We start from the raw sequence: 927392 nt of genomic DNA, 5'->3' as shown, positions 1-927392 counted from the left end.
TCCTCCTTCATTAATCATAGGAAGCGTACCCTTGTATTTTTTTTCCACCTCAGCTTCTTGCCCACTAAATTACATTTTTACAATGTGCGCGCTATCCTTGCTCATTTTATTATTGACTAATTGAATTGTCTCTTTCAGCACATAAATTACATAGTGCCAGGGCTCCAGAAGTGGTAACCATGAGATAACCGTACCCCTGGGGCACTGCGAGACGTGAAACATCGGTACATCTCCCCGAAATGCCTGTTCGTATTGCAAAATGTTTTAAAACTAGTTTAAAATCATTTGTGCCAGAAAAAAACAGGCTTTTACACTGGTAGTGACGTTCCTGCCAAGGAACTGAGGACTGATTTCAGGAAAGTTTACCCTGACAGCCTGTGTGCATGTGGCGAGGGTGTCCCTCTGGATGCAGGCACCTCTGTATTCCCGCGAAATCATCCCTGATCCAGCGGGATTTGCAGATTTGTTTATTTAGAGGCTTTTCGGCGAGGCAGACGCTGACACATTTTGCAGTGCACTAAAACGCAGGTGTGCATTTTGCTGCACATGGGGATGCAGAGATGTGCGCCACTAATTAAACGTTGATGTGACTACAAAGTATCAGCTAATAGGGGTGTCTGAAGTGTTTCTCATTGTGAAACTTGCTTCATTATTTTATAATTTTGTTTGGTGTTTCTGTAAGGAAACGGCGGGGGGGGGGGGGGGGTGTCCTCTGCTAAAAATATCTTGGAGCATTTTCGCAATGAGGAATAATTACCCCCTCAGAAGGATGTTTGGGTTTCTCCATATTATGCTTGCCGAGTTACGCTGATATCTGATATGCCAGAAGGATTACCAGCAACAAACTGTAATTTATACTGAAAATGGAAGTGCTGATTAAAAGGCAGGACTGGTAGTATAATTCCTATTAAAGCTGGTTAGCAATTCCCATCATCAAATCCTACCTTCGGTCACTTTCAATAGTGCCAGACTAACCGCTGTGCTGAAATTCAAGCATCCGAAGTTCATACCTCAGGTTAAATTACAAACACTTCTTCTTTCGTTCCTTCTGTCGGGGATCTTCGAGTCTGAAAACGAGCACGGTCACTTTGTCAGAGGCGTTCCCTCAAAACCCACCATGAAAACCCCTAACGAACATCCCCCGTTTGCGCTCGGCAGGGGCTTACCCTTACCCGCCCTCCACGGTGCGGTTCTCCAGCAGTTTGGTGCTCTCCCAGCACGCCACAGCCCAAGGCTGTGGGAGTCGGAGCTGGACCTGCAGTTCCAGTTCCCGGCTGCTCTGGACCATGCCAAGTCTGAAGGTAGGAAAGGGCGAGCAGGGAACCTGTCCTTCCAGTCCTCTTGGGAAACGCCGAGCAGGAAGCTCCTTGAGTAATGCGTGGTGGGGACGAGAACTGGATCGGGAACGAGTAAGTTGGCAGGCGCAGAGGGTCTGGAGAAAGACAGGTTCTTCGGGGTGGCGAAGGGGAACGGGAAGTTGAAAGAGGAAACTCGGTCTGCCTGGAAGGAAGGATAAAACAAAGCTCCTAAGCAAGAGTCTGGAAGCCAGCCTGTTGGGAGAAGACTTGAAAACAGACTGGGAATGGGAGAAAATTCCTGGGATAAGGCCATGCGACCCAGGAGGACCAGGGCTATCAAGACCAGCCCGTTATCTGGCTAAGGGCTGATGGAGAACTTGCTGGGCAAAAGGGATCAGATGGGAAAGCTGGAACGGGGTGAGGGAGGAAGACGTGCGACCCTGAGGTTTGGTGTGGGATGCAGCAAGGGCGACGAGGGAATTCACTAGAGACGGTGATGTAGAAGTGGGAACGACAAGAGGCTGAGAAAGAGAGGCAGAGCAGAAAGGTGGGGATTTAGGAAGGGGAATGAAGACCACCTGGAAAACTATCATGTTTCTGCTGGCAGCAAGTATCTGAAATACACTGAGAACGCACCTCAACCCCTTCGTTACAAAATAGCAGAATAAAGGCTGCCAGTGCAAAAGGGTAAGCCTGGCTTGGATGCTGAACTAATGTCAAGGAATCAAGATAAGTGCCTAAACAACTTGCACTTAATTTACCCTAAAAATCAAATGTAGGTATTTTATGTACCTTGGGAGGAACTGCGGGGAAGGCAAGCACGGCGCTGTGGCTAAGGTGGATGACTGCTGCTCCAGGATAGAGCTTCAGCCTCAGGACTCCTACGGGATGCAAAGCACAGTGCCTGAAACAGAGACTTCACAACCAGGCGCTAATTGTGCAGTCTTCACTTCCTACGTGCCTGATCTGACATTTTGAAGTCTGATTTTTGCAGAAGTGAAGAGCACTTGCAGATACATCTGCAATAAATGAGAATTTATTAAACTTTTGAATAAATTAGGTGCTTTGCCATTTTCTATTTTCTGACAAAATCAGGCCACGAGCATTTCTAATTGGTTATCTAAAATTAAAAGATATTTTTTACTATTCTGTCTGTATGCTTAAGTTCCTCATCCGTAAAATAAGGGTAACACCAGTTCTCGCAACAGCATTGAGAAAATGAATTAGAGTTTGTGAAGCACTTGGATACCATAGTGATGAGTACCATGGAAAAGCCCAGGAGGAAATGAATAAATCTGTCTTCAGAACAATATTTGAATAGTGCGCAGTAAATAAAGCATGGGCCACACAGTGAACAGCGAGGAGAAAATAAAATTATTACTTAGTGAGCACAGTCTATTTTGTACAATGAGTGAGGCTGGGAACCTGTCGAAAGAACAGCGTGTGATCTAATTACAATTAAATAGTGTATCATAATGCAAATGCACAAAAGGGACAAATTACAGCTGCACAGGCCACCTTAATTTCGGCATTTCTAAACTTTTAAACTCCTGAATTAAAAAAAACACACACCACCTTTAGGTTGCAAACGCGTAATATACGTGTATAAAAGATTTCCTCACCCTTTAATAGTTGGAGACAACATATTTACCTCATCTACCTCAGCCACTGCTACACACTTGAGTGGAAAAAGTGTTTTTCTCCTCTTAGAGATGTCTCGGCCTTACAGCCAAGATTTCACACTGTCACTCACACATTGACGTTGTACAGTTTTAAATTCAAAATTCACCTTCTTTGGGAGTCCATGCCTGATCACGGGAGACAGACAGTATTCTCCAGAGAGGGATCCAGAGAAGGACCTTAATTTCAGTGATTAAAATTTTGTCTTTTGCTTGAGGTGCTTCATATTTCAAACCAGCCTGCTGGCTTTTAGTGCAGAAGCAAGGTTATGGAACAATGACAACTTCACTGATCTCTTGCGACTTCCGCAGTCCAAGGCTAGCACTGAGCCTTTCTGACTCCAGCTGAGATTTGGAGCTGCTTCAGAGCTGCTGCAAATTGCACTTGGTTATCTGTTGCCCACAAGAAGGGTGATAAAATTAGGATTCGACTGTTCAGTGACACTCTGGTTGTGTCCATTTTTCTGATCATGATTTCTCTATTGCTTAGCAGGATGTGAGGTGACACTGAATAGTTACACCAATTTATTGTTATACAGAGAATTTTCTGTTACTGGGCATCCTCTAGCAAGCAGCTGGTTACGGCAATTTTGGGATAAGAAGGGGCTGCAGCACAAATAAAGACCTGGCTCATTAAGTTGAAGACTTATACCTATGAGATACTGACCTTCCCTTTAATCTGCTGTGCTGCCATCCGCAGATGACTTCTGGCAATAATGACCTGTCTGATTATTCCTGCATAGGTCTCCACACCGATGCTGGCACCGCAGTGCCTAGCGAGGTATGCTGTCTTTCATCATTCAGTAGGGACTAGATTATTTTTTGTTACTATTATTATTGTTTTTTTCATATTGGTCACAGATGTGGTTTTGCAAACTGCTCCAAGGTTAAAAGTCATCCTCCTGACTTTGCAGAGCAAATTCTAGGTTAGCGGGCCATTTGCCAGAAACCCTCTAACCCCAGCACATATTTATGTCATTCCTGATGTCAACAACAGCTAAACAATTCTAACTCCTTGCTGGAGTTGGGGAGGGTCATAAATGGAGGTAGACCTTCCAATAACTAACGTTAGTTCCCTGGGAAGTTTGAGAGGAAGATGGAGCTCCTTCGCTTGAGTCACTGTTTAACAGTCTGAAATATGAGCAGAGCAGTTGGTGTGAAATGCTTTTAAAGGCTTCAGTCACTGAGCGGCGGGACTGTTGAGGTCTAATCCAATGTTTGTTTATTTAGGGATTTCAGATGTAGATAGAGGGAACCTAGAATCCAAAATGCAGGTTTTACTGAATCCAAGCCGTGCTTTAAAGGAAAAGAATAATTTATTTGCTATCGGAATGTGCATAATGATGTGGGATGTGGCTGTCTGGGCATTCAGATGGAGAGAAATCCAGGTAAGCCCCAAAGGGAAAGCCTGATGTTATTGCAGTCAACGGGATATTTGCCATCCATTTAACTAGAGCGAGGTTTCACCTCTGGATGCCTGTCATGGGATGACACTGTGCCACAGGCATTCACAATGTTATCAGTGACACTTAGTTTGGTATTTTTCTCTGTTTTAGTAGTTGTCATATAGTTGTTGTTCTCAGGTGAGATCACTACTGGATACACACTGGTAATTGAGCCTCCATTCTTCTTCGCCACTGGCAATGCCCTCACTTTCCCGGTGTCCCGCTTCTCACTGAGGTACTGTAACTCATCTTTGGACTGAAAGACTTTTTGCACATCTAGTAAGAGAAGAGACAGATGGTCCATGCCCTCTCGTGTGAACAGGATCAGCCTCCTCCGCAGCTTAAAAACCACATAAGCCAGACGATGATTCCAGGTGGTGTTTATCCCAAAGCATTTCCAACAATCCCACAAGAATGTTAATTACTGACACCAACAATCTTGTTCTCATTCATATAATGGGAGCGCCTAAAGGTCTTACCTGAGGTTGGGTCCTATTGTATTAGACACCGTAGGATCACACAACAAAAGCAAGTCCTTTCCCCAGAGAGGTTATAGTCTAGAAGGTTAGCCCGGCAGGAAATTAGAAAAAAAGCAGAACCACGGAAAGGTGTCGTGAGTCACCAAAGGTAGTGCAGCAGTTCCGCATTTCACATCTCCCGAGTCCTAGTGCTTCAGTGCTATGTAAACACTATCACATTTTCTCCTGATGTCTGTGCCAGCAAAGGCAGGGAAGTGAGACTGCAGCAGCCTGAGAGCAGTTCAAAACAGAGAGGAAAAAAGTAGAGAGGAGAAAGGCTAAAAACAAAAGGAAGATAATTGATACTTAGCACATAGAAACAGTCATTCCCTCTGGGCTTGGGAAATCAAAGAAACAATCTTAAACCAGGAGCAGAGGATGCCTGGAAAATATACAGTCCATTGCTCCTGGTGATCTCAGCACACTTTACAGATACAAATCAAACCTCACCTCTGCCCGGTGTGGAAAGTTACTAACTGCAGCATCGCCCTGTCCCTTTTTTGGCTACGCGGCACTGTCGTCTCTCCCTGCTCTGGGACCTATCTGCTAGTCAGGGGATTGATGACCTGCATTTGTGAAGTCCTGGAAGTGGAAAGAAAAAGCCATGTTACCTGCCTGAGATACAAATGGATCAGCCAGAGTTAGATGAGCAAGTCTTATGCATAAAACTTGAGACTAGATAGATTCGACTGTTGTGTCAACACCTACAACTCCCACATGTGTCCTTTGCTGTTGGCAGTCAGTCATGGCTGGCTTGTATCTCAGACTACTACTTTAGGTGTTTAAAACTGAATATACATATATAATGATTCCAGGAGCCCCTGTTTGAAAATAGTGGCTAAAGTATCCCTCTGCTTTAAATGGCAGAAACTGGAGGCATTGAGTAGTTTTAGAACCTTGTGACAGAACAGTAAATATGAACAAAATTACCTTAGTCCACTAATTTAACAGTTCAAAAACAGTGGGACCCATCGTTACTGTGATGTAGCGAAGACAGGGATGATGATCTGCAGAAACGGGAAAGAATACTGACATTGGGCAATAGGTTGGGACAGGGACAGAGTCCTGTTTGCTGTAATAAGCAACTGTCTTGTTCATACACTTCTCAGGCAGCCCTTTACAATTAGAGTTTTGGGTCTGCTTCCTCCTACTGGAATGCTCCTCAAAACCTCATCACCCTTTCAAATGCTGTGAAGGAATTTCCTACAAATATAATGGATTTTCATGGAAGAAATATGAGACTTCTTCATTCTTACCATGTCATCTGAAAAAGGGACAAGCTCAAACAGTTGTAAAATTCAACTTTTCAGAACAGGTCTTCAAGGTTCATGTATCAGATACTTTGAAGAGCTTACTGTGCGGTTTCAGATGTAAATTTAGCTATGCATAAAAGTGCAGGGACCTAATTTGACTCTATCCAATAAGTTAAAGATCTTGTTACCGATGCCATAAAGCAAGAGATCCAAGACCTCATTTAGACAGGGCTTCCACTCCCCAAGCTCATAAGGTGCCACTGAAGGATGCCCGGCGTCCTAGAGGACTTGTCTTTTGCCAGTGACCTCCTGCCACTTGATCTGTGTATCATGATCACGGTGTCTCTCAAAGCATCTTCCTCCCAAGAAAGGCAGGGGCTCATGCTGCAGCACTTGGGCGTGGTGCAGAAGTCCGGACAAGACCTTGGTTAGCTGTCAGCTGTCAGCTAAGAGCATGGAGGTCTCTTTTCAGAGAGCAACAACAGTGATACAGCCCTGATTTGCTAAGGAGAGAAACAAGCTCCTGTTCCCAGCAGTTTCTAGTTTGAAAGCAGAGCTATGCCTTGAATCATTCTGCATAAATCTTATTTTTAAATCATTTCTAGCCTCTTGCAAATTTTAAGCATCTCCAAAAGCAGGGCAAATTTGCCAACATTTCTTCCCAGTTTTCAGCAGTCCAACTTGTTACCTCCATTAGTGCTGTCTGAATCTTTCTCAGATGCAGGATTGAGGAATTTGGAGACACAAGGACAGTTTAAAAAGAAAAGAATACATTTCGTGCTGAGGAATGGTACTGTGCTGACAGCTCTAGCAGATAAAACGTGGGTAGCCTTCAAATAGGTAGTGTGTTTTACTCGCTAAAGCTGTCAATCTGGCACTTTTCACAGACATTAATTTTACTTTCTTTTTTTGTTTAAACATCCCTTCAGGGCAACAGTTCTGGAAAAACAGCCCCATTCTCCCACCTCTCCATGCTCCTCCCAGGGGACTGCTGATCAAAGCCACGAGAGCAAAACATGCAACTCTGATGGGATATGAAATGTGGGTGATCATGCCATGAACCCTGGTATCTTCCTGACAGGTACGCTGCACATTAAGCACATCAGGATCTATATGTCTGCTGTCACGATGTGGTTTTACCACGTATTTTTATTTCCTTAGTACCTGAATGGCAGCTTTAGAAATCAAATTACAGTCTGAGTGCTACAGGCTGCAGCCCCCTGACTGAGCCACTAAATCAGACTAATTGAAACAACAAATATGCCTGAATAGCAGTTCCTTAAGAAAATGTTGCCCTTACAACATGCCGCCTTTACTTCTAACATAACTTGACTGGACTTACTGACTGCTTGGTATTTCTGCTACTGCAGATTCTAAGAAATATGAAATGAGTTTCAAAGAGGTCAGAATGTGACTTTGCATCCAAGTGAGGCACAAAGACATTCAGAGATACTAAATGGAGCAGAGGGAACTGCAGAAAACTAAAGGTTGCTAGTTCATACCGACAGAGATCAGTCCTTTTTGAACATCACTGCCCATTGAGCAGTCTGGTCTGAAAAGAGGTGAAGGTGCTAACCCACCTTCTAGTGAACAGGTACCACCACACTGTATAAGTTGCCCAGGCTGTTGCTTCACCTACCTCGCCCTCCACTAATACACATTTTTGAGGGGATGCTCTTAGAAGGACCAAAGGTTGAAATGGTATATCCTCCTTCAGTGCAGTGGGAGGTATGTGCTTGCAGGGCCATCTGGGAGGAAAATACTCTTATGCTATACAGGCAATGGACATTTTGCATAAAAGCAAGATGCCTTCACATTCCCAAAGAAATTCAGATAAAAAGAATCACTACCAAAAACTGGAGAGAATTTAGATGCTTGGAACAAATTTACATTACTAAAAATAGGGAATTGGTAGAGAAAGAGGTTAATGCTATCAGAAGTACCCTTCATTTCTGAAAGTACAGAAGTGTATGTATTCAACAAGAAATCCATTTCTCAAAAAGACTCTCATTCTATGTTCAAAAACCTACAGTGAGGTCTGAGAAGAAATTGAGGTTTATGTCTATATCATCTGGAATGAACATTTACATTCTATGAAGAAAAGAAATGGCATTTTTCGGATGCAAGCCCTGTGAGGCGAGTAACAAATAAGATATATTTGACAGAGGAAGAAAAGCATTCTCACAAACCTAATGTTTTTTCTAGCCCCAAATGGCTGCAATCTGCCTCTAAAACCCTCTTTCAGGCTGACACTTGCTTCACGATCTGTTAGTTTTGTCTAAACCATCCTTTCAAATGGTAGTCCAGCTTTTTCCTTCTGACCTTTAGCCCACTCACCAGATATCAGGTAGCACTCATCTGGTCCTCTGGGGTTGTCATCGCAGTATCCGCAGTGAGCCACTACTTCTCACGCTGCCAGGTCATGCTAGGAAGTAATACTTTTGGAGAAGGCAGCATAGGGGAAGACAAGGAATAGTATTACTGACAAGCTTTTAATGTTTACTGCTACTACTGCTGTTAATGTGTGTTTTTACTAAAGAGCAGAGCTCATGTATTATGCTTAGCTTAAAAAGAAAGCTGTAAAAAGTACCAGTGAAAGATATCAGGAAGAAAAAACTCACATAACACTCCTTTTTTCTTACGCTTTTTTTTTTTTTTTTTAAGTATTGCATCCAATTTCTGGCAAATGTCATAGTCCATGGGGTATGGTGCCTCCAGAAGACTCCCAAAGTACACGCTGCGCACAGGCTCCTGCTGCAGGAAGTGAGCAGTGAGAACTCTGACACTGAGCAAGGCAAATACCTCACTGTGAGCAATTTCCAAACCAGAAAGATGAAGAAGTTAGTCTTGTTCCTGGCTACAGTCCTGACACATGAAAGGTTTTACTAATTTTCAGTTGATGCAGGTGAATGATGCCATGTTAGAAATGACAAAGCTAAGAAATCTTGCACTTCCCCTAAAAATGACAGGTATGATGTATGTAAAGAAGGACTAAGCACAGAAAGCTCTGTGATTCTCTCACCTGAATAGCTTACTTGCAGTGTTGAAAGGCTAACTGAACTCAGATAAGAGATCAGTGTGGACAAAATCCCCATTTGGAGTATTTCATGGGCCCGGGGTGGGTGGGGTGACACTGCAGCAGAAGGTAAGCAAACCACAGCCTGAAAGATAAATGGATATTAATTAATTATAAGTTGTACACCAACTTATGCAGTGCTAGGAACTTAATTAACTCCCCCCCCCAAAGCTACAAGCAGACTCTTGAAATTGGGCAGTGAGTGAACCACCCCAAGTCAGCACTTACAGTGGGGATCTTCCCTCTGACCAAAGGAACCCATTGTTAAATGTATGGGGAAACAACAGACAGCAAAAGGGATGGTCTGAAAAATTAGCAGCGTGTATACTTGTGTTGAAAAGCCTTGTTCACATTAGAAGAACACCTTCAGCAGGGAATGAAGATTTTAAAACAAACAAACAAACAAAAAAAACAGGGAAGCCTGCACAGGATGCTAAGTAAACCTGAATAAAGCACACCCATCCTAAAGCTCATCTCCCATATCAAATTTTTAGGTGGAATATAGCAGATGCTAGCAGAAGGGGTGAAAAGGCTCGCAGCTCTGTGAAAGGTAAGAGGAAATGCAGGACTGACAGCAAGCAGACACTCATGAGTCACCAGCGAACAGGGAAAAAATGCAACCCTTTGTGATTACAGTTAAGCACAAATAAATATGTAGGAAAAGAACAGTTTCTATTTCCTGCAAGGAGTAAAGTTTGGGGGGAAATGGCCTATGCCAAATATTTTTCTCTGCTGGAGGCATCAGCAGGATTCTGACAGGCACGTTAGGAAAACAGACCATACGTTTGTGCATATTCAACAGCCCCTATGGGAGACATAATTTTCTCAGGCTGCCGTTTGGGTTGTGTTTGGCACTTGAACTGTTTCATGGGCTTTGATAGCCTAGGATCTGGGTAGATGATGTTTTGTTCTGAGGGAAAAGAGTAGAAGCACATGACCAGAAGCTCTGATCAGCTTTTGAAAGACCCAGACCAGCAGAGCTCAACCAACAAAACTCCTTTGTAATGGAAATGCCATACCTAGGCATGAAATTAGAAAAGCAATGTGTACAAGCAGATTACAATAAGATTGAAGTCATCCCCAGTATTCCTGCCCCAGCAGAAAATGATGCAAAGTTAAGATACCTTTGAGTAGTGAACTGTCTAGCCAATTTAGCTGCCCAAGCAATCAATGACTGATCTTTATGTGCAGGAGTGTTCAGTAGACCTAACATACAGATCTTCACAGGGAAACTGAAAGGAGCTAATTAATAGCCCCAGATAAACAGAATTAAGTGCAAAACTGGACATAGATCTTTACAGACTGGTGCTGGCTGAGCTGAATGCTCTCCTTGCACTCTCACTAGCGCTTATGACCCTAGTGAGGCATAAAGATTAATGCTTATACGAAAAAGCATTTGCTTTCCACTTTTTGTAAAGCACTTGTAGGCTGTCTACTTGAATGTTTTGTTTGGTTTCAATTAGAGATAGTATTAGTCTTTACTTACAGTCTTAGCTGGGTGTAGTTTTGCTCTCCCCTGTCCCATTCCAGAAGAGCCTGAAGTGACACCTTTCTATCCTCACTGCTATGACTGCTAGGAAGTGAATTCGATAAGTCATTCTGTTTACACTCCAAATTGACCAGCTCTATTCACGTCAGCGGGGGTTGCCCTGTTTGCAATGCAGTTTGAAACCCTCCAGTGCCCTGAACTCCAGAGAAGTAATGACTGTTATTCAGAGTTAACACACAAATCACAGGGCAGGTGGGAGATGTTGAAAAGTCATGCAAATTCTCTTTGTTCCCAGGAGCCTCAGCATAAGTGGCCTCATAGGAGCTTAAGGAGGAGTTTCAAGGCTATCCTTGAATATGGGATGCTTCCTGGGGCATCACAAATGCCAAAGAAACTTAACTGTTTTGCTAATTACTACTGCTGTAGTGTGCAATGGGGACACCAAAGAGTAGAGCCTCTGCCATGAAGGCAAACACTTCAGTAAGCTGAATACACTAAACAGCCCAAAATGATCAAGCTGCACAGGCCAGGTCAGTGTGTAAGTAATGAGTCTCTGAAGTTGTGTACGCTGGGACAACACCTAGAGGGGCAGCATCTTCCTATTTGACTCCACTCGCTTTCTTAATTAAGCTTCTGTAATCATAGAGCAATAGGAAAAAGCTGGCTCCCTTTGGAGAAATATCACTGCAGTTCAGAAGTAGATAATGTGTATTTTACACCAAGGCCTATCTAATAGTAGGAAGGGGACCTCAACCCTCACTATATACCCACAGAAGGTAAGGGCAATGTACTAGGGTTCATTTGGCCTTTTCTAGAAAAGGTAAAAAGATGTGAATTTACTTTGACGACTGGGACTGCACATGCTGTTTTGCAGTCACGCACACGGTACCTACAAGCACAGATGGGCAGGCCACTGGAAGCAGCTACTGCCCTCCTCCATGGGACCAGTTTATTCTGACCCAAGTATTTTAGGAAGAAATCCCAGTCAGTCTTGCCAGCAGGTCAGCAGGAAAGGTCTGTCTGGGAAGACATACCCCCAAATGCCTTTGAGAAGGCACAGAAAGAAGTTAAACACTGAAAATTAAGTGTCTGCCATGCATAGGCAGCTCCTGCAGCAGGGAGATCTGAGAGCAGGTTTTTCAGGATCATGACTTTGGACTGAGGTGCCTGAATTCTGTGCAAATTTCACTTCAGACATCTGCTTGGATCTAGTCTTAAATCTCCCTTTATTCCTGTGGAGAACTGCAATACTTCCATGGTGTTTCACAGTGTCACTGTTAAACTCAGTAATCCCTCTTCAAGACCTAGGGGTGGAAGGTCCTGCACAAAAAAAGCTTTTATTTTATAACTAAAAGTAAGGTAAAAGAGGACATCAAATAACAGAGTCAGCCTAAAGGCACTGAGAGGATTCAGAGAGATGTAATATGCTTGAGAAAGGTAAACCTTGGGCTCGAGGGCTGCAGCTGATCTTGGGCCCCTCACCTCAGCGGACACAGCTGCCTTGGTGCTGCAAAGCTACATGTGTTGTTCCTCGAGCGAGGTCTCTTGTCTCCTGTTTCTCTGAGGTGCCATTCTATATGGAAGCTAAAGATCATTAAAATCTTCCAGAGGACAACCATGACACCCAGCCAACATTCCTCCCTTCAATAAATAAAACAGTTTCTAGCTTAGGCGGCTCTGTGAATTATTGCAGAGCACATAATAGTCCCTATATTTGCCTACACAATCACTACGCTCCCCAGATCTAACTCATTACTGTGCTTAGCGAAGCGCTTTGAACTGCCTCAAGCATGAAAAGCACCATATAAGAACAAATTTTATTCTCATAAAAAGGTATTAAGGCAAGTTAGAGGCACTATTGACGCACATGATATGTTATAATTGGCAAATGTTCACAAAGGCAAAATCCAGCTTTGTGCATCAAGCTGGAGGGTACCTGTGTGCACACTGAGTCTGTCTGAGTGCATCCTCTCCTCTGCCCTGCAGCGCTCCCAGCTCCCACAGACGAGCCGGCTGGTTGAGAGCCCCGACTTCCTAAACACAGCCCTTTCACTTAGGATGAGAAGTGGGACTCTACTTGACCTGATTTTAAAGGGAGACATGAACCCCGCTGGCTAGTAGCTGGCATTATCCAGCTGCACCTCGGTCTTTCCTGACCCATCATTCCCCCACAATCATTTCTGTCACCATCGCAACACAACCCGACACCCCCAAGGATCACAACTGCGTCCCTGCACCTTAACTGGAGCATGTGCCACCCTTTCCACCCCTGTCAACGCCGCTTCACTGTGACCTGCAGCACCCTCTGTTGCTCCCTTCCCAGAGTTCACCCAGCTCACCCTCCCTGCCAGGACTATTCCTTTCCCATTTCAGCTACTGTCTTCCCAAAAGTTATCAGGGCACCACCATTATGGCAGTCTGTCCTGGTCTGGACTCTCATTCCCTGCTTGTTAGTCTTGCCAAATTTGTTTATTTCCAAAATATTATCTGTGAAACGGAGGGACGCTATAGGTATAGAACTGAGATAGCTGAAGTCCTTCTTCCTAGGAATAGGTAGAACTCAAATAGCTTCTAGTGACCCAGAAGCCCTGGAAAATAAAATAATATTTGGAAGTGTCAGGTCATTAATCTACACGAAAGTCTTTCTAGCAGTGCTGTGCTTAAGGATGTTATCAGAGAAGCCAGGAATGTTCTTGGGGTTGGAGGGTAGTGGGCATAACATTTTTTGCAGGCCCACACAAAAATGTTGGGTTGTCCCAAGCCAATGTCATGTCCCAGAAGGACACCAGAGTCAGCACTTTCACTGCTGTAATTACCAGCAACCGAGATAAATACATTAAATATTAATGGGAATATTGAGAAATAACAAAAACTAATATAGAAACCACAATGGTATGTGCTCGCAGGCACATGTGCATGCACGTGTATGCAGTCTGTCCAATGGACTCGTGATCATCTGAGATCCTGGCTCACAAGCTACATTCAATCCCTGAAACTTTCCACTGTCTTGAATTCCTTCCGTAAAAAGGAAGTCTCGTGGCCCATTTTAAAGCTCTAACAGCTTCATTTTTACTAGAAAGCACACTACTTTTCAGGAGGTTTGAGCTCAGTTTCTCTTCTGAACTAACAGGTATTTGGAAAGCTGCAGAGATTGTGTGATCATTCTGGGAGAGAAAACTGTGTCCCCCCATGATATGCTTTGTACTCACAAACCTGCCTTGAAGACTCATGGTCCATCATGCAGGCTTAAGTCTTAAGAGCAGGTGACGGAAAGAGTGAGCGGAAACCTCCGAAAACCTGAAGTGCTCGAGGCTTCCTATGCTATGGAACTGAGGAAGGGGGAAAGCATGTGCACTGGCACCTTCTCCAAAGGTTGCACACTGAGATCCCAAATCACTTCTTATTCCAGCACTCAGGAACTCAGTGGAGTCAGTGCCTTGGGATTTAACTCACAATGAACCTACACATAAACAATCCACATGTAGGGAGACACCTGCAAGAATCTGACCATGAGATGCAACACCGGGCCCACTGCAGCAGCCATGTCGAGGGTGAACATTTCTAAAGAAATGATCTGGTGCATGCAGTATCTCTGTGGTCGAGCATACAGGAAACATTGCTTGAGAGCTTTTGCTTCAAGTGTGCACTAAAAGGTTTTCTGTATTTCTCAATCTGGTTAAATTTTCTTGGCTGCCCTCCACTCTGCCCACAAAGTGCTGCTGGAAAAGGAGGAAACTCTTACTTGCGTGCACAAAGATTGGGAGTTTTCTTCCTCCACACAATGATGAACTGTTCAATGGAAGTTTAATCCAACAGGTCCCTTGCTGTGTGTCCAGCAGCCTGGTCACCACTGCTTTCGCTGAGCACAAATCCAGTGGAGTGAGCTTGGTGTTGTAAATGGGAAGAGACCTGGACTGATGATGTGCTCACATAGCTTCATTTTTAGATCTTTCCTGATGGAAGAAATTGAGAACCAAAGATGTTCCACCAAACCTACTTATCCAATTACTGGAGCACTTTGAAAGTGTGATATGGATCAGTCTAACACCCCAAGCTTCTCCCAGAAGAGAATATGAGTGTGCAGACACTGCACTTTTGGGAAGCATCAAGAACCAGACAGATTAGCTTTGTGGCTTTTGTTAGTTGGTTCTGACTTGCTTTTGACTACTTGCCTGCTCACTATTAACACCCCATGGTGCAGTTGTGTTTGACATCCCTATAACAAACCCTGATTTATATGGCCTCACACAATTCCTCCTCCTTTGTGTGGCCTTGAGAACAGCATAAGAGGCATATTAAAATGGAACCCATTTAAATCAGTCACTACCAAAGGAGCAGACATCTTCAAAGAGCGTTATCTTTGTGAATCAGACTTCACCCTTCCTGAATAATCAGGTTTTTTTTAATGAAATGTAGCTTTGGGGTTTGGCAGAAACAGAGAAATACTCTAGTGAGCAGACTTAAAAAAAAGGTGAAAGCATTACTGAGATTCACAGAGCTACAGAATAAAAGAGAGAAAAGATTCAGAGAAAAATCAAATGTGCTACATTCATCACTCAATCATTCAATTACAAGTATTTGAGCAGCTGTCCAGTGAAAGGAATTCAAGCTCCCTATTTTACAGCACATCTCTGAACATCTCTGATGCTTTTCTACATGGCAATGCAGCAGATGAGCTGTACTCCTTTCTATACCCACTGCCCATAGCAAATCTGCAAACCACTGTCATTGATGCTCACTCATGTAGGATCCATGTCATAATATACTCTGCCTCCAAAGCATGTCCACTACTTAACGCACTGCTTGCTTTAGGAATGTGGTTTTTCTTTGGCATGATGTGAACACAACGATTATGTGCTACATGTGCCAAATAGGCAGGGCTGGGTGGGGAAAGAGAAGGCAGGCTTCAGCTCAGAAATGACAGTACCTATTTTTGGCTCCTGAAACCAAGCTGTGCTGCTCCCACTCTGTTCTGATGATCCAACACGTATCATTCTAGATGTCATCAATCCCAAGCAGTCACAACAGTTTGGGGTGCTGGGCTTCAGCATCCTGGGGGAGGGAAGATAAGGAGCAATTTTTCTGAAGTCTGTGGCAGGAACAAAGTGTATCATGGTAACTGTTATTTTATTATTAATATTTAGATGAGGTTATTTTTCAGTCTGAACATATCATTACAACACAGGAGATACATACCTGGCTCTTCCCTCTCTGACAACCCTCCACCAGAATGCAGCAGAACGTTCCCTTCCCTGAAACATCTACCTGTTGGACAACCATGGTGATTTTTCAAGATCTGGTTAAACACATTGCAGGACCAAATGCCCTTTTGCTCCCTGCTGCCTGGGACACATAGAATATGGTCTAACTGGAGTAAATTCAGGTCCCAAGTCTGTTTTCCATAACTACAGTGTTTACTGGGGGTTGCAGAGTATTTTCACAACACTCCCAAGTGCTACAGTCCCCACTTCCCTTAGAGATCTGGCCTGCAAGCAGTTTACCACACATCTGCTTTGCAGTAAGAACTCTCTGCATGCTTTTAACACCTACAACCAGTGTAAGATAGGGTTGGCTTAGCCCTCCCCCAACAGGCCCCCAGCGGTAACTTATTCACCTACCAGAATCCTCAGACAGCACAAGCCATAGTCTGTGCTCATATCACCTGCTGTAGGTACCCTCAGGAGGCTGTCACAGCCTCCCCTCTTCATGGCTTTGCAGGGAGGCAGTGCAGGGCAGCCCTGTGAAGGAGAGAGTCCAAATTCTCCCTTGAAACTCAACACTTTTAACCTGGGCACCTCTCTTCATGGCTGAAGGGGCTCCCCACAGCCACACCACCTTCTCCCTCCTGCCACCAGCAGCCTTGTTCCTGCCTGGTACCATCCACTCAGTCCTGTTCATACAACTGTTAGTGGAGTGGTGAGACAAATCCAAATGGCAAACTGTTTAGGATACGGCCCCACAGCTATCTGCACAGACAGGGAAGACAAGGCGGAGGGTGAAGAAGAGCAGCTTACCTTGGCACTGCTGCCAGAAGAAGCTGCTGCAGAACACAGCCTAACTTGGGCATCTCTGATGGGCAGCACCTAGCACAGCCAGAGCCATGCCAGCACTCTTCGGGAAAGCAAGGAACCAAAACACAGTCTTGTAGGTCTTCCGCTCACCTACACGTGGGAACATTTTTTCTTTCTTCAGCTGCCTTTCTTCATTACATTATCCTGCAGTACACTGTGCTACCAAGTAATTAGAAACGCATACATAACAGTTTCTCAAAACACCAGAGAATTTATCTTTACAAATGTAACAGTGAAAGAAAATGACACCATATAGACACCGTAAAAAGAAAAGGTTCACTATATTTTAAAAAAAAAAAAAAAAAAAGAGTTACATTCTTGACCAAGGAACAAACCAGTATTAATAATCACAATCCCATTTTGCAGCCATATAACTCTTTTTATCTTTTTCTCTCCCAAACATCTGAAGAATATGAACAGACGTCTGAATCCTTTACATGAGAAAAGCTTAACCTAGCATTAAGAGAAAATATGCAGGCAATGATCTGAAAAGACAGAGCAAGTTCAAACCTGAGTTAACGGTCCCTGATCTTGGACAGAGGTTGGCAGAGCTCACCTTCTCTCAGGACCAGCCCCATCCTTGGTTACTGCCAACCATACAGCCTGTGAGTGCTGCAGCTCAATTCTTTTAAGCAAAGGTTGGCTGAAGGAGCACAGCACCATTTTATTTAATCATGGTGGAATTTTGGTATCCACAGGAAAAAATCCTGGAACCAGAGTGTATTTTCATGATCAGTGACTACAGAGTGGTATAAAATGTCTGCACTTCTTTCCATTCCAGCCTGTGCCTTTGAAGTCATGGTAACAGCTTTTGGATTCGAATCCTCTGATGAGACTCCTTGATTTATTAGGTAAAACATCTGGAAAAAATGAAGACTTGTGGCAGCGTAAATCCTCCAGAAGGAGTGGAGAGAGGTTTCATCTGAACAGTACTCCTGTCAAAAAGCAAGGAAACCTGAGCCCTGGCGACTAGCTTAAGGTTGCTCTGAGGTTGAAAAGCTCCAGCTCAGAATGGGCCTGTTCACGTTTCACCCACTGGCCCAGAAACCAGCAAGCAGACTTGGCGGAGGCTGTGAGCAGAGAGAGGAATGTATATCAGCTAACAGCCCTCAGTGCTGGGACCATGCCATAGCTAACTAAATGATTTTCATACGCTCTTGCAGCTTGAACATCGGTAGCAATTCTGCCCTTGACATTAATAAGGTAGCTCCTGTTATAAATCACTGCATACTGTGGGAGCAGTATGAAATGTAAAATACCTGCCTCTCTCCCTCAAAGAGAAAGGCAACAGCAAAATACAGACGGACCAGAAATACATAGCTCAGGTCACCTATGCTGCATTGCTGTGATGAAGAGGGGTGTCAGGGTGACTTTTCCATTCCCCAATTACAACAGCCTATGTGAGTAAAGGAATGTTGGCTTCAGCAGGAGAAGAAAATTACCAGCCTTGGATAGTGCTGATTTAAAAGGAATAAAACCTGTACAGGTAACAAACAAGGAGACAGGCATTTTATAAAGCAGATTTCTTCATTTATTTGGAACCAGCCCTGAAGTAAGGCAAAAAAAAGAGAGAAGAAAGGGAACAGCAGGAACAGCTTGCTGTGCTTTAGCAATATTGCTAATGGCTTCTTCTATGAAATGTGTGTGCAGGGGCACATGTGTGTGAGCATGTGCATCTGTGCATATCTGTGTAAGATATTTGTTAGGTGAGGGCAAAGCTAGAAATCATGGAGGTACTTGACTCAGAATTATTTACTCTCTGCCTCCTCCATACAACAACCCATGTTCCAAATTTCAGAGCTCACGCTCTGGGGAAAATCCCCAGAGAGCCATCTTTTGACAGTTATTTTCCCATCTAAATCCCCCTTCCAGCAATTTGAATAATACAGTTCAAACACTAGCCCAAGTGCCAATGTTCTTTTTGGAGGGGGTGTAGGACCAGCGGAGGAGGGGGAGTTTGGGGAGTATTTTTTTAATCAGATAAATTATTGCTGGGAAACCAGCCACTTCTCTCCATTCAATTTATACTCTATGGGGAATCCATCTAATACCCCTTCTCTTAGTGTGAAGCAGGACCAGCGAGATGCTGTATCAAACCAGGGAGGAACACAAAAGATGGGATGGAGTGCAGGGAATGAACAAACAACGGGAGGAAGGGGCTATGCAAAAGCCATTGGACAAGAAGAAAAGCCAGAGAGACATGTATGCACCTCCTTAGACAAGGGAGGAAAGGAGAAAATGTGTTTGCTCGTTTCTCTGCTGGCAAATTGGAGCAGGCTCAAGCGTGTGCAGTGTGGGCTGGGAGTGGGATGAGATGGCTCTGAGCTTCAGGGCTGACGTAAGGAGCTTTTCACCTGCAGGGAGATGGCACGGCTCCAGGCAGGTCTGTAGCTGCGCGGTTTGGAGGTTCCTATCAGGCACTGCTTGAGTTTGCAAAATGAGTTTAGTGATTTCACACCAGTTCCCAGTGGAACTGGGAAGGTGCCAGTTCACCTCACCATTGTAATTGGAACTGGTTATGCTTTGCTGGCCGGCTGAGAGAAGCCAAGGACTGGGAACAGAGACAGCTCCCAGCACATTGGGTTTCAGACATCCTTGCAGGGCAGCATGTCTGGGAAGCTTGCCTTGCTGTCTGGGCATACCTTTTATTCTTGTTTGTATTACTCGAACACCTAAGGCCCCAACCAAGACAAGGCTCCATTGTGCTGAGGCATTGTACGTACACGCAGCGAGAGACGGGCCGTGTCCTGAAGAGCTCTTAGTCTAACCAGGGAGACAATTAGAGGTGGGGAGTGGAAACAGGTGCACAGAGAAGGGAAACGATTTCCTCAAGCTGGCCGAGTGAGTCAGTGTCCAAACCAAAACCAGAAACCGGTGCCCGATACCAGGCCACAGCACTTGCTTCTCTTTCATGTGCTACCACCAATTTAGTCTGTAGGCTTCCCACTCCAGCGCTTCTCAGCAACTATAAATGCATATAGAGTTTTTAAAGAATTACAGGGTAATGGCACCTTAAAGGGTGTCATGGCACACTTTTCTGGGCTTTTATTCTTCTTTGTAACGAAGAATTAAAAGCTTTAGTGGGAGAGTTGGCAGTAAGCTCAGGAGACAAGGAGACTTCTGACGAAGATTTCCCAGGTTCTGGGAGTGAGTACAGTACAAATAATGGTGGAAAATAAAGGAATTGACTCAGCAGGGGGCAAAGGGGAACAAGTGGAAGGGTAACTCTGCTCTGGAAAGCTGCAAGAAGAATATGACACACAAAGCAGAAAAGAGAAATAAGGCAAAAAAAAATTCAGACGTGTGTAGTCTGCATTTCAGATAGCTTTCTTTTGACAGCCTGACTGTCAAAAAACTACTGAGCACCCATTCTCAGGGAATCAGGCCTTACTCAGAGTCCAGTTATTTTTGGCCTAAAACAAACAAAAGAGATTCTTTTAATTCAGAGTTCATTTCCGTCTGCCATAACGGGCTATGGGCTTTTGCGAATCCCCCCTGATTTTCTGTCTCCAAATCTAAGCTGTGTGAAGGTGTTGTTCCTGATACTACAGCTTGCTTTCCCAAGCAAAATTAATGCTTAAAGCAACACTGATCTAAACACATAATTAAAATCCCTCTAGCCCACCTACCAAATAAACTTATTTTCAGACTTCAATTAACCTCCAAGGTTATTACTTGGAATTACAGATCTCCCTAGAAATGCCAGAACTACTTGTGCCGGGATGAAGTTCTGCAAGTCTCAGGTTATGGAGATCGTCTTAACCTTTAGTGGTTCTTGTCCAGCTGAGGCATTCTCAGGAAAAAAATTAGTAACTTTTTGGCATTTTCTCCCTTTCTAACAAATGGAGGAAGTGTTATCTCTCCCTCCCCATAATTTTTTCTTGTATTTTGAGTCCCCAGACTTATGTACTTTAAAGCACTGCCCATTTCAGAGGCTTTATTCAGCACTGGATGAACTCTGGTGGTAGGTATATTCAAGCTGCTTTGTGCATTTAGTCGTCCCTAAATATCTTTTGGGAATCTGTTCCAGATTCTAATCATTTTACATTGAGACTCAAGGACTCAGTAATCTCCCTCCTCCCAATCCCCAAGAAAAACAGAAACACCAACCTTTCAACCCTAGATCAAGCACAAACCTCTCTAAAACCCCAACCTGGAGCCATCTTTCATAGGTCTCTTTTCTCCGTGACTCTTGCACACCACAGGACCTGCAGTAGTCTTCCTGTCCACATGAATCAGGAGCTCTTCTTGACAGGAACAAGGTGGAGAGGCTGCTCTTTGCCAGCAGGTACACATTAAATTGCTGTTTAAGCCTCTCCAACATTTCTGGAGACTCACTGGGCTGTGGGAGTTTTGGGCTGCTCCATTATTCCACGTTGGTTATCATCTTTAATTTCTTTTACACCTGCTACCATGTGGTTTATAGAAATCTCTCTGTACTCCATACGAAGTGAGCCTCATTCTGTTTTCTTTCTTTTTCTGCCCCTCTTCATTCATTTCCTGGCTCTAAAGCTAAACAACCAAATCCCCCTGGGTTCACTGTTAAGCAAAGGGTGGCTAGAAATGGCAGGAGAAAGGGCCCTGCCCAAGCATTAAAGAAAAGTAAGGAGGAATCCCCAGCCCTTTAATGGGGGAAGGCACCTGCCTGCTTGCTTCACTCTTAGGCTTTATTACACAGAAGGTAAGGAAAGGACAAGAAAACACAGAATTTGTACAGTCAGGGATCTGTGTCCCTTCAGGAAACAGTACACATGCTGCTTCTTGGGGGCAGCTAGATGTACTCGGAGGTTTGTCAACACCCAGACCGAAGGCCCTGACAGGTTATGTCAGCACTAGGCTTTTCTTCCCATTTCCCTTGCGACTGTCCCTTTGGCGTGCCTGCGGGAGCAGACATGGTCAGACAGACAAACCAGCTACCAACACTTCACATATGAGGCTTATGCACCCTGGTTCTCTTCACCATCACTCCGCTAGTGGAACACATTCAGCAACAAGCAGATCCCTGAGAAGCTGAAGTACCCCAGCCGGGTTATTAGGGAATTAGATCCCACAGATCATCTTCCCCCTGCCCTTCCCCGCAGCATTCCTGCTCACTTCCACGTCCTGTATATGCTTGGCTGGGCGAAGGGCAGCGCACGCTAGTTCGGAGCAGCACGTGTGCTGCCTGGCCAGCTGACTGCTGCCGCTTCTCCGAACGGATGCATGGCTAAGGTTTCTGCTACCAGTGGGGACTCTACTTTGGTTTTTTTTTTCCCTCAGTCCAGCTGCAAACCTTCAGGTAACTTGTGGGAATTTTGTTATCAAAGAAGTTACAACTGATTGACTGACAGTTTCAGAAGTAATTCAAGGGGAGGGAAGAATAACAGAGAAACAGTAGGATACCTTTTAGAAACCAAGACTAAAATGCTAGCACAAAAGGGCTGCTGGAAATCTTGTTTTCATCACCCACAAATTCTCTCATGCTGGAAAATGTACCCCCCTTTCCCATATTCTCCAATTTGCTACAAGTTCTAACATGAACAGCTTCTGCAGGGAGTAGCTGACTGTGCCAGAATATGACAGTTGCTGTTCCTACACTGTCCTTCCCTCCCCAGATTATCACATTTCAGCCCAGAAAATGGAAGTTCCTCAGTGTTTACTAACCATTCTACTCCTTTCCACTCCGCAAGGACCTCTGTGGGAGAGCCAGATCTCTGCTGTTTACGAGCCCATCTGCTTCTGTTGCTTTTCTTCACCTGAAGTTAGAACGCTCTGTTCAGGATATTGCTCGTGGCTGTGTTGGGAACTGCAAAGAGCAGATGAGGATTTCAGGTGGTAAGCAAGCAGCATGAAGAGAAGAAGACAAATCTGTTCTCATCTAAAGAGCCCTAAAAATAATTTTTTTAAAAAAAGAAAAAGATGAAAGAGGAAATTCCAAAAAGCCAACGACGGTTTCAGCAGCACAACCATTCCAAGGAGAGTTTTTCCCACATATTTATGAGAATTTGAACATTTAGAACCAGAAGGGAAAAAGCACAAGCGTTCCAATGACTGTTTCCCTGAAATTAAACTGATCCCTCTGGTCTCTGCATTTTAAAGTCTCTATAGGTAGAGCTACAAGACTCTACTTTGCCCAAACCTGTACTGCTGCTGTGAGCTGTTCAGTCTACATTAGAGAGCTCGCCATGTAGTTTAACTCAAGGCCACATGTTTCCAGGAGTAAGGGAGGACCCTTGGGAGTCAGAAAGAGATTAGAAATGTCTGTCTGCTCCTAAAGCCTTCAGCAGGGTGCCCAGAGACTACCCTCAAAACCAGAGCTGCTGTCCTTCCAGCCTAAGCCTGCAAGCATTGCTGCAGGAGGGACCAGAGGGGGCTCTCCCGAGTCTTATGCATTTAAATACCCTCCGTATCCCAGTATGCTGCTAGTCAGCTAAGCACACTGTGCGACATGCCTGAGCAGGCTGCTGCAGACATCCACAGGCTCTGCAAGAGGCAGCTGTGTGGACGGGAGGCAGACAGGCTGAGGAGCACACTGTGCTCACACACGCTGGCCAAGATGGAGTGAATACCTACGAGACCCGTGGCTCCGTTGGGCCACAGCCGCTGTGCATGGCTCAGCTGGTGGAAAGGGGCTGCACCGCTATGTCTGGGCACTGCCTCAGCTGACGGGGGTCAGCAGACTGTGACAACCACTCTCTGCTCCCAGCTGCAGGCTTCCAGTTCACGGCATTGGTGCCTGGTTTGGAAGAGAAAACAGAAATCGTTGCTGTTCCTGGGCCCTTCTGAGAGTTAGTGAAAATTAGAAGAGCCCAAAGAGAGAAGCTGAACTATCCCCATCCAGAAAACATAGGTGGCCAAAGTATCTTTGCTCCAGCCCTTTCTGCATTTTACACCTAGAGTTGTTAATTCAGGCCAAGAAGTAGCTAAAGAAAGGGAGCAAGCAGCAGCAGCAGCATTTGGAATGGCCTCTGTGCTGTGCTGTTAGCTTTCGGAGGGTCAGCCTGTCCACAGAGACACTTGCCATTCCGTGTGGCAGAGCAGATGGGGCATTTTACAGAACAAACATACACTGACAGTTCACACTTTCGTGTATGGACAAAGACTAAGAAGGAGCAGTAAGTACTGGAAGGTGGAGAAGATGCAACATCTCAGGGAGGAATAGCCCACTACAGGTTCCTTCTAACTGTCCCTCTGTGCCATCACAGAGGGGATCACAGTTTACCTGCTGCACCAGTTCATGGCCAGAAATTTGCCCAGTTTAGAGAGCAACATGATGTGCCAGTTGGCAGCTTCCTGGCCCTTGCCCTACCAGCTCAGCACAACTTGCCCAGATCACGTCCCAAGTCTTGAGGCTATTGAGAAGAGAGGCTGCAAGCGCCCGGGAAGGGAGGAGCTTGCCAAAGCAGCCACTCTGCTCGGATGTGCAACCTGCGGAGAACATTTCCTTGCCTCTGCAACACCAACATCCCTCCCCAAAAGATGTGTGGGTTGGGACTACTTCTTTTTGAGGACTACACAGTAATTGAGCCCAGGGCAGAGTGAGATCTGAAGACCTCAGACCTGCTCAATGGTACAAAATCAAATGCTGGTTCAGCTTCCCGTGGCTTATACCCTGCACCTAAGAACCGGAAGTGCTTCGTTCCCAAGCTCCAGCAGAGTTCAGCTCTTTGGTGGGCACTAAAACAAACTGCTTGATTTACAAAGACACATTTAGAAAGCATACTGGTGCTAGCAATGTGCTGGGATGTTCTGAAAACCTCATCTTTAGGGTGAGTGGAGAAAGACTGAAATTAGACTTTGCAAAAGGTTCCTATTTCGTTCACTCCAAGGGAATCTTCTCTTTCAGCCTAAATGTTCTTCGGAATAGCTATGTGTAACACCCAGGCAGAAAACAGTGCCTTTAGCAATGCTGCAGCTCTCAGGCCCTGGATCAGGACCTCTGAAGCACACATGCTCTTCATTAATGCTAATCCAGGAGCAGAAATGATCCGAGAGCAAAACCTCCAAGAGGATTAAGTACACAGATACTGCCTCATCAAGCTGTGATGCAGGGAGGGATCCAACCTGAACTTCCTCCAAAACACGCAGTCAGATCTGGTTGCTCTGGTTTGGACCCAACTCTGGCAAGATGGAAAGCGGTTCAGCGAGATGTTGAAAGAGAGGAGCAGAAAGAAAGGAAAACAGTCGACTCCCTCTTCCCCCTGCAAAAAAAAGCAGTGTTTCACTTCTGGGACTGTGAGTATGCACAATAAACTTGTCTCCCTTCCCTCACTCCAGCTTACATTGTTCGCTTTCCTGCAAATTGTTTCCACATTCTGTATAAATAACCCCAGTGCCAGCGAGGGGGAGGGGAAGAGCGCAGGGGCGCACAGAGAAGGGGTGGGAGGAAATCAAATGGCTTTGTTACTTTTGAAAAAGAAGGTGGAGGATGCCGAGAAGCCGTTTTGAGCTGGAGCCTTGGCAGAGCGAGCAGAGAGTTGCCATCGAGCTTGCATTCAGACCTGGAGGAAGAAGAGTAAACAAGGGGGAGATTATATATAATTATAGACAATCATGTTGCCAGGGATAAACAGGAATCAAAAGCACGGAGGCACTAAAGTCTGGCACATCCCCAAGCACAGAACAGAAGCCAGCCAGTGAGAGGCAATGTGGCTGGAAAGCGCTTCCCTTTGGGCCTGTTTTCAGTTAGCTCAGGGGCTAGGGTTTTTTCCCTCTCTTTTTGGCTTGAGGCATTCACCCATAAAGAGAGGAGCCCATCCAATGGGAAACAGAAGCCAAACTGAAGTCAGCAGAATCCTTGTCTGCGACATTAATAGATTACTCTGTGAGAAACGTCAGAAACATTTGGAAGAGATACAGCCCGCTTAGGTCAGCAAAAACAACAACAGGAATTTCTGAACAAAAATGGTGTTAGAAACGCTCCAGAAGCCGTGCCTGCGTGTCCTGCAGGCAGATTCTCCTTGGCAGGATGCAAAGGGTGAGCTGCAGCTAAGGGTGGCACGTGGGTCCTGCTCACAGCTCCTGTGGATCCAAGGTTTGTGACAAAAAGGTGTTGGGGCCCCTTGGCCGCCTTACCTGCCCCCAGCGTGCGTGGCACTGAGCCCGTCTGGGAGAGCCGTCCGTTTGGCGTCGCCCTCTCTTCGATTTGCTGCAAATCAAAGGCGAAAGGATGAGCCGCTAGCCTATACCATGGGACACTGCTGCGCTCCCTCCCACCTGTCTCTGCATCTGCAGAGGGAATAAGCGGGAATCCGAGCGTGATGGGACCCTCCCTCTGCCACCTGCCCACTCAGCGGTGGGTGCCAAGGGAGGCGTGGGAGGTCTCACCACGCGGCGGGACAGCGATCCCACCACCGCCTACCCGCCTTTGCTGGGGAGCAGCAGGGGCAAGCAACGGGGTGCCCCGTTTGTTCTGCCTTGCTGCCAGAATCGCACCCCCCCCCGGCAGACCAGACACAGCTTTGCTTTTGCAGATCCTGGGAGAGGGAAGAAAAAAGACTCTGTAGGCAGCAGCAGAGATGGCTCCAGCCATAGTCAAACGAGCAGGCTCTGATGCTACAAGTGCTGTAGCTGAGACCAGGGATGCTGAGCTGCCTCTGTGCAGCTCTCCGTGAGTGCTTAATGGTGCCGGCAAAGGGGCAAGGAGGGGGAAATGATGAAGAAACAAAGCCAAGAAGCACAACTAAACCAAAGGCAGATGGCCCATAAGGGTTGTGTTGGTTTTTTTTAAAGGAGGACTTGAGGGGATTTAAAAATGAAAAAGAAAAGAAGCCTCGTTCGTCCTTCTTTTCCTTTCCTTGAAGGCTCTGGAGAGTTAGAGGGAAGGCGATATCATGACAAACAAAGGACAGCAACCTCAGACGGTGACAGAAGGAGGATTGTTTAGCGAGGCAGTGTAAAAAGCTCTCTCCCAGGCACTATTTTAAATCCAAATAGCTTACAGCCCGCTGAATTCTTAAGCCATTTTCCTGATCTCTCAGCTGTTCTTCATTGAGAATGCAAGCCGATATGTCAAAGCAAAAAAGCAGAGAGGAAAAATAAATATATGTAAGAAATAACCAAACCTGTGTTTAGAATCTGTGTAACAGCACAGGAAGCAGGGCATGCTCACAGGTTCTTCCACCTTCTCCCTTTCAGCACAGGTACTCTAAATGTCCTTTCTCCTAAGGGAAGAAAATGGATTTTTAAAGGGAAATGGCATTTACTCTATGAGAACGGTGTCACAGTTTGGTGAATGATATTCCCTGGCTGTCTGAGTGTAGTATTTTGTGTATTTTCTGTGAATTCATCATTGTGGGTGTTTTTCTTCCAGGATTTCTTATACTGGCAAATCCTTCACCAGTGGTGGATGCCTCTGTGTGTGCATAGATGCATGTGTATAAGTGCAAGATCTCTCTACTGGCCCTGTGAAAACTGTTCCGGTATCACAGACGAGGTCGGTCTAAGCATAAAACAGGAGTCATGTTCATCTCAAAACTGCTGGAAATAATACATCAGAAAGAACAGAGACAATGGAATTGGAAAAAAGACAGTAATGGGTTAAAAAAGGCCTCTGGGGTCCAAGTCTTATCTGCTATAAATTTACATTGACTCTGTGAGGTAATATTTAAGCAATCTACTCCCATGCCAAGTTAACAGCAGCTACTTCCAAATACCCCAGACGTTAGTGTACAGAACCAAGAATAAAAAGAAGTTACTAGAACATTATCAAAAATAAGCTGACTGTGTCCTTTAAACACATGCCCATGTGTCATGCTGGACAGAAACACTGTCAGAACCTTAGTAATATGGTGAGAGAGTACAAGTGAGCCAGACTGACAGATCTGGACAGATTATATCCGCTTTACTTTCTCTTTCATTTATACGTGACTAAGAAGGGAAAAGGATACAGAGCGCTTGTGCTGATGTTCTGTCAAAAATGAAAGGAGGGTACTGGTCTCCTGCAAGTGCAGATGAACATCAATCACAAAACCCTCATAAAGGCATAAAACACAGTCCCTCAGTGTTATTAGAAAGCAAGAATTAAAAGTTTATCAAGATGGAAAGAGCAGATCCTGAAGGGAGAATGGATTTCATAAGCAATCAACAAAACCTTCTCCAGGCACCTCAGTGTGACTTGCAAGGCAGTGAGAAAATCAAAAGAGGTACTACCTAAAGAGAAACATACAGCGAGAGTTCCCAGCAGGCATCTTAGAAAAAGCCCTCAGTGGGATAAAGTGTCAATCCTTTCTTGCCTCTTCCTGCTTTCCTGAAAAAGAAGGGAAAAAAAGATGGGGGAGGGATGTATGATGTTTGTATTACTGCTTATTTTTGCCTTGCAAAACATACTTGTTTGTGTTGGAGGAAAGGTTTCCCTCAGCTTGTCACAAAATCTCTGCAGTTAGGTATGTTAGTTGGCCATCTCATCTTAGGACAGGCTTAAGGCAGGAATATCAGACTGACACATCAGTACAGAGGTGCATCCCCAGAGCTCTCCAGGGACCCAGGGCTGGAACAGCAGCTGCTGAAGGTCGGCAGAGGCAAAACTCAACTGCATTTCACTTCTGGTAATCCCATTTTGGATATTGGAACTTGGCCATGGGGAATGAAAACATGACTAAAGCATTTCTTTATTCCAAGTCTGTCTGGCTGCCGAAGCAATGCTTTGGAGTGCTGGCCTGCAAGTCTCACTTCTGGCAAATCCAGCAATTGAAGGGACACTGAGTAATGAGATTTTTCCCCCAGCTCTGCACTGGTGTTGCTGGAAATCCTTGTATTCCCAGCCCTAGAGACCACTATCATTTCCTAAAATGTCCAAGTGTGTAAGCAACTGCTCAGAGGCAGTTGAGAGAGAGGGAGGACTTCTCATAGGTCAGGGTTAAGACCACTGGCTAGAGGGAGACTTGGGGGAAGAACTGCACCCACCATCAACTCCACCTTTAATCACCAGGGACCTCTCTCAAAGTTGCCATCTCCCTGCTTAGATGCTCAGGGGGCAGACGTATAAAAATGTGCTTCCCTCTTTGCTGTTCCTCACACCTCTGATGTTGCTGTCATCCCTTATGCATCCACTTTTGAAATAAATATTTCCGTTGCTTATGAAAGAACTCACGGCATTGATGGAGATGGATGAGAGCAGCCCTCCAGGCCAGAACTGCTGGGCACAGGCACCTTCCAATATGCTGCCTGTAATGAATGCAGCAGGGGGAATGCAACATTTTGTTTAATGAAAATAAACCTGCTTCAAGCTTCTGAAGGGCTGTTATAAGCTGTGGCACAATGAAACTCAAGGCATAAGCCTCTTTATATTTCATAATACACGTTACAGATTTTTTCTTGCAGAGAAACTTCAACGAACACCTTGTTTTGTTTAAATCTTTTGTTGCAAATACTGATTATTCATTGAAAATCTAAACCGCAAAGATCAGACCAAATGATTTTACAAAAAGTTCAGATTTCTGCACCAAAGCAGACATTTCCAAAAAGCCACAGCCATTTTGCTGTATAGCAATTATTAGCAGAAAATCAACTCTGATGGTAAGGTTTTAATTAGCCCATACAAATATGTATGCAAATGTACATCACTGCATTTCAGATGAAACTACTTGCCCCCTAAACCAAAAATGCATCTACAATAGAAGCTACAGAAAAGTAGCAAGCAAAAGTATTCTGATTTTAGCATATAATAAATGCAGATAATTAAGTCAATTTATCTCATCCTGTCACACCAGGTTTCCCAAACTGTCCAGAAAAAAGCCTCCCACAACAACACACTTCAAGAGCTGTGACATCCAAGCCATGCCTGCTGAAGAGGTGCCATTCCCTGAGTTTACTATTAAATTGCTTTCTCAGAGAGAAGATACACCAGTTAATCTGACTCAAATGTGTATTTTTATAACTGATGCAACATGAAGGTATCATCGTTTAAAACGTGTATTTGTACTTCTATATCAGATCACCTCCTGAATACTGGCTATACTGCATGTCTGATTGGCTTTTATTCTCCACATTGGAGAGGGGCTGGGAGGGGAGGTGAAGCAGCCATCAGAAGGGGATTGAGATGCACATGAGACAGAAGGAAGGCGAACAGAAAGAGGGAAGATCAATTAACGATCTGATCCCGGTGAGAAAACAAGTACAAATGTGGTCCCTAAAGTTGAGACCGTCGGATGCAGCGAGGAGCCTGATCGATAGATGTTAGCGATGGTGTGGGGAGGAATGCAGCGCTGTGTGGCAGGAGCCCAGCGCCGGGTTACAGCGGACAGGGCAAAAGTCCCCAGATTACAATAAAGCAGCTTGAAGGTGACAGATTTCATTGTTGAAGGTGATAAAATTCTACGTGGCATGCTGCAAAACAAGGGCTGGAGCTCAGCCCACCGAAAGGGAGGCAGTGCCCCAGACAATGCGGTGGGAGGTTTCCCCTCCTCTCCTTGCCCTTGGAAATCAGCAGAGAAGCGCTCAAGTGCCCGAGGTGGGTGACAGGTTTCCCCTTGCCTGACACATGGCAGGCAGAGCTGCCGCTTGTGAACCGAACCTGTGGGGTGGAATTGCAACGGTGCTGCCGCAGAGCAGCATCTCCCATGGGTGGGCACCACAGCGCATGACACACAGCGGGAAAAAGTAAGGGCTGTCGCCTGTAGAGACAGTCCTGCAGCAGGCAGGATCCTGCAGGATGTGTATCAGCGTGAGCAAATTGGTCACGGCACCCTCCTCTGTCTGTGCTTTGTTTAACTGGTCTCTCCCATTCGGTAAGAAGATCTCTGATGAGGGTCATACCAGCACAGGCCCATCATGAACAAGGTGTCCCAAAAGCTTCGTGCTTTGTTTTCCAAAATAACCCCTGATGCTGTTACACAGGCAAAACACCCATCCAGCAAAAGTCTGACCTTCACTGCGTTTAACTCATGCCCACTTTGCTGCAAATGCTTTGTGGAAGGGTTCAGTAAGGACAGGTATCGTCTCTTTTGGTCTAACAGAGGTTCAGCTTGGTCTGGATGCTGCCCCCAATCAGACTGCTTGAAATGCAGGAAAGACTCGGCAGCAGAGATGTGAAAGCAACAGTAAAATCAAAGCCTGAGACTAAACTAGCAATTAGACCAACCTTGGAATATATTTAAGTCAAATCAATCCATACAAGAATTTCAGTCACGGTGTGCTCATGCCCACACTTCTCCCCCCCTCCCTTCCTTCCTCTCCCGCAACCCAGGGCTGAGATCCAGCATTACTGTCTGCTTCATCAGAATATGCAAGAAGTGTAGTGACAACACGTCTCCTAAGATGCTTTATCAGTTTTGCAAAGTCCCAGTTCATCCTCCTCTTGTGGATCTATTTACATATTGATGTATTTATTCGACTCTCTCCACCAGGCATGCCCCATGAGATTAAACTATTTTATTTACAAAGACATTGGGGTTGCAGCTTCTAACAATTAAGTCAGCCAAGATATAACTTTGCATGTGCTTTCAGATTGATGTGTGAACAGACAAACAGGCCTCGTCAGTGATTCAGGAGCAGCCGGGGGGGAGGACTGGTTAAACCCCATCTATATAAACCAGTCAATAGCTGCTGCAACTGGGAAAAATGAATTGGCGTGGTGGAAGGCACAAACATGCGGAAGGGAAAGATAATGAGCCAGCAGAAGGAGTGATGGATAAAACCTGGAGGAGAAACTTTGCCAACAAGGCTCACCTTAAAAGGTTGGTGCTTCACAGGAACTTGCAGGCTCTTGGGAGTTGCCCCTGCTCCATCTCACCCATCAAAGTCACCTATTAAAAAAGAGCAAAGCTGTTCCTCACTGAGTGGTGCACTTGGAGGTAAAGGAGGATGGGAGGAGAAGAAATACTTTGTGAGATCAAAGTCAGCAAAAGGTCATTTAAGAGAGGCAAACCGCAGCCCTGCCGCTGACATGATGCTCCAGGAAAGGTGCTAAAGCCCTTTCCAGAGAGCTTTTCCCTGGGCAGATATCAGTGGAACATCTTTCATCCTTCTTCTCTCCGTTAGCATCTGATCAGTCTGCAGCCATCAACACTCTCTTCTCCAGACCCTCTCCCTTCTCATTCACACTCGGTGGTATCTCTGAGGAGGAAACATCAAGATGACACTTGTACACTGATGTCATTTACAGTGTGCCAGGCTCCAGATGAGGGGGGACACATCATCACAGGGGAATGACATACTGGGTTCTGCTTAAAGCCCCACAATTCCTGTCCTGGCTCCCTGCAGCCATCACACCTAAACCCTGGCGCTCACCCAACCCGTCGGCAGCGCTGGATCACACTTAAAACAGCTTTAATCCAAGCGCACGGCTGCCTGCAGGGATCTGCAATAGACACCTACAGGTGTACAAATCTGTAGCATGTGTGCCTGTTGGTTTCTCTGCCTTCGACCAGATGAAGTATGTCCATCAAAGCATTTTAGGCTCCCTTAAAAACAAGAGCTGAAAAGTCACCTGTGTATTTAGACCAGTATAAATCTGGCACGCTATTGCCTCTTCCTGACAGCGATCCCATCCGGCGCCAGCATTCTTCTTAGTATCTCTGACATTTCAAAACTATATTTAGAGACCTGGATGGGAATTTAATTTTGAAGTTTTCTACCGAACACTGTTATATAAATATTCTGCACCAGCTGCCTATGGGTCTATTGGTGCGTGGCAAGCCTGTGCCATTGCCTTTAATTAAACGGGCAGAGGCAGCCCAAGGAAAGAGCACTAAATAGTAGTCTAGCCATCTTAAAAGTCGGTGCTTGTCTCCCTATTAATTCTCACCCTGATCTTTTGCATAGCGCTATCGCCAGGCTAATTAATCACAGGTGTAAGCTTAAGCATTAATTGCAACAATGAATCATTTTTTTCTGTCTGTGCCTGGCCATTTCTAGCCTATAGGAATGCAGCTACTCCCGTTACTTTTATAATTATTATAAATATAGAGCCAGCAACTTGCACTACATTTTGTAGGCATTAAAAAAGACATGGTATTTGGCCCGAAGCATTAACAATCTGGTGCATATTCAGGGGAGTGATGAATGCATCTCACTGACAGTCTGAAAATGCGTTTCCTGAATCATTTTAATTCAGGAAACTTTATGAAGGTGTTAGGTAAAGCACAGGTTTTAGGAATCCAGTGTCTGCAGCTCTCCTGGTCAACATGCTTCAGCAGGTCTTGGCCACTCGTGGCTTGTCGGGACTTCCAAGGCACGCCACAGCCTCCAGTTCACGCTGCCCAGCCTGTCTCTTCCCTACTGGAAAATTATACAAGATACAAGACAGGATGACTCTCAAGCGCAGATGGTTGGGGGAAAAAAGCTCTGTAACCTCTGTGCCTCCAGGCTTAGACTCAGCTTGTGCGAAATCAACGGAAAGTCTCGATGTCTGGATGAAAAGAAGGGATGCTGTGAACCTTCGATGGTGAGGCACATGCCGGAGACTCCTGGTGCAGCTGGAGCTGTCAGGCAGATGCTCTTGGGTCTGAGCCCAGGTGAAGAGGCCGTGGGCTCCAGGGGCTCGGAGGACAGACGGTCACTTTTCAAGACATGGGTCCTGCCTTGCCAGGGCAGGCAGAGGTGCAGGCAGGAGGCGGCAAGGGGGAGTCGACACCGCTGTAGCCTTTGCTGAAGGGAATTGGGAGCCCTCCACCCCGGTGCTGGGTGAGCCAGTACCTCCTCCTGGCATGGGCACAGGGATGGAAATGTGTCTCAATGTACTGCACAAGGGGCAAGAAAAACTGCTGATGGTGCTGTTCTGAGAGATTAGATTATAAATGTATTAAATGACTAACGTGCATTATGCGTCCTTCCCAGACCAAACCACCTGCATGCACAATGCGTGGCTATGATGTGGGGTTGACAGGTTCAGGCAAATGGTTCAGCACTAATTTTCAGTGTCAGACTGGCAGAATCTACTCCAGAAAGAGGCTTTTGATGCTGGGGAAGACAAAGCTAAAGCTACGAAAACAGCACTTTTTAGGGAGAAAACAAAAGCTAAAATGTGAACAGCTATAAAAACACAATTCGTCATCCAAACTACAGTAAATATTTCCTTTTTTGCTAGCACAGAGGCTGTGGAGAAGAACTGGCTGAAGGAGAGCTCAAGGTGAGCGCCCGTTATTTACTGCTGCTGATGAATAAGCAAATCCCCACATTGTGTTTTCCTACAGGACAGCAAAAGCTCCGGACTGCTTAACAGTCTGGTTAGTTGTTATTTTTTCCCCTCCTGGGGTGCGTTTTACATGCTGTTCCAGTGAAACGCGGTACCACTATTAATTGTTCGCAAACACATAAAACACATGGTATTCGCCTTTGCCACCACTGCAGTCCCAGCAGATCAAATGGGGGAGAGCTGGTAAAGTCACCTACCAAGAGAGAGGTTGGGAGAATAATGCAAAAAAGATCCAAAAGGATTTGTGGGGGGTTTGTTGGTTTGGTTTTTTTTAAAATATAATATACTTCTCTCTGCCTGTTTAAAAGCATAGGCTTGTTTGAACTTCCTAGGGAAGTCGGGAGCATTGAAGAGAAATTGGCAGGCTCCAATCTGGCTGCTTTTCCTTATTATGAGAAAATACACTCTTTTCTCCTTGTCTAAGGGTATGAATTCTTCATCTCATATTGTGTTTGCACAGAAGCGTGAAATGTATCCTGAACATTGGTCTTCGTCCACACTTCACAATGCGAGAACAACGAGGGCAGTGAGACATGCAATGAGAATGGGGACGCCACAAAAGTGGGGGAGCGGGTGGCCGCTTCTGTTCCAAGGCCTGGACTCTGGCGCTGCATTCACCATATCCATCGTATTTAAAAGGAAAACCCGAGGCATGTATTTCCTTCAAGATGTTTGGGGGCCCTGGTTTGTGAGCTGTCGTCCCTGTGGGAAGCTCCCGCCTCCCTTTCCGTAAATGTTCCCCCTGCTGCCGCTGAATCACCATATAATCTGGAGACCCGTGGGAAGGGAATTAAATGGTGGTTATCACGCTGCCATGTTCTGCTCACTTTATTTGTTTTAAATGACCATGAAAGCAAAGGGGGGAAAAAGAAAACACACAAGTGGAAATTTAATTGAGCTGCTGAAATGTCTTTAAAGGAGCATTATGGGCTGGATTATGATGCCTCAGCTCCCACTGGTGGCATTTGCTCACATGAGTGGGCATCTGATTAGGCAGTTCGGCCAGGACCCTTTCTCTAAATGATCCGTATCTCTCACTGCGAATTTGGAGCTGAGGACTACCAGAGATACCCAGCTCTGGGGATTTGACAGAGCATTTGAGAAGACTCCAAAAATGGCCAGGATGGGACCAGGCTGCAGGCACCCAGTATCGCTGAGGGCTACAAGGGTTTGTGTCCTTGTTTCCCAGCAGGGTTTGCTACTCCAGGGAGAACAGCCAAGACCAAGAGGGCAGTTGGCCCAGTTGAGCTCTGGCACGAGGAGGGAAAAGCTGTACCCCATCTGCCCTGGCTACCTTCTCCCCAAGAAGCTCCACTTCTGGGCAGGAGGAAGGGGGAACTCACTCTGCTCTCTTCATGGGCACCAAAGTGCAAAGGCCCCTCAGGCACTAGGTGACAAAAACAGTTGAAGCCACAAAGTGGCCTTGGTTAGATGCTGTCTCAGGGTAGAGATATGGGAAGAGCTCATAGAGGGGCTGCAGAGCCTGAGGAGGATATGTGGGCAGAAGAGCACATAACAGAACTGGGCAGCAGCCTCTCTGGGAAAGGAGAGCAACCGGAGCGTTAAGAGTGCCACAGGAACAGCAGGGAACTTCCCATGGAGGTGGTTAGCAAAAAAAGACCAAAATGTGGGGAGAAGACTCTAGCAGAGAAGAGGGAGGAACTGCCCTGACTGACTGGCTGGAGCTTTAATCTAGGAGATATGGAGCAATGAAAAATCAAGATGTGGAAAGCCAGATATCACAATTCAGCACAAACCAAGCCACCCACACCTGAGGGAGAAGTCAGGGCGGGACCGTGTGGGAAAAGGGGGCTCAAGAGATCCACTGTGGGAGCCGAAGGATCAGACAGGGAACCTGCTGGGCCTGCTGGAGCAACTGCTAATCTCCGAATAGAACCGAACTCACCTCTGGCTTGTTACACCTGAATTTTATTATGAGACCAATATGCATGGAAGTAAATAAAAATGTGTTCCTCTCTATTCAATTTTCTGCTAGATCTTAAAATCCTCTAACCTGCAGGAAACTCTATCAAAAACCCTTCAGGAAGGATCCCTGCATTTTTATGCTTAAGTTCTGAGTTCTGTGCAAATCCAAACAAGGGCATATGGGAGCAGGGTGAGCTGAGCTCCTCTGTCCTGTCATGTGCGTCCCTCTTACACTGGCCAGGCACTGCACATGGTCCACAGCTCCTTTCTGATCCATTTGTCAAATCTCCTCCCCATGCAGTGGCCTACCCCAGCCCTGGGAAAGGATGCAGTCCCTCACTATCAGTTCTATGGATCCAGGAGCAGTTTTAGGATGCCCTGTCTCCCGCTTTGCTCCTCCTGCCACTATCCTCCATGCCCTAGATGTTTTCTCAGGTGCCTTCCAACCACAGGAGCTTCCAGGAGCCTGGTGCTCTGAAATCCAGGCAGGCAGCAAGGGTGAGGTGGGGGTACACATCCTACTTTGGCTGGGAAGATAATTAACAGGGCAGTCAGGGATGGCAGGGGGGATGGAGACCTTCCTCAGCTCCTCCTGCTCCACTGGATCTCACTAGGTCAGCACTTTCTGGGAATTGCTGTATTGCCAGATGTTGACTGGGCATCTGACAGGAGATGAATAAAGCCAATAAAGTTCTTATTTCTGGCTATAAAAATAATAATGAAAAGCAGACAGAGATGGGGGATAGGCTGCCCAAAGCTTTCCCAGGTTGCACTGAGCTGAATGTAGAAGGAGCTACCTTCAGTCGCCTTCCCTTCTTATTTTCTCCTGCCTGTATGCCATGAGCAATAGGCCTGAAATTAAGCAGTTGGACAATATTTGTGTAGAGTCAAAAGTATTCCTCAGTTTCTGTCAAAGGGACTCTCTTTTATTTATTTTACATGACCTTTTCTTGCTGGCAGCGCCAGAGCTCACCAGCCATAACTGTCCTTCAGAGTCTGTTGTGCAGAGCCAACCCCACTGTGAGTTCCGGACTCAAGACCCAGGGGTCTGCAAACCAGAGCAGCTCAAACATCTCCCTGAAGGCCAAGCCACCTTTTTTTTAATAACGACGATTCTGCCTCCAGCTCTGCAAGGGAATGCTCCTGTTTCTGTGTCAAAGGCTGCCCTGCTTCCTTGTACCTCTCTCCCCAGAGGTACAAACATGCCCGTGCTTTCAGGTCCTGTGTAGCTAAAGACCAAGTTCTGAATACCAATGATTTCCTTCATGCTCTGCTGTACCAGCCTGGGGATATTTGGCTGGGGCACTCTGAGCAGTTCTGAGATTCTGAGATGCAGTTCTGTAAAGATATTTGCTACACAATCGCTGTCAGAAGAGCTGCCTTTGTCCCCACCTGCAGCAGTGACACCTCTCCTCTTAGGAAGGTCTGCAAAAGGTGCAGATCCTACCATGCCAACACCTCCACCTATCCCAGGTGATAACTGCTCTGGCTTTAGATTTAGAGGCAAAGGGATATTTATAAACAATTACCTGGGTTTGCACCCCTCACAACCTGGGATCTAAATGAGCTCCTGGGCTGCATCCGTTAGAGGTCCTGAACAACCCACAAAACTTGAGGGAGGGCAAAGGTATCTTTCTGCCACATTGGTGTCCTCTCCGTTCACAGCTGTTACAGACTCTGAAACTCCCTTAGTTTCAGAGACAGACTGAGCACTGCAGAACAGGTCCTGCACTGCTGTGCTGGGAACGCTGGCACCTACCTATGGGCACCTGGACTGGCTCTGGATAAGTTTGCAGATCCAGCTCAGTCCACGGCAATCAGAGCAGTCCTGTTCCCCACTGAGATCTAGGCTGGTAGCTGAAAAGAAACATTCAAAATGTGTATTAACACTGTTTTACAACATGGGCACCAGCGCAAAGCGAATGTATGTCCAGCATGGCTGTCACTTCCTCTCCACATGATGGCATGAAGCAAAGTTGCATTATTGTGGTGAGCTTCAACCCAGAAGCTAGCTCCTAGACATGTCCTAAAGCCAGGAACAAAAGTTATTCAGAAACAATAATGCCTTCAGCCCAGAAACTGCTGCAATCTGCATGGGAAAACGTTCTGCTGGACCTCTGAAGGCCAAAGAGTTAACTCCTGATCTAAAAACCAGCAAGTTGCCTAGATACCACAGGGCATGATCTGGTTACACTTGTGCAAACAATCTGGCACCGGGCAGTGACGCACACACCTATGCATTTAACATTTCTATTTTCCCAAGCCTTAACCTCAGTTGGTAGCATAATGGACTGGGAATATACATTTAAGGTGGAAAGCATTCCTGGAAACTGGCTATTCTTCAAAGGCATATTTACTGGATGTTCCAATAGCCACAATTCAATAAATGTACAGCAATATTACACTGGGTAGAAGTATCTGGGATAAAAGAAGAGTGAAACTCCCATTACCGTTTTATTCAATATTTTTATCAATGATCTAAATGACGCTATATAAATCCTTGTTGTGGCAAACTTTGCAGATGCCAACAAGATTGGCAGTAGGGAAACAACAAGCAGTACTGGACTATCAATATACAGCAATCTGAAATAACTGAGAGTTGGCCACACTCCAATGAAACATGATTTAATAAGTCAAATGCAAGGTAAGACATCTGAAACCAGAAATGCAGGTTACACTTACAGGACGCTGCCTTGGAAAGGAGTTGCTTTGAAAAGGATTTAGAGGACATCACAGTGATCTGCCGTAGCCCTAAAGCTCCCATAAAGGGACTCCTCTGATCCCTCGGTGTTTAGAAAGGGCAATTGCAGACCCCAGCAGGAAGCATTGCTTCTCATACGCAGCTCCAGCGACAATCTGCTGGAAATCCATGTTCAAGCTATGTTCCTTCCTTCATGGAGGAAGAGAAAATACAGAAGCAATTCAGGCAAAGCCAGAAAATGACCCTGGAGCTGGGAAACAGAAGCTGTCCAGCATGCTTCTGAAGGAGCCCAAACCTGTCAGCTTGTCAAAGACATGACTGGAACAGGATCTGATTACTGCTACAGGCACTAATATGGGGGAAAGCAATTGTGAGAGGGGGCTTTTGGGTACCACGATGCCTCTTCCAAGACAACTGCAAAAGTTGGCAATTAGAAATTTAACCTTGAAATAAAACATAACAGAAACAGCAGTGAAGGTGAAATTACAAGATTAGCTATTTTTCAGAAGGCACTCTTTAACTCATATTCTGAGAGAAATTATATAGGGAGTTAGACTAAGCATGGCCGTCGTAATCCCTAGATTACTAGACTGGAGTCTAGTTCTTGCACAAACTGTTCGGAGCAGGCATTTCTTGGTATTTGAAGGAATGGAGGAAACACTGTGGAAAGGCTCAGGCAGCCTGAAAGACTTTTCCTAGCTGCCTCAAACTCTACGCTATGCTCGGGGGGATACTTCCACTGCTTAAGCTTTACATACTGTAAGTTATATGACTGTCTCTTCCCAAATTAAGCAAACACAGATTCCCTCCTGCCGAGCTGAAAATCTCAGTATCAGTTTCTCCAGTCCTCACCAAATCCTCACCAGTCTGGCTCTGGAGAAAATGCATAAAGAACCCCTGTCTGCTCCTAGTTACAGCTGGGGAGCTGTACAGATATCAGTGAGGTTTCAGGGTGTAACAGAGCAGAAACCAGCTCAGCATGCTCATCTTCTCAAGCTAAGTCTGTCCTTCTGTTTCGATAGATTAGCTCTTTGCCTGCATTTCCCCTTGCACAGTGATGCCAGCCTGGCCTCAGCAACAGTAAGAAGGAAACAGCGGGAGGCCTTGCTTCATCCAACACCAACTCCCAGATCTCTTAACAGTGGCAGCTTTTGTTCTCCTGGTTCCTGTCTGATCTCTCCAGCCCCGTCTTACAGCACTCTACATTCTTCCTTCAGGGCGCCCTCCTACAGTAATTCCATAAAATAGCATACTACTTTTCTATTTCAAATCCAGACCTGGCATCTGAGCAAAAATAGAAAGTGATCAATCATCACACTGATGCAGAAGGGTCTTTTTTCCATCTCTCTATTGGTTTTGCAAGCTGAACTGTCAGAAGTGAAAATTCATCTTCTGTTTGAATATGCAAGGAACACATAGACTTGGGCAGTGTCATACAAGGAGTGTATTTTCTAGATAAAAAATTAATGCACTGCAGAGAATAAACTGGTAAAGCTAATCTTACCTGTACATCTTCCTGCCAAACTGTGGCTGGAAACTCTTATCACAGCTAGTGGGTCAACCACACTTCTCACCACTCTCATTTGATGCTGTGCCCCACACAGCACTTCATCTCTTGGCTCCTAAATCCAAAGTCATCAGTGGGAACCAGGCAACTTTTCCACTTGTAGACTGGATCTCGGGTGGAGTATCAGATACAAATTTCCTTGATGGATCCAAAGCCTGTCCAGACAGTGCCATCCCTTCTCTCAAGGGCAACAGTAATGCTAATCACAAAACAAGCAACCTCCTGATTGCAAAGTATCGCTGCCCTGGAACAAAAGCATTTCAGAGTGAACATGTTACAAAACCAATAAAATAGGCTGTGCATGTTCAGATTAACTTCCATTAGCTATTTCCAGGAATGAGGGGTTGGTTTGACCAGCTTCCTGCAGACTCTCCTACAGCTGTATTGGTGTTTGCTTTATTTTGGAGCAGGACAGCCCTTTTGAGGTGACTCTGCTAACCTTCCCCACTTACTACATTTAGGTCCATGCTGCAGAATTGTATTCCTTTCAGACAAAACTAAATGACAAGATGAGGTCCAAAGACCCACGCAACACATCCCAGCTGCTATTGAATGTTCAAAGCCATGGAGCCAGCTCAGACCTATCCCAAGTATATTTCCCAGAAAGCATATAGTGGAGCAGCACCAAACATTTCAGTCCCCAGATCTGCTTCTACCACACCTTGCTGCTTCCTCATGCAGGTGTAACTGCTAGGAAGCCTCTCTCTGCATCCACTTATCTCCCTGCCAGACCTCATGATGCTTCCTGGACAGCCCTTTGCAGTACACAACTTTTTTGCAAGAATTAACTAAAATTTTCCCCCATTCCACTCTGTTCTCATTTAGCTAAACAAGATTTCCTCTAGCAGGAGATGGAAGGTGGTACGGCTTGGAGCTAGCAGCTTACCCTGTTGTCTTTTGATTGCAGCCTTCAGAGGTCTTTTCCCTGGAAGCCTGGCTTGGCTCTAACTCACTGGCAGGTTCTGAATTAAAAAAAGCCGGGGCTGAGGTTCAGGTAGGAAACCATGTGTTCTCATGCTGGAGGCACTGAAGTAAACAGAAGGTCAGGTGAATTCCCATAAAGAAATTACCAGGATCATTAAGGATTAATAATTATTTTTGCATCTGATAAGTTATTGTACCGTTAAGTTCTTTCAACAGTTTTTTCTTAGCTGTTGTGTGCATGACCAAATTCTCTGCGAGATCACCTCTGGTACATTACCTGACATGCTCAGATGACAGCTTGTATAAGACCTGCTCATTCAATAGTTATTTTCCAATTAGCATGTAGCTGTGGTGTGATGAGTAATCTTGTACAGAGAAAGGGAATCTTAATTTGCCTGCCCTTAAAACAGGATACTGTGATTTCTAATGAGTGTCAAACAGTTGCAAATCTTAACCAACCAAAATAAAAGGTAACTGGCTAGTGTCAAGTCTAATTTCACTAAACAATGGTATCATTAAATTCTCCTGCTATGACTGATTTTGAACTGGCAGTAAGAATGAGTTATACCTACTACACAGGGGTTCCATATTTCTTCTTCGGTTCTATCTTTATTTACCAGATTTATTTTGTGGTTTACATTTTAATTTTTTTGCCCTTCTGTTAATGATAAAAGATGTCTGAAGATTTGCAGTTCAGCTTCTCAGCAGCAGAGAATTCAGGAATATGACATCTGGGTATACTGTCAGTGTAAATGGCCACCTTTAAACATCTACACTAACTTTGAAATACAGGCATTCACTGCCCCAAAAGGTTGCTCCCATTGCAAAAATCTCAACCCCAAAGCATCACTCTTCTCCCAGAAATGAATACTGCCTCAGAAGCCGATCTAAATCAGAGACCAAGATAGAGGAAAAACCACTCTTCTCTAATTTCCACTGTTCCCCTACTCAGAATCTCATGCGACAAATCAGCCGCTAGTTATAGTACATCTTCCAAAGATTGAACAATTTTTTTCCCAGAGTGGCAGAAGGAAGAGCGTATGTAACACTGTCACTGGAGTAGCATAGTCATCACATCACTCTTAAAAATTGGTAGAAAAGCTGCTGGGAAGCACCAAGTGTTGCCTGCTGGACAGCTCAGCTGTCTCGCACTCAGTGGGAGCAGGCTGAAGCTGAGGAAGTCCCTTTCTTGCCTGGACTGGCAAGATGTTGTCCAGACATTGTGTAATGAAGAGCACCTAAAACCAGAAACCCAGCTGAACGTGAAGTTCGGTAGCTCAGGTGATAGGTATGGTAAGAGTAATATTTACACAGCTAAACATGGCTAGGATACAGCTACACTTCAATGTTGCTGTGTGCTATAATAGGACAGGAGCTAGAAGTGTAGCATCTGCTCCCAGTTAACTGTGGATACACAAGAACAAGAATGTTTTGTTCGTATCCAGTTCCCCCTTCTTCCACTGCAGGTAGTCAGGAACAGGTGAGTCCTTACTCAGAGACATAAATACCACATCTCTCAGATATAATTGCTACATCAGCTACACACAGAATATATATTTTATATACTATAATAAAACATGGCCAAACAGAATTTATATTTTATATGCTATAATAAAGCATGACCACCCCCAGTACTTTCTTTCTATCAAACACTGCTGTGCAAATGTTTATGCTGAGAGTGTATTAAAGACTCAAAAAAATTAAAAATGAAAGAAAAAATATATCTCTGTCCTCCTGCTGTGATTCGTCTCACCCCCATACCTCCACCACACCTTACGATACAAACCTCCCCATCTCCACTGAAAAGACTCCAGTTCATACCTCCAGTTCTCTGTTAAAGGTGCTGCAAGTGCCATTGAGCATCTTGGTCCAGTCAAGATCATATTGTGGTTTTGAGTCTCCTTACATAATTTAGCAAGATTATACTGCCAAAAAGCAATTTCTCTGCAAAGACCGACCAGTAAGTCTTGCCTGATCCCTTTAGCTCTGTATCATCTGCAAATTTAATGATCCTACATGCTGCAGTGTTGCGTAAATCTTTAATAAAAATATTAAAGAGCCCCAGCAGTGGACCTGCTCCTCAGTCACCTCCTCATTGACACTCACCCTTAGCTCCAAGCCATGACTCTGCCTTCTTGCCAGTATTTTACCCTTTTCAGTAATAGATTATTTTAACCTGCATTTAGGGAGTTTGTACTATAATCCATAACGGAAGATTTTCTTAAAACCTTCTGGACAATCAGATAGATTTATGCTATCTAGACTGATAGTTATTTCATTAGCATAAGTGATCAAATTAGTCTGACATGAGTTACCTGCAATATATCCATGCTGACTCACTCCTATTACAGTAAATTTATTCTTTCTTAAAAAACAGCTGCAAACTAACTGTAAATGAAGATTTCATAAGAACGATGTTCATCTTGAATATTTGCCTCCTGTTTTTATTTCTGTTGTGATGGAGCGTACACATTTTTCCATCATTTTGGGAATGGGCCAGACTAAGAGAAAGCCAGAGGGCACAGGTACAAGTAGAGGTACAAAAGAATTATCTCTCCAGAGAGGGCTGCTACAGTTAAGGACGCTTGACTCCTTTCACAGAGAGGCACAGCACAAGGAATTAAGCCTGGTACGAGACACTCAAAATAGGATTTCATTTGATCTGATTTTCTATGAACCCTGACAAAGCACGCTGGGTAAGAGAGAGTGTGGAGCAGTAAGGTCTGCCTTGGTAGCTTCCAACCATAGACAGCATCATCACCTTCTACATCTAATAAAACTACTAAGAAAACCTCCAACCCTAAAAAAGCTATGCATGGCTAAACTATCCTCACTACAGGAACAATTTCCTGACATGTAACCTAAATCTTTCCCACCATGATCCAAATCCACTATTTCTTGTCCTACCCCTGCCTGACAGGAGAGTCAGGTCCAATGAATCTGTTTTCAGAGACCAGGCAGAAAGACCTGTTGTTCTTCCCTCAGGGCAACTGATAATTTTCTCTCAAACTGAAACCTCCATTTCCCTTGCTCCTCTGTCTGGTGGGGACCTGTAGACTAGATGGACATTACAATCCTGCAGAGAGATCCTTCTCCAATGAAACAGGGCTTTGGGGGAATTTGCTAGCCTGGGTTTTTTGGTAGGAAAGGTTTCCTTGCAAAAGCTGAGCTGAAGTCCAGAGAACTGAAGTCCACTGATACATTCAGTCACAACATGCTTTCTCTTCTTTGTCTTGACCGCTCTGGCCCAGCCCATGGCTGTCACCTACCTGCCTCCTCCAGGTACCTCCTCTCCCGAGCTGAAGAGAAGCTCAGGAGGCCTCCTCAATTATTCTGGGTATACAAAATTGCTTCTTACAGTTTCTTTACTCACCGTGATGGCTTGTAGATAATAATGTCTTTCCATATAGGGTTTGCCCACATCTGAATGCAGTTGTTAAACCTCAGGGAGCACCAAAGCCTGCAAGGATTGCACAAGCGCTGCTGCACTGGGGGCCTGCGGTATAATTCCAGCTCTGCTACTGTCCTCTTGTGCCACCTTTAGGCATGTCACCTTCCTCCCAGAGCTGGCTTCCCCTCCCACCTCGAGTCCGACTTGTATGTTTAAATCCTGAACTCTTCAGAGAAGAGACCAACTCATGTGTTTCCCAGGATCCACTGTGCAAAGATATCTAAATCTGCTTCCCCACTCTTTTTGTTACAGGAGAGAACTTTCTTTCATTTTGCTGTTGGCTAAACATTCAGTAGAGATTTTTCACACAGGATTTAAAGACTGCAGAGGAGATGACTTGGGAACTTACCGCATAATGCCTGTAAGTTAATTTTTGTCTACGGAAGCATTCTTGTATAGAAGGATGCTTACGAAGGTCCACTCCACAGGCAGGCTATTGGGTAATCTGTCTGTTACCAACTGAATCATTAAATTACATTTTTAATTTTGACTGTATTCTTCAACACATTCAAGCTACATGCAACATCCTGCTGAGGGCAAAGTGAGTCAAGTAGTTATTAAATGGTCACAGTTAAAAGGTAGAACAAAGGTCCAGTCATTAAAGCATGCACAGAAAACCAAGCCTTTTCCACTACACAGTAATCCTCTCTAAGGCTTCCCCACTGTTTGACATGGTCAAATAACATAGCCAGAGATGATATTTTTTTCCTTCTACATATATTCTCATTTAGTTTCTTGGGGAAAAAACTTTTCAGGCTCTTAGGGATTTGCCTATTCTGTTTAAAAAGAAGTAAAGTTAACCATGACAGTCACTGAGGCATTTCAAGCCTGCTGTGTTGGATCAGTTAACCAAGGGGATAAGATGTGTCCTTGAGGAAGAACAGGTACCAGTGAGGCTTCATCCCTAACCAGCCAGCAGTCTGGATTCAGCAAAATTCTCAAGTGCATAACTAAAGCTGAAGCATATACTTAAGCATCATTGACTTCAAATGGTTTTAAGCACATATTTAAAATTAAGCGGAGGCTTTGATAACTTGGGACCTCAGTCAAATCTAAGGACCTCTAGGAAATAAGGAGATACTGCCTATGTTCAAGGTATGTCTCCAAGCACAGGATACACATGGCACTCCATGTAAACCCTAAAATTAGTGCATAATCTGTAGACTACCAGGAAATCTTAATCTCTTCTCGATCAGCATCATCAAAGTCATGACAGTGCTGCAAAAGCCATTCTTTAATTATGTGTGATCATTGAAGCTAACCACGTACTGTATAATTAGTAAGAAAAATGAATTATTTAAGTAACTTGCATTTAACAAATAGTACTGCCATTCTGATTGCAATTCAGTATTCAGTCACCATAAAAAGACATTCTTCTTATGCAGGAAAACAGATTTTCCTGCTTCTAAGATCTTGCAGATTTGAGAGTTTTTCCAGGGGTTTCAAACATAAAGTCCTACGTCCTTATACAGATTTGAGGGTCAGTAGCGACGAGGTAGCTTATCTATCAGGCAGATTGATCTCTGGAGCAGGTTCCTAGCTGGATTAAGCACTGCTATGCACTGCTGTGAATGGAGGAAAACAAACAAAAATACAATGGGGAAAATAATAGCCTTTCTCTCATTTGACAGAGACCTTGCTTTTCCCTCTTTTTTTCCTTGTACATTTTCATAGTTTTATAGACAGGTAATTACATGTCTGAGGTAAAGACCAACCCTCCTAGTTCATGCTTCAGAGCTGACAGAATTCAGTTGCAATTTTATCACAGTAATCACAGATTCAGTAGAAATGCAGCTGGGATGCAGCTGGGGTGGAGCTCACTTGACCACCTAATCAAGGTTTTCGAATGAGAGACCTGGAATCAGACATGGAGTTACTGCTCTTACCTTTAGCTTCATCTTCTAAGCATGGGAGAGAGAGACCTGAAGCAATGCAGACCTGAGCTAAGTTCTCACAACACAAGACAAGGTTGCAAGACCATCCCAGCTCACTCTCAGGAGCAGGTTAGCACACCTGAGCAGAACTGCACCCAAGCCAGCGAATCTGCTCTCTCAGAAAGGCTAATTAAGTGGGGTGAACCTAGACAGTCCTAATCTTGAGCCAGTTTTCTACCAGCCAACTCAGCATCTCAGGCCTGCAGTTCCTGACACTTCCATTCCAGCAGAAGCAATGGCAGAGCCAGCTCAGTCTGCCTGACCTCCCTGCCCAGACATGCCCTTCATTTCCCACAGAGCCCCACAGCTACATTCGCTTGGACTAAAAAACTTAAACCAGCTAATGGCTGGTAGCCATGTGGGCTAGCAAGCACATGTCATTTGTGGAGGACAGGAGCGAGAAACATCTCTGAATTTATGGCATCGTAGCCCAATCTTGTAGCTTCCTCTGAAGCATGGAGTGGACTCTGCTAGGGCGAAGAGGGGAGGATGATGGTATAGAAGGACTACATGGACATTTTCATAAGGACGTGGGCCCAGAGGCTCTGCTCCATTGTCATTAGCTAGTCTAGGGAGGTCAAACCAAGAGCTACACTGCCAAAGGCTGCCAAGATCAGGCGTAAATGAACAAATGAGACAACGAGAGAAATAACCAGGAGTGAAGTGAACAAACATTTGGTTTAACAGCAGCTTCCAGTCACCTGGCACTGGATCTTGTCAAAACATCTTTATCTTATCACCAGCAGTGCTCGGCAACAGCGTCATGCCATCCATGGGCCCATAGGGCAAATAAACCTTTTTGCAAGATGTGAAGAAAAAGGAAAGAGTGAAAACAGCTTTGCTGGTTTTCTAGTGACAGAATGGCCAGTAAAGAAAACTGATATTCCCTGTACAGAACCCAGTGTTTAAGACTGGATAGGAAATGAGTCCTGAAATTACCATCAAACATTTTCCTGTCTAACACACGCTTGTTCTTGAGGTCTTCAGTCATTATTATTTCTACAGGGTTGCTCCTGGAAGCACCTCTTTCTGACACATACACTCACAGAACAAATCAGACACGTATCCAAAACTGCTCCTAAGAAGCTCCAGCACTGGACTCTCCCTCTCCAGCCCCAGGAAATCTGCTTACACCATTGCTATTCTTAGCACTTTCCCAGCATCTACACTGAACATCCCTTGTTGTACATTAAGCCCATTCTTGCCCTCTCGCTGCCTTGTAGATCTGAGTAACAGATCCATCCCTCCCTCTTTGCCAGAGCATCACCAGGTGTCCTCTAAGTTGTCTCTTGCCCAGACACTGCCAGTTCCTTCAGCCTGCTCCCCGGGCCAGCATTCTCTAGACTTATGATTGCTCCGGTCTGCTGCTCATCTCTCTTTGCTATGCACACCTCCTGTCTTCCCACTGAGGCTTTGCCCATGCTGAACAAGCAGGGACTGTTTTACGTATCTCACAGGTGCAGTTTCTATTTCATAGAGTGGGTAGGATATGAAAAGCTCTGGTCAATCAAAAATGTGGGAAAAAGACAGAAGAGCCATGCCTCTGCTCTAATCATGAGCCTACACCCACTCGAAGAGTGTCAGTCTAAAATACACTTTGGATGAGAAGATAAAATCAGGAGTATCACAACTAAATTGGGATGTCTGGTCACTTTAGCCATATCACAAGTGTGCTCTGCTGGTGCTATTGAACCCTCTTAAGCTGCCCTTTAGCAGCACGTCCCTTTCTAAAGCTGCCAGTGCCTTTGTTCTTCTTGAGAATAGCTGCCCGCTTGTGCACACAGAGGCAGGGGAAGGTTGGACACTGCGTGTTGCATTGTACTGTCAGGCTAAATAGAAGCTGATGGGATAATAATTAATTGCAGTCTCCCTGTAATAAAAGACGAGACAAAGCTAGAGATATAAATAAAATCATCAAAGGAACTCACAGAATAGGAGCTGTGTCTGCATTTTGTGGGCAATTTACAAGCCAAAGGAAGGTTGGGAACCCAAGGACTGAAAAGTAATAAAAATCTATGGACCCCTCACAAAACCATGACAGCGTCTCACTGATCTGTCTTGTTACCAGGCGGAGGTATAAATTCCCTCAACACCTTTGTTGTTTAAGGAACTGGAAAGGGAAGGGAAAAAAAAGGCTTGAAGTGGTAGTGACCCCCAGCTCACTCAGCCCCGAACAGCGGGGAGGTGCCCTCGGAGAGAATAGAGGAGACAGAAGGCACCCAGCTCTGCTCCGAGGGCAACAGGCTGCCAGCAAGTGCCGCCAGCCTGAAAATATGGTCTGGAGGGCTCTGGGCAGCCAGGAGTGCTTCAATGGAGACATTTTTAACTCTCTTTGTACCAGGAGGACTCCTCTCCTTATGGCCTGCACAAAAGCAAACCCTGCCCTGACCTATAACTTGCCAAACCCCAGCTGCCTGTCCCTGCTCGCCGGCTGTTGTCATGACCATCACCTTCCAGCTCGGGGGGGAAGAAGTGGTGACGAGGCAGAGCCAGAGTTGAAAGGGCTCCCAGCACTACCCCAGCCTCATGGGCAGCTGCAACGTGCAGACATGGGCAGCAGAACAGAGAGGGGAATCCTCCCCCTGCTCCCTCCCCATGCAGCTATGAAAGAGGAAAATGGATATAAAAGAGGATGGATATGAAGGGAGGGGAGGGAAAGAAAGAACCTATGTCTTGGACTCAACTCCTATTTAATGCCTAATTCTCACTAAAGTCAGATAAACAGATGCCTAAATAGCCTCACAGCAACAGCCAGTTACATGACACATCCCTCTGTGCAGCAGCCTGCCCTGCTGCCCAGCTTGGGGAGTGTCTGACACAACTCAACCCCAAGGGCAGAAGAACTGAAAGAAGAAAATTATCGGGTGCTCTCATAAAAAAGGAACAGATACAGCTCTCGGAGACATCTGGGCCAAACTGCTGCTGGTACCAGCCTCTTCTCCTGGGAAATGGGCCATTATACATTCAGCTCATCTGCATATTGCCATTAAACCCACCACAGAGATACAGAGACTTCCCTCATTCATTCCCTGAAGTGAATGGAGAGGCTAGGAAGAGGGAAAGCAATTAGGCACATCCTCTGTAAGGTAAAAGCTGGGTACACATCAGGGACAAGCTGGAAGCACAGGTCCCAAATCCCAGCCCAAATCTGGGCTTTGTTTGGGGTTTTTTTTCTCCCTCTCTTTTTAAAATTCTTTCAGAAATTTCTTCTCTGGTTAAATGAAGCCAAGGTAAAGAAACACCAACTAATTAAAATTAACTGCTGTTGCACAATATCCCCCCCAAAGGCAAACACAATCTTCTTCCCGGAAAGAACAAGCAAGGCCTCAAATAAACAATAACTTCCTCAACGTAGCCGGCAGAGTCTTTCTTCCACCCATTACCTAAACAACAAACAAAGCAACCAAGAGAAAAAAGTCATCTCCCTTCCCTCAGTGCCTGCCTTGCCAGAACCCTACATCTCCACAGCAGCAATGCCAGTTGGGAGGGAAATTGTCTTCTCCCCACCTGCAGCATGCCAGGCTCTGCCTCGCTCAGGGTGATCTCTTCCAGCAGGAGCTGGGGACCTGGTGGGTGGTCATCAGAGAGAGGGGATCATTACAGATCACTCCCTGCCTTGTGTCTCCTTGAAGACTGGGCTTGTCAGGAAGAAGAGGTGATATGGCCCTAGCTAGCCCTGTAGGCAGCAGAGCTCTTGCCAGCCCAGGAGCTCTGGTCTGCCAGGAGGGCTACAACTTTTGCCTTGGCTTCTGTGCAAGCAACAGAACCACTACTGGGTTGGTTATCTTTAGGGACTGAGTCTTGGATCTAAAAGCATGAGTCTGGGTTGTCTGAACTAAGGGTCAGCTACAGCTTACCTGGCTTCAGCTGATAACTCTCTCTGTGGTCTAGCTGGCAAGAGAGGAGAGCTGAGCACATGCAGAGAGAGTGCAACTCTCCCTTCCCAGCAGTGGGGATGACCCAAGGATGTGGAAGCACGCTGCTCAGGGCAAGCTCAGCAGTGCAGCATCCCCCACTTGGCTCAAGAGAACTAAAAATGGATAAAATTTATATCACCAAAAAGGCCAGAGAAGGCTCCCATTACGCTGCAGGTAACCTGGACTTACTGCTTAAGTAGAGCACATCTCTGTCAGACAGCAGAGCCAGAGCAGAGCAAATGCGCTGTGTGGGGGAGAGAAAGACAGACAGCGAGTTAAAGTACGTCCTTGACTTCAAGCAAGTTGAGAGCTGCTACAGAGAGGAGGAGAGATCTGGAAAACACCCAAATGTTTGTGGGGGCTGCCACCAGATTCTCCCTCTAGCTTGCAAGCAATCCTGTGGGCAGGGAGAAGGGATGTAGGCTCCAAGCCGCTGCCAAGGGAAGAGTGCACTGCAGGGCAAACAAGCAGAAAAATCACACCTCAGCTGCAGCTGTGCCAGCTCTAGCTGAGACTGCTTCTCATGCCTTGTCACCATCCCACTCTGTGAGACCACCCTAGCACAGATCTGCCAGCTGGCGTACAGTTGTAATCGCTCCCTAATCCAGTTCAGTCAAGATGAGCTGTCTTCTTTCGATACTCTAAATGTGTATAAGCACTTTGCTTCTGCCTCCTTGTCCCTCTGTGGGAGGGATGGATATATTGGGGTAAATGAGTAATTAGCAGGCGTACTACTGGTGTTTCACATTTCAGAGCCACAGTCCCCACAGGTTTTAGAAGACAGCCACACCCCAGCTTGCTCCTTCTCATGAGCATTCCCAATCCAGACCTATGTCAAACACACCTTAGCCAAGGCCATTTTTAGAGGGACTCACTTTGCGCTCTTTAGGGCAGTCTTGTACTGCCAGATGATAAAACAAAGCCACAGGGCAAAGGCATCCTGACCCATAAAGTTGCTGGAGACTGCAGCTTGATGAGGAAGGCTGTGCCAATCCTTATTCCCTCACCCCAGGAACCCTCAAGGCTGAATTCAACTCTCTGATTCATGAAACTTATCGTGAATCTCAGAAGCAGGGAAGAGCATTTGGCCCAGTTCTCTGGTGCCTGATAGCCACCAAAATGATGTGTGCAGCCTGCTCTCTGCCCTAGGAGGGGACAGGCCTGGTCAGATCAGCCCCACAGCTCTGACACCAGCCATTTGTTATGGCACTTACCGAGGAAAAGTGCCTCTTTGCCCAACTGGTACGAAGTCCAGAAGCCTCTTCTGTTCAGTGGACAGTCCTAATTGTGATCTCTGACCTGAAAATCAAAATCCTTCCTAAGGTTTAGGTTTACATATGAACCCAGAGGCTCACCCCCAAAAAAACCCCAACTCCATCCTTTCGTGCCAGCTACAGTTGACTGGATGGACAGAAGTGCCCACTGAGGCTGGGAGTGTCACGGGGCAGACTGTTGTGACCACAGGACACGCACAGTAGAGCTGACTCCTACAAAAGGTCAGATCCCTGACACTACCATACTCAGAACAAGAAGAGCGTGTCAGCAGGGCTTTCACACAAACCTGTTTTACTTTCTGTACAGAACAGAAGCACGAAAAGAGTTACTTACCGGAGCTGCAGGAAGAGACCTGACAGCAGAGGGGCAGTAACCTTTAGCTGAAATATAGTAACTTGAAAAATAAAAGAGAAATTCTAAAGATGGAACAGATGCTCATCTGATCGCATCTTCAGCTTTAAAATATCCCCTTCCCACTAGCAGCCTTTTTTTTACCTGCATCCAGGCAACGGGAACGGCGTTCACTGATACAGTCATTATTACAAACAACGTTACAACCTGCTCAAGATAATTCCTACTCATGGGCAGGGGAGAGGGAAAGTGATGGTATTTGGAACAGCTCCTGTTCAATTGTCTGGAAGGTGATTGAATGCTGTAGTGCTTAGATCCATACTGGCAGCCAGGCAGGAACAGGTCAGAGGTGACAGAGAGGATCTTGCCATGTGAATATAGAGTTTAAAGAGAAATATGTCGCTCTGATCCCATTTGAAGCCCCTTGTGCATTGTGAGCAGTAGGAACATGTCCAAAGAGAAGCTGTTTGTGTTGTGCTGCCACCCACAGCAGCATCCAGAAAGGAGGTGATTTGGTCCCAAGCTTAGAAAATAGTCCAACCTTTGCATGAGAGTAAGGGAAGGGTGCAGGCATCTCCTCTGCCCACCCTGAACATGGATCCCAAACTATTGCTCCTTTGATCTTGGCTCCTGGCTTGCAGCCTCAGGTGGCTGATCAGCCAGATGCAAGATACAGCCAGGACCTTGAACCTCCTGCATTTATTGTATCTGAACCATCTTGCCTGCCATGCAATTTAGGAAATATGACAGAGATTCCGCATGGGTGTGAGCATGCTTACACGCAGAACCAAAAGCAGTTCAAGTTTTTTTATCAGTAAGCGATAACACTTTGACTTTGAGTATATATTCAGATTAGTTTAGTAATTAGTAGTTAATATTCTCAGTGATAGGACATGTGAAATGCAAGCAAGAGGCTCTTTTTATCTTCCATCCTCGTGCTCTTGGATCCTGGACTACATGGCATGGCAGAACCAAATGACTACAGCCATGGTACATGGCTGCTCATGTCCCATGAAGAATGCTGCAGTCCCATCTTCATGCTTTGCACTCCAAGATCTGCCGTCTTGTTGCAGGCTTGCTAGGTTATTTGGAAGGAGGCAGTTGGGTGAGAACTCATGGATTTTAAACAAAAACAAAGGTCACATCAGGGATCCTGCTGGATATCACATACATACGGGGGTCCAGCCCATTCCAAGGACTGGACAGGTTCTTGAGACTTGTGAGAAGTTGAAGAATTCGATACAAGAGTTGGAGGCATTCAGACTGCTTGGGACAGCTGTGCCGCAGTGACAGGCTTGGGCTGGGCAGATGCTTCCAGCATACGGTGCTCAAAGACACCAGTTCCCTGCGCCTCAGACAGCGGTACCTGCACACCCATCAAGGGAAGGAAGAGCAAGAGACAAAGCATCCAGGAATGCCATGATGATCTAATCAAGCTGTACTGCTAATGCTACGAGGAAAGAAATGCTGTACCCTGTAGTTTATTTCTGCTTTGCTTTACTGCATGTGCCCTAAGAAAAAAAACAGACATCAGCGATTCTTACTGCCGTAGGATTCTCGGAAGAGAAAACACTCCATCCAGCTGAGCTCCCAGCAGGCTGAGCTCCTGCAGACAAGTGAGGACTGGATCGGGACTAAGCAGGTGTATTAAAACTTTCCCTCTAACTGAGTTTTTACAGCACTTCAGGGGCTGCAGGCCTTATATTAATGCTCCACTTGACTTTCCAAGCTCTCTCCTTCACTCACGGCATCATGTGATGCCGAGTTGAAGGCCCCATTGCTACAGCAGCATGCAGAGGGCACAAAGCCATCTTCTTGAACTCCCCCTTTCAGGCAGATCAGATTCACCTGCTGCAGCCATGAAGCAGCTCAGAGATAGCAACAGCATCCTAAGAGGCTGTTCAAGGGCAGGATGGCAGAGAGCTGCTAAGTCCTGAGGGGACTTGTCAGCTTAAACTTTATCTGCTCGAGACCTGCAAGCCCGGAGATAGTACTTGCAGAGCGTTATGCTTGCAGAACAGCTCCCACACTTCTACAGTAGTTTCTCTGTTCTTTACAAAAATTTTCTTCCTTCACAAAGGTTTTGTTTTACAGGTATTTTCTTTCTCACAAAGTCTCTGCTGCAGTGTGTCTGTGGTGCTGCAGAGCTACTGTATGAACATGACATTACTTCCTGGCCATAGGTCTGTGAACTGGCTAAGGAGAACAGCCACATGCTCTGAACCCAAGGGAGCTCCCATCCTCACAACCCTCCAGGGTGGCAGGGACGGACAAACCTTATCATACCAAGGCCTGGGTGCTCCATAAACCTGGTGCACCGTGGTGCAACCATGTAGCCATGTGGATCAGAGCTGCATGGAAGGCACTGGACTGCCATCGAGGACTGTGGAAGCAGAGGTACTCAGTTCGCTCAGTGAAAGATTTAAGTTGCACTGACTCTAGGGACCCTACTCCAGGGTCTGGGACAAACCTCTTCTCACGGCTGAACATGGATATGACCATGAGCCAGGGTTGGCTCAATGGCTGCTTGCACACCAGGGGTCATGGCTTCGGCTCAGCAGGGCCGTTTGTTCTCTGACTTGATCTTCATCCCTCGGCTATACTGAAAGGAAGCTTATCCGAGACAAACATGTATGGCACACAATGTCAGCTTCAGAGCAAGCTGTGAGGAAACAGATTGAGTTCTCTGTGCAAACCAACAGTGAAACGATTCCTTGGTGGCTTCTCTTGTGGGACACTTCAAAGGCACCACACATCCACAACGCAGCTGCTGCCCTGGGGAAGAAGTTGTTGAATACCCTCCATGATTGAGAAGTAAAAATTAAGCAGTTAGATTTGGCACGTGCATCACAATAAAGATCCCTGAATGCTCAGCTTCTTATTGAACCTAAGGCGGGCTGTTAATTCATTATTCACTTCCCAGCCTGGAAGGAAAAGCATGTTATACCCGAGGGCCAGAACTGATGAACAGAGCCATAAATCAAGCAGTTTACAAGACCAGCAATTAGGAAACAAGCCGACAGAAGGGAGAACTCTGTCAGTAATAAAGCAGACACACCACAGGATCTGCTAAGTGCTCAAAGCAACTGGGGACACACAGTCCTTTCCACACTCCATCTCTAATTTTTCCGGTCATTCGCTGCCTTTTCCCTCTCTTCTACTTCCCCTTATTTCCTCCTGCCCCCCTCCTCCAGTTTTTCCTCTGTTCTCTTCCCCCTCTCTTCTAAAAAGCCTATTCTTCTAGAGAATGCAAGAACACACCTGCTGAGCAAATGGATTTACCAGCTGCTGCTCAGGAGCAGAGGCATGTGCTGGGTACCAGCAGCCACAGAATGACAGATACACACAGCCCCACGAGGGCAGGGTGTGATGGAGGGAGCAGTGTGCTGCTCTCCAGCCAAAGGACTGCAACAGTAGATGAGCGCCTTGGCAGGGCGATAGCCCTGTAGGTCCTGGGATGATGTTGCCGGGGGACAAAGTGGCAGTGGGCAGAGCTGCTCAATTAAGAAGGGGCTGGGATGATTCTAACCACCTAACCCGTCTTCTGCCCTAGTCATCTCTTCTGATCCTTTTTTCAGCACCAGTCAGATCCAGCTCCCTTGATTTTGACAGCAACTTCCAACACCCTGCTTGATTTCTAGTTCCCTCTCTTTAGTCATCATTGCAAATCCTGCCCTTGCTTTCCTTACTCAAAGTGATCTCCTGGAGTGGAGTCACTGGGTGGCCAAGGGGGTTTAGACCCACTGTTGGTCCTGGTCCCATATACAGCTCTGCACCACATTGCCCTCATACAACCCCTCCAGAGAAGGGAGGCTGTGCCTGGGGCCAGTCTGACACTCGTTCCTAGGTGCTGTATTCCCGTTGCTGCAGAGCTCCGTGCAGCTCGGGACGCCAGCAAAGTCAGGCCTGAGCAGCTGTTCTCCGCACGCGGTGCAGGCACACGCATGTGAAATCTGAGTGCAGGACATGGGTTTTTAACCAGGCTCTCCCACTCTCTCAGATATCCCTCCTGCTCAGCTCACTACCACATTTCTAGGACATCACATATTTGGGAAATCACAGCCAGCAGTGATATATTTTGTCTATGTTACCCTTTGGTATCCGGTATGTGCATCAGTCTCCCTGCCACAAGGGGAATATGGCTATTTATGAGCCTTATTTTGTCAAGATAAGAGGGAGACGAGACACTCCTCCAATCATCCCAAGACCGAATGGATCCAGTTATGTCAAGAATTAAGTACGTGATATTCCAGTGCAGCCTGGAGGAATCTTTTGTAAAGTCCACTCTGTGAAACACTCACTGTTATCACCTGTTAGACACCTTCAGAGCAGCAGAGGCCAAGGGTAAAAACAAAAGAAACAAGATCAGTAGAGTTATCGAGCCCCACAGTACGTGTTTAGCCTCTGGCATTCCCACACATCTCAGCTCACTACGCCAACACTTTCCATGAGATGGGGTCACAGCCCAGGGAGCTTCCAAAGTAACAAACCAAACTCAGCTACCAAAACCTTTTCCTTTCGACATTTATCCTCCCTAAAGCCAGGCTGACACTTGCATGACACTAGGCACAAGCACACCCTCTGGAAGAACTGCAAGCTGCCCCTTGTCGGGGCAGGCACAGGCAGAGATGATGCAGAAAGGTCCCACCAGACTCCTGCTGGGGAGGACAGGAGGAACGTGGGTGCCCCAGGGTTCCCAGGACAAGGCCACATGTCACTAGTGACCACAGCCACTTCCCAGACAGGCTGCTCTCCTCCGCTCTGGCCCAAGGTGTGAGGCAGCGGGGTGAAGTCAGTTGTCTTCAGCACATCAGAGGCAGGGCTGACAGTCATTTAAAGGAAACAAAGCACCGCCTTTGAATGAGCATTACTCTAATGCCCTCCCAGCTGCCTGCGGTTTTGATCTTGAATGGAAAGGCTAAAGATTTGTCTGGAAGAGTTGCTAGTCCATGAGAGGAAGAAACATCTCCTCTAACCTTGAACACAGAGAGACTAATAATCCGCCTCCCCCAGCGCTGGGGCAGGGAGGCTTTGATGAGCTCTTTGGCAAGTGCTGTAGGAAGAGGCTACAACAGAAAGTTAACTAATTAGGTCACTGCAGAGCAAAAGGAAATAAAGTAGAAATCTTTTCTGTGCAAAGCAGATTCCAGAGAAGGAGCAAACAGCTGCATTACTGTAGACAGGCTGCAGCAAACTCCGCGAGTTGTTGGGGAGGTGAATGGGTTTCAAGGTCTTGAGAAAAGCACATCCCAGACAGGAGGCCATGGCAAGAAAAGAAAGCTCAGCAGCTGGGGACTCCTTGGGAGAATACGGGAAATCCTCTTCAAAGGAAGGTTTTTCCCACTCAGATCTTGGCAAGCCACTGTGAGCAGTCACATTTTGCTTATCCAAGGTCTCTCTCAGGCCAGCCAGCCACAGATTTCACGCCCAGAATGGCTGGATGGTTTCTGAACTACTGCACCTCATCCCAAATGTGCTTTTTTGTTTGATGACAGGTAAGATCCCAAGCAGGCTGCATGTGTGGCTTATAGAAGCACACTCTCAGGTATCCCAATCCCAATCCATTATCTTGCAGTCCCCTGGATTCACAGAGCCATGCAAGGGGCACCCATGGCCAGCAGGCACCCATCAGAGAGCATCCATGCTGCTGTTTACCACCTTTGAGCACTGAGCCCTGTAAAAAAGATTTCATAGGTGGTCATCTACTGCACCATCAAAAGTTTCTTAGAGAACAGCAATGGTTGGTACTTTGCCTGTGGGTTTATTTTCCCAGAAATGACACCGAGGCTTTCCATGGCATCAGGTAGTCTTTTGAGTGGCGCTTGAAGGAAATTCCAGCCGCTTGGCTTTGCTGCACTCTGGGAAGGTCAGAGCTCCACAATAAGCCATATGTTCAATCTTGGCTTCCCCTCACAATGCCAAGACGTGTCTGCAAGGAATAAAGCCAGAGGGAATGTTAACTGATCACCACTGAAACGGAGCCTCTCCTTGGCTTTCACCCTAATTAACTATCAAGAGGTGGTGCCGGAAGGCCCCTGCATTGCCAATAAAGAATGTGGGGTTGGTAATTAATTAGTGGCCTATTGGGATCCCAGCACCTCTCGCCCACAGCCGAGCTCTACAGATTGATACAAAGGGGATTTAATGGAAACACAGCAGTTTCCCCATTATGGCCTTAAGCAAAATAGAACTAGTTTTTGAAGGAACCTCATTTACAGTCCTCTCACATGACTGATGCTTGGCACCTAACCCTGCAGGTACAGGATCATATTGGAAAGGAACCTGCCTGCAGAATACAGGAATAAGAGAGAGCCCCTTAAGTAATTTGGTGAGCTATTTATGTTCACCATCCTCCACGCATAAGAAAACAGCAAGAGTAGCAGAATGACAGAGAAAGGCCTTGCACATCAGTGTACAGTTGACAGCACTCCTGGAGACTCAGACCTGGGAACTCATATCTCTGCCTAGAAAACAAGACAGTCCCCTTAAAACAGAACATGCTGTGAGCCAAGCATCAAGACGTCTTGTTTGGAGGGGTCAGGAAGGAGTTGGGATTCAGCAGGGCACAGGCATCTGGCCAGAGGCTCAGCTAGGGAACAGAATATGGAGGAGGATCTAGTCTGAAATCACTCCAAGAAGAAGCCAGGCCTCCCAAATAATAATCTCTGATGTCTTAGTTTGGGTAACTAACCAATGCAGTTAAGCCAGTTAATCTTCCTGGTAAACTAGGGTTTTACCATGGACCCCATGTGATCTCAGTCAGGTAACTTTGCACCTGTACATCATTTTATTCTTCCATCCCAGGAGCTGCTCTGCCTTTCAGACAGGACTAGCAGAGGACAATAGAAATTTTCTCCTGTCAATAGGAATTGGATTTGGTTACTTCAGTTATGTGTGATTCCTGCTTTCTGGCTAATAGACAGTTTTACTGGGCTGATAAACATGAGGCCAAATACCACCATTCTTTCCTACAATAGGAAGCTGGACATGAAAGGTGTCCGAGAGCTGCAACAGAGACAGCAAGCAAAAAATCAGGTGGTCCTTTTCACTGATTCTTTAGGGAGCAGTGATGATGGGTGAAATCTAAGCACCAAGTTTTCAGGCCCAGGGGAAAGAGGAAGGTCAAGAATGGCATTAGGAAATCACATCAAGGCAGTCCAAGATATCTTTAAAAAAGATGCTCAGAAGACAAGACAAGGACCAGCTGCCAGAGGTCAAAGGATGATCTCCATGGCCTGGGATGGAATAAGACTTTTCTAAGGGTACTGAAGGTCTGGCACCATGTATGAATACCCACTCTGCCCATAACCCACACTGTCACCATACACAAGTCCAAATCAGAGCCACAACTGCAGCATGGCGTAGGTGCACAGAACCTGCACAGCAGTGAGACAAAACCAGCACAGGGCTGAAGGCACACTGTTGGATGTCAGGGCTGGATTTGTAGGCCTAATCAATAACAGAGCTCTGGATGGTCAAGAGTACAGACCAAGAGGTCACCCTGCTGAGAACAAGGTACTCCTGAGTATCAGAGCCTGAGACAGCACAGGCAGCTGTGGGGACAGGCCAGAACACCACCGCACAGCAGGAGAAAGGAGCCAGAGCAAAGGCTGACATGATAAACAGGAAGTCACCCAGACTTAACTTCTCCTTACAAAGGGAAAAGATGCCCTGTACACAGCCAAAAGGTGCCAGAACCACATAAACTGTTGCCCCAGACCACAGTTTTATTCCCTTATCCTAAAAAGTAGAACAGGCCACTTGCAGGTTGTCACCTACTGGTCTTCCTCCAACTCTAACCACTGTTCCTGCAGAGTTCAGCCCTCTGCTTTAGCTGTGTTTATCATACACACCAAAAACGTGGACATAAGCCTGTTCCTTTCATCCAGCAAATGCTATGCTTTCTCCGCAGCTCTCACCCTCCAAGAAGCTCTATGGACGAAATCTTCCCTCTTGGACTCCCAGGCCTGGGTTAGCAGGACCATCTGATCCACAAGCTTAACTTGGCAGCCAGTGATGCTGCTGCTCCTTCTGCACAGCCTACTTTATTGCAACTCCTGAATGTAACCCCCTCACAGATGTTGCTGTACATTCCCTGCCCAAACTTGCAGTTGACCTGTCTTCCTAACAAGCTCCCTGGCTCATTAACCTTTCATTTTGCTTCTCTTCATCTCCTCTATTCAAGCTGGAGCCTATCCAGCTCCCTCTCCTGGCTTGATTTTCTTCTCCCCTGTAGTCTTGCTCAAAGGGGAGGTCTGCCATGCTTGCTCTTATATGTCTATCAGCAAGCTACAGCATCTTCCTGACACCATCAGCTTCATGCTGGCCTCTTTCCCAGGTGGCCTCCATGCTGGGAGCTGCTGTAACCTCTCCCTTCAGACTCCTGTGATATTCCCTGTCGAAACAATCCTGTCTTGAAAGGATCGGGATTTTCCTCTCCAAGAGACACCATTTTCACTCCTCTCAGTAGGCCCTCATTTTCCCAATAAAGCTGTCAGTTCCATGAAAATGTCAGCTTAATGCTCAGTAACCATCAAGAAACAGATCAAGTGGTATGAATCATTTGGAAAGAAAAAAAAGAACAGAACAGAAAAATCTATGACTCATCCACACCTTGGATACTGTGTGCACTTGTGGTCCCTTCATCTCAAAGGGGATATCAGAGCTGAAACAGATTCTGAAAAGCGCACAACAGATGGTCAAAGACACAGAGCATAATTAAAAGCACAATTACTGAAGCACAGTGAAGTAGGCTCAGACTCGTTAGTGTCCAAGAGAAACGGCTTGCAGGGAAAAAGTAGGGGTGTGAAGTCATTATTGGGCTTAAGGGGAATTGGCTCTTCACCTCCTCTTCCAAAACAAGGGCTCAGGGCCACTGATGAGGCTAGGAGGAGGTAGAGCAGCCCCATGCAGCCTACCCTCTCTAAGACCATCCCTCTAAGAAGGAGGCCATCCTCTCTCTCTGCTCTTGAAGGTGGTACAGGGTCTTTGCTTCAGGTGTCTCAGGAACAGAGGACCAACCAAATTCACCTCCACAATTCCCATTATCCTATTACTCTCAGTCAAATATCCTCTCTTTTCTCTTTCATATTAGGAAAAAAGCCCATCCCAATGTTCTCAGAAGTAAGTTAATTATACTAGCGCTGAAGGCCTTTCCTTGCCTTTCTCCATCTGTCATCTTTCATTCATTATGAAGGAATCAGCCCCCATCTTCTATCAGCTCATAGCACCAGTCCACCCACCAGATTTTCAAGGAAGCACTGTCGTGCTTTTCTTTATTCATGCTTCTGGAAGGGAAAAACACCCACAGAGCTCCTTACTTGTCTTCTTCAAAGTCTTCGTTTGCTCTGACTCTTACAGCAAGTTTGACAGTGCAGCACCAAGATCATAGTAGCACTTCACTGCTCCTCTGTTCACCTCCACCAGCCTCACACTTTGGTAGGAAGCTCTCTGGGACAAACCTCCTCCTTTTACCTTTTACAGTTCCAGACTGCAAAGCTTCGTTTTGCACCTCTCATGCTGAGGGTCTACCACAGGAGCTCCACCAGCTGCATCACTGGTTCAGCATCTTCCTCTTCTGTTCCATTTCCCCCTCCCAAGGACCATGGGAGGGACATTCAGGTCCCTCACTATACAGGTCCCATTTGCTTCCTAGACTGGTTGAACTGAAGCAATAAAGGTCCAGAGGTTTTGCCCCACTGCTCCAGAACTTCCCCATTCCTTCAGCCCTGCAGGTGTGACCCACAGGAGCCAGCCTCCATCCTCAGCCAAGGAGATGCCACCCCAAAAATGTTTCAGAAGATTATTCTACTTCTATTCACCAATGCAAAACACAGGCAAGCACACCACCAACACAGCTCCGCTGCCCACCCAGGGTCACTGCTTTCTAAGTCTCCTTCCATTCACTGTCCTGCTCCAGGCTCTACAGCTACAACAGAATTCCCTGGTTGACTCCCATAGTTTTGTCTTCCTTTCACCACCTGGACTGGGGGATCCAACAGTCTAGGCTGGTCCCAAACCCTCTGTGCGAGTAACAGAACAGCCACCCTGGGTACACACTGGGATGGGAGCGAGCATTGTCTTTTGTGCACTTGGAAAAGTCCAAGGAAGAAGCTGGAGGAGTTTTAAGAGTGCAAGGGAAGTCTGGCAGGTGTTAGGTTAGTGATAAACCTCCTTTGCGAGCAGAACCTATCCTAGTACAGAAAAGGGCAAAGATTTTGGACAAGATTTCACACTTGGTTACTAAGCACTCAGTGCCAGGAAAACACCAGTTATCCTGGACAGGGGCCCAGAGAGGCAGACAAATCCTTGTCCTTGAAGATATACAAAAGTTGACTGGATGAGGTCCAGACCAACTGGACCTCACTTTGAAGCTGGCTGTGCTTTGAGCAGGGACCTGGACTGAAGAATCTCTGGGGCTCCTTTCACCCAATGTTATCCTCTGATTGTAGGATTATATGTTCCTGAAACAGCAGGCAGAATCTCCCTTGCACAGTTAACAGCAGGGCTCTTCTGACCAGGCACGGAGCGCACCACAGAGCTCAGCTCTCCTCCTCAGCTCATTGGCATGAGATACCCACACAACCGAAGTATCTGGCTCAGTCACTAAGCTGGTTGCCCTTTAGATACAGGAGAATGGCTCCTGTCTTGACAGCATTCCCACAGTCTTGCAGATAAGCCAGAAGGAGAGGGTGTGCCTGGAAAAACAATCTGCAGGACAATTAAAGTGCTGGAGTGAAATGCTGATTGGTTTGCATTTAAATTTTAGTAAAAATGTACTTACATCAATGTTTGGCTTTAAATAAAACCCCTTCCGGGTTTGAAAGTCGTTCATAAGAGCCTTGCTAAAGCAGAGTTCTTGGCAGTGGGGTGGTGTCTGCAGGAGAAACACCAGTTCTCATTGACAGATCCTGAGAGGATGAGATATATCCCTCCTTTACACACAGAGACACCTCAGGATTGGTGTCCCGTAAGGAGGGATTTTACATCCTCATCTGGAGATCATAATGGAAAACAAGGGGTTTAGAAAGGCACTTTATAACCTGGAACACCAGAGTAAGTAAATGTGCAGCATCTCAGATGTTTTGCTGAAGAGATGAAGTGTCACGGGCTTTTGACAGGATTCCAACTAATTCTACTACACACACAAATCTGGCTTTAACTCTTTAACTCTGGGCTTTAACACTTTTACTTCCAAGTAGATTGTTACTAAGACCTTCCATCAAATGGCTAAATGCAGCAATTGACTGTACTCGTTCTGGCCAAGACTTTTCTTTGGCCCTTCCTCCCTTGCTCCAAAGCTTGGCTTTCCCTAACAGTGCAGCATGAGGAGAGAGAGGACTAAGCTGCAAGGATATGGGTTGAAGAATGTTATTTTTTGTTATTGCAAATGTTTTCAGGAGCCTTTTCTGAACTGAGATCAGTTGAATTTGCTCCGACATTTCTGCTCAGCACCCTCCGACTGCACCAGTGTGGTGGAGGATAGTTCTGCCAGCGGGGAACTCGGTCCTAAAGTCTTTGTTCAGGGTTATGTATTTCAGGACTGGCATGAAACTAGGGAGGAGCAGACAGAGCCACAAAGGGAAACATCAGAGAGTTCCCTTGGAATAATCCCCTCCACAGGGAGGGGTTTGAACAGGCTCTTCCAGATTATACCTTCCAAATACCAGGAATCAGTCAGAAAGGGGCTGAGTTGTTATTTCCACAGCCTGACTCTGGAAACTACACTCATTAATGCTTGCATACACAGAGATGGGTTCAGCACTGGATATGCCCTTGTTTTCCACATATGTAATAAATAGATGTGCTTGCAGTCCAGAGAATCCCCCTCCGTACTTTTCAGTGGCTGGCTAGTATCCTTTTAAATAATCAGTGAATCTTCTGATGATACTGCCTGCATTCTGTGTTCCTGAAAGCAGCCCACTAGAACTGCTTATGTGCAGTTAGACCCTGTATGATGACTATAGATTATAAACATAATTATTTTGGGTCCTGATTGCCTCTGCTTTCTTCATTCTGCTGCTGGCATGTAAAACAATCTCACTTCCCAGTGTTAACAGTTCTATGGGCAAAACCACTATGAAGATACAAACTTCCTCCTGAAGGAAGGGCCAAACCTTCAGGGGAAGGAACCGCCCGAGGTACAAAGCCACAGGTGTGACAGACTCCTGCCTCTTGAAACATGTAGTCTTTAAGATGCACCTGAACATTCTGCAAAACCAAGGTCAGAGAGCAACAGGAAGCAGGTTTTCAGAGAGCAACAGGAAGCGGGTTTCATTATCCAGCTGTAAATCCGAGATGGGAAGCATTAGGGACAAACTAGTTCAACTGACTTCTGCTCAAAGCAGTGCTGTCATGCAGATATCACAGAACACAAGATTTTAGGAAGCTGAATAAAATCAAGTCTCCTAAAGCAGCAAAATGGCCCATTAGACCTGTCAGTACCATGTGTGAAGCGGGGGGTGGGGAAACCTTTCCCACACCAGCCAGGAATTGATTGCCTTCCGATTAGGAGCAGCAGATGCCTTAGGGTGGGATCCAGAGCACAGACCTCTGACTTTTGTTTAAAACACTTACTAATCCATCATCCAAGAGTGCAGTTGCTTCCCAGCCATGCAAATAAACAGACAACACTGCTAACCTCTACAGGGCGGATGTCACTGTCCTCACAGAAGATGGGACAAGGCCACTGGAGCTCTCCAGCTTCACTCAGTCTTTCCCTTTACTTTGGCCAGAGTAAGGTCTTTTCCTCCTTCCTATCTTCCTTGCTGATACCTCCAATCAAGAGTTCACTTCCATAACCATTCCCACTTCCCTCTGCTGCCTGCTTGCTGCCTGCTCACTGCTCGTCTCTTCTCCTGATGACGCTCAGTTCTCTCCCATTACAGTTCTCCTTGCACAATCTCAGCATTGTGTGCTACGCTGGCTTGGAGAACAGGACAAGCAATCCAGTCTCACAAATATGACAGGAAACTCTTGTGCTAGACTCCCACTGGGACCACACACACCAGCAGTGTTGTGCAGGGAGGCTCTGTTCTGCCCCACAAGCCCAGATCTGCACAGCCAAATCTGGGTTCTGGGAGATCTTCCACAGCCTGAACGGCCACACTCAGACGTGGGCCCATGGAGCAGGTGAGAGGCGGCAAGCACATGCTGTGACACCTTGTAGGGACCTGTACAGGAGAAATAACTGTTGGAAAGCCCACTCCTTGTCTTCTGTCATCTTCTCTCTACTGTTATATTGTCCTGTTTGTAGACTTGGGCTGTGAACTCCCTTTTACCTGATCCCTGCCTCATCCTGAGAGAGACAGAACTGGCAAGGTCTGAACAGCCTGCACAGCACCGTAAACTTTCCTGCCAGTTCAGGAGGAGGGGGGTTACTGGGGGAAGGCTGAGAGGCAGAAAGAACAGTGGGGTTGGCAGAGCTGAGGCTCACCAAGCAGCCCTGCTTCCTTCCACACTAACCCCATCATGACCTAGCTCCTCAGAGACAGCTACTGCCTGGGACGGAGCAATCTGGAAAACAACCAGTTCTTTAAGTTTTATTATTAAATAAATAAGTCCAGCTATCATGAGGCCCTGAAGCCAAAGTGGCCAAGTAAAGGATCGGAAAAGCCAGAAAAGCTTCAGTGAGAACAGGTAACGAGACGTGTTTACCACAGAAGAGAGACAAGGCTTCTAATACAAGCAGGCTGCTGCACCACAAACATTCCCTATGGCCTGGTATGGCTGTACAGAGATATTTACACGTACAGGCAGGGAGACGCCGATCCCTGGCTGGTGAACAATCAACTTTTATTCTCTCCAGACCAGCAAAGCCAAGATTTTAGTAAACATGCAACCCCAAAAATGTGCCTGCGGATTGGGTAGAGCAGAGCCTGTGCTCTCCCTGCCAAACAACAAAGCCGTTCTCCTGTGGGTGGTTTCATGGTGAGGTTTCTGTGGGGAGGAAGTGTTTCTAGTGGTCAAGGCGGAGAACAGGGGTTCAGGAGACCTGGCTCCCATCCCTGGCTCTAGGAATCAGGAAAGCTCTAACTGCAGCAAACACGCACACTTGCAAGAGTCACTAGCCCTCTGTTCACGTCTCCTTGTTCAAGCACAAATTGTTCCTCTGAGGAGAAGTGCAGAGACGCAGACTTCTCCCCCATCTGATAACACTTCCTGACCTTGCAGGGTTATTGCGGCGTTTATGTGATTGATGCCTGAAAGGCTGTCAGACCTCTTTGGATGAAAATCTCTCTGGAAGGTATTGGAAGACGTGCACATACGAGTGCAGACACGTGAGAAAGAGACATGCAACTCACACACACTCTGCTTCCCTCTGTGCTTGCAAATCTCCACCCAGACTTGCTGGTTCCGCTACTCAAGCATTTAAATATTTACAAGATGGATCTGCAGAAAACCTATGTTTTAAAGCAGAGTAGCCAACACTATAGCTTAACAGATGCCCTTACAAACATCCAACCCACTGCTCTGGTTGCCCAGACTCAGCCCCAAGTCTCTGCATTTTACTTACAAAAAGAGGCCAACCTGAAGGCAGATTGAAAGCCCATGGCAGATACAGCCCTGCCCTACTCATTTCTGGTGGGCTAGCACCGGTGACCTCCCCTGGCCCTTTGCATCGTTCTCTCTTCATTTCATCCTAGATGTCATTAACATGCTGCTTACCCCCTCTTTCAGCTCATTAATGAAGACACTGAAGAAGACTGGACCTAACCCTGATCCCTGTGGCATGCCGTTAGATAAACACCTCCTTGAAAAGTTCCCATCAACCTCTTAGATATGAAGGACTGTTGTCTTAAGGTGTGCATAGCTATTAGAGCTAATGACTTCACCTGTCACAGTTCATTTGCAGTGAACCCCATGGGGAGAACCCACCAACTGCACCAACAGTTTTTAAAGAAAAAAAAATGAAAGAAGGAAGGAATGTCTGTCACACTGTCACAGGATGGCTCTGTGTTTAGAGGTCATGCTGGGTTTGTCTGTTTACAATGTTTTATCCAACTTTAGGTTTTACTCCCTGTCCTAAATTGATCTGGATGCTGTTAACTTTTCTAAATCTTCTCTTACCTTGTTGGCTGCATTTCAGAAATAGGTGGCATGAGTCAATCACAGTGGACCCGTTTAAAACGTTGTAAGATACTTCCCTCAAGTGGAGGGAATAAAAATCACTCAGCTGTGTGTCACAGGCTCTGTAGGGTACCTCAGGTAGCAGGAAGGTAATGACAGATGGACACCTACGTGAGGTAGAATCTACCAACTGCTTGAAAGATGTTAGGAGCATAGAAAAATTACCAGTGATACTGCAAAATAAACTTTCCCACACTACAAATATCAGGGCATACAAGCCACCCTTTGTATCAGATACCAAAGGGGCATATCCTCTGACAACCTGTCAAGTTACTACACAGACAGCTAATGTATATCCATAACCAGGTTTTGAAAATGGCTTGAATGCAAGTTGAGATGAGTGACAAGTATGCCTACATGGTATTTCAGCGGAAATGGAAGAGGCTGCTTAGAAGCAGCTTGAGGGGTGAAATACCTGAGTCCTATGGAAAAGGCTTTTATACCTACCAGAGCCTGCAGCAAGGCTGTGAGGGATAGACGAGAATGGAGAGAACCAGATACAGATTGCAGTGTGTTGGTAGAGCTGGTGTGGGTGGTATCTATACTCACCCTGAGGCTGATGTCTGATCTCATGATCACTGTTTTCCTCAAAGCAGGCAATGAAACATGAACAAAGAATTCAGATTTCACTGTAGTTTTACTGTTACGAAGATAGGAGCTTGCTCCAGTCTCTTCCATATACACTGAACAGGAGAACATTTCATCTCCTGCAAGTGAAAAGAGATAAGAGGGGCTTAGCACGAGGCAGGATTTGTCTCTGTAACTGATCGGTCCAACAAAGGGACACACAAACCATTTATTACTGAAAATGAATTGTGCCATCAAGGCAGATGCCTGCAATTATTTCTGTTAAATATTATCTTTCATTAACTGTAAAATATATAATTAATAAACTTGCCCCCTCATTTTTGTTAAGTTCCACTGCAAAGACCTTATTACTGAAATAAATCTTTCTAGCAATGCACGTCAACAGAACAGAGGAAGGTGCATGCCTCTCTGTGTGTGATAATTTCCTTACGGAAAACTGAATTTTTAAGGAGGAATAATCACCTCTTTTCATGGCTAAGACTGTAGAGACACCCCACTCTGAGACCAGTTGTTTAAGCTCATGCCTCTTGGAAGCAGGCAAGAAGAGTCTGCTTTGGCTGGGAAAGATGACTTGATCTGAAAGCAGTCAGGCAGATACAAGGTCTTCTTTCACTGGCAAGTCTGGAGAAACAAAAAAATAAATTTCATTTTTTGATTCACAGTTCATTAAAGAAGTCTTCCGACTCTAAAGCTGCTCAGAAAGACCTCAGTGGTTAGGATGGTTCTTTTATAAGCCCCGTGTTTATCCACCTCACAATACTGTGTTAGAGCTGCATGATTGTGATTTGCTTTCCACGTACATCAGAACTATTTTGATTTGGGGATGTTTGGTGGTGGCTGTTAAACCATACCAATTAGAAATACTTCAAAAATGTTGCTGAAATTTGACTCCAAGCATAAAATTCCCCTTAGACTTTGCCTCCACTTGTGATCTTTACCTCAAGTTAGTTGATTGCCAGTTCAACCAGGGGTAATTAAAATATTTCCAAAGGCTGTTCTGGGCAACACTTTTTGCTTTGCTGCAGGCTACAAATGTTCCTGGTTTGCCCTAGGCTGATGTTCATTCCTGCCTGAGTTGGCACAGGCAGCAATGCATGCCAAACGAGGAGGAATGCCTGCTCCATCATGATTCTCCCTGCCTGGGGAAGGTGGCAGAGGGACCTAGAGACCAGTGGCAGAAGGAAGGAGTGCACAAGCACACACTGGATACACAGTGATACAACTTCTGGGTATAGAGAAGACATAAAGCAGCACAGAGGAGGAGAAATGGACAGTATATATTTTAATGAAACCCTATGATTTCACTGCTTTTCAAGATGTCTGGGTGACCCCTGGCAGAGCCAAGAGGTTGCAGAGACATTCGCCCACAGACTGCCAGTTTCAGTACAGATGAGCTTAGTAAAGAAGAACAGTTCCCATCTTAACTGGTGTACAGAGCTTTTTGCAATGAGACGAGCTTGGGGAGGGAGAGGGTGTCATTTCCTGGCCATCCACTGCCAATTTGTCACCCCATTTTGCAGTTGTCAGCAGACTGAAAAGGGAGGGCAAGAGCTCTGTGGGTCATGTGGGCTGGAAATGCATAACCCCCGACTCAGAGCAGGTCCTGTCTCAAGAAACTGTGTTAGAGAACGTTTCCCTGCTACTGCCCTGAATCTAAAGAAAGGGGTCCATTCTCCACATGATTTTAACTATCACTTAAGAATGTTAAAGCAGCCAACCAATTTGATTACACAAAAATTTGAAAGTCAGCAAATTACCTAGTTAAATGATGTCTATAACATAGAAATGTTAATTCAACAGCAACTGAAACCTTCTTACATTTCTTACCATCTAAAGACGATAATCCTATACAAAGAAGAAAACAGAGGGGCTGAGCATACTGTCCTTGCAGAAGAAGTCGTAAGAAAATTTTAGCTATCACCTACAATGTACCCTATAGGCAGTTACGCAAATAGCACAGGCCGAGAGTGAGTTTAGAAGTGAGTTTGGAATGGAAGCTCTGAAATCATATTATACAACTATTTTCCCTGGTTTTGCTCTAGGGGAGAGGCTCATATATCAGCCCACTTCCACCAGTGTGCCTCTCTGCATAAACTTTCTGTACAAAAATATAATTTTACTTTTCTGTACAAAAGCATAACGATACTTTACTGTGTGACATGCACACTCCTATCCCCTCAATAGCGAAGAACCCCTTTGTGCACACACGCTGACCCTGCCGACTACCAGGCATTATGTCATTCCTCAGGATCCCCACTGGGTCAGATCAGGAACACTGGAGAGCAAAGATGGAAAAGTTAAGCAACTTAACTCTCTGGCTCTTGGGCCGCAGAAGGGGGAGGGAGCAGGGAGGCAAAGCATCTGGCTTCCCTGCTTCTCTAACAGCCTGGCGGGAAGGCTGCTGTCAATTCCGCCTTCTGCCTTGTTGGAAGAAAGTAGAAGTGACAAGAGGCCCTCCAGGCAGGCAGCCAGGAACCAGAAATTCAATTGAGCTACCTCCTGAAACTGGACTTTTTTGGAGACCCTTTCCCTGAAATTGTTTTGCCTTTAAAAAAAAATTTTCATCGCGGTTCAGGGCCAATTCATCACCCCTGGTCTCCTGGCTCTCCCTTCCTCCAAGAAAGCGTGATTTGCACAAAAAGATTTCCATTTTCTGGACTGCTCTACAACCAGCCTCACCCATAATAAATACACAGACACATAAATATGCACACACATGCATGCACAGATACAAACATTGTTATTTATAGAGATAGGCATTGCCATAGACAGATAAATACACGGGTGCGTTTCTTTGCTATATAACATGCAGGGAGAGAAGTGATACGGCAGCTGAATTTACTCTACATTGGCAGATTAGGAAACAGAGTGTGGGACATACGGTCTATCTCTAGGGCTTAGACCAACTGGTTATTGGCTGGTGCTGTTGTTCCTCTAACAAGCCCCTGGATATATCACTGTGGCTGTAGAGAAATGCAGCTGAAAGAGCCTTTCACTGTCAGCAGCAATCTGTCACTTCATGTATCTTACCCTGCCTCTTACAGCACAAAAGCTTCCAAGCTGCAAGTCAGCGTTAGGAGAAAGGTCATTTTCCAGGTAGGCTGTGGTATTTTTCTTTATTTCTGGGAATGTGCGGCCAGCTTGAGGCACCGTCTGGATGCTGCAGCATGAATTTCAGCTTCACATATGCCTAGCTATAATTTAAGATGAGGGAGCATTTCCATTACAAACCCCATTTTTTCCAATGGATTTATACCTTAGCTATTCAGCTTTACTTTGGGGTGGACCTTCACCGAATATATTCACAGGCAGGGAGAAACTATTTTTCTTGTACAACGTTTAAATCCAGCTCAGCCTCTTTTGGTTGTAAGATGGTGAAGGAAATTATGTATGCACACAAACACTCACAAGCACATACAAAAAGCTTACACAAATATACCCACAGAGAGATCTGTTACAAAAAAAAAAAAAAAGACAAGCCAATGCAAATAAGCTCAATTTTAGGAGTGAATTAATTTGACTGACTTTATTATTTTAAATTATTAACAAGTTCCAGCAAACTTAGAATGCAATAACCACACTCAGGCTTTCATCTAGGTTAACTGGAAACAGATAACTTACACTGATAGAAATTATATCGGTACAAATCTGTGACAGCAAACCTGACACACAAGGAGACCTCTCTTTGCAGCAGTGTGTTAACAACTCCTGTAGGATTCTCCTCCCCTGAAATATTCCAGTGCAATGAATCACCCTCCAACAACAACGCCAGAACCCCCCTATTTTCATGAATGTCAGCTGAAACCTGACCTCCTCAGCACTCTAATCTGTTTATGACTTGGTCTGGCTTAGTAAAACTGTTTTGGGGGTTTTTTTTAACTCTTTATTGATTCTACTTTGATGTAGTCCAATAAAGCACATTGACAGAAGCAATTTATGTTGGCTAGTGCCTCTGGTTCCAGGAAAGCCTCCATGGCATCTGTGAAGAGAGGTTAAGCACCTTGCAAGTAACATACAGGTTACCCAGTTATCCCACGCTTACCAGCTTCATTCAATCCATCTCCATGACTGAGATTAGGAATGACCTCCTGTTTCTCCCGCTCACAAGCAGAAATAGGTACGATTCTCTCTACGTATCACTTCCTAACACCACATAGAAAAGTTGGGAAATGTGAGAAGGATTTTCCCAGTCTCAGGAGGAAAAAGCTGCAAGTGGCCACTGAGAGGAGACAAGCATTTCCCCACTTCTGATGGCACAGAAACCAATCTCATGGCATCAGAGCTGGCACAGTGGGCACCAGTACCAGCAGGGCTCGAGCGCCTGGAAATGGTAAGATGCCCCTATTCACATCTGCTGCACAGGTGTGTAAATGCAAATTGTTCCAGTGCCACAAAAATCCAGATTAGGCAGGTAGGAATATTATGGATTTATCCTATCAGCTGGAGATGTTGTGGATATCCTCATGATAGGCTGTATTCCCTCTTACTTTCTTGGTTTCACACCCAGATCTTCCCCTCGAGGCTGGGGAAACATTGACTAAAAACATCATTCAGGGAAAATGTTTAGTAAAATCCATGCTGCTTAACGGGTCCTAAATGCAACGTAATAGTTTTCTTGCTTCTTACTAAGAGGGCATGGCAACAGGGCAGAGGATGCAGGGACTGGAAAACTGAACTCAATTTAGCCACAGAGCAGTTTAAAGTTCCTGTTGCATTTTTCATCTAAGTACAGCAAATCCCCCCGCTAAGCAACAGCCCAGGTGGCCATAAATACTGAAAAGCTAACTGCATGAGCGGCATGTGGGTATTAGAGAGGGCGTGCGGATAGGCATAGCAGGAAAGCAGCTGAAAGCGAAGCAGAGTGTCCTTCCAGGGAGGCAATGCCACCTGTTAGCAGCGCTGGGAGCTGGGCCCTGCTGCGGGACGGCTCTGGAGGCATTTGATTGCTGCTGGATTCTCATTCATTCCAAGCTTCCTGCAGTTACGACGCACTGATAGAGTTTCACTCTTTACCAGCTGGAGCCCCGGGCAGGGGACTATCTCCAGAGAAGGAGCTCAGGACCTCCTCCCCAGGGAGGAAGACGAGGGGTGGTTTAGAGATGTTGCAGTCACTGCTGCACATTGGGAGTGACACAGAGGAGATGGCCATTGGGCACCTCCTGTGCCAATGGGAGCCTTGCGTGGTGAAAATGCAGCTCATCACTTATCAAAGGAAAAGAATATAAAAGAAAACATGGCCTCTAATCCTACCTGGACCTGCTGCCTCTGCTAATGCAAGACACCACAGCTCAGTCTGCCTCCTTGCAAGGCTCCCAGGGAGTCCCTTCTGCAAGAAAGGGGGCAGCAGGGGGCAAAGCACATTCAGTTAGCATCAGAGCATGGGCACCTAACTTCAGGTTCTTCATTTATAAAAAGAAGAGCTGAAAAGCCTCCCATCTCCTCACAGAGAACCCTGCAGAGCACCAAGAGGAGGGGGATTTCCTCCCCCATTCATTCCATGCAAGCTCTACGGGTAGGCGGCTATGCACAGGGGATAGATGGCTGGAAGTGTTGCAGACAGGTTGAAGCATAGGAGGACAGCTTGGTGAGTGCTTTAGGAACGGGGGCTGCTTGAACTGGGGAGCATTAGTGGTACTGCAATAGTCCTGGGTGATATGTGATGGACATGGGAGTCTGCACTGCCTCACATCTCGCAACAGTGAAGGCTCAACCTGTGACCCCCACAGCACGTGCCTCACTCAGTATCTACCAGAGTTCCCATATGGCAGTTGCCGAGGGATCTGGACCGCTGGGGCCTGTCAGGACAAACACACCAGGCTTCCTGGCATTTCACCCAGGAGTTATGAAGCCGTCACTCACTCAGGCTGTCTCTGAACAGTGCCAGCATGCCTTGGTACACTGCCTGCTTTTCACCTGATTGTCATTTTTGGATGCTATTACTGAGAGGCATTTTTGGAGCTTCAGGACCTGCTGGGGAGAATGAGGACAAATTCCCAGCCTTTCTGCCTCCTCACTTCTCCCCTGCTTTCTCTTTTCTGGAAAGTTTTCCCATGCTAAGTATAGTTCCTAACAGGTGCACGACCAGAGGGGACTGTCAGGGACGCAGCTGTCCCCACAGAGGCCTGGATCTATCTCCATCTGTCTCACTGGAGTTATCCATGCTGTCTAACTGAGCTCTTCGGACATGGGATGGGGGAGCATCAGAGATGCAGACAGGAAGGAGATGCATCTACACACACACACACACAGGGGGGGAGGATGATTATTCTGGGGAATGCCACAAACAAAGCCTCTGACATCAAACTAATGCATCCTTTGAGGCTTTAAAGAGCCCTTGCCACACACAGGCAGACTGCCAGCTAACTCATCTCTCTTCCTTGCCATGCTAACAGCCTGATGCCAAGGTCAGGCTTTAAACAAAAGCTGACTGCTTTGTAATCCCCTGTGCCTCATTTGGGGATGCCACAAGACTGGTAAGAATCAGTGGCAGAAAATATTCGACTGGGGCCAACTCCAGTGCAATGAATGAAGTGGTTCCCCTGCCCATCCAGCTGCCAGTCCTGGCTTCTACCCTCCCAGCCCCGCACCAAAGCCCTTCCAGCCTGGGGAACCAGGGCTGGGGGTGCAGGCAATATAAAGTCAGTGACACAGGTAGCTGAGATCCCTCTAACGCACCTCAGACCGTGCATGTATACGAAGCAGTCACAGATCACTGACTTCCAGATGCAAGATGGTGACAAGGTGTCCTAACTCAGAGCTGCAGGGGCCAGGTGCTGGCATAACTTTCCTGGACACCATGTTGTCTCATCACTGCATAGGGGATATAGAAATATAAGAAACAAAGATAAGCAGCAACCCTGCTCACAAACTAAAGGTGCTTCCTACACCTAAAGTGTCCTGGCATCATTTCAGGCTGATATAACTTGAGGAAATAATCATGTTGCAATACACCACTGCTCCTTGCCACTGCATGTTGCAGCAAGAGCAGCTAATGTGTTTTACAAATCTGGGTCCTGGGATGTGTGCTGTGTTAACAAACTGGCTTAGCTTAATAGGAGGGTGATGAAAACCATGTGCAGGGAATAGGATGGTACCTCGACATCACCACCACCATCGCTGAAACAACAAAGAACGAGGTTTCTGCATTCACACTGTGCCACCGCAGAACATGCTCCATGCTGTGCTTCAGCCACAAAGTCCAAGGTCTGAACTCGGGGAACCCAAAGCCTAACTAACTGCTAAAGGGCAGTGTCTTAAGCTGCAGGAAACTGAGCCGCAACCAGCTCTCAAAAGTCTGCCTGGGGCTCAGAGAAGTGGTGGGATGGTCTGGGTGAGACAGTCTGGGTGACACAGATGTGTATAAATCTTTGGCAGAGGGAAAATCCATTTCCCTTCTTTAATTCCTTTGTTAAAATGAAACCACACTGCTGCTGGCAAGCCTCTATCCAGTCACACCCTCCCAAAGGAAGAACCATGAGTCCCGTGGTCTGAGGCGCCGCAGTCTGAGAGAGGACAGCCCTTGCCGGCAGCTGCAGGGACGAGCTCTGAAGCCAGGCAGGTGTCACAAGGCAGTGAGCCCAAAGGACACTGCCATCTGCACTGCCCAGATATCCCTTTCATCCTGAGGGGTTCCTGAGCAGGGCTGAATGCATGCGAGAGCAACGTTTCGGGCCTCCCTGCTCCCAACACACACATTTTACCAAGGCACTACTCTAACACCTTCAGACACAGACACCAGCAGGAGTTTCATCGGTAGGAAGAGCAGGATCAAGTCCAGATTTACTAACACTAGCACTGATCACAGGGACAGCATCACCTTAACCTTTTTCTTAAAATTGCCTTACCTTCTTATGTCTCAATTTCTGTCCCCTCATTCAGGTTTTCAGGGCTATGTATGGTTGCTTTCCTTTACTCTTTTTACAACAACCCTTTTCAGAAAGAAGAGCTGACTGAAGCTCTTTGGGTCTCCAAAGACTATTCCATCACATCAGTGCTGACGGGGCTGGGGCTGCCAGACTGAGTTATCACAGGTCCTGCCCTCCCCTGCCATTAATACCTACTCACTAAGGGAGCACTGGTCCAGCCCAAGCAGAGAAGGTCAACCCCAAGCTGCAGAAGTCTCCCACGATTAGGGAAGAGGCATCAAAGGGAAAGAAGAGAAAAACAAATATATCGCAGGCATCTCCCCTTTCTAGACATCTCTGGAAAGTCATAATCGAGCTCAGACAGCCCCGGGGAGGCAATGAGTTATAGGGAGTCATGAACTTTTCATGATCAGCTCACCTCGCATCAAGGAGACTCTAGCCATACATCATCCTCAGCCCTGAGCCTGGTGTCTCACAACACCCGGGTCACACAATCTGGCATCTCTTTCTGTCCCAATTCTATCCCTTCCTGCCCAGTGGAGGGTCGCACTCCTGTCCTGTTATCAGGACCTATGCGATTGTGCAAGTAAAGTGGTGAAGTTGATTCAGAAGCAATACAGGAACAGTGAGCTGGGACTATATCTACTGGGGAAAGGAGACACATACCATCATTCAAGTGATAGTAAAATTATAGTAGGTGTTCTCACACACTAGCATTACTCACTCTAACTCAGGAGCACTGGGCTATTCAGGAAGAATGCTGCTGTGGAAGAAATATCATCTAAATGCTGAATCACTAGCTCTAAAGTGTATCTGCACTCAGGAAAAAGTGATACCTCTTACCAGCTCTGGTCAGTCCTGGGTGTCATGCAACTGTCAGGCCAAGAAAATATGTGGCTAACACTTATAAGCCATTTTTCTACCACAGCTTGGTAAGCCTAAAGCCCAGAGTAAACCAAGACAGAAGCAAAACCCAGCAAAGTAATCTGCCCTTGAGTAGCACGGCTGGAACATCTGCACCATTATGCAATCCCCTCCCTGGCCAGACATGGGAATGAGAAAGGAGTTTTCTGCCCTTCCATCTCCTCTACCCAGCTGAAAAAGAGCTGAAAAACCCAAGCAAGTAGTGGGGTAAAATTCTCTTTGTCTTTGCCTTTAATCCCAGATTAAGACTGCCTTGAGCTCCAGGATTTCTGCCAGCACCCCAGCAACGAGCACGTTTACACCCTGAACACGCTGGTGCTGAACAGGGCCTGGTCACCAAACACGGGACCTGGGCTTTCCCCCTGACCAGGGCCAGCCGGCGCCACAAACCCAACGTCAGATCTAAGCAGCCTTGATCAAACTTTGCACCTGTACTTTACAGGACAAACAACAATCCAGCAGGGTCTGATATGCTCCACGGGATTAGAGTTGGTGAATTAAGAATCTATAGAGATATTGTCCAGACAGTTATCAGCCCTGGAAGCCCCAAACCGCCCAGAGCCCAGACTTTACTGTGAAGCTTTCAGAAACAGGGTTTTCTTCAATCCTCTGCTCCTGGGGCCTTGTGTCTGCATGCAAAATTCCACTTTTGTTACTGCAAAAATGGCACTCCTAGCTCTTACAGCTGATATGTCTGAGAACTTTTCACTGGCTCAAGGATTAAGCCCCTCCTTCCCAGACCTTAGACAAATAAAAATATTTAAAGCCAGATTTGTAAACTATAAGGATTTTAAGCCAATTTTGTGACCATCTCAGGTAGTTCTGGCATTCTTTGTAGCTGGTGAGTGAGACTCAAGGGTTGGTGTGGGGAAGAATAAAGGGGGCTTGACAACGAGGCCTGGGATGGTTCCCTCTGATGCAGAGATTTCTGGAGGCAGAAGGGCTGGCAGAGAGGAGGCACAGGAAACAAAATCGGACATCTGAGAGACATTTACAACCAGATCTCCAAGCCAAAATTTCCTCTCAGTCATGCTTGCACATCTCTGCAAACCTATCTGGCCTCTGCACCCTGGTCTGAGGACAATTTGACCTGGAGTCTGAACAATAGGGATTAAGCACTGGATCAGCAGAAAAATGATTGCAGATACTTATTATCACTTGCTATTGGAGAGTTATTGTTACTACAGAACGTTTGTTTCCCTAAGCCCCATTGTGTAAGCCATTGTCGGTGCCTTTGCTAGATTTAATGGTCCAATTATCACAGGCTGTGTCACCTCCTCCCCGTTCTACATGACAAGACCTGCTCTCCTGCCTTCATTCCCCCGTCCTGTTTTGCTAGCAGGCAAACACACCTTGGCCACTCCTTCATGGGTAGTCTTCTTTTTAACTTCTCTCATGCTCAGGGCTGGTGGGGGTTGGGGGAAGCCAGAGAAGTGGAAGAGGCAGTCTCTGTGCTGGGTATCTCACCCTAAAGACAGCTAGTTGGGAGTGGATCTTCTTCCCTGGGTGAAAATCTAGGTTTTTACTTACTTAGTGAAAATCTAGTGAAAAGTTCTTATTAAAGTTGAAGTCATGTCAAGCTCTCCTCCCGAACATCGCAGTGAGCCACTGTCCTGGTCTCCAACTACTTAGGTCCCTGTCATACACTGCCTGCTCAGCTTCCAAGCAGGCTTCACCTGGCATTAACAGCAAGAGGTTTGGCTGGGATGTCCAAGGCAAAAGGTTTGACAGGGCACTGCCAGACAAGAAAGTGCTTCCATCACCTGAAGTAATTGTGAGGAGGTTACACCTGGCCATAGATCAACCAGTCTCCTCCTAGACCCACAATCCCTCTCTAAGGAATATTCTGCAAATACTCCACACGCAAAAAACCTTACCTTTGGTACACAGCTGCTTGCAGAGCAACACCTGAGCCAAAACCCAATACAGACATGGAAACAGTCAGTGCTGCTCCTCACCACTATGGTCACTCTACAGCAGGGCCATAGAGGGAGTTAATATTAAATAAAGAGCACAGGAAGGGATAGGGACTGGCTGGGGTGGTGGGGAAGGGGCTAAGCTCCTCTTCTGCTCTCCTAAGAGCAACCTGTGGCAGGTCATCCAGGACCTACCCTGAACACCGTATCTGAGAACATCAGCTCCTCACCAAGATATCAAAAAAGCAGTATAACAAACAGCATTAGAGAGTTTCACAACAGGATCAGACATTTATGTGAATAAGAACAGCAACCACGGTGACAGTAGCTCAAATGAAAATCATAACAGCTATTGATTCTCCTGCTTCAGGGTAAAAGCTGCCTGCCAGCTGGGGTCAGGGTGAAATCTCCCCCCATAGGGTAGTATTGCACAATTATGGGCATTATGGGATTTTTATGCCTTCAAGGCATCCGGCATTGGCTTCTGGTGGAGACAGGATACTGGGCTGGAAGGTCTATCGGTCTGTTCAGCTCAAACAGTTTTTATGTCCTAATACAAAATTAATGGTTCTCTCACTGAGACTCCACGCGGCAAAGCTGCCTGCTCTGTGCACAGCAACTGGCAGAGCAAAAGTGGGGCTGAAAACTTGTTTCTTCCCATATGGTCCTTGATGCAACACAATGCTCAGACTCTAGTCATGCTCATTGTCTCACCCACGCTAGCTACAGTCACCCCACACTCTCTGGGGATTAACACGTTGATGCCAGATCCTGATGGGCACAGCATGCTGCAGTCCTGAGCTCCTATGCTCAAGAGATCCCTCAGCCACCTGCCTCCCATGCCAAGGATACCAGATCCACAAATCTTTGCAGCAGCAGCTATAATGCAGGTGGGTCACAGGCACCTCTGTCCTCTAAAGCAAGCCTTCCGACTGTACCACCTCTTCAATGACCTCTCTCACTGACAAAAGGGCTGTCTGTCAGGTTAGGCAGGCTGTGGAAGCAGAAACAGCTGTCTTAAAAACTGTATTTCAGGATCCACATGGAGGTCCGTTCTGCTTGTATGGAACAACACCTCATTCATCATTCAGATAGCCAGACAGAGCCACTCATCTTCATTTGACAACACCTTTTATCTACAAACATCTAGATTAAGACTCACAACTAGCCTGTGAACTGGTCAGGATCTTTTTTACCAAGTCAGAGGCACACTTCCCTGGCTTATATCCAGCATGGGGCTGGAGACTGGACGAACTGCTTGCTCCGATCATGAATTCTACAGCAGGACTTTTCTGAAAAGTCACTATGGCCCCAGTGACTGGAGCAAGCAGGTTTTGTTGAGCTGATTATTTTGGTGTCTAAGTGGAAGCCGAGCTCTGCAATTGCAGTGCATGTGGTTGACTTGTGGCTTGCCCTAAGGGAGTCAACAGCACTGCTGGGAATCCTGACCCAGGAGTCCTGACTCAGGCATTCTGCAAAACCACAGGGCCTGCTGTTTCCATGCCCATCTTCGTGCTCCTGTATCTCTGCTGGGACCAGGAGAGCACTGGAAATGGCAGGATTTTAACTGCTTTTGCAGAGGCATAAGGGGATCTTGCTGTTGCCGTGTTCTTGGGCATGGGCTGCAGGGCACGCAGGGGCAGGGAGGGCTGTAAGCCCTCTTTAGCACTGACTGTACCGGAGCTGGCTCTGCCTGCTGGACCCACAGCAAAGAGAGGTTTTAGCAGCAGCTGTCTACACGCAGCGGAGTTCCAGAAGCCTCTTCCCTTTGGCTTTGTGTCCAGCTGTAAAACTGAAAAACTTCAACCTTCCTCATCTTCCTACTTCCACTAGATCCTCTCGAACACCTCTCCATCCCACTGAAGGATGCCACCAAGCTCCTCTGCCTCCTCCATGCCACTGCCATTCCCAGCTGCCTCCCACTCTCTGCATGGCAATGCCCACAGCCCCTTCCTACATCCCCTGCCCACCTTGGCTCGCCAGCCAGCCGGCTGAGAGCCAGCCTGTCTGGCAGGTCCCAGGCTCCCTACACCATGTGTGCCCCCACCAGCTGGCCCACACAGACTGGCGGGCCAGCCACTAAACTTGCTGCTCGGGTTGAACAAACAGCTTTGGTGGCTGCATGTGGTCCTGAGGCCTGTGGTCTGACACTGGGCATCTCTACCCACTGGTCAGATTGGGCTGGAGTCAGTTGATGTGCACAAGAATGACTGGAGGAGAGCTGGGACTGACAGGCATCCTCACTGCATATGCTGGGTTGCCTTAAAGGATCCCTTAAACATCCCATAAAGTCAATAACTGCACAATACTACCTTATGGGTGGGAGCTTTCACCCTTTAACCCCAGCTGGCAAGCAGCTTATTTCACTGGGAAAAAAGACTAAAAAAGTAGGACCCAACTCTGAAACAGTGAATTTCTCTTGGTGGTACTTAGACCTCAGTGATAAACCGACCACACAGAACAATGAGGTAGAGAACCAGAGCCAAAGCCAGAGCCCCTAAACATATCCTGTGACACTAAACACTACTGCAGCCCCTGCTTTGCTCCCCTTTAATCACAGCACTGTGCTAAACTCTTCCTTCACCCCCCCGGCTCTATCTATCTAGGGGAACAATGTCCTTATTCATATAGGGATGTTGACCAAATCGTAAAGAAGATGTAATGACATTGTCTCGGCTGACACGCTGATCGATGCTTTTCATGCAAAATTATGCTTTCTGCAACTAATAAATATTGATCTTTTTTGTTCCTGTGCAGCACTGCAATAAAGAGTGACTTAAATATCTGCCAGCACTGAGCATCCTCCATCACTTTCCAACAGTCAGTTCTGCTGCAGCCACCCAGCAGCACCCCTTTGCATTTCTTACTGTTCTTACATCTGTCTGAGCCCATCCAACACTGATGCCAGAGCATCATGCCTGATCCCAAGGAGGGCACAGCATCTCTGTGAACATCCACCTCCTTTTATTTTTCTGTTCTTTGAACAGTGCTTATGTTACAGTGGTTCATAGGAAGAAGTAGAAATTAAATGGAATTGGAGTGAATGCTGGGGAGGGGGAGCAGGGTCACATCCTGGGCACATTCAGGTATAATAAACAGGAGAAAACTGGGCCAAGTGCAGAAGGAATGGAAACATTTACAACTACTTGGCAGGCGAATTGTGTAAGCACTAATGGGCATGGTCAGACTGCTTCAAACTCCTTAAATCAAAGCTATGGAGCTTGGTAGCAAGCTTCTGCCGACAAGCTTTGCTGGACACAAGGCATCCATTCAGTCTTGCTGAAAGGCTGGGGTCCATGTGGCGGCTGTCCTGCTCTATTTGCTCCTCTGCTGGAAAGGGGTCAAGCAGTGCTCTGCGTTTCACACCCACTTGGCTCCCTCACCTCCCTCAGTGCCACACCAAAGCACAAAGCGGTGGTGGCTCAGGCCTGCTCCCGTAAGCAGAAGGGATCACAGAGTGATGCAGTGGTACCTCTTGGGTTGGGTTCCTGAGTTCTTACAGGGCTCTGGCACCCTGTTTTCTCCAGGTCTCACTCCATTACCTCTTCTCCTTCCATCTCCCCCCACATGGAAAGAAGAGCATTTCCATGTCTCGCAGAAGCCCAGAGAAGGGAGCTGCACCAGAGAACATGAAGTGTGAACTCAGATACAGGATTGCAAATAGATTGATGATGACAGGCAGAGGCCTGGGTTCAGTCACTCCTGTCTGGCGGACATGCAGTGATTGAATTTGTTCACTACACATATTTTGGGAGTAGATTGCTTTCCTCTGCTGAAGGGACCAGATTCATACCCACAGTGAGCAAAGGAGTTAAGCTGCAACAGTGAACCAGAAAGCAGGAAGGCCCACAGGTCTCTGTCGCTCTGTACAATCTCAGGAATTCCCATAGGTGCTGCACACATATATACACACATACACACCAACTGTAGCAGATGATCCTGCTCACTGTTCCCCTTTCTACCATTGATCTGTCATTATTTCCCTGTTGTGGGGGAGCTGCTGTAATGCATGCTGCTCCTTTTCTTTTTGAAGACTGCTCAGTCAGGCAGGGACCTGCCCTGCCTTTGGTGACCTGTGTAAGTATCCAAATGGTGTTCAGAGTGACCCAAGGCTTGGGACTGTGCCCTACTCCCCATCCTTCCAGCACAAAACTTGCTTTCACCAGCAGTTTTAATGTGTCCTATTTCCCCCTTCCCCATGCAGACAGCTGAGTGCTGAGAAGGCATTTAAAGCGTAAAACCTACAAATCAAAAGACTCTGCCTCTGGACTATGGAGCTTAAAATATGACGGTATCTCGCCCAGACTGTGAATGGGTTCACTGAAGAGCTCCCCCAGTCCTGAGCCCCTCCCCTTCCCCACCCCCCTCCTGGGAAAATTGGAGAGGCAAAGGGCTGCTGTTCCAGCAGATTTGCAGGAGTGGGAGTTGAAGAATCAATGAAGCTCTGAAAGCCAGTGGGGAAAGTCATTCTGCACCTTCCTGACACCAGGAATAAGTGATTCAGCGGGAAAGAAAAAAAAAAATACAACAACCCTCAAATGAGGCTGGAATTACCCACTGGAGAGATATTTTATCTTGAGGAATTGTTTGCTGCAGCATTCATCTCGGTGAGCCACAGCAAGGCTTTAATATCCAGCAAAAGGTCAAACCTAAATGGGAATTGCTACAGCTTGCCGGAGCCCCTGACGCCAGCCTGCCTGCACACACACAACAAGCTCCCAGACCCTCATGCGGGGCAGGGTGGGAGTAAGAACCAAACCCACTTGGAAACACTCCGTGCACGTAACAGCACTTGAGGTACTCAGAGGCCTTCAAGTGGCTCTACATTCATCAGCCCTTCCCACCCCTGTGAAGTATAATCACGCCCAGTTTATTAACAATCACCTTCCCTATTAATTAGACAACACTTGGCATCTTGCAAGCCCTTGGGTACCCAGGCAGCAGGGCCTCACTTGTGGTGGAAGGCACCTGGATCCCCAGAGGCCTTGCCATCCTCTTTCACCTGCCTCCTCTCTATATCCATATGTAAAAAAGAATAATAAACGCTAGCAGGGTTGTTGTACATCCTTCCTTTCACACCAGTTTGTATGGCGTGCTCTGGCATGGCCTCTCTTGCTCCCACAGCAGAAGGAGCAATCAGTAGTGGGTTTGCAATACTGCCAAGCTCAGGCAGCGTCACAGAGCTACCAAGTGGCCACAGCACACTTAGCTCCCCTCCCTACCAAAAAAAGACGACCAAAAGATCAGCTGAGCCCATGCAGCATCCAGGGCGGTAGAGGACGTACCCAGGAGCCTGAAGACGTGCATGCAGGGCTTTATGATAAGGCCTCAGCCTCACTGCTAAGGGTACTCTGTTGCTTCGGGGGCCAAATACTGCAGAGCGGGGCTTTTCTCTGCCAGAGGGAAAGGCAAGAACACAAGACACAGCAGGAGTCAAAACACAGGAGTACAGCCCAGCAACATCCTGCACTCACTCCCTTTGGAAGAGGGGCTGGGTACAAAAGGAACAGACCTGCCTGCTTGGGTGTCTTGAGCAGGGTGAATTTGGGGTGAATGCTGGGAACTTCCAGATGTTTCCACTCAAGGGATCTAATTGAACAAAGCACCTGTTTATCGTAAAGGAAGGTGGGATTTCAGGGCACATGAGGGCTGCACGGGGCAGCTGTCAGCTCCTCCTCATTTGGAAACAGCAATGCTTGAAATATCTTTACAGAGCAGAACTGCAGAGACTTTCTGCCAGTGCCCTGGTCCTGACCTGCCAACCCAGCAAGCGGCTCTGCCCCTTGCTCCTGACCTGTCCCTTCCCCTGCTCACCTCCTGCACCGCTAACGTTGCCGGCTCTGAGGAACCCCAGCCCCCTCAGATTTCTTACTTAAGGAAGATGTTTTTACGAGGATCGCATTGCACGTATGGGTCTGCTTGGGAGTATCTGAATCTCCGCTGTGTACAAGTCCAGTGTGGTCCTCTGAGGCTGTGGGAGCACTCTCTCTCCTCATGGCCCCCAAGGCCATTTTGTTCTTCCCTCTTCTGCTTTTAGTATCACTGTGGTCTCCCTCCATCCACACATCTGCTCAGCCTCTCCTCAGTAATTTGTACTCTTCTCTTTTCCCTCAGACTCAGCTCTACCCTCTGGGAGTTCAGCACCCCTATCCCAAGCTGCAGCAGAGTTCTCTGGGAATGAATTAGGCAGACAGGAGTTGGAGAGAAGGCAGAGGTTCCCAGAGAGCCTCCTCTTCACTGTGACAAACGTGAGAGTCCAAGAGAAGAAAGCAGTGAACTGAGCCCTTCCTATAACATCCACTGTCCTCCCAAGAGGGAACAATGCACATCAGTGAACTGAGCAGAGGGGGATTTTACCTAAAACAGAGCTGAAAATCTGCTTGAGCTTTGGGGTTTATAGTAAAACTGGTCCCAAGCTACAGGCATACTCCAGACCCTGCAATGAAGCAGAAAGATTTGAGAACTGGTAACTCTCCTGACAGCCCTGTGTGTTCTACTTTCTATCTCAGTCATCCATCACAACCTGAAGCCCTCCTGCTTTCCTGTTCTGGACCATATTAAACCCAGCCAATGCACCTCCATCCTGCCCAGCAATCCCAGCTGCTCTTTCAGCCCTTCCTGCTGAACAGCCTGCCATCCATGATGGGCAACATGCTGGTTTCTCTGCTGATGTGGACCAACACCCACTAGGGAATCACCTGAAACTACCACTCACATTTTCATTGTGACTTAAGCCAGATTTCATTATGTACAGAAGGATTAAATTTGGCTAAGGTTAAGACGAGATAATTTTTTGTTCAAATATTTACAGTTAAAGCTCACCAGAAAATCAACAGGATTCTGCTGGACAACGCTCAACTATCCACATCCCCCAAAGGAAAACAGGGTTTTTACGTGGTATTTAAAACATCCAGAGACTTCCAAAATTCATCCCTCCTGATTGTTCCCGGGCCAGGCTGCATCTGAGGGAAGCAGGAAGAATTTGCTGGCCTTTTCTTCTTAATAATGGTGAACATGAGCACATGGCCAGAGTGGGTCACCAGCCCCTCACACGGTCATGCTAACAGAGGAGGTGGAGACCATCTCTGAATTGCAACCAGCAGCCACATACTTGGGAAGCCAATGCTGTGGAAAACGGGGTCAGATTGCTTCTCCCTGTGTTTGGCTTTGCTGAGCTGTTTGTGTCTTCTGGATGCAAGACTTCCCTGGCAACGAACTGGAGGTGTCCTTTGGAGATCTCGTACTTTCTATTCAGGATGTTTAAATTCAAGACTCAAACTTGTGGTTGGCAGGGAACAGGGGCAAACAAACAGCAGAATGATCCGCTGTCAGTTCCTGACAGCCTAGCATAGGGCAGCCAGGCCGGCCTGCAACAGTTATCCCTCCTGTCAGTGGGGAATGTTTTGAGTACAGAGGTAGTGGCTTGAGTGCCTGTCACAGATTTAAGCTGCTCAGCCTTAAGCACAACAACAGAAAATCAAAAAAACAACAGACCATAAGTGTACTGCAACATTTGGGCTGTGTTCCCTCCTCTATAGGGTCTGTTGACTATCCCTAGGTGCTTCCTGAAAGTCACGCTGTCCTATGCTCTCCTGTTTGAGTACCTGCCTCACAGCTACATTGCAGAAGGAATGTTTCACTAGCAGAAGGAAGGCTGAACTCACCCACAGCTCCACCAGACATCTGGGGGCTTGAGGAATGTCCCCCACTCACCCAGCTGCTCCTGACTCCTAAACATTTCTGTTTGCTGCTCCCCCATCCCTAGATCCTCTTTTTGTCACGTCAACCTCTATTTCAAGCTCCCCTCATCCACTCCTGCAACTGTTCATGTCTTTAGTGTGTGTGTCTGAGATTTAATGGTTGTCTGGGAGTTAAGTACAGCTCAAGTTTGACAAAACTTCTATGGCAGATGCAGAAGCTCAGGTAGAAATCGCCCTCTCCCTTCTCTGCTCCTTTACAAAGGTCAAGGGGTGGCAGAGGAAAGCTGACCTACTGATAAGCACAGGCTGAATCCCTGTGAGACGCGCTCTGAAGGGAGAACAGACATCTTCAGATGTTACTCCCACGGGAAGAAGGCCGAGTTGATTTAACAGCCTCCTTTCCCTGGGTGGACAATCAGCTTCCCCAGAGAGTCAACGACTTTCTGAGACTTTTCAGATAGGCAGTGCTATTCTGAAATGAAGCTCCTATCTTTGAAGATTTCTCATCTATCTCCCAGTGCCCTGGGCACTGCGTAAGCAAGCTCTCTGTTCACATATACTCCGTTCTCTCACACAGCCACGTCCTGCAAAGGGCTCAGTGGCAGCTGCATCCCATGCCACTTTCCTCTCTGCTGGATCCAGAAACATTTCCATGCAGCCACGGTGTGTGTGTGTGACCGTGGTGTGATCCCCCAAATCCACCAGGCTCACAGGGAATGCAGGAGTGTACACAACGCCTTCCTCTCGGTCGTCACCATCTTCCCCTCCAACAATGCAAGCTGCAGACCTACAGTCGGCAGGTCAGCATTCCCTGTGCGCTGCTGAATAAGGAAACACTGAGGCAGGAATGCAGACAATATTCTAAACAAATCTGCTGTTTACAAAGTCTCCTGTAAACTGTTTACATTGCTGGGGAGAAACCATGGAGGAACAGCAGCTGGAGCATGTTCTTCCCAGTGCTCCTGTGGGAGTGGAGCTGACGCATCTCTGGAAAGGGTGTAAACGTATGAGGGAAAAGAAGAGGCAGCAAAATCCCAGCACCACCCACTCTCCCAGCCTGCCAGGACCTCTGGCTACCTCAGCATTGCCTCCCTGAGTGCACTCCAAGGGAGATGGCATGTCCCTAGGGCACAAAGCAGCGTAGCCATGTCAGCTGCTCCAGAAACAGCCAACCTCAGGCTCCAGAGCAGTGCCTGTGTGGTGAGGCTGGCCAGGGGCTGCTGGGTGAGCTGACTCCCAGCTGCTAGAGGAAGCAGACCTGAAGGAGCCAGTTCTGAACCTCCCCTGGAGCCCCTTGGCTCTGTGATGCATGTGAAGTGTCCTGTGACTCTCATCCCATGAAGACACAGTGTGTGGCTCACAGCGGCTGACCTCCTGCTATATTGTATACATGTGTTAAGAGCGGTTAAAAATGAGGCCTCAGAAATACCAGAGAGAACATTTTGAAGTCCTAGCATAAAATAAAAGCCTCAGTGTGCCTCTAATCTGCCCTGCTTTCTGCCCACCGCAATGCGTCAGCACAGCATAGTGATCTTGGCTGAAACACCCATGACTCCAGCTACTGCAGCCCCCCAGGACAACGGTGGGCTCCTGATAGAGCGTGACTGCCCAAGCCAGTCTGCGGGCTGAATCCAGGGCATGAAAGGCTTTGGTGAAACAAATAGAAGGGTTAAAAGTAACCACACCCTTTATCAGTCCCCTTCTCACTCACAGACCCGCTCACAGTAGAAAGGGTTCAGTATGTTACTTGACTGGCTGAGCAGGACGTGAGAAAATACGGCCTTCACTCAAGGAAGGTGATAAGTGCTCTGAGCCCAGAAATAGTGTCAGACGGGTCCATGGGGATGGGCAGCCAGCTGGAACAGCAAGGACAGTGAAAACATACTCCCTACCCATGATATGGGAACCCTGACCCAGTAGTTGGAAAGGAATACAGGTACAATGATTTAAAAAAAAAACGAAAGCAGGCAAACTCACCCATTTGGTGTTGAAAAGCAGGCAGAGAGGCAAGGAAACCTCATTGCTCCATCAGCAGAGGGGAAGTGATGTTCATCCACATTTACTCTCAACTGTATCACCAGGAGTCCACTCTCAGAGCCAGTCCTGCCTTCACTCTCCACCCAGTTGATCTTCCAGGGCCCAGTTGTGTCCCTTTCCTGACCAGCAAGAGGATGGAGGGGTCTCCCAACAGGGCTGAACATCTCAGGCAGCGGGAATGTCAGAGGAATCTGTAGGACCTCTCAAAGACTGAACTAAAAGAAAAAAACGGGGGAAAAAACCATTCTCAGGCCAACCCATAACAAAAGATTGTCAGGTTCCTTTGCTGAAGCAAAAAAAAACAAATCTAAAAACATTTTTCAGACTCAACTGCACAGACTGGCCAACCCAAAAGAAAATTTGTTTGGTTTTGGTTTCAGAAGCTTTTGTACCGTTTAAAAAAAAGTCAGCCAGCTACATTTCTGAACAAAATGGCTCTTCAAAATGAAAACTTGAGCAATTAAAAAAAAAATTTTTTTTAAAGTCATAAAGGACTGAAGGTCTAATCCCACACCAGTGCTGGGTGTTTTTCCCTAGCTGAAACAACCTGCTGAATTTGACCAGAGTTTTGCAAATAGTTTTGCTTGTTTTGCTTGATACATGGCTCAGTTCCAGTGACAAAGCACCTTCACATTCAAGTCCCTTCAGAGGAGCATCAACCCATAGGGACACCCCAGTGCTCCCTGAGCCTTGAGAAACCCACTGTGGAGGTAGGCAGACACAGTTCAAAATTCATGCTAGCATCTTTTGGCTTCCTTCTGGTGACTCTGTGCACCAGTGCCCAGCTGTGTCTCTCCTAGCAGTGCCTTCTCACCTCCACACCCATTATTTCACTGCAAGATGGGCAATAAAGTCATTGGGGCTTCTGGTTTTGAGTGTTCAGGCTATGATTTATCATAAGCCTTTAGAAAGCGGAAAGTGAAGCAATTCTCCTTACCAAAAAGCATTTATGCTCCTGCCTTGCACCCATATGGGCTTGTTACGGTAAAGCTGCTCATAAAACCTGCTTTGACCAGCTCGACACTTAACCTTGGTTTCTGAAACGATGCTGAACATAGTTTTTCTTTGTCAGTGCTCAGAGCGAAGGCTGTGTTAGCACCAGTTCTGCAGCTCTTACTGCTGACAACCATGGTCCAAAGTGAGTCTTTTCTTTGGTACACAGCAGGGCTCTGATGCATGTAAAACAACAGCCCTGACAGCTCATGTTTGTTTGCAAAGGCTTTCTAAAAGGAACTCCAGATGCTAGCCCAAATGCCTCATGCATTTTCCACTTCAGTTTTAATTGTTGGTACTGCGGATCACTTCACACAATCAGCTGCTGGTTCTGCCCTAGAATCAGCCACCTTTCAGAGCACAGGCAGGGGGAAGAGATTCCTTTATGCAGCATCTCTGGTGTGATCATCTTGCCCAAAAGATCCCACAGGCAAAGGCAGAGAGACAGTACAGCAAATTCATCTACCACAAATTCACTTATGCCTGACGTGACAAGCCAATCAGAAAGCATGTGTGTCCTGTTAATGGCAAAGGTCTCTCTTAAAACAGTTAAGCATCTCTTCCTTTCCTGTTCCCAGGGTTTTTATTACTATGGGCTGTTAAAACGCTGCCAAGATGGCCATGAATTAATACACAAATTTTCTCAGCATGAAGCTCCAGTCCCATATGTTTGGCAGTGCCCCAAAATCATCCGCTGTAACGCTTTCGCAGACATCTACCTAGACCAGTCCTATACTCTCAGCCTCCTCCCACACCTTTGGGGTGCATTCCCATCCCTCCCTGTGTATCGAGAAGGGACCAACACAGAAATGCCTTGACATGATGAGCAGGAGATTGCAGACCAGAATCTGTTGGATATGGTCTGTCCTGCTGAGAGCTGTGGGGATGCTGTCCTGCAGGAAAGGACTTCTAAGCACAGCAGAGAGGTGGCAGTGGCATAGTTTGCTGCCTGTTTATTTATTTGGGTGGAGATCAGTGCCCTCTACAGCATGCCCAAGGTCAGGGAGGAGTGGGAGCCTGCCCTTCCATCCCCTCATCACCACACCAAGCAGTCTGTCTAGACAATCCTCCCCACTGGGCAGCTGGGAACCCCGAGGGCCCTTCCATGCATGGAAGTACTCAGGAATTCCTCTTGCAATTAATTCTCCGTCATCCCCCAAAATAGCATTCCTGTGCAGAAGAGCTTAGAAAGCAGAGTGAGTGCCGCAGATCAGCAATTAAGGAGCAAAGACAGACTACAAAGGGAGGCATTGCAGATCACACCTGCGCTGCATAAGAGCTGCTCTGGGAGAAAGCCCTTACCAAGCTCCAGAGGGAACAGCAGCTCCTAAGTCAAACCCAAGTAATACAATGATCTTGTAGGGGGAAAGATTAATCATTATTGGCAGCCAAGAATGTGCAAGTCTAACAAAAGCCAAAGGTTTTTTTATTACAGTCCAACTCAGCTGGGAAGACAACGTTAACTAAGAATCATTAAACCTATTGCAAGAATAAATTTTCTTTGAACCAAACCATAAAATGGGAGTAAAATCCTCTTAAGCCAGTGACAGCTCCTAATGGAACAGACATTATTATTTTTTTGCAAACCAAAAAAAAAAAAAAAAAATTAATAAAATTGCTTTAGATTATTAAGTGACTAGATAAGGCTCCAAAATGGAAAATATTTACTCAAGCAAAACCTGCTTAATTTAATACCTGCCTCAATTAATTTTTAAGTTTGGGATTATAATTGAACAGAATAATGACATTTTCTGCTTGTACAAATAGGGATTTGTGAACCCTATTTGCCCAGAATTCAGGCAGGAGAAGAATTATCTACGAAAACTTTACCTTGCGAACCCCCAGGTAACATTACTGCTGCAGCACGTGCCAGTAATGAGTTTGGCAGCTTATGCAAGCCTGGAAGATAGAAGGTGAAGCCAAGGTCCCTTCTCACAGCTGGTCATTAAGTTTCCTAAAACGTCAGACCAGGAGGTCACTACTGATATTATAAAATACGAAAAATACTACAGAAAAATGGAAGCAATTTCCTGCATGAATGTAGAGGCAGAACACCAAGTTAAAAGCAAGATGAACTTGTGCTTCATTTCTTCAGCGTGCAGGGGATGGCAGAGTGGGCTTTGATCCATCTGCCAGACCTGGGATGGATGAAGAGAGTTCAACAGCTCCCTGCAAAGGTCTGTGAGTTTGCTCCTGAATAAAGACCTCAGCTGGATGCTCTGGTTCCAAAGTCAAAGCATGGGTAATCACTCCTTTTACAGGCCAACACAACTGGCTGGAGCTCTCAGTCTGAAAGCTGCTGACAGCAATCTTACTTAGTTACTGCTTTTAGGGCAAGCTTGATGTACTCTTCCCTCAGTGCTTTTTCCTCTCTGCCAAAGAGCAGGAGATGCAGGAAGGGAGCAGAACACCAAGCTCCAGCATTCACACTGACCGTGTACACCCACGTGGGAAAATAAACCTGAACGACCAATTCTTTGGGGCAGGCAGTGCAAGGAGAGAGCTTGCGTCCTGTGGTCAGGAAGCTTTTTGCACAGCTGGACACCTTCTTCTCCTCTAAGGCCTCCACTCTTGAGAAGTGGCATCATCTTCTAATTTTAATCTACAAGCCATTACTTCTGTTAGACCCAATTCCCAAGACCTCATGATGGTTCTGCCTGCTTGGTAGGGTATGTAGTGGTCACACAGTATTCATAAAGCAAATCTGGTATATTCTGAGAGAAAGAGCTTCAAAGTAAAAGCATGTTAACACACCGGTCCTTCACGAAGCTTACCCTCCTCTGCAGGTCAGGGTACATTGAACTTCTTTGAACAATACTTTGGACAATCTGTCTTCCTCAGCCTTCCTTGGCTGCTCTCCCTTCCCTCTCTCCAGAGGGTATGCTTAGCTGCTCAGACCTTTCAGGCCTCTAAAAAGTTACCTGATCTAGACATGGCCTCTGCACAGTGGATTTGAGCCCACTCAAAAAAGTCTGTCCCTACAAAAGTCATCCACTGCCCAAGGACTGGAAATCGCCCTGTCTTCCTCCTTGCTTATCTTTTTTCTAAAAAGCCCTCCTCAAGGCTGAACATATCTACAAAGCATATTGAAATGCTCAGTAACTGCTATCCACAACCACTCGCTGACCCCATCACTTGCGTGATGCATGGTTTTCCTATAGACGAGGATTCCTGGAGCAGTTCCACACCCCACTGGCACTGCTCAAAAGCAGGGAGCGTCTCACTATTAGGGTCTGCTCTGGGAAGAACATGGCCATTGGCTTGCAGCTGGCAGCCAACTCTGATGTCTTGCTCCTGGTTCTCCTGGTGTCAGAAGCACACACTGCATAGTAAGCGGGAAGAAGAGAAACATTTGATTAAAAAGCTTCCTGCCTGGAGGCAAATCTGATCCTGGCTTGACCAGCTCAAACTCAGCCCCAAGAGTGTACACTTCAGTGTATGTATAAAGTCTTTTGGGGAGGAAGATGAGAAAGTGTAAGGGTTTTATTTGACATAGACCTTGCTGGCATGTCACAGCTCTGCCGCTTGTGTTTTCAAGACAGGAACCTTGTTAACAAGTGCTGGTGAGCGCAGCAGGCTCTTGCAGGCTCTCAACTTGAGTTACTGGTGCAGCTCTGGTTGTACATTGTGCAGAAGGGTCAGTGGGGACAAAAATGAGAGAAAAAGAAGTGGATTCAATATTGAAATCTTCCTTATTTTAAAGTGAAAATGTGGGAGGTCAGATGACAGCGACAGAGAAGGTGAGGAGTATTTTAGACCCAAATAGCACTTAAGTTCAGGTAAGAAACACAAAGTCTGGGGCAACAGCAGAATCAGAAAGTCCATCAGAAATAGCTGTTAATCACGAGTCAGGAGCAAGTAAAGTCCGGAGCTTGTCAGGAAACAACATGTTACTAGGACTATGGGCAAATCTTAGAAGGTAGCTTTAATTCTGAAGGCCTGAGGAGTCAAATTGTGATCAAAGAGCCACTCAGGCACAAGACGAAACAGCATGGAAACCAGAATCCTTCTCCTAAAGGCAAACAGAGGTGAATTACAGCACAACAGATCCTTCCCAAATCACCCCCTAGGTCCCAAAAGCAATTGATGGAGGACTGCGCACGTGATGCTGACTGACAAGCCTGCAAGATTGTCTGTGGGAAAGGAACAAGAGGGGTAATTTTATTGTCATGTACCACAGGGGGGTGTAAGTAAAATCACAGCATGAGAAAATGACAGTGTATCTGTCTTAGGTCATTTACATGGCCAGATAATCTGTGGGAGGAGAGCCAAAGTTGCTACATGTGACAGAGGCAACACAATGGCAATGTGCCTGGGAAATGGAAGCTTACATAGAAGATTTGCAAGCCCTAAACCCAATCTCGTGTTCACTGCTCCCAGAAACCAAAATGAGCAGACTTAATAATTTAGGCTTTCCTCCCTCATTATAGGCTGTATAATGGTCTCATCTTGCTGAGCACACTGCAAGAATGCCACAGAGGGACAGTCCCACGCTCAGAAGTGTATGTACATCCCAAGGACACGCTTAGAGGCCACAAAGACACCGTACGCAGGCGAAAGAGCACTAAAAGGCATGAAGGCAGATGCTGGGTAGCAGCTGCGGGCATCAAATACATTGCTGTCAGTAGGCAGTGTAGCACAGTAATTTTTAAGAGAGATCTGGAAGAAGGGGAAAATGCTTTGTTAGTGTTTACAGGTTGCTCCTCCACTGCAGAGAGTGTAACCTGGGAGAAACATGCAGTGGCATGTTGGAACTGGCATGGTTGGCAGACAGGCAGGACTCAGTATCTCTGTAGTGGAAATTTTTATGAGATGATTAGATGGAGCAGGGCCAGAAGAACAGGCCATCTGCAGAAGACACATACACTTTACAGCTCATGAGAGGGAAATGATTACAGGAGTGGTGAGACACGCTCTGCAGGAACCTTTAAGATTGCACTGTCAGAGGTTCCCAGTGAAAATCCCGATGATAAGGGTATGTGGTATGCCAGACAGAACTGGTAAGCGTAGCAGAAATCTGATTGCTCAGTAAACCTGGGCATCCCAAAGGGATTTCAGCTGGGTAGACAGGGAGGAGGAGTTGGATCTTAGAGATATCCTTCAGGAAGAACTGGCTAGTCTTGAGCAAGGCCCAGATATGGGTATTTAGAGAGATGTCAAGTCAAAGAGGACCAAGGCGTTGAGCAGATGATAAGAAAGACACATCAAGAAAGGTAGCAGGGCAAGAAAGGAGCAAGCACAAGATTTAAAACTCCGCTTTGATTGTGTTGAGCTGAAGCCAGTAGGTGAGTGTCCAGGAAGTGCTGTCAGAAAGACAGACTGCAAATTAATTTGGACAGTGCAGGACAGGCTAGGAGGAAAGTGATCACTCTGTGAGTCATCAGCAGGAGATTATATATGCAAAATTTGTAAATAAGGTCACCCAGAGAGGGAATGCAGCGGAGCAAAAGAGGAGGGCTGGGCGAATGGCCAAGGATGGAGCAGGTGAAGTAGCTGGCAGTACTTGAAGATTGTCAAGCAGGACAGGTACAGCCTCAGATACATCACTGCGGGGGCAACCCTGTCCTACTCCGTGAGCAGAAGGGAATAAACATACTTCCACCAGCTGATCTGTTCCTTGGAGCCAAATGTGTCATACCTGCTACTGATAAGGCATCTAGAAAGGGCTTGGGAAGCTGCTGGGTCTCCAAGGGTGAATTTCTGCCTCAGTTTCCCTGGAGCCACCTGCAAGTGTGGGCCCAGACCTGGCACTTGCAGCTGCAGAGACCTCACCTGGAGGGCAGAGCTTCCCAGTGGAGAACAGAAACCTCCCAGCGGTTAGGGGCCATATTCTCATTTGAGCTTTTGGCAGCTATATTGCAAGAAAAGGCAGTGAAGCCCCGCCCAGAGACAGCTACAAGGTCACCACCAAATCCAAAAAGAGGGCAAAACACCTTGTTGGTAGCCATAGATTGGAAAAGACAACCACACAGCTGCAGCTGGCAGGGAGTTGTGCCGGGAAACTGAGCCTACCCAGCATTGCTCAGCTGCTACCCAGGCGCTTGAAGAGACAGAGCTCATGTTTCTGATGTGCAGGGGCAGGAGCAGTGAGATCCTGAAAGTCACAGTTGACCCTAGATTACACAGCCAGCTGGCCAGAGGCTGCATTTTCAAATCGCCCATTTACCTGAGAGTGCTGGCATAAGGCAGCATGCAGAGAATGTCCAGGTTAACTTGTCACTGGCAATGGCCTCTCATTTGTCAGGAAGGGATTCATGCAATCTACAGAGGGATGTGGGGTATTTGCGGGCCTTAGACAGTCACCCTGAGAGCTCAAGACAACAAAGAGATTCTGAAAAAAAAGAGGATCCATTTCCAGCCGCAGAGAGGCTCTTAGCAAGTCCAGCAAGCCCCAGGCAGAGTGGGAGGAAGGGGGGGGGGCGCGCTGGGAACGGACCAGTGGGACAACGGTCTCAAGAACAAAAGGGCTGTATTAAGAGGGCCTATTCTGGCACTTAAAACAGGTTTAAGCAACTTTGCTGCTGCCTAATCTGAGGATAATAACGAGTCAGATGTTTTACAATCTGGAAATGCCTGGCCAAGTCAATGGAGAAGAGCAGGTGAGACACTTAACCCTTAAGTGGTCTAGACATTATTTTGTTTCTGTCTGCATGTGCACAACAAAAGCACACCCCTTTTAGGGTTAAGGTACACAAACCCTGATGGAAGCCAGATATTATAGGGCCCTGATTCATAAATGAACCATGCCAAAAAAGTGATTTGTCTCCCTCCCAGCCTTGCAAGCCAGTAAAGGTAAACTTCTCAGAAAATGTCCCTTGCTGACTGACAGGTACTCTGAGGTGGCATGATGGGGTGAACAGTGTTAACATCTCTTTCTGGCACAAACCCCATAGGCAAAGGTAAGAGAGCTGGTTCCTGGGAGTGAGTAGCTGAGATTATCTGAAGGTCAGGCTCCATGAAATGCAGAATTACAGTCAGGACAAGGTGTCCTGGTCCCTCCAGACTGTCTGCCTACCTTCCCCAGCAATTCAGAAGGTTTTTTTATGCAGCTTCATTTACAAAGAGAATCAAGCCTGCAAAGCACAGCTTTGTCCAAATTTCCACTACAAGACTTCATCAGATCACTCCAGACTCCGAGACTACGGTCTCTGCACAGTAATAGCCATTATCCCCAGGCTTTGTGTGTTTATGTCACCCTTCCATTTTCCCTTCAAATATGACAAGCAATTCTTAGAAAATATGTTATAAACTCTTCTGTTCTGGAGTTCTGTCACCTTTGATTGCACTCATTTGAGGCCAAGGATGTAGTTTCAAAGTAAATCAATAAACAACACTTAAAAGGGTCCTACAGACACGAGCTGGGTGCAGTACCACAGCCCTCATCTCTCCCCAGTTACCTCTGCTTTGCTTCTCCAGCCCGGATCACTGTTTTAGACAGGATGAGTGCAAGCCAACCAAATAAATGGGTGAAATCCAAACAGTAAAACACTTCCCGAAGCCCCCAGTGCTGCTTTAAAGTATGGGAGTATGGGCTAGGGCCTGCTGTGCAGTTGGAAGGGCATCTCCAGTGTTCATAAGTCCCTGTAGTCACCAAATCAGCATGACTGCTTCTCACAGCGCTGATCTGGGCCAGTGTGAGGGTCCCTCACAGGACATCAACAGGGATACACACCTCATTGCCGGTCTGCTGCACCCATGGGTGGGCTGCAGCCAGGGTCTCCTGGTTGCTACAGATGGTCCTGGAAACACCCAAGGAAACATCTCAACCCCAGTGAGGGACTAGAATGGCAAATCTGGAAAGCCTGGATTCAGAAAGGGGCCATGTGCCGCCCACTCTTACTGAAGACATTTAGGGCCCCTCAGGCTTGCTATCACACAGAGGGCAATACATCCAAGTAGAGCATATCTAGAGTAGATTTACCTGGGAACCCCAGGGGAGTATATATTCACCCCTAACCCTCATTTACACTGCTTGTGGCTCCTCGTACCCCCCATGGCTCCAACAGCCATACAGGCACAGGATCTGGTCCTTGGTAGCCTTCCAAGAAGCTAACAAGGTTGTACCTCCTCAAGCAGCTCCTCCAAGCTGAATCATAATAGACCCCATCAGCGCAGTATGGACTGCTGGCTAAACACTTCATTAACGAACAGCTGAGAGGTAGGTTATTCATCATGTGGAGCTAGCTGTCCTGCTTTCCAGGATCAATGCGGCACACGGGGCAAGGGTAAACTACTGGAAAAACCCCTGACGGAAAGCCTACTTGAATGCACTTGCAGAAGGATTTAGAGAGCAAATTAACTCCATTGGTTGAATTATTTGGATTTGTTTTTTTTAATTTCAAAATCTCCAAAGACTGTTCAGACACTCTGGTGACCCTGAGGCAGCAATTCTGACAACTCAGCCAGAGAGCAGGGTTGCTGCCCACACACTATGAGAATACCCACTTTGCTCTGCCCCCTAACAACTGTTGGGTTTTTTAACCTAGCTGCATTTTCAATTGAGATCTCCATTACCTGTTTCAGTGTGCTGATGGTTATATTGGTGTGTCTGTCTGGAGTTCCTTGGTCTGACTCAGGGCATCTGCTTGCTGTTCCCAGCTCTGCTGCTTTCTCTGACTGTAAAATAAAACAAATTATTCAGGGTGGAAGTGATCTCTTATTTTGGTTGTCTTTATGTTTTTGTCTCTGTTCAATGCCTCTGTGCTCTGCTTCTAAATCCAGCATTGTCTGCGCAGAGCCTGATAGGGGAATTTACACCTGCAAAACATACATCCTATATGCTCTTCACAAGCAGTTATACAGCACATCTCTGGCTAAGATAGCTTTGAAAGAACCTCCCACATAACGTAACGGTATGGTGAACTCCTCCTAGAGAGATGTGGGACAAGCAGCCCCCACATCTCCTGCACAATAGGCTTACTCAGCCCCAGAGTACTGTGGGACTTTGCTCTAAGCAACATTTTCTCATGATTCAGGGAGAGATCTACAGCCTCTGCTTCTCTTTTTAGTGTGGTCTGTCCTCACTCCTCAGCATCTCTGTGCTGGGTCCCTGAACCTTGCACATGTGTTCACAGAGCTATTATTCATTGCATGTGAGACTGGATGCCACGTTTGATGTCAGAGAAGAGCTTTGAGATATCACAGCCTGGACAGAAGGTTTCTCTGAGCTGAACTGTGTGACACAACTGCCAGAGGCCAGACCCATGACATTCCTGTGTGTTCAGATCCTCCCCTGCTTAGCACCAGGCAACTGAACTGCACACCAACACTTTGGTGGCTCAGTCTCTCTCTGTGCCTCCAGTGCAGGGCTCCCTGCCCCTCATTCAGGCAAACCCCAAATTCAGAAAGGCCAAATTCTTCCCAGTTTCCATTCATAGCAGCACCCTGTCCCCATACACCCCTGAGGAGCAAGAGAAACTCATCACACCCTGCCCAGGTTTGCTGAGCCCTGTTATGTGGCCCTAGTACCGCCCCTCCTACCACAGCCCGTTTTCCACCATCTTCTGCTCTGGGTGCCTGCAGCACTGAACACCTTTAGGGGAGCTCGACCATAGGGTAATTAATTAACACAAGTGATCACTTATATTATCTGCAACTTGAATGCAACTTTTATCAAGTCAGTATTGGAGATGCACTCGTTCGGGGCATAGCTACAGTGTCTAGGGCTTAAGACCTTTGCACACTTGCTCTCTCCAGCTGTTAAGTGAGTCAGGTGGTGTCGTTCCTAGAAGGTGAATAAATTATTATTGCAAATTACTCTGATGAAGTGGCTTTTATTTGAAAGCCAGACACAAAGGGAGCTTGCTGATTGGCTAACAGTGATGTCATACCCAGCACAGCACTCAAATGCAGAGATAGGAATTTTCTTGTCTATATTTTGTGTATAATTTTCTTTTTCTACTGGCAATAAAGACCCACCAGCAGAGCATTTCACCCCGTGAGTTTGGTGGGGGGTCTGTACTTCTCAAGTGGCTGATGAAAGCAAAGTGGCCTTTGTTCCTCTGTCTTGCAATGAACCTAAGGCTAACAGTTTTCACCCACAAATGCACTGTGTATTATTGCTCTATTACAAACCCCACCACTTAATTTTCTGAGGTGGGTAGCAGAGAAATTGGCATTTTTTAGCTTGCATGTACCTAAAATCATTGTGATCACAGAGATTTTGCTATTTACGAGCTGAAGCTTAAAGTGTAGATAAAGTAACAGCCTGGGTATCATTCTGATCCTCAGCAAAAGGCGAGAACGGGGTTTTGGAAATAGCCAGGCAGCAAAATCCCAACCAATTATCTATTTTTCAAGTTTCACATCTTGGTTTTTCCTCCCTGCAAAGCCACTGTGAAATTCTCAGTGAGCTCTGTCAGTGAGGCAGAATTGGCGACCAGCACACTGTGTGCTACCATTTCTCTTCCCTAATTGAATGTCCTATCAAACTTAGGAAATTTGCCTAGCAAATGTTCCAGCTTTAATCATTTCTGGATGCAAACTGGCAGGCTGGTACAGCTCAAATAGTAGAACTCTGTGCAGACAGCAAGCATGAAAGCACCACTTGCCTCACTGAACTGGAATGAACTTTCAAATTCAAGCAGCTATGCGAAGCATGCCTCTCCAGGCTGTGGTCAGCTCTGCAGCTCCCTCAAGCAACACTACTGCAGTTCTGAGCTCCAGCCCCTGCTGAATATGGACATGGGCAGAGTGGAAGGTTTTACATACCTGCTGCTTCCTCCCTCCATTATGTACCGCCAAGGTGAAAATTTTGCCAGGAAGGCCAAGCGTAACATTTCCAGCACTGGGAACAAGCTCCTGCTTGTGCTGTACAAACACTGTGCTCTCCACTAACACACAGAGCACAAATCCTGAGCTGACCTACACAGCTTGCCTATTTCCCTTTGATTATGGCTCTAAAGTCATTTGTCCTACAAGGGCAGAAAACAAAACACATCTATCATTTGGAAAATGTCCTGGAAACCCCCATATAGTTGCACTGATGAAACTGGACACTGAGGACTGCTGGAGAGCTCGAGCATGGTTAGATTTGCTGTTCCCAGTCCTGGGGTCATGACTCTGCAACATCATCAGCTCCACTTTATTCCAGGTGGCTTGAAGTTGGAAATCATTGCCTCTTATCGCCTGAAGATTTGCTGAGCTGCCTGCCCTTTGCGGGTAAGAGCAGCTGCCCTTAGACTCCTAGATGTTGGATCTGAGGCTTTTGAAGTCCTGAGGGTGAAGGTGCAAGGAACAGGCATCCAGGAAAGAGAGAGCCTGACTGTGAATCAGAGTTAAAAAAAGAATATGAAGGCAGAAATCCTAGAAGAGGATGCTGTCTGGCTGAAAGACATGGTCAGCATCAGCAAAAAGGGTACGGGTTCTGTTCTGGAACACATTCAAATCACCCCTTTCAGATCGGACCTCCTTTTCTGTTTGAGGAAGAGTGAAGAGGAGAGGGAGTCATGAATCTTGGATCCAGTCTCTGCTTTGCCGATGCATGGCTTGGCCTAATATCCCTCTTTGCTCTTACCACTCTATGTGTAGAATGGAGGGTTATTAAAAGCACCAGAAGAATCTCAAGTAAAATAATTTCATTGTTTTAAAGAGCCTTGTTATAGCATCTCTGGTGTTCTGGCTTGGACCACCACAGACCAGAGGCAGGAAGGTCAGAACAGCCTTTGGATATTGAATTAGTGTTCAGAACCATACCAAATTCCAAAACTGCAACCACTGGCCAAAAGAAGAAGCCCCTCTAGAACAGAACACACCCACACAGATGGTGCAGACAACAAAATGATCGTGCTAGGCCTAACTCTGCTTCCCTTCCTCACACAGAATAATACCCTTGCTCCCATCTTTGATTTCAGCAGCGTTATTTCCCCATACGAAGCAGACAGGCTCTAGAGGAGAATACGGTCCCACCTACTTATCACTTGCCTTACAATGAGGGTCCCCGTATCACTTGGCTTTTTAATGAAGTTGGGTTTTGATGTATCAGTCAGCCCCTCCCTTTCACTTGAGGACAGTATTAGAATCACGTCTGGATTATAATACCCAGTAAGCTGTTCTGGGGTGATATGAATCAAAGCCCTGAAAGTGGGATTCCGTTTAATTAATCGTGGCTGACAGATGAAGGTTTTGATCGCAGATTGAGAGGTTCAGGATTGGCCCTGGGGATAATTATTGCAGGGCACTCTGTGTTAGGGTGATATTTTTGAATTTCTAGCGATGTGGGAGGGAAGCAGGGAGGAAATAAGTGAATAATTGCAGCTAATTAGAACTTGTGTGTGCATCCCAAATTAATTTCTTTGAATAATCAACCACCAACAGCAGTTTGATCCAAAAGGAAAAGGAAATAACTGCCCAGAGAGATCTAGATTGCTCCTGTTAATTCTTCAGGCCCATGTCTGGGACAAATGTTTTATGGAACTGAGGCCCTAAATACAGAAGGGGAAACAGACAAGATTATTGAGGGGAAACACTTGCTTTTGCCTAAGTTGTACAATAAATAAAAGGGGCCAGGCAAAGCAGAAGGATGGCAGAGAGTGCAGGATAGCAGAAGATGCTCTTGCCTTAACCTTCTTCCTATCCGTTCGCAACACGCCGCCTCCCACTGGACTCCCGGCAGCCTGCCCACCACCGCCTTCACAGGTGGGACATCAAATCCGCCAACGGGGAGATACAGGGTGGCTGGAGGGGGATCAGACACGCAACTGCTGTCGCTGCAGGGATAATAAAAGGTATCTAGGCTAGCAGAGAGGGCAGATGGAGGCAAAGCTGCAGCTAGCAATCTGTGTGCACACACCGACCAACCCACTGCTCCCTGTCCACGGGATCCCCATAATCTCCCAAGGCAGACCTGCTGTTACAAACACTCTCATCACTAACGCAGCGGGGGCAGCTAAGCAGAGAGAGTGAATGATCTAGCAGGGGGTTAATAAAAGGACTGATGCAGAACAAAAAAGCCTGTCAGCTGCTGTAAGATGTGCTCTCCACCCCTTCCACCCCCCAGGAAATTAAAAATTGTAGCCTGTGGTGTACACTGCTTTCTCAGCAGGACTGGACGGGGCAATGGGAGGTGGAAGGGTAAGATGGGAAGGGGAAAGTTGGGAGTCAAATGTTTGTCCAGGCTGTTGTTTCTGATGCGATACAGCAAATGCTGTTATTCTAAAGGACCGGGTTACTTCATCTCTCCAAACCTGACGAGACCAAGCCACATTTCTGCTTGCTGTTGCCAGCAGCTCCTCCTGGAGAGACTCCACTATGTCCTGCCAGGCTGGAGGGCTCTGCCTGACACCACTGAAGTCCATGCTAGCATGTTTCCATGGAAATGGGAAGAGAACAAATGCCTGTGAGATGATACACCTCTTCCAACATAGATCTGGACCATTTCTAACACCCTTCCTACTGACAACCTTCAGGACTGGATATTTTGTGGGCACAACCAAAACAGAACAAGAAAGGGAAAAAAAAAAAAAAATCTGATTGTATGAAACAAACCCCACCATCCTTTCTGGTGAGCAGCAGTTGAACTCCAAAGCACGTTAGTTCACCAAAACCACCCTTCAAGGCAAAGAGACCGCCGCAATGAAGACAACCTGGAAATGCACGGGCTCCTTCCCCCCCCCCCCGCCCCCCCAAGTGGACAGTGATGATCTGTTCCCTCCCCTCTTTGGGCTGCTTCGCCTCACGTTTCCAGCACCGTTTTTCCCCTTCCAAACGAATGCAATCTCTCAGCTCGGAGGCGAATCTCCCGCTGCCTGTTTCCTGCCTGTTATTGTCTCCTTTGCCCGGCGCATTGTCTGCAGCCTCCGAAGGCAGCCGGGCAGGCAGGCGGGAGCCGGCAGGCTGCGCAGCGCAGGCCCGCAGCGCCCTCTCCCGCGCCGGACAGCCAGACCCGGGGCGTCCGGGGCGTCCGAGGCCGGCTGTGCCCCGGGGACTAGCGGGACACGTACGGCCCAGGCACCCCGCTTGCTTTCGGGGTGCTGCCCTGCCCGCCAGGCCGGCGGGCCCGGCCTCCTGCCGGGTAGGCGAGTGGCCAGGCATCGCCCGACGGCGCTGAGCTGGCGTTTCGCAAGGACTAATCCCGGCGGCACCCAAAATGTCAGTAATTTCTACACGCCTTGAGCCAGGGCCAGTGGCATTTTGGCAAGCTGAGGCAGAAACCTACTGCTTGCTATCAACTGCTGGGCGCTTCAGATAAAGGCGAGCTCTGTTCACGGAGGCTTTTCTGGGGGCCTGAGTTTGGCATGTGCCAGAGGAGTGTGGAGTAAAGCAATTATCCCTCTCTTGGACGCCAGTCTCTGCCCATCGCCTAAACTCTGACTGCATCTCGCAGTGTACCGAGCAGCCAGAATAACTCACCGGTCTGTTCTTGTACCATCATCGCAGAGGATTTATAAAGCCTCTCGCGGCAGCCGGCTCCTGTCTCGCACTGCCCTGGGCATCTCCTTGCCCACACCGCAGACCAACCTGCCCTGGGACCTCACCCCTCAACCTATTGGCATGGGAGCATTAACACGCTTTAGGAGAAGAAATACGAGAGAGCTTTCGCGAAGCCAAAGGCAAAGCAATGACAAGTGTTGTCTCTGTAGGGAGCCTGCTTGGTTTGCTTGGGATTATTATCATTTTGAAGGACAAGTTACTGCTCCTAGCGCTGGGAGCCAAGGATATGAGTAAAGAAGCTACATGAATACAGATATGTTGCATAGATAGAAAAAAGAAGGCTCACCTACAGTTGCCATTTTAATTTCCAAGTGGGTGAAAACAAGGTGTCCCATCCCCAGGAGATCCAGAAAGGGCTCCGGCCCCTTCATTAGACTCAAAGAGAAGGCTGGACATTAAACACTGCCTGAGATGCCAGGCCTGGCTGGGTGCTTCCATGCTGTCAGGAGAGCGATGTGTTGGAGAAGTTAGCCTTCCTCCATGGGGAACACCACTCCCAGGAAGCAGAGCTTTCCTGGCTGCCATGAAAACACGTGAAAAGTGGAAACACTTCTGCCCTTCCTCAGTGCAAGGGACTGCAGGAGGCACCAGCATCAGAGCCAGACCCGGCTACACTCACAGGACATTCAGCACCGTAGTATGGTTGCTGGAATAAAGTCAGCAAAAGAAATTACAAATTAAATAAAAGGGGATTTCAATTGACCAGAACATTTCATTTGGCCCAAAAGAAAATGAGAAGCCCAGGGCTCCCTGTGAGCAAGAAACAGCAGCACTGTGCCATGTCCCAGCCCTACTCTCCCCAGAGTAGGCACTCACAGCAGCTGGCCAGTTGTGCCCTCAGGCTCTACCCTGCCTCATGAGCCAGCACCTGCGTCTGGAAAATGTTTTTTTGTAATACTCCTTCCTGCCACATTCATCTCAAGACAGCAAAAATAAACATCACATCTCTTACATCATGTTATACGCTCTTACAGATCTGTCCTGTTGCACTCCCAGCACAGCCAAGCCATTCCCTGCAACACCAGCCTTGTTTTTGCACACCACCTGAACTCAGCTGGTTTGGCACCGAAGGGAGTTTCTCCGGGCTTGGAAAGATTGTTCTTTCTTTCCCTGCCCTTGTGAAAACCCTCGTGCGTGCTGTGTGGGAGGCTTGGTGTGGGTGAGCGCAAGCCAGCCTTGTGATGACAGGAGGTTGGCTTACGCGGGGTTGTAACGGGACCGAGAGTCTGTTCTATGCTCTACAGCAGGCTGGCAGGCCTACGTTCCTCCTGCGTGCTGCTGAGCAAGCCACAGGAGACAGCATATTTCACCGTCCTCCAAGTCTCATTCATCTTACACTTGCAGTGAGTGTATGTATTTGTGGTTTCAGTGAAATATATGACTCTCTACTGCTAGGCTGTATGAACAAGAATTTATCTGCTCAAGAGATTCTGCTGGCTTCCAAGTGCATGATCTATCCACAAAAACCAGTCTAACACTGACAGGATCTCCTGGTGGTAGTGGTCTTTTGTGTGCCAGTGATAGGAAGTTTTGGTTTTTCTTAGCACTCTTCCCCTTTGTCTTGGTTCTTCCACCACTGTTGGCTGTGGTAACATTGAGAGCATCAGCTTCAGGGCATGCAGATACCAAAAAGTGAGTAAATTCCCCTTTTGGTGCTCAGCTTTTAAGCTGAGGAACAGGTCAAGTCCACTAAAGGAGACACGGGCAAGGTCCACATGCCGTTGACTCTATCACTGAATGTATACACGCACCCTGACATCAAACATTGTGCCAGGCTGCCACATCCACCTGTGACAGTCCCAAAGACTCCCCTATATTCACTTTGTCTCCTGCAGCTGTGTTTAAGAGAGCAGTGGTCTTCCCAGCTGCTGGACTGGCACTACCATGGCATTAACTTCAGGAGGGTGACGGTGATGCTTTCGTGACAGAGCTCTCCTAGCTGAACCATCGCCACCACCTACTCGGTCACTTTGATCGGGATAGGCTCAAAACTGCCTCACTGCTGCCCACAACTCCCCTCCTGAGCACAGACCAGCTGTCATTCCATTAAGGAAGCGAATCCCAGTAATGTGAGGACACTTGCAGAGCCCCAGCTTTTCAGGTGCTCAGGTTTACACTTTATGCCTCCAGGGTGACATTGCAGATGAAAAACAAAACACACCAAACTGACAAAAGGAATCTTAAAAAAGTATTTTCTGCTTTAGGTAGCTGAAGAGATGAACAGACACAGATTCACTGGGCTTAGGTCAGTTTTGTCTGAGGTACACAAGTTCTTTTCCTTGCTTTGTCCTTCCAACTCTTTCCCCTTCTCAAAAACACCTCATTAGAATCTTTTGCCACGCAACTCCCAAGTCAGTCTTTCCAGGGGGCTGCACCATCTTACTTGTTTAATTATCTGTAGGCAGTAAGTGGGACTTCTCTGGTGCCCCTCCATCTTGACAGAGTAGCAAACATTTGCAACTGTAAATCTGTCTTGCACAGTTTATTCTCAGATTCCTCCTAACTGCACCCAAAGTGGACACACAGTTTGGTTGATGCTGTCTTTTTCTGCGTTTTCTTTTACTTGGAATGAAGATCTCATTTTACTGTTGCCTTGCTGTATTTATGATCTGCAAGACTGCTCAGGGTCCCAACTGTGTACATTTGTGTCCTTTTCTTGTCATATAGATATAAGCTGCAGCATGCCGTTTCAGCAAAATAAGCCAAAGGCATTTTGAGGCACTAACAGTGGCATTTTACAACTGCTCCTTGGGGATTTGATCTCCTTCTAAGAAGACCTTCTGTCCTTGAAATACAGTTTGAACTTTTCACATGAAATCACAATTGCTAAACATTCCTGTGCTATTTAGAAGTATCTTTTGCTCTGTTGATAGTGGTGACATGAATGGCAAAGCCATTGCTCTCCTGCTACTCCATTTACTGGCAACAGATGACACCATCACCTCTCAGTTTGTATCACTGTACTGTGCATTGAGGGATAGGACCTGCTGTGGGCCAGGTGCATCACGTTGATGTAAATGCCTCCATAACAGTTGTCTCTTTGGTAGGGCTAACTAAAGGTTTGCAAATATTTGAAAGGTTTGGAAGGAATCCGAAGTTTACACATCCTAATGGTCTCTGAACTGGCTTATTATCAGTGGTAGGCAGCACACGCCTTTCCGGTACCAAGTCCCAACCTCAGGAAGCCAGCAGGTGTCTGTCTGCTGCATGCTATTACAGCAAACTAGAATTTCATTTTAGGTTTATTCCCCCAGCTCTTGTTAGCAGACTAATGAGTTTGTGATTATGATCTGCTGCAGCTTCTGTCTTGAAGACATCTCTGCACCTGCCTGCAGAACGTCACTGGGTACTACACCGACTCCTGTGTGTCCTATTAATGTGGATAGCTGCACCGCTGATGCACTGAATAATCTGAATGGGAAATCTTTCCCTTAGGGTGAAGGATAGCATCACTCCCCTCATTGCACAAAAAGGTTGAGGGGAAAATTCCTGAAGGCTTCTGCTGGCCTGGGAAATGAACCTAAATCCCTGCTCAGAGGTATTCACATTTAGCTCCCATTCATATCGTCTGCCGAACAGGACATGCAGCACCAACCAGCACTGTCTGAAGCAGGGCAGAACCTAGTCCTCCCTCTCCCTGGTACTCTCTTACCTGTTACCCGTCAGTAGCACAGGGCTCACAACTGTTACTCGCTGCCCCGCCAGCCAAAAGTTGCTGTTTCTGTTGAAACACTGAAGGCTGATGGGAATCCGACAGTCCATGGTTAAGCTGCACTAGAGTGCCAGCTGGGAAGTGGGTGGAAATTAATCTTTTGTCAAATAGTTAAACTCCATTTTCTCCAAATTAATTCAAAACGAACATACATCTTCATATATTTCACAGTTGAAAACAAAGCCAGTCTCGCCTCCTCCTACGTTATCTGTCAGTTGTACCACAAAGAACAGAAGAGCTCACTCAGTTGTTACTCATGTGATCAAATCATAGTGGAAAAAAGAAAAGCCCCTGCCTTGGCTTTCAATTTACCTGAGCCTCTGAGCTGCTCCACATCTATTTTTCTACAGTTACACCCAAACATCTGGTTCTGCCTTTTGTTTGGAGCTGATCTACACGGCCGTGACCCCAGCCTTCAGGGAGCAGCCAGAAGCACTGCCACAGGCTCACGTGCCCGGCAGTCAAGGCACAACCCAGTTCTATTTTCAGACTGAATTTACCTCAGTTTGTATTAAATGCCAGGTGTCTGTTTGATATCTCTGCTGCGGTGGCAACTCTCAGATCACATTCGGTTTCCCATGGACAAGATCCAAGGAGTGACGGATGGCTGGATGGGTGCCCAGCTGAAAGCTCAAGAGTCTAACAGTGAGAAGCATCTCAGCACCTGTGTCTCCAGCTGAACTCGACGGAGACAGTAACATGCACTGTCACTGAAAACCCAGCTGTCCCCAGGCTCCTGCTCCTCATCTGGTAGCACAGCCTTAGTCAGGCTCATCTACTTTGATAATCTCTAAGTCTGGTCATCAGGTGCTTAGTGCATAGCTGTGCCCTTTCCCAGTTTAGCATCCTGTGCAGCTGCTCAGACCTGTCTTTCTCACCTTCAGCTGCCAGCTAAGTGCTAAATGGGTAGCAGTTTCCAAAGAGTTATCAGTTCCTTTCCCGTAAGGGAGCTCTGTTTTGGAAGGGTTTCCTCACACACCTCCCTATTTGGCATCTCAGGACTTCACTTGAAGTAAAAACCATGCTTAGTAACACCTCTCCTCTCCAGAGCAGAACATAAGACAGTTATGGCACGTCAGACTACAGACCCACAGAGCCCATTATCTCTTCTCTGACAGCAGTGAAGAGCGTGATGCCTGGGAAAGAGAGAGCAAGCCATCATTCACCCTCTAGACACAGAGGACTTGTTAGCCCTCTATGGCATTGCTCTAGAGCATCTCAGCTCAAGGCTGAAGTGTTCCTGTTTATTCAACCTCTCCTTGTACAGAAGCTGGTCCAGATCGCCAATCATCCTTATTGCTCTTCCCTGGACATTTTTTACACTACATAGTTTTTGAGGTTGATGGGCAAACAAAACTGTCCTTGTAAGCCTGTGTTTGGCTAAAGCAAGCGTTCTGTCAAAGAAGGTTTAGCAGCTGACTTTCTCAGGAGCAAGTCACTGAAAAGTCTTAAGTGTTTCCTTCAGAGATGAATGACCTCCTCTAGAGAGCAGATGGAGTAGTCACTCACTGTTGAGGTCATCTTCTGCATGCATGATGTTTCAGCTAGAGGCAAAACAGGAAGGAATAAAGTGATGCAATAATCTGTTTTGCCACTACTGAGAAGGGAAATTTCACAGTAGTCATTTTTGAAATCCAGAAAGCAACAGAGGCAGAAAAGGATCAGTTTGCTTTCTTCTATACTTTTGTAAAGATGAAGGAGGAAGAGTATTTCTTAATATGTCCACCACGGAGATGCTTTTAGTGCCTTCTCTCTTCTCTTTAGCCCATTTGCCTACTAGACCTCGTCTTCCAAAGCACTGCATTGTGTGCCATCAGTGGTATAGGCAGAACAGCCATTTCTACAAGAGAGATGTGTTCAGTGAGAACAACCACCCAGTCACCCCAATTAGCCCGAAGATACTGCAGGAAAGCATTCATTCCTGCAGCATTAACGAAGCATAATCTCTGAGCTCATAGAATGAAGACAGCATAAATCATATGCAGACTTTCAAAACGACATCTCTGGAGCCTGATCTGGTTGGTCACCCATATGACCAAAAAGCAATTTCCCCTGGGAATCTAGCTGGTTTTCAGTTCAATCTCTTTTGGTTAGCTACATCTCCTTATCATACACATTGCCTAGCCTAGAGGCCATACATCCTCACAAGACTCACAGGTGCCTCAAAACTACAAAGGAAAAGGAATTTCACACTCACAGAGCCTCAGCAATATCTATACGGTCACATAAGTAAAACCAGACCTCAAATAATATAAGAGGACAGACTGTGTTCCAGATTTCTGTGATTTCCAGTGTTTTATAGTTTTATCTCCAGAGCATAAGCTATTTTCTTTGAAATTTTGTTTAAGCCCTACCCCATACAGTCAGTTTCACCACCCCCTTTGCTTCTCCACCTCCTCTTTCTTTGATATGACATTTTCTGGGTGTTCTGGTGGTGTATCGCTTTTCTTGGCCATGTTTCTTCTAAAGAAGTTTCTACTTCTCTGCTCATTGCCTCTTTGTGGAAGAGGTTAGAGACCTCTACTGTCAATTAAGACAAATCTGACTCCATGTGCAGCCACAATTACTACCACTGGCTTGGTTTTATACCAAACACTCCATGTCTTATCCTCCTGTCATTCACACAGGAGGAGAATACCAGGGACAACTTTGTCAAAGCAAGTTCTGCGGCTAAAACCTCTGTATATGGATCTACGGAAGACAGCTTTGCTAGGCACCGCTATTTATATGAGTTGTGTCGGTTAATATATGACATGGAGATGTGTGCAAGTAGTTTACAATACCAGCTATGAAATACACAAATAGTTTTGGCAGTCTCACTGTTGAAATTCTGAAACAACTGCCTCTCAGTGGACCAATACACAAATTTATTGCAAAATCTGATTCGGGGCTTCAGTTAGCATGTTAAAATATGCCTAGCTTACAATATTGCATAAGGTACATCCTATCAGTCAGAAGATCAGCCATCCATGAGAAAGCAGAACTGTACACCTGATTGCTACAGCCTTGAGCTCCTGTTCTGTTGAGTTGTAGCACAGTCTGTGCTCACCTTACTGGAAGGTGCTAACAAAGAGACTGGGCTCAGGAGGCTGGAGCAAGGGTGCCCCTGGGGCTGTTCTGATTAAGCAGACCTGTGTGGTAAGGGCCCACCCAGTGACACCCTGTAAGGCAGGATCTATGAGGATGAGCAGCGTGTAGCTGATGTAACCATCACCTCATGTTGTCCCCACCCACCACAATTCTTCCACAGTTGTGTGTGTGATTGGAATGGCAAAATGGCAGCCGAGCCAGCGGGAGAGAACCACTCCCCATGACGACATATTCTGTGCCCAAGATCCAGACTGTGGCTATTCCAGACATGCATGCAATACACACTGAATAAGAAACTTTAAAAAAAAAAAAAAAAAAAGCTATTTTCATACAACAAAGATAGCAAGAGTGTATTTTTGCTGGTAAAACTGTGTGGCTTTCAGCCAGACATTATGCCTTTTCCCTCCCTTGGGCTCACAGCAATGTGACCTAAGGCTATCCTGCCCATTGGCAAAGTACCCTCACTGGGCCCCTGAGTACAGCACTGCAAGCAGACAGACAGCAAATACTTTGGCTTCTCTATTCTAGTCTCTCCAGGCCTTCCCAAATCTTTCTTCCATAGTCTTCTGCCACAGCAAGGGCTTCAATTGCAGCCTAAAGGGCTGCAAATCCAATGCTTCTCAGAGATCTAACTTTTAGGAGTTTTCTTGAACAGTAACAGAAACAAGTGTCACACTTCCAACATAGAATTTTGTTGATGGAGTTGTACTACACCAATTTGTTAGTTTGAGGTACATGATGAGGTAGTGATGATGTTTTAGCAGCGCTCCTGGTATCACAGTAGTGAGGTCACATTCAACAGACACCAAACATTTCAAGGCACATTCACTACCAAAGACACCAGCACTGCTGTTAATGCTAAAATGATGTGAATGGAAATTATAACCTATATAATAAAGAATCCAAAGCATGTATTACGAGATACAGTCGACATAACACTCACCAATGAGTATGTAAATTGGATGGATTTAGGGGACTAAAGAATATTTTTAGAGGTTTGTTTTCAGATTTCCTTTCCAAAGATAAGATTGGGCATCTGTCATCCATCTTCTATCTTGCCAAGGAAGTTGAGAATACAGGAAAGTGCTTAAAGCATTGCTCTGTCCATATGCACTGCTCATATAAGATATATACCCATCCTTTCTTCTGGACAGTATACAACGCCACCTGTAATACAGGTGACTGTTTACAGGGCCAAACTTGACAGATAAATAGGGGGTTAGCTGGCCTGTTGTTCTTCAGCTCTCCACACCTGACAGTGTTGCAGTTGGTGCAGCTGTACTTGGGAGTCTCACAGGGGCAAGAACGGAAATGCAGTCAAGACATCTTCATACCAAAGTTTTCTCACTTCTTCATGATAATTTCCTAACCTGCCTTCTTCCCACAAAGTTTTTAGTTCTTCCTTCTCTGTTGATCTGAATCATTTGCTCCAGAAACAAGGCGATTGTTCCTGAGCTCAGGCAGTCACTGTCACAAACTCTAATGGCTCAGGGTGTTCACCAGCACACATGACGGTTCACATTTGTTCCAGTTCCTGTGTATTCTGCTGGAAGTCAGGCTGATCACCACAGGGTGTGAGCAATCAGCACGGCAAAATCCAGCAATTTGGCTCAAATTGAAAGAAACGCATAATTTTGGATCTGGATGTTCCCAGCTCCAGCCCCGATGTCTCAGCCAAGATGGAAGCCATTCCACGCCCTACTGCTGAGTTCTCAAAAAAAGGGAAGATGGCAAGGCCTCCAAGAAAGGCAGATTTATAATCATGAGGCAGGGTGGGAGGGAAAAGAGATTCTCTATGCAGAAACACTCACTTCTGCAACAGCAAATCTCTCTAATGTGGTGGTTCAGATTCTGCAGAACATCCAAACAACTGGCATCTGACAGCTTCATACTAGGCATTTCTTCCAAACTCTAATTCCGGGTACAGACAATACTGATACTAATTAAGTAATGTAAACTGGGACTTGCATCTTTCCTGTGCGATTCTACTTCTGAAGCACGGCACTACCGAGGAGTGTTTTGCAACTGCCAAGACATGAAAGTGTGTTTGTTATTAACACATCACTATATAATTAGGGGACTTAGCAGGGGGCTGGGTATTCACATGTTCTTTTTCCTCTGTTGCTGACGGTGCTAGATGAAAGGCTCTAGGTATCCCGTTAGGTGACAAGTGAAAATGAGTTCTGTGGCCAAAACTAAGCAATTTGGCACAATTTAGTAGAGAGATGGCATTTTCTGCTCAAAAAGGGCCCAGAATTGGAACAGCATGAGGTGTTACAGATCAAGATTTTGAGATGTGCTGGCCAAGCTGAGTGGGTGTCTTACAGAGCAGAGCAGCAGTGGGTGCTGAAGTCCAGGACTGAGATATGTTGGCAGAGCTCAGATGGGGAATGTTGCCCAGTTTCTGAGAACAACACAGAGTCTGTATTTTAATTAGAGTTCCTCTGCTCATCTGCATGGCTCAGCACAAACTTTTATCTCCTGAATTTTCCAGGCCTTTATTAGGACTCATCCAAAAGGCCTACCTTTCACTTTTTCCTACTCCTCTCCCAGGGAAGACATGCCAGTAGCGACCACTCACACCCACGTATTCTGCTGTTGGCTCTCATTAAATGTCACAGGTCGAGCAGCAGAAACGTACGCACTCATTTCATGTGTATGGACTGATTGATACACGGTTCCCACTGTAAAGAGTTTCGAATTCAGATTAAGTGAGGCCTGTAATCAAAGACAGGAGGATGTGGGATTTCACGGAGAAGTCTGTTAGCAGAGAAGGCATCATGACAGGTAGATGAGTGAGCTGGACACACAAAACCTGGATAACTGACTTCATGAAGCCTGGGGAACGCAGAGAGAAGCAGTAATACAATGGGAGCATTGGATAGGACAGGAGGTAAGAGGACTGCAAGCATCTGCAATGCAAATCCTGCACAGAGTACTGCCTAATGTTTATTAGCTACAGCTAAAGATTCGATCCCAGGCATTACAGATACGCATGACCGATCCCAGCAACAATAAAGGAGTTCATAGTTTGGTAAAAACCCCTCCCCTTTCCACATTGTGCGCAAGCCTAGAGTTTAAGCTGGCCAAAGTAGGTCAAAGGGAATGAGTTCATTTGAATATGTAAATTCAACTTAACAACAACAAGTAAAGACAATTGCTTCAAGCTTGTGAGTTCAAACTAAGAAAAACAGGTCTTTCTAGCTCCTTTGGGAACTGGAAGCTTTGGCTTTCACCCCTCCCTGCCATTTCCTCCCCTTGCCCATCTTCATCCCCTTTCCTCTCGCCTCCTACCTAACAAGCATCTGACAAACCCCCCCCATTTCTCAAAACCAAGCCTGTGGTCAGAAAAGCAAACTCAGTGAGGTCATTAAAAAGCTCACGCATAAAGGTTTGTCAGCTCCGAGCGGCTGCTGAAAGCATGTGCCATGTGTGCAACTCTCCATAGCTAATTTTCAAACAAGCAAGAAAATGCATCTTTTGTCTGCCTCCTGCAGACAAAGTCTTTTTTTCTCCTTTTTTTTTTTTTTTGCTAAAGGGAACAAGTTCGGTTTCCAATAACTGATGGCTGATTAAAACCGCTGTCCCACTACCGCCCCCCTCCAGTCACAAGCAGCTCATACCATGAAACCATGTCAAGAAAAGGATTTCTTATAGAAAGGACTTCATCTAACCAGGGAGAAGAAACGAAGGAAAACTGTTGACATTAAGTTTTGATTTAACTCTTTCCATTCTAAAATCCACTAACTCTTCCCTCTCTTTTCCTATGCTTTTAATAAAAGTATTCCAACAAAAACTCTTTATTTAAAGTGTGTCATATCTTTGAAATGACACACAGCACTGAACCAGAAGTAATCAGCTTGCTATTTCCATAATTAAACAAGTATTTAATTAATACCTTTTACTCAGCCCGAGTCAACTCCTATGAATCCAACAGCCCTGTGTCCCTCTCCATTACCTCTAACAAAAATTTGTGGGGTGTTGTTTGGCTCAAGAGAAGGAAATAAGGAGCTGAATTTCAGTTCTCAGCTGACAGTTCCACCTCTAATTTGGCTGTCTGGGGCAAATCTAGATCTGCATTGGCTTAAAACGAATGTCAACCAAGAAATTGGTGTTTAGCTCTTTAACTGAACACGTTCTCGGAGGGAACCTGTTTTCTTTTTCTAAACCTTTTATTTTTGTTGGCAGGAACGAAGATCATAAAACAAATCTTTCAATTACCTTTGCAGTCTCATTTAAGTCCACTGACAAAACTGTTCATGGAGATTGAACACCAACACTTTATGGAGCTGTGGTTCCTCCTGAGCAGCTTCGATTTTGTTGATGTGGAAACTGTACCTGTTCTGGGAGTAAAAATACAACTTTAGTCTTCAGGGCAACAATGCAGAACACTGCATTAGGATCAGATGAAAAACTGATCACCTCAAAATGGAACCGTGGCTTAATTCCCCAAAGTATTGCTTTATTAGATAGGTTACCTGCTTGCAGCCTAATTCTCTGATGACACAGTACTAATAATGGGGTCCCCGAGCTGTGACAATGCTATGGGTTGTGGCTGCCTTATGGGCACGTCTAATTATGATGTTCCGTGACAAGGCTATAAATACACACGCTCCCACAGGTGAAGACCTGATTGTAGTGAGCAGCGAGGGGTTCTGACAGGTATTTGCTCTGTTCTCACACAGCGTAGCATTGCCTGCTTGAATTGGAGGGCTGTTTGTAACTGCAAGAGCCTTGCAGGCCTATATCCCCGGGGAGTTTAAGAGTATGGAAGCAAGTGAGATTTCATAATCACATATAGATCAAACGTTAGTGGGAAAAGTGCTGAAGGGAAAAAGAGTAAATTTGTTCAAATGAAAAAGCCTACTGACAAAACCCAAAGACCACCTGAGTAAAGGAAAAAGGAGATTATGCATTAAGAGACCAACTCTGGTGGGCTGAAGGTAGGTCTGAGAGGAGATAAAGATAATCACCCTTTTACAGGGCACTCAAGCAGGTAGTCAGTTAAGGAAAAAGAACTGTTTGAAGGATTGCTTGAATAATAGGGAAGGTGGCTAGGCCTCTAGTTTGTCTTCAGGATTCTGTTCTTAAAGATCCTGATGGGCAGCCAAATGACCCCTGAGTGCCAGTCACGAATTCATAACAGCTGCTGTAGATGAGCTGTTGACTGAATAGCAATCCTTGCATCCTAAAAAGAAAAAAAAATCAACAAAAAGCCTTCCACTATCCCATCTCCTGTACTGTTTGTTTTGTCAGAGTCAAAGGAGATGACAATCACTCACAACACAGAACTGAACAGGAAAATTATCAGCTGCCTCAGCCAACGCACCGTGGCACGCAGTTGTCAAACTCTTGCAAATTTTGTCGTAAGTCTTAGAGCTAACGTTTCTATGATTTCTAAAGAAGCCCAGAAAAACTCCCTTTCATTAAAAAGGGAAACCTCCCTTTTGACTTGCTACACTACCTCCGCGATGGGATGAAACAAAGGACGCTCTCTCCCACTGCCCGCAGCTCAGGCTGCCTCAGGAGGAGCATGGGCAGGGATCTGCTTGAAGTTAACTCACCCTGGAGAAAGCGTGAAAGAGGCCGAGACCCAAAGCTATGCAGAGGAAGAAAGAACATATACCAGGGCCGGTGATGAGCTTTGGGTCAGCGACTGGTTTGCAGGACACGAGCGGTTTAGACAGAAGGCGTTAGTGTGAGACAGGGCCGAGGAGCTGGGGGACAGCAGCGACGGGCACCAGCCTGCTTGGGGCAGACGGATTGGAAATGTAACACGCAGACCCGCAAAGGTGCTGGGCAACAGGGGGAAAAGGGGCACCGTGAGGAAGAACCCAAGGGAGGGGAAGGTGAAACAGTGCCACGTACAGAGGAGTGTGTGGGCACGATGCCCACAGAGGGGCTTCAGCTCAGCGGCCTGCAGCAGCCCCAGGGCGGCGCTCGCTGCAGGCTCCTCGCCCCAGCACTGGCTCCCCTCTGCCCGAGGGCCCGGGGCCAGCCCCTCCCGAGCCAAACCGTCCCGTCCCGTCCCGGGGAAGCCCCGAGGCACGGCGATTGCCCGTGAGGGAGCCGCTCCCCCACGCCATCTCCCCTCACGAAGTCGCCGCCGCCGCGCTCGCGCGGCCTCCGCCTACCCCGCCGTATTCCCGTAGCTCGGTTACGCAAACGGCGCAGCCGTACCTCCGGGAGGTACGTAGGTTGCGCAGAGGGAGAAGCCGCGCCGTTCGCGTAGGGCCCCGCCTCGATTCCCGAAGCGGCTTTACGACAGCTGCCGCCCGGCGGGGGCGGGGCGCTACGGAGGCGGCGTAAGGAGGGCCCCCGCCACTGGCGTCCCTCCTCGGACGTGGCGGGGGAGGCGGCGGCGGAGGAGGAGGCGGCGGCCGCCGCGATGTGGCAGAGGTCGGTGTGCGTGGGCCTGCTGGCCTTGGCGCTGGGCTACCTCTGCCTCCTGGGCCCCGAGCTGCCCCACTCGGCGCTGCGGCACCTCTCCGCTTCGCTGCTGGGGGGGCTGCGCCGCGCCCGCTCCCGCTCCCTCGAGGGCCGGATGGTGGCGGCCTGGCAGGCGGCCATCGTCCGCCCGGCCCGGGGATGGGCGCGCGTCGCCGTCGGGTAGGTGCCGGGGGAGCGGCGGGGGTGGGGCGGATTCCCCTGGGCCGGGCCGTAGAGCCATCCCTATATATATGTATATATGTGTGGAGGGGGGCTGCGGGGTGTATCTGGGCCTCACCTGCTGGGTGGAGCTCTCTCCTCCCCCCCCCCCCCCCCCCCCCAGGAATGACTGCGGGGTTCGAAGGTGCTTCGCGAGTTACTGGGGGGGGTCGGGGTCGGTGTTGCCCGGCAGAGAAGCGGTGAGAGGGCTCTGCTCCTCTTCTCCGGACGGGCAGGAGGAGGGAGGCTTGAGGCTCGTCATCGGGCCACGGCGGAGCATGCGGTGGTGCTGCGCCGTCGAGACTTCGCGCTCATCGTGGCCTGGCGCTCGGCTGGAGATCTTGCCGGTTCGTTAAACCTTTCTGTTAATTTTCCAGGCCCAGAGCGAGGGTATTTCCCCGAGAGAGATGACGGCGAGCGTGGGTGCCTGCCCGCTGCGTTGCTTTGTCAGAGGTGGACCTCGGCTGAGGCCGTTAATGGTCCAGACAACTCGGGTATTGGTGACTTAGGTGTGCTGCATGGTTCAGACCCGGTTGGCGAGCCTGTCTCTGGAGACCTTATCCCCACCCTGCTTGCCTGTAAGACAAATTTATAGATGGAGTCTGAGGGACTTGGAGCTGCTGGCCCATCCTCAGGAAGGTGGCAACTGGAGAGCATGGTCCAGCAATAAATAGGTAGGAGAGGCAAGTTTATAAAGCAGAGAAGTCAGCGAAGGCTTCACAGTAGGGGAGAACTAACCAAGTCCAGGCAGAGATGCAAAGGGGAGAGATGAGGGAGAGAAGGGAGAAGAGAAAGCAATAGACATTGAAGACACCTGCGCGTGCACAGGGAAATCCAACACCCTTTTCTCTTCTTAAACTGGAAAGAGGCTGAGGGTAAAGTTCAGGAATATCACATTGATCTTAAATGCTGGTTTTATGTCTGACCATTAACCGTGCTGTTATATATAGTGCTTGAGTCACTTTCCTTTAAATATAAGGACATGACAGGATAACGACTAGAAGATTCGGCCTTCAAGTGTTAGAAGTTCCTGCACCTCGACGGCTGCATAGCTGATGCAGTGTTACTCGGAGTCTGTCTTGCTCTTGCATTACGGTTGATGCAGACTTTCTCCAGTGAATATATGATGAAATAGGTTTTCCAGTGCCTCATTTAGTCTTCTCTTTGCCACGCCTTCACTGGAAAAGAGCTGTGGTTTGTTCCTTGCTTTCTTATTTGGTTTAAAGCAAGGCTATATATATATATATAAATAAAAGTGTGTATGTATATATGAAAGTGTATATGTATATTAAAAAAAATATACACACCAAACTCAAAGTTCAACAGTAAACACAGTTCATTAGGAGCATATCCCTGCTGTTAAGGGAGTTTATTAAAAGCATGAAGTGTGTTAGAGGAATGGCAGGGAGGGAGCAGACAGACAGTTGGAAGATGATTAGAGGTGTCTTACTTGAAAGAACTGTGACTTGGTTTATGTCCCCTTCCATCCTTAATGATTCATTAATATAAAATCACTGAACTTTTGCCGCAGTGAGTTTGAGGCCAAAATGCTGCTTGAGCTTGTTGTTTCCTTGGTTTTCTTTTCTCTGCTGTACAAAGGGATTTTTCTCTCCTTGGTGTAGGAGATGATGCACAACACAGAGGATTTCTGAGCTGGTTACCTCGTGTACTGAAAAGCCTCGGAGTTTTTAATGTCCTTTATTTTGTATGATGCAGCCTTCACGTGTTGTGGCCCAAATCATGTATGAAAGGTCACTGACAAGGAGGAATACTAAACGGCTGTGCGTTTCATGCTGACATGTAAGCAGGCATTGGCATTTGGAGTGTTGTTTGGATAGACACAGAGTAAGTTAGAGATCCTGCAGAAGTTTTATAGATCGTTTGGATCCCTGTCAGGGAAGCGTGGGGCAGAGGAACAGAAATTGCACTTGACAGCCGTTCCAGAAGATGCCTTAGTAATTGCTGGTGTCATCTCAGTAAATGTTTGGTATATATTAGTATCTCTCTGAAACCAAGGAGTAGAAACAAGGGCAAGTGTTCATAAACTTTCTTCTTGGGGGCCCAGTTCCAGCCCAGAAACTTCCCTCCTCCCTAGTCTGAACGAGACTGTGTTTCAGTTGATGTCATTGATAAGAAATAGGGACTGGAAGGTTTGAGCTGCAGGTTAGACTTCACATAAAGTCTAGATCTGTGGAAATGGTTCTTGCCACTTCTTAACTATTGCAGGATTTCTCCTGTTTCCACTATTTGAGAGAAGGCAGCATGCTATTTCTGGAAATTTGGGATGGCCTTTTTGAAATTGCAGTTTTGAAATATTTCAACTGACAGATGGCTCTCCTGACTTCTTATAAAAAGAACCAGCCTATGTGTGGGGTGTTTGTGTGTGTGTGGTTTTGGTTATTGTTAGGAGTAGTTGAAACTCAAGAGGCTGATCTATTAAGATTTAAATACTTTCAGTTTTGTTTTTAACAGTTTTGAATTGCATGTACATTTTAAACCTGAAATACCTGGGGTTTTAAAAGCTTCTTTATTTTAAGAATTAAAAATTAAAAATGCTATTCTTACTGTGCCCATTCTTTTTTTGAGCAAGCCTAAGGCAGCAAATGAAGTACAACATGTACTGCAACATACGCAACCACCTTTGGACCATGCAGCTTACTCTTTCTTGTTTTAATTCAGCAGAATGTTAGAAATCCCTCTCTTCTCTTCAGTGCTGCAGTGCAATAAAAGCATGTCAAAAGGAGAATGCTTTAGTAGAGAATTTCAGGAAATTCATATGCCTTTGGGTTTGTTTTTGGTTTTTTTCATTTGGTTGGTTGTTTTCTCCTTAGCACAAGGGCTGCGAACAGCAAACATCACTGGCTGGGAAGTGATCTTACTGTATTGTCTCACGAGTGCCCCAAGGTACGCATGGTTTTCCCAGTACACGTTTTCCTTCTCTCTTCCAGTGTCAATGCCTGCGTAGATGTGGTTCTGTCCGGTGTGAAGTTGTTAGAGGCGCTTGGTCTTGAACCTGGGGATGGAAAAAATCATGCAGTCTTGAACTCCAGACAGGACCTGAAAGAAGCCTTCACTCACTTCATGGAAAAAGGGGCAGCTGCCGAGCGCTTCTTCAGCAACGCTGAGTCTTTCCATCACATTGCACAGATAGCTTCCGAGTACCCTGGTGCACAGGTATGTCTTCCACCTGAAGATAAACTTTGAGTAGCATATTTCTTATTTTCTGCATTGTTGGTGACTTTTGTTCTCTGTCTAGTGAGAGCGCAAGTGATTTAGGAAAGAAACTGATTGTGTAGCTTGAGTGTGTTAATAACTTTCCACAGAACTCTGCACCTGCTGCACATAGTAGGGTTTTAAATGGTCTATCCCCTGCTTACTCACCCCAAACTGAAATGTCAGTCTAAGGTGCCTCTGTAAGAATACTGTTATATGGGAGCCAGATGGGGCTGACGCTGTAAAAGAGGCTCTAACATCTTGTAATGAGGCAGGAAGTGAGGAACTAGATCCAAGCATTAGGAGTTGTAAACACTCCAGAGGATCAGCTTCAGCTACTTAACGCAGGATTTAAATTCTCTCTAGGAGTGATGAAATAAATATATTTTCTGAAGCCTCCCTTCCCAAAAGCAAAGTTTTGTTGCTCTAATTTATACTGGGTCTTCTGAATCTAGCTTGATACCTTGCTTGGCAGTTAGCTAATTTCTACAAACTGCTTAATGCCACCTTCTATGCAGTTTGCTAGCTGCTTTTGAAAATGAGGAAGAGCTCTAAATGCCTTTCATGGGTCAAGACTCTCCTGTGTTAACTTGTTTCTCGCTACGTTTGTTAGGTTGGCTTTCTGGAATCCCCTGATTATTAGCTGTATCCTTCTATAGCCTCTTTTTTGTCACCTCTGAGTGCCCATGATCCTCGTGACAATGTATATTCTTCGGTTTCAAAGCTCACATCATAGTTTTCTCACTTGAAAGTTTGACCTTTCTTATCTAAAGAAACTTCCACAGTTCCGCTCACTTCATGTGGGCACAGGTAGAGGGTTTAACCTCGATTTCAAACTAGATGAAGTATTGTTGCAGTTTTTAAATGATTGCTTGTCAGCCTTGCTAAAAAACCACAAAGTCACCAACTGCCACGCAGAAGTTGCACAGAAGTAAGGGCTGTTTATTTTATAAATGAATTGATTTTTACAGGGCTGTTACCTGAAGCATATATTTAGATTTTAAAAAGTCAGAGAACACTCAGCGTGTTGAGACTTCACAGAGAATTGTAAAATTGTTTTGCCTTCAGCCCCAATAAGCTTTGTTAACTTCTGTAGTGCTAGACCCTTTTCTAAAAAGCTGACATCTCTAGCCTATACCAAGGACTAAGCATGTATAAAGCTATCAAAGCAAGGGAATGCCCATAGCTGCCTCTCTTTGTTTTACAGCTTTACGTAGGAGGAAATGCTGCTCTCATTGGTCAGAAGCTTGCAACCAATCCAGACCTGAAGGTACGCATTCCAAAAATTTCATGCTATTCGCTTCTCTTTAATGAGGCTTGCGTTACTTCCCTATAAATTTGGGGGATCTTGCAGTTATTTCTTAGGTTATGGTGGAACATACGGTTGGCCTTACAAGTTGAAAAGCATAGCTGATTTTTTAAAATTGAATTATTATTTTTTTAAATCAGTTGTCTAGGTGATGCTTAAATGCACTGAAATGGTGGCAAGCGACATGGCAGGGAAACCTTGATTGTTTTTTCTTGTTCTCTAGATCCTCCTTTGTGGCCCAGTTGGTCCTAAACTCCATGAACTACTTGACGACAATGTGGTTGTGCCACCTGAATCCATGCAAGAAAGAGATGAATTCCATCTTATCCTGGAATATCAAGCAGGTACTTTGCCTAAGGCTGAATGTTAGATGGGAACCCCAAACATCACTAAGATATTCCTGGCTGTAAAGTTGTTGGGTTTTGAATTGGTTAATTCCAGAAGGACTGTGTAAGTTACCAGTATTGCCAGCTGCACTGGGCTAATCTGGTAATTCCATGCACTTCAGGGAGCTGTGGTAGGTGAACGGACATCTGAAAATCTATTTAAACTTTTTCCCTTTGTAATACAGTTACTGTAAATACTGACTTATGCTGCTGTCTTGACATCCCTTTGGTTCTGTATTCTTGTACGCTATAACCCATAGAAACCAGGTGGACTTTTCATTTTGTTGTGATGCATAGCCTAAGCAGACCCGTTGGGTGTCCTTCTAAAGCTGTATAAACACTAAAATAGTCCAGTACTGTTCTCTGAAAACAGAAAGGTACCATTTAACCACATGCTGATGAAATTCAGAGTAACCCTGATGTAATGGCCAAAACAAATCTGCACGTATTTTCTTGCTGTTCTCGACCTGAATCATTTCACTGGTCGTGTCTCAAAATACAGCTTCAGAAAGAGTTACATTGGTGTGACAGAAGAGGGAGTATTTGGCAAGGAGGGAAGGCAAGAACCACCTTAATTAAACTTTTTCAGCAGCAAAACTAGTGTGGAGCAGCAGCCAAAGCATCCACTCTGATGGACTTCTGGCTGTGTTTCAGCCTTGTTTAGGTTATGATAATGGACAAGTACTGTAACACAGTAGCCAATGGAAAATACACTAATCTTTAAGTAAATCTCAAGTCTTCTTGCTCCTGGAAGCATCCTGATTAGATGATACATCAGTATATGATGTCTCCTTTTCTCAGCATCTTTGTTCTAGGTGAGGGCTGCCCTCCTGATGCAACTCTGGGGATCTTTGTCCTAGACAGATCTTTGTCATGAGACTCTTTCTTAAGAGAAGGCGGCACTGATGGCTGTTGATGCTGTTTTAGTGACTTTTCCACAAATGCTGGTCATATTCTCCATAGTGTAACCAGTATGTAGTCTGGGAGAGCTGCATGAAGTATGCAGGCTAGTTCTAAGGTAGAGATTCTGTCTATAATAGCCTCAGAAATGCTTGTGTCTCAGCTCAGAAAGAGCTTTCTGTTCAAGCTCCCCTTTGTGACCTGTGTTTGTTTATTCCCTTACGTTTCTTTCTGTCCAGTTATCGTAACTGGCACAAGGAACTGCCTGCTGCCTGAACTAAGATGCGTGTACAGATGGGGAGAGCTGGCAGAAGGCTGGCCACTTGGACTGTGGCTTATGTAATTTGTATCCTCTCTAGTCTCGCTGTCATTGCCGTTTTCTCATGGCTCAGTGTCCCAGAGATGGAGCCTGTTTAACCTGTGAACTTATCCAGGAATAAAACAGTTTACACACACAGCACTGATGCAGCTCTGTTCTGCAGATCATTTCTGGGAGCTGTGCAGTCAGGAACAGTAAGAGCCATGAGAGTTTTTGGGGTGTATTTTCATGATACAGCTTGAGTCAAGCTAACAGGTGGTGGTTGCCAGAAGGGGAAGGTCTCCACTCTTCGCATATCCTGCACACTCCAAATGTTTGGCTTGAGGGCTTGAGCTGGCTGTGACACTCACCAAATTGCATGCTAAGCTAATAAAACTGATTAAAACATCACAAAGCTTGCAAAACCAAACAAGTATTGAATTTTCCCTCTGATCAGACAAGCATCTAAATGAGGCAGAGGGAGCGAATGAAGAGAATGAATGAGAAAGAGCAAGATTTCTCATATGGCTGGCAGTAGCTGCTAATTGGACACAGTCACCTTGTGAAATCGTGCCTTTGGATTCCAGCAGGATATCCCAAAATGATCTCCAGATACGTGGTTTGATTTGCTTCTCTTCTGAGTTAACTTGCTTCCTATTTGTTTCACTCTAGGTGAAGAGTGGGGACAAGTAAGAGCACCTAATGCCAACCGCTTCATCTTCTCCCATGACCTATCCAATGGCGCCTTAAATATGCTGGAAGTGTTTGTGTCCAGCTTGGATGAATTTCAGCCGGATCTTGTGGTACTTTCAGGACTTCACATGATGGAAGGCCAGAGCAAGGAGATGCGACAGAGGCGACTTATGGAGGTAAGATACTCAAATACCAGTGTCTCCTTAATTTCCATTCCAACAAATGCTTCATGGCAAAGTCTTGGTTTCCCAGGTTTGAATTTGTAAGTAGGCTGTGTCTTCAGATCTCCCTAAAATCTTTTCAGTATGGCATGCTAAAAGAAGATGGTGAACTGTAGGAAGGGCAGAAGTCTAATCCTGTAACACTAATGTTTCTTAGATTCTGTGGGTTGTCTAGGGGAAAAAAAAGGTTTGGTCTGGTTGTCCGGCTGGAATACTACAACGTAGTTACTGGAGCCTATCTAATGGCTAAATTACACTTTTTTTCTATCGCAGATACTAAGATGGTCAAGGCTATAATCCAGACTTGCATTCTTTAAGCAGCATCTATGTTAGATAACCCAAGAAGCAGCTTTATCATCTGAGCCCAAAGGAGCTACACCAAGTTTTCTTGTACATAAAATGTACAGATCATTGCCTGTTTTAAAGCTGAGTGCCCTTCCTGATGCTACGCGCTAGCCTTTTTTTTTTTTTTTTTTTTTTTCTTTTTCTCTGTTCTAGGATCAGCTGTTTTACAGCTGCTTCAGATTTGTGACACTTCTTAATTAGTCCATTAGAAAAGTGCTGAGTTGGGTGCAGTTTAGGGTTAGATACAGTTTTCCTGTTCCGGGATTCTGAAAACTAGAAGTTGTTTTTATTTCCTCTCCTTAGCAGTACATTCTGGCACTTGTCAGACATCTCATTTGGAATGTGTTTTAAATCCATACACAAGAAGATAAAAGGATGTGTATCTCTGAGTCAAACCCCCTTTGTTCTTTCTGTTTCTGAATGAATACATGTTTTAGGGTTTGTTTGTTTTATTTTCCTGTACACTGTAGGCTGTGGCTTCCATCTCTGATATCCCAACTGACATTCCCATACACCTGGAGTTGGCCAGTATGACTGATCAAGATTTTATGAGCAACATTATGCATCAGGTAATGAAAATGAAAGGACTTCTTATCGGTTCCTGTTTCTTCAGTATCACAATGCACAGACTGGTAGATGAATATAGAAATGAAAACTTAAAATTAGGGTTATCCATTCGAAGATAAATTGAGAACATGGGTTTAATGTCTACTATTACATTCTGAATGGTTCTCTTTTCTCTACTAAGCTTACCAGTCTCTCCTCTGTGCAGCGAAGGAGAACTGTAATGGCTTGTGGCTTAGCAGAGGACAGATTTGTTTTCTTTAGCTCAGAGACAGTATTCCTTTTAGAAAGGTCTCTCTGGGAAGTTTCATTTAGGAGGTATCTTACAATGCTTTTGGTTGATTATCAGGCCCCTTTCAGCAAGGAGTAATGACTTTTTGCAGATCCGAGTTTAGTCACCAACTGTTTTCAGTAATAATACCGTGCAACACAGCTGCGCTCTGTTCTCCGATATAAAGATTTTCTGCAGTTGCGGGGTGGGGAAGGTGACCCAGGAGAATACTCACAACTCCACAGATCCAAGTAACTTTGGCTGGTTTAGATTTAGTGGGCTTGCAGATTTCTAGAAAAAACAGGATTTGAATTGAAGCCAAGTTTTGTAATTTAAAAAACCCCTCGGTTTCTTTGCAGAATTTCTTTCCTGCAGATACTGGTGGTTCTTGACACAGCTCTAATCTCAGTGTTACAAATGTTTCATGTGGATTTGATGTTTTGTTACTCTTTCCTGTCAAAGTGTGTGTCTAGAAAATTAATTGCACAAAATAAGCATGCACCCTTGGCATGAAATGTTTTCTTGGCTAAGTAATTCTTGCAAACTTGTAGAATGGGGAAGCTTGTGCAGTGACTTTGGCCTGCATCTCTCCAGGAAGCTGGCTGCTCCGTTGTGCTGAGCATGCTGGTGATAGAGCCAGTAACACAGTATTGTAAAAACAATACCCTGAATGAGAAAGACCAAAGTCTGATTCTTTCTCTGAAGGAAAAACTGTTGTTTCTGTGTTTCTGTTAGCAGGTCTTTCCATTGGTGAACTCCATTGGGCTGAACGAACAGGAGCTGCTGTTCCTCACGCAGTCCGCCTCCGGTCCCCATGCCTCTCTCGCTTCCTGGAGTGGAGTTCCTGACGTGGGTGTAGTCAGCGACATCCTCTTCTGGATCCTGAAGGAGCACGGAAAGACCACTGAGCGGGCCTCTGATCTCACGCGGATCCACTTCCACACCCTGGCCTACCATATCCTTGTGACAGTGGATGGGTACTGGGGCAACCAGGTTGCTGCTGTGGCTGCGGGAGCTAGAGCAGCAGGGACTCAGGCCTGTGCAACTGAAACCATCGATACCAGCAAAGTCTTTCTTAAAGCTCCTTTGGAGTTTGTGACCTCCCAGATAGAGGCACCTTCCAAAATCTCTTTAAATCCAGATGAGCCAGTGGTGCATTGGCACAGAGAAGGCATCTCATTCCATTTCACTCCTGTTTTGGTGTGTAAAGATCCTGTCCGGACCGTGGGACTTGGGGATGCTATTTCAGCTGAAGGACTGCTATACTCCGAAGTATATCCTCAATAGAAGACCAAGACCCTCCTTTTTCTCCAATACTGTATGGTGTCTGAGGAACCATGGTGTTCTCATTAGGATTTCAGCCAGTGGTGAAAAGGAATAGGAACAGAATCGGGGTGTGGTGTGTTTTCTGGATATAACTGAAAAAGAGCCAAAGAATAATTCCAGGTATAAACTGTCAGATACATTCCAGTCACTTGGCAGCGACTCGAACACTTCACGTTTAGGAGCAGATGTTTTAGTATTTAATGTGAAAATTGGCTTTGCTTTGTCTTAAGCATGCAGGGAGGGAAACGAATATCAAAATCCTGGTTTGGCATAGGCTTGCTGTTTGTAACTCTGAATGGGTCTTGCCTGTTAGTGCTGGGAAGTACAGCAGCCAGGAGAATTTCCCGAGTGTGGATCCCAGGGAGAGTGTAGCAGTGCTCAGCCCTGTCTTGCCTGTGATATAAATTAAAAAATAAAAGGCTCTTGCATTGTCTCCTCACAGCACATTGCTACGTGGCAAGAGCAAACCTTCTGCTTACTTGGTGTGATGATGAAATCCTTTACTGATGAAATGACCTCTCAGCCTTGGTGTCCCCAGCATTGGAAGGAGCCAGAGTCCCGAAATGTGATGCGCACTGTACCTACTCCTTAAATGCACAGAGAAAACCTGACTCAAGGCTGCGTAGATTATTTTGGGTATCTGTTGCCTCTGTGACTAACAGTATTCAACTGAGCCCTAGTAGCCCGGACTTAAGTTTTTGGGCAACTAGAAGTGAAGATAATCAGGGTTTATAGTGGGGGAGACAGCTTTATCTTCTTGCTGGGTAAACCACAAAATGTTACCTGTGTTTGCTGTAAACTAAATACCAAGGGTTCCAGCCAGGGGGACTCACAGCTGGTGTTCTTCGCTAACAGTGGGTGCTTATATTTGGTATTTTACAGAAAAGCTATTGAGTGCCTGAGACTAATTTTTTGTTGTTGTTGTTTGAGAATGGTTGTGCAATTTTCTCCAGTTTCCCTGCTTTCCATTCAGAAGGCTTAATAATTAGGGAAGGTGCTTCCGGAGGCTTAAAAGCTACAACAGCATTTTCCAGGTAAGACTGAAGAAGCAAGGAAGGTTTTTTTCAGGGTTTGGTTTTGTTTTTTTTCTCTTTGACTAGAAACTTTGAACGTTTCTTTGCTCTGGACAGCCTTTGAAATTAAAAAAGTAGAACCATGTGTCCTTGTTAAATACTTTGCTTATATTTTTTCCTCTTCATAGTAGCACACTATGGATTGCATAGCACCAACATTTTATTTTATCTCTTTCCAGCCTGGTTTTGTCTCTGCTTCCAGGAATTTCAAGTGTATTTGCATAGCTATCATACACTTTCAGTATAACTGGATTAAATGCAATCAGCATGTCTATGCAAGCCTGTGCTATACCAGAATCTGTAGCAGGTCACTTCAGGTCAGTCTTTGCATCTGAGTGGAGGGGAGGAGAGTCTGTGTCACTTAGGCTGGAGTAATCTCTTTCAGTAACACTGTCATATTGCTGTCAGTGATGTTCTCCTGTTGGAAAATGCTATCGTGAATGGTCTGTAAGGATAAAAAATTGACAGCTGTTATAACTTGTACTGACTTAGCACACAATGCTGTCTGTCAATGTATATTTAACTTCTGCTTTCCCTCTGAGCGAGGACTTCTGTGTTGTACCAGAGGAGAAATACAGTCAGAACGACGTTTTCCTGCAGCTTATCCCATCCTGATCTTCTGTTGAGTCTCAGCATTCTATCTCAGTGTGGGATCTTCTTAAGACTGGAAGTATTTATATCCAGATTATTTTTTTATTATTATTACTGATAAATTGTAGCATGGGATTTGGAGTTCTGGTTTAGTCTTCCTACAGAAAAAATAAATAAAAAAATTCTCCTTTCAGACATCTGAAAGGTCTGAGGCCATTAGCAGGGTTATTTTGCAATCTTTGATCATAGCCTTCTGGCACACCACCCCAGGACCACCAAAGGCCATGCATCCTGCCAGCTGGAGAACTAATCCTGTGCTTAACACTAGGTCCCACTTTCCTGACATTGAGCCAAGCTGTGTGGATTCTCGAGCTGGAAACAAAACAAAACTAAATACATACAAGCTGTCACCAGCAACAGTCCTGCTGCTGTATTTCATTTCTCTCTTCCAAAAACATTTGCAGGGATGCGAGGCTGATTGGACTGGCATTGCCTTATGGCCACTTAAAATCACGTAACTGCACTAACAGAACTTGTCCAAGGGTAAGTTATGCTTGTATTTAACCAGAGTGTTACAGGCCTAAATTATTTCTCTTTTTTTAAAACTACTTTGAATAAATAACTGCTGTAAACAAGTATGAAAAAGGGGTTTATTGCTTAGAATTCATCTGGGCCTAAAAGCTAAACTCTAATGACTAAGTCCTCCTTCCTGCTGCTCCTGTTTTCTCACCAGGTAGTATTTCTTCTTTGGCCTGCTATGGGTACGCTGTGAATGCCTGGCACTGTGAGTCCCTTCTCAAATGACAGTAGCTTGTGATTGCTAGACTGCTGCTCTATCTATGTATCTGCTTTCATCAGGCATATAGAGCTTGCCTGGTCACCAAATTCACTTACCAAGGATAATTCTTAACAGGCATGACCTGTTAATCAGATATGCTATTGGTATCCCTGATTAAATTTTGAAACAATCTATATGATAATAAAACTGAATTGAATGGTGGGACCCAGCAGCCTGTCTTCACTTCATGTTTCACATGCTGTGAACATGATGCCCTTAACTTCCCTCTGCCTTCCCAACTTAATTACAGTAAGGGTTGCAGAGTCTCTTGAAATCCTCCTGCACATGTAGGCTGTCTCACACCTCTGCACAGCTTACAATAGCGACAACAAAGAAAAGCTGCTTTGTCTTTAACAGACTTTGCTGAACAACAGAAGTGGAAACAGCTAGTGGGTTTTTTTTGGTCTGCGTAAGGGGGGAAAAAAAACCCTAGTGACATTTCTGTTGATTGTGGGTTTTGTTGTTTGGTTGGTTTGGGATGGTTTTGTAAAATACAAAAGTCCTTGGTAGGTAAGAGATTTTAAACAAATTTATCTAATGGATTATAAAAATCCAGGTCTCCCTTCATCATGAAGAAACAGAAAAGTTGCAGAAATACCAAGGCTTCAAAACCAGGCTTGAACAGATCTCTGCTTTCCCCTGATCCTCTCTGTACAAATTCTGTTTGTTCTGTTGCGTTACCCCATACCTTGAAATCCACAGTGATGGATGACTCAAACCTCAGCTAGTCTTGTACTCCCAAGCAGAAGGTTTTCCACTGGAAATGTTTATTCACACATAGTTTCCTGAAGATGCAATAGATGAGCTCATCATTGTGACAGTAAGCTGGTGACTCTCTAGATGATAAAACTTGTGCACGTTGGTGTTTCCACTTCTGTGTGCCTGTAGCCTGTGCGGCCGCATTGGTTTTGGTTTTTTTGTCTTACCCTTGATCAAAAAACGAGCAATGCTTTGTATCTTTTCTGTGCGTGTTGCTTACTGAAGGTCTAGTGGTGGATTAGTTTAGACATGTGAATTGCAGGAGACTGGCAGACGTTGAAAGGATATGTTCCTTCCCTGCCATACCCGTGGTGATGTGCGATTGCTACCTGGCCATGGAAGAGCCAATCCCAAATGCAACTCTTTCCAGCTTAAAGGCTCTTTTTTTTTCTTTTTTTTCTTCTCCATGGGAGTGTCAACAGCATTGCTAAGGAATTACTTGATTTTCTTTACTTGGTTATCTCCTGTTGTGATATGTGAGATCCAGTTAAATTTGCTTTTTTTCTCATGACTTCCTTTTTACAGAACTGGTGCTGCAATTTTCTTTGTTAGCCTTTATGCATTGCCTCTAGCAAAGACCTCATCAGCTGCTTTGACCCATGTTAGATACTGCTTTAGAGCCCAACTCTACTTCGCAGCTACTAGAATCCAAAGCTGGGATAGCAGCAGAGCACTAGATCCATGCCAAAACCTAATGGAAAACCATCAGCAGTGTGTATGTATTTGCCATCAATTATCTTCTGCCCAATTTGTTTTAAGACAAGGTATACTAAGGTAGGGGTTGCTCTTTGTAGCCACCTTTGTAGTACACCTCCCAATGACAATAGCAGAATTAAAGAACAGATTTTTAAACTGAAATCCGTTGATGCTACTTGTGGTTGGCTTTTTTTTAAATTCTGTAATGATGTACTGAATTACCAAGCATTATGTGCCACAGGGTGACCTTTCCAGCTATGTCCTGAGAAAAAAAGTTAAAATGAATACTGGGATAGTTTTTGCGAGGATGGTACAAGGCACCATAATGCTTTCCCGTTACCCTAAAAGTAACCTCTGTGCTGTTGGGCTCTTTTTTTGAGCTTGCAGCTTAGGTGAAAGCTGATGCTGTTGTCAACGAACAAGCAGCTAAACTGTCTGCATTGATATGTGGTACTGGCTGCTCATACACGTGCTTGGAGCAATCTGTTCTGAAGCAGTGCTGTCAAGTACTTCTGTCACACAGTGCCCTGCGTTGCTATTTCTGGTGTAAGGAAAGTCATCAAGTTTTTGAGTACGTTTGGAACAACAGTGGAAGAACAGAGGAAAATACAGAATTTATATTTTCCTGGCTTCAGTTGGATTGTTGTTATGTCCTGCATTATATCAGTACTTAAATGAGAATGTTTGTTTCAAGCCCTATTAATTGTGCTCTTCTCTAGTGCCATTAATATTTTGGTAAAAGCATCCCATTAAGTTTTGTGATCTTGTGATCATACCAAAGTGGTAGTCTCACCGTTATAGACATACAATTTTGGTTTTTTTAGACTCATTGGTTAAAACCAGCTAGAACAGATACCACAACAAAAAGTGTCTCACATTCTTCATTCAAGCACCAATGAGGTTACTAGAGAGAGAAATGAGAACATTAAGGGTTGTCTTTGCTCTTTGATTTTAAAGTTTGAGTGATGAGGGGCAGAGGAAACCTATTTGCACAGGTTCTTTTGTGTAGCATATCCCTTGGCCTGCTCTCATCACTCCTGTCTGCTTTCTGCTTCAGCAGTACTGGGTCCGATTAAACTCTTTAGTAAAACTTGATCTTAGAGCCAGAAATGATTGTTCTCCTGTCTGTTCAGAGATGTCAGATGAAGTTTTCTTCCATAACAGATCGAGCAGTTTCTTGCATAATAGCTCAGGTGGATCCTAAGCACCATCCAGGCTGAATTCTCAGGGAGTTATTGATCCACACTCTTGTGGGAGGATGTTCTCTCAGCAAAGGAAACAAATGCAGGGTGGAAGTAGCATGCATGGCCGTTACCTTCTGTGCTGGAAGCTCAGAAAGGCATCTGTTCCAAACAGCTCGCTGTCACTTTCAGAACTGAGCCTGGTATCGGCCTTTGCTGAGATCTCATAGCAGCTGAAGAATACAGATGCTAGCAGCTAAGGGGCAATGATCTCATTAAAATGCAACCGAGGGACACAAAAAAAATATCCTGAAAACCTCCCCTATGAATTTCTCAGGAAAGCTGCTCCTTAGTCAGTGCAGCCAGGGTAAAAGTGGGTTTAACCTTCAGAACCACTGCAGCAAACACTGTTTTTTTGCAGTTTGGTTTGAGAGAGTGGCACAACTTTCCTTGTAGCAGAACTGTGTTTTCTATTATATAAAACAGTCTTGGCAGATGAATTACTTGTTATAATAGGTGCTCTTTTTGTCATGCATTTATGTATGAAGCTTATTATTTTAGTAAAGTTTGGTTTTCTTCATTCAGCACTGAGGGTTGCCTGTCTCTGTAGAAGAGGCTTAGCCAACTGCAACCCACTTCCCCATGGGGAAGTCCAAATTTTTAACATCTTGTACAAGAACAGGGTGTTGAGTAGGACCCAAGGTCCACCTTGCTCAATATTGCCTGGCAGCGACCACAACTGGGCAAACAAGATCACATACAGGAGCATGGCAAGTACACACTAATACTGCCCAGTTGTCTCAGGGACCTCAAAACCAGAGTTGTCTGGATTGAATACATGTTGCTGGATGGTTAGATCATTACTCTTGCCTGAAACAAGGTCTTGCTGCCCAGGCATTGCTGTTTGAGTGTCTTCTAGTTTGTTTCCTCTGAGGAAGTCAAGCTGCAGTCTACCTTGTAAGCTATATGATTTAACCTTGTTAATGATACACATTTTTCTAAAAAGGGGGAAAAAAAGTCCTAAAGCAGATGGTTTCTACTTCCCTAGAAATTAAGCTCATTATTATTTTCCATCTTAAAATTTCAATTATGGGGGGGAAAAGAGAATTTTATAATTATGGCTGATGGCAGAAACAGGTTTTGGAACATAAGGTGTGATTTCCAAAATCCCTAAATGACTTAGTACAGTCCTGCTGAAAAATCCCTTGTTTAATTCCAGCCGAAAGAACAGTCCAGCCTCATTCGCATCATTAGATAGCAGATAAAAAAAAGCTCTCCGTAAAGCTACTATCAATTTACTGTATGCAAATGCCATTGTCACAATACCCAGGGGGAGGAAAGGGGAGAGGACAAGGAATTGCAGTTCTATTTATTATCCAACTGTAATTACATATTTAAAAATGCTTCCTTAGACATGAAGCTCCCTTCTGCTCTGTTCAAATCCAGAAAGCAGCAAGGTGCTGCTGTTCCTTTTCTTAGAAGGAGAATTGGTTAATGGTCTGTATAAGCTTTTCACCAAAATATATATTCTAGATACCTTTACAGTACCTCCAAATATAGTATACCCTATGTACTACATGTAACATTTACCCCATAAAAGCATCCTAACAGCCAAGAAGGTAATGGGTTGCACCAGTGGGACGGGGTGAGAGAAGAGAGATTGTTGTTCCTTGTGTCTCTGGTGGGCTGTAAGTTGAGAACAGCAGTGGGACGAGGGCTGTTCCCATCTATTGAATATAGCAAATGAGTTTGATAATGCTACAGTTTTTTTTTTTTTACAACAAGCAGAAGGCAGGGGAAAGCAGCTAGTAAAAACAAAACATAGGGTCATAAGCAGCTGGAGGGAAAATTTTCCTGTATTAGCAATGCTGGTGCTCAGCTACGTGTAACCACATTGTTCTGGTCACTGTTCCTTGTATTGGGGCTTCCATGGCTTGAAATGAAAGCCTTTGTGATAAGACTAAAAGATTGCAGCAGTCAATTGCTATCGGAAAAAAACTGTCTTGAGCTAAAGTTTTGGGGGTGAGGTAAAGAGTTCCCATACCCTGCCTTCCCTTGCTCTGCAATCTTAGCTCTTCTTCACAGGCACTCTGTTACGCTGCAGTAACTTTCACTGTAAAAAGTTTAATGTGAATAAAAAAAAAAAAATCGCTGCACTGCACCCGATTTACACTGATTCGTGTCTGGTTTGTTTAAATTTGCCAGTGTTCCACAAAAGAGCCTCTGTTTTCTTCAACTCCTACCACAAGGGGGGAAACCTTACAGGAGTGCTACCCTGAAGTTGTACTGATACCAAACCCAGCCGTAGAGGACAGCTGGGAAAAAAAGCCACATTTGAGAAAAACAGGCAGTTTTGGCAATCAAAACAGTGGAGAAAGTGAAGGGTTCCTACTCTTCTAGTGTTCTCCAGGGAGTAGCATAGCACTTTAGTTCCTGGGTATGCTCTAAAGATGCATTAATGTCATTCTGGGTAATAGCAGCTAACCACAAAGCACAACTGGAGGATGTTAATGTATCCAGAGCCTTGGTCATGCCGCTTTCATGTTCTTGCTACAGAGAAGTTGCCATTACTAACCCTCCTCTGTGGGACTTGCTAATTATGGAGGGATAAAACATAGCAGTGCAGAACTAAAAGCAGGAAATACATTTTTAAAAAGCTGGGTAGCTTAACCAGCAAGTACACTGAACCCTGAAGCTTCAGTTTTGTTGGGGAAGTGCTGCACGTTCTGCTCGGAAAACTCCAATTGAAAGTCCCACAGTAATATTAGCTTTGTGTACTTGTCGGTACACGTAAAGGAGGCTAAGAAAAACTATACTTAACCCAGTTACTGGTTCTTTATGTAAAGTATGATGGTTCTACAGTTGTTTTGAGGACCTGTATCAAGCTCTGGATAAATCCCAGAGGCAACAAACCGATAGTAGCAGAGAAAAGGAAGGCTAAGATTTTGCTCTTCAGGGATAGAAACATTTTCAAAGCATCTCTAGTATTGTATGGGCATTAAAGTTCCTTGCTCTGCTCACCAACGGGCTGCTTTGCTGCCTTGCAGCTAGCATAAATGATTTCTCCTAAAATGCAACTGTAAGGAGGGCATAACTGAATTATTCAAAGCATGGCTGCTGTCATACTAAATTTAAATTTAGCATTGAAGCTGACCGTATTGTCTTTTCTGAAAGAGCTTGCTCTTTTTTTTCCTGCAGACCAATCTTTCCCCCCATGCTGGGCAAAACAAACTCTCAAGGAAGAACTCCATTCACATGAGCAGAGCTTCACTGAGGCTCATTTACCCTGTTTCTCAGCAAACAGTTAAGAATTTGGCAGACTTTGCTGCTCCAGCTAGCTTGCTTCCAGAATAGCCAGCCACTGAGCACTTGCCTTATTGTGGGACAGCTTCGCAACATTCTTAGCTACCACAAAGAAGCTTACGCTAAAAAATAGGTTGGATTCAAGAAATACGAAGAGTGATCCTGGGATCAGAAGGTGAACAGTCCTAAAGAAGCCAGCTCACTTGGCTGGCCAACACAGGTGCCATTAGCCCAGTGCAGCAGGTCTGCTTCAGCCATCCACCCTCCACCAGGCTGCGTATAATGGAGCGATCACCTCCAGACAAACCAGCTCACCTTTGCTATGCAGCTCCTCCATGTTTCACAACTGCCACCGCTAAGGAAAGTGTGGGCTTTAAAGTGCTTCTCGATGCCCTGTGACCATGACATTGCCCTGCTCTGGAATACCAGCTCGCAGCTGTTTCAGCTTGCTTGCTTCAGCCTTGAGAAAGCATTTACAAAGTCTTGCCCTTGTGAAATGGGGAATGAGCCCCTGTTTCATAGTAAGCCAGGCTGTGCTAGCCCCGAGCCTGGCTTACTGCTCTGCACTTGCCCTGGTGAGATGCGCTACCTTCACCCTCTCCGAGTGTATCATCACCACTGACCTTACTACAGCCTGTGTAGGGCTTCCTCAGCTGCGTACAACTTCAGCCACTGGAAGGGTTTGATCCTCTTTGGGGTCCAGGATGCTAAGCCACTACTGCTGGCTCTTCTGAACGTACTGGATGCCTCAGCATCCTTCTGGAGGATTTACACCGAAACACTGAAGACTGCCAGCCCTGTGGAGAGATGGATCTCCATCCTCCAGTCCTTTGCGGTAAGCTGTGACCACACTAACAGTAGCTACGCAAAAACCTCTTCTGATTGCTGCAACGACTCCTTGGGACAAGGTAGAGACCACATGCTAAAATCATTAACAGAAAACAGCTGCATTTAGACTGACAGTGGGGTGAAGCTGCCATGGGACAGGGGAGAAGGCAGGTCCCTTTCCACACAGGTCAGCAGGCAGCTCTAGGGATGCTCCTGCACCTGCCTGTCCTGACCAGAGTCCACCCTAGTCTGCTGCCTGCTGGCTCTTGTGTTTTTCTTTCTTCTGCTCCTCAGCTCCTGTTGGTGCCGAGGTCTCCTCGGGGCTCATTTCTGAGCCCGATTCTGGTTCCAGAGGCAGCGAGGGAGGCTTTGCAAGCGGAGCTGATGCTCCAGCACCTGGGGAGAGAACACAGTTATAGTTAGTGTATGACTACACTTCGCTTTGTCTATTCTTTTTGCCCTTCCAAGCAGCACGGAGATGCAGAACAATCACAGCTATTAATTATCCTCAGATTTATTCTGTCTAGCATTAGCTGATCGATAGCACTCAACTCTTTAGTGAGTTACCCAGCCAGAGACCTTACAGTACCCAAAGTTCTGCTGAAGGGAAGCTGAGGTACAGTATCTCATTCAGCTGGGCTGCTGTGAGAAGTCAGTACAAACTTAGGAATTAACTCATGCTTTGGAAGGGAAAACAGTTCCACTGAAGCTGGTTTATACTGAAGCTGGAGCCAAAACCACAGGATCATTTTCAGTTCACAGTTCAGCAAACTCAGGGTGAGTTTTCAGGCAGTTAAAATAGCTACTTACAGAATAAAATCAAAACAGAACACTTCCATGCTGAAGTTGTTTCTGCACTTAGATTTAGGCTGACAACTCATGTTATGAACCAGCTCCCTTCTCTGATATGGATAATAAAGTCCTTCAGATAAACCCTAAACTCCTGTTATGTTTTATTTTTCAGCTTTTCTGGCTAAGTCTTCCCTGCATGGAAAGTTTATTCCGTGCATGAGAAATGGAACAGGTCCTTAGGGGTGCCAAAGAAAGAAGCCTGGATTACACAACCTCTCTCCTGGTTCAGTCCACAGGCAACAAGTCTAAGAGTGACAGAAAATCACCATGATGAGCAATATCTCTAGCACATTCCTCCTTGGAAGCCAAGGGGTGAGAGGAGGTCAGGCTATGAGTGGTGGCTCAGGAGATGCTCCTACCAAGCCCCAGCAAGAAGCAGCATGTACAGCTATCGGCGCAATGCTTCTAAGGCTGACGCTATCTCTTGAGCAACCTTCAGTCCACTGGCCTGCACTAAAAGGTAACCCAGCAACATTTTCAAGGGAGTGACCTGGCTGAACAGCTTCAAAGCAATCCAGCTGCAGTTATTTTTGTAACAGAAAGGATAAAGTGCTTCAGAAAATTGTCCATCATCTCCCTTCTCTCCAGAAGCCAGTCTGTGCGTGTCAGCTCCTGGGCTCTTCCAAAGGAAGACAAGAGGTCTGGTTTGTGAAACCACCTCCTTTCCAGAGCAAGATCTTAATCCCATACTGATAGAGTCTTGCCCATCGTGGCTCAGACAGGAAGGGAAACTTTACTGGCTTTCCACACCCCTGCAAAAGCAGGATAGTATAAAGCACCACAGGCAGCATCTTCCTTCCACACTTCCTTAACTCCGAAATCTGGAAAAGTTATTACCAAATACTAACATTGCTACTGTGTAAGCAAGTCAATAACTTCCTAAACAAGTGCTGTAACTGTACTCAAAGGAAGAGAGATTTGTCTTCTCCCCTCCCACAGTTCTACTTTAAAAAGAAGCAAAAGAGAAGTACCTGGGGGAAGCTGCATGGTTTTCCCATACCCTGCAGCTGAGGACATGGCTTGACCCAGGGCCTGGTTAGAGCCCAAAGGCTGCTGAGTGCTGGAGGATTTCCCTGACAGAGCAGCTCTCTGCTTGGATTTAGACTCTTTAGAAGGCTTAGTCCAGACGAGGCTCTCCCCCACCTGCAGAGCAGCTCCCATCTTCTGAGCAACCTCCACCATCTTCTCAAGAAGCAAAAAGAGAAGACCATTGTAAACAGGAACACTTCAGACAACGATAAAGTCAACAACACTACAAAAAAAAGCCAAAAAACGAGAGCTGTGCGGAGCTGGCTACTGCCTTGGTGCTCAAGGGAAATATCTCCGCTAATTCATTCCCTTAATTAAGAGGGAATCTTGCTGTGTATTGATTGAAGGACTGGGCTTCAAAGAGCAGAAATGAAGCAAGCAGCTCTCAGCAGGCAACTGCTCTACTCAGAAAATCTCATAAGCAGAATTTCTTCCTAATAATTGGAATCCAAGCTCTACTCAGAAAATCTCATAAGCAGAATTTCTTCCTAATAAGTGGAATCCAAAGTCAAATTTCTTCCTCGTTTGTTGCCAGTCTTAGTGCGGCTACTTAGTTCCTGCTGACAACTGTTAGGCACATACCTCAGGGTCAAAGTCAGGAGTACTGCTCTCCTTCACTGCGTTGACCTTCTTCTCCATCTCCTGGTACTGGCAGAGGGCTCCCTTCTTGTCACCCTGGTTATACAGCAGGACAGCATAGTTCAGGTTGACGAGGGGGTTGCACCTGCAGCAAACGCACAGGATGCATTGCATTCACTGTGGGAACACTTATCTTGACTTGAATAACACTAAGATGTACCCAAGCAGCAAAGCTGAAGACACCTTTACTGCCTGGCACAGACAAGGTATGGGGTACTCTGACACTAAAGCAGATGAGGGGATGCACAGCCAGAGTCCTTTGGGAACACTATAGAGTCCCACGTGCTTGGTGAGAGACCTGGTGCCTGGGGTCAGCAAAGTATCCCAGTATCGATGATGATATAAATGACTCTGCTGATTGCCTCACCCCCTGCAAGGCTCTTCTGTGCAGCAGCCAAATTCTTTGTGCTTGGGGACCATCTCAGGACTATCTTTAGTAAGTGCCTGGTCTCCCAGCCCCTTGCTCCTGGGGCAGGTAGAGCAGTGATGGGGGCTTTCATCATACTGTGAACGCTGATCTCTGCTCTGACTTAGATCAGGCTCTCACAGCTCTCCCAATTTGTAGGAGAGCAGCTTGTCATGGGACAGGGCAGTGGAACAGAGCCATGCTTATTAATTGTATTTTACAACCCAACATGCTACAGAACATGCTGTTTACGTTTCATTTTCCTCATCTCTTCTCTCTCATTCACCCAGTGAAAGCATACATAACTGTATGTACTGTTATAGAGGAACAGTAGGCGATACCTATTAACGAAGGACTCAAAGAGGAGACCAGCATGGCAGATAACACACTTATCCTGTGCCGTTCTGCCTCCCTTCCTGATGCAGAACAGCATATGAAGATTTCAAAAAGGCAGAATTGCTCCATATATTCTCATTTTACACAGTATCCATTTTCTTCACTAGGATACATTAACCCCGAACAGCAATTTTTCTTCTGGCACAGCCAGGCATGTGAGCAAACTAAACCAGAGGGAAAGAGTGAGCTGACTCCCTTGGCTCTGTAATTGATAAGTGAAGCTCTCAGAGAGCTGATCCTTCCTTAATTGCCTGACTGCCAAACTGCTCTGACCATTCCTTAGCCGTCTGAATTTCACCCTTATTTTGAAGAAGCAAAATGCATGTGTATTATCTGACAAAGAAATTAAATGCAAAAGGGTCACCAGCCCCAGCACGGGAGCTCATGCAGACACTCGGCTCATGCAGGCTGCAGGATGAGACCTGGAAGAGCAGAGGTTGCATTTGGCCAGCACAGGGGACGTGCTGTCGAGGGGTGCATGGAAGAGCACTGTCTAACCGCAGCTCCCTGCAGAGGAGCCGCATACATGTATCACTCACTGCACACAGGTCAGCGAGAGATGCTTTGTAGTTTGCTCAAAAAATGTGAGCGAGGGACTGGTGCCCTCTCCTGGAGTGTGGCAGGGATAACTGGAGCCATCCAAGGACTCCAGCACCGGCACCTGGGGGGCCAAGACACAGAGAGCATCCTTTGTGAAAAGTGCAGAAGGGAAGGCTTCTGCTAACACTGTTCAATAAACAAAAAGTGTCATCTGCAGGCCATGACTATTCATCCTTGGTAAGTTATATGACAGCGCTGGAAGAAAGTAGACTATTAGAAGAAATCTGATGGCATTTATAACCATTGGTTTTCCTTTAACTGAGAAACTGGAACACTGATCCTGCTGCAAAAAAACCCCTCCTCACTGTCTTTGCCAAAGCAAAGGAAGTAACACGTGAAAAAATAATCAAACCCCCATCTCTTCGCCACCCCAAAAAAGCCAAAAAAGAAAATACAAAGAACCAAACCTACACAACAAAACACTGAAGACATCAGACAGATCTGGGAACAACCGATTTTAAAATTAATTGAACCTTTGGAAGGTAATTTGCCTTCAAGAGCTGAGAAGCAATATGACAGTGAGAAAAAAATCAATAGCTAAATAACCACAGAAAGGACAGCTATGAGCTAGAACCAGTACTAAGAAGAAACACCTTTTTTTTAAAGATTTTTCCAAGATGCTTTCCATTCCAGACCCCAGCAGGCCACCTAGGCCAAATGTCACAGCACTGCTATAAAAGTATTTATGGCAATGGAAACAAACACGGCTATCTTCATCCCAGCCAAACAGTTCATAATATGCCAGCAAAGAAAGCCTGTGGGGACATGGATTCAGCCACACAATAACTGTCTAAAATATAAGGCATGGCAGCTGAACAAGCTTAACAAAGTCTGGATATTCCTCCCAGCAGTCCCTGGCAGTTGGCATTCATTTTTGCTTTGATGAGGTTTTATTTTCCCAGTAAGGCTATATAGCTGTAGCATCATGTAGCTATTTGGTAGTGCCAAATACTTAGGCAAAGTTGTAGAGCTAAATTTCTATTCCTTCTCTTTGACCAAAGCACACAAACTCATGACCAAGCAGTCTGAGCAATATTTAAGGCCCTGTACTGCCTTGCTAGGCATGGAAGACTGATTTGGAAAGCCAGGCAAAGGAGTCAACTGGACTTAGTGATGTTGGTAGAAATCACTGATGCATAATTGCAAAATGCTCTCACACAGCAATACATTTACAAATATTTGACCATAGTTTGCACAGGTTCAGTTCCTCTGAGGAGGCTGCATAGACCTACTGACATTTGAAACAGACGTAGAAGTAATATTTAAACCTGCTTTGTAATTCTGTTGATGCATAAGTATGAAGAACTTCAGTGCCAGATGTGTGCTGGCTGTACAGGGCTAACTGATTCAAGAGCTCTGGCATGCGTGCAAGCCGTGTAATTACCAGTAAACATGTGAGAGCATTTACTGCACCTCTTCACAGACTGAACTGCACTACAGTGTCAAACACTCTTTTTTGAAACCTGCTGCCCTTTATAACGGGCTTAGGAACTTCCAGAATTCCCAAAATTAAGCCTGGCCACTGCACCTAGGTTGGAGAGAACAGAGGAAAAGAGACAGCATCTTCTCATGCCACCTTGTGGTGGCCACTGCAGATGGAAAGAGTGCTTTTGCCACACCTCTTGTCACCAGCATACAGACTCCTGGGCTCAGAATTACAGTGCTGGTTGCAAATATTCACAGTAAACTGGGGAGAGAGACAAAACTGTTCATAAATTTGAGACAAACTTGGTTTTCTGCCTGAAATGATTAAATACTGCAAGGTTCATCTTAACATTTCTGAAACCAAGTGCTCCGATTTTAAGAGCTAGTTTGCAAACATAGACATTGTTAACAAAATGGAGGAGAAAGGACTACACTGCTGCCCTTTTATATGCTTTATACTAACCTCTTCCCCACATTCTCCCAGCTAAGATCTTCCCTCTGCCCAATTCAGAACACGCTTTATTCCAAGCATCTCATTGCTCTGCACAGTGCTCAAACTTTGGGTTACAAAATATTCTGGGATGACTGGTTTTCTTCTATTGAATCTGCTCCACTGTGTAGAAATATTCAGTGGAAGGAGGCCTGGAATCCAAAGTCATCACCACTGACTCACTAACTAAACAGCAGAATAAAAACCAGCTTTGGGTTGGTCTGAAACAAAATTTCCCCTTCGTTTTTCAGAGCTGACTTGAATTAAAAAAAAAAAGATGGTTTTAGAACTGTCACTTGCACAGCTGCAGGAATAAAAATGTTTCCCTACTGCACACTGTTTAGGGTCAAAGTAGGCCGAGGGACAAAGCATGCAAAGGAAACCAGGTGCAGGGAGGCAGAGCTACGCAATCAAACATCTGACAGCTATGATTAAGACTTACTTGTCCAGTGCCACAGCTTGCTCATAGGAACGTTTTGCATTCTCAATGTCTTCAAGGTTTGTCAGAGCAACTGCACCAAAGCAAAACGTACACACACAAGTCAATGTTTCACAAGGACTTCATTTTTAGGACAATTCTGAATCTCATTACATTGTAAAATAAATAGGTGCTAGCAGGGTTGTCTGGACTGCTGCCAGGATTAACCCCACTAAGGTCACTTCTGACAAATTATTTGTCTTGCTTGATCCCAAAAACGTCCAGTGCTGGAAATCCACACCCGCTCCTTAGGCAACCCAAACCCGAACTCTTACATGTAGAAAGCCTTTTTTAATGTTTAATCTGGATCTGACTGCAATTTAACCTTCCTATTCAACACAGAGAGAGAACAGGAGCTGGATAATGGAGCATTGCATACCTGCAAGGAGCATGTACAGCTCTCCCATCTTGGGCTGGAAGTTGATGGCAGCACTGAGGAAGTGGAAAGCAGATGCGTACTGCTGCATTGTGAGGTGGACTAACCCCAAGTTGTACAAAATCTTCCAGTCAAAGGGAGCCAAGTAGTTTGCCCGCTTCAGGCAACTGATAGCCTTCAAAAAAGGAATAAATGTGCTGTAACACAGCCTACCCAGAACAGACCTCCTGTCTCTGCTGCAAGAAGAATCTTGTTCTTACATGAAGTTAGCTACAGATGAAAAAAGAAAGGAAACCAGATACTTACTGCTACATATTTCTTCTTCCCGAAGAAGCACATCCCAATGTTGTTCCACAGCGGGGGGCTTTCAGGCACAGAGCTGGCTACCACCCTGTATTTGGAGAGGGCAACATCAAAATCTCCATGGGCCTGCATCATGCTGCCAGCCGCCAAGGTAGCCTTTGAGAGAAGACAAGAGTGACCAGCTGAGGAACTGAATTTTCCCAAATATAGCAAGAAGCCAACAGGACAAAAGAAGTAAACTGAAGCCATCTCAAGAGCAACCATTCAACTTCTTCAGCTGTTTTCTTCTAGGGGCTGCCAAGACCAACAGTGGGGAGCCGATGGGGACTCCAGAATCTCCCAACATATAGTGGAAGACAGGGTAAAGAAGGGACCCAAATCCGCTTCTTCCTGCACTATCTCAATCATAACTGTCTTGGAAATATTGCAACATGACAACTGTTTAGGGTACGTTTTAGGGTGACAATAGTATCTCCTAGACTCCGAGTCTCTGAGAAGATCTATGCACTAATAGATTCTTTTTTAGCAACAAGCACAGATAGAAATAGTTCTGGTGCAAGTTAAGCAGAGAGTAAAACATACTCAAGATATAGGCAGCAAAGCTAGCCCAGTTCGCACTGACTGGTTGATACTGCAAATTAATGGAAATACACCTGAGGGAAAAAAAGCAAGTGATTGCAACACACTGTATTTAAACCACACTAGTTAAGTCCTTTATAGTATTTCACAGCGACAACTAAAATTCGTAAGTGTAAAGGTGTTTTCACAATAACATTCGGCTTGCATTCATACATCATTTGTCAACCACACATTTCAATACTCTACATCGTTAACATCTTACAGAAGAAAAAAGAGGCAGAGAGAAACGAAGTAACATGCCTAAAAAGGGAAGCAGTTTCACAATCAGGAATGAAACCTAGATGCCAAGCTCGGCTTTCCAGACCAGAGCCAAGAAAAAGTCACATTTTTATATAACAGTTGGAAGCACAGACAGGGTTACTGGCAGATGGAAGAATAATACAATGCAATATCACTTGTATCCGTGCTCTGTGCCCAGGAGTCACAGGAACCTGGGCACAGCTCTTGGGATTTTTGAAACAATGTCTAGAAGACTTTCCTTCCAAAGTAAATTCCATTTTGTTAATTCCACCTGGTTTTGACACATCTTCAGATTAATAACCAAAGGGATCAGTTTAATATCCCGTATTCTGCCTTCTCCCCTTTCCCTACCTCCACACACATCCAACTCTCTACCGAGGGAAAGGTCCCAGAAATGTATTTCAGAGAAAGCTTTCTGGGCATGATCTTTTTCAGCATGTCCAGGCTAAGATATCCCTGGATATAGATGGAAAAGCTCTGATACTGGAATTAGCTTTAAGAGGTGTCTCATCATCATTCATTTCCACTCCTCATGATACCTTGTAGTTGCCTGGGTCGTAAGTAAGTGCGTTTCCAAGGTGTTCAAAGGCCTTCTGGTAATCCCCAAGCTGGGAAAAGAAGTAAATAAGCATCAGAAATTCAGGAATAAGGGGGGTTAAGAAGAAGAAAACGTGCTTTTTGGGCACTAGAATTTCTGGTTCAGTTAAATATTCAGAAAAGTGAATTTTACAGTGGTCCCATTACACACACATGTTCTTGTTTGATAATTTACAAAACAGATTCTAAAAATTTGTTTTGCTGGGCTGGATTCACTGTTCTGCCAAAACAAAAGTTTTCATATAGTTTGTGCTTTCACTTTTCTATATAAGAACAAGCTCTGGGTTGATAGATAGTCCTCTGCTCCTTCCTCTCTTCCAGAAAAGAGGCTACAAATTGCTACTCTGCCCATCCTCTATTCCTTCACCACAACTTCCTCCCTCCCCAGGGATCTCTTTTCACATGAGAAAGTCTTCCCTTGTCTTCTAATGGACTGCAAGTGTTAGAGGGCATGACTGTGTCCATATACAAGCACATGACTGTTTACAGTCACTAAAATCCTGTTGTTTTCAATTGACTTATGCCAGAATTGTATCAGTCCAAACAGCATGAAATTCTGGATATTGGTGTCCTTTTTCGGTCACAAAAATTGATGAGAAGCCCATCTGCCACTCCAGCAATCATACTGATGCATCAGAGTCTGGCGCCTTCTGTAATTATTAGCAAGTGGGAAAGCTGTAGAAGCATCTTTAAAACTCCTGAAGGTGAGTCTGTATCCAGAGACATGATAAACTGAACAAATGAATCACAGCACCGAGACCTGGGGGCTAAATTCACAGGGCGAATGTAATACTCGCACTACTTCTACCTTACAGATCCCCCTTCCCACATCATACTCCCTTCTAAATCCATACATATCCAGTTAAGACATCCAAGGTTCCTACTGAATTTCCCTATCTCTAGAGCAAGACAATTTTTTTCAAGACCTACATTTTATTCTCGAACATCTAAACAATTAGGGAAAAGCTTCAGGATCTTTCCAAATCAGAACTTGGTGCAAGTTTTCCAGCCCATCAATCCTTTTGTGCACTACTGTCTATTCTTCTTTGCTTGCTCACTCTTTGGGAAGCTTATTTTTGGAATAATCAGACAGTCCTTCCCATACGTTTTACAGACCCAAGTGATAAGCGTGCCTTTGTTATTTAAATTGATTCCAATTTTCTTCTATGGTGCATTAACACTAACAATTTCATGGCTGCTTTTGTAGGAGAATAACTTGCTAGACTCCTGCTCCAGAAACAAGGTAATGACTAGTCATGTTTTGTTATACTGGGAGGATTTATAACAGAATTAGGGCAGTTGCCAAACAGAATTCCTGCTCTGGCTCAGGTCCAGGAAACCAATTGCTTTTAGCAGCAAAAGGAAAAAAGAACATACAGAAAAGCAAGCTCTGTCATGTTAAATACAGTCTTTAGAGAAACGTGTGCAAGTCATAGGAAGGTGGACAGAAATTAACTCTATAAAAAAAAAATCTTGCTCATTTTTTTAATAATTAAGTTCATGTAATAGCTAACAGTCTTCAATACCTGCAAGTAAAGTAACCCCAGTGTTGTAAGGAGGTCTGTGTTTTCTGGAGAAAACCTGTAATACAAAAGCCAGAGAGCAGTGTTTCTTATAAACCCTTCCACAACAAGGTAAAAACAGAACATGGAATTATGATGCCACATTATACTAGTATCACCCCACAAAATTAACTGTTATTATTAAATGCAAATACTAAAACAACTGCCATCATGGGGACTTCCTTTGAACACTATCGCATCTAAGCTTTCCAAATGTCTTCCAGATATAATGGGAAGTCAACACAGCTCTATGAAATCGATCTAGATGCATAATAAGATAATGTGGTTTTGTCAAGCTTCAAAGCGAGTCTGCATCAGTGACCTGGAAATACAAAATGGGATTTTCCATCATTTCCCACAAACCACCCTGTAAATCCATCCCAAGCCTCTTGGGCCATGTAGGACAGGTAATCCTCAGCATTTCTGATGGATCCTACACACACTCATCATCAGACTTTTAATTCACCCTATAAAAAGATTACAAACCTGGTTTCGCAGACCAGCTGTGGACTGCTCACCATGGCTTTGCACTACAGTGCAGCCCACAGACCAGAGTGCTCAGGCAGGCGCTACCTGTTAATGTATCGCCGGCCATACACGCCACTCCATTCACCACAGAGAAGCTTGAAAAAATATGTCCCAAGGGCTTTCAATTACTGTATGCGACTCCCAATCCTTCACTGCTAGTATGAGGTTCACACAGCAATGTTGTTAACCCTTTTAAAAGCATCCCCATTCCCAGTAGCTTTTGAAGACATAAATAGGATGAAAACAACCAAAAAGAAAAAGCAGAAAGAGACACTATATTTGTGGCCTCACTCACCTTAACAGAAGTAAGTTTTCATTTCCCTGCTATAGAGACTTAAGAAATCTAATACACACACTCACATTGGCACCTTTAAGCCTCAACCAGAACAAAACTGCCTGTGCTGATGGTATATAAACACCGAGCAATGACAGACTACCCTGGAGCTGGTAACAGCAGGCAAAATGTAATAGGCAGATGAGAACAAAAAAAAGAAAAAAACAGGAGCGAGGAAGAAGGGAGGGCAGGGGAGCACTGAGATGAGATATATAAACCTGGTAAGATGCTTAGCAAGGATTATTCATGTAATAAACATTCTAGATTAGTCCAAATATCTACCCAACCCAGTATACTGTCAGACAGCAGCCAAAAGCAGATGCGTAAGGAAACAGTACGTGAAAAGAGCTGGTACAAAACGTAGATCCTCCAGTGGCTTCTGACGTGCTCCTGCTTTTCTTTAGTGTTTGCCTCCACTACAAAACTATATTTTAAAAGCATTGGTAAATTAGATGCTCAGGAATGCCCTATAAACAAGATAGATCGGTACTGAGTAACACTGACAGGGTGGGAGAAACTCACTGTGCACCAACCCATCTCTAGTCTGCCTACTCACACGCTTTCAAACACAAATCACTCCAAGTGAAAACAGTATGTGAAACCCAGCAACTGATTTTTGACAGATGATCAGGGTTAGAGAGAAACCCGGGGTTAGATCTTTTTGGTAGATAAACCTCTGGGATTTATGAAGTCAGCTTTGGATAGGTTTGCTCCCAGGCATTTCTGTCCATTTGTTTTTCCACTTTTTTTTGGCAGACCTTCAAACAGCTACCTTCTTCCATGACACATTGTCAGCAGGAGGAGGACTACAGCTGAGAGTAGAGACAGCTGAAGAGCTTGACAGTGCCAGCTTTGCACAGAGACACTATAATTACCATTAGCTTTTTAATCATGTCCTCAATTCAGATCTGGGACAGCAATCAAACTTCTCCTGGCATAGGATGGGACATGGGCAGATAGAAAAAAGGATACATTCTTACTCTACGGCTTTCTTATAGACTTCAATGGCTTTATCCATCTCCCCCTCCAATAGGTGAATTTTCCCCAGCATCATGTAAGTCAGATCATGTCTGTTGAGCTCCAGGGCATTGTTCAGCTGGTCTCGTGCCTAAACACACAACCACAGAGAATAAAAAAAAAATAGTAAGTGATTACAGAGACCTCAGTGAAGCAATAGCCCAAGAGCAATCCCCAGCAGCTAGCACCCCCTGAGTGCAGAGAACCCTGCTAGCAAAACCCAGCCCAGCTAATTGTTGAAACAAGTTCTGCATCAGGAGCCATGTGGTTTTAGGGACAGAAAAAGGCAACGTGGCATGCTTCAAGCCAAGCCAAGAGGCAATGACCTCCCAAGGAGGAGAGGAGCACGGGCCTGTTCCTGTATTTGAATTTGTTTCATTTGAGGGAAGCTCCAGATTTGTTAGGTGAACAGGTATGTTACAGTTTATTCTTCACTAAAATGCTTATTCCAGCACAAGCATGGATTGCCAAGTAAACAAGAGGAGTGAATCAGCTTGTCAGGCACATACCAATCCCCTCCAACAGAAGCCACTTTGAAGCATGTCTTCCTCTTATGTCCTCAGGCCTAGCCAGCAGGACAGCAAAGTATGTTTGCTATCTCTGAACACGTGATACATTAGAAAGAGAAATGCTGACACAGTAATGGAATTCTGCAACAGAGGATATTTGTTACCAGCAACTACTGAAGAGACAGTTATCCCCACAGGCTTCATTATATTTTAGATGTCCTCATGGAGGTATCACTGCCCAGGGTGACCAGTACATCTCAAACAAGATGTCAGCAGGTCCCAGTTTGGAAGGTGTTAGTGCAGACAACAAATCCCAAGTATGAACCTATACTCCAGAGCTTCTCGCTTAATTTACAGCGCTGCCTCGAACAGAGAATGCAGCAGGGGTTTGCTGTGAGGGCCACAGCACTCCAACAGAAAGAGCAGCAGGGAACAGTTGGGCCAAATTGGGAACAAAGGGTTTCTAAATGCTGGTTTTTCCCTTACAAAGTAACCCCATAGGATCAGAAATAGCTCAGTGCTCACCACGAGCATGTAGGGGAGTGTTAAGTGAGGAGCTGGGAATGGCGTGCTCAGACCAGAGAACAAAACTCAGTTTCAAGCTTCCAAGAAGTTCTTTGTTAGCTACAAAGCCAATAAAGTTAGTGCTGCCCACTCTGCAGCTATACTCCAGGCTTGATGCAAAAGGAGCTTCAGGCACAGGAGCAAATCCTTTCCATGGAAGAAAAACGGTGCCTGCTGCACCTCCAGCAAACCAACCCCATAACTCTTCTCTCTGAATCCTGCCAGACCCAAGGGGCAGCAAGTTTCCTTCAGAAACTCTCTGCATGAGGTGCAGCAGTTTGAGCTGTATGCTAGGGAAACTGTTTGGGTCTTTACCATCACACCTCTCTTTCTTCAAGAAGATGGAACCAGCATGTTCCCCTCAAAACCAGCAGTGTTTATGGTTCTGGCTTTAAAAGGATCAGAAACAGAAGCAGCTCTTGTTGGAGCACAGCTGGTTTTCTGTCTAGTTTGAGGCAGCTCTTTGAGGTTTCTCAAACATTCCCTTTAAAACCAGAAATGCCCTCTGAAAAATCCTAGTTCAGAAAAAGCCTCCTGACCTGCAACAAGGCTAACCTCCGTTTCACTCTTACCCAACTTCACTAACTTGCAGCTGACGCAAAATAATTCAACATGCAAATGAAAACAGAGACAGCTCACAAACTTTTGCTCCCAGAAAACAAATACTGAAGCAAAAAACTTCCTTGATACCTATCACTGTAAATGATCCACTTCAAACTACTAAAGAAAGTGAAATTTCTGGGAACCTTGCTTCCCATTTGTCAAGTAGGTAAGATAAGCATTTGCATTACCTTGTTGAAGTGTTTCAGGTACATGTAGCACACACCCAGGTTGTGGCTGATCTCCTGTATGAAAAAAAAAACCAAACCACAAACAAAACCAAATCAGCATGATGTATGAAATACATACTACATAATCTGCCAGTGATTACAGTCATCGCTGACCCAAACGGGGAGACCCCTGTGCTTGCCCACACCCTTCTTGCTTTGTAGATCAAGTAAACCTATAAATTCAAGTAACTTCAGGAACCTACAGAGCTTAAGTGTGATTGTGCAGAAAAGACTACAGGCCACCGAGACAAAAACCACAGAAATTACAATGGTCTCTTCAGAGAACAAGGAGCAAAGACCAGTTTCTTCACTGAGATGTGACTCAGTTCCCAACGAGATCTCTGAAGCTAGGTAAGTTGCCCTTATGGATGGCTCTCAATCTAGCTGTACAGTCATTTGGACATGCACAATGCTGCACCCAGCTGGACAAAATTCGAAGATGTGCCTAATTTTCCAAAATAGAAGTCGAGCACCAGAAGGGCTGATATCCGTCTGGCATCTTAAACAATTTTGCAACAGAGTAGGAAGATGACTTAGCAATCCTAAACACTCTGGTGACACTGTAGGGAACAAACATGGCTCTAATTCATCATCAACAGTTTAACAGACAAGCTACTTGCCCCTTTCCCCACCCTGGCACATGGTGGGGAGCTGAAAAGCAAGGTCCACTCGTTCCTCGTTTCTATTCTGGTGAGCATTTCACTGCTTCATCAGTTTAGACAGCCTTGACCTTTAAAAGAAAACTCTCTTATTTCCCCATTAACCCTCTTAGAATGGTATTTTCCTCCACACAGTCTCTCCAACTGTGGAGAACAGTAATGAATCAGTAACTCCTGGTTACTGCAGCTTGCAGAACGAGACAGTGCAAGGGAAGAACACAGGCTGGCTCTACTTCCAGTGCTGAGCCAGGTATGGGAAATAACTAATCAAAATACCCACTGAAGTCTGCCTGCTGTGGTTGTAAATAGAGCTATAGGCATGCCAAGCACATACTGCAAGTAGCTTCGTTAGCTAAGGGAATACAGACTTGAAAGAAGACCCATGGTATAAAAGGTTTCTGAGTTGTCTGGCACAGGGGAAATTGAATAATACCAAATGTATCCTTGTATCAAGCCTGAATTTTAGACGTACTGAGCGCCAAAAGTACAGCTAAAGTCAGTGAGTGCCTGATGTCTTAAGGAATGAGATCACATGTAGCAAGTCTGTCTTAGAAACAACACTTCTGCAGGCAAAACAGTCACCTGCAGAAGGCTGCCTGCAACTAACTGCAAGCCAAGTCCTCTCTCCTCTTACCCACTGTCATGTTTCCCTTTGCAATGCTCTTCCTTCACTTTTTGTCTTACATAGAAGAGCTAATTTAATTATTGCTCTTGCAGCTTATCAGCCTATGTTTTGCCAAAACAGGTAATGCGTGGTAGGTAACAAGTAACCCTCTCAGCTAGTTTGAGGGTAATCTGTTTCAATGGTGTTGGGCGCTACAAAAGGTTTCCCACTTATTCAAGCAAGTTTTAATGATAACTGAGGATTTCCAAACAGGGAGCTACTTCCCATACTTTCCTTAATGTACATAGCGGGCTATGTTAATACTGATACTTTGCAAAGACCAAACACGTTGCTCGATTCTCTGTGCCCCAAGACAAGGTGTGGGATTTTGCAGGCAGAAATGTGCATCCAAACCAGATGCTGCAGAGGCTCATCCATGCTTCTGAGCCTGTGCTAAAAGGCAATGCCTCTCAGCCCTGCAGTTCCTCATCTGCTCAGACTGCACGCAGCGTGAGCTCACCTCTGCTTGGAACAAGTTTGCAGCTGTCTTCATAAAACTGCAGAAACACCTGCATACTACAATAACCTCCAACTCACTGAAACACTTACCCAGTCCTTTTCATCAAGTTTAGCTGCTTCGTTGTACACTTCAATGGCTGCCTTGTGCTTCCCCAAAAGAAACCTGCAAAAGCATTTCAATTTTTATTTTTTCTCGCTTTGAAGCCCTGCTGTGCAACCACTATCACCTTTGGCAGTGAGAAATGACACTATTTGCTAGTTCTCCAGAGACCTGCATGAAAAGCCCTGAGAAGTTTACAATCTCAGCAGTATCACAATTTGAGAGCACTGCTCCCTTTCAGGGCCAAGGTCATCAATCCTGCAAGATGCTGAGGAACTCCCTGACGTTACTGGAGATGCAAGGAAGGAATTCACAGGCTCTGCAGTCTGCCTTTGTCTCCAAGGAAAAAGACAGGTGACCTAACGGGACATTCATAGACAGGAAGGGGTCTGTAAGGCAAGTTTACACAGCTCAGGTTAGCACCCCTTAGCTCTGGACCTAGAAATCAGTGTGTTACTGCTCTTGCTTAAAGAACAAAGAAAAAGAAAATACAATAGCAGCCAGGCAGATAACAGAGATTCTGCTTTTAAGGGTAGCCCACGCTTCTGGAAGCCAACTCAAGTGTTGATAAGGAGGAAGCATGTTTGGAATTAAGCAGCCTGGGATTTTACTTGATGCCTGGGAGAAAAACAAAACATGGAAGGTCCTGGGTGGCACATCAAAGACAAACAATAAAACACCACTCACAGCGATCGTGCCACCTGCTTGAGGTTGTCAGCGCTTCGAGGGTTCAGAATGGAACATGTCTGAAAAAGTTCAAGAGATTCTTGAATTTTCCCCTCCAAGCGAAATATCAAAGCTGTAAGACAACATATACCAGGCAAATTAGTCCATTATCTGCAGGAAAAACGTGCTTCTCTGACAGCAGGGAAAGAAGAGGGAGTACAGATATATTATAACAACGCTCATTTAGTCTTTCTCCCTCCCGCAGCAATCTCAGGCAGAAGCTGTGTCTGAGGGCAGAATGACAACGCATGCAAAGGACTCGTGCATGCCTGGAAAAATTTCTGGTTTTCAGAATAAAGGCAGCTTTAAACCCTGGACAATTGCTCATGAAGATGCAGTCTGGATTTCCCCCCTTCCCAACTTCTACAATCTGCAGTACATCCTCGGCCAACAAATCTCAGCTGTCCCCCACCATGACACTTTGAATTGCAACACCAAGTTTTGGGGCACATTTTTTAGGGGACAGAGGGCAGGACAGGAAGAGGAATACCATCCTTAAAGCAAGCAGACAGCAATCACCTGAGGCAGGCAGCTCTAACAGAAAACATGCATCTGTAATACAATCAAACACACACCAACATACTGAAGGCCAAGAGCCCATAGTCCAAGGAGGAATAGATGACAAACTCATGAATACAGAGAAAACAGAAAATCTCATCTGCCCATTTCATGTGAAAATCCCAAACTTCAAAACTAGACCTAGCAAGCAGAAAAAAAAACCAAGTATTTTTTACATATTAATTTCATGTTTCAGTCACCTGTTCCCCTTCTTATTGTTCACCATATCTCAAATCAGAAGTAACTTGCTCTAGCAAAATTAAGACTTTCAGAGGCTTCCTGCAACATACCTTGAACGTAGACTGCATATTCACACAGCCCATGAGACTCCTGGAGCTGCTCTTTGATGACAGCCTGAAATGACAAAGTGCAGTGAATACATACCAAATGCAGCCTCCCTCACCAAAAAGCCCATTAGCTGGTTCACTATTACCCCATTACTAGACTGCATGGCAGCTTTCAGAAGAATGTAAACCTTTCGAATATTTTAATAAAGGCAATCCCTATGAAAGAAAATGGATTTCTCACTGACCAAATACCTTCTGCAACCTTGATTTGGTGAGTTTTTTCTATGTGCTACAGATAGCTATGCTGTATCTGCGCTTATTGCAGAATGCCCTAAAATAACTTGAATTTAAACATCATGCAACATGTTGATGGACACAGTTCTTACTTATGTGATGGTTAACAGTGGTACCACACAGGACATGAGAACTACAAAACTCATTTAATCAGAATTTGTGGTTGGAAAAGTCAACATAAATACAGAATTTGTAGCTAGTTGCTGCAATATACTATATTAAAATGCTATAAAAGTTGTAAGCTTCCACCATTTTAACAAAGCTAATGACAGAGATTTGGTTTCAGTTACAGAAACCACAACCTCATGTATAATAAAAGCACTGGACTGCGGCTGGGACAACAAGAGTGCACAGAAGAGTGCAAGCTCATCACCATGTGTGAGAAGCATTGTGCCAGGAATACTGTAGCCCTTTTAGTATTTCTCTGTTCATTCTTATTACCAAAGATAATTAGATATTACCTAGGGGAAATGCCACAAGGAATCTCTGAAAGTATCCTCTGCTGATAAGGGTATCTACCCTAGGTCATTTGTGGAGAAATAAATTGAATTGGAGCAACTGCAGCTGAGTCAATGAAAGCCAAATGAACAAATGAGGAATACATGGGAAAAGGAAGGGGGGAAAAACTGACGCAAATGTAAATTCTTGCTGGCTGCATTCATGCAGCTGACAGTTTGGGGTGTGAGTACAGTTCGGCTATATTCCATAGTCACACGTGACCTGAAATGATAAAACTGGTCAAAAAGAATGACCTTTGAGAGGATGAGCAGTCTGGCTATGAACCAAGAGCATCATTTCTGCTCTAAGACTCCTCTTTTGCTCAGAAGTGGAAGAGACAAAGGGGGTAAAGCGAGAGCCTGATGGAAATTTACTAGCCAAAGCCTTTTTAACAAGCAGCAGCAATGCACTATGTAACGGTGGCACTGTGAAAAGTATATGTAAAGCACATTGTAATCCTTTTAGCGGAACTTATCTCTAGGAACGGAATGCAAGGCTACTATGAGATAAAGAGGCACAGGATGCCTCAAGACTGCAGACCCGGCTAAAACTAACTCTGTGGCTTTGCCAGCAAGAACACAGGAGTAAAAGCTGTAGTTCACCAAGAGGACATGATGATAAAGAGGAGTGAATGAAGTAAATGACCACCAGATGCCTCTGAAGCCCACCCAAAGACTATAATGCGCATGTGGGAGTAGATGATTACCCATGGTAATGGGTTCTTGGGGAAACCATGAATATGTATGTATAACTTGCATATACACTGTGTAACTGACCTGGCACGGACACACATTAGGAGGAGCGATCCCCTGTGCGTCCAGCGCTGCAATAAAGAATACCTCCTTAATAGTTGCCATGACTATTAAGTCCTGATTTCGGCTTTTCACGGCAACAGGGGGAAAGAAAGATTCTTGTGCCAGCAATCACCTGGTGCTCATCTGGCACTTCTGTCAAGTGTATGATCAGTACCAGCATCCCCTGCCTCTTGAGACGACTATAAGTGAAGGACCTGAAAACAGGGAGGAAAACTGAACCTCAAATACAGCACTTAGATGGAAAGTGGAGTGAAGCAAGGAAGGTTATTATTGAGAACCCTCACTCATAAAAAGAAAATAAAGAGACAAGGGAAAGGAAGAACAAGTCTACACTGCTCTTCCTCTCATCTGTATCTGCTAATATATCTGTATTACACTCTTTACAAAGTACATTATTATAGGACATTCAACTCGGACATAACCAAGCCTCTCCTGAATACGGATACTCTGTATTTCTCCATCTACATAAAACCAGTTTCTCAGAGCAAGAGAGGGCAATAGAGAGCTATCTTTTAGAGAGATCTGATTAATTCTATAAGCCCTAAAAAATCCCATAGCAAAAGGCCTTGAGCTGAGAAATACGATCTGTAATCCCAGCTTTTCCTCCCAAGTTTATTTAACTTGCCAACAGAATTTAGACATACTGGCAGGAGACCAACCAGCACGAGCAACTTTAATTAATTAAAAGCATCTGGTAATTTTAATAATTCCTTCCTCGCACATAACAGAAGCAGAAGATTTCTGTTGTGAAAAACGGTTAGGGGGCAGGGCTGGAATTGATGCTGCAAGCAGAAAACACAGTTTTTTAGTTTTGCACGCAAAGAGTGAGAGCTGAGCGATGATCACTGCTTAGCAGGGCCTGTGCCTCCTCTCCCCCCACTCCTCTCTGCCTGTGCAATCACAGGGGATGCTGCAGCCGCAGGGTCTGGGGGATTTTTGCCTTGCATCTTGCTGGGTAGAATGAGAGGCAAATCAAACAGCGAGCATTATTAATCCCTCACTGTAATGAGCAGCAAAATTTGTCAAAAGCTTGGCAACACCAAAATAGACACAGGAGCGGCACTGTAAGGGTTAAAATCGATTTAATGCCTTCACTTTGGGGAGCTAATGTTGGTAAACAAACAGCTTTTTCTTGGCCTTTTACATCTTTGAAAAATATGGGAGCTTTTAAAACCGTGTTAGAGAGGAAGCATTTCAAAGCACTGAGTGGGAAAGAGGGTCTAGCAAGATTCAAACCAAAATTAATAGCATCACAGGTCACTTGTTTCTTTAGCTGAGTCTGAAAAGAAAATGAATGGACTTTAACGAATGCCCAAACTATAGTTAAATCAAGCAGTTAACAGCAATTTAAGCCATTGGGGATACTGTCAATACCTCTTTTGATTTTGAAGGTATTAGCCCCAAATAGCATGTTTGGGAATGTCTATGTTTATCACATTTAAGGGCAAGCACCTGGGGCATCCAGGTTAGATCCGTAACCCCACATAACACTAGCGGAGAGAGACAGAGACTACCAGAGGGTAGCTCAGCCCACCTAAGATCTGAATTGCCTTTTGGACTTGCTATCGCTCCTCAGTGATTGACGAAGCATCCTGCCATGCCAAGGTTCCTATCTTCTTTGGGACAAATCCAGGCCTCTGAGTGCACATCAATCACATCTCGGTGAAAGGATGGAAGATCATTTGACCTGCTATGGTCTGGTGCCAAACTCTTCCAATTCACTGCAAAAACCCTGCTTTGTGAGCCCTGAGGAAAGGCTTTGCTGCCTTTTACTTTGACAGCTACTGCAAAGCTGGCCTGCCAAGCAAAAGAGTATTAGCTATCTTCTCTCGATTTTTCCCCCATATTTTGCTTGCTTCCATGACTGATGAAGACGTGGAGAAGTCAATGTTGCCGTTGTATCATCCACTTGGTTATTTTCTCTGTTTTCCTGAGCCATACATCTTCTCTGCACTCTGTGATTCTACATCGCATCACAGAAACAGTAAATGTACGCAATCAGAGAGCAAAAAAATGCAGTCAGATCAACAGAAAAGGGAAACAATTTTCTATTTAGATTGCTAGTCCAACTTTTGTTTATATCTATTTAAACCAAGATCTGAGAGGAAATCACACTGCTGATGATACAACCCTCCAGCTCCACTAATTAAGAGCTAAATGAATTTCCTCCAGCCTGCCAGTTTCCTAAGCACCCCCAGGAGTTCTCCAGCAGAGACAGACAAGTCCCGACCAACCCTGGTGTTTCAGAAGCAAAAAAGTCTTTTCAGATCTTCTTTGCACATGGCAGAAACAGAAAGGCAACTCTTACTCCCCTCCTCCTGCCCACTGGTGCATTATCTTCAATAGCTTGTGTTCATTTTATCAGGAAAACGCACCGTTTAATAATAGATTTGCCATTTCGTTAGTCCACTTACCGTTATAATCCCAAACAAACAACCTCTTCCAAGCTACCCACCAAACCCAGGAGAAATTACAGGGTGCAATGCATCATGTGTAAAATGAAAGAATTTTGTTCAAGGATAACCAAGATCTTTTTTTTTTTAGACTCGGTAGTAATGCTTTACTCAGTTGAAGTGTTTTTCATAGCGTGTCTGTAGCACCATCGAGAGACCTACACTATGGAACTGCGTTATTATCAGTTTGGAAGACCCCATCCATCACTTGGAACAAGAAAGGTTTGTAATTCTTTCAATTTTTCCACTCCCAAAGACATACTGAGCTCACAGATTGCTCCAGAGAATTGCACGCATGGATCCTGAAGGTAGCCAAGGATTTAAGAACACAAAACTTATTTTAGTTGTATTTTCTCTTGGTCCCCTTATTCCAAAAGAAGTCAGGAAAGAGGGTGGTTTGGAAACTGCCATGAAAACTACCGTTTCATAACAACAGTAAAATAGTTCCTAATGCAAAGTCCCGAAAGCAGCTCTTACCTTACACTCATCGTAGTCTCTGCGAACATACAGCAGATAGATCAACCAGTTTTTCCTCTCTAGGATTGGTAACTCTGGTGCTGGAAATGTAAAATATTAACAGAATACAGGAAATCAGACTGATCAGCAGAGAACCTGGGCACAGCACGAGAGATATTCTGAACCACCCAATCTGCAAGCACAACACTATTAATTCAAGAACTGCAATTGCACCAGGTGGTACAATTAATCATTTGACCTGAAGCCTAGAGTGCGGACATATAAACAGTGTCCGGTTTTATTTTACTTCTCAAACTGATAGATAAAATGCATTGTTCCAGATAGACAATAAGATCTCTTAGCAGAAAACTACCACCTCAAAAGACTTGAGGCATCGGCTCCTTCTGGTGCCGTTACTGAGCAAACAGTTCCAAGCACCAACTACATGCTCATTTTAATTCAACACTAATGCTGGTTTGGTGGAATTGGTTCTTCCAAATATGCAAGAAGCAGCTTGGAGGAAACAAGCTGGATTCACATTTTGGAACTAGGGCAGAAGAATCAAAGGTCTTTAAAATAAATTTCTGGGAGTGAATGAGAAGGAAATGGGTGATACACACAAAAGAAGATTTTGGAGATGTTGCCGGTCTGAAGGTGTGAATAATTTAAAGAGGTCAAACTTAGTTCTTTGAAACTGTGAAGAGACTACGAAACATCACAGGTCTGAGATACTGTGAAGCTACTGGCAGAAAAACGTATTTGATGCAGTGGAGGAGAAAGACCTGTGCTCCAGCATTTCAATCGTAAGGAGCTTGCAGCAGTAATTATGGCAAATCACGAATGGATGTTGCTTAGTGATATTCATGTTGGGTTTAAAAATTTAACACACTGCTGTGCATTTCATTAAGGCTTGAAATGTATTGCTTGTTACTCATTTCTACAGTTCAGATGTGGGTAGCTGAGAGGTAACCATAGCAACTGGCAAAAAAGCTATATGTTTGCAAGTCAATATTATGACAGAAGTGCAGAAGCAAAGCAAGGCAAGGACTGTAGCAGGAGCCGGGGCAGCAGTGACGGTGATACAAGCACCAGACCTTCTCCAGGCCCCACAGAGCACGGCACGGACCCACACCGCCGACGGAGATGCAGGCTTAGCTTCCAGCAACCCAGAGCAGAAGGTATTATTTGAAGTGGTCTGCAGTCCGCTCTGCCAGCTGGCAGTATGGGTCATGATCAGATGTAAGAAAGAAGAAACTCTGCAGCTGGAAGGACTGAATCATGTCAGGAGACCTTACCAGTGTAAAGTGTTATCATCTTTTAGAAACAGTGAGCTTTAATCACGTGAGGACTGCGCCTCCGGCTAGCAGCAAACACATCTCTCAGGCATATCATGGTCTCTCCCACAATTCACACCCAGTCTAGTATCACTAAGAGCACTTAAAAACAGCTAGAATTTCTTCAACTGTTGAAGTTGGAAAAGATTTTGTAAAGCCATTCTGTTTTTGTTGTTGTTTCTTTTTCTTAAATTCCAGAATATCCAGTCAGATTCATAGGAGAGCTGAGATTTAAGTGTGCACACCAGCACATTAAGGTCAAATACCTTATAAAGAAGGTTCAGCTACCAAAACCAAATAGAAAAATCACAGTCCAAATTAAAAAGTAATCCACACAAGCTAAGCTTACAAACATGCACAGATCAGGGATCCAAACGTTCTCAAATTCTGCTCTGCTGTGTAATACCTGGATCTTTGTAAGTAAGGTCTTTAGATATGCGTGTTCCAGATCAGATTAATTGATTTCTAATGACTTTATGCTTTCCATTCATCCTTCTTACGGTGAGACCACGAAGGGAAGAGTGAAGAGGCTGCCTAAAAAGCTACAAATTGAAAAAACGCTATTTCATAAACAGTCTGGAGGGCTGCTGTTCTGAAGTCCGTTGAGGGGTTACCTAATTCATTAACAGATTTGTAATTACTTCCTTGTGTAAGTTATTACGGGTGCCAGGGTTTGACAGAACTTTCTTTTTTGAGAAACACAGCACTTGGGGATGCTAGAAACGCACTGCAGAAAGCAGCCAGACTTGAGTGCTCTTCCTGTCTAGCGTCTCCTGGTGCCCCTATCCGATCCAAAATACTGAACCAGACATGTGTCTGATACACCTGGGCACTTTCTACCTTCTTCTGTAAGTATTGATTTAAAAGCAGACATTGCAAACTTTATTTAGCCATAAAGATTTCAGTCACAGTCAAAACTAAAGTATACTTTCCCATTTTGTGCCTAATAACACAGCTTAAAACTACAAAATCCTGCATCATTATATACAATGAAAACTGTCTTAAATAGGGATTAATCAGAAGACCTTCCAGACATACCCCATCTGGTCTCCAACCATCTGTAGCACACGCCTTGCTGGGAGGTTAAAAAGAAACAGACAGCACCATTAAATGTTAAAACATACAGAAAAACTAGCTGGCTGGGGTGTGTTGCTAGCTGAGATGGGAAAGACTAAATTATGTTAGAGCCTACACAAATGTTTTGGGCTAAGCTAAGAGGACAGTACATCAGCGAGCGGATGGAAGATCAGTTGTTTAATTCCTGAAGGAATGAGCTTTTTCACACTTTTAAGACCAGAGGGACATTATACTCCACTCCCACACTACAGAAACGCCTGCTGAGAACAGGATTGGGAAGGAAGAAATGCTGAATGTCAGAATGAGTGCTGAGCAGAGTATTAAGCTGCAAAAGTAACGGGTAGAACAGACACCGCCTGCCTTCTGGGTCCAAGACTGCAAAAACCCAGAGGAGTCTGCTAAAAGAGCTGGGCTGGACAGAAAACAGACAAAGCAAAACACACCATGAGACACAGAAGTGAACAGTTTTCACATCTGCAGAGATAAAACAGTTTCTCTTCCCCAGGCAATATGCTGAGCTAAGGATAACTACTGGAATTGGGAAAACACATGGAGTTTTTACGCTCCTAAAACTCATTTGGAAATAGCAACAAACCTGACTGAGGGGACATTACTCTCCTTTTTTCTTTTCTTTTTCCCTAAGACAAGCAAATTGAAAAAAGGCAAACAATTCTGATGTCTTTCGAAAAAGATGCCTAGATTAATTCATAGATATAAGTGAATCTTACACCTGAACACAAAGTTTCATAGAAGAAAGCTGATGCGCTCCCTGATTCTATTCCAGAAAGTAAATGTGAACACTTTGACCCCTTCTCTGAAGAAATCCAACGTGAACACCATGAACCAAATCTGGTATGGATACCACAGAGGACTGAGAAGAGAGGAAGGGCATAGAAATTATGAGAAAATTAATAAATTTGACATAGAAACATGTCTGATCCTCCCAAAAAGGGCTGTGGGAAGTAAAGGATTATTTCCAGGCTCTATACTCTATTCACAAGCAGAGAGAAGTAATGCAAATTATTTATACACCTCTCTAGAGCCACAACCATCTTAATCTGCATTTCTGTTTTTCCACAAAAGCAATGAGACGCCTACTTCTGGTGCATTTATCTCCCTTAGGTTTGCTCCCCCAGCCTGTCGCAGTGCAAAGGGTCACTGCATTTTTCTGAAGAAAAGGGAAATACAAATCCCCAACTAGTTGGGACTCCAGCTCCAGAGAAAGGGAATAAAACAGTCTGCAACTTTCTGAAAGGACATGATTCAATGTAGTTGGTCCTAATATCCATGTATTTTTCCAAGTTTAATAATTACCCACAGAATACCTAAATCCCCCCCCCCCACACACACACACACAGATGATGTGTGTTGCTCAGCTCTTGCTGCAGTGGCCTGAACAGCGACGTATGGCTGGAACCAGCCATGGGGGCTGCTATGAGGGGCAGAAGAACAGAAAGAAGCCCCGGCAGCATTCCTCAGTCTTCTCAAGTACAAGGATGATCAGGAATAGTGGAGGCTCCATATGGCATATAATGGTTTGCAATCTCACACTAATTAGATCTGGGAACACATACTGCCGCAACCGGTCGTTTAGAAGGTTTCTGCGCAGGGAAAGGCCGCCGAATTTGGCCTCACCAGGAGCTAAGCACATTCATCAAGTTCCTCAGGCTGCCTACATTGCAATTTTCCACCTTCTTCAATACATGGACCTTCAGAAGTTTCTCACATGTAACTGCTGTGGATCACGTGAAGACACGCTCTTCTTTGTCACCTTTTGCAGAGCCCTCGCAAATAATCCAGGCACTGCCAGGATGCAGGGACTACAGGTTAGAAAATAGTACTTTATATCATTCTAGCAGTGGAAAAAAAAAAAAGCCATTATTTTCTGTAAATCAGCCTGCTCAAAGGCCAGTCCAAGAAAATGTGATTATCAAAAAACTTGGCATCTACAGTGAAAAGAGTTTATAACTTGCATAATTATCTTTTGGCCTCTCTTTTCTGGGATTACAAAAGTCTAGTCTCATTAAGCAACTGCGACAGGGAGCCAGGCACCAAATATATGATTAAATACCTCAGCCAAGAGACATGCCAGTTTCTTTGAAATGTGTTTTGATTGAATTCAAAAGGGAATCCATCTGATCTCCCACTCTCTCTGTGGCCAGTGATTGATTGCACAGCCCACTTGCAGCAATGTGATTTTTCTTTCTGACAATGCTCCTTTAAGGAAGCCACTGGAGCGGAAACCCCGACAGAATCAGAGTAAGATCATCAGGTTTGTATCTGTGCTGTGCTATCATCACTCTTTGCTTTATTCATCCTCTTATAGATTTTCTCAAAGGACTGGGGGAAAAAAAAATTATCAGAGTTATTCTCTTTTGTGTAAACCTCCCTAAGAAATTATTTTGTGCTTGCATCTTCATATTGGGTAATTATAGCTTAGCTATGAACTATCAAACAGTGGGTTTTAGATTTAATAAAAGGGGTTTGAAATTGCTGTAAAGAGAGAGGAGGTGAAAAAAGCCCCAGAAGGCTCCAATCAGATTTCATGGGGGAAATGATTGCTAAAGCACCAGCCGTCCTCTTAAAGAAATTGCCAGGTGCAAAGAGACCACTTTTCTTGTGGGCACAGCCAGAGTAAAGTGCATTTCGACATAACTGCACAACTGCAGCCATCAGGCAGCTTTTCACCTTATTTTCTCCAGCGTGCAAACTGTCAGCTGCCTGGAGCACCCTAGCACCCTTCCTGTGAAAAGCACTGATCAGCTATGGCTCTCTGAGGAAGAGAAGGAGCTCAAGAACATGTTAGTCTCATCAGACTAAAAAAAAAAACCAGATCAGAGCCCAGCCCTTCTTCCACTCTGGCTTATCAGAAAGAGTCTGAGCCCCAGTTCACTCCCCGTCCCTCCAGCTTTGCAACCCAGCCTGCAGCGAAGTGAGCAAGAGCAGCAAGAAGAGCCTGGAGGAGAAGCAGAGAAGCAAAAGACTCAAGGAGACACAAAGAGGAACCTATTATCACGCCAAAATCCATAATAACCAAAACCACACATAACATAGAAGGAGAGGACAGAAAATCTTCAGAAAAGTAATTAAATGGAAGTATTTTTAATTTTTTTTTATTCCGCAGTAGCCTCACGAGCCATCGTCTAGATCCTTTGTGGTAGGTACCATGTACATGGCTAAGATTATCCAAAAGGCCTAATTTGGATCCCGATGCAACTATCCCTTTCCAAATTCTAATTAAAAATTGCACGTTGTAAAACAGCATTCAAGCACACAGGTATCTGCAAAATTAATAAACACAGAGGCAATGACTCAAGTCTCTATTGTAACATTTTGCTATTAAGAGAGCTGTACCAAAGAAGAATTTGGTAAAGTGCCATCTTGTTCTGAAGAAATCAAGGCAGGAGGCTTTGCTGCAGTGAAGCCACAAGGGAGTGAGGTTATCTCCCACCATCGTGTAAAGCTTGCTCTAAAGCACAGAAGCAAGACTGATCTTCTCAATTTGAGATTCATTTCCCATTTTACAGTAATTCAGGTCATCAGCTTAACAGCAAACTGACAACAGCATAAAGACTATTCACTTGCCGCTGCAGGAGAGCATCCAAATCTGAGAGGGAACACATGAGAGTCTTCCAGGACCAACATCCACTCCATCCATCCCTCAATTCCCAACTCAGCCTCCCGGAGACACTTGCTGACATTATTGCCACGGTTACAATTATTCCCACCTGCAGAGCTTGGGGAAGGTTTACTGTTGGGCATAGCTGTGGTTACAGCCCAGAAGGAAGCTTGGTGCTCTCACAGCCCTGTTAAATAAACAGTGATAGGGAGGGAAAGGTGAGGATGAAACCAGCTGTGCATATCTCCCTTTTGCCTTGAGCTTCACAAGCTGCCAATGCAAGGAATTACACTACTGTTTATAAAACTGGTGACAGAAAGGTAATGAGCATCTTCTAAAGAAAAATAATATTAAAATAATAAGGCACAAACTCAAATAGCTACTATAAAACAAAATACCACTGCCAGGGATTTGTATTTTCCAAAATAAGGTATGAATAACAGATAGAAAGCATTTTTAAGCTCTAATATCAAGGGGTTTAGATTTAAAAATAGCAAACTGCCTTGATATCAGAGGAGCATCCTACAAATTCCTAGCTAGGCTGGTGCACAGACAAATTTAACAAGAAATCCTCTTCCTTACTCAGACACGTGAAGGCTTTTATTGAGACCGTAGCAATATAAATACATTACAGCTTTGAAAGAAAACTAGTACAGGAACATTGGTCTTCCTACGCCCAGATCCATCCTTGGAGTTTGAAAATGGAGACATAATGTATTCAGAACTCAGTAACGATGAAAAATAACTCCAAAACCCAACACCCACAGGAGGCTGCGCATGCTGTATTTCACTCATCGTGTGTGAGTACACGCATACGGATGCGAGAATACAGCTGTCTGTGTACACAAATACCTGTAAAATGGATATAAACAACAGAAAAAAGGAGAGAGCCTTCTGCTTTAGCCACTTTCTCTGTTTAATCCCCTTCCCCCTGTTTTCCCTTTTGCAAATTGCTGCTGGAACACCTTTAAATCAAACAATAAACCTGTATGGTTTCTTGTTATTTACAGTCAGCTGGGGTTAATAAAACTCATCATGTACAACTCTAGTGCAGGCAAGAAAGCCATAATTCATAGCTGCGATCTTACTATCATGTATTAATAGCTTCACAATACGCAGAGAAAAGTGGAAGGAGCCTGAAAAACAGCAGCAGGTTTAAACAAAAAAGCAACATTTCTGACTCTACACCTCCCCCTGCAGGAAAATTAGCCGAAACTATATGGAAGAGCTGAAAATTGTATCTTAAAGCTGATTTATACACTAGGGTGAAGAAAAAAATAGGGCATTTTCTGTTGTTAGGTTACACTGCATAAATCTTAAAGAGTTCCTAGCTCACACTTCAGTGGTCTTTATAAGACACTTAAAGCTCTGAGTTACTCCAAACAAAAATGTTTTTATTTACAAGACAAATACCTACACTGATTATTCAATATAAATGTCTTCTAGTACATGCTGCTAAAGTTTAACCTTAAGGTGAAGTGGGAAGTAAATAAATACACACTTGTGACCCCCTGGACTTCCCAGCACCACAGCGAGGTTCCCAGTGGCAGAACCAGTCTGGTTACTGGGACATCTCCGTTAGCAGTACCAGGCTGATGAGATACCATTCTGCAATCCCGGCTCCATTTGATGAAAGAGGCGGGGAATTACAGACATTAGCACAAGTACCATGAGCCTGATCATTACTACACAAAAAATTTGATTCAAGCCTAATATTGCTTAATTCAAGTCTAAAATTTGATTCAAACAAATAACACTGGGATGAAATTTGGTAACAAATAAGTACTTTAAAAAGAAATTTGAAAAAATATAATCTTGTTTATTTGCTTAAAAAAAATCAAAACTGAAAGTCTGTTTTCCCTGTACAAGCCAATTTTGACCATGAGTGCTGACTGCTGAGCAGAGATGCGCTCTGAACAGAAGAAAAACAAGGATCTGAAAGAGCTTTTGCTATTTTTTTTTTGCTTTTAAATGCAAGCTAATCTATAAAAAAATAGGCTGATTCACACAACAGTTCTCAATTCCCTGAGGATGCAGACTACGCTTGGAGATACTCAGGGATCCATCCCCTGGCACAGCACCCCAATTGTTATCTTCTCCATTTAAACAATTATTTTCCTGCTTGATGCCTTGTGCTCTTGTAGGCAAGGAGGAGACTGAGCTCCCTCCGGGTGTCTATTTGCCAATGCTGTTCCTAAAGAAGGGAGGTAGAGTACACCATCGCATAGTGCTTCTGAATAAAATGGCTTATAAATAGCACAGGAGGTCTGTGATATTAAATGGTGACTACTCGCTGTTTCCTCCCACAGCAAAGCAGGGATGGAAGATATTTCCCCCGCAAACGAAGCAACACTGGCTGCAGGCATTCCCAAAATAACCTGTGTAACCAGCTTCTCATTAATTCCAGTATCAGGAGCACAGTAGTTTGGGATTTCCAGTCTAATCCTTCCTTTGGCTTAAATTCTTACGCTTAGTCTTTTTCTGTCTACAGCGTGAGGTATTTTACACGGAAATTGAAACTAAAATCATTACAAGGCATTTGTAAGAAAAAGCTTTCCTCTTAAAAAGCAAAGTAATATTGTAACAGGGAGAGGACCACAATCCAGCCCTGACAGTCTTTTAAACTTCCCACTCAATAGGGAGTAACACCTAGAACCTGTCCTCATTTCATCCACTGCCAACGAAGAACGTTATATTAGAAGCATAACATATTAGAAGAATACCTATATTAAAAAAATATAGAAGTTGGTCTTGCAAACAGTTAAGTGCTCCCTACTACAAGACCCTATTTTCTGAATGTGCAAACTTCTTCCAAACTTGTTGCCTCAGGATGAAGCTTTCCAGGTCAGATACCTGTCCCAGGATGAATATTTGCCAGTGCAGCCTTTACTCTTCCCTACTGCATGAATGTCTTACCAATAGTTTTTAATTACACAAGCACGCCTACAATTACAGGAACACATGAGTATTTTCACCAGGTGCCCTGTCTCCTTCTAATGATGATGAATAGAAAAGTGAATTGAGGTCAGACAGTGAATGAAATTGTCGAGAAATGTGAATAAACCACTGAGTAAATCACGGGACTTCTGCAGTGTCTGTTACGCAGCTTAAAACCTCTGCTGCAAAGGGGACAGACCCTGGAAGGAAGGAACGAAGAATCTCTTCATTAAGACGCTGTAAAGCTGCTCCTGAGACAAGAAACCTCACTCTGATTTCTGTTACAAAGCTGGAAAAATCACCTAACCAGGCCTCCCGAAGGCAGCCACTACATGCCCGCCCATCCATCATTTTTGGCTGTACAGCTTGAAAGACATGAGAGCTGGTATCTCCCAGCCAGCACTCACTCCAACAAGCAGGATGGGCAGCAGCCGTGCTCTGGCCATGGAAGTGTTGCAGTATACGTGCTCGGTAACTCTGAAAAAGCAAGACCTCAAGCACCGGGTAACCCAAAATGTCTTCTTGACCAGGCAGTACTGTCTCCTAAGAGACTTGAACATATAATGCGCAGTTTGAGTACAACACAGAAGAACCTTGCAGCATCAGGGAATTTATCTATGGGATTTGATTGCTGCAGACAAACACGACAACTGGCTGTACACTGAATAATGGAGATACCTTTTCTTTTAAAAGCACTCAGCTGTTCCTTTTTCAGTGAGTCCCATCATTCCTGCGCAACGGATGATGTTGGAGAGCTGGGCTAAAGCCAATATGTAATTATGTCACTAAAGACTCAAAGGCTCGAATTCAAGTTGCACAGATAACATTAGTTCTGACATTCTTGAGTGGGATGCATGTCCTTTAACTTAAGTGTCTGAAAATTAAGACATCTGAGTTACTTGCCTTGGGCTGTCTTTAAGGTAAAGGGGAGGAATACGCAAGCTCGGGGAGTGATTCAACACATCCCAAGATAGGTGGCTGGCAGAGGTCGGAGGAATGGCATCAGATGGGCTTTCCACTGACTAAATACGGAGCACAGGTGATCTGCTGAGACTTGTTCGACATCAGAGACATCTCAATTCAGAATGATGAATACCACCCTTCCTAATTTTATTACTTACTAGTTTTATAAAAATATTTTAAAATTCACAGTAGGAGATGCCATTTTATCTGTAAGCAGCACACTAACAAACATTTAAAATATAAAAGAAAATTGCCTAGCACCAAGGACTTTCAAAGGAATGTAAAAAAAATTAATTTATTTAAATGTTATCCTAAAGTAGTATGTTGCAATTGTACAGTTAGATCCTCTAAAGCTGAGCTATTGTACTTAACCCTCCTCCTGATCCTAATCCAGTGTAATGTATTTCTTAATTATCAAAAGACACTCAGATTATACTCGCTTTCTACAAGAGGTGGCACTTTTATGGCACTTTTCATTGCCTAATTAAGTTTGCAACAGGCTTAAGAAGCAGATACAGATTTTCTCCTTTACAGAGAAGAAATGAAGTGGGTTGACAACTGCCAAAAGGTGTAAAGCTAGAATTGAAACTATGAATCTTCTGATTTAAAAGTCAGCACTAAGATTTTACAGTGATACCAGTCTTGACAGAAAAACACACCTGCTACGCTGTCTGCAAAGGAGTCCCTGTTCCTGTAATCACCGACATTAATGTACACACACAAGAGGGCAGAGCTGTGCTAGCACATTCAAACTTGAATATTACCAGGTTTTTGTGGTGCAGGGATTACTGGGCTGTTATTTTGGGGAGGAGAGGATGAAGTGAAGTATATTATACAATTTAGTTACCCAAAAATGATAATTCATTTTTTTAATCTCACTATTCAAAACTAACAGCTGTATCAGATCCTGAACAAAATACACACAGCACTACTATCCACTTATCGCAGAGAGATGAAAATATCAAATTCTCTTATATAAAACAATGATGTAATTACCAACTAATCTGTTATTTAGAAACCATTTTCTTCCCACAAGGTTGTAGGTTCAGATGGGCTAAAAGATCTTGGCTTGCACATGGCCAAATGGAAACCAAATTGGTACATACAGATACAGGAACTGCATTTGCTCCCCCACAACCATGACATTTCCACCAACATATTTTCTTTTTGACACACTTAAAAGTATTAATTAATTTAACTCAAGGGGGTTGTTTTTATCTGGATTTCTCAGGCAGCTTCACTCGTGCAAGTTCAAAGGCAGCTTTGAAGCTGGCTCAAAGAATGGATTTATATTGATTTAAGAAAATGTATCAGAAATTAAAAAATTATCAGCTCTGCAAGTGCACAGAATCGACTCCTCAGGGTGCTAAAAAGTTCCTGCTCTTCAGAGTGCTCCAGCCATTAAAAGACTTACAGGATCACTCAAAATACCTGCAGGAGCAGGAGGGATCCCTAGTTCATCTGTGTGAGCAGGAGCCAGCCAGAGAGAGAGTGAGATCCATTTTTGCAGGACAGATCATCAAAAGCCACTTACCTACTTCTGCATAACCTGAAAATTATTTATTAGCTAACAGTCACATTTTGAGATTGCTTATCATCATGAGCACTTCCTAACCAAAGTCAATACCAGATAAAGTGAGCTTTACTGCCCATCAAATCACCATGTGCAATTATTTTTTTTAATCAGAACCCACTGACTACACCCTTGGCTTCAAGAATGAGCACCCACATGAAAAGGACAGCACTACCAGTATTTGAGCGAAATACTGACATGGGATTTAGCTGGGCAAGAATAACACACACTGCTTAAGAATATTTCAAAATTCAATTAAACAAAAGAAACTAACCTGGTAAGATGCAAAATACCCAGGTTTCTGTGTGGTACAAGTGTGGTAACTTTGAGCCACAAAGAACAACACCCTCATTACCGCAGAGCTTAAGAACAGGATACAACCACAGCTTTAAAACACGCATTCACATTACACACTTCCCTATTTCTATTATTTAATTTATCTGCAATAGCCAAATCTAATCAAACTCTGCTATTACTTGCAAATGGACACCAAGCACTTGTGTGTTCATTGTTCATAAACCGACTTCATCAGGTGTTTTAGTCTTGGGTCAGTAACTTATTTTATCTCTGAAATGGAGAATGTAATAAAAGCAGAAAGAACTCTATTTCCTCCCTTTCAATGGCCCACAATGGCCTTACAAGACATTCTTCTAGTTATGCTTGTAATTATTTATACAAGACAGAAGTGGAACTCACCTTAAAAAAAAAAAAAAAGATGAAGACTCACAAACCTTGAAACATCCAGACATCTGATTTACTTTACAGAAGCGCCCTGATATGAAGCATTGACTGTGTTAAAATGCCCAGGAGGCAGACCTAACCATATTTAGGGTACACTAAAATTTCTCCCTAGAAAATTTCTTCCATACATCTCACCCGCACCCTTCAGTACTATCTCTAGCAGCACTCAAACAGGCCAAGTAGTGCATTGGAATGTACCCATTTATATGGTATTTCTCATTTAATGTCTCCAAATGTTTTGTTAACTGAAAGTCTGCAGCATCCAAAAACTGTCATTGAATATTAGACCAATCTTGTGGTTGATAAATGGAAAGAAACAAAAGTCAAAGTGCTTTGCCAAAGGTCACAGTTAATCCAAGGCAGAATTCCTTGCTTCGGACCCTAGGGAAAAACATACCTACAAAGCATCCAAAAAACATCCAAATGCCCAGGAATGGAGAGACCACTTAATCCTTGCTAATACTTTTACAATTCACAAGGAGAAGATTTTTGCTTTGAAAATTATCTACCCAACCCTTCCTTGGGTAAACATAGAGGTGGTCAGTAACAACTCAGAATTCTCCTTCTTCACAGTCTTCACAGGATTTCTAGCCCAAGTTCTTCCCAGTGACTCAAGTGAAATCTACTTTATTTTGCTTCAGTGTATTTATTATAGCATATACATGTTTAGGATTCTACCCTGTTGTTAAAAAGCTATCACTGTATCTCAGAAAATCTGAGGTCTAATATTTATGTAGAAATCCAAATGCATTTAAAATTGTTTCATTAACCTTTGAACTGTTATTAGACTAACATGAGCCCAGAACTACCTTTCTAAATATTTTTTCCATGATAAAGGGAAATAAATTCAAGTTATGTTCCATAAAAATCAACAATACAAGCTGGTAAAAGTGCTTCTGTGCTACAGTACTATCAGATACTATAAAATGACTTGATTTGCCTGTGTGGCAAAAGGAAAGTGGAAAGATGGGAGGCAGCTTATCTTAATTCAAAACCAGTAAAGCATTTAGGAAAATATCTGATTAATTTAAAATGCAGCAGGGAGATTAAAACCCCATCTCAGCAGGCTGATATTAACTCTACATCGCTTCAAGGAACAGAGCTCCCTTTATTCTACCATCAATTGCTTGGGGACAAAATATCAAGACGGGGAGAGTTATGGATCTTGATGTAACAACAAAGGGAATTGATTTTCAGAGCAGCTCTCCCCACGGGGGGTAAAGGACAAAATAGTGAATGATTTTAGCTACTAACGTGTCAGCTGCTGAGTAATGGTTGTCACCAAGTGCAGCTACAAGATACTCCGAGGGTTTGCCTTCCATCGGTCCCTTTAATTTAGATTGCTAGATGTAGAGATTTCTAACCTGATTGCTGTGTACACCTTTCCCCACCACCACCACAATCTGCTCCAGACTCTTTATACACTTGTTGAATGCTCATCGTCATCCCTTTGGCCCGACCTGCCTGCAAGACAGACTCTCTTAAATCCTAACCTTTTGGGCTTTCACAACCTAAAAGCCACGTGACGGATCAGCCATGACAGCAGCTAATTCAAGAGCAAATTCTGCCTCTTAACTCAGTTATTCTTGTTTAAGAGCCATAAAATCAGGTTGCTACACACTGGTTCTAGGTTTCCATTTTTTCTTGTCTCACAGACAGGATCAAAGGAGCATCCACAGCAGGAAAGCAATGCAACAGCAAGGGGAAGCCGCATGACTCTCGGGTTGCATGCTTCAACAATATCCAACGTATTCTCATCTGCATCGCAGGTCAGACTGAAAATTCGGTCTTCTCGTGTTCCTTCTGGTTAAGCAACAAAACTCACGTGTATTTTGTCATTCAAATGATTTTTTGCAAATCCGAGATCATGTTCTCAGAAACACACGTTTAATACCTTAGTCCTACCCAGTACAAACAGAGGCGAGCTGTTACAGTCTGAATCCAGGCACTGTGATGATTCAAGTTAGGACTTCAGCGATGACTTCGTCATACTCTACTACATTTGTGTACAACAGCATTGTTTGGTTATTGCAGTATGTGCTCTATTTGGGCACAAATTATATCCACACCAAACTGTTCAGAGGAGACCATATTATACCATATGGTCTCTCTATTTCATAGAACTGCTTGCACTAATGGTGGTTTCAGTATCTCTCTTGAATCCTTCTTGAAAATACAATGCAAATATAAAAAGGCAAATTGCTGCAGCAGAAAGTTACCACTCAGTGTTTAAAAATGTCAGTTTAAAATAAGTTTAGCAGCACTCTTCCATTCAAACAGAACTGATGTAGATTTGCCTGGCTCCTCAAAGTTCACCATAATTCTCCTCAGCCAAACTAAAATTGGATAAGATACTTCATTAAGATGTTCTACAAAAATCCTATTTAAAAAAATAACCCAAAACTGTCATGGGAAAAAGATGCTATTCTTTCCTGCCAAACTCCACAAAAGCACATACAACATCACCTTCGTTCTCTCCCCTGCTCTCTTATGTGCCCCCAGCATCACACCCACACACAAAGGACACTGTTACATCACTCCCTATTGCAAATCTTTTTGCTGCCCTCATTTCCTAGAGATTAACCATCAGGCAGCTCAAATCAGCTTTTGCCCACTGTCCTAAAGGCAACACAGTCAAATGTTAAATGGCGAAGCACAAAGGCTTCTAAGGCATTTCATTTCAGAACTTCCCAAGGTGCACCAGGTACTGGAGATGCCTCAATTTACGTTAAGAAACAGAAAACAGAGTTACAAAAGTCACAGTCTAGATGATTTTTTTTCTTCACCATAGTTAATTTTGAGTCAAGGGTCGTGTCAGTACAAAAGGGAGATCTGGATTTCATTTACTACTTTCTCCCCTCTGGCATGCAGTTGGACGAACACCAATGGCAATGAAGCAGGTGGAAGGAACATTGGCTGGTGATGGAGACACCAATTCTTTTGCATGGCCTTTGCCCTGCCTTGGACTTGCAGCCTTAAAACCTGAAGGAGCATTGGTGGCCCTTTTTAAAGAAGCACCCAGCTCGGTTTCAGGGTTGTTAATGCAAAATGCTGAGTAGGAGAGAAAACTCCTCCTCAGCAGCCACAAACAAGCAGCCCTTTATCAAACAGCAGGCAGGATCTGGAGAAGCAGCCCCATTAAGAAAGTTGCAACTGCTACAGTTCGTTCTCCCAAACAATCAATATTAAAATGCGTACACTCAAAAGCAGGAAGGAACTCGACGGACAGTTTAACAAGCAAGCTGACAGAGGCACGACAGCTTCTACCCAGCACACCTCCATGGCTTGTTTGTAAGGCTGATGGCTCCATCTTTCTTTTTCAGCTATTCCGTTCGCTCATGAATTATGCAGAGTTGATTTAATAGACCTCAGCCTGCCAGGAAAGAGCACTGGAGTGACAGTCCATCTCTTGGCAAACACCATCAGCCTGATCTCTCTACAGATGTTTTATTCAGAGAACTGCAAACGTACACTGTCCTGTAAAAATAGTGCAAATATCATAGATGGGACTCACAGAATGAGGCAGAACAAAGTGGGGGTCACTGAGGATGAGGAGGAGATCAGTGTCATAACCTTTATGGAAAAGGATGGAGATGAACCACCTCGTTAAGGAGTGAATCAGTGCCTCCACGGAAGCCATGCTAATTGGTTTAAAGAAACAGCCATCCTTGCTCTGAAAGAGTTGGCAGTCAAGATGAAAGCAAGTTTGGGGGGTTATTTTTACTTGCATACAGGCCTGAAGCAGTAGCAATTGTTTCAGCTCGGGGCAACGTACAGAAAGAGTCTTGGACTCGTGCAAGCCAACAGCTGTAGGTCTATATCAAGCACCGTCTCCAGGATAGCAATATTCTGCTCAAGTGCTGGAATTCTGCTGCCAGGAATTGGGACTACGTGATGTTAGCCTGACCTCTCCAAAAGAAAAGCAAAGTGTTTCTTCCAGCTTACCGGGGCCAGGTATGGCACAGTGCCTACATGTGAGACAAAGAACCTTTAGGCAGAAACTAGGATGTAGCACCAAGGCGGTCTCCATCACAAGGAATTTAGAAACATGGAAGATTTCCTCCCAAAGCATACTCTGACAGGCACATCACACATTCAGAGTAGACAAAGGCCAAAGTACAGAGCTTTCTAACTGAGCTTCCCTGAATTAAAAGGTAAAGGAAGAGGAGGACTGCTTCTGACTGGCACAATAAGTATATCGGGGTTCTAGCAACACTGCAGAGTTCACTCTTAATCTGACTTGATGGGGCCCTCTGGACACTTGAGAAAGGAAGATCCATAAAAAAACCCTAACCTCACCTTAGGTACGCACAAAAGTCTCTACAGTGAACAGATCTGTACTAGGAACGTGAGCACAGCTCAGCATCACAGAGAAGGAAACATTCTTCACGTGCACCAAGACGAGTCACGTCGCAAGAGAGAGGGAAGACGGGAAAGGATAGGCTGCAAGATCAAATTGTGCTGCAGGCTTTACTGGACCCCTTACAAAACACCAGGCTTTAGTCAAACATTTTGAACTGGTAACTGAAATTGTTCCTGTTACAGTTCAGATTCAACCAAGATTTCAAAACAACAACTCAGACTGAGTTAATTAACTCTCACTTTCAGTATGAAAAAAACCCAAACAAACCAAACAAACGATAATTAAAACCAGCTACAACCTGACTGGTTTTATCTCACTTGCTCTCCCTTTTACTTCAAAACCTAGAAAATGCGACACGAAAACCAATGAGACACAATGTTAGTTTTCCCAAGATAATTTCTACAGCAGTATGTTATTCTGAAGAACCTAAAATGAACAAACCCCTCATATTATTTAAGGAGATAAATGAATATCAAACTCATTAGCAACCCAACAAGTATGTACACAATAAAATAAACAGTCTCTTAGATTATAAGCAAACATAATGCAGGCTGTAGGTACAGCAAGTCAGCCAGCAACAGCACTGAGCTAGTGATCATACAGACCCTAGAAAAAAGTACTCAGCTGCTTACAGTCTAGATAGTCTCATCTTTTCCCAGTGGACATTTATTTCTTCCTAGACAGCTGCACACGCTATAAAAGAAATCTTAAAATCAACCTGCCCAAGAAACACAATCCTATCTTCAAACAAACCTTTTTTAGGATGGGGTTTGGGGGGTTCTGTAGCCACTGGCAATGAAGAAACCTGAAAAGACAGAAAAGAGGAGTATTAAATATACCAGGCAAGGTTTCTTGAAGATCTATTCCAGAAAATAATCAGAAAGGACAACTGGCAAATCCCCAAAGATGGCATAAAAATAGCATCACTGCTGCTAGACAAAATCTGCTCTGCCAGGCACTGCTCTTCCCTAGCCATAGCTAGGTAGAGATTCTGTTCACTGTGTAGATTAAATAAACGCACTCATTTTACAGTACATTCCTGTTCCACAGGTTCGGTGCTATTTATTAGGATCCTAGAAAGTAATCATTACCTTGTAAAAAATCCCAAACTCAAGCATTTAAGACGCTAATTAGGGATCACACAGGAAAACGTTAAAAGCATTTCTTATAAACATTTATAAAGTTAATTAGCACAAAGTCATTCCTGGAGAACCATCAGAGTCCGCAGGCACGTGAGCACAGCAACGTCCCATTGCACAGCACGCCACACACCTCACCCTGCAAATATTGCCCAGAGTTCACAGACAAGCAGGTACCCAGTCCATGGAAAAGAAATTAATTTTATACTTTTTTCTTACTTGGCATCAAAAATCAAGCCTTCACAGAAGAGAAACATGATTAGACAGGGAAGCATTTTTATTCTTGACTTTCAGTTTTTTGGGGAAGAGACATTCTTCACTCCTCTTCCCCAGACACAACACAGGATTTTATAGACCTGTGTCGCCTCCCCTCTCCTTAATAAACCATTTTTTAAAGTGAAGGTTCAGTCTACCCTTGTTCCTTGTAATGTTTTGGGAACACTTTCTCATTCTACTCTCTTTTTTTTATCAGAAGTGGGGAGGATCAGAGATCCTGAGTACAGTATCTGAAACATGGAAAACAACCCAGATATATACAGGAAAGGCCTTTACCAGCTTTGTTTCTTAATAATTTCTAACATTTTATTAATAATGAATTTTAATAATTAATAATTTCTAACATTTTATTCACTTTTCTGACTCCTATTGTGAAAATCTGACTTGATAATTTCACAGAATTACCCAACTCCAAGGACTTGTTCCTAAGCAGCAATAACCAGCACAAAGCCGCTGTTTTTTAAAGTATTTACAATTTTTTTTAATCTGTATACATCATTCTAATCCTAAATCCTATTGCTCAGCACTATTAAGACTTTCCCATAGCTTCCCCTATTTCCTCCTCACCTGAATAACTTTCTAGCCATCCTTTTGTCCAGATCATTTCTAGCTACACCAAATAACACAGGCCTGCTACAGAAGCCTGCAGGACTTCATTAATGACCATTTTCTGCCACACAAAAAAAAGAGCATTTATTCCTTCTTTCTGCTCCTCACCTTTTAATCAGATATTTACCTATGAGAGGAATTTTTTTGCCTTATTCCAAGACCATTTATTTTCCTTAAGAGCACCTGACGATAAGAAATCAGGTTGCACGACACAGCGGAACAAGGGCAATTTTACAGGAGCACACGGGGAAAAGTGAGCCCTGACGGACGCTGAGAAAGGTTTAGGTTTCACTAGATTTCACTAGATTACCCCAATAAAAACCCAGAATAAGGCTGAATTTCCATTCTGTCTTCAATACCAAGTGTGCAAAGATTAAAAACTCACTCTTAACAGCACCTCCCGCCACCAACCGCCCCGGCCTCCCCCTCCCTCACCCCCCAAAGCCCCCAGCCCAGCCCAGCTCCCCCGGGGGCCCGTCCGGGCATCGGGGAGGCCGTCGGCCCCTCACCGGTGCGGCCTGCGGCTCCGCCATCGCTCCGGCAGCGGGAAGAAGCTCCCCGTTACCACGGTTACCGACCGACACCCCGCCCCCGGAAGCACTTCCGGGACAACCATAGAGGAGCAGGGCGCGGCGCTGTGCACGACGGGAAGGTGGTGGTGAGAGGACCGGGGATGCCCCGGTACTGCCGCGGCGTTTGTCGTGAAAAACACCAACGTAACTAATGAAAGAATAAAATATAAGTTTATTAGGAAGGGTATGGTCGCTTCCCCCGCGGTCTGAGAGGGAAGAGGGCCGCGAACGAGGTGGGATGCCCCAGCCGAGGGGCCTGGGGAGGGTCTCACCCAGGCCAGGCCCCCCCTGAAGAGCCACAGACCCTCAGGAGGAGGGAGGGAGGGTTTGGTTTGGTTTTTTTTCCTCCTTTACATTTTCCACAGAGGAGGCTGCAGAGCCTGCTAGCGGGGACGGTGGCACCACGGGTAGGTAATTGCAAGCCGGAGAGGAACATCAGCAGATTGCTGCCACAGAACAGGGTTTTAACAATCGTTATCTTAAGGTTCGCCAACAGCCATCAACATCGAAGACGCCACGGACCAGGTTTCCTTTGGGTTGGAGCCTGCCCCCATCCTTTGTAGGTTCAGTTTCGGGAACGTGGGAGTAAAAACCCAACAGCGGCTAGGCTCCGTGCTTCCACTCGCCCAGCCCGCCACGCTCCAGCAGAGCACACGTGGCTTTCAGAAGCATTTTAATACACGGATGGGGAATTTTTGCAAGCCAAGGGGAAGCCCAAGTCGCCACCACCTCCAATTAAGAGACTCGGAGCAGGCAGCACTGGTGATGCGCGCCTAGCGCTGCTCCATCCCAGCTCTCGGGAGCAGGGGCAGGAACAGCACAGGGGAAGCGGCTGCGGTGCAGATATTCTCACGTGTGATATCCAGGGGCAAATAAGCCATGGTGGGGGGCATGTGAAGGGGAAAGCACGTACAGATGGACAAAACTACATCGCTGGAAGTGTTGGTATTTGTCAGTGAGGGAGCTGAAGTGACCCGGGTGCCATCTGGAAACAGCATTTCACATTACGGACCTGCCTGTAATCGGCCTTTTTTTATTCACCCCTTTGCAAATTTATTCCCCCTTGAAGCTGGCAGATTGGAAGAAAGCTTTGAGGACACTAGCCTGGCGAAAAATACCACAGAAGGAGTTCCTATACAGGAGTAAATTTAATAAAACCACCACCAATTGTTTACTTTAACATAGCTCTTGTTACAGAAATCATAAAAATGGACTCAGTAGCTAACTCATTAGTTCTTTCCCCTTTTAATTGAAAAATACCCCGCTGATTTCAACTTCTACTGCACTAGATGGAGTGTTAAATAGTTGCTGGGACAGTATGCCCAGTAATTGAGCCCAAAACAAACACAAAGACAATTCCATCACCTTTCCTTTTCAATGTTACGACTCGTTATAATGTAAGTGAAACTTAAACAGCAAGGAACGGTCCATTTGACAGATGAAAGGGGGAGGGAGAGGAGATCCACAGCCGAAATCTTTCGGTTAAGTCTTTTGAGAAGTGGTGCAAAATACCCCTCCTTTTCCTGCCTCAGAATTAAAAATAAAACTCTAAATACACACACACCTCCTCTGGGTTCAGAGCACGTGTTCGCACGTGCATGGATGGGAACAGCAGAGTTGGATTTGGGCAGGTATCAATGTGGGGCCAAAAAAAAGGCAAAGCGTCCTGAATCACAGCGTACATTGGTCACTAACGCAATGCACACAGGGTTACCGAGCATCAGGAGCTGCACGCGAGGGGATGGGTCCGTTGCCAGCAATGGATACACACACAAAACTGGAGGCTGTGGACATAAAGGAACTGCAGGAAGAGGAGAAACCCAACTTCTCTGGTAAAAGCCTTCCAAAAAAAAAAATCAAAACCAAAAACAAACAAACAAAAAAAAACCAAACACACCCCAAAAATATTCACTACACCAGCACACGCTTCCCCCACCCCATCCCAGGGAAAACAAAACAAAACAAAAAAAAAATCAAACTGAAAGAAAATGCACAGCAAATAGACATAATCTTGAAGATTTTTAAAGAATAAATATTTTTTTTGTAATTAAACATTATGCAAACACGTGCCACGCTTGCTCTTTGTCCATGCATATGCGCTATATACAACTTTGAAAAATACTGTGTTGTCCTCTTTTTGTTTTAAAAGTCATATACAAAGGTTTGTTGTTTGTTTTTTTTTTCCTTGCTGTGTACCCCCCCTCCTCCCCTCCCCAAGAATCACCTTTACAATGAGCCAATCGACATTCATCCGTGTACTTGGGTGGCAGAGAGGAGGAGGGGGACGGGAGAGCCATCCCCCCCCTTACCAAAGGTACATCAAAATGGCTGGTTTGGACATGAAAAGCAGTGTCAAGAAACTGGTTTAAATTTCATCTGTACTACACACAGGAAAAGAAAGATAGAAAAGAAAAAGGAGTCGGCTTGGAGAATGAAGCTACGTTACAAGTTAAAGTTGGAGGGTTTTTTTTTTTTAGTGCATCTGTCACACTCTTATTGGCCACCTAGAATACTGTTGTACAATGGTTTATCTACCTTTTTTTTTATTACAATATAATTTACTTAAAGTTTCTGTTAACAAAACAGAATCCCGGTACTACAGACCAGCGGTGTAACAGGCATAGCGCCTTGTGTGTATTTGATTTGAATCGCATGAGCACTCTAGATGGCAAAGGTTTCAGAGTTCGTTTTATGCGGGGCCAGTCTCAGTCCTCAATGTACTCCCACAGGTCCTTCTCGTAGCCTTCATGCACGTGCTGCAACAAAACCCTTCGTCGACTCTCGCAGTATCTGCAGCAAAGAGGAACAGCACAGAAAAGGCAGGTTAGGAACCACAGGCTCATCCCCAGCATCGAGTAATGCAAACCTACATTAAGCCTCACTTCCAAAAGAGGAGATCCCCTGAGAAGGGACTTTGGTTTTGTAGCCTGTTAACAGTGCTAATTAAGACTTCAGTTACTCCAGTCACTCCAGTCACTCAACTCCAGGTCCCCAGCTGAAAAAAACCAGCATGCAACTTTAGAGTTTCTCATGCAAAAGTATCCCCAAAGCCCCTACAGCTGAGAAAACTCCATTAATAACTGAAAAAGGAAGAAGCAGCAGCTTCAATTTGCAAAAGCCAGAGCACAGGTTAGCACTGACACCCAAAATGGGATGAAGCTCTCCTCAAACATGGGCTGGTGCCTACTCTGAGAACAAACAAAAAATCCAGGAGCTAGGTGGGCAAAAGCTCAGGAGCGCTGCTGACCCAGTTTTATTCCCCTCCAAAATCACAGTAGAGATGGAAGCGGTTAAGCTGGCTACAGAAAGGGTTACTGGTCCGGCTGGAATGCAAGTTTTACCTCGCATTGAAACTCCTGGGTCTCAGAGGGGCACTATACCCTGTGGGCTCTTCCCACCTACACTCATTTAAACAGATAAAGCTGCAAATAAAACTGATCCCAGAGTTAGGTACCATCCTACCAGGATCAATGACACTGAGGAAAAGTGATATCATAGGAACATATCAAAAGATGCCTCATTCATTTCGGGTGTGTTAGCCAACTAAAAAGATATAAAAGCAGAGAAACATTTAAAGTATTCAGGTTCCAAGAGCAAATTATAAATAAGCAGCAGGCATTTCTGGATTAAACCCCTTCCAGCAGTGATGCAAAGTCTACATTGTCTTTAGGCATGTGGGGGATAAGACCAAGTCTTGGTAACAGCTCCCAAGGCCCCAGGCACTGCTGTTTAACTGGTTCACGGTTTGGTAGTGCCCAGCCCAGAGAGGTGTGCTTTAACATGGGAATCTGGAACCCAGGAGCCACCTGCCAAGTTACCGGTTCCTGCTGGGAATTGTGTGGTTCAGTTTCCAGGCACGCACATCAGCCAGGACAGCATCTGAGGGGCTCTAGCAGCTGGGAACCCAGCTTGCTCAGCAGTGGCCAAACATCCCTCTGCTCGCTAAAGCAAAGTGCACAGGAGGAATCTCTCAGCAGGAGACCCTGGCAGAAAGCTACCCTTGGTGACAACACATGCTAACACACAGGCAGAAATTCCTCACCTTAACCCGCAGCCCTTATGCTGCTACCATTCAGTATCTGATCAGACTGACAGATCTGAATAAAACTGTTCTGGCTCTTCTCATTGCTATCAGCTGTTGCAACAGAAATCAGCGTACACAAAGTCCCATTGATTTTCTGAAGCATGTGATAGCAAACATGCACAGTTTCCACTTTCCCAACTTCAATTATTTTGCTGCTGGTGGTGGGGGTTTAATCCTGCTTTCTAGAAATGTCTTTGCAAGCTAAGAGATCAAAACAGCTGAAACCAAATTAGCTAGGAGGTCAGTTCCTGCAATTTTCCAGAGCTCTTTAAACCCACCTCGATAACACCCTTGGTCCCAGTCTTGCATCAGTACACCGTAACCAGTACACAAAGAGCACCATGCAGGACATGATTAAGACATGACTGAACTAGTTAATTAGAGACCTGCACAGGCTTGACAGATGCATACTTTCTTCCCAGAAACATGAAGGTAGGTTTGGGATACTATGTTTTCAGGCAATTCAGGCTATATTAGGTTTTAATTTCTTCTGGATAGCTGTTACCATCCCTAGAAAAGCATCCAGTTTCAGAGGACTTAAGTGAACAAGCAGCTTGGTCTGAGATACCAACTTAATGGTGGTCTTAAAGGGTAAGTTACAAAACGTCTCAAAAGAAGGTCTGGTAAGTCTTCGGCAGCATGGCTGGGACTGGACTACTACAACAGAATGGGCCACAGGCCCACCAAAGCTTAACAGCTACTTCCACTCCCCAGAGTCCCTTAGTCACTACGGCTCACCCTACTTTGGGTTCCCCTCCCACCCCACCCCCCCAAGCTAGGCATAACAAATTCAGTGACTTTGGCAAAATGCCTCAAAAATGTAAGCCATAATCCTGTGACTCATCCACATTTACAGCTTTGTATTTTTCCACTGTGCAGAAGCAAATCCCCTGGGACTGTAAAAACCATTGGCATTCGTGTCACTTGAACCATAGTGGTTCTGCTCTCCTCCCCAGCTGGGCAGGTTGCTCTCCCTCTTCTTTAAGGACAGCTTTTCTACACCCACTTTTTGCACAAAGGGACCCAACAGATAAATAAGAGCTGACTGCTCTCTTACGGCAACTCATCCTAGGTCAAAGCTGTCAGCTTGGAACTACAGTCACTCCTTGTTTTTTGGTCCTCACTATGCAGGTCCCACCTCAGCCCTGGCCATTCCCACATGTGCCTTCTGTGCGGGAACAGCAGCATATGAAAAGCCACTGCTTTTGGTCAAGATTTTTCCATTATGCGATTGAAACTTCTAGCTACTGCTCAGCAGAGTAGATGAAAGGCAGAGTTGGGAGCCTCTCCCTGCAGACTGTCATCTTCCCTGAGGGCTGGTCCCAACAGGGGCACAAAACCACGCTGCCAGCATCTGCATGAGGGCTTCACCGCTGATGATTTCAGGGGCTGGCACAGGACACCACTGCTGCTGTTCTCAGATGCCCAGGAACCAGATGATCACAATGTATGGCAGAAGGCCAACAGCTAACAGCTTCCCAGGGACATAACTCTGGAGAAAACTGTAGCTTGGCAAGTACTCATGCCACTACCTGTCACACGGGATGGCAATATAGGTAGTCAGGCAGCTTTGAGATAGAGGATTATTCAAAAACCAACCTGTACTTATCCTGTACTTTCTGCTTTATGTCTTGCAGCGAATCTTGGGATATATCTCGCTCAAGGTACCCAGAAAGCACCTCTGTAGCATTCTCTAAGTCTGCTTGGTTATTCTGCAAAGACAAAAAAAAAAAAAAAGTATTTGGTGGGGGTGGAAGAGATTTTTTTTTTTCTTCAATCCAAGTAAAATCAGTAGTGAAATAAAAAGCAGGATTAGATATGCACCATGTAACACTCTAGTAACCTGCTCTGAGCATCAAGATTGAAAAAGCTGAAATTTCTTCATTTGATCAGAAGAAAATCTGCATATCTACCAGCAAGTCTTATGTCTTCCTCGATCCGCAATATCCTGCAAGCCTAAAAAAAAAAAAATCCTTTCCTTACTAGTGGTAGCAGTGCATAAAAGGCAATTCATCTCCCATTCTGTTCCTTGTCTATTTTTTTTTTTACCAGTATTGGCAAAGCCTCTACTGACTCCTGGTACATGCACAGCAGCATCAGAGCACAGCTTTCACTACTGCTCAGTAGTTCTGTGTGCCCTTTGCTGAGCATGCAGCACAGAAGCATCCTGCTTAGGTTCTGCACGAAGACCAGCAAAGGACTGTTCTAAATTATAAATAATGGTTTCGCTTGTGAGGCAGGTTGCACGTCGATGTTTAGACCTTCAACTGCAATTTTAATTGTAGTGCCCTTGGAAAAAAGCCAACATCAGGGAAAGTCAAAATGCCAGATTTAAGCTTTAATACCTTCTTTGCCTATTCAGGACAGAACCTTGCTCCCTTTCTTGTTTCAGAGGGCAGCATCATGTAACTCTACTTCCTCCTGCAGCAGACAATGCTACACAATGCCCAGCAGGGCCTCTAACTTTTGCACAACAGAATATTAAGACAGACTCACTTTGGGGACAAGAGCTTCTCCAAGCATTAAACCTCTATTTCACTTAGCTTTGTAATCTGAGCTCCTGACAACCACGTTTTCTCCTACCTCAAAGATAATGGACTGATTATTCTTTTTGAGGTAGAAGGCAAAGACGTAAGTGTACATGAGTGTGGCACGACACTGGCAGAGGACGTCGACTGCTTTCTTCAGGAACTGCACCTCGATCCACGACATGTTGTGCTGCTGCATCTCCTCCATTTTCTGCTTCACCTGAGCATAGAGCTTGTGCTCAAAGCGCAGGCTCTGCATGTGGTTCATATAACGGTTGCAGTAGAACAGGTACCTCTGCAGGGCTGCTCTGGATCGCTGTGTTAATTCCCATTAGGGAAAAAGAAAACAAATAGTTAAAACAAAGTAATGTCTGCAAGAGAAGTAAACCCTTCACAAGGTTCTTCCTGACCCTGAGAACGAGCTTCCTTTCCAAAGGTGTTTCCTCTCCTCTCATGTCAGCCAGACTTAAATGGCGCCGCTTTGTGTGGCACTGTTAACCCTGACATTGTGTGGAAACGAGAGGCCAGACCCGCGGCAGCTCACTGTCATGCAGGGGATTTCCTAGCACAGCTGCAACATCCTCACTCCCAAGCTTCAAAGTTTTTAGAACCCTATTGCTAAAGCCTGATCGGTCTCCGATTTCAGCCTCTCAATTCAAGCTACAAGACGTAAATGCTTCCAGTATCATGACAAACGGTGAGAAACAGATTTATTTTTTTTTTTTTGGGGGGGGGGGGGGGGGGGGGGGTGTGCGGTTGGCTAATAAGGAATTCTAATTAAGCAATTACTGTGCTTGTGTTAAGGGGGCAACCTTAGGTAGCCTAGGCCACACTGATTATAGAGCAGAAGAAAGATACCATGTGCTAAGTAGTACAAGAGAACCAAGATGACTAAATATACAGCCATTAATCTTATTTTCTTTTTACTGACAGATCAGTTGTAAAAAAATAACAACATGGGCATGGTTAAAGTTGTATGCTGTGGATGTACAAAGGTAGCACATATCAGCCAAAGTCACCCCTATCTGCAGGAGGAGGGGCTGCAGGAAATACTTCAGTTCTTGGCTATAACAGTACTTCTACAGAGATGCAGGAAATGGATTTCTGCAAGCTGCAGCACACAGCATGCGATCCCTCCCCATTAAAGAGATTTTGGCTCTATTCGTATTTACAAAACAGTTTAATGCTGTTGCAACTTTACCCGCAATTTCTTTTATGTCAAGCCTCTAAGTATAGTTATTGGAACAACAGTAGTCTATTTTATTTACATTCGAAGGTCTGCTGTGTTTAAATACCTCAGAATCCACATTAAGAACTTTGTAGTAAAGAGCATTTTACAAAGCACATGAGGATTGTTGTCTCAGACCAACAGCATTACGATGACTTCTTGTGAAGAGCTGCTAGAAAACAGGCAAGGCAGCGTGACAGACAACTGAGTTAAGATGTTCTTTAAATTGGGTTAAAGTGGCTTTGAACATTTTTGGGGTTTTTTGTTTTGTTTCCTAGCATGAAGCAAGAGTCCAAAGCTGCGGGTGAACTTGTCCCAAATCCAGGAAATTCTTCAGAGCAGATTTATAGGTTTACAGAAAGCAAGCCACAGGGTTGGTGATCTCCCTTATCACCAAAGGTTATCGACTCACCTCCTGTGCATCCCTTGCTGCCTTTGCATCATCCTCATTGTAGCGATTACAGTTGTACCTGTAACAGGGACACCGATTCCACATATTTGAGTCCAAATTGATGCTGTTTGCATCACGGCTTCCTTGCCTTCCAGCAAGGCACACTCCTGAACTCACCAGGCAGATCCGTGGGGCTCCCAGGGGCCCAGACACACCCAGCAGAACTCCGCTTTGCAGTTCTGGTTCCGACAGACCATATGGTTGCAGCCCCCATCCTTCTCGATGGTGACGTGGCATTTTGGGCATTCCTATGCACCGGACAGAGAGCACTGTTAGCAGGGAAAGCACAGAACCCACAACAGTCTTGTGAAGTTAGAAGGGTTCCCCTTGCAGTAAGAGATAGCATGTCAAGTGAAATGCACGATTTACTTCTTCCCTTTGATCATCGAGATGCTCTTCCAAGTCAGGCCTTAAAATATTTCCAAAATCAGAACAGTTAGATAGCAAAAAAACCCTAAGGAATAACATATTTTACCTATGCTGCTATCACAGTGGTACACCGGATGGGTAATTTCATGACTTTCTCCAAAATCACAGGAGTAGTGACGGTCTGTAACAGCCCAGGGGAAAGCAGCTGGCTTTCCTCACCATTAAGTGTTTGGTCCACTTCAGCACTCAAACTGAAAAAAGCTTAACGGTGAGCTGATATCATGCTGCTATCAATCCAAGACACCTGCAGTTGTAAAATGCCATCCAAAAAGTATCTGAAAAAGTGCAGCAAGTATCTAGCATACTTCAAAGAAGCTTCTGTCAGCTAAAAAGACGCTTCTCCTCCTGGGGCATTTCCACATTTCCCATCAGGTCCCTTTTCCCCCCCTCCCTTCGTGTGACACCTCACTGAAGTCTCTTCTACAAAAGCCCACATGGGGCTTCCCTTTCAGGTGTGAGGCCTTTGACAAATACAAGAACATCAAAAAGTAGCACTGCACAGGAATATCTTTGGGGAATAGGTTGGTTTTTTTAATAACACTGATATTCTCTTACATCAGCAGCAAATGGCCACTTCCTAAAATGATATTCAACTCATGTAGAGCATAAAAGATTATTTCTGTAGTATCCCAATAAGCACACAAAGCCAAGGTTGCAAGAATATACTAAGCTGCCTCTATGAGCAAAGAAAACCAGTCCAACACTCTTCTGCCACTTGTTCCTGTCCTCATGGCACTTCTCTTATGCCAGGACACAATGCAGCTGCACAAGAGCTGGGCCAAGGAACACATCAGGTTAAAATCAAGCAGCAAGTACAAAGCAAAAAGCCCCCAAAATAAAACAAAAGCATTTTATTCTGGATCAGTTCCTCAGTCCAGCTCATCATACAACCACACCAGCATTTATGAAGTTTTTGCAGAAGCCAGTTTTATCTACAAGGCAATAACAAACATACCCAAACAAATAATGCACACTCATGTACAATCAGCTGCAGTATTTGGATCAGAAGCATATAAAATCCCCTCCCCAGTTAGGAGCATATCTTTGCTGTTTGCTAACCAGAGCAACCATTTCCTATTCTGGCATTCAGACAAACTCTCAACAGAGAAAGAAACCAACATGTTCAGTCTATAGCTGCTACTTTTATGTAGGACAATCCAACACATTCTTGTACATCCACTCCAAGTGTTCCAACTACTACTACATTTTCATATGAATTTGCCCATTTGTATTTTAAGAGACAGGAGAATTTGCACCCCAAGAAATACTCAGAAGATAGCTCAGAAGGTGCAAAAGACCAATGTAGTCTCCAGATGTCAGACATGGCACTTCCCACTGCAGGGAGGGAAGTATGCAGTAAGGCAAAGCAGGTTACTAGGGAAAAGACACAAGGGGGAAGACACGAGGGACTGCAACTTCTTTTTGGCCAACGTAATTAAAGTGCTTTCAGCTAGTTTTGCTTCCTGATGATTGCAACTTTGTAGACCTGAGCACTAATGAAAAATAAGGCTCATTACAGCAGCTTGCCCTAACTTTGAGGTTAACCTTGCTTCGAGCTGGGGGCCAAACAAGATGACATTCCCTTCCAACCTAAATCAAGTCATGATTCTGGTCTCCACGGCAATGGCAGAGCAGTCCACTTTGAGTACTGCCATCATTTCTTCCTCGTCAAAGTCCTGCTTTGGACCTACTGCCTGATCCTGAAGGGGAAGGGTTAAGGACTGGGCAGAAACAAGCAAAACCTCACACAACCAGCAAGGTTTTCCTGAGCCATTCCTTTGAAAGGAGATGCTATTACAGCACCTGTTTGGAGAGCGCTGCTCTCCTGTTCAGCCAAGAAGGGCAGCATTCCCATACCATCAACAGGTCATAACCACGGCTTGGCCTGAATAAGAGGACAAAGCTCAGTTTCTAACCAGATGACCAAGCTTATTGTGTAAGTAAAAAGATTCCTCAGATTTGAAGAACTACTCCAGTAGTTTGAGGAATGTTTCTTTCTGCAGTCACACCTCTCCTCCCCATCCTCATGCTCTATCAGTACACCGCATGCTAGCTGGCTGCTTATTTGTTTTGGTTCAGGTTTTTTGGGGCTGGTTGTTACTCCAGTAGGTTCAAGCAGCAAGCAAGCACATAAGGGGATTTTTCCAGACCTGCTTTCATCCCCATCACCTGTGTTTGTCCTACAGACAGAGTAACCGTACTACAGAGTAAATGAAGCACAGTAGCTCCCTTGCTGGCCCTCTCAGGGAGACAACCTCAAGATGTCCTCTTGAGCTGTCCATAGGATGGATACTCAGCCACGTAAGCTTGTTCCCAATGAGTCAGTCAGTGCACTTCTGTGAACTTCAGAGTCAAAAACAGTCTCTCCTTTGAGCACAACACCCAGTGCAGTATCTATTTTCCTTTTCCAGGCAGCCCTCCTCACTCTTCCAATCCTGCACCAACACCTCAGGACCCAAATTTAGGTTTATCCTATCAAAATCCTTCACAACTGTGAGGATCCCTGCTCAATTTGCTCAACAGCCATGGTGCACTTTGCTAGTATGTACGAACAGTGGCACTGCACCCCTGCCACATCATGACACAGCTCCCCTGTCACTCAAATGCTGACCCCGGCGCACACAACGATGAATGGTTTTTCAAGAGAAGATGGTGGTCGCAGAGCTGTGCAGTTTCTTCCAAACACATCTCATCTGATGAGATGCTGACATCTGCATGCCGCAGTGGAAGAGACAGCTAATCCAACAAACAGCTGCAGCGATCACCCCTGCTTAGAAAAATCCCATAACTGGAAGAGGGAAACAGTTCCCATATGACCCACCAAGCTGAAGAGGTGCAGTGGGGCACGTCCACACCACCAGGATGTGGGGCCATCCTCACCCACAGCTAGGCTCAATTAGGAGCACTAAAATTCTGCTCTCTTGTCTTTTGAGGATGAGACCAAGCTCCTCACTGCCTCTATACTGCACGGTGGTTAGGGCTTCTAGCCCTGTGATGCAAACTAGAACAAAAAGACCCTAATTATAGCCCTTTTATTACAGAGAATGCCATCCTTTTCAAGCCTTTATATGCCTGTCAAGCAAAGCACAAGGAAGACAGATTACACAGTAAACTATACAGATCCGTGAAGTTGTGTAAAAGTGTATAAGTTGAATATTATTAAAAATTAAGGAAAAGCCGTGAGAAAAACATACTAAAGAAGTGCTGAACACCAGCGGAAAGAAAAAAGCAGTAACTACAAGCCACCAATGCAGCAAGTGCGAGAGATTTATAGATTAAGGAGGATAGGAAGGAAGATCTTATTGAGAATTACAGCTACGCAACAACATAATAGCCAGCAAATCAAATCACTAAACCAGTAGATTCTGCACATTATCCGTCATGCCGTGATGCAGAGGTGACCTCATTAACATTGTTCCACTCTAAACAAGTCTGCGTTGTCCTTACGTGCTGCACTTTGAAACAAAAGCCCAGGTAAATCTGGCAAAAGGAGAACAGTAACTATTTTGTTGTAAAGGGCTGCATGTACATAAAACACCATAAACCTCAGATGCTGTTTTATGAACAGGAGGCTAAACAGAAATTTATTTTGTATTTCAGGGCAGGTGAAACAGATTAGTCCTCTCCGGAACTCCCGGAGGCAACTGGTGTACATCAGCCTCCCAGCCACGTTCACAGCAACGCCTTACACCTATAACCCATCCTATTTAAAAAAAAAAAAAAAAAGAAAAAAAGAAAAAAAGACGACCTTCAAACACCACAGGGATTTCTTAATGCATTTCAATTAAAAAAATGCTGAACTTAATTACCGTTAGCACAAAACAGTACACCATGACAACACCTAGAGTCATTGAGCAAAGCAGGGTATTTTAAACATTTGCTCATCTGAAGGAAAAGATGGCACTTTGACACCTTAGGAAAGATGCTGTTCACATCTCTGGCACAAAACTGCACTGGTGAGAAATGAAAGACCAAAGTTCAACGCTGGTGCCCAGGGAGTATCTAGCGAGCCGCCAGAATTTCCATGCGTTAGAACAAATGTAGGACTTCCAGAATGTACAGAGGGAGCACATGTTCAGAGTGACCTGAAAAGGAACAGAACTGGGTTTGTGCCATTTTATCTCACTTAGAGGAGAAAAATGGCCAATAGCTTTTTTTGGAGGAAGAAAAATCTGCCTGTTTTATACATCAGGCATTCAAGCCCTGTCTAGCCCAGAAGATAATGAGATGGTGACATGCCAGGAGCCAAAAGCTGTAAGGCAGGGTCATTTTTAGTATCAGATGAACAACTTTCATTAACACTAATTTAACTTCAACACATGCAAAAAAAACCCACCAAACAGTGCCTTGGGTGAAGACCAGCACCGTTAGCATCTTTGTTCTTCTTCCTTTAGTACTTTAAGATGAAGAAAGATTAACATCACTGAAACTCAGGTTTGAAACAGGTTTCCCCTCCTTCTTTTAGGCTCCTTTCAGACAGCCTTGATACACCTTAAGAGGTCAACATAAATGCACAAACCCAAGTTTTCTGTATTTCTTACTCCTTTGAATGTCCACTTAAAAAAAGTAATGGATCTATGTGGTTTCTTTATTCCCAAAGCCACACAAACCAAATACCTAAAACCTGCCTAGTTTAATTCAAGAAAGGAGTTAAGAACCAAGTTTGTACAACAAACTGAAAAAGAAAGAAATGTGCAAAACCTTGACTATTCAACCCTTCTCCGCAAGACGACTGAGAATTAAAGGCTTGATAAAGAACTTGTATTGGCTTCTCTCAAATTTAAAATGATTTAAACTGAACTCATATGTGAAAGTAGCTTATTTTAACTAAAAGGCCATCTACTCCAGCACACTCTGCTGCAAGGGCTGTACCTTTTGTATAAGTAGAGAGATTTTAGTGCAGGTCTCCTAAGTGCAAATAAATGAATGCAAAATAAAAAGTTATATAGGAAACCATAGAATTCACTACTCAAATCTCCTCTTTTTCATTCAGACCATTCTACATAATTCATCAAAAAATGCATCATATAACTCCAGTTTGTGAGCACAAACCAATTCAGCTGGGTTTTACTTTTCTATTCTCTCATACAACAATTGCCTAATTTTCCTTTCCTATTCTGTGTCCCAGGGCAAGCTGGAACAAATACATCTCACATTCTCCTGTTGCAAAGGATTACCCAGATTTCAAGCCCACATTCCAGGAGGACTGGTATTTTTCTCTTATACCTTCATCTTGGTAAGACAGGAAGTTTTCTTCCCCGAATGGAGACCACGTGGGACAGGACTGCAGCTCAGCAACACACTTGGAGGACTTGAGAAAGCACTTTTCAAAAGCCAGAAACAGCAACGGAGACCATAGTAACAACTGAACTACTTGGAGAGTTTTTCCCCCACTGAAAATGGGGATTTTTGCATCTGATGGTACCTGATCAGATTCCTGTCTAGGTTCTTCAAAATGAAGACATTCAACACAGAATTTGGGCTCTGACTTGCAGTCACTGAAGCAAACAGCTGTGAAGGCACAAGATATCCCTCCACAAACACAACTGCCCTATTTTCCTGCTAGAAATAGTACAGAGACAGAGTAAGGATGGATGTATACACACTCCAACTGTGTGATTCCTATCCCAATGTATCGCTACAACCTCATGCTACAGCAGGAAAGGATTTTACCTGGTTCCTCTCCGAACAGCAGCAGGACTGTGCCACTGTTAAGACAGGCACTTGGGTTTCTCCATGCCTTTGGCCAAGGGCCAGCAGGCAGTTCAGGCAAGAAGAGGTGGTGGCTGGCAGCCCCGTGGCGCTGGGCTGATCCAGTTCTCCGGAGGCTGCAAAGCTCCGATTGCACATGTTCCAGCAGCCAGCACTGCTCGTGCTTCATCATTATAGCAGTGTGAAATTACCACCTTCCACATCTTGCTGCCCGCAAGAAGGCAGAGATCATTATGAGGGGTGGGTTACATTTCCTGCCAACCTTCCCCTCAGTTGAGTCTAGCGTCAGTTTGGAGAGAGAAGAATTGCAATATTGTCCTTCAGTTAATTCAATTGATACAGATACCATAAGACTCCAGGACAGTTGGCTTTTTCAAATGTCTGGTGTAATTATCCTGATGTTATTTTTCTTCCTGTTGCTGCTGTACAGCCTGGGCTCCAAAGTATTTCCTTGCTGTAGGAGCATCTTGTACAGTGTTAGAGGAAGTAGCTTAGACTGTGATGTTCAAGGACAACAGCTCTTCTGCTGCTGACACCAGACTACAGGAACTAACAGATAAGCTGGGCTGATGCTAGCATGGCTTGGCCATACTCGTTTCCCCTCCTCACCATCCTCTGTGTGGGTGTTTCCCACAAAAAAAAAATCTTCTTACACCAGCCATTCAATACTATTTCTGACAGTCTGAGCTATGCTTTAAATACCAGCCCAACCACTAGCATGGCTCCTACCTGACAAAGTCTAGATGCTGGTTAAAAAAAAAAAAAAAAAAGAAAAAGGAAAAAAAGGAGGACCAACTTTATAATCTTTGTCTATGCTTAAGTCTTTGGGCAAGCAAGCTGCAAAAACAGTCATCTTCCTGTCTGAAAAACAGACAAGTAACTTCCTATTTCCAGTAGCCAGCATTAGTGGCACTTAATTCATGTTTGATCTACATAATAAATACTCGTGTATCATTTCGGCCTTTTTAATGGGCACAGAATACAGTAAGGGAAAGTTTAACATTTGATCGTAACAAAAGCCAGCAAGGAGAGCTCAGATCCTGGCCTTTAGCAGCACATGCCAAGGTAGGGGCAGGTAGAAGATGGGGAGCCCTAAGGCCATGACCAAGATCACACACCTGAGGGGCAGCAGCAGCTCCTCATCTGGGTCCCAAGGGCTATGTCACAGGCAAAATAGAGCTGTGGCCATTCTGACATCCCAAATATTTGATACCCAAAGCTAAAAGCTGCTTTGCATGTACTTACACTCTGCCCTTTCCAAGCTATTTGGCTACTCTTCCTCAGGTTTAATATAAGCAATACCTGAAGACCAAGAAAAGTTTGAACAAATCTGGTTCAGTTCTTGAGCCACAATATATCTTTGAACACACCCACCTCAGAAAAAAGCCAAGTTCACTTTATTGAGCAACATTCAGCCTCCAAGCAGGGACCACACAAGTCTCAGCCCACAAAACAGAAAGAAGCAGCCGAGACTGCACAATTTCAGCCTGTTTTGAACTGTAAATTTGAGCATGATGGGTGTTTCTGCTTTCACCATAATGCAACATTCCAGTTCAATGAAAAACACACAGCCAGCCCCAGAAAGAAGCAGCCACTGCTGCAAACAATACCATTAACCAGTTACACAACAGAGCTAAGAAAACAAAGCAGCCATTTCCTCACACCCTCCCCACCTTCTTCCACCCTCCTGGCTCAGCAGTTGAGACCCAGATCTGCTCCTAATCCCCCTGATGGCATCTGCTGCTTTTGTTTTCTTGCCATCATGCCAACTTTTGTTTTAATTCATCTCAAACAGAATTAATACTGAAGTTTCCAGCAAAGTTGGGCTAGCTAGAACGAAGACATTTACATTCTAAAATCTTAACAGCTGTTCTGCCAGTCTCTATCTGGAATCCTGCCCAGCGGAAATGAACAACTCCTCAAGAGGCCAACCCAGGGGATTTACAGGCAGATGTAAATTATCACAGCCAAACCAAGCCACAGGTGGTATTAACGTGTTTCACACACTTGGGAGTGAGGCACAGACTTGCTTAGGAAAGCCATCAGTGCCAGACAGGAGCCCGAAGACTTAAAACTTGAGCTTCCTTTTGGTCTCCAATTAACTCTTTCTTACAAGAGCAAACTCCACTTAACCTGAAGAACCTCACCTGATTTGAGGCAGTAACACCTATTTGCTCTTCAAACAAGAGTACTTCAGTGCACTGTGGATTTTAAGGCTTGCTCTTAACTAATGACATGCCAACAGAAAAAATAATCCTAGTACAGAGCAATTAGGCTGTCCTCCTTTTCATTTGATAAATCTATGAGACGAACCCTCACCTTTGTGTTTGCTGCAATCCAATTAGAAGTTTCACTGTCATCATCACACTTCTTAATCCATTTCTTTAACCACTGTTAGAAAATGAAGAAGAGAGTTACATTTAAATAGAAGAACTGTAAATCTTCCCATGACAACTGCTTATATTAAGGTAAGGTACACACAACCACATGGGAATATGGGGGGGAATGTTGGTGCTGGAAAGCAGTGTGAACAACAACTAATTTAGTTACAGACACTTCCTCCAGCACCATCCTGATCCAGCGAGCATGATCACTCAGCACAAGCACTTCAGCAATGAGTTTGCAGTTCTTAAGTTCAATCAACACAGACTTCACACGGGACTCTAAAATAATAAGGATGTTGTAACAGTGATCTGCCAAAACTGCGGTCAGGCCCTCTGTGACGCCTAGCTTTACATCAAGCCAAGTTCTTCCTTAGGCTTGCAATGCTCACCTTATGTTGTTTTTTTTTAAAAAACAAACAAACAAAAAAAACCCCAAAAACCAAAACCAAACAAAACAAAAAAACAACAAAAAAAGACAAAAAACAAACAAACAAAAACAACAAAAAACAAACCTTACTGAGAACATGGCTTTATCAAATGAATGCAAGTAAGAAAAGCAGAAGACTGCTTGCACCCCATCAGATAATAAGCTATTTGGACAATATCTAATTAGATAATTAGATGTGCTAGCCTGGAAAGGCCAGCTAAAACATGCTAAACCTTTGGTGAATTTTCCCTCCCATCTCCCCAAGGAAGCTTTTCTTGCATTTGTTACTAGGAACACAGACTTCTCTGTCCCCAAGGCATGAAACATGGCTGTCCGTGAGCTCTGCACAGACCACAGGATGCCAGGCTGGATTGCAGCTTTCAGTAGCTCCACAAAATGGTCTAGAGTTCACTCAACAGCAGCAGGTCCCAGGACCAAATTAATTCCTTCAGTACCACAAATCACAAGCCTGCCAAAGCACCAAACACCTATAGAAACACCTAGTACAGGATGCTTGTTGTCAAGTGAAGCATCACTCCTGAAGCACATTCATTCCTCTTCAGAGGGTCACAGCTGTAACAGCTTCCTCCCTTCAGACATTTGCCCACCTGGCTGAGGCACTGTTCCTTCACAAGGTCCAACTTCGAGGCATCCTAAAGGTATCCAGTATGATTTCACCAATTCTTCTCACAGTATGACCTAAACAGGTGAACTACTATGCTACTTGATGCAAACAGCCACAAAGCTTGTGCTTCATTTCTACATCTTGAAAAAGTTCAGTCAATTATGTGCAAAGTCATGCATTTAGAAAAGATCTTTGACATGCTCACCTTGCATTTAACAGGATCATGCCAGTTTTCACCACAGTTAAAGCTGTAAGTGAAAGAAAGGGGAAAATAAGCAAATAAGGGAGAGGATTGTTTAACTACGTGAACACTGTGGAAGTTTTCTTCTGGGTTGTTCTGCTGAAAGACCAAAGCCAGTCCTAAGGAAACATTACAGATGTCAAAAGATCTCCCAATCAAATCACTCAATGCAGTATATATCTCTATGAGCAGTATATTATCTCCACACATTTTGATTCTCTACAGTGCCTGCAGTCAAGAACCTCACCTAATCTCAATACCACTCATCTCTCAGCACAACCTGGATCTGTCTCTATGTCAAAGGAGGCCCAAGACACAGAGAGCAACAACTACATAGTGATGGGCTTTTCAACCAGCTGTACCTAATGCTGGCTTACCATTTGAAGCCCACCTCATGCTTCTCCCACCATCTAAACCACATTCATAAATACTTACAGAATACATACCAATACACTTTCAAGGTAGTAAGTAAAAAGCAATATCAACGTCTTTTACTTGATTTTTCTTACCAAAACTGACGTCCACATTTGCAGCGAACGGGTTTAGCATCAGGATATTGGACTTTAACAACGTGGTGGCAATCTGGGGCAGGACACCATTTTAACAGTCGATTACACTATGAAATGAAAAAAAAAATAGAAAAAGGATGCTGCACAAGGACGCTACATGCCCTTCATCCCTTTTTCATCCTTTCAACCATGACCTTCGGTCACACTCCTTCCTCTGCAATAAGAGAGCTGTCTCCTCAATCTAAGCACTTACTCTCTTTCTACTGAAAGAAAGCAGGAATATGATAGTCAACTCTTCAGGGTCAAATAGCCTCTTATGAAAGATGAGGAGCATAAAGGCTTCTGCTGACCTCATAGCTCACTCAGAGAATATACTTGAATATGAAGCTATGATGCCTTCCACTGAAAAAAACATGTCAAGTTGTTTGCTACTCCCATCTCTGTTCCACCGCTGCAACAGCCTTTCTGAAACTGCTCACAAACCATGCACACTAGGTTTTTACAAGCACCGCTTTCTCATACCCCTTGAACATCATCTCATCACCTGTTCCTGCTGTACTGGAGCCAGATATGGGTCTGCATTGCTAGACTTTTGTCAGTCTTTCAGTCTGCAGCATGTGCTTAGCTCCAGTGTTGCATTAAAAACAAACAAACAGAAAAACCCAACTAACCCACCCCACCCCAAATCCATTGCATACATCACTTCAAACAAGGAGCAAAAGCTTGATCCTAGTAACAACTTACACATTGGGCTTTACAGTGAATCTGAATGCATGCAACTGGGAAAATGGGACAGTGGAAAAATATTCCAAAGCACCCCTCTCCAAGTTTATTTTGATTTTGAGGTTGCAAAGCTATTAGTATTTTGCTAAAAGCAATTTTGCAGCTTTACTTCAAATGGCAAATGTTTAAGGCACGTTCTTGTCTACAACATCTCTTGGTTTTCAATCTGAAGTATCTCAGGTAACATTCAAGAACTATAAACATTAAGTGCTCCTCAGAATGTACAGACTGAACAACTCTTGCATTCTCTATTTACAGCTGCTTGCTATATCTCTATGTCTTTTGTTGTGCCTTTTTTTAAAAAAAAATATTTTCCTACAGCTATACCTGTAACTAAAAAGGCTTTAAAATAACCCCTGCAAAGCCTCTAACTTGTAGCCACACTTGATGAGAGACTATACAAAAAAAAAAAACCTGCTCTACAGCTACAAACCTCACTTCTCTGGTTTGGTACATAAGTGAGACAAAAGCAACGTAGAAGCCATTAAAATTTACAAATAAAAACTCACCTCTACAAAACTATTGGTTATTAAATGCTGGTACTTTAATTTAACCTTGGAATCTGTGATCAGACGCCTGTGGAAAAGGAAGAAACACAGAATAATTATTGTAGTAGAAAGCTCATTTTTTCCATACATAGCCAGTAAGTTAAGACAGACAAATGGTTTCAATTCCTCCTACACTTGCAGGTACTTTTTTGTATTTACCTGTCCTCTATTTATTTGTTAGATCATTTATTATATTATTATGAAAACCACAAATACTGTATTTAACTTATAATATTAGCTTCAGAATCATAGAGAAAGCTCATGCAGTTCAAAAGAACTGAACCTCTTGGTGTGGGGACTTTTACTTAAAAAGACTTTCCTGAAGAGCCCAAGAAACAGAACAAACAATTTCATTAGTTCATTTACATTAAACATGTGGCAAATCCCTTTAAAAAGCTCCAGAACACCTGTTGTGCAGTTAATAACTTTGGTAGACCTAATGCTATCTGGGTTTCAGTGGAATGCTACAGCTTCAGTTTAAAAGTTAACATTGTTTTAATCTATTTACCACAAAACCAAAGCTGATTTAAATTCAACATCATAGAGGGTGTACACAACATCAACTAAGTCAGCTCGGAAGTGGGAGAGCCGAATAAAACTAGACAGATTGGAATCCTTTAAATCATGGTTACCACTTTTCTCCTGCACTCACCAACCCAGCTGGCATTTGTAGGCTGTCCAGCCTAGGTACATTCAAAATAATTAAATTATGTATTGGTGAGCACTTTTATATAAGTCTTCCAGTTATGACTGAAGTGTCTTCTGCATAAATATAAAGATGGACTAATACCCACTTTGCAGTATTTCTGTTTAAAATCATACTGTGGAATACAGCTTTATACAGGCCATATCACATATAAAAATTGAAATTAATAGAGTATTCATTTCAGGGTGCAGCCAAAATCAAGCGTACTCCTGCATGTTATCATGCCAACATTCATTAAAGAACAGCGCATGTGACGATGTGATGTTGCATAAATCCTAGCCCTTAGCAGTCTGGGGAGCTCCTCACCAAACAACATGCTGGTTATTACATAAACATAGTACGGGGCAGCCAACTTCCCAGTGCAAAAATAAAACAAATCAGCTGACAAAGCATCTCATCAGGCCCATGTCCATGGCAAGCCTGTAATTTTGGAGTCAAACTTACTGAAGAATGAAAAAACAATTTGAACTTATAACATGAATTATAAATTTCACTTCTACTCCATACCTAGGCTTCTAGACATAATCAATGTCACTTCAAAAAATTTATTGTATTACGTATCAGGAACTGGAATTTAAATAAAGAATAATGCCATAACTAACCAGAGCACACAGAATACGCAATCTGCTCGTTTTTGCTTACCAAACTGCCTATGATCACTCCATGTTAGCAACCTCACCTGCTCCAGGTTCAACAGCACTTCCACAGCATGGCTCAGGTCAAGACCTTCAAGAACTTTGCTCTGAACATTATTGTCTTTTGACAATAAATGAAACTAGACAAATCAAGAGATGAAACCCATTCCCAGTTCCCACACACCATACCTTGGGGTACGTTGAGCCAAGCTGTAAAAGAAGGAACCTCACCAAAGAAGCCAGGTTGGAAACGCAAACTGCTTGCAAAAAAACCCTTAACCCTTGATCTCTTCTGGCAGCTCAGTTCAGAACTACACAATCTCAAAAACTCACACAAAAATGGCAGCAATCCTTTGTCAGACCAGAAATTTACATTTTTATTCCATTTTGATAATACAAACTCCTCAAAGGCACCAATCAGTGGAATTAGCAAAAAAAAAATGCACATCATTTGAGAGGTCAAACACCCTCCCACAGGAATTACTTCAAGACCTTACTACCTCGTGACATGATGCAGCAGCAGCAGTGGTATTTGCAACTATGCAAAGGAAGATTAAAAATGAGGCAGCACTCCATATGACTTCCATATCAGAACCCAAAATCCATCCATTCCCACCGAGTGCATTGATTTTCAGAGGCTACTACCCGACTGCTGCCACCCACGAGCAGCAGCCATTAGACACGCTAGTAACAAAGGCAGTCTGCCTTGCTTATTAATGAAATCAACAACTTTGCATGTAGGTTAAAGCAATTACCAGCAGCATTAGCAAGGGTGAACAGGGGATAGAAACAGATTACCTTCAGCCAGTTTGAAGGTCTTGAAAGAACTGAAAGGGACCCTCCCTTCAACCTTTCTACTTAAGCTCAACAGTAACATGGAAAATGGACAATAAGCTAGCTAAATACTCACAAATCCAGGAAGGTCATCTGAATGGCCAAGTTTGGACTCGTATGGAGATAATTCAACTCTGAGATGTACTGCCTTGCGGAGGGCAAGTACTGAGAAGGGAGCAAATTAATAACTTGGCCTATCTACTTTGATTTTCTGATGGATAAAGAAGCTTATGTCTCTGTACATTGCATACTAATCTTAGGGTCCTGTAGCTTGGAAACCTGGAACTGAAGACTTTGTAAAAATGAAAAGACCTAAAAAGAGAATAATTAAGGACATGGGAGGGGGTGCAGATTCCAGTTGGGATTGCTTACATTTTTATTCATGCCATTTCGTAAGATTGCCACACATAAGATTGCCACAGTTGTCCATCTTTGCTTTTAAAGGAAAGAATTAAGCTTTTGCCAAAAAAAGCACCTCCTTCCCCCAGACATTCCAAGTGTTCCCTGTAAGATTAAGGAAAGGTGGATTTTTACCTCCACAAAACATTTGTAGTTTTACTTAAGACAAAAGGGAACTTGTTTGCTTTACCAACTAAATACTATTTTACTATCATAGGCCCCAGATCTCTCTGCCGTTTCTAGGCAAGAAGGAATCCCACAGCACATGGTGTGAGTTGAAGACTGAGCAGATTCACCCAAGTGTCATGGTTTTCTGTGCTATAAAAGCCATGAAGCGAAACATAAGGATAGTCAGACCTACTACTAATATCAAGCAATAGCAACAGAAGCCATAACAACAAAAGCCAGCGCTGCTGCTCTCTTCTTCCATCCTTTCCTTGCTACTGCTACCACCACAGCCTCCAACAAATTCAGCTAGTCTACTTTACAGGCACTATTTGAACAGCTTATTCAAACTGCTCAATCAAGAAAACACTCAAGAAATTTCCTGCTGAGAGTGTACGACACCAGAAGTTGGGTTCAGACTCCAGTAAACAAAAATCTCAATCAAGTCACTCAAGATACTATGCCAACTACAGTTCAGTTTCCACCCACCGAACTCTACAAACCACTCCTCAACAGGGCATGAAAACATTTCAGCTACTTCCACTTCTATCCAGCCTACACTTCATGACTAACATAGAGCCACTAATGCAGAGGGATATGGGAAATCACTAGTCTGAAAGCAATTGATATAAAAACCAGCAAATTAATATCAATGAGTGAGTCAGACTCCAGGAAGGAAGGAATAAGGTAACAGAATAAGCTTCTATTTAGACGCTTTTTAGCATGAAGAATTAAAATTAACTTAATCAAGGTTCAGAATTATGAAGGATATTACTCATGCAATAACATCACCCGATATAAAAGAGAAGGAAGCTCTTGGAATTCACTGCTTCACCATGTACAAGCAGTCATCCTACAGCTGGACAACTTAATAAGCAAAGTGACACAGACTAACATACCATCTTAATCAAATCTTATGTTTGAGGGTCAAATGCTTTCTATCAGAGGGCATAAAAACACACCCTACATCAGACTGTACACAGGACTTCTTTCCTCTGACTCACATATTAACTATAGCTATAGGGACTTGGTGAACCAGTGGGTTGACCTAGGTAGGTAGTCCCAAATTCCTACATAAATCAAAGGAAACAAATTGCACAGAGCAGTTAAACAGGGTTTGGAAAGACTGCCTGGTGTTTATTCTGATGTCATGCTGACCAATTTGGTCAAGGAGTCTTTCCTCCAAGTACTGTGGCACGGGTTTTTCAGAGCTAAACAGGAAGTCAAGAGACATACTGGTATTAACATAGACAGTTCAAGACCAACCTCTCTGCTGCCTTAAAGCCTCTATACAGTTGGGTTTTTTTATAAGCCAGTATATTTGGATAGCACATGAGTAACAAAATGGAAAAAGAGAGGAAAGCCAAGAGGTAGCAACTCATCATACTTACATAACTGTATTGTCATCGACTAAGATATCACAGCCATGAGCAGGGCATGAAATGGTCTGGAAAAAACCAAAAAGTTCATAAAAGGAACAGTATTTATCCTATTTTTTGCATCACAAAGAATTCCAAGGCAACAGACTTCATTAAAATCCATAGCAAAAATAGTAACTGGCTCTGTAATCACATCCCAGATGTGCCACTGTACACAGCATGATTCCTCCCACTCAGAGCGAAGATGCCTGCACTAACTCCATGTAGTTCCCTCCAGCTTCACCCATGGCAAAGACTGCAGTCCTCAAAGCTTCAGGGCTTGGGTTTTCTTTGTTGTTCTTTTGGGTTTTTTAAACTTTAGCGGGGAAGAATTCTTGCCTTTCTTTCCCCACCCTCTCCAACACACAGAATTTCCAGAAATAAGTCACAAGGTAGGTGAGTTGACATTTTACCTGTCCCATGCCTTCCTCCATTATTTTGGTAGTTAAATATTCACTCCAGCATTGCATACAGAACTTGTGTCCACACTCTAGGCCAGTAAAGTACTGCAATGACAAAGAACACAAGACATTGGATCATTTTATCACATGGATTCACTCAATCATTTCGCCCCTCTTGGTGCTGTACAGCTTATCCATCTCTCATCCCCCACACCAAACCTGAGACGCTACTATTTATTTTGCATCATCACCACTACAGAACATTGCCAATGCAGCTTTAGTCATGCCTTCAAAGACAGGTTTTAATCCCCATGCCTAGCAGCAAGGAAAGGTGTGGCTGATGTTTCCATCCTGCCTGCCTATTTAAATTGATCCTTGTTTTAGGAGTGTATAGAGAGCATAGCATGGCTCTCCCCTGTTTTACTCATGCAAACGAATAAAATAAATGCGACACCACCAAACAGGTCACAGTTATAAGATGCTATGGAGTCTTCTTTCCTCCTATTTTCCTACTTGGCTTGCTTCCACATGTGGGTGCTGCCCAGAAGTCCCAGAATATGCACACCAGCTATGCACAGGCACTAATTTAGCTCCCTCTTGTATAGCAAACATTAAGCGATCAGCGAGGAGTCTGCATTACTGGGTGAGCACTAACAACAGAAATAGAAAGAATTGTGTGCATTTATGCTTTTAATGCGTATGCATAAAGTTTGCCAACTTGCTTGGTAAACTTCCCCTAAAACCCAGATGCTCATCAGATGAAGACACTAAGGATCCTAATTGGCAGGTGTAAATTACTAAATAAAATTCAATAATAATTAGCTGTTGCAGACAGCAACAAGGACGACTTCATCTGTGTATGCATCATCTACACAGAGTATGTCAAGATACCATCTGGGACTGAATGGTTACAAGGGGTGGAAAAGCAAACACTGCTGGGGAAAGGCTGAAATTAAGTTACTTTTCTCAGGACATCTTAAAGTTACTTTCTACCCAGAGCCTGGGCAAGGACAATCTATGTTTAAAACAGTTCACTCATACCACTGTGGAGGTTACTATTTGATGGCTTGTCTTTTCAAGCCATCTTATTCTCAGCCAATAAGATAAAACAAGAGCTCCACCCTGAGATACCATCAACTTGTATGAAACTCCACAAACGAAAGAAACCTGGTATCCTCTGCCGAACAGCCTAAAACAGCAACAGAATGCTGGTAATTAAGAAAAGGAGAGAGTCCATTTTAAGAAAACAACGTTCTTCCAAAACCCCTCAAGATTACAGCCACCACATCACCCATTTTGTTCATCCGACACTGGCGTACTAGCTAGGTTACGTTCATCTTTTGACGCTACAGCACTCGGATTGCACAGGGAAGGTGCTTGTTAGCACGTTCTTCCCACGGCCTTACCATTTTGTGATTCACACTCGTCTGGCACTCCTGCCATCAATGGAGGCACAGGTTTGAACCTGAGACTTGGAAACACGCTGCGATGCTGCAGCCAGTAGGCTTGACTCTGCCTGCAGTTCCCACAACCTGCCAGAGAGCACTTACCAGGAGCAGCAAAGCAGTTAAATCTGACCTGACCAGTCAGCGAGAAGTGAGCTGAGCATTTGAATCTGTTCCAGGTAAAAATAGAGATAGCCACCCAAACCTTTGTTTTCTTTAGAACAAAAAAACAAGACACACAAAAAAAAAAATCAGAGTGGTGCATCCTGTCAGCAGCTCAGCTCAAGGAGAGAGGAGGTTGACAGCTATGGGGTGCACAGGTACACCAACTCCAAGACTGAAAAAAAAAAAACCTTCCAATTTTTGAACCATTACTAAGCCACCTAACAAGGTATCTGATGCTCCACAGATACTGCTGTGGCCAAGTGATGTCCCTTGGAGGTGCAAGGTTATGGTAGAAAAGCCCCAACGTCTGGTAACCTTTGGGATGCCAACAGCACACAACCAGCCTGAAGACAGCAATGACTTCTCCCAGAATTATGGCTTCTCCACATGTGATGGGAAGCAAGCACAGACAAGGGAATCATCCCCTGAACCTAAATATTCCACAGGAAGCACACTCAAGGAAGCACTCCACAACATAGGTAAGTACACATCTTCATTTAAGACTCATTTCGGATATTTCAGGCAGTAAAAAGATTTGCTAAATGCCCACATAAAAGGCAGCCACCAGGCTTCCTCCCAGGCCGCAGGGAATTCAGAGTATCTTTCAACTCATTTCTTTACTTTGAGGGAGTTCCCAATTATTTTTGGCTAAGCTGACAGTAGATGTCAAGGGAGCAAGCAAAGAGGCTTGCTCCCTTGCTAAAGACCATTAAGTGCAACGAGTAACAGTGACTTCTGAAACAGTACTTTATCACAGGGGACAGCTCTACTTTCACCCTACCTATACTCACCACCTACTTTTCTTGCGAAACCAAGTGCTAGCAGCCACACGCTGCCACATGATACCTGTCCCTGCTCTTCTGGTAGCATCAAACTGATCAAAGAAGGGATCAGCTGCTCCAATATGTGTTTACCATGACAGCCTTACTCAGGCTTTCTTTACTTCAGTAATGATAGCACCGACAGACTAAGTTGTCTGTGCGTCCTTAGAACAAACACACAGTTTGCACAACAGCATGACATTCCCCAAACGCCCCCACCCCAGCAGCCTTGCCCTCCAAGGGAACCTGAAGGGTGAGATGCAAGAGAGGGGGTAGGCAAAGCCACAACCCTCTCAATTCCTGTCTTCACCAATAAGGGTTTCGCCTGAAATAACTATTGTGACTTGACACTGGTTCATGGGGACACAGAGGGACTAAAATATCTCCCTTAAGTTTTTACACCATCAGGGTGCAGGCTGCCATGAGAGCATCAAATGCCTTGTTTTGCAGGTGCTTCCCAAAACCTCAAATCGCAGTTCTTTGGCGATGACTAAAGAGCTATAAAGACTTCATATTTCCTTCACACATGCTTTAAAAGGCAGACAAATACCACCTGCAATGACCACACGAGAGGGTGAATATTCAAGACTCTTACATTCCTGTAATAGCTGTACATCGTAAAATTTCCTAACGGGTATAACTCCAAACTCTCAGCTTTCCATAGGCTGGAAGGGGCTCTCAGAAAAAAAACAAAAATATACAACTTTTTCTGTGGGGGGAAAAACAAAGTAAAAGCTGACCATTGCAAGAGGCTTTAAAAGCTGAGATTTTAGGTTAGGTATTGAACATAACTTAGCCTAGAATTTATAATTCACATTGACCAAAACAGCTTCAAAACATATTTCAAACCAGATGGCTTACTTTACACACAGAAACACTACAGCATTTTACAGAAGAAATAATAAATACTAGTTTTCCTATATGCTGCTACTTTTATGCATGGCAAAGAAACAGAGGTTCCCCACTGTTGTCTCTTGACTTGATCAAACAGCAACAATATAGACACACCTCTGCTCACTTGCAACATCTCACTGCTTCAGCTAAGACTGGGCCACTACTATTTTTAACATGCTATTCAAACTACAACGCCAAGAAGCATTAGTGTGCTTTGTTCAGTTCTTTCCAGTAGCCAGAAAGGTGCTTCCCAGACAGCGCAGGTACCCCCAGCCAGCCGGAGGAAAAGATCTGTCGGTTGTGTATCCTGGGCATATCGTTCCCACCCAGCACAGCAACTACCTTAAAAAGGGGATAACAATATATTAAGAAACAAAATCTATATTTGAAGTTTCCAAGAGGACCTTTTCTGGAGATGGACATTAAGATGCTAAAGATGTCTCCTCCCGTTTTTCCCCCTCAGTCTTTCTCCTATTTTCATTTAAAATATTGCATAGCCTAAAATCAAAATTATATCCTTACTACCTAACATGGAAAGTCTGCAGTGATTAAACAACAGGATTTTAGCATAAGGTAGACAGCCAAACAAATTTCTCAAGCTTGTCTTCCTTTTTCAAAGCACCTCTTCATGCAAACCAAGCAAAAATTCTCCTTTGCAGCTATTCTCTAAAAAGGAAGTCAGCGCACACAAGGCTTAAAAGGAGATGCATGAAGCCTTGTGGTTACTGACTCAAGAGCAATAGTAATTTTAACACTGAGAATCTCAGAAGCCTGAAACTGGGCTTTGCTCTGCTCTGCCTGCTCCAGAGCAAGGAAAAGGACTGCAGTCAGGCTACAGCAGCAAGGGTACTTTATTCAAGGCTACCCATAAACCCCAAAGCTCATAATGGTTTCCATTCTTGCTGAAAAGCAAGCTCATAAAACACACCCAGAGCAAGAGTGGAAGCCTTACTTAAGGGCTGCTTTGCTCTTTAAAGGTCAGGCAGATGTTATGGTGTTTTGAAGGGTCAGGACAGCTCCATCACAAACAGTAGGTTCCAATAAAGGAAGAAATTCTCACATATGTCAGCACCCTGCCTTTTGGCAAAGCCACGGATGGACTCTCGTATTTGAGCTTTTCCACTAATCTCATTTTCTTCCAGGATCTCCCATCATTAGGCCCTGCCCCTGGAAAGTCACAGCAAGTTGCTCGCCTGTACAAAACTCAGCAGAAGCCTGGACCTCTGATTAGGTTATGGGAAAGTTTAGTTTGTCAACAGCTACAAAAAAAGAAGCACCATCACCTATCTTACCACAAACCAAAAGACTAATTTAGAGCCCCAGCAAGCACTTCTACCCTAATCTTCTCTGATTAAGGTATTGCACAAACATGATAAAGATCCAAAGATATCCACATTGGTTGTGTTCTCTGAACAGCACAACTTTTACGTCTACTCCTACTCAGTTTTATTCTAGTCTTTCTAGCTTGACTGTTTTGTATCCTTACTTACTACTACTTTTATAAGCTCTCTCCTGTCTTCTCATTCTATTTAAGTAAATCCCTTTGTCCATCATGCTTTCCATATATTTTTGCTTTCATGTATCATTTATCTGCATGCGTCAATTGGTATCTGACCTTTGTAACAATCACTTGATCTACTGTTTGCTTTTTTCTGAAGAACTTCACTACACTGCTGCCCAGACCCCAACAGCCTCAAAGGTTTTTGTAGAAAGGATAGTAATTTAATTTGAAATACAATCCAATTTCCAAGTAAACTAATACCATTTGAGGTTTGTCAAGCCACACAGTAAGAATTAAAGAGAACGCATAAAGCACTACATAATTCTGTGGTCCCCTACCACATTACTTGGATCAGCTGCGGCACACAAGACATAAGGTTTACTGCATTAAGAAACAAACTTGAATACTGTTTTTTAATGCATATACTACAGATTGGAAATCTCAGTTTCATTTCAAAGGCTTTTTTAAAGTACTGTTGGAGAAGTCCTTACAGACTTCTGCACCCAAAATATTATGTTTCAGACAGCAAAGTCTGTGAAGTTACTGGTCAGATACCACCTTGGCTGCCAGGTACTCACCGAGTTTGGGTAGTTCAGATAGCAGATCTGACAAGGCATATCCTGGGCTGATGACCTTGTGTTCATCTGGCGCGTTCGAGACTTTTTACTTGGATTAATTACATGACACTCTGCAAAGAGCTTCTCCAAGTTGCCATCGAAGTACCTGCATAACATACACAAGAGAATGAAAATTTAACTACCTTCCCTGCAAGTCATTTTTCAAATTCTACTTGGGAGTTAAATGTACAAAGCTGGGTTTAGTATTTCAAAAAACTCACAAGCTCACTACTGTTAAACTCTTCACTAACATAACACAACACAGCCCTGACCACAGAGGTGGATATTAGACAACTATAATTTCAGAGATTCTGGCTTGAATTGCACACTCCTGAAAATTCAGGTACCTTCAATTCTTCAGCTGCATTTCAAGTAATTCACGATTCTCCACAGCAATTGCTTTGCATTAAAACTCCCAAGACAGGAAACTAGAGCAAGAACATCCTACTTTGCAGTCCAGGCACCAGGATACCTTCCTAAAGCACAGCTTAGATGTCCCCAAGTTCAATTCTCTTTTCAGCTTAAGCCTTCCATTTTTTCCTAATATTCTAATCACTAAAACATTAAAGAGGAGGCAGGAAGCAGTAATCAGTCACAGTTTGTGATTCAGCAGGTCCCTAGTTCCTGTACTTCATGTTTTCCTCCATGTACTCAGTCTACATTAAGTGTGCCTCAAAGAGGTCCTGACTTCAATTTTGGCACTTCCTTCTCTGATCTAAAGAGAAATGTGTCAGCAGAGTCAGACGCTTGGTTCAGTTGATCAAGCACTCATGCGTGGTCACCAATCTCCAATTAAGGCAACTGCAGGACTGCCCTTCACACACTTCAGTCATCTACAGAGTTTGGGAACAACTGCTGCTAGGTCTGGACTCTGATCTCCAGTTAGGCTGGTCTTCACTTTCACACTAAACACCTTACCCATGTCCAAAGCCCACACCACCCATCTCTTGGGCCAAAATCCTAGCCATTTGAGTATCTTTTGTCTCCAGTCAATCTGACATATTTTAACAACCTCCCAAGAAAACAAAATTCCAGGTTTACCATGCTTTCAAAGATTGGATATCTCATGGAAAGCAGGATGCAAAATTGGTTGGGGAGAGACAAAAGACCACTTTCTTCCCATTTCCTATTCCCTTAATAAATAAAAACAAAACCAACTTTTTCAGTTTACAAGCAGTATTCCCCAAAAGTCCCAAATCCATAGCAGCTCTCTTACAGCACTACCTACCGACAAGACTTGACTTACAATTAAAAAGTGTTAATTTCACTGCTGGTTCATAGGTTTCTTAATGCAGTTCACATATTTTAGATCTTAATTTTCAAAGACACTGAATTTTGAAGGTAGTGGGGAATTCTGGCATTGCAGCATACACGAGGCTTTGCCCCTGTTCTTCAGTGTTAGGTCAGGGATGTAACTCAACCAAGTTACTTTGTTTGCCTACAGGATTAGTCATATCCAGAAAAATTTTAGCAAGCAAATTCAGTGCAGTCCCATTATACACAGTATTTGTTTATTAAAGAGTCATGGATAAATACTAACTCCACAAAAGGTTTCCAGCCTTCAAATTGTTCTCACATACAGCACAATCAGTGTTGGACATCCTGTTTGAGAAGAGCAGGCAAACAGTTGGGTGTGATGTTTGCAAGAAAAAATAGTTTTGAAGACAAATGTAATGATGCAACTTTAACACTGGCATTCGTGGTCAGCTAAATTCTTATGGAAATACCAGAGATATTTGTAATGGTGGGCTGTTTAAAGGTGCATTACCCACATCAGGAACTTGACTTTACCACTTGCACTGGGCAGTTCTATTTTTACAGTATTTCTGCAAAAGCCATGACACCTACTGCCCTATGCCAAGACATAGAAACAGAAAGTCACCAGCAATTGCTTTTTACCTGGAATTACCTATTCGCTCTAAATACCAATAGGTAACTAATTCAGAACAACCATTTCCTTCCCAGGCTTTCAGGAGATTCCCAATAACAGAAAATAAGTGATTTGACATCATGTGTTTCTCAGGGCTAAAAGCTAGTGACAAGAGTAACACAAGTAAGGTGTATACTTTGGAGTCTTTAGCCGATTTCCAAATCATCGATACACTGCAAAGCATGCAGGTGCTTACATTTTGGTAAAACAGCCACAGCCCATATCAAATCATTTCCATATCAAGTGTCTGGTCTCCCCTACACTTACACAGGAGAAGCAAATGAGGCAGCCGAGAGACTCAGTCAGGGCCACGCAGAAGAGGAAAACAATCTAAGAAAAAAGGCTAAGTTTTGCCTTTTTAACTCTACTGCACTCTTAATTCTTACAGTATTCACTCTGCTCTTTGGGATTACCACTTGTAAACCTCACCAGTGCTGAGGACAAACAGGGTACTGGGTATTCCTCCTTCCCCATGCTGTTTTCTTTTAATGCATTTGCCACCTTTGCTGTGCCAGGGTGCACTGAGCAAGTAATTTCCACAACTATTTGTACATGTGTGTCTCAGACTCAAAATCATGCTGTCACTGGGCAATAATAAAACAAGAACTCTAGAAAACGCAGAAGAAAACCTCGATCTCCCTGAAAATACACAGTTCCAATGGATACTCCAGAGCAGAGTCCAACACCTCTAACTGTTCCACCACTCCTTGTGCAAACACACCAAGGGCCCAGTCAGAAGACCACTCCAGTTCCTTCAAGTGTTAGGAATGAATCTTAATTCCAATTACCATGGCATTTTTCCACTTGTTCTAGCATCAACACACACCATCCATTTAAGCAGATCTCCCTTTGCCCTTCCCATGTTCTTTGCTCAAAGGATTCACAGGCAGCAGCTCTGACACCTTTCCCTAGCACAGCCGATAAAGCTGCTCGCATGACACTTCTCCACTTCCCTGTCCTAGCAAACCTTCTCCACCACCAGTTTCCATTTCCATTCATCCTCCTTGAACCCAAGGAGGCCAAAACAAATAAAATTCCAGATAATATTTCACCACAATCTCATACAATTTCACCTATATTTCTCCTGCAGATATCTCACCTAATGCATCCCAAACGATGTCTACGTTTCTCCAGAGCTCCTTCATGTCAGCAGCTCCATTTTAATCTCTACTAGAAACACCATATTCTTTTCCATCTCTGTGTTGATGAGACCTATTGTGACACTTTGTACCACTTTTATTGCTAGGATTGTCCCAGCTGTCTGGGTTGTTTTCCTGTATGAAGTCTGGATCCTCCTCTGAGCCAAATGCCTCCAAACAGATTTGTGCCAAGTCATTCATTAATACTAAAAAAAGTTCATCCCAAAAATTAACTGATAAGGGACTTACTAACAGGTTCCATCTAGAATGCTACTCCCCTTTTGAGCAAAGTAACTCTATACACACCATACTAATAGCTGAACCCAATGTATGCCCCATATTTTATAGAATACAGTTGCATGCTGTCATCTCTGCCATGAAACATGGGAGAAAAATCCTTTAATTCCCTCCTCACCTTCTTTACAACTCCAGGGTTTTTTATTTTTCCTCAAGTTCTCACTATTAAAGGGTTGCTTCTTGGTAGCTTGGTCCTTATTTTCATGTTAGGGAGGAGCACAGGACATTTATCAGCCTTTTAAGCCCTCTGCCCTCTTCTCCATTTGCAATGCAGATACTCAGTAATTCTAGCACTTCTGATACTTGAGAAATGTTACAGTCTATTCAACCAACATTAGACTCTCTGCTCAATATAGCTGACTTCAACAACTTGTTCTATTAGTTTTTCAAAATTCATTCACTTCATCACAAAGTTGTTTTCTCTGCTACTTTAAAATGAATAGACACACGAGTGAATTATTTTCAAGTTCTATAATTTCTTCACTGCTTACCAACACCAAGTCCATAATAGTATCAAGTCTTTTTGGCAGAGGGATCAAGCTGTCAGCTTCTTTATTTCCTCAAAATTTCTTCCTGCTGTTGCTAACTGCCTAATCAACATTTTCTAGACATAATCAAATCATATCCAAGGGAGTACCAAAGATAAAAAGCTTTTTCACAGAAAAAAAAAATGCTTCTAGTACACACTTTGGGATATTTACTTCAGTGAAAGAGCATTTGTGAATGTCAGAGAATCAGCATACTCACAGTAAAAGATATCTTCATACCAAAACACCTGCCATGAACAATTTTTCACCTCTTCAGCCTCTGCTGAATAGTGTTAAGTACTTATTTGCCCAAAGGAAAGCGGACAGCCAGGTACCTACAGAGAACTCAGACCCTGAATGGAAGGGGAAGAGGCAATCTGGGCTAGCAGCCAAGACACCAGGGCCATCCTGGCATCAGTCCTCTGCTCAGAGGGAACAGAAACATGTGGCCACCAAGATAAGCACCTACAAGGAACTGCAATCCCTACAGGGATTAAATTGTGCCTTTGGTTACATGCTGAAATACTTGTCTTTAAAAGAAAGTGACCAGGGGAAAGCACAAAGTGGGAGAGCTGCATTTTAGTTTCTTCATCATGAGGAGGTTCATCCCTAAAACTCCCCTCAAGAGGGACAGATGCTATCAGCCATAATAAAATTGGAAGGTAATCAATTAGTGCTTCACCAGTGGGATAAGGCACTTTTTCAGTTGTGGCTATTACTTCATTGTAAGTGGAATAAATACCTGCAACATATCTGCCATGCAATTATTCCACGACAAACCTGACACACAGTAATAACCTGCTTACTAAAAACATGCATAACAATACAAAAAGCAATGAAGAAGTTTTCATGTTTTAAAACACAGAAGTTTTCATCTCACAAGCTCAGGCCTCACCACGCTCAACACTTATCAAAAAAGAAGGCACTTGGTTTATCTGCTTTACTACAGGCAAAGTTTGATAAGGCTGCCTGTCAGGTCATGCTGACTCACCATGAACTAAGGTAAAACAGACACTGGCTAGGTGCTGTAAATATACACCATTAAGCAACTAAGTTCAAGCTCGGACTTGGTGTGAAATCAAGCACCAAAAATTGCACCCAAACATTACATCTTAGCATGCATTATACCCACCCAGACTGCAGGCAACAACAGGAATTTCCTGGGAAGTCTTCCTAATGGTTATTAGGAGTAAGAGGCCAAATTTATACTCAAGTAAGAGTCCCCCAGGAAAAAAAAAAGTTTCCAACACTGTTGCAGAACACGGATTCACTTGGTGTGAAAGAACACTGCGTGTAAGCACTTTTACTTAGCGCCTGCGAGAAGTGCAATAGCAGCAGTTACCTGCTGGCTCCCCAGCACAAGCAGATGCTCCGGCCCTGGGGTCAGGCTCTGCTTGGGTTTAGCCCACACAGCAATGGGTGCATGCCGACAGGCAAGCCAGCACACAACTTAAGCTATGAGCAAACTGGAGATTTCAGGCACAAGACTTTTTTTTGGGTCAGACACTGAAGATGCAGTGAATAGATAGTGTTACTTTCAAGTAAAATCTAAGTTTTGGGGGTTTTCCCTTAAAAAAATAAAGTAGCATTTAAATTTATTTTTTTGTCCGATCACAGCATGCCTCTCCACCTCACCATGCATGCTTCCCAGTGTTTTTCGGCTCATTTACACTAGCACAATGCTGCAATAAGATTTGCTGGACACACACAAAGCCATGCAAGACTCAGAAGTGATTTCTGTTCTGGAAGAATAACCAAGTCTAAATTTGGGCTTAATCAGCTTGTCATGTTCATCTAAACAAGAACCACCTCTATTTTAGCAGAAAGACATGATTTGTAGCTAGCTCATGGCATCATTTCCAGCTCCATCACTATTTCAAACTGATTGTTTTGCATCCTGACTACTGAAGTGACCACTTGCCTCCTACCCTTGCCTTTGCCTATTAATGCAGCAATCACAGAATCTTCTTGAACACTAAGAGCCAGCCCACAGCCTCTTCCCCGGCCCTCCCACTCCTACTTTAACACAGCTGAGCATCAGCAGAGCACTGCAAAAAGCTTTGTGGAAGCTATTTGGTGAAGAAGTGACAGAAAGCAGCACCAGCTACTTGAGAGAAATTATTTTAGTGTTTTTCTAATACAGCAGGACAGTCAGCATCAGAACTGTGAGTAGTGTGCAATAAGTCTGCATAAGCAAGGGTCACATATTATATTACTCACAGGGGTAGTCCTATAGAATTAAGATAAGTGTTTTAATGAATATGTACCAAGAGTACATGTTTACCCATGGACGTTGTAAATATTTACGTCTACTTAAAGTATTTTAGTTGGAAACTGTAAAAGCCTTAACAATAATACCTCACATAGAAGTGGCTGACAGCCCCCTTTGAAAAAACCCACAGCCCAATTTTTTTACTTCTTTTTTTTTTTAAATTAATGGCAGCCTTAACAAACAAGTTTTCAGTGAGAAGGGAGAAAAACTATTGAAAAAAGGGATGACATTTCAGTACACTTATGTAGAGGTATCTCAAAGTGAGGTGGAGGTAGCCAAGGAGACTGAACTTTAGCCTGACCAAAAGAACCAGCACAAAAAACTTAACTACAAAGAAGTGAACAGACACACATTATAGAGAAGGAACTAAATCAGAATGCTTAGTTGTAGTCAGAGTTAAATAGCCTCAATATGACTGTGTTTGTAACACAAAGCTTTCATGCTTCCCACATTAACTAAAAGAGGTCAATCTTAGGAAATAAATCAAAGGCTAGAAAGCTTAAAAAAACCCACAATCACTTCAGAAAAAAAACCAACAAAACTAGGCCAAACAAAACTTAAGAGATACCTGAGCACCATCACTAACTGAAAATGTTACACAAAGGGGACTAAAGGTGTCCTAAATAAATCCATTATCCCAGGATAGCAGAAATATTTAAACTCCAACACTACCTACTAGCAGACTGAAAACCTGTTGGTCTTCGACACTTGTACCCTGCGCAAACGATGACTGAACTACACAGGCTCAGCCCACAGCACAGAGCACCTACGGGCTGTTAAGTGGCATTTATCAATTCAACAGTACTACCAACAATTGTTTCTGCTTTACAGACTACAAAGCTTCCTATCTTCTCATACCCTGATCATCAAGCAAAGGAAATGGTAACTGAAAGTCAAACAGACAATCCTACCAAATACCGAGTCCTTCTGTCCCCGTCCCCGTCGCCCCTCCCCACCCCCCATTTGTGTCTCTTGACACTTAAGACCAGCAAAGACCATAATAACCAGTAAGTCCCTGTACAGTCTTTACTGCTCCTTCTAGTCCAGACTAATTCTCCCCCTAGCTTCTACAAGCAAACTGAATTCTCCAGCTCCCTCACACTCTCTTCAACACCAACACTAGCGGGGTGGGGGGGAAAGAAGGCACACAGGTGCACTACCACTGTGGCTGGATTTGGCCTCCACTGTATAATAACAAACTATAAAAAGTACCTTTATCAGCAACATTCCCCAAGAGCTGGGAATCAAAGATGCAAAATAACCATAAATGCTCTGCTCTGAGGGGGAGGCAAAATTTAAGCCATTATTTACACACACAGTAAAGAAAACCTGGAGCTACAAAGACAAGGCAGACGCACTTTACCAGTATCCTTTACCAGTCAAGAACAATTCAGTCTCAGTAAGACTAAAACAAACATGTCAGGAGCATGCATGCTAGAATGACATGCAAGAGCAACTAAATCCAAATTCAAAACAGTTGCAAGATAACAGGAAGTTGTTCGTGCTTGTTTTTTTCCAGAGCCTGCGAAAATCCTGTGCCTGTATGTGTTCAAACTGGAAGGCACCCTTTCCTCCAAAGGGCAACTAACTTCCAAAACTTCTCTGAAGCGTAATAGGCATTATTAACATTAAAAAAAAGTCACTCTTAGCTGGTAAAGTCTAAGGGGGAAGGGAAGATTCAGAGCTTACAGAAGAGATCCTCCTGCCACGTACTGTATATTCACCCATTCTCACATTAATGCAGTCATAAACATTTCTTGCAGGTCTGAAGCAAAATGCAGCTGCACGCTAAGATGGCTGCTTACCTCTCCATCAGCTTCTCTTTATCCCAGTTGAAATGGCTAAGCAGTATTCGAGTGATAGTCGCTGGATTCTAGAGAAATAAAAACAATAATTAATTAGGTAACTGCTTGACCAAGTTGGTATACTGTTATGAGAACACCAAGCAGAGGTTTGAATAAACAAATGGGGAAATCAGTGTGTCTAATAACATAACCTGTGCAGACAATACATGTTAACTAACATATACTGGAAAATAGCTTGACTTTGACAGAAAAATTTTTAAAACTCTATAAAGCAAGATGAGTATATAAAATGAGAATACGGTTGAAGACTTAAGGAACTGGTTAGATACTGCTACCACAACAGATGCTTAAGTGCCAACATTTCCATGTCCAGTGTACTTACACAATGTTAACCCAGGGTGTTTGTAAAATTCAGGAAGGGCTAATTGCCATCCATCCTAACCATTTTTGCCACAACCTCCACACTATTTGCAGAACATGAACATTCCTTGTTTGTCCCAGCCACAACCACCAGAACACCTGGGCTGAAAACTCTTTCAGAAAGTAACTGGCTGCCAGTGTAAGATGACAATGTCCTTTGAAGTCTCCAAACATTCCCAAAGCACACCAAGATTCAGAAAATACTATGCAATTATACAACTAAGGAAAGAAGTATAGCCTAGAAAGGTCAGAAATAGAACCGGAAATAAAAGCTGATTTTCACTTGTACACAAATTCTTCTTCCAATTAAATCTGTATCGTCAGCCAAGGGCTGGATCATATGAGAAACATAACAAATCATATGGCTTCTGTTACACCCCAGAACCATGTTTTAGCTCCCTAAATCCAAACTATCTCGGCTCAGTTTGAGGACCATTTACATGCAGCAGAGGCAACAGCGAGCATCCTGAAAGTGGCTATACATTCTTTGCCATTTAATACCAAAATGGAAGTTTGCTTTAGGGCAAATTTTCAATAGACGCTCTGAAGCTGTTGAAAAGTAGGACATAAACTAGCAATGTGATTTTCTGAGCCTGCGGGCTACAGCTACAACTTGAAGCTGCCAAAAAGTCAATCCTGCCACCCAGAGCAGTGATCCCACCCCATCCTGACCCTCAGCCACACACTTGCATGTCCTGCGCTCACCAGTCCCTGCTAGTATAGCCATCTTATGCTGCAACACTGCAAGTTACTGGCTCGGATCTTTTTTCTTCTTTTCCTTTTAAGTTGTTTTTTGCACTGATCAGTTCCCCAATCTGTTTGATTGCCTGACCACACAAACAGCTGCATTAGAACAAGGGAGAGGACAGGAGGGGACAAGTGGGACAGCATCTTTCAGCAGAAACACCAACAAAACATTCACTGAAATAAAGCCCTAGGGTCAAAATCTAAGCACAAAGAACTAGTCTTGTGGTTTATGCTATAAAAAGTGATACTCCTCTCCCTCTGCAGTGTGTTCTTATGCTTATTAATGCCAGTACCACTTGTTTAAGGCGAAATTAAGAAATTTTTCCTGCTTAAAAAGCGCATGTGAACAAAAGCAGCTTTGGATAGGTTAGACCAGATACCTGATCTGGTCCATGTGGAGCCCCATAAACAGCTGGGATGGCAAATCTGCTACACAGTATGGGGCAGAAAAACCAGGAACTGGTATTGCCAAATACTCTGTATTGTGAAAACACGGCCCCAGTCCCTCTTTGAACAAGTCTCCCAGGCAATACAGATCCAAGCTCCTAACTGTAATAACACAATGAGGTGCTTGGCTGACAACCACATGCGACTGGCCATTACGAAACAGTGAGGCAGCACCCTGACCTTCAGCACACTAGCAGGAGTTGGGATAATAGCACTGCAGCCGCCTGCTAAGGGGGCAATCCCCCTTTTGGGCAGATTTACTCAGTGCCTTGCATCAAAGCAGTGATGGTCCAGCTCCAGGACAAGCTGGACTAGCTCGGTGCTCTGATGGGAGTTATTTTCCCCCCTCTTTGTAGCTCTCAGACGAAGCAGCAAGCTGATACACCTTGCTATGCAAACACAACACAGATACACCGAGTACATACCCAGAGGCAAGGGTGAGGGGCTCTTCGGGCAACAGGATAGTCTTTGCACAGTTTACACCTCCTAGGGAGCTGCATCCTCATCTTTTGCCCCAGCCGTGGGGCCAACAAGTGCTCTGCCTGGTCAACGCTGCTCACGCTGCTGCAGCCACACTGGAATCATGTTAAACCATCACAGAACCCCATTTAAAGAAAAGAAAAATCAAGAAAAAGCTTTCCGATAGTATCAGTCCCTGATCCAGCCCAGCACACGGTGGCACAAAGCCTGTGCCAGCACTGCAGACAGAAGGGAACAAGCAGTTAAACTGTTTAAAGTCAGTCCTGCCACCAAGAAGCTGTATGGGAATTTAAGGGTCTCCTTCACCAAAAGGCTGCTCCAGCTTCAGGGAGGAGGATTGCAGCCTCTTTCAGGGCTTTAGTTTTTGATCTTTCTAGGTTACTTTGTATTCGGGTCTCCAAATCTTTTTCTAGAATACTATCTGTATTACATAGCAGTACCTAAAGGAGCTCTTAATAACTCACTTGAACATGCACGCTTCCTAAAGCAAATTAATCAAAGATGAAAATATACTTTAGTAAACACACTGATCTGATCTCTAGATTGTCTTGGTTATGATATCACCTGCTACGGTCAGTACAACTTTTTTTTAAAAAAAAATAATTCCATTTTCTAGGGGAAGCCTTGCCTCAAACCAGGAAATCTCCTCCTAAACATACCAGGCAGATAGCTCATATAGGTTTCTCCATGTAATCCTTCTAGCACTCTCCCACCTATAAATCACATTACTTGAGCCCCTCACCCCTGCCATGCTCCAGAGTTACAAATAAGTTTCACAGAGTAAAGTGCGCAGCTTCTCAAACACAAGGATTCTTCACTCAGCCCAGACATCTGCCAGATGTACAAAGAAAAAGTGTTTTCTTAATTTCTCAAGCAACAGCATTAAAAGAGCTTTGAATTAGCCTGAAGTCTTGTCCTACCTTCTGCTACAGCAGCCCACTTGGCCACTGTATTAAGACTTCTGGGAATACCTATTAATCGCTTAATAGGCTAAGAGGCAACTGAGGTAGTGGTCTCTGGCTGACTTGTCTTTTTAAAGAGGACAGACAGGTTCCCCCTGCACTGAAGGATAAGTTACACCATATTAACAAGGAACTGAAGTGGTCTGCAGTGATTACCAAGTGCAACACGGCAAATCCAGCAAATACCACTCACCAAAGGACACGTGGTCACAAAGAACAAGACCACCTCATTTCGCTTCTGGCTTCTCCGTTTTCCCAACAAAGTGGCACTGCAGCATTCCGAAACAAGTTTCCCTAGGTCAGACCCCCCCCCCACGTATGCCAGCATCACAAAAAGAAAGCTGTTTTTCCATTGCAACAGCAATGTGCAAAACAGCACGTTATTTAGGATTATACTCCAGAGACCGGCACCATTGGCTTGGTGTATTAAAACACAAATATGGTGTGAGCAGTAGCTTTTACCGGCTTGTTGGGCTTTAGCTTCCTCTAGCTACAGCAATATTTGTTCAACATGTTAATTTAAAAAAAAAAAATAATAATAACAAAAAGGAAACACCAGCAGCATGACAAGCTCCTACCAGAAATAGCTGGGCTGCCTGCTTTCTCTGCTTGCTACATCCAAGATCTAGTATTTAAAGCTTAACTAGTTGTTTCACTGATACAGAAGGCAAGGATTAATACAACTGTGCCCTTGCTGATACGCAACGTGGACAGCAACACAACCTGAGCTGGCATTACAGAGGGAGGACCGAAGCCAGGGAGGGAGGCAGCGCTAAGAGGCTTGGTTTGCATAATATAAACCACAGTTAAATACAAATGCAAAAACCTCTGGCATTAAGGATTGTTCTAATTTAAGGCAAGGCACACCAACAAGGTACCGGGTAACAGCTGCTCCGCATTAATTGCTTGCATGCACACACTTACCTCACAGTTATTTGGGAGCAGCTTTGGAGGAGTAAATCGCAGCATGTCACAATGAGAGGTTAGCTGCTGCAGAGCAGCTATGTCCCATAACTCAGTCTTATGGGGTTAAAACGACACCAAAATAATTTGATGTTTCAACCCGTGTTTTGACACTAGTTCTGCTACAGACCTCTTTCCATCAACCCTGCCGCTGCTGCACAAGCCCTCCGCAATCACTTTGGACACTCACTCTGCCCAGAGCTGCAAAAATTAGCAGAGTATTTGAACAACACTAAATTACACAGGACTGGTATATTATAGTTTCTGTTCTGAAACTGGATGGGCTTCTCATTTGGCACACAGGATGATTGTCTACGACTCTTACACCACACAGATTAGTTATGAACAGGCTACAACGCTGCTCAGATGGGATTACTACTTAGGCTTGAAGCTGCAGCAGGGAGAAGCATGCTTTTACAAAGCTCATTTTCTGTTTACAAAGAAAAATTTTAATAAGTAAAGCAACCAGAAACAGACGGCAAACAAGGGAAAAGCTAACATGTTCAAGCATTCTGTTTTCCTCCAAACATGGTTTGATGAAAGCTGAAACAGCAGACCTAATTTACAACAGCCACCTATTAAATTTTACATGTTGAAGCCGAGGAAGATTGCTAGAGCTCAAGGTAGTGAGCCTGTTGATATCCAGATAGGAATGAAACCCGAGAAAAGCAGCCATTTTGTTGAAATTCTCAGGGCACTTTAAAAGACTCGCTGTCACAACTATCTCGCTAACAAAACATTCATAATAAAGCTCTGCCCAGAGAGAAACACAGTCAGTCCTTCAGCAGTGATTTTTTTTTTTTTAGGCTACAAAGCAGCCAAGACCCAAATGTGCTTCAAACAGATCCCACTTCACCAGTGCTTTTCACTGGAGGTATTTACATTTACTATCATTATCTATGTTACCATGCCTAAGCACACATATGCAAGCAGGAGATACAGGGATGAGAAACCCTGCAAAGGTCTGGACTTCTCCAAAGAAGCATTATTAACTGAAATAAAACTCCTTAATTTAATAGAATTTAATTGAACTGGAAGCTTGGTCACTAATATTTGAATTGAATTATTTTTTGCTGTCAAAATAAGAGAGTATGAAGTGGAAGGAGGAACCTGGATGCACTTAAGTGCATACATGAATTATAAATTAGAGATTATTAGGACATTAGCTTAAATCAGAATTTCCAAGCAGCATAATTTGCTGAATGATAGTTTGCAGTACTTGACCCATTCATGTTTTCATCTATCAAGACGAGCTGCGCAGCTAATTCTTGCAGTTATTACCAAAAAAAGCATATTTTAGAGCTCAGCTTCTCATCATATGCTGGGAATAAGCTCCTGTTTCAATTTCAGCATTCACTGCAGATAAAAACCAAGAACAACTTAAGCTCAGTTCTCTAGTACAATCCTTTCCCCCTCCTTGAGACATGGTATTGATAAATTCTTCATTTTGTTTCTTTCCATTTCATGGCTGGTTTTGTTTTCTAAACATGGCAGCTTTTGCATTTCAACAATTTTCATCCCAACTGCAGCATCTATATCGCAAGCAGAGGCTTTTTCAGACTCAGTACAGCAATATGAATTTGATACCACTTCCAGTTCAGTTTTCAACACAATTGCTTTTGCACTCATGAATCAAAGTAGACATCCTAGAAACACTGGCTTTGTACAAGCCTCACACATCTGTAGATGGTTCAAACCTCAACAACATCCACAGCTATATTCCACGAATGCGTGATACAAGACCATATTTAAATTCCCCAGCAGAAGGAAATCAGCTGGTTTCACATTATTTGACAGCAAAGAATAAGACTTCTGCTTGGTGGTGACATATCGCATGCACTGCTGCAGGAGAGAAGGGCCATCAAATGAACAGCTCAGAAGCCAACGCCTGTCTGAAACCAAGCAGCACAAACATTTGCTCCAGTGAAGTGGCATCCAGGGACAGCATGTCACACCACCACCATAAATATTTAATCAGTCAAAACCCCAGCCTTTGCCAATAGGAGAGCACCAAGTGGAAATTCCAGCTGCCCTCCGAGCACATGCAGGATCGTACAGCATCTCCAAAGATTGTCACCATGTACACCACACCATGGAAAGCAGCATTAATAAAATAACCAACACATCACATTTTATGTTAGCAGGGAAAGTGGGAGCAACCTCACCATGAGAAGGTTTAAAAGATTTCTTGATAAATTAAAAGAGACTTCTTGCTTGCCTCAGCTGTAGCTCTCATTGATGGTCTGGAGATCAGCATCATCAGATGCGCTGCATGTTTTTCCCCCACTGCTTGCCAGATGACTCTAAGTCATGGAGGTGGTGTGCAGGCAGGCAAGTCCTAAACCTCAAGACCAATACAAACAGGCAATACCCAACTGCATTAAGTGCCACCACCAAGCAGGAGTGGAAACCCCCCATAAGTCTTCAATTACTTCAAAACCCAACAGGTTTGCACACTGACACTCCTTTCTGAAGGACAACAGCTCCATCTCCACCCACAGCATAGAGCAAGGGCAACCAACACAACAGACCAAGCACCATACAGCTGCTTCCTTCATCAGGTAATAACAAAGTGGACACCAGTCTGAAATTCTGCAATAACTAGGTCACCTACTCTGAACACCACCGCTCTTCGCTTGCATCTCTCGCAGTCCCATACAGGTAACCAGGTAACCTTCGACATAAACATACAAAGCAGAAAGTGGTTTAAATAAGCTTTAGCCTGGATCACATTACAGTAAGACTGTCATCGTAACATTTGCATTGTTTTGCAAGTGCACTGAGTGACCTTCATTTGTGAAGATCCATTCACATCTATTCTTTCAGGAGACAATCACCAGAAATCTTACAAGCACAAAACCTCATTTCTAGCAGCTTAATAAAATTCCCAGGAACTGAATGTAAAAGATGAGATCTAAGCATAGAGTACTTCCAGGACATGATCTCCTAAAGACAGTATCTTCAAACTTGTTAGTTTTTAAGCAACACCGCATGAGCACTCTGAGAAGCTGCTGGAAAACTTTCACATAAGCTAATATTCCCTACCTCGATTACAGACAGAACATAAGAGGGCTGTTGTGAGAAAATGAGGACAGCAGCTAAACAGATAAGTCTGCCACCATCCACCCATACTCCCCTCCTCTGCCATCCCCTGAGGCCTGGGAGAGAATCACACCATGGTACATTTCTGCCACTAGCCATCTCATGGTTTATGGCGCCAGTACAACACACATACAGGTGGATCTGAGATACTTCCCAACTTCCAAACACGAGTTATTTATACCAACAACAAAATCAGTACTATTCAATCTCTATGCACCCATTGAGGATATGGTCTTTGCATCCTACAGCCCCACTGAGGCCACACTAAGTGCCTCTTTTGAATTACCCACCTCTGAGTCACCCCAAAATTTACCTGTTTCCTGCGACTGGCATTTCCAAGCAACTCCGCAGGAAGCCAGGCTACTTCCCTGTGACACTGCCAGTCACTGCTGTCAACTGCTGCCCTCCGGCTGGCATTTACCACTTCACCGTACCTTCCCATTAACACACACACAGGCTTCAGCTTCAATGTTGATCATCTCCTTAGCTTCCTACATCTTTCTTCATCTCATTAACTTCCCTTCACACATCATCTCTTAATTTTGAAAATTAAGTTTTATGGAATTACTGATTTAGTACCATTACGTGATGGCACCAAATGGCAGCTTAATATTATGAACTCAGTATGTAGTAACCTACCTGCAACTTCCCTGTTTTTAGGTCTGATGAACATGAAGATAATAAAAAGCAACTTCAGAGAAAACTCTATTACTTCAGTTAATTGGTTCAAGAGACAGAAATGAAGCAGTCAGCTGCTTTACATTTTCTCTGAGCCTTTTGGAAAGTTTTCAGGTTAATGATTAGGAGCCGCAACAAGGATCCATTGTCTAACAAAGCTTTTAAAATGAGAAAAAAAATACTAAAGCAAAAACTCCAGCATGAATTAGCAAGTTTGGAAGTGCAAGAACTGAATTCACACCGTAATACTTCTAAATCAAAAGAAGATCGGATGGATTTGCCACGCTGCTCAAGTGTGCTGGGCAGCACTGGCTCTCTGATGACTTCAGAAGCTCCACCACCAACTCTACACAAATTAAAAACTGCATGTGGGCTACAATTGGGGAAGGTATTTTCCAGTATTTCAGCTACACTTACTTCCATACTAGGAGATCTATGGTTTGATGACAGGATACAGAGAGATGTTAACCCTTATTTTATACATTTAATTTGAAGATTATTTTGGCTTCTACTTCCTTTTGCTACAGTTCTGGAGTATAAAGCTAACCCCTTAAAGAGCAAAGGCCCACAGGTACAGAGGCCCTGTGAATTCAAGCAAGTTATGCCACTGTACACTCCTTGAGTACTATGGAACAAGAGGTGTCCGATTGTACGTGCTTGCACAAACCGTTTCTCACTTTAATTCTTTTAAAATAAGGACCACTATTGTTTTACTGCCCACAAAGGGAGTATCACCCAAAGTATTTCCCTTCTCCTGGTGTCTCCCACCACATGAAATCCCAATGCATGAGCAAAAAGCTCAGCAAATCTGCATAAGCAACATGAACCACAGCTATAGTTTCCAGAGTTCCCACTGAGTGACTACAGCGGACATACTAAGAGAACTGGAGTGGGAGCACATGGGTGCCAGAGTACATTTCAGAATGGGTTTATTCAACATCATTGCCTCCCACTCATGAATTTGCAAAGACTTGCCTCAAAAGAGTAGGAGAAGGTGATGGCATCATTTCCATATAATCCTTCCAGTTTACTATTTCAGTAGCTCCTTAATATCTCCCATCGCAGAGGAAGAAAACAGCACACAGCACTGCTGCTAGGCAGTGGACAAGGTAATATTAAAAGCCCCAAAAGAGTTTTGGCTACCCTGAATGTAAAGGACCTGCAAATTCATCCAGGTAGAGTCCGGGTCCCTGGTAATCACCAATTTCCCCCTCATGCCAAACCTTCAATCAACATCCAGTGCCTCACAGCATTACTTCTTGTAGGACAAGAAATCAATGAAACAAACAGACAGCTATTTAGAAAAAGCAATACCAGACCTTTGTGTCCCAATAAAAAACAACGTGTAGTCACCTTCCCTGCTCATCCATAGAATACTACTCGCACAATCAGTATCCACAAACCATAGCTCAGTCCCCTTCCTGCTTGACATTATACATCACTGCTCTTCCAGACCTCCAGGCTCTGTTTTTCCCCTTCTATCGTACATGACCCCAACCCTATAAAAGTTCTTACCCCACACTTCATGTTGACCTGCCAGACAGTTACTGCACTGTTCCTATATGTGTACCACAAACAGATCCAGCTCCATCAAACAGGAAAACTGTTCATTTTCTCCAGATCACAAGCATCCCCAATGGCAGAAAGAAGCATCATTTCATACTTCATCCTGCACAGTCCCTCAGACCAACAGACTCTAGAAGACTAGAAAAGACACATGGGTATGGTTTCAATGCTTCTCTCAAACCAGTATGTCAACTCACTAATGCCAGGCTTGAAGAAAATATACTATGTTGGTTCAAGAGGAATGCAAAAGCACATTTTGCCACAGAAAGAAACAACAAACGAAGGCTGAGGAGTTCAGTGACCGGGCAGTATGTACCAAAATACCTTGGCTTAGCCCAACTGCACAGGTTAGTCAGAACCAGGTAAGAAATCGCTTCCCTTGCACAAGATTTTAGAGACACTGAGGAAGACTCCAGAAACCCAGAATGGCTTAGCTATGCACCAGCTCTTATTTTTGCCTATGAGATAAAGTAACAGCTACTTGGATTATTATTTTACTTTGAAATGGGGCAGTAACTAGGCAGGGCAGTAAAACGTGCTCTTCAGAGCCTGCTCCAAAGAAGCTGCATCCCATCACGACCAAACCTAGAAGGAACAGCTCAGAAAGTATTTATTTCAGCAGCAACACAAGCTCATGCAACCGCTGGCTCCTTGGCCTGCCACTGACTGCTCTGCGATGGGAGCACAACTGCTTGCACAGCTACAAGTGAACCAGATAGAGGAACTGACCCAGGTTAAAGGGGTTGCTGGTTTATTTTAACCCAGAGTGGGATCACCATGTGGCCAGACAGCTGAGTTGTTACAACTCAGACAACAGGGACTTGCTTCCAAGAAATTTGTTTGTGAAATCAGTCTGCTGAGAGCCATGTGTCAGACATGTCAAAGTTGGATCTTCCCCATGTCAACAGGCTCTCTAAATCTTCTTATCCCAAAGACTTTAAAGCATATCAGGGTATAATTTGATGCAAGTTAGAGCCAGAGGTCCCCCTTTTCTCCACTGTTATATCACCAGCAACTGTAGCTTACATGCCAGAAAGCATAGTCCAGAAATACTGTTTCTCATCTTGAAGAAACATACAACACCTTGACATCTTTCTTCCAATAACTTTCTCCATTTGCAAGACAGACCTTGAAGGAAGTGGCTGCTCAGGAGTACAGTCCAGCTACTAAGAAGAGCAGAATCTAGCCCTGTCTATGTCATTACAGTGTCTGGGGGCTATATTCAGCTGGGCTACCAAACATAAGATTTTGATAGTAAACTGTGGGAATACTGCCAGTATCTACAAAGATGCATCCTCAATGTAACCATGTCATGAGCCTGACAAGACAAAAATACACCTTTTTTTTTTTTTTAAGGTCTTTTATTAGTCAATGTTGGAAAGACTAGAAGTGGCATATGTCAGGTCAGCTACTCATCAAGTTGATAAAAAGAAAACAACCCAAAGCACCGCATTTGGGTTTCAGGGGAATGTTGTCTTCAGTGACTCAACTTCTGAATGAACTGTGTATTTCTGGGAAAGTACAGGTCTGCCGATGTGACCTACAGAAACTGTCCTGTTTGCAGGCAGAAACAGATTGTAAAGGAATAAAGCTGAAAGAGGAACTGTACAATTGCCTTCTCCTTTAAATCATTTTGTATAAGTCTTAAGTTGTCTCAAAAAAAGAAAGCTTTCCCTGCTTCTTTTTCCTCACTCAAATATGTATCGGTACATTGATTTCACTCTTTCACCACAGTCAGCATTGTACATTGCCAGATTCTGGTCCAAAGCCAGATTTACCCATAGGGCTATACCCATTTCACAGGCTTCATATCTCTGTAGGAAACCGGCACTGTTCCTCCCCATGAGGTAGCAAAACTGCTGTCTCTGCTAACTCCAGTTTCCAGCAGCTCACACAACATCAAGAACAGGTCATTTCAACCCTGGCCAGTGAACTACCTACTGGTCAGCAGTAGCTGGGACTTCTCCATGGATTTTGCATGCCCTGAAGATAACAGAACTTCACTTTTGCTGCTTTAAGCATGCTCAAAGGCATCACCAGGTCAAAAGGCAATGGATGGGCAGTGTTAAGAGGACGCTATTAGCAGATGTGTGAAAGTATTAGAAGTTGCCCTTGAACTTAGTAAGAAATCTGTACTGCACAAGAATCTTACAGCCACACATAACAGTTTTGAGAATTTGCTTTTTTGATGGCACTTTTACAGAAAGTATCTTACAGTACAATATATAACAGCATACTGCGTGTCCTCTTCAAAAAGGCCAAACCATCACTTCATTCCTGAAGATCAGTTATCATGCCTCATTCACAAAGATCTGCTGTGACGGAACAGTATCCAACAAAAAAAACGTCTATTCCACTTAAAAACACCCCCCCACACACATCTGCAAAGTCCTTCCTAGAAGAGTATCCTGTAAGTATTTTGTAATGTCAAAAGACTATTTTTTTCCTAGAATAACTTGAAGAACTAATGATACCATGGCATACTTGAACTGTGTAGACAAAATGAGACAAACAGAGGATGATAATATTTTTCTGACAGTCAACATCACAATAATGCTGGGGAGGGTCAATTCCCAGTAACTTGTGTTCTTTTTCCATAGCAGGTCTGTCTGTAGGCTCAAACATGTACCAAGAAAACGACTACTTGATTTTCTGGATTAAGTTTTATAAGTTCTCTAGAAAGGTCTCTCAAATTGTCCTTTTCCTGGTCTCAAAGGTCCTTCCAGATGATGATTAAAGAAAGGGTGCCCTCGCTTCAGACAGTGCACATGCAGAGAATCAGACCCCAAGGATGTCCAACTTAAATGTGTGTCTCAAGTGCTGGTTAAGTCTCAAATTGTCAGGTGATCTCCCGCCTGCTTTTGCTACTGGGCACTAATGGAGATCATCTATCACAGTATGCTCAATCACAAAGACAGACGAGATGTTTATTAGAGAAGACAGCCAATCCACCCAAATTGTACATCACCTCAAGACAACTGCTGTTGATTGCTCAAAATCAGTTGTTTCCAGGATAACCCCTGACTGTGAACAGAGCTTTACCCTAAAGTGCACTGCCAGCACAAAACACGTGGTTCTTCTCACTGAGCAGTTATTGTGGTGCTTGACTACACAGCATTTTCCTCTTCTGACAAGAATGAGAGCAAAAGGACAGGCTACCTCCTGCAGCAGAAGTCAGAGCTCTCAGACTCTCAGGTGCTTGGGGGAAAATACTTAGCATGCAAAAATCTTGAAATAACACACCTGTGCAGCCTGTGTCCTGAATCCAGACTTCCACTTCAGAACATTATAATTAACATTTTCCAACAAATATGCAGACAGGGAGAAGAAAATGGTAATGCACAATAACTTCTTCCATGAGCATGATGAAGTAGCACTCACAAAAATCAGTAAGTTAAAGATCTACCATGAAAATTAAACAAAAGCCATCCCAATTAAAAACTGCTCTCATGGCAATGGCCAGGTTAGCTCAGATATATTTGGATACACGGTCACTGGTGGCATGCAACTGTTAACCCCTTCAGAGACAACGTGACTGATGAGAAGCACAGGCTTAGCTGAAGAAGTTTTAGCCAGTGGCACTTTACAAGAGCTCTTAGAGAATTTTTATGGAGGAAAAATCCTTAACATTCTTCCATCTTATCTTCTCCTTCAGGCCTCATTTTGGTGAGCATCCAAGCACTAGGTATTTCTCCTAATGTCTCTGTCCCTTATTGCTTCCGACTTTGTCCTTTCCTCAAAGCAGCTCCCACCTTTACAAACCATTCCCTCTCCAGCACGCTTCACTTGGACAGAGCGGAAATGTTACCCACTCACAAAAGCAGCAACACACTCTATATTACTTCACAAAAGAAAAAAACAAAACAAAACAAAAACACCTCCCTTGGGCTGACTTCATCTCCTCATCACTGACAAAGGCCCTAAAATTGTTTAGTGTTGCACACACCTGGCTAAACAAAGCACTTCGGTGCACCATGCTGTACCACAGCAGTCAGTCACCATTCAGTGTAGATCAAACACACATCCCCATTTAGCAATCCAGCTTCACAACTGGATCCCAGTTCTTACGCCACCTTCCCATTTTCCAACAGCAGACGCTGCCCATGTATCATCTCTGCATCATTCAGCAGAAAGACAGATGTCTTGCCAAATTGCAATGCAATATAATACAAAACAGGAAGAGCTTAACCCTTGAAGTATTTACTGGCAAAATGTTTTATACACACAATGTCACCTTGACAAATAGGCAGTAAATCTACCCCAGTGAGGACTATACCTTAGTCTACAACTCTCTATCAGGAAAAAAAAAAATCTAGCCACCTTAACACTCTTAAACTATATAGGCCCAGGAAATCATTGCCAATGCAGCACTGTCTTGGGGATGTAATCTTTGGCAATATCTTTACATTGGCAAAAGCCCCAGAGCAGATGTGGTTATAGCTTATATCACTTCCCTGCACAAAAGCAGCTATACCTGCAAAAGCACTTTTTTCTGCTGGCAGAAGCTGCATCTGCACTAGGAAAATCTGCCAGCATCCTTTTCCCAACAAGCCTTTTCTAGCTCAGACCATTTTTTAATGATGACTTTGCAGTTTATTCACCATACTCTGCTCATTTAATCTTTCTTAGTTTTATAGCCAACAAAACAGAGCCCTGGCAACATCCTATTTTACGAGCCAGGATTTCCGCTACAAGAAGTAATTTTGCCTGTTTACACCCCAAAACTTTTTCCTCCAAGGGCTCCGCAGAAGCCACCTTTGAAGAAAGGATATTCTGGAGGCATGAAATGTTTAGCAATTCTCTTGTTCATTCTCATTCCCATCCTTTAACAAGATACACCTAAAATTGTAACTGCAGTCTCTGACTGCTGCAGGTATTTTTAACCAAGTACCTGAGCTCCCTTGAGTTAAGAGAAAATACTCTGTTAGGATTCAACACAGAAATAAGAAAACACAAGTCATACAGCCGGAAAAATAGGAAACCTCCAATTTTTTCCACCATTTTCTTATTTAGGGACTTTGAAGACTTGCCTCTACATGAACTTGCACTCATTTAATCAAAACCGTTTCTAAAGCAGTTGAGTTAAACTGGCAAGTATGTGCAGACCCTCCAAAGCACCTGGCATATCTTCCTTTCAGCAGTGAACAGGAAACAAACCTGGATGTGCAATTTTGTATTTGATGGGACTGTGTGCTGGCTGACAAGGATATCCCTTGTTCCTTTCCCATTAAAATATTACAACCTATCATCAGGCTTCTGCAAGAGAAAAAACCCCACCTAATCAGTCCTGCTTTATAACTCATGTGAAGGCTAGCAATACGAATAATTACATTAATGACTGGCAGATAATTAAGTGCACTGAAAAGGCTGGCACCCAGCCTCTTCCAAATCACAGCACTGCCTGCCTGTGGAGGTACCCTTGCAAGCGATAGCAGGACACCAGCCAGGGGAATTACCCTGTGGTACATGAGGATGACATAGACCACAAACATCTCCAAGCACTCTCCCTCCAAATAGTTTCAGTATCAGCCATCCCAGGCATCCCTAAACACAGCTCCAAGTCTTTGCACCCTGTTCCCCTCCTAGAAGCTATCATACCAGTGAAAAAAATAAGTATCAGAGCTAGGAAGGCAGTTCCCAAACAGTAACACCACAAAGTAGATGACAGATTCAGAAATTAAGCAAGCCAGCCAAACAGCAAGCATTTTACCAGTTTCTCAAGCATCATACCAGTTTCTATACAATCTCTGAACACATTTCCAGTGCCTCAATACAGAATTACCAATCGAAGGCAAAGTATCTTGCATTTCTAAACTACAATAGTCCAAGACCTGTATCACATTAGACTATCTTTGCTGTCATACAGAACTACACTTGCATTTACTATCAACTGTCATCATCCAACATAAAAATATAACAGAGTAAATTTTCAAGTATTAATTTCAGCTCTCTTAGCAATACAAATAAGGACGTTCCAAACACATCATTTTACCAAGTAAAATAAAGAGAATGGTTATTACAGAACATGCTAATGCATATATAATGCATATAAATCAAAGAATACCACCTCAATTTTCTCAGACAGCTTTTCAGTCATCACAGAAGTATTACTAACTACCAAAACAAAGATGTCAGACGCATTTGTTCATCAGATCTTCACAGTACTTAGAAAGTGTTACCTTATTTTCCTGTATGCATACTAGGTGGGATTTTACCCCAAAGACCTTCACTTCACACAAAACCAAACTTCACATTAACAGCATCTATTGAGATCACTTAGGTGAACAGGAATGCAGAATGAGAACCCTCATTCTTCACTTTAAGGCAGGGCCTTACAGTCAGGGCTTACTAGCAACTGTCAGAGCTCCCAGAAGAGAAATAAAGCTGCTAACTAACTGTTGGAGTGTTGTTCTTCCTATCTTTTTAATAAAAAGTTGCTGTTCAGCCTAGTTTTAATATACATTGATCAGCGAAGCTCTGTCACTTCCAAGCAGCTACTCTGGAGTCTAACCTCATCAGGCCTTGGGAGGTTCCTCCTTCAGTTACACCCTTGAGACATGGCTCTCCCACACATTCTCCCTTCTTCCCAGAAGAGATCCTTAACTCCTCTTCTTTCCAGATCATTCCTTCCACCTCCCTATTTCTCAGGTCCCTAACATGACTAGGATGTAGATTATTAGGAGTTAATTCTTAAGGTATTCTTCCCACACAGGAAAGCTCACTGCAGGAGAGACTGTTTACTCACATGAATTCTGTTTTCCCCTAATCCCTCTCCAAATTTCTATCTGCCAGACAAAGGAATGCTGACTGTGTTTGTATTTTGTTACACAAGAACACACACAAATCAAAATTATCACCTGCAGGGGGGATCAAAGTTTTGAAAAACTATCCAGAGCTCTTTCAAAAGTTAAATACACACCTATAATTATATGTGCGCCCAAAACAGGCCACAAAACCCTTGTCTTCAGGTGTAGATACACATGCATTTCTTTTGCTGACAGTACAGAGCTGAGCAATTCAACCACCATCACTTCTGGCAAATAGAGAAAAGCAACCGCTCGCAGGGTCAAACAGTAGGCTGACTGATAAGAGCCGAAAGGAGGCACATTTAATCAGAGTTTTCACTGATCCCATTCATTTCTTGGACCTGAGAAGAGTTGTACCCATGCAGTGAGGGAGTGGGAACTGCCTAAGCCAAGAGCAACATATATATAACTATCCCCCTATTTCATGTTGCAGGTGCACCTGTCTATACACGCCCGCATCTCAAAAAGCACCGCTTGAGACAAGTATTAAACACCCAAAGAAACTCAAAGCACCACAACAGCTCGAGTTTATTGGTGTTTCAAGCCAAGCAGCAATGGGAGGCTACCAACAACAGCCCATGCTGCCTTAGCTCAGAAAACCAAAGAAAAACCTAAAAAAAAACTAAAAAGAAGTCACCCAGAGTGAAGTATTTCACTACGCCGTAACTATTGCACCAGCTTCCACACACACATCAAAGCAGCACAGGAATGGTAAAAATCAAGTATGTCCTCCAGTGATTTTTATATAACGGGGTTGTTCAAATACCAGCCACTTTCTCTGTGGCTCCAAAAAAGTTTTGCTAAAGTAAACAGGTCAAATGCACTTTGCCAGGGTAGTACATAGCTTACTCAACACACTCCTTTGGAGGTTGCCCTAGCTTAATAATACCAGGGAGGAAGCAAAAGCCTTCAGAACCACTTAAAATTTTAATTTCTTTATCGTGGAAGAAAGTCTCTTCATGCTTTCTCCTTAATAGGAATAGACAGATATTAAGTTTTAAAAAAAAATAAAAATCTTTGAACTAACGCCCAAAATAGTCAGTTATTTTGTCAGTTGACTATTTTCAGGTGCAATTATACAGATTCTTCTGGTTCCACATTTTTAGTATGTGTTCTCCACTTCAAGAAGGCTTCAACTGTGCCCAAGCAGAATCCTTCTGAGCACGAACTCCTACAATATCTATCCTGTTTATCTGCTGGAAAACCAAGCTTAGAGTCTGCATCCTTCATCTGGTGAAATAACACACAAAACATTACTCCATCAAGCACAGACAATTTTTCTGAAGGGCTGTAAAGGCAATAAGCAAACACCCAAGCTTTTAATTTCCAACGTTGGGGATTATCTCCCTCCAGCTCCCCAATTCCTCAATCACAAACCAATCAAAGCTTGATCTTCTGTGAATTAACATACATCCTCCCCATAAGAAAAGGCAAGTTCATGGTGTCCCAGAATGTAGAGGGTGCCTCAGGTCAAGAAGTCAGAGAATCGATTAAGTCATAGGAAAAACCTTTTCTCTTTCATGCCTTTACGTTTCAGCCACAAGTACCTTCCCAGAAGACCTAATTTTGAGGCAGATGGCCAAGACAGGATCACTTCACTGCTCATCCCTGGAAATGCGAGCTGCCACATGGCACTCTGGGACGTGAAAGTTTTAACTGAGGAAGACACAAAACCAAGAATGCTTTAGAAAAGGTTGGGGAGAAGGAACTTAACATGTCAGCCCAAGCAAGTGGGCACCAGCTAGAAACCATCAGTAGCTCAGGAGAAGGCCAAGAAGCTGAGTTTTAGGTAGGTGGTACATAGTCTACCATGCAGTTACTCCTAGATTATGGCCAAGAATCACCTGCTCACAGGGCTCTCAGTTGTTCCACTGTCCCCAGCAGCAGTATTTGGTTCCTCTCCCCCATATATCCACAGAGACTACAATCTTTTGCTGTCACACAGACATGCCAGAGCCTGGAAGCAAGGACAGGCACACACCATAACAGTCACAGAGAAGTAGTGCTCGCCACTTAAGCTGTCTAAGGTTCCACACTTCTCCAAAGGGAGGACACCAAAGGGGTACACGTGTCCCTCCTAAGCCAATTCTTTCAGAGTTTTTTGTTTGCTCTTTACTAGGCAGTGGCAATGCCTAGCAGCTAGGTGCCCCGCCAGCTCTCAGATGTTGCCCAAAACAGCTGGCAAGACCACTGGCAATGCCAGAATGCACCACCGTTGCCAAGACACTTGCACAAGGCAAGCCAACATGTCCACAAGCAGGCAGCTAAGCTACAATGGGAAGAAGCAAATTTTTCTGAAAAGTATTTAAACAGCTTATTAGCTTCTTCCTTGTTCTAAGTGACTTAGGTACTGTTGAAAGTTATCTACATAAGACTTTGGATCTGAAATTATTCTTGACGTTTGGCAAGAGTTCTCAGTCCCTACAAACAGGCAAAAGACTTGACGCAGACAGTTGTATTTGAGTGTTGCATACGTAGAGTGGTTCAAACACACACCACAGTGAACTACTCCGAATACCAAAAATAATTACTCAGCATTGCTACGCCATGTAAACAAGGGACCTCTTTTGAAAGAGTGTCTGTAGTTATATGGACATTTGAAATTCTAAAAAAGCACCGACTTGTGAAGTATAAACACTACAAAACTAAGTTACGTGTGAAACTCAAGTACTGAGGAAGCTTCAAACAGCAGTTTTTAAAGCATTCACTTAAACAGTATTTCCATCACAGCTCAAGATCAAACGCTAAAGGCAAGCTAAGGAATCAAATACAGACCAGACACACTCAAGGTGTTCAACATTCCCAACAGTAAACAGCTGGGATGGTGAAGATATCTAAATATTATGAGAATTTCCATTATCAAATTAAAAAATGGGTTTTTTTTCTCCAGCTCACACAGAGTCAATCACTTCCTTGTCACACTGGAGCCTCCTGCACTGATATCCTACACAAGCTCAGTAGTCCTCTCTCAAACACGCAGGCATCTGTATTCCAGGCTGCACTCAAATGCACCATTTGGCATTACCGAGTAGCTATGAACCTTCTGTGTGTGTTTTACAATAAACGAGCCTGCATTTTTCTCGCAATTGCTGAAGCTACTGAATGACTTTATGAAATTCAGCAGCATTATATGCTTGTATACACGCAAAAGCCTCCAAACATTCTTTATTGCTGCCAATAATACAGTGTAGCCAGCCACAAACAAGAGAAAATATCACTTGCAATATTTTTAGATCCATCTAACTCCAAAAGCAGTACAAGTCCAGAGGACTGGAAGCATGACCCTGAACAGGTAAGTTACGCACTGAGCTACATAGATAGGACTTTCAGCTTCACAGTCACTTGCCATGGAAAGTCACAGCTCTCGTGACAAATTCTGGATTCTTTTCCTAGTTACCAACCCTTCAAAAGGGGCTTTCCTAAGCAGAGGAACAAGCAGCTACATCCTCCAGAAAGAAAAGGCTCCTACAAATTATTTCTGTATGAAAATCTTGACTCATTATTGTAACAGGAGCACAGCTTGGAGATCAACAATCACTTCCTTAAACTGCTCTATTGCATCTGACACCGAACAGCAGAACCACATTCTTGTTTACTTTATCTCATTCATGGAGTAAAGGGGAAGAAAGATTATTTTCAAAAAAGAAAATTGAAAACAATTCAACAGGTGCAAAGGACACTTGGGGAGGTTCTGTACAAGGAGCTACTTTTAATTTATGAATTAACGGCATCACTTCAAACAAACGTTGAAGTTTTCCAGGTCTCAGTTTTAATCACGAGAAGCAGAGACTCAAACTGAAATTCTGTGTGCCATGCTCCTAAATATAACATTGCTTGCCAAACAACACTAAGCAAAAAACATGAAATATTTTTTGAATAGACACAGGACTGCCTTACCCTTCATGTAACATCACAGCAACACAAAGAACATAGAGGTTTGGGTTTTATTTCCTATTATGAACTTTAACTCATGCAAGGCTAAAACTAAGGAGTCTGAGCTTGGGACAAGTATAAAAGTGTAAGCTATAGTTTCATTTTTAATTACGCTTAACACCCAGAAAAAGCTGTTGTTTCACACCAAGGACCGTGAATGCTGCAGTCTCAATTAAGACTTCTCCGTGGCACATCAGTTTCCAAGTTATGGCAGAAATAACACTTCTACTTTGCATGGCAAGTATGGTCCTGCTCACTAAAATTAAACCCACAGGGAATAGCAATAATTCTATTTACTATTTGTTTCTTGCTTTTAGAAACAAATGTTTTAAAGTAGCTAAAAAACAAAGTGTTTTCAGTTTCACTTTGAAACATCCCCAATACATGACAGTCCCCACCTGCATCCACAAGGCCCCTGAGAGGAGGCAGCGTTGTTGTGATCTTTGCAAAATAATGTTGAGACAAAAGAAACCAGAATAAAATTTTTTTCCTCATGGCCAGCCATGAGATTTACATTTGGCCTAACAGAAACGGAAATCTAAAGCATCAAGCAAATGGGTCATCTAAGTACAAAGTTTAAATTACTCTGGAGACTTAACAGATAAACCAAGACTTTTCTACCTGGTAACACTGAAATTTAAAGTAAGTCTTAAAAAAAATTCTATTATATTCAGAATTACATGTCCTGGCAGCCAGGAAACAGATACCATGTCACTTCCAAAAGCTTTGCAGTGATTGCTTATACCAGATTTCAGGAATGCTTTGTCACAATGAAGTTTACTCCATTCCTTGGAAATATTAAATGCATTCCTACTATAATGAAACACCTTATAAACACCGCATGACAGAAACAAAGAGTATAACAAAGCATTTCCTTCCAGCATCATAACATTTAGGGCCCAATAAGAATTTTATTATCAAATAACTAACCACACAATAAGAAAAGTTAGAGGCTTGCAAATTCACCTTGTGCAGGCAGCGCAAGCAGACCCAAATGCAAGAAGCATCAGCCTGAAGTGCTTCCGCCCACAGACTCCTACCTAATGCTTGTCAAGCAGCTTCAAGTACTCCGAGTTTTCAAGATGTCATCTCTAACATTAAATACAGTTTTAAGCACCATCCTGTACAACAGCAGCAATTCCTGTTGCTCACTGGCAAGTGATTCCTATTGTGGACAACACACGTGGAACGTACTGCCCATAGCACTGAACTACACCAGCATCGGGGACATTTCCTAAGTTACGACTGGAAATTAGCACATTTTGTCCAAGCAAGTAAAGCCACTGTTTAACGAGACCCCCTTTTGCCAAGCGACAATGGGTTTGCACTTGCCCTAACAGAGCTCTATTTAACCGCAGGGCTGCAGCATTCTGGGGGATATCTGCACCGCCTCAACTCTGCCAGCCTCTCAAAAAAGCCGCTCCTCAACAAATTTAACAAACATGGCTTTGTAACTTCAGAGTGGCCTGGGGTTCTGGCTTATTTTAACAGCAAAGCTTTTATCCAGTAAGGACCTGGCCTTCTTTCCAAAGAAGTCAGCCACCTTCATCATGTAAATGAAAAACCAGTATTTATTTATTACAAATGCTCTGATGTTACACATTACCTGCACTGCTCTGAAGAACCTTATTTTAAAGCCTATAGTAAAAAAAAAAAAAAAAAGAAGTATTTTTGAGCTAGACTAACTTTTGTTGGATCCAGTGATGCCACCTCCTTCCAGAGAAAGCCCAGGTTTGAAGCTCGACATGCTCACAACCACGTGGCAGTCAGGCACAACACCTGGCCGCATCGAGGGTCTTGCTCCCTGCTGCGGGGTGGGGAGAAAAAGAAGAGGCTCAACTCCCTTTTCTGCACTTCGTTTTAAACACCAGCCACCTCAGAGCTTCATGCCAGTATTTTCAACACCTCGCTATTACAAAGTCCAGAAAGAATGAATATGGTCAGTGACATCACAATGATGTCATTGGAATGCTCCAGAAAAAGGTGACCAAAAAGGAGAAATTAACCCAACTGAGAGCTACTGAAATCGCACAAGCTTGCAACAAGGCAAGGAGAACACTGGGCCAAGCAAGACTAGAGACACAGATCATCATGTATTCTATTCAGAGCAGAAATAAACATGCTATTCTAAACATTTTTCAAGTTTGTTTTCAGAAAATCTAGAGCAAAGATGGAAATAGCAATCTGATATAAAAAAATAGATGTTAACAGTGGCAGCAAGTTATCTGGACAAAAGTTCAGAGAGGAAGAATATGGAGAAGACATTCAACTGTGGGAAAACGCCTCTGAGAGAAGAAAGCCTTTTGTTCAACATCACCTCTATGTCTAGGTTTTTAGAGTTGCTCAGTAAGTTATTCTGCCGGCAGCTGGAAAACCACCAGAAATGCGCCTGTTTACTTTGACAACTAAAATTCAAAATAACATGTCAAATGACTCTCTACTCTGTGTAATCATAGTGATATAATGGGAGTGATACTCTGATCTGAGGTGGGGTTTAAAAGTCTCAGCCAATCGACAGCACAAGGTTAAGGGGCTTATTCATACCCCTATTTTTGCATTCAGAGAGGAAGGGGAATTCTTGTTGTGCGACACATGGAGTCAAATCAGATTAAAAGCATAAATGCCAAATACTCTGTAAAAATCATCATTAAACGCCTGAAAGCCTGCTTAGGCTCAGACAAGAAAGAACAAATGCAAAATAGTCTAAATATTTGAGTCATTCTGAAACCTCCCTAGTTCACTCCAAGTTCAGCAGTCTTAGAAGGCCAGGCAATAAAAAAAGGTTAACAGCTCGGCACCAAGCAGCCGTCTTCATGAGCCCTTTACATGCTACAGTGCAAATTACAGTCTCTGTAACCAGTAAGTTTACCACAAGTTAGCTACTACTCCTGCAAAGTCTTCGTCAGATCAAATCCCTGTCCTGAGAAGTTTACATTTTTCTTATACAGCTTGTATTTGGAAATTACTAAATGGATGGGAGAATAAATTTAATTTAGTCCCTTCAACTAGTAGTACTATCAGCTAATAAAGTGGTCAAATGCAGTGTTTTAATACAGACAAAGGCCATTTAATACAGAGACTTATACCTACCATGGCTCAGATACCCCCTTGCCGATACTTCATGGCTCACTGATACCTTTTCCTTTCACTGCAGCTGCAAAGATGATCAACTGAGAAACAAAATCCTATTTATATCTTACTCCTGATCAGAAGAAATCAGTACCTGCACTGATGAGAGGGCACAAGACCTACAGCTGAAGTTTACAGGTATGGAGCACCTCTGCATTACATCCTCACTTGAACAACTAAGTTCCCAAGCACTACAAAACATAACTGCAACAATCATCATTTGATACCAAGAACCCAATGTAGATACACAGAGACCAAAGCCATCCAGTACTCAACTGGAACAAGTGAATCACAGCACTGCAACCAAGGATCCGCAGCAGGATCCTGAGCCAATGTGACTCCAGAAAAGGTTTACTGAACCAGAAAAGCAGCAGCAGCAATCCTGGTTGGGCGCCAAAAGCAAGGAAATAAACAGAACAGAGCCCTGGAAGATTTCACCACCAGCAGCAGAGGCTAGGATGAGCAAATACTGAAGCATCAGCTGAATTTGGTTCACTTACCTCTGAACAGACTAGAAATCTAATGGCAGTAAGCTGGTATTTAAAAGCCATTCAGAGCAACTGAATGTTTTTCTACCCTCTTCTGATACATTCCAGGGCTTAAGCTGATTTTAGGTCCTGAGTTTACCCATGACGTTCCTAAACAAACTGGCTTTCTGCACTCTGCTCTGTTAAACCAGGAATATCTACTGCAAACCTAACACAAATAACTAAAGCATAAGCAGCAGCCACAGCAGTTCTGTGTAGGCGGTCTGCAAGGCTTCTGCAGAGCCCAACACAGCCAAGTCCATCGCAGGGTCAGGCCTCCCACCACCACCCCAGATACAGGAGGAGGAGCAGGGTCTCTTTACCTATATTGACCTCTTTCCACTAGTTCTGCAACTCGGAGGTCAAGCACACAAGTCATACAGGTCATGGGCAGTAGAAGAGGGGAGAAAAACCCACAGACCAGAAACCAGGACCTTGTCCAAAAAAATCAGTTCATGAAGAACATGTAGGTGAGTCCACCATGCCGGCCAGGTCAGGAAAATACACATGCAGGAATACTCACTACTCCTCACTGGCAGGAACTTTTCCACCACTTTACTTACGCAAAGATAGGACAAATGGTAGAATTTGTTCAATACAGCAGCATGGGTCGCGATTTTTGCAGTCTTAGTCATTAGATACAGACTCACCATTTTAATCGCTATTTCAAAGAGTAAAAACTTTAAGTTGCCAACTCGTCTACTTGCCATTTGTTTCCCTCCCTATATTAGGATCAATATCTGGTAGCAAAGAAACATCCATACTTAACCATAAGATCTTCTTTAACTGCAGGGTAATCAGCTAATCTAGACAGACTCCTTTATTCAGCTTTACTTGCACAGTACTATTATTAAAGTTATATATTCTAATTTGACTTAAGAAATGCCATTTACTAATTTAGTATGCAAATACTTTTACAGTTGTTTGCATCAAGCTCCACATAAACTACAGTGGATTTATAGCACACAAAGCAACATTTTAAAGCTGCTATTACAGCTACTGTAGAGCACAGAATAGTTGGGCAAAAGCATTCACCGAAGCATGTCATATTTAAACAGATTTACCAACACTGGAAGTACATACAACTAGCAAAACAACCGCTTTCTGGGCACTGTACCCTTCAATATTTCATATCCATAGATTTCACGTTCTCACGCTATTCCTGTTCGCATATTGGAAAAGGAGAAGCATTTTCTATTGACTCGCGCTAACTCCAAATAGTATCAAGTAAATGGAAACAAAAGAAAACCCACGCACTCTGGTCACCTGCAGAAAAAGCAAACGGTATCAGAAACTTTATGGTGAGCTGGAGCAAAACCTTGCCATAAACATTTAGAAAGGGATGCCAGATAACTTCAGTGGCTAGAATTTTTTTCCAAAAGCTCAAGAGCCAACAGATACGACTTTGATACTTTCATCTTAAGACAGTAACGTTACTTTGAATTCAATTTCAATTTTAAAGTGGCATACTTAAAAACTGGGGAGAAAAAAGTTATCGTTTTGAAGCGATTGCTTGTATCCCTTCCTGGTCTACGCTAGAAATAAACGCGACAAGGTTCAACCCCATGAGCAGGAGCGTGTTTGTATGTGGCAGGGGGGAAGGGAAGGCAGAAGGCAACAAAACCAGAGCGGTGGCTGGCTGCCTCTCCTCAAGTTCCAGAGCTTGCCATCGACTCACCAGCTTACCGAAGGAACTGCAGGGGCTAACCTCCCTCCCCCTGCCCCAGCTAGCGTGAGGACAGAGGAGAAGAAAAAGCAAAATACAGATTACAGCCCACCGGCTAGAAACCACACAAAGAAAGAGGAGCCCTTTTAAAGCCAAGGGCCTCGTCCCGACGCTTCCACGGCAGGAAGCGAGCTCCTGGCCTGCCCCGAGGGGCCTCCCCGGGGGATGGGGGTGCCGGTGAGCCCCTCCGGGGGGGGGGGGGGGGGGGGGGGAGAGAGGTACCGAGGAGCCCCCCCCGGGGGTGGGGGGGGTTTGAGGGTCCCTCAGAACGCGTGGGGGGAGGTTCTGGGCGGCGGGAGGGCCGGGCCCGGCGCCCCTCAGGCGAGGCCCGTTGGCGGCGCGGGCCACCCCGCCTCACACACACACCCCCGGCCTCCCCCGTCCCGTTCCCGTCCCGTCCCGTTCCCCGCCCCCCCCCCCCCCAGCTCGGTCCGGGTGCCGCTCCCGAGGGGGTCGCACCTGGATGACCTCGTTGACCTCGCGGATGCACTCCACCATGTGCTGCAGGATCTGTTCGGCCGTCAGCACCTCGTAGCGATAATCCTCCTCCTGCTCGGGGCCACCGCCGCCTCCGGGGCCCGGCCCGCCGCCCAGGCCGCCTCCACCGCCGCCGCCGCCGGGGCCCAGCCCTCCCGTTTCACCCCCTAACAGCCCGTCGCGCTCTCCGCCGACGCGCAGCCCGGGCTCCACCAGCTCCACCTCGCCCAGGTCCAGGTTATCGTCGGGCTCGTCCTCCTCCTCGTCCTCCTCGTCCTCCTCCGCGCCGCTGTCCTCGCTGCACTCCTCGTCCTCGTCGAACTCGTAGTTGTAACCCTCGTCCGAGTCCATGGCGAGGCGGTGAAGAAACGGCGGCGGCTCCCGCGGCCCCCCCCCACCCCACCCCGCCGGCCTGGCTGGCGCCCGCCGCCGCCGCCCCCCCCCCCCACCTCCGGCGCTGGCCCCGGCCCCGGCCCCGCCGCGCCTCAGCCGCCGCCAACAAAGGGACGCGGCCGACCCGCTCCGTCACCGCGCGCCGCGCACGCACGGCACGTCACGCCGCGACGCGTGACGCGGCGCGTGACGCGCCGCGCCGCGCCTGCGCGGCGGCCGCCATCTCCCGTTCAGCCGCGCCGGGAGCCATCTTGAGTGCGTGCCACACACAACCCCCTCCCCCCCGACACACACACCCCACCTCCCCACCCCGCCCTGTCCGCCGGCGCCATCTTGAGTGCGGCGCGGCGCCATCTTGAGTGCGGCGGCGGGGGGGGAGCGTTTACTGGCTTCCCCCGCTACCGACCTGGGTCTAGGCGCCGCGGGATGGCGGGGACGTGTGGTGGAGGTAGGGGCGCGGAGCCCCTCCTGAGGTGCCCTGTCAGCCGAGCACGGAGGGAAGGCCCTCAGCGCCACCATTACATAAAGAGTGGTGCAGCACCAGTGGGGAGCGACTTGTGAGGGAAACGTGAGGGAAAATAGATTGTCCTGCCTCAAAATCAGAATAAAATTGCAATGAGACTCTCCAGGATGAAATCTGTGTGAGACTGTGGGATAAACCTGTACCCACCATCCCTGGAGGGGACCCCAGCCATGCCAGGTGGCATCTCTTGAACTCAAGCTCTGTCTTCTGGTCAGCGGAGATATTAATATCCAGTCTTCACAGTAGTACCAGGCTTGATTCCCTTTGTTAATTTGGTATTTTGCAGGGGGGGGGGGGGAAGAATACACGTGAGGGACTTCACCACCGGAGCACAGACAGACCTTTTTCGCTCCTGCAGACAGCTGGGGCCGAGCCTGGCATTGGAGAACGCTCCAAGCAGGTCAGGGACGTGGGGCCACTGCTGTTCCCAGGTGGCCTCGTCCCTGCCGGGGCCTCTCGCATGGACACCAAGCCGCCACCAAAGGGCAAGGTGGACATCGGCGTGCTGCAGGAGTTGAGCACCCTTTGCCTCAGCTTTCCCTACTGTCATGGCAGCACAGCCAGGGCAGCTCTGCTTCCAGTATCAGCCGTGCTCAGCCTGGTACAGGGGAGGCAAGCTGGGCTTATTGTTTGCAGCCGTTTGGGGAGCACGAGGGACTCTGGTTGGCTTGGAAACAAGGCTGCAGCCTGGCCCAGAGGAGAGCCAGCTGCTACCAAACCCTCTGCTGCTATTCACTGCAGATGCAAGAAGCCAGCACAGCCTTGGGAGGGCTCCAAGGCCACCTTCTTTACGACAAGGCGCTAATCCTCCACTTCCTCACGCCCCGGGGAATCATTTCTTCCCTGGGTGAAGTGGGGCCGTTCTGATGTGGTGACATTATTCACCTGCTCCACCCAGATGAAGATGCCCCCCCCCAGCGCCCAGAGGGCGGGGGAGACTCAGCCTGGCGGTATGCAGCGTAGGTGTGACGAGTTTCATCAGCACTGTGGCGCTTTGTGTTAGGTCAGCGCCCGGCACAGCGGGATCCTGCTTCCTGCTCCTGCTTTAATACAAATACCTTGTGAAACAGGCAGAAAATTAGAAGCCACCTCCAAAAGGGCTTTTATTTTCTGCTGGAGCACAGAAAGCATAATGATGGCTGCAGCGACAGGGGTTTAAGCTCAGGGTGACGCAGGCAGGTGCCCTTGGGTATCCAAGAAGATTAAGTGTCCGACGTCCTGGGTAGATGCCTCTCAAAACACTGCTGGGTACCAGTCTGCATCTTCAGATAGACAAGCAGCCTCAAAGTTACCTCTGGGTATTTCGTAGCATTACAGCTGGTTCCAGCAAGCTCACTACAGTTGCAACCGCCCGCTGGCATCCCCAAACAGTCATTGTGCAAAGCCGTCCCCATCACGCAGCCAGGGGCAGCCTGCGGTCCCCGAGCTCTGCTCTGCCCAAGTCAGGAGGGGTGCAGGGGGGGTGTGGGCCAGGCACGCAGGTTGCCTCATGCCAAGCTACGTAGTAAATAAAGCCAGTTCCCTAATTACCCTACTTATTTGGAATGGCAAAGGCCGGGGCATTAATCATCCTGCCCTACATAAATATAAATAGCACTGGCTTTGTTCAGCTCCGGACTTACCAGCTGGACATTTGCCAGGCTGGTCCCACCTCACATGTCAAGCCTCGGGGGCTCAGATGGTCACTCCGGGTCCTCACCCTACACTTCGTCCCCGAAGGGGGACTGTGTGTCACCCCCTGGGACTCTGTGCGAGCACTGTCCTGCCCAGCTGGTGACACGTCCAGCTCCTCACCAACAAGTGAGCAGGCATGAGCTGGCATGGGGCAGCATATCTGCTCACTGCACCCCAAGGAGCCAAGAAAGGCGTTGACCAGACAGCCGGGTTTTGCTTTATCAGAGCTTTGCAGCTTCCCAGAGCCTACGCTTGGCTGCAAAGCCAGGTCCAACCCTTCGCCTAGGTGACCTTCCCCTCCGGGACGGGGTTATCAGTGTGTTTGGTTACGAGTTTTTCCCCTCCGAGTGACCGGGAGCACCCCGCCGGCTCCGGGCTGGCTGTGGCGGTGCCGGGGCACGGGCAGGGACCGGCCAGCCTCCGGGTGTCCCCCGACATCCCCGCCGCGGGTATCCGAGCGCCTCCCCGCTGCCCTCTCCTGGCCCCTGCCGAGGCTGCAGAGCTCCCGAGCCCGGAGCCTCGGCGCAAAGCCCTGCCAAATGAGCTACTAGGCACGAAGCTAAAGCCATTGCCTCCCACGGCCCTTCAAACACGAAAGGGAAGAGCCATCCTTCAGCAGGACAGAGCACAGCCATTTAGAAACAGAGTTAAACCTCGTTGGGCACCCAACCGTTTTCCTTTCTCATATAATCCCAGTAATAAACATATATAAACAGTGATGGGATCTTCCTCGCATCATCCCGCAGACATGGGAAGGCAGTTCTCCTCCTATGGTCTGGGCCTGATCTTTTCCCGCAGGAGATCAGCACTTTGCTGCTGGTTACTCCTCACTTAAAACACTAATACTTCTCAAAAATACTCTTTGGTATGAAATTTTAGCCATGCCTTTTGCAAAAGGTCTTCCTTTCATTATGAAGTTTCTGACCCAACGGTCACATACAGAACCCAGAGAACCCACTGGCTCCCGGTAGATGGCTGGCAAAAGGCACCTGAGAAAAGCAGGGCTGCTGCCTTCAGCTCATCTGGAGGGGATCTGCGCTGCCTCTGGGGATTTTAGGACCCCAGCTACTGAAGAAAGCTGAGAACCGCTCTTCTACCCACTCTGAAAAATGATTTAGATCTCCATAGGCACCTGGCACTTTTTCATTTTATTCTTGCAAGAGCTTAATTACCCAAGTGATTCTAGTAACTGTTAACGCTGAAGCTGACAAGAATAAAATATTGTGTTGCAATCACCTTGCTCCATGAAGTTAAGCACGTGCTTACAGGATTTATGGGAGCAGGGCCTCTGTGCATGAGGAGTTTGTCACCGCACATCCACAGGCTCTGATTGATTCCAGCTCAGCCTCACAGCTGTGATTGAGAGCAGCCGGGGATGGCAGCCACAAATACTCAGCCTCCACAATAACTCACAGCATCTCCCCGTGACAAGCCCCATTTTGCGATACCAAAATGCTGCAAAAATGCTGGTGCCCCATGCCACAACCACCCCTAGGCTCCTGCACTAGGAGGTTTGCCCATGGACTCGGGGTGAGCCTCCCATCTCACCCAGCCTCCCTCCTGCTACACCACTCCTTGAGCCAGGTGGGATCTCCAGAAAAAGCCCTTCTCCTCCATCACCGGAGACAAATGGAGCTCCTGCACTGGAAGAAAGGAAATCCAGGAGATTTCTAGATACCTTGGGTTGGATTTTGGGTGCCTGCACACCCATTAACAACCTCAACTGCAAGTGTGGGCTGAGATGCCTGTCGGATCACTGCTGTTTGTTCAGCCGCCCCAGAGCTGTATGAGCTGGAGATAATCCAGAGGAAAAAAGGCTCTGCAAACACCACCAGGCTGAGCTTGAGTCAGGAACCCAAATCCTTCAGACTGATTAACACATCTCACCTCAAGCTTTTTGCCTTAAACTCCACTTTTAAGTTCATAATTGTTGAAATATTTCCACTCGCCGAGACCCGCTCCTGCCTGCTCACTCTGAATCTCCCAGGCCTCGCTCCCCTTACATGTGCTCTCCCATCTGAAAAGGTCCCTTCTGCTCAACTCCATCTGTGCTGAGAAATTCATTTACCACGTGCATCTGCTAAACCGTTCGATGGCAGCATCTAGCGTGACACGCAGTGGTCAAGGTGGAAATATAGAGATATGAAAACGAGTCATCCTGTGCTTTGAAAAGTGCTGGGATACGTGCTTGTGGCTCTGAAAGCAGCGTGCTGTACACCAGTCTGCTTCAGCCCCCGAAAGCATGGATGTTCCCAATGAGCTGAGCTGTTCGTGAAGGATCTGGCTGGTAAAAATACCCTGGACATGTTTTTAGGGTCATCTCTTGTTTAGGATCTTCTCTGTGCATGTGCTAATGCTCCACCAATTGTCTCTCCTGACTTTTGCTGGGTGCTTAAATGTGAGCACCTCTCTGCTCGATGAAATGGGTGCTGGTACCTCGGCCTCTCCAGCTCACAGTTCGCAGCGTTTGGGCTCAAAGGGACACTGCTTTCCCCCTCATCATCCCTCGGGGACAGGTATCTCTGGCAGAGCAGTGAGAGGCTGGGAGACTCACCCATTCTCCTATGACACTCAGTTTGGTTTTGGTAGAAAGCCCCAGCTCAGGACACAGCACAGCGAGGCCTGCCGCTGCTGCTTGGTGTGCCCATGTCTACAGCAAATTTCATGGGAGTCACTCTAAGAAGAGCGATGTTACCCCCAAGGAGGAAACGTGTCCTTGTCATCCCACCTCCAGTGGAGCATGTCCTCCATCTGCACAGAGCAGCTACAAGCTGGAACAGCAGATACATCAGTATCAACTTGTGCAGAAGGCTTGCTCCCTGCCAGCACCTGCGTGACACCACGCTGAGCAGTATCATCCCTGAAATAGAGAGATGTGCAACAGGAAGGTCCACACCTCCAAAGACCCAGCACATGCTGACCCTTACTCCACCTCAACCAGCACTACAAATAAGGTCACGTCAACATCGCATAGCTGCAACCCACATAGTTGCAATCCAAATACCATAATTATTTTACCAAGGACGAAAGGGGCAGTAAACAAGCAAATGGAGCGAGGAAGTTTGCCCAGAAAGCCTCTGAGATACCAAAATTCAGGTCAGAGGTCTACAGGCAGTTGCAGGCATTTCCAGAAGATGATCTGTGTTTTCCAAAGCCCTCTTCCAGCTAGACCACCAGCAGTCCCCTGACCTGGGAGCTGGCTTCATTCAGGAGCGAGTGTGCTTAGACAGTGTTTGGCTCAAAGAGCAAAGCAAACAGAAAAGTCATGCTCTGTGAAGGTTTTCATGAATGGCTTCCTCCATTCCCCTTTCACTGGCTCATATGCTTCTCACCAGCAGAGGAATCTGTATGCAAATCACCTTCCTGATTAAATGCAGAAGCAGACAACGTTACAGGGAATTAGGCAGCATAATAAATGGGTTTATACCTTAAAAAAATGCTGTGGAACAAGGAACTGCAGTGACAGCCCAAAGGCCACCTTCATGCCCCGAAGGCGAACAAACCAGGAAGACCCAAGTGTGACACCAGCCAGATTTTATAACAATTTATGTCAGAACAATGAATTTGGATTTCTACCAAATTCATTATTGGCAGTAAGCAAGTAATTCAGCAGAGCCCTGGTGCAGCGCACTTTTCTGCAGTCTGCCAGCAAGCTGGCTTCCAGCTCTTGCAGTCAAAGAGGTGACAAGAGGGGTTTGCAGGTACCTCCCACAAAGGCTCTCACCTGCCCTGGGCAGTGCGATGTTCTCAGCCCCCAACTTAGCCCCGTGCACCGAAATCAAAGTGTGTCTGAGCCGGTACATCCCTGCTGTGGGGCTGGTGACCCGGGTTAGGGTGAGCGGAGGTGCGGTGGGGGAGGACAGGTAAGCTCTGAACTTTGTGTCTCCATGTTTACTCCCTGCTTGTTCCTTGCTGAACTAGCCTGAAGAGGCCAACCTTCCCAGGTGGATATATCACCCTGGAGATATGCTCTGAGACCACGAGTGGGTCTATTGAAGAGTACTGAAGAGCATCAGCACCTTCTGGCTACTGCTGCTCTGTGCCCGATGCAGGACAGTGCGTAAAATAGTTTCTTTTAGCCAAGCTCCAAAGTTAAGCATATGCTTAAACAGTTTTCTTGCATAAAGATGCATTCTCAAATCAGACTGTTAGTCTAGATTAATGCTGGCCAGCTACAGATGAACTACTCTGAGTCATTCCCTGGAGACATCAGGTCTCCTAAAATAGCAACAACAACAGAATCCATAGAAAGGCTTGAATATTTCGACTGAAAGCTATCATCACAATGCTTTACATAAGTGTGGCGAACACGCCACCCTCCCCAGACTGAAATAAGGATTCGCTTCAGGCCAGGGCACTTTTGCATTTCAGTCTCAGACACTGGGAAGTGCAGCCGTGCTAATGCTGCTGACATTGCCTGATGCAACACACTCTCTTATTTTTTTTCTTTCCCTGCAATTTTAATACAGTGAAACTACTTGAGGAAAAGTCCAGAGATACTGGAATCAATCAATGTTGCCAGAAGAGTGGTGGCAACAGTTGGTGCTTCAGAGGTTTGCATGCGGAAAGGCAACAAACCCTGCTCAAGACCGTGGAGGCTTCGTGTAGACTGGCAGCAGCCTTGAGACAAGTGGAAGAAAACTTGAACACGAAGAACGACAGGGGCCATTTTCCCAGATGTCCAACACAGGTTGAAGCATAGGTGTTGTCCTCCACAGCCCTTCTTGCCGTGTGATGTGGATGGAGACAGAGAAGGGCCAACGTCCTGGAGCAATGATGCTGGAGTGAGAAGAATCATGAGGCAGCAGCTTGGCATGTGCCGTCATGCTGAACTGGGGTTCTGCCACATCTCCAGAGGGAAAACAAGGAACAAGTGAGGATTGTAGGGAGCCTGAGGGCACCAACAGTCCTCAGTTGCCCCAGTCAGCCTCAGCTGGGACCTCCACCCATGACCCATTGCTCCAGGAGCTCTATTTAAGCTGAGGTCTGGGCAACTACTTTTTTTTCTTGGGTTGTCCCGTAGGTGTATCTGTTCTTAGGCTTTCCCAGATTGATCTTAGAGTTATCTTAGTGCCTTGCTTTTACTGGGCGATGCCTGGACTGCTGATGGGCCCCATTGGTGCCACCGGCACCACGCTCTGCTTGCCTGGCTGTGGGGCTGCACCCAGCTGGTAAGCTTGTTGCCTGGGCCATGTTGTGCCTGTCCTTGGTTCCTGGTTCACCTTCCCTCAGGTGGGTGAGTGGTCTTTGTCGTTCTACGGGGTCGTAGAAGAAGGATGCAGTGCTGTGTAGGTGTTAAGCTCATGGCAACACCATCTGGCTCTCTTTGGCCCCATTCCTGATGTAGCCCAGCTCCCTTATTCTTAGGTGATCCTTAGTCCCCTGCCTGCCTTCCCCCACTTGAGATCCCCTATCAATTTTCATCAGTCTCATGAAATTTCCACAATCCTGTTTAGACCCGAACCTAATTGTGATCCCCTCCAGCTGCTTGGCATCCCCAAAACCTTCACTGGTACCTCGCAGGCTCCTTCAACCCTGGTAAGCACCTTCCTCCATCCCTCTCCAACCCTCCTCTCCACCCCCACTGAAATTCCCCTATGTCCTCCCAGCTCTTCTCCTTTCAACAGCACTCCCCAGCTTTCTGCTAGTGGTTTTGTAACCTTTAACAGCAAGTTCCTTGAGGGCTTTTCTGCAAAATACTTTTTTCCTGTTGACCCTGGTTCTCTCTATGCTGCTCATGGGAGGGACAATCCTGTAAATTCCTTACCAGACCCTTCCACGGTTGCGTCCTGCTCATGCAAAGTGGTTTTTCATCTTGTGCTAGTGCGATGGGGCTATCTCCCTTATTGTGCATTCTCCCATGGCAATTGTTTAATTTCCTGCTTGCTCCCCATGCCTGTGGCTTGTCTCCCGGCACTCCTGATAGTTTGGAGTTTTCTGGCAGCTTCGCTGCTTGCTCAGGAGGGCTAGGACAGCAGTTTTTTTAATAATTTGATGGAGCTGGTTCCTGTATAGGAGCTAGTAGGGTTGTGCTGGCAATTAGATGGGTAAGACCTGGGCTTAAGGGTCCTTATTTGGCTTGGGAATTGCTGAGGAATGCAGAGCTGGGAGGGAAGAGGCAAAAGAAAGAGTTCATCTGAGGTTGAGCTTTTCCTTGCAAAAGCCAAACCCTGCGTGGAAGGCATCTCTGCAGCATTTCACTGTGAGGCTCCACCATGGGATAAAGCCCTTTTTTTGTACAACCCAACCAACGTTTCACCTGCCACCTATATAATACCATACCACTGGAAGCCTGCGCAAGGGCTCATTTACATCCAGGGTCATTCATAAAAATGCACGGTACCAAGGAGAGATGCCAAAACCCAAGGTGGAGCCAAAGCCCGTGCACAGCTGGAAAGCGGTGGAGGTGAAATACGTGTTTTAAGTCATTAATCTTCTCCTCAAACCCAAAATCGAGCTGCTGAGACTCGCCAAGGGCACCCTCTGGCGGCAGGGAGCTTGGCGGAGGGACTCTAAATTTCGAAGGCCCTCGGCAGGGAGCTTGAGGGTTTTGTGGATTTATTTAAAAGCAAAGCGGCGCTTGCTTGAGTAAAGCCACTCCCGGCCTGGGGTGAGAGCTGGTGGGCGGCCGCCTGAGGGGGCTGTGAGGGCGTTCGTGGCCCGGCGGAGGCGGGCCCGGCCCCGCGGGGCCGAGCTGCCATTTCGCGGGCGTCCCTCCCGCGGCGGGCGGCACCGCCCCCTCCCTCAGGCTGCGGGGCGCGACATGGCGGCGGGGCGGGCGCTGCGGCTGCTGCCGCTGCTGGCGGCCGCGGCCACGGTGGTGCTGGAGCCGGCGGCCGCCGTGTGGCCGCAGCCCCAGGTCGAGGGCTACCCGCCGGGCGGCGGTCGCTGCTCGCTGCCTCCCCGCCGCTTCCGCTTCGCTTACGCCGCCGGCTCCGCTGTGGGGCCGGGCTGCGCCGTGCTGGAGGCGGCCTTCCAGCGGTACTGGGCGCTGCTCTTCGCCGCCGCCCGCCCGACCGGTGAGGCGGGGCGGGGGCTGCCGGCGGGGCGGGGGGCTCTGCGGCCCGCTGGAAGGGCGGTTGAGTCTTTCACGTGTGGCTTTATTCTTTTTTAAAAAAAACACAAACCCAAACCCTCGTTTATTTGGGGGCTCAGGCCGTGGGAGTTGTGTGGTGGTCTGCTTTTTGACCCCCTTATTTCCTCAGTTCGGCAAGGGGCTGGTGGCGAGGGGAGGTGGTGGCTGTGGTCTGATGGCGCGGTGGCTTGAATCGAGTCTCGTAGCAAAGGGCAGCGTTGCGCTCGTACGTGGACGTCAATGCCTGTGGCACGCACATTTTAAAATAAAATCTAATCCTGTTTGGCACAGTGAGCACTAGTTGTCTTCCGTTTCTTTCAAGGAGTTAGGCTTTTGCTATCAAGAGTTTGCTCTTTCTATCTCATTTTTTGTCTCCTCCAGATCGTGTTTCAGCTCCCCAGCACTTCGTTTTGCTTCCTTTTCTTGCAACTGCAGGGAGAGCTGCCGCCACCGGTGTTGCAATGGCTCCAGCTTCAGTGCTTTTTGCACGTCTTGGCTCTTCCCTTTTCTAGCAGTTCTTGGTATCCAGTGTGAAGCTTTACCTTGAGGAAAGACTTTCGTTTCTTCACGTGTGTTTCTTCCAAGTACGTATTTGTGCCGTGGGGTTCTCTTTGCCAAAGTTAAGCTGTTACACATCCTGAGGCAGCGTGGCTTTTCTGGCAGAGATTCATCCTGAAATTGTAGGGTGAGGTGAGGAAAGGCAAAAGCTTTAAGAGCCTGGGCTTGATTTGTTGACAGGTTGTAAAAGTTTCTTGGGCCTGGACGACTTCTTGATAGCACCCATTGCATGTCTGGGGTGAAATGCAGGAAATTCTCTGGCTGCATTTGCAGAGGCAAACACAGGCTGGGCCACGCACGGATGCTCAGTGCCTGCGTGGGTCTGCGGCAGCCTGAAGTGCTATATCTGGGGAATATGAAACGCTTCATTCATCAAAAAGAGCTAGTAACTCTGCCTCCAAGCATTTTAAATGCCAGTGTGAACTCTGCCACCACTGATCAAAGCAGAGAAGGGTAACAGTGTTTGAAGCCGCTTTGCTTCGTCTCGAGCGCATCGTGCTTTGACAAAGGCAAGTTTGAAACACTGAGAAGAACTGTTTGGCTTATTTTATTTCTTCAACTCTTGTAAGTAGCAATAGAAATAAATCTTGATTTGGGAGCTGAGAAGACTCCTCTTGTTTCTTTTTTGCTGCTAGGAGCTAAACTTTAAACAGCTGATACAGTTATTCACATTTTCCTGTTCCTCTTGGAGGAGAAATATGTCCATCACATCGAGCAATTTTGTGTGATCTCGAGATCGAGCTTATACTCATCACTTTCCATACGCCCTGCTTTATGACACTCAAACTACACAATTAATTTTAGGGCTTTTTTTCCTCTTTGCCTTCCTTTTTTTTTTAAACATGGGTGGTTAGTAAGAACAGGCAATGGAAACCCTGGATGGAAAGAAGTAGTTTCTATTCATAGAGAAAATAAAAGGCAGAAACCATTTTCTGTCTGTTTTGGAAAGCTGCTGTGTCAGTTCAACAAGCAAGCAAGATTATGTCCAAATTCTGCATTCATCCTGGACTTCAAGCATGAAAACAGAGACTAATTTAAGTTAGGAGGGACATATGAGGGCCTTTGGTCAAGCCCCTGCTCAAAACAGGGCCAAAGCTGGAGTTAGAGCCAACTTTGCAGTTGGGTCAAGCTTCTCAGGGCTGTGTCCAGCTGAAATTGTGGTATTTCCAAGGATGGAGAACTGACCCCTTGCTGAAGTGTTTGACCACCCTCAAGGTAAAGAATTTTTTTCCTTCTCTCTAATTGTGATTTCCCTTGTTGCTTTTCCCTTGTCTCTTGTCCTTAAGCTGGGCAGCTCCTAAACGACTCCAGGAGAGAGCCAGGACCCTGTGTGGAACTCAAGCCAGGACCCTCCATCTCTGATCTCTTCCTCCTGCTAACCTGCTGCAGTCATTGCGTTAGTGTCCTTGTCTTCCAGTCTATGACCGTAATTAACTTGACGTGTGCCTTCACGGTGCTCTTTTAAACCATGAACTTCAGCCTTTGTGGTTGATGTGTCACTGATCCCTGCTGCGCCCATCTGCATTGCCTTCTAGGTGTGATGGTGGTGCCTGCCTGCTCCTTGGCCAAGGAGGCCATGTTCAGGTTTGGTAATGTCTCCCTGGGCAGGTTTAAACGTGGTGTGTGGTGGTGGGATCAATTCTGTTGAGGCTTCTCAATAGAATGAATATTTCCCATGTCCCCAGGCTTGATAGTGGCTGGCCCTGGTGAGCTGCTGTCTTGCCGAGCAGAGGGAGCAGGTCTTGTTGTGCTGGCGCGCCAGCTCTCACATCTGCGAGGTTGCCTTGGCTACCGGCTCGTCTGTAACAGAGAGGAAAGCTCAAAACAGAGGGCTATCTTCAAGCCATTTCCCTTTTCTCTGCAGAGGTTTCGCCATTCCTTCCTGGAGAAATGTGGGGGTTCTGGTTCCTGCGAGTTTTGGAGCGCAGGCTCTCTGCATTTCACCTGAACGCTGGTGGTGCCATGGTCTCTCCGAAGTCTGCTTGGTGCCTGGCCTCTGACCAGGCTCACTCAAAGCCATTTTTATTTTTTTAGTGACCATATTGAGCATTGGCTGTTCTTCGGAATGCTGTGAGGGTGTAGGCATGGACCTTGGCTGTGATTAGCAGGGTCCCACCCCACTAACCCATGCTCCTCCTGGCCAGAGACTTCTGTGAGTAGCCCCATGCATCTCAGCAAAGGCTGAACACGTCCCTTTTGGGTTGGGGGAGTGACTCCAGTGAGGACTCGGGCCTGTGCATCCTTGGAAGTGCTCCTTCACATAGGGAAGCACGGCTAGAGCTCCTGCTTGGGGTCTGAATGTGACTGGGTTTATTTTTCTAGCTGCTGCGCCTGGGACCTGCTCTGCAGGAGGTGAAGCCTTTCTGTGCTGGGTGAGGCTTTTTGGTGGCCTCTAACTCAGCCCAACTCTGCAGTATGCTTAGATTCATTCTCCACTCTTTTTTACAGGGTTTCTTTGCCCTTTCTAAGAACTGTGGGTAGGGTAGCAGAGCTCTTGGGTTTGTGCTTTTTTCCTGGTGCTGGGAGAGTTTGGAAACATGAAGCTCTTCACCCCCACTGGGTAAGATTTGAGTAGTCGCAGCTGTAGCTTAGAGCAGGGGCTGGTGTCCAGGAAGCCTTGGGGGCTGCTACTAGACCACACTCTCCTCTTCTGTGTGCTCCTTTAAGCTCCACTGCGAAGCCTTCCCTGGGGGGCTTCCTCACCAGCAGACCTTCTGTGTGCTGAAGGTTAGGGTCAGCTCATGTGCTCCTGGTTGCCTGTGTTGAAAGAAGCCCCTGCTTAACACTCCTGTGCCTGCTCTGGGGTGAAGGGGTGTGTGTGTCTGTTTCTGCCACGTGTATTAAAAGTCCATGTACTCCTGCGCCTCCATCGCTAGCTGGGCTGGGAGGATGGCGGTGGACGGGAAGGAGGGAGAAGAGCAAGGATGGGGTTGATGTCTGTGGTCTGTGTCCTTTGCAGAGAATGAGCCATCCTGGGGGATGCCCTGCACTCAGCTCTTGGTCTTTGTTGCCACACCAGGCTGTGATGGGTTTCCCAGCCTGGACTCCAAGGAGAGCTGTAAGTACAGAGGTTGGGAGCGGGAGTGACTGGAGCAGGAGCGTGGCTGTTTCTGTGCCCCTTAGAAATAGCCCTTTGCAGTGCTTACCCCCAATTTTAGGGAGCCAGCCATCCTTACTATGTTATTGAGAAACTGGGGAAAGGAGGGAGCAACTTACCTGAGGATGCTGATAAAGCAGTGGGAGAAGTTTAAAACAAGAAAAGAAACCCCAAAATCTGTTCTCTGGGATCCCAGGGTGCAGTCCTGTATCAAAACTCCTGCCTGGTGCTGCTGCAACCCTGTAGCTGGGGCTGTCGTGGCCCATAGCAGCGTGTGATGGAGCGTGGGACCTAATGCCAGCACCGGCCCCTCTGATGCTGTGTTTCAGATAAGCTGTCTGTCTTGGAAGGCTCCTTGCTGCTCTCTGCGGATGCTGTCTGGGGAGCTCTCAGAGGTGAGGTGTGCTTTCTGTGGGGCATTCCCACTCTCCCTGCCTCAGGCCTATGGGGATGTCTCTCTCTGCCTCTCTCTTTCCGTAGACTTATTTGTTAATTGAGCTCTGTTCCTTTGGGGGAATCTGTGCTGAGAAAGGGACTGTGTGTGGTTTTCCTGCAGGCCTGGAAACATTCAGCCAGCTCGTTGGGAGAGATGAGAATGGCACGGTGAGTCCTGGCCTCATCTCCTGGGGGCAGTCAGCTCTCCGTAATGCTCCTGCCTCCGTGGGGACAGGCTGAGGATTGCTGGGATGCTCGGGGTGAGGGGGGTACCAGCAGTGCAGCACAGCCTTGCCAGGGCCAAGTAGAGATTCATGAATCCAGCCAGAATCCTGCCTTCTGAGTGAGTAAAGCATTGCAGCTCTTTCTGGCTAGCTTGCACCCTGGGTAGTGAGGGTACCCCTTCTTGTCTCACCAGCCCTGGGGGACAAAGGTAACCCTGATTGTCTCCTGCTAATGGCTGTGTTGCCCAAAGTCCTGCTCACTTCTTCCTCATGTTCTCTGTGTGCAGTACTACATCAACAAGACAGAAATTGTGGATTTTCCCCGCTTCCCTCACCGGGGACTGTTGCTGGACACCTCTCGTCACTACCTGCCCCTGAGAGCCATCCTGGAAACTCTGGTAGGGTGCCTGTGCTGGGAGGTGAGGTGGTTTAGTTGGGTGTCCCTTCTTCTGCAACAACTGAGGGCTCCTTGAGTGGCCTGGAGGGCTTTTGGTTTTTTTTTTTTTGTTGCTTCTTTCCAAAGATCCTAGGAGCTGTCTAATGCATAGGCCACTGCATCGACATCTCATTGAGGAAGAGCTTGTCAAACCTAGGCTTTTTGAACAAAACCAGCTTGCTTGTCCCTAGATGAAGCAGCAGGCTGTGGTGGGATGCTGCGTGACCTCAATTCTTAATACACAGACGTGCATCATGGAAAGATGCTTCTGTGCTGTAGGTCCTGCCCAGTGCCCATGGCTGGGTTTGCTCACGGTGTAACTCTCAGCTGCCTCGTTTGAGTGATTTCTCAGCTCCCTTTGTAAATAGGATAAGGAAGAAAACCCTGAGGGGTACCTTGGATTCTTGCAATCCAGATTACTTTTGGAGGCTGGGGCAAGGGAACGCGCTGGCTTCATCCCAGCCACGTTAGATGGAGGTGGGTGGTCATTCTGTGTTCTTCCCAAACAGAATTAAACTTTCAGGTCTCCACCATTGGTTCAGTTATAGGGAGAACAGGGATTTTATTGTGAGCAGAAGCACTACTGGCCTTCTGCAGCTCTTTGTGGTGCTGATGTGTTTGAAGGGAGGTGTCTGAATCCCTCTTAGATCCTGGGGAGGATTTGAGGACTTTGCTTTCTTTGTCCTTTTGGAGCACAAGGACCTTGTCCCCTTTCTCTGGCAAGTTAGGTGACCTTTCAGAAGGGACAGGGCGTGTTCATCTTTGTTCCTGTTCCTTTCCAGGATGTCATGGCTTACAACAAGTTCAATGTGTTTCACTGGCACATTGTGGATGACCCGTCTTTCCCCTACGAGAGCTCGACCTTCCCAGAGCTCAGCAAGCAGGTAACCCACCCCAATTACCATGTAGCGCGCAGCCCAGGGCGAGCAGACCCCTCCCTCGGCACCTGAGCAAGGCTCTGAGATTTCCTGTGTTCCCCCAGGGAGCCTTCAATGCTATGACCCACGTGTACACAGCCAGTGATGTGCAGACAGTGATTGAGTACGCCCGGCTGCGTGGCATCAGAGTCATTGCAGAGTTTGACACTCCTGGGCACACCCTCTCCTGGGGTCCAGGTGAGGAGCAAACCCTGCCTGCTGTTGCTGTGAGGAGAGTTGTAGTTGTATGGGCGGGAGGAAGGGAATCTGCAACCTGGATCCCAAAAGCCAGGTGTGGGCAGCTGCATCCCATGGGATGGGTTTGAAGAGGAGCAGAGCATCGTCTGGGGGAAGTAGGACCCAATGGTCTGACTTCTGGAACAATATTCAAAGGGAAAAAGTTTCCATCTCTTCTTGAGTCCAAGCTGGGTGACTTTTTGGGAACACCTGCTCTGCCAAAACCAACATTATGGGCAATTGCAAGCATCTTGCGTTTAACCTAGCTTCCTTGCTCTGCTGAGCTGCGTGCCAGTCCTGACACGCTGCTCCCTGCTCCAAGGACTGCAAGTGTCTCCTCTTCCATGTCTGGAAGCGCAAGAAGCTCCAGGAAAACGTTGCCTTGGCTTGCTCTCTCCTTCCACCTGCCTCCAAATGCCATGGCCTGCACTGGAGTACACCCTGTGCATGTGGTTGCATCCAAAACTGTGGCTGCCGCCCTTCCCTGTCTGCAGTGGGTGCATGAAGCTGGGAGAGGGTGTGGGGGACTGCACCGTCATCTTTCCCCAGCAGTTCTGTGTGTGGTTTCCCACAGGAATCTCCCCAAAAAAGCAGTGGGGAGAGATACCAAGGAGAAACCTGGGAAAGGTGGAAACTAGCATCCTGCGAGGATTTGGTGTGTCTGTGTCCCATCCTCAGAGTAGCTGTTGCAGGGGGGAAAGGGGTGTCCAGCCTAAAAGGCTCGAGCTCTGATCTCACTTGGAAGTGTGTGTTTGGGGCGGTAGTGGATGTGCATGGGGGGAGCACAAGATGAGTGCAGAACACAGATCCCTCCCCATCAGATCAGGCTTCCTGAGCCAGAGATCATGTTTCTGCTGCTGTGATTGAGTCTTGTGTGCCATGCCCAGGTCTTCTGTCTTCACGGCTGGCACTGGGCTGTACTGAGGAGGGTCTGGGGGGTTATACGGTGCATATGGCCACGTTTAGCCCCTTCCTCACTGTCCTGTGTTTGTTATGAGCCAGGTGCTCCAGGCCTCCTGACTCCCTGCTATTTGGGCAAGGATCCTTCTGGGACCTATGGGCCCATCAACCCCATTCTTAACAGCACCTACCAGTTTGTGACCAGTTTGTTTCAAGAGGTCAGCGCTGTGTTCCCAGACTTCTTTCTTCACCTTGGTGGTGATGAGGTGGACTTCACCTGCTGGTGAGTCTGTGATCAGGCTGGATGGGGACTGGGGGGAAAGTATCTGGAATTGGAGCCCCAGCCCATTGCTTTTTGGTCATGATCATCTGCAGATCTTTGGTGTCCTGCTCCCCCAGGCTCTGTGTGTTGGTGCCTGGGGTTTCTGTGTGCATGGTGACACTCGTTGTGGGAAGCTGCTGGTGCTGGTACAGCCACAGCTTTGGAATGTGTGGGCTAGCCTTGGACCGATGTGGGAAGGACTTGGCTGTGTCTTGGCTTTACTGCAGAGCTTGGGTTGCAGTGCTTTTATTCTCTTCTCTTTGGTACACAGGAAGTCCAATCCGAAAATTCGTGCCTTCATGAAGGAGATGGGCTTTGGCAAAGATTACAAAAAATTAGAGTCGTTCTACATCCAGAGGTAAGGATGGTTGCATCCTGGGCCTGCAGCTGCAGTATGTGACCAGCACAAATGTCTTCTGCTGTCTCAGGGACGCCAGATCTCCTTTTCAGGACCACGCCCGTTGCGGCCTGTCTCCCTGACCCCAAGGGGAGTAGCCTAGCTGTGTTTCATTGGGAGATTGACCACAAAAAAGCCTGGGGCTGAGGAGAAAGAAGCCCCATAAGGGGCCACGCTTTCTCCCTTCTCCTTCAGAAGTACCTTCACATCCCACTGTGGGTGTTGGGAATATTGGGGCTGCTGCTTTGGCTGTATGCAACCAGCAAAGAGAGGGGAGTGTAGTTGGAATGACCCAAAACTCTATGCTCTTTCTGCTCCAGGCTTCTGGATATCATCTCTTCCCTTGGCAAAGGTTACATTGTGTGGCAGGAGGTCTTTGACAACAGGGTGAAGGTGAGAGCTGCCTGCTTTCCCTAATGCAGTTGCCTGTGGTGGGGTGAACAGCACCAGCACCCCAGCCAGACACACTGGTGTGCTCTTGTGGTGCCGTGCTGGGGGCGGCAGGGGCTACTCTGTTATGGGACTGGGCTTGATCTTGAGATGGTGCTGCCAGTGAGCTGCCCTCATGGTGGCTTTGTCACACTGCTGTCAACTGTCTCTTCCCTTCATATATACAGGTGTATATACACCTGCAAGAGGCAGGTTTTACCCCTGCCCAGGACACTCTGCAGATGGGCTTATCCCTCCCTCTGCTTCTGCAAACCAGGTGGGAAGTGGCTTAAAAGTCAAGCCAAAGTCTGCTTCAGTTTTCCTTTGAGGGTATTTGGAGCTGTGGATGAGTCAGAACACTCTGCTTGCAGGGGGAGGTGCTCTTGTTGTTGTTGCCCTGATCCCGTGCATGGGGTTCACTTGTGCTCTTCAGGTGAGGCCAGATACCATCATCCACGTGTGGAAGAACTCCATACCATACATGGAGGAGATGGCGAATGTCACCAAGGCTGGCTACCGGGCTCTGCTCTCTGCCCCCTGGTACCTCAACCACATCGCCTATGGGCAGGACTGGATGGCAGCCTACCAGGTGGAGCCCTTGAAGTTCGAAGGTGTGTTCCTTGCATCCCCTTCCTGTATGGCAGCTGACTTGTCACTCGGAGGTAGCACCAGGGCTGGCTGTCTTGCTAATCTGTTCTCTTTGCTGCTGTGAAGGTGCTTGAGGGACTGTGTCCTTGGTTCCTGTGCTATGTCCTGTTCCCTTGCTGCCAGCAGAAAACAACTCTGCTCTCCCCCAGCCTGGGGTTTGAAGCAGGGGCTTCCAGAAGGGCAAGTTACTGCCTCCGTAGCTGAGCCACTCACTGCTGTTACAGGCGCCTCTGTTACAGGCAGGGTGCTAAGTCACCGTGTTATTTTACAACACCCCATCACCTGAATGCGGTGTCCTCTGGCAGGCAGCCCTGAGCAGAAGGATCGGGTGATCGGCGGAGAGGCGTGCATGTGGGGTGAATATGTGGACGTCACTAACCTGGCCCCCAGGCTCTGGTAAGGGAAACCGTGGGGAGGTTAGCTCGAGTCGCGTGGGGCAGGGCTCAGGCCCCTCTCCCTCACCACTGAGCAACATGTGCCAAACGCTGCAGGTTTGGTCTACGCGTGGTGCTTGTCCCTGTCCCCTGGCAGCACCTGTGCTAGTAACAGCTTCACTGGGGCTTAAATGAGGGTTTGTAAGACTAACGTGCTCCTGTACAACCTGCTGCTGCAACCAGTATGTGTTCATTGCTGGTCTCTCCTGTCAGCCAGTACGCTCCTGATCCACATGTCTCTAAGACTGGATCTTTTGATATACAGAAGCCATGTGCCTTTCTTTGTGTGGTGAAGGACTTCGTTCGGGAAAGTGTTTGGGAGCTCAGTGCTTTGTGCGAGAAGCTTTCGAACTCCCCCCTGACCTGACTGCCTCTGTCCCTTGTTCCTCAAGGCCGAGAGCTGGGGCTGTAGCCGAGAGACTGTGGAGTAACGTGACCGTCAGGGACCTGCAAGATGCCTACGTGCGGCTGGCTGACTTTCGCTGCAAGCTTCTCGGGTAACCGTCCCTCCTCACAGCCGGATGCCAGCTCATGGGGATAGTGCAAAGGCCACCCTCTCTGGGATTTGACCCTGGGGAGGGCAGCAAGGGTGAAGTGGGCTTTCCCTGGTGCAAAGTGACCCTCGTTTTTATTGAAAATCCTGAGCCTTTCTCCTGCCTGCGTGTGGGCAGAGCTTGCTTTGTGCAGTGCTGGAAGAGAGCCCCTGCTGCCGGCGTGGGTTGGTGGCTCTGCTGAGGAGAGGGCTTCGTGCCGAGGAAGGGGGACCCATCAGCTATTGCCACTCCTCCTGCAGCACCAGCTTCCCCAAGAAACCTGCCCTTTCCCCGTGCTCCTACACGTGAGCAAAAAACCAGTCTATAAGTGCAGGATGAAAATGGCTTCCTCCTTGTCACACCTGAAATGGGACACCGATGGCCACCCTGCACTCCTTGAACCACTCAAACCTGACCGTGGGCTCTGCCTGTGCCCTCTGCCTAATGCCATCTCTCTGCTTTCTTTCCAGGCGTGGTGTCCAGGCGCAGCCTCTCTACATAGGATACTGTGAAAATGAATTTGGCGGGTTTTGAAAGGAGAATCTTGCTGCCCTCGGTCACTTTGCATGTAGGAGGAATGATCCCTCTCTCTTAAAAGCTGCGGGCTTGGCAGAGGGACCCCTTCCCAGCCCCAGCTTCTGCTCTTGCTTTGTTGCAATGAACTTTTTTTTCCTTAGTGTGCACTCTTCACCTCTTTTTCTATTTTTATTTCTTTAAATCTATAAATAAATGACCCCAAAGAGGAAAAAAGGTGCCTTTTCACGCTCAGCTGGAGGTTGGGAGACTGTGCAAGGGTTATTGTTAGCAGGAGATGGGTAGGGCTTGCTCTGGAGATGCCGATGGAGGAGCATCTTCCTGGTGACTCCAGAGCTTGTTGGGTGCCTGCTCAGCTGGATAAACGGTATTTAATCTCTGCCATTATCACAGACTCCATCCCTGCAGAGAGAAGGTGATGAAAAGGTGCGGGCGCCCCCAGTTTTTTCACCTTGACCTCCCACCGTCTGCACCTGGACAAGGCACTACCTGTGCCAGGGCAGGTGTCACCCCACCTTGCGTTTGCTTCTGTGGCCTTCCGTGCACCAGCGGTCAACTTTGTGGTGGTGGTTCCTCTCCTTGTCTCTCTCTCTTCTCTCTCTGCCTATGTCCGGGCAGAAGGCTTGCCTGCAAGCCACCGTCTCTGCTGTCCTAAACCCTGTCTGCAGCCATCTCTTCTTCTGGCTTCTCCTGAGAAGAAGACAGCCTGAAGCTTCTCCAAGGAGACCTTGCAAACTTGGTGTGAGCAGCGTGTAGATATTACGGAGTCACTGCTCAGCTCTTCAATCAGCTGTTGTGTCTGCTGAAGATTTGGCCAACTGATCCATCCTCCTCCTGTGCTGTTGTCCTTGGCAGGGGGAGCTCAGCTCCAGGTCTCCTACAGCCAGAGGGGTTTGGTTTGGATAGTATCCTCCTTGGAGAAGAGAGTGGTGGTACTACTGTCCCGCAGAGCTGGGACAGCCGTGGTTCTTGTCCTGTGATGGTTAGGGTTGCTGCACTGGAAACCCCGTCCAGCTGGAATGGGGTGATCTCTCGGGAAGAAATCCTGGCTGATGGGACTGTTGTATGTGTGTCTTGGTCTTAAATGAGTGAGATCTGTTGTTATGGCTGGAAACCTTTTACTGTTGAACTTTAAATTAAAAATACAGTATTAACTTTGCATTAAAAATATTCAGAAATTGTCAAGTCTTGCACTTCTTTACCCTCCTGCAAAAGGATACCCAAACACCGTTCCTCTGAAGTGATACATCTTAAAGGGGGGAAAAAAAAAAGCTTGTGAAGCCCAGCCACCCTGGAGCAGGGAAATTTAGCCAGATTTGGGGTAGAGGGATTCCCCCCCCCCCCCCCCCCCCCCAACTCGGGTTGGGAAGGGATGGGCTGCCTTCGTGTATCCTGGGGGAAAACACTTCCCTTGGCTTTGGGAAGCATCGCTCTGCAGCGTGAACAACCTCGGGGGTATTTGTGGAGCAGAAGCTTTCTCTTCGGGTCCAGGCGGGCGACCTCTGGCGCTTTAGACCCGGGCATCTGCTCCACCTCTGCGTGGCCACTGCTGCCTGGCTCTGCCCGCAGCTGCACCAGGGGAAGGACAGCTCGGACGCTGTGGTTCGCTGCCGGGCTGCAGCGCCTCGGGCTCCGAGGGGGTGCCAGGCACGGAGGCCACGGAGGAAGGGGATTAGTATCCACGGCCCTGCTTCCCTGGGGGGGAGGGGGTCTGCACCAACATCGTCCCCCAAACCATCATCTTGGCCGGGATTCGTGTCGGCGGGGAGGGGGCACGCCGCTTTCCTCCGCCGCGGCCTCGCCGCGCAGCCCATTCCTTCCAGAACATCTATTTTGGTCGCGTAAAACTTGCCGGGGAGCAGAGGAGAACAGGCAGCGTGTGAATCACTCGGGGCCAACGGGTTTAAAAATAAACCCAAGCGGCGGTGAAGAACAGCCGCTGAGCCCCCGGATTTCGGCAGGATTACGCTCCGTGCCTCCGAAACCCACCCGTGGGTGCCCACCCTGGGCGCCGTCCCTGTCCAGTGGGTTTTACTGCGACACGCTTGCGTATGTTTGCGTATGCTTGCACGTGCGGGCTTGCGGGCGTGTGCACGCGCGTGCATGTACGTGCACGCTTGCAAACACGTGCACTCATGCACATGCTTGCACACGCATGCGTATGGGTCCTTTCAAACATGTGCACTCGTGCACACGCGTGTACACACGTGCACATGCACGCTTGCAAACACATGCGCTCCTGTACGTGCTTGCGCACCCGCGCGCACACACGCAGGTGCGTGCAAGCACTCACACGCTGTCACACGGGCATGAAGCTGCATGTGCCCGTGCACTCTCTTGCATGTTCTTGCACGCATGCGCACGTTCTTGCAACCACGAACACACACTTGCAGCACATGCACGTGCTTGCACGCACTCGCACACGCTTGCACGCGCAGACTTGCACACACTTGACCATGCATGCATGTGTGCACACTTGCACACACATGCACATGCGTGCACAGACTTGCACGGCCTTGCGCACGCACACACACGTGCTTGCAACATACGTGCACACGCTTGCACACTCTTGCACACCCACCCCCATGCTCACACACGCTTGCACACACCTGCACGCGTGTGGCAGTGTGCTGGGGAAGCCGGGCACCCCCAGCCTAGCTGCTGCTCTGGGAGTAATTAATTAAAAACAGCACCAGGTATTAAAACCGTTCGGTCTAATTACAGATTTTTCGGGGTGGCGCAGGGGGTGCAGGAGGGAGGCGCTTCCTTCCCCCCCCCCCCCCCCCCATCTGGGGCAGCCCCAAGGGGGCTACCAGGGCGGCGTGGGGTCCATCGAGGCGAAAAACGCAACAAAGTGGCAAAATTAGAGCCCTTTCTGCCTATGTAAATCCTGCCCTAAGGTGGTGGCTGGCTGGGAAGAGCAGGGCGTTCACTCTGGAACCTACTGAGGGCCGCAGGGGGCGAAGGCAGGAGGCTGCTCAGTGCCTTGGCCAGCCCCGCCTCGGGGTGACGGGGACGGGGGGGGGGGGTGACGGTGACGGGGGGGGTGACGACGGGGGGTGACAGGAGGCGACGGGGGGGTGGGGTACGTGGCGTGACGGAGGCCGGAGGCTGATGGGGACGAAGGGGTTCGGGGACAGCCCGGCAGGGGGCAGCAGTGGGCGGAGCCGGGGTACCCCGCGCCGCTGCCAGCCTCCCCTCCTGATTGGCCGCCGCTGGCTCATTATGCTAATACCTTGCGTCTCGCCGGGGCCAAGCAGGCTGACGTCACCAGCCCGCTGGCGGCCGCGCGCGCGGGTGGGGAGGGGGAGGGGGAGGGGGAGGGGGGGGGTGGGGGGTTGCGAGCGGAGAGGCCCGGGCCGAGCCGAGCGGTTCCGAACGGTTCCGAGCGGCGCCGAAGCGGCGCCGAGCGGGGCGGGGCGGGGCGGGGCGGGGCGGCGGGCGCCTCCCGCAGCGGCGGCGGCGGCGGCGGAGCGGGCCATGGCCGCGGCGGGCAGCGGCGTGGCGGCGGCGGCGGCGGCGGCGGCGGCGGCGGCGGCGGCGGCGGAGGCGGGGGCGGCGTTCAGCACCGCGAACAGCGGCCGGGTGAACGGGCTGAGCCGCCCGCCCGGCGCCATCGCCATGAAGGATCACGACGCCATCAAGCTCTTCGTGGGGCAGATCCCGCGTAACCTGGAGGAGAGCGACCTCAAGCCGCTTTTCGAGGAGTTCGGCCGCATCTACGAGCTCACCGTCCTCAAGGATCGCTTCACCGGCATGCACAAAGGTATGGGGGCGGGGGGGGGGCTCCACGCCTGCCGGCGGCGCGCAACCGGGTTGGGGCGTCCTGAGGTGGGACGCCCTGAGGTGGGGCACCCGCGTGTGGGGCAGCCCTGAGCTGAGGCACCCCTGAGGTAGGGCAGCCTGAGGTGTAGGCACCCCTGAGGTGGGACGCCCTGAGGTGGAGCGCCCCGAGGTAGGGGTACCCCTGAGGTGGAAGACCCTGAGGCGGGAAACCCAAGTATGGGGCACCCCTGAGGTGAAGGCACCCCTGAGGTGGGGCACCCCTGAGGTGAAGGCACCCCTGAGGTGGGACGCCCTGAGGTGGAGCGCTCCGAGGTAGGGGTAGCCCTCAGGTGAAGGCATCCCTGAGGTGGAGCGCCCTGAGGTAGGGGTACCCCTGAGGTGGAAGACCCTGAGGCGGGAAACCCAAGTATGGGGCACCCCTGAGGTGAAGGCACCCCTGAGGTGGGGCGCCCTGAGGTGGAGAGCCCCGAGGTAGGGGTACCCCTGAGGTGGGACATCCTGAGGTGAAGGCACCCCTGAGGTGAAGGCACCCCTGAGGTGGGACGCCCTGAGGTGGAGAGCCCCGAGGTAGGGGTAGCCCTCAGGTGAAGGCATCCCTGAGGTGGAGCGCCCTGAGGTAGGGGTACCCCTGAGGTAGGAAACCCAAGTATGGGGCACCCCTGAGGTGAAGGCACCCCTGAGGTGGGACGCTCTGAGGTGGAGTGCCCCGAGGTAGAGGTAGCCCTCAGGTGGGACGCTCTGAGATGGGGCATCCTTGATCTGGAAGTGCCCCTGAGGTGGGCATACCCTGGTACGGGGCACCTTTGAGGTGGGGGTACCCCTGAGGTGAGGTAGCCCTGAGATGGAGGTACCTCTGAGGTGGGTCACCTCTGAGGTGGGGCACCCAAGTATGGGGCACCTCTGAGTTGAGATACCCCTGAGGTGGATGTACCCTTGATCTGGAGGTACCCATAAGGTGGGGTGCTTCATACCGGGCCACCCCTGAGGCGGGGATACCCCTGAGGTGAAGGTACCCCTGAGATGGGGGCACCCTTGAGGGGGAGCACCCTGAGGTGGAGGCATGCCTGAGGTGGGGCTCCCTGGTACGGGGTACTCCTGAGGTGGATGTACCCTCGTATGGGGCACCCCAATATGGAGCATCTCTGATGTAAAGGTATCCCTGAGGTGGAGGCGCCCTGGTATGGTCCCTCCAGTGTGGGGCACCCCTGCGGTGGGGGCACCACCCCTGAGGCGAAGGTACCTCTAAGGTAGGGACACCCCAGTATGGGGCATCCTGGTATGTGGCCCCCTTAAGATTGGGGTACCCCTGAGGCAGAGGCACCGGTCTAAGGTGGAGGTACCCCTGGCATGGGGACACCTGCCTGAGGTGGGGGCACCCACATGGCGTTAGGGTGTCTATCTGGGGTTGGGAGCTGCCATCTGGCTTGGGGACACCCCTGGACTCAGAGCATCCCAGGGCTGGGAGCACCCCAATAGTGTTTAGGGCACCTGCCTGGGTTGGGGGCACCTGTTTGGCATCAGGGCATCCACCTGAGTTTTGGGTACCCCTGGAGTTGGAGCACCCCTGGGATGGAGGCACCCACCTGGGATACAGGCACCCACCGCAGATGGGGGCACCCATCTGCCCGGCCCCCTGCCTGTGCTGTGTCCCAGGCCTCTGTGACCTGTGGGACCGGGTTCACTGCCGGCCTGGCTGGCATCCCGGCACGGGGTGCAGAGCACCCGGCACCCCCAACAGCGGCATGCTGAGGGGCTCACGCGTGCACCACCAAGGTCTTTATGGAACCTCCCACCCGTGAGCTGGGGGTTGGTGCCGCCGGAGCAGGGTCAGGGCATGCTGGGTGTCACCCAGATGGGATCTCAATGCTCCTCCACACACTGTTGCTGAGCCCCTGTGCCACAGGCAGCGCCTGCTTCGCCAGGACTTTCTGGGAAGCTGAAACTAGGCGCTTGTGGATGCGGCTGCATCGGTGCCCTTTGGCCATGGGGCAGCTGCCTGGACTCCATCGTTCTCAGCACCGTGGCCTACAAAATGTCTCCAGGCGCCTCTGAAGCTGCTTGTGTTCCCTGAACAATGGGATTTGCACCTTGCTGAGCCCCCTCGGCGCTTCCTCCAACGCGGGCTTCAACTGCTGTGGCCCAGACGCGCCATTTAATTGCGGACGCTCCTCTAATTTGAACGGCATCCTTCCTCCTGGCGAGCCTCTGGAGCAGGATTGCTCCCTCTCCAGCCCTCCGAACTTCTCTGGAACGCCTGGCCACCATCCACATTGTTTCCTGCAGGGGAAAAGGGGGGAAAAAAAGGGGGAAAAAAAGAGCAGGGAGGAGGAAGCCAACACGATTACGGATGGTAAACACTGGAAATGGCACCGGGACTGACGCGAGCCACTGCGCTGACCTCCCCTTTCCACCCGCAGTGGGATAATATTTAACCGGGGGGGATCTCTCCTTGCTCCCTGCGAGGGCAGATGTCCCCAACACCCTGAAGCACGCGAGGGACCCCATCCCTCGGCATCCCCCCGCCCTGCTGCCGCGCTCCCTCTCCTCCCAGGCACGCTGATTGTACTTATTAAGAGTTATTAATACTTAATCAGCTGGCGGATTTAATTGTGCCAATATTAAAAATGCATCAATGTCAATTTTATTCATTAAATATTTACTTTGTTGAAGGGAAACTGTTTTGCTGCTGTTTTAATGTCACTTTCAGACACTTTTGGATGTGACCCCAGCAAATTGGGGGGGAGCCCTTGGGGAGGGAGCGGCGTGGCGGCGGCACAGGGACCCGGGATGCTCCTGCAGGAACGGGAGGGATGGAGGGGAGAGGACCAGACCCCGTCCCCGGGGCTCGCTTGTCACTGCCAGCTCCAGGCGAGCGAGTGGCTCAGCAGCGTGAGTCAGCGTGGGAAAACCTCGCCCCAGGCGTATTCCCGATTCCCGAAGCGCCGCGATGTCAGAGGAGCCGGAGCACCTTCGCCACGCGAGGCTCATCGCGAGGAGGATGCTCCGGACCAGGAGAAGCGTGGCGGCAAGCCGGGATGCGCGGCCTTGACGCCTGGAGATCCGCTTCCTGGAGGGCTTTGGCTGCGGCTTTCCCTGGAGCCTGGGGCCGGAACGCCACTGCCCGTGTGCTGCCAGACTCACTGCCTGCTCTTGCCTTCCTTCTTCCTTCATCCTGGTGCTCCATCTCTTCTGTATTGAGATCTCCCACCCTGTTTCAGGGCTGAGCTCTGGCCCCGCTGGCGGTGGTGCACACCGGGATGCTGGATGCCAGCGTGCCAGGGTGCCAGGGTGCCAGGGTGCTGGTGTGCTGGATGCCAGGGTGCCAGAGTGCTGGATGCCAGGATGGCAGGGTGCTGGGGTGCTGGATGCCACGATGCCAGGATGCTGGGGTACTGGGTTCCAGTGTGCCAGGGTGCTGGATGCCACGGTGCCAGGATGCCGGGGTGCTGGGTGCCAGTGTGCTGGGGTGCTGGGTGCAGGGGTGCTGCAGTGCTGGATGTCAGTGTGCCAGGGTGCCGCTGGGCTGCTGGATGCCACGGTGCCAGATGCCAGGGTGCTGGGTACCAGGGTGCCGGGGTGCTGGGCTGCTGGGTGACACCCCGGCACCATATTAGCTGCACTGCCAGCTCTCCGCGTGCCCGGGCCTTTGCGGTGGTGCCGGGCCAGACACTGACCCCATCTCCCCGTCTCCGCAGGCTGTGCCTTCCTCACCTACTGCGCCCGCGACTCGGCCCTGAAGGCACAGAGCGCCCTGCACGAGCAGAAGACGCTGCCGGGGGTAAGTGACACCAGGGGGGTCGGGGTGAGCTGGGGAAGGGGACGGTGACACCTTCCCGGGGTGTGGGCGCAGGAGCCGCTTCCAGCGGCCGCAAACCGAGGCATTGATTTTCCTGCTGCCCGCATGCTGTTGCGCTTTCTGTGGGCTCCGACCTCCCGAGCTTAACAAAGTGAAAATAAATATTTAATTATTCGCCTAAATAAAAATCAATAGGGCCGCTGGTTGGCTGGGGAAAGCGCCGGGGCCCATGAATATCAATCCCTGCCTTGGGTGTGCGGAGCCGATGGAGGGGGACGAGGTTCGCGGCTTCCTGAGCCGCGCTCTCACCGGTGGTGCTGTGCATCGGTAGGTTTAAGAGTTAACAGCCCACTTTGGCAGCCTAAAGGAGGTGTGGGACACAGGCGAGCACGTATGTGCACACACGCGTGTGCGAGATCTATGGCTGCTGTAGCTGCTCGCTTCTCACCCTGCACGAGGCGAGCACAGGAGCGCGCACCTGAGCACGTGCTTGAATGTGGGCACGCGGGCACGAACCCCTGCGCGGGCACATGCCTGTGCGCGCCCCTCTGCGCGCGTGTGCACGTAGTGGTGCGTGGGTGTGCATCCGGGCAGGCGTCTGCGTGATGTGCACACCCTTGCGCCTGGGCTCACGCCTCCTTCGTCTGCTCACCTGGCTGTGCCCATGCACACCCCTCGATGCTTGTGCACGCTCCTCCATGCCAGTGCACACCCCTCGATGCTTGTGCACGCTCCTCCATGCCCGTGCACGCTCCTCCGTGCCCGTGCACACCCCTCGATGCTTGTGCACGCTCCTCCGTGCCCGTGCACACTCCTCCGTGCCCGTGCACACCCCTCGATGCTTGTGCATGCTCCTCCGTGCCCGTGCACACCCCTCGATGCTTGTGCACGCTCCTCCATGCCCGTGCACGCTCCTCCGTGCCCGTGCACACCCCTCGATGCTTGTGCACGCTCCTCCGTGCCCGTGCACACTCCTCCGTGCCCGTGCACACCCCTCGATGCTTGTGCACGCTCCTCCGTGCCCGTGCACACCCCTCGATGCTTGTGCACGCTCCTCCGTGCCTGTGCACGCTCCTCCGTGCCCGTGCACACCCCTCGATGCTTGTGCACGCTCCTCCGTGCCCGTGCACGCTCCTCCGTGCCCGTGCACACCCCTCGATGCTTGCGCACACCCCTCCGTGCCTGCGCTCGCACCCCTGCGTGCCTGCGCGCACAGCCGTGGGCACACCCCTCTCTGCTTCTGCACACTCGCGCCTGCCCGTGCACATCCCCCCGTGCTTGTGCACCCCTCCTATGGCTGGGTACCCTCCTCCGTGCTGGTGCACCCCCCCTATGGCTGTGCACAACCCCCGTGCCTGCGCTCACACCCCCGCGCTCCGCGCCCCCTCGGGGTCCCCCCTACCCCAACCCCGGGCCCAGGCCCCGCCCCCGGCGCGCCGCGGGGGCGTGTCCAAGGCGGTGGAGGGGGCGTGTCCCCACCGTGGCCCCTCCCCTCGGCTCGGCCCGGCCCGGCTCGGCCCGGCTCAGCGGGGCTGCGGCCGCCCCTCCCCCCCGCCCCGCCTCCCCGCGCGCCGCTGCGCGAGCCGAGCCGAATCGGGCCGGACCGAGCCGAGCCGCCTCGGGTGGAGCCGGGTCGGGCCGGCCCGAACCGAGCCGACCCGAGCCGAGCCGAGCCGGGCCGGGCCGGGCCGGGCCGGGCCGGGCCATGCAGCTGCCGCAGGTGCCGGCGCCCGGGCCGCGGCCGCCCGTGCTGTGGGTGCCCGCCGGGTCCAAGATTCTCTGCATCGAGGTAGGGCCCCGCCTTTGTCTGCCGCCGGCTCGGCTCGGCTCGGCTCGGCTCGGCTCGGCCCGGGAGCCTCCTGAGGCATCCGCACCCGCGGGGTGGGGGTGCTTCGGAGTGGGGGGTGCATGCACCCGGGGAGGGGGGGTGTCTGCACCCGGGGGGGTTATCTGCATGCGGGGATGGGGGATGCGTGTGATGGTGAGGGGGTGTATCTGCTCCCAGGGATGGCGGGGGGGGGTCTCGGGGGGAGCAGGGTGGGTTTGCACGCAGAGACGGGGTGAGTGCGCGGCTGGGTGGGTGAGGAGGGTGGATCTGCTCCCAGGGGTGGGGATGGGAGGGGGGGGGTGTCGGTGGGGAGGGTGGATCTGCACCCCGGGATGGGGCGTGTGCGCGTGGGTGTCGGTGGGGAGGGTGGGTCCGCAGCCAGGGATGGGGTACACGCGTTGGCGGGGCGGTCGTTGGCGATGAGAGTGTATTTGCCCCCCCACCCCGGGACGGGGGTCGCGATCATGCGTGTGTTGGCGAGGAGGGTGTACCTGCACCCAGGGATGGGGAGGGTGTTGGCGGGGGGGGGTTGTTGGCGAAGAGGGTGTATCTACACGCAGGGATGCTGCGTGTGTGGGTGGGTGTTGGTGGGAGCGTGTATCTGCGCCCAGGGCTGCTGTGTGGCGGTGGGGTGTGGGTGAGCGGGGTGTATTTGCAGGCAGGGATGGAGCCTGTGCACGCCTGTGTTGGTGAAGAGGGTGTATCTGCAGCCAGGGATGGGTTTGTGTGTTGGCTGGAGGGTATATTTTTCCACCCTGGGCTCGGGTGTGGGTGTTGGTGCTGTGCGTGTGGTTGCAGGTGTGCGAGGGGCTGTGCTGGGGGGCGTTGCACCCGCCGACGGTGCGAGGGTGCGTGCGCGCGTTGGCAGGGGTAAGGTTTTGCCCCTGGGGTGTGCACAAGTAGGTGTTGGCGGGGAGCGGTTGCACATCGGCGGCGTGCAAGCGTGTCAGCGGCTGTGTGTGTGAGCGGGTGCGAAGGGTGTCTTTGCACCCAGGGATTGTACGCACGGCGTGTGGGCGTATGTGGGCCCGGTGGGTGGCGGTGGGGGGGTGTTTAAGTGTGCGCACGTGCGTGTGCGCGCACGCCGGGTGCGAGCAGGGAGCAGAGAGTGCGTGTGTGCGGATGGGTGTTGCGTGGGCTCCCACATTGTGGGTGCCCAGTGGGGGAGCTGGCCGGGTGTGTGCAGGGCTCAGGTGTGCGTGGGTGGTGGTGGGAATGGGGTGTGGGTGCTGCTGGGGGGGAGCCGTGGCCATCCAGGGGTGGTGTCCAGCACCGGGTGTCCGGGTGTCCACAGAAGACTGCCGGGGGTCCCTCCGTGGGTCCTGCTGCCACAATGGGGAAACCGAGGCAAGGGGCGTCGTGTCCCTGCCTGGCATGGATGGCAGTGCCGACTGTGCACCCTGGGGCGTGTGCCCGTGGTTGTGCCGAATCCACAGCTGTGGGGAGGGTGTTGTGGGTGTTGTGTGGGTGTGTGGCTGTGGGTGGGTGGGTGCTTATGAGGACTCTGGTCTCAGGGTGGGCAGGTGTAGGGGTGTTGTGTGCGGGTGTACACAGGGCTGGGTTGGGGTGGGTGTGCGGCTGCATGTGGGTGTGCAGTCATGCTAGGATGGATGTACGGTTATGCGTGGGTGCAAGCGTGTGGCTGTGTAGGTGTACGGTTGTGCGGGGGGGTTGCTGAGGCGAGCGTGCAGCTGTGGGTGGGTGGGTGTGCATGGAGGATGCTGTATGTGGGTCTGTGGTTGTGCTCTGAGGTGTGCGGGAGCGGGAGTGCGGCTGTAGGGGATGCGTGGTTGTGCGTGGGGATTGTGTAGAATGGTCGTGTGCCTGTGCGGGGTTGTGCGGTGGTGTGACTGTCCCCAGGCTGGCTGTGTCCCCTTGTTATGAGTTCACCCCCAGAGCTCTGGCAGGGTGTTCCCGTGATGGATGGCTGCCTGTACCTGAGCGCCTGTCTCCCTGCACCGTGTGTTGGCTGCCTGGGGACCCCGGGGGTGACGTGGGCACCAGGCTCCCGTGGGCACCCGCTGTTCCAGCGTCACCCGGCGCCTCCATCTCGGCTCATTGGGATGCGTGGTGGCCTGCCAGATCCTCTGGCTGTCGGGTGCAAGGAGGAGGAGGGTGACACCAAAGGGCCAGAAGTGACCCTTTCCCACGGGGCAGGTCCCACTGGAGGGGTTCACCATGGGCTGGCTCTCCCTGGTGCCCAGGTTGTTGGGGGGCTCCGATTTTGAGCAGGTGACAGTGCCCAAGGGGTCAGGCGGTGGTTTAGCAGCCAGTGGTGACCCCCTTCAGGCTGTACCACACTGGTGGTTTGGCCATGGGGTGCTGTAGCTGGGGTTCTGTGGGGCACCCACGAGTGACGGGACTGGTGGGTGCTGGAACACTCCAGACAGGGTCTCCTGTGGGCCTGGGTACGTCAGTGTGTCCTTGGGGTGCGCAAGGATGGGTGGGGGGGACATGGGTGGGACCGGGGTGATGGGTGGATGGATGTGTGGGTACTGTGGGGGTGGAGGGATGGGTGCTAAGGGGGTGGAAAGGCGGGTGCCAGGCAGATGGGGGATGGATGGGCTGGTGTAAGGGTGCTATGGGGATGGGTAGGGGTTGGGGGGTGGATGGATGGGTGTTATGGGGATGGATGGGTGTTGGGGGATGGATGGGTGAATTGATGGGTGAATCCTAGGTGCAGATGGGTGGGTGGGTGGTTGTGTGGGTGTCAGGGGTGGGTGAATGGACGGATTGGTGTTGGGGGGTGGACGGATGGACGTCAGGAGCAGGGGGAGATGTCTGGGTGGTTTTTTGGGTGTCAGGGGATGGATGGAAGGCTGTGGGGCAGTGACGGGTGGCTGAGTGACTGGGTGGGCACAGGGGTACGGTGCAGGGGTGCTGTGGGGACAGACAGGCAGGTGGGTGCCGGACACCCGGGTGCAGGGGGAGGTCTTGGTGCCCAAGCCGTCCACCTGTGCCATGGGAGCCGGTACAGGGGGGCACTGAGCATCCCGGGGTGGGCACAGGGTGATGTCAGAGGTGCCAAAACCCACTTCTGGGGGTGTCCACAGGCCGGGGCGGTTTCTCCCCGGCATGGTGCGGCAGCCTTGGGGTAGGTTAGCTGGTCCCTGAGGCCTGACATTTATAAACATCAGCCGCTCCCGGAGAATCAATACAGTTTAATAACCGGCGAGCGGAGACGGGAGACACATCAAAATGACACTCTGCGGCTCCGTAAATGTTATTCTAAATCATACTCGCTGGGTTTATTACATTAAGCATACAGCAGCGGGCACGGGAAATTTATTCCATCAAAGGCCATCGCACTGGTAAATGGGACTGGCGGGTCGGTGGAGGGGGGGCAGCCCCCCCCCAAAAATGGGGTTCCCTCCTCCCGGCCGTGGCAGGGATGTGGGGGACAGGGGGATGGAGGTTCTATGGGTCTTCGTGCCATCACAGCCTCCTGGGTTTGGGGGGAGCTGGATCCTGCCCCGGTGCTGGGGTTGGGGTGGATGTCTGGGGGACCAGTGACACGAGGGCAGCTGGGTGGCCCCGTGTCCCTCGGTGCCACTCCATGGCTCCTGGGGACCTGGTCCCCTCCCTGGAGCATCCTCGGCTCTGTGCTGACATTTCTCCCCGCGTTTCCCTGGAGACGAGGCGGTTGCCGTGGAAACCTCCCTCCTCTTCTTCCTTAGCCATCCTCTTCCTCACGGGGGGGGGTGGGGGTGGGGGACGGGGGTGGTGCTGCCCCCACCCAGCCCCTAAATTTGGGGACCCCCTCCAGGGGTGCACAGGGAGAACCCTAGGATGGGGGTGCACACCCGCGTGGGTGCGACAGCAGCACACGTGTGCGCGGCTGTCCCTGCGTGTGCTTGAGCCGTGTACGTGTGCGCATAGCCGCCCCGTCATGCGTGACATCCTGCCGTTGCCGTGACGACCCCATCGAGCACATGGCTCGGGCTCTGCAGCATCGCGGGGGAAGCACGCTTGTTGCCTTGGAAACGGCCGTAATTGTAGCATTTTTCGGCTAAATGGGGGGAAAAAGGAGGGGGAGAGAGGAGGAGAAATGGCTCCGTGGGGCAGCAGGCCAGGGATGTGTGCGCCATCCCAGCGTGTCCCTCTGCACACGCATGTCAAGCTCGCGGGTACACGCGGCGGCAACGCGCAAGAGGAGGCCGAAATTGGGTGAGAATCGGGAAAAGGAGAGTGGTGCTGGTGCTGCTGGAGGGGCCGGGGCTGGCCGGGTGCTGCCGCCGCCTCTGCAGTCCTTTGCAGTCGAGGAAAGCAGGCAGGCGGCCAAGGCTGGCACCGGCAGCCCGGCGGGCGCCTGCGGCACCGGGTACCCGTCCCCAGGGCTGTAGCATTGCCCTCCTCCCGCGGCATCCCTGGTTCGGTGTGGCCCCGAGCCCTGGCTCTGTTCTTGCAGGTCCCTCCCCTGCTCCCCTCTCCGTCCCCCTGCGCCAGGCTGGGGCCGAATCCTGCCATTCCCCGCGGAAAGGGTTCGGTGAGGGCATGGCACCACCACTGACCGCCCGCTCCCCTTGTGTGTTGCAGATGAACCGCCCCATCCAGGTGAAACCTGCTGACAGCGAGGGCCGAGGAGGTAGGTCCCCCCTTCCCCGGCTGCCCCGCACGGGCAGGGGGGCGGAGGGCCAGCCCGGGGGGTGATGGGGCACACGGTGGCATCGTGGGGGCTGCCACGGGGAGGTTTGTTTGCAGAGAAACATGCAAAAGGAGCTGCCTTTGCCAGTGACGTCCGAAACTGAGCACAGAGCAAATGCCATCTTGGCTCTCCCTGCCCGGCCAGCTGGGGGGAGCGTCCTGACGTCACGCCGAGAGCGTCCTGACGTCATACCAAGAACATCCTGATGTCATACTGTGAGCATCCTGACATCGTGCTGGGCAGAGCGCCAGCCAGCTGCTCCCCGACAGCCCCTTCGTCTATCAAACAACCTAATTGCCCGCCCAGAGATGCCTGTGGGGACCCCAGCAGAGTCGGGGTGCAGGAGTTGGCCACACATGGCCCAAGCCCCTCTCAAACAGAAACTGCTGGGCCCCCCCACCCCAGTTCTCCATGGGGGTTTGCAGCTCGTGGGGCCACAGCATTTCAAGGCTGAGTCAATAATTTGGGCAAAATTGCAGGAATCGGATCAAAACTCCCTGATGTTCCCAATGCCGCGAGCAAGCTCTGGGCGCGTAGGCACGCTCGGACACGTGGGATGCTCACATAGGGCCGCCTGCCCTCGGCAGGACAGCCGGGGTTGATATCGCCCTAATCAAAGCACGTTATTAAACATGCCGCAAGCTGGTCCCGGCACGTCCCAGAGGGACCCAGCAAATAAATTACCCACTTACCGAGCGTAATTGGTGAAGGATTAAAAATCGATGGGCGAGCTCAGGCGCTTGGCTCTAGCCCCCTCGCCCAGGAGGCGATGTTCGGCCACCGAGCCAGCTCCCCTCGGCCGCCTTGGCCGGGAGATGGTTTATGTTTAACTAGACAACACAGAGCCCTATTCCCTTAACTAATTTTCCTGGTACCTTAACGGACAGAGCATTAATCGTCTCCTGCCATTATTTATTTATTTCTCCGGCAACGCTCTTGACAGGGCACCTTATTTTCTTTGTCAAATGCCATTAGCACGCAGCGGGAGCGCGCGGCTGCGCAAGACAGATGCTGGTAATAATCATGAAATTCTCATTATTTACTCTCCCTTCTCTCGTGTTTGGGTTATTTATGTCCCCTGGGCACGGCCAGAGGCTGCGGGTTATTCTGCGAGTCAATCATACAAAGGCAATCGCCACTGTTTTGCGGGCTCTCTTTGTTTTCCAGCCGCATCCTGCATCAGTGCGGGGGGAGCCAGCTCCTCCATCCCCAGGAAAAGCCACAGTTCTGGTCCCTGAAGCAAGAGCCAGCTCTTCGCAGCTTCATCCCTCAGCATTTTCCCTGCAGGAGAGGTTTTTCCACCCTGAGCATTTTGTAGGATGGGGGTGATAAACCCTGTGTATTGGCTGGCAGATCGGCATTGCTCTCTGCCCAGGCTCCGGTGTTACCCGGCTCTTTCCCTTCCATGTGCCACTCGCAAACCGGGGATGAGGGGGTGGGACGGCGGGGTAGCATCCCGCTCTCTGAGGGGCTTGGTTTTGTTTTTAGAAGACAGGAAGCTCTTTGTGGGTATGCTGGGGAAGCAACAGAGCGAGGATGACGTCCGGCGCCTCTTTGAGCCCTTTGGCCAGATCGAGGAGTGCACCATCCTCCGAGGGCCTGATGGAGCCAGCAAAGGTGGGCTTTGGGGAAGCCGGGTGAGCGCTCTGTGGGCTGTCGGCACCCATGGAGGGTGGGAGCCGCTGGCTGGGCAGCACTGGCTCCTGCAGCGGCTGCATCCAACCTCTCTCGTGTCCCCTCTCTGCCCTTAGGTTGTGCCTTTGTGAAATACGGCAGCCACACCGAGGCTCAGGCTGCCATCAACAGCCTGCACGGCAGCCAAACCATGCCGGTAAGTGCCAGGCTCTCGCCCTGCCCCGTTCGACCCCATGCTGCCTGCATAATCCAATCACCAGCTAATTTGATCCTCTGTCTAATTGGATCAAAATCCTACAGACCGGCAATTTGTCGGCCAGATCACCCCAAGGTTCATCCTTGCCTGGGCGCTGAGCTCTGGGGCTGAGCACGCAGGGCTAATTCCCTCCACGCTGGAGAAAGGGGCTGTTTAATTAACGTTGAAGGTCAAAATTGTGAACAAGGAGGGGAAAAAGGAAACAGAGGTCAGGGAGCTGCTGCCAGGGAGAAAAAACTGGTTATAATTAAACCTCACATCGATTGCTGGTTGTTGCTGCCAAGCCGGGCAGCATCCCCGGGACTGAGGATGCTGTGGCTGCTGCGAGCCAGTGGGTCCCTCCCCGGAGCAGGGAGACATTTCAGGGGCATTGCCGGGGTCCTGCTGTTCAGCCCCCTCTTCCCCCTGTCTCAGGGTGCCTCGTCCAGCCTGGTAGTGAAGTTTGCGGACACGGATAAGGAGAGGACCCTGCGGCGGATGCATCAGATGGCAGGGCAGCTGGGCATCTTCAACCCCATGACCATCCAGTTTGGCGCCTACGGGGCCTATACGCAAGCGGTAGGAGCTGGCGCCGACTGGGACCTGGGGGTTTTGGGGGAGCCCCGCGAGTGGAGGGGGGTTGGTTTTGCCCGTGAAAGCCTGCGTGAGCTTGTACCAGTGCCAGTGGGTGCGGATGCCCGTCAGGGTTGGTGGATCCCCATTTAGGGGCACAACAGAAGGCTTCACCCCCCAGGTGAGGGTGGCATGGCTGTAGGGTGCAGCGGTCCCATGTATCGCCTCTTTTAGTGTCACCTAGACCTCCTCCTGTCCCCAGGTCCGGCAGCGGGTGGCATTTATCCCTGTGAGCCTCCGTGCCTGGGTGCAAAGCAGGAATACTAATTTTTCCTCCCCTGCTCCCCCCTTCTCTCTGCCACTCACTCACTTTCCCCTTTTTCTCCCTTTCTTTCCTGAAGATCATGCAGCAGCAGGCAGCCCTGATGGCGGCTGCGCAGGGGACCTGCCTGAACCCCATGGCTGCCATCGCCGCCGCCCAGATGCAGCAAATGGCTGCCTTCAACGTCAGCGGGCTGGTGGCCACCCCCCTCACTCCCTCTTCAGGTATGACCCCCCTCCCTTTGCTCCCCATCCTGCTCAGCAACCTCGGGGGGGCTGCCGGTGCTGACACCTCCCTCCTGCAGGTACGAGCACCCCCCCTGGCATCAGCACAGCGCCCGTGCCCAGCATCGCCACGCCGATCGGGGTGAACGGCTTCAGCCCGCTGCCGCCTCAGACCAACGGGCAGCCCGCCTCGGAGACCATCTATACCAACGGCATCCACCCCTACCCAGGTAACCCTCCTTGCAGAACTTCTGGGGGGCTCTGCCACATTCCCTCGGGACTGGGGACATGTGCTCGGCTCATGCGGCAGGCTCCGGGGGTGCTCCCCACTCCAGGAACACGCTGGATGAACCAGCCGTGCACCGATCCCCATCGAAATCCCTCCTCCTGTGGCATTGCTGCCTTTGTAAGCAGGGGGATGGATGCTCTTGGCTTCAATGAAAGAGCAGGGAGCAGCTCTGCCCCTCTGCGGCGGTGCTTAGCCGCGAGCTCTCTCCTGTGGGAGCTGCTCATCCCCAGGTTTCTCTTGCTTATTCTCTCTTCCTTCTCCCTTCTTTTCTCTTCCCAGCTCAAAGCCCCACGGTGGCAGATCCCCTCCAGCAAGCCTACGCAGGCATGCAGCACTATGCAGGTCTCAAACTTTGCTTTACACTTCTTCCCTCTCTCCCCTCTTTGCTCCTCACCCTTATTTTTGGGGGGTGAACGTCACCTTGGGGTTGAACCACAGGATTGGGGCAGCGTGCTTGGTCACGGATTAATGTGGTGAGCATGGGGTGCCGTACACTGGCAGGAGCTCCGGGGCAGCGGTGGGGGTGACACTGATGCAGAGCACCATCCCCTCGTCCCCAGCAACACAGATGCGCTGCCGGCAAGGCCCTCCGTGCAAATTTTGGATGGAGGAAAGTGAGTTTTAATGCCCACGGGTCTGAGATAACTCCGTGGGGGAGAGCTGGCGGCGGTACCTAGGAGAGGGGGCGAGGTTTGGGCAGTGATGGAGAGCTGGCTCCATGCTGGATCCTGCCAACACGCCAGCCTGCTGGTAGAGACGGCCATGGAGGCACCAAGACATCAAAAATCCTCGGATGTTCATCGCACGGCCGAATCTGATGGCCAAGGAGATGGGCCACAGAGAGAAGGGAGTCAAAGCATCCTGTGGAAGTATGTCGAGCCCGGCAGCCATTTAACTAGGAGCACTAACAGCGATTTTCAGATTTTCAACAGAAAATCAAGTTTTGGACCCCAAATTGTTCATTTTTTCAACCAAAAGTGCTGGTTTTCCTCAACCATGAGGCTGTATTACTGCTGCCACCAACGTCCCTCCTGGGAGAGCCGTTCCTGCATCCCTGGCGTGCCGGGAGGCTGGGGCCATGCTGGCAGGGGTGGGAAGGGCAGAGCCAGCAGCCCTAGGGCAGGAGAGGCACCTCCATTGAGGGTGGCAGCGGGGGACATCCCTGTCCCCAGCCCTTCCCGGGGCTGGGGTGGGTGCCGGGGTCTCAGCTCCGCGTTTCTCTCTTCCAGCAGCGTATCCCACCGCCTACGCACCCATCAGCCAAGCTTTTCCCCAGCAAGCACCCATCATCCCGCAGCAGCAGCGAGAAGGTGAGGGGTTGTGGGGGGCACCCTGCCGTGGGGCCGGTGGCTTTTCGCTCCCCCCCCCGGGGTGACCTCTGCCTCGTGGCTGATGTGCGGCTGTCCTTTGTGTGTCACCCAGGTCCCGAAGGCTGTAACCTGTTTATTTATCACCTGCCCCAGGAGTTCGGGGACGCGGAGCTCACACAGATGTTCTTGCCTTTCGGCAATGTCATCTCTGCCAAAGTCTTTGTGGACCGTGCCACCAACCAGAGTAAATGCTTTGGTAAGTCCTGGTGTGCAGCTCTCCCTGATGTCCCAGCTTGGAGGTCCAGCTCTCCCCAGTCCCCAGCTCAGGGGTCCAGTTCTCCTCAATATCGCAGCTCAGGGATCTGGCTCTCCTCGACATCCCAGCTCTCCCTGGTCTCCAGCTTGGAGGTCCAGCTCTCCCTGACATTCCAGCTCAGGCCTCCGGCTCTCCCTGATGTCCCAGCTCAGGGGTCTGGCTCTTCCTAATGTCTCATCTCGAGGGTCCAGCTCTCCCCAGCGTCCCCAGCTCGAAGGTCTGTCTCTCCCCGGTGTCCCAGCTCAGGGATCCGTCTCTCCCTGATATCCCAGCTTGGGGGTCCAGCTCTCCCCAGTCCCCAGCTCAGGGGTCCGTCTCTCCCCAACATTCCCAGCTCAGGGGTCCGGCTCTCCCTGACATCCCCAGGTCAGGGGTCTGGCTCGGGCAGCTCCGATGGGTGACCGAAGCCGCACCATGGCTGGAGCAATGCGTCTGTCCGTCCTGGGGCCAAAGGGTGGGATTTTTGTCCCGCACCATCCCAGGACAGAAGGACGTACCCTCTTGCTGTCCCCTCTTATGCTGTCCCCTGTGTCCTCCGCCTCGTGCACCTGCTGGCGTGCCTGCCAGGGAGGGCTGGTCACCACTTGCCGCTGCCATGTCTGCTCTGCTCACGCGGCCAAGTGGCACCACTGCCGCCTGCAGACCTGTCACCGCAGTGTCCCTGTAGCCTGTGTCACTTTGGTGGCTCCACAAATCCCATCACCCTGGTGTCCCCAGACCTCATCACTCTCGTGTCCCCACAGACCCCCGTCACCCTGGTATCCCCACAGACGTGCAGACCTTGGTGTCCTTACAGACCCTGTCACCTTGGTGTCCCCACAGACCTGCTCACCTTGGTGTCCCTGTAGACCCTGTCGCCCCAGTGTCTTTGGAAGCCCCATCACCTCGCTGTCTCTGCAGACCCTGTCACTCAGGTGTCCCTTGAGCCCGCACATTCCATCCTGGTGTCCCCACAGACCCCATCACCTTGGTGTCCCTGCAGACCACTCCAGTGTCCCTGTGGACCCTCTTATGCTGGTGTCCCCACTGACCCTGTCACCTCAATGTCCCTGCAAACCTTGGTGTCCCCAAAGATGCCATCAGCCCATCACCCAGTCCCCTGCAATCTGGGGCCATGCTGTTACCCCACGATCCCCCTCTCCCAGCACCCCCAACCTGGGGCTCCACCTGAGGCTGCCCGCAGGAGCATCCCATGGGATTTCAACGCCTCAGCTGAAGCAAAGCGGCAACCTGCGATGTTTACAGTGACAAACTCCTCTGTCACCTCGTCCCTCGCCCCCAGGTTTCGTCAGTTTTGACAATCCGACAAGCGCTCAGGCAGCCATTCAGGCCATGAACGGCTTCCAGATCGGCATGAAGAGGCTAAAAGTCCAGCTAAAGCGGCCGAAAGATGCCAACAGACCCTACTGACCCCTGCTTACCCTGGCCCTGTGGAGAGGTACGGGGGGGGGGAACACAGGGGGGCTTGGCCGTGCTGCACCCTCTGCGATGCCCTGGGGGACCTGGCGGTGGGACTTGGCTCACCTAAAGCATCGCAGGTGCCGTGTTTTCTCCAAAAATGTCCTCGAGAGTGTGTGTGTGGGGTGTCTCTGTGCCTGGGACCGTCTGTGTGTGTGTGGGCTCCCTCTCTCCATCCCTCTCTCTGTCCTTCCTTCCCTCCATCCCTCAGGACACAGGCTAACAGCCCCTTTGTTGTTTTGCAGGTCGGGCGTCCTGCGGTGTCTGACGACTTTCCCCTTCCCCAAGTGCAGTATCCAAACCCGTAACTCTCTTTCTTTGCAACACATCCCGGAGGAGGAAGAGGAGAAAGAAGAGGAGGAGGTGATGGAGAAAAACGGCGAAGAAGAGAGCCATTCTGGTCGTAGCTTTTCTTTTCTTTTTTGATTTTTTTTCCCAAACCGGTCTTGTTTGTTACTTAACGGGAACGAGAGAGTGAGGAAGACAAGGAAGGAGGAGAGCAATGCAGCCCTGGGGCTGAGATTCGCCGCTGGCCGATTGCCGGGACTCACCAAATCCCTCGCCGGGAGAAAGGACGACGGCCCCGGGCGGCCGGGATACGATCTACCTTTGTGTTTTTTTTAAAGCACTCATTTGCTGCTACCGATTTCCCAGGAGAAACGAGGAAAAGAGGCTCCAAATGGATTTTTAAACCAAAGCCGGTGGGACGGGACCAGCCTCGGGCGCTTCACCTGGAGGATGCTTGTTTGGAAAAAAAGAAAAAGGGCAAGATTTTCTTTTTCCCCACGTCGGGAAAAAAAAAAAGGATCAAAGGATGTTGGACTTATAGAAGATATATATAAATAAGTATATATATATATATATCCCATGGAGCAGGGCGGCGGGACACACGCTTCCCCCTGCTTGTCACTGGCACAGGGACATAGGATTACTTGTTTCAGAGTCATATCATTCCTTAGAGTTTAGGGACCAAAGGACTATTGCTTTTTTTAAATATATCTATAAATAAATTAATTTAAAAAAAAAACAAAACACACAAAAAAACTAAAATGGGAAAGAAGAAGAAGAAAAAAAAACAGAAATCAAGAAGGTTGAGAAAAACCTCGGGCGTTAAGAGCTGCGAGCGTTTCCTAGAGGGCTCGGTTTTGGGAGGCCAATTTGCGGGGCTCAAGGGCTCGGTTTTGGGGGGCTGAGTTGTGGCCGGGGATGGGGGATGCAGAGGGAGGGTTTTTTGGGGATCTGTGGTGGCTCCCCCAGCCCCGCGGCCCAGGCGGGAGCCAGCAGTGGGGGAGTCAAGCTGGTTGAAAGAGCCCCTTCGGTCGCCTCCAGGAGAGGGCGAAGCAATGCGGTTCTTTGCATTTTCAGTTGGTTTTGGGGGATTTTGGTTTTTTTTTTTTCAGCCAAAAAAAAAAAAAAAAAGAAAAATGTGAGGTTTCGGCAGAAACGAAGCGAAGTGAAATAAACTTATTTTGTCAAAATCGTCACCTTGGTTGGTTCTTTGGAGCAATCGCTGCCGCGTCCCACCACCCAAATTACCCCAGGAAGTTGACGCTGGGGACCCCTTTTTGACCAGCTTGACTCTGGCTGGGCCAAAGAATCTGCCGGGAATTTGGTGAAGATGGGAGAGGAGCGTGGGCTTCTCTTTTTATTTTCTTTTTTCCCAGGAACTACCATTTTCCAGAGGAATTCACCCCGGCTGCAGAGGGAACTGAGGCAAGACCCGGCCCCTGCCGTTTCGTTGTTCTTTCCGAGCGATGGGGGAGCTTCTGGAGGACGTTAACGTGTCCTGTGGGATGTCCCCTCGCGGCCGCACCCGCAGATGAGCAACTGTGGTGATCATGGGAAAGTGGCTTGATTTAAGGGAAGGAAAAAAACCCCACCCCAAACCCCACAAATTTAAGCTAAAAAAAAAAATGGGGTGGCCGGCAAGGTGGGTGGCAAGGGGATAGCCACCTGCCCGGTGTCCCCTCTGCCTGGGTTTAGGTGGCCTTTGGGGACATCGACGTCGAGCAGCCGGTGCGGGATGAGCAGTGGTGGACAGATGTTGGGATCCCTCCGTCATCCCCCCGAGGGCAGGAGACACCAGAAGTGACGCCGAGGGTGCGCCCACTGGTGTGATGAGCCTGTTGGGTCTCAGCTGGTGACTGTACCCAAACCAGGACATTTTTAAAGTTGATTCTTAACTTTCTTTATAAATCCTGGTTGAAAACAACGCCCATGCTTCCGGCGGGGTGGCAAAGGGCTGGTTTGGGGTATTTATTTTTATTTTTTAAATTCCTCGGCCCCTTGAACCCCTGGTGAGGGACCCCCACGGCCCTGGCCGGTGTCCCCAGGTGGCTTCCGGCTGATGCCGCAGTAGCCACCATCTCCCAAGGGCTGATATTTTACTGCCGTGGCCTCGTGTTGCCGTGACCAACCTGCGGAGCCCCAGCACCGTGGGGGACCTCACTACCACTGCCAGCCCCCCACCACTTCCTGGGGGTCCCCGTGCTGAGCCCCAGCAGCCTCCAGGGCTTCTTTGATGGGTTTTCATCCGGGTTTGGGTTTAGCAGGACGCAGCCGTGCTGGCGCCGACTCCGTATCCGTGTAGTTATTGGGATTGGCATGGGCTCAGATGAAGCACAGTCCCTGGGAGGTCTCCGTCTCGTTCAGCACGTGAGTGAGTCTCTGCGGCGTCACTGGTCCCTGCGGGGGTCCCGTCCCCTCAGTGTGGTCCCATCCCTGAGGCACAGTCCATTCTCCATGGTGTGGTCCCTGCTTCATAGCACGATCCCTTTGCCATGGTGTGATTCCCTCCCAGCAGCCCCCTCCCCTTCCCAAAGCCCTATCAATTCCCTATGACCCTTTCCCTGGGATCCCATCCTTCCCCTGTGACACCATCCCTTCCCCACCATCCCATCTCCTCCCCACAGCCCCAGGCCATTTAAACAGGTTGAACTACACCGACACAGATTCCTTTTATCTTTTTTTTTTTTTTAATGTGTTTTTTTGGGTTTGTTTTGGTTATTTTTTTTTTAATTATTTTTTTTTGCTTCAGTTTCTCGTCGTCAATAAAAACGCCATCGTTGCCAAGGCCAGGAGGGGCGGCCACCGGCTGTGCCAGCCCCCGCAGCTCCTTCTCCACGCTGCCACAGGGTCGGGGACACTGGGGAATGGGACGGGGAGGGGACAAGGGACCGCTGAACCCGCCTGGTGCCCACTGGATGCTTGACGCCTATGTACAGGGTGGAGCCACCGGCGTCGGCCCCCGTGTCTGCCCTGCCTGGGAGGCTCCAAACCCGCTCGTCCTTTTCCCCGGCCTCGCCCGGGGTCTTTGCTCAGCACCCGGAGGTGTCCCCGGGGGTGTCCCTGCCACCGCTCAGTTTGTGTACACCTGAGTCCCGATCACACGCATTATCTCCTTCTGGATTTTGGGGTCCTGAGTATTGATATTAGCGTCTCCCACTTGGCCGTCTTCGTACCTGGAAGGGGAGAAGGAGGGGTGAGGGGGTGTCCCATGGGTGTCCCACGGGTGCCGGTGAGGTGGGCGCAGCCCAGGACTCACACAAAGAAGAAGCGGGTGCAGACGTGGTCCGAGACGGGGCAGACCCAGATGTTGCCGTGTTTCTGCAGGTCCTTGGAGGTGATGACTGCCGGGGGAAGGGGCTGTCGGATGGGGGGGACGGAAGTCCCTGCTGGGCGCAGCCCATGGTGGGGACCCTCCCTCCTCCCTCCCTGCTGGGCGCAGCCCATGGTGGGGACCCTCCCTCCTCCCTCCTCCACCCACCCGGTGAGCCAGGGATTTGGGTGACGCCTGTCCCCCCCCCTCGCGTTGTCATGTGTCGTCCCCCACCCCCGACATGTCCCCGCACCTTCACAAAGCGCGATGCAGTTCAGGTTGCGGCTCTGGAGGAAGCGGGACTGGATGGAGCGGGTCTGCGGGGAGAGCAGCCGGCATTACCCTCCCTGGCCGGGCTCGGTACGCCCCGTCCCCAGCACCCGTGGGTGCCATGTCCCCATCCTCCCACGGTGTCCCCTGGCCCGTCACCTGGGGGATGGTGTTCATTCGGTTGTACCTCTGCACCAGCTCGTCCTTCGAAGGCATCCGGTGCTGCCCTTTCCCCATCCCTGAGGAGAAGCGAGGCAGCGGCCGTCACTCCCAGGCAGGGAGCACCCCCGGGGTGACATAGGGACACATGCCACAGACGGGGACGGCCACACTGGGTGCTCCCGCCCTGCGGCCAAACCCTGGGAACCCCCCAAAAGTGGGCACAGCAGCTTTTGGAGCCTCAAAAACGTTGGGGTTTTAATTCCCCAGCTCATCGGAAAGCCCCGACCTGGCTGGGAAGAGGTCGGTGCAGGCGGGAAGGATGCGGGATGCTGCCCACTCCCACGCGGCTCCTCCGGCCGGCACGATGCTGAACATCCCCGGGGCCCATGCAGGGAGTGGGGATGGGAGCGCAGGCAGGACTGGGCAGCGCAGGCAGCCTCTTACCTGAGTATCCAAAGGAAATACTGGAGATGGGGCTCAGATAGATGCCCTTGCCATAGGCTGCTCCATGCAGCTTGCAGGAAAACACCAGGGTGAGCGATGCGGGGTCACCCCGACAGCTTGGGCATGGTGGTGGAGGCAGCCCGGCCTCTGCAGGCAGCGCATCTCCAGCTGCCTGCATCCCTCCCTGCCTGCCTGCCTGCCCCGGGGAGGGGGTGTCGGGCACCAGGGAGCGTTACCTGCAGTTTGGTGTAGGAAGCGTTGACCAGTCCATTGCGGAGGATGGAGTGCCAGTTCTCAATGTGAGAGCCGCTGGAAAAAGCCAGCCCCACGTCAGCCTGCCCCACGGCGTCTGCCTGGGGGGGCTCCCGCCCCTCGCCCCCCACAACTCACTGGAAAGCAAAGGTGCTGCCGTAGAGTTTCTTGGCAGTGCGGAACCGGGCTTCCTTGGCTGGGGGGCTGCTGAGCAGGAGGAACTGATGGGAGGTGTGCATGAACTTCAGCTGCTACCAGGGGAAAGGGAAGAGCAAAGGCAGAGCCAGCGAGGAGAGAGGACAGACAGACAGACAGAGATCATGCACGGCAGCCCGGTCCCGTGCCCATCCCGGCCCTGCTTTGGCCCTCCCGAGCTTGCCAGGAGGGCCCGTGGCATTCCCCTGTCTCTCGTCCCCCGTCCCACAGACCATGACAAATATCCTCCATCCTATATCCCATATGCTGCCTCCCATATCTCACAGGCTGCAGACCCCATCCCAAAGGCTGCATCCTACATCCCAGACCCTTACATCACCCGCCTCGTACCCTTACATCCCTTATCCTGCATCCTCCATCCCACAGCCCGCACCCCATACCCTATGTCCCGCATCTCTTATCCTACATCCCACACCCCACACCCTACGTCCCGCATTGCATATCCTATGTCCTGCATCCCATATCCCATGTCCCAACCCCATATCCTTCATCCCACAATCCCATACCCTGCGTCCTGCTTCCTGTACCCCACATCCCACCTCCTATAGCCTGCACCCTATATCCCATTATCCTACGTCCTGCATCCCATATACTCTATGTCCTGCATTCCATATCCTCCATCGCACATACTGCATCCTACACTCCCCATCCCACCTCCTGTACACTCCATCCCACATTCCATACCCTCCATCCCGCACGCTGCACCCGCACCCCACCGGGAGGCCAGCCAGGCCCCTTACCCTGCTGAGGGGCAGCTTGACAATGTGGGATCTGTTGCTGGAGATTATCCTTGGGAAGAGGAGGAGGAAGAGGAGAAGGAGGAGGAGGAAGAAGGTCAGTCCCATGCTCCCCTGGGAGTGGGGCTGAGCTGGAAGCTGTGCCAGAACCTGCCCCAAGGCTGGTGGATGGTGGTGCCCCCCCCCAGGAGAAAGGGGCCAAGGGGGTCATGCTGGGGGTGTCTGGCTGCCCCCCACCCCATCCCCTATCCCGGGGGATGTGGAGCAACAGGGATGGACGTGGGACAGCAGGATGGGGCAACAGCACCCTCGGCCTTACCACTGCAGGAGGGGATGGGCCAGGGGGTCCAGCTTGTCCATCTGCTTCTTGATCTCCAGGTAGGACCCCTGGCAGAGGCGAGAGGGGGTGCGGGTGGGTCCCCCAGCACCCACCCAACCGTGGGTGGATGGAGATTGGCACCAAAACGCCAGACCCAGCAACAGATCCCACACTGAGGGGATCTCACATGGGGCCACGGGTGGCGTGGGGCCACTGGTGGCGTACCTGGGTCATCTCCCGGATGGACATCACACTGTCCAGGGCTTTCTGCAGCCGCTCATAGTTCTTCTTCTACATGTGGGGCAGAAGAGAGGTGGCTATCAGAGGGGTCCTCGGGGCTCCCCCCAGCCCAATCGCCCCTGGCATGGGGGAGCGTTGCCCCCCTCGGCACTTACCTTGGGGTTGAAGGCAAGCGTTTTGGGGTCGTTGGGGTCCACCACAGAAGGATAAGGCTCGAAGATGATGCTTTTGCGAGGGGACTCCAGGGCGGCACGGCACATGGCCACCAGCAGGTCCACCACCTTGGGGACAGAGCGTGGGGTGAAGGGACAGCACCCTGCCCCTTCGGGGGACATTGACGGCGTGGTCACCTGCCGCACGCACCCCTACCTCGGCACCCGTGGCCACCTCCTCCGCCGCGCCGGACATGACGCCCAGGGTGTAGAAGGAGAAGACGCAGAGCTCCCGGGTGCACACTGCTGGCTGCGGAGGGGACAGGAGCCACGGGGAGGGTCGGGGACGGTGACACGGGGTGACAGCCCGTGCCTGCCCAGTCCCCGTCGCCGCACCTTGAGCATGGAGCCATTCTGGAAGACGTGCTGCTCATCGCACACCACGCAGTACTCGTTGAGCGTTGGGATCCTCTGCTCCGCGTACTTCATGATCTGAGGGTGAGGATGGTGGCAGTCAGCCCCCGTCGTGGCAACGGCGCTCGGGAGGATGGTCCGGGCAGCGGGATGGGGCTGAGCGGGACGCGGGACACTCACCTGGACGAGGAAGCCGTACTCCAGCGTAGGGACGTTCTTGCAGTGGCCGCCGACCTGCGACGGAGCCAGAGCGGAGCCAGCTGCGTTATCCCCTTTCCCCTACGCAACCCCACCACCACACGGCACCGGCAGCCCCCAAAACACCCCCCCCGGCACAGCGGGACCCCCGACATGCCAAGACCCTCCTGGGGACGCAGCCGCAGCGGGGATGTTGCACCAAGATGGAGGGTGAAACCCCGCAGGACCCCACAGCCAGCATCCCAGCTCACCCACGAGCACCCAAGGGTGCTGGGGACAAGGCGCAGGGGAGAAACCCCGCAGGGGCTCCCCCCAACCCAAGGAGGTCCCACCACCCCACGACAAGTGATCCGACCCCGGAACAGCCCCCAGGAATCCAGGAAGGGAAAGGAGAGGAAAGCAAACCCCGAGGCGGGGAGGCACCCACCAGGATGTTGAAGGGGGCGACACCTGCCTGGGTGCTGGAGGGGGGGTAGCCGAAAACCTCCACCTTGGGGTTCTTCACCGTACAGGAGATGGAGCGGTTCATCAGCCGGTTGACACGAGCCTCGGGGATGCCCAGTTTGCCCTTCAGCACTGAATCCTGGATGACGGGGAAGCTGGGAGACCTGCAGGCACAGAATCCCCTTGAGCTCCCCAGTTTGTCACCGTCCCCTACTCCTCCATCACCCGGAGCCGAATTCACCCTTCGGCTGGTTTTTGGGAGCAACCTCCACTTCCTTGGGCTCTGGTAGGGAGCAGCAGCGTCTGAGGGGCGAGTGGGGAAACTGAGGCGTGATGCCAGGTCCCCAGCCACCCAGGGTGAGGGGACAGAGGGTTGGTCCCTTGGGGACACTGTCAGGGTCTTACTTGGGGATGGGGGAGAAGATGCTGAGGCCAGCACGAAACTTCTTGATGGTACCGCTCGTCTTGAACCAACTGTGCCGCTTCTCCTGCTGGGTCTTCAGGAAATCGTTGCTGAGATGTTTCCATTGCTGGGACGTGAACATGCCCAGGATCCTGGCAGAGAGGTGGCATGGGTGCCCGAGCAGGGTGCCAGCACCCGTGGCTGCTTCAGTGCCCACTGAGCCTTGTGCTTGGGCAGTCCATGCCACCCAGCTCCTCCTCTTCCCCACCCAAAGCTGGTGGTGAGCCCGTCACAGGGCTGTGTGGCAGATAAAAGGTGTTGGCGTGGCTACATGCGGTACCTGGCCGCTTTTGGGGCAAAACAGTGACCCCGTGGAGCACCCCACCCACCTCCCTTGGGTCCCCACCACGTTTTGGCTCTTACTTCTTCAGCTGCAGACCCAGCCCAAAGCCCTCCTTGTTGGACGGCTGGAAAACCTCAATGGACGGTTCTGCGGGGAGAGAGAGGAGGACAAGCTGTCGGTGCCACTGCTGTGCCCGTCCTGAGGGCACACGAGGATACCGTGTCCCGCCCGTCCCCGCTCACCAGGGCCATCGAGGTACTGGGAGAGGGAGAAGCGCAGGCGGAGGACGATGGGCTCCGTCCGCAGCACCTTCCACGCCGTTGCCACCTCCTCCTGCAGAAGGACAGCTGTGATTTGGCACAGCTGTGGGGAACCCCAAACGCAGAGGGAAATTTGGGGGCCCCCCGGGGCGTGTGTCCCAGCCCTCCCCACGCCAACGCTGCGGGGGACGCCATGGGGACTCACATCGAGGAAGCTGATGTTCACGTGGAGGTCAATGTCCACGTCGTCAATGGTCCCGTACTCCCTGTGAAGACACGTGGCACCATGGTGGGGGAACAGGGTGAGACCGGCACAGTGCCGGAACCGCTGTCCGGTGCCCACTGTACCGGGGTAGGCATGCTCGCGGGGTGGTGACAGGCACGTGTGGCTCCCCACATATCAAGTCTGTGCACCCCTGAGACCAGGATGGCACAGGGAGAGCGCCGGAATCATGGATGGGTGCCCAGGGATGCCATGGCTGGCTGCCTGGGGATGGCATAGTTGGGTGCCCGGGGATGGCACGGCCGGGTGCAGGGGCTGGTGGGCGGCGGGTGCACCCACCTGACAGCCACAGCATTCTCGCTGTAGATCTCCTTCACGGCCTCGATGTCGGCATCCAGCTGCGGGTGACGGTACAGGTCGGCGGCGCAGGTTCCCTGTGGCACAGGACCCCACGGCACCATCAGACCCGGAGCCTTCCCGCAGCCCCGCACTCGGAATTGGGCTCAGGTTGGGGGTCCCTGAGCCCCCCCGGGGCACCCAGCACCCACGGCGCTTACCTGGACGCCGTAGAGGAACTCCTCGGACTCATTGTCCCCGTCGGAGTCATCGTCCGTCCAGTACTGGCCCTTGAGGTCCTGGGGGGCAGAGGGTGGGGGACAGGGGATTAGGGGGGGCAGAAAGTTGGGGGGCAGTGGGGATGGGGGAGAGGAGATGGGGGGGGAGCACTGGGGGGAGCAGGTTATGAGGCAGAGGGTTAGGTGGAGAGGGGATGGGGGAGAGGGTTGGGGGGAGCAGATTAAGGGGGAGTGAATCGGGGGGGAGCAGTCTGGGGGAGAGCAGGTTGGGGGGAGCACACTGGGGAGCAGTAAGTTGGGGGAGCAGGTTCTGGGGAACAATTTAGGGGGGGCGGTTTTTGGGGGCAGTGGGATAGGGGAGCAGGATGGGGGCATTAGGATGGGGGGCAGCAGGTTGGGGGGAGTGGGATGGGGGCAGTGGGATGGGGGGAGCAATTTGAGGAGCAGCAGGGTGGGGGGAAGCGGGTTGGGGGGAGCAACATGGGGGCAGTGGGATGGGGGGAGCAATCTGAGGAGCAGCAGGGTGGGGGGAAGCGGGTTGGGGGGAACAGGATGGGGACAGTGGGATGGGGGGAGCAATTTGAGGAGCAGCAGGGTGGGGGGAAGCGGGTTGGGGGGAGCAACATGGGGGCAGTGGGACGGGAGCGGTTTTGGGGGGGGGGCAGGATGGTGGTAGCGGGTGGGGGCAGCGGGATGGGGACAGCAGGTGGGGGCCGCGCACGGAGCGGCCGGAGGGGCCCCGGCTGATGGTGATGGGGGGTCCCCCCCCGCCGTCCCCGTCCCCCTCCCGTGCTGGGGGACACGGGACGACGGGGGGGACGACGATGGAGGGGATGCAGGGGCTCGGTCCCCCCCTCCCGCCCCGAGCAGGCCCCATTCCCACCACCCTCCCCGGCCCCCCCGCGCCTCCGGGCCCTGGGGCCCGTTCCCTCCACCGTGGCTGTGGCAGTGGGGTGTCCTCGTCCCCTCGGGTGTCCCCCCCCCCGGCCGGCGGCACCCCCCTCACCATCTCAGTGGCGGCCGGCTGGGCCTGCCACCGCCTCCATGCTGCCGGGCGGGCGGGCGGCCATCGGGCCTTGACGTCAGGCCCCACCGCGGGCCCGGGCGCCACCGCCGTCACCCAGCAACGCTGCTGCTGACGTCACCCGTGGGGACCCCCACTTCCCCCCCCCCCCCCGGTACCCCCCCGGTACCCCCGACCCTCCCCGGTACCCCCCAGGAGGGCAGCGGGGGTCCCCGGGATGGGGGCGGCTGTGACGGGGACCCATGGGGCTGGCGGGGGTCCCCAGTGTCCCCAGTGCAGGGTCCCTGTGGCCCCAATTCGGGGTCCCCCCAGTCGCCAGCACAAGGTCCAACGTGGGGTGGCCATGTTGGCCCCCCCCCACGGCCCGGTACGCGTGTACCCAGGATAGAGTCCCCAAGGCTCAGGGTCCCCCAAGGCCCTGGCACAGGGCGGCCATCGTGGGTCCCCGCATGGCTGGCACGGCGTCCCCCTGGCCTAGGATGGGGTCCCCAGTGTCCCCAGTACAGGGTCCCCAGTATCCCCAGCTCAGGGTCTCCACGGCCCCAGCACAGGGTGGCCATCGCGGGTCCCCGCACGGCGGGCACGGTGTCCCCACAGCCCAGCACAGGGTCTGCGTGGCTGGTCCACCCATCAGTGGCATGTCCCCTATGTCACCACGGTCCCCGTGCGGAGCAGCCACGATGGGTCCCCAGCATCCCCGGGGTCCTGGGACAGGGTCCCGAACATCTCCAGCACGGGGTCCCCACGGACCTGGCACAGGGCGCCCACGTTGGGTCCCCGCGCAGCTGGTACAGGTGTCCCCAGGGTCCCATCACGGGGACCCCAGCACATCCCCAGCCTGGCATCCCCAGTGTCCCCAGCCTGGCGTCCCCAGTGTCCCCAGCACGGTGTCCCCAGTGTCCCACCGCAGAGCGTCCACGTTGGGCGCCCAATGTCCCCAGCCCAGGGTCCCCCACTGTCCCTGGGGGGGTCAGTTAAAGGCTCAAGTCCCTCCACCACCACCCCAAAACGCCCAGCGCCGCTGCCCACCCTGGCGAGAGGGGCCCCGACCCCTGCCCTTGGGGTCCACCAGCGCCCCGCAGCGAGCGGGGCCGGTAGGGATTGTGGGTGGCGCGGCTCCTTTAAGAGCGGCGGGGAACGAGGCGCGGCGCCTTTAAGAGCGGCGGGGCGGGGCGCGGCCACTCTCCGGCTGCGTGCGCGGCGGGTGCGCCGCCGCCCTCATTGGCCGGCCGGGCGCGTGCGGGGGGGGGGTGACCGCAGGGCCTCCTTCCGCGCCTTGTGCTTCCGCCGGCGAAAGGAGTCCCGGCGCCCCGCCTCCTCCCCCCCTCCCCTCTCTTCCTTGGCGGGGCGGGCGGCGGAGGGATCCGCCCGGGGCGGGGGGGGGGGGGGGGGGGTAGGGGGGGGCGGTGCTGCGGCTCGGCCGGCCGGGATCACCTTGGCGGGGCGGCGGGGCGGCGCGCAGAGGAGCGGCGGCTCTCGGAGAGGACGGGCGAGGGGCGAGGCCGGGCGGCGGCAGGTAACGGCGGCCTGAGGGCCAACGGGTGGTGATGGTGGCGGCGCTGAGCGAGCAGCGGTATCCGCTGCCTCCGCCGCCTCCGCCGCCATCATCCCCGTTCCCGCCGTCGGGTGAGGGTCTCCCTCAGGCGACGGTTGGGGGGTGAGGGGAGGGAGGGGGGGGGGCAGAGCAGAGCGCGGCCGCGGTGCCCCCTGGGAAGGTGGGGGTGCGCGCGTGCGGCGGGCTCGCGGCGCCGAGCACGTGGCGCGGCGCCGGGTCCCGCCCAGCCTCCGGTGGGGAAACGATCGCGCCCGGGCACCGCCGGCCTAAGGGGGGAACGGGGACGGAGGGAACGCGGCGGGTGTGTTGGGGAGGGAAGGGAAGGTATTTGAGGTGAGGGGCGTGGGGGAGAGAGGAACCGTGTGCCCCGCAGACCGGGCGGTAAAAACGGAGCGCGGGGCCCCCGATTGCAACATCTCGGCCGCCTTCCCGATGGCCGGGGCTGGGCCGGAGTCTTCTGGGAGGCTGAGTCAGATGGAGACGGAACGAAGCGCTTTGCCGGCTCCCCCTCGGCTCGCCTCACCCCCCCCCCCCCCCCCCCCCTTCCCGTGTCTGCGCTCACGTAAGAGCCGCGGCGATGCTCTGAAGGGCATCAGCTTAAATCAGTGTACGGCTCGCTAAACTCACCACTGATACTGCAGCCTCTTTATTCCCCCCCCCCCCCGGAAGAGAAGGCCCCTTCTGAATTAATCTTCTCCCTTAATTATGCCTGCCTAAACACGTCCAATTGATTTGGACAGTCCCTTGAACTGTGAAAACCTTTGAAATGTGTTTAAACCCTCTTTACAGGCTAGCTGGGCATGAATAGTGCTTTTGTCGGTGGACAATGGCAACCTCCCGACTGTCTCCTCAGATTAATAAAAGTAGAGGACAATCTCTGAAAACCTGCTTTGTTCCGATAGGGCAGCTCGTTATCGGAGAGGCCCAGGTTAACAGAAATCAGTGTTTTCCAGAGGTTTTTGTGATGTTAATGCCTTAACTTTCCGGTTACCTCCTGCTCCTGGGAAGGGCTGCTGTTAATCCTGACCTGCCTTGGCCTAAAGGTTGCATGACAAAGAGGTTTCTTGGTTACCCAGATACCCCCAGGGAAACTCGAGGGCTTGTTGTGCAAGCAGGAGTGCTTAATTAAAAAAATTTCACTCCTAAGCACGTAATTTTATGCCCAACATCCCATTTATAAAGCAGAATTTAGGCGAATTTAGAGGAGCTAACGTTTGATGGCCTAATGGGTCATGCTGATGCTGGCTGGTTTCCAAACCTTCACCAGATTAACGAAGTCCTTTTCAGCCGAGGCAGGAAGCTCTGCTGCGAGCCACGTGTTTGAAGCTGGGACTTTTCCCTGCGAAACCCGTCAGAGAAACTTCACTCTCGCTAAATAACGAGCTTGTGGAGGCTGCGGCGCTGCTTCTGAGCCCGTTTCTTGAGCAGCCTGTGTTTTTCTTGACTACCGACTTCTTTATCTGCCCAAAGCTGTAAATTTTATGAAAACCTTAATTTATTGGCGGTAGCTGGAGTGATCCAGTGCTGGTGTTAGTTCCCTTTCTGCACACCAAGCTAATAATTTAATTTGCTAGAAACAAAACGTTTCCCAGGCTGGCCGGACCACGTGCTAGTCCTTTATCTCCCGCCTGGCTGGAGGCCCTTGTTCTCCCTGGGGGAAGACGGTGCTGGGGCCGCTGCAGCAAGCGGTGATGGATGGCACGTAGGGAATGAGGGAATGGGGCTGCAGTTCCTTGTCGCTGCCACCCATGGCTGGGTGCGCAGCAAATCCCCATCCTGGAGCTGGGGATACAGCAGAGGGATCTGTACGTCTGCCTAGAGTTATATATAAATGTAAAAAAACCCCCCAAAACAAACGCCCAAACTTTCTTTTATAACGCAGAAAAGATTTTTACAGTTTCCTTTGAAGGCAGCTAGGTGGTTTCTGCTGGTGTGGGGCCAGGCTTGTCCTTTGTCAGAGCAACATGCTGCAAGGTAAAGTTGGTAGGTCTGCCTGCACTACAAATACCCTCCAGATAAATCTTTCTCGTCGCCAAATATCTGATGCTTGTCACCTCGACTTGTTTAATTTTTTTGTTAAGCCTTCTGTATCCCTTTATCCTCCGGGGAGGGCTGGCTCAGCTAGGCAAGGCTAATCCATCTGCACACAGGGAAAGTGCTGATGTTGCCCAGTGCCGTGCAGGCTGGCCTGACCTTCCCGGCCCATGTAGCTTGTCTGCTGAAAAGCTGGAGAGGTGTCTCCATTGCGGAGCTGTGGCTCGCTGCCGGGGAGAGTGTATGCCAGCCAGGAGCAGGTGGTGGCTTCTGGGTCCCATCCTAGCCTTGCAGAAGAGAGATGGCATTTTGGGGTGGCCATCTTGTCCTTATGTAATGGCGTGATGCCACCTCCTGCACCAGCCACCCAGGGAAGAATGTGTTGTTCTTCCTTCCTGGAAGAGGGCTTGACAGGCTGTATTAAAAGCCTGCTTTGCTACAGAGCTGTATTTTTTTGTTGATTTGTGCCTTTAGCTTCTGGAATGAACAAAACTAATGTTTTTCTAGGCTTTTTTTGGGAATCTGAAGGCCTGCCTGGTTTCATAACCCTGCCCTTCTCAAATATAACTGCTAACTCAAACCATTTCTGCCTCTGGCCAGGGACACTGGGCGTGAGCAGCCTTCTTCTGCAGCGTCAGTGGGGTTGTGTAAGTGAGGCTGACCAATAAAACCCGACTAGTCACCCACCGTGAGCATCCCTGCTGCCTGTCTGCACCTTTTACAGGCAGTAAAACATCTTTGTCCGGCATGGAGGTGGTTAACACCGGTCCTGCCTGGGGACAGTCCCTGGGAGGCTTCTGCAGTTTCCACTTCCCTTTGTCACTGATAACAGCAAAGAATTGGCCCAGGGTGGGGAATGCCACCGCGTCTCCTTTCCCCATCCCCCAGGGCAGATCCGGAGGTGCCATGGATTTAGGGTTTCTCTAGGGTTCTCTCAGCCAACCGCAGGATGAGCTGGCTGGAGTTAGTCACCTCGCTACTGCAAAACCAGTCGTCCTGACCTCAAACGGCTCTTTCTAGAATATTCAAGAGCCACGGACATACCAGACATCTTTGGGACACCCTGCCTGAAGCACAGGCAGCCCAAGTAATAAACTTGGAGATGTAATCATTATTCTTTGAGGAAGAAATTCAGATTTATTCAGTGCTGGAAACATTCAGGCTTCGTAGGGTATTGCTTACCCCCTTCCTTGCTCAGCCCACACTGAGTGTCTTTGGGTGTCCTTGAAGTCCTTGCTCCTCTGTTTGATTTTTAAAAAAACCAAGTCTGGAGTAGTGGGAAATGCCAGACATTCCTGTTACATTTATGAGACTGGTCCTTCCAGTAGAATTCAGTCGGTGCTTTGTAAATACATGGTAATGGGAGGCAGGAGGAAGTATTAAAAAGCGAAGCTTGTTGGTAGTAGGGCATGGTGCTGCGGACAGATGGGTATTTGGGATACTTTTTGGCTGCTGCGCTTCTGCTCTCGCCCCTGGACAAGGTCACAGTGTCTGTGATTAATTTTTCTGAGCTCACTGAACTGCTGAAAAATATTGTGAAGGGAGTTCTGACTGGGAACTTAACTTTCCTATTTATAAAGGCTTTATATTTGCAAATGACTTGAGTGGGTGCAGGATTTCCATGAGATAGGGGGAACTCACCTGCCTATTTTTAAAAACTTGCAAGTCATGCTCTGGATGCAGTTTCTGCCTCAGGATCCCGTTGTTTCATATTCCTCTCGTTCCCAGAAGCTGTGCAGACCTGATCGCCTGTGTTTGCGTGGAGGCGATTTCCCAGCAAAGGCTTGGTTTTTTTGGCATCTAGAGAAGCCGGTGCTGCTCCGCAGGTGTCAGAGGATGCAGCAGCAAGTGTTAGAGGGCTAAAACACAATGTTTCAGGGCTGACCAGCGGGTTTTCCTATAATAATGGGACTTTGTCGGGCTTTTTATGTGGGCAGACCTTCTTGTACTGACTCTGGTGAATCAGCAGCTTCTGGCAGGGCTGAGGGAAAGTAGGCTTTGCCAGGACAAATTATGGTTTTCACTGGCCTGACTCCTTTATGCCGCATGGGAGCGAGGCGATGGTGAGTCACGGTTGCCTGTGAGAGGATCTGCACGATCTGCACGTACGTGGGGAAGGTCTGCAGAGCAGAAGCGGCTGAGGGGAGGAGCGTCGGCGCGAACAGAGCCTCTGCGGCACCGGGCAGGCACATGGCAGGCTGGCAGGGGATCTCCCTGCCTGTTCCTTAGAGGCATGGCTTCGTTCTGGTCAGCCCTGCTAGCTTTGACAAAGCTTTCGGGTTTATTAGTGCCTCTGTTTCAAAGCTGAACACACTGAGCTAGCTGGTGTGTGCAGCTAACGCCATTTTGTTACTTACTGGTTTTTTGTTGTTGTTGGTTGTTGGTTTTTTTTTTTTTTTTTTTTTTTTTTGTCTGCTTGGGGCAGGCAGAACAAACCCCCTGCTCTATCCCTGCCTTTAGCTGAGCAGCAGCCCATATTTCTAGGAGTGCCACACTAAAGGTTTATCTTTTAGGTGAAGGCCGCTTATGCTGAAAGAGCAGCCTGCTTTGAGTATCCCCTGTGTGCCCAGGGGATGAAGTTTGAAGTCAAACCATTGTTTGAAGTCAAAACTAGTGATCTGCCTATGCCAGTAGCCACTACCTTAAATCACTCCCTTAACCAGAGGCTTTTTGAACACCAGCAATCTAGCCTGGGCAGGTTGAAGAGGACAAAGAGCATTCAGTAGCTACTGCTACCTGAGAACAAGATTATTACGGTGCAGCCTGAGGTGCGCAATTAGAAATGCCCGGGGTTAGCAGCACTGCTGGGAAATGAGTGTCTTGCCATACGAGTGGACAGTTAAGCTTCAGTTCAGCTTCCTCTTGGGGTTGTGGGCTGTTCCTGCTGTTGTGGGGATGCTCTAGTCCTGTAGACGCAAGCAGCCTGAGTTCAGAGAGGGGTTTTTTTTAATCCAAACTTGGAAAAAAAAAATAATAACCAATTTTAAACCTTGTGGTGGTTTTCTGCCACCCTGGGTGAGGGGGGAATGCAGGGGACAGGGACAATCTGCAGCATTCTCAGTTTGAAAAGGGACCTTGAGTGTATTAAAGGAATCTTCAGTCTTTTACATGTTCTCTGCCAAGGTGTTGTGTTTAATCAACTCAAGTTTACTTGCTTGTATGGTCTTAAAGGATGGGTTTTAAGCTTAGGTGGACTTTGCTGTGATTAGGTGCTTCTCGGCAGAAGATTGCCCGTGTAAGAGCATATCCGCAGTCAGGCTAGTGCCGAGCTGCCCTGGTCCCCGGTTGCAATGGGTAACGCAGTTGAGGCCTGTAGGAGAAATGACTTGAGAGCTGGGAGGGATGAGGCAGAATCTCTGCCTGTGCTGCACTCAAGTGCTTGAATTTTGTTGCGTTGTGTAGCTCCAAGGGAAGACTGGCAATGAAGAGAAGCTATGAAGGGAACATCTGCATAGAAGGCAGGTGAGCTTTGGGTGGTGTACGTGGGGGATGACATGGAAATAGCAGTGTGTCTTGCCTGTATCTAAGACTCTCAAGTAGGAACATAAAGATAGTTTGACCCAGTAGCAGCTTTCTTGTTACCTCCATATTCATCACGTGGGTGTGTTGGTGTCTCTGCTTGATGAGCAAGTCTGGGGGATTCCTAAACCTGGCACTGCTTTCTTCTCTTCTAGACACAGGATTCCAGCAACGATGTCGAAGCACCACGATGCAGGGACCGCTTTCATCCAGACCCAGCAGCTGCACGCTGCCATGGCGGACACCTTCCTGGAGCACATGTGCCGCTTGGACATCGACTCGGAGCCAACCATTGCAAGAAACACCGGCATCATCTGCACCATCGGTACGCAATTCCTAGATAGGAGAGAATTGCAGCTGTGAATCCCTGTGTTGGTGAAACTTGTTAGGGAAATTGTGAGAAGGCTTCAGCTTTCATCCCTTGCCAGGGCTGAACTTGTGTGTTGAAAGAACACGATTTTCCCATGTCTGCCTAACCCATGTTATTGCTAGGAGTGAATCCAGTAGCCAGGGAAATCAGAACTGCTTAGGTTCTGCTGCGCTCCTCAAGGCAAGTTAAAGCAATCTTTGCTTCTGTAGAGATGAGCTGCTTTAGCGCTGAGCAAGTCTGTATCCATTATACCTTTTCTCTTCCACGTGAAACAGCCTGGCATGTGTGGGTTATCTCATTATTTTTACAAAGTTAATATTCAAACTGTTTCTTCCTCCTAGGCCCAGCCTCCCGCTCGGTGGAGAAGCTGAAGGAAATGATTAAATCTGGAATGAATGTTGCCCGCCTCAACTTCTCTCACGGCACCCACGAGGTAAGGGTGGGGTCTGAGCTGATAAAGCCCTCGCCAGGCTCTGTGTGTGTGTCTGCTGACCCTGTCCCTCATGGAAGAGGGAAATCCAGCTTAGTCCAGGCCAGCCTTAGTGTGGGAAGGCAAAACTTAGCTCTGCTTTTGTGGAAAGCATACTGGTTGTACATATTGAGCCTGTGTAATTGCTGATAACATTTAAGTGTGCTTTCTGAGCCATTTTGAAAGTAGTTGAAGTTGGTTTCATACCGTTTCTCTGTACCAGGGAGCCAGGTAACTGATACTTGACACTTGTGTGCCAACCGCTTGTCATGAAATCCTTCAGTTCTTCTCATGTCCTGCTGTTTGCTGTACAAAGCTACTGCTTCTCAGTTAATAGCAGAAGCTGAGGAAATTTGTCCCTGTTTTGCTGTGCACCTCTGCAGGAGTACACAACTATCGGTTGCTCGTCTCGCTTCTTGTTTCGTTGCTGGGGATTTTGCAAGCGGGCAATCAATGAATAACCTTGTCTCAGAAGAAAACTGTTAGTGATTTGAAGTAATTACTGTGTCTAGTTGAAATAATTGAACTCCTGGGTTTGCTTGGCTAACCAGCAGCTCTGGTTGTGTTCCTGGGAGTCATGCGGTTAGCACCACGGTATTTGGGAGGTGGTGTGGTGATCTTTTAAGAATAAGGTCAAAAGAAATCAACATGATTTGTGGCAGACAAACCCTTATTGATATAAATAGATGAGATCCTAAGTGATACTGGAGGAGCTGAGGATCCCATTCCAGGTTGCCTAGAATGCCACCCTGAGCTGAGGTTTTTTTTTTACCCTGGCTGCCCTCCAGCTTTCAAAATGTCAGACAGTAGCCAGTAGCAGCTGTAGGTGGCTTTACTTACTGAACCGTGAGCCTCGTGGGGCATAACAGCTTGGCTTCTCACCCTCGTGGCCTTTAAAGGCCACAGGGCACTGTCAAAATCAAAAGGTCTAATGCTTAACTGTGGACGACCATCAGACCTTGACTAAACACCATGGTGTAGTGTCGGGGCATAGGCTGTAGTTAGCAAAATCTGCCTGAAGAAAGGGTAGTGTGGAATTACTCTGCCTTCCAGTAGTCAAATCCTGCAGCTGGGTGGCTCTTGGGCTGGGTGGCTCATCAGTGAATTGGTGGCCAGGCTGAAACTGGGAATTTTCACACCGTTGCTGCCTAGCGGAGCTGCTTCTGTGGTTTGCGTACTTGTTAGCTGAGGTCAAGGACAGGGACCTGTGGCTTTCTGCTTTGGGTGAGGTCTAACTGCACATTTCACACAGATGAGGTTAGGTTACATCAGAGTCTGGTCTTGCTGTCATCTGCTGTTGAGTTTGTCAGCTATAGCCAGTCTTAAGTCTGAGTCCTCTCCTGGTTCCTCCAAAATGTTCCAGTTACCAGCGAAGCCCCAAAGAATTTTCATCTGTCACGAGTGCTTTGGTTCTTGTGTCCACCCCAAAGCATTTAACGGGGCTTCTACTTTACCAGAGGTCCTTTAGCACCTGGCTGCCACCATTTTATATAGGAACAAAAATGGCTTTTACTTCCAGCTCTGCCTGCATTCCTGTCTTGGATATGTAACTCTTCAGGAAGTCAGACTTCAGTTAGTCCTTGCTGTCAAACTACAAAGGAAAAATCCCGGGTGACTGGGATCAGATAAATGTAGTAGCACCATTCAGGCAGGTTTTCTGTACTGCATCCATCTAGGCTGTGGTGCATGGAAGGGTCGGGGCCTTCTCCCCGTCAACTTGCACACTCAATCAATAAACTAAATTTTTCCTGCTCTGAAGAGTTAGCCATTGTGTATCTCTGGCTGAGGGCATGCACACAAACTTCAGCACAGCGTTTTCCAGCCCCACCTTCCTGGAGCTGGATTATTGTCCCCGTGATACTGAAGTCCGTGTTTGGGGCTTGTGTCGAGGCAGATGAATGGTGTGGGGGGAGCTGGGTGTTTCTAGGTGAGTCAGGTCAAACTCTGTCAGTCTGTGGTACAGAGAGGGGAAAGGTTATTTCTTATCTAGAAAAGTCTGTCAAGTGTTACACAACTTGCAGTCAAGGTTATCTCTTAATGTTGTTTAAGCAAGTAAAGTAAACTGATCTGCTGGTCATCTGAAGCTCATTTGAAGTAGTTGGGATGGGAGTTTCCCTGCAGAACTGTCTGTCCTGAAACTGGCAGCGTTAATGAAATGCTCTTGCACACTTGAAAATTTGGAAGCCGGGTGCGTGGTGCTGGAGTCTTGAACTTCTGGCTGCGATTGCTTTGGCTCTCAAAATAAAATGTAAATACTTAAGTGCATAATGTCCTCTTAGCAAATCCTTTGTCTTTAGGGGAAATTTAAGCAAAAGAATTGTAAAAAAAACTTGTCCATCTGCTCGCCTGTGGGACTGATAAGAGGGGTCAGGCTGGAAGTCCGTGGGGGAGTCAGCAGTGCAGAGAATGGCATTCTCCCTTCTGTGCTTTGAAGGGAGGAGGAGAACAGCCATGTGTGGCAGTAGCTTAGCTGTGACGTTCTTCTGGCATTCAGGAGTCTTTCCATGCACATAACCATCTAGCTGCCAGTGCTGCCCATGTTCTGCCATGTTGAATAGGCAGGTGTTCAGCAAAGCTTTCAGAAACGTTCTTCCTAAAGGCCTGTTGGTTGGTGGGCCATCTTCAAAAGGCCAGTGTCTGTTGCAAAATCATGTCAACTGAGCACCTGGGCTCTCTCCTTGAGTTGTCCTTTTGGGATTAGAACTGGGGGCACCAAAGTCACAGTCAGATAACTGCCAGACCCCACTTTAATGTGGGGAGGGCCTTTGTTTCCTCACACTCTGCTTTTCTGGAAGCTCAGTCTGAATTAAATTCTCAAGCTAGAACTGAAATTTAGCGTGTGAGAGCAAAGCTGTCAGCTTGGGCAGTGTTTGGGGTGTGTAGTGGTCTTGGTTTATTTGTAAGCAGTGGAAAGCAGTGGAGTAGAAATGGGCTGAACATTTCCATAATTTTTTTTTTTTCCCCCCTCACCAGTATCATGAGGGCACAATCAAGAACGTGCGAGAAGCCACAGAGAGCTTTGCCTCTGATCCTATCACCTACAGACCTGTGGCTATTGCACTGGATACCAAGGGACCTGAAATCAGAACTGGACTCATTAAGGGAGTAAGTTGCTCTTTTATTTTTTTTCTGCCACTTTTTTCAGCACGTGAGACTGGATACCGTATTATGCCTGTGGCCTTTTGCAAACAAAAAAAATGTCTCAAGGTAGCGAGCTAGCTACCAAAAATTGGAATGAACTGCTGCAAGCTGAGAGGTGGTTGTGTGCTGGTTTTTACTGTGTTTGCTAAAATGCATGTTTTGACACGCAGAGTGGCACAGCAGAAGTGGAGCTCAAGAAAGGTGCACCGCTCAAAGTGACCCTGGATAATGCCTTCATGGAGAACTGCGATGAGAACGTGCTGTGGGTGGACTACAAGAATATCATCAAGGTTGTAGAAATTGGCAGCAAGATCTATGTGGATGATGGTCTGATTTCCTTGCTGGTTAAGGAGAAAGGTGGGTAACAACCATTCCGGCTATGATGCCTGTTCTTTCCTCAGGATATATTTGCGGTTTCCCTCTACTAACTATTTTTTAGCTTGCAGTTCTGTATTAAAGGATTACTTGGTTCTTAATGCTGTAGTGAGACTTTGGGCAAAACTTTCTCTACTTCAAGTGTAGGAAGTTTCCAAAAACTGACTTCAGCTGGGTTTAACTAGCCTGACATCTAAAATCCCTCTTCAAAGGTGAATGTGTGGTAGGGATGTAGCAGTGCTCATGATCAAAGCCTGTTTAGCTAATTCATACTTTAGCCAGGCTAATTCATATTTTTAATGCAGGATGTAACTAGTTTTACAGCGTAAACCCTGAGTTTTGTGGTTAGAGACAGAACTAGCTTTAACTGGTAATGTAGGGGCAAGGTTAGTTCCACAATACTCCCTTTATAGTGGTGCCTAGACTTCTTTAGCCTCAAGGTATCATCTCTAATCCCAGCCAGAGTGTGCAGGGAGATCGAGGTGAGGCTTTTGGGGTACTCAGTTTGGTATCACAGGGCTCCTGTGTGCAGAAGTGCAACCTGGTAGCTTTTTTAGGGGAGGCAGTCTCAACCTCCTACATGGAACAAATGGCATCTTCTCCAAAAACAGCATAGAAGTGGTTTTAAACTGGTCTGTTGTGCTCCCGTGGGTAAATTGCAAGCTTGTGTGTTACATAAGTCCTCTGAAGAGAGCAGTGATGTGGTTCTTATAGCGTGCGATGGCTGTTGGCACTGCTGTTCTCAGGTTGGGAGGTGGTGTGGGAGCCGGCAGCGGGGAGCTTGCTGGTAAACAGTGACTGTGGGAACACATCTGTTTCAGGCAAGGACTATGTCATGACGGAGGTTGAGAACGGCGGCATGCTCGGCAGCAAGAAGGGAGTGAACTTGCCTGGTGCTGCAGTCGACCTGCCTGCGGTCTCTGAAAAGGACATTCAGGACCTAAAATTTGGTGTGGAGCAGAACGTGGATATGGTGTTTGCTTCCTTCATCCGCAAAGCTGCTGATGTCCATGCTGTCAGGAAGGTGCTAGGGGAAAAGGGAAAGAACATCAAGATCATCAGCAAGATCGAGAACCATGAGGGTGTGCGCAGGTGAGCTTCGTGCAGGTGGCATTGCACGTCTATCACCCTGTATCAACGGAAGAGCACAGCCCATTCGCATTGTAGCCAGGACTCCTGGTCTCTGGCTTGCCAGCAGCAGAAAACTGTCTAGCCCGAGTAACAGGGTGGTAATGCAGGCTGTCACTTAATGCCACGTGCGTGGGACTTGACGTAGGTGTGTTATGAGCAGTGGGTTGTGTAACTGTCACACGCCCTGAGCTCATGGGGACAATGTCACAGTTCTCCCTGCATCCTGAAAAATTCACAATAGTCTTTGTAGCAAATGTGAGTTCAAACTTCAGCAAACTTGCTGTTCTGGATGCAAATCAGCAAGCTAATGCATGGGAATAACCACAATTGTGACAAACTATCAGACCAAAATATCTCAGATCAACTCAATCTGTCTTTGTATAGCTTTCTATAGTGCTTTATACATGCTGTGACTTGGTCTTGGTTTTCTTCCTCCTTCCTTGGCATTACAGCTTACCAAAATGGCACGTGGAAAGCCCATGCGCCGACAGCGTAGCTGTGTGTTATGCTTGGGAGCAATGCCCTCTTTCAGAGGGGGAGGACAGAACAGATGGGATGGTGCTTTGCAGAACAAATGGGGGGTAACAAACCTCTTCCCTTGCTGTCAGGTTTGATGAGATCATGGAGGCCAGCGATGGCATTATGGTGGCCCGTGGTGACCTGGGAATTGAGATCCCTGCTGAAAAAGTCTTCCTCGCCCAGAAGATGATGATTGGGCGCTGCAACAGGGCTGGCAAACCCATCATCTGTGCCACTCAGGTACTCGAAATGCAACACTAGCTCATAACTGCCCGAGTCTGGCAGGGTGGGAATGTCAGTAGCTGTCATGGCTTGATGGTGTTCGCTAGAGAGTGAGATGCCAAGAGGAAAGAGGTTTTGCTTGAGCTCATCTTGAGGCACTTCTTTAAAGATGTGTTTGGGATCTTCCCCAGCAAGGTTACAGGACCTCTTGTCTGTCTGCTGAAGGTTGTACCCCTCAAAACCTCATGCAGTATGAGCCTTTTGGGCTGACTAAACAAATTCTGGGGAAAAAATCGCTTATGCTTTGCCTTGCCATCTTATAGCAGCACATCTGTGTCTAACAGAGAAGACTTGGAAGATACCTGGGAACCTTAGCAAGATGGGCCCATGCTGCAGTGTCAGAAGGAACTGAGTAAAAGATCCATCTCCTTATTGTGGGAGCTGCTAGTGAGGGAGGGAGACCTGATGCTCAACTTCACTGGTTCCAGTAGGGATCATGTATGGACAGTCCTCAGGCACTGGGAGGGCTGGTTTCCTGGCTGTGCTGATTCTCTGCACAGGCTGTGGAAGCGAAAACTGTCTCTAGACAGTGGTCATCAGACAAGGTTCTGGATTTACAGTGGCATATGCTCCTTCCTCTTCCTGTATTGCTACTGAAATGCTGCCTCAGGTGGTGTTTCATGAGGAAGTGTTTTTCTCTCTGATAGATGCTTTAATTCAAAGCTGGTTAGGGACCAGGTCCCTTTGTCCTGAACCCACAGGAGAATTCTTCTCCCAGAGTCCTTCGGCTGCATCCTATCTTCTGCCCTACCTATCTATAAAATATACTGAAGCACACTAGTGAAAAAGCAGCTGTATCCTTCTGCACTGTCTTAATTTCTTCATATTTGTTCTCTTCCAGATGCTGGAAAGCATGATCAAGAAACCTCGCCCAACCCGCGCCGAGGGCAGCGATGTTGCTAATGCTGTCCTGGATGGAGCAGACTGCATTATGCTCTCCGGAGAGACTGCCAAGGGAGACTACCCACTTGAGGCTGTGCGCATGCAGCATGCTGTGAGTACAGCCTGCGCTCTGGTGGGGGGCTTGTCCCACAGGTGAAAGTAGCAGTTCTCTGTTGCCCTGCATTTTCCACCTGAGCCAGGCACCTGAAGATCTAAATGTCTGGTGCTAGGTGGCAGCACCTAGCAGTCTGAAGTAGTGATTTCTTTGTTCACACTCCTGCTGTAGGTGTTTCTTTACCAAGCATGGTCCTGAGGGCCTGAAATCTCACTTTGTGTGCTCCAGACTATTGTTGGGCAGAGCTGAGAACTGCTCTGCAGTGCCCTGAAATCTAAAACTTCAGATTTCTCATAGTAATTTTCATTTAGGCCAGGGTAAAGCTGTTTTTTGTTGTGTTTTTTTTTTTTTTTTTTTTTTTGCTGTTACCTTGGTATGAGTTTCTCCAAATGCCCTATTCATTTTGGCATATTAAATGCCTTAAACTTCTCCAAGGTCAAGGAGCTGCTTAAGCAGTTTATCTCTAGATAATGAAAGGTATTGGTTGACTCCTCCGTGGTGGGGGGGAGGGTGGGATGGGGGGGAGGCTTGTGAGTCTGATTTAGAGCGCTGTTGTATTCAGCACCTGGTGTGCTTGGTGTTGGGAGTGTTTGTTGCATGAGTACTGACGGCACCATATTTTTACATGCCTGAACTGCCAGAAACCTCTGCTCTGCTTTGAGTTCACCCGGCTTGCATTTCAGCTGATAAAAAGCCTCATGTCAAATATCTGCAAGTGTTACGTCTCCCCAGTTACCAGTGCTGTGAATCATAGCAGTGATAACTGTCACCAGTTATAACTCACCAGTTTTATTTGCAATTCAGGTTATATAGATTAATGAACTTGGCTAGTGTTTGTTTGCAGTGCATTATGTAAATATTTTACCTTTATCTGGTCAATATGGAGTGGTGTTTTTTGCACGTGGTAAATGCAAAATATGACTTGATGATTACTGTGCAGTGACTGCTGGTTTACAGGCTGAACACTAATGGTGCACCTAACAGGTTCTTCATCAGTTTTCACCCCCTAAAACAGGAGGGTTGACTCTCCACCAAGAGCTGGAAACTTGCTGCAGCAAACCTTACACCTGGGTTTCCATTGTGGCATTAATTTTTAGACTCGGGCACGTTGCATTGTACCTGTAGCCTGAGCTCAGGATCTGTTGCATATGCTTCTCTATTCCTGCAGACCTGGGAATGGTGGTGTTCGCTCTGCCAGGCCCCTGCAGTAGTGGTTTTAACCCTCTGTGCAGAGGAGCAAATACAGTTTCACTTTATTTAATGTAACATAGGACAGGCAGTGAGGTGCCAACTCTGACGGTAGGAGCATATACCCGTAGAGTCAGGATCTTTCATCTGAGCTAATTCACTTGGTGTTAGTTGAGAGAAGCCCTGCCCAGCGACACTGCCCTGAATAACCACGGTCTGAAAATCTGCAGCATGGCCAGAGCAGAGAAACATTTCCTTCTCAAGTGGCCAAGTGGTCATAGCAGGGAGAGAGCACCTTGCCTCTGGTAAAGAGTGGCTCCTGTATGCATTCCCTGGCCTGAAACTGGTATCAGTTTGGGTTTATATATTTGTTTATGCAGTGGTGCTACAGGAGTACTGCAAGTAAAGCGCTCTCTGTCGTGAAGTGCAGGCAGCAAACGTGGGCTGTGATGCTGAGAACCATCAGGGTCTGTGCTATGTGCTATCCTTGCACCTCTCAAAGACTTGACCTATCTATTGCCAGCCTGTCCCAGGAGCTTTGCTGGGACTCTGAAGGGATTTTGCTTAGCGATCCCTTTCCAGCTAGGCTCGTACAAATGAGCTTGCTCTTCAGTAGCTGGCATCTCTGTGGCAAAAATGCCATGTGGTTTGAGTTTAGTAGCAAGCTTCCAAATATTGGGCAGGCTGTTTCCTGTTTGTGGGAATGGCTTCCTTCCAATTCCAGTCCATGGTCCGCAGTTGTCTTCAAATGCTGCCCTGGTCATTCTGTCTGACAGGACCAACGTTTAAATAGCCGCTCCGTTTTACTTTCTCCCACCTCCACCCTGGTATCTCCACCTGTGTACCAACTAGAAACCCTCTAGCCGTTTCCATGTGAGTAAAGCCAACTGTGACATGGCATTAAGAATTCCTGTGCCCTTCCACTGTCAAAACAGGCACGTGTATACACATATTCTCTTACAACTGGGGAGTGCAGGCCTCCCTCTAAACTCATGTTCACTCTGCGTGTTAGGCAGAGCTGCCTGCCTTTGGACTAGGAGCTGAAGTTAAACTGCGTGGCAACCAGCTCTTGCATTTGGAGTAAGTGTTTCAAGGCAGATACTTCCATTTTATCTAACAGCAAGTGTAAAGCCAGCAGTAGCAAAACTCACTCCTTTAGGACTAGAGTTGGCGCTGGAGTACTGTTCCTGCCTGTCACATGTGTCCTGTTATTTTTAGACATAAGATACTTAACTACTTTGGCTTAGACTGATATCTGTGGAAGAGGGATAATTCCTAGCATCACATAAAATAATTCATTAACACTAGAGCAGCAAAATTCTTATTTGGAAGGGGTCTAACTACAAAGCTTTCACTATAAGAGCACTTCAATTTCTGCTTAAACATCAACTTGTCATGCTTTGTGTAGTGGCTGCTCACTTTCTGGACTAACTGAATGAAGTTGTCCTTGAAAAGATGATCAACCTTTGCATGCTTTTCTAGTCTCTCCAAGCCTTCTTTATCGGGTTGTCAAGGGCTAACGCAGCCTTCTGAGGTGAGGATTGTCTTTAAATGTGAGTGATTCCCAGTGTACTGGGATGAATAGATTACTGAACTTGTTGCAAATGCTTAGCCTGAAGAGAAAGCCCTTAGTTACGCCTCTGCACCTCTTGTCTGTCCAAGTCCGATGCTGTACAAACACCCCAACGTAGTCATTGTGACAACCCTGTAAAGAAGACTTGTTCCTCTTTATTTCTCTATTACTGAAAGGGAAGTTGGTACAACTCTTGGAGGTGAAACTTTGTTGGCTCTCAAGTTAAACTCAATCTAACGAAGCCGAGAGAGACAGTCTCCCAACTTCAGGGGTGCCGTTGAAAGTGTATTGCTTGCATGTTGGCTCCATGAGGACTTTTCTAGCGGTGCTGTGTGGTGTTGGGAGAATATGAAAGGGGAACATGGAGCAACAGAGATTGCCTCTTGAGGAATCGGAGGCAAGCAGATGGCATGAGAGTCTCTCAAGGAAGTAATAAGCAACAACAGCAAAGTGCGGCCTGAATGGGTTTGCTGTAGTCCTTGAAAAGCAATCTGCATTTGCCTGCTCTGAAAGGACTCCAAAATATAGCAGGAATGCCACCTTCGCAATGCCTGCCCAGTGACCAGGGGCCACCAGTTAAATGGCATGGTGAACCAGGCAGTGTGGCTGTGGCACATTAGTCTGAGTTGTGTTAACAAATTTGCAACCCGAGAGCCACGGAGTTTTACAGCCTGACCTTTAATATCCCCTTGCCTGTATTACTATGACAATTAAGCAAATTAATGTGATCTCATGTTACTCTGGTATATTTTTCCTTCTTTTCTTTCCTCTTTTCTCCTCCTTCCCTCTTACTCGGGCCTGCAGATCGCTCGTGAGGCTGAGGCTGCAATGTTTCATCGTCAGCTGTTCGAAGAAATTTTCCGCCTCAGTGTTAACAACAGGGACCCTGCCGATGCCATGGCAGTAGGAGCAGTGGAGGCCTCTTTTAAGTGCTTAGCTCCAGCCCTGATAGTTCTGACCGAGTCTGGCAGGTAGGGCCCAGAGAGGGGGCTTGGTGCCAGTTCTTCCCATGAGTAAAAACACGCTCCGTTCTAACACTGCACATATTTAGCAAGCAGCTTGCTGCTACAGTATCAGCCTTGCGTAACTGCTGCGGTCTGAGTTGACTTCTCTGTGGCAGGGAGGGACTCCAGGTAGGCAGGAGCAGAGCGAGAGTGTGCCTGGCAGTTGGCATGTATGTCACCCGAGTGTGGGCTCAGCAGGGCGAGGTGACTCAGTAGGTGCCACCAATTCCGAAAAGAAACCCTGAGGATCAAATGGTTCCTCTATGAGGCTGTGCTGGTCGGGTGGCTGAGTGTTGTGGCCATCGCCCCAGCGTGTTGAACAAAATCTGGGCCTGCTAATTGGTTAATGTCAAAAGCTGATAGTATCTGTGCGACACCTTGCTGATAGAGCACCTCGCCTTACCCTGTGCTGCCCCGAGCAACTGATGTGAGTGTTGTCTTCCCGAACGCATGTTGCTCTTATAGATTGCCCGGGAGGCCGAAGCCGCCATCTTTCACAGGCAGTTGTTTGAGGAACTGCGTCGTCTGACTTCCCTGAACTGTGATCCCACGGAGGCTGCCGCTGTTGGCGCTGTGGAAGCGTCCTTCAAGTGCTGCAGCGGGGCCATTATTGTCCTCACCAAGTCTGGAAGGTAGGAGGTGACAGGTTCCCTCAGGTCAAGCCCACTTCGTGACAGGGTGGGGGAAGGAGACTCGCAAAAAGATGGCTTTGAAAGACCAGAGCTGTAACAGCGAAGCCTGGGTTTTGGCAGCGACTGGGAGCCCAGGCCGCCTGCCTGCAGTGCCGGTTCCTCAGGAGATGGGCAGACATCTTAAACATCTGCACATACGTAACCTCCGAGTTCCTCAGCCTGCCCCGGCCAGCGTGGCATCAGCAGCGAGCCCTGCCTCCCCTTGCTGCTGCAAATGGCATCTCTGCCAGCAGCGCTGGCTGGAAGAGTCAAGGGAAAATAAGTGTTGCAGCTTCAATTCAAACTTCTTGGCAAGAAATCCTCGATTTAACAGTAAGGCAGAAGTTCAGTGGATGCAGGATTTATTTATTTATTTATTTTTAAATCAAGGCCTTGGCCTTTTGTAGTAGCATCCAAGTTATTGGTCCCTTGCTGAACCTTTCAGGCATCAGCCCTGCTTGCTTAAGCCCAAGTGGCAAAGAGGGACTGCTTAGCCTAGAATTGTTAGGCAGGGAAACTGAAAGCATTAGAAATTTCCTCTTACAGGCTTCCTTATGCCTGCCTGCAATAATCTTACTGAACAGGCAGGCATCTGGCAGGCACCCTGCAGCCAAGTGCTGCCTGCACTCAGGTGAGCTCAGTGCTTTGGCTGCAGGTGAAAGACAGCGATGCGGACGCACTGGAACTATATAGTTTGGGATTTTTGTCCAGCGACGGTGACAACTGCTGAGTAGAGACTCATTCTTCCAGTTGTGGAAAGGGAGCTGAAGCCTTGCTGATCAGCTTTTCCATCTAGAGGAACTAGGCTGCCCGCTCTCAAAGCATGTCCAACCATAAGTCTCGGACTGCTTTCCGGAAGAAAATCTGAATTTCTTGCACTGGATTCGGACCAAAGAAATAGTGCAGCGGCAGAGATGTGGTTATATGTGCTGGGCACGGTCTACCTGAAGATCTGGACCATTGGTGAATCCTTCACCTAGATTTACGCTTAAAATGATTTGAAGCAGCCACTTTCTGCAGAGATGAGGAGTGACTATAAGCAGTCAGTTTCTGGACACCCTCGTGCTTCTAATGTTTCTTTGTAAAAGGTTCCAGTCTTACACTTGACCTTTTTAAAGAGACTTGAACTCTGATATTTGAATATTTTTAGCTGTGGATTCTGTTACAGCCTTTGAGTACCTGGATCTCCTTGAGCTACCGGGAGGCTTCTTGGACAGCGTGGGAAGGATTGTCTGAGAGCTGGCACGTGTGTTTGGGTGCTTTGAGCAGACTGCTACTGCCTACTTTAAGCAGCAATCCTTGAATCTGAATATTGCTGAGCTTGGCTCCACTAAATGAGGCTGCAAAAGCTAGTGGAGATACTGGCATGCTCGTTGGAAAGATGGAGCTGTAAATGCCATGGCCTTGCAGTGTTAAGCTCCATTTATTTGCCGATGCCCTCTGTAAGCAGTGCCCAGGGAAAGGGAAGCTGTAGTCCCCACCCAGGGTGTGCTGCTTGCTATTTTAAGGCATTTTAAGGACTTTGTGCCCAACTTTCTGGTATAAATTTTGGCCTCGGTTGCATTTGCTTCCTGTTGGGCATAAGAGCAGAGCTCTGTGTGGAGGAACTGGCCTGTTCACTGGCTTCAGCAGGTGAACGTGGCTGGGAGGCAAATGGCTTCCTCCTTGGCAAGCTTTGGGTAGCGCTGCTGGCGTGGGCTCTTTCCATCCCATAAAGCGGGAGCTCCTCAAAACAGAGGGAACTTGCAGGGACCCCCATTGAGATGCCAAGGACTGCTTGCAGAGGCCAGAATAAATGGCACCTTGCCACCTTAACATAGCAACAGAGACAAATAAAGGCTTGTTTTCGGGACCAAAACACCCAGATGGCACTTCCTAAACTTGGAGGCGAGGTGATTTTCACCACGAGTAGGGACTGCCGCCAAAGGATGTCCTTTGGTGGTGGTCCGCCCAGTTGCCTGACTGGGAATTCAGCAGAGCATCAAGCTCGTTGGTGAGCTTGGCTCTTGCCAGTAGCTCCTGTGGTCATCCTCTGTGTCCCTTCAGGGGTTTTGTGGAGCCCTCCAGGGTGACAGGCAAACCTCGCCGCCGCTTGTGCTCCCTTTGGTTGTACACAGGCTTCCTCTTGGGCGGCTGTGCCTGTAACATGGTGCTTCACCTCATGTCTGGTTTCCTTCTAGGTCAGCACACCTGGTGTCCCGGTACCGCCCACGGGCTCCCATCATTGCTGTGACCCGTAACGACCAGACGGCGCGCCAGGCCCACCTCTACCGGGGCGTCTTCCCCGTCCTGTGCAAAGAACCAGCCCATGACGCGTGGGCAGAGGACGTGGATCTCCGTGTGAACCTGGGCATGAATGTTGGTGAGTGATGCTGCTCCAGCCTCCTCTGGGGAACAGTCTGGTGGGATGTGGTGGTCCTGAGCACCTTGGATGGTGCTTCTGGGGTTACGGATGGGGACTGGTGACAAGGGGAGAGGAACTGCCTGCCTGTGTGGTAATGGTATCCGACTGGGAAACGGGGTACGGCAGTTGCATAAGCACAGCCGCATCCGATTGTGAAATGGGACAGCGAGTTTGTCACAGCTGCCTTAAAATAGGTCCCAGCAGAAAATGAGGTTGGTTTTAAAGCGATAAGTGCTTGAACCCCGATGCTGGAGAAAAGAGAAGTCTGGAGCATGGTGGCTCCTTTCTCTGGTCCCTCTCCAAATCTCGTGCTGTTGAGTTTCAAGCTCTGTGTCGCAGAGGAGCCGAAAGCAGAGGTGAAGGGTCTGAGATGGGTGGGCAGCAGGAGGATGGGGTCTTGATACCAGCCCAGGGCCGCAGCTGCTGTGGGACAGGCCCGCCCCTGCACCTCGGTGGCGAGGGGAGTGGGTGACAAGTGATGTTCTCCCCCCAGCAAGCTGATGGCGGTGGGACCTGAGCTCTGACACCTCCCTCTCTTCTCTCCTAGGCAAAGCACGTGGGTTCTTCAAGACCGGTGACCTGGTCATCGTACTGACGGGCTGGCGTCCCGGCTCGGGCTACACCAACACCATGCGTGTGGTGCCAGTTCCCTGAATGACTGACTCCAACCAGCGCACACACCTTCCTTCCCCCCCCACCCCGCTCCCCTCTCCTCTCGCGTTAGACCAGCCATCGCTTGCGCTGTTCTCCTTCTCCCTAGAGTGGATGTAGGTTGCTAAACACCACCCAGTGCAGCAGCAGGGGGGAAGAAACCTTAAATCACTTAAAACAAACAAACAAAAAAATACTTGAAGTGTTTAGTTTTTTTTAAAATCTTTCCCTGTAGCCAAGTCCTGCCCCCATGTATGTTGGGGTCAGTGTGGGAGGTTCCCGCGTGCAGCTGGGCCTCCTCCTAGTTTAGTGACTGTCCTCAGGGTGTGAAACGTCCCTTTCCCTGCCCCTGTTTCGGGGTGACGGGGAAGGGGAGAGGTGACGTGTGGTCAACGGTTCTGCTGTAACCCTCTGAACTCCAGGGAAGCTGCTACTTCCCCCTCCCCCCCGCCCCCATCTTCCCGTGCAGACCAAATCCAAGGTGAATCCAGCCCCCTCGCAGCCAGTGGGTTTTGTTTTTTGTTCCAGGGGTTGGGGGTAGAAGAAGGGTGTTGGTTCCCGAGGCCCTGCGAAGGCCTTCCCGTGCTCCCCTTGCAGCGTCGTCTGTGTGTCAGTCGTGTTTGCCCCCTCGCCCACACACTTCCCCCCCCCCCCCCCCCCCCCCCCCCCCCCAGCCAGCCCTGAGCCTCCTTCCTCCCCCTGCACTCCGACGGGCCCCTGGGCTGGTAGAGCACAACTCTCCATCAATAAAGAGAAGCTGAAGCACCCGCCGGCGTGCCTTGCTCCTTGGGCTGGGATTGGGGGGGGAGGGGGGGGGTCCTGGACTTTTCCCCGCCCCTCCGGCCAGCGTAGGGCGGGAGCTCGGCGGCCCCTTTAAGGGGCGGTCCTACGCTAGGCTCCACCCCTTCCTCTTCCCGCCAGCGGGCGGGGCGCGGCGTCGAAGGAGGAGGAGGGAAGGGAGTTGAGGCCGGCGGAGGGCGGCACCGGCCAATGGGGGCGGGCGGCGGGGGCGGGGCTTGGCGGCGGGCGGCCAACGGGCGGGCGGCGGGGCGCTGTGAGGAGGTCGGGCGCGCGGGGCATGACGGCGCCGGGCAGCGCGGGGCCGCCGCGCAGGTACGGGCGGGGGGGGGGGCGAGGGGGAGCTGCGGGGGTCCCGGGTACCGGGGGGGGAGCGGCCGGGAGCCGCGGGGCGCCTCCCTCTTAGCGCCGGGGAGCCCGGTGCCAGCCCTCGGCCTGCCCCCCTCCCCCCCCACCTCCCCTCCGCCCCCGCCGGCGGCGTCGCGCTCTGAGGGGAGCGCGGAAACACCGAGGCTCGCGCCCCGCCCCCCTCCCCCCCCCATTTCACCTCAGAGAGGGGACGAAGCGCGGCCGGGGGTCCCGCCGCTGCCTGGCCCGGGGGGGGGGGGGGGCGCCGGTTCTGCCTGGCGGAGGGAGGTTGTGTGGAGGGGGGCTCCGAGCCCGGGAGGAGGCTGGGGCCTGGCCCCGGTCATTCCTCGCCGCGTCCCCCGGCTCTCCTGGCCCATCGTTGCACCGCCGGGGCCGCGAGGGGAACGTGGCCCCGGTCTCTTGGAGCGGCGCCCGGTAAAAACCGGTATCCCCGGTGCTGGGGAGTGAGCCTGGGACCGAGGCCTCGGTTCTCAGCCCGGCTGTCGCCCACCGGGCGTAGGGCCCCGGGGACGAGGGAGAAGAACCCCGGGGAGGGGGGGGGGAGCATCGAGGGAGGCCGCCCGAGGTGCGGGGACCTGGGGACACACACACAGAGGGCTCCGTCCGTGTCTCGTCCTCTTTGCCTTGACCTCCCGCCTCTCTCCTGACAGCGCCGCCGGGGACCGGCCGTTCCCCTCCAGCATCCTCGGCGGTGGCTCCGCTCCAGCAGCCAACACACGGGATTGAAATGACCTTGAAAGCCGGGAACAAGGGCAGCTCGCCGGATCCCGCCCGGGCTCGCTCTGGCCAAGGCAGCCCGGCCACAAGTGCCTCCCGCCAGCTCTGATCCTCGGGGTTTTGTTTTTTGGTTTTTTTTGGTTGTTTTTTTTTTTGGGGGGGGGCGGGGAGGTGAAATCCCTGGCTTGCTCTCTCCTGCCTCCACCGCGTGCTTCCCCCTCGCTTGCGCTGGCAGCAGTGGGGAAGGGATCCAGTGAAAATCAAACGCCGTCGGAGGGGCTCGTGCCGGACCATTTCCAGACCGGATCCCAGCATTGTGTAAGGGAAGGGAGATGCCGATCCAGGGGGAGGGAGAAGCACCGGGCTTCGCCCAGCAAAGCCACAGCCCAGGAGGAGAGCTGGGGGTCAGGGGGAGCCTGCGTGGGCAGGGAGGGGGCCGTCAGCCTCGTTACCGCGGGCAGGGTGTCGGCAGGTTGCTGGCAACGTTTTCCCTTTGCTGGCAACTCCTGTGCCTGGCTGCTCTGCCTCCTCTCGGGGGCTCTGCGCTCCGACTGTTCTTGCTCCACTTGTAGTTTGGGACACTTGGGATGGTGATTTTCCTGCAGAAGCAGCTTCCTGCTGAAAAAATTCCTTGAGGAGGGTGATGGCCTGAGCTGCTAGAAAGTGTTTTCCTCCCTGCGCTGGTGCTGGAAGCAGCTCTTGGCAGGGAGACCTCCCCGTCAGCTGTGCCTGGAGCCCAACCTTATCTTATCCCGTGCTCCTGAACCCCAGATTTCCACCCCTGCTGCATCTGGGAGTAGGGATGGACTGAGATCTGGAGACGGGTGATGAAACAGCCACTGCGATGTCTCCACTGGGGCTGAGGATGCTCCTCGCAGCCCTCAGACCCTCCCTGGAGCAGCCTGATGCCAGCACTGCCTCCAGGGACCATCTGACCCAGGAGTTGTCCCTGGCAGTGACCGTAAGAGAGGGAAAACTGGGACAGGACCAAGTGCTTTTCAGTCTCTGGCTCTTCTTGTTTTAGGGGATTTCTGCGTGTTTGGTGACTCCGGGGGGGTTTCTTGGTGCCCTTGCTTTGAGCAAAGGGTGCCTCTCCCCGTCCCTTTCACGGTGCCCCTTGGTGTCAGCCCCGGTTAGGGCTAAATCTGCTTGCCCGGATTAAGTGGCGCAACTGCTCGGGGATTTAAAGGATGACGTGGGGGAAGCCAGAGCAGGCTGAGCTCCATCAAGGGAGGCTCCAGAGCAGGTCAGAGCCCCTTTTCCAGCATGGGGGCAGGGGGGGATGAAGGCTTCGGTGCCTCCGTGATAGGAGTTTTGGCTTCAGGGCAGCATGGCATCACCTGGCAGAGGGTGTTTGTGGTGCAGGGCTGCCTGTCCTGAAGGCGCGGGGTGTCCGAGGCCTTTTGGTGTGATTGTCAAGGGATGTTATTTTGGTGCTTCTTGTCGGTAGAATCTCCATTCCCTTCCAGACACCTCCTTTGACCTGAGCTTCTCCTAAAAAATCCCCGCAACTGTTCATCCCATCCCCACAATGCTCGGGCTTTGGGGCTATATGGGCAGCTCGTTTACTTTGCAAACGCCGGTTGTGGGGACCCAGGAGCTGGTTCCCAGCCTGGTCCTAACTGCATGGCACTGGTGACTTGCGTTCTGTTTTTCTGCAGCCCTGCGTTTGTGCTGCATCTTGAGGGAGCATCCCCTGTGCCTCCAGCTGGGATTCAGCCCGGCTCCATTGCATCGGGACAGCGTTTTGGTCAGGCCCCCAAGGCTGTGGGGACACAGGGACTTACGCAGCTTTGATGCTCAGACCGTTTGGGCATGGCTGTTGGGGTGCAGCACCCCTGTCCTGGCTCTCCCTGAGGCTGTGGGGGACTATTTAGATGGGTTTCCCTTCAGATGAGCCCCTAGGAGTGGGAGCTAGGGAAGTACAGGCAGCAAAAGAGCCCCTCTCTGTAGGTAGGAAGCAGTTTGGTATGGCTTCTCCACCTGGGCTCTGCCGCACCTCCAGGCATCATCCCTGTGGGCACTGGGATGCGCTCCAGCTCCACGCTTGTCCTGCTTGCTGGCACCTATCCTGCCTGCTGCCGTCCTGCCAGTCCCCCACCTGCTCTGGCATCACCCCCTGCCCGTTGAGCCGAGCTCTTTTCCCTTGACTAATTTCCTCTCCGTAGGTCCAGTGGCTGTTTGCCGGCTCTGCCGTGCTGCCACAGACCATGGATCGCTGTTCCGGCATTGGTCCCCTGGGATTGTGATTCGCTTTGGCTCTCGGTGCCAGAAGCACCCTGGCATGGCAATCTCCAGTTGCGGTTTGCTGAGGGCGGAAGCGTCACCTTTTTGGCCCGCCGGTTGATAACCTTCCCCGGGTGGCACTGGGAGTGTGTTTACTTTACCTGTTGTGGCTGATAAGCGCCTCTGATAAAACTCATGATAGTAAATAACAGGCTTTAACAAGAGGAGAGCAATTAAAGGAGGGAGGTGGTGCCCTCAGCAGAGGCTCTGCCCTGGGAAGATGGTGTTTTGCTGACCCGGAGGAGCAGACCCTGGCCCTTACTGGCTGAAGTCTCCATAACCCCAGGGAGTTTCACAGAGCTGCGATTTTTCCCATCCCAACCTACGTCTCTTGGGGAGGAGAGGCTCTGCTTTGGAAGGTGTTACCTGAGGCAGCATGGAGGGAGCTGCTGCTCTCTGGCCACTTGGTTGCAAGTGCTGGGGAGCTCCTGGCAGGAAATGCCCTTTTTTCTCCCTGTGACTTGAGAAATCACAGAAATATTCTTGTTGTCCTTGAGCAGCAGAGATACTGACGTCTCTGTGTGCACTGGGATTGAAGGGAATGGATTTACGGCTCCAAAACGCATCTCCCCCCTCTTTCCCTTCCCCTTGGGGGGCTAACAGGCTTCTCCTTGCAGTGCCAAGCCGATGCATGAAAAAGCAGCTCCCCTGAAGAGCCCTGAGCCCATGCACGGCCGTGAGAAACTGGAGGCATCCCACAAGGAGAAGAGTTTGGATTCCCTCGATGGCAGGTAAGGGGCAGCATCCTGGGGTCTAGGGTTGAGTCTTTGCTCTTTTTTGCCTCCTGTTGCGACCTTCTGCAGCATCCCTGCTGCCTCCAGGCCCCTAAATGCAGCTCGCCAGCTATGGGTGGGCACAGGGGGTCGTCTCTTTGTTTTCCCATTTGAATACTGGGTCTATAAAAGCAGGGAGGGGAGAGGGGTTTGGGGAAGGGGACCGGTATTCCCGCTGCTGAGGTTGTTGGGAGGACTTCCCTGTCTGTGGTTTCTCCCTTCATCTGCCTGCGTGATGGGTGTGGATGGATGCCCTTGTGCGTGGCCAAAGCCGAGTCCGTCCTCCTGCCTGGGCATGTTCCCAAATTCCCATTTGTGCTTTCCCTGGGGAAACCTTGACCTGGCTGAAGCTGCCCGTTGCCAGCTCCTAACCTGTCCCAGGCTACTGCTGGGGGCAGCTCTGGGCTCCTTCCCCCAGTACTGGGGTGTGTTTTGAGTACCAGCACCCTGGTGCTGCTGCCTCTACTGGCTCACTATAAGCCTGATGCCAGACAGAGATCAGCCTTCTCCTGCAGCTGTTATTTAACCTCAGCAATGCCCCATGCTACAATAAATCACCGAGACATCTGAAATGTGGCTGCCTGGGGTCTGTCTTCAGTCCTCTACGTCTTACTGTGTCTCTTCTTGCAGCACATGTGTTTTAGGGAGCGGGTGAGAGACCTGGGGTTCTTCACTTAGCTGCTGCTGCTGCTGATTATGATTATTATTATATTTTTCCTTCCAGCCTCCACCTGAATGAAGCCCTGAAGGATGAAGACATCAAGAAATGCCACCGCGAAGTGGTAAGTCTTTGGCTTCATGAGCAAATGGGCTGGTTTGTTGTAGCCTGACCCCGGCCATTTGCCACGGCGGAGCCTGCCTGGGGTCTCAAACGTGGGCTGCGGGAGCCAGAGGAGAAGCCGCAGCGGCTTCTGGTGTAGGGCAGAGGCTCCCGCCTGCATTTTCAGGGGACTCGATGATGGTTTTCTGTGGCCTCTGATCTGCCTTGCAAACACTTTTGGGATTTTCCTTCCAGAGCAAAGGGGAAAGTGGAAATCTTGACTGCAAGCAGCTCAGTTCCTGTCTGTTTGAACCTTTTTGTTCAAATCATGCCCAAAGTAGAGCTTTTTGGTCTGTCTTTAAACAAGAGATGCTTTGGAAGAGGAAGGGGCAAAGGGAGGAGGCATTTTCCCTTTCCCTGTGAAAAAGATGGAGGGGAAGAACATTTTGCTGATTATTCAGAGGCATCTGGGAGGCTTACTAGATGGCAACGGGTTTGTGCTGGGGCCAGGGGGTGTTTCTTGACCTACGGGTCAAAGACAGCCTGGGGTTGGCTCAGAGGTGATGCCACGGTCCCACCATGTCCCTCCGTACCCCATTGTGTCCCCCTGAAATGCTCCCAGTGGCACCCCCACCATCCCGCCGTCTCCCCCAGGGGTGGTGTCTGAGCTGACCCCAGGTGATGCTGAGCCTTGATCCTCTTACAGCCCAGCTCATCCGGTGACAAGGTGCACGGAACAAAGGTGACCTTGTCACCACGGGCAGGAGGGCTTTGCCTGCAGTGCTGCCTGCAAACCAGTCTTGCTGCCCTGGGGCCCTTTGAGCTGTGCTGGACTTCTCCACGTCCTCGTGAAGCATCTTGTCCCTTGGATTTCAGGGGACAGCTGTCACTGCCGTGGGGACAGTCGCATCCCTGGGGAGCACCCTGAGGCCTGGGGCGCTGCCTCCTCCAGGGCAGGGGGTGCAAATCTGCCTGCGCTGCCTTACAGGACTAACTGAGCGGATTTAACGCAAAGTGTTGAACTGCTTTGGAGCCTTTAACTTACATACAGATTTATTTAAGGGCGAACCTGCCGAGCCTCCTGCCGCGGCTGCTGGCAGGCTTTGAAGAGGCACTGGGAATATAAATAGCTGGATGGCGCGGCGCGATGGGTGCAAAGCAAGTGTTGTCACTGTGCCCCGAATAACGGAAGAGCTCGAGGAGGAGGAGGAGAGAAACTGCTGGGCAAAATAAATTGCCTGCAGATGAGCCCAGCACAAAACGGGCTCCTCGCAGAGGCTCAGGAGCCTCCTTAGATATTAGGGGATATGTTTATTTGGGAGGATGGCACAACATTTGCTGGGTGCTGGATCATCTGACCCTCCTCTAGCCCTTCGGGTCCGCCGTCCCCAGCCTGGTGGGACCCCGCTGCATTGGTCCCGGGTGCGGGGAGAGGGAGATTTTTTTTGCAGGATGGTGTTTTTCTGGGTCTCCTCTTCAGCAAGGTCACTAGATAACTTTGTTCTGCTTTATTTTCAGGCCGCTAGCAAGTACAACTCCCAGTACCACAAGCTGTTCAAGGACATCCCGACAGAGGAGAGCGTGCTGAAAGGTGGGTGGCATGGCAAGGGACGGGTATGGGGGTGGCAGGATCTGGCACATAGTCTGCCATGCCCCTCTCTCTGCTTTGCAGTTTGCTCATGTGCGCTCCAGAGAGACATCCTCATCCAGGGAAGGCTTTACATCTCCCCCAACTGGCTCTGCTTCTACGCAAACCTTTTTGGGAAGGACATCAAGGTAACACGGAGACCAGCTCACCCTGGTCCCTTAGGGCTTGTAGCCCAGGCTATGCTGCAGCTTATCCCCTCCCACATCCAAATACCACCAAAATCACCATTAAAAGCCTCCGATGTGAAGGGGAGCACGGTTGTGCCTCCCCCTCTGATCACCTGCGGCACCTGCCTGGGGAAACCAAATATTGGTTTGGTTTAAAATTCCCTGATGCAAAACCTCCTACAAGCCGCAACGGTGTTTGAAGGAAGATCAAAGGTTTTGGGGGCTGGGGGGGAGATTTGAATCTCTCTTGGCTTTTCTTCTTGATTTACAGTCTGATGTTTCCCTGTTAGTCTTGTGGCTGACAGGGATCTTGGGGAGAGACGACTTCCTTTAAAACTCGGCTGAAGAACTGAATTATTTATATCAGCCACTTTAAACAAATAGCTGATAGAAATATGGCGTTTCAATGAAGTTATCCTGCCATAAATTATATCCTGCCTTATTTTTAACCCTCCGTGGGCTTGTAGAGGGGGCTTTCATGATGGGTTTTAAGGAGACTTGCTGGACAATGCTTTCCTCGTGTCCTCGCTGTTCTGATTGGGTAGAAACCACCTCCCAGCCAAGATTAACGCGCTGGGGATGCTGTGACCTTTAATAAAAACCCAGCTGTCTCTGGGAAATGCTGAATCCCTGCGTCGCCACTCTGCTTGAGGCATAATTAACGATGTGTGTTATATTTCTGCCTTGCGAAAGAAACTCCCTGAGCTCGCACCATGCCTATCCCTGCCCATCCCCGTGTCTTTTTGCCCTCCAGGTTGTGATCCCAGTGGTCTCTGTACAGCTGATAAAAAAGCACAAGACGGCTCGGCTGCTGCCCAATGGCTTGGCCATCACCACCAACGCCAGCAGAAAGGTAACGCCGGTGCTTTGAGCATTGGTACCCAGCCTCACCGCAGCCAGGGGATGCCCTGGTCCAAGCTGGCTGCGATTTGAGAGCAGGGAACAAAGTGATTCCCATCCCTGGCTGAAAGCGTGGGCCGGTTGGGAAGTGAGCGCTGCTCTCCGTGCTGGCAGCCAGCCAGGGCAAACACCACAGCTTTGCTTTTGTTTCTGAATTTCACTTTGTTTTTGAGCAAAGCAAACCCCGAGTGGAACTCGGTCGAGCCTGACAAATCCCTGCCAGGCTCAAATAAAACCTTTAAACTCCTTAAACGCAAGCAGGGGAAGGGTTTGGGCTGGCATTCAACCTGAGCTGGCAGAAAACTTGGTTAAGGGGCTGAATTTCCAGCTTTTAAATCACGTTGGGTGTTGTCGGCTGCAGCGAGCTGACGTAGTCCTGCTCGGTGCATCTGAGTCCTTGTCTGGCCGACTGCTGCTGGCAGCAGCGTGTATTGCAGATCTCTTGACAGGGAGGGGGTTATTCCTGCAGGATTTTAGCAGGGGGTGGCCCAAGGCAGGATTTGGGCATTCAAAGCGATCTGCTCTGCACATTGCATGGACTCTGCATCGGGCAAGGTGAGCGCTGCCCCGTGTCCTCTTGTGCTGATCCATGGGGATGTTTTCTGTTGCTCCTGGATCCATTTGCTGCCACATCCCTCTGGGCTAAGCACAGGAGGCCCCATGGGAACAGCAGCTGAGTGAAACTGGCCCCAAAAAAATCTGGTCCAGGTTTTAGCAGGCTGCAAAAATAACAGCAAGTAAACTCTGCAGGGAGATGCCTGTCGGGGGGACGTGGCTCCTGAAGGAGGGGAGATTCAAGGGCAGGATGTCTCTGCCTGTTCACTGCCTGTGAAGAACCAGACTTGGGACGGGGGGAAATCTCTCCCGGCAGCTTCTCTTTTTCTCTTGCAGTACATCTTTGTGTCCCTCATCTCCCGCGACAGCGTCTACGATGTCCTGAGGAGAGTCTGCACGCACCTGCAGGTACCCTCCACCCCGCATCTGATAGCATTTTGATGGTTGCAGGGCTCTGTGCTCTTCCCTGGGGCTGCATTTTGGGTAGCAGAGCTCTTCACCACTGCCTCCGAGGCTTCAGACTGCTCCCAAAGTCCTCCGTGGTGCCCTGCTGCCTCTTCCCAGTGTCCTCGCTCCACAGCAAGGGACAGAAAGAGGGGCAGGAGCCATGCCCCAGGCGCATCTTGTCCCTGTGAGCTGCCGCTGGCCTTTTCTGGGTCATGGATGACAGAGGCAGAGCCCGGAGTTTCTGTTCTTTCCCAGGGCGTGTATATGAATTATTTATAATCTGGTAGTAATACTAGTTCTGCCACTCTGTACATCACTGCCTTTTCCCCAGATCTGAAGTTTTAAGGGGAGCAAAAATGGTGCAAAGTAAAAAAAAAAAAAAAAAAAAAATTTGAATTAAAAAGTCTGAGGGGTGAAGACATCCATCAGCCCTCGAGCTGGAGAGGAGGATTGTGGGGACCTCTTCTTCTCCCTGCCTTTGAAGCACGTGGGAAGTGGTGCCAGAGCCCTTCCCCATCCAGAAGGGTGTCTGCCGGCTGTGCCGGGGCAGCAATTTGGGTGACTCAGACCCATTGCCAAACTGGGGAATTTGAAATGTGCTGGGCTCTGCCTAGATATTCCCGTTTTTTTCCCTCCGATGGTTTGTCCCCTCTGCCAGGAGCCGAGGCCAGTGCAGGAGCCCTTGGCTCAGCCACAGCCCCATAGGGTTTTTGGTGATGGGAGGCAGTGATGCAGTTGCCCCATTCTCTCTGGATGCTCTTCTTTGTCTCCAGAATCCCCGTGCTTGCAAGTTTTAAACAGCTGCTCTTCATAGACTCACTAGAAAAGTCAAAATTCAATTTTCTGGCTCAGGTTGAAGCAGGCAGAGGCAGCACCATAACACCTGATTCTTTCTCCCCTCCAGGTTTCGAGTAAGAAGAGCTTGAGTTTGAAGGAGCTGACAGAGGAGCCTGACGCCGTGTCGCTGGTGAGGGTCAGGGCGGCTCTGGGAGAGGGAAGGACGGCCATGAACTCGCGCTGTGGGCAGGAGAGCGTCCGCCTGGCCCCCTTGGTGGGTTTAACGCCTTCCCGGCATGCTGAGATTCGGCTGGCAGCCACTTGCAGGGCACAGAGTCAGTTCTCTCCCCTCGCTGCTGACAAAGGTCGTGCGAGGATGCGGCCGTTGCCTTCGTAGCTCATCCTCTGGGATCCTCATACCCCAACTTGTCAGAAACGGATGGGTCAAGAGGACGATTCGGACAGCCTGCGGCTGAGCGCAAGCTGATGACTCGGCCGGTTGGTCTTGGGGGTCTGTTTATAGACAGAAAATCTTCAGAGTGATGCGGAAAATGCTGCCATGCTGCTCCTGCCGGCTGATACTGTTTGCAGCCGCGAACACAGATAACAGGCTGGAAACGTGATTGAATTGTCCAAAAACCTGTGGCATGAGTGGGACGGCTCATAGCTGGGAGGCTGGAGAGGGAAAAGCCTGCCAAACTGTGGCTTGACTGAGGGAGCACGAGGGGCCGCATCCTGCTGCCTTTGCTCAGCTCTGCCCGCAATGGCTGCATCCCTGGCCGGCAGGATGTGTCCTCTCCATGAAATGTGGATGGCCCATCCCTGTCTCTGCTCTGTCATGAAGGCATTGGTGCTGCAGCTGTGCTGGGCTGTATGGGGACACTGAGCAGGGTGTCCTCCACGGGCTGGTGGCCTTGTGCATCAGGCTGGGTGCAGGAGGTGACAATTGGGGTGGCCCTTGTGGGCCAGTGGCCTCACACACTGGACCAGGAGGTGACAGGTGGGTTGTCCCCCATGGTCTGGTGGCATCCCAAGGGTTGAAGGCACTTTTCAAGGGCTGAATCAGGAGCGATGCAGGCTGGCGGTGTCTCCCGGTCCTTCCGAGGGCTGTAGCCTTTCAGCAGCTCCAGCCCTGCGGACGCTCCAGTGGGGGAACCCCTCTCTGTGCCGGCTGCCACCCTGCTCAATTTGGTGTCTTTCTGGGGTGTGCTGGGACCAGGATGCTGAGCCACAGGGTGGGCAAGTGCGTCTCAGAGGATGATGGGTGACCATGCTGAGCTTCAAACAAAGGGGTGAAGGAGGCAGCAATTGGTATTTGGGGCAGGCGTGGTGTGTGTGGGCCGGTCCTTCCTATGGCAGGAGGAACCTATGTCCCCACAGGCCTGTCATGGAGGACCAGCTTCCCCTTTGGATGTGCTGGTGCTCGACGGAGATGCTGTAAGGTTCCAGGCTGAATCTGGCTCCACTGTGTCCTTGGCGCTGCTGGTTTCATGGGAGAAAGCGCTGCCGGTGGCTTGGCTCACCCAGGGCTGTTCCCGCAGGAGGTGATTGTCCCCGAGGGCAAGTGGAGGAAGGTGTCACCCGCCTCGCTGTCACTGTCGCTGCCAGATGCCGACTACCAGTGCATCCACCGGACCTCTGTCAGCAGCCTGAGCGCCAAGGAGAGCTCCTTCACCTCCGAGGAGCCTCTGGTTTCGGGTGAGGGCTGCGCCTGACCCAGGGACGTGGGTTTGTGCCCTGCCTTGCACATGGTGCTGGGTGTAAACCTCCATAAATAGATGTTCATCCATCCTCCACGCTCGTGGAGGGGATTTCTGCCTTGCAGACAAACAGGGTTGAGGCTGGGAGTCGGACATGGGGTCCTGGGGATGGGGTCTCCTGGCTGTGAGGTCTGAGCCCTCGGCGTGCACCTGTAATGCCCACGAGGGAGGAGTATGTGATGCTTGAAGGCTCCCAGTTGCTGGAGGAGCACAAGCATCTGCCCAGTGTTACCGTGCTGCTGATTCTGGACTTGTATTTCAGAAAGTGCAATAAACACTGAAGAGGAGCTGGAGGTGGAGCAGAGCTGTGTGGCGGAGCTGAGACCCTCTGACTACCAGCTCCTGAAGATCTTCATTGTGCTGTAAGTGTGCTGAGGGCGGCCGTGGCGTGGGGAAGTACGGGGGGTATGCTGGGAACCTCCATCTCAACCACCAGCCGCTGAGCACTTGCGCTTTTTCCTCTGCTCCCAGCATCTGCCTCCTGGTTGTGTCCTCCTCGTACCTGGCGTTTCGCATCTTCCGTCTGGAGCAGCAGCTCTGCTCTCTGAACCGGGACTACCTCTCCCGTGGGCCCAGAAGGTGAGGGACCCTTGGGGACACTTTGGGGCAGGTTGGTCACACCGCGAGCTGACAACCCGAGGGATGTGGTGCAAGGAGCAACGGCTCTGCTCCGCGATGTGTCCCAGGGGTGCTTTGTCCCTTATCTGGTGCCTGCTGTTGGGATGGCTGATGGCAGATCTCAAAGTGCCATCTTCATGCAGTAGATGATCCCATCAGCTGCTGGTTTGAGCGACCAGGGAAAGCTCTGCTGTCCCTGAGACTTTCAGCCCTTGGGAAAAGGTTTCCTTGCAGGTTTGGGGCTGGTTCCTTGGTTGTAGGAAGCATCAGGGTATCTTGGTGGAGCTGGGCTATGCCCTGGGGCTAATGGGACCACAGGCATCAGCAAGGGATGGACAGGTGTGTGGTTTAGCCCCAGCTGGCAACTAAGCACCATGCAGCTGCTCTATCGCTTCCCCTCCTCAACTGGACAGGGGAGAGAAAATAAAACAAGAGGCTTGTGGGTTGAGATAAGGACAGGGAGAGATCACTCACCAATTACCGTGACGGGCAAAACAGACTCGCCTTGGGGACAATTAACTCAATTTATTGCCAATCAAACCAGAGTAAGGTAATGCGAAATAAAACCAAATCTCAAAACATCTTCCCCCCACCCCTCCCTTCTTCCTGGGCACAACTTCACTCCCAGATTCTCTACCAAGCCTCCCAGCGGCACAGGGGGACGGGGAATGGGGGTTGGGGTTAGTTCATCACACGTTGTCTTTGCTGCTCCTTCCTCCTCAGGGGCAGGACTCATCACACTCATCTCCAGCGTGGGGTCCCTCCCACAGGAGACAGTTCTCCATGAACTTCTCCAACATGGGTCCTTCCCACGGGCTGCAGTTCTTCATGAACTGCTCCAGCGTGGGTCCCCCGCAGGGTCACAAGTTGTGCTGGAAAACCTGCTCTGTGAGCTCCTCTCTCCACGGGGCCACAGGTCCTGCCAGGAGCCTGCTCCAGCACAGGCTTCCCATGGGGTCACAGCCTCCTTTGGGCATCCCCCTGCTCCAGCGTGGGGTCCTCCCCGGGCTGCAGGTGGAGATCTGCTCCACCGTGGACCTCCCTGGGCTCCAGGGGCACAGCCTGCCTCACCAGGGTCTTCATCACCACGGGCTGCAGGGGAATCTCTGCTCCAGCACCTGGAGCACCTCCTCCTCCTCCTTCACTGACCTGGGGGTCTGCAGGGTTGTTTCTCTTACGTATTCTCACTTCTCTCTCCAGCTGCTGTTGTGCAGCAGTTTTTCCCCCCTTCTTAAATACATTATCCCAGAGGCGTTACCACTGTTGCTGATGGGCTCAGCCTTGGCCAGCGGCGGGTCCATCTTAGAGCTGGCTGGCATTGGCTCTGTTGGACACCGGGGAAGCTTCTAGCAGCTTCTCACAGAAGCCACCCCTGTAGCCCCCCTGCTGCCAAAACCTTGCCATGCAAACCCAATACAACAGGAGTGGGTTCCCTTGGGTTGGGGACGGTGGGGGTTCTCCCTCCTTGTGCCTATGGGGCCTGGGCACTGGGCTGGGGTACCGTGCCTCTGCAGCCACTCGCCCCGTCTTACCCTGCTCTCTGCTTGCAGGTGACCGTTACCCCCGGTGCTGGCTGAGGACGGACGCTGAGATGGTGGCACCCTGTGTACGGATCCCAGTGCTGCATCCTCCCAGCCATGGCTGTTGCACATGGTCCGGCTTCCCCTTGGCCAGTGAAATGGGACCAAGTATCTTCTCTCTTCCCAGCGGGACCACCTGGCCAGCTCATGGCCACTGGTGCCAACTCCCCGTCCCACTGGAAACCCATTTTCTCCCCGGGACGCTGCTGGACTCTAGCACCGGACAAGAGCTCGGTAGCACCAGATGATGGCTCGGGACTGCTGAGGGGTTGGACTTCCCCTTAGGACTTGCTGCTAAAACGGGTGCCAGTTTTTATTCCAGACTTGGGGTTTTCTTGTTAAAAGATGACCTTAGGCTCACCAGGAACCCCCAAAAATGTGGATGAATTGCTGCTGCTGCTCTGGGTGAAGCCCGAGCAGTGGCTCTGGGCTGAACCTGCCTGTTTGTCCCCCTCTCGGTATCCCTGGGGCCACGGGTGGAGGAATGGCCCTAACCCTGGGAGTCTGCAGGGATGGGGAGAAAGGGGCCACCAGCCCTGTGGGGTATCATGTATCCCAGCACCCGAGGGTGGGGGTACAATCTAGGGTCCCCCCAGCTCTGCTGGGCTCTGTACTGGCCCCCAGCCCTTCTTTCCTGGAGTACTGGGCCATCTTGGGGTGCGTGTATGTGTGTGCGTGTCCCCTGCAAAGCACTTTAGGGTCCCCTAGACCAGGTGTCCTCGCTGGGGACTGCACCTGGCAATGGTGCCAGACCAAGGCTTCGTTAGCCCCGCTCACCTCTTTAAGATGTCCCAAAAGGAGCCTGTGGCTGGCTCCAGTGAACGTCCCAGATCGCAGTGTGTCTGTGCCCTGGTTCGTGTTAACCTCGTCACCGTGTGGAGCCGAGTGCCACAGGATTTGTCCCGCAGCCTCCCCTGGGAGCACGCTGGGGCAGCAGGTGATGCCTGTGGGATTCCTTTTCTTTTTCTTTCCTATTTTTTTGGAACTACAAGTGCTGATGGGGCCAAATCCCCACACCCTGGGGAAGAGCTCGCTGCTCGCTCCAGGCTTGGAACGGCTTTTAAATGAAAATAAAACCAGGATTTTCTAGCACATTGCTGTCTGCTGCCAGCATCCTTGCAGTGGTGCCGGGCTGCGAGCCCTGAAACAGAGTACCCCAGAATCTGTGCTGTCCTGGTGCCCCTTCCCTGGCTGCGTCCTCAGGACGTGGATTAGGTGGGGACAGCCCTGTCCTCGTGTGGGCTTGGGGATGGGTGGCATCGCCTTGTCCTCCCTTTGGGCCAGCGCTGGTGGAGGTGGGGCTGTTTAGCCCCCAATATCCCACCCTGCAGGGCAAGGCTGGAGGGGTGCCGCGTGGGCCAGAGCACCGGTGGGTGCTCAGCATTGTTTCTCCACACCAGGGAATCCTCTATGTCACCCTGTGTGTCACCCTGGCCACGCCGGGGAGGCAGAGGGGGGGATACCAGGCTGGGGTGCAGCCCTGGCTGGGGCGGGGGGGGACCAGGGTGGCTTTTGGGGGACAGCCCAGGGCCAGGCATGCTCCAGGAATAGAGGACGAGGAATTTTTTTTCACTAGATGGCAGCAGACCCTGCGGGATGTGACACTCAAGCTGGTGGCAGGGCCACCCTGGGGACAGTGGATGCCTGGGGAGGGTGCTGACCTGCAGCCCCGTCCCGCTGGGGTGGACAGGGTGAGCTTTCCTCTTCCTCCTCCTCTCTGAGCATCCGCAACCTAAATCCTGTCCCCGCCAGCCTGGCCCATGGAGCAAAAGACATGAAAATGGGTGAAACGCATGAAAATGGCCCAACTTGAAAGCCACAGTGGAGGTGGCATTGGCTAAATGGGGACTGGGGTGGTGTAACCCCATTTTTTTCAGGAAATTTAGCACCCTGGGGTGCCGAGGGGGTGGTCTGTGGTTTGGCCATGTTTTTGGCCAAACTATTGAGGCTGCTTCTTCAAAGCTCCAGTGTTATGGGGCCGTTGGAGCCTTTGACTTTGTGGGTGACCCGGTGGATGAAAGGCACTATCCCGCTGCCACCCCATCCCTGCTGGGGACTTGCCAAGCTCACTGTGCCGGTGCGGCCGCCAAAATGGGTTTGGGGTTGTTTTTTCAAAAAACAAGTTGGTGCTCAATGGGTTCAACCTCACAGTTGGGCTTATGGTCCCAAAAATTAGGTTTAGGATTGGGGCTTTTTTGGGCTTGTGTGCCCAGCCTGGTGTGGTTTTGGGTGCTCTGCAGCACCCAATACAAACCAGGTGCGTCAGGTCCCTCCCTTGTCCTCGTGCCAAGCCTGGACCAGGCATGTGACAGTGGTGACGGCCACCTCCGCTCCTCTCAGGGCTCTTTGGTTAAAGCCGGCAGTGGGACCACTCATGGTGCAGTTGGCTGAACTGGAAGAGGTTTGGAGGAGCCCAGGGGTGAGACCCCACTGTGGTTTGGTGGGGGTTCCCTGCTGCTGGGAGCTGGTTGCAGGGCTCCGGTTTTGTTTTCCGGCCAGTGTTTGCCTGCCTGGTCAGCATGTGTTAGCTCTCCTGCTGACGCCCTGCTTAAGCTTATTTGCTTTTCTTTGTGTAAAGAAATGCCACGTAAAAGCCTTGGGTGCGGGAAACGTCCTGGGTGCTCACCTTGCTGGCTCCAGCAGCCCTGCCCTGTCCCTCGGGGATGAGGAACGCAGGGTACCCGCCAGATGAGCACAGCCCCTGCCCTCAAGTCCCCCCCCAATGCTCCCCCACTCACACCCACCACCCTGCCTTTCTACCTCCCCTCTACCTGCGCTCCTCCCCAGCCCAAATCAACCCCTAAAAATAGGATTAGGAGATTAAATCAGCTTGTGTGGCTGCCTCGCTATTGCGGAAGGCATGGCGGAGTTGTCCCCAGGCTCGCTGGCTCTCTAAGGCAAATTTCTGCTTGGTTTCACCCGCTGCAGGGCGCAGAGTGGCCGAGAAGCCGCTGCAAGACCTGAGGCTCTGCCTGCGAATCGCAGCCATTGTGGCCACAATACCATTGCACAACAAGAAACCGTGGGGCAGCAGGAGCCACTGCTTGTTAGCGGGTACCTACACAATAGATGGGATGATGCTGACAAGCGCACAGATTGGTTTTGAATTTTATTCTGGACCCGGGAGTGGCAGTGACGTTGCTCCAACAAAGCCCCCCGGAGTCCAAAGTGAATCCCCTTCAGCGAGTGGCTCAATCCCATTTCAACCATCTCTTGGGTTTTCAGCTCCATCCGAGCAGGGGAAGGGGTTTTCCAGGGAGGGCTGGTGCTGAAGAGATGCCCTGGCCCGCTGGCTGCTCCCCCATCCGGGCAGCGTAGGAAGGAGGGGAACGACCCCAACCCTTGTTTTGCCCCGCTGCTGCTTGTACGTGTTTGCTTGGGTGTTTTGAAAGGGCCTGGGCTGTGGCTACTTACCTTTTTCTTAGCAACAAGGGAAGTTTAAGCCCTTCCTACAGTTCATCACCTTGGTGCTGTGCTAGTATGCACGCTGGTGGGGCTGGGCTGGCAATATGATGGGTGAAGAGGTCCGGGTTAAAAATAATCCTTCCTCCTTTTCTTTTTCGAGGCTTGTATTTAACCGGGATTTCCCTGATTCAGTTGGTGTGCCGGAGTGTGGTTGCTCTGCTAGACACCACCTGAGCAACCTGCTCTTTGCTTCTCATGAGATTAGAGATTATTCCTTACCCTGCAACGACATCTCATTTTAATTTTTATTTTCCCCAGTGCTGAGCCTGTCTTTTAATGAGAAGGCGTGCTCTGAGATCCCAGCCATCATCCAGCACGGGAGGAAAGATGTTTCGATTAGAAGTGTATTAAGGACTTCTTGGGCTTCAAGGAGACTGCAGTTATCTTTGGCTTTTATACCTCAAACTCTGTCCTTTTGTTCTCCCTGGTGGTTTTTTTTTTATCTCAAGTAACAGAACTGGTTTTGTTCTAGAGGAAGCAGCGACAGCCTTGGACGCTCCGAGTGCAGCAAACGCTAACAAGGGTTGGGGAGCACTGACGAACCCTCCCTGAATGGAGACGACCTAAAATCGTAATGAAAAGAAAATACTTCAAAGAGTGAGTGTCGCTTTTCATCTCAATTAAGTTTCATTTCCTAGGACTGGGTTTCTCAGCTTCCTATTAATCTTCCAGCAGTTCAGAGTAAGGTTTTAATTTGTAATAAGAGCAAGCAGGGGTGGGGGACAGAAAAAAAGCTATCGCTGTACAGCCTAGGAGCACCTATCTGAAGAAAACAGATTTTCTTTTTACCCCGTTCTTTAATCGTAGCATTTCTTTTGGAGTCTTGTCTTTTGACGTCGACATCTCAGTGTCAGGTTTTCAGGGGTGAAAAATCCTTGCTGCTAAATCCTAGACTGCTGAAATACCACTAGCTGGAGGCACAAATTCGAAATAGCCATGAGAAAGCATTTGGAGGCTTGGTTTTAAAGGGCATTTGCTAAACCTATCTTGGAAGGGCAATGCCTGTAGCCAATTAAAGCCACCTAATGAGGGTGTGTTGCCTGCTGAGCAAAGGTGAAGTCTCTTTAGCTACCCATTTTGCCACACAAATCAGTGTGAAAATTCACCATGGAGAGGAGGATTTCTTTGAAAGCAAAGTGACTTTTCTGGTTAGAAGTTCAAAGGCCAGTAATGTCCAGAGGGGACTAAGGCTTTTCCAGGAGGGAACAGGGTGTTTGGGGGGGTGTAGCCATGCTGGAGGGGTTACATTCTTCTTCTTTGGGACAATCTTGCGCATGGGCATCTCCCTCAGGCACTGGGGGTGCTGCCTCACAGACGGGGAAGGCAGTTTTTTGGGGGGCCGGAGCTGCAGCTCGATCACTTCTGTGCCAGTTTTGTGATGAGAGCTTTCCACTCTGATCTCTTCTGCGTGATGTAGGAGGGGGTGAGGAGCTGCAGCAAAGGCTCTGGCCGGCCCCTAAAGTATCCCTGACACAGAGCCTCTGCGTTGCAGATCACGTACATCCCACAGTCATAGCTGTTCTGCTGGGCAGGCGCCTTCTCCTCCATGAAGGTTGCTTTGCCCCCTCTTTTGCCCAGGAAAGCCTCCAGCTTCCCCGCCACTTGCTTGGCGTGGAGAGAGTTGCATTTACTGTGGGAATCGTAATGGGCGAAGCACTTTTTGTCCCTGAAATAAACCAGTAAGCTCCAGTGGGTGCCCCCAGCGACCTGGTTGGAGTTATCATTGATAGGCAAGAACACCAGCTCTTTGTGGAGAAGGTCCAGTGGTTGAAGGAATATGGCTATTTCTTCCTGACTAAGGGCACATTTAATGAACTGAGCCACTTCGGGGCTGATAAAACAAACCTGATCACTAAATTCTTGGAACTGGTGGTTGGTGAAGTACTCGAAGGCAAACCCGATGATGTGATCGTTAAGCCAGTTTGGGGGCTCCAGCAAGGCAACGTCCGACTGCCTCAGCAAACTGTCCATGTAGCTGAGAACAACAGGGTCCATCCTCCACGGGTCGGGGCTGCAGCACTCCAGCAAACTTCAAAAGCTGAAACACAGGAAGGGAAAATGAATTAAGGAATTAGATCACACCTGGGACAAGATACAGCACAACAAACATCTCGAGTTCCTTCTCAGCAAGCAGTGAGCAGAAGCCCAGGGTTCCCTGAAGGCTATTATTTGAAGGACCAGCGTTTGAACCATCTACTAGATGAGCAGATGGAGGACACGCAGTTCCCTGTCTGCAGCCCGTGACGGGTTGCACTGGGCTCTTCTGCTGCTCTAGGAGCAGTGTGTGGCTCTGATTAGATAAATGTTTCATCGTTATGATCTTAACCTCAAAGCAAAGTGATTTCCAGGCAGTTCCTGCTTGGGAACTGCAGGCACGCCTTCAGTTCTGTGCTTTGCACAGAAACCATACGTGATCTAGGAGAAGTCGGTTGGTGTTTTGGCGTTTCAGTGTTTCACCTGCACAGTGACAATCACTGTAATGCTTTGCATCACTGGTGTTCCTTAAATAAAAGCCTTTTCGGGGCTGTCTGACAGGCATATGATCCCTTTCACCTAGCAGATCATGCCACAGCTCGGTGCCAGACAGATGACCCATTCCAGGAAAACCTGCTTGCCCACTAGCACAGGAGGCAAGGCAGCGATGAGTAAGGAGAAACAAAGAAAAACAAGATCACAAACAAACCAGTTCCCTACCATGGGAATCTTTAGGACAACTGTCTACCTAGCCAGTAGAGATTTCAATAACTCAAGTACCACCGAAGCTGGGTGGTCTGCAAAATACCTATCGTTTTTTTAGCTCAGGTTTTAACCGGCCAAAATTTTGTTCACAAAAGGAGAAAGCACTTGTGGGTAAGCTAAGGGGTGAAGATCCCTGCAGGATTCTGCTGGTGATGTCCACGTGTGAACAGAAGCGCCTGGTCGTGCCGACCTACTCTTCCAATCTTTTACTCTGTTATTTGTCCAGGCTACATTCTTCCCTCTTAATCTGTGCCTGCTTTCCACAAGTAGAGGCTGCTTATCCTTAAAAAGGCGCCTGGAAATTCAAGTAGACTGTAGCACCTTGTTCTCCCCACCCATGTGTTTGAGGACTTCAACAGGTCTTCCAGGCAAGACTTCTCCTGACTCCTTTCCGTTTATCAGGTTATCCACGTATCCACTAATTCTGATCTTTCTACCAGTCGTATAATTCCTTTTCAGAAGCTGCTGCATTTCCTGCCTTCACGTCCCAGGGGGATTAAAGTGTGTTTTAAGAAAGAGGTTGCACAGCACACTAGGAGGTGCTACTCAGTAAACAACAAGAAATACTCGCTGGCACCAGACTAGAGTTTGGGAGGAGATCTTCTGAAGAGAAACTGTTGATTTAAACCCCCTATATCCACCCCGGTTTTCCCCTTGCTCTCACAGCCCCCGGCCCGGGCTCCTCCGCTGCTGCAATGCACCATCAGCCCCCGACGCTTCTCTCCTTGCCAGGACAGGGCTAGAAATGCCACAGCTGGGGACAGTGGTGACTTGGAGCTGGCCTGCCCTCACCCTTTCCTCATCTGTGCCAAACGCAGTATGAAAACATCTTAGGATTTCTTAAAGCACTGTGTGAAAACTAATACCGAAAAGATCATTTTAATACGATTCACTATAAATAAGACACAAATTCTCCATTATGATAGGGGTTAGGAAGAAGTAGATTTGTGCTTCTTATTGCAACATGAATCATGAAAACATCCTTCCTGGCCAGGCATGCATAAATTAAGAGAGATTTATCTTTAAAAAATCTTGGCAAGGTCACATCACATGTGACTTGTAAGTAACAGAATGGATGAAGCATGCTGTATGTGTAATACGTCGGAAGGAAGGGCCGAGGTTGTGTACCTGGGGCTTGAAAAAGCTAATAACTATTTATGTATCGCTGATAGATCCAAGAGATGCCAAGCAGCAAGAGTCACTGAAAAGGAAGGGGAGCAGTCACTGTTATTTATACTGAGGCAAACACAATGGTATTTGGACACGCTTCCTACGTTAATGAACTCAAACTATTTCCAAGTTTGTGGAGCAAATCCTTTGCAACAGCCTGCAGTATAAGAACAAAACAAAAAATCCAAACTAAGTCCCAGCAACTGTGTAGCATGCCTGAATATAGTCTTGTTTAAAGAGCCGGACATCCTGTGAGCCTAGAAGTGACCAGTTTGCGGTTTTAACAGGGTCACTGCTGAAACACTTTTTGCATGTGCCCATACAATGCCCCAAATTTTCCTTTACTGCGTGTTTTTCTGCTTCATCTTCTCCTACAGATGTACAAAATACAGCAAATAGCTTTCCACTCAAGTCCAAATGGGATTACGGGCTAGGGAAGGAAGCATGCGTCCTGTATTCTGTTAATTTTCCACTCTGCAGAAACATCGTTTGGATTTTTTTTCAGTCAAGGGGGAAAATAATAATAATAAAAAAAAGACATTTGGCAACTTCCTACAGTCAGGAAGGGAGAACGGTTATAGCAAATGCTTAATTGCCACTAGCTACTACTTTTAATATTATTGCCATCTGGTATTTGTGAAACTCCTTGTGAGTTCTGCAAGGATGACTCACTGTGTGCAGCGCACAGCTTAAAGGAAAACCCTTTGTAGGCTCGGACGCCTTTCAGAGCCACTTAAGGTAAGTGGCGAGAACCGAAAAAGCGTAGTGGAGCTGTGAAAAGCCATCAGAGAGATGGTTTTGTTCGGGAGGACCTCCCCATAAAAGCTAAAGATGAATCCGCAGAGAAGCCAGGGTGTGGATCTGAGCACCTTTGACGTTAAGGGGTGTTGAAATGCAATCGCAGATCGCAAGCAGCTCTGCTCAGACACAGCCAGGATTTGCTTCCTGAAGGCTCAGGCACACTCTGTTCAGAAGTTTTCATAAAGATAGGAATAAATACTGACGCAGGCCTGGAACATTTGTCGTAGGTTGCCAACAAGAGTCTTGCTCATTCATTTTATTTGCATATTAGTAGTTGGAATTTGTGTAAACTCTCTGTAATCCTCAGCTTCTCAGAGGGATATTCATCTGCCCCGTTTCGAGCGCTAAGATGAGGACACCGGGGAGAGAAAAAAAGAGCACTTCAATAAAAATGTCATCAAGCCAGCCAAGATGAAACCACCCATTTCGTTTATAGATTTGAAAACGGTGCCGTCTTGCATCAGTATGGCAAGAAGTCAAATTTCTTTCATCTGTAAGTTATAACAATTTAACAAATAAGCTGCCACTGTTAGCGCAAGTTTGATTCAGAAACTGATGGGACTCCTTCGTGTCCAGGATGCAAGGCAAAGCCTGCGTTTTGTAATACTTGACAAAAACCCCCAAACCTATTATTTTCACAACATTAAAGACGACTACCTTCTACATGTAATTGTTGCCTTGCGCTCTGAAGGCAGCACTTGAGAGCCAGGGAATGAAACTCCCTAGTAATTGAGTGTAAATAGGCAGCGATGGAGGAAAGAGAGCTTAAATTAAGGATGAATCAGATTCCTAAAGTCTATTTCAACAAATTAAAGGTGTTAAGAACATCCAGAATGAATATTTTAAGGTGCCACGTCACTAAACTCCTGTACCAAATTTAAAGAATATGGGGGTAAATACAAAACGCCACCTGAAAGGCAAATTATTCAGACTTTACCGGGGAAGAGCAAGAGGGACAGAGATTTTCAGCAGCTTGGCTGAGGTCTTTGGAACGATCAAGAGTAAAAGGCCCCACGATTTAACCCCCAGACCATTCCCTTTTACCGGATGTATAGTTTTTAGACACTGTGTCAGTGCTCTTAATAGCAGTTGTTGTTAATGGTAGTAAGATCAGACAAGGAACATTGATTTCTATTTATCACCATGAGCTGGCCTGTACTTACCTGTCTCCTAACAGCCAGAGAAGAAACTCAAGGAAAATTAAACTAAGCCAGAAAAGGACTGAACTCGTCTACTCTTTTGTTAAAGATAAACAATCTCTTTGTAGCCTGTAGATTATAATTCCTGTATGATATGAGAACAGAGCCTTTGTGGGTTCAATAGGCCCTGAATGAAAACATTCATAACCTCTGTACGCACAATGCCCAAACCTTTCCGTTCCTGACAAACTCCCCGAACCAGACACGTGCAGCCGCTCTACGCAACCGAACTCCAGAACCTTGCTTTGTTTCACAGCACCTCACGGGACACTAAACTAGAAGCCGGAGGAACTACACCAAACGCTACTAAATCAAATACCGTTTTGCTCCCCAGGATGGGGTTGGCCAAAGCATGAAGTTTAACAGGGAAAAACCACCAGCGACCTGAACGCCTGAGAAGGAGAGATGCCACTGAGGCTCCCCCAGAAGTAACGACGGGAAACCCCTCAGCTCGGTTCGTCAAAACGGCGTTAAACCGGACGTCGACGGATGGCGTTCACCTGCTTTGGGAAAGAGTTTGTTCAAAAGAGCAGCGGGAAGCGCTGGGAGGGAATATCGTTTGCCCAAAAGGCCTAAAGGTCGCGGGAATCCGGTCAAGGGAAGGAATTACGGTCGGAGGAACGGATTCGGGTTGTCGTCGCTCTGCGGAGACGTGACCCAGGGCGTGATGTGATGGACCCCCAGCTTCGGGATCCGAGCACGGGAGCAGCCCTCAAGGAAGAGCTCGCTCGTCCCGCTGCTGCTTCTATGGAAATAAATGAGAATTCAGGGGAGAGAAGAGGCTTTGCCCGGGCTGGCGGGGCCGGGGCCGGCACCGGGACCGGAGTCGGGGTTAAGGCCGGGGCCGGGGGCAGCCGGTCGCACGGCTCCCTGCGAGCCCACCCAGGCCGAGCTGGTGCCCGGGCAGCCCCGGCTCGACCCCCCGGTGCCGGCTCGGCGGCTCCAACTTTAACGATTTTAACCATTTTTCCTCCCCGTCCTCAAAACTCCCGTTAGAAACCTCCGGACCCGGTGGAGGCCGGTACGGACTCCCCCCCGCCCCCCACCACAACGGCCCACCGGGCCCGGGAAACCACAGCCGGGGCCCTACGCGACACCGCGGTTGCCGTGGCAACGCCAGGCCGGGCCGGGTAGCCGCCGCCGCCGCCGCTCACCTGCCGCCGCATCGCCCGCTCTGCCCTCCGCGGTGCCGGCACCGGCCGGTTGCTGCGTGCTGCCGTAAAGCTGGCAGCGCCGCGTCGTAACAACCAGGCGGCCGGGGGGGGGGTGGGGTGGGGTGTTGGGAGAGACCTGAGGGGCGGGGCGATCGGTGGGGCGGGGCGATCGGCGGGGCGGGGCGGGGCGCGCGCCTGCCTGCCTGCCTGCCACCTCCCCTCCCCTCCCATCCCTTCCCGGTGGCGGCGGGTGCGCGCGGGAGAGGCGTGCGCGCGCGGGCGGGCGGGCAGTCGGGCAGCGCCCGGGCGGCGGCGGGAGCGCGAGCGCCCGTTCCTCCCCCGGCCCCCCCCCCCTCCCCTTTCCCTCCCTCCCTCCCCCCCTTCCCCGCCGCCTGTCTTCCCGACCGCCCCTCAGCAGCGCCTTAGCGGGAGCCTCCCCCCCCCCCCCCCCGCCTCCCCTCGGCGGCGGCGGCGGCGGCGGTGGGCGAGGGATGCGCCGCGCCCCGACAGCCAGGTGAGCGGCGGCGGCGGCGGGGCAGCGGGGCGGGGGCCTCCGGGTGCGTGTGAGGAATGGGGGGGTGTGTGTGAGGGATTTGTGTGTGAGGGGTGTGTGTGTGAGGGATTTGCGTGTGTGAGGGATGGGGGGGTGTGTGAGGGGAGGGCGGCGGGCGCGGTACCGGCGCTGGGGGCCGGGGGTCACCGCGTCCCGCTTCAGCGTGAGGCGGGGGGAAAGCCCCGCTGGCGCGGCGGAGCAACGATCGCTCTCTCGCTCGCCCGCCCGGTGCCGCCGCGGAGCCTTTGTTCGGTGGAGGAGGGCGAGTCCCGTGTTCCCCCCCCCCCCCACGCCCCGCCGTCTCGCAACCGGTTAAGATGGCTGGACCCACGCCAGCTTCGCCCCCACGCGTGACCGGGCCCCCGGGGGAAACGGCGGGCGCAAGGTGCGGGACGGCGCCTCGGCAGCCGGGTCCCCTTCGCGGTCGTGTGTCCCCCCCCCCCTCCCGTGGGCTTCCCCACGCGTGGGAGCGCGAAGGGTGGCAACGGTGCTGCTGTTTTTTAATCCCCCGGTGCCAATACGCTGCCGTTTACACCCATCCTGGGGTGGGTCGGACACGCAAGACGTGAAAAAACTAGCCGTGGGGGTAGGTGGGGGGAAGTTTTTATCTCCCTTCGTGTTTCTAAGTGCCACCAGTGGGTCCGTGGGCTGGCGGCATCCCCACAACAACCCTCCCACCCCGAGTGGGGAGACAGCCCCGACGCCGGGCATTGCGACGGGACCAGGGACCGGGTCGCGGTCGGCACCGTCTTTGGCAAAGGAGCAGCCCGTTACGCTGCTACACGAGAGCCGCGTTAACGATTCCCACCCTGCCTCAGCGAGATATTTCTGGTTTTTAACGTGGTGTTTGACTCCACAGCAGCTCGCTCGCTGGCACACTGGACCTTTATGGGAGCACTGCTCCTCCAAAGGTTAAAATAGTCGATATTTCTTTCTGGAATTTTCCTAAATGTAGCTGAAATGGCCTTTGCTTTATATGCCCCCCCCCCCCCCCCCTCAAAAAAAATCATCCGACGTGACTCACGGTAGGACCTGCTATAAGTTCAGAGCCGGCCGTTTTGCCGCCCTTCTGCTTATAGATTGGCTTCCTCCTCCTCCATTTACGTTTTCATATCCTGAAATCAAGCTGAGATTAATAAAGTCAGGAGCGTGAGCTCAGCAGAAATCATGGCTTTCACATCCTTCGCTGCAGCGTGCGTTACCCTGCCCATCGGAATATAAAAAAATAATCACGTAGCGGCAAAGGAAGGAGGAGAGCGCTGCTACAGGGAGAAAAAACAGTGTGGTGTTTTGCTAAATCGATAACAAAGCAGTTTAATAAATCGCTTCGTAAATAGATTATTAGTTGGAGAAATGGGTTTCTGGACGGCTTGAGTGTTTTCCCGACTCTTTTCCCAGGGGAGTGCTAGGAAATGACAGGGGACCATCGTCTTCTCGTCTCTCCTGATGAGATGTGCGTGGACGCGGTGGTGATGGGCTGTGAATGCTTAAGCACAACCTTACCGAGCTGAGCTTAACCGCAGGTGCCCGCAAACTCTGAGGTTGGAGAGGCTGCGTTATCACTGAAGAGCATCTTCCCGTCAGCCCATCATCCTGGAGTCACGCGATAATCATGATTTCCCCTATGTCTTTGAGTAAACTCATCCATTTCAGTGACTTTTCTTATTTTTTTAAAATGTTTTTTAATTAGATTAAGAGGATTTTCTTTGCATTTTTCCCCTTATGAAGGCTCTCCCAGCCTTTGCTCTCACTCCTTGCCATGATTTTTCATCCCCAAGACCGTTTTGGAAGCTGTCGGTCAGGCTGCTGACAGCATGGAAGGTAATTCAGCAGCCCTGCGCACGACTAATAAGCTTTTGTTTCCTGGGCTACCAATGATGATGCAACTTTATATATATATTTATTTATTGCAGTCAATATATAAATCAGGATGGCTTTAAAGATGTTTCATCTTTATTGAAAGGCCTATGGTCCATCAGTGGCGACTCTGAAAAACCTGAAAAAAGCTTTATTTGAATTCCCTGATTCACTTTATTTTTTATAAAAGTATTAAAATGCAGGCTCAGTTTTGCAGAACATGCCTCAGAGTTTTTTATTTTGTGCATCCGCAGGTCCAGTTACCATTTATAAAGTTCACGGTTTTACCTTTTTTCTTTTTGGGGTGGGGAAGCTGCATTTCCAGATTTAAAGGTATCAAATGGCTGATGTGGCATCTGCTGTTGCAATATCTTTCACAAACACCGGCACTTACATATGCCATCTAAAACTCAGACTAGCAAACTTCTGTGATCCTTTGCTAGGAAAGTCTAACCATCTAAATGTTTTATGCCTAAATTATTTTTATCTAGGATGTTCACGGTGATTTTAGCGAGTGTTCATCACGTTTGCAAGAAAACCTCTGAGAATGTGAAGCATGCGAGGTCAGGCGCTCAGGAAACGTGAAACCTGAGGTTACCTGCACAACCTTAATTTAGCTCGTTTTGAGGTAGGGTTGTACTAGAAATCTTAATCACCCACGTACGCTGCTTGATTTCTGGAAGGACAGTATCCAGCTCCAGATGGAAGAATGGATTGCTCCTCCGCATCTCCTGCAAGTCAACAGGGGGAGTACTGGGAGCACAGGGACGGTGCTGGTCCCTCCACTGGTTTTGCAGCTTGGCACCACCAGGCAGCTGGTGAGGAAGACTGGGGCTCATCATCAGACCCTTGGGACCAAGCACACCACGTAGTCCTGAAGCCTTAGATACCTTGAGTCTAGCAAAACTGTGAGGAAATGTGATCCGCCAGTTTCCAAGGCCAATTGGGGACTGGTTGTTTTTGGTGTGCACAGTGTGGGCATTTTCTGCCAAATTCTAGTTCTCGCTCCAAACTGTGCAGCTTTTGAGTGCAATTCCTTTAAAAATACATTTATTAGGAAGAAAACAAGGTCATTGAGCCGCTTGAAGCATCTTAGCTGGTCAAACTTGATTTCATTTCAGAAATTCCTGCGTCCCGTTGGTTTATAAATAAATGGGATTGCGGTCCCACTTGCACGTGAAATACTCAAGAAGTATGAAGGCAGACCGAGTGCCTGAGAAGAGCTGCCGTCTGTGGGAAGGAACGTCATTGGTTTTAGACGGGTAGTTCTGCTGTTGTCTTGCCCTGAGGTTGAAGGCGCGTTTGTTATGTAGTTGATGAAGCTCCCAGCCTAGTCCCAGGGTCTGGCTCCCCAAGATGGGCTGGGTGCAGGTTTCAGCTTTAGAAGACGGGGGTTTTTTGTGTTGAGGTTAAAAAGAGCATCTTATTTTCTCAGGCTTGGCTCCTATGTGCCTACATTTGCTTAACTTCCTCTTGAGTGAATGGGATTTCTCTCTTCTCTAAAAAGTAAACATGAGCATAAATATTTAAAGGATCGCGGCTGAAGTTTGCAAATTCGAGACTTTTTCTCTAGCATTCCTTTGGACAAAAGCAGTATCATCAGAGAGTTTGGTTGTGTCTGGGTAGTTCCCTGCTCTGGGAGGAAGCTCGTTAATTGTTTGGGCTTCCTGCTGCAAAAATATTACGCCGTGTTTTCAGGTTAGGTGGCTGGGATTATCACAAAGCTTAGGAGTGGAGTTGTAAGGATGAAATGCTGCTGACGGGATGTCTACAGATCATCAGAATTGAGATTATTTTTATGGTCCTTTATTTTTCTTTTACACAGGCCAAATTTTTCCATAGGCTTTGGGTATATATGTGAAGGCACAGGTGTTCAGAGTTGAGACTATGTAAACCAAAAATGTGAAACTTGTGCCAGATAATGGATAATAACAGGAAAAAAGGGAAATGGAATAGTCTTTGTTTTCTCTATGTGACTCTTTTAATATGAAATATTGCTACCATTGCGGGTTGAACACCATAGTGTGATGTACGACTCACTCCAGTGATTGCGTCAATGTCTTAACTTACGTATCTTGGAATTAAACATTTAAAACTAAACTCAATAGACCATATGACTTAAAAAATATCAAAATTCAGAAGGGAAGCGTATTGAATGGTGATTTCTAGAATTAAACTAATTTTTTTGTCTCTTCTTAAAATATTTTCAGGAGTTATGGCTCTGCTAGTCATCGTGGTAGCTTTTTTTTTTTTCTGTGGGAGGAATCCTGTAGCAGATACCTATGGAAAAGTCTTATATGTGACGTGAGAGCTGTATGTCTTTTCCACAAATGATTTTTATTTTTAACAAAACCCCCATGATTTTAATACTATGCAGTTGTGTATTTCTGCTTCTAGGGTTTGGTTTTTTTTTTTTTTTTCTTTCCATTGCTTTCCTCCAATGGAGGACCGTAGGATTGCTTAGGTCAGAAGGGACCTTGGGAGGTCACTTGGTCCAAGATCCTTCTCCCAGCAGGGTTGGCTGTGAGGTCAGACTGGGTTCCTTGCGACTTTAGATGTCTCATGTGGCTTGCAGGTTGCAAGAAGAGAAGGGAAGGGGAGCGGTTTGAGTTGCATTGGGTGGAAAGTGTCCAAGGGAAACAAGAATATATGTGATCCATGGCAGTCCTCGTTCATGGAGCACAGCCTTCCACTTGCAAGTGTGTAAAACTGCCACTTTACGCTGCATTTCCATGATTTCATTAAGGTGATCTAGTAGCAGGCTTCAGTTGAAAGCGCATCTGACCTGGCTGAAGTTAATCTTGGGAGGGGAACAGGGATGGTCCTCACCCGGTTTGATTTACTGATAATCAGCCTGAAGCTGGCAAGTGGCTGGCTCTGCACCATTTCAGTGGAAACTCCTTGGAGGTGAAATGGTCATGCGCTCTTTTTCTAAGTGAAATGAAATAAATAAATAAATACCTGTTGATTTAAGGATTATCGTTAGTCCCCTGATTCCTTTCTGACATTGAAATCTTGCATTGTGGTTTCTCTTTAGGCATGGATAGGCATCCCTTTGGAGGGGGATGAGGCACCTCTTTCTTGCGTAGAGTTCTCCTACGCCTTTGGCTGTTCACACCGTGCCTGAGGTGTGGTGTTTCATTTCTGTGAAACGAAGCCATGGGTCACTGTTTTGGGCTCTGTTGGTGTTTCTTGTCAGCCCTCTTTAGGGCTTTGCTAAGAGCCTCATGAAGAGACGGAGCTAGGTCTCCTGCCAAGCCCATCGTCTGTCAAGGGAGATGAGTCTTAAGAGTGGAAAGCCTGTGGTGTGCTTGGGGTGCTCAGGGGTAGGATGGTGGTGAGTCTGGGTCCGTTTCTCACCCCAGCTCAAGCACATCCCTGTGTACAAACTGACCTTGATGCCCAACAGCTGGAAAGAGGGATGAAGCTTCATTTTGCTTGCCTTGAGAAATCGGTAGTCTTGGCACATGATGCTGTTGTGGAAGAGAAAAAGGATAGGAGCTATGTGAGCTGGTGAGGCAGCAAATTATCCTACTCTTTCTTGTATGGGCAGAAATACAATATGTCCAAGTTTGGGTATAGACACTTGTGCTCTCTCCACACAAGGCACCCAGACACAAGCTGGAATGCGCTTGGACCCTTCGAGATGCAGCTCTCCATCCTCCCCCACGAATATTGATAGGGTCCCCTTAGTTGCATCCTCTCTCTGTCGGTGTGAGTTAAGCATGTGGGGAGGCTCAGCCAGCTGCATCTCATCCAAGCTCTCGTCTTACACAACTACTGAGTTATATTTCTTTTTTTGTAGCTACGTGCCTGACTTAAAGCAAGATGTGGGTGTAGCTCTCTGTTGGGTGCTGGTGTACGTTAAAAATGTTCCTCCCAGGTCCCAGAGAAGGTTTATGAAATCCATGTTGGTGTCAAGGTCCCCTAGGAATAGCCTGGCTGTAGGTGTGGGTCGATCCCCCTCGAGGGGAGGGCTGGATCAGGCCCTTTTCAACCCTGGTATTTTCAGTGGTTCAGACTGGGTGATCAGCTTCTGTTAGAGAAACTACCTTGGTTTCCGTCCTATGACTTGTGGGAGTTACTGCAAATACCTGTTAGGACCAATGGAGAGTAGAGCAGTGTGTGTCCCGCTTGGATACAGTGCGTAGTAGCAAAGGAAAAATATGTTTTAAAATACAGAAATTGTAATGCATGGAATTGCTGCATTTGGTGTGGAATGGGCTGCTGTTCAATACTTTTACTTTTTGTTAGTTAACTATTTGTTTAGGATTTAACTGAGCATACTGGGTATGTAAATACTGATCTTTCTTCTGCTGCTACTTCAGTTATCACCTTTGTTAATGTAAAAATAGCAAAAATATGTGGGTTTCAATATAATTTTTGAGTCTTATTTGCTGATCTCTCCACCTTGAATCACTTCTGATAAACCCCCAAATAACCTTGAATCATCCTTCGGATGCCTGTTTAGGGTCTCTGCTTTTATTCGTCGAATACTGGTAATCTGACAGCCTCTGTGCTGTTTTTTAATCAAAATTCTTATGACTATCTTCTATTACTTGTAAAGCATGACCATTAAGAAGGTATATGATCCTGAATATGGTATATCATGGTTGAGCATCAATGGAAGTGGAGTGTCTAATCCATATAAATGTATCTTTGAAAAACCTGATCTTTAAGACCAACCCAGACTACAAATGTTTTTGATAGACCGCCAAGAATTCTTTTATTGTATTCGGCATCTACATGGTTGGTTTTGAGGGATGAACGTAAAACAAATTAACCAAAAATATTTATTTTAGAAGACTTCTGTAAGTCTACTGTCTTTTCATACTTTATATAAATACGCAGACCGAAATAAAATTCTCAAAAACATTGACATTTTTACTTTTACAGTACTTGTCTAAGAACTGTTAGATTGGTTTATGCTTGTTGGGTGCATAGGACAACCTCACCTGGGAGGAATTAGTAAATGAGTTCATTGCTAAGGAATGTTGTCCCATTAGGCAAAAAATAAATAATTGAATGCAGTAGATGATTAGAAACTTAGCACTTGATCGAAATAATGTCAACCAACTTTTTAAGATTTCAGAATGAGTGTTTTTTTGGAAGAGGGAGGGAGGTTATGTTGGCAAATAACCCTTCTGGGGGTTTCGAGAAATATAAGTGCAGGAGAGCCGGTCCCTGCTCCTTAATTCACCAACTGCTCGGTAAATGGGGGATAATTATGTGGGTTTTGTTGCTGCTGGTGGTGGTAAGGACGGCTGAACAACTCCTTGAAGAAGGGACTTGGACAGACGTTGTTTAAAAGCAGAGCCGCCGCTGCTGCTTCTTTTCATCAGAAATTAAAGATACAGCCCTGCAGCAGGAAGGGCTTGTTGAAGAGAGATGCAGTGGACAGGTGACTCGGTCTGGGTTTGGGCCACCTCATTTGCAAAGCAAGGCAAAATGTCTCGGAGAGCAACAAGGTCATGGGCTACATGTCTCATCCTTCATGGCAAGACTATCGCATATATAATCTGCACAGGCAGGCGCTTGCTTTTCATGTCAGAAGAGCAGGCTCATTCACGGTGGCCATCGCCTCAGATAATCTTATCCGGAGGCGCTTCACTGTGCCTGGAAGGTAAGCGAGGAGATAGGAGGACAATGCAGAGCAGAGGTCAGTTTTGAGGTGCCTGCAGGAGATAACGAGGAATCTTGAAGAGTGTTCCTCAACTATGAACAGAATGAACTAACCAAAAATGACTGAGGAGTCTGCAGGTATGATTTTATAAACAAAACAAAAAAAATCCTTTTTCTGCTCACTGTGTAACCTTGTTCAACTCTAGTGATTGCCAAACACATCTTGACTTGTCAAAGCACAGGACCTGTTTCAAAGTGTAGTTGCACTTCTCCAAGTACATCTCTGATTTCACTGCAATCTGCAGTGATTTGATTAAGGAATTTATTAACACTAATAAATATTAGCAGTAATATTTCTTCTTCTAAGGCTGAAATGGTACGTCTAAGAAATAAATTGCCAAGAAAGATGACTTAGCAGCAGTTGCCCATCGCTTGCCCTACCATGTTTGCCACCACTCTGTGTAAAAGACATGGATTCACGTGTGTTGTTTCAGGCTCAAATCCCTTTTTAATTACAGGAGGGGAGCTGCAGGCCTGCTTTCAAATGTGTTGTTTCTGAGTCCAGCTGTACTGTATGTTCTGTTTCCATTCCTCTTACTCCATTTATGTAATTTAAATACCTCTCTAGAGCTGTTGCTCTCCATCTGCAGTGAGCAATACAATAAATATGAGGAGAAAAAAAAGTTTTTTTTAAAAAAAAGTACCTCCAGCAAATGGGGTAAGGATAATGAAATAGAGAAGAAAAGCGAGCACCGAAGTCCATGTCTGCGGTATTGAGAATTCATCCTCTCACTTAAAAGTCTTTGCTGGAAAGAATTAAGAACTGAAGCAAGGGAGAAAAAAAACCCCACTTCTGCCTGAATATTTTCCTGTATTCTTGTCGAAAGAAGGTGTGAATCTCGCCCGCAGTGTTCACTGGCTGGGTTTTTAGCAACATTAGGGTTTCCTCCTCTGGTTTACTTCACTGCGGTGCAGCTGTCCTACTTGAATGCTGCTTTCATTTTTGTTTTGTCCAGGAATATGTGAAACTTGAGAAGTAAAAGCTGAATGAGAAGTTTTATGCAGTTGTTGTAGTCTAATGAATGGCCCCAGCGCGAGATCTCCAGTGCTAAATACGAACCATTTTCAATTACATGCAAAACTCATTTAAAAACAGTCTAAAAGTAGCTCAGTGTCTGATATTCGTGCTTCAAGCTGTGTGGTGGGGAGATTTCAATCTTCTCTCTTGGGTTGCGTTTATTTTTAGTAAACATGAAATCCTTGAGAGAATATATCTTCTTTCAAGAAAAAAAAAAAATTGAAATTAAAACCTGCAGACAGGGACTTAAAGTGTTTTAGGTGCAGTTTTTCTGTGGTGTAAGTTATTTTTACTTAAGCATGGACTATCCTCTGTACCAGGAAAGGTTTGGTGTGAGTGGTTTTTTTTTGTTTTTTTTTTTTTTTTTTTTTGTAGGACTGGATCAACTTTCTTTTCTGCTGTTTAGGTTTTCCAGGAGCATTAATCTACATACTTTTCTTTCAGGTATGCTCTTCAGGGGGTGGGGAGGACAAGTATTCAAAAAACTTGAACAATTTTCCTTAGGTGAAGGATCATTACAGGTTCAGATGCTGCCATTATTAGTGAGACTCCTGTCAGCTGGAGTTTAATTTTCTAAATGTATAAATGTTGAAATTCCTGATATTTATGGAAGTATGTGTATTTTTGTGCTTTGGGGAGCTGTAGCTCTGAGCTGCCAGGATAATACTTAGTGAACAGCCGCTGATGAATTTGAAGATGAGAACTTCAGCCTCAGCTGGTAATGCTAATTAATCATCAAAAATGCAACTCTTTTGGTTTCTAAGCTCCATGCAACAGAAAAGCTATGTGGGGTGCAAAATAATTCTAAAGCTGCAAAGTCAAGTGTGAAAGTTGAGCAGAAAATAGTGAGTTAGGGACCTGGTGCACCCCAGTATCGTGCTTTGTAGACCTTGGGGTGCTTCTCCTGGTGGGCACCTTCAGGAAACGGCCTCTTGGAACTTTAGAGGTGGGAGAAGTGAAATGGAAGGAAACTAAGCTCGAAACTAACAAAAAAAAAAATCCTCTGGTTTAGTTTTGGATCATTGCATTATGCTGTAGTATCATCCTTATGTGAAGACCAAGACAGAAGATGCCATGCTGGCACGGAGGACATGGGTCAGGCCAGGTTAGACCTGCAGGCTCTGAGATCACCCCATGTGTTTGCTGGTGTTGCCGAGTACTGCTGCTTCGTTCTGCACCTTCCAGTGCTCAGCAGCTCTGCAAATCCAGACTAAACTGGTTTTGGGGGATTTTTGGAATTGTTTTGGTTTTTTTGTTGCTGTTTTGGATTTATTTTTGGTTTTGTTTTCTTTCCTTTTTTTTCCCTGAAGTACCTAAAAATAACCACAACTCTGGTCACCTGGTAGGAATAGTTATATGTTGTAGAGGCAAGTAAGGAAGTAAATTTTCGTTGGTGGCATTTGTTTGCTGATAAGACTATTTTTTTTTAATACTTTTACTTTCCTCATTCTCTACATGCCTTCTAATTTCTCAAGAAACAAGGTGTGGGTCCTTCTGGTGCCTTAGTGCAGAACTGAATTATTCTCTGCGTTTCATGTGTGTGCTGAGATACACAGCAGTGCAAGTCCTAGGTAGGTGAATTTAGTGTGGACAGCTGTGCAACTGTATATTATTTTGAGGAAAACAAGTGTTTTGCTCATGTTACAAAGTATGCCCAAGGGATTAGTGTTGCAGGTGAAATTTTCATTTGAGTTAGCTGCGTCATTCCCTGTAACATGCCTGAAAATGGTGAAGACCCATTTGCTCTTGCGTTTTTTTCTTTTTTAATTTTATTTTTGTCCTGAAGCAGTTAATGCTGCAGCATATGTTGATTTTGAGGCAAAAACAATACAAGGCAGTTGCTGTGGTCTGCAGGGTGTGGCTCAGAAAGGTCTTGTTTCTGATTCCCTTTGCTAGGCTGAGCTGGAAAGGGCTAATTATAGAGACAAACTGGGGAAGGAAGAGAATGGGGTCAATTAGAGCATCCAGCACAGTTTCCTTTAAATTAGTGGTTGGGCTGGATAGATTAAAAAAAAAAAACAAAAAACAAAACCAATGAAGAGGCATGGAGTGAGATTTCAAATGCTCTGGTGTGGAGCAAGGTCAGCAGCTACAGCAGATGTTTTGCAGTTTCAGTTTGATTTAAGTAAAGAATATGTTGAATTAGTAGTTTTATTACCAGAATTGCCAAATTGAACTGAAAAGACAGAGGACCTATTACTACTGTTTTTCCTCTTTAATATGTTTTTGAATAGCAGTAGGATGTGATAGTGAATGAAGCAAAGAAATGCTTTACACCCAACCATTGACTAAAATGGATCTTCTGTGATAAAAGGGATTGTGTGATAATTTGAAGTCTTTAATACTCAAGATCTTATATTTTCAGAAAAAGACTACTTTGCCCCCTGCATCTTGGCGTAAATGTAAAATAGATCAATTCTGAACATGTTTTGTCCCTAGTTGGAGAGCAAACTGGGGCTAAACTTCTTTTTCTTGAGGCTGTCTTATGTGTTTAAAAGTTGGGTTTTTTTGTTTTTTTTTTCTTTTTAAAATGGATTTATGTATGAACTAACTCAGATTAGAGGACACAGTATTTAAAGAGGTCATGCCGAAGCAGTACAAGCTCTTGGCTCATAGCTCCGCAGGTGTGGAAAGCAATAAACCCCTATGCCAACTGGCATTCATGCAAATCAGTTAAAAAAAAAAAAAAAAGCAAGCTTTTATGTTACTCTTACTAGATGATCCTTTTACTCTCTTAACACCCCCTTGTCTCCGTTTTTTTCCTTTTAGGAAAAAAAAGTTGGCTAGTAGACCCTCCCTGTTTCTGCTGTGTATTTTTGCTTCTCCTTTGCTGGACCGCCTGCCTGGCAGCATGCAATTACTGAGAATTGCTGTGCAGAAATGGAGATGGCAGAGCAGGGGGAAAAATCCCAAGTTTTGTTTGTGCTTTTCAATCCAGATTGGCAAGTTCCTTCTGCTGGTGGCATGACTCATCCCGGGCTTCCTCGCTGGAGGCCACTTCTGGCAGGGCATCAAAAGAGCAGCCCATGCTTTCAAACCGGAGCTGAACCAGGACCTTCCTTGAAGGCTGTTTTTCTGGTCCTGGGATCTCTTGTTGCACCGAAGATGGCGAGATGTGCCCAAATCTCAAGGAAATTCGTGGTAAACTCAATTAATTCATCCTGATGGTGAGAAGGGTTTCTCCTTGCTGCTTTGAGCAAGACATGTGCTTGTCCAGAGGGTCTTGCCCAGCTGCAGATGGGTTAGAAAAGGCCCTTTGAGAGATCAATGGTACAATCAGCAGAACAGTTTTTTCACTTTTTAGTTTCTTTTGTAGAGCTGATATGTAGGGTTTTAGTGTGTCAGTTAGGAAATTCTTAGGCTAGGAAGGGAATTTTTAGTTTTATTTTTCCTGATGGTATCGGTAGAGGTGCGCTTTGCTCAGGGCTGAGATGCCAGCAGAGATTCCTGTCCTCCTCTCCTTCGTTCTCCCGGTAAAACTAACAACATAAATGCTTCTCCCTTATTCTTGCTTAAATCAAGTTAGCCTTAAACCTTTGAAAGAGTAATTTTTTTTCATAAACTTATTCATTCAGAGCAAGGAGTGTGAGCAGTTTCACCAGGAGGAGTTTAGGATGGTGCCCCCCGCAGGGAAAGACAGAGTTGGACCTAGGAGAGGACATCGATCTGCAGGATATGTCACCAGTGACTTGACACAAGAACCTCCTTGTTGTGAGCTCTACTCTTGTTTTCAGGATTTTTTTTTTTTTTCAACTGAAATGCATTGTCAATGTTTTGCAGGTTTCTAATACTATTTTAGAAATGGTTTACAGTATTATATAGTATTTTTAGGCTTATTCTACTTGTTTATTGTATTGCCTGTGTGCCCTAGTTACAGCCCTGGGTCTCTTGCAGAAGTTGCAAACATCTTCATCATTTGAGGTGGATCCATAGGGTCAACCAAGGAGGGTGACAAAAAACTATAGGGGTCTTGGCACACCTATAGCCTTGGCTGTGGGATATTTGTTTTGTAGGTGTCGTGTAAGGGAGAGAAAAGCTTGAGAGAATATGAAAAGGATGTATAAATAGTTAGAGCCTACCTCTTTCAAATGTGTGATGGGAGAGTCTTGGAAAATCATGAAAGTGGTGGGTGGGTTTTTTTTTTTTTTTTTTCCTTAATGGGTTGGAAATGGAGATTGGCATCCTGAGCTGGCAGAGGAGTCAACCTCTTGATAGTGATCTTAAGTTATACATGAGGAAGAGCCTTAGAGGTACAGATAAAAAATGCAAAGTTAATTCAGTAAGGATGTATTAGGATGTAAGAGAAGAGCAACGCGGTCGCATAAAAATAATTATTTTTGCTCCAACGTCCTGGCAGGTTGGGGCAGGGTGAGATTGCCTTTCCCCCGATCAGAGGGGAGCTGCTCCACCAGCTGAGAGAAGTGCCCAAGAAGGGAGTTTTACCTCCCTCTCCCGTCTCTATTGGATTTAGCCCCCTCAATTTTTATTTAGACAGTGACGTTTTAAATACCGTATTGCTCTGTTTCCTCTTTTGCTGCCACATCACATACACATTTCTTTCCTTTGTCCACTTCTTGGTTATTTCACACATGTTGGAGTCCTCAGCACAGAGCTGTTACAGTTTTCATATCACCTCCTTATTCTGCATCTCTATTGTGCAATCCCTGAAGTTTTGGAGGGCTGCTATAATACTTAAAAGTATATTTAAGCAATTTTTTCTTATGTTTTTCATCTGGTGTTGATGCATTGGTCTGTGCATTCCCCCCTCTCTTTTTGTTGCGCAATGTTTTGTGAAAATTTAGGACATTTTAAAACCAAGGTTCCTACTTTTTTTTTTTTTGTGAAGCCATCAAAGCTTCACATTTTTATTTCAGATTGTTTCCTGCAGAGTGCCAAGTTGATTTTTCACGTGTGTCTCATCTGTCAGCACAGCTGTTGAGCAAGTGAAATTTCACTGCATTGCCAAGTTCTTTTTTGCTATTCAGTTTTTTAATTAGTCGTTTAGGTAAGAGCACTTAATTGTAAGGTATTGCGATTGTGAGGTGCTGGGTATATCTTACAACTAAGTTGTTTCTATTTCCAGTTAAGATTTTAGATGGTCACCTTTAGGTAGTTACATGTGAAGACTGTACCTGAGTGCAAAGTGGCTTTCTGTAGTCAAGTGTGCTGAAGAAGGTAATTCTTTGTTAGGTCTGTGTTAATGATTTTAATAGTTGTATTTAATTTTGCATGGGTTTAGATTTCCAATGATGCTTAGTGCCGTGAACAATTTTGTTGTTTTTTTCCCTGTCCTACAGTATGCTTAGCCTAGTCAAGATGTTATACCCAGCTTGAATTTTCTCTGTTTCCTATGATGCTCAGTTAACCCTCTTTTCAGGAAATTAGTGGCTTCCTGCGGACTATTTGTAGTTGGCCAAGAGAAGCAAGGTGATGTCTATGCAATGAAATATGATGAAGTGTTTGGGAAGATTAGTTTGGAGGTACCAGCATGGGGTTTTTTTGTTTGTTTAAGGCATTGTTGAGGTGAAAACCAGCAGCAGTGGCATTTGCATTCATCTTATTTACTGGTGTTTGAAGAATATCTGATGCTGTTGTCTGTTCCTTCATATGTGAAATCTAACCTCTGCTTGACTTATCCTTTATAATAAGGGTCTTGCTTGATAAGCGAGTAGACAAATATTAGAGCATTGCCACCAAGGGCTTTATCCTTCACTGAGATAAAGTGGTGGAGCTTGAACATAGGTTATTTACGCACAGAAAACAGACTTATCAGCATTACTGAATTACCCCTATTGCAGAGAACGGGCACTCCTGCCCCTGAACAAAGCTGGAATTAGGTAGATGGCTTCTTCCCCATCACAGAAAATATTTTCCCATTTTTCCACGTGGACGGCATTTCTGGTGCTGCCTACGGCGTGCATGCAGAAAATGTACAAAGAATCCGGTGTGTGTGGGCAGCTCCTGTGTCAGCCCAGGGCTTCCAGCGCCATGGCTGAAATATGTGCAGCCTGTTCCCTCAGTGCCTACATGTCGAGTGACCTGGTGAGGAGGAGGAGGATGACGATGGGGGCCAGAAGCAGATTGTGTCCGTTGCAAATAAAACCACTTGTCTGTCCTGCTCTGGAGTGGAGGGGTCCTGGAGGTCGAGCATCTTCTGGGTGGAATATAATGAGCAAGTTGACCTGCACCGAGTCTCAAAGCTTGAGCGACATATGGTATTGGAAGGTGGCTGGTGTTGTGGGGCTGGTGGCTGTTATTTATTTACTTCTGTTCAGGCTTGGACAGTGTAGGCACGAGGGAAGATAAAAATCATGTTAAATGAGGTATTTCTAAAGTGTCTTATGACTTTGCAGAGTGCTGGAGGTTGTGACGTGGATCTTTTGGCTTTTTCAGGGGAAAGTGGGGAGAGAAAATTGCTTCCAGAGGTGATTCTGCAGCTGATAAGAGAAGTAGTGCTAGGGTAGAGATGGCAGACATTGTAGACAGAGGAGGTTTCTTCCTGTCCTTATGCAAAATTCTTGTTGCAGCTTTGTTTTATGGGAGAATCCTTTGCAAAATAACACCAGGACGCCCGTTGGAGAGCACCCCCTTCTTAACTCTTGCAAAGCATAGCAAGCAAGCCCATGAAATGGCTGTGCTCAAGATGAATATGAAAAAACTTTGAAGTTCATCATGTTGTGGGAGATCAAGTAAACTGTTCACACTTCATCATATTTCTATATAAACTCATTAGCTAACCTTCTCTGCTTTATATTTCTCCTAATTCATATTTTAAATGCCCTAGTGCCACCATTTGGTAGCTTTGATAGTCATCTGCTTTAATAATTCTTTGTATCATGGTGCTTCATTTTGCTCTGGTTGTGGTGCAGAGCAAAGGGACCTGCAAAACCTTGGGGAGGTAAGGGGGTACTGAAAGAGATGGGAGTGCGATGTAGCAGAGACTGTAGTTTGACAAAATCAGTAACCATAGCAGCATGTTGGAGTCAAGTTGCATGATATACAAAGTAGTCATCAACTTAGGTAATTTTGGTGGAGGTAATTTAAAATTCAATTTGAACGGATCCTAAAATTATCCATATATGAATTTTGAAAGCTTCTCTGTGTCTGGGTCTTGCTTGGTTTTCCCCTCATCTGTGCTTCTGTGGATGTTTGCCAGCAGAACTCATGGGATTAAATTTCCTAACATCTTGTGGTTGGTCTTGATCTTGTAATCTTTTGCCTGTGTTGTCCACCTTAAAACTGAACTGGTGACCAGAGTCCTTAGGCATGGAGAAGACAGACAAACTGATGCATGCTTTCTTTCCTTTGGAAATTTCTCCAAATGTCTGTATTGGTTGCTTTGTAGGCCTCTCAACCTAACAGGATTTCTGGTGGTTGGTGTGATGGGCCTCCACTTGACTCATTTGGGGGGAGTCAACCCCTTTTCTACCTGCCTGATCCAAAGTCAGAGTCCCACTGTGGGCATGTTCAGACAGAGTTTTGGCCAGTTGCTTGTACTGTTGGCACATGAAACGTAAAAAATACTTACCATCCCTAGAAATGTTTTCAGTTGACTAGTTGACTGGCTCCATGGTAAGCCCATCTCAGTTTTGGCTTTCCTCATTTTCAGTCACAGAGAGCAATGGCCAGATGATCCCAGGGAAGGAGCATAGTGGAGGATGTTACCTCCTGTGCAGGAACATGCTGTCCCCCTTCATTTAATTGGCTTGATCCAGTGCTTCTCATCTGCTTCTGTGAAAAACCAGCTGGTTTCCCTAGTGAAGATTGACACACTTTCACCCAAAAAACCCCAAACTTGGCAAACTAGTAAGGGTCAGCCTGAAATGAGATGTCATCCATTGCATGCTTGCATGGAGGGCTGTGGCAAGGACCTGCTGGGATCCAGATTATTTATTTATAAAAACAAATTAGAATCGTGTTTTCCATGGCTGCTTGTCAAACAAGCCTTTTTGATTTATGTTCTTGCATCTTTTGCATCTGAGATGAAAACTAGCATGGCTAAATGATGAGGTTCAGGGTGATATGAGCCAAACAGATGCACTTCAGAAAATGAAACTTCAATCTTGGATTTACTTAGCTCATTTCCTGGTGTCATTACATTATCTGGATGATGAATGTGCTTTAGTTGTGTGATCCTACACTGAATATATTTTTAAACATTTTTTTCACGCTCCCTTCTGTTGATCTCATCACATAGCCAAGTTAATAGATTTAAGGCAGTTTCATTTCCATACCATATGTTCTCTAAGGCATTTTGGAGGGATAATTATGCTTATATATTTTACTTTACCATATGATGCCAATATGTACTCTGTTTTTCAGGTAACAGAGGTAGGCATATGTGTTCTCAGAGAAGCTCTGAGATCACTTGTGTTTTCTGAAGGTGCCATCTCCTGTTGTCTTTTTGAGGAGCCAAGAAGGATGACACCTTGGGCGTGAGGACAAGGAGATCATGCAGTCACTCTGGAAGTGCTCACTACGCTTGTTTAACCCACCAGCCCGTTAGTGGGATGTTTCCTTGAAGAGCAACTCCTAACCCATTATTTCTATAACATTAATTATTGGGGAAGGTAGGAGTTCCTGTGGTAGCTGTAAGTATTGCAGTGAATTTAAAGGATTGAGGCAAAGCAGGATCTTTCCTGCCTAAATCGCCATAGCTAACTGTAAATGTAAATTATAAAACTGAATGATGTACTCAGAGAAAGCTCTGTCCCTTTTGGGAAATATATGATTTTTTTTCCTACCTAACAAATAGTGATGGGTGCCTGAAGAATAAACTCAGCTGCAGTTACAAACTGCTGCTGAGACCTCACCAATTTACCTAAATCACTGGAGCAATGTACTAAATTTGACAAATTTAACAGCATCTGGATGGTACTAAGTGAGTTGAAACTTTCCTTCTTTAAACAAATATAGTAGTTTGTTTCAAGTGGTTTGTGTTAGAGGTGAACAGGTTGTCCTTAGACTAAAGATATGACTGAACTTTGGAGGAAAAAAATACCCAGTTGGATTATTTGGTAACTTTAGACTGGGAAATTTCCTCTTCCTTGTGCATGCTTCCCTAGGGTTTGGGTTTTTTTAAATAAAATTTCTTTTTTTTGATGATGAATGGAGCCTGATTGAATTCAAACTGGAATGCCAGTATGGTTTTTTTATTGTTTTGCAGAGTTGGTATTTGCTCAGTTAAATTTTAACTTGACAAAGTAGTGCAGAGAGAACACTTACTTTCCCATAGCAGACTCATTTTTACTGCTTTTGTAGAAATTAATGTCCTTTAATATAAATGATGAACTTATGGTATTAGTAGAGAAGAAACCTTGAAATCTTATGAAAATACAGCTGCTAATAATTTGCATTAGAAAATTAATTGAGCAATTAAAAAGAGCTTGGTATAGAATCATTGGGAGTGACTTTGTTCTATCAAATCTATTGTTGTATTTTAGGTTATTGAAGCTGAAACCTCTACCCAGTTGATTTCAGGACTGTGGCTGGGATCTAAGTGATACAGGGATAAAGGTGATAAGGGAGACTGCCAAGGAGGGATGTGAATGAGTTAGATGATAAAATTGGGGAATCCCTTTAGTGGTAGTGGTTTGGAAGATGGACTTGCAGGAGGTACCTTCCTCATGAAAACCAGAGAGCCTGGGGTGACTTTTGATGCAGGGGGAATCCCAAAACAGCAGGTTGTGGAGTGTGAGGATGAAAAATTTGGTCTTGTGTTTCCCTCTTCATTTAAAATAATAATAATAATAAAAAAATCCCCAAACCTCTGTTTCAGAGAAACATGTTTAAAAAAAGGCAACAACAAAAAGTCCTCATTCTTTTAAAAATTGCCTTTCAAACCTGATCATTCTTTAAAGGTTAGGGTTAAGGATATTTAAGTCAAACTGATGAGGAATTTCACTGCAGGCTTGATTGGAAAGGCTTAAGGAAAGTGGAGAAAGCATGAGGCTCAAGTGTAAAGTCAAGGAAGACCACCAAGAACACAATTGGGTTCCCATGTGTCTGTCAGACCCCAAATACTAACAGCTTAAAAAAACATGGATGCCCTTCGGTGTCCAGGAAAATTTAGATTACTTTCTGCCTGCAGCCAAGGCATAGATAAGGGTAATAATCCTAAGCTGGTTGAAATGCATTTTTCCATAGAAAGTGACTTTGGGGCTGAGGATGGAAAGATAGGATAAGATAGGAAACAAGTTTTCTATCCTGCAAAATCAGCTAAATCTTGGGTTTCTGATCCAAATCGTGGTCTGTGATTCCTATGCACACAATATAGGTGCACTTGGCATATCACGGACAGCATTTTATGGGGAGGACGATATGAGGACAGGACTATTATGAACAGAAAGAATAACTTTTCCTATCATCTTATGTCTCAAAAAAACCTCAAAACCCACAGTGTGTAAATGTCAGTGACGATAAAGAAATAGGGAGATCTATTTTGGTCCTCTCTGAACAAGGCATGTTGATTAGCAGTAACTTGGCATTCATCTGATCAACTAAGATGAGTCCTAAAAACCTTTCTGTGCAAGATCAATGTGTGTCATAATTTCATTTTTTGCGCATTTTTAATTTTTACTTAGTGTATTTTTAAATTTGCAGGAGTAATGCACCTGTACCTTCTTCTGACTGTGTTTGTGCTGGCAGCTAATCTTGGGAGCTCTTAGGATATTGGACAAGCACCGTGTCTTCGTGTGCTTGATGAGAGCTGAGAGGTAGCATCTGCTGTAGGACAGACCCATTATTGCTGCAGGGCGTTGGTAGAGAGGATGGTTTCTTGTATGTTATGGCCCCGGGCAGCTGCCTGTTGTGGCCAGCGCCACTGTCCTAATGTTTCTAATTCTGCCGGTGAAATGGAGTGCAAGTAATTGCAAAACCCAATAGGTTAAATCTTCTGATTTTTTTTATCATGATTTTGTTTTATTGCTGGAGCCCCTCTTCATCCCTCACTCCCTGTTTCATAATGACCTTGCTTTGCCTCCAGCGAGAAAATTGAACTAATTCTGTTGACTTGTCTTTTTAAATACTCGTTATTGGATTTACCCAGCCTCTTTTTCTGATGTGGAGAGTTGTGCTGGCCTTGTGCCAGCTGAATAATTTGTAGTGATCTGAAAGTGTTCGGTTCAAATGGTTTACAGTTCCCCTCGCCTAACTTCTGCTTTAAATAAAATGATTCTTGTGAAACTTCCAGGTATGTTGATTCAGTTGGGCAGATGAGCATTTTGAAGTGAATCATTGAGTATGAAAAAGATAGACAAGATGCATGCACAAGACTGAAAATATTTTAGCTGAAATATTTGCAATGTTGCTGAATATGAATAACAAATTTAAAAACTTGACCAAAGTAAATGGTGTAGCTTTTTTAGGTAGGATCTTGGAAGGTGTTTTTGTACTGAGGTCTGGTGACTTTAGGGAGAGGTTTGTGATCTTGCCTCATATTTTAAAGTGGCAAAAAGTATGGTTTCTCTTTTATGACTGATGTTTGATTCTCGTAAATCAGGTTCTAGTATCGGGGAAAATGCCGTATATTTTCTAGGTGATGATGTGCTTGTGGAAAACCATCTAGATCTGGGTATCGTGGAGTGCCTGTAGTTCCCATCTCGGTTGTCCTTCATGTAAATAAAAGGTAGAAATGAAACCAGCTGTGTTTATCTGAGCCTGTTTGACTACAATCAGCATTGCATTTCAGTTTCTTCAGATAACACACGGCTGACCTTGGCTGTGTCCTGTACCCTTCCAAGGGCAGGGGTGCCAGCCTCGTGTTGTGTTTTGTCTTGAATACAGGTCCTGCTGTGTGTCTACTCCAGGGTGCGAGGTTGGGGAGGTGTGCTGGGATGGAGAGATGCACAGTGGTCCTTGCTTCATTTTGGGTGGACTCATGGTCTTAGTAAAGCCTACTGTGTGCTTATGTTTCTCATCACTATATATTGATGTTCAGTATAACTGATAGAATATTATGAGTTGGGGCAGCATTTTGGAAACTGTCATCTGCCTGTGGAAATAATTTGTTTATAGGGATCGGATCAAATGAAAGCTCCCCTACAGAAACAGGTCAATGTTATGAGGACTTTGCTTGCTGTGACAAGTCCTTCTCCCAGGACATTTGGAGATAGAAAAGAAGGCATAGAAATCGTTTCAAGCTTATGGAAGCGATTTGGTTGCTCTCTAATTTAAAAGTTATCATAATAATTAAAAAAAAGCTTCAAGAAACTTAAGGATTGTGTTTATAATAAATTCTTCATTGCAGATTTGTTAAATGCAGAATTGTCTTTTTCTGTTACTGAGGGCATCTTTATACTAGCAAAGAAAGTATCTAAAATATACTGCTAATGTTCTTTACAAAGGAGGAGGCTTAAAACCCATGTGTACTACAGTTTTTGGAGGGATGGCTGTATTTCATCTCCTGTGTCAGGTGGCACTGATGGTTTTCCATACTGAGATATGGGGAATGTTGTATGTTTTGTGGGGGGGAGGTGCCACTGCTTCCCCTTGAACGTGGAAAAGAAAAATTGGGAGAGACAGACTGGCACGTGGTAGAAAGTACAAGGTGAGAGGGCCTGATGACTTTCTCTGGGAATAACCCTGTAACTGAAGCTAATAGTCCTTGAATACTTAGAAGAATCACCTTAGAAATGTTCAAACCCAATATATCCTAGGGGAGGCTTTAGATTTATAGCAAGTTTCAAAGAAAACGAATATACGAGGTGGAAGAGAGATTTTTCTCATATTGCATTTGGCACCCCCTTTCAGGATAAGTGTGATTATCCGCTGACTGCAATTAGGGCAAATGCTGTCACTGGAGCTGCTTTGTGAGCTGCCCTGCGGTAAATGCACAAACAGATGTTGAAGAAGCAGTTTTGCAGATCTGGCTTAAAAGAGCTTCTCTTTCTCCCCATGCTGTTTCCACTTGGGATGTGGAATTATCTCCGAGATGTTTAATACTTTGCTGCTGCAATCTCTGTCATCTAATTTCTTAAACCGTCTGAGGATGCTTGACCTCGTGTCAGTGCAGGCTGCCTGAGCTGTATGCTCAAGGACTGTTTGTTTTCCATTTGTTTTAATCTTTCCTTTTTGTGGATGGACCAGGTCAGAATTTCTTTTCTGTAGTGGTGCTCTATCCTAATGAAAAATCATGCCTGCCAGTGGATTAAAGTGGGAAGCTCACCCCCCACCTCTTATTCTGGATGGAAAAATAGTCCCTCTAAAGACAAGGGAGGACACATGAAAGTATGAGACACTCTGAATGGAAAAGAAAAAGCAAATACATTGTGCTAGTTTGAATTGAATATGCTCAGTTTTAATTTGTGCCCATTGAAGCATTGAAATCATTCCACTGCCAGTCTTGTGAATATTTCTATTTTTGCTGCTTGATCTCCAAAGAAACAAGATCTGCAACCTCCAGACAAGATGTTTTTTTTTCAGAGAATATAATGAGATTCAGGCTGTTACCTCAATCAGCTTAATTCTTACCTTATTGGACTAATACACTGATTATTTTTTTTTTAAATATTTTCCAGAATGTGCTTTTGAATTTTTTTTTGGTCAACAGCTACATTCCTCTGCTACCCTATTTTGTGTCTTGCTCTAGCTTGGTCGGTTAAGGTGGCAGCTGTTACCCAAGTGCAAGAATGAAATTGTGATCTGAGCTGGTATGTTGTGTTCTAGCTTTTGCCCAAAGCTGGGAAGATTCAAATGAAACACAAAGTCCGTGTATGTCTTTGTTTCCTGAATGTCATCTTGATCCTTGTCTGTAGGTGCTGCTTGTCTTGCTTCATGTTGGGTGGCCGTGTGGAGTTACCTGCTTGGCAGGTTTGGGAATCAGCCTGCTTTCTTTCTAATCCTTATCAGTGATGTACAATTAGCAGAAAGTGTATGAACCCTCATAAACCAGCTTTAAATAACCCAGAGGATATCAGAGGCGCCCTAAAATACATGTTTATTACGGCAGTGTGCTGTGTCACAGCATCTGCTGTAGGTCCTTGAGCATTTACTGTTTGTCTCATTTTAAAAAGGTCAATTATGGTGTCCCTAATCAATGCATCGATTCCCTGGTCACTGAACATTGCTGAATTTCTGCAGACTTCAGTCAGCACATTGGCTGCATCAAGAAAAGCAATAACTTGATAACCTTAAGGAGAAGCTGAATTTAGCTCAACCAGGGCTTGTAGTTCCCATAGACCCATTAAAAGATCCAGTCCTCGCTTGGTCAAGCGTTTGTCTTTTATACATGTTGTGTTTGGATGCTAGCACTGATCTCTCCCTGGCTATCCATAGCACTGTGAAAACAAACACCATGCACACATAGGAATTTCTCCTTTTGCTGCTTTTTTTTTTTTTTTTTTTTTAAATAAAGTGGTCTTTTCTATGATATTCCAATGCTTGTTTTAACCAAGCAAATAAAAAGTGGGTCTTGGTAACAGTACCTCCCATCTTGCAGAGGATAGCAACCTAGTTACTAGTCTCTCACATTCCTTTTTCAAAATGCAGCTTGACTTCTGTCTTTATTTTTGCTCCTAGATGAGCAGTAGAGGTAGAAACTTTCTCCATGTTGCTATACTGTGCCTCTGTTTATTAAAAGGATCTCTAATTTCCCAAAATAACCTTGTCTCCATAGTCTGTCCAGTTCTTGCCCTCCCTATTAAAAATGTTGAGAGTGATGCCAGGATAGCATTTCATTTTCTTAGTCCTTCGCATGAGATGCACAGCTTATTTTGGTTATATCATGAACAATTAAAGTAGCCATTGATTGCAGCTCTGTGTCCGCATGAGAGCTGCAGCTACAGAATTCAGAAACAAGATAAAAATTTGGGAAAAAATAAGATTTCCGTAGGAAGCTTGGCCTCTGTTAGGGCTAAGTAGACAAAAAGACAAGCTGCAGCATGGAGATTCATGCTAAAAGTACTAACCATGCTAACAGTGGTGGAATATATATAACATATATAATGCTGGTGGTATTTCAAATAAGCTGTCCCTTTAGTTTTAGAATAGAAATATTAATTAGTGAAATATCAGCCTTGAAATATTTTGATGACATGCGTTATTAAATACTTAGATAGCTCCCCCTCTTTTTTTTCTGCTTCTCTTTTTCATATGAATGCTTTCAAAGAATTACAAAGCTTGTGTTTTCAGGCAGCTGACAATAACTATTTTTAGTGAAGCTGTCATCTATAATTCAAGGGATTTTTCAGTACTTCTTGGATTGTAAGAAGGCTTTTGTTTTTGGTTTCATGTCCTGTTGCATTCAGAACATTCTTCTTTGAGTTTAAAAGCCACTCTTGTGTTGTGGCACTTACCTGACAGCTTAATTTTGAGATTGAATATATAGTTTTGTGGTTAGTTTAAATGCAACGTCCTATTTGTGCCCTTGCTTGTAAATTACCGTGATCTGTGGGATGAATATTTTTTTATAAATATGACCTTTAGAGGAAAAATACTTCCCCCCCCCCCCCATACACTAGTTGCTGGAAATCTTGTTTAAAATATGACTCATCCTGTTTGGTGTTTGTGTTGTTCATTTTTGGGTTTTTTGGGGGTTTTTTTGGTTTTTGGTTTTTTTTCTCCTTTGTAAGGTAACTAAGCAGATCTGGTAGTACAGTTTTAATATTCTTTGATCTTTGTTGACATGTTTCTGAATGCTTTAAGATCTATTCTTTGTGCTAGTTAGGCTATATAGAGAATGTATAGGTTGCTACCAGCTATGCATTGGCTTGCAGTCTGTGGATAACAGGATTGGGTACATGGCTCCTGCATGGGCTGGGGAGCAGAAGGATGCTTTCAGGTTGGCAGTACAAGCTTTTGCATAGTTCTGCACTGAAAAGAAACACTAATTTTGTAGGATTTTTAAGTGCTTAGTTTAAAGGAGTGGAAGCTACCTCTATGGTCTGGCTATACAGATCAAATTGCTGAAATATATAGCTTAAGTGATGCACTAAGCTGTTTCGTGTGCTGAACTTTGAGAGGAAACAGATAACATGTGGCATCATCTCTTACTTAACATGAACCTAAATCTAGTCATGAGCAGCTGCTTTTTTTTCTGACGAGGCTGCAGTTATTGCTGCTGAGCGCTGACTTTCATTTATTGCAGAAAAGATGATTCTCTTTGGGGAAATGATTTCATCGGCAGATGGAAAACGGGAAGGAGGCACAAGCAGAAGTGACAAACTGGAGGACAGAGCTCACACGTGTTTTGCAATTAGTTGAGGGTTGCCTTCATTTAAAGAGGATTTTAAAATAACAAGGAGGGGCTTGTGTGGAAGTCTTGGTGATTTGTGTTTCAGAAATAAGAGTTATAGCAGAAGAAACCATGGCTGGCAGATGCCAGCAGCTGCGGGGTTGGGGCGCATGGTACTGTAAGAATATCGACTTCCAAAAATAACTTTATTTCTATTCAGATGCTTGAGAAAAGCTGAATTGTAGCGTTGCTTAAAGAATACGAGACGGAGTAGAAAAATTGGAGAATTAGCTATTTAAACTTTGTTCATTAAAAGGTGTGCTTTACCTAAAATATTTTAAAATGGTATTTGGCTTCTGACCAGCCAGAGTTGCTTTTTATCGTTCATTTTATTCTTGAGGAGTATATATCCTATCAGTAAGAAAGTTGGAAAAGCCTTTTTGGCAGAAGAGAAAGCTCAGGTTTTTGTGTTGAAGGGTCGCTGGGAGCAGGCAGGTAATAATTTTTGTGAAATGTAATGAAATGGCATTGGTAACACTGGAAATTTTTATTTGAAATGGATTGTTTGCCAAAAAGAGTTTTCTGTGAAAAGGCTTTAAAAATCATCCCTTTCTTGCTATTGGTTGCAGTCCATAATCCTCCATAAAATGAGGAAAGAGAGAATATAAATAACGACATTATTATATCTTCTCCTAGCACTATTGCACTTAAATCTGACTTTGTACCTAAGCTGTATTAACATCTTCCAGGTAACTTCAAAGCTCTTAAGACTACAGGAAAAACATCTGAAATTATCAAGGTATTATTTGGTATTATTCCAAAATCATGTGATGACATTCAGTTAATGTAAATTGGCCCTAAATTTTCTTTTTTTTTTTTTTGGCGGGAAATACAGCAGAGGTATTTTCACTTCCAGGGTGGTTTAATGTTTATTTTGATGCATGCATGGGCTCCATGATAAGTAAGACTAAAAAGCATTGGTTTGTCTCGGCTTGTGCTGGAAGTGGGTTGAGTTTCACGAGGAAGGAGGCCTCCATGCTGAGAAACTGCTGAATGACATGGTTCTCTAACCCAACGAGATCCTTTCAAAAGGATCAATGTACTGATATACTGATAAATTGATATATAAAAGTATTTCAATTGATATATATATCTCAATATATATTGATATATCAGTATTCAGAATACTCTTACATTACAATGAAATTGCAATGTGAGAAATTATTTCTTGATAGCCTATAAAAATGTAATTTTTTTCAATAAGCTGCCATTTATTTCTCTTATCTTAGGAAATTTTCTAGTGCAGCAATACAGTGGCATTTAGGTGCTAGTGCATTATATTTGTGTAATACTTAGTAGTTCTGAAAAGGCAAGTATCTTTTTGCTTAGCTATTATTTCATGTGTGATGCTTGTTGAAGCTGTAAGTGGTACTGGAGTGCTGTGCTACATCCTTCAACGTGCATCCTTTTCGGCTCGGCAGTAGTCAGGTTTCTCTTATGGCCTGTGCTTGCAGGGCTGGATTAGGAGGGGAAGGATGGCTTTTTTTCCCTGGGTTTTGTTCTCTGAAACTCTTGAGCTCTTCTAGGATAGAAGCTTCTTGTCCTTAACACTGGTGTAAGTCCTGGGCTCTGGAAAAGGTATTTTCTGCATCTGTTTTGGGGCTGGTGAGATGCTCCTCAGTGTGAACTCCTGTAGTCCTTGGCAGTGTCTCTGTGCTCTAACACTTCATATTGTTCATTTTTAACAGGTTCAGAAAGATTTTTATTGTAAACAGTGGTTTTTTTCAGGCTCTATATGTGAAATTTTTGGCCGCAAACAAAAATATAAATAGATATGCATGTGCTTCATGAGATAATAGGAAGATCTCGTGTCCATTTACGGTTTATACAGCTGTCTCCCTGCTAGCTGGCTCTTCTCTGAGCTTGTATTAATGTGGTATTTGACAATGATCTATGCTTTTGGGATATCAACTCCAGATTCATTTCCAGAGGCTGAACTGCTCTATGTACACCTGTAAGGAGCAAATCCAACCGGCAAAGCTGGAAAATCGGATATTTTGGCTGTTCACATGAACAGAATTGCTGTATTCATGAGGGATGCTCTGTTAGACGGTGATGCTTGAGCCCAGAGTTAATCTGGTAAAACTTGAAGGTGCTGTAAATGTAATTTTGCCACTTATTTATAAATGACAAATTTGTCTTGGTGTTTGGAAAACAGTTGTCATCCCTCTGGCCAGCGACTACTTAATTAGTCATTAGAAGAAGCAAAGCAAGCTATAACAATGAGTTGTCCCCCTCAAAGTCTCTGAACACTTGGGATACACAAAGCACTTCCTTAGTTTCTGGCTTTTCATTAGTCCTTGCCATTCAGTTTACAGTTCTCATTAGCCATGTAGGGAATGAGAGATCAGCAAGTTTAAGTTAAACGAGTGCCACCCTTGCAGCCTGAGAGAGGATTCAGAAATTTCCTTTGATTTGTTTTTAATTTTTTTTTTCTGTTTGGTTGGGGTTTTTTTGTTGTTTGTTTCTGGCAAAAAAAGCTAAGGGAGTAGCTGGAGGACATGGTGCTTGATATGGGCTTCACTACCAGTCCTTGTTTGTCAGAATGAAGCTTTTAATGATGCTGTGTTTTTTGCTAAGTACCCTGCATTTCTTGCATCCTTGCTTACTCTGATGACGTTTCATCAGTGAATCTCCAGGACATGGAGAGAATTAACTACCAAGTGCCGACTGTTCAGTGAGTACCATGAAAAAAGCTGATTATTTTAATACTTTAACACCACTGCTGCTCTTTATGTGTAGAGTACACATTTTGGGAGACTGGTAGCGCTTCCAGAAATCAAGATGCAGTGATTCAAATCAGGAGCTCAAGAAAGAGGAACAGTCCAGGGCAAGATGTTTGCACCATTTTTTTTTTTTTTGGGTCTCCCAGCATCACGCAGAAATGCTGTGATGGAAGCGAAGATGGAAATCACTTCTCCTATTCAGTTGCCTCAATAGAAAGACCTCACTAAGCCTTCCTGTAGTCCCTTTTTTTGTTTTCACTTTTCTTTTGCCCTCATCAATGCCTATGGTAGCATCTCCAGCCAGTGAGGCAGGAATCCTGCAGACAAGAGCTTTGTTAATTGCATATCTCTGATTTAATTCCTCGGACGTTGATTCATTCTCTGCACAGAAGGTGCTTTGACCTTACGGGGAAGAGTAAGTGATTGTGTTATTATTCACATCCTAATTCAGTTCCTTGTTTGTCAGAACTGTTTGCAATGGCTTCTAGGGGTAATACGTTTTGCAACAGCTTTTCCTGTAATTTCGTTTTTTTAGTGGTGGGTTGTTGGTTTTTTTTTTCTTCTTCCCAATTTCCTTTTGTCTCGGCTAAAAGGTCTGGTAGAAGCTGACAGATATCCACATGAGATGCATCAGCAAGAGTGTGATGAATGGGTAGCAGCATCCTTGCCTGTCTTCCAGCTGCTAGAAGAGGAGGAACCATTGACCAGTTGTCAGATGGCAGGGGAATAGCAAAACCTCAAGACATGGTAATTCCAGGCTCTGGAAGAGATTTTCATCTATTGAGGTGCTTTATGTATCCATGGGCTTCTTAACTAGCAAGAAATGCAAAATTAAAGTATGAGTAAACAGACCCCATCTCTGAAAGAGAAGACAACCTCCAGTGCACAGCAAGAAGCTTCCAGGTAACAAGCTGAAACGCAAGTCTCATCCTCTAGTATAGAAGTGAACAGACAAGAAGCTGATAGAGTTGCTTCAAGTGCTGAATAAAAATGAAAAATACAGGAAAAAATAGCCTAATATGACTTTTCTCAATTTTTCAAGCCACAGGAGAAGCTGGTGAGCTTGGGAACAACTTGGAAAAAACTTGCAACCTATTTTAGGTTACACTTAGTGTGGGCAACTGTACATCTTTGGGAATAATTTAAATAGTTTGAGCTGTGTATTCACAACTTCTTATATATTCTGGGAATCCTCCTCAGAAGTTGAGTAGACATCTCTGGCTGTACAGGCATGACAGTGTGGGATCAGCCCTACTTACAGAAATACTCCCCCCTGCCAGAGGCATGGTGGTAAACACTGGCCAAGTGTGGTTTATCCTTTTATTATGACTCTTGACAATAACAGCAAAACCCAATTTACGAATCTGACTGGGATTGGGGATCTCAGGAAGGTTTATCTGAAAAATCATTTGGGTTTGCAGGAAGTGAAGGAACACCAGATTTTTAGGTTCACTTACGTTTGCTTTGAACTCTGAGCAAAATGAAGCAGATTTAGCAAGGGACAAGAATTCTTGATTACAGAATTGGGACCAAATGGAAAATTTTAAGGGGAGAGGAAAGAAACCACCAAAGCAGTAAAATGTGTAGTTGGGATGCTACTGCCATTGCATGGTTGTCCTCGTTGTCACAGGAGGTGGGCGGTTTGGTGCCTGCAGTGGTTGCCTTTCGGTTGTGTATTGGCACCCCGTTGCGCCAGGTCCAACGGGGACTCCTAGCGCTGCCAAGCATCTGCAAGTGTGTCTCTGCTCCTGCTTTTGTTTTTTGTTCTAATTTAGGTCATCTCACTACATTGGCATCTCGCTTTGGTGCTTCAGTCCAAATAAACTACTCTGATATTTATCCAAAAGACCTTTCTTCTGTATACGGGCAATCTTGGCATGCTGGTGGTTTTTGGTTTTTTTTCCCTCCCTCCAAGCTTATCATTGCTTTTGAAGAAGTAAATTTGAATTGTGATTATCACAGGAAGGTTGGACTAGGTGACCTTTTAAAGGTTTCTTACAACTCAAACCATTCTATGATCACTATAACACAAATCTCACTTTTCGTGCATTAGAGGTTTCATTCTTTTGGGTGAAACTAATTTTATAGAAATTTTGCATGCAGTTTTACTGCAAAACAGTCCCCTTTGCATCTTCTGCCTTCCCAATAAAGGGGACCCGTTTATGGGTCCATAAATCTGCATTTTAGGTAGCACCACCTCCTGCACTTGAACCACAAGGTTCTTTCAGACAGACTGACGTAGATGATTAAGCAATGATAATGACGTTTCTCTCCCATCAGCAACAGTGGGGAGAGAAAAATATGGTGAGCGCAGAAGGGGGAAAGAAGATAAAAAGGAGAGAGTTAAGCATTATATAGATGATCAAATGAACTGACATGTAAAACTGTGCAATAATAACCAAGATGTTGAGCATCTACATGGGCTTTTCTGCCTGTCTAGGATGTGGTAGTTTTTACAGCATCAGCTGTCACACGTGTCAGTCTGGCATCAGTTTTGATGTCGTGGGGGTGTTATTTTGGGTACCAGTGGCACGAGGCTATTTGCTGCTGCAGAGGAGAAATCCGGAGAGCTCTTGTGCTGATATATTCATATTGAGCAGTGAAGTGTGTTTAAATGGGCCGTTTCTTTATCATATTTTTTTAAGTTTATCTATTTAAGGAATTTCTGCCCCACATGGTATGCGTTTTGACATACCGGTGGATGGTTAAATCCAGACTGTCTTGAGCAACTGAGCCTGTTATGATTGCCTGAGGATTAGGAACGGGAAGAAGGCTTCACTATTTTCGTAGTCCCTTGTCTGGGTTATGGGATGTTATAATAAAACCAAGTGAACTTTGCTTCCAGAATTGCCCCTTTAGCAGCCTCACTGCTGACACTAATCTCTATTTTTTCCAAATCATCCAATATTTGGCAAACTCTGTCCATGATTTCAGGCTTTAGCTGTCACAGATTATTTATGACGGGTACTGATGCTTCCAGTGGATGGTTTATTTTGGATTTTTGCCACATGTTGCTTACGCTGTCCCTGAAAGTGAAAATACTGAGATTGGTCTTTCTGAATGGAAAAAAAAGAAATGGCATGACTGAAAGCCTCCATTTCAGATATCTTTCTGAAGGTAATTGGAGCATCCTCATTTGTTTGATATCACTTACAAATATCACTTGCTAAAAAATGCAGCCCCAACGCAAGGGCAGTCACTATATGCAGTCATATATATGTTTAATTAGAGAAAGCGCATTTGCTACCAATGTTTATGTATATTGAACTGTGGTCAGCTAGTAAAAGATCGCATATAATGTAAAAGTAAACCACTATTTACAAGTTTAGTGTATGCACAAAGCCTAGTTGACTGCCATAATCTTAGTATGCTTTTTCTGTCAAACTGCTGGTAATCAGATTATTATTGCGATTTTTATAAAGGCCTAACCTCATGTTTTTTGAAGATCATGCTTTTTACATTGCAAATAGAATTGTTATGATCGTAAAATTGAGCAAAATCAGTGTGCAGGGGTCAATTTGAGTAAGAATCTTCATTCAGATGTAGAAAATGGAAAAGTATACAGCAAATATTAGGCTGAAAGTATATTGGCTTAAAACATCATAAATTCTTCCTTTTACAGGCATGCATAGTCCATAAATTTTGGCCAGAACATTCACAGGAGTTTGCAATTATTTCTGACCTCTGAGGTCTGATGTATCCTCTGGGTTTCCATCTCCTGTGGGATCAGCATCCCGTTACTGCTGCCTTCATCCTTGCCAAAGCCAGTACATGAGTGAAGCAGCTGAACGATAGCTTGGTGGTAAAGTCAGGTCTGCCACTTGGGTACAGAGACAAGCATCCCCTTTCATTACGACACTAACTTTTCTTTTCCATAAGCCTATATAAATGACTTGGATGTAGCATCATATTCTCATTTAAATGTAAGCACCTAGCAATGCAAAATGCCTTTAATTAAAATAGTGCATAGAGCAAGTATTAGTGGGTTGCAAAATACTTACTCTGTTTTGCTCTTTTCATGTTCCTATTTAATTTTTTGTATCCAAATGCAAAAATATTGTTAATTTTAAAAGTCATGTAAAAGCTAATTCAACAGCCTGCTTGAACAGTTGTCATTAGAAGAGCCTTTCTCCCTGACATATGCTAATTACCTAATTACACATATTTCATTGCAATATTTTCTCCAAAATACTTTGGAAACTGACTGTCTGCAAGAGGCGTGTTTGATGTTGAGCAGAGCCAGGCTCATGTGCATCAGTGGTTGGGAGACCACAAGCAATTATCTTCATTAACGTTTCTTTGACCTAATGTAATACTCCAAGACATGTTTAGCGTTAATAAAAGCAAATCCTGTGGCACGCCTCCTGTGATTTATAAGGCCCAAATTAACACCTCTTTGCTTTCTGACCTTGCTAAATTTCTTAGTCATTAGTGGAAGCTTCTGGTGTTTGAGTGGTTTTGGGGGGGACTTGGCTCTTCTGCGTTCTCAGAGTTACTGGGGCTTTTAACATCTCCATGGGGTTCATGCTTGGCTTGCAATTCTGCTGGATTCAAGTTGTTTGGATGCAGAAGACACAGATCTTTGTTATTCTACTGAGTCTGTGCAGAATAAGCATCTATAGAGAAGTGAGGAAAGCTTTTGGGTAGGTGGGGTAGAGTGGCCTGATGCTTGACAGAGGATTTATTGAACTTGCAAGTATTTGACAGGAGGGAGGAGGTGGAAGGGAAGGTTGGTGTTTGCTCAAGGTAACCAATTTAAAGCCCTGTTTGCAGTTCTCATGTGAGTCAGCAGTCTTTGATACACTCTGATAACTTGAATAAAAATAGCCAGCGCTCTTGTCATAAGCTTTGAAGTACAATCTCAGTGAGGAATTATCTAGTTTAAGTGTGGTGGGGGTTTTTTCCCTTCTTGAAGAAAAGCTGATGCTGGAGTCATAGAGCTAGACAAAGAAAGCCTAACCCAGCACTTAACTGACATCATCCCTGTTGCATCTGTGCCTATACTAAAGCTATAGGAAAGCAGCTGGAGCGCTTCCCGGTATATAAGATATGTCCTGCTACCAAGCAATGCGCTGTGAATCCCTGCCAGATGTGTTTCACTGTGACATAATAATTTCTTTGCTTTGAATAGCGTGTGGCTGGGGAGAATATATTTAATGAAATACTGGAGCGAGAAACAATACTATATAAAATAATGCTTTTCATTTGAGGACCTTCAAAATTTTGTAGTAAATGAAACAAATCTCCAAGTCCCATCCTTGCCTGGATATAGATGACGAGGGTGGCTGTGCTTGGACTGAAGGTCTTGGATCTGGGTACTTCGGGAGGAGTGCAAGGACAGGACAACCACGTGAAATGCTTATTCTGACTGCTCTTCCTGACATTGAATATCTGAAGCTCAGGAGCTCCCTAAACCTGACGTGGGTTTTGACCTCATGTTTTTGACCATTCTTGAGCATTTCGTTGATGCTGTCAGGGAACCATCATAGTCATGAGGTCTTGCTCCTGTGGGGCAGTGCTCAAGGAAAAGCTCAACATTATATGTAACGTTAGGACGAGCATCATGTAAACTTTTATATGTATTGTGTCACCTGCCACTTCATTGCCCAGATCCTGGCTCTGAGGGTCCTCTGCATTTCTTTGTAGTTAACGTTGTCTTTATATTAGAATAACTCTTAACATCTTCGGGGGGAGTTTTGAGTTTGTTAGGACTAATTGGTGGAGAACTGAGGACCGCTAACTCTGGAATTGCTTTCATTTGGGGCTGGTGGTGGGGTGCTGTCGTCTTGTAGTGATTAAGTTTGAGAAATTACCTGTGCATTTGATGTTTCCGTGCCAGAGATTTGTGTTCTGTGTTTTTTAAGCAGTACGAGAGAAATAAAAAGTGAGTTTGTACGAGTGAGTTGGCTGTAATACTTCATATCTGATGATATGTCCAATATGGACATCTCTGAAAAAAATTGACTTTGTGGGTGGAAGAGTGTTACTGTTTGAATCCCAATGGGTTGAAAATCTCCTGGGCAGGAAGACAAAGGAGTTTATCTCCTGTTCACCAGCACAGGACTGTGGGATAATGTCAATACAAGGGATAATACTGTCAATACACGGTCCTCATCCCAGGAGTGTCAGAGCAAAGCATTGGGTGTATCAGCAGTATGTGCTCTTGGATGGGCGCTGCTGCAGGAGTCACATGTCCTTTTACAATGTGAGGAAACTTGGAGCTTGTGACCACTGATTAATTAATTTTTTTTTAAACTTGTGACTAGGCAAATTATTGTGTTTCAGGATTCATTTTGAACATTGCTCAGAAAGGCCTTTGAATTGACAAGAGGAAATGGCCTCTAGTTGCTCCAGGGGAGGTTTAGATGGGATATTAGGAAAAATTTCTTCACCGAGAGGGTTGTCAAGCATTTGAACAGGCTGCCCAGGGAAGTGGTGGAGTCACCATCCCTGGAGGTGTTTAAAAGACATGTAGATGTGGCGCTTAGGGACATGGTTTAGTGGTGGACTTGGCAGTGTTAGGTTAATGGTTGGACTCAATGATCTTAAAGGTCTTTTCCAACCTAAATGATTCAATGATTCTATCACAAAGGTGGCATTTTCCTTTTGGTTGGAATATCCCTTTAAGGTGATTTTTTAAGTTTTGGTGGTTTTTTTTTTTTTTTTTTTAAGTTAGCATTTTATGCAACTGTTCAAAATCTCAAAAGGTTTAGTTCTCTTAACAACATCTAGAAAATATGTAATTCAGATGTATGGGTACGTTAGTGCCAGGAAGGTCAAGGGGTATTTTCCAAATTTATGGTTAGCTGAATGATGCTTTCCCTAAGTTGGCATGAAGTATGCAAACATAGAAATAGAGGCACTAACTCTTAAATAAGTTATTTGGTAATATTAAGCAATAAGGCTATAGCAACTTTTGACATGAGGAGAATGCCACTATTGATTCAGCAGGCTGTCTGGTATGTTGCTCACAGAATACTGATTTTATTCTCTGTAAAATACACTGAAAATCAGAGGGTCTTTTTGAATCTTTGCTGCTTCAGAGCCAGGGAAAAATTAGCAAAAGCTTGAGGTGTTCTGTGTAGTTACATCTGAGTAGAGAGGAGCCTGAGGTGTGGGTAGTGTTTGTGTGTTAAATACCTTTATTTATTACAGCTTTGGTGTATGAAAACGCTGCTGTCTTTTCAGATGTTGGTTGGGAATCATCATTTGCTTTCTTTAAGGCGATTGGTATCATCACTTGAGTTGCTTCATTGCATCTCATGGTGCACATCAATGGTTTTCAAGGACCCTTGCCAAGATAAAACACCTAACCTATTTTGTTTTGCCTTTTTTTTTTTTTTTTTTTTTTTTTAGCATTGCTAACATGATGACCTGACAAGATATAGGACGGTCCTGACTATGCGGCGCAGGTACTGATGGGAAAGGATCCAATATGAGTGTAAATGATGTTGGAGGAAGACGACGCTTTGAGGATAGCGAGTACACGCTGCACATATACCCTGGGAGCATCGCAGAAGGGACTATCTACTGCCCCATCACCGCCAGGAAAACTTCCACAGCCGCTGAGGTGATTGATTCACTCATTAATAAACTTCAGCTCGAGAAAACAAAATGTTACGTCCTTGCCGAAGTGAAAGAGTTTGGTGGGGAGGAATGGATCCTCAACCCTACGGACTGCCCAGTCCAGCGCATGATGCTGTGGCCTCGCATGGCCCTGGAGAACCGCATCAGTGGCGAGGATTATCGCTTCCTCCTGCGAGAGAAGAACCTGGACGGCTCCATTCACTATGGGAGCCTCCAGTCCTGGCTGCGGGTGACGGAGGAGCGTCGCAGGATGGTGGAGCGTGGCTTCCTTCCCCAGCCGCAGCAAAAGGACTACGATGACTTGTGCAGCCTGCCGGACTTGAATGAGAAAACGCTCCTGGAAAATCTCAGAAACCGCTTCAAGCAAGAAAAAATCTACACCTATGTAGGCAGCATCCTCATTGTTATTAATCCATTCAAGTTTCTACCTATTTATAACCCCAAGTATGTCAAGATGTATGATAACCATCAGCTGGGAAAGCTGGAGCCCCATATTTACGCTGTGGCAGACGTGGCTTACCACGCCATGCTTCAGCGGAGGAAGAACCAGTGCATCGTGATTTCGGGAGAGAGCGGGTCGGGAAAGACACAGAGCACCAACTTTCTGATTCATCACCTCACAGCCCTCAGCCAGAAGGGATTTGCCAGCGGAGTAGAACAGATTATTCTTGGAGCTGGACCAGTGCTTGAGGTAAGATGGAAACTATAGTAGCGTGGAAACTTTTTAACGGTAAAAAAAACCCCCTGCAAGTAGTTGGTGTTTTATTATGACACTAGTCTGGGGTTATCTGCTAAGTGCTGATAATAAAGTTACAACAGTGTTAGCAATAACAGAAGGCTGTGTTTCTGCCTATGGAATACTACCTGCTTCAAAAAAAAAGGAAGAATAGGAGTACAGCAAATGGCTTTCTGACAAATTTATTAATGTTTTGTTTTCACTCAAGTGTTTCTTAATACTGGTATATCTCAGTGATTTTTCAGTTTGGAAATGTAAAAGCCTTTCTTGAATTATTGGTAGCCTTTCTTTATAGTACATTGAAAAGAGAATTCATTGGACATAGTATACTGATAGTGTTGTATTTATGGAGTTTCTGTGCCCTCAACTTTATTGAGCTGGGGAAGAGATCAAAGGGAATGTTCATGGTCAAAATTTTATTTTTTTAACCATAAGTACTTGATTTGGATGGTGCGATTATTTACTTTGAGGACTTTTCCTGTGTATGAAAGGAGATAAGATGAATTGCACCATTAACTTTGCAGATATGAAACTCTAAAGAGGGATATAAGCATTCATTAATCAATTTGCCTTTAGATTGCCAAAACTCCTTTAAATGGTTTTCCTTAGAATTGCCAATTTTGCTTGTTAAATAGTTTTATTTGTTAAAGCCTGTCTGCACGTGGGTGATGTGAGCATCAGATTCAGCTGTGCTGTTGTTTTTCTTCGAAGCCACAGTACAGAGAGGTGGCTTGATGGCTGCGTTTTCTTCTCTTAAAATAAAAAGTGGCTTCAAATAAAGGATAGTAAAACTCGTGGATTTGGGGGGATTTGTTTTCTGTTTTGAAAGGGATTTTTGGCAGTTGCAGACAAAGATATCTGTTCTCTGTGTCTATTTTTCATTAATGAGTCTGAGGACTTGGGTCAGCTTCAGCTACCAGCAGAAGACTGGGATGTGCTCATGGATGTCTTAGCTAAGGATAAGTAAACAGCTTCATTTTGCAAAGCCAACAATTTTTTTCATGTTTTCCTGTCAGGTAGAATGGGCTGAGCTAATTTAATCTGGAGTTAGAAAATGATAATGTCATTTAGGATGGGCATTGCCCTGAAAAGCAGCAAAGCTGTGTAACAAACTGAAGGTAAAGAAATTAAAAAGGCTTTTTTTTTTTTTTTTTTTTTTTGACAATCTGCATGAAACTGTGTTAATTCTTTTAAAGCACACGGGCACGTGGACTCCCCGTTCTTGCACTCTCCAGTTTTTCTCCTGTTGTGCAAGAGATTACAGAGCTGTTTCTTGCCGGAGTCGATCAGAAAATACCAGACCAGGCTCCGATAGTCTGTAGTTAATGGTTGTTATTGTGGTGACCCAATTTGGTGACCACATTAATTTTAAGAAAACAGGTATGAAAACAATTGTATTCCACGTCCAATCCTGTTATTTATATGAAACATTTGCATGCCTGTTTGGTTTTTGGTAGGCTTTTTAACGTATCTTGTTGAACCAAGGTCCACTTTATAGTTCTGTTAAGTAGTGTCAGAGAGAGCATCTCTGTCTAGCTTATATTTCCATGGGTGGTGAAGAAAGATCTCCGTGAAAGAGAAGTTAAAAGGAAGCTTTGGGAATTGTTTTATTCTTAAATTCTACTTTTTTCAGGAATAGATAAAATAGTCCAGTTGCGAAACTGCCTGAGCATCATTCTATCCACTGATGCAGCCTCTTAAATAAATGAAGTGTTCCACCTACTTGAAAGATTAAATCTTTTTTTTTCCTCCCAAACACAGACTTATGGTCATTGCTTATAGTCAAACAAGCTTGTGTCCAGAGGCAAAAAATAGAGGATGCCCATGAACCGCACATTTCTTTGCTTTTCTTTCTCTGCTTCCTGTTATTTTATGCTATCAAATGGAGAGAGAGGGTACAAGCAATTTCAGGATGGTGCAATTTGAAGATCTCTGGTTATTAGGATCCCTGTTGTTACCCCCATGTTTCAGGACCTGAAGTTTAAATCTACTTGCTTGGTTCTTGGATGGAGGGCAGCAGTGCAAACAGTTTACTGGTAATGCTGCTTTGGTGATGGCCACTTCTTCCCAGGGACTGTTGCGTATGTTGGGATTAGGTACAGGGGAGGGATGCACTAAGCCTCTTTGCTTTTCTTTCGCAAGATCTGCAGCTGTTTTTAAGGGGGGGAAAAAAAATCTGAATCATATCTGTTATTTCTTTTGCTTTTGGAACAGAAGTTTGCATTCCTTCACTCTGGCAGCTGGACGGCTGCTGTTGTGCTTCCCTAGCTGCCTCCAGGTCTCTTGGAGAAAGTGAGGGTAATCCAGAATTTCTTCTGCTCTGCCAGCGCCAGTCCCAAATAGCCACAAATCATGCAGGCTTAAAGATAAAATGTGCATACTTCTGCTTTTCCTTCCCTTCCTAAAATTTCCTAAAAAAGGGATCTTCAGAGAAGATCTGTTTTAAAGGGTTGTGTTACCCTGCCACCCATTTGCAGATTTGACCTTTTGATTCCTTGCATTTGTGGTTGAAATACACTTTTCACTTCTCTGTAAGTTTAGATGCCTAACTTGTGTATTTTTTTTCCTCTTTTTCTTCATTCTTCTCCCCTCCTCCAGACACGTTCTTCGATCCCCTTGTTTTCCCTCTGCATATTTAAAATTAAATTACATTCAGCTTAGGCTTGTCTTGTAGGAGGCAGTGACATAACTTTTCATGCTGCGACTTCCGATTTGGGGAATGGAGCACAGCAAATAAGAGTTTACTTGGACCCATTAATCTCTTTTTCTTTCCCTGCTTGCAAAGCATTGCTGGTAGCATGAGTGTTTGCATCGAACCACCCGTTCCTGAGAATGCCTTTGCAGTCGCGTTCACACGGCAGGAGCGGAAGTGAAGCAAAATTAAGGTGGTTTTTTTTTTTTTCAGCATTGGTGTTTTCTTAATTTACCTTTTTTTGAATAGCCTCAGGGGCATTGTTTGTGATTTTTTTTTTTTTTTTTTTTTGTTGTTGTTGTTGCACGAGATTCCTATGAGCCTTGTCCAAATTGCATTTTTGGGGACAGCTGTCAAGGCAACCTGTTACTGCCATCCAAACACAGTAATAATATCATCCAGTAGTTGTATGTAGCAGTGACTGTAGTTAGAGGTGTGTACTGAAACCAAGTGTGTCCTTTAAAAGGTGTCTTTGACATAGGTCCTATGGATTTTCTTTTTCCTGCAATGGGATTTAAATAGGCAAGCTTTTTTGTAGTGGTGCTCCTTGGAGTGGTTGCAATATGCCTTTTTTGTTTTGTGATAAATGATATTATAAAATATTTACATATTTATATATTACTTATTTGTGATAAATGATAGTAGTTTAAATACTGTACTTATTTTTCTCATAACAAGGTCCCAATTGGTTTAAAAAGGTGATTTTCCTTATGTTTTTTCTGTATTTTCCCCTATTTTCTTATAAAGCACATTTTTCCCTATAGAAGATTGCTTTTTCAGCAGGGTATCTGTAGAGGTGAGCTTACCAAAATTTTGCTGCCTGGCTATTCAGTTTCAAGACTGAGCTTCTCAAAATATTTTATGTCTTACCAGAGGAAGAGTTGCATGTGCTGCAATTCTGTTCTGTTTCTGATAAACTTCATGCAATACTTTAGATTAAATTCTTCATTATGTTCAGCTTGATGCTCCGTCAGGGACCCAGAGTGAGTAGCTTTGCTGCCACATAGGCAGTTTGTCTTTCATTTAGATGCCAACCCTGATATTATTTAAGAAAGCATCAAGGAAGCGTGCCAGTCAGCCAAATGCTTTACTTCAGCAATTGCACTTTTTTTTTGGAGAGGGGAATAGGAGGAGCTTCCTATAGGCAACTTATGCAGACCATGAAGTGTTTCTACTTCATTTCTAATTCCAAAAGCCACAATTAAAGGTTTGCTCTAAAAAAACCCCCAAAAGTCATTATCACAGGATGTCTAATGAAGGGTTGTGAGATACTGGAAGAGGTTGCCCAGAGGAGTTGTGGATACCCCATCGTTGGAAGTCTTCAAGGTCAGGTTGGACAGGTTGAACAAGCTGATCTAGTGTAAGATGTCCCTGCCCATGGCAGGGCGGTTGGAATAGATGATCTTTGAAGGTCACTTCCAACCCAAACCATTCTCTGATTCAATTAGTGGTCTACCTGGAGAAGTGTGGTTTAGCCACAGGGCTGTTTTACCCCATGGGTAGGTAGCTTGTTCATGTGAACTTACGACAGTATTTTAAGACCCTGTTTTCTCTTTAATTAGATTAGCTAGAAACATCCAGATGAACTTTATATTGGAAGCCCAGCTTGTTTTCATAGACATAAACCTTTAGGGGTGGGATGTTGATGTGCTGCTGCCCACCCCTCCCTGGGATCATCACCCTGTGCCAGTGCACAATGCAGCATGTGAGCATCCTCCTCTGTTCCATGCAAAGCCAAACATAAACCATGCTTCAGCTTCCCTGGGGAGGTTTGAATGCAAGTTAATTTATGACATCATGTCGTTGTCCCATCCCTGCCCCTCCCCCCCCCCCCCCAATTCTCAGCAAAAATGCAAAAGTAGCAAATTTCTCCCTGGCTTGGGTATGCCTGAAGGTCCCCAGACTGGTATCAGGTGAGTCGAGATCTAAAGGAGTCTGCACCGGATCGTTTTATCATCCGTAACTTTCTCAACATCTCATTTGTCACAAGAAGTACTGCGATGGCAACTGCAAAAACCAGACATGTTTTCTAAGCAGCTGTTTACATGCATCTTCAAATGTCCCGGTGGGGATTTCTCAATTGCTTGGGGGGGAAAAAAAAATAGCAAAAAGAAATGTTTCTATGACAGGCTGAGGAACACAGTGTTGGTGGTGGAGGGTAGCTGTTGCTGTCCTTCACAGCTGATGTGCATCTGCAGCATCTATGCTGGAAAAAAAGGAGTTGATTGCTTGAATTGCTTTTGAAAAAATTGCAGCTAGCCTTTTGTAGTGGTGGCAATGCTATTTGCATTCCCAATAGGTGGTGGTTTGCATAGAAACCTTAGGAAAAGCAACTGGAATTGCTTTTTGATTTCTGGAACAATATCACACAATATGTGTGGTTTGCCTGTACGGGGAAGTTATAGTCTTAATCTTAAGGTCTAGAAGTCTAAAACCTGTTATTTTTCCCCCTTTTTTTTTTTTTTAAATCCTGATTGTTAGAGGAAAATGTGAGCAGCAACTAGAAGATACTGAATTTTATTTTATAGGACTCTGCCATGATAATGTACAGCTTCCTTCCCTGCTTTTACTGAGCTGAATTAAGCTCCCACAGCAGCAGCTGAAGAGCTGGCCGCTGTTAGGTGCGAGTGAAAATGATACTGTGCTGCCAAAATTTCAGTAGATGCTGCTGAATGTTTCCAAAGCGAAACAAAGAGCTATTGAGCGGAGTTAAAAAAAAAAAATCAATTAACTAGAAGAATCGAGCATGTCCTGGACTTTCAGTATATTCGAGTGGCATTGGACAACATGGAGATGCTAAAGCTAAATGTGCATTCATCCTCCACTGCTTTTCCCAAGCAATTTGGCTGGATGCATGCAAGACCTGTAGTAATCCCAGGTAGGATCCAGCTCAGCTGGTAGATCCCCCCCTGTTAACTCCTGCAGTGCATAGCCAGGATAAGGTGATGCTGTTTTTATACTGCAAATTATGGTGCAATTATTTGTCTGCGAGAAAAGGCATTATCAAATCCAACATATTCATATTTTTACTTGGAACAGTATTAATGGGAGGTAAACTTTGAGTATATTCATTTTTTTTCCTGCTTGGTACAGTATTAATGGGTGGTAACAAATTTCTTTAAAATGGATGTTAAAAAAAATAAATCTGATTTAGTTCATGATATTCAGTTTCCAATAAACTGATTTTAAAGTAAATAGGTTGTGTCATGTGGCTCTCGAGGTTTTATATCTGAAAAATGGATTTATATGAAGGGGAGAGAGAAGACTCGTTATTCTGCTCATTACTCGCTTCTGATCATTTTTAATCTATAATATATAAAATTATTATTGATCTCCTGTGTGGTCTGAGTTTGGGGTAGGTGTTAAATGCAGCAGCCAGGATTTTTTCGCCTTGTGTTCTTCCCTCCCCAGTGCACGGAAAGGTTAGAGAGGGAGCAGCGCACAGAGATTATACAGATGATGCCTAATGTGGGAAGAATTTGTGCAGGCCTCCGCCGGCAGCAGTGACACAAAGGAGTCATACAGCAAGGCTCATGCACCAAATGCTTTTCACCAGCGCTTTCAAAATGCTGTTATTCTTCAGCTGGGGATATTTTACAGTTTCAAGCTCTGTATCAAATAGTGTCTTGTTCATCCATTTCTCTGATGCTGAATTATTCAATATTTTCATTTTAGAGTCTTCCTGCAATATCCAGATTGTCTGTATCGGTAGCTGAGTTTAATATTATTATTTTTCATTATTTGCTACCTTCAGCAAGTAGTTCTTTGGTTACACCAAAGTCCAGCTTATTATGCTTGAATGACAAAAATTGTTATTTCTGACCTGCGATGACTGCAGGAAAATGGATTAGTTATTAAAGCAGGTTTATGCGAAGCTGCCTTTTTCTCCACCCTTAAGAATTAGCAACTATTTTGTTTCCAGGAGGGAACTGCTAAATAAAACCCCGCTTTTGCTGGGTGGAGCGCTTGCCTTACAAGGAGCATTTTATTGAACCTACACGACTAAGCATCCCATCTTTTTTCCCTCCTTCCTTGCCATCTCTTCTTGGCGGAGTTGTTTTGTTTTGCCATTCATTCTCATTCATACCCTTCTATTTTTATCCTTTTCTTTAGTTTTCTTTCACTGATCGTTTAGGGTTTTGCTTTTTCCTCTATTGATCTATATCTAGATCTAGATTTTATAGATATCTGGATCTCGACTTTAGGGACTGCTCGATATCCAGACTTTATGGACCCTTAGATATCTGGATACCTAGATTGTATAGATATATATCTATATGGCTGTACAATATAACCCTGAGTCTGACCCGAGCAGGGACCATGTATTCATGCTTGCATGCAACCATAGCAAACCCAGATGATGCTCAGCATTATACGGTATTAGAGAACAAATGTCTTCCTTAATACCATTTTATTATCTTCCGCTGACTTATTGCACCAGGGTTTCTGTTATTTGGGTTTGTATTAAGCTTTTATTTTTTTTCAACTTGAATATCAAGGTGCACGTTTTATAAAGCATGAAGGGAAGGACCTCTTTTCTGAAAGCTTTTTGTTTGATTTTTTCACTATATATATTTATCAAATAGTGTAATGAAAATGTAGCACTCTGATAAGTAATGTTTTTGATCAAAGATCATGCTGCTACTGTCCAGTAAGACTTCCATGAGGACTTAATATTGATAACTGAGGTGCAGACTTTTTGTCCCCAATGTGTGTAGTTAATATGGCACTGTCTTTTTTTTAGTCATGGAATGAAAGATCAATGCTCTAGTAGGGATTTTGTTTCTCACCCCCCCTTTCTTCCAGTCAAAATATAGATTTTGCTTTTAGGACCATTTACTGAAACCCTTCTGAGTTGTTTTTGTGGCTGGGGAACCCATATTGGATTTTACACGCTGGGTTTGGGTGCTGGGTCGATGTCAGATAGGTGCTGTGCTGCAGCATGGTCATCCTTGGTGGGGAACAGAAGAGCCTGAGAACAAGGAGCCTTTGTAGGATGGGGACTACACCCAGCTCTGGTGGTAGCAGTTGACAAATTATGGCTTCTTAATGGTTTCCCCTGTCCCCGTGCTCTTCCGGGGACAAAACATGAGTGCTGTTCACCAAACATCTCTGGTGAGACCGTTTTGTTTTGCTGCCCCAAGGAGAAATGCCCTCTCTTGTCTACTCAATGACAAGGTGGTGGTATCTTACTGCACTTCGGGAGTTGGAACAAACTGATTCCCAAGGCAGCAAATAAAATTTTCGGAATCTGTTCTCCGTGTCTTCAAATCTGAGAGGTGTTCCCTTCTTATTTATAGCACAGGAATTGCTATTGTCACTTATACCGTGGAAAGACAGAGAAAAAGCAATTAGTTTGTGTTTTTTTTCCTTTCAATGTCTTCAGTGACTGTTGATGTATATAAACCTAAAGGAAGAGGTTACTTCTAAAGTATGTGCACATCGCTGGCACTTGCTTCTGTCTCTTCTTTGTTTTCCTGTATGAGCCTGGACAGATCTGCAAGCATCATGTTTGTAAAGGGACTAACGTACCTTGATGGGAGTTAAAGATACGTATACATGCATACATTATATATGTGCACGTACACCCTATATATATATGTTAGCAAGCGGTTCAGCGCAACAGGGAGCCATTGCGCGGAGGGAAGCAGCCGGTGCCGAGCCCACGTGTGTGCCTCCAGGGTCTTGCTGTGGATGAGCTCCCATCTGGTCCTGCAGCAGACAATGTCTGTTGCCTACAACCAGGATTTAGTTTGAATTGCAGCACTTTTGGAGTGCAGAAACTGAAGTGGATTGGGGGGGGGGGGGGGGCGCAAGGTTCCCTTTGAAGACCTCCTGAGCCAACTACAGCACTGCGGCAATACGATGTGTACGCCTTGTTTTCCCGTATGCTTCCTATGGGAAGAGAGAAATCAACACATTCATTGATTATTGCAAGTAGAGCGTGAGCATCGGTGTGAATAGCGATCATTGTTTAGGGTTGTATCAATGACAATGCCCAAACCCAAGAATTGCCGGGATGAGCAGTGTTGACCATCTCTTCTACAGCTTGGAGAAGATTGCCTTTTCTTTGTGGTCCCAGTGTCTGCCAGATATAAAGAAGCTTAACCAAGTGCCTCCTGCTTTGACCAAATAACTTTGTCAAATTCAACAGAAATCAATAAAAAAAGGGAAGGCAATATAGCAAAGCATAGGCAGATAGCCACTCCAGAGCAATGAACAATTTGTTCAGCCTCTAAGGTTAAATATTATATAGAAGTTAAGTTAGCGGAGTATGTGGCAGAGTGGGATGGAGTGATCCTTCCCCAAACCCACGTTGCACAAGTCTTGCTGAAGCTCACAGCAGCAATTTGGGGTAGGCAAATAAAATCATTGTTTCCTGTGTTTGCAGAAAGGATCTGCGTTTACTGCAGCAGCCGATTGCAATTTGCTTTTATTCGCTTAATTAAGATGGATGAGGGATAAACGTCGTGCCAGACAGTTGAGCCTTTGGCTTTGTCGTGGTGATTGGGGATTTGGACTTTTACGGACAGAGGCTGAGATAGAGAAGATGAAAGGACAAGCTGAATTTTAAGACTGTCTTTTTTCCATTGAGTTTAAAACAGCACTGCCATTTTGCAGATCATTTATTTTAGGACACATAAAGCATTTAAAAAAAAAGAAAAAGTTATGTCCATTTTGCATCAGTGTGAGCAACAAGTTAATGAAGCTTTCTATCACTGGGACGATTGGTGCCCCATGCGCATCACTGCTTGCTCCCCTGAAGCTTCACGATGTAGGTAAGCACCAACCCTGTTTTGTAGAGAGCCATGGAGACTGAGCTCCTTCTCCTTTGCCCGTGAGGATGGCTGTGCTCAGCCAGATGGAGGCTTCACCTCATCCTTCATCCTGTCCTTGGGAGGATGTCAGGCAGGGCAGGGTGATGCTTCCCTGCTAGTGCCACCACTTTCAGTCATCTGTGACTCGGGGATCTCCTAAATTGGTGGCAATGTCTGTCTAATAAATCTGGATGTGGTTTTTGGGGGTCAGCTTCATTACATGAAGCTTGTGATGGCTATTATAAATTATCTTTTTTCCAGCCAGCACTATAGGAACAGCAGCACGCCGCTTGGTTTTTGGCTTACACCTGGATGGATCTACCACTTGCAGCTAACCCAGTAAGGATTTTCATAAAAATGCATCTTATGGCTACATGAAAGCTAAAGTTTTTGGTATGTCTTAAGGACACGATTGATAAAATGAATGGTGTCTATGTAATAGAGCTGCCGTCCTCCTACACTGGTGCTTATCAGCTGCGGCAAAGCTGTCTGGATGCAAAATGAATAATTTAATCTTCTTTGCTGTAAGAGCGGAGCATTTTTAAAAGGATATGTTTCTGTTTTCAAGAGCCCTGACCCTACCAACACCTCTAAGTAAAGCCAGACTAGAGGAAGAGATGGTACAGTGTTGTTTAAGAATCAAAATAATTCAAAATTTAGCACAGTACAAGCCAGATCAGGATGGTTGGCAGTTATGGAAAACCATTATTTATGGTCATGAAAGCAAATTGTCTCAGTTATTTCCATTATACAAGGTACCAGGAAACCATATAATCCATATAGGAGAAGTAGGGATCCAAGTAATTGTGAGTATTTCTGATTTTAAGCATTACTGGACATATTCAATGCTTCTGCATTTACCAAGGTGGTTAATTTAACGTGGACCAGTTCATGCTGTTATGGGCAGACTGGTAGCAGGACAAAATGCAGCAGTTACCAAGCAGTCCTATTAAAATACTTAAATGCAACAGACTAAGAAAATACGAATTTTGAGGAAAAAAAAGAAATTATATTTAAAAAGACCTTTTTAGAGTAAGAAACTCTGTTTAAAACTGCTCTCTCCCCTCATCACCACTTTCAGGAAAGTAAAGTTTTGAAGAAGGAGAACACAGGTCTCAGAAAAAGGGGCATGCGTATCAAAAACTGAGGGGGATGAGGCTGACCTTTTTAATTTAAAAAAAAAAAAAAAGAAAAAAGGGGAGGAGAAAAAAAGAAAAGTTCAGCAATTTCTGGTGATAATGCAATAAAAAAAACCAAAACTTTTTTTTTTTGCCAGCATTTTCCGGATCTGTAATATCCTTGTGTTTGATAGGAGGGAACAAGAACAGAGAAATGGGATTCCTATGCAGCAGCTTTGTGGTAGAGATTAAAGATTTATTGATTGTCCTGACATAAGCAGATTTACTTATGGTTTTTAACTGGGAGAAAAATCTTGGACAAGGAGCCGTGTGAGGGATGCTGAAGGAGAATGAAAGCATGTGGATAAAAATGCTTGCATCCAAGATAAGGGCAAAATGTTAAAACTTTAATCTGCTTTATCATTGAGGAAATTGGAAATTGTTTGGAGAAATGGCAGGTTTGGGGAGCAAAGGTTTGGTGTGGTGGGTCGGGGTGGGAGCTGTATCCTAAATATGCAATGCTCGAGTGCTTTCCAAAACGAAGCAGATCTAATCTCTCTGGACTTCAGCGAAGCATCTGACATGCTTGGAGAAGAAACAAAAAAAAGAAAAAAAGAGAAGGGGGAAAAAAAGGAAGAAGAAAGAGACCAAACAGATTTAATAAATGTGAAATCTTTTTTTGAAGAATTACTGCTTTCTCTGAATTCAGAACATTTTAAATACAGGCTGGTAGGTGTAAGGGGTAGCGCTGAGTCTCTCATATGGGGAAGTGTGGGGTTCAATTGGGGGTTTTCTTCTTATCTTACAAATGTCACTGTGAAATAGCATTATCCTTTAATTAGGGAGATCCAGAAGATTGTTCTGAGTAATAGAAAATTCCATATTTTTTTTGTTCGCAAAATCTAGGTGGAGTGGGCTGCATCCAATGGAGCTGGGGATGATTTGGGGTTGCCTCCTTAAAACAACATTCTCTACAAGGCTTATATCCACTTCTTCATCGAAAATAAACTTTGCAAGCTTTAGAAATACACTTCTATGGTTTAACGTAAGGCTCTGAGAAATGCAAAGTTGGAAGTATTCGAGTTTATTTCTTTATTGCCTAGGCTACGGCTGCAGAACCAACGATGCTCAGAGGAATGTATTTGAATTATCAGGCTGAACTCTGCATTTCTGGGCCAGAGTTTTCCTGGTATTTGGAGGCCTCTGGGATAGAAGTAACCTTGCCAGCAGTTCATAAATTTGAGCCAGGCTTTTTTTTACCTTAGTCAGGAAATTCATGTTTGAGCTTTATTTAAGCTGGGATTCACAGTGATCTAATCCCAGCACGCTGCCAAACCCAACCTGTAATTTTTTTTTTTTCTGGTGTTTCGTTGCTCTTTTTTGTTTTAGCCTCCGTGTTTCGGATCACTCAATCCCCTCTCCATTGCGTGTTTTCCCAGAGCTGTTAATCAGAGGTACATGAAAGCACGCAATCACCCTGCAAAAAGCTTCTCCGCTAATTGAGGCGCAGCGATGGCAGCAGCAAGCAGGGGAGCGGCCGTAAGCACAGGCACCGCTCTGCCGCGTGCGTGGGGCAGAGCTGACCTGCTACGCAGTGGGATGTGCTTTCCAGGAAAAATTATAATGAGTAAATATTTTTAATTTCTCCAAATAGCAGCTAGAGGAAAGCATGAACATGTGGTGGTATTTTGCAAGTATGGGGATATTGTGTGTGTGTGTATATATATATATACGCGCAGATGCACGGACAAATCTGCATTGCAAGTGTCATATAGAGGTCCAAAATAATATATATGATAATAATATATATGATAATAGTATCTACTATAATAATATATGTAATATAATATTAATATAATAATATATACATGCACACACACAAATCTGCATTGCAGGTGTCATACAGAAGTCCACAATAATATATATTATAATATCTATTATAATAATATATGTAATATAATAATGCATACACACAAAAAAATCTGCATTGCAGGTGTCATATAGAAGCCCAAAATAATTAATGAAGTAAAACCCTGCTTCTTTCTCTGGGTCATGGCTTGGTGTGAAGCTTAGCATCCTCCTTATAAAAAGCATTATTTTAACTTAATTCTCAAGCTTCAGAAGAACGCATGTGATAATACGAGTAAACCCTTTTTTGCTGTGGAAAAGCACATCCATGGTGGATACTTAAAATATTTTGGAGACAAATTAGCAATGGAAATTTGTCCAATATGCTAATTATTGCATCTGTTAATGAAAAGTCAAGGTGTATATATTGCTTGTTGTGTACGAGTGGCCCTGCCAAATAACTGGAGATGCTATTCCAGTATATAGGTGTGTAATTGGGAGTTGAAAAGGATGCCAATGCTAACTTAAAATTATAAGTATTACATCAGTTTTAAAGGAATTTCCCCCAAAATAGCAGCTGGTCCGTACTGGGATGATGATCTATAGTTCCCAGCATGGTCCTTGGAGCAGTGTAGTCAGTGTATATAGGTTGCCCGTACACAACCCTGGTTTGGGCAGTGGTTTTGGTGTAGCAGTTAGAGCACAACAATGCTCATTTTTCCCCCTTGGTTTTTTTTTCCCTGCAAATTAAAGCAAAGAATAACCTGCTCCTGCATCCTCTCATAATTGCCACCATACGTTTGCTTTAAATCAGAATACTCTTATTGGCAGAAGTTTTGGATTAGCGTTAGACAGGGAAAAAAAATAATATCATGGAAAGAGCAGAGACCTTCAAAGACCTTTCCTTGCTTGTGAAGTATGCCTAAAAATTCAACAAGGTAGGTCATCTGCCATTTCAGTTGCCCATGCATATGGCCAGTCAGTTCTTAAATCACCTGTGATTTACTCTTACTTCCCATTTTTGCATCATGCTGCTGCTTGAAATGATAAATAACTCCAGTCCTGCTTCTCCACTTGTGCTGCAAATCACATAAATGAGGATGAATACTTAATTTTGCTAGCGATAAGCACAGTGATACTTCCTAAATTGCCTTGTGTGCCTGTACACAAACTCTTTTTCTTTTTCAATATTCTCAGTATCATCCAAGAGCCGGTAAGCCTGGATTAATCCTGGGCTTGGGCTGCTTCAGGAGGGATTACAAACTATAATATTGGCATTAACGCTGCAAGATGGGAGTGAAGCTTTCCAAAGTGCTTACGCAGCACAAAGAAACTTTGCTGAAGCCTTTAGACTCGCGTGCTGCTTTTTACTTTGGGCAGCAAAGGAGAAAACTGTGGTTTCTAGAATTGCATCACAATTATAATATTTGTAATAATAGAGATGCAATATAAATAGCCTCATGGCAGAAGGGAAATATATGGGTAATGAATGGGTGCGACCTGCCCGTTGCTGTCTTGGTTTTTCTTTCTGGCTTGTGCAGCCCTTCCCTCTCTGTAACATCTGGTCTTCATCTGCTACAGGAAAGCCAAATAATTTCAATAAAACTGGGAGAAAACATAATGCTTTAAAAAACCCCAACATATTGATGTTAGCCTGGTCTTCAAGCAGGGTTATTAATTAAATCTATCAGCCTGGGTTTATTGACAGAGTGGATGCTGACTTGGATGCTTGACTAAATGCATCATCCGATGGACGATGCAATTACAGCTTAATAAGGTCAAAGCACCACGTTTTTCCTTAAAAGTGTCTGAAATTATAAATAATGTGAGTTGAGGTTACTCTGAATTCTAGTGCATCCCCCAGCTGACGTCTCAGCAGACCACTGAAGCACGGAGGCGATGTTGCTGGTCAGAACAAGCCTTGTTTTAGTGGGACCAGCTGCATTTGCTCAAGGATTAAGCACGCAGCAATATCTGCATTGTGTTAGCCTGCAACAAAGATGCATTTCCTAAATTGTCAAATACTAGATGTATTTTATATCAATATATATGACATATTAATAGAAAATAAATATATAACAGGTGATATATATCTATAAATTTAATATGTATATACATGAGATATAGAAATATGAAATAAAAATATATTATTTTCTTTATATCTGCCCCTATAAGTCTGATTAAGGTTGTTATTTAGGCTAATTTTAAAGTTTAGAGGTAGAGTGGGTCAGCGTCTGCTTAATCTCCATCACATTAGCAGCCCCCCTTGACTAAGTTTTTAAATTGCACTTTATTGATCGTCGGGCTTTTAAAGAAGTCCATAAGCTCTTAGTGAGGGTTTGGCAGTGTGCAAATGGCGTATTTGTCTTGCTATGAGCAGTATTGACCTGAGCAGTCGGATAATCGAGGAATATTTAGTAGGTTTTTTTCCATTTAGGCTGCAAAAGTCTTGCGGCTCACTAGATAGTGTGTTCCTGCCCTTGCTGGTTTTTTGTTGCTGTGAAAGCTTCATTAAGATATAATTATAAGTAAGCAAAATATTTCTGGTTTTCTGTGTCAATCGCGTCTGTCTGGCAAGAGAAATGTAGCTGAGAGAAGAAGCTTTTTGAATAACTAAGTTGTCTTACCTGCTAACTTAAGGTGTAAAGGATTTGTGCAAACAAATATTGAAGTCTATAGGAGCCATAAGTTTACATTTTGACTTTAATGGTTGTAATTTTTAATTGCTTTATGGTTATCATATCGAAAAATTTTAAGCGCTAATTTTTCCAAAGAGTTTAATTAAGTTTCTAGCTTTCAACTGGAAATTCAAAAAGTAAAATAGGTTTGATCTTACTATTAAGTAAAAAGTGAAATAGGTTTGAGCTTACTATTAAGTTTTATACTTTGAGAGAAAATGCTGCATTTTCATTTATTTGACTTGATTCAAACCACATTTGATTTGACTTCACCCCACATTGCCAGATCCACGCTTCAGTTTGCTTAGGAGCAAAATTTCTTTGGGCAAGGATGCGTGATTGGGGTAGGGCGCTCGCAATTGCTGCAAGTGTTTTCAAAAGAAATTATGGAGGTATTTTATTTGCCGGTCTCATCCTATTCCTTGCCATCGAATCAGCTCAGTTTAATTTTGTGTATCTTGCTGTGGACCAGTGCCAGGGATGTGGTTAAGAAGATGTAAAATGTGAGCAGTTCAGTGAGTCGGTACTTAAACGTGTTGATAATTCAACGTGGAGATTTTCCCACCTCTTTCTACATATTACATGAGTTGTCTTGGATGCATTTGTTTCCTAAAGCGGCAGTGGAAGAGTTGCAAATGAAGTAATAATCCCAAACCCACTTATACCATATGTTTTTAGGCTGGTTCAGGATCTTGATCTGGTTGGGAATAGAGTCCCCCACGTATTTATGCCATATGTCCCAGGGAGCAGCAGCAGAATATGGATGGGAACCTCTTAAGGTGATGTTGATGTGCAGCATTGCTGATCTTCAAACTTTGATTTTGGAGCTCCTTAGCACCAATTCCATCCTTTTTTTTCCTGTTTTTGTATAGTCCCTGACAGCGTGGGATTTTTTTTTCTCATGCCTTATTTCAATTTCTACCTGGGTTTTAATTATTATAGTGACTTTAGACTAGGCAGCTGATGAATTTTCAGTAGCTCCTGTCCACCTGGATGTCATCCAAGGGGAGAGACGGGGAAGAGGCAGCAGAAAAAAGGAGAGATGACCAGGGTAATAGCCTCACGTATCGGATGCCGGAGGCTGAGTGACCAAAGCCTTCCTGCTGAAATCCGGCCAGTATGAGGTAGGACAATCGTGCTGCTGTTCTCTTCGGGAGTTATAAACAAGAAGATGAGGCTCAGCAAGAGAAAGAAAGGTTTCTTTCTGTATTTTTCCTTTTTGTCAGTTTTTTGGCTTCCTTTTCCATCCCTCCTCTTCCTCCTGAGCTGCAGGCAGAGCTATTTAGAGAAGAAATGCTGTTTTCACGAGTTTAATTTTTTAACGTAGTATTTTACTTGCTGATTAAAGTCAGTAAAGAAATACATTTTAATACCCTCTCTTTAAAGATGCAAACAAAACCCTCCTAAGCTGCCACTAATGTTATTTTTGTTTGGGGTTTTATAAAGCTGCTTTGAGTGAGCCAGCAGAAGCAGCGTCCCTATCTTTATCCCCATTCAGGATAAATAGATGCGCTCCAGCAATTTCTGCTACATATTGCATGCATCTTTTTATGCAAAAAGGACATAGAATAATAAGCAGCTTAAAAAAATAATAAATCCATAAAATCCCAAATGCAACCAGAGTGGCTGGGCTCCTTGCTTTAACCTCGCTTTCAGGATGGCATATTCTTTATTATTTAAGGGAGATATCTTTTAGTGATACGTGCTGAGACATTTTGACTGTAGCATGACTATACTATGACCGCTTGAGCGGTCATCTCCTTAGTGTTCTCAGCAGCTTCAGATTTGGGTGGTGTGTAATGGGAATAAAGATTGCTGTCTGTCGGCAGTAACTTTATGGCTCTGTGTATGGAGTAAAGGTTTTGGAAGTGGATAATATGTGATGAAGAAAGTGAGATCTGGATCTAAGATACCCTCCATCCTTTTTTCCCCCTGTTAAGACTGATACCTCCACACACATGCGCTCCACTGAGTTTGATTAAAATCATATGAACTGTCATCTCTCTAGTTCTGCCTTAATTGAAGGGAGATCCAAGACATCAAAACTATGTGTTTTGTTGTGTTCTTGTCTTGTGTTCTTTATTGAGGACATGAAAATTACGTCTTGGATCAGATGTCATGAAGTCATGTTCACCCTCCAGAAGCTCTATATCATGTAAGGGTGCTATGGGCGGTAGCTGTAGAGCTGGGATTTGTGCCTTTGGGCGTCACTTTTCTGCCCTTGGTCCTGCTCCAGTGGTCCGTCCCCACACCATGAGCAAGTGCTGGAGTGCCATCAGCTCCTTTCCTTGCAAATGCTGGTTCTCAGTTCGTTTGTACAAACCAAGTGTAATTAGTAATGATCCACTTTTTATTCTGGTATGTTGCTGCGTGTTAGGTCACCACCCGCTTCGAACTATTACATGAAAATGTGTTTTTATGTAGGTTATAAATTATATATTGCTGCTCAGCACAGGGAGTGCTTGTTTTTCCCCTTCGTTTTTCACATCCTTGTGCTCCTCTGGTTAAAGATCCTTTTCTCCCATTGGGTTCAACAGATGAATCTCTTGCTAAATTCAGAAGAAATACTCTGAATTTGTATTTGAGCTTTGCAGTTTGTCTTAGCCTGGCAGAAGACGTGTACTTGACATCTTGTTGGGTTTTCCAGCTATTCCAGTTAGTCTGGTTAAAGATAATATTATGTCTGTCTACAAAATTTCTTGCCCCTCTCTGTATCCCATCACTGCTACTATGATATCAGCATCAGGTTGTGATTTTCATTTATTTACTATGTATTTAGTTACAGAAGAATTACCAAAAGGCTTAAACACACTGTAGTGATTCTTCAGAGCTTGGAAGAAGTAGTGCTGGTCTAAACTTGCAGGTTTCTTAGAAGGGGAGTCGAATACCATGTGTTTAATTACACAGCAATGGAGAGGGAGCGTGTTGGCTGAATATCTTCAGAGTGGGGAGCAATGAGAGAGGGTTTATCAGGCTGCATGGTGGCAGTTAAACAGAAAAGGTGTTAAAAAAAATTAGATGTACAGTACCTGTCTAATGGAAACCACTGCTTCAGGAAAACAGAAGAGAGAGAATTTAATGAGCGTGTACTCTTAACAAAGCATTGCTTATTTGCATGAAATTAATTGGAAAACAAAGTCTGCCCTTACTGTTTGCTCTGGCATGCAATGCCCCTGTGAATTTTCCAAGTGTATCTGCTGCATTTCTCCTGCTATCAGCTGTGCAGAGTGTTGTCGCATGAAATGCTCCCAGTGCAGCAAACAGAACATTGCTTATTTATTCTGAGCAGATCACTGTCTGTCCTTCTATCGCGCACCTTTTTTTGTTCCTGAATATCTTATAATTTAAATGTAGTACTACACATTATTCTAGTTTTCTATATTCTTCTAAAAAGCAAAAAGGTTTAAAAAATTGGTGTCCCCCGAAACATTGCATACAAAGACCGACGAGACTGTGAAGTTAAAGGTTGTTAAATGCCTTTGGAGACTTAATTTGCACTGCAGCTCATAGGCATCCTCCTCCCACTTGCCTGCTGCGTGGAGCTCTGGAGATCAGCTCATTTGCTTAGTAAAGTGAGCTCACATCTGGGAGGATCCCGGCTTCATTTGCTGTGAAATTTGGAAGATGTTTATGCAGGCTTTTTGCTCCTTGGTGTCTGAGTACTTGAAGTCTTGCAGTGATATTGGATGTATATAGCCAGCATAAAAATTAATACTTGAAGTGTTGTTAAAAATCCTGCCCATTAATGGAAGATAGGCCCTCAAGCTACATTTCTTAATACATACATGAAAAAATTGAATGGGGTAAAGGTGCTTTTGAGTCCCTGTTTCATGATCTCTCTGGCTTGACCAACGTGGACGATGAAGAGCTGTTGCTTATCTTCACCCAGGGAGAAGGAGCAGCGAGGGCTCTGCATCCCTGGCACGCTGGCCAGCACATCTGCGCTGGTGTGCCAAGGGTGGGCTTGGTTTGACTCCTGCCCTTTCTGAAAAGCAGGGGAACACACTCCCAACACGCTGTCCCAACTGCTCGGTGTTTTGCAAAGCTGGGCGAGGAAGAGGTGGACAACAGAAAAATATCGGCGTTGGTTTTGCACAGTGTTTTCTGCTGTATGGAAAGTTGGAGTACAAAATCTCAGCACGTTTCCCTTGATTTTATTAATTCAGGGCTTTCTTTTTTGATTGGATTTTTTTTTTTTTAAAAGAAGCCCAAAGACTGTTCTCAAAAATACCAGCCTCGGCAGTATTGAAGAATACTGTGCAAAGCTAAAGAGGTGATTTTGGCAGGGTATGCTTTGCAGTGAAAGCTCATTCTCTGTTTGGAGACCTCTTGCATGACAAACTGAATTACAACACTGTGCCCATCTCATGCCATGGGGCATCGGCTGTTTTGTGCTCGCATTGCAGCTGTTCCCTTCTCTGTAGACAGTGGATGGTACGGTGTCGTATTTACTCCCAGTTTAGTAATCTTCTTCAGTTTATAGGAAACCTCTCCATCATGACCTCAAAAATACTCACATTTAATAACTTTGGAAAGGCGACAAGCAGTACCTATTGAATTGTCCTATTTTGCTTTACCCAAAGGCCGAAAATACACGTTTAAGCAGTTGAATCCTCGCCTAAGACCAAATACCTGATAGGAATACATTGATTTTTGAGATTTCTCTTTTGGTCCCTAAAAATAACCAGTGCCAGCTGTTGCTTTTCCTGGCACTTATCAAAGATTCTGGTCACTGATAGGATAATTTTTTTTTTAAATAATACACACCGGTCCAATGAGAGAACTATTTTTTTCAGTGCTATGCATTGGTCTGGCTCCTGCAGGTCCATCCCCAATACTTAGTCATAAGCATTTTTAAGTTCCCATTTCACCATTTGAACTGTGCTAAAAAAGGGGAACAGACATTTTTATGGGTCGATCAGACATCTGAAGCTGCTTACAGCAATTGCAGCACTTGCAAGTGCTGCAATCCGCCCGGCAGAGCTGCTGTGTTGTAGGCGAGTAATCTTAACTGTGTACAATGCATGGAAATTTGATGCTGCAGCTTAGTAGCGCTTCAAATTTTGGAATTGCGTCAAGGAGAGTTGTGGATTATTTATATAATCCTGCAGAAAAGCAGGGAAGGACTGGAGACGTGTATATTCACGTTTAACCTTGTCCTTACTTGTGTGATATTTTACATGGCAGAAAAAAAATGTGGGTTTTATTGTGTTGATTTAATGGCCGAGCTCTGGTGGGTTTTTTTTTTTGGTTTTGTTTTTTTTTTTTTGAGAGGAGGGTTTGTATTATTTTTTGTCTGTAACTAGCAGAAAGTAGCTGAGGTCTAAGAGGAAGGATAACACAGGCAGAAGCCAAGCTGGGTCTCGTATTACAGTGGTATGTTTTTGTTGCTCCTAACATGTTTTTGTTTTTCTTCATTACACATATTTCTCTTGGGAAAAGCAGGAAAAAATATGTGTGTAAAATATACATGAGGGCTCAATGCCTCTGCTAAGAGATTCCAGATGGGAGGTGTTACAGTAGGGACGCTTTCTCCCGCCTTTCGGTTTGTGGCATTAATTTTGGTGACAAACTGCAGGAAAACTTGTATCAGGCCCAGAGCAGTGAATGTTTCAGTTTTTTTAGTGTTTTTTGGGCTACCCAAGTATGCAGTGGGAAGTTGAAACTTCGTTTCTAAACATTTATGGCCCCACGTAGAATCATCGTATTCAAAAAAAGGAAAAAAATAGGGTTTGGAAAGGACCTTGAGAGGCCTCCTCCAAGGGGCTGGAGGGTGTCCAAGGGTTGTACACCAGACCAGATCCCTCTCCCAAATTAGAGGCTGATGGTTGGTGAGGAGGGGATGGAAGCTGGTGGAGATGCCTCTCCGAGGGATGACACTCTTGCCGATGGGCGATGATTTGTTGCTATGCTAGGCAGTGGCTCTTGGCTCCAGGTGAGGTTGGTGTTGCGTTGGAGATGTTCCTCTTCAAGAAGACCTCCCCAAACTTTGCCTTGTTTCCGGACCTGCTCTCGGGCTGAAGGTCCACAGCTCCACCACCTGAAGCAAGCAGTGTTGCTGCAAGAGTTGCAGCCTGGGCTTGGGTGAGCTGTCGGTGATACCAACCTGCTCTTAAAATAAGTGAGTCACAGCTTCAGCAAGCACTCCTGAGTGCTACTAGAGCCATCAAAAAGCGACAACAGAGATAAGAGCTTGTGTAAGGCAAAACATGTTGTCCTACAATGTTGTCCTAAGGGAATGTAGTCTCCTGCTTGGATGTTTTTGCATAATGAAATGATGTCTTAAAAAAAGTGCTTGGTTTGGGATGGTGCGTATTGTATCGTTTGAAACATCAATGTTTCCAAGACAACGTGCTTCTAGCCAAGAAGACCCAAGCCACGTTACTTCGGGAAGTACATGAAGCCATGGGTGAGGACTGCCTTTATCCAGCTGTCTGTAATGTTCAGTGCACTAAAAAGCTATGGGAGATGCTTCAGAGGCAGCAATTTAGTCCCATTTTCTGCAGAGCACTGAAACACGTGGATGTTTGTCTGGATTTGGAAACGGAATAGTCGTATTTTCTTTAACAGTGGCCTCACAGCAGATGAGACACAAGTGGTCAAGAGCTTTGGAGACTCAAAAGACTCAACCTTGAGAAAAAGGGCAATCGTGGTGCTATGCATGTCATATGCTTAGCTCAAGGGACGTATTATTTGCAACTAAATTATTTAAAGTAAAGGAAATCAGCTGTGGTCCTGACACACTGCAGGGTTATTTCTAGCAATTACAGAGAAGCTTTAATTGCAGTATCAGCTGTTTGTGATTCATCGCTGTCCTTAATCTAGCTCTGCAGAAATGGATCATGCAAGGTGAGGAAATTGTGGTATGACTTGATGTTGTAATATATGATATAACCTATTTGATAGTCACTTTGAATATATATTAAGGGTTTTTTATCTGTCAGTACTCTATTAGTGCTGTTTTGTTTCTGCTGTAGTGCTTGTTTATGGTACTTGTATTGCCTACCGGGGGAGTGTAAAGTCTCCTCCTTAAGCCATGACTTGTTTTCAGCTGGTCATTTTATTGCTCTGTGATTATTTTAGATCTCTATCAGTGTGAAAAAATCATTTGAAGCACTGATTAAGGAGATTTTGCTGGGCCCTGGAACCTGGCAGTCTTGCTATCTGCATCTAATGTAGTAAAGTTTGTTCTTTGGCTGCAGAATATAAATGTTGGGAGTTGTAAGCATCCCCTGGGTTGGAGAGACCACTAGTAATAACACTGAGTTTCCCAACTTCATTTTGGGATACTTCTGTAAATCCAAAGCTGAACCCATGCTGAAGATTTTTCTCCACCAAAATGTTTGTTGGCTGATGTGAGCGAGCTTGCTGGAAAACACGTGCGTTTGGCTGCTGTTCCTGGGGCCATCCACCCTATGCATAAAAAAATAAATGTATGAGCAGAGGACCAGAGATGTGAGCCAGACCTTAAGCATTTGGCAGCCTCTGCCTCCAGGATCTATCCATACCGATGTTTGCCGACAACTGTCTGCCAGCTTAGCCAGGTTTTTTTCCTGTTATGGCACTTGCATAGGAAAACTGTCCCCATTCGGGAAAAGGACTTAAGTAGGAAGCTTTGGTTTTGTTTTGGGGTTTTATTTTGTTGCACTGTGGTTACATGGTAATTCCTCTTTTTCCGAAGTGTTGCTTAAAAGGAAGAAGCTGAAATGGGCTGATCCTGTGCTTAAGTATGGGAAAAGGAGGAATATTCTGCCAATGTTGAAGCATTTGCCAGGAATGCAGATGCTAAATCCTGTTTCTTACGTAACTGATAGAGCACCTGCAACAGCAGAGCTTTGAATCTCCCAAACAAGTGTGTGTCGTAATGACTTTTATCTAGAGTATCTTACTTTTTAAGTGTGTTTAATGGTGCTCTTGATATTTCCGTTACATACACTGGCACTTCTTTTATTCAATTAAATTGACCCCAAAACCTTCTCCAAATCAGTGCTCTGCTATTAAACGTCATTTTCTCCCATATTTGTGTCAGGGAGTGTGACCTCTAAATGCACAAAGACAAGCAGTTTTAAGTGACTTGTATTTTAAGCCTAATTACTGCAAAAGATTTGTTGGTTAATTGCTCTGTCCCAGGATGGCAGCTTGATATAGCAGAGGGAGGAATTGCTGCCCTTGAATAGTCTGTTTTGCTGTGGCCAGGTAGGTTTACTGCAAACCTTTTACAATTATAAGACATTTTTAGTTGACGTGAACTATCTGTAACAAAAAAAAAAAAGGTAAAAAAGGTGTTTCATAGCCTGTATCATGAGACTAGTATTTTATACGTAAGTTAAATTACAAGAAAGTATGTCTGTTAATATGGTAGAACTTGCTTGTCTGCTGTTCAGTAATTGTAATTATGAAATGAAGTATTTGATGTGCTTTATATTGAAAGAATACCACCGAGTTTAATTCTGCGTAGTGAGGGGTGCGCTGTCATTGACAGTAGGATGAAGAGTGTTTTAACCTTCAGAAATGCAACAAATGGTATGTTTGTTTGGAGCCGGGACACCCCTTAAATATAGTTTTGGACCTTCAGTAAGTCTTTGCAAGCCTGTCCATGTGGACAGTTTTGGGCCCCTCACTACAGGAAAGACATTGAGTTGCTGGAGCGTGTTCAGATGAGGGCAACCAAGTTGGTGAGGGGCCTGGAGCACAAGTCTCCTGAGGAGCGGCTGAGGGAACTGGGGCTGTTTAGTCTAGAAAAGAGGAGGCCGAGGGGAGACCTTATCGCTCTCTACAGCTACCTGAAAGGGGTTGTAGTAGAGGTGGGGGTTGGTCTTTTCTGTCAGGTGGCTGGAGATAGCACAAGAGGAAATGGCCTCAAGTTGAGGCAAGGGAGATTTAGGTGAGATATTAGGAAAAATTTGTTAACTGAGAAGGTTGTCAAACATTGAACAGGCTGCCCAGGGAAGTGGTTGAGTCACCATCCCTGGAGATATTCAAAAAGCGAGTGGACAGGGTACGTCAGGACCTGGTTTAGTGGGCATGGTTAATGGTTGGACTCGATGATCTTGAAGGTCTTTTCCAACCTAAATGATTCTATGATCTGTTCTCTATAAGGTCCATATGGACAGGAGGGAGAGGAAGGGTCTCATCACTACTTCCCAGGTGTCTTTATCCTTTGGACCTTCCCCATCTGAAGAATTTGCAGGTTGTGTATTTGAAAGGTTCTTTGGGGAATGAAAAACAAGGAGAGGGCGGGGTTGCATCTTTTGGTTGCTGTGCCAGCTTAAAAAAATTGCATTACTAATTTTATGGGAAGAAACAAAAAACTACATGCTTTTGAGAAGCTTGTAAGCAAAATCATACTTAATAGGAGACGCTACAGAAGGCAAACACCACCGAAGAGAAGTTCTGCTGTGGTTTGCTATCAAAGGCTAGTATAGCACTGGACTTTTTTCTAGGCAGTGTGCTGAGACAAGACTTTCATATCCCTGCTCTCTTTGCACCAGAGTAGTGAGGAAGATGGCTAGATACTTGAAAACTGAAGAGTGACTGAGGTTGGCAGGGACCTCCAGAGGACGTCTGGTCCATCTGTGCTCAAAGCAGGTGAAGTGGCCTCAGGGTCTTGTCCTAGAGCAGTTGCTGGTTCTTGGCTTGATGGGGAGTTGGATTCCCACCATGGATCAAGTCACCAGCACCTTTGAACAGCCAGCTGCTGCGGGGCTTGCAGAGGTTTGAGTGCTTTTAATTTCTTCTTTTATCTATAACAGACTTGCATGGCAAGGAAGGTAAACATAGATCTAGGGGTTTTGGGTTGGTTTTTTGTTGGTTTTTTTTTTTTTTTTGTGGTTTTTTTCTTTCCTTCTTGTGGTACAGCAGCAACTGGAACTTTGCAAATGCTTTCCTATACAAATACTGAGTTGTTTTATTTCACTCAACCTTCTGTGTGCTGTAGGTGTTGCCAACCAGGAGATGCCATGAGGGTTATCAACTAAATGGGGGGGAAGTGCATTGGAGGAGGAATACCTTAAAATGTGTTGTGAATTGGTCAAAGTTGTATATAAATCCTGGTATGTGTGAGAGACTTGGAGGTTTTAGATATATATGTGCATACGTAGTCTTTTCAAGCTTGTATTTGCCATTCAAAGTCTTCTGCTCATGTCAACAATCAGGAGAAATTTTCTCTAAAATGTTAGAGAAAAACATAATCAATTTGTAATTAAAAAAAAAAGTATTTTGTCGTTATAGACCTTGTGTTTAAGCTGCTTTGTCACCTTTGTGGTTTGAAATGGAAAATTGGGGTTTGGCTCTGCAATATGTTCCAGTGGGCTGCTGAAGAAAGGAAGACAAAAGAGAAATCTTTAAAAGATTTTAAAGGTCACTGTTCAGCAGTTCAGGGTTGCAGGTCATTCTTGGTGAGAGCTCTGCTCAAGCATTGCAGCACAAACGCTATAAATACTTTGTGGTTTGTGCTTTTTACCATAAAAGCATCGATGGTTTCATTAGGCAGCATGGAACATCTAGCCACTACCCAGAGAATTAAAGAACAAGGTGTCAGCACTTGAACTCGTATTTAATTGCTATAAACTAAATATTCAGTATTATTACTTGGCCATGCAGAACAACGCCTTGAAAGATTCACATAAATGCTATTTTACTTTGCAAGAATTCAAGTTGTAGCTCATACTTCTTGGCTGTGGTACTTATTTCGGTGGTGTGGTCTCTGCTGCATAGAGGTGGCTTTTAGGACTCCTTATAGAAATGAAAAGTTGGGGGAGATATGTCAGAGTTGTATGGTTTTAGCAGTGCAATTCAGATTGATAGGTTTTATCAGGCAGTGAGCTGCAGATTTAAAAGAAGTATTTCCCAGGGTAGAAGCAATAATGAGAAGGGATTTAGCAAGGCTCTAACTTAAGCAGTCTAGATGCATTTTATGTTCTGGCCATAATTCAGTATATTTCTGTTAAAAAGTAATATAACAGGACAAGAAGAGTGCTGGGTACTTGGTTGCAGGTTGAATGAAAACAAGCAAAAATGATCTTTATCATCCATCTGCTTACGTTTCAAGATGCAGAAAGGAATTCATAACTACAGAGAACAACTTAGGAAGCCAGTGAATGCCCTGGTCACATAAAAAAGACATTAAAATTACAAAATTTCAATATGCTGTCTTTTTCCTGTGTCTTTTTTTCTTTTGGAATAAAGTCATTTGTGAATTATTATTTTTTCAAACATAATGTATAGAATATTGGGAAAATAGCCTTCAAAAATGGAAATAAATTACAGGTCATGTTTAAAACCACCACTCTTTGTGGAAGCATATGCTGGGCTTCTCTAACAGAAGCTATAGGTAAAGCATGCGAATGCACATCTGACGTACATTGAATCCTTGCTGTTACATCATTTGTATCGTGTCCATCTGACTCTGGCCCTGGCCTTGTGTTGATGTTATATGATGGTAAATGGACTTTTCCTATGCTGTCTTCTTTAGTGCAGTCCCTGTGCATTAGAGGTAGGGTTGTTTGGGCATTGTATGGACTCTGCGCCCATCTTGTCCTTTACCAGCACCTATATATGCAAAGATTTTAAATCACAAATATTATCTTCATTTGCATAAGTTCAGACGAGCGTTTTATTTCCCTGGCTACTATGTTGTTGGCTGACGCTTTGAGTTTCCACCTTGCTTATACAGTTACAAGTCATTCATACTTTATGAATGCATTTGATTCATTAATTCCAAAATTCACAGTAAACCAGGGAATACGAGTCTTCCAGCAGTCTCTTGTCTGATATTAACCTATTTCTTGTCCCTAGCATAAATGAGCATGACTAAATCTTGCTCCCAGTCCCTTCAGTGCCCCACGATGGAATATAACTACTAATATAACTATTCCATGATGACATAGCCCATATTGAGATTTAAGGAGTTGGCTTGCTTTTCTTCTGATAAATTCATGGTACGGCTTTCCAAAAAATTAAATTTACATTTCAAGTAGATGGGAAACCATTTAAAAACTCTTGTCTAAGAATACGTTTCTATTTCTATGTACCAAAGATAAAATGATGTATTTATTTTTCCCTCTAAGGGTGAGTACTAGAGGCTCATTGAGAATGGCAAGGCTGGGGACCTTAAATACACCAGCAAAGGCATGTATTTCCACTAGTGCTTACACAGCAGAAACTGTTATTCTATAGGGGAGTGCAGCTGTTATTCTATAGGGGAATGCCATTTGGTTAGGGTTATCTGTATAACAGCATCTTATTGCCATTGCCATATGAGAGCAAGTCACTGCAGTGGTTTTCCTAGATGCAGGGGTTTGGAAAATAACCTTATTTCAGGAAAGACCTAAAAATAATCCTTATTCTGGCTGTAATCTGTAATTAATCCAGATTGCATTAATAATTGGTCCAAAATGAAGAGACCACGAGCCTTCGGGATCAGGCAAGGAGGAACGTGAAGTATTTAGCTATGAAACTGTTCATTAGTGGTGTGGTTTTTTTTCCCTTGCTGTCCGTGATAAGCATTTCTTTGTGCAGAAGGGTGGTAGGAGGCAGGAGGAATGGAGCTGCTCTTTCTCTGCCTTCTCTAAACTGTTGAATCACCAGTGCCGAGTCCAGAGAGATGCTTGGCTCCTACAGAGGAACGTATTGAATTTTGTTTCCTTCAAAATGTTGAGCCCTGGCCAGTAAAAGCTTTGGTCTCCCCCAGAATTTTAGGAATGCTGTTACGGAGTTTTGTCCCTTGAGCTGCTCAGCAGCTTTGAATCAATGAGTCAGTAAAGGGAAATAATACGAACAGAAGATAATTTGTTTTAGGGAAGTAGTTGTAACTCATTTTGTGTTTTCTGAGGCTGAACTATTATATTATGCCCTGGCTGCAGAAGGACATGGTGTCCTGTTCAAGTATATCTAGATTAGGCATGCATAAATTGAATTAATAGCACTTTTTTTTTATAGCCCAATAGTTCTGTTAAAGAAACCCGGTGAGTAAACCAAACAAAAATGTATTAAGTTGTCTCAAGTTAAACATCAGGCATTTCTTTAGCTACTTGTTGGCCCTCCACCAGCGTGCCTTTGCCATAGAGTCAGCCTTAAGTTTTAACAAGATGTGATCCAAAGAGCTTTCTCATTTACATCAGCAGTAAAGGAAAATGCATGAAAGAGGGATATTATGGGTTATGATTTCTGTAGGCGTTTGGGTTATAAAATATAATGTGGTCTGGCATGTTAATCCAGAAAAAACTCATAAAAAAAGAGGGCTCTCGCAGTTCCCCACTCCTATATTTGAAACATTTTCTCCTGACTCTAAATGTTCCTTGTTACAGAATAAAAAAAATTTATTCCTGGGTAAGGTTCTTCCGAAAGAAATCCTAATAAACAGACCTTATTTCTCTCCATAAGCTATTACTTAAGGTATAAGCACAGGGAACCAAGCCAGAAAATGCTTTTAATATTGTTTTTTGCTTGAATTCTTTATTAAATTATATGAAAAGGTGATTAAAGTTCATATTGTTGCTGGCTCATTTGTTCTCCAGTGAGCAACATTAATTAGGTATAGAGAAAATTTATCATATTGCTTTAATGTGATGTCTCAGGTTATGGTCAATCCTATTGCAGGGAAATGCTCGTAATTAATATAATTTAAAATGAGTATCTAAATATATGGCGATGCACTGGCTTGTGTTGAATATCAACGTATTCTGCTTATAAGTTTATTGCTGTGTCTCTGCTCACTGAAATACCTGGAGGAGGACAGGTAAAAATCCTTTGGAAATGTTAACTAGCACCCTGTCTTTTAATACCAAAACGCCTGTTTTGGGGGAGAGGATGCCTGGATTTTCGTTACCAGGAGAGTTTTGGGGGCTTCGGTGGTCGCCTGGAGGTGTGGGCATCTTCGATGTCCTCCGGAGGGTGGGGTAGAGGAGGGATGCTGGGTGCGGGGAGGATTTGGGGGGGGAATAAGCAGAAAACAGGTGTGAGCAGCCTGAAAAGAGCAGCCCTTCTCTGTAGGGGAGCGTTCCTTAGCTGTGTGTCTGAAATCCTCTCTCAAGTGTAATCGGCTTGCTTGGCAGGTTTTAGCTATCCCAGAACATGTTTTAGTCAACTAAAGCAAATTCATATGCAACAGCCTGAGTTTAAACAAATCCCTGTATTCAAATAGGGGGAAAAAACATCACGTTGTTATTCTGTTAGCAAACCTCCTTCAGTTCTTAAATCATTAAATCTAACCAGATTGCTAGATAAACCTGCCCGGGAAGATAAAAGTAGTGTGAGAGCACGCAATCACGCAGGTACTGAAGGTGCCGGATGCCTTTTTGCCAAAGTTTTGATTAATTTGGCCTTTATTTTTCACTTTTAGTTGCAAAGTTGAATCTGAAAGGGTCATTTGAAAAGCTTCAGATTATAGATGTAAAGCCCTTTTAATCTTTTCTAATAAATAGCTGAGCAGGGAATAAATCTATTGGGAGCTCCGAGCTGAGCTCTGATATTAAGCTTCAGCACAAAATGTGTTTGTAATTGTAATTCAATGTCCACACACATGCAACACTTAGAAATTATCTTGTGTATAATTATTTCAAATAAGTTTGCCTTAGAATAAAATGTGAATGATTATCAAAACTGGTTTAATAAATGAAACATTAATTGGACCTGGCAGCTTGACAGATTCTGTCACTGTGGGCCGGATTATTATTAAAGTGATTTAGGCACTATTGAGTTTTCAGTGAAGCTGAGCTGCAGTTCTTACAGGTTTCCAATAGCTCTTCTGTTCAGAGATTTCTTTTAAATGGCAATAAACGACTCTCTGTATTAGGTGCCTCGGTAAGGCAGGGTTTTAATAAAAGCTTTGCATAATAAAGGCTTAAAAGCATTTTGATTTTGGAAAAACAACAGCAGCAGCAAATCAAAACTACAGTGTCTGAAATGCTGGAAATACTCTGCGTTATGCTGGTGCTATATATGACATTGTCTAATATCTGACTAGTCTTCAAAGCATTTTTTTCCCCTAATTCCATATATAATTAAAAAGCAGCTTCCTCTAGCTCATTAAAATTTAGAGTCTTGTTGGAGCAGTGTACTTTTATATTTATTTAAATGAATAAAGCACAGCCTTAATATAGACTATAATAACTTCAAATATTAAATCTCTCTTATATAGCTAACACTTTATTTTTAAACAGTGTTTATCTGCCCTTCATGAATACCAAATTGAAAATGAATATGGTCCCCAGAAGCTCATCGTATTATTTTGTAGACCATTCAACTAACTTTTACCATATGCTTTTTATTAATTGTACAGTGATAGCAAAATCCCCAAAGTTAAGTTGTTAGTGACGTGCATATAAAGAAAGTGAAGTGGTGGCTTTTGGAATGTAATGATGGCATCTCTCTCTTTTCACAGGCTTTTGGAAATGCAAAAACAGCACATAACAACAACTCGAGTCGCTTTGGCAAATTTATTCAAGTGAATTATCAGGAGACGGGCACTGTGCGAGGGTAAGTGGGAATCAGGTTGAAGATGCTGTTCGTACTCGTACCTGCACAAGGAGCCTAAACAGGCCGTTGTGGGGGGGACATGAAAAAGAAGGTTAATTTTTTGGCCAGTACGTTTCCCAAAACGGAGGGGGGGGCGGGTGTTAGCATATTTAAATCCATTGGTATGAAAATGTAGCCATATCTGAGCTGCACACTGAAGTGTGAATACACCTGAGCCGGCTTCAAGCCAGTTGAGCTCTCCTTAATCATGATGTCAGCTTTGTAATTAAGCTGAAATGGAACTTTTCCTCTTAAGATAGCAGTTAAGGCAGGAAAGCAGAACATATTAGCTAGGATGGGTTAGGGGACTGGAGCATATGGTAGGAAGTCGGTTCTGAGCGAGCTGGCTTTGCTCAGTCTCAGGAAGAGAAAGCCAAAGGGGGACTTAATCTCCAGCTGCCTGATGGGTGTTACAGAGGTGATGGAGCCAGACTCTTCTTGATCACCGTCTAATTCCCCATGTGCTTCTGCCTCTACCCTGAAGTCTCTCTCTAACCCAGCCCTTGAGCAGTTAGGGCCTCTTCTTTCCCCCAGGCCATTGCAAGGAGATGCTCATCTCCACTGTGGTTCTCCACAGTTGATTTCAGCATCTTTTCTGCTACCCAGAGCTCATGGGACATCCAGGTGTGACTCAAACCTTCCTTTTCCTGGGGAGGGCTGCAGCCGAAGTGCTGCATGATTGGAAGCCTATGGATGAAACCTTCTGGGTGGGCTTACTTAAGCCTGGCTTTCTCTTTGGCTTTAGACAATTTACATGGTATCAGGTCATCACAAAGTGACTCAAGCTAGCTCTAAATGAGCAGGGCTTTGTTAACTTTGCTTTTTGTCCAGGTTAATTAACTCAGTTGGAAAAATGAAGAGTAGAAGTGGCATTCCAGGGGTTGTATAATTTCTGCAGCTAGCTAAGAGATCTCTTGCTGGGACATTGTTGTTATTTTAGGGAATTGCTTTTGAGTTTTTTTCTTTCTTGTTTTCCAGCAGAACAGTATCACACAAATAGCTTCCATTAATTTTTCAAGTGAGCTTGGGTACTCTGTGTACCATCCCGCTGTTTTTTCATCCTACATCAGATCTGATGTTCTTTTTTTTTTTTTTTTTTTTTTTTCTCCCTTAATTCTGGCGAACAGTTCTCTTAAAAGGATAAGCCTCAATTTTTTTTAATACCTACTGAAATACAGGGTAACGTGAATCTAACAAATGCCTTAACACTGTATTATCTTGACATGCTATGTCAGCTCTGTGCAAGTGGCCTCTATTTATACTTGGCAGATAGGTGCAAGTAACATTTGTATTTGTATACTCTAGTTCATATATAAGAGGAATTTTCTCTCCTCTTTAAAAAAAAAATGCACCTTCTTGGTCCTTGGTTGCACAGTGTGATGTGACTGTGCTTTGCTGTAAGCTTGCAGTGCTGCCCTAATGAAAATAAAAAGGCATTAAAAAAGCCTGTGAGCTGTTCCTGGCATACAAGACCACAATTTTATTCCATAGTCTTACAAAGAAGATCACAAGTATTTTTATTTTTTTTTTAAACTTAGCATAGATTTTAAAACCAACCCAAGTCAATTATCATCCTGTATTCTGCATATTATTTGCTTTGTTAATGTAACTGTAATTTGCAGCCCTGAATCAGAATTTTGCTCTGTTCGGAGGCTGAAAATAGCAGTTGGATATTTGCTTACAAACCCTATGAATATAATGACCCAAAACTTGAAGTGAATTTAAACTTAAGACTTAAGAGATGTAATAGCCAAGAGATTTAGTAGCCACCAACCCCACCTCATGAAATGAAGTCTTTGAAGATGTCTTTAAAATTGATGGAGCATGAGCAATGGCTATAGTTAAGTGCGTTCCCATAAGGCTTTATGAATTTATTATGTCCTGTTCGATGATAAGCGAGTTCTGGAGGAAGGTCTTTGCAACCTGTTCAGTCCTCCTAAGATGATCAAAAGCCTCAACATCTGACACACTCCATAAAATTGCAGAAGAGCCAGATAGGAGACATTTTAATTAAAAGCAACAGTGCACTGGTATAATGGTAAATCTGTGCAATGGCATGAGGCTGTATCTCAAATACCATGAGTTGGCACTTTCAAACATGTTGTGCTTGGGTGTTTTGCATGTTGGTATTTGTATATGAAATTCAGTCTCAGATTTCAGATATGTTACCTAGGATGCTAAGTACAGGCTCTGTAGCGTGCTTAAATTAGTATTTGACATGAAAACATACTCTTAGAACTCCTTTTCTTTACTCTTAAAGGTAAATTTGATATAATTGACCACAGTAGATAAAACACTTGGAGACATCTACTTTTTTATACTTAAATTGGTTTTTCTTTTCACGATCCTATTACAAGAGGGGACATATGTTCTTCTTGGGACATGCATTCATTATGACCTTTACACTAAGCAAGGAGTATTTTACCAAAACAGTATTTTAGTTGCATCTACCAAAAAAAAAAAAAAAAAAAAAAAAATTGCCCTGATTTAAATAGTGGTTTGGACCAGATGACCTCTAGAAGACCTTTCTGACCTAAATTATTGCATAAGAGTGATTTGGGGGATGGGGGGGGGACACAATTGTAATAAGAGCAGAAATCACAGGGGAAGGGATGAAATGTCAAGGGCGGTGGATGTGATCCAGGTTGTCATACAGCAGTGAGCTGAGCTACTACCCGGGGTGGGAGTGGGATCTGGGACACTGATATGTGTTTCTCTCATCTGTTCACTGAGCCTGCAGTAAATTTATGGTGTGGCTTGGAAAGGAAAAATTGGTTTCAGGTTAGAAAGGGGATAGAAAAAAAAACACCTGTCGGCGAGGAATATCCATAGACTATTCTCAGCTTCCTCACAGGGAATAAACAAGAATAAACCTTTTTGGCACACATCACACAGAGGAATAATACTGCTTTACTGTCTGTATTTCTTTACTCCTCCTATCCGGCAAGATCATCCCATGGGCGGTTGGATATGCCATTTCCAGTAGCCCTTCCGAAGAGCTGCTATAAGGGTTGTCACAAAACCTCTGCAGCACATCCAAATTATTTATTTTATTGTAGTTTTTAGTGAAAGGAGGGGAGAATTTCTGAGATGCAAGTAATAAATAGGTCTGTCTTCCCCACCTGGAGGCTATGGTGGAGAAGCGGGTGTAGAGGCACCTTTTTATCCTACTGTGAACAAGGTTTGTTGGGTTTCCCGATTCATACGTGGCTGCTAATGTGGGTGCCACGTCACTGGGCGTCTGTAGCTGGAAAAGCACAGCTACATCATCAAAACTGCCAATTATAACTCTGGTTTCTAAATCCCTATCATTACTGGTTAGTATTGTTTGGAAGAAAAAACCTGTTGAAGCTTGTTTTAGCTTTACAAGCTTGAAAAGAGTATTTAATATGTAAATTAAGCATGTTTATTATGGATGCTCTTAGGATAAAATGTAAACTCCAATAAGGAGCTTTTGCAATTGCTTACTTTTTAGACCATAGCTACAAGTAAATAGCCTGAGTTTTTGCTGAGAAGTGGCTCTTCTGGAAGAGGGAATGGTGATTTGGGGACCAATTCTGAGCTAAATCTGATCTTGCAAACTTTTGCACCCAGATATGTTTCTTGTGTGCACAAATCTTGGTCTGCAAGCAATTTTATTTTGCTGGCTTTGGATTAAATAGGTATCCGAGATTCTTCGTTGCTGTCAAAATTTCCCCCTGCGCTCCCTGCCCATAGGCTAATGCATTTGAGATCGTGTTTTTCATATCCAAGTTAGTGTTGGCTTTGTATCAAGCCAAAAAAACCCTCAAAAGCCAAACATAATATTGGACTTGTTCTGCCTAGGAAGAAATTTATATAACTAAGTGAAACAAGGCTGAAACTTTTTTTGTGTGTACTAAGACTGAAAAGTCCTGGTAAGCTGTGTTCATTTAATTCAAATATTGGGTCAATGAATAACACTTTTCTTTTTTCCTTCCAGAGCTTATGTTGAAAAGTACCTCCTGGAGAAATCAAGACTAGTCTATCAGGAGCACAATGAACGGTAGGTGCCTATGTTTTGCTTATGGAATTGGTTTTGACTTCTATATATGCCGATAGCGTGGCACAGATAGCTTAAAACCCTGTTTGAGCTGGCAGAGGGGGTTAGGGTTTTCATACTGCTCAACCCCGTGCTTCAAAGATAAATGATGCATTTTATATTTTGCTGTTTAGGGAGGGAGGTACTGTAACCCAGGGAAAATAAACTCCATTATTTTATTGACAGTCCTTGACTTATATTTTCCATTGTCTTTACGATTCATGTTATATGGCTTATTATGTACCATTTATTTTCTTGTACAGCTTGTAAGCTATTTAATATCTAATTGGGGGGGGGAGATGGTATTTTAGTTTTGTTTTACTGTTTTTAACACACTAGCCATCAGAAGGGCCTCTAGAAAAAGCTAAAATTGTATCGACAACAAATTTAAGCAAATTGTTCTTTCCTAATTGCAACATATTATTTGTTACATACTCCTCTCAGTAATTATTACTCTGATTTTAAAGAAATTTGTTGCTTCTAGTTGTCTTTCAACTCTTGGCACTTCTGTCTGTGTTTCCCTTTTGAGACAGATGTGTGAGAAGTTTTCTCAAATGCTCATGGGCTGATCCCGAAGTTAAGTAGCATATACAGCCTTGACAAATGTACTCTTGAGTGTTGCAAGATGATTAACCTCAGTTCCTCTTGGAAAACATCCAACATAAAAGCAAAGTTTTAATTTTAGAAATACTACGGTCTTAGCGTTAATCTGTGTTAGAGTTTTCTTGAAGCAAAACAGAGAAGTGTCACTTGGGGTATTTTTAGTATTAGTAATATTCAAGTATTTTGAATATTTAAGTAGCTGTAAAAATTGAAGATTTTTCCATTCTGTCTTACAGAACTGCAACTGCAAAATCATTACCTTTTTAGTGGTAATAAGGTATTAAAAATAACAATAATAATTTCTGCATTGCAAGGAAACATGTTGTTTTGATTCTAATAAATATGTAGGCATTGCACATGTTTCTGAAGGAAAACGTGACAATGTTGGCTAGGAATTCTTAAAGTATATTCTAGGGCAGTGGATGTCCTTGGATGGAAAAGAGGGATCTCATTCTCCATTACTTAATTTAATCTTTTACATCACTGCAAAGTGGGTATAGGCCATTTCTAAACAGTGTTCAGGTCTGAGTTTGGAAGCTGGAAAATCAGGTTATGAGGTTTACATACGCTTCTCTGCTTAATGCTGCTGTATATTTTGAAGTTTAACTTTTTTTTTTTTTTTAATTATCACCAGGAACTACCATGTATTTTATTACCTCCTGGCAGGAGCAAGTGAGGAAGAGAGATCAGCATTTCATCTGAAGCAGCCTGAGGAATATCATTACCTCAACCAGGTGGGAATACTATACAGGAATACAATACACGGTCTTGCCTTTCCTACTGCTGATCTTTAATGCTCAGAAAGAAAATGTGTGGAGTAGTAAAAATGGGTTGTCTTAATGTTCTATAGGCAGCCCTTCATCATTGGAAAAATTCTGCACTGGCAATCTGAACACCTGCTAGTACGAAAAAAAGAAAAAAAATCAGTGTTTTCCATTTTTGTCCCCTACCTGGGATATGTTAAATGTATTGTGGTTTTAATTGTTGAAGGGAGAAACAGTAATAATTTACCTTTTATCTTTGTGAATGTCATTTACTCATTAACATTTGTCAGCTGAGTAGGAGAAGAGGGGAAAATGTGTGATATAGTAGCTCTTCAGGATATAACGTCTTGCATGAGGTAGTCCTAATTCTGTAGCTTCATGGCTGGCTGGTAGCATGATCCTTTGAATTTAACAATATAATAAGTTTAATATAAATAAAACCACAGCAACCATTGAAAATGTGTGAACTAAAAATGAGTGAGGTATTACCAATGGCCAGATAAACTCATACTTTGGAAAATCTGGTTTACTTCAGGTATTTAAGATGCAGTTGTCCACTGATGCTTGTAAATAGGGACTTTACTGCTTTTTGCTCAAAAAAAAAAAAGAAAGAAAAAAGGAGTAGAAATATGCAGAAGGGTAGTTAGGTTGTACATTGATTTTAACTAATTGCAATTCTCTTGGAGCTGAAACATGATTAGCAATAAAGAGTGATTTAACCCATAATCTGGAGAGAAACTTGTATGTACAGTGCAACCCAAATAGCCTTTAGTCTTTCTAGAAGTATAATTTAACTCTGGAATATATCTCAATTACTCGGGGCTTTTTAAAGATCTTTTTAAAGCTATCAAAGCCAAAATCTATTGTAATATTAACGACTCCCACCCACTCTTAGCAGGATCAGGAAATTTGCACAAGTGAGTAACATTTAAGAGCTCAAGGAGTTTTGCTCGCTATCTTTGTGCCTCAAGCATTAGTTGGAGAACGTGGTGTGATCTTCACGACCATCTGCGCTGCCGTTTTTGCAGTGGGAAAGTGCCAAGATCGTTTGGATCGAATGTTTTGTCAGATTCACAGGTTTTGTTGGGCAATCCGGCAGTTTTATGTTAGTTGAAAACATTGCTTTTAATTTCAGTCCTTTTCTTTTTTTTTTTTTTTAATAGCAGCTTAAGGGTGTTAATATTTAAAGTAAAATTATAAATCCAATGGCATGTAGTGTGTAGAACTAGTAGGAATGCGATAATTTAGGTTGAAATGTTTATTTTAATCGAAATTAGGATGCTGTGGGCAAGTAGGCTGGAGAAGGATGCTGAAGTACATCCAATGTATCAGGGGAGCAGACTCTGGACTTGCCTAAACACCATGTATGGACAATACTGACAGTCTGAATTTTTAGGGGTTTTATTACAATAATTTTTTAATTTTTAATAATTAGGGTTAGTGTTAGAGAGACCATTTAAGACTGACAACTATGGGAAAACATCTCCTTTAGATGTGTTCAGGGCATCCTTTCATACTAAGGCTTTCTGAGAGCACAGTAACAGCTTTCCCGTGCCCTATAGGCAAAGGGGGAAAAGGAAAATAAGGAGAAAAAAGGAAAGAGAGGTAGTGGAGGAGTGGGAAAAGAAACTTTGGAAACATAAAAGGGGAAACTTATAAAATGACCCTTGAGCATTTACACTAGCTTCTTAAATGTGTCCTAGAGAAAACCCTGCCTTTTTAAAACGAAAAAGAACAAGCTCAGAAATGAGCCTAAGTGTTTAGCTAAAAAATTAAATATTAGAATTGAAAAGCTATAAGGTATTGAACCAAGCCCCTTAAGTCAAGGACTGACTCAGTCCTTGAGTCAAGCATTATTTTCATTCTCCCAGGTTCCTCAGCTCACGTTGTGTTATGCAAAACAAACGTGCGTTTTGCATTGCAGATGAGAAATTATCTATTCAGGTATTTCATCAAAGTGTGAGGTTATTTTGTTGATGTGTAAGTGCAGGGAGCAGGTTTGAAAAAAAAAATTTAATTTTTTTAAAAAGCAAATTTACTTAAACTATCCCTGAGTTTGAATGACTCCTCCATACCTCATACCAATGGCAGGTATACCTGCCATTGCATACCCTGCAACTTGCGGAGTATTTTCTGTGCTGTTTATTCACATTTATACATTTTGAAATCAGTGATTTGCAGGATTAGATCCTTATTTTAAGTTCATCAGGAACTCTGGTGCCATGTGTCTCTTCCTCTTGGGTCTGGTCACTGACGTGTGCTTGGACTTCTCTCAACTCCATCTCTGTCTGATTGGAAAAAGATACAAATTCCTAAAAAGCTTTCAGGTGTTGCTTTCTAACTGGTCGGAGAATCACACTTTGCAACACTTACATGTGTGTAGAGCAGAGGCTGAGAGTGGAAACAAAAAATCTGCTCTTCAGTGCGGTTTTCCGTCAATAGCTCTTCAGCTCCAGGTAAACCAAAGGTTTCTCCAGCTGTGGAGAAAAAGAAGAGGTCTGAAAATCCATTAAGTTTATTGCGTGAGAGGTCATCACTGTCTTGAAAACCCTGTAAGCAGGAATCAGAGCACCATTAATGCAAAAGCATTATAAATCTTACCTTAAAAAAAAAAGAAAGTAAGGAATGACTATGCAGAATATCAACAATTATTTTGCTTGGAAAGTTGACGTTACTGCCCTGGTTAAAGAGCAGGTAGTGGGGGTTGGTTTTGGTCTGAACACTACTTAACCCGGTCTGCCTTGCTTTCAGATGACAAAGAAACCCCTCAGACAGAGCTGGGATGATTATTGCTATGACTCTGAGCCGGTCAGTACAAGTACCCGCGTCTTCTGTGTTGCTGGTGCAGGGCTGCTGCTCACTTGGATTTCTTAGGTGCACCCAGACCTGAGCAGAAAACAAAGTCAAATTAAATTTAACCTATTAATGACCCTCTCCCTTCCTCTGCCCTGCCGTGGTGTTGCTTGTGTATTAGCTCATGATAATACAGATGTGTTTTCCCTTGCCCTTTTTTGGTTCGTTCCATCTGGAAAGCTTCTTCAACAGTTGGATATGGTCATCTAGTTTCAGCAAATTAAGGGGTTTTTTTGTTCCTTCTTGATATAATACATGATTATTTATGGAAATTGCGATATGGCAGCAATGTGAAAACTGATATTCCTTTCTGATAAAACAGCAAATTGGTCTCTTGAAGCCCCAAGAGATGCATCAGTTCATGATGGTTGTAGCAGTGTGTCTGCTCTCCAGCTTCCAGGGGAAAAAAAGACAAGACCCAAAACATCCCCCCCAGCCATCTGCGAGAAAATCAAACCCTGATATTATTCAGAACGCCAAAACAATTCCCTCTCCTAAAATAGTTCTGCTGACATGATCAACCTTTCCAAATGGATCAACCCAAAAAAGGGAACAGAGGAGCTTCTTCCCCTTCCCTGGCTCCTCCTGTGCAACCGAGTCAGAGGTGGTGTCTTCAGCTGGCAACGTGCTTTGGGTGTCTGTGTGTCCCGTGGTGGTCTCTGTTGGTTTTGTCTTGCACGGGGAAGCATGTTTCAGATCAGCTGCATGTTGTTCCTGCTAATTTTGCCGTGTGCTTAATGGTTGCTGAACTCTAGCTGATGCATCTGGAAGAGTAAGAGGTAATCTGTGAAGCGGCTGGGTTTCACTTGGGCTATATAAGAGTCTTAACAGCAAGATTACGCTGCAAAATCCTTAGGAAGGCAGGAGGGAAAGGGAGTCTAACCCCCCAAGGTTTAAAAATGTTGAATATTGTATTGGTGTCCTTAATACATCAGCGTCCTTAGAGGTCCTACAAGAGCAGGGAGTGAAGAGCAGATGCTTTTCTATATACCTTAATACACTTTACTAAGTTGTAAAGACTGGAGGAATTTAAAATTAAAATTAAAACAAACCCCACATTTGTTACCTTCTCCTGGAGAGGCTAAAAATGCCCTGCCAGCTCGGGTGTTACCATGTTATATGTCCTTATTTTGCACAGCAAAACAAAACTATGTGCCGTTACAATTTGGCAGTTTATCTGGTATTTTATTTTGCTTGGGATCATTTTCTGTGATATTTGTGGTAACTCACATCTTTGCTTCAGTTGATGATTCACTCTTAAGCATACCCTGGACCTCTCCCCACAACCTTGGACTCAACCCACTGCAGACTATAAAGTCTATAAAGAAACCCTATTTATTATATCCTCTTTAAACTTCCAGTGGAAATCCATGGATTGCTTCGATGTGACAATAGTAAGCAGGGAACTTGCTTTGCGGAGAAACTAACTGCCCCAGCAGAATATTAATGACGAGTTTGGTCTGTAGGCATGGACTTTGTAATGCCCTAGTATCAAGGAAACTACTTTTTTTTTTTTTTTTTAAACAGTTATCGTCCATTAGGATAAAGTACAGAGCTGAAACGCTACAGAGAGCATCTGCTTTTAAGTAGATAATTTACAAAAGGCCTTTCCATGTGGATTAATGAGTTTGGCAATTGTTATGCAAATCGTTAATTAAGTTGCCTTGGGCATAGATTGTGCTACTTCTGAGTTGTCTATGGTATTTTGCTGTTGCCTGGTGACTTAATTTTGGATGAATGATGCCACAAAATGAAATTGTCTCCTGGAATGTGGAGCATCACTAAAAGCGACACTTGGTATCTTTTTAAAAAGTTTTTAAAAAGACTTATTTGAAGAATCTGTGGGTATATTACTGTCCTGCAGACTGTCCTGCAGACTCCAGGTCCCACGGTAGTGGGTGTGAAAACTTCTGCAGGTTCTCCTCAGCGTATGTGTGTAGTGGCTGAGGAAGTCAGTTGGCCAAGGTTTGAGTTTAGGAGGAACAACTTCTTATCCTGATATTTTATGGTTTAAATAATTGCATTGCTAACGCCTGCTGATCTTACTGATATATAGCCTAGATGTCTTTGTTGCATTCCTTTGGATAATGTATACAGACAAACACCTTGTACATCTCTTGAAAAGGGTATTTTTCAATCATCTGTTAATAGACGGTGAAAGCTTCACTTTTCCAATTAGTATTTCCTAAGAACACGCAAGCATTATTTTTTCATTAAATTTAAAACACTACATTCATTGATGCTGCACATGGTTTTAGACGGTCTTAATGTTCAACATCTCTAAATTCACTTTGTCTGCGCAGTATGAAGTTGTTATCCCTGAGGACTATCGATTAAAAAAAATTTTATTTTCTTGTGCTGTTGAACTTCTCTACCTTTTAGTCAAGGGGATAGGGCAGTTGTGTGTGAGTAGTCACCTATGTTGAAAAAAATATCTTAAATAAGAATTTTCCCCCTATAATCAGTAGCTATTGCTGTGACGATGCTACAGAGTGGGATGAAGAATATATCACTGATACAGTTGTGAGGCTTTAAGTGTGGATAGGTGCTGTAAGACACAAAGCTGATGCTATAAAATAACTTAATTCTATATATTCTGTATTTACGATTTATTCTATGTACTATAAGTGAGTACAAGTGTCTCTTCAAGTAACAGTCATCATCCTGTGACTACTTGGTACCTGTATAACGATGTCCACTGCAGTATTCACGTAACCCTGTTTAGTGCAGACTTTCAGAATTATTTATGTGAAAGTTTGTGCACGCTTGCTCATGTGGTAAATACATTTTACAGACAAATGACCAAAATAAACTATGGGGATGCAGCTGCTTAGTTAATTGTCAGTGCCGCTGCAGCTGTATTTTTTAATTAACATACCTAGATTAACTTGTAGAAAGCCTCTGTTTAAGTGTTAGTAAATTATTCTGAGGTTTAAGATAACACTGTATTGTGTGAGGCACACTGAACTAATTTTTATTCGTAGATTGGGAATTTTTATAGGCAGCAATGGGAAAAAGTATTAAATATGGACTATGAAGCGAGAGATAATAATCGATAATCCGGGGGGCCCATGGTGAGCCAAAGCAGAAGGAACTTGTCATTAATAGTTCATACACTCATTTAAGGAGCATTTATGTTCCCAAAATATTGGTGCAGGACAACGTTGGTTGGGTCCAGAATGTCATTGGATTTCCCTGAAAGTATCAATGACTTCTGTCAGGTTGGGGATTATCTGAAAAACTAAACTGTTCAGACATATTAGTCTCCAAGAAATATATAAACGTAGCAGACTTCAAATTCTCTCAATGCTTGCACTTTTAGAAAACTTCTTGGTAGTTAGAATAAAGTTAGTGAGAAATATATTTAAAGCTTTCCCTTTCTTATGCAGGATTTAGTTCACTGATATTTTACATGAAATTAATGTGAATTCTATTTTAAAACTGAATTCTTCCTCTTTAGTTATAGGAACTCCTAATGGACCAGGGCTTAATGTGGAATAAACTGCCTGTAAATGTGTAACGTATTTCATCTTGTTAATTCACATGCTTTTTGTATGTTCTTTGTCCCACATTGATGAACTCTCGCCATGCTCTTAGAATGGTGCGACTCAACTCTTTTGTTAAAGGTTAAGCCTAGGAAATAAGGACGTATCTCCAGGAAAAATTAGCCAAAAATGTTATTTTGGAAAAGGTATACCAATGTACTCCTCTCTGAGGTCCAGGCTATTCAAACCAAGGCATTTGTGGTGGAGATGTAGTGTCCTTTGAAAGACCATCTCATCGCACTGGCTAAAAACACAGTACAGAGAAAAATGTTTGTGTATACAATGAATAATTGTTGTATTGAAATGTGCACTCTGGTTAGCTTTTCCATAAAGTCCTTGTAGAAGCAGATTCTCCTAAACAGCTTGATTTAAAAAAAAATATCAAACTTTAAAAAAGTATATTAAAAAAAAAATCAAACTTTCAATGGTGTGTATTCTTTCTAATATTTAAGAAGAAAAATTCTGCCTTGCCACTGGAGCGAGCTAATCCTGGTCTTTTATTGTATTGCATATGTGTTTCTTGCTGTATCTGCTATGGTGCTGTGAATCCCCCTGTCCCTGGGCTGGATGTCGGGGGTAATTAGCCACAATTATTCCCCATAAAGTCAGTGGGGCCTCCTGGATATCTCATTTCCCAGTGCCAGATTGGAAATGTTCTAGTTGCTGATAAAAGGCATGGAGATCACTAAATGATATTTATGAAGTGTTGACTTGGCCATCTGGATGTGTTCTGATCTTAATTTCTTTCAGTGCTTAACCTTTCTGTTTGAACCCAACAGGACTGCTTTTCTGTGGAAGGGGAAGACTTGAAGCATGACTTTGAGCGGTTACAACTAGCTATGGAGATGGTGGGGTTTCTTCCCAAAACTCGCAGACAGTGAGTTTATTTTCCATATTAAGAACTTGAAGATTATATTACTTAATATAACCTCCATAATCAGTGAGATAATTCACCTGACTTGAGCTAACGTAACTGTTGTGCTCTGCATAACGTATGAGGCTGGTGAGAAGGAATAATTGGTGAGACACTGGGAGAAGGTTGCCCAGAGAAGTTGTGGCTGCCCCATCCCTGGAAGTGTTCATGGTCAGGTTGGATGGAGCTTTGAGCAACCTGGTGTAGTGGAACATGACCCTGCCCATGGCAGGGGGGTTGGACTAGGTGATCTTTAAAGGTCCCTTCTGACCCAAACCATTCTATGAATAATGACACTTGACCATTCATACAATAAAGGAGTAAACAAAATTTAAAGATATAAACAAAATACGCCCATCATTACTGTAGTTAACGATTCTCTTTATGCAACTGGAGCATTGGCAGGAAGTTGGCAGCTGGAAGTATTTTTCAACCATTTGTGAATAGTCATGTCTTACTCTGCATGTCATGAATCCAGATCCTGGTTTAATCAGAAATCCTGATTATTAGTCATCATACTTAATCCTTTATATGCAGTTGCCCATTCTGTAGGCTCATTGCCAACTTGCCTTCATTCAGTAATTCACTGCAAGTACTGCTTGAAAAACTGGACTTCTTAGCTGGGTTGCAATACTGCCTTCCACGGCGGGGAATTACGTGCTTCATATGAGGGTCGTCTTCAACCAGAACCACAGATCAATTCCTCTTGTGTTGATTCTTGGCTTGAAAGTCTGGAGTAGGTTTGAATGAATTTGACAAATATGTTACTAAGATTAGTAACAGGCATTGAAAAATACGTATTGTCAAAATCCTACTCATTTGGAGGTAATTTTTTTATCATAAGTATTGCTGAAAAGCACATCAGTAGCTGGAACACAATGAGAAATCTCGTGCTTTTTCAAGTCAAAATGTTCAAACAATAATTTAATGAATGTGGTTCCTTTCTGTCTGAAATCCTCGAGGTTTGTGTGGGAACAGAGAATTACTGCTTTGTTCTAATGCTAATGGCGCTTGAAACCCTATTCATCACCTTGGGTAAATGATGTTTAAGATGCTAACATGTAACTTTTTTTTTTTTTTTTTGCAACTGGATATATTACCTCCTGTTCTATTAAGCACCTTTTTGCTTGCTTTTTAACATGTATCTAAGCCAGCAGTTAGAAGACCTGAACTGTGAGGCGTTGTCCTGCCTTCTGCTCCAACAAGAAATTTTCACCAAGCCGAGAATCTTTTTCATAAGCTCATCCTTTATCCCTAACTTGTAACGAATGAATTATGAAATTAAGACTGCTTTTTCTTTATCCGTTCCACACGCATGGATAAACCCAAGTATACATACTTCTAGTGTAAATATGTTATATGTCAGCATGCTTCATTATCTTTCAAGAATCAGGTTTCAGCGACAAGGTTTTTCTAAAGCCCGTTTAGGGTGTAGTAAGGGAGTTTAATCGATCGAGTAAACCAATCAGTAAGTGTCAGGACTGAGCACAGTTGGATGTCGCAGTAAATTTATGCTTTTGATTTACTGTGCAATAACTTTTCTTGGTGCACACATTCTTGTATTTCTCCTATTGAATTTTGCTTGTCAAAAAACTATACAGGATTCTTTGCTATACAAGCAAATCTTTTCTGCTTGGCATTGTACAGCTGTAACACGAATAAGTAACGACCTTCAGCTGAGTATAAAAAGGAAGGACATTTTAAGTATTACTATAGTTTTATAAGTGATCATTTATAGCAAAACATGGGGTTTCACCTTTGTGGAAACAGTTACAGAAGAGAAATTTTTATAATTGCATCCCTGTAATTCATGATGAGAAATAGTATCCCTAATTTAGAGATAAGTAAGGACTGGCTTGGAGAGGTGAAAGTGTGTTGTCCAGACAAGCTGGTGGCATGGCTAGGAATCAAATTTGATTTCATTCATTTTTAGCTCCCCAGAGAGAGTGTAGAAATAGGGACAAGCAGAGTTTATAGCTGAAGTCAGCCATGATTTGATAGTCTCAAAGAGCTTTTTTTGGGTTTTTTTTTTTTTTTTTTTTTTTGAGGAGTGAGGGTATAACTTAAAAATGACCAAATTATTAAAAAAAAAAAAAAAAAAAAAGTAGCTGGATAAATTTACTTGAAGTGTAACGTCTTTTCTCTGTCTCAGTATGCTTATATATTATAAAAGCTTTATGCTTCTTTGTATAGGCTTCCTACCTGGGACTAGTTTTGAGAAGGTGATAAATACATGTGCCAGGGGACTTAAGAAGGATCGCCTGCATGGCTGAATCCAGTCTCGCCTTAATTTAGACAATTGCTTGATAGATATTTAATCTGGATATCTAGATTACTTGATGATTTCTTTTTTTCTTATAATATGGGGTGCCATTTTATAACCATGGATTTGAAGTGTTAAATAATTTTCAAGAAAGCCAGAGCAATGCAAGTTTGGTACTTGACTAAGTGAAAATATTTTTTACATGAGGCAAATTGGATGCTTCATTTGAGAATCATTTTTGAAGAAATATTTGGAGATTTGAGACATAAACTACTTCAAATTGAAAATTAGAGGAATGAGTCAAATACAAAGATGGCACTTGCATGTTTGGGGATTTGGTTTGCTTTTTCATTAGCTTTAAGAAAAAACAACTGAGTGAAAATGAATTCTCTCTATTTTCATTAGAATTTTCTCTCTCTTGTCGGCAATACTACACCTGGGTAACATCCGTTACAAAAAGAAGACTTACCGGGATGACTCCATTGATATTTGTAACCCTGAAATACTACCTATTGTGTCAGACCTGCTGGAGGTAAGCCTTTGCTTTCTGTCCTGTAACATTCACACCTAATGAGCCACCTCTGTTTTATAATAGAATTTGTTTCCAGTTTTGGTGAAGAGTTAAGTTCTCTTGTGTTACCGTTCATATGGGTTGTTTGTGTTTGCCAGTGAAAATTTATAAAGACTTTTTTAATGAGGTTTTTAATGTAGGGTTTTTTCCTCTACTCTCCAGCTTCAGCTTTAATTGACTGAAAATACTGTTTCTGTGATTAAAATTTTGCAAACTGGTTCTACATGGAAAGCAAACATACCGTTCAATGCAGTAGTTTCTTCAATTGCCAACCATCAGCTCCCTCACCAAAATTCCCTGATGCTTCTGAAATCTGTTCCAATATTTATGTAAGAAACTAGAGCAATTGTAAGAACATCAGCCCGCTCTTCTGGTTCAGGTGGTGGCTGTAGGAGATGCTGAGCTTGCTCACCGTGTTTTACTGTCTGTTGTTACCCTGCCAGCATTCACAAAGGTTGTATTAGAGATGCTGGACGGTGCATCTCATCCCTTTAGTACCTATTTATGGACCAATTATCCACGCATTTATCTTGGTCTTTTGTGAACCTGTTGATGCTATCTGCTTTTAAGACCTTTTACCGAAAGCACTTTGTCCTCTGTGAGTCACCACTGTGCCAATATCATTTGGGAAGGGTTTGTGTGTCTCGGCCCAGATGGCCCAGGGCCATATCCAATTCTGTAAATCAGTGCAGAAGCACTATGTAAGTTCTTAGGAGAGCTGCTCTGTTAGCCCAAGCAGGTTACGAAGCTGTGGCATTACTTGTTCATGAGAGAAGTCTTCATTTCAGTGAGCCAATTTGTCCTGTGCTTCTGTTAAGCGTTCAAGAGCTGGGCTCAACATGTCTTGACATGTATATAGGTGGTCAGAAGCTCTCCTTACCGTCTCGCTTTTCTTGAAATGCTCTAAACCACTCTTAACTCCAAAGGATACTGAAATGTTATACTTGTAGATGGTTAAAACAGCTATTATCTTTATCCCTTTGTACTCGCTGGATGGTGTGGAAGGTTAATTTTTGCTAATTTATGATAGCATCAGAAGATAACTTGTCATTTTGTGTACACATGATGCTCTTCCCATTCCTTCCCTTAATGGTTGTGCTATCTCACTAGCTAAAGAACTCGGGAATTGGCTCTCACAGATTTTTCATAGCACTTCATTAATGCTTTGAATTTAGGGAGGGGAAAGCTTCTGTAAAATATGGTTATAAGCAGCTGGATGCTCTTTGCATCTTGGCCCTGAAGACTGCAGAAATAAACAGAAAGAAAATAGGAGTTTGGAGGAGAATGTTGTTGATCTTACCCTCTTAAAAATGGCCATAGCGAGAGTGCCAAGTCATTTAAGAAGTAGTTGTTTTTTAAAAAAGCTTTAAATAAGAGAGTGACTAAGAGATCTGAAATAGTTCTAGACTTTGGGTCTTTGCCCTGGCTTTCTTCTGCAACATCTGCATGCTGTAAGGTATCGGGTTATTTTTTGCACGTGTACATGTGAAATGATGCATCGATTGAGCCATATAGATCCAGTGGTGGCTTAGTGCCATGGTCTGGTACAACATAAGCATGGATATGTGTCAACAATATGTAAAAAAAAAAAAAAAAAGGTGTATATATAAGTATTTAACTTCACCATTTTGAAAAAGCAGTAGAATCTGGTGTAGCTGAGTGAAGTGATAGGTTGCTGTTCATCTTTGTATGTCTTTTGCAAGCTAAATGACTGTATACAGCATAAAATGCTTGTTAATTAGATCCAGGACAACGCAGATCTCGGGTATGATCTTGTGAAATACATTGGGTATTTGGGTATACCAAAATATACAGATATATACCCAAATACATTTGAGTAAATGGTGTAGCTTGTCCTTAAAGTTGCATTTATATGGTAATTTAGCAATGGAATTGGAGACATTGGTTGCCTCCAAGTGTAAACTTTCAGATAGACCCATTCCCTGATGAGCTGAAATGAAGCCAATATTCTCAGTTTCAGAAGAGGCTTGGTTTCTCTTTCTGAAATGCTTGGTTTCTGTTTCTTTGCAGACCTGAACAGATCTTATAATGCTTATTCAGATTTGACCAAAATGGAGGACTACTGGGTTCAAACAGATGAAACATCATGACAAAGAGCATCCATTGCACTTTATTCATTAGTTAGCTACTTACAACTCTCCAAATTAAGTATAGTGAATTCTTCTCAGCCAGAGACCAAAAATACTGGTTGAAACATTTGACACTTTGTTTTTTGTTTCATTTGGGTAATTATTTTTATTACGGGTTATTTTGTGGTCACTGAACAGTATACAGTTTTGCTTTTCACACTGTTGTTGCTGAAAATATGAATTGCGTTGAAAAAGTTATTAATCTCCTCTCTAGATCTTGGCATTACTCACTAAGACTGAAAAATCATCTTGGAATTAAATAATGTTAGTTGACAAATAGTTTAACTTTTTTTCATACAGCCACTGGGTGCTTGGCAGGATGGTCTTGAGTGTAGCAAAATGATGGAAGAAATGATATCTACTGTGATCTGATACTTAATTTGGGGGGTGTTTTGGTTTAGGTTTTTTTCCTTAAATGACTTGCTGGATTTGTTCAGTCAAGGATTTGACATGGAAAAGAGAAAAAAAAAAAAGTCTAACTGGAATTGGTGGAAGGGCTCTGAGAAGCAGGAGGTGAATTGGCCATCTCTGAGACCAGCCAAGAAGAGGGGATGCAGAGGTCCTCCTGCACAGCACTGATGTGCAGGATGCAAAGCTAAGGTGTGTTCCCTCTCCGAAGAAAAGTCTGGCCCAAATTATCATGAGCTAGCTGGTTTATGTTGGAGCCTCTGAGCCTCTGAGGACAACTGGGGGAATTTCCCCACTGCAGCAGTTAATGCAACAACACTGAACAACTATCCTTCCTCTGTATAACAAGATCTGTGTCCCTATAAAATGAAGCTAGTATGTAGATTTTTTTTTAAGGAATCTGGGACAAGATGATGATCTGTGATGGATTTGACTTTTCTTAGATACCAACAACACTGTCCAATATGTTTTTGGTTTATTAAAACATTCAGACTAGCATTTGTTGAAAAAGCAAACTGCAATATAGGATTTTGGCCAGACTCTGCAGATCATTGTTTCATTTACAGTAAGACCCTGATTCTTTTCTTTTCTTTTTTTTTTTTTTTTTTTTTTTTTTTTTTTTTTTTTTTTTTTTTTTTTCTCTAGAATAGACATAGCGTGTGGATTATGTGAGGCTTTTGGCAGGTTTTTCATGGCCTTTGTTTAAACTTTGCTGAAATGCCATGCCATAGTGTGATGTCAAGGTTGCCTGATGGATTAAGCAGACGTGAAGTCCTGCGCAAGTGCTGCAAATATCACGGGTCCTCTGCAGAAATTGTAGAGGATTGTGTGAAACTAGGGGAGACTTTTGTGTTTCTGGGGAAAAGCCTGGAAAGGCTCATTTGTGGGCTTATTAACAAAAGCAATCTATCAGAAATGATCTGGTTTCAGTTGACCTGTTTTCCTTTAGAAGAGCAGGAACATTTTAACTGTGTACTACTAATACTGGAAATTATTTCCGTGGATGGAGCATGGAGTAAGGAAGGCACATTCTGTCTTCACTCAGTGGAGCAGTTTTGTATTCAGTTTTTAGGCCTAGGTGACTAGTCTCGATGCAAATAAAGGTAAATAAAAGTTATCAAGTGTCTTAAATTAGTTTTGCCAGATCTCTTTTTGCATTGATGATGTTAGCTTTTGGAGCTAATGTCTACCTCCCTGGGAGATTTATGTGCTCAAGTTCTTTTTCTACTAAAAAATTGTCTTCAGCTTCCCAGAAGGATTTCACAGACACGCTCCTCGTGTGATAAACATCTTGGAAAGTAATTGAGGAGCAAAAGGGAGGTGAGGATTACAAAGCAGCCAGTGCTTGCATCCAGCCTTCTCTTCTGGATCCATTTTCTGGACAAAGTTTGGGGATCATGGAATCATAGAATGGTTTGGCTTGGAAGGGACCTCCAAAGTTCATCTAGTACACCCCTGCAATGAGCAGGGACATCTTCATCTTCCTCGGATGCGAAGCTCCGAGCCAGAACTCAAGTCAGATAACTTTCTGGTTGTTTGAAAGAAAGTCTGAAGAGAAGGTTCAGATCTTTTTCAAGAAGAACTGATAGAAATCTGAATTTATTTTCTGTTACTCCACACCAGGCAGCTTTTGAACGAGCGCTCAATGCTGTAATCCCTTTCTCAAATATGGGAGGAGAGACAAAAAGCAATGTTTTCTTGCTCTCAAGTTGGAAGTGGTTCATTTTTCTTCAGCTGCTATAACATAATACCCCAGCATTACTGGAGAAGCAATCTCCGCCTGCCTTGGCTCCAGCCCAGCCCTTGCGGGAGCCCACTGGCTGTCTGCTCCCTGCCACACTCTGCTGACGTTTATAGCCATGGCAGCATTGCAGGTCATCCTTCACTGAGTTTTAGAGCTCTAGTCATCCAGCCCTCTCAGTGTTGGTTCGACTTGCATGTGGCAGTGGAGTCTTAAATCTGTATTTTGTCCCTGTAATTAAGATATAAACTCATGGGCCATGTAGCTTTTTTTAAAAGGGAGAGCAGGACTTGCCCTTTAGCATCAGAAAGCAAAAATCCATGAAACATAACTTTTAAGTGTAACTCCCAGGGCAAAAAATAAAGAAGTAAATTGTGTTCTCCTCTTTGCTAATCTGCTAGGATTGCTTTTGTCTCTTTTTTAATGTATCACGCTTACTGGAGGAGGAAGCATAGGATGTTCATGATGGGGAATCTGCAAGTATCTCCATGTACCAGGTGTCCTTAGTCATCAGCATGTGTCGATTTTATCTTTAGAAAGCTCCTATGGCTCCTTGCTGGCATCAGGAGTCAGCTACCTTCAAGCTGTGACCTTAAATGAAAATTAGGATAATTTGTCTGCACCCGTGGTGTTGGCTTTTGGAGGTGATGAAGCAATCAAGATCAAGCTCCACTGGGTGGTAATTGCAGGCAGAGACCCAGGGAGATGCAGGGATTACGTTCCCATCCTTGCCAAGTATGTTTTTGTACGAGAAGATGGTTTGATGCAATCTCTCCATGTCAGCTCGCAGCAGGTCTGGAGATGAAGGATGCACATCTGCAGGTCTCATCCATCAGGAGAGCAGAGGGAGAAGGAAACCAGGGTGAACATTAGATGGGGATGGTGAGGGATGGCATGGCTAGTGGTTTAAACCGTTTAAAATCCCTGTGTTTGCTAACAAATCTGGGACTTGGAAGCATTTAGGTTGTTTAGGAGTATTACATTGGGCTGTTTTGATTAGTAACCATCTGATACCCCTCTGCCTTGTTGCCTTTGATAATTAAAAAAAGCCAGCATGCTGGCTGCGAGTTTGGAGCATCCCTCCTTTGTGTGGGATAATGGATGGTGTAAAACTCACCTTTGTTCCAAGCTGTGCAACTGAGGGAGGGCAGCGGATGGTCCTGCAGTCACAAGCTGCTGGAAAAGCGTCTGCGTTTTGCCTGCAGAGCTGAAATTTAAAAAAAAAATCACCATTTTGCTGAATGTAGAGGAATAGAAACCAAATATGAAAACTTGCTGTGGACTTCTGGATAAACCAGAAGATTATTTTTTTCTGCTTGATTTTGAAACACAAAATCAGATCATAAGAACTAGGGCCTCTACAGCATTACTGAGGACTAATGAAACAAACCTCAAGGTGTTGATGTTCGATTTCCAGTGACATAGACCTTGCTGGTAGGTGAAAGTCATATACAGGTGACTTGATGTTTTCTGCTTTCCACACCACAGCAACAAGTTCTTGTTTGTAGGTATTGCAGGAAAAGTCAGTTATATGAAAATGCACTGGAGTTTAGCAGGGAGACTCCCATGACAGTATTTTTGGTAGAAAGTAGGTTTTTGTACAGGACAGCATAATTACGGCGATGGTTTGCGTAAGTTCCACTGGCTTGTTTGCATTGCTCTTCATACTAATTACTGGATTAAACCAATAAGCCAAAGTACATAAACCCTAAGTTTCCCATCATCCGCATCAAACCATAAATGGTTTACCTGGGATAAAAATATGGCCTTAGATGGCTTCAGAAATGTGGATTTGGTGCTTCTAGTCTTCATCAGTGATGTTCTGAGCAGGTTTGGTGTCTGCATGGAGGCCTTCAGTTAGGAGAAGTGGCCTGTATAGACTTTGGTGCAGCTTCTGAAGCAACAACATCTTTGTATCAATCCATAGCTACTAACTCTAGGCTCAGAGATTTTCACCCAGACTAACAATTTCTTGTTTTGGCATTGATATTTAGCAAAGAGCAGTCAACGATGCAAAGTATTTAGGTCTTACTTATGTGTAAGCCTTTCACTGTCTATTCTGGTAGAGAGGGAATGCTTCAGAATTTTTCCAGGAGTGTCAAAATAAAAGGGACTTGAAACTGCTTGGAAAAGAGGTTTCTCCCAACAATTCATGGCAGGCACTGCTTAATTTGTCGACACCGTTTACCTATTTGCCGAAATACCTGTGTTTACACAACTGATTTTTTTTTTTTCTGCAAACTGGTTTCTGTTACAGTTGATTAAAGATTGTCACCTCACCAGGAACTGGGAGTAAATATCTTTAGGGAGTAAATATCAGGTGCTTTTCAAAAGGTTTCTTCCTCCTCCTAATTCCTCCCCACTCTGAAAAACACCAAAAAAACCCTCCACGTGGATATCTCTTGAATGGATGACACTATTTTGCTTATTTGTAGAGTAATTTGTATGATGTCATTTTGACAACACTAGAAAGTTGACTTATTTTGCCAGCAAAAAGTGTGGGAGGGAGGAGCTGCACTGGGAAGGAAGGAAACCAATGGGAAATTGCTAGAAATGCAATGACTGAATGTGGAAAATCAGGTTCTCTTGAATAGCATGGTGTCTGGTTTCTGATGCTGGATTTATGTGCTGAGTTGTCTCCTCCCAATGGCTAGCTTGTTCTTATGCATTGAACCATTAACTCTGCAAGGGCTGGCAAAAATGTTTTAAACTTATTTTAAAATTAAATTTATGAAAATGTTTACACTTACACATTTTAATTTTTTAAAAAAATTATGTTTTAAAAAATTTATTCCTAGAATAATCACTAACATGAAGATTTTTGTTTTAGGTGAAAGAAGAGATGCTGTTTGAGGCCCTAGTTACCAGAAAGACAGTGACAGTAGGAGAGAAGCTGATCTTACCGTACAAACTGGCAGAGGTCGGTACATGATGCTTATTATCAAAAAGGGAACTCTTGGGATGGTTTTCAATGCTTTGAGATGTACACTCAGCCCTGGTAGAGTTTTTTTCAGTGTTTATGTAAAAATAATATAGGAGAAGCTAATGTGTATGCATCTAGAAAATGATTGACTTTACCTTCTATGCCATTCCTGGAGAGCAGGTTAGCGCTGTATTCTGTGATAGTCTTTAACTGTTTTAATGACCTACAGTTGTGTAAGTGTTCTCCAAAGCAGAAGTGTGCATTGCTGAGTGTGTATGATAGAAGTAGTAGTCTTCATATGTTGTTCCTTAAACTGTAGCACCAATTCATCCCACAGCAGAGTGGTGACCTAAGACCTACACGACATTTTTGTTGGGGTCCTAAGTGCCTACATTAGTCATGGTTTTGTACAGGAGGAGCTGGGGATCCTCTGTAGGAGATTCCCATTATCTTTTCTTCAGACCTCTAACAACCTGGGTCCTTGGAGCAGCCACAACTCCATCAGCCACTCTCAAATTTGAGTGTAGTCTGCGCCACTGCTAACCATGGGGCTGGCACTGCGTGAAATGTTTAACTTCTCTGTTATGGTCTGTCTCAGGATTACAAAGTCAGCAAACGCGTGGTTTTTATCTAAATACGTGATTTCCAGGAATTTTGAATTATATTCTGTGGCAGGTAAACAGAAACACCTCTGTTTTCTTCTTGTATTCTCCAAAGTATATAAGCTCTATTCTGCTGCAATACTTGTTTTGGATGTTTCTGCATCTAGTGTTCTTGTATCCTCCTCCCCCAGTTTAAGAACGTTGAGCGTGGCATCACACCATGTTCAGTCCCTCGGTACCCCTTGTTGACATGTGGTTGTATCAGAATTTGCAACACCTTGAGTAATGTCTCTGAGAGCAGTCTGTTGTGTCGCAAGTAAGCAAGCACAGGATGTGTTGTCATTAGGGTCAGCTGTAGATATTTTAATTCCTTTTTTCCAGGAGAAAACCCCATCTTTTCTCCCCTTTTGAGACTGTGTGTTTACTGAGCTTTAATATTTAAGTTAAGTGTTGTCTTTGTGCAAGGCTTGAATCTCTCCTAACAAAGGGCATACAAACGCTCTTACTATGTCTTTGTGATGGACATGTAATAGATGTGGGTTTTGTACTTTTTTCCTGCATCTTAGGCACAGGCTTAAGAAATTGCTAGAAAAGTTTACAACGTAACTATAACTACCTTTCTGCTGGAGGTTACTTCCCAACAGCTTTGATGATGGAACAACGCACAGCAATCTGCCTTCAACCACCTTGCTGCAAAACTTGGCAAGTTAGATTAAACTGTTTCTTTTAATATTTTAACCTGGGCCACCAGGTTTTGTATTGAAACAGACTTACCTAGATACTCCTTCCGTTGAGATCAAAGAGGCCCTCTTGCTACCTAAAATGGCTGAGCATGAATTTCTCAGGTGCTTTCCAAAATGTTTTTTTGTGATGTCTATGCTCATGACTCTCAGGTATTCACTCACAAAGGTTTGTCACCAATATCTAGTACAAGAAACGAAAGATCAGGGTGTGATGGTTGTGGTGGCTGTGGGGAAAGACAAAGGAGCACAAGGCTCTGGTAGGAGAGGTTGATGTAATCTCCATGATTATTTTGTAAGAAGCCATGAATTGTGTTTAAGAAAATATAGGCACCACTCATGCTTTTTTTTTTCCACTGTCCTTACAACATTAATATCCTGACCACCAAATTTTACCTGACAGTGACCTCTCTCTGGTAGCAGGTTCACTACTGACTTGCTCGTGCTTGACATACTAGAGCAGAACTTGAGATGCTTTCACTGGAACCTCACCATGATAAGAGGTCTTCTCCTGGTCTTCCTCTGTCTCAGGTCATAGGAGAGGTGTCTTAGATTCAGATCCATCGGAATCAGGAAGGAAGAGTAGGATTCATTTGACATTTTGAGACTTTACAACGAGTACTGATGTCTGATAATCCCACTCATGACTAATTGGACTGTTGTGCTGTTGGGAACCAATGGGCTGGTAATTCATCTTGTGTGTTTTACAAAAGAGCATTATAGTTGGCTCAAATGGATAGAGTGATTGAGGTTTTTCAGACATGACTGTCCCACCACAACTCCTATAACTCATAGGCAGCTGCTTTTCCTGATAGAGCAATGATCTATGTAGCAGCTACTTTATGTTTCAGATGTTGAAAAGCTTGATGGTTTTTGCATAGCTTGTTGATACACTGGAAGTTTCAGAGGAGTTTGTCTGGAAAAGGCTGTACTGCAGTGGCTCTCAAAAAAGAGTTGTAAAAACCATCATTTTGGCATGTGCTTGCTTTTTTACACCATCAGGAAGAACAACTTGGATCTACCAAGTGCCTTCCAAGGGTTTGAACAATTTTATGTAGGCAACCTGCACAGTGTAGCAGTTATGAAAAGAAGAGGGAAAACTCGGAAAAAGAAGGATTTCTAAGGAATTTTATTTGGTTCTGAAACCTGTTGTCTAAACTGTGAGTGGAAATAGTAAATTATTGGGCTCTATGGGTGAAGTGGGAGTGAGTAGCATTGAGCTTCTACCTCCAAGATCACTGAAGAAATAGCTCAGGATATTGGGAAAGTTTGTTGTTGAAATTTTGTGTCTCCTCATGGAGCCATTGGCTCTGTAGATGAGACACTTCCAGACCTGGATTTCTTTGTTGTCTTCTACCTCTTTATGAATTTTGGGTGGTTAGCGAGGAGTTAGAAGTATGGGGCTTTAATTAATTTGAAAGAAACATTCTTATGTAAAAAGCCTTGAGATCTTACATTTGGGGTGGGTTCTTGAGCTTTAATGAGGTTCCTATGTGCACGTACTCCACACTGAAGAGACACATGCCATATTCTGTACAGGTGGTTGGACTTGCCCATAGCGCTTCAGGCATTGTTTCACTTTCTGTGCTCTGCACAGGGGCTGATGTTTGCTGATCCCATTCATCAGACAGTGTTGGAATGTATGTGGATGATAACTCGACATAGAAATACTTCCCATGAAATGGCTAATGCTAATGTGATCATTCTGTGATCCCAGCCTGGCTCCTCTGAGATCTGTAACCTCAGGGTCCTGCCATGACAATTGTCACCCCCCCTTAATAGTCTTGAATAGGCAGAGGAGACACAGGTGGCCTGAAGTAATCCTTTCCTTCCACGGTTTGGAGGCATCAGAGCTGAGACTGGCCTATATTATACCAAGTCAAGCCTTTTCTCTTCCATTTTCCAGAGCTGTAGTCCCACAAGCGCATGGAGAGGATGCCTTTGTTGGATTTGCAGTGATGCCGCATTCCTCTCTGTCTGCATGCTTGCTCACTGCGTTGTTATTGTACGCTGATTAGAAACACTGTCCTGTGGTTTGGGGCTGCTTTTTTTTTTTTTTTTTTTTTCCCCCTGAAACAGTGGTTTGAGCACTTGGCAACTCCTCGTTTGAAACATTCTCCTTCATGACAGTTATAAATTTATATCAGGCTGTCTTCCTGGGTTTGTTCTGTTCATCTTTGCAGTAATTTATGTAAAACTAGATATTTTATTCTGGCACATCTTGATGCTTGGGTAAAAGGTACTGCAAAATGTCCTTGCAGGGACAACCTGCTGACAGACATTCCAGCAGCCTGAAGCCTACAGTGTTGAAGGAGCCAGCTGCAATTAGCAACCATCTCATCTCTGTTTATTCGTATTGTACTTCTTATGACTTTTCTTGATGGCTTTGCACCCATGAGTTGTGTGCCATTTTTAAGTTAGGCAGAAATGTTGGCTTTGTCAACTCTGTGTTTCTTTTAATAAGTCACGATTTTTTGACTCTTGCCTGCATACAGTTGTTCTGCTGGATGACCTTGGAGGATCTAAATCAGGTTAATGGGTTAAAATACTATATTGAAGTCCCACAAGAAGGTAGGACTCTGACAAAGCAAAAGCACTGCCTCCTGTGTACTAGCAGTTTCCTGTGCCGGCATCTTCAGCTGAGTGAGTTCTTCCCAGCACATACAGATTTCTTTTTACTTTATTTCACCCAGGAGGGTACGAGATACGTGATAGCAGCACCTGCTTAAGCAGGGCCATAGCCAGGAGCAGAGAAACTGTGAACTGACCTCCCATTTCAAGGTGAGATCTGTTGTTTCTTGGTGGTCTGTATATCCTACCCTCAGGGTGTTAAAAGGATTGCAGAATGAGCATGTAGTTCTTCAAGAAGACCCCACAAGGCATAATGTACCATCAGGTTTTTCTGATCATTCAGTAAATCATGGTATATTGTTAAGAGGTTATGTCTGATCATGGTATTACCATTTGAGTACATCCCTGTGTTGCTGGAGCTATTGGTATTTCTGAAATTAAGGAGAGGCAGTCAAGGAGACACCTGGTTTTGAAGGTAAAAATCACCACTGCTTTGTAGTAGCGACCTCTCCTTGCTGTGGCACCGATGGCAAATGTGGGCTTGATTGTGGACCCCATGTGTCTGCAGCCCTGCGGGGAGAGCTGCCTGTCCACTCTCGGTCTGCATCTCCAGTGCTCGCTGAAATTTAAATAAGCAAGGACACCACATCCATAAATAATGCTTATATTTACCTCTGGCAGCTGCATCTTATCTTCAGAGCCACGCTGGCTTGTCTGCCACAGAGCTGCCTCCTGGAACCATTCATTTTTCCTTTTATAGTAGCTGGATGGTATTTTAATGCAGTGTTTGAAACGACTGCGTAGTTTGGTCGAGTGCTAAGGTTTAGAAGCTTTACACTGTAGATAAACTTAGAAAAAAGGCTGCATGGACATGAAAGGCTGCAGCTGTGTTCAGAGGTCTTGGTTCATTGTCCAAAACAGCTGCCAATGTCTTTATCAGGAGCGAGATGGTGTATTGATGGAACTAGCAGCAGTTAATGAATTTCCAGAGAAATCATGGTGTATCCGTGCAGGGTGAGGGCAGTATTTAGTAACAGCGAGCTGGCCAAGTCCACTTTGTTTAGCAAATAAAATGCAGTGGTAAGGACACATCAAAAAGAGATTTGACTATAGGAGCAAGAGAGCCATCAGTGGTGTCTGGGATGATTAGAGTATTTTGATCCAGGTCTGTCTTGAACGTTGGGCATCTCTCTCCAGCCACAGTATTCTTCCTAATAAGGTAGAATATAGCAGGCGCATAGATGAAATAGGGAAAAATTGGATTTTAGTGGTAGCAGAATAATAACACGTGCTGAGGGTTGCTGTTGTCCTTCCCCAAGTGCCCCTCAACTCCAGACTCTGGGCATTTTTTTCATATATTATTATGTGCATTTTTGCAGTCTCCTTACTGAGGTAGGAAAGTTTCATCAGCCACAATTCAGGTGATTTAAAAGAAAAAAACAAAACAGACTCACTAAATATTAAGCGGCTTGACTGATGTTTGGAAGGAAACACTCTGACGATGCAGGAGCAGAACACTTTAATCAAATCTTTGTGGAGAACTTGGGGGTTGTTAAAAATCTTTCTCTTGATCCTGCTTGTAATCTGAGCATCATCTTAAACTTAATCTGTGCAAGGAACTGCCCTTCTGGGCGATGTCTGTCTTCCTGCTTCTGTCTGAATAATTCAGAGAATTCATGATTTTTCCATTTCAGCTTACTGCAAGGCTCCAAGGCCAGTAGTTTATGCCTTGACTAATACAGTAATATACCTCTCTCAAATCTGTTCAACATGTTGACTGGTGGTTCTCGCTCCCCCTTTCCATCACGCTGGAGACAAGCCTTGTGTATGAGCTCCTCAACCATCCCCACCTTGTTTCCATCCTATTTGTTCTGCTTATCAGGCTGGTGTGTGTCACCTGCTTCTCTGTTTTTCACCAGTCTCTGCATTTTTTCCGTGTTCTTCATAAGATGAGGAAAAACTCATTCTCAAAGTAAAGACATCTGTTAGTGAATCCTCTTTTATGGCCCTCCAGAAAACAGATTTTTTCCATGATGCTTTCAATTCATTTAGTTCTGTTGGTATTTCTTAGGCAAATTACTTTGCAAAAAGACTTTGTTTTAACAAATCTTTATAATTTTCAGCCATTTGTGACTAAGGATGTTTTATCCCTAAGGGTTAGTTAATGAACTAATTCACACTTTTGGAAGAAGTCTGTTGTGAAATTGCCCAACAGAAAGGAAATAAAAGATGTGAGACCACTTCTTGGGCAACAAGTGACCTGATTCTTCTCTTCCTTTAATTTTGGAAAGCTGTTAGGAGCTGGTTGTTTGATGTGATGAGTGTCACCATAAATATGTCTTGTATTTAACTTAATGTGTATTCATAATTGTAAGTGGAAAATGGCTATCTTAAAAACCAGAGGAACTGAAAGGGACGGAGTTGTATGTTCAGGGAAGTCCCTGCAAGCAGATGTGGAGCACAAAAAAAAAAAAGGTATGTTCTATACTGTGATAGCAAGACCTGGGATGCAAGCATATTTAAGTCCCTCTGCACTGCCCTAAGCGTCCTTAGTTCTTGGGGTCTGCTAAAACTCTATGTAATGCCAAGATATTTTGAAAATTTCTATTTGCAAGCTTTTATAGGATATAATGTGCCATCATATCTTTGCTTAAATGGCTATATGCTATTTAACAAATGAGTGTTACATGCAGGTAGTTCTGTGGCCATGGGAGGACACCATCGAACTGTTCTGTGACAGTGTGCAGAACACCCAAATTGCAACTGAATCTGTGAAATGCTTTTTATTCTGCACAAATACGTGCAGCTATAGGTCCATGTGAAGTCAGCTAATGATTAGTTAGAAAAGCACTTATGCAATTCAGGTCAGATTTGCTAACCAAAATATTCAGTCTCCTAAAAATCTGCTACGTGCAGAAAATAGCAGAGGGTAGTAAGCATTGAACCGTGATTTTAGTGTGACTGCCTTTGCCAAGGGCTGCGCAGCCTTGCTCCATTCTTTCATTGTCTCAGATGTTCGTCATCCTTGAGTCTGTGCTGACTCAATTAGCTAACATAGAGAAGGTCCTTGGAGTGGAAGGAGAGTTGGGTTTGTGCCCTTTTTCTAAGTTCAGTAGAAGTCTAGTAAACACCAGCATTGTGCTGGGTGGAGAAAGGGGGAGAGGAGGGAACCTTTGCTCAGGAGCAGTGGAGGAGGCATATCTTTCCCTTCTGGTGGCCTGAAGCCATTAAATATTTTTTTTCATGTCATAAAGTGTCACTTCACCCTGACCTTCTTTGCCTGGGATGAATTTCTTGCTGATGAATACAAGACACTTGGCATGTTCATGAATATCCATCACAAGATGGTTATTTTGGACGATAAACTGCACTGTGTTAGTGGCTTAAGCTTTGGGAGAACATTTGATTTTCAGCATGGTAATGGTTAATTGGCAGAGACGCAAGATAGAGAACCCTTGCGGAGTAGACCTTAATAAGGGGAAAAAAGTATTTCATTACAGCAAAGTGCTGAGCGATGTTTCATTAGCTTATGTACTAGCAGTGGTACTGTCTAATGCCTTTTTCAGACCATTATAAAGAGAAAAGGAATGGAGTTCCAGAGCCAAATGGCATAACATTACCTAAGATGTTAAAAAAAAAAAAAAAAAAAGGCAAAAAACAACCAAAGGAAAAGATCATAGTTGCAACTAGTCATAAGCATTTAACAGACTGAAAATATTAGAGGAGAAAATGTGGGAAGGAGACAAAATAATTAATAGTGTGAAGAAAGTGGAATGAAAATTCTCAGTCCTGAAGAATGAGGACAGGGACACTTACTGGAATAGAAAGCAAAACTGCTGGAAGCACCTACCCCATCAAACCCCATTAGTTTAGGAGACTCATTGTCACCACAGGTTATGAGCATCAGGAGCTTAGCAGGATTCCTTTGAAGACCTGGTATGTTGATGAGTGTATGCAGAATTAACAGAAAAATATTAATAGAATAAACCTGAAACCCCACAAAGCTTTTAAGAGCAAAGCAAGCGCCTCTGCTTTAGGACGTGAGGGCAACCTGTCAGTGTAGAACTTTAAAAACCCCTTTTTTGTGGGATTAGGTTTCTCATTTTTCCGTTCAAAATGCAAGGAACAGCTGTGCTTGGTAACAGAATATGGATTAGATGAGACTAGTGGTTTTACTGAACTAATGTCCTGCATGTATTTCTTCATGGGATGCACCATCCTTCCTTTATTAGGAAGACCGAGTCCATTGACATTGGGTCTTTTTTTAACCTGTTTTCATGATGTTTTCACATTATAATATGATTATATGCCCTAACGTTCCCACAAAGCGGTGCATGGGAGATGATGCTGAGATCTGGCTGAACGGAGCTCGTCTCTGTGAGGATCTCCCAGACCTGCACAACTTCATCATGGACAATATGTATCCGGTGCTTATGTGCAGATTATGTTACGGTCAATCTTCTGCTCTGTGCCACCACAGAAATTCTTGTGTGTTAGCCGTGTTCATACTATTTACTTGGCACTAATGTGTGGGAAAAAAAGGAAGACATTCAGATTTCAAGATTTCTGAGCAAAGTCCAAAATAAGGACTTTCAAGAAGGGAAATGCTGATTTTCCATTGACTGCTCTGCCCGTAACCAAGCTCCCCACTCCAGCTTCCCTTTCTGTCATCAAATCTATTCTCGACTCTTTAAAGACTTGTTTTGATTACATCTTATTACTGAAAAGAAGCTTTAATTTCACAGAGTCCCTTTTGTCACTTAACAGTTGCTTGGAATATGGGATTTTTCTGTATAATCCCAATCTGAATAAATTTAGATTGATTTCTTCTCAGCCTAAGGCTGTTTATCAATGCTTGATGGAGGAGGAGGTGTAGAAGCTCTGTGGCTGGACGGGGCTTTGCCTCTACAGCTGTAGCACCTGAGGTGTGACAAGAAATAATTTCTCTTTGAGGAAGCTTGCCAAAAAAAAAAAAAAAAAAAAAAAAAAGCCTGCAGTGAAGATGATTATACACTGGCAGAACAAGTTTTTCTGCGATAGTGTCTTCTGCTTGGGAAGGGCCAACAGAAAGGCAGGGTTTGGATTCAAAGAGCTCAAGTACTAATTTTGGCGATGCATTGGACTTCACAGTAGGAATGCTGGTACATTCTCCCTGTAAAGTTGTGAGCAAATTTCCCTAAATGTAGCCTACAGGTTCCTTCTCAGGTCAGGTCACACATCCATTTCTTGTGCTACTAAGTAACCTATTAATTTGTTTATGTACCAGTTTCACTGTGAAAACACAGACTGAATGGGATCTCAGTTCGTGCTTTTGGTAGAACAGACTGGATGAACACAGGTGGAGGAAAACACTTCTTTGTCTGAAAAAAGTGCTTGAAACCTTTGCCATCAGCAGATCCTACAAATTCAACTGCCTGTTGATTCTGTTCTTCTGCAGCTCTTTATGGTGGGCTCAGGATTGCTCTGGTGAGCACCTCCCAGTAGGGGTGCTCTATGAGTGTCTTCCCTCATGCTTTCTTCCACGGGGAGAAGAAGTGAGAACCCCAGACTCATTTTCTGGAAGAGTTTTATTTCCTGAAGAGAGGGTGGGGGTTTTTCTTTCTTTTCTCTTTTGATTTGTTACAGATGACATTTTCTAACCATGCTATCCAAATCAGAAAGCTGAAGGCTTTGACTGAAGTCTTTTGAGGAAGATGAAGCTTGTAACCGCATGACTCCACGGTTGAGACTTTGAGAAAATCGCTAGCAAGGTTTTTGTTGGTTTAGTGTAGTTTTGACTGTAACCTGGGTGCTTTTTTCTGAAAAACACAACCACACTGTATTGCAGATAGTCAGCTACAATATGACAATATTGTAGACGGGGACTTGCAAAACATCTCAAAAAAATAAATGGCAGGCAGGCTTTAGCCTGTGATGGGGATGATGGGTGTCCCATCTGTCCTCTTCCAAGTCCTGCCTGCTGCCACCAGCTGAGAACAATAGGTGGGTCCTCGACACCCACAGAAGATGTTCTTGTTTCAGATTTTCCACTTCGTTTTCCTCATTTACAGCTGTCTAACGACAGGAGAATGAGTAAGGAGGGGGCAGATTGCAGGAGCATGCTGACGCTTCCCGTGTTATTCCTCAGAAGTCGAGTTAGCACAGGAATGGCATGAGCCGTTTCATTGGGAACGCATGCGAGATAGGGAGCAGTGTAAGGATGAACACATTAACCCCTGATGAAAAAAGTGCAATATTAAAAATGTTATGAATGATTTTTTTTTAATAATTAGTGATTAATGTTTTCTTATTTCCCAGAGCAGCAGGTAAGCTATTAGCTCTGAAGGACTTTCTTTTCAACCTGATGACATATTGACACAGGAAGATTGTCTCAGTGGACAAACCCATTGATTTGACTTCTCTTGTTGTTGGGATTTTTTGGGGAAGGGTGTTGGCATGGTTTGGGAGACCCGCTAAAACTACCTGTGAGTAATACAGCCTGGCAGGTTGGAGATGGACCTTTGTCCAAGGAAGGTGACTGTGAAGGTACTGGGAAATTAGTCCAAGGAAGGTGGCCATGGAAGGTACTGAGTGACTGGTGCTAGAGAAGGGAGAGCCCAAGAAGAATTAAAAAAAAAAAGGTGTTTGATATGTAAAGTTGAAAACTAGTACCAAAAAAATCTCTCTAAATCTGAGAACTTTATAACTGATATAGTGAAAAAATTCTGCAATGCCTTCTTGTTTCAGTTTGTATTGCAGAATGATTTTGGTATTGTATTGTAATGACATTCCAGTCTATTTTTTCCTCATTGTAAAATCCACCCATAGGTTCTGGAAAACATCATTGACACTTGCATCTCTTGGATAAAATCCATTGGCAGGACACTCCCGGCTCCGGGGTGATAGTGGAAGGTTTCTGCCAGGATGTGGCAGCCAGCTGGGAAGGCAGCAGCTGTGGTAGCGCAAGGCTTAGGGAATTGGTTGGGTTTTGTTAGGTTTTTTTAAAGTATGTAGTTTGCAGGTACATTTATAGAAGTGAAACATAAAAATGAGCCTTTGCAGGGCAGTTTATAGCATTTTTAAATGAACGTTTCCTTTTTTTTTTGTAATTAGACTCATCTTGCATCTTTCACTCCTCTTCTTCCAGTGATGCTTTTACAGATATTATTTCTTCTCCTTAATCAAACATAAAAATCATTAAAAAAACCCTATTGCAGGCTGAAGTCAGCATGATGTATTAATGATTTGAGTTCTCTTAGGAAAAGCAAACACGAGAATGACAGGATTTTAATATGATGCTAAGATAAAATACGAGTATGGAAAATTACATCATACTTATCCAGCCCGAGTATGATATAATACTCCTTGATGCCAAGATAGGGATTAAACTAGAGTCTGATATCCTGCAAGAATACTTTCCCCTGGGTGTTAAGCCTCTGTTTAAAAAAAAAAAAAAAAAGCTAAGCCTGCCTGTCTCAGCCTATGTCCCGTGACCCAAAGGGGAACCACAAAAGCTGCTTAATCTATCTCCCGCCGCAGGACATGGCTGTGAATGTAAACCAGACGCACGATGTATTCGGTCATAAATAGAAAGCGAGCAGAACAGCAGGAAACCATAATTCTCCATGTGCACACACGTGTGACTTGGGACCCGCTGAACAGGCTGAACCTGATGTGAGATAAGAGTGAGACACCAAAACCTGCGTTTGGACAAAAAGATTTAGACCTTGCCTAATTCTAGCAACCTATAGTTTTTCGTCTATTTTTTCCAAATCCAGAAATGTTCTCCCAACTTTGTGGTGAGCTGTAGAGAGGATGCGATGTGCTGGCAGGTTTTGTATGCGGTGCTACTATACTTCATCACCATCCTCCTGGTTTTCTGCTCCTTCCCTAATTTAGCTCTGCTTCACAGCTACGTGTCTCTCTCTTCCTTAGACGTTACTCCATCTCGGAACAGGAGTGACAGACCCAACAAGCCATCCCTTGGCAGTTGTTCTGTCCATGCAACTACAAACCCAAGCTGAAACCACCTTACACAGGTTTTTTTTTCCAGCCCTCATTGAACAGTAACAGTGTCAGAGATAAAAATTGGATTTAAATAGTATTTTAGTACATGCGGTAGCTACTTCTCTGGCACTAGCGTTCTTATTAATAGCTGGCACCCCTAAGCCCTATTCAAATAAAAGTGTATTTTAAGGCTGTTTTATTTCATCATGTAATTCATGATTGCTGCAGAGATCATCACCACCAAGATGCTTATGTGTGCTGTTTTCAGTTGACTGCATGTCCAAGACTTAGTGAGAATGGAGGATTGGCTTCTGTTCCTGTTCATTAGACCCCTTTATGAGATACAAATCAAGTGTATTAGGAGAACTTGAATTGCTCTTGGTTTTGCTTGTTCTAATCTCAGATAAATCCTATCCCTAGTAGTAGTATAGCTCTTCACTCTGGCTAAGCATTGCTAATATATATTTAAAAAATCAAAAAGAGATAAATGTGGCTTTTCTTAGGATAGAAGCTGATTTATTTCATCCTTTACTCATGCATGCAGTGTAATTTTGTTGAATAGATGCTTTGAGTCAAATAAGAAAACAGAAAAATTTTTTTCCTGTTTTTTTTCCCCCCCTATTTTTCCCCTATATTGCTCAAACCCGCAGTAGTGGTTGAAGGAGGGAGGCATCATCAGAAAATGCTAGGTAAATACCATGGGCAAAATTCAGTAGATATTAAAATGTGTTTTTTCCTCTGAGTCATCTTGGAATAAGGCATTTATGTTACAGTAAGTGCAAATGTAATTACGAAGCCGAATTTCACCTTAGAGAATAAATGGGGGAAAAATGGGAATGGCTAATAAGGATTTTAAAACAGATATCAAATGATAACAAAAATCAAATCCTGTGTATGATAATAGCTCACTAAATTATTTTTTTTTTGATAGGATATCAACAGGTTCCTGAGATTTAGTGCCAAATCCCTGTGAGCAGAAATGTCAATTGATTCATTGGGTAATGCACTGAAAATTTATTCCACGTATTAAAAGAAATAGAAATAAGCAAAGCCCTGATAGAGCCACTAAAAATATACATAAAGATTTGATTTTTGGAGGGATTTCCTGAAGGGGAAGGATCCTAGTGCTGCTTTTTTATTTTTTTTCCCCCCTGAATATTTCATTGGAAGCACCTTTCATCCTTGTATAGAAATTATAGGAAGTCTATCAAAGGCCCTAAGGGAGAAGGGGATATTTCCTTTCTTCCTGTGTTCATATCTTATTTCCTGAAGAGGAATCTCCGTTTCTATTATACACAAGCAGAAAACGTGAAGTATTGTGCGGTCCCTGGCTTTACTTAAATAATTTAACTCCTGCCTTTGTGTTTTACATCAAGGCTTGCAAACTTCACACTCGGAAAGAAATGTTTCTTGCCATCCTGGAATTACTTTAATTGTTTTTTGTAAGTATTTGTTGATATGGGTCTGAAAGGAGAGCATGCATTGTTTGTTTTCTTCCTAGAGGGCAGGAAACACCCGCACATGTGTGCGTTCATGTACGTGTTATGGAAGAGCTGTTGGGCCACTAGGAGAGGAAAAAATCCATAGGTAGTTTCTATGACTGTATCGAGCTTTTTCCTATTTTAACAAATAAATTTTTGGAGACTATTGCAAATTCTTATTGGGAAGTTTACAAGGAGAGTTGCTTGTATAAGATTTTTTGGGGGGATGGGTGGGAGGTTTGCATTCGTAGGGAACACAGGCACTGGCAATGGGTTTATCCAGTGGGAACAAATAATGTTGATAATGTCCACCATGAGAAAAACAGACACACAATCTCTAGAGGAAAAGCTGAAAAAACGGAGAAAGAAAGGGCCATGACCAACAAGGCAACAATTCGTCTTCTACACCAACAGCAAGGCAACAAATTGTTGTTGTCTTCTAACAAGCCTCCTCTTTTAGATCCAATGAATTTTCCAGAGTTGTGCCTGAGAAATGGCATTTAAACATCCCGTTTTCAAGTAGTCATAGCTTTTAGAAAATCTGGAGTGGGTACATTGACCTTGCTCCCACGGTCTACGTTGTCCTCTGGTGGAAAATTGGGATTTAACATCATTATGTTGACCAAAAATTGTTGAAGGTGTAATAATATCATGTTGACCAACTGAAGTGTTCAGCGTATCTTTATGGATGTTTCATAGATTTGCATAATGCTGAAGAAATAGGGTAAGGGTTGCACGTGCTGTCACAGTTAATAAACTATGGGGTTTTAATCTTTGTTAGGGCTTTAATTTGGTTTGGTGCTTACACTTACTCTCCAGTTCTACTTTTAAAGTCAATTTCTCATTAACTGAGTCTGTACTTGGGAAGTGGGGTCCAAAAACCCAGCTCTGGGTGGATGCAGCCTTCATAAGCTGCATTTTTTACAATAGTGACCCAAAATAGATTGCTGCTCTCTAATATGCATGCGTGAAAGGGCATTTTTTTCTGTGCAAAATGGTCTTTGGGTTTTTCTGCCACACTTTTCTAGAGAGGACCATGCAGTGCCTCCTATGCTTGGGAGGTAGTAGTGATGGAGTGATGCTTGGCATCCCTCCTGAGCAAACTCAGTGGCTGTTAAAATGTAATATTAATTGCTTTTTTGATGAACTAGTCATAAGGGCTGCCGGTATCCAAAACAAATCCATCATCCAGCCTTTCTGTTCTGTTTGTCCAGGATCATTCTATCTTGTCCTTTGCATTAGCGGTGAAGGAAGATGGGCAGACCTCTCAACAAGCTAAGATGTTTAAAGTCTTTAGAGATCTGTAGCTGTCTCTTAAATACCACTTGGGAATAATTTCTTACCTGGAATTGATCAGTGCATCGATATAGTGCTCTTCCTAAGTGATAACAAAAGGGATGAGCTTTGCTTTGCTTCTGCCTTCTTCTAATTTTCTGAGTCTCTGTGTCAAGTGACACACTGCACAGAAACGGTTATTTATTTTATGCAGGCTTTTTTTAAACAAAATGTTAGTGGAAGTGTTTACGCTGGTTACAAGAGTCCTTCATGCTATGTTTTTGTTTGGGTCAAAAATGTTTAAAGTTGAATGTCAGAGGCCCATTGCTGTTCCAGATACAGTCTAGGGTTGGGTTGGTTTGGGGGAAGTAATTGGGGAGAAGATCTGGCTTTTGCATTTCAGTATTACTCTGGATCTCCCTGGAGTTAGTGGGATCTACACTGCAGAAAATGCTCATCTTAGCTGGGGAAGTGTTTGATTAAAAACACGTAGCTTCCAGCAGCATCTTGATGGCTTTTTCTTCAGCAGGATCTGTTTGCTTTCTGCTACCTGGGATGTGCAATCACTGGGATATTGCTGCAATTATGCACAATAAACTCGTGCTCTTTGCCTTTCAAAGCCCTTCAGCGTTTGTTTCCACCCATCCTCTATTCTCCAGGCTTTATTTATTTCCCTTAGTCTGAAAAACTTACAAATATTTGAGTTTTTGTTGTTAGAATTGAACTATTGCTTGCTCTTGCTCATGCTCATATATTAGGTTAGTCAACAATGTAAACACCGAATCCAATAAGGATCGCGGGCTGCACACTGGGGAGCTTCTTATCACAGCAGGTCATGTGAAAATGTCTGTAAAAGGTGAACTGAGTGTCTGCCAGGAGGGCAGGTCACCAGAGCAGCCCTCAGGGTCTGCGGTGGCACTGGAGGGGAAGACGGTGGAGTCAGCAGAATGAAGACCTGTCTCATAGTACATGGGCATCTCTTCACCGTGCGCCTTGCAAAGTCATCTGTTGGCTTTATGAGGAGATGAGAGTCCAAAAGGAGGGCAGAGCTTGGTGTCTCTTCTCTACTGGGCTGTGTCGAGTAGCTGAAATGATGAGCTGTGTTTGGTAAGGGTACCTTAACTGGAGCCTTCACTGAGCACCAAACCCATCCAGCCTTATAAATAAAAAGTGGACTGAGCTCAGCTTGGTTGTGACAGACCACCTCAATGGCAGCCTCTGCTCAATTCAAGATGGGGTTTTGGCATTGAAGGTTCCCTATTAGATTACATGCTGGTAGATAAGTACGTCTTAAATGCTGATGTTGCCCCTACAACAGCCAGTGCCTTAACATATTGGGGGCAGGAAGGTGGAGATTTCTCCTGGTTTTGGCTCCAGGACCAAGTCCAGAGTCTGGAAGATTTGTGACATTGCAATGCCAACGTGGACTTTGCACAAATACAGGCCTGAGTTTTACTATTTCTGGCAGCCCTGCATCTCCAGGAAGGTCCAGGGAGACATGCAGGGGAAAGACCTGAGGTTTGAAAAGAAATTGGAAGTAAGAAGATTTTTTTTCTAATGAGTTTTTCAGATCTGGTGCATCCAGTGCCTGAGCTGTACAGCAAAAGTGCCCATCTGCTTGTGAAGCACTACATTTGTGGCAGTCCATTTTTTCTTCAGTATTTAAAGCCATAAAGTTCAAGTGGCAGCTTGTAGCATGAAATTGCTCCCTTAAATTTATTTTAAAAATTAAAAAAAAAAAAAAAAAACAACAAAAAAACCCAACAAGTTGTGGCAGGGTGACTAAAAAGTTGCTGGTTTAACCAGGGTTTTGGAAGTGGAAAGGATGCTTTAATCTTGGTTATCTATGTATAAGCTGTTGTGGTTTCTGAATATGTAGCAAGGTGAAAGAAACCATCATTCTGGCATTTGTTAAAAATAGGATTTTTTTTCTTTCCTAAGAGCTATACCGGCTCTGGCTCTCCAGGCCCTTGCACAGGTTTTAACAGCAGCAACAGAAGCAGTGCAAAAAAAATTTATATTAAAATACCACCCTTCTACATCATCACATACAGCTTTTTTCTGGTTTTTGCTCTTCATGAGTCATTGGTTCTGTGGGAAAAGATAGTATGAGGCTTTCTAATGCAAAGGCGGCATTGTTATAGCAAAGCAGCCTATAAAATTCAAGTTTCATAGATAATAATATTTAAAAAATACTGATTTTTGGAATTTGATTGCAACCAGCAGAACTATTTTAGAGGAAGGGAAGAAAATTTAAATTTTGTATGTTTTTGCTTAAAGCAGATATACTATTTAGTGTTAATGCCTCCTTCCTTTTTTTTTTTTTTTTAACTTGATTCCCAGCTTTTTCCATTTATAAGTATGGTGTGGGGTTCTAACCCTTTTGCTTTCCCTGGATTATCTGTGTACCAGCAAGTCTTTTGAATAATGCCAGCAGCAAAAGACCTTTACTCAGAGTTTCAAATCTCAGCTGAGTGCAGAACAGGAGGAGTAAGAAATCCTGACCCAGGGGTGGGGAGCAGTGGTAATGCTGTAGGGACGGCAGCAGACGGAAGATGTGCTCGTATGTGTTTAGAGAGTTTGTAATCTTAAGAATTAAGAATCTACTGAATGCTTACAAATGTGTTTTACAGAGTCTTTTAATTTGAGCAAATTTGGTTTTCTCAGATTATATCTTTTGCCGCCTCTAAAACACAGGCTGTCGCTGCTGAAACTGTAAGTCCTTGCTCCAAAACACTTCAAAGAGAGATTTTAATTCTTAAGTCTGTCTTCCCCTTGTTCTTTTTGGCAGAAGATGTTTCCAAAAGTATATCTATTTTTAAGGTGGCCTGAATCCAATGCCTATCATGAAAACTTTTGGGTCAACTAATTTGGCAATGCAATCTTATGAAGAAACCCAAATATCTTATATCAAGATCTGAGTAAAAGTAGGCCAACCTCAACAAGTGGCATTTCTAGCATATAATAAATAAAATACATATACTTGCTAGCCTGGTGAGCAGGAAACCTATTGATTAAAACCTTGTCTTCAGCTTATTTCCTGAATCACCAAGTTAAAGTGTGTTTGATCTATCTTGCTTTTGAATCAGCAATATTTTTATGTGTGTGCAAGATGTTGCTCTTGCTTTGATCCCCAAGAGATTTGTTTTGGCGTCGTGGGAGCTATTTTTATTTTGCTTTTGTGAGCGAAATAAAAATGGTTTGAGTGCCACAGTATTCCAGATCTGCCTAAATGTCACATAATGAGACTTGCAGAAGAGACAAGAAGCTGTAGGTGACTACCTGAAGGCAAGCCATATGTAATATATGCTGTATATTTCAGAGAATATTCACATTTAATACATGTAGGATAATAAATATGGGAATAAATAAATACCCCAATAAATACAGGAACAAATGTTTAAGCACTTATTTTAAATGCTCTGCTGCATGGGAGCGGATGTAAGCGCGTAGTGCGATCCTTTCTTGAATAACAAGCCTGTAATTACAACAAGAATATCCCGAATATTGCACACCAGGTTGTGATGTGAACAGCAGGGACAGTTGGACAGGCTGAGCATCCTTTACCCTGCCATTCCTCCACAGCTTTACCCTGTTGAACAGAGAAAATAAGAGCAAGACTTATTGAAAGAGACAAACTGCTGTACAGGTTTTCTTTTATTTATTTTTTTATTTTAAGGATTTTAGGGACTAGTGGTGTTTTAAACCATCTGTATGGTGGCTTATGGCAATACAAGATGAATGGCTGAAATTAAAAATAAAAGTGGAAAAACTCTTTTCAAAGTGGACTATTCCAACAATTTGGGGGGAAATATGAAATCATACACTTGAAATTGCAGCAGCTCCTTAATTTGAAACGAAATAATATTCCCAGAGGGTCCTCAGGCTAGGTAGTTTGATATCTATTTAGGATAGCGAGGGGCTTTATCTGTAATGTAACATCATCCAGGATCTATTCTAAAGAATAAATACTTCATTGAAATGGGAAAAAAACCCAACAAACAAAAACTTGAGTCGTATGAAATAGATTAATGTTTTTGCTGGTATTTTATAAAAGGATGTTGCATGAAGGCAAAGTGCTGTCTTAACTCTTTGAGCCAGTTAATATCGCATTTTAGAAAGCTGCTGCTGGTTTGGATACCACGGACATTGGGTACCATGGACTTCATTCCCAGCGCTGGTGGATGTCGCTCCCCATGAGCAGGTCCATCACAGTGCGGGGAGTTGAGCTTGGAGAGCCCATTTTGGTGGGACCTCATAGTACTTAGCAGCACTGGAGGAAACTTGGGTGTCTGAAACCAGATTTCTTTGCTTTGTGCACTGTGGAAATCCTGCCTGGAGGAGACTGGATGTACCATGAGGCAAAGTGAGCATCCCAGTTTTGGCCCCACTGCATTTCATCGTCTGGGGGGACCGTGTGGGGCGAAGTGCTGTTTACACCACCTCAAGTCCACTACAGTGGTGCATCCGTCGAGGAATTATCTAGATTTGTCAGTACAACAGAGAGAAGAAATTGGCTTATAAGGAGACAGCAAATTTGCAAATGAGATCCATGTGTATGTGTGCTGCACCCCCTCTATGTTCTCTATATGTTGCTTTGCCAGGAGTTTCCTACCAGCTCTTGTGATACAGCTGTCACTTCTAAAAATAACTGTTGAAGAATTTGAGATCTGGGCTGTTGATTACGGTTTTGGGTCCCAAGTGTAGCAAGGAAAGCAGCTCTCTGTTGGCTTCCCAGCTTGCTATGTAGCCAAGCTCCTCTTGGGAAGAAGGGCAATGGCTTATAGCCCACCCTGCACATCCCTGGAGGAAGCTGGGCAATGCTGGAGTGGTACAGGCTTAATGATATCCTCATCTATTTTAGAAAAAAAGAGGAAAATTCAGCAGTGAAGTCCTGCACATCCACTGTAGTCTCTAATAAAAGGGGGAAAGTACTGCAATATAAACCCATATATGACTGTATGGAAGAAATGATGCCGTTATTTGTTGGCTTTAAATAGAAATGGGGTTTTTTTTGATTGCACACCTTTGTGTTGGAGCCGTTAATTGGGCTGATTTATGCTAGGACAAAGCATTACGGCAGCGAGAAACATTCCTGGGTCTGGGCCTTCGTCTTTCCCCGGAGACTTGATTTTTCTCACGTGGCAGTGGCACTTATTGTTCTCCAGCTTTATCCAATCAAATAAGCTGAGATGGTGCATGGTGTTAGAGAATTAGTCTTGAAATTTTCTATTAATCACTGAAATATTCCTTGATATTTGGGGAAATGTAAAAAATAAAAACAGCAAAAAAAACCCCAAACAACCCACATTGCTTGTAATAAAACCAGCAACTCCCCCCTCCCCAAAACCTTTTCTTCAGTAAAGGGAAGAAAAAACAGTTACTAGAAACTAGACCTGTTTGTATTTCTAAATGCCAGCCGCTTTCCAACACTTGTTGGAACTCAGACATTCAAGAGCTCATGGTCTGTCTTTAAAAGCTCTGTTTTGGTCTGTGCTACAACAAATCCTTTCGGTCCTGTTGCTCATATATTTTCATCGTACGCTTGTTTTCAGTTTGTAACAATGCTTTTTTGGGGGCAAGTGAGTAATTCCTTGTTAATTGTTGCAATATTTTGTAATTATCCTTGTAATGTGGTTTATCTGACAGCAATTTATTGCCGCCAAGCAATGGTTAGCAGCGTATGGAGGCTTATGTACACTGTGAGCTTGTGAGCATCCTCAGTTATGGACCTTGTTACTGCCTTCTCCTGTTCCAACTCAAAAGAGGGAGAGTTGGCAAGGCCACATACGGGATTAATTGCACGTTAAGACCAAAATGTTGGCAGAACAGTATGTGATTATAGTAAAAGATGCTATCACAAAAAATTCAAGGAAAAAGAGGTGGGAACAAGCTAATAGAAGATAAATGATGCTACGTGAGCTTTATTCTTTTGCTTGGGATCAGTGAAATAAGGCCACTCAGTTGATGTATCTTGAAGGGCGGGTTGGTGAGAAGGATTTCAAGGCAATGTGTGACAGACCACCGATGTGTTGTAGTTCAAGGTTTTACTAAAATACTTATGCGTGAACCTTCTGTTTCCTTGTTTATTCTTCTACAGTGGCTAAAATGAACTGACATTTAACAGTCACGGCTGTTATCATGAGATTTTAGGTGATTAGTATGTACTAAAGCACTGCAACACAACTCAACGTAATAATTTAAACCAGGGAAGAATCACAAGCAGCAAGAAAGAAGATAGCCCTTAAATATGAATTGCTGCTTTATGGTTATGTATGTACGTGCCTGTCCCAAAGCATGCATGTTTGAGAAAGTGCAGCCCAGGTACCTTCCTTTGATTTTGGTTTTCATCACTGTTGGTCAAACAATCTCTTTGCATCGTGGCTGAGAACACTGCGGTGGGGATGGCCCTTCTTCAGAGGTATTATTCCTCTTTCTAGGAGAGCTGTTGGAGGAGCAGTGAATCTGCCTGCTATGATTTGTAGCTCCAGTTGGCAGTACCTGGAAAACATCAAGTTTTCAGTAACGCTTACAGATTTACTATAGGGGTTTTAGCCTCTGCTTTTGTAACCCTTCTGCTGGTACCAGACGCTGCCTGCCCCAGCGTGTGCTTTCACATCCCTTGCTATCATTGCTATGCAGTGTCCACCCTCCTCTTTCTTTCTCTCTGAATAAACTCTTCAAGGATCTTGACGAAGTTAATTTTTTTCATTATTTTTTTTTAATATATGTATTTTTGTTTCTTTTACTTTCAATGCCAGTGATGGGATTTGTGGTGTGATCTCGTGCATCAACTGCTTGAATGCACCAAAGGAAACCAAGCCAAAGTCAGGGGGCACATCTCATGGCCCTGGGAATGCGACCAACTCCCGATGGCGTCAGGACCGTTGGCGTACATGGCATAAATTAAAATAGTAGACAAAAGCTTTGGCAAGGGAGAAATATGAACATTGGACATGGAAGCTTGAGAAGCAAAACATGTTTTAGTGCAGAGCAGGAATTGTTTCCAATCACCTTTTTTTTCCTCTTTCAGGCTGTGACCGTACGAAACTCCATGGCTAAATCGTTGTACAGCGCCTTGTTCGACTGGATAGTGTTCAGAATTAACCATGCACTCCTCAACTCAAAGGACATGGAGGAAAGCACCAAGGTAATGTCTTGGCAGCTCTTTTGGCTATGCTCTTGTGTTTTTAAAATAAGTAACTACAGGATAAAACATTACCCAAGCTCCTAACAGCACATTGCTTAACATAAAGTTAATTTTTCCTTGGTTAATATTTTAGACTGAGTACATCGTTATTTTAAGTGGCGTTTGCTGAGCCAGGAGGGGTGAAGCACCTCAAATAATATATCCTCAAAGTGGCTGGGGAAGAGGTTTTGTTGTAACCACAAAAGCCTGTTCCCCCACCTTCTCCAGGAGCAATGCCAAATAATTTTCCTCCTTGTATGTAAAACGATAGGACCATATATAATTGGGAGAGGGGGGGAAAGGAAATCTTGCTAACGTGAGATATTTTGATGAAGTTGCTTCATAAAAATAACTAGAAAAGGTGAACAAGCTGTGGTGTTGATAGGTACTGAGATAGCACATCTATAACAAACAGAAAAGTGATATTATGGGGAAAAAAGGTTATAGTGGGAAGAGCAAAGCCGGCGCAGTGCCGAACCGTTTTCCTGAAGAACTGATGGAAGGGATGACATGATGTTTCCTGCGATAGCAAGGTCTGGGTGCTGCAATCCAGGCCATCCTCTCCAAAACCTCTTGTGTATTCATCCACACTCATCGCGGCAGGGGAATGCTGACCCCAAAAAGCACGGCTGTACGGATGTGTCCATGCACGCATGTGCTTGCAGCTCACCAGCTACCCTTGGCTTGGAAATTTTGGGCATGGGCCAGCAGCGTGTGTTTTTTGCGGGGGGGATGGAAGTGTGGGGGGCTGTATATCCAAGCTGAAGCCGCAGCTGCCAAAAGGAGGATTGTTTTGCTAAGTGCTAACATTACCTTTGAATTATGCCATAGGACCAGAGTTGCAGAGGCTTGCAGTGTAGCCAGTCCTTTATTTAACTCCACAGAAATGCTTGCAGAGTGTAATTACAGGCTGGAAATAAATACACGCGTAGAAAATTTGGTAATATGCTTTTCTGACAAGAAAGGTTGCTAAAGTGGGTCACATCCAGCGTGTCTTCTGACTGCACATGCTTCCTCTCGCTCTGTTTAATATTTTACCAAAAATGTTGTGTTCTCTCCTGATTTTTTTTTTCCAAGTCATCGAAAGTTTTGTCTGGGCTGTCAGGAAAAAAACCCATTGTTTGTGTATTTGGTGAAGCAAAAAAGGTAGATTTGTTTTGATAAGGAAATGCATCTCAAATACAAAATAATTCTTTTTTAATGATCCAGTGATTTATTTTTTTTAAAAAATATCTGTTCCATAATATTTAAATACAAAATCAGACTAGGACACTATTGCTTGCTTAGTCAGCATGTCTGTAATAGCAGGGCACAACCATAGGTGTTTATGGGCCATTAAACTTTGGTTCCCAACCTCAAATCTCAGCAGGTAAGAGCCAGAACAACCCAAATTCATGCTGTTTTCCAGCATCGCTGCTGCATGTTAACCCTCTGCTTCCTCCAGCCAAGACTCCTGTGCAGCATAACCGCCTTCCCCTTGCCCGTCTCCCTATATCATCTCACGAATTCCCAATTCCCAGTTTCCTGAGCCTTTCCTCCCCCTCCCCAAAATCACGCAGCGTAGCAATAAGATCCAGGTCAAGCAGCGAGCGCTGCGCCGTGTTGCCCTTGCACAAGAGGAGATCCGCCTATGCTGGCAAATGCCCAGGACCTGGAGCTGCAGGAACATGCAGGAACGTGCAGGCTCGTACCAGTGGCGAGATCCAGGAAGGCAGTCCCGGGCTGTGTGCGGGCCAGGTTTTCTGAAACAGGAAGGTAGTGCACGAAATACCAAGAAATATATACTTCTAGAGTCAGGAGAGTAGTTAGGTTTATTTTCAGAGTCCTCTGTGAACTTTGGTTGATTTTCACAAGTCCCCCAGAAATCATGAAAATGCACGAATCCTGCCTGTTTTATAGGTAGAGAGGTTAAGGAAGAGAGTTTACGTGCATTGCACAGAGCTGCTTCGTTAAACATTGACTAGCCAATTTTCCCTCAAATTGTTCTACAGCATCACCTCCTCGCCCCTTTTTTTAGCCCCAACTTGGTTCCTTCTAGCAGAGAGGGAGGAGAAGTGCCTGCTTGGACCGGGCAGAGCTGGGAATAGCTGCTCCTTTGCCCTCAAGGAATAACGTTACTGCCAGTGAGTGACCGAGGGCATCCTGGGCTCTGCAGCTGCGGCTGAGACACCAACCAGCAATTACCACCCTTCTCTGCCCTGGAGGAACCGAGCTGATGCCGATTAATTTGTTTTTTCCTACCACTTCACAATCCTCTTGAAATGCTTTTCAGTTCATGCCTGGAGAAACCCCAGATGAGGATACAGGTTCTTCTTAATCTCCCATATGTGGTCTTGAGGTTGGGCAACACCAACTGGAAGGTGGGCTGGGAGCAGGGACTTCTCTGGACCCTGGGAATAGGTCCTGGCTGCAAAGCAAGATCTTAGCACTTGGATGACATCTACTTGCTGGCATCTATCAGCTCCCTCAAAAAATCTCCTAAACACACTGAGTCTCTGATTTATGAAAGAAAAATACAATCTTGCACCTCACCGCAAAAGGTTGCCGACTCCTGAGTTTGCAGTGGGTGAGCAATATGCGACCCCCCCCTGGAGCAAATGTCCTGACTTAATCCCAGTCCACACTTGCCACCAATATTTCTCTGACTTTTAAGATACATTTTGAAATAATCCCACAGGTTATGAAGGTTCAGAAGGTTGTCAGATGACGGATTTTTGGCAGAGGGCTTTTTTATATGACAGTCATGTTATGCAGAGGTAAAATAAGACTCAAAACCATCTGGATTCAGAGCATATATGGGAAGAGAACTGTATTTGAAATTGATGAGAAAAATGAATATGAAAGTATTTGCCTGGTTGTGGTAGCTCAGGGTTTTGACATGAAGGCTGGAGGTTGCAGAAGACAACATATACTTATAGATGCATGCGTGGCACATGCATGAACTTTGGGGTTGCTCTCCGCTCCGTGTCCTGTGGAAACATGTGCAGCCATCTCTGCATCTGACAAAGTCCTTTTGCTGGGGCAAAGCAGCATTGCCCCAGCCACCTGGGACAACCGCGCTCACCAAAACTGACGCTCAACCAAACCGGTGGCGGATATAATATTCATCGGTGCAGATGGTATTTGGCAAGGAGGCTGTTTATAGGTAGTTAGGCCTACTTAATCGCTGGTGGACTAGCTGGTTTGGTGATTGGTGGGAAGAAGATCTAGATCCTAACAAAGTCCAAACCCCAGGAGAACCTGTAACAATGGGAATGGACACAATTTTCATATCCCAATATGTGTGTTTATTTGTTGTCGGCAGTAAGGAGAAGATCAAAAGATGAAGCTGGGTAAAAAAAATAAGCACCCGGCTGTTGTTCTTCCACTGTTTTTCAAGCAGGTATTTGAAAGATGTAAATCAGACCTTTGATATCCAAATTTAGTTAAACGTACAGTGAATTATTTTGGGAAAACACAGTGGGATTTGGCTTATCTTGCTTGCTGACAGGATTTGTAGCATATTATTTCTGAACCAAGTTGTGAATAAGTTATTTGATACGGCTTTTTTTATGCTCACAGCAGTGCTGCTGTGTATCAGTTTCACTCTGACTCCGTTTTCCTTGGTCTTCTCTCTTTCGCCTTTAGCTTCTTTTATGTTCTGATGATCCCCTACAAACTGAAATTTGACCTTTATTAATGAGGTCAGAGACTTTTCCTCCTCTTGAGAACTAGATTACTAACCCTCATAGAGTGTCTTATTTAATTCCCCTTCCATAAATTAGGTTAAGAATTGTTAGAAGTCCGTCTCGTTGCTTAAAATGATGATGTAGTGTAGGTCACGGTGGGCCAAAAGGCATTTCTTCCAATGTTTTTTTTTAAGCTTTTCCCGTTTGGTTCTTGTGAAGTGTCATAATTTCTTCCTAAATAACCCTGCTGCTGTTTTCAGATGAGGTGCTGCCTATGTGGTGATGATGGTGAATGCGAATTCATGGGCATGAAGAAAGTTCATTTAAATTAATGGCCATGAAGAAAATTCATTTAAACTTAATCTAGTTAATTCTTGGCTATCAGACCTGAAACAGAGGAAGAAATGCTGAATATGCAACGGGTTTAATGCACATCTGTTCGTTATTTTTAGGTCCCAGCTTCCAAACGTGTAGCAAATCATTGCCTCTCACTTTATATAACAGGTCATTGTGTATATTGTGGTGATGTAGATTGGAGTAGTCCTTTTAGATTTAGTGGTGGTGCTTTTTGGGGTTGGTTTGTGGGGTTTTTTTTATAGTATTGGCATTGGCATATTGTAAAAAAAAATTTTAAAAAATTGTAAAACAGATAAAAAATTTAAAAATAACAATAATAAAAAAAGATTACCCCCCCGCCCCCCGCCCCGAATTTGAAGCAAACCTATTTGTGATTGCCAAAATATACCTCCGTGATGGAATGACATCACCAATGTGCGCTTGGGGTGACATAAATCAGCTCCAACGATCGCTATTTATTGGTGGTTTGGGAAATGGAGAGCACGTAGGTTCGAGACGGTCATTTGCCAAAAGCCCTTAAAACTCATGCTTGGTGTTTAAATGTCATAGCTGTGACATTTTTAGAAAAGCGTGAGGTCACTTTTTATCATCCCAACCAGAAAGTGTTTACTAACCCAGGGTTTGCTCAAATTTTAAAAATCCTTGTAGATGTACACTTTTAATTATAGGAATTTTGCTATAGATTTGATATACAAAGTAATACAGTCATCTGCTGCATACTTGTTAATTGTAAATGTTAGTTTTGATAAAGGAACAACATTAACACATAAACTAGACTTGCCTAGTATAGGTCTAAATTATATTACATCTTCTTATGATTTCCTTATGGCGCTCATTCAAAGTATGAATTTGAAACTGAAGAATTAGAAGATTTGTAAATGTAAAATTCCTTTGAGTATTTTCTTTAAATATTGTACTGCAAACTTAATCTTAAAAACAGCCAGATTATATGCTTTTGTCAGGCAGTTCAACAAAATAATTACATTTATGCATACCTCAATGGAAGTAATTTTTTTCCCTTTGCTATAAGAAATGACTCTGTACTGGTAGATTTGTGTTGCATTGTAATGGAAAAAGTGATATAACTCTTTTGGGTAGATAGCATGAGATTTTTTGGACAGAAAGCAGAAAAATAGCCATAAATTCGCAATTTCTCATTTTTAAAAGTTTTACCAACTTACATGCTTTGGCCTCTTTCTTTCGGACACTCTGCAATACTGCCTCCTGCAATAGAGGGCAAACAACCTGACTCACCACAGTGCTTTGCCCTAATTTCTTTGACGTGAAACTCTGCAAAAAATCCCACATCTTAAAATTTGTATTCTGGAGGTGTATGGGAGTTATCCACATAGTCAGTGATGTGAGAAAAATGCTGGTTTTCCCTGTGTAACCACCACGGCAGAATTAGCCAACCTTATGTTGTATGTGCTGTTTGATACTTGCAGGGATTTTGTAAAATACAGATTATTTTTTTAAATTATTAATTTTTTAGTTCTGTGCATTTTACCTGTCTTGAGCTTAATTTTGGGTGTCAGCAAAAAATTATTAAAAAATAACTTCAAAATATAATATTTTAATAGGATTCTCTTGTACCTGAAATAGCCGGTTTTTTCTATAGATAACTCTTCTATTTTGCTTTATAAATGTATTTACACACACATATTAAAATATATTTTTTAGCAGTTTTAACACAGTAAATGAACTAGCATTGAAAAAAAGGGGGAGGTTTTTTTCTGCTCAGCTATATCATATTGTTTGTGAGAGCTTGAAAACCTTATTCAGTTTAAAGCGTTCACTCGTGGCAGGGGCTTAACTATTTCCACAAAGCATCAATGCAGCGCTTGTGAAAGCTGGTGTCCGTAATTCCCTAAGGATTCTGGAAGTGTGAGCATTTTATCTTCTAAGTCTTGTTGTTATGCAGTGCAATAGGGACACTTATCTAGGGTAATTTTAGGGAGCTCTTGTGGATTGTAGGGAGAAGCTGGCACAGTGGTGGTGTGGTTGGGGCTTACACAAGGGCGATGCAAATGGAGCATTAGTGTCGTGGATAAGAAAAAGTCACTTTGTCCTGTTTCCATCATCGCTTTTTTGCATGTATAACATAGATAAAATATGGGCTGCTAATTATAGAAATTGTTTAAGAAGAATTCTTACTGAAATCTGTTTAAAAAAAGATGAAGCTGAAGATTACTGCTTGTTAGGCTGTTATTTAATGAATGTATCTGTGAACAAAAGGGTTGCCACGTTCATTTGGACAAGCAGAAGAATTCTTGACCGTCAGGAAGCGGTGAGTGAGAGCGAACCCTCTGCCAGGCTCCGTCCTTGATCTGGTGGCTTCCCAATTTCCATCTTCTGGTCAAACGGCTGTTTCTCATGGGTGTTTTGCCAAGTGATGCGAACTTCTGGGAAGCTGTCTGAGGACCTTCGGTAGTCATCCTTGTCATGGCATGGGTGGGGGTGAGGAGGTAGCGTCTGCCTGGCCCTGGAATAGGGAGAAAAGCCTGGACGAAGGATAAAATAGCCAATGACCTCTTGGGAAAATGGGTTAGAGTCTTATCGTTGTGCTTATGTGCTTTTTTTATTGTGTTTTCACTTGTTCTGATAGCCAAAGTCTGTATCATACAAAGCTTCAACTCACAAGCCGGGTGGCTGCTCTGCCCACGGCAGCTCTGTCTGTTCCAGCCGTAGGTGGTTCCCTGGTCAGGAGTCGAGCACAGAAGGAATATTTTCCTCCCACGTTATGTGATCAGTTGAAAACAGATGGAACTGCAGCTTAGAGAGACATGTGGATATTCTCGTTTATATTTCTGGCAGGGGAGTTAGGATAGTCTTAGGAAGGTAGTCTTATGAAATCCAGAGTGCAGATAAGACCAATAAAATTAAAACCAGGGTGCGTGGCAGCTGTCAGGTTCTTCTGAGGTGGAGAGGACGGGGTGTTTCTCCTCCCTGCTTGAGGTTTGGTTCATTTGACCAGTGCTAATGCTTTTACTTCTCTTAATATTCTTATTTAATTAATTGTAATGTATGAACAGAGCGTGTGTATAAGTGAGATGGCTTTGGTTAGACCCCAGAGTGTGGTTTGCTAACATACTGCTGGTGGAGCTCTCTGTGCACATGTTCTTCAGGCTCTTCACTCCTTTTCTGATGATGACAGGTTTGCTAGGTGGACACAGTCTGAGTTTTATTTGTAACTAATTAAACAGAACAGTCATATACAGGTTTGGAAGTTGCAGCAAAAATTATACCTACTTAAGCTTTCCACCCTGGCTCCCTGTGTCGATGAGGTTTATCTGTTGTCACATCCCCATGTCTGTCTTCCCCTGGGTTTACTAAATCCATCCGACAGGCAGAGGACTCAAGTTTTGTGAAAACCAGTACCTTACACGAAGGAGAAAGGTCCGCGTTTCTGCTCCCACCAAGGGAAGGAAGGATGGTCTGAGCCAGGAAGCGATGGGTTGCACTTGCTTGCAGGCCAACGTACATGTGGCCAGGGGTCCACTGCCAGCCCTTGCCTGGCTCGTATGGGGGGAGAGGAGGTGGTTTGGGAGGAGACGAGGGGGCCAGAAGGTTGCAGAGTGAGCTGTGAGTTCATAGCAGTGCTGGCCTCGTTTTGCTGACTTAGAAAACCTTGGTGCACCCACGTCTTGATAAGCGTCTCAAGAGGTCAGTGTAGGTTAGAGGAGAGACCAAACAGGCTTTGGCTCTTCAATTTGGAGAAAAGGCTGGGGTGGGGTATGGTTCAAGTTTACAAAATCATCAAAGTGGTGGAAAAAAGGCAATTTAGAACTGGAACTCACCAAATCCTGCAATTTATGTTATGGGGTCTGGGTTTAGGAAAAGAAAACGCTTCTCTATTATGAACTTCTGGAAGTTGGCCTGAAAGGCTGTGAGGGATCATAGTGCTAATGGGTTCCAAAAAAAATTGGTTGGGTACCTTTTTTACCTATCTCTTGTCCGTGAACTAAAGGGAGCACAGGGGTGCCTCTCCATCTCCCTCATTACAAAACTGTGGGTGCTGGTAGAAAAGGGTGACAGACTGCAGAAGAGCCATGCTGACATACCTCATAGGAGGTATGTCACAGGAGAAGAGTCAGAGATCACACTTAGACCTGAGCTAGTAGGTAGTTTATTGAGTTCTAATCTGTAAATTTAGGTACGTAAAATATTTAATGACTACAGATGGGTTGGCGGTCAATACTCTGCTATTTACTACACTTAAAGTTAGTGTGGGATACAAAGATTATTGCTTAACTTACTATACGTATCTTAAATGTTAACATGCATGCAAAAAATGTCACTTACCAACCCATCAGCGTCTGGTGTCAGGTAAGGGATCTCTCAGCCTCGAGAGGTAACCTTGAGTGGCATCCCTGCTCAAGGGGAGATCGCGCACAGCCAGCTGCTATGGAGGAAGAGCTCAAGGAACCCTGATGGCTGCAGATATTTCTAGTGTAAAGTAGTTGATTTATAGTCACATTTTCTGCTGTGTTAATGCAGTTTCAGTGACTTATCAGCCCAGTTTCCAGCCTGACTGGTTTTACTGGGTTTGGTGCCAGTTCTCACTGATAGCCCCACACAATAGGATTAACTTCGGTTAGGCCTACTTGCTGAGCATCCACCTGGACCAAAGTTCATTTAGTTCAAACATGAGCGCATCCGTCACACCAGGGTGGGACATCCTGCTGCCGTGGTTGGAGATGTTGGGCTGGTCCTGTAGAGCATTTCTGGTGTCCTGGTGGCAGGGACAGGGATGGCTGTGCTGGAGGAAGGGGCCCTGGGACAGCATCCATCGGAAATGAGGCTTGGTTCCCTTCCCTGCCCAGAGACCTTCATTCAAGGCAAGCAGTAGCTGAGTCTTCAAAAGGTACAGAAGGCTGGGGAAGCACACTCTTGGGTCATTAGGTTAGAAAAGGAGCTTTTGTTCTATTTGCTCACCAGCTCTGTTGTCTGAGATTTTAATTATGAGGGAACTTGACTCTGGATGGACTTGAGCCCTGTTTTTCAGTAGCATTACTATTTTTTGCATTACTTTACATCCCCTTCAGTATGGTGAGAACGACTCAATGTTTCAAAAAAATCAGTCTGTCTGGGTTACATTTCTCAGTAGGAGACATTCATCTGATATGCAAGGTGGATGTTTTATATTTGATACTATTTTACTTCTGACCAGACTTATTTTCCTTTGTTGCAATGGATTATTTCTGTGCAAACCCCTGCCATGCAGATGTTTCTTCAGAAGGCTTCCAACTGGAGTATGTTTGCTTAGACACCCTCTATTCACCTTGTAGGCATGTTTCTGTGGACAGTCTTCACGACTTAAGTCTTTTTTTCCCAATCCTATCTCTGTTTCTCCCTCAAAGATAAATACTGTCTTAGATCCAACAGAATAACTTGGATCTGGGTTCAGATTTCTTCAAAGATGCTAATTTGTCTATAAATAAAAAAAAAAACCACAAAAAAAAACCCAAACCAAGAAACAACTTTGAAAGGACTTTTTTTTTCTTTTTAGAAAAAGGCCATCTGTCCAGATAGCTAAAGTTACATGTTGTCTCTTTGGTGTAGGTGAAGTCTTCCAGATGGCATAATATCAACAATTACAGTGAAAATTAAAAGTCCTGTGTCATGGTTTAAGCCCAGCCAGCAACAAAGCACTGGGAAGCTGCTTGCTCACTTGTCACTGCAGTGGGATGGGGAGGAGAAAATAGAACAAAAGGCTCATGCATTGAGACAAGGTTGAGGCAGGATCACTCACCACCTATGGTCACAGGCAAAAGAGACTTGGCTTGGGGAAAAAAACCCAAATCAATTTAATTTGTTACCAATCAAGTCAGAGTACAATAATGAGAAGTAAAACCAAATATCAAAACCCTTTCCCCCTATCCCTCCCTCCTTCCCAGGCTCAACTCCACTCCCAATTTTCTCTACCGCCTCCCCCCAGCGGCACAGGGGGACAGGGAATGGGGGTTGGGGTCCCTGCTCCAGTGTGGGGTCCTTCGCACGGGAGACAGCCCTCCACAAACTTCTCCAACATGGGGCCTTCCCACGGGCTGCAGTCCTTCAGGCACAGACTGCTCCAGCGTGGGCTTTCCCATGGCGTCATGGCCAACTTTGGGGACATCCACCTGTTCTGGTGTGGGCTCCTCCGTGGGCTGCAGGGGGACAGCCTGCCATCTCACCACAGGCTGCAGGGGCATCCCCTCCTGCAGCACACCTCTTCCCCCTCCTTCTTCACTGACCTCGGTAACTGCAGAGGAGTTTCTCTCGCATTCCAATCTCCTCCTCCGCTGCAGGTTTCCCCCTCTCAAATCTGTTCTCCCAGAGGCGCTACCACCATTGCTGGTGGGCTCGGCCTTGGCCAGAGGCAGGTCCAGCTTGGCGCCAGGGAAGCTTCTAGCAGCTTCTCACAGGAGCCACCCCTGCAGCCCCTCTCCTGCTACCAAAACCCCACCACACAAACACAATACATCCTGCTATTAAGTATGTTTAATTCTGTTTGTATGCTTTTGATTATGTACTGTGTACAAATAATCCATTTACTTTTATGTGATTTTATTCTAATCCTCATTCTTACTTTTCTTGCAGACTTTATCCATCGGAGTACTTGATATTTTTGGGTTTGAAGACTATGAAAATAATAGTTTTGAGCAATTCTGCATTAACTTCGCCAACGAGCGCTTGCAGCACTACTTTAACCAACACATCTTTAAACTTGAACAGGTAGGTCTGGAAGTATTTACTCTCTGATGCCAATGAGTGTTGACATGAGTTTGTGGCACCGATAAAGTTCTTAAATTGTCCCTTTAATTCCTTTATGTTAAGGAGCATACACTGAATTACTCAAATTTAACTTCTAATTTACCATATGACTTGCTGCTCCCTGTAACATAAAATCCAGCCAGAGATTTGCTGGTTTTAAATAAACATTTTGGGATACAAGTATCCTCAAACATCATGAAGACCTTAACTGTTGTCCTTTGTCTCCTTGACATATGCTTAGAGGGCTCATCCATAAGCAGTTTCTTACTTGCCTTTGCCTGGACTTGCTACTGTGTCATTTAATATCACATAAAAGTTATTTTTTCAGTATCAGTGTTGAAAATGCCACCCCAATCTTCTAGTGGTTTTTTGCTTTCCAGTGTTAATTTGTCAGGTGGGAGGAGAAATGTCGCTCTCACATATGTTCTGCAAGGTCAGACTTGAGATCCTTGTGGCCTCCAATAGCCACAGCAGATTAGGAAAGATTGAACTTTAAGCTTTGCTTTAGGTTTGTTAAGTCTGGGTGTCGCTTTCCAGCCTCAAATTAATGTACTGTAAGAGAGATAACAACAATATAGGCCATAATTTAGCAGGTAACATATGTGACAAAATGGCATAGTCTATTAATTAGAATGGGAGGGGGCTTCTCCAAACATCATTTGTTATCTAACAACAAGCAGGACGCGAAAACTGCTAAAGTACGTGTTGTTTCTTGGATGCATGTATATAATTGGGCTGTGTAATACAGTAAATATGTTACAGACCTTCGACATCTGGGTTTTTTTAAGGCCAGTCTGCATGCCCTCCCTTCAGGTGAAATTCTTCTTTGAGTGAGGTCAAGGGAAATCCTCCTTATCATTGGTTTTGGTAGAGCTAGTATTTGATGAGCTCTGCTCTGCAGCCTGAGTCCAGCTGAGATCAAAGAATTAAACCAGCCCTTCCCATAAACCCTGATAGTTTCATTTTGGCCCTCTCCAGTGTTATAAGAGATCTGAAAAGTCAGAAAGAGGCATCTCCTTGAACATGAGGATGGTCAAAAATAAGCGGTATAGCCCTGAGTGGATCATTTGGGGGATGTTTGCTCTAGATTTTGATGCTTTTCTGTTAACTTTCTCTTTTTTTTTTGGTCAAGAAGGTAGAGCAGAACTGCTCAAACCCATTTTATTTCAGTTTTTTAACTGGTCTTTGTATGCTGATGCACCCTACTCAAGAGGGTCTGTATTTCTAGGCACAGGTCTCTTTTACCATTATCCACCATAAAAAGGCAAACTAAAAGACTATTGCAAAGCCAATATAGCTATTTTTTTCTATAAAGGTAACTGACACACTTTCTAGAAGAGACTTAGGGGAGGGAGGACCCTTCCTGAAAGCTGGAGAGAGATACCTCAGTGAGGTGGGATTTCAGGGCACTTGGGTTTTGGCAGCCTCCGCCGGCTTTGCAGGAGCAAGCCGAGATGCTGTCATCCGTAAGGGAATTCCTGTGCTTGGGCTGGGATTTCTTAGCAGGTCAGTGCTCCTTCCCAAGCCCGGGGTATATGCAGACCTCCTGATTGCAGCAATCTGTAATTCTCCTTGGACCAGCTTATAACCAGTGACCTAATTAGCTTTCTCCTATAAATCTGTCAAGCACATGAAGTCATTAAATTCAGTATTTGCTGTATGGATGAGAGGAGCAGTTGTGGAGGCATCCAATTGCAAAGGGCTTGTTCCAATTCTTAATGCCAGAGCACATCATCCATCTAGGGCTGGAGCACTGCAAGCTCTGCTGGTGGAAAATACGGTCATGTCTACATAGTTTGCTTTCTATAAATATAAATAAGCTGTACAGCTGCGTGAGCACTAATTCTTGGGTGAATTATTTGTATGGTTTAATCATTTACTTTTCCTCTTCTTGGAGTTATATGCTGCATGTGGAGGAGTGGATTTGATGGAAAGAAAACTGATGATACATATTCAGATCTTGGGTCTTCAAAATATCCTTCCTTCCTAGCTGGCCCAAAGATTAACCTGCTTTTTAGTGATAGTTGCCCGTCTACAAATGAAGACTAGGTAGTTCATATTGTGTTTCAAGATGGCAAAATAGTTATATTACTTTGAATTGTGGATTAAGCTGAGATATTTGTGGCTTTACAAGGGTTTATTTGATGTCTTGATGGCTGAAAAACAAGTGGGGTTATTGGTGATGAGTATCTGAAATGGAAGGGTCCTCCTCTGCATCTGGAGATAGGCTTCTTGTATCTCCAGAGCTTGCAGGAGGCTAAAGACAGATTGCTGAGATAGTTGGACACTTCTGCTAAAAGATACGACAAATTTAAGTATTTGCTAATGGTTTTTCTTAAAATTGTAATTGATTTTGTGTGCAAGAACGGTATTTAGCCATGATGTAATTGTTACTGTGGTATACAGCTGATGTTATGGAAACCAAAATACCTACCACAAAGTCATCTAACAGAAGTGTGGGATTATTTTAACCTTTCTTTTCTTTTTTTTTCTTTGTGAAATCTAATACGATGCGCCTTGCGACTCTTTTTTTAAACCTTCTGTCTGAAGACAATGCTATTTCCAGTGGTTTACAAACAACCAGCCGAGGCATCCTCGGGCAGTCTGGCTTCAGCCTGATGCCTCCTATAAATACAGCTGCCGTCATGCTGCGTACCGAGAGTCTGCAAAGGTCTTTGCAATAGCAACCTCCTCTTTTTGAGCCAACCATGAGGAATAAGGATAATGCATCTCTGCCCACTGCTTATAGTAAAATAGGAAGAGAAGGCAAAAAATGGTAATGTTAGAGTTCTGCCTTGGATAAAGACAGTTATTGATGTTTCTTTACCACATTCTTGTTAAACCAACTGTTCTGGATCGCTAAGGAAGATTTACTGATGATTCATGATACATGGGAATATGTTTTAGCAGATGATGGAAGAGTACAAGAAAGACAAACCCCACCCAGCTGGTAAAGCCCAAGCTCACAAATCCTGGTCTATCTGTATAGGCAAACTCTTGGATTCAGACCGGTAACTATCTATTTTTTAATCTAGAAGGATTGCTATTGCAGGAATTGTAACTAAAATACAGCCTGCCCCACCACATAGCAAGGGTGGTTTTTTCCTCACCGTGTATCTTACAGGCATATGGGGTGAAGGTTGGATGCGGGGCTGTAGCTGGTGGCTGCAACTGCTGCCTGACGCGGTGCTTGCTCTGGGCGGCAGGAGGATGGGGTGTCCTTCACCAGACTCCACACAAAGTGCAGACTCATTTAGCTCTTCCAGACAGCATGGTCTCATCCATCCCTCAGGCTGGTGACTTCAGGTGAGATGTCCTCATAGCTCTTGGACTTTTTAGGTGCTATCAGAGCATCACATCTTGGTGGCAGTTCTCTGTTCCCCAGCGGCTGCTCCATCCCTGTGTCCTCCTCAAGCAGAGCAGATAAGCCCAGAGCTGCCGTGATGCTCAGGTAACACCCAGATGCTTCTGGGAGAGGAAAATAACATTTTTGCATTGCAACTTACTGTGGGGTTTTGGTTTGGGGTTGGGGGTTTTTTTTCCAATGTAGGGCATTGCACAAAATAATTGCTGTCTATGAAGATGAAGTTTGGAGGTCACCAGCAACTTAGCACCCATGATATGAGTTTCCTCCAAGTTTCCAGATCTTTGACAGTTTGAGGGCCATAAATACAGGTTTTTATATATCCCATTCTCCAAACTTTGTCATCTTTGACCTCACCAATCTTCCCCCATCCCTGCTCAGGCTCATCCAATGCTCGGCTTTTCAGTTACCCCCACCCACCTTTCCCTGTTTCAGCTGATGCTTCACAAAGGTTGAGAAGTCATCCCATAGCTTTCCATCCCACAGGCATTGCTGTTTAAGTTCTTTTCTACTCCCTTTTCTACCTTTTGGTTACCTGCCAAAGCTCCATTTCGAGGACATCCTTTTACTGTTTAAAAAAAAATGATGAATAATTGAGGTTGAGACAGAAAAAAAAAAAAAAAAATTATTTGGAGTGCGATCAACTGGCATGAGCTCAGGTGTTGAGCAGCAAACCTCAGCCTGCTCAGGTAGAAACACTTAATTTCATAAAGATAACACGTCCTATGAAAAGTTTGCTCAGCCATCTAAAGCTTCGTAAGTACTTAGGAAGGTGTATAGGTTTTACTGGTCCTGTGTAATAGGTGGAGAAATCTGACAGTCTGGACTAAATCATGAACATTAAAACAATTTGTTCTTCGCAGCGGGAGTGAATTAATTAAAATAAGCATTGATTTGTCACAGGACACGGTGATAGGTGGTGTATTTAGTCTGTGAAATGACTGCAAAGCCTGCGATATTTTAAAGCATCTTGGATATGCAGGGTTTCTCAGGCTGTGCTGCTCTGTCTCCCAGCAGCCTTCCATGCCATTTAGAGAAAAAAAAATATTAAAAATTTCAAATAAATTAAAAATAAATTATGAAAAAGGGTCTTTCTCCTACTGCTTGGAGCACTTTTTCCCTTCCTTCCAGTAAGAGGGGTTTTTTTTGTATCTCATCACTCTGGTTAGGTGTGAATGCCTTTTTATTGCCTCTGAAGACAAAAGCCAACTACCATTAGTCAACTGTTGAGGACTGGGAGGCTCGCTTCAAATTTGTGTTTTCGTTGGAGATGGGAGAGCAGATGCCCTCCAAAAAATGCTGCTGTCAGCTGTGTGCCATATGACATGTGGAGAAATAACAAGCTGCACAAGTTATTGATTTATTATTTGGCAATTTGCCATCATGTGTAACTCACATTTGGGGGAAAAAAAAGGATGTTTAGCATACGTAACTCATGTTAAACAAAAAAGGATGCTTAGAGTTGTTTAAATGTTCTTTAGGATAGGAAGATTTCAAACTATAGGATTGAAATAAAACATGACTCTGGTCATCATCAGTCCCCCAAAGTATTGACTTGGGTCCTTCCCCTCCTGGGGCAGGGCATGGCCGGGGCTGGGTCCCGGGGGAATTTGTTTCCCACCCCCTTGTTCTTGGGTTTTTTCCAGATGATGAATGTTCACAACATATAATATCATAGTATCTTACATTATGTATATATACTATAATATCATAGAATAGTTTGAGTTGGAAGGGACCTTAAAGATAATCTAATTCCAACCTCCCTGCTATATATAATATATGAACCCCTACTACTACCCCTAAGTAGTATTCTTAAATCTGTGTAGTGGCATCCTAGGTAGGCAAATTAGAAAACATGCATAAAATATCATTAGAAAATACTCTAGAAAGCTTTCCTGGTGTGATGTGCTGGTGTGAAAGACTTGGTGGTTTTCTGTATCTTTTCTACATTAGAATTAGGTATCCAAAAGAAACAGTTTTGGGTTGCTTTGGTGTTTTTTTAATTTGATTCCCTGACCTTTAAGCTCAGTACAGAGAAGTACTGTATCTGTGAAGCCCAGCTTTTGTGAAAATATCATAATTGTGGTTGACAGCATAAAACTCTTGAGATAAATGTACTGAAAACGCCTATTTGCAAGTTGGGTAATGTGTAATTTTAAGGTTCAAGCTCATATTTTGCCTAGGAGAAAGAGAGGGAAAAGCAGAATTGATTTGGGAGATGGACGACAGAAGGTCCAAGCTTTTTTTTCTTTTTTTTTTTTTTTTTTTTTTTTCTAATGAGAAGAATTAATTGGGCAAAAAGCTGGTGAGATGAACAGGCAGGTTCAACATGTGGTTGTCACCACCTCATACTGCGCCTGGCCTTTGGTCAGTGGGTTTGATACAGTCCTTTCCTTAATGAAGTAGTGGGTTGGAGGTGGTTTATGATGCAGATGATCTGAAGAGCATTTGGTGTTCCTGTGTGTGTTGGAAACGTGACCGTTGGGGAGGAGGAGTATGATGGTCACAGTCCCTTCTGCTCATCACCTGCATGGGACAGTCTTGCAGTAGTGACTTAGGAACATGGGCTGCTTTAGAAATTGTCTTGTAGCGTGCAAAAGCAAAGGTTATGTTGATAAAAAGATTCTCAGTTCTGTCCCCATGTCTTGGCCTTTGCTGATGGTTTTTGTGAGCCAGACAAGCTAAGGGCAATCTCACCAGGAATCCCGTACAGCATCCCACAGCATCTGAGTGCACCCCCGGCCTCTGCTTGCAGCAGTGCCGTGTCCTCCCCAAACCGCCTTGGTTCTCCCACTCAAATCCCCTCTTCCATCCCTCATCCCACGCTCCTTGATGGAGCTCTCCAAGTTGCAGATACCTTCCTCCAGATGCCGTTATCCCTCTCCCAAATCAACGCCATCTCTTGAGCCCTTCTTTCCTCTTCTCTGAGCTGGTTCCTTGACTCCTTCCAGTTAGATGATGTTTTCTGCTGATCGTGGCTCCTATTCAAATATATTGGCTAAATATGTGTGAGTATGGACTGTACCAGGGGACAGTCCTGTCACTCTAACCCAGCTGGAGACATACACCTTGGGGTTGGGTTTGTCCTGGGAATGCTGAGCCTGACTTTCCTCTGGGACCTGCTCCTGAGATGCAATCCAATACCTGTATATTTATTTCTTTGTGAATTACATAGATGTATTAATATTATGTACATTATGAAGCCCCCCTGCCTAGAAGTTAAGAAAGGATGAGATGACGATAAAATAAACACTAATTTTTATTTAATAATGGTACAAAAAGTATTTTCTTCCCACACCCCAGTGCACACCCTGCTTTGGAGAGCACTAGGTGTGCTCTAGGGTGATCTAGGATGCTTCTATACTGGTCCCTTAGGGCCAAGCCCTGAGTCATAGTCCAGAACTACAGTCATGGGGAAATTCTTGCATGTGCACTGTACATTTGAGCTAAATTAGGCAACAATGTAATGATGGAATCTTTTGTTATTTCAGAAAAAAATACTTGTGAACAACAGCTTTTCTTTAAAAATAAAAGACCTAAATGCATGTTGGTGGATTTTCATAGGACAGCCTTGTGCAATGTGAGCTCCCTTCTTAAGCAAGAAGATGAGTGAAAAACCTCTAAAAGCCTCTAAAATACTTCAACCCATCTGAAAAAATGTCATATTGAGGCAGAACTGGATGGTCCATCCTGACCATGACTCTTCCACTCATTATGTGCAAAATTCCTGCCTGGACAGTTGGTTTGGCACGGCAACAAGATTTTATACAGGTAGCATAAGACAACTATATATATATATATATATAATGGAGAGTACTTTGAGCCCACTGTAAGTGTGAATGAATGAGAGAGGATTTGGGAGCAGGTGTATTTATTGACACAAGTTTGGAGTGGGGACTGAAAAGGGAAGACATTTAGGCTGGAGGACCAGTCTGGTGTTGACCATGACCAATGGGGAGGTTGGTCTAAGCCTGATACATCTTGCAAGGACTGCACGAAGATAGATAGATAGATATTTCTATTCCTATTTATTTTAGATAGCAAGAAATTAAAGAAATTAATCTGCCAGCTGATCATGCAGTATCTTTAGGCTCACACTTCTGGCTGTTGTAAGAGCAGGTTGGGAAGAAGGATGCTTGCTGTGAAGGGAGTGAACGGGATCATGGCAAGGTGTGTTTTGCCAGCTGAATCATGCAAAAGCAATTTTCCCCATTTTGAGAGCAAAATATAATTTATGACTGAAACCTGCTGTTGCCACTGAAGCATAGGGAGCTGATTTGAGCTCAGAGATGGATGCTGCAGAGCCAGCATAGCTCATACAGCCATGTGCACAAATCCCTGGGCTGAATCGCCACGCTTTCTCTAATGATGGACAATCCAAATTACAATAAACTAAAGTCTCAGGCTGCTTACGTAAAGCAGATGGGAGACTGTCAGTGGGCGAAGGATCAGCCTCAAAATAAAGCCAAATTCACTTGCCATTCACTGAGGAGCCGCTGAAATGGTCACTGTCGTGGTTTAACCCCAGCCAGCAACTAAGCACCACGCAGCCGCTCACTCACTTCCCTCCCCATCCAGTGGGATGGGGGAGAAAATCGGGAGAAAGAAGTAAAACTCATGGGTTGAGATAAGAACAGTTTAATAGAACAGAAAAGGAGAAACTAATAATGATAACACTAATAAAATGACAGCAGTAGTAATAAAAGGATTGGAATGTACAAATGATGCGCAGGGCAATTGCTCACCACCCGCCAACCGACACCCACCAGTCCCTGAGCGGCAATTCCCCACCCCCCACTTCCCCGTTCCTAAACTAGATGGGACGTCCCATGGTATGGAATACACCCTTGGCCAGTTTGGGTCAGGTGCCCTGGTTGTGTCCTGTGCCAACTTCTTGTGCCCCTCCAGCTTTCTTGCTGGCTGGGCATGAAAAGCTGAAAAATCCTTGACTATAGTCTAAACACTACTGAGCAACAACTGAAAACATCAGTGTTATCAACGTTCTTCTCCTACTGAACTCAAAACACAGCACTGTACCAGCTACTAGGGAGACAGTTAACTCTATCCCAGCTGGAACCAGGACAGTCACCTCGAAGGAGGAGATTGTCTCAAGGAGCACCTTTGCTTCAAAGCTGTCTGCCAATGCTCCGTAAGTGGTTTACAACTTAAACCCGGGTGGTAGAAGAAATGCAGGGGAAAGCTGTTTATCAGAACCCCTGCATTGCCAGACGGTGTCATTAAAATAGAGTGGCTTATAAACCTGTTTATAGATTGTGTGTTTATAGAGCATGTGGATGTAGAGCATGTGGATATGTATTTATACATACTGTGTCTGTGGGTGCATTATTAAAAAAATAAATATATTTTTATATATACGGCTGCATGTATAAATTCCTTTTCTACTTAAAGTGAGAACAAACATAAAAAACCTTGTTCATAAATGACAGCATCGGCATCGTCAGCCTTGGCATCCTCTTCTTGATGGATGTTGGGAACTCGAAGCATCTGCATCGTCTGCAGCACATAAGCGCTGGCACCAAACCAGACGTTGGTCTCGTTCATTCGGGAACTCTCTAATAATAATGTATTCCCATCTCAAGGATTTATATCAAGCTCATTTTAATTATCAAATTATGCCGGGATGATTCTGCTGGGACTGGCTCATGATGCCCACCTGCGTTTGGTGAACAAGCAGTTAATCCTCCATGGGATGGATGGATCCTGGGTGGATCTCTCCTGGACGGAGAGATTTCCCCATGTCTTTCTGCCTTTTCCAGCTTTGGAAAAGCTTTCCCAAGCTCTCCAAGATGGATTTTAGGATATATACATATACGGACGTATCCAGAAAGGAGCTTTTACAAGGTTTAGCTCCTTTTAGTTTATGATATAACAACGACCTATTTTAATGTAATTTTTAAAACATTAAATATTATGTTCTTTCCTGGAAGGTTTTGAATATAGTTTGCAAAATATGGCTTTGTTTCTAATTTTTTGAACTGAGCTTTTTGAGACGTTATTCATATTTTGTCCATCAGCACCCACAAGGTTGATGGTACCTTGTTACTGGGTAAGCAATCAAGAGAGAAACAATTTATATGCTTGGGTTTAGTGGTTCTAAGCTTGTATTTGCAAAGGTTTATATTTTTGTGGGTGTCAGATTGACTTGTAATACTTTTTAAAGAATATTTTGAGATTATTTTAAGCTGGGGAAGTCAGCTAGGAATGGAAAGAGACATGGAAGGGGATTTAATTCCTAGTTTCTCACTTTGCAAACACTGCCTGAAGCTGAAGCAGACAGTGTTAGAGTCAAGAAGAGAGGAATTTCACACCCTTCTGTTTAGTCATGGGTTTTTCAGGCAAAATATATACATTTAGACATCCAAAAGTATCTGCCTATCAATTGCATTGAAGCATATGGCTCTGGATTGCATGAGTTTTTACAATGGGAACACAATGAGAAGTGTTCCCATGTGGAGCTATGCTGGAAAAAAGGATTTTTCAGTTGATTTCCCACTTTATTTGGGGAATTTTCATTGTGTAAACAAGTTTTTCCTATGCCTTGGTAACGAAAGGCTTGGGCAGATAAACTCCTGGGGCTTATCTAGCTCCGTCTGGGAGGAGGTGAATGGGCCGATAAGGGTTTTCCTTTGCTCTTGTGATTTACTTGAGCATTTCTGAAGCAAGGATTGCCATGCTTTCGGGAAACAGAAGATGCCGTATTTCCCTGGCATGCAGTTCCATGCAAACAAGTAACCATTTTGTTTTCCATTTCCTTTCTAATATGCTTTAATTTCCTAGTTGGACTTGATAAAAGCTGAAACAGCACTGTATGCTATGTTTTACCCCTCTTTTTACCATCAGCCTTGCCCGATCCCCAGGAAAGAGGTGAGAGCATCATCCCTATCTTGGGGCTTTAAATGTTATTTTTGGGGGCTGCTTCTCAATTTTCACTGCGACTAATGGCAATATCCCAGTGGTATAAGAAATCTGCCTCCTGGGCACTGAAATGCTGAGGTATTTTCACGGCTCTTAGCTTGGAAGCTGTGTGGGCGGATGCCCAACACCCTTCAGACCTCTAAATTGTCGCAAATTTTTTTACCTTTCATATCCTTTGATAGGGCAACAAATTTCATGTATCATGGAAAAACCCACACCTTTGTATTGAGGCCTGAATCTTCACTGCCTTTTGATTTGAATTTCCTAATCCCTCAGTTTTGTGCTTTAAGACAGATGGGAAACTTATTATGTTTTTTATTTTGTATATTTTTTCACATCTCTCCTCTTTTATTTCTTCTCTGGGTTCCCATGTTCCTCTTCTCTTAAGTGTTTCAACCTCCTGATCACTTCTTCCAACCACCTCTTAATTTTACCACATGATTTTGGGGAGCAATAGCCCCCAGTGAGCACGATACGCTAGATAAGTGTGAGCTTGAAAATCATATTTAATGCTTCCTTCTCTAATTATGCTTTTTAGCATTTGGGTTTTCTTACTGTTGACCATGGCTGGATATGGTGTAATTCATAATAGAGCATGTGGATGTGTAGAGATGTTTTCCAGTACCTCCAAGATGCTGTTGTGGTCATGGATATTTTCTCCCACTCAAGATACATAAACCTTTAATTCTGCTGGGGATTAGAGCGTGTTTGTTTGGCTGAATATTGAAATAAAGTCCTGATAACAGAACTGATTCAACATTCCCATAAAGATAACAGGACTTGTTTCTCTACACGTTCAAATATAAAATTATGGATGTTTTCTGTTCCTAGCAGTAGGGTTTCCATCAAGCCTTGTGTCACAGTTGGGAAGGTTTTTCTGATGCTCAGCAAGCATATTTTAATCTTAAATTCGTTATTCTCTGTAGCATAAGCAGTGTACGTACTCTGGGGTTGGTTGTAGGCAGGCAGGGTTTCTCTTTAATAGTGCTTAGCTGTCTCTTTACTAGAGTTCCTTTAATTTTCATATGTAAAAATGTTGGATATTCTGCCACATTCTGTTTATTTGGTACTCCCAATTTTACATGCTGATATGCCTCAGATAATGCTGTGTGATGTTCAGTAAAGATTTATGGTCATATTCTGAGCATTTCAAAGTCTGGATCCACATTTTATATCTCTTTTTTTTAAATGTTTGAACATCACAAATTGTGTTTTATTCAGGTCAGCATGAGCATTTTAAGCTCTAAAAAGTACCCCTTTCAAACAAAAAAACTCATACTGCCTTTTCTTATAAGCCACCTCCCTGCTTAGCCACATCTTTCTGAATACTGAATGCAGTAATGAAGTACATTATATATATGGGGTTTTTTCCCCTAAAGAGAGGAGAGATTAAGTCACTAACCCCCTTCTCTCCTGAGCTTCAGCTGAGTCAGAGAGGCCAAATCCACATTACGCAATTTTGCTGACCTGGCTGCTGCGGCGAGCGTGCTGATGCAGCTATGGCAACGCAACCCTCCTCTGATTTGGGTGACGGCATTTGAGAAGTGATTGTGCTCGCGCTGGCAGAACGGGTCCCTTCGGTGACAAGTGGCGCCAACGCTGACATATTGCCAATGTCATCATGGTCGGGGCAGCTGAATTGTTTCTAAATGCACGATTAGAAGCATTAATCTGCTCGTGGTGGCTATACAGCTCACCTGGAGAGCAATCAGTAGCGTCTCACCCAATAGTTAAATGAAAATATGGAGCTGCTGCACTCTAAAAGAACCTGAATGTCTTTTGGGGTTTTTTTTTTTGCGTAATTTCTTTTGCCGAGTTTGGGAGCTTGGTGCTCTCCTCTCCAGTGAACTTGCATTGCTCCACCTTCCAGCAGACCAGGTTTCAGCTATCCAGGGATAGGAGGAGTAAATCTATACATTTTTCTTGGGAGTAAGGATGCCAAAAATAGGACTCTATGGACTTTACTGCACTAGAACTTTTGTAGAGAGTGGTAATGTCAATGATTTGGTTCTTGATGTAAAGATGGTCTTCTAGGAATAGGACATTGGAATTTGCCCCTAAACGTAACTTAGTTTTAAGTCAAGGTATAAATTTAAGCTGATTTTTATTAACCTCCAGTTTGAGGGGTTTTTGTTTGAGTGGGCTGCGTTTCGTATTGTTTTCATCTTGACCATATTTTTGTTAAATGAAAACCTCATGTTGTTTGGATCTAATTCCTTAATATTCAAGTGCTCTGCAAGCACCCTGCATCCATCAAAGGATGGCAGAGACTTTATTGTCGTACTCAGAAGTGAAGGAATATTTTGGAGGTACATTTTAAGGGTGCCTCCTGAATTGTGCAGAAAGATGAATATAGAATATGGAAATCATATCCAAATCATATAGAAGATTAATAACTGAAACTTAATTGAGTAAGTTTAACGTATACATATGGACAGCAATGATTTTACCCTAAAGCTTCTGCCCTAATGTGGACAATTTGCACGGTGTTCTGCAGATCAGCAAACACCCAAGGAATTATATCAGTCAATCACAAAGCCATACTTATTTCTCCTAGGCTGTGATTCTGAAGGCAACCAAACCAATAACTGGAAAAATACTAGGAAAAAAGAAATAAGGGGAATTTTTTTCCATTTAAGCTTCAGAGCAATTGCTCTGGAATAGTTCCTGCTGCTGAGCGCCTGTCTTGAAATGAGAGTGTATATCTGAGTTATTGTGGAAAAGGTTATTAGTTGAGGACTTTAATCCCACTTTGTATTTGGCCAACACAGCAAGAGGTTGCATTGGGGATAGAAGGGAGGGAGCAGCGGATGGACAGATGTGGGGAACAACCCCACAGCCTGGGAGTGAGTGTTTCTGACCCAGCCCAGAGGAAAAAGAAGAGCAGAGGAGGGAAAATTAGCCAAAATCCTGCAGCTGAAGAAACTGAGGCCAGGAGGTATGTGATGACTGGCCTCAGGTCATGCACCATCTGTGGCAGAGCTGAAAATGAGCCTAAAGAAGTAGAGACCTTGAACTCTGGTCTTTTACGGTCATTTACTGGGGTATATTAAAAAACAAACACCCACAAACCAACAGCTGGCATTGCTAATGAGTTATTTTGCACCAATCTTAGGAGTAGTAGAAGTTTTTAGTGTGCTCAGAAGAGTTTCACGGCAACGTTCATTGTGCAGTTGCCAAATGTCCCTTGTGGAGCTACGGATGTCTAGAGGGCTTCTAGAGCAGAGTGATGGCATGTGCCCAGTTTAGATGTATGCAGACTTAAAGCTGTAGATAATTGGGGGTTTGGGGGGGAGGGGAGAAGGGAATACGTAAAGCCCCCATACAAGTAGTTCAAAAATTGTCATGATAATAGTCAAGCCAAGTAACATGCACCAGCCACCCATCACCACTAAAATAAGGCTGCTCTTTTATCATCATGGCAAGGTATATTGCTCTCCAGGTGCTCAGGACCAGTCCTGAGCGAGTAAAGCTGGGACTAATAGACCCTGCAAGCGATTAAGCGGCTGTCAGAAGCAGGCAGTTGACAAATGATGCTGACTCCCATTACCGCTGCACGCATCGCCGTCTCTCTCTTTTAAATCACTCAAGAGATGCTCACGCTCGCTCCAGAAATATGCAGTCTTCTACAGTTGGCTGGATTGCCGTATAGAAGCTTATTTTCCTGACTTGTACCAAAAATGCAATGAGTCTTAGTCAAATACATGATTTTTAAATGCCTATAGTTTATCAGGGACTTGTGAATGTTATTCTGCATGCCTGCTGCGTCCTGGTTGCTCTGCAGGGACCTAAGAAAAAAAACAAAACAAAAAAAGAAAAGAAAAAATAAAATTAATAATGCGGAGTTGTTCCTTATTTTCAGCCTTTTTTTTTTGCAATGGGATGTGTTATGTTTTGACCCCAAAAGGCTTTAAGGCTGTTAAAAACTCCTTCTATGCTCGCACACATGTGCATAGAGTATGTGTCATTGGTGTAAAGGTATATGATGTCTCAAATACTGAGTTCAGGGCCTTGTAGATTTTTAGCAAAAATTTACTTGTGACATCTCTCAAAGCACTTCAAGATCTTTAATTCTAAAAATAATATATGTAGAGCTCATGTTAATTTGGGGTGAGGAGAGTTGGAAGAACATACTTTTTCTTAACATTTTTTGCTCATGTTAAAAATAAACGCTGAAGCAGCAATAAAAATGAATAGGATTGTTATAAAGGTGCATCATATTAGTGTAATTTTGAGGATTTTTTCCCTTTTTTTCTTTGATTCTGCCATCAAAATGTCTTATGATAGAGAAGTAAAAACGCAGCTTAGATTGGTAGGGCTTTTTCCAACACAGGGACAGGGAGTAAGGTGCACTTGCAATATTGCTGTTTCGAGAGTAAGTCACAAGTCCTAAAAGCGTATGATAAAAATTATGATTTTTAAACTCTACTTTCTTCCAGATGCCCTAAAATAGTTTCTGCAAAAAACTTCTCGAAGTAATCCAGTTGAAAATCTATCTCGGAGGAGATAACCTTTATAAAAGAGCAAGGGTTGGGGTTATTTGGGTAGAAAATAAATAGGGGTTTTTTTCCTTAGCATGAATTTGAGGACAGATTCTCACTTTTACTGTAAAGGGTTGTAGCTCTGCTGGCCTTAGAGCGGTGTTTTCTGCTAGCTGGAAGTCTCTTCGTTAGTCCTTATAGCACCAGCCATTGATACTGTGAGATATAGAAGAGTAGAGCCCAGCGAAGCAGGAAAGGGAGTTATATTGCGTTTTCTGTGTAATGAAATAAGCATGTTGTACCACCATTTTCTTCTAGCAACTAAATACTAAATATTGGTTTATGCAAATACATCATATAACACTTGAATGGCAAGCCAGGAAAAGGAAAGCAAGAAGCAATGATGTGTAGCATGCCGTGCATCCTTGGTAGTCATGGTCTGCCGTATAGCTAACCTATGTCTGAGCAAAAGGCTGGTACACCTGAAACTGTAAAATGCTGTGCTGTTCCCTGTGGTTTAGGTTGTTCAAGTGGTTCTTTATAATTTTCTTTTGCATCAAAAAAAAAACCCAAAACTGGTGGCATATTAGCAGAAGAGATGTTCGTTTTGGTAAATGGTGTTTCCACAAAATCCTTCAAATTTAACCTTTTTTTTTTTTTTTTTTTTTTTTTTTTGCTTGCATCCAGTATCTTTATAATATCTGTGGGGTTTTTTTAGGAGGAATATAGAGCAGAAGGAATTAGCTGGCACAACATCGACTACATAGACAACTCTGGTTGCATCAACCTGATCAGTAAGAAGCCGACAGGCCTGCTCCATCTGCTGGATGAGGAAAGCAAGTGAGTAGGAAACTGTTGGTTTTGCTACCGATATTTGTTTTTTCACTTAAAAAGTGTTTATCCTTAACCCTTACCTCTTGTGATTCTTCCTAGAAAGATGCTAATAGCTCGCCGGGTTTATTTATCTTATGTCTCTAGTTTTGTTTCCAAGGTGGTAAGGCAAACAGTGGAGAATCAGCAAGCTGTGCAAAAAGCCTTAACAAATAATAATTAAAATTCTGTTTCAAGAATTTCTTTTTTTAAAGGGAAGGGAAAAGGTTTCCTTTGCTTCTCTCCTCATTTCTCTTGCTGTCTCTTGTGGTGTAAGGATGTGAAGATGCTTGATGTTGAGCTGAGTGAAGGGAGAATCCAAGTGCATGAGTTAAAGCAGGTTGTGTGGGTGCTGTTATTGAGATGTAAGGTGGATTTATCAATTTACTTTTAAAAATTAAGCCAGAGTGAGCTGAGGGCACTTGTATGTAGGGCCTGCACTTCCATAGGGTTTCATGGGCATCATGGATGTAGCTCAGGTTTGCATCCTTGGTTATATCCATCCAGCTTGTCTTCGTAGAAGTTACCGGATGAGCACGTGGCTCCTAGGTCTGCTTTTGGGTAGAAACTTCTGAGTGTAAGGGATCTCCCATTGAATGAATGTGCCAGTTTTCTCCATGTGAAAGGCAGGGAAAGGCCAGGCAGTTTTGCTGGCATCACCTCGGATGCGCGTGGCTCCGGTCCAGGGCACGAGCTCTCCTCCCACCATTTTGCTTGTGGGTTTCTCCTTCGTTTCTTGTCTCATTGACCAGACATGCAGCAGTGATGCTGTCCCAGGTTTACTGTACCAGGCTATAAAAGCTTAAATTAGGTAAAGTTGTGAAATGTACCCAAGTTGCAGATTTACATGAAGTTTGAGGATGGAGGATTAGCTTGCTCGTACCAAGAGGCTGTGCTCAAGCTCTGTCCTTTTTCTTCCTCTTTCCTATACCGGGATCAGTCAAGTAACCCCTGAAGTTGAATTGAGATTTGTAGGCAAAACAGTTCAATATTCATTCCTGAATGTGTGGATACCCCATAGATATAGGAGCAGTCTAAGCCTCAACACCAATGACAGAAACTCGGGGTTTCAGGTAAACACAGCTACCCTGAATAATTTCCATGCAATGGGCATACAATGCAGTATACCACAATAAAAATACACCTATTTGTGCTTTTATGACTGATTGCAGACCATTAGTAAATCAGTTAAGAGTTCTTCAGATGCTAGATACACCTTGTATTTGTATATAACCACATGACAGCATACAAAATAGTGCTTGCTCAGTATCTGCAGGCACAGAAGTGGAAGCTCAGAATATCTGTATTTTCCCATTTGTGGTCAAGAAAGAAGTATAAAAGCTTTTTTTGTTGGCTTTATGGCTATCTTCTTTTTAATTCTTTCCACTCAGTTTTCCTCAAGCCACAAACCAGACACTGCTGGACAAGTTTAAGCGTCAACATGAAGGGAACTCCTACATTGAATTTCCAGCAGTCATGGAGCCAGCTTTCATCATCAAACACTACGCGGGCAAAGTGAAGTACAGAGTGAAGGTCTGTCACCCAGCTGTTCCCTAGCAGTTTTTTTCATTTGAATCATCTAGCTTTGTTGGGGAAGGAGAGCCCCAAATGCTCCACAGAGATGTTTGGAAGAGGACTTGGCTAGAGAAGAGATGCGAGGGTTGGGAGAGAAGTATTTGGTGAAAAGCTAGGCTGAAATGAGAAGGTAGTGGGGATATGTCTTCCTGTTCTCCACATTGCAAGCTCTGCAAGTTGGCGTTTTGGGGAAGAATTTAGAGATGTGCACTGAGGTTAATGCTACGTCCCAACAGTGAGTTGAAATTGAGTATTTGGTACCCTTTCTGGGCTTGGTTTGTGTAGAAAACCCAGTGGTTTTTTTCATCATTAGCCATTTTTTAATACAGGTTACATAAGCATAGGTCTCAGCATCTCACTGCTGCAGGTACTTTTTAAAATCCCATGCAAATGATTTCAAAATTGACCCCATTTACATTCATGCCAATTATTAGCAGAAGGAATTCCAGTGGGCAAGTGAGCCTGTAAGAGAAACAGCCTCGAGATTTACGAGTGCAAATCTGTAATTGTTTCTGATGCAACAAATGCACATGCCAAATCCCAGCATCAGCTTCGAGATGCTTCAGAGAGCAGTGCTTTGGGATAAGACATTTATTTTCTGGACATAAAGAGGCATCTAATATGGGGGCAGAAAAAAAAAGATAGAAGCAGGTTTCAATAGTCATGCTGTCCCAGGGGTAGCCTGTCAGATCTTACCCAGCGTATCTTGTAGATATTGTTTATTTTCCTCTTTTCTCCCTTCCTTTTTCTCATTCTCTAGGATTTCCGTGAGAAAAACACGGATCATATGCGCCCAGACATTGTAGCTCTCCTGCGAAGCAGCAAAAACGCCTTTATCTGTGGGATGATTGGGATCGACCCGGTGGCTGTCTTCCGCTGGGCAGTCCTGCGAGCATTTTTCAGGGCAATGGTTGCTTTTAGGGAGGCTGGAAAACGATACGTGGAGAAGAAAACTGGTATGTGTGCCAATCTCCTAATCCTAGTGCCTGTTTTTTGCCGGCAATTTAGGTCTAATATATTACTACAGTATTTTAAGTAGCCTGACTTATTAGGAGCTATTAATCTATTTAAAAACTCATTAAATAGTGTGCAGATTTTTGCTATGCAAAAGTTACATTTAAAGGTACATTTGGATTTTAACACATCATAAGAAAAGATTTTCACTTTACTGCTGCTTTGACTTTTCCTTTTTGTAGGACGCATGCATAGGAAAATCTGAACGATTCAAACAGAGACATAAAAATTATACAGCAAATAAGGCAAATTACTTTTGCTAGGAATTCTCGAACTGTTAGTTACATCTGGAAATAAAAAAAGGCGATAATTCTTCTCTATAGTTTTTCACACTGTTCACCCTTTAAGCTGCAAGAGAGTGTGTCTCTTGTCTAGCAAAATTCATTGCTTCGCAGTCATCCGGAACCACCTCATGCCAAACGCGGGGACATTAAATTAAAGGAAAGTAACGGTGCATCATCATGCTGTGGCAGGCAATACCTGGCTGTGCTTTTAGACCATTTCTCTGCATAAAGCAATTTTGGAAAGATGGGTACAAGCTATTACTATTAATTTCTGGGCAGAAGAGGGCTTGAAATTCATGATGAAATTAGAGCCTCAGCAGGGAAAATGTCAGCTGAGTTAAAATAAAGCATGGAGCCACACTGTGAATTTTTTTTTAGTTGGAGAGGTGTGTATCAGGGAGAGCCAAGGAGCCTGGGACAAGGAACGTAGGTATGGAAACCGTACAAGTGGAAAGAATAATTTTCTTGTTTGGGGCGAATAATAGCATCGCCAGAAGAGCAGGTGGCAAAAATCAGCTTTCAGCTCTTGAGGCTCTTCCTCTCAAACCGCTTGGATGCAATGTATGAGAAAAAAATCTTTCTGGTGAACCTGGGTCTATCTGGCACATCAAAGCAGCATTTATGGACAGCAGTGTTTCATAATGCCAAGAGGTAGATGGCAAAGATATTTGGCATTGGGAGAAACATCACTCGAAAGAGTTGGCTTCCAAAAATCCATATTTGCATTTTCCTGGCATCACCTTTTCATCTTGCATAAAACCCAGGCTGAACTAAAGTAAGCTGATCAAGGAGATAATAAAAATACGTTCAGTCTTGGGAAGTAAGAGCTAATTTCAAGCCCTGCTTGGCTTTCTGTGTCTCTGGCAATCGGTCATGCCTGCCATGCTCGTCTCCTCACTAGCTAGCTTTACGCTTTCCAGTCTTGAGCTTGCGGCAATAACTTGCTTATATCTATATGTTATAGAGACGTATATATCTCTCAATATATAGGTATAAAATAGAGTCCAGGAGGTTTTCAGACAATTCTGAGACTCAGTTCTTGCATCGCCTTTTCTTTCCATACCAAAACTAACCAATACACAGTAATGAATGAGTTTCTAAATCTTTTCTAGCATGTGGTGCTGCTCTTTTATCTGTCTGGTATCCTTTAGTCTGCTTTCAAACGTCTTTGTGCTTTGTAACCTCTGTTTTTTGAGTAAAAAAAACCAAAAAACCAAAACCCCTCAGAAAGCTGGATAAGTTTTGTCTTAAACTTCCCGACAATCTTCAGATAATTTATAACCTGAATTTCTATATGCATCTTCAGCCTGAATTGGGAAAAAGTCATGAGAAAGTCACTGTTATATAGGCAGAACTAGTGGGAGGAGATTACCTAAATCTAATTCCCATGTGGAGGTATACCTTATCTGTAGGGAAAGCTTGCCCTACAAGCAATGGCAGAGCTGGGACTACATGTTCAGCTGCCTCTGCCCTCTCTGGAGAGGTACCCATCATCTCCTAGCTTGACTTCTCCCAGGTTGTGGTAGCAGTTGGCAAGGTGAGATCTGTGGCAATGTTTTCATCATGCTTTTGCTGGCAAGACCTCAGGCCCATCTTCTGTTCAGTTGTCCTCCAAAATCCCATCCATCTTGCCAAAGCACCACAAAGCAGATGGCTGTAGAAGAGGTGGACCTCAGCAGAAGGCTCGGCCAGTGTCTGGACAGTGGGGTGGGCTGGTGCAGCATGGCAGATCCACTACCTGAAGCTGGTGTCCCTTCTGCTCCCCAAAATAATCCAGAAAAGCCCCAGACTGATGCTTTGCATCTATGGCAGAAGGCATTTATGAATTATTAAAGGATCACTAAAATTACCCCCCCTCAATAGACAAAAGCAGACAACAAAAGACAACATATGTTTTTAGGTTTATTTTGGTTTTTTTTAACAAACCTTGTTGGCTTTAATTAGCCTGATTCGAATGCCTTACTGACCACAGATGTGTAGCTTTTGATAAAATTACAGTAGATTATCTGAGAATAACTTCACACATGTACATTCATCCAAGTGTGCACGCTTAATATTTGTATATAATTTTTAAAAAGGCGTGCTGCCCTGTTCTTGGTTTCTGAGGTCCTGTCTGTTGCTGCTACCATCCATCAGGCAGGTGTAATTAATGAGTAGGAAAATATCTGAAGCATGCTTTTTTTTTATTTAAGGTTCTTTGCCCTCTCTTGTCTTAACCCCAAATGGATCTCCCTTGCTTTTACCTGTCTGAAGGCCTGTCCGAGTCATGCTTGCAATACCCAGTGGAGATTTTAATGAAGAATCTCTGGTGTATGTATAAGCAGCTCTGCAAAGTTTTGCTCTGCTTTCTTTTTGCGTCATCCTGTTGGTTGTCTTCTCCATGTCAGCAGTGCCAAACACTGCTACCACTGCTTCTGTAAGGATGATCAGCATTTTTTCCTGCTGGCTTTGGAGACTCCTTTCTTTGTGCTCCTAATATCCTCGTAGCGCAGCTTTTAGTGACTGCACGATTGACCTCGTTAACCTAGAGGTGAAGAGCAGCAAAGCGGTGTCACTGTGAATTCTGTTTGGTACCTTTCTCCTCCACCCGAGAGATACCTCTTATGGTGCTGCCAACCCTCCTTGGATGAAACACACTGGGATCTGGCGAGCTGCAATTAGCTGAAGGGTGGATGTTTTCAATAATTTGATTTCTTAATTATTATTGTTGAGTTTATCGGGGGGATTGAGGTGGTCCAAAAGAACTACACATTTGAACTAGATTTGTTAGTGAACTTTGATTAAAGGAACATTATCAAGCTTTTTAAGAAAGAAATTTTTTTGCTGTATCATCGATACAAATTTATGACACAAAACCCCCTAATTCTATGTTAGTGAAAACTTGACAGAAGAACTGGTGCTGTTCATATAAGCCAGGCTGTGGAGACTCCCAGCTTTCTCATCTTGGTTTTGCTGGACACGAACCTAAATCCTCAGTCTGACAAAGGGTTCATGGTCGTGGCGCCCTGTGCTCCCTTGATAGGCTCTGCATTTGCATTAAGCCAGCAAGGGTTGCTCCTTGCATTAGTGCCTGTTGTGGCTGACCTACATGATGACAGGGTCTCAAAAACTATCCTGTTGACTTCTGCAGATTTATTCCTGAAGCCAGGCACCAAAAAAACCACACACCCCCAAAAGAATCAAGCCTGCCCCCCCCCCACCCCGTATTTGCCAAATAAAGGTGATAGCAACCAAAAAAATGATCTTTGAGGTCCCACTGAGCAGTATGAAGGGGTATTAATGCAAGGAAGATGCCCCTTGATAGTGTTCCTCTGTAAAGTTCAGCTTGGTCCTTTCTGATGATTTAATGCATTGGTATGAAATGCTTCCGTACGTCTCAACAGGAGCATGACGTATCCCTTGACTTGGCCACCTAAATGATGATGCAGAGGTGCTGCCTGATTGCATAGTGTCACCTGTGTAACCTCTCCTCCACCCTATGGTCGGAGCTGGGCCATCAAAAGTCCTCTTGGCCATGCAACGATGGTTTCTTCCAACTTCCGACCTCAAACCCATCCTACCTAACTCCAGACTCTGTGTCCTCTGCCCTTGAGGAATACAGAACCCTTGCTTAATACAAATAATTTCTATTTTTCCTTTTAATTGCTAATATCTAAGCAAAGCACGCCTCTGGGATGCAAGATGAGAATTTGAGGTGGCCGTGTCCGGGAGCGTCTGTGCCGGGAATTGCGGATAACGCCTGGCAGAGGCACAGGAAGGATTTTAAAAAACAGTTAATAAAAGTAAAGATTTATCTAATCATCTACTTTTTGCCCCAATAATTGCGGAATGATTATAAAGTGATTATGCTCTGGCTAATAAGGATTATAAGTGGGGTTGGGATGCGGTCCAGCCCATCACTCCTGTGCCACGGCACCGTGTTAGGAGGAAACTGAGGTTAAATTGTGTTGAGTGTGAAAAACACGTGACCCTTGAGCTCTTGCGTCCTTCGGGCTTGTTCTTTAGCCTCTCCTGATTTCTGCTTATATAATCTTTTTCTTCTCTCCATTTTTTTTTTTTTGTTGTTTTTATTTTGCTTCCCCAAGGGCATGATGATGCAGTGCCATGTGCGGTTTTGAAAAGTGTGGATAGTTTTAGCTTTCTCCATCACCCAGTTCATCAGAGGAGCTTAGAGATCCTGCAGAGATGCAAGGAGGAGAAGTACAGTAAGGCTCCACCATCCGCCCTTCCCTCTGATACAACACTCACATGCCAAGAAATGGAAACCAGGTGCATTCAGTGTAGAAAGGGTTAAAAAAATGCCCGAGGAGCCTTCCAGGATTGAACCAGCTGCCTTATAGCAATTTTGAGCCTATCAGGAAATTATTAGGCAGAGTTTGAAGAGTAAAATTAAATGCAAACCCACATCTCTTGAGATAGCGCATCATTTCGTTGGCGATTTCCCCGTTTACTCGCTGACATTAAGTCAAGATGCTGATGCTAGGGGTATATGTTGTGTGGTTTATTGTTGTTATCACATGTGTGATAATATGTTCAAAGCACTGCAAGTCCAATAGGAATATTCCTGGTATAAGGCACGTGGCTGATACAACTGGAATTTGACTTTATTTGGATTTTGTTGGACTTTGAAAATAACTTTAGCATGTGAAAATATTGTCTCCAAGGGCTTTTACTAAAACTGAAGTATTTTACAGAGTAGGTTGGGTAAAGATGCACTTGGTCTCCATTTCTTCCTCCTCACTCCTCTGTCACATAATAAAACTCATCCTGCATGACAACACGGACACTCTTGCCTGCACTACTGTATTTTTTATATATATATAAAAAAATATATATATATTTGGTGCTCATATCTTTAGATATATCATTTTTCTGCCATTATTCTTTTCCTTCATGTTGCACATTAAAGCTTACAGAAATAGAGCACTGCTATATGCATTCTTCAAGGGCAAATCCTCAGCCCAAGTTGCTAAAATAAACATCGTGCAACATAGGTGTAAATGCAAAACACCCAGGTTTTTTTCTGCAGAGCTGACCACGGTAAGTACAGTAGTTGTGTGTTAAGTCTTCACAAATATGCTTTTCCTGCTAGAAACCTTATATCAGATTTCCATGCTTCCTGCAGCACATAACGTTGGGGAAGCAGAGGTGTTTTAATTCTTAATTTAGACTTTAATTCTTAATTTGGACTATGTTATTTTTTCCTACAATTTCCCACTATTGCTACTATTGCTACAAGGAAATATAAAGCAGGAAGACAAACACAGCACTAGATTTTACTGAGTGGTGTTGTGCTAAGTGACCTTGCTGGTGCTACTGAGAAGCTATTGAAAAGGAAGACGATTATCAGTAGAGTAACTTTAATTGCAATTTATTAATCAATTTTAATTTGTAGGTTAGCTCAGCAATATGGGAAGTTGGGGGGGGGCTTTGATTTGCAGTTGCTTAGGCGTGAAGAGGGAAATTCATACAACTCAAGAGACACTTAGGAACAGAGCTTTAATTTAATGTGAAGCAGTGAAGTTGAGCTCAGTGTTGAGCTCAACATGTTCAAACCTCACTTATAGACTATTCCACGTAGCTTGGTCTCTCTTAGGATAAAACCAACACATGGATCCGAGAGTAACGTTGCTGTAGTTTGTGAATTGGCTGAGAGCATCCAACCTGACAAACAAGTAATTCATGTTCTGCGTTCAGAAATCTTTCGCGTCTTCCCACAGGGTGTGCTCCTGCAAGCTGCTTCCCCAGGCTTCATTTCTTTGGCAGGCTAAACCGGGGTTGGAGCGTGTATCATTTTTGGGTCCTGAATTTAGTGAGCTTGTGGGCCCCGCAGGCGAGGATGCTCAGGCTGACGTTGGCCCCAGCGACTCTGCTTTTCCCAGAAGTCAGATGAGGTTACGCCCATGTCATCCTTGAGAGAGGGACCAGATAGATCATCTCCTTGTCTTGAATTGTGCAATTAGTTCTAGCTATGCACAAAGAGAGGAAACAAATTGATTTGGTGAGTATATTGAGATTCCCTTTAGGTCACTTGGTATTCAGCTTGTGTAGCCAACTGATCGCCCTTCCCTTCCCATCTCAGCTGCTTTGCTGGTGTCTTTGAGTCTGTCAATTAATTTATGGTCTTCCACCAGAGCAAGGCACTGGGTTTAGACATCTCTGAGTTCAAGACTAAAGCTCTGCTGGTTGACCTTTGTGAGCAGGGAGCAGACTGGGATTATCCAAAGCTCTTCTTGATGAAGGCAAAGACCTGTTAGGCAGATCAGTCTGTCTTTCTGAAACACTACAGCTGAAGAAAAGGGAATGTGCTTGAAAAATCAGAATACTTTTCTTCCTGAAATGTAAAATAGATGAGCCTGCAGCTGAGCTGGGTGAAGGGAATGAGTCGTTTCCATTCACACCACTGTTCCTTGAATGCAGCGTATTAATATATACAATTTAATAGCCTGTATTCACTAGAGAGAATACTCAAAGCCACATGAGACTCATCAGTTTAAATCTAAAACCTTTTGCCTTTCATTTCTAAAAAATCCCACTCTATTTCCCAGAAAAGGGGCTACATCAATATGACAACTTTTATTTGGCTTTTAAGAGCCAAGTGATGGCACAATGTAGAAAAGTCTTTTTTTTGGGGGGTGGTATGTCTAAAGCAATCCTCTTTAACCCAGCTTGTGCACCATAACTTTTATTAATCAAAAAGTCATGTAAGGTGCTAAGCTGGCAGAATTACGATGCGGTTTTAATGCAGCTATCGTCTGGAAGCCTGAAATAGAAGTTCCCTTTTCCTGAGCAATGCAAGGTGTGGATGCAGTAATATTTTGCTACAACCTTGTCTTCGGAACTTCAGCTTGGCTTGTTGGGCTAGATGGTGTTTGGGGCTTTTTCTCTCGGGGATTTCTTTGGTGGGGAGTGCAGGGAAGTAAAGGAGGACAGAGCTTGCTCCAAAAAGAAGAGGATGGACTAAAAAAAATAATCTTAGAAATACCAGTGAAAGCCCATTTTTCATGAAATGCTTTAGGTTAGAGAAGCCCTTCTGTGCCTTAATGGGTAAGTATCCAGGCATATATACTATTATAAAAAATAGACACAGCTAGATGTTAGGTGCTTTCTTAGTGTAAAACTAGCTACAAAAAATAGTAATGCAATATTTTAAGCAGATTCCTGATTATTCTCTTCCCCGCCCCCCCCCCTTTACAATTGGGTTTCTGTGCTCTAGACAAGTCACTTTTGGCACAGAAATGCCAATCTTGAAAGAGGTAAAAGAATGCTCCTAGGATGAGAAATGTAACAAAAAATGGCTTAAATGGCAAAAAGGGGGATTAAAAAGAGAGGTTTGAACTCTAGTCATAGCTAGGCACTTGGATAGATTATCTGGCTTGCTTTCCAAAAACCTCCAGAGTTGGAGACTGCAAAACCTTCTCAGCAGGAGTGACTTGGTCCTGCCTTGGAGCACAGGCAGGATCAAAGATGACTTGTGGCAGCACTTTCTGGAATTTTCTTTTGCTCAGATTTCTAGGATATTTGGACACTTTATATACAATAGTTTAACCAAGCTGACCATCAGCCTTTTCAGGCATCTCCTGCCCAATGATCAGTCTTCAAGACAACCTGTTATAATATCTCAACAGGTAAAGGAGGACAGTAGATGTCCTGTTAAAGGGATGTCACCTGTTGAGGTTTGGTAGGAATTAATCTTCACCTTAGAAATTTCAGGCTCTGAGGAATAATATTTCAGCAGGATGGGCTCAGATCTCTGCGTATTCACTTTGCGTTCATCTTCAGAATAAAAAGATCCTTAGGACACTTTTTAGCTCAGCATCTGGGCTATATTAAATAGGAAAATGATAAATGCGGGGAGGAGGGGATATGGTGTTGCTTCTTCCTGTTCTGTTACAAACTATAGTTTAGTCTTCTTTCTTTTCAGAGAGGGTTTGTTAGCATTTTTTTTTCCACTACAGAAACCTCAGGGTAAAGGAATATACTTTTTTCCCATGTTCAGGTGAGCGCTGCGATGTTTCCTGTCTCACAGCAGTGATTTCGAGACAGTTAAAAAATTGCTCAGCTGTTTTCATGTCAAATTCCGGCTTATCGGGTCTTTAAATATCTGTAGTTTAGTGACTTGAAAAGTGTTTTGTTGTCTACAAAAATTGTCCTCTGTCTTCCTAAATGCTTGGTTAGAAAACATTTCCACTTTGGGGAAGATAACAGCTTGAAGTCTGCTTCTGTAACCATGCCTGATAACTTCCTTGGCTATATTAAATATAAATTGCTCTAAAACTACCCCTGTCAAAGGATACGGGTTCAATAGGCAATAAAGCTCCCTGTGCAGTATATACTACTCGCTATATGTGTCCTTGTCCATGTATCTGTAGGGAGGGAAGAAATGCGCAAGGAATAAATGACCATTTTTCCAAGCACCTACTTATGTCCAGGTTTTGCCCGTGCAAGAAACTCTGTTGTCCCATGCACAGCGGAGAGTTTAGGAATATTTTGGACATGCAGGACATGGGTGGCAGGTTCCCCATCACAGCAGCCTCTTCCTTCACTGTTTGCTTACTAGCTGGGACAACATGTGCCTCACACACCGTGCATGTGTGGGAGGGGAATTAGTAGGTTTGAGCAAACAGCATTACTCATAAGAGTGATGACTTTGTGGCAGAGAGGTAGAACTTAGTGGACGACGGGTATGTTGGCATCCTTGGCACCCTTGTATGCCCAGCATGTGCCATGACACGTACATGCTCCTCCTTGCTGTAGTCAGTGCTAAGCTATGGCTGTGCTAATTGCCTTTTGGTGAAGAGCCAGGTAGAAACTTTTTTTTTTCATGTGCTGCTTTAGGTATTACTCGGAAGAGCCCGCGGACACCGCTCTCAGATCTCCAGGGAGTCAATACCATCAACGAGAGGACCCAGCGGTAAGTCTCTTGCGTTTTTTTACATTGGCATGACAAGGAAATCTGGGATGGGAGAGCAGTCTTTTGTTATAAATGATTGTATTAAAGTTTCTCCTAGCTTGCTTATTAATTTTGTCTTCTCTTTGTTCTTTCTGTGCTATGTGATCATATCTAAGTATCTTTACTTGGCTAAACGGCAGGCAGGGAAAGCAACTTTCCTGTGTCAGAAGGCAGCGATTGCAGGTGGTGTGGCATACGAGGTGGTAAGATGCTTGCAAAAAACGCTAATGAATGTGCCGATATCAAGGAAATAAAAATTTACTGGGGATTTTTCTGGCACAAAAAAACCAATTATGTGTTTGGGTGCAGGATTGCATGCAAGCGGTGTGATGGTAGCTCTAGGCGCCACTGAGTGTGGAGGACCTGGGAAGTTATGGGCCTTGAGATGGTATCTTGCCAAATGTTTCCTTGTTTTTAAGGGAAAGAAACATGTTAACTTCAAAAAGGTTCAATTTTTACAGTTTTTATGTACAGTTTTATTTTTTGATCCTTCCTTGAAGGTTCTGGCCATTCAAGCAACTACTTAACGAGACCTTTCTGCTTGAGAGTCAGGTCTATACTTTGAGATGCAGATCTGTGCCTCTTCTGCAAAGGGTTTTCCAAATCCATTTCAGAATTAAGTTGCATATGAAGCAAAACATCTTTATTTCAAAGGGATATCTGGGCACTGATCCTCCTCCTTTTCTCCAACTACTCTTGTGCTATCTCTCTGCAGACCCCAGAAAGTCTGATTATCCAAATACTACCTCTAAAAGGGTACAGTGCCTCTCTGCTTCCCTCTGAGGAGATGTGTGTGTGTGCTGGGGAAAGATACGATCAAAGCATCCTCAACTCCTAAAACGATTGCTTGGAGCTGCAGACATCCAGGTGTAACTTCATGGCTTCTCTGAGTTTCTCGAGAAGTCCAGAACAAGTCAAGAGTAGTCTGACACTGTCTCCTGAAACATGTCCATCAAATCCCCTGTAATGGTCCTTGCGTCTCAGTGGGCTTCCCTTCCACACAAAATAAAATATCCTCCAAATATATCGTTAAACCTCATTTTTTACTGGCTTTAATGCCAAATGGCCAAGACAGAAATGAGACACAGGTTGTTCCAGTTTTTTTTCTAGGGGAACAAATGTGGCTTTCATTGTCTGGCTTTGTTCAGCATGTGCCCTCTGATTGCCGTCAAGACTAGAATATCCTTCTTGCCCTGAATTTCTTCCCTTTGAGAGTGGTGGTAGCACCCTGCTGAAGGAGAACTGAATATTCTCATAACATTACAAGTTGGCTTATTTTCAGTGGTCAAAAAGGATGTGATTTCCATAAAATTGTTGGATTGAACTCATAGATTTGTGCCACTTCTCGAGTTTGGGCAGAAATCCAGCTTGTGCAAGCAATCTCACCCTATCGTGGGAAGGTGATGCAACCCCGGTTGTCCTCACATCAGTCTTTCCCACCCCTCCTTTTTTTCTTTCTCCTAATGCTATAGCTGCCACAGCTCTAATCTGTTGGGTTACGACAATAGTAGGTACATGGTAATGTTTGAGGCAGAGAAGGTTGGTGTCTCCAGAGGTGACGTTCACTGTTTCTAGCATCTCTGGTTGCGCAGGTTTCCCTAAATGTGATGTAACATGAAACTTTGTCCCTGAGAGATCTTCACATGTAGATAGGAGAAGTTCTGCAGTTTCTCTAGCAAGCCTTCAAATCTGATGTTGCTGCATGAAGAACATCTGCGAAGTGGGATGGGGCGAGCTCCAGCTTTGGAGGCACGTTAGTGCGGCAGCTTGGGCTGCCAGCATTTTCATAGCCCAAAACATTTCAATTATTCCAGCAAGGGGCCATTGTAAAGGCAGGGAAGCTACTCCTGTCCCAGGCAACAAGGGGGACGTATTTATTTACTGTGGAGTTCAGTCTGTGCTCAGCTCTATTTATTTGACTTAACCCAAGGCAGTATAACAGACAAGTTGCCTTAAACAGCCAGGAACAAGGGTAGCAACTACTGTGTCTTTCTTCCATCATCCTCAGCAGCTGCATCCTAACAACAGGGTCAGGACTGACAGTTTATTCCCATTACTGATATATTTGCAGAAAATGTACTTTTGAAGCTGTCCCAACTCCTATGCTCCTCCTCGTGTGGTGCCTCAGTAGCATGGTCCATGATCTTTGCTTCTCTTGGGCATCATCAGTGATGGGCCCCCAAATGTCGTCTGTGCTCCTTCCTTCTGAAAGCACAAACGGGGTCTCTCGTAAGATCTCTAAAATACAGCCTGCGCTTTTGGAGTAGACAGGTGATTTTTATACCTTTCATTGAAGATGATTTTGATCTGAAGAGTCATGATTTTGATCTGAAGAGTCATATCGCACTTGATAAATGTTGGTATTTCAGTTAAATTGCGCTTGTCAAGCAAGGAGGGGTAAATACATGGGTGAAGGTAACATATAGAAGAGATATTTACTTTAACAGCTTTCCAGCAGATAGACCGGCAAGTGATTTACGGAGCTAAATTAAACAGGAATTTGCTTTCAAAGCCATCTCGTGATCATATGGTCGCTGATAAGTCTGCAGTTGCACATCCAACCCACAGGATAGCCCGGGGCTTGCTTCTAAAAGCAAATTTGAGGCATGACATCACTCAGGAAGTCATTGCGGAGGGTTTAGTGAGCCCAGTGCTCTCCTCTGATCTCAGAAGAAAGTGGACGGGTGGTTTGCACATGCTAGGGGGTGGAAACCAGGCTTCAGCGGTGTTGGAAAGCCGGCATGCCTTGGATGTCCCTTCACCAACCGTCAAGTAATGAAAGCCATGCCATCACTAACAAAAACCTCTCGGGCTGTCCGTTTTCCTGCTGGTTTATGTTCATTGATGAAACTGTTTTATGTGCAGTGTTGTCTGAGTGGCATGCAGGAAAGCAGGTGTTGATCAGTCTGTCTTGAAACAGTTGATTGGGCTTGGTGAGATGATTGACCTCCCAAGTACCAAAGAGGCTGCATCAGTCACTATATGCATGTATACATCCTAAAGCGTCCATAATAAACAGCTGTCTTCCCCCACCCCCCCCCCCCCCCCCCGCCAAAACCACATGGGAGTTTCTAGGAATTTCTATTCTCTAGTCTTATTCAGAGTCCATATATCCACAGCTGGTCTCAAGCCTGAGAGTGCATTGAGGTTGGCCAGGATTAATGATGGGTTGTAGATCCTAAAAGTGGCCATTGAGGTTTAGCGGTACCCATCAACTGGTGATTTTTTTTTTTTTTTTTTTCCCTCCTGCAAATAGGAGGTTTTTGAAGGATGGGACCTTAGCTGTGGAGAGAAAGGTGGACAGGAGAGATCACCTGGATATTAAAGCTTCTCACTGGCCTTCCTTGAATCTAATGGGCTGCTTAAAAAAAGCAAGTCAGGGAGTGCTCAGCCAGGGGTTTACTTTGCTGCAATTCATCCTTTCTTTTAATAGTGCTACATGTCAAAATGCTGATTTAATAGGACTAGGAAGGAATTTGAAAAGTGCTGCGGCGAGGCAGGAAGGCGACTTGCACTCCAGAGTCATGTTGCCCCAAGGATCTGGCTTCAGGCTTTGAGCTGGCTGAATGAACAACTTTACATGCTTTATTTTTCAATTTCCATGTGGCACTTGATATTTGTCCTTCCTCCAAATCAAGACTTTTAAGACAAAGGGCTGCCTTGTTGCTAGATCTCAGAAGTGACCAGTGCCAGAGGCCCCATTTAAACCACGGTGTCCTTCAGCATCCTCATGACCAGAAGACTGGTGCTGCATTGAGTCTCCTCCTATTCCTTTTGCTCCTGTCTAAGATAGCTTGGGGTTGGGGGGTGGTTGCAGACTCCACATCCTCCCTTAGATCACCTTTATTTCATATGATGGTTTCTGCAAGGCTGATAGAGAATTTAAAAAAAAAAAAAAAAAAAATCAACTTCCCCCCCCCACCAAAACCCCACCACCAAACCAAAAGTATTGCAGTTGGGTCCAGCCCAGGAGAGGCTTCGCATAACCCCAGACACCATAGGAAGGCTCCTCAACTCTGGAAATGATTTGCCCTGGTGTGAAGTTTTGTCAAGTACCTGTTTCCCTTCCTCCAAGGGAGGATTTTGGTTCCTCTCACCATTTCCTTCAGTCCTTCTGCAGTGAGTGTTTCTAGAGAGGACCAAATAGGGCGAGTGATTTGTGATCAGGTCCCAGTGATTGATTTTGGGCCAACCCATCAGTCCAGCTGCGGCTGGCATCCTTCATTTGTGGCAGATAATTAGTTTATTGCAAATGATATTTGCTTGTTCTTTTCCTAATGAAATCATTGCATGAATTAGAAAAGACAGAATCAGCATCAGCGTCATCTCAAGTTGTGACTGAATGATGGCAAGGCTAATGGCAGAGGTTATAGTCTCACATCCTTCAGACCACTGGGGTATCTGCAGACTGCAGGTCCCAAACCTTGTGACTGGGAGAACTGGGAGCTGTTATTCTCCTGTTGATAGTTTTGATCCTTTTATGAGTATTTGATTTTTAAAAACGTGCTTAATTAGCTGATCACTTCACATGGTGTCTGGCATCATGAACATATCCCATGGAAGCGGATTTACAGTTAAAAGAATAAAGCAGCGACTCTCATTTTCTACCAACGGATTATTTTATGATCTTATTTTTTATTTTGTCATAGAACCAGAGTTTTTTATGTCTTCCTAACACTGTGTGATGTTTGATGTTGCAGCGATGCCTATGCGGTTGGCTGGAATGGCCGGATGGGGATGCGGCACAACAGGCTCGCCAGCTCCAGTGCCTTCCTAGACAAAGATGGGATATTTGTCAACGCGACCAACAGCAAGCTGCTGGAGAGGGCCCACGGCATCCTCATGTCAGTGCAAAAGGAGGGGATTTTGGCTTTATTCCTCGAGCATAATGAGCAGCATGGGTAGTTAGAGGAATGTAAATAGCCAGAATATGAACATATCAGGGTTTCAAGTAGACTTGGAGATGTTTCACGGCTGGGTCAAAGTGACCCCAGTATGTTTTACGCATCTGATTTATTTAACTCTTATCATTCATTTGTAGTGACAGACACAGGAAAGAGAGAGAAGAAGGGAATCTGCTGGTCAAACCAGTCTCAAGATATGACAGCGATGTAATGCAGTCACATTTTTTATGTGATATCAAAGTTTCCATTACAAATTAGGTGGGGAAATGTTGATGATTCATGCTGCAGCCTCATCAGAAGGTTCAGAGAACATCACTGGGGTGGCTGGAGTTAACATGGGGTATGAGAAAGCAGGAGGGTGGTCAGTCGTTTCACAACGCCGCTCCCTTGCTCTACCCAAATTAGTGGCATCCCATCATCTCCAATGTAATGATTCCCTTTGATTGGATACCTTCCTCTCAAACCCATGCCACTAAATTTGTAAAACTAGTTTGCAGCATGCAGAAGCAGCCTGGTTTCTGCACAGGTTATAGAAAGCAGCTGCTAAAGGGGATTTGGAAGGGTTTGTTTCATAAACTCCTCCATTCTGCAATTGCACACATGGATTAACCTGAGCCATTTATTATCTCCCCAGGCGAAATAAGAACTTCAAAGCCAAACCCAATCTCCCAAAGGTAAGTGGGAAGCAGCATTTTAACCTTGCTTGGGTTAAGACGGTAGGTACAGTGATGAGCTGCTGATGGCTGTGAGGAAGACCACTCAGGTCTGCATCAAGACCTTGGTCAGCTCAGCTCTGTTCAGGGCTCTTTAATGGACATAAAAACAAAGGATTTCAGCCCTGATTTGTGCTGGGAGAGCGCTGTATGGCTCCTTTTTTCCTCATCCTGGGAAGGAGTACATATGTGCTGGTGGAATTTGGTAATGAAATCTCTAAACTAAACTGAGCAGGTAGGTTATGCAAGGGGGCTAGTACCTGACAGACAATGGGCTTGTCTAATATTCAGTTTCCCTCCATCTTGGCTGCGTTTACTATATGTTAAGAGATGCCAAGAGATCTGTTGTACCTAGAAGACTAATGCTCATTGTGGTCCTTGCTGGTGCTGTGTTGGGGGTTGGGAACGGAGGGATCAGGAGGAGCAAACTTTGGTTTTACTCCTCCCTGCATGCACGTTGCACCTGGAGAGGCACAGATGCAGTTAATCAATGAACTGCTCATTAACAGTGAATAATTTGTCTGCAGTCCTTAGTGGGTAGGAAAGCCAAATTTCCCATGGTCAAAGATGCCCTGGGCAAGTCCTCAGAGGAGCTTGGCAGAACGTGATCCTGGGGATCTGGCTCTGGCCAAATAGTACAGAGCTACATTTCAAGCTGTCCCTCAGTGTTTCCTGTTGAGATTAAGTAGGGTGTTCACCTAAAAAAGCCCTGCAGAGGGTATAAAGAGGGATATAGCATCTAGTTAGTCTCGTATTTATCAAGAACAAATGCAGTCTCTCTTTTTTCCACAGCACATGCTGGACGTGAAGTCTCTCAAGCACCTAACCAACCTGACGCTGCATGACCGCATTACCAAATCTCTCCTGCATCTCCATAAGAAGAAAAAACCGCCCAGCATCAGCGCCCAGTTCCAGGTAATCTTTTGCCTTTGAGAGGTAAATTAAAAGCAAATACCTGCTCCGAGTGGCTAGGAGGACACTTGCAGGCACAGTCCTGTCCTATCCTCACCACTGTTTAGGACATGAATTCAGGTGAGGACATGGCTTTGGGAAGCTGAGACACACCTGCAGGTATTTAAATGGTATCCTTGGAGGGAAACAAGAGCAATGGTGGATATTGTGGGGAATGATGCGGTGGAGCAAGATGGGATACGAGCACAAACTGCAAAGCAGAGAGGTTGGTGCGTTCCTGTCCTCTGGTACCTCACTTTCCAAGCCATCGCATCATTGCGCTTTCTCTGCCGGATCCAGAAACTGCAAAATCCCCAAATGACGTTTTTACAGTCTTTTTACTTGCATTCAGCATCTGAAATTCAATCTGTTTTCAAGCCAGGCAGAACATGAATTTTAATAGGGGCAGAAAGGTCAAAATATTGCTGCATTCTCTCCAGGCAGGCAGAGGAATTCAGAGGAGGGATCGATACAGCATTTGTTGTGTTGTCAGCGTTGTGTGCCAGCCAGCCATCCCTAGGAATAGCTGCAGCAAAAATAATCCTCCAATATGCGCATCAGGGCTTGGAAACTGCTACAAGACACATGCATAAGCAGGTGGTAGCATTAGAAAGCAGCTTTTCAGTTAAAAATCGGTTTCTAAGCAAGTCTGGCTTAGTTTTGACTTGTAATTTTGGTGGGGGTTTTTTTGGAGATGTGGGTCAATTTTAGAAAGTCTCCGTGTGTAGATCTGGGTAAGATTAAGTAATCAGATATATACATGCACACGCACATGCACACAAAAATCTGTGTATATATAATTTGCAGAATGCACATCTGTGTGTGTGTGTATATATATTAAATTTAGTCTAGTCTGATGGTATTCTGGTTAAAATACACTTCTGCAGAGTTTAATTCATACAATACCATGGAGGGGATTGAAACAGGGATGTCTTGAAGTGAAATGCCTTCCCAAAACCTATTCATCCTTCAAACGAAACTCTGAAAAGCCTCAGGGTGTGTGATTGAGATTTTTACATATATTTTTACAGCACGTACAAATAAAAGGCCACTAAACACCATGAAGATTTCCCCCCTACGCAGGATAGCAGGTCATTCGAATACCCTTTTCCTTATGCTTTTTGATGTTCCCCAGCAATGATGTGACAATGTAGAAGCTCTGCCTGCAACACATCCTTTTTTTTATTTCAGTGAATAAAAACCTATTTAAGTCAGAGGCAGCTCTGGTATGACTGCCTGCTTCTCCTCTCAGACAAACGCCATGCACTCCAGCCCTAATTTCATTTAGCACTTGTAAGAGAGAAGCATTTTCTCAAGAGAGCAGCCTGGTGCAAGCCAGCGAGATTGCTTTCTTTATCAAGAGCAGGCTAATAAAATTGCAGCACATGGAACTGGGTCACAGGCAGGAAATACAAATGTTTCCTATCATGGGGTTTGGCGGGGGGGGGCAGTTGCTGATAAATGCTGCCTTGTGGCTAATGCCTGAACATCAGGCTTGCAGCTGCTCCGTCTCCTATTGATTTTAACCATGCCTATACTTACGGTAATCTATAGGCAAATTATCTGTATTAGAGGATGCTGTAAGAGGAGTGATGGCTTTCACAGCTGAAAAATAGACTGCTGGTACCAAAACACCAGCACGGTGATTTATAGCCTCCCCTTTTATCCTGCGTGCAGGTGGTACCCTAAAGAAAAGGATGCTGCCCTGTCTAGCATGGGGTGATGCTGAAACAATTTGTGCCCTGAAAGACCAAATACAGGTGGTGAAAGAGTGGGTGGCTGGAAAGTTTTGCAGGCAGAGGGACAAAGGAGCAGGGTATGGGGTTAATCCAGGGACCTTGCATGTCCTTTACGGATTCCCGATGACCAGAGCTCGCACCAGATGGCAGAGGCTGCCTGAACCATCTGCCCTGTGCGGGATGTCGCTGGCTGCTGCTGAAATGGAAATACCCCCTCCTACGGGGCCAGTGGTCAAAGTACGATCCAATTTCCAGTGGTGGGAGCACTTTGCCTGCTAGGCTTTCAGCAGGGCTGTTTGGCAAAGGGGTTGCATCCCGTGAGTCCCCCACTTCCCTCCCACCAGCCCAGTGTGGGGCACGGTGGGATGCTGCAGCGTCATTGCTGATTGATATCTCCTAATAGGCTTTTTTCTTTTGTAAAAAAAGAGTACTTTCAGTCTACTTTTAAGAAAACCAACAGTGTGCCAGCAGAGGTCTGCCGCGTCGTGGTGTTCCTGCTGCTCCCTGGGATGGGAACGCTGGGGCAATATGCATGCAGTTAATATACGCATAACGCAGCTGCATCGCACGTGTGTGGGATCCATCCTTTACTCTTCCCCAGATCCTGGATGTAGATAAATTATTCTAAACATGAAAGGCTTCCCATACAGATGTCTTTAAAATGATCAGAAGGAGAAGAAAAGGCTTCCTGCAAGAAGATCTGTAGGCAAAATTCTTCCTTCTAATATCAGGCCATTTTGGTAACACATATATTCAAAAATTTATAACTCTGCTTATAGTAAATATGCAACAGAGTCTCTTTTACACAAGTGAGTTTTAAACGCTATTAAAATCAAGAGTAATCAACTCTGGAGCACGTTACTAATACCATGTCAGTAATGTGCTTGGCAATTAGAGAGATTAAAAAAAAAATGCAGTGGAGGAGCCCAGCCAGCCGCAGTCTGACTCAGCATGCTCTGATTTTCAGTATGTTTTTATTCAAAGAGCTTGTGCTTCGTCTCAAGAGAGTCAAAGATTTCCGAGGTGGAGCAGTAACTCGGCGTAACATCCCGCTGGAGCAGTTGGGCATAGCAATGATGCCAATTTAAATTTTTATGAGCTAGACATTTAATAATGATGCAGAAATAAGGGGAAATATAAAATGGGAACCTGGAAAACCCTTGATTCTCAGTGATCACAACTGTGCAGCAGAGGAATATGGCAGGAATATGCCAGCATTGAAACTATTCTCCTCTAAAAACAACCTATGAAGTGGTTAGGGTTCACAAGCTTCAAAAATCATTGCAAATTTCAGATCTTCCCTTTGCAAAACTGTCATTAAGAAAATTCATTTTTAGGCCAGCAATAAAGTTTGGACCATTAAAAATCAGGAATAAATGCTGCGTTGAGTCACTTTTGATAAAGGAAAATTTTATTTGTACTTAAAAAACACCAGTGATTGTTTGGTGCAAGGTGTAAATCCTTGTCTTGGAGCTCCCGCTCATGTCTAGAAGAGGCTTGCTGGTGCAGAGCAGGATGTGACTTTGGGCTCCAGTGGCTGATGTGAAAAGGTTGAACTGGAGATCTCAAAATACAACCCGGCATTGTATTTATCTCTAGCTAATTTGTTGGGTGCAAGGACAAAACCAGCCAAGTTGCTTGGGCTGAAACACTCGTTATGGGGAACATTTTCTCATCTGCTTTGTTTATTCATCATTTATTCCAATTTTTTAGTTTTCTGATTTAAGCACTTGGATTTTCACTCTTCATCGTAGTCTGTTCTCCATTTCCCGACTGAAGATGTCTTCTCTGTTGCAGGCATCGCTTAACAAGCTGATGGAGACACTTGGCCAAGCAGAACCTTATTTTGTCAAGTGTATTCGATCCAACGCTGAAAAGGTAAATCCCATCCCGTGAAAGCAGTGCTGATAAAAATCATCTTGGAAATATTTTGTGAATTCTTACATCTCCACCCCCTCCTTCTTCACTGACCTTGGTGTCTGCAGGGTTGTTTCTCTTACGTGTTCTCACTCCTCTCTCCGGCTGCCATTTCTGTGTGTCCTGCAACTTTTTTTCCTTCTTAAATACATTATCCCAGAGGCCGTTACCACTATTGCTGATGGGCTCAGCCTTGGCCGGCGGCGGGTCCGTCTTAGAGCTGGCTGGTGTTGGCTCTGTCGGACACTGAGGAAGCTTCCAGCAGCTTCTCACAGAAGCCACCCCTGTAGCCCCCCCCCGCTACCAAAACCTTGTCACACAAACCCAATACAAGGGGGTTAAAAACAAAAGAAAGCCCCAAACCGAGTTGGATTTAGAAGATACTTGTATATGAGCAGTGGGAAGCATCGATGTTATCACTTGGGTGTTGCTCTTGATAAATTGGACTGGCTTTTCTTGAAATTGTAGAAACGTATATAAAAAATACACAGTTTTAATTTATATGAAAAATATATTCATTTGAATAAATAAATATGACTCCTTTGAAGCTCCTGCCACCCATAATAGAGATTTACAGCACTGTGAATTCGTTTGTGCTGTTACTGAGCCTTAAAGCTTCTTTAAAATAAAGTTTCTATAGGTAAAAGCAGATACTTTTAGAATAAGCTATGTTATTCAAACTGACTCAGTGATGCATCATATTTCTTGAATTTGACTTTAAGCATTTGTCTCATGGGCTAAGGACCCTCAGTTTAAAATGAAGCTTGCAGTAGTGACACTTTCGTGGGGATTAATCCATTGGAGTTTTACCCAGATGTTTACAGATGAACCTTTATGCCTCGGAGATTATTTAGTTGCTCACAATCTTACCCATTAGCTGTGACCTTGGCAGAGTCTTATTCAGTTTGGGGGCTCCAGAAAACCTTCTTTATGGCTTTATATATCTAGTTAGCTGTTTGAAAGTCTCCATCTGATGGCTGCTTGGAAGCAAACAGGATTCAACCCTGGTGGGATTAGTATGGTTCCTGGGGACCCGTATTCCCTTCCTCCCCTAGCGTTGTTGCCAACATGCATGTCATGCAGATGTGCTACATCTGCTGAATCCGTTTACCCATCCGCATGCTTAAAAGCCTCAGTTAAAGGAAATATTTGCTCATCGTTGGCCTGTTTTTCCCCTTCCAGCTGCCCCTGCGGTTCAATGACAGCTTGGTGCTCAGGCAGCTGCGGTACACGGGGATGCTGGAGACAGTTCGCATTCGCCAGTCAGGATACAGCTGCAAATACTCCTTCCAGGTTGAGTAAAACGTTTTCCATCTTTCGCTATCTTTAGCATCATTATCAGAGTTGTCTGAATGTTGCTAGCTTGGGTTTTTAACAGGTAATGAATTTATAGCTCGTGCAAGGCAGTGGATGTAATGAGCTTATGTCTGGCACGGAGCGGTCCACTGCTGTGCTGCTGATTTCTAGGAAGCTGGTCTAGACCTAGGTGAAGGCTACAAGCCCCTCTGCAAATAACATCATGGGTTTTGAACAAAAGCAGTATTTTTTTGTAACATGGACTTCTTTTTTGCAAAAAAAGGTATCCAATTTGCACGTGCTCTTCTGTGTGTGTTTTGGAATCACCTGGGAATGGTGTTCGCCCTGTCATGTCAGTGCTGGCTGCGTCCCATTGGGAGGGTGACTGGCATCCTCTACACCGCTCAGGAGTTATCCAGCTTTTCCTGTTTTCTTCTTTTCCATGTGTTTGCCAGGTTTTGCACACATGTCAGTCCTTTCATGCTTTGCTGGTGTCGATTTGTTTCCTGCTGGCAGCTGCTTTGGGCCAGATGTCATGTCCTGCGCAGCAGCTGTTTAGAAAAGGAAAACTGCTCAATATTTTTTTTTGCCATGAGCATGGATCCCAACCTGACTTGGGAGGATCTCTCCTCTCGTACCTCCTTGGCTCTTTGAGTCCTCACAGCAGTAACCGATGGAGCATCTCAGAGATGCTTTGCATATACTGGTAACCCCCTTCTGTAGCAGCCCTTGCTGAGCATTTGGAGCATTTTTTGCTCGAGATGACCCCATGGGTTCTGCAGAACCTCTCCTGCCACACTGAAAGATGTTTGAACGTTGCTGGGTGCCTGCTTTGATGTGTTTCCCATCAAACCACAAATGGTGGACTAAACTTGGTGTTCTGCAGTCCATAAAATGCTGTCATTCTGCTCACTCGATATATCCCATTTCACGTAGACCAGTGGAGCAAATCTGTTATTTATGGAAGAAAAGGACACAGCAGGACCCATCTAACCAAATCTTGGTGTTTCTTTTTTTCCTTCTCAGGATTTTGTGAACCATTTCCATGTCCTTCTGCCACAAGGAATCAGCCCGTCTAAGCACAATATCCATGATTTCTTCCGGAAAATAAAACTCGATCCAGACAATTACCAAGTTGGAAGAACAATGGTAAACATTTATCCTCAGCTCTAGACTTACATTTAAGATACAGATTTAACATCTGCCTGCATTTCTGTAATGATAAATTAACGTCTTATATATGTTTTTAGTTAATGAAACTATTTTTCTTCTGCTTCCCAGAAGCCAATGGCTTAAATGAAGCTTTGAATATTGTTAGTACAAAATAGAAAGGAACATTGTTGGTTTGTGTTAACCAAGTCACAAACCTGGTTGTAACAAGGCAGCCTTCAAAAAACTATATCTGTTTGTAGACACAGCTTGATACGATAGCTGTCATTTTGCCGCCTCTGAAAGGAAAGCAGAGGCTCTGTAATTCAGAGCTTGGACAGTCACAGGCTGTAGATGAAACTGCAGAAACCTGTAAGAGGTGGCTTAACTAAAATCAGCCGCTGAGCTTTCTTCTCGGCATCCAGGACACAGAAACCAGGAGGATTAAATCATTTGTCTTGTGGTCTCGGAAGCTTTCCATGCTAATGTTTTTTGGGGTTTTTTGGCCAGGTTTTCGTAAAGGAGCGGGAGCGGCAGCTTCTGCAGGACCTGCTGCATCAGGAGGTGCTGCGCCGGATCACACTGCTGCAGCGCTGGTTCCGCAGCATGCTCTGCAGGAGGCAGTTCCTGAGCTTAAGGCAAGCTGCAGTGATCATACAGGTAGGTGATGGTGCCTGATTTTGTTGCAAATTACAATCCACAAATCTTACGGATACAGCTGATGGGTAGAATCGGGTCCCCTCTCCGAGGAAGGAGCTTACAGTCAGGATTTGACTCATAGTGCTGTAATAAGTTGGGAATGGGGGAGACAGAGCTGGAAAAGTTGCATGAAGGCAGGTGCTCTCCCATCCCCACGCAACACCCATTACAGGGAACTCCCTGCTGTGTTTGCAGAGATTTTGGCGTAGTTACCAGATCCGAAAGCAAGGCAAGCCATCCCCGGACCCTCTTGTCCTCAGCAAAGCCGCCATCATTCTCCAGACCCACTGGCGTGGCTTTGTGCAGAGGCGAAGGTTCCTGCAGATGCAGTTTGCAGCCCATCTCATCCAGAGCTGCTGGCGGGAGCACACCAAGCGGCGGCACGACGCAGCCACCAGCATCCAGGCAGCCTGGCGAGGACACCGCGCAAAGCAGTCGTACACAGCCAGCAGAAGCAAAGTCATCTGCTTGCAAGCAGTGTGCAGAGGATATTTAGCACGACAAAGGTAACGCCGTTGGCCTTAGTTGAAAAAGAAAACTTTTTCTGATGGTGCTCATGGCGGGGGGGTGGTTGATGTGAATTTGGGCACTGCTCGGACTATGGTGACTTAGAGAGGATGGTGTCCCTTTGTAGGATCCCTGACCCTGTTGCGACCTGCCCTGATCCTTCGTTTGTCCATACTTTCTAACAAAGGAGTGTATTTAGCTGCACATCCTACTCGTAGAATAAGCAATCTATTTCTGGTTGGAGCACGTAGGCAGTGGAAAGCCGAGGCCATAAATACTCGTGAGGGTTTTTTTTCCCCCTTGGCAGCAGCACCAGTTTAAGTAGCCTATTTTTAACTCAGATTGCCTCGCCGATCCGGTTGCTGCGCTGTCTCACGGGGACAGGAGATACTGGAGCCAGCTGCTGAGAAGGGGAGAGGGTTTCTAGCCATGCCTTGGCTTGCTGGCCACAGGGCAGGTCTTGGTTCATTCTCTGGAGGTGCTGCCTGCAAGATGTGGAGCACCTTGACATAGGGTAGAAGATTTGGGAGCTGCAAAGAGCTCTTGGAGCAGGGCATGAGCCCCTGCTAGCTGTACCAGAGGCAGCCCAGGCAGGATGGTGAAGATGGAGAAGCCAAGGGGGTGCGACGAGTTAAGATCTTCCAGCTCCATCAGCTTACAAAGGAGCTAGACCGGGGATGGAGGCTGGAGCTGCTGCCATCAGCACGAGCGGAGCTTTCAGGTGCGTTCGGGCAATCCTTGAGTAGGAGAGATGGCATAAGAGGAGAAGGTTGAAAACTGAACATGCATTCGCATTATCTTGCACCAGATGTGCAAGGAGGGTTGCTTGAGATGCTGCCAGTGGTGAGGTGGTGGTGGTGGTGATGATGAAATGGCACCGGTGCAGTGCCTTGAAGGGATGTGAGTGGGCATGGGGGTACAATATGCTGGTTTTCTGCTTTCTTGTAGGTTTAGAGCTTTGAAAGAGCAGCGATTAAAAGAGATGCAGCTGGAGAACGGCCTGTCAGTTAGAGAAGAGGATGGACTGGAGGCAGATGGTGCGTTGGAAATCAAGGGCTCCGACCCATCTAAGTGGGAAGATGGCTCATTTGAAGAGCGAGTGAGAGCTGTAGAGGAACATAAATCACTGATGGAGAATAATCGGGTGAATCACATGGACCCACTGGATACTTCTGCAAATTTATTGTACAAAAGGCACGAGAGAGCCAGTAGCCAGAGCGGGATGGACACTGAAGAGGAGGTCGCTGTGAGAGAGAGACCCAAGTCACTGGAGGATCTCAACCAGAAAAAAGTGGTTCGTGCAAAAAGAGAAAGCCGGAGGATGCGTGAACTGGAACAGGCAAAATTTAGCTTGGAGCTGCTCAAGGTCCGGTCCACGGGCGGGCTGTCACCTTCAGAAGAGCGGCGGTGGTCCACCGAGCTTGTATCTGAGGCACTTCATTCCCCTCAGGGAACCCCAGAGAGTGAAAGCTCTCAAGGGAGCTTTGAAATGTTAAGCTGTGAAGATACCCCAAGTAATAAACTCATTTCCTTAGTTTTAACCGAGCAAGATGTGCAGTCGTTTTCCACTGACTCTTTGCCTAGCAGTCCCCAGGCTCATCTGTCTGAGAAGTCTTTCTGTGCGGCAGATGTGAACAGCAATTTACCCGGTTGCAGAAGAACGCCTTCAGACTTGAAGCCACCTGATAACCTCACCATGAAGGAACGCGTGGTCTGTGACCCCCAGAATGTTATACACAAGGCGCATCCAAGAGAAACCTTCCTTTCCAGCAACCTACCTACTTTCTATGTTCCACCACAAGACAACGTGAAGGTAAAGTTGATGGAGAATAACCTGAGAAACAAAGCAGTGGAAAGAGAGGAGAGGACAGTTACGTTCTCTGAGGTCAGAAAGGACTCTGAGCCAGACCAGGGAGGGGAGGAAGAGGAGAAGTCCTCTAGTAAGAGAGAGGAACACGGGACAGTGACTGCAACGCAGGCACATTCTCCAGACTCTGTCATCAAGAGACTGGAAAAGCTCAATGTGGAGAAGGAGGAACGGCAAAAGCAGCTTCAGCTGCAAAATGAGAGGGAGATGATGGAGCAGATCCGTCAGCAGAAGGAAATTCTGGAGAGACAACGCAAAGCCTTTGAGCAGCAAGGGAGGGTGGAGGCTTTGCAGAGGGCTGAGCAGAGCAGAATGAAGGACCCCTCCCTCAAACCAACCAAAAAACCAGACAGCCGGCCTCTGTCGGTCCTCATCCTGCACCCCCAGAGCAGAGGGGAGCACAGCCCCACCACAGGTGTGACTCCAACCTCATCGGTGGACATTAAAGGTCTCACCGTTGGGACCAGGGGAAGCTCTCCAGCCCACAGTGCCCCCAAAGACAGACCTGTCAGCATGTTCATGGAGCGAAGAGAAGGTCAATCGGGATCGGCGCTGGAATCCCGGTGCCGTTCCAGACCGGCTTTGGACCCCAGGGAGCTCCCGGGCAGCCACTTCTCAAGGACGGAGCGCCTCCGGCAACCCCGAACGCCCAACCAGGCCACCGAGGAGACGAGGGCAAGTGCTATGTTCTTCACGCCAAAAGACAATCCCTTTGGCCTCCAGTGAGTAAAAAGACGGTGTGCTTCCTCCGTAGGCTTTTGGTTCTGCTACAGACCATTTTATGCAAATGATCCAGAATGTTGCTTCTGGAGACTGTACAAAACCCCTACTGAAACAAAGACAGGTTTCTTATCTTCTAGCAATGAGCAGGCAGAGATCAGAGGAAAAGGAAAAAGAACTGGAAATACGATTTCTCGATCTTTTACGTGATGTGCATTATGTAGGCCAAGGGAGATAATCATGGACATTAGCAGCTGAAGGAGTTAACAGAAAGAGGGTTGACACTGCTTTCATTTACCCTAGGTGGTTGATGATAGGAGTTTATTTCTCAAGGTAAAAGGTGAAGAAAACATTCTTAGGATTTTTGGGTGGTCAGAGCAGAAATTACTAGATAAGGCAGAAAGTTTCATGATCTTTCTCGTTTACTATATAATTAACACAGCCAGCAAAGCCATTCGGACAATCTTACCATTGCAGATTAAAAAATAGCAACAGTCTTGAGAGAGTTTGGGATGCAAATGCACTTTTGACAGCATATCACTTACATAGATAATTACACGTGTAATGGACGTAGCAGTCATTCAGCTCCGTTGCATTCCTTAAATGATGGGCTGCTCCAGCCCAGGGTCTAGAGACCACAGCAAGATCTTGGGACAACATTTGCTCCCACTCTATAGTGTGCTTAAGCTACCATGCTTAATTTTAGAGAGCTTTTGGCCATTTAGCTCAAAGAGGACAAACCCCCCCGCCTCCAAATCCTGCTGTGCCCTTTCCAAGGTAAAAGCTACCAGTGAATGTTTGTTGTTGAGAACTCAAGGTACCTCCAAGTGTAATAGTCTTGTGGTTTATGTGCTGTTGCGACGTGAGGAGATTTGCGTTTAATTTGTGCACGTTTTTTAACTAAGTCCAGACACATGTGATGGGGAAAAGGAGCAGTCAGTAAAAAAAACAGCCCTTTGCCCCATGATAGAGCCAGTGGCATCCCTCGTGCATGGGCATGGTGAGGGTTTTAGTCAGAAGCGATGGTAGAAAGAGTGAGCTGAGCAAAAAGCAACTTAAGTGGGTGTATTTTTTAATGCTGTGTTAGATGCAAAGCGAGGATGCTCTCCTTCTGAACCAGTTTGTATGAAAATCTGCAGGAGGTCCTGGAGAATTGGTTTGGAAGTGAGTATTTGAGAATGGTCTTCCCCCCAAAAATTTTTTTTCTGTTTCTTTTTCTGGTTCATTCACAGAACAAGCAACAGGAAAAAAGAGTTAAAAATTCCTGTATTTTACTTTTTATTCTGCAACAGAACAATCACATTTGAGAATGCAGAAGTGAAAAGGTACCATCCGTAACCACCATGATGGGTAGAGTTGGCAGGCAGAACTTTGTATCTTCTTGTCCTTTGGTATTAACTCAAATCCTGAAGAATTCAAAGTGATGCTGAAACCCCTGTGACCTCAAACTTGCAATTTGGTCTTGATTGCTTGGGCTGCACACTTGTATGCTCCTGCAAGCCGGGCTGGCATGGTGGGAAGGCTTTTAGGAGAAGATGAAACATCTCTGTTCTGTTGTGTTTCAGCAGAGAAGCAAATCATCAGTGCCTTTCCAAGGGTGAACTAGCTAGGAAGCCATTTAAGATGCCGGGGTCTGGCAGAGGAGAGGTAAGTTATGGCTTGCTTATTTTCTCTTTTAATTGAACATGGGAGGGAAAAAACCCCTTATTCTGCCAGTTTTAGCTCAAAAGCTTCAAAGAAGTTAACTATAAAGCACGAGGGCTGCCAGACATAGGGAAGGGGGATATGGTATGGCAACTTTCACTCCTTCTCTTAAAAATAAAAGGCCTCCGTAACATTAATTCATAGCAGCTCTGGATAAAAAGGATCTTGTGGTCCTGATGGCAAACACTGTCCAACGCAGTCTTGTCTTGGTTTGGTTTAACGTACTTTTGAGTAACATCCGTGATTCTCCATTTTCACCGTGCTGTCTTGGTTTTTGTTTTTCCTGGTCTTTTTTTTTTTTCTTTTTTTTTTTTTTTCACTAGATATAATATTGTGTCCCCTCTGTGGGGTGCAATGTCACTCAGAGATGCCTTAAGGCTGTACTTGAGCTACACTATGATGCCAAACATTGGTAGAATCTCCTTTTCATTTTAAAAAACTTTTTGTTTTGTTTTGTTTTATCATTTGGTCAAGCAGGTTCCCAGACCGACCCATAAAAAGAAAGCCCGCATGGCGCGGACGCGCTCCGATTTCTTGACTAGAGGTACTTTTGCTGATGGGGAGGGGGATACGGAGGAAGATGATTACGATGGCAATTTTGAGTTCCTTCTCTCCTCTGACCAACCTCCTCATCCCGAGGCAGTGCCTGCAGCCCGGCTGGGGCAGGCCTGTTACAGTGACTCCGAAATGGTAATTTTTTCCAACATGGCGGGGGAAATGAAACAAGGGAGCGAGCAGAGCTGTGGGAGCCTTTCTTTGCTAACCTTAGCTGCACTGATCCCTCCACCGCTGCTTCTACCACTTCCAAGGATGCTGTAGATGGGTAAATTCAGCGAACACAGCAGAAACGGATGCGAAATGGGGAAACCATTTGTATTTCTTGGCCGTGGGGATGTTTTCTGGCTTGATTCAATATCAGCTATGGTTTCCATAGCTTTCCTGGAGCACTGCAACTTGTATTGCACAGCTACCTATTTTTTTGTTTGTTTTTAACCTCAATGACAAAGTCCCCCTAGGATCCTTTTGCTCTAAAAATGATTTACATCCATAGAAAAGATCAAAGCAAATATTGTCCAAAAAGCAACAGACAACAAAGAAAAATAAATCTTGCACCTCCTATAACTTTTGATTTTGTACCCTTAGCCACAGTATCCGATGATTATTCAGTCCTCAATTATCAGAGCAATGCTGGCAGACAGCGTCTTAAGAGGAAGGAAAAACATGTAAATTGGGCAATAAAAATACAGTGAGAGTGAAATAGTGGGTTTTAAAAAAAAAAAACATAACAAAACAACAACACAGCCTTAGTGGCTTTTTCAAGCACAGTAACTGGTGTCCCTTGGCAGGTCCGTGGGCTGCAGCACCATCCTGCCTGAGCCTGTGCTGCAGAGCATTTGCATCTCAGGCTTAATCTCCTGCCTGGATAAGCTGCTTTTGGAAAATCACAAACCGAGAGGTTTCAGGAGTGGAAGAGGCCAATGGCTTCCAACCCACTCTTTTTTTTTCTTTTTTTTTTTTCCTGAGGTGGGAGAGATGTTACTATAGAAGTGTGGATAAACACCAGGAATCCTCTCCTGCCGTAAGAGCTCAGGTGGAGTGTTGACTAGAGCTGCCTTGCTCCTCTGCTCCAGCTGTGGTGCTGCATGTGGAGCTGAGTATAAAACCGAAGAAAAGCATGAAAACCAAAGTCTGTGATTTATACTGTGCTGCAGCATTGCCATGGGTCCAGCAAACATCTCGTGCAATCCTAAAATCTGCTTTTCCAAGAAAGGCAGATGGCCAAGAAGGGCTTTTTGTGACTTTTCTGTTAGCAGCTTTTATTATAAAGGATGAATTTTTCCCAGGATAATTTTCCTGCTGGAAGAGGGCAGAGACTTACAAATTCCGTGAATTTTTAAGGTTGCTCTTGATAAATTTCCAGGGGTTTTGAGCCAGAACTACTCCAAACCTGACTGAAAGATGCAGCTGTATGAACTGAGATCACTTGGCTGCATCTTCACGCATCTCCCTGCTTGTAGATCAGGAAAGGGAGAAATTTATGTAGTAAAATGTAGTATTTTACATAGCCTGGCGAAAGCCCTGGGTGAGGGGCTGTGCTGTACCTGGAGTGCCGTGCTGTGTTCCTGGAGGCTACCCTCTTACAAAGCACTAGGGGTTTTTTAGCCATAGAAGTCTTTCCCGCTGGGATGCGAAAGGTGCTGGGCTCGTGCTTGGCAAGCTCCATCCTTGGGAGGGACCTGATTCATTCCACTCTTTGGAAATGCTCTTTGGGACTCTGCTCACCTGGTTTAACAGCTCTCAACGCATGCAAGTAGTAGTAGGTGCCAACTGTCTCTTGTCTACCCCGTATCCCTCTTCTCTGCTCTCCATCACTAGCTCTAACTGGTGGTCAGCACATTCACCCTTTGTGCGGTTGAGTTCTGCTTTCTAGCAAACACTACCCGTGAAGTCGTGTGCTCAGCGATACCCTACGTCTGTATGTCCTGACAACGTGTACAGTGTTTCCATCTGTATTCTATATTGCAGGTTTGGGACCAGTCCTTTGGCTTGTGGCTTTGCTGGGTCAGGATTGCCACAAGTAGCAAAATTTAGGGACCACTTATTCATATTTATTAGCAGAGCCCGGTTGGGTGTTGTAGATGATGGAGCAGCCTATGATAGAGCAATACTGGTGCATGTTGGTTTAGGTACAAATTCAAGTAGGTTGATGTCTATTTAGATACATTCGTTTTGTCTTGTGATGCTCACATGAAGACAAGTCAGGCAGCCACCATGTGTGGGCTGGTTTCCATGCTAGTGAATAGCTTATTCATACAGCTCCTGCCCCCAGCTACAACTTTCCAAAAAAGCCTCTTTTAATGTGCTGCTCAGCAGCCAAGAGCTGCTGGATAGATGAAAGAGAGATCACATGCAACCTTGTGAAGTTGAGCATGTGATGGCTCACCAGCTGCACTGGTGTGAACCTGCCTGTTTTGCCCATTGGTTTCTTGACCATCAAGTCAATGATTGTGTATCACCAGCTGGTAAGTAGAGGTCCACCAGAAACTGATGCTCCTGACCTAAGTCTGGGGTATCCCAGAGCAGCAAAGACCAAGAGCATCTTCAGCCAGACCTGAAACCCAAGGTGCACCAGTATATAAGGCTGCTGCTGAAGGTACAGTTGATTCCAAGGTGCCTTTAAGGTTAAAGGGCTTCCTGACAAGACCACGCCTTCAAAGGTTGCTTGAGTTTTTTGGCTAGTGAGTAGGCAAGGATTAATCTACCTTGCGGTGAGACAAGTACAAGTGGGAGGAATAGCTCCTGGCTATGTGTGTGGTCAGCACATATTAATAGCCCTTCTGTTTTGCACCTAAGCCTGGAGAGCTTTCCTGCAGCAAATAAATGGAAAGCCTTGGTTACAGAAACCACACCAGAAATACCTTCTGAATACATCCTCCTTCAGCAGAGGCTCTTAGAGAGGGGAACCTGGGTAACGGATCAGTCGTTTTGCTCCAACCTCCATACCAAAGCCATGAATTGACAAACATGAGTCCAAGTGTCTGTCACCAGCTGATCCCAACCACACCTGAAGAGCCAGCAAAGAAAGAAGATCTCTTGTCCTAAGCCATTCCGAGGGACCATTGCACTTCAGGAAGCACTTCAATGCAGCACATAGCACTGCTGCCTGCTGGGACCAGTCTTTTGGCCATAGTTATCTCTTGCTAGCACGGGTGGGTGAAATACAGGTTGCTCTTTCAGAGGAAAAATATTTTGGTCCCCTCTTTGTCCAGGGGACAACTCCAGACCCCCGGCTATTGCCATTTGCCTGCATATGATGCTTTGTGGTGTTCCCTGGCCGGGGATTTTCTGGTGCAGAGGCTTGTCTTGACATCTGAGAAGGGTTCCTGTCCAGACCAGGACCTTCCCCTTCAGAGCTACTTGGAGGAGTCCCTCAAACAGAAGGATCTTGCAGCAAAAATGCCTTTTAGTCCTTACTTTCAAAAGCTGGAGAGGTTGCTGCGATAGCAGAGGAAACACTGAACAGTAGTAGGTCAAGAATTGGGGCAGAGCAGAGAGAGGTGGTGATAGTAATAGTAGAAAATCCTTCTTCCAGTTTTGTCTAAAAAGTGCATTACAGATGGTTTTGACTCAAAGTCTTCTGCATAAGCCAGGGGGTTCACTTGCTTTGCTCTACTCCAAAATCTGTATCCTAGATCTGCTTGTGCAGTAGATATGATACATATTTTAAAAAGAAAGTGTACGTGGTGTCTGTAGAGCAACCCCTGCATTGCTGTGGCGATCCCCTTAGCCTGCCTGCCACTGTCAGCACATACCAATGTGCTCTAAATGGCTTTGAGATAGAAAAAAAAGGAGTAAATGCCCCCACAAAATACATTTATTTTTAAAAAAACCAAAGCACTGAAAGTGATTAAAAGGTTGAAATTACTCCAGAATAAAACTATATCATGGGGGCAAATATTTTAATAGGTCTTTTTTAAAAGCAAGAAGTAAGTTTGGGCTGGATGGAAATCACTTTTATGGGTTTTGAGGTGGGGTTTTTTCCCAGTATCCATTCGCAATTTATGTGCGATCATAACATAAATTTAAGAGCGACAGGAACAAGAAACCCTTCGATGTTTTAGGCAGTTTCTTTCCCAGTGGCAATTTTGCCTTACGTGCTGCCATCTCCTGGCTGGTAGAGATGTTAGTCCAGGGGTGAAAAATAAAACATTGAAGAAGAGTAAATATGGTAAATGTGGCTCTCCTGCAGCCCATGTTTTATATAACTTTATTTGAAATATTTTTAATAGAAGAAGAAGAAATTCTTAAAAATACAGTGCGTTCAGCTGAGATATTTAGGTGATGGAAAAACTACAGAGGACATTTGACTGTCATGTCCCAAATCCTTTCATACAGGCTGATTCCCTGCTTTCCTCATGCCAGAAGTCTCTCCTCCAGGAGTCTGACTCCAAAATCACAGCTGCAATTGGAAATAAAGAACAAAAATTGCTATTTTTTTAAAAATACAGCAAGACTGTTTCTGGGCTATTTAATGGAATTCTGTTAGGCTGAATTATTGCAAATTCTTATCACCCTTAAAAATGATCCCAGGACATTTTAAAAGGTGGCGAAAGCAGAGATCCTTTGTCTTAAAGCTGGAAAATCCCTTCATTCGAAAGGGTTCATTTTGACATATCCTTGGCACAAAGACTCTAGTCTTCTTTTTTGTAAAGTCCTCAACAAGAGTTGGAGGAGGAAGCTCTGCTGGGACAGATCCACGTGGTTGAAGGTTCCTTTGGTGCTAGGAACATCACAAATCACTTTGTCATGGCTAACATGGCTCTTCTGGGATGGAGAGCTGGGCTGCCCAGACCAAGATGGCGGAGCAGTTATGCAGGCTGAGTGATGAAGACCTGTGGCTTGCTGTACACTGATTTTCATCATCGGTTGTTCAAGGAGAAAGAAAGTTGGACCTTGATGTAGAGTTGGAGCAAAGGAAATGCTTTTCTTTTTTAGGAGTCATTAAAATATTTTTCTAGTTCTAGCTACCTCGACAGGAGTGTAGGTTTTCACCTGTAGGCAGATAGAAATAAAGACGTAACAGATGCAATATCCAATTTTTGCTAGGAAAAAAAAAAAAGTCAGCTGGCCTCCCAAGAATTGTCTCATTTTTAAATGCTTCGTGCTTGGAATCATTACAGACAGTACAGCGATTCGCCTCTGGGGAAGGTCAAACAAAACTGCACAAAACCATGTCTCAAGGGGAAATTGGGAAGCTGGCAGCTGCGCAGAAGAGCCTAGCTCCGGACGGGAGGTAGGAAACATGGCTGGAGATGGGACACAAGTCCGTCCTGTGTCCTTCTTGCTCTCCATCACCTTGCTGAACCACCCCAGCTCCTTTGGAGCTCCACCAGCCAAAGCTGGCACACAAGTTACTGGCCCCACCTTTGCTACGTGACTGTGGACACACCCAATTAGACAAGGCGTCCTGCTCACATCGCGGTAAAGCTTCGATGACAGGGGCTAGACATCCCATCCCAAACCACCCAATTGCTTGCATGAAACTTGAGTTTCTTGCCCTTCCTGAGAACGAGTAGCCTGGTTTCCCTGGTAGAAGTAGTGTGGATTTAACTCCTCCTCAAACACAATGAAGGTCCAGGAGATTCGCGGTACTTTTGGGTAGAAGGCCATTTTTGTAGTTAAGGTGGTTCCTCTTTCCATGACTTATTTCCAGGCCTCAGCGAGCCAAGATGAGGTTCTGGGCAAAGGGAAAGCAGGGTGAGAAGAAAACCCAACGGGAGAAGCTTGCTACCCAGTCTGAGCTGCTGGAGCTGTACGCAGAGCAAGAAGCCCCTGGCAGGGAGGTGATACCTGGCTTGCAGCTTGGCGAAGGTAAGTGGTGAGGTGGCATGGTGCCGGTGTTGTAAGGAGCAGAGAAATTGTGTTCGCTCTCATGACAGAGGGAAAAGCTAGTGTAAATCTGGCTTTATGCTACAACCAAGCATAGCCCAATATATAGGGGTTTGGGTAAAGATATAGAACCAAGGAAGGTTGGCTTATCTATAGGGTTAGGATATCTGTAAATGGGAGTATTGTGTACAATAGCGTGGTCTAGCTGAGGCTGCTGTGAGAAAACAGGTTGGGAAGCTGCACAAATCGAATGTCCATGCTCGTTCACATCTCTTGAATTCATGGAGAGCGTCAACCCCCAAAACGGTGGCAAGTAGGTTAGAGGGTGGGATGCAGAATGGGTCTCAAGGAATTCCGTGTCGCTAATCCTGGCAGCTATCTGGACATGGACAGGTGTTTCCCCTCTTGAAGGAGGAAAAGACCAAAGGGGAAATAACATTTAATTTTCCTATGAGTACCACACAGTGCTTTTCTCCTCCACAAGTTTATTCTGATGCCAATCTCCCTGGTTTAGTGCCAGAATTATTTTTTATCTGCTCTTCAGTCTCTTTCCCCCATTTTAATTATCACCCATAGAGTTGGGTCCCCACCACCTGACCCCCCCACGGAGTCCCGAGCTGTCTGGAATCTACCGGCGGGAGTTTAAGGAGAACAAGGAGCCCTCTCCCAAAGTGAAACGCAAGCGCAGTGTCAAGATCAGCAACGTGGCTCTGGAACCCGTGCAGTGGCAGAACGACTCGCTGCAGATCATAACCAGTGCTAGCGACTTGAAGAGCATGGATGAGTTTCTCCTGAAAAAGGTAACTCCTGTCCTCATTGTGCCAGCTAAATCATTCGGAGAGTTCAAAGAGCAGACAGAAGCAACAAAGCCAAAATTATCCTGGAGGCAGCAGTAGCAATACTAATAATTCATCTAAGGGTGCACAGCATGCCCCAGGGCAGGCTTGGAAGAAAAGATGGGCAAGCTGTGCATGCACTGTGTGTTCGTTCTGCATGAACACAGCAGCTTCAGTTCTTCCATTGCTTTGAGCTGCCCCTGGCTGCATCAGAAATGGGGGACCTAGGAGGGCAGGAGTTGAAGGCTGCAGGGAAATGCTCATGTTTCTAATTTGCATGCAGGAGAAACTACCTTGTAATCATTATTAACATAGTCTGCCCATGGTGGAGCAGCTGCTTGTTAGTGGTGCTTCATCTCACGTGGCGTTCTGCTGCAGCAAAAGTGGTATGGGTGCATAAACTGCTTTGGTTTACCAGATGAATGAACTGGATAACGAGGACAGCAAGAAGGACACACTGGTGGATGTCGTGTTCAAGAAAGCGCTGAAGGAATTCCGACAAAACATCTTCAGCTTTTACTCCTCGGCGTTGGCAGTAAGTGACCGGATGATGGGTGAGATCTTCCACCACCAGGAGAAACAAGATACTCTGGGTCTTGCTGGTGGTGGAGATGCTGCCAAGCCTTCCATTCCTGGTCTGCTCGTCCCAAAGGATGGATGCTCTTCCATTGTATTTAGTCTTGTGAGCTGTAAATTTGAACTCTTCCTCATTAGCCAGCTCTCAATATACATTGAGGGGAGATATCTGGTCTCCTTGTTACAGCTTGCTCCCAGTCAAATGGGAGATGACAGTAAGTCAATAAACTCCTATTTGCCACCCGAAGTGCCTGGAAACCTTTGTGTTACATTTGCAAGTGGTGAAGGCATCTGAGCAATGTGGAGCTCTGCTCTTCTTCTACTTCTCACTCTGAGCAATGATTGCTATGGCTTATGATCACAGTGATCAAAAAAAGCTATTTTATTGCTCAGACTGTACGAAAAGTTCCCTCTAAGGCTTGAGCTGGCAGTTAACGTCCTCCTGCTCTGCGCACTGAGAAGCCACCCTGCCAAAGGTCATGTAACAACTCTATTAGATGATCCTTTTTTCCTTCTTTTAATCATACTTGGACTTCCCCTGAGCAGTCGGAAGCTGGTCAGGCTGAAATAATTGTCTGGAGCAGAATAGGCAGTCTGGGGTGTATAAAAATCACTTTTCTTTTTGCTTCTGTTTCCTTAAAAGATGGATGATGGGAAAAGCATCCGCTATAAGGACCTCTACGCCTTATTCGAGCAGATTCTGGAGAAGACCATGAGGCTTGAGCAGAGGGACTGGAGTGAGTCTCCAGTTAAAGTCTGGGTCAATACCTTCAAAGTCTTCCTGGATGAATATATGATAGAGTACAAACCCCTGGACTACACCGCCGTGAAGGTAGTTGGCGCTTTTCTTAAGCCCCTTGAAGGTTTGGGAACCCTCTTTCCGTGGGGTTGTGCTCTCTGTAGGCACATGGGAACTGTTTTTCCATGGGGTTGTGCTCTCTGTAGACACATGGGAACTTCTGTCATCTTCTCTTCTGCTTTCAGCTGAGGTGGACAGCATAAGCTGGGACACAAGCCGTGATTCATTAGTTGTGTTTCACTGCGCTCAGCAAACCCCAGTTCACATCTGGGCTGAGCTGGGCCTTGGCCAATGCCAACATATAGATGTTGTCTCCAGGGCAAAGCTACAACCAACTGTGGATGGTTGGAAAGGCAGCTCCTGGTGCTTCTTTTTTGGTTTGGGGTGTTTTTCTTAATCTTTGAGGGAAAGAGAAAAAGATACAAGCTTTCCTAGTCTCTTGACCTCTTCCCAAGTGACCACACACTTCACCATCGGTTGGGTTGCAGAAGAAGGCGACATGGGCAGTGGCTGTCCTCAGGATCTAGGTACAGTTTTTTAGAGCAGTCAGAGCTTGCAGTGTGCCCTTCACAAACGTGATCTTCTCACTCTCTACTCTGTGGTGTCTGTGAGGACAACCACGGCATCTCAGGCTGGACTTGGGAGATGGTGTTCATTCTACAAATATCCCATCTTCTGGCTCTTCTGCTCCAAGTCCTCCCCAAGCTCCTCTCCAGGCAGGTTTTCTTTGGAGCAGGCTGAGCATAAGCTCCAGCTGCAGTGCTGTGCCACATTCTCCTTGGGTGTCTTGCATGAGATGGGAGAGCTTTAGGTCACTGCTGCTGGACTTGGAGCTAGAGCAGTAGCTAGACTCAACTCCGAGATGCAGATGGGGACAGTCGTCCAGGGGATTTCTGAAAACAGAGTGATCTGTAGGAGAGTTTTCTAGAGTGACTATCTTGGGGCTGCAGGTCCACTGGAGGCGGGGGCTGGAAAGCAGTGGGCAGCATTAGATTCAAGCCCTCTGTACACTTTAGCTGGGGAAATTGCCCATAAATATGCTTAAATATCTTTTTAATACCAGGTGCCAAAAACAGAACGAAAAAAGAGAAGAAAAAAGGAGGCTGATGTGGTGAGTTGAGCACTCTGTGCCTATGCATTAAAAAATTAATGTCCTTGTGGCCAGACTGATGAGCGATATGAGACCTGCTCATGACCATGACAGGTCCTATGCTAAGATCTGAACATGACACTGTAATGAACGTGCAGCCGTGAAAGGACGTGCTAGAAAGATGGACAAGCTAGATTTGGTTTGCTTGATCAAGGATCACTGTAGGTTGTTCTCTGAAAACATGTCCCACATCAGTCGAGGCAGTAAATGTAATGTCAAGAGTTATTCTAGAAGAACTGAGAGCAAAAGAGAAAGTGTTGTTCTGGGTTTCTGCATAAACTTACAGTGTGTGTTTTAAATCTCTAATGTCAGAAATGTAGGAGATTACATCTCCTTTTTTCCTAAAGGATATGATAGTACTAGGAAGGATTCAGGTGCAGAGCAAAAAGGGGCCATGGATGCATAGAAGACCTTCTTAACATGGAGAAGCTGACCAGCCAACCTCAGTCAAACACAGTTTCTAACCTGCTTGCATGATTGTTTGGTTCCTGTACAGGCTAGATGTCTGTTTGGGTTGCCTATGGGGTTATTGGGCTAAAAAGGAAACAAAAACAGCAAATAACAACTAAAAGTTGGAGAGCTGACCATGTTCATCTCCGTTTTGCAGCAGGCTAAGCACCCATCTCATTTTTCTCACCACCCAACCTTTATTGTCGCAGGTGGAAGAGCACAACGGTCACATCTTTAAGGCAACCCAGTACAGCATCCCTACCTACTGTGAATATTGTTCTTCCTTGATCTGGATAATGGACAGGGCTTCTGTTTGTAAATGTAAGCACACACTCTTTGGTCTTTTTTTCATGTGTATGTTTGACAGTGATGAGTTTTGGGATTTTGAAAGGTGTTTGCTGCTGTTTCCTGCAGCCCCACTCTCAAATAATTCGGGGTTTTTAACATTAAAAGAGCTTTTGAGACAGATCTTAAGGGTTTCTGAAGTCAACTAGTTAAGTCCATCCCAGCAGTCCTTGCAGTCCTTCCAGTCCTCGTGGTACAGTTAGTTTTGTGCATGGGAGCTTTGCGTTACACATCTTATCCCGTAAGGTCATATGGTCATCCCATATGGTCAAACTGTATTTAAATGTCATGGTAAGAAGGATAGTGGAGTTGGATATGGCAAACATGCCCTACGGCTTCAGCCTGGAGCATGCCTGTGGGTCTCGTGACCATAGCAAATTCATTTGGCTTAGCATATTTGACCTCCAAGCAAGTCAATTTTTGGGGAGATTGGGCAAATAGAAGAGGACCAATGGGAAAGGTTGATCCATTGCTTTGGTTTTTCCAACATTTCTGTGATTAGGTTGAAAGTATCAACCCTGGGGTATTTCAGGCTGATGTCCAGTGCAGGAAGAATACAAATTAGGTGCTATTTCCAACCTCTTTGAGGGTATCCATGTCTGATAGAGTCAGAGTGACTCATGGATTATTTTCCCAGTTGATCTATCAGGGTTTTTTTAATGTTTTAGGGGCTTAAATATGGGACCTTTAAAATTAAAGGCTTCATTTTTTTTTGTTTGAGTGACTCTAATACAGACTTGGCCCCTGGAAACTGCAAATTCAATGTGCTTTTGAGTTGCTTAGTCCTGAGAGGGGCTACTTGTTTCATATTAATTCATATTCCTCCAGCGATCTGACTTTTTGGATTATTAAATACTCTTTTTCTTCACTGCAGTATGTAAATATGCTTGTCACAAGAAGTGCTGTCTTAAAACCACAACCAAGTGCTCCAAAAAGGTAAATGTCTCTCATTCTTTTTCTTTCATTAAATACTTTTCAGACAGTGATCCCAAGCTTGTATAAAAAAACATTAGGCACAGAACTTGGTATAATGCTGGCAATAACCACGCTTCAGGCAGGAGCTTGGACCAGAGATCCCTGGAGGTCTCTCCAACCAGTGATTTGGTGTTTGCATGTATTTTGGGAGTAACACAGCAATGCATCACTATATATCTGCCCAGTCATGCAGCAGATATGGTAGTGATGTTCCCTGCCTTGTAACCACACTGAATAATAGAAAGCTGCCTCGTTTTATAGCTTTTAAGGACTTGGAAATGTGGGGTTATTCTTGGAAATATGGGTTATTCTTAACCCCACTGGTCCCTGCTCAGGCTTATGGTGCGGTCCCCAAACAGCAGCAGCACTACAGCTGAGCGAGGAAGGGTGGGTGGAGGATGCTCAAGCTCTCACCGTCCTCCTTAGAGGGGAATTAAATATTGTTTGCCGGGTTTAAGGGTATGAAGGACAGTGAATTAATGCAGCAGGTCACCCCAGCTAACAATGAATCATCAAGATTTCATGGGTTTCCTTTTAAATAGTTTATTTTGTACCCAAAAGAAGGATAATAGAGCCAGGATAGTAATGTGTGCAAAGCTTTAGCAGCTCCCAGGGACGCTTCTTGAGGAAGAACAGCCTCTGTAAAGCTGCATGATTACATTTTTCCCAAGAAATAATCTGAATATATACATTGAAGATATATATATTGGAATATATTTGTATTTTGAATATATATAGTATTTTTGCTGCACTCTTTCCCTTTCTGGCAGCATTTCTGCAAAAGCTGGGAATGCCTCATATGAGTTTCTGCTCTAAAATCTGGGAAGTTTAATGACATCTCTGATTAGTTTTTCAGAGAAGTTCAGAGATGCTTGGAGCCTTCTCGTTTCTTGGGCTTTCTCTGCACAAGGAAGTTTTTGTGCTGTACTCAAAGAAGCGAGTTCACCATGTCTCCACAGTAGCTTTCCACTTGGGCAGTTGGAGGTCCTTCTCTAGGAAGGCTCTGGCTTGTCTGTGCTTGGTGGATTAACATTTTTAGGGTTGTTTTCAGTGACAGGGAGCCACAAACCATGTATTATGCTTTGAGAAAGAAGTCTTTATTTTCTGGCAATGGCTGATTTTGTAACGGTTAGCCTTGTCCCAGTCTGGATCTGTTTCTCCAGATCTATGGTGAACTTGAGCAAACGCCAAACTCTTCTGTCTTGATGGCCATAGAATTGCTTTCATCCATGCTTGGTCCTCATCTCAGAGTTACTTAATTTGAGTAAAGTAGCACATGGGGTTTGTGGCATTGCATTTGCTGATGGTTTTAGCAGCCAAACAAGCTGGTTGAACAACAGGTGATGAATTTCAACTGGTAGCTGAGACCAGATGTTCCTGGGGTGGGTTTTTTTGCTGGAGCATGGAACAGCATGGGCATCTTCCCCACATCATCTCATAAGGTTGACAAGGTGGTCAATGAAAGGATGACACTGAATGGGAAAAACAAAGATGCAGGAGTGGTTATAAGGGAAGCTGGGACCTGGGTCATGGTCACCACCGTCTTGCTGATGGCTGGGTTGCAGGGTGTGCCATCTCATGTTCCCTTTGCTGGGGCTGGGCATTTGTGTCAGAATTTTATTAGGTCTTTTGACTTTTCCACCCAGAATCAACCATGCAGGAGGGCTTTGTTCACAATTGAATTTGCCAGATATCAGATCTCCAGTGAGCGTTTCCAGCTGCCAAAAGGGTCTTTCCTGGCAGATGTAGAGGGGTTTTTTCATTCTCTTATTTTGGCATCATGTTTGTTCACAGACATTTTGTAATTGCAAGTGCTTTTAGTTGATCTAAGTACCCGAGACTTGGATTTACCTGTTCAGCTTCGTGCATCCTCTTTGGGGAGTGAAATCATCCAGGGAGACAGTGCCAGAGGGGTAGGATGTGGCAGACCACCATGCCAAGCTGTGTTGGCTCTGCCAGGCTGAGAGTCTAACCACAGCGGGGTGGTTAAAGAAAGAAAATCCAAACTTTTATGACTTCAGGTGTATCTCCAGAGACCGATTTAGCTTTACAAGATGTACATTGCTGGCTGTCCTGTCCTCCTTTATTAGACTGACTTGCACGTCACCTGGATCAGCTGAAGAAGTCTGAATAGCAGTCAGATCCCAGCACTGCACCAGCATTGCTTCCCAGAAGGATTTTAAAACCCTTTTTTTCCTTTTCCTCTTCAGTATGACCCTGAGCTCTCATCTCGGCAGTTTGGTGTGGAGCTCTCCCGGTTGACCAGCGAGGAGCGAGCAGTGCCGGTGCTGGTGGAGAAGCTCATCAACTACATCGAAATGCACGGGCTGTACACAGAGGGCATTTACAGAAAATCAGGGTCCACCAATAAGATCAAGGAGCTGCGGCAAGGACTCGATACAGGTAAAAGGATGGAAAAAAAAAACAAAAAAACCAAAAAAAACACATGGGGAGAAAAATCTGCAACAGCAAGATTGGATGTAAGGAAGGTGGGTTGCTTCATCAGGGCAAAACAAGGGAGTGGTCCTGCCTTCCCCGACTGCAGGCTGTGCAAGTGATGCTTTCATATCTCCAACCAAACCTCAAGTCACCAACTCATGCTTTTTGTTTGCAATACATGAAAAAAGTCATTCTAGTTGAGGGAAAACTCTGCCTTACTTACATCATAGCAATCAATGCCAGCAAGAAAAGAAATCCTGGTCCCACCTAAGATTACATGCTCTGGAAAATGCATTTCTCTCTAATTTTAACACGTGGAGCTGAAATCAGGTGCTGGATTTCCTGCCGTTAAACGCAATGTGGGTTCAGGGTGGCACATGAACACTTTCTATTGTAGAGCAGCAGCTTATCATAGAATGGTTTGGGTTGGAAGGGACCTTTAAAGGTCATCTAGTCCAACCCCCGGCTTCACTAACAGCTTCATATTGACTGTTGCCTCTTGGATTTTTTCTTTTTTCTCAATCTGCTGCCAAACCCAGACATTGATAATGTGAATTTAGACGACTACAACATCCACGTCATCGCCAGTGTGTTCAAGCAGTGGCTCCGAGATCTGCCCAACCCTCTCATGACCTTTGAGCTCTACGAGGAGTTTCTACGAGCAATGGGTAAGGAGCCTCCTTCACTATCCCATTCCCTTGGCAGAGGGAAACAGTGGCTGCTTTTAGTGCTGAACTTTTTATTTACTCTTTGGGCCCAAACCAGCTGGTTTTGCCAAATTATATTTACCTGGTTTCAAAGTCTGATTTTTTGGCTATAAGGGGTTTTTTACACAAAGCCATGGGCAGTTTGGTCTTGCCTTTGGTGGCATGCGTTTGCATCGTGGTTCAGCAGATTTCAGGCCAAACCATTAGCCAGAAGATCCATCTTTTAAGTAGTAAAAGTGTTAAGATGGTATCATTTTAAATAGGAGGAAGAAGTAGAAGCCACCCCTAAATGATGGTCCTTTCTTCGCAGGCCTCCAGGAGAGGAAGGAGACAGTGCGGGGAGTGTATTCGGTCATTGACCAGCTCTCCCGCACCCACCTCAGCACCTTGGAGCGTCTTATCTTCCACCTGGTGAGGTATGTTGGGCCAGGGCTTCAGCTTCAGGCAGCGGGCAAGGGGAGGATGCTCAGGCATCCTTCATACCGAAATAACTGAGACTGAAAGCAGGTGGGCAAGGGAAAGGGAAGAGCTTTCGGGTCCATTATGTCTCCTAGGAGTTGACCCCAGAGCTGTTTTCTCCAAATGATGCTTGTATTGATGAGCAACATTCGCAGTGCTCTGGTCACTCGTGGTGCCTGCAGGTCCATGGTGCCTCTCACCACTGCAGGGACAGGTTTTTTGTCTGGAAAATGCTGGTTGTTTGCCTGCCTTGGGTACACCTGAGATGCCTTCAGGTTTGGCTTTCTCCATCGAGCAGAACAAAGAGGAGGGCAGAACAGCGTGCTTGCTACCAGAGTGAGATTGCACCATAGAAATGTCGTCTCCTCTATTCATCCATGGCCATGTGGAGGTGCCTTCACCTCTGACTTCTCTCTTAATCCCTATTTTTTTTAGGATTGCCCTCCAAGAAGAGACCAATCGCATGTCAGCTAATGCCTTGGCCATCGTCTTTGCTCCCTGTATCCTCCGCTGCCCCGATACGACGGACCCACTGCAGAGTGTTCAGGACATCAGTAAAACAACCACGTAAGAGCATGGTGCTGGATGATCCAGCTCTGTAACCATTACCATGTCACCACTTGCATCTTGATAACCCTTAGTACAGTCAAATGGCTCAAGAATAGAGAGCTTTAGGATGGAAATTATAAACATATATTGAATGCATCTTCATGAAGATGTTTCACGTTCTCTCAATCCCCAAGAGTTTGCTGAATGGGGATTTTTAAGTGATGAAGGATCCACAAGAGCAGATCAACTTGCACTCCTGCCTAACACATCTCAGCAGGAAAAGGTAGAGCTTTTGCTGACATGGTTTTATAGTTAATCCCATTTATGGCAAGCAGATCTTTATTCTTACTTAATTTTGTCTTTTTTATTTGGGGAGGTGAGCTTGTTTGGTCTGCAGCAATAATAATGTTGCGTGCTTAGTTTTCTTTAAGTTATTTGACACACTTGCAAAGGTTTTACAGAGAAAAAGTGAAGCGCTTGCCCAAATTCACTCTGGTTCATATTAAATAGATTTAAAAATTAATAATGGAGATGATAATAATTGGAAAGCATCCAGTGAAGGGCTGGGCTTCTGAAAGAGGAGGTCTTACCTCCAGTAAATATTAAAATTGTTGAAGACCAGAACATGCTTGGAGACGCAGCTGGTAGGAGCACTTGTCCTTCAACAGGATTTCTTTGTAGCTTCTCCCTTGGACTTTAGGTATAGCACATCCTCTAATTTTATTATGTGGAAAGGATTATTTTTTTTTTTTCCCCAAACACATTCCTGACAGTATTAAACAGTCAGCTCCGCTAAAGAAGCTTGCTGCAGCATTACTGTGTGCAAGAAAGTTGGAAGTAACCTGCCTTCCCCGGGTTTATATTTCCTTGATCCCTCTTCTAAGGGGGGAAAATTTCTCTGGTGGGATCCTTGGAGGCCTTTAATTTCTCTAGTCCGAGTTCCTCAATCTGTCCATAGCCGTTATCACTCTTTTTAGGGGAATTTCCACCACCCTTTGGTTTCCAGCTGGAGCTTTCTCCCTCCATGCCTTTCCATCAGGGCAGAACTTCAGGCAAGACAGAAACAGCTTAGATCAAACCGTTTCCTCCTCCCATTTTGTCGTCTTTTGGGTTTTTTCCCCCTTAGTTGCGTAGAATTAATCGTCATCGAGCAGATGAACAAATACAAGGCTCGTCTCAAGGACATCAGCAGCCTGGAGTTTGCAGAGAACAAAGCGAAGAGCCGCCTCTCCTTGATCCGCAGATCTATGGTGAGATGCCAAAGACATCTCTGTCCCCTCCTGCCCTCTCCTTGCCCCTGAAGCAACCCTACTTTATCTTCTGCTTATCCCAGCCTCCCAAACCCCTCGCAACCTCCCACACCGTCTCCCCCAGGACAGGGACCTTCAGCCCCGTGGTGGCTCCTCGCCTTCGCAGGAAGTCATACCAAAGCACAAGGAGGTGGGAACGGTCTGTCAAAACATGGTCACTCCAGCTCAGATGGTCCTGATCAATGTTTCCACCTTCTTTTGAACTTGTTTGGTCCTGGGTTGAGTCAAGCCTTTCACTGACTGGCTCGACATCGCCCCATGCGAGACCTGGACCATCCTTTTTTGGGCTCAATCGCATTATTTGAACCCAAAATGAGCTCTGCAAAGGCTCTTCCTCCTCTCACACTGCCTTTTTGGGAGCCTCAAACCCATCTCATTGAGCTTCCATGCTTTCGGGGGGGCCGGCAGGCTGCAGATGCACGCTGTGCTTGGCTTGTTGGGCTGCAGGAGAGGGACGGACTCGGCGCAGCGCGGTCGTCCCAGGCTTGGGCTAAGGAGCCAAGTGGCCCCTCTGCTTGGACCTGCCCGCTGTGGTCCTCAGGAACACGTTGCTCCTGCTTTTTTTGGGATGAAATCCAAGCAGGGGCTGCCCAAGGTTGTGGGGCTGGTGCTGGAGAGCTGCCCCGTTCATCCCAGTTCAAAAAAAAAACCCATAAAAATGAACAAAAACGGGTTTTTTGAAGGGGCGACGGCATGTGCACTCTAACCTTCTGCTTTCCTTTTCATCTCCTCTCTAATCCAGAAACCCGTACTAATTGCAGTTAGATTTATGAGCATAACCCGCAGTTCAATCCCGGTATGTATTAACTGCAGCGCGCTCTGCGCCAGCCGCCGCGTCCCTCCGTTGTGTGTCACCGCCGCTCATTCCAGCCTCGTCCCACTGGCCATTGTCCGTGACGTCGCCCGTCTGGTCCCCGAGCGGGTGTCACTCCTCAGGGCCACCGTTTCTCCTGCAGGTCCCCCGAGCGGCAGGAGTTTGGGACAGCCAGCACTCGGCTATCCCTGCACGCAGCTCCTCGAAAAACCGCTTTCCACCCTTTTTCCCTTTCCTACTTCTTTTTTTCCTGTTTTATTTTCTTTTTCCATGCTGTGCTTCCCTCTGCTTTGCTTTGCTTTGCTTGACTCATTCCTTCCCTTCCCACACCAATTTCTGCTCACTCAGGGTGAATTTCAGCGTCAAGTTGCTTTCGCAGTGCTGCTGTATCTCAAGATGGTTGATAAAACCCCCAGCTTGGATGCCTCAGAGGCCACGAGGCATCCAAAGGTCTCCTCCACCTTCTTGGAGGAGGAGCACCACCACCACCTTGAACAGAAGGTCAGGACACTCGGGTTTGAATTGGGAGGGGTCTAGCAACCCCTGTATTCCCCAACTCCATCCCAGCTTGAGTTTAAGTTCTCAGTGAAACCGTGATGGGCAAGAAAAGCGTCGGCAGGTGTTGGGGGATGCTCGTGGGGCTGTTTGCCTTCCTACCAGGTTCAGCCCATGATGCTTCTCCCCATCCTTCAGCATCCACAGGGGTCAGGAGATGGAGAAGAGCAAAATTTGAGTTCTGCTCCCCTGATGCTGTTTCGCAAGCATGCCATTTTGCAGGGGCCTACATCCACGAGCCAGTGGGATCTTTGTGATCTCGGGGGTTTGGACTAATAGGATTCAGGTAGCTGTGTTTCAGCTCCAGAGCCCACATGAGAAGGTGTCATCAGAGGAACACTGGGGTGCAGGAATGGTTCTGCTGCTGAAGAAAGGTCTCTGAGATGTGATGTTAAAAGATGAAAGGGGTAAAATGAAGCAAATCTCACTTTTAAAGGAGAAAAGGGAGGCTCCTTTACCCTGCAAACCTGCTCTGGGTGCATGGGTTATCAGGAAGACCCAGGGATGCCCCAGCTGCAGGGTTTAAATAGTCTTACAGGGCGAAAAGCTACATTGCAACAAGCTCTTCAACCACAAGGAGATGCAGGTTCATCCCGGGTGATGGTTGTCAGGAGGAGGGCAGCAAGTGATGGGCATGACTCAGGCTGGTCAATGTCTCCTAAGTCCTGGTCAGTTCAGGATCTTGAATTTAGAAGATAAGATGTGTCTGGTTATGATAACGGGTAAGAAAAAAGCTTTTTAATGTCCGTGGTGTCCCTCATCCCCCCAAATCCATCTTTTTCTTATATTCCATGAGGCAGATCTGTAGAGCTGGTCCTCAAAAGATTAAAAGAGCTGCACATATAATATTCCTCCATACATACTACCCCCTGTTTGAGTCCTTTTTCATTGTCAGTTTTAATATTAAAAAAAATAGATCATTCTTCAGAGCTGCATTAAATCTCCCTGTTAAACCGTGAGCACAAAATCAAACATTTATTGTCTTATAATGGACCGTTGGAGGTGATCTTGGTTTCTGGATCTCATGTACATGAGATCGGAGCATGGACAACGTGATTAGGTGTGAGTTACCGTTTGCCAAAGGAGTCAGTGGAGACCCTTGCAATGCTCAGGAAATACTGAGGGTGGGCGAGGAAAGGACGCGAGACACAATCTGACGATAAAGCAGGAGCTGGCTGCCCTGAAATCAAAGCCCTGGTGATGCTCCTATCCAAAGCCAACACAACCATCTGACAGGTCAAGCTTCCCATCTCATGGGTTGTGGCCTTTGCGGAAACCCATCCTGCCACCAGCTGGGCTTACTTGGAAGTCCAAGTTGCACTTGGCCCATCAGCTGGTCCATCAGCTGGTAGCCGGTCCGTCAGCGCCATCCTCACCACCTCCATTCTCACCCCTTCCAACATGTTGAGTCCTTCTGGTACCTCTTCCAGCCTGGGGTGAGATTTTGGAGGGTCCTGGGTGCGACTGCCGGTGGCACACTGAGGACTAATGGCTGGAGCCGTCTTCTTCGCTCCTTGGGTGTGTGGTTGGCACCCGAGATGTTTGCAAAATCACCTTGGCTGGTGGTGGTGACACCGTTGTCTCTCTTCAGGGCAAAGGACGCGTGCGACGCGGCGCCTACCCCAGCCCAACGTCTCCTGTTGCTGTACGCTTGCCCTCTGTGACGGATGTCCCCGAGGAGACCATGAGCAGTGAGGAAGCCATGGAGATGGAGGTGACAGAGCAGCAGCAAGTGGCCATGCAGCAGGAGGAGAAGGTGCTGACCGAGCAGATCGAGAGCCTGCAGAAGGAAAAGTGAGTCTGGCCGAGGGTTCAAGCCACGTCCCCTAGCTATAAGGTTACCTATGGACGTCACTTGATGCCATATGGTTGACACGCTGCTCACAGGGTGACCTGGAGGACTTCATCCCTCCGTGATCTCCTGGTGTATGTGTATCCCTTTCTTCTCCTCCCCACCTTTTTGGTCCCATTGGGTCAATGGAACTGGGTTGGTTTTGGCAGGGAGGAGCTGACGTTTGAGATGCTGACACTGGAGCCCCGTGCCTCCGACGACGAAACCCTCGAGTCCGAAGCCTCCATCGGCACCGCCGACAGCTCTGAAAATTTGAACTTTGACTCCGAAGGAGCCATCTCCGATCGCTCGGGTAAATCCAGGTGTTCTTGGTTTTATTGCAGGATGGTTTGGGGTAGAAGGGACCTTGAAACATCATTTGGTCCAACCCCCTGCAACGAGCACGACCATCTTCAACTGGATGAGGTTGATCAGGTTTTTCTATAGCTTGGAGGAGGGGAGATTATCTGGTTTTTTTCCTGCCCACAGGAAATTTAAAGCCAGCAATTCAAATGGGTGTAAAGAGGGGGGTTGAGGGTTAAAACACGCGGACCTGGGAGGTGGGTGGTGTAGGACCCAGGGTTTGGGGGGGAGGCGAGCATTCCTCTAGTGCTGCTGCATCATCCTGGGTGACGCTACCTCCAGCAAGATGCTGGGAACGTTCTCCTGGCTTCATGGCACGTGTCTCCGGGGAGCGGCACCGGGTTGCTGGGTGGTTTTGGGGTGTTAATCATCCGGTGGTCCTTCCCCCCCCCCAGAGAGAAGCGTAGCACTTACTTCCCTGCGCCCCACCAAGGTGGAGGGGCCAAGCCGGCTGCGAAGGCACCCCAGGACACGGCCGGACCCGGCAGACCCAGCCGATGCCTCCGTCTCCTCCTCCTCCTCCCAATCGTCCACCTCCTGCTTGCCCCACCTGCCCCGGAAGCGCTTCCAGATGTACTCCAAATCGCCTTTCTACCGAGCGGCGGGGTCCGGTGAGTCCCCCGAAAGCCGGGCAAGCCCCGAGGGCTTCGCGGGACCTCTCCGTTATCCCGAGGACCGGCCTCAGTTCACCACCCGCGGGACGTTCAACCCGGAGAAAGGCAAACAGAAACTGAAGAGTGTCAAAACTTCCCCCCCGAAAACCAAAGAGCCCCCGGATGGGGGGACGGGGGGGGGACGCAAGAGAAACCCCGAGGCCGACTGTGCCACTGCCCAACCCCTCGTCCTCCTGGGGAGCAACGAGTTCATGGTCTGAGATGCTCCACTCTGGGGACACGTCACGCACCAGAGCATCCTCCCCGTCGGCAGCTCCGGCAGTGCTCCCGACAGCTGCCTCGTTAACACCAGGAGGATGAATTCTTAATTAAAAAGGCCGGTGGGGGATGGTTTTAACGGTGGCCTTAATGGTTTGGGAGGGGTCGAGACCTTAAGAGGAGGGGGGTTAGACCGGGGATGGAGGGGCACTGGCCGACTCCTGCGCCCTTCCCCTCGGAGCATCCCACGTCTCAGAGCATCGCCCTGCCAAATCCTCGTGCCGAATTGCCATCACCCATCAGTGGGAGAAAACCAAGCCTAAAAATCCCGCAGGAGCATCCCAAGCCGGCGCCGGCTCCACTCCAGCCAGCCAAGCCCTCTGCGCTTTAACCACCTCATCCACGCCAACGCCAAGCGCATGGAAAAGCGTTAAAATCTGCCAAAAATCACCTTTTTTTTTTATTTTTTAATGTGACCTAACCACCTTTCCTCTTTTTTTTTTTTTTTTTTGGAGACCATCAGTATTAAAAAATAATAATAATAATAATCAAGGACTACTTGAAGCTATATTTGTTTATATGCCGGTTACTGGAGTCTGTTGTAAATATATATATTTTTATTATTTTTTTTAAATGTTTTTCCCCAGACAGAACTTTTTTTTTTTTAATTATTCTTTTTTTTTTGGCCAGGGAGGAGGGAAGCGATGGGCTGAGCCGTCCTGCTGGTGTCACTGCCAGTGTCACCATCCATCACTTGCTGCTACCACCTTGCTTTATACATTGAGTTTTATTTTGAACGAGAAATCCCTGGAGGTGTAATTAGCACGATTTAAAAGCGGTGCCCATGATAGGACTAATTAGCAACGCTAGCTAAATGACTCAGCTTTTAATCCCTCCTGTATCATCATCATTCTCACCCTTGGTGGCGCCCAGAGAAGCTCCGGGTACTGGAAAACCTCTGGAAAGGCAAAATTAGGAGGCCCGGGGTACTAATTAGATTAATAAAGGCTGGATCCGTCCTTTCAGATGGGCTGGGTGTCACAGGTTGAGGCTTGTCCTTTCCCGAAACGCCACCAAAAAGGGAGAAAAAATACTGAAAATTTAAGTTTTCCTGAGTATTTTGTGTTTTGCCAGGCATCCCCACATCCCTGGGTTTAGCCGAGCCGCCCTTCGGTCCCCTCTCCCACTGCCCAAAGGGCCATTTCTTTCAAGAAATGGTTTATTTATTGGGTTTTCTTTTTTTTTTTTTTTTTTTTTTTTTTTTCTTCAACGGGGGAAAACGATAGATGCCGCAAGGAGAGTGGGGGCGCAGGAACAGCATCCGCCTTGGCGCTGCATCCCGGGAGCAGAGCGAGACCAAGTCAATCATCCCCTATCCATCGGGAAGAATGAGATTTTACCATTCCCGGACGGGAAAATAGGGATTTTGGGACCAACCTGGGATGCGCTGGGAAGGCGGGTGGTGGCCATGAAAGCGAAAGCTCCTGGGGAGCCGCCCCAACCTCCTCCCTCCCCGGAGCTGGAAATAGCAGGAGCATCCCCAGTGCTCTGCCCCAGAATCAGCCATTTTAGAGCCTCTTTAACTAAAATCCCAGGAATTCCCCTCAAAGTTGGCAGGCTCCGGGCGAGGAGGTCCCTGAGGGCGGGTGGAAGGCGCCCCATCCTCATCCTTGGTTTTCTCGCCCTCGTGGCACAAGAGCAGCAGGGACGGCGGATCTGGCTTAGGCAGCGCCTCCAAATATATATATATATGTATATTTCTTTTGATATATGTATATATTTCCCTTATATATATACGTTTTATATCTATAAAGGAAATATATTTAAAAGAATATATATTCTACATATAAAGAAAAATATATATAAAAGAATATATATTCTCTGTATAAATAAATATATATAAAAGAATATATGTAAAGAATAAATGTTTCTTTGTTTCATATTTCTTTTATATATAATACATATTTATATATATAAAGAAATATATATGGGATATATATACTATATATAAATGATATATATTTCTTTATATATTTTTATATATTTATATATAAATATATATAAAAGAAATATACTATATATAAAGAATATATATTTCTTTATATTTTTAAGTATTTCTTCTATACCTATAAAGAAATATATATACGTTTCTTTATATATATTTTTATATTTCTTTCTATAGAGAGTATGTTTCTCTATAGAAAGAAATGTATCAAAGAAATATATATAGCATATATAAAGAATATGTTTATATATTTTATCTCTAGTTCTTTATATATATAAATGTATAGAATATATGTGGAATACATAGAGAAAATATATTTCTTTATATATATATTTGTGTCTGTGTGTGTGTATATATATAAAGAAAAAAATTATGAAAGAGATATATACATATATATATATAAAATCCCAGCAGGAGCTAAGCTAGCAGTCGGCGCCGGACGGACCCCCAAGGGTTGGGGATCGGGGAGGGGGCTGGAAATGGGCTGTTCCAGGGTCCCCGGCCGGCACGTCCCCCCACACCTCCCACAGCTCCTTCCCAGCCCTCCCTCCGGCAAAGGGCCGGATTGGGGGCCAAAAAAATGGGGTTTCCGGGGCGGCGTGAATGTACTTACTACTGGAAAGGAGAGGGGCTGCGTGCTGTTAATTATTATTATTTTTAATGGAAATTTTTTTAAGTAATTTATAAGTCTGCTGCGTGTAAATTAAAAACAAAGTCTGTATTGTAAGAGGATATATTATCCTGTGTCATCCGCGCTAGAAATTGTTTAAAAAAGGAAAAAAAAAAAAGAGAAATAAAAGTGTAATTCTATAAAGGCGAAGAATTTCTGCTGCCCCGCAGCCAGGGGACGCTGCCGCTTGTCGACCCCCAACTTACTGGGGGCTTTGGGGGTCTGGTTTGGTTTTTTTCCTTCTGCCATCGGACCATGGTATGTATCAATTTGTGGATTTTTTTCCTCAAACCCTCCCCGTGGCTGTACAAAGCGGCTTGGCAACCCCCTGATCCCGCGCTAATTAAAGAGCTGTAACGAGGAGCGCCTGGTGCTGGGTGCTGTGTTTGATGCTGGGGGGGTGTCACGGCGGCTCCCCTACCCCCGCCGCCCCTGGGGTCGGACTCCGTGCTTCCGGCTCCCTCCGGATTATTTCGGATTAATTCTTGTCATGTTATTTATATTCAGATTAGTCAGATTATTTAATTCAGATTATTATTAATCATAATCGGATTATATTTATCTTCTATTCAGATAATTTATTTTACATTTATTTCTCTTCATATTATTTCAGATTATTTATTGTCATTCTATTTCTGTACAGATTATTTAATTCGGGTTATTTTTATTCAGAAAATTTATTTTCAACTTATATTCAGATTATTTATTTTCATTTTCTTTATATTCACGTTATTTCTATTAATCTTATTTATATTCCAGTTATTTAATTCTGATTATTTATATTCATCTTACTTATATTTAGTTTATTTATAGTCAGATAATTTATTCTCAATTTATTTTTATTCAGATTATTGACTTTTATCTTTTTTTATTTATATTCAGATTATTAATATTCAGCTGGTGCCCCCACCACCACCACCACCCCCATCCGAGGACGGGCACCCCGAGTCAGCGGCGCGAGGAGGCTGGTTGCAAAAGCCCTCTTTATTTGGAGTATAAAACTGGGGGGTGGGAAGAGAGCAGGATCCCCCCCGGGACACAGGGACAAGGGTCTGTCACCGTGTGTCCCCTGGGATCACAGAGCTGAAGTTGCGGGGCAGGGGGGGAACCCCACACCCGGTGAGTGAGGGGCAGTGATTGCGGCTGGTGGGGCCCCGGATGGCATCACCCTCTCCAGCCAGTGTCACCCCAGGGCTGGGGTCACCCCTGGGCTGGGGTCACCCTTGGTCACTGTCACCCCTGGACTGGTGTCACCCCTGGTCACTGTCACCCCTGGGCTGGGGTCACCCCTGGGCGGGCGTCACCCCAGCCAATGTCCCCCCTGGGCTGGTATCAATACCAGGATGGCCCTCACCCCCGTGGCCGGTGTCACCCCTTGGTCTCATGTCACATACCCCGGGCTGGCGTCACCCCTGAGCGAGTGTCACCTCTGGGTGGCAGAGGGTCCCCATGGGTGCCAGCGCCACAGCAGGGGCACCTCACCTGGGTGGGTGCGTGGGTTCCTCCAGCGTTTGGGACGGTGGCACCCATCGAGGCACCCGCCCCAATGAGGTGGTCCCGGTGCATCTGGCACTCACTTGGGGACGTCCCCCTGCCACCGGCTGTCCCCGCTGAAGCTGGCCCCACGTCCCAGCTGCTGGCAGCATCCCGTAGTCCTGGCCACCACCGTGGAGACGGGACCATGGGCATCATCACACCCCGCGGTATCCTGGGGTGAGGAGACCCGGGCTGGGGGGTGCCGGGGTGCCGGTGCAAGGTGACAAACAAGGTGACATCGGGGGGGGGGGGGAGGGGGGGGGGGGGAGTCAGTTCTTGAACATGTCACACAGCAGCTTCTCCATGGGGGTGTTGCCAATGGTCCTGCGGAAGAAGAGCAGCTCCACGCGCTCAGAGGAGATGAAGCGCAGCGCCGGGAGGAGCAGCAGCAGCTTCCCAAACCTGGAGCACAGAACCGTGGCTGTGGGTGGCTGTGTCATTCCCCCCCCCCCCCCCGGTGTCACCCATGGGGCCGTGGGGACAGCGGTACCTGACGGGTTGCCCAGGGTAGTGAGAACGGTTGTGCTGGCCCAGCATCACCTGCGACTGGTCCTGCAGGTTCTCCACCTGCTCGGGGTCCTTCAGGCCGCGGGTCTCTGCAGGGACAAGGGGGTGACGGAATTTGGGGGGACGACGACACGGGGATGGGCAGCGGCAGGTGCTGGTGGGTCCCCTCACCTGGTTTGAAGAGCACCACGGCCTTCATGCAGGCGAATTCAGTGGGGTCAACAGACAACGCCTTGAAGCGGCTGAGGGTCTCCTGCAGTGCCCGGACGTCCAGGGCGGCCGGCAGCAGTTTGCCGGCGGACAGTTCGGGGACAGCCAGCAGCGGGCAGCTCTCCAGGGGCATGGACCACTGGATGGCACAGAGCAGGAACAGCTCGCTCCATGCTTCTTCCAGCAGGATCACCTGGGGAGAGGTGGGCAGAGCCCCCCAAAACCCCTGTCACCCCCAAAGCCTCCAGCACCTGCAGCCACCACAGCTGGTTGGGCTGAAGAGCATCTTCTGGGGGGACGGACGATGACACACACGGACGGACGTCCCCAAGACCCTGTGGTGAATGTTGTGGGCATGCTCAACCGTCCCCATTCCGCTGGTTGCCTACATTTTTGGGGGGTCCCCGTTGCCCCATAGCGGGGTCCCCAATGCCCCAACAGGGGTCCCCAACCCCACCTGGTCACGGAAGGGCAGGTTGGAGAAGACAGGCAAGTTTTTGGCCCATTTCACAGCCATGAAGAGGAGACGTGCAGAGGTCTCATAGACATTTTCAGGGCTGGCCGCCGGGTATGGTGCCACCTGGTACTCGCCACCCGCCCGCTCCGGCTCGCTGCCTGTCACGTCCACTGTCTCATCAGCTGCAGGGACGGAAGAGGACGCCGGTGGTCACCACGCCGTGGGGACAACCCCCACCTGTCCCCTCCCCACCGACTGCCACCCACCGTCCTCAGGCTCTAGCTTGGCGCAGGTCTCGGCCGTCATCAGGCTGGCCATGAAGCGGTGGTTGGTGGGCGGTGTGGGCACGCGGGGACCTGGGGTGACGGCGACGGTGGCACCGGGACCGCGGGGAGCTGGGCAGGGGGTCGGGGGGACCTCGTGGGTGGTGGCCACGTGCTCAGGGGGCAGCTCAGCGTCCAGTTCGATGCTGTCCAGCCGGACCTGGGCCGTGCTGCGGGGCTGGCGTTCATTCTGCACGGCTGCGGGGACAAGGTGGCATCAGGGCCGGCCACCCTGCTGTCATCCCCCGCCGTCCATCACCATGTGTGTGTCCCCCCCACCCGTCTCACCGTCCTTGTTCATGCCGGCTTGCAGGCACTTCTTGAGCCGGCAGGCCTGGCACTGGTTGCGGTGTGCCTTGTCCACTGGGCACAGCCCCGTCCCCGCCTGGCACCTATGGGGAGAGGTGGCACCCGGCTGCAGCCCCTGGGGTGGCCCCTGATCCCGGAGGGTCCTGTCCCCTAGGGGTGTCCTGCCCCCATGGGTGACAAGTCCTGGGGGTGTTTTGTCCCTGTTGGGTGTCTTGTCCCCGCCTCAGTCGGTGTCCTCCACCCAGCGGGTGTCCGGTCCTGCCAGGCACCCTGTCCCAATGAATGCCCTGTCCCCAGCGGGTGCCCTGTCCTCCCTCCACGGGTGCCCCGTCCCAGTGCCTACCCTGCCTTGATGGGTGTCCCGGCCTCATGAGGGTGCCCTGGACCCCCCCCCCCCCGGTCCCTGCCCCTCTGGGTGCCCATCCCCTGGGGTCCCTGCCCTGCTGGGTGTCCATCCCCCATGGTCCCTGTCGCCCTGGGTTCATGTCCCCCTGGTCCCTGCCCCACTGGGTTCCTGTCCCTTAGTCCCTGCCCTGCTGGGTGCCCATCCCCTTGTCCCACTGGGTTCAGGTCCCGCTGGTCCCTACCCCACCGGCTGTCCAACCACATTTTTGTCCCTCTCCCATTCAGTCTCCATCACCAGGGTCCCTCTCCCACTGGCTGCAGGTCCCCTGGTCCCCACCCTAGTGGGTGTCTGTCTCCCTGGTCCCTGCTGGGTGTCCAACCCCTGGATCCCCAGCTCTCTTTGCCCCACTGCGTGTCCATGTCCTGGGGTCCCTACCCTACTGGGTGTCCTTCCCCTTGGGCCCTTGCCCTGCTGGGTGTCCATCCCGTGGGTCCCTACCCCACTGGGTGTCCATCTCCTGTATCCCCCATGCCCCCACTCTGTGCCCCGCAGGGACCCCCCCATCCCCGTCCCCACCTGTAGATGAGCTTCCTGCGGACGCTGCGCTTGAAGAAGCCGCTGCAGCCGTTGCAGGCGTAGATGCCGTAGTGCTTCCCGCTGCTGGTGTCCCCGCACACCTTGCACAGCAGCACGGGGCTCAGCGCCTTGCCAGGAGCCGGGCTCAGCCCTGCAGGAGTGAAGCCGCCACATTTGGGGTGACTCAGGACACCCCGATGTCCCTCGTCCCTCCCACCAGTCCCTGCTGCCTCCCCCCCCCGCCAGCATCCACTGGTCCAGCCCAGGGACATGAATGGGGACACCTCGGGGACTCCAGGGATTGCACACAGGGTTCGGCATCCCCCCACGTCCCAGCACTTGGGATGCTGTGGGATGAGCTCTCATAGGATTTTTTTTTAAAAAAAAAAAAAAAAAAAGGGACGGGGGATGAAATGGTGTCCCTAGGGATGGGGACACCAGGCGTCCCAGTTAGGGGACTCCAGGCATCCCAGAGAAGGGCCACAACCTGGGACCGGAGTGGTCCTGGAGAAGGGCGATGGCTGGGGACACTGGGCATCCCAGCAAGGGGCTATGGGCATCCCAGGGAACAGTCACAGCAGGGGACTGTGGGGACCCTGGAGAAGAGCCGGGGACCAAGGGCGTCCAGGAGAGGGTTGTGGCTGGGGACTGCAAGCATCCTGGAGAAGGGCCATAGCTGGGGATCCTGGAGAAGGACCATGATAAGGATGATGGGTATCATGGAGAGGGTTGGAGTTGGGGACTACAGGCATCCTGGCCCAGAGAAGGACCACAATGGGGACCCTCAGCACCTTGGAGAAGTGTGATAGCTGAGGACTCCCAGCATCCAGGAGAAGGACAACGAGGGGAACCCCAAGTATCATGGAGAAGGACCACAGTGGGGACCCTGGGCATCCCGAAGGACCGTGAGAGGGATCCCAGCCATAATGGTGAAGGATAACGATGGGGACCCTGGGTATCTTGCAGAAGAACCATGATGGGGACCCCAAAGATCCCAGAGAAGAACCATGATGGGGATGCTGGGTGTCTTGGAGCCAGACCATGATGGGAATCCCCAAGTAGCCTGGAGAAGGACCACAGTGGAAACTGAAGGCATCCAGGAGAAGGCCATGATGGGATCTGGGCATCTTGGAGAAAAACTACGATGGGGGACCCCAGGCATCTTGGAGGTGGACCATGACGGGGACCCCAAGTATCCCAGAGAAGAGCCATGATGAAGACCTCCAGGCATCTTGGAGCATAACCCCAATGGGGACCCAGCCATCCCAGAGAAAGACCCCACCGGCGACCGCGGTCCCACCGTGTCGCACCCACTCGAGCAGAACACCACCTCTTACCCGTGGGGCTATCGTCCAGTCCGGCGCTCACCACTGACCCCGCCGGTGACGCAGCCATCCCGTACCTGGCGTTCCCAACCTCTCCCTCTCCCCTCCCTCCGGATCCACCACGGTGGGTGCCCCGAGGTCTGGCGAGGCGGTGGGTGCTCCAGCAGCTCTGTGGGCAGCGGGGCTCTCGCCTTGCTCTCTTCAAGGCAGCTTAGCGGCGGGCGCTGTGTAAGCAGCCGCCTCTTTGTCACCCTCTTAATCTTTAGTGTCTGCGCAGGGCGGGGGGGGGGGATCAATCAGCCACGCAATGAAGAATTAAAAAGGTGCTGAGCCCCAGCCCTGTAACCCTAAACCCCGTGACACCCAAGCCACCCCCCACGCCCCCCCGCGCGCGCTGCCGTGGGCCATCGTGGGGGTGTCACCCTGCCACCGCGTGGGCCGCCCCCCCCAGCATTGCGAGGCTGAGATTGCGGGGGAGATGGGAGATGGAGCGTGGGGTCGGAACCCCCATATGTGTCGCCCCCCCTTGGGACCCACCAGGTCCTATAAGCGCATAAGCCCTTTGCTAAGGCGGTTAGAGGGGAATAACGAAAAGTGGTAATTAAGGGGGGGGGGGTAATTTCCCTGACCCCAAGTAATTAATTACCAGCCCTGATGGCGAGGGGAGGGAGGGATGCTCGGTGGGCCCCCCTGTGCCTCATTTTCCCCTCCCGGCTGCTGACACGGCAGCGGGTGGGGGCCAGGTGGCCCCTGGGGGTTACGCAACCGCCGCTAAACCCTCGTCATGACAGAGCAGCACAATTTGGGATTTGAGGGCTTTAGCCGCTAAACCCCCCCCCGCCCAGCTCAGGGGGATGGCGGGTGGCCACCGTCACCCGGCCCAGGTTGTCCCCCAGGGATGGGCCAGGCTGCGGCCAGGGGTCCCCAGTTCACTGCGTCCCTTCCCGGGGCGGGGGGGGGGGGGTGGGCTCAGCCTGTGGTCCTGAGGGTCTTGCTGCCGTCTGTGGTCCCAGCAGAGGCATCCCAGGGGACGGGTGCTGGCAGCGGGTCCCCGCTGAGGGCTGGCGGCAGTGACACCGATGGATCTGGGAGCTTGGGGGGCAGAGTCACCCCTCCATCATCCCTGCCCGCTGCGTGGTGCCATCATCCCTGCCTGCAGCATCGCTCCCACCTCCCCTGCCCGCGGCGTATCTCCACCGTCCTGCCTGCAGCGTGGCTCCATCATCCCTGCCTGCAGCATCGCTCCCACCTCCCCTGCCCGCGGCATCGCTCCATTACCCTGCCTGCTGCCTGGCTCCATCCTTGCCTGCAGCACCCCTCCACACCCAGGACCCCCTCACCCACCCCGGGGTGCCCAAGTCCCACCCTGCAGCCCCGCCACCGTCCCACAGCGAGCCCCCACCGTGACCCAGATCTCTGACAGCCACCATCTGCGGCAGCGGCCGCCCTCCTCCCTCGGCAGAATTATGACGCTGGGCTAATGCGGCAAGAGCAAGCTGTCACCTCACCCTGCCCCGTCCCTTGCCCGCAGCTTAGGTGCCTCCAGACCCTTCAGCAGAGCTTCACCCATGGGTGAAACAACCCCCCTGGTTCCCAATCCGAGGGCGCCGGGAGGACCCGCGTCCCGGAGCGCCAGCCCACCCACGGGCGATGCGGAGACCCGGGTGGCCGGTGCCGAGGGATGCCGGGGAGCGGCCAGCATGGCGATACATGCTGAGTCGGCTAATTTGCCCGTCCCCTCCTCGCCGTCGGGTAAAAGCCAGCTCCGGAGCGGGGATTTGGGAGGGGGATTAGCCGGGCCAACCATCTGCTGCCGGCCAATCATCAGCACGCCCAGGAAAGCCAATAATTACAAAAATATGGTTTCCCACCCCTTTTCTCCACTACCCCCGGCTGGGTGTTGTCCCCAAGGTGGGGTCCCCGTGGAGCAGCACCCCATCCCCATCCCGGGGCTGAGCACCCAACACAGGCACCCGGCCGGACTCAACCCGGCCCGTTTTCGGGGAGCGCCCCGAGCAGGCCTGACACCATGGCCGAGGGGCTGCGGGCGGCGGCGTGGGGGTGAAGGAGCAAACGTTAAAGCCCGCAGCGGGGTCGTGACGCGGCTCGGTGACAGACGCTGGGGCAGATGCCATGGGATTACCCAGCCTAAAACCTCAAGATCTGCCCCCCTTTCGCCGCCCCCCCCCCCCCCCCCCGCCCCAGCAGGCAGAGAGCATTTAATTACTAATTTACTAATTACCCAAAGATGCTGGCAATGGGCTTGAAACCTGTGGTCAGGACCAGCCCCAAGGCTCCAGCCGCCCTAATCCCACCGGCTGTGGGGAGCTGGTGGATGCACCCTGGCCAGGGGACAGCTCGGTTTGGGACATCAGGTGACCTAGGGAGGCATGGCTGTCCTGGCAGCCCCACTCCCACTGGTGATGGCATGGGGTGGTGGGGAATGGGAGGGTACAGTGGGGACAAGAAGAGGATGGTGGGGACCAGGAGAGGATGATGGAGACCAGGAGGAGCCTATGGGGATGAAGGGGAGATGACGAGGACCAGGAGGGGACAACGAGGATCAGGAGGGGGCGATGGGGACCAGGAGGAGATGGTGGATCCTAGGATGGGATGACTGGAAAGGAGGAGGAGATGACGGGAACCACGAGGAGATGGTGCTGACCAGGAGGGGATGGTGGGGACCAAGAGAGGACAACAAGGATCAGGAGGGGATGATGGGGACCAGGAGGAGGTGATGGGAACTGAGAGAGGATGATGAGGATCAGGAGGGGACAATGGTGACAAAGACGGGCCAAGGGATGATGAGGACGAGGAGATGATGATGAAGCCCTGGAGCAGTTAGTGAGGACCAGGAGGGGATGGTGGAGACCACGAGGGGACACTAGGGATCAGAAGAGGGTGGTGAGAATGGGAGGGTACATCAGGATGGGAAAATGGGGACCGGGAGAGGATGGTGGGGATCAGGAAGGGACAAGAGCAACCAGAAGAAGCCATGAAGGTCTGGGAGGGTACAAGATGGCTGGGGGACTGGATGTGCCCGGGAAGGGTTAACACAGCTGCCTGGCACTGAGCCGTGTCCAGGCCAGGCTCAGGTTTCAGCTGCAATTAGCTCTTGTTTATTGGAGGCTCCGTGATAAATGATGCTGTGGAGGTTGTCTGATGACAGAGGGTGACAGCTCCCACGTCACTGGCCCCAAGCCCTGCCAAAGCCTTCACTGACCCCCCGGCGCAAGGATTAAAGTTTAATGTGGCTCCGGAGCTGACCCCGGGCACACACCGCCCCGGGGACACAGGGCTGGGGACAGGCTGGTGGCCATCCCTTGGGCCACCTTCAGGTCAAGAGGCGCTTCGGCACCAAGAGGTGTTTTGGCACCAGCCCGGTGGCCACTGGCTGTCGGTGCCTCATGGCCACGGGGCTGATTCGTGACTCCTTTGGGGTCACCCAAGAGGTTCACTGATGAAACGTCACACCAGGTCGGGTTTGTCATGCTCAGACTGGCCCCGCAGGATGGGCTTGGTGCCACGGTGAGGCCGGTCGGTGTGGTCTGGTCACATTCCCTGGCACCGGCGGAGCCGTGCGCGGGTGCCAAGAGCCACCTCGGTGCTCGCTGGGGCGGGTCGAGATCCTGCCCCGCGGCCACGTTTGGAGCAGCAGCTGTGTGGGAACCACGGTGGAGTGAGAGGACCTCGGAGGTGTCCCCAAGGTGAGGGAGCGGGGCACGGCACGAGCGCCGGGGCTGGCGCGGTGCCCGAGGACGCAGATTGGGTTTCGGCAGGGCGACGTGGCACCAAAAACGTTTGGGGACAGAGAGGTCCCCGAGGCGGGGGCTGGGCACGGGCCTGTGTCCCCAGCTCGCTGGACATCATGTTTTTCTCCTTGCAGATGAACCTCCTCACCCAGGTAAAGGGGAGCCAGCAGGGAGGGCATCCACAGCCAGGAGGTCCCATCCCTCTGCCGTGGCACTTGGCGCCCAGGGACCCCGTGGCTGGGACCTACCCGGTGCTGAGTCTGGGAGCGCGGGGAGGGGGGGGGGAGTGGGGGGTCCTGGAAGTCTGCTCTGGGCTGGGGATGGGTGCTAGCAGGGGTGGGTGCTGGCAAGGGTGGGTGCTAGCAGGGGATGGGTGCCCACAGAAATGGGTGCTAGAAGGGGATGGGTGCCAGCAGAAATGGGTGCTAGCAGGGGATGGGTGTCAGCAGGGGATGGGTCCCAGGCTCGCTCTGCCCCCTCTCCCCACAGGTGAGCACCCTGGTGCAGACCCTGCAAGCCCCGGACGGGCTTTTCCTCCAGCCCTGGCGCTGGCTAGGCTCCTGGGTGCGACAGGTTTGGGGGTGCTGGCACAGGGACCCTGGCCAGAAGCTCAGGCAGGGGGATGGCAGCAGTCCGGGCAGGGGCCGAGCCGTGACGCTGCTGCCCTGGCTCCCATCTCCCCAGCGTCACTGGGGCTGATGCCGGGTGTTTGTCCCTCCAGGTGAGCGGCTCCAGGCAGGTAAGTGCTGGCATCCCCTCCGCGCCCTGCACCGCCCGTCGCACCTCTGGCACGACAGGGCCAAATCCTGCGCACCCTGCCTTTTCCCCAGCACCCGTGGGTGCTCAGCACATAGAGGAGGTGGCCCCTTCTCAGAGGGTTTCCCCATCCACGGAGCCCCAAGCTGTGCCCAAGCCACCAGGGATGGGGGGGTGAGCCAGCAGGCTGGTGATGCTGCCAGTGTTCCCAGGGCACTGGTGGCCCTGAAACATGGACGGGTCCCCAGGCAGTGGCTGGGGCAGCGAGCACAGCGGCGTTCTTCCTCTGCGAGGGGCTGCTGGGCCAGCACTTCGACGTGGTCCCCAATGGGGTGGCCGAGCCCCAGCCTGGGGACCTCTTCATCTTCCCGCTGGCATCGGGGGTCCCTGGCTGGTGGGGCGCCCACGCCGGAGTCTACTGCGGTGGCGGGGAGATCATCCACCTGGAAGGTGAGCCCCAGGAAGTGGTCACGGTGCGGGGATGTCCCCGTGGAAGGGACACGGGGATACAGCATCCCCTCTGCCCCGCAGGCAGCTCGGGGACATCCCCATCGGGGATCGTGGCCAAGCACGGCAAGAGCCACCTCCTCCGGACGCGGGGTCCGGCCAAGGTGCTGCGGAGGAAGGGAGGGCTGGATGCGGCCTCCCTGCAGCGGCGGATCCGGGAGGCCATGGACCAGGCGGTGGAGTACAACGCCGTCACCTGCAACTGCATCCACTTTGCCCTCACCCTGCTGGGGCTGGGCCAGCTCGCCGGCGCCATGGTGGGTGCCACCACCATAGAGGGTGCCACCACCCCAGGGGACCCTGACACCTCCTCTGGCCAAGCGTCACCACAGGCCATCTTCTCTCCCAGGTGTCCCCAGCTCTGCAGTGATGAGCCCAAGGAACACGCGGGGCTGGAGCATCGTTCCCCGGGAGGACCACCAGCATTGCGCCAGCGGCTTTGGCATCCCTCTTGTGTTTGGCAATAAATGGTTGCACGGAGAACCTGTGCCAACCCTGTTTGATTTGTGGGGGTTTTGGCTTTTGCTTTCCTTTTCCCAGAAGCTGCCGGCAAGCAATGTCCCACCTTGGCACATCTCAAAGGGAGCAGGCGCTCTTCACTCCCCATGGCCTCCTGGGACAAACAGATGCCTCTTTTGTTGTCGGCGCTTGATTTTGAGCATCAAAATAAATATTCACTGGGCTGCTGGGTTGAAAGCTGCCCAAACAGCTGGACCAGGTCTGGTTGGAGGCCAGTCACTGGTGGTGTACTCCAGGGGTCAATACCGGGTCCAGTCCTGGTCAACATCTTCATTACTGAGCCGGTTGATGGGACAGAGCATACCCGCAGTGAGTTTGCTGCTGACACCAAACTGGAAGGGGTGGCTCATGGGCCAGAGGGTCATGCTGACACCCAGAGGGACCTGGACAGGCTGGAGAAATGGCCCAACAGGAATTTCACGAAGTTCAGCAAAGGCAAGGTGCAAAATCCTGCTGCTGGGAACAAGCCCAGGCACCAGGACATGCTGGGGAGTGATCAGCTGGAAAGCAGCCTGACAGAAAAGGTCCTAGGGGTCTGGGGGACACCAAGATGACCATGAGCCAGCAATGTGCCCTTGGGGCACAGTGAAGGCCAACAGCTTCCTGGGCCACATTAGGAGGAACATTGCCAGCAAGTTGAGGATGGTGATCCTTGCCTTCCGCTCTGCACTGGTGAGGCCACCCCTGGAGCGCTGGGTTCTATGCTGGGCTCCCCAGTACAAGAGAGTCATGGACGTGCTGGAGACAGACCAATGAAGGACCACCAAGGGTCTGGAGTATCTCTCATATGAAGAAAAACTGAGAGCTGGGGCTGTTCAACCTGGAGAAGAAAAGGCTCACGGGGATCTTATCGGTGTGTATCAATACCTGATGGAGGGAGTAAAGAAGGTGGAGCCAGGGTCTTCCTGGTCGTGCCAGGACCAGAGGCAATGGGCATGAAACACAGAAGGTTCCCTCTGAACATCAGGAAAGACTTCTTTCACTGTGAGGGTGACTGACCCCTGGCACAGGTCACCCAGGGATGTTCTGGAGCCTCCATCCTTGGAGGAATTCAAAAGTCATCTGCACATGGTCCTGGGCAAGGAGCTTTAGGTTGCGGTTGGACCAGATGACCTCCAGAGGTGCCTCCGACCTCAACCGTTCGGTGACCCTCTGAGAATATTCCTCCACTGGGATCATTTAGAGCTGCTTCAGGTCTCTTTCCAGGGACTTTTGCAGTTCCCACACTCACAGGAGGGTTTCTGGGAGGTTTCACTCCCACCAGAGGGGAAATTTGATTCGCCAGCAAGGGGGAAATGTCCCCGTGGCTTCTAAGGAGAAGGGAGCAAAACCAAGAAGCTGGGTGCCTGATCAGGCTGGGGCTGGAGGAAGGTCTCCTCCTTTTGGACATGTCCTGCAGCTCCTCTGACTCAAGAGCATTTCCAGGATCTCCTGCATCTCCTCCCTCTGTTCCTAAACTTAACATTTAAAGTGGAATTAGCAAATTAACCTCAGCTTTAAAAAGTGGAAGAAACCATCTGGGATTTCCTGGAGTTCGTAATGCTTTGGGGTTTTGCTTTCAGCCTTTCTTCATCTCTCATGAGTGACTTTTTCCCGAGCCAAGTCCTTGTTCCTGGCAGAAGCCATCACGGGCAGGGTGTGATGATGGCAGTGTGGGACCCTGCCCTCTGCACGTGGGCAGGACAGCACGAGCACGGCGCTGATGCCCTCTTTCTGTTCCTCTCTCCTTGCAGATGTTGAGCAGCTTTGTCAGTAGGAGCTTGGCAAGACCTCCACCAGCAGCATGGGGGGCTCAGGGGGTGTTGGGGGGTGATGGGGCTGGTTCTGCCACCTCCTCGCCTTCCCTCCCCGGTGCGGTTGGCAGAGGGAGTATGAGGCACTCGGGTTTCTGCTGTTCAAGAGCATCCCCAGGCACAAGGAGGTCTTTGAGGAGGTGTTAGAGAGCAAGTTGCAGCCTGGGGACACCTTGTTCTTCCCTTTAGACATCAGCTCTGGTGTCCTCAGCAGCAGCTTCAAACATAGGGCTGTCTACTGCAGGGACGGAGAGGTCATACACTTCTAGAGTCAGCGTCCGACTCTCTACTCCCGTTTGGGACGTGGCAGTGGCTGAAAGGTGGCCGGCAGCACAGTGGCCGGGCCAGGGTGGTGGGTGGCTCTTGGTTTTCCAGACATGAAAAATCAGAGGACCAGAGGTCAGATCAGCAAGGAGGGCTTCAAAGCCATGAAAAAGGAGAGGGGGAAATGCCAGATTTACCAAAAATAAAAGGTGGGATGGACCTCAGTGACTTCAATACTAAAGTCAGCGAGGCGATGAACAGCAAAGGCAACTATTACCCCGGCAAAAAGAACTGCATCCACTTCGCCTTCTACCTCCTGACCTTGGTGGACTTCTACATCACACTGGTGTGCACGGAGCTGGGCATCACAGCCGTGGTGGGTGTGGTGAGTTGACCCTGGCTGAACACCAGCTGCCCACCGAAGCCGTTCTATCACCACCACCCCCACCTCAGCTGGACAGGGGAGAGAAAATGTAACAAAGGGCTTGTGGGTCGAGATAAGGACAGGAGAGATCACTCACCAATTACCGTCACGGGCAAAACAGACTCAACTTGGGGACAATTAACTCAATTTATTGCCAATCAAACCAGAGTAAGGTAATGAGAAATAAAACCAAATCTCAAAACATCTTCCCCCCCCACCCCTCCCTTCTTCCTGGGCACAACTTCACTCCTGGATTCTCTACCAACCTCCCCGCCAGTGCCACAGAGGGACGGGGAATGGGGTTTACGGTCAGTTCATCACACGTTATTTTCTGCCGCTTCATCCTCCTCAGGGGGAGGACTCATCACACTCTTCCCTTGCTCCAGCGTGGGGTCCCTCCCACAGGAGACAGTCCTCCACGAACTGCTCCAGCATGGGTCCTTTCCACGGGCTGCAGTCCTTCAGGAGCACACTGCTCCAGCATGGGTCCCCCATGGGGTCACAAGTCCTGCCAGAAAACCTGCTGCATGGGCTCCTCTCTCCACAGGGCCACAGGTCCTGCCAGGAGCCTGCTCCAGCGTGGGCTTCCCACGGGGTCACAGCCTCCTTCGGGAACCCACCTGCTCCAGCGTGGGGTCCTCCCTGGGCTGCGGGTGGAGATCTGCTCCACCGTGGACCTCCCTGGGGCTGCAGGGGGACAGCCTGCCTCACCATGGTCTTCATCACCACGGGCTGCAGGGGAATCTCTGCTCCGGCACCTGGAGCACCTTCTCCCCCTCCTCCTTCACTGACTCTGGGGTCTGCAGGGCTGTTTCTCTTACATATTCTCACTCCTCTCTCCAGCTGCCATTTCTGTGTGTCCCGCAACTTTTTTTCCTTCTTAAATATGTTATCCCAGAGGTGCTACCTCTATCGCTGATGGGCTCAGCCTTGGCCAGCGGCGGGTCCATCTCAGAGCCGGCTGGCATTGGCTCTGTCAGACACCGGGGAAGCTTCCAGCAGCTTCTCACAGAAGCCACCCCTGTAACCCCCCCCAGCTGCCAAAACCTTATCACACAAACCCAATACAGTGGGACAACTCCTGCACCCCCAGCTCTGCGTTTGCATCCTGACCCAAATTCCCCTGGGGCTGGCCCATGGGTGGTGGGAACAGCTGACCCCCCCCAGACAGCTTTCTCTCGCGGGTGGAAAGCCAAAATGAAGGTGGCAGCTGGGGCAGTGGGGCCGTGAGTGTCCCCAGTGTCAGCCCTCCCTGGCAGGGCTGTGGGGTCCCCAAAGTGGGCTGGGGTCCCCAGGAGGGCTCTGGGGTGCCCAGGAGTGCTGAGTCGCCTGGAGGGCTGAGGTCCCCAAAGAGGGACGGGTTCCCCAAAGAGGACCAGTGTCTCCATGGGAATTGGGGTCTCTAGGAGGGCTTCAGAATCCCCAGGAAGGCTGTGGGGTCCCCAGGGGGGCTGGGGTCCCCAAACACAACTGGGGTCTCCAGGAGAGCTGTGGGGTTCCCAAGAGTGCTGGGCTCCAGCTGCCTGCACTGGTGGGGGACCCAGCTGCTGGATGAATTTGGGGGGGGGGGGGGGCAGGGAGGGTGTCCTTTCCACTTGCTGGAGCTTAATTGCCATGCATTAAATTTTGCTACCTGAAATGTGCCTATTTTTTTCTCACTGCCTCACACCTGCGTGATGGGGTGAGAGAGCTGCCTGTCTGGCAACCAGCCCCTTAGGGGCTTGTTAGCTGCGAAGAAAAATAATAACTGAAATATCTGCCAGATCAATAATTACCTGTGAAAAATATTATTATTAATAATAATAATAATAACAACAATAATATATGTAATAAGAATAAATAATGTAATACAATACATATCACATATCATACATCATACATCAACTGTAATATACTATATACCATATACTATATAATGTATACTGTATAATATAGACTATAATATTATACAGAATATAATTAATATAATCTGCAATATAATATAATGTAGTATAACATATAAAAAACATAGAGCATATATAGCATATAATGTAGAATGGATTATGTATAATCTAGTATGATAGACTATATATAGTATCATATAATTAATATAATCTGCAATATATTCTAATGTAATATAATATATGACATAATATATGGTAATAGCCTACAGCATGTAGCATACAATATACAGTATATATCTAATGTATGCTATATAATGTATTATATATGAAATAATGTAGTATGATATAATATTATTTCATATAACATATAACATAATGTAATATAATGTAAATATGTATAATCATATAATCTATCATGAGGTATGATATATGAGCTATATGCTATATGCCATGTAATCACACCCCCAAAGACTACTACTAGCCCAAAGGATGCCCCTTCTACCGCTGACTCGCACCCAAACCTGTGCAGGTAAGGGGGGGTGTGGGGGGGTGCAGGGCTGGGGACCCTTTTTGGGGGTGCAAAGCCCTCCTCCCCCCTCAAGTCAGGGAGGGGTCGACCCACCCGGGCGATGCCCCCCCCGAAACCGAGCATCCCTGGAGGACGGGGAGCGTGGGAAGCGTTAGGGCGGTTCCCGTCCCCGCATGACGCTGACATCAGTCCCGGCATCCCAACCGCCCGCATCCCGACCGCATCTCCCGCCGCCATGGCGGCCAGCCCGGCCTACGGGGAGGAAAAGGGGGGCTCCTCCAGCCTGGGAGAGCCCGAATACGGCCACGACCCCGCCAGCGGTGGCATCTTCTCCTCCGACTACAAGAGGTAAGGACCAGGGCGGGGAGGGACAGGGGACAATGGCCGAGCACGGCTGGGTGGCCGCCACCGCAGGCCTTGGCCGCTGTCCCCGGCCAGGGACGTGATACCCGACGGGGGGCTGGCCACGGTCCCTGGGGTGGGGACGGGGACGGGGACGGGGATGAGGATGGGGACAGGGATGGGGACGGGGACGGGGAGGGGGACAGGGGACGCGGTCACGCCGCCGCCACTCTGCAGGTTGCAAAGGCCGGGCAGGGTTTCGGGGAAAAATCGCGGGGTTTTGGAGATGGTGTAGCGGGGGGGGGTGCGTGGGGACCCCCACTGCACCCCCCACACCCTTGGGCTGGGGGTACCCCGGGCACGGTGTCCCCGCCCTGGGCTCTGCTGGCTCCGGTGGCTCTCTGGTGATGGCATCCCCCCCACCCCCCCATCGAGGTCCCCAGCGTGGGGGGAGCTGAGAAATGTCACCCGTGTGGGGCAGGCTGCGGGGGGGGGGGGGCGGGGATGGGGGGACACAGAGGAAGTTGGGGGGGGCGGTCCTTGGAGCTGCAGGACTTTTGGGGTCCCTTTGTCCCCCCCAGCCCTGGCAGTGTGCCCCACTCTGGATGTGTCCCCCACCCTGACCTGCTGGCAGTGTCCTCAGTCTGGCAGTGTCCCCCACCCCGTGACGGCATCCCCCGCTCAGGCACTGTCCCCCATCCCTGGACACCTCCCTAATGCTGCAGCAGTGTCCCCCTGTCTGGCAATGGCACCCCTCCTACCCCTTGCAGTGTCCCCGACTCTGGCAGTGTCCCCCACCCTGTCCTCCTGGCAGCGTCCCCCACTCCGGCAGTGTCCCCCCTCCCGGATCCCCTGGCAGTGTCCCCCAGTCTGGCTGTGTGTCCCCCATCCATTGCCACCTGACAGTGTCCCCCAATCTGGCAGTGACACCCCAGTCCTGACCTGCTGGCAGTGTCCCCGAGGCTGGATGTGTCCCCTCATCCCTGTCCTGCTGGCAGTGTCCCCCCATCTGGCAGTGTCCCCCCTCCCAAGCCCCTGACACTGTTCCCCAGTTTGGCTGGGTCCCCCCATCTCTGACCCCCTAGCAATGTCCCCCAGTCTGGCAGTGTCCCCCCCGCCCTGCCCCACTGGCATTGTCCCCCCCATCTGGCCGTGTCCCTCAGCCCTGACCACCCTGGCAGTGTCCCCCCCAGTCTGGCCAGGTACACCATCCCCGAACCCCTGACAGTGTCCCCACCACCTGCGTGCTGCCCTTCACCAGAGCCTGTCCCCTTGTGGCCACAACAGATCCCTCACCGTCCCCATGAGCCATGTGTGGCACATGGGGCAAAAGAAGTTCCCCCCCAAGTGCCACCCCACCACCCAGGTGGGACACCCACAGGTGTCCCATCCCGCCACCCCACCACGAGGTGGGTGTCCCACCGTGCCATGGGGTCCCTGGCCAGGATTGAGCCACTCAAAGCACTCCCTGTAATGTCCCCAAGCCCCAGCTGCAGGACGGGTGTCACTTGGGACGTGACACCCTGGTGTGGCCTTGTCCACTGGGAAGGGCGTCACGATCGCAGCTGCAACCCAACCCCAACTCCAGCGTCAGGTTTCAGCCGGCCGTACCAGGAGGAGGAGCAGGGCCACAGCCCTGCCACTGTCCTCAGGGCCACCACCTCCGGCCAAAGCCATGCTGTCCCTGCCACCAGTGCAGAAGCTGCTGCAGCAGCTACCAGCGGGGCCGGCCAGCCGGCCGAAAATATCGGTGGGCGGTGACGTGGCCGAGGAGGTGACGAGCCCAGTGCTGGCCACTGAGGCTGGACAACCTGCCTGCTACAGCGCCCTGCGAGCTGAAGAGCTGCGGCCACTTGCTGGCCCCGAGCCCGCGGTAGCCACCGGCACTGGGCCACCACCGCGGTAAGATCCCTCCAAGGAGCCCCCCCGAGACCCTCTGGTGACAGTGGCTCTGGCCGAGCATCATCCCATGGGTGCCACCCCTGCTGCTGTGGGTGGATGCAGCCTTGCAGGTCCCACCGGTTTGGTGGGGACAGATGTCCCTTAGAAAAGTGGACAGGGGTGACAACCAGCCTTATAAAAGGCTGGTGGCATTTTCCCAGCCTAGGGAGGGGAGTGGGGAAGGGCTCTGCATCGGGGCACGCTGGCATATCTATGCCACCGTGCCCATGAGGGGACAAGAGGCACGCAGCCAAGCTGGGCTGGTGGCCGGGATGGAGCCGGTGATGGGCGCCTGCTCCCTAGGAAGGGATCTGGGGACATCCTAGGGTGACAACCACGGCTGGGCTGGGACGGGGTCCTCGTCCCAGTGCCCAGGATGGGGACAGAGCTGGGTACCAGCATCGCACCGGTCCCTCCGGCTCCTCTTTCACCTAACTGTAACCCAACTCCTGTCCCCATAAATATTGAATGGCGAAGGGCTGGGTTGCCAGCTTGATGGCAGGCAGGGAGCAAAACAAAAAGAAGAAGAAAAAAAAAAAGACTAAAAATGGTTAAAAATGGCTGAAAATGGAAATTGGGATTTCCCCCCACATTGTGGTGCAGGCACGATGACCTCAAGGAGATGCTTGATAGCAACAAGGATTCGCTGAAGCTGGAGGCCATGAAGAGGATCGTTGCGGTGGGTGTTGTCACCAGCAGGGACCACTGCTGGTGCCAAGCCATGCTGTGCTGAGCCATGCCATGCTGTGCCATGCCATGTCAGCTGCCCCATGTCATGCCGCTCCTTTACCCCTTAGATGATCGCCCGGGGTAAAAACGCCTCTGACCTCTTCCCAGCCGTGGTGAAAAATGTCGCCTGCAAGAACATCGAGGTGAGGAAGGTCTTGGGTGGCCCTGGTGGCATCCATGGGTGTCCCCAGGGTCTGGCACCTCCCCTGCAGGAGGGTTTTGGAGATGGGCTGGGTTTTGGGGGACTCTGAGGTGGCACCACCAACTTCACCCCGCAGGTGAAGAAGCTGGTATATGTCTACTTGGTGCGCTACGCAGAGGAGCAGCAGGATCTGGCCCTGCTCTCCATTTCCACCTTCCAGCGAGGACTCAAGGTGGGCTTGTCTGGGGACCCGGGAGAGGTCTGGGGGGACAGCGAGCCCCCCACAGCTGCACTGCAGCCCCCCACATATTCCCACAGGATCCCAACCAGCTGATCCGTGCCAGTGCCCTGCGAGTCCTCTCCAGCATCCGTGTGCCCATCATCGTGCCCATCATGATGTTGGCCATCAAGGAGGCCGCCTCAGACATGTCTCCATACGTGCGCAAGACAGCTGCCCATGCCATTCCCAAGCTGTACAGGTAACTGGGGATCAGCTGCTAAATTCTGGGGGTACCAATAAGGGTCCACTGCTAGGGTCTCAGCTGCTTGGTGCAGGTAGGGATAGGCAGGGATGGGGAGGAATTTGGTCTGGCCGCACCTGCCCTGCTCTTCCCTCGCAGCCTCGACTCAGACCAGAAGGACCAGCTCATCGAAGTGATTGAGAAGCTGCTGGCGGACAAGACCACGGTGAGCAGACGCCGTGTCTCCCCTGCCCCTAAATCTGGGGATGTCACCATTCCCACTGACCCAGTGTCCTTGTGGGAATGCAGACGTCCCCACCAAATTGGTGTCCTTGTGGGGATGCAGCCATCCCCGCAGGGCTGGCATCCTCATGGGGATGCCATCATCCCCAGTGATCCAACATCCCCGCAGGGATGCAGCCAGGCCCAGAGCTGACGTCTTTGTGGTGATGCCACAGTCCCCACGAAGCCAGCATCTTCGTAGGAATGCCACCATCCCCACTGATCCAGCATCCTCACGGGGATGCAGACATCTCCACCAAATTAGCATTCTCATGGGAATGCAGTCTTCCCTGCAGAGCTGGTGTCCTTGTGGGGATGCCGCTGTCCCCAGTGGGCCAGCATCCTCATGGAGATCCCACCATGTCCGCCGAGACGGCATCCCCATGAGGAAGCAACCATCCCCGCCAAACCAGCATCCTCCCAAGGATGCCACTGTCCCCGCTGAGCTGGCATCCTCGTAGGGGTACAGCCATCCCTGCCAACCAAGCTTCCTCACATGGATGCCACTGTGCCCACTGATTGAGCATCCTCGCAGGGATGCAGCCATCCCTACTGAGCCAGCATCCTCATGGGGATGCCACCATCCTCCCCAAAATGGCATCCTCACGGAGATGCCGCCATCCCCACCAAAACAGCATTCTCCCAGGGATGCCACCATCCCCACCAAACCAGCATCCTCATGGGGATGCCACCACCCCCATCAAGCCAGCATCATGATGAAGATGCCACCATCCCCATGAGTCACCCTGGGCTTTCCCTCCCCAGCTGGTGGCTGGCAGCGTGGTGATGGCATTCGAGGAGGTCTGTCCAGAGCGCATCGACCTCATCCACAAGAACTACCGCAAGCTCTGCAACCTGCTCATCGACGTGGAGGAGTGGGGGCAGGTGGTCATCATCAACATGCTGACCCGCTATGCGCGCACCCAGTTCCTCAGCCCCAACCAGAATGTGAGTGCGGGATCCTCAGGGTGCCCTGGCAGTCTCCAGGGAGGTGGGGTGAAAGGGGGGTGCTGTTGGGGGTGGGGGTGCAAGGCGTCCCACCTACCAGCAGGAGTCCTTGCTGGAGGAAAGCGCCGAGAAGGCCTTCTACGGCTCCGAGGAGGAGGATGCCAAGGATGCCAAGGCAGAGGTGGCCTCGTTGGCCAAGCGCAAACCCTACGTCATGGACCCCGACCACCGCCTGCTCCTGCGCAACACCAAGCCCCTGCTGCAGAGCCGCAATGCCGCGGTGAGCCCCCCACTCCAGCCCTCTCCATCCCCCGAGGCCACAAGTGGTGTCCATCAGTGTGGGATCATGACGTCCCCACCGGCCAAGGAGCCACTGGGCTCATTGAGGGACACCTAGAGATGGGCATCCCCAGGGTCAGGCTTCCTCCAGGTGCTGCTGGGTGGGACTCCGGGGGACACAGCCATCCCTCGGGGTGTCCCGGTGCCCACTGGGTGACACTTGGGTGTGTCCCCACAGGTGGTGATGGCCGTGGCACAGCTCTACTTCCACCTGGCACCCAAAGCAGAGGTTGGCGTCATTGCCAAGGCGCTGGTGCGGCTCCTGCGGAGTCACAGGTCTGTGGCACCTGGGTTGTGGTGGTCCCTACCCTGCCACTCCAGTTGGCGGGACCTATAGGGAACCCCAAGACCCTGGGAGAGATCCCCAAAAAGCCCATCCCTGCAGGAACGTCAGGTTTGGGCAAACTGCCAAAAAAGAGGGCTTTTTTTTTGGCCCAGCCCAGTCCAGGCATGGGGTGGCAGCATCGTGGTGGCACCAGCCTGGTGGTGGGTCCTGCCCCCTCTTCACAGGGACTTGCTGGGGGGGTGGTCCAGCCCTGCCCTGCTGATAGTGGTCCCCTCCTTGTTCCCACAGCGAGGTGCAGTATGTCGTGCTGCAGAACGTGGCCACCATGTCCATCAAACGGCGGGTGAGTCTCAGCCTTGGTGTGGGAGGATTTGTTGACTCTGGAGTGGAATGAGGGCTAGCCAGAAGGGCCACCAGGGCCAGCTGCCTGTGGGTGGTCTCAGCGAGGAGGGGGCAGGGATGGCACTAACACCGCTGGCTCTGCATGCAGGGGATGTTTGAGCCCTACCTGAAGAGCTTCTACATCCGCTCCACGGACCCCACGCAGATCAAGATCCTCAAGGTGAGCTGGAAACACCCAACAGAACCCATCACTGGTGGTTTCGGGGCTCCATGGAGCCCTTCCCTGTGGGGCAGCTGTCCTCCATGTCCTGGGGACGAGAGGACAGCAAGGACCCAGTGTCCTGGCACCATGCCCCCATGCTGCCCATCTCTTCTTTCCCACAGCTGGAGGTCCTCACCAATCTGGCCAATGAGACCAACATCTCCACCATCCTGCGGGAGTTCCAGGTATGTCATGGCCATACTGAGGCCACTGGGGTGCCACCCTGGCATGGCTCTGGGTGCAAAAACACCACCATGGAGGGGACCCCCACCAGGAGGAGTGGGCTGAGGCCATGCCAACCCAATGGGTGGCTCCCAAAGAGCCCCAACATGTGACCACCACATGGGGGGATGCCCAGCACTGGCATGTGGGTGACTTGTCCTGTGTGTGTCCCCATGCCTGCACAGACTTACATCCGCAGCATGGACAAGGACTTCGTGGCGGCCACCATCCAAGCCATCGGGCGCTGTGCCACCAACATTGGGAAGGTGCGGGACACCTGCCTCAACGGCCTGGTCCAGCTCCTCTCCAACCGGGACGGTGAGTGCACATGGTGGGAGTGAAACTGAGGCTCCATCGCTCTCGGGGCAGGACCTTGCTGAGGCTGGGTCTCTGCCCACAGAGCTGGTGGTGGCCGAATCCGTGGTGGTCATCAAAAAGCTGCTGCAGATGCAGCCGGCCCAGCACAGCGAGATCATCAAGCACATGGCCAAGCTCACCGACAACATCCAGGTGGGTCGGGGCGTTGCATGGCCCGCAGGACCAGTAGAGTGGCAGCGGTGCCACGTGCCCGGGGGCATTTTGCAGGTGCCGATGGCACGGGCCAGCATCTTGTGGCTTATCGGCGAGTACTGCGAACACGTGCCCAAGATCGCGCCTGATGTGCTGCGCAAGATGGCCAAGTCCTTCACCAACGAGGAGGACATCGTCAAGTTGCAGGTCATCAATCTGGCAGCTAAGCTCTACCTGACCAACTCCAAGCAGGTACCAGGGACGTGGCCCAATGGTGCCTCAGTTTCCCCACCAGGGAGGGAGAGGCTGGCCCTGAGCATGTCCTTTGGCACAGAGCAAGCTGCTGACCCAGTATGTCCTCAACTTGGCCAAGTATGACCAGAACTACGACATCCGCGACCGGGCTCGCTTCATCCGCCAGCTCATCGTGCCCACCGAGAAGAGCGGGGCCCTCAACAAGTATGCCAAGAAGCTCTTCCTGGCCCAAAAACCTGCTCCCATCTTGGAGTCGTCCTTCAAAGGTACCCACCCCTGGTCACAGGGCATGGGGACACAGGGCAAGCTGTCACCACGGTGCTGCATGGCTGTCCCCGAGCTGCTGCCACCTCTCACCCCGCTGTAGATCGGGACCATTTCCAGCTGGGCTCCCTGTCCCACCTGCTCAACGCCAAGGCTGTGGGCTACCAGGAGCTGCCTGACTGGCCAGACGAGGCCCCTGACCCCTCCGTGAGGAATGTGGAGGTGCGTGGAGCACCCCAGGGTGCTGGGGTGCATGGGGGGGGGGTCCAAGGTGGGGGCATCATCTCGAGGTCTTGGGAGAGCCCCAGAAGGTGCCCAGGTGCTGCTCAGCTGCCCCATGCCTCCTCCCTGGTGCCCACACACCTGCTTGGGGACAGGAGGGGAGCAAGGGCTGCTGTTTCGGCCCCCCACCCATGGGCAATGGCTCCGCTCCATCAACCCTGTGCCAGCAGGTTCCTGAGTGGACCAAGTGCACCAGCCGGGAGAAGAGGAAGGAGAAGGTGGAGAAACCTTTCTACTCCGACTCAGAGGGCGAGTCGGGACCCACGGAGTCAGCAGACAGCGGTGAGGACCCGGTGGCATGGCAGGGCATGGGGCAGGGGCTGCTGTGGTGGGGCATTGGGCAGGGGCCACTGTGGCAGGGACATCAGGCAGGTGCCACCACAGTGGGACACTTTGGGGGACACTGCAGTGGGGACATCCCATCACGGTGGCAACGTGGCAGGGGGATACGGGGACGCAGTGGAGGGAAGCAGGGATGCGGTGGGGGTTGTGGGGACGCAGCGGGATGCAGTGGGAGGATGGGGGGATGCGGTGGGACGCATCAGGGAGCTGTGGGGATGTGGAGGGTAGGGCTGAGCCGTGCCCCCTGCAGAGCCTGAGTCTGTCAGCGAGGAGAGCGGCAGCAGCAGCAGCTCCGGCAGCTCCAGCTCCAGCAGCGAGGAGGAGGAGGAAGAGGAGGAGGAAGGCAGCGGGGAGCAGTCGGAGGACAAGGAGGAGGAGGGGGAGAAGAGGTCCAAGAAGGAGAAGGAAGGCTCCCGCAAGGCAGCTGCGGGGAGTGTGGGCAGGTACCCCCTGGGAAGGCGGGGTGCCCCCAGCCGTGTCCCCAGCCAAACCCCCACCCCAGCCCCCCCTGAGCGGGACTCTCCCTACAGCCCCAGCGAGGAAGAGGAGGAGGAGGGGGCAAAGAAGGCCAAGAAGAAGAAGGCACCGCAGGGGAGGAAGGGCCATGCTGAGACCTCATCAGAGGAGGCCAGCGGCTCCGAGAGCAGCTCCTCGGGCTCTGACTCTGGCTCCGAGGTGGAGGCCAAGCGGAGGAAGGCGGTGAGGGCCAGGCTGGGCTGGGCGGCAGCACGGGGACCCCCAGACCCTCCATTCACACCACAGCCCCCCATCTCTCTGCCCCCTTGCAGCCCCCCAGCAGCAGCAGCAGGGCTGGCCCCAAGGAGATCTCCCTGCTCGACCTGGATGACTGTGAGTGGCTTCCCAGGGCGTGTGGGATGGCCATCGTGGTGGTGCTGGGGAAACTGAGGCACGGGCACCCGCCCTGGTGGGGTCAGGGCCCCACGGGTCCTTTGGGAGCTGCTGAGTTGGGACGGGGACCGGTGGGGTGAGTGGTCCTTGTCCCCAGAGGATGGCTGTGAGATAGGTGGCTGTGCTAGCGGGGCTGTCCCTGTTGGGGCTGTGCCCATGGGATTGTCCCCATGGGGCTATGCCACTGGGGTTGTCCCCGTGGGGCTGTGGCTCATCAGAGCTCTGTTAACCCTCTCTTCCCCCCACCCCTCCACACCCTGCAGTCACCCCCCCTCCTCCCCAGCCCGTCCCCTCCAGCAGCATCGTCTCCACCAGCTTGGTGACCGACCTGGAGGGCCTCACGCTCACGGACACCTCCCTGGCACCTGCCGTAAGTGTCCCCAGTGCCCTTCCTGGGGCGTTCTCAGGACCTCTGCCACCCACGGAGGCCACAGGGAGGGGCTCAGCAGCCCACACCAGTCCCTCGGTCCCTTGCAGCTGCTGAGCCCGGCATTTGGCACGGTGAGGACCTACGAGCTGCTGCACCGCATGGCGGGCGAGGGGCTCTCGGTCGAGTACTGCTTCAGCCGCCGGCCCTTCCCAGGGGACCCCCACATGGTGGCCGTCCAGATCCAGATCTCCAACAACACCGACGCTGAGGTGAAGAGCCTACGGGTCAGTGAGCCCAAGCCGCTCTCTGGCATGCGGATCCAGGAGTTCCCCGAGATCGGTACGGCATGGCACCCGCACAGCAGCAACGCTGCCTGGGGGGGACAGGGATAGGGGTTGGCTGGTGAAGGGGACGTGGGACGTGGTGGCAGCCTTGTGGTTTCAGAGCGCCTGGCGCCCGGGGACACGGCCAGTGTGGTGATGGGCATCGACTTCTGCGACTCCACCCAGGCAGCCAACTTCCAGCTGTGGTGAGCGCCTGGCGCCGGGCAGGACAGGACGGGTGTCCCAGGGGATGGGGACAGCACAGGGTGCTCCAGAGATAGGGGACAGCAGAGCAGGACACAGGTGCTCCAGGGGATGGGGAAAGTGGGATGTGCACTGACATTTCTCCAGGGGACTTGGGGCAGCAGGGGACAGGGGACAGCAAGACAGGGCATGGAGTGTCCCAGGGAACAGCAGGACAGGGTATGGGGTGCTCCAGGGCACTGGGGACAGCTGGACAGGCAGCAACATCCTTCCAGGGGATGGAGGATGGCAGGAGAGGCCATGGGGTGCCCCAGGGGACAGTGGGGCTGGGTCCCTGCAGGGGATGGAGGACAGCAGAACGGGCACCAGGGTCCTTCCAGGGGAGTGAGGACACTGGGATGGGCATGGGGTTGTCGGGGGACAGCAGGAAAGGCACTGGGCTCCCTGCAGGGAACAAGGAGGTGGCAGCAGCCCCAGGTCCAGCCTGACGGGTTCCCCCTATTCCCAAGGTCTTTTGTGCCTCAGTTTCCCTCCAGCCACCCCCTGCCCAAGGCAGGGACAGGAAGCCGGACACTGGGTGGGGGGAAACATTTTGAGCATGTGCCCCCCCCTCATGCGCCTGTCTCCCCAGCACCCACACGCGCCACTTCTACGTCTCCATCCAGCCACCCGTTGGGGAGCTCATGGCCCCCGTCTTCATGAGCGAGAACGAGTTCAAGAAGGAGCAGGGTGAGTTGGGGACAGGGGCAGGGACAGGGCAGTGCATGGGTACCCACCGCCCCAGCACCGACGCTCACCCCCCATTTTGTCCCCTCTGCCGCCCTTGCCGTGGCCCTAGAGCACCTCGCGCGGCCGGGCGAGGGTAAGTGGCCGTTTGGCAGGCCCCTAGACTAGCTCTGTTCCCCTCATCCCCCTCCTGCACCCCGCAGCCTGCGGGTTGGGGAGACCACCCTGGTGCCGGGGTGGCCCCGCCGGGTCCCCGTGCAGTATGGAGGGCTCGTGCCAGCCCTGGAGCTCCCAGCAGCGTGTCCGGTGAGTGACGGGGACACCCTGGCCCCATGTCCCCATGCTTGTGGAGCAGCAGCATCCCTGCCCTGGCCCTCCAGATGGGGGTCTGCGCTGAGCAGCGGGTGCTCAGTGCCCTGCAGCACCCGGCCCCATCGCTGCCGGTGACCTGAGGAGCCCATCCCCAGGGTTGTGGCTGCTGCCACCAGGCAGGCACACGGGGATGAGCCCAGGAAGGGTTGTGGAAGGATTTTCCCGAATCCATCTCTGCCGGGCTGGAGAGGAGCAAGCAGGGCAGCCAGTTCAGGATGTTGTGGGGGATCCGGATGCAGGCAGCTGGCAGCCGGCAGCCGGAGAGGCTTGGTTTGGGGAGGGCAAAATGGGGCCTGGCATGGACGTGGCCACTGGGTGCGTGGCCGGAGACAAGCAGGTGCCTCTGCTGCCCGCTCCAGGGAAGCTGACAGGCATGAGCGAGATCACAGAGAAGCTGACGCTGTCCGAGAAATGCCGTAGCGACCACACCATTGTCCAGCAAGTGACATCGGCTGCCAACGTGGGCCGCGTGCCCTGCGGTGCCGACAACGAGTACAGGTAGTCGGACCCCCACACCAAGACCAGGCAGGCACTGTCACCCCTCCGGTCTCACCCGAATCACAGCGGGGACACCCAGGGCTTCCTTTAGGACAAGGAGCCCCCATGAACCCACACGTGACAGTGACTGTGGGTGGCAAACACCTCACCAGTCCCCACTGGAGCATCCTGGGGGACGGGAAGGTGACAGGGGGACAGCTCTCCCTGAAACCCTGTGTTTGCCCATGGGCAGGTTCGCAGCCAAGACGGTGACAAGCGGGAGCCTGGTGCTCATCACCCTGGAGCGACGGGAGGGCACCATGGCCCAGCTGACTGTCAACAGCGAGAAGATGGTTATCGGCACCATGCTGGTGAAGGACATCATCCAGGCCCTGGCACAGTGATGGCTAGGCCCCACCACACCCACAGCCCTGCCCTCCCATCCCCCTCTGCCCCACACTGCTCCCCACAATGCTCCCTGACCCTATTTCTGCTGGGTTATTCCCTGCACTGATGCCCAGAGGGGTGGAAGGCAGCGATCCCCAGGCCGTCTTCGCCGCAGGGAGGAAGGAGCGGGACGGGGCGGATGGGACGCAGGGTGATGTCCCGCTCGGAGGGGCGGCGGCGGCGGCTCCAGCCCCCACAGGAGCACAGCGTGCCTCCAGCCCCCAGCCCCTCGCCTCCATCTCCCAGTGTAACCCCTGTTTATTATGGCCAGGATCTCCCAATAAAGCTCTTCTTGAACCTGCTCCCTTCCCCTCCTTTGCTCTGCGGGCACAGCCCCAAATGCCTCCACGCCGGGCTCTGCCAGCCTCCCCAGGGCAGCCACAGGGGACATCAGGGGACCAGCCATCCCTTAGGCAACTGGGGGTGGCACTGATTGAATTGGGTGGCTGCTGGCTCTTTTGGAGAAAAGCCGGCACTGACACACAGGTTCAGGGTAAAACCCTCGAGGCTTGGTGGAGGGTGGGAGGTGTTCGGTCCTGACCAAGGATCCGAGGAGTCCTGGGAGGCTTCCAGCTATTTATTCAAAGCAGAATTGCTCGTGCTTTGACCGCAAAAATACCTGCTACGTCAGGACTGGGTCTATTCTGCAGTGTCACTGGAGGGATTCCTGGGGCCAGCTCTGGGAGGCTTTTCATCTCCAAACTGGAAAAAAAAAAAAGGAAATCTGACTCTTTATCAAGATCTCTCCTCCCAGCACGGGTTGGGTGGGATTTAAGAGAGCCCTGGCTCTCCCTTTCCAAAGCTGCAGCCCAGCGGGGAGCCAGGCCTAGCACTGGAAGGAGAGGATGAGCAAAGGACGCGCAGGAAGGTCTAGGCCTCAAATCGCCTCAACTCCAGCCCCTTCTGCTGCTGCAAAAAGGGTGAGGGGCTTTCTACTTTTTCCGGCACGTGGTTAGGAGATGGGATAAAATCACCTTTTAATTTTTTTGATGGGTGAGGAAACGCTGGCCAGAGCAGCAGCACCACCAAGCGCTTGTTCCCACAGGGAAAAAAAATCCCATTTCCCCACCGACTAAGGCCAGAGCCAGAGCTCTCAGCACTGCCTTGCACCCATGGCGGGGCTGAAGCTGGGAGCCAGCAGCCCCACCACCACCCCATTCCCCTTGGGGGGGGGGAGGGGGGGAAGCTGTTTTAACCCCTTGGGTGTCCCATTCCCCTCACAGGGGACACAGCGAACACCACAGCCGCTGAGGGGGCTCCGCGGGGGAAGGGTGGTGGTTGGGGGGGGGGGGGGGTGGGTTCAAGGCGCCGCCGGGCGTCGTGAGGAGACGAAGAGATGCCGCTTCAAGGCGGGAACCAGCGCGCGCCCACCACCACCCCACGAGGGGCACGCCGGGATTGGGGAGGAGTAATGGGGCGGGGCGGTGGTGGCGCCACGCGGTGGGCGGGCGCCGCGCGCATGCGCTTCGGCCCCTTCCCTCAGCGGCGCCCCCCTCCCCGCCCCATCCCCAACCCCCCCCCAAACTCCCCCCCCCCCCCCCCGGTGTGGGATAAAAGCCGGCGGGGCGGGTAAGGTTACCCGCTGCCGTCGCTTCACTCCTTTACCGGACTCCGCCCGCAGCGTCGCAGCCCCTCCCCTCCTTTCCCCCCCCCCCCCCCCCCCTTCCCCACCATGGCCTTCCCGCCGGTGAGGGTGGGGAAGAAGCGGGAGGGACACGTGCCGGCGGACCCGGCGCCTCACAGAGCCGAGGCGGGAGGGAGGGAGGGGAGCGGGCTGCGCGCGCGGCCCCTTTAAGGCCGCCCCCGTCACGTGGTTTCACACGTTGGCGGCGTGCGGCGGTAGGTTTGGGGGGGGGGGGGGTGGAGGGGGAGCGGCGTTGAGGTGATTTCGCGCCCTTTCTCCCTGTGTGGTGGTGGTGGTGGTGGTAGAGCAGCGGGGATGGAATCCCTCTTCCCTCAGCGGACTGGCCGAGCTTGGTCTCCGGGGCTTGGCCCCCGCTCGGCCCCCTCCATCCCCCGACGTCGGGCCCCACTGCTGAGTGAAGTCCTGAAGCCCGGCAGCTGCCGGCCCCCCTCCCCCCCCTTTCCCCTCCCCCCGAGATTAGAAGGGGCTCCGGAGGAGCTTTGCCTCAGGGAACCCATCAACTGACTCGTGCTGCCTTCAGGGATGAAGCCATTACTGGAGGAAACCCAGTGGTGGTCCTAGTCCAGTGAGCAAGCGGTGCCTGTGATTGCTCTCATCCCAGGTTATTGGGGAGGGGAGGGCAAAGCTGAGCTGGAGGTGCTGAGTTCTGGTTCGTGATGGTGGGGTGTGTTTTGTCTTGAGCGGGTACTCATGGTCTTGCTTGGTAGCAAGTGGTAGTTCTGAGTGCTTCTAGGCTGTTGTTCTGAGTGTACAAAGTGAATGGAGCTGCTATTTTACTCGTAAACCAGGTGACTGTAAGCTCCATGTAGCAAGACCGGCTTTTGTTAGTGACCCAGTCCCTAACTGCACTGTATAGACAAAGGTAAGGGACAAGTCTTCTGGAAAACAAGTTCTTTTTTTACCCTTCAGTATTCCCCAGCTAAAACCGATTAATGCTTGTTGTGGCTGCTTTCTTGATAGGCTAACTATGTGTGTTGGCAGCTGGAGTGTTGGTGCTCCAGTGTAGGGGCTCCAGCTACAGCTGTGCAGAGTGGGAGCTGTCTTTTGTGAGGAGTTTCAGGATCCTGTTGTTTTGCTGCAGTTTATCTTGACTGGAACAGTCTCCCTAAAGCAATTAAAACCTTACTTTGTTTTGATAGTGTGCTGAAACAGGCAGCTGTGATACTGCTTGTTTCCAAAGCTATGTGAATGATAGCTTAATGTTTTATTCTTAAAAAAAAAAAAAAAAAAAAAAAAACAAAACCAAAAACTAGGTGCCTCGACAGGGAAACTTCTTTAAAAATAGGAGTTTTGGCAAAATTGATGGTGTTCTGAAGTCAGTGATCCCCTGTAAAATAATACTATCAAAAGCTTCTAGTCTTGACTCCAGGCAGGTGTGTTCAAGACCCTCTCCACCCAGTTAAAACCTGGGAGAGCTGCTTAAGCTCAGCCTTGCTGATGGTGAGAGAGCTGATGCAGCCTAGCCTAATGCTGTTTAGGATGAGTTGGGTGTATCAGCTTGTTGCTTTGTTAGTGGTGTTGCTCAGTGGGAACAGTTACACCAATATTATGCTTTGTATTGGTGTAACCAACTTCAGCTTGGGAAGCAAAACATAGTAGTAAAAAAGGACTTTTAGAGCTGTCTTTGATCAAGGTCTGGAGCCATCTTGGCTTGATTATGTTGAGGCTGACACCATTTTAACAGCATGTTAAATTTTGTCTCAGGATTCAAGGCCCTCTTGGCTGTAGCTACAGTGCTGTGAACCCCTTCAAGCGTTGGTTCGGCGCTGCCCCAGTGGGATTTCTGTGAAAGATGTAAAAAGCAAAGGCTGAATTGCAGCTGAGGTGGATGAGCCTTGTCTGTTGCAGAGTGTCCCCAGGAGCTAATGCACATCTTGGCCATACTGGCAGCTGAGCTGTGTTTAATGACTTCCCTAAGGATTAGGATATCCTAATCCTGTGCCAGTGCTGTTGTGATGCTGCAGGTTCTGCCTAGCCCTGGGACTTCATTATTTGTAGGTTTCCTAGAGGCGTGTTTACCTTGGGGCTGTGGTGGTGCCCTCATTTCCACTTACCTTGGACATCTTTGGTGGCTTTTGCTGCAAAAGTGTACGTTGTTCCGCTGACTGAGCTGCTGCAGGTTGTGCATGTGTCTCTGGAGTGGGACCTCCTGCAGATAAACTGCAGGCTGCAGCCATGGGATTTGCTTGGGGCTGATGGGGTGGGAACTCCAGAGACCTGACAGCTGCTGTGCTTTGGCTGCCAGCCTCTCGATGCAGATCCACCAAACAAGAGCTCTCTACCATGGTGGAAAGGCTCATCGGTTGTCTCTGTTACTCTGAGTGAGTGGGAACTCCTCCTCCCTATTCCAAATCAAACCTGGCACTCCTTTTATCACTCTGGTGTGTTTTGTTCGGAGTGCTAAAGGTGTTGGGAGCCTGACGGTGCCCTCCTTGAGACCTTGGAGAGTCCTGGGGATGCATCTTCGTGCTTGGATGTGCCTTCTTGGCTAAGGGTTTAGCTGAGCCAGGATAGGATGGACCCTACTCCTGTCTGAGATTCACCTTGCTGTGTCTTTGTCTGTGATGCTTCTTGGGTCTGTGTTCCAGATCTACCACAATGATTTAACTAAAGCCTCTTAATTGTTTGCTCTGTGGCACTGTGTGCCTACTGTAGGGAACTGAATTGCCTTTCTCATTTCCTTCTGGTCTAGGAACATCCCTAGAAACTCTTAGCTCTTAAACAGAGACTGGGTGTCCTACCAGGTGTCAGGAAGCAGTGTTTGACTCTTGATGACTTTAAGCAACCTGTCACCTGGATCATGTTTCTGTATTGACTTGTTCATCTAGCAGCTGCATCAATAAAGCAGTGTCCCCTCCTCTGGAGTGGGATTGTGTGCTGTAGCAGGCAGGACTGGCTGAGAACGGCTGCTGTTGGGTCACTGGTTACACCCTGGTGTTTCACACAATGTGCCAGGGTTTCTGGTGGAAGGAGGACCCACCAGTCCTCCTGGACTGGTGCCCCAGTGAAAGCAGAGTGGATCACCAGCTCCGAGTGTGGGCTGTAGCTGTAGTTGCTACTGCATGGAGGACTTCCAGAGAAGCCTGAACAGGCAGCATGTGTTTAACTATTGCAAAATCCTTCAAGATGGGGCATTGACAGAGAATCCTAGCTGGGCTCAAGAGTGTTCCTTTGCTTGTCTTGGCTTAGGGATATGAGGGTATAGCAGGTTCTGGAGGATGTGGCCTCAGGTGTGATATTTTCCTGTGCTTTGGTATTAACTCTATTGAGACTGAAGGATATGGGCGTATTCTCCAGCTACATTACATGTTTGCGAACGCTTTCCAGCAGACTATCTAGGCTGTTGAATGGTTTGGGCCCTGCGTGCTTTGAAGACCTGCAAAGCTCTTCTCAAAGGAGTATCTCTGAGAGGTCCAGGGAGGAGGGTGAGCTTTTAGCAGGGGAAGGTATAGAGATGTGAGTCACTTCTTACAAGGGGCTGGATGCCTGCCCCTGGGTCCAGATTGCTTGCAGGTATCTCTAGGATATCCTTGACAGTCTTAAGGTTAAAAGCTCTGTAAGTGGAAGGAATTTTTTTTTAAATGCTTGGCCATAATCTTGCTGTTTTCTATTCTTATTTGTAGCAGGACTGGTGCTGCCAGTTGTGGGAAGGATCAAATGCTAAATAAGCAGGAATGGGTTAGACGTTTGGTTTGCTGCTCAGGTTTATTTTTGTCTTGCTAGCACAAACTCCTAGGGAAAAGCTTTGCCTCTTGCTGTAAGTGGTTCTTTAGCAGTAACAAGAGTAGAGTATGGAGTTTCACACTTGTGCCAAAGCAGTCTGATATGGCACTTTGTTTTATTAAAGATGACTGGCAATACTTTCTTAAATTGAGCTTCTGTACTTCTTAGCTGCTTTTTATAAAGATGACTTAAAGCTTGCTTTGCCTGTTTCCTCTTGCCTGCAGCTCACTTTCAGCCCTACCTGTTTTATTCTTGGCTTGTAAATGTTCCTGCATTGTGCCTGCAGAGTCCCAGGGCCTTATCTGGGGGTGGGCTGAGCCTTTCAGTAGACAGAGATCCCTGACCCCAGTGCCGAATAGATCTTAATAGCCTTAAAGGGGCTGAAATCCTGAATCAGTTGTTCAGGTCCTGCCTGGATGCATTGTGTGAGTTGACAATTTGGTAGCATATTCCTGTTGCTTCCAGGACAGAGTTTCCTCTGCTTTTAGCTAAGGGGGGGGGGGGGGGGGGGGGGAGCTCTCATGCGTGGAGAAAACTGTCAGATCGTATGTTGTAGCAGTAAAACTGCTCTAAATGATGGGGGGGGGGGGGGTAATGCAAGTCCTGTACTTAGGCTGGGCTGAAGTTCCTGTGTCCATGTGAAATTCAGTTTAGACCCGCCTTCTGCCACAGGCTGCATACTGGAAAGATCAGCAAGGGATGTTTTGAAAGTAAAACTAGCTCGGTGCTTCAGGCTTGCTAGTGGGTGAAGCAGGAGGAGACATGGGGGAAGTCAGGCCCAAAACTCTTGCAGGAATGCATCCAAAAGGTAGATGTATTAAATGTCTCCTTGACAAGTACAAATGGCCCAATTTAGAGCTATAGGCTTCTGTGTGTCTTGGAGTAGCAGAGGCTTGTTTGCCAGCCTCACTGCAATTCAGTTCTTTGAATTTGGCTCTAACTTGATTTGCTTAATGGCAAGGATTCTGCTCCAGAGGCCACGACTGGTGAGGTTGTGCCTTCCTGCTCTTCTCTTTAATGTGGGTCTTAATTGATAGTGATACCGTTTGCTCAGCATGTTCAGGAACAGATTTCTGCTGCAGTGACTTTTGGGTGGTGGGAAGACCTGCCCCTGGTCCAAAACTGCTGGTTAGAGATTAAGTTTAGTGGCTTCTAGATTGGCAGAGTCTTGAGTGTTGTGCAGCTACATCGAAACAAACCTGGATGTGAAAGTGGCTTGCAAGCAGAGCTGGGGAAAGCAGCTGCTCTTGCTGGTTCTCTGGACCAGCACCAGGAAGGAGGAAGGGTTTGATCTTTTCATGCAGAGGAGGCTTTACAAGAGCTCTGGCTTGTTTAGGATGGTCCCAAAACATGATGCTGGTAGATCATTGTGGAGGGTTATGCTAAAGCAGAGCTTGTTTGGGATAACCTCCCTTTGTGGTCAGGAGCTGCTATCTAAAGGGAAGATCAGGATTTGAATCTCTGTCCTTCCAAGGGATACCTCAGGATTCGGGGCTATGTTTGATTAGCTGGGAAGCCATGTTTTTTTCTGCAAGCCTGTTTTCTGAAGTGATTGCATGGCTGCTGACTTGGGCTGTTCCAAGATGATGTTCCTGGCTCCCAAATGTGTGGTAAAGTGAGCCTTGCTCTCTTCTGCTGTGTACAGGAGGAGCTACTGTGGTTTCTTGTGGTGGCTGCCTTGACCATGAGCATCCCCCTTGTTCTCCAGTGTCAGGAGGCTCATTGTGGGGAGAAAGCGCATGCCTGTATAAATCTCTGCTTTAGTGTTGTGATGTGCTGGAGAAAAGCAGCAGAGAGCTTATGTTAGCAACCAAACTAGTTTGGGTGCTGTGGCTATTAGTCTAAAGTTCATCTGAGCTGTGGTGCACTGGTACCTGTTTGTGACTGGGGTGGTCCTGGTCTAGTGGGCTGTGCTGACAACTTGCTGACCCGTTTGCTTAACTGGTTCTTTAATGCTAAGAATTGTATTTGAATGTTACTAAAACTTGGAGCTAAAGCTAATGTGAGTATTGGAGGCAATCCAGACTTTCTACAGTGTGTTGAAAGCTGAGTGGTGAGTACTAGCCTGCTTGACACTAATACTTGTTCTTTTTTACCAGAAAGAAGATACTGGGAGGAGCATAAAAGACTGCTGGGATAGCCCAGATGCCCCTGCACTTTCCACTTGCAGCAATGCAGAGACATTCCGCCGAATAAATGCAATGTTGGACAACTCTTTGGATTTCAGTGGAGTCTGCACCACCCCTGTCACAAGAAGCAAATGTGACATCCTGCCAGGTGATGTGTTTGGCTGGGTTTGAGGTGATCTTGAGGATTTGGGGCTGGCAGGAGGAGGGAGTTGCTCTGTGGTACCTAGTGAACATGTGGTGGTGGTAATCTGTGGTGGTTGGTATGTGCTCATGATCAGAGATGCTTGGAGTTGGGGTTAATGCTGTTTTGGTACGGGGCGGGGGGGTCTCATTTCTGTGCCTGAAATGGATAATCCAAGTGTTCCCTGGCAGTGTGGAGGTGCCTGGGAAGGCTTGCTTATGCTCCCTGTGATGCTGTAGATCACTGTGTGGGCAGAACGTGAGCTCTTGCTGCCTGACCTGCCAACTTCTGGCATAGATAGTTCCAGCAGACTCATTTAGTCTGCCTCTCCTGGAGGCAGGATTAATCTGTTTGGTTAGCATGGCTGATCTGCTGCAAATATTAAAAATGCAAAAGAATTTTGAATAACCATGTTTGCTGCAGGTCAGTTAATCATGTATTTAAAAGCACACCAAAGCAGTACATGTAGGTGAAGACTTTCTTGCGAAGCGAGCTTGGGATTATGAAATCAGTGCTGCGAGTTCTTGCTTCCTACAGGCTGAGGGGAGTGGGCATATTCTGCTGTCTTGCACTTGATCTGCCTCAAAACAAAAGGCTCCGTGCCAGAGCAAAGATTGTTGGGTCCAGTAGTGTTTTTATGTAAGTGAAGGATGTGCTTTTGTCCCTTTACAGTAGGTAAGATCTGCCAGTAAATGTACCTGCCTGGTGCCTGATGTTCCTCTTGCCAGCGCACTTCTATGCGACGGTACTTGTGCCAAGGATTTGGCCACTTGAAAGAGATTGCTGTTGCTCCTCTAGCCTTTGAATTATAGGGTCAATAAACACTTTGGCCGTTATTGTAAACAAACTGACCCTCTGGACTTGTCCCAAAATAAAGTGGGAAGTAAAGGGACAAACCTCACCAGCTGGTGACCTTGCAGGCTGCTATAGGCAGAGAAGCTTTCTCTGCAGTCACTTGGAGACAGGGTTGTCCTGTGCTTGTGGATAATCTGATGAGTTTTAATCAAATGGGTGTAAAAAAAAAAAAAAGCTGCAAATGGGTGTCTGGGCATCCTGTGGGTCTGTTTGATGCTTGTGCAGTGCAACTTTGTTCTGGGCTAGGGAAATGACTGCTACCAGATGACTTCCAGGGCAGCTTAATCTCCTGGGTATTTGAAGGGCTTAGCACTGTGGACCAGGGGCTGATCTGGCCATGTGATCCTGTGCTGGCGCTGCAGAAATACCAGAGGAAGCGAATCGTTTGCTTCGAGGTTCGGATCTACAGCCAGCATTGCTTGAAACGTGCCTAGTAAAACAGTATTGGAGGATATGCTGGCTACTCCTGAGCAGTTGCGTAGTGAATATTAAGGAATTCAGGTCAGTGGTGTGGTTAGTGGTGCATTTTTAGAGATTCGCTGTTGTACTGAGCTGCTTAGACATTTTTTTGTCCCTTGGCACAGTGGTAGTCAGTGTTGTATCTGATCTTGATGCACTGGAAGCATAAGGGAGAAATAAACCTAAGTATTTTCCTTTATCTCCTTACAATGAGTTCATTAAAGAGTTGTTTCTGGCTGCCTTATTGAAATCTTAGCTATAGCCCTTCATATTCCATTTATAATTTGGAATGGGAAGGTTTCCTAATTAAGTTTCAGCTTGCTTGCCAAAGTTAACTTAGTTGATATAGGAACTATCCCTGCCCACTAGTGCAGATAAGTCCTGTGAAGATGTGGGTTAGTTCTGGTTTTAGGTCTGGGCTTAGAGCTAGCCCATCAATTTTAATTTGCAGTACTGTCTTCTAGACTTCTAAAGCTCTTCTCTGAGGAACTGGAGTATTCACCTGGCAATGAAATGAACCTGCTTACTGACTGCTGCATGTAAATCTCTGCTTGGTCTGTCAGTTACTGTGGTATTTCTTATGGATGTCTGGAGCAGAGGGTCTTGCCTGGTGTGGAGCTGCTGGCAGGTGGTGCCTTGATTGGAAACTGGGTGAAATTCCCTTCAGTGGTGTTAAACTGTGCTTGTGTTTCAGGCTATCATTCAGTAGCTTTGATGGAAGACCTCTTGTAGGACAAATACAATGGGACTTGCATGTAAAAAAGGGAGGCTTCCTCTAGCAAACATTATTTCTTCTGCAGGGCAACCAAAGTTGTGCTTTTTGGGACATCCTAAGCAGCTTTTCTTGTTCCTGACATAGCAGTTGAGGCCAGTCTTATGAGTGGGTGTTGGCTGCTGGCGCAGCCACTTGTGCAGCTCAGGGACCAGTGGGGGAGCCCTGTTCAGCATTAGTTAACCTGACAGGAGGCTTTAGCTTGTATCAAATCTCTTGTGCAGTGGCACAAATGCTTGTGATGGTGTGAGGGGGAAGAGGCTTGCTCACTTCCCAAAGGATGCTGGGCACTGCTGAGCCAGGGCTAGAAAGTGGCTGCCTTGGGTGCCCTTGCTGTTTAGGCTGATGGAAACACATGATCTCTTTCAGAAGGTGCCTCTGGGCTGTACAGGAGACTGATAATAGAGTACAACCTGAGCTACCCTGGCCAGGCCAGCAGTTATCAGCTGTAAATATGTGGATGAGTCAGCATTTGCCAGTGCATCGGCAGTTCAGAGTTATTAGTCTACTTGCAGTCCTAGCCTTGTTTTGTTGGTGTCCGAGTCGGGACCTCTCAGTAGGTAACAAGGGCCTAAATGCAGCACTTCTGCAAGCTTCCTTCTGTCTCTGGATCGGTAAAGTGCATGAGCTGCTTCCCTTGTTTAATGTGTTGCTAATGAACATTATCTTCATGAAAAAGTTGGCGCTGGCCACAAGCAAGAACACAAATCCCAGGGCAGCTGTGATCTGCAAATGGGGAGGTGCTTCAGTGCTTGGACCCTGGCCTAGGTTGTGGCAGTCTCTTGCAGAAATTCATACCTGATGGCCGTAGGGCTGAGCAGCTGATTACTAAAAGGCAGAATATAATGCAGCTAACTTCCCCGTGTGCTGGGCAGATGATTTAGAGCCTGAAGCAGGCTGTTGGAGCTGTTTGCCATGCCTTTGAACAAGTTGAGGCTCTGCAGGATCAGTGTTGTGTCTTCAGTGAGCCTGGCTTCTGGGTAGGTGACCAAGGGAGCAGAGACCCTTGATCTCATGTGGTATCTTGTCACTGCTCCAAGTTAAATCACTTCTGAAGAATTCATGAGCCTCTGGTGCTTTTACTCAGTGCAGGAACAACTTGTGTATTGTAGTTAGGCTGTATTATCATGAAACTCTTAGCTTGGGCAGTCTTAATGAGCCTGGAGATCCACCCTTAATGTAGTAGCTATCATAGGTGAAAGGACTGTTTTTTTACAACTTAAACTTTTTTGGTGGGAGAGTCTGGGGAAGCGATTTTATTCCAGCAGGGGAAATACTTGTACTTTATTCATGGTCCCTCAAGCTTTTCAGTTGTCTTCCTCAGGTCAAACTAAATTTATCTTGGATTGGACTTGTGTTTAAGAAGCCACATTCAGCATTAAGAGAATTACAAGTGGTGGAGAAGGGATGGCAGAAGTTCGTGACCTTTCACTAATGCTATTGGGGAAACACGTGTGGAGACACCTTACTCAGTGTGATGAGGTGCACAGCAAGATGGTGCTGAGAAGAGATCAGTACAGTAGCAGTCTGAGCAATGTGAGAGAACAAGCTTATTCAGCAGTCCTGGATCTGACACAGTTGGAGGGTTATCCAGACCTGGGTGGAGCTGTGTGGCAGAAGGGGCTGCCACTGCAGACTTAGCTTGCCATGCCTAATGTTAAATCTTTGTAAAGATCAGTTTGCAGTTAATGATAATCCTTGGTGAATTTAGTTGCCTTGTCAAAATGATCCAAGTTGTCAGGCCCAGCCTGACCACTGCAGTGGTTCATGGGTGCTTGCTCTAGCAGTTCCCCAAGCAGTAGACTTAAGTTGCTAGCCCAAACCAAAGGGTACAGTGCAGCAGTGTGGTGAAAGCTGTAATTGTAGAACCTGTATGGTAGCTTCTGGGACAGGATTGCATGGTGCTTCAAAACACCTGCCTTTCAGGCTGATTAATTCTCTCTGAAGAAAAGCAAAACTTCCTCAGCAAGGTTGTGTGGTGCAGACATTAACCTTTAGTGGCTTTTAGTGTGGTGTTGGAGATGGGAGAGAATGTGGCCTTGATAGAGGCAGGAGTCAACATCTCCCAGCAGCTCAACTCCTGTCAGTGCTGCTGGAGTACAGCCTGACCTTGAGCAACTGCTTCACAGGGAATGTGGTTCTCTCCCAAATTTAAAGCTGATCTGCATGTTCATCACCTGTCTGAATAAGAATGTGAGCAAAGCCAGTTTCTTAAGGTAGCAGGTGGTTTGTTTGCCAGGCTTTAAAGCTGAGCCTTGCTGAGTGGAAGGTGCTGTTACCAGATTTGGTTAAAAAAAAACCAAACAAACCTAAACCAGCTTTTGAAATCATCAACCTGTTCTGTAGCACAACTTCCAGCTTAATAAAGTAGAACTGTGAGTAAAGCTCCCTCTTCACCTTTGCAAGCCCATTTACTCACCTGGTGAAGCTGACAGCTTCAACTGAAGGCAATGCTGGCTTAAAACAAATGGGATTTAAAAGGATTGTAGGTACCCCAAATGTCCCAGCAGCATTGATTTCCCTTTCATTAAGCTCTGCTCATCTAACTGAGACAAAGCAGCCATTATTTTGCTATAAATTGACAGTCCATTGTGTGAAGAAATGGGAGATGCTTAATTGACTTCCTGTGGATGGGAGTGGCTTAAGGTGCCAAGTTCTGTGTAAAGGCTGTTAGTTGTGGCCCATCATGTCCTAATGATTCTCAGTGGCTGCTTTATTTAAGGAAAACTGAAGGACAAATGCAAACCCAGACTAGGTGATGACTAAATTGGCTTCCTGTTTGCTCTCAACTGCAGTCAATTAATGACCTATCACTTGTTTAGCCACCCAAAAAGTCCTCTCTGGTACTGTAATGTCAGTTCCTCTGTTCTTCACTGCCCTGCAGCCATGAGGAAACATGCCAGACAGTGCTGGATGCAGCTCACCTGATGTGTGCGGTCTTGGATGAGGGGACAAAATGTAAAATGCAGAGACCCAAAATTAGCACTGCTTGCCTGGAGTGCATGGGGTTAACAAGGGTGCCTGAGGCAGAGCAAGGCTGTTAGCAGGAGCTCAGCTGGAGCTGGCAGCTTAGAACAATTCTGTTTGCCCCAAAAATGCTGTATGCCAGGTAGACACATCCAGGATAGTGAAATTCAACACCGGTGCTCCAAAAGAGGTGCATGCCTACTGCCTTTGGTTTTGGCCTTTATTTCAAGTGTCACATTAACAGGTCTTTGCCTGCATGGGCACAGTGCTTTTCTATACTGGAAAGTAGTTCTAGTAAATGGGTTTCTTCATCAGATCTGCAAATGGAAGTAGATCACGGTGTTCTGCAGAGAGCAGGGACTTTGCCTAGAGCTGTTGCACTGTGCAGCAGTTGTGAATTGGATGGTGTTGCTGAAGATCCAGCGGGTTTCCTGACATACTGTGCTCTGTCGTTCAAGCTTTGGTGCTGTAATCCTGTGGCAGTCTCTCATTCTTACTCTTGCAAGAGGTAGGTAGAGGAGCAAGGCTAGTTGCGGTGCCCTCTTCCTTAGTTTCTTAAGTAGTTGCTTGCTAGCTGTTCAAATGTTTGTGGTTACTGGAATAAGGCAGACTCCTTCATCTGGCTGTGAAACAGGTCATGCAGCAGCAAATGTCTCCGCTTGTGGAATTTTTCAGATTACAGGGAAGATGCTTAGTTGTATATCAGGAAAACCTCTTGTAACTAGTAGGTTTATGCCTAACAAGAGCTTTCCTAAGCCCCTGATGATCCCCCATGCATCTTAGGAATACAATTGGCTCATCCTCTAAAAGCTTTCACTTGAGATTTGTTTGTCTTGCCTGCAAAACATACTTGAGAAGCTTAATTTTCAGGGATGCAATTCCTGGCCTTTAAAACTGGAGGTGTAGAGGTGTGAAAGGCAAAACAATGCTTCTGCTGTGAGCTGCCTTCCCATTTGTGATCCCAAGGCTGCAGAAATGCTGGCCTTGCTTCCTGCTTCTCTGGGTTTGGTTTGGAAGTTCAGCCTTGGTCAGAGCTCTAGTCCACAGGGTTGCTGCACACAAAGGTGAGCCTGGTTTTGTCAGTGAACAGCTTACAGCTGAGTTGTGCTTATGCTTCCGCTGCTCTGTACACTAAGGGGCCTCGTTGGTGGAGGGGCTTCCTCTGTACTCGGGTTCAGCTAGAAATTAGCATGTGGGAGCAAAGGGAGACCTCTTCATGGCTGCAGAGGCAGTAGGAGTGGGATCTAGCTTGTTTGGTTCATGTTTGCTTAACTGTTCTGTTGCCTCTTTTCTCTGGATTTTTTCTCAGTTTTCAAGCTAAAACCCATTTGCTGGATTTTTAGCTGGCTTTGCAAGTGGCCTAGGTCTGGAAGGCTCAAACATCTGAAGGTCTTTGCACTTGAACGAAGTGTTACCTTTCAAGACTAAGTCTGATGGCACAGAGGTGCTGCTGCTACAGGACGGTGACTGAATCATGCTTGGCTCTCCCCATGCTACCTTAACCTGCCTGCCACAAACTGCCTGTGGATCACAGCTCCTGGTGCTAGTCCCTGCTTGTCCTCTCTGCAGGCTTAGGCTGTAATTTTCTAAATGTTTTCCTGTTTCAAATGCCTGGTTGGTGCAGCCACACTGCATACCAGATCAGGGGAATGAGCCAGGCTTAAAACTAACTCCCTGTGGCTTGGTTTTAACCAGATCAGCTCCCCAGCACAGCTTCCTGTGTGGAAATTCATCTGCCTAAACTGGTGTAAGTGGGGACGGAGTGCTGGGGTGGGGACAAGTGGCTGGCGTTGCAGCTTGTGTATGCTGTCTGGGCTGGTAGGGTTAAACTGCAGGTTAAGAGCTGAACTGTGTGGAGATGCTCGGCTTGAAGAAGCCTTTGAAATGTCTTAAATGCAGTGCTAACATCTGAAGTCTGAAAAATGCAGCTTTCCGTCCGGGCGGTGGTGTGGAAAGCTGTCCAGCCTGTGCTGCGGTATGCCTTGGCTCCAGGGATCTCCTGGACAGACAGGAAGATGTCATCCAGGAGAACTGCCTGCTCTGAGACTGGCATGTTTTACTAAGGACCTTCTTCTCATGACGCTGTTGAAATCAAACCTGACCGGCTTGGGAGGCGGGAGATCAGTCTCTCCCCAGTGCTCGGGCATGAGCCCAGCACAGCGTGGCTCCCTCTGCCAGAATGGTTGTCTTTCAGTGGCGACTCCAGGGAAATATTCAGGTTGGAAAGACTCATGCTGGTTCTTGGGGCTTGGGAAAGTCTGCCGCAAAGCATTTGGGCTGGCTTGGGCTGGGTAAGGTTGCAAAGTGAAATTATTTAATATTTGATAGATGGTTACTTATGAATAACTTGAAGTTATGACTCCTTAGACTGAATTTTTGTAGGAAATTAATTCTTCCTGCCCCGGTATCCTATTAGTTTTGTCTGCCATCAACAATTGATTGCTTTGTAACAAATTTCCAGGCTCTGAATTTTAAAATAACTATTCCAGAAATCCATTTAAATTTTATTTTTTAAGTTGGTGTTTTTCCTTGATGACCTGTATCCATCTTTCAGCATGGCTGGGAGTGTTAAAAGGGAAGCAGGCTTGTACTGGCTGTTTGCTTTGGATGGGAAAAGGTCTAACTAAAAAACGCTGGTTATCTAAGCAAATTCTACTCTGTGCTTCAGCAGTTATACCTGTAACTGAATTGCAGGGAGCTTGTCTTTAATGTAGATTGAAGTCATCAGAGGGAAACATAGATCTCTTGAACTTGAATCTCATTGGGTTCAATTAAACAAAACAGCTTATTTCCTGAAAAACGTAGATAGCTAGTGAAAATGTGGTTGGATGCTGTGGAGTGAGTGCTTCTTAGCACTGATAAATTTGTTCCCTATTTTCCTTATTTCTTCAGTGGTGGGTTTCATCCAAGATGTTGAATCCAAGTGGGATTCAAGTTCTGTCTGTTGATATTCTATTTGTGTCCATGCTTCCCAGAAGATGAAGTTTGGTGGGAATTAATCTTGAGGATGGCATAAAACCTAGCAAGATCCTGGTCCCCAAAGGGAAGGTAGTCTCGTACTGCCAAGGATCTGGGCTAGAGCACAGCACTTCTGCATTTTCATAAATGCAGAAATGTTACATATTCATATGGGCAAGTTATGGTTGCTGTGGGAACTGAGTTGTCTGAGCAATGTGCCTTTATCCTCTCCTCCCTACAGCTGCATTATAGATGTTTTTAGGGCCTGTCCAAAACAAGTGATCTGAAAACTATACTGGTAGAATTAATGCAGTGAAATACCCTGCTGAAGATGCAGTGTGATGCTTTTGGAGGAATATTTGATGCTGTTACAGGTGCTTGATAGTAATGTGACTGAATTGGTACTACAGCTTGTACTAGTACTACTAGGGGAGTAAAAAAAAAAAAAAAAAAAAACCCAAAACCTTGGTGGATGCTATGCTGGTGAAGTGTGGTGGAGGAGGCTGCAGCTGGGAAGGGGGAAGGTGGCACGTTGCCAGAAGGTACTGTTTTAGCTGCTCTCATCCTGACTGCAGTGCTTCAGCCCCCTCGCTGTGATCTGGGAATGTTGGCACTGCCCAGATCGCCATGGGGTGAAGGTGAGGGTCCCACCTCTGGTGGCAGCAGTGGCCTGCATCTCGTGTAGGGTACCCACCTGCCACCGACCCTTGCATGGGCTTTGCTAGGTCATGGGCAACTGAGTGGCATGGGATGTGGCTGTGGATGTGGAAAAGGAGGCCAGGAACGCTGTCAGGCTGTCTGGGATGGCCGGGCTGCACGTGAGGGATAACGTGACAGGCTAGAGTCACTGCAGCGCCCTGCTGAAGAGCGGGGAGTGGTGTGTGCGAGGTGTACATCTGATGGCACAGTGGGAGGGTGTGGGGGCAGGGGGAGGAGGAGGAGACAGCTGCTGCTGCTTGGTAGCTGGCTTATAAATGCCCTCTGACTCAGATTTCGGGTAACACAGCTGAGCATCTTGTGGTTTCATCAGCCCCCAGATCCCCGCATTAAACTGGAATTCTCAGACTATGAACCTGCTGCATTTCCTTAGGCTGTTGGCACAGGCTTAAACCGAGGCAAGAATCCGGCATCTCCAGTACCGTAGGCTTGTGAACACCCCGCAGGGGAGGGGAGGGCTGGGAAAGGGGGGGGACCAGGCGGGTGGAAGGTAAACAGGCCATGAAAAATTCCTGATGTGAAATGGGTCCTGTGCTCCAGCTGGTCCTCTTCTTCCTGTACCAGTGTGATGTGCCTGCTTGGGCTGGACCCAGGATCATGGGCTTCTCTCTGGGTAGCTGGGGGGGGGGTGTGAGTGGGGGTTGAAGGTTATCCTTGTTACTCAGTGGTAAACAATGCAGAGTCAGTGAGGCACAGTGGCCAAGTTGAACCAAATAGATTATGCTAGCAGAATTGTGAAGCTTTGCATTGGGCTGTGAATTGGAGCCAGCAGCTGGAGTCTGTCCAGGACTAAAGTGTTTTTGGGTTTTGTGGGTGGAGGGAGGCGGGGACAGGAGAGCTGGGTAGCACTAAAACTAACTGCTCTGTCGCTGCTGCTGCTGTCGTCGTTGCTGGGGGGATTGCTGCCTCGAGCCTGTCGTCTGCTGTGCTGTATTGTGGAGCCCTGCTTTTGTGCTGCCTGCCTCCCTTGATTTACTGGAGCTGCACCTCTCTCCTCCTGCCTGCCGTCTTGTCTTTCGGGGGAAATCTTATCCTTTCTTCTTACCTTTATTTTGTAAGAGCTGATGCAGTTCTCTTGCATGGCTGAGTGACGTCACTGTCAGCACAGTAAGCATCAGCAGCCTGGTCACATGCTGACCCAGTCAGTAATGCAGACGGGATAGGAAGGTGGAGGGGCTGAGGGGGGTAGGGGGCTGGTTTCTGGACATATGGTAGCCCTCCCTTTTGGGGTGCAACTGCTAGTTGCAGAAGCCGTGGCTTCAGAGCAGCACGAGACCTGGCTCGGGGCTTAACGCTTTGGAAAACTCCTTCTTTAAAAAGAAAAAAGCAGCCCTGAACTCTCAAGCTTCTGTTTGTTCTCAATCTGAGCAGACTTCCAGGACTCTGAAGAAGCAGTGGCAAGCAGGATGCTTTTCCCCACATCCACGCAAGAGTCTTCCCGTGGCCTCCCAGACACCAACGATCTGTGCCTTGGCCTGCAGTCCCTCAACCTGACAGGGTGGGACAGACCCTGGAGCACCCAGGACTCTGATGCTGCAGCACAAACCAGCACACAGTCCGGTGAGTCTGCTGACACACGCAGCAACAGTTGTTGGATTTCTTTTATTTTTGGCTGTTTTAAAGCTAACGCAGAGCAATTTGCTTGTGTAATGGGGTGCTGGCAGTTACTGACAGGGGCTTCTCAACTCGTAATGCTTGTGTAATGTGGCAGTTGAGTTGGGGAGGCTGTGCCACAGCCTCCTCTGCTCTGCTGTCAGTTCACTGCAGACAAGAAGTGCCCCAGCTTATGTTTTGCTCGGTGTTGTAATGCCGGTGGAGGAATAACCTTGCTGAGAGAGGAGAAATCCTCTCCCTGCATTTGGAGGGAGTGGGTGGGGGGTGTGGTGTCAGGAGGCTGAACATGCTGGGTGGGAGTGAGGCTAAACTTTACTCTAGCCTGAGAAAATCCCTGGTGGCAGGTAGCTCTGCAGGCAGCAGTGCATGTGCTTGCAGAGGGACCCCCCTGCCTGACTGCAAAAGTCCAGGCAGCACCACTTGCTCCTGTGCTATGGCAGCATTGCCTGCTGAACTCTGCCTGTGGGGTGTGGTAGGTGCAGCTGGCACCCGACTAACAACTTCAGCCAGCAGCTCGCAGGCTGGGTGGAAGACTTGGAGGGATCCTTCTCCACTCCCACGTTCAACTAGAAATAGCGGTCTGTGCCTAGCAGTGGGCTGGAGGAGATGCAGGGGAATGGCTTCTTGCTTTAACTCTTTTGGTCCAGCACAAACCTATGCGATCAGCAGGGTGTGGGCTCACAGCCACATGCTGCTGGCTGGTTTGCCCTTCCCCCTCAATCCTCTCCAGTCTGGCTTTGCAGCTGGGATTGGATGGGGAGGCTTTGGGGTGCTGGGTGCTTCCCCTGGAGTGATGCAGGGTTCAGTTAACTCTTCCAGAGGCATAAGCTTTCTCTGTAAAATTGCAGGAGGGGAAAGGGGTGCTGTGTGCACAAACTTAATGCATCTCCTCGGCCTGGTGACAGAGCAGGGGGTAAAACAGAGGGAAGAGTTCATTTCCAAGCTTTTGAGGGCTGTAAAAACCAGTTTCACAAATGGTGATGTGTTCGTTCAAGTATCAGTCCATGGAAAGATCTAGTGCTTTGGCAGAGTTTGTACAAGTTCAGCCTGGTTGCTACAGAAACTCATCCCTTTATAGCAGCACGCTGCTGCTTTGTTAAAAGGGTAGTGCATCTCTGCGCAGACTTGGGTGACACAGGAGGCCCCAGGCGTAAAGTTGGTGCTGACAGGAATGTAGATAGCTTCTGGGGTGGCCTGGGCAGTGTGACTTGCCCATGTAGATGTTGGGGGGAGCAAGGGGGTGCTGTCGACCACCTCTGTCCAGGGGATGCTGCCCTTGGGATAGGAAGAGCTGCTGGGACACAGGCCTGAATGTTGCTGCATTGGTTGTAAAACAAAACAAAAAAAACCCAAACAAAAAAAAATCACTTGTGGGGTAGCGGACTTTGAATTGACAGCTTCATCAGCACAGCTCACTTAAGTCTTGGGGAAATTAGATGTAGAAACTCAGCATGCAGGCTTGTGTGTGGGCCCTAGCACTGGCACTTAGGGTTTGCTTGCAGTCAGCATGTAGTAGCTTTATGAAGCCTTACTCTGCTCCATCACATGGTTCTATGGGCTTCCCCTAATGAACCGTGGAATACCGCACACTCGGTATCTGTCCTCCTTTTGTTGCTAGCTGAAACCTTGAAGCAGGACGGAGAGACAAAAGTTACCAGTGTGCAGTGGTCTGGACAGGTGCCTTAGAGCTGTGCACTGAGCCCCTTTATGGTTGTTAGCAGACTATGGGGTGCTGAACCTGTGTTACAGGATCTTTAATGTCAAGAGCACTCTTAAAGCAGGCAACATCCATGCTGAATGGTTCTGTTCCTGCTAATAACCACAACACCTGGGGCTCGGTGCACAATGGTGCTGCAGAACAAGGGCTGTTGCACACCAAGGCAGCTGCTCTGTACGGATGTCCCAGCCCCACCTGATCCACTGTAACCATCTCCAGTGCTCTCTTGGCCGGCTTCCTGCCAGGCTGTCTTGGCAGAGGTGCGGACATCTCTGCAGTGCTCCGGCAGGCAGGCGAGCAGCATTTGCACAAGCCTGTGGCAGCGCTTTGCACCTTGCGGGTTGGGTGGTGGGGCTGAGTGGTCTGTGGTTGGGGGGGTTTCCACTGTCAGGGGTGGAGGCACTCCTGGTTTCAGGAGGGAGGTTCATTTGGAGATGATTTGAAGGTGCTCCAGTGACCTCCCTGCTCGCAGAGGGTGTTTCTGGTGTCAGGTGCCCCCGCTGACTGCAGTGCATCGTGCTGGAGCTCCTGCCTGCCGCAGAGGCCTGGGAAGAGTGGTAGAAAGGATCTAACCTCAGGCACTGCCCTGGGCTTGGATGATCTGCACCCAGTGGGTGTTTGTGACAACTTGTGGTAACAGCTGCTGGAAGATGGCACCCAGTACTGTCTGGAGAGGCCTGTTCCCTCATGTACCACTCCTGATATTCCCCTTGTACACGAAGCGGGGATGGCTGGGGTGTAAAACCAGCCCAAATGCAGCTGTGCTGCTTCCACAAAGGAGACTCTGGCCTTCAGAGGCTGTGCAGAGGGTCTAGTGCTATATGGCAGGGGGTGTTGTGGTCCTGAGACTGCGTTCTCCTTCTCAATCCCACCTTCCCTTCCTGGGTGTGCGGCAGCTGGGCCAGGAGTGCTCATTGGTCTGGGCTGCTGTTACTCGCCTGCTCCAAGAGCTGTGGGGATGGCAAATGCTGGCTGGAGAAGTGAAAGGCTGATATCTGTGCACAGCTGTTATATTGCTTCAGCCTGCCCACACCTCCTATGTCTGCAGAGCCTCATCTTCTTCGTAAGGGCCCTGGAGTGGCAATGTGGGCCTCCTTGGGAAGGGAGATCTTGTAGTTCAGGAGTGCCTTCTGAAAGGGTGTGAAACACTTCTCTTTGGGTGGCAGAGGAGTGTTCCCATGTCTGAAAGCTGTATGTATCTGAGGAGTCGGCAGATGCTGATGCTTCCAGGTGGCCTAGCTGTGCTGTGACAAAGAGGGGAGGATGTGGAGAGGATGCTGCTGTGTCCGGGTGCTCCTGATGCCCAGTGCTGAGGCCTGGGAGGCTGTAGTTGGCCTAGCCCCAAGGGCTGGGGTCTTCATCGGGGTGTCCTGAGAGCAGGTGAGGCTGCGTCAGTGCTGGGCTGTCTCTCGGGGCTGAGGAGGGATGGCGCTGCCAAGCAGAGCTGTTGCGCCGCTGGCGCCCAAGCGTTTGGAAGGTTCTAGCAGTGACTCAGCTGCACAGACCCACAGGGAGGTGGCTGGAAGGGTGGAAATGCAAAAACCTAACAATCAGGCTAAAAATATTGCTGATGTGGCCCCCTGCAGTGCCTGTGCTTGAGTACTGATGAGCTGGGACCTCCTCTCCTGTCTGCGTAGTCTCTGCCAGTGTGGAGCTTTCTCAGCCTGGGAAGGGCCTTTGGCTGCAAACCCTTCTGGTGTCACCTTGTGTTCCCAGGGTGGTGTCACTGTGCAGCTTGGTGCAGTAGGATCAGGTGCCTGCTGCTGGCCGGGGCTGTGCTGTGGGAGGCCAGAGAGCAGCAGGGATGGCTTGTGCACTCTGATCCTGCCTATGTCCCCCTTCCCAAAGGGCTGCTGAACCCCTTGCACCCAGACAAGGTTTTTTGTAACAGGTTTTCCTTCTGGGTCCAGCACTGTAGCACACTGAGGATGTGTGCTTAGCCCTTGAGTGTGCCAGATGTGCTGCCAGTCCCCGAAGCTGGTGTCTGGAGAGACCCTCTCTGGGAGGCAGCAGCTGCTGCAGGCTTGAGCCGCCTGCATTTATTGGCTGTAGGATTGAACTGCTGTCTCATAGCAGGAAAGGCATCTCAAACCCACTGCTGCCACTAGATCTGTCAGACTGGAAATACTTCAGCAAGTCCCAGAAACCTGCACTGTGGCCCAGGGAGGGGCTTTTGCAGGAAACTGGCCTTGAATGCTTCCAGTCCTGCCATCCCTAGCTGTATTTCTTGAGGCAGCATTTCCCCTTTAATGTAGCCTCATAGTAGGCAGACACTTGTGTTAAGACCTTTGAGTTCATTGCTCTGCAGAGGCAAGGAGGGGTTAAGAGGCAGTGAGATGGGACTGCCCTTGATGGTATCCTTTACCGCCCTATTCCTCAAGGAGCACAAGCAAATGGGGTCTCGATCCAATTTTTGCCTGGAGAACAGGTGACAGCAGTACACAAGCAGATCCGTGTGCAGATTTTGGGTCTCCCTGGCTGGTTTTTAGCCTGCATGCTAGCAGCTTGGTCTGGCTGGTCTGTCCTGCCCTACATTGGGAGGCTGTCCCTATGTGGGACAGCAGACTTGCCCACTGGGAAATCATTCTAAAACTAGTCTGTTAACACTAAGTTAGCAATGCTAACCTGCAAGGGTGTTTTCAGAAGGATTAGCTCTTCTTCCAGAGAGGATGTCAGTCTCTGGGTGAGCCCAGCCTGAGCAGGTGAGCTCTTCCTGATGGTGTCAGTTGGACTTCTGTGCTCAGTCTGCTTCTCTGCTTGTTGTGTGACCCTAAAGCTGTTGGTGCAGCAACAGATTTGAGCTTTTTCTTGGATCTGTGCTTGAGACTGCAGCTCCAGCTGCATCTGTGCCCTCTCTGGGGTGGCTGCTGCTGTCGCATTCTCTAGCTTGCAAGGTTACAGCTCCAGTTGTTCTGGTGCTGGGGAAATGGCCTGTGGTAGGGAAGCATCGATGAATCTTTCCAGCCCTTGGTTCTTCTGCTTCCTGGAGCACAAACTTCTTTCTGCAGTAAGCTTGAACTTGCTGATTATCTGTAGTTGCTTAAAATCTGCTATGCTAGAACTGCAGGCAATCTGTTGTGTGTTGCCTGGCAGATAGCTGAGGCCTCTGACTACGAATCACTCTGAAGTCTTCAAGGCAAAACCCCATCTCTGAAGGATGAAAGAAAAGACCTGTTGCACAGAAGGAAGCACAGGTGTTGTCATGGACTCCTAGCCTTTCTTCTTGATATCAGCAGGAGGGACTCATAAGCAGCTCCCCCAGGAGAGACTGTTTTCAGACTGTCCTCAGAAATGCTTTCCGTGTATGTGGTGGCAGGCACCTGAAAAATGCCCCCAAGGGAGAGTTGCTAATCAGTCTGGGGCTGGCTGTTGCTAGTAAGTACAACACAGCAATCACTGGCCTTCCTCAAGCTGTTGGTTTGAGTGTTCAGCTGCAGAGCTTGAGGAAGACCCTAGAGGGGCAGAGGATTTGGGTGAAGGAAGTCCTCCAGATCTCTGCCTGTTTAATTTGCTGCTAGGCTAATCTGTGCTGCAGCATGGTGCCAAGTGCCTGCTCCATAGTGCTCTCCCTTGTGCCATGTGTATGTCTGCGGGTCTCCCTGCTCTTTTACCTCCTGTCTTTTGGACAAGTGGCTTCAGAAGACAGTTGCTGCCTGGGTGTGCCCTCAACTCCTGCATATACCTGCTTGGCTGCTTGAAAATCCTTCTCCTTGTGCTAGAGGAAGGTTTCAGAGGCTCATTCTGATAGAGGAGAGCTCAGTATCTGCATAACTAGGTTGTCACCACAGTATCCAAGAAGGATTTTTCCTGTTCCCTAGTGAAAGGGGAGCTTCAGGTCCAGGGAGTGAGCACTTCACCCTGAGTGAGACTCACTCAGATATAAGCCCAAGCCTGCCTAGAAAACTCAGTAAAAGGTTCCTTCATACTGCTGACGGTATGGCTGCTTATGCAGGAGCAAGGAGGCAAAACCACCTCTTGCTGGCCTCAGACCTGCACCCAATTCAGGCAAATGGGTAACCAAAGAAGTGGTGGTGGTGGTGATCCTGAATTGCCCATGTTCTCAGTCTCCTTCATTGTCTTGAAAGGAAGACAGGCTTTTCTTGCAGCTGTGTTAAGCCCTGGTCCTTCTGGGGCAGCCTGCCTACTGTTCAGGGCTTAGTAGTGGAAGCACAAACATAGGGGTGGTGCCTTCTCTGTGGAGGTTAGTTATAATAATGCTGTAAGGGAACAAACCTGGGAGCTGGCTTGACTTGCATGGTCTCCTGCTTGGTGGCTGTACTTCAGGAGTACCTGAGACGGCGTTACTAAAAGCCTGCCCCATGCCATCTTAGGTCTTGTAGGGCTTTTCTGAGGATGCACTTGGTGTGGATGCTTAATGGGCACTTGTTTCTTGAGCATGTTTCAGTGAGGGCTGCTCGTGCTCTGTGGGCTGATTTCTCAACTGCTGGCCTGAGCCAGCTGTGCTGTGGAGTAGAAAGCAGGAGCACTTAATAGCTGCAGACTGCTCATGTGGCAGCAGTATTTGATCCTTAACAGAATAAAATATGTATCAAATAAGTAAAACAAGTATCAAAACTCTGAGTTTGCAATTGGTTTCTAATGGAAGTTGCTCTTAATCTACCTTTTAAAGCTTCCATTTGAGCAGCTTCTCCTAAACAGATTTATTTTTATTTGTGCTGATGCTGTAAAATAGAAGATGCAAATAGATGAGTAACTGGATCAGGAACCTAACCAGCATCTCTGCTTATATCTAGCTAGAACTGAAGTGGGTCAGGGCAGCCTCCAGTCTTGTGCTGGAAATGGCTTGTGGGAGCAGGCACACACCACCCAAAACCCTCCCCTTGATTTCTGTCAGGGAAGGACGTTTTATTATGGTCTCTGGGGCAGCCCTGAGGGGCTGTTGCTGCTGCCTTTGTGCCCTCTGGAGGTAACAACAGATGAGTGTGGGTGCAAGGAAGGCACAGACTTCTTGAGCATCTGATCCTGCTCAAAGCTGTTAAGAGATGTGGTAAAGAAGATGCTCTGGCACTGGCAGATCTCCACCCTTCATAGACGTGCTGACTGGTGCTCCACTGCATGGTAATGCTGGTGTATACAAATACATTGGGCTCGTGGAGCTTGCCTATAAGCTTTTTCACTCAAGTTGTAGTCTGGACTGTTTCTCTCGACTAGCTCCTGAAGTGAGCCTTAACAAGCATGTTCCCTTCTGAGGGGAGCATTGGAGCTGCTGTTTGGTGGCTCTGAGCTGCCCCAGGCAAGTAGTAGCTTAGTCTTTCTTTCCTCTTGTGATCAATACTGGAGGTAGTAGCAGGGTGTTTTAGGTATGTGTAAGCTTTGGCCTGGAGTAAGGTTCATCCCCCAAAATTGTGCCAGTCAAATGAGAGATGAGGCAGGTAGGTTTTCCTCCAACCTTTGCACTGCTAGATGTCTGAGCAGCTGATGGGATGCTTGCTTGCTGGGCAGAGCAGACGTGAAAGACTTTGTCTGCTGCAGCTTCATTGGTGGTAATATGGTAGCTCTCTAGGAGAGGCCATGAATGTTTTTGGCTCATTGCCTTCATTAATAACTCTACAGCATGTGCAGGTCTGAGTCCTTCTACTTGAAGCTGGTTAGGGGAACTGCCTGGACCTCTACATGGCTTTTGGAGCTGCTCTCCCACTCTGCTGGGGCTGCCTGTAGCAGAACGTGGGACTGATGCCTGCTCTGCCCCTTCCCCAGCTCTGCTGGGACAGGCGCAGAGTTCAGCATCTGTGCCTGCTTTAGACTTGAGTTTGTCCCTGGTGCTGTGTGATGCCTGGGCACAGCATGGTGCCCTGATAACCACTCTGTGTAGTGTGGTGTTGTGGGATGACCTGTCAGTGCAGTGACACTAGGGGCAAGGCCAGTGAGCCAGCAGATAGTTTGGCCTGTTTGTACAACTGAAATCCCTGTAGCTGACTTCCTGTGCAGTGACTGTGTGTGGGACTGCTGTAAGATGACCGCTTAGGCCCTCTGCAGTGCTCTTGACAGGCTGTCTTTTGGGTGGTAGGGTAATTCAAGTTGGAAGGGACCTCTTGAGATTATCTAGTCCAACCTCCTGCTCAAAGCAGGATAGGAAAGCTGCTGGAGGGTGGCAAAAGTAGCATAGCCCAAGGGGTCTGTAGGAACTCATTCATGGGCTGCCTCAGTGTTCCCAGAACAAGGCCTGTTTAAATGGGCACCTCCACTGAGCTGGCTCTGAAATTATCTGCTCCCAAAAGGTGCTGTGGTCCTTGACCTGTCACCGCATAGATGCTGTGCAGTGCCACTGTGGGGCTGAATTAACAGCTTCCCAGAGGGTGCAGGCTGAGGGCAGGGGCACTGGGCAGGGCATCTCCAGCCAGTGCTGCATCTTCCATCTCAGCACCTTGTATCAATGTCTCCGGGCTCACTCGCCTTGTGCGTGGTCCCTTAGGCGCTGGCAAAACAGCTGAATCACAGGTGATGTCTGTGCTACTGCCAGCTCAGAGGCTGCTCTCAGACACAGCAGCCGCCGCCATCTGTTTGAGATGGCCATGGAGAAAGGCCTGGTTTCCCTTCTTGCCCCTCTGGCTTATTTTCTCTCCAAGACTGTGGAGGGAAGGTGAAGCAAACAGCTAAAGCTGTGATTCTGTACCTGAGGCATGCAGACCTCTAGAAGGTAACTGGGAACCTGCAGGCATCACTGGTGGTGCTGAGTGTGCCAATCTAGTGATGAAGTGGCTTTGTGCCAGCTGAATGCCTTAGTGAGGCTTGTGTGCCATTTTTCAAATAGGATTGCATTTGGGACTAAAGCCTGTCTTTTTTTAGTTCTTCCTTTACTGCAGCCTGCTGCCTTGCCCAAAGGGGTATGGCCAAGAGCCTACTCCCCCTGATCCCCCTCTAAAGAGCATACCTTCTCCTAAAGGTATTAGTATCCTGATGGACTCGACACCCCACAAACTGCAATGCAGCTGAGTGGTGAAAATGAGTCAGTCTCATCCTTGTTAGCACGTAAAGTAACACATGCTGCAGAGTTTGCACCCTGGACGTTGCAGCAGATAATTGAGAGGAGTTTGGTACTTAAATATAGAAGTGTTTGTTCTTGAGGCTGCAAAGCTGAAGCTTGTTGTGCAGAATTTGACCTGAATATGTTGGCTTTTAAATCTCTCCAGGACTGATACATGTTAAAACCTGCTGTATTTCAGTGTTCTGATCTTTCTAAAGACAAATGCAGTTGTGGCAGTCTGCTTAGTGAATGCAGTTACCTGTGTACTTCTAATCCTGAATTGCATTTTAGCTGTCTTTACTGATTTTATATTTACCTTGGGCATCTGTTCTCCCTTCCCAGAAACACAGTAGTAAATTCCCTGCCTCAAGAAGCAGCAAGGCTTGTTGTCAGCTAGGTCCCACTCTCTCGGCACAGAAGGAAGACCTGTACTCTCAAATGTTATTGCAATAAACTTCTCTGTATTCCTAGTTCTACCACTGTTTCCATTTTTCAGGGCATGCTGGGGAAGTGACTTACCATGTTGGTGCCAGAACCAAGAATAGACCTCAGGTGTCCTGACTCTAATTCTGTGGTTCAGCTGTGGGATCATACTGCCTCTTTTTTATTCCCCTGCCCCTTCTTAGCAAACCAGAAATAGCTGCCAGAATATCCTCAGTTCTTCTTTGCCCCAAATGAAGAATCTGTCAGGGCAGAGGTTCCTCTTTTGTACTTCAGAAACAAGGGCTGTGCTGTAGTTCCTATTTAGATGATGGTTACTGCTGGTTTGATCGCATCTGCAGTTCTGGGAGCTGCTTTTCTTGAAAGTTGGCAGTTGGTTCAATACGGAGACTTCTGTTAAAATGTACAGCTCTGGAGAGGGTGCATGCAGCTGACTTCAGGTGGCTCTTCTCATAACAGCAGTGTCTTCTTTCCCCACTGGAATAATGGGAATATAATCAAATCAGGAGTATTTGAGCTAGACAAGACCTCTGGAGGTATCCAACCTGCTTTTCAGATGACCGCTGAGTGCTTAAGGATGGAGATGCCCTCCACCTCGCTGGGCTCTGTCCCATGGCTGCTCTGCTTAAGAGGAAGAAATTTTTGTGCTGCTTCTCTTGCTGCAGCTTTTCCTGGTTTCTTTGTGCACCTGTAAGAGCCTGGCTGTTCCCTGTAAAGGAGTGAATAAAGGGGGGAATCCAATGTCTGCCTTCCCTGTGCCAAGCAAAGCCTGTTTGTGTACTGTGTGCTGCAGCCCCATGTCTGTCATTGCAGCTTCTGCTGGGCTTAGTTCAGTTGGTGTCCCCTGTGCTCCCCATGCTGCGGCTGCAGGCGTGCTGGCTCCTTGCAGGCAGTGTGAGGTCCCATGGCTGCAGGCATGAAGTGCTAAAACTTCACTTAAGATTAGTCAGGAGTATTGATCACCCCTTCCCCTGTGGTGAGCGGGTTGTGTTTTAAGCAGCTCAGTGCTTCTGTGTGCTGGAGGGGGAAAACTCACTCTGGCAGCTTCTCTGGCTGTGTCACTGCTGTAACTACAGAGACTGTAGGCTGTAGGAGGTGGTTAAGGTGCCCATTTGCCTTTCAGACATGCAAATGTTTCTCTTGCCATGAAGTTGCTTAGTGTCTGTAGGAGGTGCTGCTTTTTGGCTGACTAAAACATTCAGCTTGCTCCCACCCCACCAGGGTAGAGTCTGGCTGGGCGGTAAAAACTGCAGACGAGCTGTTTTTCTGGAACTGCAGCAGGCTATTGTTCAGGACATCAGCCTTTTTTTCTTTACAAGCTTATTTGATGAACGACAAAAGAAACTGCACTGTATTCAGTCTCCAGGGCCTGGGTCATGCTGCTGCTTCCCTCCTCCGCCACCCTGCCCCAAATGTGCATATGGCTCTGCAGCCTCTGGGCACAGCAGGTGTCACCAAGTGGAAGCAGAAGCATGGTGGCACTGAAACCATCTCCGCTGCCCTGCTTCTCTTGGTAAGAGCTTTCCTATCGATCTCTTCTCCCCTGCTTCTGCAAGGAGATCACAGCAGAAGGGTGGACTATCAGTGTAAGTAGCAGTTGGTGGACAAAGGGGAGGTCTTGACAATCTGCCATCCTTCCTGTGCTGAGTAATCTCCCAGCAGACAAACTTCTGGTATCTCCTTTCTAGAGATTGAATGTCCCTCTGTCTAACCTTGCCAGCCAGCAAAAGTGATCCTCTGAAGGCCTCAGCATCATAGACCTGCTCAGACAAGTCCTGGTCCCTTCTAAATAGGCTTTTTTCCAGCCCTGCAGTGAGCTTTTAAAGGCTGGAACACGTCTTCAGAGCATGACTTCAAAAAGTGTGTGCATGTGCTCCTCTAGCACTGAGTGCCACTGCCAAATGCTGTGTCGAACTGCCTGTGCATTAAGCATGCAGGTGCCAGACATCACTGGTAATGTAAGAATCTGGGGCCTGGCACACTGTTCTGCTCAACAGGAGTTTGTGTGCGTGCACACAGTTATATGTGCATTTGGGCTTGTGAAGAGGCTGTGATCTCTGTTGCCCTACAGCAAATGCTGTTTTCCTCAATGGGGAAGCTTCCACTGGTGTTCTTAGTGTGGGGAAAGATCTTGAGCAGAAGGACATGGACAGCTGTAAGGTGAGACGGTTCTTTGCTCTGGGCAAGACTCAGTTTCCAGTTAACTTGACTAAAACTGATGCACCAAGGAACAAAGAGCATCAGCTCTACTCTGCTAATGTGCTGTTGGCTTGTTCTGCTGGGTGGTCTCCTGCAGACAAACTAAAGCAGAAGTAGTTGTTCAGAGGACAGCTTAATGGTGGCAGAGCTTTTCGTCAACTCTAGCTGTCAGGAATAAATTCAGTGGAGGCTCTGTGTGTAGTGCTCTTATCTTGAGGTCTTATTCAAGGCATTAAAGTGTCATTTGTCATCAGCATAGTGGTAAGGTGGTTTATTTACCCAAAGCCCTTCCCTGAGCTGCCAGCACTGTTAAGCCTGGCTCTTTAGGGTTCATCTTTACACCCATCTCTTATAAAATGGGCTTGGCCAAAGCTACCAGAAAGTCTAATTCTTAAATGGCTGTAAATTATAGTACGCAGGGAAGAAAGCAGTATGCTTCAAGGTCCTGGGCAGGTGTTGAAAATCTTAAATTGCAAGTCTAACCAGCACATGGAAGAATAAAAGCTGTTCTGAGGCTGGTTGGGCTGGGTGTTGGGCATCTTGCTGTTGGGGCGTCTTTCTGAAGGTGTGTGCCATGGATTGCAGCTTATGCTGATGGAGTGATCTACTTGAGTTTGAGTAAGTCCATGTTGAACGTGCTAGCTCAGTGGTTGGTAACCAGATTTAAAAGATAATTTGGGGTCTACAGGACAGAGTTGGCATGAGGAGTTGAAACTAGCCACCCTGTGAAACCACCACCATGGGCTCAGTGTAGCTGTGTACTTCTGAAGTGTCTGGCTTGTGTGCAATGGGTCTGAGATGCTTGCACATGCTCTGCTCCCTTTGGTATCTTTGGGGGGGGGGGTGGGGTGGCCAGGATGATGCAGGAATTAAGAGGACTTACTGCAACAGCATTGTCCTGATAGCATTTACTAAGGAAAGCACAACTAAGGAGGAGTGGTTTGTAAAATGCTTGTTCTCTAGAGAGCGACCTGAGAGCCTGTGAACTGGAAGTGTGCCATGCTGGTATCGAGACTGCTCCACAGAGCTCTTAAATCTGTCAGCATTTGGCTGACATGCTCAAAGATGGAGCATGCTGGCTCTGAATTCGGTCATTAAAGCTGCAGCAGTGAGTCAAAAGTCAGAATCGAGTTTCTATTAAAAGCTACCTTTTTTTGCTGTCCCCTGCAAAGGAGCATTGGCATGTGCCTCTCTTGCAGCTCTGAGCAGAGGCATGAAAAGTTCCAGAAGCTCTCTGCAAACTGCCATGCTCTGGATAGCAGGGCTACTGTGTATGAGTGGATGAATGGGAATCACATTGTTCCTTCAGTTAAAATTTCCCCCATAGATGTGAAAAATACCTAGTTGTTTGTACTTAGTTTTTTTTCTTAGTCTGAGTAGTTATCTGATGTTTGCTGCTTCACTTTGGGATCTTCAGGGATGCTCTTGACACCAGAAATTGCTGTTGCATCTTGCATGTGCATTGGAAATGGCTTTTCTCTTCTGCAAGCTGTCTGCTTGGGAGGGGAGACAAGGCCAACTTCCCTTGAAGAACTGTGGCTTTGAGTGGCCCCAATGACTTGAAGGTGGGGTTTTTTTTGTTTTGTTGTTTTTAGGTAGACAACCTTTGTCAGGCTCCTGTGCCCCATCCCCCAGGAGGGGGTTCTGCTTGTTAGAGCAGGGAGTTAGAGCAGCATGCCTTTGGGGTGGAGGGGTGAGAAATAAGGTCTGGTCTCTTATGCTGGTGTTTCCAAGGCTACCTGCTAAGGCTGGCTTCAGGAGACACAACCTGATTGCTAAGCTTAAGTGTAAAGGAGGAAACGCTGAGCATGGCTCATGATTTTTTCCTCCCAGTGGCCCTGTGAGTGGCTGTAGATACCAAGCAAAGCCAAGTCAGACCCACTGGGGTGATGTGGGGTCTCCCATGAGCTCAGTGTAGCCTGCAGAGCATGTAACTGAGTGTTGCCTGTGCAGACCTGTCAAAGCTTCTGGAGTGGATGAAATCCATCTGCATTAACAGCAGGATGTCAGTGCTTCCAGGACATCAGGTTAGGAGTGGGTCAGTTGTAGCCGGCAGGATTTTGCTTGGTGGTTGGTGCTGATACTCAGATGTCCAGACAGTAGGTCCCTTTAAAGGCCAGTAATCCTGCTACTTGAATGCACTCATACTGGCTTTACTGGTTTTCTAGCTGTGGTGAGAGCTAAGCAATCCTGGGAGCAAATGTGTAAGCAGTGGCTATAGCAAGCCAGAGTGGTGACAGAGATGAAGGTGAAATAAATGTGGCAGAGTTGGACCTTTTAATGCCTTTGGGAGCTCCTGATGAGCCCCTGAACCCTTGCTGATGCATCCCAAATGGAGTTCTGTTCCCACATCTCTGCTAACGAGGAGATGAGGTGCAGGACAGCATTGCCTGGTAGCAATCTGCATGGCATTTGCTGCTTCAGGTCTCTAGGAATGCTGTGCACACGAGGTCAGCACAGGGCTGTTCGCTGCCCGATGTTATAAACCCACTGTGCTTGATGGCTGAGGAGGAGGGTGTCAGCACTGGAGTGTTTGTCGGCAGTGAGGCTTGGGCCATGGGATCAGCTGCTTTGCTTTGACTCTTGTACTGTTTAGTGACTAATCAGATTTTTGAGCCTGTTTAACAAATTCAGCTGTCTCCCTTGGAACAATACACTGGCTGTATTTTTAAACATGTCACGTGGCTTCAGAGAAGTCGGCAAACCAGCGTAGTGCGGCTTGCCTGGGCTGGGAGATGCTCTGCCCTGCTCTGTGCTGTGACTAGGAGGGAGCAGTCTCCTCCCCAGCTTGAGCTGTCTGTGACAGCTTTCCCTCTGCTACCTACTGCCGCTAGTGGGGCTGCTGCTGCTCAAGCTCTGCCCAGGGTAAGTACTGCTGGGCCAGTGAGGTTTTTCTGTGGCTGCAGGGTTGGGTGTAAGCACAGATGCTGCTGTTGGGAAGACCCAAGCAGATATTCAAAGGGCAGGAGGTCCCTTTCCAAGTGTGGTCAGAGGTGAGTTCATAGTCCTGTGCTGTAGCCAAAATGGGTCTGCGGCTCTGCCAGGGAAACTCACAGGTATAAGACTCTGCAAATGTGGGAAGATGCTGTGACTGTTGCTGAGGGATCCTGCAGACCAGCTCTGCCTTGAGTTGAGGTAGATTCTTCAAGTAAAGGACCCCCTGTACCTGCCTGAGGTTTCTGTTGGTGTTGTGAGGTTTCTCCCTGTAGCATGAGGCTAGAGATGCCAGCTCCCCAGCAGGTATGCCACTGGATAACACGGCTTGGGACAGCTACGTCCCAGCATGTCGCTTCAGGCACGCTCAGCAGCTTTCTCTGGTGCTGGCACTGAGTTGGTACTGGTGTCAGACTGTAGTGCACTTGAGCATGATGGCACTTTTATTCACCTGGTTTGGATAGCATTTTGGATTATTAATCTTCTGCACAAGAGCTGCTGAAAATCTGGGTTAAAAACCTCGTGGTCCTAACTGGCTGAGATCAGGTGGGTCTGGAGGATATCGAGTGGATCCCAAACTTGCTTTGCTGAAAACTGAAAGCTTCAGGGCAAGCTGCCTTGTTTTGCAGCCTCTGAATAATTAAAACCATTTCTGAATGCTTTGCTCTTTTTATTTGGTTTGGGGACACACTCAGCTTGCTGAGACTTGCTCCTTTTGAATAGAGCTGGCTGGTGTTGTGCCCCTGTGGGATCCCCCATGGCCGAGCCTGTCCTGTGTTCCCTCTCCTTCTGGGTGGCAGCTGGCCCCACACCACTGACCCGTGGAGCAGGATGGGACTTTCATGACCCCTCGGTGGCCTGGTGCTCTGCTCGGAGAGGCAGCTCTGTTTCTAGGGAGGAATTTGCTTGCCTCGATTCTCCTCAGTGGGAGGAAAACCTGCTGCTGTGTGAGGGAAGCAATCTGGTGCGTACTCGTCTGTCAGCTCTTGGGCAAAGGCCTGACCAGACAGGCTTGTTGTGAACGTGTACCGGGGACAGTGCTCACCACTGACTGTGAAGCATCTCCTTTGTCAGCAGGCCAGACTGGCACGTTGCTGGCTGCCCATAGCCAGCTCCTGTCGGGGCTGACGTGTGTGGCGTCCCACCTACAAGCCTGCAAGGTGCCTGCTGATGGGCCAGGCCCTGCTCCTCTCAGCCTGGCCATTGGTGTATGCAGCAAAGACTGGCTGTGGGCCCAGTCTGTGTCCCCATCACTAGAACTGTGGGTAGCTGACCCCTGGGTCCCAGCTTGCTCCAGCACAAGCAGAAAGAAATGCCAGTATAATGGCATGGACTGGGCAGAGAGGCCTGTGTGGAGCACCTTTATGAGGTCCACAACCAGGATGTGAGGTCTTCTGATTCTGCTCCCAGATGAAGTGGGATCTCTTGGCTGATCTCAACCTTGGGAGAGTAACCCACCCTTGTGTTTGTCAGCCACACCAGGCTGCTGCTGCTGTTGGCTCCAGCTGTGCAGCACCACACTGCAACTCATGGCAAAGAGTGTGCAGCCTTTCCAGAGCTGTGCGGAGGGTTGGTACCTGCCAGATGTGCCACCTCCCAAACAAGCCGTTTGTGGTCTGACAGGAGCCCAGTACCTGCCTGGGCCTCTGCCACAAGAGCCAGGAGGGAAGGAGGTGTCATGCTGCAGCACTGATGGGCTCTTTCTCTCTTGCAGTTCTCAGCATGCTGAGTAACCCTCTCGGGAACGTCCTGGGGAAGCCCCCACTGGGTTTCCTGCCTCTAGACCCCATTGGTTCAGACCTGCCAGAAAAGTTTTCCACACCAACACTGAGGAGCTCCCGCCTGGACTCCCGCTCCATCCTGGACTCCCGCTCCAGCAGCCCCTCAGACTCGGACACCAGTGGGTTCAGCTCTGGCTCTGACCACCTCTCAGACTTGATCGTAAGTTTGGGTCTTGCACCCACTCTGTGGTTCCTGGTGTCTTGCTGTGTTTCTGGGGAGCACGGGAGAGCTGGGAGGCCACTGCAAGCCACAGCCCTGCCTGGTCAGGAAGGGAGTGCTGGAGGGACCTGTCATGCCCACTCTGACACAGCAAGGTTCTCCTGCAGCTCAGGGTTTGGAAGAAGGGCTGCTCATGCAGTCCTCCTTCAGCACAAACTAGCAGTATCCTTATATTTTTTTTCTTTTAAATAATGTGTTTGGCCTTTTGGCTTTGTGCTTGCAGCCCTAATGGGTTAAAATAGCTCCTAGAGGGGTCTGAGTTCCTGAGCTGCTGTGTGGCAGTAGGTTGTCTGTGCCCTGATCCCAGCAGGAAGGTGGTTGATCAGCACAGCTGCCTCCAGGCTGCAGCCTGGGCTTCTCAGGAGCTCTTGTCCCTGCCTTTCATTGCCCTTCCCGTTTGCTGACTGCACTTCTCCATCTCAGGGCTGTTTCTTCTAGAGCAAACTGGGTCTAGCCTGCTCCTGTTCCCTAAAGCATAGCTAAATTTGGAAGCCAGTGAGGGAGGCAAGCGTCTGTCTTGCTGACCCAGTCTGTGCTGCTGGGTCTGCGCTGCAGTGTGAGCGGCAGCTCTGGGTGCCAGCAGGCCAGCCGGGCTCCAGCCAGGTCTGTGGGTGCTGTTGCATGGCTTGTCCTCAGAACTTGAGGCTAAAGCCAGGGCCGAGCTGCTTCTGGCTCCACCATGGTGTGGCCATGGCATTGACCCCTATGTTGGGGTTGGTGTGAAGGACACAGACAGCTTGATGTCAAGTTGATTCTCCTGTGATCCACCCTGGAGGATCAGGATCTTGAGCAGGAGTACTGTAAGCAGCTGCAGCACCCCAGGCTCTGATGATGGCAGGCAGTGCGGGGTGGCAGGGCTTTGTGCTGGCCTTGTTCGTGAAGGTTAGGTCTTCCCCAGCATGGCCTCAGCGTGGGCGGCTATGCTGCAGCAGTACACAGCTAGATCTGCAGAGCGGCTGGCACTCTTAAGCTGCACAGTGTCTCACATCCCTGCTTTTTTATTAATCTGTGTTCTTACTCCTTCCACCCTTGGAGAGGCAAGTTAAACCTGTGAGCAGTTGGGTCTGCAGCCAGCTGAGCCCTCACCCTGGTCAGGCAGGCCTGGGAGCTGGTCTGCGGAGGGCGAGAGCCAGCTGGCTGCCTGCAGAGCCCATGGGTGCTGCCAGCAAGCCCTGCCTGCTGCAGGCAGGGCCCAGAGCAAAACATGAGGCTCTTCCTGGTGTGGTTGGTGCTCCCTAGGGGAGGCAGCTATCCTTGAGGCTGTGCAGGCTGGGGGTAGCTGTTGGCTTTGTGGTCTGCAAGGTGCCTCCTGCTTAATGATCCCCACAGCTGATAATTTGCTATGGGTTCAGTGGGAAGTGGCTGCAGGGGCAGGCCTTTCCCAGGGAAACTGTGGTCCCATCAGGCTGCTAGGACAGGTGAGGTGGCTGCTTTCCTGCCTCTGCCAGACCTCAGAAGGTCTCAGGAGGACAGGAGATCAGAGAGCCCCTTCTGCCGTGGGTGAGGGCAGGGCCACAGTGTGATGCGTGGCCTCCAGCTTTATGTGCTCTTACTTGGAATCTGAGTTTTAATGCGGACTTTCTCTTGCAGTCAAGCCTTCGCATCTCCCCTCCTCTGCCCTTCCTGCCCCTCAGTGGGGTGTCAAGAGACCCCCTAAAGATGGGAGTGGGGTCCCGGCTGGATCAAGATCAAGCTGCCCTGGCTACAGTAACTTCCTCCCCAGCCAGTGCATCAAAAAGATGGCCTGGAGCATCTGCGTGGCCTTCCTGGGATCTCCTGGACTCTCCAGAAGACCCCTTCAGTATTGAAAGAGAAGCCAGGCTTCATAGGCAAGCAGCAGGTAAGTTGGATGGTGTGGCTCTTGGCAGGCTTCAGTGCATGGTGATGGTCCTGTGCTTCTGGGAGGGCACGTAGGTGGCCTCTGTGCAGATAATGTGGCTGGACAAGAGTTTGCAGCAGATTAGACCTTTCTCCATGCACAAGTCTGACTCTGGGTCTACCTGCTGACAGAAAAACAGGCTGTCTGGGCAGCTGCCTGTTGCTGCTGCAGCTCTGCTGAACCTATAGCTGTGGAATACAGGGATTTGCTTGGAGACCTGCGGGAGAGTGGGAAATAAATGGTCCTGTACTGAGTGTTGCTTGTGCTTGTTCAAGCTGTGAATGAAGCAACCTGCACTTGGAGTGGGCAGCTGCCTCCCCGAAACCACAAGAACCCTGTCTACTCCTGCAAAGTGTTCTTGGGAGGAGTCCCATGGGACATTACGGAAGGTGAGCAGTCCCTGGCCCTGCACTAAGGCCTTGGGTTTTGGCATCAGGAGGCTGTAGGATGGAGCTTTTGAGGGGGATGCTGACTTCTCTCCTTCTGTCTGTAGCTGGACTGATCAACACCTTCCGTGTGTTTGGCTCACTGAGTGTGGAGTGGCCTGGTAAGGATGGCAAACACCCACGCTGCCCTCCCAAAGGTAATATGCCTAAAGGTAATAGCGACACGGTAGGGTTACTTTTTTCCCATGCTATGTTACAGCACGGATGCTGGGATGGTACGGCTGCATGCTGGTGACTGGATGGTACAGAGCACCCTAGGGTAAATGTCCTGCTCTCACTTGGGTCTGCACCAGGGTTGCAGAGCACTGTCACATCAAACCTGGCGTCCCCACCTGTCCCTAGCAGGGCTGGGCAGAAATGTGAGATGGGGGGAAACCATCTCTGGTGTTTCTTGAGCCCCAAGTGGGGCTGCCTTGCTCTGGGTGATAGCCACTAGTCCCCACTGCCAGCGCGAGCACCCAAAGCATGCGCACCCTTGGCGTAAAGCGTGTGCGGTGAATCCAAATGTGCATCCGCAGCAAGCTGGCAGGCTGTGGGGACTCGTGAGCTGAGCAGCGCCTGGGGCATAATCCTGTCTCGAGTAGCTGGGTTGATGTGTTGTGTAAGCAGTGATGAATTATGGGGTAAAGATCAACTAGTTTGTAGGTGCCTAATGGCCTCATTCAGTCACTAGAGCAATGTGAGGTACAGAGTGCTGGCGCTGATGGAAGTGATTTTAAAGCCATGAACTTATATTTCTGGGCCTAAATATGAAGCAAGTGTTTTCCTGCAGAACACACTGGCCAGGCTTGGTGGTGCCCTCTTGTCATGTCTAGATGTGGCTTTCTGCATGGGGCATGGTGGCCCACATGCCGCTGGACATGTGCAACCTGCCCCCTTGTGCCGTGCTAAGTTTGGGCTCTTTCCAGCTTGGCCAGGCTCTGTGCATCATGGGTGGATCTTGTATGTAGAGTCTGCTGGGGCAGGTGCTGCAAATCGCTGCCATTCCCTAGAAGGGGTTGGGGACAGCAAGGGAGATGCAGTTGCAGATACTTTGGGTGGCATCTGAGAGTGATTTTTGAGGGTGTCTGCAAACTGGGGTGATGTGTTTCTCCTCTGCTACAGTTCTAACAACTGCCTCTTTCCCTTCACCTCTCAAGGATATGTCTACCTGGTGTTTGAGTCGGAGAAATCTGTGCGTGCTCTGCTTCAGGCATGCTCCCAGGACCTGCTGAGCCCTGATGGGCTCAGTGAATACTACTTCAAGATGTCCAGCCGCAGGATGCGCTGCAAAGAGGTGAGCAGACCCATGAGAGTAGCCCTAGAGATGACAGCACAGGATACTTGATGAGATCCTTGGAGACAAGGGGGTGCACAGTGTTACTCTGCTCCAGGAAAGCAGGGCTAAAACAGAGCAGCAGAAGTCAAACTGGCTCTTGGCCATTTTTTAATTGATGTGTTCCTGCAGTAGGGCTGGATGCAGACAAGGAGGGAAGTGTCAGATCAGTGTTTGTCCTTTGCAATGGCCTGTGTCAGAAGCTGTGACCTGGAGCTCCTGGATCTGTGGCAGACCCTGGCTTCACGAAGCTGGTGGTTTCAGTTAGCTTGAAAGGAGCACAGGAGCAGGGATTTTAGCGCTTTATGCTTCTTTCAGTACACCTTTGCTTGCAGAGAAAGACTTTGATCCCTTTGGTGCTTTATTAGACCTCGTCTGCTTGCAGAACGAATGGCTTTCATGCTTGCCGCCAGCAGATATTTTGGATCCCCAGCGCAGCCTTGGCTGGCTGACCTGTGCTCTGGAGGTGCTGAGGCTGCCAGAGGCTCAGGTTGGCCTTCCAGTAAAGGGGGACCTTAGCTATAGATCAAGTACCACTATGTGAGTTTGTGGAGGTAAAGAATTGAGATTTAGTTCTTATCTAGACAGGCACAAACTAATTGCGCTCCAGACAGCTCTCTTGGTGTCTGGCTATTGGCAGCACTTTCATGCTTGGTGATTTAGCTCTGGCAGAAGTTTCTCCTCTTTGGAGCCCTAGATCAGCTGTCTAGCAGATGGAAGCTCCTGTCAAAATTGGCAGTGGGTGGGTTGTTTCATTGATCTCCTCCAACAGGCTCCTGTGCAGGCGGGCATCTGACTGGGCTGTTAAACATAGGTGCAGGCAGTAAGTAAAAGCCATTTGTGCATGGGTTGTTTCCTGGCTGCCAGCCCCAAGGGACCAGTGTTTTGAGTTCCAGTTTGGCTGGAAGCAGAGCATTGTGGCAGTTGGTTTTGTTCCCTTAATGGGCCTTGTGGGTGCTCTGGAGGTGTCTGGAGCACAGCTGGAGCTCCAAAGCTGTAGCGTCCTGGATGTGGACCCTGAGCAGCAGTAACAAAGCAATATTTGCAGGTTGGGGGTAAGGTCTGAGGATCTGGGATGGCTTCTGCTGTCAGCTGAGGACACTGTAGAGCAGCACAGCTTGTGGTTTTGCAGGCCCTTGGCTGACCCAACCCACTTGTGTGTGGTTTCAGGTGCAGGTGATCCCGTGGGTGCTGGCAGACAGCAACTTTGTGCGCAGTCCGTCACAGCGGCTTGATCCCAGCAAGACGGTGTTTGTGGGGGCTCTGCACGGAATGCTGAATGCGGAGGCCCTGGCAGCTGTCATGTGTGACCTGTTTGGAGGGGTGGTCTATGCTGGCATCGACACGGACAAGCACAAGTATCCCATTGGTAAGAGATGATCCTGCCAGGATCAGTAGTTGCCCACAGCATGCTGTGAGGAGGCTGCAGCAGTGCCCTTTGCTTGGTCCCTCAATGGGGAAGACTGCCCAGGCTGCCAGGTTTTGCCCTCACCTGCTTTGGGAGCAGATGTCTGGCCAGCCTCTTCCACAGGTGATGTTCCTCACATCCCTGCCATGGGGAGGTAAGACAAGTCTTGGGGGAGGGCTGGCAGAGCTGACATGCCTGGGAACTGGAAGGTCCTAGATCATTGCAGAGCAGCTCAAGGCTTTTAATATCTCCTTAGGCACTGCTCAAGTGTTTGCTGCTGCTTTAGCTTTTCTTCCATCCCCAGTGTGTAGATGGCTGTGGCTCTTGCCCTGGTTACTGCTGCCTGTCAGGGCAAACTTGGACCCACTGGCTGCTGAACCTTCCTGCTGGAGAGGCAGCAGGAACAGGGCAGGGGTGTGGGCAGCTCAGTTGAACCTGAACCAGCACTTGTGGGCGGTGTCCTGTTTCTGCTGTCCTGTTTGGATCCCCTTCAGGGTGCTGTCACTTTGGGCTTCCAAGGCAGCTGGTGGCACAAGTGGAGAGGCTTCTCTGAGACTCCTGACTGGGTCTGCTGGGGGATGACATGTCCACCTCAGCTCAGGGCATCAACTTTCCTAGGGTCAGAGAGGCGCTAGGGGTGAGTGTGACTCTTGGACAGCATTCCCCTCTGATGGGGCTGATACCATGGACTGCTGCAGGCAGCAAGTCTGCTGCCTGTGGTTCAAGCTGTTGCCCTGAACCATGACCTCTGGTCAGGTAGACCTACTGTGCTCTTGCAGGTGGAAAGGATGAAGCCTTTGAGGTCCCACCTCCCAGATGGGGCTGTGTGTTGGAGAGGGGCAGGTCATGAGCGCAGCCCCTGTAGTAACAGAGCAGCCCTGTCCCTGTGCCCTGCGGAGACAGCCACCCAAAGGGGAATGGAGCACTTGCCACTCATGTCACAGGAGGTGAAACATCCCATGTCGTGACATGTGTTCCCTGTACCTCCTTGGTGGCTTTACGGGCCAGGAGACAGCACTGAGATTACTGGTCTGTGTGGGAAAACCCTACAGCTTGAGCATGGGGACCAGCTTTCCAGGCTCAGGCTGCAGCAAGTCATGTTCTTAAGAAGGGACTGTGAATCTCCTGCATGCTGCCAAGCAGGAACAGTGTCAGCATTTGGTAGTGCAGAGCTGTTGTCTGCTCGTCACCATCCTTGGGCAGCTTTCAGGCTTTTCTGGTCAAGGCTGAGGTTTAGGACATGCCTGTGGTGCTGCAATGCTTTACCACTGAAGTGGCTTTGGGAGGGACAGTCCCAAGGAGTTGGGAATGAAGTATGAGACTTTAAGCAAGTTCTTAGTATGACCACGGATGAAGTCTTGCACACCAACCTGCCCTGTGCTGGCACTGTGAGGTCCTAAAGCATGACCTTACATGACCTTGTACCCTTGAAATTGTCTTAAAGTTGCAGCAATATGAACTCAATTTTGGTAACTAAATGGTACCCTGATTTTGTTTGTGTTGATTGAAGCATCTCCTGTGCTGAGATGCTGCCTCAGGCTTGCTTGACTGCTGGCCCTGGCTTGGCAGAAGGCTTCTCAGGGGAAGACCATTGTGTGTAACCTGCCTGGTGTTGAATCATCTTGGGCAGAGGATGATCCTGCTGGAGGCATGTACTGTGAGAAATCACTGTCTGTAGTTATGAGGAGCTGCCTTTGAGACCAGCTGATCCTGGTCAACAGAGAAAGCAGTTGCCCAGACAGCTTTCAGGAGGCCCCACTAGGAGATGGAATTAACTCTCTTAAAGGAAGGATCCCCTGAGTGCAGCTGCAATCCTCGTACACAGTGTAACCCTGAACCAGATCCAGAGTCTCCAGCCTGTGTCCTGCATGATGCTACAGGAGAGGAGTAGGTGGGTTCTGGGTGACGCTTTGCACTGTGGCTGTCAGTGGTGAGCTGAGCTTTGGCAATTGGCCGGCATGCAGGACAGTCTTGTAACAGCCAAAGCTCCCCTTACACAGAGAAAAACTTGTAGGTAAGCACAGATATGTTTTCCTGGAGCTTAACAAAACTTGCTGGAAGCGGGTGGTGCAGGAATGCTGCCGACTGACAATGAAGCTGCAAAATGCAAGGCTCCGGGATGAGTGGGAGGCTTAAAATAAAAGCTGCTGAGCTGTCTCGGCACCGGCTTATTTCAGGTGCAGGCGTGGAGCCCGTTGCTGCACTGCCCTCAGCAGTGCCCTGGCAGCCTCCCTCCATCTGCCTGGCTGCTGCCGCTCCTCCTGGGAGCACTGCCACCCATAAGCTCACATCTTAACCAACCCGGAGGTGTCCATGGAAAAGCCTTTCTGCTCTTGGCTGCCTGCTGTGCTTTTGTTACTGCCTGGGGAAGGAGGCAGGCAGAGCCACAGAGGCCTTGGATACAGTCTCCCTGCAAAAGCTGCTTCCCTGCCAGCAGCTGAACTGCACCGGGGGAAGGGGTGGTGCTGGCAGCAGCTCCCTCTTGGCCTCCACCGGTTCCTGCTGTAGGTGCTGGGTCAGCCTAACACTTGCGGTCTGGCTTGTTCCAGGGTCTGGCCGTGTCACCTTTAACAACCAACGCAGTTATCTGAAGGCAGTGACTGCTGCGTTTGTGGAAATCAAAACTACCAAGTTTACTAAAAAGGTGAGTGGAGCTGATGAGGCAGCCTGGGGAGTTGAGTCTGTGCATGATGGGTGGTACTGTTGGGTACACCACAACCCACACAGCCTGCCCCGTATCCCTGTGGAGGCAGAGGGAGGTGGTGAACTGCTGCTCTGCTAGCTGTGAGGGGTGCCGGTGATGGATTTGGGGTACCCGGGGCGGTGAGTCAGCACTGCTAGGGCGGTCCAGGGAGCAGGCAGTTGCCCTCAGGGCTGCTCTGTGCTCACTGCCTGGTTCTGCAGGTTCAGATCGACCCATACCTGGAGGACTCCATGTGCCAAGTCTGCAGCACCCAGCCCGGCCCATTCTTCTGCAGAGACCAGGTAAGGCTTTCCCCTGCTGACTGTGCTCAGCTGCCGCACACAGCAGGGCTTCCTCAGGGAGGAGCAGGCTCTGCTGCTTGCAGCAGCGTTCACTTTAGTGTCTAGGGAGGCCTGTTGTCCCTTGCTGAGTGGAGAGGGTGAAGTGTTCACATGAGAGCCCTTGTTTTGGAGGAGGTGCAGCCCTCCTGGGGGGGCCAGCTCTGGTGCTTACCAGGAGGTGAAGGCAGCTTTCCACCTTGCCTTGAGCTGGGGACGCCATAGCTCTGCCGGTGCTGTGCTGGAGTGCCAGGGCTCACTGTGTGCAGCGGGCTGCCCCTGAGGGGAGGCTGCTGCTCTGTGAGCTGTGACAGCTGGAAGTTGGAGTGTCATCACCCTGCAGTTGGTCCTGGACCTGCCCAAAACGTAGGGCACTCTGGCTGACCTCCACTCGCTGCAGGCGAGGGAGCTCAGCCAGGGTCCAGCAGCTTCCCATGGAGTCTAGATGGGAGGTGAGCAGCAGTGTGCTCTGCTCCACTGGCAGGGTTGGCAGCGGGAGCGCAGCGAGTGCTGGCAGAGCCCGGTGCCTGCCCCTGTCCCTGCCCACGTGTGGGGCAGAGGTGCCATGGCCCCTGCCTGCAAGCACCCAGATCCTGATTTTTTTTCAGCTCTTTTTAAAAGGAGCCACGCTGGAAGCTCAGCACACCACTCCCTCTGGCAGCATTGCTGGAATTCCCTCCCTCTGCTTCGAAGCTCTGCTCTGCTGGCGTGGGCTGCAAAACCAGGGAGGGAGGGGATGCTGCTTTGCCGGCGGGCCGTTGTCCGTTTGCCTTGCCTGGAAACCCCTGCCCCATGGCATTGCCCCTCTGCTCTCCCCACAGATCTGCTTCAAGTACTTCTGTCGCTCCTGCTGGCACTGGCAGCACTCCATGGAGGTCCTGCGTCACCACCGCCCGCTGATGCGCAACCAGAAGAACAGAGACTCCAGCTAAAGAGGCCGCCGAGGCTCGGGGGCCGCCGCAGGCGCAGGAGAAAGTCCTTTTGTTAACCTGCCAAGTGGAGAGCGCACGAGCGTGCCTGCTGGTGCCAGACCCAGGCTGGGAACGTGCTTCCTGAGGACTAATGGGGAAAAAAAAAATCTTACATTCACGTTTGCACTTGCTGGTCTTTTTGTTTCTGCACTAATGCACAGTGAATTTTGTCGGGTTTTGTTTGGGGGTTTTTTGAGGGGGGGGAGCGCCCCTCAAGCGATTCTGCAGTTCCCAGACTTTGGTTCCTAGTTCGCTGATGAGAAGCAAAAAAAAAAAAGGGCCACGTGTTGAGAAGGTGTTTATGCAGATGCCTTCACCTAGGTTTTTTATTTATTAAAGGCGCTTTTTTACATTCCTTGCAATACTGATGGTAATAATGCAGGTCTCATTGGCTCCATTTTTTTGCAGTTGCCATACAGTGCCTTTCCATTCATTTAACCCCCATCTGAACGGCATAAAAAACTGAATGTTCAGCTGGCGTTTTTTACTGTAACAACAAGGAGACTTTGCTCTTCATTTAAACCAAATCATATTTCATATTTTACGCTCAAGGGTTTTTACCAGTTCCTTTTTACACTCTTAAACAGTTTTTAAGTCGTTTGAAAAGAGAGATTTTTTTCTTTCCTGGCAGCTTTTAACATTATTGCAATTTGTGTCTGGGGGCTGCTGGTGGAAAGTTGTAAATCGAGGGGTTTGCAACAGAACAGGATGGGCTTTTTTTGGATTTGAAACTGGACCGGATAAATGATCTCTGAGCTGCTGTATATAGTTTTAAATAGTTTGTTGCACTTTTTTAAGTTGCACTTAAGGGGGGTTGATAGAGGTTTTTAATCACACAAAGTCACAGGACTTACTTTTCTTTTGTAACTAGCTAAAAAAGGGCTGCATTTCGGTGGACAGATGAAGGTTCATAGGAGCCCTTTCTCTTAGAGGGGACAAGTACTTTTCCTTTCCTTTATGAAATGTACGGAGTAATGGTGCAGTCGACTGAAATGCTGCTGCTGGGATTTGAGAAATTTTTTTTTTTTTACTTTCCCCTCTATCGGAAGCTGTGTGCCAAAGAACCAGTGTCATAATTTCTCCCTCTTTTTTTCCTGCTGAGCTGATGTTGCATTGTTGCATATCCCAGCTGCTCTTTGTGGGGTTTCGTGAAGCTGTGTGTGAAGTCTCTACCTCATTGTAGTATATGCAGGCAAGACTGCACTCTCCTACAGATGCGTGGAGTAAGCTGTGGTGTAGTTTTTGGCACATAATAAACACGTTGCAGCAAAAAAAACCCAACAGACCTTCTCATGTTCCTTGCTTGTGTGTTTCGTGCGGGATCTCTGGGACCTGGAGAGGGGCTGGGTCTCTTGTCCTCAGCTCTCAGGGTTGAAAGAGGTGGGAGAAGCTGAGCCTCAGCCCTGTGCGGTGGGGAATGTATGGATGCCATAGGTGACTGGCGGGAGGGGAGCGCTCTGCTGGGACATGCGTTTTTAGGTAGCAGTTACCAAAGGCTGCTTCAGGGGCTGCCTTGTGGGGAGTGGGGGGAGCAGCTGCTAGGCTCCAGCTGGGGCTCCTGTGTTTGAGTGGCAATTTAATGAGGTTAATTGGAATGTCCCCTGTCCCCGTGTACACTCCCACCCCCCTCTGTGGTGGGGTGATGCCCTCCTGGGGTGGTGTTTGAGGGGAGATGGATTCCAGGGGCGTCCTGCTTGCAGCTGGGCTTTCAGAGGCCTGAGCAGCACTTGGGGTGCCTGCAGAGGACACCCCTGAGTGCCCCATGCCCTGGAGGGGAGGCCGGGGGGCTTTGGGCTCCTTCCCCAGCAGGGTCAGTTACTCTGTGACTGCCCTAGGCTGGCCGGACCCCCTCTGGTGGGTGCTCTGCGTCCTCCTCCAGCCAGAGCCTGGCGTGGGACCTCTCTCCTTGGCGGCTCCAGCCCAACCCGGCGGAGGAGAGCGGTGCTGAGGCCTTTGCAGCCCGGAGCCAGCGCTGGATCCGGCCCCTGGGTCCGGGCAGCGCCCTGCGGCAGCGGGGGAACCGTCGTGCGGGCGGGCGCTGGGACCCGGGCGAGTGTTCGGAGCCACGCCCCTCCGGGCGGCTGCAGGCGTCCTCCGAGCCGCTGGGGGGCGCTGTGGGCGCCGCGGTCTCCCGGCGGCCCCGCGCGCCTCCCGCCATCCTTTGCTCTCTCTCCGCGGCCGCCGCCGACATGGTGGGTACCGGCCGCGGCCGCCATCCGCCGCCATCCGCTGGCGGGGCCGCTCCACCCGGGGCGCTGAGCGGCTCCGGGGAGCGGGGCGAGGGACTGCGGCCTGCCGGGGGAGGGAGGGAGGGCCGGCGGGCGGGGGGAGGCCGGGCCCGGGTTGCCTCGGGGGTCCGGCGGGGCCTGACCGGTGTTTCCTTGGCCTCCACCCCGCGCAGGGACGCGTCCGAACGAAGACGGTGAAGAAGGCCGCCCGGGTGATCATCGAGAAGTACTACACCCGCCTGGGGAACGACTTCCACACCAACAAGCGGGTGTGCGAGGAGATCGCCATCATCCCCAGCAAGAAGCTGCGCAACAAGATCGCGGGGTGAGGGGGCGTGGGGACGCGGGACACGGGTGGGAGCTCCTGGCGGTACCTGCATTCGAAAGTGATCGCGGTCTCGCCCGTGGCCCGGTCATCGATAGTGCAGGCAGAGGAACGCCGAAAGCTTTCCCGTGTTTGGGGGGGGGTCCGTCCCTCCCTTCCCGAACCCCGATGCTCTCGGACATCCCTGACCTCCGGAGGCGGTGGGACGGCACCGGCGGGGTGGTTGCCAGTGGAGGCTCCGTCTCCTCAAGCCTTGGCGTGATTTTGGGAGGGCGAGGGCGGAGAAGGGAGACGCAGGGAAGTCCTGGACGGTGCTCTGTCCCCCGCAGGTATGTCACCCACCTGATGAAGCGTATTCAGAGGGGACCTGTCCGAGGCATCTCCATCAAACTGCAGGAGGAAGAGAGGGAGAGGAGGGACAACTACGTCCCTGAGGTGAGGCTCTGGCTGTGCTCGAGTGCCTGCTTCGGCCTCTGTCCCGTCCTGCCTCGAGGTGTCTTCTCCATTGGTGGCCCCAAATTTCTCTAAAAGAAAACCTCAGCCAGGAGGAGCAGAGGAGGGGTTGGGTCAGGGAGGGCTGAGGCGGATTGTGGCCTCGTATCGGGGCGCTCCCTCCAAAACTGCTGCCTGGGGTGGGAAGGGCAGCTGACTTGTTGCAGTTCAACTGTGCTGCTGGTCGGCAGATCAATTTTCCTAACTTAAAACGATATAAAAAATAACTCGATGGGAGGGATGCAGGAGGATATTTCAGAGCAGTCTAAAACTTGCTGCGTGGCGGATGTCGCTGAAGAGAGGGAATTGGTGAAACCTGCTCTCTTCTTAAACCTGCATTCACAGGGAGTCGAGGTCTCACCCGTGACCCGGTCGTTGGTAGTGCAGGGAGAGGAGCTCTGGAAGCGTTTCCCAGGTTCGATGGGTTCAATCCTGTCGTTCCCAAACACTGCAGCCTTCAGACAGGGCGCGTCTCGCCCCACTTCCAGATCTCCCTGATCGGCTTCTGGTAGAGCTGCTGGTTTCTGTGCTGCACAAAAACACTCGGTTCTGTCACCTCAGTTCTCCCAAATCATCGACGCTGGGGTTTGGTTACATGGAAGGTTGTTTAGTGGTGATCTGGGAGGAACGGGTACGATGGTAGGATGTCATGGGAGCTGCGGCGGTGTGGTAAGGCGAGCTGGTGCTGTGCTGTCCCCCCACTTGGAGATCTGCCTCGGGGGTACCCTCCCTGCTTTGCAGCCTTGGTTTCGTAGCCCAGGGTGAGGTGACACGGCTCTGCAAGAGCCCAGGGGTCAATTCGGCTCCTTCACTCCTGACAGCTAGAAATGACACGTGAAACACTGGCAGCGTCATGCAGGTCCTCTCACAGATGCTTCAACACCCCAGATTTTAGGTGTTAGCACAGTGCTGACTTCTACAGCTGGTGTTGGAGGCTTGGAGCAACCAGGATGAGGTGGCGCTGGTAGGAGAGGTCACCCCTGGAGGGACCCCAAGCAGGGAAGGAGCATCTGTGCTATTGCTGTTGATGCAGCGTTAGCAGAACCTGCATTTTTTATGGTTTCTTACAAAAATACCAGTGTGATGTAGCCTCTTAGGGAAGGAAGCATGTGAAGATCAAGGTTGGGGTCCAGAGAGGCTTGGAGGAGGTTGCTCTGGGATTAAAGAGCAGGAGATCTCTGGTCCTTGGGGCGGGAGAGCCCAGGCAGTCAGTCGGCATTGCTGTCTGGCACCACGGTGGTCGGGCTCCGGCCTTAGGGACTCAGGTCACAGGACAAGCGCGAGTGTTGTTGGTGACCACTGGGACCGGTGCAGTTGTGGAGCCGTCCCCAGCTCCTCTCTGCAGCCTTGGCGTTGGAGCTGGTTAGGCCTTGGGTTTCCAAAGACTTGCTGTAAAACGGGCTCTTCTCCCTGTGCGGGGGCCTCTCTACTGCCAGGTGGCTTGTCACAGTGTTCTGGCAGGAGAGCTGGACACCACCGAGGTCCTCCTGGCTGATTTTGTTTCTGGAGCCCTTCCCCACGATGGGCATCAGGATCTTGTTTGTGGTGGGATGGGACAGGAGTGGGTGTGTCAGGACAGCCCAGGGGCAGCAGGGACATGGCTGCAGGTCCTTGTCAAACTGTGTCTTTCTCTCCTCCATCCCCAGGTCTCTGCCCTTGACCAGGAGATCATTGAAGTGGACCCGGACACCAAGGAAATGCTGAAGCTCCTGGTGAGTGGTCCCACCTGTCCCCCCGCCCTGGGTAACCCTACCAGGCTGGTGGCGTGTCCCCAGCAGCACTCCCGCTGCCCTGAGGGGCTTGATGGTGTCGGCTGAGGGCTTCAGCGCTCTGGGCACATGGCAGGGGTCCATACGGCTCTTGGGAGGGGAGAGGCATGGTGGCTTTGCCCAGGACCCCGCTAGCAGGGTGAGTGTGCTCCTTGCCCTCCCCTCCTGCAGCACCCTAGGGTACTGACCCAAGGGCCTGCTTGTTGGGTGGAGGTGAATGTGGGTTCGGCCGTAAAAAGACCAGATTCCCCTCACCGATGAGCTGATCTCTTGAGTGGGATGGTCATCTCTCCTTTCTGGAGATGTGAATCCACTCTCCGCGCTACCAGAGCATGTTCATGCTTCCCTCTCCTCCTTGGAGGAATCTGCCGGGCGTGGATGGCAGGTAGGGCATTGTGACCAATCCCAATCCTGTGCTGTTTTCCAGGACTTCGGCAGCCTGTCCAACCTGCAGGTGACACAGCCCACGGTGGGGATGAACTTCAAAACGCCCCGAGGAGCGCTCTGAGTCGGTCGCTGTATGTCACTTTTCCAATAAACGTGAGGAAACCATCTCGGCCTGCCTGGTCTTTGGAAGCCTGTGTCCCCAGGGCTGAGGAGGGAGGGATGGTTCCTTGGGGTGCCGTGTCCCAAATGCAGGTGTCCAAGGTTTCAGAGGGTGACAAGGACTCGACACCTTCACGTTTGCCGTCATCTTTTTGGGTTCTTTCCTGGCTGTTTGGGGTGTGAGGTGCAAAGCTGTTATTTTACAGGCTCTCTGACTCTCAGGGCGGTGGGAGAGGATGACCATGGTGGCTCCTCAGAGTCTGCTGGAGCTCCACGCCCTCGGCGCCTCCCGGGTTTGCCTGTGCCTCCTCCCAGCGGACAACTCGGGGTCATGCTGTGCCAGAATAAAAGTTGCTTTTTGTAACCAAGTTGATCACTTGTAAGTGCTTAAATGAAAGGAAAAAGTCTTCGCACTGGTTTCCTTTGTGTGAGGGGAGTGAAATGGGCTGAGCAGAGCACTGTGTCTGGGGGTGGAAGCTCCCCTGTGGAGATGGGCCCTGGTGAGGCTTGTGCCATCCTTTCCCGAGCAAGATGCTCCATCCAACAATTCCCCAGGGTGCAACAGGCATGGAAGTGTTTTGGGGTTCACCCCCCGATACTCCTGTCCACCTACACAGAGGCTCTGCTTAGAGTCAGAGGAGACCTACAGGTCTCTCTCTTGGCCGTTGGCATCGGCCGGGGCCATGACTTGCAGGCAGGGTGCCTGGGCCCCCCAGCTGGGCAAGGGTCCCTGGGTTTTCCCTCCCTGTCTTGCATGACCCGCTCCAGCATGACACGGGTTTTGCTGAGGGGAAGTCTGGGGCCCTGCGCTCAAAACCTCTGCAAACCTGCGGAGCACCCCGTGTGTCTGGGATCCCAGGCCAGCCCCTGCCTGTCTTGCCAGCCCTGTCACAGCACTGGGTCCCACCGGTGAGCGTGTTCCACAGGTGGATGCAGCCAGGGCATGGGGCGACTTCTCCCTGCAAGGAGACATCAGTGTGTCCCTCCGAGGAAAACTGCTTGCAGCCACACCTTAAAACTCTCGGTACAAATAAAAAGACAAAGGATTTGTGTTTTGGGGAGAAATGTCTATATTTTGCTGTGAAATTTGTTTTAAATAGTTATTTAAAGAAGGAAATGTTTACAGTGAATGTAGCCAGGTATTTAAATATACATTGAATACGCTGAGCTGCAGTCAGGATAAGCCAAGCAGGGATAATTTATAAATGCCCTGTGGAGATTTAACTCAGAATTTGCAGCTCGATACCACCAATCTCTTCACTATTTAAGTAAAACATGGGGAGAACACAGACTGACAGGTGAAATAACCATCAGTCTGCAGAACAGAGCAAGCAAGGAGGCATTCCAGCATCTCAACTATGGGACTGAATTTCTAAACACAACCGATCGCTCTCTGGCAGCTCTTAAGTTTTTGATGCGAACGGCCACCTCTTACTTATATTTTCTCTTTGTTTTAGTCTTCACATCAGAGTAAATGTTAACTTCATTCTGAATCCAATACACCGCGTAGCCCGAGGTGCCAGGAATGAAATCGCAGAGCTCTCCGACGTATTTCTTCATGTCACGAGCAGAGGTGTAGCCTACGAAGGGAAAGCACAGGTCTGACTGGGGGAGCTGCCCCCTTCTCCAATAAAACAAGGACAACAGAAAATGCAAAGCGTGGAGGGGAAGGGAGTGATTCCAGTCACGCCCTCAGCATTTCCGCAGCTGTAAGGACCGGGAGGAAGCGAGGAGCATGGGGTGGGCCAGGGCGGGGGGGGGGGGTGCTGCTTCATCCACAATCATTTTCAGGCGTATTTTCCGCTCCTTAAAAATCTACTGATGCCGAATGTTACCTGTCACCATGTTATTCGTTGGGTATTCCTGGAGGGCACGGTATGGAAATTCTCCCTGGGCCGGTGCTCTGGAGCCTGTTTCTTCTTCACTGCTGTATCGGGGGAAAAAAATCTGTGCATTATTTCCTATGCATTGGGGATCTCTTGAAATTTGGGGGGGGGGGGGCGGGCGTCCAAATCCTACCACCAAGGGCAGGAAACTACCTTTTGGCCAGGTCTAGCACATCCTCCTCTGCTTCTTCCTCACAGCCTTTTCTCACTGCCTCCGGTTCATCTGTCAGTTTTTCATTGGGCTGCGAGTATCAACACACAGCTGAGTTAAAATTGTGTCCCGGGTACCCCGCAAAACACCAGAGAGGTGGTCCAAGAGAGTGGTATTTTTAGGACTTGTGATTTCAAGCGTAATTCAGAATACAATTTTAAATCTAATCACATTTTCACTTCAAAAGTACTGAGAAGTTGGTTTGAGAAGAGAGCCGGCAGCGTCTCAGAGCTACATGGGGAAGGAAAATGCCACATGGAAGGGCTGAGCTCAGACCTTGGCGATTGGTATCGCCGGAAGGATGTGCTGGGGACACCTGACATCTGTCTGGGTGAGGGAGAAAATCCCTCCTGCGTGTCCCAAGTTCAATCTGGTGCTGTTCCCCTGGGATGTCACACTAGGAGGGACACACACAGCGCAGCAAGCACAGGAAGATTTGATCCCGTATTTGGGCTGAAGGCCTGGGATGAAAACCAGGCTCCCTGAAGTTCATACAACCGGTATTTTTTTAAGCTACACCTCCTGTAGTATAAATTTCTCATCTTACCTGTTCTGCAAGTGAATCATCTGCCTGCTCCCAAATAAAACTACCAATTTTCCTTCTGATTTCTGCCATGAACAAAAAGATAAAAGACTGTGAGGGCATCAAATAATGACACTGTGCGGCAGTTGCTGCCTGTGCAAGCCCCTGCCTCTCGCGGGTGCCAGCAAAGGCACTCGAGAGCCCTGGCAGGAGCTCACTGCATGGCGCTGCTTGCTAATGCAATATAATGGCTCGATGTCCAAGCGGAGACCAGTTCCTCGCATCCATACTGGGACCAGTATTATTTAACATCTGGAGAAGAGAAGGTTCCCGAGAGACTTTATAGCACCCTTCCAGTACTTAAAGGGGGCCTCCAGGAAAGATGGGGAGGGACTCTTTATGAGGGAGTGTAGTGATAGGACAAGGGGTAACAGTTTTAAACTGAAAAAGGGTTGATTTAGATTAGATGTAAGGAAGAAATTCTTCACTATGAGGGTGGTGAGGCACTGGAACAGGTTGCCCAGAGAGACTGTGGATGCCCCATCCCTGGAAGCGTTCAACGCCAGGTTGGACGGGGCGTCGAGCAACCTGGTCTAGTGGAAGGTGTCCCTGCCCATAGCAGGGGAGTTGGAACTAGGTGAGCTTTAAGGTCCCTTCCAACCCAAACCATTCTATGATTCTATGATAACAGATGGAGAATATAATAGATGGAGCATCCTTTGCCTCCAGGGAGGAAGAATTGCTCCCAGCAGAAGGAAATGCCCTCTGCCTAGAGCAGAAGTAACTGGAGGTTCTGGTTTGCACCCCTAAAAGGCTGCACTCATGGGAGGGATCCCCAAGCGACCAAAAGCCTGATTATTTTTTTTTTTCTCCTGACCTTCTTGCAGGCAAGCAGGTGGCAGGACAAAGTGGCCCAGAACCACAGACAGCTTTGCTCCCACGTCAGTGCTCGCCCACACAGAGAGGTAACGGGAGTGAAAGACTGTAGCTCTGCCCTCCAAGTAATTGAGGCTCTCATGTATTCTGCAAGAGAAAAAGACAGCTGGTTTCCAAAGATTAACCTGAAAAAAAAATCAAACCAAAAAGTTTAGAGGGATATTGTCATTAAAACTACCTGCTCTGATATTTTTGCCAAAAGCACCTAATTTTCTGTAATTTTGTAACTATGAGCACCAGCAACATCCCATTATGGTCCCAGCTGCCAGCACCACCTGAGGAAGGACATCAGGGACCAGGTAAACTCATATTTTTAAGGACTAAATGGCACTGCCTCCACACTCTGCTCTCAAGATGAGACTGGTTCTTCAGGGAGGGGGAAAACGTGATTTTTATTTATTTATTCTTAACCTCACTGGTCCCTGCTCAGGCTCATGGTGCGGTCCCCAAACAGCAGCGGCACTACAGCTGAGCGAGAAAGGGTGGGTGGAGGGTGCTCAAGCACTCACCATTCTCCCTACAGGGGAATTAAATAGTTTGCCAGGTTTAAGGGTATGGATAATGATTAAATTTTTCCCAAGAATTAATCTGAATATATACACTGAATATATATATATGTGTGTGTGTATATATATATAATTACATGTATTTCCCCCCTGGGGGAACAACCCAATCTGGTGGGATGCTGTGGTGGAAGGAAGGTCATTACTTTGGGTTTCTCAGGATTCCCCTCCCACAGCTGGAGCAGGTGGCTGCAGGATTACAAAAACCTAAGCCAGTTTTAAGCAATTGTGTTGAAAGAAGCTGCTTAGTCCAGCCTAGGAAAGCCTGCTGCAGAGCACTGCAAGAAAACATTGCAGTTCCTTTGCACATAAATATATTAACATGATACTGAATATATATAAATATTCACTAGCGGGAGGAAGACCCTGAATAGCCTTCGCTTATATTTTCTCTTGAGCTCTCTGATTTTTTATACTAAACAAGCAGAAGGAAAATAGCAATTCAGCCCTTTTCTAGCCATTTTTACCGCCACGCTTGCTTTCAGCATTAATTTGCTCTGGCTTTTTAGCACCTGTTTCCTTCCTTGGGATGACGTTGCCTCTATTTTAGACCCTAAGTTTTCCACTAGATCAAAGGTAGAAAGAAAACCAGCACAATTATTTTAATTTACATCAGAGTTAAGCCATGTGGATGGTTTTTGCAGCCGTCTTCTGTTTTGTCTAGCTACAGTTTAGCGTGGGTGTGAGTTTTCAAACCCCACTAAGCACTAAAACCCCAGCAGACCTGTACCGGGCACTTCAAAAATACCACCCTGACTTTTAAAGGATGTCAGCATCCATTAAATACTTTGCATTAAATACATTAAACCCATTGTCTACACCTTTATTGATCTTTCACTCTCTACAGACATCACGTGGAGGGAGGGGGCTCAACGTGAGAGTGAAACAGGGCTGCAGGCAACTCCCAAGCAAGGAGGGTGCTGCCAACAGGGGGGTGACACATGGAAGAGACACCTGGGGGACACAGCACAGCCCACCTGCGGGTGTCCGGGTGGGCAGCGTCGCTGCTGAAGAGGTAGTCAGCGTCCCGCCAGTGGGTGACCACCCCGCCACCGGCCACTGCGGAAGGAAGAGGGGGGGGTGAGGAGGAAGATGGACACCCCAACGGGTGCCCACCTCAGGGTGGGCCGGGATGGGGAGAGCTGCCCAGGCTGGTTGTGGGGCCACAGGGCCAGGCCCCAAAGTGGGAGCTGTAATGGGCCTCCCATGTCTCTGGGTCTCCCACCGCCCCATTGAGGACTTTTCTGGACTTTTCATAAGTGTGGGGGCACTGCGGCCTGCCCTGGAACTCAGGGGGACCTGCCAAAGCCATGCTCTGCCCCACTGCCATGGGGACTCAGCTCTGCGCTGCCCCACCGAGGGCTGACAGGGCTGTGCCGCCATTGCTCTGCCCCACTGAGGGCTGACAGGGCTGTGCCGCCATTGCTCTGCCCCACTGAGGGCTGACAGGGCTGTGCCGCCATTGCTCTGGCCCACTGAGGGCTGACAGGGCTGTGCCGCCATTGCTCTGCCCACTGAGGGCTGACAGGGCTGTGCCGCCATTGCTCTGCCCCACTGAGGGCTGACAGGGCTGTGCCGCCATTGCTCTGCCCCACTGAGGGCTGACAGGGCTGTGCCGCCATTGCTCTGCCCCACTGAGGGCTGACAGGGCTGTGCCGCCATTGCTCTGCCCACTGAGGGCTGACGGAGCTGTGCCGCCATTGCTCTGCCCCACTGAGGACTGACAGGGCTGTGCCGCCATTGCTCTGCCCACTGAGGGCTGACAGGGCTGTGCTGCCATTGCTCTGCCCCACTGAGGGGCTGACGGGGCCGTGCCCCCGCAGCTGAACCCCACCGAGGGCCTATGCCAGCTCCGTTCCCCCGTGGCTCGTCCCCGGGACGCCGTCAGCACCCCCTCACCCCACAGCTCCCGCGGGCCAGGGCTGACGCTCTGCGAAAACCAGGCGCGGCAGCCCCGGAACATGGCGGCGGGAGGAGGAGCCCTGTGGGGCGGGAGGAGCGGGGAGGGTGGGCAGCGGCGGCGGGAAAACCCTGAGGGTTGGCGGTGGGAAGCTGAGGGCGGTGGGCGCTGAGGAGCGGGGCAGTGCCCCGAGGGCGGCGATTGTTTCCAGGGCTGGCCCCGAGTCGTTCAGGCACCGGCTAGTGAAGCCGCCCAGGTCTCAAATCAGCCCCTGTGAGGGCTCCCGGCCCCCGCAGCCACCTCCCCGTGCCTGGCTGGGTTTGGCCGAACGCTCCAAAATGGCTGCGGGTGACCCACACCTACGCGCTGCTGGGCCAGGAGTGGGGCTGTATCGGCTGCCCCGGGATTTCAACACTGGTGTGTGGGGCATGTTGATGCTAAACCTCCTCTGGAAACCTTCCACGGCTCTGACCGACTTGTGTCACCCCTGGAAAGGGGACGGGACGAGCTGAGGGCATGGAAGCGACAGCATCTGTGGCTGACTTGCTCAGGAGAAGGCAGCGGCAGAGCTGAACAGTGTCCAGCAGCCTCGGTCCTCTCCGCTCCTGCCGTCACCTTGCACCATTTTCTGAATTTCTTCCAGCTTCTGCAGAAAGGTGAGGCAAAAGCCTTCACACTGTGGCTTCCTTCACTGCCCAGTCCCAACACCTTCTCTCTGTCCCATAGTGGGGAACGAGCTCCCCTGGAGATGCTCTGTATTCATTTTCTCCATAGGTGGTAGCAAAAGAGGAGGTAGCGAGAAGAAGACGGTGTCTCCTTGCCTAGATTTCATGTCCTCCCATACCATCTGCTGGATTGGAGCCCAGAGCTGCTCACCAGACCCTGTCCACTTCAGACTGCGCGTGCTTTGTGCTATGGAGGGAACAAACCATCCTGCCAGGCAGCGTGTGATCACCAAACCTGGTGAATACAGGGCAAGTCCAGCCCAGGAGGACACACAGGTAAGACAGCCACATGAGGGCTCAATCTGGTCTCCTCCACACTTAGATTTTCTGCACATCCCAGGAGAAAGATTTACTAGTGCACATTCCTAAGCAAAGCTGAATATGCCAAAAAAGTTGTTAGGTGTCAGCAGTCCTGAAAAGTGATACAGAAACCCCTGGTCTTAGATTCTTACTCATTTTTAATCAAGTTTTTACACAACTTTAAGAATTATTTCTGCTTGCACTCACCTTCCCACAAAGAACTTGGTAATGCTGGCAAATTAAAGGAGAAAAAGGGAAGGAGAAGTGTTAGGCCACATTGAATTGCTGTGTGGAGCAGGTAGGCCCAGCTTACTTGAGCTGAAATGGGCCAGCCTGTGTCAACCAGCCAGGACTGGCCTGGGGCTGTGCAGCTTTCCTCTTGCAGACGTTGCATGTACGTTTTGGCAAAAACACACTGTGGTTATCCGACTTTACCCACCTCACTGTGGTTTGCTGGCTGAAGAGGGAGCAGATGGCAAATACATTCCCACAGAGCTGGAGCTCTGGCAGCAGAGGCGGGACTGGATGTGTTGGGACTGTTTTCCTTGGTTTCACTTTTCTCAGAGGACGTCTGTATTCAGATGTGTATCTTGAATGATTTGCCCCTCCTCTTGCACGCAGTCCTTCAGCTTTTCTCCCTACCACACAGGAACTGGTGAAGCTTGTTGTGATTTAAGCCCAGGCAACAAAACACCACAAAGCTGCTCACTCACTCTTCCCCCTGCCCCATGGAATGAGGAAGACAAAACTATAAAGAAAAAGCTCGTGGGTTGATAAAAGGACAGGGAGGGATCATTCACCAATTATGGTCACAGGTGAAAAACAGACTCAACTTGAGGAAAAAAAAAATCAATTTAATTTACTACCAATCAAATCAAAACAAGGATAATGAGAAGTAAAACCAAATATCAAAACACACCCCCCACACCCCTCCCTCCTTCCTGGCTCAACTCCACTCCCGATTTTCTCTACCTCCTCCCCTCAGTGGCACAGGGGGATGGGGAATGGGGATTGGGGTCAGTTCATCACATGTTGTCTCTTCTGCTCCTTCCTCCTCAGGGGGAGGGCTCCTCACTCTTGCCCTGCTCCAGCGTGGGGTCCCTCCCACAGGAGACAGTCCTCCATGAACTTCTCCGATGGCTGCAGTTCTTCACAGACTGCTCCAGTGTGGGTCATTTCTGCGGACTGCAGTCCAAGTCACAGTCTGCTCCAGCGTGGGCTTTCCCATGGAGTCATGGCCATCTTTGGGGGCATCCACCTGTTCTGGTGTGGGGTGCTCCACAGGCTGCAGGTGGGCATCTGCTCCCCCACTCACCTCCATGGGCTGGGGGTGGACAGCCTGCCTTCTCTCCATGGGCTGCAGGGGCACCCCCTCCTCTGGCACACCTCCTCCCCCTCCTTCTTCACTGACCTCGGTATCTGCATAGGGCTTTCTCTCATTCCAATCTCCTCCCCTGCTGCAGGTTTCTGTTCTTAAATATGTTATCCCAGAGGCGCTACCAATGTCGCTGATGGGCTTGGCCTTGGCCAAAGGTGGGTCCGACTTGGCGCCAGGGAAGCTTCTAGCAACTTCTCACAGGAGCCACCCCTGTAGCTCCCTCCCCTGCTACCAAAACCTTGCCACACAAACCCAAAACAAGCTTTAAAAACTCGAAAGAGAGAAAACATTTAAGAAATTGAGCTTCAAAAAAGTTCTCCTAAGTTGTTCTCCTAGAGAGCTGCTCTCCTAAAAAACACTCCTATTTGCTTGACTCAGGAAATAGTTTGCTTGCAGCAAAATTGCTTGTATTTCATAAAGCACAAATGAGGGTTGTTTCACACTTAAAACTTGCCAAGATATCCCTCAACAACTCTATCCCCTAGCAACTTTGGCTGAAAAGCCAGCAGCAGCACAGCTACACCCCAGGTACCTTTGGACCCACCCCCCACCCCCAAGCTGGACCCCAAGGATGCCTGATAAAAGAGAAGGTTTTTCTAGATACGGTCCTGAAGTTCAGATGTTAATCAAAGTTAGCCAGCCTCTGGGATTGGCATGCATTGTTCTCCACCAGAGGGGGGATTTTCGAGTAAGCTATCAAAATATTTCCCAAGTAAGACCACAAAAATCCCCACAGATGCAACCAGGGCAAAGACTTCCATGGTGCATGAAGATGTTGATGTAAGTTTCCTTTGGAGACAGGGTCATCTCAGCATTGCCTGTGTCACAGCGTCTTCAGCTTTTGGAGTCAACTCCACTCATGTCCTAATTAGGATGAAGTTTTCCTGTTGGTGTGATGCAGCCAGCCGTTACTCTCTGATGCTCTTGAGGACAGTAAGGGTGAAGCCAAGGTGGTGGTAAGCACTCTGGTGGCTCTTGGTGATCTGGAGGAGGAGGTGGCCATAACATGGCCCACAGCTCAAGCCACCTCAGGCTCTGCTGCTCCACTGGAGTCTCTGGAGAAGAAACCCAAACCTTTTCCTTCCTCCCAGACCACCTTCTACCACAGAAGGACCACTGCTGGGGCTGGTGCAGTCCCTGGCTGGTCTCCAGAGCATGGCTGGTGTTGCAAGCTGAGCTGTGTGGTGGCTCTAGCAAGTCTTGCTGTCCCACGCTGGGCAATGAGTGTTTTGCATGACCACCCAGCCACGACATCCCCACCTCTCCTGGTTTGAATACTGCTCTGATGAGCACAAAGGGATCCCCATAAGCAGTCCCTTCACCCCAGCAACCTCCGACCCAGGTGTTGGAACTGCAACAGTTTGGATTTTCCTGATCCTTAGCAGAAAGCGTGGTTATAATGGAAAAAGCTATGAAACAAGCCAAGATCCCTCAAAATCTCAAGCATGTGTTCTGCAACACCAGTCACAGCAAATCTTAACATACCCAAGAAGATATGTGCAATAGATCACACCCACTGGGTTGCCAGGATCCCTTGTTCACATACATGAGATCCGCACTGATTAAATCCTCCTTGATCCAACGCTCATCAAGCAATCAATCACAGAGATTTCTTCATAAAGTAAAAGCAAACCAATAAGTTTCTGTAGTAGCTCCGGTTTTGGTTAGTGCCATCAAACCCCCCAGGTATGGCAGAAGACCAGCCCCCAACAGGGCTTCTCCATGGGGTCAGCCTCTTGCAGAAGAGAAAACCAGAAACGAAAGTTGCTGACACCCACGTCTGCTTCCCCTCAGCCCAGCTTTACATCACCTACCCCCAAGAAGAATCAGCTGGAGTCCTCCCCCCTTGAAGTGGGCACCGCATCCTGCCCATCACTCCTTTTGCTCTCACCCAGCTTTAAGATCAGATCCAGTGTCCCCAAGGTTACTTTGTCCCTTTTTTAAACCTTCCCTTCAGAGCCACACAGGAGCCTGCAGCCAGGCAGATCCCACATAGAACAGATAAAACTTTAACGCTTCTTTTTTTTTTTGATGTAAAAGTGTTCCTGCATCTTCTCAGCAGGATAAAAAAAAATGCAACTGAGCACAGTGCCGCCACACCCCAGATCCACCCACAACCCAGCAGCCCATGAAGTCAGCTCAGGTTATCATATGACTCTGAAGAAAAATTTCAAGGACCTCACTGAAATACTCCAATTTTATTTAGATAAAAATCCTGTGCAACTCACGAGCACTGAAGAGCTACAATTGTTTTTTAATTGGTTATGCAGACTTTTATAGCTATGTGCTCAAAAAAAAAAAAATCCTAGCTCAAATGCTGCTTTGGGTAAATGATATTTTAACGATAAGCTTTATTAAAGAAGGAATTCTGCAATGAACAATTGTTCTTCTTCATATCCGCAAGTGAGATGTGAAGGACAGAAGCTCAAGAAGATTTTTGACTTGCAAGGCAGAATTTTTCAGACCTGCATGGGGGAGAGGAGATTGACATCAGTCACTCTGTTTACACCTTCAACTGTAATTATGATAGGAAAAAACCAAAAAGTGTTTTCCACAAGGGAACTCCAACTGCAGAGTCCCAGCTGCAGGCAGACAGACCCACTTTCCAATTATATTTAGATATATATTTTCCTGCAGAAACTGCTTTTCCATCCCCTCCTCAGTGTCCTGGTTTCAGCTGGGATAGAGTTACCTGTCTTCCTAGTAGCTAGTACAGTGCTATGTTTTGAGTTCAGCATGTGAAGAGTATTGATAACACTGATGTTTTCAGTTGTTGCTCAGTAGTGTTTAGACTATAGTCAAGGATTTTTCAGCTTCTCATGCCCAGCCAGGGCACAAGAAGTTGGCACAGGACACAACCAGGGCACCTGACCGAAAGCGGCCAACGGTGTATTCCATACCATGGGACGTCACATCTAATATAGGAACTGGGAAGTGGGGGGCAGGGAATCGCCACTCCGGGACTGGTGGGTGTCAATTGGCAGGTGGTGAGCAATTGCCCTGCGCATCATTTGTACATTCCAATCCTTTTATTACTACTGTTGTCATTTTATTAGTGTTATCATTATTAGTTTCTTCTTTTCTGTTCTATTAAACTGTTCTTATCTCAACCCAGGAGTTTTACTTTTTTTTTTCCCCGATTTTCTCCCCCATCCAGTGGGATGGGATGGGGGGGGGCGGTGAGTGAGCGGCTGCATGGTGCTTAGTTGCTGGCTGGGGTTAAACCACGACAGGAGTTCAACAAGCAAGCAATCCTCTACCAAGATGATCCTTGCTCTCCACCCCAAGCACCAGCTGCAGATATTCTCCCTTTATCCTGTTCTCAACTCCTCTGCCCCAGCTCAGTAAATCCTTGTCCCCAGACTCCAGTGAAGTCACCAGTGTCCCACCTCCAACCAAGCTTGGCATCCCTCTCCATCGGTGACCTTCACGCTGACGTCCCAAAGCCGCCGCATGCGACGCTGCCAACGTGGGCACAGCACACCCCAGATCCTGCCCTGGGGCCATCCCCGCTGCCCAAAAGTGAGTGACCAACCAGAAGAGTGGTTGTATATAATTTTTCAGAGCTCTGTTACCTAGAAGCATCTGTACTTTATCAAATCACAGGTCCATCTACCTCAGCATCCCATCTCAAGCAGCAGTTAGAAGCAAACACTTAAGCACTTATGGCACCCCTTCTCAGTATCCTTCCAATCCAACCATTTCTGGCTCTGGGGGATCTCTTGAGCCTCTCCCCAGCCTCCAATATCACACCTCAGCTTTTTTGCTCCAAATTAAGAGCAGATCTTCTTCTGTTGTCCCCCACTAGAAAGATGGTCAACTGACCTTCATTTTCTCTTGTCCCTGGAAGCCTAACACCCCTCCTAGCCTTTGCTGCTCCACAGCAAGGAAGGGCCAGAGAGCTTTAGAGAGAGAGCAGCAGCAGACAGCAAGAAGTAAAGGACTCTGGTCCATCTACAACTTCTCAAGAAGAAATGCCCAGTCTAAAAGCCATCAATAACACCTTCTGGTCCAATGTGAGGGGCATTTCAAGTAAGGTCTTGCCAAAGCTTGTCCTGGGTACAGTTAATAATTACCCAGCCTCTACCAGGGTATGTAACTAAGTTGCAATGCTGGTTCAAATGCCCCTCAGCTAGGCCACATATCTTTAGTTTTCTTCTCCCTGTCAAGGGTTTAACTAGTATTTACCTGACTGCTAAATCCAGATCAATTATGCCCAGATAGTTTGAAAAACCTGGAGCCCTCAGACAGTGAGACATCAGTGAATAAAACCAAGACTTCCTCTGGCTTGGCAGCAAGGCACGGATTTGTGCCTCATAAATGCCACATTACCGAGCTGACGCGCTGCCTGCTGTAGGGTTAACCAGCCTGCCTCCCCCCAAATGACAGGGATTTCCAGGTATGGCCACTTCCTCCTCACCAGCCAGAAGACAGCACCATGGGTTCTGGAGAAGCACTAGGACACGTGACAACTCTGAACGGTAACTGGCAGACACACCAAACACATGCCGGGAAGTTTTGCTCCAAGGGGCTCCTTTATTTTTTGAGCAAAGGAGACTCTTGTAGGCAAGGTATGGCTGAGAACCGGCCAAAATAGTTGGTAGAAAGTGTGTGGGAACAGCGTCGCTCCCTATCAGCAGAAACACTTTTTTTTTTTTTTGTGGGGGTGGTTGCTTTTGCTCCTCAACTCTGCGAGCTACACACTTCCTCACTACAGAAAGCAGTCCACATTCCCCTTATCTGCACAGTATGGAGCATCAGCGTCACTCACCATGATTATCCCAGACACAGCTTAGAAGTCTGTATCTGCAAGAAAGAAGGGCAGAGCGTTAGGCTTTGGGGCAAAGAGCACCCCCTCTCTGCCGTCACCACAAGCCCACCCCTGCTGGAACCAGCCCCAGTGCAGTAACCAGAAAGCTGCCCTTGCTTGGCTGTGTGCTTGCTGTAGCAGGCTGGGTCACCACAGTCATTCCCCACCACTACATCCTTCTTTACATTCACCAAACATAAAGCCAAAAAATCACTGCATGACCCATCTCTTTCCAGGCAAGTCCACCTAGAAAGAGATCAGAGCGCTCCACTCAAAGTCAACAGTCACACCATAACCAAATGCCTACAGATAATACGGAAGCAAGTCCTCCCTGTCTGCTACTAGCGAACCCTTTCATGGGTACGTATACACAGCCTTTTCAGCAGTCCAGCTTAAGCCAAGTTAATCTTCCATCTATAGCACAAGACCTTCAAAATCCACCCTATTATAGCACCCCATTTCCTAAGGAGGGGAACACCGTGGATATAAATTAACGAGCTCTGGCTTCTGCACACGAAGAGCGGCAAAGCTTGAAGAGGAAGGCACACAATACCCCAACGGAAAAACTGCGGCTCCCTGAAGGCAGAATGGGTCACCCTGCAAGAGTAGACATCGCCTTTCTTGGGGGTGAAATCGGCATACACCAGGCGCTGGAAATACCACTTGTCGTTGAAGGACATGTCTGCGTACTGCACGTTGCTCATGGGCTCCCCGTTCCTGAGGAGCAAGATTTCAATCTTCGGAGGGTGGAAACCGCTCACGAAGCAGTTGAGGACGTTTTCTTCCCCAGGGTTGGCATGTCTGCGGGAGTACACCTCCACCTTCGGCGCCTCTGGAGAGGAGGAGTAAGGAGGCAGTGAGAAGCGGGGCTGCGGCGGACACCCCCTCCGCGAAGCCAGCGCCCACCCACCGGCGCACGGTAACCGATACCGGTCCCCTCACGGCACACACCCCCCACCCCCCACCCCCCCCCGGCCCGGTACCAGGCTCCTCACAGCCCCTCCCGCCCCCCTCACCCCCAGCGGTGCCCTTCACGCCGCTCCGGGCACTCACCGTCCGCCTGCCCCAGGCCGACCAGCGCGATCAGCACCAGGAGTAGCAGCACCATGGCAGCCGAGCCCCCCGCTCCTCTTCCTTGGCGGAGTGGGCGGGCCCCTCGCCCGCTGCTTTTTATAGCCCCCGGTTGAGCGCGCCCAATCGCGGTGCGGAACTGGCGGCGCGTCATCAGTCTCCAAGCTGAGGGGAAGAAGTAAGGTTGTGAGAGCTAGCCCGGTACGCCTGCGCACTGCGGGCAGCGTCGCTTTCGCTTTCGCTTCTGGGCCTGAGGTACAGACCGGGGCTCGGCGCTGCGCCAGCCGCGGCTCTGCCCCAGGCGCCGGCCAGCCCTGTGCTGGGGCCTTTCCCACCCCGGGGCATTCCCCGCGCCTCGGCCTTCCCCTCGGGGATGGAGGCATCAGAGGCGTGAGGCGGGACCGGGCCCCGAGTCGAGGCCGGGTGGCCTCTCCCCCGGGGCCTTGAGCTGGACACCTGCGGTCAGGAACCCCAGCTTGGGAGCATGGCATGGCGCAGCAGCTACGAGGTGCTCGCCTGGCTCCTGCCCCTCGCCAAAAGGGGAGTAAAAACCATCTCTCACGGAAGGTTTTGCAGCGAGGGGTCAGTATTACGCCAACGGCAGCAGCCTACGCTGGTGCAACCTGGCCACCTTCCTTTCTGAGACGCAGTTTGCCATTTCCGAGCTTGAGTGGGAGCGTCTTGGTCCCGTGGCTGCAGGATGATGGATTGACTCTGTCGTTCGAGCACAGCACAGGCTCCCTGATGTCAAACACAAGAATCCAAGGTCAAAGAACCAGGTGTTCTGGTGCCTCCTCCACAAAAACTGTGAGTGCTGCAGCACAGCTAGGCTAGGTATGCCTCCCCGTGGTACTGCTTGGAGGGGAGAAGTACAGCAGCCTTGAATAGCAGCATTAAGAAAACCAAGGTTAAAAAAAAAAGAAAATGAATCAGTATTAAAGAGCATGTAGATATTTTATACCCTAGGAGCTTGTCTGCTTCTGGTCCTACAGGTCATGTACTGGTTATCCTTACAAAGAGTCACTGCTTCAGACTGGAAAGCAGATACATGTATATTGTCTTCCATCCAGCTTCATAAGGTTTAAAAAGTTAAAAAAAAGAGAAAAGAAAGTGAAGTTACTGCTAGTAGGGAGAAAGCAGCAGCATCACAGAGCTCCTCTAACACTGGGCTCCTTTAAGACTTGCCTTCTTAATGCATCCCATTTAAAAACCTAACTTAAATCAATAAAGCACATACAGAGAACATCCCCTACCCAAAGGCAGCAGGTAAATCGGTAAAGACTGAGCAAAGAAAAAACCTGCAAACACTCATTAATCCTCACTGGAGCAGCTCTGAGATGAGCTCTTGCTTGGTTTGCTGGCTGTCCAGTGAGCGGTGCCAGCAGCTACGCGGCTGCTGTTGAGTGTTTTTGCTGTGAGATAAGGGGACGCAGCTGCTGCTGAAGCCTTATCAGGGATCTCGGGGCTCTCACAGAAATAAGTCATAACTGCTGCGTCAGCAGCCGAGCTGGCATAGGGAGTCACTGCCTTGGAGCCTGACCCAGAGGCTTGTCTGGCTCTGCCTGGGGGAGCAATCCCCTTGGCGCAGGGAAGATTAATTACACAAATAGCTGATTGTGGGACACAGATCCTTTCTCCGCACTGACACCCGGGCTCTCCCTGTTGGGACAGGAATCCCTGTAGATGACTGTGCCTAGCAGACTTTCCCTGTAAATGCAAGCTGAACCACAAGTTTCTTCCACATGATGTTTCTAAAAGGCCAAATCTTCCTTTTTCAGGGTGCTTCTGCTTTTATTGTTTAAAGAGTGGATGAGGTCTGACACAACTGAGGTGGCTCCTGGCATTCGGGGGGGATGAGGGCAGCACACTGTGCTTGGCGGGACGCAGAGATTTACAGCATCTTTGCCTTAGCTTTGCTCCCCTGTGCTTTCAAATCCATTGCTGTAAACCTCCAAGGCACTTCCAGCTGGACCGACCACGTCCCGCTGGTTTTCCATGACTGCTCACAGGGGCATCAGTTCAGAAAAGGCCCTCGCTGGCAGAGAGTGACAAGAGCAGTAGAAAAACCCGGGCCAGGGTTTTCTGTGTCCTGAGAGACACAGGTGTTTGCAGTTTTACACCCCTTTTCCCGGGTGGGGTCATTAAACCTCCCCCCCCCCAGCTCCATCCCCATCCCTGCTCCACGCACCGCCAGCGGTCTCCGCCGCCTGGGCGGGGCCTCACTGAGGGGGCGTGACCTAACTGAGGGGGCGTGGCGACGCCACTGCGCAGGGGCGGGGCGCTGTGGGCGCCGCCACGCTGTACGGAAAGCGCCTGCGCGGCGGCGCGCTGCCGCCGGAGCGGCGGCGGCGGTCCGTAAAAGGCGGCGGCGGCGGCGGCAGCCTGGCCCCGTAGAGGGACGCGGGCGGGTGGGAGGGAGGCGTCGCGGCATGGCGGAGGGCGGCGAGCTGTTTGTGAGTGCCCGCCCTGCTCCGCCCTGGCACGCTGCTCTGTTCCTCGGGCCACCTCCCGTCCCGCTTCCCTGGGTCACATCCCCCCCACCCCCCTTCCTCGGTGCCGGTTGTTCCGGGGCTGCCTCTCCCGGTGCTGGCTCTCCTCGGAGCGGTCGGTACCGGAGAAGACGCTGCCCTGGAGGTGCTGGTGGGGTGCACTTCCCTGCCTTTGTGCTTGGGTGCTGTCCGTGCCCAGCTAGTGGGGTGTTCACTCTGAAGCCTAATGGTGTCCCTCTGTGCCAGCCACACTGGTGCTGTTCTGTACCGGCATCCCCTGCACTGGCAGGGGTCACCTCCCGGTGGCCACAGCCCTGGTCCAGGCAGGCTTCAGTGGGTTCCTACCCCACACTGAGCCAGTAGATCCTGCCCTCGCTGGGGGTGCTGGTGGCTCCTGCTCTTCCCTTTCCACCTGCAGAGCAGCTGTGACCACTGGGGGCTGCCCGGCACCACCAGTGTGGGGGGGGTTAGGGGGTGAGGTTGGGTGTCCCCCACTTTGGGAGCATGTTAGGGTTACCTCTCCCTTAGTGGGCACCCTGGTGCTTTTGACTCCAGATCCTTGAGGACTACCTGCTGCTGGAAGATGCGCCTCTGCTGGAGGAGATGGCTGAGGAGGACGAAGAGTTTGACCTGTACAACGAGATGACTTTTGGGTTAGGTAAGATCTCAGGGGAGGCCCAGTGTCGGTGAGATCAGCCAGTACCCAATGGAGTGAGGATGATTGGGGGGGGGGAGGGGGGTGGTGGTGGTGAGGAAGGTGTTCTCCTGCCTGGTGAGGAGCTGGATTGAGAGTAGGGACCCCAGTGGGCACTGCCCAGGCTTTCACCCACCCCGATGTGCTCTGCTTCCCTCCTCCAAGACCGAGACTCCACTGAGGAGGACACTGCAAAACTTCTGATGCCTCTGGAGATGAACCCTGAGCTGGCTGAAGTGGTGGCAGAGAAGACCGAGGCTGGGGAGGAACCAGGGCCCAGAGCAGCTGAGCAGCTGGAGGAGCTGGGAGAACCCCAGGAGGAAGGTGGGATGGAGCTGGAGGTCGAGCAGGTTGGCTCCGACTTGGAGGAGGAGGAGCTGGGGACTGAGGAACAGGAGGAAGACCAGAAGCCCTGCGAGGAGCCCAATGACCTGGGGGACCCGGCAGTGATGAGAGCTGTGCAGACCAAACCCACACTGGAGGTGACGTGTGAGCGGAGAGGGAGGGGACCCATGACTGGCAGGCAGGCAGAGGGGCTGGCGGGGACCCACTGCTTCCCCCTCCATCCTCACACCTGTGGGCCCTGCCCCACGGAGGGCACCGGGGGGTAGTTTTGTCCCTGCCCAAGGGAGGAAGACCTGCTGTGCCAGGGCTGAGTAAGCGCCTGTAACCTCTTCTTTGCTTGCAGAGCCAAGACTCGGCGGTGCTGGACAGTAGGATTGGTGCTTGCTGGGCAGAGTTTGGCAAAGAGGACGTGGTAAAAATGTCCCCTCCCATCTGGTGATGAGGCTGAGTGGCCCCTGTGCCTCTTCTCCTGTCTTCCTTCCCTGTGCTGATCTATCTCCCTGTCTTCCAGCTGGCAATGGATCCTGTGGTGTGGGGTTCCTGCCCCAGCAGCATCCCACCCCACCATGTTCTGGAGGTGGGTACCCCCCACCAGGCCCACGGGGAGCGGCTGAGGGCTCCCCAGCACCCTGGGCTGAGGGTCATGCAGGCGATTTGGGGTGACCAGGGGACTTTGTCACGGGTCTGGTTGTGCACGGATGTGTCTCTTAGGTGCCAAGGCTGAGGTGCCTGCCCTAAGCAGAGCCTGGTTTTGAAGGCAAAGTTGTCGAGTTTGGGAGGACTGGGACCCCCATGCCGGGTGTCCCTGTGGGTCCCTTGCTGTTGCATGCTGCCAGGGTGGGAGCCTGGCTGGTGTATGGTCTGGTTAAGCAATGACCAAAGGTTTTGGTGAGCTGCCTGATGCTGGGGGAGCTAAATTGATCCCAGCTGGGCCCCGTTCCCATCTCCTGCTGCCTCCTCCCTGCAGGATAAAGCCATCCTCCAGGTCCTGGAGAGGCCCCCACCATCCACGAACATGGCCCTTGACTTCATCGGCTCCCCAGTGCAGAGGGGCTATGGAGGCTCTTCCCGGCTCAACCACCCCAAGTCCTTCCCCCAGCGCTTTCTCCAGCAGGTAATGGGTTTTGGGGGGGCTCTTGCATCCCCTCTTTTTCTGCCCTCCCGTCCACAGAGGTGCAGCCTTGAGGACAGGCTTGTCCCAGTGACACCTCCCACCTCCTGCCCTGCAGCAGTCACCTCTGATGACTCACTCCCTGTGTTCCTCTCGGCCCTACACGCCAGCTCGCAGGCCCTCTCCGCTCTTCACTTCTAACCAGGTAATGCAGCGGGCTGTGATCCACGGCCATGTCCCCTCTGAGTTGGCCCTGGAGTGGCAGGAGATGGAGACATTGTCTCCCCAAAGCTCTGCTGTCTGGGGCAGACTTTGCAGCTCCATCTAATCTTGAGCACCCATCTCCGGCATCTTGCCCATGGGGAAAGTGGAGCCACCGGTGTAGCCGTTGCTTCATAAATCTATTTGTCCTGATGTCCCCATGGGACCTGCACTGGGCATGGTGTTGTGTTTGGTGTCATGCTGCAGCAGTGATGGTGGACCTGGGGCATGCCATCCCTGGTGACACCTGGGTCTCCTTGCATTGCTCAACTGTAGTGGCAGGATCCTGGGGAGTATCACCTTGCTGTGGTGCCCCATGCGTCCCCTCCATGCAGGGAGAGGGTGGCCCCTGCACAGATGGGAGCCAGAAGCCAGCACGGAGCTGACAGACCCCTCCAGGACCCTCAGAAGGGAAGGCTCAGATGTGTGATCGCTTCTCTCTCCCTCTCCAGGGTACAAGGTATGCGTCTCCAACCCCTTTCCGGCCCATGTCACCCAACATCAGCAGCTCTCCACAGCCTCTCGCCATGCACTTTGGTCCCATGTCTCCCTCTTTGGAGCCCACTCTTTTCTTCAGTCCATCAGCCAGTGGCCAGCTGAACCTCAGGTAGCAGGATGCCTGGGTGCCTGGGTAGGATTGGAGGAGACCTACAAAGCAGCTGGGGGGTGTTCCCCCTCTGAGGATGGCTCTAGTGTGTGGTGCTGAGCCCCCTGACCCCCATCTGGTCTCCTTTGCAGTGTGCCCAGCCATATGACCCAGCTTCACCCCCAGCACCAGCAGATCCTGACCAAGCGGCAGCAGCAACGCAGGCAGGCACGGAGGTAAGGGGGTCCCCGGCGAGCTGCAGGGTGTGTCTGTGGGCTCTGGGCAATTACAGCAGGCTGCACCTTCTCCTGTGCCAGCATCTCCCCCAAGAAGCTGTGGTCTCCTCAAGTGGACCCTTATGCTGGGCTGATGACCTCCAAGGAGAAGGACTGGGTCGTCAAGGTGGAGATGATCCAGCTGCAGAGTGAGAACACGGATGATGACTACTACTACCAGGTGAGCTCCTGCTGGCAGCACCAGTAGCTTATTCTGCTCCTCAAGGCTGGGACTTCATCTTTTTGGGAGCTGGAGGGTGCCAGGGCTCGTGGTGCCTCCCCTCCTGGCTATGCCTGTCATTACAGATGTACTACCACCGGATGGAGCGCAAACAGGCAGAGGAGCTGTTCCGCGGGCGCAACAAGCAGGAGCCCCCCAAGCTGGTCACGCCGTTCATCCAGAAAGTGGAGACATATGACTCTGGTGAGGGGCTGGGGTGGACAGTGGGGGGCTGGGTGAGGGACTGCGGGATGTGGTCTCACCGTATCCCATCTCTTTTCCAGTGGTGCGCATCGCAGGCTCGCTGGGCCAGGTTGCAGTGTCCACCTGCTACAGCCCTCGCCGGGCCATCGATGCTGTGCACCATGCCCTTGTGGATGAGGTAGGTGGGGGGAAGCCGGGCTCGTTGGTGCTGTGGATGCCTGGAAATCCTGCTCTGAGCTTTCCCCAGGCACTGGAGCAGCTTTAGCAGGAGTTTTAGGAGCTGCTGTGACTGAGCACGTGTGCTGCCCACAGCTGTGGGATGGGGCACACAGTTTGAGCAGGTGCCGCCTTGGTGGTGAGCTCACTGGGAGCTTCTCCCCTGGGATCGGGCTCTGGGCAGTTGGAGCTGGCTGTGGCCTTTCCGTGGGATTGCTCTGTATCCTGAAGCCACCTCTGATCCCCAGGGAGCAGCTGGCCCAGCGCTCTGCCAGCAGCAGTGTCTGGTGCTGGCTGTAACTGTTGTGCCTTCCTTTCTCCCCTCCTGAAGGCTGCAGGGAGCCATCGGCTTCGGGCGCTGCACAGGATCGAGAAGGTGAGCGAGCTGCAATTTGGGGCAGGGTGGGATGGTGCAGATGCTCAGTTTTCATCCAAGGAGCTCTGTGAGGGGACATCAACCTGGGCAGGGGTCCTGAATAACCAGTCAGTAGAAGATGGTCCAAGCTGCCCCTTTACCTTTCTCCAGCTCTTCCTGCAGCTCCTGGAAGTGGAGGACATGCAGCGGAAGACATCCCTGGCCCCAGAGGAGCAGCAGCCCTGCTGTCAGGAGCAGAAGAGCCAAGAAGTGGAGCGTCTCTACCAAGCCTTGAAAATCGGAGCTTGCAGCAGTGCAGAGTGAGTTTGTGCTGTGGGGAGAGGCGAGCAGGTAGTGTGTCCTGGTCCTCGTGGGGCTCAGATGGTCATGGGGAGGGTTGGATCCTGTCCTCTGTGTGTCACCGTGGCCTGTGCCGACCCTGCCCATAAGCTTTGTCCTCCACTGGAGCTGATGCTGGTTCTTCTGGATGGGCAGAGATGCTACAGGTCCCTTGGCATCTGTGCCAATGGAGCCTTCATCCCCAGGGAGGCAGAGGATGAATTCCTGCAACTCCTGTGTGTGCGGAAGGGCAAGAAGCTCATGGCCCGGCTGCTGCCCCACCTGATCCAGGAGCAAGCAGAGAAGATCCTGCTGACCGTCACCCACCACCTGCCCTTTCTCATGAAGAAGGACATGTTGGACGAGGCAAGCACCTCCAGACAGGGCAGGGGCATCCCAGGCTGCTTTCTTCTCCTGTCTGCTCTTGCTGGGGGGGGGTACCCTGGGCAATGGAGGGGGGTCCATCTTGCTGGGTCCCAGCACGGCTAGGCAGCTGGTGTGGTTGACATGAGACAGGAGCCTCTTCCCTGAGGAGGAGGAGAAAAGTCTCCAGGAGGGTTTAAAACAGTCCTGGTAGCAGTCCCCCCCCGGGGTGGTGTAGTGTTGGCCTTTGTGTCGTGTCCTGTCCCGTCCCCCCCCCCCCGCCCTGAGGTGTTGGGATGGGGCTCAGGGATGGGGTAGTGGCTGTGATGAATTGAACAGTCTCAGATCCCTGCTCTCCCCTCTGCTCTGCCCAGTCTCTTCCCATGCTCTACAGCCCGTTGAACGAGGTGGTGGGTGGAATGACCTTCAGCAAACTCATCGAGGTCTTGCAGGAGCTGACCAGGCTTCTGCCCAAGTCCCCTGAGCTCCCCCTCACCATGGCCTTGAAGAACCAGGTATGCGGTCCTGAGGAGGGCAGAGCCTTGTGGCACCCCCGGGGTGCCACTGCTGCCGGCCGTGACACTCCTCCTGGTGCTTCTCTGCAGTTTGGGATCTCCTTGCTCTACTCCCTGCTGAGCCACGGCGAGAGGCTGCTGTCCTCCGATGTGCCACTGGAGCCACACAGAGGGGACTTCGAGATGTGGTGAGGGGCTGTGCGAGCAGTGGGGTTGGGGTTTGCTGGCTAGTGGGGTGCTCACCCCTTGCCTTGATGTCCCCAGGACAGACACAGTGTTCCTGGTTGCCCGGGAGCTGTCGCAAGTGCCCAAGGCTTTACTGGCGGAGCCTGTCTTCTTGCCCAGCAACCTTCTTTCGCTCTTCTGCCGCTACCTGGACAAGCAGACCATCCACTACCTGGAAGCCAAGATGGAGTGAGTACTGCCTGGCATGGTTCCCTGCTTCTGCCAGGGATCCCTCAGACGCAGCAGACAGCATTTGGGGGCTGATTGCTTCTGTCCCCTTGGGGGCACATTTGGACACAAGTCTCCAAACCTTCACTGGGCTGAGCTGATCCTTGTGGCTTTGCTTCTGCTTTTAGCAATCCCAGGACCGTGCCGGCTGGTGCTGGGTTTTGCATTTGCATCAGGTTCACCACACCTTGATGGCACATCCCTGTGGGATGAATCAAAGTGGGGGGGGTGAAAAGCTGGGAGGATCAGATCCCCCCAGCAATTTAAGCCAGCAGCTCTAGGGCACCCGGGGGTGGTTGGGCAGGCAGGCTCCTGGCAGCTGCCAGCAGCAGGAGTGTGACAAACTGCTCCAACCTCATCCTTTCCCTGCAGGTGCTCACTGCTGCCATCAGAGGCTGCCATGCCCTGCTGAGCCCCTGAGGAGCAGGGGATGGGAGCCAGGGCCAGCAGCGCTGGGAATGGGCAGAGCCTGCTGCTGTGACCTTGGGTTTTGAAGCAAACACCCTGGTGCAGGGCACTCTGGGTGAACCGGGCACTGGCAGGGCCGGTGCCCAGGGGCTGATGCTGACCTGCCGCAGTGCCTGGGAGCACAGCACGGAGCGGGGGGTAACTTATTTTGGCCTTGCACCCAGCAGTGGTGAGCACTGGATTACGGCGGGTGTCAAGGCAGGGTCTGCACAGGGGCGCTGGGAGCACCTGGGGTTGTGAGTGACTTTGTGTAGAGCACTTGAAATAAAATAAAAAGGTGATTAATGAGCTCCTCTGGCTCCTGTGGACAGCTTCTGCTGTAACCCCAGGGGTCCTGGAGGCATTGCCTGGGCATGGAGAGACCCCTGGTTGGGGATCGTGGGGATCTGAGTGTACAGTAAAGGGGAAGGAGAAACAGGGATGGGTGCACAGAAGACCCAGAAAGAGGATAGAGGGATGGAGGAGAAGGCAATGTGCTCACAGGGGAGCAGAGGGGATCATAGTACCCATGGGGCTGGGGACGGAGGGGAATTGAGCCCCCTGGGAGAGGAATGGGCTGGAAGAAAAGGGATGTTGTGGGGGAGATGGGGTCAGAGCTTGCCCTGAGGGGAAAGGAAAGATCTGTGCATGCAGGAGGGTGCATCTGGGTGCACATGGGGAAGGATATGGGGGATCTCAAACATACAGGGGTGGGTAATAAAGCAGCTCTTTTCTCTACTGAGCTCTCAAAGACTAGTTAGCCTAAAGGCTTGCAGACATGATCATGATGTCACCCTGAAGCATCTTTCTTGAGCAATTTTAACTGACCATGGCTACCCCAAGATGACCTTCACTTCTGTATCTAGGGCTGAGGGGATGCCTACGTGTGATGTCTGGTCCTACCGTAGAAATCTTTGTGGCTCCTGCCTGGCTAATATGGTGGGATTTCCCCTAATCCTATGGGACATCTGAGCCTAGGCCACCTATGTCCATCCAGAGGTCTAAACTTGACACTCAAAGCCTGGTGTATATTTAAGAGGTTTGCACCAGAAAGTTGTCTCATCCTCAGACTGGTAGCTATTGTATGTGCCTAAGCTCCAACCCTGTGTAGATAAAACTATTCCTTTAAAACTGACATTGTCCAGACTAATACACGTGTGATCGATATGACTGCATGGTTGGGTGGGATTTATGTCCATGGCTCATCAAGACAGCTCAGATCTCAGCTGCTGAAACTAGCTTCAGAGGAGCAACGAGATCCCTAAATACAGTGGTACAGAGACAAGAGATGCTGCAGATGCAATGCAGGACCTATGGGGGACTACTGCCCTTCATGCTAGAGGTGGGGTGTAGGCTGTCAGTTATCTAAAAGGGTGTGAGGTCCAACTGGAAGGAGTTCCAGATCATTCTGACAGCTGCCTTTGTCATCCTGATGCCCCTCCTGCTGATCTTGGTGTCCTACAGCCTCAGCCTTTCTGCTGCCCTCCAAATCAGGTTTGCTAAAAGCATGTTCAAAGCTTTCTCCACTTGCTCCTCACACTTTATTGTTGGAAAGTTGTTCTCTGGGACAGCTATGTTCATGCCTATGCATCCCTAACTGTCTGCTACTATGTCACTTCAAACAAGTGACACTGGCAGGTTGTGATCAGGGTTAAACCCAGAGTTTCAAACCCAGGCAATCGGGGAGGATACGTGCGTGGTGACCCACCTGCAAGCAAAAGGATGGACCTTGCCACCACACACCCTAGAGAAAATTTCAGACAGAAGGGAACTAACAGCTGCTCACTGATTTGTAGGAAGAGAGGAGGTTGCTAGTGAAACCTTCAAGATAAGGATAAGTCATGTTATGTTTTCAGTTTGCAATGGAGCAGAGTACAGACCTAGTGCCTGAGAGCCAGCGTGCATGAAGGAAGAAAGTGCAATATGGTTACAGTCATGTATGAAACCAAATGCTCCTCTGTAGAAGGGTTGGAGGTCTCTACTGGGCTTTGCTGCTTCATTGCAGGAAACGGGGGAGATGAAAGAAGGAAAATCGGTCTCTTTTGGTTACTCTCCCACAACCAAGGGACTCGCACCACCCAGCAGCTCCCCTCAGCACTTCCCACCCGGAGAAAGAGACCCTGTCCCTGGGGCACCACCTGGTGAATTAATTCAGCTGAGGGGGTGTCCAGCAGGTCAGGGACCCCATCTGGGTTATCTGCATTGGGATCTTCTCCCTTAACCCAAAGCTGATGATAGTCCAAGGTCTCTCATCTGGCTTTGCTTTACCTACCGCTCTGCTGGGTTCCTCCTGGCACTGTCCCGAAAGAACCACCAACCCCATGGGGTGGTGGTGACCCATCACCATGAGTGAACAGCTGGACCAAGGGTGGTCGCTGTCTCAGGGAAATGCAGCTCATACTGGGATGTCTTGGGGGGTATGGGACTCATACTGGGATACAGGGAAGAGTATTTTGGGCTTGCCTATGACTTATTACTGGATGTTTAGGGAAGGAATCAAAGGTGGGTGTTGAGGTGGTTTGTGGCAGCGTTATCTCTTTTGGGCTGCTCCCGAAAACCCTCGAGCTGAACAGGCGGCCATCCTGATCGGGGTCCGGAGGGGAGAGCGGCTGTCCTGGCTGAGGTGTTGGTTGGGGCTGTGGGCATCTTGTTCAGGGCTCTGAGGGTGGACTGTGACTGCCTCAGGGTCGAGGTATCCCAGGGACGGTGGCTGGGGCGGGAAGAGGACTGTGGCCATCGTGGTTGTGGCATCAAAGCCTCTGGGTGAGAGCACCGAGGGGTTGGTGGCCATATCAGCTGGGTTCCCTCAGTTGAGGGGACCGTGGCCATCTCAGTCGGGGCATTGAGGGGACCACAGCCATCTCGCCCGAGGCGCTGAGGGGACGCCGGCCATCCTGGCCGGGGCGCTGAGGGGACGCAGGGTGCCAGCCCGGGGGGACACCCGCCCTCGCCGAGGTCCCGCCTCGTCCCCCTCAGACTTGGGCTCACCCAGTGCCCCGGAGGAGGTGGGGGGGGGGGGACACGCGACATGCGCTCCCCCTCCGTCAGCACAATGGTACGGCCCGGCGGGCCGCCTCCGCCCCGCGCCAGGCTCGTGGCCGTTTCCATGGGGACGGAGCGACGCCTGCCAGCGGAGGAAAACCGCAGCGCTCATTGGCTCCCCCTGGCGGGGGTGGGCGGGGAAGACGGAGACACCGCCCAATCCCAAGGCCGCCCTCCCCTCCGGCCCCGCCCCGGCGGGTTAAGGCGGCGGCGGCGGTGGTTTCCGGCGCGGCTGTCGGAGGCGGAAGCAGCGGCAGCGCGGACATGGCGTCGGGCGGCGCCTGCGGCTCCCGCTCCCCTTCCCCCGCCGACCGCCGACCCCCGCCCTTCCCCGAGCCCCACGGTGGCGACAGCGACGCGCCGGGGGCGGCCGACAGCGACACGGAGGGCGAGGACATCTTCACCGGCACCGTGAGTGCGGGCGGGGAGTGGGGGGAGAGAGAGCCCCGGGGGTAGGCCCAGCCCGGGGCGGCTGTGAGGGAAGAAGCTGCCGGGCCGGGCCGGGTCGGGTCGGGCCCGGCGGTGCCTGCGGGTGGGCCCTTCTCTGAGGGGTGGCCCGGCGCCTGTAGGCAGTGGCGTGGCATCTTCCGGGTTTAGTTAAAAAAGGGGAGAAACCCCCCAAAATAAAAGGGGGGGGATGATGTCTCTGGGCTCTGCAGGGAGCCCGGCATCTCCTCACTCCCCGAGAGCTCCTCAGGTGCCTTGGGTGGCTGTGGAGGGGGGTGCTGTGGGTGCCCGGGGGTCAGGGAGCGGGCCCTGAGGTCACAGGCGGCTCCCTTGGCTGCAGGACTGTGAAACAGCTCCTGCTAGACTGGTCTCTGTTTCCCCAGGGTTATAACCTGTCAATTCTTGCAGAACCCAAGCGTCTTGAAGGAGCCTGTCCATGTGAAGATGTCCTGGCATGGCTCAGGCATGGTGCTGGGGGTGACTGCCTGCTTCTCGATATTCCCCCCAGATTAGGGTCACAGTTACTCGTGAGCAGGCTGCCTCGCTGGTTTGAAACTTGGTGGCAGCCACAGCTCATCATCTTTGCTGCGCAGCCCGTGAGACTTCAATGGAGAAAAGCCCCATCTTCCTTCCCCCAGCATCAGCTCTTGTCCTTTCGACATCCAGAGGGTGCTGGTGTGCCTGACGCGGTGCTTACTGCCTTCAGTTTGGTACTAGGGGATGAACCCCTCCGTGCAGAAGGGGTGAGATGACAGGAGGCAGCCAAGGTCCCCTGCTCACAATGGGGAGGCTTGCCAATGCCTTGGTGACCTCCCCTGCCTTGTACTAGCACAACTGGCTGCAGGAGGGTCTAGGAAAGTTTGGTGGTACTTGCTCAGCAAACCAGGTCACTGTGGTGCTGCACAAATTCCTCGCTGAAGGTGGAGGTGCGAATGGCGAAGGGTTTTAATGCCTTTTCTTGTTTCTAATGGTCTCCCGTGCATGAATCCCTGGTTGCTGAAGGCTGTTGGTGTTAACTCATGCCAGCTTTGGCCAGCTGTGCTGGTATTTGCTCCAGACAGTGACCAGCAGACAGGAGGGGAGTTAAAATGCTGGCTGGTGCTTTCCCAAGCTGAATCCCTCCCCACCCAGCCACTGGCTTCAAGTTCATAGGTTTGGCGCCTGCACCGAGTGAGGATCTCTGCTAGAGGGGCTGCAGAAGCTGTCTCCTCCAGCAGGCTGGTTGCTTGAATGCTGCAGGTACTAGGGTTGATTTCCTAAGCTCTGCGAGCTGAGGCTGGCCAAGTTGTCCCCTGCGAGGGCTGACTTGTGGCCTCTGCCTGCTTCACCCAGGCTTTTTCCAGCCTGCCTGCTCCTGTTGGCAGGGCAGGAGGAGAGTTGGTGTCGCTGGCAGGAAGCTCTCCAGAAACCTTCACCTGTCTGCAGTTTCCCAGCCCTGATGTTTTCCCTGGGTTGGGCTCAGGGAGGCCTCGAGCAGGAGACCATGGCTGTGAACATGCAAACCTGCCTGCTACTGGGAACGGAGCTGGCCCAGCCAAGCTTCTCATGCCACCGGCATAAATCTGGAGCTGTCTCTGCCCTGATTCTGGTGGAGCTCCTGGCCTGGTGCTGCCCTGATGTCCTTGAGCCATGCTTGTTGAGCAACAGGCTGTCTTCTGCTGGTGGCTTAGCAGCAGGGATCAAGGCAGATTTGGGGAGATGTGGGTAGATTCTGCCCTACGTGAGCTTATGAGAATGAAACTCTCACATCGGTCTGGGCAAAACAGCCGTGGGGTTGTATGTTTTGAAAATAACGTGGGAAAGTGCAACCTTGGCCTTGCAAGAGGAAGATACTGGCACTAGGGCACGATGATGGTCTTGAACTTCTCCAGACCTTTCTTAGTTGAAGAACTGGAAGATATGGTAGGTGGCTCATTGCTTTGTGGTAGAGGCAGCCTCCCTAAATGGACGAGTGCCAACTGCTGTGGGCTTTCACGCAAGTAAAGCCTCCCTTTGCTGAAACTGGAGTCTGTTAAGCTAAAGCAGCTTATCAGGTGCTTAGTGTTGTTGTTGAAGCAACTGTCATAACTAATACTTGGCTCTTCTGTGCGACCTGGTGGCTTTGCTTGTCTGTCTGCCCTTGAGCGTTAGGAAAACACTTTCTGTGAAGCAGGGGAGTCAGGCTGGTGAGGCAGATCCACCTGGCTGCTGGCATTCAGCTGGCTTGACAGCGCTTAGCCATCATACAGTAGCCAGCAAAGAAGTGTTTGGGTCGGATACAAACATAACTGGAGCTGGACCTCCAGTTGATGAAGGTTGAATCCTTGTGTGACCATAGTCCTCTCTAGGGATGCCCTCAAGGACCAGCTCTTCTGACGAAAGGTCTGCTTCCCTGTGGTAAGCATCAGGCTTTCGCTGGGGGACCTAGGGAGCTTCTGCCTGCACATGTGATGGTCGGGGTGTGCTAAATCAGGCCTCTGAGGTGGTGGGTGTGGTGTCATGGGCTGATCTAAAAGAGGCCATGGCTTTTCTGTAGTAGCAGATGGAGAAATAGGAACGGGGCATGGTATTTGCATAGTCTTAGAAACTAAATTTAAGGCATGCTGAGAACTGGTCACGGTAGAAAAGCAGATAGCCCTTTTCTGTGGTTGAGAGCTGGGAGACTCATTAGGGAAACTTCAGAGCCTACCTTACCTTGTTCACGTAGAGTGGGGTTTCTTTACCAGCTTGAAGAGCTCCCGCAGAAGATCTGAATGAGACCCCTTACAAATGTCCCTAACGTTAGGTCAGTGGTGGTAGTAGCCCTCTTGTTGGCTTGGCTGCTGGCTGGAAGAGGTCCTTGTGGTGGTAGCACTCTTATTGGCTTGGGTGCCAGTCTGAAAGACCCTGGGGTGGGTCTCTCTACTCCCTGCTCTCCATCACTTGCAAATGTAGCTCCTGCCTATAACTGTTGTGATCCAGGCTGGGAGCAGTCCCAGCTTTCTCCTCCAGGAAAACACCCTAAAATACAGGAGGACTCACCATCAAACAGTACTGCTGTTTTACGTACCCAAAGATTTGTTGCTTGTCTTTGAGGTGGGCTCGTTAGCACCGCTTTACTCCTTCAGGAGCAGGGGGAACTGACGATGTTTCCTTGCTGAAGAAAGTGCCAAGGAGCCTGTCGGTTCGGAATTGCTGCTAATAGTGCTCCATTTACTGGCCGTCAAAGACCTGTTCTGTTCTCTGCGAAGACAGTTAAAGAATAGCGCTTGCTGTCTGATTCTTGCTTGGAATAACATGTACTTGCTCGTCTGCCTGCAAAATGAGGGATGATTCGTGATGCCAGGGTCCGTAGCATTTGTCTGCAGCAGGAATGCAGAAATAGCTCTGCCTTCTGGTGTGCTGGACTGGTTGGCATCCAAGCTCTCAGGTGGGCTTTCACCATGTCCCCAAGCCTGCTCCCAGTAGCCAGGATGGTCTCCCCTGCCCCGCGAAGCTACGTGCCCAAGGGGCTGTTTGCTGTGGCAGGATCAGCTGTGTCGTAAGTCCCAGCCCTGGGGCTCAGGGCTGGCTTGTCCTGGCTGAGCCATACGTGGGGAGCATGAGGTTTGGGTCACAAAGCATGGTGTGCAAGACTTTGCCAGCATCACTTTGCAAAACACGGAGAGCCATGCCCAGCTTTAGTCCATCTGTGACAGCCTTGTCTCTGCTGCGAGGGGTGTTGTAGGAGGGGACGGTGCGGCTCCACAAAGCTGGCTCCCAGCAGTGCTGGAGTGGCGGAGTCCATGTGCTCCTCTGGCACCACTTGGAAGTGAGCTGCTGCATTAAAGCACAGCGCAGCTGCCTTCATGCAGGCCCTAAGCAGCCCTCTGGGGAAGCGCAGCTCGGCTTGTGGTGGCAGTTGAACTGCTAGCACAAGTTAAGCTGCTGACAAGGCTCGTGTGGTCCCCAGCGTCTTGCCTTCAGGCAAGCAAATTGCCGCGGGTCTCTGCTGCCAGCAGTGACAGCTTGGCTTTCCCAAGAGATCTCCTGTCGGCAGCGTGCTCGGCTCACTATGATTATTAAGCGCTGGAGGCTCCCTAGTGCTGCCCACCTGCCTTGATGTGGTGTTAGTGCTGGTGTGCAAGTCACTGCCTGGAAATGGGATGGCTGGGTGTGTTATGGGTGTTGTGAGCAGGAGGACTTGTGTATACTCAACTGCCTACCGCTCCTGACACCTGTAGCAGAAGGATTGGGCCTGTGACACTTGGTCTGTGGACTGGCATGTCCCAGTGACCTGCTAGTTGCTCTTGTTCTGCTAAAAATCAGGGTTAAAACTGGCTATGAAGTTTCACATTATACTTGGTGTCCTTAATGGCTCAGATGCCTCAGTACAGCCTTGCTGGCAGAGGTTGTAATGCTCAAGGATGGGTGGAAGGGAAGCAGTCTGTGATGTCCTCTGGCCTCTCTGCTCATGCAGTAGTGACCCTCTGTGGCAGCGGCTAGTAAGGTGAGCTGTTTGGTCCTCCAGACTTCATTCCTCAGTGTAAATGACCTCTTGCTTATGTGCTTTTAATTCTCTTACAGAGCAAGCCCACGGCACTGAAAAGGGAATCTCTTCTCCCTGTGAGCAGCACCTCCAAAGAGAATGGGGTTCGTGTAGAGCAAGATGATCAGGACTTATTTGCAGGTGAGTATGTATCTACTGGGTATTTGGGGCTTTCTGAACTCTAAGCCTGGAGTGATCTGCTTTTAAGCATGACATGCAGGTCATGGATATTTCTGGACTATCACAGGTCCTTATCTCAAACTCATGTTCCAGTCTGTTCTGGAAGCACTAAGCTCTGGTGGTGTTTTTAGGAAGGTCGGAGTAGTCTCCTCCAGGTCTCTAGCATAATCATGTGGCAGGATTAACTGTTTGGAAGCTGAAGAGGATTAAAATGGGGTTTGCTTTAGTTTTGTTGCCTTAAACTGTGAGGTGGTGTCTTCTCAGAGTTAAAAGGCTTTTGTTCTTTACTTTCTTCTCCCTCCATGCAGGTGGAGGAAGCATCTCTAGTAGAGACGTGGCTGTTCCCAAGGAACAGGAAACGTAACACCTCTCAGCAGGGGTAAATAAGGAGGGTCAGGCCTTCCCCAGCCCTGGCATGGTTGGAGACCTCTGGCAGAGGCATCTGGGAGTCAGTTCTGAAGACACCTGCTAACAGATGGAAGTTTTTGCTTCCTCTGGGTGGAGAATTATACTGGGAAGGAGCCTACCTTCCAGGCTGGCCTACGTGCCATGTGAAAATCAGCTTGGCTTTAGCTGTTCTAGTGTGCGGCTCCTCTAGCATACAGTAAGGAGGTGATGCCTGGCTCCTTCTAGAATAAGAAGTTCATTGGATTAACTTAATGTTCTCCAGCAGGATTGATCAAATGCTCTTACCGCAGTGAAGATGCATTAAGTCGTGCTCTTCCCAATGCTTACAGGTGTCCTCCCTATGGATTTTTTTTGCTAATTAAGACTATAGTTACTCCCTAGATCCCATGAACCTCTCCGAGAATATTGAAATTACCTTTCCAGAAACTCAAAGTAGCGAGGCTGACCCTTGCAAACTTCTCTTGACAGATGCCACTGTAGAGTTGTCTCTAGACAGCACGCAAAACAACCAGAAGAAGGAACTGGCCAAAGCTTCCAATCCTGCCCCCTCATTAGAAGTAGCTGCAAGCTCTTCTTCTAGAAACCCTCCAAAGAGCTATGAGGAGGTGAGAATTGCTCTGAGCTTTCCAACTTGCCCTGCTGGTTTCAGACTGTAATTGGTAGGAACCTGTCTGTTTACTTAGTTGTAAACATGCATCTTAAATGATGCAATTAATGTAATTGCCATACTGGATGCCCTGGCTTGTATCTCAGGCCATCAGTCTGGGACTGATACGGCTGAAGTGGGGTTCAGGTCAGCCTGATGGCATTCTTGCTCGTGTGGTGGTGCAGACTGCTTCCAAAGCTGAAATAGCAAGCGGCTGATCTGGTCCTGAGAGTCTGAGCTCTGACTCGAAGCTCTAGCATGCTGTATTGCTGCGGATGGGGCAAGTAGTGTAGCTGCTCTTGTCCATGTTTTTTTTAAAAGAAATAGTCTCCTGGATGACATGAGAGCACAGGGTCCTTAAGTGGAACTTGTAGTCTGGTTGCCAAGCCCAGTTAATCAGGTGGTACTTGGCCTAAATCTGGGGTTTCTCCTGTGGAGAGACTGAAACTATTTTGGAGACAAAGCAAGTGGTTCTTTTCTGCCCCAAGCACCCCTGAGGTCATGAGGATGGACTCTGCAGTGCCGTCGGGAGTAGTGTCTCAGGTTGGCTTCAGACTGGCTTAAGCGAAGGAGCAATGCAGAAGTAGGCCAGGATGCTGAGCTGATCAGCGAACTGATAAGCTGTCACCTTCAGGTTCATAGACCAAAGGCTATATGGGGCCAGTCCTTTAACACCATTCCACTAATGAGGCACTGCAGTGCTTGCTAAGCACGCCTGAAGCCTCTGTGGTCTGTCAGAGGCAGTACTGTGGTGTAGCTGCCCACTGGCCTTTAGCACAGCAGGGTATGATGGAAAGACCTGTTCAGACGGGGTCTGCCTATTGCTATCCGGGCTCTCCATCCCCGTGTGCCTACACGATACAACTTAGCTTTTCCATAGGTTCAGTATCTTACACTGTTTTGGATGAGAACTGAAATCATGATGGAAAAGAGCCCAACGGGAAATGTTTTGCGCAGAGCTGAGGCTGGACTCTGCAGAGTTTCCTTGGGGCTGAGCAGTTTGTACATCAGTCTGTGCAGATAGTGGTGTAGTAAAGACAAATCCAGTTTGGGATCTTTGGAACATGTAGCCTGGACACAAGTGAGAAGCTGAAGGGCTTTATAGAATGGCCTTGGCCTGAAGTGCCAAAGATGCCTTGGCAGTGTGACAAGCTCGTCGTAATGTATGGGACTTCTTGGTTTGGGGTGGTTTGAAGCCTGGCTTTCTAGTTTTAACTTGCTGTCCTTGTGTGCTTACTCCAAACAGCTGGAAGAAGAGGAACAGGAGGACAAATTTGAGCTGACTGTAGGAGTGAGCGACCCAGAGAAAGTTGGTGAGTTAATGTCCTGTCCTGCTGCACAGTGAAGCACAGTTAGACAAGCTAGGCTTGGCAGTAGGACCGAATGCAGCTATCGCTTCCATGTGCCACAGGTCCAGCTTTTGAGCTGCCTCTGCAAGCACAAAGTTAATCCCAGAGTAACTTCTCCAAGACTTCTTCCAACATCTAGAAGAAATGGAGCTAAACAAAGCAAAATGCCTAGGTCACAAACAAGAAATGCAGAAGCAGGTTCTGGAAAGCTGGGGACCTCAAAGACAGGGAGCCAGGAGCAGTTTTTTTGGAAAGGTGAAATGTGATGCTTGCAGTAGGAGAGCTTGGTATCTGGAACTGCGGTGAGCAACTTGACTTGACTTCTAGGCTGTGTGCAGCTGGCAAGGGGGAGGTGAAACTGCCTTAACCTAAACTAAGCGTATTATTCTATGCTCTAGCACCTTCCCTAGCAGTTGTGCTTGCCAGGGAAGCAGCTCTGGCTTCAAACTGAGAAGCAAGAGGGTTTCTTTCTGTTGAAAGTGGGGGTCAGAGGAACTTGGCCAGCTATGTGGCGGTCCCTGGGGTACAGAGAACCCAAGGTAACATCTGATCCCAGCCAGCGGAGCAGTGTCATGAGTGGCAGCTTGTTCTCGCTCCATGGCTTGTGATCTCTGGCGCTGGGAGGTGTGCTGACTTGTAAATCAGAGGTATATTAGGGGTAGCATCAGACCTCTGAGGATGCCCTTCAGTTGAACTACCAGGTAGACAAGGGGATTTCTGTGTTAGCTGGAGAAAACTGCCTGTGATATTTCAGAATCCAACCACATGCAGCCAGGGGCTGTCTGACTTGCATCCTCTGAATAGACTGCTTCATGTGCTGTACAGCCACCGAATTGTTGCGTGCTGAGCAGATGTGTGGAGTCAGCCCAAATGCTGTTGGTGTAACAAGCGCCTGTTTGTCAGTGTTGGCTGCCTTAGGAAGTAAAAGGAGGGCTAAGCAGTCAGGTTGGGGAAATGCCTAGTGGGCAGGAGTCCAGGGTCCTGCAGTGAGATGCTGCCTGTGGTTCTGTTTGAGGATCTGGGGCTCTGTCAGGCCAAAGGTCAGAACCACTGAAGCAGGCAAAGGCCAGGAGATTGCAGGAGCCTTGTGCTTTGCCTTCAGGTGGTAGTGGAAAGTGCTGATCATGTGATTCTAATGCCTTGTTTCTGTTTTCTGTAGGGGATGGCATGAATGCGTATGTAGCCTACAAAGTGTCAACACAGGTACGTCTAACTTGTCACTCCTGAGATGGGGTGCCATTATTTTTCCATGCTTGAAGGCAGCTGGACTCTGTTCTCAGCCAAGCCAGCGGTGACCTAAATAGACAGGAGGTCTGAATGCCTTGATACATGGATTCAGGAGTTATAATCCATCCCTACAGATCAAAGGATGAGCCTAGCTGAGAAATAGGTTTTGAATCTATTTGAAAGGATACTGTCTTTTTTTCCAGCCAGTTACTTCTGCAGTCCTGACTGATGCTGATGCTCAGCATTGGACTGAGCAGCAGGAATGACATCTGTTAGGGAGAGCCTCAGACACTGAGGCTGTTGCTAAAGGTTCTGTGGTGATGGTCGCATCAGATTAAGCTGACCTGAACCCGTCTCTTGCTGAAGGTCTCCTGCTGTAGCTAGTTCCATGTCAGGACCTGCTCTCCTGGGCTAGTTGCAAGAAATTGAGCCTTCTGCAGCTGCTGCCCTGCTTAGAGCTTTGGGGTGCTGCTCTGAGCTCTGCAAGAAGTTGTTCTTAGCTGTCTGTACAGCAGCTGCTGGATTACAGGCTTCCTGTGGTCTGAAGCTGATGGTGTGTGAAGGGGACTAGAGGACTTGTTAGCCTCCACTCATGCTCTGCAAACACAGTCAAAAGCCACTGGTGGCCCCTGTAGTCTTAAGGTGATAAAGTGTGACCCGACAGCGGTTCCTGTTCCCGCGTGGAGCAGGGGTGATGGGGTTAGGCAGTGGGCAGGGCTTACCAAGCAGCCTGCAGCCACAGTAACAGCTGCTCTGTTATTTAGTGGCATTAATACTGCTGCTCAGTCCAAGGAGAACTGTTAGGAGGTAAGTTGCTGAAAACCTAGGCCAAAGCTTGCTCTATTCATTCCTCATCTCTTGCAGAGCTCGAGCTGTCCTACTTCATCCCCAGAAGTGACAGCAGACAGAGCTAGCAAGGCTATGCGTGCAGGGGCAAGCTTCCCTGGGTGAGTCTGATCTGAGTCTCGTCTCTTCCCCCAGACGAGCATGCCAATGTTCAGGAGCAAGCAGTTTTCAGTGAAAAGGAGGTTCAGTGACTTTCTGGGTCTCTATGAGAAGTTGTCGGAGAAGCATGCCCAAAATGGGTTCATCGTTCCTCCACCGCCCGAGAAGAGCCTCATAGGTGAGTGGTGGAGGTGCAGAGCACTAGAGCGGGTCCTTCTGATGGTGAGCTTTGTGCCTGAAGGACAGGCCTGCCTGCAGTCTCAAAGCTGAGAGGGAAGCTGCAGAGTAGCTGTGGGAAGCAGGTGTAGAAAATAATCTGGGTTCTGTGGCACAGACAAAACTGGTTCCATACTTGGACCTCTGGGCTTAAAGCCTTGTTTGCGTTTGCAGGTGCCTCCACACCTGCTTGATGTAGAGTAAAACCTTATCCTCTGTGCTGTCACTGAATTGCTGTTCACTTGAGTCCAGACCTGTAACCCTTCTGGTCTTGCCTGGCATTGCCTTTCCTCTTTACTGGATGTCAACTGCTGCTAGATGTTAAATATAAGCAGATTTTAAATTTCCAAGTAGCTGTTGCTGATGCAAGGTCTAATTCCCGTTGTAAAACACCTCTCCTCTACTGTCACACTGATAGTCTGTAACAAACCACACTACCTTATGTGTTGAGTTTGAAGCAGCTCATTAATTGCATCTTCTGTCTGTGCTAGGAATGACCAAAGTGAAAGTTGGGAAAGAAGACTCCTCCTCTGCAGAGTTCCTAGAAAAAAGACGGGCTGCTCTAGAGAGGTACAGACCCCAACAGCTATCCCCTCGTGCCTGAATCAAGCAAGGGACCTCTGAAAGGTCAGACTGGCTGCACTCTCCTCTCTACATGAGAAAAGCCATCTGCTTCTAGGCTTGCAGCAAACCTGGAGGCCGCTGAAGAGTTGCAACTGCAGAGAGTTGCTTTGACTCTGTAAAACAGTCTCCTGCTTCAAAAGCCTCTGCTGGCGTTTGGTCCAAATCTGGCCAAACTCCCCTGACAAGGCAGGGAGAAAACTGAACTGTCTCAGGAGCCCAAAAATATGGATGTTAAGTAATTGTACAAACAGTGCAGATCAGGTGAGAAACAACTGGCTCTCTAACTTGCACCCTAACTACACGGCCAAAGGTGGTCTTTGCTCTGTCACCTGTGTTGACTGTTGTAGTTAGCACTGGGATGCTGGTCCCCTCCAGCTTCAGCCTCTGTAAGATCTATTAATGTGTCATTGTTAAAGATGTAAGGCTGGATCTTGATCACTTGACGTATCAAGTAACTTTCTTGCTATAGCAAGTATTAATCAAAGGCCTGGCAGGTCTGGTCTTGCAGGCTAGTCTCACTAAAGCCCGCAGGGAGGTAGGACTCTTGGTGGGTGAATGAGAACAGCTTGTTGGGCCTGACCTCCAGCTGCCAAACTGCCATTTCAGAGTAAATGACAAGTGTGTTGCAGCTCACTGTGATGGCTCGAAGCCAGGTTTGCTATGACCAAAGTAACTCTTGGCGTGTTCCTCTCCACAGGTACCTACGGAGAGTGGTCAGCCATCCAACAATGCTGCAGGACCCGGATGTCAGGGAGTTCTTGGAAAAGGAGGAGGTCAGTAGTGTGGAATAACATAGCTACAAGTACCTTGGAATTGCAGAGGGAAATGGTACACAAGCAGTTAACGAGGCGTGATGCTCAAAGCTCAGTGAGAAGCAGCAGAACCCTGTCAGAGCTCTTAACCAGTGATGATAACAGATGTGTGGGATTGACCCTGGCTGGATGCCAGGTGCCCACCAAAGCTGCTCCATCACTCTGCAGCTAGACAGGGGAGAGAAAATATAATGAAAGGCTTGTGGGTTGAGATAAGGACAGGGAGAGATCACTCACCAATTACCATCATGGGCAAAATAGACTCAACTTGGGGAAAATTAATTTATTGCCAATCAAATCAGAGTAGGGTAATGCGAAAACAAAAACAAATCTTAAACCACCTTGCACCCACCCCTCCCTCCTTCCCAGGCTTAACTTTACTTCTGATTTTTCTCTACCTCCTCCCCGCTCCAACCCCAACCCCAGCAGTGCAGGGGTATGGGGAATGGGGGTTGTGGTCAGTTTGTCACATGTTGTTTGTGCTGCTCCTTCCTCCTCGGGGTGGGGGAGGGGGACTCCTCACACTCTTCCCCTGCTCCAGCGTGGGGTCCTTCCCACAGGAGACAGTCCTCCACAAACTTCTTCACTAGGCTTGGTGTCTACAGAATTGTTTCACGTATTCTCATTCTTCTCGCTGGCTGCTGTTGCTCTTGTGCAGCAACTTTTTCCCCTTCTTAAATAGGTTATCCCAGAGGTGCTACCACTGTTGCTGATGGGCTTGGCCTCAGCCAGCGGTGGGTCCGTCTTAGAGCCGGCTGGCATTGGCCCTATCGGACATGGGGGAAGCTTCTAGCAGCTTCTCACAGAAGCCACCCCTCCAGCCCCCCCGCTACCACAACCTTGCCACGCAAGCCCAATACAACAGAACTTTCTTCTGTGTCAGTGCTTGTCTAAGCACTGTGCGCTCATAAAGAGCTCTGGCCTAGCTTGCATACATCATGGTGGGAGCGTGTGTGGGGAGCAGGGGTAGTCTTTGTTCTCTGAAATCCATGATGGGGGTGTAGCCTGCTGTTCGGAGGTATAGGGTGGTCGTCCTGTGCTGGCTTGGCCTGATGCTGAGATGTTAAGGGAGAGCTGGCTCTGTACTGGAACATGTGGCTGATGTGGTCCCTGCTCCTCCAAGGAGAGTGTGACCATACCCAGCTGCGCACCTGATGCGGAGAAGTCATTCTTAAAGAGGCTGAGCCCTGGGGAAACCCTAGCCTGAGTGATTCCAGCTGTGCTGGAGGGCTCTGCTGTAGGAGCAGACATCACAGAAACACCTCGCTTTGCTGCTGAGCAGATGCAGTTCCGTCTGGAAGTCGGTGGCTGGTGTAGAGTATTTCCCAGTGTCAAAGCACCGCTCTACTCTAGTGTTCCCCCATAGTGCAAACTGCTACTGGCTTTTGGAGAGGTGCTCTGAAGCACTTCTGTGTGTGTGTGTGACCTGTGGCAGCTCGGGCAGCCCTCAGTTCAGGGATTCAAGTGGCATGGCTCATTCTTGCAGATCTATGTTACCTTGGCCAAGCAGAACAGGCAGACCCCAGGTACGGTGTAAGGTTTAGGAACTTCTCATTTGTTTGAAAACCCCTCCAGTCCTGTTATTGGAAATACTGTACAGGCTGTGGCACCGCTCAGGTGGTGTCTGGCTATTCCTTTGCAGTAGCTGTGGTGCGTGTGTTGCTGTGTGCAGAGGAACCCTGCCTGCCAAGGGACCCACAAGGGAGAATGATGCCACTGTGGTGGCTGCTCGCTAAGCTGCTTTTATCTCTTGGCAAAGAAAACTTTTCTGTTTCTTTATAGCTACCAAGAGCAGTAGGCACCCAGACCCTGAGTGGAGCAGGAATACTGAAGATGTTCAACAAAGCTACCGACGCTGTCAGTAAAATGACCATCAAGATGAATGAATCGGACATAGTAAGTATTAGGACACCTCTGGGCTGTCCTTGCTCTGGCTCTGTGTGCTCTTCCCAGAGCTCTGCAGCGATGCATCTGTGGGAATCAGCTCTGGGTTTACCCATTTCAGTGGTTTGAGGAGAAGCTGCAGGAGGTGGAGTGCGAGGACCAGCGGCTACGAAAGTTGCACGCTGTCGTTGAAACACTCGTGAACCACAGGAAAGGTAACAAACTTGGTACCGCTTGCTCTGTAGCTTGGCCTGTAACAGTTAAGCCTTCTGCGGTGCCTGACTGGAGGTTCCCAGCATGCGGGTGTCCTAGGAGGCACGTGACAGAAGATATGACAGTGCTTCCTTTCTGTAATGGACTCTCAGTCTCTTCATCATGAGAGACAGAAGGAAAATGGTAATCCCACCTCTTCTGTCCAGCCCCACAAGCTTAGGATGATGGTGTTGAGGTGAACCAGTGTCCTGCTGGATGAAGGCTGCCGTGGCAAACCTGAGCAGACCTGGTCGTCTTACTAATTCCGAGCTGTCCTCTGGCAGGGAGCAGGGATGTTTTTCTTCCTCTGCATATTTTGGCTGACTTCTGCAAAACTGTGCCTGTCCTTCCACCCTGCTGCTTCCTTTCTCCTCCCTGGCCGCAGCTGGCTAGCCCTCCTCCTGCTGTGCTGCAGAAGCTGCCAGCTCTGACCGAGACAGCGCTGGCTCTTCCAGCTGATGTCTCCTGGGGCTATGGAAAAGCAGCTCCTTGGGCTGACCTCTAGGCTGGGGCTTTACTTGCAGAGCACCTGCTGTAGTGAGGCCCATCAGTTGACTCTCTTATTCTGTTCACTAGAGCTAGCATTGAATACAGCCCAGTTTGCAAAGAGTCTGGCCATGCTGGGGAGCTCGGAGGACAACACGGCCCTGTCCCGGGCGCTGTCCCAGCTGGCCGAGGTTGAAGAGAAGATTGAACAGCTGCACCAGGAACAGGCTAACAATGACTTCTTCCTCCTGGCCGAGCTCCTGGGAGACTACATCCGCCTTCTCTCAGTTGTAAGGGTAAGCACTCCTTTGGGGCAAGCCCTAGGCTATGCTGCTGGTCCTAGTACTGATCTTAGGTGTGCCAGGAGGCAGCTGGTCTTCTAAATTCAAGCCTGGGGCATGGCATGCTTCTGACCTCTCCAGGCAGAGGGCAAGCTTGCTGCTTGTCCAGTTGTGCACGTGTTGGAGTGGTTAGATCGGAGAAGTGGGGTAGGTGAGGCCTGGCTGTGCTGCTGTTCTCCAGGGGTGACGTGGGGCAAGTTTGTGGCTTGTAGGTGGCCTGAACCCTGCCAGAGGTGACGGCTGTGGCTACTGCAGAGGCTGTGAGGTGATAACCTGTGATCTGGGTGTTGCAAATAGATCTGCCAAGCGCCTGCTGGGGAAGAGCTTGAGTCTTCAAGTCTGTGCAGCCTGCCTGGTGCACTGGCCTCCTTGCTGAAGGCTGAAAGAAACCAGTCCCAAGTGAGCTGCAAGTCTGGCAGGCTGACTCGTTCCTGCCCCAGACATGTCCTGCCTCTCAGAAGTTGTTTCTGGAGGCTACACAGGCCAGAATGCAGCCTAGTGAGGAGGCAAAGCCTCCTTGGTCTGCCAGTCTGTGTGGTGGGTGCTCCAGAGCAGCACCAAGATCTCTGATAGTGCTGGAGGTAGTAAGACTTATCTGGGGTGTTCTGGTAAAGAGCCCTAGTGTTGCCTCAGACTTTACCTCTTTCTTGCCTGCTCTGTCCTTCTGACCAGGCTATCAGACACTGCTTTCTGCTTTTCTACCCCACAGTCTGGCTGGTTGTGTTCAGAAGCCTCATGAGGTCTTCCTTGCTTGGGCCGGTGGTTTGCAGGCCTGCTAAAACCATCTGGCCTCCTGGCAGATGCCTGTGAGCTGCTGCTGGAGATCCAGCGTGGGATGGGGCAAAGGCAGCTCCTTGCACTGACCATTCTTGACGGCAGGACTGAAGCAGGCAGGCAGCAGAGCTTGGGGATGGGCTGGACACTGTGCTTGGGATGCTGCCAGTTCAGTAGGTGGCCTCAGGCCTGTCTGGGCTTGCGCTGAACCCTGTGCGTAGCTGGAGCTTTTCCAATGACTCTCCTGCCAAACTGTAGAGCAGGTGGGCAAATCCGGTGCCGCCAGCCCTGTACGGAGGGAGGTCCCAAAGCTGCTCGTGAAGCGTGAGTTGGTTGATGTTGCACCTGGGCTTCTTTGATAGTAGAGCAGTCCGTGTTCTGGCTCAGCTTTGCTTACACTGAGATGGGCGCAGGACCTCACTGATGAAGCAGCTCTGCTGTTAGCAGATGCCCTCCTTACCAAAGGCTTGGTTGTCACTGTCAGCAGAGCTTCTTGCAGCTGCCTGCTGCTCCTGGTGTCGTAGCAGAGGCAGAGCAGAGCTCAGCCTCTGATCCTTCCTTTCAGGGAGCCTTTGACCAGCGCATGAAGACCTGGCAGCGGTGGCAGGACGCCCAGACCATGCTGCAGAAGAAGAGGGAGATGGAGGCCAGGCTGCTGTGGGCCAACAAACCTGACAAGCTACAGCAGGCCAAAGAGGAGATCTCGGAGGTAGGGAATGAAGAGTGCCGGGGTCTCTGCTCAGCTCCTTCCCTCTGCGCTCTGCCGCTGAGTGGTGAGAAGGGGACCTTCTGAGCTGAAGGGACAGGTACCTATTGGCAAGCTTGCATCAAGGGATAAGCCAGCCTTGAGCAAGCCCCACAGGAAGCCTGGGAAGCTGCAGGAGGGACTGCTTGTGTTCCTACCTCCTGTGGCTTCCTTGCTGAGCTTGCAGCAAGCAGGGGATGCAGCTTGTTGTGGTGGCGAGGATCAGAAATGCCAGACTTTGCTCCAGCAGAGCCTCTCATGTGAACAGTCGAGGCTGCGAAACCTCTTGGAGAGGGGAGTGAGAGCTTCTTTGCCTCCCCTCCCCTCCCCTGGAAACAGCACGCTTCCTCTCTCTGCAGTGGGAGTCTCGTGTGACACAGTACGAAAGGGACTTTGAACGGATTTCTGCCGTCATCCGCAAGGAAGTGATACGGTTTGAGGTATGTTTGGCCCTGCCCTCGGCGTGCAACCCACCAGCTGGTTGGCCTTGATGTGCCTTGGCTGGGAACACCAGTCTGGGCTAGCAAAAGGTCACCTTGGCTCCTGACCCCACTCCTAGTGCAGCGGTTGGCAATATTTGTAAATATTGGGGCACCACTGCTGTGGGCAGAGCTGATCTCTTTTGGCTGAGAGGGGGCTTCCACACAGAGAAGCTATCTGTTAAAACGAAGGTGCATGAGCAAAGATCCTCTGAGCCATCGGGCTGTGGCCAGAGATGAGCATCATCCTCGGCATCTCAGGCTCTTGTGCTGGTTTCTTTGTGGGGCCCCAGGAGGAACAGGAAAATTCTGGTGGTTTCTCCCTCCCCCTCAAAAGCTGGAGGGTTTTGGTGGTTTGTTCAGCCTTGTACTCACTCCTGCGCCCATCTCTTGCAGAAAGAGAAATCCAAGGACTTCAGAAACCATGTCACTAAATACCTTGAGACGTTATTAAACTCTCAGCAACAGGTGAGTAGCTCCAGCCCCTGCTGTGGTTTTTGAGCCTCTTGAAGCTCAACAGTGCGAGCTCGTGCCCCTCCTCAAGTGTGAACCCCCACTCTTGGTGTGTCCTGCTCCCCAGGTGTGGGGAGGGGTCGAACCTCCACAGGCTGGAGCAGGGCAAAATATAAGCAGTATTGCATCCCCCCGATCCCTTTTTTTTTTTTTTTTTTTTTTTTTTGGGGGGGGGGGGGGGGTTGGGGAGGGCTGTGCTCTGTTGAAGGGCTTCTGCCCCCCTGCCCAAATGCTTCTCAACTTGCTCTGGGCTTGAACTGTGCTGGCAAACTGCCTGCGAGCTCCTGACTCTCCCCCTCTCTTTTCTCTGCAGCTGGTGAAGTACTGGGAAGCGTTCCTACCTGAAGCTAAGGCCATTTCTTAATTGGACTGACAGAGCAAAAGAGCATACCTGAACTTTGCCTTTTTTTTTTTTTTTTATATACACTATACCTCTTCCTCTTTTACATGTGAATGAACCGTAGTTAAACACTCTGGAGCTGGTAGAGGTTTAACCCCAGACAAGCAGCTTGCAAGCCAGTAACTCTTCTAACTGTATATTTTTCATTTAGCAACATATATTTTCTTACTGAAGAGAAACTAGTTTCCTGCTTTAAGACCAGACCTGCAGCAGAGTGTTAACAAGATATGTAAAATGTATATTTTTCAGGCTGGGTTTTAGGGCTCTAATGACTATCTTACTCCTGCAGTGCCATTAAAATTCTGTAATAAAACTTCTATCAGGGCAAACAGACAGGCTCTGTCTGTTCATGGGCTGGGGTGGGGAGGGCTAACGGCCGCATCCTGTGGATGCCAAGGGAGGCGGTGGAGCCTCCTGCCTTGTTGTGACTGGGATGGGGGGGTGACCTTGGGCACTGCCCCCGCCACCTGTCCTGGCTCCTGATTAAGCTTTGGCTTTCTGCCTTGCTCTGCCTGGGAGCTGTTTTTAGGATCTGAGCTCAGCGGGGCCCTGTCGTGGCATCGCTTCGTGGGGTTTGGGAGGGGGGACCTGGCCCCCCGCAAAGGCGATGTGGAGCCTTTGGGGGGCTGTGATGCACCTTTCCCCCACGACCATGGGGCAGCTCTTTCTCTGCTGACCCCCCCGGCCCCCAGCCGTGGATTTCATCAAAACCGATACCCCTTCTTTTGCAACAACAAAAAGGCAGCCTCTGCTGACTTCTCACTTTCCTTTCCCCTTGCCCCTGTAGAGCTGGATCCCTGCGCTACCTCTAGGCTCCAAACCTTCCCCCCCCCCCCCCCCCCCAGCCCTCAGCCTGCTGGATTTAGAGCTGGGGGGCTGCAGGACCCTTCCCCGGGCTGCTTTTGGGGTCACCCCGCTGGGTGCCCGGGGGCCGTGGCTGGCCCGGAGCGGGGCTGACCCGACTCCCGGAGCCTGCGGGAGGTTACGGCGGCGCAAAGCCCCGGGGCCGCCCCCGCTGCTCCCCGCCCCGTCCCGGCGGACGATGATCGCCGTTTCCATCCCCGCGGCGGAGCCGCAGGCGGCGGCGCGCAGCCCCGAGAAGGCGCACACGGTGAGGGGCGGCCTCGGGGCGGGGGGAGCCGGGGGGGGGTCCCTTTTGCCGCAGGGGGGAGGAGGTTTGGCCGTTCCCAGGGGGTCCCCACCTGCTCGGGGAGGGTGGATGGGGGGGTCGTCTCCTTCTGCCCCGAGGGTTGGAGGTCCCCGAATGTCCCCGGGGGTCCCCACATGCCCCAGGGGGTGGGGGGGGGTCTCAGGCTCGGGGGAGGGGACACACACACACGTCCCTGTCTGCCCCAGGGTGCCACCATCTTTCGATGATGGTCCCTTTCTGTCCCCAGGGGTCCCTCCTGGTGGGGACAGCCCCCCTCCCTTTGAAAGGGGGTGGGGGTGGGGGGTGGGGGTGGTGGTGTCCTTCCCCGGGTGGGTTGGGGATCCCTGTCTGCCCCCACCTGCCCGGGGAGGGGGGGTGTGACTGACTGCTCAGGTCCCTGACTGCTTCCAGGGGGTCCCCACCTGCCCGAGGCTTTGGGGGGGGCGTGGGGGGGGTGGGGGGGTGTCATCGTCTCCTTCCATCCCAGGGGTTGGAGTGCTCTGCCTGTCCCATCTGCCCCGGGGGTCCCTGCCTGCCCCATCTGCCACTGGGGAGAAGGTCCCTGTCCCAGTCTCTACCCCTGAAATGGGGGGGGGGGGGGGGGGGGGGGGTGTCTGGCCCATGGGATCCCCTCTGGCCCCGGGCGGGTTGGGTGGGTGTCTCCATCTGCCCTTAGGGATGATGAGAGGGGAAGGGGAGGTCCCACTTTTCTCAGGAGGTTGGATGTCCCCACCTGTCCTCAGGGTCCCTGCCTGCCTGAGGGTGCCTCCCCATGTACCCCAGGGCTGGAGGTCCCTAACTGCCCCCATGAATCCTGCTGGAGGAGACCCTCTGCCCTTGAGGGGGGCATAGAGAGGGGCCCCCTCTGTCCCAGGGGTCCCCTGGGGTGGGGGGAGGCGGGGGGGAAATGTCCCTGCCTTCCCTTGGGTACCCCATCTCCCATCTACCCAGGGCTCTGTGACCCCCCCCCAGCTCCTGCTCCTGGTCCCCAAGTGCCCCCCAGTGTCCCCACATGCCCAGGGGTGGGGGCAGTGGAGGTCCCTGACTTCCCACAGGGGTCCCTGCTGAGGGAGACCCTCTGCCCTTGAAGCCGGGGGTGGGGGGCCCTGGCCTGAGGACCCTGTGGCACTGTGGGGTGGAGGTCCCTGTCTGTCCTCAGGGGTCCCTACCTGGGGACCCTCTACCCTTGAAAGCGGGAAGGGTGTCCCTGGCCTGGAGGATTCCCTTTGGCCCTGGGGAATGTTGCAGGGTGGGGGGGGGGGCTGGGGGTGGGGGGGGAAGGGAGGTCCCTGGGGTCCTGTCTGTCCCCAGGTACCCCCATCTGCCCCAGAGGTGCGTGTCCCCACCTGCCTTGGGGATGATGAGGATGGAGACAGCAGTGGCTGACCCATGGCACAGGTGTACATGGTGGAGGTGCTGTGCAATGGCCGGCGGCACACGGTGGTGAAGCGTTACAGCGAGTTCCAGGCACTGCACAAGCGGGTGAGACCCCTGGCACCGCGGCGGGACACGGGAAGGGGACACTAGTTCCCCAGAGCAGGGAGGACCAGCTTTCTCCTCCTCCATGGTTCCTGCTGCCATGATGTCCCCCACCACTCTACCCTAGATCAAGAAGACCTGCAAGGTCCCTGACTTCCCTCCCCGCCGTGTCCCCAACTGGATGCCCAAAGTGCTGGAGCAGCGCCGGCAGGGCCTGGAACTTTACATCCGGGTAAGGTGCCAGCTGGCGGTGGGTTTTGTGGTTTTTTTTTGGGGGGGGGGGGGGGGGGGGGGGGGCAGTGCTGACTCCCCCTGATGCACGGCAGGGTGTCCTGTACCACAACGAGGAGCTGCCCCAGGACGTGCTGGACTTCCTGAAGGTTCGGCGTTGCCAGCAGGACCCCAAGGCCAGCAGCCCCCCGTGAGTAGATGCGCAAGCAGACAGTGCCGTTGGACTTTGCCAGCTCTGATTTACCCCACATGGAGCCGGGTTTGTCCCCTCACCCATTGTGAGCACCCCCAGGACACAGGGTTGGGGACTGGCACACAGCCAGGTCACCCAGGGTGAAAGTGGGACCCTCCACGGGGCGCTGATGTCTCCTCTCCCACGGCAGCGCCGGCTGCCTGCCCTCCCAGCGGCCCGTCGTTGGCTTCTGCACCGACCCCTACACGCAGCCACCGGGCACTGGTAAGGAGCGGGACCAGGGATGCAGGTCCCCAAAGCCTCCAAGGGAAAAGGCTTTTTTGGGCCCCAGCAAAACATGTTTCTCCTTTAACGGGGCCTGGGAAAGAAACAAAGCTGGTCCATCTCCCCGCTTTCCTCACAGACCTGCTCCCCAACACCGTCCTTACTGGGGTGCTGCAGGGCCTCTACATCCCCTGAGCTGCAACCCCAGCCAGGCAGCGCACCGAGCCCCCCGCCTGCCGGGCTTCTGAGCACCCACCAGCACTCAACGGCCGCAGTGGTGAGCAGCCAGGCAGCGGAAAGGATCCCTGCAGTAAGAACTCCTCCCTGCTGGGACGGGGCAAGAAAACTGGGTGAGAGAAGCCACGGCATATGGTGGGGAGCCACAGCTGCTCTCCAGGCCAGCGCTGCTCACCCACCACCATCCAAAGTGCCTTTGTTAGGGAGCAGGAGATCTGCCTTCTGCCCTGATGTTTTGGGGTTGTGGTAGGAGCCTTTGGACCCTGAACCGTGATGGAAAACCCCTCAGCATCTGGGCTTTGGTGCAATAAATCACTTGGGCTTGATTGGCAAAAGATCACCATGCTCTCTAATTCTGCAAAGCAAATCCAGGGCCAACCGTGGCACTGCTCTCAGTTTGATGAAATGTGAAAGAAGGGGGTTGAAGGGCTGAGGGATGCACCCAGCTGAAGGATGCTAAGTGATCTGCACCCCTCCAAGAGCAGAAGAGAGGAAACTCTTTAAAAAACAGATTGGTCACATTTATTGGTGCATGTGCTTCTTACAAAAGTGATGGGAAGAGGAGCCAGCACCCCGTCCTGCCCGCTGGCCAGCGGCAGGGTGAAGGGGAAGGCTGGGCAGCAGGGGTGCGGGGCACAGCGGCTCTGCTGCTGCTCACCCACCCTGGGATGACATGGAAATGCACGGAGGGGGAATTACTCTTTGGCGATGGCAAATGGCTTCTCCACCTCAATGGTGCCGCAGTCAGCGATGGTGACATCCTTCAAGGGCTTGTCCCGGCTGTCTGTCTTAGTGTTCTCCACCTTCCTCACCACGTCCTGGGGAAAGCAGAGGCGTGAGAGTGGGGCAATGCTGGGCACGGGCAGAGCCAGCTCAGTGCAATCCCCGCCCCAGAAGGCGCCTCCCAGCCCATTCTCCACAGTGCTCTTCCCCCAGCCAGCCTGCCTAGGCAGCATCTGCCTGGTCCCGCTCTCCCCCTGGGAATCGATCACGCTTTTACCACCCATCACTTCCTTACCATGCCCTCCAGCACTTTGCCAAAAACCACGTGCTTGCCGTCCAGCCACGGCGTCTTCACCGTGGTGATGAAGAACTGGGAACCGTTGGTGTCCTTGCCAGCATTGGCCATGCTCACCCAGCCAGGGCCGTAGTGCTTCAGCTTGAAGTTCTCGTCAGGGAAGCGGTCCCCATAGATACTTTTTCCTAAGGGGAGGGGAAAAAGGCTACGTTGTGCTTGCTCATGGAAATATGTCAGGGTAGGGGGGGTGATGGCAGCTCTCTCCACAGGCTGGGTGGGGTGGATGAGGACATCCAGAGGGGAGACTAACTACCAATACCACAGGGCTGCAGGGAACCACGAGCTACCTGCGACTGAAGGGAGCTAAAAGCGCCCCATGAAGTGGGCAGGAGGAATCATGCCCGCAGGGGACTGGAGCAGGAGGCTGCGTGAGAGCAGATGTGATAAGAGCTTACAAGCCCAAATGCTGGTATCATCAGCTTTACTAATGTTTGCTACGTGCTGGTGGAAGGTTTGGACTCTGCTGCTACCAGACTAAATGTGTCCTGGCAGCCAGGAGGCCTGGCAGAGGCACCAGCTGCTGCAGAGGAAAGTTTTCTTAGTGAGGAGCTCCAGGTCCTGTGGGGGCAGAGGGCACAGTTACAGGGGTAACATTCAGGTAACAGACAGCCAAGCCTCACTGCGCCCATCCCTCCCCAGCACCAAGCTCTGTTTCAACGCCAGGTCTCTATGAGCTGTGTGCCCACTCATGCCCACTGTGGCACCACGCTCCAGCTCCCCACTGGTCCCCAGGGGTAGCCAGGCAATGGGTTGGGAGGCATGGCCGCCGGACAGCAGCTGGATCCTCGGGTTGGCGTGAGCCAAATTACCTCCAGTGCCATCTCCACGGGTGAAGTCTCCTCCCTGGATCATGAAGTCCTTGATCACGCGGTGGAACTTGCTGCCCTTGAAGCCAAATCCTTTCTGGGGGTGGGGAGGGAGAAAACGGAGTGAGGCAACGGGACAGACTAGAGCTGAGCTCCCTCCATCCAGCTCTGCCCCAGGGCACCAAGCAGGAGCCTCCCAGGGGGCTGGGTGAGGCCCGACCAGGCAGCTGCTGGCCCCTCACCTCTCCGGTGGCCAACGCCACAAAGTTCTCCACCGTCTTGGGCACCGTCTTGCCAAAGAGCCCGATGACGACGCGGCCCACATCCTCCTCGCCGATCCGCAGATCGAAGAACACCTTGGGGGCGGGGGGGGGGGGCATGGATGGAGGTAGGTTAGGGGGCCGTCAGCGGAGCCAGCCTCACCTTGCTGGTCCAACCCCCCCTCCCCCGTCAAATCCAGCCAGGCCTAACCTCGCCGAGCCCCCCCGAGCCCCCAGACCCCCCTCCACCCCAGCTGGGCCCCCCCTCACCCCAGGCCTTCACCTCAGGCCTTCACCCCAGCCCCCCCCCCCCACCCCAGCCGGGCCCGCCCAGGCCCTCCCCGCCTGGCCCCAGCCCGACCTTGGCGGTGACCTTGGGTCCCTTCTTGCGCTCGTCGGCCCGCGAAGCAGCGGGCAGCAGGAACAGGACGGCAGCGCCCAGCGCCGCCGCCGCCACCACCACCTTCATCCTCCACCGCTCGCAGCCCGGCCACAGCGCCCGCCGCGCTGCCTGCATCCGGCCCCGCCCGTAGCGCTCCCCCCGCCCACCGCCGCGCAGTGGTACGCGCCGCGCCGAGCCGAGCTCCCCGCCCGCTCCAGCCGCCCGGGCGCGACCAACGGCCGGGGGGTGAAGGGGGTGAAGGGGGGGGAGGAGGAGGAGGAGGAGGAGGAGGAGGCACCTTCCGGCCGGGCGGGGGCGGCACCGGCGGGAGCCGCCGGGCGGCTGCCACGTTGTCCGTCGCTCGGCAGCCGCCGCGCGGCCAATCAAGAACGGGGCGGCGCGTTGATTGGCCGCCGCGGAAAAAGGAGGCGGGGCGAGGTGGGAGGGAGGAGGCTGAAGGGCGGGGCCGCGAGGCTCGCGCCGGCCAATGGGCGCGGCGGGTGGCGGCCTGGTGAGGGGCGGGCGCGCGCCTCCCGCCGTTGCGGGTCGTGAGGGGGCGCGCGCCGCCGTCGGGAAGCTGAGGCGGCGGCCGAGGTTTGTGTTCTCAGCGGTAAAACGAACAACCGGCGACGACCGCGTCCCCCCAGGCCGAGGGTGGTTGTGGTGGGGTGTACACCGGCATAAAACGGACAAACTAAATGACAACTCGGCGCCCCCAGGGCCCTTCGCCGCTCCGGGCCCGGCCTTGGCCTTGGTCTAGCCTGCTCCCCCCCCTTCCCCCCCCGCAAAGATGGAGCCTTGTCCTGAGGTACCCCTCGCGAGGGTACAACGGGGCCAGGGGCTGCTGGGGCTTGCTCCCTTCCCTTCTTTCCTGGGCAAGACTGAGGAGCGGGCGAGGCTGCGTGATAAAGCCCAAGAAAGGCGCGAGAGAGAGGTCTTATTCAGAGAGGCCCAAATTTCTCTTAAATACCAGATGCGGCAAGGCTGAAAGTGCACAGAACTGTTTGCCATCTTGCAGGCGCCGATCTCTAGCTTAGCACAGTTGTTCACAAATACTGGAGTTAGTTGACTGTGTGGGAATTACCTTTTTTTTTTAATGTCTACTCAAATAGATCTTGGTCAGTGTTAATCACCTAGCATACACACCTCTGACAGAACTGCCTGGAGGACATGCATGTTTCCAAGGGCCAGAGAAAGCATGCTTGAGGTTTGTCTTCCTTCTCAGAGCACAAGTGTGCCAAGACTGATTTTTGGGAACAGGAAATTAAAGTTCATACTAAAAATACTATGTTTAAGGCTGGGAAACCCAAGGAGAAAAAAGCATCCCAACAAAGATCCCAGTGTGAAGCAGTTTCCAAGAGCAGGAGTTACGCTGCAGATGCTCTCCCTGACTAGACAGAGCAAAAGCTGCTTTTAAAGGATGCTATGTTTGGCTAATAGGTGGCATCTCCTTTAATGCTTTTCTCTGTACTGAGAATAAGCAGCAGCTACTTGCATGCTTGGAAAACCTTGCGATCCTGGCAGTCGATTCCATGGAAGCAGCACAGTGCTGCTCCTTTCTACATAAGATCCCGGTAAGTGGACAGAGGCGCAGAGGAAGGCAGCACTCGAGGCAGCAATGGTTGGGCCTGCATCATTGCCACCTTCCTCTGCAGGCACAGCTGCCAGCACAGTGTGTGCCAAGAGATTCAGCTGGTGGTTACTTCGGCTGGAGCCAAAGCCCCTCAGTGTGTCCTGGCCAGCAGACTGGTGGACGCAGTGCCCTTCCACTTGGGGATGGCACGCTTGATGCCTACAGTAGCAGATGTAGCTGCTGTTCCAGAGACGCAGGAATTACGAGACTGCGTATTTTGGGGTGCTTCAGATCTTTGCGTTCCAAGTAATCAATGGTTTAGCCATTTTGCTACCCAGAGTGCTTGAGACGGGAACGTGCAGGCACAGGGAGAAGAGAAATTGGTGCTGCCATGCCTTGGCCAAACTCTGCGGGGCTGAACCACCCATGGCTGTAAAGCACAAAGTGTTGAGAAAGTCCCATAAGATCCCACACCGTGCATCATCCACTCAAGGGAGGACTCGGAGCTTCTCACAGGAGGCTACCAAGAGTGCCCAACAGAAGCAAAAGAAAAGAAAATGCAATGTTGTCAGGAAGAGGTAATAAATACATCTATTCATGGAGAACAATGCAGCAGTGCAATGTTTTATTGAAAAAAAAATAATAATCATCTCACTTGATACCTCAGAAGACTGCATCGCAACGCTGGTGGGCCACACCGTGGGAGAGCTACATTGGGGAGGCCGGCCCAGCGCCAGGTGCCCCCCGCCGCATGGGCCCAAGAGCCCTCCCCTCGCACCCTTTGGGGTCTCCCAGCTGCTAACGACTTCTGGCGAGGAGAGGAGAGTTTGCCCAGGTAGGCTTAATGCCCTTCTTCCTACCGACAGCATGGTTGGCTCAGTCTGGCTTGTCTCCTAGTCACCTCTGAGCTCCCTGGGGACAGCGGTTTCCTCAAGCACAGCACTTGCTGTTAACCTGCTTTATTTTCTTTTTTTAAAAAAGCCACCCCACATCTTTGCCCTTTTGAAGAGTCCAACGTACGATTATAGTGCAAGAGGGCTTGGTACAAGTGAGCATTACCAGCATGCCGTGGGGGGACAGTCCTCCCCTACAAACACATCATCGTAGGATTAAAAGAACATCGTATCTCCAGAGAGAAGCGGTAGTGGGTCACCGTGAGATAGCTTTCAAACCAACCCACTTAAAAACAAGGTCAGGAAAGTTTCTAAACAATCAAATACATTCACTTTAAAAAAAAAACAAAACAAAACAAAACAAAAAAAAACATTTAAGAACAAAACCTCTTGAGATGGCCCCTTTTCCCCCCCGCCCTCCCTCACCCTGCAAACACTTACATATGCTGCAACTACAAGCTGCTCCTTGACCGGAGGCAGCGAGGAATGACCAAACACGGCAGGAGATGCAGAAGGAACTGAGTTCTGGTGACAGGCACTTAGTGGGGCTTGGGAGGGCAGCAACAGAAGTGTCTCAGGGCCCGGCTCTGTCTGCAGCGTGCAGGACCGCTCCACAGGGAACGCCTGTGCCCCTTTCCCCCCCTCCCAAGACGCCAAACCATGGTTTCCTACAGCAGAGAGGTGAACGCCTGTGCCAGAGACACCGGGCTTCTGGGAGCCACAGGCAGCGGAGGAGTTCAAAAACAGAAGGGTGGAATGCGGCCATGGTCCCTCTCCTCCCTCTGGCAGGAGGGGACAAGAGGGCAAAGCACCCTGGGACGTGCCTGCAGGAAGTAAGTGGTCCCTTTCCTGCCCCGGCCCATGGTATGGCTCAAGGAAAGCGCTTTGCAGAACGAGAAGGTGGGTGCACGCATCTCCTGGTGGGCGTGCAAGCGAAGAGCTCTGCACCTCAGCCGTGCTCATTGGGATAAGGCGTGAAGAGAACGCAACGGAGAATGGCGAAGAGATGCCCTGTGGGGATCCCGGCAAGGAAGCAAGGCTTTTGTGCCCTAGCACCACACCAGCATCTGCCTGCTTTAGGGATGCATGAAGAGCAAGCCCAGAAGCTCCCTGTCCAGGATGATCTCCTGCCCTCTAAGCCCGCTTCTGCCCAGCCAGGGGAACCAAACCTCCCGGGAGTGCTGCTCCATGAACTCCAAGCTACGCAGATCATCATTAAAAAAAATAAAAGATAATGAGATCTAGTCTCTCCCTTTCCTCCCTTCGTGCTCTCCAGGATTTTGGGGGTGAGCCAGGCCCGAGTTTATGACAAGCAAAGTCCCTCAAGTGAACAGTCCCAGCCTGGTCAAGGTGTCACACGTGGAAAGACAAAAGTATAAGGAACCTATTCACAACCTCCCCAAAAGCTGCTCCAGTTCTCCCACAGCCCTGCCACGCCCATGGTAACCCCCAGGCAGCCTAGGCCTCCTCCGAGTTTGGAGACACTGCTGCCAGACACAAGATTTTTTTTTTTTTTTTTTTTTTTTTTTTTTTTTTACATGTGTGCAAAGCGCCCCAAGCCCTTTGCTAGCTATTGGTTTGGCTCAAAAGTGGTGCATGAGAACCGTGGCTTCTGTGGGGTGGGATGGTGTCCCACGTGCCCCAGACCCACGCTTGCAGAGAGGACGTGAAGGCTATTCCAGTCAAACCTATCTGACCATCTGGAGATGAAATCAGTGTTAAGGCAGCGAAGTATCCTCTCACCTGCTGGGGAAGCTTTGCTCCTGCTAATATTTTCTCACAGAGGGTACATGTTCAAAACCACCCTGCCGGAGGGATTTGAGAAGGCTGCCCAGTTGCCCACACCGAGAAACACCTACGCTTTGGGAAACAGCTGCCTCCCATTTACCTTAATCCAGGTCCTACCTCTTAAGCCAGTACAAACTCCTCCAGCTCAGCAAAGCTGATGCTGCTCCCTCCTGCCAACACCAGGCTACAGCCCTGCATCTCCCAGCCAGTTGGGTCAGGCACGGTGTAGGAAACCATGGTAGGGACATTCACCGGCAGCTAGAAAGGGTGATTGAAAATTCAAGTATGCTTTCCTCAGCGCGTGGCCCAAGGCGGGCGTCAGGAACCCCAGACTGGCACGAGGGTTGTGCGGATGTTGTCAACATCCCCACTCAAGAGCATTCTTTGCATCCCACCGTTTTCCCAGCTGAATGTCTGTCTGCGCTGGCACCGCGTGGCCATGCAGAGATCCACAGATACAATGTGCATCTGTAAATGCTAAAAATAATAAAAAGTGCAACGACGTCAGCTTCTTTAAAACAATCCACATTGCTCTGTTACCGTCAGAGGAGGGAGGTGTCAAGGGAGCCGGAAAAAAAACCTAACTGGAACAGTAGATTGCAAATTTCTCACAGCTTGCACATTACAGTGTAACTGTTCCCAAGGAGCCAAAAAGGGAACTGGTCTCTTACTGCTGCAGCAGTCAGGCCCTTCTCCCACACAACTCTCCTGCCTGCACTGCATCCTCCTGCCCTCTCAACAGCCAATCGAGCCTACGGTATTTCTTCGCGTAATTAAGGAGGGAGGAGGACGGAGGAGCAGAGAGCGCAGGGGAGGGAGGGGAGGAAAGTGAGCAGGAACTAAGCACAGTCCTCAGGTTTGTGTGAACGATGCCTTCGCCGTAAACAACGGGAAGGAGGGTCAGCCAGCCAGCCCCCCTCCCAGGGCGACCAAGACCTGAGCCAGCCACAGTCCTGGTCCCAAAAGGAGCTTCAGGCTTGGAGTGAATGAGGGAGACCATTCAGCAGATCCACCCCAGAGTGGTTTGTTTTGGAACGTTTTCTTCTCTTTTTGGTTTAAAATGTCACTTTTTTTTTTTTTTTTTTTTTTCTCTCTTCCTCCTATGCCTCCTCCTCCCCCCTAAAGAGAAGCCCCTTCCAGTGAGACAGGGCAGGAGCTGCAGGCGTGGTGGTTCCTGCAAGGCCCAGGAGGCACCGGTCACTTGTGACGCTGAGCCGTCTTCTTCCGTTTCCTCTTAAAGAAGCAGCAGCACCTGGGGCACAAAGGACAAGGCGAGTTAGCCCCGCACCCAGCACCCCGAGAAGGTTCACCACCACCCCGGGCTTCCCTCTGCTCAGCTGCATGCAACAGCACCTCCGTGCGCCCGGCCCGAGGCCCAGACAGACCTGCCGTCCTGCGGGACAGTCAGCAAGGTCAGCAGATGCTGGTGGATGGTTGACACCACCAGCCCAGACTGGTAGACCAGCAAAGGCAAGTTAGCCACACAGTGTGGGGTCCCACTGCCCAAAGGCTGTGGGTGACAGTGGGCTGCAGACCCTGAGCACTGGGCTGTCTCCCTCCCAAGGCTTTACTGGGGCAGGAACAAAAGGAGCCATCTGGGAAAGCAAGTAAACCAAGGATCCAGATGCTCCACTCCCTCTGTCCGAATCCCGGAGGAAGCGGACTGGGACTGTGAGCCCTGGCTGCTCTTCCCAGCTACAAGACACATGGTTTTCACTATCGTTCACTAAAAAGACAAGTTCCAAAGAGATCTCGGCTCAGGGACCAGGTTTCTTTACTGAACCTTTCATGATAACCAGAGCTTCCACCTTGGATAAATCATTCAGTGCCGGTATGCAGAACCCCTGCTTCTTCGCCCATCCGATGCGAGGTAGGTGCACAGCACCCAGGGATTAGGGGAAGCAAGAAGGATGGATAGTGGAGGCTGAGGTGGGGAGAAAAACGCCCATCGCAGCTGAACCGTGAAGAGTGGTGGTTTCACTTGTGGGATACACTGAAAGCAGTCGCCCAGGTTTTCTGGTCTTGCTGGCTTCCTACAGAATTACTTGGCATTTAAGGCATATCTACCTTTCTATCCTCAGCCCACTGTCAGGAATCCTCTGCACAGAAGTAGTGTGTTCTGTGCGAGTTCTGCTCCTGACCTACGTGTCTTTCTCCTTCTGCTGTTACAGCCATCTCCAGAGAAGCCCAGGTGATGTTGAAAGACTACTTTTTCAGGCTGGTGGAAGGCATGCCTGGCTAAGCAGCAAGAGCAGATGTGAGTATGCAAAGACCATTTTTTCCTACAAGCATCTTTTACCAACAGCCAGACAAAAAGCGTTAAAAAACGCTGTAACAACTTCTCCAAATTATTTTCCATTGGGTCCTTCATGGCTCTGAAATGTCAGCATTACACTTCTGTCCTCTCAGAGCTAGAGGAACAGATTTGTTCTCACTCGCACCCCCTGGATGCACAAGCCTTACTACGGGGTGCAAAAGCAATGGGTGACCACCAGCCCCCCATGAGCCAAGCCTGCCAGTACAGATAATCTGCTGGGGAGACCAAAACCCCCTACAACATGGAGATCTCAAACAACCACAGCAAGAGGAGGGCCACCTCCCACCACTTGTTCCTCTGGCCTGCACGGACTAAGGGCCAAGGGAAGTTTAATGTCCACGATTTGTCTTCAGGTTTCTAAACAGGCTCAGTTTGGAGGCGAGATGAAAAACACAAAGTACTTGTCCTTGCAGGAACACGGGCTGAGTGACCTGTGACAACTCCATCACTACCCACCTAGCCTGATGTTTGCAGCATGCAGTCTGAAGCACCACCCAACCCAGGCTCCTGCGCACGACTGGCACATTTAACCCACCCGAGGACTGGGCTTGGATTTTATTGTCCTGCACCACCTGCCATCTTCTCCTGCTTTAACCTGTCACAGTATTTTTCTCCCACAGCAGCCACCTTCCTTCATGACTTGGGCAATGGTGAGTAAGGGGGAGGATGTTATGGGGAGAGAGGATGGAAAATGCACAAGTTATGATTTCGCATGCAGCGGGTAAGGGAAGAAGAGGGCTGAGCAGCACTGGTTTCCTTGGGCACCGAACAAAGGGAGCTGACTAACTTCTGGCTGTTTTTCCTTATGACTGTCTTTTTAGGCTGTTACTCAGAGGTCCAGGGAAGGGTTCAGGAAAGGAAGTCCTGGCGGTTCAGACAGGCAGAGGCAAAACACCAAAATAAAAGAATAAGGCAGGCTGACAATTACAGAACGTGATCTCTCTGCATGCAGACAATGCCCAAGAGAACAGCCCCAGACTACGACATACAGAGAAGCCAGAGATGCCAGAGGTATTGGAGGCAATGCCTATGGAGAGCAGGGCAGAGGCGGTCAGTCTCCCATCCAATAAGGACATTCCTCACTGCACACGGGATTTGTCACCTCGCTCCATAGCGATTCCCACCCATCAGCCCTCCCTGGGACCTACAAACTCCTCATCCAAGTCTCCACTTGGTCCTCTGCTTACTGGTTACATGGTTTCCCGAAGGGACAAGGAGGGAGGGAACGCCTCCATGGGACACCTTGAGACCGGGACACTACAAAACCCTGATAAAACATTACATGTGCCTGAGCTCGGCTTGAAGCAATGCTAATCCCAACCCCTCCACCCCTTCTTTCCTGGAGAGGCCTGTTCACCTGCACCCTCAGCTGGCAGCTGCAGTGTTTTTGGAAAGCAGCCATCTCCCACCCACCCTCTCCAAGCAGAGGCTTTAGCTGGGGCTCTGGCACTAACGAGGACTCTATGGCCATGTCTTTCCATCCTCTCTAACGATACACGCCCTGGCCCGTGCTTCTTCAGAGGAAACTCTCCCAGGAAGTGACTAGCCCCCTCCCCTTGATATCCAGTGCAGGGTTTTCCCTTCGTAACTGTCTGTGTGAGAAATTCCTGCAAGATGCTTGGCAAGCCTGCTCCCGACTCTGCCCAACTCCATTAGACATCATCTGCTCACGGACGTAACAGTTTGAGGGAAATGGTAAGCCGAATAGAAAAGGATTAAAATCTGTCTTTTGCATCCATCAGATCAGAGATCAGCCAAATTGCTCGGCCTAATGTGGCCGCTCAGACATAGCCCACACCCTCCCCAATATTGCATGTGGTCCTCAGCATGGTCCTAAAACCAAAACAGCTCTGGGTTGGCTTTGACTTTGTGCCTTTTTAGGGTTTGGTTGGTTTGATTTTGCCAACCCCAGTCTAGTCTGGTCCGCTCCCCCTTGCATGTGGACTGGAGAGAGGGACTCACCACAAGTTGAGCATTTTCAGGCAGCTACAGAGAGTGTAGAGAAAAAACACAGAAAGGAAGAAAGAGCAATTAGTTCACAGAGGTGGGATGAAAGCATGTCACTGCAGCCATGCAAACATGCAGTGCAGACTGGCAGACACACACCATGCCTGCCCACCGCCCACCCCCCAGCCCTCACACCACCTCTACCCTTGCCATGGCGCCACTGAGAACTGCCATGTTCTCCAGAGTCTCGAGGCCTCCGACAAACACCCCCTTTTTTCCATGAAGGCAGTGGCCCCATGAGGTTCTTATCTGGGTCTGGGATCAGAAAGAGGCTCTGGGCCACCAGGAGAGGAATATGCTCTTGTCCCCTGCAGCTCCATCGGCAGAAGGGCCAGATCACAGATCTACGCCTGGGACCTGCCCTTCAGCAAAACCCATGGCTGGGTCAAGAGTTTTATCTCCAGCACACCCCAAAGCAGAAGCATTGCACAGCTCCTCTGCCTGCCGGGAGTGCCAGGGAAAGACCTTTCTGCTATGGCATCTCGTCTCAGAACACAGAGCTCCAGCTCCTTCTAGCTCTTTCTGTCCTACTTCACTGCAGAGCAGAATCCAAAAGTCCTTTCCCCTCCTCATATAACAGGGGATTTACGGATGCAAGGGAAGATGAAGCCAGCTCTCTCTGTGGTGAGAGGAACAAAGTGGACTACACTTGGGAATTACAAGAGACCCCAAACCTGTCAGTGCAAAGCAGCTTATGCTCTGCTTCCCAGCACCTCCAAAACCAATTTGGGACCACACAAACAAGGGCTGGAGAGAGACAGAACAGTTCCATGCACTGCGAGGCACGGCTTGGGCAACACGGCTCTTGCAGGCTCCTTTTCACCTGTCGTGACATCTCCCCTGTACACAGGTGTGGGGTCTGGACCCTGGCCTTGCTGAACAAGGCGCTGTAGAAACACAGGCTGAAGGTCATCCCATCTTAAAAGCTGGCTTTTCCTTGCATTGGGTTGCTGTATTGAGGACTGTTAAGGGTGGCAATTTGCCCCATCCTAGGAGCAACCCCAAGCCACATGCCCGAGGGGGACCCACTTCAGTCTGACCAAGACAGCCTGTGATGCCAAACTGGTGGTCTCTGCAGGCCACACTACCCATATCTAAGAGGAATATTGCCCAATCCGCAAGTTGCACCTCAAGATCTCCCCCACCCCGCCATACTTGATGAGGAGCCTGCACCAAAACCAAGGCTCGCTGCTTTGGCTGGGAGGAGAAAGTTTATCTGTTGCTCAGGCACATTGCCAGGATCATGCCTAGGCCAGCTACCAGCAAGCAAGATCACGCACAAGTGCTTCCCAAGGGACAGAGAAACAGACAGAAGACCTTCAGGATGACCAGCACTGGCTTCAGACTGACGCATACCTAGGGACCTTTTCCAACAACACACCCTTTCTCACGCCTGCCAGTTTTCCTCTTCACCCTCCCACAAGCCATTCCTAACAGAAGTTCCCACAAAGGCTGAGACAAACAATGTGGGGCAAGTGACACCAGTGTCATCCAGTCAAATTATAACCAGGCAGTTGGTCAACGTCACAGCACCGACCAGTTCAAAGGCAGCCCCGGGGCCTATTTACCCCTCGCACAGGGAGTGTGAGGATTACACTGTGACCTGCTAGGGTCCTGGTCTAGTTCAGAGGCAGCGAGAGGGTCCCACATTAAGGATCATGCAAAAGGTGACATGATTGTGTCAGATGCAGCACGTGTGCAAAGGAGGCTGAAATGGTCAAAGCAGCAACTTTGTATATCGGTTCTCCCTCTTGACCACAAGCTATGGAGGAGAGGTCAGCTCAGAGGGAGCACGCTCTTCCCCACAAGCAGGAGGGCTGCTTCTGGTTTCTCTCGCTCAGCTTCCGTTGGGCTGGACCAAGAGAATTCACAGAAAGAGCTACCAGTCCCTGCAAGAGTTACTTTAGGACCATTGTGGATACCTGGCATCCACTTCTTGCAGCCAAAAATAAAGTGTTAACTTTTAGACCAACAATCTCTTCACTGAGCTGTGCTCAAGCTAATCCTACACTCTCAGCACAAGAGTACAGCACGTTCTCCTTTTGGAACAGGGATGCTCACCGGGATTCCTGAAATCTATTCACATTATTTTGGTATTTGTGCTACTGTCTATCTTGCAATACATGCTCTGAGTAAGAGTTACGTTCTCCAGCCATGACAAGTGTAAAAAAGAAGCAGCAGCAGCAGCACTGAAGGCACCATGCACAAAAGCAGCAATATGCAAGGAAAAGGGCATGGGACACGAGCATCGAGTACTTCACCGCAGGTAAACATCCCCACTCATTTCCCAGGAGGAGGATTAATGACCACACCAGTGGAAAGCCTGTTTGTAAAGCAAACGTACTTAGCTTCCTCCACCACCTCCACCTCTGCCTGCGCTGTTATTGGCGCATTAGAGTGTGCCCCCGTCGGGTCATCCACGTTCAGCTCCCCATTGGTCGAGCTAACCACCTGAAACACAAATGAATGCCCAGTTAATGAAGTTCCCTTGCACGTGATGCGTCTCCACCCGCCTGGACAAGGGATGCTGTGGGAATGGGAAATCTGTGGAATAACTATTGTTTGCTCCTGTCTCTTTGCACCCTCTTAGCACGCTGTCAGATTCCTTGGATGGCTTTGAATCATGTGCCTGGTTTGGAGAGACCAGCTGGCTCATCTCAAGCAGAACAGCAGGCAAGGGACTGTGTCTGTGTTCACTAATTCACACTCCTGTGCCCAGCACAGGTTGTCTTGTCTTTGGGAGGCATGGCCACTAGTATGAAGACTAGTGGACAGCCCTATATACACACACAAACTGTATTATGTTGATTGTTTTCTCCTGACACTTTTACAGGCAAGCGACTCAGTCCTGTTGCCTGCCAGTACCATGGGAAGAAGTCACTCAAGAGCCACCAGTGTCTCACCCCTTACACAGCCAGTTTCTGGAATTATGTCCTCACCCAAAAGCTACTGATATGCTTGCTTCAGCATTTCCATTATAGGGATGACCATCCAGATCCCCAGCTGCCAGCAGCTCTGCATTTGCCACGAAAGCACATAATTTTCTGGATAATTCATCATTGTTCTATTGCCACGACAACTACCAATGAAGCCTGTACGGAATCGAAGTTTCACTGGCCCTTCCGCACTCCATCTGGAAGTGAGGACAGGCTCCTACATGTTGCTGTGAACACCTGGAGCTGCTCCTGTGTCCAGAGCTGTAACGATGCGTGGTTCCCCTCCCACTCTCCCTCTTCACCTTTCTACAAGGTAAAAGGAGGTATTTCCCATGGGGGAGGTTAAGGTGCTACCCAGTATTCCTGGTGGCTCTGTATGACCTAACCACCAGAGATGAAGGGAAGGAAGCCATTGAAGCAGATGTCCTTTCACTATTAAGTCCATCTATATCCATGTTCATTTTGAATACTTCAGTTCTACCAGCAATTGCTGTTCCTCCAGATTAAGTCCCATGGCCAGTCTCTGCCAAGTCAGGTCAGGACTCAGCTCATGTGGTTTTCAGAGCTCTCCTCCAGTGACAACCCCTTGGGTTCTCTTCACACACCTCTTCCCAGACTCATCACACTGTGGGCCCACCCAGGTTCTCCAGACCCCCACGCTTCCCACACAACTTTGCAAAATGCTACCACTTAATTGTGCTATTCCCAGTGATCTTCCCACACTTTCTTCAGCTACTTGTTAAATTTCATTTTACAAAAGGCTTTGATTTTCCTCCTCTTTTTTTATGTGCCACCACTTCATTTTGATGTGGCAAATTCAACCATTGCCTTAAAGGAAATGGCCACTCGAAACTACTGACCTCCCAAGGGTTCAGCATGAGCTAGGGCATCTGTTGAGAAACAACTTAAGCATCTGCAGCCCAACAGCCATGCACAGCAGAAGATTTCCTGTTCTTGGCTGCAGATAAGCAGAATTTTAATGCTTACGGTGGCACATATAGGCTTGTAAACTGCTCAGGTAGGCAACCCTCCCAGTCAAATTCAGACTAGGACTGCATTATTGCTGTAGCTACTCTGGCAGAGTGCTGTTTGTGGGGAGACACAGCTCACGCTGGCTTTGTTCAAGGAAACTATTCCCCTTACATAAAAAAACTTGAACAAACACACCTGCTCTGTACTTACTGAGTGCTGAATTCATAGAATCACAGAATGGTTTGGATTGCAAAGGACCTTTACAGATCATCTAGTCCAACCCCCCTGCCATGGGCAGGGACATCTTTCACTAGACCAGGTTGCTCAAAGCCCTGTCCAACCTGACCTTGGCACTTCTCCAATTTACTGTCTGCTCATGTCTGAGATCAGAGCTATACATCCGTCAGTTCCTCCTTATCTTTCAGTTTCTCTGCTACTTTGTGAAATATCTTTAAATGAAAAAAAGGAATGTTGATAATCAAGCCAAAAAACCACTGAATCCAACAAAGTATTGGGAATAAGTAAAAATTTCAACCTAATCTGTATTTCACTCAGGGGCATCTTGCACTACCTGTCACCTCAGCTCAGCTCTGTCCCACTCTAGGCACCAATTCCCATTTCACCAGAGCCAATTTTCAAAGTGGTGTGTGTGGCACTACAGCCAGTTCTTGCAGGCAAACCTCTGTCAAAGAGTTCACCTTGCCAGCACTATTAGACAGTTCTTTGCTTGAATGACTCTCACATCTTCTCTGTAGTACATCCAGCCATCTTACTCTGACAGTAGTGCAAGAAACTTCCTTAGTGAGCATGAGTAACAGCCAGAGGTAGGCGTGGTTTCATAAACAGAAGCAGTCTTTTCAGGAATTTAAAAACTCAGCTGTAATGCCACCTTTAATGCTGTCTGGCACTGTTGCACATTCTCTGCTCATCCACCTTCCACAGTGCAATCACCCAGAGATCCAACCTGCAGCCACCACGCCCTTACACTGGTGCTGGTCTGCCACTGGATCCATCACTAAAATGCAAATGCACTGGGGAGCAAGAGAACAGGGTCACCACATGCTGCAGTGACAGTTCAGCCTGTCTTCCCCCCATCTGGAGGGAGAAGTGGCTGTAGAGCCTGTTGGTACCAGCCATCCCTTGTGCATTTCTCTAGTGTGACACTCCTAGATTTCCATTAAGCACGAGGAATTCAACCAGAACCTCACCTATCAAGCCTGAACTAGAAAACTGTTTTCCTAACACTGATGGGGTTTATACGCAACAAACCCTCTTTCAGCTGCTTCTTGCTACCTAACAGCATCCCCAAGATGGGGATAGAGGGGTGCTTTATAGAACAGACCTGCTATTATACACTCCTTTCTGTGTTCCCTTTGACAACTCTGAGTTCAAAATAGGTCTCAGAGGAAAAGCTTCATTGAAATGGTAACAGCAAGGATGTTGGCCATCACAGCTTGGGTTCCACAAAACCATGGCTTGAGCATTATGTACAGGACAGGACCAAACTGGCTTGTGAAATGGCTCTCCTGACCATGATGTTACTGCAGTTTGAGGAGAATTCAGGGGATTTAACACAAATTCTCGCATCAAGGCTGTACATATCAGGAGGAAGAGGTACCTGTACTGATCCTCCATGCCGATCTGCAGCCAAATGAGATGTCAAGTACGAGGTATTAGTCTGCCGGCTTGGCTGGATCTCCCACTCCCCTCGGCGATCTGATGATGCCTGCTCACAAATTGAGAAGCACGAGAGAAACAGAAGAGAGGGCAAAAGGTGAATGAGGGGAAGAAATAAAAGGGTGTGTGTTAGTGAGTTAGTTTCTTTGCAAAAAGCAAGGCATTTAAACTTTTAGCTGGGCTAAAATTTCTCTTTACCAAGTGCACCTCATACTTTACTTCAGCGGTCTCTGCAGTAATCCACTGCAGGAGTGGATTTCTTCTCCTCTAGCTGCTAAATGAAGAGAAAGCTCAGATCTATTCAGGAAGTTATTTTACACGGCTTCATTTCCATGGGTTTCAGCATAGAAATAAACACACTGACAGTATGTTAACTTATGTCTGTCAGGTCACACACACCAGAGCACTTGGCATGGCAGCAAGATTGGATACACAAGCTCGACCTGCCTAAAATACATATTTTTTAACTCAAATTTGCAACATAAAACAAAGCCACATTTTATTTCACCAAAAGCCAGTTCCACACACTGATTCACCTGTACAGTGCAGAAGGAAACATCCACCACACCTGCTTGACTGGAGAGAGGGTTGGTGGCTTTTTGGTTTTCTGCAGAAAAGTAGATAAGAAACTTTTGCTAACAGTTTCTTCTTCATCCCCAACAGATGCAAACTTTATGCAATTTAATTATTAGAATTTTGTTTGTTTTATTAGAAGAACCACTTTGTGCTTGCATGTGAAACTCCTTACAGTTTACTGCGTTTTGATGACAACACATCCAGCATTCACCTAAGACCCAGGAGAGGATCTTACTGCACCTAAATCCAACCAACCAGCAGGAGGAACGCTTCCCTACAGTGGAAAGTGTAGGACAAACAGGTAGATCTCTGCTGGCCTCAGGCCAACTGCTAAGGACATCATCAAGCCTGAAGTGACTGATGAGACGTACTTAAAAGGTGTATCCCTGGAGACCGTATAAAAATTTAACCAAATGTTTCAAAGCTGAAGCACAAGTTTGAAAGAAGAGAGGGCAGAGCAGCAGAGTTCCCCGCAGTGCACATGCACCTGGCAGGAGGGATGCTTAACAGAGACACTGTGGACCTGGCCAGGAAACAAGAGGCTGAAGCAAATAAACACCAGGTTATCAGCAGTGAAGCTGAAGTAGCTAACCAAAGAGAGGTTCACAGGCCCTGCCTTTCCTCAGCACTACTTTGTGTTACTCCCTGCAGCCATGGATGATGAGCCTGAGCCCTAGTCAGAGCAAGAGAAGCCACAGGGCTTAGTGCCATGGTAAAAAAAGGAAAAAAAAAACCCCAAAGACTGCAAGCAGAGAAAGACTCAAGAAACCTTTGAATAAACATCAACACTTACTAGTAAATTGTCACTCAACTAGAGCAGGAGCATGTGCAAAAAGTAAGAGAATAAAAAAAGATGTCTCCTGGGATTTCATAAAACATTCACTATCATTCCCTTTGCATGTGACCTCCGACTCCCTCCTGGAGTAATCCACGGTGCTGCTCCTCCTTCTAAGCAGCCAACAAATCTAGTTCATAGGTACTATTTCCCTAGAGGTGGTTTTGTCCAGGCTTGTCCTATTAAATCTTCTTATTACGTGTTCTTCCTGTCAGCTTGAGATGCTGCTTACCCTTTTTGTACTTGGTGACATTCAAAGGAGAAGCACTTCCCTTGGAATATTTTTTTTAATGGCTGGAAGTCACAAGATTATGAACAACTGTAGAATTTAAATGCAGGTTTTAAAAGCTAGTAGAAGACAGATCTTGACTGCTGCTTCTTCCAAAGCACTATGCCATCAGGTCGCTTGGCTAGCCCAGGTGATGAAGTAGTACCATGCTATGTCAACGTCAGGAGAAGCAAGCTGCTGCCTAGGAGCGTGGAAGCAGTTTCTAGGAAAGACTCTGGTAGCCACAAGAGAGAGATCTTTTTCTCTTTTAGCTCTACAGCCAAGTACGTGACAAGCTGGTTTTGAAGTAGGCTTGAGCTGAGCCGCCCAAATCGCAACCCAAGCTGTGACACTGAGGAAGTGATGCCCGTGAAACTTGAGAGCATCAAGTTCCCATTAACACTCATCACCTTCCTACCAGCTACCAAATTACAAGACAAGACTGGCACCTAAAGACAGAGGGGGAAGGGCTCACCCATCTTGTATAGTTAAGTATCTTCACTTCCTAGAAGAAAAAGCTACAAAAAGGAAATCATTCTCTCATCAGTGTCTTTATTGGCAACCAAATATTATAAAAGAGAATCTGCAGTTATTATACCTGGGGAAAAAATAAGGCAATTAAATCTGGAGATCAAGGCAGTCACTTGACCCAAACCCAGGCCTCCAATTCACTGCTCTAGATGTTTATTTTTTCTACTTTTTCCTTTAGAGAAATGGTTTGCTCAATACTTAAAAGGAACATCCCTTGGAAGAGAGCTGTTTATGTTTTGGTGAGAAGAAACTGATTTTCTCTGCATACTGGAATATTAAATAATTCAGCATCCTAAGTAATGTTTAGGTGGAAAAAATAGGTGACAAAAGCTGCTATGCAATACAGCATCAAGACTATTTGTGAGGCTCAGAAGAATAAGGACTGAAGGCTGCCTGCATAATATTTTGGGACTAGGACAGATTTCTTTGGGCTACGTACTACAATTTGTGAAATAACATGCTTGAAAATGAAGCCAGGCGTCATTGTCCGTTAAAGGAAACAAGATGCCTCATACGTACACAGCGTGAAGGTCTGTTGTCAAAGCGGACCACTAGAGACTGCCACCCCAGAAAGGGGGGGTTAATGCATTAATCAGGCAATATGTTAAAGCAGATTATTTTACTAGTACTCACAAACCAGTCCACACTAATCAGCATGCATAAATACAGTACTGCACACGTGCTTCAAACAATCTAGCTTCTTACAAGCAACGCTTCTAATGAGGGGTATTCATCCTGATTGTAGCTGATGGCTTGAGATGTATTCTAGTCTACGTTAGCTGTTCTACCATTCAGAGCCCAGCTGCATGGAACAAGGAAAGCTGAGCCCAGACAGGTTATTACATCTCACACTCGATTCTGTACCCACGAACCCCAGCTTGTGCAAGCTGAGTGGGAGCAGAGACAGCAGACAAGGAGCTAGAACGGCACACAGCGGTTAGAGGAGCAGAGCGAGCCCAGAACCACTCACTGGGAAGTAAGAGCACCAACAGCTCTAGCTAGGAGCCGGCAGTTGGAGATCTACTGAACTTCTGATCAGTTCTGTTAATACAGAAAATCCAAACTCTCAACACCAACAAAATATTACAACTAGAAAGGAAAACATGGGGAAATTCAAATTCAAAAACTGGCAGTTCATCTGGACCACGATGCCCAGCCTCCCCAAAGGACCCTATCCTGACAGTCCTTTATGCTCTGCAACACTCATGCCGTGAACTGGACACCCTGAGAAGGATATATTGCGTGTACATGGGACACACACATCCTTACTGCAGCCGCACGGTCTATCGGAATAGGGCACCTGGGGGCATGCTGCCATCGCCACAACTGTTGGTCTACACCACAGTCCACGTGCTATGAGTAAAAGCACCCAAAAGAACATTGTCGGCCAGGTAGGTCAGGTAGTCTAACCAGGCTGGATTGTTGACTTACACAGCTTACCCACAAACTACAGAAAAGTGACCCATTCCAAATTGTACTCCATTTGGTTCACAAACCTGAGGAATTCCACTGGCTGATACAGTATTTCAGCAACCTGTTGCTTTGACAAAATTCTGCTCAAATCACAGTCTCTATATTCAGCAGGAATTGTGCTTGCCATGACCAAGGCAAGAATCAGCCCCAGCCACCTCTAATGGTGTACAGCTTCTGCTTCTCTGGTCCAAGAGGAATTCAGACAGGTGCCAAACAATGTGGCATTGCTGAAGCAGTTGTGAGCAACGCACCTGATTGCGAAGGGCCTGCTGCGACGGTCGATCCCTATGGACATGGCTGTCTCTTGTTACTGCGGACGTCCCAGAATCTACGTGAACAGATCCTACTGGAGTAGGCTGGAAAACAAGGCATTCGTTAGGATGAAGCCAATGCTGAAGATGCTGCTCGCTCTCTCAACACATGCATGCACAAACGTAACTTGACAGGCTGGCTCCCATTGGGTAGAAGCAGGAAAATATCAAAACACTGCCCAAAGGTACTGACAATAACCAAGGAAAATTACAGCCAGGGCTATAAAATCCCCGTGATTTGATGGGTATGGGATTTGATGCTGGACACCAGCACCAAACGTCTTGTATAAAAATTAATATCTGTATCGGTGTCACACCACACCTAATGAGTCTCACATAGGATTATTACAACTGAAAATATACAGACTTGTTTTCCTCATCTCATCGTCTTGTCACTTTTAAAAACCATGCTTGCATAGAAACAGGATGTGTTAAAATTAAAGCTTCATCTGCTCTATTCTCACTAAAGTCATAATCCCTGCTCACAACATCAGAATCTCCATAGCAACCACTGCAGTTGTCAGCAATAGCATGCTTGTCTTACAAGGTGCTTTTTATCAATTGCTTTTGTAGTTAAACAAAAATGAGGTGAAAAATCATGATTCACAAAGGGAATGATTTCTTATGAAGATGAATTGTTTTGGGCACAGTAAACATTGGTAATGCTAAATATAGTTGGGATGGTAAATCGCCGGCAACAGTACCAAGTTTAGTACTGAAGGCATTTGATCTGGCACGAGTGACAATTAATTTACAGATGCCTTTGCCATTGCCAGTGTGTGGTGACTGGCCATTAGAAAGAATGCTATCAGCAGAATGACACAAAACACAAGCAACAGGCAGCCAGCAGAAGAGCTTTAGACTTTTCTATTGGATTGCCCCATGACATATCTTTTGGCCAAGGTTGGCTTGAGTATAAATGGCTTTTGACAATAGAAGCAATGCAATGAGATCATGATTATGGTCCACCTCGTGTCATGGAACTGCTAAATAGAGTTTGGTTACTCCCACATTTCCTTGCCATGTGCTATGAAGAGCTGGTTCAGCCTCCAGAGTAAACCCCAAGATCTTTTGAGCGCAGAACTGGTTTGCTGTTACTATTCACTGAGCATTCATCAGAGCCCTGCCTAGCTCTCCCATACGTCTTGATGAGAACTCAACCATTAAGGAGGTCTTCCACCATTCGGTACTGAGGTAGCAAGTACGCCCTCCTGCTTTAAGATGGACGTCTTTAGACATTGGTCTCAAATCCTGTGCTAGACTAGAGGAAATTAAGCCTGGTCATGTTCATTGCCACAAGTGGGAAAATCAGGCTTGAATGCCTCACCAGGGCAAGCCCAAAGAGGTAGGAAGGGGCCCTGTGTGCCTTAGGGGAACTTCAAGGCACTGCAAGAACCCCCTGAACATAATGTCAGGACATCTCACTATGTTGAGCCCATGTTAGCTAGAGAACAGAAGTGAAAGACTTGATCCTAAGCTCACCAGCATTAATTGGGATTATCAGGAACAAAGACCCAGGTGGTGGGGAAGCAGCACCTGGAAGGCAAGGCACTGCATTTTGCAGGGCCAACTTACAATTGGCCTGCCGACCCAGTCATAGGCATAGTCAAAGGTGTAGCCTTTCTTTTCAAACAGCTCTGTGAAGATGGTTCGTAAATAGTCGTAGTCTGGTCTCTCAAAGAAGTCTAATCGCCGAACATAACGGAGGTACGTGGCCATCTCCTCTGTTGGAAAAGGGGAAAAAAGTAACAGTGTCAGTTCTGCTCGCACATGAGCTTCGTCACTTACAAGCCTCTCAGAGCCAACACACACACTGGAAATACGCTTTTCAGTTAACTCCAGCAAGGCTTTCCCATGGTGCTAGGCTCAAAGTTGATGCTTAAAGTTGGGCTGAGGGCCAGATGACCAGTGACGTGAGTTGTTCAGGCTCTGCTAAGTTCAGCTGAGCCATGTGGATTGACAGAAGCTGAGGATATCCAACAAGTCTTCACCCTCAGTGACCTAGTCAACAGTCTTTTATTGCTAGATGAATCTCACTTAGCTTTCCAGAGCCCTCTTGCCCTGCCCAGAGTCTATTACTAGTCTGCTTTTATTCTGAATCTTCTGAATGAGTTGTTATAAACTAAGGTCTGTGTTTTAGCATTGAGCGACAGACTGTGAGAGAATTGTCTGGTCTGCTGGTGCTACCTCTAGCTTTTCCTATAAAAGTAGTGGTTTTTAGTAATAGTCCACAATGCAAATCAATTCAAACACTTCTCAAGGAAAGATGGAAGTCCCGCCTCTGCTCCAGAGAGCTGCTGCTCCACCTGAAATCTGAGTTCCACAGCTAGTTTTATTCTATAAATTTGCATAAAAACAAACACTAAAACACACTGTCCAATAAATGCCAACTCACTGAACCTGCCAACGGGATGCTCACATGTATATCTGCTTATACAGACATTTAAAATAGCCACAGCGATTTCATCTGGGGAAGGAAAGCAAGAGATGTTGGTGGGTGCCCCATGGCACCCCTGAGCTCCAGCAACAACTAGGGTCTGGCTGCGCAAAGTACTGTGCTGTCCAACGTCATTACATCAGTCATAGCCTTGAATATTCAAAACAAGACTTAGAAGGGGAGGGTCCAATGTTAATTTACCTGGCACACACAGAACAGTGTTAGGTGTTAAGCTAATTAATTGCTTTCCTGCATCTAGGTCGTACTTTGCATGCACAGAGAACTGAGCCCTGGTAACTCATGTCCTGCCCCTTCCCAGCTCTCCCTTGGCTCACACCTAAGCCAAGGTAGAATGTTTGAGCAGAGCTCAGTAGGAGGCATGAGTCTGTGTACTGCAGTACAACTGACACACCAGCATGGTTTTTGCCTTTAGCTAATAAAAATAAGAACAGCATTGCTTATCAATACTTAATTCTGTCTGTGGCTTGCAGCTTCCATGTAACATGGAGGTAAAACAGGGAAAAAAAAAGGAGAAGAAAGGTAATCCCTCTTCCTGCTAATATCTCTGAAAGGTGACAACCAACAGGTTTCAGGTGGGCAAGGAACAGAAATAAATTCTCTCATCTCCCTTTAGCCAAGACCTGCAGGTGTGACCAAGCTCTGAGGAAGGAGTATTGGGGGAAAAAGCCGAGAATGGCCAACCTGAAGCTGTTCTGCTTGGAACTAGGTGGATTTTGGATGCAAATAAGTCTGGGGAATTAGCATGACTTGAGTGAACAATGATCCCCTTCTGGGCTTGCTGCTCCTCATGATGGGAAAGAGCCATGTGACACAACAGCTCCCACAGGAATGGGACTCATCCTGGGGACCCGGGTGCTCTCCCTGGTGTCAGGATTTCAAAAATCACCAAAAACCCCCCACTCTGTGAAGGGCACAGGGTACCTGAGGAGGGCTTTAACTTTGCACTCTGCTCTCCTGGCTCAAGGTGGACTTTTGTTTAACTGGAGAAAAGGCACTGGGCTTGGCTAGAAGCACATCGTTAGTAACACTCTCCTTAAAACTGCTGTCAGAAGGTGGAATTCAAGGACAGACACATCATCCCATCTTCTAAGCTGGCCACCTACAATTTTAACACCTGTAAAACCTTCAATTTGGAAAAGAATTAACTCAGTAGATCCAACATGGTCACTTGGGAGAGGAAAAATAACAAGGCCTTCTTTTGGAAGGAACCCAAGAAACAAAGCAGGAACACCAGGCATTTGAGCATTATCCAGCCTCCTTGATGAGAAGAGTTATGCTTATTTTAAGCCACAGCCACAAGCCCTCAGGCCCTGCTAATTTATAGCAGCAGCTCCAGTTGTTTGCCAGCTTATGGTACAACATAATGGATACATATAATCCAAATACTTTCTGCCAGAGGAGCTCAGAACTGTCATTATTTAACAAGGTATGTCCACCTCCAACTGCACTCAGATGGTCCCATTAGGGCTTTACCTGGAAAGTTCTCACAGAGAACTTCCACCGGAGTGTTTCTCTTTGTGTCCCCAATCTTCTGATACCTCTCTTTTAAGGTGTCAGCCTGTAGCGCACAAAGACAAAACAGTTGTGGAGAAAGAGTTCAACCATGTGATAAACGACATGCTGTATGGGAAGAAAAACAAGGTATTTAATACTGAGTCTGGGTGGTATCAGAAGATGTCACTTGTAACTGAACTGCATCCTAGACTACACTATTAGGAATACTGTCTTACCATGTGGTAATTCTCACTATACGTTTTACGTGCTATTGGCAAAGAATATCCAGGGACACATTGAAAACATCATCAGTACTTGGAAGGAAGGACACTTCTTGGCATCTACAAGGCTAATATCTTACCCAGTCCTGAGGACCGTATAGGGAAGCTTTCATGGGATAAGAAAACAAAGCTGCATGTACTATGATTGCACATCAGTATCCTGTCCTAGGCTTAGAGCCACTGGCAACCAAGATGCCTTCATAAACAACTGTAAAAGTAGATAAACTGCAACAGCAGTTTGGGTTTTTCTGTGTATAATAGAATGCCACCACACAGATAACTAGTTTACATCAGTCACGCTTCTCCCAAATCCCATGTTACTCCAATACTGCCTCTCCTTTCACCCCTAAACTGTCTGTCTCTTAGTACTGATTAAACATCTGGTCATCAAGAAAATGAAACAATTTTCATTTTAGATTTCCCACCTAAATCCCCCCTGAAGCAGAGAACTCTGCTCCAGTTGGCACCCTAAGAACAGGTTTTATTGCCTCCATTTCAAAATATGCCAATTAGACCTGGCAGCAGCATAATTAGCATCATAAGATGTTCTCTCAAGACGTTAGCTTTGACAGTATAGACCAAAAGTGTAAGCTGAGGAAACCTAGAATAGTGAAGCTGCCATATTCTAGATCAAGCTGAAGAGTCTGTGTTTGTTCTGGAGCTAAAGAAATGCAGGACTTCAAGAAGCAGTCAGCTAATTCTTATCAAGTTCAGCACTGAACTGAGGAAGTTTTGTAGAACCTTGTCTAAACCTGGAATTATTTTAGAATAATTTACAGGATTAATTTAAAGCAGATGACTTCAACTAAGCCTGAAACAAAATATGTAACAGAATAACACACGCTTACACAGGTGTGAACTTAGAGAGATTCTGATTTCTTTCACAGTCACTTTCATGCTCGAAAAACCCTTTCTTCACTTTTATGAGTTGCCGCCAACATTTCTGGCACATGTCTGATAAACTGAGACTAACTCTGGTTAGATGGTGACAAAACAGCTTAACAAGGTCTATCATGCAAGCCACTGTCACTGACCGTAGCAGCACTCTGCTGAGCTGCTTGCGAGCCCAGAAGCTTGTCTCCCTTGTGCAACAGTACTAACAGGTCTAACAGGAATTATTGTCTTCATTAATAAACCTTCTCCTAACCTGATCAAATTTGATCCCTTCATTCACTGCAATTGCAAAGTCGAACACAGTAGCTTAATCATCAGGAAAGTGATGGAGAAGTGAAGATGCAGCTACCAACAACTTCAGAGCCAGCAAATGACTTACTACTAGTTAATTCAGCTGACGGATGTTAGCTGCAGTTGCTGTAACTCAATTGCTTGCAGCCCTCCACATTGTACATGACATTTCATAAACTTCAAAGCACTGAGTGTCCAGTGTCTCTGGAGTGAAGCCAAGCTCAATACTTCTGCCAAAAAAACAGTTTTTCAAGCTGAAGTCCATCTGCACATCTAAAACCATCAAACTGGTCCCGTTATAAACACGTTCCACAGATGCAGCTGGGGGATTGTGTGCTGTAACTGGAATTTCATAAACAACTACTCTGTCCCAGTCGCACTCCAGCTCAGGGCAGCTTCATGTTACAGCAAAGCTGCTCCAGCAGCTCAACAGCTCTCTCATTGCTGTCCCTGTCCCAGCTGCTCATCTGCCTCTGCTGAATCTTCTCTCCAGACTTGTACCAATTCAGCTAAGCTAATGGTAACTTGAAGGGACAGGTAACATATTTCTAACTTTCCTGTAAGTAAAGCTAACGCCTTGTCATTAGACTTCAAGGACACAAAGGAGAGGACAGTGTTTATGGCTGGATTTTGCAAATGTTTCCCCCATCAGATTCTCATTTGGGCAGAGACCAAAGTTTCAAAGGGCAAAACCTAAAGCTCAAACCTACCTTCAATCCTTGCCAGGGCAGACTGCCTCGGAGGAAATACATAAACATATGGCCGAGGGCTTCCAAGTCGTCTCGACGACTTTGCTCTAGAACAGAAGAGATGACAAATTATTGCTGCAGCTGTAGAAATGGATCTGAGATCTGATCAGTAGCCACACCTATTTCTGAGATAAAGTTATCACAGGGAAGTTCACTTGCTGTCTGTAGCTCAGATCTTGTGCAAAACCACCTAGAACCACAAAACTCCATAAAATATGTAAAGATCAGCTAGAAGGCACGAGATAACACAGGAGCTGTAAGACATACTGCCCAGCCTTAGGTAGAATGGATAAGAGATGGAAGTATTAATCACAGAGGAATAAAGCAGTTCCCCAGTTCTTCTCTGGACCACCAGCACCATCGGTGCACCTGCAATGTGGTGCTGGACTACGTTATTTCCTCTAAACTACACAGGAACAAGCAGGGGATGCTTGCAACCAGCTGCAGGGAACTACCATGTTGCACAGTGCCAACCCTTTTCCAATTGCTTCTGCAGCTCATCACATCAGAGCGGATCAAAAATAGCTTCTTCTAGCACTGCTTTTCCTTGTGAAACACTTGCTGCTGTTGCCATGCAGATGTTGATTATAAATGAGGGGGGGGAAAGGGGCCTCAAGCCAAAGGGAAAAAGCATCCTTAAAATAATCTACCAAACTGTATTGACAAACCCAGGGGAGGATACAGGACAGAACAACAAATCTGGAGCGCAACAGCACAGGACTGCTGCTGTGCCAGGCTGTATTGTGCAGACTTGGGTTCACTGAACTTGCAGATTGATTTGATGCAACCTCCTCTCCTCCGAATCTCCACCTGCAAGCAAATAATGTGCTCCACAGCCGCAATCCAGAGCAGATCTATTCATGCAGCCCACACGCCACGACAAACTGTGTGTGAGCTGTCCCTGTTGCTGCATCATCTGTAAGAGGAGAAAAATGCAGCTCTTTGCCCAGCATGACTCTCCTTCAAAAGCAGCAGCAAATTTAACCCTCAAAAGATGCTGGGTGTGAGAACACTCAGCAGAAGGGAATTGAGATGACAGTTCCAGCAGGTTACCTTAATATAGCTGTAAAAATGGAAAAAAAAAGAGGATGTCCCGGGTAATTTAGTGCAATGATGCAGATGAACTTCCCAAGAAGATGGTTGAGTGCACTCATCTTTCAGAAAAATTGCAGTCAGACTCCTTCACTTTGCTCGGTCCTGAAATATGAGGGGGCCGACTCCACTTGGGCTGGCCTCACCAGCAAAGCACCAGCCCCACAAAACCCTTCTGGGCAGAGATAGGCCCCTGCACAGCTGGTAGCCAACCTTTTCCTCCTCAAATACACTCGCCCAGAACCACCTCTTCCCCCACAGGAGCTCTGGAGTGAGCTGCAAAACCTGCAGGGAAAAGGGTCCTAAAGAAGGCACTTGATGTACTTCAAATGCAAGCAGATCTTCTTTCCCCATCCACCCACAGAGTGCATCCCTGGCACCAGCAGCTCCCGAGCCTGCTCCCACTGTGACTTCTCATTCCTCCATCCCTTCCTGACTCTTCACCAGGTTTTCCAAAATTAGAAGTTGGGCTTATCCCTCCTTACTCCCCAAAGAGAGCAAGCTCTCCAAGAGACATGAAAGCCAGCAATGCCTTGATCTCATAGCTGGGAGGCTACTCAAATTCCATTATCTTACTGCTCTTATGAGTTTAAGTGAATATAAACATTTAATAAGGTTTTTTGCCTTTCAGCCACAGAAATGTAATCTTCTGGTATGAAAGAAGACAGTGAGGAGAGGAGATGAAAGCCAGATTTAAAATTAGTTAAATCATTAATTTTCTCTAACCAATTATTAGGTCAGGGAACATCCAACTCTAACACCTGAAACTGGAAGGTACCAGTACTGAGCTGTGCTATAAAAATCTATTTGGTAATCATTTAGTGCAGCAATTACTACCCGCCTACTGGCTTTTAACAGTGCAGGGTTGCTACCAGTTATTTATTCCTAATAAAAACTGTAATTACGAGGCTTCCAACATTTCAGCTGTCTCAGTTCCTCAAAAGGGGGGAAAAAAAGCCTCACAACTGTAAACAGCATCAGGGCATCAAGAGGTTTACAAATAGCTTGAAGGGCATGAGAGAGCCATAAGCCAAGCTACTGTCAGAGGCCTACAGGACTCGGCATGGCAAGCTCCCACCAACAGACCTTTGCCAAGATGAGTGTTGATGGACATGTATCTCGCTGTTCCAGTTAAGCTCTTATGTTCCCTGTAAGGTATGTGTTTTTTGGTTTCCGGGTCAATGTACTCCTTCGCCAATCCAAAGTCTATGATGTGAATGACGTGCTCTTTCTTATTGCCTTGCCGGCCAATAAGGAAGTTTTCTGGCTTGACATCTCGGTAGATGAGGTTCTTCGAATGCACGTACTCCATTCGAGATATCTGCAAAACAATGAGGCAAAAGTTATTCATGAGCAGACCATCTACCATGCTCTCCCAGCTAATGAGGCAGTAAGGTTTTGTTAGCCCATCACTGAGCCTCGGCTCAGTGCTATCTCAGATTTCAGCTACTCTACAAGAAACACAACAACAGATGGATTGAACCAAGGCAGCAGTTATGATCAGAGCTGGGTCACGTCCTTCAGTGCAGAGTCAGAAAAGGAATTTGTCATCTCCTCCTTTCTCTGGCTACCATACTGCACTCTCTGACTTTATTCCTACAGAAATTGCAAAGACTGTTTCTGAAACGTTACCACCGGGACACAGCTCTTGGAAGGATGCCACAGGGAATTGCAGCAGCCTTTTTGTATTGATTTTAAACATACTAAACTGGTTACCAAGATCTCTTCCCTTGCCCACAGCCTTCCCTTGTTGCTCTGTGTCTTACCACCTTCCTCCCTCAACCCATATGTTGTCTTAGACACGCCAGATTCTTCATGGACGGGGATTTTTGGGCAGGCGGAAGCCTTACGATCCTCAACGCTGACTAAAAATAATAATTAACCTCATCGGTTGTCAACTAGGAATAGCTAGAGTATTTTTCAGCTTTTGACTAACTTTGTTCTGGCAGTATGACTGAGAAGGGAAGCTAAAAGGGCAGGAACCCCACTTCCAAGGTGATGGAGGGCCATCTCCCCTCTAACAACGCTTATTCAGACACTCATCATTAATACTGCTTTTGAAACTAAAAATCTTGCAGATGAAGTCTGAATATGTTGCCAAGCAGTTCTCCTTTGAGTTCATAACTTAATAGATGATTCCAATGGGAAATAACTCACAATTTCATTTAATTTATTACCTTTTAATTTCCTTTTTAGATTTTAAATGAAAACATGTCAATTCCCATTTATGGCCATCCTGGTCCGCAGATGCCCTGCATGCTGTAGGGCATGGTGGCTTTTTTTGAGCAAGATGCTTCTTTGGAAACGCCTTTAGAATCTACCTGTCTGCATGCAGGCTTGCAACACGACGAAACCATTGCAAAGCTCTTGCAATCTCCAAATTTTGCACTAACGAGCACCAGTCCGCAGAGGTCACTGCCGCACCATTGCGGTGGACCTCACAGTGTGATGCTGTCAGATCTGGGGAACATCTAAGGTGAGAGCCACCGGCTGGTCACCCCCCAGGGAGCTCCCTGCGGGGACTCGCTAGTTACTGAGCAGTTCCGCACTGGGTCAATACTGGCAGGACGGCTCCGTGCCTCCCGCACAGGGCAGGCTGGAGCTCTGGATCACCAAGCCAGCTTTTCCCCCAGCTGAGCAGCTGCCCAGGCAGCAGTAACCCCATGTCAGTCCTTCCAGCCACCCTGCTTGCCTCGACCACGAACACCGTTGGGCTGACTGACCCTGACTGCTCTTTGGCTTCTTGCTCTGAATCCAGATGCATTCTCAGCTGGCAAACCCTGATCTCTCTTTCTCTTCACAGATGTTGGATCCACACCTGGTGGAAAGCTCCAGATGCGTGTGATCACTCCATCCCGCTCCCAGAGGTTTATCAGATACCTTATTTTTAAGGAAAATCTGCTGCATTTCCACCACTCAGAAAGAAGTAACAGGCAGGAGGGGGCAGCACTCCTTGCAAAATAAAAAATGCTGTACAGGGAAGGCAGCAGACAGGAAAAAATTGACTGCAGGTGAATCAGTCTTAAAAAACAGGACTTGCTCAAAGGCTCTTCAAAGAAGGTAACAGCACATGTTGCCATTCCCCTCCCCTGTAAGTAGCGATTTATTTCAATGCACTGAGAAAATGGGTTTCACAGCTAACAGCCATTATTTCTAATCAATTACAGGATGATGCAGAACAGAGCAGATGCTCTGCACTTCAGCCATTCTTCACGCTTTGAATCACCTAGAGGACACAGCAGCAGGTTGGAAGACAAAAAGATATGTCAGGAGGCAATTCAAATTAAGATGCAACCCTTAAAACTGGAACAAAGTGTCTCCTCGCCTCTCCATACATAATAACCTTTCAAACAGAGCCTGACTGGCTCATTTGATTTGTCCCTGCTACCGGAGAAGCTCCATTGTTGAAACGGCCAACAGCAATTACACAATCTGAAAAAAGCATATTTTTTTTTGTTCCTTAAAAACTCACAGCAAGTTGCATTAGCCAGGACAACAACTTGGACAGTTGAGATGTCAGATGAACCAATACACTCCAGCAACACTTAGAGATACTCATTTGTCTGCCTTTTTTGCTTCCACCACACACACAGATGCTGTTGGGTCTTTCATATTCCTTTTTCTTTACTTCCACCTGCCTGGATACTTCATATGTGCTGCTGGAGAGCTGCGCACAGCCAATGACTGCTGAAAGACGCTCCTGAAGTCAGAAAGATGTTTCCTGGAGTAGCCTCCATGCTTTATTCACCCTGCCAAGACACTCATCCTGCTTGTGGCTGCTAGTGATGGGGAGCTGGTGACTATCTGCGCTGCACTGCCCTTCCAGGCTTGCTGCCTGAGAAGAAATGAGCAGTGCTGGTGCAGCACAACCTTAGCCTGACTCAAACCCACTGCACAGCTGAAGAAGTGGAGAAGTGGAGTTTCCATCCCAGAAATGTGCTGGATGCAGAGACACGGTGCCCACTCCTTTGTGTTTGAACTACAGGTTCTAATGTCCATGCATTAATTCTTCTATGGACAGAGAAACCACTGCAAGGAGCTGGGACTAACTGTTGGAATTGCTTTTACACTGGAAAAACAGTGACTGTGAAGCAGTGTTAACATCTGCTCTGTTAGTTTAACAGTAGTAAGAACAGACTATGGCATTTTATTATAGGACATGGGAACACTAGGGGTGGATGGGAGACTGCTTGTGAATTAAAGCAGGATTTCCATGGCCATGGCTGGCCAAGTTCATCTTCGGAGCCATTAATCTCCATTTCAGATGCTGGAGAAACCCCTAGGAGGGAAAAGCATCCCCTGGTACACAGCAGGACCCCTGCTCTGTGGCTGAGAAATAAGAGGATATTTATGACATTTAACCAGATGCCAAAGAAACCCATGCTTTTATCTTCCTTTCTCTGCCAAGGAAGCAAGTGCAATAATCCCTTTTCCCCCTAAAAGGTAACTCTTAAGGATCCGATCTTGATGGCAATCCTATCTCTAGACCCTCCCAATAAATTTGAGCCCTTCTTCCACACATCACCTGCTTGAATATGTATAGATCAGATCAGCAGAGATGAAAAAACTTCTCCTGTTTAAAGGCTGTTTTGGTGTCTCTTATGCAAGCCCATTTTGACGGTCACCAGTCAAAAAACGTTTCACCATGACTTGGTCCACATCCATTACCTGGTGCAATGGACCTTGTCTCTGACAGCAAGCACTTAAAGCAAGGGTGAAAATAACATTTACTCCTGACAAAACTGAGTCGTCAATGAGCATTGCACATGTTGGACATAGCCAAGAGTGAAAAATTGAAGCCAGAATAAAAAAAACATTCTCCCCTAGCCGAAACACCAAGTCAGCTCTGCAAAGCCCTAAGATGACTTCTGATTTATGGGCTTCAGGGACTGATGTTAGTGAACAGGTTTTTAATTGCCAAGCTTTGCTCTGTTCAGGAACATCAACCACTTGATCTATTCAGCTGCACACGGAGGATGGAGGAAGCAGTTCCAGTTTGATGCTCTTAGCAGAGCAACATGAAGCTTTGGAGACACACAAGTTACAGCAGTAACAGAGCTGGAAAATTTCCACTGGGAGGGGAAATGGAGGACTCCTTCAATGCAGGTTTTCATGGAAAGGTATGAAATAGTGCATGAGACCAAAAGTGTTTCTGATTAGACTCAAGCTGTGTTTGATAAGCTGCTGCCAAAGCTCTGAACACAATGCATGCTTACCAGAAGAATATGCAAGCCTAGTGACAAACCTGAGGGCTGTGTGGCTCATCCCCCTGCTGAGGCAGACCTTCCTACTGCATCATCTCATCTGAAAAGATTCCAAAACAGGCTCTCCTTCTTGAAGACTCATTATCATCTGGTCTCTATCTCCTTCAGCCAGGAGAGTCTTCTTCATGTAAAACCACATTTAAATTCTCCCATAATCACAAGTGACACTCCTTAAAACAATGACGATATATTTGTTTCTCCTAGAGGGCTTCTCTTTCTTCTAACACCTGTAGGGTTAAAGGATCCACTCCAGTCCTGAGATGCTGCTACCTGTCAAGCTGAGTAAGACCAGCCAAGCACTTATGATTATTAAAAAACATCTTTCAGAGATGCCTCTGACTAAAAATTGACCACTGGACACAAAAAAAGGAGATCCAAATGCCACCACACCGCATCCAAAGCTCCTGCCTAGTTTTAGCATGCAGCACACATGTAGAGGTCAGATGTGCTGCAGCAGCATTCAGGCTTAAGGAGGGAGAGGGAGAAGAAGAAAGCTAAGGGGGACCTTGAAAGCAGCAGCTGGCTGCTGTTGGGCTGAGCCGGCAGTGGCAAGAAACCATGCAAACAGCAGAAAAGGGACTGGATGCTCCTAAAATCATGGGGATCATTACATGCAGGGTTGGGGAGAAAGATCTAGGGGACAAAGAAATGGACACTTAACAGGCCACTAGCTCAGGATACCCCAGCTGCCAGCATTGCTGCTCCAACAAGTGCCAAGACATCCATGGCAGACCTTTCCTTCCTCCCCCTCCAGAGAGGATCAAGCCCAAGGCAGGAGAGGCAACACGAAGGTGACTCCCAGCATAGGCTTCATCTGCTCCATGCTGCAGAGGGGCTTCCCAGACAAGTAGTACTGCTTTACCTTTGTGTGGTCTTCCTGGGCTTAAAAAAAAATAATAATTTGATGACATTTTGGCAAGAACTGAACCAGAGTAGCAGTTTTCTGCAACGTGCCGAGTTGTCCCTCACTCCCTACATCAGGGCAGGGTGCTCCTCTCTGCTGTCTGGGTGGTACCCGGCCATTCACATTTTTGGAAGTCTCCCTGGATATTAGCCTTCATTAACAGGCATGTCAAGCATCAGAGGAGAGAAACACTGCTCGTGCAATGCACTGGATTCTGACAGTGAAGTCTTATGTCTCCTCATGCCTGCGGTCAGAATTACAGCAGCTTAAGCAGGCTTGGCTGGTCAAAAGCAAGAACAAAACATAATTTATGGAGGTGAACCCACTGAATTTTACAGTCCAACTTTCCTTCTCTGATGTCTCCCTCACACTAGAGCGTAGCACAATGACTGCAATGATTTAGTGTAGGAACTAAGATAAATCCAAGACAATTTTCCCCAAAGCCTTGTGGGTGGACCGAAGGGTTTTCATTCCAGTCGAGCAGTAAGTGCCAGCCCCTTCAGAAAACGTGTCTCCGAGGGCCAGGCGAGCCCTTCTCCCAGTAAACCTCCCAGGGAAGGAGATGGGGCACACCTGAAGATGCTAAACCTGTCTCCTTAAATGCATATGCTCCAAGCTGGTAACTCATGTAATCTTCCTGAGAAGATTGGAAAGGTCCTAAAATGTCTCCCCATGGAAGAAGCAGCAGCACTGCCTGCTCCTTTTGGAGAACATCAACTCCTCCATTTGCGACTGCTTTTGGTGTCCCCCTGCATTACCCTAAACATCTGTTTTTCAAACTGATACCAGTGTCTAGATGAATTGGCAGGCTGTCTGAGGTCACAAGACCAGCAGATGATGCCAGTGAAGACCGTCCAAGTACAGAGCTAATCTGCAACCCTAGGGCTTGGCAAAAGGCAGATGGACACTGCTGTGACAATCTTGATTTCCCCAGCAGTCACGTGGGAATAAATTTAAATCTTTACATTTTTACAACCAAAAGGTCATACAAGCTATATCCAAGGCTTTGCCATCTGTTGTCACTTGATTTAATAAAAAAGCAATACTACCAATTGCTTTTCCACTGATGAAGGAACATGCAAAATGAACAAAACTAGACTGCTCAGCCATAGGAGGACAACTTCATGAACCCAATATCAGGCAGGCACTGTTCAAACTTCTGCATCTGTGACCTCAATTTTCCATTTGAGATTCTGCTGTGGCAAACTTCAGTTTATTTAGAAAGGATTGTGTTCCTCACTCCCTTCCCATCTTCTCTTTCCTTCAACATTTCTATCCACACATCTGCTAGTGTGAATATACAGTCCCACCTCTGCTGTGCTACTTGGGTATCTGCAGACCACAGGCTGAAAAACAGAAAGCCAAACTAAAATGATAACTGATTGTCCCTACTAACTTGTGGAAGTTCACTCACCACGTTTAGTATGTTCAGTTTTCACATTGTCCACTTTTAATGCAAACACAAATCCAATACCACTTTCAGCTTGGTTTCCTTTCCTTTTCAGGCAAATTAGGGACTCCGTGATGCTGCCCGCAGAGCTATTATTTTCCAACTGTTAGCCATTTAAAACCATTGGCCAATTTTTACCAAATCTGACCAAGGCAGAGACCTCAAATACTGGTATTTTGGCTAAGCAGAGCTCAGCTCCCATTGCTCTGAGAAGTTTCAGTCTATGACCAGCCTGGTAGCATCAAACCAGTAAAACTGGTAGGAGTGTGGGAGGGTGCTGTGCTCCCTGTGTCGCAGGGAGCGGGTAAGAAATGAGATGTTCTGGGGGATGTCCAAACAGAGGGAGGGAGCTGGGGTAGATACTGGGGCAGGGGTGTGTAGGGGACACAGGACGCAAGTCCATAGGAATCCAGCTTCACTGGTTCTGCTACGCAAGGAGCAAGTTTGCTCATAAGCATAATTTGACCTTCTCTTCATAAGCAAGAGTTTTTCTCAGACCTGAGAAACTTTCTTTTATAAGATGTAGAGAGACTTTTTATCAAGGCCTGTAGGGACAAGACAAGGGGCAACATTTTTAAACTGAGAGAGGGTAGGTTTAGGTTGGGACATAAGGAAGAAATTCTTCACTGAGGGTGGTGAGACACTGGAATAGGTTGCTCAGAGAAGTTGTGGATGCCCCATCCTTGGAAGTGTTCAAGGCCAGGTTGGACGGGGCTTTGAGCAACTTGATCTAGTGAAAGATGTCCCTGCCCACGGCAGGGGGGTTGGACTAGATCTTTGAAGGTCCCTTCCAACTCAAACTATTCTGTGGTTCTACGATGGAAGGAGATTCTCTCTCCAACCAACAGACACCCCTGAACCTCGCACTGTACCAACCCCATCCTTCAGCTAACCCAGGACTGACATAAACACAAGTCGGCATCGTGAAGGCTGCCGGGCAGAGCCCTGCCCACTGTTACTCACCAGCTGGATGGCTATCATTAATACCGTCTTCAAAGTGAACGTTCTATCACAGAGGTCAAATAAATCTTCCAAGCTAGGACCAAGCAGCTCTAGTACCATGGCATTGTACTTTCCACATGGTCCGAAGTAATACACCTGGGGAAGCCCTTCAGCTGGAAGAATATGAAAAGAATTGAAATCAGTCAACAGGACAATGTTAATACCCCTCCACCTGTGTGTAAATCCTTTGCTGGGCAGAGCCTTTATTTTTACCTCTTGAGTGTCCTTTCTGTTTGATCTTGCCCAACAAACAAATAAGTTTCAGCACGCACTGTGAATGAACCGAAGGCCAAATCAGTGGAAGCTTTGCTCAGCTACACCCTTGAATACACAAATGGATTTCAAAGCAATAACACGACCACATGAAAGCTTCTAGCTTTGGCAGCTTAAACGCTCGGACTTATGGAACAAGACACGGAGTTCCCTACGTTGCACTAAACACCAGGCAAAATACAACCCCAAACGTGGGCTGGCACTCATCTGAGCAGTTAGGAAGATGATAGCCCTTGCAGAAAATAAGGCATGTCCAAAAAAAGGGCTGCTTTTTCAACCAAGATAATATATAGCCACAGTTTTTTAGCACAACCTTACACAAAGTTTACTCTTATTATACTCTTGAGAAAGGAAAAAAGAAAAGTTTTCCTTTAAAAAAGAGCAAAGATTTAAATTTTGACCCGTCACCATGTAAAAATAAGCAATCGTAGTCATTAAGCATATGTGCAAAGCATTTTGCTGTAGTTGCACACAAAACTCTCGACACCCAACTGGTAGGAGCCAGAGCCTACCCTTCCCACCTAACAGCTCAGCAACAGATTTCTCAGCAAGAGTACGCAATATTTATACTCAGCTGACAGTGGCTTTTTGCATGGATTAGCTTTCTGAAAGGCACCACAAGAAAAGGGAAAAACCAGCCTCAGTGCCTGAACACTCACTGAGCTGCACAGCACTCCCTGAATTACCTTTTAGTCAAAAAGAAAAATCAGACCAGCCCATACAGGGAGGAATTCAGTGCAGGGCTAACTGCAAATTTTTCTGATCAGCATCTAGCACAGGCACTTGGCGTCCCGGCATCAGTATCAAGCTGTGTAACACTTTTAAAAAATATATTTCCAGTCTGCATCTCATAAGCAGTTCCAAAACACAATGGAAGGGGTTTTGTTTTGCAATATGGGATTTTGTCCTATGTCAAAACAACATCTTTGCTTGAATACATAAAGATATGACATCCTGCTATTCAGTGTAAAGGCTCAGCAAGGGGAGCACTACTATGTACACAGCCTTTTTTCACAAAGTTGCACAGAGGTCCATAAATTATATAGCATGGGACCTGAAAGCATAGTGATTACAAATTTTACAGCACGTTTTAAGTAAATGCATACACACATCTATATTTACATATGAGATCAATATTAAAAATAGCAAAAAACTTCACTAATTCTCAGACACCAGAATTAAATTGCTTGTGTAACTGCACGGTTTTGTATCTGCTCCGTGGTGTGCTCAGGCAGCCTAGCCCAGCACAGCTTAAGGCAGTAGAACAGGGAAACACTAAGGCTGGAGTGTGTCAGCAACACAATAACTTTATGTCCTACTACAGATTTAGGAAAGCCTCGTTAATCTGCCCAACGGCACTCATCAACTTGCCAACAGTACAATAAATGCGGCGCTGAGATTACTAAAGCTTAAATATTACAGAACTCATGCTCCCATGTATTACTCAAAAAGAACAAAATGCAGCCTGACAAAGATTACCGTAGGATGGTTTTAATCTTGTTAACTCACATGCTTGGGGAATCATATTAGGTATCAGTCATCAGGATGCATTAATGAGATATTACAGAGTATTGCAGGAATTCCCAGTCTAACTGGAGTTTTATGTCCTATGTAAAAGATTTACCTAACCTGGTCTTGGGAGGCTACTGCTCCTAACAGAGTTTCATGTTTTAGGAAGCATTAACAGCAATTAAGTCCTCTAAGAAAACAGGACGGTTTGATGCAGAAGCAATTCAGAAAGCCAAACAATGATGGGATGTGATCCAGGCAGCTCCAAAACATTTTCAAATACCCCCAAATTAACATAAATGATAATTTAATGCCCTCAGCTTAGTGCTGAAGGCCTGAATAATTGCAATAGCTCTTGAAGCAACTCATGGTGAGCCACTGAGTTTTCAGTAAAATCTGATGAGGACTTACCTACATAATTACATCTAATACCAAGATCTTACTTTTTAGAGAGTAATAGAAGAAGAATAAAGAATAATAGTGGAGAATAACAGAATATTCTATAAAAAGTTTAAAACTGAAACCATTATAAATTCAAGATATAAATACAGTGAGTACTTCTACCACAATTTCTACATCAGAATAACAGTCTTGAAAAGTGCAAATCAGAAAGGAAACCACTTGGATTAGGAGTGTGCTAATTAAGGTATACAGGAGAAGAAAATTGCAGAAAGGCTCTTAAGGAAGGCGAAGAATCCTGTTCCCAGAGCAAGGGGAAAGGAGTACACTTACAGCCTTACTTGGTAAAGAAAGAGCATTGCAATTAAAATTAAATTCCTACTGGGCATAAGAACCAGGAAGATAAATTGCAGTAAGACTCAAAAGATGGGGATTTCATGTAGGGAAGGAAGCAACGCAACTATTTAGTGCTCTCTAGGGTCCCAACTCCTTCAGTTAGCTTTACCTACTCAAAGCCTTACAAGCCAAGAGCTTGGAGTACCCTTCTCAGCTTTAAACCTCAGGAAGGCTCTGCTCTTGGTGGGAGCTCCTACAAGGTGAAGCTGTAGCGAAGAACATTAAAAAAAAACATCCTAAGTGCCAGCCTACAGAAGACATTATTAGTTTCAGACATATTTTTAGGGTTCGATTTTTCTCTGAGGGTTTTCAGCAGCAATACTACCAGCTCTGCAGTCAACAACTTACCTACTGGCTTTGCTAGAATAAAAACGCTGTAGTATATATCTCATTTTCAGACCCAGGCTGCATTGCTCAGGTATCCTGGACCCAAAGGGGCGTTGCCTGACAAGCCCTGCAGAGCCTCCCAGCCCAAACCAGGGCTCCTCAGCTCCACACTTGTTACTGAAATGAAGTTACAAGGGACACAGGGTAATGCACCCTCAGCTCAGCTCACTCAAACACAAGTCAACACTTAGCATCTTTTTAGGAAGGAGCAAAGCTCAAAAGAGAAGCTGTAAGCTTGATGTAAATATTAAAGGGTGCCTGTTGCCTGCAGGATCCAAGCAGGCAGATGAGGCTAGATGATTTCAGGGTGGTTCTCTGCAAGCTTGAGATACAGGCATCTCCGGACCCATTCTCCTTATGAACAGTAAAAAGGGGCAGCCTGAGAAAATCTGCATAAAATTTTATTTAATCACAGCCCATCTGCATAATTCATGATGTAGCTTGGCTCTATTTCAGCAACAAGCAACGTGTCCTGGTGCCACAGAGTCCATTGCCATGGTGAACCACAGAACTCCACAAATATCACGAGCAGATCTGTAAATACTTAAGGAGGACGTTGCCAACAAAAGAGATTGATTGAGGAAAAAGTATCTTTTGCCTGGACAGTCGAACTTGAGGTTTTTAATGGCAAGCAATTGTGTCGGCGGAGGACTGAAAAGGTCAAAGCAAGCCACGGTGCTGTGAAGCAGTCTGTCCTAGATGTGCAGTTCTGGATTCAAAGAGTGCAGGATGAAAAGCCACAGGCAGAGCAGAGGTCTCATCTTGAGGATTCAAAGGTACAACTCAACACTTGAAATACAAACCATGATCAGTTTAATGCAATTAATGTACAAAATCACATCTAAACAAGGAATTGCTCTGCGGCATTAAAGAACAGCAACACATCAAGGGAAGAAAATTCAAGCACAACACATTCAGGTTCTCCTTTGGAGAAAAAGCAGCCTGTTACAGTGTAGGCTGCTGCAAGCAGAAATCGTCCAAATTTGCTTAACAGCTTTGGTCTTGCTGCTGAGCGATTTGGCTTGTAAAAGGCCCCATTCCACCCTTGCTCTTGTGGAAAGTTTATCACCCCAATAAACACAGACTGATCACTGCACTGGAATCCACAGGCAAATTCTGCTATTTCAGCAGTGCGATGTCTTGGAAAAAGTTCAAGCTGAGCACAGCGAAAACCTAGCATAGCATTTCAGAGATTAAAGCATCGTGGCTGGAATGAGAGCAAATGCAGACATCAAAGCCGAAAACTCAAGACTTTGCCTCCACCACGCTCCCGAGCAGCCACACAACTCTGGCCTTGGGTTTCCCAAGATGCTAGAACTTTCACTGCTCCTGCGGGCTGCCACCAAAAGGGACCATCCCATTCTCACTCCACCCTCACCTGTCCCACCACCTCCCCGTGCTCATGTGGCTGAGCAGTATGTCGGATCAACCCAAAAAAAAGCTTGGTGTTCACTTGAGCTTGAATGCAAGAACGGGAACAGTAACAAACAGCAGGACCACTGCTCTTCGAGAGATCTGCATTTGAGCTGAATTAACACCAGGGAACTACACCTTTCAGCAAATTTCCATTGCAAGATCAAGCATCCAGGCTGATTCAAGCAGTGCTGTCTTGCTGCCACATGCTTTACAGCATGACTAACGGCCCTAATAACTCATCAGACATCCAGCATACTCCAATAAGCCGTGTTAGTCCAGGCATCAGACATACAAGTCATACAGACAGTCCAAAGCCATTTCCAGGACTGGTTATGAAATGGTGGCTGGCAGAGAGATGCCAATCAAAGGTTATGCCCAAGGGAAATCTGATTTTGCAGCATCTGCCCCACGTGGAAGGCACGGAAAGCGGAAACCATCTGCTGCAGCAGAGAATATGTACTGATGCTCTGTATATGGGCATCATGAGAGGCTATGAATAAATTTCATGCAACAGCGAGCAGCCCACAGTACACCCAAGAAGAGATGAGGTAGCAAGTGCAGGAAGCTACATGTGGCACCTACATCAGTGGAGGCACAAAAGCCAAGTCCCTGTATCTCAAATTGCCAAGACACAACCACAACTTGTGAAAAGTGAACAATACTGGTAGCTTCTGAATCACCAATTATTTTGGCTCCCATGGGGAAATTGGTTTCCACTGCCCTTAGGTGTGGTATGGCCAAATAAAGAGAAGCTGACATCTTCAATTTCAAGAAGAAGAATTACAGAAGAATTTTGTAACCTTTCTTCATGCAGGCTTCAAAGCTGAGCTCTGTTACAGAGGGGAGACACTCTTAAGGAATCTCAAATTAGATACCCAAAGACAGAGGGAGGGGGGAGCAATCCAGTGTCAAACAAATGGCTGATGCTCGATGCAAAAACACACTCTACATGAGCAGCAAGAACTATTCTTCATAGAAATAGATACAGAGGCACGACGACAGCAGCATTAGTGCACAAAAAGTTCTGTGTGATTTTAAAGGAGCACTGATGAATGGGACGTAGATTGTCACAAAATTCTCCTTCAGAGCAGAAAGTTTATTTTTACAAATCACAGAACACAAAATTACATGATAAACAGCATAAATAGCAACTGTGTGAGAGCTGAATATCTATAGCTAAAATTAAACATGTTCCAAACAAATTAAACAAATTGCTTTAGAGTAGTCAACCCATTTAAGCTGATTACACTAATGAGGATCTACCCTTCTCTTAATTTTCAAATCGGAATAAAATCCTGGCTGAAACAGAAGCTTTGCTATCAACACTGATTGGGCCAAGATCTCATCTTTTAACCTCTTAAAACACACCTCACGATAACAGGTTTAAATCTACCTGAGTATGGTGGTTAACAGGTTACATCTATGAGCTGGAATTAAAAAGGCTCATTCTGACCTTCAGGTTTCTGAATAATCTTCAAAAATAGAAAGAGGGGAGAAAAGTTAATATAGGCTTGTTGCTTGGAATAAAGTTATCCTAAAGATCTTTTAAATATTTGATTGCATATATTTCAGAGATGTCTTATTTCAAAGTAGGACTGCAAAAGCTTTTCAGTACAGTCCTTCACCTTCAACCTTAATTGGAGGAGTTTGGGGAAGGACAGAGATTTTGGGTGATGTAGAATATTTTCCCACTGCTGTAAGGAAACACCCAGCAGTTGAGATGCAAAGGAAAATGAGCAGAAAAATGCAATTTCTGACTCTGGCACCAACTCACTTGCAGCTGCATTGCAGGTGGAAAAGAGGTGATGGCACAGGGTCCACCACAATCTTGCCAACCTCTCCAAGATTTACAAACCTTGAACTGGCATCAGATTAGGGCAACAACCTAAAAATAGTAAGCTGATCCAACACACACAAAAAAACCATCAACGTACAGAAGTGGGGTTAGAGCACCGCTGTACCTCAACAGTGACTGCAGTTGGAGGATGGTAGGCAATGCAGCAGCTTCCTGCCCACCGCTCTGATAGAGATCATGGAGATGACCAACCTGCTTGGGAATCATAAGTATTTTCAGTCTGACTTCTGACTGTAAAGCTCCTGAATAATTTCCTCGCTCTCCTGAGCTTTGATACTGTGGTTTTAGAGCCCACAATTTACCTTTAGTTCTCTCTCACTCATCTGAACAGGGTGAAGAGCAACTGGACCTGTCCAGAGCATCTGGCAGCATCTCACTGTCTCCTGCTCGCTTTCCTGCGATGCTGCCAGGGAGGCAGCTGGGTCACCATTGGCTTTGAATCCTCTGGGAGAAGGGACACTCAGCAGAGCATCACTTAGCAAGGACCAGTCCCATCTGCTCCTCTCCCTTGCCCAAAGCCCAGCAAGGAAAGCAGCAGAGAGGGCAGCCACAGTAGCCAGTAGATAAGCCACCTCCTCAAACCTTGACCAGACATTGTGTTGGCTTTCTCTGCTCTCTGCCCCATTTATTCTAGAAATCTCCTCCGTAACTGCTCACCCTATTCCAGATGGTATCTCAGCAGTCCTTTTACAGACTCATTATGAGCTCCTCTTATTCACGCTCCCCCCAAACACCCTCCTGCTCTGTTTGCTCCAACTGCTGCCAGACACTGGGCTCTCCACTGCCAGCTTTTCACAACATCCTTTTTCCTGCTTTGGTTGGGCAATGAATCATCTCCTTTCTAGCAAATGCTAAATGCTCCAGCATCGCTGCCCAGCAGGAGTAGCTGCAGCAGGACTTTCCGCTTAAGCCCGTCAGTGGGTGAGAAGGGTACAGAGCTGCTGCCGAGAGGGAGGAGAGGCAGAGCAAGGTGCTTCTCCTGCCCTTGGGCGTGGAAGAGGCACGGCTCAAACACTCTCTGAATCCACGAAGTACTTGGAAATAAAGCAAGGGAGAACGTCACAAGTTGGATCAATACCTTCTCCCCTGACGACCGCAGAGCACACCAAGCTTTTAATGGGAAGAGATGACACTCGGCCCACAATGGTACAACAACTGTATACAAGCCATGAGTAGACAGAGCCACTCTCATCTCCAATGAGTCTGCAAGTAAAGCATGGCTTGCTTGCAGACTCCAAGACTCCAGCTTCACTCCAGAAAACCAGTATGTTTTCTGCATCTTCTCAGGATATGCAGAATGTATTGAATCCCTGCTGTGTTTTGAGTAGCTTGTTAGTATCTGAATCTACAAAAAAAGGTACAGAAAAAGGAACAGAAGAAAAACAGACTTGGGAAGGACAGAAGGAAGAACATATTTGTTCTTGCTGCTGGTAAAACTCCAAACGATTTGATTTTTACTTCAGTTGCGGAAAAACAATTTTCATGATCATTGTGTTATTAAAACAGGGTGGCATCTCATTTTCCTTGAGTTGTACAAGCTGGTTTCCTGATATCATGGCTTGACTATTAAACAATTCTTCACATACACAAAGAAAGAAGCAGTTTCAGAGAGTATACCAAGAGGACGTTCACATTCGTATTCATAAAAAAAAAAAAAAGATTGGGAGGAGAATCAGCCCTAGCTGGAAAGGCTAAGCTGCAGGAAGACTTTCCAAAATCTGGGAAATTTACCCAGAAACACCCATTCACAGGCAGTTTTTTAGCCGTAGTGAGCAAACTACAGTCAAGTGAAACTGTTTCAATTCTTGACAAAAGAATACAGCACAACACAATAAATTACTTTTTTGGCAAGTTTCAGGAGACTGAATTCACATTTCTAGGGCTCAAGGGATATGACTGCACTCAAATCTCCACATTACCATTGGATTTTATATCAACATACCCTTTGCAACAATCTCGTTCCAGTGATGATAGCAGCTGGGACATAAGAGAAGGATCAAAACAGTATATAATTTTAGAAGGACTATTTTAAACCACCCCCAAAAGTTCTAGCTAAAGTTCTAGCTTAATTATCTACCTTTTCCCACACACCTGCGATACAAGGACAAGGGTGGAGGAAAATATCAAAAGGTTTCATTTCACATAATTATTCCCACTTTGCTTTCTGGGTTTCTTTGTACATTCAGTGGAGCCTGTGTTTTTGCTGAAAGGCGTGAGAAGCTGCAGTGCCGCAGTTTTTTTAACTTCTTGAGGGTTAACTGAGGGGTTACTGAAGGCAATAGGATTTGCCCAAAAAGCTCTCATGTAATTAAAATATAGCCACATCACGAACCAACTCCCCGGGCTGCTTTTCCACCTCCAAGCTTGGCTTCACAGTTTGAAGGTGTATGTTGCTCCGCACATCGTCTCCACGCTGTTCAACCAGCCAGGTGCTATCGGCAGCCTTCGCAGCTGGGTTCATGGCTCCCACATGATGGATATAGCAAGAAAGACGTGACCTCCTGTTCCTGCTACGCTGCAGGTAGCTGCACTCTGCGAGTTTTGCCGGTCAGTGCAAAAGCCAGACCACATCTGTGATGGCCAACTCTGTTCTGCTGGTTAATACCAAAGAGAAATTGTTTCCCCTTCAGTTTTCCTTGGCTGTGCAGTTCTTGCATTGGGTCAGCTCTACCTGCTGAAAAGGAATTAAGCAGCAGGTTTTGGCTGCTTAATTTTAACCAGGTAACAGAGAAGTTGAGATGACTAAGGGTATGCTCTGTGATTGCATTTTTTTTTTCTTTGAGAACAAGTTATGCATGTTAATTACATTACAGGTATAATCTACAGGAAGCTTAAGAAAAATCAACAACAGAACTCGGTTGAAAGAGAGTGCTCAGCAGCACGCAAATTTAACTCCAGAAGCACTGCCAAGGAAGAGGCTACTTCTTGGCAGATGAAAAATGCTAAGAAAGCAGCAATAATAAAAGACTTCTGCTGAGTCGCTCCTCTGCTGTCCAGAGAAACATTTTGATTTGATCACACCAAGTCCCAGGTGGCCTCTGCCCTTCAGCAGCTCATCTTCACTGGAGACTCTTGGCTGGAGGCAGAGCTTTTACCGGCTCCCTACTTCCTCCCCTTCCACACACCAAAAATCTATAGCGCAAGTTAAGTGATACTTTAAGCTTACGGCGTGCCGGCCAGCTGCAAAACAGGGTGAAACTGCCATGATGACAACGCAGAGGGAATATGACAGCTTGAATCACAGCTCAGCTGCGACTTGCATCTCTGCACAGTGACCAAGAGTCGTTCTAGCCAGGACGGCACAGCAGCATAAGGCAAAACTGGCACATACAGGCAGTATTTATCATTGATCCAACAGCATTTGGGTCTTGGATGACAGATCAGATGGGTCCAATTTAGCCGGATAAAGCAGATAACAGTATCAGACACGCGGGCTCTGCTTTGTGTGCTCAGGAGTAAGATGATGCTCGGCCATGCTCAGGCAGCTCAAGCTGGCCAGCTTCTGCACGCCAGACCATGGTGGAACAATCCGGGTGGCTTTTCTTGCAGCGCAACCCTACGTGCTATCCCCCAACTGTCCTGAGACCTGCTTGCAAAGCCGTGGGTGCAGCTCAGCCCCACAACACTCATGCTCGTCCTACTGGGAGGACAGCTTGACAGCAGGAATGCTTTGTGCTGCCATCAAAGCTGCTTTAGCATCAGCGCAGGACCCAAGAGGAGGACTGGTTAAAAAGCAACGAGACGAACATTTGCTCCTGCAACAGCATCAAACTAGTACGTGATGGATGCTGAGAGTCAGACACATGTAAACTCTCCTCAACAAGTCAAGAGATTGGCATTCAGCAGTCCCGTAACTACTGTAGTTTTTGAGGGAAAAAGGGATTTTTCAGATTAGTAGGAAAGCGTACCCCACATAGTCCTTCCAGCCTGATGGAAAACCTCCCAGTCACAGGTTTTTATCACAGGAGAACCTCCTGCAAAACAGAAGTTCAGAGGCGCTAAATAAGATACTACCTCTCCAGATATCATCTCTCTGTTTCACCTTAAGATAGCTGAGTACGAGCAGGTAGGAGCAGAATTTTGAAGGAAAAACTGCCACTTGCAGACAGAAAAATTATTACAAAACTGCAAGTCTCCACCCAGCGTAGAGCTTGCTGAAAAGTTCTTCTGGCATAGCTGGATCCATTACAGGTTCAGGGGCAGAGTCTATGGCTTACCTTTTAAAGATGTGAGGAGGTTTTTGGATAGCAGGCCAGGCACAGCTCAGAAATGCAAACTCCAAACCCATTTAATAGCCAGTCTGGGAGGTGGGCAGCCCTGCATAGTAGAACTTCACTTGCATGAAACCTCCCTGGCACAGCTCAAATGTTTCTCTCTTTAAAGTGAAAAGCACCTTAAAAACCTTCAGCATGTGTAGGATGCTTCTGGTGCTTAGAAAGGACAAACATATGAAAGGGATCCCACTAAATCAGGCACCCACCTTCCCAAAGGGAATCAGCTGTGTTTGAATCAAGGCAGTACTCAACACCTGACACATCAGCCCTCCAGAAAGTGAATTGACTTTTATAGCTCTAGACCTCAATTATATTCTAAGTACAGCATCCTGACAGCTTGAAAAATTTTCATAGAAGGGCTAGGAAAAGAGGACAAGCAGAACAGAAAGGCTAACCAGTTGCTACATAATTATTGTGGCCCTAATTGCCAAACTGGGTTTTCCATTCAATGTAAATATAAATTCCAAGTTTATCTTCAAACATTGAGTATTTTCATCTCCTCACTCAAATGGCTGAGGCGCTCCAAGTCCCAAGCACAACCTGAGCTGCTAACAAGCATGAGATATTTCAGCTCAGGGTTTGCTAGAAAGCAGCAGAAGCAGCACAGAGACCTTCATGATTAAATGGCCCGTCCCTCTCCTCAAGTCCCGCTGGATCCTTACAGCAGTTGGGTCAGCAGCACATCTCACAACCTGCTCTTAGTAGACACTGCTGTCTATCAGAAGAACCCAATGAGGCATCTGGGATGACTCAGATCAGTCCAACTGCTACAGATTTATGACCACCACTGTGGGGCACGTCAGGCTTCAAGGAAAAGTGTCTGCAGAAAAGGCATTTTTCAGCTTCCCAGCATCCTGCTGTTCCCCTTCGCACGTTGCCCAGTGTTGCTGGGTTTTGATTTATGATTACTGCAATGAATACCGGAAGAGCAAGAGATGCATGAGGCCATTTCGAAATATAAAAAGGAAACTGTCCTAATCTCATATTCAACTATTAATGGCCTTGCTTTAAAAGCATCTGATAGCTTCCAATTGACAAAGCCTAAATTTAGCCCAAGGAAGTAAAAAACTTCTGATGTTAAAAGAGATGCTGAAATGTGCACATTCAGGAAGCCCTTCCTAACAAGGGAACTGCCACATTACAAAAACCCAAGTATTTTTAGATAGTAAACTATTATTCTCTAGAGATCAACAGCAAGCCAGCTTTGAAAGCAGGCAAGCTTTAACTGGGCGCATTACAGTAATCCACTACATTTTGTTTTGCAATTCAAAAGCTCTGAAGTCAGAGATCGCTCAAGTTCAAAAGTTCATTGGGCTACCCTGACTTTATAATGAAACTGCTGATCACCATTCTTTAAGGGTGTAGCTAAGTGTGAGGGACCTCCACACATGTTGCACTTTATGTTTAAAAAGGCCATTTTCAGATGAATGAAACCATGTCTCCTTGCTGAGGCATCTCAAACGTATTGCCAATGGCATGCTTCTTTGCAAGATTTGAGAATGAAGGGAGAAGAGTTTTTCCTCACTGTCAGAAAATTAACCCAATAGCTTAAAATGAGTGCTAGGGTCTATCACAGGAATTTGAAGTACGGAAATGATTAAACACGAGATGTGACCCAAAGGTGCAAGTTGCTTTCTGTACAAAGGATGTCAGTTATGTATCATCTTGCACAGATAAGCCACTTACTAAATACTTATAGTAACTGAACACTTACATTCTAAAATATTTCCACATACTTCAAAGAAGGAGGCTGCAGTGCTCATCCAGAGCGTTGGAGTGTGGAAGCTATGAACAAACCTTTCCATGCAATGAAGCAGGACACAAACATACTTCAGGTGATGGCCACGTGTTGCTCCATGCCAGCACAAACCCACTTTGGGGCACGGAGCGGCAATCCCCACCCAGCAGCTCTCTCCTGCCCCACACCAGCTATGCCAGAAGAACTTTTTCACCTTTCTGTGGGGTGATCTGCTGGCTCAGCTCCCGGCCATGGCAGTGTTTCCATCAAGGTGGCAAATACAAGTGGGACTTCTGAATATTAAAGCAACCACAGCAACAGCTAACACGTATGTTCACACTCCTTAATTAAACAGGGGTGTAGACATCTTGCGCTAACCCGCACTTATGTGGCCTTAAGTTACTCCAGCTCCCTTGGGGAAAAGCGTTGCATACAGCGAGTTCCCCGTGAAACAGCTGGTATTGGCAGCGTGCTCCACCACGGTGACTTGTTTACATCCATCTGTATAACAAGTCTTACCGAAATGACCCTTACCTAATTGCTACATGAATGACAGCATTGTGCAACCGGCATGGAAAGAATTTCTTTATAAAGAACACCAGTTCGTACAAAGCGTGCAGTAGGTCATGAGTAAAGCAAGAGCAACACAGAATGAGAAAAACGTGCTCAACGTAGACAATCCCCAAAAGCTAACTTAATACGCAGTATGGAGTAGCAGACAGCTCAGCTACATTGAAAAATAGATATACAAATATTGACTAAACTATGCAAAAGGCTCGGTTATTTATACCACCTTCATTTTCCTTGGTCCTACTTCCTGACAAGTAAACAGACTGCTTCACTCCAGTGAGTTGTGCAACAGAAAGAGGTCCAAAAGTAAACACACAGACTCTATACTTCATTAGAGGTGAACTTGTTTACAGAGCAAGAATTAAAACAAAACCACAGAATCCGTCGATATTCTATATGTAATGACATACCCCTCCCTGATTCAGTATATTCTGCTCGTACACTGTGACTCATCTATTGCGTGGGCTGTGGAGACCAGAGACCTTCTCAGTTTCCTGGGATTCTCCAGCCTATCAGACTCCTCTCATGCTTTCCACCATGACACCGTAGAGGCTCATTACGTTTGACATCCACTTGCCAATGTCACCTACCCATCCCGGGGATGAGCGCTGGCTACACAGCTATTGCATGAAACTCAACGCATGTTGACACTGGACTGCTATGAATCACATGTGCCAACGTGGGATTGCAAAGGAGTGGGGGAAGGTGTGACTCATCTGCCAGCTGATATAAAAATAAACTACTACTGAATCAAAAATGCATGACTTCTTCACACTATGTGCACAGGCAGAAGCTGTCACTATGCGGGAACTCGATCATCAGCTCAGTGCAGCCAAAAGAAACCTGAAAATAAGCAGTACTCCATTTTACCTTCCAAAGGCAAGGCTTACAGGAAAGGCATTACATATGGCGTTAACAACCGCAAGGGAGAGATGCCAGGGATGATTTGAAATGTAGTAACAACAACAAAAATTCATTCCTGTACATCTACTGGTCACTGCTGGAAAGTCAATACTTCCCAGGACCATGGTGAATTATTTATTTGTGTGGAAGCACAACATTAAAGAGCAGTTTCCTGATTGCCTGAAGATGTTTTTCAGCCACGGTTATGTCCCGAGAGAAAGGCAACTGGGCTCAGAGTGGTACAGTAATGGTCATGAAACAGTAGGCTCCCTGTCCTCTAGAAAAGGCTTAGAGTTTGGGGGACAAAAATATTTTGGGGAAAAAAGATCTAGTTAAAGCTTTGCAAGTATACATCAACGCAGCAGACATGTTTCCTCAACTTCTCAGCAAAGCAAGGCTTATAGAAAGAGAAAAGTCTTTTTTTCCCCTCCAACCAGCATAGCTGGAGAGGAAAAAAAAAAAAAGCTTTTGGACAAAGCTCATCTTAAAGTCTCAGCATTTGGCTTCCATTTCTGTTGGGAGGCTCTGCAGGCATGGATACATAAGCTCCATCGGATATGACAGCAGCTGGATGAGAAGAAGCATCAGCTTTCTGGCTGCACAGGCAGGTGCCTGCAGCATCCAGCCATCCTCCTGCAGCACATTAAGTGACACGGAGTGGCTCCGTGGGCTCTGCTGCCACGTCCGGGAGACAGGGCAGGCCAGCACCCCGGTGTGCAGACAGGTTTTGTCATGCTTCTGTTCCCTGGAACACAACAGCTTTCTCGAAGTGTTCATGAACAGCGTCTTCAGCTTCCCTTTGGCTAAGGGATGTTAAACACTTAGCAGACGAGATACGTGCTTACGGCACTGAGTAAGGATACAGAGGTTCCTACAGCAGGAAACATAACAGCGTCTAAAGTTTAAAAGGCTTCACTACTTTAAAACCCATTTAAAGTGTTTTCTATTAGAGCTGATAGGAGTAGGGTCCATGTTTCACACTACAGGCTCAAGCAGCACTGCACACAACCCCCACTGCCAGCCCAGATCCTGACCAGAGCAGTTGGTCAACAGGGGAGGCCAGTACCTATCTCCACATGCAACTCAGACTAGCTGGGTGGAAATACCAGCGTATGCAAAAGGATGTGTAGGAGCTGCAGCAGATTGCAGCCAAAAATCCAAATGACAGGCTGGGCAGAGATAAAAGCATGGCCACGTACTCCTGCGTGTCCACATTACGCACGGGAAAGAGCGGCTCAAGCCAAAGGCTGCTGAAGAGGGAGAAACAGAGGCTAAGGAATACAGGCACTGCTTGCTGATAAAAGATGAGTTTTCAACAAAAACTTTGGAAGAGATGTTTCCCCTGTGAAATCTGTAAGAGAGTTTAACTTGAAGGAAAGGTAAGAATCTGGAATCAGCCTTAAAACAAAAAGACCATTCCTGCTGAAGGTCCTCAAACCGGGTCAATAAGCAAAAAGAGCTCACAAGACAAAGTCAACGCAATCACTAAGGCTTCAGTGTGCCACCAGCAGGACCCAGCTGCTGAAGGTGGCCCAATGGGCCTGGCAGGGCTCCTGCAAGCTGTGTGAACTGCTTTATTCACCCAAACCAAGTAAGAGGGTCCTGGGATGCTGCTGGGCGAGCAGGGGGCAGTTTGAGCAAAGCAAAAGCTTTGCCTTTTGGTACACTGCCCAGGAAATGCAGGAGCTGGGTCTGTTTGACTATGGTCAAAGTAACTCAGTTTTGCTCTGCCAACCCCAGCTTCCCCACCCCAATACTTACGGGGAACCAGACACTCAAACACCAGCCAGCAGTGCGGATGGAGCTCCTCCACTCGTCATCCTGCAAGCTGTAGAGCCTGATTATACAAGATTTTTTATGAATGATAAGAAGCCAAGCCTTTACTCCACAAACTTGAAGTGCAGGAAACAAATGACATGCTCAAGTGACTGACCCAATACTGGAAACATGCTGGAAAATTAAACTGCTTCTGGCAGCCCTAGGAGATGTAAAAGCATCCAGTCACGTCGGACGGGGAGCTCCTCTTGTCCCCGAGGTATGGAAGCAGCAGATTTAAGCAGCTGTACGAAGCCTCAGAGCACGGGGAAGCCCAGCAGCTGAGGAACCAGCCTTGGGGAGCAGGGGAACACCTGGAACAGCCAGTCCTCAAAGAAGGTCATAGAGCAAGAGCCTAGTTTTGGGGAATACCCACTACACTTGAACTTCTTGTGGATAGCTGTGCTACTCATGTTCATACACAGGTAGGTACTATCCAGCAAGAAGAAAATTCAGGACTGACTCTGCCACCACCAGTAAAGCGAGATCCTGGGAATAGCCTGGGCCAGGGTGAATCTTCTGTGTTAGGATGTTTGTGCATGCTCACATGGATTTTACAACAAACAACAACCATGAAACAGTTCAGTATGACACCAGCATCTTACAGGATTGATGACAGATTAACACAACTAGTTTGCACAGAGATTGTTAAAACTACTCCAATTATCTTGGTCAGCAAACGGATCGTATCCCAGACTACCTAAAACCTAAAGGAATTCTCTTCCGTTCCTGAGACACCCTACGGACTGACCATCAGGTCTTTGACACCATGCCTGCGGTTTTCTTTTTTTTGTTTCACTGCTTACATTAAGGTAAAGCAGTCATACACTATTTTAGGTTATTAAATATTTAATTCCACAGTGAGACAGAAGAAACCAGCAGATGGTCACTGTGCAGGCAGGCCCCTGCCTCTTCTTTTGAGGGTAGAAAAGTTCAAGGAAGAATCATGAAAACCCATTTCTATAAGCAAACATCCCTCCATTTAGAGGGGCAAGGTAGGTAATTATAGGGGAGCTATTAGTTTCTCTTACTACAGGGAGGCATTGGAAGATCAGAGATAGCATCAATTACCTGCAGAAGCACATCAGACATGTCTGTTAGTTGATTACTTCTGTGCCAGGACTATCTCTGTTGGCTACTTTTGAATCCATTTGATATATCCACTGGTACCGAGTATTCTGAGAAGCACCAAAAAGAGCTACAATCATACAGTTTAGATCCCTTTATCAAAGTTTTCACTGCTTTTGTATATCTTAATCTAGGGTGAAATATGTCTTAAGATGTACGAGACACAAGAAATCCAGTCTTCTCCTCAGTTAATCCAAGCTGACTAGTGATCTTTATCTGAGTCACATGGCAGACGAAGAAGCTGGTGCTGATGGGAGGTAACAGATGCAACTTTGGTGCCTTGTCAGAAAGTCTTTTAAACATCCATGCTGATGGAGCGTGTGGCACAGGAAGCCACAGAGCAGCTGCAAAAGGAAGAGGCAGCTATCACACAACTGTGCTGCTTCCTCCGTTCACGTGGAAACATCTCACGTGGAAGCTCATCCCAGGAATTAACTTCTGACAGAGCCCTGAATTATTGGGCTGTTTGCTACTCTGTTTAACACCACCAAGGAAAATGCAAAACTGAACTGAACAGCCAAAAAAAAAAAAAAGAGAGACTAATTTCATTAGTGTTTGATGATGGTAACGAGTGAAGCAGGTAACTGTTACCTTCAGGCATTGAACTGTAGAATTGTTCTAAAATTTCGGGGCAAAAGTCCACCAAAAATATTCTTTGCAATGTACTACAGGACCAGACTCCGAAGTCAGCGTTACAGAGCTAGTTGCAAATTTCTCTCCAAAAATAGCACTTGTCCTACCAGTGTGATGGAGCACTTCAGGCCCCCTTAACAACACTGGTTGGGCTTCTGCGGGGGTTTTGATGCACAAAACCTTTAAGCTCCTGAGTTTGGAGGTTGTGCTTCTTGATCCGGTACATTGCAAGCAAGTCCTGACAAAGTTTTCTGCAGTCTTTAGCATCCAAGACCAATCTCTTGGAAGGCCAACTGCCACAAAACACTTTCCTCCAGGCTAGTCTCAACTTCACGTGGACACATCCAGTCACATACCAGAGATAAAAAAATCTTTTTTTGGCACACACAAAGCTATCCTACAAGAAGATTCTTACCTGATCCATAGCCCAGTAGGTTGGTCCCTTCCAACCTAAGTTTTCCTATGATCAGACTAATATACTTTAAAAATGTTTACTCTGAACAGCCAGGAAAAAGGAAATCACCGTTAAAATTCTTCTCATTAGGAAAAAAAAGTTTTTCTCCAAATGCTGCAGGTGATGACAGTTTTGACTTCTCACAGAGACGTTGCTCACTGAGACCATCTGGTTGTACATGCAGTTGAACGCAGCAGTTGCACTAATAAGAGGACCACGTTGCTACTGCGGTGTTATAGCAATGTTTTTACTAGTCTCACTTTTTAGGCTAACGGTGGGAGGTTTGCAGTCAGCCACGTTACTTGGCAAGACTAATTGGCTAACTTATTGAACAGTATGTCACATGCAACACTACTGTTGCTCTCCTCTGAGTCATACACACCATGGGTTTGGACACTTTCAGTTTTTATTTGGCGAGTCTACCATAATTTCAAGTAACCAGTCCTGGTTACTGGAAGTCCAAAAGGCTGTCTGAGCAGTTGAAGCTTTTAAGCAAGAACCATTAAGGGGAGCCTGGCATTAACAACATCACTGAGAACAGACCCATCTATTTCCCCAAAGTCAGCCCATATTTAGCACCAATCTGTTTTTACAGCAGACGGTCTGCCCCTAATTCTCAGCATGGCATGCAGACACCAAGTTAAGGCTCCCTGGTCCTGGCAGTCTGACTCCACCAAAATTTATTTTGTTCAGCTTCCAAGTTTCATGGAGAGACCAGAGAGGTTGCTTACATCCTCCACCCCAGCTCCTGGCTTATTTCCAGTTGTTTTGGCAAAACTGTAGCACAAGAGCTTCTAATGGCATTCAACAGATTATCAGAGCTGCATTTGTGATGCCCGTGGGACCACACAGATACAGAAGTAAAAGTCATGTTGTTCATGAGGCTTCTGAACAGTCCTTTGACAAATACTGGCAAAAAGGCTTGAGATGACAGTCAGCACCCCCCCTAGAAAGAGGGGAAGAGAGATCTGGAAGGCAAGATCTCCATGTCTGATGGCAGCATACTCAGAAATACTTCCATTAGCGTGCACATGAGAAATGCCCTGTGTGGGTAAGTAAGTAGGATGAAAAATTTTCATTGCAGGATGAAAAGTTTAGATTTGTTAGGAACAGGAGAAAACCCATTAAAAATACTTAATCTAAACAAAATAAAGCCAAACCCCCAACATTTGATCAGTTTTAAAATTCTTCAATAACATCTTTAAAAAGTGGTAGAAAGCTGATGGGTGTAGAAAAAGCAGATAGGGATTCATTCACATGTCATAAAAGACATTTGCTGGGTTATCACAGAGATGGCAAGCATCAGCTGAACTCAAGTAGGGACCGAGGAGCAGAACTAAGTGTCTTTCTTATTCTGTGGTCCTACATTTGATTTATTTACTACACAGGCTTCAGCAGAAATGGCTAAAGTCTCAAAAGCACAGGTAACTGGAATGAAGCAACGACATTAACCTATCAGGAGCTTTGTCCACAGTACCAGATGCTACCACCAGAACACAAAATACATAGAAAAGAGTACCTTATTTCAGGGGACAAGTTCTGTTTAAAACAAATAACAACAATATATTAGTGTTTCCAATAGTGACAATTTACTTGGTTCCCACATTCCAGATTTTGCATCCTATAAGGAGCAAAGAAGCCACAAAATGTAGAGTGCTATAGCACCCAATCTCCACAGGAGTGCTACACAAAATTAAGGAAACGCATTAGAAAAATTAATTGGAACAAGCAGAAAGGAAAAATGCAGGACAACTGTTCAGGCACCGAATATTATGAGCTCAGAGCAGATGTATCTTACATTCTGTTCAACTTAGTATTTTGGTAATATGAGAGCACATCCTCTACCAGTGGAAGCTAGGTCCATCCAGGGAAAACAAGAAAAATAAAATCAGAAGAAAGTGTAAAAATTTTACAGTAATGTAGGGAACTTGCCAAAACCCAAGGTCAATATATGATCAAGGCACAGAAGGAGCAGAGGAGGTCTTTGCTTCAGAGAGACTTCCTTGTGCAGTGGGTAGTCAAGGCTGTGGAAATCCTTGGCATGGGAAACAGCACATGCTAGAAGTCTATATAGGTTTAACAAGCAACCATAAATTCAGGGAAGAAAAATCCAAACATTATTAGACACAAGCTCAAGCCCTGTATTAGGGAAATCAGAGAGCTTGCCAAAAAAAACCCCAACAACCCCACAACCAAACAAAACTCCCCATTTTGGCTTATCCTGTTATATTCTTCTCGTATTTTGTAGACTACAGTCGCACACAGGATACTGAGCCCATGGGCTTTTGGACACTTACGATTTAGTAAACACCAATGAAAACAGTATTTCAGTTTTTTATTAGAAAAGCTCTATGCTTCTTACACAATTTCCTAGATTTTAAGACTTTATGTCACCTTTTTAAAATCTGTCATTCTATACATAAATAACTTGCCCTCTATCAAAGGTTCCTATATTTTACAAACACACTTACATGGGTATTTCCCGTATCAGTCACTCCTCACTAACTCAAGTTTTTAGATCCACCTAATTACTCAGTATCATTATGATGTTATTCTGACCCAATCTCTTCCAAAACTTGTGTGAGGCTAAAAGAATTTGTCCAGATCAGTAAGTTCAAGTCAGAGTTACGCAACAAATACAATGGTGACGTTTGATTTAATAAAGAAATCACAAACTTTCTATAAGCTTAAGGTAGATTTACTTACCCGCACTTCCAAGTTGTTTATAAAACCTGTATTCTAAATGAAGCTGTGGTGCACGTGACTTTATTGGTTCCTAAAAAAAAAATAATAATAAATTTTTGGTTAAAATTAGTTTGACTGAAAAGAGTTCTATCGTATACTTGAAGATGTGTCGCTGTATATAATGCTTCACATTTCAAGATAAAACACCCTAGACTGAAAGTCTAACAACAGACTTCACCATTAGACGTCATTTAAATAAGCAGAGAACAAAAAGGAATAAGACTTGCACTCCGGAGGATAAATAACCTCCTCATTTAAACACAAAGCTCATTCATGGCAGTGAAATTCAAGAATTGTTCTACAAAGCTCCTGGTCCTTGAAGAATGACCCTAGACATTAGTAGGAGGAAAGTAAAGGTTGCAAAAGATCAAGTCCCAAGTTCACTTTGTGGACTGTGGTTGCCCGCAGTATTTTTGTTGGTCACTAGCCTATATTTTTGAAAAATGTTGAGTCATGTACCTGTGTTTTAAATCAGACCACAGTTGTATAAATGTACAATCTTGCTTGCAGCAAGCACTACAGTGCAGTCAGGTATCTGGTAAAAACACTGGAAGAAGTCTTCCCCTTCAGTAGCAGGTGTCAGTCAAACACCTCAAAACACTCAAGAATATTCTATTTTTATACAGAGAATAATAAAAATGGATAAGTCTGCAATACACCCAAAACATTACATTTCTCAACTGTTACTCATCTGTGCTTTATGCACAAAACTTAATGCCTACAAATCCATAAAGGCATTAACATGCAAGATTACAAAGCTTCTAAAAAGATAAAGTTAACATGGAGAGGATTAAGAGACTTGAGAAATTACATTTTCAGTAAAACTATGCACTTGGGACAGGCAGTAATGTGGATTCACCTACTTCTCAGACTTCTTTGAAATGGAAGTTAATACTGGCCTCAATTTTTGTTTGGATGTTGCTCATTTCCTTGCTTTTGAGAAAAAAAATGCTCCATGCTCAAAACTACATAAAATTCATAACACGGCACCAAAATAAGTCTGAATTTCAAAAACCTGCTAAATAGCCCTCTATTTGATGAGCTCATCATCTAGAATTTTGCCTATAAAGGAGCCCCCTAAGACCAACACAAAAAAAGTCCTTTCATGTTTCACGTCAGCTCCTATGAATCAGAGCAAAAGCATCTTAGATAAGAGTTTGAGCCAACACCTTCGATACAGTGGAACAACTCTTCTGTCAGCACAGGAGGACATGAAGGCTTTAGCTGATCTACTTTGTCTTGTTTCACCTCTGGTCTGCAGCGTAAGACTAATGTCCACATTTGGCATGAACTTCACGTTAAAGACTTCTTTTTAAGTTGGAAGAATGATTTTTGTACAGGAATTCAGGCAATTTGACATCCAGCCAAGCTGTTCATCGCCAGCTCAAGTCATCCCCTCCATTTGCCAGCAAGGGGAAGAAATGCTCCTGGTTGCTTCTCAACTTTCTGATGTTTAAAAGCTTCAGAAGTCAAATATGACCAACTACTTAGAAAACAATAGTGAAAAATTTTCTGAGGGCAAAACTGAACCTGTAGTGAAAGCAAATATAAAGCAATGCAAAACCAAGTTTGTTATCTCAATCACATTTAAATTAAGATAATTGTTAATGGCGGCTTAAGGGTCACTCTATAGACACCTTCAAAACAAAGGGATTTAGGGCAACACGAACTCAGCCTGTTCAGTGAATAGTTTATTTACCCAAATAAACTATTGGATAAAGGTAGAAGGATTAATGTATCAGGACATGAGTCTGCTCGTGACAAAATCAGGGAAAGTAAGCCCAAACCACTTCTGCATCAGGAGCTGCTGGAGCCTGAGCTCTGAACACTTGCCAGAGTCGTGGCAGCTTCCAAGAAGATCATACCAGAACAGATGGTTGTCCTATAGGCCAAGGGCTTAGGGATGCTGGCAGATGTTGCATTTATAGCGAAAATAACTGAATTGCTACTGCCTAACGTACAAGATCCACAGCTCGAACTAATGGCATCATGATCACTATGAGAGGGTACAGCTTGGTACCTGCGCTCACACTACATCTGTATGTTAACGGGCTGGGTTCATGCAGGGAAGAAATTCCTACTATCTGCAATTCAGCATTAAAAACCCTCAGACGATTAAACCAGTAAACACAGCCAAGGCATTTCAGAAGACGAACTCCTCCATGAACTAGATGCCCTTAACCAAATAATGTTCAGCTGAAGAGCAGGAGAAGGAGCTATATGGTGATACCACACAAGTCAGAACACAGGCACTGTTCTCCACCACCAGCAATTTTCCAAGATGCAGCACAATCCTCAACCCCAAAGAGAAACCATGAGACATTAGCACTGAATTTCACAGCACTTTCTGATCAGCTCTTTGGCATCCATTACACAATTCTCTAATTTTCCAGCTTTAACATCATGACAGGAGGCACGAATAGCTGAGCCAGCAGGGTTGCAGTTGCAGAAGACGATCTCACACAGCTAGAAGGACTTGGAGCAGAGTTTTGACTTGGTCTAGCAATGTAGATAAAAACAAAACGTTGCCTTCAAGTACATTGAAAGCAGCTACTCTACCACTAGTCCACAAATTATTCAAAGGATAAAGAAAATTACACTTAAGTACACATGTAAGAGAAATATATTTGCTGTTAGGGAGGCCAAGTAATTCTTACTTCTGAGGAATATGGTCTAAGATTAGGAGACCCTCATTAATCTTCTGAGAAATGGAGCAGGTATGTGAATGCCTGGATGGCCACCGGATGGCAATTCCAGTCCTTCAAATGTGAAGGACCAGAAATTTTTAAGTATGAATCACAACAGGGCAAATAAAACTGGAGTGTGTTGCAGACTATCTGCTTTAACAGTCAGTTATTTTGGGGGGAAGAAAGAATGCTACCAGAAAAAATAACTAAGATTAAGGTAGCAATAAGGTAATGCCACTCAGGTCTGCCATATGGCTATTGAAAGGTTTCAGGCTACTGGGAGGTGTCACTGCAGGCAGTATTTTGAGAGAAACAAGCATCCTTTGGATTAATACGGCTGTGTTTTTCCTGTATTACGTCCTTACGCCTTCCAATACTGTAGCTTTGTGGGATTATCTTTGAAAGCAAATTAGAAGTGTTATTGATTCAATAAAACACCTGGCCTATGTACACAGTGCATTTTCTATTGTCAGATTTGCCTAAAAAGCGAGCTACTCAACAAGCACCAGTCCACCTTCCTGATGTGGATCCATATCAAGGACAACCTAAGCTCCACTGCAGGTGTTTGTTTATTTTAGGGAATATCTTCTGACATTTGCCAACAGGCTTGAAAACAAGTCCCTCCTGCAAAGCCCTAATTATTTTTCATCTACAACGCATCGTGTAAGGAGAATGCTAGAGATATAAATCTGTGGCACTTGAACGTGATCAGAATTAATGCACCAAGTCCATCTTGATCTTCTGTAATCTGAATGACTCCTGTCATTTTGCCAGACAACATTGGTTGGGCAAACAGGCATGTGTGCTACTAATATCAAATTAGCACTACAACTTTAACTTCAGATTCTAGGGTTTCAATGTGTGATTAAAGAGCGTACCAATGAGAAAAGAGCACATCAACTGAAGACATCAAAATTGAAAACCCCAAGAGACTAATGAAAGTCTTAGTTTATAGACAGGACAAGTTAAGGCATAAACACAAACTACTGGGCTATGATTTTATAAATCTGGAAGAGCTACGATTTAGAGAGTGTCCCCATCTTCCAGACTCCTACTTCAAATCACTATTGACCACAGTGCCTTCATACCCTGCAGCAGTCTTCAGAAGACAACTTTTTACCTGGACCATTCGCTGGTCCAGTATAGAAGAAACATGGAAACTGTCATTGCATGCACCTGGGGAGGGCTACATTGACTGCAGGGCAGAAAATAATCTGATAACTGGTACTGAGGCTTGTAATACTGGATGAGAAGAGAGCTGTGAACAAAACTGCTTGTACAAGGTCTGAAGTTCACTACTGTTGGGGCTTGGGTTTTTTAACACAACTCCTGCAATGCTTTGGTGAGCCAATTTGTTTCATTTTTAGCATCCTATGACATAAAAGGAGAAAATAATTCTGAAGATGCTATGGCTATATATCCTAGGCCACCCAAATCAACTAGAGGAAAGACTAACCTTCACTAAATTAGATCTTGTTTTACTTATTACATCTGCAGTCTCTTGGCATCATACCAGACTGAGCTGTTACTGTCCCCCAAGGGAATTTTAACCATTGAAACACCCCCTTTCCTGCCTCTTGACTCCAAAAACATGGAGCAGCAGGCTGCAGAGTGCCACACTCCTAATCAAATGCTCTGGCAACAGCCCATCTAGAGGAAAATAAGAATCTGGAGAATCAATAAGAGTCCCGAACAGAAAGGCTCAACCCAGGAGTGGGAAGAGGTGGCAAACCCACAATCAGTGCCATTCACTGGGACCTGGCAGCCAACTTGGAAAAAGGAACAAGACTCCCACTGGTGTAAGACGGCTACAGACCATTTAGGTACAAAAAAATGTTCAGCAGGTGGAGGGATGGGGTTTTTTCCTCATTTTTAACGTTCTCAAGAATTTATCTTAGCTTAAGTTATTCTAGCTGAGGGTGAGAGCAGCATTAAGCCCAAAGTGAGAGAGTTGCTTTTAGTCTGAATTTTTAATATTAAGTGCAAGCCATTTAAGAACACCTGAGGCTTCTACTTACCAGTTTGATCGCTACATATTCATTGGTGTAGAGATTTTTACCTGCAAAGGAAAAGGAAAAAAACCTTTTAGTTCCACATTCAACACTTGCAGCTAGAGATACAATAGAGAAGAGCGTCACTGATGACAGAGCTGTCTTTTCTCAATTCCCTGCTGAAGTTCACATCTTTAACACAGTGTAAGCCTCAAAATAATAAGTTGCAGCAGTTCACCAGGGCAAGCAAACACTATCTTCCATTCAGCATAAAGTAATCATGCTTTATGGTAGCACTTATATTCGATGCAAGCATTTGAGGAGGCATCCCAGACACATTAGGTTTTATTATCCACATCATGCCAAAAAAGTCTGGGGAACAAAAAAATGAAGAGTCAGAGCATCATTTCTTTCAGAAATGTCTTGAATCTGCTGGACACTGAACAATTTTATCCTATGATCTATAGGAAGTTTCACTAGCATAATAGTGCTACATATCAAAGCGACTACTGCAAGAAGGCATGTGAAAATAACCTTTGTACCAACACGTAGCTTTTATTTCTTCCTCTATGAACAAGCAGGCAGCACGTATAAAATGCCTTCTGTATGCCAGTGGCACAAAGGCAATCCTCGTAATCTAACAAGGCCAATAATTCTCAGTTACAATATGGTACAAATGATGTTAAAAAATACGCTAGAAGAACAAAACCCATTCTCAGGACCGCAAAATATGGAGGAGTATCTAGTCTGATACTAGCTCTGGCAAGCACAAAGGGCAAGAGCCTAGGACCAGTATAACCATGCAAGCACGCAGCCAGCTGCTGGTATATTGTGGCTTCACAAGTCTGAGCCAGACTTGCTATCCCTGTGTGCTATAGCTGGAGATGAATTTTCCCCCAGGAACCTGTCTGGTGTTTGAACCAAGCCCTTGGCCTCCTTAGCAATCTTACATCTGTGGCAGAGATGCACAGCTACATCTGTCAAGGAGCATCTATCTGTGTGTTCTGAAGCTGCCAGTTGTCGTATCATTCAACGTCCTCCAGTTCCCCTGCGCGGTAATTTGAGCAATAACTCCCCCTTCCCCTTCTCCATGTTGCTCGTGATTGACAGCAAACTCTCCTGGAAGGGATGCTCAGGCAGCCCTTGTACCTGATCTGTCCCATCGTCCTGACATCTCTGCCACCCATCTGACCTCCTCTAGTTCCACTGTATCCTTTTAGGAGGGCAGCCTCCACCACACAAAGCTCCCCGTGGTTTTATACAGGGAAGGGCTGACCTTCTTCGCTCATTGTTGCTAGCACCGCTACAGCACAAGTCATGCTTTCATTAAGTGACTGTGTAGCTCCAAAATTCAATAGCAATCTATACTGGAAGTTATCAGTGCTTGTTTGTAGCATCAACTTTCCCCAGCCCTATTACCCATTTACTTTCCAATTCCTGTAACATGCTGATACTTAGAACAGACCAGCTATTGAGAAAGTCCAGGACAGGGAGTAACATACTTCAGAGCAGGCAGGAGTTTGGGCAGCTCTAGCATATCTACACATCACCACTAAAAAACATGCTATGTCATCCCTTACGTACATATACTCTTCGCATGCAGCACAACAGTAAAAGACTCAATAAAATTAAAGACACTATAAACATGAGAGAAGACAGTCATCTTTAAACCCTGAAATACTTATCAGTGAAAATTCCCCATTTATTTTACTTTTTAGTAGCTTCATATTTTCTGCATGCAACTTCTTTTGATACCGTCCCTGCTATATTGCTCAGTGTAGTTCTGGCCTTCGAATTTTTTATCAGGCACTCCCACTCCAGGTCCCGCACTAAGCAGATTACTTTAACATTCATCGGGAAGCTGAAAAAATTTATGGAAAGCTTCAACCTGTTACAGTAAGTGGCAATGCTGTTTAATACAGGGCAGGCACTTAAATGTGAGGTTAAATATCCTTAGAGGAAGTATTTTATGCAAGCAGATGTGTAAGCTGAGCTCCAGCATTAACCCTTGCAACACAAGGTTGTTTGAATCTATTTCTTTAGATCTTTTAATAAAAGCTATTATGTCCAGGCTGGAAATGAAGGGTAGAAGGAAGGTTTTGCAGTCACACCAGGAACACTCAGGCATTGGAAAGTGGCTTCAAAGCACTGAAAGAACTGGAAGGCCAAATCAGCGGAAAGGGGGTGGCAGGATAACCTGCTTTACCCTTTGAGACAGATAAAGGCTCCAGTCTGATGCTAACCAACAACTGGTAGGGGGAGAACATGCAAGGACATTAAGGGAAAGCAGACTAAATACATGTAAATTACCTGCTCCATATTAGCTACCAGCAAATGAGTCATATCAGCAACTCCAGCTGTAGCTCGCCCACTAACACTTACGTCCTCTTTCCCTCCTCATGATAGTGATTGAACTCCTATCAAGATGTTCAGTTTAAGGACATTCAGCCAGACTAAGGGAAGCTCCAGCTCAAATATGCGAGAAAGTTAGATGTTTTAAACAGCAAAAAACCCAAGGAGGGAGGCATGGGAGCACTATCCCCTACTATCCCACAACCTCCATCACAATCTTGGAGGTGCACCATTTCAAGGTAGTTTTTTGGCGCTCAACGTGCAGGGGTATAAGTCCATCCAGTGAGTGATGACCCACAGACCTTCTAGCAACACTTGGGCTCTCCCACCAACATAGGATAACAATATTGAGGAAACAGCGCTCTCCCAAGCTTGTTTCCAGGCAGAGGACGACATTGCCAACACCTTCCATGTATGTGGAACCATAATCCAGTCTATCATGGTCCGGTTCATAAGGCTGAGGAATACACAGAAGATAGTTCCTCAATTAAAAAAACTGGGATTAGCAAAACACTAGCCTGAGATGTCAGGCCAGCAGCCAAAGGTAAATGAACTAAATAATCCTCCAGTTCATCCCCTTCAGAGCACACACTATGGGAAGACTCTGAACATAAGGGGGTGCAAATGGATCCAGCTTTTGAACTCCAAACCCTTCCTAAAGCTGCAGCACAAAATGCTTTCTTTACCAGCTGTGAAGGTAAAGCAAATCCCCAAAATCTCTCTGTTGGCTTGCTCCAGACTGAGATCTACCCCTCAGTTTTTTTATCACACTCTCCAAGGTGTAATGGTTTCTTCTTCCTCCTTCTACAAGGCAGCACTGGTATTAAAATGGAAGAGTAAAGGCAGCACTGCTCACAAGAGAAAGTGAATCTGCACAGTAAAATAAGCCATGAATAGAAGCTGCATCTTATCTTAGTAAGACAAAAGATCTGTAATACAGCTGAGATGATATAACTGCTAACAAAAGCCTTTCAAGTTCAGGCAAAGCTTTTGATGGAGCAGCGATTAAGTTCATGCCTCAGTTTTGGGTAGTTCCACTGACAATTATGAACTACATAATGCATCACTCCTCATTTAGAATAAGACACTGGCATTCACGTGGGAAACCTAACAGAGTGGATTTCTCAAGCCCTGGCAGTAAGATGCGTTGAATATATGGCAAGATTGCAGACCAGTAGAGGATCCCAAGCCGATCAATCTCTCATGTGCACTATTCCCAAAGTTCAGCAACAAGTACAAACCTCTCACAAATGACACAAATTAAAAATGCTTTGACCCTTCCTTCTAGTTTGTCACTATATGGATAATACATTCTGATGACAGATCAGGGCTGGGTAATGGAGCAAACATCCAACTAGTTGTCCTAAAGACCAAGCAGAGCTCACCCCAGACAGCAGAGCATCCGCAGAGAGACCAGATCCCAGGAACAGCTGAAACATGAGTTCACATCGATTGCATAGTGCCAGATCTGCTGTGTTTTCTAGAGCATGTCTCCAAATAACAGCTCCTAGCGTGGAACCTACACAGGATCTGCTCTTACCCATGCCCTCCACATCTAGCATTATTCTAGTCCAATAGTCACATGATTATTTTGTTATTTGGGAAGCAGAGACAAAACCAGCCCCAGTATCAGAGACCATTATCATCTTTATTTATTTATTTATTATTGTTTTACTTGTTTTAAAGCAGAGCTCCTGGCTTCAAACTGCAGGCTGGGAGTCTGCTGGGTGGTTCTCGCTTCTGGGGGGGCACCTTCCCAGCTCTGATCAACCTGCTCTGACTTGGCAATGTACAAATAAGCAGCTTTTCTTCTAGTTTGAGGCTTGCTGCTCACTGTTGAGATGTGCTGAATCTTCATGAGACCTCTGCATGAATCACGCTGACATCTGACTTCTGGACACTACACAATTTCTTTGGGTGGCACATGAAAACAGCCTTCTCAAAAAACCCCTTTGATGCAGTAACCTGTCAAGGGAGGATACAAGCAACATACAGGATGTAGCCCTCTTAACGTTCCATCCCCCACACTCCCTCCAAGCAGGGAGAAAAGCTACATTAATCATCATTTTAAAATTATAATTGAACGCACTGTTTTGAAAATGCCAGATAATGTTTGCATTAGAGAAAAAAAAAGATTTGGGCTCCAGTCTACAGCTCTGCATTAAAATAAGCGCCTGGTCTATCCAGTACTTAATGCTTATTTTAGAAAACGCTCCAACCTACCAAAACTGGAATAATTTTACATTAGTACCTATTTAATTGCTTTACTAAATAAGGGTGCCAAACACTGGGAAAAAATGAGACATTTGAATAGGTTTATTTATCCCTAACATAGCTCATGTTTCAGGATTTTGGGTAAATACAAGAAATACCCACGGGGTAAGTCCGTGAGTCGATATAAGGAGGTGGTTCATAGTGTCAACTGGCGATATCTTTTCTCCAGTGAAGTTTACAGCCATGGCTTATCACAGTACTAGATTTAACAAGTTAAATCCCATTTTTCCTGAGCAGTGAGCACCTACTGATAGCACACAATTTTACAGCTCAGTGAGTTTGTTTCTCAGGCTGTTTTATGTAATTCTGGTTCTCCTATCAGCTTGGGGTGGAGATGCAGGACCTCCTAACAGCAGAAGTCACACTGTAGAACTTCAGGCGTGCTCCAGCTCCCAAGTCAGCAGGAGAATTGACCTGGCAGATAACTGGGAGCTGCATGATAGGGCTTGGCATTGCACAAAAGGCAGCTGAAACCCCATAAGTGCACAGAGTCCGGCCCAGGAATGCCAAGCAAGATCCCCTGCTCTTTGCTGGCACTGTACCTCTGCTAGCAGATTGAGCCACTTCAGAAACCAAAGCTCTTACAGACCACCTAACCTGCAGCCTGTCCGAAGAAACAGCAATCAATTAACCCCGCTTCATCTTACTACTCTGGGCCAGATGCTGAGTTTTGCATTCATCTTCTCATTTCAGCTCCTCTGCAGGCTGGAATCCAACTGTGCTGCTCCCACGTGCTTCAAAAAAGTAATATCCCCAGGGCTATCTCTATTTGCAGCAAGAAAGATCAACCCTAAGCAGCGTGCTTGATATTCGCAGAAAACAGCTTCCATACGTACATGCCATCTCCTCCCTGAACAATCAGCCCTCTGTCTGGCGCTGGAGCACAATACAAGAGCAGCTTAGAGTGAAAACACAACACCTGAAAAAAAAGAAATTCTTTGGGGAATTGGAAAAATATATTTTCCCCCTTGTTTATCAGTGCATGACTTTGTTCTTCCTGTGTCACTAAAAGCATTCACCGGTGCTTAACTTGTACAAAACCACATAAAAAAAGCCAAAAAGCAGAGGGCACGCCATTCATCTTTGCAGGACAAAACTGTTATCGGAGACTTGTTTGCTCGTATTTCAGACATGCTGCTTCTCCTTCCCCACAGCAATAATTAGCATCACATCTGTGCAATAGAAATATCTGATATTTGAGCAAACGGGAGTTCTTAAAGCTATAGCGACTGGCAAAAAGCAACAATAATACAGCTTCTGTAAGGACCTACACCTAATTGCTGTTATCAGTATGTATGGCTCACTGCCCAATTACAGCGTGCTACCTAATTAACCCATATTAGCAAAACATTTACCAGTGTACCAAAAAAGAGCCACTCAATTAACAGGTGTTGCTTTTTCCATAGTTAAAACTGAATTTCACTGTAAACTGACCTTTTCAGAAGTTAAATCTCTCGTGTAAAGACCGTGCTTTGAAACAATACATTAGCCAGAAATCCAATACCGCTAAAATTTTGAGAAACATGAAAAAGAACCACCATGGAAACAGGATCAGCATTTGGGCACCAGCCAAATAAAGGCAAGAGCCATGTACCTGGAGGGATCCACTACTGCTGCTAAACCTCAAAGCAGAGCTTGGATTACAAAGCAATTCCACATCTCCATGGGGATCTTGCTATTCTGATGTTTGCTGTTCAGGGGGGGCTTTGAAAATGCAATACAGCTATTCATGTTACGTTACTGTAAGGATTCAAACTTATCTTCAGCTGCCAGTTATGCTCATGTGCTCATGTTCATGAAGGCGGGAGTTTTTGCCTCTGCCCTTGGTTTCTCTCCACCTTTGGAGCATTATCTCTGCTCCTGCAAATCAATAAAACTTCTCTGATGTAATGCTGAAATGAAGCTACCCATTTACTGAGACAGATCATAAGCAAGCTGGTTAATCTTCACATTGTGGAGAAGTGGCACATCATATAAATGCAATAACCAAGCCTTAGAATGAAAGATTACATAGATTAATCTAAGATTATATAGATTCTGAGCAGGAATCTACAAAGATACTATCAGTAGTTACGTGTTATAACCCTTTGGTTACCTGAAGCTATCTCCTGATTGAATGATTTATTTATCATTCCTTGTGCCTGATGTACAAATGATTTTAATTTCAATTCTAAATATGTACCAAATTCTGGGCAAATGCTATTTATGTCAGCCAACCTGTCTTGAGCACCCTCAGGTTCACTACCACAGCAATCCAATTCATTCAGCAAAAGAAGAGAAATGCAACTGTTTTAAGTAAGTCAGGATCATGACCATCACAAGGTGCTGCTTCTGAGCAGCTACCCCAAAACTCATGTATTGGGAGCTCAGGGGCATGTAATGAAAAACACCGTCTGCCTCCCCCACCTCATTTAAAAAACATTAAAAAAAAATGCTGCAGTGCATTGGGCTCTTAAGTCATCCTAAACAAACAATACATTAGCATAGCCATCTGTTTGGGCTACCAGCTGCAAGACATGCGGTTAGAAGACCAACGGACCACGAAAAATCAGGGGCTGCTGGGCCAGTTCAGCAGCTGAGAGGCAGCAGCCAGATGGCCAGTCGGCACACCCCACTCTTCGGCAGCCAGTGAGTCAAACACATGCGACAGATCAGGGAGCGGGTGATGGGGCTGAAACTAGGGCACTGAGGTTAGCGAGGGACATGGAATAGAGAAGATGCGTCCGAGTGCTGGGAAAGAGTCTCACCCATTACTTTAATAGGGTGCCCTAGCTTATGAACAAGAAATTCAGAGCAAGATTTAGCAATCCAGGCAGTTAAGAAGATTTTTTTCACCTTAGGCAAGACATTCAGTGCTGAGAACAGTCTTCATTGTAGGGATTGTTCAAAATTTGCATCTTTGGCCTCTCTAGTGTATTCACTTTGACTTTATGCAAATAAAAATAATGCTAACAGTTACATCTTCTGAGTCAGAGGCTTCAGGTAAGGCAGCTCGATGCTTGGGAAACAAGACAAGCACATGCATTTCTCAAGCCAGGGTATGTTTTTATATATTTATATTCCAGTGGTGAAATGCTAATATGGATAATGCAGGCCACTAAAATGGTTACTTCTTACCTAGTCTGAGTTCTCCAAAGTTCCCACACCCAATCTTCTTGCCCACTCTGAAGTTGGGTCCCACCATAAGAACACCAGAAGACGCCGATGAGCTTGGTCGAGAACCATGCCCGCTCCTTCCCGGCATTCCTTTCGTCGTCCGCTGCCTTTCATCCTTTTCCCTATTAGGATGGTCCATGATCTTAGTGAAATATCTCTGCCAGCAAGCTGGCAGAAAGGAATTGGAATATGCACTCTTCTCCTTAGAATAGAAATATATATCCAAAAGTATCTGAGTCAGGGTTCAAGAGAGTCATGGAAACGCATGGAGTTCCTTTTGGCACTATATCCAGTTCCCTAATGCATCTTGATAATGTACCAAGGGGTCGATTATATTCTTGAGAACTCAATAAAGGCAGGTTGCTTTTGGTTTCTTACCTGGGAAAAAGAAAAAAGATATATGAAAAAAACATCATTATTTTAAAATACTGAGCAAGAAATGTACAACAGGGCCAACGTCCAGCACTTTCCTGGTCTCAAGGAAATTAACAGCTATACTGGAACTTAACCATTTTCTTAGCAATTTTCTGATAAAAAGCCCAGATGTTATGAAGAGATGTAAGTACTGCCCATCCACTGCTTGCTACTAGAGTTATCAGGACTCACGCTGCATATACTAACAAAAGCAATTTCAATTACACCAGCACGTCAGGTGGAAACTGCAAGGAGATCACATCCCATCTTTAAAGTGACTTTCTTCTCACCTCATACATTTAGAAAGTATTACACAAAAGCCAGACAAAAAATAAGAAGTGGCAAATTAAAGGTGCCAAGAGAAGAAAATATTGAAGCACTTAGGAAGTCAAATTCTCCTTCGTTTTACATCTTTTAAAGTTGACCACAGATACATTTGCTAATTAAGATGTTGTCTTACAGAGATAACAAAAATTAGTAGCCAAAGCAAGATTTTTTTAAAATAATAAAGCTAGAAATTTCCTGAAATTTATATCAACATACAGTTCACGTTACTAACATGATTTAGTTCCCCAAAAAATGAGGTTTTGGAAAAACAGATGTTCTAATGGAATCAGGTAAGGGACTCAAGGGCCAAGATCTTCACCAGCTGCCTGCATTCATGACTGGCCAACAAAAGCCTGACAGTTCTCCCAGAGAAAATGAAGTACACCTTCCTCCCGCATGTCCAAACTTGTCACCACCATAACCCCCAAGGGCAGGCAACTCTGGACTACTCAGACAGCGCACTGGTGCATCTCATGAGCATCAGCCTGCTATCTCTGTCAAAAGAGGACAAGAAATAGATGCTTCTCAAGCCACGGAGGCCAAGTGGTTCCTCTGTGCCCACGCGCCAGCCCAAAGACGACAGGCAGGAGCTGTACAGACCCAGCAGATCCTGCTCCACAAGTGCAGTCCAGGAGCACAGGGAAGATTGACACCTCACCACGAGACCCCTTTCCTAGAACATGAACTCACACTGAATCGTTAGCGCAGCCAAACGATTCAGCTCAGTCCTGCTGTGGTCAGAAGGAATTTCTACCACTCAGGCATGAAACTCTGAAGCCCCTGTAGCAACAGATCATTGTGGCCTGATGGGGCAGTCCAGAAGTAGCAGTGGTGCTGGGTGAGCTTCCCCTCATTTCTCAAGCAATCAGCAGGACGAAGGGAAAGGTTGCAGCATGCTTTGTACAGATGCTGCCTTGGGAGCCAGTATCAGGTGGCAGATGTGGACACTCTGGAGGTGCTTTTGGTGCAGTTCTTAAGCAAGGACTGAAATAAATATACCTGGAGCTATCCCCCACATCCCAGGACCTATACATACTGGATTATACTCCTTTAGAGGACACTGTTGCATTCACGATTTTCCAGATGTGAATGGCAGAGTGCCTGAATAGCTTTAGATACAAGGTTTGTGTCCTACTTCAGCTGTAGGCATCCACGCAGAAGTTTCAATGTTTGCATGGAAGTCAGCAAATACCTCCAAAGTCAGCAGAGAAATGCTATATGAAACCACCTAAACAAGAAAGAGTCAATGTGGAAGGACATCAGCAATCGAACACTATCGGATACGCCCAGAAACACAACCATCTTTATGAGGGTTCAACAGTTACCGAGACAATTGACTTAGTCCTCCTGTAGCAATACATTTGTAGAGGATTTAACAAGGATGTCTTCTGTTCGTTTCATGAGATGATGAAGCCAACCTACCTACTTCCAGTTATCCAATAATAAAAGACAAGAATTATTACCCATCCACAAACCAGTGGCATGGAACAAAAGCATTAGCCCTTTTGAAATATGAGTAAGCTTTCCCTAGCCTTCAGCTGTGGTATACTTTTATGTCTGGGAAATTTTGTTTTGATCTACGGCATCTGTATACACGGCAGAAGTCATTCACACTAGATCCAGAAAATGCAGGTAGCTGCCAGCTGGAAACTCCAGTTCTGAATATTGAACTAGTCTTTAGCACAACTCTGACCTTTTCTATCCATTTCCATTTGCAGTTCTGCATGTTTGCACAAAAGAGGGCACAGTTCTCCCCAGCTTGAGCTTCCTCCCCAGATTTTTTTTTTTTAAATATACTTCTGCAAAAAAAGGAAAGATTAATTACAGAGAATGCACAACTTAAACACCACTTCACAATTACTTTCCACTGCTTTTGTTCATATATTATTGCAGGCTTCTATATCAGACAGGGAGTTTGGAAGACTCTAAGCAGACTCCATCTTCATAGGAAGGATGCTGTGTCCCTCCACAGTGTATTAGGAGGACCTTGAAAAACTAATAATAGCGTAAAGAAACATCCATCCACGCAAATGGATGCTTCATGCAACGTAACAATCCCACAAAACCACCCATCTTTAACAGTTTATACTAATGTTTAGAACCTAGCTCAGGTTACAACCCACAGGATATTTCACCTAGCCTGTGACTCAGCAGCCCTCTTTTCTAGAATGAAAGCAGATGAATTCTCATTGTCACTCTGCACAAAGGTAGATCTCTGCAGAAAATGTCATACAGCATGTTTGCAGCAAATCCAGGAGTTCTGAAAATCATCAGGTCATCCGAGAACCTCTGTATTGCACCCATACTACCAGTTTGGCCATACCAACCCAAAAGCTGCAGCGTCAAACTCCCAAAACGGTACTAAGTAATGTGCGAAATGCCATTCATGATTAAGTACTGCTGGCCTAGCTATAGACAGAAGAGTTGGAGATGTTCACATACAAGAAATTCAATATTTAGTATTACGAAGCTTTACTTGTACCTGAAATTAATTCAAGATTTAATACTTAAAACTGAATATGGATAAGCAGGAAGCATCCGTTACAGGCAAACAGGATGAACTGGTTTTTCATCATAGACATCCCAACATACTTTCAGCTGCAGTGTTCATTTTGAGGGAGTGAATTAGTGCTGCTTCTCAAAGCTGTTTGTGTAGAAGCAAGCACAGTTGTATTTGCTTTGTGAAACCAGCTTGCAGAAGCAATGACGATGCTCTATCAGATATCAGAAAAGCACTTTATTGGACCCCACCCCAACCTGTCCTGGGAGGAGTTACTTGCTTCAAAACAAACAACGTAAAAGAAGGATAGTCATTGAAACTGAGGAAGTTAATTGCTGAACAGAAATCAAATGTGATGATGATGATGATGGAGTGCTTCCACAGCTGGATCACTAAGAAAGATGAGCCGAACAGAGGAATTTTATGAATAAAAAAAAGTAGCACTTTGGAAAACACACTTGATCTCACCAAAGCCAGACAGGAGAATTTGTTTCCCCTGGAGACCAATGTCATTATTTTCATCGCGTTTGGATAATCCATGGGCAACAACTACAGGCCTTACAAAAGGGTAACAGAAAGAAGTCTCTAGCAAGAGCACAAATACTGTCCAGTTTACGCTTGGAAAAAACAATGCACAGTACTGTGTGATACATGAAAAGCAGCACAGCTCTGTAGACTGAGGAGATACTACTATGAAGGACTACATGGAAGAGGGGCTAAAAACCCTGAAAGAAAGACAAAATCTGCATGACAGGGACTGATTACAGCACAGGAAGGAGGAATGATACAATTTTTATGAAGTTGCAAATGGATTTTTTTTTCTTGCTCATTCAGTTAACAGTTACATGGCCAGTAGAGAGCATAAGAAGAGTCAATATAAGCTAAAACCACTGGAAAGGGTTTCTAAAGAACCCTGATGAACATCAGGTGGACTGGGAAGAGACAAGCTGTTTAAGAATACACTACAGTAGTTTAAGAATATACTACATGATGCCAAAAGCCATTTAACCTTCCTTCTGCCATGAAGTACTACCAGCTTTTGACCTGCAGAGTAGATGGATCCAGATAGTAAGGTTTTACAGCAGAACCTGATGCCTAGGTGCAGATCTTTTCAAAGTTGTTTGGCTACCTGCTATCACAAGACAGCATCATTACAGAAAAGCATTTTACCAGCTATGATAAAATGGAGCTGAAAGCCACCAAAAGGTAAAGGCACAAAATTTAACATGTTTCAAACAGTTCATATGAGCTAGCCCTGATCTTCAGCGATTACAGGGCAGGTGGTGCTCAGTCAGTGCTTGATAACACAAATACATCATTCCTCTAAGGGCTGCTCAAGCCTCTTGTGAACACAAGCTCTCCTAAGCCTCGATACAGCTTCCTCCTCCTCCAGACTAAGTCTGAACTCAGCTCAAGTCCTGTGTGCCAAGTTTCAGATCCGACATCAGAAATACACTGCTTGGTTTGACACTTACACTGTCTTGCTCAGTGCATGTCAGATGAGACAAGCAACTCCATTCTTTTCAGGCAGATTAAGTACAGAGCTCCCACCACACGTTTTCTGGCTAATGAAATAAGATGTTAACGGTTATAAGCTACTAAGCCTTCATCCTTCTCCTGTTCCCCATCTGTATGAAGTCTCCCCAGGGAGAAGCATGGAAAGGTCATGCCTGACAGTCTGCAAACAGTAAACATCATCTCTCAGCTGAAGCCTCCTGCAAACAGGAATTCAGATCAGCAACAAATGAGTGAACCAAGCATTTGAGAACCTCTTTATTATGGTGAACCCTACAAGCAGATCCCAGCTGTCGGTACACTGAATCACACAAAGTTCTTTCATTATTGTTACTACATACTAAACGTGACTGTAGTAAATATGGCATCAAGTATGGCTTTTGAGGACTAACAAAATGCTTGGCTTTGGAAGAGGAGTGGCAGAAGAATGAAGACTAGACTGTAATTTGAATTCAGTCACGTTAATATTTAAAGAGTACTCAGAATGCCAGGACTATTTCCTTCCACGATTCAAACTTTTTCATAACGATTTTCCTTCCTACCTTTCCACCCACTCAGCAAGATTGCTCCTGAAAGTTACTTGCATTTAAACAAAGCTGCATGAAGATATTTCCCTAATGGTGACTCAGTCCAATTCCAGTATTCATTTCACTACAGTATAGCTGGAGACACAGGAACAGTTATTTAATGAAAGACACAGACTTGAAAGGAAATTACTTAAAGCACAGTTAGCTAAGTAAAAAAACAACTTCGTATCCTACACACTTCAAAACACTTAAGACCCAAGATCTAAATCACGATCTCACCTCCATCAATGAACCCGCAGTGTTAAGAGCTACAAACCAGCTTCTAGGCAATGTTGAAGGTGGCTACTGTTCACACTGTGATCAGTAGCACAGTCTAGTGTGACAGAAGGTTTAATTGCTTACCAAGCACTCGTTACGGCACAGAGATGTTGCTCACAGCTCACAGTTTTCTCAATGAAGTCCTTAAGTTTGAAAGCTGCAGTAGTAAAGGACAACGCAAACAAGAGACTGGTGTGAAGAAGCCAAAGCAATCTTTATTCCTACCCTTCAACAGAAAAGCTTGCTTCCCTGGCACTGAGAAATTCTTTGATCTACTTGAGATACTCTGGAGACCCTTCCAAGATAAGAACAAGAGCTGTCAAAGTCTTGGTTTGTGGCACAAGTTCAGAAAATCTGTCCAAACTGAAGTTGTAAATGAATCCCCCTTTCTCCAAATCAAATCAAGCAGACCTGATCCAGATCTGTGTGCTGTTTTGATTCATGAAGGAATCAATACATGCTAGAAATCAAACTGCAAATGCTTGGCACATGGATCAACATTTTAACAAGCAAAAGTAGTTCAGCCCTACAATTCCTTTTTTCTTCTTTTAAGAAGAGACCTTCAAGAAAGCCTCATTTTCTGTTGGGATGCATGCTCTCATCCCGCTCTCTATAGAAACAGGAACTCAATTTCTCAAAGCAACTCCAAGATCGTTGCTTTAGGACAAGGCACATGCCTTCTCAGTGGATTTTCCAACATCCACCCCACATGCCTGTGTAATACTTCTGGTAAGTCTCTTGATCTGGAGAGTGCTTTCCAGACAAGATCTGCTACTTCCCACACGACTTCAAAGACTATAAAATCCTCCAGGGCTCTCAACTGACATGTTATAAACATACGGATATGAGATCATCAGCTTCCACCCTCATTCAGTGTAAAAAGTAGAGCCTTCAGCAGCAGAAAATTTTGCTCGCTTTGCCACAGATTGGGACAAACGGTTCACCCTCTGGAAAAGGTATAGCAGCCAGGATGCAGGTAACAAAGACTTTTTTGAAACCAGGACATACATGATGTGTTCACTCACGTTCTCAGCATCTGCCAACTCATTTTATTAGCTTACACCCTTAAGTTTAGAGGAACAAGCTGGCTTTGTGTCCTCTGCTTCACTGCATACATTAACAGCTTCCTAGGCATCAATGCTCTTCCTATATTACAACACGATTAGTAAACCTTTCACTTGCAGCTTTGCTCTCTTTTACGTGTACACTCATCTCCGTTGGCTTCAGGTCCCTTCATACCTTCTCGTCCCACTGCTTCATCTCTTCCCTTCCATGATGCTCCACTTCTTGTCCTGCTTCTGCCCAATGCTACCTTTCAACTGGCCCCAACAAAAATTTCTTTTTCCAAAGCCACCCCATTACTCACTTCTGGCAAAGTCACGGTTCTACTAACCAGAAAATAAGAGACTTGAGATCTGTCCTGTTCCTAAGGAGAAAAATCGACAGAAAACCAAATATGCTATCTTGGCCTGACCTGGAAGAAGATCCTGCTCTGGTGCTTGGTTATCTACACAAGCTAGTAGGAAGAGAAGATGAGAGGCTGAATGCTTTCTCCACTCAGCCATGAGAAATTTACTCCCCCCCCCCCCCCCCCCCCCCCCCCCGCCTTTTTCTCTCCCACTCAAGAGTTTTCTGGTTACCTAGAGGGTCTTCTACTAGGAGATACTCCCCCAATAAGCCTCCTGTTATGGGAGTGTATTTCAACTACCTGCCTGTATACCAGTAGTACCTCCACATAGAGATCAGCATTCATCTGTGCTTTCCCAAACAGCACTAGACTGACCTGGTTTCAGTGTCCTCAATGTTGTGCAAAACAACAGAAAAACTGAAAAAGTAGGTCAAAATTCTCTGTTGCAGTTTAAAGCTGGTAACAGCATTGACAAAGCTGGCTGCAGACTACAGCATGCAGGTGCACGTGACGTCAGGTGCCCCACACTTGGAAGATTCTTTCCAACCTTGAAGTCTACAGATGCCTTTTAAACATCACGTGTTGCTTCTGTTGAATCACTTGACCCAACAATTTAATTTTCGGCTTGTGCAGTTAGTTTTGTTCAGCACTTCACAGGCGGAAAAAATGCCTTACAAGATGAGACACATAAACAGCATTTAAGTCTAAATTGCTGGGAAGGGAGAAGGATGGACAACTGCAGATCGCTACACTCATTCATTACTCATGAATGCACAGGACTGTCAAGTTGACATCCTACAATTACAGTTTTTACAGAAAGGGATGAACCCGAACAAACTCATACCATTTTCCATCCCAGGGAAGTGAACTTCCATGAAGCATTTTCCTCGATGACCTTGTGAACATGTTAAAACACATTAATTGTTACTTTTCCAAATGAGTCTTAGTTGATCGTTTCACCAAGAGTGATTCAAGCACCCGTTCTGTAAGTCCATTCCTTAATTTTGTTCTCAATACCCTCTACACAAGCTCAGTGCGAAAGCCAAGAATACTAGGGAAGGAAAAAGTAATTTAGTTCTTTCACACGAAGAGAGTCAAAACAAAGAATAGACCGTTTTTCAGGGAAGTGGTTTGTGTGATGTAAGCTAGATTCATTGACTTCTCTTCCCCACTCGAGTTCAAGCCAAACACATGCCAGCAGCCATGTATGCATATTCCTATGTATGTGACAAAGCACTACAGACCATAATCTGTGAGAAAAAGTGTTAGTGCTCTTTATGAAGAGTTGGATTATGCTAAATGAACAGTTGAATGCTTGAATAAAGTGAAAAAATCCCCTAATGAAACCTGAGCTCTGCATATTTTAGGGGTTTTTTTTAGGCTGGGAAGAGAAAAGACTGAAGAGCAACTGCCAGATCAGCTCCCCTCTACCTTCTGAGGCTTGCTGCAGAAGTCAGACACACACCCCTCTGCATAAAAGCCTGACAGAGTGCCAAATCCCCGTTTGTCAGCAGCAAGCACCTCCAAACACTGCAGGTGTTCAGCCCACACACAGCTGTCTGCACACCACCAGCCCCAACGCTGCATCCTCAGCAGCCCCTGCAGTCCCGCAGTCCCTGGCGCTGCTGCCCCGGGAAGGAACGTCACAAAGGTTTTGAGATCTGCCTCCCGATATGACAGTAACTGACCCCAGCTTTAAAAGCCAGTGTTTGAAAGACTTCTCAGACTGGCAAAAAGCATGACATTTAGGATGCCATCTCTGCTTGCAAAATAGGCTGTGTAAGGCCATGTAAGATCAGGTTCCAGCTGAACCAGGTATTTATGAGAATGCTACAGAGGATATGAGAAAAAAAATCTGGCAGTAGCAAAGGGTCTGCAACAGACCTGGGGCAGGATGAGAACCCTGCAGGCGTTTTCTTCTCTGATACACAGGCATCACATATACCTGTATTTTTTTCATCTTAAAATACCAGGCTGCTTAACAGCAAAGAGAGAGCTACAGATATACCTACACCACCCTCTTCCTTTCAGGCAATGGATTTGAAGAAGAAAGGGGCAAAGCCTAACAGAGAAGAGATGACTTCTACACAGCCATGGGCATCTTCAAGGAATAACCCACATCAGGCAGATTCAGGTGCATCCATGGTGGCTGACAGATGTAGTTTGCAGTTACTGCTATCAACAACGAGCAAAGTCCTCGACAAGACCACCACCATGACTTGGGCTCTGGAGCAGGCTTGGATCACTGGCAGCAACATCACTTTTGCAGATTTATAGCATAATTTAACACAGATGCACCTCAATAGTCTACGACTGTTTTATCCATGCACTGCCTGGCAAGGAAAAGAAGCCTGGAGGATGAATTGCAGACAGGCTCAGAGAGCTTGAAAAGACTGGTAAATTTGGCGGTTAAACACAAAAAAACCCACCCCTTTGCACTATCCAAACCATGAAGTGCTTTTTTCTGCTTTCAGAAAGGAACGCAAGTATCAAGTTCAGAGCCAACACAGCTTTCATGGTGTGTGCGTGTGGGGCGGGGAAAAGCCTCTTACTAGAAGAAAAGTCCTCGTGAACTTGAGGAGACAGGGTCAAAGAAAACTGAAAACCCCTTGATAGCAATGGGTAGGGAGAAGCTGCGTTAGTGAAACCCAGGTCAAGATGACAGCCAGCCCTGACTAATTCAAAGAGGTGCTGAGCAGCATTTGGCCACGTATCAAGACAAACACAAGCACTGATCAGGTATGCATTTCCCCTGTGGAAGAACACATCCGTGTCAGGTGCCACCCAGTAGTAATAAAAAGTGTCATTACAAAACAACAACAAAGTGGGATTCAGATGTAAGATCTCTGTACCTCAACTTGAGAAGAGCTCTAGGTCCCCAGACTTGGCTCGTGACCATCTGATGGGAACAGGTCACCTCTCCTCTCTCCCACCAATAGCCAGGGTGCCTCAAAAAGCTGAGAACAAGCAAGGAGAACAGTTTCTTGGTTGCCTCAGATCAGAAGGACACCAAACCTCTGCCAACGTTCATATCAGCTCCTAAAACGAGCTTCAGACACCACTGGCCAGAGTGGTTTCACCACTCTGAAACCAGGTTAAGTAGAGACCTGGGATGATGCTTGCTAATGGCCTGAAGCAGCAGTGCACCCTCTGCTTGGTATTAATCAGCACATAGATAAAACGATGTCCAGTACAGAGCTGCAAAGATCAAAAGACTGCTAGACAGGGAAGAGAACATGTGCTGTATCTTGTCAGTGTAAAGTATCACACTGATGCTGCTGAGCATTTGTACCTGATGGCTCAGGAGACAGAAGAAAACGAGTCTGGCCTCTCACAGCACTGAGCCCTAAATATGGGTGTAAGGGTACTCTCAGTGTCCAAGTGTCCACCACACAAAGCAGCAAAGCCTTAGAGAAAATACCACTTCTGCACAAAAGGAATGAAGTTATGAAGGTGCATCAGAAAGAGGTGCCTTCGGAAATGGAGCTTTATGCAAGTACCTAGTTCAGTGCAAGGGTTTAGGCTCTGAGTGCCAACACACACCATAAATAGGCAAGATTCATCCCAGCTTAGGTGTGTCCTCCAGGGATGAATACCAGCAATCAGCCAAAGCAAATTTGTCTGTAAGAGACCATCCATGTTCATATCCTACTGTGGGAACATATTCAGCATCACGGAAACCGAAGAAGTTGTTCTTCACCACCACACAGCCTCCTATGAATAGAGGACAAAAAGAGAAACCTATAAGAAGGGAACAAGATGAAGAACAACAGTTTAGGTGGGTAAAAGTCACAGGTATACTCTGTGTGGCCTGTGTAGCTAAACGTTAAGACCTGGACTGGCAGGCAAAGTCCATACGTCCCATAGAAAATAGGGAAGCAGACAACCCTGCCAAGTCCGTGTGACTCCATCCCACAGACTCTTGACGTTGCCCAACAGACTTGACTTGGCCCCTGTCTCCAGGTTACTCATCATCAGAAACTCCTCATAAAAGCTGGTTAATAAAATGGAAACACAGTGATATAAGAGATGGTGAGCTGGAGTATCGGCATCTCTTAAAAAAAAAAATAGTAATGGTGATGCCAAAAGGAGAGACAAGTAGTGTATTAAGAGGAAATACAAGAAAACTTGACACTTAATGATTTAATGTAGATGTCTTTTTGTTTTAATGACTGAACTTCACCTTCTCCTTACTTGAAGATACTGCCTTTTCCGGCAGTCATGGGACAGAGGATCAGACCTTGCTGTCACTTCATATAATTAGACGTTTGGCAGGAGTTCAACTGACATTACCCTATATATTTTGCTTGCAACTAAACTATGTCTCAAAGAGGAAACTATGTACCTCAGACCTACATACATAAAGAAATCTCCTCCAGCCTTTAACGTGCTGTTTATTTGGAGGTAAATTGGTGTCAAACAAAGGTGACAAACCTTGCAACCATGTGCAGAGGTTAAAGAGCACAAGGCAGCTGAAAAGGTAAGAACCAAGACTCCTGAGTAATAAATACTGCCTGTTTGGGCTTAATAAATACATTGCTTCAGCCTAAGCAAACAAATCTCAATGCTGCTACCAAGAAGGGGCAGCAGCTGCAAGCACCCCGATTCCCTGCCATCACCTCATTCTCTCCCACCCCTCTCTTTTTTGTAGGGTAAGGTTTTTACCGGTATAGCCCACTTCCATTAAAAACTGACGGAGCTTAATATTTAAGGCGCTGTTACACTCAAAAGCCTGAAACCTGCTGCAGCAATTTGTCTTCCCTTCCCATTATGGGATTATAAAAACCTCCATGAAGTCAGCACTGCAGCTGTGCTACAGCCCCAAAACAAGTTGTCAAAAAAACCCCACCTATCCTACAGGGTAGCATCCTTACAGCATATAAAGAACAATCTTTTCCTTTCTTTCCAAGATTTAAGATTCCCTTTTTTCAGATCTCCCAACTGTGTATCCTTATGAAGCAGCTGAGCTGTCAGAAGAGATTGATCTGAATAGCCTACGCAATTTAAAGATGCCAAGAATTACATGCACGCCAAGCAAAATACCCACTGGAGAAGTACAGCCCCCTTGCAGGAGGGCCAAAAGGTGCTTAGGAGCTCTGTGACAGTTTTTTGAAATAATCCTGTCTCTTGCCTTTTTTATTTTTATTTATTTTATTTATTTCTAAACAAAGCAAAGGTCGCTCCTTTTGCTGGCAGCTGTGAGCTGCCTCCTCCCCAGTGCAAGGTACAGGCTTGGTTACCAGTTTCGTTCTGTGCCTGCAAGTGGCAAGATAGGCTACACCCCCACAAACATCATAAGCTCCATAAAAACCTGCACTTCCTCAGCAAAGAAATTAGGCATAATAATCACAAGCTACACAGTTAGACAGTGGCGTTTGTTCACAGAAAGTAAATGTTTGTGCCTAGTTATTTCCTCAATATGTCAAGGAAGTAGCCTGTATCACCAGCCCACAGTGGAAAGACAAGCAGAAGCCATCAATACTCTGGAGAGCAAGCTACATGGCTTTAAAAAATTGTAATAATTTAAAGGCTTCTGTTGTTTGTTTGTTTTTTGGGGTTTTTTCTTCCTCAAATCTGAAGGTAGCAGGTCGACAGTGCCTTTAAAAGTCTTCATGTGCTGGATGGTTGTTTTAGCTTCTTTCAGATTTATTAGCAAGCACCGTCCCATGCCTGTCGTTTTTCTACTAGTACTTCACAAGATGCAGCTTCTCTGAAAAGATCACCTGCACCACTTGCTGAGATGAGGTCTACGTACTACATCAGGTAGAGCAGCATTGGGAGAGGTAGCCTCTCCACGTTGGCATCCCACGTAAAACCATCCAGCACACTGGGACACATCCGGGTGACACAAGCAGCATAAGATATGGCAACAAATACTCTCTGGTTTCTCACAGCAACAGTCTTGAGATAGGCTCTGGAGGTTTCTTTTGACTGTACCCATCCACTGACAGCATTTGCCTTCATGCACCATCAAGCTCATAAAATTTTCCCCCTTAAGTACACAGTAATCAGACAAATTTAAATTTGCAGAGGATCAGCCTGGTTACAAGACATCACCATCCCTTCCTCATTCACACTCTTATCCTGAACACAGGTTCACAAATATGGGTGACCAGACATCACCCCGCCTTTGCGCTGGGTGACAGAGAACGTGCCCAAGATGCAAGAAGGTGTTAATGCCAGCAAGGACATCTGGCAATCCACAAAATCCCTGCATACCAAGAAAAAACATAGTCCTCTGCCTCCACAAAAAGGCAGCCTGAAGGCAGACAGCAACAGTGTCCTGCCCACCAAGAGCCCAGACCCAGTCCCACACAGCAGGACCACTTGATGACTCTGCAACTTGCTAAGCAGCCCCATTTTTCAGCTGCAAACAATAGCTCCAAAGCCATATCCAGCTTCCGCGGTGTGTTTATTTTCATTATCAAAGCCAGATGTATTCGGCAACACTGCTGCGCTAGGGTCATGGCGGTGGATTTAATTCATGCCAACCCCTGCTACTGATAACCCTTTACCTGCAACTCGGCACCGTCCCACCACCTGATGCTTATTTCTCAGGTCAAGAAACAGTACTTACGTAGTAAGTGAACACCTTGGCTACCTTTTTGCCAGGTCATCTTGCCATTTTGGTTTCTTCCATTCAGATTTGAACTCCCCAGTGCCAGAAGAGGATCATCACTGAAGTTACTCAACACCCAAAACGAGGATATCGGATGCCCAACCCACAGGACATTCAGTTTCGAGCAATGACTGCAAGCAGCAGGAACAAGCAGCACCGACACAAGCGTTGAAGCTCACGTTGTGTTTGATGGAGCAATGTCAGCTTAACGAAACAGCATGCAAGCTAGCAGGGGAAATAAGCTGAAGAGATGTTTTAGTTTCAGAGAGGTAATTTTACATGACTTTTCCTACTTCTCTCCTTTCTCTAGTGTTAAGGACTTTGCACAGTTCATGGCCTGGCTCCTCTGTTTGCTGTAAACTTGAGACATGCCTATGTAAAGTGAATATTGTGCCAAAACAAACAAATCTTCCACCCACTTGCGGTCCAGCAATCTATTAGGAAGGAAAGGCAAGGCACATACCATTAAAACTATAAATACCACCTAGCATGAACATGAGTAAAGTCTTGCGGTTAACAAAAAGAAATATTTTGCTCCGTTCCTCAAGGAATTAGACTTGCATGTAGGCCTTAGCTGTGTTGGTATCCCTGTTTTGCAAGCTTCTAACTCATTGATGTGTTTCAATCCCATTTGACAGAGAATTCAAAGACCTTAAATTTCTCCAGCTATTATGATAAAGCCAGAGGAGAGCAATCCACATGTGTTCCCTCACTGAGAAAAATAATGAAGCACAAGCTCAGTTATGCAGTGTAACACAAAAGAATGCACATGGGAGAGGAGTCGCTCATCCTTGTCCACAAGAAAAGCTTCACAACTTGGGTCTTATTAGATAGTGGATTATCCAAACACTGAAACCACATTTCCTAAGTGTTCTTTAAGTCATTTACTCCCTCTGCTACAGGATCAGGATTCAAAAGACCTTAGGGCAAAGCATGGGTATTTGTATCTCATCTAAGATATCCTGATGGGTGCAACCTTCCTCCCAAAGCACACAGTACCAGCTAGCTTTGCTGTTGTTCTTCATATATAAAATGAACACACCAGTAAGCATATAAGCTTGCTTGCTATTCAAGTAAGTGAGAGTGAGCACTCAGCAGATATTTCAAATTGGGCCTGGTTACCACATACATAAATGAAGGTTTAAGGGAGCACAGAGACAGAAGCAACTACATTAAGTGCAGCTCCATGCTACTGTATTTTCCATCCTATAATGACTTAAAAATTAGTGACACTACAGAGACAAGCCTAAAGATTTCTCAAAACCCAAAACAAGTCCCTGTGATAAGATTAAGGCAACTCAGATGAGTTTGGTGCAAATAAGGTGTCTTCTAATCTCTACTTCCCCTGCATTAGCAACAGAGCGAAACCGAAGCCAACGCCCAAAGCAACAAACAGTAAGCAAGGAGCAATGATCGAAGGAAGTCCTTGATTCCTGAAGTTGGAGGAGAAAGCTATTTGTTCTACCCTTTCACACTCATCTAGACTTAAAACTTAAGTTTATATTTTAAAATGAAGTAGAGATGCAACACAGGTACTTGCAGAGATTTGTAACCAAGGAAAGCACATCCTAAGGATAACATTCCTTTGCCCTGCAAAGCATGGCCTTGGACTAGTTACAGCCGGCAGATTTCTTCACGTTGAGCTTCAGCATTTATTTCACAAGCACCAATCTTGTTGAGCCCAGAGACAACACCTTATTCCACCCTATTAGTTTTCATATCATGATCTAAAACAAGAAATGGTTTTTTTTGTCCCATGCAGAGACTTACCTCCTAACCATGGGAGAAGTCGGAGTACTTACACTACCAAGCATCTTTCTGTCCTCTGAAAGGCACCAACCTCCTATCCAAATCCTTCCCCACTGCCAAATCTTCACTTCAATAAAGGCTGAGCTTCGAAGAATACATTGCTGAAACCCTGTCTCCCTCAACTACAGATCACCTTTAGGTACTATATTAAAACTATTTTCAAGATGAATTACTTCATTACAGTGCCTGTTCCCATTTCATGCAAACAATATAACCTTGAGAAAGCTGAAAAAACAAGCCCAATTCTTCAGCTTACAAGGCAGGTCTTCCACAAGGAAAGAGCACCTCTTGATATACAATGCCTAGTATTTGCTCATACATCAGGCACTTTTCAAAAGTCATCTTTTGTGGTTTGAAACCTGAAAATGGCTCCATATTCAGCTATAAAATATCCCTTTGAATCACTGCATGTGGAAGAAAATTCATGCTATTTCCAGCTTAGTCTTCTTGGTCAGATTGTGAAAACCGGCAAGTGGCACAAAAACATTTCAGATTTCTCAGAAGAAATTCATGCCATGAAAGTGCAGGTGCAATCAGAGCACGAGCAAGCACACCGAGATGCACAAAGGGCGCATTTGGCACAATAACCTATCTTAGATGGCTGGTAGCAACATCTAGCCAAGACCACAGGAGCATGGGAAATGTACAGCAATGCACTATATTGGAGCTAAAGACTTGAAGACCGTTTCACAACCTGCAGTGATATCAATGCAATGATGCTAGACTGATTTTCCCCACTGGAATGAACATATCCTGCTTCTTTCTGAATCTATATAGCCTTCCAATATCCACAGCTCACAGAACTGCTCTGCAGCTTGCATCAAGTGAGGTATCTCATCTTGTTTTTGAACCTGCAATCTTCAGAGCTCATTCGACATTAACCAGCATTCTTGTTCACAGGACCAGCACTATGTCCCTGAAGACAGCATCCCAGAAAAAGTGAAACTTGACACAGTTTCAGCGTGGCCAACTTAGACATCTGCATCTAAAAGGTCTTTTCTTTTTCTAAGTGACATTTCCATTGATATGCGAGAGAACAAGAATACTATTTTGTCACAGAGACTGTACAGATCTGATTCTCATTCAGCTGGAGAAGAAAGTTTAAGAGAGGGGGACACTGAGGACAATCTGATATCTGCTGCCTTTTAAAGGAAATGCTAAATATTGGACTTCCCAGCATCTGAAGACTCAACATTAAAATAGAAAATAAACTCTCAACCATGGTGGTCTGGCTATCATCCCTCTGCAGGACATATCTCAGGACAAGGCAAAACTGCACATGGAAAAGGGGACAGCCTACCTAAATATAGTCAGACCCTTGTTTGTTATGGATCATTGCTTGAGCACATCTATAAAGTACCCCTCAGATGTCCAACAGCTGCCACAACCTCCCAGGGGACCTCGCTTCATTACCTGCACTCTCTAAAGTGATTTACTACAACACTACAAACCAATGCTGCTGCTTGAAGAAGAGAAGATGACAGCAACCAGGTATTTGCCTTTAGAAATCACTTACCATTACCTGTCAGCTGGCTACAAAGCAAATAGAATAGCCCCTCTCTGAAGCTTATGTGCTTTTCTTCCACAGGGCACATGTGCAAATGCAGCAGAGTACAATCTGGGACCACTCACACTGAAGGATTTCTGAAAGGAAATAGAAGATGCCACTCCCAGGAGCAGTTTATCTGAGCACAGCTGAGTTACAGCAGCCAGCAAACCAGTGCTCATTAGTGGGGCTGTTCATCAACGATTCAACCACATAGAAGCTAGCTTAATTACTGCTCAGACTCTTGGTTTCCCCTGAAATGCTACCAAATATAGGTGACAGTGCCCACATATCCTCTGACCTCTCTTACACACTTGCATGCTGAGAAAATAAAAGGATTAAGATTTTATAGCCTTTTACAGAAATTATTCCCTAGATTACTGTGGTAGGTGCATGTTAGCAGTGGGTTTTTGGTTGTTTTTAGGAAAGGTCAGTTATACTGTACCACAATTTCTCCAATTCATGTATACATATAACAAAGCAGCTTATACCTGATCTATGTGGTGATCAGATACATATCGTACCAATTCATAAGCTTTAGTTTTCCTGGTGGTGGGGGTTTTTTTCCAGGAAAGCAATCAGTGAGACTAAGCATCCATGCACTGCTCAAAAACAGCCTTCACAGATCTATTTACGACAGCACAACCACAGAGTTTGGGTGCGAGTCAAAGCTCCATATGTACTCTGCTTTGGTTTTGATCTTATAGTAGCTCAGATACATGGTGACATGTTTAATATTCAATCAACTGCAAGTGCTGAAGCATAGAAAGAAGGTTCAAGGTGATGAGAAAAACCTCCAAAACCTTAGAAGTGAAACAATTAAGCATTTACCTCCAGACTTCTCATGACCCAAGGTAAGAAAACAGCAAGCAAACCTTTTTCAGACAGCCATGGGTTTATCCCAGCAACATTTTCTATCCACTTGCCATGTTCTTCCTAGTGACTACCTTCAGGTGTATCACCAAGTGGCTCCACAAATCCTCTACAGCACCCCACAAGTCTGAAACGCTGCTTCCACATCACAGAGTGGTTCAGACTCCTCCACCCCATCCCCAGGGATGTAACAGACCATGATTAGTCTAGACTATAGCAGCCTTAGTAGTTTAGCAGCCAGGCTGAGACAGGCTAAAAACTGAAATTAAGGAAAGACGAGGCAACTCCAGCCCAAAGGAGCCTCCCAGAGTCGGCAGCTGTAGATCAGGGTCACAGCTCTTCAGCTACAGGGTAACACCCTGCCCACAAGATACAAGATGGCTTCACAAATGGTACCAGCAGCACACTGGCATGCTACAACCTGGGGAGCACAGGACAGACTAGCAGTGGGAAGCACAGAGTCCAAGTACTCCCAAGCCTGGTACTGGGTAGGAAGGAGAGATTTATACCTTCTATCCTCAGAGAAGGGACAGGCAGAGCAGAGCAGTGCCTGAGGGTACCATCACTTCCCTACTCCCACATACCTCATTCTGAACTTGCCTGTTTCCATCTTCCTACTCTGACCATGTCCTAGGTACAAGGAAGGACAAAGTGGGCGTCAAAGTCAGGCTTTAGGGGTCTCCTGGGGGCTCAAGGAGAGATGAGCTAGTTAGAAGAGCCGAGTAGCCCCTAGATTACCAGAACAGACATGCCTGGTACATACACATCAGACTGCTTATTCCATTTAACATCTAGCTACCCTATCAGGCATCTTCCATCCGTCAGACATCCTCAAGTCTCTCCATTTCGCCACCTCCAGCACTCGTTTGACCTCTCGGTGAGCCAACTCCAGAACTGCATGGCTTTGTCACATTCCTGAGCTGAATCCCTACTGAGAGATTAAAAAAAGCCTCAGAGACAGCCCAAGGAAAGGTACAGGTATCATCCTTTTCAGCAGCAGCAAGTTGTCACCCGCTATTGCTCCATTAAATGGACAGCTAAGGAACTTGCAGACAATTGGACATCTATGATTCTTCTAACACCTCAAAATAAATGCTTCTACTTGAGGAGTTCTGCTTCCCCTGTCGTTTGGTAATTTTCAGTAGCTCTTTTCATATCCCGTGTGATAGCAGAATGCCAAGAACATAAAGGCTTTAATTTGTGTTAACTGCAGTAGCAACAGCTTTCACTGAAACTGCAGCCACATCTTCCACCCTCATGTTTTTGAAACACTGGGATGTAGCACAGCCTCCCTCCCCCCATCCCACCAGGAGAAAACAGGATGGGAAATGTTGAATTTCAAAACTGGCAGATATTTAGCAAGCAAAATAATTTGGTAGTATTTTGAAGAGGAGTTACCTAGCATGTACTTAAAGGACAAACAAATGCAACTTGTACAAGGATGACAACAGTCAGTAAACACAGTAAAACCCAGCTACTGGCCAGCAAGCACAAGGTCCATGAGCTCATTTCAGCAAGGTCTTACTGTAAGTATCCCCACACACTAGTTTTGAAAATTATTGCAAGTGCAAACCTGATGCAAGCAGCACAAAGGGAAAGGAGTTTAAGTACCAGTCTCACATCTTACTAGAAGAAAAGGACATGCAAGTTACCTCCTGCTTAAGCCATGTCAAAATTTTGTGGGAAGGCATCTAGAACTTCTCAAAAAGCACCACAGTGAAGGCTAGCATGTACCAAAATCCCTAACTGTGAAACCTGGAGCATCTGCACTGTGTCCTGAAGCATTTGCAGCACTAGATAAGTATTATTTCCAGCAGAAGCATCTGTAACCTAAACCAGCAGATACTTTGACTTCTGAAACCTTGAAGCCACTTGCAGAGCTGCACTTCACTACCCAATCCATACTTCTCGGGTGCAGACCTGTCACCAGTACCCCCAGTTAAAGACCAATAAATTTATCCTTGAAGATTATCTCTGCAGTTTTTCATGCATTCAGATCCTTAAAAGCTGCATCGTACCCACACCAACCACAACTTCAGTTCAGAGACTGACTGAAGGTCCAGCCAGGAGATCACCATTATAAGCACCTCGGCTGTCCAGTACACACACCTTCATGTCCAAACTGCACAAAAGGGGAAGCATGACGGGATCCAGAGCAAAATATCCTTGTGGAGAAGAGAAGGCAAATGACACAGCTCTGTTTTCATTTATCTAGTCTCTGCAGACCCAGAGAAGAAAACAAGAGCCCCAAAAATCCAGGTAACAGATCATTCACCCCCAGCAGAAGAGTCCCTGTGCAGTCTTCTCCCATACAGAGCAGTCTTGGAAGGACAGTGCTACTTGAAAGCCCTAGAATGGGAATGTTTCAGAGAAAAGAGCTGCTTGGACCTCCTAGCAGCTACCATCAGGACTGCTCACCCCATGTCCCCCAGTAAAACATTGGGGCACTCTTTTCACCTAGCTGAAAAACCAAGACAGGAGTTGGTTCCCCATGGAAATATTAAATAGAGTCAATCTAGCAAAGCACAAAGGTTGATCACAGAACACCTACAGGCAGGTAAGAAGCCTAGCTGACAACCAGAATTCATAGCAGGATCAGTATGGTGGCATATCCACCAGATAGACTTAGCCCATACAGTCCTAATTGCCCAAGTAATGCTAATTCGAGTAAGACAGCTTGATCCCATCTCCCCCTCCCAACAGTACATTTACGGACACATTGAAAGCCATGGAAAAGGCCTCATAGCATACCACAAAAAATAAGGATCCACCACTGCTCGAATGAAACTGCATGGGTTGCACTGGGTTTTCAGCAAGGAAATGGAAACCATGCTGACATACAATTGTTCCGCCCCCATGTTCGCCTTCACACATTTCTTACAGGTCAATTTTAAAGAATTAAGTCTTGTTCAGCTAAACATCTGGTGGCTGTTGCTAGAGGAAACAGACTATCTGCAACATTTGAGCAAAAATAATGAGTTACATAAAAGCCAGACTGCATAAGCAAGAACGAGCATTTTGCCAGTCTATGAATCTCAAACACTACATGAAACCCACATTTAATTTTAGGGTTAGAATACAACGAAGTGAAGCCATACACACTATAAAAGCCACGAAGATTCTAGTTTTCTATAAGTTTGAGAATATAATCATGCTGTATTGTAATTAACCTTCTAGCTAGCAGCTGTCCTAAAGATTTTCCATAAACAGCAGAGACAGATGAAGTACAGCTTAAAAATGGACCAGTTCAGCTCTAGGCGTTTTCAGACTTAGACCAAGTCAGTACAAGCTCAAGAGTCATAGAAGATAATTTTGGTCATTAACTACTTGAGTTAAGGTCTCCCCCGTGCCTAGTGGAAGAATATTTTTCCTTAGTGCTACAGAGCACCTTTTCAGTCACTGTCCCCTTTTCCTTGGGGTTCATCAGTGTTTGGAGACCAACATCCACCAGCTGAAGCTACACTGCACTGAACAGGAAGCATGATTTTGTGGAAAAAGTTGAGAAGGAGCTCTAATGGCATCACCATTTGAGTCTCTAAGACCAACTAGAAGCCTTATAAGATCACACATCTTTGATAGGGGCTTTACAGATCATGAAGTCCCACAACAAGAAAGGTAGCATTCCCGAGAACATCTCAAGTAGCGTAGCTCTAATATACTGGAATTGCTCTTCGCATTATGTACCTTTCTACAAATAGATATTGCTGTTCTTTGAGGAGAGCTTCAGCTCTTAAATAATCCAGAAGCCTGATGGATGACTAATACAACTAGAAAGCTTTATGTACAGAAGGATATTTTAGCTACCACACATCATCAAGACCACTCTCAATACACAGCCAAAGAACAGCAGAGGCAACTATGGCTTTCACTGCTGTCTCCCTTTTTTTGACATAGGCTCCAAGACTTTGGTTCCAGCTAGCTTCCCTCAGCACCACCTGGAGAAGTCTGCTCTGCAGTCAACCCCAATCGCTTAGCACAGCGTTCTCCTGTGCAAGCCACCATTTGTCCAGGTCTACCCCATAACAGTATGTACTGGATCTACTACTACGCAGAAAGCCACTTCAACACACTACTTAGTGAGCACAGGGGAGATGTACCACATAAGCAACTGTTTAAGCCAGGAATTTAACCATTTGAGCAGTAGTGGCTGCTGGTTTTGTTCATTTATACCATCCAGGGAAAAAATCTGCTCCTAAAGCCAGATTCTTCAAGCTGGATGTGGTTCACCAAGCACACTGGAGGACAACACAGCAGAGTCAAGAGCTAACTCCTCACTTGCATGGACAACGCCTGTTTCCAGAGCACAAACACAGGAGTGGAAGCACCTGGCACCGGTTTCATTGGAGCTGGGAAGAAGCCAGGCCAGCACACCTCTGCTTGGGGATCCTGAGGCAGGGAGCATTCAGATGAAGACGCAAATGCTCCTTGAATGAGTAATGACATGAATTGGGGTGCTAGCTTATAGAGTATGGGCAAGTAGGAGTCATGAAATGGGAAAACCAGAGCTTCTTTAAATATTAAACTTAAATATACAGAAAGGCAAAAGCAGGCAGGAACAGGATACAAGTGTAGGCAGCTTGGGAGCAAGATGCATGGCTGAGACAGCAGCACTTTTCAGTGTCTCAGAGTTAACAAAAAATTTCAGTAATGCATCATCAACTTCTACTGTATTTAAAAAAAAAGACAAGATGGGTCTCCTCGATGTATCATTTAGCATTCATGCTGCCTAGCAGTCTGTGCTAAGAATCCACATCCTTGGGTGTAAATGGCTGAACAGAAAGTGATGGGGGGAACAAATTAGATATCGTGAGCCGGGTAGAAGCTTCACCCAAGTGAAAAAGCACGCTACAATCCCAGACACCATGGAAGTAGGTTGATCTGATTAAAAAAAAAGTTCCCAAGATCCCAGACTTCTTACAGGCAGGGTGAAGAAAAACAAGCCAGTGACTTCAGTCACAAAAGAAACCCAACAAAGCTTTAGACTTCAGGTGCTTACGTTTAAGACAAAACAATATAAAATGAAGCACAGTCAGATGACTACAGTCTCAGTTGGACTCATACTAAGATATTAAAAGCACTGTACTGAACCAGTCTGAATTGCTCAAACTAAAAACTTTTCAAACAATTAATGGCTCTCCTACTACTGGCACCAAAAAAAGATAAATTGGTTTTAGGGGATGAAACTGCAAAATAATTTGAGATACCATATCAAGCAAAATTAAAACGACTTTCTCCTCCAGGCTGGAAGCTACTGAAACCATGAAACTGTTGTTGCACCCATCTGCCCCCTCCTCAGCTGAAATTACCAAAAGGCAAGAGCTCATTAAGCTTTCTACATACAAAATGCAAAATAGAAATTACAATTTAGAAAGAATTTGTTTTATCACATCATTTTGTCCAAAAGTAGAAACAGTATTCCCAAAGGATGATACACAATTATGGCCCTAAACAAAATGCCCCAACTACTTAATCAGTATCACTTAGTCTGCACTGGCTTATGTTTGCACAGAAATATAGTTTGCCACTATATATATATGTGTTTTTTCAGAAGTCCAGAAAGGGAAATCTAGTGCCAGTTTCACTCCTGCAGTACTCATTATGTACACCCAAAAAACCCCCTCCTGCCAAGGAGAGACTTGCACTGCTCTCAAGGTCATAATTTTTATCAAATGAAAACACTTGCTTTTTTGTTTACTTTCATCACTATTGCCTGTTTCATGAAATCAATATCTTTTCACACTGGAGTCAAACACTCTCACCTACAAATGTTATTCCTTTTGATTTCTCCATTCTGGAGAGGAAAATTTTCCTAACACCTTCAGTTGTGAGTTCTGCTCTTTTCATAGGTCAGTTGTAATAGAATAGGCAACCTAGCCCATATTTTACTTGTCACACTGGAACAAATGCTTATATAGAGAGCACATCAACTCTTCTCCCAGTGACAAAATTAAAGCACTTTTGGGGAAGCTTCAGTTCACCACAAGAGCCTTTGGATTCTCCCTGACTTTAATCCTACCCAATTTCCTTATTGGAGATACTCATCACCGAAAAGCAGCATTGCAGCTACCTACTTCTAAGCTCAACACGTATGTTTCTAAAAAGAAAGGCAGGAAGAGTAGATCGGGGATGCAAGTTCCCAGAGAAGTTACTTCAGGCGAAAAATGCTGACAAAATTGAGAGGAAAAATATTAAAATGGAAATAAGGAATAAGAATTGAACGACCTGCATTTGGGTCTCTAAGAATCCTTCCATGGGCTTGACAGATATTTCACATACCCTGGTTATAAGTTACTGGATTTTATAATGTCTTCCTTTTTATATGGTTGTTCTGAGTTTTTTTAGGCAGGAATATTTGAGCTGCAGGCTAAGACGCTCCAGAATATCAAAGGCACATGATACTCACCACACGTTTTGTAACTCACTTATGTTTGTTATCTGAAATCACAGGGTAGCAAGTACTGGGGCACAAGAGCAGCAAAGCAGCCAGCCACTCATATCTGTAGTGAATCTGGAAAAGAAAGGACATTTTTACAAAGTTGTAATGTAACAGTTCATACAAGGAACTTCCAATCTTGCTTTATAGTGCTAAAAAAAAAGCATTGTTTGCAGTTTTCAGTTTAATATACCAGCTTCCAAGTATACTGTGGATGAAACCGAGCCAAACACCACTTCTTACACAAAAATCTAGTATTTCTCCTTATCCCATGTCAGGGCAAACTAATAGCTTTCCATGCAATAACATGAATTTTAGTTCAGAAGATGATACCATTTTTTTGAAATATAGATGTTTCTGGCTCTTCCATAATTCTGGTTTTTCTTTTTGGTACCCTGTGTTTCCCCACCTTGAGAAACAGGTTCCCAAACCTGAACTCCCATGACAGCACCCCTGGGCTGGGCTCCATCTCCTGCGGTGCTCCAAGCACTTTGGTCAGAAGGAAGTACAAGGGCTTTTTTTGTTTGTGCTTTTTTCCCCTTAAATAACACCCTCCAGAGCACATAGCCCATAGGGCAGAACAGGACCCAAACACCAGTTTCCAAGGGGCAGTGTGCTGTAACAGGGATGTGAAGGTTGAACCAAAACAAAACTATATCTCAAAAACTCTGCCCAGGGTGACCAGAGACATGCTGTTGTGTTCTGCATGCAAAACTTGGGCATTTAACTTCCTTTGGAAGAAAACACATGTATTGTTCTAACAAAAATTAAAATTTTAAAAGCAACTTTCAGTTCTGAGAAGCACTTCTAGAAGACAGGTTCTTCTAACACACTGAAATACTACATTAGAACTCCCTTATTCATGATGCTCTGACACTACCTATAAGCAACCAAGCTCCCCAGTGCCTAACAGGCATTCACTTTGATGCTTATTTTCCCAACTATTACAGCAAGGGTAGAAGTTTAAGGGTCCATACTAACCTCTGAAACTGCTTGTTCTTTGAGCACACAGGGGAAAAAAACCGTCACTCTTTACCCTGACCACAGCAAAAAGAAACCCTGTACCAGAGAGCATTTTTCCTTTCTCCAACATCAAGTGCAAGGTAGACCGAAGTTGCCATCACCACCCTACCAAGAGACGCCACTTTGACTGAAGCACTCAGGAATTCGGTCTACCTCTGCCCTGTACTTTCATAAGCTTGTTGTCAGTCCAGTCCAAGCCACATATGTGCTCTTCCAATATTGTTCATGATTTCTGTCCTCAAGAAGCTAGAAGGATTGCTCAATGGCATTCTACAAGACTTCAAAAGTCTCCACGAGCTCACAACAGCTGTCATTAATTAATCCTCATCTACAATTATGTAGCACCGACTCCTGAATGAAGCCAACCACCAGGGTGAGGAACATACACCTCCACAGCTTCAGTGAACAAGTGGTGAGTGACACCCATTCCTCTAAAATGAAAAGGCATTAGGTAGTTGAATATATCCCCCAATATTAAATTGACTGCAAAGCATTTAAGGCAAGCTTTTGTTCTACTTGACACTAAAGTTATTTCAAGTTACTTGACCAGGTCAAAGGTTGCAGCAAGGAAGAACCAGCTGAACTTGTACTAAACTAAGCCCTACAGGAAAGGGAAAATACAAGCACCTATATTCACAGGGAAAGAGGGATTGCAGCTTTATTTAGTTGCTTGACATTGCAACCCTAAAAGCACTCTTGGGCAAAGAATAGGAGTATCCCATTAACATGACAGTCCACATATTTAAATGCTGAACACCCTTTAACCCAGTGAAGGTTTTTTTTTTGCCGCTTCAAACACAGCCAAGTTAAACTTAGAAGGAAAAACAAAAGTTGTGCATAAAAATTCCAAATCAGGTTCATTGGCCAGAAACTGCCTCAGTTCCTTTACATAAATACCAATCTCCAGTAAGAGGTGGCATCTCCAAACAAGGAAGCTACACGGAAGACTATTTATAACCCGCTCTATGGTACAATGATTTACTATAGGAATAAAAATAAATAAATCATCTCATGCTGTCCTAAGGTTCAGGCTCAAACCGGTTAGATACTGTTCATGTTCTGCTTGAAGAACAGGGCAACAGACGTGTTATGGAGGAGTCAAAGAGTAACACAAGAAAACCCCCCCACTCTGGTCAACCTCTGCCACTTCCTACTGGCAAGACCAAATGACAAAAACCCAATCCCCACCTCATGCAAGACATTGACTATCAGATCTTTCAGCCTGCAGCACAGCAAACACGACTCCTCCCATGTTCACACAGACGGGACTCCAGCATCTTGTGAGCACCAGAGGTTCAAAAGGCAGAGCTCAGTTCCATCCTTTCCCCGGCCATACCACCGATGGTGCTGGGCTCACCCAGAAATCCTGTCCCGTAGCAAGATGGCTCAAGCAAAGCACAGAGGAGCCGAAAGTAACAAAAGCATTCAGCTCATGACTGCAGCACATGTTAAAAAGGCTGAGAAGCTAGGAACCTCGTTTACCTGCAAGCATGGCATGAAACAGAAAGCCACCTCTGGCAGCAACAAAAAGCAATGGTTAATAAGCAAGAATACGTGGACAACCCAGTTGGAGCACTAGTTTTATCACGGTAACGACCTCCAGTCTTTCCTTTTCCAGAAAGCCTCGCTGTCCAAAGCCTAACATTATGCAGAACCCAGGGGACCATGTCCCTTTGTGAAGGAAAGGCTAAGGCAACTGAAAGAGCTACTACAGAAAAAATGACAATGAAAGAGGCAATCCGAAACCACAAACAGCAAGAGGGACCCTTTCTAGCTTTTGACAGGTAATTAAACTTCTTTTGTGTTTAATTAGCACCTCCAGACATCGAGCCCATTTTCTGTGACATCTCCTTGATGGCAATAGCTAGGCCTTAGGCTTGGAGACACAGATCTCAGCTTGAACTCGATAGATCTTGGCTTCGTAAAACCACACAGAAGTAACGCAGAATCCTTTGATGAGGATGCTCTGCTTCCTGCCAGGCAACTTGCTTCAGGAAGAAGAGTTATTTATTTTACAGTGCCAAAACCAGAAGGACACAAAGCATTTCGGGGTGCAGAGCTGGGCATGGGTCCCATGCACCTGTATTCAGGACATGCTCCTCTACATTGCTCGATATGACTGCAGCAAAGCCACCTTTTCTCAGCGTGCTGTCAACAAGCAGCATTTCTGTTCAGCCCTCAACGGCCACGATATTCAAATAAACACCATCGCATTGGCTGGAGAAGCCCCACAGACCCCCAGAACCTCCTTCAGCTGTCAGTGAGACAGAACAAGGCTACACCAGAAAATTTAAGCCTTGCTAGATGTTTTTCCCCATTACTTTTCAAAGCAAGGAGCAGATGAGAAGCTTGTTTCAGTTTCAGAGTAAGAACTCATGACCCTGAAGGCAGCTTGTGAAGAGGTGGTATCTGCTACCTTAGAGTACACAACCAGGTCTTTCATCTCCAGGGGCCAGGGAAATCTGTGCCAGCCTGAACTAAGAGATGCGATTTCCAAGGCACAGTGCTTGAAAGTTCAAGGTATACCACAGACACCTTTCAGCTCCCAGAGGAGGACATCGCTTCTGCCGCAACAGGGAAGATGACTCTACAAACCCATTCCTTATTGGTTCTCTCGGGAAGCTGGTACACAGACAGTTTTTGGATCTTTTGTACTTCAGCTCATTATTATTTTATTACCAGTTAGCAGCACAAAACTCTGGGTAATACTTAAAAAAAGCTTGTCATCTTTAGGCTCAAGGCATTTATAGTCTTACCAAATTAGAGCACGGGAACAATATTAAAGTTCCAGCCTAATGGACACTGCCTACTGCAAACTCTTCATGCTGTCTAGCACGGCAAAAATGGTTAAGACAGCTCCCAATGGCATTAGATGATGGAACAAAACCTCAAGAGCAAACACAATGCTCCAGCACTCACATCAAGCTCGAACAACAAGAACTCTGCTTAGCAATGCACAGGGTATGTAGTTCTCCAGAAACAATTGCCTTACTTGAAAAGCAACCCATCACTCCTGGATCAACGTATGTTCAAGTGAGTAGTTTTTCAACCAAAGTGTTTCACGTCCATATGGAAAAAATAAGGTCTCTGTAGACCATTTCTGGTGCACAGGAAAGACTATTTGGGAGACCTCAACACTGCCAGACAGTTTCAGCATAAAACTTTAAACATATTTCTGTTCCAAGTCAAACAGATAAGCATCCAAAAGCCTTGTGTAGAAAAAGCCTTGCATTCCCTCTTAGGGGGCATCATTTTTCTGAACGACAGAAGCATGCAAACAATCTCAGGGTAAGTACCATGTTCATCAGTTTAATTTCACAGCTCAGCATTTTATTCTCCTCTCAATTTAGCCAGAGCTACTAAAATAAAACTTGGAACACTGAAAACAGCAAGAGCAAACCCCCACAATCTTAAGACTGTTTCGAAATGTCTAGAGGTACTAATATTTTTAGAGACTTCACAGGTAGTACCTTCAGTGGCCAGGGGAAAACTAGCAAGAGCATCTTTATTAAAGCCTCACCTCAAACTAGCAACCTCTCAAAGAGAAGTCTGATTAATGGTTAAACCATCAAATAGCTGAGTTTGTAGCATGAAACGTCCCTCTCCTATTCTGCCAATGCATAAGGAACAGCTCTTCGGGAGTAATAAAGATATCAGTATAACAATTCAGGAAGTCCAGCAAACTTAAGCTGCATGTTGCATGAAAGTAAGAGGAAGGAGTGAGTCCCTGTTTTTAAGTTCAATCAGACAAGAGCAGCTAGAACATACCACCTGTACCTCCATCCATATATTGCTCTGGTTGTCTTAACAGTTACAGAAACCATTAATAGATACAGCTCAGAGCACAGCAGCAAAACACCTAAAGCCATGTCCTCCAAGAGCTGAAGAGGTAAACCGAAGGATAAGGTCCATCTAGCTTAACCTCCAGCTTGAAACAGCAGCCACAAGCAGATGTCTTGGAAAGGGAAAGAAGAGGGTAAGCATATATAACTTCTCCAGGCACTTTTCTACCTCCAGTGGTTTATATTTCTGGGCCTTCCCAAGTCAGTTTGGGTTTCTGGGCATTCAGGAACATTCAGCACAGCCTCTTCATGAGCATGTCCAGTTCCTCTCTGAACTCACTCAAACTTTTTGTAGCCACAATAGCCCTTGGCTAGTTCAACAAGTCTACTATTTGCTGCCTGAAAAACAACATCCTCCTGCTTCTTCTGAACTACCTCCTGTTACCTCCACCTGATCCTCCCCAAATCTCAGGGCAGAAGCAGACTGTCCTCCCACAACCACCACTGATGATTTTGTTGACCTCACCTAAACCACTGCTGAGCTTTTAATGTTAGCTAGATATAAATAACCACTTCTTGTCAGAAGGGAAAGAGTAAGAGACTTTGATAGCATAGACTAAATAAGCAGCATTATATGCCAACTAGCTGTGAATAAACAGGCAGTATTATTTGCCAATTATCAGTAGATACTAAAACCTAGGTTTAGTGGACAGCAGAGCAGCAGTGAAGCAGAAAGGACACAAACTACACATTAAGGCTGTCTACCCTCAAAACAAGGGAAGTAGCAGTGTCAAATGGGGAAAAGTAATACCTTGTTGGTAGCTTTTGCTGTCTTTTCACCAAAAGCAAATACATTCAACACCTGGAAAAGAGCTGGACAGAAAGCTAAATGCCTTAATAACTGCACTTGAAGCAAAGCTCCTGCTTGGACTCAGTAATTTGCAAATTACTCCCTGAATATACCCCAAAGCTGACAACTACATTCATTCTGCTCAACTGGAGAAAAAGAGAGTCAGCTTTTATCCTGACACTGTACTTGGGCACTGCTCAGAACAGTATTTATCATCTGACACCTAGGTTAAAAAAAAACAAACCAACAAAACACTGCTGCTTGCAAAAACCATTTGACATCTCTCTCTCTCTCTCAATTCCCTTAACTCATGAGTAACCCATACATTTCAAATGTAGCAAGAGAATGCTGCAAGCAGGCCTAGATCTCAGTTTTGCCTTTACAAAAGGCAACAGCAAACAAAATTTTTTTGAGTTATCTAGCGGCATGCCTAACCTGCGATCTCAGCGCGTGTGAAGGTTCGATATTCCCAGCAAGCCGCTGAAACCCACACGTACTTCTAATGCATAACAGGAAGCCTACATTTTGTTAACAACAAAATATTGAAGACTTCAAAACTGATGCCAATGACCTTCGTGATGAAAGGGAACAGAATGGTGCCTCAAATAAGACAAGGAGACTACAAAATTTAGAGAAAACATGCAGGCAAGTTCAGATAGAGTCTATTTGCAACACGTGAATATCATGAAATTAAATACTTGAATTCTTTTGACTCATCCGGAACAGAGTCCTACTTACTCTAAATTAAATTTCATTATATAAAGTTTTCAGTGCTTATACCTGAGATATTCCCAACATGGACCTAAACTACACATTTCCAGCAGCAAACAATCATTCAATATTATGTGGTTCAATGACATCTCAGCCTGAGTGCACAGAGATGTTATGGCCCCGCCAAGGATGCTCACAAATATAACTATATTTTATCCTTTCGATGCTAGCCTCCACTCCTGAAACCCTGACCTATTTGATATAGCCTCCAAAGCTTGAAACTCAAATTGGGAAAGCCCACCCAAGGAGTATTTTATTTTTCACTTCCAGATGATTTAACCTTTCCCACCCCCTGCCAACAGCTGCAGATACTGTGCAAGGAACAGTAGCCTGGAAGAAAGACAGCACGTGGCTCTGGGAAAAACAAGCACACATCTTAACATGAAACATCTGCTTTTTACTCTTTTTTTTACTGCAGAGAAAGAGAGCTTCCCTTTTGGCTTCCCCTGAAACAAGAGCAGAGGGTACCAACAAACCAGTGCTGAGTTAACAGTCTGGGTGCCATGAGTTCAGAGAGGAGGACTGAAACAGAGCATCCGCCTTGATTAAACATTGAGTTATGATAAATATTTAAAAGTGGGATTTTGAATTCTCACTATCTTAGTAAAAGAGGCTTTAAGGAACACTCTGATCACAATCTGTCTTAAGTGCCTCTACACAGCACTTGCTCACCTTACATCTTCCTCCGAAACGCACAATACCTGGATCACACGCTGCGTATTACTGTCATTACAGTGCACTTTGCTCATATTTTGGAGTTTTTTTATTCTTCTTTTCCAACGATCCTTTTATGGGTTACATAAGTCACACAGTTGATATTCTTCTAGTGTCTGCACATCAACGTTTCCCCTCCCAGTTCCTCCGGGACAAGAGGTAAACCTCTCTTAAGTCAAGTCTAAAAGAAGTCATCCCAAATGGCATTTCTCCTCTTAGACATGGTCAAGTTCACAATCCCAGGTGTCAATCCCAACCTGGGTCACCATGCAATAATACTTAAAAAAAATAATCCCATCTAGTCCAAGGAGTTTTCTTGCAAGACCCCTTTGATTCACATCTGAATATGAACTTCTTCAGTTCTTCATATGCTTCTGAAGAAAAGGGTAACCAAGGCCTGTTAGAGCACTCACCTCTCCCAGCGTTTGCAAAGATGATTTGCTTGACATTCCCCCACTTACTATGTTGGTTTACTAAATCATTAACAGACTCTTAATTTAATGCTCTTTAGAATAGCCTGATCAGCTGATATTCCTTCCTCAAGCCTAAGCACAAGCCAGTAACCCAAATGCAGATTTTTGAGGTCCTTTTTCCCTACCTGACAGATTCAGAAAGCTTGCCACGTACTCAGGCGATACCACTGGCTCTCTAAAGAGAGGAAGGTGACACTTCCCAAGAAAAGCCCACTAGTCTCCATTCATCAAGGCCTCTGCTGCTCCTCAAGAGTTTGCAGACTTCAGCTTCTTTGCAGCTTCTGGTTATCCCTCCTGGTTCTCCTCTTCCATGTGTGAACCCCATTTAGGGGAGACCAACAATCCACACATGCCCCAGAAGTTGGGAAGATGTTTGCAGTCTAAAACTTCCACCAGGATTATCTTTGAAGGAAAGCCCCAGCGTGTTCTCCATAAGGTGGAGCAACCAAAGAGCTGCAGCAACCTCCGCAGGACTTCCTGGCTGCTTCTCCCCTGCCTGTGCTTATCAGACCCATTTGTGAACAAGTCTACCTCATTACAGCAACAGGAGAAAACCAACCCACCAATACCTGGAGAGCTTTGTGCCAGGTTAGAGAGTTAGGGCAGTTCAGGAACAGGTTTGACGAGCACCAGCAGCAGTATATGGGAAAGGCAGGACCAAAACCTCCCCTTTTGGGCACAGCAGTTACCACCACAGCCTTACAAGCTTTTAACACTCCTCAACAGGATGTTTCAATATCAGGTGAGGTATCGAAACATCAAGTTTCATGTCTAGGTGCAAAACTACACAAACAGCTCCTCAACTGTGCTAAAAAGACTACCTGTTTAATAGTCCAATTTCTGATTAAAACTAGATATTTAGCAGGCACGGATCAGCAAGCTAAGAAACTAAAAAAATTAAAAATTAAAAAAAACTCAATTCACAGTTGGTCAGCCATGACATGAACACAAGCAGAACAGTACAGGGGAAGCGTTGCAATCATTGCTATATATACTTCACATAATTAGTACAACACAGAGTAGGACATTAATATGTGCATGCTTCACTTCTTGTTGTCCCTGCCCTGTTCTGGGCTATCAGCCGATCACCGCCTGCAAGGAACACCCAGCTGCCTGCTGGTCATGATCCCACACCAGAAAAGCTGAAGAGAAGCATTATGATCACCTCCTCCCACTTTCTGCACAAAAAGGTGGAATTTCAAGAATTTTCCCCTTTTAAAGAGACCAGGAACTTCATGTTCAATTACCTTCTTCATCCCTTAGTTCTAATTTTTTATTTGCCTGGTTTCAGTTTCTACCTATCTCACCTTGAAATGCTTTTACACATAAGCTGCAGCATGTTGTACGGCAAATCTCCTTTGAATATGTACAGCATGGGACACCTGTAGGTATGTACAGTATGCTGAGAAACAGCTTGAGATTTTCCCTCCTGTAAGCATCTGTAAGTGATCTTCCAGAGCTCTTCAGAAATACTGCCTCCCTACACTGCCCCAATACTCTGGAAAGACAGAGGGTTCATAAAGTTGGAGTAATTGAAACAAGAAGTGTTCTGTCCATAGTGATAGCAGATGCTACAGGGAGCAGTAAGCTTCTCTAGTCTGCTCCAGCATCTGCAACCACTGGATTACAGATGGTAGTATGGATATAACTGCCCACTCCTATACCAGCATTCATTTTATGGACCTGCTGACCCTGGGTTCGTTTAACCACTTTTTGAATGCATCTAAACCATCAGCTTCCACAAACTCCTAGGACAAGATCCAGAAGTTTGTTGCCCACTTTTTAAAGAAATCCTTCCAATCCCAAGAGTCTCAGACATTTTAGACTCCCCAAGACAGGCAGCTGCTTCCTTTGCCTTCAACTCAACTGCTGTTCTCTGTATGTTTTCCAACTCTGCTGAAGTTGCGATGACCAAAAACACACAATGCAACAGATATAGTCACACACTCACCTATTGAATTCCACTCAGTATATTACTCAACAACCCTAGTCATTAATCAGATTAATATTTCAGCCCTCCAAAAAAACACAATGCGTACTGCCTGTAGCAAGCAAGAGACCAGCATGCCAACAATAACCAAGTCAATGCCAGGGAGAAAAGTCCCGACAGTCTCAAGCCATGCCCATGCCAAACAATAAGGGTTTTGCCCACTCACCTGCAGAAGAGTTTCTTTCACAAGCCAAAAAAACCACACCACTCAGTGCACTCCTAAACATAAGCAAGCACAGCAGACACTCGAAAATCCTGTTCAACTTCCCAGCAACAACTTTTCCCATTCAGCTGGCAGCGTGCTACCAGCTTCAGAGAAGTTTGGTGTTTTTCAAGGATGGCAGAAGAGCTCCAGAAGCCTGATTACACATTGAAGGCATCTTCATTACGCTCGTAGGATGAATTATGTATTTAATTAGAAGCAGCCTTAACGAAAAGCTGCAAAAGTTGAACACGGAGGAGGCAAACCCACGCAATAAAGCAGATGCCAGAACCGTCCACCTCTGCACACCGTCTCACAGACACTAAAAACTTCTCCCAGAAGCTGGAGTAAAGCGCTATTTTGCACAGATAAACTTAATGTTACCTCAAAGGCAAACGTTACCATTCACACAGTTAGGAAATTGCATCTGTATGAAGCCACTTTGATTCAGTTTCCGCTTTCAATCCCTTATCTTCAGCGTAGCTGTCAATTAGAAAATGTTCATTACCAAGTAATCTGCTCTATGCACCAAGTCGCATCTGTCGTCTTTGAAGCCTTAATACCCACCGGTGAGGATCACTTTGTACCAGTAGATCACTTGTAGACCTTTGGAACTGCATTCAAATACAGAGTTAATCACTGCCAACAGTGGCACTGGATGGGTCAGCCAATGATCCAACACAAAAAGCTTTTCAGCGTCACCAAGCCTCAAAGCTCCATCCACCACAGAAAAGCAGCCATTACATTTTGATATAGATACAAGCAGAAAAAGTCCTTGTAACACAAGGTCATACCAAGCTTGCTAGAAGACTAAATTTAGCCACCTGTGCCTCAGGCAAGTCTGTTAGTTATGGGGAGCTCAGAGACTGGTGTTGAGCACTGGTCCAAGGGTAAATCCCTTGAAAGACTTGACTCCATTTAATTGCAAATGATCTCTAAGCTATTAACAGGGAGCCCGATCTCAATTCAAAGAGTAGAAGCATTTGAATACCATACAAAACTAGCATCAGGACACTGCAATACTGTTTTAAGGCTGGTTTGCTTGAGCGGTGTAAACTATTACTACATTCAACATCAGAGTCGGTAAGAGAGGCGCTCAAGAAGTTTAACAGATGGGGTTTCAGCACAAATGTATTTTAGAACACCTCCTTAGCAAGCATATTTCCTACTCTAACATGCCTCACGCTACAGTTATAACACACTACAGAAGAGCAAATCAACGAGAACACAGGGATTATTCCAAGCTTTTGTAAATGTTAGCAGAGTGACTGAACAGTTTGTGAAGACAAGCCACAGTTTACCAAAAGGTGTCACAGTGAACAGCTTTGTCAAACATTTAATAATTTTCCAAGCCAAAAAGACAGTGATGACTCAGATTCTTCAGCTGTGTTGGGTCTTAGGATCAGTATCAGCCACGAGCCCACAGAAGGACCACAGCACTCAACTGAGGTTTGACGTCCAGGATCGCTGCAAGCGTTCAACAGAATCTACCCATAAAAAAAGTTAAAGAATTTGGTTTCAAGACACCACTGGGGACTATCTGTACCATCTGCCTCAGCCCTGCAGGCCTTCAGAGACCCTGAAGAACCTATTTTGGTGCAAGATACTCAATCGCACAGACAAAACCAGGATTACTAAGATGACTGCGCCAAGTCCAAATGAGCACAAGGTTTCTTGCACTAGATGTTGAGTATATATGGTCCAACTAGACACCTGTAAGTCACACTCCATCCCCTCAAGTCTCTGCAAACAGATGGTAACGCAGAAGGCTGCCTCAACACCCAACGGTCACCCTGCACATAGCTGCTCTTACATCCGAACCTGTCCCTGCAGCGTCTCCAGCCAGGAGGATGCCGAGACCCTCAAGTCCCCCAGCCTATATGCTGCAAGCCAAAACCCTGAGCTATTGCCACCACAGCCAGCAAGTCTTACCCAAACCCCTGTCTTCAATCACATTGTTTCCTTAATGTTGAAGCACTCAGTTTTCTGTGGGGACCAGAAAGAACAGAACAAGTGGTTCCAAAACACCATGCTCCCAATCGTAGATCCTGACAAGTGAAGGCACTCTGGCATGCACAACTACCACCAACATTTACAAATTATAAAAACCACTGATTACCAATGCTATATCCAGTAAATCTAGACAAAAACGAAGGACTGTGTATTGGTTTGGAGCCTAATACCAGGTTTGGATCTTAACCACTGAATAACAAATTTCAGCAGAGATACTCTTCCCACAGAAGCAGAGCACAGCCTAACTATGATTTACCATCACTGGTGTTGCATCTATCACCAGTAAAACTGAAGCCTTAGCGCTGCCAACACTGCACAGAGCTTTTTCAGAATTAGAAACCTGTCAAAACCTTTCCAAACAGAGGACAGCTGGGAAGCAATATCAGATGCCAAAGTGGCTGCAGGCCTGATCTCAGTTGCAGGATGATCATTCAGAGAACCCAAGGGCCTCCAAACCATCTAACCTGGCACCGATGCTAAGCCAGCTGAGGTAGTCTGAGGCTAGCAAAATGGGACTGCAACCACGGAACAAGCATTTTTCAGGATGGGCAAGAACCTCACTACCTTGTGGATGCACACATAGCACGTATTTTGGAAACATTTATTTCCATCTAACAAGTTACTTAAAACATATGTTGCCTCAATCTCTCCCTCCCAGTGCAAACCAGAGCGCTGTTACCTGCTACTGTAGCCCTGCCAAAAAGCGACAGCAAGAATGAGTCTTAATGAGCCTCCTAAAGGTGAGACCTTTGAAGTCTAACTTGGACTTGAACAGAGACAACTACAAAGTATGTGGTCTCTGCTTCATTAAAATAAGATGTTACAGGTTCTTAAGTTTCATTTGTTCATTGAAACTTGTTCTTTTAAGATCTAGGAAATAAAAACAAGCTGTAGAAACTAGCCTTGCATTTTACAAAGGAAGACAGTTACAAGGTACCCAAGGACAGCTGGACTAGCCAAAATGGGGTTGCTATAGGACTTAGAATTAAGCAGCTTGTCGCAAACTTGAGAATAGTTGAATTCTTTCATTACACTTGCCAGAACTGGCATTGTCAATGGAATATAAGCTGTATTTTAGAGGACTTCCTCTCATTTGTTTTAATAGACCTGAATAAGCAGAAGTCAGATCTACACAGAATTTTGAGTCACAAGGAATGAGAGCTTGAAGAGCCAGTAAGCCCGAGATGCTTGAAATTGTTACTCTTCAGAAACCCACCTAAAGAATTTCATCCAAGAGTAATAACTCAATTCATATGCCCCTCCTTGCTATGATATGAGGAAGACTAGACAGATGCAGACAGATTTCCTTCAAGTTAGTTCTTCATGTAGCATGCTTTCCATTAACATGAATGAAGAAAAATGACTGCATCTGAATATCCTCTGACTTATAACTCAGAAATGAACGTGCAGCAGCTAGCAAAGGAATGCCAAGTTTGGTTTGTTATTTCTACAAACAAGATGTCACCCTAATTACAGGTGCAACAAAGATAAGTATTTAAGAAAAAAAACACATGCAGATTTCAACCTCATAAGCACCCAAGATTTTCTGCTACATTAGATGAGTTAAATTATGAACTGAGCTCCACAGCAAATCACTAAGATGGAAGTGATCATATTTTGCAATATAAAAAAATAGCTTCAAGAAACACATACTTCAGACTGGTTGGCTTCACAGAGTTCAAGTGGGTTTCTCCTACAAGTTAATTAAACTAGCTTCAGCACTGAAGTACAGCAATTCCTTGTGAGTTGGAAAAAAAGGAGTAGCTCTATAGAAAGCAGGTATTCCAGAGTTTTCTTAGCATCATCACAAACTGCATGAACTCACCAAGCTTTATCAATAGACATTAAAACACATATATAGGACAGCAGCTACTCAGGATATTTAATAAATGACATGGCCTCCTCTAATGTACCATTTGCAATATGGTCAACGCAGAAGACTAGAGAAATGTGACAGCTTCAGAAAAAAAAGACGGCAGATTCAAGACTGCAAAGACACCTTCACTTCTTGTCAACAGCCACAATTTTCCCATCATAGAGGAATGTCATAATATAATCATAAGAGGGAAAAAAAAAAAGGATAGCAGAGGCAGACAGGAAAAGTTTTCCCATCTCACCACTGACTATCCCCAATTCATGCATTAAATGCTAGGAGTAGCAAATCCAAGCTATTCAGTTGTCTTCCACAAAGCAGAAACTGTCAGGCTAATCTTCAGGGTAGAATTTCTGTCAACTCTTCAGTTATTATCCAGAAGATATTTGCTCACAGATGAGCAAACCAAAACAGAAGATTCAGACAGGTAAGAGACACCTATCCATTCCAGAAGATGAGCTGCTCTAAATAGATCTTACAGGAAGGAAGAACATATGAAAAGCCAGGAGAAAATGGTGGTAATCTCACACTGATTGTGTTTCATTGCTGGTTTTGCCAACTTACAGGAATAAGTTATCTTTTAAAAGGTAGGTAGTGTCTGATGAACCAGAAATCAAACATATTTTAGCAGGGAGTTAAAATACCTCTTCCCTCTGTAAAAAAAAAGCAAGGTCTAGGGGGGGATTTAATATGGAATATAGTAATGAAGTAGGCACAACAAGTCTGAGATTTTACTTGTCCGTAGAATCACAGAATAGTTTGAGCTGGGAGGAACCTTCAAAGATCACCTTCAAAGTCCAACCCCCCTGCCATGGGCAGGGACACCTTCCACTAGACCAGGTTGCTCAAAGCTCCATCCAACCTGGCCTTGAAAACTTCCAGGGATGGGGCATCCACAACTTCTCTGGACAACCTGTTCCAGTGTCTCACCACCCTCAGCATAAAACATTTCTTCCTTATATCCAATCTGAGTCTACCCTCTTTCAGCTTAAAACTGTTGCTCCTTGTCCTGTCACTGCAAGCCCTGGTAAAAAGTCTGTCCCCATCTTTCTTATAAGACCCTTTCTACACTGAAAGACCACAATACAGGCTCCCCAGAGCCTTCTCTTCTCCAGGCTGAACAACCCAACTCTCTCAGCCTCTCTCCATAGAAGAAGTGCTCCAGCCCTCAGATCACTTTCACAGACCCACTCCACGTCCATGTCTTTATTGTACTGGAGACCCCAGAGCTGGATGCAGCGCTCCAAGTGGGGTCTCATAATAGTGGAGTGGAGGGGGAGAATCACCTTGAAGGTGATTTACATCCTGCAGACAGTGCTTTCCACGCTGGCATTTCTGCCACTGTAGACTGAAGCCTTCAGTCGTCTCAGCTCTCTGCAGGTCAAGGTGACCACTGCCATAATTTCATCAAACCCAGGAACTTTGCAGGACTCAAAGGGTGCATCTTCAGTGACTACTTGTTTGTGTAAGAACACACTACTAAATAATGTCAGGTAAGAGTCACTGCCTGTGGTCCACAAGGGTACACCTAGCATATGATGGAGGGAAGTTTCTGGAGGCAAAATTCAGGCTGAGGATAGGAAGGCAATGACCAAGAGTTGTGTGACAGCATCTCAAAGAATTGCTCCCACACTCAGGCTTGGACTCGTTAGAAGTTTAGAAATTTTTTGGACAACTGGAAGCCCGTACAAGAATGAGGACCAAATTAACCAAAACCCGGACACTGGCACTTGCAATCAAGATTGAAGGCTCCTCTGACACTCCAGAAGAACAGAGAAAGCCAGCAGATACAGAGGAGCATGTATCTGAGGACGATGCAGCTTTTGTGGGAAAGAAGCCGATTCATAAGAACTTCATCTCCTCAAAAAGCCCTAGAGATGGGACAAGAATTAGCCATGTAAAAATCAGAAGCTAGAAAAATCAATCCAGTACAAAAAATAAGATGGAAAGACAAAACCAAGGCACAAGTATGTTTCTTTACAAATGCTGGAAGCCTAGAAGATGGAAAAACTCAAATGTCTGTTTTTAAAGTGATAATATGGATGTAGCAGGTTCATTCAAAAAACAGTGGAGGGCAGAAAAGTCAATGGGACATTCAAAGCATACAAGGACTAAGCAAGCCTTTAGAGAATCTAAGCTTTCTTTAGCATACACCACCATTTGAGCAACCTAAGTTTACTGTTTCAGCAAGAAATACCCTGTAAATCAGAATTCCAAGCTTAAACCAGAAAAATATAGTCTCAGCCACCCAAGCAGCGATAGCAGCTGTCATGCTATCACCAGAGGGTTGTACAAGCAGGAAACACAGCATTAAACAGAGACTTCAAAATGCCTCTGTGTAAACTGCACAAGTGCCTGGTCAATATATAACATCAAGACTAAGTTCTTAAATTGCATAAAGCGACTCCTCCCCAGCAGCGGATGAGACAAGCGGCAATTCCTGCCTTCACCTTGAATGGTGGCTGGAGTATTGGTGTAAGCCCCTACTGTGCAATCTGACCATGCCATAGAAGTAACAGAAGCCAGTCCGGCTGGTACAGCAAGGCTAAACGCCCAAGAAGGAAACTAAATAAAAGCTTGTTAAGGTTTTATAAAAAAAAAAAAAAGGCGGGGGGGGGGGAAATCACATGATTTATTACTGGGTTAAATAGTCATTAGATAACTTCTCCCAAAAGTTAAAACTGTGTTTTACCTGCAACATGCTGAGCTTGGCCATCTCCACTCTCCCTGCTTGACCCCAGCAAGGCAAGCCAAGTAAATAAGGCTTCAGGTGGTAAAGGACCACTCAGAAGATAAGACGACAGCAACAACCTCAATTTACATACAAAGTCACACAGGAGGAGGATGGGGAAGTCCCTCCCATAGCTTTGTGGTTAAAGATGCAAGAAGGTACCTGAAAGACACTTGCACCAGCTTTCACAGAACAATTCAGAGGCATCTGAGCAACCACAAACCAGGCAGCCGCGCCGGGCAAATAAGAGTTGTCCTAAAGAACAGACTAAATGGACGCAGGGCTAATTATATTTTATAAAATGAAGTCATGTCTCAGGAGTCAGTTGGAGGTTGTTGTCTTCCCCCCCCCTCCCTTCTTTCGGAGGAGACAGAGCATGTGAACAAGGAAAAGGCAGCTGATGCACTTCATTGAAAAAACCAAGCATGCTACGTGACAAGATCCTTCAAAGCTCTTTGTAGAACAAAACTATAGGCTAAAAGGAAAAATCGTTCACACGCATAAATAACTGGTTAAAAAAGATAAAGAAGGGGGAAGAAAGGCATCACTGGTCGGTTTTGTAGTGGAGGGGACTCGCAAAAGGATTCTGCTCTGCTCAACTATACTGAGCTGTGCAAGAGAAGGCAGTACTAAGATGACAACATTTGCTACTCTGAATAATTCAACATGATCAGTAAATAAGAGCAATGACTCTAAGGAATTGCAGTAAAATCTTGTGATACGAGTGGGTGATACAATTCAAAGCACAGCACATCAGGAACAACCACCCTAACTTCAGCTTAAAAAAATATGACAGACTGAACTCAAGCCAACACTGGGGAACAGGACACCAGGGCTACAGCAGAGTATTCCACAAAAACCGTAGCTCCGTGGTTTTTTGATCACTAACGAACAAGCAGAACGCCTGTAATTACAGAGACAATAATACAGAACAAAATACAAATCCACAGCATACGGCATTTTCTAAAGAGGCACCCGCGCCATAAATATCACCTACTGATCTGATCGGCACCTCTGCCAACCTCCCCCATTCGCTCCATCCTTATTTCAAGGAGGCTGGAGCAGAGCTGGCAATGACATGAAGAGCAGGGAGAAGAGACATCGAAAGGAAAGTCTAAACAGATGAGGACAATTCAGCCCACCCAAGAGACCACCAGGAATGGAAAAAGTCGTTTCCTAAAATTGTGAATGTCATGGAGAAAGTGAAGCAGTAATTTGTTCTGAATTTGTTTCTTGCTAGTTTTTTTGGGCACCCCCAGTTCTTCTTTTCTGACTCTTCCTCGTGTGTAGACCATGTAACAAGCAGCCTACACACTTAAGTGTCCAGCTTTGTGACTCTCTGTGCAAGGCATTGAATATCACGATGGTTCAAAGTGAGAGGACAAATCTGTGGAAGAGAAGTGTGAAGGTTGCTTAATTCAAACACCTGGCTCAGAGAGGTCATAAACTGCCGGAGAGAGAAAAATAAAGCAGTATTTCCCCAGATTAGATCTGCTCTATTTGTGTACTCCCCTCCCCAGGCACCTGCTACTTGTTACTAGTGAGCAGGATACTGGGCCAGATGGATTCCTGGTCTCATCTGGTAGCACTTTTTAAAAGGCATTATACAGGATTTCATCTGTTAACCTGAAAGTCCACAGCAGCTGATTGCTTCAGAAGAGCTGGAAATTAGTTTAAAGACCACATAAAGGGGGCGATCTCAGCACAAGGCAATTGTGGACTAGGTTGCACTTATGATCTCACCTACCTCACAACTCCCCTCACAATGATGCTCCGTGAACCTGCCTGCTTGATCGATCCCTCCAGAATATTTTTCCATCAGCAAATTTGGCATAGAAAGTCAAATTTTGTTGATACAGAGAACTGGAACATTATAAAAATTCCTACAGAAGAGTAAGATAGATGGACTGGAATGAGGCAAGGTCATACGCTTCAGACTTTGTAAGAAATGGTACTATGAACTGGAAAGCCCTCTAACTCAAGCAAAAAAAGAGACACACACAAGGTATTAAGCTTGTCACTGTGACCTGTGAGCCCCCAAACCAATTCAGACATGAAGGATACTGGCACAAAGAAATTACCTGCGACACTGCACAGCACCTCAGAGAGACCTCCCCTGCCATTCTGTGCCCTGCTCCAGTCAGGGGTGTTCAGGGATTAGCTTTAAGCAAACATGTGCACAGAAGAGATCGACAGAGAACCTGGAAAAGAGCAACTGCAAGGTTGGCATGCGTGGTTTGAAAATAAGAAGCCAAGAGTTGAGTGCTTTCTGAAAGCGCTGAAGGAGACAAGAGCTGTTTTTATAAGAGGCAACACTGGCACAAGCACAGATAGGTAGATACCAGTCACAAAAAAAATTTATTGTGAAAATCTGGTGTAAGTTTCCAACCATTGCAGCCAGAGGATAACAGAAGAATCTTCCATATGAAAAACACAGCAAGAAGCCCAAATTGGCCTAAACCAGCAAGGGCTTTAGGCCAGCAGTTGAAAATACGCTGCTATAGACTTGTACCGTAAAGCAGAGCGCTGCACCTCGTCTTCCTTGCAGCCCAACAGCTTTTAAAAAAAATAAAAAAGGCACCAGCTGGACACTTTGCTGAGACCAGAAAAAGCAATTTCAGGGCAGGCAATGTTTGAAGAAACACCTGTATCTAAACAAAGTTTAGGTACTTATGCAAGGTATAAGTGTAAAGCCCTGATTTTATCAAGGGGATAGTCTAAAATTTCACTGGAGTCAGCAACATTTTTGCCAAAAGGTTGCAGTATCAGCTGTACCAGGGTACCACTGCACTGGCAAGCAGGCACTTCAGTATGGAGAACAGATTTGCCTGGCCATTTCTCACCATGATCCTCCACACTTTTTAAGTCCTTTTTTTTTTTTTTTAATTAGCAATTTTATTTTTTTTTCCTAAACACCACATATTTAAGTTCCAGATCCTTTCTTATCTGGTCGCACTTGCTGACAGTCACCTTCCCCGTACAAGAACTCTTGCTGATACTCATCACTGGCAGCACCCTCAGCTCATCCCCGACTCAAAGAGCTCTAGTGTCAGCCAGGCTTCACATGGAGAAGACCACTCTGCACATCTCTCTATAACAGCAACATAATAAAACCCGAATTCTCCTATCAGTAACGTTTCACCGCACAGGCAACACTTCTAAAACTTCAGCAACTGGCAGGCAGTGAGGAATCCTCCACGGCTTCTGCAGCCTGAAGAAAGCAATCTTCCCAAACTTGTAACTCAAAGGCGCTCTTTGTATTTTTTGGAATGCGTCTGTGGGAAAGCGCTGCTAATATTTGATAAGAGCTTTTCAACAGGAACAAAGCTCACGCTTCTCAGTTCACCCATCGTCCTCCCCCAGCAGGCTGACACAGACTGAGTTACCAACGCAGCATTAAACCAGGGATGTAGAGAAGATGGTTTATTTAGGTAAATCACAGTGAGCAGCCAGGGAGCTGAGAGAAGGAAAAGGCAAGTCCTGAAGAACTTGGGGAGTGGCAGCGTAAGCTGGTTACACATATGCATTAGGTCACTGATAAAAAAAATAAAAAAATAAAAAATCAAGTCTGAGATCACACCCATGACAGTGTGTGACTTCAACCAGGCCACTGTGAGCCCGATAATGAGAAAGGGGGAAGGTGGAAAACCTCACATGAAGTCAGGACACAGGAGGCAGCAGGTATTAACGATCAGCCTTGAGCTTGGACTCGGTACACGATGCTTCCTACGAACTGAAAAGTCAAGTCACTGTTGAGAAAGGCCCAAGAGGACGGTCACTAGCCATGAAACAGACTGGAAAGGGAAGCCGACAATCCCACGAGCGATTTGGACAAGACAACGAACCCCAACCCTTAAACTTTCATGCCGTGCCAAGCAGCACATCTATCTAAGTTTCCCAGATAAAGGGAGGGAACATCAACTTCACACAAAGAAGTTGTAAATACGCTTCCAGTTATGCGGACTGCTTTGTTTCCCTTAGACCTGGGACCACGACCAGGTTTTATAAGGAGGGCTCCCAAGCCACCCACAACCGCGTTTTTGGCAGGTGCCCTGCCCCACGCCCCCAGCTACGGACAGACACACGGCCCACGGGAGGAGACCTTTGTCAAGACGGACCCCTTCACGCCCGCCCGCCGCTTTCTGACCGATTCGCGAGTAACGGACAAGGCCCCCACGAGAAAGCCGCCCCTGGGGGGGGGGGGGGGGGGGGGGGGGGAGCGGTGCGGGGCCAGCCCACCCCTCACCGCGCCGGTTCCCCCCGCCCCGCTCCACCCGCCCTCCCCCGGCGCCTCCCGGATCTCGGCTCAGCCAGCAACCGCCCCCCCCCCCCCCCCCCCCCCCCCGGCTCAGGGGGTCTCTCGGGCCGTTTGAAGGCAGCCCCCGCCGGCCCCTGCCCTCCCCCGCCGCCGGGGACGGCCGCTCCGCTCCGGCCCCCGGCCCCCCGCGGCTCCTCCGCCCGGCCGGAGCCTTTCACGCCGGGAGAACCGCGGCCGCTCCCCCCTCCTCCCGCCGGGAAGGGCTATAACAACGGCGAGCCCCGCGGAGCCTCCTCCGCCACCGCGGGAGGCGCGGCCCGGGGAAGGCGACCGGGTCGCGGGCGCCGCCGAGCGAAGCGACCGCCCCCGCCGCAGCCCAGGCCCCGCAGGCGACCCTCCCGCGTCCGTACCTGGCTCCGGCGGCGCTCGGCTCCCCCGGGCGGGAGAGCGAGCGGGCGGGCGGGAGGGCTGGGCCGGGCCGGGCCCCGCCGCTGCTCTCCCCGCGCCCCGCCGCGGCTCCTCCCTCCGCCGCGCTTCGACGGGGAGGGCCCCGACCCGGAACCGCTCACCCTCCTCCCCGCCCCTCCCCTTTACCCCGCCCACCTCAGCCAGAACCGCCCTATGGCAGCAGAGCGCCCCCGCCACCCCGTCACCGTTTCCGGGGCGCCGCGGCGGCGGGTTCGCCCTAGCAACCGCGTTCCGTTGCTAGGCGGAAGGAGCGGCCGGCGGCGGCGGCGGGCAGGCCTCGGCGGGGGGGGGGGGGGACACGGCAGTGAGGCCGCCCCCCCCGCCGCAGGAGCGGGCCCCGCCGGGACTGAGGAGCGGGAGGTAAGCGAGCAGGGCCTGGCCGCCACCCACCCCGGTTCCTCCTGCTGCTTCCCGCCCTGCAAAAAGACCGCCGCGTCTGCGAGAGGGGGAAAAGCCGGCTATAAAAGGGGAGGGGAAAAAAAATACACAGAAAGCTAGGTGAGGAAATGGAGATCTTAAACTTAGGCGTCGCCTCGACTCTCCTCCGCCTGCAGCAAGGGCCTTCAGGAGCGAGCTGTAAGAAGGGCTGCAGAGCGCTTTCCGGGGGGGAAACAACAGCTCCTCAAACACCTCACGTCCCGCTAAAACTCGTAATTTCCCAGCTTTTAGTAGCCCCCCAGGAAACATGAGGCGACAAGAGCAAAAACCCGCTGGGGGTCATCACCCGAACGCTCCCAGGCCGCTTCCAGCGACGAACTTGACGTTTTCCAGGTGAATGTTTTCAATTGCAATATGCCTTGGAAATGGTTAAAAAATTCACCTCGAGGAAAACCTCCAAGCCCGGCGTGCGGCTCACCGGGCCACTGAGCCCATCTCGTTAACCGGCCACGCTGTCACAACTCATCAGTGCGTGGCCCCTGCCAAGAATGAGCTGCGGGTTAATTTTGAAAAATCACCTGGAAAGTCTGTTTAGATCCATAATTTAGGTGTTTAAATTATTTCTTTTCCCCACTACCTCGTATTCCTGACGCTGGGCTTGTAAGTTTTCCCCTGGTGCCATAGTTAAGCAGAAAATAAATCCCAGTTAAAGTTGCTAATATTTCACTTTTGCTGTTTTGCTTACTCTTTCTTCTATTGCCTATGTGCAGTTCGCTGACTTAGTTACAATATTACACCTTTTAAGTTGGCGGCATTAATATAAAAAATAAAATGTCTTAATCCAGCCACGTAAACAGCCTATCCTGGCATCATCATGTCTGCTCTGGGATGAGCTTATTTTGCACTTTCTGCCTCTTTCCGATATTACTGATGAAAAAAAGAGTATTAGCATCACCCAGTCTTTGATAAAAGGACGAGGTGCCGGGGACAAAGCCCTTTTGCAACGTTAAGATTCAGTGCTCCCATTTTTTAAGTGCCATAAGGAGAAAAAGGTACAAATTCACCAAAGCAGCGTATGTTATTCTGGAGCAGGATGCGTGTCCCCAGAAGGCTCAGGGGGAGCCGCATCCCTGTTTGCATTTTGAAATACGCTCCATCGTTCAGCTAGAAATTGTACCATCATCTGAATTCTCCCCATTTCTGCTCTGAACCACCCAGAAGCTCCCAAGGAGTATCTTAATTCTAAAAAAAATTGTTTATTATCAAACAATTTTACTCTGAGTAATTCTTTTGGTAAGTTATATTAAATATGCAGATTCTCGTTAGCCCTGTGGCAATCCCCTAGGAGTTTTTCAGAAGACCGGCCCACGTGTTGAAAGACATATGGGGGTGCAGGGAGCTTGCAGCTGACCCAGAAGCATTTTGTGTGGGTTAGGACCACCCCACCGGAGGTTTTATCACTGACAGTCGGCTCCCCATCCTCAACCAAGACAGATGAGAAGCCGGATGGATTCCTGAGCACCTTATTATTAACAGAAAGGAAACATCCTGCTTTTATTCTTGAAAATGCTGCAGCGTCTCTGGTTGGGATGAACTGGCTCCTTGCTGTGGGGCGGCTGGCTGGAGCTGGTGTGCAGGACAATACCCCTTTGTCCAGGGCAGCGGGAAGGACAATGAAGCTCCTGTTCAGGATCAGGCACAGGGAGGCACCACCCCGGCACAAGTGCCGGAGCAGCGTGGGCAGGGGGTGCCTCGCAGGACACAAGTGCAAAGAGACCTCGTATCCTTTTGGGTAATGCTGGCCATGAGCGTGTAAAGAGAAAAAAAAAGCCAAAGTCAGAGAAAAACCAGAGAGTAAAAGAGCATTTTTTGGCAGGAGAGTGAGAGCAGAGGAGCAACCATGTAGAGCAAGAAGGTACCAGGGTCTTGTCCTTCTCTCTCCTGATGGAAACGGCCCCTGTAATCATTCAATCCAGAGCAGAAACATACGTGAACAGGCTTGGCATTTACCAAAATTAATAGCGCTCCTGTGCGAGAGGGCGTTCTGTGCAACTCCCTTAGCATAAGCAAGCAGCACCTGAACTTAAAACTGCGGTGTCTGCAGCCGGTAGGCTTTATTTCAAGGGGTGGGAAGTAAAAAAGCCAGCGATATTAAGTGGACATCGTAGATGCCACGGTGCCGCATATTCTGGTAACAGCTTTTTTTTTTTTAGCAAAAGCCTTGAAATTCCGAAAAAGAAGAGATGAAACCCGCTCATCTGGGGGATGAGGTCCTTGAGGTTTCGCATTGGATTTCCCACGGCGGGGCGAGAGGGCGGCAAGTCCGACAGCTGATAGCCCTTTTCCCCCTCCCCTCCATCTGCGTCCCGGCGGCAGGGACATCTGCTCTCCCCGCCGAACAGCTGCCTCCCTGCGTGGCTCCGGCTGCAGGGGGACGGCCCCATCCCGTCGGGAGAGCCGGAGGAGATCCTTCCAGCCCAGCCTAGCTTGATCCAACAGAAATGTTCGGTCCATCCTGTTTCGGACATGAGGGCAGAAGAGTTATCCCACGTTACTTGAAGAGGGAAGAGCCTTCGGCCATGGGGATGGAAAAGGATGGGGTCTGTCCCAACACTCTCTCTTGCCCCCACAAAGATAATTTTGCCCCCTAAGATTTAAAATTCAACGTATTTGACCCTTAGGATTTCTTATTTTCTGAAGACTACTATCTCCTCTCCTAAACACCCTGTTTGTGCTCATTTCGCTGTTGCTTTTGGAGCATCCAAGAGCGCGTACTGAAACACACGCCCAGTCGTGCCAGCAGTGAACCCCTGTGCTCTCACCCCCTCTTCCACGTCTCCCCTGCCTGCTCTCCCTCCCAAGCCCCCCCCTTGCCCTTGTCCCCCTCCCCACCCCCACATCACCGCCCATCCAGCAGCAGCTCAGTCCAAGCCCCAGCGTGGAGAGAGAACAGGCGTTCTGGCCATTCCGTGGGGAAGCAGCCCTTTTCCCAGGGGAGAAACCTTCTGCCGGCCTGGGTTGGCTTGATAGACCAAGAGCCATCAAGAAGCCAGGACCAGCAATGAAGCACTCACAACAAAGGTCCATCCAACATCCCCCAGGAAAGGTCCAGGTGCCCCCAGCCAGGGTCAAACGGAGCTCCTGGACCTTCCAGGCATGGGTGAGGGTCCTGGCTGGGGCCGTTCAGGGCAGTTTAATGCTCATTAGTGCTCTCAGGGCTGCCACGTACTCAAGGTCAGGGGTCAGAAAAATAATCTGGACTATCTGCAGAAGACTCCATGTGCTGGAGATGGGGAAAAAAACATCTGTTGGGAGGAGCGGGTTCCCTCACTGCCTGTCCCTGCCCCTCCAGCGCCGGGTTTGAGCAAGCCACGGTGACTTAGCCAGTGATTTCGCTGATGCCACATTCATGGGGAGACCATTCCCTGGCAAGGTAACACTGACTCTCAGGAAATAATGAGCAATTTCAGTCTTTCATCCATACGCCTTGATATTCCCCGCACGTTACCTAAATAAATAAACTGGAAGAAGGCACAATGAGTGTTGCCCTGCTCCCTGGCACAGTCCAGTGTTTGGTAGCTGGAGATGCTGCTGACATCTATTGTCAACTCTGGGTATTTATGTCCTTTTTTAAGTGGATGCTTTTAAGTGTGTTAATAAGCTGAGATTAATTAATTGGTCAGTGCAGGGCCACGGCGGTGGGTCTTAATTTTGCTGGCAGGTCTCAGCTTGCTCCTGTTCTCTATTTTATAAATTAAATTGAAAATCCTAATTCCAGAGGGCATTTATAAGCACTTGGCTTTAGCTGGTTTTGAATTCCCCTCTTTTTTATCCCATTAAAAAATCAGGGAGTTGTAGTATTCATATGGATTTAATCAAAATAGCATCATTATTAAATAATTTTTTAAACTTACAAGAAATGAGCTCAAAACTGAAAACTGCTTTGTAGTAATAATAGTAATAATTAATAACCGACTGGATTTCCAGCTGATTCTTCCCCTTAAGAGGTTCTCCAGACTATACCTCTTGCCCTAAGACTCTAGAAATCCCACTGCACGGGGAAAACCTCTGTTACGTGGTATAATATTACACCAAGTACAGTGATACAGCCACTTTATCCTTGTCTTAAATTTATTTTCAACACCATACGTGATCCTTCTTCACCATGTTAAACTTTGCTATCGATTATATTGCCGAATTAAAGCATTTGTAGCCATAGATGTAAATTGTTCAGCAATATATTGGGGTGGCACAGTGTGGGTATAGCTCCCCAAGCAATCAAAGACCTAAGCAGCACTGTTTTAAGAATAATTTTATTTATTAGAGCAAAAATATCCGGAAAAGAAGAAACAGGCAAGCTTTTGGATGTGGAAACCTTCTACAAGCCTTTGGGGTCTTATCTATAAATTTTATTTTGGGTCGTCTAGACCACTTTAGCAATCTCTCCCTCTTAGATTTTTGTTTTCATTTTCAGAATAGCTGGGTGCTGCTCCAGTTTCCCCTACAAAGCCAGGCTCAAAGGTTAGCAGCAGGGACACGGCCAGAGCTAAATCAGCTGTCCCAGCCACAGCGCAGCATCCCTGCTCACACATCACTCTCCCATATTCCCACTGGGACAGGAATGCGCTCAAGCAAACACCTTTTCCTGCATTTTGCCCAGAAACCACTGTTCTATGAAAAAAATTTGGGCCTTAGCTTTAAGATTGCAGTTCCTAATGTAAACGTTAGAGTTTTCTTTTACTTGTGCGGAGTGAGCATATTTATTTATTAGAAGCAAAAGCGGGTTTAGCAGTTCCTTAACATCAAGTTTTGGTCTTTTATGAGATTTTACAGCAGGGTAGACGTGTACCACATGGGCAACTATTTGATCCTGAGCTCCTTTTGTGCACTGTGTGTGCATCATGTCTTTCCACAGCCTTTTACATTCCTGCTCCATCAGATTTTAACTTTTTAATGACGTGCTTGTCAGAGCAATCCAGGTCTTCACCAGCGTTGTTCCTTGACCATCGGCCTGGGAAAGCAGCCTTGATTTAATTTTGTCAAGAGTAGCTCTTAGTCCTTCTGCCTTCCCCAGCTTGCAGCTGCATAGTCCTCGCGGGGCTGCTAAACACGACTAGCGACTAGCGCAGGAATTGACCATAGGTGATGTGCCGATCTGATAAGAGCGCAGCAGGTTTTGCTGGCTCCCAGGCAATTTTAGAGAAGAAACCATGACTAAGGACTACAGCTAGTTTGTCATGTTGTGATGGGTTGGCCCTGGCTGGACACCAGGTGCCCACCTGTCGTGGTTTAACCCCAGCCAGCAACTAATTACCACGCAGACGCTCACTCACTTCCCCCATCCAGTGGGATGGGGGAGGAAATCGGGAAAAAAAGTAAAACTCCTGGGTTGAGATAAGAACGGTTTAATAGAACAGAAGAGAAGAAACTAATAATGATAATGATAACACTAATAAAGCCATTCTATCACTCCCCCTCCTCAGCTGGACAGGGGAGAGAAAATATAACAAAGGGCTTGTGGGTCGAGATAAGGACAGGGAGAGATCACTCACCAATTACCTTCACAGGCAAAACAGACTCAGCTTGGGGAAAATTAACTCAATTTATTGCAAATCAACCAGAGTAGGGAATGAGAAATAAAACCTGTCGTGGTTTAACCCCAGCCAGCAACTAAGCACCATGCAGCCGCTCACTCACTCCCCCCCCATCCAGTGGGATGGGGGAGAAAATCAGGAAAAAAGAAGTAAAACTCCTGGATTGAGATAAGAACGGTTTAATAGAACAGAAAAGGAGAAACTAAGAATGATAGCACTAATAAAATGACCACAGTAGTAATAAAAGGATTGGAATGTACAAATGATGCGCAGGGCAATTGCTCACCACCCGCCGACCAACACCCCACTAGTCCCCAAGCGGCGATTCCCCGCCCCCCACTTCCCAGTTCCTATATTAGATGTGACGTCCCATGGTATGGAATAGACCATTGGCCAGTTTGGGTCAGGTGCCCTGGTTGTGTCCTGTGCCAACTTCTTGTGCCCTGGCTGGGCATGAGAAGCTGAAAAATCCTTGACTATAGTCTAAACACTACTGAGCAACAACTGAAAACATCAGTGTTACCAACATTCTTCGCATACTGAACTCAAAACATAGCACTGTACTAGCTACTAGGGAGACAGTTAACTCTATCCCAGCTGAAACCAGGACAAAACCAAATCTCAGAACACCTTCCCTCCACCCCTCCCTTCTTCCCGAGCACAACTTCACTCCCGGATTCTCTACCAAACCCCCCAGCGGCACAGGGGGATGGGGATTGGGTTTACGGTCATTTCATCACACATTTTTTTCTGCCACTTCATCCTCCTCAGGGGGAGGACTCATCACACTCTTCCCCTGCTCCAGCGTGGGGTCCCACCTACAGGAGACAGTCCTCCACGAACTGCTCCAGCATGGGTCCTTTCCGCGGGCTGCAGTCCTTCAGGAGCACACTGCTCCAGCATGGGTCCCCCATGGGGTCATAAGTCCTGCCAGAAAACCTGCTGCATGGGCTCCTCTCTTCACTAGAAAATAATCAGAAAACAAGTTTATTTGTTATTTTGTGTAATGTCAGGGCAAAGAAGTCTGTAGTTTGTACAGCACACTATCACAAGCTTAGTCGCCTTAATCTACTTTTTTTAAAATTTCTATTAAAGAGAAATCTTCACTTGCTACTTCTCATTCAAACAACTTGAACTGCTCTTCTGTAACAACCCTCCTTTCTATTCACAGACTTTTTAGGAAAAGGCTTTTAGACAGTATTCACCGCTTTCCCCATGATAAATATACCAGGCTGATCTACTAGAGCTGCCAGTGAATTCCCCTCACATGCAAACACTCACCTTTTCGTCAGCTCAACAATACTCTGACCATTTGTGGAGCTTCTAAGGAAGAGCAGAAACAGAACCCCTGAGAATAAGACCCATCGCTGCTTCTCCACAAGACCCTACTCACCGTTTCATATAAAGTACCCCAGAAGTTGCGTGGCAGCCTCAGGCACTTCACGGTAACAAGTTTGTTTTATTTTTAGCAGTTTATTGCTCCCCAGGCTTCCAGGGTTTTGATTCATTAGAACAATCCAGTTTGTTTTAATTAAACTTCACCTCTAAATCATAGCAAGTGACAGCTGCCCTTCCACCTCACTGGTGTCTCTTCAAATCCAGTTTTCCCATCTTCAAACAAAGAGGTTGTCATTAACAGGTTTTACTTCAATAAAGACACAACACGGATATATTTTCAGAATGCTTCAATGTATTAGAAAATCAAGAATCTGCTTTCCAAAAACAGAACAAGCATGATCATGCAAGTCTTGGACAAGCACAATGCAATCAAAAGATAAAAGCTGCACAATATGCAGGAGTCGCTGAGGAACTCAAGGAAACCAAGATAAAAATTAAAGCTAACTTATACTGAATGCTAAGCTTCAGAAAGTATATATTAATTTCACCACAATGTTCTTGCAGTCTCTCACACTTTTAGTTCTGTGCAACAGCTGAACATAAGCCGTAACAAACCGTAGAAAAACTATACAAATATACAAAAACCAGCTTGACTACGGAGACGCGGTTTATCATTGAAGTCAGGGTCAGATCACGTTACTCTTCTTCAGAGGACTCGCAATCTTCTGCAGGATCTGGTGGCAGGGGGCGAGCTCTGTAAAAAGCATTATCAATTCAAAAGAGTTATCAGAACTCAACCAACTTATGTTTGAAAGGCTAGCAAAGCTGTGGCCCTAGAGGCTCGGTGACCTAAGTGACTTTAATTAGCCCCAGACTGCACCTTGAGACATTAGGTTAAAGTAGCTTGTATCAGTCCTAAGTGCTAGAAGCCCAGATTGAGCAGCACACGCCTACCTTTCAAATGGGAAAGCCTACTTCAGTGTAGAAAGCGTTGCACACCGATACATCCTCAGATGTTCTCTGCGTGTCCTTCTTGACCCAGAGGGCCACATGCAGGTCCCACACTATTTCTAGGAAGCTGAAAATTTAACTCCCATTTCACGCCTGAGTTTCAGCCTAACTTACCCGTGTGACTGAAAAACAAAAGTTGCTCAGCTACACGAGTACAGCTCTTGCTTCTTCCAGAACATAGCGGGAAGCCGTAAGTTGTTTTAGATGGCAACACTGTGTGTTCTCTGCAGGGTTATCACCACCTGGGTCCTTACTCAGTCAAACAAATTTCAGATGGAAGACATGAAATCTTTGAAGCACTACAGTGCACGTCTTCTGTTTCTCCAAGAGGTAGGGTGTGCTTAAAAGTGTTTGTTTGCTTCTTCTTCAAGACAATTCAGGACTAATTCTTATGGAGGGCCCCCAGACAATTCAGATTATCTCTATTTGGTGAAAAAGACAACTTTGGCAATTGAGAATAGCGCATCTGTAAGACAATATTTTGCACTACTACCTTTTTAGTCAGTAGTACAGCCTACAAGTTAATCTTTGAAGCGTCAGCTTGGTAAAGCAATTCAATTTCTCATGTACAGAAGTCGCCAGCAGTCTCCTAAGCTTTTCTGAAACAGAGCTGACAGCCACGGAGCGTCACATTGCTCTGGTCCGTATGCAAACATAGTATGTCTGAGAACAGAGAATTTGCCTGTACTACCATTTACTCCACCCATTTTTAGAAAACCCCCACGAGGTCAGTGAAGACAGATGCTGCGTTTTATCAGACTTTGCTGAGAAACGTTATTTCAATGAGGATATGAAGGTTAAGAGACACATCGTCAACTTTTTAGCGGTCGCTTGCTCCTTCAAAAATAAATTGTAGTTTCAAAGCAGACATAGAGGAAAACTAGTCACAATTTGTTTCATCCAAGGACACACTGACAGCCCTCAGCACACCCCTTGCCGGCGGCCAGGCGCATCACTCTCGGTATTCTTTAAAAGTGCCAGGGATTTTGCCGTTTAATGTCACCCCGCAGACCACGCTGACAATACCGGGGCACGGTTCAAAGCAACATCACGGAGCACCAGCTGCAGCGATAACAGCTGCGTGCGTCGCTGCCGCTCTGCAGGCGGTTTTAGCTCTCTGTTGTACCTCAGACAGCTTTTTAAAATTTATTTTTTTTTTAAAGGAAGTGAGCATTAAGTGCAAGCAGCACGTCCCGAGAGCCAGGCTACAGCCGACCACCGAAACTCCTCAAGCATACAAAACCCGTTCGCTGTTGCACTTCGCCTCTCTGACGCACCGAGCGCGCCCCTTCTCTGCCCGTTAACCCCAAGGCACGACACTTCTGCACCTCCTTCAGCTCCACCTCGTTGCAATTTCGCTTCGCGGGGACTCGCAGAGCGGGGGGAAACCCGCGATTAAACGCAACGCTCCTGAGAAAGCCCCCGCGGTTCACGGGGCGGGCTGACGGCAGTCGCATGGGGACCGAGGAGAGACAGATGGGGGCTGAAGAGAGGAGACAGACAGATGTGGGCTGCCTCCCCACCCCGAGCCCCGGGGGTTCGACACCTACTTTTTGGCGGCCGGCCCCGGGCCGCTGCTCCCCGCCGCCTCTCCGCCGGGCGCCCGGTTCTCCTTCTGCGGCAGCTGCAGGAACTCGCCGATGCCCCTCTGCCAGGCGGGGACGGGCCTCACGCACACCGGGTTCCCCCCCACACGGCGGCCCTCGCCTGAGGGGACAGCGGCCGTCAGCCCCGCCGCGGGCCGGGCGGGGAGGGACGGACGGAGGGAGGGAGGGAGGGGAGCCCCGCTCTCACCTCTCTTGGCCACCGGCGACGGTCCCGCGTTGGTGCTGCTGGAGCCCAGCACCTTCCGGGGAGCCCGGGCGGCCAGTACTGCGGGGAGAGGGGACCGGTGAGCGGCGGCTCCGCGGTGCACCCCCTCCCCCCCCCCCCCATCTCTTCCTCTCCCACCCGGCCCGGCCCGCACCTTTGCGGTAAGCCCCGCCGCACTCCGCCTTCGTCCGCACCATCCTACCTCACAGCAACCGCCGCCCGGCCCGCGCGGGAGATGTCGCCGCCCGCGGGGAAAGGCGATTGGCCAGCGCCCGCCAATGGGAGCGCTCCGGGCCGCTCCCCTCCCCACGGCGCAGCGCGCGGATCCCCTCAGCGCGGATCCCTTGAGCCCTATTCCCTTCAGGGTCGCTTACCCCAGCCCTCTCCCCCTCAGCGCGGGTCCTTCTCACCGCGCTCCCCTCAGAGCCTTTCTGGCCTCAGGGACGCTTCCCTCAAGCCCGCTCCCGCCAGCCCGCTCCCTTCGTCGGGGGTCCTCTCAGCCGCCGCCGAGTGTCAACGGCCCGCCGTTCCCTCTCCCGGACGCGCAGGGCTGCCGCCCCAGCTCGCAGCCCCAGGCCGGTCAGCCCTTCAGCCCCAGCCCCGGTGCCCCGGGAAGGAGGTGGCACAGGGATACGCCGGGCTTCCCCTCCGTAGCAGCGGGGCTCCCTCCCCGCTTCCCTGCTCGTTGCAGGGGCTGGCACCCACGTCCCGCCGCCCGGCACTGCGACAAATTGTGATGGCTGTGCTCAGCTGCGGGCAGTGCCGCCGACACCACCGAGCCTTTCCAAGAGAGGGAAGTTTGTTCCCTTCCCAGGCGCTTGCAGAGATGGAGCTTTGGCTCCCAACAGTTTGCTGTCTGCCTATGGCACTTTTAAAAGCATGTCAGGGAGTCGCAATGGCCAGGAGAACCGAAAGCCCTGCAACGTGTCACATTGTGGTCCAAGATGCTTGTTTTCCTGCAGCAGCGTGAGTTCAGGTGGGTGGATTCAGCATGAGTTCACAGGGAGCAGGGTGAAAGAACTGCTCTGGCTGAAAAATTACATTTCTTCCTGGTCTTTTCCAGCAACATCTGTTCCTGGATCAAGTGCACCGCAGGACCGGGCAAGCGTCGCGGTGGCACATCTGTGGACGGGCAGTGCCAGAGGGTAATGCAGGTCCCCAGGGAGCAAGGCAGCAGGCCAGTAGGGACACCCAGGCAGCTCGGGAGCCCAGCTAGGCATGGAGCCCAGGCACTGGGAGTGCAGGGATGGGGGCCATTTGTTACCTCCTGCCTCCAGGCTACGCCTGGAGCTCCCTCCGATGTGCAAAGTCTTACCTTATGAAGATCTAGCTAAGCAGCGCATAGGGAGGAAAGCCAGGCAGCCCCAATTTCAGCGCAAGATCACTTTATGACCAATTAAATCATGGTCTCCCCTATGTGAGGCTCCTTTGTGGCAGCTGCAGCCTGTGAACATGATGTGAGCTGTATGGGCAGCTGCTGGGGCTGGAGGCTTGTGCCTTTGTGGAGGCAAGGAATCTTGCTCTCCGATACCCTGCTGGAGGTGTGTTTTTTCTAAGAAATCAGACTGTCCTTCTCCAGTGTGTCCAATGTCTCCGTGGCTATTGGTCCCAAACACGTTCCCTCCCTTCCCAACAGTTATTGCTCCCTTTATCTTTTAATGTTCATTCTGATGTGTGTTTGCTTAATCAGGCTTTTAGTGCTGGCTTAGAAATGTTATGCTAACATTATGATTGAAACAACAGACAAAAGTATAGCTAAGCAATTAACTAGTAGAGGTAGTTACTTGTAAGTTTTGCAGTTCTTTGCTCTTATGACTAGATGTTCCTGTACGCTAGGCGAGAACGATGTTGAAATTGATCACATGTGACTGAAACTGTGTTAAGCTTCAAGGTCAAAGAACAAGGACAAGAGCAACGACTTCAAGGACAGCCAACAGAATCTCAAACAGGTCGGTGGTCATAAAAGCAGCCCTTCGACTCAAATGAACCCTTCATTGTGCGTGACTGGATGTAGGCAGTACTGTGATAATCAGTTATAATCATTTTTATGTATATGTATACTAATCTGATTAACATTCTATATAACCTGTTAGTGTTAAAGCTGTGGCATGCACGCTAGGTGGAATTATCCCCCGTGTCTCCCGCGCTGCAATAATGCCTGCTTTCTAAAACTGCAAAACGAGTCTTAGAGAGTTTCTTCGACCGGCTTTTCGGCATCAACGTGAGCTATAACAATCTGTTTTTACTGTGTTTGGGATGTGGTTTTGGTTTTTAAAGAGTGGGCCGCAACACCCTCGCCCTGGGGAGAACCGGGGCCCGGAACGGTCGCGCCGCGGCCGCGTTCCCGGCGGGGGTCGGCGGGTGCCGGGGCGGTGCGCTGCCGTTTCCCTTCCCCCGCGCGGAAGATGGCGGCGCCCGACTCGCTCCTGGCCTGGTGCGTCCAGCACCTGCGCGGAGACTTCGGGCTGGACGTGGGTGAGGAGGTGGTGAGGTGAGCGGGGCTGGGGGCGCCGGGGCGGGCAGGAGCCGTGGCGGGCCCCGCTCGGGGCCGTGCTTTTCGCCGGGGCCTAGCGGGTCCCTCCTCGCCGGTCCGCCGTGACAGGCCGCGGTGGCCCCTCGCGTCGCCTCCGGGTCCCTCTTGGCCCCGTGGGCCAACACGGAGGGCAGATGGTGTTTTCGGAGCAGCTTTCTGGGAACCCGGGGATGTGCGCCCTGGGTCGTCCTGCGGGTGGGTGCCCCGTGAGGGGACCGGGGGGCGGGAGGTGGTGGGGAGGGGTCCGGGATCGTTGTGGATGGGTGAGAAAGGGCATGCTGTTGTCTCCTTGTGTTTAAGCAGGAGCTTGTTGGTTTATGGTTAGATTTTTTTGTGACCTGGTGGCACCTGGGATCTTAGAGTGAATTTTTTAGTGTTTGGCAGAGGGGTTGGGGGGTGTCACTCCGCACTGGAACAGGGGCAGAAAAATAATTTACCTTATGTTTTTTTCAGTGAAACAGCCACAAGGGATTTCCCAAACTGCCTGTCTCAAAATTTGACCGGTAAACCCCTTTGTTACCACAGTCTCTGTGAACACTTGATCTGAAAAGGAGAGATAAATAGCATACATGTGCGATTAGACCGTTGGTTTCCTCAGAACAAAAGCCCCCTTACCCATTTTTCTCCATCCCATCCTCTTGCAGGTACATCTTGTCAATAACAAATGAGGATGAGATCCGGGAGTACGTCGTTGACCTTATTCAGGGGACTGATGGGAAGAAGAGTCGCTTTTTAGAAGAACTCCTGGTCAGGTGGCGGAAATCCTCCCAGCTGCCGTCTGAGCCTTTGCCAGCATATCGGAAGAAGGACGGTGAGTGGTATGGGGAGGAAGGAATTAAAGTCTCAAAAAAGCTTGTCTCAGTTTTTCTGTTTATAAACAATTATATGCCACGAATGCCCATGACTGGTCCTATTTCTGTTGTGACAGCGTAAAGCCCATTTTCATTCACCAAGTAAGAGTTCAGGGACATCTTTCTAGTGCTGGTAGTTACCCAGCCTTTCTTTGTGCTTACGCATGCTTCCAGAGACTTCGGAAGTGCCTCGGGCTGGAGACCAAGCAAAAAAGGGTAAGCGCAAAGGAAGGAACAAGCAGGAGACACCTGCGTATGCTGAGCCAAGCGCACATGTAGAGGAAGTAAAAACCCCCCTCGACCTGGCCAAGGTGAGTGTGTCTGGAACGTGAGGGCAGGCTTTGAAACAGGGTCACGGGGAAAGGTCATATCAAACGCTAACAGAAGATGTGATTGAAAAGCGGAAATAAGCCTTCAGCAGTAGAAATCCTTTGTTATCAGAGTCTTGATGAATGGGATTATGTATGTGAAACCATGTTTGTGTTTCCCAGCTACATCACAGGGTCTAATAAACGCTTGCCTCCCCCTGCAAACCCTGTCTTGTCTTATATACAGCACAGCTTCTGTGGGATATATGTTTGTGTGTCTTTGTTCACTCATGGATAGCATGCAACGTGGCAGCCACAAGCTATAACCTGAGCAAATACTTGGGCGGCCATTGGGATAGGCGAGGGTCCCACCCTACAAGCACACTGTCAGTGAGTTGTACAGTCGCCCGGTTGCAATGAGAGGGGCGGCTGTTCCTGTGCATTGACTGTTCAAAGCTGACCATCAGTTTGGACAGGGTGTGCTTGTACCCTGTGTGTGTCCGGGAGCCTCACTGCTGTGGGGCAAATAATATGAGGATGGGGAGAAAGATGGTGTATGTTTGTGTCTGTATCGCAGAGTAAAATAATCATCAGGTAGAGACTATGTCAGAATGGATTTTACTCACCCCCGAAGAAGCCTGAATGAGAGACCGGACAATGGAAGTAGATGCTGTAATTAGTAATAAAAGGTGTTTGTTTATAGCAGAGGTGTGAAGCTTGAGGAATTAAGGAAGCCACCAAGTGGGTAGAACATTCCTTCTTGCTGTATGTAAAACTTCCCAGTCATGCTGAATAAAGCCTTAATTGGCAACTGAAATATTTCAGGCTGCTTCAGAGAGGAAGCCTTGGGCACTAGGTAGAGGAATCCGAGAGCCATAACGAGTGCCTTTCCACTGAGGAGCAGCTCTGGTTTGGCCATTTCCCTCTCTTGTTCAGCTCCACTCCTGCACATTTAGTGTTGAGATTGATGTGGTGTTTGGTTTTGTGGAGACCTTTTTTTCCAGTATTTATAACCAATCTGAGCTACAATGAAAGAAACTGCAAAACAAGAGCATAGAAACGCTAAAAACCAAGAAATCCTGCTATTTTTAAGCAGCACAAGGCCATGCAGCAAGCAGTAGTTGCCTTTCCCAGTGACAGTTAACTAAATTTTTTGCAGCAGACTTACTTACTTTTCAGCAGAACCATTTCCCACAGTCAGCACATTGAATATGACGATCTTTGCTCTTAAATGTTGTTTTAATTACCTAGGCTGAATTTCTGGATTTTATTTCTGGTGTAGTGGATTTTGACTCGGAGCTACTTGCTGGGAACCCGAGCTCCTTCCTTAGGTTCAGATCCAGCTGTACAACTGCGGTCCCAGGTTGTGTCAAATACAGCAGATCACTCTATTGCTGTCTGAGTGCAAGCGTGTGCTCTGCAGAAATAAGCATGTGGATGTGCAGAGTGCTTGACTTGCGTTGTTAGACTTGGAGTGGAGTCCTTCATCCTATAAACATCCGGCATGTTGCACCTTCCAAAATTAAATTTCATGATTTATCCAGGTGCAACCCTGACTGAGCAACATCCAAATCCTGAGAGTCAGGGTTGCATCTGAATAAATAGTGGAACTTAAATTTATGTTTTTAAATTGAAGTTTTGTAGCAGGGAGGCTGCAAATGCTTAAAGTGTTTGTGAAAGTATTTGTAAGATAAGAAAACACATTTTTTTAACTGGAGGGCTAAAAATGGGATGTGAAGTTCCATTTCCTTGTAGTTATTGTCTAATGTAATTAAAAAACAGAACAAAACTGAGAAAGCTCTGCCAAGGTTTGCTAACCAAGGTCGCTTTATCTGGTTTTGGGTTTTTTTTTCATGACAGTAGTGTTTGGATCTGGCAGTGGCAGTCAAGTCAGTTGGGCAGAACTGGGGGGACTGGAAATGCTGCATCCACTTGTCACTAAACCAGTAGCCTGCTGCTACTGAGAGCAGGTAGAAAGAGTCAAGACAAGAGGTGTCCTAATGCCATAGAACAGCACCGTCAGGGAGAAAAGCAGTGGGGGGGGATGTGGGACATAGAAGCGGTGCTAGCTGAGGTGTGGGTCAGAGAGCGGGAGTGATCCTCTAGCGTGCAGCAGGCAGAGAAAGTGAATTGGTGCTCTGTGGTGAATGAAAACAGGCTTTCTGGGAAAGGGATTCTGAGAAATCCTCTTTTCTGTTGTCAGGAGAGACTGTGGAGAGGAGAGGCAAAGAAAAGCTGCGCTTGTGCTGCAAAAGGATTTTCAAGTGTGTCACAGATATGGCAACTAAAGGCCAGAGAGTGCATTTATATTGGAGTGCTGCTTGCTGAAATAGATAAGGGTAATAAGTCCTAGTCTTTCTTGCTCATGGCTGGCATGCAATTCATGGTTGAAACCAGTCTCATCTAGTGTTAGGAGGAAGGTTTGTGCCTGGAGTGTGTGCTTACTTCTCAAAGCATCTGGTTTTGAGTATTGCTAGAGAAATGGTAGCAGTTGGCTTTGTTCTGTTCTCCTGGAATGATTTCTGTGCTGTAATTAATTCCTGCAATTAACTTCTCAACAATTCACTTCTAAGCCGGTACCTGCTGGAGATGTCAGGTGGGAGGAGGAACCCTTTGTTTCTTTGATCAAGCTGTAAGGTCTGAGGGAGAAAACAGAGAATCCTGCTATTAGATTATTAATCCAGCCATCATGTAAAATACCTTGCTTTGTTTCTGATCAGGGTTTCTCTACTTCAGCCTGACTCAAAGCTTAGTCCCTGACCCAAAGCCTGACCCAGTGCAGTCCCTGATTGAAACTCAGAAAGGTGAATCACAGAATCACTGATGCCGAGTTGCAAAATGAGGAGAAGAATTTACATTACAGCTAAATACTTGAACATGCCGTGCATGAAGAACCTCCGCTCGGGTGGCTGTGCCAAGTGGAAAACAAAAATTGATGGGTGGTGAACAGGCTGTGAATGAAGAGGTCCTGCTGCCACCAACAGCTGTGTTTCTGGGGGGTAGGCACACAAAGGACTTCATAGTTACAAACAGGGCATTGCTACAATCTAAATAGCCCTTGAAAATAAATCTGGGAGTAGGTGAGCTGCTGTTTGAAGCTGTTAAATGCCCGTGAGTTGATATTGCAGTTCCAGAGCACGCCTGCCATCTAGACCCAAGCAGTTTTAGCTTTCAGAGGCAGCAAACATCAAGTGGATCAGCAACATCCTTATGTCCTTGCTTTGTTTAGATTCTTTGGACCTTTTCTGGCAGGCCTAAGCTTGTCTTTCCGTTGAATCTGGGGTCTGGTCCAAGTTTTATTCCAGTTAGGCAGAATAATACTTGTCTGAGTCTCCCCAGCCTGTTCAAGGGTCAGTGCTTTCTCTTTGCTGCCGGTATTGCACTGTGAATACGGTTTGTTTGTTTTTTTGGTTTTTTTTTTTTGCTTCTCAGGCACAGGAGAACAGCAGTGGAGTTGGCAGCAGTAGCAATTCCTCTAAGAAGAAGACCAAATATGTCAGCCTGTATACCAAGGAGGGGCAAGACAAACTGGCTGTCCTGATCCCTGGGCGTCACGCCTGCGAGTGCCTGGGACAGAAGCACAAGCTTATCAACAACTGCCTGGTTTGCGGGCGCATTGTCTGTGAGCAGGAGGGCTCTGGACCCTGCTTGTTCTGTGGTGCTCTGGTTAGTAACAAGGTAGTTTTTATTTGCCATGCTTTGATGTGGTGTAGTTTGCTGAGGGCTTTGAAATGGCATGGGGCTAAATTAGCCTCTCAGGTCAAAGTTCCTCTAGCAAAGTTCTCCAGGCTCTAAAGCTGGGCAGGAAAGAACCTGTACTATCTCCTTCTAGGGGAAGGAGAGCTGCTGTGGCTTTAAGTCACTTTGTGTTTCTTCTATGATGTGCCACATGAGAGAGCAGAGAGGTTTCCCTCATAATTTACATCACTTTGGAGCTTGTCTGATTTATGACAGTCTCCTGTGGCTGTCCTGTGCATCACCCTAGTGTCCAAAATGTGTGCAAGGCTTCAGCCCCATCCTGGGCACAGCCCTGGTAGCCTTGTAGGGAGCAAGAGACATGGCCAGGGCCAGCATGCTGATGTTTCTTCAACGCTTGTGCAGTATGCATCATTTGGGGTACCTGTTACACCCTGTATTTGGTTGAAAGGGCACCTTTTGGAGAAAGGGGGCAAGTTAATGATGGCAGATTAAGTAAAGTGAACCTCAGCAGAGAGGAATATATTGGTTGGATGAAGAAAATGTTTTAAATCAGATTGGTTGCTATTTTTAAGAATCTGTTTAACACCAAGTGGCCAACAAAGAGAGAGGGCCTCTGTGTTAAGCATTGTTTGTCTGCCTGGGGAGGTTCAGGGTGCATTTCTCATCCTTTGAGATCACCTAGCAGTGTGCCCACCCAGAGAACCAAGAAAGACCAAGCTGTACATTTCTCATGGATTGCTTTTAGTGAAGAGCAAGCTTTCAGGATTCTCCCTGTGTAAATAACACCGAAGGGAAGGAGGTGTGGACTATCTTGGCCACTTTAAACAGCTTACCCTGAGCTGTTGTCCAAGGCTCTGAAGCTGGTCAAGCATGTGATGTCCTTCCTAAGTCTTCATTTTCTTTTTTTTTTTCCTTAGGTGTGCACTAAAGAAGAGCACGACATTCTTCAACGGGACTCAAACAAGAGCCAGAAGTTGCTGAAGAAGCTCATGGCAGGTCAGTAGCAATTACATACCTGTAATATAATGAATCCAATCAGTTGTGCAACAGCAGGAGCCCTCCTCTACCTCACTGTGCTACACTTGCCTTAATGCTGTGTGGGAATGAGAATGTGTGTGTCCTGTTGTCTAAATTGTCTAGATCCGTTTGTCGATATTATAAAGAATTGCTGGCAATGTCTAAAGATAATTCTTGGGAGCTGACACCTGAGTGTTTCTCTGGGATGTAAATTGCCAGGACAGTTTGTGAACTTTATTTGCTTCAGACTTTACTGAGCCACTTGTCCTCATTGCTGCATGGTGTCTGTGGTGGGCATTAAAAGGATGGCTGGGAAGTCGGCTCCTTTTATCCTCTCTGCAAGCACCCGGCAGCATTTCTGGACTTCAGCTGAGGTGATAACTGCGAGTGTCAAATGGCAGTGTATAATGTCCTTACCCAGAGGCCCCAAGGCTGCTCGTTAGGCATTCCTGAATCAATCACATGAACTGGATCATTGTAGCAGTCCTTGAAAATTAGGGTAAGTCTCATGTGGAATGTGTGCTGTGGAAGATGAAGTGCTGTTATCTGATTTGTTGGGTCTAGAGAGGTGGTGGTTAATATTTTCTAATGACTCTTCTTGTCTAACACTTATCTTGTAAGCTAAAAATAGGAAGAGAGCCAAGGAAAGCAAGAGGAAATAATACCCTGTCTCCCAGTGAAGACCTGTGCATTATGGGGATGTTTGTCTGAGTTTAGCTGAAATACAGCCAAGGTCACAGTGTTCTTGGTTGAAAAACACACTTTGCTGAAGAACTGGGGAAATATTTACTCTGGGTCTTGGTGTCAACTTCTTTTTAGAGCTGCTGAGATGGCAGGAGGTGCTGTAAGTCCCTGACAGTAACAGCTGATCACAGAGTCAGTCTGTTTATAATCTTCCTGTAGAGATCTTGATGTACTTCAGGATCCCCTTTTCTTACCCATTTTATTGGTCTTCCCTTCTGCCCCTGCCAGGTCTTGTTTTGTGCATTATCTGTGTAGGTGAAAGCTGAAATGTGGTTAGCTGTTCGTCTTGGGGGTGAAAAAATGTGGATCAGCAACGACAGGGAAATACAGGCTTTTTTGTTTCCCTGAAATAAAGGTGTTAGCCTGCGTGATGTCTTGTGTGAAATACATTGGTTTGTTCCATTGTGGCTTTTGATAGAAGCTGGTGGGGTTTTTTGTTCCCTTTTGTTTGTTTGGGCTTTGCCAGAACTAGTAAGAAAGAAGAGTTCCTTGCTGGGAATAGATTTCTCCATTTCCAACAACAGCTGGTCTGAAAAACCTGCTGAGGTGTGTTGGGGGAGGATTTCATTTGCAAGAGGCTCGTACAGCAGCAGACAGAAGGCTTGCTCTGTGCTTAACTGGCAATTGTCAGTGATCTGTTGTGACCAAGAGTCTCCTTGTGGAGGTGACAACACTTAGGAGAGAATTTGGCATTTAGGATGGGACTGTGGTTGGTGACGGATGGAATTTAGGCTGCCCAAATTGTTAGTGAAGGGTGAAGGAGAATCAAAAGGCCAAGACCTTCTCTCTAAACACTACCTAGACATTGTCACTGTAGTATTTAAATGCTTGCTCCTCTTTGGAGGAAGGAGTCTGTGAAAGGGGCTACAGGGAAAATCGGGGCTTGAACCTGGTTTGGAAAGGTGCTGATCTTGGTGCAAAGTTCTTCTTTTAGCTCCTTGAGTGACATTTGTTTTAGGGGGCATTTCTGCAGCCAGGCCCACCAAGACTGGGCTTTAAATAACTTACTATTGAGCTGTGATTTGTTTTCCATCTCAGGTGCTGAAAGTTCAGGGAATTTGGATGCCATAAGCAAAGACTTACTTCCTCGACAAGAAGCTAGACTCAAAGCAGGCCTGGAGATGGCTGTGAAACACAAAGACAAGTTGTTGGAATTTGACAGGACAAGGTAAGATACTAGCTGTGAGACTATTGTGAAATAGCATCAATTATCTGGCAGGCTAAGCTGCCGTTAACAGAAATGTTAGAGAGTTCCTTCTAAAACCTGGGCTGTAGCTACAGTCACCTTAATGTTGATGTTTGGTGGAACAAGAGTGAAGCCCTTGAGTAGGTCCCATTTGGATGTCCTTGCTTTGTTCCCCTGACAGTCCAGCTCTCCAGAGAGAACAGAATGGAGTCGGTTGGAAGGCAGGTTTGGGGTGGTCAGCGCATGTCACTGTCCCACTGTGCTCATCTTCTGCCATTGTCGTTGTTTCTCGCCAGTGTGCGTCGAACCCAGGTCATTGACGATGAATCAGATTACTTTGCCACGGACTCCAACCAGTGGCTCTCCAAGCAGGAAAGGGAAGCCCTCCAGAAAAGAGAGCAGGAACTGCGGGAGCTGCGTCATGCCTCTCGGCTTACCAAAAAAATCACCATCGACTTTGCTGGCAGGCAGATCCTGGAGGAAGATGACAGCATGGCTGAATACCACAGCAAGTGAGTGAGAACTGGCAGTGCGAAGGTATGCCTGAGAGCAGGGAGGTGAAAATGGTGACAGATAGTGGTCTGGCTGAATCTGGAAGAGCAAGTGTAAAGAAAGCTGAGCAAGCTGATCCCTTGTAGGGCACCTCTGACACTAGGACGCAGTTTTGTGTTCTTTTCTTCCTTGATGGTCTTTTTGGCTTGCAGCATATCATCTCTTCTAGCACAGCTCTGCTGGGACCCTCTCCTAAGCCCAGCTGTGCGATGCTTGCATGGGGTTTCAGTAGCTGGCATGTCTGTTAAAGACAAACTGCCCTGGAAAGAGATGTTGCAGAAAGCCTATCTCAACACAACCAATCATCTCAAATTCAAACCAAGCTGAGTTTCTGCAGTAGAGAAGAGTGACTGTTCAAATTAGAAATCAGACCAAGATGAAATCGTTTAGTTAGGGGAGGTGGTAAAAAACCACTTTGGGTCAGAAGGGGAGAAGGGAAACATTGCCAGGGGGAAGCAGGGAATTTTCATGCCTTTTGTTTGTGCTTGCAGACTGGATGAAACCATCAAAGCCATTAGTTGTGGCACACTGAGCATGCCAACTGGGAGCCCAGAAGCAAAGATGACTCTGAATTCTGGTGTTTTAGTGAATCCCCGTCTTCTTCAGCCTGCTCCTTTGGTCAGTATGGGTTGAATGATTTATTCTAGAGTAATGACTAGCTTTGGGAGAGCTGAGCTTAAAAATTGTGAATTCTCGCATGTTTGTAGTACCTCTTTCATCCCCTGTGTCTGAGAGATCCTCATTAGCCATCTGAGTTGGGGACAGAGAAGGTTTGCCAATGACCTGCTCTGTTCCCTGCTTTGGTAGATTTGGTTTGTCTGAGTTTTAGCCTCCTGCCTCCTTTTCAGGAACGTGGAAGAATTGCTGAGAGTCACCCTAATGTTATGTCACTTTCTCAGCTCTATTTATGAAGCGTTTTCTGCCAGATTTCCAATTTCCAAAGGGCATAATCTCTACCCTCTAATTCCCCTTTAATCATGGTGTTCTTGCTGTATGCTAAGCGTTTGGAGATTGGACGATTCCCAGTTTTGAGTATTGACAGCTGTGAACATGCTTTGAAAATTGTATCTTCCTGTGAATGTTCTGAAACACCAGGAGGTAGATTTATTCTTTAAATCTGTAGTTTACCTGTTATGCATAGAAAGGAAAAGCCACACAGAGTGGAGCATAACCTTGTTTTTTCTACTGCCAAAGTATGGCATGTAAGCACAGTGAGCTCGCAGGGGAAGGAAGAGTGATCGCGATAAGAGTAATACCTCTGTCCTTAAATGAAGAAAAACTTCAAATAGGATTTGCACTTGATATACATTGTTCCTAGAGAGGTGCTAACTTTTTTCTTGTTTCTTTTGAACACTCTGAAGTGGGTGGACCAAACTGGTTTGCTCCCACACAGGAAAGCCATCCATTTGATGGGCGCTGGAAATGAGTTTGGCTCAGAGCGGAACAGGTTGCGGATTCAGGATCGAGAGTTGCAGGAGATCTCAGATGATGGTTGGTGCCTCAGCATGCATCAGCCTTGGGCTTCCTTGCTCATAAGAGGAATCAAAAGGTAAAGGGGTGGCCTGAACTGTGATGTATCCTGGTCAGCTCTTGCTTCGTAGGTGAGATGGGAAGTTGTGTTCCTCAGAGGACCTCTGTGGACTCGCTTGCTTTGTACAGTGAATGATACCTAGTGATAGCTCCAGGTTTGGAAGCCGTGCTTCCTCATCTAGTGTACTGATGGTTTGAGAAGCCTGTGAATCTGTTTTTCATGAGAGTAGCTAACCTGGAAGTTACAAATTCCTTCACAGTGGGTAAATTTAGAGAGAGTCTGAGATTTCTGCATTATAGTTGGGGGTGTACCTTTCTGGAACTTGAAAGGCAAATAAGCTGAAAATGTGAAAATGTTCTTCTGGTCTTTTTGTCCCTCATAAAAAGGCCAACAGTGGCACCAGGTTTTGTTTAAAAAAACCAATAACACCCCATCCCTCCCCATGCCACTACCTTCCCTCTCTGGGCTAGGAATCAGGTTACAAAGAGAAGCTCCTTCAGCCCAGCATCCCTGGCAGGTTAATTCACCTTTCCTGCCATTAATACAGAACAAAGAATCTTCTTCAGCCTTTTTTTCCCTTTTCTTCATAGAATTTTTCATTTTAGAGGGCAAAGCTTTTTCACTTCCCAAGCTAAAGATGCTGTAAATCTTAACATGCCCAGCTTCTGCATCCAGGTGGTCTGGGATGCTGTCAGCTGCTCCGATACAGCTGTGGCATTGATGCCTAGTGCCCATTCTGGGATCCCCAAGAGCTGCAGCTAACGACTGCTTCTTACAGTGCATGGTCTGTTATTACTCCCTAGATTGCCTGCTTACTGTGTGTAACTTTTTGAGCTTGTAAGGGAATTGTATGAGCAGATTGTCCTACACACGTGTCTGGCATACTGCTGTATTTGCAAGGGATTGTTGTCCTTTTTTTGTTGTTGCTCTAAAGCCATGAGGACATGCTCCACTTGTGGCATTATTTCTTGCCCATCTCAGCTTTTCTCTGTAGTGCTGACACATTGCTTGAGTTTAAATAGTCAGGGCAAAGCTTAGCAGCAGGAATTGCATAGTGAAACGTTCAATTGAAAAATCTGTCCGTGTGGGTGATTTCTGCTGAAATTTAAGTCCTAAATTCTCCTTTGTTCTCTAGGGTGGAGGGCAGGACCTGGTACACATCTCATAGAGGGCGGTTATGGATTGCAGCTACTGCTAAGCGACCTTCCCCTCAGGAAATCTCTGAACTGGAGACCACCTACAGAATGCTGCTCCGGAAAGGTGAACTTCTCTCCTTGGATCTTTGTATTATTTGGTACATTGAGCCACGTAATGAGCAGTGTCAGAAAGCCCTCTCTGCTGAGCAGTTATTACTGCTTCACTTTTTAACCTTCTGTTCTTGAAATTCTCTTCATCCTTTCTGCATTTCGTCAGCGGAATGGGCATGGTGGCAGACTTTAACTCCATCCTTTAGCTGGTCATGTACTCCAAGCGCAAACACCGTCAAATTGCATCTGACTTCTGTGATAGCTTTTGACAGCAAAGGACTTCATTTTATTCTTGGCTCAAGCAACAAGCTGTCAAGTGTGCGCTTGCGTGCCTGTGAAGTGGCTTGTGCTTCAGTCTGTTGACAATGATGTTAAAGGCTTTTCATGTATTCTGACCTTGCAGAAATCAGGACTGAAAAGCTGCAGGTTCTCAGGAAGATGTTATTCTCTCATGTAGGTAGGAGGATGCTGGTGGCTGCACTGCACTTGTTTGTGCGGTGTTTCTGCACGTCACCCAGCTTAAATGTCATACAGCAGCATTGTCTGCCACCTCATCAGGGCAAGGAGCTCTTCCTGCACTATATGTTCTTCTGTCAGAAGCTAAGCAGGGAAAGGTATATATATAATTAAATTTCCCAACCTCAGTCCTGTCATGGTGAAGATCCTGAGCTGGGAAAAGAACGACAGGGTGCTAAAATTGCTGTATGTTTTCTTGTGCCTCAAAAACTAGAAGTGCGTGGAGGTGAGGGTAGGGCACCTGGGGGTTAAAAGACCCCAGCTATGTTTGTGGGGGTGTGGTCCTCTGAAGGATATTTCTTTTCATGCAGATGTGGAATTTCCAAGCGATTATCCCTCAGGATGCCTCCTAGGCTGTGTGGATGTGACTGATTGCTTATCGCTAGAGCAATTTAATGAGCAGGTGAGTACAGCAAATAAACCTTTGCAAGCTTGCATTAGCCAACAAACTTTCTCAGTAGTGTAACTCGCCTCCGTGAGATGCTCTAGAGAAGACGTTGAATGGAGATTTTAGACCGTGTTGAGAGAAGACACAACTACTACGCAGTCTTGTACGGCTAGAAAGAGAACGTACCAAGAAAGTGCATTTCAACAATGGTGGAAGGGAGCGGTAGACTAATACAGACTAAATCCATCATTGGCCTCTCTGGCAGTGGGGTAGTTTGGCTGAAACTAGTTTCTCACATACTCTGAAACTCTTTTCAATAAGGACTTATTCCTGTTTAATTAAACCAACACTAGCTTGAGAGATGATGCTGCAAGGGCTCATGACAGTCGTTGCTTCCCTTGCTGCATGGACGGATGTGCACCAGGATGCAGCAGCTGTGCTGGACTGTGGAAAACAGGAACCTGCAATGCATTAATATTTTATTTCTGGTTTTCACCCTCATTTGGCAAACTTGGGAGCTTACATCTTTCCTGGATGTGGCTTCTAAAGTACTGATTGTTTCTCTTAAAGAAATTTCATGGGGTTGTTGTAGAAAGAATTGCTCCAAGTTTTGCCCAGCCAGGCAGCAATTTTTTGCTACCTCTGGGTATAACTATGCTGATCTTCCCATCTCAGGGAGGACTCTGGATTAGGAAAGGTCAAGTACCTGTCTCGCTGATTTTGGACCGCAGCAAACAACTCCCTGAGCACAGCCAGCAGAGACTTTGTAGTTATTGCAGTGATTTGTGTGGCAGAGGACGTGAAGGGGCCTGGAAACTCAGGACAGCAGGGAAGTGTGGAAAACTCTGCAGCAATGGTGGTGATGTGCCATGGGACCTTGTCCCTGTCCCTGTGGTGCCAACGGGATCAGCTACCATGGTATAAGAGAGGGTAGCTTGGCCCAAGCACAGGCATCTAGGTCTGTAGCTGCTGGACCTGCCTGGTGCTTCTTTCTGGAGCTGGAGGTTACAGTGGCCTCGCTGGTGAGAGTTGTGCTCTGGCTGGGGCACTGGGTCACCACGAGAAGGAGCTGTGGGAGGAGGTAAGCACCCTCCCACCAGGGAGGATGGGCAGAAGAGCAGCAGGGTCTTCACGGAGACCCTGCAGAGAGGACATCCAGAACCCCTAGATATGGGAAAGGAGGGACAGCTGGAGATTACAGTGGATCAAGACTCCCAAGGAAGTCAAGGGACATTTAAGTGGCCTTTTTCTGAATGAGGCAGGTGATTTGATGACCAGGGACACAGATAAGTTTGAGGTACTGAGGCCTTCTTCACCTCAGGCTTAACCAGCAAGATCTCTCAGACATCTCGTGCCTAGAGGCAGAGTTCAAGGAGGCGGGGAACTACCTGTAGTGAGGGGAGATTGAATCAGGAGTCCTCTGAGAAATCTCAACCCATACAAGTCCATGGGTGCTGACAGTGTGCATCCAAATGTGCTGAGAGTGTTGGTAGGTGTCTTTGTAAGGCCACTCTTACCTTGGAAAGGTTATGGAGATCAAGAGAGGACCCTGATAACTGTAGAAAGGTGACTTACATCCATCTTTAAAAAGGGAAGGAAGGATGATCCTGGATACTTCAGGCCAGTCAGCTGCACTTTGGTCTCTGGGAAATTCACAAAGTGATTCCTCTTGGAAGCCAATTTTGGGCACATGGAGGAGAAGGAGATTGGGAATAGCCAGCGTGGATTTCCCTAGGGTTAAAATCATGCTGGACTGACCTGATTACCTTCTATGATCCAATAGTTAGAGCAGTGACTATCTCTTACTTTGTATTTAGCAAGGCTTTTAGCCTGGTCTCCTACAGCATGCATGTATTCAAGATGAGTCATTTGAGTCTAGGTAGGTGGACTTCTAGAGTTGACAATTGGCTGGGTCATTGGGCTTCAAAGTGCAGTGGTGGTTGCCTTGTAATCTCCTTGGAGGTGGGCTTTTTCCTCAAACTTCTTCTGTTTAATGCGTTTAGCAATGACCAGGGTGGGTGATGGAGTGCCCCACAATGAATGCTGCCTTTGGGGGCAGCAGTCGATATGCTTAGCAGCAGGGCTGCCATTCAGAGGAACCTCAACAGGCTGGAGGAAAGGGCTGGCATGATATTCCTGAAGGCCCAACACCAAACCCTGCCCCTGGGGTGGACTAACTCCCTGCATCGGTGCTGGGGAGCAGCTCTGTTGAAGAGGCCATGGGGATCTTAGCAGCCAGCGAGCTGAACGGGAGCCTTGGCATCAAGGAGGGCTGGTGGCATGATGGCCCAGTATGGCCAGTAGAAGTGATTATTCCTCTTTTCTCAGCATTGGTTAAACCACATCTGGAATGCTGCGGTCACAAAAAAGGTGTTGATAAACTGGAGTGAGTCCAGTGGAGGCCACGAAGATGGTTGGGGGCTGGAGCGCATGCCCTGTGAAGAGAGGCAGGGGAAGAAGAGAGACCTTCTGCTTCCTGCAAGGAGACTATAGAGAGACAGAGCCAGGCTCTTTGCTGATGTACACAGCAGGAGGATGAGAGACAAGGGTCATAAATTGAAAGGGGAGGGTTCAATGTGACTTAAGAAAAAAAATTCCCCAGGAGGACAGCCAAGCACTGGAGCAGGCATTGCCCAGAGGGGTTGTGTAGTCTCCATCCGTGAAGATTTTCAAGACCCGACAGGACAAAGCCATGAGCAACCTCGCCTGAATTCAATATTGACCTCACTTTGATCGGGAGGTTGAACTAGAGGCCTCCTGAGGTCTGAGTCTCTGATTCTGTGACTGACTCCATGCCCAAAATCTGAAGCAGCAGCTTTCCTCGGGGTATGTTTTATTAACTTACAAAGCCTGTGCTTAGTACCAAGCACAGCACAGCTTTTCCTGATACTCTTTCATGCCTGTTCACTCCACTGCCCCTCGTACAAGTCAGGTTTGATCTGATGGGAATCGCCCAATTCAGACCATGTAGGGCTTGATAGTGAACCAAGACCATGTTCAGAGACGGAATAAACCGATTCCTTGGGACAGAGGAGGAGGACACACCAGGCTGATGGGCAACTTCTTGCCATGAAGAGTTGGAGAGGCATCAGCAGCTGGGGGCTGCTTCTCGTGAAGTCCCTTTCTGGCTTTCCCAGACCCTGTGAGGTTTTTTAGCAGAGAGATGCCTGGAAACTAGAGATGAAGAGAGTATTTCTGATGAGGTTGTGTCTCTTCTTAGCGGGCGGAAAGGGGAGAGGTTGGAGTACGAGCAGCAGAGGGAGCTTTGGGACTGGAATACAATGAAATCTGCAGGAGTATTTGGCCTTGTATGGGAGCAAGCCTTGAGAGAGAGAAGAGGAAAGGACACTGGGGTCAGTGTAGTTTTTCTTCTGTAGCATCCACTAATGTGCAGTTTGGTCTTAAATGGAGATTCTCGTCCTTCTTGTGCTGTCTGTAACAGTGGTGGAAAAATTTGTCCTGGTCTCTCACAAGTACTTTTCTCTCTCTAATGATTCCTCCTCTTTCTTTGTGGATATGTTCTTCAGGCAGTGGTAAAATGGCTGTGACAGCTTCTTACAATCTGGAAATTGCGCTGTGGGTAACTAGCTTTTAATCTTCCCGTAGAGGAGCCTCACAATTAGCTATGTTCTCTATAAATTCCTCCCAGTTTGCTGGCACCGCTTGGCCACAGAGGCAGTGGAGGAAGAGTAGTGTATTCCAGGAGCACTGTTATCAGACCTGTTGGTGAGAGCCTTACCTCTCTTCTCAATGCCATGGCACTTCCTGATTTATATTTCACTGGCTTTTTGCTGCTCCCGTATTGCAAACTATTTATAATTCCTAATTTGTTGCCTTTTTGCAGTGGTTTTGTCTGGTTTTTTTCCTGGGATCACTTTATGCAGCGTTCATTTCCCTAGCTTGTGAGATAGACTTCAGAGATGAGGATCTTTCTGAAGTTGGTTTATGAGGAAATGTATGTCTTTGTGGAGTATCATGTGCAGCAAATGCATCTGAAGGAAGCTGAGATTCATTTAATTGTGAATGCTAGCAAGACAAAAAAGTGCGCAGTGCCAGCTCAGAAATCTGAGTTGGATCTCACTGGTAGTGGGAAATCCCTGCTACTCACGTTGATGATTCAGCCCAGGTTCATCCAGCAACCAGCACCAAAGCCACTTGTCAGCAGTGTAATCCAGCCATTTCTTGGTGTACAAAGACTCCTCCTCGCTTTGGGGGAGAGAGGGAAAGGAAGATGTGGTTTTGCCACTTATGGCGTGCAAAAAACATTGAATATTTTCTGAAGATCTACAGTATGTTAGCCAGTAAGGTTAATGTGATGCAGCAGCAGAGATGTCTCGGAGATTAAGCCACCACAGAGCTCTTTTCAGGCACTGTGCTTTGACTCACACCTCTCCTCTTCACCAACTCATTTTTGAAGCTTCTGCATTTTCCGGAAGAAATCATTTCACAAGTGCAGGGCAAGCCACGTTTGCAGATTATACCCACCACCCGAAGATGAAATAGTTCCCTGTCTTGCTCATTGTCTTTTGATGGTGGTCTTGCCTTTTTCAGTAGCCACAGAAGTTTGTTTTGACTCTTGTGACCATTCGTTCCCATAGGCAAGGGAGACTCTTCCTGGTCTGTCCCTCCTGCGACTTGTCTATTATTTCTCAGTCCTTTTGATGATGTCACCCACTCCCTATTTAGTACTGTCTGCAGATTTAATTTCCTTGCTGTTTGTATCCTCTCTCAGGTTGCTAATGAAGATGTTAGTGGCACCCTGCTGGTATTTTTCTATCATTATCCTCACTTAATATATTTTTTTTTTCTACACTTGTGCTCAAAAAACAAAATCAAGCAACTGTGCCCCGTTTTGCTGGACGCTGCACCAGCAGACTCCGAGCAAGTCCCTGCCCTGAGAGCTTGCAGTATTATTAAGGACTGGTTATTTATCCGCATTATTACCGGACGTGCAAGTCTGGCCTTGCGTAATCCCTTCAGAGGGGTCAGTCTTGCAGCTCTGCCCTACGTGTAGTATTTGAAGACGGATTGACGTTGAAGTGGTTTGTGGATCTTCAGGGCTGTGAGAGAAGTGATGACAGAACAGGATCTTGTATGCAGTAGCTGGCAGGGAGCAGAGGAAGACCAGAGAAGAGATGTCCTTGTGATTAAAATCAGCGTCACGTCAGATGACATTGCCCTAATCCCAGTTGTGCTACTTATTGCGTGAACTAGTTAAATCTGTTCCTCTGGGTCTCTTTCCCACATGGAAAGCAAAGCAGTGCTTCCCCATCAGAAGTTATTTACACCTAATTTTACTGCTCAAAGCTGTGATCTCTGGATTGAAGCTGCTCTAGGAGCAGAAGTTATTGTCAGGTAGGAAAGTCCACCCCAGGTATCAAGTGTCACTTGCTTTGTTTGCAGGGGACTGAAGCAAAAGCTGCTTTCTGAATTCAGCCCCGCTGCTGAGGGTGGGTGGTTGGCTGGTGCCAGGAGATCCCTCCGCGTGGCTCTTGAATCTCAGTATTTCCAGTTGAGCTTTGCACATCTTGCACCTCCTCGGAGCGCATTCTGGGCTCGTTTCCTTCTCTTTGTGGCAGCCACCCAAAAAGCCTTGGTTGAGACCAGAATGATCCCTTTGTTACGCTTTTCAATGCTAAAGGTAACCTGGAAACTTTTTTTCCCCCTGTCGAGAGCTCGGTGTTGACGACGGCTTTTCCTTGCTCCGGGGCTGACGTCACTGACACCTTGAGTAGAGCAAGGAGCTGCCTTTCTTTTCCTGCATGAGGTGTTGGTGACTTCAGCAGCACTCGCTGGGGAAACATGGGATGGTGCAGGCAGGGCTTGGCAAGAGTCTAAAGCAAGCAGGGAACTATTTACATTTATGCCATTTTAATGTGCTCTGAAGTCCATGTTCATTTTGCTAATGACTTTGATCTGAGAGACTATTACTTTAACTGGAAAAAGAACGTTTCCGCTGCTGCTATTTTAGTAGTTGATAGGTGTGTTTGGACTTACTTTGAATGCAAGCGCGCACACATGCCGATATCTAGATGTAGCTATTATCTCGGGCTGAAATACTGGGTAATTATGTTTGACGGGAGTAAAGTGTTTATTTTTCATTTCTAGGTGATCACTTAGTGTCCTAAATCTGCACAAGGGAACACGTCTAAGCTATTTTTGTGCCACAAGATTGCTACTATCATTTAAATAGGCTTCATCTTTCCCTCTCAGGAAATTTGCATTTAATCTCTTGTCCTCCTCTTCCCTCCCCAGTGAAAATAACACCAAAAAAAAAACGAGACTCGGGTGCCAAGGATACAGGACTTGCTTTAAATTCTCAAACAGGAGTGAAGAAGAAGCGTAGAAATTTTCTATATTTAGACTCCAGAAGGTGGCTGTTTAGATTATCTCCAAATAAAGGAACAATAGCCCGCTGGTAATATTTTCCTGAGAAAGAAGTTCATGAGGAGGAGAAACACAAACATATACGTTGATGTGTACTTCGAAGAACAGCATAAATACGTAGAAACTTTTTATGAGGACCTTCTCCCTGAAGTAAAGGTTTCCTAATGTAGGCCCTGAGCAAGACAAATGCTTGTTTGTGTGGTGCTGTGGCTGTCCTGGCACCTCCGCTCACCCCCCCCAATGGAATATTTGCCTTCTCGTTCCTGAGGCTTAGTTATTGCACCTCTACCGATAAATGATTTTTAGCAGGGTTTTGAAGGCTAGATCAGATATACTTCCTTCTGCAGCAATGTAGGTGGCTGTTAATGATTGCAACCGGTGAAAGGCCTTTGAACTTTACAGGTCCCTGAATTCTCCTAAGCTGAATTTGTCTTTCGCGTGCAGCCTGATGCCAGATCAAGTGGTATTAGGCATTAGTCTGGCTTGCAGGGATCTATGGGTGATGCATCTCTTTATTGGGTTTCTCACTGCATAAAGCCCCCCCTGGTTCATGGTTCTAGGCGCAAAGCAGAGCAGGCATGCAGCTGGTTTGGATTATAGACGGTAAGAGATGGGGGAGTTTTTCCTTATGTGAAGTGCTTTGGTTTTCATCAGAGACTCTTCTAAGGCTCCAGCTGCCTTGCATAAGCCAGCAGGTTTACTGAGGCCACTGCTCAGTCTGTTAAGATGAAGGAGAGATTGTCACTTGATGATGATTAATTTAGGAATGCATTAACATGCCAAAGAAATCGAATGATAGAGGCTAGCTTGCCCTCTCCTCTGGTTTCCTAGACCCTAGGGAAAAAATGAAGCCAAGGCTGAAGCATATGACTTAATTAATGATGACTGTGGACTTAGCCTCTGCTACCATTTCAGCAAACTAGTCAGTGATCTGGGATTTTTTTTTTTTCTTCTTTCAGATGTGGTCACTGATACTTGCCGCCTTCTTGGTGTTTGGTTTTCATTTAATCCTGAAACCAAGGGTTAGATAAAATTGACCTCGAACCTGGCTGCTGTTCAGGTGCCCCACACCCTCGCCATCCAGTTGTAGTTCCACCAGGTTGAGCCGTGACCACCCTTTAGATGGTGACCCCAAATGACAGGGGAGCTGGCAGCTACAGAATATAACCACTGCAGTAAATGTACGAGTGCCCAAGGACTATGCTTGCTTAAGCTTTCATTGGCATGTCATCGATTTCATAACCCTGAACATACCGGTCGCTCAGATGTGTATCCTGGTTCTGCCACGCGTTGTGCCGTGAGAAATCCTTTCACGTTGGTGGGATTGAATCAATAGCTGAAAGCAGCCGCCAGCATCACACCTCCTCCGGGAGTAGCAGCAAGGGTCAGCGTGGGGAGCGGCAGCTGCCGAAGTAAACCAGGGCAGGGACGTGGATGCCTTATCTGCGCAGGGCTGTGTTCACCAAAGTTAGGTTTTTCCCAAAGTTCAGCTGATCTCTGTCACCTGCTGTGCTCAGCTGTGCCGTTTTACCCCCTTTGCAACTCCGATTTATGAAGGGACTTTATGAAGCTAATTGAAGATGTCTAGCTGTATCTAGCAGGGTGCAGGTGCTGTGAGCTGCTTGAGCCAGAAGCAGGTGCCCTGGTTTCCCCTCGTCTCCTCCTCCCTGTTGCCTCTTTCCTCCTCCTTGCCAGGTCTTGTCTGACAGCACACGTGGTGAGGCTGCATTGCAGCTGAGGTTAGCCCTGCCTCTGCCATCCCTTGGCACAGGAGGATGAAAATGGCTCTTTCAGCTGAGCCTAGCACACTACTGAATATTTTTCCAAGTCCACCCAGTTTTCCCTGATGGTCATCAGGCACTGTATAAACATCTCGGGCTTTTCTCATGCTGCTTGTAGGGTTTACCACGGGCGGGTGTTTCCTCAGGCTGGGATTTGAGCCACAGGAGGGTGTTGGTGGCTGTAGGTCCAGTGACGCTGGTTCAGGGAGAGCAGGGGGCTGCAGTGTGCCCGGTGTTTGCTGGCACCGCTGAGTCCTCCAGGTCTCCCTGCAGACTGGAGCCCTGGCAGACTGCTCAGCATTTTAAAATCTGAGTGCACCAGCACGAGTTTGAATATTAAATCTACATTTCAAAGTCCTGTTATTACTTATTACGTTTTAATTGCTTCCCTTGCCCTTTGAATCAAAGTACAGCTTGTGGTGTAGGAACACGATGAGAGCTGAGCTCAAGGCTGGGAGGCAGAGAACACCCACTGGATGGTTCTGACCGGCTGGGGGAAGGATCCTGCAGCGATCCCAGCCTGCTGTGTCTGGATCTGGTTGCGTACCAGCTAAGCATGCAAGGGGCAGAGCAGGCAAGGACTGACAGGCATCGTTGTGGGAAGAAGGGGAAAGGAAGGCAGGCTAGCAGAATTCCTTGTGCATCCTTGCGAAGGGAGCCTATGCCAGCACATGATCTGCCAGCAGCAGATGTAAGCTCTCAAAAACAGCAGGGAGGATGTTGACTGCAACAATGCATCAAGGCTGTGGTTTGTAACCTCAATAGTAAGGCAGTTAACTTTTTTTTTTTAACAAAGACATTTTGATTGCCAAATCCATAACCATTAGCAGCTGTGGTTTTGAGCTGTTCCTTCCTCACACGTTGCAGTCTAGACCTGACAGGCTTTCAAACAAAAGTTTGGCTGCTGGCTTTTGTTTGTGTTTCTTTAAGATCCTGCTTTTTTTCATTTCACCCATTCTGTTGATTCGGATTGAACATTGACGCGTATCCCTTTCCTAACCCAGCCTCCGTAGAATGGCTTCTCTGCATCCATGTGGTCTTCTGTGGCCAAGGGCAGTGTGTAGAGTTCCCTGGGTGCATGTTCACAAGGCTGCAGTACTGGCTGTTTCTGCCTCAGGCTAGAAAATTTGGTGTTTGTAGAAAGTTGGATCTGCTTTGGGGTTTCTGTTTAGGAAAAATGTTATGTTTCTCATGGGCCAAAGGCTGGCTGACTTGTGCTAAGGCAGAGGGAACGGGTCCTTAAAAGATGATGCTTGAAAACATGCTCCAAGTTGAAGGTTTGGTGCAAGACCATGTCATGAGGGAGATCAAACCTTGAAGTGAAGCACTTGGTGCTCTGCAAGCTCTTTCCAAAACTGGAGGTCTGAGTCAGGAGAAGGTGACACGGAGCAGTGGCAAACCTGGATCTCCTGGCTCAGGCGATGGCTCCTGTTGCCAGTCAGGTGTCACCTTTGTGCGAACGTACCCTAAGCACTTCAGGGTGAAGGCTGGGTTGGAAAAATTGGCTAGATGATCTCCAAAAGTGAATGTCCTTGTAAAGAGACAGTGGAGACTACTGCTGTTAGAACAACAGATGGGGAAACAATGCTTCAACACCACTCTCCTTGGAAAAGCGACAAGGGCGGACGCGGCTTGGGCACAGTGGTTCCTGAAGCCTGGTCCTGCAGTCTGTGAGAAGGACGGGATTTTTTTTCCCCCCCTTGATATTAAATAACTCATACCTGCAGAAGGGCCACACAGCCAATAACTGAGCTTCAAGCACTGGATCGGTTTTGGCTGCAGCTGTACCTGGGCAGGTCCGCAGGGTAGCTGCAGGCAGGAACCAGGGATACTGCTTTTCATGCCCGACTGAAATCAGGCAGTTTGCAGCACCCACAACTGGATAAGCATCGTCTCTCTCATTTTTGATGGCTCCATTTCTCCTGCATCCGTGTGTCCATGTTGCAGGCATTGCTGCGAATGCCCCTCTTTGGCTGCGGCACCCCTGTCGCCCACCAGAAACTCCCGACTTTCTTTTCCCTTCTGCAAACCACTAAAGAAACATTTTCTAGCTGGATGGTGAGCAATTTCCCTCCGGAGAGGACGAGAAAATGGCTGTTTAGTAGTTAATTACCTGTTACGTTAGTCTGACAGCTATGAAGCTTATGAGGCATGCAAGAAGAGCGGATCCGCCTTTCCCACAAATCACCAAGAAAACAGGGTGAAGGAAGTTGCGCCTGGCTCCCAGGGGGATGCCTTGCGTCCTGCTCCTCTCCCTTGCACGTGGCCAAGGGGCTTCTCATAACACCCAGGGAAGAGCCCAGTGCGTGTTTTTGCCTGCTGGGGAAAGCTGATTTATTGCCACTGCTGGTTACAGCAGCCCTGCTCTTTCGGAGGGAACGCCGTCTCCGCCAAGATTATTTTTTTTCCCTTTGAATGCATTTTACGGTGAGCTCTCTTGCCAACACATGGGCTCCACTTGCTTTTATTCTTTCCAGACAGTGTTGCTTTCCAGTGCTGCCTCTTTTATTTCGAAGCTCTTGGAGAGCAGCAGGGAAATGAAGGCTGAAGCTGGTGTCCTGGCCCGGCGCTGGCTGGCAGAGCAAGCTGTATTTCCCATGTTGTTCACTGAGGAGGCACGCCAGGAAAATGATTCAACCCTTTCCATTATTAACCTTGCAGAACATGTCAACCACCTCCTTGCTGTTCGGTGCCAGTGCCCCAAGGCCACCCCCCGGCAGCTGTAAGATGGAGAGGATGGCAGCAACCCGCCGAAGGACTACAGGTTCCAGCGTGCAATTCTCTGCCGAGCTCCAGCTAACTGGGATGCGCACCGGGGCCGTGTGCTCAATGGGCAAGAAGAGCGGAGGAGAGCTCAGGCTGCATTGCAGGGCTCTGTAGGCCAGCATGTGTAAAACGCTGGGGCTATTCCCGCCCGGTGTTAGCATTCAGTCTCTTGTGCTGCATCTGCTTGTCTCCTTTTGTGTCCGGAGACCTTAATGAGAGCAAAAGATGCTCTCGAAAGGTCGCTAACGAAGCTGCTGGGGAGCGTTTTGGCTTTGTGCTGCGCAGAGCCGCTGCTCCCTTGCACACGGTGCCTTTGTTCCTCCCTCCGATGCACCGGAGCAGAGCTCATCTCGTTAGTGATGGTTTGGCTCCCCCCCTGGCACGTTTTCCTTCAGCTCTTTCAACTCCCCTGCCTTCAGTTCATGGCACTTGCGTTCAATCGAATGCAGCTTATTGGGGGGGAGTGAAGAAATCGAGGGGCTCCGGACAGCCCTTCTCCATGTTTTTTTTCCCCACTGCCGAGATGGAATCGGGACGAGATAAGGGTCCCAAACCCCACATTGTTACCAGCAATGCAGGGCAAGCCTGTGTGGCCCCTGCATCCCACTGCAGGCTTTACCCAAATCAGGAAAAATAATATTTACTTTAACAGATTGGGGGGGTGGGGGGGTGGGGAGAATTAGCAGGATTTTTTTTTCTCAAATGTCACAGAAGGTGGGTTCGTGTCTCTTCTGGCTCCGAGCTGGCTTGTCCCCTCCTTTGCTCTTTTGCTGTGGGCTGTGGAGTGGGGAGGCTGGCAGACCTGCTGCTATTTCTGGTGGTGAAGAGCTGGTGATGGGAGACGAGGGATGGGGAAAACAAAGTGTAAGGAACATTCATTAGCAATTATCCCTGCTTGCAGCTTGATTGGGGTGGCTGTTGGGGACATCTGATAGCCACTTAATGTATGTTCAAAGTGCTGGCTCCAGCGAGAGGGTGTATCTGGTGGCCGTTTTCAGAGGAGCCTAGTGCTCAGCTCCCTTTTCCAGCTTGTACTCAGATGCTACATTTAACCTCAAGCTCTTTCTGTGTGTGTTAAGCTGCCTTGAGATCTTCTTCCCCCCCGCCCCCCGCTAATCTCTTCACAGCTAGGTTCTTACAAACCTGTTAGCAGCAAATTGAAGCTCGACTGATGCAGTCGCAGAGATGGGATGAGCAAGGGGGGGGGGGGTGGTTGCGTGGACGCCAGTGTATGAAAAATGTATGTGGGGTTTTCAACTGTGTGAAGCAGTGGGCTGGAGCAGCAGTTGGTAAGCTGTGACGGCTGTTAGCAGCCCACGGAGCCCACCATCCTCCCAACTGCCTTGTCGCAAGCCCGCTACGAGGTGGCAGAAGGTCTGAAAGGAGGCTGAATCTTTTTTTTTTTTTTACACCGTAGTTCCATTGCATAACCCCTCTCTTTTGAGCTTTCCTGCTCATCTGCAGGATTGGAGGAGGGTGGGCTTTCTCCTTTTTGAGGGACAACCTGGCCCTGGACTGTATTTGTTGTAGAGGGCCTTTTTAGCAACCTTCTCCTAAATGCTGAGTTGCTTCCTGGTAGAGGCAATGTCAAAGCCTGGAGTACTGGCATCTGTCTTATTTACACCCTCAAGATTATAATACAGTGCACTTGTAATTAAGAAGGAACATCCCCCATCAGACTCCTGGCTGGGTTTGATTCCTGGTCTCCGGTAGAGAGGGAGTGTGGTTTCCCTCTAAGCTGACCTTTTATTTAAAAAAACCTGCTGTTGCAGATTCTCTTTGCTGGGGATATGCTCTGCCTTCTCTGGTGCACTAGGTGTGGCCTTTGGGCTTTTACTTCAAGTCTCAGGTTTGCTGAAGTGCTGATGAGCAGTGGCCACTGTCGGAGGGGTGTAGTAGTTGGGAGTAAATTTTTTCTCTGTCTCCTAAACTTACTGTGTTGCAGATTGTAGAGTGCCTCGACTGACCTCTTACAGCAGAAACATTGAGAAGTGAGGGTTTTTACTCGGTAGACACTTGGGCAGCTTTGGAAAATGTAATGGAGGCAAAACACAAAATGTGTTTGGTGTCTTGGTGGCAGCAGCTCCGCTGAGAGCATAAGTCAGCTGAATAGTTGCCAATAGGAGAGGCATCTTTGGTGCAGAGCAGGTGGGTACTTATGTCCTTGTGCTGAGCTAAGCTGCAGAACGAGCCACAGAGGTGGAGGAGTGCCGCCATTCAGCCACGCTGTCTGTCTGGATCCTGTTGACGACCAGACGAGATAGTGTAAGTACAGTCAGTAAGTGTCTACAGGCAACATTGCTCATGGTGATGATGTGTGACGTCAAGAGCAAGCGCTGTTTAGGGGACTAAATAGCAATAGGGAGTGATTTTGGGTGGGAAATACTATAACAGCTCCAGTGACCTCTAGAGAATGAGGTCCATGGAGGTGGTTTCTAAACATGTTAAAATATTGGCAGCTAGTTACAGGTGCGCTGAGGAGAGGCTGTGCTCTTGGTTGTAGTGATGTGTCGTGTGGCAAAAGCATATCTGGCTGTTTCTCTGTTCAGTTTGCAGGCAGTGGTTTCAAGAGATGCAGCGGGCACATCTAACTTCTTGCTGCTCTCTAAGAGGAGTGTCGGTTCCTAACAGCCCCTGGCCATGCTCCTGCCATTCACCCGCTTCACCGGACCCTTCTTTGAGCAGTTCAGCCCATTACCCTGGCAGAAAACTGACTTTACCCAAAAGCTCCCTAAATTTCTGCAGGATGAATAAGTTGAACTGATTTGCGGAAGAGACCGGGGAAGAGGGGAGCCTGGCCATTAAGTTGGCTCAGCATCTTGTGAGAGCTCAGCCTCACCTTCACCTGAGAGCATCTTGTCTCTAAGCAGAGGAAAGGGTTACAGCTTTTTCTCAGCTCCGGCAGGCAGGAATATTCTGCTTTTGTTGTTCACCAGGATGGGATAAGAGGTTTCCGGGGTAGGTACAATAGGAAGCCTTAAATGTAGCGGCTTGACAAGGGGCTCCTTCCCTGCCTCCTGGGAGTGAGATGCCAGAGGAAGGACTGAGGCTTTTAAAATGCAGGACACGAACGGGTTTGGCACACGTACAGAAATGTACCCTGGGAGCGAAGATGAAAGGCGGCGGCGTGGAAGCGTAAACCCAAGTTGCAGCTGTGGCATCCGCCTTGGCCTTGGGATCGGATTGAGCTGGAAGCTTTTGGAGCTGAAGGCTTGATCCTGGTTTCACATGAAAGCTGTCAGTGGAGAAACCGATGTGGCTGTTGCTTTCACTGCTGATGCCAGAGTACCTGTTACAGGGATGTTCCCTGCAGGGGGGGCTGGTAGGCATGTGAGGGGGGACATGGTGATGTCCAGGTCCACCAAAGAGATGGTGGCTGAGGAGATTTGGGAAGCAGCTGTACTCCAGGCAGCAAGACCTCTACAGCACATGGGTCCCAGACACACAACCTGGCTGACGAAGCCACTGGCAGAACCGTGTGTAGTATAGCAGGGATGGACCACTTCTGCGACCAGGTTTGGATGAGGGCTTATGGCCCACCGCTTTATGGTGTGACCTTTGGAGGCGGTGCTAGTGTGGGAGCTGCGGGGTACGTCAGGTCCTCTGGCTATGGAGGGACCACCAGTCACCGGCATGATGCTGAGAGCAATAAAGTGGTGCCAGCATTTCACACTCACCAGGCGTTGGCTGGGGATACTCACATTGGCTCTTTCTAACCTTCCAAGATCCTCCTTCCCTGCAGATGGGAAATGAAAATCCTTGGCATCAGCATGGAGCAGTGGAAGCAAGTCAAGCAAAGTGGCTCAGCCAAAAAAAAAAAAAAAAAAAGAGGAAGAAACCTGTCCAACCCCAGATCGGTACAGCAGGGCATCCGTGTGCAATGCAGATCAGCATAGCTCTTTCTCCCCTGGCGCGGGTGTTGTACAGAGCAGCTAAGTACATGTACGTCTCTCTCTTGCTCGATGAATGGCTCTTACATGCTGTTGTAAAATGAGAGGGGCTGGGAATGCTTTCCCCGGTTGATCCAATCCCGGTGTTGGGCTTCTGTAAATCTCCCCTAACCGCTGGCAGTGCTGCCAAACCCTGCTACAGCACAGGGAGAGCGGGTTGCTCCCTGCTTCCCTCTCTGTGCCCAGCTGTTCCAGGGCAAATCCAAACTCATCTTGGCAGGTCGGTGAGAGCTTTTCAAACACTCAGCCTAAGAGTCATTTGTTAGTAACAAATGGGGGATTTGCCAGGACACGCTGCTCCATCTGGTCTGGCATCCTGTCCCCTACAGCAGCCTTGACGGATCTGCTCGAGGAAGGCAGGGGAGGAAAAAAAAACAACACAAGGCGGCAGTTTTCCCATGGAAGGAAAACCACTTCCGCAGTCAGTTTGAACAGGGTTTCCTGGGCTGGAGCACCTTCGTGGCATGCCCTCACCTCTGCACCTGTCAGCGCAAGGTCTGCTTCTAATAGAGAATCTGAAGTGATGGTTGGTATATACATTTTTTATTACTGTTTTGCATTTCACTTCTGAACACCAGTGAGGCTGAGCTGCATTCAGACAGGACTTCGGTGCACTTCCCTCGCTGAGTTTTTTTCTCCTTTTCCCCCCTGTGGTTAACGAGAGAAACAATCTGTTTATACTCTTCCTATAAAATTCCCTCATGTCTTCATTGCAGTGAAATCTCTCCGTAGACTCCATGCGTGGAGCCAGCCCTGCACAGAGATGGCCGGCTTCTCTGAGCCATTGACTTGGCATGCTGCAAGTGTTTTTTTCTATTGCTTACCTTTTGGATGCAGACAAATCTCAAGGGCTGCCTCTCCCACAGCAGGATGGTGCATGCTCTCCAAATCTCAAAGTGCCTTGTGTTTGGACAGTTTTTTTGGGAAGAGGTGGGGATGTATCCGTAGCTGGGAAACTGCTTCAGTAGAAGAGGTGGCTACCCCTCTAGTGGCCATCGTCTCATTGGGTTTGCCAAGCTGTTTTGGTTGAGGTGCTGGTGTGCTGCCTGTGACCGGCTGGGGTTTAGCAGGGGTACCCGCATCCCCGGTCAACTGCATCCAGGCATGTATTGGCCTGAAAATGGGTCCCACGCTTGTCCCAGCACTAAGCAGGCAGTGAGCAGGCAAGCTTGTGAGGGCAGGGCCCCCGACTGCCTTTCTCTCGACACCCCATGCTTTAGATCAGATTAAGCCAAGTGTGAAACCACATCTTTTAGGTGGTGAAACACAGGTCAGTGCTAAAGGGGGCTGAAAAGTCTTAGGGAGCACACAGTGAAGTGGCTCGGTGAGCAGATCTGAAAAGGGAGCAAGCTCTGGGAGAGGCATGATGAGAAGAAGTTTAGCGAGGGGCTCACTGATTAAGACTCAAACCTGCAATTGTTTGTTTGGGGTTTTTGTTTGTTTGTTTGTTTTCATTAAAAGTTCTTGAACTGGTTTAGTCTGAGCTGCTGCAGCCTAGGTATAACCCATCTCTTAAATAACAAATTTCTCTGCTCCTGACCGCCAAGCTCTTTTCACACCCGCGGCAGTCGGTCTGACTGTGTTTTGTGTGTGTGTGTGTGTCTGTGTTTCCCAGTATCCAGATCTGAGCCAGGAGTCCGGATCTCCATTTGTCTTTATCTGCACTAATCCCCAGGAGATGGTTGTGAAGTTTCCCATCAAAGGAAAACCCAAAATCTGTAAGTAGTAAAGTTTCCACAGATGCCCCCCTTGGCCTTTCGTGCCTGCTCTCATCACCACCTCTGCTTGCCTTTGCCATATGAGTTCGCAACCTTTGCCCTGTGCTCTTTGATCTGTAGGTGTTTGTTTAATGACTCGAATACATCAGTAATATTTTTTTTGTCTTCAGTTCCCCTTTCCCCAGATGTTGCTTCCTTCCAAATACATGCCTCTTCCTGCCTCTGCAAACACTCGGGAGTCAAAGAGCGCTTGTGTCTGCAGCTGATCCGCTTCTGGCATCAGCCTGGGTCGGGATATGAGCCAGCGCGGCAATGCTCAGGCAGATCCGCGCTAGCTCCTTGCCTGCGGTTCAAAATTACCCTCTCACCCATGAGGATGGCGAAGGCTTGAAGCAGCAAGAGCTGCAGGGCCAGATGGATGTTCTCCATCCGCAGGCCGGCAGGATGGGATGTCCTGGCAGAACTTGCAGGGAAGCGCCGCAGCATCTGTCCGCGCTCCGCTTGCCAGCGTCGTTAGTCCCTTTTATGAGCCACCAGCCCCTCCGCAGGCTGCCAGTTATTCCTGCCCACTGCTGTAAAAAGGATGGAGGAGGGATGCAGCAGCTGGGGAGCCTGCAGTCAGCTCCATCCTTATTAGCAGCCTCCCCACCACACAGCCTGGGGAAGGCACTGTACACGCTTTCAGGGGATGTGAAAAATTAATTTGACGGGCTAAAAGCAGCATAAGCAGAAATAGTCTTGGCTGTTTGTTTAGCAGAGCTGATGACTGGGTTTTCTTTCTCGTTTGCAGAGTGATTCTCTGCGAGTAGTTACCTAGCAGTGTAGGAGCAGCAGGATTTCTCAGGACCGGTTAAGAAGGGCTTTTGAAGCACACTGTAGGGTTATTTTTGTTGCTTTTGAGTTTGTTTCCCTCCCCCCCCCCCCGCCCTTTGCTCAGAGAAGCACCGTTCTCCTATGGCTTCGGTCTCTCCCTGGGTGCCGGGGGTATTCCCACCCTGCCAGGGTATTGAGCAGGGCAAAATGATTTGGTTTCTTCGCTGCCTTTTGTAGCAACATCTGGGAGGTGCATTCAGCCGATGGCAACAAACGATGCCTGGTGAGCTGCAGCACTCAGATCTTGCTAGCGGCACTGTCCTCCCTCAGGGACAGGTCTTTCCTAGTGCTCCGGTGAGCAGGCAGGGTTGCGCCACGTTACTTAGGATGCAGATGTCTTTGCTGCAGTAGAACAGCCTTGCTGCTGTTGCGTGCTGGAGCAGCCGCTGCATCCTCTTCATTATTTTTTTTTCTTCTTGTTTTAACCTCTCCTTGCTCTCATACAGGCTCTCTCATGCTACTTCACTGCCACACCTGCCTCCACCCGGCCTGTGGTTAAGAGGAGAGCTGCCACTGGCAGCTGAAGGGGAAGCTGCCACGCGGTGTGAGCGCAGGGCGGCCGGCTTCTGCGCGTCTGCCTTGCCGGGTGCAGGTGCTGCCGGTCCCCTCCCCATCTGTCACATCATCTCCTTTGTGTTGTGACACTTTCCTGCTTGGAGAAGGATCAGTCTAACAGCCTGGAAGGAAGCCGGCTGTGCTGGCGGCTGCCTGCGCTGCCCGCTCCTGCTGCTGGCCCTGCCTTTCCTGCCCTCCATCCCGACAGGAGCTGTCACGAGAGCAGCGGCAGGGGAGACTGTAGAGTTGTACGTTCCCCTCCCGGAGGGGACGTCATCTGTCTGGGTGATATTTGTGACAGCCTAGGGAAGGAGCAGGGAAGCCTTTGACCTTTCACTGGGGTAAGGCACTGTTTTAATAGGAGTTGGCATTACATCCGAGGCAGTCAAAAGCTTAATTCTCCAAGCTGGAAGCAGAGCAGGGGGAAGGTGCCGGCTCACGTCCCCACCTGAGCTCGCTGGCTGCCCTGGTCTCCTTGAAGCCTGGCTCCAGCCATGACAAAATGCCAGTTTGTCTTGTTGGGAAGCCAAGCCAGAGTGGTTTTCCTTGCCAGATAACAGCATGGACCTCGCCACGATGACATCTGAATGCTTCTCCGTTGCAAATTAGTTGTTTCTAGCAGCCTGGGGATGGGGAAAAAAAAAAAAAGTAACATAGTTTGACTTTTGCTGCCAGGGTTATTGTTTGTGTGGAAGGGACGGGCACTGTGTTTGTGTTGCATCTGGGAGCATGGCTCTCCCTAAACACATCCCCGCTTAGTTTTAGTGCGTGCGGACAAAGCTCGGTGCTGGTTCTCATGGGAGATTTCCTTGAATCAGGGCAAAGCTTCCCTGAAGCCTCCCTCGAGCATTGCTGAGAAACCTCCCTTCAACAGCCAGCGGCTGGAAGAGCGTGGAGAAGCGGGCAAAGGGACATGTCGCAATGTGAGACGAGAGTCCTTAAATCATTGAGTGGAAAGACAAGGGGACCCTGGGGCTGTGGCCTTATTTTTAGCCTTTTCCTAAAGGTTACCTAGCTGATGCTTTATGTTTGCCAGCTGGTAGAGCAGAGGAGCCTCTGATCGCTTTTGGGGTCCAGGAGGAGCAGGCAGGCATGTTAAATACGAAGCTTATAGCCCTGGAGGTGACACAGTGTTGGTGGTGGGGGACCAGAGCATGGAGCGAGTGTGAACTTGTTGCCTTTCTCCTGCCAAAAACCCCACAGCTTGGCGACACGGCAGTCTGACACGCTGCTTCCGGACAGTCTGGCTGTGCTGGCTCAGCCTCGTTGGGTGCCCATTGCTGTTTCCAGCCATTGCAAGGAGGGAGCTTCTTCCCCATCCTTAGGCAGGTGGGGAAAGTGTTCTCCCACATAGGGTGGCAGAGGGGATGGTGGATCTCCCAGACCTTGTAGGGGACCATCTTCCAAACTCTGTGGGCTCAGAGAGAACACTGTCTAAAAACAGACGCTCCAAGAAATGCCCTGTGTTGTCCTTTCGCTTGGCCTCAGTTTTAATTTACTCATTTGTGATGGTGGAAGACTTTTGCAGACAGTCTTTTGTGTCCTGTGGGCTGCAGGTTGGCAACTGCTGCACCAAGACATTGGCAGTGTCTGGTTCCTGCTCCCAATTTCAACCTGACTATAGTCACGTTTCAGTTTGCGGATCTATGGCACAGTGACTTGCAAATGCTTGCTCACGTTTGGTTTTTATTTGGTTTTTTTGTTTTGGTTTTTTTTTTTGCGTGTGTTATGGTTTTGGTGCATTGAACTTCCTTCTCAAGCTCAGACAGCAGCAAGGCTGGCCCAAAACTTGGGCTGAAGGAGGGGGACGGATATCAGGGAGGCTGTGTTGTGTTGGTGGGACATCCTGAGCGAAGCAGTTTTGTAACCTGCCTCTCCTGGGAAAAGTGTTGTCGGACCTTTCGTTGAGCTGAAATTGAGAAGTTTTCTTGGTTTGAAGAGAAGGTGATGGTCTCTGGCTGGTTTGGAGCCATTTTCTCTGGACAAGCGCCTGCTTCTCATGGCACACGGGCATTTACCAGCAGTTTTTGGAGCAGTGGCCAAAGTGGGACCGGTTTGGAGCCCGGTGGACCTTGTCCCCACCGGGGATGAGATCTGCTGTGTGCTGCAGCTGGGTTGGAGCAACATGGCTCTCCTAGAGGCCGCATGGGCTGTGCTTCACCCACGGGGTGACACCGAGTTTGATTCCCCGGAGGGACAATGCTGAGGGACCCAGATGAAGTGCTGAAGTGCTGCCAGCTCTGGCTCCATCCAGCTCACTGGGTTTTCACTGGGACAGGCTCTGTCTGTCCATCTCCTTGGGATCAAACTCTGATCCCTTTGCCTCCTTTCCTGATGGTGTAACCACAGTGGATCCCTATGTCCCTCCCGAGGGACACAGGGGATGCTCCCCAGGGACAGGGGCTCAGAACAGGGTCTGTAATTTTTGCTGCTGGCTTCTGCAATGCATTGGAGCCCCGTCCCTGCTCCCAGCTACAGAGAGAGACGGGACGAGGCTGACATTTGGAGGATGGGAAGACACAGGGAAGCAGGAGCAGGGAGGCGAGTTCCCAGGGAGACGTGGCATTAGAGGAGGTGACTGGCGCTGGTTGATGGCAAAGCCTCTCCAGGAGGCCAGCTCTTTGCCGTGCTGCCTCACTTAAGGTCACCTTCCCTTCCTTCCTCTCCCTTTTGGAGGAGGGCCCTTTGCCTGGGAGAGCAGGAGCATCCTTGGGTTTTTTTATGGGCAGGAAGAGGGGGACAGGGACACTCCTCCAAGGCAGTGCCTCGGCCTCCCAGCTTGCTTGCCATGCCTGGCTTTTGGCTTCTTCTGCAGGAGTTGCCCAAATCCTATATTCTTTGTCCTGCTCCTCTCCCAGGTGGGAGAGCGGAGCTGGCAGCAAAGCCACCGAGGGCTGTGAAGGACAAGGGGAGGCAGCTTTTGGTCCAGGTCCCACCTGAGCAGCCGGCCATGGGTGCCTGGGCTCCCTGAGGTGCTGCCTGGTGGCAAAGGCAGCGTGGCCCTCCCAGCTGGTGGCCTTGGAGGCCACCAACCTGGCCCTTGGCAGCACAGGGTGGTTGGTCCCCATCACATTGTGTGCCCCATTGCGTCATCGTCCCCAGGCTGAGGGTTTGTTGTCCCCAAGCCCAGCTTTCTGCCATGCTGTGGCGAAACATGTCCCCAACATGGTGCTTGATGGTCCCCCATCGCCTTCAAATGTGTTGACACGCATCCTGCGGGCGAGTGAAGGGATCGTTTCCCCCCCCGGTAGTGGTGGGCAAGCGCTGGATGTTAATTTACTCTCCTCCTCACTGAATTTCCCCCTCTCCAGCGTCTCTTTGCCGCGTTGGACATGCTTGCCCCCGGCTCCCTGGTGTCGCGCCTGCGGAGGGAAGCCACGGCGGCTGGAAACGCCTGGCTCCTCAAGCACGATAATTGAATGTGACAGGAACACACTAACTAGGAGACCTCGCTGCCTCCAGCTGATTTGCATTGCAAATAGCATTTAAAATTAAAGAGTGATGAGGGTTTGTTGTGGTTTTTTTTTTGTTGGTTTTTTTTTTTTTTTAATCCCCTCTTTACAGGGAAGCTGGATGCAAAGATCCATCAGGGAGCAAAGAAGGGGTTAATGAAGCAGAAAGTGATGGGGTGAGCCGGTGGGGAGCAGCAACATGTTCCCACGCAGCACCCGACTGTCACCGAAGGTTGCCGGGATGGTCCTCAACTCCGGAAAGCAAGTGCAAGACGGATTCCAGAGCGCTGTTAGGTATTGCTTTATCCATTGTATTCCAAAAGCATTAAAAGAGACGTGTTTTCACCGAGCTCTCACCCAACAGCCCTGTGCTTCCTGGGAAGTCACGCACTGCGGACAAGGGTGGGTGGGAGATGGAGCTTGACGGGATGGGGTTCAACCAAGCGCTGGGATCTCCACATCTCCCGTGAGCACCAGATCCCAGGACAGGCGAGGGGAGCTTGCCAGCAGCGGCTAACCCCGCTCTATCCATCTCGGCAGGCGGGAGGTAGCTCCATCCTGGCTTTGGGAGCGTCTCCCTCCCCAAAATGTGCGTTGAGGTTTTTTGGCTGGATAGGGTCAGACACATTGTGGCGCTGGCCTCGCAGGAGAAAGGCAAGAAACTTGTGGGGGGACAAGGGGGATGGCTCCCAACAGCCGGCGAGCCTGAGCCCTGCCGAGCGTGTGCTTGGGGAAGTGGGAGACTCAGGGTGAGAGGTGGGCTCTGTTCTTGCTCAGAGGCTTGCTGCTCATGGGAGCGTGCCCTTCCAGCTCTTGGCATCGCTGGGAAGTGCCCAGCCTTAACATCCCGCTCTCCTGATTTGTATCAAAGCAGCAGCCACCCTGCAAAAGCTGACCCGCCCCTCCAGCAGCTGTGTGCATGAGTTAAAAACCCGCTCTGCCTTATGAATAAGATTAATTTCTCCTTTTTCTTTAATCCTTCATATTCAGCATCTCCCCGCATTGCCATGTCTGTGCTCATTATGCATTCGTGTTCATTGGGCTGTGAGCCTTTCCTGCCATGTTGCTCCAGGCTCTTCCTTGTTGTGGTCTAAGTGCTCCTCCTCATTCCTCAGAGCCCACCCTGCTCTGGAGGGGACAGAGCAACCCCTGAGCGCTGCTGGCATCCCTCCTCCTCCCCAGGGCCACAGTGGGGAGCAGAGCAGGGCTGCCGGTTCAGCTGCTTGGCGCTGTCACTGGCTACAGGTTGTCCCAGCCCTCTGCTTTGGTTCCTGTTGCTACCCCATCAGGGAGAAGGAGGAGGGTGCGAAGCCTTCGTGCCAACCGCCTGTGCCCCCTGAAATTTGGCAGCTGGATGCTGCAGTGCTGGAAGCCGTCCCACTAGTGCTGCCATTTGCCCTGGAAGTTGTCTTCTGGCTCTGTCTTCTGCTTTTGCTGCCTGTGGGATCTCTGAGATGCTGGAGGTGGTGGATCTGGTTTTGACGCCCACCCGTGTCGTTCCTCGTTTGGAAAACGCTGGCGGGTGTTTCAGCTCGAGTTGCCTGGGCTTGGCATGGAGGTCGTGCTACGGGAGCTGCTGTTCAGCCTGGTAGAGGGAGGTGGGCTTCTGCTGCTCCCTTCCTCCTCTGGCTGCGTCCCCCCATCCACCAGCCTGTCCCTGTCCCTCGTGTCTCACCAGTACGGTCCCAATCAGCTGTGCTGGGACTCCCGGTGACGTCCCTGCACATTCTTATCTTCTTTTATCAGGGAGGTCCTCCTCTTTTGCATGGATGTACCTCAAGAGTGAGGGGAAATGTCAGTGGTGCCTGCATGGAGAGGGATGGGGGGCTTGGGGTGGCATCCTGGGGTCCTGGTGCCATGGGGAGAAGGAGGTGGGAGGGGCAGGACATTGAGGTCGCTTTGCCCAAGGTGCCTGCAGCTCCATGGAGCATCTCTCCTAGAGATGGGAAGGGGTTGACCCTCGAGCAGCTGGCCTGAAGGCAGCGCTTGTGGGACCAAGGTGGGGGGAGATGCTCTTCCAGGCAGAAGACAGATGCGTGGAGAAGGAGGGTCCAGTTAACGTGGCGGACAACATCTTTCACAAAGCATCACCGGTGTCTTCGCTGCCCTGCCCTGTGCCTCCCCGGCATGGCCTGAGGTGAGCGGGATGATCGGGACACCGAGCACCCAGGGAGGACACGCTCAGCACCCAGGGCTTGCACCCGGGCTCGGGGTTTCCAGCTCCTGCTCCTTATCCCAGGAGTGCAGCACCCTCGGACAAGGCTGTGACAGCATGGGATCTTTTACCATCACTGCAGGACAAGGGGACTGTGGGACTTGCGTCCTGTCCATCACACCCAATGCCCATCAAAATCCCCATCTCAGGGCACTGCTTCCCAGGACAGGTCTCCCACCCCCTACCTAAGCCAGGTTTTTAATATAAGCCTAGGATTTGGCTTTATGTCAAACCAGATCCATCTCCTGCGTCCATTTCTGTGAAAGCGGCAGCTGTTTTGTCACCTCCCTGTCCTTTATATCGCTCACAGCTCACATCTTTGTGTCAACCGGAGGTTTCATCCCCAAGGATTTCACATTCTCCACTGTTGTTAGTAAAATGCACCGAGTCCTGCGGCGCTGGTGGCTCCAGCAGCCCCGGGCAGACTGGGTCGCCGGCGCTGCTTGTGGTCGTGGCAAAACGCACCATCGGAGGGATGCTGAGATCGTTTCCAATGAAGCCTTGTTATGTGGCAGTGTTTTTTTCCTCCTGTATTAATGACATCATTTGTGGTTTTGCTGGGGAACGAGCAGACTGAGGCACTGATCCATCCTTGGTTTGTTCTGCGTTCCTGGCAGAAGCTGGTTTTCCCACCCTCCAGAGCATCATCCCTGGTCTGGGATGTGCTGAAAATCAACACCCAATGCCCAGAACACCTTTTACCCAATCCTTTAAAAATTTTTGGTAAAAGCTGACCTGAATTTATTAATATAGATTGTCTTGGGGCCCCCCAGCGTTGGGTTTGTGCCACACGAGGACAATTTCTCCCCTTCACCCTCATAAGGAAGAATTTCCCCTCTTCGTCTCTTTTGGGCTGAATGAGTGCTCTTCTCATCCCTCTTCTACTGCTTTAAACCTCTTCTGGCTCCCCTCCTGCCTGCCCCAGCCCCAAAAGCCAGAGAAACAGGGTGATGGCACCCAGAAGGCAGCCCTTCACGCTGTCCCACCTCCTTTGCCAGAGGCTTGGCTCTCTCACCGTCCTCGTTTGGGGACGAAAAGCATCAGAAGAAATCGGCGTCTCCTTCGGTGTCCTCCTGAAACCGTGCTGGAGGAGGAGACCTACCATCCCCAGGGATGGTGTCGCTTCTCGGGGCTGGGATGCCCCATGCCAGGGTGGGTGGAGGTGGTGGTCCCCTGCTCCGTCACCTTCGCTGCAGGACCGTTTTCTGGCTCCGAAGTCTGCGCTGCCGGCGTGCCGGCTTGGATCGTGCGCCCCATCTTCCAGCGGCGCAGCTCGCTGCACCGGTTCGCCTTGGAGCTGGGGGCCAGCCGCTCCTGCGCTGGGCTGGTTTTGGGGTGTCCTGAGGCCAGGGCTGGGACAATCCCCGCTGGGATGAGCCGAAATTTCCTCGCTGGCCAGCGCGTGGCACGGCACCAAGGCTTTGGGGTGGGTTGCGGAGGTTTTGGGGACATGTCACCTCCTGGGGACGAGGAGGGCTGGGGATCCGGGTGCTTTTGGGAAGGAAGATGCTCCCTCCACCCCACGCTGGAAACCTGTTTGGGGAGGGAAAAATGACGGCGTGGGGCATGACGTCGTGGGGTTTTTTGGGGTGGATGTGCATCCTGGGCGGTGACTCCCCGCTCCTGCCCAAAACCCAGCCCCGAGCCGTTCCCTGCCGGCCCAGTGAGTGGAACCGGTGCCAGTTCCCCCCCCCCCCCCCCCCCCCCCCCGATAGCGCAGCCGTGGGGGGGACCATGCCGGGCAGGGGGTCTCACACGGCGCCCCACAGCCCATAAAACACTGCCGAAAAGATGCCCTCTCCCCCCCCGCCCCCTTTCCGAGGTGACACCCCGGCGGCTCCGGCTCCTCAGCAGGGGGAACGCTCCTCTCCGGGTTTTGCCCGCCGCCCCTGCGCCCCGGCTCCCGATCCGGTCTCCGCGTTTTCCGGCCGCGGCTTGACCGGAACCCTGGCACCCCTCTTTGTGCTGGGGGGGGCCGCGCCGCTCCGGGTTTTCCACCCCGCCGGGGCCGGGGCTTTCCGCCTAGTCCGCTCTCCGTGACTCCACCTTCCGGGTTTTGAGTCGCACCCCGCGCCAGCCCGCTCCGGCTACCGCTCTGGTTCCGGCTCCGGGCTGCCGCGTCCCCGCCGAGCGGAGCCGAGCGGAGCCGAGCGGAGCCGAGCGCCCGCCCCGCCCCGCCCCGCTCCGCCCCGCCCCGCCCCGCCAGGCGGACACCGGCGCGGCCTGCGCGGCGCGGCGCGGCCCACAGGCGCGGGTGGCATGGCGGCCCCGGCGGCCGGCCCCTAGCTGCCGGCGGAGCGGAGGAGGAGCGGCCTAGGCGGCCCCATGGAGGAGACTTAGGGCCTGCCCGTGGACGGGAACGGAGCCCGGTGAGTGCGGGCCGGGCCCGGCCTCCGCGGCGCCCCGGCGGGGTGGGGGCTGGGGGGGGGGGAGCGGTGTCGGTTAGGGATCCCCCGCGGCCGTTGGGCCCGGCCCGGGTCGTTGTTGCGCCCCCCCCCGCGACCGTTGTGGCCCCGGTTCTCCCCTCGCGGTGACCGTTGGGCCCTTCCCCCGCGGCCGTTGGGGCCAGGACCCCCCCCCCCCCCCCCCGCCCCCCCTCCCGGTTTAAGCCCCCTCCCGTGGCTGGGCGCCGTCGCCGTGGCCCGGGCTCGCCCCTCTGTGACCGTTGGGATGGGGGTGTGTGGCCTCCCCCCCCCCGCCTTGACCGTTGGGGCCCCGTGGAGGTCGGGTGGCCGCCCCCTCCCCCCCCCCAGGGGTGCGGGGTCACCCCCCCGCGACCGCGGGGGTCACCTCCTCCACGGCTGTGGAACCGGGGGGGGGCACCCACGGGGCGGTGGGGCCTGGGGTGCAGTGTCCCCTCCCGCCGGGTTGCGTGATGGGGGGGCTCGGCGTGTGCGTGGGGTCACGGAGCCCTCATGGCTGCGGTGGGGGAGTGGGGGGGGATCCGCTGTGTGCGGGGTCACCGCCGGGGCAGGTTTTGGGGTGAGGCACGACACGATGCCTGTGGGCCGTGGGTGGTGGCAGGACACGGGGATGCGGTTCCCGAGAGGGCGGCTGTGTCCGTGGGGGGTGGGGGTGCGTGTGTCTCTCTCCATCCCTGTCCCCCCCCCGTGTCTGTGTGGGGAGGGTTTGGGGGACACCGCACCCCGGCCCTCTTGGGGTGCCGGTGGTGGTGGCGGGGGGGGTGACGAGCGTGTGGCCCCACACGGGGGGGTTCTCTGCACAAATCACGGAAGATTAAATTTTCCCGAAGACGTTGAGCAAGCACGAGTTGTCTGCGTGGGGTTCTGGGGGGGGGGACACAAACGCTGCAAGCGCAGTGAGGCCACCGGGGTTGGCTCCGGCCCCCCCGCTCAGCTCCGCTTGGGCCAGGACCCACGGGTGTCCCCGCTTGCTGGTGACCCCGGTGTGGCAGGACGAGCAGCCGTCCTTGGAGCCCCCGCGCTGGCCGCCATGGAGCCCTGCTGGCGAGGGTCAACGCGTGGGGGCCCGATCCCGGGATTTGGGGGGGGGGGGGGGGGAGAGAGTGGGGTGTGACACCACGAGTGACAACGTGGCCGTGCCGCCGAGGCGTCCCATAAAGGCTGTGGGTTTCTGCGGGTGGAACGGAGGGCGAGGACGGCCGCTCCTGCCGTGAAGCTCTCCCGCCCGTTGTGTACACGGGGAAGGTCACAGGTTCAGGTCTGGTCTGCGAGACTTGGCTCCCCTCCATCTCCCAGCAGCCCTTTTTTTTTTTTTTTTTTTTTTTTTCTTCTTTTTTATTTTCCTTTTTCCCCACCTTTCTGGGAAGGCCCTTTCCCTTGGAGGAGGTGTTAGATGCACACATCTTCCGTGGCACCCATCGAAGAGCTCACAGGCCCTTTTTTTCTGCCCCCCCCCCTTCGGAAGAATTAAGGATGCTGGCATCAGGGCTGGCTTTTGGGCTCCGGCGTGCGCAGGGGCGGCGCGGGTGCTCGCAGCCTTCCTCGCCTGGACATCCTCAGGAAAACCGATTTCCCTGCTTTGTGCGATGACTCCGGCATCGGATTATGCTGCACATTTCTAGCTCTTTGTTGGCAGTACGCGACCGCACACGCACGGCACTTGAAAAATCCAGTCAGCTTATTTTATTGATTAGCTCTTGACCAGAAATAATTTATAATTTATTATTTTGAAGCTGTTTCAGTCTCGAAACAAAAATCCTTGCCCTTTTATGCCCTCGTTCATCCAGCAAGGTTTTCTCCTCTCCCTGCGGGGTAGAGCTGGCTGAGGAAGGGAGACGTGAGCAGCACCGGGAGCGCGGCCGTCTCGGTGGTGCAAAAGGACACGGATTTAATGTTTCACCTAAACTGGCCTCGCGTTCAGGACAAGGGCTGCAAGCCAGTTAGAGTCACCAGCGGAAATTAATTATCAAGCAAGTTGTAATGATCTGTAATTGAGTATGGCCAGGACATGGGGATTTTTTTTTTCTTTTTTTCTTTTTTCAAGCTGGACGCTTGGACTTGGTTTCTAGTGGAGGGTCTGTGTGTTTTGTGAGTCGCCATTAGGCTGCTCGTTAGCTGGAGGGGCTGGTGCGTGCGCGTATACGCACGTAGGTGTCTCTTAATACACGTGTTATCCTACCGCGGCGTCCTCTGTGCGTGCCGAAAATGGTGTTATTTTTTGGGGGGGGGGAGAAGCTGCTGCAAATAAGGAATGTTTGTCCTTCTGTAGCCCTGTGCTGTGAGCTGGGTGGCAACCGCAAATCTCTCCTCTGCAGTTGCAAGGTTGCAAAGTCCCCTCGCGCTCACTGCACCCGACTTGTCGGACGTCGGCGGGCACAGCATCTGCTTCTGCTGCCTCTAAAGCTTTTTCCCTTTGAATCATTAGGCTAGCTGAAAATGTGCCTTTTTCGGGAAGAAAGGGCTCGCAAAGCATAAAGGCAATTGAGGGGTTCTCATGCTGTGTTGGAGCTACCTAACAGCTTGTGTATCTTTATTATGTATGAACAAGAAGGAAGGACAAGAGTTCACTCCGTCTGGTTTACTCCATTTGAGAACAGGGCCACGTTGAATTGAAATTTGCCTCCAGATTATATTTACGGTATCTTTTTAATTCTAATTGCATAAATTAAAGGAAACCAGAAGCTGCCTCGTCTTTCTAACACTTCCCTGCGGGCGTCCCTACCGAAACACAGTCCATGTCCGTGAGTCGTGTCCCTGCCGTGGCGGAGGTTGGAGACCTGTGGCTGGGATCACGCTCCGGGGGCTCAGGCACGATAGAAAGGCAGTTGGGGACTGGAGTCGCACGTCGTGCCTGATGCTGTGATTTACTCGGTATTTCCTGGGTGTACGCTGCCTAAAAAGGGATCTTGCTCTGCTTGCTCGTGGAGGGAAGAGGAAGAGCTGGGCTGTATCGTGTTGCTTTCGACCTTGGACAGGCCGGGAGCAGGGATGCACCTCACCGCCGTCCTGCTGCGCCCCCTGCGGCAGGGCTCCAATTCAGATTAGGGCCTCTGGGCACTGATGCAATACTAGTCCCAGATGCAATGCAATAAGCCTCTTTGTCCCCTTTATCCAGAGTATTATGTAAATAAGATGGTATTTATGGTGCCAGGTATGTTGTTTTGGGGATGTGTGACAGCATGCGTGCGCAGCTATGCCCTTTGAGTGTTGACGCTGCTGCTTCTGGCCGGCTTCCCCGGCCGGAGGCAGGGACCTGCCGGGAGCGGGCAGATGCTCGCGGGGAGCGCGTCACGTGCCAGCCTCCTGCCGAAAGGAGGTGAGGCCGTAGGTGACCTTGCCAAGGGCTGGTGACAGTTTAACCGTGCTCAGTTGCTTGTACACCGTGAACGCAGCAAGCGGGTCGATTTTGGGTAGTCCCGCAGGAGATGGGGTGGTTTTCCCACCGAGTTCAAGGTGAGGTCCGTGTTTATCTTTGCTGGCTTGCTGCAGAATACGGACTGATGTTTCTCTAACCTCTGGATTGTGAGAGTCGTGGGTCTGTTTCCAAACCTGCCCTGTATTTCTTTGCAGCTGATGGTGGTTCGTGGAGGGATTTTTTTGAGGAGCACCAAAGTCCCCAAAGCACTTGGAGATGGCCTGGGCTGTCTGCAGTTCTGTGATGCTTCTCCTGATGCTCATGGGCACGGGTCAAGTGCGTGTGGGCTCTCTGGGTTAGGGGAAAGCTGGTCCCTTCCCCATGGAGCTTGCCTGCTTATTCGGGAAAGTCATAATTTGGATGCTTGTGCTGTGGTGGTAGTGGCTGGAGGAAGGATGATACAGTTGCATGGGGTGCCTGACTCCACAAGGGTTTTGGGGATGTAGGAGGTGTGTTGAGGAGCTCATCTAGGTGTGAAGCATCTTTTACAAGACCGAGGGTAGGTAGATCAGCTGGCTCAGAGCATGTGGCTGCCCCGGGAACTCATCGGTGGCTGCGTATAGCTACTGAACTGGAGCTTTGGCCACCCCAGCAGCAGCTGCTCTGGTCCACATCCCTGTGGTGGGTTGGCTCAGATGAGGAAGGTTGTTTTTTTTTTTTTTTTCTTCCCTTGGGGAAAGTTAAAAAAAAAGATCCCACTGGGACATGACTTCTTTTGCCATGCAGTTGCATCAAAAATGCGCTTTCCTGCTCACGACGCTTAGTGCCTTGCGGTGTGATGTGGTTTCAGAGAAGGGAGTAAGGTTTTGCTCTGACAGTCCTATGGTAAAGAAAATAGGGAACGGCTGCCTGTCTGGGAAACTTGCTCTGTGACTCTAGTTGCTTACGTGATTTCTTTGTTTGAATTTATATAATTTCTTTAAAGGAAACACCTATTTAACTTCTGGGGTTTGGTGAAAAATCAGGTTTTGAGATGAAACCAAGAGGTTGTTTTGCTTTTGCTGCAGCTGAGTGTCCTTCACATGTGCAAAAATTACTGATGTAGCTGCTTAAGCATCAGCTCAGATGTTGTGTGAGGGGTGTGTGTCTGTAGAGAGAGGGTGTAAATGGATGCGAGTGCATTTTTGTGCATGAATAAGGAAAATTTCTGGAGAATCTTGATATTTTGTATTTAAACATTAAATGCTTAACTTCTACAATTCATTTCCTTGTTTATGGAGTAAGAAAAGAAAGAAAAAGGAAAGATAATGTTGTCCCTTTATGCCTGTCCTTCCCCAACCGCATTGTGGACACAGAGAAGTTTTCGTCGCATCGGTTTTTCCCTCCGAGCTGTTCCTGGGTCCACTCGGCCACTCTTCTGACAGCTAGAAGGATGGTATCTTTGTACAGTGCTACGCCACGTGCAATGTCTTGTCTTTTTGCGTGGCCATGCCAATTTATTGATAATAAAACAAGGCAGTTTGATTTTAATAAATTTTCTGAGCCCATTTGTGGTTTTGGGTAAATGGAGCGTCCCTGGCTCAAGATAGTCCAAAGATTTGGCTCAGAGTTATCTCCAACAGGAGAAAGGGCAGCTCGGGAGGAGTCTGCTTTGCAGCTTTTAAAGGAGTGAAAATGAGGTGTGTAATGACTTAGCCATGAATTCAATTGAAGAGGTAGAGTCTTACTAATCTCCAGGAGAATTACTGCTCCTTCCCCATGGTGAAGTTTCTTGTCCTGAAGATTTCCTGTTTATTTTTTGGGGGTTTCAAGTCTAATCTTTACCTTTCCTCTGTACCTATTGCCACAAGTAATTAAAAGTGAACTACGACTACCAAAATAAGCCAAGGACACTTTGATGCATGGTTCTTGCTGTTTTTTATTGTATTCTTTTACATGCTGGCTAATCCACAAAATACAGCAATTTGCAATGGGTCATTAGCATGAATTAGCAACTTTCTGATGTATATCATAGCTTTGTAAATGTGCTTTATTAATCTGTGAAATACACCTATTTATTATCCCTCCCAGGGAAGAAAAGAAAAAAAAATTTCTTGGCATGGTACTTGCTCTGCTTGCATTTGTCCCTGTCTGTGTACGCCTTCCCTCCTCCTTTACTTTGCAGTCTGGTTGGTTTTTCCTAAAGTGTTCCCAGGCTGGTGGTTTGACAGCAAGAGAGATTACAGCCGCATGTACGGTCCTCTGCTGCAAATGAAGCCTTAGCTCGTGTAGCCAAGGTGCCCTAATTGGTTATTGAATGAAGGGAATTAAAGGCGTTAATAGGTGAAGTGGCTGCTCCTTCATTTTTGGAGCAGTGGAGGGATGTTCATCCTTTTCTGAAGCCTGGGAAACCACCAAGGCTGCCTGCGTGCTCCTCTCCTAAAAGAAAAAATAAAGCCCAGAAGCTTTCCCTCCCCTGGGAGTGAGCAAGCAAGTATCTGTCCGTCCTCTCCAAATTGCGCTGCTGTATACCCCTCTCCTGTTGAGGTAAGGCTGTGGCTGGGAGACGCCGCTCAACTGGGCATCGCTCAGCTGGGATCACTCCGGTGTTCTTCCTTTGGAAGGAGAAGACAGAGATGAGACGCAGGAGCCCTCCCTGCATCTGCCAACGCAGCCGGTGGTTTCCCTTTCCAGCTGTACCTCTGTGGAGGCTGATCCTTGTTGGAAACCTGTGTGGCTGCAACCGCGAAAGCCCCAGCTTGGGACTGGGACCACCGTGGGGTTGGGGAATGGCAGGGATACCAGGGTGGCTGGGAGCGAGGCGAGGAGCATCGCCGCCTCCAAAGCCCCGTAAGGAAAGTGTACGAATGGCTGGTTCAGAGGTGTCTGCTCTGCTCCTGCCAATGCCCAGGAGCTCGGGCTGCTGCCAAAACTGCGGGTGCCTTTCTGCCACCCTGCTGATGGCGTTGGGCAAGAAGGGGGAAAAGGACGAGCTCCTTTTTTCCGGCACTTACTCCAGTGGTTATTTATGCCCGTTGGTTGTCTTTGGTCTTCGCCAGCTCTTCTTTCTTCCCATCTCCGTGACTGATGCTTTGGGGATCTTTCCTGGTCACATCCATCTTGCTTCCTCTTGCTGCTGACTTTCTCAGGCTGCTGGCTGTTTTCCAGCCTGCATGGAGCTTTATCTGAAATTTGTAAGCCTTTTTGGTTATTTTTATGTGCTCTCTACCCCCTTCTAGGCTGCACATGAGGACAGGCCACCAATTCAGATATCTTTAAGCCACTCGTAAATCAGTTCACTTCTGTGTTGGGGCTAGCAAGGGTGTAACCAGACAGGTGTTAAATCTGCACGGCCTCTCCACTTTCCCAGTGGAAACCAGCTCCCCGCTCGAGGGACAAACAACCCCCAGGTTTGTCTCTATGGGAAGCTTCGCGATGCAGAGCTCAGTGACAACGAGATTTGCTCAGATATCCCGTTTTGAGTGTTTAATGTTAGTTTTGGCAACAGCCAGCAGCGGCATGGCTGGCTGTGTTCAACAAGAATGGGCTTTGTGGTGGTAGGAGAGCACCGGGGCCGTGTCTGATGCTGCCGGCAGCACCTCCGATGAGCCGTAGCGTGCTGGCTTGTCTAGCTTAGACTCATCTGAAGCGCTTCTGAGTTAATCCTGGCCGGTTATTGCTCATAGGGTTGCTTTTTGCTTTTGCCACTGCGTAGCTGCCAACGGTCCATGTGTCAGCCTTCAATAGCCAAACCCTGTGGTGATGCCTCTCTGCTCCCATGGTGCTGCCGATGCCGCGTGCCGGTGACGCCACGACACCTGCAGTCGTGCAGGGTGGCACGTGGGGATTGCAGGGGATGCAGGTTTTGGGTGAAGATGGGGCTGTGCTTCTAGTTACGGTTAAACCCTCGCTTGCAGGTCTGGGCATGGCAATTACATGGTGGTGTCTTCCAGCATGCAGACGCAATGGTGAAGGGTAAATCCCTGTTGGGCATCCGTAATTCAGGATAGATCTAGAGCTGAGCTTGCAGGAAGGAAGCTGGCTCTGTTGTTTTACCCACCGAATGCTTTTTCTCTGGTGCATGTGGGTTTTTCAATTTCTTTTTCCCAGTACAGCTGAGTGTTAAGAGCTCTGGGCACCACTTTATGTTTATGGATGTGGATCTGAGTGCCGGGGTTGCTGAGAAAGCTCTTGGCCATTTTCAGCTGTCGGAGGTTTTGAAGTCTGCAAGGTTATGCTTGCTGGAAGAAGTCTAGGCTGGTGGGTTTGGATGAGCAGACGATGGTCCAGCTGACCCTGAGCCCTGCTGCTACCTGCTCATCTCTGCGGCAGAGGCTTGGGAAGGGGACGTGCCTTGCACAGGACGGCGCCGTGTCAGAGTTGTAACGAAGGGCTGGCACAGCTCTCGTCTGCCCGAGCTGTGCTTGATGCTTCTCTAGTCCATGCTGCTGCTTTATCCCACCGCTGTGACCTTTCCTGCAAACCTGGCTCCTGCCTGGCAGGAGGGCTATGTAGGAGGGCTGTGCATGCAGGCGAGTCACTGGACTTAAAGGGCAGCTACAAAGAGGGCGAAGACTCTCTCTTCACGAGGAGTCATGTGGAGAAGTCAAGGGGTAACGGATACAAGTTGCACAGGGAGAAGTTTCATCTCAACATAAGAAATTTTTTGTGGTGAGAACGAACAGTCATTCACTGAAACAACCTCCTCGTGGACATGGTAGAGTCCACGTCACTGGAGGTTTTCAAGATGTGACTGGACAGGGTGGTAGATAATCTCATCTAGGCTCCCTTTCCCACGAAAGGTTGGACCAGGTGACCTTTCAACGTCCCTTCCAACCTGGTCTGCTCTGTGGTTCTATGACTTGAGTTGTGTTGACACATACATTCAGGCTTGTGCGTAACGATGGTGCTTGCTCAGCTTCCCACTGGAGAAGTGGCTCCAGCAGTGTGATTCAGCAAAGAGCAAGGGGACGTACCAAGAAGGTGACGTTTGCCTGCTGTCCTTCATGGGAATGAAATGAAGTGATGTTTGGTGCCTTCGTGTGGGTCTGTAGGTATTGATGTGCCTCCTGCTCGAGCTGAGGAGCACGCACTTGAACGATGTTTCTCTTGCCGTTAGGTGTCTTGAAATACGAAGCTCTGGACTTCCTCATGTGTTGTTGGAGGAAATGTGAGTTGTGTTTTATTCAGTACAGAGGTAAGTAGCTTGAAAAAAATGCAAGGGTTGAGAGACATCAAAATCAAATAATTGTAAATATGAAGAACTGCGGGCTCTTGAGGCATGAACAAATGAAAATTGGGACTTTGGTGATGACACTTCCAAGAGTGATGAGAGGATTAAAGAGGAACTTGTTCCAGTTTTCCCCATTGCGTGATATGAAGGCGTGAAACATTTCTTCCTTTTTATTTTCCCCCTTGTTGTCTGCATTGCACATCAGTGGCGTTTGGCTGGTTGGGAGTTGAGGGAAGCGAGGGGATCTGTCGAGGGTGGCTTTGCCATTGAGCCATGTTCAAGAGCGTTGGGTTTTTCAGCCGTAGATTGAGTTTCTCCTCAACGCCTGTTTGGTGTCAAGGTTAAAGAAGTGTCAATAAGAAGAAAACTCTGAGGTTTAGTTAATCTGGTGAAGTGTTTTCTTCAAACACAGCCAGGCTGAGATCCGGCACCGTGTGCCCTTATCTTGTGTTTACAGTTTTTCTGGACTTCTTTGTGTGCTGTAGTGTTGCTGAACGTTGCTGTAAAGGTTGTGTTTTAAGGTTGTGAACAGATGGAGATGGATGTGAGTTTGAATTTTGATTGGAGCTGCATCTTTTGACTGATGATGAACGTGAAGATGACGCTTGAGTGTGTATTTGGTAGCAGGTGGGTGTTGTAACTGATAAATCTCCTGAGCTCTCCTCCTGGCAGGGTGATTGCTTGGCCACCCCTACATCAAAGAGACCTTTGCTCACCTCTCCCGTCTTACTCCATCTCCAGGCTCTTCCAGTGACCTCATCAGCCCTGCTTTTGTAATGCCTGGACTGAAATATTTCAGGCTTTTCTCAAGAATGCCAACAAATGACTCATGACTCGAGCGCTGCCCTGTGTCAGGTTCATCTCCAGTGTCAAGGCTCAGCCTATGGAAACTTGGAGTCCCAGCATAAGTTTCTTGACGTCTCTCTGGGTGCTCTGGCTGCAGTGCATGCTGGAAGATGTAGTCTTGGTGGGGTGCACCTCCATATTAAAAAAGAAGGGTGGCTCCATTTTATTCAAATTGGGTTTAGCCTTCTCCCTCCTGGCAGCTCGCTGGTGCCGTCCCGCTCAGTCCCGAGAGCCACCGAAGTTCTCCCGGTGCCTTGTGTGAGCAAGGAGGCGGGAGCACAGCTCTTCCATTCAAAATCTTGCTTAATTCCACATTGAACAGCTTGTTTTGAAGCCCTGCGCTTTGGTGTGTTTTGCAACAGCTCGGACTCCCACCGAGCAAAGGCGATTGAGGGATCCTGCCCCCCTTGGGTGGCAGTTCTGAGGGTGTCATGGTAAATCTCCTTTGTCTGCTACGGCTTGACTGATGTATGGGGAGAGCAAACCCTCCTCCCCTGCGTGATTTCTTGAGCTGAAAGCAGCAAGTGAGTGAGGAAGCTCCTTTGTGCAGATTTCTCCGTCTCCTCTTGTGCGTGCCAGCTGGCTCGCGTTCAGCATTTCTCTTTTTTTCTTCTTTTTTTTTTTCCTCCCCCATCTCTAGAGAGAGGGGGCGGGGAGAGAGAGGAACATCTTAAAAAGAAATCTGCAGAAAAGACATGGGAGTTACTTAACAAAAATCCAACCCAAACAAGCCCAGCTGGGGGATTACAAATGCGGTGGTAGGAGCCGAGCGGGGAGCAAGCGCGGCAGCTCGGGAAAGGCAGGCATGTTCCACCCCCCCCCCCCCCCCCCCCGAGTTTCTTTAGTCGTAAAAGGAAACAAAAAGGGATCTTGTGCGGAGGCAGCGTATGGGGAGAGCTGTCGGCTGGCTGCCAGCGGCGGGAGGAAGGGCCTCGGCACTGCGGCCCCTCATGCCGCTGCCTCGGCGGAGCTGGGCTGGGGGCTCCTGGGGAGCATCGTCTCCCACGGATGCTCGCTCCTGGCTGCTGGTGTTGCTCTTTGCCTGCCCCGCGGTAGGGAGCGGAGGGGTCTGTTCGCTCTCCGGGGTCGCTCCCGGCTGGGGCGAGTGCCTTGCTGAAACCCTCTGCTCCCTGCCTCGCACCCCGCCGGAGGAAACGCCACGTCCTGGAGATTTTAGCCCCCTCCTGCCTCCCCGCCGTCGTCTTTGCTGCTCCTTCTTGCGGGCATTCCTGAAAGTTAATCAGGGTGAAAATTGCAGTCGGTCATGTCTGGAAGCCACCAGAGGCTGATCCTGGAGCGCTGCAGGCTGGAGCACATGGGTATGAGACGGTCTCCTTACGTGTGGGCTGGTTGCTGCCAGGAGAAGAGCTTTCTCCTGCATCTCGCCGCCCTTGGGCGTTCAGTCCTTCCCCGCTTTGGTTTCTTGGCCTCTGGTAACTGGTAGAGAAAGCCGAAGCGGCGCGGGCTGGCAGGTTTGCTGCCGAGCACCCTGCGCATGTTTTAGCACAAAGACCTGGGGGCTCGTGTGGTTTCCTCACTCCCTTTTTGAAGGCGAGCTGTTCTGTTTGAATAGCTTTCTCTAGGTGTGTTTGCAGCTCCGAAAGTGAACTTTCAGGTTTGTCTCTTAATACGGTTGGCTCCGTCCCAGCCCGTAGATGTGGATTGTAGAGGTCTCGGCACCTAATGGAGCTGAATTATTCATGTCTGGTGCTGTGTGTGTGCAGCATTCCCAAGCAGAAAGCTGTCTCCTTGTAGGATCTGTGCTCCAGGACTGCTCTTAAAACGCTTTGTTGGCAGGTCTCCAGGCCAACAAGTGAGCACATGCTTTTCATGTTGCGCAGGGATCAATCCTGCGATGGCAGGAGGTAAGGGGAAGGACACGTTTATAGCTGAATCAATCTCCTCGGTCTGTTTTCTGAGATGCCATGATTTGTGGCAGCATTACTCCCCCCCGGCAGAAGAGTGGGGAGGATCTGGATAGCACCTGGTGCTTCTTCGGCTTGGGCAAGCCAGGTGGTGGGAAAGGGACCTCCTTCTCTGGATGGTGGGCTGTGGTAGCCAGGGGTTCCTGTCCGCCTGAAATAGCGACAGTGTGGCAGGTCGGGGGTCTGTGGGGGTCTTGCCTGGGAGAAAGAGCCAAAACACTCCTTTGGCTGCAGAAGTTGATCCTGCCAGGGTGGCTCATTGGAGAAGTGGGCAATTGGGATGGGAATTTCAGGGAGCGGGTGTTTGAGCTGCAGGAAATGCTTTAGAGCCACGTGCAATAGATGATGTTCAGGGGATCCCCCCCAGATCACGTACCGGGGTCCTAGCCTTCATCCCTGGGCTGGAAAGGGCTGATCCTTGCCCAGGTCCCTCTTCCTGCAACGGCAGGTCTTGAGCTCCCTGCCCTGCTCTCAGCATGACGTGCCTTTCCTCCACTCTTGCAAATCCAGCATGTTCTTGTCTGTCCTGTTTGCGGTTCCCTTCCATCTGCATTAGCAGAGCTCGGGCTCCCTTGACGCTTCCTCTGTAGGGTGAATGTTTTTTCTCCTCTTGTTTTCTAACCCTTTGATTGTTCCTGGCTGTCTAATCGCTGGGGACCCAGCGGACTTCTGGGCTCCTTCTTCCTTTTGTTGTGGTAGGAATTGGCAAACGCTGCTGCTGTTTGCATAGTTTCAGACCGAAGTCCTGCTCATCTGCTCTCCTTATTTCATATATATAAATAATATTTATGTATGTATGTGTGTGCATGTATATATGCACACTTAAAACAGCAAGGAGAGTTTTTCTGGTGTGAGCTGAGAGCTGGCCAAGCCGGCATCGTGGAGGCGTTGCGTGGAGCGGGTGATGCTGTGCCTGTCATGATGCAACCCTGCGTATTGTCCATTGCCTTCCTGCAACAGGGAGTCCAGATCCTTGTCCGTTTGTCCCTCTGATCTGAGCTAACCGTGGTCCTTTGCCCGCTCCAACCTTGAGTGGGCAGCTCTTGGAGTTGGAGGCTGAGCCCCATCCTCTCCCAGTAGCTCATGTGCGTTGGTCCTGCGCAGTGGCACCGTGTCCCCGAGCCCTGGTCCAGCGGGGTTGTGCCTGGACCCTGTGCCTCAACTTTGGGCCAGGAAGGGGCTGTTACCAGCTAAAAATCTGGTTCATCCACCTTGTTACTGGCTTTGCCCATCCGGACAAAGGAATCGCTGCAAATCCACAGCACAAAGGCAGCTGGCTGTGGCAACGTGTGCCGGCCGGAGAGGTCGGTGCCGTGCCGAGATGGTCGCTGTCGATCGCGGGCCCCGTCGCTGGTCTGGAGGGAGCCTCCGAAGAGGCAGGTTGGTGGGGTTGGGCTGGACGCCCCGGCTCAGGACTGGGGATCGGGTGCTGGGGCAGGAGGAGGAGGAGGAGGCGGCGGCGGCGATAGAAACATGCAGGGCGGCTTTGGGAAGCCGTTAGCGACTCTGGTGCACAAAGTGATCTCCTGATTTGGCACTTTCTCTGCGGCTGAAATGAGAGGTCAGTGCTTTTCATTTCCAGCTTGCATGCTAGCCCCTGGCTCCTGGGGTTAAAAATCTCCGTAATGACCTGTCAGAGAGCGGATTATTAGCTGTACAGAGCTGTACAGGATGCTGTGGGGAGCAGATGGAAAATGGTCTGGCTGCGGCAGCCTGTCTGATGAAAGAATCCCTGGCATTTTTACAGTGTTTGCATCTCTGGAAACGCACCATGAAGCTGCTTTCCAGGCTCCTGCCTGCTGGGGTTTGAAGAAATTTGTGCATGTGTGGGGTTTGTTGTTTTTTTGTTTTTTTTTTTTCTTTTCCTTTTTTTTTCTCTCTTCCCTTCTCATGTCTCTTTAAGTCACCTGTTTTTGAAGTGTTGCTCGTAAATAGTACCAGGAGCCAGCAGGCCCAGAGCTCAGCGGGGAAGGGGAGGACAGTGCTGCTGGAGAAGAGCTTCATCCAAATGGGTGGTCAAGGATTTCTTAAGAGATCTGGAGAGCAAGCGGCTGAGGCCAAGTAGCTGGCCGGGTGACTGCGGGGATGAAGCTGTTTCATGTGTTAATTATGTCTCGTCAGTGTAATTGCCACGAGCTAATCTCAGCAAGCTACTCCGGCACTTTTTCAGGTTGCGCGTGGGTGTCTTTTTAATTTTTCTCCTCCCTCCCTGTTGCTGCCTCTGGGGAGTGGGCAGCGTACAGTGCATCTGAGAGCAGGAAGGGCGAGGGGCTGGGGAGCCAGGAGGAGAAATTGTGGGCTAGCTGGGGTCAGTCATGGCATGGGCAAGTAGGGGTGATCCCCCTTTTCCCAGTTAAGACTGGGTACCTGTGCAACTGCGTCTTGGTTTCCCATCACTTGAAGCCCGCTACGCGGCTCATCATACTGGAGGTGATGGTGGTTTAACGTCCTAAAGCTGGGTGCCGTGCTGTGCTGCCTGGAGGTGCGGGATGGAAACCTTGTGCTTCCTGCTGTGATTTGGCCTTCAGCGACCGCTCTGATGTGTCCCAAGTGTCACAGACGCTCTGAAGCTTGGGATTTATTTCCCACTGAGGCACTTGACTTCCCCAGCGAGTGGCTCTCGTCCCTCACAGCAAGGCTGGCATGGAGAGAAGCCCTCCCCCCCCCGGGTGGCATTGGCAGGAGAGGAATCAATCCTCCCTCCCGGGGGCAGCGCTCGATAATTCAGAGGGAAATGGCGAGTGGGGAAACGTGTGAATAATGTCTCGTTGGAGCCGAGAGCTGTGACCTGCCAGGGCTGGTATTGATCGAGGTACCGGTGCCAGATGGCTGCTGCCGCGGGGATGGCGGAGGAGCAGCCCCCAGCCCGGGGGAGGCGGCAGGAGGACGCTGCCTCGTGCTGTGCGTTGGGGGATTTGGGAGGCTGGGGGCTTTCACCCTGCCCAGGACCTCTCCCACCTGCATGTGTGGCTGCCAGTGAAGGCAGATCTGCCTTCCTGGGGCTCTTCGTGTGTAACCCTGTTCTCTTTGCTCTCCCTTCCAGCAGCGATGCCGTCACCTGGGCAGACCCCGACAGCTGGAAGCCCCCCGAGGACGTAGGTGACCCCCCAGGGTGTGGAGGCAGGGAAGAGCCTTGAACTGTGAGGGGCTGTTAACTCTAAGATGTCCTTGAGCAGCGGAGCTTCCGGAGGGAAAGGAATCGATGCGAACCCGGTTGAGACGTACGACAGCGGGGATGAGTGGGACATTGGCGTAGGGAATCTCATCATTGACCTGGACGCTGATTTGGAGAAGGATCAGCAGAAATTGGAAATGTCGGGCTCCAAAGAGGTGGGGCTCCCGGCACCCAACGCGGTGGCGACCCTACCGGACAACATCAAGTTTGTCAGCCCAGTGCCGGGCCCGCAGGGCAAGGAGGGCAAATCCAAGTCGAAAAGGAGCAAGAGTGGCAAGGACAGTGGCAAGCCAACCCCGGGGACCTCCTTGTTCACTCCCAGCGAGGGAGCTGGTGGCAAGAAGGAGGCTCAAGGACGGTCTGGGGACGGCGCGAACTCGGGCAACTTAGTGCCTGCCGTCACCCCGAAGGGCTCGGAGAAATCGGCCAAGGCGTCTCGTAGCGTGGCCGGCTCCAAGAAGGAGAAAGAGGGCGGCTCATCCAAAAGCAAAAAGGAAAGGAGTGAGGGCGCGGGGGCTGCGGCGGAGAAGGAGCCCAGCGTGCTGCAGCCCCTGGCCCTGGCGGTGAGGGTGGGACAGTATGATGGGGGCCAGGGGACAGAGCCTGCTGCTGCAGAGCAGCTTGGGAGTATAGCTATTGACACGGGAGCTGCGCTCAATCCCTTGGGAGTTAAGTCGGAGCTGGAGGATGGGGAAAATGAGTGCCGGCAGCTGAAAAAGGTGAAGTCGGAGAAGGTAAGAAAGGCGTCGGGGTGTGGGTGGAGTGGCATTGCCGCTCGGCTCTGGCGGTCGCTCCTGCGCAAGGGATGTGCCACTGTGGGTGATGAGGAAGCGGGAGCGTACAGTGGGACCGTGCGCCCTGTATCACTGAGGGCCAGCACTGATGGATGGCTGGTGCCTCCTGGTTCTGGTGCGAGAATGGTTTGGCCGTGTGATGTGCTGGCGTCTGGGTGCAGCAGTGGGAGGGCACCGGTCGAGCCGTGCATGGCTTCTGGGAACCGTGCACCGGCAAATCACCTGCGGTCACTGTGCGTCAGGGTACCGTCCTGCCGTACCCTTGGGGATTTGGTTTCTTTCGTGCTGCGGCTGTGTCGAGCGGGTCCAAGCCTCTCCAACTCCTGTCGCTCTGTAGGAGGAGCCTGGGCTGGTGGTGAAGGTGATGTCCCGGTCCTGTGCCCGCTCCAGCTCCCGACAAGACAGGGCAGTCTGTTGTCTGCCGTGCTCTGCTTCCTGGTGCCTTCACCTTGTGTGTCAAAGCTCCCTGCAGCTCCCAGAAGAATTTATTTCTTTCTGGTTGCATCATTTGCAGAGAAGGAGACCTTAACGTGTTAGTAAATGTGGGTTCTGTGTGGGCGTGCAGGCAAGCACAAGGTGCAGGGTTGACAGGAGTTACCGCCTCGTTTCTTGGTCTGCTGTTGGTACGTGGGCTTTGTCCCACTTGTGGTGACGATCAGCCTCGGGCCGACGCGTTGCTGTGGGTGATTTTTTTGCATGTCGCTCCTCCGCTAACACGCAGCAGTGATGCTGAGCTGGTGAAGCTGCTCTTCCAGGTCACTGGGGGCACAAAAAGCCCCACCATCGGCCCGCGGCTGACAGGGCGAATGGCTGTGTGTCTATCTGCGCAGCATTTGGCTCTGGGTGGCTGCGCAGCTGTTTCTGGATACAGCCGCTGGAGCAGTAGCTCAGTCAGCTTGTTTCTTAGTAATTGCAGCAGCTGATGTGTTTTCTGCAGGTGGATGGGGGTAGACTTTCAGCGCCCGGAGTTCTTCGCTCTTGGAGCAGAAGCTCTGCCACACTGGCTGCACGCGTGGCGTGGCCGATCCGTGCCTGTGAAGCCACGTGTTTGCCATGCGTGGGGCGAGCGCCGTGAGCGTGTGCGTGCAGGGTGGTTCAGCCCTATTGCCGTCAACGTGTGCTGGGGTGTCGGGGAATGGCTGGGGGAGTATCTGGGTTTGCTTTGCCGTGTTTGTAACCGGAGGCTTGCTGGAAGGATTTCTGCTTTGGCATGGGGATCACGGTGCTGGGCACTGGGAGGGGATGGGTGGGGAGCGCTCAGTGGATTTGGGGAGTTGCTGAGACCAGTGAGATGTTGGGGAGATTTTTTTTATTCCGTCCGCAAAAAGATAGAGCATATATGGAGAGAAGGGTGGTGGGGACGGTCCGCCATGGGATGGCTCTGGGAGAAGAGCTCCTAAGTAGGTTGGTGCTTCGTCTGCTTGAGAGGAAGACTCCTGGGGCAGGTGACTGAAGCCAGTAAAACTAAGGAGTGGTGTGGAGATGAGGTGTTGTTTCCTTGTCCTTCCTGGCAGCAGAACCAGAGCGAATGAAACCGGGAAGAGGAGCAGATGCTCTTTTGCATGATGGATTTGAATGCTGCTGCAAAAAGCTGTGGATGCTCAAAGTCCACCGATGCTCTGGGGCACCTGGGTGGGTTTGTGGAGGAGGAACCCATCACAGCGTGGGGTGTACAGGGCAATGTCTTTTGGCTTGGGAAAAGCCCAAGGAGGGCTGGAGCTTGGGAAGTGGTTTGGGAAATATCTCAACGTGCTTGTCTGTTATGTTCTTTCATAGCCATCTGCTGCTGGCTGTTGTCAAAGCCAGCATGGGAGCCAACTGGACCTTTGGTCATACGCTGCATGGCTTTTCCTGTGTTTTTACTATTAAAGATTTATTTCTTTCACTGATGCAGCTGCAGAAACCCTCTGTAGGTAGAAATGACAAAGCGAGATGGGGATTATGGAAACATGGACCAAACAGCACGGACCTTGACAGGCTGGAGGAGTGGGCCCATGCAAACCTCACAAAGTTCAACAAGGCCAAGTGTGAGGTCCTGCACCTGGGTTAGGGCAATCCCCGCTATCAGTGCAGAGTGGGGGGTGAATGGATTGAGAGCAGCCCTGTGGAGAAGGACCTAGGGATAGTGGTAGGTGACAAATTGGACATTAGCTGGCACTGTGCCTTTGCAGCCTGCAAAGCTGATCGTATCCTGGGCCACGTAAAGAGAAGTGTGGCCAGCAGGTCAAGGTAGGTGATGCTCCCCCTTTGCTCTGATGAGACCCCTCTGGAGCACCGCGCCCAGTGCTGGGGTCCCTAGCACAAGAAGGACATGGATCTGTTAGAGCAGGTCTGGCGGAGGGCCATGAAAATGGTCCAAGGGCTGGAACACCTCTGCTGTGGAGAAAGGCTGAGAGAGTTGGGTTGTTCAGGCTGGAGAAGAGAAGGCTCTGGGGAGACCTTATTGTGGCCTTTCAATATATAAAGGGGGCTTATAAGACAGATAGAGACTTTTTACGAGGGACTGCAGTGACAGGACAAAGGGCAATGGCTCTAAACTGAAAGAGAGTGGGTTTAAATTGGCCATAAGGCAGGAAATGTTTTATGATGAGGGTGGTGAGACACTGGAGGAGGTTGCCCAGAGAAGTTGTGGATGCCCCGTCGTTGGAAATGTTCAAGGCCAGGTTGGATGGGGCTTTGAGCAACCCGACGTAGTGAAAGATGTCCCTGCCCATGGCAGGGGGACTGGACTAGATGATCCTTGAAGGTCCCTTCCAACCCGAACCATTTTATCATCTCTGTACAGATACCCTGTGAGGATGATTCTGCCATTTTACTTGTCCGGATTCAGGTACAACCACATCAAAGAAGGCTCAGCCTGGAGGGTTGAGCCCTGTTTTGAGAAGTGATTTAAGGTCTGGATCCACGGGAAGATGTGTTGGTTTCGTGCTCGGGAGGAAACATGGGCTGTGTTTCGTCAGCCTCCTGGGGGCAGCTAGATGGCTTTCTCCGGGCCGGGAAAGCTGTGGGCGAGGAGAAGAAAGGCGTCTGCATGCCAAGGTGTGGGAAAGCAGTTTTATTTCTCGAGGAAGAGCCTAATAATGGGCTGATGTCTGGGGTAGGCAGGAGGATGGAGGAGACGAGATGGAGGTGGGCAGTGGCGTTGGGCTCTTCCCATCTCCTGAAAGCTGCAGAGATGCCCCAAAAACGGTGTGTGGACTCCAAAGGACAAGCAAAGAGCAGAGGTGTGTGCTGGCTGTGGGAGGGCAGCTCCTCCAGGGAGTGCATCAGGGGGACAAAGGCAACGGGTTCCTGCAGGCCTGGGGACAAACCCTGCCTGGGAAGCGAGAAACTTGCTCAGACCGAAACAGGAACGGCCACGATGTGACTCAGCCCAACCTTTGGTCTCCGGCAGCTTGTCCTCTGCTTAACCCTGTGCTGCTCCCGCTTCCGTTTCAGGCAGGGAGGCTGGTCTCCATCTGGGGATGCAGAAAGAGAGACCGTCTCTCCCTCCACTGGCTTCAGCCCAGGGTAGATGACCTCCCCCAGTGTACGTGCAGGTTGGGCAGTCAGCCTCCAGGCAGGAGGTTTTGTTGTATCTGCCTGGCTAGATTAAAGAGCACTTCAGTAGCGAGTATTCTTCCTTGACGAGGTGCTTCAGTGCCACAGTCAGCTCACCGTTTGCCCCTCCTTCTGCTTTTGTGCTCTTTAAATATCTCACTGTAGGGTTTTGCAGCCCTCCAGTCCTTGCTGGGTGTAGGAAAGAGCTTTGCTTTGGTTTTTTTGTTGGTTTTTTTTTTTTTTTTTTTTTTTTTCAGACTTGCTTTCATGTCAGCGGGTGCGTGAGCTGGCATGGTGTCCACAGGCAAGATCACCCTTGCTCCTGTGTCTGACGTTGCAGCAACGGAGCTGGTGGACACGGCCTATGGGCTTGATGGGACATGTTTTGCTGGTGTGACCCCGTGGCACCTCTGGTCGCTGCTTTCCGGGGTGAAGCCTCAAGAACCGAATATCCCAAACGCCCCTTTTCTAGGTGTGCATCTTGGCCGTATCCAGCCTCCTGTTTTGGCATGCCCTGGCTTGTTACATACCCTTCTCGAACCTGATGCCATCAGTATGTTGGGCCTGAGCCCAGGGATGGGGCTGATTGTGATGAAACCTGTTGGCAGCATCCTTGACGAGGCCTTCTGCGGTCTCTGGGGTGGGCTGAGCACCTAGCACAGGTTTGCCCTGGGCTGTGCTTCAGTGCCTGGGCAGGTCCTTGCACCAGCCCGTTCTGCTGGAGCCCCAAAAGATATCTGGGGGTGCAGGAGTGGGAGCTTAATACTACCCGTGGCAGGGAGAGAAATGAGCCTGCGCTGACGCACCCGCCTCTGGAGCGCGTGGACCAGCAGCCAGGTCTGTCCCCGACTCGGCGGGCAGCAAGCTGTGGGTCGTTGGGGATGGCCGGAGCTGAGCTGGGGTTGGGTTTGGGGTGGGGGGGGGCACTGGTGTTTGGGAGGGAACGGCTGCTCTCAGCGAGCAGCCACACTCGGCAAAATGGCCGTGCATGGAGGAGCAGCGCTGGCTGGGCTTGGGAAAGCCTGTTCTCGCCGCCTGCCCCACCGTCCGCTTTCGTGCGGCCGAGCTGGCCCCAGGGTCTGTTCGCCGGGGCGGTGGGCGCTTGCTCGCTGGCTCTCTGCTCCGGCTTGCTGCCTGCGCCATTGCCCCTGCACCCTGCTCCTTGGCGTGCTGGGGCGGGCTGGCCCGGCCGGGGATGTTAGGCATTAAACAAAAGAGCTTCCCAGCTCTTGGCTGCCGCTCCGGCTTTGTTTTGATTGAGAGGTTGTTCAGCAGGAGGAGGGCGGGTTTTTTCTTTTTTTTCTTTTTTTTTTTTTTTTTTCCCCTCCTCTTCTGACGAGCGTCCAGATGCGACGCTGCTGCAAACAAGGGAAAGGCAAACAGAAGCCGCTGGAGACATGGCTCTTCTGAAGAGCCTCTCTGGGTCACATGCACTGTGGTTTTGGGCAGCCAGGAAGGTGGATCTGGTCATGTCGCTCTGCGAGAGAGGGGGTAAAAGCCACCGGTGCATTTTTTGCCCTGGATTTTCCCCCCTGAGCACAACGTGGTTATGCCTTGCGTGTGCTCCGAGCAGAGATCCCCTGCTATGGGTGGCCCAATGGCGAGGGGACATTGTAAGGTGGGGGATGCTGCAGTGGACGGGCCCCAAAGCTGGTCTGAAAATACACTTCTGGTTCTGTGGGAGGACAGCGTGGCCTTGGAAGTGGTGCTTGAGCGGTGGCTGGGAGGTCAGATGGCAGTGGAGGAAGTGGGGTGGCTACGCCATGCTGGCGGCAGCTGCCAAAACAGAAATACTCCCCAAAAATACATCCCTTGGACTCTGCCTGCTGCCGCTGTCTTGTCCGGCAGTTTGCAACGTGGCTTTGGTGTCATCTGTGCAGACCTTCGTCCCCTAAACCCCTAGAGGCAGACCTGTGTGGTGTCTTCAGCGCTGTTCCTACAGCTGTGACTGTCCCAGCCTGTCTGGGACGTGGGATGATCCCCCAGCTGCTAGGTGTCCCCAGCCCAGGAGTTCTTTACCTAGAATCAAAACATGGTTGCTTTTTTTTCTTTTTTTTAAGCCTATTTTGGTGGGAGGGATGAGGTTTGATGGTGGATGGAGTGGTGAGGTTTGGGGTGAAGGGGTGCTTGGATGACTCCAGCTTGAAGAATTGAGATCTTCCTAGAGAAGGCAGTAGCTCTGCTAGGTCCAAGCCCAACAGGAGATGGCTGTAGACTCTCTTAGGGACACTTCTGTATGTTGGATATTGCATTTGCTTCCAGCTTTGCACCTCAAAGAGGGAGTGGTGCTCTGTGTAGAGCCTTGAGACCACCACGGGCTTGATCCCAACCTGATCGTGGAGGTAGCTCCTTGCCACATGGCTGTGGAGATGTGGCCACTAATCCTGTGCTGCTGCTTTACCTTGTCCTGCTGGTAGGTAAAATGGGCTCCAGCTCTGCTGTGGCCTCTTCTGTCGTGGTATCCCAGCCATTACCAACTCCTTGCTGTCCCTTAGTGCTTGTCCTCTTCTCCTTTGCTAGCTGATGGTGGCAGCAGTACAGCTGATTCACGTTGCTCAGAGCTTCTGGCTCTGCTGTCCGTGCATCCTTTTAAGACTTGATCTCACCCTTTGCTGGCAGCTATTTGTGTCTTGCTCCAGTACAAAATGGTTCAAGCGTAGTTTGACCATGGAGCTCCCTGAGGAATGGCATGGGAGCGGGGAGCTGCTGTGCTGAGGGCTTGAGCCCTCTGTGTGCCGAGCACCATTTGTGTTTGCAGAAGAACCCAACGCACCAAAACATCTTTTTCCACCCCAAATATCAAGACATTTGATGCGAGGCTTTGACAAAACCCAAGCTGCTCTGACATGAGTTCCCCACTGAGGTGAGGACGAAGAGGGCTTCTCTGCATTTGAGATGGTGGTTTGGGAAGCCGAGTTGGTTGATGTGGGGCAAAGCCAGGATGGGGTGTTGTGGGCTGGTCCCAGCCTCGTGCTTCAAGGACGTGCTTGTGATTTTGACCCAGGTGTGATGGATAGTGCCTGAAGTGGATTTCCTTGTCTTGGGGCCAGAGTTTGGATGGAGAAACTCCCAATGGAGGTGTTTTGGTGAAAACAATTTTTGCTTTACAGCCCCTCCAAAGCTCGCTCTGTCCATCCCTTCAGAGCTGGCATTAACCCCGTACTTTGGTTTTTTCCCCAGGGATTTTTAGCGTGCATGGGAAGCCCAGTGCTTGGGGTAGGGACCCGCTCGTACTGAAAACCCCAGGCAGAAGCTGTTTTCCTGCCATCCTAGCGCTGTTTCCCACCCCTCGCTCTGTAGGGCTTGGCTCTTTCTGGGAAACAGCAGCCGGAGCAGCATCGGCAGCTCAAGGAGGTGGCAGGGGTGATGCAGGCAGCTGCCATCTCTTGCCTGCTCCTCTCGCTGTGGTTTCTTTTCTCCAGCCACGCTGGAATCGGCCGCCTCCAGAGCTGCTGACAGGGCTGTGTTGGGAGGCCTTGGGAATTACACTGCTCGTTTCCTTATCATCCCCGGACCCGCCGCCCGGAGCCTTCTGCTCTAGGAACAAGGCAAGAAAGGGGCACGCAGCCAACATGTGTCAAGAGCTACAAAGGAGGAAATTGGCCTCGTTCACTTAAAACCATGGGGTTAGTCTTAGAGTTTTGGCTCCTGCTGAGAGGTTATTTATATGTGGTTTGGTTTTTTTTTTATAACCGCTAGATGTAGCAGGCTGTGAGTTTCAGCTGATCCCACCTCTGAAGGTTTTATAAAGGAAAAATTGCATCTCTCCCTGTTTGCTTTCCCAGCTGGCAGCGTTAGGAAAGGCTAGTTAAGGGGTGAGTTAGTTTTGATGCCCAACTCATTGGCGTTGCTGTATCCCGTTTAATAGATCGTCGTGCCGAAACACAGCCCCATCTCTGTCGGAGTGGGAAGCAGGACCTGTGGCTCCCCATCAAGGACACAGCGGGAGAAAACAGAGCCGTGCCGGGAAAGCGGAGAAAACATCTCCCTGTTCCCGAAGCGCGAGAGCAGAATGACAACGCGCTAACGAGGACGCTGACAGAGGGGGGAACGTCTCCTTCTCGACGGGGTCCGTGCACTGCTTCCTTGGCGTGAGCAAGCTGCAAATGCACTCCCCCGATGCTTTGATTAGAGACTTTGATGAAAAGGCCGGCGGGTGATTGATCCTGCTGACTCATGGACCCGATTTCTCCAATGGAGATGGTAACTGCTTGAGATGGGTCAGATTTTGAGGCTAACTGCCTGGGGTAGACTCTCGTGTTTTTTTGCTTTGCTTCCAGGCTGGTGGTGGCTGCTTATTAGCCTAATGACCCCAGTTACCCAGCACCATTTATCTGCCTGAGTGAGATTTCTTTAAAGGAAGATTTGTGCATCTCAAGCGCCGTGCGACCCCGAAGGCTTCAAAACCCAGCGAGCTGCTCTCGCGGCCCTGCCGGGGAGCTGATGCAGGGGGAGTGTGCCAGGAATAACCCGCTAATGAGCAAAGCTGCTCCTCCACCCGGCAGCCGGGGAGGCTGCTGGAAAGGGCTGCGGAGTGAAGCGCTGCCTGCTTTTCCCTTCCTCTGCTTTTAAAGGCTGGCTTGTTGGGGATTTGCTGCCTTTTCCCTGTTTTCTGCAGGCACGGCGTCTGCCGTGCCTCTGCTTTCCCGATGTTTGCCATGCAAACGCAGCGCTGCGTTGCTCTGCCGCTGCTCTTGAGGATGCTTTGGGCTGGAGCTGTGAAGACCATCTTCCCTGTGAGTCCTTGCGTGCAGGCAACCTCGCATGTGTTGGACCAAAGGGCACCCAAATATTCAGAGCTGATGGCAGGCACCACCTCTGTGCATAAAAGGCAGCTAGTGATTGCGATGGACTTTTTGGAGTGACTCCTTGTGACATTCCTACCTTGTGGTGATCAGCGCCTGAAGCTTGAGTACTTATTGGGCTGCAAGAGGAAAGACACCCCAGGTCTCGTAGATGTTGAGCCAGCAGCTGGAGTCAGAGAGCTGGGGAGAGCAGCCCAGGGCTGGAAAGAAATCGCTGGGCTCTGAAATGATTTAAAGCTACCAGCAGCCTGATGATATGTTGTATTTGGTGACAACATCTGCTCGAGATATTCCTGTCCCTGTTACTCATTCCTGCCCACGGACCAGATCATGGAACTGATTTGATGTAAATAAACACGCTCAGGGTTTTCTAGGGTGAGCTCAGGTTGTGGGCCAGCAATGGACGGGCGAGTGGGCACGCTGCACCGCTGGGATGGATGTGATTGCGGGCAGCGCTGATGCTGCCCGGGACTGGAGACGTGGCCTTTGCCGGGGTGATGCTATGCTGTAAGGGGTTGGGGGCTTTGCCTGGCCAGCGGCCTCTCGCAGGGCTCGTGATGACTTTGGCTGGCACTGCTCAACCCAGGAGGGCACGTGGTACCCGTGCTGTCCATCTCTCCTCCACCCCCCATGCCCCCAGCCTTACTCCCGGCCTACTGAATGGTGCCAGCTCCATCCCAGTGTGCTGCGGACAGGATAAATCCCTCTGCAGGAAGACGTTAACCACAAAGCTTTTATATGGTGTGGTAATGGCACGTGCTCATATCTGCTGATGTATCCCCTGTGCTTGACACTGAAATTGGTTTAAAACTCAGTAAGTGTCTAGATTTATTTTAACATATTGTCTGGCCCTTGTTCACTTGGGGTCTCTTGAAGCATGCTGCGATGAATAATGCAGAGAGCATGCCTGCTTTGCAGGCTTAAGCTTTAATTCTGGTTGTGACATAGAGGTCACCACGTTTTACATCCTGTCAAGGGGACGGGATGTGATACAACTCAAAAGCGCTTTTCATCCGGTGCTGAGGCAGCAAGAGGACCTGTCGGAGCTCACGGCTGCCCTTCCTTGATGCAAATGCTGGAGGCTCTGTGCCTCAGTTTCCCCCCATCCTCCACATGGATCAGATGCTCCTCTGTTACGCATGAGCATGGACTTTGTCAGGGAGAGCACCCAAGGTGCTCTGGGTGGAGAAGGCACCATTACAGCTACAAATCCTGTGGTTGTGGTGGTGTGTATTTTTTTCTTTTTTTTTTTTTTTTTTTTTTTTTTTCCCAAGCCAGAAAGTAATTTAATTCCGGGAAGCTCGCTCCCCCAATTAGCTATGTAAATGCAATGTTGTGACTTTTTTTTTCCCCAGGTGCTATGCAAATGAATATCGTTCCCAGACGCACTCTGCTTGCCCACTCATCCCTCCCTCCAGTTGTTGGGATGCAGGTACACTGCCTCCTGTGCTGGGAATGGCCCTGCTCATCTGTTTAACAGATGGATGTGGCTTGTTCCGTACTGAACCGCGTGCCACGTGGCTGGTGGCCACCGTCCTCAGGCTCAGCCCTTGAAAGAGGACCCCGGAGCCAGGGCTTGGTCCTGGGTTCAAGCCCATCGCCGGCCAGGCTGGAGGAGGGGGAGCTGCATCCACCCAGTGGCTTGTCCATGGATGGTGGCATGTGGAGGTGTGGGGTGTGTTGTCCAAAAGGGGCTTGTTCCCTGGGGAGGACATCCCAAAAATAATGGGTACCGCTAAAGCTGGTGTCGGTGCTGAGGTGCCGCATCACCAGCGTGGTGTGGTGAAGGGGCTGTGATGTCCTCGTGGTCCCATGCCAAGCACAGCGCGTGCCAAGAGGTGTGGTTAACGTGACTATTCCAGTTCCAGGCAAGTATTTCCAGCTGGCACTGCCCTGCCAGCTTGGGATCCCAATCTGCCCTCCCCAGCAGGACACGCAGCCCCAGGTCTCTGCTCCCGTGTCCCCTTGACCCACCATGGTGTAGGCACAGAGAAGGGAGCAAAGCCATGGGAGAGAAGGGAGGACATCGGTGCCAGAGCTGAGCTCCGGCAATCGAGCAGGGAAGGGAGGCTTGGGAGAACAGGAAAGAGCCAGGGCCAGGCTGTGCATGCTTGGGGGCCGGGAGAGATCGCTTTTGAAGGCTGAAAAGGATCTTTTAAGGGGAGGATGGCCAGGCGCCAGTCAGCCCTTTGAGGTGGTAACTAAGTCATCAAGAAGACCTGGCATGTGCTGGCGAAGCCTCTCCCGTCCGGGTGTTGGGGAGACGAGCAGATCTATAGGATGCCTTGTAAGTAGAGCGACGTTTCAGGGTTTTGAGTGGTGTTTGCTGTTCTGTGGCTTGGAGGGAAGGAAGGCAACCGTGTATATATATCACAGAGCAGAGCAGTTTGCTAACAGGAAGGTTTCTTTTTTTGCTTAGCATTAACATTTCAAGGTACAGGAACTCTTTAGGTATTTAGTGTTTTATGGTCTTCCAGGCTGGCTATTAATACTCTGCTTTGTGTACAGGGTGAAGGGAGCTGGAGGGGCTGAGCTTTGAATGTCCCTTTGAAGGAAACCAGCCTATAGCCATGAGAGGAGCATTGCTTAGCTGCCCTGACCTGGGGGAAGAATTAAAGCCGCTTGCTAGCAGGAAGAGCGGGTGGTTCAGCTCTTGGGCAGTGCTCTGCAGGGACTGGATCTTGCATCAAAAAATCAAAGGCTGCATGTGAAACCACCCGCTGGCATAAGGGTGACCGAACATACCATGGCTTTGCCGGATCGCTGTTTGGTTTGTTTGTGGAGGAGCCATGTCCCAGGAAAAGGTCCTGTTTTTTGCGGGGCTCACAGCCTGTGCTCCTCTCTGCTCTGTCCTACAGACCAAGAAAACAGGAGCTGTTGGTGTTCCCTGTGATAGATAACTCTGTGGTAGCTAATGGTAGCCTGGATCAGCTTGTGTCCTATCCATGTGGTCTCTGTAAGTAGGTTCAGTGTTTACCTGTTCTTCCAAGGGTGTGAGGAGGTGCATGGCATTAAAAAATGGAAATTTTGGGATTTCCAGGCTGTGTACTCAACAGTAGTGCCTTGGCTCCTGGCAGGAGCACCTCCCTCTGTGGGGCTCTTCAAAGGCAGAAGGCACAGTGGAGAGGGTAGCAGCAGATCTGGTTCTGGTTTTTCTTGTTGTGTGAATGGAGGCTGGTTTGGGTTCCCATTGCACCGCTTCCATACCCAACATTCCCAGCATGCTTGAGCCCTGGGGTTAAATGCATCTGCCTTCCCACAGGGAAGGGGCTCTCCTTGGCCGCTCTTGGCTGGGAGAAGAGGACAGGTGAGATGCACCACATCTTCGTGGTGTCCTGATGGTCTCCAGCCTTTGACCGCAGGAATGAGTGCAACCAGACTTGCAGGTGCCTGTTGTTTCTGGGCAAGAAACCAATGGCTTCAGCCTCCGGGCCACCAAAGCAGCCAGATTTTCTGGGCAAGGGGGGGATTCAATTTGGTGCAGATCCCAAGCTGGTAGCACAAGGAGCCTGTGATGAGAGGTTGGCTCCTCTTTTGAAGCTACCATCATGAAGCAGAGCATGTCGGGTTGGGGGGGGGGGGGCGGCGGGATTTTTGGTAAATTAGGCATTTCTGGGCACAGAAACCTGTGTTACAGTGCTGTGCTTCGCTCCTTACCTACTGCTCTGCCATTGTGCGTTGCCCAAAAGCCTTTGGGAACCGTCCTGCCTGGTCAACCTGTTTCAAACGCGGCACTAAAGCAGTACCTGGCGAGAGGTGCCTTGGCAGCCCACGTCAGCTGAGTGATTCCAGCCTCCCACCAGTGACTGAGGCCATTAAAACCCAGACTCCTCTGGGAGCTGATGGTCTGATACGGGAGATGGGAAGAGAATTGCTTTCAGTTTCCTATTGATCCTAACAAGCTGGTGTGGGAGACTTGGATGTCCCGGCTGTGTCGGTGGCTCTTAGCTCTGGCACTCAGTGCCGCTTTCAGGTCCGCTTTGCTTCTCAGTTCTAGGAAATTGAATAAAGAGAAAACCACTTAGGAGGATTTTAATCAGAACTTGGCAGAAGAACTTAAGGAAACCCAAGAAATCTTCTGACAACTGTGCTTCACGCTGAGATTGCCGATGAATGGAAAGGGCAAAGATGGGGCTGTGGCTTGGGTGGGTTGGGTTTCTTCTTGCCTGCTTAATGGGATCACATTAGCATTCCTGCCCCCCCTGGGTTGGGTGAGAGGAGGGAGAAAATAAGCCTTCTTCAATGTACTGGAGACTTGCTGTCTAATGGAAATGAGGCAGAGTCCTCTGGGAGCAGTTAATGAAAGTTGTCCCAGACCTGCTGGAGATGGTCATTGTGGCTTAGGAGAAGATTGCTTAATTTATAGTAATACTGATCTTGGAGATTGGGGAAGTAGTGTGATACGGTTGGATTTCTTCAAGAAGTTTACCTTGACAGGCTTGAGGAGTGGGCCCATGCAAACCTCATGAAGTTCAACAAGGCCAAGTGTGAGGTCCTGCACCTGGGTTGAGGCAATCGCCACTATCAGTGCAGACTGGAGAGTGAATGGATTGAGAGCAGCCTTGCGGAGAAAGACCTAGGGATACTGGTTCGTGACAAGCTGGACGTGAGCTGGCAACTTGCACTTGTTCCCCAGAAAGCCAATCGTATCCTGGGCTGCATCCAAAGAAGCGTATCTGGCAGGTTGAGGGAGGTGATGCTCCCCCTCTACTCCACTCTCGTGAGACCTCACCTGGAGCACTGCATCCAGCTCTGAGGTCCCCAGTGCATGAAAGAAATGGACCTGGTAGAGCAGGTCCAGAGGAGAGTTGTGAAAATGGTCAGAGGTCTGGAACACCTCTGCTGTGGAGAAAGGCTGAGAGACTTGGGGTTGTTCAGTTGGAGAGGCTTTGGGAAGACCTTACTGTGGCTTTTCAGTATATAAAGTGAGCTTATAAGAAAGATGGAGAGAGGCTTTTTACCAAGATCTGTAAAGACAGGACAAGGGGCAACAGTTTTAAACTGAAAGAGGGTAGATGTAGATTGGAAATAAGGAAGAAATGTTTTTATGATGGGAGTGGTGAGACATTGGACAGGTTTCCCAGCGAAGTTGTGGCTGCCACATGATAGGAAGCGTTCAAGGTCAGGTTGGACGGGGCTTTGAGCAACCTGGTCTACTGAAACATGTCTCTGCCCATGGTAGGGTGTTGGACTAGATGGTCTTTGAAGGTCCCTTCCAACCCAAACCATTGTATGATTCTATGGTGCGAAGTTGGTGGTGATAATGGTAAATGCTGTTGGGAGTGAGAAATGCTGCTGTGAGGTTCAAAGCCCTTGTGGGTAATGTCCGGGTTCAAACTGAGGCGTGCATGAGGGGTGTCCTATTGCTTGGACAAACCTGTTGCTATGATGGGAGGTTAATCTCAGCTCTCCAGACCGTTGCTTAGAGCTGATGGTGAGTTTCCCATAACATCTTCTCAGCTCAAGTTTCTCATTATGGGATTTGGCTCAGTTGTCACTCCTTCTGTAAATTGTTATTTTGGAAAATCTGATTAAAAATCCATTGAGTAGTATGAGTAGCTTGACCATTTAGGGGAATGAGAGCTCCAGGAGCAGTTCTTGCATGTGTGTCCTGCAGATGGGTAACCCAAACCAGCTTTTATTTTCCGATTCCAGGCGAGGTGAGCATGTAGTTTTGGTTTATAAATGTGGGCCTGGTGCTGTTGAGCAGAAATTCCCTCAAGTTGTGTTTATATGTGAAGGGCTCTTCAAGACTGTATTGTACCATTGCTTTTTGTTTTATTGATATTCCAACATCTGGACTGTTTTCCTAAATGTGCTTTCATCCAAGAAGAGGCTAAGGGAGTGAAAACTATTCTGATAAAGCTGCCAAAAATAATCTTTGTTTGAGACTAAGTACAGCTCTCGGGACTTTTTCTTGTAAAACAATTTGTGGGTGAGCACAATGAACAACCCTAGGAAGCCCACAGATGTTCCTGCTGGGGGTTATAGGACTATAAATTCTCTGTGAGAGTGTTTGAATTTGTCACGTGTTGTGTGAGATGATCTAATAGTGGTCAGTGAAGTTGCAGGAAATTGTGGTTGAGGTGACCAAATCCTTAAGAGGAGGGATCTGGACGCACGTGGTCGGGTTGATGGGAACAGTCTGGAACCTGCTGATGCACACATCCATCTTCCTTGCCCCCCACAATGAATTGCTTTTGCTCCTTCAGGATGACATCTGATCCTGTGACAAGCTGATGTAACGAGCCCGATAGCTGGCATAGCTTTAGGTGTTGAGGATGCAATGGTGACAATGTGGTATGGATGATCTTTAAGGTACTGTATGAAGAGCCATCTGAAAAGTAGGTTGGTGCAGCACTGGAGTTGAGTGTTTGGCTCTCGGCACCTGGGAAGTGCAGAGCTAAGCTGAGTGCAGCAGCCTTAACTCTGCCCCCTTCGTCATGCTCCTTCTGGCAGTGTTTTTGCTAAAAATCACACGTCCGTATGCTGTGACTTTGTTTGACAACTTGTGCAGTGAAAAGGAGCTACACTTTTTCCTTGATGAGACGTGTAGGTATACGCGGCATGTGTTCTCCAAAGTTGTGTGGCCATGAAGCAAAATATGTTTTTGATGCCATCTGCTTCTTAGGGGGCAGAGTTAGATCTGCTGGAGGAAGCTTAATGTGCTCCCTTGGCTTGCATGGGATAGAACCCTGGCTTTGTGCTGTACTTTGCCTCTCCCAAAGGACCTGGGATTGGTTGTATTGTGTCAGCTCAGTTAATTCACAATTAACTCAATACAGAGAACTCTTAAGGCACTATTAAGAAAAGCATGCTTGTAGCAGGACTTTCTTCTCAACCTTTTGGCTCATGGCTTGCATATCCCCTCAAGCCTTGGGATTCATGTTTTGTAGGTGGGACTTCCCTGGTGAGAGCATCGGTGGCTGTCGTGTCCTGTTGAGTAATATGCAAATTCAGGCCTTGAGCGTGCCGCTGCTCAAGTTCGTTTAGAGCAACCAGCGGCTTTGGAGGGAGCAGGGGGGAAAGGTGAGTACGACCAGGGGATGACACCACCACTGGTGAGCAGAGAATTAAAGTCATGACCGATAGCCTTGACTCCATAGATGGTTTCCCTACTTACTTGGAGGACGTCGTGTTGGTGGGACAATGTGTTCCTTTGCCGGGGTTTCTCTTGTCTCTAGAAACATGAACTCTGGAAAGCACCATCAGGCTTGGTGGCTCTGCCTGTCGAGTTCCTCAAAGTCCTGGGATGGCTGAACACATCCATGCTGGCCAGGAGCCACACTGGCTCCTGCCTGGGGTTATAGGGAGTGGGGCAGGATGGGGAGCCTGGCTTTGGAGACTCACTGGAAGACTCCAGCTGGCTTGTAACCCAGTGGGGCTGAAAGTAGCCACTCTTCCATCTGGGCCAAGAATTTGTAGGGCTTAATTGACCTGTCCTGGCGCCGGGCTGTAACACTGTTCCAGTGTCAGATTTATTGCTATTGGCAGGCAGTCGCCCGAGTGCACGGTGCAGCTTCTGCAGCTGGTGCATTCCCAGTGGGGCAAGCACTGCTTGCTTTTTCTGGACTGAAATTAAAAACTTAGCATAGGGTTGCTCAGTAGGCTTTTTTTTAAAAAAATATTATTTGAATGTCCAATACTGCAGGTTTTCGTCTTGCTTCTTATGGAGAGGCGATCGTACTGTGTCTGTTTTTGAGTGAAGTGTGATCAGTTTGGTGAAGATTTTGGTCCTCTCTCTTACTCAGACCCTCTCTGCGTAGGGGGAAGGAGTCTTTTATCTGTGTGTAGTTTTCATGAGCGGTATGTGGCCAGGGCTTCATGTGCCTTCCAGGGCTGTTTGCAGCCTGGTGGTATTTTGCTGGGAAAAAGCTAGCTGCTGAAGCAGAGCTGCCTGGGCTTCACCTTGCAGAGGAGCTGCTTTTTTGTGGGGGGACAGGGAGGGGCTGCCTTGGGCTTGCAGCTTGATCTAAAGGATCATCCTTGAAACACAGCAGGATGTGGGATGCTGGCACATGGATGTGAGCACGCTACCCGGGGAGTTGAGCTTGGCTCTGGAAGGTGATCATTTCAGAACGGTGGTGTCTTACTCTGCAGGTCTTTGTCCCGATATCTAAGCCTGTCTTCTTGTTGCTGACTGCTTCAGCACCTCTGCATTCCCTCCTGTTGCCCTTGTGGGGAAGCAAGGGAACTGGAGGAGCCAGGTTTGGTTCCACCTTTGGTCTCAGCAGTATCTGACTTGCAAAGCCCTTGGGTCGGGTGGTGCTTTGAGAGCCTCCCATACTTGAGATGACGCTCAGCATGCAGATTTTGTGTGGAGGTGTTGGATTAGGAGTCATTGGTAAAGGAGGCAGGCCAACTATGTAAAACACTCCCTAAAGCAGGGCAACCGGCTCTAGGTGGCCCTGTTTGAGCCGGGGCTTGGACCGGTTGACCTCCAGAGGTCCCTTCCAACCTCAACCATTTTGTGATTCTTTCATGTGCCCCAGTGGTTCCTTACTGGCAGGGTTTCCCACCAGAGCCAACTCACATGTGTAAGCGGAGGTGTCAGGACATGGGTGCACGCCGAAGCCTGCCTACATCTGAAGATGTTGCTCTCTCCGAAGCTGGGTGTGAAGAATAGCGACCAGTGCCCTGGACAAGCAAAGCTTTGTTTTATGATATTTGGTAAACCGCAGCTGTGCTGACCAGCTAAATTGTCCCAAAATTAAAGTTTGTATTTTCTTGTGCCTTTGTCCTTTAAGAGACAAGGTGTCCTGGGTGACTGGCTGAGATGTGAGGTCCTGCTGTACTCCCTGCTGCCCAGGAGAAGACCACAGCCATGGTCTTCCTACTTGATGGCTCCTACACGGAGAAAGGAGTGGAGTACATGGGGACGGCAGGCAGCGTTGGGGTATTGTTCTGCTTTGTGATCTCTAGTATTGCCTGTTGTCCTGAACTGCTTTTCACCCAGCCAGGTTTCAGGAGGCAGCTCTCTGGACACAGCAGATACTTGGAAGATCAGAGATCTAAGAGGAGAGGTTCCCCACACAAAGTTCATGTTCAGCCTAAGCTTGGGCATGGGAACTTTCCTGCCTACTTGCACGGTCATCGGAGCTTTGTTGCTACAGCAGGAGGTGTACTGCCTGCTCCTGGCCACTTCTTCCCGAGTGCTCAAGGGTTTGTGCAACCGTGTGGGGAACTGGGTCAGGGAAATGATCCAATTAAAAGCTATTGCTGAGCAACATCAAAAGCAGGTTCTAGCCAGACAGTTTCCCAATGCTGTAGAAATGCTTGTGTTGGTAAAAGAGAGCTTTCGGTCAGGGTAGGAATGGGCAGCCGTGGGTGGACTGTGGTCCATGAAGACTTGCTGAACATGACCTGTGTGGGTAGGCAACTGCAGGGACAACAAACCTGACTCCTGCTGGGATTCTGGCTGGCACGTCTTTATTTTCTTCCCAGAGAGCCCAATCTCGCTCCTTTGTGGATGGGTTGACGTTTTGAGGCTGCCGTCGCTCGTGGAGAGTCTCCTCACCACGCTTTTGGTAGGCTCCTTGTCTCCCAAGGGTGCAGCGCAAAGGGCTGTGGGCACAAGAGGGGAATGCTGGAGCTGCACCGCACCCATGCCCATCATCGCTGCCTGGGGCGAGGGGGGTTGCCTTCAGTAATCCCGACTAATCCTTTAATCTGTATCAACACTGATAGGTATTAAAGCAGCAGATAAGGTTCAGACCACGGCTTGGAGCTCAGCGATATCCCCACCCTCTTCCAGCTAAATCTGTGCTGATTGTGCTTTCTCTTAAGGGGACCGTGCTTGTTTGCTGAGCAGGTGGAGTGGGCTGAGAGGGCGGATTAGCTGCTCCCAGCTGGAGCATGCCCTTGTCACTGGGCTCCAGCTTGCCAGACGAGTCCATCGATCTGTCTACATATGTTCCCGGTGACCAGCATCCCATCCTTGCTGGAGTGAACCCCTCCAGTTGCGTGTTCCTCTGCTGTTTTGGAGCAGATCTGCTGCCTCCTGCTTTTTATCTGTAATGTCCACCTGGATACAAGCCTTATTTGGCTGTAGACACTTCACGGAGTCTTAGGCAACAAGTGTGAATCTTTCCTGGATCATCGGTGCTGCCGATCTGTGGTTCCTTGCTGCCTGCTGCTCTGTAGCAAGATTTCTCTCCTACACCACCTCCAGACCAGGACTCCCACCACCACATCCTTCTCCTCCAGGCCGCCTGCCCTCTCTTCTTTTTGGGCACCTTTACTCATGACAGAGGTCTGCAGTGTTCTCACCTGTACAGCACTTGGGCACCTTCAGTTCCCCAAATGATCCAGTGCTGTGAAGGTGGGACTCCAGAGCTGGCTGTCCTGTATTTTGTGCAGAGCAAATGAAGGTTGTTATGCTGGGAAGAGTGGCTCCTGGTTGAGCTTGCTATGCAAAGCAAACTGTCCCTGTTGTTTTTGCCATCGTAGGCTCGTCCCCCCTTTCCCTGTCCTCTTCCAGCTTCTCCCCACGCTCATGGGATTGCTCTGAGTTTGCCACCGGTTCCCTCATCAGCAAAGCCATGGTTAATCCTTCCCTTAAATCCTTTAAGCTGTCAGCAAACCACCCCCTTCTTAAACTTCTAGCACGCAAGCTCGGCTGGGACAGAGCCTGGCTCACAACCCCAAGGTTTTATTTTTGTTCCCAGATCATCAGCTCCTGGTCCCATTTTTGGCTGGCACTGGAGGCTCCCCCAACATTGCTGTGCAGCAGTGGGTGGCTCACTTGTGCGTGGCCTGCAGTGATATATCCTAGGTGTAAAAATATTTAGGTTCTTAATTACCTAATGATAGGTTCCTGGTGTGTCATGTTGTTTGAAGTTGCAGGTAAAGATTTGTAGCTTAGATTCAATGCAGCTGAGGTCTCGCCTCTCTGAGGAGCCTCCTGTCCTGTGGGCAGTGTGTGTTGGCCTGCTCCTCATCTACGTGGGCTGGACATGCAGCTGGTGGGGCCAAAATGGGCTAAAAAACTAGAATAAAGATTTTTCTATAGGCATGCTTGCTTCTCTGCACCCAAAGTCTCAAACCTTTGTGTAGCTGTTTCACTCTGAGCGATGATGATGGTGCATTGACAGTTTGGCTCTTCCAGGTTTGTTTATCCCTTCAAAACACAAGGTTGTATCATTGTTTTGGGCTGTATTTTCATCGGTGATTAAGTTAGGCGCTTCAGTTGTTACATGTCTTCTTCTGTAGTATCCCTGAATATCCCCTTGTCGGAAAATCGACATCCTCTAAGGCATTCGGCAGAACCCAAGGGAACAAAAAAAATTGGTGAGCGCTTCTCAAAGTCTCAACCTGTGTGTCTTGAGTTTCTCTCCCATGTAATTTGGTTTCTTTCTTAAAACTCTGGATGAAATACACTTTGGAAGTGATGGGATTTGCATTGTACTTGCTCTTCAGGGCTGTCAAACAAGCACCGCAAACCTTCTCCCACTCTTGATCCTAGGGGGAAGGCACAGAGACTCCATGAGGAGTATCGAATGGCATCTTGCCGCAGAGTGGCTGCGTCTGAGGATTACTTGGTAGAACAGAAGGAAGGAAAAAAAAGGTTAATACGGCATTGGCAGCCGGCAGCTCCAGAAGCTTGTGTCCTTCAAGCTGTGATGGTTCAGCTCAGCGACTCTCGGCTGACTCGGGTGCAGGTGGTTCTCAGCTTATCCCTCCGGTCTGGCAGAGGAAATGGGATTTGGAGGAAATACCATACTAAATATGAATTTCTGAAAAACTGATTTCTTAAAACTGATTTTTTTAAAAAAACCCACAACAATATGCTTGTTAGCACAGGCTAATTGCAAAAGCCACGCGGCTTGAGAGTGGACCTGTGAACATCCTCTTTTTGCACAGGCTGTTTTGCTGCTTGCTCCTCGCCTGGCAGTGCAGGAGAAGGGACCGCTTAGCTCCGTGTTAGGCAGCATCACACTAGCGGTGGGATTCACGGAGCAGCCAGCTCTGCCTCCGAAGCCTGTAATGCCGCGAAAAACCCTGGGGCCGAATTTGGGGTGAGTTGAGGTGGGAGAACACCCACGGGCAGGTGTCAGGCAGCTGCAGAGCTGCTCCCATGAGTAATGCTCCTGCCTGCTGGTTGCCATCACTCTTTCCAGGAGCTCAAGGGAGGATCAGCCTCCAGGCATTACATGCTTTCACGCAGGCTGATGTGCTTGCTCACCTACCACCGGCAAGCACGGGCTTGAACAAAAGCCGGTTGCCTGCATCTGTGTGGTTTTATTTTATTTATTTATTTATTTGCAACAAGCTGGGTGATCTTGGCTTGGCTGTTGGCACTGCGTCTTACAGCATATGACAGATAATCGGCCTGGCTCCCTGCCCGTGGAGGAGGCGAGGCTCCTATCGATATGTGACCTGGAAAGGCACGTTGGCTTTATAAATCACTGCCTGCTGCTGCCGGTGCTTTGTGCCTCTCTCCTGCTTCTTGGCAAATTCAATATCCGCCGTGAAGCTACTGATCGCTCCTTGCTGCTGGGCGAGTGTGCTGCTTGCGATCAGTCTAACCGGGGTGAGGAGGCAGGGCAGGCTTCCCTTCCAGTCCCCTCTCCTCTTTTAATGTGGTTTCTCAAGGGACGAGCAGAGAAAGTAACTGATAAACTGCAGGCTGGAGCCATGGCTCACTCCTCTGCCTGTGCTCCTTGTGACGGTGAGGACGTGTACTTATGGATACCGGAACTGCTGCCTGACCCCAGCCAACAGCCTACGTCTCTTAAAGCCAAGGATTGGTGGGTGAAGGATGGTTTTGCTGTAGCAAAGTTTGGATTTCAGGTAGTTGCCTAGTGCTCAGCCTTGGGGTGTATCAGGTGTCCAGCTCGTAGGGGTTAAGCTGCACCGGGCCTCCACTGATCCGCCGCAATTGGTCATGAACTGTCCTAGAAGCAATCGTGTGGTGGAAATGTGGTCTGCGCCTCTGATCCTTTTTCTAGGAACAGTGAAATCAATGTAGTGAAGGTTGTGGCATCATCTTTGGGGGTGTCGAGTGGGCTGTTCCTGCGGGTGTCCTCAGAAGGAAGCCTTTGCTGCCAGCTGAGCTTTTCCTGACAGCTCCCCACTCGAGCCAGCGGCTTGCCGGCACGAAGTGCCTTGTGCCTTTCCTCCAAGCATACCTGAATTCAGAGCCCAGCTCTTTGGATTTTTGAAGCCACCAGCAGGTTTGCTAACAAGCAGGAGGCGGGCTTGGGGTCTGGCCAAGGGCTTGCTTTGGCTCCATGCTTGACTGGTTACCAGCACTGAGGTTTGGGGTGTCGCAGGCTGTCCTGTTTATTGTAGGGAGAAGGGGAGGGATGAATCTCCTGCTCTCGGCACAGGCTTGTTAATAAGCTGAAAGCCATTTTCTGTTGCTGGATGAACAGCAGCAGGAATTGCTCGGTGGGGACACGGTCAGGCCCTGAGCTTTGCGAGCGCTGGCAGTCCCCAACACTCGCTAAACAGAGCAAAAAATTGCCGTAGTGCTTTATTCCAACAGCAGGAGCAGAGGCGAGCGGAGCTGCCAGCCTGCCTGCACTCAGCTGAGCACCGGGAGACCACTGCTGCCTGACTTTGCCATCCTGGAGCAGGCAGTGGCACAGGGCTGGGCTGTCAGACGTGACGAAGAGGAGGGTTAGGTGAGAAGGCTGCAAACCGGTTGGTGGACAATTCCCATGGATGCTTTCCTCATTTGTCTGCCTTCGTTTCAGGGCCGGCTTTTCCAGCTGGGAATCAGACCAGCAGCTCCTGCTTGATTTCCACTTCCTTGAAGGTTTTTGCTCCTGCTGTTTTCAGGCTTTTTCTTAAGCATCTGCTTCTCGTGACTAAACATGCAGCGAAGCCGGTCACGGATCTTGGCACTTGGTTTGCCACTTTTCGGCGATGATGCTTTTCTGGCATCCCAGTGCCTCTGCTTTCCAGGCTGTGTTTGAGGAGCTGTGATATCTGGGATCAAGCCATGGAGGCTTTGAAGGACAACATCTCCCAGGGACGAGCTTAGCTCTCCTGCTTGCTGCCGTCGGCGGGATGGGCAGGGGTCGATGATGGGGACCGGGCTGTCCTTTGGGTGGGAACTGCGGTGCCTTTGCAGACCAGAGTGCCAGCATGGTGGTGGGAAGCTCCATCTCCACTCTCTGCTTGCCCTTGGTGGTGGTGTTTGCCTGACCCGGGGTTTTGCAATGGCTTGTGGCTCTTGGGAAGCATGTGAGTCCTGAGGTGACTTCAGGAAAAGGACTTTGGGGCTTACAAAGCAAGCCATGTTCCTGGTCCGCATACAGTGTGAGAGGAGCTGGATGCAGTGGGTGAGGCCCCCGCAGCTGCAGCTCCGGCTGTAAATAGTGCCCCTCTCCTTAGGGAAAGAGTAAATTGTTTCCCCTTGCTTGCTGCATCCCTTTCTCTCTCCCAGTGCCCTGTTTCTCCTCCTCTTCCCTGCCATTAATTGCTTAGTGGTTGCTGATGCAATTAAAACAAGATGTGTCTGCAGCCTCTCTCTGCGCTCGCCTCCCTCTTCCGAGGTCTTCCTCTGCCTGCGTGCAAGGAGGTGGAAGCTGCTGGCCTGTGAAAGCAGCTCAGGTCCCCGTGTTGGCTGGCTCGTGCCTGCGGCGTAGGGCAACGCTGTATTGTCCCCAGAGAGGGAGAAACTGCTGAGCCAAGGCTGGAGCAGGGATGCCTCTCCCGGCCCGAGAAGGTGGCTGTTTGACTCGCCACTCCTGAGGATGCGAGCAGGCTAGAGCAGAGACCGTCTGCCTTCCTGCAGCTGATGTCTAACAGCAAATGTGGTTTTTTTTTTTCCTTTGCTTGGGGACCAGGGTTTGGTTTGTAGGTGCAATAGTGTATGCATCGGCTTGATCAAAGCCTTTCAGGTGAAGAAAGACCTGTGTGGGGGAAGCAGGAGGTGGGGAGCCCTGCCTGTTGGTTTCTTTGGGTGGTCTGCATGCTCCAGAGCATCCTCCCACTCTCTAGCTGCAGCGCACCTGCTCTCACAGCGTTGGTACAGTCATGAAATGCTGGACCTGAAACCCCAAGCTGGTCCAGGCCCCCGGAAGGACTAAAGGCACTGGTTGTCCCAGCATGGCTGGATCCAGACTGGAAAGCATGTAGCATTGGATGGGCCAAGGCAGGGCTCACGGAGGAGGGTGGGCGAGCAGTTGGGCAGGGTGGGTTTTAGTAGAAGGGTGGGATGCAGCTGCTTGTGCTGTGATTGCTGGGGCGAACGCTCCCAAGGTGGCATAAATAGGGGCTCCTATGCATTTTGTGTTTCCAGCTCTGGACCGGCTTTCTGTAGCCTTCGGTTAATGCCCGCATGAGATTTGCGTGGGTCATTGCCTTGCTGGCGGAGCCAGGGCTGGCCGTGCTCTTCCTCATGCCTCTGCTCCAGGCTGTCCCATAGCTGCCAGGCTGAGGTTATGATGACTGATGGGTAGGACATCTTGCAGGGCTGGGGATCATTTGTACAGCAGCTAAAGCTGAATGACTGATGAGTTATGGTCTCTTGGCTTTCAAGGGAAAGAAGAGTGACAGCCACGGACCATGGGAGATGCTCAGCCAAAGGAACAGGACCCTGGCTCAGTAATCTCGGAGGACAGCAGCTGCAGAGTCTGCTGGCATGGAGGACAGAGAGGGCAGAGAAGACTTTTGCTCTGCTCTGGGTGGGAAGGGAGGTTGCTAATATAATGGAGGAAGGCTTTTCTCCTCTACTAGTCTGCATCCCACATCTCTCTCTGCTTGCGTAGCTCTGCCCAAGGCAGTGTTCCCTGGCGTGACTCCAGCTGGGCACCCTCCTCTCTGTTTCTGAAACCTTGTATGTCTTCTGGTCTCTTCACTTGCTCCTTCTGGAAGTCAGCGCTGCTCTTCCAGCGCTGCCTGTTGGCTTTGGCGTGTTACTTTGGCTTTTCGCATCCTTATTTGTGTTCCTCTGGTTACCTTATTCAGGGATGTTCTTCAGATACCCTTCTCCATGATGTCTGTGGTGGTGTTCCTCCATGTGAAGGGAGTAATTTCTTGGCTTTTTACCCAGTTTTAACTCTTTAATCCTGTTGAATCCCTCCCAGCCCCTGGTCCCTCCCTAGACCCCATGCAGGTTTGCTAAGGCTTTCGTCCCTGCAACTGTCAACTTTCTTGTCTGAGGCAGTGCCCTTCAAAGGCTAGCATTTTGTCTTTAGTCTCCATGGCCAAGAAGCATCTCTGAGATCTGACATATCAGCTGTGCCCCTCTGCTTTCCTGGCAGCCTCTGCTGCCATGCACGTTTGATCCCTTGAGCAGAGGCTCTCCTGGCTTCAGGTCTGGGGCAGCATGGCTTCTCTGAACTGCTGTACTTTGCTTCCTAACTTTTTTTGACCCTGGGTCTCTGCTTTCATGGTGGGAGTGGGTTGGGTTGGCCAGGGCCGTGTCCTTGAGTTGTGCTACTGGGCAGCATTGTGTTGGATGCCCTTGGGGAGCTCCTTGGTTGACCCCGCATGAGCTACATGATGTGGTTTAGGGGAGGTGGCCGCAGTGTCTGCTGTAGAGAAGAGCTCAGTGATGTTCAGACAGGCACCAGGGTGTCACCTTCTGCCTCTGCTTGATGAAAGCCACCATCAGGTGCAGATGTTGGCAGAGACCCAAAGCGATGGGTAGTGGGAGCAAGGGCTTTTGCTGTCCACACCACTCTGGGCACAGGGGCTGCCACAAACAGCTGTCCATCCATCCGCCTCTTGCCTTCGTGTGCACCTTCCTGCCCACTCCCAGGGAGTCCCACAGTTGTGCAAAGCCCTACTGCACCCTGCCCAGTGGCTTGCTTCGTAGCCCTGACCTGGGGCAGCCCTGCCATCTGCAGACAAGCACCCATTAGCATGCCCTGACATCCTGGAGCTGCCAGTTGGCATGTTGGGGAGCTTCTCCCTCAGTCCAAACAGTGTCTTATATGATTATTGTCAACAAAAAGCTGTTATTCCTTTCTATCAGGTACAAAGCAAGAGTAGATGAGTGTGTACAGACATGCCACCTCTGTTTTCAAGAGAGATGGTGTGATTAAAGGTCAGATGGGTTTATTACAGGCAGAAGTGCATTTCTGTTTCTTCAGGCTGAAGTAGAGGTATCTAAAGCTGTTGGCCAACCGTTGCGGTAGTCCTATAGCTTACAGTGTAGGCTCTGGGAGACTATCCCATTGGTAATGGGGAATCCTCTCTTACAGGGTGCCATTGGGTTACAACACTGATCCAGACAGGCATGTGACTGGTGATCTTGGGAGGGACTCTGGTATCCTGCCTTGTCCCTGTTGCCTTGGTTTTGTATTTTTTGGTTTTTTTCCTCCCCAAGAACCTGGACGTGAAAGAAGAAAATCCATAATTAGGAATCAAAGGCCAAGAAACACTGTGAGACTGGCTTCCCAAGGAGCCTGGAAATGTGGTGCTGTAGGGTAGCGAGTGACCTATAGGACAAGGCCATCCTTTTTACGGAAGCAACCAGAAGGATGACTTGAACAGCACATGATGCCCACCTGCGGCGTCCTGGCCAGTTCTGAACCCTTGGAGGAGTCCAACTCTGAACCCCCAGCATTTCTTGGGCAAGACAAATTTTTAATTGTCCCTTGAAGCCAACTGTTGGGAGTGGAAAGCCCTGGGGAGCAGATAAGGACCTTCCTGGTCCTTTCCCACTTCTCATCAAGGCAGGAGGGGAGGATGGAGGAGGTAGAAACCTACAGCCAGCAGGTAATTAACCCCAGCATTTGCTCCTTGTTGACGTTTTTTGCCTTGGAAGAGCTGAGAGCCTTTGCATGCAGGCACTGGGGTGCTCAGCAGCTGCCGTGGACTTCCCTTGCTGAGCCCACGGCTGCTTTCCCGGGGCAACTGGGGTGCTTGGGGTACAACGTTGGCACTCCCCATTCCTGCCAAGGGCTCCCTCTATATATGCCCCCTCTTGCTGGACATAAAAAAATCTCAAGGATCTGGCTTATGACTCTACTGTGTCTTTCCAAACAGGACTTGTGTTCTCCACACGCTGCCTGGTTTGGCTGAGAGCATTGCGATCCCTCTCGGCCCCAGGGGAACGCTTGATGTTTAATGACAGGTATCCAAGCTCGGGGTTGCAGTGGCCGGCAAAGCCTGATACATGGCAGGATGCCTCGAGCATGGTGTCCTTGGTGCTAAGATGCCCGTATTTATTATTATTATGCTCTTTTTCATGACATCAGGATTGCTCTGCCTTTAGCTGGGTGTTAATTTGAACAGTCAATGACATTTCAACAAGGCACGGAATAAAATTGGTGAGGATCTGGCCTTGCTTATGGTTGGTCTATCTCTAGCAGCATCTTTGCTTTATTTTAGGGATGCTAGCTAAAAATCCAGCATGTTGGTTGAATATAACCTTGGCTGGCTTTCAGCCCTGCTGCTGCCCTGAACTGTGTGCCTGCTAGCCCTGGCGTCTCGTTTTTGCACATGTATGTGCAAAAGGTGCTGCTGGGTGGAAAGAGGCACAGCGGCTGTTGGTGTCGGTAGGTGTTTTTTCAGTGGTGACTGTTTTCTGTCTCATTGCAAAACAAGCGTTGGGGCTTTGTTTTGTGGTGAAGGGGAGCGATTTCTCGTTAGCTGGAATTCGGTGACCCGTGGGTGTCCCTGCGTGCAGCCTGAGAAACGCGAGGTTAGAGGCTAAAAACCTTCCTGGAGCTTAATTGGGCTGGAAGAAAGCTTCAGCCGTGGGTGGTGTCAGCATCCCCCTTTGGTGGGGGCTTATTTGGATTTCAGATACAAGCTCTTCCACTCGCTACGGTCTAGAGGAGCCGATGAAGCAGCCACTTGAAGCTATTTTTCTATTTTTACATCGAGTGCTCTCAAGGAGGAGCATGGCTGCAGGCGGCATAGTCCTGTGATGCAAATTATGAAGCTCCGCTCCCTTAGATGTGCTGAGAGCCCCCAGCCTGGTTCCACCGCTCTCCGGCTGGTAGGTAGCCTGCAAGTGATGAGTTATGGTCTGGCTTGGCTCTAGCTCGTCTCCTCTTCTCCCTGGCTGCTCAGCTTCCCCATGAGCGATCGATCCTCTGCAGTTGTGCTGCTCGACCGCCGGCGGCTGTCGGTTGTCAGCACAAAACCTGCTGGGTGAGACCTTCAGGCATCACAGCCCAGCTGCGTCCAGCATCCAGGGCACCGGCTCGTGGCAGCACCGGCGGCGTGGGATTTGCAAGGCACCGCAGTTGATGCAAGGATGTTTTTTTGGCAAGGGCAGTGCAGGAAAAACCGGACCCAGGATGAGTGCACGGGGCTTGACTTGTGCTGCATGGGGAGGTCGGTGGGAGCAGGGGTGCCTCGCTCGATGCTGTCATGCTTGGGGTGTTAAAAATGGGCACTGTTGAATGCTGCAACTCTGACTAAAGCTGTGGTTATTGATCGCGGTGGGTGCAAACCAGCCTTGTGCTGCAGGTGGGTTCATTGGCAAAGCCCAGCTTGGGGTGGGGTGTTCCCCGCAGCGTGGCAAAGCCCACGCTCCTGGGGCAGAACCTAGCTTGGCTCACCCTCCTCCTGGCAAAAGCTTTTGATCAGACCTCTCAGAGGCACTGAGAGGCATTTGAGCTGAAGAAAGGAGAGCTGCTTTTCATCTCTGAGGCTGGAATTAAAATCCAGATTGATGGTAGGTGATGGGAGCATGTGGGTTCATGTGCAAAGCTCATACCTCCTCCTCTTGTGACACATCAGTAGAGATTTTGTGGCAATGTGAGCACGTGTTGTGCTGCTTTGGGGTCAGTGCATGCAAATGGGCACCATTCTACTTGGGGGTTAGAGAGACAGCAGCTTGATTTCAATAATTAAAAAAACCTTGGGAGTTGGCTTGAAAAACTTTCTATCAAAATTGCTGTGTCCCGCAGGCACCAATGCCTGTGTGTTCCCGGCAGGAACTGATGGACAGGGGTGCAAGCCAGTGCTCGACAGACTGGGGAGAGTGCAGCATGTATCAGCCAGAATAGGGGTATTGGCTTGTGCTGCTTCAAAAATAGCAGGTTTGAAACAATTTGCTGGAAAGCTGGGATTTGGGGAGCGGGGGGAGACAGTCGTGGGACCCAGCACGAAAAGTGAAGACGTTTGTCATCCCTCATTTTAGGGTGAGGTTTCTGTCTTGTGTGCCAGGGAGACGGAGACACTTACTCAACAAGTGGCACTGGGAACTGCTCCTCTGGATGCGAGTCCCCAAAGGGCAGCACGGCGCTCGTCCCTACTCTGTGGCCACCTTGTATGGGACGTGTGTGGTGACACCCTCCCCCCCCCCCCGCCTCTTGCTCACCCACATCCTCACATATCGTGTGATTGGGCTTATTTCTTGCTCACTCCCCTCCTGTAATCTCCCCATCAGGCCATCGGACAGAGCTGGCTTTGTGTCTGGAAACCACCAGGATCTCTCCTGGCAACTTGAGCAAAACCTACAAAGAAGAGGAGATGAGAGCCAAGTGGGCAGCTTCCTAAATGTGCAGCCTGCAGGGGCTGGGACGTGAAAATCATACCAAAGTAGGTCTTTAATATTAAATAGATGGAAGGAAGATGTCTCCTCTCGCTTGAGGGATAAATAGATCTGAAACTCCTCCTAGACTTTGCTGCTTATCGCATCTGAAATACGTGTGTGTTGCCCTGGAATTGAGCCTCTCCAGGAGCTGCGAATACCCGGCTACAACATGCGTGTAAAATGCTCCTGCTTTTGCAGCGTACGTGCAGTGTGCTGGCAAGTCTTTAAATGCAGCGCCCAGAGAATGGATTTGCTTCTTTTTCCCCAGATCCATAGCTGCGTGCACCCTGTGGTCTGGACGGGGAATGAGATGTGACGCTTCTCAGCATGCCACCATGGCAAGTGTCAGCTGGCTGCGGTCCCCTGGTGCCCTCAAAGTGAAGCTCCCCCTGTGCTAGATCTCCAGGAGCTGTGTAGGTGGCTCAGGAGATGCACCCCACTTTGCAGGGACCTTGTGTTGTCTCCTTCCCTCCCACCCCTTCCCCAAGCAAATTTTATAGGTACGAGTGCTGAGCACATGGCTTGGCTTCTCATGCCTTGGAGACGAGTCCACAACACCTTCAGGACCAAATGTTGTTTGTAGGTGCAGGGTATTGGGTTTCTTGTACAGGAGAACTGCTTAGAAAATACTCCAGCTTGCTGACTGCCATTTGTAGGTAGACCAATGTGATGAGAGAAGGATTTTTTCTTATCTGTTTGGCCATGGACCTCCTGGTCCAGCCATAGAAGTGGACTTCTGTGCTGAAGCTGCTCTCTCATCACAGCGATGCTCGTCATCATGGTTGCAATGTGGAAGAACCTCAAGAGAAGTTAACCCTGTGAAAATTTGGCCAGCCTGAGATTTTCTGGTGCCTTGTCTGAACTTTGGGCAAGCCCAAAACCAGTGGATGTTGGCTCTCAGTGAAAGGAAGAGGACCTCTGCTGTGTTTTGAGAGTTCCATGAATGTCGCTGTTGGTGGTTAAGAAGAGCCTGGCGCAGGGGGCGATCTGGGGTGTCAGCAGCACTTGAGTGCTGAGGGGATGCCATGGGGAGTGATGTGGGTGCCTTTTGGTACTGATGGAGGGATGTGAAAAAGGGGGGAGGAGGAGAGCAGTGAAAGGATGAAGGATTTTCCCACTTGGAAAATACTGGTGGGCTTCGGAACAATTTCACTGCCAGGAAGCTGTGGCAAATGTATTTTTTTAAATGTTCCTATCCTCGATCCATCCCATTCCTCCTTGCTGTCGCCCTCTGCATCACCCTGCATAATTCCTCTCTCTCCTTTTGATGTTTTGATCCCTCATGTGTTTGTAGATTATGACTGTGTCCCCACATAGCTGTCGCTGAACCAAATTATCCATATTTAGCTCTCTTAATCTCCTCTTCCAAACCAATCCTTTCAGCCTCGTTATTTCTGTTCCTCTTCTCTGAACTTCCTCCAATTTGACTATGTCCTTTTCGGTCATGAGATGTCCAGAGCTGAGTGCGGTCGCTGCTTTCCTGTGAAGAGCCATCAGGGCAATACCATTACATTCCCCCCTTCTTCGATACTGTGTCCCAACTGAATTGGCATTGGGAGAGGCAAGGGCGTTTTGGTGTAGACGCAGCTGAGCGAAGTACTGTTTGCTGCTCCTGGCTCTGCCTCCGGGTCTCTTTTGCAAGCTGGTCTCACCGCATTAGTACCTGGTTTCCTGGTGGCTATGGAAAATAGGACAAGTGTAGCTGAGACAGCTTGGTGATGCTACTTTGCACCTCTGTGCCATCTCTGTGTGTAGAGGAACCCCTAGGCCATGTTGCATGGATGAAGACCAAGAGAGTAGATTTAGATTGGTGTGGTGGGTTGACCCTGGCTGGACACTAGGTGCCCACCAAAACCATTCTATCACCATCCCCCTGCCTCAGCTGGACAAGGGAGAGAAAATATAACAAAGGGCTTGTGGGTTGAGATAAGGACAGGAGAGATCACTCATCAATTACCGTCACAGGCAAAACAGACTCAACTTGGGGAAAATTAACTCAATTTCAGTCAACCAGAGTAGGGTAATGAGAAATGAAACCAAATCTCAAAACACCTTCCCTCCACACCTCCTTTCTTTCCAGGCACAGGTTCACTCCCAGGTTCTCTACCTAACCGCCCCCAGCAGCGCAGGGGGACAGGGAATGGGGTCACAGTCAATTCATCACACATTGTCTCTCCCGCTTCATCCTCTTCAGGGGCAGGACCCGTCACACTCTTCCCCTGCTCCAGTGTGGGGTCCCACCCACGGGAGACAGTCCTCCATGAAATTCTCCAACATGGGTCCTTCCCACAGGCTGCAGTTCTTCATGAACTGCTCCAACGTGGGTCCCTTCTACAGCATGCAGTCCTTCAGGAGCACACTGGCACATTGTTCCAGCGTGGGTCCCCCATGGGGTCACAACTCCTGCTTCGTGGGCTCCTCTCTCCCCACATCTACAGATCCTGCCAGGAACCTGCTCTAGCATGGGGTTTCCATGGGGTCACAGCCTCCTTCAGGAACCTGCTGCAGCGTGGGGTCCTCCATGGGCTGCAGGTGGAGATCTGCTCCACCGTGGACCTCCGTGGGCTGCAGGGGGACAGCCTGCCTCATCATGGGCTTCCCCACGGGCTGCAGGGGAATCTCTGCTCTGGCACCTGGAGCATCTCCTCCCCTCCTTCTTCCCTGACCTTGGTGTCTGCAGGGTTGTTTCTCTTACATGTTCTCACTCCTCTCTCCGGCTGCCGTTTCTGTGTGTCCTGGAACTTTTTTTCCTTCTTAAAAATGTTATCACATAGGCGTTACCACTATCGCTGATGGACTTGGCTGTGGCTGGCGGTGGGTCCATCTTAGAGCTGGCTGGCATTGGCTCTGTTGGACACCGGGGAAGCTTCCAGCAGCTTCTTACTGAAGCTGCCCTTGTAAACCCCGCGCCCCGCTACCAAAACCTTGCCACACAAACCCAATACAATTTGACATAACAAATTTTTATGATGAGGGTGGTGGGGGACTGGAACAGGTTGCTCAGGGAAGTTGTGGATGCCCCATCATTGGAGGCAGGTTGGATGGGGTTTTGAGCAACCTGATGTAGTGAAAGGTGTCCATGCCCATGACAGGTGGGTTAGACTAGATGATCTTTGAAGGTCTCTTCCAACCCAAATCATTCAGTGATGCTAAGATGGCATCTTGGATATGATCCCCTTGTAGATCACTGGAAGGACCATCTTGCGGTAGTGCTCGACTGATTTATGTAGATCTGTAACTCCGTAGCCCCACTGCTTTTCTTGTATGGTGACTCCAAGTGTGACTGACACTTGCTTTTGGACCCTTTTGCAACCCTTGGAAGTTGGGAGATGCAACCCAATGCTGTAGTTCTGGCTGTTGTGGGTGGAAAGTACAGCAGTCCCCATGCCACATTTACAGCTTGATTGATGAAAACACCTGCACGTCAAGCCCATGTTTCATTCCATACCCTATCTGTTCTTTCTAGGCTCTTTTCTGAAAACACGAGGGCCTTTTTTCACACCATCTTTTGTGTTTTACCAGATCCAGATGTAAAAATTGGTTTCTTAGTGGTATAATAAAACCTCATCTCTGCACGCAGTTGCATTGTCCATCATGGGTCCTTTGGCTCGGCAGCAACGGCAGAGTGTTGCAGTGGCTTATGGGCTAGGCTTTGTCCCTTCTCACCTGGGAATGAGCACCAGCAATGCAGTTGCTCTGGATACTGGGATGGATGGGGAGAAAGGTGGTCCCTGGACCATGCACCCAGCAAGCAGAGAAACCCATCCTAGATGAGGTAGGTCTGAGCCCAGCTCATATTTGCTACAAGTTTTGGATCCATCTCCTTCCTTCTACATTTCCTAGAGTCCCAATTTTACACTGCAATTGTTAGTAAATCCTGAGCTGTCTCCCCTCTGGTTGACTTATATGTACTCCAGCTTTTGAAAGATAAGAACTTTGTGCAAGACATTGTGCCTGGATGGACATCATTAATTAATTCAATGATTTAATTATTAATGCTCTGAGTTTACACGTAGGTGTGCACGCTTGCGTGGCTGTGCCCTGGCGCAAATTGCTGGGGGCCTAGCAGCCACAGTGTCTGGGTATTGAAGGTTTAGACTTGCAAGACCAAGGTGGAGAAAAATTGGGTAAAAACAATGAAGAAAAGAGTGAACCAGGCAGGTGGAGCTGTGCCATTTCCTAACCGAGAGCTGAGCTGCTGTGCCAGCTTCTCGTGCTCAGCCCTGACCTACCAAGTGTCTGTCTTGGCCTGTGCTCCTTGGTTACTAATCCTGGCCAAGGTTTATTGGTAACTTCACGGTATTCATCCTCTCCAGAGGGCCTGTTTTTAGTCTCTTTTATAGTGCCCAGCAAATTGGGAGTACCATGTTCTTCTGACCTCTTTGAAGGTGGTGGAGGAGTCAGGTATCCTCTGAGAAGGACCTGGCCTGGGGGGTTTGCATGGGCACCTCTAACTGCAGTGGGAACCTGCTGTCTAGGGCTCATGCTGGTGTGTACCTATGTCCTGGTTTCAGCTGGGATAGAGTTAATTGTCTTCCTAGTAGCTGGTACAGTGCTATGTTTTTGAGTTAGGTATGAGAAGAAAGTTGATAACGCTGCTGTTTTCAGTTGTTGCTAAGTAATGTTTAGACTAAAGTCAAGGATTTTTCAGCTTCTCATGCCCAGCCAGCAAGAAAGTTGGAGGGACACAAGAAGTTGGGAGGGGACACAGCCAGGGCAGCTGACCCAGAGTGGCCAGCGGTGTATTCCATACCATGGGATGTCACATCTAGTATAGGAACTGGGGGAAGTGGGGGCAGGGGGATCGGTGCTCAGGGACTAACTGGGCGGGTTGATCGGCGGGTGGTGAGCAATTGCATTGTGCATCACCTGTATATTCCAATCCTTTTATTATTACTGTTGTCATTTTATTAGTGTTATCATTAGAATTATTAGTTTCTTCTTTTCTGTTCTATTAAATCATTCTTTTCTCAACCCATGAGTTTCATTTCTCCCGATTTTCTCCCCCATCCCACTGGGTGGTGGGGGAGTGAGTAAGCGGCTGCGTGGTGCTTAGTTGCCAACTGGGGTTAAACCATGACAACCTAGCATGGGCATGGCAATGATTGCAGTAGGAACTTCAGTTCAAGCATAATATAATTCTCCTTAAAAACAGAGATTAACTGCTTTCTTTATAGCCTCCTGGGAGTTACAGCATTACCCACACTTACTGGCAGGGCAAACCTGTTGATCAGCCTAAATGGAGGTGCCAAGCTCTGTCATGTGTTCTTTGTCCCTACAGCTGCTTGGATGGTGGGTTGTTCCTGGTTGTACCTGTGGCCCTGGTGCTCAGGATCCCGGTCAGGGTGCTCTATAGCATGAGACAGACCCCACAGGTCTTGTTGCCCAATGGGGAGCTGGCAAGGCTAAAGCAACTTGCCACGAAGATACTGCTTTTTCATGATTTCCCTTGGCTGCTTTGCAGATTTGGGTTTTAGGGTTGCCTGTAGCTTGGCTGTTAGCAACCTCTGTATCCTTTGGCCGGGTTTTGTGTAGCCGGTGGTTATCAGCAGGCTTTTAACGGTGGCTGGAGCTGCATCACACCGCGGCAAGTGGTTCATGAAAGGCCTCCTGGATTTATATCCTCCTTCCGGGAGATGGATGCACCGAGGCGCTCGTGAAAGCTTTTATGTTGCTCCTTTGCCTGCTCTAATGTAGAGTGCTGGTATTAATGGTGGCCATTTGAGCGCTGCTTGGATTTGGGCATGAATTTCACGTGGTTCAAAGCAGAAATGTTTCTGCCTCACTGGCATTGTGGCTTTGGTCCTTTTGCTTACGGTCTTCCTACGTGAACGTCTTTTAGTGGGAACAGACCAGAAAATGAACGTGGGAGTGGTTGGTTGAGAGCAGCTGGGGAATGGTATCTGGTGGAGCCTGGTGTAGATGGACATAGTGAGCTGGAGGGGGTTTCAGGGACTTGAAGAACTGTCTTCTGCAAGAAGGTTGGGGTGGGACCTTACTGGGGAGCCAGTTCCTGGGGAACAGATGATGGCTTCCAGCCCAGAAAGCAGAAAGAAGATGACATGCATATCTCTGAAGGGAGGCACTGAAGAACTGGGGTGCACTGGTGGTTGAGAAAGTCCCCAGGAAACAGGCCTGCTGTGCCTCCCATAGCGGGGAAGGATCCTTTTTCTGCTTAGGTAGAGTTGCCTAGTTATTTTGTTGGGTTTGGAGGAAAGAAAATAAATAAAAGCAAGACTTTGCCCCATGGTGGTTCTTCCACTTAGCATCCTGGCTTGAAGGACACATGACTTGTGTCAGTGGTACAGGAGATGCTGGAGGCAGAGCAGCAATGAAAGAAGCCAACCACGCATCAGCCATGTTGGCCGTGTTGACAGGAAGGTGGGCGTGGGATGTGGTAGCTTAATGTGAGACTGGGGTTCCCAGTGGGAAGCTGCTTGTCATCATCAGAGCTTTCCTGCCTGGACAGCTCTGCCAGAGGTGAGGATGACTCTGGTGAGCAGGAACAGCCTCTGCACAGCAGCAGTCGTGCTGAAGAAGGGGCCAAAGTCTGGGCTGGTCAATGCGAAGGATGCTTGCAGCTGTCTTTGGTTGGGCTCCATGTTTCCAACCACCTCTGTCGCCCCTTGTCCCAGACGTGTCTCTAGTGCTTTTCTGCATGGGATCTTTCCCCTTTTCACCACCAACTGAGCTGCTTTGCATTTTAATTCAGTAAAGCAGGCGGGCCTTGTGCAGCCACTCCATAGGATGTCAGTTGTCGGCAGTAGGTGAACCAAGACCGCAACAACATGTCCTCAGTCATCCGGCAGGACTGATGCATGGCGGTCCCAGTTTGGATTTCTTCTTTCCCACGTCTCTCACTCACGTCAGCTGTCCTCTTTCATCGCTGTTCTTTGCTACCTCTCTCCTACTGGAGACAATTTTTTTTTTTCCTTCCTAGAGCAGATCTGATAGTCTTGTAAGTGGTTGGAGCAGGTGACTTGGTGCCAGCACGTCTGTCTTGGATACTATTCCTGGCTTTATTGAAGACACAGGAATATGCAAGACTGTGCCTCTGCAGTGTCTGCCTCCTCTTGATCTTGAAACGCTGCAAGCAGTGAGATAAGACTGGTTGTGTTCAAACAGGGATTTTATTCCCCTCTCTGCCGGGGAGAGAAAGCGGCTTGTCCGAGGTCATGCTGGGTAATATTTGCATTTCTCTAGCGGTGCAGCCGGGGTTGATATGCATACGACTGTCTGGATCACCTGGGTGTTTAGATCAGTCCCTCATCATTGGCACGGTGGGAGATTGTACCTCTGGCGTTACCGGATGGGCTGTCGCACCCCGATATACCCGTTAACGGTGACTGGCTCTGTTTTCAGCGATGCTGGACGTGGGGCCATGAGCTTCATGCAGAAGTCCTTGTCCAGGCTTTGGTTGTTACGGCCTGCTCATGTGCAGCCAGGGCAGACTTCCCCAGCCAGGTCCTCCCCAAAATGCCCAGATAAAGATGAGTCTGAGTTTGAAATGTGCCTGCCGACCCCAGCCGGCGTGCTGTGTTGTGCCGGCTGTTTGGCCACCATCTTCTCCTGCTGTTCTGCAGGGACTTGCCGGCCAGGGAAGGGATTTGCATGGATAGAGGCAAAACCCCTCTGTGCAGGGATCCAGCTGGACCTCAGAGCTGGGATGCAGGTGCTTGGCATGGCTAGGAGAGGATGCGCAGGCAGCATTTTGTAGGCAGAACCTTCCTGTTACACTGTGCCATCGACGGCCTCATGGCTGGGAGGTGCTGGGAATCTCAGGCCGGTGTCTGGGGGGGCAAGAGCAGACAGTTAAGAGCACTGGGGACAAGCCACCAAGGAGCAGGGCAGGGAATTGGCCTCTCCCGGTTTTGGTTTCGGGAACGGTGAGAGTCCTGCATGGCAGGAGCCAGTCCAGATCATCTGGGTGTGTGCTCACGGTCTCTCTCCCAGCCTGCCATGCAGCCTGGGGCTGGCTTTACCTGCAGGCTTCCAAGGACAAGCTGCATCATCTGAGGAGGGAAACTGGGACCGCTGCTCCTTAAGAATCCTTAGTTCCCATCCAACTTGCCTGGCTCTTCTGATGGTGGCACTGGCCATGAGGTCCCACACTCGCTTGTCCTCTCTGCAGAGTGAATTTGGGGAGTGCCATGCTGAGCCTGCTCCACTCCACAGCATATGGAAGCATTAATCCTTCCTTCTCATGACATTTACTGCTTCTTGCTAGAGGGGGCTGTCGGAAATGGCGATCCTCCTTTTTTCTTGGACTAGCTGCCCTGATGTCCTGTGGGCTCGGATTTACCAATTAAACCCAATGTCCTCCCTGGGTGCGTTCCCGCAGCCCATAGAAATAGCTGGCTTAGTTTATTAAGCTGGTATTTTTCCAGGGAAGGGAAACTTTCTTCTAAAAGAGATTATTTATTTTTTTTTCCCCCCACATCTTGACGTCAGCAACCTCACCCTCCAGCTAGCAAGAGGGAAGAGCAATGGGTAACAGTGTTGGGATTGGTGCCCCAGGCCATACTCCCGGCTCCGTCCTTGGACCCAATGCTTGTGCCACCATTATTTCCCTGCACGCGGGGATTTGTTGGAAGCTCTTGTTGGCTACTGTCTTGCTGGGGTCCAGACAAATCCAGCCAGCAAACAGTCAGCATTCATTGCCACCCATGCTATTCGGGGAGGGGGTCTTCTGGAGCCTCCTCCATGCTTCCTGGGGTTGTGTGCCTCCAGTGTGTCGGGATGTTGTTGCTGGGTGATGTGACCAGGAGCTCTGGGCGAGTCTGTTGGAGCTTATTGAGCAATGCTTGCAAGTAGATTGAAGATTGAATCGTAGGCGTGGTGGGCACCAGTGCCAACGAAGGGATTTGTCATAGGCTCTGCATACCCAGCTTTGGCGGTCAGGCTGGAGAAGACTCCAGTTCCTCTTTGAGATCCTTTCCAAGGTCACTGGTACTGGTGGAAGGGCACCTCAGGTGCTGCAGTTTTGAGGTTTGGAGATGCCCACCAAAGGTGTTCATCAACTGGATGGATCTGCTCTCTGGTTTTCTATCTTCAGTGAGTTGGAAGTTCATGTTCCCAGGTCCTACTCTGAAAAAACAAAGGTGTTGGGGATGTGGTGACTGAGCAGGTCAAGACTGACAACATCAAAGCTCCCAAATGTGGGGCTGAGCCATGCAGTGATGTGGGAAGTGTTGGCTGCAGCCTTGAGCAATGCTTCTGTGATGGAGCAGTTTTGGTCCATGTTTTGTCTCCTGACACATGGCAGCTAAGAGTCTGTGACGAGTAATGAGGCTTCCCCTTGGCTTTGTTGTCTTATCTGCATTTGCAGGAGTTGAAGGACCCTTTTAGATGAGAAAAATGGGCCGCCATGCTGCCTAGCCCGTTAACGTGGGGATACACTGGAACCCCAGCAACATCTCAGGTGCATCAGTGGTCTCGCGCTGACTACTGCAACACCTCGCTGCCAAATGGGGTGCAGCTTTCTGGGTGCCCTACACCATGTGGTGGTTCGGACCCTCTCTGTCCTTGTAGATGCACTACAAATATCTCTGCTTGTTGCTTTTCACTGTGTTTTTGGTGTCTCTGTTGGTTTTTATTGCTAAAAAATGCACTTTTCTTTCCTGGTTGACTTTGATTATTGGTAGCAAACCAAAATACTCATAAATGTGAGTGAGTGGTCTGGGCGGTTTAGGGGTTGGCATCAAAATTAGTATGGTGTATTTATTTTTGTTGTGCTGTCTTCTCTTTCTCCTGCTAGCTAATTGCTGCTCTGAAGTCCCCTTAACGGTGACTGCTGTTAACGAAGCTGTGCTGGCACAGCTCTAAGATGGCAGGAGCTGCTTTGTGTGCATCTCCCTTTGCCAGCACCCACTGCCATGCTTCTCTTCACGTGGGACCTTGTCCCACCTTCGAGTGAGGGCCTTGACGAGGGGTAGGATTTAGTTACCCACCCGGAACCCTTTCCCCAGGACAGGCATTGCTTGGTGCCATCGGCATTGCCCCAGACTCTCAGTGGATTTGCTTTTTCCGCGTTGAGCAGTGCTTGTGCTGGCCGCCGCCTGGGCTTGGCTCCGTTCCACTTCTGTCCTCGGCGGTGGTGAAAGCACGTTCCTCGTGATGGGAAAGCCTCCGCGAGAAACACAAAGGGCTTTCATTAGGGGAGGCAGTGGCAGGCGGACGCGGACGGCCAGCGCCGGTACGGGGAAGCTTCACCCCATGTAACTCTTGCAGAGGGGTTGCTGGAGACATACAGGCTCCCTCCAGCAGCAAGCACGTAGCAGCTGCATTTGCACTCACCAGCATTTAATCTTCGAGCCTACCCAGCAAGGAAAGATAAATAAATTTTCCTTCTGCAAAGGGGATTTAGGGCCCAGAAGCGTTAAGTGATTTGCTCGGGGGGTAGCGTGCATTGGAGCTGGAAGCCAGGAGGGTGCAGGGCTTGCTTTGGGGAGCTGGAGATCTCCGCTAGCTCAGCCTTGCTAGCTGGAGGAGATGCGAAAGCCGCTGCTCGAGGGTATGAGAGCTGCCCAATGGCCCTGATGCCAGCATCTCCCTTGGCTTGTGGCCCAGCGGAGAGAGCCAGGTGCCTGCCAACAGTGAGACCGGCCGGCAGAGCCACCCTGCGGTACCCGGGGCTGCCTTGGCTCCCCCCAGGCATCACGCAACCACCAGCGGGTGAATCTCCTGACCTTGGTCAATAAAGCAGGAGGATGAAAAGCCGTGGCACCGGGAGATAAGACTCATGGAGCGGGGGGGTTGGGGAATTCAGGCATTGATCCATCTGACTCTTCCTCTGGCATGGCTTTTGGCTTTTTTCAGATGTGTCCCAGCGAGGCAGCTCTGTTCTGCCCTTGCCCTTGGAGACCCACACTGGGCCTTTTTATTTTGCTCTTGAGCTTCGGGCAAGGGAGCAGGAGAGCTGCCTTGTCTCCCCACGGTGGCTAAACGAGGCTCTGTTTGTTCCAGTGCAGGGTGAAATATGAAATCCCATCAAGCCGCCTCGCTTATTAGAGAGATCTCAGCGAGCTGCTTATTATGCACCATGGCATAATGCAGATTACGAATGTGACCGGGCGATAATTAGCAGAGCTGGAACTGTAATTAAACGCTCCTGTGCTGCGCTGTGGTTTCTGTCGCAAAGTGGAAGGAAGCTGAACGATTTCAAAACCCACAGGTCCTTGGCGTGCACACGCAGCCGCTGCTCCTGGGGCAATGGGGGTGAGTGCTCCCCATCACCGCCTGGGCTTTTGCTGCTGCCCACCAAAGTCAGGCAGCCCTGCCTGGTTCCTCTCTGGCCATTTCATTGGTGGAGACTTGCTTTTGGTTTTCCAAATCTGGCATTGAGGAGCGGTTTGTTTTCTTGAGCCCCTTCAAAGGAGCCTCATGCTTCCTTCAAGATCTTCCTTGCCCTGGCTCTGATGAGATGGGCAGGGTGAGGTTGCTGTATTTTGGGAGGCAGAGGGGGAGTGATTTGTCTGTGGGAGTGCAGCCCTCCTCTCTGGCAGGCTTGTTATGCCAAAAACACCCTTCTCAAATCCCATGGGATGCAGCTGGGGCACCGACCACTGGGCAGCCTTGGAGGTGGGTGGCAACGGAGAGCTGGGGATGGGCTCCTGGGGGAGAGCTGGTCCTGCCAGTGGGAGGTTGGAGGCAGTGCGTGGGGAAAAGAGCTGTGGAGCACGAGCTGTGCTGCTGGCAGAGGGGACCTTGTTGTTCAGCCACTGCTGCTTGAGACCTCCGGGCCATCTTTAATGCTCAGTGGGGTGTATGTGCTCTGACAAGCTGTCCGGAGAGCGGACGGACGCAGAACAAGGAGAGGGCTGCAGACACGCAGGCAGAAGTTGCTTTGTATTTTCCTGCTGGAAGAGCAAATCCACTTGCCCTGGCAGAGCCAGAAGATCTCCAAGTTCTCCACGGGGGTCACGTTTCCTGTCCCCTGCCTGCAGCCACCCCTGTGGGAGCAGGCAGAAAGTCACTGGGTGGATGTGATGTGCTCCTCTGCCTAGGGATTTGCCTCTTGCACCTTCTCCACTTGTGGATGGTGTTTGTGTTGCTGAGGATGCAGAGAGGCTTTGTGGGGTCACAAGTTGATGGGGAGATGGGATGCTCCAGCCACTCGGTGCGGTTCTGGGCACCATGTTGTGTGGGGCAGGTGAGGTTGGACATGCATGCTTCTGCTGGAGTTACTTATCTTGCTTAAAGGATGGAGGCGCATGAACAAGAGAGGGAGCAGATGATTTTGGCAGCTGGTCAGGACTGGAATGCCAGTTCAGGGTGGAAATCTGACTGTTTGGTGGCTGTCAGCAGCATTGGCCAAGGAGAGCCAGCAGCAAGGTTGTAGGTTGTCGTGGGCTGGTGTCTGTGTCTGCTCTTGGTGACCAGCAAGCTTGGCCTCTTCAGGGTTATAATCATCTCTCCTCAGCAGAGGCTTAGGAGGACATTTCTTGGTGTAGTGCTGGATGCTCTAGAGGGATCTTTCCCTGCTTGAAACCGAAACCCAGATCAATGCTCACTGCTGACTGATTAGTTTCCTCAGTGTGCTTCTCTTTTGAGGTTGCTCAGTATCTTATCAAGATCATAAACTGTAAAGAGAGGAGGTCTGAGCAGAGGATGAGCAGCTAGCCCCAAAACTGCTGCAAATCCTTGTGAGCCAGGGTGAGGGGATGACTGACTGCGGCTGGCTTGGCTGGTGAACCCCGAAGGACAGGAAGGTCTCCACCCTACCCTTCCCTTGGCCAGGGAAAATCAGCCTGTCAGCCATCCTTCTCCCAACACTGCTGTAATCTGCTAGCGTGGCAGAGCGGCCAAGGACCTTGGCTTGTCAGCGGCAGGGTGACTTGGCCGTGGTTTCACTTGGCGTGTTGGCTTTCCAAGCCGGCTCTGGCTGTGAGATGTGGTTTCCATGTGCAAGGAGAGCACGATGGCTGGTGCAGTTGGCTCTGCCATTAGCCGGATCAGGCTCTGAAGCAGATACTTGTGCAGAGAAGAGAGATGTCATCTGAATGCCCGCATCTTCAGGTGGTCACAGGGTAAATAGACTTGGGAGGAGGAGGATGTTGGTTTTCATGGGTGCTGGAGGGAGACCGCTACTCGTTTGTCCTGTCCTGCTAGTTGAGTAGAAGCCTGTAATTTTTTTTCTTCTAATGAGCCATCAGGTCCAAAGTCATTGACTGCATTAACATCTGAGCAATAGCCAAAAGGCATCCTCAGCGGGGATGATTAGACTGGCTTTGCCGTCAGGGAAGGAGCTTGGCAGAAACTCTTTCAAGTGGGAGAGCAGATATCTCCTGCAGAGGGATGTTTGGGTGTGATCTATATGACTACAAAGTGCTGGCTCTTCAGGGTTACGTGGGTATGGGCACGCCAGGGTGGGAGAGATCTGCGAGATCCTTGTCCTCTGACGGGGTGTGGGACTTGAACTGCCTGCTGGCACAGGCATTGAGAAGGTGGCAGCCCTGGGCTTGAGGTTCTCCAGGAATGTAGATGCCTGTTGATACTTGCTCTCCTTCCCGTATTCCTGATAGTGACCAGCGTGTTTCTCCTTCCCCACAGATGGAGTCTCCGGTCTCTACGCCTGCTGTGTTGCCCTTGCACCTCCTTGTCCCCGTTGTCAACAACGACATCTCGTCGCCTTGTGAGCAGATCATGGTACGCACCCGCTCGGTGGGAGTGAACACCTGCGATGTGGCCCTGGCCACCGAGCCCGAGTGCCTGGGCCCCTGTGAGCCTGGAACCAGTGTGAACCTGGAGGGCATCGTCTGGCAAGAGACAGAGGACGGTAAGTGTCACCGGAGAGCTTTTTGCTCTCTTACAATGTCATTTTGGAGTTATGGCAATCCCTTCCTTCCCATGTCCCTGCTGTGTTGCTTGTTGGCACATCCTGGGCTTTTCCCCCACCATCTGGGTGGTCAGGACAGAGGAGCTGTGTGGGAGCAGCCCTTAATCTGTCCAGCAAAGGGAGTAACGGGCCAAAACTTTCGTCAGCCCAACGCATTGCGTTATCCCCTTGCCCAGACAGCAGGCAAAAATCTAAGCTGCCGTTTCTCTGCCTTTCTACAAGAGCTAACTTGTTCTGGAGGTGCCAGAGGAAAGGCCGTGCCAGCCTGCATGGGAACTTGACAGAGTTGACTTCGTTTCTGCTTGGCAACCCACAGGTCTGTCACAAAAACGCTCAAACCCTGGGAGGTGGCAGAAATCTCCTGCTGGATTAAAAAACCCCAGCGGAGCTTTCAAAATCGACTCGGCGGGAGATCAGGCTCTCGTCTCTCTTGCCAAGCCAATCGAATCTTTTTTTCCGCTGGAGCTCGTCTCATCTGTGCACAGCTTGGTTTGCTTTCCGAGGTCCTTTGATGGGTTTTCGTTGCTGTTGGGACTCTGCCAAGTAACACAGGGATGAATAGGTGGCTCAGTGGACCACGGCGAGTGCTGGAACCCGGCCTTCCCTCCAGCCTTGTTGGGATGCTGGAGGTTTCTGCTTTGGGAGGCTCGGGGTGAGCTCCTCTTATTTGTGTCTGGCTTCAGCTGGGATCTGGAAGCAGAAACAGAGCCCAGAAGCACAAAGGTGAGAGAGCAGCAGTGGTGGAGGCCAGTTGATGGTTCATCTCAGCTGGGTACCCAAGAGCTCCTCTTGGACATCTGCTCTTGCTCTTCCATCGCTGCTGTGTGCAAATGAAGCTGTTGGCCTTCATCCCGTGGCTGCTCCTCACTGCTGCTGTCTTTGTTATCTCTGATGGAAGCTGAACTGAAACCTATGTTCCCATGAGCTGTTACCAGGGGGGTTCCCTTCTTGCCCTGTACTTTGGGAAGGTGGGGATGGGCCCAGTTTGCATTTCCTCTCTCCCTACTGGGAAAATGTTTTTTGAAACTGTGCAGGACTGCGTGCTGTGATGGCCCCCAATGTGGAGGTGGTGAGCACTGAAATTGTTCCCATTGGGAAAAGCATCATTTGGGAAGAGAGGATCGTATGGACCATGCTGGAGGAGACTGGGGTGTGCTAGCTTGGGATGGGGACCTCCACAGTCTTCTGCCCTCTCTGCTTCACTGTCCATTCCATATGGAAACACTCATCCAGATTGAGGCAGCCAGGAGCTGGAAGTGCATTTCTTCTGCTGCTCCAAGGCAGAAGGACACAACACATTGTAAAATTGGGCCTGAGGATCCTCTTCTTTGAGCTGGCCTTGCTGGTGGGGTCAAGAAAACACAAAGCAAGAACAATCAGGAGCCCTGCTCTGTGCACCCCAGGGCTGGGGGATCTGCCAGGGGGATCTGCTCAGAGGAAACCTGCGGAAGGTCTTCTGCTGAGCTACCAGCACAGTGGCACTGCTTATTTGGTGTCTGCAAAGAGCCTGATTGCTTTACAAGATGCAATACCTTCAGCTAGGGAAACTGAGCCACGGCTGGGCTGACTGTTGGGATACACAGCAGTGCAGAGGAGCACTTCTGGGGCTGCAAGCTAAGCCCCCCTCCACCTCCCCATCCCCACCAGCATGCCATTCTGGTGTCATTTTCCTCAACCAAGAAGCCCCAGAGCTGCAGAGTTCGCTGAAAATCCAGGACTGCTGGAGACCTCCATGGGCAGTGGCAAAGCTGATGAGAGCTTGGACCTTGTAGGGGGCTTTTTTTGGGGTGGAAAACAGGAGAAGAGGCTCATGGTGGGCAGAGGAGCCCATGTGGCTGTGCCAGGAGGGATGAACAGAGCATCCCCAAGGCAGAGAGTGCAAAAACATCCTCCCCTCCGCCAATTCCTGGATGAGAGGCAGTGACATGGGAGCGGTTTCTGGTTTCCCCTCCCTTTTCTCCTGCTCCTCACCCCACCATGAAGCTCTGTGGCCCGTCTGCCTGTCTGTCCGCATTACCCCTTGCTTCTGCAGCCACCGTTTTGGCGTGTGCCTTGGGGGCGCCCTGCAATTTCCCACAGCCTGGCTATTTTTAGTCTGCAGTAATTCAGTGAACTCGCGCAAAGATCCTTCTCTGCCAGCTGCTGCTTGGTTGCTGCTGTCGGGAGTGATGACTTCTATGGCCAGCCCTGCAGAAGACAAGCCATGCTGTTGCCTTTGGTCACTTCTGGTCATCTGCACACGTTGGCTCCTGTCGTAGCAGCATCTCTCATCCTCAAGTGAAAATTCAGGGTGAAACTGTCCCTATTTCTGGCTTGGCATCTCTCTCCTGCCTTCCTGTTGTTAACGGTGGGAGTCAAGGGCAATGCTGGAGGAGATGCTGGCCATGGCTGTCCAAAACTGGAGCTTGTGAAATGGATGCAGCGAGCATCTCCCCTTGCCCAAAGGATACAAAGGAGAAAGCTACACCAAGGGGATGTCTGCAAAGCCATATAAGATGCTTTCACCATGTGTGAGCACGCCTATGTGTCTGGAGACTATCCCCAAGATCTCCAGAGGGTTCTCGGCAACCTCACCCAGAGGGGTCTATCTCTCTCCCCCTGCTCTTTGTGATGCTGCAGCCTTGCAGGACCACTTGGAAAGACCCCAGGGCAGCAGGACCAGCTCTTGGCTTGCATCGAGCATCCTCTCCAATGGTGGAGAGGAGCTTGCTGGCTCAACTGCAGCAGCTGCTATTTCCCCAGGGGTGACATCCCTGAATCCCCTGGAATGATTGGCATGGGGAGGTACAGAATTACAGTTGCTCCCACTTATGTCCCGGTTCCCCGAGCAGGATGCTGTGGGCACTTCTGGATCTTAGCTAGCCTCCTGCCACTGGGCAGCATTGCAAGCGGTTCCCACCGAGCCTCTCAGGAGATGGGCATCTCTTCTCAGCAGCACGATGCCTCCTTGAAAATTGGATTTGTGTTGGACGTGCTCATTAGACTCTTGTGGTAATTTCTCTGATGTGGGCCTTTTTGCAAGCTGCTCTTCTCCCAGCTGTGTGGTATGGGGGCATGTTGCCCCCAAGCTGAAGGGATCTGTGTTGCTCCATGCATGCTGGCAAAAGTGTATTTGGGCTCAGGCAGTTGCTATTTACCACCTTATTCACCCCAAAGAAGCCCATGGCTTGTTGGAGATGTCTGTCTGCCTCGAATGTCTCTGGAAGGGGTTGGGTAGAGGAAGGCAACATGGTTCTTTGACCAGAGCTCCCTTTTTATAGAAAATGGCTTTTGGGTTGGCCATGGGGCTGTGAAACTGGGGAGAAAGGCTCCTAAAGCCAAAGCCCAGCAATGCTGGAGCAGCCTCAGAAGGACAGGCTGGAGCTGACCCATCTGACGTGGGAGCACGAAGCTCCACCGCATCCCTTCTGCCTTGAACACCAGCTTTGTCCTCTCTGCCTGCTAGAAAACCTGCTGCAAGACCGTGATTGCTGTCAAAGGCATCCTGGTGGGCTCCCACCACCGAACATCTGGCTCTGGGCTTTTGGTCCATCTGCTCCGCCGCTGCTCCGGGTTGGTGTTGGGCTGTCTGGTCTTGCCAGTGGTGGGCACCGGTTGTACGTGCTCTCCCACGGCTATGCTGGTGACACTGTCCCTTTGCTGAGCCCGTCTTGTGCAGGGATGTGTTTTATTGAAACGCCTTTGGTGGGGAGCAGCTGTCTTGGCAGTTCCCCTAATTTTGTTAGGTGTGATTTTGATCTGCAGGAACTATTAACTGATCTAATTACACCGGAAAGCATCGCTCTGCTGCCTCATTAGCTGCTGGGTCTCCTCCTTCCCCCTCAGTGGAGCTGGTGTCACCTGGCTCGGAGCATGTCACCTCCTTACCTCCACTTGCAGCGAGCGGACCGGTTCCCAGCGCCACAACGGTGCTGTTCACAGCTGAAAGAAGCTGGCATCTGGTGCGCAAAACCTCTGAGCAATGAGGATCATGGTGTGGCAGCACTGAGAAAACGGGAGCAAACTCTCTCTGCATCCCTTCCTCCAGCTCCGTGCTGGCACAGCAATGGCAGGTTGCCCATGGCCGAGCTTTGCACACTCCGGGTGTTTGGATTGCCCTTTTGCAAACATCTCTTGGGGGTATGATGGAGTGTGAGCACCCCTGGGGTCTGCAGATGCTGGCGTGGATGTGTCCTTGCTTGGAGCAGGAGAGAAATGCAAAAGATTGGGAGAGGATGGGGAAGGATTGGAGGGTGAGGGCAAAGACTGGAAGGTTTTACTGTAACCGGGAGGAAGCCTGACCCCAGATTTGATGGCTTTGCTTTTTGAGCGTGCTGCCTCGCTGTTACCCGCAGCCTTCGGTTGCGCCTCTGGTTGCTCTTTGCTTCTGGGGATGTTTTAAAAGGGGGATGTGCCAAGACTGCACTGCTTATGGGTGGGCTTTGGGGCTTCAAAGGGGGCTGCGTCATCCCCTGCGTCCACATTCCAGTCTTCTTAGCCATGCATACTTGAACCCAGAAACAGGAGGTGAGTTTTTAAAGCTGATGCAGCAAGGGTGAGGAGCGGGAATATGGATTTCTCATTTGCTTTAATGGCATTTCCCAAAGTAACGAGCGGTTGTAAATCCCCTCCAAGGTTGCTGAGCTGATGCACAGGCTCTACGCGCTCCTGTGAAGCCTCCTAAAGCTGTGACAACACGGCTGTGACCGCTCTCATCTTCAGATCAGCAATCCAGTAGCTCACTCCGGGTGGGAGCATCATCCAGTGCCGCTCGGTGACAGGGCATCTTGTCTCCGGTGCTGCGAGGGTTGCTGGTGTTTCAGGCTGCTGCCTCGCACCCTCCTCCTGTTTCACCGATGGATGGGGAGGCTGCAAATCCCCCGAGCACAGTGGCTGCTCGCGTGTTGGTGTAGAGAAGCAGAGCTTTATTATGCATCATTCCTCGGTGCTCCCCTGGCGCCACCGCTTCGTGTCTAATATCTGCTGGCTTGACAGTGCGGGAAGCTGGAGGAGAGCTAATGCACCGCTTATCGCTCTTGAAGCATCTGTCACCTTTGTACGGAGGCTGTTTTATCAATAGGTGAGCAATATTCTGCTCCAGACAGGACTATTGCTCACGTCCACCTCCCTAAGGCATGTCTGTAACTGCCCCAGGTAATACCAGCTGGGGCTCCTGCTTTAGCTGCCGAGCGCTGGATTAAAGGACTTGTTTACAAGGAGGCTCTTGAGCTGCAAGCTGCTCTGCCATGCTTTCCTGGGAGCTAAATTGGTTTTGATTCCTCTGCCTCCTTCCTCCAGGAACATGAAGATGGAGGTCCAGGCTGCTTGCAGGTGGCTCTGGGGCTTGGTGCTGTAGCTGTGCTCTGCCCTCCCTTCCAAGCCTTGAGAGGCACCAAGGTCCCCAAAATCCTGGAGACATCTTCTGGATGGGCTTCAGGCCATGGAGAGAGAGCTGCAGCCCCCACTCCCACACGGGTGCTGGCCAGCTTGTGTCGCAGTGGCTGTCCTCTTGCAGGGTGATGTTAGAACCTTGCTCGTAGTCACATCATCACTGTTACCAAAGGTGGACACTTGTTGCGGGGTTTGGGCAGGAGCATGGCAGTGGGTGTTGTATGTGTTCAGCAGGGCCTGGTGAACTAAATGCCCATCCCATGGGATTAGTGACACGTGGTGCGACTTCCCACAGTCACTTCAGTCACCAGAACTCACAAACACACCCTTGCTGGCTCCTTGTCCCTTGGTGTGACCCAAGCTGAAGGTTTGCCTGCTGCTTTTTCCATGCTCCGGCATCCGAGGCCCCTCTGGTAACCCTCCTGTCCCTTGGAAAGCAGGGCATTAGATGGCCAGGGACAGTCATCTGCCACGGGAGCATCCATCCTGGTGTGGTTTAATGGAATGATCCTATCTCCCTCTGACCCTGCCAGGGAGACTGTATTGAGTTTGTGGCAAGGGTTTCGTAGAGGGGGGCTTCTCTGTGAGAAGACACCAGAAGCTGCCCCCCATGTCAGATGGCGCCAGCCCCAAGACAGACCTGCTGTTGGCCGAGGCTGAGTCCATCAGCGATGGTGGTAGCACCTCTGGGATAACACATTTAACAAGGGGTAAAGAACTGCTGCGCAACAGGAGCCAGAGAGAGGAGTGAGAATATATGAGAGACACAACCCTGTGGACTCCAAGGTCAGGGAAGGAGGAGGGGAGGAGATGCTCCAGGCGCCGGAGCAGAGATTCCTCTGCAGCCCGTGGTGATGAAGACCCTGGTGAGGCAGGCTGTCCCCCTGCAGCCCAGGGAGGTCCACGGTGGAGCAGATCTCCACCTGCAGCCTGGGGAGGACCCCATGCCAGAGCAGGTGGGTGCCCGAAGGAGGCTGTGACCCCGTGGGAACTCCGCGCTGGAGCAGGCTCCTGGCAGGACTTGTGGCCCCATGGAGACAGGAGCCCACACTGGAGCAGGTTTTCTGGCAGGACTTATGACCCCGTGGGGGACCCACGCTGGAGCAGTCTGTGCCTGAAGGACTGCAGCCCGTGGAAAGGACCCATGCTGGAGCAGTTCGTGAAGAACTGCAGCCCGTGGAAAGGACCCGTGTTGGAGAAGTTCATGGAGGACTGTCTCCCGTGGGAGGACCCCATGCTGGAGCAGAGGAAGAGTGAGGAGTCCTCCCCCTGAAAAGGAAGGAACGGCAGAAACAATGTGTGATGAACTGACCACAACCCCCATTCCCTGTCCCCCTGTGCCACTGAGGGGGGCGGAGGTGGAGAAATCAGGAGTGGAGTTGAGCCTGGGAAGAAGGGAGGGGTGGAGGGAAGGTGTTCCGAGATTTGTTTTTATTTCTCATTATCCTACTCTGATTTGATTAGCAATAAATTAATTTCCCCAGTTAAGTGTGTTTTGCCTGTGAGGGTAATTGCTGAGTAATCTCTCTCCTCGCTGGGTGAGGTGGCCCTTGTGCTGGCCATTCCCTGCCCCGTGGTGTCCTCTGCTCTCCTGGCAGCAGCAGCTGGAGCTGTTGCAGTTTGGCCACGCAACAGCTTTGGGTGTTGCGTCCTAAAGCCTGGGTGCTACGGGTTGTGCCAGGTTCCCTGCACGTGAGCAGGGCTTATGGCAAAGCTGGAGCATCCCAAAAGTGATGCAGCTGGAGGGGAAATGAATTGAAGAAAGGGCATCCAGAAGCCAGGGCATCCCAAAGATGATGCAGCTGGAGGAGGAATTCATGGAAAAAGGGGCATCCCGAAGCTGATGCAGCTGGAGTAGGAATTCACAGAAGAAGGACTTTGAATGCTTCCAGGTGCTGGAGGTTTGGTGGTGTCCCGGAGCAGCATCAGTGCAAGCTGGATCGATCCTTGCTCCTGCTCACTGGTGCAGATGGTATGTGGGGCTACACTGACTCTGGATCTGAGCTGGTTCACAGACCTGCAGGCAAAACTACTGCTCCTTGGGGTGCGAAATGCCACCGGCTGTCATCCCATTGCCTTGCAGAGGTCACCCCAAAATTAGCAGAAAGCTAGCAGAGCTCTCAGCAGCTGTCCTCTCCAACTGCAGAGGCAACATTTCCTTGCTCCCCACAAGGCTGGGGATGCTCCTCCAAGCGCTCTAGTAGTCCCCACGATGCTTGAGGACCTGGCCTCGCTGGAGACAACTCAGAAGCATCACGGCTGCATGATGCTGAGCCATGTGATGAACTGGCCATGCATGGGTCTGACAGCATCTCTGCTCGCCGTGGATGCTGGCACGCTGGTTTCTCAGCAGGGTTTGGAGATGTGCTTGGCTGGGCTTGGGGGGGGCTTCATATTTGAAAAGGGGGAAAAAGTGCCCAAGGTTCCCCCAAGTGCCCTAAGGGTGCTTGGGGGGGACCTGGGGCACGTTTCCCCTGATGCGATGGCTCCTGGTGCCCACGGCCCTGGTCTGCAAGCAGAGACACCACCACCTACATTTTAACATGGAGGAGCTGTGCCCCAGCAGGGACTATCCATCCGAAAGACTTAAACTGGTCTAATCTAGGGCTGTGTTGGGACGGAGGACTTTGTGCAGCATTATCCTCGTCCATCCCATGTCCCCACCAGCTGGGTGCACCCACTGAGCCTCAGCTCCACTGCCACAGGGCACCCATGCAGGGACCATACAAGGACCAGGCAGTGCTTTTTTCATCCCCTTGCTCTCTTCATCTCTTTATCCATTTTTTTATAGGATTATCTCATATGTTACCTTCCTAGACGTCAACCTGGCACCGTCAACCCACTGTTAATTTTTCATGCCGGGGTACTACTCTGCAATGACGTGAACACTTGGTGGCTAAGATGCTGAGCGGTTTGCACCCAGATTTGGGTGGTATTGATTGCTTAAGAGCTTCAAAGGTGTCACCTTCCCATGAAACCAGGTGGGACTGGAGTTATCCGAGCGGGATTCCTCCTCTGCAAGACTATCGCTGCCGGTCTTTGTGCATGAGCATCTCCAGCCTTGGGGACGTGCGGGCATTGCCTCGTCGCTGCCCACCCTTGCCCTTCCCGTGCCTGCTCATCATCCTGCCGCAGGAGGGGGACACAGCGGGTGAAAAAAAGCTGCTTAGGATCTATCCTCAGGGTTTAAATTGTCCTGGGTTATTGTTGAAGGATTAGGAAGGGATTTGGTATGATTGGTTGCAGTGGGTTAAATATAGGCTGGTGTGTGTTGGAGGGTTGACGCTCCAGCAGGGAAAGGAGGGATGGCTGTGTGCTGGCTTGCTTTGTCCTTTGTCTTTCATCTCCTGTGATTGCGGTGGCAGGGAAAAAAAAAAAAGCCAGCGTGTCCTTTCTAATCTCGCACGCTGGCCCTGGGACTCACAAGAGACTCCAGTGACTTGTGCAAGTAACTTCCAGTGGCGCACGTGGTCTTTGCTGGCTTCAAAGGATTGAACCGGCTCTGGGTGTGTGGTGAAGGGGGCAGAAGGAGCTGCTCCTCTGAGCCCCGTGGCCAGGAGGGATGGGGTCTGGGTTAGGGCTGCTGGTCCCTCAGCAGCTGCTTGGTCCTTCTGCAGCTCCTGGGAGCATCCTGCAGCAGCTCCACGGAGGTGTCCCAGGGATGGTGGGTTTGGATTGGGGCACAGGATGCAGCCAGCAGCTTCCCTGGGTTCTAAGGAAAGGGAGGAGAGGCTCCTGCCTGCCAAAAAAAGCTGCATTAGGGGGAATGGAGGTAGAAGAACACCCTCTGCATGCCCTCCTTGCGATGCCTGGGATCATCCTCCTCCTCTTTCCCAGCAGTTTCTCCCAGCGTGGGGCTGTGGGCTCCCAGCAGTTGGTTTCGACCCCACATCATCTCCAGCATCACATCCTGGTCGTGTCTGTGTCAAGGCAGGTCCCCAGCACCTTCCTCCAAAGGCAGGACCCAGCCTCTCCTGCTCACCGGGATGAGTCGGCTGTAGGTCTTGGCCATGTGCCGGCACCGTTTCTTCCCACGACTTCCTCCCACTGGAGCACCCAACGTTTTCCAGGAGGAGAAGGAGAAAGAGAAGACCTGCATTTCATTTCTCTTTCTGAAGGAGACCCATGTGTTGGACCTCAGCTCCATATATTATTCCCCCCGAAGCCTGCAGCTGGCTGCTGGCACAGCACAACGCGGGATACGGGCTGAGATTTATAAACGTGCTTCAGGCACAGCTGCTGTGGGCTCCCTCGGCTCCATCCATCTCCTGGGACTGCGCGGCTGTATATCTCGCTGCGCTCATCAACCCTTGCAAACGAGTTTCCTATCTCCTGAGTTTTACCTTGCTCAGATAAATGTGCTCAGCGCAACAGACTCCGCTCCCGGTCAAATTAGTTCCGTGGTAATCAGAGCGGTCCATGGCGGGGAGGAAATATCCACAGAGCTGAGTGATGTTGCGAAAGACCCCTTCACCCCCAAGAAGAGATGCTGAGGGTCCACATCCTCGGGTGCGAGCCAGGCTGCTCCTCTTCTTGAATTGGTGTGAAAAAGCTGAAACCAGGTTTTCCGAATGCCCAAAGTATTTGCTCCTTGATGGGAGGAGATTCGGTCCCGTGGGTGGTTCTCCAGGCAGAGATACGGGGCTGATGTGTGTCCCAGGGGGTGCGGGAGCAAAGTGAAGCAGGGGGACAAGGGTTGTTCCCCCAAGGTTGGGGTTTTGTGCCAGGGGTGGTCACCTGTGTGGGGATGCTGGGCTCAGCTTGCCATCTAGTGGCAGTAGCAGCCTTTTCTGGAGGGCTGTGGGGTTCACGGCTGCGCACGGTTGGGGGGGTCATAGCCATGCTCCTTGTTGGGGTCCACAGCCTTGCTGGGAGCTGTCTGCATCTCCCCCGAGGGTTTCACAGCCCTCGCTCGCCAGAGATTGCCTTCCCTACCTGAGCACACATGGAGCCAAGGTGGATCTTCAGGCCCTTCCAAGTCCTGCAGCCCTTTGGGCGTCGCTGGTTAGCATCTCCATGAAAACAGGGAAGAGCACTGAGCGGCTTAAGGAGGAGGGATTGAGTGGATGCCGGCCAGAGCTGTGCCAAGAGAGGGGGTGAGCTGGGGGTCTCTAGCTCCCATCCCGGTGCCTCTCTAGCCCAGAGCCCGGGGTCTCACCTCTCCCAAGAGCCCAAGACCCCTTGTCCACCTTCCTCCAGCCGTAGAGCTGAGCTCTTCCTCCTGCCTATTTTGAGGAGTAGATCCCCCTTTGCCCTGATGCCCAGGGAAGGGCGAGACACTGTGGGGGTCACACCTGGCCCCGTCTGACCCTCTCCCCTCACCTTACAGGTATGCTGGTGGTCAATGTCACCTGGAGGAACAAGACGTACGTGGGGACGCTGCTTGACTGCACGCAGCACGACTGGGCACCTCCCCGGTAAGCGGGCGGTGGGGTTCAGCAGCACTGCCTCAGTGCCCTTCACCCAGGACTGGAGGGCAAACCCAGCCACATACGGCCCCCATGGCACCCTGTACGCTCTGCTCTGTGCCCGTGGGGGTCCCTGTGGGGGTCGGCATCTCCTCCTTGCCCAACCGAGCTGCTCCCATGGCTCTTTGCCCCCGCAGTTGCAGACTCCCTTTTCCTGGAGACCGGAGATGGTTAAGCATTTGCTAATGGACCTCTCCGGTTCCTTTTTACTTGTCGGTGGGGGGACGAGCCTGGAGGATTGATAGCAAGGGGAGGAAGGGTGTCCCCACCACGCAGGGGGGATGGCGTAGCCTGGCACGGCTCTGTCTCCATTAAAACCTCCTTGTCCTCATCCCGGCAGGTTCTGTGACTCTCCCACCAGCGACCTGGAGATGCGCAACGGCCGGGGCAGGGGCAAACGCATGCGCCCCAACAGCAACACGCCTGTCAACGAGACAGCCGCCACCTCGGACAGCAAAGGGACCAGCAACAGCAGCAAGACCCGGGCGGGAGCCAACAGCAAAGGGCGTCGGGGAAGCCAGAACTCCTCAGACCACCGCACACCGCCCGGCGGCACAGCGGAGGATGTGAAGGCCAGTCCCTCCTCCGTCACCAAGCGGAAGAGCAAACCCCTCTCTGACATGGAGCTGAACTCCAGCTCGGAGGACTCCAAGGGCAGCAAACGCATCCGCACGAACTCAATGGGCTCGGCAGCCGTGCCACCTGCCGCAGTCAAGGTGGAGCCGGCTGTCCTCGACCGAAACTGCCCTTCTCCCATCCTCATTGACTGTCCCCACCCAAACTGTAACAAGAAGTATAAGCACATCAACGGGCTGAAGTACCACCAGGCCCACGCGCACACGGATGACGACAGCAAGCTGGAGGCCGACGTGGACAGCGAGTATGGCGAGGAGCCCTCCCTGCACGCGGACATTGGGAGCTGCAACGGTGCTGCCGTCTCTCAGAAGGGCTCGCTCTCACCGGCTCGCTCGGCCACCCCCAAGGTGCGCTTGATGGAGCCCCACAGTCCCTCCCCGTCCAGCAAGTTCAGCACCAAGGTCCCCTGCAAGAAGAAGCTGGGTGGGGAAGGAGACACTGACCCGGGTGCCCTGTCCAATGACGGCTCTGAGGATGGTCCCTCGGTGGCCGATGAGACGAGTAACGACGGCTTTGACTCTCTGGAGAAGCGGTGTGTTGATAAAGACAAGTCAAAGAAGGCATCTGGTGCTAAGCCAGAGAAGATCCCTTCCAAAAGCTTGAAGTCTGCCAGACCCATTGCGCCAGCCATCCCCCCCCAGCCAATGTACACCTTCCAGACAGCCACCCTCACCACGGCCAGCCCCGGTTCCTCCACGGGCCTCGCCACCACTGTGGTCCAGACCATGCCCAACAGCCCTCAGCTCAAACCCATCCAGCCCAAGCCTACAGTGATGGGAGAGCCCTTCGCAGTCAACCCTGCCCTCACCCCTTCCAAGGAGAAGAAGAAGAAGGACAAGAAGAAGAAGGAGCCCAAGGAGGTGGAAAACCCTTTGACTCCTGGCAAAGCCTGCAGAGCAGAGGAAGGCAAGAGCCCTTTCCGGGGGGAATCCAGCGACCTGGGGATGAAAGGTGAGGGGCTGCTGAATGGCTCGTCCGATCCCCACCAGAGCCGGCTTGCCAGCATCAAGGCCGAGGCGGATAAAATCTACAGCTTCACCGACAATGCCCCAAGCCCCTCTATTGGTGGTGCCAGCAGGCTGGAGAACACCAACCCAGCCCAACCCATGACCCCGCTGCACGTTGTCACCCAGAACGGGGCAGAGGCGAGCTCAGTGAAGACCAACAGCCCGGCCTACTCGGACATCTCTGACGCCGGGGAGGATGGGGAGGGCAAGCTGGAGAGTGTGAAGGCGAAGGATCCGGAGCAGCTGGTCAAGGAAGGTGCCAAAAAAGCTCTTTTCCCCCCTCAACCGCAGAGCAAAGAGTCTCCCTACTACCAAGGCTTTGAAACCTACTATTCCCCTGGCTACCCCCAGGCAAGCCCAGGGCCCTTGAATCCTGGCAGCCAGGCCGCGGCCGAGACGCAGGCCTTGAAGCTGAAGAAGGACGAGGAGCAAGAGAACCCGGAGGTGAAGGTGAAGAGCGAAGGCTGTGAAGAGAAGAAGGCAGAGCTTGGTGGCTCCAGTCAGCAGCCTTCGGTCATCCAGCAGCGTCCCAACATGTACATGCAGTCCCTCTACTACAACCAGTACGCCTACGTGCCCCCCTACGGCTACAACGAGCAGGGCTACCACGCTCACCTGCTGAGCACCAACCCTGCCTACCGCCAGCAGTATGAGGAGCAGCAGAAGCAGCGGCAGAGCCTGGAGCAGCAGCAGCAGCAGCGAGGGCTGGAGAAGAAAGCGGAGCTGGGCTTGAAGGAGAGGGAGGCAGCACTCAAGGAGGAGTGGAAGCAAAAGCCACCCATGCCCCCGACGCTAACCAAAGCCCCGAGCCTCACGGATCTCGTCAAGTCCGGGCTGAGCAAGGCCAAAGAGCAGGGAGGTCCTGACATGGCCAAATCTGTCATCATCCCCAAGCTGGAGGATTCGTCCAAGCTGTCCGGCAGCCAGGTTGCTGAGGGGCTTAAGGTGAAGCTGAGCGAGGCTGGCCACCTTGGGAAGGAGAGTGCTGAGACGAAGGCTGGCTCTGAGTGTGGCCGGCAAGCAGAGGTGGACCCTGTGCTCTGGTACAGACAGGTAATGCCCTCGCGCTGCCCGCTCGGACCTGCCCGCCAGCCCAGTGGTGGGCTTTCTCCTGCAGGAAGCCCCTCACTGTGGCTTCGCTGCAGGGGATTGCTGGGGCCATCACCTCAGAGAACGTGTGTTGTCCTCTGCTTGTGATGGGACTCCGTGAGGTTCCCTTGGGGCCAGCAAAAGCATGGGGCTGGAAGGCCACGGATGGGCCAAGGAGAGCCTGGGGAAGGGCAGTGGGGTTCCCTGGTCTCCTCCGAATCCAGCCTGGTTTTGGGACAGGTAGGGCTGGGGGGAGGCAGCTGCTCTGATGGTTCCTGGTTCTTGCAGGAAGCTGAGCCCCGGATGTGGACCTACGTGTACCCGGCGAAGTATTCGGACATCAAGACAGAGGATGAGCGGTGGAAAGAGGAGAGGGACCGAAAGTTGAAGGAAGAAAGAAATCGAAGCAAAGAAGCTGCATCCAAGGAGGATGGGAAGGAGAGCACCAGCTCCGAGTGCAAGCTGACCCCCACCGAGGAGGCTCGCATGGTGGGGAAGGACCCCAGACCCAGCGTCCACGTCCCTGTGTCTTCACCCCTCACGCAGCATCAGTCCTACATCCCCTACATGCACGGCTACTCCTACAGCCAGTCGTACGACCCCAACCACCCCAGCTACCGGGCCATGCCCACTGTCATGATGCAGAATTACCCAGGTAAGGAGCCAGGGGTCTTCTTGGGGACATCCCTTCCCAGGCCGTCCTTCTCGCATGGGGCAGCACACGTACAGAGCTGTGTGCTCCCACTGTGCCGCCTGAAGACTCCTCATGCCCTGTCTGCTTTTTCTCCCCCACCCCTCAGGATCATACCTACCCTCCAGCTATTCCTTCTCCCCGTACGGGAGCAAGGCGTCTGGGAGCGACGACAGCGACAAGTCCCGAGCCAGCCCCAGCGTGAGTTGTAAATCCAGCTCGGAGTCCAAGGCCCTGGACATCCTGCAGCAGCACGCCAGCCACTACAAGAGCAAATCACCCACGGTGAGGGTCAGGAAGGTGCTGGCTTTGCCCAGCTCTGTGCATGAGCTTCGGGATGATCCCTGGATCCTATAGCCAGCCTGGAGCAACTCTGCCTGCCGTGGGTTTTTGCCGTTCCTGCTGCTGTAGGACACCTCGGGCTGTGGAGTAATCCCACAACACAACCCCTTTGGGATGGACGAGCCAAACCTGTGGGCAGGTCTGGCCCAGAGAAGCACCCGGGCTCCTCCAGGCCCTGCAGCAAGCTGGTGACGCTTGCTCTCCGTCCTGGAGCTGGTGGGTGGGATGCAGGGGCTGTCTCCGTCCCACGTCAGTGTAGGGTCACGAGCTCCTCCTGGGCTGAGCTGGGAGACGGAGCTTTGACACAGTGAGGAAAGAGCTGCCCTCAAACAGGACCTGCGTCCTCACCACCGCTTTTGAGCTGGTCACTGGCCATCCCGTCATCTCCCAGCAGTGTCGTGGGGAGCCTTTGGACTAAGGCGAGGGGAATATCATCCCAATGGGGCAGCCCCGAGCGCCTCGTGTGGGTCTGATGCTGCCCTGTGCAGCGGGGTAGCTGGTAGTGCCCCTCAGCGTGCGTCTGCTTTCTCCTCTCCAGATAAGCGAGAAGACGTCTCAGGAGCGGGACCGCAGTGGCTGCGGAGTGGTGGGAGGCAGCGGGAGCTGTAGCAGCGTCGGGGCAGCTGGCGGGGGAGAGAGGAGCACCGACCGGCCCCGCACCTCACCATCTCAGCGCCTGCTCTCAACGCACCACCACCACCACCACCTCGGGTACTCGCTGCTGCCGGCGCAGTACAACCTGCCCTATGCAACAGGTAAGAATTGAACCTCACGCTGGCACTCAGCCGGGGCCGCAGGCTCGGCTCGAGGGAGCTGGGAAAGAGCTGTAGCCACCTTTGGGCAGCGTGAGCCCTTGTGCCGAGCTTTGCTTTGACCGAATCTGGAGCTTTCCAGCTCTCCTGGCACAGCTGGATGCCCATCCTGGGCTGCCCAGCCTCTGACGCTGCTTCTCCTTCCGCAGGTCTCTCCTCCACAGCCATCGTTGCCAGCCAGCAAGGCTCCGCTCCCTCCCTATACCCACCTCCTCGGAGGTGAGAACGGTAAGGCTTTCCTCCTGCGGGCACCGGCACGGCCACCCTGCTTCGCCCGTGGGCAACCGGGCTGGGGCGGAGGTGGCCGGGATGGGTACACAGGAGGGTGCCCTTGAGGGCAGAGGGTTTGGGGTTTGCCCATCGCCCCTGGGGCTTGCGGGGCTGCTGGCAGCGGGAGCTGACGTGACCTTGGGTCGTGGCAGGACGTGATGCACCAGGACGCCTGGGCTGGACGAGACATGTGACTGGCTCACATGGGGAAGTGCTGGAGACTCCTTTAGACATCAGTTGAATGGTGTTAATTGTTCTGCTTGACGTTCCTGCCACGATCCGAGGCAGACTGTCTTCTCCCCCCCTCATCGGACACACACTGACTCCCTCCCCCCCCCACACCCTCCCCTTTGGTGAGTGGGCGAGCTGGTACCTGCGGAAGTATTTATTCTACTGGGCACCGACGCTCGGGATGGAGGTGACTCGCCTGCCTGGTGCATATGAAGAGGAAACGGAAGCACTGAGGTTTCTCGAGGGATTTGGGACCCCACCGTGTCTCTGCAAGCTGCTGCTTCACGATGGGGCTGAGCGCCACGGGACTGGGGGCAGGCGGGGACACTGCCTGCTCCTCGCCGGGGCTTGACGCGCGGGGCCAAGCCTGCGGTGGAGTTGCAGTCTCAGGAAAGGAAAGGCTGGCTCACATGGAGCCAAGGTGGGTGTCGGGGTCGGGGTCAGGGTGGGGGGGGTGGATGTCAGCCTGGCTGGAGGTGGCCGCGGGGCCCGGGGATGCGCTGCATGTGGGGGCTTACCCTCTCCCAGTCCCACGGCTGATCCCGCACCTCACAGCGCCTGCCGGTCTGTGCCTGTGTGGGCAGGAGCCGCCGGCAAGTGGCCAATTGCCGGAGCGGTGGGCTGGGGGAGCTGGGGGGGCTGCTCTTGGCCCTGGCGAAGCAGCCTCTGTCCCCCACCCCAGGGTAGCCAGGGCTGGGGGCAGCCGGGTGCAGAGCTGGGGGCTGCGCCTGTCACCCAGCCAGCTGCCAGGGTTCCTCCCCAGTGCCTTGCGGGGGCCAGACCTGCCTGAAACTCCTGCCCGTGGCTTTTGAGTTGGTTTCTGAGCTGTGACTCTGCAAACCCCCGGCTTTTGCACCCCCCCCCGCCACGCCGGCAAGTGCTCCCTAAACCCCAGGGCAGCGGATCCTGCTCACGTCCACCTTCTGCTTTTAAGGCGGCTTCCCCAGGCCGCGGGCAGAGCCCAGCGGAGGAACAAGCACACTTAGGCTCTGCCAGAGGCACTTGGGGCTCTGCCGGGTCCCCCCCCTCATGCCAGGGCTCAGGGCACCAGGCCCTGGAAGAAGCCAGCCCCTGCTCCCAGCTGCTCCCCAGTGCCCGAGGACAGGGGCTTTCTGGTCCTCTGCTCCCCCAGCCCCAGAGCGGCTCTCCCCAGGCCGATGCTCTACCTCGGCCCCGCAGCAGCCGGGCCGCCCCAAGCTCTCTCCTCGCCTCTCCCCGCTGCCCGGCCGGGGGAGCACGGGCTGGGGGTGGGGGGGGCCCATCGGTCTCGGTTTGTCTGTGTGTGTCCGTGTCGCACCCGGCCCTAAGGGGCCGCTGTACCGGGATGCTCTGCCCGCTGGGCTCTGTACATACTGTAAAAAGCAATTGTTTGAAAGCTGTTGTTTTGGGTTTTGTTTTCTTCCCCCCGACCCCCCACTTTACCCAGCTGGAAAGGAGGTGCTCGCTGGTCTCGGCCCTGGGTTGGGTGCCGGCAGCGTGGTGGCCCCAGCCTGCTCTCGTTGTTTGCCTTTTTTTTTTTTTTTTCTTCCACTCTTCGTTGTCTTTGGAAGGAGACGGGGCCGCGTGGCCTGGCACGCTCCTGGGGGACAGGGTGGGTGAAGTCACCAGGCTGGGGACTGGAGGGGTCGGGGTGATGGGGGGAGCCCCCCCTGCATCCCACCCGTGGAGGAGCATCCTGCCGGCTGCTCCTACCTCCCGCTTCGGTCGGTCCAGCGGAGCCTGGCTCCTGGCACGGCTGGGACCCACCGGCGGCTCCAGGGGCACGGAGAAGGGTGTCTGGGCTGGGCAAGGGGTGGGGGGGGTTGATCGGGGGGCTTTGCTGGCAGTTGAAGGGGATTGGGGTGAGGGGGCTGCTCCCCACCTTCCCAGTTGGGTCCCAGCTGAGTCTCCCTTTAGGTGTTAAAGGAAACAACGGTTTATGCAGAATAGGTTCGATGTTTTCTGGGTTTTACTGGTCAGTTCTTGCCTGTGGGGCTGGCACCCCAGCCCCCCTGCAGCGGTGCCGTTCCTCTGCCCGTGGGGTCCCCTGCCCACTGGGTTCCCCCTCCCCAGCCTCAGCCCACTGGGCCCCACGGCCAGGGCATCAAACCGTTGGTGTTCATAGCTTGTTTCCATTGGCGTTGCTGTGTTGGGTTTCATTTCAGTCTTCCTGATTCTGCCCTTCTGTAAAGTGTACATTATTACCAAGTTCCTTGTTTTTTTATATATATATATATAAATATATATATATACAAACTGTACTCTTCTTGCCTTTGTACATTTGGGCAAGGAGAGAGAATAAATCTTTTTAAGAGACAATCACAAACCTGTGAGGGTGGCTTTTTCTTCCTGCTCCCCTGAATTCTGGTCCTTCGTCCCCAAAAGCTGTGGCCAGTGATTTTGCGGGGGGTGGGGGGGGAAGAGGAGGGTTGTCCACATCTCTGGTGCATCTGAGCAGGCTTAAGCAGACACGCTGCTCCTGATGCCACACTCGTCGGTCCACGGCCACCGAGGCTGTGGCAGGGTGGCCCACTGGGGCAGCAGGTCCTGCCCTCCCCAGCACACTTCTGCTTGCTCACAGGCCCTGCGCACCTGGATCCGGCCCCTCTGCTCTGCCACAAGCACCCACAGCTCCACCTGGGGATGTTGTAGCCAAGCTCAGCCACGACAATTTGGGTCAGAACCCGCCCCCCCCCCCCCCCCCCCCCAGGCTTGAATCCCTGGGCACCAGCAAGGGACAAGCTGCCCCACAGCCTGCCAGGGTCCTGCCCTACACGAGGCAAGCCCCTCTCTATCACTCCAGGGAGCCGCCTTTGGGGGAGACAGCTGGGGGGCTGGTGGGCCAGAGGGCAGAGCTTGGTTCCTCCAGCTTTGCATTGGAGGTGACCTATGCAGGAGGCAGCACTCAGAGAAATCAAAGCACCTTTTACATTTTCAGGAGGGTATTTTTGAAGACACTTGGTGATGTGAGAGCTCTACATTTGACCACACTTGATTGAGCCAGGGCAGGAAAGTATTTGGTACTTGTCAGAGAAGCACATGCACCAGCACAGCCTCGTAACTGCAGAGCTCAGGCGATCACCCTCACTCCAAGCTCCCGTGACGAGAACCTCACGCTTTACCCACAAGGAAGGAGCAAAGTGGTTCTTCCCATCCCACCCCATCCCATTAGGGATGTGCCAGTAGAGGAGCACCATGGGATGGCAGCCCTGGAGCATGCAGAAACACCCTGGGAGACAGCCACCAGCCCAGGGAAGGAGTGGGGGCAACTCCAGCTACAAGAAGGGACAAAACTTGGATTTTCAAACTAGAGAACAGGTCTCCTCTGTCTCCACACCACACCTGGAGCAAGGACTGGAGGGGCAATGCCTGTTGTTGAAGAGCTGCAGCCAGCACTAGAGGGGCCACTGGCACCACAATAAAAGCTATGGTAGAGATGTTCCCATCAGCATAGGACAGCCTCTGACTTTAAACCAGACTTGAGATTTAATGTCCCACTGAAGGGAGAGTGCAGCCACCAGCCCTTTCATTCCAATGAGGAGGGGAAGGAGGGAAAAAGAGACACAAACTTTAAGATGATTTATTCACACAAACTCGTATCCCAGCCCCACCTCTCTCCCCAAACAGAAAACACTGACCATGACGTTTATGGAATGGCTCGGCTTCAGCTTTTAACAACATCCTCCACAGAAGGGCGAGAGCACAACAAAGCACACAAGGACAATTCCACACGCAAGCAGCCAGGCCAGGAAGAGAGCTCACGGCATGCCTCCGGGGCACAGTTTATAAATGCACCCTTCTCGTGTGGCCTTTCAAAGAAAGCCAGCCAGGTTACATCCACATGGCACAGAGACAAGAGCACAACCTCATTCTCCAACATCAGAAGGGGCAGGGATGAAACGTGAGCTACCTACCACCTGCACGGCTCCATCCCAGGAAAGCCCCCAGACAGTAAGAGCATCCCACCGTGACAGGGTGACTGGCGGAGCCACCCTCCACACCTGCCCCACACACAACCCCCTTTGGTTTGGATACAGCCATTAGCTCAGTGCCTGAAGTCTTGAGATCATCTCTTTGGAAAGATGAGGAGGAAGAACAGAGGTGACAGCCTCGGGCCTGCTCTGTACCCATCCTTGGGCAGAGGATAAAGGTCAGAGGTATTGCTCCAAACACTCGCTTGACCCTCTGAAACCATCACAGCACTGCAGGTGGCCCACTACAGGCTCTGTTCCTTTCAAATAAGCAGCGCCAGCTGTGTGAAGTTCATCTGAATGCCCCTTTTATTGAACGCTGTGATAGTGCAGTGGTAACATTGAACAGAGTTAAGACTGCTTAAAACAAAAGCTGGAAGAGCAAGAAGTTTAAAAAGAAAGGGGGGGGGAAGGTTAGACCAGTTAAAACAGCATCGGTTGCCCCAAGGTAGAGACACACAGGGGTTTTAATGTAGTGTTAAAGGTTAAACTCGAGCACGTCTCCTCCATGTGCCTAACACCCAAAACATGCCTTCTACTTAAGAGTCTTGAGTGAAAAATAAAAAGGTAGTCTGTCAGATGAGCGCACATCGGGTGGTCAGGAAAGGACCAACACAGGTTTAGAGAAGTCATGGAGTTGATACTGCATCTACCGCTGTGCTCCCCCACGCATGGCCTGGGCACCAGGCGCCCCTAGGCTAACACACCACACAGCTGCACGTAAAGAGCTCCTATGCCAGTTCATAAACATCTTCCATTTACTATTTGGTGATTACATGTGTGTATATATAGTTCTCTAGGCAACACATTTCAATGAGATAGTCAACTCTGAGGATACACAGGCCAATCTAACAATGAGAAATGCAGTTTCAGTCCAACAGAAGCTTGTTTTCCCTTTCCTCAAGAAAGGAGATGTAACCCTCTCTCCCCTCAACAGCATTTTCAGGTCACACTGGAGTCCCCTGCTGCAGCTATTCTTCATCAGAGGAAGAGTTCTGATCCAGGGGGTACACCATGAACATCACATCTGGCCGCGATGGGACAGAGGGGTGACCAGGCCTCACGATTTCAAAGCCCAAGAAGCTGAATGTCTTCAGGAGTGGAGCTACCAAAGAGAAGGAAATCTGTTACCACCAGGAATAATCCTCTTTACCTGCGTCATCCTAGAAGCCACAAATATCAAAGTGCACTGAACACCCTCTGTGAGTGCACCCAGAGCTTCCTGCACAGAAAGAAACCATTTTAATGTGACAGCCCTCTCAAATAGGAGGTCTTCTCTCTTCCTGCATTCATCACAGCAGCTCCTGTGTGTGAGGGGTATTTTAGATGTGCAGCATGTCAAAGTTTTTATTCTGTACTGACATGGGTCCCAGCACCCTTTGAGCCCTGAAAGCGGGTCAGACAGCAGCAAACAGGAATTGACTTACTTGGGGTCTAGGTAGACATTTGCCATCTCCGTGAGGAGGACCCAGAGCTCTGGAAACTCAAGACAGCTCAGCACAGCTCGCTGCAGTCCCCCAGCAAATGCACCATGGGTTATGCACAGAAATTCAGAGCGGGGTAAGTCCAGAAGCCGCACCCCCCCCCCCCCCCCCCCCCCCCCCCCACCTTGTCGCAGTCAGAAAAGGTTATACTATGCAGTGACTGGATGCATGCTTGCTTGTTACTAAAGTGATCACTTCCCTGTGACCCATGAAAGTTACCCTGGTGCAGTATCTAATCTCTACAGCACCCTCTGATGATCGACTTCAAGCCACTGAACGGTCATGCAGATGAGATCCTATATACTTTGAAGACAGCACTGAATTTCAACTGCACAGACAAGGACCCAGGATCTGGAGCACTCCAGAACTCGTACAAATAAGCCAGGTCCAAGAGCAACACAGCCCATTTTTAAAAACAAAAACCAGTAGCAGATGTCTCCTGTAACCAGCCACTGCAGAGGTCACCTATGCAACCTGCGGCGGTAGTGGTGGCATTATAGCAAGAACTTAATCTGAAAATTATTCTTGGCATCATAACATGGAATGACATCTTCCTGGGCTCAGCACAGCTTAGCTATAATAACATGCTTCATTTCAGAGAAGACAGTGCAGCTTGTGAAGTGAAGCAGCAGAGTAAAATTAGAATTAAGGTTTGAATTACTCCTGCCATGGCAATTGCTTGGTTACTAGCTTGCATCTAGTAAGATTTAAAGTGACAGACCCATAGCTTGGTACCTCACCACAAATCTCCTCAAACTTCCGTGCTGTAATCACTCATCCAACACATCTATCTTTAGATCCTAATGCAGCCCCCTTAAGCCATAAGCATCTATAGCCGGGGTCAGGATTACCTGCAAGTCTAGGAAGGGCAAAAGTGCCAGTAGATCTTTAAAAAGCAGATGAACACCAGGGCAAGAAGCTATAAGTGTTCATTTCCCATATAGTAACTTCTCCCTGGTTTCTCCTTTCAAATCACAGAAGCCTGATGCCAAATGGAGACCTTCACTCCTTACCAAAGGAGAAATATTAACCAATTTCTGGACAAGAAAATACTCCAAGTAATTCAGAAGCAGCTTTCTGCATGAGAGTACTAGTAATAATTTAATGGGAGATAGCAATGCAAATCTGCTGGAAAAACCAAAATACTCCCTCTCCCTGAGTCTCAAGAAAGGGCTTATTTCCTCCACAAGAAACTATTTCTAATTTGTAAGAACGCCATGAGAATTATGCATATAACAATTACTGCAGTAGGAAGCATCCCGTGAAGCCTTGCCTTGGGATTACTAGACTTTTGTACAGCTTCAGCAGCACCGTTTTAGATCTAGGGAGCAAACCTGACAGCGGGGGTGAGTTCTCACCTCTATCTTCTCTGCTTTTTCTGAAGCAAATAAAGACGTAGTTTACTTTCATTTTTTCTTCAGCAAACTCCAACAGTGCTGATAACCTGCCAAGGAGGAGGAAGAAGACAAAAAAACAACAGCTATAGGAAGTCCTGTCCTGAGGAAGCCTCGGAGCATTATCAACTGCTTGGATGTTTTCAGGCAGAAAGATTACTTGTTTACAGACCCCTTCCAGGGAACAATGGGTGCTGAAACAATGGGCTTCCTGCATCGCTATCCAGCCCTGCAGACCTAAGAGCTATCCTCACACCAAGTTGCCCAACAAGTCGCTATCCTCAGCATCCTCGTGCCAGCATGCCCGAACACCCATCGCCACCAGCCAGTGATTTTGTACAGGAGCCTTTGTACGCAGGAAGCTGAGTATTGCAGCTGATCCCCAGTCAGGCTACATTCCCTCCACTGGCAACACACACGAGGGGATCTGTAAGTTTTGCGCTTTATGGAAAAGAGGAGAAAAAAAAAATAATGGAGCTCATACCAGGCAGAAGAGAAGAGAAAAACATCACTGAAGGAGCATGTGCACAGCCAAAGCTGTTTCCTGAACACATCAGCTGGATGGCACAGCTGATGCACCCTGAATCCATGCTTCCTGCCTTTCCAGCTAAATTATTTCTGCCACCTCTTGATGGAAGCACTTCTTGATGGAAGCAGCACTGCATTAACCCCTCTCTGAGCCCTGGGGATCAGCATGACAGAGCCATCGTTGTCACTGCTGGCCTTGAACCATTTACGATGCAGGCTGCTAGAGTAGTGACAAACAGGGCTTCAATCGACATCTAATTAAACAGCAGTCAGCGAGACTGGAGTGCAGCGAGGGAGATTAAATTTGCAAGGGTTTTGTTAATATGGTAATGAACTATTTTAATTATAGCCTCTACTAGGCTGTTTTACCTAGCTAAAAATAATCTGGCAAAATTGCACTTTAAGTCACGGTGACACAGACGTATAAATACCCTCCCAGAAGAAGCCGCTCCCAAGAGAGCAGGCACTTGGACAGCTAAAAGATTTACAGGCCAACTGGAAAAATTACACTAACATTTATCTGGACTCAGAGTCAAATGAGACAAGCGTGAGACAGCAAGAACACTGGCACTTACTGAAGGTGCCCAATGAGTTTTTTTCTTAATTAGCTTGTGTCATTTACAGATGAAGCCTACTTGGAGATTTAGGAGGACTTCAGAGAGCTCTGCAGAGGAAGCCAGTAAAGCCACATCTACGCTATAGTGCTCCCCACCAGCGGAGATCTCTGGCAAAGCACTTGGCAGGAAGTAACTGCTCTGGAAGCTGCGTTTACACAAACTTCCCAGAGCAGAGCTGTCTGGACAAAACACTACCATATTCTGCCAACAGAGAAAAATCAGAGATTCTGGCAGAGCCCAACGCCTGCGTGGCAGCACTCCAAGAGCAGATCCACCTACTGATGAGAAGGAGCGCATCAATATAATGGAGTTTTTTCTCCCCTGAGAGAGAGGAAAACACTTGCCAAAATAGCTTGCCAAGTGGCCAGCAGGGAAAAAAAAAAAGAAAAAGAAAAAGAAAAAGAAAAAAAAAAAATCAGAGAGAAAGGCCTGTAGATTTTCCATACCAAAGTATGCAAAGAATCACTCTGCTTATTTACTGCTTATTTTTCATTAACACAGGGACTCAAAAAACAGTAACCCATCCGAAATGATCACCAGGGGAAAAAAATATATCTATGGAAGACTAACAGGAGGACAGTTCTCTTAAGACAAGTAAGGACATACTTCAGATACACAAACCAGGAACAGAGCTGCCATACGTACACCCCTTTCTCCCCACACGCACAGCATCACCCATGTAAGCAAAATCCTGCTCCCTGTGGAGTCACAGATGCAGCTCTGGGATCCTGAACTTACCCTTCTTTGCTTCCATCAGCTAATAATCCATCAGGGATTTCCACAAAGAGGCTCTGATTAGAGAGCACTGCATCCCAGGAGGAGGTCTTCACCTCTGTGACCTTGTACTGGAAGTGGACAATATGAGGCTTCCCTTCGTGCACTGGGACATCTTGGTTAACAGTGATCTTCTCGTCCTGCACAGGGGAGAGAGGAGAGCTCATGAAATACACTTTAGGATTAGAAAACTATCCATAAGATTGTAGACCAAAAAATGTAAGAGATCATGCTTAAACGAGCATGCAGAAGGACTGTGTTTTCAACGACAGCACCCTCCTGACAAAGGACCAGTCCTTACAGATTGGTGTGTGTCCAGAGTTTCAGCCTATCACTAAAACTCACCACTGTGAGACTCGCCATAGCTCGTGAAGGTATGCACAGTCAGCTGCAAGCTCATGTCTGAGTCTCAGCGCTCTAAGCAAGTGTTCAAGTGGTTAAGGGCTATTGTTCTGAACTACCTGTAACACCGTGCTTTTATTTTAACCTAATACAAAAACAAAGAACAAAAAAGTAAAGTCCTACATACTACACAGGCAGGGGAGTATAACTAGAGAGAGCAAATGTGAAATAAATGGTATTACAGTTTTACTAAGAACATTATACTTTTCCCTTCCCCTTTCACTGGTTCAGGGACACACCACAATGAGTACTCTGACCTCAGAGTGATTTTCTAGTCTTGTTTTCCTGTTCAAAGGAATGCAGTTTTGCATATTTACATTATATGAAATTTCTGGGTAGTAAGAGTCCATTCATTCACCGCAGGTCCCAGCCACATCTTTGAAGGGCGGTTCATGAACTACCCTTCAAAGAACACAACTTGAACCGACAAGCTGGAAGAGCATCTGCTGCCGCAGTCTGACCAATTTCATTGTCTCCCCAATCCCCAACATAGTCTTTTTGTTTAAGGGATGACCACAAATTGCTTTCCCAGATTTTACAACTAACTAGTATGGCAAATGGTTTGCCTCCTGGTATAAGGGAAGAGAGTGCATAGCACAGAGAGAATCCCAAAACAGACAGAAGATACACAGATTTGAGGACTGTAAGAGACCACAAATGTAGACATCCCTCTCCAATAGTGCTCTGACTAGAACATCAAGCATGCAGACCACCTCAGATTCAGCTCAACAGTTCCTAGAAAACAATTTCGTGGTTAAAACTCCATTCCTTCTCCTGACAATTTCTGCAGGCAGCTGGCTTGCCCAGTAATGATTTCCACATTTCACTGCAAAGAGCCCCAAAGAAATGATGAAGAAATTCATTAGGTTCCCGAGTTAACATTGTCAACTGCAGTGGAAGCTGAACTGTTCCCATCTGCTTGGTTACAGGCTCATGCATCCTGATTCCTTCACGTCTACAAAGTCACCTGCACAGCTTTGAAGGACAGAAGTAAACCAGATGTTAGAAGTCATGTCTGCTCAGTTCCCGAGTCACAAGAGTGTCTGTGGAAAGCCATGCATCCCTCTCTCCTCAACAGCATCAACAGGTGGGGTGGGAGGTCATTTACTCCATCAGGTCATTAGGTGAGCGACCATCCAGTATCCAGGCACTTTATTTTAACAGGGTGATTAATTCAGCAGCAGATTACGAGCTCTGATCTGCTGACGATCAGCCGGACTGATAATGAAACAAGTGACATCGCTGCAGAAAGACAGCACCTCACCAGACAAGGCTTAATAAATGCTTTGTAGTGACACATACTCATCTCTGACCATAACACACATAGGGAGCCAGTACAGAAAAGAAAACTCAGTCCAGTTTGGATCTGCAGTGAAGAAGCACTTAAAAGATGGGCAGTACAAACACAGCAGCAGCCAACAGTGCCCAGTAAGAGGGTGGAAGACTCCTTAGTATCGCTGCTTGTCAAGCAGATGTTTTCTTGTTGGTGTTTTAAGCTATGAAAGTGTAAGCATTGCTGAAAAACCAGTGAGCAAAAACATCACTGATAACTTTTTCAGGCTCCTCAAGCTTGTGTCCCAGTGCTTTAATTCCTATTACCACGTGTATTAAAATAGATCCCCTCTTGGTTTGACTATTGACAAAGAAGCAGCCATTGAGTATGTTAATGCTGGCGACAAAGTAACGCCGCATGCAAATGAAGAACTGCCTGGCTTTGGTAACCAGAGCAGAGGAAGCTGCCGTTTGTTTAAAGCCCACAAAGCTTAGCTGAAAAACAAGTTTACACTTCATCAGAATAAATATCCTGTAGGAAATAAGTTTATTCATTGAGTTTGAAAGAAGTTTTTGTGGCTGTGCCTGCTGTCAGGTTTTACTAGTTTTATGCCAAGTGCACCAAGAAACCTACTGACAGCTGCTCAAGTTAAATCAGACTGCTGCTGATAAAGCCACCGCAGACCCAGCAGCAAGAGTCAGATCTGAGCCCAGAGAGAGCTCCACACTACAGAGGTGCATTTAAAAAAAACAAAACCAAGAGGAATTTATGCACATCCTTCACCAGTGGCTTTATAGGAGCCTTTTACAGTTGTTGTTACCATGCAGAAAGCATGTCTGTTTCAGAAAACATCCTTCTCTCAAGAAAAGCTCACAGATGCTTCTTTTCTTATACTTCATGAAAACAAAAACAGGGCAAGGAAGTTGAGAAAAGCAGGCTGGGATTGACACATTGGAGGGGGAGGCACACGCATACATTTGTGCGGGAAGACTGGCAGGAGCCTGCAATAGGAAGGGAGAAGCTTTCCGAGCCTTCAGGCTTAGCCCTTCTGTCACCAGAAGTTATGCCCGGCACTCCAAACCTAGTGAGGTTTTTTCCACTTAAGACCCCCTAATGCAACAGCCTGTGAACCAAAGGCAGCACAACCGCAGGGATTAACAGAACCAGTTCCCCTGGTTCAGTGGGAATTACGTTTACACAGCCTGTCTTGGGCAGCTGATATTTTATTTCTAGGCATCAAAATAGAGACAGTGAGATGCCGGGGAGAGAAGCTGTTCCTGTGAAGCGGCAGCCCAGAATTCTTTGGAAGCTGCTCAAAGCAAAATCCTGTTTACGCTACAAATGTTCGGTTTTAGTTCACCCTGCAAAATCCCCCCCGCCACACTATCATAGGCAAAAAAACCCCACCAGACTATCTTTTATACACAGCTGCCTAAACCACCAGCTCTCCAGCCCTCAGCTCCATTTCAGTGAAGTAAAGCCACAAGGACCAGCTTCCCCTTGGTTACAATTCAACGGGCACAAGATTTTCCAACCCAGCTATGCTCCTCAGATGTCCCGAGAAGGACGGGGGGAGGCCCCTACGTGTTGGCAGCGTAAGAAGAAAGGATGTTATGATCTACCATAGCCAAGTGACTGGAGAAACTCGTGTAAGCAGCCTACTGTTGGCATGTGCTACACCTGCAGCCTCCTGCCAAGTTTGCTAGCCAGAGCACGTCTGTTCGCACAAAGGCCATCCTGGCTGTGCAGCACCGATGCTGATCATTATTGCGTTCCCAGCTCAAGTAAAGCTCCGTTGATGAAGGGCCAAATATTAAGTCTCTTAACAGAAAAATACCAACACCTATAGGAAGCCCCAGCAGCTTAATTTATAGCGCTGTTGTATGCGAGCACTGTGCTGCATGCTCCGAAGGCGGCAGGCTCATTCAGAAAGGTCATCCCTTGAACTAGAATAGCTGATACAGCTGGAAAAAGGACTTAAGCTTTTGGGCCCAGATGCCTTTCCACGTCACACTGAAGCTTGCTGGCTGAAAAAACTCAACCTGCTGTAACTACAGCACTGCTAGATTGGGTGGGCAACTGAGAGGGGCAGAGAGAGTCCCAGTAACCCCCATCTAAGGTTTGACTTTAAACCACTGGGCAATACAGCCTGCTATGGTCTGGGATGAGCTATGTTACAGAAAGGGCTGATTTTCTGACAGATTCTGCTAGGTTTTGTCAGCAATAAACCCAGAAAGAATTACATCCATACTTCTGGGATGCAGCTATCCAGATGACATCCCCCCAGGCAGCAGCCCCTGCCTACACACCACTGCCAAAAGCTTCTGTGCGAATTCAAGGCCATACGGAAATCAAACACTTCAAAGTCTCCAAACTGATTCTTTCCACCAGCATCTCCTCCACGTTGAGCCCATTTTCTGCCTTTGGACCTTGCCTGGTGTGTACGCAAGGCTTGGCAAAGCTGGCCTGCAGGAGTTTAAGTTGCAGGATCCCCTATTTCTCATCCCGTCCTACCCAGAGGGAATGGAATTCATCAGTTGTCCTGAGCCCCCTTGAAGCTATTTATGTATCTTCTTTATCTAACAGGAAGCCCGTTGTGCTCTGCCGCTTCTCCGGATTTCATACCCTTCTAACATCTGTGACAATTCAACTCGGCAGCATTAAGCTGATGTTACATTATTATTAAGAGGCTAGAGAGCTTGACATTTATTCACAAGGTAAGCGGGTAAGGTGTGTGCTAAAAATTCACCAAGGCTGCATTAAAGAAAACTCCTCTGAAAGCAGCTGCGAAGTCTGCGATTCTCTCGTGAATTTCAAGAGGAGACTTTGGTAGCTGTGACCCAAAAAGGCCTGTATCTTTTCATCATAAGTCTGTGTGCCTCCCACAGGGTAATTAAAAATCAAGTCTAACACCTATGACAACACTCCTGCCTGAACAGCCAAATTTGCAAGCTGAGCATAAATTTAGGCTACCTCATCTGATAGGACTTTACTCCCTGGCATGTGGAAAAGCAGCCCCTGTCCCAGAAGGCAGACAGATGTGTGCCACCATAACACAACACAAAGTTGCACAAACGCCAATTATTCTACAGCAAGGAACAGCCAGGTCTCCTCATTCGAAAGGAAAGGTCCTGTAGAAAGAAGAGGGCCAAAAAATGAGAGCTACACAGATCTACATGCTTCTAAGCAAGTCTGCAGATACAAAGCCTTCCTGATCTTACCTCATCCTATGCACGTGTTCTAGAAACGTTCCAGTCTGTGAGGTGGACAGTTGCCTCTCCCTTTTGTGAAGTCAGGAGTTACTCTGTCTATCAGTTCAGGCAGCTCCCAGGCTCCGACAGCTTTACCTTCCGGACTAGCGCACAGGAAGGAGCTTATCAACCATTCTCTCTCTGCATTTCACCTTTCTGCTTCCCACTTCCTCTTTTTGAGAGACATTTAAGAAGTTGTTTCATGTTTTGATAATGCTGGCTCTGGATACAATAGCTGGAACAGGCTTCTGGGAACGGGGCTAGTGAATTATTTGCTGCACAACTTTGAGAAAAGGTCTCTTGTTTCTTAATAAACAGGTGATCTTTAAGAGGGAGAGGGAGAACACTGCATGCAGCTTAACAACCTGCCAACAGGGTTGCTGAAAAATTAACTGTTCTTCCACTTACTACCTTTGAGTTATTTGCGTTTATCCCCATCAGACTGTGAAAGGGACCAAACACAGTTGCAACATGGGTACAGATCATTATATAGACATCAGATCTTTCTCACCTTATATATCAGAGCTGAAAGAGAAGGATCCCTGCTACCCCCTCGCCCACCGGGGATCTTCGACAGTGGGTGAGGGGCATCAGGAGCACCACAGAGGCCCTGGAACAATGTGCCTGCAGCACTGCAGCTGGGGACAGTTACTCAAAGGTAAAATACTACTGCAAGAAAAAGAGAGAGAACACCAGGTTACATTAGCAGGGATCACATTTCAGATGCTACAGCTCCTCATAACCCCAAGCCACTTGTATCCCTGCTCCTCCACAGCACCTGAGAGGCAGCAGATCAGGGCTTTAGCACCCAGACATCTACATTAAAAATGCTCGCTGCCCAAGTCGTATCAGAAACCAGCAGTGTTTTGTTAGAAATGGAGGAGGGGCTTTGCAGCCAAGAACCCAGAGAGAGTGCTGAGCAACCTCATGCTAATAAGGGATGCCTGGAAGACTGCCAATAGCAGATGGCTGGAAACGCATGACCAGATGAGCACACATTTTCTATAGACAAATATCTACAAATAGATCAACAGGACCCAGAAGGAGGAGGTTTAAGTTTCACATTTTCAAAAAGAGGAGGAGTGAAAGGGCTTGTTCTTCAGATATTTTCAACACGCTCTACAACGTCCAAGCTGACATTTTCACATACAAATGAAATATCATACAAGCATCCTTCACCCCAGCCCTAAAAATTACAAGTCCACCCCACAGATCTACTTTTAAGAGCAAGAAAATAAGTTTCCCTTGCAGTTTCTGAGTTTGTTTGGATGTCCTACACGCAGTCTTTCAGGATCACTTTGAACGCAGGTTTTAATATCTGCTCCAGCTTCTAGGAAGTTCATGAAAGCAAATTATTTTACTTCTGGAGCATTGCCTCCTTTATCAGTACCACAAAAGCTCTTTGCTGAGGCACAGCACAGAAGCGGTATTCCTCTAACAAAGCCTGCAAAAGCAACGCAGAGAAACCTGTCATTCCCCAGTGTTGCCATTATGAAACCCACAAGTGCAAAGCTATGTAAGCACTACCAAAATAAAGGAGGGTATGAGGGTTTTCAATAAGCACATGGAGCGAGGAACAAGCCTATAATGGACAGACTCTGCAGATGTATTGACAACTTACTGTCTGCCCTAAAACTTATCACTTGAGCTGTTCCAGAGACAGTGTTTTTCCACTCTAATCCCTCTCCACGAGGGAGACAGGCTTAAGTATCCAAAGAGCAAGTACTGAGCTGCACTATCAGAATCACCTGAACCGCTTATACAGTATGCTAGAACGGATACCAGACTGCAAACGAACTACTGAAATTTGGCATTTCTGAATGCCAAAAAATAGATCGCAAACACGGTTATGACACAGGCAGAATTTGCTAAGATCTTGGCTTGCCACCTCATACCAAAATAATCTTTCTACAGGAAACACATATATTCTTCCTCCACATATGTGCTCCTCCTTCTCCAGGTTTGCTAGACTGGGGTCTTCAGCAGCATTCCCGTGTGCCACGGCCTACGGCAGACACCTCCTGGAGAAAAGGCTGTTTAAATACACTAGGAAAAGATATTAAGCAGTTGCAGTGAAGAAGTCTCAGGGCAAACCCCTTTGCACACATGCTCAGTGGCGTTTTGTGTTAATACAGTCCCTCCTCACGGCATGACTGGGGCTATCAATGGACCAGTGTGTGTATTCAGTAGTAGTGGATGTCGAGAGGCATGACAAAGCACTTTGCTGTGCCGTTCCCCACCCCCAGAAAGCTGTTGGCAGCTTTGTTTTTCCCTTCCCTCCTCCCTCACCCCCCAGTCAACAATGTACTATTGATAGCTCTCTGCAACTTGCGGCCAAGGCATCAAGAAGCTGGATAATGAAGTGTAGTTGTGGGAAAAGGAAAAAAAAAAAAAAAAAAAAAAAAAAGAAAAAAGAGAGAGGCTGTAGTTTTCATGCAAAGCAGTTCAAGACACTTCCCAGTTTTGCTTCCTCTGGCACATGGAGAAGTCAAAACACAAGACCCCTTCAGCTGCTGAGCCCTGCCTGGGGCACTGGGGCTTCGCCTAGCCCAGACCTGCACACCATTGCTACTCTCCCCAAAACTTCACAGTGGAAGCCAGCTAGGGTCCCGAGAGCAGCACATGCAGGGCAGCACCATCAGGCAATGCTGGGGAGCAAGCATGTGTGTGTGTGTGGGCGCAGATTAAAAGAGGTTTTGCTTCCTCCAGATGCACGTTAGCACCCTGGGAAGAAGTTTATGCAAGCACCCGACAAAGTCCGATCCCTTCATGCATCTGCGTGCAAGCAGCCCACTGCAGCTCTGCTCTCTGAGGCCTGTTTATAGCTTAAAAACTAGGATTGTGCTCCCTTCTAGCCTCTCTTCTGAGAAGCTGCTTTCCAGCAGCTTGGTTTAGATCAAGATGCATTTAGATCACCAAGGGCCTTGCCCTGAAGAAACTCCCAAGCAGAAGCTTCTTGACAGAGTCCTGCCTGAAACGGGAGCTGGAAGCAACTGTACATTTTCAGCCAGTAGGTATAATTTTAACTCACTAAGCTTCCAGTGATCTCAACCCCGTGCCCTGTCCCTGGGAAGCGCAAAGGACAACTTGGCAACTTTTGAACCCTGTCACGGCTGCTCTTCAATAGCCCTTGCACCTGAAGCCCCAGGCCGGCACTGCTTTCTGTCCACGACAACAACCAGCACCTTGGGGTCTAAAAGCTGCACATTTTCTTGGTTTTGGGGGTTTCATTTGTGCTGAACACTTAGACCAGATGGAAAGATCCACGCAGCTCCCCTGACATTACAAAAATGAAGTTTTTGTGTTTGTTTTCTTTTTTGCCCCTTTACAAAACACTTAGCCCATAATAATAAGATATTATGCTGCCAACCGCTGCAAGTCACCTATTAAGGAACCTGACTTGAGGTGCAACTTGTAAATAACCATCTGATGAACGCAGCATAGCTCAAGCATCGACCGTACATACGACGGCCAAGAAACAAGGCTGTTTTACACATATCCTCCAGGCGCTTATCTACGTGGTACGATAGAGGCTCAGGAAATGACACTTTTGGGACTCTAAACAACAGACACACGAAGATAATTCGGTCAGCTGAGAAAAACAGACACAAATCGAGTGAGTTCATGCCTCCTGGTAACCAACCTGCCAGCAGAAATCACCTTTCCTTAGAGATGCGTGGGGACTGCGGGAAGGGAGGGCACAAACCCTCCTCGGCGTTAAAGCCTTCTTATTAGCAAAAGGGTGCTCAGACGCTCGCTGCCGAGGTGCTCCCCTACCCCCCTCCCGCTCCCCACCCCACCACAGCCCCGGGGAGCCCAGACACCCGCCCGGGGGTGGTGGTGGGGGGTCTCCCCCCACTGAGAAGCGCCGCTCCGTTGGGGATTTGAACTCGGGAAAGAAAGGGGGAGAGGATCCACAGGGGGAGAGGATCCACAGGGGGAGAGCCGCCGCCCCCGCCCGCCTCAGCGCCCGCCCGCACCCCCAGGCCCGGCCGCCGCCGCTCATGAGGGGCGCGGAAAGGCCGCGGCGGGGTGGGCCCGGCGGTGCGGGGAGGGTAGGGATCGCGCCGCCCCGCACCTGTCCTGGGTGTTTATCATCCTCGGCTCGCTCCGGCTCGGCTTCAGGCTCCGGCTCGGCTGGGTCGCTCCGCTCCGTTCGCCGCCGCCGCCGCCGCCCTCGCTCGCCGCCGCCGCCGCCGCCGCGCTCTGACTGACCCCGCGGGCCCGCGCCCGGCCCCGCCCCCCTTCCCTCTCCACCCCTCCCCTCTCCGCGCGCCGCCCGGCCCCGGCCCCGCCCCCCCCCCCCTCGCCCTCCTCCCCTCGCCCCCCGCGCCGGGCAGCCTGGGAAACCGCCGCCCCAAACAAAGGCGCGCGCCGCGCCACGCCTACCCACCGCGCAGGCGCGCCGCCCTCCACCACCTCCCCTATTCGCCCCCGCCCCGCTTTGTGACGCGTACGGCGTCGTGCGCGCGGGCGGCCGTTGGTTCTCTGAGGGGATCCTTCAGCGTCCCGCTCCCGCCCGTGGGGCTGCTGGCAACCCCGCGAGTGGGCGGGGAGCGTGGGAACGGCGGTCCCTCGACGCCTGGCTCGCCTCACGGCCCGGCAAGGCGGCCATGAGGCAGGTGTCGGGGGAGCAGCAGGCCTGAGGGCTGGGAGTAAAGCCTTCCGCCACGGGGGTGGGGAGCAGGCAGCCTGCGGCCAGGGGTGCGAGTAAGGATGAGAAGCAGGGACGCCGTGGCGGGAAACTGAAGCGTGTCTGTGTTGTTTCTTACAGTGGAAGAGGCCAGGGCCCTTAGGCTGAAGGCTTTCTGGAGGCTTTTTGGCTCCTGTTGAAGTGGTGGGAGAAGAGGTTGGGGAGCAGCAAGACTAAGTAATGAACTGCTGGGCCCCGGTGGTACCACTGCAGAACAAGCCACTGGCTCTGATGTGTGGTATACTGCTTAAAGTATGATGCTAGTGCTTAAAAGGTGGCATGGGGAACTGCAGGCCCATAACCTGGATGAGTAGGAGCTAGAAGAAGAAAGAGAGGAATGAATATGTGGATAACAGGATGTTGAGCTGCCCATGGCAGCGCTCTGCAGGGGCTCGTGATGAGCAGCGTACCCATAAGGGAAAGGCAGTGGCAGTCACCTGGACAAAGACGAGGAGCCTGGAGAACCAGGCAGCGAGAGTAACTTGTGGGCTTCAGTCCCGCAGAGTTTGGTGGTTGCTGAGCCTTCACTTGGGGTCAGAATCCAAGCAGTTTGCTGGAAGAGAAGCTCTCAAGACCCTTTAGATGCAAGCCCTACATGTTGGAGTCCTGGAGAAGTTCACGTATACTCACGTGGTCTCACACTGTCTGCTGGTGTTCGCAACACATCGGAGAACACAGGCCTGTCCCCAGGCGGGAGCGGAGCAGGCTCCTGAGTGACGTGTGGCAGCTCAAGGTGCGATGGCCTGAGCGGGCTCATGGACTCCAGGATCTGACAGGCAGTCCTTGGCCTGGGCTTCCTGGTTCCCAGCGTGGCGACACTGGCCTTTGCTCAGCAGGAAGTGACCAGCTGTTCTGTAGAAAGCTGGATACTGGCCAGAGCCTGAGTTCAAACAGAGCCCATTAAATGGCCTTTTCCCCCTTCCTCCGCATTTAAAGCCCTGGTTGCAGCCATAATTCTATTTATAATACGCAGGAAAAGCGAGCTGAGACTTTCCCACAGTGCAGGCTTCTCAGGCGATTGTTGTTCGGGAAGCTGGAATGTACACGGTATTATTTTTGTATCCCCCCAGGAAGGTTTTTTTTTTTTAATTGCGTGTCACTCCATGTCCCCATCTGTGCTGAGCAAAGTTTGCGAAGTGCACGGTCTCCAGCTGCTGCTTGTGGCTCTCGAATGCTTTGCCGTGGTGCCGCTGGTTCAGGTGTCTCTGCCTGCGTGCCTCTGTTGGGGAGGGTGGTGGGTGCTCTGAGATGCATCTCGATAGCCAAGGGGCTCGAAGCCAAAGAGGTTATCACTGATATCTCCTGAATCCTGGGAGCACCTGTCATGGGCAACCAAGTTGGTGAGGGGCCTGGAGCACAAGTTTTACGAGGAGCGGCTGAGGGAACTGGGGTTGTTTAGTCTGGAGAAAAGGAGGCTGAGGGGAGACCTTATCACTCTCTACAGCTACCTGAAAGGAGGTTGGAGCGAGGTGGGGGTCGGTCTCTTCTGTCAGGTGTCTGGTGATAGGACGAGAGGAAATGGCCTCAAGTTGTGGCAGGGGAGGTTTAGGTTGGATATTAGGAAAAATTTCTTTATTGAAAGGGTTGTCAGGCATTGGAACAGGCTGCCCAGGGAAGTGGTTGAGTCACCATCCCTGGAGGTATTAAAAAAGCGTGTAGACAAGGCACTTCAGGACATGGTTTAGTGGGCATGGTTGACAGTTGGACTCAATGATCTTAAAGGTCTTTTCCAGCCTAAATGATTCTCTGATTCTATGTCTCTTGCTTTGTGTCTCAGTGTTCCCTGTGTGCAGAGGAGGGAAGACAGTAATCCTGCTCGGAGAAACGGGCTCATCATTGATGAGCCTGGGGTTTTGGCAATGAGAAGTGCCGTTGCGCCGCAGTTTTGGGGTGGCGCAGAGACGCCAGGTGAGGCTGGGTGTGACAGCTGGGTCGCAGTGTCACCATTGGTTGGGGTTTTGCTGCCAGCAGAGTCCAGTGGGCACTTTTTTTGCCTTTCTTGGCCATGTGAGGCCATTCCCCACACAGGGAGCTGCTGTGGGATATTCCGTACGGGTCCTGTGCATGGCCAGGCTGTGGCAGCTCCATGCCACCCCTGCCCTGCCTGAGCTCCCAGCAAGCACCTGCAGGCCCCAACACCTCCCAGGCAGGCAGGTGTTTTACAGAGCGACAAAACAGGCTGCTTGGACTCTTATTCCGGCAGACAGAACGCCCTGCCTGTCCTCTCCTTAGGCACTTGCTCGTCACCTGGCAACACTGCCTGCAGCACTCGTGGCTTTCCTTTTCCTTGCTCTGCAAGGCCCTGCACCACTTTCATTCTCACCTGCACAGGAGGGTGTTTCTGCTGTCCTTTGTTTGCTGCCCTTGCTATAAGCAGTGAGGCTCTGCTGAGCGCTGCCACCCTTCTATCTGCTGAACTGTCACCCTCCTGTCCTTTTGTATTTTTCAAATAAAAGCCATTTGCAGGCAGCTTCCCAGTTCTGAGAGCTCTATGCATGATTTAAGCCTGGTACCTCGAGCAGCAGCCCAGCAGAACACTAGCCGTCTCTGCTGTGCTTCAGTTCTGCCAGCACCGCGTCGCTCCTTTGTAAAATTGTTTCTGCCATGTCCTCTCCTGGCCTGGAAACAGTTTTATAGCCCTGCCCGGGGTTTTGGCAATGAAAAGTGCTGTTGTGCCCTGGTTTTGTATGAGGGTTTTTTTGGTACAGCCAGTCTGAGGTAGGATGGGTGCCTTTCATAGCTTTGCTGCTTGTCACACTGTGTTTTGGGATTAATTATCCCAAATTCTAGACATGGAACAGATGACATCTGCAACCTTTCTATTTTAGAGGCTTGCAAACAGTAGTTGTGCATCTCATTACTTATTGTGATTAATTGTGGACTATGTAGCTCTTAAACAATCCATCAGGATGAACTACAGAGAGAAGTGATACATCTTTCCCCAGCTAGGGAATGGAGACCCAGAGCTCATTTGTGCCTGGAGCTGGTGACCACTCATGGGCTGGGGCTGGGCTGGCAGGTAGCCCCAGCCTCTCTGAGCTGCCTGACAGTGATACGGAAGACACTAGGTGGAGACAGGCGAGGACAAGACAACAGGAGGACAACCACTCGGTCACAGCCTTCTTGCACATGGGACGGAAAACAGAGATGCTGCCCAGATGTTGAGGGCTGTGGAGGAAAGCGGGGTCCCTGCGGGACAGGCCATGTCTTGAACACTTGCTCTGTGCTCTTCTTTGGCTGCAGTCCTGGCCGCACTGTCTTTGCCTTTGTGTGAGAAACAGCCAGAAGCGAGTTCACCCGCTCAACCGGCTCCATGGCAATGCAGTCACAGGGTCTCTTGCTGACCTTGCAGTGATGCGGCCACTCAGATAAGGAAAACAGCGCTATTGCAGAGGCGGCTGTACCAGGGAAGCGGCGGGCTGTAGCCCTTCCCTGTGCCCGTTCCCCCAGAGAGTACCACACGCCTGTCCTTTGGCTGTGCCCTCCCCGTTGGAGTGAAGCGTGGCCAGCATTGGCATGCACAATAGGTGCCGTGTCCAGCCAGAGCCTCAGATGCAGTTCCTCAGTACCCACAGCAGCACTGCATAGCTGGCTCTGTTTGAAAGGTGTTGCCTAATGGAAAACACTTCCAAACATAAGTTTCAAAATAGAGATAGAAAAGGGTTGGTAGCTTTATATGTAATTAATACCCTGTAGTCATTTAAAAACATCTTTAGAAACATGTCATTCAGAACTTTCTAGGGCTGTATGGATATCTGGGAATGTAATTATGTTTTCAACAGCAGCCTTTTCATCCCCTGTTCTGTGATTGCTTTTTTTTTTCTTTTTTCTTTTTTAATGTGAAGTTCTTGTTTTGCTAGGGGAAAAATAAAAATGAACACTGCCAGGGAATTTTGTTTTCATACCTCAGTCCTCCCAGCCCAGCTGCCAGTTTGGTCTTCCTGTGCCAACATGTCTATATCGTGTTAACAGCCATAGCAGCACCAGGAGTGTTCCTGGGATTTTCTCTGCCTGTGTTTCTAGGTGAGCCATGGATAAATCCCCTAAAGCCGGTCCATCTGTGCAGCCATGAGGCTGGAATCATGTCTTGAGGTTTTCATGCAAGTGTCCATCTTGGAGGTGGATTTTAATTGTTTAAACTGTTGGACTGTTTAGCGTTGCTAACCGTTGTCTCCTATCTGCTTCACATCTGTAACAAAAAGAAGAGGTTCCTTCCAAGCTGCGCTGATACAGTTTTCTGCTGTTCCTTTATATTTCCAATGGGATGAGTTGATTCCTTGGCAGGCCTGCCTGGAGCTAGGGGTCAGATTTAAGGCACATTGCTGACATCAATGGCTTTCTTTTTTAATGAGCTTTGTCAGAATTTGTTATTTAGGCATTAAGTAGTGCCAGCACAGAGTTCACACATGAGCTGAGTTGAAAATCTGCTAGGTGTGAATTAGTGATGAGAGAAAAGCAGGTCAAGGAACGTCGTGTTTCAGAGCACGCTGAGCACCAAGCTTAGCTTGGGCGATAACTGGCACGTCCAAGGCCTTGAACCGGACTATGGGCAGAAGAAGGAATACAGAAATCACGGCAAGGGATGACTTCCTTCTGCTGTGCTCTGAAGAGGCATGGTCCTTCTTTGTGCCAGTGGGATGTGCATCAAAGGTGTTCTCGTGCAACATGAATTTGGGGTGTGTTGGGGTGGGATGAGGAGCTGGGTGGTGTCAGGGGGATGAGAGCTGGTGATAGGACACCACAAGATGGGTCTGTTATGGACTTGTGTGTCACTGATGAGCCCTGCGCTCTGGGATGATGCTCTGGGCCAGCGCCAGCACCTTTGCAGACGCTAGAGAGGGCTCTGTTGGGATGATGGGATGGGCATGGGGTGAGGTGCTACTGTGGAAGGCATGCCAAAGCAAGTCCCTAACAAACCTGCTGTCCTTCTAAGCACAGAGTGTCGGGATGGGTTGCCCTGGAGAGGCAGGCAGGGGTTTTACCGGCGAACACTGGAAAAAAGGCGGTCCCTCTATCCGTGATCTCCTGGCATAACAGAACCTGGGGATGGAGCGTGATGGAAAAAGCAAGCCATGAAGTACAAAGCCTACAGCAAAGATGGGAACGTGTAGGTGTGAGGTTCAGGCATGTGGCTCCCAGCTTGAGACTGCGTCAGCCGAGAGCCGGCAGCAACGCATACCTGTGGGAGCAGTGCTCTCCCAGCAGAGGTTAGCTTGGGAGGTCACCTCTTTCTTGGTCAAAATAAATGGTCCTGTGTTTCCCTGCCTCTGTTTCCCCTGAAGGAAGCTGCTTCTCTGTGTCATCCCTGCTCCTCTGTGCCTGGAGTTCTTTTCCTTGGCTGTTCAGGGAGCAGGTCGTGCTCCAGGACATGGCCAAAGCCTCCCAGTGCAGGGTCTGGTGCATGGCACCAAGAGACAAAAAGGGGGGAAATCTGAGGACAAATTGGTGAAAAAGAGCACACAGGAGAGCATGCAGGCAGTGAGAAGGTGTCTTGCTGCTGGCATGTTGCAAATCTGAATTCAGCTAGGTCTTTGTATTGATTTTTGTAAAAGCTCTTTCAATTATTTTTACAATAGGCTCATCTTTTCTGGCACATCTCTGCTCCCCTTTTCATTTAATACAGGCATGGCAGGCTTCATTTCACCTCTCTTCAGTCATCTGCATGTGAACCAGGAACGGGCAGCTCCACTTGAGAAAAACAAGTACCTTCAAGGTGTCTTGTCTTGGTTCCTTTCAGATGCTGCATGAAGATGAGATGAATGGAGCTGGAAGTGTTTCTAGTACAGCTGCCTGCACTTAGCCAAAAATCAGGCCCATGTACTGCCTCTGTACAACGGGACTTGCTTGGAAACAGGTTTTACTTTTCTGTGTGGTTTTAGTGGTTCAGGATACGTTCCTGTGAATGGAAATGGGTTGTGGAAAAGGATGTCTGAGCAGTATGTCAGTGTGAAAAGGCACAACGATGATGGGAGGCACTGCTAGTCTAGTCAAAAATCTGAAAGGCATCTTGGAGTTGCATTTTTAAGACCGCAAGCTGACTGCACATTGCAAGAAGGACAATCTAAAAATTAAAGCCTTGCACCTGCTCATGGCATTTCTCAGTATCTGAGCAACACTTCTTAGAAATTTCATGTGATAAGCATTCAGAACTGTTGTGGAGGAGCTTGTTTTGTATCATTTGTCTTAACCTATGGCAATACTGTACACTAAGAAATCTTGGAAGGGACATTTGGAGTCCCTGCAGATCTGGCATCCTGAAAGCACTGTCTCAAAACTCCCTAAGCAGAGGGTACGCGGTGGTGAGGTGATACCGGCACCAGGGTAAACCTTGCTCTCCCATCGTTTTAGCAGCACAGATTTAAGCAGGTGGGTCCCATGGGTATGTCACCTGGGTTTTGGTCCTATCCTCCAGTGGGGCCCACGTGTTGGTGTTTGGAGGCAGGTCTTGGGGATGCTGCACAGCGGCGCTGGATGCCTTGGCATTCCCGTTCCCACAAAGCAGTGCAGATGGTTCAGGGCCGAGGATTCACTCACGGCTGCAGAGCGCCTTTTTGCTGACACCTCTCGAGCTGATAGTGAAACTGTTGGAAACGGAGAGCTGAGAAGCTTGAGGACCTGTCCAGGCAAAACACCTCCTCCATTTGCTTTAACAATTTTGTTTTTCTTAATTCTACACCCCTGTAGTAATGTGTCCAGGCCTGTTTTAATGCACTGGATCATTCAGAGGCTTCATTTGAGGTCTGGTATCCAGATATTTCTAGAACCTGATCCTGCCTCTGTCCCATCCTCTGCAAAAAGTTGATGTTGTTCTTCTCTTTCCGTGTCATACGTGCAAACATGGACTTCCCCGCCTGGGCTTGGGGGTGTGCTCCCTGCAAAACCCCAAAGCTGCGTGCTTGGATTCTTCTCTTTTGTGGCTCTCTGTGCGTGTGAGGCTTCTGCTTAGTGTGTTTCCGTTCCTGTGCAGTTGGATTCATAAAGCTCATGTTTTCGCAGCCCTGCAGGAATTTGCAGGCTCAGTGAAATTGCTGGGGGCTCCCTGCTGAGGCTGGCTGGGTGTTAGCCCTCCGGATTGTTTGCAAATGGAGGCAAAGAGCCGATGGAAGAAAATTTTTCCACAAAGTTGCCTGCCTTGCTCATGGCCTGAGAGCTGAAGCATGGTTTCCGGCTCCTCTCTACAGTCACAGTGTGTTAACTGCAAGCAAGGGTGCTGCTAACCCTCAAGTTGCTGATTTTCTGGAGATGAGTTCCTTTATATTTTCCAAGTACTGTTAGAACTGTTCTCTGGATACTTTTATTATGGATGTAGGCATACGTAGGTGCTTGTCTCCTAGAATTTTGTGCTTTTTGGTGTAACGGATGTTTTTCCAAATGATGTAGGTCAATTATTTATTCAAAATATAGATTGCTAAATTGCTTCATACGATACAAACGTCAATCCTTTTCTTTCTATTGGCTCTTTCAAACCCACTAAATACACCTTTCCCTAGTGTTTCAAAAGTTGCTGTATTCTGGGTTTTTTTAGGTGTGATTTAAAAATTACATTCTTTATTTGAATCAACCCCAGAAATCACTGCTTGGGCACGCAGAGGGGGAGAAATGTCTTGGATTCTGGAGGAGTCAAAAGTTTAACTTAGTGGATGGAGGGCAGTTTCTGATAAGAATGAGAAAAATTCTGTGAGCTCTTTTATGACCGAGGTCTGCACTGTCTTGGTAAAAGACTCAAAAGCTCAAAACTTAGATCACCTGTAACTCTGGTAGCAAACTGGTAGAAAGGAAGTAAAATCTGGGTTTCTTACGCAATTTCCTTTTAAGATCGATGACAAATGGTTTGGTTTTTATCTTGCAAAGAAGACTGCAGACCCTTTTGGGGGCTGTTACCATACATTCGTAGCAAGCCGGGTGGGATGGGCACCCATGTGGGAGCAGGGAACACTGCTGGGAAGGTTTTGTGCACCTACAAGGTGGGAGAAGAGGATCTCCAGAGCATTTCTTTTGTTCACAGAGCACCCGCGAGTGCTTACGGGTGCCTGAAGTGATGTTCTTTGCTCCCCTGCCTGCGTTTGACTGATGGGCAGTGCCTGCCTGCCCTGTCTCATGCAAGCGCTTTCGCTGGCGGGTTCACTGCAAGGGTGTGTACTGTGCATTGTTTTCCAGCATTGTTATAATAGCAATGGAAAATGGGCTGAAGGTTTGTCAGGTCAGAACAGGTCCAGATGCCAAACTTTTTCATACCGATTACCTTGCAGTTCTTGTTCCAGGGAAGTGTTATTTGAACACAGCTTTGCACGAAGAATGGAGAGAGGAAAGAAACAAGGGGGAGACAGGAAAAGGGCCTCCCTGGGCTCTGCACAGCTTAGCTTGTGATTTGGGAGAGACACCTTTGTGTTGCAGGTGACGCCAGCTGGATTCGTCCTGGTGTGTCGGCCACCAAGAGGAGTTCCTGAGAAACCAAATGCCTTTTTCTTCAAGACCCTACAGCTAAAAATGTTTCGAGAGACATCTCTCCTTTGGGAGACCCAGAGCAGGTGCATGGCTGGGCTGTAATGCTGGTGTCTTCGTGTACAGGGGCAGCCTGCCATCCCTGGGACTTCAAGTTCCAGCTGCCAAGCAACCCCAAGCTCAGGAAAGGTCAAAATGTTTTGCAAGAAGGAACTTGGGAAATGCCCATCAAACAGCCAAGTACAGGATTCATGAGCAGGCCATCTGTAGTCCTTTGAAACACTGATAAAAAGGTTCATGAGCTACCTGCATGGAGGACATTCCCAAATAGAGTACCAAAAGATGAGTGTGCACATGATGCTGGAGCTTGCCCGTAGGTTTAGGGTGTGGATAAAGGTACTACACCCATTGGAAGCCTCACTGCAGACCATATTAGCTGGTAGGAGAACATGCTGTCCTGTGGAGGGGACTCATGAAGGCTCTCAAAGGGAAACTGGCAATTTGGATCCTTTGGATTTGAGTTTTCGCATAGCTCTGCCTCGCCATGGGTGTGACGGGTTGCATGCAGCGTACCCAAGATAGATGCCACTAACAGCTCTGGTGCCCAGCATGCAAGGGCTGAGCCTGACCAGGAAAGCATCCTTGCTCCCTCCCTCCTCCTGCACATCTCTGCAAGATGGGATGGGAACCACTGCAAGACCTGCAGTGGTTCTGCACCGAAATCCACCTCCCAGAGTGCCCCTTTCAGCTGGCCCTTCAGGAGTGAGAGGAGGTGGTTTTGGGCTGGAGCCAACCCTGGACATTTTGCAAAATGTATAACGGCTCTGCTCAGGGCTCAGCCTTGCTCTGCATATCAAGGAGAGATCGCTCGAGACCAAATTTCCTGAGGCCTGCTCTTCTGGGGCATCCGCAGACCAGTTGGGTGGCAGGCAGACTGATTCCTGGCCATGAACGGATCCCACCCTGGGTGTCACGGCTGGGGGGAATGCTGCACAGAGGCCGTTCCCAGGCTGGGGCCAGCTCTCAGCCTCTCCTTCCATCCGAATCGCAGTGCTTCCGCCACCACGTCCCCGAGCCATCCAGTGGCCGCCAGCCACAGGAAGTGCAGCGGGTCGTGGGAACTGGCCTGAGGACAGGAGGCTGAGGCGCCGCAGGAGCCAAGAGCAGCGCCCCGACACGCTGCCTCTGCTCTGCCGGGCGAGGAAGCGTGAAACAACCCGAGGAGCTGCAGTGTACGGGGTAAGCGCACCACCAACTCAGGCATGCGGCTCCTCAGGGGCTGGCATCGTGCGTGGACACATCCTGCGCACGTGTTCCTGCGATTGCACCCGAAGTGCCCCTCACCAAAGTGTGGGTGCCCAGCACCCCTCTTCACCCTGTTCCCTTCTCAGCAGTCGCTCCCACCAGCCATACCCCCCATCTAAGCGGGTGCGGGGCGCTGCATGGAGCTGGGCAAAGGGGCAGGTTATTATGGACCACCTGAAATGTCTCATGTGCCTTTTAATATTTCCCTCCTTTTTATTAAGTGAGGAGCCTCTTCTGAACACTAAAACCTCTGAGTACTTGGGAAATATTAAAGTGCTGCTTTTGGCTCTGACAGCATCTTGATGCTGTCAAGTTTGCCAAGTTCTGCTTCAATTGATCGAAAAATGGTGTGTTTTGGAGTTCCTCATCCCCCAGATCTCTCCCAGGACTTGCTGGGGTCATCATCCTGCTGAAAGAGCCCCAGGAACGTGGGCACAGCAGTACCCCGTCCTTGTCCCCGAGCGCAGCCTTGTCAGGCCCGTTTCCCCCATGGCCCTGTGGGGTTTTTTAGGGGATATTCAGCTCAGCCACCAGCTCCCAGCTGTTTTGCTCAGTGCGTTTCCAGCTCACTTCTGTTGCAGCAGGGCTGGATGCATGCAGGGAGGGTGGTTTATCTGGGATTGCTTGGAAGCCAAAGGGAACAGCAATGGGGGGGCGGGGGGGGGGGGGGGAAGCAAAGGCAAAATGCAGACAGAGCTTTTCTGTAGAAATTTCTATTGGTGTCGGTGAAAAAATAGTAACTTTCTGGCCTGAAGCTGTGGTTGCCATTCTCCGTCGGCCCCCTGAGCTGTGGGGTGGGCGCAGCCACGGGATGGCGGTGTGCTCTCACAGGCACAGCACTGTCCGGCTCCACACTGTGTCTGGGCCCCTGGCCAGCTTTGGTGCAAGCAGAGTGTTCTCTGTGCGGGACCATGCCCGGTAGGTGTGGGGTGGATTTCCAAGTGCTTGGTGCATTTATTATTTTGCAGCACTCCCCGTCTGCTCAGCATTTCCCTGGTTGGTTTTGGTCACTGAGGGTGTCCAAACTGGGCTGCGATGGATTGAATCCAGGTGTGAGAGTGATGCTGAGGGGGCTGCACCCTGTCTGCCCCACTGCTGGAGGGGAACAGTGTGGGGTGGGGGGTCCTTGGGACCAAACCTGTGCCTCATCTTCACCCTACAGCCACCCTGCTCCCTCTGTGCCCCAGCTCCAGGTAGCCTCTGGACAGTGTCACTTATCACCCCATCCATTACCTGGTCTTATGTCTCTCCCTTGGGCCTCTGTCCCCTACATTCCCACTAGTGATTGCATTTTCCTCCATTGTATGAGGTTTAAATCAACTCCTCCGTGATCTTCCCATGGCCTCGTAGCGGCACAGATGGCAGGTGTGGACCAGGAAGGTTCCTGGTCTCAGGAAGGTGACACCAGGACCAGCGCTGTGTCCCAACGCTGCTGGTGGTGGAAATTGAGAGACTGTTGCATTTAAATCCCACTTGCTAACACCTGAAATTTTGGGGGCTCGAATATATTTTCAGATGTTGTCATGCAAAACCAGGTTCTTCTCACCAGCCTCCTTCACACCCTGCTCCCCGCAGCAAACTCCTGCTAGAGGAGGACATGGAGCTGTGTCGCCTGCAATACCGCATAACTTTTGTACTTGTCTTTTGTCTCCCTGCAGTGGTTTCACACTTTGCCCTGGAGATGTCGGCTCTCGCCGTCTGGGGTCGCAGCGGCTGAGACACAGCAGAGGTTTGTTTCCTTCCAGTGCGACGGTTGGGGTCACTCTTTCACAACGAGCGTTTTTCTCCCGAGTCGCGCTTTCCAATATGACAAACTCTGAGCATTGCATCCTGTTAACGTTGTGCTGGCTGGGGTTTCAAGCTCTCGGGACTATGTTCTCTGGACGAACGCAGGGTCAGCAATATCTTTGATTTTAAATAGTGCAGCCACACAGGAATAAGCTTTTTATGTGGTCTCAGAAGCTCGATGAATTAGTGTTCAAGCTCCCTCGGCTTCTCCGGGTCTGGATCCAGCAAGGGAGCTGGGATCTGTTCATTGTCTGGCCGTTCCTGGCTGTCATCAGTGGGGAGGGAGTGATGTGGCTTAAGCTCACAGCGTCATCCCCGGATCTGGCATATGGACTCACACCGTGGTGTTTGTCACGGTCACTTCATCCTCCTCCTTGGCACCCCAAAATCTCTGTGGTCCTGGGACATGGAGGTGATGCCAGGCCCATGCTGGGCTCCCAGTGGGGAGGGCTTATCCCATGTTTGGTTCCCCCCCTGCCGGACTTAATGATTTCTCCCAAAAGGGCCAGTGGAAAATATAATTAGAAAGCAGCAGCAATAAAAAAAAAAAAAAAAAAAAAAAGGTTATGGCTCTGTCCTGGCTGGCAGAGATGGGGGATCTCCCCAAAGCTTGCGTTCTACCCCTTCCCTCACCCCTGCCCATCTCAGCTCCTTCCCCAGCTGCTTCCCCCACCTTGGCAGTCCCCAAAACACCTTCTTGGTGTGAGCAAGGCGTAGACCCACCGAACCCATCCTTGGCCTGCCAGCACGTGCCCTGTGGCACCCGGCCCAGCTGGGGAGAGGAGCTGATGCCACTGCGGTATGTGGGTCTGGCTTGTGGTGGGCACAACAAGGCCCCCCCCGGGGGCCAGGCTGAAGCCTGCAGGCTCTTCCCTAATGACGAGGGGCCGGGGGCGGCCAGGCTGGAGCATCCTCAGGGGGTCCGGCCACGCTGCAGTCCCGTGTGAACATGGCCTCTCCCAGCCCACCCGGGCATGCGCAACCACGTGGGAACGTCCTGTCCTGGCGGAGGAGGTGGGGGAAATGCGGGGGTGGGAGCAAAGCATCGCCTGGTGATGGGAACCGGCCACACCAAGGAGGGGGTCTTCAGGGATAAATTTAGTGGCAGCAAAAGAGCCCAGCTGGCTCTGACTGGCCGCATGACAAGCCAAGCGTGCCAGGACCGTGAGTGGCTCCTGCCATCGTTGGGTGGCAAAGCCCTGCCAGAAAGCCCTGAACACCCATGTTTGAGGGGCAAGAGGATAGGGTGGGAATGGGGTAGCGCTGCCACATGCAGCCACAGGCAGCCAGAGCCCATTGGCAATCCTCCTCAGTGGCTCAGTTATTGCTCTTAGGAAGAGGAACTTGGAGAAGACGTACCAGGGCTGATTTGGGAAGCAGATAACCCAAGTGCAGGGTGCTTTGCAATTCCGGGGCACTGGCTTTGTGGTGTTGGGCCAGGGCCTGGCAGTGCTGCTCATCGGAGGATGTGCCCAGGGTTGGAGAGCCAGCCCCAGCATGGAACCATGAGGGAGCCATGAGAAGATAATTTGCTTTATTAACAGCGGGTGGGGGGGGTCCCATCTGCTGAACGTGGAGACTGGCCAGGCCTGGTGACACCCTGCTGCCATGTCACAGGGAACATGGCACCAGCAATGTCCTGGGCCTCGCTAGATGGCCAATGCATGGTGGCACCAGCCAGATGGTCCTCCTGGCCTTGCGGTGTGGCAGGGAGGTGTGAAGTGCCATATTTGCTCGGGCAAAAATGTTTTCCCCTCTGGATTTGATCCTTATACAGGGGCAGTCCTGAACGGTGTTCTCTTGGGAGATGGTGCTGGCAGGGAGCCTTTCATGCTGCTCTTTATATGTTTCCCTGTGCTCCCTGTCGTGCCGATCCTGGAAATCCCGTCCCCCAGCTTTTCCTTTGGCATTTGCACCCCTGGCCCCAGTTGGGTGATGGCTCACATGCTGCTGCTGCAGCGCTCATCCTGTCTCTTTTCCTCCCATCCTGTCTCTTCATCTCCCTTCTCATGAAGATGTTTACAAGGACACCTGAACATCTCCTGGAGAGGAGACCAGGCTGGGATGTCAAGTCATGACACCCTCTCCTTGTACCCAGCGTGTTGAATTGGCTGTGGAAAACCAGCCCGTTCTGACAGAGCCAGGCATCACTCCTTCCCTGCATCGGTGCTGCTGCCCGGAGCTTTCACAGGCAACTTTCTGCTGGCCTCTTCATGCTGACCAGAATAATTTTGTGCTTCTTTCCTGTGTCAGGCAAACACTTGGCATGTTATTAATTAACCTGGTTAGTCATATAACCATAGTGCTGGACTAAACATTGTTTAAACCGATGAACCTGAGCCTCAATTCACTAGCTCCTTTCTACTGCAAGATACTGTGGCTCCACAGAGGGGGAAGGTTGCACTCTCAGCTGCCCCACGGAGAGCTGAAATTCAGAGGGCAGCAAAGGGTTTGCAGGAGGTGAAGGAGCCCTGGCACAAGCTCTCTGGGGCTGCAGTGCTCTGGGTATTCCCAAAGGCTTGGTTTGGGTTTGAATGTGGTCGGCTTTCGGGACTGTGCCGCCACCCTTTGCTGCTGCAAGTGCCAGCAACGCTGCCGTTCCTTCCGCCTCGCCGAACGGCAGCCGGCCCGAGATGGAGCCTGTTTAATTCAGCAAGTCATAAATTCATAATGCTTATTTACCACGCAGCGGCATGAATATTTGATAGCGGCCACCGGCCCGCTGCAGCACAGCTTGTGAAGGAAAAGGAGGTGGGTGGTGGGGGGCTGATGATTGGGCTGGCACAGAGCAGGGCTGCCCGAGCTAGTGTGGCTGTGCCAAGATGGAGCTGGAGAGATGTGGGCTCCTCCTCCAGCCCTGCAAACCTGCCAGTGGTGGGATGAAGCTGTGATGGCTCTGCGGAGGGATGCGTGGGGGCCGGGACGGCAGCTGGAGGCTGTCAGGTCGAGGGAAGAATGAAGCAGGGAGCTGGGTGCAGAGGGGGGAACCCAGTGGATTGGCGATGAAGGGGGAAATTCTGAGACCCCCTTGGTGGGGGGGACAGACTTGGCTGTCCCCAGGGTGTCCCAGGGATGACCAAGGGGGCTGCCCCATATGTGGCGCTTGATGCCGGTGCCGCTCGATGCCGGCTCTGCTCGGCAGCGGTTCGGTGATTAGTGCCATGAACTCGGGAAGCCCCTTGACCCCTGACCCTGGCTCACTAATTGGCTGTGGGGAGGAACATTGCCGTTCATGGAGGGGTAAGGAGGAAGGAAACCTTCTCCCTGAGAGCTGCCGAGGCTTCAAGGAGAAGGCATGGGTGGGGGAGTTCAGTTGTGCAAAGACAATATTTTGCATTTTACTCCAAAAGAGCCTCTTCCTGCTTATGGATCTTGAGTGTTTTGCCCATCGTAAGCAAAAACTGTTGCAGTCAGTGCCCCCCCTGCAGCTCCTGCTGGGCCCCTGCTCCTCTCTGGCAGTACCGAGGGTTGCCTTTCTTGCTCTCTTGCAGAGGGCTGCTCTCTCCTGCCTTCCCTTCACCCAAGGTCCCCGCTCCCTTGGGTGCGTGAGGGTGGAGGAGGAAGCCAGGCATGGGCTGTACCCCTGGAAACTCTGGGCTCCCCCACGAGCCATCCCAGCTTCCCACCAAAGGGCTGCAGTGGCGGGGGGACGGTGTGCGGAGTGAAGGCTCAGCAGCTGATGGGATGTGATGGCTCCAGCTGGGCATGTGGCTGCAGGTGGCCATCACGGGGTGGACAGGACTGAGGCAGCTTGGAGGTGCCCTGGTGGGTCGGTGCCTTCCCCGGCATCGCTCAGTGAGCATCAGGGGCCGTGGCATGCTGCTGATAAGGTGGCCCTCAGCCACCAGAGCTGCAGTGGCACCCGCTCTCTGAGTGGTTCACCGCTCTCTGAGTGGTTCACCGCTCTCCCCGCCGTGCTGAGACAAGCCAGGCCAGCCCGAGTGACAGGTCTCCCCTTTTACGGTAGCTTTTATCTGTCCCTGGGGAATGTGGCCCCAGCACCAGCTCAGCCTGCAGCAGCACCGCCGACAGCCGTGCTGCCTTCCCTCCTGATACCCCAAACTTTCCCATCAGCTGGCCATGTCCCTGCTCCACTGGCTCCCGGACCCACGGCTGCCACACCCGGGGGATGTAGCAGGAATTAAAGCCCCTTCCCAGCACACTGCGGGTCCTGCCCTGTGCTGGCTTTGCTGGGAATGAAGAGGACATGTGTCCGGTGGTGGCTTGCAGCTCCGTGCTGGATCAGGGACAGTGGGGTGCCAGCGCATCCTTGGGTGTTGTATCTCAGAAACCCCACAGCCTTTACTCTGCCCCGGAGGTTCCCCCAGCTCGGACCTGAACTTTTCACCCAGGATGTGACTCCACACACTCCCCTGGTCGTTGCAACACCGGCGCCAGTGGGGCTGCTATTGGGGCTGTGGCTTAGGGGATTTGGGAGTGTGGCAGATGTGG

At 48.0% G+C, this 927392-nt stretch overlaps 26 protein-coding genes, 2 long non-coding RNA genes and 2 other non-coding genes across 112 annotated transcripts; 19 read left to right on the top strand and 11 right to left on the bottom strand.

Moving 5' to 3' along the window:
- The first annotated feature begins 116694 nt into the window (after positions 1–116694).
- ADPGK (ADP dependent glucokinase) lies at positions 116695–131093 on the top strand. 3 transcript variants are annotated; one of them, XR_007507488.1, is made up of 8 exons: positions 116695–116981; positions 119969–120194; positions 121441–121503; positions 121766–121886; positions 123799–123995; positions 124856–124954; positions 125956–126666; positions 126989–131093. XR_007507488.1 is itself a non-coding variant. In XM_049812384.1 (7 exons), the coding sequence occupies exons 1-7, from the start codon at positions 116761–116763 to the stop codon at positions 126505–126507; spliced, it is 1476 nt and encodes a 491-aa protein (XP_049668341.1). In that variant the 5' UTR covers positions 116695–116760; the 3' UTR covers positions 126508–131093. The 3 variants fall into 3 exon arrangements, 2 of the variants coding, with proteins under 2 accessions (XP_049668341.1, XP_049668340.1); XM_049812384.1 differs by having other exon boundaries at positions 125959–131093; XM_049812383.1 differs by having other exon boundaries at positions 125956–131093.
- Positions 131094–132691: 1598 nt separating this feature from the next.
- On the bottom strand, positions 132692–176921 carry BBS4 (Bardet-Biedl syndrome 4). Of its 6 annotated transcripts, none has more exons than XM_049812377.1 (16): positions 176739–176835; positions 174959–175010; positions 157620–157699; positions 153086–153149; positions 152199–152310; positions 151502–151574; positions 149591–149644; positions 147690–147817; positions 145812–145866; positions 144228–144296; positions 142813–142965; positions 142510–142681; positions 142095–142164; positions 138279–138420; positions 137639–137849; positions 132692–136211 (listed from the first exon to the last, which is right to left on the bottom strand). In XM_049812377.1, exons 1-16 carry the CDS (start codon positions 176760–176762, stop codon positions 136060–136062), a joined length of 1611 nt encoding a protein of 536 aa, XP_049668334.1. In that variant the 5' UTR covers positions 176763–176835; the 3' UTR covers positions 132692–136059. The 6 variants fall into 6 exon arrangements, with proteins under 6 accessions (XP_049668334.1, XP_049668335.1, XP_049668333.1 ...); XM_049812378.1 differs by lacking the exons at positions 157620–157699; positions 176739–176835 and adding exons at positions 161584–161861; positions 162081–162349 and having other exon boundaries at positions 152199–152257; positions 174959–175011; XM_049812376.1 differs by lacking the exon at positions 157620–157699 and having other exon boundaries at positions 176739–176921.
- A 1886-nt stretch (positions 176922–178807) lies between these two features.
- ARIH1 (ariadne RBR E3 ubiquitin protein ligase 1) lies at positions 178808–241101 on the bottom strand. Of its 3 annotated transcripts, none has more exons than XM_049812372.1 (14): positions 240667–241099; positions 214722–214789; positions 206713–206857; positions 201321–201413; positions 200881–200936; positions 196712–196778; positions 195420–195526; positions 194875–194917; positions 193553–193624; positions 185210–185340; positions 185055–185111; positions 183469–183742; positions 182485–182597; positions 178808–179591 (listed from the first exon to the last, which is right to left on the bottom strand). In XM_049812372.1, exons 1-14 carry the CDS (start codon positions 241033–241035, stop codon positions 179507–179509), a joined length of 1680 nt encoding a protein of 559 aa, XP_049668329.1. In that variant the 5' UTR covers positions 241036–241099; the 3' UTR covers positions 178808–179506. The 3 variants fall into 3 exon arrangements, with proteins under 3 accessions (XP_049668329.1, XP_049668330.1, XP_049668331.1); XM_049812373.1 differs by having other exon boundaries at positions 183469–183729; positions 185054–185111; positions 240667–241098; XM_049812374.1 differs by lacking the exon at positions 193553–193624 and having other exon boundaries at positions 240667–241101.
- An 8896-nt stretch (positions 241102–249997) lies between these two features.
- Positions 249998–261629, top strand: HEXA (hexosaminidase subunit alpha). Of its 3 annotated transcripts, none has more exons than XM_049812740.1 (14): positions 249998–250293; positions 253867–253965; positions 254334–254399; positions 254561–254607; positions 254951–255061; positions 255882–255983; positions 256082–256214; positions 257256–257436; positions 257747–257833; positions 258193–258265; positions 258735–258912; positions 259255–259345; positions 259776–259880; positions 260387–261629. In XM_049812740.1, the coding sequence occupies exons 1-14, from the start codon at positions 250038–250040 to the stop codon at positions 260448–260450; spliced, it is 1593 nt and encodes a 530-aa protein (XP_049668697.1). In that variant the 5' UTR covers positions 249998–250037; the 3' UTR covers positions 260451–261629. The 3 variants fall into 3 exon arrangements, with proteins under 3 accessions (XP_049668697.1, XP_049668698.1, XP_049668700.1); XM_049812741.1 differs by lacking the exon at positions 249998–250293 and adding an exon at positions 250309–252303; XM_049812743.1 differs by lacking the exon at positions 249998–250293 and adding an exon at positions 252584–253467.
- Positions 261630–263930: 2301 nt separating this feature from the next.
- Positions 263931–282291, top strand: CELF6 (CUGBP Elav-like family member 6). 6 transcript variants are annotated; one of them, XM_049812651.1, is made up of 13 exons: positions 263931–264216; positions 267932–268014; positions 274397–274445; positions 275994–276122; positions 276257–276336; positions 276811–276954; positions 277350–277494; positions 277575–277724; positions 278063–278125; positions 279013–279093; positions 279206–279349; positions 280692–280847; positions 281113–282290. In XM_049812651.1, the coding sequence occupies exons 1-12, from the start codon at positions 263931–263933 to the stop codon at positions 280817–280819; spliced, it is 1482 nt and encodes a 493-aa protein (XP_049668608.1). In that variant the 3' UTR covers positions 280820–280847; positions 281113–282290. The 6 variants fall into 6 exon arrangements, with proteins under 6 accessions (XP_049668608.1, XP_049668613.1, XP_049668609.1 ...); XM_049812656.1 differs by having other exon boundaries at positions 263959–264216; positions 275997–276122; XM_049812652.1 differs by having other exon boundaries at positions 263971–264216; positions 279016–279093.
- Positions 264343–264747, top strand: LOC126043795 (uncharacterized). Its single transcript, XR_007507514.1, has 3 exons — positions 264343–264485; positions 264519–264548; positions 264708–264747. It is a non-coding gene; the product is annotated as an uncharacterized LOC126043795 (long non-coding RNA).
- A 1573-nt stretch (positions 282292–283864) lies between the features above and the next one.
- Positions 283865–291227, bottom strand: PARP6 (poly(ADP-ribose) polymerase family member 6). 6 transcript variants are annotated; one of them, XM_049812835.1, is made up of 22 exons: positions 291124–291227; positions 290100–290177; positions 289882–289976; positions 289525–289585; positions 289302–289392; positions 289140–289206; positions 288719–288868; positions 288297–288477; positions 287852–287905; positions 287654–287749; positions 287475–287567; positions 287261–287386; positions 287091–287156; positions 286866–286933; positions 286550–286598; positions 285732–285844; positions 285578–285650; positions 285342–285411; positions 284895–284974; positions 284719–284782; positions 284412–284496; positions 283865–284328 (listed from the first exon to the last, which is right to left on the bottom strand). In XM_049812835.1, exons 1-22 carry the CDS (start codon positions 291124–291126, stop codon positions 284226–284228), a joined length of 1866 nt encoding a protein of 621 aa, XP_049668792.1. In that variant the 5' UTR covers positions 291127–291227; the 3' UTR covers positions 283865–284225. The 6 variants fall into 6 exon arrangements, 4 of the variants coding, with proteins under 4 accessions (XP_049668792.1, XP_049668793.1, XP_049668794.1 ...); XM_049812836.1 differs by having other exon boundaries at positions 285732–285841; XM_049812837.1 differs by having other exon boundaries at positions 288324–288477.
- Positions 291228–292523: 1296 nt separating this feature from the next.
- On the top strand, positions 292524–313651 carry PKM (pyruvate kinase M1/2). Of its 3 annotated transcripts, none has more exons than XM_049812259.1 (11): positions 292524–292657; positions 298405–298574; positions 298961–299052; positions 302062–302193; positions 302400–302586; positions 303426–303696; positions 304344–304494; positions 305378–305530; positions 309764–309930; positions 312150–312331; positions 312921–313651. In XM_049812259.1, the coding sequence occupies exons 2-11, from the start codon at positions 298424–298426 to the stop codon at positions 313025–313027; spliced, it is 1593 nt and encodes a 530-aa protein (XP_049668216.1). In that variant the 5' UTR covers positions 292524–292657; positions 298405–298423; the 3' UTR covers positions 313028–313651. The 3 variants fall into 3 exon arrangements, with proteins under 3 accessions (XP_049668216.1, XP_049668215.1, XP_049668214.1); XM_049812258.1 differs by lacking the exons at positions 292524–292657; positions 309764–309930 and adding exons at positions 298136–298192; positions 309099–309265; XM_049812257.1 differs by lacking the exon at positions 292524–292657 and adding an exon at positions 298139–298192.
- Positions 313652–314044: 393 nt separating this feature from the next.
- On the top strand, positions 314045–328292 carry GRAMD2A (GRAM domain containing 2A). Of its 7 annotated transcripts, none has more exons than XM_049812758.1 (13): positions 314045–314137; positions 314842–315025; positions 317812–317925; positions 318692–318749; positions 320246–320318; positions 320400–320503; positions 321297–321395; positions 322334–322405; positions 323349–323495; positions 324763–324919; positions 325244–325343; positions 325453–325560; positions 327150–328292. In XM_049812758.1, the coding sequence occupies exons 3-13, from the start codon at positions 317822–317824 to the stop codon at positions 327151–327153; spliced, it is 1026 nt and encodes a 341-aa protein (XP_049668715.1). In that variant the 5' UTR covers positions 314045–314137; positions 314842–315025; positions 317812–317821; the 3' UTR covers positions 327154–328292. The 7 variants fall into 7 exon arrangements, with proteins under 7 accessions (XP_049668715.1, XP_049668713.1, XP_049668718.1 ...); XM_049812756.1 differs by having other exon boundaries at positions 314842–315226; XM_049812760.1 differs by lacking the exons at positions 314045–314137; positions 314842–315025 and having other exon boundaries at positions 315255–317925; positions 323349–323411.
- Positions 328293–330286: 1994 nt separating this feature from the next.
- Positions 330287–337796, bottom strand: SENP8 (SUMO peptidase family member, NEDD8 specific). The gene is made up of 2 exons (XM_049812899.1): positions 337708–337796; positions 330287–332682 (listed from the first exon to the last, which is right to left on the bottom strand). Exon 2 carries the CDS (start codon positions 332637–332639, stop codon positions 332001–332003), a length of 639 nt encoding a protein of 212 aa, XP_049668856.1. The 5' UTR covers positions 332640–332682; positions 337708–337796; the 3' UTR covers positions 330287–332000.
- A 355-nt stretch (positions 337797–338151) lies between these two features.
- On the top strand, positions 338152–527754 carry MYO9A (myosin IXA). 8 transcript variants are annotated; one of them, XM_049812617.1, is made up of 44 exons: positions 338152–338221; positions 373131–374052; positions 404634–404728; positions 408729–408791; positions 410065–410164; positions 412946–413002; positions 417372–417469; positions 420174–420300; positions 427469–427558; positions 449250–449366; positions 460013–460147; positions 475686–475807; positions 477229–477370; positions 478173–478368; positions 482796–482915; positions 487549–487624; positions 492364–492507; positions 493202–493241; positions 494073–494195; positions 497768–497848; positions 499070–499180; positions 500210–500332; positions 500843–500992; positions 501227–501537; positions 502487–504127; positions 505694–505772; positions 506307–506519; positions 511511–511623; positions 512044–512201; positions 512796–513019; positions 513474–513590; positions 514275–514463; positions 515494–515541; positions 516240–516351; positions 517250–517311; positions 519561–519753; positions 520329–520457; positions 520807–520912; positions 521391–521522; positions 522631–522754; positions 523557–523610; positions 525775–525977; positions 526185–526327; positions 526773–527754. In XM_049812617.1, exons 2-44 carry the CDS (start codon positions 373210–373212, stop codon positions 527249–527251), a joined length of 7983 nt encoding a protein of 2660 aa, XP_049668574.1. In that variant the 5' UTR covers positions 338152–338221; positions 373131–373209; the 3' UTR covers positions 527252–527754. The 8 variants fall into 8 exon arrangements, with proteins under 8 accessions (XP_049668574.1, XP_049668573.1, XP_049668576.1 ...); XM_049812616.1 differs by having other exon boundaries at positions 505691–505772; XM_049812619.1 differs by lacking the exon at positions 412946–413002 and having other exon boundaries at positions 505691–505772.
- Positions 527755–530895: 3141 nt separating this feature from the next.
- Positions 530896–535726, bottom strand: NR2E3 (nuclear receptor subfamily 2 group E member 3). Its single transcript, XM_049812269.1, has 9 exons — positions 535526–535726; positions 534189–534339; positions 533246–533349; positions 532901–533155; positions 532635–532816; positions 532139–532370; positions 531951–532056; positions 531146–531862; positions 530896–531095 (listed from the first exon to the last, which is right to left on the bottom strand). Exons 1-8 carry the CDS (start codon positions 535581–535583, stop codon positions 531730–531732), a joined length of 1221 nt encoding a protein of 406 aa, XP_049668226.1. The 5' UTR covers positions 535584–535726; the 3' UTR covers positions 530896–531095; positions 531146–531729.
- Positions 535727–539130: 3404 nt separating this feature from the next.
- Positions 539131–542686, top strand: LOC126043638 (uncharacterized). 7 transcript variants are annotated; one of them, XM_049812348.1, is made up of 7 exons: positions 539131–539220; positions 539400–539417; positions 539755–539829; positions 539987–540004; positions 540315–540471; positions 540553–540785; positions 540878–542686. In XM_049812348.1, exons 2-7 carry the CDS (start codon positions 539400–539402, stop codon positions 540896–540898), a joined length of 522 nt encoding a protein of 173 aa, XP_049668305.1. In that variant the 5' UTR covers positions 539131–539220; the 3' UTR covers positions 540899–542686. The 7 variants fall into 7 exon arrangements, with proteins under 7 accessions (XP_049668305.1, XP_049668302.1, XP_049668306.1 ...); XM_049812345.1 differs by having other exon boundaries at positions 540270–540471; XM_049812349.1 differs by lacking the exon at positions 539755–539829 and having other exon boundaries at positions 539132–539220; positions 540270–540471.
- Positions 542687–546098: 3412 nt separating this feature from the next.
- AP3B2 (adaptor related protein complex 3 subunit beta 2) lies at positions 546099–558013 on the top strand. Of its 4 annotated transcripts, none has more exons than XM_049812844.1 (28): positions 546099–546288; positions 548827–548902; positions 549021–549095; positions 549231–549326; positions 549413–549573; positions 549715–549781; positions 550603–550785; positions 550886–551065; positions 551303–551400; positions 551699–551753; positions 551901–551972; positions 552137–552199; positions 552422–552554; positions 552637–552746; positions 552822–552998; positions 553081–553267; positions 553369–553487; positions 553718–553829; positions 554140–554332; positions 554420–554588; positions 554678–554738; positions 555062–555168; positions 555276–555507; positions 555613–555697; positions 556327–556424; positions 556534–556557; positions 557153–557291; positions 557524–558013. In XM_049812844.1, the coding sequence occupies exons 1-28, from the start codon at positions 546176–546178 to the stop codon at positions 557672–557674; spliced, it is 3336 nt and encodes a 1111-aa protein (XP_049668801.1). In that variant the 5' UTR covers positions 546099–546175; the 3' UTR covers positions 557675–558013. The 4 variants fall into 4 exon arrangements, with proteins under 4 accessions (XP_049668801.1, XP_049668802.1, XP_049668803.1 ...); XM_049812845.1 differs by having other exon boundaries at positions 546100–546288; positions 550889–551065; XM_049812846.1 differs by lacking the exon at positions 556534–556557 and having other exon boundaries at positions 546100–546288.
- A 515-nt stretch (positions 558014–558528) lies between these two features.
- On the top strand, positions 558529–602314 carry CPEB1 (cytoplasmic polyadenylation element binding protein 1). Of its 9 annotated transcripts, none has more exons than XM_049812891.1 (12): positions 558529–558637; positions 565185–565362; positions 575495–575683; positions 591728–591954; positions 593605–593854; positions 594169–594282; positions 594387–594440; positions 595479–595615; positions 596825–597023; positions 599612–599706; positions 599967–600047; positions 600905–602314. In XM_049812891.1, exons 1-12 carry the CDS (start codon positions 558563–558565, stop codon positions 601013–601015), a joined length of 1710 nt encoding a protein of 569 aa, XP_049668848.1. In that variant the 5' UTR covers positions 558529–558562; the 3' UTR covers positions 601016–602314. The 9 variants fall into 9 exon arrangements, with proteins under 9 accessions (XP_049668848.1, XP_049668847.1, XP_049668846.1 ...); XM_049812890.1 differs by having other exon boundaries at positions 594387–594476; XM_049812889.1 differs by having other exon boundaries at positions 594387–594491.
- Positions 602315–603160: 846 nt separating this feature from the next.
- On the top strand, positions 603161–606420 carry RPS17 (ribosomal protein S17). Its single transcript, XM_049811554.1, has 5 exons — positions 603161–603246; positions 603456–603607; positions 603937–604042; positions 605746–605811; positions 606296–606420. The coding sequence occupies exons 1-5, from the start codon at positions 603244–603246 to the stop codon at positions 606374–606376; spliced, it is 408 nt and encodes a 135-aa protein (XP_049667511.1). The 5' UTR covers positions 603161–603243; the 3' UTR covers positions 606377–606420.
- On the top strand, positions 603655–603788 carry LOC126044168 (small nucleolar RNA SNORA71). The gene has a single exon (XR_007507603.1). It is a non-coding gene; the product is annotated as a small nucleolar RNA SNORA71 (small nucleolar RNA).
- On the top strand, positions 604431–604563 carry LOC126044169 (small nucleolar RNA SNORA71). The gene has a single exon (XR_007507604.1). It is a non-coding gene; the product is annotated as a small nucleolar RNA SNORA71 (small nucleolar RNA).
- A 391-nt stretch (positions 606421–606811) lies between the features above and the next one.
- On the bottom strand, positions 606812–612496 carry TERB2 (telomere repeat binding bouquet formation protein 2). Of its 14 annotated transcripts, none has more exons than XM_049811551.1 (7): positions 612433–612496; positions 611511–611592; positions 609912–610057; positions 609059–609120; positions 608454–608542; positions 608250–608341; positions 606812–607994 (listed from the first exon to the last, which is right to left on the bottom strand). In XM_049811551.1, exons 1-7 carry the CDS (start codon positions 612494–612496, stop codon positions 607846–607848), a joined length of 684 nt encoding a protein of 227 aa, XP_049667508.1. In that variant the 3' UTR covers positions 606812–607845. The 14 variants fall into 14 exon arrangements, 11 of the variants coding, with proteins under 11 accessions (XP_049667508.1, XP_049667509.1, XP_049667498.1 ...); XM_049811552.1 differs by having other exon boundaries at positions 608250–608338; XM_049811541.1 differs by lacking the exon at positions 609059–609120 and having other exon boundaries at positions 611511–612127; positions 612327–612496.
- Positions 612497–617028: 4532 nt separating this feature from the next.
- B2M (beta-2-microglobulin) lies at positions 617029–621370 on the bottom strand. Its single transcript, XM_049811553.1, has 5 exons — positions 621280–621370; positions 620700–620882; positions 620200–620478; positions 619608–619642; positions 617029–617301 (listed from the first exon to the last, which is right to left on the bottom strand). The coding sequence occupies exons 2-4, from the start codon at positions 620869–620871 to the stop codon at positions 619629–619631; spliced, it is 465 nt and encodes a 154-aa protein (XP_049667510.1). The 5' UTR covers positions 620872–620882; positions 621280–621370; the 3' UTR covers positions 617029–617301; positions 619608–619628.
- On the top strand, positions 620492–629885 carry PATL2 (PAT1 homolog 2). 4 transcript variants are annotated; one of them, XM_049811538.1, is made up of 19 exons: positions 620492–620565; positions 623762–623864; positions 624066–624382; positions 624589–624657; positions 624757–624822; positions 625213–625359; positions 625475–625561; positions 626070–626224; positions 626356–626439; positions 626521–626659; positions 626785–626902; positions 626983–627080; positions 627450–627494; positions 627645–627793; positions 628019–628178; positions 628550–628690; positions 628781–628878; positions 628955–629104; positions 629516–629885. In XM_049811538.1, the coding sequence occupies exons 2-19, from the start codon at positions 623810–623812 to the stop codon at positions 629553–629555; spliced, it is 2118 nt and encodes a 705-aa protein (XP_049667495.1). In that variant the 5' UTR covers positions 620492–620565; positions 623762–623809; the 3' UTR covers positions 629556–629885. The 4 variants fall into 4 exon arrangements, with proteins under 4 accessions (XP_049667495.1, XP_049667494.1, XP_049667492.1 ...); XM_049811537.1 differs by lacking the exon at positions 620492–620565 and adding an exon at positions 623012–623068; XM_049811535.1 differs by lacking the exon at positions 620492–620565 and adding an exon at positions 623113–623170.
- Positions 629886–632861: 2976 nt separating this feature from the next.
- SNX1 (sorting nexin 1) lies at positions 632862–650175 on the top strand. 2 transcript variants are annotated; one of them, XM_049811540.1, is made up of 15 exons: positions 632862–633043; positions 637604–637706; positions 638622–638758; positions 640046–640112; positions 641308–641351; positions 642357–642498; positions 643028–643106; positions 643858–643933; positions 645755–645868; positions 645978–646071; positions 646685–646890; positions 648275–648418; positions 648814–648894; positions 649330–649401; positions 649760–650175. In XM_049811540.1, exons 1-15 carry the CDS (start codon positions 632897–632899, stop codon positions 649808–649810), a joined length of 1557 nt encoding a protein of 518 aa, XP_049667497.1. In that variant the 5' UTR covers positions 632862–632896; the 3' UTR covers positions 649811–650175. The 2 variants fall into 2 exon arrangements, with proteins under 2 accessions (XP_049667497.1, XP_049667496.1); XM_049811539.1 differs by having other exon boundaries at positions 645957–646071.
- Positions 650176–650774: 599 nt separating this feature from the next.
- Positions 650775–653921, top strand: SNX22 (sorting nexin 22). 3 transcript variants are annotated; one of them, XM_049812020.1, is made up of 6 exons: positions 650775–650957; positions 652395–652478; positions 652603–652707; positions 652802–652896; positions 653090–653163; positions 653303–653921. In XM_049812020.1, exons 1-6 carry the CDS (start codon positions 650889–650891, stop codon positions 653356–653358), a joined length of 483 nt encoding a protein of 160 aa, XP_049667977.1. In that variant the 5' UTR covers positions 650775–650888; the 3' UTR covers positions 653359–653921. The 3 variants fall into 3 exon arrangements, with proteins under 3 accessions (XP_049667977.1, XP_049667976.1, XP_049667978.1); XM_049812019.1 differs by having other exon boundaries at positions 653026–653163; XM_049812021.1 differs by having other exon boundaries at positions 652308–652478; positions 653026–653163.
- On the bottom strand, positions 653900–656090 carry PPIB (peptidylprolyl isomerase B). Its single transcript, XM_049812016.1, has 5 exons — positions 655906–656090; positions 655527–655640; positions 655288–655381; positions 654419–654603; positions 653900–654218 (listed from the first exon to the last, which is right to left on the bottom strand). The coding sequence occupies exons 1-5, from the start codon at positions 656059–656061 to the stop codon at positions 654096–654098; spliced, it is 672 nt and encodes a 223-aa protein (XP_049667973.1). The 5' UTR covers positions 656062–656090; the 3' UTR covers positions 653900–654095.
- A 2019-nt stretch (positions 656091–658109) lies between these two features.
- On the bottom strand, positions 658110–768410 carry CSNK1G1 (casein kinase 1 gamma 1). Of its 7 annotated transcripts, none has more exons than XM_049811999.1 (15): positions 768297–768410; positions 747177–747281; positions 722879–723295; positions 715163–715203; positions 710419–710488; positions 689924–690075; positions 682429–682663; positions 680212–680297; positions 678015–678099; positions 675659–675807; positions 674024–674128; positions 670031–670138; positions 666849–666955; positions 664460–664483; positions 658110–661432 (listed from the first exon to the last, which is right to left on the bottom strand). In XM_049811999.1, exons 3-15 carry the CDS (start codon positions 723054–723056, stop codon positions 661378–661380), a joined length of 1395 nt encoding a protein of 464 aa, XP_049667956.1. In that variant the 5' UTR covers positions 723057–723295; positions 747177–747281; positions 768297–768410; the 3' UTR covers positions 658110–661377. The 7 variants fall into 7 exon arrangements, with proteins under 7 accessions (XP_049667956.1, XP_049667958.1, XP_049667957.1 ...); XM_049812001.1 differs by having other exon boundaries at positions 747196–747281; XM_049812000.1 differs by lacking the exon at positions 768297–768410 and adding an exon at positions 767283–767700.
- Positions 768411–768601: 191 nt separating this feature from the next.
- Positions 768602–772558, top strand: LOC126043514 (uncharacterized). The gene is made up of 3 exons (XR_007507462.1): positions 768602–768714; positions 769017–769125; positions 770946–772558. It is a non-coding gene; the product is annotated as an uncharacterized LOC126043514 (long non-coding RNA).
- Positions 772559–776115: 3557 nt separating this feature from the next.
- Positions 776116–778707, bottom strand: PCLAF (PCNA clamp associated factor). The gene is made up of 4 exons (XM_049812023.1): positions 778642–778707; positions 778470–778547; positions 778226–778382; positions 776116–776418 (listed from the first exon to the last, which is right to left on the bottom strand). The coding sequence occupies exons 1-4, from the start codon at positions 778682–778684 to the stop codon at positions 776361–776363; spliced, it is 336 nt and encodes a 111-aa protein (XP_049667980.1). The 5' UTR covers positions 778685–778707; the 3' UTR covers positions 776116–776360.
- A 2150-nt stretch (positions 778708–780857) lies between these two features.
- On the top strand, positions 780858–815797 carry TRIP4 (thyroid hormone receptor interactor 4). 4 transcript variants are annotated; one of them, XR_007507460.1, is made up of 14 exons: positions 780858–780978; positions 781665–781831; positions 782046–782182; positions 785612–785845; positions 786796–786874; positions 788678–788807; positions 789122–789337; positions 789869–789995; positions 790739–790926; positions 792044–792168; positions 792983–793074; positions 809559–809661; positions 814654–814835; positions 815082–815797. XR_007507460.1 is itself a non-coding variant. In XM_049811996.1 (13 exons), exons 1-13 carry the CDS (start codon positions 780893–780895, stop codon positions 814719–814721), a joined length of 1752 nt encoding a protein of 583 aa, XP_049667953.1. In that variant the 5' UTR covers positions 780858–780892; the 3' UTR covers positions 814722–814897. The 4 variants fall into 4 exon arrangements, 3 of the variants coding, with proteins under 3 accessions (XP_049667953.1, XP_049667955.1, XP_049667952.1); XM_049811996.1 differs by lacking the exon at positions 815082–815797 and having other exon boundaries at positions 814654–814897; XM_049811998.1 differs by lacking the exons at positions 809559–809661; positions 814654–814835; positions 815082–815797 and adding an exon at positions 806543–807780.
- Positions 815798–818967: 3170 nt separating this feature from the next.
- Positions 818968–895332, top strand: ZNF609 (zinc finger protein 609). Of its 2 annotated transcripts, none has more exons than XM_049811986.1 (10): positions 818968–819125; positions 833564–834426; positions 876838–877063; positions 887823–887910; positions 888302–890657; positions 890982–891348; positions 891494–891669; positions 892265–892481; positions 892688–892766; positions 892961–895332. In XM_049811986.1, the coding sequence occupies exons 2-9, from the start codon at positions 833680–833682 to the stop codon at positions 892759–892761; spliced, it is 4251 nt and encodes a 1416-aa protein (XP_049667943.1). In that variant the 5' UTR covers positions 818968–819125; positions 833564–833679; the 3' UTR covers positions 892762–892766; positions 892961–895332. The 2 variants fall into 2 exon arrangements, with proteins under 2 accessions (XP_049667943.1, XP_049667942.1); XM_049811985.1 differs by having other exon boundaries at positions 833561–834426.
- Positions 895333–896582: 1250 nt separating this feature from the next.
- OAZ2 (ornithine decarboxylase antizyme 2) lies at positions 896583–910945 on the bottom strand. The gene is given in 6 exon segments (XM_049812018.1): positions 896583–898094; positions 899832–899917; positions 901751–901926; positions 907224–907304; positions 907306–907381; positions 910791–910945. Coding segments are annotated over 6 exon segments (573 nt in total). The 5' UTR covers positions 910811–910945; the 3' UTR covers positions 896583–897960.
- Positions 910946–927392: the final 16447 nt, after the last annotated feature.

This window comes from Accipiter gentilis, chromosome 10 (assembly GCF_929443795.1).
Source record: "Accipiter gentilis chromosome 10, bAccGen1.1, whole genome shotgun sequence".
Taxonomy (NCBI): domain Eukaryota; kingdom Metazoa; phylum Chordata; class Aves; order Accipitriformes; family Accipitridae; genus Astur; species Astur gentilis.
The sequence above is the reverse complement of the archived record's forward strand: the minus strand, read 5'-3'. Positions and strand labels throughout refer to the sequence as shown.

What these genes read in the sequence shown, in the direction of transcription:
- ADPGK (XM_049812383.1), top strand. Translation starts at nt 116,761, where the DNA reads ATGTGGCAGAGGTCGGTGTGCGTGGGCCTGCTGGCCTTGGCGCTGGGC. An exon ending in CAACCAATCCAGACCTGAAG is followed by an intron (nt 121,504 to 121,765) that starts GTACGCATTCCA and finishes CTTGTTCTCTAG; the next exon opens with ATCCTCCTTTGTGGCCCAGT. An exon ending in GACAGAGGCGACTTATGGAG is followed by an intron (nt 123,996 to 124,855) that starts GTAAGATACTCA and finishes TGTACACTGTAG; the next exon opens with GCTGTGGCTTCCATCTCTGA.
- BBS4 (XM_049812376.1), bottom strand. Translation starts at nt 176,845, where the DNA reads ATGGTTGTCCCGGAAGTGCTTCCGGGGGCGGGGTGTCGGTCGGTAACC. An exon ending in CGGAGCCGCAGGCCGCACCG is followed by an intron (nt 175,011 to 176,738) that starts GTGAGGGGCCGA and finishes CTGTCTTTTCAG; the next exon opens with GTTTCTTCATTGCCAGTGGC. An exon ending in AACCATGCAGCTTCCCCCAG is followed by an intron (nt 136,212 to 137,638) that starts GTACTTCTCTTT and finishes TTCTCTCCCCAG; the next exon opens with GTGCTGGAGCATCAGCTCCG.
- ARIH1 (XM_049812372.1), bottom strand. Translation starts at nt 241,035, where the DNA reads ATGGACTCGGACGAGGGTTACAACTACGAGTTCGACGAGGACGAGGAG. An exon ending in GTCGATGACAATACAGTTAT is followed by an intron (nt 196,779 to 200,880) that starts GTAAGTATGATG and finishes CCTTTTCCACAG; the next exon opens with GCGTCTGATCACAGATTCCA. An exon ending in ATCAGTCCATTATCTTTGAG is followed by an intron (nt 182,598 to 183,468) that starts GTAGGAGAAAAC and finishes TTGTCTTTGCAG; the next exon opens with AATAACCAAGCAGACTTAGA.
- HEXA (XM_049812740.1), top strand. Translation starts at nt 250,038, where the DNA reads ATGGCGGCGGGGCGGGCGCTGCGGCTGCTGCCGCTGCTGGCGGCCGCG. An exon ending in TGTCTGGGGAGCTCTCAGAG is followed by an intron (nt 254,400 to 254,560) that starts GTGAGGTGTGCT and finishes GTTTTCCTGCAG; the next exon opens with GCCTGGAAACATTCAGCCAG. An exon ending in CACCCTCTCCTGGGGTCCAG is followed by an intron (nt 256,215 to 257,255) that starts GTGAGGAGCAAA and finishes GTTATGAGCCAG; the next exon opens with GTGCTCCAGGCCTCCTGACT.
- CELF6 (XM_049812651.1), top strand. Translation starts at nt 263,931, where the DNA reads ATGGCCGCGGCGGGCAGCGGCGTGGCGGCGGCGGCGGCGGCGGCGGCG. An exon ending in CTTCACCGGCATGCACAAAG is followed by an intron (nt 264,217 to 267,931) that starts GTATGGGGGCGG and finishes CCGTCTCCGCAG; the next exon opens with GCTGTGCCTTCCTCACCTAC. An exon ending in CGGCATCCACCCCTACCCAG is followed by an intron (nt 277,725 to 278,062) that starts GTAACCCTCCTT and finishes TTCTCTTCCCAG; the next exon opens with CTCAAAGCCCCACGGTGGCA.
- PARP6 (XM_049812835.1), bottom strand. An exon ending in AGGTGGCCACGGGTGCCGAG is followed by an intron (nt 287,387 to 287,474) that starts GTAGGGGTGCGT and finishes TCTGTCCCCAAG; the next exon opens with GTGGTGGACCTGCTGGTGGC. An exon ending in TATTTCCTTTGGATACTCAG is followed by an intron (nt 284,975 to 285,341) that starts GTAAGAGGCTGC and finishes GCTTCTCCTCAG; the next exon opens with GGATGGGGAAAGGGCAGCAC.
- PKM (XM_049812258.1), top strand. Translation starts at nt 298,152, where the DNA reads ATGAAGAGAAGCTATGAAGGGAACATCTGCATAGAAGGCAG. An exon ending in TCTCTCACGGCACCCACGAG is followed by an intron (nt 299,053 to 302,061) that starts GTAAGGGTGGGG and finishes CCCCCTCACCAG; the next exon opens with TATCATGAGGGCACAATCAA. An exon ending in AACCATGAGGGTGTGCGCAG is followed by an intron (nt 303,697 to 304,343) that starts GTGAGCTTCGTG and finishes CCTTGCTGTCAG; the next exon opens with GTTTGATGAGATCATGGAGG.
- GRAMD2A (XM_049812758.1), top strand. Translation starts at nt 317,822, where the DNA reads ATGCATGAAAAAGCAGCTCCCCTGAAGAGCCCTGAGCCCATGCACGGC. An exon ending in AGAAATGCCACCGCGAAGTG is followed by an intron (nt 318,750 to 320,245) that starts GTAAGTCTTTGG and finishes CTTTATTTTCAG; the next exon opens with GCCGCTAGCAAGTACAACTC. An exon ending in TTTTTGGGAAGGACATCAAG is followed by an intron (nt 320,504 to 321,296) that starts GTAACACGGAGA and finishes TTTGCCCTCCAG; the next exon opens with GTTGTGATCCCAGTGGTCTC.
- SENP8 (XM_049812899.1), bottom strand. Translation starts at nt 332,639, where the DNA reads ATGGACCCTGTTGTTCTCAGCTACATGGACAGTTTGCTGAGGCAGTCG.
- MYO9A (XM_049812616.1), top strand. Translation starts at nt 373,210, where the DNA reads ATGAGTGTAAATGATGTTGGAGGAAGACGACGCTTTGAGGATAGCGAG. An exon ending in CCTTGATCCGCAGATCTATG is followed by an intron (nt 522,755 to 523,556) that starts GTGAGATGCCAA and finishes TCTCTAATCCAG; the next exon opens with AAACCCGTACTAATTGCAGT. An exon ending in TAACCCGCAGTTCAATCCCG is followed by an intron (nt 523,611 to 525,774) that starts GTATGTATTAAC and finishes GTCTCTCTTCAG; the next exon opens with GGCAAAGGACGCGTGCGACG.
- NR2E3 (XM_049812269.1), bottom strand. Translation starts at nt 535,583, where the DNA reads ATGGCTGCGTCACCGGCGGGGTCAGTGGTGAGCGCCGGACTGGACGAT. An exon ending in CGCAGGAAGCTCATCTACAG is followed by an intron (nt 533,350 to 534,188) that starts GTGGGGACGGGG and finishes CTCTCCCCATAG; the next exon opens with GTGCCAGGCGGGGACGGGGC. An exon ending in AGCCGGCATGAACAAGGACG is followed by an intron (nt 533,156 to 533,245) that starts GTGAGACGGGTG and finishes TTGTCCCCGCAG; the next exon opens with CCGTGCAGAATGAACGCCAG.
- LOC126043638 (XM_049812344.1), top strand. Translation starts at nt 539,701, where the DNA reads ATGGGTGTCAGCAGGGGATGGGTCCCAGGCTCGCTCTGCCCCCTCTCC. An exon ending in GGAGATCATCCACCTGGAAG is followed by an intron (nt 540,472 to 540,552) that starts GTGAGCCCCAGG and finishes TCTGCCCCGCAG; the next exon opens with GCAGCTCGGGGACATCCCCA. An exon ending in GCCAGCTCGCCGGCGCCATG is followed by an intron (nt 540,786 to 540,877) that starts GTGGGTGCCACC and finishes CTTCTCTCCCAG; the next exon opens with GTGTCCCCAGCTCTGCAGTG.
- AP3B2 (XM_049812844.1), top strand. Translation starts at nt 546,176, where the DNA reads ATGGCGGCCAGCCCGGCCTACGGGGAGGAAAAGGGGGGCTCCTCCAGC. An exon ending in GCCATTCCCAAGCTGTACAG is followed by an intron (nt 549,574 to 549,714) that starts GTAACTGGGGAT and finishes CTTCCCTCGCAG; the next exon opens with CCTCGACTCAGACCAGAAGG. An exon ending in AGGCCAAGCGGAGGAAGGCG is followed by an intron (nt 554,589 to 554,677) that starts GTGAGGGCCAGG and finishes GCCCCCTTGCAG; the next exon opens with CCCCCCAGCAGCAGCAGCAG.
- CPEB1 (XM_049812889.1), top strand. Translation starts at nt 558,563, where the DNA reads ATGAGCAAAGGACGCGCAGGAAGGTCTAGGCCTCAAATCGCCTCAACT. An exon ending in CTTCTGCTGCTGCAAAAAGG is followed by an intron (nt 558,638 to 565,184) that starts GTGAGGGGCTTT and finishes CTTTTTTACCAG; the next exon opens with AAAGAAGATACTGGGAGGAG. An exon ending in CATTCTTCTGCAGAGACCAG is followed by an intron (nt 600,048 to 600,904) that starts GTAAGGCTTTCC and finishes CTCTCCCCACAG; the next exon opens with ATCTGCTTCAAGTACTTCTG.
- RPS17 (XM_049811554.1), top strand. An exon ending in GGGACAACTACGTCCCTGAG is followed by an intron (nt 604,043 to 605,745) that starts GTGAGGCTCTGG and finishes CTCCATCCCCAG; the next exon opens with GTCTCTGCCCTTGACCAGGA. An exon ending in AGGAAATGCTGAAGCTCCTG is followed by an intron (nt 605,812 to 606,295) that starts GTGAGTGGTCCC and finishes GCTGTTTTCCAG; the next exon opens with GACTTCGGCAGCCTGTCCAA.
- TERB2 (XM_049811541.1), bottom strand. Translation starts at nt 612,496, where the DNA reads ATGTTCCGGGGCTGCCGCGCCTGGTTTTCGCAGAGCGTCAGCCCTGGC. An exon ending in ACCTGCTTGCCTGCAAGAAG is followed by an intron (nt 608,543 to 609,911) that starts GTCAGGAGAAAA and finishes TGATACTCGCAG; the next exon opens with CCCAATGAAAAACTGACAGA. An exon ending in AACGAATAACATGGTGACAG is followed by an intron (nt 607,995 to 608,249) that starts GTAACATTCGGC and finishes TTCCCTTCGTAG; the next exon opens with GCTACACCTCTGCTCGTGAC.
- B2M (XM_049811553.1), bottom strand. Translation starts at nt 620,871, where the DNA reads ATGACGCGCCGCCAGTTCCGCACCGCGATTGGGCGCGCTCAACCGGGG. An exon ending in CGGCCTGGGGCAGGCGGACG is followed by an intron (nt 620,479 to 620,699) that starts GTGAGTGCCCGG and finishes CCTCCTCTCCAG; the next exon opens with AGGCGCCGAAGGTGGAGGTG.
- PATL2 (XM_049811535.1), top strand. Translation starts at nt 623,147, where the DNA reads ATGGCGGAGGGCGGCGAGCTGTTT. An exon ending in CAACGCAGGCAGGCACGGAG is followed by an intron (nt 626,440 to 626,520) that starts GTAAGGGGGTCC and finishes CTCCTGTGCCAG; the next exon opens with CATCTCCCCCAAGAAGCTGT. An exon ending in TACCTGGAAGCCAAGATGGA is followed by an intron (nt 629,105 to 629,515) that starts GTGAGTACTGCC and finishes CTTTCCCTGCAG; the next exon opens with GTGCTCACTGCTGCCATCAG.
- SNX1 (XM_049811539.1), top strand. Translation starts at nt 632,897, where the DNA reads ATGGCGTCGGGCGGCGCCTGCGGCTCCCGCTCCCCTTCCCCCGCCGAC. An exon ending in TGATCAGGACTTATTTGCAG is followed by an intron (nt 637,707 to 638,621) that starts GTGAGTATGTAT and finishes TTCTCTTGACAG; the next exon opens with ATGCCACTGTAGAGTTGTCT. An exon ending in ACTCGTGAACCACAGGAAAG is followed by an intron (nt 646,072 to 646,684) that starts GTAACAAACTTG and finishes TCTGTTCACTAG; the next exon opens with AGCTAGCATTGAATACAGCC.
- SNX22 (XM_049812019.1), top strand. Translation starts at nt 650,889, where the DNA reads ATGATCGCCGTTTCCATCCCCGCGGCGGAGCCGCAGGCGGCGGCGCGC. An exon ending in GCCCCGAGAAGGCGCACACG is followed by an intron (nt 650,958 to 652,394) that starts GTGAGGGGCGGC and finishes CCCATGGCACAG; the next exon opens with GTGTACATGGTGGAGGTGCT. An exon ending in TCCAGGCACTGCACAAGCGG is followed by an intron (nt 652,479 to 652,602) that starts GTGAGACCCCTG and finishes ACTCTACCCTAG; the next exon opens with ATCAAGAAGACCTGCAAGGT.
- PPIB (XM_049812016.1), bottom strand. Translation starts at nt 656,061, where the DNA reads ATGCAGGCAGCGCGGCGGGCGCTGTGGCCGGGCTGCGAGCGGTGGAGG. An exon ending in GACCCAAGGTCACCGCCAAG is followed by an intron (nt 655,641 to 655,905) that starts GTCGGGCTGGGG and finishes CCCGCCCCCAAG; the next exon opens with GTGTTCTTCGATCTGCGGAT. An exon ending in TGGCGTTGGCCACCGGAGAG is followed by an intron (nt 655,382 to 655,526) that starts GTGAGGGGCCAG and finishes CCCCACCCCCAG; the next exon opens with AAAGGATTTGGCTTCAAGGG.
- CSNK1G1 (XM_049811999.1), bottom strand. Translation starts at nt 723,056, where the DNA reads ATGGACCATCCTAATAGGGAAAAGGATGAAAGGCAGCGGACGACGAAA. An exon ending in AGCAGGCCCTTCGCAATCAG is followed by an intron (nt 670,139 to 674,023) that starts GTGCGTTGCTCA and finishes ATTTGTGAGCAG; the next exon opens with GCATCATCAGATCGCCGAGG. An exon ending in CTGAAAATGCTCAACTTGTG is followed by an intron (nt 661,433 to 664,459) that starts GTGAGTCCCTCT and finishes TTTGTGCCCCAG; the next exon opens with GTGCTGCTGCTTCTTTAAGA.
- PCLAF (XM_049812023.1), bottom strand. Translation starts at nt 778,684, where the DNA reads ATGGTGCGGACGAAGGCGGAGTGCGGCGGGGCTTACCGCAAAG. An exon ending in CGGCGGGGCTTACCGCAAAG is followed by an intron (nt 778,548 to 778,641) that starts GTGCGGGCCGGG and finishes CTCTCCCCGCAG; the next exon opens with TACTGGCCGCCCGGGCTCCC. An exon ending in CCGGGGCCGGCCGCCAAAAA is followed by an intron (nt 776,419 to 778,225) that starts GTAGGTGTCGAA and finishes TGCTTTTTACAG; the next exon opens with AGCTCGCCCCCTGCCACCAG.
- TRIP4 (XM_049811995.1), top strand. Translation starts at nt 780,893, where the DNA reads ATGGCGGCGCCCGACTCGCTCCTGGCCTGGTGCGTCCAGCACCTGCGC. An exon ending in GTGGGTGAGGAGGTGGTGAG is followed by an intron (nt 780,979 to 781,664) that starts GTGAGCGGGGCT and finishes ATCCTCTTGCAG; the next exon opens with GTACATCTTGTCAATAACAA. An exon ending in CTCATAAGAGGAATCAAAAG is followed by an intron (nt 790,927 to 792,043) that starts GTAAAGGGGTGG and finishes TTTGTTCTCTAG; the next exon opens with GGTGGAGGGCAGGACCTGGT.
- ZNF609 (XM_049811986.1), top strand. Translation starts at nt 833,680, where the DNA reads ATGTCCTTGAGCAGCGGAGCTTCCGGAGGGAAAGGAATCGATGCGAAC. An exon ending in CACGACTGGGCACCTCCCCG is followed by an intron (nt 887,911 to 888,301) that starts GTAAGCGGGCGG and finishes TCATCCCGGCAG; the next exon opens with GTTCTGTGACTCTCCCACCA. An exon ending in CATGATGCAGAATTACCCAG is followed by an intron (nt 891,349 to 891,493) that starts GTAAGGAGCCAG and finishes CCCACCCCTCAG; the next exon opens with GATCATACCTACCCTCCAGC.